At 39.9% G+C, this 1072496-nt stretch overlaps 8 protein-coding genes, 8 long non-coding RNA genes, 3 other non-coding genes and 5 pseudogenes across 36 annotated transcripts; 15 read left to right on the top strand and 9 right to left on the bottom strand.

Moving 5' to 3' along the window:
• Positions 1–27170: 27170 nt before the first annotated feature.
• Positions 27171–27251, bottom strand: LOC141407584 (U4 spliceosomal RNA; annotated as a pseudogene).
• A 21586-nt stretch (positions 27252–48837) lies between these two features.
• Positions 48838–53891, top strand: FABP4 (fatty acid binding protein 4). Its single transcript, XM_005563621.5, has 4 exons — positions 48838–48978; positions 51459–51631; positions 52543–52644; positions 53143–53891. The coding sequence occupies exons 1-4, from the start codon at positions 48906–48908 to the stop codon at positions 53191–53193; spliced, it is 399 nt and encodes a 132-aa protein (XP_005563678.1). The 5' UTR covers positions 48838–48905; the 3' UTR covers positions 53194–53891.
• A 16619-nt stretch (positions 53892–70510) lies between these two features.
• Positions 70511–73830, top strand: FABP9 (fatty acid binding protein 9). Its single transcript, XM_045398446.2, has 4 exons — positions 70511–70639; positions 72751–72923; positions 73393–73494; positions 73650–73830. Exons 1-4 carry the CDS (start codon positions 70564–70566, stop codon positions 73698–73700), a joined length of 402 nt encoding a protein of 133 aa, XP_045254381.2. The 5' UTR covers positions 70511–70563; the 3' UTR covers positions 73701–73830.
• Positions 73831–84621: 10791 nt separating this feature from the next.
• Positions 84622–91693, top strand: PMP2 (peripheral myelin protein 2). 3 transcript variants are annotated; one of them, XM_065519401.1, is made up of 4 exons: positions 84622–84747; positions 87056–87228; positions 87440–87535; positions 88589–91693. In XM_065519401.1, exons 1-4 carry the CDS (start codon positions 84675–84677, stop codon positions 88637–88639), a joined length of 393 nt encoding a protein of 130 aa, XP_065375473.1. In that variant the 5' UTR covers positions 84622–84674; the 3' UTR covers positions 88640–91693. The 3 variants fall into 3 exon arrangements, with proteins under 3 accessions (XP_065375473.1, XP_045254380.1, XP_065375474.1); XM_045398445.2 differs by having other exon boundaries at positions 87440–87541; XM_065519402.1 differs by lacking the exon at positions 87056–87228 and having other exon boundaries at positions 87440–87541.
• An 84830-nt stretch (positions 91694–176523) lies between these two features.
• LOC102115683 (uncharacterized) lies at positions 176524–192408 on the bottom strand. The gene is made up of 4 exons (XR_280002.5): positions 192161–192408; positions 191505–191584; positions 180094–180219; positions 176524–178549 (listed from the first exon to the last, which is right to left on the bottom strand). It is a non-coding gene; the product is annotated as an uncharacterized lncRNA (long non-coding RNA).
• A 35624-nt stretch (positions 192409–228032) lies between these two features.
• LOC135964760 (uncharacterized) lies at positions 228033–232181 on the top strand. Of its 2 annotated transcripts, none has more exons than XM_065519399.1 (2): positions 228033–229366; positions 229686–232181. In XM_065519399.1, exons 1-2 carry the CDS (start codon positions 228059–228061, stop codon positions 229788–229790), a joined length of 1413 nt encoding a protein of 470 aa, XP_065375471.1. In that variant the 5' UTR covers positions 228033–228058; the 3' UTR covers positions 229791–232181. The 2 variants fall into 2 exon arrangements, with proteins under 2 accessions (XP_065375471.1, XP_073856132.1); XM_074000031.1 differs by lacking the exon at positions 229686–232181 and having other exon boundaries at positions 228033–228415; positions 229221–229289.
• Positions 232182–253068: 20887 nt separating this feature from the next.
• FABP5 (fatty acid binding protein 5) lies at positions 253069–257545 on the bottom strand. Of its 2 annotated transcripts, none has more exons than XM_045398442.3 (4): positions 256417–257545; positions 254597–254769; positions 254166–254267; positions 253069–253330 (listed from the first exon to the last, which is right to left on the bottom strand). In XM_045398442.3, the coding sequence occupies exons 1-4, from the start codon at positions 256469–256471 to the stop codon at positions 253277–253279; spliced, it is 384 nt and encodes a 127-aa protein (XP_045254377.1). In that variant the 5' UTR covers positions 256472–257545; the 3' UTR covers positions 253069–253276. The 2 variants fall into 2 exon arrangements, with proteins under 2 accessions (XP_045254377.1, XP_005563674.1); XM_005563617.5 differs by having other exon boundaries at positions 257406–257545.
• LOC123575228 (peptidyl-prolyl cis-trans isomerase A pseudogene) lies at positions 256656–359133 on the top strand (annotated as a pseudogene).
• Positions 359134–393664: 34531 nt separating this feature from the next.
• On the top strand, positions 393665–425355 carry LOC102145467 (uncharacterized). The gene is made up of 4 exons (XR_010577360.2): positions 393665–393798; positions 411099–411180; positions 423927–423973; positions 425295–425355. It is a non-coding gene; the product is annotated as an uncharacterized lncRNA (long non-coding RNA).
• Positions 425356–429086: 3731 nt separating this feature from the next.
• On the top strand, positions 429087–569507 carry PAG1 (phosphoprotein membrane anchor with glycosphingolipid microdomains 1). Of its 8 annotated transcripts, none has more exons than XM_005563616.4 (9): positions 429087–429559; positions 471474–471532; positions 507032–507122; positions 543816–544020; positions 545653–545704; positions 549846–549942; positions 551960–552558; positions 556782–556841; positions 560360–569507. In XM_005563616.4, the coding sequence occupies exons 4-9, from the start codon at positions 543896–543898 to the stop codon at positions 560720–560722; spliced, it is 1296 nt and encodes a 431-aa protein (XP_005563673.2). In that variant the 5' UTR covers positions 429087–429559; positions 471474–471532; positions 507032–507122; positions 543816–543895; the 3' UTR covers positions 560723–569507. The 8 variants fall into 8 exon arrangements, with proteins under 8 accessions (XP_005563673.2, XP_045254370.2, XP_045254371.2 ...); XM_045398435.3 differs by having other exon boundaries at positions 471474–471543; positions 560360–566036; XM_045398436.3 differs by lacking the exon at positions 471474–471532 and having other exon boundaries at positions 560360–566036.
• LOC135964759 (uncharacterized) lies at positions 537401–537785 on the bottom strand. The gene is made up of 2 exons (XR_010577361.2): positions 537565–537785; positions 537401–537488 (listed from the first exon to the last, which is right to left on the bottom strand). It is a non-coding gene; the product is annotated as an uncharacterized lncRNA (long non-coding RNA).
• A 34404-nt stretch (positions 569508–603911) lies between the features above and the next one.
• On the bottom strand, positions 603912–642152 carry LOC102143327 (uncharacterized). Of its 4 annotated transcripts, none has more exons than XR_006700431.3 (5): positions 640419–642152; positions 620998–621168; positions 620299–620415; positions 605952–606078; positions 603912–604630 (listed from the first exon to the last, which is right to left on the bottom strand). It is a non-coding gene; the product is annotated as an uncharacterized lncRNA (long non-coding RNA). The 4 variants fall into 4 exon arrangements; XR_001493001.4 differs by lacking the exon at positions 640419–642152 and adding an exon at positions 627039–627188; XR_010577359.2 differs by lacking the exon at positions 640419–642152 and adding an exon at positions 622961–625944.
• Positions 609353–624645, top strand: LOC141407428 (uncharacterized). Its single transcript, XR_012416477.1, has 2 exons — positions 609353–609425; positions 624378–624645. It is a non-coding gene; the product is annotated as an uncharacterized lncRNA (long non-coding RNA).
• On the top strand, positions 627939–628877 carry LOC141407429 (uncharacterized). Its single transcript, XR_012416478.1, has 2 exons — positions 627939–628055; positions 628583–628877. It is a non-coding gene; the product is annotated as an uncharacterized lncRNA (long non-coding RNA).
• A 15876-nt stretch (positions 642153–658028) lies between the features above and the next one.
• On the top strand, positions 658029–910181 carry ZNF704 (zinc finger protein 704). Of its 3 annotated transcripts, XM_045398430.3 has the most exons (9): positions 658029–658945; positions 717293–717534; positions 851366–851469; positions 857020–857252; positions 875845–875945; positions 880252–880519; positions 886010–886114; positions 895531–895628; positions 897200–910181. In XM_045398430.3, exons 1-9 carry the CDS (start codon positions 658442–658444, stop codon positions 897309–897311), a joined length of 1767 nt encoding a protein of 588 aa, XP_045254365.1. In that variant the 5' UTR covers positions 658029–658441; the 3' UTR covers positions 897312–910181. The 3 variants fall into 3 exon arrangements, with proteins under 3 accessions (XP_045254365.1, XP_065375467.1, XP_073855149.1); XM_065519395.2 differs by lacking the exons at positions 895531–895628; positions 897200–910181 and adding an exon at positions 886856–887035 and having other exon boundaries at positions 658210–658945; XM_073999048.1 differs by lacking the exon at positions 717293–717534 and having other exon boundaries at positions 658819–658945; positions 897200–903216.
• On the bottom strand, positions 725093–727193 carry LOC141407427 (mpv17-like protein; annotated as a pseudogene).
• Positions 792862–792995, top strand: LOC123575396 (U11 spliceosomal RNA). The gene has a single exon (XR_006700687.1). It is a non-coding gene; the product is annotated as a U11 spliceosomal RNA (small nuclear RNA).
• Positions 908897–934142, bottom strand: LOC102143061 (uncharacterized). Its single transcript, XR_279993.5, has 4 exons — positions 933919–934142; positions 931310–931342; positions 930326–930420; positions 908897–911416 (listed from the first exon to the last, which is right to left on the bottom strand). It is a non-coding gene; the product is annotated as an uncharacterized lncRNA (long non-coding RNA).
• A 23213-nt stretch (positions 934143–957355) lies between these two features.
• Positions 957356–959618, top strand: LOC141407493 (mitochondrial nicotinamide adenine dinucleotide transporter SLC25A51-like; annotated as a pseudogene).
• A 7862-nt stretch (positions 959619–967480) lies between these two features.
• LOC123575433 (U2 spliceosomal RNA) lies at positions 967481–967675 on the top strand. The gene has a single exon (XR_006700717.1). It is a non-coding gene; the product is annotated as a U2 spliceosomal RNA (small nuclear RNA).
• Positions 967676–985573: 17898 nt separating this feature from the next.
• Positions 985574–986052, top strand: LOC102142675 (OCIA domain-containing protein 2 pseudogene; annotated as a pseudogene).
• A 7257-nt stretch (positions 986053–993309) lies between these two features.
• On the bottom strand, positions 993310–993368 carry LOC123575370 (U7 small nuclear RNA). Its single transcript, XR_006700664.1, has one exon. It is a non-coding gene; the product is annotated as a U7 small nuclear RNA (small nuclear RNA).
• A 31957-nt stretch (positions 993369–1025325) lies between these two features.
• LOC141407426 (uncharacterized) lies at positions 1025326–1027297 on the top strand. The gene is made up of 2 exons (XR_012416475.1): positions 1025326–1026183; positions 1026497–1027297. It is a non-coding gene; the product is annotated as an uncharacterized lncRNA (long non-coding RNA).
• A 3317-nt stretch (positions 1027298–1030614) lies between these two features.
• ZBTB10 (zinc finger and BTB domain containing 10) lies at positions 1030615–1071061 on the bottom strand. 2 transcript variants are annotated; one of them, XM_005563612.4, is made up of 6 exons: positions 1070837–1071061; positions 1055076–1055964; positions 1040965–1041063; positions 1036108–1036284; positions 1035737–1035909; positions 1030615–1035462 (listed from the first exon to the last, which is right to left on the bottom strand). In XM_005563612.4, the coding sequence occupies exons 1-6, from the start codon at positions 1070930–1070932 to the stop codon at positions 1035157–1035159; spliced, it is 1740 nt and encodes a 579-aa protein (XP_005563669.1). In that variant the 5' UTR covers positions 1070933–1071061; the 3' UTR covers positions 1030615–1035156. The 2 variants fall into 2 exon arrangements, with proteins under 2 accessions (XP_005563669.1, XP_005563666.1); XM_005563609.4 differs by lacking the exon at positions 1070837–1071061 and adding an exon at positions 1068933–1070486.
• Positions 1071062–1072496: the final 1435 nt, after the last annotated feature.

Genomic DNA, 1072496 nt, shown 5'->3' with positions numbered 1-1072496 from the left:
TTAGGTAGAAAGAGGTTCATGGTGTACAATTATGAACCAAGTGTAATACTACATTATACTAATGAATAAACAAGCTTCCATTTGTCTTAAAATGTGTAGCAGGATGCCATAGCTGAGTCTAGATGAGGATATAGAGTTTTACCATTTGAACAGCCTGTCATTGCTTATTTGTCCGAATTGACATATGGGGGATCTCAGTCATCTGGTAGATGCGGGAGAAGTGCTTGTTTATTTTTTGGTGTACTGAAGTGACAAAGAGGACAGTGGAAGGCATAGAAAGATATCTGTACCCCGAGATACTAGGACTGGACAGAGAGAGGATTTGAGACAGATGCTGAAGGAGCTGTTTTCCTGAGGCCTTGTGCATGGCTGTGGATGTGAGCAGCCCTATTGCAGGTCTAGGTAACAGCTTGCTGCGAAGACAGAGGAGAAGCAGTCCCCTATTGGAAAGGAGCCCAGCACTGCTCTGATACCTCCAGAGTCAGTAGCTATGAGAACTTTGAAAAACAGTGCTCCTGGCTTTGGCATTAGGGTTTCTTACCTGCTGTGGTCATGAAGATACTCTTGTAGGCAATAAGAACCAATGCAAGAAGGCTTGTGATGAAGGGATAGTTAGGAGATACCAGGAGAACCCAGGAAAGACATCCCTGATGACTCTCAGGAACACCTGGGGTCCAGGGGCTGGGAGAAGAATGGACTTTGCAAGGGCTGGAGTTTTTCATGAATAGGAGCATGACATTGGATGTAGATGTTAATATGATTTCATTTGTCAACAATCTGATAAAATCTAGGGACATTTGAGTACTCAACTGAAAAAACAACCCACAAAAATACAACAGCAACTGCACATTCCCAGGAGAGATGAGCAGCATGCCTTCTGTCTTCTCATTTCCTTTCTGCAGTTGAGAATCATTAAAGTAGAAAGTCATTCACTATGGTTGATCGAAGTGCATGTCTCTCAGGGATGGTTGGAAAACTGATCTAAATAAACCAAATCAAACAAGACATACCACGGCTCCAAAGTGATGTTGTAATTCAGGGTTTGCTGCACATCTACTGTGCACCAGGCACTGCATGAGAGCTGGGGATAGACGGAGAATTAAGTCATACTTGCTGCTCTTGATCAACTCCACAGAGAAGTGATATATTGGAAAGATATCACATGGGCGCACTAATCTCCAGGAATGTATAAGCAACAGATTATAAAACAAATGTTTCTTTTCTTTTCTTTTTCTTTTTTTTTTTTTTTTTTAGATGGAATCTTGCTCTGTTGTCCAGGCTGGAGCGCAGTGGTGCAATCTTGGCTTTCTGCAACCTCCGCCTCCCAGGTTCAAGCGATTCTCCTGCCTCAGCCTCCCGAGTAGCTGGGATTACAGGTACACACCACCACGCCTGGCTATTTTTGTATTTTTAGTAGAGATGGGATTTTGCCATGTTGGCCAGGCTGGTCTGGAACTCCTGACCTCAAGCAATCCACCCACCACGGCCTCCCAAAGTGCTGGGATTATAGGCATGAGCCATACACCCGGCCATAAAACAGATGTTTCTACTTGGAGAGAAAGATCTAATACCACTTTCTTGGTGAATAATTGCCTTGCCCAGGATGAAAGACAACTAGCAATAGGGCAGCAGACATATCAGCACAAATGGACTCCTATCACTCCTTTTCATGACCTCTCTCTTTCTGGGCCACAGCCTCAATGCAGTTTGCATTAATTCAGCTCAAGTCAGTAATCATCAGTCAAGATATTTAAGGAATATGGAGTTATTCCTAGTGAGGCATAACCTGTTCTTTTTAAGCTGGGAAAAGTTTGGAGTTTTAAACAAAATCATATTATTTGATTCAGATGTAGCCAAAATATTGCTAGAACAGAAATTTTAAAAACACCGAATAAAGAAAGAGAAGGCATTTAGGTTTATTTAAACAGTAGAGTTAATGTTGAGTATTTCCTGTCTATAAGTTTGGGAAAATAATGTTTTATTTGAATAAGTCAATTGACAACCTGAGATGGAAAATGAAATAATAACAATGATAACAGCTGTTTGTTGCGTCTTGCTAAGTGCCAGGCATTATGTTTAAATTTTCTAGGTATAACTTCATTTTCTCTTTGAGATTAAACTGAGACTCAGGTAGGTTAAATGGTTTCCTTAAAGTTCCTCAGCTAATTAATACCAAGGCCAGATTTCAAAATAGGTCTTAATTTCTGGAGAAGCATGCCAGAATACATCTCCAGAAATCAAGAAAATAATTATTAGAGTTTCTTTTAGAATCTTTTTATGTAATAATGAATATGATAAATAAACGCATTGTTAAAACCACTAACCTGAACTTGTAAAGTCTGAGAAATCCACCCTACATGAACTGTCACGACCTGAACTGATCAGAAAGATTACTTTTTGGAGCTGAAGATTTAAGAAGCAGAAAACGGCTGGGTGCAGTGGCTCATGCCTGTAATCCTAGCACTTTAGGAGGCCAAGGTGGGCAGATCATTGGAGGTCAGGAGTTGGACACCAGCCTGACCAACATGGTGAAACTCTGTCTCTGCTGAAAATTCAAAAATTAGCAGGGCATGGTGACACACGCCTGTAATCCCAGCTACTTGGGAGGTTGAGACAGGAGAATCGCTTGAACTTGGGAGGCGGAGGATACGGTGAGCCGAGATTGCGCCATTGTACTCCAGCCTAGGTGACAAAAGCAGAACTCTGTCTCTCTCTCTCACACACACACACACACGCAAAAGAAGAAGAAGAAAAAGAAGACAACCAAATGTTGAATAATTGTGTTGCAGTGGCACCTCCCACCATGGTATCCCATCTACATAACAGTTACCACAGAACTCCTTAAAGACTCTCATGCTCCTCTCACTTATTTCTCATACTTTAGTGAAGGAAGTATCTTGTGGGCCTAGCATATGATAGACTATTCCCAAATTCTAATTTCCTGAAGATTTTGGATTCCTTCTCTGTGTCAGACCAAGGAAATTCTAGAATCTCAGTCTCATTAAATATCAGTCTGCTGTTGAGCCCAAGTTTCAATTAACCAAATCAATTAACCAAGTAAATTGTTAGAGATAAATTGTTAGAATAAACTGCTAGCTGCACAAGCTAACAATTAAATGAAGAGTGTCTGCTAAATGAAGTCATATGAATAAAGTTGGACTGATCAAGTGTTGTAGTTCGTTCTCCTTGGTTTAATATCCTTAGAATCCACTCCTCTCAGTCCCCTCGCAATGTGATGCCCTGCACTGCCTCAGAACTCTGCAGAGGGTACCTACCAGCAAGAAGGCTCTTGCCATATGTGATCCCATAACCCTGGACTTCCCAGACTCCACAACTGTAAGACCCACAGAAGACCCTGAATAACCAAAGCAATCTTGAGCAAAAAGAAAAGGGCAAAGCTAGAGTCATCACACTATTTGACTTCAAAATATGCTACAAGGTTATAGTAACTCAAAAACAGACACATAAACCAATGGAACTGGAATGGAGAACCCAGAAATAAATCCATGTATTTATAGTCAACTGACTTTTGATAATGGCATCAAGAATATTCAGTGCAGAAAGGATAGTATTTTTCAATAAATGGTGCTGAGAAAACTGTATATCCATATGCCAGGTCTCTGTCAATATAAATGAACATCTTTAAATTCTTTTAGAGTATAATGTTTCCTCCAGGGTCAAACCTCACCCTTGTCCTCCTGGAACATGGGCAGATCTTATCTAATTTTGGTTGTAGTGGCAACCATGTGTGGTTGCAGTGAGTCCTAGGGAGAGAGGCACCTTCTTGCAAGGCAACTGCTCCAGATAACGCCATCAAGCAAAAAGAGTCAGTCTTTTCAGACACTGAAAGGTAGTTTGCTTCTACTGTCAAGAGAGACTCAGAGTGATTCTAGAGCTCCAAATTTTCAGCTTCTTCTATGATCACCCAGATGTCCCCATTTCAAGCATCATTCTTTCCCAATGAAAGCCCTAGTTTTCAAGTGAGAAACTTAGTAAAGACGTGAATTCAACTTACATTGTAACTCTACCCCACACAACTAAATTTTGCATCTCATTGTCAGCAAAGTCAGCTCTGCCATTATAAAAATACTAATTTTAGGCCCTTGCAGATGCTTTTTAGTTCTCTGAACGTGACTTAAACTGAGAGTATAATGATATGAGTTTGTCATTTTCTTTGGATAAACACTCCACAGCATTCAAAAGAAGTTATTCCACTACATTCTTGCCTTCATGGACAAGTGCTACAGCCATCAAGATACACACTTAATCAAAATCAATACAGATGATAATTAGGCTAACTGTGATGCCATTACCACTTCATTTTCTATTAGCAAGGAGCTCAACCCTACTTTGAAGACCAAGGATGCAACCAACTTAAACCATAAATCTCATCTGCTATGGTTTGAAAGTTTGTCCCCACTAACACTCATGTTAAAACTTAATCCCCAATGTGGCAGTATTCAGAGGTGAGACATTTAAGAGGAGATTAGGCCATGAAGGTTCTGCCCTAAAGAATAGATTAGTCCATTTATGGATCAATGAATTAATGAATGACTGAATTACGGTGCTTTGTAAGAAGAGTATGAGAGACCTGAGTTAGCATGCTCAGTCCCCTCACAATGTGATGCCCTGCACTGCCTCAGAACTCTGCAGAGGGTACCTACCAGCAAGAAGGCTCTTGCCATATGTGATCCCATAACCCTGGACTTCCCAGACTCCACAACTGTAAGAACCACAGAAGACCCTGAATAGCCAAAGCAATCTTGAGCAAAAAGAAAAGGACAAAGCTAGAGTCGTCACACTATTTGACTTCAAAACATGCTACAAGGTTATAGTAACTCAAAAACAGACACATAAACCAATGGAACAGAATGGAAAACCCAGAATTAAATCCATGTATTTATAGTCAACTGACTTTTGATAATGGCATCAAGGATATTCAGTGGGGAAAGGATAGTATTTTCAATAAATGATACTGAGAAAACCGTATATCCATATGTAGAAATCAAAAACAAGACCCTTTTCTTTCACCAAATACAAAAATCAAATCAAAATGGATTAAAGCCTTAAATGTAAGGCCTGACACTACAAAACTACTAGAAGAAAGTATTAGAGAAATGAATTGGCCTGGGCAAAGATTTTTTGGGTAAGACCATAAAAGCACATGCAACAAATACAAAATTAGACAAATGAAATCACATCAAGCCAAAAAGCTTCTGCGTAGCAAAGGAAGCAATCAACAGAGTGAAGAGACAACCTACAGAATAGGAGAAAATATTTGCAAACTGTTCATCCATCAAGGGATTAATAAACAACATATCTATGGAACTCAAACAGCTCTACAGAAAAAAGCAAATAATCTGATTAAAAATGGGCAAACCATCTGAATAGATATCTCTCAAAAGAAGACATACAAATGGCCAACAGGCACATGCAAAAATGCTCAGCATCACTAGTTATTATGGAATGCAAATCTAAACCACAATGAGATATAATTTTATCCCAGTTAAAATGTATGTTATCAAAAAGACAAAAAATAGCAAGTACTGGTGAGGATGTAGAGAAAGGGGAATGCTAACGCACTGCTGGTGGGAATGGAAATTAGTACAGCAACAGTGAAAAATAATATGGAGGTTCCTAAAAATTAGATCTAAAAATAGATCTACTATATATTTCAGCAGTCTCACTGCTGAGTATATATTCAATAAAAAAGAAGTCAATATATCAAAAAGATATCTGGATGCCCATGTTTATTGCAGCACTATTCAAAATAGTCAAGATATGGAATCAGCCTAAGTGTCCATCAATGGATGAGTGGATAAAGAAAATGCGGTATAGATGCACATTGGAATACTGTTCAGCTATATAAAAAAATAAAATCTGGTCATTTGCAGCAACATGGATGGAACTGGAAGTCATTATGTAGGTTGAAATAAGCCAGGCACAGAAAGACAAATATCACATGTTCTCATATGTGGGAGATAAAAACGTTTATCTCATGGAGGTGGAGAGTAGAATGATAGTTACTAGAGGCTGAGAAGCGGGTAGGGGTGATGAAGAGAGATTGGTTAATGGGTATAACAATGCAGTTATATAGAAGAAATAACTTCTAGTGTTTGATAGCACAGTACAGTGACAATAGTTAACAATCATTTATTGTGTATTTCAAAATAGCTAGAAAAGAAGAATTTGAATGTTCTCAACACAAAGACACGGTAAAGTATTTGAGGTGACAGATATCCTAAATACCTTGATTTGATCATTACACATTATATATATGCATGGATCAAAATATCACATGTACCCAATAAATATGTATAGTTATGTATCAATTAAAAAAACTGAAAACAAAAAATTCCTTTTCCTTATAAATTACCCAGTTTCAGGTGTTTTGTTATAAGCAACAGAGAACGCACTCAGACATTATCTTTAAAAACTTACTCCTAGTACTAATTTCTATATTGCTCTGGGTTCAGTCAGGACTTAGAAACCACACTAGTTATATTATGTAATAACAGGGAGAATTTAATGTGAAGATTTGTTAACAGGTATAAAAAGCTTAAATGGCATAAAAAGAACACTAAGATTTCACACAAGTAGCAACTTCAGGAAGCAGGTGACACTTAAGAGAGAGAGAGAGAGAGAGTGTGTGTGTGTGTGTGTGTGTGTGTGTGTGGAGACAGGGTCTCTCTATGTTGCCCAGGCTGTTCTTGATCACCTGGCTTTCAAATGATCTTCCCACCTCAGCCTCCCAAAGTGCTGGGATTATAGGCACAAGCCACTGCGACCAGTGAGAGCTGAAATTCAGACCTGACACTGCTCCTATGGTACTGAAGGGAACCCATGTGGTTGGGTCTGAGATGTATGAGAAGAGGGAGAAGGTTCCAGATGGTCTGTGCTGGTTTCTCTGAGGTAGTGCCATGAGGTTGGCTCAGAGACAATAAAAAGTTGTGAACTGAAATTAATTGCAGCAACTATAACCTACTGCTGCTGGTAGCCTAAAGAAAGATTGTTGAGGTCATGCTGATGGAAGCAGAAAATATGACACTTGAGTAAAACTATGAAGGCAGATAGGAAATGAGTTAGGCATATAACTCAGGGAAGGACATTCTAGGCAGAGGGAAGAGACTGTATAAATGCCCTAAGGTAGCAGCATGCTGTGATTGAAGACAAGCAAGACAGTAAGTGTGGCAGGAGTAGACAGAGCAAGGGAGAAAGTAGCATGAGATGAATGCAGAGAGATAATGGTAGAAACAGATTATGTTGTGCCTCATAGGCCACTGCAAGAACTTTGACTTTTACTCTGAGAGAAATGGGAGCTACTGGAAGGAGGAGTGACACAATTTGATGTACAGTTTAAAGGAATCATGGTTGTTGGGTTCAAAAACTCAGAAGGAAGTCAATTAGGAATTCTTAACAATATTCTAGGCATGTGCTGATGGTGCCTTGCAGTGGGGATGAGAGTGGGGAGAATGAGAAGTAGTAAGACTTTCTAAGTTAGAGCTACAGAACGTATTGATGGATTGGATTTGAAAGCAGGAGAGAGTTGAGAGTGATTTAAAAGTTTTTGGTCTTAGATCCTAGAAAGCTGCATGTCATTAAGGGGCATTATATCTAAACAATGCCAAAGCAATTGCCTGATTTTATAAGTGCACTGAAAAACTAAACAACACGAGACAGAACCTATTGAACTCATCCTTAAAAAGTGGCTAACCTGTTAGAAAACATGCGACTTCCCTTTCTAGCCCACCTGGAGTAAAAGGGGCCAGATTTATCCTTCCACCTGAAACAACAACAAAAAAAATGGACAAATTGTATGAAAATTGTTTTCAAGACAAAGGATATCACCCAAAAAGAACAGTGATTCCTGAGAGAAGAGAAATGAATGAAATCAGCTCTTGGTGTACCTTTAGGAGTACCCGCACCAGCTCAGCCACCTGCTCTTTCCTCCGAAGTCTGAGTCCCAGCTTTATGGGACCCCTCCTCCAAACTTTTACCTTCTAAAACTCCATCCCTTTCTTTTGCTCCTGCTGCCATGTGGGTAGTAGTTGAGTCCTGCTATTACTCCGTGTTACCTCTGTGTTATTTTTTTAGTTCTCCAATACCAGCTTCAACACTTCCTTGTTTTAAAATCTCTGATGTGTGATTTTTACTTTTCTGACTGGTATAAAATGCCTAAAATGTGTCAAACAATGTACTAGGTCACTTATGATGTTTTTTAAATTTTCAGTAAAACACAATTTGGTAGATAAAAACCATGGTTATTTCATAATTAAGAAATTTATGTCTCAGAGAAGTTAAATAATGGTGCTTCTAGTACTTCCAGGATTGCAGTCTGTCTCACTGTAAAGGCTTTGCTCCCTGTCACTAAGGAACACTGTAGTTGGACAAAGGGCTTTGGAAAAAAACAAAAAAAAAAGAAAGATTTTGGCATTATTTCTAGGATTATGGCTAAAGCCAGGATTATTTCTATTAGCTTTAAAAATTTCATTTGAATGAGTTTGTAACTAGAAAGCAACTCTTCTTATAAAAATGCATTCCAAAGCTAAGCTCTTGTAGCAATCTCCTCCATGATTGGACGATTTACTCTATTTGGGTAACTTCCTAATCATTTACCTCTTGTAGATATTGAAGGCTGGGGAGGGGATAAAATATAAGTTGACCTCAGGAATTCTATAAATATTATTTCAATGCCTAAAATGAAGTATTACGCCTCCTTTTTTGCTTGATTTTTGGTAGTGGTGGTTTGGTGACCTTTGAACACCAAGCACAAGTTTGTCAAATGTGGAACACAGAAGTTCTTACATGCAAGGTACTACATCTAACACTTGGCAACCTTTGTCTGTTCTCTTGAGGGGAGTCTAAAATGTGTTTCAAAATAATAAAGTCCTAGAAGGCCACTACTTGGAAACATTTGCCTAACTTAGAACAGTTCAAGCCTGCATCATTTTGAGTCTAAATTCTAGCTACTTTCTTCCCTTGTGATACTGCTCTTTGTTTTGTTTTTGTTGTTGTTTTCTCTCCTAGACAGTTACTGACCTAAGATTTCCAAATCCTATACAAATATAGAAATGTAGAGAGTTGGCATATTGTGGCATTGAGGGTTATAGCCATACCCATTTTCAATTCTCTAGAGGTTCTAGCACCTGCTTCCTTTCCCACTACTTTAGGACTGACCAGGGGAAAAAGCTCTGTTCTTTATGACCTCCCCACATTAGAACCTCAAGGACATTTTCTTAAAGAACAATGTTATAAAATGGAAGATGTGCATTACTGAAATGAGCTTGTATTAATGCTACACTGCATGCATAGATGAGATAAAGAGGAATGTTGGGACTGGATTGTAACCATGATACAGTCACAAGGATTCAACTTACCCTCATCCCCTCAGTGGCTAGAATACTGAACAAGATATATGAAGAAGCTATTTTCAGATATTGGAGAACAGGAAATGCAGGAATATCATGATGCCTTAGGAAAGTGTAACATTGGAGGTGAACCTCCACCATCCTCCCGGCTTTCTGCCTTGGGGCATATCCCCAATGACCATGCAGGGAGCAGGGTCACAAGAAGAGCATGGTGGCCTCACTGAGGTGAGGAGAGATATTGAAAGAAGAGATTCTGGAGAAAAAGAGAAAATCTGTGGAATAAAGACCTCTAGAAATAAGTGTAGAGAGTCTTCTTTATTCTTGGTGAAATCCTTAGTTGTGCATGCATAGAGTAAAACTTCAATGAAGTCACGGAAAGAATGACCAGAGGGCTGTCAACGGAGCAATTCCTGGGGCTTATACAGGGCAGAGAGTTGTTGAATCTGTGGCTAGAATGGATATGGTCAGTACTCAACAGGGGCATTCAGAAGAGACCCCAGAAATGTACTGTCTTGGTACTAGGACTGAACTATCTTTGAGTAAAAGCTACACTAGACCCATCTTAACAAAGCTTAAAACAAGCATTGGAAAGATAAGCTTATCTGCAAATAACTTAGATTCCTGTCAGCACAAAGACCAATGCTATTTAAAGGAAGACAACAAAATTCAGGCACTCAATAATATTACAGTCACAATATCCAGGCATCCAGTCAAAAATTATTATACAGGACAAGAAGTAGGAAAATGAGATCTATAATCAGAAATAAAAATCTCTTAAGAGAAATAGACCCAGAAATGACAGAGATGATGAAATTAGCAGACACAGACTAAAACATATAAATATGCTCAAATGCTGAGGGATTTAATGAATTTGAACATAATGAAAAGACAAATGAAAGATAAAAGTCCTAGAAATAAAAATATACTATAACTGAAATGAACATTTGCTGGATAGGATTAAGAACAGATTAGAAACTAGAGAAGAAAAGATTAGTGAACTTGAAAAGACAGCAATAGTATCTATCCAGGCTGAAGCACAGACAGAAATGAAGACTGAGAAATCCTTTGGCTAAAAAGAGCTCCCTTGCTCTTTTTAAATACATTCCCAGAGGGAGGGGCAACCACGACCCAATGGCTGTGTGATATGAGGGTATAATCATTCCAGGATGTGGGCACAACTGTCAGCCTTATGAAGACTGCACTCCTGGCAGCTGGGCTTATGTGTGCCTCATCTTGGACAGGGGATAAAGGAGCACATGGTGGCATCCACTACATTGTTTTTGTTTGTTTGTTTTTGTTTTTTGAGAAACCTTGGAGTTGACTATGGAGTGTTACAAATAAACTCTGATTTATGCAAACCCTTTCTATGAAAACTCATTTAAAAAGAAAAATCACAATAGTCTTTTTTGTTTGTGATACAAAAGTCTTCCTTTAAATTCTTACTGCATTTTTTTTAATAGTTTGTAAAAATGAATTTACAGACAACCATAAACTATTTAAAAACAAAGCTGCTTTTCGTGACAAGTAAGCTCTAAGAGGGCAGGGATTTTTGGTTGTTGCTTTCATTTATGCTTTCTTGTTGTCTCAAGCATCCAGAACTGTTATACTTAGAAATGCTAAGTTTTAATAAATATTGAATGAATAAATCAGTGAATCAAACAGGCTCTGTTAAACAAGAAATAGTATTTTCTATTGTTTTCCTCAAGGTGGTGCTGTGTAGCACAGTTTAAGGGCCACCTTTAAAACTGATTCTTTTTTCCTAATATAGCTTTGATATCCGATCAATTTTCTTTTATTACATAATTTTTAAATCTTCCCATCTCTCTGATTTTCCGATTTTTTAGATTTATGTTCTTTGTGGGCAGAGGCTTACTAGATTGTCAGAGGCATTGGTTTTCTTGCCTTTTCCTCCCCTTGTTTATCTCTACCTAGTTGTACAAGTAGACTTGCCTTTGAACACTTCCTGAAAGATACTACATCTACTGCTTTATTTCTACTTACTATCTCTATCATTTATTATAGAAAGATTTATCTAAAGGCTTTCATACATTTAATGTTCAAGGTTTCATTTCTCTGTCTCTTCTTTCATCTAGATATCTATTGTCCCATATTTTTCTCAGTCGAATTTTAAATTGACCAGTTTCTTTGTTAAATAACTTTATTGAGATATATTTGACATAGAACAAACTACACATATTTAAATTATACACTTTGATATTGTGATCTATGCATACACCTGTGAAACTATCACCACGATTAAGATAATGAGCATATCCATTACTCCCAAAAGTTTCCTCCTGCCCTCCTGCCCCTTGGTGTCACTCTCCATTCCATTCCCCCTGCCTTTGCCCCACCCCATCTGAAGGTAATCACTGATGATCTCCTCCCTTTCACTATAGATTAGTTTTCATTTTCTAGAGTTTCATGTAAATGGAATCATACACTGTTTTCTCTTTTTTTTTCTGGGTTTTTAAACTCATCATAATTATGTGTATCAATCTTCATTTATTTCTGTGTAGTATTTCTTTGTATAGATATACCATAATTTGTTTATCTATTCACTTATTGGAATATTTTAGGGTTATTTTATGTTTCTGGCTATTGCAGATAAAGCAGTTATAACCACTCATACATAGACCTTTCCCTGGACGCTTATTTCTCTTGGATAAATACCTAGGGATGGAATGCCTAGATCATATGGTAAGTGCATGCTTAATTGCAAAGAAATTTTCAAACAATATTCCAAATTTTCCAAATATTCCAAATTTTCAAACAATATTCCAAATGTTATACCATTTAACATTCTCACCAGCAGTGTATGAAAGTTTCAGTTTCTTCACATCCTTGCCAACATTTGGGTCAGTCTTTTTCATTTTAGCTATTCTAACATACATATAGTAGTGACTGTCCTCTTTTTATTATCGATTTGTTTGGGTTTAGATAGATGCATTTTCAGATTTTCATAAATTCTATGAAATCTTATATATACTGACTTTAATTATTAGACATAAAGGTGAAATATATGAATGAAGAAAGTCTTTGAAGAAGTAGGGGAGTAAAATTATGGTGAGTTATTCTCAAAAAGATTGACTCTAGAGACAATAAGGTCCATGTCTTAAGTATTAGCCTCACATATAGGAGAAACTAGTACAAATCCAGGAGGAATAATTTGAGAGATACCATGAAACCTTTTCTTCATTCCCCTTCTCCTCTGAGATCTCCTATCAGGAGAACTCCAATGACATATTTTCCCTTTGGCTCTTCAAAATGTTTCTATCTTCAAGAGTTTCCATTTGAAACCAAATACGAGGGCGGAGCAAGATGGCCGAATAGGAGCAGCTCCAGTCTCCAACTCCCAGCGCCAGCGACACAGAAGACCGGTGATTTCTGCATTTTCAACTGAGGTACTGGGTTCATCTCACTGGGGAGTGCCGGACGATCGGAGCTGGTCAGCTGCTGCAGCCCGACCAGCGAGAGCTGAAGCAGGGCGAGGCATTGCCTCACCTGGGAAGCGCAAGGGGGAAGGGAGTCCCTTTTCCTAGCCAGGGGAACTGAGACACACAACACCTGGAAAATCGGGTAACTCCCACCCCAATACTGCGCTTTAGGAAACAGGCACACCAGGAGATCATATCCCACACCTGGCCAGGAGGGTCCCGCACCCACGGAGCCTCCCTCGTTGCTAGCGCAGCAGTCTGTGATCTACCGGCAAGGCAGCAGCGAGGCTGGGGGAGGGGCGCCCGCCATTGCTGAGGCTTAAGTAGGTAAACAAAGCTGCTGGGAAGCTCGAACTGGGTGGAGCTCACAGCAGCTCAAGGAAACCTGCCTGTCTCTGTAGACTCCACCTCTGGGGACAGGGCACAGTAAACTAAGACACACAGACACCTCTGCACAGACGCAAACGACTCTGTCTGACAGCTTTGAAGAGAGCAGTGGATCTCCCAACACGGAGGTTGAGATCTGAGAAGGGACAGACTCCCTGCTCAAGCGGGTCCCTGACCCCTGAGTAGCCTAACTGGGAGACATCCCCCACTAGGGGCAGTCTGACACCCCACACCTCACAGGGAGGAGTACACCCCTGAGAGGAAGCTTCCAAAGCAAGAATCAGACAGGTACACTCGCTGTTCAGAAATATTCTATCTTCTGCAGCCTCTGCTGCTGATACCCAGGCAAACAGGGTCTGGAGTGGACCTCAAGCAATCTCCAACAGACCTACAGCTGAGGGTCCTGACTGTTAGAAGGAAAACTATCAAACAGGAAGGACACCTACACCAAAACCCCATCAGTACATCGCCATCATCAAAGACCAGAGACAGATAAAACCACAAAGATGGGAAAAAAGCAGGGCAGAAAAGCTGGAAATTCAAAAAATAAGAGCGCATCTCCCCCGGCAAAGGAGCGCAGCTCATCGCCAGCAACGGATCAAAGCTGGACGGAGAATGACTTTGACGAGATGAGAGAAGAAGGCTTCAGTCCATCAAATTTCTCAGAGCTAAAGGAGGAATTACGTACCCAGCGCAAAGAAACTAAAAATCTTGAAAAAAAAGTGGAAGAATTGATGGCTAGAGTAATTAATGCAGAGAAGGTCCTAAACGAAATGAAAGAGATGAAAACCATGACACGAGAAATACGTGACAAATGCACAAGCTTCAGTAACCGACTCGATCAACTGGAAGAAAGAGTATCAGCGATTGAGGATCAAATGAATGAAATGAAGCGAGAAGAGAAACCAAAAGAAAAAAGAAGAAAAAGAAACGAACAAAGCCTGCAAGAAGTATGGGATTATGTAAAAAGACCAAATCTACGTCTGATTGGGGTGCCTGAAAGTGAGGGGGAAAATGGAACCAAGTTGGAAAACACTCTTCAGGATATCATCCAGGAGAACTTCCCCAACCTAGTAGGGCAGGCCAACATTCAAATCCAGGAAATACAGAGAACGCCACAAAGATACTCCTCGAGAAGAGCAACTCCAAGACACATAATTGCCAGATTCACCAAAGTTGAAATGAAGGAAAAAATCTTAAGGGCAGCCAGAGAGAAAGGTCGGGTTACCCACAAAGGGAAGCCCATCAGACTAACAGCAGATCTCTCAGCAGAAACTCTACAAGCCAGAAGAGAGTGGGGGCCAATATTCAACATTCTTAAAGAAAAGAATTTTAAACCCAGAATTTCATATCCAGCCAAACTAAGTTTCATAAGTGAAGGAGAAATAAAATCCTTTACAGATAAGCAAATGCTTAGAGATTTTGTCACCACTAGGCCTGCCTTACAAGAGATCCTGAAGGAAGCACTAAACATGGAAAGGAACAACCGGTACCAGCCATTGCAAAAACATGCCAAAATGTAAAGACCATTGAGGCTAGGAAGAAACTGCATCAACTAATGAGCAAAATAACCAGTTAATATCATAATGGCAGGATCAAGTTCACACATAACAATCTTAACCTTAAATGTAAATGGACTAAATGCTCCAATTAAAAGACACAGACTGGCAAACTGGATAAAGAGTCAAGACCCATCAGTCTGCTGTATTCAGGAGACCCATCTCACACGCAGAGACATACATAGGCTCAAAATAAAGGGATGGAGGAAGATTTACCAAGCAAATGGAGAACAAAAAAAAGCAGGGGTTGCAATACTAGTCTCTGATAAAACAGACTTTAAACCATCAAAGATCAAAAGAGACAAAGAAGGCCATTACATAATGGTAAAGGGATCAATTCAACAGGAAGAGCTAACTATCCTAAATATATATGCACCCAATACAGGAGCACCCAGATTCATAAAGCAAGTCCTTAGAGACTTAAAAAGAGACTTAGACTCCCATACAATAATAATGGGAGACTTCAACACTCCACTGTCAACATTAGACAGATCAACGAGACAGAAAGTTAACAAGGATATCCAGGAATTGAACTCATCTCTGCAGCAAGCAGACCTAATAGACATCTATAGAACTCTCCACCCCAAATCAACAGAATATACATTCTTCTCAGCACCACATCATACTTACTCCAAAATTGACCACGTAATTGGAAGTAAAGCACTCCTCAGCAAATGTACAAGAACAGAAATTATAACAAACTGTCTCTCAGACCACAGTGCAATCAAACTACAACTCAGGACTAAGAAATTCAATCAAAACCGCTCAACTACATGGAAACTGAACAACCTGCTCCTGAATGACTACTGGGTACATAACGAAATGAAGGCAGAAATAAAGATGTTCTTTGAAACCAATGAGAACAAAGATACAACATACCAGAATCTCTGGGACACATTTAAAGCAGTGTGTAGAGGGAAATTTATAGCACTAAATGCCCACAAGAGAAAGCAGGAAAGATGTAAAATTGACACTCTAACATCGCAATTAAAAGAACTAGAGAAGCAAGAGCAAACACATTCGAAAGCTAGCAGAAGGCAAGAAATAACTAAGATCAGAGCAGAACTGAAGGAGATAGAAACACAAAAAACCCTCCAAAAAATCAATGAATCCAGGAGTTGGTTTTTTGAAAAGATCAACAAAATTGACAGACCACTAGCAAGACTAATAAAGAAGAAAAGAGAGAAGAATCAAATCGACGCAATTAAAAATGATAAAGGGGATATCACCACCGACCCCACAGAAATACAAACTACCATCAGAGAATACTATAAACACCTCTACGCAAATAAACTGGAAAACCTAGAAGAAATGGATAATTTCCTGGACACTTACACTCTTCCAAGACTAAACCAGGAAGAAGTGGAATCCCTGAATAGACCAATAGCAGGCTCTGAAATTGAGGCAACAATTAATAGCCTACCAACCAAAAAAAGTCCAGGACCAGATGGATTCACAGCTGAATTCTACCAGAGGTACAAGGAGGAGTTGGTACCATTCCTTCTGAAACTATTCCAATCAATAGAAAAAGAGGGAATCCTCCCTAACTCATTTTATGAGGCCAACATCATCCTGATACCAAAGCCTGGCAGAGACACAACAAAAAAAGAGAATTTTAGACCAATATCCCTGATGAACATCGATGCAAAAATCCTCAATAAAATACTGGCAAACCGGATTCAGCAACACATCAAAAAGCTTATCCACCATGATCAAGTGGACTTCATCCCTGGGATGCAAGGCTGGTTCAACATTCGCAAATCAATAAACATAATCCAGCATATAAACAGAACCAAAGACAAGAACCACATGATTATCTCAATTGATGCAGAAAAGGCTTTTGACAAAATTCAACAGCCCTTCATGCTAAAAACGCTCAATAAATTCGGTATTGATGGAACGTACCTCAAAATAATAAGAGCTATTTATGACAAACCCACAGCCAATATCATACTGAATGGGCAAAAACTGGAAAAATTCCCTTTGAAAACTGGCACAAGACAGGGATGCCCTCTCTCACCACTCCTATTCAACATAGTGTTGGAAGTTCTGGCTAGGGCAATCAGGCAAGAGAAAGAAATCAAGGGTATTCAGTTAGGAAAAGAAGAAGTCAAATTGTCCCTCTTTGCAGATGACATGATTGTATATTTAGAAAACCCCATTGTCTCAGCCCAAAATCTCCTTAAGCTGATAAGCAACTTCAGCAAAGTCTCAGGATACAAAATTAATGTGCAAAAATCACAAGCATTCTTATACACCAGTAACAGACAAACAGAGAGCCAAATCAGGAATGAACTTCCATTCACAATTGCTTCAAAGAGAATCAAATACCTAGGAATCCAACTTACAAGGGATGTAAAGGACCTCTTCAAGGAGAACTACAAACCACTGCTCAGTGAAATCAAAGAGGACACAAACAAATGGAAGAACATACCATGCTCATGGATAGGAAGAATCAATATTGTGAAAATGGCCATACTGCCCAAGGTAATTTATAGATTCAATGCCATCCCCATCAAGCTACCAATGAGTTTCTTCACAGAATTGGAAAAAACTGCTTTAAAGTTCATATGGAACCAAAAAAGAGCCCGCATCTCCAAGACAATCCTAAGTCAAAAGAACAAAGCTGGAGGCATCACGCTACCTGACTTCAAACTATACTACAAGGCTACAGTAACCAAAACAGCATGGTACTGGTACCAAAACAGAGATATAGACCAATGGAACAGAACAGAGTCCTCAGAAATAATACCACACATCTACAGCCATTTGATCTTTGACAAACCTGAGAGAAACAAGAAATGGGGAAAGGATTCCCTATTTAATAAATGGTGCTGGGAAAATTGGCTAGCCATAAGTAGAAAGCTGAAACTGGATCCTTTCCTTACTCCTTATACGAAAATTAATTCAAGATGGATTAGAGACTTAAATGTTAGACCTAATACCATAAAAATCCTAGAGGAAAACCTAGGTAGTACCATTCAGGACATAGGCATGGGCAAAGATTTCATGTCTAAAACACCAAAAGCAACGGCAGCAAAAGCCAAAATTGACAAATGGGATCTCATTAAACTAAAGAGCTTCTGCACAGCAAAAGACACTACCATCAGAGTGAACAGGCAACCTACAGAATGGGAGAAAATTTTTGCAATCTACTCATCTGACAAAGGGCTAATATCCAGAACCTACAAAGAACTCAAACAAATTTACAAGAAAAAAACAAACAACCCCATCAAAAAGTGGGCAAAGGACATGAACAGACATTTCTCAAAAGAAGACATTCATACAGCCAACAGACACATGAAAAAATGCTCATCATCACTGGCCATCAGAGAAATGCAAATCAAAACCACAATGAGATACCATCTCACACCAGTTAGAATGGCAATCATTAAAAAGTCAGGAAACAACAGGTGCTGGAGAGGATGTGGAGAAATAGGAACACTTTTACACTGTTGGTGGGATTGTAAACTAGTTCAACCATTATGGAAAACAGTATGGCGATTCCTCAAGGATCTAGAACTAGATGTACCATATGACCCAGCCATCCCATTACTGGGTATATACCCAAAGGATTATAAATTATGCTGCTATAAAGACACATGCACACGTATGTTTATTGCAGCACTATTCACAATAGCAAAGACTTGGAATCAACCCAAATGTCCATCAGTGACAGATTGGATTAAGAAAATGTGGCACATATACACCATGGAATACTATGCAGCCATAAAAAAGGATGAGTTTGAGTCCTTTGTAGGGACTTGGATGCAGCTGGAATCCATCATTCTTAGCAAACTATCACAAGAACAGAAAACCAAACACCGCATGTTCTCACTCATAGGTGGGAACTGAACAATGAGATCACTCGGACTCAGGAAGGGGAACATCACACACCGGGGCCTATCATGGGGAGGGGGGAGGGGGGAGGGATTGCATTGGGAGTTATACCTGATGTAAATGACGAGTTGATGGGTGCAGCACAGCAACATGGCACAAGTATACATATGTAACAAACCTGCACGTTATGCACATGTACCCTACAACTTAAAGTATAATAATAATAAATAAATTAAAATTAAAAAAAAAAAAAAAAAATGGAGATTAAAAAAAAAAAAAAAAAAAAAAAAGAAACCAAATACTACTAGGAAAAGGACTACCTAAGGCCCATTTGTCACCTAACACTGGATGAGTTTAAGTTTTGTAAGGTCTTATGGGCAAGTAGCCTTATGGTCTACAGGCTATTGACGTAACTGCACCATCAGGGCAGTATCTCTCCTCTTTACCCTCCTACAAAACTCTAAAGATTTCAGGCTATTCATAAATGCAAATACCTGACTGAGCTCTGTGGAGCTAAAAGTGTGCTATGCCCATTCCATTGCTGCAGATACTCTGTTTTACCATAGATAATGTGCATTCTTTCACACTGTTCATGAAAAAATGAAAAACAATCTAAGCACAGGTGAATGCAAATATAAAACAATTAAAGTTATCATAACAAATATGTCAATATTTGTCAACTCTGTGAGCACAGATAATCTCTTTTTTTTATTAAAATAAAGCATCTTTAATTGATTGCTCAGATAATTTCTTTTCCACTTTGTTCTTATGTTTTCTTTTCGGCTGATATTCAAATTCAGGAGATACACAAATTCAGATTCAAGAGATACACAAATAAAATACAGTACATACACAAATGAAATGCTAATAAAATCACCTCTATGAAACAAAGGCAGGATAGTCTACCAGAGGAATAAAAGCAAATGTGAATAAGAGATTTTTACTCTCCAAAACAATAGGCTTCATTTGGCCTCGAGAGAGCCACTGAGCAAGGCATCTTGTGACAGAAGTCATAGGGATGTTGGTAGGGCTATGAGATAGGAGCAGTATACAGAGTCCTCACCTAGAACGAATGGGCAGAGCTCAGAAAGAGACATGCCATTGACAATGCTTCTCCTAGCCAAGGTTTTCTATGCAGCCTCCCATGGATCAACATACGTTAATCAACCCACACATCAGTATTTTCATCCTTTAGAAGCAATGATGGTATTTGCACTGGGAACTGTGATCTATGTATTAATGGGGCAGCATGAGTCAACTGTAGTAAATTTTCTAAATAATTATTTATTTACTTTTAAAATAAACTCTATTTTTAAAGCAGCTTTAAGTTCACAGCAAAATTGAGTTGAAGATACAGTGATTTCTTATCTACCCCGTCTCTACATATGCATAGCCTCTCCCATTATCAACATCCCCCACTACAGCGACGCAGTTGTTACAGCTGATCAACCTACTCTGACACATCGCTATCACCCAAAGCCCCTGGTAATGTTAGAGCTCACTGTTGGTGTTGTACATTATATGGGTTTGGACAAATGTATAATGATAACTATCTACCATTATAGTATCATACAGAATCGTTTCACTGCCCTAAACATCCTCTGTGCTCAGCCTATTCATTCCTCTCTTCCCCCTAACTCTCAGCAACCACTGATCTTTTTAATTTGTTCCAGGATATTATGTAGTTGGAATTGTGCAGTATGTAGCCTTTCATATTGATTTCTTTTACTTAGAAATGCATTTTAAGTTTCCTATATGATTTTTCATAGCTAGATAACACATTTCTTTTTATCACTGAATAATATTCCATTGTCTGCATGTACCATGGGTTATCCATTTACCTACTAAAGGACATCTTGGTTGCTGCCAAATTAGAACAAAATTATTAATGAAGCTGCTAAAACATCTATGTGCAGGTTTTATTGTGGACATACATTTTCAATTCTTTTGAGTAAATAACAAGGGGTGCAGTTGCTTGATATGGCGATGACTGGGAGAGTAAGTTCAGTTTTGAAGTAAGCTGCCAAACTGCCTTCCAAAGTGGCTGTACAATTTTGTACCCACTGGCAATGAATGAGAGTTCCTATTGATCCCCACATCCTCACTAGCATTTGGTGTTGTAGTGTTCTGAATGTTGTTCACTCTAATAGGCATGTAGTGGTACCTTGTTTTATTTGGAATTCTCTGATAACATATGATATGGAGCATCTTTTCATATGCTTGTCACCTGTTTATCTTCTTTTGTGAGGTATCTGTTCAGGTGTTTTGCCCATGTTTAAATCAAGTTGTTCATCTTCCCATTGTTGAGTTTTAGGAGTTATTTGTACATTTTGAATAGCAGTGTTTTATCAGATACACTGTTTGCAAATATTTTCTCCCAGTCTATGGCTTGTCTTCTCATTCTCTGGAGAGTGTCTTCTGCAAAGCAGGCAGTTTTTAATTTTAATGAAATCCAGCTTATCAATTATTTCTTTCACGGATTGTGCCTTTGGATTCATATCTAAAAAGTCATCACCATACCAAAGATCAGCTAGATTTTTCTCCTATGTTTTCTTCTAGGAGTTTTATAGTTTTTGCATTTTACATTTAGGTCTGTAATCCACTTTGACTTAATTTTTGTGAAGGGTATGAGGTTCTTTTTTTGCATGTAGATGTCCAGTTTTTTCAGCACCATTTGCTGAAAAGACTCTGTTCTACTGTGTTGCCTTTGCTCCTTTGTAAACGGTCAGCTGACTGTATTTATGTGGGTCTATTTCTGAGCTTTCTATTATGTTCTATTGATCTATTTGCCCTTTCTTTCACCAGTACTGCACTGCTTTGATTATTGTACTTTATAGTATGTCTTGATGTCAATCCTCCAACTTTTTCTCCTCCAATATTGTGTTGGGTATTCTGAGTCTTTTGTATCACCATATAAACTTTAGAATCAGGTTGTCAATATTTACAAAATTACTTGCTGGCATTTTGATTGAAATTTCATTGAATCTAAAAATCAAGATTGGATGAACTGACATCTTAAAAATATTGAGTTTCCTATTATGAGCATGAAATATCTCTTTATTTATTTAGTTTTCCCTTGATTTCTTCCATCAGAGTTTTATAGTTCCCCTCATATAGTTCTTATAGATATTTTGTTAGATTTCTGTCTAAGTGTTTCATTTTTAGGGGTGGTGATGTAAATGGTACTGTAGAGACTAATTTAGACTCCACTTGTTAATTGTTGGTAAATAGAAAAGCAATTGACTTTTGTGTATTAACCTTGCATCCTGCAACCCTTCTATAATTACTTTTTAGTTCCAGAAGGTTTTTTTTTTTTGTTAATTCTGTCAGATTTTCTACATATATGATTGTATCATCAGCAAACAGAAACAGTTTTATTTCTTCCTTCTCAATCTACATACCTTTTATTCCTTTTCTTGTCTTATTGCATTAGCAGGTAACATATTTTAATGTATATTTGTTATCCCCCTTCCTTGCCTTCTCCCTTTTCTTGATGCCTGGCACATGCTGGTGATGGTAGGATTATACCAAAAAGCTATTTAAAATGAATTACATAGTATTTTGAAGTTAACAAGATGATAATTAAGACTTTGATAGAGTTTAGCAAGTATTCAGAGTAGGGGAAAGAATAATTGAGTGCTGATATTATTATGTAACCCTCACTGGAAATACTCAATGACTTGGTCTATACTTAACTTGGGCTTATGTGTAAAGACTCTGGTGCTATACCACCTTTGTCACTTTGATCAATTTACCAAACATTTCTGTGCCTTAGTCTGTCCTACTGTAAAACTGGGATAATGATTGTGCCTACTTCATGAGGTTGTTATGAGGATTAAATTATTTAGTCTACACAAAGCTCTTAGTGAATTCCCTGGTACATAGTAAGCATGATTTAAGTATTACCTATAATTATTATGATGGTGGTACAATGTCAAAAATATTGCCTCTCAACACTAAAGAAAATACAAGAGGTACAGAGGAATGGAGAGTTAGATATTCCAAACTCAAACCATTTGATGAAATTAACATCTTTCCTATCTCAAAATTAATTTTTAAAGACAATTTTGAGACAGGAAAGATTTAATATGTTTTCAGAAATCTTCTTATTTCTGACTCTGTTGATCTGTAATTGACTTTAGCATTTATATTCTATTTCTGAAAAGCAGTTTTATGCCCAGGTATTGTGACTTTATTGTTTCACTTTATTCATGCCTTTAGCCCTTTGCATTGTTGCTATAGTTAAGTACCTTGCTTTCCTCCTGGCCTTGTAATGCAACTAATTCCTTCAACATGATCTTTGTTAATTAAAACACAGTCCAGAATTATTGCAAAATAGAAACATTTATACATTTTGTAATATTTAATTTGTGTTTTCCAACTCAAGGGTGCCTGTTAAAAAACCAGAACCTCTGAAGACATGGATTACAGCCTAGGCACCAGGATTTTCAAAAAAGTTTGCAATCCAGATAGATATGTATAAGTGCAATGGTGAAATAAATACTTTTATTAATTAGGGATAATCCTTTCACATTTTTTACACAATTTTAGCATCAGAAGAGGCCTTCAGAATTCTCCCATCCATCTCAATTTCCTTAATCCAGAAAAGGCATGTCATTTACCAAATACAGTTTAAGTGGCAGAAGAAAGGCCAAAACCTATAGATTTCCAGTGCTCTTTATATCATATTCTTCTTGACATTTTAATTCAATTTTATTATTGTTAAGTCAATGTATTTTGAAATTTTAAAAAAACATATTTTATTTTTCGTTCTTTGGGAGATAGAAATAACACTATTAAACAACAAGCAGAGTCAGGTATATTGATCTAGAGGAGAAAAGAACTAAAATTCACGCACTTGTATTCTTTTCTTGAATGAATAAACATGCATTTTAAAAATCACGATGAGTATAGTCTTCATCGCGGTCATCACCATCATTACCTTCAATCAATCCTTACTTTAGTCATTCAATTTGACTAGTTAATGACAATCTTTGAAAATGTTAACAGGTCTCTAATACCAGTGAGTAATATAATTGTTGGTCAAATATCACAAGAACATCACACAAGCTAGCTGAGTCAGCGGACATTGGAAAACAGTCTTAGTCTAGTGCTATAAATACAATTTCCCAGTTCAGGTCATTACTTGAAAGCCAAAAAATAAATCTGGGATTTTCTGTCAGTTAGGAAGACTAATCCTGTAAGAGATGCAGGTTTATAGAGAAGATATTATTCCAAATTTCTCTTGATTTTAACTGTACCACTGAGCATCTAGCCTGGAGGTGGTTTTGGTACCAGGTATCATCTGACAAAATAAGAGTTCAGAATGGAAAAGACTTATTTTACCTCAAACCAATTATGGTCTCTACTTCATTGATGCAGGACCAACTTATCCACTAGGCACAGTAGCACAGGGCACATGGCCAGTGACACTTTTAAGAACCCATGAAAATCTTTCTTTCTTTCAAAACCAAAAGAAAAAAAATAAACTTTTAGGGTCAAATAATGTTTTAATTTTTTTTTATATCAAAAAACACAATGTTTTAGGGCCCACACAAGTTTAACAGAGAAACAAGATTTTAAATATTTAAAGTTACATACAAAATAATTTTTAATATTGGTATTATTATGGTGAGAAGGATCTATGAAGGCAAAAATTGCAAGTGTCCATGAAAGTCACAATGTTGCCCTGCATTGATTCATTATCTTTAAATACATTTGCTATTTTCTGATGGATTAACCATCACCACACTTTTGGTTTCAATACTTTTATGATGGTGAATTCTAGTAATCTCCCTAGGAGAACAATGCTGCTGCATATAACCTTTTGATTGTTTTCTAGTTATCTGTTAAATCATAGCCAAGAGAATATTTTTCGTATCAATTGCTTTCTTAGCTCCTTATTTGTTCCCTAGTCCCCACCCTTTCCTGCTTTCCTTTCCTACAGAGCACACTCTAGAATACCCAAATAGTATCAGGTAACTGATCAAGAAAATCTATTATAGGATCAAATAATAATTTGTAGTTTCAAATTTAATTAATATTCAGCCACTTGAGCAATCATGGAAAAGGGTCAGGTTAAGGTAATGATGGACCACTGAAAAGCAATTAACCTTGAGAAAGATTTATGGGATTTCTTTCTGTTTGCCATATTTGTTTTCCCTGAATGCACAGAGAAATTCCAGAGAAACACCAGAGCTCACTTTGAAAATGCTGGTCCTCCAATCTGGGCAACCACTTGACATTACTCAAATTCTCCAGTGGATTTCTCTATGTAATTATCTATTCAGGAGATTACTTTTCTTCTTCCAATTCCAAATCTTAATGCCTCCAGGTCCAAGAGTTTGAATTTAAAATAAGAGAACAACAGATTACTTTAAAAAAACAAAACAAAACAAACAGAGACATTAAAGCTGATATTTAAGCATCTTCTCATACCATCTTTGTTAAGACTAAGGGCTGTTTCTTGCAATCCTACATCAAGGGAACTCATGACCAGAGACTCCCGATATAATTTAATTAATAGACCTGATGTAAATACAGGTGTTGTTTTTGGGGGTAAATTGAATGCTGTCTGTTTCAATGTCAAAAATAAAATCTACTCCATTCTCATCCATTTTCAGGGCACCTTGAGAAGGTCTGTCTTGCTGGCTATCTCCTTCTTTTCATGCTTGACATTATATCTTTCAAACATATTTATTTCCCTAGTAAGCAAAGACTGGTTATTTCAACTTAGTATTTTTTTAGTTTAATTAAAATTTCTTTGTAACCAGGAAATAATTTATACTTTTTTTTTTTTTTTGACACAGTCTTACCCTGTCCCCCAGGCTGAAGGAGTTTAGTGTCTTGATCTTGGCTCACTGCGACCTCTGCCTCCTGAGTTCAAGCGATTATTGTTGCTCAGCCTCCTGAGTAGCTGGGATTGTAGGCATGTACCACCACATCTGGCTAATTTTTAAATTTTATTTATTTTATTTTTTTATTTTTAATAGAGTCAGGGTTTCATCATATTGGCCAGGCTGGTCTTGAACTCCTGACCTCAAGTGATCTGCCTGCCTTGGCATCCCAACGTGCTGGGATTATAGGCATGAGCCACTGCACCTGGCCTATACATTTTTTTTTTTTTAATTAAAGAGTATAGAGAGCTAGACACTGGAGATTAAACTGCATGTAGCTAATGAAAGCCAAACTCCTATGAGTTGAAAATCTATCAGAAACTAAGCTTGAAGTCTGTGCATATTAGGCTTTTCAGAGGATCTGATTCACATTGATTGACCATACACATTAAAATGATCACAAAATTGTTTGCAATGATAGTTTACCTAGTATGGTCAACATCACAGTCATCAACAAAGACAGTCCTTGCTCTCACAATGGCAGTCATAACACGGACTTAACAAAGATTGTCACCACAAAGCAATTGCTGCCTTGGACCAAATCAGTGTTGGGATCAAAAATGCTTCAAAGTTTGGGGAAGCGAGAGTTTACTCTCTGAGTAAACTCACTTGAAGACAATTACACAGAGGGGATGGATCTTACATGAGAGAAGAGATTTTACAGGGGAATTTGGGTGAAGGGGATGGTGTAAACACAGAAACAGAAATGAACCATCAGTAATGACTGATGAGAAAAATAAATAATTGAATGGCAGGTTTTAGAACCTTGAGATACAGGAAGAGATCATCAGATCTAGCCTCTTGATTCTAAGGAGGTAAGGTTTTATTATCTCATTTTGCAGATTAAAATATATTTTAAGGACAAAGTATCTGGAGAGGTTAAAATAGGTGACTAATTCTTTAGTTCAGTGATTTTTAAAAATAAGTTTACTGCATAGGAATCACCTACAGAGTTTTTTAAACATGTAGATTTTGAGCTAAAACCCTCCAGAGTCTGACTCAGTAGGTGGGCTGGGGCCTGCAATTTCTATTTTTTTTATAAGACCCTCATATGGTCACCAAATGTGGGAACCTCATTTGGGAGACGGTGCTTTGATATTATAGATAACCAGGGAATATCCTGTGCCATATTCCTACATTAAGAATAATCCTGATAAATTGACAAATATTTGATTTATCTCATCACTGGTCTTCGTTACCTGTTTTCCTAGTTTTCAAAATTTCTTTCACAGCTGAAAAATGGAGGTCTGCCATCATTGCCCAGGAATTTGGAAAGTTCTGCAAAAATTTGAGTCCAGGACGAATGTATTTGGCTTGAGCACCCCACTTTATATATATATTTTTATCCCATGCAGAGAGATAAGCAGCTACCTACCCAAAGCTGGATTCAAAGCAGGGAAGCAAATCCTATCTCAAACTGGTTTACAAACGTTACAACTTAGAATGTGATGAGGGCAGTGGTATTTCAGAGAAGGGAGACTACTAACAGTCATGTGGGTGTGGGAGATAGGAGGATGTATATTATTTAAAAACAGCAAATGACAGTAAATTATGGTGCAGTAATAAAGAGAGGGGAGTATGAAAAAAAATCACAGGATTGCAAGTCAAGAAGCCTCTGTGTGTGATCCTAGTCAACTTGCTTTAACTTCTGGTGCCTGCTTCATCCCCATCCTAATTCTCCCTGTCTTCATATTTCTTTTTCAATTAGCAATAATTGCACCTCAGATAAACCTCATTGGCTATGTTCTGCCACTGCACAAAGCTTTCTCTCTCTCTCTCTCTCTGTTTTTTTTGGAGATGATTTCAGTAGGCTTCTAATTTGTCACAATTGCCAGTTGCCCCTTAAACTAAGCCACTCTGCAACTAGAAATCACCTTGTTAAAACTTAAAACTTTAATCATGCCAGGCACAGTAGTTCACATCCATAATCCCAGCACCTTGGGAGGCCCAGGCGGGTGGATCATCTGAGGTCGGGAATTCGACACCAGTCTGGACAACATGGTGAAACCACCGCTCTACAAAAATACAAAAATTAGTTGGGTGTAGTGGCAGGTGCCTGGAAGTCCCAGCTACTGGGGGAGGCTAAAGCAGGAGAATTGTTTGAACCCGGGAGGTGGAGGTTGCAGTGAGCTGAGATCACACCACTGTACTCAAGCCTGGGTGACAGAGCAATATCTCAAAAAAACAAATAAACAAACAAAAAAGAACAAAAACACTTTAACCAGATTTCTAAACAAATTTTCCCACTGGCAAGATCTGAGGACTTCGCTGTTGCTGAGGGACAAACTCCTTAGCATGACCTGCAGCTACAAGATCGCCTGTCCCCAAAGACTGACACCTCATGCCCTGATCGCCACCCTTCTGCACACTTTCAGCACTAGGTTGCTTTTTCCTTATTTCTGCCCATGCACTCGCCCCGCCTCCCTGCCAGCCTCCTTACACTGCTTTTCCTTCTGGTCGGCCCCTAGAATACCCTTTCTCTCCTCCTCCAGCTGGCAAGCTTGTACATATTCGTCGTTCTACATTTAGCTCGGTGACACTTTTTCAAGGCAGTCTTTCCTACTCTCTGGATGGAGATGGCACTTCCCTAATAGTTCTGGACTAAGCACATCTAGGTTGCAGTGGCATTTATCTTTTGACAACCCTCCTGGAATTTCCCAGCCAAATGGGTGAGAAACACTGTTACTGGCAGGTCTGGGCTTCAAAGTTAATTCTCCTCTTGTTCTCATTAGAGGTAGAATGGATCAGTCAGTCATATTCTTGTGCTATTCTCTTTCCATGAATGTGTATAAACAAGACGAATTAGTGGGAAGGCTCACATTTCACTGTAGAGGACAGTCATCCTCTTTCCTACTTGCAGGTTCTGAAAGATTTCTTCCTGGAAGCCTACCTATTTGTCCCACCGTGGTGAATTAAAGCAAAAACGTTGGGCCGATACCATTACTCATTTGAAAGATACTTCAAGACTGTCCCTTCATCATCTCAGCTCACAAACCAGTAAAATCTCCCTTGAATACATTCAACAGAGTTTCTTATTGAGCAAAGAGCTTGAATAGGCACAATTATGGAGGAGTCATGAAACCAGGAAAAAATAAATAGTGGAGTCAGATCGACTTTAAGTGGCATAATGCTCTGTTTCTGCAGGATTTTCCACCTCCACTCCTTAATCTCATTTTAATCTCTATTACAGTCATTAGATTCTAATACCATACATAAGGCCCAGCAACCTGTTTTGTTGCTGTGGTTTTATGCTAAGTGACTGATGTGGCACTAGGTTTGGGAAACGTGAGCATGGAATTGATAACTCTTATCTGTGTAAGCAGTTTCATCCAAAATTCTTCCTCTGCCCGAACTCCTACCCCCACCTCCCAAGCAGGTCCATGATTGTATTAGATCCTTTTTAGGCTCAATAAACTCCACATTCCCTAGCAAGTGAGCAATGGAAAAATGATGATCCTTGCTTTCTGAACTGGAAACACAGGCATAACATGGTTAAAGGGAGTTCCCCTTGACTTCTGAGGCAAATGAGAGAGGAGCTGGAAAAGTGCCTGATGCAAGTGATTAGATCAAAGCGAATTCTTTGTCCCATGTCAGGTGGTGTTCCACATAATGCACACCTTGCAGTGCACAAAGTTAATAAGTGCTGTGGCCATCTATAGCTGTTCCTCCTCAAGGCCACCTCCTAATAGCAATAAATTGTGAGATGGACCTTCTCACAGCTTATTAAGACCTTTTATCTTAGCCTCTTTGTTTTTCAAAATCTTTCTGTGGCAACTCAATAAAATTACAACTCAGCTGTCCCTTTGTAATTACATCAGGAAAGGTTTGTGAACTAATTATTTCATGTATTCAAGCAGCAGAAGGGTAATTTATCAGGATGACAAAATTGGGCAATGGTTCCTAAATCTAAGTATCCAACTCCAGGTGTGCTCTTGCTGTGTCAGGACTCCCTGCTTGACCCTAGGCCTCCAGATCTCTAAAGGGATGGGATCTTACAGGCTATTTTTTAAAAGTTACCCTTGCGGGTTACATGATTAGTTCTGTTTCAGAAAGACTTGTCTAGTGCCCTCTTGCAGGGCTTCTTAACATCAGTCTCCCCTTGAGAGGCTGTAAAAAGTGCAGATTTTATGTCCAGCTCCAAGGGATTCTAATTGCTGGGTGGTGTCTAGAAATAGTGAAACTAGGCCTCATAAAACTTAGAAACTAGGCCTCATATAGAAAAAAATTAACACCAGGTGGCTCTGGATAGGGTCCCACCCTGCCTCGATAAGGACCCACCCTGATAGGGTCCCACCCTGCCAATTCCAGGAAACAACCTCATGGGGTCCCACTCTGCCAATTCCGGGGGTCCCACCGTGCCTCGAAGTTCCCGGAATCAACAACTCCAGGAAAAAACCTCATAAGGTCCTGCTCTAACCAATTAGCATAAGACACCTTGCTCAGGCCATAGCTAGACCCAATCATTTTGCGCCTTAAGCTTTGTTTGAATTTCGCGCCATAAGCTGTGTTTGAACTTGTGTTTGCCTATATAAACAGCCTGTAACAAGCAGTCGGGGTCCCAGGGCCAACTTAGAGCTTGGGACCCTAGCGCGCTAGTAATAAATAACTCTCTGCTGTGAATCTCGTGTCGGTGATCCTTCGCGGCGACCCCTGCCCAGGAGGGAATCGACAGTTCGGTTCCAACAATAGGCATTTTTAACAAACTGTCCAGGTGCTTTCGAAACAGGTGGCCAGTGTATTTCACTTTAGGAAACACTGCTCCACTCAGGGTTTGGCCAAAGGTGGGCACAGGAGGAAAGAATATCACACATTTGTGAGGCTCAACTGTTGTTTCTTCAAGGCCAGTTGCAAAGCAGTCCTCCAAACATTGCATCTACTTGCGTCTAGATACACCAGTGCCAGAGAGAGAATGAGGATGGGGAAGACGACTGTGGGGTCAGGGCTAGGCTCTTCCTCTAAGGGAGGAGACCACCCCTCATATTGTTTTATGCCCAATTTCTGCCTCCAAAGAAAGAAGAAGTAAAAACTAAAAGGCAGAAATGAAATCCACAGGCAGACAGCCTGGCGCCGCACCCTGGGCCTGGTAGTTAAAAGATCGATCCCTGACCTAATTGGTTCTATTATCTATGGATTACAGGCATTGTATAGAAATGCACTGTGAAAATCCCTATCTTGTTTTGTTCCGATCTAATTACCGGTGCACACAGCCCCCAGTAACGTACCCCCTGCTTGTTCAATCAATCACGACCCTCTCACGTGCACCCCCTTAGAGTTGTGAGCCCTTAAAAGGGACAGCAATTGCTCACTCCGGCAGCTCGGCTCTTGAGACTGAAGTCTTGCCGATGCCCCCGGCCGAATAAACCCTTTCCTTCTGTAACTCGGTGTCTGAGGAGTTTTGTCTCCCGCTCGTCCTGCTACACCTGGTGTATCTTGCTGTTTAAAGGCACAGAACCAGGCAGACATTCATGCCTGCCCGCCTCATCTGCTGTAACAACTCCTCACCAACCTTGCCTGCAGCGTCTTCCTGGCTTGCATCCCTCCCTTTCCCCAATTTGATTTCAGCTCCAACTTTTATATTGCCACTAGAATTATTTTCGTAAAAGGTAACTTTTGTTTCTCCAGGTCTTAACACTCTTCAAAAGCATACACAATAATTTTTCCCGACCAAATCCAGACTCGCTGGAAAGGATTTCAGGCCATTTGTCATTTGGCCTCTTGTACATTTCCAGCTTTATCTTCTGTGCCGATTCAAATAGCATGAACAAATGCCTCTGCCTGCAACGTGCTTTCCATGACTGTTTGGGAGACTCTTCAACTTTCAACCTTAAACTAAAGCATGATTCATCATGTGAAAGCGTCTATGACCTGTCCAAGGAGAATTACTCTTCTCTTTGAATCCTGCACATACATGTGCCATAGCTCCTATTACTCTATATTATATTTATTTATTTTAAAATCTATTCGGCACAAAAGACTGCAACCATGTTTCAATATTATTATGTTATCTTAATGTTTATTCACATTAATATTAATACTTATTAATATTAATAAGAGTAAAAGTAATAATAGGAGCTATTCAATGATTGCTAATTACTGTGGCAAGCTTCTATGCTTTATGAGTTATGTGAATTATGCCACTTAATCCTTTTGCCATGTTAAGAAATAGGTTCCACCCATAAAAATCCACCAGTTAATGTTAGACAAAAGGTCTGACTTCAGAGTAGGCATTTTGTATTCGGTAGGCTCTTAGTAAACATTTGTTGAATGAACAAATTATTGGTATATAAATAAATGAATGAATAAATGATGCCAAGTTTTCAGAAGGTTGTTAAGTAAAAAGTTATGGCTGTTGCTGCTAGCAAATGACCTGCAGTGGGTTCTTGGGCAGTATTTCTATTGGCAGAGAGAGCAAAAAAGAGGTACTAAAAGTGATTTATTTTTTTCTGTCTGAAAATTGCTTCTTCAACAATGAGGCTCACAAAGAAAACTAGAAGATAGATACGGAAATAAAATTCATGTGTGAAGAAATACACCAGACAAAAATGACCTTAAAAGTTAAGTCAGTGGAGGGAAGGTGGGACTGTGCATGGTATTTTGACCTGTTTATGCCCTGGTCGCTCAGTGTCTCCCTCCCCATGGCTGAAGCCACGCCATCCTTTCCGGAGTCTTAGCCTTGCCTCCACTTCTGGAACAAGTCCTGTCCGGGAAAGCCCAAGTTTGACTGAGTCCTTGCTCAGAGACAGCTTCAGCTTGCCTTCTGATCTTGCAGCCCAGGCTCTAAGGCATTAATGTCCCGGTTCTGGTAATTGAGCTTTCTTCTTGTTTTGGGGAGCTGGTGACTATTTTGTGCAATAGATCCAGGGTGAAGTTGCTGTGTTACCCCAGTGGCTGGCCTCATGTTGTTAATCAGACTCCTGGTCAAGTCCCAAGTGTGCCTTGTCCTAGAGATTCTGCTACCTGCACCCAACACCCGACAGTGTCTGCTCACCTGGATCTCCGAATGTGCTTGGTGCTCTAGTAAAGGTACCACATCTGGCACATCAGCTTAGATTAGCGAGTTCATCTGGTTAAGTTGATGGTAGTTTGTCACCACCTGCCATGATCTATTTAGTTTTTTTTCAGGGGCTAGACAGGTAAATGGAATAGGAATAGGATAAAGACCACAATCTCTGCATTCTTAAAGTCTTTGATGGTAATGCTAATATCTACAATCCTTTTAGGAACGCAGTATTATTTATGATTTACCATCTTGGCTGCTGTGGAGGCTGGGGCAGAGGAAATAGCCGAAGGCCCAAGAAACAACAACAAGAAAATCTAAGTAGATACTTAAATGTGTCCAGTACAGAGGGTGAATATTATAACTGCTAACAAAGTATACATCAGACTATAATTTAGGAAAAATAGAAAGACACTAAGAAAATAAGGTTTCAGTATGGAAGAGAACATAAAAAGTTAACTCTGTTTTGAAGCTGGTTGACTCAGAATCCGTGTGACTTTGAACAAGCCATATAACGTACTGGGACCCTATTTTCTCATCCATAAAATAAAGAAAATTCACTGGAGGTCAATAACAGCAGCATAATTCCATGATTTTTAAAATTATTTTTTCGGTGTCATTATAAAATCTGAGTAATTAAAGGAATCTAGGGGAAGAGTAAAAAGTAGTACATTTATAAAACAACAATATACTTTACACTTCATGAAAGAAAAATAACATTTTGGAAAAATTAACTTAAAATATCAAAACGTAAAGCCTAAATACTATGTGTAAAATTATCATATACCTTCTTCCATATATTTAAATGTTTTCATTTGCACTTCCAAATCACATTATTAGACAAGTATCTAACAATTAAAATAAATAGTGTACTTTTAAAAAGATATGTTCACTGAGGTTTTATGTTCCAGATATTTCTGTGGCTTTGAAATAATTGTGTTATACTCTGCATTACTATTTCTGTGGTAAGGGTTATTTTAAAATAAAGGCAATACACTTACTTAAGTAAAAAAACATGAATATGGGAACTGAGAGTGTGTCATGGACTTGATTTAAAATAGTCCATGTTCTGCAGTTCAGAGGAACTCAGAAGTATGTCAAAGGGCAAGGGGGAAAAAAAACCATCCAGAAAGAAGTGAGGGCAATGTCCCTTGGTCTGATTTGTGAGAAAGTAAGAATTACATTTGCAGAGTTTGGCAAGACAGCTAGGAAAAAGAGCAAGAGCTGGAATAACTGCTTCCATGTTCCAGGCCAATCAGAAATCAAAACTCCAGAGGGACCTGGATAAAGGAAAAATTTCACTTTGGAATTACTGGGAATGTTTAAGCTCATAGTCTTGCCTGAGAATCTTACTAAAAGGATTCTGATTCTTTCCTTTGGTTAAACTAGAAAAGGAAAAGAAACACAGTCTTTAAAACTTGGACATGTTAGGGCAAAGAAAAAAGCATTTCCAATTAGAGGTTTTCCCTAAGCCTGAACTCCTTTCTTTCGGAAATTAAGAAATAAATAATTAAGACAATTTTCAAGAATATAAGTATATTCCAGGGAATATCTTGGAGCAGCAACACAAATATTAAAAATGTAGTTAAACTTCAATGATTATATGAAAAAAGCACAGGCTTCAATGCACAAACTTACAACCTCCACACTTTTTTTGCCAAAACATTAAATTATTTCCCCAGAAAAAAAGGACATAAGAGAAATCCTTGAAAAAAATCAATTCATGTCAAAGTAATGTATGATTCTTTACACACACACGCAGTGTTAACCTACTCAGAAATAATCAAGGAGTTGTCTTTATTTGCACTAGATGAAACTGTTGTTACTTAGAATTTTCATTCATTATTATTTAACACTAGTAACTATTAACAGAGATTTTAAAAGAAATTTTTAAGCATTTGTATTCCTCGATATACCTCTGAAGAATGACTGATATTTTTGTTTGGGCAAACCAAATTATTCTTGGTCGAATTCCTTGCTCTCTGCAATACTAATCATTGGAGGCAGCTTCATGATGCACAGAGCCATTGGAGGGTTATGAAAAGGACAGATGGTCCCAAAGGTACACTCTTTGTCATGAAAATTATAATGTTAGGAAACACAATCAACAGTTTCCTCAAGGTTAAATCAGTTTTTATGCTGGGATTTTCTCTGTTGATTTCCATGTTTATGGAAGTACTGTACTATTTAAATGTGCCTTTAATTGTTGTATATTTGTTGCAAATTAGCTCTTAATTTGATTAGGCTACCTAGTTCCCTGACTGATAAACCTGTTCCTACAACACAGTCTTTAGTACATGTAGGAGACTCTCTAATAAAATACACTTCAGAGAATCAGCATTAAAAGAGAATTAAAATCACAAGATCTTTTTATCTCAGAAAAAAATTTAATATTTTAAACCTGTTTCCTATACCTGCTATGAGAAAAAAATCATCTGCCTTGAGAGTTATGCAAATTCCCAAGCACACTTTGGAAGGTCTGGGTTTTTTTTTGTTTGTTTGTTTGTTTTTGAGATGGAGTCTTGCTATGTTGGCCAGGCTGGTCTCAAACTCCTGGGCCCAAGTGAACCTCCTGATCAGACTCTCAGGTAGAGCTGAGATTACAGGTGTGAGTCACCATCCCCTGCTGTAAGGTCTTGAGTGGTCTTGAGAAAGTAGTTATGACCTAGATATAGTCCCAGCAATTTACATGCCTCATTATTTCAGAAGCTGATGAAGCCTCTGAAACAACTGAAGGTTGTAGACTTCACCTCTCCAGTTGAAATTTAAAAAGGTCCCATCATCTGCTCGAAGTCTTTTCAAGAGAAGTTGCTTCAAACTCTTCACTCACACACTTTTACTTTTTAGCAGAAGACCGTGAATACTAATGTTTACATATAATGTTACTTATTTTCTCATTCAATTATTTTCCCAAGCTGGGTCCTTGATGATAGACAGCCAGATACTCAGTCTGTCACCAAATATGTGTCGAGTGACTATTGACTACTGTGAACCAGGGTCTGTGCAAGCTTCTGGCTCTTGGTCTAGTACTCAAGTCTGTGTTTTTTGTTTTTTTTTTTTTTTTGAGACGGAGTCTCGCTCTGTCGCCCAGGCTGGAGTGCAGTGGCGCGATCTCGGCTCACTGCAAGCTCCGCCTCCCGGGTTCACGCCATTCTCCTGCCTCAGCCTCCCGAGTAGCTGGGACTACAGGCGCCCACAACCGCGCCCGGCTAATTTTTTGTATTTTTAGTAGAGACGGGGTTTCACCGTGGTCTCGATCTCCTGACCTTGTGATCCGCCCGCCTCGGCCTCCCAAAGTGCTGGGATTACAGGCGTGAGCCACCGCGCCCGGCCAAGTCTGTGTTTTTTAAATCTACTTGCTTTGTGCCCATTTTGGCTATTTCAAGTGGTAAGTCCCATTGAAAGCAAGCCCCATTTTAAGCCAGTTCCTCTGAGAGGAAATAGGTCATCCTTTGGTAGGAGTTTAAAGACCATGATCTCTTTAGAGGGCACTTCAAAACTTTAAATATATATTAACATTTAAATATATATAACCATTGGTCCATCAATTCTACCTCTAGCATGAATTATAGCAAAATATTTATATAACTAGACAAATATATATGTACAAGATGTTGACTAAAACAATTTTTAATAATGAAAAGCCGGAGTATTGGTTAAAATGTGGCACATATGTAAATGGAATGATAGGCAGCAATTTTTTTAAAAATGAGACATATCTATATCCATTGACACGAAAAGATGACCACAGTGTATTACTAAGTGGAGATGAAGGTTATAGAAGAGTGTATACATACATAGTCTTGATACTGTGAAAGAAAATAAAGCTTGAGGTCCCCAAATCACTAAGCTAAAGGGAAAAGTCAAGCTGGGAACTGCTTAGGGCAAACCTGCCTACCAATCTATTCAAAGTCGCCCCTCTGCTCACTGAGATAAATGCACATCTGACCGCCTCCTTTGGAGAGGCTAATCAGAAACTCAAAAGAATGCAACCACTTGTCTTTTATCTGCCTATGACCTGGAAGCCCCGTCCCTGCTTAGAGTTGTCCTCCATGTTTGTTTCAAGATGTCCCACCTTTCTGGACCAAACCAATGTTCATCTTACATATATTGATGGATGTCTCATGTCTCCCTAAAATGTATAAAACTAGACTGTGCTCTGGCCATCTTGAGCACATGTCGTCAAGACCTCCTAGGCCAGGCGCAGTGGCTCACACCTGTAATCCCAGCATTTTGGGAGGCCAAGGCGGGTGGATCATGAGGTCAGGAGATCGAGACCATCCTGGCTAACACGGTGAAACCCCTGTCTCTACTACAAATACAAAAAATTAGCCGGGCGAGGTGGCAGGCGCATGTAGTCTCAGCTACTCCGGAGGCTGAGGCAGGAGAATGGCGTGAACCCAGGAGGCGACGCTTGCAGTGAGCCGAGATCGCGCCACTGCACTCCAGCCTGGGTGATGGTGAAAGTCTCTGTCTCAAAACAAAACAAAACAAAACAAAACAAAACAAAAACACTCCTGAGGTTGTGTCACAGGCATGTGTCCTCAACCTTGTCAAAATAAACTTTCTAAACTAACTGAGAGCTGTCTCAGACTTTTGGGGTTCACAATATTATCGAATGTCTTTAATAAAATTCATATTCCATGTGTATGTTTGCATATGTATTGAAAAAGACCAAAAAGTGTATTCATGGAATTGTTAAAACTTACGATCACTGAAGAATGGGACAATTACTTTCTCTTCTATATAGTTTGAATTTTTGTATCAAGTATATATTAATCCTTAAAACATCAAAAATATTCTCATCTGGAGAAGAAAATGATCCACTATGAAAGAAAGAGAGTGTTAACATGGTATTATCTCTTGAGAAAAAAAAAAATTCTTATTCTGAATCATGGATATCAAGAAAACTCATTTTGAATATTATGAATTTCTATAGCTGACATTGGTCTCAAAATTAAACTTGCACTCCAGAATCATTGCTAAAGAAAGCTCAGTGTTTTGAGAGTTTTGAGACCAAAGATGATGCTCAGAAAGGCTATTTTGCATGAGAGAAAATGTTCTAATTTTTCCCAGCCCAGGTTTCCCAGCCCAGGACACACAACCCCAAGTTTGTGATTTGGCTTCTAGGACTCTATTACTATGATTACTACTATTATTAATAGGAGCTGCTGCCACCTGCTGAGTAAGGTATATGTTAAAGAATATATGAAAATATATGCTAGGCAACATGCAAAATACTTGGCATTTAAGATTGTTAATAAACGATATCCATAAAGCATAGTTTTTCAGTTTTACAGATGAGGAAGCTGAGTATGATAGAAATTAACTAGCTTGCCAAAGGTCACAAGCTAGTGAATAGTGGCAATCAAATTTCAACATGTCTTAATACCAGAGCTCACGGTCTTTTTATTCTATAGCACAGTTTATAAGGCAACCAAGAAAATGTCACAGGTATGTTCATATCCATTGAATATAAGCTTTAATACAATGACGAAGTTGTAAAGAATGATAGTCTCTTCATAGCATAGAATTGCCATCAAGAATCTTGCAGCAGAAGGAATAACATCTAGATGTGGAGAATCTTGGCAAGCCACATAATAAATGCAGGAACACACCTTTCACCCAGTGAGAGAGGATTTTCGTAAGAGGGAAGTTAACACCCAGATGGCAAATGTATTTCACAGATGCCTGATGTTTGTGGTTTCTTACTCGATCAGAGTTCACTGGGGGAAATCTCACAGCAAAAGTGCCTCCCAGAAAGAATACTCAGTGTTTCCTTGTAATCAAAATTGTTCCTGGATGAAAGGCTCCTGTTCTGTCTCTTTACCAGCATCTCATCACAGTTAGTGCCTATTGTGGCATCTGCTGCTATCTGGTGTTTTCATTCTAGCACATGGTTCTCACTTTGTCTGCAACCTTAAGGTACCTGTGTCTTCAGCCCAATGTGCCCTCTCACTTTTCCCCTTCCTCTCTCATTCCTCTTTACGTTTTTTCTCCTTATTTTTCTCTTTCTCCTCCTCTCCAACCTCTTCCCCATTTTTCTCTCTCTCAAACATTATTTCCCAAGTGTCTACTATGAACCAGAAACTCTGCCTACTGTTTGCCAGAAATGCTGTGGATGTATAGCTCCCCCTTCAAGAAGCTCACAGTCTGAGGCCGGGTGCTGTGGCTCACACCTGTAATCCCAGCACTTTGGGAGACCAAGGTGGATGGATCACTTCAGATCAGGAGCTCCAGACCAGCCTGGCCAACATGGTGAAACCCCATCTCCACTAAAACTACAAAAATGAGCCAGGTGTGGTGATGCACGCCTGTACTCCCAGCTACCCAGAGGCTGAGGCATAAGAATAGCTTGGACCTGGAAGGCAGAGGTTGCAGTGAGCTGAGATTGAGCCGTTGCACTCCAGCTGGGCGACAGAGGAAGACTCTGTTAAAAAAAAAAAAAAAAAAAAAAAAGAAGCTCACAGTCTGGAGGTCAGAAACATAACCACATATGGTTATGATGTGCAAAGTGCTATGAGATCATAGAAGAATTACGGCTTCTGAGAGAAATTGGACTAAAGTCTCATATTCCTTAAATCCATTTGCATGTTACACTCTTACAAAGTTTACGATGCGGTTAAAAATTGCTTTGCTTATTGATTAAAGAGTTCCAGGCTTTCTGGAAGGAGGAGCACAGATTAATGGAAAGAGTAATGGACTCAGAAAACCTGGATACCTTGAGTCCAAGAATTCAAGACCAGCTCGTACAACACAATGAAACCCTGTATCTACTAAAGATACAAAAAATTAATCAGGCATGGTGACATGTGCCTGTAGTGCCAGCTATTCAGGGAGGCTGAGATGGGAGAATCACCTGAGCCTGGGAAGTCAAGGCTGCAGTGAGCTGAGATCAGCCCAGGTAACTGGAGTGAGACCCTATCTACAAAAAAAAAAAATGAAGAAGAAGAAGAAGAAGAAGAAGAAGAAGAAGAAGAAGAAGAAGAAGAAGAAGAAGAAGAAGAAGAAGAAGAAGAAGAAGAAGAAGAAGAAGAGGAAGAGGAAGAGGAGGAGGAGGAGGAGGAGGAGGAGGAGGAAGAGGAGGAGGAGGAGGAGGAAGAAGATCATCTAGTTACTAGTGCAACTCTGCCACATTGTTTATCTAACGTTGGTCCATTTTCTCATGAAAAACTAACTTCACTATATATGTATAACATATCTTCTACCTACAATATTTTGAAATTTCTTGAATTCTAAAGGGTCTGAATGTTTTTTAGGACATATATGCACATGAAATAAGACCATCAATTGGTACAAACATTTTGGAGAGAAATTTGGCAGTACATTTTTTTTATTTTAGTTTAGTTTAGTTTAGTTTATTGAGATGGATTCTCACTGAGTCGCCCAGGCTGGAGTGCAGTGGCGTGATCTCTGCTCACTGCAAGCTCTGACTCCCGGGTTCACGCCATTCTCCTGCCTCAGCCTCCTGAGCAGCTGGGACTACAGGCACCTGCCACCACGCCCGGCTAATTTTTTGTATTTTTAGTAGAGACGGGGTTTCATTTTAGTAGAGACAGGGTTTCAGGCAGTACATTTTTAAAGTCTTAAAATATCTATTTATTTGACCTAGCATTTTCATTTCCAAAAATGTATCCTAAGGATATCATTGGAAATATCTGTTTTGATAATTGTACAGTGATGGTCACTGGGGTACAGTATTCTCTACTGCAGCAAAAATGTCCTGGAAACAAACAAGATGTTTTATTGTAAAATATTGATTACATGTAGTATATAATATGGTATACATTCCATCAGTGAATACTTTGGAGTCGTTAAAAATGGTATGGTACCAGTATACTTATGGACACAGAATCATATTCAGAGTACATGGTTGTATTCTCAGTGCCTACACTACTGCTGGATACATAGTAGATTTTAAATACATTTTATGAATATTCTTCAAGTGAAAAAGTCAATTCTGAAGCAGTGTGGACTATAATGCCATTTAGAAAAGAGTATATTAATATATACAAAAAGTCCAGGGAACGTATATCAAAATGTTCAGTGGTAATTTCTAGATGAGTATTTATTAGTACATTTTATTTTCAAATATCTCCACCAATTTCCTACTCCCACCCCAATCCATTTTCCACTCTTCATCCAAGATATTCTTGGAAAAACTCAAATCTGACCATGCTATTACCTCACTAAATTTCCTCGGTTATTCTATACTGCTCTTTAGCTAAATCCACAATGTTCAGCCTAGCTTGTGAGGCCTTCCTTGCTCTAAACACTAATTCTCTGCTGCCCCTCATACACACTCTTGCCACTCAGCATTTTTCCAGTTGCCATAAGGCAGAGCCTCCCTCATGTTCCCAGACTCCTATTACGTGCCCACATAAACTGTTCTCTCTGTGTAGAACAGTACCTCTTGGGCCCTGCTTTTCCCAGCACACTCTGAGCCATCCTTCAGCCTTATTTTGGATGTCAGGGCTTTGGGAAGTCATTGCTGATACCCTCCACCCTGATCAAGGCTGCATGAGGTACTATTTCACTCCCATCACAAATTGTGTTTTTTTGTTTGTCTGTTTGTTTGTTTGTTTTTGAGACAGAGTCTCACTCTGTCACCCAGGCTGGAGTGCAGTGGCGCCATCTCAGCTCACTGCAAGCTCCACCTCCCGGGTTCACGCCATTCTCCTGCCTCAGCCTCCCAAGTAGCTGGGACTACAGGCACCCGCCACCATGCTGGGCTAATTTTTTTGTATTTTTAGTAGAGATGGGGTTTCACCATGTTATCCAGGATAGTCTTGATTTCCTGACCTCGTGATACCCCCACCTTGGCCTCCCAAAGTGCTGGGATTACAGGTGTAAGCAGCCACGCCTGGCCTTTTTTTTTTTTTTTTTTTTTAACTTATAATCCTTTGACCCCATAGTGGTCCTCATGTGCCTTTCCCCACTTGTTTTATTTATCCTTGGACCAGAGCATCAAGCACAGTGACTGGCACTTACTAGGCATTTAGTGAGTACATGGCTCAATGTCTTCTTTGCATTTAGCTCTATTTGTGTAATTTAAATTACAGAACATGTATGCTATTTTTAAAAGCAGATGAAATGTAAATGGACTGAGATTGGCAAAAGTGGGGCTATGAACAGAAGTTTGGAAGAGACAGGGTATGGTCCTTCCTTGTGGATTGAAAACAATTCTAACAAAAACAAGTAGCAGTTTACATACTATCACAGCTTCGGAGGGCCACACGTGAAATTTTTCCCTGGACTCTGTCACAAACCACATTGGGGAGGGGGTCAATCAGGATTTAAATGCAAATACTTACATCTGCCATTTATACCTCAATGCGATTTAAATTAACCTGCTTGATTTTCTCCTATTTCAACAATGAACTAGACAGAACTACCACATATCAGACATAAGCCTTGGGGATACGAGGATGCGTAAGACATATCCCCTATCCCCAAAGAGCTCACACCTGGGAATTAGAAGGGGAATAACTTAATGTTACATGAATACAAAGAAGAGAACAAACGTGAAATGTTTACGTGTGTGTGTGTGTGTATGTGTTTCTGTCTGTCCCCTTGGACATTTTCTAGGGATTTGTTCTCTTTGGCCCGCAGTCAGTTCATAATGAAGCTTGCTTTATTATGTAAAGACAAAGTAGGGCATACTACTTTACACTCAGACTGCACTTTGCCAACTCTTTTGTTAGCTCCTTCTTGTACCCACTACACTATGTATGAAGACTCCCTCTAATGAGTAAGAGGGCAAGTGAAGTGTTGGGCAACACTTCAAGGCACAACCTAAGTCTATAATTAGGCATTACCCTTGAACTGATCCATAGCCTATGGCTTACTCACTCTTTCCAAAACTGTCACCATTTTGAAGTTAGAGTCGAGTCAGTGACCGCTCACTGTGCAGTAAATGACACACAAACTTGTACAGAGCTACGTTTACTTTGCCTCTTAAACCCCAGATAGGAAATGTAAAACAATTCTCATCTTAAATGTTCCCACTAGTCCATGGGGAGAGAGAACCAAATGAAATATGCTTGATTTTCCTGTCAGGGTTTCATCTTAAAACGCTAACAAACCCCAAAACATTGGTAATAATAATGCATTAAGAAAGGAACTTTATTTCAAATAAAAGGAGAGCCTTGGCATGAACCTTTCCTTAACCTATGACATACAATGCTGTGAAAACACTCCCCCTCATCAGGGCTTTGTCCCTACTCCTCATCATCCAGAGAGAGGATACGTTTCCTCTTCCACTGAAAAATCGTCAGAAAAAAATACCCTCATTTCCTCCAAAAGAAATAAACACAGGCAAAGGTCAGAGGGATGCATTCCATGGAAGCTATCCATAGGAGAGTAAAGTGCAAGGCAGATGGCCTGAGCCAGGGCTATTAAGCACTGAGGGTCTAGGGCCATGTCCTCAGTCTCCACATCCCCAGAGAAAAGCAAAACTCTGGCTACTGAAGACCCCTTCCCACAGCCCTAAGGAAACATTCTGACCTGGTGTGTGGATGTCCGTGCTGTATTGGGGTACATGTGAATGAAAGTATAGTCACCTCTGTGGGAATTCTTTTCATAGTCAAAGGCAAATTGTCTCCTATGCACCTTGTTTCTGAGTACTAAGCCCCTCCAAAAGGGAAGGAGCGTCCTGTATACTTTCTATATTGTTTCTCAATATCTTTCACTGCTACCCCATTGTCTCATACCCTTGCTCAGCCCCCATCATCTCTTAACTCTTGCCTTGTGAGCAGATTTACATCTGCTCACTCTATCCTTTATAATCCACGCTGCCTAGGGCCATTGTATTCATTGTTCTAAAACTGAGATAGGAGCCCATGGAGGGGTTTAAACACATACACAAGCATTAAGCATGAATATGTAGTCTAAATCCATATCTTCTTCCTTTTGTTAATTAATTTATTAATTCAAGTATTTCGTGAGGAATCAGGTGCCAGGGACTTTAAGTTATGCACAGGATAAAGTTCAGGATGGAGAAGGGAAGTCAGGAATGAGGGGAGATCGGGAATGGGGTGAGTGTATTTCTCATCTTGTATACATTACATGCTAATGAAAGGTGATAAAAGTGTAAAAAAAATTGGAAGAGCTACAAGTGCCTTCTGTACAAAACATGCTAACATCAAGAAGACTATCAAAACAAAACTCCTTTAAAAAGGCTTTGTACGTTACTTTGGTCCCAGGCTGGTAACTAGAATGGGAACATAGATTACAAAAGAGAGAAACAAATTATGTCTTATTTATTATTATATTCCCTTACCCCCATGTAGTACAGTGACATAACAGGCTTGCAAAAAGATTTTTTGTAAATTATTTGCCAGCGTGAACTTTATACAATGAAACTATGTTTGAAAATGCCAGTAGTATAATTTCTACTAGTTTTCAAGAAAGGATGACCACCAAAATTTTGGTGAAGTCCAGATTCTCTTCATTAATGCTTAGCGAGTATTTCCTTCAAACAGCATTGAGGCCAAGGTCATATAATATTGAATTAGTTTTTTCATGTGATTCTCCTTATTTTGCATTGCTTCATTTACATAGCAATCCTTCAACATTGTGATGAAAGATGATAGTAATTTGATGAACAAACATTCCATTTTCTCCACGTCAGCAAGAGTAACTCTTAGGTATCAAGATAAAGATAATTTCTTTAAGAACTGAACAGTTGTTTACATTCCTGTTTATACTGCAGAGCACGAGTTTTGGGCCTCTGCATTCAATTTCTGGACAGTTTATCATCCAGAAAGAGTTCTCTACCCTACACGAGACGAAACCTAGTGGATATACATTGAGCTGCTTTTAAGGGCAATATCTCTCAGGTAAGAAACTGCCAAGCCTTGTTACTCTTAACAAGTGATCATATGAAATGTCTTCCTTTGAATTCAACTACCTTCTCACATCTTACTTGTCTCATTGCTGTTTAAGTTACCAAGGTCCTTTACTATAGGTTACTACTATTCTTGTTTATATTAACTCATTAAAAGAGCCAATAGTTGTTTCTAGAAAATTTCAGCTATGCCATTTCTCCAGCGATGACCAGGCACTGAATATGCTGATATAGAAGATGATGCTACTGGCCCACAAATATATCCTTCAAATTTTGTTGTTGTTGTTGTTGTTTACAGGCGTGCTAGTGTACTCTCACTAACCCATCTAAGAACAGTTTCCTTCAGGGATTGTATTGAATACGTAATTACTTTGTATCTAACAATAAATTAATCTGAACAAAAATCCCTTCCTTAATGGACCCTGGACTTTGCTCACTAGGAACATATATCTGTATTTGTCAGGGTGGCTGTGTTTGGGTGAAATTGTTCTGAAAGGTAACAGAACCAGCAGCTCCTGCAGTTTCCTGTGCTGGAAACAATCTTTTTCCTGATCTTCCTGTGGCTGTCTTCTCGTCATTCAGCTGACAGCTCAATTGTCTACCTTCTTTGACGGACTTTCCCAGATTGCCCCATCTACTACTCCAACCCTCACAGTGGCCATTACATCAGAGTACCCCATTCTGTTGGCTCTGAAACATAGCACTACCTGTGATTGGCTTATTTCATGTTTCATACACAAGGTCTCCTTGTATATGACCTTCTCCAGTACTAGAATGTAAGCTCCATGAGAGCATGCAAATGCCTCCCCTGGCTGGCTCACTGTTGAATCCCCATTGGTTAGCACAATGCCTGATCACATGTTGAATAAATAAGCAAAGCTTGCTGTTAGTATGGTACTCTAAAACTGCACAGCCCAAGAGAAGTATAATGTAAGCCACAGATACAATCTAAAATTTTCTTGTAGCCACATTAGGAAAGTAAAAAAGAAATAAGTTAAATTAATTTTGTAATATATTCGATTTAACCTAACATATCTAAAATGTTGTCATTTCAACATGTAATCAATGTAAGAAAATTAATAATATAGTATACATTTTTACATTGTCTTCAAAATCTGGTATATATTTTATACTAACAGTTCATCTCAATTCATCTAAATTTTCTTCTGAAACACTTGTCCAATATTTAGATTTCATAAAATTTACAATGAAAAAGCAGATTGGCATAGTCACATTGGTTCAAACATATTTAAAAGTTTTTCAATAACTGAATTGAGGATCATTTCTTACATTTTAATTAAAATTAACTAAAATTAAAAGTTCAATTTCTCAGTCATACTAGCCACATTTTAAGAGCCACATGTGACCAGAGATTACACTACCAGACAGTCAATCTCTAAAACAATAATTCACAGTAAAAAAGTCATGAAATCAACCTAAGTGTCCATCAATGGATGACTGGATAAAGACAATGTGATATATATTTACCATGGAATATCACTCAGCCATAAAAAGGAATGAGATCATTTCTTTTGCAGCAATATAGGTAAAACTGGAGACCATTATCTTAAGTGAAATAAATCAGAAACAGAAAGTCAAATACCACATATTCTCACTTATAAGTGGGAGCTAAACAATGTGTACACACAGACATGCAGAGTGGAATAATAGACAACTGGAGACTCCAAAAGGTGGGAAGGTGGGAGGGGGCAAGGGATAAGAAATTACCTATTGGGGCTGGGCACGGTGGCTCACGCCTGCAATCCCAGCACTTTGGGAGACTGAGGCGAGTGGATCACCTGAGGTCAGGAGTTCGAGACCAGCCTGGCCAACATGGCAAAACCCCGTCTCAACTAAAAATACAAAAAAAGAAAAAAGAAAAATTGGCCGGGCACGGTGGCTCACGCCTGTAATCCCAGCACTTTGGGAGGCCAAGGTGGGTGGATCACGAAGTCGGGAGATTGAGACCATCCTGGTGAACACCGTGAAACCCCGTCTCTACTAAAAATACAAAAAATAAAAATAAAAAAAAATTAGCCGGGCGTGGTGGTGGGCGCCTGTAGTCCCAGCTTCTCAGGAGGCTGAGGCAGGAGAATGGCGTGAACCTGGGAGGCAACGGAGCTTGCAGTGAGCGGAGAGTGCACCACTGCACTCCAGCCTGGGAGACAGAGCGAGACTCTGTCTCAAAAAGAAAAAGAAAAAAGAAAAATTATCCAGGCATGGTGGTGGGTGCCTGTAATCCCAGCTACTAGGGAGGCTGAGGTAGGAGAATCGCTTGAATCCGGGAGGCAGAGGTTGCAGTGAGCCAAGATCGTGCCACCGCATTCCAGCCTGGGCAATAAAGTCAAAACTCCATCAAAAAAAGAAGAAAGAAAAGAAAGAAAGGAAAGAAAGGAAGGCAGGCAGGCAGGCAGGCAGGCAGGCAGGAAGGAAGGAAGGAAGGAAGGAAGGAAGGAAGGAAGGAAGGAAGGAAGGAAGGAAGGAAAGAAGGAAAGAAGGAAAGAAATTACCAATTGGGGGCCGGGCGCGGTGGCTCAAGCCTGTAATCCCAGCACTTTGGGAGGCCGAGACGGGCGGATCACGAGGTCAGGAGATCGAGACCATCCTGGCTAACACAATGAAACCCCGTCTCTACTAAAAATACAAAAAATTAGCCGGGCGAGGTGGCGGGCGCCTGTAGTCCCAGCTACTCGGGAGGCTGAGGCAGGAGAATGGCGTAAACCCGGGAGGCGGAGCTTGCAGTGAGCCGAGATAGCGCCACTGCACTCCAGCCTGGGCGACAGAGCGAGACTCCGTCTCAAAAAAAAAAAAAAAAAAAAAAGAAATTACCAATTGGGTACAATATACACTATTTGGGTGATGGTTACACTAAAAGTCCAGACTTTATTACTACTCAATATACATAGGTAACAAAAATGCACATGTAGTCCTAAATCTATAGAAACAAAAATTTTTAAAAACCAAATTGCAGTGTTACAATACACAAAGTATGTATTCAAATTCAATCATTTAAAAACCTGTCTGAAGAAAATTAATTTAAAACATTATCAAAAACATCCCTCTATTAAGATTTGTCACTTTTAGTTACTTTCCATCTGAACGGTCTTATTCAATGGGAAACAGGTGGATCACTAAAAGCAAGCCTACCTGATGGCACATCACCACAGTCTATGTATCTATGCAACAGTCCAGAGTAGATGAGCGTTATTACTGTGCCATTAACAAATGCAAAACCTAACTTTATCAGGCTTTCATAGCAACTTGCTTTCCTACAGAAAATCCTGTTGCTTACAGAATTTCCTGCCACAAACATTTTTGGGAAGCCCTCAGGATACTTACACTGGCTTGTGAATCAATCATATGCTCAGCAGGTACTGTTCAGTGGGATACACAGTGTGGCAATACATCACTCTGAAATATTTCAGTTTCTTTTTTTTCCCCCTAAATCTGGGTAAGTTCGTGGGAATTTGCAGCACACGCGAACATCTTCCATCATTCTTGCATGGGGCAAAGGGAATTGAAAACCACGATTACTTTAGAAAACTAGTTTCACAAATTGGTGACTGTATTAAAGAAGGATATTGGTTTTGGTAGCATGCGACCACACCATTTCTGATCTGAATAAATTCGGAACTTATGACACAGTTCAGAAATTGAATGCACTTTCTCAGTATGAGGAAAGTATTTTAGAATGAGGCCCATTTTTCAAAGGATCTGTGGAAATCGATGCTATGCTCTCATTTAGGAGATGGAAAGAGTGAGGTTACATTATCATTTTGATGAAATCTACAGTCCAGATTACTGATGGATGAATTGAAAGTACTTTTTTATTCATATAAAGCATTTGAAATCAGAAATCTGGAGTACTTTTAAATCCCATTACTTATTTTGTTTTCATTGCCAGGTAATTCCTGAGACAGTACTGCCCCAAAGAGCCTTTGCAATTATGTAAGAATCTCCGAGGCAGTTCTTATGTTCCGCAATTCAAAAGAACCACATAACTGCAATTTAAATACCTCCTCCCCCAAAATAAGGTCAAAGTTTATCTCAAAATAATTTCCCCTTTCTACACTGGGACAAATATGTATAGGAATAATAGAAAATATGTATGGCAATTTCTCAATTCAAAAGAACCACATAACTACAATTTAAATACCCTCCCCCAAAATAAGGTCAAAGTTTATCTCAAAATAATTTCCCCTCTCTACACTGGGATAAATACGTATAGGAATAATAGGGGGAAATTCAGTGCACTGAGCATTAAGCTGTCAAAACAGGAATGTTTAAAATATCCTGTTAGTGGTTTAAAAATAATTTGTACTCTAAGTCCAATGACTATTTGCCAGGGAGAACCAAAGTTGAGAAATGTCTATTAAAAACATGACTCAGAGAAAAAAATGCACAGGCTGGTAATGAAGGAAATGATTGGCTATCATTCCCAATTGGTCATTCCTAAGATCACATGTTCTGAGCACCTTTAAAAGGAAGTTATCTGGACTCCAGAGGGTCACAGCACTCTCTTGAAAACTGCAGCTTCCTTCTCACCTTGAAGAATAATCCTAGAACTTACAAAATGTGTGATGCTTTTGTAGGTACCTGGAAACTTGTCTCCAGTGAAAACTTTGATGATTATATGAAAGAAGTAGGTAAGGAAATGCATTGTGGAATGACTGGATTTATAATATTTTCTTTTGGGAACAAGAGTTTATAGCTGTGTTTATAGCAATGTCTGGAAGCCCTGGCCAGAAATGAAAATGCTGCTTTCTATAGAAAGGCTGCACACATAGCAAGTGATAATCATTTGTTTATAGAGAAATTCTGAACCAAAGCTACAACTAATGCTTCCTGAAGGTGTACCAATATTAAAAAGTGTCTAAATTGAATGTTTATGGCCTTTAAAAATGATAAGATTTGACTTTAATTGCAAAACTTGGGTATCCTTGGTTTACTTAGCTCTTTGCCTATTTCTCTTTCATCCCCTTTTGCATATAAAATAAGCAATAACTTGGAAAAAAGTTAGTATGCAATAATTTTCATTTGAAACTGAAAGCACTCTAGTTCCCTTAATGCAATGTTCTTTTTCAATAACTGTATGTTAGCCAATTATTTTCTTGTCTCAATGTTAATCTATTAAAATATGTGGTTGTTTTATGATAGACAAAAATTTTAATTTCAGAAATATGTTTCTTAAACAACTTAAATACTTCCTTTGACTAGAAATGACATAGGATGCCATAGAATTATCAACCAATTTAAAAGGAGAATGTTACGTACATAACATACCTCTTCTTTGATAGTAGAGGTGTTTAATTTTTTAGATGCTATTAACATTGTCAGCATGTCATTGGATGAACGCCTCTCAGATAACAATGGAGGCAAAGTAGAAGAGACAACGTCTCTCTCAGGCAGCTTCTACTTTGAAAGCCTTTCTCCCTCAACCCCATGCATGACAGTCCATGAAAGTCAGAACTGGGGTTAGCAAACTGGGGAGGAATTTTATGCAATCTTAGGGTTTAAAACGTAATTATTAAATCTCAAAACACTTAACCCTCCTGTAAATTATACAGTATATACTTTTTTGCTTGTCTGTAACTATGTTTCTTGTTTTTAGATGATAGGAAAATTGGTGACTTTAGCATGAGAGAGACTTTCTAGGATAAACTAGAGTGATTCAATAAACTAATTAATATGCACGGATGCAGAAATGCCAGGATTTGGGGTCATTTAACTATTTATTTTTAGAAAAATTTTATACTTTTAATATTTATATTTTCTAATAACACTGTGTATTTAAATTATAAAGGACTGATGATAATTAAAGTCAATAAAACACCTTCTGCATGAAATTGAGGATGAGTGAACAGGTATTGTTTTCATCAGTCACATAAAAGCAAAATCAAGCAAATGGAGACTATGGTTTTTCCCAAGGTCAGCCATTCTAGAATCACACTCAGTTTTGCCTCCATTCACGAAGCAGACTCACTCCATACATTTAATGTTATATTTTGTAACAGAGCCAGGACTTGAAGACACACCTGTGGCCATTTTTCAGACAGCCAGTGAAATCAGAGCCTCAGAATTACTTATTTTGCACCATGTGTCTCTCCCAGTTCTTCCCAATTTCTAACCTTTGGTTGCCTTTAGTCAAAGAAAGAGTTTAGATTTACATGCACATGTTTAAAAAATTCAACACATCTATGACTAATAAATTCTGCATGACATACACAGTGACAGCAAGTTACTGCTATGTTTGGCTGTAAATTATTCATTCCATACCTTGCACAAGACAATATATTCTCCTTTTTAAGAAAGAAAAGTTCACAACTTAGGTGATTGGAAATCTAAGTATTGGCTTCTAACCTATTCTAAACTAAGAAACATTGATTTCTTAAATGTTAAAGTTTTCACAATTTGATGACTAGTCCCTTTTTAAATATCCCCTATAAATTATTAGGAATGATATCACCATTCTAAAATGTTATAAATGTAGGAAACATTTTGCCTTTTGTATAAATTCATCAAAATCTTCATCTCATGGTGGAGTAATTTGAGAAAGAAGCACAGAAAAGTAGACTTGGCAACAAATGCTATGAAATGTGACTTTTGTACACTCAAAACTGACAAACATTTAACTAAATAACTCTACATTAACCCCCAAAATTCTGTTGAAAATTCTGTCTTTGTGCCTTCTTAAATGTAATATTGAGTATCTAAGATGGAATGGTCAACTATTTTATTAAGAGAGAAAAACAATAGTGGCTAACATTTTAAATATATATCTTCCCAAAGATTTTTGTTGAAAATAAACAATGGGTCTCCTGAGAAGGTGTATCCAGACCAGAGAAAGGGAAATTTAAAGAATAGGCCTATACCTATTGTTTCTCAGAGGTTGTGTGTGTGTGTGTGTGTGTGTGTGTGTGTGTGTGGTTTTGTGTGTGTGTGTGTGTGTGTGTTTAAGTATTAACCTGATTTTATCTGCAAGCGCTATTTAAATTAAGGCCTTTAAGAAACTCACTGTGTCTTTTTCCTCTTACACATGCACCTGTGGGCAGACACACATTGTCTGGCTTGGCTAAGTATGTGACAGAAAATGTCAACCTGACATCTTTTCTATTCCTAACTGTAGGAGTGGGCTTTGCCACCAGGAAAGTGGCAGGCATGGCCAAACCTAACATGATCATCAGTGTGAATGGGGATGTGATCACCATTAAATCCGAAAGTACCTTTAAAAATACTGAGATTTCCTTCAAACTGGGTCAGGAATTTGACGAAGTCACCGCAGATGACAGGAAAGTCAAGGTGAGAAATAAGGAACTGGCACAGAGTACATGCCTGGTTTCTAAATCACCACTGCTTATTAGAAATCATTTTATGATAAAAGGAGGAAAACCATTCTATCATAAGCCAAAGATCCCTGAACTCCTACATCTAAACCGTGTTTCCTTACATATAGAGTTGGTGAATTTTTCCCCATTTTCTTAAGTTGCCCTCATGTTAAAAAATTATTATTATTTTTAGAGACAGGGTCTCACTCTGTCAACCAGGCTGCAGTGACATGGCTCAATCATATCTCACTACAGCCTTGAATTCCTGGGCTCAGGTGTTTCTCCCACTTCAGCCTCCGGAGTAGCTGGTAACACAGCTGTGTGCCATCACACCCAGCTAATTTTTTAATTTTTTTGTAGAGACAGAATTTTACTATGTTGCCCAGGCTGGTCTCAAACTCCTGGCCTCAAGCAATCCTCCTGCCTTGGCCTCCCTAAGTGCTGGAATTACAGTTGTGAGCCACCACACCTGGCCTGTCTCCATATTAACAAAAAATGATTAACATAATTTATTTGAGTCATACAATACATAGAGTATTTCAAGTAAATTAAAATATTACAATAATGTAAGAGAATGTTTAGAAAAATGGAAGAAAGAAATAGAGAAACCACCCATACTACTATCATCTCAATGTAAATTTCTTTTTTATATTCCTTCACAGTATTTTTCCAATTATGTAATTTGTATAACACTCTGGGCATAACGTATCTATAAGTGGTTACGTTGTTGGTTTTGAGACTCATTTTTTTTCTTGTTGCAATATATTCTTGTCATTTAGAATTACTAATTACCTCAAAATATTCCTTTGAACAAAGACACCGTATTATAAATTTTATTTTCTGCCTCCATATGCAAATTGTAATCACATTTTCTTATGCCTACAGAGCACCATAACCTTAGATGGGGGTGTCCTGGTACATGTGCAGAAATGGGATGGAAAATCAACCACCATAAAGAGAAAACGAGAGGATGACAAACTGGTGATCGTGAGTATCTTCTGGCTACTTAAATCTGGATCTTACTGCTAGGTCATCTCATGATCACTATTCCACTTAAGGAAACAGATTTTCCTTTTGATTATCTAAAACAGAAAGATGATTGTATTGGAATTATGCTTCCACTCTGTCATTTGCCCTTCATGCTTTTGAGCTCAACAAGGGCATGCTGTCTTCTAGGAAGCATTCTCTGCCTGCTTCCAGGCATCCTAAGGCTGTCTCCAGTGATGCCCCCACCACACTATATTATCTATCTCTGCTTATGTTTCTCACTCACCATACAGATTTTAAGGCACCTGGAGGGGAAAACTTGTATTTTCCTGGTCTTTGTAACTCCCTATCTTATTACAACATATGGGTACATACATAGGAGTCCAGAAATGAATATCTTTTGAATGAATATTGTTTTATTCCCAACATTGAGAGATACAATAAATAAATCCATAGTTTAGTCCCGGTGATTGACCAAGAATTGTTTTCTGTGTCTAGGAATGCATCATGAAAGGCGTCACTTCCACCAGAGTTTATGAGAGAGCATAAGCCAAGAGGCATTGACCTGGACTGAAGTTTGCATTGAACTCTACAACATTCTGTTGGATATATTGTTCAAAAAGATGTTGTTGTTTTCCATGATTTAGCAAGCAACTAATTTGCTGCCAAGCTGATTTTATTCAATATGGTTATGCTAGTTAAATAAACTTTTTGTAGATTTAGAAAGTGATATAATGATGTATTCATTGTGCTTATGATATATTCTTAGTCATAATTGAGTGAAGGAAATGGGAAATTTGCATTATTGTTTTGTTCTGATATAAATAATAAAATCTTTCATAATAATTCAAGGTAAAGAGGGATATCTATGAATTTCCCTAGGTAGGAGATAACAAGTATGTACCATTACTAAATATTAAATCTTTCTTTATCATAGCTATAGTTAAGTAGGTGTATCTCAGAAACCTATGGTAGTTTTACATGTAGTGAAATTGTCCACAGCCAGCTGGCCCAAGTGCTCACGTTTTATACCTGCTCTGTCTTAGTGCATTGCAAGAGAGGAGTATATACAGTAGTTCCCCCTTATCCACAGGGTTACATTCCAAGACCCCCAGTGGGTGACTGAAACCACAGATAGTACCAAATCCTATATATACTATGTTTTTTTCTATACATATATACCTACAATAAAGTTTAATTTTTAAATTAGGCACCATAACTAATAAAACAGAACAGTTATAACAATATACTATAATGAAAGTTATGTGTATGTGATCTCTCTTTCTCTCTCTCTCTCAAAATATTTTGAATATCTCTCCAGAATTCAGTGCAAATAATTCCATCATATTCATTTCAGAAAAGTGACAATAGCCTTGTACATGAGTAGATTCAAATTTTATTGCCATGGTTTCCAAACTTTTCTTTTTCTCACCAGTAAAATTTTTGATTCAAATAAAATATCCAAGGGATTTCAGCTTATAAAATACACAAAAGTGATAATGAGTTTCCCAAGGTACTGTGTGTGTGAATGTGCATGTCTGTGTATGTGTCATCTGTATGTTTTTCCCACCTCTTGTAGAAGTTACAAAGCACCTTTCCAGATTATTGAGATTTCCTGTACATAGACTGAAATTTACAAATCACATGCTTACATTTAATAGTAAGACAAAATCTGCCGAAGTATATGTTGCTGTTAATATAATTCTGTTTGTGATTCTCTTTTTAAAAATAAGTCCAAAGGTTTTCATTTTCTGCATACTTATCCTATACATAACACTACGATATGGAGAGGCCAGAAGAGGTGGACTAGTTCCCTGACTATAAGCATTTATTTTTCTATAAGAACATAGAGTTAGACTCTCACTTTGGGTTTGAGGAAACTTAAATAGAGAAGATGTATAAGCATATGTTAGGACAATTCTTGGTAAACAAATATTTATTAAGCACTAATGATGGCGCCAGGCACTTGGCAAGCTTTAAATCATTTGTCATCAAAATAATCTGATGGGAGGATTTGGATTTCTGTTTACAGATAAAGAAATTGAGGCACAGAGCTTAACATCATAAAACCAAGTAAGAAATAGATATAAGAATCTGAAATTCAAGAGAGCTATCCTGTCTTGAATATAGACCTGGAAGCCGTAAGTGTCCAAGTGGTAACTTCAGTCAGAAAATGTCATAAAGTGAATCTGAAGAGGATTCTGGAAGATGGCAGAGTAGGATGAGCAGGAATATGTCTTCCTACCTAGACAAAAAATGCACAGGCAGAATCTGTCTAATGCATCTATTTTGAAACTCTGAAATCTATTGAATCCTTGCAATATTCAGGGGAAGTTTTGGATGGTAAGTTGCAGTTAATTTTGGTCAATTTCAGCTCTTAATCCAGTTGCAGATACTCACACTCACCCACAACCCTCATAGGAGACAGCTGTGCACATGTCCCTGGAGCAGCTTGCAGTCATCTTGCAGGAACTAGGATGGGAAGTAAGAACCAAGTTTTCCAAATGTTATGGATCTGTGTTTTGATTAATGATTGCTGCTTCTCATCACAGAAGTGCAGACACATTGGCCAGCAGCTATTGTTGCGCACACACACACACACACACACACAACACCCCTTATTGTTGTAAGTCATTTCTTCTTGGGCTGAAGTAGCTTCCAGTGTATTTAAAAAGTCAGCTCCTTCCCTACATCCCACATCATATATGTTTTTCTTTTTTCCTTTTAAGCTCCAGACATTAAAGACTAGGACATTAAAGCAACCACATATGCGACGAAAATTAAAAAGTCAGTATGCATACGTAAGGAAGTCACAGGCTCAGAAAAAACCTGAGAAGACCTTAAGTTTATTCCTTAGGCTAACTCTGAAGATAGATAGCCTACAACAATAAAAAATTAAACAAAACAAAAACAGCAGTTCCTCAAGTGGGGAAGAATCTGATTACCAGAGTTATCACAATATTAGATTCAGATATTTAGTTTTCAACAAAAAAAAATCACAAGACATATAAAGTAACGGGAAAGTATGGCCCATTCAAAAAGTAAATTAATACACCAACAAAAACTCTTCTTGAGAAAGACCAGATGGTAACCTATTAGACAAAGACTTTAAAATTACTTCCTTAAATATGCTCAAAGAATTAAAGGATGATGTAGAGAAAGTCAAGAAAATGAGGAATAGACAAAAGAAATTATCAGTAAATAAATAGAAAACCAAAGAGTAAACCAATGGAAAATCTAGAGCTGAAAAGTACAACAATGGAAATAAAAAATCCACTAGCAGGATTCAAAGACATATTTGAGCAGATAGCAAAAAGAATCAGTGCCATTGAAGACAGGGCAATGAAAATTACTGAGTTTGAGGAACTTTTTTTTAAAAAATCAAGAAAAATGAACAGAGCCTAAGGAACATGTGGGACACCATCAAACAGACCAACATATGCATTGAGAGAGTCTCAGAAGGATAAGAGAGAGAAAGAGGCAGAGAGAATAAGAAATAATGACCAAAAACTTCCCAAATTTGGTGAAAGGCATGACTATAAACATCAAAGAGGCTCAACAAATTTCAACTAGAATGAACTCAAAGAGACCCATATTGAGATACATTCTAATCAAACAAAAAGCCAAAGATGAGAGAATCTTGAAAGCAGCAAGAGAGAAGCAACTCACCATATTCAAGGGATTCTTAATAAGATTATCAGCAGATTTTTTTATTGGAAACTTTGGATGTCAGAAGGCATTAGGCTGATAATATATTCAAAATGCTAAAATGAAAGAAACCTGTCAACCAAGAATCCTGTATTAGGCAAAACCATCTTTCAAAGTGAAGGTACAATTAAGACTTCCCCAGAAAAAAAAAGCTGAAGGAGTTTGTTACTCTTAGACCTACCCTACAAGATGCCCTACAAATGCGAAAGGAAGTCCTGCAGGTTGAAATGAAAGAACACTCCATAGTAACTTAAAGCCATATGAAGAAATAAAGATCTTGATAAAGGTAAATATGTGAGCAATTCTAAAATCTAGTATTGTAGTAACAACAGTTTGTAACTCCACTTTTTATTTTCTACATTATTTAAAAGACTATACATTTTTAGTCTAAAACTGAAAATATTTAGATTTTTAGTCTAAAAACTAACATTATTTTAGCTTTGGTTTGTGACTCTATATTTTGTTTTTTACATAAAGAAACTGATGCATTTTTAACATTATGGTTTTTGTCTTTGGACACACAATGTATGAAACTGTAATTTTGTGACATGAATAATTGAACCAGATAGGAGAGAATTGTAAATAAGCAGAATGTTTATATGTTGCTGAAGTTAAATTGGTATAAATTCAAATTAGAGTGTTATAACTTTAGGGTGTTAAATATAATCCCCATGGTAACCAGAAAAATATAGCTATAGAATATACACAAAAAGGAATAAGAAGCAAATTAAAGTGTTCATATAAAACAACCAAGTAAACACAAAATAAGACAGTAATGCAGAAGACGAAATGCAAAAAGTTATAATGCATATAGTAAACAAACAGCAAATGACAGAAGTAAGTGAATGGATTAAACTCTCCAATCAAAAGGTAGAGATTGTCAGAATAAAGTTTTAAAAAATGATCCAACTGTACACTGTCTACAAAAGACTTATTTTAGACCCAAAGACAAAAATAGATTGATAATAAAAGAATGGAAAAATAAATTTCATGCAAATGGTAACCAAAAGAGAACAGGGATTGGTATACTAATATCAGAAGAAATAGACTTCAAATTAAAAAAAATTACACACAAGAGACAAAGAAGGGCTATATATATCAAGGAAAGTTTCGGTACATCTAGAAGGTATAACAATTATAAATATTTACTCACCTAATGACAATAAAAACCAAACAGAAAAACAAACATTTCTACAGTAATAGTTGGAGATTTCAGTAATACCCTCTTCCTCCAACCCCCATGAATACAACAACCAGACAGAAGACAAGTAAATAAATAGAGGATTTAAACAACACAGTAAACCAGCTAGATACAACAGACATATATAGAACACTCCACCAAATAACAGCAGCATACACATTCTTCTTAACTGTAAATGAAAAGTTTCCCAAGATAGACCATATGTTAGGCCACAAACTAAGTCTCAATAGATGTTACAGGATAGATAATATGCACAGTATCTTCATGAAGTCAATAACAAGTAAAACTAAAAAATTCACAAAATTGTGCAAATTAAGCAATACTCTTAAAAAAAACTTTTAAGATCAAGGGTACAAGTTCAAGTTTCTTACATCAGTAAACTTGTGTTATTGGGGTTTGTTGAACAGATTATTTCATTAGCTAGATATTACGCCTAGTACTCATTAGTTATTTTTCCTGATCTTCTTTCTTCTCTCACCCTCCACCCTCTGAAAGGCCCCAGTGTGCATTGTTCCCCTATATGTGTCCATGTGCAACACACTTTTAATATGTGAATCAAAGAATTAATCAAAAGGGAAGTGTGAAAAGACTTAGAATTGAATAAAAATGAAAACACAACATACCAAAACTTATGGGGTACAGTGAAAGTAGTGCTCTGGAGGAAATGTAGAGCTATAAATACTTAAATTAGCAAACAAGAAAGATCTCAAACAAAAAATGTAACTTTACAACTTAATGAACTGAGAAAGAACAAAATAAACTCAAAGCTAGCAGAAGTCAGAAAATAATAAAAATTGGAGCAGAGATATACAAAATAGAGATATAGAAAACAGTAGGAAAAAATCAATGAAACCAAGTTAGTTCTTTGAAAAGATTAAAAAAAATTGACAGAGCCAGGTGCAGTGGCTCACGCATGTAATCTCAGCACTTTGGGAGGCCAAGGTGGGCAGATCACTAGAGGTCAGGAGTTCAAGACCAGCCTGGCCAACATGATGAAATGCCATCTTTACTATGTGTGTGGAGGCACACACCTGTAGTCCCAGCTACTTGGGAGGCTAAGGCTGGACAATCGCTTGAACCTGGGAGGCTGAGGTTGCAGTGACCCAAGATTACACCATTGCACTCCAGGCTGTGTGACAGTGAGACTCCATCTCAAAAAAAAAAAAAAAAAAAAAAAAATTGGCAGATTTTTAGATAAATGGACTAAGAAAAAAAAGAGGGAAAACTCAAATTATTAAAATCAGAAATGGAAGTTAGCATATTACTACCAATTCTACAGAAATAAAAATAATTAGAAGAGAGAACTCTGAAAAATTGCACACAAATGAAATAACCTTATGAAATGGACAGATTTTGAGAAACACAAAACTTATCAAGATTAAATTATAAAGAAATAAATTTAAAAATCTGAACAGACCCATAGCTAGCAAGGAAATTAAATCAAAAAATCTTTCAATAAAGAAAATCCCTCGACCTCCTGGCTTCACAGGTGAATTTTGCCAACTATTTAAAGAATAACTAACATCAATTCTTCTCAAAGGTTTTTCAAACTATTGAAGAGAAGGAGACACTTTCTAACTCATTATATGAAACCAGCATTATCCTGATACCAAATCTAGATGGAGACACTACAAGAAAATAAAACTACAGAGTAATATCCCTTAGGAACATTGATGCAAAATCTTCAAGAAAGTACCAGCAACACAACTAAGCAGGATTTATTCCTGGAATTCAAGGATGGCTCAAAATATAACAATTGAAATATAACAATTGATTGACATAATACATTCTATTAATACAGTGAAGGACCAAAAAACACAGTCATTTCAATTGATGCAGAAAAAGCATTTCACAAAATTCAACACCCTTTCATGATTAAAAAAAAAAATTCTCAAAAAACTAAGAATGAAAGGAAACTACTTCAACATAATAAAGGCCAATTATGACAAGCCCATAGCAAACATCATACATAATGCTGAAATACCTGAAGGCTTTTTCTTTCAGATCAGGATCAAGGCAAGCCTGCCAGCTTTCACCACTTCTGTTCAGCATAGTACTGGAAGTCTTAGTTAGAGCAATTAGTCAAGAAAAATAAATATAAGTGATCCAAGCTGGAAAGAAAGAAGTAAAATTGTCTCTGCATATGATCTGATCTTATGTGTAAAAACCCTAAAGATTCCACACAAAATACTATTAGAAAGAATAGCAAAGTTTCAGGTATAAAATTAACATAAAAATCAGTTATAATCCTATACACTAACAATAAGCAACATAAAGGAAATTATGAAAAGAATTTCATTTACAATATCATCAAAAATAATAAAATATTTGGGAATTATTCAATGTGACGAAAAACTTGTACAATGAAAACTGCAAAATTTTGCTGAAATAAATTAAGACATAAATAAATGGAAAGACATCCCATGTTTATGAATTGGAAGACTCAATACTGGTAAGATGTTAATACTACCCAAAGCAATCTACAGATTTAATGTAATCCTTTTCAAAATTTCAATGACATTTTTCACAGAAATAGAAAAATCTATACTAAAATTCATAAAATTTCAAAGGACCCCAAATGGCCAAAATGATCTTGAAAAAAAACGTGTTTGGAGGTATCAAACTCCCTGCTGTCAAAACTTATTTCAAAGCTTTAATAATCAAAACAGTGTGGTCTTGGCAGAAAGGTAGACACAAAGACTATCTTGGTCCATTTAGGCTATAATAAATCAACACAAACTGGGTAGCTACACATAATAGAAATTTATTTACCACAGTTCTTGAAGCTGGGAAGTCTAAGATTAAAGTGTTAATCAATGTCTGGGAAGGGTCCACTTACTGCCTTCTCATTGTGTCTTCACCTGGTGGAAGTGATAAGCTACTTCTCTGGGGTTTCCTTTATAAGGGCTTGAATCTCAATCAAGAGGGTTTCACTCTCATGATATAATCAACTCCAAAAGCCTTTTCCTCCTAATACCATCACCTTGGAGGTTAAGATTTCAACATATGAATTTTGGGGGCACACAAGCATTTAGACCATAGTAAAGAAGAAAACATAGAGCAAAATATTCATGCCATTGGATTTGGCAGTGATTTCCTGAATATGACACAAAAGGGACAGGCAACAAAAGAAAAAATAGTCAAGCTGTACTTTATGAAAGTTAAACATTTTGTACATCAAAAGACACTATCAACAGTGTGGAAAGGTAACCCATCTGTAGACCTGGAGAAAATATTTGTGAATCATATCTCTGAGAAGGGATTAATACCCAGAATAGCGAGGCACACTGGCTCATGCCTATAATCCCAGTTACTCACTTAGAGGGGGCAGTGAGCTATAATTCCACCACTGCATTCCAGCCTGGGCAACAGAGTGAGATCTCATCACTAAGGAAAAAAAAAAAAAAAAAAAAAAAAAAAAAAGAACATCTAGAGAACCTGTAAAACTCAACAAGAAGAAACAAACAATTTGATTTACAAAATGGGCCAAGAACTTGAATAGACATTTCTCCAACGAAGATATATAAGGTAGGGTGTGATGACTCACACCTATAATCCCAGCACTTTGGGAGGCTGAAGAGGGCAGATCCTTTGAGGCCATGAGTTTGAGACCAGCCTGGCCAACATAGTGAAACCCCATCTCTACAAAAAATACAAAAAAATTAGCTGGGCACGGTGGTGCATGCCTGTAGTTACAGCTGCTCAGGAGGCTGAGGCATGAGAATCTTTTGAGCCTGGGAGGCGGAGGTTGCACTGAGCTGAGGTCATGCCACTGTACTCCAGCCTGAGTGACAGAGAGATTCTGTCTCAAAAACAAAAAAAGGAGAAGAAGATATATATATGTCCAATAAGCACATGAAGAGATGCTCAACATCCCTGTGACTCTATGAATAAAATGATTTATATGTATATAAAAATTTATTTTTATCCATGGTTCTTAGCTCAGGACTCCCATAGCCTTATTATTTCATAAGTAGCTAGGTATTCAGCCTTCTGTCTTTGATCCCTGAAGCAGCTTCAGAAAAGTGTCAGAGCAATAAATGTGAAGGACAGCCTTTTGTTATAATATTGGCCTCAGAAAACAGAATCTCTGTCTCTCCCTCTGACTTTCTCTTGCCCGCCTTTCATCTGCTCCTTTTGTGATAGGCTAGGTAGGTCTCACTAATGGGGGCCTCCATTACAACTGTCCCAGCACTGACTGAGTAACAAGGTTAAACATTAAAAGATGACTGAGCCAGTGCCCTTATACAAAGGCTGGAGTGCAACAACGAGCCCACCAAGAAGTTTTGCCTAGTCTTTTCCTGCGCCTTGAAGCATGACAAGATAACGAAGGAATTATTAATAGGACTCTTTTAGGATTTAATAAGTTTCACTGGGGGTCTGAAGAAACTCCCCAGGCCTCCACAAACAAGTTTATTGGTGTCTAAAGGAACTCCCCAAACCTTTATGATTTAGCAAGAGACAAGATAAAGGTAATCACCCCAGCACCTAGACCCATTTAGATTAAGTAAACTTACTGAAGCTCCAGAAGAAGGTCTTCAGGACTCAGACCTTAGGTACAGATTAAAAGAAGTTGATCACTTATGTCTTTAGATGAATGCACACTTACACATAGACATATAGCTCAGAAGGTATAGAAGCTCTGGAAAGATTTGTAATTTGGAGTTGGTCTGGTGATAATTTCCAGGCCTTCTCCCTGTAACCAGTTACAGAAATAAAAACTTTCTTCCTCCCCACTTCTGCATCTTGTTATTGGGCCATAAGAAACGGCGGCTCAACCTTCAGTTTGGTCCAGGAACATTTTTTTCTCCCCAAGGCAGGTCATAAAAGCTAAAAATTTACTCTCCTCTTACCCTACCACTCTGTGTTGGAGCTGGCCATGAAAAAATGCTCTGACTTACCTTGTCTGATTGTAGGTCATCATAATAAAAGATCTCACAACAAAGATAATCTCTGGACCACTTGGCTTCACAGGTGAATTTTACCACACATTTAAAGAACTACACCAATCCTTCTCATATTTTTCCAAAGTGTTGGAGAGAAGGAAACCCTTTTTAATTCATTCTACTAGGCCAATATTATCCTGATAGTAAGGTCAGGCAGAGACACTACGAGAAAGGGGTCCTGCTCCACACCCTGGAGGAAGGAAATCTGCACAGGGAAACCAAGAAGAACTAAACAGGTAGGCCTTACTGGGTTTCCTCACTCAGTCTTTTGTATTATAATCATACTTTTTTGGTCCAATTACATTTCCACATTGTTGTCTATGTTTCAATCATGACTACCCAATGACATCTCCATAAAGTCTGAAGAGATGGGTTACAGAGGGCTTCCAGTAGCTGAACACAGGAGGTTTCTGGAGGGTGGAGTAGCTGGGGAGGCTTCATGCTCCTGACCCCATACCTCACCCTATGCATCTCTTCATCTGTATCCTTTGTAATATCCTTTATAACAAACCAGTAAACATAGTGTTTCCTTGAATTCTGTGAGCTGCTCTGGTAAATTAATCAAACCCCAGGAGGCGGTCATGGAAACCCCAACTTGAAGCTCATTGGTCAGAAGTTCCAGCGGCCTGGATTGCTACTGGTGTCTGAAGTTGGGGGCAGTCTTGTGGGATTGATCTTACCTCCAGGGAGATTGTGTCAGAATTGAATTGAATTAGAGGACACTCAGCTGGTGTCTGCTGTAGAACCTATTACTAGCTTATTGGTGGGGAGAAATCCCTACATATTTGGTCACAGAAGTTTTCAATGTTGATTGTTGTAGTATAAGAGCAGAGGAAAAATAGTTTGTGTTTTTTCCACTCAGAATCACTAATTATTAGGGAAATGCAAATCAAAACCACAATGAGATACCTTCTCACACCTGTCAGAATAACTACTATTACTAAAAATTGGAAAATAACAAGGGTTAGCAACGATGGAGAGAAATTGGAACCCTTGTATGCTGTTGGTAGAAATGTAAAATGGTACAGCCACTGTAAAACACAGTATGGCAGTTCCTCAAAAATTGAAAAATAGAATTACCGTGTGATTCAGCAATTCTACGTCTGCATGTATACCCCCAAAACTGAAAGCAGGGTCTTAAAGAGATATTTGTACACCCATGTTTACAGCAGGTTATTTGCAATAGTTAAAACATGGAAGCAACTCAAGCATCCGTGGACAGATGTATAGAAAGCAAAATGTAGTATATAGACACAATGAATTATTACTCAGTTTTAAAAAGAAGGAAATTCTGACATATGCTACAACACAGATGAACCTTGTGGACATGATGGTAAGTAAAATAAGCCAGTGATGAAAGGGCAAATACTGTATTTTTTCGCTTACATGAGGTACCTAGAGTAGTCAAAATCACAGATAGAAAGTATTAATAGAACCATGGTTTCCAGGGTCTGTGGGAAAAGGGGAATAGAAAGTTAACTATTTAACAGGCATAGAGTTTCAGTTTTGCGAGATGAAAAGAGTTCTGGAGATGGTTGGTGGTGATGGTTGCACAACAATGTGAATGTACTTAACACCATTGAGATGCATGCTTAAAATGGTTAAGATAGTACATATTTTGTGTATTTTACCACAATAACTCTCACACCAAAAAAAGGTGATAATATAACCAAAGGAGAAGGGAGAATTAAAAAAAGAGTTGAAGATGTACAAGTGGATGTCCCGGGCCCTTAAACCCAAATGTAAATGTATCATGAGCACTTCCTTCCACCCTCTCCCTTAAACTTGCTCCTCACCCTCTTTTCCACATCTCAGCAATGTCAGAATGTTCCATCTTATTTTTCATTTCAAAAATCTGAAAATCATTCTTGAATAATCCTCTTTCCTCACTCCATAACATTTATTTTATTTTTTAAAATATTGATTATATTAACTTCAAACTTATTTACTATGTTTGCTTTTCTTCTTCCCACCGCCAATATTACCGTAATTTTTTCTTTAATTACTTCAGAGTTCTCTCTTTAGGTCTCTATCACCTCCGGTCTTTCCAAGCCCTGTAGATGTTATGAATGATTAAATAACAGAAATCTGACTGGGACACTCACTGATTAAAACCTTTTAGTGACTCTCACTGTAGGCAGAAAAGGTCCAATCCCGTTAGCATGGCATGTGGAAACTGTCTTATGCTTGCCTTTCCTTATCTAACTCTCCAGTTTTATCAAGTCTCTGTTCTCTTCACATTTCTTGCTTTCATCATACCAATTTGCATCTTCTTTTTGCCTCGAGGTTTCTGTTTGTTTTGTACTTTACATTCTGCTTCTTCCTGGGCAGAATTCATTTTTTCCCACTCCCTTCTTCTCGAGCCTTCCTCATCCCTAATGGTGCCTCTGTGCTAATCCTTTGCAAAGTCCGTTTATGTAGGTATATTTGTGAATTTAGTTATTTTTGAAAATGGAGTCTTCGAGTCTAATTATTATTTTTCAATTGGTGTGGAATCATAGAGTAAGAAGATCCAGTTCAATATAAATTTGATAGATAAGTCAAATTCACGTTCCTATATTTTCACCATAAAACTAAGTCCATAGATACATCCAAGAAAGATCTTCAAGTAACAGCTTCCCAATTTATCCCATTTATCTTGCCTGGTATCTCTGTGAAGCTCATATAATTTTCCACTTTTTGACATTGTTTCTATCAATACATACATAGAGACATAGAGGACACTGTACTATGAAAGGAAGAGAGGCAGGATTAAGTGGGTATCTCTCCAAAACACAGTGTGGTCGTAGAGTCCATCTATATTTTGAAGCAGATATGAATAATCCAAAAAACCAGCCACTTCCTCTTTAGAAACACAGGATCAAGTTAAGTAATGAGCTGGCTATCCCCTCTTCCCTAATTCCCACTGTAGCCATCATAGGGCTACAATTTCTGATTTAGAAATACTCCTTTCAAAGTCTGAAGCATTACTGACCTCAGTTTTCATATGAAAATTACTTGTCAGCTTTCAGCAGATGACCCAGCCTCTTGCTTAGAACAGTGAGTTTTTTCCCAGTGTCTCCAGTACTAAAAGACGAGGAACGACTAAAGATCTGTTCCTGATTAAAGGAGACTAAAGAGAAAAGAGACATGATGGCTGAAAGCAACGCATGACCATGGATAGGATTCTGGGTCAGAAAGGCTGGGTTTTTCCCCCCTTTTTTTCAGTAGGAAAGGAAAAACTGCCAGGACAATTGGTAAGGTTTGAGTGGGGTCTGTGCGTTAGATAGCAGTATTGTCATCAGTGTTGATTTCCTGATTTTGATGGGCAATTTAGGGGACATCCTTGTTTGGAAAGGAGTGGGGCAACATTTCTCAACTTATTCTCAATGACTGAGCAACAAACAGCTTGCTTCTTATGAAGAGAGAGAGGGAGGGAGAAAGAGAGAGAGAGATGGGGACAAAAGTGTCAGAATGTTGACAATTATGGAATCTGAGCAAACAGTATATATGGGAGTTTTCTGTGTTGTTCGGGAAGTGTTTTTGTAATTGTTTCAAAATTAAAAGGTAACCAAAAAAAAAACAACAACAACAAAATAGAATAAAGTCTGGGGAAGGAGGTGGCATGAAACAAGAGAAAGTATCAATTGCCAAAAAATGAATTTGCCTAAAAATTCTTTACATGTTAATAAATATGATATGCATAACTCCTTAGAAAGAAATTGCTATTTTTTAGCAAAGACTTGGATCCAACACAAATGCCCATCAATGATAGACTGGATAAAGAAAATGTGGCACATATACACTATGGAATACTATGCAGCCTTAAAAAAGAACGAGTTCATGCCCTTTGCAAGGACACGGATGAAACTGGAAGCCATCATTCTCAGCCAACACAGGAACAGAAAACCAAACACTGCATGTTCTCACTCATAAGTGAGAGTTGAACAATGAGAACACATAGACACAGGGAGGGGAACATCACACACTGGGGCCTATCAGGGGGTGGGGGCCAAGGGGAGGGAGAGCATCAGGACAAATACCTAATGCATGCAGGGATTAAAACCTAGATGACAGGTTGATGGGTGCAGCAAACCACCATGGCACATGCATACATATGTAACAAACCTGCACTTTCTGCGCATGCATCCCAGAACTTAAAGTAAAAATAAAAATAAAAATAAAAAAGAACAGTCCTACTACATGTGAATTTTCAAGGTGGTCAGCCGCCTCCACATGTTCTTAAATAGTGAGCACTTCACATAAATAACCTTCACCAAAAACAAAAGAAAGAAATTGCCATTTTTATATATATACTTATTAAATAATAGATAAGAAATGGATTTATTTTGTAACTAGTAAAAATAAACTGGAAGTTGTCATATTAAAAAAAATTATTTGCTCAGAGTTAATTTGGTATGGTTGTTTTAAGTAAAATTTTTATTATAAGTGAAGTGATCCAGGAGTAAAAACAATGTAAAAATTCTCTTGAAATCCCCATATATAAAAACTTATTGGAAAAAGTGATGTTTTTAAAAATATATCATTTATGTTAAGCAAATTGTCTCTTGAAATTATAACATCAGTTTCTCTAGTGTAGAAAATACTAGCAAATGGAGGACTGTTTCAATGGTAAATATCACATTCAGACTATTTATTAACCAAAGTTAATTTCAAAATACTTGTTTTCCTTATTGGATAATATAATATCATCTTAAAAAGAAAAATTTTAAATACTGAATTACTTTTCAGATTCCTAGATTAAACATACACTTTGAAAAGTGATTATATTACTGCATCTATCAAAATTGAAATTGAATGATGAACACAGTAAGGAATGTGACACTTAGAGGTGTCACTGCATGTGGAAATAAAAATCTTAAGATGCTTTATCAAATCCAGCTAAAGTACTATCTGTGCAGCAATAAATTATCAGACATATTTCTGAATACTTGTGTAGCTTCCAGTATATGTTTAACTTTACCAGTATCCATCATCAGTGGCAACCGTAGCATCTCAAAATTAAAAATTATTAAAAATTACTTGATGTCTTAAAATGTCACAAGAAAGTCAGTATAGAAAATGAGATGTTGAAGGATCATAGAAAAATGACATATTGGAGAAATAAGTCTTGAAAGTGTCATAAAAACAAGACATGTAACTATTCTATAACAAATTACAGTATTCTAGTTCCTTTACTAGGATTAACATTAGAAACAATCTAATTTTAATTTTTTTTCTACTTGAGGAAATGGTGCTCACTTTTCTTTTTATGATCAAACCAGAGTGCCAAAGGCTAGCGGTGGTAGCAACAGAAACAGCAGAGAACTTTCTTAGTTGAGAAGGGAGACTTGTGCTATGTAACTGAGAAAGATGAAGAGAGTCTGAGCATCCCTCCACCATCTGATCATGACCAGAATAAAACGCCTGTCACAGGACCAGGTCAGGAGAGGATAATGTACTAAAACCCTGTCTTCAGTCACTGTTAGAGAGATAAAGAACACTAATGAGAATTGCCAGTTTAAAAAATACTATTTATTTCTTTGGTCACTCATCCATAAAACATTTATTGAACACTTACGATATGCCAGATAGTGTCTTAAGGATACAGAAGTGAGTGGAAAATATTTTCTTTTTTTGATACACTCATAGAACAGCTCAGGAGACAGCTGGGAAATAGCAATTTACCATACTATGAAATAAGCTGTCTAATATACTTCTGTTAAACATTTATTTCTATCTTCACACCATGGGGACTATCTAGCTCTGAACCAGTCTCTCAGAGAAAGAGATGTTTGAGTTGGTTTGGGAAGATGGGTGTATGCTGTCACGAGGCCAGCTCCATGTGATTCATGCAACTGGTTGTTGTGAAGGTCCAAATTCACCATTTGGTGAAGCTATTTACAAAGGCATAGTAATTATGAAGACTTGTTCTGCAAGTAACAAGAGCTCAGAGACAAAATTCTTTATAAGAATGGAATTTATTAACCAACATAATATGAATTTTTGAAATAAAGTGGCCTTCGGTTCCTTCCACGTTTCTGCTGTGCTATCCTCAGTTCTGGCCCCATCTTTGAGGAGGTAACACATGGATGCAGCAGTTGTAAATCTCACGTGCGATAGAAAAATGTGTAGAGGCAAAAGAGAGACTGTCTCTCCCTTTGGTTCTCTCCTGGGGTGGGGAATTTTACAGAAGCCAGAATTTTTATTTTATTTTATTTTATTTTAAGTTCTGGGATGCATGTGCAGAATGTACAGGTTTGTTATATAGGTAAATGTGTGCCATGGTGGTTTGCTGCACCTATCAACCCATCACCTAGGTATTAAGCCCCACATGCATTTGCTGTTTATCCTGATGCTCTCCCTTCCCCTGTAGCCCTGGCCCCAACAGGCTCCAGTGTGTATTGTTCTCCTTGTGTCCATGTGTTCTCATTGTTCAGCTCCCGCTTATAAGTGAGAACATGAGGTGTTTGGTTTTCTCTTCCTGTGTTAATTTGCTGAGGATAATTGAAACCAGAAATCTGATGTTAGCTTTTGTCTCATGGGCCAACTGAGTTCTAAAATGGACTATGGGAATATCATTCTATGACAGGAGAATCAAAACAACAAGGAAGGTTATGCTGATGGGAGACCTTTGCTACACGACCCAGCTGGCCAACAGGCATAGCAATGTATGCTTGCTATCTTTAAAGCAGAGAGTGAATACACATCTAGAACCAGTTAAGCAAATGTTTAACAACTTGCTGTATATTTGAACATCAGCTCTGACTGCACTTTCAACTGCTGAGGCACTTATTTTGAGCTTGGGTCTTAGTTTCCTGAAATTAACTCCAGGATTTTCACTTACCCGTTTTGCACTATAGATAATTTAATAATTGTTCCATCTATAAATATCACATTATATGTTTTCATCAAAAGTAATTCTTTATTCCACTTAAGTTATTGCTTTACAGTACCAAAATATCAACCTCTTGTTTATTTTGTTCACAAAGACATGGTTTGAATAAATATTTTCTGAACTAAATAAATAGTTCATACAAAGCAGGTAAAAATATAACTATTGTTCTTCTGGTCCCTGACACTAACTTTCCAACATCTTCTAAATTTAACTGAAGTTCAAAACTGTAATGTAAATCCACAGCTACTGAATCTAATCCTTCTTACTAAACTCAGTACCTGCAAAGTCCACTTCCATTATTGGAGTTACAGAAGATGGTTTCAGAAGTAATTGCACTGAGATTTAAATAATTTGCTGCCTTTGTCTTTCTTTTAGAATGCAAATTGCAAACATCTTTTTCTACATGAAACTTCCCAAAATTTTTTCTTATAATTTAAAATATCTTTTAATGTAGAGTTTACTTTGTAAGCCTGAAAGACAAATTTTCTAGGCATTAGCTCTGCTTCCTTTTTAGAGCTTAAATCACACACCATTATTCAATGATAATTGTCACCTTTCTTTCCTGTCCTCAATTACCTTTGATTAACAACAATGATAATATGTTAATAATACCCTCCACTTCCCTCCAAGCAATTGTAGGTGTTTCAATTACATTAACTAATATCAACCCATCAACCCTGTAAGGAAGGGAAGGGAAGATATTATTTTAATGAAGAGGATGTTTGAGCACTGTGACTTACCCAAACAAAAAACAGCTGAGGTGGATCAAGAAAGGATTTCTTGTCTTAGGTGGGAAAACATCTCAGCCAGGTGTTTATCAATTTGTTAGGATATTCCTTCAGGGTTGACTCAGCATTCATTGTTCAAAAAGTTGATGTCTATTGAAAATTGTCATCGTTCCACAAGTAATATTTATCAGGTGACTCGGGTGTAAATCTTTTTGCTAGAAGCTAAAATCATTGACCAGAATTTAATTTTACATGCTAATTTTCTGTCTCTTAATTTGGAGGTAAATAAAATGAGTCAAATGCTGGTACCTAGAACCTTTAGTCTTCTGCTATTGCCCATTGGCCATTTCAGAAGAGTCATGTGATGAAGATGCTCTTTAAACTAAGCTACTGGCAGCACCTTAATGCCTGTCTTTTTTTAGTTTTCAATTATGAGTGGCTCTTCTCAGCAAGTGTTCCATGATGGTCGAGCCCTTCTTGGGAACCTGGAAGCTGGTCTCCAGTGAAAACTTTGAGGATTACATGAAAGAACTGGGTGAGAAATACCATTACAAATTTGGAAATTGGCAAAGCATTTTGTAATGTGGTTGGGTTTGTACTTTACCATGAATTTTCCTACAATTATCTTTCTTATGTGATCCTAGGGTATATTCCTATAGACTAATATAATTTCTGCATCTACTTTTGCTTTTTTAAATTACTAGTAATAATTGTCTCTTTTTGGGAGACTAGGCCCACAGACACCTCTGTCCAGTCATAATCCATATATTTAAGCCCATTTATCCTTTTTGAAAATACTTCATCCTAACTTCTAGATAGAATTTCATTTTAGCTTGGTCATTTCATTTAATAACATTTTTCCCAGTTTCAAATTTATAGATAGTAATCACTACCTACAATTAAATCGATCAATTAAATTTGTTTCAAGGTTTGCTTTAAGTTATAGCTTTAAAACAGCAGTATCAACAAACAAAATTTCTAGCTGGTTCTCATACATGTGAGAGATATTTTACAAACATGATTTTGAAGAATTACAAATCTGAAGAAACAGAACATTTTTACTTATTGAATGTCTCACCCTGATATTCCTCAGAATTATAAACCCTACCTGTCCTTTAATCTCTAACTCAAGTCATATAGTTACACATTAATTATAATGACTTGGGTGTATAATAACTAAACTGTTCTTTACTAATAGAAGAACAGCAATTATTTAATATTTTTCACATTTAATTAAGAGAAACTTCCCTTGCAATAGTAAACTGTGTGCAAAGCCAAGGACTTTCTTATCTTTACTTTTTTTTAACTTACTTAAAACGCTCAATGGATGCTTACAATTATTAATTATGTTTACTTATTCTAGACAATGAAATAACAATGCCTTATCCCCATAATAAGTCAATGTGCTTATAAATGTAATATTGTTCCTCTGACGTAGTCAATATTAACTTTCTCAGAGGGTCATAAGAAACAAGTTTTTCTATCTCTTCATAGTTTTATAGACTCACTTGTTTTGAATTAAAATTGCGGGGGGTATATAAAAAACTAGGGCCTTATGGCCAGAATAGCACTTGCATTGACTGGGAGCTGGGCTTAGGCATAATACAAGCAGGAATAACAGCTGAGCAGTTTCTATATGCCAGTACCACGCTAAGCCCTTTCATTTAACCTTTTAAAACATCTGCTGGCCGGGTACAGTGGTTCATGCCTATAATCCCAGCACTTTGGGAGGCCAAGGCAGGCGGATCACCTGAGGTCAGGAGTTCGAGATCAGCCTGGCCAACATGATGAAACCCCCTCTCTACTAAAACTACAAAAATTAGCTGGGCATGGTGGCAGGTGCCTGTAATCCCAGCTACTCGGGGGGCTGAGGCAGGAGAATCGCTTGAACCTGGGAGGCAGAGGTTGCAGTGAGTCGAGATCATGCTGCTACACTCCAGCCTGGGCAACAGAGTGAGACTTTGTCTCAAAACAAAAAACAAACAAACAAACAAACAAACAAACCCTGCAAGGTTAAGCATACAGTTATCCACACTTTACTATTGAGAAAACTAAAGGTTAGGAGAGGTAAATAATATGCCAAGCTAGCAAGTGGCTAAGTTAGAACCTGGGTTTTAACCATCTCACTCTTCTTTGTGATGCAAATGTCTAATACTGCTTCTCTGCAGCGAGATGTATCATATCAGTTCCTGAATCTAAATGTGAAATGGAGCTTGATATCAGGACAGAGAGGGAGTCAGCTCTTCTGCCCACCAACTGCAGGAGTCAAGTTTGACAATGGGAAATTCCCAACCAGAACAACAGGGCCAGGCTCCAAGTCAAACTCGTCCCGCTCCCACACGGTTGTTGTAACACTCCACAAGGTGAAGTGCAAGCATTTGATCTCTTGAAAGGCACCACACAAATTTACATTGTAGAGGAAGTGTAATAGTCTCAGAGAGTGAATTTAGCTTTTCAAAATGTCACATAAACACCTTATGACTGGGAGTATCTAGCTCAACCCAGATATCACACAGAACATAAAATAAGTTACTGTATATTATCCAAAATTTCAAAATAGGTAAAGTAAGCATTCTTTGAAAATTGACTTCCAAAGTGATTGTTAACAATGTCTTCATAAGGTCCAAGGTTATCTCTGTCTTACAGGAGTGAATTTTGCAGCCCGGAGCATGGCAGGGTTAGTGAAGCCGACAGTAACTATTAGTGTTGATGGGAAAACGATGACCATAAGAACGGAAAGTTCTTTCCAGAACACTAAGATCTCCTTCAAGCTGGGGGAAGAATTTGACGAAACCACAGCAGACAACCGGAAAGTAAAGGTCAGAACTAATTCTTCCTGGTGTTCAACAATCAGGAAAAAGCTAGAAGGTGGTTAGGCATGGTTTACTCTGTAACTTGATTTATCACCAAGTCCATCTGGGCTTGTTCCGTTGATATTCTCACATCTCTAAAGTTAATCCTTTTGCTAATTATTTTGATGGTTAACAATAGGGTTAAAAAAATTCAAATTGTTTTTGCTTCATTTTTCTTATCTCTTTGTCATTCTATGAAAGAGCACATAGAAAGAAACAAACACAAATAGCTAATGCATTGTTTGCCTAAGAACGAGCACTAATTGAATAATCTCTTGAGACTTCTTCTAGTTGGATAGTACTAAATCACAACAACCAAAGTGAGGATTTTAAGGAAAGAATTTCAGAATTGAAATTAAAAAGTAGATATCTGGTCTCACGTAGGTTAGAAGGTAGTGACTTGCTACTTCTAACTGATTTCCTTATGCATTTATAGAGCACCATAACATTAGAGAATGGCTCAATGATTCATGTCCAAAAATGGCTTGGCAAAGAGACAACAATCAAAAGAAAAATTGTGGATGAAAAAATGGTAGTGGTAAGTTTTCTTTAAATTGTTCTGATCTGATACATGCCTTTCAAGTTACGCAATTGTTTTTGCATCCTGAATTAAGGGTTTGGTCTGAGGAGAAAGGGGCAGGGCGAGTTTAGCCTGTTATCTACCAACTCTAATAGATTCCTCTTTGCTTTTAGGAATGTAAAATGAATAATATTGTCAGCACCAGAATCTACGAAAAGGTGTGAAGAAAGGTCCACAGCAATGGAAACTTGTTCACTGACAGGGAACTGGTACTTGAAGAAGATATGCCTCAGGGCTAGTGACTTTTTAAAAAATGTCTCAATATAAATTTGCTCAATAAAAACATCAAATTAATCAGAGTTTTGAAGCTATTTGATAATGAGGATTAGGAACAGACCAATGAATTGATGAGGCAAGAAGCTACTTGCCTGTGGTGTGATTGTAACAGCACCAGAGTCCCCTCTGTCCTCTGCCCACCTGACTTCCACAGTCCTTGAGCTCTCACTGAAGGACCCACTCCGTTTAGGTTAAGGCATTCTATCAAAGCCATGTGGAAATTCAGGTGACCTGCTAGGTAGCACAGATTCTAAAAACCAACATTGCTGACTTTTTATTTTTTCGGAAGTCTATCCCTCTTAAAGCAGATACATAGATTAAATGATGGTGATATAGACAGATAGATAGCATTAAATAGAGACTGGGTGTTGTACACTATGGATAAGTTGCTCTAAAAGAGTATTTAAAACAGTCATCTCATTTCTCCATAAATCCATTTAAAATAATCAGGCTGGTGCATCTGTCACAACTGTTTACAACCTGGCCTTTGCAGAATGACATTTTATTACATGCCAGTCCTGAATTTCTAAATGCCTAGTAAGAATATAATTGTTAGAGCTGCACAGAGTCCCTTAATAGTTTCACCAAAGGCTGTTGGTAGAAATTCATGTTCTCATGGCTTAGGGTAAAACAGCCTAATGGAGGTAAAATTAAAGGACAAAGCCTAAAATGCTGTGTGTACCTACGACAGTGGAAAAAGAAGAAAGAAAGAGGGAGTATTTTATAAACAATCATTTTTTGCCTTAAATTTAAACATAGATAGTATTTGGTCAAATGTAAGTCCTTAGAGTCATGCCTATTCACTAGAGTAGAATGACCATGTAATTTGTCATCCAAATTGGACGAGAAATTAAAATTGAAAAGGGGCACTATTAACAATTACACTTGGAGAGTAGGCACAACCTGGGGCTACTGGAGGCAAACTGGGGGTTACTGGCACCTTAGTAAGGGTGAAACTGAAGGGTAATGAACAAAAGGACTACAACGTGCGGTTGACACATGAACTGAATCCCTGGCCGAGGAAAGAAACTAGGGTTGTCACATTAAACCCTGAAGACCCCTGAGATTTCAACTGTGGCTGGAAGTGATGGGCTTGGTGCTGGCTATGCAGCTGCTGGATGTGGACAATGACTGTCATCCCAGCATGCCATATCCTCCTCCTTCCTCATGATTTGAGTATGTACAAAATGTAAACATGCCTATGTTCCAGAAGTCAAGATGGTGTTCAGCCCCTGAAGTGATGTCTTGCACAAAGGGGAACATGGACCAATTCCTCCTTAATCAGCCTCTGCAAGGGAGCTGGAAATGACAGCTGCTTTAGTGACGTCTCAGAGCAGGGTCAGAGAGTTTTCCACAACTGTTAGGAAGAAGAAATTATGCTAAAAAGCACTAAGCATTTACTCACTTAAATCTTTGAGTTCACACAGGCACGATTAAGAAAATAATAATGCTGTTCCTAATTTTCAAGATATTTCTCTTTTTATATATGTCACAGCTCAAAGCACAATGAGCCCAAATGAGAAACAAAACCCCTATGTTGAGTATTTTAGTAGGTGGAGTCAAAGATACTACTCCTGAGGAAATCATTCATTCATTCATCCAACAAGTTCTTCTCGGTGATCACTGTGCATCTGATGCTGTCTCAGGGACTAGAAAACATCAGACTTAGGTATGGTGTTCACAACTTCCCTTTTATATTTGATGTAGCAGAGTCATCTTGAAACATGACTCCTTTTAATTTCAGTCAAATCATGTGAAAATTTTCTTTTAAAAATACATTAAAAGATATACTTAGGATCATTGATCTTTATTAAGAACTCACATAATCAGTCTCTTGGTACATCTGACCTGCCTTCAAAAATTACCATCTATCTCTAAGTAAATGACAACATATTTGTTATCTTGTATTAGATTTATTATGGAAGAAAGATAATAGAGGGACTTTTCATTATAGTGAGTTAATCAATGTAAAGTCATTATTTGTTTACTTTCTAAGCAGGTTTAAAATAAAACAAGTGAGAGAAGTTTTTATTCTCTCACATAAAAATATTAAGAATAAAATATAAATAATAAATATTCAGAATAGTTTTATAATATAATTTATAAATATATTTTATTCTGAATACTTATATTATTGTACATCAAATCCACACTGGTTTGTAGGAAAGTATTAATTATTTAAAGACCAATCATGCTGATGCCATCATTAATATATGAGTCAAGAATTGTTCACCATATTTTCCTTGCTATTTAACACTATTAATAAATTACTGAATAATAATTATTAAAATTAAGTAATTAAAAGGAATTAATTATACTAATATACAATATAATTATATATTATGTTAATTATATTATATATTAATATAACAAACATTTATATTGTTAATTATGTATCATATTATGCTACATATTAATATAATAATATAATAAATCATTAATATAATTTATTAAAATTAAAATAATTTGTTTTAAGCACTTTTAGTAATATTTAATTTTTATATTTTTTGTGCAAAAATGCAATAAACATAATGGACATACTTTTCTTCACTGGCTATAAAAAGACAATGGATTATCCCAAAGATAGTAACCAAAAGTAGATGAAACATTAGGATGAAGTATCAGGACATAGTCTAGTCCCAAAACATACACTCTTATGATTTCTATCCTGAGTATTTAGGCCAAAAATATATCTATTCATTTTGGAGTTTGGTATCCAGGCCCTTGTGTGCCTTTTCCCACGAAGGTGAGGATCAACCATCTAATTACCAGCCCCACTGATAGAACAGAACTCACCTGTTGACCCAAAGATGCATGCAGTGAATGGAATGGGGTTGGAAGACCAGTCAGACTGGGACTGGAATACTGCTTCTGCCATTGGCAGCTACATGAGCATGCATGAGCTGCTTAATCACTAAAATTTTCTCCTTTGCAAAATGGAGACTTATCTACTTCTCAGGATTGTGAGGGTAAATGAAGCCTTATAATAAGGACTGACACAGAAAATTCCTCAGGTCTTCTCATTTTTCCCAGATCCCCTTCTGAGTTTATAAGGAAATTAGAATGCAAAGAATAGGAACAATGTAATTGTTGAACATGTGCACTAAAACAGTGAGCAGAAAAAGAGATCAAGAGGGTCTCAGCAGAGGTAAGCTTAGAGCAACTAATTGAGAAAAATGAGCAGGGAATATGGATTCTAGTTTACTTTGTAAAACAGAGTTCGAATATGAGTAGATGCTTATTAAAAATAATATCTTTCAATACATAAGTTACAAAGCAATTTCCCAAAAGTTATCTTTCTTGATCCTCAAAATAATCAATATTTTACAGACAATAAAACTTCAGCCCAAATGAAATCCATGTATTAGAGTAAGTGATAAAGCTAAATGAGAACTTACTCCAAATTCACTATCACATTCTATCTTCCTAAATTAAGGAATAATATCAGAACATGATGTACCACAATTTGAAAGCCACTGTGACAGAGATGGTTAATTACCCAGTATAAATCTGGGGTTACGCTTCCATATTATAGCATTGTTGCTAGAAAGAGTCTGCCAGCCAGGCACTGCATTGCCCAGTCCCTCCCCTGCCTCCCTGGGGCCTTAGGACAATTTTGCATTAGAAACTGAGTAGAAGTGATATGTGCCACTTCTGGGTCAAGGAAATCTGTGCCTGCCTGCTTGGAGGAGAGGTCTCTGAATACCTGAGGTCATGGTGTAGGCACAGGATGAATGGATCCAAGACCTCTGAGTCACTTCATGGAGAAAAGCTCCCCATAGACCAGGAGGACTTATACTGGACTGGACATCAAGCAAGAAATAAACTTCCAGGATAAGCCACTGAAATCCTGGAGTGTATTACAGCAGCTAATATTGCTCTGAATAAGTGTGAAATTTAAGAGATTTCATTTTTACAGTTTATCTCCAGTCATGAACATGTTATAAGCTGGAATTTAACTAAAAAAAAAAAACTAGTTTTCAGCTATTTGAGGAAATAAGGAATGGACTGGCATGAATTAAAAAAAAAAAAAAAACCACTGTTTAAACATGAATTTAATTGATTCTCTGATCTAACTTTACTTAGTCTGAAATATATAGAGAGATGTAAAAAGTTCATATGTACATTATACTTTCAAGCCATCATACCATCTTAATTGTTTAAAAAAATTGTAAGACACAATCAAAGAAATAAAGTAGAACACAAAATAGGCTACCTGGATACCACATGATTAGAAAATCACCTGAATTTTTGAGTTTGTATTTTCTCCTGATGAAATAAAGCTAGGCACATACATATTTTTCTTTTCTTTTTTTTTTTTTTTTTTTTGAGATGGAGTCTTGCTCTGTTACCCAGGCTGGAGTGCAATGGCACCATCTCGGCTCACTGCAAGCTCCACCTCCCGAGTTCATGCCATTCTCTTACCTCAGCCTCCCAAGTAGCTGGGACTACAGGCGCCCGCCACCACACCTGGCTAATTTTTTGTATTTTTAGTAGAGTTGGGGCTTCACTGTGTTAGCCAGGATGGTCTCGATCGCCTGACCTTGTGATCCATCCGCCTCGGCCTCCCAAAGTGCTGGAATTACAGGTGTGAGCCACCGTGCCTGGCACAGACACATTTTTCACTATGTTTTGCAAGTGAATTATTTTTAAGGAATTCCTTTTTTTCATAGCAATATGGAGCAAATGGCTAAATCCTAAAAAGTGTCTCCTACAGCTCTTTGTGCTAATAGTACAATCTACTTGGATGTCCTGTATCTGGAAAGTGTTAATATCACCTTTTCTCTAAGACGAAATGCAAATAAGTAGAAAAATGGGGAAAGCTCAGTATATGTTATCATGACCAGAGAAAGAGATGCACAAATCTTGTCTTTTATTTACTCCCTAGTGTGTTAGTAACTCCAATTCTCAGGTCTTCCATTAGCAGTAATGATGTGAAATCTTAGACTAGCCTTTGGAAAAGAGGCCACGGTGTGTTAGATTCTAGCAACAAACAAACAAACAAACACCGCTAATTGAATTGTTTAGAGGAATCACAAACACTTCTTTCCTCTCTTTATTGCCATTCAACAAAAAAGAAAAACTATTGACTACCTTTGGGGCTGCATAAATGCAATTGTCACCATAGTAACCAAAAGACCAAATATCCACTGGGAGACGAGAAAGTTGCTGAAATGGTTTGCATTAAGAAAGCAATTTTAATCTTGAAGTTATTAAACTTAGAGTAAAACACTTATTTGAAACACGGAAGAGGAGGTTATCAGCCCGGAAGTGCCATCGTCACCTTATGCTAAATAGCTGTCTGGGAAAGGTACTGGCTACTCTAGTAACTGACTTCTGAAGATAAATCAGATCATTAGTCTCACGATGGTGTCTACAAAATTTCATAAGGTATCTTCCTAGGCAGTAATGGTCAATGGGCTCTTAATGGCATTTTCACAGTCTCCATCTGCAAATGACAAAAAATAATAATTGGATATCATGTGTCTTGATTGTTTACTTAATGTCTGTCTTCCTAACTAGAGTATAAAGTTCATGAGGGAAGGAGTTGTTGCTATTTCACTCATCATGTTATCTCTAGTACTATCACAGTTCAAGAAATACATGTTGAATAATTGTCTGCGTTTATGCTTGTGAGATAATGTACAGTGAATCTTAGAATCATCTTACATGCACTTTCCTAGTATCATAATAAGATTATGTCGTACTGAACATGGAAACAATTGCCTGCTTTTACTGCTGACTAAAGGAAAGACCAAATGAAGGAATGAGTGTCACTTAGTTATCTCCCAAGTCTTGCTCTTTCTGTATCTCCAGAAAAAGAAAAGAAAGAGAAGGCAGGGGAGAGAGAGGGGAGAAAGAAGTTTAGAAGAATAATACTACTGATCATAAGCACTAGTTTTTGATGCTTTCATAACATTTATTATCTGATATGATGCAAACAAAAACTACAAAATGTTTTATTTTCTTCAGTCAGTCAACAAATGTTTATTCATTACCTACTGTGTGTATGCATGGTGTTTTGCACTTGGGATACTACATGAGCAAAATCACACATTGTCCCTGATCACATGGAATCAAGATATCAGTTAAGCTATTTATCAAGTTATATTCAAAATTTATAAACATCGTCATTGCAGTAACTGTTAAATGATGATATACATGGTAAAGAAACTATTAGGAAAGATGGTTGAGTTAATATCAAGAGAAAGTCACTCTAAAGGTCCGAAAGGATGATTGAGCTGAGAATTAAGGATTAAACATATGGGAGTGATTACGCATTACAGGGAAAGAGATGAAGGGAGGTATTGCAGGAAAAGAGTGACACGTACAGAGATCTTGGTGAAGGCTGGAACCTGGGACCTTTTTTATTCTCTAGAAGAGTTTGTGTAACATTGGTATTATTTTTTCCTCAAATATTTGTAAGAATTCATTGGTGAAGCCTATGGGCATAGGGTATCTTCATGAGATGGATTTTAAATATGGATTTCATGCTAATAGATTTGGGAGTATTCAGGATTTTTACTTTCTCTTGCATTGTTTTTCATAAACTGTGTTTTCTAAGAAGCCTGTAAGTCTCTTTTAAATTTTTTTATTTAACAAATTTTAATTTGTTGACATGAAATAGTTTATATTTTTATGATCTTTTTAATATCTGTGGGATATATTAATATGCTTTTTTTCATTCCTGCATTCAATAATTTTGTCTTCTCTATTTTTAATCCATATTCCTAAGAGTTTATCAATCTTACTAGTCATTAAAATGCTTTTGGGTCTGTTGATATTTTCTATCATGTTTGTTTTTATTATCTGCTCTATGAATTATCTATTTCTATTGTCCATTGTTTCTTTTATCTTTTAAGCATATTTCCTCTTTTTGTTCTATTTATTTTTGATTAGCTATATATATATAAATTATATATATAAATTTAGATCTCAGGTGACATTATCTTCTTTCTCTGAAGAGGGTTTATGCTCATTTCTGACTAGTAGCTTGGTTCACTAGCTATCCCAGATAACATTAATCTAATTTTAAGAATTGACTTTATATTAGCACAGGTATATTTCAAGCTTATCCTTACTCCTGTGTTGCAAGAGAGTCCCAAGACAAAGTGTAATGATCAACCAGATTCTTCTTCACTTTTCCCCTAACTCTGTAGCATTGTCACAAATGTTCCTTGGATTTTTTACCTCTAACCTGCCTCTTGCAGAATTCATAGATCCCTAGTGGAGCAGAAGCTCCAAATATTGGATTTGTCTCTCTGGATTTGCCTTTCTTTCCCAAGTCCTAAGCTCTTAGTTTTTCTCTGCCTTTTTGTCTCTGATGCCTTGAAGATTTTTTTTTCTAATTTTGTTCATCATTTTACAGATGAAAAGTTGGGTTAATTTCCTCATCTATCATGACCGGAAGTGAAAGTTCTAAGGTCTATTTTTTTCTTCCCAACTGTTTATTTAAAAACGACACTTTTTAGAATGAGATTCAGTCATTGGCAACAACATGGACGGAACTGGAGCACATGTTAAGTGAAATAAGCCAGACACAAAGAAAGAAATATCACATGTTCTCACTTATCTAAAAATCAAAACATTTGAACCCATGGAGATAGAGAACAGAAGGATGATTACAAGAGGCTAGGAAAGGTAGTACAGGAGTTGTGGGGGAGTAGGAGGGAGGTGGAGATGGTTAATGGTTACAAAAAAATTGAATAAATAAGACCTAGTATTTGATAGCAGAACAGTCAATAATAATTTAATTGTACATTTAGAAATAAGCAAGAGTAAAACTGGATTATTTGTAACACAAAGGATAAATGTGTGAGGGAGTGGATACCCTATCTTCCATGATGTGGTTATTACGCTCTGCATGCCTGTACCAAAACATCTCATGTACCCCATAAATACATATACCTACTATGAACCCACAATGTTTTAAGTGACCCTTTTAAGTTGATTATTTATCTTGGTATTCTATGGTATGCTTCTCCTGTCATCAATTATTATCAGAATAGTTCTACTTTACAAATAATTTCAAATTCGTTACCATTAAAACTTCTTGCTTCAAGCCTTTATCAAATCATGAATAGAATGTAAGTTCCATGAAGGCAAGGAATTCGATTCAGTAACGTTTAATCAGCACTTTCAACGGTGCTTGGCACTTAATAAGCTCTCAACAAATATGTTTGCAATTGAGTAAACAACAAAAATTGAGTTGGATCTTTGGCATCCAAGTGGAGGGTCAGGAATTCTTTGTTCATTTGCTATGTAATGATTGATTATCTTATTTCTTTTTCAAATATATGATTGGATTTAGCTTGAAGACAATCTATAAGGAGCACTTACATGGTATGTTATATAGAGTAAGATTTCCTTATTTATTTTGTTTTGACCTTTGGATCTTCCTTTCAGTATATGATTCAAATAACTTGCCGTATCTTGAGAATTTACATGGACAATAAATTGGTGAAGAGAGAAGAACTGAATACACATCATAGAGAGACTATATGTATTTTACAAACATGTAGTCCAGTCTAAATATACACATCTAGTTATAATGTGGTTCTGTGCACTCTTCCTTGTTAGGACACTGATGACTTTCTTAGCTAGGAGTGATATAATGTGTCAGGCCTGGTTCAGTCTGTGTCTTCTCTCATTGCTTTAATCTGTGCCTTTGGCCCATGTACTGGCCTCAGAATCTCATCATGGTCCAAACTCGTCTGGTCAGTTCCATTAATAGCAGTCAGGTACAATTGCTGATAAGCCTTAAGTAGAAAATTTTTTTCTTGGTCTAATATTGCTTCAAAGTTATAAGTTTTCTGTCTTGGAAACATATGGTTCAATGTTTACATTTTAAACTCCACTGCTGTTCCTATGTGCAATACAGAGTCAGCTTAAAATTCACACAGCTTTCTTGTAGCAGTCCCACTCAATACAAGGTCTCGGCTGTAGTGTGAGGGTGAGGGATTGAGGGTCCTTCATTTATTTAGGCAGAAAACCTAAATGCGGAATGCTGTACTCCTTAATAGTGTACAGCTGACAAAAAAAGAAAAGTTTTGAAGGTACAAATGATATCATTATTTTTGTAAAGTGTTTTGGAAAATCAAATAACATATCCACTAATCAAAAGCTCTTTATTTCATAGTTGTTTTTTCTATCCCAGTACAATGTACTCCCTCCAATTACACTCTCTTGGGTTTAGATTTGGGTTAGTTGGTTAGTTGAGGAATTTTGCTATTCACTATTTCTTTCCCACCTTGAGCTATTCAGGCACTGGGAATGTAAATGAAACTTCAGCTCACTGTGTATGATTTCACATGTTTTGTTCAGCTTGAACTCTAACTACATAACTGCAATAGTTATGTCACAGCTATGGGACTGGGTTTCCTGAGCCCTTGTTGCCAATGTTTCTACCTGTTATGACCAAATTCATCATATTTTTGTGTTTTTTGTTGTTGTTGTTGTAAACAGTGCCAACCTGTTTACCAAATGTATAAAACTTGGTAAAATCAGTTGTTTCACAGTCAGAATTCATGCTAAGGTTAAAAAAAAAAAAAAAAAAAAAAAAAAACCTGCTAGGAAAGATATAGCAGTAATTAGAGATTCTCAAGAGCAACACTTACGTTCTAAGTGGATTTACATTTGTTCCCCTTGGCCAAAGACTGGGGCTTTGGTGTAATATAGTAGGCTGGATCTTTTGATTTTTTTACCCCACTTGATTTTTGAGAAGAGCAAGAGTGTTTCTAGCCAATCATGGTGCTATCAGCATCAGGTGATCTCTGGCCAGGGCCTCTGTGCATGTAGCATGTATGGTATAGTATAATAGAAGCAGGTTAAGATCATTGTTCAGAACCCAGGCACTGGCAGTAATGTTGGGTTCAGACCCGTCCTCTTCTTATTCAACTTTTGGAAGTAATTTACCTAATGTCCCCAGGCTCATTTTTATCATTGGTAAAATGGATGTAATAATAGTTCCTAACTCTTGGAGTCAGTGATATAATTAAATGAGATCACCTGTATTAAGCACTTAGCACAGTGTCTGGCCCATAGCGAGTTCTGAATATACATTAGTACTCTTTCTATAGGAAATCCTCTTTATAAAATTGTAGATTCATTTTAAATGACTTAAACACAAATGGTTATAGTATCCAGGAACCTGCTTAGTTCAGATTTTAAGTATTTTTAGCTGAAAATCTTTGTTGTGCTCAAAGAACATGTTATAGTGCTACTTCTTGTTTCATCACATGAATACAATTTCTGTGCTCTGCTGCAATAGACTGACTTCTTTGTCTGCCTACTCTGCCTGCCTGGGATATGTGAACTATGCCAAGCCTTCTTACCTATGAATACTTCCTCACACTGCTCCCCTACATTTCTCTCCCACAACATATTTGTGACTGTTATCATAATACTTACAGACATTTTCCTCTTTTTCTTCCCTTTCAATAAGAATTCTTAATTGTGCAGACTCAGGATTGAGAGTGACCGACATGCCTAAACACACACACATTCATTCACGATCACATAATTCATGCAGTCTTTTCCAAAGCATGAAGGGCCTAAGCCTTCTTATAAATGTAAGATCGATCAAAAAATTTTTGAAGATTCAAATAGTAATCTTATTCATTTTATAAATTTTTTTGGAGACAAAAGGGAGTATTATGTGGGGTTTTCTTTTATCCTATTGGGCGGGCAGCTGGCCATTGAAGAGCCATTCATTGCTTAGTCCCGACACTGCCTTTCCCCATTGGCTCTCTGTAAGAGTCACATGCTTTGTGCGTCCTTGAAAAGAATCTTCTCAGGCCTCAGCATCTTATCTGAGTCTCCTGAATCCCACTTAGAACTGTGTTGAGCTCTCACCCATCACGATGAGCAACAAATTCCTGGGCACCTGGAAACTTGTCTCGAGTGAGAACTTTGACGATTACATGAAAGCTCTGGGTAAGAAATGCTTTTTGTTGTTCTGCTGAAAAGCTCCTTTTTGAGAAAGCTACATGACATTTTCATCTAACACCTTTAACAGGAGACGGGGGGGTTTGCACAGGCCGCAGTAATTCCTCTTTTAGGATTAATCTTTTTTGTGTCATTCAGACAATTTATTTGAATTTTATTTGTGGTAACTTTTAATAGACTTTAACTTAAATGAGAGAGCTGCTTAAATGCATGAAACTCCCACTGATTTCAAGGGCAATTTCATACCAAGAGAATTTTGGTTGCAGATCCAGAGGAAAGAAAGCTTAAAAGCATAGTCAACCCATTTTCTGGCTTTTCTGAGAGCTACGTTCATAGCAACTAAAGTGTTCATAAAATAAGGAATTGAATATAATGCAAATCCTAGAAAACCTTAATTTAAAATTTTAATTTTTAGCTAAACTAACAGTTTTTTCTCTCTACCTCTAGGTTGTCCTTTATTACACAATCATGTAGATACAGAGAGTTTGAAAAACAAAAATACTTCCTAAAATACTATGTTCATAGCCTAGGGAAGTTACTGAGAGAAAAAGAACTGGAGTTGTGGCAGTAAACTCAAACTCAATTTCACTATCATCAGACGTTTCTGGAGTTGGAGGAGTGAATGGAGATGGAAAACCGAGTCATTAGTTACAACAACTTTATTTTATACTATTTCTAGAGTATGTCCCATCGATATAAACACAATAGATATGAAGAGTCTTTGGGAATTTTCAGAACTATATGAATATAACAAAGAGTGATGCCAGTGACCTGAGGTTGCTGTGCTTGTCAAAGTGCCTACAGCTTTACTTAACTGTTCAGAAAGCTTGTATAAAATGTTCTATTTTAGATAAAATGAGCAAAGTCATGTCATTGTTGCCTGGAACACTAGGATGAATTCATACTGTGAGACCGGTTAGATTTAAAGACTTCACTTTACAGCTGAGGAAGAAGCCAAATAAAAGAAAGTGTCCGTGAAGGATTCTCTAATTTCATTGTTTTCCAGTTTAGTGTGCAAAATAACACCTTGGGATTTGGTAAATATAAATTCTCAGGCTCGGTCCCAGAGATTACGATTTAACTTGAAAAACATTGTCCTAAACTGTATAAAATAACAAAAGATTAATCAGAATTTGAAGAAAGAATATAGTTTATAGTTTATTGGCTATAACTCTTAACTTCTTATTCAGTATATAAAAATTTGAGATCGTTTTAACTGGAAAAAGTATATCCAAGCATTGAGGCTTCCTGGAAAACTAGTTTTTCTTTCATATTTTTCTATTTGACGTTTTCCTTTTTCCATCTATTTTATAGTCTTGGTAATAATGGTAGTAAACTTAAGAGTCTAATTGTGTTTCATTTTTGAAATGTAGAAGAGTTTTTTAAAAAAAATTTTATCTCTCTATGATCATTTATAATAGTATAGATCTCAAAGGTGGATGGATAGTTGTTTTCCTACCAGCTAGATAGAGAAGTCACAAAATTTCAGAAGTGAGATTCTATCAAAAATATGAGGGGAATACTTCTCCATATCCATAATATGGTATTGAGGGAAAATATCGTGGAACAATATGTATATGCTATAGTCTTATTTTAAAAATATATCTATAGTATTTGTACATGCAAACTAAAATCTCTAAAGTGATTTATGCAAATCTATAATTAGTAATTTTCAATGGGGAATAGGATTGGATGTGATAAAAATAGATGACTTGCACTAGCTATTTCAGCTGGAAACTTTAACTCTTGAAAATCTGCAGACATTGGCCAGGTGCAGTGGCTCACACCTGTAATCCCGGCCCTTTGGGAGGCCGAGGCAGGCAGATCACGAGGTCAGGAGATCAAGATCATCCTGGCTAACACGGTGAAACCCTGTCTCTTCTAAAAAATATAAAAAATTAGCAGGGCATGGTGGCGGGCACCTGTAGTCCCAGCTACTCGGGAGGCTGAGGCAGGAGAATGGAGTGAACCCGGGAGGCAGAGCTTGCAGTGAGCCGAGATGCACCACTGCACTCCAACCTGGGCCACAGAGTGAGACTCCATCTTAAAAAAAAAAGAAAAAGAAAAGAAAAGAAAATCTGCAGACATTACTTTTGGAACAACAAAACCTAAAACGTGTGAGTCCTGGGCATGTATTTCCATTGGGAGTGAAACATGGGAGGAGACACTTAGTAGTAAGTGATATTACCTGCCATCGACACACCTGGGGCACCACTGAGCAAAGGATGTGGCCACCACAGCCTGTTTGGCTATGCTCTCTTGGTCACCATAATTCTAACACTATCTTAATTTTCAGGTGTGGGGTTAGCCACCAGAAAACTGGGAAATTTGGCCAAACCCACTGTGATCATCAGCAAGAAAGGAGATATTATAACTATACGAACTGAAAGCACCTTTAAAAATACAGAGATCTCCTTCAAGCTAGGCCAGGAATTTGAAGAAACCACAGCTGACAATAGAAAGGCCAAGGTAATCTTTAATATTTCTCTTCAAACTTGGCCCAGTGGGCTGCTTGAGAGAGAGGAATATTCCTGCCAGTGCTTAAAAGGATAAACTCCATTCTGTTGAAAAGCAGTGTATCTCCTAAGACATCTATTATGAAAATGGTTCAGTACTGAAAGAACTGCTTCTTTGATCAACAAATTTCAGGCAAGTCAATTGCATGACCTTGTCTTTGCAGAGCATCGTAACCCTGCAGAGAGGATCACTGAATCAAGTGCAGAGATGGGATGGCAAAGAGACAACCATAAAGAGAAAGCTGGTGAATGGGAAAATGGTAGTGGTAAGAGTATTTTTACTTCTAAATAGAGAAATAATGCTATATAAATAATTTGATTATATTATTTTCAAAACATTATTTGTTCTTTGGAATATGAATGGATAAAAATGACTAAGAATAAAGTAATAGTTGATGCTTAAGTGATATTTAAACTATTACAGACTCATCTTCAAGTACTGACCCAAGATTTTAGAAATAAAATAGGCCATTTGTTATTTTACAAATAAAAATACCTAAAAATGGTAGTAAGGTTAGAGAAAGTGTAGGTAAATCTTACCAGTTTGGACTCACAAAGAAGAAGGCAAGTCTAAATTTTAAAAGCAAAATACACTCTGCAAGGTGTATTTTGTAGACTATTTGTAAAGTCATTTGTAGACTATTTGCAGATATCCCACCATTTTTCATTCAAGAGCCAATGCTAACTTAGAATCAATCATGTCAATAAAGCAAGCTGAGCTCATTGGAGACTTCTAGTTGGCAGATGAAAATAATGACAAAGGTTTTATGTGATGACCTTTGACCATTTTTTTAAGGGTTAAGGCTTTATGTTCACTAATTAACACATACATTTAATGTAAACAGATTCATGTACTCTTCCGGATGTTTCTTTCTTTAGTACAGTGGTTCTTACCCCTTGCTGCACAACAGATTTACATGGGGAGTAAATACCAATATGGAGGCCCCCAAACAGATAACTGAATGTACATCTCTTGGGGGAGGAGGAGCCATCACTATATTTAAATGTTCCCCAGGTAACACAAATATGTAGATATTTTTTTAAATCACTGTATTATTAGATTTAAATGCAAGTGAATTATACATAAAAACTTGCCACTTAAAAAAATTCCTTTACAGTGCCATAGATCAACTTCTAAATTGTTTCTTCTATTTCAATGGTCATAATTCTGAATTACTGGAGACTGACAAACTGATATTTTATTCCTTTCTAAACTAATCTTATGAATTTATTTTGAATTTCTATTTTTATTACACATTTTCTGTTCTCTGGTTTGAACTTGAGATACTCAATTAACCTCTCTCTTTTTTAAGGAATGTAAAATGAAGGGCGTGGTGTGCACCAGAATCTATGAGAAGGTCTGAAAAATCGTTTCCTCATTGAAGTGGCTTTCGATCATTTAATGATGGAAATCAATTGCTTCCATTGACAAAACCTGAATACACTGCAAATGTTTGTTTTTGCTTTTGTCTTAATATATCAGATAGGCAAAGGCCTAAACTGAGAACTAATCTAGAAGTCAGTGTTATTTAAACAGTTTTAATGTGCATGCATGTTATTACTACATTAAAGCATATATATTGGCCAGACACGATCAGTTGATGATGTCATTTAACTAACTACAAAATTCTAACCTATGTTGAACTTTGTATACTTGAAATTATAATAAAAAGGGTATAATTGGTTAGTAAAAGGAAATCAAGGTATTGATCATAGTAGCAAACTCAAATGCTGACAGGGGCTGGGGAGTTATGGTGAAGGAGCATCAGAAATGAGGCAAGCTAGGAGAATGAGCTATTTTAATGTAAAGAATTGTAGTCTCAGCTAAAAGGGGTAGCCTCTACTCCAGCCAACATTTTAAAATTAATGGATAATTTATAGACAGTTAAATGCACAGATATTAAATATAGAGTTCAGTCCACTATGACAAATGCATGCACCCATATAACTCACATCCCAATCAAGATACAAAACATTTTCTTAATCCTAGTACATTTTTTTCTGCCCCTTCCCAATCAGTGTCCTTTTCTGTTCCATCCCTACCAAAAGCAAGTAGTGGTTTGGTTTCTATCACATGGATTCATTTTGTCCGTTCATATAAAGGGAATTACACATCATTGATTCTTTTTTGTTTGCCTTTTTAAAATTCACCATAATGTATTTGAGATACATCCATATTGTTGCATGCAGCTGTAGTTTGTTTCTTTATATTACCAAGTACTATTTCATTGTATGAATATATCACAGTTTATCCATTCTACTATTAAGACAATTGGGCTATTTCTAATTTTTGGCTGCTATGAATAAAGCTGCTACAAACATTTTTGTACAAGAGTTTTTGTAAACATAGGAGTTCCTTTATTTTAAATAAATAACTAGTCATATAATCACTAGGTCCAGTAATTTGTGACAGGCAGGAATGGGGGACAATTCATTGTGCCCAAGTAATAATAAAACTATTTCAGATGTATTATATGATTGAGCAAATGAGAAAACATGTTGATGTTGATGTTGATGTTGATGGGAGTCAGGATGTCCACTGTGGAAAAATGAACATACAAATATGAAATGAGGGAAGGCAAGAAAGAACCATGTGGAAATGGAATAGAATTGATATAAATTCATAATTTCTAAACCATGTATGTGTACATTTATATGTATTATAATTGCATACACAAGCCTGCATGCATATATGTGTGTGATATTAGACATGCATCTATATGTGTGTATATATGTGTGTGTGTGTATACACATGCATATATTTACTAATTCTATCTGCCAAAAGGGCTTAGACACAAAAACACCTCAGCAGAAATGAATACACCTAGCACTCAGATCTTCGTGTCTAATATAATTTGCCACTAAAAGGAACCAGGGCTACCTGGAAAAATGGCTGATTCCAAAGCAAGGGCAAGGTAGAAACAAGATGAGCCTGAAATATCTTGTTGTGCCAGAAAGTAATGTTCAATAAAATAATAGATATACTGCCAAAACATAGAGCCTGCTTGAAGGGGCTCCCATTGGCCAAACTTGAGCCAATTTGAGAGCAAAATAGTTGAGAAAAATAATAAATTATAAACCATTGGGAAAAAATAGAAATCCATGAATCCATACTGATATAATGATACATAATTAATAGATAGGTAGATAGATAGATAACTAATAGAAGATAGATAGATAGATAGATAGATAGATAGATAGATAGACAGACAGACAAATGAGAAGGTGTCTCCTTTACAACAGAATGTCATGGGCCAGCTGGTAAATGTGGATGAAAGGAGTTCTGGAATTGGAAAACCATGATTTTTCAACCATCACAGTAAATATGGCTCAGGCAAGAATTATCAATCAATGCTAAAGCTAGGGGGAAATTTTGATTAGGAGCAGGATATTATTCTGGGCTTAAAGTATCTCCTCACAGATTGCTTGTTAGTTTCTGGGGAAAGAACAGTAACTATGCAACGGAAAAAAAAATGGACAACCTCTTGACTGGGTTATCAAAATTAACCTCACCAATAAACTGTGGATGTTCAACATGTGCCTTCAAATGTGACACACTGGGAAGGAAACAACATCACTTTAACAAAAACAACAGAAAAAGACAGGGGGTTTTGACTGAATTCTTTAAAAATGTCAATATCATAGAAGACAAAGAAAAGTTGTGGAAATGTTTCAGATTAAATTATATTAGAAACACCTGAGAACTAAACATAATAAGTGATACTAGACTGGATCCTATACTAGAGGTAACATAAATGCTCCAAAGGACAATGTTAGGTCAATTGGCAAATTGGAATATAGACAGTCAATCAGATAACAAGTATACTTTGATTAAGTAAAAGAATATTCCTATTCTTGGAAAATACACAATAAAGTATTTTGAGGTAACGGGCCATAATGTATGCAATGTACTCTCACAAAATTCAGAAACATATATTTGCGTGCATTTGTGTGTGCAACAGTATACACAAACATACATAAAGAGAACAATTGATAAACAAATGAGGTAAAATTTAACAATAATATGATACACATAAATAGAGAAAGAGAGCAATTGATAGAGCAAATGAAATAAAATTTAACAATTGAGTAATCTGAGTAAAAGGTATGTGTGTTTTCTTTGAGATAGTCTGATTTTTGCAACTTTTTTCTGTAAGTTGGAATTTACTTCCAAACACGATTGAAAAAAAAAAAAACCTTGCCCTTGGCAACTTCATCTCTTTTTCAGCCTAGAAATGTCTGTGTTAAGTGGTTTTTTGTTTATTGTTGTTGTTTGCTGTTATTATTGTTTTGTACCCAGGCTCCAACTCAAAAAATAAGAGTTTAAAAATTGCATTGTTATTTTTAGAGATTTGTGATAATACAACTTGTTATAAAATGCATTCCTCAATAAAGATAATTTCTCTATTATGCAAAAATTATGAGTGCTTTTTATTTTCATAACAGAAAATGTCAAACTGCACTGATAAGAAGGAAGGCAAAATAATCATTTCAGCTAACAGTATATTTGTTAGATTTGAAAAAGATTTTAAAACAACCATAAGAGGGGAAAAATAAAACAAAACTTGAAATTTTAGTAAATTTGGGCTGCTGCTACAGCAAAACAAAAATAAACTGAATAGCTAATAAACAACAGAAATTTGTTTCTCACAGTTCTAGAGGCTGGGAAGTCTAAGATCAAGGTGTAGTAGATTAAGTGTCTAGTGAGGCCTGGTTTCCTGGTCCATAGATAGCACGTTCTGGCTGCATCCTCACTTGGTAGAAGGGGAAAATGAGATTTCTTTGGCTTCTTTTATAAGGACCTTAGTCCCATTCATGAGGGCTCTACTCTCATTACCTAATCACCTCCCTAAAGGTCCCGCCTCTTAATACCATCGACTTGGGAGTTAGGATTTCAGCATATAAATTTAGAGGTACACAAACATTCAGACCATAGTACTTGAGTTCTGTAATATTCAAAAATAGAATCAGAATATAATTTTCATTCTCTAATTCTTTTTTAATATAACACGATGGTTAAGAACACAGTTAGAGGCAGGACTAGCTTGCAGCCCTGCTCCAATGGACAGAGCAGCATTAAGACTTTTGCTTCAAGAACTACCACAGGAACACACCAGGAAAGCTGAGAGAATCCACAGACCCTTTGAAGGAACTGGATCACCACTGCAGGCTCCCTGAGATGCCAAAAAACTGTGAGTCTACTTGCTTTCTCAATGGAGTGGCTCGTGGTCTGGGGAAACTTCTCAGCCCTGGTCACAGATTTCCTGGAAAAACACTTGGTGCTACTGGAAGGCTAAAGCGGGAATGAGGTTGGCCTTTGGGACTGTGGGCTGCATGTGAACAGGGTGAGGCCTGTGACTGACAACTTTCCCCCACTTCCTTGGTGACCTGTATGACTCAGCAGAGGCAGCCATAATCTCCCTGGAAATATAACTTCATTGGCCTGGGAATCACACACCCATGCCCCACAGCAGCCACAGCAAGTCCCACCCAAGAAGAGTCTGAGCTCAGACACACCTATCACTATCTACCTGGTGGTCTTTCTCTACCTACCCTGGTAGTCCAAAACAAAGGTCATAATCTTTGAAGAGCTCTATGTCCCCGCCCACCACCTGGGAAACCTGAACCCTTAACCAGGGGTTCCTAGAGCAAGTTTGCATCCTCCCTTTCAAAAGCACCACCTCCTGGCTGGAAGCCAACCAACACAAAACCAGCACAATAAACAAAAACAAAAGCACAGAGTCCACTTTACTTCCTTTCTACCTCCCCCCAGAACAGGTGCTGGTATTCACAACTGCAAGACCTGAAGACAGATCACATCACAGGACTCTTTGCAGACACTCCCTAGTACCAGCCCAGAACCCAGTAGCTCCACTGGGTGGCTAGACCCAGAAGAGCAAAAACAATCACTACAGGTTGCTTCTCAGGAAGCTCCACTTCTAGGGGAAGTGAGGGAACATCACATCAAGGGAGCACCCCCTGGGACAAAAGAATATGCTCATTCCTTCAATCCTAGACCTTCCCTCTGACATAGTCCACCCAAATAAGAGGGAGCCAGAAAAACAATTCTGGTAATGTGACAAAACATGTTTCTTTAACATTCTCGAAAGATCATACCAGCTCACCAGCAGTGGATTCAAGTCAAGATGAAATCTCTGAATTGCCAAAAAAGAATTCAGAAGGTCAATTCTTAAGCTAATCAAGGAAGCACAAGAGAAACGTGAAGTCCAACTTAAAGAAATCAAAAACATGATACAGGATATGAAAGGAAAATTCTTCTTTGAAATAGATAGCATAAATTTTAAAAATCACATCTTCTGGAAATAAAGGACACACTTAGAGAAATGCAAAATGCACTGGAAACTCTCAGCAATAGAAACAAACAAGCAGAAGAAAGAAGATCAGAACGTGAAGACAAGGCTTTTGAATTAACCTAATCCATCAAAGACAAAGAAAAAAGAATTTTAAAAAAATGAAAAGAGCCTCCAAGAAGTTTGGGACTAAACCTAAGAATAATTGGTGTTTCCAAGGAAGAAGAGAAACTTTGGAAAACATATTTTGGGAAATAATTGAGGAAAACTTCCCTGGCCTTGCTAGAGATCTAGACATCCACATACAAGAAGCTCAAAGAACATCTGGGAAATTCATCACAAAAAGATAATCACCAGGTTATATAAAGTCAAGGCAAAAAGAATCTTAAGAACTGTGATGCAAAAGCATTAGGTAACTTGTAAAGGAAAACCTATCAGATTAACAGCAGATTTCTCAGCAGAAACCCTATAAGCTAGAAGCAATTGGGGTCCTATTTTTAGTCTCCTTAAACAAAAACAATTATCAGACAAGAATTTTGTATCCAGCAAAACTAAGCTTCATAAATGAAGGAAAGATAACAATATTTCCAGACAAACAAATGCTGAGAGAATTCACCACTACCAAGCTAGCACTATAAGAACTGCTAAAAGGAGCTCTCAATCTTGAAACAAATCCTTGAAATACACCAAAATAGAATTTCATTAAAACACAGATCTCACAAGACCTATATAATAATAACACAATGAAAAAAACCAAAGTATTCAGGTAACAAATAGCATGATGAATAGAAAAGTGCCTCATATCTCAGTACTAACATTGAATATAAATGGCCTAAATACTCCACTTAAAAGATACAGAATGGTAGAATGGGTAAGATTTGCCAACCTGGCCGGGCACAGTGATTCTTGCCTGTAATCCAGCACTTTGGGAGGCCTAGGTGGGTGGATCCCCTGAGGTCAGGAGTTCGAGACTAGCATAGGGAACATGGCAAAACCCCATCTCTATTAAAAGTACAAAATTTGGCTGGGTGTGGTGGCATGTGCCTGTGGTACCACCTACTCAGGAGACTGAGACAGGAGGATTGCTTGAACCCAGGAGGCAGAGGTTGCAGTGAACTGAGATTATGCCACTGCATTCCAGCCTGAGTGACAGAGCAAGACTCCATCTCAGAAAAAAAAAAAAAAAAAAGAAATTCACCAACCAAGTTTCTGCTGTCTTCAGGAGACTCACCTAACATATAAGGACTCACATAAACTTCAGATAAAGAGGTGCTAAAAGATATTCCATGCAAATGGACACCAAAAGAGAGCAGGAGTAGCTATTCTTATATCAAACTAAACAAACTTCGAAGCAACAGCAGTTAAAAAAGACAAAGAGGGAGATTATAAAATGATAAAAGGACTAGTCCAACAGGGAAATAACTCAATTCTAAAAATATATACATCTAACACTGGAGCTCCCAAATTTATAAAACAATTACTACTATACCTAAGTAATGAGATAGACAGCAACACAATAATAGTGGGGGATTTTAATACTCCACTGACAGCACTAGACAGCTTATCAAGACAGAAAGTCAACAAAGAAACAATGGACCTAAACTACACCCGACAACAAATGGACGTAACAGATATTTACAGAACATTCTACCCAACAACTGCAGAATATACATTCTATTCATATGCACATGAACATTCTCCAAGACAGCCCATATGATAGACTACAAAACAAGTCTCAGTAAATTTTTAAAAATCAAAATTATAGCAAGTACTCTCTCAGATCATAGTGGAATCAAATTGGAAATCAAGCCCAAAAGGAAACCCCAAAACCATGCAAATACGTGGAAATTAAATAACGGGCTTCTTAATGATCATTGGGTCAACAATGAAATCAAGATGGAATTTAAAAATTCTTTGAACTGAATGATAATAGTGACACAACCCATCAAAACCTCTGGTATACAGTAAAAGCGGTGCTAAAAGGAAAGTTCATTGCATTAAATGCCTACATCGAAAACTCTGAAAGAGTACAAATAGACAATTTAAGGTCACATCTCACAGAATTGAAGAAGAAACAAGAACAATCCAAACTCAAACAGAGCAGAAAAGAAATAATGAAGATTAGATCAGAACTAAATGAAATTGAAACAAGAAATATAAAAGACAAATTAAACAAAAAGCTGATTCTTTGAAAAGATAAATAAAATTGATAGACCATTAGTGAAATTAACCAAGAAAAGAAGAGCGAAGATCCAAATAAGCTCAATTAGAAATGAAACAGGAGATAATAACTGATACCACGTAAATACAAAAGATTATTAAAGGCTACTATGAAAACCTTTGTGCACATAAACTAGAAAACCTAGAGGAGATGGATAAATTCCTGGAAATACACAACCCTCCTAGATTAAACCAGGCTGACTTAGAAACTCTAAACATACCAATAACAAGCAGTGAGATTGAAATGGTAATAAAATAATTGCCAACAAAAAAAAAGGCCAGGACCGGCCGGGCACGGTGGCGCACGCCTGTAATCCCAGCACTTTAGGAGGCCAAGGCAGGTGGATTACCTGAAGTCAAGAGTTCAAGATCAGCTTGGCCAACATGGTGAAACCCCATCTCTACTAAAAATACAAAAAATTAGCCGGGCGTGGTGGTGGGTGCCTGTAGTCCCAGCTACTCGGGAGTCTGAGGCAGGAGAATTGCTTGAACCTCGGAAGCAGAGGTTGTAGTGAGCTGAGATCGTGCCACTGCATTCCAGCTTGGGCAAGAGATCTCAAAAACAAAACAAACAAACAAACAAAAGACCAGGACCAGATGGATTCACAGCTAAATTCTATTAAACATTCAAAGAAGAATTGGTACCAATCCTATTGACACTGTTCCAAAAGATAGAGACAGGGGGAATCCTTCCTAAATCATTCTATGAAGCCAGTATTACCATAGTATCAAAACCAGGGAAAGACATAACAAAAAAAGAAAACTACAGACCAATATCCCTGATGAACACTGATGCAAAAATCCTTAACAAAATACTACCAAACCAAATCCAACAGCATATCAAAAACCTAATCTACCATGATCAAGTGGGTTTCAAACCAAGGAGGCAGGGATAGTTTAACATATGTAAGTCAATAAATGTAATACCTCACATAAAAAAAAGTTAAAAACAAAAATTACCTGATTATCTCAACAGACCCAGACAAAGCATTTAACAAAATCCAGCATTCCTTTATGATAAAACTCTCAGCAAAATTGGCATACATGGGGGATACCTTAAGGTAATAAAAGTCATCTATGAGAAACCCACAGTCTATATTATACTGAATGGGGAAAAGTTGAAAGCATTCCCCCTGAGAACTGGAATAAGACAAGGATGACCACTTTCGCCACTTCTGTTCAACATAGTACTGGAAGTCCTAGCTAGAGCAATGAGAAAGAAATAAAGGGCATCCAAATTGGTAAAGAGGAAGTCAAACTTTCACTGTTTGCCGACGATATGATTATATACCTAGAAAACCCTAAAGACTCATCCAAAATGCTCCTAGAACTGGTAAATTAATTCAGCAAAGTTTCAGGATATAAAACTAATGTAAAAAATCAGGAGCCCTGCTATACAGCAACAGCAACCAAGTTGAGAACCAAATCAAGAACTCAACCCCTCTAACAGTAGCTGCAAAATAAATAAAACATTTGGGAATATACCTAACTAAGGATGTGAAAGACCTCCACAGAGAAAACTATAAAACACTGCTGAAAGAAATCATAGATGACAAAAACAAATGGAAACACATCCCATGGTCATGGATGGGTATAATCAATATTGTGTATATGACAATACTGACAAAAGCAATCTACAAATTCAATGTAATTCCCATCCAAATACCACCATCAGTCTTCACAGAACTAGAAAAAAAATCCTAAAATTCATATGAAACCAAAAAAGAGCCCACACATGAAAGCAAGACTAAGCAAAAGGAACAAATCTGGAGACACCACATTACTCCACTTCAAACTATAAGGCCATAGTCACCAAAACAACATGGTGCTGGTATAAAAATAGGCACATAGACCAATGGAACAGAATAGAGAACTCAGAAATAAAACCAAATACCTACAGCCAACTGATTTTTAACAAAGCAAACAAAAACATGAAGTGGAGAAAGGACACTCGATTCAACCAACGGTGCTGAGACAATTGGAAAGCCATACGTAAAAGAATGAAACTGGATCCTCATCTCTCACCTTATACAAAAAAATCAACTTAACATGGATCAAAGACTTAAAAATCTAAGACCTGAAACCATAAAACTCTAGAAGACAACATTGGAAAACCCATTCCAGATATTTGCTTAGGCAAAGACTTCATGACCAAGAACTCAAAAGCAAATGCAACAAAAACAAAGACAAATAGATGGGACTTGATGAAATGAAAAGCTTCTGCACAGCAAAAGAAACAATCAGCAGAGTTAACAGACAACCCACAGAGTGGAAGAAAATCTTCACAGTCTGTACATCTGACAAAGGACTAATGTCCAGAATCTACAAAGAAATCAAACAAATCAGCAAGTAAAAAACAATCCCATCAAAAAGTGAGCTAACGACATGAATAGACAATTCTCAAAAGAAGATATACAAATGGCCAACAAGCATATGGAAAAATGCTCAACATCACTAATTATTGGGGAAATGCAAATTAAAACCACAGTGCAATACTACCTCACTCCTGCAAGAACAGCAGCCCTTGAATCCTAGATCTTCCATAAGAATGACCATAATCAAAAAATTTTTAAAAATATTAGATGTTGGCATGGATGCAGTAAAAAGGCAACACTTTTACATTGTTGGTGGGAATGTAAACTAGTACAACCACTATGAAAAACAGTGTGGAGATTCCTTTAAGAACTAAAAGTAGATCTACCATTTGATTTAGCAATTCCGCTACTAGGTATCTACCCAGAGGGGAAAAAAAAGTCATTATACGAAAAAGCTACTTGCACACACATGTTTATACCAGCACAATTTGCAACTGCAAAAATATGGAACCAGCCCTAATCCCCATCAATCAATGAGTGGATAGAGAAAATATGAGATATATATATGCACCATGGAATACTACTCAGCCATAAAAAGGAATGAAATAATGGCATTCACAGCAACCTGGATGGAACTGGAGACTATTGTTCTAAGTGAAGTAATTCAGGAATGGAAAACCAAACATTGTATGTTCTCATTCGTATGTGGGATCTAAGCTATGAGGATGCAAAGGCATAAGAATGATACACTGGACTTTGGGGATTTGGCAGAAAGGGTGGGGTATAGGGAGGAATAAAAGACTACACGTTGGGTACAGTGTACACAGCTAGGGTGATACGTCCACCAAAATCTCAGAAATCACCACTAAAAAACTTACTCATGTAACCAAACGACCACTGGTTCCCAAAAACCTATTGAAATAAAAAAATTAATTAAAAAAAACCCACAGACTGTCTAGTTCTAATTCCAATATGCTACTTACTAGCTGTGTGTCACTAGGAAAATTACATAACTTCTCTCACTCCCAGTTCCTTCCTCTGTAAAAATGGGGACAATAGAATATATCTCAAAGAGCTGTAAAAAAAAAAGTTAATATTTATTTTAACTTATATGTTGAATATCAGTTAGGCATATTTAACTTATATGTCTAACATATGTTTAAATTAACTTATAAGTTAAATATAAGTTAAATACAGAGTGAATAACTTATAAGTTAACTTAAACATATATTAACATATAAGTTAATATATGTAAAGTGCTTAGAACAGTTCTTGGCACAGAAAAAGCATTATAGAAATGTCTTGTTGTTATTGTTTATCTAGTAATATATATGATGTTCAAGTAGAACATGTTATTATACCTCAAAATGAAGAGAACATCACAAGATTTCATAGCTGTTGATGTTTTAAGTGATTTGCATACCAAGTGACTAAATTTATTAAGAATATTATTTTCACAGAGGTAAAAACAATTAAGAAACTTGTTAAAATGAATCCTAGACAAACCAACTAAGCAACTTCAAAAAACGGGAATTGATTATTATCTTCTGTAATCTAAATAAGGCCTAAATAAATGCATTTTATCCCCCAAAAATAAATAACTTATATAATATTAATCAGGTAATGATTGGCATGCCTGATCGAGTTCTTTCAGATGTGGTAGTAAAATGAAGCTGGCTAAAATTGGCTTAAGAGCTAAATTTTCAGAAACTTGGCAAGTCAGTTGTAAAACCATTGGTAGCTTGAAATCAGCTATGATGGGAGAAACAGACAAACAGAACCAGAGAAATAGACAAACACAGCTAAACATAGCTTTGTTTCTTACGGAGCTGGTTTTAAACATTTACTAACACATCACCACCTACAAGTAGCATAATACTTGGATTTCATTAACAAGAGTCCTATTTTCATGCTGGCCATAATATTACTAATTTTTAACTAAAGATTTAATTTACAATTTCTTAAAAAGTCACTTCTGGTAGGACATGGTGGCTCCTGCCGATAAGCCCAGCACTTTGGGAGGCTGAGGTTGGAGGATCGCTTGAGCCCAGGTATTTGAAGTCACAGTGAGCTATGGCTATGTCACGGCACTACAGCCTGGGTGACAGAGTGAGACCTTCTGTCTAAGAAAAAAGTCACTTCTGCTTAGCTTTTAGAGTGATTTCCTCTAGTCCAAGTTGTAACTCCCTAAGCGTAGCTGCACGTTAGAATCCCCTGGAAGTTTTTAAACATATGAATACCAAGATTGCATCCCAGATCCACTGAATTACAAATTATGGGTGATGGTTGAGACCCAGGCACCAATATTGTTAAAAGGTAAACTTAGGCACACAAAAATTTTAAAGAGTTTATTTGAGCCAACAGTGGTTCATAAATCAGGCAGCCCCGAACCACACAAGTCATGTGGGCTCTAACCAGGTAGGAATCGGGGAAAATTTTTACAAGGTATTTCCAGAAGTAAGACAGAAAATATTGAATTTGTTAAAGTAGAACATCCCCAGTTGGAGATTAGCTGGCAGTTTCTTATTGGTAAAATTTCTAGTTAGAGGTTGGTTTGTGGTTTCGTGTTTCGTGGTTTCTGATTGGTAGATTCTCTAGTTAGATGTTAATTGGCAGTTCTGATTGGAGAAGCTTAAGGTTCATTTTATTGTTTACGCCAAATTTGTTTTGGTTTGCTTAGGTAGGAACCCAAAGCACTCAGCCTAATAACCTCCTAATTACTTTTTTTGACACTATTTTTCTTAATCTCCCAGGTGATTACAATGTGACCAGTGTAAGCACCATTGTGCCGAAGTCTTCCGTAGTTAGAAATTTAGCACAGTCTATTGTGTTGCTATCAATAAAATGGAGTAAAATGTTATCAAAGTCAGGAGTACCAAGGGTTTCCAATGTGATATTAATAATAGTAGATCGTGAAAATACTACCTTAAAAGCAATTTAGATGTAATCAAGTCCTTTGTTAAGGAAGCAACTGTTTGCGTCTTATCTTTGTTATTTCCACAGGCAGCCACACAATTATCTTTGTTATTTCTTTGTTATTTCCACAGGCAGCCACACAATTGCTCATGACAAAGCATATGGAAAAGTGAAGGTTTAAAAATAACAAAATGTGGATCAACCAGGAAAACAGATCTATAAAATAATGATACACCTTTGTAAAATATAAATCATCTTTCAGCAGAATTTTAAAAGGTCAAATTACTCCAAAAAAAGAGGAGTATGGAACTAATTATTTAAAAGGCATTTCCCACATTTTGCTATCTACTTAAAAAACATCAATAATGGAATGCAAAGTTTTCAGGTCCCAGTTATCTGGGTTGGAATATTGGCAGTCTTTCTGGAGCATGAGATCCTCCCTGCAGCTAACTGCTGTGCAACTGTTTTAATTGGCCTAGTGGTACAGAGTGAATTTCCCAGTATCACCAAAGGATTGATGTTTCTACCGGGAAAGGGTTTTGAAAACTCCATCTGTGACAAGGTTGTTTTTCATCCATTAAGAAAACTAGATAGTATTATTCCCTTGTTGGAATTTAAGACAGACGTAAATTTTTTTGCACAGCCTGGCATTTGGCATTATAGTACTATTATTCTTGATCTTCTATAATTACATTTTTCCAGATTATTAGTGCATCATTCATGCATATAAATTGCATTAAATAAATTAAGTAGTATAGTGTAAATTGATGATGGTTCAGTTTGGTGGTTTCCAAAATAAATCACCAAGAGACTTTTATTTCTTAACGTATTTTGGCATCTGGGGAACACTTGCCCTTAAAGCCAGCACAAATTTAGATTTTTATTGAAAACTATCTTGTATTATGCCTTATTTTATTCATTTCAGTCACATCTTCCTCAGATAGATTGTGTGCTGTTGAAGGTGGAACACAGCTACCTAAACTGCTTTGTGTCCATGAAAACTCCCAGTAAAGTCTAGGTCACCGCAAGTATTACTGAAATATCAGGCTGACACAGGAAGGTGCATGGCATCTATTGCCTATTCTGTGTATTAGAGAAGCAAGAATACTGAAAGTATAGTGGGAAAACAAGGATTTGAACTCTGGCTTTGCCACTTATTACCTGTGTGGCATTAAGTCACAAACTCTAACTTGCAATTTCCTAATTTGTACAATGGGGCCATAATAGCTACCCCACACAGTTGATATGGAAGAAAAATATATGATGCTTGTGAAAGCACTTTGTAAAGTGTAAGATGTTATTCGTACATAAAATATTATTACGCCTGTGTTTCTAAGCACACATGAATACAAACCCTTTTATTCAGCGTGGAGATTTTTTGTTTTGAGTGGCTTTCTTGTATGAGTGCTCCAAATAATGATTGTATATAGAGCGTTTTCTGTCTATCAGGTTCCTGAATTGGTTGTAAAACATAGAGTGAATAAAATTAAATATATTACACAGCCTTGATTTGTTCTAACTAATAAAGGGAAACAGATTAGATAAGATGCTGTTAAATCGAGTTTTATTCAGTATCTGAAATCACAGACTTGGACCTTAGTTCTATTACCCGCTCCTGCTTCCCGCCAGCCAGGTGACCTCATGCAGCTCATTCCATCATTGCATAGCCCCAGATTCTCCATCTTTAAAGGAGGGGCTAATCTGGATAGAGCCTAATTAGTTATAAGTTACATACTGTTGCATCTAATGTAATTGGCTATTTGACATTGAAATAACATCATTTTGTGAACTTTTCTGATTAATAGCTGTCTGCTTTCCAACACTTCCAGAAGTTCTATGTGAACAGAGATACGCATTTCACATATTTCCTTTCACACCCCACCTTCTTTCCCATCCCATAGATCATCATTCTTCAACAGACAAAAATTCCATCTCTGACTTCTCTGACCTGCACGGAAGGAGGTGCATTTAATAATTCTCTTCACTTTGTTAGCACTGCAATATAACAATTTATTTAAACCTCTAATACTAGAATGAGAGCTCAACTGAAAAAAATTTAAATTGTAAATTTAAAAAATTTCCAGCCTACAGTGTTTGATTTACAGAAGAGTCTTTGTAAACATTTGCTGAGTAAAGGAATGCATGAATGAGTACCAGTTCACCAATTCTGGCCACAGTGTCCTATACACAGAGGGCCCATCCGTGCCGAGTCGGAAAACAAACAGATGGATAAATTTCCCAAAGGTTAGTCAAGGTAAATTCTTTTCCTTGGAATTTCAGACAAAGAGGAACAATGAAAGGCCATTATAGTATGCTGTCATGTCTAAATTTCCCCTTCTTTCCTTTTGAAATGGTTAGGCCTGAAATGTTAAACTATAAACAGGAAATCTGTCTGCTTCTCTGTTTCTCTGGTAAGTCACATGCATAGCCCAGAGATTGTACCTAAAATAATTCCACAGGAAAGCCAGGGATTTTCTTATTTAAAAATCGTGAAAGACAGATGAATGAATGAGTCTGTGAAATAGTAGTATGATTAAGATTTATTTCTGCTCGAACAAAATAGATTACAGCAGTTCTGAGATCATTTCCAATTGTAAGCTCTGTATTTATCTTGCATAGAATTCATGTTGGTTTTAGATTTTTGAAATGTTCATGGGAGTGCGAAAACATTTGGGTGGGGAGGACACAGGGAATTATTAGAAAAGCATGGTAGAAAACTCCTTTGGTTCTGTGTTTTTGTGAACCGTCTTTATAGCTCATTGAATCCCAGAATTCCTGTGGGGTCCATCAGAGATCCACACAGCCTTCCTGCTGATTTATATCCGCTTTGCAGATTCAGCTGGTAGAAATGTGAGATCACTTTCAGACCATTCTACAGTCAGCAAATGCCTACATTAAAGCACATTTGCCTGCTTTCGGCCAAAATGATCTGGTCATCAGCATGGCAGTGGGTGAGAAATGAGGGAAAGTATTTGAAATAATTCCCAGGTAGAAACTGAAATAACTTCTAGGTGACCAGAAAGGAATGTAAATCTATCCTCATGAAAGGTTCCCCTCCCTGGAGAAAGTAGAAAGAAGGCAATACCATCAAATATTAAATCAGGGCTATCACTACTTGTGACATTACTCCAGAAAGTAAAATTATGGTTCAAAGCCACAGGAACACTAAATAATACCACTGTCCTGCTGGACCCCTATAAACTTCAACAGAAATGGCACCAGATCCAAGAGGCTGTAAAAGAGACCCAGAGTCAGCAAACAACACATAGGGTTTACTGAGGACTTACATACAGGGACGGCCCAGTGGTTGTGAGCTGAACAGAAGAACTGCTCCCATTTGTAAAAAGCTTGTGATTTATACAGATCAGGTGCGTCTGCACTATCGGGGTATGCTTAAGCTAAGCTATTGCTGTCAAGTGCATCTGCCAGACACTCCATCCCAGCATACCCTTGAATGGCCCTCACATTCCTCTCACTCATTCTTCTGCAATTTCCCTGGGGCCAGGTATGCAGAGAAGCCTTGCAACCAGATGCAAAAGCACCCTTTGCCCATAGAGTTTCTCCATCTCTCCTAAGTCAGAGGCCGCTAGGGCTGCTCGAGACACTGATTGTCCTACCAAGGGGCTCATGTTGGGTACCCACGCACCATACCATTGGTTGGGTGCTGACTTTAAGATGGCTCTTTCACGCTGGCAGTGAAAATCTCATTGTCGGGACCTCAGCAATGGTCAGCATAGATAATATGCTTCCCCTACTAATTCCTAGGCGATATACTGCAATTCCTCCATAGTCTGCCATAGCAAAGGAGATGTGGGGACGTCCCCCTCACTTGGCCAGGTTGCCTTGTAACCCACAACTACCCAGCTGAGGAAGGGGATGGCCCGATTCTCATTTTCAGCACTATAGAGACCCTGCCTCAGGACCAAGTGATCTATGATAGATGCCATTTTACTCATCTCAAATCAAGAGAGTACACTACCCTATGGCCCCATGTCCCACAGATGGAGAAGCCACGCTGCGATCAACACCCTCCTCCACTGCCTGAACCCACTTCTTACCTCCACCAGCTCCATAGCAGTGTAGTCTTTCCAGGATGGGGCAAGTGTTACTGGTCTACTTCCTGTAGGTGTGGCCAGCCTGCCTCCATGCCAGTAGTGACCATGGGTGGGCAGAGAGAATAGGAACCTCTATAGGCACCTCCCAGTCTTCACTCTCCTCCCCACTAGAGGTCTCCATTGGGTCCCAGGACTTAGGGTCCCAGGACGATTTAAGTCATCATAGCCCCATCCTGTCGGCATGGGATTTGGTGACCCTTCAAACAGGCTAGCCAATAAGCCAGGGTCTCCATTTTGCCATCCTGTTCCCTCAGGCAGGACAGTAACATCTCCAATGTGACAGCCTGAACTAATCTGGCACCTCTATCTTGTCAAAGCTCATCTTGTAATTGACAAACTCTTGCCTGCACTGTGAGCTTAGCCTTAGCTTGCAGCACAGTCAGGAGCGACCAGTCAACTCGGAATGTGACCTTCGCTCGGTTAGATCTGTCCCCTGTAACAGCTCTTTCAGACTCCAGCATTTTCAGGTGTCCCTGTACTCACATGGTAGGCCCCATCCATCAGGGATAGTGGCTATCAGGCCCCACATTGAAGTGGACAGCTACCCCGGATTTTCCCCAGGGATTACCCCTTCCCTAATCCTGTCATCTCTGCACTCTTGCAGTTTTCTCCACCTCCTGCCTGGCTCACCAGTTGTCCTGAGAAATCCCTATAGACTTCAGTAGGGATGGCACCATGTCCAGGAGGCCAAAGAAGAGACCCAGATGCAACGAGTGAGACATAGAGACGGTCCAGTGGCAGTGGGCTTGACAGGAGAGCCACTCCCACTTGTAAAAAGCATAAAGTTAATACGGATCAGGTGCATCTGCATTCTTGGGGCATACTTAAATTATTGCTATCAGTTGGGTCTGTTGTACTCCCCTGCCACCCGCTTTCTTGATCCCAATAAATAGAGTGGGAAACAACACACTATTTCTACTAACAGTAATTGTTAAAAATAATTTTTAAAAAGCATGTTAAACATCACTTTAAACAAGTAACTTGCTTGGCAAATCACAGTCCTAATTCAATGGGCAGAGACTTTCACTGAATAAATATTACTAAGAAAGATAGATGAGTGAAAAGAGGTCCTGCCATGAAGTGAGGGGACCAGATCAGAGGTGGAGAACAGAAACATGCTGTGAACAACAACAACAACATATATATATATTGTTGTTTATATATGATGAATTTGGTGCTGTTCTTTGACGGTGGATTTAAGGAAGGCACTGGATATGATCTCAGGCATGGATATGGAGTGGTTCTATGCTATATTATCCACTGTCTGTCACTAAGAATTTAACCTGAAGGGCAAAGGAAGACTTCCTATAAGTTATATCATTGGCGTTTCCACAGCCTGAGCATCCATAATACCCCTTAAATCAACTTTCCCTTATGACTGCAAGTGTGGTGTAGCCAAGGCAGGTCTGATAAGCAGTGCAAATTTCCTGCCCTGTGCTCACAGCCACAGCCTAGCATGCACCAGGGACTTAATGCTCACAATTATCTCTTACTTACTATGTTGGCAGTTGTAGCCAATCGTAATCAAACAAGTCCAGCAAGGTAAAGGCTATACAAGGTACGTGAGAAAATCTTCATGTGTTAAAAGAGGACATCTGGCAGTTCCCATTTTGTGGTGAACTAAAAGCTCTCATGACATTCAGTACGGGTCTTAGCTGTTTCTAGCAAATTACTTTTGCCTGGAAAGCCATGTAAACACAAAGGTCAAATTCTGCTTCTTCTTTTGTAATAGTCCACATGACTAGTGGAAGACATGAATTGAGAGAGTCTGAAGAAGGCTGAACCAAATCGCAAAATATATTTTAAAAATTTCCAAAGAATTTAATTTAAACCTACACCTACATTAACTACATCCCTTGGTAACACCATACCTTATTCATAGGGTAAGTTCTGGAAATGAACTAAAGTTGTTTTACAGAACAATATAAAATAAGTTGTTTTAGTTGGTGTTTTTCAATGTTTTAAAAATACAGCCATGCCCCGCAAAACATTTTGGTCAGCATCAGCCCCCATATATGACAGTGGTTCCAAAAGATTATAAGAGAGTTGCCCTGTACAGATGTACCATCTTTTATATGACATTTTTACCATACCTTTTCTATGTTTAGATGCACAAATACTTACCATTATGTCTCAGTCGCCTACAGTATTCAGTACAGTAACATGCTGTACAGATTTGAGGCCTTGGAGTAACAGGCTATACCAAATAGCCTAGGTGTGTAGTAAGCCATACCATCTGGATTTGCATAAGTACACTCTCTGATGTTCACACAACGACAAAATCACCGAACAAGACATGTCTCAAAACATCGTGTAGATAAGTAATGCTAAGGGACATCATTAAGCGATGTATGACTATATTATTTTCTTTTATATCCTATTGTCAAGCATTGGATAAAGCAAAATAAAGATTTCTGTTAGTGCCTTAGAGTTTAAAGCAATTAAGTGCAAGTAACTTGACAGAATTCATAGCACCCTGGGAAGCAGCAGCTCGGGCAGCTGTTTAACTCAGATGATTTGGTCCTCTATTGCCCGACAAAGTGATTCTATATCAGCATATATGTCATGAAAGAGAGAGAAAAAAATTTTTTAATGGATTGAAATGTTTTTTAATAGTTCTTTGGGGGAAAGTTGTGAAAATTTATATTACTTCTAAGTTACATGAAGTTCCATTTCAGTTGACAATTACTCTCTACTATGTCACTTTCCTATATATAAAAAAGTTAAACAATATTTACTGAGCTTTTACTATAAGCTAGACACCATTCTTAGTGTTTTATTTGTATTACTTATTTAATTACTAAAATAACCTAGAAAGTCGATTTTTTATTTGTATTTTACAGATAGGGAAACTGAGGCACAGAGTGGTTAAAAACTTGTTCAAGGTCACACAACTAGTAAATAGTGAGTCTTGAATTTGAATTTGATAAGCTTCCTGAAAGCTGATGCTTACAACTACTTACAACTACAATCAAATACCAAGTTTTTTCATTTGCCTATCAAATACGATTATTAAACTGCATTTTTAATCAGCTTCTTTATTTTTTATTAATTGCATTTGCATTGTTTTTGTGGGTACATAGTAGACATATAGTATGAGTTTCATGAGATATTTTGATACAGGCATGAGATGTGTAATAATTACATCAGAGTAAATGGGGTATCCATCACCTCAAGCATTTATCCTTTGTGTTTCAAACAATCCAATTATACCCTTTTAATTATTTTTAAATGCACATTTAAATTATTTTTTACTATAGTCACCCTGTTGTGCTAGCAAATACTAGGTCTTATTTATTCTAACTAATTTTGGACTCATTAATCATCCTTCCTAACCTCCTACCCCCACTACCCTTCCCAGCCTCAGGTAACCACCTTTCTACTCTCTATCTCCATGAGTTCAATTGTTTTAACTTTGAGCACCCACAGATAAGTGAGAACATGTGATGTTTGTCTTTTTGTGTGATATGGTTTGGCTGTGTCCCCACCCAAATCTCATCTTGAACTATAGTTCCCATAATCCCCACATGTGGGAGGAACCCAGCGGGAGGTAATTGAATCATGGGGGTGGTTACCTCCATGCTGTTCTTGTGATGGTCAGTATGTTCTCATGAGATCTGATGGTTTTATAAGGGTTTTTACCCACCTTTGCTCTGCACTTCTTCTTGCTGCTGCCATGTGAAGAAGGATATGTTTGTTTCCCCATCCACCATGACTGTAATTTCCTGAGGCTTCCCCAGCCCTGCAGAACTGTGAGTCAGTTAAACCTCTTTCCTTTATAAATTACCCAGTCTCGGGTATGTCCTTATAGCAGCATGAGAACGGACTAATACACTGTGCCTGGCTTATTTCATTTAACATAAAGACCTCCAGTTCCCTCCATGTCATTTCAAATGACAGAATCTCATTCTTTTTCGTGGCTGAATGAATGGTACTCCTTTCTGTATATGTACCACATTTTCTTTATCCATTCGTCTATTGATCGGCACTTAAGTTGTCCCCCATTTTGGCTATTGTGAATAGTGCTGCCATAAACATGGCAGTGCAGGTATCTCTTTGACATAGTGATTTCCTTTCTTTTGGGTGTATACCTAGGAATGGCATTGCTGGATTATAAGGTACCTCTATTTTTAGTTTTTTGAGGAGCCTGCAAACTGTTCTCCATAGTGGTTGTACTAATTTACATTCTCATCAACAGTGTACAAGGGTTCCCTTTTCTCCACATCTTAGCCAGTATTTGTTATTGCTTAACTTTCAGATAAAAGCAATTCTAACTGAGGTGAGATGATATCTCAATGTAGTTTTGATTTGCATTTCTCTAAAAATCAATAACGTTGAGCATCTTTTCATATACCTGTTTGCCAATTGTATGTCTTCTTCTGAGAAATGTCCATTGAGAGGTTTTGCCCATATTTTAATTGAATTATTAGATTTTTTTCCTATAGAATTGTTTGAGCTCCTTGTATATAATCTAGTTGTTTTATATTTATTTAATTTTTAACCTTTTATTTTAAGTTCAGGGGTACCTGTGCAGGATGTGTAGGTTTGTCACATAAGTAAATGTATGTCATGGGGTTTTGTTGTACAGATTATTTCATCACTTAGGTAGTAAGCCTAGTATCCATTAGTTATTTTTCCTGATCCTCTCTCTCCTTCCACCTTCCACCCTCCAATAGGCCCCAGTGTGTGTTGTTCCCCTCTATGTGTTCATGTGTTCTCATCATTTAATTTCCATTTATAAGTGAGAATATGCCATATTTGGTTTTCTGTTCCTGCATTAGTTTGTTAAGGATAATGGCTTCCAGTCCACCCATGTCCTTGCAGAGGACAGGATCTCATTCTTTTTCATGGCTGCATAGTATTTTTTGGTGTATATGTACCACATTTTTTTTATCCAGTCTATCATTGATGGGCATTTAAGTTGATTCCCTTTCTTTGCTATTGTGAGTAGTGCTGCAACGAACATATGCATGCATGTGTCTTTATAATAGAACAATTTATATTCCTCTGGGTATATACCCAGTAATGGGCTTCCTGGGTCAAATGGTATTTCTGTCTTTAGGTCTCTGAGAAATTGCCACATGATCTTCCACAATGGTTGAGCTAATTTACACTCCCACCAAGAGTGTATAAGCATTCCCTTTTCTTCTCAACCTTGCTAGCATTTGCTATTTTTTGACTTTTTAGTGATAGCCATCCTGACTGGTGTGAAATGGTATCTCATTGTGGTTTTGATTTGCATTTCTCTAATAATCAGTGATGCTGAGGTTTTTTTCATATGATTCTTAGTCACGTGTATGTCTTTTCTTCAGAAGTGTCTGTTCATATCCTTTGCCCACTTTTTAATAGGGTTATTTGTTTCTTGTAAATTTAAGTTCCTCATAGATTCTGGATATGAGACCTTTGTCAAGTACATAATTTGCAAATATTTTCTCTCATTCTGTAGGTTGTCTGTTTCCTCTGTTGATAGTTTTTTGCTGTACAGAAGCTCTTAAGTTTAATTAGATCCTCTTTGTCAATTTTTCTTTTTGTTACAATTGTTTTTGGTATCTTCATCATGAAACCGTTGTCCATACCTGTCCTGAATGATATTGCCTAGGTTGTCTTCCAGGCTTTCTGTAGTTTTGGGTCTTACATTTGAGTGTTTAATCCATCTTGACTTAACTTTTGTATATGGAGTAAGGAGGGGTTCCAGTTTCAATTTTCTGCATATGGCTAGCCAGTTATCCCAGCACCATTTATTGAATAGAAAATCCTTTTCCTATTGCTTGTTTTTCTCAGCTTTGTCAACGATCAAATAGTTTTAGGTGTGTGGTCTTATTTCTGGGTTCTCTATTCTGTTCCATTAGTCTATGTGTCTGTTGCTGTATCAGTACCGTGCTGTTTGGTTACTGTAACCCTATAGTATAATTTGAAATTGGGTAGTGCGATGCCTATAGCTTTGTGTTTTTTGGCTTAGAATTGCCTTGGCTATTCAGGCTCATTTTTGGTTCCATATGAATTTTAAAATAGTTTTCTCTAATTCTGTGAGGAATGTCAATGGTAACTTAATGGGAATAGCATGGACTCTATAAGTTGCTTTGGGCAGTATGGCCATTTTAACTATATTGATTCTTCCTATCCATGAGCATGGAATGTTTTTTCCACTTGTTTGTGTCACCTCTGATTTCTTTGAACAGTGTTTTGTAATTCTCATTGTACAGATCTTTCACCTCCCTTGTTAGCTGTATTCCTAGCTATTTTTTTAATGGCAATTGTGAATGGGGTTGCCTTTCTGATTTGGCTCTCTGGTTGTTGGTGTTTAGGAATGCTAGCAATTTTTGTACATTAATTTTGTATCCTGCAAATTTGCTGAAGTTGTTTATCAGCTGAAAGAGCTTTTGGGGTGAGACTGTGGGGTTTTCTAGATATAGAATTATGTGATCTGTGAACAGAGATAGTTTGACTTCCTTCCTTCCTGTTTGGATGCCCTTTCCTTCTTTCTCTTGCCTGATTGCTCTGACTAGGACTTCCAATACTATGTTGAATAGAAGTGGTGAGAGAGGGCATTCTTGTCTTGTGCCAGCTTTCAAGGGGAATGCTTCCAGCTTTTGCCCATTCAGTATAATATTGGCTATGGGTTTGTAATAGATGGCTTTTATATTTTGAGGTATGCTCCTTTACTACTAAGTTTATTGAGAGTTTTTAACATAGGGGGATGTTGAATTTTATCAAAAGCTTTTTCTGCATTTATTGAGATAATCATGTGGTTTTTGTCTTTAGTTCTGTTTATGATGAATCACATTTATTGATTTGCATATGTTGAATCAACCTTGCATCCCAGGGATGAAACCTACTCGATCATGGTGGATTAGCTTTTTGTTGTGCTGCTAGATTCAGTTTGCAAGCATTTTGTTGAGGATTTTTGCACTGATGTTCATCAAGGATAACGGCGTGAAGTCTCTGCCAGGTTTTGGTATCAAGATGATGCTGGCCTCATAGAAGGAGTTGGCGAGAAGGCTCTCCTCCTCAGTTTTCTGGAATAATTTCTGTAGGAATGGTACCAGCTCTTCTTTGTACATCTGGTAGAATTTGCCTATGAATCCATCAGGTCCTGGGTTTTTGTTTTTGTTTTGTTTTGTTTTTGTTTGGTTGGTTGATTGGTAGGCTATTTATTACTGATTCAATTTTGGAGTTTGTTATTGGCTGAGTCTTGGGAGGGTGTGTGTGTCCAGGAATTTACCCATCTCTTCTAGCTTTTCTAGTTTGTGTGCATACAGGTGTTTGTAGTAGTTTCTAATGGTTGTTTTTATTTCTGTGGGGTCAGTTGTAACATTCCCTTCGCCATTTATAATTGTGTTTTTTATGTTTTTCTCTTTCCTTCTTAATTAGTATAGCTAGTGGTCTATCTTATTATTTTTTTCAAAAAACTAATTCCTAGATTCACTGATGTTTTGAATGTTTGTGTGTGTGTGTGTGTGTGTGTGTGTGTGTGTCTCAATTTCCCTCAGTTCAGCTCTGATTTTTGTTATTTCTTGTCTTCTGATAGCTTTGGGGTTGATTTGTTCTTGTTTCTTGAATTCTTTCAGTTGTGAAGTTAGGTTGTTAATTTGAGATATTCCTAAGTTTTTGAGGTGGGCATTTAGTGCTATGAGTTTTCCTCATAACATTTCCTTAGCTGTGTCCCAGAGATTCTGGTATATTTTATCTTTGTTCTCATTATTTTCAAAGAACTTCTTGATGTCTTCATTAATTTCATTATTTACCCAAAAGTCGTACAGAAGCATGCTATTTAATTTCCATGTAATTGTATGGTTTTGAATGATTTTTAATATGCTTACTTCTATTTTTATTGCACTGTGGTCTGAGAGTGTGTTTGGTATAATTTTGTTTTTTTACATTTGTTGAGGATTGTTTTATGTCCAATTATGTGGTTAATTTTAGAGTATGTGCCATGTGGCAATGAGAAGACTGTATGTTCTATTGTTTTTGGGTGGAGAATTCTGTAAAGTCTATCACATCCACTTGGTCCAATGCTGAGTTTAGGTCCTGAATATCTTTGTCAATTTTCTGCCTTGATAATCTCTCTAATATTGTTAGCGGAATGTTAAAGTCTCCCACCATTATTTTGTGGGAATCTCGGTCTCTTTGTAGGTCTCCAAGAACTTGTTTTATGAATCTGGGTGCTCCTGTGTTGGGTGCATGTATATTTAAGATAGTTAGCTCTTCTTGTTGAACTGAACCCTTTACCATTATGTAATGCCCTTCTTTGTCTTTTTTGCTGTTTGTTGGTTTAAAGTCTGTTTTTTCAGAAACTAGGATTGCAACCCCTGCTTTCTTTTTCTGATTAATATTTGCTCAGTAAATTTCCTGCCATTCCTTTATTTTGAGCCTATCTGTGTCGCTGCATGTGAGATGGGTCTCTTGAAGACAGCCTACCAATGGGTCTTGATTTTTTATCCAGCTTGCCATGCTGTGTCTTTCAATTGGGGCATTTAGCCAATTTACACTTAAGTTTAGTATTGTTTTGTGTGGATTTGATCCTGTCATCATGATGCTAGCTGGTTATTTTGCAGACTTGTTTATGTGGTTGCTTTACAGTGTCACTGGTGTGTGTAGTTCAGTGTGTTTTTGTAGTGGCTGGTAATTGTTTTTCCTTTCCATACTTAGTGCTTCCTTCAGGAGCTCTTGTAAGACAGGTCTGGTGGTAATGTATTCCCTCAGCATTTGCTTGTCTGGAAAGAGTCTTATTTCTCTTTTGCTTATGAAGCTTAGTTTAGCCAGATGTGAAATTCGGGGTTGGAATTTCTTTTCTTTAAGAATGTTGAATATTGGCTTTCAATTTCTTTGACTTATATGGTTTCCACTGAGAGGTTTGCTGTTAGTATGATGGGCTTCCCATTGTAGGTAACCTGCCCTTTCTCTCTGGCTGCCCTTAGCATTTTTTTCTTTCATTTCAACTTTGGGGAATCTGATGATTATGTGTCTTGGGGATGATCTTCTCATGGAATATCTTACTAGGTATTTTTAATTTCTTGTTGACCTGTCTAGCTAGGCTGGGGACTCCTCATGGATGATATCCTAAAATATGTTTTTCAAATTGGTCTTATTCTCCCTATCTCTTTCAGACACATTAATCAGTCATAAATTCAGTCTTTTTACATAATTTCATATTTCTTGGAGGTTTTGTTTATTCTTTGTCATTCTTTTTTCTCTATTCTTGTCTGCTTGTCTCATATCAGAAAGACAGTCTTCAAGTGCTCAGATTATTTCCTCCACTTGGTCTTTTCTGCTATTAATACCTGCAACTGCATTATGAAATTCCTGTAGTGTGTTCTTCAGCTCTATCAGATTGGTTACATTCTTATCTATACTGCCTTTTTTGTCTGTCAGGACCTGCAATGTTTTATCATGATTTTTAGTTTCTTGCATTGCAGTACAATGTGCTCCTTGAGCTCAGTGAAGTTCGTTTTTACCCACATTCTGAATTCTACTTCTGTTATTTCAGCCCTGTCAGCCTCAGCCCAGTTTTAACCCTTGCTGGAGAGGTGATGCTCATTTGGAGGAAGGAGGGCACTCTGGCTCTTTGAGTTTTCAGCATTCTTGCACTTACTATTTTTCATCTTTGTGAGATGATCCACCTTCAATATTTGAGGCTGTTGAACTTTGGATTTTTTTTTTTTAACAGTCTGACCTCTTTTCCATAGGACTGCTGTGGTTTGCTGAGGGTCTACTCCAGTCCCTAGTCATCTTGGATTTTCCCGTACCTGGAGGTATCACTAGTCAAGGCTGGGAAACAGCAAAGATGGCAGCACACCTCTTCCTCTGGGAGTTCTATCCCAGTGGGGTACAAAGTGGTTGCTGGCCCAAATGTAGGAGGTGGCTGGAAACCCTAGATGTGAGGTGTCACCCAGTCAGCAGAAATGGGATTGGGGACTCACTTAAAGAAGTAGTCTAGACAAGCTTTTGTAGAGCAACTGTGCTGTGCTGGGGTACCACTTCCACCCCTGGTTGGCTTGGGCTTTCCATAGTCTGGAGGCTGGGATGGCTAAGTTGCTCAAATAGCAAAGATGGTAGCCTACCCCTCCTTCTAGGAGCTCTGTCCCAGGAAGGTTTCAAATCTTTATTGGCCAGAAAACATCAGCAGGACTGGCTGTCGGCTCTAGTTGGGAGGTCTTACCCAGTGAAGAGGAATGGATCAGGGACCCTCTTAAGGAAGCAATCTGGCCATGTTTTGGTAAAGCAGCTATGCTGTACTGGGGGATCCCTTCTGCCCCCAGTCAGTTTGGACCCTCCAAAGCCCACAGGCTGGAAAGGCTGAGTCACCCAAACCCCAAAGATGCTGGCCCACTCCTCACTCCAGGAAATCTATCTAATTCCAGGTAGGTGCAACACTGTTGCTGGTGGTTGACTGAAATTACAAGCCAGTGGGTCTTATCCTGTGAAGTGCCATAGAAGTGGGGCCCAGAGGCCATCACTGCTTGGCCCCCTGGATTCAGCCCCCTTCCTAGGGGTATGTACAGAGGTCCAATTTCCCACCTTGCTGAGTTGCAGTCACCTTTGCTGGGGAGTTCAGAGCCAGAGTATGCAAAGCTCCTGGGTCCCTGTGCATACCTGAGCAACTGCTCTGCCAAGACTGCAAGCACCTTTGTGTGTCAGATGGAAGGCCTTAGTGGAGTGGGCTTATGAGGGGATCTCCTGGACTGAGGGTTGCAAAGATCCACAGGAGAAGCATGGTTTCCCAGGGTCACATATTCACTCACGACTTCCCTGGGCAGGGGGAGGATCCCTTGGCTCCATTTCACTTCCAGGTGGGCCATTGCCCTGCCCTATTTTTCTCCATTCTCCATGGGTCAAGCTGTTTCTCTGATCAGTCTGAATGTGAGTACCTGGATGTTTCAGTTGAAAGTGCTGTATTTACCCACCCCTTTCATTCCTCTCCATGAGAGCCACTCACCATAGCTGCTTCTAGTTGACCATCTTGGCCCAGAACTCTCTTCTAGTTATTAATCCCTTGTCAGATTGGTAGTTTGCAAATATTTTCTCCCATTCTGTGGGTTGTATCTTCATTTTCTTGATTGTGTCCTTTGCTGTGTAGAAGCTTTTTAACTTGATGTGATTTCATTTGTTGACTTTTGCTTTGGTTGCCTGTGCCTGTGGGTATTGCTCAAGAAGTCTTTGCCTACTCCAATGTCCTAAAGAGCTTCCCCAAAGTTTTTTTTTTTTTTTAACTAGTTTCCTAGTTTGAGGTTTTAGATTTAAGTCTTTAATATATTTTTATTGGATTTTTGTATACAGTGAGGGATAGGGGTCTAGTTTCATTCTTCTGCATATGTATATCCAGTTTTCTTAGCACAATTTATTAAAGAGACTGTCCTTTCCCCAGTGTATGTTCTTGGAATGTTTGTCAAAGATGAGTTCACTCTAGATGTATGGATTTATTTCTGGGTTCTCTATTCTGGTCCATTAATCTATATGTCTGTTTTTATACCGGTACCATACTGTTTTGTAACTATAGCTCTATAGTATAATTTAAAGTCAAGTAATGTGATTCCTCCAGTTTTGTTCTTTTTGCTTAGGATAGCTTTGGCTATTCCAGTTCTTTTTCATTCCATATAAATTTGAGGATTATTTTTTCTATTTCTGTGAAGAATATCATTGGTATTTTGTGAAGAATATCATTGGTATTTTGATAGAGATTGCATTAAACCTGTAGATTGCTTTGGGTAGTATGAGCATTTTAACAATATTGATTCTTCCAATCCATGAGCATAGAATATCTTTCCATTTTTTATGTTCTCTTCAATTTCTTGCATCAATGTTTTATAGTTTTCATTGTAGAGGTCTTTCACTTTTTTGTTAATTTCTGGATATTTTATTTGTAGCTATTGTAAATGAAATTTCTTTTTTGGATTGTTCACAGTTGGCATATAGAAATGCCACTAATTTTTGTATGTTGATTTTGTATCCTGAAACTTTACTGAGTTTGTTTATTCAGTTCTAATAGTTTTCTGGTAAGGACTTCAGGTTTTTCCAAATATAAGATTATATTGTCTGCAAACAAGGAAAATTTGGCTTCTTCCTTTCCAATTTGGATGTCCTTTATTTCTTTCCCTTGTCTGATTGTTCTAGATGGATCCTCCAGTACTATGTTTGAATAGCAGTGGTGTCAATGGACATCCTTTCCATGTTCCAGGTCTTAGAGGAAAGGTTTTCAGGTTTTCCCCATTCAGTATGATAATAGTTGTGCATCTGTGGTATATGGTTTTTATTATGTTGAGGTATGTTCCTTCTATACCCAGTTTTTTCAGGGTTTTTATTACGAAGGGATGTTGAATGTTATCAAATGTTTTTCAGCATCAATTAAAATGATCATATGGTTTTTGTCTTTCACTCTGTTGATATGATGTGTCATATTGGTTGTTATGGCTATGTTGAACCATTCTTGCATCTCAGGGATAAATCCCACTTGTCATGGTGAATGATCTTTTTAAATGTTGATGAATGATCATTTTAAGTGTTGTTGAATTTTGTTTGCTAGTATTTTGTTGAGGATTTTTGCATCAATGTTCATTAGAGATATTGGCCTATGGTTTTTTTATTTGTCTTTTTGGATGTGCATTTGTCTGGCTTTGGTATCAGGGTAATATTGGACTTGTAGAATTAATTTGGAAGTATTTCCTCCTCCTTCAATTTTCAGAATGGTTTAAGTAGGATTAGTGTTACTTTTTTTTTTTTTAATGTTTGATAGAATTCAGCAGTGAAGTCACTGAGTCCCACACTTTTTTTGCTGGCTGGAAGACTTTTTATTATGGCTCCTATCTCATTACTTATTATTGGTCTGTTCAGGTTTCGAATTTCTTTATGGTTCAGTCTTAGCAGGTTGTACGTATCTAAGAAGTTCTCCATTTCTTCTAGGTTTTCCAATTTATTGGCATATAGTTGCTTATAGTAGCCATTAATAATCCTTTGAATTTCTGCAGAATTAGTTGTAATGTCTTTTTTTCATCCCTGATTTTATTTATTTGGGTCTTCTGTCATTTTTTCTTAGTTAGCCTGACTAAAGGTTTGCCAATTTTGTTTAACTTTTCAAAAAACCAAATTTTTGTTTCATTGATATTTTGTATTGTTTTAGTCATTTTAAATTCATTTATTTCTGCTCTGATCTTTATTATTTCTTTTCTTCTACTAATTATGATTTTGATTTGCTCTTGCATTTCTAGTTCTTTAAGATGCATTGTTAGGTTTATTTGAAGTTTTTCTTCTTTTTTGATGTAGACACTTATAGCCTCTTCTCTTAGTACTGCTTTTCCTATATCCCATAGGATTTGGTATATTGTGTTTCCATTATCATTTGTTTCAATACATTTTTCAATTTTCTTCTTAATTTCTTTATTGACTCATTGGTCATTCCGGAGCATATTGTTTAATTTCCATGTATTTATGTAGTTTTCAAAATTCCTCAATATTCATTTCTAGCTTTATTCCATTGTGGTCAGAGAAGATGCTTGATATTATTTCAATTTTTTGAATGTTCTGAGACTTATTCTGTAACCTAACATACGGTCTATCCTTGAGAATAATCCATGAGCTGAGGAAGAATGTGTATTCTGCACCCATTGGATGAAATGTTCTGTAAATATTCATTAGTTCCATTTGGTTTATAGTGCAGATTAAGTCTGTTTCTTTGTTGATTTTCTGTTTGAAAGATCCGTCCAATGCTGAAAGTGAGGTGTTGAAGTCCCCAGCTCTTATCATAGTGGGCGCCCCCACCCCCGGTCTCTCTCTCTCTAGCTCTAACATTATTTTCTTTAAATATCTGGGTGTTTCAGTGTTGGGTACGTATATATTTACAATTGTTATATCCTCTTACTAAATTGACCCCCTTCTTATAGTTTTTGTCTTAAAGTCTATCCCTTCTTATAGTTTTTGTCTTAAAGTCTATTTTTTCTGAAATAACTATAGCTACTCCTACTTTTTTTGGTACTATTTGCATAAGCAAACAAGCAAGCAAGAAGAAAACTAATAACTCCAAACCTTAACTTCATCTGCCCACTTTTTAACCTTTTGTTGTTCCTATTTGTATCTCATTGTATTATGTCTTGAAAAGCTACTGTAGTTATTGTTTTTGATTGGTTCATTGTCTCTACTTAGGAGTAGTTTACACACCCCACTTAAGAGTAGTTTAAACACTGCGTAATTGCTATTACTAGTGAGTTTTGTACCTTCAGATGATTTCTTAGTGCTCATTAACGTATTCTTCTTTCTCATCAAAGTACTGCCTTTAGCATTTGTAGTATGACAGGTCTGCTGTTGAAGACCTGTTGAAATCCTTGAGCTTTTGTTTGTCTTTTATTTCTCCTTCATGTTTGAAGGATATTTTCACCAGATATACTATTCCAGGGTAAAAGTTTTGTTCTGTTTTCATTCAGCACTTTAATTATGTCATGCCATGCTCTCCTGGCCTGTAGAGTTTCAACTGAAAAGTCTGCTGCCTGATGTGTCAAAGGTCCATTGTATGTTATTTATTTTCTTTTGCTGCGTTTAGGATCCTTTCTTTATCCTTGACCTTTGGAAGTTTGATTATTAAATACCTCAAGGATGTCTTCTATGCATTAAATCTGCTTGTTCTATAACCTTGTTATACTTGGATATTGATATGTTTCTCTAGGTTTGGGAAGTTCTTTTTTATTATTACTTTAAATAAACTTTCTGCCCCATCTCTTTCTCTACCTCCTCTTTAAGGCCAATAGCTCTTCAATTTGTCCCTTTGAGGCTATTTTCTAGATCCCGTAGGAGTGCTTTATTTTTTCAATTATTTTTTCTTTTGTTTCTTCTGACTGTATTTTCAAATAGTCTGTCTTCTAGCTCACAAATTCTTTCTTCTGCTTGATTAATTCTGCTATTAAAAAACCCTAATGCATTCTTCAGTATGTCAGTTGCATTTTTCAGCTCCAGAATTTCTGCTTGATTCTTTTTAATTATTTTAATTTCTTTGTTAAATGTATCTGATAGAATTCTGAATACCTTCTCTATGTTACCTTGAATTTAGTTGAGTTTCCTCAAAACAGCTATTTGAATTATCTGTCTAAAAGGTCACATATCTCTGGTTCTTCAGAATTGATCCCCAATGCCTTATTTAGTTCATTTGGTGAGATCATGTTTTCTGGATGATCTTGATACTTGTGGCTGTTAGTCTGTGTGGGCACTGAAGAGTTAGGTGTTTATTGTAGTCATTGCAGTCTGGGCTTGTTTTACTTGTCTTTCTTGAGAAGGCTTTCCGGACATTTGAAAGGACTTGGAATTGTGATCTAAGTTGTATCTGCATTAAGGGACACCCCAAGCCCAGTAACACTGTGGTTCTTGCAGACTAGAGATAGCAGCTCGATGTCTTAAACAAGACCTGAAAGAATTCTCTGGATTACTAGATGGAGACTCTTGCTCATTTCCCTTAATTTCTCTCAAATGAAGAGTCTCTGTCTTTATTCTGACCTACATGGAACTGGAGGTGGTGTGACATAAGCTCCCCTTTGGCCACTACCACAGGACTGTGCTGGGTCAGACCTGAAGCTAGCGCAGCACTGAGTCTCACCCAAGAGCTGCTGTAACCACTCCCTTGCTACCACCTATGTTTGCTCAAAGTCCTGGGTCTCCACAATTAGCAGGTGGTGAAACCAGCCAGGTCTGTGTCTTTCCTTTTGGGACAATGAGTTCCCCTAGTCCCTGGGCAGGTCCAGAGGTATTGTGATGAAGCTAGGGATTAGAGTCAAAAACCTTAGGAGTTTGCTTAGTGCTCTATTGCACTGTGGCTGAGCTGGCACTCAAACCACAAGACACAGTGCTTCCTACTGTTTCCTTCCATTTCCAAAGGCAGGGGAGCCTTACCTCATGGCCTCCACCACCATAGGACCCCAGGGAGTACTGCCAGACTACCACCAGTGTTCCCTTAAGGCCCAAGGCCTCTTCAGTCAGCTTATGATAAATGTCTGACCTGAGACTCACCCTTTAAGGTGGTGGGCTTCTCTCTGGCCCAGGGCAGGTCCATAAATGATGTCTAAGAGCCAAAATCTAGCATCAAGGACCTCAAGAGCCCACTTAGTGCTCTACCCCTCTGTGGCTGAGCTGGTACCTAAAGTGCAAGACAAAGTCCCCTTTACTTTTCCCTCTGCTTTTCCCAAGAAGAAGGAGTCTCTTCCCATAGCCTTCATAGCTGGGAATGTGCTGAGTCTCACCTGAAGCCAGAGAGTCTCAGAGTTTCACCCAAGGCCCACAACATACTACCTAGGTATCACTTCTGACTATTCAGGGACCAAGACCTCTTCTTAGCAGGTGACAAATCATGCCAGGACTAGGTCCTTCCCTTGAAGGTGGCAGGTTGCCTTCTGGCCCGAGGTATGTCTACAAATGTCATTTGGGAGCTAGGGCCTGGAAGGGGGATTTCATGACGCTGACTGGTGCCCTGTCTTGCTGAGGCTGAGCTGGTATCCAAGATCCTGTTGACCTGCTTTATTGTTTTTATTCTTTTTTCTTTTTTTTTTTTTCTCACTGTGTATTTTCAAATAGCCTATCTTCAAGCTCATAAATTCTTTCTTCTGCTTGATCAATTCTGCTATTAAAAGGCTCTAATGTATTCTTCAGTATGTCAGTTGAATTTTTCAGCCCCAGAATTTCTGTTTAAGTCTCTTTAATTATTTTTAATGTCTTGTTACATTTATCTGATAGAATCTGAATTCCTTTTCTGTGTTACCTTGAATTTAGTTGAGTTTCCTCAAAACAGCTATATTGAATTCTGTCTAAAAGGTTACATATCTTTGTCTCCCCACTCTTTCCTCTCCTCTCCTCAAGCAGAAGGAAGGTGTCTCTTTTGGAGCTACAAGCTGTGCTGCATGGGGTTAGGTGAGGTGTGGTGCCAGCACTCCCCTAGCTACCACAACTGGTGTCTCAGTAGATCACACACACTCCCAAGTCCCTTGGCTCTAAGCCCAATTTAGCACTAGGACTTGCCTAGGAGTTGCAGTCCTTATGGCCTAGACAGCTTTTCAAGTTTATTTAGAGCCTGAAAACCTTTTAGCCTACAATAGTGATGCTTGTGGGAACTCGAGTTTCAATTGCTGGGATGGGCAATTCCCCTCTGGTTAGGGTTGGGCTAAATACTCTGTGTACAGGTGTCAGCTGAGTTCATCCATTTCGCTTTCTGCTATAACAGGGCAGCACGGAGTTCAATGCAATGTTTCACAATGGCTGTGCTTTCTCTCTCCCAAGCACTCGGATTCTCTGTCTGCACCATACTGCCACTGCTGGAGGATGGAGGAAGGGTGGTGTTAGCAATCCAAGACTGTTTTTCCTACCTCTTTAGTGCCTCTGTCAGTGATATGAAGTTAAAACCAGGTACTGTGTGTTCTCACCTGATTTTTTTGGTTCTTATGAAGGTGCTTTTTTCTGTGAAGATAGTTGTTAAATTGGTGTCCTTGTGGGGGAAACCACTGATGGAGCCATCTATTCTGCCATATTGCTCCACTTCCTCCTCTTAGTAAGCTTTGTTATCTGTTACATTAAAAACACTAACTTTCAAAGATAATTGTATTGTTTGACACGTGTTCCACTTTTAAGGACTTAGTATAAGGAAACGTCCAAATATGTACCAGTTAGGGAAATCAAATAAACACCTGAATTTTAAAAATGTTGACTGCATTTGTATAATAGAATATTATGCAGCAATTTAAAAGAATAATATAGATTCCATGTTTACTGACATGGAAACATGATCTCAATATATTACTAAGTGAAGAAATATTAAAAAGTAATATGTACAGTTTTATCTCATTTTTGGAAATAATATATCTTTTAGTTATAAATATGTGCGTATGGCGATTATAATATTAACTTATATTTTTTAGAGCAGGGTCTCACTTTGTCACCCATCCCACCTCAGCCTCCCAAATAAGTAGAACTACAGGTGTGCATCACCATGCCCAGCTAATTTTTTAAAAATGTTTTGTAGAGATAGGGTCTTCTTATGTTGCCCAGTTTGGTCTCAAACTCCTGGCCTCAAGTGATCCTCCCACTTCAGCCTCCCAATATGTTGGGATTACAGGCATGAGCCACCATGCCTTGCCAGTAAATCTTTATTAACTATTGTCAGGTACTAAGTTACCCATTTTATACATATTAACTCATTAAATCTCCAACCCTATGTGACAGGTATCATTTTTATTCCCATTTTATAGAAGAGGAAAAATATGCTTACACAGTGAAAGACTGAATAACTTGCCCAAGAATATGAAAAAAAGCATTATCTCTAGAGAATGCTCACAATAAGAAATATTAACTATGTTTATCTCTAGGTGATAGAATTTTGGAGGGACTTAAAAAATAATTTTGTATATTTTGAATTTTCCCCAAAAGAATATTAATTTTGTGTATATCAGAAAGATTGTTTTATTTTTTAAAACATAGCTTTTTGTTGTCTCATTGTTTATTTCACAGACATCTCAAAAATTTTTAAATTAATACCAGATGATTTCTAGTAAAATGAGAACTAATTGAAATCAATAATTTCCTCATGAAATGAAAGCAGCACTTCATATGTAAGTCATGGGAGAGATTTAATGGTTTTATCTAGAGTCTTCTTTTATATTACAGCCAAATTATAAAGACCTATTTCAACTTATAATCAATTTGAAATTTGTTCTTTTTAACCACATTTAAAGTGGTAGCAAAGTCACTGGCACCTGGAGTTAGATGAAGCATTGAAAAGGAACAGCCATTCACTGCTAGTGAACAATTGTTGCCAGACACTCTGCAGTGCATTTTGTAGGCATAGGGCACTCTTTAAGTTCAGTGCAGAAAACCAAACCTAGAGAAACATATTTGGTGAAGACTCAATATTAGACTTTTGAGCAATTAGAAACTGAGAAACTAAGAATTCACTGTAACTGGTAAAATTCCCAGTACATAGATGGTATCATTACAGAGGAATAATGGCTAAGGTTGAATGTGAAACAGATTTGGATGCCAGCGACAACTTCCAGCTTGGATATAGACTGCATCATTGCACAGACCTCAGCTACACTCAGCTAAGAGCCTCAAGAATTCCTTTTAAAGGATACAGGAAATTAATAATAGAACCAAACTGTTGAGTATTTTTGTTTTCTTATATTCTCCATAGTAATGCTTTTTAAAACTCTACAATAAACAAAAGATAAAACTAGGGTAGAATTCTCATTGTGTAGCTGATACACACTCAACAAAGAGAGTTGAAAATATTGAGCTACAGGATCTCATCAGTTAATGTTATAATTAGATATTTCACTATCTGCTCCCCTGTTGATCATTTAAATAAAGATGCCGGCAATCCAAGTGGGGTGACTCAGTAAGCAGCAAATCTTAGAGAATGGTGCCTCAAAAAAGTTAATGCCTGTGTAGCTTTGTCACAAACCACAGCAGCACATTTTCAGAGGTGGTTATTTTGGTAGCTAACAAAAAGCCAAGAAACTACTGTATCTATAAAAATTGAAGTGCAACGGTTGCCCATTAGAATTGAGTCACCAAGAGCTGTGTATTGTAACCCTATACTTTTACAGAGTTACACCAGAGTTTGAAGAATTTCAGCATCTCCTCTCTGCTTGGAGTAAGTTATTATAAAGTAATTTTCTTCTTCACATTTGAGAGCCAACTTTTACAAATAGCTATAAATCAGGGCAATGAACCTCAGTAACATGGAAAATTATTCTGAACAATGCATAATATCATGGCAGGCTACCAAATCACTGTAAAAATGCCAGAAGGAAGTCATTTGGTTCTAAATGTGAATGATAAGAATGCTAGTTCACAATGTCCAATCAAGACATGTTATATTAGGTGTCCCAAGAGAATACTCTTTAAATACAGCTAAGGTCATAGAGGCTAATGATTTTATCATTGTCAGATCACTCCTCAGTTGGCAGAATAGAGACTGCTTCTTTTACAAACCGAATTTCCCTAGTTTCCTACCATGTTTACAGCAAGTCATGGGCAGGGCTGGCATGTTCCAAGCCCACAATTACTGCTATCTATCTCTTGCTCTAGATTTACTCCCCAAGAATGACACTCCCTTAAGAACAAACTATATCACGATACAATATCAGCGGGAAGATTACTTAACAACAATCTGTTATTCTATATGTAGTCATTTCACCAGTATGGTATCAAGATAAAGGGATAACAGACAGGAAAGCTCAGTCTGGATAACTCTTTTCACCTGTATTACCTCTCCGCTTTGCCTCATTCTCTTTCATCCATTGCAACTCAACGTAGAGTCCGTGGACTGGCTCTACAGACTTCACTTGGGAACTTTTAAAAATGCAGAATCTCAGATTCCACCAAGTTTACTGAATCAAAATCTGCATTTTAACAAAATCCTCCAGGTGATATATATGCACATAAAAGTATATAGGACAGCCTCCTAAAGACATAGTCTGCCCTGCCAACAATTAGAGAAACTTGGGGCATTGATCGTTTTTGGTATTTTCATTTCTACATCTCCCCTATCATTTAATACATAATCCAGAATAAACCTTCTTTCCCCAAGTCAAAATAAAACAAATAAATAACCAACATACGTTTAACCCTTTACAATGCACAAAATGCTTTCATAATCATATTCACTCAGTGCTCCCAGCACAGCCATGGATTCCATGATTCTCATTTTATCCATTAAAATATCATGACCGATAAAAATGACATGCCCCAAATCATATAAAACTAGTTTATTGAGTCCAAGTTTGGCACTTTTGCTACTGTACTGCGATTGGACAGAGTATCTGAAAACAGAATGGCAGTGAAGGTGAATACATTTAGGGCATAAAATAAATTTGGAAGTCCTTGGAAAAAGTTGATGGAAAATTAATCATGCCATTTGTAGTCCCCTTATCTAAGACTCCATCCTCTGATGGCGGGGACATACAAACAAATCTCTTAGATTTTCTTAGAGCTATTCAGCCTCTTCCTGCTTGGGAGCTAAACATAGTCATGAGCAAGGGAGGGGAGGAAAACAAGCTCTGCATGCCCCAGGCTCTCCCTGCGAGTGACCCGCACGAGCACATCGGCAGGAACCAGCAGGGAGACTTAGCAGTCGAGCTGTAGCCCCACCATAAGTCCTCTAGGAAATTCTTGGTGCCCGTTCTCACCCAGTCCATGTTTTGCACCAGTCAATCACATACGATACGACCACCCTGTTTTCTGGCAAGATCTTCTCCTGGGAAAAAGTCACACTTACTTTGTATAGATTTCTGCATTTGTCCAATTTTCTCCACGGCTTACTTATTACCCTTCTACAACAGGAAAGTTTCGGCTTCTCTTTTTGGGATTTCCTCAATAGGAAAAGACAAGAAAGTTTTTCTGAGAAGAGTTTCTCTGCCAAAGCCATTGCCAGGCCTTGTCACAGATCTTCATGTTCTGATGACACATTCCACCACACAGGGAGCTGCACATGGTGTGCATGAAAATGTCAGATGCTGACCTGTGGGCTGTAGCCTCTGAGCCCAGGCATTCCATTCCAAACTGTATGCCAGGCTTAGGCAGGTCATCATGAAAGGGCAAAAAGAGAACATCTTTGAAAAAAAAAAGAAAGAAAGAAACCCAATGTTATTATCAACTCTGAAGTCTTTCCTTTTGAAAATTTTAGAGTCAAAGGTGATTTGGCAATTTGGGAAATTACTGAGTCAATTTGAGAATGCACACTTTTTTGATATAATTTTCAAAATGCTTTCCTCAATATTTGAGGATCGGGTCAGCACATTAAATGGGTGGTAAAGATTCCAAGGCGTATCTTAAGCATCTGTGCTGTAAGGGGATGTATTGAAAACACGGAAGGGCTGACGCCATGGCTATGTGCTCAACATGATGGGATTTCCAGATATAGAATTGCACGACTCCTCAGGGATTCATGTTGGAAAAGAGCCCTATACTCAAGATAGAGAAAACAAACCTTAAGTCCAGCAGAACTAGGAATGGATACTTTTTCCAATTATAAAGTAAACATATCCACAGCTAAATGTGGGAGGACAATGTGTCCTCAAAATTAAAGTGAGATCTGTTTTAGAATCACTCAATTAAAGACTGGCAACAGCCAGGATTTCCTAAATCGGGTTAAGATTATCATGTTCTAGTATTTTTTGCTCTTTACATTTCAGTAATTTGCTGTACACATGTCTGAAAGACTTGTTTCTAGGGGCTTCTGCTTATATATATTCCCACTTGGCCATCAAACTTCAGTGCTTTGTATTTCTTTTTATTTCTATTATTTAACAAGTTTTTTTTTTAATAGAAGGTACAGTGAACATGAGGAAGCATAAGTAATAGTTCTAAGCCACAAGACTTTCCCAAACCATCCGGCAAATAAATATATTGGTTCCTACTAGCATTGCCATTTATGCTGAACAGGCGAACATATTTTCTGCCCCAGAACTGTGTTCTCTAAAATTCCCTTCTCCCTTCTCTTTCTAGCTCTGCTGCTTCTCCCTCTGGTTTCTGCTTAAATGTTCTGAGATGACTTCCCTGACCACATCATCTAAAACAGAAGCCCCTGTTACTCACTATCAGAATATACTATTTATTTTCTATCATTTAGCATAATCTTTATTTTCTTATCGTTTGTTTGTTTGTTTTGAGACAGTCTTGCTCTGTCCCCCACGCTGGAGTGCAGTGGCACAATCTTGGGTCACTGCCACCTCTGCTTCACAGGTTCAGTGACTGTCATAGCACAATCTTTTATTACCTGTTGTGTTTACTTGCTTATTGCCCATCTCTCCCAGTAGCATGCAAAATGTTGAGGACTGGAATCTTGTCTGTCTTTATTATTCGTATATATCCAGCTTCTAGCCTAGAACACAGTAGGTGTTCCAGCAAATATATTTCAAATGAATGAAGGGACGTTTCAGTGTTGCTTATATGTATAGTCCTAATGTCAAGGCTTTAAAGATTTTCTGGCTCTCCTACCATCATTTTTTAAACCAAACCCAACTTTTTCATCAAAATTTTCTTTACCTACCACATACAAACTATGATACAATGTGACCATTTTAGCCTGACAGGCATCTTCTGAATCTAATAAACAAATGGTCCTCTTGAGTCTGAAATCTGACTTACAGATAAAAACAGCCACTTCTCTCTAAGGGATAAAGTTGTTCGAGAATAAAACACTCACTTCTGAACTATGGAATGCAACCAATGACAAAACTATTTTTTAGAATAACACTAACTCAGTTGGGTTTTAAAAATGTTTCATTGATTTAAAAACTATGATTTAAGATTCATCAAGCCAACACATACTCCTGAGCCTTCTCCTATGGTTAATGTGATTGCTCCCACTTTGCAATTGGGCAGATTCACAGACATATTAGGCAGTTCTTCAGATGACAAGTACACAGAACATCAGGAACAGCTTTCATCTACTCAATTCACAGTACACAGACATCCACAAGCCCAGGACCATGTATAAAATACTGCAGCTATCAAATTTATGTGTGGCTATCATGTAGCATCCTGTCTCCTACTGAGTAAGAGGCTATTTGTTCTAATATCTGTTCTCTTTTCTCTCCTGCTGATGACACTGATTTTTAGTTAGGTACATGGGCACCAACAGTAAAGATGACATTTGCAGCTCCTGTGTAGCTCTATGTGATTACTTACCCACTTTGAGATAAGATGTGAGTGAAAATAGTTCAGGTTACCTAAAAGGGCTGTTCCATTAAAGGAAGGCAGTATCTTCCCTTTTTGTTTTTTTCCCTTTCCTGCTGTCTGGAACGTAAACTTAGTGGTGAGCCGGTTTCTATCACAGAAATGAGGGTAACATCCTAGGGATAGAGGAATAGGAGGATGAAAGGACCTGGGGCCCCTGCTGGCTTCATGGAGAGAGGTGGCTATATGACTTAGGCTTGAACATGAGAGCAAAAGAAACTTCAGTCTTATTTATGCCCCTTTTATTATAGCTACCAAATCTATATCCCATATGATACGCCCACATAGAATTCTCATAAACGTTTTTTCCAAAACTCTGAGTAAAATAATGTGCTTGATTTTAGCTTCAAATTCTTCTTCTTTCCAGCCTTCTCTTCTCCCTGGAATTCTGTGGGTATTTCTAGGGTACAGAATAACTGAATACACTTTGGAATGAGAGTTATCTTCAATATAATAAGGGAATGACTTTATCAGGGCTGGAAAGTGGCCTAAGACAACATTCTCTGTCAGTATGGGCTTTATTATGAGGAGTTGTGTTCATGTTGAAGGCAACTTTTCAGTAATGGACAAGTCCTCTCTCCCAGCGAGGGTTGAAAAGAATAGATTGAGACAAGTATTTGAAACACAACTTCCATGTCTCAGAAGACACCAAGATGCAGAGAATTCTGAACTTGAGTCTTTGTGACCAAAACTTTCTGACTTTTAGAACACAGAAGTATACCAAGAATTGTTGAAATCAAACCTTTGCAGAAAGCCCTGGAGGAGCAGGGGAAAATGCTTACATATTATCTGTTTCAAGAACATCTGTATTTGATCACTCTGAGAATCTTTTCTTTAGTCACAATTCAGAAATAATATTGGATATAATCGTATTCCTTAGAAATGGATAAATTCTGAACCCTCAAGCTAACATGGATTAGGTGCTTACTGTGGACTAAGTGCTTTGCATGTAGCAATGTGTTTGAGTATGAAGAAACTGAGGCACAGAGAGGTTAAATAATTGCCCAAGGTCCTGCAGCTGAAAGATTGCAGAGATCGGCTGTCAAAGATGACTCTAGAATTTCTAGTCTAGAAGACTAAACTTCTGAAGTATTTTGTTATAAAAGTCAACATTTGGCCAGGCGCGATGGCTCAAGCCTGTAATCCCGGCACGTTGGGAGGCCGAGGTGGGGGGATCCCGAAGTCAAGAGATTGAGACCATCCTGGTTAACACGGTGAAACCCCGTCTCTACTAAAAAAAAAAAAAATACGAAAAATTAGCCGGCGCGGTGGCGGGCACCTGTAGTCCCAGCTACATGGGAGGCTGAGGCAGGAGAATGGCGTGAACCCGGGAGGCGGAGCTTGCAATGGGTAGAGATGCCCCACTGCACTCCAGCCTGGGCAACAGAGCGAGATTCCGTCAAAAAAAAAAAAAAAAAGTCAACATTTGTTAGATTTTATAAGCAGACCCCAACAAAGAATAAGGGCTAGTGGCTATAGGGACATTAATCACTCTCCTATCCAGCCTCAGTCATTCCTTTCCTCAAACTCTGAGGCTGTACTTTGTCCTGTTGAAAGTGATTATCTGTGTTATTCTGCCTGCAAACTGTGGGCCACATGTGGGAGAAAAATGTTTATTTTTTCACTTGAAGTCTGATAGCTGTATCTATAATCATTTGTACATTTGGCCACAGAGTGTGACATTTCTTTTTTCTCACTTCCTGCAAGGTAAGGACAAAGAGATAAAAGAATTGGAGAGTACTCTGGGCTACCCTTTGTACCAGGCATCTTTTGCATCAATACACAGGCTTATAAACTTTCACAAAGTAAAGCTACAGTGGTTTCCAGGTTGCACATCAATCAGTGTGTTTAAAATACCATGCAGTATCACAAAAGATGCCTCTGTTCATAACTGCTGTGTCAGCAATTCCCTTAAAATTGCTGAGAAGTAGAGGTAAGTGAAAAAATTGGCTGTCAGCAAATTCACTGCTGTCAACACTAGCCAACACACTGGCTAAGAACAAGCTGAGAGTGTCATGCCCTTTTCCAATCCTGACTTCAATCTTTACAGGAATTGACTGCGTTTGTCCTAGAGAAATCATGGAACAAAGGCAGTAGCTAAGGAAGTGTGAGCTGAATGCAAACAGAGTTAGCATACTTTCCACTGTGGTGATAGATACTCATTCACAGGCACTGAAATTTGCACAGCCTTTACAAATCCAGGGATTTTTTTAAAAAAACAAAATGTTCAACTGTTTCATGCATGCATAATGATTCTTTCTGTGGCCTAGCAGAGTCAGTCACCCAATGATTTCTTTGAAACATAGTAAGAATAATATCATGAAATTTGATCATAGAAAGGAATATAAGCCCAGGTGTGGTGACTTACATCTGTAATCCCAGCACTTTGGGAGGCAGAGGCAGGCAGATCACTTGAGGCCAACATGGCGAAACCCTGTCTCTACTAAAACACACACAATAGCCAGGTGTGGTGGCATGTGCCTGTAGTCTCAGCTACTCAGGAAGCTGAGGCAGGAGAATCACTTGAACCCAGGAGGCAGAGGTTGCAGTGAGACAAGATTGCGCCACCGCAATCCAGCCTGGGTGACAGAGCAAGACTCAAAAAACAAGAAAAAACAAAGACAGAAAGGAATGTGAGATTTATCTAGCTTGTGATAGTCATCAGTGCTTTTTATCAATTTTTTGCCTGTTGCCCCCTTTCTGGGCATGCAGCAAGTCCTGTTACAGGAGATATGTGACATAGTCTTGCTGTTGAGTAGAAGGGACATATGATGCTCTTACGCTGTATCTTTGGTTGCTGGTGCAAGACCTTCTATGATTCTCTTTGCTCCTTGGTACAGTAACCAACCCTTTTGGCATGGTGGCTATACTTTGCTGAGCTTGGATTCTTGAGGGACTGAAATGTGTGAACACCCAACCAACACTTAATTGAATGTGTCCTCAATGAGAAATACTTTTTGTTTTTTTGTCATTAATTTACATGGAGGTTATTGGCTATGACAGCACAATCCATACTAACCCGATGGATACAGAAAATAGTATCTATAAATAGGGTGCTGTACCAAACGAAAATATATGGTATTGGTTTACAAACCAAACAGTGGCTGGTGAGGAAACCGTTCGTTGGAGTCCACAGGATGGCAGTCTGTTCTTTTCACTGGCAAACCCTTCAATTAAATCCTTACTTGAGATAAATTAGAAGCATATAAGGTACTTAATGAACTCAAGGTCTTAGGAAGAGGTTTAAAACTGAATACGGGTAGGATGCATTGGTTGCTTTGCTTAGCATTTGACAAGGTAGTGAGCCTGAATCCCTAAGTGGTTACCAGGGTATGCCAATCCCATGATAGACATGTGAAAACCTTTGTTACTAAATACAACTGAAATTTTAGGTGTATGAGCAAAACTAACCCTATGCTGACTGAAATGTAGTTTAATTCGCCTCATTTTACAATGAAAAAGTTGAAAGGTATTTGGTGAATTCTCCAATGTTTCAAAGCTATTAAAGACAGAACTGACACAAACCAGTGTGTTTGTGTCACTGTAGACCAGTGTGTATCCATTTTGGCACCAAACAGGACACTCTGCAAATAAGATCTTTCTCTTTGGACTCTTGTCAAAGTTTGTGTACAAATGGCCCATAAAAACTCACCTGAGAAAATGCAGGATGTGCTAAAAAGTCAAGAACAGGAGGTCATAATCTAATATTCCAGTCAATGAGAAGGAAGATGAAACAGAAACCCCTACAAGGTACACAGGAAATATACCCTCATTCATTCTTCAGAAATAAGCACCTAAAAATGACAGCAGAGAAATATAAACTGTTTATGTGACTTCCCCATTCAACACTGAAGGGCAGAGACTTTATATACAAGAAACAAGTAAACATTCAAAAATAGAATATAAACTTTTGTACTTGGCAAGCAGTATCTCAGACTCTGCTGGGTGTTTCAAAAAAATTTGTGTCTCTCCATGTTTTCATGTCTTACCTCCTATTGAGTAAAACCACAACAAAAGTTTGCGGTCAAATGAGAAGGAGTGTTTGATATAGCTTGGCCTGCTCTGATTTGTGGACTGGAATAACGGCAGTCTTCCCTGAGATCAAAATAATGTTTCCAGGAGGTGTCTGCTAGTTTTCACACAAAATGTTTCTCATGAGAATGTTTCACAAGGTCTTCTCTGGAACATGATCCTTTCAGTCCATGTGGTGAGAAATTCTTTATTTACTTAGCAGCACAATGACAAGTTATCTAATCCAAACATATGTCCCTACTAGAACCAAGAAAATTATTGAAAACTAAGTTATAAGAAGAGATCTTTCAGATCCTCATTTCCCTCAGTTTCCAATGAGAGAAATTTGTGTTCCTTGAGAGTTTCAGTGAGTGAATGGGACCAAAACCACATTTAAAATGGTCAGAAAAATATGGTGCCATCAATGAAAAATCATTTCAATGATGAAATAATTCTGACATTACCTTTCTTACTCTTTATTCAGTTCACCTCCAATCACCACAAAAACTATGAATAAATGAATGCAGAGATTACATTCCTGTTCTAAAGTTCCACTTTTCATGCATTTTCTCACGGAACATGGCAGATTATTTTATAGTTATGCTCTGACGGCACTTCAGCATTTTAATAAGCATTTCTAACAATACTAATGCAATACACAGCCAAGGAGGTAGCCAGTTGCTCTCTTTCTGAATCAGTTAAACCTCATCTTCTTGTCTCTAACCTTAGAAATGTCTCCTTCTGCTACTTCTTCAACTTTCCCTCAGCAGCACTTCTGAATTTTTTCATTGAATTTATTCCTCATTTCTCTATGTCTGTTTTCCCCAGAGCATATGTAAGTATTTGAGATTTGTTCTTGTCTCTGATTGTAAATATGACAGGATAAACACACAAGTTTTCAAACAAAAAATATTTTGTCTTAAAATAAATGATATGTTTTGTGTGTTCTCAAGCAGGAATATTTTTCTTTTGTTTGACTTAGCATTCCCTTTCCTGAAGTCCTGGCTAGATTCAGGACTGACACAATCCTCAACTGATTTCAAGTCACCAAATTACAGAAATAGAGTGTGCTTTGACATTTCTCCCCCAACCGCATGATCTTCCTGTCACTTTTTCTGACTCACTCACTCCAAATGAAATAATGTCCTACCACCAAATAGCTTTAGAAAGAAACCTCTAAGAAAATTCAAATAGATATTATTTTCACTGACACAAAAATTTACCTATATGAAAATGACTGGGCTGAATGTTTTAATTAACTGTACAGAGGGGTCGAGTTCTTTTTATTATTATCATTATTTAAACCAAGAATTCTCAAACTAAGACTTCTGAATCAAATTTAACCAACTGCCTATTTTTATTGACCCCACAAACTAAGAATAACATTTATATTTTAGAGTAATTTTTAAAACTCAGAAGGAGAATAATATTTGGTGACCCACAAGGAAACTATATGAAATCAGCATATTAGTGTTCATAAATAAATTTTTATTGGAACACAGCCATACCTATTCATTTACATGTTATCTATTGTTGCTTTTGTACTAAAACAACGGAGTTGAGGAGTTGCAACAGAGGCCACACAGTCTAAAAAGCTGGAAATATTTACTATCTTCCCCTTATTGAAAAAGATAGCCAACATTTGATTTCAAACTACCTGACTTCATTGTTTAAAAATGATTAAAGGGGGTGTGAATCCTGAAAAATAAGTTTTTCTTTAATCAAGGAAAAATTGAAAACATATGCATCAAAGATTTGACTACTTCTCTACAGTCAAAATAATAGCTAGAGTTATACAATTCCGAATAAGGAATTCTGAATCATAAGACCAAGATTGAACCCAAGTTTCTTTACACACTGGTGGTTTTGACTAAGTTACTTTACTTTTTTTTCATTTATCCATTATTGAATTCAAACCATGAACAAGATGCAGACTCTCTCCTCAAAAGTTCTTAGGTTTGTTGTAAAGGTTAAATATGTTTGAAAGCGCTCTGGAAAATTTTTCAAGTACTATATGAAAATAAGTAATTGTTCATATGTTTTGAAGTCATAGTTTGTAGGAATATTTGTCTCTGGTCAGATCAGATATCACAAAGCTTAGGAGACCTTTGGAACACTTCTGCTGTCTTTTAATAGGTGAGGGGTATTTTATTCTACCCTTTAACATTTTTTTCTTGATGTCATGTTAGCTATGCAATACCCCTTCTTTAGTAATGTATTCCTTATTTAGCATGTGATGCAATCACGTTACTCAATTATTGACTATGCACATAAGATGCAATTTAAGAGACAAACTCAACGATAATATTGGTCAAATTGGTTTCTTCTTTATCTTTTGATAGGCTGAAATTGATTTTCTTTAAAAGAAAAATTATTGGTAAAGCGCTTTTATCTTGCCAGTTAAGGATGCTTTGTATCTTCACTATGCTGCTATGTAAACACTTTAAGAACAATTTAGATCTTATATTAAAAGTAAAAGCATTTCAGATTTATGTTAAAGTTTTTGATAAGGGTATTTGGGAAAAAACTATGTTTATATTTTCTATTAAAGAAATACTTATTAAATACTATTATTAAAAAATATTCTGCATTAATGACACTTTAATTTTTTAAGAAGAAATAACTGGAGTAACATCAACAAGAGGGAAAAATAGTCATTTTCAATACTCATTCTCATAGAAACATCAATTTGAATAACCATCCACATATGAAAATACCTTCACAAGAGTTGAGGATCCCAGGTGAGATTACTCCACCTAGATGGAGCACAGAAATAAGAAAGTACACACTGAGGAGAGTAGAAAAGTAAGTTTCATGTCACCCCTCCCCAAACTCTCTATAGTGTAGCATGAAGAAAAATACCTTCCATATGGGAAAAGAAAAATGAAGTGAGTACCTGACTTTGCTGTAGCTCCCAAGCACCAGGCCCACACCAGTGAAACTTGGCATCAACCTGCCCATTGTGGCTCCAGGCCCACCACAGTACTGCACCATTCCTGGTGGATCCATGCTCCAGGCTAGCCCTCATGGCCCAAACACTTCCCCCACAACCCCAGGCACCAGGCCCACCTACTCACTGACCCAGGAACCAGGCTAGCCAGATTAAGGTCACCTGCAGCAAGCCTACCCATGGGTCCTGGCAGCTGGCCCACCTAGAATGGCTCTCCCTGTCAAATTCAATCTACAAAGACTAAAATAGGTATCTACTTCTTCAAGTGTGCACACATCAATACAATACTATGAAGATAATGATAATCAGGGAAACTTGACACCTCTAAAGGAACAAAATAAGTAACCGGTAAATGACCCTAAGGAAATGAAGAGCTATAAACTTCCTGACAAAGATTTCAAACTAATCACCTTAAAGAAGCTCAGTAAGCTACAAGAGAAAACAAATAGATAACTAAACAAAATCAGGAAAACAACACATGAAGAAATGAGAAATTCAACAAAGATGGAAATAATAAAAAATGAACCAAACAATTCTGGAGCTGAAGAACATAATGACTGAAATGAAAAATTCCATAGAGAGCTTCAACAGTAGATTTAATTAAGCAGAAGAAAAAATCAGCAAACTTGAAGACAGGTCATTTGAAATTACCCAGTCAGAAGAATAAAAAGAAAAAGGACTGAAAAACAGTAAAAAAAAAACCTAGAGGACTTATAGGACACCATCAAGTGAACCAATATACACATTGTTGAAATTGCAGAAAGACCAGAGAAAGAAAAATTGGCAGAAAGCTTATTTAATGAAATAATGACAGAAAACTTATCAAATCTGGAGGGATAAATGAACATCCAGGTCTATGAATTCCGAAGAACCCCAAATAGATTAAACACAAAGAGATCTTCACCAAGTTACATTATAACCAAATTATCAAAGTCAAAGAATTTTGAAAGCAGTAAGAGAAAAGGGACTCATCACATGCAAGGGAATCACCATAAGATTAGAGATTTCTCAGCAGAAACTGTAGGCCAGGAGAGAGTGAAATTTCTATTATTTGAATGTTCCAACCAAAATTCATGTTGGAACCTTAATTCCTAGTGTGACAACGTTAAGAGATAGAACCTTTAAGAGATGGGGCTTCATGAGAGATCTTTGGGTCATGGGGACCCTGTCTTTGTGGACAACTTAGTGCCCTGCTTGTCATAGTGAGTGAGCTCTAACTCTTGTGAGACTAGATTAGTTCGTGTGAAAATAGATTCATTCCTGTGAAAGCAGGTTATTATAAAGTGAGGATGTTTCTTGTGTTTTGCCCCTTTTCAAACATGCCTGCTCCCTCTTTGAACTTTTGCCATTTTATCATGCAGCACCAAAGCCTTCACCAAAAGCCAGCAGCATACCCTTGAACTTCACAGCCTGCAGAACAGTGAACTAAATATGGCTGTTTTCATTATAAATAACCCAGTCTCAGGTATGCTGTTATAGCAACACAAACCAGACTAAGACAGAAAATAGCTTTCGAGGAGTAGGGTACTGCTGTAATTAAATCTGAAAATGTGGAAATGACTTTGGAACTGGGTAATGGGCAAAGGTTGGAAAAGTTTGGAGGACAGAGGTGAAATTATGATCAATGTCATAGAAATACAAAAGATTATAAGAAAATACTATCAACAATAATACATCAAAAAACAAAGAACCTAAAAGAAATAAGTCATAGACACATGTAATCTACTAATATTGAACTCAATCACTCTCTGCAGTCATTTCCCTAAGAGCAGAGTCACTCTCCCAAAGCTTTACATCTACAATGGTTCTTAACATTTCTTGGGTCATGGTTCTATTTGAGAACCTGATGAAAAACAGACACTTTCCCACAGAAAGGTCACAGACATATGTATACTTATAGTCATTAAAGTCTCAAGACCATTTCAGTGTCTTCATGGACCTCACCTGTGCAGCTGACTCCACTACATTAATTCCACCAGAGGGAGTTTTATGCCTTGGCTCCATTTTAGATACATAATTAGGGCCTATTGAGATTGCAAGTAAATCTTTCATGTTTTCATGGGTTTTTTTTTTTTTTTTTTTTTTTTTTTTTTTTTTTTTTCTAGCAACTAAACCATTTTAACAGAACATCAGGGTGGAGTCCATACCTGATAACATGCAGGAAGAAAGCTGTCATTTCTGGAACTTTTCCATGACCTGAGGGAAGTAGTGACAAACCAAGAAGTTGGCTTTGGGCCAATTTTTATCTGAATGGAACATTGAGCTTAGGAATGCTTTTTCAAGAGATAAAATAATGCTGTATAATATCTTTACTATCCCACTCTAATAATCCCCAGACTGTATTTCCCAGGAGTAAGAGTTGATAAGACATTTCTCCCTCTAATATGGGAGTAATATAGAATTCCAAAATTTACACTCACTAAAGAGTAATGAAGGAGCACTGCAAATAAATGCTCCATTGAGGACAGGAACTATGCAAAACAACTCTTGTAGCATTCAAGTATCCCTCTCGCTTTCCTCTGGAACCACTCCTTTCCCGGCAAGTATCGTGATCACCCTTTTACCACGACCTGCCTACAACAAGCTATGATGTCCTCTTGCTCTCTCCTAGAAAGTATTCTGTAATAAACTGAAAGAGAATTTAAACCTGCTATATAGAGACAATGCACTTATCTAATCCATTGTTAATACCGTGAGGGGATTTACATTTGGTAGAAGAGGTATTTAGGGAAGAAGGGATTTCTGGTACTTTAAAATCCATTTAGCAGCTCCTTGTGTGAGGTGAGCTTTTTTGCTCCTACCCACTCTATCTGAAATATCACAATTCAAAAAGGGAAGTGGTTACAGCTGTTGATTGGATATTTCCATTTCCATACCAGTGCCAAGAGTAAATCTAGAAAACATGAGGGACGTTTAGGGCACTTCTTCTTTTCCTAGCATTTCTGGAAAAAAGACACATGTTACCTTCCCAAGTGTAAAAGAAGCCTCCACTTCCTATGCACTATTAGGTATTTTTAAGATTCCCTTCAGCTACCTCATTCTATAGTTACAACAGGAAGTTATTGAATTTAAAAAATTATTTTATTTTTTAATAGCAACACCACAAGTCAGTTTCTCTATTTCCATCTGATGACTACCCTGGCCCTATTCTATGACTTTAGAGAAAACAGCCCATAGCTATTTCAATATGCAATCATTCTTTTAGCTTCAATCACTGCATCCACTACAGGCCATTTTTCAAAAGGTGAGATAACAAAACTTTGACTTGCTTCCCTTTGGTTCAGAAAAACATGCCCTGTGTCACACAAACCGGAGAGGTCTCTCTAAAGCTGCTTGCCAGAAGTGGTCATCATCCTCACAATTGAACTCTCAGTATCCATCCTTACTTCAACTGGAGGAGAACAATAACTACCTCTGCAGCTGCAGAGTCAAAACACCCCTAGAGTTTTGGTTAACGTTTAAAAATAGTAAAAATAAAAAGAATGTGCACAGTATAATTTATCAAGAGAGAAGGGAAGTTTGGGAAGGAACTAGAAATAATCGTGGAGTTCCCATGGAGTTCTTAAATTACTCAGTCTTTTTATGTGTTTAAATAAGCTTGAAAAATGATAATCAGTTCATCAAATTTGCATCTCCCGGCTCACAATTAGCATTGTCCGCTCTCTTTTCTAACCACATCCACTCCCTTATGCCCACATTCATTTCTTCCTATTCTTTGACCTCTCTGTCTATTCTAGCAACAAAACCCAAGTTTTTCAGTAATTTTATTTAACCAAGAGAAGGTAAGTACCATTCAGTAAATATTTTCTCAGTGTTTCATATCTTATACTCCCCCCCATATACAAACTTTCAAGAAAACTAAATTTAAAGAGAATTAAGGGCCGGGCACAGTGGCTCATGCCTGTAATCCCAGCACTTTGGAAGGCTGAGGCAGGCAAATTACAAGGTCAGGAGTTCAAGATCTGCCTGGTCAAGATGGTGCAACCCCGTCTCTACTAAAATTACAAAAAAATTAACCAGGCGTGGTGACAGGCACCTGTAATCCCAGCTACTAAGGAAGATGCTTAAACCCAGGAGGCAGAGGTTGCAGGGAGCTGAGATGGCACCACTGCATTCCAGGCTGGGTGACAAAGCAAGACTCTGTCTCAGAAAAAAAAAAAAAAAAAGAATAATAATTAAGAACACTTTAAAGCAGGAATCTTTAAGGTATTCTGTATGTTTGCATATGATGGTAAATGTGGCATTGTTTTTGTTAAGGTAAATTGATAATTTTATTTTATTGTTTCTAATATTCTTACCCTTTAAAAGAATTTTTTTATTACACTTAAGTTCTGGGATACATGTGTAGAATGTGTAGATTTGTTACATAGATATACATGTGCCATGGTGGTTTGTTGCACCCATCAACGCGTCATCTACATTAGGTATTTCTCCTAATGCTATCCCTCCCCTTGCCCCCCATTACCCGACAGGGCCCAGTGTGTGATGTTTCCCTCCTTGTGCCCATATGTTCTCATTGTTCAATTCCCACCTATGAGTGAGAACATGTGGTGTTTAGTTTTCTGTTACTGTGTTAGCTTGCTGAGGATGATAGTTTCCAGCTTCATTCATATCCCTGCAAAGGACATGAACTTATTCTTTTTTATGGCTGCATAGTATTCCATGGTATACATGTGCCACATTTTCTTATCCAGTCTATGATTAATGGGCATTTGAGTTGGTTCCAAGTCTTTGCTATTGTGAATAGTGCTGCAATAAACATACGTGTGCATGTGTCTTTATAGTAGAATGATTTACAATCCTTTGGGTATATACCCAGTAATGGGGTGGCTGAGTCAAATGGTATTTCTGGTTCTAGATCTTTGAGGAATCTCCACACTGTCTTCCACAATGGTTGAACTAATTTACACTCCCACCAAGAGTGTAAAAGCATTCCTATTTCTCCACATCCTCTCAAGCATCTGTTGTTTCTTGACTTTTTGATGATCGCCATTCTAACTGGCATGAGATAGTATCTGACTGTGGTTTTGATTTGCATTTCTCTAATGACCAGTGATGAGCTTTTTTTCATGTTTGTTTGCAGCATAAATATCTTCTCTTGAGAAGTGTCAGTTCATATCCTTCACTCACTTTTTGATGGGGTTGTTTGTTTTTTTCTTGTAAATTTGTGTAATTTCCTTGTAGATTCTGGATATTAGCCCTTTGTCAGATGAATAGATTGCAAAAATTTTCTCCCATTCTGTACATTGCCTGTTCACTCTGATGATAGTTTCTTTTGCTGTGCAGAAGCTCTTTAGTTTAGTTAGATCCCATTTGTCAATTTTGGCTTTTTTATTTTTTATTTAATAGAGTACAAATTAAAATCAGTTTTACTTCATTATTTCAATAGCTTCAAAAATTAGTTTTTGGAAACTAAGACATTGATTCCAAGATTTGTTCCTGGAAGTTGATAGTCTGTTTCTTGAAAAGTGGATCGATTTCATGATTTTTAAACATATCTATGGCCTGATTTTCTTTAGACTCTTACAGATTTTACTTATTGTTTGTTTGTTTGTTTGTTTGTTTGTTTTTATAAGACCGGCTGTCGCTCTGTCATCCATGCTGGAGTGCATTGGCATGATGACAGGGCTCAGTGCAACCTTGACTTCCTGGGCTCAAGAGTTCCTCCCATCTCAGCCTCCCAGAGTAGCTGGGACTACAGGCACATACCATAACACCTGGCTAATTTCTCTGCCTTTTTTATAGAGATGGGGTTTCACCATGTTGCCCAGGCTGGTCTTGAACTCCTGAGCTCGAGAGATCCACCCGCCTCAGCCACCTGAAGTGCTGGGATTACAGGTGTGAGCCACTGTACCCTGCTTCCAGATGTTTTCATATACGCACTATAAATCAAAAGAATTTATTTTTCAGATTTAGCTTATATTTTCCCATGATATCAACTCATGACATAGTCTTCCTAGCAATACACTGTGAGAGTCATTTATTTCTTTTGAGTGAATTTCTACCAGCAGCATCATGTGACTTCTACTAAAAATTTACTAATTATTTTTCAAATGCTATGCACATAGGACATTTGTGAATAGCCCTAAGGATTAAAATCACCTATTCATATTTTCAGCATCAAATGAAGGGATTCCTAATGAAAAGCTGTCATTTTTTAGAGAAGACTACATTATTTCATTCACTCAAACCTCTCTTACAGATCTTGGAGAGTGATGATGCCAATATTACTAGGATTATTGCAAGATTGCTAAGTACAGATGCTGGAGATTTGGCAAGTAAATCAGCTGTTCTTCCTTAAAACAAACTGCCTGAATTCTAAACTGAAAAGGAAGTATCTATGTGGAACCAATGTGATAAAGATTTCTTGATTTCTGCCAATATCTGAAGTAATTTCCTTCAACACTGTAGAGAGCTCCTTGAACAATTTACTTCTTTCTTTCTCCTCCCCACCCCACCCACCATACTTGAATTTTTGCCATAAAGGAGGGGCTTTCTCAGAATAAGAATGTGGGGTTTGTTCCAATTCCTTGTTGTTTACTCTACCCATTGTATCCCAAAAAAAGTTCCCAGAAAGCTCAGTGGCTATGACTAAGTGAATTCAGAAAACGAGCTCTAAAAACCTAGCAGTGAATACAGGTGGCATTTGTGCCCTGCTTCTGAATGAAATTGAGAAATCAACACTTGCCTGGGGTTGAACCACCAGGGTGGTTCCAGCATCATTGCAACTCTTACTGCCCATAAATTTAGTCCGATACAATTGGACTATTTTCACAGAAACTCAGTGGAAGACAAGTGAAGTCAGATTTACAGCCTGGTGTCAAATGACTTGGATCAGGGTCAGGAAAGTAAAGGAGGGAGTGACAGAACTGCTATATCATATCATCATCCTCCCAACACTGGATTGAAGAACCCCAAAGAAACTGATGTGTAGACTAGTAACAGCATAACTAAACACATTTCTTCATTTATAATGTTAAGGCATACAGATTATTTGCAAAAAGTTAATTCAGTACTACAATTTAAACGGTCTTTGGAGAGAGAGAGAAACAATTGAGATTTGTTTACTTTCTATTTTTTAACTTGAAAAGACATTCTTTCAATTAAATGTTTTTCTGGTATGGATCAAAGTAAGTTTACTGCAATCTCAAGGAATGGATAGCAACTGGATTACTTACTGCAAACTGAGAACCAAAAATAGATGGCTAAACTTAGGGATGTTGAGAAAGTCACTTTCTGTAAATAAAGAAATTAAACAAGATTCTTCACAGCTTGATTTAAGTAAGTATTTCTAGAAAAGATAAGAAAAAACTAATTTTTATGATATAATTTGGAAAAATTTATGGAAAAATCTAAGGTGGTTTTCTATAAAGCAGTCAACCAAAAATGTAACCAATGAAAATGATTCTGAAAACATAGGACTTACAACTTACTTTTAAACTGTGTTGGAATAAAGAAGGTGTGATATTTAATGAATTAGTATACTCAGAAGGATAAGTGTTCCTTCTCATGAAGATCATACACACAATAACTAGGTAATAAAATTTCCAGTGTATTGTTAGTACTACCAAGGGATCATTTGTCCTCTGATGGTCTAGTCTGTTGTCCTGAGTTTATCACTTGGATACTGTGTCCTGGCCCTGACCACAAAGCTATTTAACTTCTTTTTCCCTGCTTTTTGGCTTAACATGCCCAATGTATACCATGATTTTCTTTCTTAGCAACTGGTTATTTAATTATTCCAATTTTCTTCCATAATACCTTTAAAGAAATAATTCTTAGGTAATATTTATCATATTGTATTGTACAATTTGTTTTAAAATATTATTACAAAACATATAACATGTATGAAAGATGATATGGTTTTATAGGTACAGTTTAAAGAATAAATAATTTTTAATGTACCCACCATACAGTTTAGAAACCCCTTGAATACATTCCCCCCTTATCCCAACCCACCCTGGAGATAAAACTATCATCTTGAATTTTTGAATTAATCATTCCCTTGCCTTTCTTTATAGTTTTATTACTTCTGTGTATGTCTCTAAATCATCTATTATTCATACTTTATATATTGTTCAGAGACTGCTTATTTCACTCTGGTATATTTTTAAGATTTCTCCACATTGGAGCATATAACTGAAGTTAATTCAGTTTCACCGTTGAGTATCTTTCATTATATGAATACAATATAAGTTACATATTTGGGCTATCGATGACAAGTATTTGGTTTGTTTCCAGGTTTTTAGTTTACAAACAATGCTGTTGTGAACATTCTTGTACATGCCCCCTTATATACATGTTGAAGAATTCCTTTGAGGAACATGCCTAGAAATTGAATTACTGGGTCAGAGAGTTCAAATTTACTAGGTAATGCCAAACTATTCTAAATATTTTTGAGTATACGTTCTCACCAGCAATGGGTGAACATCTCTATTGTTTCATATCTGCAAACATTTGATATTATCTGCTTTCTTAATTTTGCCAACGTGGTGAATATGAAATGACTTTAATTTGCATTTTTATGACTAATAAGGTTGGGTATCTTTTTATATTTATATAGGTTAGAACAGAGAGCCCAGGAAACAGACCTACACATATGGAAACCTGACTTATGACAGAGTAGGCATTGAAAATCATTGAGGCAAAGATAGACTGTAACAGTTTATTCTCCCTGTAGAAAAATAAGTGAATAAAAATAAATCCCTACCTCCTAGGGTTTGGGGGTTCTTTTTTGTTGTTTTTTAAAGATAAGATTTCATGCTGCCATCCAGGCTGGAGTGCAGTGGCATGATGTTAGCTCACTGCAACCTGCATCTCTGGGGTTCAAGCGATTCTCATGCCTCAGCCTCACAAGTAGCTGGGATTACAGGCATGCACCACCATGTCCGGCAAATTTTTATATTTTTAGTAGAGATGGGGTTTCACCACATTGACTGGGCTGGTCTTGAACTTCCGACCTCAAATGATCCACCCACCTTGGCCTCCCAAAATTCATAGGTTTTTCATATCCTATTTATATGTTCATGACTCGATCAATCATGTCCTGGAAGAACGTACTGTGTTTCCATCTATTTCTCCTTGTAGTTCTGGTAGTTTTTACCTTACAATTTATGTGATGTTATGCTAATTGGCATATATATGTCCTTTATTGTGGGTCAAAATGTTTATCACCATCAAATTCTCTTCATTGTCTTATTTAATTCATTTGCTCTAAATTCAGATACGACTGATATTAAGACGACAATCCTTGGAGACTGGTTCAAAATGGCTGACTAGATACCTCCTCCATAGAGAGGAATAAAAATAGGAAGCAGATATCCAAACTTTGAATAGATCATCTAACAGTGAATACTGGGATTCAACAGAGTGGCAGAAAGTACCAAAAGCAAGGAGAGGGATGCAAGGCAGTTTGCTTTACTAGGACCAGCTGGGAAAGCGGTAAGAAGCTCCCAGATGTGAGGAAAGAGTAAGAGAGAAACCAAACTTCCAGGGCTCCACACTCCTGCCAATGTTTGCCCATGTGGACCTCGAGACTAACATAGGGAGCTGCCTAGAGACTACATGGAGACACTGCTCCAGAGAAGAAACTTACATGGAGTCCCACAAGCATCCAAGCCCAGAGTAGTTGCAGCTTGGTGCCGTTCTGAGGATCTAAGTTCTGAAGGTCTGAATCCTACCTGGGGGCAGGCTGACATTGCCACTATTGCTACCAAGCCAAAAAGGGAGAGGAGAGGTCAGGCATTGCCACATACCTTAAGGACAAATCCCACTGCTGCTGCTGTGGGCTGCTGTGGAATCAAGACAAGCTCCCCATAGCTACCTACCCACACTGCTTCAGCTGAGAGGGGCACTGTCCTCCTTGGGGGCAGAACTGCAGTGCAGCCACCAGTGCCCGGATCTGAGGATTCTGCCAGTAGCCTCACCTCTGCCTACCACAGTCAGTGCCTGATTGTACTCTCAGGGGGCCTGACAACCAGACTACCAGCCCAGTTCCATCTCCTCAGTACTAGAGCATGCCATTCAGGGAATTACCCATCTCAGTCCAGTCTGCCATCATTGGCACCTGATTACTCCTGCTGGAGTCTCAGGTCAGGCTGGCCCAACCTAACTATACCACCACAGCTGGAACTCATCCACATGTACCACCAGTGAGCCAGAAGACTGGTCAGCTCAATCTGTTGTAGCAACTACCAACACCAGCATGGACTACTTGGGTTCCAATAGGTTTCTCTACCATAACTACTGCCATCACCCCAGTTGCTCAGGGGCCCAAGAACACACCCACATGCCCAGTCCACTGCTGCCACTACTAGTATCTAAGCAAGCCACCTGGGGACCCAAAAATTTGACCTTCTAGACCCACCTCACTAACACTGGTGCCAGTGTCTCTCGGGTCCCCAAACAGGCATGCTCAGTCCACTATCTCCACCACTGGGGCCAAAAGACTAGTCCATCTGGCATTCTAGTCCCCAGCAAAACTTCACCACAGCCTCTACTCATAGCCATACCCTAAGCCAAAGAGGAAATCACAAATACTACTAAATCTGTTTACAGCTGAAGATCACACTACTGCAGGCACCCAAAATCAGAGCCAAAGTTCTGTATCCACCAACTTTGTTTATATATATATACACATACACATATCTTCAGGAAAAGGTCTTCTACTATAAAAGCAATTTCAAAAAATTAAAAGAAGCAACTGTTACACCAGATGTGCAGATATCAATGTAAAAACATAGAAAACTTTTATGATTATATCAAGGGAACACAATAATTCTCCTGCAAGAGATCCCAATCAAAATGAAATTCCAGTTAAGGAATTCAAAATACTGATTTTAAAGTTTAGTGCAATATGAGAGAATTCTGCAAACCAATACAAAGAAATCAGAAAAACAATTCAGGGTGTTAATGAGAAATTTATCAAAAAGATAGATATTTTGTAAAAGAACAATCAGGAATTCTGGAACTGAAGAATCCATTTAATGAAATACAAAATACATTTGAAAGCTTGAACAATAGACTAGATCAAGCAGAAAAAAGAATCTTGGAACTTGAATATTTTGAAATAATCCTGTCAGGCAAAAATAAAGGGAAAAAAAATTCTAAAGAATGAGCAAAACTTTTGTGACCCTAGGAACAACATAAAGCAGCCAAATAGTCAAATTAGTGGTATCCCTGAGAAAAAAAGAGAGAATGAAAGGGTTAGAATATTTATTTAATGAAATAATAGATGAAAACTCCCAAGTCTAGCAGGAGATTTAGATATACAGATGTAAGAGGCTCAGTACTTCCCAGAAAGATATAATGCAAAAAGGTCTTCTTCATGGTACATTATAGTCAGATTGTATGAAGTCAAAGATAAAGAGTTAGTCCTAAAAGTATTAAAAGTGTCTAGGCACATATAAAGAAACCTTAACAGATTAATGTGGATTTCTCAGCAGAAACCTAACAGGCTGGAAGAGAATGGGATAATATACATACTCAAAGTGCTGAAAAAAAGTACCCCATCAACAAAGAATACTGTGTCTAGAAAAATTATTCTTCTTAAATGAAGGAGAAATACTGAGGGAATCTGTTACCACTAGACTGGCCTACAAGAAATGCTCATGGGAGTTCTAAACCTGGAAGTGCAAGGATGACATTTACCATCATGAAGACACATGATAGTATAAAACTCATTGGTAAAGCAATCACACAAAGGAGGAAGATAACAGATTCAAATGATACCACCACAGAAATCTACCAAATCATAAAGACTAACAATAAGAGAAAAAGAAAGAAATAGAGAATATAAAACACAACCAGAAAATAATTAACAATGTGATCATTGTTAGCCTCACATATCAATTATAACTTTAAATGTGAAGAATTAAATTCTCCCTGCTTAAAAGATACAGAATGGCTAAATGAATTTTTAAAAAGTGATCCAACAATAGATTGCTTACAAAACAATTCACTTCCCAGTAAAGACATATATAGACTGAAAGTAAAGGGATGGAAAAAGACAATCTATGCCAATGGAAACCAAAAGCGAGCAGGAGTAGCTCAAGATCAAAAAAGACTAAGTCAATAACAATTAAAAAGACAAGAAGGTCATTATATAATGATAAAGGGATCAATCCAGCAAGAGGACATAACAGTTGTAAATAAATACGCACCCAACACTGGAGTACTCAGATTTATATGGATCTAAAGACAGAGATAGACCAAAACACATTAATAGTGGGGGACTTCAACATCCTACTCTCAGCATTAGACAGATCATCTAGAAGGAAAATCAACAAAGAAACATTGGATTTAAACTGGACTTCAGATCAAATGTACATAACAGACATTTACAGAAATTCTATCCAACAACTGCAGTATATACTTTCTTTTCATCAGGATATAGAACATTTCCCTCGATTGACTATATGTTAGGCTGCAAAAGAAGCCCCAACAAATTTTTAGAAATCAAAATCATATCAAGTATCTTCTCAGACCATAATTGAATAAAACTAAAAACTAATACCAAGAACTTTGGAAACTATACAAATACATAGAAATTAAACAACATGCTCCTGAATGAAGCATGGGTCAATGAAGAAATGAAGATGGAAATCAAAAAAATTTTTGAAACAAATGAAAAGAGAAATACTATACCAAAGTCTGTGGGATACAGCAAAAGTAATAATAAGAGGGATGTTTGTAGTATTAAATGCCTACATCGAAAAAAGTAGAAAGATTACAAATGAACAATCTAATAGTTCACCTCAAGGAACTAGAAAAGCAGGAACAAATGAAATCCAATTTAGCAGAAGAATGCAAATAATAAAGATCAAGGCAGAACTAAGTGAAATAAAGACTACAAACAATACAAAAGAACAATGAAACAAAAAATTGCTTCTTCAGAAAGATAAACAAAACTGATATACCACTAGATAGCTTAACCAAGAAAAGAAGAGAGAAGAGCCAAATAAAGAAAGTCAGAAGTGAAAAAGGAGACGTTACAACTGATACCATGAAAGTACAAAAGTTGCGAGAGACTACTATGGACAACTATACACTGACCAACTGGAAAACCTAGAGCCTGATGTACAAAAATCCTCAGCAAAATACTAGCAAACCGAATCCAACAGCACATCAAAAACATAATATACCACAATCAAATGGGACTTATGCCAGGGACGCAAGGATGATTCAACATATGCAAATCAATAAACATGATACATTACATCAACAGAATGAAGGATGAAAACCATATGCTCACCTCAATAGAAGCAAATAGGCATTTGATAAAATTAAATATCCCTTCCAGATAAAAGCCTTCAATAAACTAGGCATGGAAGGGACATAACTCAAATTAATAGCAGGTATATATGGAAAACCCATAGCTAACATTGTACTGAATGAGAAAAAGTTGAAAGCATTTCCTGTAATAACTGAAACAAGATGATGATACCCACTTTTACCACTCCTAGTTTACATAGTACTGGAAGTCCTAGCCAGAGCAATCAAGCAGCAGAAAGAAATAAAGAGCAATAAATTCCAATAAAAGAGCAATAAATTCCAATAAAAGAGCACTTTTCCAATAAATTGGAAAAGTGGTAGTTTAATTGTCCCACTTTGCTGATGATACAATCTTGTACTTAGAAAAACCTAAAGACTCTACCAAAAAACTCTTAGAATTGATAAACAAATTCAGTAAAGTTGCAGGATACGAAATCAACCTACCAGAAATCAGTAGTATTTTTTACACCAATAATGATTTAGCTGAGAAAGAAAACGAGAAGAAAAGTCCATTACAATAGCTATAAAAAAAAAAACACCTAGGAATAAATTTAACCAAGGAGGTGAAAGACCTCTACAAGGAAAACTTAAAAACACTGATGAGAGAAACACAAACAAATGGAAAAATATCCCATGCTATGGATCAAGAATCAATGTCATTAAAATGATCATATTGCACAAAGCAATCTACAGATTTAATTCAATGCTTGTCAAAATACCAACATAATTATTCCCAGAATTAGAAAAACAATCCTAAAATTCATATGGAACCAAAAGAACAAAGCTGGAGGCATCATATTATTTGACTTCAAAATGTATTGCAAGGCTGTAGTAACCAAAACAGCATAAAAACAGACACATAAACCAATGGAACAGAATACAGAATACAGAAATAAATAATAAAATAATAAATCCACTTATTTATAGCCAACTGCTTTTTGACAAAGCCCACAAGAACTTACATTTGGAAAAGGACCAAATTTTCAAATAAATGATGCTAGGAAAATTGGATAGCCACATTCCAAAGAATGAAACTAGACCCCTATCTCTTACCATAAACAAGAATAAACTCAAAATGAGCTATAGACTTAAATGTAAGACATGAAAATATAAAAATACTAGAGGAAAATCTGAAGAAATCTCTCCTGGACATTGGTCTAGGCAAACAATTTATGACTAAGACCTCAAAAGCACAGGCAACAACAACAAAAAAGGCAAATAGGACTTAATTAAACTAAAAAGTTTTCACCAGCAAAAGAAATAATCAACAGAGTAAAGAGACAACCTGTTGAATGGAACGGACTATTTGCAAACTATTCATCCAGCAAGGGACTAATGTTCAGAATATACAAGGAATGCAAACACCTCAACAACAACAACAACAAATCCCATTAAAAAGTGGGCAAAGGAAATGAATAGACATTTCTCACAATAAGACATATAAATAGCCAACAGGTACATTAAAAAAATACTCAACATTTCTTGTCATCAGAAAAATGCAAATCAAAACCACAGTGGGATGCCATCTTACCCCAGTCAGAATGGCTATCATTAAAAAGATTAAAAAATAACATATCTTGGCAAGGATGCACAGAAAAGGGAACTTTATACACTGTTGGTGGGAATGTAACTAGTCATCCCCTGTAGTTAACACTATGAAGATTTCTTAAAAAACTAAAGGTAGAATTACCATTTGATCCAGCAATCTCACTACTTGTATCTACAAAATCAATGTATCAAAGGGATACCTGCACTCACATGTTTATTGCCAAATTATTCACAATAGCAAAGTTGCAAAATCAACCTAAGTATCCATCAAGAGATGATTGGATAAAGAAAATGCATATAGGCCGGGCGCGGTGGCTCAAGCCTGTACTCCCAGCACTTTGGGAGGCCGAGACGGGCGGATCACGAGGTCAGGAGATCGAGACCATCCTGGCTAACCCGGTGAAACCCCGTCTCTAGTAATAAATACAAAAAAATAGCCGGGCGAGGTGGCGGGTGCCTGTAGTCCCAGCTACTCGGGAGGCTGAGGCAGGAGAATGGCGTAAACCCGGGAGGCGGAGCTTGCAGTGAGCCGAGATCCGGCCACTGCACTCCAGTCTCGGCGACAGAGCAAGACTCCGTCTCAAAAAAAAAAAAAAAAAAAAAAAAAAGAAAATGCATATATACACAACGAAATACTTTATTCAGTCATAAAAAAGAACGAAATCATGTCATTTAAAGCAACATGAATGGAAGATCATTATCTTAAGTGAAAGAAGCCAGGCATGAAAAGACATATCATATGTTCTCACTTACATGTCAGAGTTAAAAAATTTGATCATATAGGGGTGGAGAGTGGAAAGGTAGATAACAGAGACTAGGAAGGGTGAATAGTGGAGAAGAAGGATGAAGAGCAGTGGGTTAAAGGGTATACAAACATACAAACAGAAGGAATAAACTCGTTGTTTGACAGCAGAGTAGGGTGACTGTAGTTAAACAAAAATGTATTGTACTTGGTTAATGGACACCCTGAATACTCTGACTTCATCACTATGAATTATACATACGTAATGAAATTTCACATGTACCCAGAAATTTGTACAAATTTTTAAAAAGATAAAATCAAACACCAAAAAAGGATGATTCTTGCTTTCTTTTTGTTTGCATTTATATAGGTTGCCTTTGCTCTTCCTCTTATTGTCAGTCTTTCTGAATGACTCTGACTATCTATTCTTAAAACGATGAACTTACTTAATATATGTAACAGATATTTGAGAAAAAATAGACCACAACCATGTTTTAACTACGAAAAGGACAATCAGAATTCCTGAGAAAATTTCCATCTGTTTTCTTCCTTATAAGCAATAAAGTAAAATGGCCCAGTGCCACCAAAAGCATATTTCCTATGCCCAAGAGGGACAGAGAAGCAAAGGATTACTTGATTTTCCCACAAAGATATATGGGGGAAGTTCTTTTCATGGTTGTCCATGATCAAATTTTTTAACTCTGACATGTAAGTGAGAACATGTTTTGTTTCTTTTTGAACAAAAGTTAATAATTCTTTTTCCTTTTACTTACTGCAAAGTAGAAAATGAATTGTCAAACTGATTTGGACTGGTGGGATATACCAACGCCCTGAACTGAATTAGGCTTCTATGGTCTCTCCTTGCTTAAAAATATTTTTGAAGATAACAGCCAAATTTTTATGGAATCTGTTGAAACTGTGTTATTTAATTACTATTTTTTACCTGTTATTCTCCTTTGGCCAACATTTTTCTCTCTAAAAATTATCATTATCCATCATTATAATCACATTATACTAAGGGCCAGTTCATTTACTTATTATCTTATTTAATCCCCACAAGTTCATGAGAGAGGTATTATAAAATCATTTCATTCTTACAAGTGAGGAAACTGATGTTGAGAGATCTGAAGAATGTTGCAAATTCTGTTTGCAAATCACAAAGCCATGATTTGAACCCAAGTCTGTCCAACTCCAAATTCTTTCCTCTTTCAATATACCTGTGTCTTCACTGCACACACAGAGGCTATACAGGAATATTGGTAGAAAATATGAACACTCTGTACTACAATTTGATATTTTATAATCTTCTGTTCGTAGCTATTCTATGCTTCAAATAAAAATGATCACTATGAATAAAATGGTACTAAATGGTACTAGAGAAGACCATAAAAGTGCTCTTTATTCATTTCTTTTTACTATACTAATTGGTCCCTGTACTCTGTCTTATGCTACAAAATGTATATTAATAGCTATCCTATCAGAGGACTACAGCAAGCTACTGGCCACTTTGGTGGAGTTTTCCTATGCCTAACTTCAACTGACGGTAGTTACATGTTTTAGAATAACATTAGTCATGTTTCACAGATGGAGACCATTGATGAATTAAGAATTAACATTTTCTCCTTTTTCTCTTCCTGGTGCCATTCTTAATTCCTGGATAATTCTGCCTATATCACAAATGCTTTCATCACTTATTTGATACCCACACTTGCCTTGCAATGCTGTAGGTAAATATCTTGAACATAAATTTTATCTTGCTTCTTTAGAGTGTTTATCTTTCTAGCACCCTTTTTTTCTGTAAGCAGCAACCTAAATATCCCTTGGAAAAGGTCACTGTCCTTTATTTGCAGAGATGTGATGTGGATGGGCTTAGCCCAACCCTAGTTCCAGGATTAGATATTTGACCCAGGTATGTTTCAGTCAGTATATTCCATCCCTCTTTTCATATTGATTGGATTAAAGCTAGACATGAACTAAATTCAGACCAGTGAAGTCATAGCCCTTTCCATCAGAAAAACCAGAGAAGAATAGCTCTTTTGGAGGTGGTGATGCTGAGAGAATATGGTCTACAGCTGGGCCATGGCAATCATCTTGGGCTACTGGGCCAGTGGCAATCTTAATAGAAGCCAATGGGTGATAATAACTCTAAGATAAAAAACTGAAGAGACAAACAAAGGAAATGCACTCTCAATGACATCACTTAAGCCCCTGGATTTACGGGTGACTGAAATTTACTTTGCACTTCTTTCTCTTAGAAAAGCCAATTGTTTTAATGTGAGTTCACTGAGAAGTAGTTGGGTTTTTGTTTTGTTTTGTTTTGTTTTCTAAGCCTGCATGTGGCACCTGATTTTTTTATCACCAGAAGTAGTTCTTGAGACGAGGCTTACAGTGCAAGTAGTTTATTTAGGTATTGATGTCATAAAATACTATTAGGGCAGTAGAGAAGTAAGGTAAAGAAAAGAAAAAAGCCAATAAAGTGTGTATTACCAAGTAAAGTATCATGTTGGGTAACTTGAGCTTAATCTCAATAGGAAACTCTAGGACCTGGTACAGAGCACATACTTCCATTATCATCCTGCCTGAGAGACAAGGAAGCTGGGTATTTGTTCACCAACCCCTGTCGCTGGTAGATGGGCACTCCTGATTGTTAATTCTAGAGCACTTCCAACCTGTCTCCTGTACGTAAGGCCAGAAAGAGCTTACGGGCCAAAAGGGTGCTGAAAATAAGCAGTCAGGCCAGTGGGAATGGAATGTGGAAATGTTAGGAGCCGAGATGTCAGCAGGAACTGAATGATCAATTTTCTAGTTTCTTTAAGTCTGTTTTAATCAGGTTTCCATCAATGAAACTGAAGAATTCTGAAGAAAACCATACACCAGCTAGATATAAACTCCCTAAGGTAAAATATTCTATCTGTGATTCTTTTCTTAATTCAAGTCCTTAACATATAAAGGACAGTGAAAGTTCCATGGCTTATCTTTAAGAGCATATTTTAACCATTGATTCTAGCAGTTATTTTTTGTTTTTGTTTTTGTTTTAAGAAGAAAGTAAATCTCACATAAACAGAGTTACAGTTAACAAAAAATATAAATTAATTTCCCCCTGGGGCCTTGAAATTTATGGGAAATAGCAAAATGTTGACTGAAAGCTGACAGTGAGAATCTGTTTATGAAAACATCTGCTTCCTGTTGAGCCTGTGGAACTGAGTCAATTAAACCTCTTTGCTTCATAAATTACCCAGTCTCAGGTAGTTCTTTAGAGCAGTGTGAGAACAGACTAATACAAATCCCAATGTACTGGGAACTCTGAGATCCATCTTCTACAACCTGACTTTGTGCGGGAACCCGAGGATAGTGGGAATTTTCACAAAAACAAGGACTATAGTCAAATTCTCGAGTGGGCCCCAAGAGTTAAATAAAGGGCTGATACTTGGGGAAGAAAATAAGAGCTAAAGATACTTGGGGGCCCAGTCTTGCATAATAACCTCCTGTAATTTTATTTTTATTGCTCAGACTTATCCCCTAATTTCCCCCTTTTTAAAAATTCTATTGCTTAAACTTCTTGAGACTTGGCAGAAAGCCTTGTTGTTACCCAAAACTTTCAGACAAGACACTTTGAGACAAGAAGGAAGTAAGGAAGTACTTCAGGTGAGAGCAAAGTGAAAATTTTTGTGCCACTCACATTTAAATAAAAATTAGGGGCATACAAAAATTGGTACAACCACACTTTGGAAAACTGGCAGCATCTACCAAAGCTGAAGATCATATCCCTCACGAGCTAGCATCTCCACTTCTGGGCTTATACCCAACAGAAATGTGTAAGCATATGCACCAAAAGAATGCTCGTGGGAACGCTATTTAGGGTAATTAAAGATTAGAAACCACCCATATGTCCATAAAGAGTAGAAGGGATATAAAAATGGTGATATTCATACAATGGGATACTCTATAGAAATAATAACAACATGCAAAAATATGAATAGATCCTACAAAGGTAACATTGAGTGAAAGGCGCCAAGCATGAAAGATTACATACTGCATGATGCTGTTTACATAAAATACCAAAGCAGGTAAAACTAATAGATGCTATGAGGTGTTTGGTTGATAATATTGTTTCTTGGTCTGAGTACCGGTTATACAAGTGACTCTGTTTGTAAATATTCCTCACACTGTATGCTTATGACATATGCACTTTTCTGTGTATACATCATGCATCAATAAAGAGTGTGTGTGTGTGTGTGTGTGTGTGTGTGTGTGTGTGTGTGTCTTGTTTTGTCTTTATAGCAAACAAAAAGTATCGCTTTACACACCTGGTTGGTACAACTCACCTCCAAGGAAACAAATCTCTTGCCTCTGAGGGACTAGATCTTAATCTCATTATCACTTAAGTTTTCCTTATTTTCAACCTGATAATTCAGGGAAATAGTTGCCTTGACGCTTACCTCCTGAATAATCGCCACAGCAACCCTTTCCTCCCCAAGTATGGATTAATCTTCCCCACTACCTCCCCTCCACCCTGGAATTAAAATCTTGCCCCAGGGGTAATAGGGACACCTGTCATCTCAAGTACAGTTTACTCGCCAGAGCACCTGTGCCCTCCATCCTCCGCCTTCTTCTCTGAGTGTACACATTTAGCTCTGACACCTGTCATGCACAGCTTCTCAGCAACCGCTGAAATCAGCCTTGTTTGGGTCTGGAGTGCCCCTCAGGGTTTGGCCCATCTCTGCCTCTCCGATAGCTATGCTAGGCCCCTGCAGAAGAGATCAGAACCTCACTCCCCGTCCCTGGTCTTGCAGCAAACACAATAAAGCAAAATAATGAGGAATTCTGCATTCAATCACATGTTGCCTACAACTCAGCATTCAGCATTTACAAATGTGCTGAACTGTTATCAGGTACTAATCTGGTTCTTTTCTGCATTAAAAAAAAAAAAAATCACAGTAAATTCAATGAGCTCTCAAGAGAATTGTCCAAATCAATAAGCTTTTTGTTTCTATTTAGACTCCACAATACCCTGTTTGATAAACTAGCTGTGCTAAGCAGTGGCTGAACAACCAATTTTACACTCATGGACGCATAGGTTTGGCTTATGATGAATATGAAGTAGAATAGAACGAAATTCCTAGAGAGTTCTGAGTCCCCTCGACTCAAGAGGTCCTGTTTCCCAGGGGGAAAAAAAAAGGATAAAACAATATGCATTCTTTTTATCACTCCCTTGCTACTTAATGTATCTGAAGAACCAGGCATCCATCCCTGCTGGAATAGCGGCCTCTCAGCTTTTTAAAATAATTAAAAATGAACAAATCCAGTAATTTTATGCAAATAGAAGTTAGTCCATAAATGTCTCCACTGGGTCTCTGTTTCTGTAAATTCCCTTTGTCCTTTCCCTAGCAGTTACATACGGGTCAGATATTGCTGGGCAACTGGTTTAATAAACGGATAATGGAGAGGAACGGATGACCCAGAATTAGAATGTTGGAGGACACTTACATTTCTTTCTTTCTTTTCTTTTCTTTTTTCTTTTTTTTTTTTTTTTTTTTTTTTTTTTTTTTTTTTTTTGACAGAGTCTGGCTCTGTCACCCCAGATGGAGTGCAGTGGCATGATCTCGGCTCACTGCCACCTCTGCCTCCTTGGTTCAAGTGATTCTCCTGCTTCAGCCTCCTGAGTAGCTGGGATTACAGTCGTGTGCCACCACACCCAGCTGATTTTTGTTATCTTTAGTGGTGATGGGGTTTCATCACGTTGGCCAGGCTGGTCTCCTGACCTCAAGTGATCTCCCGCCTGGGCCTCCCAAAGTGCTGGGATTACAGGTGTGAGCCATCGTGCCTGGCCTCATTTATATTTCTTAAATTCAGATTTTATTTTGTTTTATTATACTTACTTAAAGGCTAAATTACACTAAGAATTTTACTTCAACACACATAGTTAACTATGTATGTAACAAACTACATACATCTACATATACAGAGGGAGTAACTATAAAAACAGGAACTGTGTTTAGACATCAGCTACTGTGCATACAAGGAGTTGCCAGTGGAAAACCAGCTAAAGATAACCAGTTCCACGCCAGAGCATGTCCACTCAATGTTTCTCATTCCATCATTATGTTATGTTAGATATTGAGGACTTTGTAGTCTGGCCAAATTATAATTTAAATAACCCTTGGTTGATATTAAGCCAGAAATGCTAATACTTTAGTTTTCACTGAAAATTAAATTCTATGGAAATAGGACATAAGTGTGTTCCTCTAAGGATTGGGCACAGTGAAATGGGAAACGTCCCCAGAAGAAGCTGAGGGTGCTGATGACACATTTTGCTTCCTGAGCATTTTTTTTTCTGAGGATTAGCTGAGACCACCCACGTGGTTCTCAACCTCTTCACAGTTCACAAGAAGTGCTTTTTATCAAACCCATCCCAGTCGGCTTTGCCTGACCTGGATCTTGAAAAACAGTTCTGATTGTAGACAGGCCAGATTTCAGCACGTCTAGTCCAATCCCACAAAGTCCTACAGGATCTGCCTGCATTCTGCTCCTCCCCTTGCCTCTCTGATTTCATCTCCTGTTACTTGCCTACTTGATCACTTTCTACAAGCTACACAAGGCCCCCTGCTTTCTGGAAAATTTCTGATCCACTCCAGCCTCAGAGCCCCAGGGCCTTTGCACCTGCCGTTCCATCTGCCTCCTTCTTCTAAGCTACTCCTCCCTGAAATATCTCTGGGGATCACTCCATTATCTTTTTTTGTTTGTTTTTATTCAAATGTCACCTTAGTGATAATGTCCAATACTTACTATTTCCTTTTCTTTAAAGTATTTTTTTTTTTTTTTTTTTTTTTTTTTTTTTTTTTTGGAGACGGAGTCTCGCTCTGTCGCCCAGGCTGGAGTGCAGTGGCGCGATCTCGGCTCACTGCAAGCTCCGCCTCCCGGGTTCACGCCATTCTCCTGCCTCAGCCTCCCGAGTAGCTGGGACTACAGGCGCCCACAACCGCGCCCGGCTAATTTTTTGTATTTTTAGTAGAGACGGGGTTTCACCGTGGTCTCGATCTCCTGACCTTGTGATCCGCCCGCCTCGGCCTCCCAAAGTGCTGGGATTACAGGCGTGAGCCACCGCGCCCGGCCTAAAGTATTTAATGTCATCTAGAAACTCTGTATTTTAATTCCTTTTTTTTTCTTGATTTTCTGTCTCTTCTTACTATTAGCCACATGAGAACAGGAATCTTTGTCTCTTTTTGTTTTATTCCTAGCATCTAGTAGTGCACCTGGCACAGGGAAGACACTCAATAATAAACTGTTGAATGAATAAATGAACAGATGAATGATTTAGTCATGCAGGCTCGATAAATGACATTTTGTCTTATCCTTTAGACTTGGATTTTGCTTTGGCAACTTTCCTACATTATCAGCACCTAAAGGACTAGCCCTAGTCCTGTTCTCTTGGGACTTAGATCCTGACTCTGAACCCCTACCTATGTTTCTCTCTCATTGTCTCCTAACAGACTTTTCCCTAGTGCCAATTGCCTGAATGTCTGAACACTTCTATCCCTGGATGCCCCCATTATTACAGTGTATTTTTCTGTAGAATCATTCTTTACCTGGTCTTCATTTTGTCAACAAATAATTTTTGAGTGAATTCCATATGCTGGGAATTATGCAATATCTTGGGGACGAAAAGAGCAAGAGGACACAGCCTTCAGATATCCAGGACTTATTGTTCTAATACCCTGTTTTGTCTTTCGGCTTAGATCTTAGGTTCGTTACAAACAGTTCTGTCCATCTCCAAAGATGTCCTAGTTTTAGGACAAAATTCTTTCCCAGTATGCCCTGTACTGCTGTAGCTAACAAGCCATGTCTAACAGAGTCAGAAATGAGAGCCCAGCCCCGCAGAAGGTATGCTGAGAAAAACAACTGAGAACCCTATATTATTGATTTTATATCTTACTGATTTTCTCCTTGGGTTACTTTCAGAAATATTGCGCACTTTTGTTTTAAATAAATTCAAAATATCTTAGCAAACCATTATTTCCTTCCTCTTCTGCTTCAGGATAGTCTTCACTTAGCAACTTAGGCAATACCAAATTTGTTCCAACAGCCAAAGACTTCACTTTGTAAATCTGAAACTCTCCCTTTGGCTTAAAAGTGAAAAAAAAATTGTACTTTTTTAGGTTTCTCTCTTTTGTTTGAACAAGCTACTGCCCTGATGGTTTTGATATTCACCAGATATTTTAATTACTCATAGTCATTACTTTTATAAAGAGCCTATTTAAAGAACAATCATGAAATATACTTCTGCTTCATGAGAAATCGATGGTTGCTCTGAAAAACAAAGCTTAATCCAATATGAAGGTCATGTAACAGCTCAGCAGATAATTCTGTCTAAACACATTCCTTATCTGCGTATTGCCAAAACCATTAGCATCTTGAGCTCACAGGTCCTCTACAACCAAACACATTCACCGAATGCAAATGTCTTCCACTTATGTTTGCTTGCTTTTTCCAGGAAGAATGATGGACGGGACAATACTCTGTGCTTCACCATTGCCTGCATGCTGAATGCATGTATTTATTGGTTCAGTGGCTAACTGTTCAACTGCAGTCTTCATTCATGCTGCAGGGTTACCATGTCAAGCACAGCACACAGAACCAGAAGAAATACATTCAGCGTTTTAATATTTCAGCCCACAGATTGCCCACTGCACATGAGTAAAGTTTTTACAACCACATTATAACCAGAAATGAGCTTTCTTCTAATGTACATCCAAGTTAAATATACTGTATTACAAATCATTGCTTTCCTTAATTTAACTAATGGAATGGTTATGCTGAAGGCTAAGGAAAGGCAGCCAAAGCAGTGGTGCCCATTCTGCAGACATGCAGGGCAGAGTCCTGGCTGACCACTTCTCAGTTCAGGCCAGACTCACTTTGTATTTCCATGTATCCTGGGGTTTCAGCCCTAAAAAAGAAAATCCTCAAAATGGTGTGAGGCTTAACAAATATTCCTTCAAAACTAGCCTGACAACATCATGAGACCTTGTCTCTACAAAAAACAAAGAAATTAGCTGGGTACGGTGGCACACGCCTGTAGTCCCAGCTACTCGGGAGGCTGATGTGGGAGGATCACTTAAGCCAAGGAGTTCAAGATTAAAATGAGCTATGATTACACCGCTGCACTCCAGCCTGGGCAACAGAGTGAGACCCATCTCAAATAAATAAATAAAAATAAATATTCTTAATAACATACCTTAATATTATTTAATAAGTACAGCTAATAAATATTCTCTGGGAAAGCTTTATTGTTTCTAGACCTCAGAGAACTCACAATTTCCATCATCTGACAACAGCGAGAGAATGAATTTAATCATTTTAAAGCCTAAGTAAAAGACCCCATTTTCTTCTTCCATTTTTCTGGATTGGTCCGTGAGTAATGTTTTCTCTCTGTGACCTTCAATCCTTTCTTTTCCCATGACTATTTTTCCTAGACCACTTTTCTCTTTGTCTTGATAAAAACCTTCCCAGACATGGCTACTTCACCAAGTTCCCAGCGGGTCTTCCTTTCCCTTCATTATTAACATTGTCATAGAGTAGGTAAAATGCTCACTGCTTTCATTCCTCTCCTCATAGTCGCTTCTTAACTCCCTGGCCCTGTCATTTGAATTCCACAGTCATTAATTAATTACAGTTTCCAAAGACACCAGTGGATTTTTAAATATCAAACAAATTCTAGTGAGTCACCAGGCTTCTTCAGCATTTGACAGTGTTCATTTTTCCTGCTTTGTGAATTTTTTCTCCCTTGGTTTGTTTTACTACATCATGGCTTCTTTCTTAACAGCGCCCTCTTTATTCCTTTCTCCACCCCTCCTCAACTACAGACATTTCCAAGATTCAGGCTTTAGTCTTCTTGTTCTTTTATCTGGCATGCTTTACCTTGATGATCTCATCCAAGGCTTCCACTATCCCTTCTAAAGCAAATCATTCTTGACTTTGTCTCTAGCACTGACATTTCTTCTGAGCTCTTAAACCATTTTCCAATTGCTTCCTGTTCATCACTATAAAACTATCATAACTGGTAACATTGATAAATATCTTTCAAATCAAATTCATCATTTTCCCAAAATATATTCCGACTCTCCCATTTACTGTCTTGACAAATGTCATCTGAGTACACACATCACTCCAGAGAGAAACCATCACTCCAGAGAGTAATGGAATTAACTCCCTCCTATCCTTTATCATTCAATTAGTTCAGCAGCTAAATCCTATTAGCTCTACCCAACTATCCCACCACTATCCCCTCCATCCTATCCTGTCTGCTGTCTCTCAATTCATATCCCCTATTCTCCCTCATGCACCTTTACAATACCTACCAAACAGGATGCCCTTGCTCCAGGTTCCCACCTCTCACGCATTTATGCACTTTGAGTTCAGTTATTGTTCTATGGCAGTATATAACAATACTGTAATCCTAAATGACTCCCTCTACTGGATGAAATTCAAACTCTCTGGCCACCTTTCAAGCACTGTTTGCCTCACACCTTCACACACAACCTAAACTCTAGCCACATTTTTCATGTATGGTTCTCAAATGGACCATCAAACCTCCATCCCTTTTTTAAATCCTATTCTCTTTGTTCAGAATATTCTCCCCTCTCTCCTATTTTATCTGCTGAACTCCTACTCACTGGTCCAAGCCCAGCTTGAAATTCAGTTCCTCTTCATGTGATTTCCTGTGTCTTCCAGTATCGCCTCATCAGGAGAGTTCACTGCTCCTCATCTGTATTCCCACAGCATTTTGTGGACTGCAAACACATTCAGTACTGAAGCTTCATCTTTTCTGAACTGAACTGAGCACATAACATATAGTAAGTGTTCAATGAGATCATTCACTTCACACACTTTCTATACACTGGACATTGTTCTAAGTGTTGACAATATAATGGTGGAAAAAACAGACACAATTCCCATCTTCATAGGGCTTATAGCTTAGACTGAATTATAACCAACAACAACAATAAAGAAACAAATGTTTATTTAGCTTCTTTGCATTCCCTGTGCCTTGTATAATCTTTGTTAACCTAAGAAATTAACTTCTTATATGTGAAATTGCTAGTTTTCTGAACTACTAATGAATGCATAATTGTCAAGTAATGGGTTTAAAATCATTAGAAAAACTTAACATTATAGTCATCTGATGCCTAAAGTTTGTTCCTCTTTTTTTATATAAAAGAGGAAGACTTAAGAAGGGATGAATATGTTAGATGTATGAATATTAAAGCACCTGTATATATACATAAGTGTGTTTCTCTGAGGCAGTTGGAGAGGTATAAGTGAAAGGAAAAGATGAATATATTAGGAGATGTTGAAGAGGCACCATGCTAAGAAAAACAGGCTGCTGTTTAGGCCGTAATTTTCTGTTACATTTTTTGACAACTTTCCTGAAGGTCCCAGACATCATGGGTTTTCTGTCCAATGTCCTGCAACGTTACTGAACTTTCAAGCAGCTATGTGAATTCTTCCAGGCACTAGTTTGGTCTGCAATTGCATTGTTAGGCAAGCTGAACAAAAGGCAGCCACTCAGTTCTATTGAAAATGAGGACAGCACTAATTAATTTAGAAAGATGGGGGAGTGAAGCAACTCTTGGTGGTACTTCAAATTAATTGTAATTGATGATTAAAATTTCCATAAAATTTTCCCTTAAGAACAAAATACATTATAAACTCCTTGATAATGCTAATCTTCATAACATATGTTTCTTAATCTAAAGGGGTAATTTACTCTTACCATTTATCACACCTAAAAACATCCCAATGTTATAACTAAAACCATACTGTTAAAAAGGCTGAGATAAATCATGCAGGCAGATGGTGGTTATACAAGCCAAACTATAATCAGGCTTTGAGTCATACCAAACAACTTTCTGACACTCCCAGGCATGACAGGAAGGCTTAAGTGGCACTTTTCTCTGAGAACCTTTCTCTGGCACCAATTGGAAGGCCCCAGAACACGACCAGCTTGTCTGCTCCTGATGACTGTTAATGAGATCCCAGAATTCAGAACCAGCCAGAACCTATTTACTCTCCTTTCATGGTCCCCATAGTCCTTTCTATTTGGTCACATCTCCTTTTAGCATGACAAATAGCATTGGTAACATTTCCTGACCAACGTCCCAGTTAAGGCTCTTCCGAGAAACTCAAACACTAGGTCCTCTGTCATCCAGCTCCATTTCATCCCAGGTGAGGTTTCTTTGCTGTAGACACAATTTCTTAGAATCCCAGAGATGAGAAAAACTGTGTGTGGTATGGAGAGGGAAGGGAGGATAAACTTAGATATAAAAATAAGAATATTTCAAATTAAATAAAATAAGAAACCAGTTAAATATTTCATATGAGAAAAACGAGTGTTAATATTGTTTGAGTCCTTAAGATGAGCCAGGTACTGTAGTAAGGATTTATATCTATTGCTTCATTTAATCTTCAACCAACTTATCTATGAAGTAGGTCCCATTATTATTCCCATTGTACAGCTGTGTAAAGAGACTCAGGGATGCCAAGTAAGTTACTCAAGAACATAAAGCTGGTAAGAGAAGGAGCAGTGACTTGAATGGGCTCCAGATGATGGCAAAGATTTGGCTTTTAGCAGCTTTGAGTACTGCTCTTATTAATCCTAGAATTGGCAATATTTCAATTAGTATATAAGCAATTGCAAAAATGTTTTTAATGCTTGTATAATATTTATTAGCCCCAAAAGGTGTCCTAATACAAGAGAATGTTCTTTTCAAAAGCCTTATAGAAGATAAACCACTGACTGCAGCAATCTGCCCTCAAATTCTGTTCTGCAGTTCCACTTGCTAACAGTGTGGGGATGCTGTGATAGAGAGGCTATGTCACTTGCTCTCTGTGCTCTGTACCTGCTTTTCAGGCTTGCCCAAATCTGGAGGAGGTCAGACTGCATGGGAGATTTCTGACAGTGCCCCCAACTAGTTAACCACTTTAAAGATGTATTGTCTGGAATGTGGTATCGTCACACACTGCTGTGTCATGATCCATTAGGAGATTGTGTTGCAAGGAATACGTTAATAGAGTTCAAACCCCTAAACAATAAATTTCTAAACAAATTAGAGCAGAACAATTTTAAAACAAGCATATTTTGGACAATTTTTATATGTCAAAAGTGCTAAGCGCTTTACAAATATCTTATTCCATTCTCATAAAATCTCTAAGATCTATATTTTATTATATTTTATTCTTGCCTTTTTACAGATAAGAAAATTGGGACTTAAAGAGGTTCAAAGGCCAAGCATGGTGGCTCCTGCTAGTAAAGCCAGCACTTTGGAAGGCCAACATGGGACAACAAGTTGAGCCCAGGAGAGTTTGAGACCAGCCTGGGTAACATAGTGAGATTCTGTCTATACAATTTTTTTTTTAATTAGCCAGGTATGTTGGTGCATCCACTAGTCCCAGCTACGCATGAGACTGAAGTACGAGGATCACTTGAGCCTGGAAGGCACAGGCTTCAGTGAACCATGATTGCACCACTGCGCTCCAGCCTGGGAAACAGAGTAAGACCTTATCTCAAAAAAGAAAAGAAAACAAAACAAAACAAAAAAGTGGTGATGAAGGGTTACGCAATTTGTCCCAGAGTCTTACAGCCATATAGGTATCAGAACGTAGACCCAAATTCCTATCTATATATATTTAAAACATGCACTCTTATCCTTTTTTTTTTTTTTGACAAATTCTAATTGTATATAATTATAGGGTACACAGTGATGTTATGATACATATATACAGTGTGGAATGATTAAAGCAAGCTAATTAGCATATCCATCACCTTAAATAACTATTATTTATTTCTCCCAACTGCAACTTTGTACCGTCTGACCAACCTCCTCCTACACCATTCTAGTCTCTGCTTCTGAGTTCTATCGCTTTGGATTCCACATATAGGTGAGAACATGTGGTATTCATCTTTTTGTGCCTGTCTTATTTCATTTAGCATAATGTCTTCTAGGTTCATTCATGTTGTCTGTTACAAAGGACAGAATTTTCTACTTTTTTAAGGAGGAATGGTATTCCATTTTGAATATATACCGCATTTCTTTACCCATTCATCTGTTGATGGACACAGGTTGATTCCACAGCTGGGCTATTGCAAGCATTCATATCCTTGATACTACATTACCCCTCAGTCACAAGCATAGTCTAATATGATGTCATGAGTGGTATAGAAAAGAGATACTTTGTAAAGAATCAGCAATAGGATAAGTTATTAGTATGCATGTGGGAATGTGTGGTACATGTCAGAGTGCCTATTATATGTGTCAAAGCTGATATAAAGATAAAAGATTCTTTTAAATTGTTATAGAGTAAACTAGGAGACTCTGAAATATAATTTGTTCTTGGCTCCATTGTCTAATTCCTGGATATCTTTGGAAAGTAATTCAGCTGTGTTTCATCAGTTTACAATTTGGGGAGAATATTTGACACCTACCTTTCTCATAGGAGTGTTTTAATAAAAACTAAGATATGGAACAATTATTGTAAATGTTTCTCATTTAATATGTTTATCAGTATCATGCCATGTTACAGAGTTTAAACTATCCTTTAAGCAATAATTGCTGCTGGATATTTTCAAAGACAAGCATAATATGACCAAATTCTCATTTTGAGGGTAAAAAACCACTGGTAGAAATATGTGAATGGATGGAAAGGAGTAAATTTTCTTTAAATGCATTGATGTAACAGCTGGGTTATAAAGTGTCTCTGAACACAGGCAGCTGGTGTGAGCTAAGCAAGGAAAAACTGGTAAAGGAAACAAAAGCAAAGCTTCTCAGATTACTGTTTTTCCTTCTGTCTCTGAGAAAGGATCAGACAGAAATTTGAAAGCAAGTTACAAGACTTAGTCACTGCAAAGGTGACAAAAACAAGCAATGGGGAAAGGACTCCCTATTCAATAAATGTTGCTGGAATAATTGGCTAGCCATATGCAGAACATCGAAACTGGACCCCTTCCTTAGGCCATATACAAAAATCAACTCAAGATGAATTAAAGATTTATGTAAAACCTGAAACTACAAAAACTCTAGAAGAAAACCTAGGAAATACCATTCTGTACATAGTCCCCTGGCAAAGATTTCATGACGAAGACCCCAAAAGCAATTGCAGCAAAAGCAAAAATTGACAAATGGGACCTCATTAAACTAAAGAGTTTCTGCACAGCAAAAGAAACTATCAACAGAGTAAACAGACAACCTAAAGAATGAGAGAAAATATTTGCAAATTATGTATGTGACAAAGGTCTCATATTCAGAATTTATGAGGAACTTAGATAAACAAGCAAAACCAACTCCGTTAAAAAATACTCAAAAGACATGAACAGACACTTCTCAAAAGAAGGGCATACACACAACCAACAAGTACATGAAAAAATGCTCAATATCACTAATCATTAGAGAAAAGCAAATAAAGACCACAGTGAGCTATCGTCTCATACCAGTCAGAATGGCTATTACTTCAAAAAATAACAGATGCTGGTGCCATTGCAGAGAAAAGTGAGTACTTATATGCTGTCGCTGGAAGAAATGTAAATTAGTTCAACCTAATTTACATTAGGTGGAAATGTAACTGTGGAAAGCAGTTTGGGGATTTCTCAAAGAACTCAAAAGAGAACTACCATTCAACCTAGCAATTCTATTACTGGGTATATACCCAAAGGAATGTAAAGCATTCTACCATAAAGACACATGCATGCATATGTTCATAGCAGCACTATTCACAAGAGCAAAGATATGGTATCAATCTAAACGTCCATCAATGGTGGACTGGATAAAGGAAATGTAGTACATATACACTATGCGGTACTATGCATCCATAAAATAGAATGAGGTCGTGTCCTATGCAGCAACATGGATGCAGCTGGAGGCCATTATCCTAAACGAATTAACGCATGAACAGAAAACCAAATACTGAATGTCCTCACTTATAAGTGGGAGCTAAACACTGGGTACACATGGACACAAAGAAGGAAACAGCAGACACTGGTGCTTGCAAGAGGGTGGAGGGTGGGAGGGGAGTGAGGATTGAAAAACTACCTATTGGATACTATGGTTATTACCTGGGTGATGAAATAATCTGTATGCCAAACTCTTGCAACACACAATTTACCCATGAAATAGCTTGCATATGTACCACCCTAAAATTAAATAAAAGTTGGAAAGATAAATAAATAAATAATGATAATAATGGAATAAAAAAAAAGACTTAGTCACTGTTTGGCCTTGGCCCAGTTGCTTGAATTCATCAAGTCACAGTATTCTCGTTGTGATATTGAAATAATCTGTATGCCAAACTCTTGCAATACACAACATACCCATGAAATAGCTCGCACATGTACCCCCCTGAACTTAAATAAAAGTTGGAAAGATAAATAAATAAATAAATAAATAGAATAATGGAATAAAAAAAGACTTAGCTGTTTGGCTTTGGCCCCGTTGCTTAAATTCACCAAGTCACAGTGTTCTCATTTGTGATATTGGAATAATCATAGTACTAACTTCAGAGGGAATTTATGAGCATTAAACAAGCATTTGCTTGTTATTTTGTTTAAATATAAACACTACATACTGTCAGTGTTTATATTTTAGTGTTTAACACATTTAGCTATATTGTTATCAATTATTCTGTGTTTAAAGGAAACAATCTGCTATGAAAGACTGTGAAGATCAAAGGCGACATGATCCCATAAAGATATGCTTGTGTTTCTTCACTTTTAAAGACATAGGAGGATTAAGTATACTAGCATTAATTATTTACTTTTCTGGTTTGAATTTTAGAAAGAACTGTGAATCTCTCAAACTAGAAAGACTTCTGAGAAAAAATAATTAACATGCCACAGCACCAAATCAGTGAATGAAACTATATGAATGAAAACAGTGTTTAGAAATGAGGTCTGAAATTCCTGTATAAACACTGATGCAACAGGATACTATTTTTAATGTTAAATTTGTCAGTCATTTCACCTTTTAACAAGAATATTTTATTATGCATGCAACATCTTTTATGTTCATTTGTTATTTGCTACAATAAAACCTCTATCTGCTTTTTTGTTCCTGTTAAATGGGGCAGGAAACCAGAAGTCAAATAGCTCACACTGTGTCGTGCAGTGAGTCACATAGGGAGAACTCGGTTTGCAGTGGGATCACATGTTCGGGCCAGTGACTTTAAGGGGCTCTCAGCAACATAAGCCCCACTGTTCTGTGTTGCTTCGTACAACAGCATCTCCTTCCCCTATCTGAGTTTTTCTTGGCTACCTCATCTGTCACTTCCCTCTCCTGACTGCATTGCTATAACAAAAGACAGACTCTCTGAGCCCCTTTATGCCCTCGTCTGAGACTGTGTTAATGGATACATATAGAAACTTTAGATAGTGCTGTGAAGTAACATTAGAAAATGTATCCCACATCACACACATGAAACATACACAACACACACACATACACCACATACACACACACACACACACACACACGCAAACACAATGTGGTACTCTCTTGCTATAGCATTCCTTTTATGTGTGAGACCAGCATCCCAGCCTGAGAAGGAGATATCATGTGAATAGAACAATAATAAATAATAATTCAAATTCTTCTTCTCTGGCAGAAGTCTATGCAACAATATTTAGAGTGTGCTGAGGATCTCAGCATTCTCCCCTTCTATAAGCCATTTCAAGCTTCTCTATACCACTATTATCAGAAAAAAATTGTACCACTTTCCTGGACCCTGCTTCTATCCTCTGCTCTGTCTTCACCTTAGTTTTCCCTCCAGACTTTTTGAAAAGGAACATGTGTCCATCCATCACCCAAGTTCCAAGTTCTGGGAGATGTCCTTGTAGATTCCTCCCCCTCTTCCTCACCCTAAATCCCATTATCTCTTGATTACTAGTTGATCAATAGTAGTTCTTTTGGTATAGTCCCCAACCAGCAGCATCAAGATCACCTGGGAATCTGTTATTTATAATATATTTTGAATCATTTTCCTTCCAGTGACTGCATTTATTGAGGCATATACCATTTCTTGCCCCAATAATTACAGCAACATCCTAGTTGGCCTGCCTGCTTCTCATCTTTCACCCCTCAACTCTGTCCTCGTCAAACTGTCAGAGAGTATTCTAGGAAGACATGCCCTCCCAAACGTAAGATCCCTGAATGTTTCTTGATACCTGTGACAGTATTTTCAAGTGTGCTTGATCATAAGATTATTTAAAAATTTAGATTATGGGGTCCTACCTTAGAATCTCCAGAGTGATTCCTCTGATCAGAGGAGCCTAGGAAATGTGGATCTGAAGATAGATGATCATCTAAATTCCCTTGCCAGGCACACAAGGTTCTCCCTAAATTTGTTCCTAGTTACGGCTCTCATTTTATCCTGCTATTATGTGCCTTTAACACCCTCTTCAAACATACTCTTCCCCCATTTCCTATCCTTCAATCGCCAATCACTTGGATTAAACCCTCTCCTCTGTGCTCATATAGTGCTGAGAGCATTCCTCTATCACTTACTCAGTTATTGTCAAAACTGAGTTATTGACACCCCTGGCTGACAACTGTTCAAGTCCCAGCTTACTCATTGATAACACTGCTCCTTTAGTCAGAGTTCCTAGATGCACGCAACAGAAACTGACAGTGGTGAAATTACCCAGACAGGTAATTTACTGAAAGAACAAAGCGTGGCTCATAGACTGACAGAAGGTGATGGAGTTAGTCTCCAGGAAACTGTCAAAAAGCAAGGAAGCCTACACAGCCAAGGTCATTCACGGCAACAATCTAAAAGCTACCTGCTTTGATACTAGTCGTTGAACACTTGGCGTTGCTGGAGTTGGATTACTGTCATACTTATTCTATCCACACATAATGTCTCAGCTAACCTTATGTTTGCATCCTTATCTCAAATCCCAGATAGCTTCATCTCTTTGATTGACTTAAATCATGTCCCCACATTCTAGCTCAGTAGTTCTTATGGTATAGTCCCCAACCGGCAGCATCAAGATCACCTGGGAATTTGTTAGAAACACAAATTCTCAAACCCCCTGGGGATAGGGCTCAGCAATCTATGTTTTAAAAAGTTTTCCGTGTGATTTTGATTTATGCTAAGGTTTCGTGACTACTGTTGTAACCACAGCGAGGCTGGAGGAAGCAGTATTTGGCCACTTCAGTTCCATAGTGGGACCAATGCCCACTTGCTAGGAGATTACTAAAAGGCAGGAAGGATGTTCAGAAGTTGTATAGCAAAGAAACAAACAAAAAGAAGCAGATATCCACTGTATGTTTTTACAATCCTCAATTTCAGGAAGACTAGGTATTTCCTAATATCATAAAAGTAATAAGTACTGGAACAATTCAAACTCAGTAACCCCTGTCTCTACTTCTCCACATTCCACATTTTATGACCTATTTTGTCAATGGTAAATACCTGACGTTCATTTCAATTTCATCTATGTGAACATGACCTCATATTTTAAAATCAGATACGAAAATAGCTTTGTTTACTGGATTGTGTTAACAGCACCTATTTATGCAAGCTTTGTCTACAACACTGATAAATATGGGGTGTAGCTTTCCCTGACAGCTCTTTCTGCAGAGTTTATAGAATTAACCATTTAAATATTTGATTTTCACTCAGCTGACATCTTAAAGCACCCATGGGTCCCATTTCACATAATCAACCTCCAAAACAAAATTGTATCATTTACACATCCACTTAAAAATAGTAACATTATTATTTTTGTTATTAGGTAATATTTATTTAGTGCTTGACATGTGCTAGGCACCATTTTGAGTTCTTTACATGTCTTATGTCATTTATTAATATAACCTTACTAATGAAGTACTTACACTAGGCCGGGCGCGGTGGCTCAAGCCTATAATCCCAGCACTTTGGGAGGCTGAGATGGGCGGATCACGAGGTCAGGAGATCGAGACCATCCTGGCTAACACGGTGAAACCCCGTCTCCACTAAAAAATACAAAAAACTAGCCGGGAGAGGTGGCGGTCGCCTGTTGTCCCAGGTACTCGGGAGGCTGAGGCAGGAGAATGGCGTAAACCCGGGAGGCGGAGCTTGCAGTGAGCTGAGATTCGGCCACTGCACTCCAGCCTGGGAGGCAGAGCGAGACTCCGTCTCAAAAAAAAAAAAAAACTACTTACACTATTCTCATTTTTATGAGAAAAAGTGAGATGAAATTATTTTGACAAATTCACATAGCTAGTAAGTGGTGGATCTGGGATCTTATTCAGAGCAGTTGGCTTCATACCAGTCATCCTAACCATATGGTGACCAAGTGTTCTGGTTTTTCTGGGACTGGGGGATTCCTCAGGACACAGGGCTTTCAATACTAGGATGGTTGGTCCTATTACAATCATCATACCGATCTGCAAAATAAACTTAGGTCTCCTTTTTTCTAAACTTAATGGCATTCAGAATGCATCAAGCTGCTATGAACTAAATGTTGGTGTCTCCCCTAAGATTCATATGTTGAAGACTAATGCCCAATATGATGGTATTTGGAGTTGGGGCCTGTGGCAGCTTATGAATATGGGGCCCTCACAAAAGGAATTAGTGCACTTATAAGAAGAAGGAGAGAGCTTCCTCTCTCCCTCTGCTCCATCATATGAAGATACAAAAGGCATTCATCTGCAAAGCAGGAAGTGTGCCCTCACCAGACACTGGATGTGCCGGCACCTTGATCTTGGACTTCCTGACCTCCAGGACTGTGAGGAATAAATTTCTGCTGGTTAAGTCTCACAGTGTATGGCATTTTTATTATGGCAGTCCAAACTGACTTAGATAGAAGGTGCTGGCTGACATCCATTGTTCCAGCAAAAATGGAGCCACATGGGCATATGGGGGCATACGGGTCTCCAGTGTCTCTATTCTACTTTCATCATTCCACAGTGTCTATCACTTAATGACAGAAAGGCCCTTTCAGAGGAGAGGATTTACCCGAAAGAGCTTTGCTGTTCTGAAGAAGCCCCTGGATTTCCCCACATATTCCTGTCCAAACGAGGACAAGAGATTCCAAAAGTATGATTTAATATAAATTACTCCAGTGTTTCCACAAGAACTTAAAACTCTTTAACAAAAACTTCAACCAGTTTGTAAATGAGAGCTATAAAGGAGACAATGGAATAAGAAACTGAAGAGAAGGATAATGAGGAAAGGAAGATAGAAGAGCTAGAATATTTAGTGATGATTTAAGTTACTTACCAGATTAGTACTGAGGAAGGTAGCACATGCAGTGTTCTTCAAACAACACACAGCACTTTACGCTTGCAGAGAGGAGTGCTCCATGATACTGGGGTTATGTCAATAATTCTCACCTCCAAACCTCAGGAAGGAACAGCTGTCAGCCTCCTAATGTAACATTTCAAACATCCTTCCTAGACGTGACTTTTCTGTTAACTGAGACATCCGGTTAGATATCAAAATAATTGCACTTTAAAGAAAGTAAAGGGTCTTGATGAATTTCTTCTGTGCCCATTCCCATCTCCACAGACAATCCCTTTAGGTATTTGTTTCTTCTGGTAGTTACTTCTTTAAATGGCTGTTACTGCTAGATAATAATCTTAGGCAGCTAGTTCTAGATTTCGCAGTTTTCTTATTATTTATAGATGTTCTGCTCTAGTAAGAAATTATTTAACACATTAACGACAACTTTCACTTCTCCCCAGTGTAGCTATGTCAATATTTGTACTTCTCTGTTGATTACCTTTTTAATTTTAGATAATGTAGCTCGCCTTCATTGTTGTTCTCTCCACTTTATAAGGATGTTAGCCCCTTTACTACTCCTTTCCACCTTCCAGCCTCTGACATGTGTACTTGTACTATAATATTTCAAAGGTAATACCATTTATATGCCATCCTATAAACATGCTATTTGATGCTTTCACATGGCATGATTCTAAAAGTTAAAAATCAATAAAGTGTTTATTTACATCTTTATAATTATGTAAATATTGTTTACTACCCAGTTGAATATCATGATTACATTTATTTCCTGTGGTTTTTTTAGTTCGAAAATGCTTTCTTATTTCTATGCATTATTTGTTTATGTCATCTCCTTAAGTCATTTTAAGAATAATATCAAATATCTCAGGTCCCTTTGATTTCCTTGTGATCTCCATCCCAGATCCTCTTAACTCTGGCTTCATTCTGACCTGTAGACAGGTTCTCTAGATCAACTGTAGAGCCATCATCATTGTACTTTCCTTTACTAACTTTCTAAATTACATTTTACTCTGCCATAGGCTATATCTTCCTCTCTCTTCATCCCCTCATTCTTTTTGCTGGAGCACATACTCAAGTAACTTCTCAGGAAAGGATAAAAGTTCCAAGTGTTGGCCAGGCGCAGTGGCTCACGCCTGTAATCCCAACACTTTGGGAGACCGAGGCGGGTAGATCACGAGGTCAGGAGATGGAGACCATCCTAACTAACATGGTGAAACCCCGTCTCTACTAAAAATACAAAAAATTAGCGGGGTGTGGTGGCAGGCGCCTGCAGTCCCTGCTACTTGGGAGGCTGAGGCAGGAGAATGGCGTGAACCCAGGAGGCAGAGCTTGCAGTGAGCCAAGATCGCACCACTGCACTCCAGCCTAGGCGACAGAGCAAGACTCTGTCAAAAAAAAAAAAAAGTTTCAAGTGTTTGCACTTCTAAAAATAACTTTATCATACCCTTGTAGTTGATTGCTAATTTGACTGTATAAACAATTCTAGATGGAAATTATTTTCCCCTTCAAATTTTAAAGGCTTTATTCTAGTGTTTTTTAGTCTGATTCTGTTTCCTTAACAGCCTACTTTCTTTCACTAGAAACTTTTTAGAATATTTCATGTATCCCTTGTGTTCAAAAATTTCATAGTTATGTCTAGTTTTCATTGTGCTGGGAGCTTACTAGGTTTTTTATTTTTTTGGTTTTGAGTTTGTGTTTGTTTGTTTCATTTGTAGGCTACTGTCCTTCAGTTTGAGGTATTCTCTAAAATATCAACCTTCAAACTTTTTTATCCTAGATCTTCTTTACACTCTTAAAAAACATTGGAGACACTAAAGATATTTTGTTTACTGCATCTATCAATATTTAATATACTAGAAATTTAAATTCAAAAATGTAAAAAAATGTATTATTTCAAACTATTTTAATAAAAAAATTGCAAGTTAACATTGATAATACACATTTTTATGAAAATATACTTTCCAAAACAAAAGGATTAAGGTTAAAAATAGCATTGTGTTTGACAATCTCTATAATATCTTACGAGAAGACAACTGATTCTTGTATTTGCTTCTGCATTCAATCTATTGAGATATGTCTTTTGGTTACGATAAAGAAAAGGGAGGCCCTCAGAGGTCCTCGGATCGTACCTTGAGAACTGCTGTTCCAGTTCTTTGATAATTCCTCCTTTCCAATTTTACTATTCTCTTTTTATGGAATCCCATTAGTTATATGTTGGGTCTCACATATTGATAATTTCCTATCTCTGAATTTTACTCCTGTATTCTACAACTCTTCATCCTTTGTAATATTTTCAAGGACATTTCTTTAATTTGAAGTCTAACTTATTTGTTTATTTTTGTGTGTGAAAAAAATTTTCAGAGAAGCCTTTCTTATTTCCTGATTATCACTTAGTATACTATCTTCTTTTACTGGATGGAAATTTTTAATGAAACTGTATAAGGATACCAGAGGTTTTTGTTTATTTGTTTGTTTGTTTTGAGACAGAGTCTCACTCTGTTGCCCAGGCTGGAGTGCAGTGGCGCAATCTCGGCTCACTGCAAGCTCCACCTCCTGGGTTCACACCATTCTCCTGCCTCAGCCTCCCGAGTAGCTGGGACTACAGGCAACCGCCACCACCCCTGGCTAATCTTTGTATTTTTAGTAGAGATGGGGTTTCACCGTGTTAGCCAGGATGGTCTCAATCTCCTGACCTCGTGATCCGCCCGTCTCGGCCTTCCAAAGTGCTGGGATTACAGGCGTGAGCCACCGCGCCCAGCCCCAGTGAGAGGTTTTTAAAATGTTTTCCTATTCCCTGTATCATTTGTTTTTAATGGTCACTTTTAAGACTGAGGCAACGGAAAGCTGATTGAGATACCTGGATATGAGGACGGAATTTGTCAATTACCAGATTTACTTCTGAGACGACGTTGCAAGTCAGTCATTTCACTGGAGATGCCTAAATGTCTGAATGGAATTGGCTTTATCTGGGGGGCACTGATATCTTTACTTTTGGGCTGGAGTGGTAGTAATGCACATGGTATGTCCAAATCCCGAGACAGTCCAGAGATCTGTGGGGCTGATCAGCAACCTCTTCGACTGTTTCTTCTTAGTGCATGTTACACAGTCCTGCTTCTCTCCCACTTCATCAGTTTTCATATTCCATCTACTTCCTATTTCTTTAAAATTTCTTTATGTCTCACATTGGTGAGTATTCTTAACTCTGTCTTTTTAACTGTAAATTCGTGTCCTCAGTCTGCTATCTTTAAGCAGAGCCATGCTCTCTTTTACATTTACAATTCATAATTTTAATGCTTTGCAATTCCTTTTTCTTATTATTTGTTTATTTATTTATTTATTTTTTGAGACAGAGTCTCTCTCTGTCACCCAGGCTGGAGTACAGTGGCGCAATCTCAGCTCACTGCCAGCTCCGCCTCCCTGGTTCACGCCATTCTCCTGCCTCAGCCTCCCGAGTAGCTGAGACTCCAGGCGCCTGCCACCACACCCAGCTAATTTTTTGTATTTTTAGTAGCTCCAGAGAGAGAGAGAGGTTCAAAAATCTACGGTGCGCCGTAACCCTATTAATAAATCATAAAGATAAAAAACAGCTGTTAGAACAGGGTCACAAAGGAGAACAAGTACAAGTTTAGAGAACATTAAATGAACCCATCTGCCGAGAATGTTGTTTCTTATATTTTTGTGTGTAAAGTCAGTGAGTCAGCAAGTTCTTCATTTTTGTTTGAAAAGCAGCTGAAGAGCATAGCTAGTTCAGAGATCAGAAACCAAGGAATCCTGGAGAAGTATCCTGCAGCTTAGGGGCCTTTACCCAAAGTAACCAGAAAAGCTCTGAATCTGAAATGCTTACAATGAAACATGCCCCCACGAAATCCAGCTAATAACAGAGATGTGGTTTCATTACTGTGATTTTAATTTGTCTGTAATGGACACAGTCAAGGAAACAATCAACACAGTAGAGAGACGACCTATGGGATGGGAGAAAACATTTGCAAACCATACATCTGATGAGGGTTCAAAATCTGTAAGGAACGCAAACAACTCAATAGTTAGAAAACAAATAACCCAATTTAAAAATAGGAAACACATCTGAACAAACATTTCTCAAAAGAAGTCACACAAATGGCCAACAGGCATATGAAAAATGCCCAATGTCACTAATCATTAGAGAAAGCAAATTAAAACCACAATGAGATATCACCTCACACCTGTTAGAATAACTATTATCAAAAAGACAAAAGATAAATTTTGGTGAGGATGTGGAAAAAAGGGAATTCTTGTACATTGTTAGTGTGAATGTCAATTAGTGCTGTAATTCTGGGAAATAGTAAAAAGGTTCCTCAAAAAAGTAAAAATAGAACCACCATATGATCCAGCAATCCTACTTCTGGGTACATGTACAAAGGAAATGAAATCAGTGTGTCAAAGAAATAGCTACACTCCCCTGTTCATTACAGCATTATTCACAATAGCCAAGATATGGACTCAAACTAAGTATCCATCAGCATAGGAATGGATAAAGAAAATATGGTATATATGCACAATGGAGTACTACTTAACCCTGAAAAAAACCAAAAATGTTGTCACTTGTGACAACATAGATAAATCTAGGAGATATTAAGTGAAATAAACCAGGTACAGAAAAATACTGCATGTTCTCACCTATACTTGGAATCTAAAAACTTTGAACTCATACAAGTAAGGAGTAAAATGGTAGTTACCAGGGAACTGTAGTCGAGGAGGGAGTTGAGATGTTGGTCAAAGGACACAAAGTTTAAGTTAGATAGGAGGAATAAGTTCAATAGATCTATCGTAAAACATGGTGGCTATAGTTAATACCAATATATTATAGTCTTGAAAATTGCTAAGAAATGTTAAGTATTCTCACTCCCTAAAAAATAAGTAAGTTAATTAGCTCAATTTAGCCATTTTACAATGTATACATATTCCAAAAGGATGTGTTGTATGTGATCAGTAAAGATCATTTTTACTTGTCAATTAAAATTGTTTTTCATTTTTAAAAAACAGACATTTGGTTTTATGTCTGAGATTTTAATCTGTATGTAATGGACAGACTGAATTTGAATTATATCTGGGTTCTTGTGATGGTTTTATGAAAACGGATATCAAGATAGAGTGAAATAGGCTGTGTACACCACTATTGCAAAAACCAATAACTCAACATTTCTTTGGACTTAACAGCATGAAGATGGCCCTTCTGCATTGAATTAGTTCAATTGATATCAGTCTTCAGTTAAGTAAGAAAAGTTACTTTAAAAAACCAGCTGGCACTCATTTTTAAAATTGTTCGTTCCATAGCATTTGTTGTTTAAATGAATTCAGCAAGCTGCCAGCCTGTTCCTTCATATTAATCCTTCCAAGTATTTGAGAGGTTGCCAGAGCATGTCCTGACATTACAAAATCATTAAATAAAGCATTTTCAGTAACCAGTGTTGGAGAGAAGAGAAAAGGAAATGGGAGGGGAAGGGAGGGGAGAGAAGGATAGGGAAGGAAGAGATGAAGAAAAAGAGCAGAAAGAAATGGTCTGAAAGAAAGAGAATGAATGAATCAACTACAAATCCTACAGAATCCCTTCTGTTCGTATCTTTTTGTTTGCTTTATTTTCCTGTCCCAATAACATTTGTTAAGAATGTGTTAATATATTTTAAAGGCTATTATTTCTTAATATAACTTCATAATAATAACGACTCTTCCTAAAGCCTTCAATTTTAATTTAGGAATGTTAAGGAAAGATGGATGTCCACAGCAGCAAAATGGACACAAGTGCCCTTTAAAAGAACCAGGAACCATCTCTTCAGTGCACCAGGCTGAGTCACAGCTGCTCTTTGCTTAGCACGCTGATCAGGGGTACAAAGTGATGACTCTCTGGATGAACTTTTCAGACAGAAGGTCATTCTGTGGGAGATGCAGAAATGACAAAAGCTCAGCAATTCTGTTAGCTTTGTGGTTAAGTTTTCCACGGTCTTTCTTGTTAAGTAGATTATAGTGCTTGTTTTCTTCATTATCCAATTAAAGCATGAAAAACAAATGCTCCTTAATCAACAGAGACAGATGAAATATTCCCAAAACCCTTTTTTGGAAGAATATATTGAAAAGAAGAAGCTAATGGAGAAACATGCAGGACTAAATACAACATGTAAATTGGTAGCTTATAAATCCCCTGCCGTTGCCCTGATTGCCAGATTAATGGCTTTCCTCTTTAGACTTCACTGAAATAATTTTAATTCTTGCCCACCAAGCTGTGAAAAGCTGAGAGTATAGGAAGTAAATAACTTTTTCAACTGGTTTGATGTTAGTTCTCATATCTAACATACGACCACTCACCTTTGCTCTTGGTAAACAAGCAGCAGCAGATGAACAATGGGTAGCAGAGTTTTCATAGCTACTTCTGTGTTTCCAAGCTTGAGTTGTTTTGGATTTTTTGTGTTTATATTTAAGCAGTTAGACACATATATTAAAGTATCAACTGGCTTTTGCTTGCAGGAGTAAGACATGGTATTCAAATGTCAATTTTACTGTCCACATCACATCATTTTTATGAGGAGATGATTCTTTCCCCTCATTTTAGGAGTTTAAGGATTTGTCCCAAGATTTAACTTAAAAATAGTGTAAATAATTGATTATGAGAAAAATTATTAACAGTTGCAGCTGTTATGTAAGAATCTTACAAAAATCTTTTGTATCTAGTTGACTATTATTCAATAATGGCAACAATAGAAATTATTTTCCCAAGAGGTTTATGACTAATTTTATAACAGTTCCTGCTCACTTTCCTGTATTTCAGTAAACTCTTCTATAAAATAAAAATATTTGGATGGATAATTTTCAAGATTAATTTTGCTACTAAAATATCTTTCTAATGTTTATATGGTTTAAATAGACCATATGTGTTTATTTACATTCTTCCTTAATCTACTGGCCTCCTTTAAGTGGCATCTGAAGCAAGATTTCTCTTCAACATTTATAAAGTTTCATAATCTCTTCTTCCTATAATTATATTCCCACATTTTCTTTTTTTTTTTTTTTTTCTTTTTTTTTTTTTTTTTTGAGACCGAGTCTCGCTCTGTAGCCCAGGCTGGAGTGCAGTGGCCGGATCTCAGCTCACTGCAAGCTCCGCCTCCCGGGTTCACGCCATTCTCCGGCCTCAGCCTCCCGAGTAGCTGGGACTACAGGCGCCCACCACCTCGCCCGGCTAGTTTTTTTGTATTTCTTGGTAGAGACGGGGTTTCACCGTGTTAGCCAGGATGGTCTCGATCTCCTGACCTCGTGATCCGCCCATCTCGGCCTCCCAAAGTGCTGGGATTACAGGCTTGAGCCACCGCGCCCGGCCAATATTCCCACATTTTCAATGACATTATCCATTTCCATCTCTTTGGCATGAAGCATATATCCTGTTGATGATCCATAGTTAGGTCAAACCATCGATTAGTTTTCATTACCTAAAATGTCTCTCTCCATTGAGGCAAGGTTTATTTACTCAATTCTACATTTGCCAAAGAAGAAACATTCACGCTTCAGAAGGTGCAGCGGAGGGCATCCACAGTGTTCACAGCCATATGGAGACACTGTCATGTAAACACAGACAAAAAAGTCTAAGAGTCAACTTGAAAAGAATGTTTGCTGAGTGGTTACATTTGATAATTTGTTAAAAGTAAAATAACTAAAGTAGCTAATCACAGGATGAGTACAAAAGGAGTGAACACAACTATTCTGTAATAAGAGTGTAACATTAAAAGGAAACCACCTCATTAAACCCCATTAAGTGTACCCCCACGTAGTTCTCATTTCCACAGTCAGAGATCTCAAGCATCTTTTAGTTACTTCTTGATCAATATCAAACCAGTTACATTAGAAATACAAGGCAGTGATGAAGTTCAAAACAGGTAAATGTAGAGTAACTAAAAGGCAGAATTGTGTTACAAAATTCAGTCTAATACTTTGCTTCCAAGTTGTGGTATTGTGAATACCATAGTCTGTCTCCCAATATTTGTTCTCCCTTTATTTCAAAGTAATTGAATCTCTTTTTTTTTTTAGTTTTGTAAATCAGATCTCCATTTCCCCGTCTTCCTTGCTGCTTGGTGTGATCATGTGATTATGTTCTGGCCAATGAGATGTGCATGGAAATTTCCTCTGGCAGCCTGTGGCCACTCTGTGTCTCTTCCTCCTTCTTTCTGCCTGGAACACAGATGTGATGGCTATACCATGTGGATAAGGGTACACATGTGTTAAGGTAGCCTGCCAATGTGAGACAAGGCTGAGTCCCTGGGCCCACCATGGATCAGTCCTGCCATCTCCACTCTGCCTTGCCCACCTCTAGACTTTACAAGAAAGCAATAAAATTCCATCTTATTTAAGTCATTGATATTCTAGAACTCTGTGATATGTAGTAAAACCCAGTCTCAACAAATATCACTGGCAAGTCAAAATATAAATGAAATTCTGTAAAAAGTATAGGTAAAGTCATGTGTGACACATCCAAAAACGAGCTCTGAAAATGGCTAGAAAGAATTCTAGTATGTTCCTAAACTGCAGGGTTGAGAGCCAGCAGCTCAACTCTGTCATCCACAAACCAATCCTGTGTTCTTAATTGGGGATATAATCCTGTTCCAGATCATTATAGGTTTGACTTTCTATTTTACTTCATATTAGCTTCTGAGGACTTTACACAGAGCAGCCTAGTAGCTAAGCCTAATAACCCAGAACTACCAAAATATCCATAAGTGATTCTAATCAAGACTTTTCCATGATTACCTCGGATAATGTCTCTTTTCCTGGTGATCCTACATATCAATAAAACACCTGTGAGAAACTGCTTCTCCTGGATATGGGGAGTAAAAATTTGACTGATATATTTCATCGATTAAATCATTCCAATTCAATGTCTTACTGCCAATGTTAGCAGATGTTCTGCTGTATTTTCAAAGGGGGTAAATATTCAAAGGTGATGGAATTTTCCACCACTTCTGTATCAATTTGGATCTGTGCAAGTCTTACTGTTGGTCATTGTTTTCCATTTCCTAAATATCTCAGAGATTTCCACTGTTTATATTGATTTCCTTTGTTCACCTAAGGGATTTTGAGAAAAATAAAAACAGTCCACAATAATTGAAAAGCTCTCTTCCTCATAACCTCCTATCATTCTCTCTCAGGTTGACAGAGAAAAGAAGCCTCCATGAATATTTTAGGATATCCTTTATTCCCCTAGTTTTTCCGTCTCGCACGTGGAAGGCACCTTCCTAACTTAGTGTTGTCTGTATAAATCACACTTTGTTCACTGGCATACAGTGAAGCAAGATGTTTTCTTATTTCCCCTTTCGGGTAACTGCATCTCATTTATTGCCTGGCAGTCCCTAATTATAGTATTTTTTTTTTCATTTTTATCTTATACAGTAATGACATTGTCCATTTCCAGTGTCAAAAACTTACTTGCCTAACTTGGCATTAATTTATGATCTCAGTTCACTGTGTGCCATACACAATCATTAGGAATCACAGTGAAATCACTAGGAATTCCAGTATGTCTTTGCTGTGTTAGTCAATGTGTCTGGGTGTGTTCATGTTTCTGTAAAGAACTTTATGGTCTTCTTTTTCACTTTTAAGACAGAAAAGTGCATTCTATGCATATGCATTCCAAGTTTTACAGAGGAAAGCAAGTTTTGTAAATTTTCCACATTACATTGACTTATCTGAATGTTATGCCCAATAAGCCCTAGAAAATGCAGTTTCTATTCTGCTTATCCTTAAATACCTACCAATGTATTTATGGATAATTGGCAAACCATTCATCAGGGGAACTGATCAATATAGGAAGCAAGAAAGAGGTTGCTGTTCTTTTTTAATTTGCCTCTTTAATTTGTTCTTCTTTGATTTGGAGTAGCTTAAGTAGTGACACTTGAAACACAGAAAGCTATCATAGATCTACAAACAAAAATACACAGCACAGACAGTAGAGCCACAGTCCTAATTACACAATCTGTTTATCATACATATTATAATGCATATTCTTATTTTAGTAGTTTTTAGCTTTATTCTATTTTTGCCATTCATTTCAGGAGCTACCCCACATGTCACCTTCTACATGAAGAGTTCCCTTCGTTAAAGTGAAAAGACAGCCTACACAATAGGAAAAGATATTTGCAAATCATATATCCAATAAGTGATGTGAATTAGGTCATTCTTGTTACACCCAACTAAAACAGAGTCAAGAAGCCACCGGGAGAAGCACTCAGGGAATGCAACAGCACTGTGAGAATGTAATTCTCTGCAAGCCTGGATGCTGAAATCGCCTGCTGTAACCTGAAACCAGTTTTATCTCATGACTGCTGAAACAACCTGCTGCAACTCTAAGACTGGTTTTACTGCCATCACTCACCAATGAGAGCTTGCCAGCTCCCCAAAACTTGACTAATGCCAAAGAACTTTCTGGAAAACAATACATAACATTTATCTTTTTTATAAACTCCCAATCTTCTCTTTGTTCTTCAGATACACTGAAGACCATCCTATCTGTATGTATGTCCCTCATTGCAATTCTTGTATCCCAAATAAAATGCCAAATTTAGAACTTCTTCTCTGTATTTTTATTTTGATTTCAACAGGCGTATGTATCTAAAATATTTAAGGACTCCTGCAAATCAACAATAAAAAGAAAAATAACACAATTTAAACATGGGCAAAGATTTTAATAGGTATTTCCCCAAGGAAGATATACAAATGGCTAGTGGGCATATGAAAAGATGCTCAACATCATTTGTTATTAGGGAAATCAAGTACAAATGACTTCATATCAACTAGGGTGGCAAAAGTAAAAAATAGGGACAATAACAAGTATTAGAAAGGATGTGAGTCATTGGAACCCTCAAACAGAGCTAGGGGAATGTAAAATAGGGCAGTCACTTCGGAAAACAATTTTGCAGTTTCTCAGGGAGTTAAACATAGAGTTACCATATGACCCAACAATTCACTTCTAAGTATTATCCAAGAGACATGAAAATATATGTCCATATAAACCCACACATGAATGTGTATAGCAGCATTATTTAGAATAACCAAAAAAGTAGAAATGTCCATCAAATGATGAATGGATAAACAAACATGGTATATTCATATAATGGAGTATTATTCAGCTATACAAAAGAACCAAGTACTGATACTGGAAACAACATGGGTGAACATTAAAAACATTATGCTAAGTAAAAAAGAGCCAGACACAAACACATTTTGTGATTTAATTTTTATGAAATGTCCAGAATAGGCAAACCTATAGAGACAGAAAGTACATTCAAGACAAAAAGTAGATATCTAAAGACACAAGTAGAGACTGAAAGTAGGTTGCCAGAAACCTGGGAAGAGGGAAAAGGAGATGACTGCTAATGGGAACAGGGTTTCTTTTCAGGATTGTGATAGTGTTCTATTATCAGATAGTGGTGATAGTTGTACAATTTTGTGAATATATTGAAAACCCTGAGCTGTAAACTTTAAACTAAAAATATATATATTTAAAAACCTGTGGCTGAGTGTAATGGCTCATGCCTGTAATCCCAGAACTTTGCATGGCTAAGGCGAGAAGATCACATGAGCCCAGGAGTTCAAGGCCAGCCTGAGCTGTAACAAAGTAAGACTCCATCTCTATAAAAAATTAAAAAATTAGCCAGGCATGGTGGCATGCACCTATAGTCCCAGCCACTCAGTAGGATTGCCACTTCGACCCAGGAATTCTAGGCTGTGTGAGCTACGATTGTACCACTGCCCCCGCAGCCTGGGCAACAGAGCAAGACCCTGTCTCTAAAGAAAAAAAAAAATTGCCATCTCACTAGTTAGAGACATTCAATCTAAGATGGGTGTGAGATATGGGATTGAAAGAGAAAAATAATCTGATAGATATGGTACCATGTCATCTGAAGCAAAAGGAAAAAGAAATCTTCCCAGTTGCCTTTCCCTTCCTTCTGAAGCCCTATTCTTTCTGAGGCTGCAGTGGGAAATGGAAAGCAGTATATGAAAGGCAAGTGTGATCAAGTATATAGCAAACTGTATCTAATAACAGTATATTACACCCAGATCTGTCACTCCAGGCTGGTCATGACAGTTATAGAAAGCAAGAGGAAAGGGAAGAGGGGAGGTATTTGCTACCTGGTATTAATAAAGATCTAAGGCTCATACAACATATCGTCCCATAGACATTTCATCCCAGTCTACCCAAACAAAATTTTGCCAGAAGTCAGACAAAACCACTCCATATGCTCTTGCTCTCATGACCCCTACAGCGGGATGCCTTGAACTAGACTTCATCATACATTCTTTGTGTTTTGAGATGGAGTCTCTCTCTCTGTCACCCAGGCTGGAGTGCAGTGGCACAATCTTGGCTCACTGCAACCTCTGCCTGCTGGGTTCAAGTGATTCTCCTGCCTCGGCCCCCCAAATCACTGGGATTACAGGTGCCCACCACCATGCCTGGTTAATTTTTTGTATTTTTTAGTAGAGACAAGGTTTTGCCATGTTGGCCAGGCTAGTCTTAAACTCCTGACCTCAGGTGATCCACCTGCCTCGGCCTCCCAAAATGCTGGGATTACAGGCTTGAGTCACAGCACCCGGCCAGCATACGCTCTTGAGTTCTATATTTTGAGGTTACAAGAGACCCTCTCACTCTCCTCTCAGCTATTAAGGCCTGATTGACATTATGCCATAGAGTAACTAGTTCTAGGCTGTTTTTCTTTGTATCTAATAGACCTATGGGTCTTGCAGGGAAAAAATGGAGAACAGTGCTGAGCAGCCAGGGACGAGCAGGCAGCTAACTGTGCTGAATGTAGAGCTGGAACCACAACCGGTAGTTACCAGTGTCTCACCCTCCTGCAGGCAGGATGCCTGAACCTGACCCACCACCTGCATAGTCTCTATAGCCACTCCTACGCTCTGAGCTGTAGACTGGAAATGGTTCCAGCCCACGTGCTTTTGTCACAGATGCTGCCATATATGGACATGCTGAGCTCTTTCCATTTAGGTAGCAAAAAATGCTGATCTTAATTTTTATTGATCTACGACAAAGAAAGTAATTTCCATCTTATATTTCACAGCTTGGAAACTTTACCAGACAGCCTGGCCTTTGAGACAAGCAGTCTTGACTCTGCTTCCCTTGGGCAACTTATATTATTAACTTCTTTGAACCTCAGATATCTCCTCTGTAAAATGATAATATCTAATTCAAAAAGTTGTTGTGTGAATTAAATGAAGACAACTACTACAGAGTATCTAACGCATGTGCTAGCTCATCATCTACTTAGAATGAGTGTCGCCATTATTATTGATGTTCTTATTTATTTATTTATTTAGAGACACAGTCTCATTGACTCTATTGCCCAGGCTGGAGTGCAGTGGCTCCATCCTGGCTCATTGCAACCTCCACCTCCTGGACTCAAGCAATTCTCCTGCCTCAGCCTCCCAAGTAGCCGGAACTACAGGTTCGCGCCACCACTCCTGGCTGATTTTTTGTATTTCTAGTAGAGATGAGGTTTCACCATGTTGGCCAGGCTGGTCTCAAACTCCTGACCTCAGGTGATCTGCCTGCCTCGGCCTCTCAAAGTGCTGGGATTATAGGCATGAGCCACCATGCCTGGCCTTGTTTATTTTTAGCTGCAGAGTTTCCTAGAGGGAGGAAGGCCAATTCACTAAAAATCAATTCTTGAAATAATCAACTTACAGAATAACCAAAATTTACAAACTGCCATTTTCAGCAGTTTCTATAAACATATTTTAGTTTTGATAACATGTAATCAAATACATTATTTTGTATATTAGCTAAACTAAACTTAATTCGCTACCTTGATAAAATATTCCTAATAGAATGTTAAAATGGTGAGAAATCCTATATTTACTGAAAATGTCACTCTGAACCACTTTTTCCATCCAAAATTTTGGCATTCATTATGTGACTACTGATTTTTTCAAGTGCTTTATTTATTCATTTATTTATTTATGAGACAAAGTCTCACTCTGTCACCCAGGCTGGAGTGCAGTGGCATGATCTCTGCTCACTGCAACCTCTGCTTCCCAGGTTCAAGCGATTCTCTTGCCTCAGTCTCCTGAATAGCTGGGACTACAGGCGCGAGCCACCATACTCGGCTAATTTTTTGTATTTTTAGTAGAGACGGTGTTTCGTGGTGTTATAATGAAATTATTTTTTCCAAAACGTAAACATTCAGCATACGCTGAAGTCTAGTTCAAGGCATCCCGCTGTAGGGGTCATGAGAGCAAGAGCACATTTAGTATTATTTCACCAATTCTTCAAATGGCATAGCAGCCTTAATTTACATTTTTAGCAAGAGATTTCTAATTTAACTAATTTAAATGTTAATATACAGATGATTCAAATTTCAATTAAAATTAAATTGAATGTTTATTAAATTAAAAATTTAAATTTAAAGAGCATACGATATAAATCACAATTAACCAGGGGTCCTAATCAAAGATAAAATCCCGGCATTTTGGTTTCTAACAAATTCATAAACAGAAAGATGGGTAGCAGTGTGCAGAAAATTTCAACTTAAAAATATAACCCTGCTCAAATCAGTGGAAAGGAAGCAAGGATGTTTAGAAGGGAATAGTTTAATGGATGAAATGTCTTGTACATCAAAATAATTTGATATATACTCAGAATCAATGTAAAATTGTAAAGGAAATATTAAAAAGCTAGTTAGAAGTCTGGAAAGTACTAAAATTTAGACCCTAAGTGTTAACAAACTGAAAATTATGTTTATTATTTTGAAACAAAAATCAGTATAAACTGAAAATTTTTCATTTGACATGCTAACTATTGTTCAGAAAACTATGTTCAGAAGAATATGTTTAATCATCATAACTATTATAGACATTTTTCTAAAACTTGTTAAGTCATCTTTTTAAAACTGTTCATTCTTATCAGATTAATCCAAGACCTTTGTAAGGGAAGGAAAATCCATGATTTAAAATGCCTCTCCTTTGTTCTTCCTGCGCCAGTTGGAGAGAGATGAACTGCAAGCACCATTCCAGGCTAAAATAACAGGAGCACCTCGTTCCAACCAAAACTGTCCAGATGCTGCTTGATTATAGGAAGTTCTACCCACATCTCACCAGCCACCAAAACAGAATGACTTTCATGCCTCATGAAAGCCATGAGACCCCTCTAGGGTCTGACTCTCAGGACTTCCACCTCTATTTCTAGGAAGTAGAACAAAGTTCCAGAAAAGAAAGCCAACTGCTGAGTTGAGCCTTGTCCAGTAATTACTCCTAGTTTCCAGTTAGGAAATGAGGAAAACAAGTAATTCACCAAGTGATCGAAATGGCCAAGAATGAAATTTACTGATTTACCAAAAAAACCCAAAAACATTAAAATGGTTTTAACAGCCTTAAAAGCAATGACTTAACAATGTTAAGAAAAATGTCCCAATATAGTTACTAATGATTAAACGTACTTCTCTGAGCTTAATGTAGTGTCCTTCCCATGAGAGGTCTCTGTGGTGAGCGGGCTTGGCCCACAGGTTCCACAGGTACAAGTAGAAGACAAAAGCTAAAACACAAGAATCAGAATCGCAGAATCCTGTCAAAGGCAGCACACAGAGGAGAAACTAGAGAGGTGTGGCCAGAAGGAGCTAGGAAGGTGAGGAGGCATTAGGCAGTGACTCCGAGTCTAGTAAGGTCAGTCTAATAAGGTCACTAAATAAGGTCAGAGAAGAGGATGAAACTGGATTTGTCAGTTGAATTCCACAGATTGGGTGAGCAAACACTCAGAACGGTCAGGAGATTGTTGCAGGGGATTTGGTTGAGTTAAAGGTAGGAGGGTGGAATTAATATACTCCTTCTCGTAGCCGGCAGTGGGATTTTTCCTTCCATTCATTTACAGTTTGGGTGGGCAGCCCTATTGGATGTCATTTCCTCTTTATTGGGTGACCTTGAAGGTCACCTAGATGAGAAGCAACAGAGAGACGCGTGGGCTTTGGAACTGGGATCAAACTTCAGAAGGGACTCTCTGAAGTCAACTTACAGTCTGCGAGACATTGTAACATTTACTTTACCTGCCCAATGAGCATCTGAAATATGAGGATAATTACACCACCTTCATAGAGTTACTGAGACCAGTACCTGAGATCAGAGATGGAAAATGCTAGAAATATCTAGTGCTTGATGAACAGCAGATGCTAAATAATCATGATATCAACCTCCCTTCCTATAGAAATTGTCCCCCTAAATGACTGCATCTTACCTTCGATATATCTGGCCTTTACACTTCCTTCAAGAAACCCGATCTCCCTAAACCAGGAAGTGAAACATTGGAGTTGAGTCATACTGTATGTGATTGAGTGCTTATGGTTTGCTGCCTGACTCCTTTGTTCTTCATATATTCCATCACTGACTTTCTTAATGACACACATATAAGATTAAACTTGTTTTATTTATTCGAAAAATAATTTTCCTTACTTATTTTGATGACTTTATAAAAACTGGCTCATAGGTCACTTTTCATAATTGCTCCCATTTGGCTGCCGGTTTATAATTTATAATTACTAGCAATGGCAAACTCTTACCTTTGGCAGCACATAAAAAAATAGCTGCCAAGTGCCCAGCCAGCTCTCTGTTAAGGCAGCTGCATTTCTGAAAGATACAGTGCCAGAGATCAAATGTTTTGATGACACCATTATAAATTTGGTAGCTAGTCTTCTAGGAGCTTCTAAGGAATTGTTCTCTGAAAAGTCTCTGAAGTCTGTTTCCTTTGTGTCTTTTCAGCCTTTTAATTAGGCACTGAATTACCCTCTCTAGTCTAGAAATAGGGACTCCCAGAGAAAGCGCATTGGTCCTTATTGCATCTGTGCAGTATTTCCCAATCTGCCATCAATATCCCTGTCCCTAACATGCCCAAGGCAAAGGGTATTAAGTAATGTGTACCAAAGGCTGTGGCTGTGAGATTTCTCTTTAAGAATTTCTATGCACTCTACAGGGAATTTCCCAATAGTTAATACGTCCATGCAGTGGGTCTCAAAACTAGTAACATTATTGGGAACTTTTGCTTAGGGAATGAAAGGATCAAAATGCTGGGAACTTAGAAATGGTTGTTTTTGAGATGACATGTAAACTGTTAAGAGAGAAGCCTTTTCATGCAGCAGAGGGAAACATTTAGAAAGCAGAGAAAGAGAGTGCCTTCTACCAGTGAGCAGGAGTTAGGGGAGGGTTAGGAGACAGGGCAGAGAGAACAAATAGCACGTTACCAACGTGTACCCCCTCATAGTTCACTATTGAGCATTTCTCTGTCCCAATATTTCTTTGTGTGTGGTGTTTTGTTTTTTCATTTCTGTATCACCCTTTGTGGAGTCATGTGGTTCCTCAACTTGAACATAAACCAAGTAGGGAGAAAAAGGAGCAGGAAAAGACCCACCCTTGTAGCTGTTCAAAGCGCTCTCATTTTCCAGAGTTTAGGAATGGCATTTTCTGAATGTATAATCTTTTTTTTTTTTTTTTGAGACAGAGTCTCACGCTGTCTCCCAGGCTGGAGTGCAATGGCGTAATCTCGGCTCACTGCAAACTCCACCTCCCAGGTTCAAGCAATTCTCTTGCCTCAGTCTCCCAAGTAGCTGGGATTACAGGGGTGCGCCACCACACCCAGGTAATTTTGTATTTTTAGTAGAGACAGAGTTTCGCCATGTTGACCAGGTTGGTCTCAAATTCATCACTCATCAGGTGATCCACCCACACTGGCCTCCCAAAGTGCTGGGATTACAGGCATGAGCCACCGCCACCTGGTCTGAACGTATAATATTTTGAAATTATTTCCATTTAACTGGTTTCCAGAATGGAAATCACTTCAATAGTTTCAGTTCAGAGGTCAGCATAAAAGTAATTCAAATATCTGGAGTCTTGTTTTTTCCCTTTTTTCTTTTTTTCTGAAATAATGTCATCGTGTAAAGATAATAAAAGAATCTATTGGAAAATTGGTGATACTCTAAGTACCTAACACCTCCTATCTAATAACTTGAAAGTGCTTCCTTTTGAATATCATAACATAAATGTTTGACACTTTTCTGTTAGCCTAATAGAATACGGAGGCATTTCCAATTTAAAATGTAAGGTTGACGATTCGCAAGAAATACTCATTAAGTCTCACACTATCTCTTGTTTTCAGTATGATGAAACTTCCCTCTTTGGACTTACATAAGATCACCAAGGAACCCTTGAGTGGAGGAAGAAAATGTGGTTTTAGTTTATGAACACTTAACCATATAATGCCCTCCCAAATCAGTGTAGCTGTGGCGTCCCCCCCCCCCACACCCTCTCCACATGTAAGTTATTTGGCAATTGAATTGATAGCTAAATAAGATTCTGCTAATTGAATTGATAGCTAATTGAATTGATAGCTAAATAAGATTCAGACCTTGAAATCTAGAAAAGCCAGACACTATTTTAGCATACACTGCACAGGACTAAAAATATCTCAAGCTGTTATATTTGCATTACCATGAAATTGAATAAAGGAAGATCAAGATCTAGATATATGAGCATGTTTAAATATTATCCCTTAAGTTATTTGCTTAGTTTCTAAGGCATGTTAATCTCCCTCTGTTTTATCTGTAGTTGTGGGAGGTCTAAAAGCAGAGCCAACAGGGAGTGCTTTGTGAAGCTCAGCTCTGTGGTGTCAGCAGTGAGGGAGTGTTCGTGGGCCTCCTGGCCCTGACTTGGTAGGCAGAGCTGGAGTGCAGTCAAGACTGGCTTCTTTTGCATCAGGCCATTTCTCAGCCTCGCTATTGGCCTACAGAACAACTTTCTGCTGCCGTGAGAGAAGCCTATGTCTTGCTGGCTGGGCAGTACCTGGTGTCGAGAATCTTCCACTCACCGTCCAACTTGGTCATCATCACACCACTTTTACTATCTGACATGGCAGGCGCAGGCGGCTGTGAACACCTCAGCAGATTCCTGGAAGAAACAAATAAGATTATAAGATTGCAATGGATTTGGTTTTATAGCTCTCAAGTCTATCCAAAACCTGCTAAAGGCCTTAGTATTTGCAAACATTCAGAGAAAAAGAGAGAAAAAGAGCAAATTACCTTCCCTTTAGAAGAGGAGGGAAAACATTTGCTCAGATGCAAAGATAATTAAGAAAGTAGCCAAAACTCTTGGAAGCTGACGCTTTTTGACATAGAGAGTTTCCAAAAACAAAGTGTTACTGATGGCAACATTAATTCTTCTGCACCCCTGTGCATTGTGGAGTATTTCCAGGGTAAGGCCTGAGGCACTCAGAAGATAAAGCTCACCAAAGGATAATATATCCCGCCTTCCCTCCCCTGACTCTCTCCAGACATTGAAAAGAAAAAAATGCAGGTTTTTTTCATCCACTACCAGCTGCAGAATATGAATGTTTGTTATTTGAGGCAGCTGTGTCTTCCCCTTTAAATCAATGGAAATCTAATGCCATGCAGTGCATGCCAGGTGGAGACAAATTCATCTCTTAGCATGAATGTCTTGCGTCACATAACCCAAGAGAGTGCTTACCTGGGTCCAAGGAAAAATTAATTCTTCTTCTAGTCAAGTGAGGCTCCCCATAAGGTCTTTCTCCAACATTATACTTCAACTCTTCCCCAAGTCCTGAGTACCCTGGCTCTCTCTAGCCAGGTTTTAGTGGTCAGCTTCCAACACTGAGGATTTCTTCTGTCCCACCTGTCTGTTTCTGGGAGGAGCTGGGAAGGAGGGCAGCCCTGCAGTTCTGTGTGTGCTGAGAACGTTCACCGGTGACCTAGTACAGCCCTTCCTCCTTCCTTCTTCCCCTGCCTCCTCCTCCACTCTTCCTCCCACAGACGGCTCCAGAACTGCAGAACAGTTGATCACAATATTGCTGTTACCACACAGCAAATATTTCAGATAGTTTTTAGTTAGGAATAAAAAAGATCCTGGTTTGTGAGGAGTCAAAAGGCAAATTTTTGGATCATCTCAAATTATGGAAACTATTTCAAAACTGTACTGTATAGTGATGACACCCAGACTCTAGAATCAGCCTGAGTCCAAATTTTCCCCTCATTGTAAGACACCTTGAGAAATTCACGGAACCTTCCATAGCCTCAGCTTTCTCATGAGTAAAATAAGAATCATTCAAGAATTAAATGGGATAATCTATATGAAGAGCTTTTTATGTTCCTGGCACACAATTGTTTAATAAATATTAAGAGTTTTATTAAATCATAATACCTATTCTATAATTCTAATAATACCTCTTTACCAGTGATATCATACTTAAAAGGTATAGAAATTATTAATAAAAGCAAAATTCTCAGTAAGTTTTGGAAAATTAAGATTGAAATGAAAGAAATTAAACCTCTAAATAAAGTAAGTGTGTGGAACAACATGTCACAGTCAACACTTTCCTAGAAAAAGACTTTATACTTTGTAGTAAACATGAAAACTAGGACCTTAGCAGAGTTAATAAAGGTCAGACTTCAGGACATTGTATCTGCAGTCTTGGCATTGTCATTTGGGCATCGTAAACTCACTGACCTTCTCACAAACTGAATTGCTCCTACATATGTTGCAGTGTTGAACGTGCCTATTGGTCCCCAGACAAAGGGAAACTAAAAGGTATGACTCTTGACCAATAAGAAGCATCCTCCCTTTTGTAGTTCGAATTGTGTCCTCCAAATGGATATGTTTAAAACCTAACAGTACCTTAGAATGTGACCTTACCTGCTAATAGGGTCTTTAAAGGTAATTAAATTAAAATGAGGTCGTTAGGATTGGGCCTTAATCCAGTATGACTGGTATACTTATACAAAAGGGAAACCTGAACCCAGAGACACGGGCAGGGAGGACATCATGTGAGCATGAAGGCAGAGATTGGGGTGATGCACCTACAGGCCAAGGAACACCAAAGATTGCCAGCAAACCACCAAAAGCCAGGAGAGAGGCATGGAGCAGACCCTCCCTCAGAGCCCTCAGCAGGGCCCAGCCCTGCTGACACCTTGATCTTCGAATTCAGCCTCCAGAATTGCAAGACAATAAAGATCTTTGTAAGCCAATCAGTGTATGGCCCTTTGTTATGGCAGCCCTAGTAACTAATGCACTCCCTTAAAATTCTACCTGTTTTTCTAACTATTCCAGCTGCTACACTGGGCCGCAGCCTTCACTTCTCTGCTTGCTATTGTGTTGGTGATTGCTATTGCATATCCTCTTAGATGCCCTTTAGCTTTTCTGTTGTTGTTCGTTTTTTCACCCTGTTGAGTCTTTAGAATAATTGGCATGTCTTATTTTGAGTCTTACTAGTTAAGGTTGAGAATCAACTCAGTCTGGAAACCAAGTGTTGGGCCTGGTTTAAAGTAACACGACTCCATTCTACCACAAGGGCTGCAAAGGCAGCAGGAGCTAACAGATTGGCTCAACCCTGAATGTCTTCAGAATCTCAGACTTTCACATTGATCATGATTCCAGCTGCTAACATGATCACCTGTTTGGCTTTTTCTCCAGTGCATGGACGAGTATCATAGAAGAGGTTTGCCATGTTTTTCAGCTCTCTGGCATCCAACAACTGACTACAATGAGCAGCCTAATTTTCCTTTGAGGGAAGTCTTTCACTATAAAATTCCATTTGAGATGTTCTCTAATCCTGACTGCCTCCTCCCAGGAATGAAGGGACCTAAATCCTACCTGGCCTTTTAGTATAGCCAGGGAGTCAGCCTGTCAGACCTCCTTCCTGAAAATTTGAATCCTGAACAAGGAAAACATAGTTTTTGGATTTCAGACTCATCCCAGCAGCTACACAAAGACCAGATGGCTTCTGCATCATCATTTCTGATGCCAAGCCTCTGCAGCTGCCTGGTAACTGCCACTATTCCAAGACATGCGCTTCAGCATCTTGTTAATACTTTAGCCCCTGGTATGTTTCCAACATACTCCCACTTCCCCCCCTGCTTCCTCCCTTCCTCTCTCCTATCCTCCCTCTTTTTTCTCTGTTTCTCTTCTTTCTTTTCCTTTCTTTCATTTCTTTTTCTTTTTTTTTTTTTTTTTTTTTTTCAGACGGAGTCTCACTCTGTCCCCAGGCTGGAGTGCAGTTGCGCGATCCCGGCTCACTGCAAGTTCCGCCTCCCGGGTTCACTCCGTTCTCCGCTTCAGCCTCCTGAGTAGCTGGGACTACAGGCACCCGCCACCGTGCCCGGCTAATTTTTTGTATTTTTAGTAGAGACGGGGTTTCACCGTGGTCTCGATCTCCTGACCTTGTGATCCGCCCGCCTCGGCCTCCCAAAGTGCTGGGATTACAGGCGTGAGTCACCGCGCTTGGCCTCTTTTCTTTTTCTTTCCTTGTTTCTTTCTTGATTTCTGTCCCTCTCTCTTTCTTTCTCTCTCTCTCTCTTTCTTTACTTGTCTTAGGATGACCCAAGTTGGTCTCTGTAGCTTGCAACCAAGTAATCTGACATATTCAAGGGCTACTGAAGAGACAATGCTGGACTAGGGCACAGCTTCACCTCCTATGAGCAATGGAGTATTAGGAAAATCTCTTGGCCACTTTGAGTTTGTTTGCTTATGCAGAATGTGAGACTGATAACTGCCTTCTTTACCTCTGAGACTTGTACAACCAGTAAATGGAATAATGATGGTACTAAAGACAGTGATGATAGTGCCATTTGAGTCTCATAAGAATAACATTCAGGGAAAAGATACAGAGGTGAAATGGAAGGTGCAATACTTAATTCGCTTTTTAAAATTACACAATAGAAGTTGCGTGTGGTGGCTCACATCTGTAATCCTAACACTTTGGGAGATGGAGGAGGGCAGATCTCTTGACCCCAGGAGTTTGAGACCAGCCTGGACAACACGGTGAAACCCTGCCTGCCTCTACTAAAAAAAAAAAAAAAAAAAAAAAAAAAAAAAAGAATTAGCCAGCCAGCATGTGCCTGTAATCCCAGCTTAGTTTGAGACCAGCCTGGACAACATAGTGAAACCTTACATCTACTGAAAAAAATTAGCCAGCCAGCATGTGCCTGTAATCCCAGCTACCCAGGATGCTGAGGTGGGAGAATCACCTGAATCCAGGAAGTCAAGGCTGCAGTCAGTCATGATTGCACTACTGCACTCCAGCCTAGGCAATGGGAGAGACACCCTGTCTCAAAAAAAAGAAAAAAATTACATAATTTATTTCCTCCGGAGTATTGGAATAAAATAATTGAAAAATATATGTTAGCGCATGAAGAAAGAGAAGAACTCCTTAAAAGACGTATTCAGTATTACATAAATAACACTCCTCTTGGTTTACTTGTTTTGTAAATGTGGATTTCTTCATTTTCGGTTTTCTTAAAGAAAATTCTATGTGTATGTGTTACAACTAAACTTGTGAGCCCACCCATACCAGATTATACAATAATACCCCCAAAATACAATGTCTGTAATATCTTTTGTTCATACCTTACTGTTTTTAGCTATTTTTTCCAATAAACATGTTTATTGAATTATACACTCAGAAAAGTATACAAATCATAAAAGTACATTTCACTGGATTATCACAAAGGGAACACATCCATATAAATACCAACTAAGTTAAGAAATTAAACATCGCTAGAAAACACCAGACTGGGTGTGGTGGCTCATGCCTGTAATCCTAGCACGTTAGAAGGCAGAAGTAGTCAGATTGCTTGAGCCCAGGAGTTCAAGACCAGCCTGAGCAACATGGCAAAACCCCATCTCTACAAAAATTAGCTGGGCGTGGTGGCACACACCTGTAGTTCCAGCTATTCAGGAGGCTGAAGTGGGACAATCCTCTGGGCCTGGACAGTCAAGGCTGCAGTGATCTGTGATTTTGCCACGGCAATGCAACCTTGGAGAAAGAGTGAGACCCTGTCTCAAAGGAAAAAACAATAAACAAAATACCCCCAAACTAGGAAACACCAGAAAACAACATCATGTCTCTCCCAAGCCGTATCCTCTCCATCCTCAAAAAATATTAACTGCCCTGAATTTTAACACCACAGAATAATTTTTTTGGTTTTTGAATTCTATATAAATGAAATTATAAACCATGTAATATTCTGTATGTGAGTTATATGGCTCAACATTATGTTCATCCTGATTGTTGAGTATAGAGGTGTCGTCCTCATTGTTGTGTGTTATTCCATTGTATAAATACACTACAATTTGTTTATTCACTCAATTCTTTACAGTTTAAAATGTTTCCAGTTAGAAGCTGCTACAAATGATATTGCCCTGAACATTCTTGAATGTCTTTCAGCATACATATAAATTTATGTTGGATATTTGCTTAGGAATGTAATTGCTGGGTCATAGAGTATGAACTTGTTCAAATTTTATAGATGCAGAACAGTTTTCCCAAAGAGACTGTGAATCACAAATAGTGGTCTGCATCCTTGTCAACACTTGGCATTATCAGTTATTTTAAATTCTTGATATTCTGATGGGATTTAGTGTTGTCTCTTTATAGGTGCAATTTGCATTCCCTTGATTCTAGTCACACACACAAAAATAAAAATCATACCATCGTTCATTATTTAGACTCAAGAATCTATAAAGAGATGAACTGCACCAAAAGAAGCTCAAAACATTTCAACATTCCACTCAAAATGAAAACATACATTTGACTCTTCATGTGCATAGAAGACTAAGTGTGTAACTGAGGAGTTTTCAAATAGCTCCTATATAGAATTTAATGTTTGTGAAAGGATAAATTATAAAAAATATAAAATATGCTAATTTGAAGCTTACATATATACTTAAAATTCAATAGTAACCACAACAACAATTGTTTAGAATCCAGACCAACAAAAGATCTTTTTCACAGGGAAGGATATTTTATCACTAACATGGTTTAAATTGCCTGCATGTGGTAATAATCAAAAGCAGACCACCTAGCCTATTTTATTATTGTTTTTAAATTCTCTACAGGAAAAAAAAAAAAAAACCACCTTTGGTTGACTGTACCCAGAATAGACCACTCTCACTGTCCTATCTTTGGTTGTCACTAACGGGATTTTATGCCTATTTAGGGATGATAATATGTTAAAAGTTTAAGATTTGCCGTTGTTTTATCTTTGTGTTAATGTAGACTGATTAGTATTAATTGTTTCTATTAATATTTACTAAACCAAGCATTAAGTTGCAAATCATATGTTCTCTGTGTTTTCTTTGTGCTAGTTCATCTTTCCATAAAATGTATTTGCTAAAGTTGAGCCATTGTTTATTCAACTCTGTATTTCTTCTGTTGTAACACTCAACACTGTTCTAATTGTTCAGCATCTGTTTTGTTCACTTCCGTAACCTCAGTGCTTAACACAACGGCTGGCACATGATAAGTGCTCAGCAAATATTTGGCGAATGCATGGTTTCCTAAGGTAAGGGAGATAGGTCCTTGTTTTGCTTGGTTTTCATATTCTCCCACTGAATGACTGTGCTCCCTTAGAAGAATGTGATTATGGTAAATGAAAAGAACTCTATTAAAAGCTTGGCTCTCATATATCTACAGCCAACTGATCTTTGACAAAGTTGGCAAAAAACGTACAATAGAGAAAGGACATATTTTTCAATAAATGGTGCTGGGAAAATTTTATATGCCATATGCCAAAGAATAAAACTGGACTCCTGTCTCTCATCATATACAAAAATCAACTCAAGATGGATGAAAGACTTGAATGTAAAACCTGGAACTATAAAAATACTAAAAGAAGGGCCGGGCGCGGTGGCTCACGCCTGTAATCCCAGCACTTTGGGAGGCCGAGGCGGGCGGATCACAAGGTCAGGAGATCGAGACCACAGTGAAACCTCGTCTCTACTAAAAATACAAAAAATTAGCCGGGCGCGGTTGTGGGCGCCTGTAGTCCCAGCTACTCGGGAGGCTGAGGCAGGAGAATGGCGTGAACCCGGGAGGCGGAGCTTGCAGTGAGCCGAGATCGCGCCACTGCACTCCAGCCTGGGCTGGGCGACAGAGCGAGACTCCGTCTCAAAAAAAAAAAAAAAAAAAAAAAAAATACTAAAAGAAAATGTAGGGAAATTTCTTCTGGATGTTGTTCTAGAAAATAATTCATGACTAAAACTTCAAAAGCACAAGCAACAAAAACAAAAATAACAAATGGGACTTAATTAAACTAAAACTCCTCTGAACAGTAAAAGAAATAATCAAAGAGTGAAGAGACAACCTACAGAATGGGAGAAAGTATTTGCAAAGTATGCAACCAACAGGGGACTAATATTCAGAATTTACAAGGAACTCAGATAACTCAGCAGCAACAATAAAAACAAATAACTCCATTAAAAAGTGGGCAAGGCAGCACTTTGGGAGGCCCAGGTAGGCGGATCACCTGAGCTCAGGAGTTCAAGACCAGCCTGGCCAACATAGTGAAACCCTGTCTCCACTAAAAATACAAAAAAAAAAAAAAGTAGCTGGGCGTGGTGTCAGGCCCCTGTAATCCCAGCTACTCGGGAGGCTGAGATAGGAGAATTGCTTGAACCCGGGAGGTGGAGGTTGCAGTGAGCCAAGATCACACCACTGCCTTCCAGCCTGGACAACAAAGAGCAAAACTCTGTCTCAAAAAAAAAAAAAAAAAGTGGGCAAGGGATGTGAACAGACATTTATCAAAAGAAGACATACAAATGTCTACCACGCATATGAAAAAATGTTGCAAATCACAAATCATCAGAGAAATGCAAATTAAAACCACAATGAGATATGATCTTATACCAGTCAGAATGGCTATTACTAAAAAGTCAAAAGACAACAGATGTTGGCATGGATATGGAGAACAGGGAGTGCTGATATACTGTTAGTGGGAATATAAATTAGTACAACCCCTAGAGAAAACAGTATGGAGATTTGTCAAAGAACTAAAAATGGAACTACCATTTGACTCAGCAATCCCACTACTGGGTATCTACCCAAAGGAAAACAAATTATTATATCAAAATGATACCTGCACTCGTATGTTTATCACAGCACTATTCACAATAGCAAAGATATGAAATCAACCTAAATGTCTATCAATGGATGATTGCATAAAGAAAATGTGTTATATGTACACAATGGAATACTATTCAGCCATTAAAAAGAATGAAATCATGTCTTTCAGCAACATAGATGGGACTGGAGGTCATTACTTTAAATGAGACAACTCAGAAACAGAAAGTCAAATACCACACGTTCTCACTTACAAGTGGGAGCTAAATAATGTGTACACATGGACATAGAGTGTAGAATGACAAACACTGAATCCTCAGAAGGGTAGGAGGGTGAAAGAAGGGTGAGTGATAAGAAATTCCTTCATAGGTACAATGTACGTTATTCTAGTGACAGACACACTAAAAGCCCAGATTTCTCCCCTGTACAATCTAGCCATGTAACAAAATTGCACTCATACCCCTTAAATTTATACAAATCTGAAAAATGCTTGACTATGGGAACTCTGTGGAACTAGATGGTCTAAGGGAATTCAGGAGCATCGTAGTTTATGGGCAGTGGAGAATGGACATGTCAAGGGACCACTGAGAGACTGGAATTGTACAGTCACCTACAAGAGGCAGAGACTGCAGCCAGAGCAAACAGATGGCAAATGCAACGGACTTGGGGGCAAAAGTGCTGTGTAAATATGGACAATGGTTTTAATCTCCCATCTCTCCACTCCAATTCCAGGTTAGGATCCCTAGATGATTTGGGCAATAATGATCACATCTCCTATCTTCTCTGAGAAATATTACCGTTAATAATGCTTGAGGTGAGGCCTGAAGGATGAGGAAAAGTTATCTAGGAAGAGAGACAGTAAACAGTTTTTCAGGGAATGGCCAGCAGTTGCAAATACCTAGCAATATCTTGCACCTCACAGGGTGGCTAGAATGGCTAGTGGATGGCTGGTCTACCTCTCTGCTGCTATCATAGTCTCACATCCCTGGAGCTCTTTCTAAGTGGCCTACCTCTTCAGCAAGATAGACTTTTTTTTTTTCTTTTTTTTTTTTTTTTAGCAGTGGCTGACTTACAAAGCAGTGATTTGTTAGGTCTCCTAAGGCTAGGACACAACTGGCACAGAGTCGCTTCTGCCACATTCTGTTGATTAATGAAAGTAAGAAGGCTAGCATAGATCCATGGGGAAGAGAATTGGCCTTCACCTCTTGATGAGAGGACCAGCATCTGCCTATAAGGATGAGAGGAACTGAATATGACTTTATGAAACAGTATTGTTTCTTAACACTTGGGGATGGGATCATCCCAGATAAACCACATCGCTTCTTTTTTAAATTTTTATTTGTTTTGAATTAACTTACTTAAAAATTACATTTCTTTTATTAAATGAAGAAGAAAAAAACAGAATAAAAAGAGAAATATCTGCCAAGGATATCTGCTTTTTAAGTTTCTCCAACTAATTAAAAATACACTTAAGTCTCATCTATTTCATTTGATCCATAAAACAATCAGAAGTTTAAAAATGGGCCAGGCATGGTGGCTCACGCCTGTAATACCACCACTTTGGGAGGTCGAGGTGGGCAGATCTTTTGAGGTCAGGAGTTCGAGACCAGCCTGGCCAACATGGTGAAACCCCATCTCTACTAAAATACAAAAATTAGGCAGTCGTGGTGGCAGGCGCCTGTAATCTCAGCTATTCGGGAGGCTGAGGCAGCAGAATCACTTGAACCCAGGAGGCAGAAGTTGAAGTGAGCCAAGATCATACCATTGCACTCCAGCCTGGGTGACAGAGCAAGACTCCCTCTCCAAAAAAAAAAAACAAACAAACAAAGAAGAAGTTAAAAAGTATCTATGCCTATCTATGCCTGTTAGAATATTCATTTCACTAGCAAAATCATTTAGAGGACCAAGTTTTGCTTATACTAACAAAGAAATTTTGTCCAAAATAAAGTCATGGTTCATTAGGCAAATCATTTTTATTTGATTTTGTATTAGACACAGTTCAGTTGCAGAGCACAGAAACCACTCCAGGTACTTAGGAAGACAGAGATTTAGTACAATGCATTAAGTGAAGACAAACACACTGGAAAAGTTGAGGAGCAAGAACAAGGGAAGTAACTTCTCCTTTTCTCTCTTCTTAGGACATTTACAAAACTTGAAATTTCTTTGCCTCTTTGAAATGCATTTGCCTCAAAGCTAAACAAGCCTCTTGTGAATTTTATAATCCAATAACAAATCCTCAAGGACCTGGAAATCAACTCTGAAATGTCATCCTCAAGGAAGACAGCGCCTCTATCTCTCAGTCTGTAGGAGGTTAGGAGCCTATCTTCAGCTGACACTTGTCTCCAAATTGCAAACTGAGATGTCGTAAGATGTAAAAAAATTATTTTTTCCTTTTGATAAAGGCAATGAGCAAACACAGGTGGCTACTCCAACTGCCAGGTGGATTTATGATCAACTCTGCGATGAATGTTGCTGGCAAGTCCTCTCACTTGAGCACAAGTTATTATTTATCTGGAGAACATGTCTAGAATGGGTTGTATCTGTTTGGTGATATGAGAGGATGAGATGTCTTTCTGTCTTTGCAATCTCTTTAGCAGTTTTCCTGTAACGCACATAGCATTCTGGTTTATGCTTGTTCAGTAAGAAAATCATTTTCTTTCTCTTCCACCTTTGAGGAGAGGTTTTCTGGGTTGGCAGGAGATTTTGTTTTTAATTGTATTTTCCCAACGCTTGCATGTCACTGCCTCTACATCTCTGTCCTCTCTTATTTTTTTCACTAATTCAAGTCTTGCATGAGCGCATCTGATAGGCAAAATCTAAATTACATCTAGAAGTGTAATTTGGGGTGAGCCTGGGAAGTGGAGGTTTTCATTTCCCATTCCCTACAATATATGTCTCATCCAAAAGAATGAAGTTCTAGATTTCCAGACAAGTACTGATATAAGGCATTATAAAAATTGTGCAGCCTGCATGAGCTTCAATCTCTCTCTTAAATGCTGGAGGAATGCCAGTATCTGAATTTTTCTAACCAAAAACTGCAACTAATACCTGCCTCAGCTCATACCTTAGTAAATTGTTAGTGATAATTAACTACCAGTTTTGGGCATCTTTCATGGAACAGACCCTGAACTAGTCACTTTACTTTTACTGTCACAATAATCTTGCAAGTTGGGTATGGTTATGTTGATTTTATTCATGAAGAAATTGAGGTTCACACAGACTACATGTCCTGTTCCAAACTATACAGTTAGGAAGCAAAAGAGTCAAGATTCGAACGTAGGTGTTCTGACCCATTTCCCCACTTGTTTCGTGCTTTTCCCTTCTTACCTCCAGGTCCTAGACAAGCCTCGTGGGTTTTTTTTTTCCTTGTTGTTTCACACAGTCTCCTTACTGTTACTACAGTTAAGGCAATGCTTTCAAAATAAAAAAATCAAGACTTTACTATATGTGACTTAATTCAGGAATCTGTTTTATAGCCTACAAGCTGACCCCCAACCCCTTGTATCCAGCCTGCGCCAAACCATGGCCATGGGTGGGCAACATGGGGAAGCAGAGCAGGATCAAAGCCTGGCTCTGGCTTTCATCAGCCAGATGGTGTTGAAAAGGCTATTCGATGCTTCCAAGCCTCAACTTCCAAATTTGTAAAACAGAGATAAAAATAGAGACTACCTCACGGTTTGAGGATTAAATGAGGTAACACATCAAAGCAGTTGCCCCATAGAATGCACCAAATACAGGTGAGCACTTGTGATGATTTGATGACGATCGAACTTATCAAAGCCACACATTTTCATTGGAGACAGCTTTAGCTATTGAAAAATTATTTCTTATATAGAGCAGAATTTTGTCTCTAGGACCTTTGGTCCTTAAGTATGCCCTCTGAAAGGCAAAAAAGCAATTACTCCATCTTCCATGTGACAATGCTTTGAATATTTTAAGGTAACTACTATGTCTCCAATGTATCATCCCCTTTCCAGGCTAATACTCTAAGGTCTCTTCTATTGACTGTGATATGCTTGTTAGACCCTGTGGTAGTCCATTCTTGCATTGCTCTAAGGGAATACCTGACACTGGGTAAGTTATAAAGAAAAGACGTTTAATTGGCTCACAGTTCTGCAGGCTGTACAGGAAGCATGACACCGGCATCTGCTCAGCTGCTGGCAGAAGGCAAAAGGAAAGCAGGCATCTCATACAGTGAGAGTGAGAATTGAGGTCAAGGGAGGTGCCATACATTTTAAGCAACCAGATCCTGCAAGAACTCACTCACTATTGTGAGGACAGCACCAAGCCATTCATGAGAGATCTGCCCTCATGACCCAGACCCCTCCAGGCAGGCCCCACCTCCAACACTGGGGATTACATTTCAAAAGTGATTTGGGGGGCAAATATCCAAACCATATGAGACCCTTAGCTATCTTGTTTGCTTTTCAGACACTCTCTATTTTGTCACTATCCCTCTGAACAATCTGGAGCTCAGAAAGGAACACACTATTCCAGATGTGCTGTGCCAATGCAGAGAACTGAAAGTCTTCGCCTCTCTCAGGAAACTCAACTCAGGCTCACATAGTATTTGTTTTAAACAGCCTCATTACACTGTTTAACTATATGACATTTGTCGGCCAACCCTTCCCTCCCTACACCCGCCGCACCACAACAGGTGTGTCTTTTATGTATAAAGCACTATTTAGCCAGTTTTCCTCAATTCTATATTTGGTAATTTGTTTTTCTTTTATTCTTTTTTCTTTTCTTTTTTTTTTTTTTTTTTTTTTTTTGAGATGGAGTCTTGCTCTGTCACCCAGGCTGAAGTGCAGTGGTGTGATCTTGACTCACTTCTACGTCCACTGCCCAGGTTCAAATGATTCTCCTCCCTCAGCTTCCAGAGTAGCTGGGATTACAGGCAACCACCACCACGCCCAGCTAAATTTTTTGTATTTTCAGTAGAGATTGGGTTTCTCCATGTTGGCCAGGCTGGTCTCGAACTCCTGACCTCAGGTGATCTGCCCACCTCGGCCTCCCAAAGTGCTGGGATTATAGGCATAAGCCACTGTGCCCAATCTATTGGGTAATATTTTTAAACAAAAATGTTGATATTCACATTTTGTTCCATTTTATTTCACAACAGTTTGGACCATTATTGCAGCCCATTAAGAATTTTAAATCTTGATTTCATTATTTAATATATAAGCAAGCATGGATTAGCTAGGATTAGGGTTGATACAACACTTAAATACCATGACTTAAACAAAATAGAAATGTATTTCTATCATATGTGGACGAAGACCACAGGAAAGTACTTTAGGACTAGAGTGACGACTGTTATCATCAGGTACACTGGTTGCTTTGAGTAGGTTCCATCATCCTAAACACCTCTTCCACCTCATAGTCCAAGATGAAGGCCAGAGCTCCACCTGTCACATTCATTTTCTAGCCAACAGGAAGCCAGAAAAAGCCAACAAGGCCATCTGCAGTCCATTTAAGGTGACCTTTCTCAAGACTGTGAGTTAGAGCTTAGCCACATGGCCACACCCAGAAACAAAGGAAGCTGGAAATTGTAATCTCACTTCTAGGCAGCTATGTGTCCTGTTAAAAAGAATAATTCCATTTTTAATTAAGAGGTCAAAAATAGGTACTAAGGGACAACTAGTTGTCTCTGCCACACCCTCTCAGATTTGTGTTCTTGGTAAATATGAGAGCCTTCTTCCTATGACTTAATTCACATATTGAAAATAATCTTGTAAAAGGACCTAAGCATGGGCACATTCAATAAGCAAACAATCCTCCTATGTCCAGCATGAAAAGTATTCTAACTATATCATTCATTCAGCAAAAATCGCACAAATACATTAAGTCTGGCAATGGTGGAGATAAAATGGGGTTGGTAATGTCAAAGCTTGCACCATATCCTCCACAAGTGAGCAAACAAGGGACAAGAGAGACTATGGTCCCTAGAATATGTATGCCCTTTTAAAAATTTTCTCTTTAATACTTTGGCCTATAGGTCTTCCTTGATTTCCTTCTGCTAGATTAAGGTGCTTAAAACCAAACTATTTCCTTTCTAGCTTGTTATTTCTACATTTTCAGTTCTATGTTTCAGATCTGAAACCCTCTATAAGGAAAGACTATTTCAAGAAACCTTTAGGTGCCAAATCAAGTAAAATGTCACAGACTTCAGGTTCAGTATAGCAACACTTCTCAAACACCAATATGCTCACAAATCACCTGGAGGAACTTGCCAAAATGCAGATCAAATTCAGTAGGTCTGGGGCGGAATCTGAGATTCTGGCTTTTTAACAAGCTTCTTGGTGATGTCAATGCTGCTGATCCTCAGACTATATATTGAGTAGTTAGGAAATAGACTTCACATTTCCCGAAACCACATACCCGGTCTGCTGTATTCCCTCATTCCCAGCACCTAGCATACTAGAAAGCAAATAGATGTGGAACCACGAATATTTGTTGAATAAATGAACACATAACATCACGGTTGGCTCCACAGGGCAACATAAGCTACCTATGGAAAGTAAAATTCAACTGAATTTACTTCTACTCATAATTACTGTGTAATAAGCATCTACTCAATGCCATGGACTGTACATGGTAGTTAAATTAATTATTTAGTACTCACAACAATTCTCTATAAATTATGTATTCCTTATAGAAGATGAGGCAACTGAGAACTAGAGAGATTAATTTGCCCAAAGTCTCAAAGGTAGAAAACTTTTGAAGTGATAGAACAGAGAGCATAACAGGTCTGTGCAAGTCTAAAGTTCACTGTGCTCAATTGCCTTCTCCTTCTACAAAGTAAAAAATCCTGTAGCACCAAGCTCTTTTCAGAAACTACTCCCCATCCTACTGTTCAAATTTGCAGATAGAGCATCTCTTTACAGCTTGCAAGAGGTGAGATGACTGTACCAAAGCTGCAGGCTCTGTGACAGCCCAGCCCCCAGCAGTTTCCATTCGTGAGTGGGCCCACCACTCAGCCACAGCTCAGAGTAGAACCAGAGAGCCAAGTACTGCCTAAAGTTTCACTATTCTTTGGAGCTAGCCTTATTTACTGCTCCATGGTAAAATAATTCAATACAAGCAACACTTGGAAGAAGTTCCATCCTTGGAAGAAGTGTTGACACCCCAAACAAAATTGTCTGACTTATCTCTAAAACTAAAAGCTCATTTAAATTTCAGCAGTAAGAATTTTTTCTTCTGTGTGGGTTACTGCGTGTATAAAATTGGTACTAGTTTTATTTCCTTACCCTATGCTTTGATTGTGCTAAGTTGAAGATATTGAATGTAAAAAAATAATAATAATAAATAGCACAGTCTTGACACTTTTAATGAAAAAAAAAAAAAAACAGGTTGGTGTGTGTTCCGATTATCAAATTATCAGTTTTTTGCAGAAAACAGAAATAACAAGTACATCCTTAAGAGAAGGCTTAGAGGTTAAAAGTGAGCTATAAGTCTTGTTTTAGTAGAGAAGACATTATGTCAAGAGTCACAAGACCTTGTTTCTAAAGGGGCCCCGCCATTAACCAACCCTACTGAGCAAGGTACATAGATTCTTCAGTGTGTCAAATCATATTTAAAAAACAACAATAGTACCTAACCTTATAAAGATTTTGAGAAATCTCCTATTAATTTTTTTTTTTTTACATTCAATGTCTTCAACTCAGCACAATAAAGATGTAGGGTAAGGAAATAAAACTTGTACTTATAAAGGTTAAGTACTATTGTGGCCTTATAAGATTAATGGTACCAGCCTTGTAAAGTTATTACGAATATCAAATAAGCCAAGGTAAATAGTAGGGCCATATTAGTTTGCCAGAGCTGCCAAAACAAAGGACCACGCACTGATGACTGAAACAACTGAAATTTATTTTCTCACAGTTGCAGATCCTAGAAATTTGAGATCAAGGTGTCTCCAGGGTTGGTTTCTTCTGAAGCCTCTCTCCTTGGCTTGTAGATGGCCATCTTCTCCCTTTGTCTTCACATGCCTCTGCATGTTGTCTGTGTCCCAACCTCCTCTTCTTACAAGGATGCTGGTCATACTGGATTAGAGCCCACCCGGATGGTTCATTTTCACTTAATCACCTCTTTGAAGGCCCTATCTCCAGAGGTAGTCACATTCTGAGATACTGAGGGTTTGGATTTCAACACATGGGTTTGGCTGGGGAAGGGGAAGCACAGTTGGGACACAATTCAGCCCCTAACAAGGGCATTGAGAAATTCGGATGTGTATAAAGTAAAATTGAATGCAATGTTATGTAGTTAAAACAGTGTGGACTTTGGAATCAGAAATATCTTCAGTTCCCAGCTCACCCCTGCTACTGCTTTGCTGACTATGAGATCTTGAACATCTTACATCATCCCTGAGTCCCAGGTTGCTCATCAGTGATAGTGTAGGTAGTAGTTTTTAAATGGCCACAAATTCTTGGCAGCTCCTCCTATGAAGAGGTGGACTCTATTTCCACACTCCCCGAATCTGGGCTGGCCTCACCATGTGTGTTGGCCAGTAGAAGGCTGTGGAAGTGATGCATGATTTCTGAGTCTAGGTCTCAGGAAGTTGTGCTATATAACCGTAATAACTTCATGTTAGATGAAAGCTTGCTTACTTGAATGTAAGTATTGTTTTACTTGAGTTTGTTGAATATTCACTAAAAACTACCTCAGGAAAATAGAACCTTCAACAGAGATCAAAGAAAATATGCCAACCAACAACTCTGGGACTGGGCTGACTGGACAGATCAGAGCAAGCTGACAGCACCTTCAGAAGGCCACAAAAATTGACCAAGAACGCAATGATTAATTGCTCACCTGAGACTGCGCACATTTCACAAGAATATTTTCATCATCATTTCTCCTAATTTTCCTTAAAAAACCCCGATTGAGAGGCACAAGTTGGAGAGCCGGTGTTTGAACGCTGCTAGCTCACTGCTCCCCTGAGTTGCTGGCTTCTCGAATAAAACTAACTTTCCTTTCACCAAAGCTTGCTCCTTGAAATTTTGGTTTTCAGGCAACAAGAGGCCAGGCATTGGTTACAATGCCACTTCTATGCTTGACCTCTTGAAATGCTGCAGCTGACAGAACCAGCCCAGGCTGATGCACTGGAGAAAGAGAGACCATGTGGAGCAGAAAAAAGGCCTCCTAGATCAAACTAGCCCCTAGGCAACCCAATCATGAACTGAGGTCACATGAGCAACCCCAACCCAGATCAGCAGAAGAACTGCCCAGCTAAGCTCAGAACAAATTGCTGACCCACAGAATTGAAAGGAAATAAAATGATTGTTGTTCAATGGGTAACTGATAGGGTGTGTAATATTAACACTGCAGGTTGCCAGAGGGATTGGAAACCATGACTGTAACACTAGCCAATGTCCTGGCATATACCATGTGCTTAATCAATGTTAGATATATTATTATTTTTCAACCAACTATTTTAGGAGTTGTGAAGGATTGAAAAATAAATGCATTTAATTTAATTATAAAACTAACATATAGATTTGGACTTAACAAGCTAGGGTTAGAAATAAAAATTGAGAAAGAAAAGAAACTTACCTGAGGAAGATGAGGCTCCTTTAAATTATCAAGCCCAAAGAGGAATTGAAATGTGATTCATGTCCCACCCCCTTTGGAGCTAAGTAATCATTTCAAAGCTGCCTCCTATATGGACTCTAAACAGAGTGTCGCCACCCATAGCTGTACATTAACCTAACAATGCCCCATGCTGGAAACCATAACTGACACCTTATCATTCAACAATGTATAGCCAATCACCAATCAATGTTATTTCTGTAAAGCGATGGGAATTCCTGGCAAACAGCTTTTGTAATTTGCTCCCCTCCTGATTCCTCCTTTTTTTCTTTAAAAACTCAAGCCTCTCCTTTGCTCTCCAGAGCACTTCCTAGTGTTTCCTGGGCTGCAGTACTCAATCTTGGACCAAATAAACTCTCTATATGAATTTTGTTTCAGTTTCCTACTTTAGGTTGACAACATTTACATTGAAGTCTTGGATTACCTATTAATAATTAGATTCTTTATAGAAAAGCAATGAATTAAATGTTAGAGAAATGATTTTCCATCACCTCATCCAGTCCTTGACTGCAAATAATTCACTGAAGTCAAGCAATGCTTGATATTGTTTTTAGAGTTTCTAAGAAGAAAATGTTCCAAGATTTCCTTTTGTGACCTTTTGCTCCATAAAGTGTGAGTTCTTTACGCTTAGACAAAGTCTCCACTAAAGAAACTTATCTGGTCATTTGCTTACCTGAAATAGCAAAGCTCATTGCCACATTCTTTTTTCTACTGTGCAAACACTTGAGGTTCTTTCTATGTTAATAATACAAAGACTCTAGTCTTGTGAAGAAAGAGCTTAGAGGCGTTTGTAGTGAGTTTGGACTTGATAAGGTCACTTATCTCAGAACCAATCACCTCACTCTCAGCACAACTCTGTGATGGAAGCAGATAAGATCTCTTTTGTTTGTTTGCTTATTACCTTAAGGTTAACCGCATTTTATATGTGAAAAAAAATGACATTCAAGTAAATTAATTTTTCTAAAATAACAGAGTACAGAATAGAGTTGGTACTCTAATCCTCCACAGGATTGTAAATTGAGTGTTCTATCAATTGAGTGACTATAAATTGAGTGTTCTCTTTACTATTTCACATTAATAATGAGGTATTGAAAGCAGAGATATTCACTTAACTCATGCAGTCTGGCTGAGGCAATATGCCTTCATGGGATAAATTATATCTAGGGGGGTGATCAAAAATGTAGATATTACAATGGTTTCTTGGGCCATTGAACTTAAACAGATGTACAGAACACCTGTGGTATTAAAACGTCTTATGGGGAAGGAGTGACATGGAAGAAAATGTCTAACATGGGTCTTGTGGAGGACAAAAAATGGAGAGATGAAAAGAAGATTGAAAAACACTGACTTCATAGTTTTCTAATTTTAAAAAATCTATGTGTCAGTGTCGTTCTCCCTTGAAGAGTCCTTATTCCAATTCTTAGAAGCATTTTCATTTTTTTCTCGGATTAAGGAAAAGTAAGTGAGAATCAGTCATGTGAAGGACAAATGAAGTGAGAGAACTTTTTTCCAGACTCTGACCTGGTGAGGAGAGAGAAGTTCTGGAAGAGCAACCCTTAGTGAGGTGCCAAGGAAGTCAAGACACTTTCTTAGGTCCCAGATATGTCAAGTCCATTTCTTGTACTGCAGCAGATGCTTTGCCACTCGACCCCTCCCCCCATCCCCTATTTCTTCTGTCTTTTCCCTGCTATTCTTCTAGATAATTCCTTCTTTTTATTATAATATAAAGTATTAAAAATCACTGACCTAAAAGTCCCAGAAAAGGCCACTGGACTCATTTAGAACCAAGCAAAATGTAACTCAACATTTACATTTGTTTTTCTTCCTTTGTAAATTAATCCTGACAACTTCCCTTTTAATCAAAAGTCCTAGATGGGTCTCAGAAGCCATGTGCTAGGGTTTGAATGTCCCTCCAAAACTCACGTTCAAATTTCATTGCTATTGTGATGGTGTTAATAGGTGGGATTTTTAAGAGGTGATTAGGTCGCGAAGGCTGTGCCCTCCAAAATAAATTAATGCCATTATTGTGGGAGTTGGTTAGTTATCAAGGGAATGGGCTTCTGATGAAAAGATAAGTTTAACCCCATTTTCTCTCTGTCTTGCATGCTCTTACCCTCTCATGCACTCTCTCATCACCATTTGATGCTTTCTGCCATGTTATAACACAGCAAGAAGGCACTCCACCATGTGACCCCTCAACCTTTGACTTTCCAACCTCCAGAACCATGAACCAAACAAATCTATTTTATTTATAAAATATCACCCAGTCTGTGGCATTCTGTTATAGGAGCAGAAAAAGTTAAGACTCCGTGGGGCTCTGGAAGGGATAGAGACATTCTCACACCTGTCAAGAGAGGAACAGGAACCAATAGTGGTTGTAACACACTGACAGCCTTTCTGTTGAGGCACGTACTGGGAAGCAGCCCAGGAAGCAGATGGCGCAAGGGTCCAAGTGGGACTTGTGCGACCCAGAAACATTGCCTCACTGCCAGGGCTCCAAATGTATAGGTGGACAGTGTGCTACCTCCAGGCTTTTCAGGAACTTAGTGGGCTAGCAGTCTAATGCAATATCTGATTTTCTATTTCTGATTTAAATGCAAACATTCAAATATTTTATACTTAAAATTAAATAGCAGTTTTCATTGAGGGATTCAAAATTTGCAATTACCTATGATATTTTGGACAGCCTGGGTCCCTGAAGGATTTCCCAGGCATTATCTTACTTACATTATGCTGGGGAGGAAGTGAGGTAGATAAAGGTATCTGGGGTGTGAACTCCCATCCCCCAGGAAATCTGTGATCCATCAGATAAAACTCCAGCCACTGTGTTAAACTATTTTCTCAGTGAAATAAAAATTAGGCTCTTTTTCAAGACATCAACAGGAAGAATAACATGTTTATGTGCAGCAAGACTTGCTTTCAGTTCCACGATATTTTTTTTTTCTCTATCCAAAACCAAGAAAAAAAAAAGTCTATTTTCAGGACATATTTTTTTCCCATCCACAATTCTACTGAGGAATAGCCATTTGTGGTGTCTGAATTTGATTCAGGGATCTACAATCCACCTGTTCACCCTGCCTGGGCCCCTGACTTTGTTCCCTAAGGTTATTGTGACAGGTACATATACGATAACACAAAACAGCACCTGCTATGCAATAGATGCTCATTCAAAAACTATAGAATATCTGAACATCCTCTCACATTACTTAAAGGAGGGGATATGGTTAGTTTATAAAAACAACTAGAATCTAGTCACGCAGTGTGTATCAGCAAAGGCTCAACTCTGGATTGGTGCCCCTGCTTCATTTTTGCACTTTGAAGATGACACATACTTTCTTCTTGGCTTACCTGTGGATTTAAAATGATTTATTTTGTTTCTTATCCAGCATATTTAGGTGATTGAAGGTGAAAACCTGGAAGGCTTTCAGGAAATCTAGCCAGCCAAATTACCAGCAACTGAGTTCAAAACCATGGTTTTTGGATTGCTTATATTACCAGGGGCAAAATGTCAAGTTGGTGGCAGGGATTCAGAACTTGGGGCTAAATAGCAAGTGAGTGGCGTGGGTACTGGACTTCAGCTGAAGCAGCAGGAGCTGACCTGCTTCTGTATTCTTTATACACTGTGTATTCTTCTCCAATCCACTGACACCTCCTGTTATTCTAGTTTACATCACAAGGTTGTATCCACATGTGTCATGATGTTCTTCCGCTTACCCTAGGGCTTTCTGAAATAAGATTATAAGGTTCCAAGTCAAGCGTGGACTGAGCCTACAACTTCTATCATACATATCACATATGATATCTACATATTATATATAGATCTATATCCCAATGATATATTATGATATATATTACAATTTTATAAATAAATATGTGTGTGCGTGTATATATTCCAATAGTATATTTTCCAGATCCTGAACTGATGAAGAGAGAGAAGTTCTGGAGGTCTTATTTCCCCAAAACAGTAAAAAAAAATGACAGTCTCTTGGGGTACTGCCATAATCTCAGATTTCAGATTTTCAATAAACAACAAGTATTGGTTTGCAGGGCTGGAAAGTATTCAACAGCAAGCCTCCAATTATCAGAATCTACCTATCTCTCTCCTGAAGGAATTGTGACCTTAAACCAGGTCATACTTTCCTAAGAGCCAAGTGGGTGACCACATATTAATTGAGTCATATGAATAAAACCAACGATGAAGAAGCTGCAGAAACCTAATGGATATACTTTGCTTCTGTCTTCCAGCTGAAAATAAGTCCAAAAAGGTAGATGGCATGGGTTATAAAGAGATGCTTAGATTAGCAATGGGAGAAAAAATGTTTTTCCAAGATGAGGGAAAAATGTGATAGGAAGGTACTTTATGAATATAGTGTTTCTTGCTATTTTGTTCACTTCTAGTTGCTATTCAGAAATTGTCCTTCAGTGATTTATAAATTTTTAAGAGCTCCTGGAATAGATCAGCTAGTAAAGTGGAAAGCCACAAAACATAATTGGCAATTGGTAAACGATAAGTATTTTAGATGAATGTGTAACTGTTAAGTCTCCTTTTCATTGCAAGTAATAAAAATCTGTTACAATTAACTTTTAAAAAGAGGTAATTCATAATAAAGACATAGGTTTATTTTTCCTTATAACTATTATCTCTACTTGATATTGCACTATGTTTACTTGTTTATTTGCTTTTTATGTCTCCAACATTAAATTTTCACTCCAGGAAGACATGAATGTTGTCTATTCTTTTTACGACTATATTCCCAGTACTGGAAAATAGCACTTTGCTATACGATAGATGCTCATTCAAATATGGTAGAATATCTGAGCATCCTCTCATATGACTCAAAGGAGGAATAGAGTTAGTTTACATGAAAGACTAGAATCTAGTCAAGAATATACACACATACATATGTGTTATTTAATGTAGAATATCGTTTTAATTTCTAGAAATTTAGGATTTCCCATTACCTTGTCTGTGGCCATTTCACTTGCGTTTGTGCGAAAGGTACCAGGAGTAGGAATTCATGAACTGTTCTGTGGATACCACTGCATAAGGTCTAAGAGTCTAAGGAAATGTTGTTTTCTCACCACAGAAACTCTCTCACCGAAGTTTGCTATTCCAAACTACTTGGATTTATATTTTAAGAAAAGCAATTGACAAAAGACAATGTTAAATAGTGATAATTTAATTAAATCATGAAAAGTATTTCTTGACACACTTTTGTAAAATTTCTCACATTCTGAGATATCAGGTATAAAACAGGACTATCCTGAGCAAACTAGAGTACACAATTATTCTAATTCTGACCCATGTGCAACTGGAAGAATGAATTTTCTGTCTCATCCATACATTATGACTCCTTAGAAGAGTTTCAGGGAAACAAAATAAAATGAAATGTGGCTCTTGGCAACTCACACACATATGGAGAAAACGAAAGTTTTTCTTCATGCGACTATCAAATTAAAGTCATGTTACTATTATAGACATTAGAAAAACATGAGGGAAATTGATATTTAGAATAAAAGATTTAAAGAACATCAGGATCTCACTTTATTATTCTTGATCTGTAAAAACAGTATTTTTGCAACACATATTTGCTGCCCCTCCGCCACCCTTTTTTCTGACCCAGGAAACCTGTGTTCATTCTTTTGATAACAGCAGCTCCTACCTTTCTTTGGAGCATTGGGTCTTAACCTCATCATGTATAGAACTGCCAATCAGTGCCTGCAGAGCTAAGATGTGGAGAATGTACAACAAAGGATTAGGCAATTAGAGGACTTCTTAGAGTAGCCACAATGATAGGTCCAGTGGCAGAACACATAAGTCAAATTGGCCAGAGTCTGTCTCTGGGATTTTTATATAGCAAAATGGAGAAACAAACAAACAAACAAAAAACCACATTCTCACTTTCCTGTGGAGTCACTAAACTTGGAAACTTTAAGACTGGAGTTGGCCACCCTCCCAAACCCACCATGTTCCAAAGCCATTTTTCTGCAACAGAAGAAGATAAAGTTAACAAGCAGGAAAAACAGAGACAAATGATAATCATGGTGGCTCTCTCTCTCCAGGTCTCGTATCTGAAGTTCCCCAGGGTTGTCCGATCCCTGAGGTTCTCCCTCAGCATCTATAACTACCCCTAAATGACCTCATTAAAGCAACTTTGTTGTTTCCGTTTTCTTGTTAGGTTTATGCTACTTGCAAACAAAGAATATTAACTGTGACTGAGATAGCCGTCATCCCCAAAATGTGTGCTTTTCCTTCCTGTGTAGAAATTTTTACCAGGAAACTGTAGCCCAGTTGGGAACCACACTTCCCAAACTCAAGTTGGGTCATATGACCTGTTCTTACTAATGGAAATGGATAGATGTCATCCGGATCAAGACACCAGATCAAGGTGGTTAAGAAGTGGTTGCGTCTTCTTTACTCTCCTTTATTCTTTCACTAGCTTCACATGATGAGCAGTGTTAGGGATGGTGACCCTACAAGATAGATGGAGCCTAAAACACCGAATAAGAAGCTGAAGGAGATTTGCCCACTAATAAAGAATCTCTCCTTAGGGGTTTACACGATTGAGAAATACACTTTGATCACATTTGAACAATTATATATTTAGGAGTCTATATGTTAGAGTATCTACTCCTATCCCAAGTAATACACTATTATAATCTCTAATCTTAATTTTTTCTTTTATTTTTCATCCTTTTGTGTTTTTTACTGTCTCAGTAAATATGATCATTATTACCTTTTTTTCATTTTTTTATTTCAACAGGTTTTGGGAGAACAGGTGGTGTTTGGTTACAGGAATAAGTTCTTTAGTGTTGATTTCTGAGATTTTGGTGCACGCATCACCCAAGCACTGCACACTGTACCCAATATGTAGTCTTTTTTCCCTTGCCACACCCCACCCTTTCTGCCATGTCCCCAAAGTTCAACGCATCATTCTTATGCCTTTGCATTCTCATAGCTTAGCTCCCACATATGAGTGAGAACATATGATGTTTGTTTTTCCATTCCTGAGTTATTTCACTTAGAATAATATTCTCCAATTCCATCAAGGTTGCTGTGAATGCCATTATTTCATTCCTTTTTATGGCTGAGTAGTATTCCATGGCATATACATATACACCATATTTTCTTTATCCACTCATTGATTGATGGGCATTTGGGCTGGTTCCATATTTTTGCAGCTGCAAATTGTGCTGCTATAAACATTGGTGTGCAAGTATCTTTTTCATATAATAACTTCTTTTCCTCTGGGTGGATACCTAGTAGTGGGATTGCTGGATCAAACGGTAGAATGTACTTTTAGTTCTCTAAGGAATCTCCACACTGTTTTCCATAGTGGTTGAACTAGTTTACATTTCCACCAACAGTGTAAAAGTGTTCCCTTTGCACCACATCCACACCAACATCTGTTTTTTGTTTTTTGTTTTTTCAATTGTGACCATTCTTGCGGGAGTGAGATGGTATCTAATTGTGGTTTTGGTTTGCATTTCCTTGACAATTAGTGATGTTGATCATTTTTCCATATGCTTGCTGGCCATTTGCACATCTTCTTTTGAGAATTTTCTATTCATGTCCTTAACCCACTTTTTGATGGGATTGTTTGTTTTTATTTCTTGCTGATTTGTTTAAGTTCTTTGTAGCTTCTCGATATTAGTCCTTTGTTGTATGTATAGATTGTGAAGATACTCTCCCAATCAGTGGGTTGTCTGTTAATTCTGCTGATTAACTCTTTTGGTGTGCAGAAGCTTTTTAGTTTCATTAAGTCTCATCTTTTTGTTGTTGTTGTTGATTTGCTTTTCAGTTCTTGGTCATGAAGTCTTTGCCTACGCCAATATCCAGAAAGGTTTTTCTGATGTTCTAGAATCTTCACAGTTTCAGGTCTTGTATTTAAGTCTTTGATCCATGTTAAGTTGATTTTTATATAAGGTGAGAGATGAGGATCCAGTTTCACTTTTCTACACATGGCTTTCCAATTGTTGAAGAGGGTGTCCTTTCTCCACTTCAAGTTTTTGTTTGCTTTGTTGAAAATCAATTGGCTGTAAGTATTTGGCTTCATTTCTGGGTTCTCTATTCTGTTCCATTGGTATATGTGCCCATTTTTACATCAGTACCATGCTGTTTTCATGGCTATAGTATAGTTTGAAGCCAGGTAATGTGAGGTCCCCAGATTTTTTCTTTTTGCTTAGTCTTGCTTTGGCTATGCAGGCTCTTTTTGGTTTCATATGAATTTTAGGATTTTTTTTTCTACTTCTGTGAAGAACGGTGGTGGCATTTTGATGGGAATTGCATTGAATTTGTAGATTGCTTTTGGAAGTATGGTCATTTTCACAATATTGTTTCCACCCTTCCATGACCATGGGATGTGTTTTCATTTGTTTGTGTCATCTATGATTTCTTTCAGCACTGTTTGTAGTTTTCCGTGTAGAGGTCTTTCACCTCCTTGGTTAGGTATATTCCTAAGTATTTTATTTTATTTTATTTTATTTTATTTTATTTTATTTTATTTTATTTTATTTTATTGTTTTGCAGCTATTGTGAAGGGGGTTGAGTTCTTGATTTGATTTTCAGCTTGGTCACTGTTGGTGGATAGCAGAGGTACTGATTTGTGTACATTGATTTTGTATCCTGAAACTTTGCTGAATTCATTTACCAGTTTTAGGAGCTTTTTGAATGAAGCTTTAGGGTTTTCTAAGTTGATGATCATATCATCAGCAACCAGTGAAAATTTGACTTCCTGTTTACCAATTTGAATGCCCTCTCTCTTGTCTGATTGCTCTGGCTAGGACTTCCAGTACTATATTGAATAGAAGTGGTGAAAGTGGGCATCCTTGTCTTGTTCCAGTTCTCAGGAGAAATGCTTTCAACTTTTCCTCATTCAGTATAATGTTGACTGTAAGTCTGTCATAGATGGCTTTTATTACATTGAGGTATGTCCCTTCTATGCTGATTTTGCTGAGGGTTTTAATCATAAAGGGATGCTAGATTTTGTCAAATGTTTTTTCTGCATCTATTGGGATGATCATGTGATTTTTGTTTTTAATTCTGTTTATGTAAGACATCACATTTATTGTCTTGCATTTGTTAAACCATCCCTGCATCCCCGGTATGAAACTCACTTGATCATGGTGAATTATCTTTTTGATATGCTGTTGGATTCAGTTCACTAGTATTTTGTTGAGGATTTTTGCATCTATGTTCATCAGGGATATTGATCTGTAGTTTTCTTTTTTTATTATGTCCTTTCCTGGTTTTGCTATTGGAGTGATACTGGCTTCAAAGAATGATTTAGGGGAGGATTCCCTCTCTTCTATCTTTTAGAATAGTTTCAGTAAGATTGGTACCAATTCTTCTTTGAATGTCTAATAGAATTCAGCTGTGAATCCATCTGGTCCTGGGCTTTTTTTGTTGTTGCCGGCAATTTTTTAAATTACTGTTTCAATCTTGCTGCTTGTTATTGGTCTGTTCAGAGTTTCTGTTTCTTCCTGGTTTAATCTAGGAAGGCTGTATAATTCTAAGAATTTATTCATCTCCTCTAGGTTTTCTGGTTTATGTGTGTAAAGGTGTTCATAGTAGCCTTGAATAATATTTTGTATTTCTGTAGTATCGGTTTTAGTATCTTTCGTTTCATTTCTAATTGAGCTTATTTGGATCTTCTCTCTTCATGTATTGGTTAATCTCACTAATGGATTATCAATTTTATTTATCTTTTCAAAAAATCAGCCTTTTGTTTCATTTATCTTTTGTTTTTTTTATGTTAATTTCATTTAGTTCTGCTATGATGTTAGTTATTTCTTTTCTTCTGCTGGCTTGGGGTTTGGTTTGTTCTTGTTTCTCCAGTTCCATGAGATGTGATCTTATGTTGTCTTTTTGTGCTATTTCAGACTTTTTGATGTAGGCATTTAATGTTATGAACTTTCCTCTTTGCGCCATTTTTCCTGTATCACAGAGGTTTTGATAGGTTGTGTCACTATTATCATTCAAAGAATTTTTAAATTTCCACCATAATTTCATTGTTGACCCAGTGATCATTCAGGAGCAGGTTATTTAATTTCCATGTATTTCATGATTTTGAGGGTTCCTTTGGGGTTGATTTCCAATTTTATTCCACTGTAGTCTCAGAGAGTACTTGACATAATTTTGATTTTCTTAAATTTACTGAGACTTCTTTTGTAGCCTATCATATGGTCTATATTGGACAATGTGCTGACGAATAGAATGTGCATTCTGCAGTTGTTGGGTAGAATGTTCTGTAAATATCTGTTAAGTCCATTTGTTGTAGGGTATAGCTTAAGTCCATCGTTTCTTTGTTGACTTCCTCTCTTGATGACCAGTCCAGTGCTGTCAATGGAATGTTAAAGTCCCCCACTATTATTGTGTTGCTTTCGATCTCATTTCTTAGGTCTAGTAGTAACTGTTTTATAAATTTGGGAGGAGCTCCAGTGTTAGGTGCATATATATTCAGAACTGTGATATTTTCCTGTTGGACTAGTCCTTTTATCATTATATAATGTCCCTTTTTGTCTTTTTTAACTGCTGTTGCTTTAAAGTTTGTTTTGTCTAATATAAGAATAGCTACTCCTGCTCACTTTTGGTGTTCATTTGCATGGACACCATGCAAATTTTTATCCCACCCTTTACCTTATGTGAGTCCTTACGTGTTAGGTGAGTCTCCTGAAGACAGCAGAAACTTGGTGGGTGAATTCTTATCCATTCTACCATTCCGTGCCTTTTAAGTGAAGCATTAGGCCATTTACACTTGATGGTAGTATTGAGATATGAGGTACTATTCTATTCATCATGCTATTTGCTGCCTGAATACTTTGGGATTTTTTCATTGTGTTATTGTTATATAGTTCACGTGAGATTTATGCTTTAAGGAGGTTCTATTTTGGTGTATTTTGAGGATTTGTTTCAAGAGTTAGAGCTTTTTTAAGCAGATCTTGTAGTGCTGGCTTGGTAGTGGCGAACTCTCTCAGCATTCCTTTATCTGGAAAAGAGACTGTATTTTTCCTTCAGTCATGAAGCTCAGTTTCGCTCAATATAAAATTCTTATCTGATAATTGTTTTGTTTAAAGAGGTTAGAAATAGGACCCCAATCCTTTCTAGCTTGTAGTGTTTCTGCTGAGAAATCTGCTGTTAATCTGATAGGTTTTCCTTTATAGGTTATCTGATGCTTTTGCCTCACAGATCTTAAGATTGTTTCCTTCATCTTGATTTCAGATAATTTGATGACTATGTGCCTAGGCAATGATCTTTTTTGCAATGAATTTCCCCAGTGTTCTTTAAGCTCTTATATTTGTCTAGATCTCTGGCAAGGCCGGGGAAATTTTCCTCCATTATTCCCTCAAATATGTTTTCCAAACTTTTAGATTTCCCTTCTTCAGGAACACCAATGATTCTTAGGTTTGGATTTTTAACATAGTCCCAAATTTCTTGGATGCTTTATTTTTTTAATCTTTTTTCTTTGTCTTTCATGGATTGGGTTAATTCAAAAGCCTTGCCTTTGAGCTCTGAAGTTCTTTCTTGTTCAGTTCTATTGTTGAGACTTTCCAGTGCATTTTGTGAGTGTGTCATGATTACCTAATATTGTGATTGTTCTTTATTTATGCTATTTCACAGAAGAATTTTCCTTTCATATCCTGTATCATGCTTTTTTATTTATTTAAGTTGGACTTCACCTTTCTGTGGTACCTTCTTGATTAGCTTAACGTTTTGGGGGCATTACAGAATGTCGTTTTGTCATATTTCCAAGATTTTTTTCTGGTTCCTTCTCTTTTGGATAGGCTATGTCAAAGGGCTGCTGTTCAGATTCTTTTGTCCAACGGAGTGCTCCCTTGGTGTGATGTTCTCCCCCTTCTCCTGGGAATGGGGCTTCCTAGGAGCTGAACTGTAGTGATTGCTTTTGCCTTTCTGTGTCTAGCCACCCAGTGGAGCTACCAGACTCCAGACTGGTAACTGGACAGCATCTGCAAAGAGTCCTGTGATGTGATCCATCTTCAAGTCTTTCAGCCATGGATACCAGTACCTATTCTGATGGAGGTAGCAGGGGAGTGAAATGGACTCTGTGAGGGTCCTTGGTTGTGTCGTTTAGTGTGCTGGTTTTGTGTTGGTTGGCCTCCAGCCAGTAGGTGGTGCTTTCAAGAATACATCAGCTGTGGTCCCATAGAGAGAATGCAACCTTGCTCTAGGGACACCTGGTTAAGTACTCAGGTTTCTCAGTTGGTGGGCAGGCCATAGAGCCCTCAAGAAATTAAGACCTTTGTCTTTGGCTACCAGGGAGGGTAAAGAAAGACTGCCAGGTGGGGACAGAGATAGGCGTGTCTGAAATCAGCCTCTCCTTGGGCAGGTTTTGCTGCAGCTGCTGTGGGGCATGGGGGTGTGGTTCCCAGGTCAATGGAGTTATAGTCCCAGAGGGATTATGGCTGCCTCTGCTGAGTCATACAGGTAACTAGGGAAGTGGGAGAAAGTCGGCAGTCACAAACCTCACCGCGTTCCCACACAGCCCACTGTCCTAAAGGCCGGTCTCACTCACACTGTGGCCCCACAACAGCACCAAGTCTATTTCCAGGCAGCCAGTGAGCAGGGCTGACAACTTGCCCCAGACCACAAGCCTCCCTGTTGAGAAAGCAAGCAGACTCACAGTTTTTCAGCATCTCAGGGAGCCTGCAGTAGTGATCCAGTTCCTTCAAAGAGTCTATGGATTCTCTCAGCTTTCCTGGTATGTTCCTACAGTAGTTCTTGGAGCAAAAGTTCACAATGTGAGTCTCCACACGCTGCTCTGTCCATCTGAGCAACAGCTGCAAGCTAGTCCTGCCTCCTATCTGCCATCTTAAACTGTCCATCCTTAATTTTTTTCACAGTATTAAAATTTTCTTTGAGCCTAGGAATGGACATGAAAGTACCTAGGAAAGGTACTTCCTGAATCAAACCCAGAAATATGAGAAGAATTTAATTTGGTGATAAAGGAAGAGGATGGCATTCTAGTAGGAAAGAAGAGCAAGCACAAATTATGTGAGGGAAAAAAAGCATGAAACATTTAGAGAATAGCAATTTGTTTTTATTACTTTATTTTAACTAATGAAGGAGAAGGGTAATCAGAAATCAGTTGAAGGAGCAGGTGGCAATCAGATCTTGACAGGCCTTGGACCAAAAAATTTATATGAAAATCTGGGTTCCCATCACCACGTTCATTATACCATCTTTTAGGACAGAAAGTGCAACTAATTTTTCTGGAATATTAGCTAGTATTTATGACATATGTATCTCCTTGACCTAATTGATGGTGTTAGGGATTGGGTTGGTTCAAAGTCACTAGCTTCCAAATTAACCTGAACTGGAAGGTGATCAACGGCCTTTGTAGTCACTTGGTATAAAACTCTGCCTAGGAAGAGTTCTTTGAATGGGATAGTGACAAAGTAGTCAAAAGGAATCATCTCTCTTGGGATGTATAAATAGAAAGTACTCACAGGGAAACAAATCACTGAAGCAGTAGCTAGATGCAAAATAGTATAAAAATATTATTACAATTCTCCATAAGATATATGGAATACCCAATTATTGAAGTATCAGACCTAACGCAAATTTGCAACAATACAGTAGCCCAGGTTACCTTGTTATATCTTGATTTTTCTGATAAACTTCCATTACCAGTGGTAATCTGGATGTACTACTTTCATGCAACATTAGAAACAAACACACTCAACCTCTTATGACATACTGAAGGGTCAGTATTGTATCTTAAATATACTAGCTAAGCCTATCACCAGGTAACAACCATACTATCAACTCCCAGGGACTATGACCATTGTATTTTTAATCCAAGCGTATTTGGTGCTTAGTAAATAGCCTGGGAATCTGTGACACTGAACAATTTTATATTAAGTAAAAGAAAACAAATGAGTTAGAGGAAATCAACCGAAAAAGACTGTTTTATAACACACTTGAAGGTAATATTTTTAAATAGTTCATCCGTTGACAGGACATTGATAATTGTGACATTCTCTGGATAAACTTGGCAGGGCTTGGGTCTTTGATGTTGCAACCATGAATCTTCCTGCAGACCAAAAAGTAGTCATAGAGGCAAAAGGAATACTGTTAAGATATTGCCAATAAGTAGGATAAAAATCAAATATAAGAGTTGCATATTGCAAGATATGCAGCAGTTGATTTATCAAGCAAGTGTCTTATGTCATTTGGGCAATCAAGATTTCTCAACCTGTTTTTCACAAGATGTTACTGGGTATTTTACAACAGAAGTTTCTGATCAACTATACTCAACATGCCACTTTAAACGCAGTTGATTAAGTTTCTTAATTTCAGGATTTTTCAGTCTTTGATATGCTAAGCAGTATTATGAATGTCTAAGAAAAGGTGTTAAGTATACAACCTTATCTCCCTAAGTTATTTAACCTTGCCTTTTTCTGGTGTAACATCTCAAACACCATTCAGAATCACCAGTTTATGTAATTTCCATACACTGTAGTTATGACCAAAGAGTTAGTTTTTCAGTGTTTCAAAATTTTATAGGAAAATTTAGCCTTTGTTTGTCAATTATGACTCAATAAAACTAGGAAAAAATACAATTAAAATGTTTTTCATTATCTTTAAAAAACAAAAGGGAAATAAAATTTTGCCAAAGGAATTATTCAGTATTATAATTAGGTAAAATTCTTACACACAAGACATTCTCTGCACCTTGATTTATCAAGGAAAGTTCAGTCAGCATGAAGAAAAGAGGCTTATTGGGATCTTACAAGATCTGCATGATCCTATCCTTCCTTTGGGGAATTGGATTGAAAGGACACAAAGATAGATGTGTACCCGCCCCCCACCCGCTACACCCTTGTTCTGCTCTCTAATCTTTGCACATACCAGAGATTTCGTAAGTTCTGTGAGTACCTGGTTTTCTGCACGTACCAGAGATTTTGTTTTGCACATACCAGAGATTTTGTAAGTTCTGAGGCAAGGTCACAAGACGTGTTTAAGTAAGATAAACTCTTGCTGCCATAAACCTGCTCTCCCGCCTCAAAGTTTGAACCAAAATATCAGAAATGGCAGGAACCAATCATAGTTAGCCAAATCGCCTTGTTCAAACACTAGCCAATCATATATCTGATTTGTATAATAACTCTATGCCCACTTTTCTTAGACTATATAACATTGTTCGGAGCTGAGTGGAGGAGCTCTCCTGCCCGTCTCGTTTCACGAGCGAGGGAGAGTTCCAGGTTCGAACCTGTAATAAAGATCCTTGCTGCTTAGCTTTGACTCTGGACTCTGGTGGTCTTCTTCGGGGAATAAACGGTCTGGGCATAACAAATGGGGGCTCGTCCGGGATTTCCCCCAAGCCCACCAGACCCCCAAGTCAACGGATCTTAATCTGTAGGTAAGCCGGCTTTGTCACTGTCTCTGTCTTTGTCTCTGTCTCCCTGAAATTTCGCGAAATCCGTAATCTGTAATCTGTATTGGTCTGTTCTGTAAGTGGCACGGTCTTGGCGGACGCGCTAGAAGACAGCCACTCGGGACTGGTGGGAGACGTTCCCCAGTGCCCATCTGGGGGCCTCCATCCTTGGTTGCCCCGTCTGACTCAGGTCGGAAGTCCGACACGCGCTCGTGAATGCTCATCGTTATTACTGTCTGTCCGTTATTGTTAAGTGTTAAGTGTAAGCCCAAAACGAAACATAAAACCTTTTCTTCCCCTTCCAGGACCGGACCTGTCGGATACTCCCCTCTGCTTCACACTCATTTTCGTCCCCCCTTCTCTTTGTAGGAGCAGTCCAAAGATGGGCAACAACCAGAGGACGCCGCTCTCACTCCTTGTTACCAATTTTAAGGATGTGAAGGCTCGGGGGCGTAACTTAAGCGTAGAACTAAAGAAGGGAAAGCTAGTTACTTTCTGCCGTTCGGAGTGGCCCTCTTTCGGCGTAGGGTGGCCCTCCGAAGGAACTTTCTGTCTCTCTATTATTACTAAGGTAAAAACTAAGATTTTCCTGCCAGGGCAGTCAGGACATCCTGATCAAATTCCTTATATTCTAGTGTGGCAGGATCTTGTGGAAAACCCACCACCCTGGATAACTCCATTCATCCCTGAGCCCTGCAAAGTCCTAGTAACGCGACCTACAAGACAAAAGACTCCCTCTGCTCCCTCGGCCCCTGTGCTGCCGGACAGCCAGGACCCCCTAACGTTAGAACCCACATTTCCCCCACCATATCCGCACCTTATCCCGCAGGACCCAGTCCCCCAGGGTGGTGCTTCCGTAGAGGGAAACCGAGAAGTGGAAGCAGCCGAGAGCGAAAGTAACCTGGGGGGGCCGGCCGAACACGAGGCCGCGTACAGCGGGACCAAGCTTCCCGACTCCCTGACTCCACTGTAGCCCTGCCTCTCAGAGAAATAGGATCGCTCGATGATCCCGGGCTCTCCCGTCTCATGTATTGGCCTTTTTCCACCAGTGATTTATACAATTGGAAGTCCCAAAATGCTCGGTTCTCAGATAATCCCAAAGATCTAACCTCGTTGTTAGACAGTGTCATGTTTACTCACCAGCCGACCTGGGATGACTGTCAACAGCTCCTCCGAATCCTGTTCACAACGGAGGAGCGGGAAAGAATCCAAGTTGAGGCCAGAAAACTGGTTCCAGGAGATGACGGCCAGCCAACTGCAAATCCTGACCTCATTCATGCGGCTTTCCCTTTGACCCGGCCCAGATGGGACTACAACACGGCAGAAGGTAGGGGACGACTGCTCATTTATCGCCAGACTCTAATGGCGGGTCTCCGGGCTGCAGCTCGCAAGCCCACCAATTTGGCTAAAGTATATTCTGTGTTACAAGGTAAGACAGAAAGCCCCGCTGTGTATTTAGAGAGATTAATGGAAGCCTTCAGACAGTTTACCCCTATGGACCCGGAAGCACCGGAAAATCAGGCAGCGGTAGTAATGTCCTTTGTAAACCAGGCAACACCAGATATTAAAAGAAAACTCCAGAAATTAGAAGGTTTAGAGGGAAAGCAGATTCAGGACCTCCTTCAGATGGCCCAGCGAGTTTATAATAATAGGGATACTCCAGAAGAAAAACAGTTCAAGGCAACCAAAGAAATGACCAAAGTCTTAGTAGCAGCTTTCCCCCAGGCAGGAAATGGCCAAAACAGAAAGCAGAAAAAGCAAGGCCCTAGGCAAGGATTAGAAAAAGATCAGTGTGCTTATTGCAAGGAACGTGGCCACTGGATTAAAGACTGCCCAAAGAAACGGAGACCAGCTAACCCTACCTCCGTACTCGTTACCCAGGACTCTGACTAGGGAGGACGGGGTTCGGACCCCCTACCCGAACCCAGGGTAACTTTGCAAGTGGAGGGGTCCCCAGTTCGCTTCTTGGTCGATACTGGGGCGGAACGCTCAGTCCTAACCAAACCAATTGGAAAAATGTCTAAGAAAACATCCTGGGTGCATGGGGCCACAGGCATCAAAAAATACCCCTGGACAACCCAGAGGACTGTAGACTTAGGAACGGGAAAAGTCTCCCATTCCTTCCTAGTCATCCCAGAGAGCCCCTGCCCTCTACTAGGGAGGGACTTGCTGACAAAGATGGGGGCCCAAATCCACTTTGAGCCAGAAGGGCCCAAGATAACTGATTCCCAAAACAGGCCAATATCTATCCTGACTGTCACCTTAGAAGATGAGTACCGACTCCATCAAGAGCAAAAGCCCCCCGATCAGGGAATTGACTCTTGGCTCCAGCGTTTCCCTGAAGCGTGGGCAGAAACTGGGGGCTTGGGGCTAGCTAAACATCGACCTGCCATATTTGTGGAAGTTAAGCCAGGGACGGACCCGGTTCGGGTTTGGCAATATCCTATGCCCCTGGAGGCAAGAGAAGGAATTACGCCCCATATCCGCCGACTCCTAGACCAGGGAGTCCTACGGGCTTGCCACTCATCCTGGAATACTCCACTATTACCTGTTCGTAAACCCAACAGTACGGACTACAGGCCAGTACAGGATTTAAGAGAAGTTAATAAAAGGGTCATGGACATACATCCCACTGTGCCCAATCCATACACCCTTCTGAGTGCCTTACATCCCAAAAAACAGTGGTATACCGTTCTTGATCTAAAAGACGCTTTCTTCAGCCTTCCTCTGGCTCCCAAAAGTCAAGAACTCTTTGCATTTCAATGGACGGATCCTGAGAGGGGCATCAACGGTCAGCTAACATGGACCAGACTGCCACAAGGGTTCAAGAACTTGCCAACCCTGTTCGATGAAGCCCTTCATGAAGATCTGGGTGAGTACCGGCGGCAACACCCTGAAATAACTCTTTTGCAATATGTTGATGATCTCTTAATAGCGGCCAGGTCCCCGGAAACTTGTGTTCAAGGGACTGAGGACCTCCTGAAGACTCTGGGGGAGCTAGGCTACCGAGCCTCAGCAACAAAGGCTCAGATCTGCAAGTCGGAGGTAACTTATCTGGGGTACCTATTAAAAGGGGGGCAACGCTGGCTAACCAAAGCCTGAAAGGAAACAGTCCTACGCATCCCTAGACCCCAGTCAACACAGCAAGTGAGAGAATTCCTGGGGTCGGCAGGGTTCTGTAGGTTATGGATACCCGGATTTGCTGAGTTAGCCAAGCCCCTATACCAGGCAACAAAGGAACGGCAGCCCTTCAATTGGACGGAAGAGGCTGAGCTGGCCTTTCAGCAAATCAAAACTGCCTTGTTATCAGCCCCCGCGCTGGGGCTCCCTGATGTCTCCAAGCCCTTCCACTTATACGTGGATGAAAGTAAGGGTGTTGCAAAAGCCGTGTTAACACAGTACCTAGGCCCCTGGCAGAGGCCAGTTGCCTATTTGTCAAAAAAATTAGATTCAGTGGCTGCTGGCTGGCCTCCCTGCCTCCGGATAATCGCGGCGACCACCCTAATGGTCCGAGACGCTGATAAACTTATCATGGGGCAAGAGTTGCGCGTTATAACCCCGCATGCCATTGAAGGCGTCCTCCGGCAGCCGCCGGACCGATGGATGAGTAACGCCCGGCTCACCCACTATCAAGGACTGCTGTTAAACCCCCTCAGAATAACTTTTCTGCCCCCAACCTCTTTAAACCCTGCTTCACTGCTGCCAAATCCAGACTTGGATGCCCCGTCCCATGAGTGCACTGAGATACTGGCTCAGGTGCATGGGGTGCGGGAGGACCTGCAAGATCGTCCGCTCCCCGACACAGAACTCACCTGGTTCACTGATGGCAGCAGCTATGTCCACCAAGGCCAGCGGTATGCAGGAGCGGCTGTAACGTCAGAGACTGAGGTAATCTGGGCAGAACCCTTGCCTCCAGGGACATCGGCCCAAAGAGCCGAACTGATAGCCCTTACACAGGCCCTCACCCTAGGGGCAGAGAAAAAACTAACAGTATACACAGATAGCCGCTATGCTTTCGCTACTGCGCACATACATGGGGCCATCTACAGAGAAAGGGGACTATTAACAGCCGAAGGCAAAGAAATAAAAAACAAGCAAGAGATCCTAGCTCTATTAACTGCTTTGTGGAAACCAAAGAAATTGGCTCTCGTACATTGCCCTGGGCATCAGAAACCAACTACGCCAATTGCTCGAGGCAACTTCTTAGCCGACCAAACCGCAAGGAGCATAGCAAAAGCTCCCAGTCAGCTCCTCGCGCTCCAGCTCCCCGATCCTGGCCCGCGAAATTTGCCATGTTTTCCCGACTATACCGAACAGGATCGCGAATGGATGAACACGCTTCCCCTAAAACAGGTTAAAAATGGGTGGTGGACTGATATAAATGACCAAACCATCCTACCAGAAAAATTAGGACGGCAGGTGTTGGAACACATCCACCGGACAACCCACCTGGGTGCCCGGCGAATGATGGACTTAATCAGGCACGCCAAGTTTAGAATCAGGCGCATAGCTGAACTGGCCAGCGATGTCACAACAAATTGCAAAGCCTGCCAACTAAACAACGCTTGCCCCCAAACCCAGACCACCGCAGGAATTAGGTGTAGAGGAACTAGGCCTGGTATCTATTGGGAAATAGACTTTACTGAGATAAAGCCTGGAAAATATGGGTATCAGTACTTACTTGTCTTTGTAGATACTTTTTCAGGATGGACAGAAGCGTTCCCAACTAAGAGAGAAACTGCTCAGGTTGTAGCAAAGAAAATTTTGGAAGAAATCCTCCCCAGGTATGGCTTTCCCGTCCAAATAGGGTCAGACAATGGACCAGCCTTCGTTGCTAAGGTAAGTCAGGATTTGGCTTCCATTCTGGGGGCAAATTGGAAATTACATTGTGCTTAGAGGCCCCAAAGCTCAGGACAGGTAGAAAGGATAAATCGGACTCTGAAGGAGACCTTAACTAAATTGACCATGGAGACTGGCGCTAATTGGGTAGTACTTCTCCCCTACGCTCTGTTCCGGGCCCGAAATACCCCTTACAGACTAGGCCTCACACCATATGAAATCATGTATGGCAGACCCCCACCCCTGGTCCCCAGTCTAAAAGATGACTTACTCAAACCTGAAACTGAAAATGTCTCTGAGCTCCTGTTCTCCTTACAAGCCTTACAGAAAATTCACCAGGAAATTTGGCCCAGACTACGAGAACTGTACGAGGCAGGACCTCCGCCGACGCCTCATCCGTTCCAGCCGGGAGACTGGGTCCTAGTCAAGCGCCACCGGCAAGAAACTCTTCAACCCAGGTGGAAAGGACCACTGCAAGTACTCCTGACTACTCCCACCGCTCTCAAAGTAGAAGGCATCGCTTCGTGGATCCACTACACACACGTCAAACCAGTGGACCCAACATCCGACCTTCTCGAGCCGTCTGGAGCACCGGTTACATGGACTGTAGACAAAGCTAAGAACAATCCCTTAAAGCTAACCCTGCGCCGTCATCCCCATAGCCGTAACCATGTCTAGCTTACCTATGCTTTTATGCCTTATGCATCTGACTCTCCTCACTGCTGCGCCGTCTAATCCCTATGTCTGGAGGTTCTGGCTCTATGAGAACAAAACTCACCCCGGGGAAACCCCCCAAGCGGGTAAACTGCTAGCTAGCGCAGACTGCCCCCCCTCAGGGTGTAATACTATAGTTTACCTCAATTTCACTAGGTTCCAGATTGCCCAACCAGCAATACCCATGATCTGTTTTGAATATGATCAAACTGAATATAATTGTAAAAATTATTGGTGGCACCAGAGTGCAGGTTGCCCATATAGCTTCTGTAAGACGCACTCTGTCCGATACTGGAGAGAACGACAAGGGTGGTATTTTTACAAAACTGAGTCTCCCGTCACTTACACTTAGATAATTAGAGACCCATGGGACTCTCGGTGGACAACCCCACAACATGGGGGAGTATATTACTCATCAACTAGTACCTGGCCCAGTAGCCATTTATATCTGTGGAGAAGTCTAGTCCAGATTCAACCCTTAATCCACACACAAATCCACAGGCAAGAAACCAAGCTATCACAAGACTTGCAGCCCTTCTCCTGGCTAACTCTATTACGGGAAGGGCTAGCATTCGCCAACCTCACTGGTTTAGGCGACCTGTCCTCTTGCTTTATGTGTGCAACCCTAGGAAGACCACCATTAACGGCTGTTCCTCTATCCTCCCCTCCCACAAACTATACAGGTTTTAACTCATCGATAGTCACGATACCCGATGTAGCCCTGTACCATGACCCATACCAAGAGAAATACCCCTATTGTTATTCGGCATTTAGCAACAGCCTCTGTAACCAATCGGCTACATACCCTAATAGTCCCATATATGCTCCCCCTGGTGTGTTCTTCTGGTGTAATATGACTCTGTTAAAAACTCTGTCCAAAAGCATCTCTGACGGACAGTTGTGTATCCCTGTTACCCTAGTTCCCCGACTGACACTGCTAACCCCGGCAGAGTTCATAGGCTGGGCAGGGACCGCCCCAACTAAAACTGCGCGACATAGACGAGCAGTTTTTCTACCACTAATTGCCGGAATATCCTTAACCACCTCTGTCGTTGCAGCGGGGTTAGCAGGAGGGGCCCTACAACACTCCATGATAGAAAACGACAAGCTGTTACAACAATTCTCTGTTGCTATGGAAGACTCCGCCTATTCCCTAGCCTCCCTTCAGCGGCAGCTCACCTCCCTAGCACAGGTCACCCTTCAAAACCGCAGAGCCTTAGACTCACTCACGGCTGAGAAAGGAGGTACCTGTATGTTCCTCAAAGAAGAATGCTGTTTCTATATAAATGAGTCAGGGTTAGTTGAGGAAAGAGTCCAACGCCTACACGAACTAAGCTTAGAAATGAAAAAGCAACAATTCACTACAGCCGCTAACAATTGGTGGAGCTCTTCAATGTTTTCCCTTCTGGCACCCCTTTTAGGCCCCCTAATGTCTTTGCTACTTCTATTCACTATAGGCCCCTGTGTGGTAAATAAAATTTTACAATTTGTCAGAGAAAGGTTTGATACCATCCAACTAATGGTCCTCCGTAGCCATCACCAGCCTCTCCTGCACCCAGAAAGTGAGGCTATATTATAAGACTCTGGAAATCCAAGATTGGACATCCAGTTACTTATGAGAAGGGAGAAATGAAAGGACACAAAGATAGATGTGTACCCGCCCCCCACCCGCTACACCCTTGTTCTGCTCGCTAATCTTTGCACATACCAGAGATTTCGTAAGTTCTGTGAGTACCTGGTTTTCTGCACGTACCAGAGATTTTGTTTTGCACATACCAGAGATTTTGTAAGTTCTGAGGCAAGGTCACAAGACGTGTTTAAGTAAGATAAACTCTTGCTGCCATAAACCTGCTCTCCCGCCTCAAAGTTTGAACCAAAATATCAGAAATGGCAGGAACCAATCATAGTTAGCCAAATCGCCTTGTTCAAACACTAGCCAATCATATATCTGATTTGTATAATAACTCTATGCCCACTTTTCTTAGACTATATAACATTGTTCGGAGCTGAGTGGGGGAGCTCTCCTGCCCGTCTCGTTTCACGAGCGAGGGAGAGTTCCAGGTTCAAACCTGTAATAAAGATCCTTGCTGCTTAGCTTTGACTCTGGACTCTGGTGGTCTTCTTCGGGGAATAAACGGTCTGGGCATAACAGGATGAGCACCAGAGGACAGGGACTCCCCAGGCCTTTTGACAGCTGCTCCTCCCAACAAATAAAGGGTATACACGAACAAAATTAATTATTTTATGATATAGCTACTTTAAAAATACAATCTTTGCACTGCTTTTACATCTGAGTAAGGTAATTTCCTTTACATCTTGGTAAGAACAATAATATTCTTTTTTACTTAGAATACCAATGGATCGACTATATCTTTTCATTAAATATGGCCATCTCCTTTTTAAAAAAAGACTTCAGTGAAAAATGTGTATGGATCTGACTGTTTTTCAATACAAAGAAAAGCAAAAAGGAAGTTATCCCATCATTCTGAATTAAAACGCAATCTGCAAAATCTGTTAAAATTGTTTCTTATTATTGTGCCAATAACTAATAGCCTAATTTATTTTTATTTTTTTAATTATTTTATTTTATTTTATTTTTTTGAGACAGAGTCTCGCTCTGTCGCCCAGCCTGGAGTGCAGTGGCCGGATCTCAGCTCACTGCAAGCTCCGCCTCCCGAGTTTACGCCATTCTCCTGCCTCAGCCTCCCGAGTAGCTGGGACTACCTACTGGCGCCGGCCACCTCGCCCAGCTAGTTTTTTGTAGTTTTTTTTAGTAGAGACGGGGTTTCACCCTGTTAGCCAGGATGGTCTCGATCTTCTGACCTCGTGATCCGCCCATCTCGGCCTCCCAAAGTGCTGGGATTACAGGCTTGAGCCACCGCGCCCGGCCTACTGAGCTAAAGTTTTTCTTATAATATTAAACATAGTCTAAGGAATATTATGGTTTATATTTTCCTTACAATTCTGGAATAGATACATGAATCTATTCCAGAGTAGATGCATGAATCTATCCCAATGGTAACACGTACAGAGAGGATGCAAGATGCTTATAAGTAGGGAGATGTGTGTCCAAGGTCTAGTTTTGCCTGGAGCAAACCACTCCAGGTATTACTTCCTTCACATAAAATGAAAAGATTAGACTTCACTTTAAGGATCCTTCTAGCTCTAGCTCTAAAAATCCATCATTTGAAAATAATGTTTTTAATGTGTCAGCCCTTTCAGCTGAAATACAAATAAGTAGAATAAGACTGGGTTCTGATGTCTCACTTGTTTCCCCATTACAAAGTAATACAACGATTCCTAAGGGATTTTTCAACGCACTCTTGTGCAGCCCATCACTAAATGCCCATTAATCTCATAGAGTGAGGCTAAAGACACTTTTGGGGCAGAGTGGGGAAGATGATCTCACAGGAACAAAATCTGCAGAGTTCAAAGCTACACAGATTTACCACAAACATTTTCATTTTGTTTTTCCTTGATTTTATGACTTTTTCTACACTCTCTATTCTGAGTTGGAATCGGATGTCAATGTGAGCTAGTAACATGAGCCCAAGCAATACAAGATTTGGATGTGGAAAGTCAAGATATTCAGGGGCATATCTTAAAAGAAAGCTTATTTTTATACCTTTCAGGCATTTGTGTGAATACTTATGACATCTAGTGGTGAAAAACTGGGAAATGGGATAATCAAGGAAGAGGAAGTGGCAATGGCCTGAAGGAGAAAAGATTGTAGATAACAAAGAACTGCTTTTTTTTTCCAGCACAAAACTTATCCATAGAGGTGTCTAATTCTGTGATCCCTTATTTAAGAAGAAACGGTTAGAAGAAAACACAATATATAAGGGTTAAAACGATCCTTTAAAAGCCAGACTCTAAAGAATCTGGAAATATGCCATTTACAGCAGCCATCCCCAAGCTTTCCACGAATGGAGAAGTGGGTTGGGGAGGGGGGTTGGTTTGGGGATGAAACTGTTCCACCTCAGATCATCAGGCATTAGAGCATTAGATTCTTAGGAGTAGGCGACCTACATCCCTTGCATGCACAGTTCACAATAGGGCTCCTGTTCCTATGAGACTCTAATGCAGTGAATGATCTGATGTGAGATGGCACTCAGGCAGTAATGCTCAGTTGCCTGCTGCTCACCTCCTGCTATGTGGCCAGGTTCCAACCAGGCCACTCCCGGGTACTGGTCCACTGCCTAGGGGTTGGGGACTCCTGATCTACACGAAAGAAGAACTTCATCCATGTATATTTTTCCCATCCAGAAGGAAGGAAAACAATCATTCAAGAACTTCTGTAATCTACTACAGCTCAATCCAAGTCTGCATGGATCCACACTGGTCCTCAAGACAGCTGAAGCAAGAGGACCTGTTGTAGCAATATCTTTTTATTTCCCATATACTAACATAATCTTTAAAAAAATCTTCAGTAAAGACTGAGAATGCTTTTTGCAGTGATGTTAGAAGAACTAGGAAGACACTGAAACTGTATTTGGCGTGTTGGGATTCATTTTAAAAGTAAATGCCTAATTTTTCATAATCAGACAAATTTGCAGAATTTCCAAAGAGAAGAGATGTAGAACTTTTTAAATAAAAATAGTAAATTACCGTATCTCTTAGAAAACAGTGAGAATTAGAAAGCTACTAAAATGAAGAAAGAAGATACATATAGATCAAATGGAGTTGAAAATAAACAAATAGTGTGTGTGTGTGTGTGTGTGTGTGTGTGTGTGTAAAAATAATGGAGAGGAGGCCGGGTGCGGTGGCTCAAGCCTGTAATCCCAGCACTTTGGGAGGCCGAGACGGGCGGATCACGAGGTCAGGAGATTGAGACCATCCTGGCTAACACGGTGAAACCCCGTCTCTACTAAAAATACAAAAAAAACTAGCCAGGCCAGGTGGCGGGTGCCTGTAGTCCCAGCTACTTGGGAGGCTGAGGCAGTAGAATGGCGTAAACCCGGGAGGCGGAGCTTGCAGTCAGCTGAGATCTGGCCACTGCACTCCAGCCTGGGCGATAGAGCGAGACTCTGTCTCAAAAATAAAATAAAATAAAATAAAATAAAATAAAATAACAAAAATAATGGAGAGGAGTGGTAATGAGGCCACGTGAACGGAAAGAGTCCTTTTAATAATACTCTTAGAACTGATTACAAGTGCTCATTCCTTTAGGTTCCTGAACTGTTTGGCATTTCTCAATGAGGTTCATTCTAGAAATATTTTCATTGCAGGTCTATCAGCTCTACCATGTACTTCCCTCCAGTACTGAATATTCCATTATTGCTTAGACTATTCCTATCTGAAGTATGCTCCAGAACTTCTGCAACTCTTATCAGCATTTCTCTTCTACTCTGTAGAGATGGTGGTAGATGGAACTATGTAAGTCACCTCTCTTTGAAATGTAAAACAAAAACAAAATTCAAAGGCCCCCACCAGCCATCTGAATGAACTCCCTTCTTGTCCAGGGCACCTGAAAGACTGGTTCTGGCCATGATGGGAAAAGGGGGGTTGGAAATGCCTTATCATGCCCTTCTTTCTTTTGAAATTCAGAAAAAGCCGATCAGCATTTGACATCAACACAGATCTTAAGTCTGTTAAGAAATATTTACAATCTATTTTCTCTGAAGCCTGCTATACGGAGGCTTATCTGCATGATAAAACTTTGGATTCCACAACCTCTTATCCTAACTGGAACATTCCTTTCTATTGATAATGACTCTTTCAACCAATTTCCAGTCAGAAAAATTTTCAATCTACCTGTGACCCTGGAAGCCCTCTACCCCACTTTGAGTTGCCCTGCCTTTCTGGACTGAACCAATATATATCTTAAATGTATTTGGGTGATGTCTTGTATCTCCCTAAAATGTATAGAATCAAGCTACACACTGACCACCTGGGGCACATGTTCTCAGGGTCTCCTGAAGGCTGTGCCACAGGTCCTGGTCACTCATATTTGGCTCAGAATAAATCCCTTCAAGTATTTTACAGAGTTTGAGTCTTTTCATCGACAGAAAGCAAGGCCCTGAACATTCCGGCATATATGCCTTGCCCAAGATGGATGTTCCCATTAATATGTTAACCTAGGTATTAGTTTCCACAATTAAATTTATTTGCAATTACTCAAAAGTTATTTATTAATTTGGATTGCCTATTATACTACTGCTCCCCCCTTCTTTTTTTTTTTTTTTTTTTTTTTTTTTTGAGACGAAGTCTCACTCTGTCACCAAGGCTGGAGTGCAGTGATCTTGGCTCACTGCAACTTCTGCCTCCCGGGTTCAAGCGATCCTCCTGCTTCAGCCTCCCGAGTAGCTGGGATTACAGGCACCTGCCACCACACCCAGCTAATTTTTTGTATTTTTAGTAGAGATGGGGTTTCACCATGTTGGCCAGGATGGTCTCGGACCCCTCACCTCGTGATCTGCCTGCCTTGCCTCCCAAAATGCTGGGATTACAGGTGTGAGCCACCGCGCCCGGCCTCCCCTTCCTTTTATAAATAGCCAAATGCTGGGAGACTCTGGAATCCATTCCAGACACTGAGAACTGTCTGAGAATTGAACTGGTTCAGTGGATACATAATACATTTCCTGTAACTGGGGCTGAAAGAGCTTAAATTAGAGTTAGCTGCTATGCAAATAGAAAAAGAAGAAGAGGAAAAGAAATCAAGTTCTCAGAATCCAAATGCCTAAAAAAAAGCTTTTAGGAACCAAGAAAGGCAAAAATATGTTTTATGCATTAAAGCTTCTCTTGAGATCTTTCATACAGCCAGTGGTGTTCTGGAAGTCAAGAGAATAGGACCTAACAGAGGCTCTATCATAAACCATTTGTGTATCGTTGAGCAAGTCACACACATTTTCTAATTCTTCCTTTCGTGATCTTATAAAATGAAAACATAGCCATAAAAAAGAACAAAATCATGTCCAACATGGATGCAGCTGGAGGCCATTATCCAAAGCCAATTAACACAGAAACAGAAAACTAAACACAGGATGTTCTCACTTATAAGTGGGAGCTAAACAATGGGTACACAGGAAACAAAGATGAAAACAACAAACACTGAGGATTCCAAAATAAGGAAGGGAGGGAGGCAGCAAGGTTGAAAAATTAGCTATCTGGTACTATGTTCACCACTTGGGCTATGGGATCATTAGAAACCCAAACCTCAGCACCAGGCAATATATCTATGTAATAAATCTGCACATATACCCTCTGAATCTAAAATAATTTTTTAAAAGCAAAGTATCATACAACTATAAAGGTAAAATAATAAAGTCAAACTGAAATTTCCAATAACTATGAAAGAAATAATTTTTTCATTAAAAATAAAATAAAATGAAAATAGTTTATTAGATGATATCTGAGGCCCCCTTGAGCTTCAGAATTTGATTTTTTAATAGTTTATTATATCTACTTTTTCTTATTTTACTTTCTATACTAATTATGCTCCTCAAGTTCTGAGTTCAATACCTTTTGAAATTTGAACAAGAGAATAACAAAATAAAGATGATACCTGTTTTCTCACTGCTATGGGAACACAGAAAGTAGAAAAATATACCAGAGAATTATCTTGGGAATGAAAGCTAAAGAAAAAAAAATCATGAACTTGATTTAGGCAATGACATATAACATTAGTTTTATGTGATATGTACAATAATTATTTTATTGACTGTTTAAACATTATCAGTTTGAAAGTTAAAACTAATGATTTTCTCTTTCAAAGGCTGAAGAGAGTAGGCATAAGGAGTCAAGAATTCACAAAGTTAAAAATTGTTTTAAAACAATTCTACATATTTCAGGAAAGAGTCAAGTACCTGAAATGAGATTGTGTAGCAGGACAAGCCACAGACAAAACTCCTCAGACACCGAGTTAAAGAAGGAAGAGGTTTATTCGGCTGGGAGCATCAGCAGGACTCCTGTCTCAAGAGCCGAGCTCCCCAAGTGAGCAATTCCTGTCCTTTTTAAGGGCTCACAACTCTATGGGCGTCTGCATGAGAGGGTTGTGATCAATTGAGCAAGCAGTGGGTACGTGACAAAGGCTGCATGCATCAGTGGTCAGAGTGAAACAGAACAGACTGGGAAGTTTTACAATGTCTTTCTATAATCTATAGATAACATCAGTTGCTAGGTCAGGGGTAGAATTTTAACTACCAGGCTTAGGTCAGGCAGGCCCAGGCCTGGTTTCGGGTCTGGTTCCTAGGCACCAGGCTACCTGCCTTTAGTTTTGCTTCTCTTTCCTTTTCTGAGTATAAAACCATATGAGAGGGTCTGTCTCTCTTCTCTCAATTGAACCCTCTGTAAAGTGCCTTTCAGCCCTGAAAATCTAAGATGCTATATTTATATCTCCTGGACTTTTGTACAAAATGACTCTTCCAAGTCCCTCCACTCTGGGCTTGGGGTTTATTTGATTCCATGGCTCCTGTTTGACAATCATGAGAACAAGGAAGATAGTGGATGAATAAAGATGGGAAAGGTGAAGAGATTTAGAACCAAAGATGAGTTTCACTGTTTTTACCATTCTTAAATTTACCTGGTGAGGACCATGAAGTATAGGGAGCCTAGAAAGAGAAAGAAACAAGAAACAGGAGTGTAAGCAAACTAGTATTACCAGGCGCATGCAGGAAAAAAAAAAAAATCGATGTTTTTTTTGTTTGCTTTTAGAAGAAATGCTGGGTTTTGCATTCTAGCCCCTCATTCATTCAAGACTCCCTTTTGGTATTCAAGTGCGATCTGCAAGTGGGTGGTGTGAGTTTGTATATTTACAGTAGCACTTTTCAGGAAGTGCTAAAGTAAATCCTGTGGTTGAGAAGTTTCTTGCACAGTACTTGAGGAGCACAGATTGTTTTGGTTTCCATGTTATTTATTTAACTTATAAACTAAAGTGTGAGAGCATATATACCACGCACACAATTCAGAGAATACTTGCTACTCTATGCCAGTGGACATTTCAATGTAACAATGTTAAAAAAAAAAAAAAAAAAAAAAAAAAAAAAAAAAAAGCTCTGGGGCCAATTCTGATAGTGTTCTTTTCCCAATTAGTAAATTACCGATCAAACAACATTGAAAGTCCACATGCTTATCTAACGTTTCAAAGTGATTTCTTCCTTTAGTAATAAAAATGTTCTTAAAGAGAGTGAAAAGATTAATTCTACAGGGAGGAAACATAGGACATACAGCAATTAAATAACTATGATCTAAATTATTTACTACATTAGTCTGCCTTTGTTGAAACTTATTTCAGGGCCTAGTTTGATATACCTGACTAGCAGAGAATTACGGAGTTTTAAAAAATCTGAGGCCAGCTGTGGTGGCTCACACCTGTAATCCCAGCACTTTGGGAGGTGGATCATGAGGTCAGGAGTTCAAGACCAGCCTGACCAATATGGTGAAACCCCGTCTCTACCAAAAACACAAAAATTAGCTGGGTGTGGTGGTGTGCGCCTGTAATCCCAGCTACTTGGGAGGCTGAAGCAGGAGAATCGCTTGAACCCAGGAGGCAGAGGTTGCAGTGAGCCGAGACCGTGCCACTGCACTCCAGCCTAGGCGACAGAGTGAGACTCCATCTCAAAAAAAAAACGAACTACATGCATCACATGTGTCCTATACTGTAATGCATAAATTCTGTTCAAAATCATTCTTGTGTTTGTTTAGGTAACATCTGTTTCCATGTCAGTCTAATGCTTTGTAAACTTACTGAGGGCAGGGAGCATGTCTAACCTAATGAGAGTTGTCTCAAATAAATATCAGTCCAGAACAATACTGTTATGCATACCAAACCCATCCCTGCATCTCCCCCACCATCTTCTCAGCCAGTAAGAAACTGCCTCTGCCTGACTCCGTGCTGGACTACTTGCTCTTGTCAACCTTCTATAACCACCAAACCGGTCATGTATCATGACCCTGAACAAACTGGGCCCTGTATTGTCTCTGTAATGAATCTCCTCTTCTGGAGACATTATTAGCAAAACAATCTTCCAGGAACTTGCCTTATATCGGTTCCATTTTCTCTGAGGCTGCTTTTCCAGCAAGAAGTGTTACTGATGGATAGGCCCTTCTGCTCATCACAGAGCCAGCCCTTTTAGAACACATTCTTATCTTTGAGGATTTTGGCAGCAGGTACTCCACTGTTGAGCGCTTACATTTAGATGAAATTAGGTAGATGAATTCCCACCCCTATAGTGAGTGACATATATGTGTGTATATATATATATTTATTTTACTTCTTTCTTTTTTTTTTGAGATGAAGTCTCAATCTGTAACCCAGGCTGGAGTGCAGTGGCATGATCTCGGCTCACCGCAACCTCTGCCTCCTGGGTTCAAGAGAGTTATCCTGCCTCAGCCTCCAGAGTAGCTGGGATTACAGGCATGCACCACAGCACCCGGCTAATTTTTTATATTTTTAGTAGAGATGGGGTTTCACCATGTTGGCCAACCTGTCTTGAATTCCCAACCTCAGGTAATCCACCGGCCTCAGCCTCCCAAAGTGCTAGGATTACAGGCGTGAGTCACCGGGGCTGGCTGTGAGTGATATTTTTATCAGTAAATGGTTATTAGTTTCCTAGGGGAAGAGACTAAAGGATTAGATATAAACATGTATTATATCTACTCAAATAATTCCTGTATATGTACTCATGAGGGGCACAATAATTTCAGACATCAGATAGCATCCATTGAACTCTTGCGGCTGCCTTATCATCAAGTAACCTATATCTCTCCTCAATGCCATTAGCAGCACTTAGCAGCTCAATTTTTGATCTCCATTTGTACGTAGACTTTAGAGTCTCTTTAAATTGAATAAAACGGCCGGGCGCGGTGGCTCAAGCCTGTAATCCCAGCACTTTGGGAGGCCGAGACGGGTGGATCACAAGGTCAGGAGATCGAGACCATCCTGGCTAACATGGTGAAACCCCGTCTCTACTAAAAATACAAAAAACTAGCCGGGCGAGGTGGCGGGCGCCTGTAGTCCCAGCTACTCCGGAGGCTGAGGCAGGAGAATGGCGTGAACCCGGGAGGCGGAGCTTGCAGTGAGCTGAGACCCGGCCACTGCACTCCAGCCTGGGCGACAGAGCGAGACTCCGTCTCAAAAAAAAAAAAAAAATAAAAAAAATAAATTGAATAAAACAACGTAGCCTGAACTTTGGTTATTTATAAGAGCAAAAGACTGAAAACAATCCACATGACTATTAATTAAGCCTTTCCCAAGTATATCTGCAATTTTTTAAAACAAAACAGCACCATATGTGCTAATAAGGACCTACCTTAGAGTTGTTAAACTAATAAAGCAAGGTACAGAGATGCATGTATAATTATGCCTGCATTACAGAGAATATTGCTAGAAAGATAAATAAGAAAAAGGTTAACATGATTGCCTCTAAAAAGGAGACAAGTGGCTGGGCACAGGGGTAGCAAGAAGGCTGACAATTTTACTATTGTATTTTTGTATTTCGTAATGTGACATCGAAGTTATTTACAGACTCAAAATGATTTATTAATTTTTTTAAAAAAACAGCATAGGTATTGGAATTAGACAGACTTGGATTAGTGTCCTGACTAGGGTTGCCAGACATAAGATGCAGGACATCTTGTATTTTTTACTTTATTTTTATTCCCAGATAATGCAGTAGTCCTTTATTTTTATTTGCTCAATACAGCAAACCTAGGTCCTGACCTCACCATTTATTTTGTTTGTAACCCTAAACCAGTGAGTTAGGTCAGATTCCTCTGAAACAGAAGGAAGGAGAGGAAGCCATGCAAGGATGAGATCTCAGGCTCAGCCCCATCCTGTGGGTGAACTCGAGTGTGAGTTCAGCCTCGGTGTTGTCCCATCTTCGTATTCCCACACTGCACCAGGCAGCCCTGGCAGAGAAAGGAGAAGAACACAAACTCTCAGTCACTTTCAGCCTTCTGCATGTGTGGGAAAAATGGCTCTAGTAGTCCAAGGACAGATTTCCCACAAAGAGCCTTAGTTGCTGGCTGCTGAAAGTACACCAAAGCCGGGGGGATAAAAGAATCCATAAACACGTATTCAAAGGGACAAGCAGGTCACTGGGAGTCATGCTGAGCAGCGTCATTCCTATTCCTGCCTCTGGTTCCTAAGCCTGTAGATTGCTCCCATTGGATTCCCATTTGTACTTAGACTCTAGAGTCTCTATAAATTGAATAAAACAGAGCCTGAACTTTGGTTAGCTATAAGAGCAAAAGACTGAAAACAATCCACGTGACGTTTTATTTTCATTTATTTATTTATTTATTTTGAGACGGAGTCTTGCTCTATTGCCCAGGCTTGCATGCAGTGGCATGATCTCAGCTCACTGCAACCTCTGCCTCCCAGGTTCAAGCAATTCTCCTGTCTCAGCCTCCCAAGTAGCTGGGACTACAGGCGCCTGCCACCATGCCTGGATAAGTTTTTGTTTTTTGTTGTTGTGTTTTTTAGTAGAGACGGGGTTTCACCATGTTGGCCAGGCTGGTCTCGAGCTCCTGACCTCAAGTGATCTGCCCACCTCGGCTTTCACCCAAAGTGCTAGGATTATAGGCATGAGCCACCGCTCCCGGCTACCATGACTATTAATTAAGCCTTTCACAAGTAAATCTGCAATTTTTAAAAACAAAGCAGCACCATATGTAACTGCTGCTTTATGCTACTTACCACATCCTGAAGGACAGCACCCCAATCTTGGGTTTGCCTTCAACAGACGGTTCCATGCTCCATCAGGCTAGAATCTTCTGAATGTGGTGGTTTGTGGTAGGAACGGCAACTTTCCTCATTATGGACCCTTTGCCACACTTCATTCACCATAGAATGGGTCTCGAGGTGATGTTATATCAGCAGATGAAACACTCTGTGGGCCCCCAGACAGCAGTGTTGGCTGGGGACCTGCAGAAGAAGGGAAAGCTCCTTTGTGGAGTATGTCAATCTGGTCAGGATGAATTGAGCCCTGGATTCCTCTGAGGAAGGACTGGAGGGATTCCTGCTGCATACACTTACGGTGGTGTTGCAGGGAATTCTGTCTACCTATTGCTGCAGAACAAATCACCCCAAAACGAGGCTTAAACAACATTTTATCATGTCCCAAGGTTTTGGAGGGTCAGGAATTTCCAGGGCTCAGCAGGGCTGTTCTGAATGAGTTCCCCAGAAGCAGAGCCAGAGGCAAGAATTTGCATGCAAGTGATTTGTTAAAGGAAGTGTTAGGGAAAGATCTGTGAAGGCATGAGAGAGGGGAAGTAGGAGTGGGAAGAGGAGGAAACTGAGGCAGGATATGATCTCAGACCAGGTTCTGCAGAGGACGGGCTTTAGCCTGATCCAGGAGGCAACTCTAGAGGGTCAGTTATATCTCAGTTGTATATCAGATGTCCTCATCTGATGCAAGGGACCTGAGCTTTCACACTCCTACACTTGACAGTCATCGGTTGTTTGCTACCCTAGGCATCAGGTTGGAACTGGAGGGTAACTCCCAGGCACGCCTGACTCTCTACATGTGAAGCTCCAGAGGCCTCTTCAAATTGCTGTTCAGCCTCTATTTTTTGATTTGTAAAATGGAAATAATATTTGTATCTGCCTCATATTTTGGCTTTTATTATTATTTTTGACACATAATTATACATATTTATGAGGTACAGTCTACTATTTTGATATGTGTATAAATGTGAATTATGAAATCAGGGTAATTAGCATATGAAAATTCAAAATCTTCCCTTCTAGCTATTTGAAAACATACAATAAATTATTAATTATAGTCACTCTACAGTGCCATAGAACACTGGAACTATCCTCCTATGTCACTCTAATTTTGTATCCATTAACTAACCTTTCCCTAATCCTGCTTCCCACGACCCTACCTGGCCTCTAATAACCACTAGTCTAACTCTATGTTTCTAAGAGTTCAACTTTTTTAGTTCCCATGTATGAGTGATAACATGTGGTATTTGTCGCTCTGTTGCCTGCCTTATTTCACTTTATATAATGTCCTCCAAACTTATCCATGTTGAGGGATGTATATCTATTAAGTAATTTATCCATTTTTAATTGGATTTATTTTGGTGTTGAGTTTGTATCTATCTCATCTTTTAGAATTTAATGGAATTATTCATGTAAAGTTTTTGCCTCAGTATCTGGCATTACTGTGAAAACAGTATTACAAATCATTATTTGGAGCGGAAATTATTCAAAATATACTATTGGTTTTATGTTCAATATTTTCTCTAAATTCAACACAACGAATGCTTTATCATAGGCAGATAAATCTCCTTAATTATGAAAAGCAAATGTGAGTATCAGAAACAATGGCTAAATATACCAAAACATTGTGTTGAACACCATAAATATGTACAATTTTGTCATTTAAAATGAAAAAATTTAAAGAAAATATGAAATATTTTCATGTTTAATACACTTCTAGACATTCAGAACACTACATGACACATGGGCCTTTAAAATATTTCTTGAATTGATGTATTAATAAATGTTGTTCATAATAATTGTAAAAAAAGAGGGATAATTATAAATCTACAATCTCTTATCCACCAACCCCAAAATACAAAAAGCTCCAAAAACTGCTTTTTCTTTTATAACTTAGTTGGTGGCAAAACCTCATGGGATTTGAACTCATTTGGCAGCAAAGCCTGAGGTGAACTGATGGACAAGCCATGTACACTCTTTCTTCACCTCACTTAGTGTGAGTAGTCACACGGTTTCACTACAGATATATTCATATGTTTGATTAAATGGTATTGTCCCAGGCATCTCTGGCAAAATTATATATGGGTTAATATGTGGATATAATACATACACACACTATATTAACTTTCTAAAATGCAAAACTAATTCTGAATTCCAAATTATATCTGGCTCAAGGGATTGGGATGTGAGTATCTGCCCTTTACTGTGGCTCTATCTGGCACTAAACCATCTGGTGACTTCCCAATAGACTTGGATGAAATCACTGTGCTTTCCCTGACTCCAGGGCCTTGCAGGACACAGCCAATGCCCACCATCTCCAGTGCAGTCCTTCCCTCTTTCAGGTGTTCTGCCTGGCTCCACACCAAGTTATGTCCACCTCCAGACATTTGCACTTGTCAATCATGCTGGAGAGGCTTTTCCTTGTTCCTCCTCCCCTGGAGGCTCCTTTTCTGCCTTCAGGTTTCAACTTAAATTTCTTCCCCCAAGAGAGGCCTTCCCTAACCTACCCACTATTGGTTCCTGCTATTAGTCTTCATCAAGCATCCTGTTTAGTTCCCTCACGGCAATTAAATCTATCTATAATTATTAGTTCAATTTTTGTTTATTGTCTATCTCTCCCTCCAGACTCTAAGCTCTATGAAGGTGAGAGCTTTTACTTTATTCAATTTTGTAGGCCCAGTTCTTAGCACTATATAACTGGCATATTGTAGGGACTCAACATATATTTGCGAAATTGAATGAATGAATGAATCAATCAATCAACAAGACATCCATCCCAGACATGCTGTCACTGGGGTAGGATTTAAAGACCTCATCAGCTAACTGATCAACACTAATACAATAAGAGACAACTGACTTCTTATATGTGATATATAAGTTGTATCAATTTGTTTTAGAATAAATAAAGTGTTTGTCTTAAGTCCTGAAAGAATCACTACAGGTATACAGGCTCTGGTATAATGAAATAAGAGACATGATAGTGAAAATGCAACTCTCCCCTTGGCAAATATGCTAATGACAGTTTTATCCAATTATCCCTTGAACTTACTGCCTTCATTCACATTATGTTGCCTCATTCTGGTGTGGTGCCTTATTTCTTATTTTAACATGTGTCTTTATGCCCTATAGACATGGAATTGAAACAGCACCATTTCCCCATCGACTGTCCAAACATACCAAATTGACATGGATTTAAATTTTCTGGGATTCTGGAATTACTGCCTATTTTCAGAATAAAACATTTAAATTCTCATAAAACCTTCTATCAGCATGGTAAATAATCTTCACATAAAATCAGAAAGTATTAAGATTATCTCATCTCTGTCATGATGATTTCTGCAAAGTTTCTGGGTGTGGCATGCGTCTGGTAAAATGATGCACTATGTAAGCCAGCCTCCAGAACTGGCCATTTTCCAAAACTCTGCCTGTTCTAGAAAGGGTGGCATTTTCCCCCGTGTTTCCGCCCTGTATAGCTAAGGGAGGAAGCTGAGTTTAGTGGTTAGTGCAATAGACTGAGTCAGCAAGTTTAGTTTCTATATTTGGTGATGTGATTTGCTGAAAACCTTTGTCAAACCAACTGTGTCTAAATGATGAAAGGAATCTTTGTTCTCTTATATCTAACTTTTCTAAACTTCTGTGTGAATACTATCTTCATTGCTACTGTCCTGAAACTCTGAAACATCTCTCTGAGATTTTTCTCCCTTATATTCTTTCAGAGAATCAATAAACCAAACCAAACAGCAGCAAAGCAAGACAGAAACTAAGCCAAATACCAGGGCCTCAGTGGCCTATGCACACAGGTACACACAGAAGTATAGCACAGGTTATACACGACCTGGCAGGGCCATGCACTCAGGTGAGAATAAGAATGAAGACCTCTGGAGCTGTGCCCAAATAAGCACCAGGCCCTTGCATAAAGTTCAGCAATGAGAAAGAGCAAAACTGTCCATTACAGTATAAACACAATGTTGGACATTTAACTTTACCATTAGGATTAACTTTAGAACAAACATCTCCCCTTCCCTAACATTCAGATATTTAATGTAAAAAGGGGGAAAAATGTGTTCCCTGTTAGCCTGTTGGGGGCAAAATATTTTGTGGGGTAGAATTTTCCTTAACCAGGTGCCTACTACATTCTGCAACTTTGTGAAGCCAGCTTTGTTTGCAGCCAGGCATTACTTGGTTTATGTCACATCATGGGTTGAGTGCTTTAGGGGATCTAACCAAAGGATAAATATTTTTTAAATATTTTAAATAATTATATTCCATCAATGGAAAAGAATGTTTATCAAACCACTGTTAATAACTCCAAAACTTTTTCAAAAGCTCAAACATTTATCAAGAGGAAATTGATAAAAGAAATTATAGAGTTGAAGTAAAGTTAAATATTATGAAGTTAAAAAAAGATGTGACTCTATACTTAAATCAGGTTTAAAAGACAAATAATGGCAAGAGAAGACTGTGTTATATGATTCCATGTATAAAATGTTTTGGATGTTTATGCATATAAATATATGAAGAATTATTTGAATGCATCATAACAAAATATTAATATCAATTTTCTATAGAAGTGAGACTTCCAAGGATATTTATTTACTTCTTTATGCTTTTCTGAAACATCTTCTAATATAAGTTTATTATTAAAGATACAAACAAGCTATTGGCATTTAAATGTTTTTGCATTTTTGTAATAGAAAGATAAGCAAATAAAAATTAAACATCACCTCAAACCCAGGAGATAGGCACTGTTAACATTCTTCTGTATTTAATTACCCATTATTACACAAATGGTATAATATGTACATAATATTTTATATCCGGTTTTTCCACTTTACAGTGAATTACAAGTCTTTTTTCCAAGCTATTGTCTTTTCGTTTTTTTTAAATTCCAGTTAGTATTTTATTGTATGGCTATATTATGATTATTTAACCTTCTATTTCTAGAAAGTTATATGTTTGCCAATCATCTGCTAGTGTAAAAGCACTTGGATGAACATCTTTATAACCCAATTATCAACATTCAGAGAACTTTCTCCAAGACAGTAGAGGATGGAGTCAGCCTATCATCAGACAAAGGCCCAGTTGTTTCCTATGCTGCCAAAAGCATAGCTCAGTCTCTCAGCCATGTCTCCTAGACCTGCAATTAATACTCCAGGGTAAAACTTGCCTGTCAGTTGGGCTTGCTTCTCTGGATTCCCAGAAATAGGCCACATAATTCCTCATGATTTTGTCAGCTCATTGTCACTTTAAGGCAATTAAAAAACAAATTTTGTCCAATATTTTCAGTGTCTTTGGTAAGTTATTCCAAATATCAGTATCTCCTCGCAAAAATAGAACATCTTTTTTAAAACAGCCATCTGTCACTTCCTCCTTGATACTCTCGGTAGTTTCCCTGGGTCCTTAGATAAACCTAAATCCCTCACTAGCAGCTACAAGGTCTTACACACTCTGCTTCTCACCTAAATCTCAGACCGCATCTCGCTCCACATTGCTCCTCTTTCAATAAGCTTCTGTCACTCTGTGGTTCTGTCAGTCCCCACCTCAGGGCTTCTGCAGCGCCTAGTCCCTCTGCCTAGAACACTGTTGCTCCAGATGTTCACTTGCCTACCTACTTCTCTCATTATTCAGGTCTCAGTCCAAACACTACCTTTTCTAAGAGGCCTTCCCTGACCATCCCATATAAAGTATTAAGTTGGTGCAAACATAATTGCAGTTTTTGCACTTCAAAGTCATGGCAAAAAACTGCAATTACTTTTGCACCAACCTAACAGATTCCACCACTTTCACTCCTTATCACTCTACTTGGTTTTATATTTTTAGCTGCACTTATCGCCCTGCCATTTATTTGAATCATGTATGTTTCATCACGCTATGGTTTGACTGTGTTCCCCAAAGTTCATGTGTTGGAAATGTAATCCCTAATGCAACACTGACAGGAGGTGGGGCCTAATAAGAGGTGATTAGGTCACAACGGCTCTGCCTTCATGAATAGATTAATGTCATTATCTCTGGAGTGGGGTGGTTATCTCAAGAGTGGGCTTGTTGTGAAAGTGATTTCAGTCCCCTCTTGCTCTCTTACTCTCTCTTGTCTTTCCACCCTCCGCCTTGGGATGACGTATCAAGAAGGCCCTCACCAGATCAGATCCCTGAAGTTTTGACTTCCCAGCCTCGAGAAATATGAGATAAATTTCTGTTCTTTATAAATTACCCAGTCTCAAGTATTCTGTCACAGCAGCACAGGACAGACTAAGACACATCATCTCACACTAGAATGTCAGTTCCATCAGAAAGAACCTTCGCCGTACTCTATCTTATTCACCATGCCATGTGTTGCCAGCACCTTTAAAAAACGTTCCTTAAGAATTATCCTCGGCCGGGCGCGGTGGCTCAAGCCTGTAATCCCAGCACTTTGGGAGGCCGAGATGGGCGGATCACAAGGTCAGGAGATCGAGACCATCCTGGCTAACACGGTGAAACCCCGTCTCTACTAAAAAAATACAAAAAACTAGCCGGGTGAGGTGGCGGGCGCCTGTAGTCCCAGCTACTCAGGAGGCTGAGGCAGGAGAATGTCGTAAACCCAGGAGGCGGAGCTTGCAGTGAGCTGAGATCCGGCCACTGCACTCCAGCCTGGGCGACAGAGCGAGACTCTGTCTCAAAAAAAAAAAAGAATTATCCTCTTTTCAGACATTTTCCAAGTATGCAGTATGGGAGAAGGAGGTATGAGGGGAGGAGGCCATGGGAGGAGGAGAGAGACTGGATCAAAAGCAAATGTTTACATAAGATCTGGTGACAGAGCCTGGCAGACCAGTTATCATAAGACTCCAATTATTTTCCAGTTGCTGTGTGACCAGCTGCAAGTCATACCACTTTGCCTTTCACAACATTTCAAAATACATGTCACTCAGCTTTCCAAACCAGTTCACCAGCTTCATCAGCCCTTTCTACCAACTCACTTCACCCATGACCCACCAAATGGCAGTGAATTCTAAGAGGGCAGTGTTAGAAAAGGAGAACAGAGAATTCATGAAACCCAAGGAAACACTATAATTATTCTCATGAACTTAAAAGTGAATTCAAAATGGAATAGGCATTAAGAATCATTGGTTTATGAGCAGCAAGAATTGAGTAATAGTCTAAGTTGACTTGGCAGCATCAAAATCTAGGTGCCAACAAGATGGTTCTCAACCTTTTCATGGTCATAGCACAATTTCAAATACCAGAATTTTGAGAAAACAGTTAAAGAGATTGAGACTCAAGAAATCTTTGACAATGTTAGCAATAGATGCATCATCATAATCACTACTAGCATAAAACAATGCTCATTTTGCCTGCAAAGATCTCACAGTGGCAATTCACTACAACCATTCATCCGCAGGCACTCGGACTTCACTTGAAGAGAACAGTTGATGCCCTCATGGTGCTCAAGGACATAATACAAAAGTTGTCATCTTTCTCCTGTATATTTTTCTTTAGTGAGAGGCTGACTTGTGTTAAACTGTCTTTCTTCTGGCAAATCATATTCTTCACCATGTTCTACAAACACCTCAGGTCCAGTTCTGCTTGACAGGCGTTGCCTGTTAGCAGAGTGCTTGGTTGCAGTAAAATAAACTGTATACATTGATCAAAACTGGGTAGCCTATTTTTTGGTGGCCAGAGTGCCATGACATGCCAGTTTGGAAGCAAGGCTGAATTCCTTACTTCCTATTTCAAACATCCTTATCCCACAGTCATCAAGCGCACTATTCTGGGGTAAGAGACCTGATTAAAGCTGAATCATTTGTAAAAAAGTAAGAAATATGGTTTTAATAAAGTCGATTGAAGCAATATCATAACGGGTCTTAAAGAATATAAAATGTGCTAAATAGACGTCAGGAATCCATTAATTTATTAACAAATTCGTTCATTTAACAAATATGTATGAAGCATCTTTTGTAAGTCAAGTTCTCCCCTAATTGCATACTAGAGAGTGTGTGCACTGTTAGAAACAAAGTCCCTTCTTCATAAGACTTACTTTCTACTGCAGAGACAGACAATACCCAAAAAAATTAAGAAATAAAACAAGTAAATGTATAGTTAGAACTGATGATAAAGGTGAGGACTATGAGGAAAAAATAAAGCAGCTCAGGGAGAGAATGCGGGGGAGGAGTGGCAGCTCTGATGCATCATGTGGTCTGGGAATGACTCACTGCTAGGGTGACCTTTAGGAAAGAGACTCTAAGGAAGGGAGAAAGTGTGGGCTGCAGCCTCCTTGGGGAAGAGTGTTTCAGGCCGAGGAAACAAGTGCAAAGGTCCTGAGGCAAGAGCACATTTGCATCAACATTGGCCAAGGTTTGAGGGAATATTTGAGAGGACAGTGGCAGATGAAATAAGGAGGGGGTGCTGGGAAGGTGAAAGACACAGGCAAATCAGATAGAAACTCTATGAAGATCTTAGCTTCTACTCCTAGTGAAATGAGAGGCCAGTGGAGGCTTCTCAACAGAGGAGTAACATGTTGTAACCTGTGTTTTAAAATGATAGCTTTGGGAGAATAAAGTTGCAAAATGGCAGAGAAGGGGAGAGTTGATGGTGTTGTCTGAATGAGGGTGGTATCTGTGAAAGAGGTGAGAAGCAATTGAATTCTAGGTATATTCTGATGGTAAAACAAATTAATTTGCTAATGGATTAGATTTAAGATGGGAAAGAAATAATCAAAGATTAGACATTTAGCCTAAACACTGGAAACATGACATTCTCATGAATCCAGAGAGAGAATACTGCAAGAGGAACAGGTCTGAAATTTTTAAACATAAGAACTTCAATTTTGCAAACATCCCATGCTGTCCAAATTAAGAGTCACTAACTACATGTGGGTACTTAAAATTTACATTTTAGTTAATAAAAACTAAATTAAAAATCCAGTTCCTCAGTTGTACTCAATACATTTCAAGTGCTCAATACTCACTTAGGGCTAGTGGCTACCTCAGTGGACAGTGCAGATATTAAAGAGCATTTCCGTGTCACATAAAGTTATATTGGGCAGTGCTGGTGGGACATTAAGCCTTTACTATATTATGGGTCCTGTGCTTTCATTTTTGTCATATTTTTTATTGGACAGTGTTGACTTAGACTTCCTATGTGATTTTCAATCATGCTTATTTCAGTCTCTATGCTAGGGTTCTTCGTTCATCCACATTTTCCACTTCTCAATCATGCTTGGTTCAGGGAGAATGTCAATAAACGCATGATTATAAGAAGCGGAAAATGTGGATGAAAGAACCCTAGCATAGAGACTGAAATAAGCGTGACTGAAATGGAAGTACATGCAATTTTTACATTTTCCCTAGCCACATTAAAAAAAATGGGTAAAATTAACTTTATTATTATAATTTATTTTAATATGCAATCAATACCAAAAAATCATTAAGGCATTTTACTTTTTGTACTAAGCCTTTGAAATCCCCTATGTACATCTCATTTCAGACTAATCACACTTTAAAAGTTCAATAGCCATATGTGACTCATAGCTACATATTGGACAGCACAGGACTAGAGTATCAGTGAGTTGAAAACCTCCACTGACTGCTAGCAGTGGGTAATTCCTAAGAGAAGATGCTTACCAGTTAACATTTCTTCACATGGAGGGTGGTTTCAGAAGTCTCAATTAGTATACTTTGGGACTTTAGACAAGATCTCTGCACAAGCTGCAAAGAGGCAGCCTTGTAGAATGACTGAACACATTGAGTAGACTTGATGAGATATAGGTTGTCAATCCAGCTCTACTACCTCCTATCCTTGAACTAGTTAGTAAAAAACCAGTTTTCTTACTTGCAGAATGGATATAGTCGTACTAGCCCTTTAACGTTTGCCCTAAAGATCATTTATGCAAAGCTTTAGCTCAGGGCCAACAGCCTGCTTCTCCAAATGTGAACTGTGGATATTTGCATTGGGGACCAAGAAACAGAGACTCACTAGAATTCTGATTATTCTATACATAGTATATTATTTATATGTGTATATACACACAAAAAATATTTTAGTCAATGCTGGTTAATTAAACCTTTGCTCTAATTTGAATCATAAAGTTTATGTTGTAGCCACCTTTTATTGAGAATGGTCTCTGCCAGAAGTTCAAGATTCTTGAGTTCATACAAACTTCAAATAGTATAGGGAAAGCTTAAATAATTGATACAGTATTTCCTGTAAGAGTAGCTATCTAAATTAAATTGCTAGAGTGTCATCTTAATATAGTACCCTCAAGACTCCCCCAGCCTTTACTCAGTTAATAATTATTAAAACTCATCGCTAATTTCCTGTAAGGTTTAAAGAACGCATACAACATGTATTAGCACAAACACATTTCTTTATTAACCAAGGGATGATCCTAATTAATCCAACACACTTTGAAACAGCTACACGTAAAATGTTTGTGATAAAGATAACTGAACACAGTAATGAAAAAAAAAAAAAAAGAAACAGTATGGAGATTTGCTCATTGAACTGAGCTTGGTCATTCTCTTAGTTAATTCCTGTCCAAAGTGATGATGGAATTTTTATTCTACTTTTTCATAGATCCGAGTACAGGTGACATTGTTCATGACACAGTCCTAGGAGAAGGAAAGACATTAAAGAGTTAGGTTAGCCTTATATTCCAGCAGTGGTGGTGTTAAAACATTAGAATCAAAGTCCCACAAAATCACGTAATCTAATTCATAGATGGAGAAAATTTCTTTCAGGATTCACGGATTTGAGAGAAGCTAGAAGCTGTTGTTTTGCTCATAATATGCATGTTTTACAGAAAACTAATGTGTTGAATATATCTTTATTCTTTTGGTCATGGCAAATATTCCTTAAAGATACAGAAAAATGTGTGTCTAAGAGAGCAGTTTGGGGGCTTGCCAAGATTTCACTGTAATGTGGCAACAAAGCAAGAACTCCCCCTGACGCCAGCCAAATCCTCTGCTATGTCATGTCACTTCTCTATCTCCACTAGGACTTTCTTAATAATCAGTGTTCCTGGCCGGGCGCGGTGGCTCCAGCCTGTAATCCCAGCACTTTGGGAGGCCGAGACAGGTGGATCACGAGGTCAGGAGATCGAGACCACCTTGGCTAACACGGTGAAACTCCGTCTCTACTAAAAAAAAAAAAAAAAAAAAAATAGCCAGGCGAGGTGGCAGGCGCCTGTAGTCCCAGCTACTCGGGAGGCTGAGGCAGGAGAATGGCGTGAACCCGGGAGGCGGAGCTCGCAGTGAGCTGAGATCCGGCCACTACACTCCAGCCTGGGCGACAAAGTGAGACTCCGTCTCAAAAAATCAGTGTTCTAGTATTTAACTTGTTATTTTTTTCTTCCAAACTGAGTTCTGTTAATGATCAATGATACAGAACAGTTATGTGAACTACGAATGCACACAAGAAGCTAAGACACAGCAGTTTGACACTTACCACCACTAATTTCCCATCTTTCAATTTTCTTGTTATTGTGCTTTCCTTCCCATCCCACTCCTGATGCTGAACCAATGCACCATCTGTAAAGCTGCAGACAGTCTGCAAAAATGAAGTAAATGTTTTATCTTCCAAGTACATTATAAGAGTTTCCATGACTCATAACCTCATTAATTAACTTTTTTTTTCACCTTCTCCTTTCTGAGTCTACTTCATTAACCCATATTGATTTTATTCACAATAGTTTGTGGTTTTCAACCTAGTAGCTTATAAAAGATGCCAATTCTACAATGAAGTTGATACTTTTGCTAATGTGACAAAACTCAATTCATAACTTTTTCATTAAGTTCTTGCCTACAAACAGTAAAATGTTATTGATACAGCCTATCATTCTAGAAGCTTCTGTGATTTCATAACATGTCATGACTGACCTGAGTTTTTCTGCCATCAGCTGTGGTTTCTTCAAATTTCTCTCCCAGGGTACAAGAAAACTGTGTTGTTTTCAAAGTGCTCTCAGTTTTTATGGTGAGGTTTTTGCCATCACAAGTGATGATACAGTCTGGCTTGGCCATTGCGCCCATTTTTCGCAAAGCTATTCCCACTCCTGTAGAATGTTAAGTCATGTTAAACAGGAAGACCAAAGTTATCATTTACATGATAAAAGCAATATAATTCCATTGTAATCACTTTGTGCAGCATATTTTCACTTATTTGCTTATTGATAACTATTGTAAACACATATCCCATGGTATGAGCCAGCACTTTACATATATGAAACTCAGGTAAGCTTACAACAGCCCTGTAAAAGGCAGATGTTACTGTCTCCATTTTACTGATGAGAAAGCGAGGCACTGAAGTAACTTGCCCAAGATCGTTCAACTGGACAGTGATGGAACTGGGAATCAAGAGCACGGGCACCCTGGCTTCAAATCTGAGCTCTTGGCCACCCTGCTATGCTGGCTTTCAGAAAGTTAGGTAAGAAATGCAGACTTCCAAATTTTATTTACTGAAAGCAGTTGATAGAAGGTGGAGATAAAGTATTCAAAATTGCAAATTCAGGAGTTCCCTCAATCTTTTTCTTTTTACTGGATTCTGCCAACCATTACATTCTATGACTCCAGCACACAGTCTGGCATAGAAATGCTCTCGATAAATATTTGATTAGTAAACTATACAAATTAGAAATCGATCCTGAGATACTCGAACAGCACAATCTTTTAAAAGTCAGCAGCACAATCTTGATGCTAACAAATGGGGAAAAAAATCCTACCTTTGAATATAAAAAATATTTCATAGCTTTATAAATCAATAGAAATTTATAAAATACCATATTAAATTGTATGTTAATTTATGATCTATCAATTTCCCCTTAACGTTCCCCTTAGAGTTAGTTAACATGTATAAGGAAACCTTAGATCCAGGCCAAATCACTGTTTCATAAATGAGACTACAACCTACGCAGGGTGATTGTCTTGATGAAGAACTCTCAGCCAGGCTTTAAAGTTCCCTTTGGAGCCTTCTCTTTGGCCAGCTCAGGGCTGGTGCCTTACCGCTGTTAATTGAGTCATTATTTACTCTCACTTCGGACAAATAAATGGGCTCTGCTCTGTTCACATCCTGACTGCTCCCTAATGAACCGAGTCTTGACAACCTTCAAGACTCCAGAATCGTGGAAACAAGCCCTCCAAACCTACACACAATTTGCTTTCTACAATTTGTTCTCTGGGCCTTAAACTTGTACACACACACACTGTATTTATTGGACATGTGCAGTAAATCGCTTTTTCCAGAGTCATCTTGATGTAGGTTTACAAGGAAAAAGAAAAATACTGCCTTCTTACTTCACTGATAGTATCATAAATACACTTATGATTCACCATAAACCAGCCTTAACACCACATTGTCTTGGATAAAGGGTACTGAAGGAGTGATTCCGAAGTGCCACGGCGACAAGGTATCAATAGAGGGCCACAGTAGTTATTTCACCAGCGAGCAACCAGTTAACATTTGTGGATGCCGGCTTCTGAAGCAACCTTGTAAGTCCCAGCCGTCCCTTAGGGCTGGAAGCTCCCTTCCAGAGAGGATCCATGCTATGCTAACTCCATCTCACTTCCTAGTGGCCTGTGACAAAGGTCCATTTTTGTTTGCAATTTATCCAGTTATCTCAATCAGCATGCAATCTGTCACTGGCACAGAAAAGGACAGTAATTTATAATGAAGCACTGTTTTGAGTGAGAGAAATGAATCTTACTACTGAGATTCTCCTCCCTCGGAACGCTTTCCGCAGGGCCACACCCATCTTGCATGCAGTTTGCCGCAGCAGGGCCAGGCAGTTTCTGTTACGGTTTTCCAGCAACGCCCACTGCCCCCTTCCCCCTCACCCTCAAGAGGCAGAGACCAGGATGGCAACACATGGCCACCCCCAGGCACAGTCGGCCTCATTGCGCTCCTCCCACAGGCCACCCTCCCACTGCGGTGCCCCGGCCCGGCAGTGCCAGCAGCAGGTCTGCACCGCCAGCGCCACGCTTCTCGGGGGCCCTGGTGTTCCATGGGGTGCCAATCCAAAGAGTTCGGCTCAACTGCTGAGGGCGAGCAAAGGAGCTGGGGGAGATGGGGCTGACAGAGGAATACAAGCTGAAGCTGCAGCGCCGCTCAGACCCGTCTACAGGATTTCTGCGGAAAACTGCGCGCCAGCACCGCGTCCCCAAGAAGGGAGGGCAACCTGCGCGCCAGAGAGGAAAAAAAGATGCGACAGGGAGGGAAAGGGGAGTGGGTGCTGCCACGATGGGGTAAATGGAAGAGCCAGGATAGTAGCAGGAAGGGGAAGGACGAGTAAAGGAGGAAAACAGGGAAATAGAGGGTCGCCTGGAGGGGGTCGAAAGAAGTGCAGCGTGAGGTGACGGGTGCGCGCACTAAAGGACAGGAAGCAATGCAGAGTGGCTGCTGTTTGGGCGAGGGGAAAGAAGCATAAGAGAGGTAGGTGGATCACGAGGTGGACTACCTCCGGAATCTTGCGGCCTGCGGGCGGGCAGGAGGCGCGCACGCTCCCTGCTCCTAGACGCCTGCCCGCGTGGTGCTGCGCGCGCTGCACCCAACGGCCGCGTGGTGGGGAAGATGGGAGGGGTTGGGGATAGGTCGCCGAGCATCTCCTGCCCCGGAATCTGGCACGCTGACTGGGACCGAAGGACAGACGGCCACAAACACGCCACGTTGCAGGCGCTGCCAGGTCGGGTGCCTCACCTAGCTCCTTCATGTATTCATCAAAGCCTTTGCTATCCACCAGGCGCCATCTTCCTTCCAGCTGCTGAACTGTGGCCATGGTGGGCGCGGGCGGGCTGACGTGCAGAATGGGGTCGGCGTCGGCGTGGCAGCTTGCTGTGAGGCGCCCGACGCCCGCGGCTGCTTTTATATCGGCGGTCTGCGCAGGGCGGCGCTATGCGGCCAATGGGAGGCGGGCCTCGCCCGGCCCTCGCCCCGCCCGCCGCGCGCCCCCCAGGCCTTCCCCGGGTCGGGAGGTTCTCACCAGCAAGCAGGGACTCGCCTCAGCACCCCACGCCTCCCGGACGCCGGCGCCTGCACGTTTCGGCGCCTCTGCAGGCCCAGGAAGCCACAGGGGGCACCTGGAGGCCCAGCCCCGCCTCTCCTTCACCCTTCCGTTTGACAGCCTATCCACCGCCGTTTTTCCTTTCAAAATACCCGGACCAATCGATTAGCCCTCGCCGGCCTCGGACTGCAGGAAGTGATTGATCGGCTGTTTGGTTTATTGATTGATTAACTACGGTGCCTCCCTGACCTTCTGCTCCTTGCCAGCGGACAAGCTCACAATCCACACCCTCCTGAGAGAACCCGCTCTCGCCATCCGCAGGTCTCCCTGGCCCAATAGTGGGGATATACCTGAGTTGAGCTAGAGGATTTTATCAGAAGGTGCCTGTTGGAACGGGGGACGTCTCGGGAAGTGTGGTTTCTAAACTAAAAGACTGCAGGAAGTGTCAACTTTAGTGATTGTCATTGCCATTCAAGAATGTTTTATTAGTTTATGTTCCCCTCGTAGTGCACCCTTCACGGTTTCTTCTCAGACACCAGCGGGTTCCCTCTTTCTCTTGAACTATAATAATACTCTATACATGTGCGTAGAACGTGATACATTTCAAAGTGTACTTTTCACAGTTTATTACTTGGTGTTCCCGGGTGCCTGTTGGAGCTGACCTCCCTGGACTGGACTGACCTCCCTGGACTGGACTGAGGTGAGGAAGTTGCCACACAGGTTGGCCGTTTCGATAGAGGTAATGTGCATTTATTGAGTAGCTACTAAGTGCTAGATGTGCTTCCTGGGCACTTTATAGACATTGGTCTCCACTATATTTTTGCTAGGGGTGTTATCCCAATTTTTCAAAAGAGAAAATAGGGCAAAGAAAGTGCACAGTGGTAGAACCAGAATCCCCATCCAGGTCCAACTCACTGAAGACCTTATGAAATCAGACCACACCTGATGACGGAGCTCTGAGTAGACCATAGTCACCGAGACACTACTAGTTCTTGTATCATCCTTGACAAAATTGAAATCTGAGGTTGATTTGCTATCTCCCAACATGCTGCTCCCTTGAACTGCATCCCTTTCAAGTCCCTGCCCTAAGTTTAGGGTCACACCAGTTTTCCTTGTGGTACCATTTAACACTCAGTTGTTTTCCCAATAAGGGTCTGCATGTCCCCACTGCTCAGAAAACATTCGTGTTGCTAGGGGAGCTGAGTGCATCATTTGCTCAGTGATGAGAAGCCCTGGCTTTCAGGGAGCTCCTAGGGCTGCCTGTGTGTTTGAGCTCTTCATGTGCCATTTCAACATGTCTTATCCGTTTTTGTATAGAATGTAGTAATAATAGGACGCAGCACTCTGATACTAATTTTTAAATTATCATAATCTAACGTGTTACAGAAATATCAAAAAGAGATTGGCACTGGAGTACTAGATACTTAGCTACTTAAGAAATAGCCTTTAATCCCAAGGCCTTACCTAAAACTTAGGTTTAAACACAATCTCTAATGTGATGAGTGGAAATCGTTCTTTTGTGTTAAAACATACAGAAAAAACAAAGATATATGGCCAAAATAATAACCGTTATTTTATATTGTGGAACAAAAAAGGGCATGGTGATTGCTCTGTTCCTCAGGGAAACACATTGAATGTCTTGTTTTCAGACACTTCATCTGATGTGTATACAGATGTATGATTGGAGTAGATTATTCCTAATGCCCCTTAAGCTCTACTACTCAGATTCTTTCCTTCTCAAGAGTTATGGTAATGGATTTTAAGCTGTGAAAAAGCAGTAAGTATTCTCTTCACCCGCTAAGTAAAGGCCTATTCTAGGCTACTTACCTTGCACCCATTATGAGGTGTAAAACCAAAAATGTTGTGAAAACAAATTTCACTGAAGTCTCATGTAACTTTATGGGGATGGTTGAGTATTTCTTTGTTGGAAAGAAGGAGAATCATCACTTGATTGTGATTAATTACGACATAGGAAACAAGAAACAATAGTTTTATCCTAGCCTGTCCTTACGAACATTAGTAACTGTACTGTTCATTATTTTTAGTAACAGCACGTACGTAATACAGGTGTTATATCATGTCTTCCTTCACACTGGAAGATAATAACACATTCTTCTTATGGATGAAAATGATTGAAGAATCAAGAATTACTAGCAACTCTTCTTCCAGTAGCTTAGAAAACTGCCTTTTTCAAGACAGATGCAATTTTACTTAATATCTCTGAACCTTAGTTTTATCATCTGTGAATTTAAGGAGATGAGAATTAAAACTAAATAATTTATTAGATCACCTTCAGTTTATGAAGTACTCCTGCAGTAGTAGTTCATGGCCTTGAAAAAGCATACTCAAAATTACTCTATTTCCACCTAGTGGTAAAACCATAATATTTCTCTGAGGCTTTACTTGATAAATGTGAGTAGTTTTTCAGCCTTCTCATTCTGTAATCACACACAGCTTTGGAGCATATTGTGTCATTTTTATTTAAAGAGAACTTCCCAGTTGAAGTTTATGTACATAGATATGCCTTCCACAAAGTTGATTATTGCATATTAATTCTTCCTAAGGACAGTAAGTGTTGGTGGCTTAGCAACAGGCAGTTGGTAGAGAAATGGAGAGTACCACATTAAATTATTGCAGAGAATATTCGAAGTAATCCATTTCAGGGAACTGAGTCTTTTCTAAGTATATGGCCAGATGATCAAAAAAGGAAAAAAAAATTAATCACTGAGATTGGAGAATACATTTATTTAAACCTAGTGCCTCCCTTAAATTTTATAACCAGCTTTTTGACCCTCACTCATCTGGCTTTCCTTGCTATAGACATGCTTTGCATACCCAGCTTCTACTCACATCTTCCCTAAGAAAATTTCACTTGGAATCAGTTCCAAAAGAAAATCTTAAGAGATAGAGTATGGATCTGCATGTTGTCAGCTATCTGAAGCAGCAAAAATTCCCGTATGAGAATAAGTCAGGGAGCCTTGCAGTTTAAGGCACACCTTAAATATTAAATTTTAAATCCTTCAATGCATCCAGCCAAAACAAGAAATTGCAATAGCTACCATCCATCAATACAAGGTTTTTTTGGTTTGTTTTTCATAATAAGATTGGTTTTAATTAAAGCACTTATAAGGCCGGGCACAGTGGCTCACACCTGTAATCCCAGCACTTTGTGGGGCTGAGGTGGGCAGATCACGAGGTCAGGAGTTCGAGACCAGCCTTACCAACATGGTGAAACCCCGTCTCTACTAAAAATACAAAAATTAGCCAGGCATGGTGACACACGCCTGTAATCCCAGCTACTCAGGAGGCTGAGGCAGGAGAATCGCTTGAACCCGGGAGGTGGAGGTTGCAGTGAGCCAAAATCGCACCACTGCACTCCAGCCTGGGTGACAGAGCGAGACTCCATGTCAAAAAAAAAAAAAAAAAAAAAAGCACTTATAAAGATGGAGTTATATTTTGAACTTTGTGCTTTTACTTAAAGCAGTTAGAGTCTTACACAACATGACTGCCATGACTAACCATTAAAATTTTCCAGCACCTTAAATAATCCATCATAAACTTGTGCTTGCTGAGTTAACTGGACTACAGGATAGCTGGAGGGAAAATGAGGCATTGCAAAAGTTACAGTATTAAAAGGTGAATGGCTTCAAAATAAGGCAGAGGACATAATGGCTCATTTTATAATAAAAGCTTTCAGTATAAAATTAATACATTTCCCTTACTTGTATAGATCTTCCTACTTTCCAGACATGTGTATTATTGTATATTACGTTTGTCATTAGCTCGTGGCAACAGATATACATAGTCTGGGCTAATCCTTTTATACCTCATATGAGCAGTGTTCAAAGGTTTAAAAGCACAACTCCGAAGGGCAGAGCTTGAAATGAAGCAGGAGGATGCAACCAAGCCACCCCAATAAACACAAAATCTTAGTAAAAGCATTATGTTTACCAGGCAATACAACCTCAAAACAAATTCCTTAGCAACTCCAACCTCTTCAATCACATTATTACTCCTAATAATAATCACATTATTACAAGCCCACTTCTAATCACATTATTACTCCTAAGCCTCCTTATATACAAAATCTTAGGCTGGCCAAGCCCAAACACACAGACACATTCATAATGACCATCTCTGTCCTTAAAAATTGCAAACATAAAAAACCTCCAAATGGTATGTTCCCACTGGAAAAGGCCAAATTCTTTTCTTGTAGATTACCCTTTTCTATTTTTCATTCCTACCTCCCATGCAATATTCCTAGATTCTCACACCATTTGATCATTTCTCTTTTTGGATATTATTATCTATCAGAATTAATGATTTTTTCAAGTCAAATCTACAAAACCATGGATTTGCTTGCCTCTAAGCTATTTATCTCAGTGAGTCAGGCCCATTGCTTCCATTTTTCTGGATTAGCTCTGAAGAAGAATCATCAGCATTTAATAACCTACCTAAATCTGACTGAAGATGCTTTCTTGATCCTATCTCTGGTCCTCTTCCTTTGGCGGTGGGAAGAGCTACCCTGTAACTCCTCAGAGTCCTGCACAGAGCTGTAAAACCAGCATGGAGCTGATTTTGTGCACTTCTCTGAAGGACCCAAGCAGCAGGATGGGTACTTTTGTTCACCCACCCATAGACACCACAGGACACTTTTTGTTCACCTGCTCACTTCTGCATTGACCAAACTTAAAGATATAAATTCAACAGTATGTAGGGGGAGGTATATTTAATTCTCCCATGCATTACCTCTGCCATCTTGCCCGTTGTATGCCTAAATTCCTTGTTTCTACGGCAATGGTTTCTCCTCTAAGTAATCCACTATTAATTATAAGAAACCAGTTTAAGTTTCCAGTAAACTATATTCTGTTTTCTGCATTGGCTAGAATGTAGATATTATATTATAATTTCATGCAGGAACTGGGAGGCTAAGTAGTTGTTACCAGTAAGAAGGTCAACTGTGATCTTAGTTCCAGCCTATTTTGGAAAGTGGGATAAAAAATATTTGTGTCACAAATCTCAAATCTTGTCTCCTGTCTTACAACCTTGAAATACATAGTTAATTCCTGCAGGGTCTCAGACATCCTACTGAGTTGCCAAATATTGAGCACCAACCTGGGTTTCCCTTGTCAACACTCAGGACTAGAAAGAGGAGATCTCAAATACCATGGCCTCAGGATTCTGAATGTGGGTCTGAAATCCCTCCTTCTTACTTTGGATTAAAAGCTCGCCTGAGCTACAAACATCTGTTGTCCTAGAATGGATATTTTTATTTAGATATCAACCAATTCAACTTCACTCCTTTATTGATTCAGTCAACAAATCAATAAAATTGACTTCAAAAATTGAAATCACTTTTTAATTTTCCTCCTGTTCTCTTTCTACCCTGCCCTTTCTTCTTCACACTTGATATCAGTTTTACCCATCTGAAGGAGGAATAAGTCTGACTTGTCTTTGAAACATTTGCTTTGTCTCATAACTGCCACATACTGGGCCTAAAGTGTATGTACCTGGATCTGAAGACAACAAAATACCTAGAGGATCTGCTCTGTGGGTGGGACGTGGCAGCTAGAGCTGTGGAGGTCAAGCTGGAATTCCAGGGGATGGTACTATCATGATTCTGATGGGTTCTTCTGATCTGGATTTGGATCCTGGCAAGAGAATGGTAGAGTTTAGCCATCAGGAAGAAGGAACAAGACCTAAGCTGATGGTCAAATCCTAAAAAAACACAAAAATAATCGTGTGCCGTGCATCCTTACCTCCTTCTCCCTGCCCAGCACATCAGATAACATTAATTCTAGCTTCACCATCAGGGCAGAGATGGAGCTCCTAATGGCCTTTCTGCCCTGGTAGGTTATCTGAACATCCTATTTTTTGCAGAGTGCAAGATTGGATGACCATATCCTGGTTTGACTGGGGCAAGTCAGGGCTGTGCTTGTTGTCCTGGCATGATTTTGAGCAACGCCCTCCTTCCTTCCAACTATTTCAAATAGGATGAAGAGCTGTATATTTAATTCTCACGTATCAGGCAGCTCCAAAGTCTAAATTTCAAGGAAGGCATTAACATGGTACTACAGTGTCATCTATTGTAGGACCTGAAGGTGCCTTGCAGGAGGGAAAAAAATGCAATAGGGCCATATTCATGACATACAAATATGTCATGCAGGGATAGCTTTGCTTGCTCACAAAAGAATGGCCAGCAGAGCTGTCCATACCAGACAGATTCCTTTGTCTCAAATCAGTCCGTATTTTTAGAACACCTAGTAATTATGTGGATAGAATCTAGTTCTTATCTTCAAGAAGTTTGGTATCTAAGTCTGTACAAGCTAAAGAACTACATCCATTGTGGGTTTTTTTTTAAGTTTCACAAACATTTATTAAAAATTGATTCTGTTTTAGTTCATTACATTGAAAATTTGAAAAAATTAAAGGTCTTTGAAATATCAGATAAACAGAAACCCTCAGGTTCCCCATAATTCATTATATCTTTTTTCTTAAGAAACCACATTATTTTATTTAAGAAATAAATGAAAGGTTTTTAGATCATCACTGGTTAAAGTCTCCATTTGTTGTTTTCCATTTACACAATAATGTTTTTATTTTGTTGTTTTATTTTTATTTTATTGACAAATAATTGTATATATCTATGGGGTAAAAGGTGAAGTTATGATATAGACATAGATATAGAAATAAAATAATAAAAATAAAATACTTAGGAGTAAATTGAACCAAGGAGATAAAAAATCTATATACTTAAAACTGTGAAACATTGATAAAAGAAATTTAAAATGACACAAATAAATGGAAAGATATCCTGTATTCTTGCATTGGAGGAACTGATATTGTTAAAATGTCCATACCACCCAAAGTGATCTATAGATTCAATGCAATTGCTATCAAAATTCCAAGGTCAGCCGGGCGCGGTGGCTCACGCCTGTAATCCCAGCACTTTGGGAGGCCGAGGCGGGCGGATCACAAGGTCAGGAGATCGAGACCACGGTGAAACCCCGTCTCTACTAAAAATACAAAAAAATTAGCCGGGCGCGGTTGTGGGCGCCTGTAGTCCCAGCTACTCGGGAGGCTGAGGCAGGAGAATGGCGTGAACCCGGGAGGCGGAGCTTGCAGTGAGCCGAGATCGCGCCACTGCACTCCAGCCTGGGCGACAGAGCGAGACTCCGTCTCAAAAAAAATAAGTAAATAAATAAATAAAATTCCAAGGTCATTCTTCACAGAAATGGAGAAAACAAGTCTAACATTCATATAGAACCACAAAGGACCCCAGTTAGCCAAGAAGAACAAATAACAAAAGCTGGAGGCATCACACTACCTAATTTGAAAATGTACTACAAAGCTATAGTAATTAAAACAGCATCGTGCTAGCATAAAAAGAGACACATCAACCAATGGGATAGAATAGCCTGCGAAAAAACCACATCTACAGTCAATTTAATTTTTTACAAAGGTGCCAAGAACACACAATGAGGAAAGAACAGTCTCTTTAATAAATGGTATTTTTTTTTTTTTTTTTTTTTTTTTTTTTTTGAGATGGAGTCTCACTCTGTCGCCCAGGCTGGAGTGCAGTGGCCGGATCTCAGCTCACTGCAAGCTCCGCCTCCCGAGTTTACGCCATTCTCCTGCCTCAGCCTCCCGAGTAGCTGGGACTACAGGCGCCCACCACCTCGCCCGGCTAGGTTTTTGTATTTTTTAGTAGAGACGGGGTTTCACCGTGTCAGCCAGGATGGTCTCGATCTCCTGACCTCGTGATCCACCCTTCTCGGCCTCCCAAAGTGCTGGGATTACAGGCTTGAGCCACCGCGCCCGGCCAATAAATGGTATTGAGAAAACTCAATATCAACATGCAGAAGAATGAAACTAGGCCCTTATCTCATATACAAAAATCATCTCAAAATGGATTAAATTTTTAAATGTAAAACATGAAACTGCTAGGAGAAAACATAGAGGGAAAGCTCCATGGCATTGGTCAAGGCAATTGTTTTATCTTTATAATATTAAGTGAGTTTTTTTTTTTTAAGCTAGTCTTTTTTAAAAAAAAACAATAACAACAACAGGCCACCTCTTTTGCAGAAACCAGGTGAGTGTACCAAATAGATATACCTTGTTTAAAATTAATGTGCCAAATGTCAAAAAGTTAACTGAGGTAAACTTTGCTCTGATGGATCTTGTCTGAGAAATACTGGGTTAGAGATCATAAAGCAACCCATGCCACTACTTAGCTCTGCCTGTGCTTTAGAGTTAGTTCATTGCTATGAACCTGGGAGTAAATGGACACCAGGCTATGCCTGAAGTGGTGATGCATACTGAGATATACAACTTGCATAACAAAAATGTCCAGCATACAAGTCAAAACTGGAATTGTCTACCACCCAGCTAGTTCAGTAAGGGTCAGAAAATCCTGCTGAGTTCCTTTTCTGAGAATTGAGAGAAGTGTCTCAGAAGCAAAGCTGAATGATTTCTTGCCACACATACTCTGATGCCCTTGTCTTTCAATAGAAACTATACGTAGTTCCTGGGGAAAAGAATATGGTTCTATATGATAAGTTTTATTTGTTTCATGTTGTAAAATATTATCACTTCTGCAGCTATATTATCAGGACATCAGATAAGTATCAAGACAGAATAGGACCAGCTTCTATAAACAGGAAAGAATGCCATTTACTGGTGTCCCTTTGAATGTATTTAGCATATGAAAGTTACTGTATGTTATGTACTGTATGGGAAAGAAAGCTTTTTTTCTCAAATACCTTTCCATTTTATTGCATTTTTGCATTTTGGTTGACATAATCATTTCTGAGATATATTCACAGAAACAAAAGTTTGACCCCAATATGAAACAGGAAATCAAAACGGCCTAATATTCCATTTGAAAGCATGTGGTGATATAAATCATAACTAGAAACAAAATAAAAATCACGTAAGAGTTAAACAAAACATTTGTCATTTTCCAATCAACGTAAATAGTGACGGTAAATCTTGCACACATAAAAAAAGCATTGGGTTTCCTTTTGCTTCGTGCTTTACTGAGTAGGTGGCAGCTGCCTCTGGTTTTCCAAGGCAAGGCTCTAGTTCTTTCACACACTGGTTTTTCACAACCCAAAGCTATAGGTACAGTATTTAGAGAAAGCTTTGTATATGTGACCCATTTATCAATTAAGCCAGACCTTAAAGTTGCAACAGTACTCTGAGGGAACCTAACTAGTCCAAGTCACTAATCCACATGAACAAGTAGAACTTGATCTTTGCTGCCCACGCCCAAGACATATAGTTTTTAATTGCATATTTGGCAGTAATTCTTGGTCAGACGTGATCTCAGAACAATGAGTTGTCACTTGAGCAGCCATATCAGTAAATTTTTTAAAGTTATATAGTTTCATTTCTGAAATTAGATTAGTGGCTTGGATTTAGAACTAAAGGACAATCAAAATTCTAGCGTTTAAAAGAATTTTAGATGTCTTCTAATTCAGCTAAAACTCAAGATTCCTCTGACAAAAGATTTTCTGAGTAAGCAAAAATAGAATTGCAAATTATAGGTTTATCAAGAATACCAAATATATTCCGTGATTATTAAAGTATTCTTTAAAATACTTTATGGGAAGAAAAATGAAAAAATAAAAGAAAGGGATTAACCAAAAATTAAATTATTTCTTTCAATTTGTATTTGGCCTATGAAAATAATAGTTAATAATTCATAGTTAAAACAATACTAGCGTATGGATTATAAATAGATATGGAAAATTTAACACTGCAAGAAATTGTGCTATTGTTTGACCTCCTCACCTGTTTCTCAAGAAAATCATATGTCGTAGTAATCATGTGTCATATACATACACAAACACACATAATTTGCTCACTATTTAAACTGTAGCAGAGCGTTTTTGGTCTCCTAGAAAATCTTCAAAAGTATATATCTTTTTTAAAGATCTGTTTTTAAAAAACTATTATCTTTGTGTCCTCAATTCCCCTTTGTCTTCACTTGAATTGAAAAAAAAAATCTTAAAAGATTTTTTAAGAATCAAATTAGACATAGCAACTTTTGTCTCTATTATAACTCTAGGCCCTAACATGTTAATATAGTCAGGCAAAGAAATATTAATATCATTCATAAGACAATAATTTTATTAAATATCTGCTCTAAATGCATAAAAAGTAAAAGCAGTGGCCTAGGATATTGTTCTAGACTTTGCTACAAAATACCTGTTTAAATTTAAATTTTTGTTTTCTCATTTATAAAATGAGAACAGAAGAAATTAAATTTTCCTGTGAGTGATTTTTTGAATACAGACTCCATTATCAAACAAATTAGGAAAATTGGGCATACCATGATTCCCACTGGATATTTCCAGCTTGTATGAGCATACTAAAGATGCCAGGAAATCTTGAACTTAAAAAATACATTTAACTTTTTAAGAGCAGCATTTCTACAAATGGATTGATTACAAAACCTGCCTTGTTTGCTGCCGTCCTTTTAACAGCACTTAGAATGCTCTGAAGAATACTCTAGGAAAATGCTGATGATAATCTTCAGCCTCCAAAGTATTTGATTCTATCACCAAGTCACTGTTCTGCGGGAATAAAGAAGTATAGTATGTAACTAGTAATGGCCTCAAAGAACATACATATTAGTTGTTCATGGAGGACATCTATGCATGAAAACTTACGCCCTAATAAAGGTCTTCTAGACATGTTCTACTGAAGTTCAGAAAGTGAATGTAACCGAAAGGTACAGTATTTAGAGAAAGCTTTGTATGTGTGACCCAGGAGGCCAAAGTAGATGCCCCTTTATCAATTAAGCCAGACCTTAAAGTTGAAACAAGTTCCCTACAGGTTGAGGGTTCAGGGTTCAGCTGGCGTGGTATTGTCCTAAATTCCTTTAAGAAAAACCACACCTTTGCTAAACTCCTTAACAACAGGAGGAATCAGGCAAATTATCAGAACCTTCTTAACTCTGATTTACATCCCAGACCACTACAACTTTAATTGAACAGAGGACACACCTTATATTCTTTCCTGATAAGCAACTGTAGGCCTCAAGCCAGTTTCAGCCAGCTTAATAGAGAGGGTGCACAAACTGTCTTTGTGTCCTATAGTTCACCTTTTGATGTAAAGAGCAAAGTCCACCCCATTTTAATGCTAAAATCCCGCCCCAAAGTGAACATGGGATGTATGTTCCATACACTTTTACCCGTTGTCATGCACTTAATTCCTCTCAGAGATATGGATAGCTTTTCCCCAAACTTGCAGAAGCATAAGAGACTTGGAGTTTTAAGGGAGGGACTATTGAAAAGAGAAAAGAGATGAGGGTGAATTAAGATGTTTTTCTTCATGTTTCATCCTGGTACATGTTACCCATTGGAATCAAGATATAACCTGACCGCAGGGCCAGAGGACACTTACCCAGGGCCTGATTTTTGTAGGGTAGAGCCTGTATTCTGAGGCACCTATGTTTGTCTGACTCTATTGCATGATACAGGCCCTATGAGGCATAAATTTCAACCTGTCTTTTCCCTCTTCAAAGACAGAGGACCTTTGGCCCACAGTGGATACTGACTCTGGTTTGCAAACTGATATTGTCAATAATACTCTCTTTTCTACCATGTAGCTATCCGGGTGGTCTTTTGAATGACAGGTAGAATATTGGACTGAGTTGGTTTACTTCTGAAATCTTCACCTTGAATTTTGAGTAATAGGGAACAAAACTGATGCAGGGAGGAAGGAAGAAACCAGGTTACTTACACACCTGAACTTTTCTGTTGATGGAAGAAGAGAAAGGTGACCAGTGGAGGGGAACAGGAATCAAATGTATCTTCTTCCAAGCAGTTATGAGTACAGAGTTTTTCTTTTCCTTCTAAAGGTGCATCAGGATATAGGCTCTGCCCAGTAGAGATCAGGCCATTGGTAATCATCCCCTGGCTTTGTGGCCAGTTTATATCTTTTTTTTTTTTTTGAGACAGAGTCTTGCTCTGTCGCCCAGGCTGGAGTGCAGTGGCATAATCTCGGCTCACTACAACCTCCACCTTCCAGATTCAAGTGATTCTTCTGCCTCAGTCTCCCAAGTAGCTGGGACTACAGGCACGCTCCACCACGCCTGGCTAATTTTTGTATTTTTAGTGGAGACAGGGTTTCACCATATTGGCCAGGCTGGTCTTGAACTCCTGACCTCGTGATCCGCCCACCTTAGCCTCCCAAAGTGCTGGGATTACAGGTATGCGCCACCACGCCCAGCCGCCAGGTTATATCTTAATTCCAGTGGACAACATGTTATACTAGAATGAAACATGAAAAATAACAACCTAATGTACCTCCTCTCTTTTCCCTTTTCAGTAGTCCTTTCCTTTAAATTTCTTATGCTGTCCTTGGGGCCATAGGAACTTGAAAGACTAATTCATTCTAATGTATGAAGTTATTTAATTCATATTCGACCATCTGGGAGGTATTTGCATTTTAAAAGGAGAAGAAGGAACAATGTTTAAACTGAAGGCTGAATCCATAACAATGGCATTTCAGACAGTAGCACTCACCTATGTATATGGCATTGGTGGGCAGGTGACGGAAGTCATTAGTGGAGGTAGACAGAAAGTAGTCAGAAGACACAGAGCAAAAACTGATTTTCGAAGAAAGTGAAAAGGGGGAAAAGTACAGCAAAGTCACTAGGTACTTCAGTAGGTGGTCTTGGTATTGTATTAAATTGCTATTCCAAAGCCAAGTGTTCTAGTTCTCAAGAAGCAAGCAATTGGGCACCGATTTTTTGCCTAGATATATTAAACCTACCTAATTTATATACTTACATATGGGAAGTGTAGTAAATGGTTTCTTTCTTTCTTTTTTTTTTTTTTTTTTTTTGAGACGGAGTCTTGCTCTGTCACCCAGCCTGGAGTCCAGTGGTGCGATCTCGGCTCACTGCAAGCTCTGCCTCCCGAGTTTACGCCAGTCTCCTGCCTCAGCCTCCCGAGTAGCTGGGACTACAGGCGCCCGCCACCTCGCCCGGCTAATTTTTCGTATTTTTTAGTAGAGACGGGGTTTCACCGTGTTAGCCAGGATGGTTTCGATCTCCTGACCTCGTGATCCGCCCATCTCGGCCTCCCAAAGTGCTGAGATTACAGGCTTGAGCCACCGCGCCCGGCCGTAAATGGTTTCTTTAAGATACGTGTATAATAATTTCACAGAGCATTTCTTTAACAACCAAAAAGAAAAGAACACTGATGAAAACAACTAAAAAACCTTATTCTGCATTTTAATTATTTATCATCTAACATAAGGATAAAATATAATAGTTAAAATTTAAGATATATGCCATTGACTGTTTTCAGACTAAGATTCCTGGGAAAATTTTGTAATATGATTTTTATTATTGTTGCTCAGCCCCCTTCTGCCAGCAGGATTTTGCTGAAGGAGGAGTTATAAGCAGAGAAATAAGAGTTCTCTGAGTCAAGGAAACCACAAGTGAGAAATCCTCAGTGATGAAGAGAGGAAGTTCTCCAAAAGTCCATGATAACATCCCATAGAAAAACATAGCTTTAAAAACTCACTAAGTACAAAAAATATTCATTTATATTGAAATGTATTATTCTGATACAAATAAATTTCAGATAAAACTATTCCAGTCAAATAAGACTTTTTCTACCCTTTATTTTTCCTCTTTTCCCACACTAGAATAGCCAAAGGTAGCCTAATGCAGACAAGAAGATAGTAGAGAAGCCTCCTGTATTCCCCAGTGGATATTTTCCCATCTGTGCAGAAGCTTATGGAGGGGAGGAAACTACTTTCTGCTTGCACAGTGAGAAGGCTCACTCTTCAAATTCACAAGTGACACATGCATTGACTTATGCCTGTGAAATGGATAAGAGCACTCCCATGCTCTCATTCTCCCTCCCTCTCCCTTAACCCCATTCTTGCTTTTCTTCTTTTTTTTTTTTCCATCCCACAGGGGATTTCAATCATTTCTTTTTAAAAAATCGCCAGGGTTGATGGCAAATGTATTGTGTAAATCAGCTAAGTCAACTGATGCCACCAAAAGCAAATGGCAAGAAGACAGCATCAGTAGACTTGAACATGCAAACCTCATTTTTAGGTTACTGAGGTGTTTTTTGTTGTTGTTGTTGTTGTTGTTTTTAACTATGACCAAATACATAATGATGGCAGTACCATCATCATCAAGCACATGACAGTACATGACTCAGTAGTCTGAAGAAAAGGTAATTAAGAGTATTGATACTCTATTACTCTATTAGTAATTAGTAACCATTCGTGTAATTTTTTTTTTTTTTTTTTTTTGAGACGGAGTCTCGCTCTGTCGCCCGGGCTGGAGTGCAGTGGCCGGATCTCAGCTCACTGCAAGCTCCGCCTCCCGGGTTCACGCCATTCTCCTGCCTCAGCCTCCCGAGTAGCTGGGACTACAGGCGCCCGCCACCTCGCCCAGCTAGTTTTTTGTACTTTTTTTAGTAGAGACGGGGTTTCACCGTGTTAGCCAGGATGGTCTCGATCTCCTGATCTCGTGATCCGCCCGTCTCGGCCTCTCAAAGTGCTGGGATTACAGGCTCGAGCCACCGTGCCCGGCCTCGTGTAATTTTTTTAAAAAAGAAAGAAAAAGACAACCAAGAGTTTGAGAATGGATTTGTAGTCAAAGAAACTTTGGATACTGGAAATGCCTTGGAGATTAAGCCTCTATTAAATCCTCTTTTTATTATTCAGAGATTACATCACATTTTCCTCTTCACCTACCTAAGTTTCCTGAAGCAAGCAGTGGAGGTTCTCTTTGAAAGCTGTAAGTTTAGCTTTCTTGTTCAGTTTCTCCTTAATATCGGTAAGAAAATTAATTATATATGTGTATGTGTGTATATATATAGAGAGAGAGAGTGAGCGCGCAAATAAATTCAAGAATCTTAGTCTCTGTTTCTCCACACCATCTCGACATACTCACTGAACTTTTCAAAGACAGATTACAAATCTATTTCATTTTATATACTTATTTCTGGATTATCCTTGGTATCCAGAATTATCTAAGGGAAATTGTCATCTCTCGCAGATCTTCTCTTAACTAAGTAAAAAGTAGGTAACATTTACAAGAACTTCTAAGAGAATTAGAATTCATAAGAAATTGTATAAAAGGTTTTGTCCTACTTAAAAGAAATGGATCAGATGTTCAGGCACCTGTTGTCAGTTCCACTAATGCTACCTTCTAGAGTGGCATTGTAAAAGTTCTGGTGTCTTCAGAACTTCAAACAAACACTATGATAGGCAGATGCCTTAGGAAGACCCTAGTGTTAACTTTTGCTGTGATCACAGCACAGTGGTGCCTCCACCCTCCTCCATGGCTTACTTTGATATTGCTGTTTTCACACTGATGAATCAACAGCAATACAAAGGTGATTTAAGAGTGGTTACTCACACATGAGATCATCCACTGGTGCCCTGCCACATGTTATTAAACTGCCTCTGTTCACAGAATGGTCCAGAAAACACTTCTAGCTAGTGTGCTAACTCTTGCAACTAGGAGGTAGCTCACAATGACCAAATCCAGAGATACCGCTGAGTCATCCTGGGTGCAATATTTAACATCTCTCTTTCACTAGGACAAAAGTGATGCCTCTTTCTAGCCCCCAACCTTGTTAATAATTTACATTAAAACTCAGGACTAACATGTAGAGTAGGAACCATTCCTACTGACCAAGCCTGGCTGGTAGATAGTAAATTGGTAAACCACTTTGGAAATCTGTGTGGTATTATCTATTAAAGTTGAACGTTTACACCAAGAGTCATGTACAAAAATGTTCATGGTAGGGTTATTTGTAATAACCCCAAAATGGAAATATAGTCAAGCAACATCGTCATTGCTTAACAACAGGGATAGAGTCTGAGAAATTCATCGTTCGGTGATTTGATCATTGTGCAAACATCATTGAGAGTACTTACACAAATCTAGATGGTATAGCCTACTACACACCGAAGCTGCGTGGCATTGTCTATTGCTTCTAGACTACAAACCTATACAACACATTGCTGTTCTAAATACTATAGGCAGTTGAAACACAATGGTAAGTATTTGTGTAGCTAACCATATCTAAACATAGAAAAGGTACAATAAAAATATGGAGTTATGAGCTTACGGGACCACTGTCAAATATGTGACCCATGACTGACCAAAACTCTTATGTGGTACACGGTTGTAACTCATGTGTTCATCAACAGTAAAATGGGGCTTTTAGTGTGACATATTCATTCAATGGAATAATGAAAGCAATGATAAAGAAAGAACTATGACTATTTGCAACCACTCAACGATAAACATATTGAGTGAAGGAATCTGCACACACAAAAATTAAAACCTGAAGATCCTATTTGTTAAAAAATCAAAAATAGATAAAACTAATCTGTGCTAGTGGGAGCCAAGATAATGGTTTCTTTTGGGAAGGAGAGAAGGAGGAATGCTTGGGAATGGGATGAGGGGGCTTCAGAGTGCTGGCAAAGTTTTCTATCTGGAAGATGACGACATGGGTAGATTCACATTGCGATATTTCACCAAGCTGGACATATCAGATTTGTGCATTCTTCTCTGCCTAGTGTTATGCTTTCATTAGAAATGTTATTTTTTACAAAAGAAAATAGGATGATGAATGAAGAACTATGAAATATCTTAAGTGTCTCAGGAAAAAGTAGCAAATGGTTCAATAAAATTATTCCTAGGTTATTAATCCTGGCTTATAAGAGTTCTCTTAAATTATTTTTTTAGGTAAAGGAAACATAACTTAGCAGTTTTTACTTTGTTGATTTTCACCTTTCAGCTGAGTGCAGCTAGAGTTAGCTGAGCTCAGCAATTAAGGAAGTGAATTTTGAGGGGGCCACATAATTCCTTCTGACCTCCCACTTGACAAGGTTACACTGACAACTGGGAGGTGATAATGTAACTGGGAAAGCAACCTGAGTGCTCCTTTGGGAAGCTGCATGGTAGGGTGGAAAAAATGTGGAATTTGGAGCCAGAAGGAACCGAGCTGGAATTTTAGCTCTGCCACACATGAGTTGTATAATCCTGAGCAAGTCACTTTCTGTTTCTTCACCTTAAAGGGGGATCATAATGCCCATTTTAATGGGACAATAATACATACATAAGTATGCATGCATATATATATATCAGCACCATATAATATTCAGTGAATGGTAACTATTATTATGAATAGAATTACCTAACTTATTTGTTAACAATGTAAATAAACTGAACAAACATTAAATGCCAATTTTTAAAAATCTGCACTATTTTTATTATATTTTCTTATTCAGTATCTTAATAAACGTTTGCAACATACACGTTTCAAACTTGCAAATATACCATGAGGTTATCCTAATTTGTACTCATGTAAAAATGTGGCATCATATTTTTATAAAATTTCCAGGGGTGACAGATTCATTTTTTTAAACTTTTATTTTAAGTTCAAGGGTACATGTGCAGGTTTGTTATATAAGTAAACTTGTGTCATGGGGGTTTGTTGTGCAGATTATTTCATCACCCAGGTATTAAGCCTGGTACCCATTAGTTATTTTTCCTGATCCTCTCCCTCCTCCCAACCTCTACCCTCTGAGAGGCCCTTGTATGTGTTGTTCCTCTCCATGATCCATGTGTTCTCACCATTTAGCTCCCACTTTTAAGTGAGAACATGCAGTATTTGGTTCTCTGTTCCTCTGTTAGTTTGCTAAGGATAATGACCTCCAGCTCCATCATGTTCCTGCAAAGGACATGATCTCACTCATATGGCTGCATAGTATTCCATGGTGTATATGTACCACATTTTCTTTATCCAGTCTATAACTGATGGGCATTTAGGTTGATTCCATGTCTTTGCTATTGTGAATAGTGCTACAATAAACATATACATGCATGTGTCTTTATAATAGAATGATTTATATTTCTTGGGGTATATACCCAGCAATGGGCTTGCTGAGTCAAATGGTATTTCTGTCTTTAGGTCTTTGAGGAATCACCACACTGTCTTCCACAATGGTTAAACTAGTTTACACTCCCACCAACAGTGTGTAAGCATTCCTTTTTCTCTACAACCTTGCCAGCATCTGTTATTTTTTTACTTTTTAATAATAGCCATTCTAAGTGGTGTGAGATGGTATCTCATTGTGGTTTTGATTTGCATTTCTCTAATAATCAGTGATGTTGGGTTTTTTTTCCATATGACTTTTGGCTGCATGAATGTCTTCTTTTGAGAAGTGTCTGTTCATGTCCTTTGCCCACTTTTTAATGGGGTTGTTTCTTCCTTGTAAATTTGTTTAAGTTCCTTATAGATGCAGGATATTGGACCTTTGTCAGACGCATAGTTTGCAAAAATTTTCTCCTATTCTATAGGTTGTCTGTTTACTCTGTTTATAGTTTCCTTTGCTATGCAGAAGCTCTTTAGTTTGTCAGTTCTTGCCTTTGTCACGATTGTTTGGCATCTTCATCATGAAATCTTCACCTATGCCAATGTCCTGAATGATATTGCTTAGGTTGTCTTCAGGGCTTTTATAGTTTTTGCTTTTACATTTAAGTCTTTAATCCATCTTGAGTTAATTTTTGTATATTTTGTAAGGAAGGGGTCCAGTTTCAATGTTCGGAAAATGCTGGTTCTCTTTAGTCCCCAAGAACTTTATTACATGTTCAAATGTTCTAAGATCACAGCCTTACAGCCCAGCAAATAACTGGTCTACCTCAAAATGTATGAAGCTAGCAATTTCTGTGGCCCCAGATACTTTTTACAGCACCTGAGCTAACTATTATGCCATTACGCCCTCTAGGTTTTCCTGGAACCACAGTATAACTAATGTCCCCACTAAGAGGACTTCAGACCCCTTCAATGACTTTCATTTTTATCATAGAATGCCTCTAAGAAAGGGTAAAGGGGAGAAAAGGAGCCAGGGCATGAGCTGTAGAAGGGACAAAAAAAAGCAAGCATGATTGTCAACATAAACAGGGACAAGGGAAGAAAATATATAATTCCTGCAGAGTCATATAATCCATTTTAAGGAACACTTAGAACAGGAATTTTGTGCTTGATGTGTTACAGATAGAGCTTGGGTATCAACTGTATGACCATCAGTGTACAGCTTAAGTGTTAATATCCTAAAGCCTTAGTTTTTTATCTATAAAATGGATATAATTGGATCTATTACATTGTCTTTGAAAAAAATAATTTAATTTTTAAAAATATTTTAGTAGTGTCTCTGATTTTTGTCTTTTTACATCTTCAAAAAAAAATACATGCATCTGAAACCATTTATAGGGGTTGGAGGATTGAGGAATTAATATAGATCACTTTCCCTCTCATGGGTCCAATGTATACTCAAAGTTATGTCTGTTATCTTATGAGCTTTGAATTCTATTCAGATATTTACAGATTGAAGAGACTTCAAGAGCATACTCTGGTCTACTAGCCAGCAGGGCAAATAATTATTGTCCCCATGTTCGTAGTCTCTGAAACTTTCTCCAAAAATTCTTTTGAGCTCAAAGTATTGGTACTGACGTAATTTAATTAAGCATGCGTGAAATTCCAGTGTTCCAAAACCTGAAATTGACGTAATTAAAGTGAAATGCAGAATATGCACCTCTGATACCATTCTTTAATGTTACACTCCATCACTCCTGCTTAATATCAAATCACAGGAGGTATTTTTCATCTGTTAATTGCATTTTACACGCCCTTCATCATTGGCCTCGAAGCAATTAAATTTGAGAAAAAAAATTACTGAGGCAAGGAGTAAGATCCAAAATAATCAAGTTCACTGAAGTTGTTTTCACTCAGTGATGTCTCTAGCAGATAAATCACCATTCACAGTTTCATTCTACTCTAGCCATTTCACTCTCAAAAATTCTCCAATTAAAACCTAAAGGTTCTAGAGAGATATTTTTATTTTTAGAATATTTGTGAAAATCCAGGAAAAAAGAAAGCTGCTTATTTCTTTTTTCTTCTTCTTCTTCTTTTTTTCTTTTCTTTCTTTTTCTTTTTTTTTTTTTGAGAGAGAGTCTTGCTCTTGTCTCCCGGGCTGGAGTACGATGGTGTGATCTCGGCTCACTGCAACCTCTGCCTCCCGGGTTCAAGCAATTCTCCTGCCTCAGCCTCCCGAGTAGCTGGGATTACAGACACGTACCACCATGCTGGGATAATATTTGTATTTTTAGTAGAGACAGGCTTTCACCATGTTGGCCGGGCTGGTCTTGAACTCCTGACCTCATGATTTGCCCACCTCAGCCTCCCAAAGTGCTGGGATTACAGGCGTGAGCCACTGTGCTCAGCCTTAGAAAGCTGATTATTTCTAATACTTTGTTACAGAAATTATTCTTTTGGTAGAACATATGTTATTAAAATACTAAAAATAAAATCAATGATTTGTCAATTTTCATTATCTTTCATCCACTATCTTTCATCCATGGTGTTTTGCTAACCACATAGTATTCTTGGCAGTTTTATGCCTTAAGTATTCACAATAGACTTAGAGTTGATAGTTGACATAGGTAACCTAAGAATCTGAGTTCTCGTCAGTAAAAAATCTCCCTACGATATTTGTGAATATTAGGTCAAATCATATGAAATTGACATTTTTGTAAGTTAAAAATGGTCAAATCTGAGAAATTTCATATAACGTAACCAAATATCTGAAGAGTTCTAAATACAGGTATTTTGGTGTGCCTGGAAATACCTTTGGGTTTTTTCTCCATTAACTTGATGTAAATACATATTTTGGAATTATCTTCTGGTCAAGGTCTCATCTGTTTGCCATTCTCTATTTTTTTCCCTATCCACTTACTCTTTTATCCTTTGAATAGATAGCTTCTATTCCATTGACCCAAAAGAAATTCTTTTCCAAAATTACTGATGTTCATTCAAAAAATTGAACACTGATCACTCTCTCCTTTAAAACCATTCCTTCTTGGTTTCCATGTTACTGTTACTTGTTTCTTGATTTATCTCTCTAAATGTTTCTCCTCTTCTATTTGCCACCTAAATGAGGGCATTCTATTTGTCTCCATCTTCTATCATTTTTCTTGGCCAATAGACTTATACTGTCACACCAATCTCCTTCACAGTTAGTAAATGAGCTCCCTTTCTGCTCTCTGGCTACCAGAACATTCATACACAACTGTGCTCTTACTTGTTACTGTCACTATCCTCTCTCCTTTCTGTTTACTTAATAAAAAGGCATCCCTCTTCCTCAACTCTTAACCCCTCCTTGTGCTACCACATGCCTTCCCCCTATTCCAGGGATCCTGCTCCACTACAGCATGGCTTCTCCTACACCCTTACGCCTTCCTATAGTTTCTGTCCCCCCAGCATATAAACTTTTCTCCCATGACATAAAGAAAAAATGTCTCATGATTCTATGTCATTTTCTAGTTACGGTTCTATCTTTTTTCATTCATAAACAGTTTAAATATTTTAATTCTTTTTTATCTTCACCTCTTAAAACTTTTATGACCTTTTTTTTTTTTTTTTTTTTTTTTTTTTTTTTTTTTTGAGACGGAGTCTCACGCTGTTGCCCAGGCTGGAGTGCAGTGGCGCGATCTCGGCTCACTGCAAGCTCCGCCTCCTGGGTTCACGCCATTCTCCTGCCTCAGCCTCCTGAGTAGCTAGGACTACAGGCGCCCGCCACCGCGCCCGGCTAATTTTTTTTTTGTATTTTTAGTAGAGACGGGGTTTCACTGTGGTCTCAATCTCCTGACCTTGTGATCCGCCCGCCTCAGCCTCCCAAAGTGCTGGGATTACAGGCTTGAGCCACCGCGCCCGGCCAACTTTTATGACCTTTTGTCATCAGTTGGGCACACCCAGAAACAGGCTCTGATTAGAATTTGATGGGAGTAGTTTACTTGGGGGATAATCTTTGCTAGGAGAAAAGGAAATGAGTCAAGGTAGGAAAAAAGTCAATAGAGAATGTGTTTATCTTAGATTACTATTGTGGTAAACTGGGATTTGAATCTCATTTGGCATCTTTGGGAAACTGTAGAACATATCTTAAGGGTGCTTTCTCCTTGCAAGAGGAATACTGGGGTACTTACCAATCAACTCACATCTTAAATCACTGTGGGCTGCTCCTGCAGGCATTAACTCTGGCACATCTGACCAACTCCAAGACAAGGCTGGGCTCTTGCTAATGAAAAAGCCCTCATATAAAGTAGCAGGTGCTTTCAGTAGGACACCATTGGCAAGGTTGGAAATAGTGAATGCCAAAGAAATATGGGAGGGGCACCAACTGTGTCTGCTACACCCGTTGTAATTAGCTTCCTGCTTTCAGCACTTCACCTTTCTGGTGGAGAGCCAGTGATCTCATAATTGCCACACTTAACGAAATCTCTTTTGTCTTCACCCCCTTGACCTTTCTCTATGCAGCATTTGGCTTCCAGTCCTTATCTCCCTTGATATTCCCTCTTCCTTGGCTTCTCTTTCTTGTTGCTTCTACCTCTGTAACAGTTTTGCTTCCTTTTCAGCCTTCTCATTTCCAAGTGCTGATGCTTTGCAGGGCTCTGCTTTGGCTTTCTCATTCTATACACAATTCCTGAGACATTCCTGCCAATTTTATGACTCCTCCAACCACCAGCATGATGATGACTTCTGAATCTATATTTCTAGCCTGGACCCCTCTCCTGTAGTCACAGCCTTATATCACATCGCATTCCATGTTTCCATTTCCTATAGTGCCAGAACATCTCAACCAGAATGTCACAGATGTACTCAAACCCACATTCACAAAACAGAGTATTATCTGTCTTTAACACATGTTCTTCCTCCTGTATTCCTTCTTTTTTTTTTTTTTTTTTTTTTGAGACGGAGTCTCGCTCTGCCGCCCAGGCTGGAGTGCAGTGGCCGGATCTCAGCTCACTGCAAGCTCCGCCTCCCGGGTTTACGCCATTCTCCTGCCTCAGCCTCCCGAGTAGCTGGGACTACAGGCGCCCGCCACCTCGCCCGGCTAGTTTTTTGTATTTTTTAGTAGAGACGGGGTTTCACCATGTTAGCCAGGATGGTCTCGATCTCCCGACCTCGTGATCCGCCCGTCTCGGCCTCCCAAAGTGCTGGGATTACAGGCTTGAGCCACCGCGCCCGGCCTCCTGTATTCCTTCTAACAAAATGGATCATCAGCTAACCAGTAACACAATAGAAAATCTGGAAATCATTTCAGCCTTTGTAATTTTCCTCATTCTTCACATTTAACTGATGACCAAGCCTTGTTAATTGTATCTGCTCAACACTCTCCAGTTTGTTCACATCTGCTCTTTCTTGTCACACAATCTCTGCTTCACTCGGCCTCTAATCTCACCTTATCACTTGGTAACCTTCACCCTACTGTTAGAATTGTTTCAAAAACACGAATCTGACTAAATGCTTACTGGAAAAGTTCAAATTATTTCCCATAACACGAAGAGTCTCTGTGAGCTGGCCCTCATCTGCATTTCCAGCCTTAGACACCATTTCCTCTCCCCACCTACTCTATACCCCAACCACTGTAATTTCCAAATTGTTCCATAAAGTTCCAAATCTCTATAGATTTAATTAAAACTTATGTATAACATGCAAAGTGTCATGTAGTCTAAGAAATTTACAAATATTTTATTATTTAATCCAGATAACAACCCTATGTATGTATTATTATCCTCATTTTATAGATGAGGAAACTGAGGCCCCGAGAGGTTAAGTGATTCAACCAACATTACACATCTAGTAAGTGGCAGAGCCGGGATTCAACTCCAGGCACTCTGGCTCCAGAGTCATTACTCTTCACTACCCTGCCACAACAAACTGGATTTGTTAATGTCATTTCTCTCTGTCTGGAAGATCCTCATCCTCCCTGCACTTCCAGTAAGTTTTTCTCTATCAAACCTTTCTTGATCCTTCATTTCTTTGGTAGTCTTGACCTCTCTATCTCCTTTGAACCCCTCTATAGTACAAATACACTTAACGCTTATTTCCATATGTGTCTCCCTTTAGTATACACTCCTTGATAGTCACTCCCTTTTTTGTTCCTATAGTTTTCTCTGACCCTAAAAACCTTTGATCTCCTTTTCTCTCTACACTGACTCTCTTGATGAGATCGCCAAGAGATAAACAGTTTCAGGCTGCAAACATCATATGTACAGGACAACTTTTGCATTTGGATTTCCCACTCAGAATTCTCCCGAACTCCAGACTCATATAAAACAGGCTTCTCTAACTTCACTGGATTGTCTAATGAGTATTGCACAATTAACATGTTTAAAACTACTCCCAATCCTTACTTCTCACAAACTCCATCTCAGCCTTCTTCATCTTCAGTCAGGTATAACACCATTCTCGTAATTACTCAGGGTAAATAATGTTGGAATCATCTTTTATTCTTTTTTTCTTATGCTCCACAATCAATCTACGAGTTGTGTTTGAAGGGGTGGCCTGCCCCTCCACACCTGTGGGCATTTCTCGTTAGGTGGAACGAGAGACTTGAGAAAAGAAATGAGACACAGAGACAAAGTATAGAGAAAGAAAAAGTGGGCCCAGGGGACCAGCGCTCAGCATACAGAGGACCCCCGCTGGCACCGGTCTCGGAGTTCCCTCAGTACTTATTGATCATTATCTTTACCATCTTGGAAAAGGGGAAGTGGCAGGATAATAAGATCATAGTAGGGAGAAGGTCAGCAGAAAGACATATGAATAAAGATCTCTGTGACATGAATAAGTTTAAGGAAAAGTGCTGTGCCTTGATATGCAAATGTAAACATCTCCATAAACCTTTTTAGTGCATTAAAGAGCAGCATTGCTGCTAGCACGTCCCACCTTCAGCCCTAAGGCGCTTTTCTCCTTTGTCAGTAAATAGAACATACAATCGGGTTTTACACCAAGATGTTCCATTGCCCAGGGACAGGCAGGAGACAGCTGCTTTTCTCTGTCTCAACTGCCAAGAGGCCTTCTTTCCTCTTGTACTAGTCCTCCTCAGCACAGACCCTTCACGGGTGTCAGGCTGGGGGGCGATCAGGTCTTTCCCTTCCCAGGAGGCTGTATTTCAGACTATCACATGGGGAGAAACCTTGAACAATACCTAGCTTTCCTAGGCAGAGGTCCCTGTGACCTTCCGCATTGTATGTGTCCCTGGGTACTTGCGATTAAGAGAATGGTGATGACTTTTAACCAGCAAGCTGCCTTCAGGCATTTGTTTAACAAAGCACACCCTGCACATCTCCAAATCTGTTAAACCTTGAGTCACCACAGCACATGTCTTTTGCAAAGACAGGGTTGGGGGTAGAGTTACAGATTAACAGCATCTCAAATACAGAACAAAATGGAGCCTCTTATGTCTACTTCTTTCTATATAGACACAGTAACAGTCTGATCTCTCTTTCTTTTCCCCACAGTGTTGGCTCTACTTTCAACATATACCCAGAATACAACCAATGCTGTCCACCTCACTACTATTAACCTGGTCCCAAGCACCATCATTTCTTGTCTGGATTAGCTGGATTAGCCTCTCAACTACCTCTGCTCTTTCCCTTTTAATTATAATTTCCAACAGAAGCCTGGCTGATATTACTAGAACTTAAGTCAGGTCATATCACTCCTCCACGAAAATCATGTCAGCAGCCTAAAATGCCTACAGGAGCTGGTGTCTGCTACCTGCCTGACATTACGTCCTTCTACTCTACCCTTGCTGCAGAAACACCTGCCTTCTAACCATTCCTCCAGTGCTCCAGGCACGTTCCTACCCTTGGGCCTTTGCACTTAGTGTTCATACTGCTGCTTTCTGCTCTGCCTGGAACATTTGTTTCCCTGATACCTTTGCTTCTTTATCTGCTCTGGTCTTTGTTCAAATGTCACTTTCTCGGTGAGGCCTTCCCTAACTACTTCATTTAAAATTGAAAGTACTTAACCCTAACATTTTCTATCCCACCTTCTGGCTTTCCTTTTCTACATATCACCATCTAATAGCATATATTTTACTTATTAATTTTATTTTCGGTCTACCCCCACTAGGATCTAAGTTTCATCTAAGTCCCCTGCTCCATTCCCAGCACCAAGCAATGCCTACTGTATAAGCACTCAACAAATGTTGGCGCTTATTATACTCAGCCTGTAACCCAGTGCCTAGAACCCTCAAGTCTTTGATAAATGCTTATTGAACATATCAGTAAATTTGTAATTGAATATATCATCTATCTAAACTATCCTAAGATCTCTATAAAGATAATTCCAATCTCTATTTCCATTCTAAACCTCTCATCTAAGACTTAAAGTTGCAATGCCAACAGCCTCTTGTTTAGCTTGTCCTAAATGATGTTCTAGCACTTCCAATTCAGTCTAAAATGAAACTCATCTTTTCCAAACTCAATTAGTTTTCCTCCCAAACTCAATTAGCTTTCTGATTCTTTTATTAATGTTCAAGATACCATCTCTCTTTCATCAGCCATTTTTGTTTCACTGATCTCTGTATCCAAACAATGATCAAACTCTAAGATTCCACCTATACGATGTTTCTCTAGTTTGTTTTTCTTTCATTCACACTGATAATGCCTTCATTAGACTTCAACTACCTCTTTTAATCTGTCAATTCAATCAGTCATTCGGTTCTCCATCCATCTCTTCCTACATCTGCAAACATCACTGAGTACTCACTGCCCTGGGTACTCTGCCTAGTATTGTGCAGAATGTGCCAGGAAATGGTATCTTTGATCAGAAGAAATGTCAGTTGGTAGGCCAAATTGATACAGTATATTCTGTTTCAATCCTTTAACTATATTATTGACATTAGTTTGTATGACTGGAAAAGCAAAGCCAAGTCCTGAATCCATGCCAGTCAAAACCCATTTAAATCTTCCCGGTGCTAATGGCAGCAGCCTAATATAGTCTACTTGCCATCTGTGTGCTGGTTCTTCACCTCTGGGAATATGTTCCATTGCATTTTGTAAACATTGTCTCTCCTGCTGACAAATTGGACAATTATGGCTAACGGTTTGTATTCCTTCTGGTGCTACCAGTAAGGGACATCATTCAGCTCAGCATTACATGGCTTGCTTCTTCCTATCATATCACGTATCCAAATAGCCACTTCTAGCAAATGCCCTGAAGCATCTACCTGTTGGTCTCAGTTTCTCTTAGATCCTGGAAAGGGATTGTTCTGTCTTATTAGATTGATTCTCATGATTATGTTAACACCCCCCTCTCCCAAAAACCTTACATTTAATGAGAAAAGAATCTGTGTTTTCATAAGCTCTGGTAGCTTCAACCTCATTTGAACATGTAAGGAAGCCTGTGAATATTGACAGTAATCAAATCTAATTGCTTGCAGGTGTCAGTCATTTTGAATATATAGCTGTTTTGGCATTGGAAAGGACTGTATCGAACATGGACAGTAGAAACTATAAATCCAAACAATAACATTTTACTCAAGGATGAGTCATGAAGCTATTCCTTCACTAATTCAGCCAGTGTGAAAATGCCCCATCCTGAAGGATTAATATTATAACACTAGCTCCCTCTGTTGCTCATTTCAGAAATGACATGGCATTTGGAGCTATTTCGTGCAGCCATGAAAATAGACGTCCCCAAAAGTAACATATTAAACTATATTAAATCAGTGGAGACACATTTTAAATTTTATGTCTTTAAAACCACCACACTGAAGATACAAGGGAAAAATAAATAATGTGACATTTAGTGGCAATTTCATACAGTGTCTCCTTCCCTTTTGATTATTATGATCAACCAACATAATATTGTGTTTAGGAGAATCAGTGATAATGGAATGTAACATGAACATATAATTTCAGGCTCTCTGAAGATAGTGGTTGTCAAGTTTCAGTTAGCATAAGGATAATGTGGACAGTTAGCATATTGGATAATGTAGCATAAGGATAAGTGGCTCTCAAGCTTTGCCATGCATCAGAATTACCTTGGGGGTCTCAATAAGGCATGGATTGCTGGATCCCATCCACAGAGTTTCTGAACCAGTAGGTCTGTGTTGGAGCTGAGAAGGTACATTCCTCGTACTCTAGAACCTCTATTCTGGAGCATTTCGACTCCAATCTGATCTGCAAGATGGCAGCATGAGCTTCACCTGGGAATCTATAAAGACACAGACTCTTAGGCCTATTCCAGATTTTACTGAATCAGAGTCATCTGTTTAAAATCATTCCCAGGTGATTTGTATCCACAATACAGCTTGAGAGGCATTTGCTTAGAGAAGGGGTGCAAACTTTTTGGTAAAAGGCCAAACAATAAATAGTTTAAGTTTTACAGGCTGTATCATCTCTGTCACAAATACTCAATTCTGCCATTGTAGCTCAAAAGCAGCCATAGACTGTGAGTGTGTTCCAATAAAACTTTATTTACAAAAACAGGGAGTGGGCCATTTTTCCTCCTCTGGCTTCTGGCTTAGACTGTGTGTGTTTATGTGTAGTTTCATTTTAACCTTGCTTCACCCCCTTAGTCTCTGCTTCAGCAGTTCTGGAGTTGAACCTATCCTTTGTATTTTTAACAAGCATCCTGGAAAAATTTGATTCAGGTGGTCAGCAAACCACGCTGTGAGAAACAATTTAAGCCATTGTTTTGCTTGGCAATATCTAATTGTTTTATTATTTATATTTTTCTGCTACATGACTAATAAAAAGAAAAAATTAAAATCTTTGATCTATTCTTCTTTTCAATAACACCTTCCATGTTCTTCCAAAGGTTTTCCACTCTCACTTTGGGCTGATACTAATGTTTGTGTTTTTCCTCAACAGAAAAATTGAGTGCCACAACGAAACTTGGCTACCGTAAGGAAAAAGGACAAATTGCATACACATTTAAGCCGAAAACTCATTACCGAAGAAAATTAGAAGCAATGAGAACTGCAAATCTTTCTTCTTTATTGCTTCTCTAATTTTTTCGAAACAAAGCTCAACTACTCTAACGAAACTATTCAGGGAATAGTTTTATGATTAAAGAAAAAAAAGTGTTGTGCATTTACTTTCTCTTAGTTCTATATTATGCAGATAGAGTAAGAGAGAGAAAACAAAGGCAGCTGTGAAATGAACTTTTTTCTCATTCTCTTTTTTTTTTTTTTTTTTTTGAGGCGGAGTCTCGCTCTGTAGCCCAGGCTGGAGTGCAGTGGCCGGATCTCAGCTCACTGCAAGCTCCGCCTCCCAGGTTTGCGCCATTCTCCTGCCTCAGCCTCCCAAGTAGCTGGGACTACAGGCGCCCGCCACCTCGCCCGGCTAGTTTTTTGTATTTTTTTAGTTGAGACGGGGTTTCACGGTGTTCGCCAGGATGGTCTCGATCTCCTGACCTCGTGATCCACCCGTCTCGGCCTCCCAAAGTGCTGGGATTACAGGCTTGAGCCACCGCGCCCGGCCTTTTTTCTCATTCTCTAAATGGCTAGTTGTTCCTTTTGTAAAAGTAAGATTTGAATTTACCTTTTCATCCCAATCTCTCAGTCCCTTTCACCAACTCTCCTTTCCTGCAAAGGCACTAGTTCTAAAATAAGTCAATGAATTTTTCTGCTGCCATTCTTTTAATTTACCTTTAAAAAGTTCTGGGAAACAATATATGGAAAGAAATTTAATTGCTAGTGAACAGAGATGAAAATTATAAATGTTACGTTTTAAATATATTGTTTAAAAATGTATTTGTTTTAAAGTGTGTAAAAACGATACCTAAATTTTTCTTGGCCATATTTCCCACTTTCTTTAAAGAGTAGTTTTAAATTGTGAGGTTCTTGGGGTATTTTTATCATTTTTTTAAAAACAATTCATTCCTAATAATTAAAACAATACTGCTTATTATTAAACTTTAGAAAAGACAGATAAACAACAAAGGAAATCATACATAACACCATTACATAGAAAACTTTACTAAGTGTAAAAATAATTTGAGGTGAAATTCATGTTGAATTTACCATTTTTTAAGTGAACAGAATTCGTTAGTGTTTAGTATATTCACAATGTTGTGTAACCACCACCTCTATTTAGTTCCAAAACATTTCCATAACTCCAAGTAAAGCTCTTACTCTTTGAGCAGTTTATCCCCATTTCTCCTTCCCACAGCCCAACAGCCACCAATCTGTGTTCCGTCTCTATAGGTTTATCTAATCTGGATATTGTATAAAAATGGAATCATGTATGTGATTTTATGTGTCTTGCTTCTTTCACTTAGCATGTTTTTTAAGGTTCATCCACATTATAGTGTACATCAGTATGTATGAATGATCCTTTACATGAGTGAATAATATTGTGTTATATGGATATACCACAATTTGTTGATCCATTCTGCTGTTGGACATTTGGCTGTTTCTACCCTTTGGCTATTGTGAATAGTGCTGCTATGACATTGTGTACATGCACTTGTTTGAGTACGTTTTCAATTATTTCTGTGTACAGTTGACTCTTGAACAACACAAGGGTTAGAAGCACTGACCTCCTGTACAGTTTGAAATCTACATATAACTTTATTGACACCCCAAAAGTTAACTACGAATGGCCTACTGTTGACTAGAAGCCTTACCAATAGCATACACAGTCAAAATAACACATATTTTGTATATGTATTATATACTATTCTTAAAGAATGCTAAAAAAAAAGAATAAAATCTTATTAAGAAAATCATAAGGAAGAGAAAATATATTTCCTATTCATTGAGAGAAAGTAGATCATCATAAAGGTTTTCATCCTTGTTTTTACACTGAGTAAGCTGAGGAGGAGGAAGAAGATGAGGTGTTGGTCTTTCTATCCCAGAGGTGGCAGAGGTGGAAGAGGTGGGAGGCGAGGCATGAAAGGAAGTCACATTCAGTATAACTTTACAAAAATACCTCAAAATTTCTGTCTGACTTTTTTGCTTTTTCATTTTAATAAAAGTGTTTCTATATGGTACCAATCCTCTCCCACTGTTTCCTTTAGTTTCAGTGACCATATCATAGAAGTGTGCTTCTATGATATGCTATAAGAGAAGTCAAAAGCAATCTTAAATAACTGGAAATCTTCTACTGGATTGTCTAATGTCCATTTGTTTTCTGGCACTGCTTCTTCTATGTCTTCTTCCTTATCAACTGGCGCTGGCTCAGAAGCAATCATCTCCGTCAAGTTATCTTCTGTTCATTCCTCCGGTGTGGTGTCTATTAGCTTTTGAATTTCTCCAAGATCCATATCCTGAAATCTTTCACCCTCTATATATTTTTGTCATATCCACAATCTCTTTCATGATTTCCTTCATTGGCTCTGTTATAAATCCTATGAAGCAATGCACAATATTGGTACCCAGTTTTCTCCAGCAGGAATTTATTGTTTTGGGCTTGATGGCTTTCATGGCTTTTTCTGTAACATAATGGCATATGAATGGCGTAATTCTTTCAGACTTTCATGATATTTTTTCTACTGGGGTTATTTTCCGTAGTGTTGACAATGCTTTCCTTAGAGTACCATGCATAATGAATCGTAAAGATCTTTATGACCTCTGGATTTAGAGGCCGAATTAGAGATGTTGTGTTTGGGGGCAAGTAGACCACTTTGACTCCCTTGACATTGAACTCATGGGGTTCTGGGTGGCCAAGGACATTGTACAATATCAAAATATCTTTAAAAGGCATCTCTTGCTCGCCAGATACTTCCTGACTTCAGAGACAAAGCATTGGTGGAACTAAAGCAGAAAAAGAGTTCTTCTCATTGTTGAGGCTTTCTTGTTGTACAATCAAAAGACTGTTAACTTGTGTTTATCCTTTTCCTTCAAGGCTCAGGGGTTAGCAGCTTTATAGGTAAAGGCAGTCCTGATCATAAACCTGACTGCATTTGCACAAAACAGTAGAGTTAGCCCATCCCTTCCTGCCTTAAATGTGGGTGCTCACTTCTCTTCCTTACTAATAAATATCCTAGGTAGAATTTTTTTTCCAGAATAGGGCACTTTCATCTGCATCCAAAACCTGTTTAGGCAGATATTCTTCTCCTCAACGATTTTCTTAATGCATCTGAGAACTTGTCTGCTGCCTCTTAGTCAGCAGAAGCTTCTTCTCCTGTTGCTTGATGTTTTTTAAGCCAAATATCTTTCTAAAATTATCAAGCCATCCTTTGCTGGCATTAAATTCTCCAGCTTTAGATACTTCACCTTTCTTTTGCTTTAAGTTTTCATATAATGATTTCACTTTTTCTGAAATCATATTACAGTCTATAGGTAGGCCTTTCTTGTAACAATCCTGCACCTACAGAAAAGCTGCATTTTCAATACACGATAACAAGATACTTTGAAACAAAATGCAAAGTTTTCTTGCCTGCTGGCATGGCTGCACTGAGAGCTTCACAAATCTCCTTTTCTTCTTTTTTTTTTTACAATGGTCCTGATGCTGGATTCATTTATTATGGTGGACAATCACAGCTGCAGACCTCAATCTAGGGTACATATCAAGTTATTCAACTGTTTCTTGTAATGTCATGACTTTGCTTCTTGGGAGCACTTCCAGCACCACTGGTGGCACTTTGAATGGATCTTACGGTTGTTTATGCTGTTGCACTAAACCTGAAAAATATGTGAGAACTACGAGAAATCACTTTTTACTATGATACACAATTTACTACAGAGACCAACTGCTCACGCAGAGATGATTAGCATCACACATCGTTGTAAAGAGATACTCATAGCACTTGAACTCACTGCAACAGCAACAGGAGTTGGCTATAAAATTATTACAATAGTGCAATATATACTGCAGTTAATTTTATGCAGTTATGATTTCATACTGCATCTTTACATTTGTTTTACATCTTTACATTTCTTTTGACTTCAGATGGCACCATGTATGGTATGTGTTTGTGTCTGTACATTTTGATAAATGTTAACTTTCTATGATAGATTAGTGTACATTTTAAGAAAGTAAATGATAGGCTAGTATCTACATATATTTTATGCATTCATGATATACCTAACCTTTTTCTTATTTTTAAAAACTTTCTAGGCTACATGGTTTATCTGCAAATTTTTTCAAATTGTTGCAAATTTCCAAAGAAATTTTCAACATATTTATTGAAAAAAATCTACATATAAGTGGACCTATGCAGTTTAATCCCATATTATTTAAGGGTCAACTGTATATACCTAGCAGTGAATTATAGGGTCATATGGTAATTCTATACTTAACTTTTTGAGAAACTGCCACTGTTTTCCACATGCCTGGGCCATTTTCCATTTCCACCAGCAATGTACAAGGCTTCCAATTTCTCTGCATCCTTGCCAGCATTTGTTATTTTTCACTTTTGTATCATAGCCATCCCTGTGGGTGTAAAGAGGTACTTAATTGTGATTTTGATTTGCATTTCCTTCATGACTACTGATGTTGAACATCATTGCATGTGCTTGTAAGCCACTTGTATATCTTCTTTGGAGAAATGTCTGTACAAGTCCTTTGTCCATTTTGTAATTGGATTATTTGTTTTTGATTGTTGAATTATAGTTTCTTTATGTATTCTGGATGTTAGATCATTATCAGATATACGATTTGCAAATACTTTCTCACATTCTGTAGGTTGTCTTTTTACTTTCTTGATTATGTTTTTTTTTTTTTTTTTGAGACGGAGTCTCACGCTGTTGCCCAGGCTGGAGTGCAGTGGCGCGATCTCGGCTCACTGCAAGCTCCGCCTCCCGGGTTCCCGCCATTCTCCTGCCTCAGCCTCCTGAGTAGCTGGGACTACAGGCGCCCGCCACCGCGCCCGGCTAATTTTTTTTTGTATTTTTAGTAGAGACGGGGTTTCACTGTGGTCTCGATCTCCTGACCTTGTGATCCGCCCGCCTCGGCCTCCCAAAGTGCTGGGATTACAGGCTTGAGCCACCGTGCCCGGCCTTGATTATGTTTTTTGATGCATAAAAGTTTTGGATGTTGATGAAATCCAATTTATTAATTTTTTTCTTTTGTTATATATGCTTTGGGGGGTCACATATAAGAATTCATTGCCCAATCACAGTCATGAAAATTTATCCCTATTGTTTTCTAGGAGTTTTATAATTTTAGTTTTCATGTTTAGGTTGTTGATTTATTTTGAGGTAGTTTTTATATATAGTATGAGATAAGGGTCCAAATTCATTCTTTTCATGTGTCTATTTAGTTATCTGAGCATCATTTTGGAAGAAACGATTGTTTCCCCCACTGAATGGTCTTGGCATCTTTGTCAAAAAAATGGCCATGGACGGATGGTTTTATTTCTGGACTCTCAATTCTATTGCATTGGTCTATACAGTAGTCCCCAGTTAGTCACAGAGGATATGTTCCAAGACCCCCAGTGGGTGCTTGAAACTGCAGAAAGTAGCATACCCTATACATACTGTGTTTTTTCATATATGTATATAATGTTTTCTCAGTGAACATGTATACCCAAAGTTTAATTTATAATTAAGCTCTGTAAGAGATTAACAACAACAATTAGGCCGGGCGCGGTGGCTCAAGCCTGTAATCCCAGCACTTTGGGAGGCCGAGACGGGTGGATCACGAGGTCAGGAGATCGAGACCATCCTGGCTAACCCGGTGAAACCCCGTCTCTACTAAAAAATACAAAAAACTAGCCGGGCGAGGTGGCGGGCGCCTGTAGTCCCAGCTACTCGGGAGGCTGAGGCAGGAGAATGGCGTGAACCCGGGAGGCGGAGCTTGCAGTGAGCTGAGATCCGGCCACTGCACTCCAGCCTGGGTGACAGAGCGAGACCCCGTCTCAAAAAAAAAAAAAAAAAAAAAAAAAAACAACAATTAATAATAAAATAGAACAATTATACCATACTCAGAATGGCACACAATTTAAAACTTATAAATTTTTCATTTCTGGAATTTTCCATTTAACATTTTCAGGCCATGATTGACATTGACTGCGGGTAACTGGAACTGCAGAGAGCAAAACTGCACATAAGGGGAGACTGCTATATGTCTATCTATATATTTAAACTTATGTAAGTACCACACTGCTTTGATTGCTACATCTTTATAGTAAGTTTTTAATTTGGGAAGTATGAATCCCTCCAACTTTTCTTTTCAAGATGTTTTGCTATTTGAGACCCCTTGCAATTACATATAAATTCAAGGATCCACTTTTTCACTTCTGCAAAAAATGCCATTGGAATTATGATAACAATTGCATTGACTCTATGGATTGCTTTAAGTATTAATAGTATTAAGCCTTCCAATTGCCAGGCGCGGTGGCTGAAGCCTGTAATCCCAGCAATTTGGGAGGCCGAGACGGGCGGATCACGAGGTCAGCGGATCGAGACCATCCTGGCTAACAAAGTGAAACCCCGTCTCTACTAAAAAATACAAAAACTAGCCGGGCGAGGTGGCGGGCGTCTGTAGTCCCTGCTGCTCGGGAGGCTGAGGCAGGAGAATGGCGTAAACCCGGGAGGCGGAGCTTGCAGTGAGCTGAGATCCGGCCACTGCACTCCAGCCTGGGCGACAGAGCGAAACTCTGTCTCAAAAAAACAAACAAACAAACAAACAAAAGAAAACAAAAAAAAGCCTTCCAATTTAGGAACATAGAATGTCTCTCCATTTAATTAGGTCTTCTTTAATTTTTTCCAACAATATTTTGACATTTTCAGGAGAGTATCTGTTTAAATTTCTACAGATAAAAGACCTCAGGTCAAAGATAGATAAAATTCCAAATATATCACCAAATTTTCCCTTGGAAAGGTTTGCCAACTTACCCTTCCATTCAATCTTTATTAATGTAAGGAGTAGAAAATGGTATTTCATTACTATGATTTTCACTTCTTTGATTCTTGGTGATGTTGATACTTTTTCATGAGCTTATCGGTGGTTTATAATCCTAAATCAGGAGCATTTACTTGTAAACAAATCTCAGTAATGATTGAATTTTGAAACTGAATTCATAGAACTTATAAACCTGGTTGTCATAAACCAATGTGAATGCAAATGAGGACAGTATTATTGTTATTGTTTCATTAGTGGTATTAAAGCTATCTCACATAATATTCTTACTTATATACCATAAAGCATATTAATTTCAAAGTCCTTCATTTTAATTTTGTAGAAAATTAGTAAATCAGAATATTTAGGAAGATGTAATAGTTTGTTTTGTCTTTTACTCTATGTTTTTCCTGGAACCATTATTCCATATATAAACAGTACTACTTCAGCAACTAAACATGAATAAATTTCTTTGGTACTGGTGTACCTTATGCTCCTACTTAAACTGGCACTGCAATTGAATTTTAGAGCTGAAAAGAACCTTAGAGACCACTTAGTGTGCTCTCTAATTTTATGGATAAGGAATCTGAGGCCCAGAGAGGTGATGTAGTTTAACAGAGGTCACGGTTACTCAGTCATTCAGGGGCAGGATGCAAGGCACCACGGTCCTTCCAGTAGACTAAAGTTATGTCTTGTATAGTCAGTAAAACAGTGTAAGAGCGACGTTGAAAAATTGTGGAGTGCTTTTACATTGCTCTTTTGCTAATGCAACCAGCAGTATGTTTTGAATGTTTGACTTAGTAAATCATTGAATCATTAACAAATAAATAAAAATTAAAAACCTACGTGCTCCTTCTGCAGGTTTCAGAGGCTAAAAATGGCTGCCACAATCCAATCAACCATTAGAACAAGCCGTGAGGGGAAGGAGGCAGAAATTGACCCTTTCAGCTTTGCTAAATGTGGTCTCTTTGTCCCACATAGCCCTAGGAGAAAGTGGTGCAAATATTTTAGTACTTCAGGGCAAACATTTCCTCCTTCCAAATCCTATTCTCATTGTACGAATTAAGAGCCTGAGCCCTAGATTTCAAGTTTCTGAGCTTGGATTCTGATTCAGTCATTTGCTAGCTACATACACTTTCAAGCCTTACTTTTTCGTCTGTCAAATGGACATAATAATAGTCATTATTTCGACAATAAATAAAAAGACAAAATATACATGAAGTACTTAATATATAGAGACTTAGCATGTGACAATGGAGACAAATGGCTGTAAATGCTCCTTAAAGCATTAGTAAATTGTAGAAGGTGTGCACAGTGTGCAGCTCATTCACTTAATCTCATTGCTGGAGGAAAAAACTGCCTCCACAGTACCTGAAATTGTTGACTACTTCAAATTTTCAACATATTTTTGTTTGTGTATACTCTTTGTAGATGGAGCATTGTAAGGCATATGTGATTTGGGGTTTTTTTAACAATGTGTTTCAAGATATGGGATAATATGCTCATTATAAAGCTATTTAAGACTGAGAGCATGGGACCAATAATTCTCTGAGGATCTAAAGTATGTTTTTGAAGACTTAGAAGAAAAAACTCAACAGAATAAATGTGTTCAAAAAGTTGATAAAGCTTATATGTACCATTTTAACTGCAACTTGGAAAGATGTTTCAATAAGATAGTAAGGAATTACATACTCCTAAATTAGGTGAATATCAAGAATACTTTCTTTTATTATCTTAATATTTATTTACTAATAAATATAGAAAATTTCCAATAAAAATTAATGAAATATAAAAATTAATAAATATATCTGACATCTAGAGGCTAATTACAATTTATAAAAAATTTCAGATCATACCAAGAGTCATAATTAATTTAAAGGAAGAGATACATTTTGAAAAGAAATAGTAAGGCTGGGCACAGTGGCTTGCATCTGTAATCCTAGCACTTTGAGAGGCTGAAACAGATGGATCACTTGAGGTCAGGAGTTCGAAACCAGACTGGCCAACATAGTGAAACTCCGTCTCTACTAATAATACCAAAAAAAAAAAAAATTAGCCAGGTGTGGTAGTGGGCACCTGTAATCCCAGCTACTTGGGAGGCCAAGGCAGAAGCATTAGTTAAACACGGAAGGCATAGGTTGCAGTGAGCCGAGACTGCGCCACTGCACTCCAGCCTGGGCAAAAGGGCGAGACTCTGTCTCAAAAAAAAAAAAAAAAAAAAAAAGAAATAGTGAATAAGGTGAATAAGCTTTGGATTATTTGATAATCAAGTTAGTGAACAGGAATAAGTCATATGAACACACTGAAAAATGATATACATTTCTTGCTGTTTTGACAGGCAATACCAACATTGACTAAGATCACATGGGATTCATAATATGCTGCTACAAAGAAGGCATTGATAGCAAGCTGGGTGATGAGTGTTTTCAATGCAGGAGTAATGAAATTGGTTATTGCCACAGTGAAATGAAAGTCCCTGAAATCTTATCATTTGTCATAGAAAGAAGTAATCAGAGCATACCATCAAATATAGTAGCGTTGCATCAAGCAATTAATTATTTTGAAAAACCATACTGTTTTTGTAGATTTTATGATACTTTGTGTACACATCAACTTCTTTAAATTTGTAATTTGTTGTTGGTTTTATTTTTTCTTTTACTTTTAATTACATTTATTTTATTCCCATGCAATAAGTTTTTTTTTCTTCAGTTTCTTCTGGGATCTCTTTTTCTTCTGTGCAATTGCCTTTTCTGGTTTAGAAACAATTTCTTCCCTTTCAGTAAGGATCATCTGGATGTGTGTGAACACACCATTTCTATAAAGTGACTTCTTTCATACTATAAAGTGACATCTTTCCGATACCTTGTGGTTTTTCATACATGTGTACTCTTGATGACCTGGGAAGTTTCATGTGTGTTCTTAAAGTGAACACAAAGATTTGAAACTCTTGATTTGCATGATTTTTGTGGAGTTTTCTGGGTCAGATGAATAGCAAACTGTTTTCACATATCACCTTAGGCCACTTAGGGGAAGAGCAATTTGTTTTTTAATCATTCTAAATAAATATTTATTTTGCAGCTAATTCTGTAATTGTAATTTTTATCATTTTTTTCATAAAGAAGAACTCCCAAATTGTATACATTTCTTTTTTTTTTTTTTTTTTTTTTTGAGACGGAGTCTCGCTGTGTCTCCCAGGCTGGAGTGCAGTGGCGTGATCTCGGCTCACTGCAAGCTCCGCCTCCCGGGTTCATGCCATTCTCCCGCCTCAGCCTCCCAAGTAGCTGAGACTACAGGCGCCCGCCACCACGCCCGGCTAGTTTTTTGTATTTTTAGTAGAGACAGGGTTTCACCATGTTAGCCAGGATAGTCTCGATCTCCTGACCTCGTGATCCACCCGCCTCGGCCTCCCAAAGTGCTGGGATTACAGGCTTGAGCCACCGCGCCCGGCCAATTGTATACATTTCAAGCTCACAAAATCTGGATCTGCCCCTGGGTAGGGGAGATACGAAGGATCAAGAGAAAGATTAAACATACTCAGGCATGGTGGCTCACGCCTGTAATCCCAGCATTTTGGGAGGCTGAGTTAGAAATATCATTTAAGACCAGGAGTTAAGACAAACCTGGTCAACATAACAAGACCCTGTCTCTACAAAAATAAAATTAAAATACAATTTTATTAAAAAGAGAAGGATTCAAGAGAAAGATCAAGATCGAGAGGGACCTCCCTACTGAGTAGAGTCTCACACCCCAGCTGCCTCTTCTTCTCACTTGCAGACCAAACTTCCCTGGCCTGCTTTTCTTCCATATTTGTCACAGTTATTCATGCTGTTACAGCCATAGCTATCTGCTAGAATACTGCATTGAGTGTGAAGTGCAGTGCACAATAGTGCTATAGAAGTCTGCAGGTAAAAGGTAAGCACAATGATCAGTGCCCGAAAAAGAGACTGGTTAGTGGTATGAGAAGGTAATTGCCTCTTGAGCAAATCAGAGCTTGGGCAGGGCACAACAACATAATGCCAAGTGTGATAGTTAATACTGAGTGTCAACTTGATTGGACTGAAGGATGCAATATTGATTCTAGGTGTGTCTGTGAGGGTGTTGCCAAAAGATATTAAGTGGGCTGGGGAAGGCGGACCCACCCTTAATTGGGTGGGCACCATCTAATCAGCTGCCAGTGAATATAAAGCAGGCAGAAAAACGTGAAGAGGCATGACTGGCCTAGCCTCCCAGCCTACGTCTTTCTCCCGTACTGGATGCTTCCCACCCTCCAACATTATACTCCAATTCTCTAGTTTTGAGACTCAAACTGGCTCTCTTTGTTCCTCAAGCTTACAGACAGCCTATTGTGGGACCTTGTGATAGTGTAAGTTAATACTTAATAAACTCCTTTTTATATATATCCTGTTAGTTCTGTCCCCTAAGTTAATACTTAATAAATTCCTTTTTATATATATCCTATCAGTTCTGTCCCCTAAAGAACCCTGACCGAAACAGATTTTGGTACCAGCAGTGGCTCTAGAGGAACAGAATATTAAGGATGGAGTTCTTTTGTTGGTTTTGGGGTTTCTGGAGTCAGCTACTTAATATGATTAGATCCAAAAATGCTAAGGACTCCACTTCTGATAGTGTGGAGAACACTGAGAGTTCTTGGCAGAAATTGTTTAAAGAGCTATGCCAAATAAATGCATTTGACACCCCTGACTTATTGCTCATAAGAGGCAAAGAGTTTATAATACCTTTGACCATATGTGAAGAACCAAGGAACATAATGAAGCTGGTTGGTTGTTCCTAAGTTCAGTGGACAAAATGATAAAAGAAAATGACGAACTTGGGAATTCTGTCTCCCGGCTTCAGAAGCAGATACTGAGCCTCAAATCTGCTATGATTGCCCTGAGTGAGAGTCTTACCTCCTGTAGAGAAGGAGCTGAAATTGTGGGAACACAGACACAAGCTTTTATCATGCGAGTGGCTGACCTGCAACAAAAGATGCAAGTACAGCCTCGCCAGGTGTCTACTGTTAAAGTGAGGGCATTGATTGGAAAAGAACTGACTAATATACTAAGGCATTATTAAATAAGTTGTAATGAATCCCAAAGTGTCCAATGGTGACTACAGAATTTCCATATAGGTTCATATAGGTTGGTTATTTGCTTGAAAGGTAAAGACGGGAGACATGTAAAGTAAGTTTGCATAGCTAGACCCAGTGTTTACTTATATACTACATGTTATTTGAGGTGGCTTGCAACAAGGGGGATGCTAATGGAGGCTATGTGGGGTAGGGGCTGGGAGTACGGCATCTCCTGCCCATACCATCCCAGGGAGCCCACCCTGACCCCTTGATGCCTTGCTGTAAAATATTAGCTACAGGTTGTATTTATTGCAGAATTATTTAGCTTTTATTTTGTCAATTCCTTAAAATGAGCCAACAAAAATTTAAGAACATTAAATTGTGTATAAACACAAAAGATTTAGAACCACAAAACTGTAAGGAACCTCTTTTAAATTCAAATGTAAAATCTAAGTTTATTTGCAGGAATAACTCCAGAGTTACCTGCAGTTCATGCAAGATTCTCCGTTCTATAGTAAATGATGTACTTCACAACATCATTCAACACAAAATTCACTATTCATATACCCAGTAGGTCTGGCTATTGTGCCTGCATCTGGGCATACAAAGGACAAGAAACAGTTAATTGAACCTTTGCTCTGAGCTCAGTAATCTGGACTAGAACAACAGTATTACATGGAATGTAAGTGTAAGTATGTTGACTCTCCTCTGGAAAGAAGTGAGGGGAAAATAGCTTTTGTTTTTCGTGGAAGAAGAATCACTCCTCCCAAAAAGGAGTAGAAAATGGAAATTATTCCATGGTGAACATGAAGATTAATTGCTTATTTCTTCCTTGGGGAATGCTTTTGAAAAGCATGTTAATTTTTTATCTTCAGAGGCCTGACATTTTTTAATTAATTTACAGTAATGTGCTAGCATCTTAATACATTTTTTCTTATGTTAGAAAAAAAGTATGCTTTCTAAGTGACTTGGGCCCGCAGTAGGAAAAAAAATTGAGAAGTATGGGAAAGGCATTAAGTCACCTGAAGACCTGCTTGTTTCCCTTCATAGTTTTGCCGAAAATTAGTTAGGCTTGCATGCTGTTACTTCTGTTCTATTTTTAAAATTTTCTAAATCATTAATACATTTATATAAGCAAACCTACACTCATATTTATTTAAACAGAATTCTCAAAAGTTATTTTTCAGAACTGATTAAGATTTAACTTAGACTTACACTTTTAAGAAAACAAGCATTTTTGCAGTGAGTTTCAAGGAAAGCTTAGAAATCTTGGTATTTGTAAATCTCACTGAGATTATCACAGTAGGAGCCAAACCATATCTTGGAACTTTGCATGTCATTTTCTACTCAGCTAATAACGTGTAACAGTTAAGAACTAATCATCTCAGCATGGCTGTACCTGCTGTTCGAGGCTTGGTGGCAGATAATTGCAGCTCAAAGTATTAGAGGAAAGAAGGAAAGAAAATGTAATAGTATTTCCTTTGTAGAGAATAGGGGCAGTTATAGGAAAGAATTATATAATTGTGATTTCTGAATTATTTATCTAGTGCCACAGATGTCACAGGGCTTGAAGTAGAGTTTCATTATTTAACATGAGTAAGATGCAGGATCTAAAGGCTGTCCTAATAAAATTTAAGTCATTGACTCTCCTTTCAAGGATGGAAGATAAGAAAATTGTGATTGCAGTCATGCTTAATTCCATAGAACTGAGAGGTACAGCCAGGCAGAGAACCCAAAGAAGAAAGAAGTTAAGCTTTTCAAAAAAGTGGGGGCTAAGTTCCATATGGCTCGCCTGGTGAGGACCAGATGGCCGGGGCCGTGTGCTGGAAGAGCTGACGCCGGTCAGCAGGCAGCTAGAGAGTCTGCCTGCTGGAGCCTTGCATGAGTAAAGGGTTTCAATCAGTTAGGACAAGGAAAAGTGATGATTTTTATGTTTTTGATTCCTTGATTTATGCATTTCTAGGAGTGAAATAAAGTGGTATGAGGACAGATGTGAAAAAAAGGTAGAATAGTCTCTTGATAGGCCTACTGGTGCCAGAAGCCTAAGAGAACAGCTCTGGTTGCTAAACTAGAATTCCAACATCTCCACAATAAAAACTAATGTTTGTGTCGTGATTTCTATGCCAGATTTTTAAAATGTCACCATCTTATTAGGTAGGTCCTAATTTTGTCCTTATTTTGTAAATGAAGAAATAAGGCCCAAAGACACAGGTTTGGTAATATTGTCCTAAGATTAGTCATGGAGCCATTTCTGATTTCAGAATTCAAGAGTTCACTCTTAGCGCTTCCTTTAGACCACCTGTCTGGAAGACGTGTACTTATTTAAAAGCAAGTCTTCCTTCTCCATCATACACAGAGAGGGAAGGAGGGAGTCATTCATTTACTCAACAAGTATTTACTGAACATCTGCAATGTGCCAGGACCCATCGCCTAGGCCATGTGGATGTTTAAGGTGTAAGGATCAAGAATGATGTACAACCTAGTGATTCTCAATTTTTAAAAATCTTTCTCCCTCTAGAGAATTCACTTTCACACTCTTTGTAAGTTACTCTTCTAGAAAGAATAGTGCTAATCATATTGCCCTCTCTGTAATTTTCCACTGTGCCCTTGCCTCCTGTTCCTCATGTACACATACCTCCTGCTCCCACCAAACTGGATCATAGCTATTCAGAGGCTGAAACGGGAGGATGGCTTAAGCCCAGGAGTTAGTTCAAGGCTGCAGTGAGCCATGATCCTGTCACTGCACTCCAGCCTGGGCTACCAAGGGAGACCTTGTCTCAAAACAAAGCAAAACAAAACAAAAAAACCTGTTCTCCCCCGTATGCCCAACACTTGCCATCTTTGACTTCCTTGATGATACTCTTCTTTCTACTGTCTCACCTCAAAATCCTTCTTGTCCAACTTAAATGCAAACTTCCGCCACAAAACCGTCCCTGGATTTTGTCCATACGCCACAGCTGAAAACACTCTCCCTGCCCTCCCTTGAGACTTCTAGGATGCTTTGTCCTTGCCTCTCATGACATCTTGTACATTTTGACAGTGTTGTGATTATTTTGTATAGTCTTATTGACCCTTCTTGATTGGGAGCATTTTAAAAGAGCGTTTTTAAACTTACCCATCTCTGTGTACTCCAAGATCTAGCAATGTATTGAATAGATGGTTGAATAATAAATTTCCTCAAACACAATTTTCCATATATTAAAGACAACTCTGTGATTCAAAGCTAAATCATGCCATATTTTTAGAATGTCTTTATCCAGGAACATCAAAGATGGGTAACTTTCCTCAAGAACATTATGAAAGACAGTCCCTACGGGCAGGTACCACAAATAAGGACACTTTTTTGTTTATTTAGTAAAATTTACCTATGTTTTCCAGAATTGCTGTGTTTTTTGTTTGTTTGTTTATCTAAGCCCTATACCTATAGCTGACACTTTTCCAACCTCTTAACCTCCATTATCCCCTTCTTGTTCTGGCCCTTATCACCTCTGTCCTGGACTCTTGCGAGAGATTCCCAAGTGACATCTCTGACTTCTAACTCTCTCTCTCTCTACTGTAAACCACCTACAGACTCCAAAGTGGTCTTTCTAAAATATGCTCCAAAGTGGCAATAGACCAGAGTGGTTAAGAAGCTGGGCTTTGCAATCACCATTTCCCAGGTTTTCGTCTCTGTTTGGCCACTTACTGGCTCTGTGGCCTTGGACAAATTACTTAACTTTTCCAATCCTCAATTTCTTCTTCCATATTACTCAATAAAATTACTCCTCTGTCTCATAGTAATACAGTTTGGCTCTGTGTCCCGAACCAAATTTCATCTCGCATTGTAATCGCCAGGTGTCGAGGGAGGAACACGGTTGTACCATGGGGATGGTTTCCCCCATGCTGTTCTCATGAAAGTGAAGGACTTCTCACGAGAGCTGATGGATTTAAGTATGGCACTTCCTGGCTCGTTCTCTCTCTCTCTCTCTTTCTCTCTCCTGCCACCATGAAAAGATGTGCCTTGCTTCCCCTTCGCCTTCCACCATAATTGTAAGTTTCCTGAGTCCTCCCCAGTCATGCAGAACTATCCATTAAACCTTTTTCCTTTATAAATTACCCAGTCACGGGCAGTTTGTTATAGCAGTGTGAAAACAGACTAATACCCATAGTGTTGTTGTGAAAACTTTTCATGTGAAATGCTTAAGTAACATGCCTAGCATAAGTCTCAGGTACTGAATAGGGCTATCATTTTAGTGTCATTCTTTTGCTAAAAACAAAAACACACTATAAATAGTTTTTAATAGGTTTCCATTTAAAATATTCATTTCTTAGCTTGAAATATAAAATATGAAGCTCTTGATAATCTAGCATCATTCTATCTTTTCATCATGATTTCCTACTCATTCCTTCGTGTAAGTCACGAAGGATTTTTCAGCCACGAAGGATTTATCAATTTTCCCACCTCATGTTCACACCTATGAATATGTTGGTCACTCTTACTGGGATTCTCCAGAAGTCCATCTGTTAAACTCCTACTATCATACACAACTTAAATATAAACTCCTTGGTGAAGCCTTCCTGGTTACCTCAGACAAAATTAATTCTCCCATTTTGTTCCCAAAGCCATGTTGTTCTTAATTCTACTAAAGTAGGTTTCTTACAGCATTGTCATTGTTTGTTTATTAGTTCCTCTCAGTAAGCTGTAAAATCCTTTTAAGAATGTGTTTTACTGGTTTCTGGGTAGCTAATACGTACTAGAATTGAGTGGCACAGACACCCATAAATATCTGTAAAATAAGTGAATAAATGTATAAATGAATAAATTCATGAACCAAGTAACTCATTCTTTGTGGATGAAAGATATAAAGTCAGGTAACATGTATTGGCCTGAGCATTTCACTTATAATATGAAATGACAAAACACACACACACACATACACACACACACACACACAAAGAAAAATCAAAGAAACAATTTAATATCAGACAATGGTTTTGGAAAACAGTATTCCCTGCACGCCTATTTTAGCCTAATCTTCTAAAGCCTTTCTTCACATCTGCAATAACTCCTGGGCAGTCAAAGTTCATAATGGTGACCTGGAGCGACCACAAGTCAAAAACCATTTTCTGGTTACTTTTCAATTGACAGGACATTCCATTTATTACGATAATTTAATTCCTGGTCCATCAGGGCTTACTATAATAAGAAAGGCAGTCAGAATTATACTTCTGGGATTCATGAAAGCAAATAATCCTAGACAAAGAAAAACCTTTATGCTCAAAGGTTTACTCTGTGGCATTATATACAATAGCCGAAAAATTACAAACAAGCCAAATGCCTAAAATATAATCATGTTAAGTGCACGATGGTACATTTACTCGGAGGAATTCTGCTTTTTAGAATTATGTTCTTAATGTGCATATAGTATAAGGGGAAAATTAAATGTGTTAAATTTAAAATCAGGGTATATAGCTGCAAATAGACAATTATTACAACAATGTAATACAAACAATTATAGAAAAATGCTGAAAAAACACATCAAATATTAATATTGTTTGGGTAGTGAAGCCATGATTTTTTTTCTTTTTGGTAATTCCTAAGTATTCCTTAATGGAATCTAGTATTATGTTTACAAAATATTAACTAATTGTTTTATTTTATTGATTGATTTAGAGACAGAGTCTTGCTCTGTCGCCCAGTCTGGAGTGAAATGCTGTTATCTTCGCTCACTGCAACATCCGCCTCCTGGGCTGAAGCAATTCTTGGGCCTCAGCCTCCCGAGCAGCTAGGATTACAGGCACGTGCCACCATTGTATTTTTAGTAGAGACAGGTTTCTCCATGTTGGCTAGGCTGGTCTCAAACTCTTAGCGGCAAGTGATCCACCCAATTCAGCCTCCCAAAGTGTTCGGATGATAGGCGAGAGCCACCAAGCTTGACCTAATTATTTAATTTAAAAGACTATTTTGATGGACCAAACCTGCTCACTCAAACCACTGGGCTAATTTAGTCCAATGTATGTTAGAAGCTTCTGTGAGTAAGCCATCCTAAAAAGTCACTGTTAGATATTTGCTAAGCTCTTATCTCAGTTCAACAAGCTTCAGTGAAGCACCTATTGTGTGAGGTTTTTGTATTAGGTGTTGAGGTGAGAGAGAGAGAAGATGCAAAGAGAATAAGCAGTATCTCATGGAAGGGACTTCAGCCTCGACTTACATGGCTGCACATACCCTACTCGGTCCACTCGTGTGCAGCCTGTCTGTGTCAGATGCTCTAACAGAGATGAGAATAAAGGGCCACACAGGATTAAACTCCACTTGATAGCATGGGAAGCTGACATTTGAGTTGGGAGTTAAAGATTTTGAAGTGTAAAAATGTGAGGGAGAAACTCCAGAAAGATGAAGAAAGTCATTAAAATGCGCACAGAGTAATGAGTTGTCTGCTGTGATGGGAACATTCGGTATGAGGTGGGGAAAGGCTTGGAAGGAGGCAAGTATAATTGCAGTAATGCATTTGTTGGCAGTGACGTAAAAAACCTAAATAAACTTGTTCCTCTTCCAAGTTTTAAATATTATATACTTAATTTATTCTGGAATACTCATATCCATAACTTGATTTCCCATAATTTAGTCTCTTTTTTCAGTTCTAGATTTGCATAATTATAGTTACAATTATAACAACATCAAATCTTTTTCCAGGATTTACCTGTGCCAGACACTCTGCTAAGTGTGTTCTGTACATTGTCTGAGATGAGCCTCATGAAAACGATAGGAGTTAGGTCCTTATCCCCGTACTACAGATGAATAAACTGAGTCACAGAAATGTTAAATATTTTTTCCAAAATCACACAGGTGGTAAATAGGAATGAAAAGATGTAAAGGCCAAAACTAATCACATGGCATTGAATTAAAATTAATTCTCAGGGCTTGAGTCCACCGAACTAGGTAGTGCCCTACCAATGTAGTTCCATAGGAAAGTCGCTAGATGGCAGAACCAGCCTAGCTTGCATAGAGTTGGGACTGGGCGCGGTCAAATCTTGGACGCCAAGAGGTTTAGCAACGGTGACAAATAGCTGCCTTCCTTCAAACATAGCAGATTGAAATAGGAATAATAATGATTAAGCTTTAAAGGGACCTTTTTTTATTTTTTCAAGTCAAGAATCAAAAACAGCTAATCAAAATAATTTCCCACATATTTAAAATGTATCATCGACAAAATAAAACTAAAGAGAATATATGCCTTTTCATTCCTTCCTTCACCGAGATGGGAGGGTGGACGGCTGTAATCCTGGCCTTTTAAATTGTAGATATCTCTGGTTTCAAATGGCCATACATCTGTCTGCTACAGTGGTAAATCTAGAGTGGTAGACCTTGTTTTATTTACTACCTACCAGGGTAAGAGTCCTACTTACACTAGTAAAGGTCTGGTAATTGCCTACTTGGATTGACTTATACATTTCCCTTCATTCTGTTAAATTTTCAACTATTGAACTTAGGTTGAATAGGCACAAATCTTAAGTACAAATATTTATCATGTAGAAACAGTCCAAAAAATACATATATGAGGCAGGACCTAATTTTATCCTCTGTCATCTGTAATTTAGTTCTTCAGATGGGTTGATGCCAAAATTCAAACAAACTTTGCTCTAAGACCTAAAATAATCATTTCTGTTAATAGCACTGACAAAATTCACCTAACTTGTAGGTATGAATCGATCACAGGGGCACTCCAACAATTCTTGGTTTAAAACACAGGCTCTACCCAAAGTCACAATACGTGGGGATCTCTGTGTAATTGAGGGCTTCATGATGGGAGCACTCTAAATATGTAACGGATGCATCAGGCTGAGTCACAGCAAGTTCAGGTCACAATTTACTCACACAAACCATGGGAATCCTTGACTAGACATTTCCTGTTTCTTAGAGGGCATATAACCCCGTGCCCCTCACTTGCCTCATGTGCTCCTTGCCCATCCCCCAGCCCTATTTAAAAGGGAAAAAAGTCCTAGCCAGAAAACTTGTCATTAAAGAACACAAAGAAGAATTTGTAGTTCCAAAATGTGAAATAAGAAGAACCATTCAGACGTATGTGGAATGAAACAGAAAGTATGTCACCCATTGTGATTTTGCTAGAACATGCCCCAGAGGCTATTCCTTTAAAGGGGAGCAAAAAGCCTCTCTTCTTCCTCCATCTTCCTCTGTTCTTCAAAAGGAAGAAGTGCTAATATCTTTGAATTGGATCCCAGAGTATTTATAGGCGATATATGTATTTATATGTGTGTACATTTACATATATAATCAGCTTTCTTGAGATATACTTAATATAACATAAAATCCACCAGTTTTATTTTGAATTTTTGATGAGCCTGGCCAAATGTATACTGTTGTGTATCCACCACTTTTATCATGAACATTTCTCATGACTTCCAAAATTGCACAGTCCTTTGTGCAAACAATCTTCTAACTCTTTCCCCTCTCCCAGCTCCTGACAATAAATACTCTGCTCTCTGTCACTCTAGTTTTTCTTTTTCTGTAATGTCTTATAAATGAAATTACACTGTGAGTAGTCTTTTTTACCTGGCTTCCTTCATTCAATATAATGCTTTTAAAGATTCAGCCACGATACTGTATATTTCGATGGAGTTTTTAATTGCTGAGTAATAGTCCATTGTGTGAATATACTACAATTTGCTTATCCCTTCACCAGCACTAAACATTTTTTTTATTTTAGTTTTTAGCTATTATGAATAAAGCTACAAGGAACATTCACATACAGGTCTGTGTGAACACATGTTTTCATTTATCTTGGGTAAACTCCTAGGAGTGTGTGTGCTAGGTCACCTTGTAAGTATATGTTTAACTTCTTGAGAGCCTGCCCCATAGTTTTTATAGAGATACACTTACTGGGAGTGGTTCTTCTTTCTAAATCCCCATGTCTAGAATAATAAAAGACCCAGGAGCCCCACCATGTGGAATGTGCCTGAGCCAATGCCCCATCACTCTGCATTTCATGCGTTTACTATAATTTGTATCATGTTGTTACCCAAAGAATAATAAGATTCCAAGATTTTGTCTGAGCCTGAGAAGAGAAAGCTGTCAGATGATGCCACGTCTCCCACACACATCTCAGGCCAGGGGCCTCTTCTTACACTGGTGCGTTTTGCCAGCAAACTTCCATTGTGATCTGAGGTGCCATCAATGCTGATAATAAAGCTGTCCTTGGCTATTCTTTGTCGGGGTTTCTCTGCCTATGCTTCTCCCTCTGGAATGCCAAAGTGCAAGAGAGGCTGGTAGCAAGACAACATTCACATGACTGAATCTCCTCACCAAATGCTCTCCAATTATACCCCATCTACCTTACTGGCCAACACCTGTGTGTAGTGTTACTGGTAGTAGTATTCCCTTGCTAAATATTACATGCTAATGTTGTGCGTTATTCTGCAGTTCCAGAAGTCAGAATTTGGAATATCTCTGACTGAATTTGGAATTTAGAAGTCAGAATTTGTACTATCTACGACTGAGAAGAGAAATTATCAATAAAATAAACATAGGGGAAGTTTTTGCCTTGATTATATTTAGTATGTATTTATTGAGCATGTACTAGGTACTAAGAAGTATTGTAAACACTGGGTATGCAGCTGGGAACATGACAGACAGAGTCTTCTTTTTATGGATCTTATTTATTTATTTATTTACTTTTTGAGATGGAGTTTTACTCCTGTCGCCCAGGCTGGAGTGCAATGGCGTGATCTCAGCTCACTGCAACCTCTGTCTCCCAGGTTCAAGCGATTCTCTTGCCTCAGCCTCCAGAGTAGCTGGGATTACAGGCTGGTCTTGAACTCCTGACCTCAGGTGATCCACCCACCTGGGCCTCCCAAAGTGCTGGGATTACAGGTGTGAGCCACCACACCTGGCCAGATCTTACTTTTTAATAGGATGGGGATATATACCCAGTTCATCTATGAATGGGCAAACACGTGCACACACACGCATACATACACACAAACATACACACCCACAAGGAAAAATATTAATGCTGGGCAAAGAATGAAACTAAGATGATGGGTGAGCAGGAATTTGTGGAAGCCTCTTTGAAGAAGCTGGCCAAATAAAGACCTGGGGCTCATGCCATGGCTCATTGTAATCCCAGCACTTTGGGAGGCCGAGGCAGGAGGATTGCTTGAGCCCAGAAGTTTGAGACCATCCTGGACAACATAGCAAGACCTTGTCTCTACTAAAAATAAAAAAATAAAAGTATGCTGGCACATGCCTGAGCCCCAACTACTAGGGAGGCTGAGGAGGGAGGATCACTTGAGCCCAGGAGTTCGAGGCTGCAGTGAGCTGTGATCACATAACTGCACTTCAGCCTGGATGACAGAACAAGACCCTGTTGCAAGAAGAAAAAAAAAAAAGATCTAGGAAAATGCATTCTGACGCCAAGGAAGCAGGGAAGCAGCGGGGTCAAAGGTTCTATGTTGAACTAACTCTGAAAAACAGAAAGGAAGCTGCTGAGACAGAGCTTGGGGCTGGAGAGTGCTCACGAGGCACAGCAGGTAAGATTTCCTTGGCCAGAGTCAGGCCTTCAGATTAACGGCCATATATTCTGTCTCCAAACCCAAGGATTACATTACCTTGCCATTGAGCAATGGAGGACCTTAGAAGAGAATTAAAGAGACTGAGAGAGTAAAACAGACTGAGTGAGGCCGGGAGTGAATTAATGAAAGCCTAATAAATATTTTTATGTTCAGTGAACAAAATAAGGAAAGTGATCAAGATCACTTACCTTGCCTTCTAAAGATACCACCTTCCTCACTCCTCGTTTAGCAACACTGCAAAATTTTATCCAGCCACCTCTTCATATTTGTAAAGATCTTCTTTCAGGTGTATTTATATATCTATTTATTTGCTGTAGTGATGTAGTAGTTTATGAATTTTTGTTTGTTATGCCAAGTCTATGCTAATATGCAAATTAGTGATTATATTTTTGAAAAGTTGTCTCTCTGAGTAGAACACAATATCAATATGTGATATTTAAGCACTAAATCACGACATAAACAGCAAGGAGATCATTTCTTTCCATGAGATAGCAATAAGCACAACAAACCCAAAGGCAGAGAAGCAAGAGACGGGGGTGTAGTAGGCTGCTCAGGTTGGGCTGATTTCATTTTACAACTTGGAATTCCCAGCAATGTGCTCATATTTAATACAACATTATCATGGCTTATATGGGTTACATAGAAGTAATTCTGCAAATCCTAAAATACTACAGTAGGGTATTTTGTGGATAGAAAGTGCTTACTTTATGGAAATTCTTAGTAAAGAAGTGTTACAATCAATGAATGTCATTTTAAAGGAATTCAAAATGAAAAATAATTGAGTCTGTAAAATTTTAGGCATTCCTTATAAATCCTAAGTAATTATCATTATCATTATTATCATAGGAATTTACTATGAATTTACATGGTCAAGCAGTAAACAATGAGTGGATTGTGTATCTACTATCTCATTTAATCCTTTCACCAATCTTATGTGAGTGGCCTATTTTAACAAATATAGAAATTGAGGCTTAGGCATATTAATTAACTTGTCCAATATCACACTTGCCAGTGATTCCATAGCTGGAGTTTTACTCCAAGTCTGTCAAAGTTCAGAGCCTTACCTCTTAATATCACACGTACTGTCTCAGAAGGAGGATAAACCAGAAAAACAAAAATGGTCCTCTAAGGCAGGCAATTTCATAATGACTATAACAGTTATTAAAAAAAAAAAAAAGATTCATCTTCTGAGTAAGCCGGAGATTCATTTCCCTGTTTCTACTCACTCATTTATTCAACAAGTATTTACATGTCAGGCAGTGTTCTCTGCACTGAAAATAGGATAATAAATGAAACAAAATCTCTACCCTCCAGAAGCTTAAATTATAGTAGGGGAGATATATTAGTTTTCCAAAGCTGATGTAACAAATTGCTACACACTGGGTGGTTTACAACAATAGAAATTTATTCTCTCACAGTTCTGGAGGCCAGAAGTTCAAAATCAAGGTGTGGCTGGTAGGGCTGCTGATCCCTCTAAAGGCTTCAGGGGAGAGTCCTCCCTTCCCTCCTCCAGCTCCTGATGGCCGCAGGAGTTCCTTGGCTGTGGCTGCATTACTCTAAGCTCTGCCTCCTGCATGTGGCCTTCCGCACTCTGTCTTCTCCCCTCCATTCTCTTATCAGGACTTGGCGCAGGATATAGGATGCATCTGGGTAATCCAAGACGATCTTATCTCAAGATTCTTAACTTAAATACCTGGCCGAAAATATTTTTTTCTGAATAAAGTTACAATCTCAGGCTCTGGGTATGACGTCATGGGGAAGGACTCCCCATGGAGCTGTCCACCTGCCCACTTTACATGAGAAAAAAGATGTCCACTGTATTTGAGGCATCCTAGAATTCTGGATCTACTCACCATAGCAGTTATCATTTATTAAGGAATACACAGCAGGGAGAGCATTAAAGCAGCAGGTACAAAGCCCTGAAAAAGGGCTCCGTGTGTTTGCAGAGAAGCAGGAAGGACAGCCAGTACAGCTGGAATGAAGTGGGCAATAAGGAAAGTGCCAGAAGATGAAGTCGCACAGGTCCAGGGGCCACATCATGTACCATTACAGACCACAATAGACTACTCTAACTTGGGAAGTCACTGTAGAATTTAACTGAGGAGTGACATAATTGAGAGGATTACTATGGCTTCTGCAAGGAAAACAGAATGTAGAAGGGCAAGTGCTTGAAGCAGGGAGACCAGTTAGGAAGGTATTGCAGTCATCAAAGCAAGACCTGATGGTGCTTAGTTTAGGCTTGCAGCAGTCAAGGTGAGAGAGTGCGTAGGTGAGAGAGATATTTTAAAGGTATAGCCAACAAGATTTCCTGACAGATTGAGTACAAATGTGAGCGATGAGAGAACATGGGGATGACTCTGAGGTTTTGGGGCTGATCCAGAAGGATAGAGCTGCCATTTACAGTGTTCCATAAAGGCAACCCTCATGTCAATATCCCATGGACACCTGTAGTGACCACTGTGCAGCCTTTGCAGAGCCTCTGGATGAAGAATTCTTAAAGAGAAATAGCAGGGCTAAAAAAGATTTGTTGCCTCTATTCTTTGGGACATGCTCTCAGCATGCTTTCATCCTCCCACACAAAAGATTTTTTTTTCTTTTTAAGTGTTGCCATCTACTCTATATTTGACACCTGTGTGGTTTTATTGTGTTTTTTTAAAAGTGTGCATTAGTGGTTTTTGTCTGCAGAACAGGTTTACAAAAAGCAGGAACTATTGCTATTTGAGTATCTATGCACTGTCTTCTTAGATATCTTATGCAATGAATTAGGAACTTAAGTATTGTTTGATAACTGATTACATCACCATTTTGATGTAGCCAAAAAAAAAAAAAAAAGTCTTCAAATAAAAAGTCCTTCTGTAGGTAGCCTGCCTTGCCCAGAGTGTGAGCCCTCAAGAAACAGAAGGATTCTACATATTATCAGGACTTCTTTAGTATGAAGAGAAGATTCTTGAAGTGATCATGGAAGATAATTCCCCCTCTATTCTCAGAAAGTGCAAATTTCTTGAAGAAAAAAAAACTAAGCCCAATGTATGTTTTATCGTACAAAGAATCCTTTTCTCCTGCTTCCTAGCCATTAAACAGATGCCGTTTCCAAATAAGTGATTGCTGTGGTTTGAATGTTTGTCCCCTCGAAAACTCATGTCGAAATGTAATTGTCATTGTAACAGTATTAAGAGGTAGGATTTTAAAGAGGTGATTAGTTTGAGGGGTTTGCCCTCATGGGTGGGATTAGTGCCCTTATAAAAGGGTGAATCCTTCCCCACTTTTGCTCTCTTTTGGCTCTTCTGCCACAGAGACCAGTGTTTCTTCCCTCCAGAGGATGCAGCGTTTAAGGCGCCATCTTGGAAGCAAAGACCGGGCACTTATCAGACAACAAACCTGCCGTCACCTTCTTGTTAGACTTCCTAGCTTCCAGAACTGACATAAATAAATCTCTGTTCTTTGTGAATTACGCAGTCTCAGGTGTTCTGCTATAGCAACGCAAAGTGGGCTGAGACAGTGATGACAGCCCTTTTCTTGATGCTAAATAAAAGTATCTTTTAGATTGCAACAGAAGAAAGTTATTCAAGAAAAATATTAATAGGCAAATTCATTCAGACCTCTAATCTACAACGTTCCTTAGCTATAGGTATAGACAAATATATGATATTTTTTTAAAAAATATGAAACAGCTCATTTCTTTTTGGATACAGGTCTGAGCAGGACATGGGTTCTTAGCTTGTTATCCTTTGGGCTGGCTCAGGACAAGGAACAGGATCTGGATAGTAGCACCAAATTCTCTTGAGCAAAGGTTTATGAACCACCTAATAAGACGAGGTATCCAATATTGAAAGATGAAAATTTGGTCCTGCTCCCCAGTGGACAGTAGGCATCAAAACTAGATTGACTTCCTATTTTCCACCTGTGCTACATAGAGTAGGCTTACTACTTTACAGACAAACACAAAATGTGCATTCAGTTTTCTAACATTGCAGTCCAATGTTGAGTTTTCTTTCCAGGCAGCTTTCTGCCGCATCTTTCATGGACTGAGGCTTCTTCCATTGTGGCTCCTCCCTTCTCTTGATCTTCTTGTCCTCTCCAGTAAATCACAAGAGGGAAAGGGGCACATGTGGACTTGTGGGCAAGTTTTTATGAGACAGTCCTAGAGAAGAAACACATTTCTTCCCACATTCCATTAGCTAACTCAGTCACGTGGCCACAGTGAACAGGAATGGAGGGTGGGAAAAGTTGACAGTTGTGTGCCTAGGAAGAAAAGGAAATGAGTCACGGAGGACACATCACAGATGGGACACTGATTTGTTATTTCAAAACATGAAAATCAGTCAGGTGCAGTGGCTCACAACTGTAATCCCAGCACTTTGGGAAGCCGAGGCAGGAGACTTTCTTGAGCCCAGGAGTTTGTGACTAGCCTGGGCAACACTGTGAGACCCTGATTCTACAAAAAATAACAATTAAAAAAATAGCTCAGTGTAGTGGTATGGGCCAGTAGTCCCAGCTACTTGGGAGGCTGAACCCAGGAAGTCAAGGCTGCGGTGAACCATGATTATGCCACTGCACTCTAGCCTGAGTGACAGAGTGAGACCCTGTCTCAAAATAAAAAAAAAAAAATCAGAAAACATGGAAATCTGTTGGTGGCAGAATCTTCGTGGACTTGCCAAGATTTTACGTATTACTATTGCCTTTGTTGTTTTAATATTTATAAGGAAGCATCACCCAGCCAAAGAAAATAAATAGAAACAAAAAACTATCTTGAGGTGTTCATAAGAAGCTTTGAAATAGAATCTTCGAAATAGAATCTTCGACTCCTTTTGTCAGTTCCTCATCATTTATTATATTAAGAAAAAGTCAAGCATCCCTTATTTCTTATTTTAAACGTATTAATTTTCAGGAGGCTTCCATTTCTGGATTCTATATAAGCCCAATATCTCCAGTTTTTGCTGGCTCTCTACTGTTCACAGGGAATCAGTCATCCTGGAAGAGAAAAACAGAAGTACCTATAAATGTGGTGTGATGAAGGAAGAAATTCATCAACAAGATTATCTTAAGTGACTCTAGGCAAGGAAGGAAGATGGTGGATAGGAGATAAGGCTAATGTGCACCTCCCACATGTATGGACAGAACAGCATGTAGAGACTCACACCATGAACTTTTGTTCAAAGAACCACCACAGGAATATACCATAAAATACAAACAAATTCACAGATCCTTTGAAAGAAGCGGCATGCTGCTGCAAATTACATGACACAGGGAAAAACTGTGAGTTCCCAAAGTGTGAGAGGGGGAAAACCTGTCTCTGAACACACATCCTCACTGGGGAACCTGAAAATCCAGATCACAGGAGAAAGGGTTAACCTCATCTAGAGCTAAAAAGAATTTAGGGAGCCACATGAAACATAAAAGTAGAAGCAGCTGCAGAAAGAGCCTTGTAGGCAGTCCCAGTCCCCAGCTTGAGCCTAGGGAAGCCATCCCTGACTATATTTCACAGGGGCCCTAGGGGCAGGAAGCCAACAGAATTTGGGAGGGGTCACAGGTGAAAGAAGCTCTCAACTGAGCTTCCTAATAATTTTTGAATAGGCACAAATTTTCTTGAACAGAATCCAGGGGGTGAATGAGAACTGTTATATATACAAGCGTAGGAGCTGCTGCTGACATCATGGGCAGACAGGGATGGGCAAGGCCCAAAAGTCATGCCTGCTTCCTCAGTGAGGAAGCATATAGCCTGGAGCAAGGTCTGAGTCCCATGTGCAGGCTGCCTGGATCTAAATTTTGCGCTGTTAGTGGGACACTGAGGGAGTGAGACCAGCTTCACCAACTGTGTGGGAGCTGGGTGAGGTCTATTGCTACCAGCTTTCCCCCACTTCCCTAGTGAACTATATGGCCCAGCAGAGACAGTCATAAACCCTTCTGGAACATAACCCCATTGACCTGAGAACCACCTTCCCATCCCCCACAGTGGCTGCAGCAAGCCCTGCACAAGGACAGTCTAGGCTCAGACCCAACTAACCCTGACCCCACCCAGTGATATTTCCCTATCCACCTGGTAACCAAACACAAAAGACATAAACTCTTAGGAGCTGTACAACCCCTCCCATTGAGAAACCCAAATACTTACCCTGCCCAACTTAGGGCAAGCTTACATTCCCCTTCTACTACCACAGCTGGTGCTTTCTTGAAAGCGTCACCTCCTGGCTGGAGGCCAACCAACTCAAGTCATTACAACAACTCATGACAGAATAACCCTGCTCCCAGAAAGGAGAAAACTACAGCTAATTCCACTGCCTGCAGCATCCTGGATCACCAGAAGTCCTGAGTCTGTCCACATGACTACTTCACTGCTGGCATAGCCAGTATTCAAGAAAGCCAGCACACTAAACATATCTACAACGAAGGACTCACATGGAGTTTACTTCAGTTTCCTGCCACCTCCACCAGAGCAAGTGCTAGTATCCAGGGCACATCTGAAGACAGATCACATCACAGGACTCTTTGCAGACATTCCCCAGCACCAGCCCAGAGCCTGGTAACCTCATTGGGTGACTACACCGAGAAGGGCAATAACAATCACTGCAGTCTGGCTCTCAGGAAACTCCATCCCTAGGGGAAGTGGGAGAGCACAATATCAAAGGGTCACCCCATGGGACATAGGAATCTGAACAGCAGCCCTTGAATTCCAGATCTTTCCACTGAAATAGTCTACCCAAATGAAAAGAAACCAGGAAAGTAATTCTGGTAGTATGACAAAACAAGGTTTTATAACATCCCCCAAAAGATCACACTAGCTCCTGAACAATGGATCCAAACCAAAAAGAAAGCTCTGAATTGCCAGATAAAGAATTCAGAAGGTTGATTATTAAGATATTCAAGGAGATACTAGAGAAAAGTGAAAAACAACTTAAATACATTTTAAAAACAATACAGTATATGGATGAAAAATTCTCCAGAGAATTAGATATCATAAAGAAAAAATAATCACAACTTCTGGAAATGAAAAACACACTTAGAGATATATAAAATGCACTGAAAAGTTTCAACAATAGGCTAGACAAAACAGAAGAAAGAACTTCAGAGCTTGAAGACAAGACTTTCAAATTAACCCAATCCAACAAAGACAAAGAAAAAAAGAATTTTAAAAAATGAATAAAGCCTCCAAGAAATTTGGGATTACATTAAATGACTAAACTTAAAGTAATTGGTGTTCCTGAGGAAGAAGAGAAACCTAAAAGTTTGGAAAACTTATTTGAGGATATAATTGAGAAAAACTTCCTGACCTTGTTAGAGACCTAGACATCCAAATAAAAGAAGCTCAAAGAACACCTGGCAAATTAATCACAAAAAGATCATCACCTAGGATAAGAGTCATCAGGTTAACTAAAGTCAAGGCAAATGAAAGAATGTTAAGAGTTGTGAGGCAAAAGCATCAGGAAATCTATAAAGGAAAACCTATCAGATAAGTAGCAGACTTCTCAGTAAAAACCCTACAAGCCAGAAGGGATTGGGGTCCTATCTTTAGCCTCCTCAAACATAATAATTGTCAGCCAAGAATTTTGTATCTAGTAACACTAAGCTTTATAAATGAAGGAGAAAGAAAATCTTTTTCAGACAAACAAATGCTGAGAGAATTCACCACTATCAAGCCAACATCACAAGAAATGCTAAAAGGAGTTCTAAATCTTGAAACAAAACCTTGAAATACACGAAAATAGAATTTTTTTTTTTTTTTTTTTTGAGACAGAGTCTCACTCTGCCACCCAGGCTGGAGTGCAGTGGCATGATCTCAGCTCACTGCAACCTCTGCCTCCTGGATTCAAGTGATTCTCGTGCCTCAGCCTCCTGAGTAGTTGGGACTACAGGCACTCACCACCATGCTCAGCTGATTTTTTTTTTTTGTATTTTTAGTAGAGCCTATAAAACAATAACACAATGAAAAAAAGGTATTCAGGCAATCAGGCAACAACTAGCATGATAAATAAAACAGTACCTCACATATCAATACTAACATTAAATGTAAATGACCTAAATGCTCCACTTAAAAGATACAGAATGTGTTAAAATCCACAAACCAAGTATCTGCTGTCTTCAAGAGACTCAAGTAACAAATAAGGGCTCACATAAACTTAAGGTAAAGAGGTGAAAAAAGATATTCCATGCAAATGGATACCAAAACCCAGCAAGAGTAGCTATTCCTATATCAGACAAAACAGGCTTTAAAGCAATAGCAGTTAAAAGTGACCAAGAGGGATATTATATAATAATAAAAGGACTAGTCTAACAGGAAAATATCACAATTCTAAATATATGTGCACCTAAAGCTGGAGCTCCCAAATTTGTAAAACAATTACTACTGGACCTAAGAAATGGCATAGATGTCAACACAATAATAGTGGGGGACTTAAATAGTCCACAGACAGCACTGGACAGATCACCAAGACAGAAAGTCAACAAAGAAACAATGGAGTTAAACTATACCCTACAACAAATGGACTTAACAGATATTTACAGAACATTCTACTCAACAACTGCAGAATACACATTTTTTTCATCAGCACATGAAACATTCTCCAAGATAGATCATATGATAGGCCACAAAACAAGTCTCAATAAATTTAAGAAAATAAAAAATATATCAAGTACCCTCTCTGACCACAGTGGATTAAAACTGGAAATTAACTCCAAAATGAACACTTAAAACTATACAAATACATTGAAATTAAATAATCTGCTCTTGAAATATCTTTAGGTCAACAATGAAATCAATATGGAAATTTAAAAATTCTTTGAACTGAATGATAGTAGTGACATGGCTTATCAAAACCTCTGGGATACAGCAAAAGTGATGCTAACAGAAAAGTTCATAACATTAAAGGAATACATCAAAAAGTCTAATAAAGCACAAATATACAATCTAAGGTCACACTTCAAGGAACTAGAGAAACAAGAACAAACCAAATCCAAACCCAGCAGAAGAAAAGAAATAACAAAGATCAGAGCAGAACTAAATGAAACTGAAACAAACAAACAAAAAACGCACACAAGATAAATAAAACAAAAAGCTGGTTCTTTGAAAGGATAAACTAAATTGATAGAGCATTACAGAGATTAAGAAAAGAAGAAAGGAGATCCAAACAAACTCAATTAGAAATGAAATGGGAGATACTACAACTGATATCACAGAAATACAAAAGATCATTCAAGTCTACTATGAACACTTTTATGTGCACAACCCAGAAAATCTAGAGATGGATAAATTGTTGGAAATATATGGCCCTCCTAGATTAAATCAGGAAGAAATAGGAACTCTGAACAGACCAATAACAAGTGGCAAGATTGAAACAGTAATTTTTATTTTTTTATTTTAATTTTAATTTAATTTTATTTTATTTTATTTTTGAGACGGAGTCTCGCTCTGTAGCCCAGGCTGGAGTGCAGTGGCCAGATCTCAGCTCACTGCAAGCTCCGCCTCCCGGGTTCACGCCATTCTCCGGCCTCAGCCTCCCGAGTAGCTGGGACTACAGGGGCCCGCCACCTCGCCCGGCTAGTTTTTTGTATTTCTTAGTAGAGACGGGGTTTCACCGTGTTATCCAGGATGGTCTCGATCTCCTGACCTCGTGATCCACCCGTCTCGGCCTCCCAAAGTGCTGGGATTACAGGCTTGAGCCACCGCGCCTGGCCTGAAACAGTAATTTTTAAAAAATTGCCAAGAAAAAAGTTCAGGACCAGATGGATTCACAGCTGAATTCTACCAGACATTCGAAGAAGAATTGGTACCAATCTTACTGAAACTATTCCAAAAGAGGGAATCCTTCCTAAATCATTCTATGAAGCCAGTATTTACCCTAATACCAAAACCAAAAGAAGACATAACAAAAAAGAAAACTACAGACCAATATTCTTGAGGCACATAGACGTAAAAATTCTCAACAAAATGGTAGCTAACTGAATCCAACAGCATATCAAAAAGATAGTCCACCATGTTCAAGTAGGTTTCATACTAGGGATGCAGGGATGCTTTAACACATGCAAGTCAATGAATGTGATACCTCACATAAACAGAATTAAAAACAAAAATCACATGATAATCTCAATAGATGCAGAAAAGGCATTTGACAAAATCCAGCATCCTTTATGATTAAAACCCTCAGCAGGGCTGGGTGCAGTGGCTCACACTTGTAATCATAGTACTTTGGGAGGCCAAGGTAGTGGATCACCTGAGGTCAGGAGTTCAAGACCAGTCTGGCCAACATGCTGAAATCCTGCCTATACTAAAATTGCAAAAATTAGCTGGGCATGGTGGTGGGCATCTGTAATCCCAGCTTCTCAGGAGGCTGAGGCAGAAGAATCACTTGAACCTAGGAGACAGAGGTTGCAGTGAGCTGAGATCACTTCCCCTGCACATCAGCCTGGATGACAGAGTGAGACTCCATCTCAAAAAATAAAAACATAAACAAAAATTAGCATAGAAGGGACATACCTCAAGGTAATAAAAGCCATATATGACAAACCCACAGCTAACATTATACTGAATGGGAAAAAGTTGAAAGCATTCCTCCTGAGAACTGGAACAAGATAAGGATGCCCACTTTCACCACTGCTGTTCAACACAGTACTGGAAGTCATAGCCAGAGCAATCAGACCAGAGAAGGAAAGAAAGGTCATCCAAATAAGTAAAAAAGAAGTCAAACTGTTGCTAATCACCAACGATATGATCATATACCTTAACCCTAAGGACTCATCCAAAATCCTCCTAGATCTGATCAATGAATTCAGTAAAGTTTCAGGATACAAAATCAATGTACACAAATCAGTAGCACTGCTATACACCAACAGTGACCAAGCTGGGAATCAAATCAAGAACTCAATCCCCTTCACAACAGCTGCAAAAAATAAAGTACTTAGGAATATACCTAACCAAGGAGGTGAAAGACCTCTACAAGAAAAACTACAAAACACGGATGAAATAAATCATAGATGACACAAATGGAAACACATCCCATGCTCATGGATAGGTAAAATCAGTATTGTAAAACTGACCATACTACCAAAAGCAATCTATGAATTTGATGTAATTCCCATCAAAATACCACCATCATTCTTCACAGAACTAGAAAAAAAATCCTGAAATTTATATGGAACCAAAAAAGAGCCCACATAGCCAAAACAAGACTAAGCAAAAAGAACAAATCTGGAAGAATCACATTACCCAACTTCAAATTATACCACAAGGCTATAGTTACCAAAACAGCATGGTAGTGATATAAAAATAGGCACACAGGCCAATGGAACAGAATAGAGAACCCAGAAATAAAGCCAAATACTTACAGCCAACTGATCTTCAGCAAAGCAAACAAAAACATGAAGTGGGGAAAGGACACCCTATTCAATAAATGATGCTGGGATAATTGGCAACCACTATTCTAAGTGAAGTAACTCAGGAATGGAAAACCAAACATCATTTGTTCTCACTTATAAGTGGGAGCTAAGCTGAACAACTTTAAAAAGACCCCAGGCTTCATTATAATCTCATTTCCATGCTAAAGGACACTCTCACCAGTGCCATGACAGTTCATAATTGCCATGACAATGACCAGAAGAAACTATAAAGGACAGACAGGAAGGTGGCACTCTGGTTCTGAGAAATTCACCACCTATTTCCAAGAAAGACATAAATATTTCTCCCCTCACTTTTAATGTCCAACCCCTTCATTAGAGAAACCCTATATTGTAACGCCCTCAGTAGTTGAGAAGTTGATTTGTGAGCCATGCTTTTTCTTCTCTGCTCTTTGGCCATCCAATAAAGCATTTTCGGCTTGATGCTCAAAAAGAAAAAAAGAAAAAGGCTTTAAAACTATGGCTACAGGGAAAAACTACTGGCTATAAGTTAAATGAAGAATAATGTGCTTTTCATAACTGTACTGGTTTTTGTTCACAAATTTCTGTAGATAACCTTAAGATTAAAGAAAAATTTGGCTGGGCGCAGTGGCTCACGCCTGTAATCCCAGCACTTTGGGAGGCCGAGGCGGGCGGATCACAAGGTCAGGAGATCGAGACCACGGTGAAAGAAACCCCGTCTCTACTAAAAATACAAAAAATAACCGGCGCGGTGGCAGGCGTCTGTAGTCCCAGCTACTCAGGAGGCTGAGGTAGGAGAATGGCATGATCCCGGGAGACGGAGCTTGCAGTGAGCCGAGATCGCGCCACTGCACTCCAGCCAGGGGGACAGAGCGAGACTCTGTCTCAAAAAAAAAAAAAAGAAAAGAAAAAAAAAAAAATCATTTCAAAGATCTTGATTATGAATTGTAGTTGGATAATAAAATTCCTTAATTTTTTAGTATTAAATAGGAGGTATTTGGCTGGTAGTGGTGGCTCACACCTGTAATCCCAGCACTTTGGGAAGTCGAGGTGGGTGGATGGTTTGAGCTCAGGAGTTCAAGACCAGCCTGGGCAACATGATGAAACCCCATCCCTACAAAAAGTTAGCCAGGTGTGATAGTGCACGCCTGTAGTCCCAGCTACTCGGGAGGCTAAGGAGGGAGGATCACTTGAGCCTGGGAGGTCGAGGCTGCAGTGAGCTGAGATCATGCCCCTGCACTCCAGTCTGGGCAACAGAGTGAAACCGTGTCTCAAAAAAACAAAACAAAACAAAAAACAAAAACAAAAAAACTCTACTAAAAAATACAAAAAACTAGCCGGGCAAGGTGGGGGGTGCCTGTAGTCCCAGCTACTCGGGAGGCTGAGGCCGGAGAATGGCGTAAACCCGGGAGGCGGAGCTTGCAGTGAGCTGAGATCTGGCCACTGCACTCCAGGCTGGGTGACAGAGCGAGACTCCGTCTCAGAAAAAAAAAAAAAAAAAAAAAAAAACCAGCAGGTCCTCATATTCAAGAATATTGAAAATGAAAGCTTCATTCCTGGTCTAGAGAAGAAGTAAAAGTAAAAAGTCCATTGTAGTGCAATTCCACCTAAGAGTGAAAGCCGCACATGAGCACACACCAGGACGCACGCAGACATGAGCAGAGTCTGGCACCACCTCCACACCCGCCTTCCTCCGAGTAAGTCGCCCTTTGTGACTATGTGCATAATATGTTTAGGTCCATGCTTTCCACTTGTCGCTATCACCCAGTGATAGATTTCAGAATAAAATCAACACCAGCCATCCTGCCTAAAGTCAATAGCTATACTTCAGGACAGTTCTATTAGGTTGGTGCAAAAGTAACAGCAAGGGACAAAGATGAGAGAAGCCAAACCGGTGTATTTGAATCCAGAAGGTACATTTTGAAACCCAGTGCATTGCTACAGTTCCCTCGGGTATTTCTTCCTTTATAACCAAAGGAGGCAGCTCATCCTTGAGTGGTCCCACAGAACTGTGCACTGAACAATAGTACTTACACAAATAGTAAACTGTGATACAACAATTGTCTATGAACTTGCTATTCAAAACATGGTTCCTCTCTCCAAACAGCTTCAGCATCACCTGAGGGCTCATTAGAAACAAAGAATCAATCTCTGGCCCACTCCAGAATGACTGAATTGAAATTCCAGTTTTAACAGGATCTCCAGGTGACTTTTAAGCTCATCAAATCTGGGAAGCACTGTTCTGTAGGGTTCTGGGTCTTCATCGCTGCCATCTCATCTCCTATTGATTTCTTAACACAATCATCATGTGAAACTCAATTGGGTTTTGTTGCTATCTCTTTATTAGTCTCCCTAGGAGGAAGAAGTCAGTAGTCATGAAATCCAATTTAATTAAATGGGCCTGTTAATTAGGACACAAATGCTTCATCTTGAATTAATCCAGTTGATTACTTGGGTGGAGAAAATTTACTGAGTTTACAAAGGATAATATGATGGGGTGGAGGGACAAAGCCACTAATCCTGATTTTCGTCAAAATCTGCTTATACTAAATACATACAAGTTTATCTGTTAATCTCAATAAATAAATTTGAAAAAAGAAAATATCTACTTGTAATAAATATTTTAAAATCTTTTCCAATAATCATAGTCACCAAAATGAAATTTTATCTTGTTGCTCAAAATTCACTCAGTTATTAAAGTCATGAGAACAAAATTATAAACAATTACAGCATGCATATTTATTTATTTGATTGCCAAATCCTACAGCATGCATAGGAAATGCCATTTTCAAAAGGAATTAATAGAAACTCAACCAAGTCCATATGCATTTATGCAAGTCAATTTAATTTATTAATGTCAAAGATTATCAAAATACATTTGAAATGGTTTCATTTTTTATTGTGACATTTTATAGAGAGCATTATTCAAAAATTATTGGCATACTTTATTTGGCAAAGGGTACAACTGAAACTCTTATCCTTGAGAGCTCTTTTATACTCTAGAAATACAAGCCTCAGGCAATACTACAATTAATATAAGTGGACTCTACTCTTTAAAAAATGTGAGACCAATTATTCTCATGACTGATGAAATCCCACATGACCTTAAGTATTCCCACAATATATCAAGGACATTTTTTCTATGGAAAGTGCCAAGAACTTATTCAAGAATGCTTTATGAAAAAGAGAATTTTCCCATAGTGGAACAGAGGAAATGCATGTTGAAAGGCAAGCACTAATATGTAATAGGAAGCATGTGACCTATTTAATTATGTGCCCTTGGGACATGCAATGTGTTTGCAAAGGAATGAAGGCCTTAAAGGTCATATTTGAGGAGCACAAATCAGATGTAAGAAGGAAGACGACGGAATCCTGGCTGCGTGGCATCTTAATGAGATGAAACATCCTGTCACATCTTCACAGTTTATGGCTATCGACTGCGATCACAAAACCCCAAGAGAAGCAGCAGAAATGCTTATTAAAATAGTGGGAAGCATACTGCGTTTACAAATGAAATACGCTGCAATTGAATGATATTAACAAAGAATTGGATTGGGCTTTTTTTCCTGTAGATTATAAAATTTGTAAGTAAAATAAAATTACATTTTTCAAATCTAATGGTTTTCCTATTACAGTCTTCAGGCCTCTTTATAGAAACAGAGGCAAGGATGATAATTCCTTGCCAAATTATATCCTCAAAAGAGCTGTCCGCAAAGTGAAATTCTCAAAAATCTCTCTCGTGTAAATAATTCATAGAGAGTTGCTGAGACCCTATTTTGAAACAGAAGACATCATGCCAAGAGCTCTGGTTGGGACTGGCCCTCTCCGTGCCCTCAGATGGCACTAAGTAATTTGGGCAAAGTAGCTGCCTTCTCACAACTTCAATGCCCATATCTCTGAAAGGGCATTTCCCAAAATGAGTGTGTGCTTTTAATGAATTACAAATGCACATACAAAAGATGCACTTTATGGAAGCCGTCCCAGCATATTATAAATGGAACAACTATAATGACTGTCAAAGTAAGCCCAAAGCTCATGAAATAATAATACCCTGTACTTAGCATTTTTCTCTGAGGAGCTTAGAGCACTTTAGAGGCTTGAAAATGTTTCTCTTTTTAGTAAAAAAAAGTCTTTTAAAAGTCTATTCCTGAATGTTGAGCAAGATAAATTATCCTCATTTCAGCACACTATTGTGTAATTCTCAATATAGTATTCACTGTGCATCAAACTGTTTATCCGAGTGCTTTTTTTTCCAAGAAGATGATGTGAGAACATTTCCTGCTTTTCTTTCAGGCTATCTTATTTCATCTCTGGGTCCTTATATTTAATTAAAATATCCTTTCTTAAATTTCACATTTATTCCACAGACCAGACAAGGAAATGTACACTACAGCTGAATTTTAATGCGTGAGCAGTAATTGTAAAGCTTCTCACGTGTATGAGTTTTCTGCCCTTATGTATTTAAGAAGCCATATTTTCTTGAGAGGGATTATATTTGGGAAGTTTGTCAGTCCTTTATTTAAACCATGTGTTCTATTTTCTTTTTAGTTTGTTTGGTTTTGTTTTGGTTGAGATGGAGTTTCACTCTTGTCACCCAGTCTGGAGTGCAATGACACAATCTCGGCTCACTGCCATCTTCATCTCCAGGGTTCAAGAGATTCTCCTGCCTCAGCCTCCTGAGTAGCCCAGCTGATTTTTGTATTTTTGTCAGAGACATGGTTTCACCTCATTGGCTAGGCTGGTCTCGAACTCCTGAACTCAGGTGATCCACCTGCCTCGGCCTCTCAAAGTACTGAGATTACAGGCGTGAGCCACCTCGCCCGGCCCATGTGCTCTATTTTCTTTTGGGGCGAGGGAAGAGTTTAAGTCAAGTTTACTGAGGTGTAATTCACATACAATAAAATTTCTTCTTTTAAGTGTACAGATGAATCTGTATAAATATATATAGTTATGGAACCACCACCACAAACAAGATACTTAATATTTTTATCATCCTCCAAAGTTCCCTCAAGCCCCTTTGCAATCACCACCCTCATCCACAGCCCCTGTGAACCACCAATCTACCTTCCATCACTACCATTTACCTTTCCTAGGATGCCTTATGGACTCATACAATAGGTGGTCATTTGTCTCTAGCTTCTTTCACTTAGCAGAATGTTTTAAAGACTCATTCATATTGTTGTGTGTGCCCATAGTTTATTCCTTTTAATTCCTGAGTGATATTCCACTCTGTGAGTACCACAGCTTGTTATCCATTTACCAGTTGATGGGTTGTTTCCAGTTTGGTTGATTATGAATAAAATTGCTGTAAACATTCACATCTGGATCTCAGTTTGGACGAGTATATTTACATCTCTTGAATAAATACTAGGAGGTGGATTGCTGGGCCTGTGGTAAGTGTGTGTTTAACTTGTAAGAAACTTCCAAACCGTGTCCAAAGTGGTTATACCTTTTTGTATTCCCACCAGCAACATATGAGAATCACAGTTGCTCCACATCCTCACCTACATGTGAAATTACTAATCTTTTTTATTTTAGTCATTCTATGTATATAATTGTATCTCATTATGGTTTTGTTTTGCATTTCCTTAATAACGAATGATATTAAACATATTTTCATGTCCTTATTGGCCATTTGTGTATTTTCTCTAGTGAAGTGTCTCTTCAAATGTTTTCCCATTTTTAAATTATAAGAACCCATGCCCTTGTCTTTTCCAGTTTCTAGAAGCTCCCACATGTCTTGGTTTGTGGCCACTTCCTCTATCTTCAAAGCCATTACTGGCCTGTCCAGCTTTTCTCACGTTACATCCTACTGATTTTCTCATCTGCCTCCCTGTTCTACTTTTAAGGACTCTTGTGATTACATTGGACCCATCTGGATAATCCAGTAAAATCTCCCTATCTTAAAGTCAGTTCATTAACAACATTAATTCCATCCACATCCTTAATTTTCTTTTCTCACGTAATATAATCTATTCACAGGTTCTGGGGGTTAGAACAAGGACACCTCTGGGGGGTCATTATCTGCCTACCACAGACAACATGGTAAGAAATCAGACTAAAAGCATCTGTGCTATTATAACCTCTAGCCTATCTTGTTTCTGTTCTTGTTTTGAGACAGGGTCTTGCTCTGTTGCCTAGGCTGGAGTAGAGTGGTGTGACCATGCTCACTGTAACCTTGAACTCCTGGGCTCAAGCGATCCTACTGCCTCAGTCTCCCAAGTAGCTGAGGTGTGCACCATCGCACATCACTAATTTTTTGTTGTTGTTGTAGAGTTGGAGATCTCATTCTGTTGCCCAGGCTGGCCTTGGGCAACAGAGTGAGACCCCCAGGTACACACACACTACCATACCCAGCTATTATTTTTTTATTTTTATTTTTTTGTAGAGACAGGTGTCTCATTCTGTTGCCCAGCCTGGTCTTGAACTCCTGGCCTTAAGTGATCCTCCCACCTCAGCTTCCCAAAGCGCTAGGATTACAGGCGTGAACCACCACACCCGGCTCAGCCTATTTCTTTATAATATTTAAGAGACACATTGCACTGCACTGATCCATTTGCTTGTCTGCCCCCAGCCCTTAAATTGTGAACTTTTTAAGGAAAGGGGCTGAATTTTTTCTCCTAGACCTTACAGCAATAGGCTTGCCATATACAAGGTAGTCAAAAATATTTGGTAGATGAATTAATGAATGTAAAATTAATGAACAAAATTTCTTCAAATCAACCTCCTTGTCTTACTCTCATCTATTTTCATCACAATACTCCATGTTGAATGGGTTATTTCTTGGATCCACTGCTTACTTGCTCCTTGACTTTGAGCTTCTGTATGAGTTTTCTATTGCTGACATAACAAAATATCCCAAATTTAGTAACTTAAAAGAACACCCATTTATTATGTCATAAGTCTGTAGTTCAGAAGTCTGGCATGGCTTAACTGGGTCCTCTGCTTAGGGTCTCCCACACCAAAATCCAGGTGTCAGCCAAGAATTCACTTTCTTATGGTTGTAAGACCAAGGCTCCCATTTACTCTCTGGCTATCCGCTAGGGTCCAGGCTGTGCTCCTAGAGGCTGCCCAAACTCACGTAGTCCCTCCCTCTTCAAAGCAGCAAAAGGAAGCTCCTCACACTTTGACTCTCTTGATTTCTGCATCTGCCTTTTGAAGGGCTCCTGTGATTAGATGAGGCCCATTTGGATAATCTCCATGTCTTAAGGTCAACTGACTTGGGATTTTAATTACAACTGCAGAATCCCTCCCTAACACTACCTAGATAAATGTCTGGTTAAATAACGAGGGGAATGGAATGGGGAAAAGGTGATGAGAATCTTGAGAATTCTGCCTACCTTCACTTCTAACTTAACCTAGCTGTACCTGCCCTTAATAAAAAGTGAAAGTGGGAATCACCCCACCTCCTTATAAATTGCTAAATGAGAATTAAATGTCATAATTCATATAATATGCCTAGCAGAGCTCCTAGGCCTTAGGTGGAATTTAAAATATATTTCTTTTCTTACAAAAGTATACTCATTTTCAAAAAGTCTATATTCTTTTCATATTATTCTTGGCTGCAACTTACTGCAAATTGTGTGAAAGAATAAGTTGTCACTTTTTAATACAGTTGAGTTTACTCTGAAAAATCTGTATTTTACATGAAAAATGAAGAATTTCCCAATGTAAATTTATATGTGTTGTTTTAGATATCATTTTTGTCGTATTTTTAATCTTTGAATAAAATATCCTAGGTATAATAAAAAAATCAAATAATCTTACATGCTTCGCCATTGGTGACAGATTTTCTAGGAGGCTTTACTGCTCCAATTAATTTTTAATACTTCCTACTTTCATTATAGGGAAACTATAGTTTTGTGGTATGAACTTTCTTTATACTAGGAACTAATTTCATCCCCTTAATACATCCCTAATTTACTAAAGAATCTCTTGAGTCTTTGATGTGGAAAGACAAATGACCAACAGCTGTTCTCACCAGAGAGTTCCTAACCTCTGACATGGGTTGAGTGAGTTAATCTATAAAACAGTTGACTTTCTGATGACTAGGTTGGGTTTTTATGGGTAAAACAAAGGAATGAGTTGGATATTTCTGTCTCCAAAAATTACCTCATTTTCTCATCAGGCCTTTGGTTCACTAATTACTCTATTTTTCATGTAAAAGGAAAAGACAGATCTCTAATAAGGTAACTGTGTTTTCCCACTATTCTCAATGTTCATCACATTCCCTTTTATGAAATAAATTTGTAAGTCATGAGCAGTTCATTTATATATATATATATATATATATATATGTTTTTTTTTTTTTTTTTTTTTTTTTTTTTTTTGTCTTGCTCTGTTCCCCAGGCTGGAGTGCAGTGGCTGGATCTCAGCTCACTGCAAGCTCCGCCTCCCAGGTTCACGCCATTCTCCTGCCTCAGCCTCCCAAGTAGCTGGGACTACAGGCACCTGTCACCCCGCCCAGCTAGTTTTTTTGTATTTTTTAGTAGAGACGGGGTTTCACGGGGTTAGCCAGGATGGTCTCGATATCCTGACCTCGTGATTCGCCCGTCTCAGCCTCCCAGAGTGCTGGGATTACAGGCTTGAGCCACCGCGCCCGGCCTATTTATTTATATATTAAATGGTGACAAATTTATTTGTTAACTCTATAATTACATAAAATATTCAAGTTAATTTAAAATAAAAATACTAATAACTCGCCTGGAATTTATTTTTGTTTTGTTCTGAAAGGACATTTAGTATGCTTACATTAGTACAGTTTTAAATAATTTTTCCATTATTTCATTTGGTCCTCACCACAACCCCTCTGAGAGGTCAGGTGATTATTATTATCCACTTTTACCAGTGAGGAAATGGGCTTAGAGAGGATAATTAATGTGGTTATCTTCATGTTAGCTGGTAAAGAGCTGGCCTAGATCCTCTAATTTCATCTTCTGCTCTTTATCCTATGCAATGCTGGTATTATATTTCAGAACATCTTCAAGCCGACAGGTTCCCCTTTAACTGTACATTATTTAGTCACATAATTTTTAAATTTGTTTAATTCATCCTATGCTTTTAAACATAAAAACCTGAAAAGAACCCACGTTACAGAAAAACTATGGCATTATGTATAAATGTAAATTTTTAAAATTCTCTTTGTGATATACAGTATAATTAAAATACATTCATTATTATCTTCTCATAGTAAATTGCAATAGCTATTCTTTGAATTCCCTACTGTATTTTAATTCTAATTTTGACAGCCTGATTTTTCTCCAAAAGTCCAGAAGAATAGGTTCATCTTAGCTACACTAAGCATTATCATGTTGTCATGGAGGTTAATAAGAACTAGAGTGAACATATAATTCATCATCTAAACAAAGACACGTTTGAGAGAGAAAGAAATATTATTAATAATTGTGCTGAAAGAGCACGCATCACCCAGGATGGACTCAAGGAAACCCAGGATATATAGTCACTCTAATAATCAACACCCCATCCCCAACATCAAAGATCTTTCATTTCTTCAGTGGAAACAACCTTTATCTTCATTACCCTCCCCTTAAGCTGCCAACATTTAAGACTGTGCCTTGGACTTCGTCATCACTCAAAACTGCTTCATCTCCAAAATTTTGAGCTCCAAAATGTTTTTTTCCTGCCTGCCTTTCCACTGCCTCACTATTATTGATTCTGACCTTTGTCCTCCAGTTCATGGAGCACCTCTGTCTTGGCAGCTCATCCAGCAGACTAATGGCACATTTTCCTTGGACATGGACCATTCCCTATGTCAGGGGTTCCCAACCCCCAGGCCACCGACAGCTACCAGCCTGTAGGGAACTAAGGTGCACAGCAGGTCCTGAGCAGCCCATGAGCAAGCAAAGCTTCATCTGTATTTGCAGCCTCTCCCCATCTCTTGCACTACTGCCTGAGCTCTGCCTCCTGTCAGATCAGTGGCAGCATCTGATTTTCAGAGGATAATGCACATGTGAGAGAGCTAGGTTGCATGCTCTTCGTGAGAATCTAATGGCTGATGATTTGCCACTGTCTCCCATCACCCTTAGATGAGACCGTCTAGTTGCAGGAAAATAAGCTCAGGGCTCCCACTGATTCTACATTATGGTGAGTTATTATTTCTTTATATATTACAATGTAATAACAATAAAAACTTGAATCATCCAGAAACCATCCTTCACCCTGTCCCATGAAAAAATTCTCTTCCACAAAACCAGTCCCTGGTGCCAAAAAGTTTGGGGACCACTGCCCTGTGGGGAGCCATTTCAGTAAATTTCTCACTGGGAGCCTTGGTGTCCTCTATGCCTTATCCTTCCAATGACCCAACTTTTCAGTTTTTCACTCTGAGTATTTCATATTATCTCTTCCCCTTTTATCTTGAGGCTGTTTGGCATTGCTGAAGAAAGTCGCAAAACCAAGCTTTTTTGTTTTGTTGTTTGTTTCTCAGATTCATCCCATCTGTTAGCGACTAGATCCTTTCCTATGTTTAGCAATCTTTTCATTCATCATTGATTAATGTTCTTTCTTTCATGCTCCTCAGAAATCAATCAGACACCATTTCTGCCTTCAAGGAGAATACAACCAGTAGAACAGATAGACCTGGGTACAAAAAATGTAATTAAGAATTATAGATATAAAGATAGTGATATGTTGGGGCAAGATGGAGCCATAAATAAAGAACAGGATTACTTGAGAAAGATAAAGGCAGCCAGGGAAGATTTCATAGACGGTTCCTGCTTTAACTAAGACTTGAATGAATAGGGATTCTTAAGTGGCAAGGGAGTGGGAAGAAAGAATATTCCAGGCAGAGGGAGCATCATGATCAAAGGCATAGAGATGTGGAGTAGTCTGATAAAGACTGCAAGCATTTATGAATGACTGGATTGTGGGTTTCAGATAAGGCATGAACTTGTGCAAATTCTTAGTCTGCTTTTCAGGGAACTCAGCCTACAACAGTTATTTAGGTTGACTGAGTTGGAAATGTTCTATAGCCTTTAAGCCTCAAATAGATGACTGAGTTAGGGTGAAGATTTTATCTGAGATCATTGGACTGAATGAGCTCACTCAGAGAAGGCATACCGAGTGAAAAACTAGGAGTCAGAGAACCTTTAGGCATTATTGACATTTAAATAACTTGTCAGGCGAAGACTAATACAGAAGCCTAAGGAACAATGCTCAGAGGGGTAATAGAATCAAGAAAGGGTGCTATTTTAGAAGTCGAGGGAGCAAAGAAGTAACCAACAGTTTGAGGCTGGGCACAGTGGCTCATGCCTGTAATCCCAGCACTTTGGGAGACTGATGTGGAAGGATTGCTTGAGGTCAGGAGTTCGAGATCAGCCTGGACAACGTAATATGAGTCCATCTTTATGGTATCCACATGGTAGGTGCTCTATTAGTTCTTGTAAGGAAAGATTCAAAATGACTCAAACAGGAAGAGAAGTGGGGTATGTTGAGTCACTGAGGTGCCTACCACTCTCACTAAGACCTTATTTTGAGGAAAACTTGAAAAAAAAGGAAAAGGGACTGTCATCTGCAGACAAAATAAGCTTATAGAACCAAAAGCTGTTCGTATTGAGAGGCAGGCAGACTTGACAAGACAGCTTCTAAACTAAACTAGACTTTTTGGTCAGGAACAAGACATCTGATTAAGGATGCCAATTAGTCTCCTAAAGAATCATTGGTTCCTGAAGTATTTTATAGTATATGCCAAATGGCATCCAGCGTATTCAGGGTTTTAAAGATGTTTCTTTGATTAGTAAATATAGTTCCTAATAAACATCTGAGGATTAACCAAGTGCATTCAATTCATTTATTATAATTTTCCTAAACCATACCAATTCTCTAGCTGAGATTTTGGTTTAAAAAAATTGTAGGATAAAACTCAGAAAATAATTGTAACTTCAGCATTCAGCACAGTCTTTTAATATTTCCTTTCAAAAGTAAGTTCCAAATAATTGAGAGAATGTAGGAGAAAACCTATTCAGTTTCTAGAATCTCTGAAACATAAAATAAGAGTAAGTTTGGATTCGCAGTTTCTTTGTTGTTTTACTAAAGTGACTTTTCAATTGCTTCACCTCCAAAAAAATTCACTCTCTAGGGAAATTAAAATTTTCCATAGGTGGGTTTTCTTATTCATTTTCCTGTTAATGAGAATAAATTTAGAATAATATTGCAAAATTTGGAGTATTTCACACTGAGGTAATTTATTAGTGGTTAAATTCCCTTCTAGACTTGATCCTTCTGAGAGAACCCAAAACTTATGAACCTTAATTAAGTGTACATTTCTCCCAGCCAAAATGGAAAAAAAAAACTTCAATTTTTCATTTTGTGATTCTCTTGTTTATCTCTCTCCCTAAAGAGAGTAGCTGGCATAAGAATCAAAACAAGCATTTCCAACTGGTGAAACCAAAGAGTGACTAAAATACTAAGTACTAAAGTAAACTAAAGTAATCAGTTGTGACAGGCCACAGATGACAAATTAGGCAGTTAGGCTGTAAAAAAAAAATCAGGTAGATAAAACAGAATAATTAGAGATACACAATTGGTGATGCAATTTGCGGATGAAATGAACTATTTTTCCAAATATTTTCAGGAAATTTTTCAAGTTTCTCAAATGTAAACTAGAGCCATTTTAGGAAATAACAACCTAAACCAAGATTTATAATCTTAATTTTGTTTATGATATTTAGAGAACACTAGTAAAATCAGAAATGATTAATAAGTTATATTTTCAGTCTTGGGGGAAACATAACACTTTGAAATTTACTTATTTGAATTAAAATATTTATGAAGAGTATAAAACTTGGAATGCATTAAATTTAGCTATAAGATATAGCTGCATATCATAAAACATGAAATATGTAAACGCGTTTAGTAAATCCCAAAGAGAAGATAAATTTGGGTGCTATTTATGAGAAACTTTACTTATGAGAAAACTTTACTCGAATTACTTAGAGGAGCAACAGTTGTGATAAAGACATGTTATCAACCTGTCTCTCAAGTTATCCATTTATATGAGTTAGGTCCAAATTTAGGCTAAAGAAAGGCACCCATTACCCCTCTCCTTCCTCTCCCCATATGCAGAAAATATCTTATGCTAGAGCCACATGGCCATCAGGGACCAGCAACCCCTGCCTTTCTGCAGAGTCCCTCAAGAGTCCCAGACCTAGCTGATTTGGGAACACGTGTATGTCCTTATTGTAGGACTGAATCATATGGGCAACACATGAAAACACATGACCTATTAACAAGGTGAAAGAATATGCCTGACGACAACATGCAAAGCACAGCCTGAGTTCCATGGTATTATGTGTGGGCACTCAGGATTCTTCCAAGAGGGCAGTCTCATGGTGGACTCCCTCTGAGCCCAAAAACTTCTATGCTACCTCATGGAATGAGAATCCAGAAGGAGATACTGCTTCAAAAGGTTTGAATGGCAACAGCTGATCACTGGGAGCGCCAGTGGGGTGTATTTCTACCTCTACTCGGAGAATTTCGTTCCTATTCTGGCTTTTACCCACACTCTAGACATGATCCCATTACCACTGAAAGGGAGACCTCAGTTGTCCTCCTCTAAAACTGAAAAAGAAGCAGAGATGTAAATGAGCAGAAAAGACCCTAGAGTTCTGGTTCTTCTCAGAGGGCCAAGGCCAGTTTTCTATCCTAAATAGCAATTAGCAATGCCTGAGATTTCCATGAGGCCTTCAGAGATCCATTTCCTTTTTCTCTTTACTCTGCCTATCTTTAATTTTGTCAGCTGAGATAACCCAAAATATGAAGAAGCCCAACCAGCACAAGCATATTTGAATCAACAGGCTGTAACAATTTTCCTTTCCTTTTTGTCATTTCAAAGTTTTCCTGGCGTTTTTCAGTGATTTTTTTCCCTTTATGCAGAAAAATCACTACATATTTTGAAATAACAGTGCCCGGCAAATCAACATTTTAATCCATTCATGTTACCTTCATGTACATATTCAGTTTTTATAATGTGAACCAATAATCTAGATTGAATTTTACACTCCCTAAATCATACTTATTTTTCCAGTGACTCTTTGGAAATTCTACTTATCCTCCTCCTTTTTATTTCCTCATACCTTGAACATTACCACTAGCAGCCTATAAATGCCCTTCCACTTCTATCTCCTTTCTCATTCAGTTATTTGCAAATAATCTATATACCCACACTCTCATACATGGGGTTTTTAAAATCAATTCTTGTCCCACAAAAGTGGGATAATTCCATATACATTTTGCTGCATCTTAACTTTCTGACTGAATAATGGAAATTTAGCTTGTTGGATACGTCTTTAACTTATGTTTTCTTATAGTTACATACAATCCCATGGATGGATATAACACAATATATTCAATTATTTTCCTATTGAGGGACAACTTGCTGACTTTTTTCTTCTACAAGAAATTCTACAGGAAGAGATTTTTGGAGCATACATTCTAAGGCATCAAAGCTTTTATTTTTATTTCATAGCCTTACAGGAATAGAATTTCTGGGTTGAAGAGTAGTATCTGGTAACAGATATTACCAGATTGCTTCACATTTATGCCAGAAGTGTATGAGAATACTGTTTCACTGAACTCTGTACATGCACTGGATGCTATCACCTTAAAGATTTTACTAATATATTGGATAAGAATTAGTATTTCATAGTTAAAATTGATTGTCTTTACACATATGTATGGTTCAAGTCACTTGGATTTAGGATTTCCTTTTGTTTTTTTTGAGACAGAGTCTCGCTCTGTTGCCCAGGCTGGAGCTCAGTGGCGCGATCTCGGCTTACTGCAAGTTCCGTCTCCCGGGTTCATGCCATTCTCCTGCTTCAGCCTCCCAAGTAGCTGGGACTACAGGCGCCCGCCACCATGCCCGGCTAATTTTTTGTATTTTTAGTAGAGATGGGGTTTCACCGTGTTAGCCAGGATGGTCTTGATCTCCTGACCTCATGATCCACCCGCCCAGTGAGACCCAGGCAAACAGGGTCTGGAGTGGATCTCCAGCAAACTCCAACAGACCTGCAGCTGAGGGTCCTGACTGTTAGAAGGAAAACTAACAGAAAGGACCCCCACACCAAAACCCCATCTGTACATCACCATCATCAAAGACCAAAGGTAGATAAAACCACAAAGATGAGGAGAAACCAGACCTGAAGAGCTGAAAATTCTAAAAATCAGAGAGCCTCTTCTCCTCCAAAGGAACGCAGCTCCTCGTCAGCAATGGAACAAAGCTAGATGGAGAATGACTTTGACAAGTTGAGAGAAGAAGGCTTCAGACGATCGGTAATAACAAACTTCTCCGAGCTAAAGGAGGATGTTCAAACCAATTGCAAAGAAGCTAAAAACCTTGAAAAAAGATTAGACTAATGGCTAACTAGAATAAACAGTGTAGAGAAGTCCTTAAATGACCTGATGGAGTTGAAAACCATGGGACGAGACTACATGACACATGTACGAGTTTCAGTAGCGAATTTGATCAAGAGGAAGAAAGGGTATCAGTGACTGAAGACCAAATGAATGAAATGAAGCAAGAAGAGAAGTTTAGAGAAAAAAGAATAAAAACAAATAGGCTCCAAGAAATATGGGACTATGTGAAAAGACCAAATCTACGTCTGATTGGTGTACCTGAAAGTGACAGGGAGAATGGAAACAAGTTGGAAAACACTCTTCAGGATATTATCCAGGACAACTTCCCCGACCTAGTGAGGCACGCCAACATTCAAATTCAAGAAATACATAGAATGCCACAAAGATACTCCTCGAGAGGAGCAACTTCAAGACACATAATTGTCAGATTCACCAAAGTTGAAATGAAGGAAAAAATGTTAAGGGCAGCCAGAGAGAAAGATTGAGTTACCCACAAAGGGAAGCCCATCAGACTAACAGCAGATCTCTCAGCAGAAATGCTACAAGCCAGAAGAGTAGGGGCCAATATTCAACATTCTTAAAGAAAAGAATTTTCAACCCAGAATTTCATATCCAGTCAAACTAAGCTTCATAAGTGAAAGAGAAATAAAATCCTTTACAGACAATCCTTCTCAGCAAATGCTGAGAGATTTTATCACCACTAGGCCTGCCTTACAAGAGCTCCTGAAGGAAGCACTAAACATGGAAAGGAACAACCGGTGCCAGCCACTGCAAAAACATGCCAAATTGTAAAGACCATCAATGCTAGGAAGAAACTGCATCAAATAACCAGCAAAATAACCAGCTAACAACATAATGACAGGATGAAATTCACACATAACAATATTAATCTTAAATGTAAATGGGCTAAATGCTCCAATTAAAAGACACAGACTGGCAAATTGGATAAAGAGTCAAGATCCATCAGTGTGCCATATTCAGGAGACCCATCTCATGTGCAGAGGCACATATAGGCTCAAAATAAAGAGATGGAGGAAGATCTACCAAGCAAATAGAAAACAAAACAAAACAAAAAGCAGGGGTTGCAATCCTAGTCTTTGATAAAACAGACTTTAACAAAGATCGAAAGAGACAAGGCCATTACATAATGGTAAAGGGATCAATTCAACAGGAAGAGCTAACTATCCTAAATATATATGCACCCAATACAGGAGCATCCAGATTCATAAAGCAAGTCCTTAGAGACCTGCAAAGAGAGACTCCCACACAATAATAATGGGAGACTTTAACACCCCACTGTCAACATTAGACAGATCATTGAGACAAAAAGTTAACAAGGATATCCAGGAATTGAACTCAGCTCTGCACCAAGTGGACCTAATAGAGAGCTACAAAAATCTCCACCCCAAATCAACAGAATATACATTCTTCTCAGCACCACATCACACTAATTCCAAAATTGACCACATAGTTGGAAGTAATGCACTCCTCAGCAAATGTAAAAGAACAGAAATTATAACAAACTGTCTCTCAGACCACAGTGCAATCAAACTAGAACTCAGGATTAAGAAACTCAAAACTGCACAACTACATGGAAACTGAACAACCTGCTCCTGAATGACTACTGGGTACATAATGAAATGAAGGCAGAAATAAAGATGTTCTTTGAAACCAATGAGAACAAAGACACAACATACCAGAATCTCTGGGACACATTTAAAGCAGTTAGTGTAGAGGGAAATTTATAGCTAACTTAAATTAGCTATAAATTAATGCTCACAAGAGAAAGCAGGAAAGATCTAAAATTGACACCCTAACATCAGAATTAAAAGAACTAGAGAAGCAAGAGCAAATACATTCAAAAGCTATCAGAAGGCAAGAAATAACTAAGATCAGAGCAGAACTGAAGGAGATAGAGACACAAAAAAATCCCTTCAAAAAATCAATGAATCCAGGAGCTGGTTTTTTTCAAAAGAGCAACAAAATTGATAGACCGCTAGCAAGACTAATAAAGAAGAAAAGAGAGAAGAATCAAATAGATGCAATAAAAAATGATAAAGAGGGTATCACCACCGATCCCACAGAAATACAAACTACCATCAGAGAATACTATAAACACCTCTACTCAAATAAACTAGAAAATCTAGAAGAAATGGATAAATTCCTGGACACATATACCCTCCCAAGACTACACCAGGAAGAAGTTGAATCCCTGAATACACCAATAACAGGTTCTGAAATTGAGGCAAGAATTAATAGCCTAACAACCAAAAAAAGTCCAGGACCAGACAGATTCACAGCTGAATTCTACCAGAGGTACAAGAGAAGGTGGTACTATTCCTTCTGAAACTATTCCAATCAACAGAAAAAGAGGGATTTCTCCCTAATTCATTTTATGAGGCCAAGATCATCCTGATACCAAAGCCTGGCAGAGACACACACACAAAAAAGAGAATTTTAGACCAGTATTCCTGATGAACATCAATGCAAAAATCTTCAATAAAACACTGGCAAACCAAATCCAGCAGCACATCAAAAAGCTTATTCACCATGATCAAGTTGGCTTCATACCTGGGATGCAAGGTTGGTTCAACATATGTAAATCAATCAAAGTAATCCATCATATAAACAGAACCAAAGACAAAAAACACATGATTATCTCAATAGATGAAGAAAAGGCCTTCAACAAAATTCAATAGCCCTTCATGCTAAAAAATCTCAATAAACTAAGTATCGATGAAACATATCTCAAAATAATAAGAGCTATTTATGACAAACCCACAGCCAATATCATACTGAATGGGCAAAAACTGGAAGCATTCCCTTTGAAAACTGGCACAAGACAGGGATGCCCTCTCTCACCACTCCTACTCAACATAGTGTTGGAAGTTCTGGCCAGGGCAATCAGGCAAGAGAAAGAAATAGAGTATTCAATTAGGAAAAGAGGAAGTCAAATTGTCCCTGTTTGCAGATGACATGATTGTATATTTAGAAAAACCCATCATCTCAGCCCAAAATCTCCTTAAGCTGATAAACAACTTCAGCAAAATCTCAGGATACAAAATCAATGTGCAAAAATCACAAGCATTCCTATACACCAATAACAGCCAAATAGCCAAATCATGAGTGAATTCCCATTCACAATTGCTTCAAAGAGAATAAAATATCTAGCAATCCAACTTACAAGGGATGTGAAGGACCTCTTCAAGGAGAACTACAAACCACTGCTCAATGAAATAAAAGAGGACACAAACAAATGGAAGAATATTCCATGCTCATGGACAGAAAGAATATCGTGAAAATGGCCATACTGCCCAAGGTAATTTATAGATTCAATGCCATCTGCATCAAACTACCAATGACTTTCTTCACAGAATTGGAAAAAACTACTTTAAAGGTCATATGGAACCAAAAAAGAGCCTGCATTGCCAAGATAATCCTAAGCCAAAAGAACAAAGCTGGAGACATCACACTACCTGACTTCTATACTACAAGGCTACAGTAACCAAAAAAGCATGGTACTGGTACCAAAACAGAGATATAGACCAATGGAACAGAATAGATCCCCCTGAAATAATATCACGTACTACAACCATCTGATCTTTGACAAACCTGACAAAAACAAGAAATGGGAAAAGGATTCCCTGTTTAATAAATTGTGCTGGGAAAACTGGCTAGCCATATCTAGAAAGCTAAAACTGGATCCCTTCCTTACATCTTATACAAAAATTAATTCAAGATGCATTAAATATTTAAATGTTAGACCTAAAACCATTAAAACCCTAGAAGAAAACCTAGGCAATACCATTCAGGCCATAGGCATGGGCAAGGTCTTCATGACTAAAATACCAACAGCAATGGCAACAAAAGCCAAATTGACAAATGGGATCTAATTAAACTAAAGAGCTTCTGCACAGCAAAAGAAACTACCATCAGAGTGAACAGGCAACCTACAAAATGGGAGAAAATTTTTGCAATCTATCCATCTGACAAAGGGCTGATATCCAGAATCTACAAAGAACTTAAACAAATTTACAAGAAAAAATCAAACAACCCCATCAAAAAGTGGGCAAAGGGTATGAACAGACACTTCTCAAAAGAAGACATTTATGTGGCCAAGAAACTTGAAAAAAGCTCATCATCACTGGTCATTAGAGAAATGCAAATCAAAACCACAATGAGATACCATCTCACACCAGTTAGAATGGCAATCATTAAAAAGTCAGGAAACAACAGATGCTGGAGAGGATGTGGAGAAATAAGAATGCTTTTACACTGTTGGTGGGACTGTAAACTAGTTCAACCATTGTGGAAGAGAGTGTGGTGATTCCTCAAGGGTCTAGAACTAGAAATACCATTTGACCCAGCCATCCCGTTACTGGGCATATACCCAAAGGCTTATAAATCATGCTGCTATAAAGACATAAAGACACATGCACATGTATGTTTATTGCGGCACTATTCACAATAGCAAAGACTGAATCAACCCAAATGTCCATCAATGATAGACTGGATTAAGAAAATGTGGCACATATTCACCATGGAATACTGTGCAGCCATAAAAAAGGATGAGTTCATGCCCTTTGTAGGGACATAGATGAAGCTGGAAACCATCATTCTCAGCAAACTATCACAAGAACAGAAAACCAAACACCGCATGCTCTCACTCATAGGTGGGAATTGAACAGTGAGAACACATGGACATAGGGTGGGGAATATCAGAAACTGGGGCTTGTCGTGGGGTGGGGGAAGGGAGGAGGGATAGCATTAGGAGATATACCTAATGTAAATGATGAGTTAACGGGTGCAGCACACCAACATGACACATGTATATGTATGTAACAAACCTGCACTTTTTGCACATGTACCCTAGAACTTAAAGTATAATGAAAAAAATAAAAATAAAAATGAAATTTTGTATAGTAAATTATTTTATTCTTCCTTTACAGCTTTGTTAGACTTCCTACCTTATTTAAATGACCTCTCCTAATTTTCCCAAAATTTTGATTGTTCTATTTTAAATATTTCACTCCTATAGAATTTATTCTTCCTAATACATCTAAGAATTCTCTATATTTAAATTGAATTAGCATGAAATATATACCAATTATTTGTTGTAATTCACAATCTATAAAATTTTGATCCTTCTCATCTAAAATTAAGCATATTTTCATTTATTCAATTTTTTACATGTTTAAGGAGAGAAATATATGTTTTTATTCACATAAGTCCTGCTTTCTGGGTCGATTTTTACCAAGATGATTTCTAATTTTGTTTGTATAATAATTGAGATTTTTTTCCATTTTGTTGTCCTACTTGCCATCACAGGTAAATAGAAAAATGGATGACTTGGCATATTTATTTTATAATTAATTACCTTAATGAACTCTTTTACTATATCTAATAATTTTTTGTTATTGCTTTCTTGGGTTATCAAGGTAAATAGCCATAGTCTTATAAAATGACAATCTTGCCTTCTTGGATTTCATAATTGTATTCCTTACTTATTTTTCTTGCCTTATTACACTGGCACACTTATTAAAATGCAAATAATGATGGCCATCATTGTTTTGTTATTTACTTTACTAGCAACGATCATTGTTTAGGCATTAAGCAACCTCCGTTAAGAATTAGTTTGGCTATTGCTTAAGCACAGCCAGATAAAGAGTTATACAGGCTTTACGTATGTAAAATTATGATGCTGTCATCCAAGATGCAATCCCAAACAGAAACAGTATTACATTGTAAAATACTGTCAAGAAATTCAACAGTTCTGTTTTCCCAAGATGACTATTTCAGTGACTATTTTGCAAATACCAAGTATCAAATTATTTTGTTTTCTATGTACATATTTAGTTGGCCTATTAGAAAATTCTGCACTGAACCTGAGATAATATTCTTTGTAATGTTAATAAAGAATCCTCCTATTTTAAAATAACTAAATGCTTTTGTTCAAAAATTGATGTCGAATCTTTTCAAATGCCTCTCCAGCATCTATCAAGTTTATGTTTTTTGTCTCTGATTATTGAGTTAATGAATTGTTAGTATATTTCACCAATGATTCTATAAGCATTATTGTTTCCTCAATAAACAATATGTAAGCATTTAAATGGAATAAATATTTAAATCAAGATATAAATTTAAAATATATCTTTATACATGTTCACTTAAAATATTCTGTAACTTATTTAGAAATTTTAAATCTATATTGCTAAAATAAATGACTTTGTTGATTTATTGGGGGCCCTATTTCTGCAATCTTGTTTTAGTTTTGGTACAAATGGTACAAGAGATATTTAAAATGATCTGAGAAGCTTTTCATTATGTTCTGTTTTCTTGAAACATTTATATAATAAGTGAATTATTGTTGATTTTCTAAAATAACTAATTATATAATTTATGACCTTTCATTAAAGGTGAATTTTTTTCTAATTCTATTGCAATAGTAATCTTCTTGACTTTTTAGATTCCTTTTAAATCAATTTAAGCAGTTTATAGTTTATGCAAAAAACATCTGTTTCATTGATATTTCTGTTGTGCTATTATCAAATACTTTTATTATTTTTCTATATTAGGGCTTAATAAGTATAGCCTTATTTTAGTTTTAGCAGGCCATATTATAAATGTATTAATTTGAACAATTTGTGGTTTAAATTTATTAACTTTTATATTTATTTATTTTTCAGTGCTTCTTAAATTGAACACTCTTCTTAAATGTGTTCTTAAGTGTGTAACTTAAGAAGCATCTTTAGAAAGTTAAGATGCTTCGTAAGTTTCTAAACCATCTGGAAGAGCATTGCTCTGAGATGTTTATATATATACTATGAAAAAAATCATATTCCCTCTTACAGCTTCACAATGCTCATTATAATGTTACAAACACTGAGGAGTTCTCAATATCTTAGCTTTTTTAACACAGCATTTTCAAATAATTTTTACCCCAGGAACACTTTCTATGGCATAACATTAACATTTCGTGGCATGAAGTCATACCGGGCGCCAGTTTAGGAAATTCTGGCCTCAAGTCATTTGTATTCTTTTTTGTTTGTTTACTAATGATTTCAATGAAAAGAGTCAAACTCTGTAAAATATTTGAAGAGATTAATTCTGAGACAAATATGAGTGACCCTGGCCAGTGACACAGCCCTCAGGAGGTTCTGAGAACAGGTGCCCAAGGTGGTTGGGGTGCAGCTTGGTTTTATACATTTTAGGGAGGCATGAGATGTCAATCAAATACATTTAAGAAATACATTGGTTTGGTCCAGAAAGGTGGGACTATTCCAAGTGGGGTGTGGTGGGGTGATTCCAGGCTATAGGTAAATTTAAACATTTTCTGGTTGACATTTGGTTGTGTTTGTCTAAAGACCTAGGATCCACAGAAAGGAAATGTCTGGGTTAAGATAAGAGATTGTGGAGAACAAAGTTTTGTCATGCAGATGAAGCCTCCAGGTAGCAGGCTTCAGAGAGAATAGGCTGTAAAATGTTTCTTATCAGACTTAAAAGTCTGTGTTGATGTTAAGTTAATACCGGAAAGATATAATGAGGCATGTTCGACCCCCACTTCCCATTATGGCCTAAAACAGTCTCTCTGATTAAATTTTAAGAGCCCTGGCTGAGGAGGAAGAGCATTCAGATGGTTGTGTTACAGGAAAGGGGTCCCCATCCAGACCTCAAGAGACGGTTCTTGGATCTCACACAAGAAAGAATTCAGGTAAGTCCACAGTGAAATCAAGTTTATTAAGAAAGTAAAGGAATAAAATGGCTACTCCATAGACAGAGCAGCCCCAAGGGCTGCTGGTTGCCCATTTTTATGGTTATTTCTTGATAATATGCCAAACATGGGGTAGATTATTCATGCCTCCCCTTTTCAGACCATATAGGGTAACTTCCTGACATTGCCATGGTATTTGTAAACTGGCAGTGTAGCAGTGAGGATGACCAGAGGTCGTTCTCGTCACTATTTTGGTTTTGGTGGGTTTTGGCTGGTTCCTTTACTTCAACCTGTTTTATTAGCAAGGTCTTTATGACCTGTATTTTGTGCTGACCTCCTCTCATCCTGTGACTTAGGATGCCGTAACCGTCCAGGAATGCAGCCCAGTAGGTTTCAGCCTCATTTTCAAGATGGAGTTGTTCTAGTTCACACGCCTCTGACAGTTGCAGGGGCCTCAGAATATTATTCTTGGTTTACAATCAAGGCATTTAATGATATGAATTTGTCTCTGTGTACTTCTATGACTGCAGCCTATATGTTTTAATATGTAATGCTTTCCATTGTCAGCTTATTGAATTCTTTCATTAAAGAATTATATAAGAGAATTTTTAATGTTCATACAGTTAAGTCTTATTTTATGCTTTTGTTATTAATAAATAATTTTACTGTGTATATATTCTATATAACTTCTGCTTTGGAGAACTTATTGTGATTTTTTGTGACCTAATAGGTGATCAGTTTTTCTAACATTCACAGATTCTGGGGGAAATGTATTTACGAAGAGAAAATACACAGCCTGATTTGGTGCAAGCTTCTGGTATAATGTACACAGATTGTATACTTTATACACGTGTGTATCAATAAGTCAACATTATTAATTGCACATTATTAAAATTCTCTATATTACTTTTTATATTCACTTGTTTGATTTGTCAAAGAATGAGTGAAATATATTTAAAAATATAATAGAACTGTATTTCTGATTATTTCTCCTTATTTTTCTATCAGTGGCTTTTAAAATATATTTAAATACCTTATAGTTTAGGCAAAGTAGTTATTTAATCTTATCAAGTTTGCTTTATGACCTGACAATAATTTGTGATTAAGCCTAAAGAGCCTAACCCAGACCTGGCATACAGAAGGCACTCTTCAAGATACTGTATTGCCTGACTTTCTAGAATCTTTGAAAAGCTGAAGAATTAAATTGTTAAAATTTTGTGTCAATTTTACATTTTGTGAAACTGAGTTTTCCCTGAAATTTGTGATCTAGCAAAACTCCAATCTTGCTTTACAGCAGGATGATTAACCATCAGGCTTTATTAGAAGCTTGTGCCAAATCAGGCTATCAAAGCCAAATGGAGCCATGATGAGGCATTTCCATACCCCATGCCACTCTTCTCTTGACATCGTGTCAATATAAACCTTCCTGTATTCTTTCCTTAACTCAGTGAGGCCCTGGGTTGACATTAGCATAATTGACCTGAAAATTATAGCTAATAGCAACAAGAAGAAGTTTTAACAGTCTGGACAGCATTATTTAGTCTTTTACCAGAATGTCCTTTTCATTACCATTTTGTCACTCTCCTTATTCTATTTACCACCCATTGTCAAAGCACTGAAGCATGTAAGATGCTATGAAGCTCCCTTTCCCCCAAAAGACAAGACTTCTTGTCTTGTCAATGTCATCACTGCTTACAATAATCTTCAAGGCCAGTTACTTAATGGCTGTATGTTCCAGGGGGAAATGGAGACTCTGCGTAAGTGCCCTTCCCAGGACAAATCAGATAAATGCTAGAGTCAGAACTCCTGAACTTTTGGCTCCCAGTTTATTCGACTGGAAAGTAGTGCATCATCCCGCTTTTAATTGCGGCCAGGACCATTCAGAAGGTAAAATGTAGTGTTGTGGTTGTGGGCCTGTTTTCAACTTTAATAAATGGGCATGCTTATCATATATAGGTGGCCCGTCACTGGGCTTTGGTCTTTCAACTTAGCTACACACTGAAGTTTACATCTGGAGAGGGTCCAGGGCACTCCATGAGATTACAATAATTAGAGGCTTTTTGTCTGGAAGCTTTAAAAATCAGCAATAATGTGAAAAATGCAAAAAGTACACTTCTTGTCATATGTGGAGCAGAATAACCTGGTTAGTGAACATGTAGCCTGTCCCACTGGCACGTAAGCACCTTTGGCCATAGTCCCAGCACATCTTAGTGACTATCCAAGGTCAAGTTTTGTCAACACTTGGGTGGAAATCATCCAGAGAAAACCCTAGGTGTGGCAAGAGATATGTTGATGATTCATTAGTTGGCATTCCCCTTTCTGAGTCAATGATTAACCCCAGCATGCTATTATTGGCATTCTGAAGGCTGTGTACTTTTTATGGCTTTAAAACTAGACTTAGTCTAAAGTACTGGTCATAAAGATAGTAAAGAGAAAACAACGAATCTGGTTGGAATACAGTCCAGAACTAATTGGCTACATAACTTCTCTGAAGTTCTTTAGGATTCTCTATAGAGAACTTGTTTTCCTTAATTTCTCTATAAAATTATAATTTCCTTGGAAAAATTAGTGTGGACATTACAGCTGTGAAGCAACATCTTGACAGTGTTGTGAGACTATTATTCTCATGCTGGAGAATTGCATGAGTTTACGCCAAGAAAGCAAGCCACAAGTGAGTTGTTTGCAATAGGGCAGTGAGGTGCACACACCTCAGACTCTTGAGTGGCTACAGAGACCCTTCTCCATAAGGAAAGGCATATTTCTGAAGAAATAGTAGCTGCAAATATGTATACCTTTTACAACAACCTTTTTAGTGCATGCTCAGTATATTGCTGCTTACGTTTCTTAATTGTACCTTCCTTTTATTGAACCATGAATTCCTGAAGCTTAGGACAATGTGTTCAGCACTCTGCCTCTACAAAGGTTGAACGGGGCAGCCATATTGAGTAACAACAGGAAGAACAGCCTGGTTTTCTTTCTGGTTCAGTGTCCAGATGATACCTGTTTGGTTAACATGGTCATGATGGTAAAATTCCAAGCAATTGAAGAAAGTCACATTCAATAAAGTTTTGTGAGGAAAAGAGATAATTAGATAATCTGAAGGAAGCATGAGGTGGGTATAACTGATCCAGACATATTGGTCTGTTAAGTAATATATTTTGATGGAAGGCCACTGTGATTTGGCAGAGCTTGGAAACTGCTAAATTAAAAGACCACTCAAAAGCCAAAATGGCAAATACATAAATATTTAAACGACTCTTATAAGCTCAAAAATTTTTTTAAAAATACTAATTTCAGAGCTGGAAGAGGCTTTAGAAATTACCAAGTTCAGACAACTGGGAGGTAAGCTATGAGGATGTAAAAACATACAGAGTGATACAATAGCACTGGGGACTCCACGGGGCGAGGTTGGGAGAGGGATGAAGAATAAAAGACAACATACTAGGTACAGTGTACACTGCTTGGGTGACAGGTGCGCTAAAATCTCAGAATTCACCACTAAAGAACTCATCCATGTAACAAAAAAACACCTGTACCCCAAAAACTATTGAAATAAAAAAGAAAAAAACATAAATAGATGAAGCAAAATAAGTAAATAAAAGGAATTGTCAAGTTCACACTTGAAGTTTAAAGTAGGAAAATTGAAAGTTTACGTGATTGCTCTTTCCTCAGAGATATTCCCTGGGAAACTATGAAAAGGAAATGAGGAGGGTGTATATTCCTGAGGACTCTAAGAACAATGGGCAGTGAAAGAGATTTGCTCATAGATCATAGCCAGCCATGTGGTAGTCAGGCCCTTCCACTGTGATGTCCTTCCCAGATCAGGCTTACCTGGATATTTCATGACCTACCTCCCTTGAAATATGCCTTCTTCACCTCCCCTCTCCCTCAGTACTGAGTAGTAGACTGACTAATAGATTCTTTTTTGGGAAATTCTTTTAATCGTTAATAATAACCTAATATGTTATTTCCTTAATGTTCTATTTTAACAATTGTAGTCTGTGTTTAGACTCAATGCTTTTTAAATTAACTTCCTTAAATGAAAAAAAAGATAAAGAAAAAAAAGAATTAAAAAAAGATGTTTACCTGACTCATATTACCTTTCCCTCAACACTATGTAATAGACAAGAAAAAGTTTGAGCACAGAGCTACAATTTACATTTTAAAAAATTCCAGGTTGCTGATTTTCTATCTTAACTGGAGCCATTTTTTATAATTCTCTAAATAACAGTAATCTTTTCTTAAATTATGTATATGACACTCTCTTGCTTTTCTAATTCTTCTAGGTTATCTGTAGTTTCATTTGATTTCATATTTATAATGCTATTTCCTTGTGTTAACTGTCCCTTTTTTCTTGATTTGAATTACCAAGGGTTTATCCTTCTATTCACTTCATTCCATAAATATTTTGGAACCTATTTTACTCTAAGTGGTTGATCCTACACTTTTGTCTGTTTTCTAATTTAATGTCTGCCTTTACCTTTATTAGTTCTACTTGCTGTTTTCCTTGAACTTGGTGTTTTATTGATGAATTTTGGTTTATATATTGTTTTGTTTGATTGTCAATCTTTTTACCTCTCTAATGAAAATGTTTAGTTCATATATTTCCTCTTTTTAAAACAATAACAGCATTTAACTTTATAAATTGATTTCTGACTCCAGCTCCATGCTGTACATTCAGGTATGTAATGGACATATTGGTCACTTGTCTCATCCTGTACATTCCCCTTTTCTGCTAGTGTGCCTGCACAGCCTCTAATAAGCAGGGATTTGTGAAACTACACTCCCATGATTGATCACATGGGATCCAATTAGTCCTAACTGCTTAGACTGGGCTGGGCATCTGATTCAACTGGACCAATCAGATTTCCCTCTACTTGAAGGCCAGACTTAGAAAACAGTGACTCCAGTTGGTGTCCACTGAACTCCAAATGAGATATAAGAAAAAGTCAGAATTTGAGCAGCCATGTTCAAACCAAGATAAACGGAAATGAAAAAAAAAAAAAAAAAAAGAAAAACAGCCTATAGATAAACTTATGTATGAAAAGAGGAAAAACCAAGAGACTGTGCAAAGAGAGACAGAAAGACAGAAAAGGTAGTCACCTTGATTTTTGCAAGATTTCCTGTTCTTTCTGCAGTTTGGCTTTCTCTAACCTCTGGTTTCCATTTTACTTAAACTAGCCAGAGTTACTTGTCTCACAACAAAATGATTTCTGACACAGTTATTTTATTTCATTTAAAAAATTTTAAATAGCATTTTTGACATTATTTTAAACTTAGTGGATTTTTAAAGTTTGTAAATAGTGAGTTTAGTACATATGCTAGCCTGTGGGAAAACTAGCCAGTTGGTTCATAAACCTGCATCACAGTTTATCTGTAACAGCAACTTGAATTTTTAGTATGGTTCCTGGATTTCTCTGCTGCTTTCAATAACTTCCGTGATTCTTTTCAAGAAAGGAAGTAAGTTGTGTAAATGGAAATAGCATGTATTAGTTTCCTATTGCTGCTATAACAAATTAACATGAACCTGGTGGCTAGAAACAGCACAAATGTATTATCTTGTATTTCTGGTAGTCAGAAATTTGAAATAAGATTTATGGACTAAAATCAAAATGTTAGCAGGGCTTTGTTCCTTCTGGAGACTTTTGGGAAGAATCTGATTCTTGGCCTTTTCTAGCTTCTCAAGGCTACTTGTATTCCTTGGCCGTGGCCCCTTTCTCATCCTCAAAGCACATCACTGAGCTCTGTTTCCATCATCACATCTTCTCTCTGCTCTGACCCTTCTGCCTTTCTCTTATCAAGATCCTTTTAATTATAAACTATCTTGAACTGAATCACACTTGCAAAGTCCCTTTTACCATTAAAGGTAACATATTCACACATACTCAATTCACATTCTGGAATGACAATGTAGACATCTTTGAGTTGGCGTTGTTCAGCCGGCCATAGAGCATTAGATTAAGGGCTGTTTATTCACATGCTAGTTCTGTAATCAATAGATCTTAAATAAGTCACTTAAATTCTCCACACCTCAGTTTCCAAAACTGTGAAGTGAGGGGCTCGTATTAAATGAACTTTAAAAAAAATCTCTTCCTAGGCCAAAATTCTATGTTTCTAGGTTACCATAAATCACACATAAAATAACACCAAATTGTCAGCATAATTTTGGAAGTGGTTATTTTTTTCTGAAGAATATTTTACTAATTTTAACTACTAGATCTCATAGTTTCACACAAGTATTTAAATATTCCCTCTCATTTGACAAGACCAGCATTCTGCTTCCCACTACATATAATTATTTTGTCCTTTCTTAATGGCATTGTTACTCCTTCTTATCCAATACTTCCTTTCCTTTCTAATGCTTCTCCACACTCCTTCCCACTCATACTAACTGACTTCCTAATCTCTTGCTAAAAAAAAAAAAAAAAAAAAAAAAGAACTTGTAAGACTTACTAATATGCTGTGACTTTTAAGGAAGCTTATTTTAAATGAATACTCCTTTTTTTCCATTCATTTTTCAAAAAATATAAAAGTAAAATATGAAGCCTATTATCTATACCCTCTTCACCCACTCCCATCCCACAAAATAAAAAAGCTCTATTTAGTCAATAATTTAAGCCTTTTAGTAAAATGCTGTTTCATAAAATAACAACTGTGGGAAATGTTAGGATTCCATCTACATTTTTCCTTTCCTTGAAGTTACTGCTCATCTGAAATCAGATGTGGTTCTCTGGTATCTCCACAACAGTGAAGATTGGACTGGAGAGAACCCCTTGATCAAACGGAAGAAAGCTGAAGGAAGGCCTGGCACAGTGGCTCATGCCTGTAATCCCAGCACTTTGGGAGGTCAAGGCAGGCAGATCACTTGAGGTCAGGAGTTGGAGACCAGCCTGGCCAACATGGTGAAACCCTGTCTCTACCAAAAATACAAAAATTAGCTGGGCATGGTGGCATGCACCTGTAATCCCAGCTACTCAGGAGGCTGAGGCAGGAGAATTGCTTGAATCCAGGAGGTGGAGGTTGCAATGAGCCGAGACTGCTGTACTGCACTACGGCCTGGGCAACAGAGCTAGACTCCATCTCAAAAAGACAAAAAAAAAAAAAAAAAAACTGAAGGAAATTCATCTGGTTACAAGACTAACCTTTGCAAAGCCAGTTAGGAAGGCAAGCGCCCAGTGCCCAAAGGAACTGAGTGAGTCCCCTGGGTGGAGCCTGCTATCCAGCTGCTGGATAGCAGGCAGAAGGTGAGGTCAGGCACAAGGCACACGCTGTCCTCGCATGTCATGCATGGTGAAAAGTATACAGGCAGGGCATAGTATCCAGGTGGTAGATTGCAGGCAAGGCACAAGGTCGCTACTGCCCTGTGCTGTCCATTCCTAGCAATAATCACACCTGTGTGTGGAGTAAAGCAAATAAGATCTAGCTCTTTTGTTCTCTCCTCACATTGACCCTCACATTGAAACTACTTATGTATTTCCCACTTTTCAGGATTGATTTTGGAAGTGAAAGGAGACAACAGGAAAGCAAAGACTGACTTTCAGGACTAGCCCTTCTTTTCGGAAACTGAGCTCCTACCTTCTCAGATATTCCTTTTAATTCCAAACCCCAAACACCACAATATCTGGAGAAACCAAGAATACTTAGAGGAATTGTCAGAGATTAAATAAAGGATTTTAGTGACAATCTCATGCAGGAAAGAGAATACGCTTAAGTGAATATTTTATACAATTCGGTTCATTGTTGTAGCCCCGCTGTTGTTAATACCACTCCCATCAACAGAAATTAATACAACTATGTATTTCAAAATTAACAAGAGCCAAGATGAGCAACTTTCTCTTTCTTCAGTACCTATTTTCGATACTTTCATTATCCTAACTCTGAATTTGCCCTGAAAGTGCATTCCAATTAATGTCTAACACCAGGCAGCTTATGATGTGGTTATTGACTCCTTAGGGAACAGAATTAAACCATTAAATCCATTTTCTAAATCTAGGGTGAAAGGTTAATGGATTGACTAAAATGCTAAACAAATTCAAAGTAATATCCCTTGGAGGAAGAGATGAGGAAAAATGTAAAATGCTTGTCTTGCCAAATTTTTCCTCTATTCTTAAATGCTCTAAATAATGTCAAAAGAACTGCAGAAAAACTATGGAGGCTAAAAAATTAAATAATGATGCATCCTTTGTAACTGCGTTCCACCAAGCAATTTGTAGCAAATTTGAGTTTTTACCTTATTTCCTGGAAGACATAGAATAGTAGGTCAACAGGAAATGTTATTTACATTTAGCAGTTGGCAGAGATTAAACTGCAAGAAAAATTGATATGTGCAGCTTCTCACATCAACGACAAGAAAGAGAATAATATTCAGAACCTGTGAATCCAGCTACATTACTTATTACCTGGATTATCCTTCCTTTCTGAAAATTAAAAATATAATATTGCAGTTGAATATATAAAAATTATTTTCCTTCTGAAAATCTAAGCTCAACTATAAATGATATGGCAGACTATATGAATGCTTAAAATTATTTTCTTCCTCCCTACCTCCATAGAAAGAGCGATGTACTCTGTCTTTAGACTTTGGACTTGCCACCGCAACTTGCTTTGACCAATGGCCTGTTGAAAGACATGACATCAGCAGGAGCTTGAAATGTGCTCACATAGTTGTCTTCTTGTGCCTCTGGCATTGCCATGAAAAAAGATTCCTCTGCATACCTATTTGCCCCAGGATGAAGACCAGAGCCAAACCTGTAGCTCAAAGTTGAGTTACTTGGCTGAGTCTAGTCCAGGTGAGCTAATTCCTGCCAACCAGCAACTCACGAAAAATTAAAAAAAAAAAAAAAAGAAAAGAAAAAGAAGCACTGATTATTGAATGGCACTGAGACATTATGGTTGTGCAGTAACAACTGACCAAACGGATGAGAGTTCTGTGGTCTACAGTCTATGGTCTGAAAGTAGTTGATTTCCCTTAGGTCTGTTTCTGAGCTGCTTTTCCTATTTTGAACTCCTGAGCCCTAATTCTCCCAGGCTGAGGTGATTTGCTCCAGCTCCCAGCCATTATTATAATTTTGCAACTAAATTCTGTTTAGTTTTCTTTGCTACTGCTGCAATATTTACAACTTAAATTACCATAAACTTTGTGTACCATGTTGCTTGGCTTTTTATGTTGAAGGAGTTCAGGAAATGCCCCCCTGAAATATGCCATTTTGGACCTCAAACTGAGGGCGCTTGGGGAACAGCAAATGTAGGGAAAGGTTTTCTCTGAACTACCCTTATCTACCTAAAGAGAAATCCTCCATATGAAATGCAATTGTCATGAATCCCCTCCCCAGAAATCTCATCAACCAGAGAAGCTGAAACTTGAGTTGCAGATGAGAAAACTGGATAATCCCACGGCCAGAGAGACAGACTGTTGTTACCTTTTCTTCTGAGGACCTATTTATCTTGTCCCCAAAGCATTTACTGTCCCCTAAGTTGTCTACATCCCCCCTCCCCTTTTTCCAATGAAGAGAGTATATAAGCTTCTCTATAAGGTTTTTTTGGAGTATTTACTTTTCCTTCGTGTGACGCCCCCATGCATGTAATAAATTTGAATACCTCTTCTCCTGCTAATCTGGCTACTGTCAGTTTATTTTATAGACTCAATTATCAAACCCTCAGAGAGTAAAGGGAAAGTCTTTCCTCTTCTATGCTGCGATTGCCCAGGGCAATCTGTGGAATCTGGAGGAATGTAAATGGGCTTAAGGTATTTACAGATTTGGTTTCTGCATATTTTTGCTCTTTTACTGTATTTGGAGGAAGACAGCTCTGAGGTTGCTATTTCTTTGGTATAGATTTTGTTACTGTAAAAATCTTATTTGCATGTAACATTCAGAGAATAACATTTCCTATCATTAGTTTGGAAATGCAGAGTGTATACCAATGTGAACATATGATTGTCACTCCTATTTCATGGAATTGTTTCCTAGGGTGGCTACAGAACCTTGGTCTATCAGTGCCAAATCAGATGAATGTCTACCAGACTCTGAAATTTGAATAGGGATAATGTACATGGAAATGTTAGAACTGCAGGGGTCAGATTTATTGATTGATTGATTGATTGATTGATTGATTTTTATTATACTTTAAGTTCTAGAGTACACGTGCACAAAGTGCAGGTTTGTTACATATGTATACATTGCCATTTTGGTGTGCTATACACATTAACTCGCCATTTACATTAGGTATATCTCCTAATGCTATCTCTCCTCCCTCCCCCCACCCCACGACAGGCCCCAGTTTCTGATGTTCCCCACCGTGTGTCCAAGTGTTCTCATTGTTCAATTCCCACCTATGAGTGAGAACATGCGGCATTTGTTTTTCTGTCCTTGTGACAGTTTGCTCAGAATGATGGCTTCCAGCTTCATCCATGTCCCTACAAAGGACATGAACTCATCCTTTTTTATGGCTGCATAGTATTCCATGGTGTATATGTGCCATATTTTCTTAATCCAGTCTATCATTGATGGACATTTGGGTTGGTTCCAAGTCTTTGCTATTGTGAATAGTGCTGCAATAAATATACGTGTGCATGCGTCTTTATAGCAGCATGATTTATACTCGTTTGGGTATATGCCCAGTAATGGGATGGCTGGGTCAAAAGGTATTTCTAGTTCTAGAACCTTGAGGAATCGCCACACTCTCTTCCACAGTGGTTGAACTAATTTACACTCCCACCAATGGTGTAAAAGTGTTCCTATTTTTCCACATCCTCTCCAGCACCTGTTGTTTCCTGACTTTTAGGGGTCAGAATTTTATCCAGTCTCATGTAGACAGTAAAGATGATCAAAGAGAATCTAAACATCATTAGCTATCTTCACTCAAGGAAGAGACAACTTCCCCAACCTGCAGTAGAATGACCCAAGTGAACTGATATAATGAACACCCTCTCCTGGAAAGGCAGTAAAAAATAACTTTAGGTACATTTTTAAGTTATTATAAAATAAGGGAAGTCTTCATTGTTCAAAAGAATAAAAGCCCAGTAATCCAAAGAGATAGGTGAAGTTGGTGAGTGTTTTGAAGATTTAATCAACCTTAAGTTTTATTTATTTATTTTTGTTAGCTGTTTCTTCTTTTAATTTTTAAAGAAATTTTTAATTTTTAATTGATACACTATATTTGTACATATTTATGTAGTACATGTGATAGTTTCTTAAATGTAGAGAATGTGCAATGATCAAGTCAGTGTATTTAGGATAATCATCACCATAAGCATTTATCATTTCTATATATTGACGACATTTAAAGTCTTCACTTCTGGCTATTTGAAATGTACAATACATTGTTGATAACTTTAGTCACCCTAATCTACCATTGAGCATTAGAATTTATTTCTTCTAATTATATGCCATTAAGCAATCTCTCTTCATCTCCCCCTCCACACACACTCACATCCTTCCCAGCCTCTGGTAACTGTCATTCTACTGTGTCTCCACGAGATCAAGTTTTTTAGCTTCCACAGTGAGTGGGAATGCATCTTTCCAATGATAGAATTTGGGTAGAATTCTGTAAGAAATAAAGCTGATGGGATCGATATAAAATTGCTGTATTATAAGTCCACTTTTATAGGTATCTATTGACAAAATGCACATAGTGGGATGTGGTTCAGGCTCTCAGGTTCCAGGGTTCTCAGTCTTGGCACTATTGACATTTTGAACCAAACAATTTTTTTTTTTTAAGAGAGTCTTGCTCTGTCACCCAGGCTGGAGTGCAATGGCGTGATCTCACTGTAACCTCTACCTCCCAGGTTCAAGCTATCCTCCTGCCTCAGCCTCTCAAGTAGCTGGGAACCCAGGCACACACCACTACGCCCAGTTAATTTTTATATTTTTAGTAGATACAAGGTTTCACCATGTTGGCCAGGCTGGTCTCCAACTCTTGACCTCAGGTGATCCACCCACCTCAGCCTCCCAAAGTGCTGAGATTACAGGTGTACACCACTGTGCCCGGCCAAAACAATTCTTTTTGTGGGGACTGTCCTGTGCATTGTAGGATGTCTGGCAGCATCTCTGGCCTCTACTCGACAGAGGCCAGTAGCATCACAGTTGTGACAATGAAAAATATCTCTAGATATTTCCAAATGAGACAAAAGTCATCCAGTTGAGAGCCACTGAGTTAGAGGATATTGTATTCTAATTTATCAACTAAAGATACCACTTTCCCTTTTCTTCTCCTCCATGATTTTGCTAATCCACCTGATCCTCATCCTCTCTCTCCTCTCCCTACAAAGGTAGTCATTCTTCATGCAAACCTCTCACACTTTATAGAAATGTCCCGTTGCGTTAAAGTTCAGCTATAATGCAATGGTAAATGTCAAAGCAACATTTATGGACACAAACTCCTAAATAGACAGGGACTGGTGAACATAGCATCAATTATGCTTTTTGGTTCCAATAGTGTATATTGAAACTAGTCTGTACCTGCACTAGTTTATTACATAGATCTAGACATCATAATGGTAATCATTAAAGAGATATTTCACCTGTATCTCATTATTCTCAATTGTATAGTCAAGAGTAGAACATTTTTCTACTGATCTGAAGAAACTTTGTATGCCAACAGCTACAACTAGTCTGATTCTTATAATTAGACAGTATAAGATTTCTTGCATGCAAACACCATAATCATATTTTGTTTTCAACAAAGAACCATCTGTTTTCTAAAGGATGTGCTCCCAGGCATGCAATATTTCATTTAGATATTATGGAGCTGCTGCTATATTATCCTTGCTATGTGAGCCATATCATTGCAAGTGTGAAGTCCACAAGCCATGTGTTGCAATAAGGTTATCTCCTTTTCTACTCTTAGTTTTGAGGCAGCGTGTCAATAGTTTATGCACACAGTGACACAGAAAAATCTGGGGAGTAACTAAGATAGTTCATAGTAAAGCTAACTACACTGGCAGATGGTGAATGCCCTTCCACAGTGTTCAAGCACAGGCTACAAAGTAAGGGCTGCTTGCTTGGAGTGGGCAATTGGCCTATCTAGTGTGCATGTTCCCTCCAAGTCTAATATTTTATTATTCTTATTTTTTAAACTTCAATTTCAATCAATCAATTAACCCTTGAACTGTTTTCAGAAAGTAAATGCTATGAGCAGTAATGCCTAAATCCTATAAAATGGAGATTGTTATCTCCATTTTACAGATGGGGAAAATAAGTCTTAAAAAGATAAAAGTACCCCCTTCTAACTCCATGTCAAAGCAGAGATTTAAGCCCAGGTCCAGCTGACTACAGCGACTATCCTGAAGTAGCGGACTAGGTAGGAGTCAGAGCATATGATGAGTTTTTAGCCGAGACATAATACACAAGCCAGAGATTTTTGCCACACACACACAAAAAAAATTCTTCATCTTTTAAAAAATTCTATGCCTTGTATCACTTATGATGAGATCCTACATTAAGCAAAAAACTAATTAGTCAGTGAAGAAAAACCCTGTTAATAAAAGTGTTCTGCTACAAGTGACACTTTGTTCTCTAGTTAAGTAATTGTATTGGTTCAAAATACAATTGAATTTTCTACACACAAATAAAAACTCAGTTGAAAACGAAGCATAAATCCATATCACTTTAATTCTGTTATCTCTTTTAAAACTGCATATACCAATTTAGTGAAACGGTTTATGTGTGTGTGTGTCTGCGTGTGTACAATTTGTAAGAAGTGGCTTTAAGTCCTGGGTTTCATATTTGCACCACTTTCCCCCAGACCTTAAAAAAGATTTGTAGAGAAACACAATTGAAAATAGATCAAGAATTTTATTTATGGTACAACTATTTTCCTGATGGAAGTCAGAAAATTATAAAACAAGATGGTTTTCAGTATATATATTTGAGAACAAGATGAGGAAACAAAATGCTAAAAACCTGTACTTGAAATGCTATTTCTGTATAAAAATAATGAAATGTCAGGATCAAGAGGAATCCCATAAATCACGTTATTAGCTTCTGTTTTAGTTTATTACATGCAGCTATGGATCTGAGACCTTTTCTCTTATTAAATCTACAATTGGCTAAATTGACACAATTTCACTCTCTTATAAAAAAAGAGAATCCTATCTAAATTACATGATTTAGTTTTACCCATTATTTGACCTTTCCTTTGCTTATATTTCCTATTTACAGTTTCAAGCTTTTGAAAGCTGGCTTGACATACAAAGTATTTTTCTGTGGCAAACAAAATAAATCAGTCCCTTCAGAACGCTTTACTGTATTTATATCCCATCTTGTTCCAAAAGATAGAGAGGATTTACAAAATCGTGTATAATAAAATGACAATATTTAATAAGATAAAAAGTTAGAAATGAAGAAAATAATGAGGGAAAGCTTTATAATGTTATTTACTTTAAAAGTAAAGTTGATTAAGCACTTAGTTGCTACTGCTCAAGATTATAAACAAAATAACCAATACCAGACAAACATGCTCTATTAGTTTTACTGTACTAGGCCATTTCTCTGTGCTTATAGCCCACTCTTACTTGTTTCATGTAAAGTCTTTCCGGAAGAACACCAGGTTAGCATAGTATTAAAGTGAGAGTGGATACCATTTGTTGAGCATCTCCTCTGAACCACCCAAATAATTATTCATTCAGTTTGGTCACATTCTAAGCTAAATTCAACTCAACCAGCAGACATTTGTGCCCTGTTATTTCATGTTTTCCCACACATGTATTTTTTAGGTGCCCTCTGAGTATAAGCTCCTCAAGGGCAAAAACAAGGTGTTTCACCCCTTTATACTGCTCACAATCCCAATTCCACCATACTCCTCCCACCATGAAAAAGTTTTATTGCAAAAGCAGTCTATGGGAAGAGTGATCTTTGCCCATCCTGCCTCTGTGTGTGTGTGTGTGTGTGTGTGTGTGTGTGTGTATCATAGTCTAAACTACTTACTACAGATTCTGAATCCCAATCCCAAATAAAATGTGGTTTTGCAGCTTTGCAGACACCGCCGCCGAGGAAAACCCTGTACTATTAGCCATGGTCAACCCAACCGTGTTCTTCAACATTGCCATCGACAGCCAGCCCTTGGGCCGTGTCTCCTTCGAGCTGTTTGCAGACAAGTTTCCAAAGACAGCAGAAAATTTTCGTGCTCTGAGCACTGGAGAGAAAGGATTTGGTTATAAGGCTTCCTGCTTTCACAGAATTATTCCAGGGTGGTGACTTCACACGCCATAATGGCATTGGTGGCAAGTCCATCTATGGGGAGAAATTTGAAGATGAGAACTTCATCCTAAAGCATACAGGTCCTGGCATCTTGTTCATGGCAAATGCCGGACCCAACACAAATGGTTCCCAGTTTTTCATCTGCACTGCCAAGACTGAGTGGTTGGATGGAAAGCATGTGGTCTTTGGCAAAGTGAAAGAAGGCATGAATATTGTGGAGGCCATGGAGCGCTTTGGGTCCAGGAATGGCAAGACCAGCAAGAAGATCACCATTGCTGACTGTGGACAACTCAAATAAGTTTGACTTGTGTTTCATCTTAACCACCAGACCATTCCTTCTGCAGCTCAGGAAGCACCCCTCCACCCCATTTGCTCGCAGTATCCTAGAATCTTTGTGCTCTCGCTGCAGTTCCCTTTGGGTTCCATGTTTTCCTTGTTCCCTCCCATGCCTAGCTGGATTGCAGAGTTGAGTTAAGTTTATGATTATGAAATAAAAACTAAATAACAAAAAAACAAAAAAAAATGTGGCTTTGCAAAGAGACTCGAAAGAGGTTCTTATGAGTTCAAGCATGTCCCTTCCAAAATTCACATGTTGAAGTCCTAATCCCCATTACATCAGACCTTATTTAGAGGTAGGATATTAACAGAGGTAATCTAGGTAAAAATGAAGTCATTCAGGACACTAATCTAATATGACCAGTGTCCTTATAAGAAGAGGATATTAGGATTCAAACTGGTATAGAAGGAAGACAATGTGAAGATACAGGTAGAAGACAGCCATATGCAAGCCAAAGGGAGATCTAGAACAGGTGTCTCCCTCATGGCCTTCAGAAAGAACATATTCTGCTGACACCTTGATCTCAAACTTCTGGCCTCCAGAATTGGGAGAAAATTAAATTCTGTTGTTTACGCTACTCCGTTTATAAGTACTTTTTGACAGCAACACCAGGAAACTAACACAGAAGGTTTTTTTGGGTTTTTTTGTTTGTGTTTTTTAACTTGCAGCATCTAGATATTATTTGAGACTGTCTGAACTCATTGAGATAAGAATCATACACATTTTACTCTTTGTTTTTATATATAGCAAACTACTAAGACTATATACACAGTAGGGTTGTATATCAATATTTAGTTCTACTCATTAATTAATGATGGTAACCTTTCACCAGTTTTGCAAGAGAATAGTGTGCGTTCTGGTCCAGTCTGAATGATAACATTTATAGTATCCTCATAATCAACAACATCTTATTGAGGTTATACCCTGTGCCTATTACTGTTATGGGCACTTCATTCACGTTAAATCTCTTAATCCTGACAAGAGGAAGGAAATGCTATTATTATCTCTGTACCTTGCTGTTTTGCATACTATCTCTTCTTTCTTCAGGCCTTTACTACTAACCACAGAAAGTTCAAGTCTTATCTATTTGCTTAAAGAATATCCTTTATGAACTAATGTTTGATAGCTCCTTTTCTCAGGAGTCGTTCATTCTATTAATTTGTTCTGCAAGATGTTAGATATTAACAGTATGTTAACGAACGTTTTGCATGATAATGCAGCTCTCTGTCATCTTGTAGCTCACCTGTTTCAGAATCATCTTGACTACTTGTTTGAAATTCTCATTCCAAGGTCCAATGTCAGACCTAATGAATTAGTTTCTAAGGGTGGGGCCCTGACAACTATATTTGTAAATAAACTTTTTGGACGATTCCTCTGCACATTCAAATTTGAGAACCATGGACTATTTTGAAAATGCCATCTGTGTTTTCACTAAATATTAGTTCAATTGATTTCTTAACTAATTAATGGAGACCTTACCTACTAATCATATGGGAAGAAACTTTACAAATTATAAAAGGTTAAATATAAAATTATAATTAAAAAATCAATGCAGTTTTAAAGCAGATTACATTCACACTGTTAGGAAGACAAGGAAAGCAAGAATTAATACTCAACAAATGAGCCTGAAAACATCACTAATCCATCTGCTTTACATTAAATGTCTCATTAAGAAGGACAATTTTAGTGTATGATTACTGACCTTGGTGGATTTCACCAATTATTTCATAATACTGTAATCCAAGTTACAAGTTCCAGCGCATGTATTGACAATGAAGTCTAATGGACTGGAAAGAAGAAAAGAATTCATTATAAAAAATATATTAGTCTCATTATTTCCAAAAGTCTTCCATCAATTTGATTTGCCAGAAGTCAATAGTTTTATAGAAAAGCCTAAATATTTCTAAGTTCCTGATTGGTAACAGGAAGAAGCATGTTGTGTAGCCAGCCTCCAAGATGGCACCCAGTGATCCTGACCTCCTGGTTTTCATACCCTTGTGTAGTCCTCTCCCATATTGAATAGAACTGACTAAACTCATTGAGATAAGAATCATATATATTTTACTCTTTGTTTTTATATATAGCAAACTACTAAGACTATATACACAGTGGGGTCAGATATCAACATCTAGTTCTACCCCTTAATTAATGATGGTAACCTTTGACCAGTTTTGCAAGAGAATAGTATGTGTTCTGGTCCAGTATGGATGATAAAATTTATAGTATCCTCAAAATGGACAACATTTCATTGAGGTTATACCCTGTGCTTATCCATCCAGTAGGATATTGCAAAAATGATGGGAGTGGGACTTCTGAGGCTAGGTCATAAAAGATACTATCGCTTTTCTCCTGGTTTCTCTCTCCTGTTACTCTGAAAGACTCCTGCTGTCATGCTGCACGGACACTTAAGTAGCCTATGGAAGGACACATATGAAGAGAAAATGCTTTCTGCCAACAGCTGACACGAACTTTCTACACATGTAGAGTGAGTCATCTTAGAAGCAAAACCTTCAGCCCTGGACAGTCCTTCAAATAACTGCAGCTTCAGCCGCCATCTTGATTGCAAACTCACCAGATACCCTAAACCAAAATCATGCAACTAAGCCACTCCTGAATTCCTAATCCACAGAAACTGCGTGATATGGCAAATGTGTATTTTTGCTTTTAAATATTTTGTTATGTATCAATAGATATAAATTAATACAGATATAAATGCAGTAATTCCAAGGATGCTTACATGCTGGAATAGCACTTGATATTATTAACCTACCTCTCCGCAGCCCTTCAAATCCAGGTTTTATTTTCACTTTTCCACCATCTTTTCAGAGAGCTCTTTCTCAATCCCTTCTGCTTTCTTTCTCCTTTTATCTCTTATGATTGGTCCCTTCCAAGAGATCTACTTTTTATTCTCTTGGTTCATTCATCCCATATCAACTCATCTTCTCTATGAGGATGGTTTTCAAATCTTTTTTTTTCCAGCCCTGAATGTCTCTCCTAAGGTACAATATACAAATGGCACTTGAGCGTTTCCACATGGGTGCTCAAAGTCAACATAGCTGCAACTGGATTTGTCTTCTTGTCTTTAAAATTGATTGTCCTCTTCTGACTTCATATCTATTAGTGGGACTCTTCTTCTCCCCAGCGATAAACCATCAAACTAATTCTCCAACTCTTCACTTATTTTCCATTGGCTTCTTATTGTTAAATTCTGTGAATTTATGCTTCACAATGTCTTTAAAATCTTCTATTTCTGTTCATTTCTATTACCTGATTCACAACCACTTGCTTGTGAAGTGATCATTACAATAACCGCCTGAGGTGATAATAATAGTAACCACTACATTTATTCTTCTTGACCTCCAACACTAATAAAATAATATTAGTTCATGACCTTCCATCTGTCATTGCACACAACTGTCAAATTTATCCTTCTAGACATTACATTCTTCTTCCTTCACTGAGAAATTTTCAATGGCAATTCTTTATCCTTAATTTTACCTTTCCCAACCCCTTCTCCAACTACAGCATTATTTTAATTCTTGTGAACTAAGCTGGAATTTTACTGCCATCCTAGCATGTCAATCATAGTTCCACCTCCATACTTCTTGTCCAGTTCACTCTCCACTTGTTAATGACCTCCTTAGTCTCTCTACATATTCACAATATTTAAATCTTTGCCATGTTTCACAACCCAACTCAAGTCTCACCTCTCTAATAGATTTTCTTTGTTCTCTCTGGTTCACAAAATATTGCCAGTATATGTATTCAAAAGTATAATAAATGGACAAGAAATATTAATATGAAATTAAGATATTATCTATACAAGTTATCTAAACCACTATTATACTTGCTTCTTGTTGCATTCATTTAGCAGTAAATAGTGTATGTCTTTGTGCTTTCAACGAATGAAGACCTAGCTCAACATGAATCAGCTGAAATAGAATGACATTTCTGCAAGTCTCTAGAAATCTCATAATTCCATCTGGAATTATGAATGCCTGTTGGTCATTAATAAGCCAGCTCTACCCAAATAGTGCCTACATGATTAGGTCAGCATAAATCTGTTGTGATTTAGAATAGAAAGTGGCACCGCCTGCATTGTTTCCTTTGCCATTGTTCCATATTGTGATCATGCTTAACTGATTAAATGATACTTTCTATACAACATTTTATTAGTAAGAGTGGAAATTACTATATTTCTCTTAAAACTGAGCTTGTTTTATATGTCCCAGAAATTTCTTAAATGCTAGTCCTAAGGGCCTAGCCCACAATGGTACTTCTCTAAGAGCAACAACATAGCATATCTGCCCAAAGAGCACTACATCTAGCCATTATGATTTATCCAACTCTAAAATACTGACAATAACATTATGGATTTTTTTTCATTTGTATGAGTGTCTCCTCCCTCCATAAATTGCACACTACTGGAAGTCAGAAACGAAGTTTAATAATTCATTCAAAAATGTTTTCTGAATATTAGTTCGGGAAGGATCCATTAACAATTTTGAAGCAAGAATGTATGAGGCAGAGTTCTGAGTTGCAAGCAGCAGAAATACTCTGGTCAAATTAAGAAGAAAAGGAAAACAATATATTGAAAAGCTATTGGGTGGAACACAGATTCATCTACAAGTCAGAGAACCGGGCTCAGAAAATAGCCAGGAACAAAAGGCAGCTGGATCATGACGTAAAACTGGTTGGGCAAGAGACTGAAGCTCTACATCTGACCTCTGGACACTGGAACTACCACCAGTGCTGCCTCCAGCACTAGACTCTGGAGGCCACTCCTGACACTATTACCTTGGAGACTGGATATTGCTGCCACTTTTTGCTTTGGATTCTAAATCTATAGCAGGCATGTCTGATTGGGCTAGCACGTGTTATGCACCTCAGCTGCAAGAGACTGAAAAAACAGTGACAATTCTTTTTACCTTCAAAAACAAGAGGCAAAATAAGTCAACCAGGGAATGAGGTTCAGATGCTAGACAACAAAAATAATTTTCTAAAAAAAAGGTATGTTTTCACTACAATGTATTATGATCATTTTGCCCTTTAGAACGATCACTGTAACACCAATATTGAGAATAATTACAGAGGCCAAATTGGAGTTTTAGTTTGAAGCTGCATGCAAGACATTATGAAGGTAAGGGGATGGAGAGGAAACAACAGATTCAAGAGAACGTATAATGACAGAATTGACAGAATCTGGAGACCAATTTCACTTGGTAAGTAAAGGAGGGTTGTCAATAATTGCTGTTGGATTTCTGGCTGGGGAGACCATGTGAATTTAAACAGAAAATTTAGCAAATCAGTTAGGGGCAAATCAGTTGAGTATAAAGTGTCTGTGGCAATTTAAACGTGGCCATAAAATCTTTGCAGTTTTTCTTTGCAAAACTGCAAAAAAAAAAAAAAAAAAAAAAAAGATTCTTGGTATAATTTGGATATTTATCCCTGCCCAAATCCAGTGTTGGAGGTGGGACCTAGTGGGAAGCATTTAGGTCTTAAGGGAAGAACCCCTATGGCTTGGTGCTGTTCTCACAGTGTTGAGTGGATTTTCATGAGATTTGGTTGTTTAAAAGTGTCACCTCCCACTCCCTCTCACTCCTGCTCTGGCCATATGACGTGCCTGCTTCCACTTTACACTCCACCATGAATTAAAGCTCCCCAAGGCCTTCCCAGAAGCTGAGCAGATGCTGGCACCACGCTTGTACAGCCTGAAAAACCATGAACCAAAAAAACTTCTTTACTTTATAAATTACTCAGCCTCAGGCATTCCTTTATAGCAATGAAAGAATGGCCTAGAACAGAAAATTGGTACTGGGAGAGGCATCACTTTAAAGATACCTGAAAATGTGGAAGCAGCTTTGGAACTGGTAACAGGGAGAGGTTGAAAGAGTTTGGAAGACTCAGAAGAAAAGAAGGTGAGGGCAAGTTTGGAATTTCTTAGAGACTGGTTAAATGGTTATGACCAAAATGCTGATAGTGCCATAGACAGTGAAGGCCAGGCTGCCAAGGCCTCAGATGGAAAAGAGGAATTTACTGGGAACAGGAGCAAAGATCACCCATGCTATGCATTAGCAAAGAGATTGGCTGTATTCTGGCCATGTACAAGAGATCTGTGGAAGTTTAAACTTAAGAGTGATGACTTAGGGTACCTGATGGAAACAATTTCTAAGCAGAAGTGTTCAAGATGTGGCCTGGGTGCTTCTAACAACCTATGCTCAAATGTGGGAGCAAAGAAATGACTTACAGTTGGAATTTATATTTAAACAGGAAACAGAGCACAAAAGTTTGGAAAATCTGTAGCCTGGCTATGTAACAGAGAAAGAAAATTCTTTTTCATGAGAGGAATTCAAGCAGGCTGTGGAGCAACCACTTGCTAGAGAGCTTTGCCTAACTAAGAAGGAGCTAAGTGCTGACAGCCAAGACAATGTGGAAAAGGCCTCGAAGGTGTTTCATAGATCTCTGAAGCAGCCCCTCCCATCACAGGCTTTGAGGCCTAGGAGGACTGAGTTGTTTTGTGGGCCAGGTCCATGCCCTGTTTCCTTGTTCAGCCTCAAGATACTACTCCCCACATCCTGGCTGCTCTGGCTCCAGTCTTGGCTCAAAGGGGCACAGATATAGCTGGGGCTGCTGCTTCAGAGGGTGCAAGCCATAAGCCTTGGTGGCTTCCACGTGATGTTAAACCTGTAAGTGCACAAAGTGCAAGAGTAAAGGAAGCATTGTAGCCTCCATCTAGATTTAAGAGGATGTATGAAGAAGCCTGGGTGCCCAGGCAGAAGCCTGCTGTGGGACAGAGACCTCACAAAGAACATTTACTAGGGCAGTGTAGAGGGGAAATGTGGAGTTGGAGGCCCTGCACAGAGTCCCCATGGGGCACTACCTAGTGGAGCTGGTGGAAGGAGGCCACCGTCCTCCAGACCCCAGAATGGTAGATCCATGGCATCTGGCACCTTGCACCTGAAAAAGCCACAGGCACTCAACTCCAACATATGACAGCAGCCAAGGGGGCTGCACCCAACAAAGTCACTGAGGCAGACCGCCCAAGGCCTTGGCAGCCGACCCTTTGCACCAGTGTGTCCTGGATTTGGTACATGGAGTCAAAGGAGATTATTTGGAGCTGTAAGATTTTGACTGCCCTGCTGCGTTTTGAACTTGCATGGAGCCTATAGCCCCTTTCTTTTAGTTGATTTCTCTATTTTGGGGTGAGGAATGCTTATCTAATACCTATACTCCCATTGTATCTTAGAAGTAAATAATTTGATTTGTATTTTACAGGCTCATGGGTGGAAGGGGCTTGCTTTGTCTCAGGTGAGACTTTGGGCTTTTTGGCGTTTTGAGTTAATATTGGAATGAATTAAGACTTTGGGGGATTATTGGGAAGGCATGACTGCATTTTGCAATGTGAGAAGGACATGAGATTTGTGGGGGCCAGGAGAGGAACTATACGGTTTGGATATCCGTCCCTCCCCAAATCTCAAGTTGAGATGTAATCTCCAATGTTGGGGTGGGACTTGGTAGGAGGTGTTTAGGTCTTGGCAGAGGAGTCTTCATGGCTTGGAGCTGTCTTTGCGATAGTGAATGAGTTCTCATGGGATCTGCTTGTTTAAAAGTGTGTCACCTCCCCACCCCCTTGCTCCTGCTCTGGCCATGTCATATGCCTACATGCCTGCTCCTGCTTCACCTTCTGCCGTGAGTAAAAGCTCCCTGAAGCCTCCCCAGAAGCTGAGCAGATGCCAGCTTCATGCTTGTACAGCCTGCAAAACCATGAGCCAATTAAACCTCTTTTCTTTATAAATTACCCAGTCTCAGGTATCCCTTTATAGCAAAGCAAGAATGGCCTAACACAAGTCTGCTTCCCCACTCTGAAATATAGCAGGTCTCATGGTAGAAGTGATATGTGACTGGCAAGTCTCAGTCCCAAGTGGTCTTGCAGTTTTCACTCTCATCCTCTTTGAACATTGTGACCACCAAATGAAGAATTCCAAGTTAGCCTGGACAAGACGCCACCTAGACAAAAAGAGGCTCAGCCATTCCAGCCTTCTGAGCTGAGGACTGAGATACGAAACACACTAATTTCCTATAGCCACCTGAGGAAATACAAGAAGAAGAACCACCCAACCAAATTGCAGAATCATGAGCAAGGAAATAATTGTTTAAGATACTGCATTTTGAAATTGCTTATTGTGCAGCAATATAGAAATCATATATTGCTGATAGAATGTCCTGGAGGAGATGTCTATTTGAGAGTTAGAAATGAGTCTGGAGCAAATGAGAGATAATATGACCATCACAATGTTATGCACTGCATATCCCATATAAGGTCATATTGTTGTAGTCATAGGCAAAGGTGATAATTTAAACCAACACCTAAGACATTAATAGAAAAAAAGAAATTAGTGAAGGACATTGTAAAGGAGCTTCCAGTGATGAATCAAGCAAATCTATTAAACAACTAGGAAGTCATGGATGACCTTGGTCAAAGCTTATTGTTCTTTGGAGAACTGGTGTAAATGCCAGATAATATGAATTGAGATGGGTTTAGAAAGTAAAGAAAATGAAACAGTAAGTCATGATATCTTTGAAAATATTTTTAGATGACTAAAAGTAAAAGATAGGGTAGAAGTTGGAGGGGTATTTTTCAAAAGATGAAAAACATATCAGCATGTTTACAAAGTGGCGTAGAACTTAAAAGAGATGATGTAAGGTCTCTGAAGAAACAGTAGGGGAAGAAATTAGCCATGAGGGTAAAGGGATCAGCATTTTTCAGGAAGAAGAGCTGCACCTTTACTGACCCTGGAATAAACAATAGAAGGACAAGTACCAGAATAGCTGATTTGGTGGGGATGGGTCAATATTTGGGAATGGGAAGGCTCCATCTACCATAAACTAGTTGCCAGATGGGAGTAGGAGAGGGAAGTAATTTTTGCCTAAGCTCATCCATTTTCTCTGTAAAGTTAGAGACCATTTATCTTCTAAATGTAGGAATATATGAAAAGCTAGGAGATCTGAGCAGAGTGGCAAATATTTGAACAGAGAATAGGATAAGAGTGTCTGTAATAGTTAGAATATGGCCACAAATTCTGTATCAGGCTAGTTTCAATTTTTCTTGTGATTCAGTACAATGAGTTCTTATTTCTCCCCAGGTTGTGGAAATAGGCAGTCATTGGTTTTTTGTGTTTTGTTGCTGTTGTTGTTGTTTTAAAAATATAAAGCCTTTCTTTTCTTCCACTGCCAAAGAAATTGACCACTTCCTGCAAAGATGACTAGTCTGTGTGATTCCCCATTTAATTCCACCTTCTCTTCTTTTGTATTGACTCTCCCTCTTCTGTTTTCCTTTTTCAAAAAGGGAATAGATCCTTCATCCTCATTTTCTAGGTCACACTTTCCAATAAAGTACTTGCACAAAAAACCTTTATTGCAGGTCTAGCAACCTCATGTTATTATTTGGTTACCCCATTTTCATTATGGCCGAGTTTAGGTTTGGTATCTCAATATTCCCCCATCTTTGAGTAATTTGTTTTGCTGTCCGAGATCTGCCACTATTGAGATCTTTCTGCACAGTATTACATACATGCCTCTTCCTCTAATCTCTGTGCTTTTGGTGGTTTTCTATAGAGTCTGGAGTTTTAGCTGTCTCCTAGTTTCACTAAAAATGGCACCAGAAATAGAGTTTGAGGTGTTTTGTGTTTTCTTTCCCTTCATACTGCTTGCTTGCTTTTTCAATAATTTCCAAAAAGAGAAGAGAAAAAAATGTTCATTTAATGTCACTGTCTTCCAAATGGAAATCTTAAGTTTTTCTGTAAGCAATGGTGAATCTCCTCATTAATGCCATCAATACATACATACATACATAACATATATACATGCATTATATATATATTCAACTTTTATCTATATCTATCATCTAACTATATAGAGAGATATATAGATGTTTTCATTTTAGGTTCAGGAGGTACGTGTACAGGTTTGTTACAGTGGTATATTGCATGATGCTGAGGTTTGGGGTAGGATTGATCCCATCACCCAGGTACTGAGCACGGTATCCAATAGGTACCAGTAGGTAGCTATCCAACAGGTAGAATTGCCCCCTTCCAATTCTCCCGTCTCTAATAGTCCCCGGTGTCTACTGTTCCCATCTTTCTGTCCATGTGTACCAAATGCTTAGCTCCCACTTATCAGTGAGTACATATATTTGGTTTTCTGTTCCTGTGTTAATTCACTTAGGATAATGACCTCAAGCTGCATCCATGTTACTGCAAAGGACGTGATTTCAATCTTTTTTGCTGCTTTTTAGTATTCCATGTGGTATAAATGTGGTACATTTTCTTTATCCAATCCACCATTGATGGACATCCAGGTTGATTCCATGTCTTTGCTATTGTGAATAATGCTGCGATGAACGTATGAATGCATGTCTTTTTGGTAGATTGATTTATTTTCCTTTGGGTGTATACCCAGTAATGGGAATGCTGGGTAGAATGGTATTTCTATTTTAAGTTATTTGAGAAACCTCCAAACTGCTTTCCACAGTGGCTGAACTAATTTACATTCCCAGCAACAGTGTCTACGCATCCCCTTTTCTCTGCAGCCTTGCCAACATTGTGTTTTTTGACTTTTTCTTTCTTTTTTTTTTTTTTTTTTTTTGACTTTTTTTTTTTTCCTCTTTGAGGCAAGGTCTCATTCCAACACCCAGGCTGGAGTACAGTAGCACAATCACAGCTCACTGCAGCTTGACTTCCTGGGCTGAGGTGATTCTCCCACCACAGCCTCCCAAGCAGCTGAAACTGCAGGCCCATGCCACCACACCCAGCTAATTTTTTGTTGTTGTTTGTTTGTTTTTGTAGAGATGGGGGTTTCATCATGTTGCCCCTGCTGGTCTCAAATTTCTGGGCTCAAGTGATCATCTTGCCTGGGCCTCCCAAAGTGCTAGGGTTACAGTTTTGAGCCTGGCTGACTTCTAAATAATAGCTGTTATGACTGGTACGAGATGGTATTGATGGCAGCGGCCCCGTCTGGAGTGGCTGCTGTGTAGACACCAGCTGCAGCAGGGGAGGTGCGGCCAGAACTGTGGGTTCCATGCAGCCAGCAGCAGCTGGGCACAAGCGGGAGCTCTGCCCCCTTCTGAGTTGGCAGGTGGGAGCCCTGTGCTCCCAGGCACAGCTGCAGCCACCCAGCTGCGGCTCCGAACCCAGGCATCCGTGTGCTCTTGGGGGCCCAGGAAAACCCCGACCCCCACAGGCTCATGCCTGCTCCTGTCCCTGGTCTCTCTCCTCCCAGCACCCACTCTGATTTAGGAGCAGAGTTGAGGCTAGGCCGGGTGCTGTCGTGACCCAGCTCAGTGTGTGCATGCTTGGGGTGGTGCAACATGCCAGCCCCCTACTGCCTTGGCCCCCTCCAGACTTTGGGCACCTAGGAGCACGGGAGGGAGGCCAAGGGGGGCGCTGAGGGAGACTTCTCGCAGGCCTGCAGGCACCCCTTGGCACAAACAGCCTAGGTGCCATGGAGGGCATGATTGATGGCGGCGGGAGGCAGACAAGCCCCTAGGTGGAAAGGAGTGGGTCCCTGGTAAAGCTCCACCTTCAAGTCAGGATGCCCTGAAACCTGGGGGTCTGGCTGTCAGTTCATGGTGGAATCCACAGCCACAGTGAAAACACATGGCGCTTTTTCTGGGCCTGCCCATGGCCGCCCATGGCCACCCATGAACCAATCAGCATGCAGTTTCTCTCTTATGAGCCCATAAAACTCCCCCACCCCCACTCAGCTAGACTCATCTACTGATTTGAGGTGACATCTTTCCTATATGCTAAATTCCCTTTTTTATGTTAGACCTATTTCTGAACTTCCTTTTTAATTCCATTGATGTCTTTTTATTCAGGTGCTACATTATTCTTGTTTATTATATTTATTTGTTTATTTATTTTTTTATTTATTATACTTTAAGTTCTGGGATACATGTGCAGAACGTGCAGGTTTGTTACATACGTATACATGTGCCATGGTGGTTTGCTGCACCCAACAACCTATCATCTACATTAGATATTTCTTCTAATGCTATCCCTCCCCTTGCCCCCCACTCCCTGACAGGCCCTAGTGTGTGATGTTCCCTTCCCTGTGTCCATGTGTTCCCATTGTTTAACTCCCACCTATGAGTGAGAACATGTGGTGTTTGGTTTTCTGTTCCTGTGTTAGTTTGCTGAGAATGATAGTTTCCAGCTCCATCCATCTCCCTACAAAGGACATGAACTCATTCTTTTTTACGGCTGCATAGTATTCCATGGTGAATATGTGCCACATTTTCTTTATCCAGTCTATCATTGATGGGCATTTGAGTTGGTTCCAAGTCTTTGCTATTGTAAATAATGCTGCAATAAACATACATGTGCGTGTGTCTTTATAGTAGAACAATTTATAATCCTTTGGGTATATACCCCGTAATGGGATTGCTGGGTAAAATGGTATTTCTGGTTCTAGATCCTTGAGGAATCTCCACACTGTCTTCCACAATCGTTGAAGTAATTTACACTCCCACCAATAGTGCAAAAGCATTCCTATTTCTCCACATCCTCTCCAGCACCTGTTGTTTCCTGACTTTTAAATGACCACCATTCTAACTGGCGTGAGATGGTATCCCATTGTGGTTTTGATTTGCATTTCTCTAATGACCAGTGATGATGAGCTTTTTTCATGTTTCTTGGCTACATATATGTTTTCTTTTGAGAAGTGTCTGTTCATATCCTTTGCCCACTTTTTGATGGGGTTGTTCGTTTTTTTCTTGTAAATTTGTTCAAGTTCCCTGTAGATTCTGGGTATTAGCCCTTTGTCAGATGGATAGATTGCAAAAATTTTCTCCCATTCTGTAGGTTGCCTGTTCACTCTGATGATAGTTTCTTTGCTATGCAGAAACTCTTCAGTTTATTTAGATCCCATTTGTCAATTTTGACTTTTGTTGCAATTGCTTTTGGTGTTTTAGTCATGAAGTCTTTGCTCATGCCTATGTCCTGAATGGTATTGCCTAGGTTTTCTTCTAGGGTTTTTATGGTTTTAGGTCTTATGTCTAAGTCTTCAATCCATCTTGAGTTAACTTTTGTATAAGGTGTGAAGAAGGGGTCCAGTTTCAGTTTTCTGCATATGGCTAGCCAGTTTTCCCAACACCATTTATTAAATAGGGAATCTTTTCTCCATTGCTTGTTTTTGTCAGGTTTGTCAAAGATCACATGGTTGTAGATGTGTGTTGTTATTTCTGAGGCCTCTGTTCTGTTCCATTGGTCTGTATGTCTGTTTTGGTATCAGTACTATGCTGTTTTGGTTACTGTAGGCTTGTAGTATAGTTTGAAGTCAGGTAGCGTGATGCCTCCAGCTCTGTTGTTTTTGCTTAGGATTTTATTGGCTATACAGGCTGTTTTTTTGGTTCCATATAAAATTTAAAGTTGTTTTTTCTAATTCTATGAAGAAACTCAATGGTAGCTTGGTGGGAATAGCATTTAATGTATAAATTACTTTAGGCAGTATGACCATCTTCACAATATTGATTCTTCCTATCCATTAGCATGGAATGTATTTCCATTTGTTTGTGTCCTCTCTTATTTTCTTGAGCAGTGGTTTATAGTTCTCCTTTCCCTTGTAAGTTGGATTCCTAGGCATTTTATTGTCTTTGTAGCAATTGTGAATGGGAATTCATTCATGATTTAGCTCTTTGTTTTTCTGTTATTGGTATACAGGAATGCTTGTGATTTTTGCACATTGATTTTGTATCCTGAGACTTCGCTGAAGTTGCTTACCAGCTTAAGAAGTTTTTGGACTGAGACAATGTGATTTTCTAAATATACAATCATGTCATCTGCAAACAGAGACAATCTGACTTCCTCTCTTCCTATCTGAACACTCTTTATTTCTTTCTCTTGGCTGATTGTCCTGGCCAGAACTTCCAGTACTATGTTGAATAGGAGAGGTGAGAGAGGGCATCCTTGTCTTGTGCCGGTTTTCAAAGGGAATGCTTCCAGCTTTTGCATATTCAGTATGATATTGGCTGTCGGTTTGTCATAAATAGCTCTTATTATTTTGAGATATATTCCATTAATAACTAGTTTATTGAGTGTTTTTAGCATAAAGAGGTGTTGAATTTTATTGAAGGATTTTCAGCATCTATTGAGATAATTATGTGGTTTTTTTCATTGGTTCTGTTTATGTGATGGATTACATTTTTTGATTTGCATATGTTGAACCAGCCTTGCATCCCAGGGATGAAGCCAGCTTGATTGTGGTTGATAAGCTTTTTGATGTGCTACTGGATTCAGTTTGCCAGTATTTTATTGAGAATTTTCACATTGATGTTCATGAGGGATATTAGCCTACATTTTTTGTTTTTTTTTTTACGGAGTCTTGCTCTGTCACCCAGACTAGAGTGCAGTGTTGCAATCTCAGCTCATTGCAACCTCTGCCTCCCGGGTTCAAGTGATTCTCCTGCCTCAGCCTCCTGAGTAGCTGGTACTACAGGTGTGTGCCACCACAGCTGGCCAATTTTTGGTATTTTTAGTAGAGACAGGGTTTCACCATGTTAGCCAGGATGGTCTTGATCTCCTGACCTCTTGATCTGCCCACCTCGGTCTAAAATTTCCTTTTTTTGTTGTGTCTCTGCCAGGCTTTGGTATCAGGATGATGCTGGCCGCATAAAATGAGTTGGGGAGGAGTCCCTCTTTTTCTATTGCTTGGAATCGTTTCAGAAGGAATGGTACCATCTCCTCTTTGTACCTCTGGTGGAATTTGACTGTGAATCTGTCTGGTCCTGAGCTTTTTTTGGTTGGTAATCTATTAATTACTACCTCAATTTCAGAACTTGTTATTGGTCTATTTAGGGATTAAACTTCTTCCTGGTTAATCTTGGGAGGGTGTATGCATCTAGGAATTTATCCATTTCTTCTAGATTTTCTAGTTTATTGGCGTGGAGGTGTTTATATAGTATTCGCTGATGGTAATTTGTATTTCTGTGGAATCAGTGGTGATATCCCCTTTATCATTTGTTATTGTGTCTATTTGATTCTTCTCTCTTTTCTTCTTTATTAGTCTGGCTAGCCACCTATCTATTTTGTTAATTTTTTCAAAAAACCAGCTCCTGGATTCATTGATTTTCTGAAGGGTTTTTTTGTGTCTCTATCTCCTTCAGTTCTGCTCTGATCTTGTCTTAGTTATTATTTGTTGTCTTCTGCTAGCTTTTGAATTTGTTTGCTCTTGCTTCTCTAGTTCTTCTAATTGCGATGTTAGTGTGTTGATTTTAGATCTTTCCCACTTTCTCATGTGGGCATTTAGTGCTATAAAACTCCCTCTAAACACTGCTTTAGCTGTTTCCCAGAGATTCTGGTACATTGTGTCTTTGTTATCATTGGTTTCAAAGAACTTATTAATATTTTTTTTGTGTAAATTTGATCCTGTCATGATGCTAGCTGGTTATGGTTATTTTGCACATTAGTTTATGCAGTTTCTTCATGGTGTCAGTGGTCTTTGCTTTTTGGTGTGTTTTTGCAGTGGCTGGTACCAGTTTTTCCTTTCCATATTTGGTACTTCCTTCAGGAGCTCTTGTAAGGCAAGCCTGGTGGTGACAAAATCTCTCAGCATTTGCTTGTCTATAAAGGATTTTATTTCTCCTCTGCTTATGAAGCTTAGTTTGGCTGGATATGAAATTCTGGGTTGAAAATTATTTACTTTAAGAATGTTAAATATTTGCCTGGCCCCCACTCTCTTCTGGCTTGTAGGGTTTCTGCATAGAGATCTGCCATTAGTCGTTGGGCTTCCATTTGTGGTTTACCATACCTTTCTCTCTGGCTGCCCTTAACATTTTTTTCCTTCATTGAAAGGTTGAAACCTTGGTGAATCTGATGATTATGTGTCTTGGGGTTTCTCTTCTCGAGGAGTATCTTTGTGGTGTTCTCTGTATTTCCTGAATTTGAATGTTGGCCTGTCTTGCTAGGTTGAGGAAGTTCCCCTGCATAATATTCTGAAGTATGTTTTCCAACCTGGCTCTATTCTCTCCATCACTTTCAGGTACACCAATCAAACGTAGGTTTGGTCTTTTCACATCGTCCCATATTTCTGGAGGCTTTGTTCATTCCATTTTATTCTTTTTTCTCTAATCTTGTCTTCATGCTTTATTTCATTAATTTGATCTTCAATCTCTAATATCCTTTCTTCTGCTTGATCAATTCAGATACTGATACTTGTGTATTCTTCATGAAGTTCTCATGCTGTGTTTTTCAGCTCCATCAGGTCATTTATGTTCTTCTCTAAACTGGCTATTCTACTTAGCTGTTCCTGTAACTCTTGATCAAGGTTCTTAGCTTCCTTGCATTGGGTTAGAACATGCTCCTTTAGCTCAGAGGAGTTTGTTATTACCCACCTTCTGAAGCCTACTTCTGTCAATTCATCAAACTCATTCTTCATCCAGTTTTGTTCCCTTGCTGGCGAGGAGTTGTGATCCTTTGAAGAGGCATTCTGGTTTATGGAACTTTTTGCGTTGGTTTTTCTTCATCTTCGTGGATTTATCTACCTTTGATCTTTGATGCTGATGAACTTTGGATGGGGTTTTTGCATGGGCATCCTTTTTGTTGATGTTGATGCTATTGCTTTCTGTTTGTTAGTTTTCCTTCTAACAGTCAGGCCCTCTTCTGCAGGTCTGCTGGAGTTTGCTGGAGGTCCACTCCAAATGCTGTTTGCCTGGGTATCACCAGCAGAAGGTTTAGAACAGCAAAGATTGCTGCTTGTTCCTTCCTCTGGAAGCTTTGTCCCAGAGGGGCAACTGCCAGATGCCAGTCAGAGCTCTCCTGTATGAGGTGTCTGTCGACCCCTGCTGGGAGGTGTCTCCCAGTCAGGAGGCATGGGGTTCAGGGACCCACTTGAGGAGGCAGTCTGTCCCTTAGCAGAGCTCAAGCGCTGTGCTAGGAGATTGGCTGCTCTCTTCAGAGCCTGCAGGTAGGAACGTTTAAGTCTGCTGAAGCTCTGCCCACAGCCGCCACTTCCCCCAGGTTCTCTCCATTCTGGTTTTGGTTGGTGTTCCAGGCTCCTGCAGCTGGCTCAATGTCTGCCCAAATAGCCGCCCAGTTTTGTGCTTGAAACCCAGGACCCTGGTGGTGTAGGCAGCCAAGGGAATCTCCTGGTCTGTGGGTTGCGAAGACCGTGGGAAAAGCATAGTATCTGAGCTGATTGCACTGTCCCTCAAGGCACATTCCCTCACTGCTTCCCTTGGCTAGGGGAGGGAGTTCCCCGACCTCTTGTGCTTCCTGGGTGAGGTGACCACCCCCGCCCCGCACCGCCCGACCCGCTTTGGCTCACCCTCCATGGGCCGCACCCACTGTCTAACAGTCCCAATGAGACGAGCCAGGTACCTCAGTTGTAAATGCAGAAATCACCCACTTTCTGTGTTCTTTCTGGGAGCTGCAGACCAGAGCTGTTCCTGTTCGGCCATCTTGCCAGATCTTCCACATTACTTTTATTATTGAAGATTTATAATGTGTTTAAATGTGTAAAAGAACTAGTTCTCTTTATGATCGCTTTTCCAGATTTTTCTTGACTATTTTTGTTTTTTTTTTTATTTGAACTTTAGTATTAGCTTGTCTCTGATTACAAAATAAAAATGCTGTTGCTATTTTTATTGAATTCAATCTTTGTGATGTTGACTTTTCCTGTCTAAGAAATTATATACTTTCCCATTTATTCATTTTCTTTTGTGTTTTTTGGTAGCATCTTAAAATGTTCTTTATATAAATCATAAATCATGCCCATCTCTCATACTTATTCCTAAGCATTTTATCTTCCTTGTTGAATTGTAAATAGAGTCGTTTCTTCTCTTTTATCTTATATATATAATTGACTTCTGTAGATCGCATACCCACAAACTTACTAAGTTCTCTGGTTTTGGTTGATTTCTTTGATTTTTTGTCATGAAATCGGACCTACATCTATGCTGAATCTTAGCTTTGCTAGATTTAATAAGCCTTGAAGTCAAGAGCTACAATAATCCTTTGCATTTGATAAATGATGCTATTTGAGCTCAGGTCACATCTTCTATGAAAGCATTATTTCATCCTGGTTTTGGCATATGAAGCAATGTTATGGTTGATATTGATTTGTTTGCTTTTCTTCAATATTTAAAACAATATCCAGCTGTTAGTTTTTTATTATTGTCAAATAATCCATGAGTATCTTGGGAGAATATTTACTGTAATTTTGCACTTTATCCAAAGAGGAAATATGTGACTTTTATTGTTCAAACAAATAAGTTTCAACTGGGCACGGCGGCTCACACCTGTAATCCCAGCACTTTGGGAGGCTGAGGCAGGTGGATCACCTGAGGTTGGGAGATCGAGATCAGCCTGACCAACATGGAGAAACCCCATCTCAACTAAAAATACAAAATTAGCTTGGCATGGTGGTGCATGCCTGTAATACTAGCTACTCAGGAGGCTGAGATAGGAGAATCACTTGAACCCAGGAGGCAAAAGTTGTGGTGAGCCAAGATCGTGCCATTGCACTCCAGCCTGGGCAACAACAACGAAACTGTGTCAAAAAGAAAAGGAGAAGGAAAGAAAGAAAGAAAGAAAGAAAGAAAGAAAGAAAGAAAGAAAGAAAGAAAGAAAGAAAGAAAGAAAGAAAGAAAGAAAGAAAGAAAGAAAGAAAGAAAGAAAGAAAGAAAGAAAGAAAGAAAAGAAAGAAAGAAAGAAAGAAAGAAAGAAAGAAAGAAAGAAAGAAAGAAAGAAAGAAAGAAAGAAAGAAAGAAAGAAAGAAAGAAAGAAAGAAAGAAAGAAAGAAAGAAAGAAAGAAAGAAAGAGAAACAAAGAAAGAAGGGAGGGAGGGAGGGAGGAAGGAGAGAAAGAGAGAGAGAAAGAGAAAGAAAGAAAGAAGGAAAGAAGGACAGACGTTTCAATTATTCCGGGATATGTCTATTCTCTTACCATGAATCATCCAACTGATTACCTACATGGGCCTCACACTAGACCAAGTACTTCTTGAGCAGCATAGTATCAGAAGTACCAGCTATTGTGAGCCAAGAATGTGAATACTGAAGAAAAGCTGGAAAGATCAAGCACTATCAATGATCAAAGCTAAGGCAGGTAGGCAAATTGATGTTAGCATGCGTCTACAAATCACAATAGTCAGAAGCCAAGCAAGTAGACAATAATTGGTGAGTGAAGTTGGGAGTGGGGAGGTGATATTTAACAGAGCATGAGAAAAATCAGTGGCAAAAAGACCAGATAGAAATATTATATGTAACTCATGAAAGACTGAACACAAATTGTCCAACAATAAAGGAAAAAGCTACAGTAAATATGCTAGACTATATGCAGCTATTAAAATTATAACTCTGATCATTAGCTAGAAACATTGAAAAGTATTTACAAAATGATTCTAAGTGAATAAAAAGTCATAATAACTACATATTCAGTATTTATTATTTCTAATTTAAAAATAAAGGCAAAACAATGGAGACAGCAAAAATATCCGTTGTTGCCAGAGGTCAGAAGGGAGTGAAGCACAGAGAATTTTAAGAGCAGAGAAACTACTCTGTATGATGTAGCCATGCATCACTTAACAACAGGGAAACATTCTGAGCAATGTGCCATTAGGCAATTTCATTGCTGTGCGAACATCACAGAATGTACTTCTACCAATCTGGATGCTGTAGCCTACACATACAGCCTATTGCTCCTAGTCTACAAACCTAGGCAGCGTGTTACTACATTGAATATTGTAGGCAATTGTAACACAATGGTAAGTATATGTGTATCTGAACGTATCTAAACACTGAAAAGATACAGTAAAGTTACAGTATTATAATCTTATGGGACCATCCTTGTATATGCAGTCCATGGTTGACTGAGATGTTGTTATGCAACAAATGACTGTACCATAATGTTGGATATATGTCATTATACATTTATCCAAACCCATAAAATGTGCAACACCAAGGGCGAACCCTAACGTAAACTGTGGACTTCGGGTGATAATGATGTGTCAATGTAGGTTCATTAGTTGTAAAGGATGTAGCATTCTAGAGGGGAATGTTGATCATGGGGGAGGCTATACATGTCTCAGGGCAGGGGGCATATGGGAAATCTCTATACCTTCCACTCAATTTTTCTGTGATCTTAAATCTGCTCTAAAAAATAAAGATTTTATTTTTAAAAACTTAACTACATGTGGACAAAACTTGTGAAATAATATGAAGAAATAACTATTAGAGAGTTGGGATTATGTCATGATTTAGAAAATAGACTTTTTGTTGATTTAGCGAAAAGAAAACATTTAATTCTACTGTCAAGATAGGAGCTTAAGAGAATGGGCAAAGTGATGACAAAAAGAAAACCTGATAACTAAGTCTGGCATTCGCTTCAATCAAGAAATTTTATATGCCTCCCATTGTTATCATTAATAAGAGCTAATACTAATATATTATTTCCCGTATGCTGAGTCCTTAAAACAAAAATTAGACCTCACCTATGATTAAAATCCACTTTGCATGTATCTTTTCTTTCCTTCCTGTCAGAAATGGATAAAATGAGAGTATGCCAGTGCGTATGGAGAAAACAAGAGACATAGCAAAATAAAGGTATTTTTCTGCTTTCACTGTGTAAAGATACAAGAGAAATATATAAGATGACTCCCGCCCTCAAGGCCCTTAGAACTTAGCTGGGGAAACTGTACCTGAAATAATTGGCAGTAAAAGATATTATTTCCTGTTGCCTCAAAGTGCAATAAAATATTTTTAAAAGAGAACAAATACATGAAAACAACTTTACCAGTGTTCCTCAACAGAAGTGTTGTTAGAATTAGTGACAGAACATTTCTTTCATTGTGCGGAACTCTCTCATGCATTGTAAGATTGCTTACATCCCTGACCCCTGTCCTTTAAATGCCAGGTGTTCCCAGTCATTGTGTCAAACAAAAATAAATTTAATTTCAAATGCCTCTCACATTTATTTACAAATTAAGACTCTTTAGACCAAATATTTGCAAACTCTAGTGTTCAAAAGAATCTTAGGTGCTTTGGTGCATCCTGTTCAACTTATCAATATTGAAAACCCTAGTAAAAATAATAATGATAACCTATGTATCCAAAACCCTTAGACGTCTTTGATTCCTCTCTTCTCTCATCTTCCACATTAGATCAAGCAACACTGCTCTGTCTGCTCTACCTTTAAAACCCCATTCACAGTCCAACCACTTCTGTCTACCATACCACGTTGTCCAAGCTCCCATCATCCCTCACCTGGATTATTGCAGTAGCTTCTTGTTGTGGACTGAATGTCTATTTCTCCCCAAAATTCATACATGAAGCCCTAACCTGCAATGTGCTGGTATTTGGAGATGGGGCCTTTGGGAGGTGATTAGAGTTAGATGAGGTCATGAGGGTAGAGCCCTGGTACAATGGATCAGTGTCCTTATTAGAAGACTCACAAGAGAGCACTCTCTCTTTCTTCCTCTCTCCCTCTCCCTCTCCTCATTACTTCCCCAACCCATGCATACCCATCAGGGGAAGGCCATATGAACACAAGGTAAGATGGTGGCTATGTTTAAGCTAACAGAAGAGGCCTCCCAATGAAACTTACCTTGCTGGTACTTTGATTTTGTACTTCACGGCCTCCAAAACCATGAGAAATAAATGTCTGTTGTTTAAGACACCCAGCCTGTGCTATTTTGTTTTGGCAGCCTGAGCCAACTAGTACCCTTCCCGACTAGTTGCTTGGTGTCCCCTTTGCCTTGTTCAGCCCATTCTCAGAATCGTGCTGAGAGTGATCCTGGTGAAAATGCAAGTCAGATTACATCATGTCCTCCTCAGAACACACCCATGACTTCTTCTTTTCTCATGAACATTACAGAAAATTTTTTACATAACCCTTATGACTTGGGCCATGTGAACTTTTTGGCATGGTCTTTTAATACCCTTCCCGGCCTCCTCACCCAGAACACAGGCTTGCTGGTCCTCTGGTGTGCCAGGTCTGCTCTCTCTGCAGGATCTTTGTACAGTCTGTTCTGTCTCTGGAGAGCTCCTCGCCTGCTCCCTCGACCATGGAATTCTTTACTCAGATTTCCACGGTCACCTTAGCTAGTGCCAATGCCCTTTCTCTCACACATCCATTTCCTATCTCCTTCCTTTAATTTACTTTTCTCCTTGTCCTGTGCTGCTTTTTTTCTTTCCATAGCACATCATACATTTTACTTGTTTATCTTGTTTATTGTTAGCTCATCCTCCCCATGAGAAAATCAGCTCCATCAGGACAGGGGTTTTCTTTTCCATGTTGTTCATTGCTGTTTTCCCATATCTGAAAAAGTGTTTCTCAATATTTTTTCCATTATTGCTCCCCTAGGACTTTTTCAGGCATCTTTTTTCCTAATCATCCCCAGATGAAATTTTAATACCACAGATAGGCTGTATACATGGTTATGTTTGGGGGGCCACAAACCATTTCAACATCTAACATTTTTCACCTACAATAACTAGTATTTTCTCCCTTGGCATATTATCACCAAATTGAGGGTAGAAGATTGAGAATAAGACCTTGGATGTAGCACATGGTAAATAACTATATGTTGAATAAATGAATGATTTAAATAATAGATATACATCAAATTTATCACTGAATACCATAAACATGTTAACTTATGCAATATAAAATAACTTTATGCAAATTTCAGAAAGTTTTTCCTGTTGCTTCTGTTTAATAGAAAATTCTGAGATTGAGGCCCAGTGCGGTGGCTCATGCCTGTAATCCCAGCACTTCGGGAGGCCTAGGCGGGTAGATCACCTGAGGTCAGGAATTCAAGACCAGCCTGGCCAACATGGTAAAACCCCGTCTCTACAAAAATACAAAAATTAGCCGGGCGTGGCGGCGGTGGCGCGTGCCTGTAATCCCAGCTACTCAGGAGGCTGAGGTGGAAGAATTGCTTGAACCCAGGAGGCGGAGGTTGCAGTGAGCTGAAATCCAACCTGGGTGACAGAGCAAGACTCTGTTTCAAAAAAAAAAAAAAAAAGAAAGAAAGAAAAAAAATTCTGAGATTGAAAGGTGAGCTGCTAAAAATTGTTAATATTTACAACTATTTGACTATATGAATCATAGTCTATTTTATTTATTTATTTTTTTGAGAAAGAATCTGGCTCTGTCGCCCAGACTGGAGTGCAGTGGCACGATCTCAGCTCACTGCAACCTCTGCCTTGTGGGTTCAAGCAATTCTCCTGCCTCAGCCTCCTCAGTAGCTGGGATTACAGGCATTGAAAAGATATAGCAAAGTTACAGTATTATACTTTTATGGGACCATCCTTGTATATGGAGTCCATGGTTGACTGAGATGTTAGGCAACAAATGATTGTACCATAATGTTGGATATATGGTGCCGCCACCATGTCTACCCAGCTAATTTTTATATTTTTAGTAGAGACGGGGTTTCACCATGTTAGTCAGGCTGGTCTCGAACTGCTGACCTCGTGATCTGCCCACCTCGGCATCCCAAAGTGCTGGCATTACAGGCGTGAGCCACTGCGCCCGATGAATCATAGTCTTTTAAAATATTAAGTAACCATAATAAAATATGACATAAATTTCATTTTGAGGCTAAATATAAAACCACTATACTTACCTATATACCTTGATTTCAAACTTTTTATTAACTGCAACATTAAGTCTCACTAGCTTGGTAATTAAACTCTATAAATTCAAATTTGTATCTATAAGATTTTGCATGACCACATTACTTAAAACTTTAAAAAGCATTGCATTCAACTGCCTGCTCCCAGAGGCAAGAGGGACTGTGATTATCTGTCTTCATAGTTCCACTGCCTTGTTGAGTACCTGGCACATAATGTGCACCTAATGAAGACTGTTTAAATGGATGTAGGCTGACTCTATTCAGGAGAAATTTATGAATAAAGGTAGAACTTGAATAGAGACTAAAAGCTATACTGAATTTACATAGAGGAAACATTTCTTACTTGAGAGAACATCAGGAGGAAGGACTGTCAATTGTACATTTGGGAACACAGAGAAATCATCTTAGGTGTATAAAAGAAATTCAATTATGAAAAGCCTTAAAAACATATCTGAGGAGTTTGGACTAAAAGCAAAAAGAAACGATTATAGGAATTTTTGAAGTAGAATGACATCATGAAAGTTGTCTTTTAGGAAAAGTCACCTGGCAACAGTATGAAAGGTGAATTAGAAGGAGGAGAGAATGAGAGGATGTAGATTAGTTAAGAAAACATCAGTTATTGGATGTGAATTAAAGAGATGAGTGTTGTAATAGGGAAGGGTGGAACGACTGAGGCAACTTTCAGAAAACAAGGTAGAGCCATTTTCTCATTAAGAGCCTTTGGCTGCAAGTAACAGAAATGAGATTAAACAACAAGAAAAAATACTGGGTCCCACTGCTGGATATCCAAAGGTAGTGCCCTTTCAGAGACAGGCTTACTCCGGTTTTCTTCTAGCTCCATTTTTCCAAGATTCATTTGACTCAGTGCTTCTCTATTTGTTAGCCTCATGCTCTAGGTAGCATGAACCTAGTGACCTCAGTTCCATCACATCCACACATGAACATATCCTGAGAAAAAGCAAGAAAAAGCATAGAGAGAGAATTACTCCTGAAATCTCTTTCAGAAGAGCAATAAAGAATTTCCCTAGACTCACTAACAAATCTTTTCTTGCATCTCAAGGACATAAACTGGTTTGCATGCCAATTGCTAAAGCAATGTGGCACAAGGAAAGAGGATTCTCCTTGGACCGTTCTAGTGCCTTCTTGGGCTTGGGAGAAAGTTTGACCTCTAAGTCACATGGGCTGCCTAGGGGAGGATTTGGATACTGTACCAAGATTGGAGTTTAAGAGAAGAGGAAAGTGGTAAGAGATGCTGGGTGTGCAGCCAACAATGCAATGAAGAAGAGAACAGAATTTAAGATGATTCCTCGTTTCTAATTATTCAGTGGTATGACACGTAAGAGAGACCAGTTTGAGGGTCAGAGATGAATTTAACTCCATTTTTAGAGAGAGAGTATTAAACTGCAAAATGCTACTCAAAGATACTGTGGCTTCCTTATTAGTAGGTGGATAGGCAGTGAAGAATGACCCTGAGCCCTAAGGGATATCTCAGAGCTGGAAACAGAAATTTAGATGTCATCCATATGGAAGTGAATGAGCTCCCCAGAGAGTGGTTATAGAAAAAGGACCCATGATGAGTCCTAGCCTCAGATGGGAGGAAGGAGGAAAATCAGATGTTAGGAGATTAAAGAAAACAAAGAGCTGTCAGAGAGAGATCGAAGGACTAGTAAATGTGATATAATCACAGAAGTTGAAAGGAAAAAAAAATTCATGATGAAGATATCAAATGTTACCTAAAGATTATGAAGAAAGAGAGCTGACAAAGCCAAGTTTGGGGCTTTAAGGGAACAAGATGTATATAAGGAAGTTATTAAAAGATTCATGAAAGATTTCCAAAGAGCAGCAAAGACTGAATTGAAATTCTCAGCATAAATCTGCAATAGGCCAGGTCAACTGAGTCCCTTTCACAATCCAGTATGGCTCCTGCATAAGAAAATAAAAAAAGAATGATTTGATCATTAAAGATGTATAATTGGGTTTGGAAAAAGATAAAGAGGTGAGAGAATTTAGAGTCCTGATAAAGCAATATGAAATCATTAAGTATGGAACTTACACTGTAGAGGGAATCCCCAGCCAAAGGATGAGAATGGACTGAAACTCATCTTTTGGTTCTGTTTCATTGGATTTGCAATATGATATAGCAGACTTACTAGCTTAAGGTCTTGGTTTGAGTTCCCTTGAAAGCACAGCTTAAAATAAAGACTTGGGTACAGGTAGTTTATTAGGGAGGCAAGGCTAGGAAAAAGAATATGAGGAGTAAGACAAGGAAGTGATAAAAACTGATAAAGTGTGTGATTGATTTCAGCCAGCTGTTACAGACAGTTCAAAGTCTGCAGTGTAGTTACCAGAATCCCACCTCAAGCTCATGTGATGATGTCTCCGTTTCTCTGCCACAAAGCTTTCTTTAAAGCTCAGTAACAACACAGCCTGAAATTGCAGAGGTGTTAACAACTCTAGGCAACCCTCAAGCAGTGGGAGAAGGCAGGGTGAATAAGGGTCTGCTGTACCAGCCAGTTACCATTGTAGGCAACTGAGACTCAGTCTCTCTTGGGACACACAGAGGAATTGTGAAGAATGCCCTCGGAATGGTCCCATCCAATAACAGGGAGGTTGAACCCTGGTTGAAGGTTCCCCCCAGGTGATAACAATGGCACAATCCCAACTTACACCTGCACAGGTGTTTCAGAGAAAGCCCCAAGGCAAAAAGCAAAGAGCAACTACCACGTGTATTGGGAGTGAGACACTAGTAATTGCATGCCACTGTCACCACAGCTGTCCATCACAGCTGCCCAAAACAGCTGCTCAGAAATCAGTAGCCCAAGAAGCTGTGACATGGGCATCACACACAGCTGCTACACCAAGGTTTCTCCACCACAACACTACTGGCATTTTGGACTAGATAATTATTTGTCATGGGGGCTAGCATGTGTCTTGTAGGATGTTAACCAGCACCCCTGGACTTTCCCGACTAAATGCCAGCTGCCCCCTGTCCAGTTGTGACAAGAAAAAATGTCTCTAGACATGGCCAAGTGTCCCTAGGGAGGCAAAAATCACACCAAGTTGAGAACCGCTGCGCAACGCTGTGTAACCATGAGCAAGTTGCTTTACTTCTCTAATCTGTTTCTTTTTTTCTTTTCTTTTCTTTTTTTTTTTTTTTGAGACGGAGTCTTGCTCTGTTGCCCAGGCTGGAGTGCAGTGATGCCATCTCGGCTCACTGCAACCTCTGCTTCCCGGGTTCAAGCTATTCTCCTGCCTCAGCCTCCCAAGTAGCTGGGATGACAGATGTGCACCACCACACCTGGCTAATTTTTGTATTTTTAGTAGAAACAGGGTTTCACCAGTTGGTCTTGAACTCCTGACCTCAGGTGATCCGCCCACCTCGGCCTCTCAAAGTGCTGGGATTACAGGTGTGAGCCGCTGTGCCTGGCCCTCTAAATCTTTTTCTTATCTATAAAATGAGGATAATAATAATACTGACCTCATAGGCTCTGGAAGATGACTAAATGAATTGGTGAACATTAAGCAGTTATCAGAGTAAATGGACACTTAGCACATAGTATGTATGTAATAATAAGGTAATAATAATAATGGCAGTACTGTAAAAAAAACTCTGATTTTATAGTGATATATTTTTATGGCTAGAATTCAAGGTTTAATTTCCTCTTCCTTGATTAAAATAATAAAATAAGGTACTCATTAGTAATAAAAATAAGGTACATATTCCTAATATCTATTTCAGCAAATGAATCAAAGGCTGAATCTCAATGTGAATAAATCAAAGTGAAAGTTTGACATCAGTCACTTTTGATCTTCTTTCATTACCAAACACCAGTTAATGCACTTAAGTTAAACAGGACCACGTGTCATTTTGTTGTAGCTAAGTGAATTCACAGTGTGAAGGAGATAAAAAGAACTCTGCTTAAAAAGTAAATAGAACATTTGAATGCTGTGTATTTCAGAATAATCTTGCAGAGTTTACACCTCAGTATTTTATAAAATGCAGATTTAAAATGTACATTTAGTAAAACAAATTTTTTAGCAGCATAGTCTGCAATCTCAGACTTAAAGACATGAATATTTTAGGTTTATTAGCATAAATTGAATACCAGCATGCAAACACTGAAATGAATTTAAGGAAATTGTTAATGATTCATTACATAGAGTAATTAGATTTTTGTATGATTGGAGTAAATGCATTAGCAAAAACAATTACGCACTGATACAGTGAAAAACCACTCTCAGGAAAGAAGTCAGTGGTGTAATAAAAAGGACATTTTTGCAGGGCTCCTCCTGCACTTTCTTGACTGAATCACAAACAGCTGTTGCCATCTGCCAGGGTGAGCCCTTGGCAGAAAGGCATGACAAACCTCTGCCAAACCCTGGTCTGTTGAAAGTGTCTACCCCAGAACTCTCAGAAACTGAGTATCCTTAAGAGATAGTGAATGAATCTCCAGTGAAACTGGCTTATGTTATTTTTAAGGGATTGTAGGGGAAAAGCTAACGAGATAAGCAGAAGAAGTACATTCGTGGAGAATTGCCGGTGTGGCTCTGCTTCTATTACTTTAAATCTTTTAGAGGGTATATGCTTTTGCCTACAATGGAATCATTGTTCAAACTTATTGTATGGTGTTGTAACTACTTCTTAATGTGTATTAAACTGCTAGTACAAGTGCCAAGACATTGTCATCTTTGTGTCTCCAAGACCTAGCACAGAAGAGGCACTCAGTGAGTAAATGAATGAATAAAAGTATTGGTCCAGGCCAGGTGCGGTGGCTAACACCTGTTAATCCCAACACTTTTGGGGGCCAAGGCAGGTGGATCACCTGGGGTCAGGAGTTCGAGACCAGCCTGGCCAACATGGTGAAACCCTGTCTCTACTAAAAATACAAAAACTAGCCTGGTGCGGTGGCTCACGCCTGTAATCCCAGCTACTTGTGAGGCTGAGGCAAGGGAATTGCTTGAACCCAGAGGCAGAGGTTGCAGTGGGCTGAGATTGTGCCACTGCACTCCAGCCTGGGCAACAGAAGGAGACTCTGTCTCAAAAAAAAAAAAAAAAAAAAAAAACTATATATATATCCAGCTTACCACGACTGCTGCACCAGACTCCACGATCAGTTGTGAATTTCAAATACCACTCTCAGCCTTCACAGGGTTATCTTAAGTACTGTACCTCAGAACCACTGAATCTTCTCATCATGTGTCAGCCTTCCTAGAATAGACACAGTCTGAAGCAGCAGGAAATGAGGCAATGAGAGCCATGTGACATAGGCCACATCTACACCCCTGAAGAAAAGAAGTTAGGCAATCTTCTAGATCATTGAGACAGAAAGAGATGTTTGCCAGGAAATGCCAGATAACTCAGGCAAAGTGCTTTTTTTTTCTGCTTGAATTAATAGTATAATTGCCTCAGTTCTCCATTTGTCTATTTTTGTTCAGACATAGCTTCAGATCAAATCATTTGCAGCAAAGAGTCCTAGGGGAATAAAAGAAAAGGAGCCCAGAGACAAAGGAGGAACCTTCCAAACTAGTTCAACTGTGTCACAGAACAGCCTGAATGCATCCAGGTGGCAGTATGGAAATTAGGAAGCGAAACTGGATCTATGCAAATGATGAGGAAATGCTTATTTGAATTTCACAAATAAGAGCATTAGCTATTTTCACAATGTGAAGCATTTGATTTTACCTTAATGTATCAATGTTTCAAAGGCAGGTCCTTGTAGATCAATTGCTTCTATTTCTTTTCTGTGGATGTTGACTGCAAAGAGGCTTTTCTGTAAGAATTCAATTTAAAAAAGCTTAAAAGCAATAGTGGTGGAGATGAAACGGTTTTAAAAACTAAACTTAAATAATAATACTGTCTCCTAGGAAGTGATTTTGAATAACAATTTAAAAAATCAAATTAAGTCCAGTAGCGTCTCACATTGATGTTATCTCTGAAGCCCCAGCTCTGAGATCATGCTAGAGATGGAATCATGTATGAACAAGCATCTTCTGGGGCTGTCTTTATCATTCTCTGTTATATTTTATTCAAGGCAATGTATCTGCTATTGCCCTAGCCGTCTTTATAGCTTCAAGTTTCAGATTATGAGTGATCACAACAGAGTTCTAAAATCTGACAGAAAAGTAAGCAGACACCATATAAATTAAAATGCAATTAGATGTAAGAAAGTTTTGTAAACTGCAACACACCATGCAAATCTGTTATTATGGTACAGAAGGCTCTTTGAAGCCTGCTTTTCTTTTTTTCCTTTTAATAAAATGATGTGACTAATTATGAAGATAAAACCTCATTAAATCTTTTAACCTGATTTTCCTTTCTGATTATTGGAAGCTTATATATTGTCTGCGAGTAAATTTCTTTTCTGAAACTAAAACTAGCCTCTCCCAGCTTTGATTGGATTTCACAGGGCCCACTGTGATACATCACCTCTGGAACTGTTTGACTCAAAGGAAGATAGGATTAGTCTACCTGTATTACAGGAATTCACCATGGAAACCACAGAACAGGCACAAAAAATTAGTAAAAGAAAAGCAAATCAAAATCACCATGACTATTGAACACAGGTAGTTAAAATTACAGTAAGAGTTCCCACTACGTAGTTGGGATTCTATTCCTGAGCCTTTAAAAGAACTCACAGACTTTCTTTGAGTAAGACTTGGGGCATACAATGAAATGACTTTTATCTTAAGCTAAATGACCTGCATGATAATTTTATTTTCCTTTAGAATTAATTTTTTTTTTTACAGGCTTAACAGTTTAAAGGCAATTTGAAAAATTGATATAAACCTAAACATAAAATGGTAAATGCTCACACATGAAAAAAATTAGCTCCAGAAGTCGTATCAATAAGACCATTGTGAATGACATTGTACACCAAATTGTCAATGATATTCTTTGTTTCAAGTTTCTTTTTCATTCTTTAGGACTTTTTTTGTTTTTCCTTCAATGTTTGCTGCATTGGGAGAGGCAAAGGTGTGCTTTTAGACATCATCAGGTTAAATAACTTTAATTTTAAACTTTTTGAACGACTGATCTCCAAACTTTTCATTGTGTCTCCCTTTATTTTAAAAAGAGAGATCCCTGATAGATCTATATCCACACATTTTAAAACAGAGATATTTTAAAGATGTTTTACAAAAAGTATTAATCCTAAGATCATCAATCCCATGTCTCGGATATTTTTCATAATTACCTTTGATGGGCTTAACAACAACACGTGCTATGCAGCCATTGCTTTGTTATTTGTTTTCTTTTACTTCGCCATGCCCTGGGGCTTTAATCACCTCTTAAATTGCTTCTAGATGCCTGTGTTGCCATCCTGAGTCCCACCTGGGAGATTCTCATACTTCGAACACACAATGATTCCGTTGGCAGCAATTTGGTCTCAGTAGAAGTCAGTTTTCCTAAGTAAGAGCTAGTCAAATTCCATTTGAACAAAACTTAGTGGATTAATCAAATCCTCTTGACTATAATTTTATAGAATTTAGTGTTTTATAAAATGAGTGGCCTATTATTACATACTTAAATTTCTTTATACAGAAATTCAATATTGCTCTAGTAATGTGTACTTGATAATATCTATATCATTCTTACCAGTTTCTTTTTTTTTTTATTAATAAACAAAAAAGATCAAAGAACCCACCATTGTATTGATACTGGTGCCACAGTTCTAGACAAAGAAAATATTCTTAAATGTTTCTAAAAGAAAACACTTTTAAGATGGGTATTAAGGAGGACCAGAATCGAAACATTATCTTCTTTGCGATGGTTGTTGCTATTAGTTGAAACACTTTAAACCACACTTAATAAAATAAATTCATTGTTCACCATTTATACAATGTTACATGTCATTACCATAGGAAATAGTATGGGGAAATTATATTTCAAAATGATTCCAAGTGATCTCCCTCTCTCTCTTTCTCTCTCTCTCTCACACATACACACACACTCACATAGACACACTGTTCATGACTTTTTCCCAGAGCCAAGCTAAGAGGCTATAGTAGGCTGGTGGTCCTACAATTAAAAGTTATCTTAGTAAGTGAAAAGGAGTGGAATGAGAACTTTCATTCACGTCTGACTCAACCTCTAATTCCTGCTGTGAAAATGTATATAATGTATTTTTTTATCCAATAAAAATTTTTAGAATCATGCAAATATTACAATATTAGCTATATCTCACCTCCCTTTCCTTTCTGTGGATAACCAAGAGTTGGAAAGTATATGCTATTTTTTACCATATTTCTGATTAAGTTTAGTTGGTCATATTAGCCAACAATTCAACTAATACTTTTCGATACTTAGTCCTTTAATTTAGTGAATTATTTTCCCTTTAAAGTTTTAGTAACAACTGAATGAGGTGGGTGTAGCAGGGGGGCTTAGATGTCACTCTTATAATGAAAGCAAGATCATTCTTTCAAATGTTCAAATGTGCCTATTCTTAGGTTTTATTCTAACTAATTTAATAACATTAAAAATTAATCTACTCTTTAGAAAAGTGAAAATTTTAGACAAGTGATTGGAGAAAAGATTTATGTGCATATTTAATTATTTAATTATTTATGTCGGTCACTGCCACTAAAGCTGCAAATCAGAGAAGATGAGGTTTGGTGCCTAGTGACAGTGATGAGGCATTTGCAAATCTGTAATGAGTGCTGTAAAACACAGGTATTACCCAACATCTTAATCATAAGCAATTTCCTAGGGCAAAGGGAAGCCATCTTGATAAGGGTACATGGTGTATTTCACAGGCCTTTTGCCACAGCCTGTTTCATAATTTATTACACCAGCTTTGTTAATAACATACCAAATATTTCCCTCCCTCCTTGCTAATCAACTTCTGCTGACTTATGAAGAAATAATCAAGGGAGATATCTCATTTCTTCAATTTCATCTGCTCCTCACCTTCCTCCTCCTCCAGCTTACCACCTCTTCCAAGATCCTGCTGATACCTAACTACTGGCCTCCTAGTCAAACTCAGAAAGCTGTCCTTGAGGTACAGTTAATTGTTCCATTGGGTGGCCTACCCAAGTCCAAAAACACCCTCGTCTACACAGCGGTCATACCTGAAATTCCAGAATGATCTTTAGTAGCATTTTCTCCCTCCAAAAACCTTTTGGAGACTTTAGCAAATTTCTTAGAGGGAAGAAATCTAGATTGGAGTAACCAACCAGGGATTAAAAGGCAGAAGTAGAAAATCTGGATTAGAAAGATTATAGTTGCTGACTGCCACATGACTGAATTCTCAGCTGTTCCTAAGTAAATGGTGATAAGAATGGTCATAAAGATGAATCATTTCTGACCATGAAGTGGGTGCTGTCTTTATTGGCAGCCAGACACTTGTATAATTCTTTCCCTCCTCCCTTCCTCCACATTCCTATTTAAGAAAGAAAACATCTGAGAGGATGGACTGGGGGAGGGGCAGAGATGGGACTAGGTATGAAAAAGCTGTAAACTTCACGTTCTCATTCCAGCTGTCAGTTTTCTGTGTTTCTGTCGTCTTGCCCCAAACACTTCTCTATTTAACTGTAAGGTCAAACGAACTGGAACATCCTCTGGAGGATCTTACCTGCATCACAGGACCTCTCTAATAATAGAAAACTACTTCATTATCATGCAAAATAAGAAGCAGTAAAAAAATAGTCAGCCTATACACCTTTAACTTAAACTTTGTCACTTTTAGGGGCTTTGCAACACCTCCTCCAGCTGCCTGCTAGATTTCGTCTGATTGTTGTAGTAGTAGTTGTTCATCAAAACAGAGGAAGATCATACTCCATATTCATTATTCATAGAAAACAATCATGGGGTGGTCTATTTAGAGCTCAAAATTGTCGCTCTGTGGAATAGGGAAGAGGGATCACCTCACACCAAGATCCTGAATCCAAGCAAGAGATGATGGTGTGCCCAGTAATTCCAAGGACGGCATGATGGGCTGCATGACTCTGTCTCTAATTATCCCAATTCATTTTGGCTGTTCATTCTGTCAGGAATTTTTGACAGAAAACCAACGCATCAGAGATAAGACTGAACGAATTAATTCTGGTCCTTTAAGCCTAAAATATTAACATAGCAACCAATCTGATGGAGAGGACGCAGTGGAGGGGGAGGGGATGATATCACAGCTGCACAATTGCATGTTGTAATCACTGCTGTTATCTTCTGTGCTTTATATTCAATAGTTCTCTGATAGTTCTCTGTGCTGAGCACTGCATATTGATTTGGAGAAAAGTAAATGAGGTTCTGAATACATAAAGCCTTTCTGATATGCTTAGAACAATTCATTCCCCTTTTTATTCTTCTCTGATTTATTTTCTAACTTCAAAGTTCACGTGAATCCCTTATTTTTAACTTTTTTTTTTTTTACATAATTTGTTAGGCAGGATAATTGTTTGATGGAGTAAACATGCCAAAAAAATTAAAATTAAATTAGAAATGAATTTCTTCCTAACAAGAATCCAGTTCAAACAGATTTAAAGGTTCTAACATGGTGTGCGAAATATTTATGAAGATCTTCCTACTTAGACATCTAGAAGGTACAAGAGGGAAGTGATTATGTTAAAAAGGGAGCGTTCTGATACCAACACAAGTCCCTTCAGTTGCAATAAACCTCAATGTTCTCTGATAAGAGATTTCAGGTGTGTATATGCCTGGAGACAGTGAGGGTTCTTACCGGCTGCTTACTCACGCTCCCTGACAATTCTGCTCCGGTGCCAGACAAGAGGCTGGGTGGTAGGGATTATTTGTCTTACTGAGGTATTGGGTGCACTAGCTCTCCATAAAGAGGGCTACAGACCAGGAGCACCTGTCTTGGGGAGTTCCTCTTGTGCTCAGCCCTTCCAATCTGGGAGGATACGATGAGTGACTGAATGTGCCCGAGCTTAAAAAGAGCAACTAAAGGGCTAAGTGCTCTCCTCTGAGATGCCAGGCATGACATAAGAAGCTCATTCAATCCTTTAGCAAGTCGTTGAGGCCCATTGTATGATTATTCTCATTTTTAGAGATCAGGATACTGAGGCTTGGGAAGGTGAGGTCACTGGCCCAAGCTCCCATGGCTGGAAAGAAGTAATGTTCTAACTCACGCTCTTCCCTAGGCGTAACCACTGCTGCTCTTGACTGCTCACCAGGCTGCGTCCAAACGTGCTGTCGTGTGCTGAGAAGGCAAACCGTATCTCGTGGGATGACCCCAGCATTTGTGGTCAAAGGCCTTCCTTGGCCACTTTCAGGTATGTGATCAGTATGTCAAACTGTTCCTTCACCCCCTGCTGGCAAAATGGGGAAAATTAGACTTATTGGGAAGGACCAATATAAGAGTTAAATCTGTTTTCCAAGCAGATTACTTGGTATAGAATCAGTGCTCAGTGTTTGTTGCATCTAATTCTTGTATAATAAATACATGTATATTTGATAACAAAAATATATGTATATTTTATATAGCTTCATATTAAATAGCAACTTGATAACATCTCATTTCATCTTTAACAGCAACTTGATAAAATTCAGGGTTGAATTTGAGAGTTTAATTCTTCATTTTATCTTATCTTATACATAGATACCCATGCATCTGCTTCCAAATTTAGAGCTCAGATTCTCAGCTTAAACATCCACGCATACGTTGAGGAAGATACGAGCACCTGGCTCGGAGCCCCCACAGCAGGAAACTGGTGGACAGGTGGTTGAACTGAATCTCGGGCTTGGCAGTGAACTATGCTACACCCATTTCCTGCTATGACATCTTGTCCACACATGGTTCCTGCTCTTAACTGTTGGGGGTTCCTCCCACTTACAGCCCACAGCACTTTACCATACTCACCTGAAGATGGAGAAAGTGCTACTGTCTGTGTAGCTGGATAGGAAGATAAATTGTATAGGGCAACAGGAAAAAAAAGAGGCAAGAGTTGAGGAGAGAGAAGAGGTGCAGCATGGGCCAGAGACAACCTTGGCTTCCCAGATGTAGTGTGTGCCTTTGGATACATAGGGTGAGGTATGCTTGTGTGATGCGAGACAGGGGACCTTGAGAATATCGCCAGCCTTGGTGACACTAGAAAAAGCTGCACACAACAGCAGATCTCAAGACCTTTGCACATGCTCTGCCTGAGATGCTCTTGCTCGAGGCTACTCAACTGGTGTCTCCTCCTTGAGAGTCTTTTCTGACTTTTCTACTTAAAATAGTCACCGTCATTCCCATGATATTGTGTCATCTTCATAGCACCTATTATGATCTGAAATTAAATTATATATTGAGTTACTTGTTTTCTGGTTTATCTTCCCCTTCTAAAATGTAAGCTCCTGACTACCATCCCCGCAATGCCCAGAATAATGACTGACCGAATACATATTTATCAAAAGAATGAATATTACCAGTGACATTTCACCCCCTTTTAGGCTGTTAATTTCCTCCTTATTCTAGATCTCCACTCAGGTATCCCATTTTTATTCAAAGTCAAGCCTCAAAGATTGGGCTGAAAGTCTTCTATTCGGTTCCCCAAAAGCCAAAATATTTTCTGTCTTGTGCTTTTGCATGCTGTTCTCTCTGCCTGGAACATCAACTACTTCCACACTCTCCTCTCCTTGTCAAATTCTCTGCTCTTAGGATGTTCGGTTGCTTCTCATCCAAATTCAATGTCATTCCCCAGAAAGGATGTCCCTGATTAGCAGTCATCTCTGCAATTTAATTTAAATTTAATTTTATTTATTTATTTATTTTTTGAGACGGATTCTCACTCTGTCTCCAGGCTGGAGTGCAGCGGCAGGATCTTGGCTTACTGCAACCTCCACCTTCCACGTTCAAGAGATTCTCCTGCCTCAGCCTTTCGAGTAGCTGGGATTACAGGCGCCTGCCCCAATGCCTGGCTAATTTTTTGTATTTTTAGTAGAGATGGGGTTTCACTATGTTGGCCAGGTTGGTCTCAAACTCCTGACCTCAGGCGATCTGCCCATCACAGCCTCCCAAAGTATTGGAATTACAGGCATGAGCCACTGCACCCAGCTTCTGCAATATTTTCTATTAGAGCAACCTAGGTTTCCTTTTTGGTTGTGATTTTGGTTTTAAATTCAAATTCAGTTACTTACCTATTTATTTGTTTCTAGTCTGTCTTCCCTACTAGACTATAAGCTTCACGAGGGCAGAGACTGTGTATATTTTATTGTACAATCCATGCTCAGGGTGTGGCACAATGCCTAAGAACAGACTGGGTACTAAATGAATTGTCAAATAAATAAATGAATCAATTGTTTAAAGTCATTCTGTCCACATTTGGGTTAGGAGGCAAATCTAACTTACAAACTTTTTAATAGTTGTAACTCTTCCCCTCCTTTAGTTTTTATATAGACTATCTTTCTGTTGAACAAAAAGTTAAAATTACACTTTGCCCATGAGGCTTCTCTAAACATTGCAGCCACAGTAACCTTTCCCTTCACTAGGCCCTTAATCATTTCATTCACACGTGTTCCTAGCACTTTCTAGTGCTAAGATGCATTGATATGGTCCCTGACCTCAAGGAGGTTTGGATATCTATCACACATTTTCAGACTTGACTATAACTCAAATGTGTCAAATGAATAAATGAATGCATTTAATTATAGCTTTGTTGACATCTCAACTCCTTCTGCTTATTTTTCATGATATTAAACACAAATGCGTAGCGTCTTCCCATAATATTCCTGGGGCGACTGAAGAAAGGTCATCCTTCCAGAAGAATCAAAAGAAAGTGATCTATTCCTGGTACAGACTGGATGATGAAAAATGAAGTCGCTTCCCAGCATCTCTAAGTCTGACTCTACTAATTCATTATAGTTAAATGGATTTCCCAAAACGCCACACCCTCTTGTATTTAAATGTAAACATGAAAACATTTTCTAAACCAAAGGTCCAAGGATTTTAATTAGCCATCTTAAGAAGTGACTTTCTTTCATTGGCTCAGATAACTCTACAGTGGGTATCTATGGGGGATTGATTGCAGGACCCTCCTCAGATACCACAATTCTGGGATGCTGAAGTCCTTTATGTAAAATGACATAGAATTTGCATATAACCTACACACATCCTCCTATATATTTTACATCACCTCTAGATTACTTATAATACCTAATGCGATGTAAATGTTATATAAATAGTTATTATCCTGCATTGTTTTTTACTTGTATTATTGTGTTGTTATTTTTGTTGCTTGGGTTTTTTTTCCAAATATTTTTTATATGAGGTTGGTTGAATCCAGGAATGTGGAACCCAAAGATATGGAGGGTCAACTGTCTTCATCTCTTTTTCTTTTTCTCTCTTTGGTTTTCCAGGATCATATCTGGCAGCACTGTAGTGCGGCCTCACTAATTTGAAAACAAATTTGAAATCAAATTCAGGTTTTTTTCCTTTGCCTCATCCTTTACAACCAATCCTTTAAAAAAAAAAAAAAAGTATTGTGTATGTAGTATAAAAACAAGTAGCTAAAACGTGGGAAATTGTGGGAAAATGTTGGCTGTGATATTTGCACGATGCTCCACTTAGGTTCAATGATTTTTCTCTGCATTTGATAAATGGAGCTGGTTTTTTGGCAGTATCTTGGCACAATCAGTATGCTACCAATTTCCTGTAACATTTCTAAGCTTTATTCTTTCCAAAGCTATTTTTTTTTTCACTCTCAACTGCAGGCTACTAGCACTGTCTTTTTCTCCTCCATTCTGCCCTGCCTGCCTCATCAATGATCAAATACCAGTGCCTTTTTTACTGGTAATCTCTAGATCAGTCCTCTTCACTATCTCATTGACTCAGACTTCTAAAGAACAGACTTTGGGAAGCTCATCACCCTTTCTCATGTCTTATAACATTCTAGTTATTTTTCTACGTAACTAATGCAAATCTGTTCATATTTTCTGCTCAACTAAAGCAAATCACCTTCTGCTACTGACTCACCAGCTGGGTTGTTCAATTTCCTCATTATTTATCATTAAGACCTATAAGTTCTACCTGCCTAATATATCTGAACTCCAAGCACTTCTTGCCATCCTCATTGCTACAACCTTAGCCTCATCTAAGACTGTATTTTTTCTATGCCTCTATAATAGACTCCTCAAAGAGGCCTCTCTGACTCTTTTCCATAGACCACCTTCTGCACATTAACTGCAAGCAAGTGTGCAAAGCACCTTCTAAAACATAAATCAGATCATGTCACTTCTCTGCTTAAAATATTCTAGTGGCTTCCCTTTGGGACCACAATAAAATCCAAGGTCCCTACCTTGTCCTGCAAGGCCCTATGTGATATGACACCTCCCACCTTTTCACTTCTTGCTCCACCCATTCATTCGAGGCACACAGCCTTCTTTGGCAAAACACCAAGCTCTGAGGGCCTGAGTCTCAGTTCGTTTGTGCCACTATCATAAAATACCTGAGACTGGATTATTCATAATAATAAAGAACAAAAATTTATCTCTTACAGTTCTGGAAACCGGTCGGTCCAAGACTAAGGTGCTGGCAGGTCTGGTGTCTGGTGAGGGCTGCTCTCTGCTTCCAAGATGGTGCGTCGTTGCTGCATCCCCCAGAGGATGAGGAACACTGGGTCTTCACATGGTGAAAGGGGGAAGGACAAGAAAGCCAAATCCTTCATAATGCCTCTTTTATAAGGGCTTTGATCTCATTTACAAGGAGAGGAGCCCTCACAACCCAATCACTTCTGAAACGCTCCACCTCTTACTATTATCACATTGGCTCTTAAGTTTTAACACTTGAATTTTGAAGGAGATACATTTAAACCATAATAGCCCATGACTGGCTCCTTCTTTCTCTGTCTCTTCACATGGCTTCCTCCTTCTCACGACCTCATTTGAATTGATTCAAATGTCACTTTCTCAGAGAGGCCTTTCCTGGCTCCCTTGTTAAGCAACATCGCTCTTCACTCTATATGACTTACGCACAGTGGTTATGTTCTTAGCACTCATCAGTGTGTGAAACCTTCACATTTACTTGTATATTGAATATTATCTATCTCTCCCCTTAGAACATAAGCTGCTTAAGGTCGGGGTTACTGTGGGTATTATTCACCATTGTATCTCCAGCATCTCATGCAGTCTAACATGTATTCCTTTCATTCATTCCACAGATACTTAATTAGCAACTACTCTATGTCAACCATTGTCTTGGGCACTAGGATATAAGCTGTGAATAGAATTGAAAAGACGTCTGTAATTCCAACACTTTGGGAGGCCAAGGCAGGAGGATTGTTTGAGCCCAGTAGTTCAAGGCCAGCCTGGGCAACATAGTGAGACCCTGTCTCTACAAAAAAATTAAAAAAAATAAAAATTAGCCGGATGTGGTGGCACATGCCTATAGTTCCAGCTACTCGGAAGGCTGAGGCAGAAGTATTGTTTGAGCCTGGGAGGTTGAGGCTGTAGTAAGCCCTGATTATGACACTGCACTTCAGCCTGGGGACGACAGAGCAAGACTTTTTCTGGAAGAAAAGAAGGAAGGAAGGAAGGAAGGAAGGAAGGAAGGAAGGAAGGAAGGAAGGAAGGAAGGAAGGAAGGAAGGAAGGAAGGAAGGAGAAAAGAAAAAAGAAAGAAGAAAAGTTCCTGTTTTTACAGGGTCTATAAGAAAGAAAGAAAGAAAGAAAGAAAGAAAGAAAGAAAGAAAGAAAGAAAGAAAGAAAGAAAGAAAGAAAGAAAGAAAGAAAGAAAGAGGCAAAGAAGAAAGAAAAGTTCCTGTTTTTACAGGTTCTGTATCATATTTGGGCAGGGCAGTGCACACTGCAAAAAAACCAAATTGTCAATAAACAACTAAATATATACCATATCAAGAGATAATGGTTGCTCTAAAAGATATAGCAGGAAAGAGGAATAGGGGATGCTAGCGGGCACATTCCCCCCACTCTCCAATAATAAACATGGTGAATTACTTGCCTTTGTTTCCATAGCACTTTAGATACACTTTTAAAATATCACATTTATCACATTTTATCATAGTGACTTGAAGAAAGTGAATTCATTTGGCTCTGAGTTCTATGCTAGTGATGATGTTATACGCATCAGTCTTTGCACCAGACATATAGGAAGACTCAATAAGTGCAAGGAAATGAAAGAACATGTGAATTAGCAAATGTTCCTATTTCTATTCTTACCCTCTTGAATTTCTTCCTTGTAAAACTTCATGAAAGAGCATTCATAAGAGACCTGCAGAAATATTTGGTCATTTAACCCTTCCTATATGCAGTCTGTGCTGCATTTGGTGTCTCTGAGCATCAGTAAACAGGACCATCCCATAACTGCTGTGTATTTTTAATTTGTGAAGTGATTCTCTGAACCTGGTTAGACTAAGATCTGCCTTCCTTTTCTTCAGCCCACAACACTAGGGCTTGTGCTCAGTGGCCTTTCGTGTGTCATACACTATATTTATCCACATAAAGCAGATACATGATACACATTGTCACTAATTTGGTTCCTCTGTAACATACATAGAAAACAGTTACAGAGAAGATATTGTGTATTTTGTACTTTTAATCTGGGTCCTTGGCACCAAGCCACTCATCAAGGAGAAGTCCAGTTTTCCTGCAGAAATACTGTGATACATTTGAAGTTATTCTCTGCAATGACATAACACTACTCCCCTAGATAAGCAAACATCTTTTTTCAGTACTTCTAGTGTATTTCAATATCAGAAGCAGTAAAGTATATAGGCTCATTTTTATTTGTAAAGAATTGGTTCCCAGTTTGCATCTATGACATGGCTAAGGAAACTCTAGATAAATAATTTAATGAAATCTGATACTATATCCATATGAGGAATATTAAAAGGAGAAATAAGTTTTTCTCAGACTTTAATTGCTGGAAAAGTAAATGAAGAGTACAAATAACTTCAGTATCAGCTAACCAGTCCATTTCCTTATAAAGGATACCTCATGTGCCCCTACATACAAAAGAAAAACAAAAAGCCTATTTCTCTACTAAAAGAATACACTAACTAATGTCAGAGGCGAAAGAAGAAGAAGAAGAGATAATTGTGTTGCATACTATTCAGGATTACAGGATTTCAAAATGCATGTGGTTTCCTGCCAGAAACTTAATTTCCAGTCTTGCTTTCCAAACTATGTAGGCCGGGCTGTCATTGACTTCCTGTGTCCTTCTCTGATAGTATAAGTATAAAAATAGAAAGCAGGAAGAAAACACTTATCAGCCAAACTATATCATTTGTGTTTCAGTATCAACTAACAGAAAAAAAAAAAAAAAACCCAAAAAACTACATCATTAATTAAATCTCTATAACGTGGAGGTTTCCGGGTTTTTTTGTTTTTTTTTGTTTGTTTGTTTGTTTGTTTTTGAGACAGAGTCTTGCTCAGTCGCCCAGGCTGGAGTGCAGTGGGGCGATGTCGGCTCAGTACAAGCTCCGCCTCCCGGGTTCCCACCATTCTCCTGCCTCAGCCTCCTGAGTAGCTGGGACTACAGGCGCCCGCCACCACGCCCAGCTAAGTTTTTGTATTTTTAGTAGAGACGGGGTTTCACCATGTTAGCCAGGATGGTCTCGATCTCCTGACCTCATGATACACCTGCTTCGGCCTCCCAAAGTGCTGGGATTGCAGGTGTGAACCACCGCTCCCGGCTAATTTCAGTTTTTACGTCCCTCAGGATGTCGCTCTAATCGCTATTGGTGCAGGGTGCTGGAGGCCATTTGGATTGAGCACCAGTTTGGTGAGTATAATCCAAATACCTGAAGAAGCTGTACGTGTTGCAAAACAATCAGAGAAAAATCAATGCAAGCATGTCATCGACATAGGAAGTGGTATGGAATCATTTTTGTTTGGGGCACTAAAAGGGCTACCATTTCATAAGGCCTGGAAATGTGGGTCTTTCATGCCAGTCTGACACTGGTGTGGGAACCACTGATGGATCCAATGAATCATGTTTTAGCTGGCTCATAAATGGGATCCTTTGGAATGCACAGCAAATAAAGCTTCCATTATTTATCCATCTTTGACTAGTCATTGTACACAGTCCACATCTTGCTTGCTGTGCCTATGAAAGGAGGTTCTTAATGATGAACACTATCGTCAATAATTTTTCATGTATTTGCAGTTTTAATTAGTACAGGTGTTTGGAGAAAAAACTTCTCAGATGTAGGCAATTATTTCTGCTATTCTATAGGTTAGATACGGATGCACACATGCAGAATGAAATTGCATCCAATCAGATTGGAATGTTTTGACAGCAAGACACAGCAAATGATTAGGCTGGTATTATAAAGCAGGAGCGATTAACAAGTGATTTACGAATGGCAGCAGAGGCACAACCTTGAATTACAATGAACAGAGAGAGCTGAAATGTAGTAGTTAACAAAACTGCATTTGATTAGATGAAGATTTGGGGGATTATTTCTAATGGGTCATAGATAATAGTTCTAATACAAGTGATTTTTAAAATTTTGATTTATAACACTCACTCATTGACGAGCCCTCCAGGCATATGTATAGTAGCCCAATGGAATTCAAACCGGTAAAATTGTCAAGAGAGCCCATGTCCATTTACATTAGGAAAATCTTGATTTAACAGATGTGCTTTATGTAATACCCTGAGGAACAACAGGTTTAGATTTTTCTGAATCAAAAGAAAAAAATTCCAGAGCTTTGCATTTCCTTATTAAACTCTCCTACTCTCAGTCCTTAACTAAAAAGACAATTCGGATAATACTCAGTCTTAACTTGAGAATAAGACATCCTTCCTTAACCCTTTAAGATGGTTGAATAGCAATCTGAGAAAATGGCAGACATGTGCTGTTTTCACTGTTTTTAAAATGAGGTGTTTTTAGAGGGATGAGAAAGAGTGCGGGTGGATTTGAAATGTGTTAGACCAGATCTGAGAGGATGTCATTGATAAAAGAAAATGAAAGTAATTATCATGATACAGAGTAATGATGTTTTCAAAGTATTTTCTCTTTTTTTTTTCTTTTTAACATTCAAGGTATCTTTCAAAAGAAAAGGAAGTTTTATTCCCACTTTACAAATTGAAAATCAGATATTTAGAAGTGAAAAGAAACTTTATAATAAGTGAGTATAATGATCAAGGATCAGAAGCAGTGCTTTCAAAAATGCTTTTGTTACCATTCAAGCATTGGCATTTCCTTCCAATAACCTCGATCATGAAATATTTCTGGGTCAGCTATAGAAACAGTCAAAGTGCTGTCCCGATGTCCCATTCACTCTGTCCCAACCCTCCCTTCAATCTCATTCATTCTTTCCCTGCCACTCTCTATCCCTACTTCTCATATTAGGAATTATGCGCATGTGTAAAATTACAGAAACACAGAAAACAGTGTAATGGTTAAGAGAAAAATATATTTGTATTAATATATTTAAGAAACATATTTATGTTAATGTCAATAAAAGATGAGAAAAAGCTTCACCTTCAGTAATAACTCAAAAAAAATGCAAAACAAATGAGATACCACTTCCCCACTATCAGAATAACCAAAAATTTTTAAATTAAACACTAATTTCCACAATGATGTGAGTAAAAAGGAGCCCTCATATCATACCCTCACATAAGTATAAATTGGTGCAGCCCTTTATTGTCAAAATTTTGTCTCTCTATATACATACATATATATGTAAATATAGATTTTTTCAGCACTATTTTCTATGGAAGAAAAATGCAGAAATATGAAAAGATCATTTTCTTGAAAGACTGTTATATTTTTAATATAAAAAGTTGTAGAAAACAAACAGCTGCATATATATGTAGTTATGTACACATACCATACACATTATATATGTATGTACATATATATACATATATATACACACACATACTAAAGTGGTAACAGCAGTTACCTTTGGAGATGGAGGTTGCTGAAGGATTGCATGATATTTATTTTTCTGTGGTAGAATTAAGGTTAATTTCAACTTCCGTGTATGTTCATATTTTTCAAATTAAAAATACAAGCACACAAACCATATTATGTCTTTAAGAAGTATATATATCATAAATTTGGGGGTCAGACAGACATAACTTGGGTACTGGCTTCACCATTTAATCATCTTAGATTCCCTAAACTTTTGTTTTCTCCAACATTAAAATACGATAAGAACCTAAAATAAGTTTTTATCTTATGAAGTTGTAAGGATTAAGGAGATAATGCAGGATAATTTGTGAAAATGATTACTATAGTAACTGGTGCATTAAAAGTTTAATAAATATTAGATATTATTATTATTGCATTCAAACTCCAAATTCATCTGACCTATCAGATAAATGTTAATCCCTACCTGTTCCTAAACTAGGTAAGGTCCTTGTCTCCTTGTTCTTTTAGAAGTTTGCATTTGCTCTTACATTCCATCTAGTTCTCCCCCGAAAAAGCTGCACTTTGCTTTGCTTTGCCTCTCTGCTGGAAGGCTCTTGCCTGGGTCCCTATTTTCCTACATTTGTTCAGGTAGAGCCATGCCCTCTATCAGCCTCTACTCGCCCACTTCAGCTTATCTCACTGGAATTCCATCTAGGCCAGAACTCTACACCATTCCACCCCTACTGCCTCTGTCCTTTGCCTCCTAACTGAATTCCAAGTCTTGCTTGTTTTTTATTTTAATTTCTGGGATACATGTGCAGGATGTGCAGGTTTGCTACAAAGGTAAATGTGTGCCATGGTGATTTGCTGCGCTTATCAACCCATCACATGCCTATTAAACCCTATTAATAGCATATATTAGCTATTTTTCCTGATGCTCTCCCTTGCCCCGGGGCCCCCGTCCCCACCAGCAGGCCACAGTGTGTGTTGTTCCCCTCCCTGTGTCCATGTGGTCTCATTATTCAGCTCCCACTAATAAGTGAGAACGTGTGGTGTTTGCTTTTCTGTTCCTATGTTAGTCTGCTCAGGATAATGGCTTCCAACTCCACCAATGTCCCTGCAAAGGACATGATCACTTTCCTTTTTGTGGCTGCTGAAGTATTGCTTTTTTAATGGAGATGGGCCCAGGCATCCCAGCATTTCCAAGAACAACTTTTTCCTATGATGGCTATAACATGGAAAAAATTATTACTTTTTGCGCAGGGAGCCTCAATGTCACCATAGAAATATTATGATCAGGCCCCATGATGGACACATCAGCTATATTTAAAGGACAAATGAAGAGATGGTTCTATTTTAGAAAATATTTTCATACTTTGGGTGTGTTTCTTAACATATTTAATGGGGCAGTTTCACTGGTAACTAGAACATAAAACTGAAGTCTCCCAATCCTTGCTGTCCATAGCAACTTAGGTGATCACAGGAACTGCCACTCTTTCCCCCACCGCATGTAGACATTCTGTTCTCACAGGGGAAGAGCCAAGGATGGATGTCAGGAAGAAGTGCTTTTTTAAAATCAGCAGAATTTTAATATTCTTGTTCTTCTGGACAAAGAATATTCTCTACGACTAATGATTTATCCAACATTTATCTCAGGAACACACGAGTTTTGTTAATTTTCTTAGAGCTAGTAACTGGGCGATGTATAGACAAACATGTTTGCCTCCCGACTGTAGCAGAGAATAATCTCTTGATAGGAAACAAAAAGCAACTTTTTACAGCAACAAAAAGCAAGACAAGCAGGGCAAAAAAAATGATGCTGTTAGTAGTTTCTGTCCCTTAGGACCTTAAAAGGTAATAATCATTCTGCCTTCCATTTCCATAGCGCCTAACGGTTTGCAAAGTACTTTCACATACGTTATCTCGCTCAAGGAAAAGAAATGCATATTCTATAAGGGCCATTCCTGAGAGAAAATAAAATGTCAAGCAAGTGAAAACTATGCCTAGGTTGAATAATTCAGGGAGATGCTCTATCAAAATAGTGAACCACTTCATGAGAAACAGAGGAGACAAAAAATAAAATCAAATCACCATCACTGGCATAAATATGAAGTATATGTGGTCGACTAACTTTTTTTCATTATGTTCATGATTCAGTCAGGGACTATAATTTGTTTCATATTTGTCAAAATTGGAAATAAGATGATAAATAGATATCCTGGCTCTTAGACACCCTGTGGAATTTCAATGCCTTGCCACCTAGGGCAAAATACACACACACACACACACACACACACACACGCACACACAATTTGGCAGTGTAGTGACTTTCTTTTGCCCTCTGATTCCATACAAATTTCACGCCCTATCATGGCAACTGCCCCACCATTATTGTTGTGTACCTTTTGCTCCAGCCAGGCCAGGGTCCTCCTTTGACAAAAATGTGCACATTGGTGCCTCTAAGCCTCTGTTCTCCACACCATTCTTCATAGCTAAAATAATATTTCTTCCTCCAAGCACTTTGCCCAACTACTCTGAGCTACCATCTCCATTCTTTGTCTCTAATAATTCCTGTTTTTAATCCATTCATCCAATAGCTATTTGATGAGAGCTGCCTATGCACAAGACATCATGCTAGGTACTAGGAATAGAGCAATGAAAAAGAGAAACGAGATCTCTCTTCTCAAGGAGCTAGGGACATTCTGGGATGCGGGGACGGACAATAAATGCATTTTACACATTTTCGATGCTGCTAAGTACTATGAAGCTCTATAACAAGGTGATACAAGAAAGTGGCTGGAGAGGGGACTGATAGCTTAGGTTGCGGGGGTAGTCAGGGAAAGCTTCACTGAGGAGGTAACATCTGAGCTGAGACCTGAATGACAAGAAGGAGCCAGCCCTGCAAAGAGAGGGGGAACAGGAAGAAGGGTGGTGTGGCAGGAGGAGAGTAAGCATAGGGAAGCATGCTGAGAGGCATGAAGAGAGGAGCTGAGAGGCAGGCAAGAGTTACATCCCACATGGGCTTTGCCTTTTACTCCAAGTGCACCCAGACGCATGGGAGGGTTTTCTGCAGGAGACTGGCAAGACAGGATTTGTGTTTTTTGAAAGATCTCTCTGACTACTGGTCAGAGAATGGACCATGAAGGTACAAAGTTAGATTGAGGCAGACCAGTTAAGAGGTTGCTGCAGGTCTAGGGGAGACAAAAGAGGTGGAGAGGGGGAACATGGAGAAAAGTTAACAGATTTGGGGTCTGTTTTGTACATTAAGCCATTCAGACTCATGGGTAAGTTAAATGTAGCAGGGGAAAGAAACTCGATGTCATATTCTACTGTGTCATAATTAAACAATCTCATGTGTGTTTGTACACGTATTTCAACTAAACTATAATTACTTTGCAATCAGACATTAGTCATATTCTTCTACTTTTTTTTTTTTTAACTCAGCTACAGAAATGAGGATGGCTCATTGTACAAATGAGCACACAATAAAGACTGGCTAACTTGAATCCAATTAATATTTCTGCTTCTATTGTGGGTCAAAAGTAGTCTAGTCCAACTGATCATGGCACAGCCAAGGGTCTCCCTTCCATTTTCTTTGCCACATCCTGCCATCTGTGCTTTCACCTCCTGCTACTTTTCAGTCACTGTAATTCTCCCTGCGATTCCTTGGCAGTCACCCTCTGAGTATCAGATGTCTGCTTCCTCGCTCACTGCACACCGCAGTTAGTTCTGTGCAGCTTGCTCCACCATTTACTCTGCATCCCTGTCAGGCCCTCAGCTGGGTGATGGGGACCCAAAGGTAAACACCAGCAGACATGAGAAACTTCACAGTTTAATCTTCACACAAGAACTAGGAGGGAGAATCCTGGACCACCCAGATACACATAAGACAGAAAGGGAAGAATCACACAGGAAAACACAGATTTGATTCTCTCCTTTAGACCTGGGCTCTCGAAGAGTTCCATAAAAGGGAAGACATCTTTTCTTCCCTGCCCCTTATCTCTCAAGCCTTCTGGACAATCTGTTTCAAGTTCCAGGAAAGGGAATCTTCAGTCTCTCCTTGAGAAGCAAAGAGAATTCAGTGACCATGTGCACAGAAATGTCTCTGAGTTTCCTTAGGTGATTCCATCTGTCTTCTTGTAACTTGCCTCCTCACAAAAAAATGTCCTCTCCTGCATTTGGGTTAATTTATTTTCAGTAAACACTCATCAGATGACCACCACTAAGCACAAGACCTGGCCGGGTCCTAGAAATATAGTTCCTGTCTTCTAGATCTTTGAAGGAAAGACATAAAATAAAGTAAAATGAAATTCACACCAAACAGACATCTGAACCACACAGTGTTTGAACACAAAGATGATGCATTCTGAATAGATGGCTCAAGAAAGACACCTGCCTGGATATGGAAAGCAAGGTAGTATTTTGAGAGGCTCAGAAGGAGGGTACGGAGGCATAGGAACAGAGTGAGCAAAAGCTCAGAGGCTTCACACTGCACTGAAACTCCAGATTATGGTGTGAAGTTGTCTGTGGCTGGAAAAATAGAGATTAGGGAGAAATATACTAAAAATCGAGGTGTAAATGAAGCCGAGGTCAAGCTTTCAGAAACCTTCAAGGCATGTTGGAGCATTTTTCTCTGGCCAAAAAGGAGTTACTGAAAGCTTTTGGATGGAGAAATAACATGATCTGATCCAGAAAAAGGAAGATAATGCTGGTGTGGTAGCCTCCTTCAGGGGAATCTGCTTGGGGAGGAGAGCCGATGAACAGTCTCTTCAGTAGTTACTCCTTTGTGACCACAATGGTATTTACTCCAAGTCATCCTTCCTGACCAGCATGGAGCTTCTTCAATGGTAAAGCAGAGTCTTAGGGACTTCCCGTTGGCTTGGCTGAGACTTTCAAAACTGCTGTGATCTGAGACTCTCTGTACGTAATCCTTTCTACTCTTTCTCCTCTCGTAGATACCAGATCTGTAAATCAGTCTGGAGCCTCTCTCAGTTGACTCCTACTCCCTCCTTGCATTTTCTACAGACAATTCCCCAGGTAATCCTCTTGCACGCTCAGCGTTGGCTTCCCAGAGGGCCCAGACTGATACAGCTGGTAAAGCAGGAAGGATGACAGGCCTGATCTTATTTTGGAGTAATATGCAGGGCAGCCCTGAGTGGTCAGTACCAGCAAGACAGAAGGGGGAAGGACAAGAGAAGGGAAAGGGAAAGGAACAGTTTTAATTTAAAAAAAAAAAAGCAGGTTTTGTTTGATCATCTCCAATATTCTTGTGATAGAAGGGATTGTGCCAATTATTTTGAAAACACTCAATCATCAGTGGATTTTTCATATATGGTGGGGCAGGGTTATAGACAAATATTGGTGTTTTCCTCATTGCTGAGTCTTCATCTATGGTATTTTTTTCCTTTTGTGTCCCTCTAGGTGCAGTCACATTAATTTATGTGGGAGAGACCTAGTCACTCATGTCAAGTAATTTTTATAATGGCAAGTTTGAAACATTTATGCCCTTTTTCTTTGCTATCAATAACAACATTAAATAACATTTAATGTGGTCAAAATTTTCTTAATAAAAATATTAAAACCACTTTTTTCATATGCTATGGGGCGTAACCCTGAAGAGTAACTAAAGAATAAAGAATACAGTTGGATTCACAATCTTCCTACTAATATTTCCACACAATAAACTATACCTTTACAGCAGTGTTTAGTTTTTTAAAAGAGCAACAGTTTATTTACGAAAGTAATCCTCCTCTATTATATTGAAAGACTTTTAATGTTTAATAAGAGAATAGTAATGATAAAGCCAGTTCATAATATCCAAGCATTCCCTTGAGGTTTATGGTAGGTCACTTTTAGTGTTTCACTTATGTAAGATTTATGGTGAACTTCCTGTTCTGATTTTCTGTGTTCCAATGTATCTCCCTACTAAACATAAACATATCAACATATCGGAGTGAATAAATATGAATTTATAGATAAACTAACTATGGAGTATTTAGCAGTAGTTCTCAGCTACTCTGATTTGGTGTGGACAAAAATTATTTTATATTTAAGAAAAACTGAGCCAGGTATGGTGGCTTATGCCTGTAATCCCAGCACTTTAAGAGGCCGAGGCAGGCGAATCATTTGAGGTCAGGAGTTCAAGACTAGCCTGGCCAACATGGTGAAACCCCATCTCTACTAAAAATACAAAAATTAGCCAGGCATGGTGGCACACACCTGTAGTCCTAGCTACTCAGGAGGCTGAGGCACGAGAATTACTTGAGCCTGGGAGGTGGAAGTTGGAGTGAGCCGAGATTGCGCCACTGCACTCCAGCCTGGGTGACAAAGTGGACTCTGTCTCAAAAAAAAAAAAAAAAAAAACTGTGTGTAACCACCATAAACTTTATGGCCCATGGGAGCTGTATGACCACCTAATTAAAGCTGTTTCAAAATGCATAATATCTTGAGAGTAATTATACACATGTGTGTAAACATGGACCTTTTTTTTAACTAAAAAGGGTTTGTTTGTTCATCCCTTCTGATTTGTTATGTAAACTACTTTTATAACTTGTTTTCATCTCTACATCCTGTGAAACGCTTTTGTTTATAAGATTCTTTTTGAAGTCAAGGAAAGCTTTACAGATGAAAGAGCACAATCTTGTCCTTTCACATTATAAGGCAAGTAAAGAGAGTTGTTCATTTGATCAGTAGCTGTCACTCTGAAATAATCTTCCACCAAGTCCAGAATTTTGAAACAATCTGGAAAGAATGGCTACTACTAACAACCCTTATAAACCATGTAAGAACTTGAGTGGTTGCCTTTGGTATACTAGAAAGTTCCTCTTCCTCAGCATAGTTTACAAGGCCCTTCAAAATCTAACCCACAAAGAGATAGCTGCAGTAATCTCCTAATATCTATACTCCTCTTCTTCTTGGCTAGAAGCGCCTGGATTTTGTTTGGGAATCCGTGTGCCCACGTCCCAGAAATGGTCATAGTCAGACTAAGCCAATTATGCCATTCTGTTCTTTACACTTTCACCTTCTCCTCCAGCTAGTGGTAGCCGGTAAACAGCAACCGAAATCTGTTGTTGGGGCTTCTGGGAAAGCTTTGCCTTCCTGATGCAGAGGCAGATGTCCTGCCACCGCCGTTTCTTCCTTCCTCTTGGCTCGAATGCAGATGTGACACCAGATATAGAGGCAGCTTTTTTGCCACCATGAGAGAAGGGCCAAGATAACTGCAGAGACACTGGCCCTGACACATTGAGCCACTGAACCAATCCTCAGCCTCCAATATTTAGACCTTTGTTTCAGAAAAAAATAATCCCCTGCTTGTTTAAGCCATCATTATCCACTTCCATCACTTGCAGTAGAAAACATTCTCAACTGGTTGAGAAACAGGCCGAGATCGCTTGCTTTCATTCCCTGTACCCCATTCCTTAAACTACAAAAATCTATTTATCATTCTGCTAATCCACTGGGCTACTTAATGACTGACACAAAAACATTTTCCTTCCAAAATCCTTTTCCTCAAAATAATTCGGCTTAAATGAGAAACATCCTCCAACTAATCCTCTCCCCCTCACCCATGCTCCTTTAACCGCTGCACTAGCCTGCTGTTTACCAACAAGGCTGAGGGAGCCTTGAGGTACTATCCCCAGTACCCAGCACAGTACCAGGAGCATCAGGACAAATATGTTACCTTTGTTAAATCTTACATTTTCTAAACTACTTGAAGAGATAGCGTTGGTCTCATCTGAGACTTTTCACTGACAGTGTTTCCTTTGGTTCTAGGTGAAGCTGAATCTCTCTGCACCTGGCACTCCCAAATAAGGCGAAACAAACATACTCCAGAGGTCTTCTGAAGGACGATTTGGTAATAACAATTAAAATGTTAAATGTGTATAGTGTTTGATCTAGCAGTTCCAATACTAGAAAGTGATACCAGAGACCTATCGCAGAAGTGGCCAAAGATATCTATACCTAGCTACTGCTTAGAACATTGTTTATAATAGCAAAAATTAAAAACAGGCCTTATGTCCACTAATAGGAGACAGGTTAAATAAATCATGGTACATACATTTAAAAATCAAATGCTATGCCACTGTTTAAAAGAACCAAAAAATCCATAAATGGTGACGTAAAAGGTCAGGGTACATCACTAAGGAAAATAATCCTGTTATAAAAGAGTATATTTTATCCCTTTTCTGTAACAAAGAAAAAAAAAAATAAACCTACTGAACATACTCAGATAAAGTCTACCTTAAAAGCAGTAGTTAATTCTGAGGTTGGGATTTCTATTCTCTTAGATATCAGTTTTATAGTATATGGATTTATGTAATCAATACATGTGCAATATTTATAATCAGAAACAAATTACTGAAGAAACGGATTTTCTCTGATATTTATTTTCAGTAATGGGAGGAGGCCAGGAGCTCCTGCAGAGCTGCAGCCCCTATGCAGAAATAAAGAAATGCAGAGACAATTTGACATGCAGGATAAAAAGAGGCTAGAAGTGGGGCAGTAAGACTGGAGGTACAGGGGAGAAGAATACATGAGTGGGTGAGCACCTAACTCATCCAACTGTGCAAGCAAGAGATCTAGAAGCCTTCCTTTATAGCTTTCTCTCCGTCATTCGTCTAAGATTCCTCTAACACATACACTTTTCTCCATCTCTACCAACACCATCCATATCCAGCTAACCAACCTCTCTGGCTTGAACTACTAGAATAACTTGCTAATTGTATCTGCTTGTATCTGCTATTTTGGACCCCAGACCTTTGCCCTCTGATGTCACATCTGTAGATAGCTTAAGTTCCATGGAAAAGCGGACCTTGTAGATTAGGAAGAATACTAATCAATTTAACACACTCTCAGTTTAACGTTGGAACAGGGAAAGTAGCCTGGATTATCCAGGTGAGCCCATTGTAATCACATGAGCCCTTAGAAGCGAACTGTCTCCCAGCTGAAGGCAGAGGAGGAAGTAAGAGAGAGACGACAGAAGGGGAAGTTGGAAAGATTGAAAGTGTGAGAAAGTCTTGACTTGGGTTTGCTGCCTTGAAGATGGGAGGGGCTTCATGGAAAGCAGGAGAGGGAAATGAAGTAGGCCAACAACCAGTGAGCTTAAGATGAGAATCACAGCCCTGCCTGACACCTTGATTTCCATCTTACGTAGCTCTACACAGAGAAGAACTCTGTTAGCCATTCTGTTCCCAGATCCCTGACTTACAGAAACTGTGATGTTTTAAGCCGCTGAGTCTGTGGTAAATGCCACTGAGTCAGCAACAATAGAAAGCTAATACTGCAACCCTGGCCCGTCTCTAGTCTAATGTTGCAACCATAACACGAGCGATTTTTTTTTTTTTCAAAATACAGATCTGGCCATGATACCTCTGTTTACTTACAGCTTCCTAATGCTCTTTGGAAACACTGCAAACTCCTTAACATAGACTTCAAGTCTTGCATGGTCTTCAGCTGCCATGAACCTTCCAGCCTTATGTTCCCCTCCAAGTCCCTAACTCTGCAGTTCAGGCACTCTGGCCTTCTTACATTTGCTATACTGCCGTGCTTCCTCTTGCCTCAGGGCCTTTGCACAAGCTGTTCCCTCTGTCGAGGATGTCCTCCTTTTCCTTCTTCAGCTTCTGGACATTACCTTTAATCTTTCTATTTAAGTCCATGCACCTCCCTCTTGAAGAAGTCTTTCCTGACCTCCCTGACTAAATCAAGCATGGAAATTACAGGCCTCTGTGGAATCATGTATCTCGCCTTCCCATCAGTTGTCGAGGTTACAGTTGTTTGTGTGATTACTTGACAGTTATCTGTCTTAAGCACCATAAAGACAAGATGGTGTGTATGTCTTTCCTCACCATTATATCAACCGTTCCTGGTAGAGCGTCTACAACATACTTAGTTCTCAAAAAATCTAGGCCAGGCGTGGTGGCTCACGCCTGTAATCCCAGCACTTTGGAAGGCCGAGGTGGGCGGATCACGAGATCAGGAGATCGAGACCATCCAGACTAACATGGTGAAACCCGACTCTACTAAAAATACAAAAAAAAGTTAGCCGGGCTTGGTGGTGGGCACCTGTAGTCTCAGCTACTCGGGAGGCTAAGGCAAGAGAATGGCGTGAACCCGGGAGGAGGAGTTTGCAGTGAGCCGAGATCACACCACTGTACTCGAGTCTGGGCGACAGAGCAAGACTCAGTCTCAAAAAAAAAAAAAAAAAAAAAAATCTTTGCTGCCTGAATAACTGAATGAATGAGTCACACTGAATCACTGAAACAATGAATTGGCACTCTAGGAAAGAGTAGATGAGAAAATACCAGCCACCAGTAGAAGGCTGAGTCGAGTGATCACAAGTTATCACACCAGTTCTCAGATTGCACGATGCTAGGTACTATGTGCCCAGGCAAAGTTTGATAACTGTTCTTTAATTTCATATTACCCAGAGAACCCTGGTTTTTCTAGTTAAAATAGCTGCCAAAACACCACTTTATCACCAATATATGTCTTGTCCCATGAAATAAATGTAACAAATATTTAATGAGTAATGACCAAGTGGAAGACACTGTGTTGCATATTCCAAGGGATAGAAACACGTCCTTAAGTATTAATATATTTGATTTATATATTGAACTTCATGCTTTATAAAATATACTTCTGCATATGTTCTCTAACCCTCACAATAACTTTGTAAAGTACTTGTATATTATTATAACTGTTCTCAGTTCAGCACAGATTAATTCAGAGATTCGCTGCTCAGAGGTTAACTGACTTGCTCAAATTCAAAACACTTGAAAGTGACAGAACTTCATCTCAGGTTTTACTCACTCCATGTGCAGAGTGTTTTCTTAGAACCCTGGACTTTCTCTGTACAACCAAGCCTCACAATTCCCTGTGTACATCCCATCTCTTCATCCCTACTCCCTGGGATGTAGGGATGACCAATCCCAGCACCTCAGAAGTGGTCTGGGCAAATGTCCACAGCACCCTTAGGGTAATTTCTATCTAACCTGCCACTACGCTTCCCAAAGATGAGAAGATGAAACAATTGGACAACCAATAAATGTTTCTCGAGTAGATAGTGGACTTTATCCTCACTCTCCACACACATACAAATCAGCAATTATTCAACTGTTAAGCTCCTCAAGTTTCAGAATGTAAATCTCTGTGTGAGAAGTATTCTATTAATTGTTTATTATTTTTTATTGGCTTGAGAGTAGGCCTCTTTTTAAATAGTTAATAGCTAGAAGGGAAAGTCTTGAGGAATTTCTGAGAGATGTGCTTTTTTCTGTGAATTTACGTCATGATGCCACAGATTAGTGTGAAGCGAGCCTTACCCAGAAGGACTGGAAATTGGTGATCACACCCACATCAGCTCAAAGATAAATGTCCGCTTAATTGGAGTGGGTATAATATTCCAATGATTTTGCTGAATACAGTTGAAAATCCAGAGGACTTTCCAAAAACTGTTAAATAATCTTTACTGAAATAAGGGTATAGTCTCACCTTATAATTACATTAAAATAAAGTAGTCTCATTTGTATCCTTTTGATATGTTTTATTTTAAAAAAGAAACTGAACAGTGAAATTTTTAAGTCAAAGAGCACAAACAACTTCCTTACAAATTTAATTTTTTCCTGATTGTTAAATTAATGCATGCTTATTTAGAAAGTACATAAAAGTGTTCAGAGAGAGATACAAAATTTAACCATAATGGTCATTGTGCTACCTTGAGGCAAATATTAACATCTTGACACGTTTATCTCCACCATTTATCTATTTATTTTTCTTAGTTGAGATGTAGTCTATTTTTTTCTACTTAGCCTTTTGCATTTTTTCCCACCAGTAAAGCATTTGTTTCAGTGCTTTTAGTTAAAAGTACTAATTCTCTGTGTTACAATTCAAAAGTTGGCCTGGTTGATGTAGCCACTATACAAATTTGGTATGAACCTTCGTTACTTGTTCCCTTCCTAAACAACCATATACAGTAGATACGTAAATACCATTGCTGCTATTGTTGTTTTTACAAAAATGGAGTCATACACACACTCATTTTTTAAAAATATATCATTGCATTTTCCCAAAACCCTTCTTTTACCTCTATCTCATTTTATTAAGTAACTGCATTAGCCTTCCATAGAGTGAACATACGATTATTTACTATACTATCTCCTAATTATGGACATTCAAATTTTTTCCCCTTATTTTTTCCTATTATAAGAAACATAGCAATAAAAACCATAATACATATGTTTTCTAAATGGCACTTTTCATTTTAGAAAATTTGTTTTTGCTAGCTATTACTTATTTAACTGACAAATACAACTGGGTTCTTTCCGATATTCTCCATGAGGGTATGGGCCGTATCTGTCTAGTATATTGCCCTTTCACCCAAATGGCGCAGACTGTGGCATATGGAAAGTTCAAGTCAAATTAATATTCGCTAAAATGAACTGGACAGACAGCATTTTTGTGGGAGCTCTGAATTTACAAGTAGTCAGTGTGTGAGCTATGCCACGTGATGAATGTTTAGGGAAGGTACCAGCATCAGGGCTTAACGACAACATTCACAAATCCACCATTTGCGTCCAGCTTGGCTACTAATGGGCAATGTAACTTTCATCTCCTCATTTTTTTCTTTATTTATAAATTGTTTAAGTGGCATGTTCCTCATGTTGCATATACATGTCCCATTTTAATATGTATTTTATTTTTGTCATGTGTCTGATAATAATGTAATATAGTAAGTTCCATTTAACATTAAAATGATATATTAAAATTTTATGTTTGTAATTATGAGAGTATTTCTTGACATCTTTTTATGGAATATTTCACAGGCAGAGGATGAAATGATTATTAAATTGAATTCTTCCCACTCATTGACTCAGCTTTAAAATATTCAGAGTCAATGTAGGAATTTGTTCCACTAGCCTACAGTCACCCTGAAAAATGCATGACACCATCAGGAGTGAGGAAAGAAGACAATACAGACGAATCGGTATAGACCCATCTATTTGGGTAGGGAAACCAGAGGCCCCCCAGGGTAGTCAACAGCTTCTTGAATGTTGGAAATCAAGGAAACTCAATAATTAACACCTTTTTTTTTCTCTCTCACTTGCGTTACAAATACATTAAGACACGAGATGGAGTGAGGTAGATGGAGGCCACAATATAGCATTTATCACCAATAAAGATGCTATGGTAGGACGTGACAACACATCTGTGAGCAAGCCAGCATGTCCGCTCAGCACTATAGAGTTAGGCAGGCTCCTCTTCGCTGCTGCAGGGAGCACCTGTTCAGAAGCAGACTCAGCTCTGTAATGCAAACAGCAGAGAAGGAGCAGTGTAAAAAAGAGAAGAGAAGGATGCAGGCTATACATGCCCTGTTTCTTCTTTCAACCCAGCCTATTGGCTTGAGTCACCCTCCCTGGGTAGGAACGAGTAAGCAGGAGAAGAGGCTCCATGCATTTTATGCTAGTCAATACCCTTTTACATGGAAGAAAATATCAAGTATGGTAAAGAAAGGCTTCTTCTCTTTTTGCTTGCCATTGAAAAATACATTTTATTTATTTATTTTACTCCTATACATGTTGCTGCCTCTTACAGAAATTTGGATTTTGAGATAGCAGTCAATTTGTACAATCCTTGGCCATCTTCACAAAAGACCTCACACAAACCATGCATGAGTACATCTTCCACCAATAGCATATGGTGATTTCTACAGATTGTGAGTTAAAAGAGGTCTTAATTAAAAATTTTGTTTGGTGTCTGGATTTTAAATCTTTTTTTTTTTTTTTTTTTTTTTTTTTTTTTTTTTGAGACGGAGTCTCGCTCTGTCACCCAGGCTGGAGTGAAGTGGCGCTATCTCGGCTCACTGCAAGCTCCGCCTCCCGGGTTTACGCCATTCTCTCGCCTCAGCCCCCCGAGTAGCTGGGACTACAGGCGCCCGCCACCGCGCCCGGCTAATTTTTTGTATTTTTAGTAGAGACGGGGTTTCACCGTGTTAGCCAGGATGGTCTCGATTTCCTGACCTCGTGATTCGCCCGTCTCGGCCTCCCAAAGTGCTGGGATTACAGGCTTGAGCCACCGCGCCCGGCCTGGATTTTAAATCTTTAACCAGTTTACAATGCATATTGCAGTCTGAAATCTTGCTTAGTTATGTTGAAAATGGAGGAAGGAAATTAATTTAGTCCATGATTCCATATACAGTTTTAAATTCTCAAAGTATTATATATTTTTCTTGCCGATATCCCTATATTCTTTCTTTTCAATAATGTATTTATTGAAAGCATTTGTTGAATACTTTTAAGAACATTTACAAGTACAATCAATGATCCAAATCTCATGAGGAAAGTATTATCAAGTCTATTTTACAAATGAGAAAATTAAGGTTAAAATAATAATTTGTCAAAGGTGTTACATAGTTAGAAAACCGAAAATGGTATTTGAACCCAGGTCTTCCCAATTCACATGGGTGTTCCATCATGGTTGCTTATACAGTTGCCTCCCATCCTAGATAAAAATTCCTTGTGGTTGTGATCGTGGCTTCTATTTATTCATTTCTTTTTCTATCCACAGCAAAGAACATAATGGTCTGCACTGAGCAGGTATTCAGTAAATGTTTGTTAAGTTTAAGTAAATACACTATCCATTGTGCAATTCTAGATATGGGAAAATGCATAGACATGTTCCAGTTGGAGTCTGGCATTTTGTAAGTTAGGAAATTAAGGCCCAAAGAAAATCTCAAGTTTACGTAGCTAGGAGAGTACCAGAATCTAAGCAAAAATATAACTCCATCTACGCTGACTTTTGGCCCTTCCTGCTACCATTTCCCTTTCATCTTGGGAATCACGAGAGTGGCAAGTAGCTTGACATGGATCACAGTGGCTCACTAAGAGGAAGAGTCAGCTGCTGCTTTTCCTGGGACAAATGGCCTGAGGGAGCAGAGGTCATTGCTGTGTCACAGAGTTGAAAAAACTGACAGGAAGGAGAACAACAATAATAAAATATTATATTTATTTACTGGACAAGCAGAAGAAAATAGTGACTCAGTACATGACCTGGAGCCACATGGCCTGGTTAAAATGTATCGAAGTAATCTATTTATTAGCTGTGTGATCTCGGACAGGTTACTTGGCCTGTATGTGCCTCAGTTTCTTTATCTGTAAAATGAGAGTGGGTGCATCTCATCTTGTCTTTGTGAAAATTAAATGAGTTACAGATATAAAGTGCACAGACAGCACCTGGCATAGACAAAGTACTATATAGTGGTACCGATTTGAGCATTTCATAGGTTCCAGAGACTATGCCAGTGTTTAAAAACCATTAGGTTTATGATTAGCATATATATTTCACATATTATGAAATACTAAATAAGATAAGCCATTGCTACATTTTACAACAAGGACACTTGAGATACAGAAAGGGTAAGCAACTTAATGAAGATACTAGTGCCAATCAGAGGAGGCATGTAAACTTAGGGCAGCTTCCCCCAGAGGCCACATGTTGACAGCTTTGCAAAGGGCTGAATCTCATTATTAGCTCACCTTCTTATGAAAAAGAAAAATATGCTTTGAAGTTCTTATTGAAGCAGATACAGAACTCCCTAACCAAAGTCACTTTTTCCTAACCAAGCCTCCTTCAATTCTCTTGTGGCCCCAGGAGGGTGGTCCTAGAGTGGACCATATCATCCCTAATCTAGAAGAGTCCAGATTGGCTAACAAACTGTTCTGGAAATCAGGAAGTTTATAATTACCATAGGTGGATCTCAAAAAAGAACTGTTCTGGACTTCCCTGAAATTAAATGCCCTTCTAATAATCAAAGTCAGGCCAATCTCTGAGACCTTCTCTTGAAAAGTCAAGTCTGTCTCTCAATCAAGATCATACACGTACCAGAGCTTGTATGGAGCAGACGCACGTCAACATCTACCTGGTGTCTTTTGGAAAAAGGCCCCATCCAGAGATAGAACAGAAGGACCATGACTATTTCACTTAACAGCGAAATGGCCACAAAAATCACCTGCTTTGTCTAAGAGAATGCATCTCAAATATGTGTAAACTTAAGACTCCAGGAAATAATTATTTCTGTCAGTGTTTGCCATTTAGATAAAGCTTCTTGGGAAATGTGTTGAGAATCAGTCTATGAACACATGCTTATTATTGAACTTGTTATGTACTCAGTACTGAGTTAAACAAACTTTGAAGTTTCCTATCACATGTTTGAGGGGAATTTAAAGCTCTTAATGGATATGATTACATGTTGTCAAATAGAATGTTACAGTAATGACTGTTCCCTAATTGCAGTTGCTGCCATTTTCGAAGATTTGTTAGTAATAAAGTAAAAGTTTTGTATGTTAGAAAAGCAACTAATTTCTTCTGAACAGTAACATTAAATCAGATAAAATAAAACGAGATTTCACTCTCTGTTTCATCGTCTGAAATAAATTGTTGGCTGTTATCCCCCATAGTCATTAAAAATGCCTCTGGTTGCAAAGTTACTGTTTCAATTCTGATTTATAGAAGATTCAAAGAGTGAAATCCAGCTACAACTCAATACAGCTAATTGCATTTTAATCTGCTAGAGAAGCAACACAATTATTTTTATACTCAAGATTTCTTCTTTAAAAATGTTTCTTCTTTCTCTTTTTGTCAATGCTTGAAGTCTATTTCTTTGTCTTTTTAAGAGAGCATATCCTACATTAAGTAAGATTTCTAACCTTTCCTATCAGCACAAGTGATTCACTGGCTTAATTTGGCAAGAAGATATTGGGTTTAGCTGCTAGCACAAACATAAGCTAAAACAACTCTAAGATGAATGAGAAAGTACTTCCATGCACTTTAGAACCTGATTCTGAACCTCAATGGCCACTTCACTCTCTATCATCTTCCACATGATGGTCAGAACCCAGACATGACCAGTAGTTCCTGATACTTAAGGAGGGTGTGATAAGTTAAGTAATAGGCTTGGAAACTCAGGGGAAATGCATTTTTAAATGTAGGTCCAGTCCTGACTTTCTTTGAAATCCTAGGCAAGACACTTAACCTATGGCTTAGTTTTTCCTATTTGTGAAATAGGGAGAGAAAGAGAGAGAGAGAGATTACTAAAGTAATGTCCAGAGGGATAAGACTATTCAATAGGCATGCAATGAAAGTTGAGTATTACAATTAATAAGTATTTATTTGCATATCGACATATCAATCATAAAGCATTTCAGTAGTACTTAGGATTTTGAAGACAATTCATAACGCATAGATTGAAATAAAAAGATGTAGGATATATAAGCTTGACTCCCAGAAGCTTTCAGTCCAGCTGGAGAGAGGGGGTACATATATTAAAATTTGTTGATTACTACATTGACCGTCAGCCCACATGTGCAGATTGACTGGTATGGACATAATCACCTGATGTAATTGCTTTCTTCTTCATCTTGAGATGGTGATGTCATTTCTGCTCTGTGTTAATCAACATTGTAAATAGATGTCACAAAAACATGGTGTATTTTTAAATGCACAAAGAATGTAATCTTGTGTTCCAACATCAAGTCTCTCACACCAACTAGATGTCCTACAATTCAATTCAATTCTGACACTAACTACCCGGAGTGAGAGTCAGCTCCCGAAAGTTAAAGAGCAAGGTTCCTAATGAGATTATTCTTAGTTCAGACACCAGTTACAAGCAGGGTCGCCAAACCACATGCACTTCTGTCTGACTTGGCTACAATTTGGGGGATTTTCCCATGACCCGTCTTCAGTTTCAATAATTCACTAGAAGAACTCACGGAATTTGGGAAAGCACTATCCTTATGATTACTGTTGTATTATAAAGGATACAAATGAGCCACCAGATGAAGTGATACAGATAGCAAGGTCTAGAAAGGCACTGAGTGCAGGAGCTTCTGTCTCTGTGGAGCCAGGAGGACACATCACCCTCCCAGTACAGCAATATCTTCACCAAACAGGAAGCTTCCTAAATCTCCATGTCCTGAGTTTTTTTTAATCAGAATGTTATTATGCAGGTATAATTGATTAAATAATTGGCCCTGTGATTGAACTTAATCTCCAGTCTCACTCTCTCTCCAAAGGTTGGGGGCAGCATCTGAAAGTTCCAACCTTCTAATCATATAGTTGGTTTTCCCCCATTCATTATCATAAACTCAGGAATAGTCCAAGAGGGTTAATTATTAATAACAAAAGACATTCTTATCACTCTGGAAATACTAGGAGTTTTGAAACTCTGCTAGGAACCAGAGACAAAAGCCAAATATGTTCTTTCTTATATCACAAAGGAATATGAATATTTCTTTATCAATCCTGAATAATATTAACATCTCATTTCTAGTCATTTGTTCTATAACAAATTCTTTGAGCAGTATGTTAGATTTTTTTGTCTTACAATGATGAGGCAATGAAAAGGAAAATTTACTTAAGGATATGAAGAGTCTGGAAAAGCATTTCGTTGGCTGGAATGCTCTGTCTCTCTTCCATTGGATCTCTGCTTCTCTCTGTGTATCTGTCCCATTTTCCTCCCTAGACTGCTCAATCCATTCCATATTCTCTAGTCTGTATTTCAGAGGAAGCTAGTGGCACAGAGATGGGTAAACACAATGACTGACATGACACTTCTAATGTCGAGCAACCTGCTATGAAAGGCGCTGTAGGAAGAAAAATGTCCTGCCTGGCTTTCTGCTCTCCTATCATCTCTGCTTTCGTAGATGATCACCTTTCCTCCAACAACAGACTCAGTCTTTCTCCAGGCTCTAGGTTCAATCCCATCCCTTGGCAGTGGGAGGTAGATACTGAAGAATCCTTAGCCTACAATTCAATATAAATTAAATCTTAATACTTATCTGGTTCACACTTTATGCTTCTATTGTAGTAATTAGAATTCAATTTTTGTTCTTGGGATCAAGCCCTCACCCTATAACTCAGATGCAATAAGTATTTAATATATAACTAGGTAAATTTTGATAATCTGCCCAATGCTGCAATACAAATGGGATTAGGTGCTGAATCACTCTTTGGATGTTAGTTATCTGTCTTCCTCTATGAACCTACACCTCTCTCTCCAGTCAACATGCTCACAATCAACGTCATAAGCATGGACATGAATGGAAGCCTTGTGACCACGTACAAAATAACTAGAGAGTTAAGGAGGGGGAGAAGGAGAGAAGATACAAAGAAGTGTAAAACCTAGTGCCTGCCTTCGGGAGCTTGCTGTTTCATTGAACAGCAGTACATACACTGATGTCCATAATGCAAAGCAGTTTAGGAGAAGTGCCATGTGGATGATCCAGACAGTAGGTGTTACAGATGTTCCCAGGAGGAGACACTCTTCCAGCTAGGATGATCAAGATCAACTTTATGGATGTGGTGAGGTATGAATTAGGCACCCAAATGGGCAGTATTTTGAAGGACAGAGATGGGAGAGGAGGACTTGAATTAAAAAACAGCAGTAAAACAAAAGCAAGAAAGGACAAAGGAAAATGAATCTTGGAATAGTAAAACAGTTTGACCAGAGAAGAAGATTCAGGATGGGGTGTAGTGAAAGATAAAGCTGAGGGTAATCATTCCTGTATACCTAAAGGCTCCTTTAATCAAGAGTCCAGTCATGTATTTTCAGAAAAAAATTCTACTTATTAATATGAACAAAGCAAGCTACTATGAGATTGCCTATAATTGGGCTCAAAACGGAATAGTCTAGCATTTTCTGGAAAAAAAAAAAAAACTTTAGAATGTCACTGTATCTGATTGGATACTGAACATTCCTTAAATAAATTATGTGGACTAAGTGTGTCAAAGGGAAAGATAAAATATTTTAAACTGCTGTTTCTGGCTCTACAGCTCAAAATAATGTCTGTCAGACTCAGCTGTCCCCTTGTATATACAAACAAAACAACGCTTACACTTCGTTTCTTTTCTAGCCAAGAGAAATCAGGTTCCCATGGCTTCAGACAGCTGTCATGCATTTCCCTGACTGCCGCCACATGTGCGTTAGGCTCTGCAGATCATTACCAACGCCAACATCTGGCTCTGCTTGCTTTTTTTCAAAGAAGAGTTTAATTTTCCTCCAAGTTTCCAGAAACAGGAAATACCACGTGCACTTCAGTGGAATTTGGGATTAAATATTTCTAAAAGCAACTGCTGTTTTTATAAGACCTTTTGGAGTGATTGCTTATTTTATGGCTTTTACCTCTGCAAATTCTTTTTTCTCTCTGAATTGCTGTGAAATCTCCAGGGTCCCTTGACTTTTTATCAGGCTGCAATTGTGCTTTTATTCATCCCCCAAAGAATTTGTTTCAGACTCTGCTGAGGGTCTGACCACCAGCCACACAAGTAACATCTGAGGCACCAGTTTTTGTTACCTGTTCAGAACCACAGGTTTGACCACTGCCAAGTGTATGGAAACTTTGGGGAGTCTGCATTCTCACTAGCCCTCACCAGTATTGACCATCAACCCTCTCTAGAAGGTGTTCTTTTCTTTGGGAGTAGAGAACAAAAGAAGAGAATTCAGCCGAAACTGAATGCTCTTCAGAGGGAAGTAGGAATAGGTAAATGGCTGATTCTTTCAGAAAATAATTACATTGTTTTCTGGATACTGATACTATTTTCGCCATTTTTCAGATAAGGAAACTTATGCCAGTTGAAGAAGAAAGCCATGTAAACAGTGAGTGAGTAATCTTCCACTTCTCAATGGGCTTGTGGCTCACAGAGAAAGCCACTTTCTACTGAATTTCCTCTTCCTGTCTGTTGTAGCTATATAACAAGAGGCGGCTTCCATTTTAGGGAGAGTACAAGACTGAGAGCAGAAAAGTCTATTTGCTGAAAAGGTGTTGAGAGGCCGGGACTGGAGGAAGATATGTAATGGCAAGAAATGACAGAAATGCTTTAGCCACTATGAGTCTTTCACATATTTCTGGTGTTGGAGACAGCACAACTCACTTCTTTTGGAATTGAATTTCAAAATCTTCCTTTCTCAATGCTGAAGTTTTGCTTGCTGGCAGGCAACTGGTTGACTACTAAAGAAACATGCAGTTTTCTCTGATGCCTGCTTAAAATATGTTTATAAAAATTGTATTATATTGAAGTAATAAAGGCAGAAGAATGAAAAGTGAGCTTAAGGAATCTCTACCAACATTCTGAGTATCTACAGCAGTTTTACAGGCACAAATCTTGAGTGTTGATGTCAGGATAGAACTTTAAGGAATGTGTAAGGTCAGGATGACAAAGGAAAATGGGAGTGTCCCTTCTCTAATCTGTAATATAAAGACATTTCTTTAAAGCACTCTGTTTTCACTTTTGTAGCTACTGTCTCTTGCCACCATAATTTCTGTCTCCCGGTAGAAAGATATGAAAGTGTCAAATCCTTAAGCCTTGCCTTTTCCTCCACAGTATAGTGTAAGGCCACAGAGCTACATTAGTAGGTTTTGCCCTGATCTTCCTTGAAAGCCTTTTCTACATGATTCTCCTGTCCTCAGAGGAGCCCTAAAGTCACTCTTAAGTCTTCTGATAGAGAAGGAGAGTACTCTCTTAAAAACTACAGTCCATCATGGGTTTACATTAAAATGATAAAATAGACATTAAGAGATGTCTAGTTTCAGATTTTAACTCTAGGAGATACATATATATATATATATATATATTTGTAAAACCCACCACTAATAGCTAGCATATTCGGAACCTAACATGTGCTTGAAGCTGTTGTCACTGTGTGTTAGGTAATCAAAGATGGCAGTCACGTGATCACAGCTGATGGATGGAGATACTGGGAGCAGAGGCCAGACAGCCTGTGAGGTTCGCACTGTGCAGCACGGCCTCTCCCCCAGCTGCTCTCTCCTTTCATTAGTGGGCAATTTGGTTGGGAGGGAGGAAAAAGTAACTCTTAGAGATTGAAATTGAATGTATATTTCGTAGCAGTTCTTTAAAGCATCTATCACGGGTTTTAAGGAATTTATAATCTATTTCTTAACCTCTGATCTCTCTTTCCTATAGACAAAGTCGCACGTGGAATCCTCAGCACTTTAAGTTCAGGTAAGCTGTGAGTTGCCTGCAGAGTCTTGATTGCTTGCTCTCTAATCTTGCTCACAGGCCACTGCCCAGTCTTATCTCAGAAGCTGCTGATACTCAGTCTCCACCAGCCTTTGCTCCTCAGCAACCAAAGGCCACTTTCTGCCTTCCTTCTTCCATCCCTAAATTCCATCCTGTCCCAGCCCCCGACCCGACTACTACCTTAGCCCAGCATCCTTACCCATCACGTGTTTCTTCTCAGGTTCAGGGTTATAATTAACACTCTATTAGCTTTTTGTTGTTGTTGTTAATGGCAGCTTAAAAAACATTATGGAGCTAGCATGAAAATCTAGATTACTTATTACATTGACTGCTCTAAATTGTAAATGAGCTAACTTAGACATGAACATTTAAAATGCAGGCACTTCGTAAGTCTCCTGCATTAGGGCAAGAATTGGGCTTTCTAATACTTTTATAAAGTTTCTTGGGAAAGAAGACAGGACACTAATCTCCCCCAATCCCATCTACACCAGGGATTCAGTGGTGGTTTCCAGTGAAGTTATCAGCTGCTGCATGTGTTCAAACAAGGCAAACTTTGTAATAAGCCATGTCCACAAATCAAGCACTACTTATATTAATTTTTATGGCAAGCTTATTTTTCACCAAGTGGCATCTCATTCCTTCCTCCCAACTGTCTCAGTCTTGCTAGTCACCTTGAACTCCCCACAGTTCTCTTATCTGGACTGTGTCTATCAAGTAAGTGAAGATTTGCATGTCAAAGAATCCCTCTGAGTGAAATGGATGAAGAAATGTAATTAATAAAGGTGGAGAATTTTTGAGCCTAAGCTTTCCAGTTCAGTTTGTAAGCCTGTAACTTTTAGCAGAAAGACTTTAATAAAAATCTATCCTAGGTACAGTTTCTGCATGAGGGAAGAATAGGTTCAGTGGAGTCATTATTGTCGATATAACTGAACATCTCACTACTAGGACTTTTAGAGGCATTGAAGGAAGGAATTCTCAGCCAAAGAGTAGGCCTAGCTGACCCATAAGGAATACAGACCTCAGAGAAAAAGATATAGCTGTGATTTCTACCAGACAATCAATAGCAGCTGATGTGAAACAAATTCTAAATACAGACACAGTCAATATCAAGACACAGTCAATATTAAAGCACACTCAATATAGTATCAAGAGAATATTACATATTTCATGTATTTAATGCTAATAACAATGGTTCAAAATTCAATAGCAGTAGGACACACTAATTATTAATAACTTTTTATGTAATTAAATCTTGGATCTCTTGAAATCAATATACAAATGAATGATGTAAATATTTTGATTGAAATGTCAGGCACCTAAGAAAACAATGACAACTTTGGGTTCTTCTAAAAGTCCCAACATGACTATTCTGCTACCTTCATGTATGAAAAATATATGTATTTGTTATTAAAAACTGAAGTAAGTTTTACAACCTGTGATGTACCAGCTCCTTCAAATAATTATCTTTTCTTAGGAATTAATTTCTTAATCACACCGAAGAATGGCTGTAATGGAAGAGTTAGATAAGAAGTAAAGATAAAGGCAGGTAGAACACAGTTGGCAATATAGCAATCCCAGTCAAACCTTTGGATTAGAAGACTGTATATAACTATCACATACTTGCTTCCAAAACGTTACTCAGACCGGGAGTGTAGTCCATAACATCTACCACAAGCACAAGAATTGATCCTGACACTTTTGGTTCTCTATCTAGGAGTTGCTTTGAAATACATTTGAGTTCCAATTTACTGATGACAAATCCTGATATGAAAAATCTGGAAATGAAAAACAATCCTCAGCATGTTACTTGGTGAAAAGAGAGCAGAGGAAAAGGACAGAGGCTTGAGATCGGCTCCTGCCTGCATTAGTGAATTTGTCTAAATCACTTAGCTTCTGAGCCTGGGTAAAATGAGGATGGTAATTACACTTGTCACCAGATAATGTGAATGTTGCCCTTCAAACTCCTCAGTGAAGCCTGCACTGTGTAACTGCAATGTCCTAGGATGGGGTTGCTCTTAGAACATTTTGTTCTAAGTGTATCCCAGCAAGTGTAGCTGCAAAACTGGGATGAAGACACAAAATGTATTTCCTTCCCACAAGAATGAAAGCCTTCCTAACTCCAAATTTAGGCACAGCCTGTAAAATATGTGACTAATACACATGGAAACCATTTGCATTATAAGATCTAAATTGTCCTCTTCTCCAGAGTTGTAGAAGCCAAGTCCAACACTGAGATCCCTACTTTTATTCAAGTTCCACCATTAGTCAACTAATGTCCAGGGTGTCTTCTTTAATATGTGAAATAGGGATACTTCTTTTTTAATTCAACGTAAGAGACCACTGTGAAATTTCAGTGAGGTAATGTATGTGAAATGTTATACTCCGTAAGCTCTTAAACACCTGAGTCTCATACCATGCTCTGAAGCAGGAAGCCAAGTCTGGTTCCTGGGTCCTGTTCCCTACCGCGCTTTTCCAAACTCTAGGCTGAGTCTAAACTTTGTTTCCTCCTGCATACACTTCCCTCTGCGACACACTAATATCCCTTACTCCATCACTGTCTTCCTTACCCTCCCCTGATGAGAGCCTTCTTCCCAGTCAACTTTAAGCTCCCTTTAATGATATGTGTAACGAGTGTTCAATAGAGTGTATATGTGTATATTTAATACCATTTATGTTTTTTTCTTGCTAAGTAATGCATCATAATTTTAGAAAATTGGGAGTAGTCAGATTTAAAGCACCCGTTGGTTTAGAATCCCTGACTCAAAGTCAGATGTCCTGAGTTCTAGACTTGGCTTGTCTCCTTGTAAGTGCAAAAGTTTATTCCCAGTTCCAGGTTGCTAGTGTAAACTTGAAGTTTGGCCCAAACAAAACTCCCATCAGATTTATTTAGAGTGTTTATGCCAAATGGAATTCTAGAAACCCACCCTTGCCCAGTGGCTGAGCCAGAACCACTATCACTGGGGGTAGACCTGGGCATTTGTTCTGCATTTTTTATAGCCCTCGGGTGACTGTCAGACAAACCAACTGTTTCAGAAGCTCTGCTCCAGGCTCTAGACCACACGTTAAGTAGCAAGGGTGGGGGTCTGGACGCGCAGTATTGGCATCCTCTGAGAGCTTGTTAGAAAGGATCTCCCCCTCATTATCCCAGGCCTACTGAATCTGAATCTTGCATCTCAACACAATCCGTAGGACATTCTGTCACATTGAGGGTTTGAGAAGCACTGTTGTACCTTGGTATCATTAGATACCTACTGATACCTGGGCCCCACCCAGACATTTTCCTGTACTTGCTCTGGGATGCGTACGGGGCAAAGGGTTCTTACAAGCTCCCCAAGTTATTTTAATGCACAGCCACAATAGAAGATCATTGTCCCCCAAATCGCAACCCTTTACGGTTAAGCTGTAACCTGAGTTAAACTGGCTTTTGTGGGCTCCCCCGGGACCTTAAGGACCGCTTAAATGGTGCTGTTTAAGGGACAATGGGCTCCGGGGACAAGTTCAACCACAGAGCTTTGGGTTCATAAAACCCGGGGAGGGAGACTTCCTGCATCTTCCCGCTAGCAAGCCGGGCGCCGCACCAGTCCTCACCGGCTTGCACCCCCAGCCCTGCCCCGCCCGGCTCGCCCCCTCCCGCCCCGCGGCCCGCCCCTCCTCCCCCGTGACGTGCCGCAGCAGCCGGGATCATGCGCACTCGCGCCCCGCTCCCGGCGCTGCTGCTCCGCCTCGGCGCCTGTCATTCTCCGCGGCGCGGCGGCGAGTGCGGGCTGCGGTACACTACTGCTCGCTGGTCGGTCTGCGCGCCAGTGACCAGCCGACTGGGGGCGGGCTGGCGGCTCTGCCTGCGGCACCGCATCGGTTTTTCTCCTGCCGGGTCTCTAGTTGAGCCGGGATTCCCTTGGAGCCAGAGAGACGCACCAGGGGCTCCGAGCGCCGCGCTCCGGGGCTGGAGGCAGCTGCGGCGCTCGGGTCCGCGCGGCCGGGTGCAGTAGCCTCAGTCCCCGCCGCCGCCTTGCTTAGTCGTGTGCCCTGGCGAATGCCCGGCGCCCGGCACAGCTGAGCCAACGCGACTGGTGCAGAGCGGCGGCGCCTCGTCCTGCACTTGCCGCTGCCGCCGGGCTGTGCCGGGGCGGCGGCGCTGCGCGCCCGAGTTTGCAGAGGCTGCCTCCGAGCGCTGTCCCCCAAGAAGACTCCCTGCCTCCTGAGTCCCAGTAAGTTGACTGTAGTTTCTGAAGTTGGAGGGAGCCGTGGGAAGGAGAGGTTCGTTTTTATCTTCTTGTGGGAAGCCGAGGGTGGCCCCTCTTGTTAGCAGAGTTCCAGCTTGAGGAGGGAGTTCAGGGTGCCAAGAAGGGGACCAGGCAGCTGGAAGGTCTGGAGTCCAGGGCTGGCTGACCCCAGCATCTCATGAATGTGCCAGTTGGAAATATGCTGGGAGAGGACAGGTGCTCCTAGGGCATTTCGACTGCTGCGTGCTAATTATTCATTCCAAGCTCCTTGACTCTGTGTGTACGTTGGGGTGAAGGGGCTGGGCAGGGTCTTGTCACCTCCATCCTAAGTCCTCTGGGGAGTGTGGCCAGCACTACGATGGATCTTTGGGCGAGCCATTCCTTTCAGGCCTGCAGGCTTCCCGCGCATCCCGCTTTACTCTTCCCCTGGGCAGAAGTTGCCAACCTTTTCATAATTGGAGCCTAGTCCTTTAGGGAGAAAACAACTTATATGTCGACCCGGTGTTTTATGCCCTAAGGCAAATTAAACAAGCATGTGATTTGATACACTTTAAGAATGTAGGCAAATCTCAAGAAATAGCATTCAAATAATGACACTTGGGTTTCACCCTGATTGTCCTGCACCTCTTATGTAAGCCTCCCGGCTGGATAACTTTGTCTCTGCAGTGGCTGCAGCTGTGGCTCTCCATTCCATTTGTTTAAAGTCCAGCTTGAACAGTATTTAATGAAAATGCTGACATGATATAGCGGCCTGAAGTCTGAAACAGAGTGCACTCTTCAAATTGGAGTGTCTTCTCCTAATAGGGAGCATGGGAGGAACAACCCAGTATATTTTTCAAGGCAGCTCCAGGAATTAGACCCATAAATCATGTTTTAAAATAGCATGCATTGTGCAGAGAGCATGCAGAGGACCGCTTTTTGAACACATCCCCTTTGTTTTAGAAAAAGTGGAAATTGTTCATGCCAGACAATTGTTGAGTCTAAAAGTTAAGTGTATTGATGGGCCTAATTATCTTAATAAACAAAGAGCATGATTTATAGGTAGCTGCAGTGCCCTACTTTGAAGGATAGAAATCTTTAACCGTTCTTTCTCAGCTGTCCCTGAGAGATTCCTTTTAAGCAGAGCTATGGATTATCATCATTGATGCTTAATACCTGATTTGATTAAACTTGTAAAAGGAATAGTACTTTGAAATACCATGCAGTATTGCTGTGTGACTGTTACACAGCGAATATTATAAATAAGAGGAATATTTGAAGTATTGGGTATAGATGTCATTAGTTTAACAAAATAGATCATATTAAGACTTCCCTGCTAAATATATACACACATACATATATGTTTAATTTGGACTTGAAATTATGGTTTAAACCAAAGCTCAGGGGTATGTTTTAATGTAAGATTTATTTACATAATCTTTGAAGAGAGAAGTGCATTTATTTATGGTATTTCAGCATACAGAACAAGACAAACTAGTTATAGGCACCTTATTTAAAATGTAGAGGGGTTTTTTTTAGGAATACTAAGAAAATACACAAAATGTTATTTCAGAAGTTGAAAAGTTAGTCACATCAACACATTGCAGTTTGTGGGAGCATCCAGTGCTTATCTCTAGAAGAGATTACATCCAAGTATGGCATCTCAAACAGATTGACCCAGTAAGCACTATTGCATCCTGGTTAGCAGGACAGGCTATGGAGCCGGGGGCTGCCAGCTGTGGTACCATCTGTTTGAATCTAGGCAAGTTACCCAAAGTCTGTGCCTCAGTGTCTTCATCTGTACAATGGGGATGACAGCAGCAGTACCTACCCCACTGAACAGTAGTGAGGATTAAATGAGTTCATAGACATAAAGCTGTTGGGCCAGTATCTGGCATATTAAGCTTGTTCTCGGAAAAATTTTCATTGTAATGAAAGGAAATGCATCTTGGGATACTATGGACATTGAATTGCTGCTATGGACATTGCATTGCTGCTGATGAATGTTAACAGAAGCAGTTCATGTGTGTAATAGGAGAGAGAAGGTATAAACATTTATTGTGCACTGTCTAGCGATACAGACACCTACTGGTATTTAACAATGTCTTGCTCAGTTCTTCACCACAGTCCTTTGAGGTAAGTGTCTTCATCTCTACTTTAGAGATGAGAAAATGGAAGCTCAGTGAGATCAAATAGTAGAAATTGGAGCTGGCATTTTAACCCATGTCTGTCTGTGTTGAAACTATGTTCTTTTTGACCCTGCTGCTTCAACTTGCAAATGAAGTAGGTGCATTATTATCCTCAATTTATACATGAAGAAATCTAAGCTTAAGGATGTATGCAAAGTGCAGCACCCACAACAGAAATGATCATAATTATTGTTAAATAACTTGCCCATGCTTCCAAACCTCCTAGTGTGTGGTAGAAGTGCCAGGTCTTTCAATTTGAAGTAGATTCTGTTGCTTTATTATTTTTCTATTCATGCATTCAGAGAGTCAAAAAAGAAAAATTGGTGTGATGTTAGAGTTTACACTGGAGGGTGTTGTTCTCTGTTTGGTTTCCTGCCTGCACGTGTAGCTGCAGCAATCTACACAGTCAAGGAAACCAGCACGGCAGCAGTAATCAATCCACAAACGACATCATCCTTGGATATGAGTTCAGTCCCAGCTGGACAACTCCCTTGGGCAGAGAGAGGCCTTGCGCTTTGCCTCATATTAAACTGCATGTTCAGAAATAGAAATAATTTATACTTACCATTAAATAAGCATGCTTCCTTCAAGTCTTAGTACCCCATGTCATGGGAAGCAGATTCCAGGGTGCTGTGTGAGCAGTACTTCCTTTAAGGTTTCCATAGCTTGTTAGACTTCTCACCTGGGTTCCAGAGGTTGGGAATGATTGAGAGGCGATGGTATTTTTGTGGCTGTCTTAGGTTATCACCCAAATACTAGATAGTGTTCTCGCCTTTTGTAAGTCTTGTTTCTAGAGATCAAAATCTAATTGCTGTACAGGGCACATAGACCACAGACTACTCACAGTCTGATTTAATTTAAATCGCAGACTGATTTAATGTTTAATGAAACCTCTTAGTTAATGTATGCTGACACTGAATGGTGCTTCAATACAAATGCTCAAAGTTGGCTTAAAAAAAAAAAAATCAAAACTCTCCGAGGGTTCTACTCTTCCTATAGGCTGCCTTCATGTGCCTGGGGACACAATACCATAGTTGCAAAGTGCCCAAAAGAGCCCCTGCGATCGACTGAGTCGTCTCACATCTCTCTAAATTATCTTCTGTTTCAACTTTAACCCTCCTTTTCAGAGAACAGATATTCCCTTTTGCTCAATTAATAGTAAATTTCAAGTGTTCCTCTGCTCTGGGTTATTCTATAGTAAAAGTCTCCCCTGATCACTTTTGGGACTTGAATGAGGTTCATGATTTATTATTAACTAACTCCTCAGAATATACATATAGTTGTTTCATTTCCCATCTGTGTTATCCGTTATCTATTTAGTGGCTTATCTGTGTCACTTTTAAATCTCTGAATAATTTTCTTCTGACATCCATCAGAAGATACGTGTAAAAGAAATGCAAACTAATTTTAATATGGATATAAATGAATGAAGATCATTGACAGTCATATGTACTGTTTTGAATTTTCTTCACTTTGGGCTTGAGGAGTTGGGAACTGATAGTTCCAGAGCTCCTGCCTCATGCATTGTGAGAGGCGTGTTGGGAGGTTATACAAGTTATACACGCAAGCAGTTCACATGCAGCCCTGCAGACAGCCCGTGAGGGCTCGCTCATTGCTGAATTCAAGGGCAAAGGGTAAGTATGAGGGGAAGATAGCTCTGTGCATGATTTACGTGACCACATTTCTAGTCCTTACTGGTTATCTTTCTGGATAAGAATTGGAATAAATAGCTTACAGGGAGCATTTACTGTGTGTTGGCTGCCATGTTAAGAACTTCCCTTCATCCTCACTATGATCTTGTGTGGTGGTACTTTATTATCCTCTTTTGCGGAAGTGACAACTGAGGACTAGAAAAGTCAGGGCACTTGTCCAAGGTCACTCTAGTGAGCTTCAGAGTAAAGAGTGGAGCCCAGAACTGTGCAAGGAGCCCAGTGGTACTTACAGAACATTCTGCTACCTCTGATTTTTGAGTCTTTGTGATAGCTAAACTCCGTTGCATGGATTTATATATTACATAATATAGATGGACTATATTATGCTTTTCGAAAGAATCCTATACTATCTTGCCTGGTCCCCAGGTGAAGGAATGGTGGGAAGACACATGCCTACCTTCTTGTCCACTGCCAGCGGCAGGAATTGATGGCACAGGAAGTATCATCTCCATTATCTTTGTAGAAGAAGAGCTTAAGCTTAGTTCATGCAATGAGCTCCAAAAAGAAAACCACATGTCCGCTTTGTGAAATAGGAAGCATAAAACCTTCAACTGATAGTAGAGCACAGTGGGGAGGCATGTTAACTTTATCTGTGTTTAGTGTCACATACTTGCATCATTCTCATTAAAAAAAGGAGAAGTGTGGAGACCTGAGATTTTCTTGGGTGATTAAAAAAAAAATAAGTTTATTTAAATCTAAAGAAGTGTCAGCAGTGAACTATCATGGGAGAACCACATTACTACAGCAGTGTCATCTGTCATCCCATGAGACTATGGTTTTTAAAGGAAATGAACACTTACGTCTAACCAGTAACGCTTAAACATGTTATCTTATAGTAAGAACATTGCATCAAATCTTCCATGTCTGTATCATAGCCTTTCTCACTGCAGTCAAAATGGAGAGTAAAAGGACAATTTTAAAACCGTCTTGTAATATTTTCAAAACCCTTCTCCTGAGCCCTACCCCCTCTATGTTTTCTCGATTTCATACTGGCGCCAATATTTGTTCCGTAAGTTAATTCATATCCTCCCCTGGAGTGTGAATTATAAAGGAACTATTATGATTATAATATTTTGGCTTATCCTGTTGATCTCTCATTCGTCCCCATCCTTGACGTTATAGGACTGTGTGATTTTTTTAACCTGAGAAGTGGTTAAAAACGTTTTAAAAATTTAGTCTCCTAAATGTAGACTGTTTATTGCAGAGAACAGGGAAATTGGCCTGACTGGGGGCATTTGCTAAAAATACAGAGCTCTTGAAACCCTGTGAACTTCATGGAGTAAGCAAGTAGAAAAAAAAAAAATACGGAAGAAGAAGAAGTAGTTTTAAAATTGGTCTCTAGGCTGGGCGCGGCGACTCATGCCTGTAATCTCAGCACTTTGGGAGGCTGAGGAGAGTGGATCACTTGAGGTCAGGAGTTTGAGACCAGCCTGGCCAACATGATGAAACCCAGTCTCTACTAAAAATACAAAAATTAGCTGGGCATGGTGGCGTGCACCTGCAATCCAAGCTACTCGGAAGGCTGAGGCAGGAGAATCACCTGAACCCGGAAGGCAGAGGTTGAAGTGAGCCGAGAAGATCATGCCACTGTACTCCAGCCTGGACAACAGAGCAAGACTTTGTCTCAGAATAAATAAATAAAAATAAAATCGGTCACTAGCAGCTTTGTACTTCCCTCTCCCATTTCATAGATGTCCAGCTGACCCAAGTACTTCCCTCTCCCATTTCATAGATGTCCAGCTGACCCAATCCGTAGGTACCATATCATGTATTCATTTGCAAGTAATCAGGTTCTCTTGATTTTCTAAAAGTCCCAAAAAGTGTGACTAAATCAGCATTAGTGTCATCTGCCATCTTCGTGTTGAGAGAGCCCCAGGGTTGCGTATGTAAGTTTTTATGTGAATTTATGCTCTGAGGAATGAAGGGTGATCAGGTAAGTCCTCAGGCATCTCGTCTCACTGTATTTGTGACTCCATCATTACTATTAAAGTTGCTTCCTCCCACACCATCCTTTCACCCCAAACCATACCCATTCCTTCATCATGCACATTGTGGTGGAACATGACGAAATTCTTGGGAAACTGAAGTGTTGAGGCAGCTCATGTGCTAAGTCAGAGGAAAAAATACATAACACAATAATTTTTTCTTTTCATTAGAAAAAAAAAAAAAAGCCAGTCCCTAACATAGCTAGACACAAGAACACCATACCTTCTGCATTCAGCGGTTGGGAATTGCAATCAGAGTGGCCTTATTAATTTTTCCCCGGCAGCTTCTAAGGAGGGCTGTGATGAGCCTCTAATTGACATGTAATCAATCACTAGCAGCTTGTCTGTGTTTTCAGTCAAATTTAGTGGGGGTGATATTTATTCATTTATACAATCACCAGATATATATTAATATGACACCAGGCATGTTGTTAGGTGATAAGACCTCAAATACTAGAAAATTCCTCTCTCTGCCCTCAAGCATCTCAGATTCCTGAGGGAAGGAGACACTGAGCAGCAGTTGGAACCAGCGCTTAAAGGACACTGGGCTCTGTCAGGGGTGCCTGACTCCAAGGGGATGACTTTCCTGACAGCTGGGCTTGATCGAGTCTGGAAGAGCCAGTAGGAGGGTACCAGGAGGCTGAGGGTGGGAGTGGGCAGAGAGAAATTATTCTGAGAGAGGGAACAGGGAATATGGTGCAACAAAGGTACCGGAGAGGCGGGTTGTGGAACAGCTGGTCATTCCATGTGGCTGGTGCACATTGAGGGTGGAGAATGAGACTGGAGATGGAGAGCGGAGGCTGGAGCCACTTTTGGAGGGTCTTGTGGGCCATATTTAGTCTTGTAGATGAATTTGAGTACTTTTATAGAATGATCACTCTGGGTGTATTACACAGAATGGATGGGGTAAGGGACAGATAAGGTAAGCTGTGCAAAAAAAAGCTTTTGAATACTGGTGTGGATTTAAGGTCTAAACTCCCACTGATAAGCGTGGGGACATTAAGGGGAGAAGCAAGGAGGGGATGGTGAATTTAAGGATGACTCCCAGGTGTCTGGCTTGGGTAATTGAATCAACAAGGGTGCCATTGGAGATGTTAGTGAATACAGAGGATGGAGCAGTTTGCAGGAGAAGATGACAAGTTGTGGATTCATGCACCACGAAGCACCAGAGGGACATCCAGGACCTGAGATGCAATTGGCAGTTGTACAGCCTGTGGTTCTGGAATTCGAAATGGAGGCTGAACTGGAAATGTACGTTTGCAAGTCTTCTGTGTATGTGAAATTGTTGTTAAGATTGTGATCTGCCTGTGAGAATGTGTGGACTGAAAAAAAAAAAGACGAAGGCCAAGGTGGCTGTCAGAAGAAAAAGAGATGGCATAGTAAGATTAAGCGAGAGAAGTTTTTGACAAGTGCTTCGACACAAAGTGGTAGAAGCCAGAGGCAAAGCAGAATGAGGTGCTTGATTGAATGGGAGCCGAGTGACAAAAGAAATGAAATTGAAATAAAAAGAGAGCAAAGGGACAGGTCTGACTGTTAACTTGCTTCCGTTTACACAGATAATGGTGGCTTTTTCTCCTAAGAGTTTCCAGTTCTGGTCAATAAATATTAAGACCTACTATGTGGAAGGTGGGTGGGAAAGGGGATGGGGGAGGAAATAAAATAACAAAGCATGAATTTGGATCTCAAGAAGCGTATGGAATTTTCATTTCTTATTTTTTTCTGGATCTCAAGAAGCTTATAGAATTGTCATTTCTTATTTTTCTTTTCCGTTTGTTTTTCTCCTTCATTGACAGCAGAACACAGGCTTCTTGGGAGAATGGGAAGAATGAAAGAATTACTTTGTTGGTGCATGAAGTGCCTCAGTTCCCCATAGCAGGCATATCTCATTTTATCCACAAAATAAACACACTGAAAGAGAAGGTGATAAATGACCCATTATTTGACAGATTCGAAAAACTAAGCTTTTATCATGGCCATAATGTTATTAGAGGGTTTGGACCTTTGAACCAATGCTTATATAATTATTAATGAGACTTTCGGCTCACTGGATTATTTGATGTATGCTGAGTAAAATATCCTGTAATTTTCACTTGTCTTCTAAAAACAGGACACATTATATTATAGACTAACTGGAGTATTTGGGGATGATGGAAATAATTACCATATATTTTAGTTAAATATTATGCCTTTCAGTCCTCAAACATTTGTCCTTTAATTTTGACCTAAAGGCAGAATCACTCCCATTGTACAGATGAGGAAACTGAGATACAGGATTCAGTTGGGTCGTGGAGATAACACAGCTAGTAAGTGGTACAGCTTCTAGGATCCAAAATGAGGTGTCTTGGGTTCATAGCACTCCATCATGTTGCTGTATCTTTGTGAGTAGCTACTAAAGAAGAATTAGGGGGTGTTATATTTAAGAGATTTTCTTTATTAGTCTGCTCAAAGCACCAACAGTAGAAACTGTTTCAGCTACAATTTCTATATTTGATGGGCCACAGGTTATTTATGCAAATATATGTGATTAAGTTAGATTGGGGAAAAAAATCTTTTTTTTTTCACAAAATGAAAATCTTTTACATTCATTATCTCAAGAGCACTAAAAAAGAATCTGAGTATAAATATAAGGATTCAGTATTTTAACTTATACAATTATTGTGGTTAAACTTATTTGTGATACAATGGAATTTATTTTTCAGCAATTGCAATGTCTGTTGTCTGTAAGAAGCGTTCTGTGTGTACACGTACCTGTGTGTGCATGTATAGAAAATAAAATTTAGCCTAATTAATTTTAAACTATTGGTTTTCCTTTTGTAATATTTTTGAATTCTCCAGATACACTAAATGATATTGCTTGCTTTGTCTTGCCAAAGCAGCTATTATGTTATTCATTTAATGCCAAAGTGTTAAATCATTTGTCTTCTGTAATGATGCAGAAGACATGATGCAGGATGAGTCAAAGGGATTTAGTTGAATGTTACAACTTGTGTTTTGGCTCCTGATAGTCTAAATTTTTTATTTACCTAATTTTGCTACTATTGAAGCAGATATTAGCTCTTAATATACAGTAATATTAGAATCATGAAAAGTATATAGAATGTTATGGCTGTTGGAAAAAGTTTATGGTGCTGCATTTTTTTCTTTCACAAAAAATATCTAGGAGGCTTACTAAATTGCAATTTCCAGATGAAAGCAATTTCTAGCAAGTAGCAAAATGCTGGTGCTAATGCTTATCCCTAAATCTCAATTTCAAGCTTCATGGTGCCTCTTTTACATTTTAGCTTCGGTAGGAAAAGTTGAATCCAAAGGGGGCTTATGCCTTTGTGACATTTGGTGGATTGCTCTTTTGTTATTGGTGCTGATTTTTTAAATAACAATACATTTATAAATTTTAAAAAGTTTTAAGAAACGTTAGGCAGCTATCTTAGTTCTGAATTATGACTACACATGGTGTATTGTAGTAGCCTTAGTCCAATGTAGTTGAAAAATTACAATATAGGCATGTGAAAATTTAAATAACAATACAAAGTAATATGGTATTTTATATTTGATTTTTATTGTTCTTTATAGTAATATGTGAGGAAACTCAAATGAGGTAAAATGAAGATTAATTTGGTCATTTCATGCCTCATGTGTCCCAGTTTCATCCAAATGCAAATATCATAATCCAGGGCATAGAGTTAGTGTTCTGTTCAGGTGATTTGACACTACTGTATTTATTACTCACTACCAAGATGAACAATTAAACTGCATTTCCTACTCATCTTTCTATGAGTATATATTTTAATATTATGTACTAAGAGTTTTCATTTTCTAAAAAGAGTAATTAAATTTTCTTTACCTCATTTTTCTTATTCTTATCAAATTGTATTCAGACATTTTTATGTTAGTATATACCTGACATGATAGAACATGTCTAAATTAGTAATCTAATTTGAATACCATAATTATGTGTACAGTTAGAGCTTGATTGAATGGAGTGCTTTTGCACATCGTGTATGTTCTTTCTCTTAGTGGATTTAGGAATTACGTGCTTAATATTAAAGAGTCCTAAACCTGTTTATGTTTACTAGTAGGCGCACAGAGCAAAATATAAATACTTTTACCAATAGAATTGGAAAAGATATGCTTCCTTTTTAAGTGTTAGGAATTAACACGTAACTGTCTGTGGTAGTTTTCTCTTATATGAACAGATTGATAGGAAATATAGAAATGGCTGAAAACTAGAATGGTGTCATTGTATTGCCTAAATTGTTGGTGTTGAGGTTAGAAGTCCATTCTTTTGTTTTGCTAAATAAGAAATAAAGGTGCTTTAAAATATTGATCATAAATCCTGATAAATATATGTACATATTTAGTGTTAGGAATATTTTTCTTTTGTTTTAATATGTAGTGGTCACTTTGCCCAAAATGTCCATCTTGAACTTTAGTATGAAATGCTCAGTATGTCCAAGGTAGAATTGAAACCAAAACATTTGGAGTCTTATTAAAAGGATACAATATGGATAACAGCTTTTTAGTCCTTGGGCTGAGATATTTGGAAGAGGATTGCTAAATACTGTGGTCATTGAGAAAAATAAAATAAAACACTGATGTACTAAACTTACACTTAATTTAATGGTTTCTGCTACCACCATTCTTACTTAACCTTTCCAACTGACTGAGTTATTTGCTAATAGTGGCATGTCACAATCTGAATTATAGATCTTTCCTTTTAATAAATATTCAATAGCATTTTCAAAATTGTTCTCCTAGATACAATTCATAATAAACAGCGCAGTGCTGGCAACCAGCATGCTTCTTTCAGACTGTTTTATAGCCACAGGCTGTTTGGCATTTGGACACTTCTCTTAGTGTTTCCACGGCTCCACATTTCCTGAAAACTGTCAGCCTTATATTAGAATTAGCCTTGTGCATCTCCACAGTTACATGGAGAATGAAAAGAATTTCTCTCCTTTTCTCTCCCTGTAATACGCCAAGACCTGTGGTCAGAGAATCATTATTTACTAGTCATATGCTTTTTCTTTCTTGATGTTCTCATTAGCTTCAGAAGCCATAGCACGAAAGGCATTGTTGAAATGTCCGCATCGGTTTGGTTTGATGCATCTTAAACTTTTTCTCTCTGGAGCTGTGGTTCTTAACCCCCGAAGAGGACATTTGGCAATGTCTGAAGACATTTTTGGTTGGCACAGTTGGGGACGGGGATGCTACTGGCATCTGGTGGGTAGAGGCCAGGGATGCTGCTATACATTCCACACTGCACAGAATAGGCCTCCCCAGGGAAGAATTTTCTACCCCGAAATGTGTATAGTGCTAAGCTTGAGAAACCTTGATTTAGAAGGTAGGGAATGTCTGTTTAATTTGTGTTATATTTTTTACGCAAACGAAAAGTGATAGATGGTTCTGGTTAAGAAATCATTGCATTTAATGTAATCATTTGTTGAACACCTAGTAAGCTCTGAGAAAGCAGTGAAGACTATGACATGGTTCTTGCCCTGGGGTATACCCTGTCTTTGTCAAAATGATTAGTAAATAAAATCAAACTGGTCGATGTGATGTATGCTGTGATTAGAGGTATGCATGGCATGTTAAGATAAAAATAATTTAGATTTCGTTTGCTAAATATAAGAGAATATCTGGAAGGGATTGTCCTCTGACTAAATGTAATATCAGTCATTTGTGGGTAAAGAATTTCTAGTTTTTCCTTGATAATTAGGAATAAGTTTCATTTATTGTCTTTTTAAATGTCAACTTGTATTACTGTGAAATGTCAGGAAAGAAGGGAAGGCATTGACATAAAAAGTGTTACTTCAGGAATTTGGGAAATTAGTTTTTCATCATCTTCATCGAGTTCTAGTTTACTTGCCATAAAAGTCTCCAATTTCAACGGAACAATTCACTGATTTTTAGTAAACGTACAGAGCTAGGGAACTGTCACCACAATTCAGCTTTAGGACTTTTCTATCACCCCAAAAAGCTCCCTTGTACCTGCGTGCAGTTAATTCTCATTCCCCCTGCCAGCCCCAGGAAGCCACCAATCTTTCTATCGCTTGGTTTCTTTTCTGTCTCACTTTCTGTCTTTATATATTTGCCTTTTAGCAAATCTCTGGACATTTCATTTGAGATATCAATATTTACCAATAAAAATGTAGTTTCTATCTTCTTTTCCAAGATCAGCATCACCTTGTATTTTTTATATTGCCTATACCATACACAGTGCAGGTTCGGAGACTCTTAGTTATCGGAACTCTCAGACTGATAAAGTGAAACATGCAGCAAAGAAGAAAAGCACGTGTGTAAGTGTGGAAGGTGTGCCTGTTTTTCAGCTTTGTCCCTGTGTCAATGGTGGTCACCCCCTCTACTACTTTTGTAACTCTATCTACAAAAATAATGTTATAGAAATCATTGAAAAGCTGAAGTCAGATAAATATCCGCAAGATGTGGGGAAACTACAAAAGGATTAAATCTGGAGAACACGCCTGTTTGGGAGCTGTGTTCTGGTCAACCATTTCTTAGCCAAACCCTTTGGGGCCAAATATCTTTCAGAATTCAGCTTTTAGAAAGGTAATACAGTACATACATTGTCTATTAATGTAATACCCCCATAGGATCCAGGCAACACACAGTAATTTTTGTAGCAAAGTGGATGAATATTCACATTTAGTTAGAGAAAAACTAACCACATGTCAGCTCAGGTCAGTTTGGGGAGCAAATTCATTTCATAGCAAAATACAAAGAAACTCTGTTTTTAGAAATTTTTGCATTTCAAAATTGTGGGTAAAGGTTTGTGAGACTGCCTCAGTGTATCCCAGGATATTGCATTTCAAACTATTGCATTTCATCTTCTTTCTAGCTTCCCACCCTCCAATCCCCTCTGCCATATACACACTTCATTTAACTTAGCCATGGATGTATTTGTCTTTCTTTTTCATGTTAACTTCCTATCAGACTTGACAAAATGCCAAATTAGCTGTTCACTTTTGGTGGATGAAGGCCAGGTACAGATGTGTTATGGTCAGCTAGGTTTGTGGTTTGTGGTTCACCTCTCTGCTGAAGGCCTGGATTGTAGCCATGTTCATCTGCACCAGCCCTGGGGCCCAAGAATAACAACATAGTTTTGTTGGGTCAAAAAGATACCCATGGAGAAAAATCCAGAGGTAGCAATGGCAGCTGCCATCCCAGGTAGCCCCAACTCAAGCTTGGTAGCCCTCATACCCATCATGAAATCCTGGGCAGTGAGACTAGACCGCTATAGAAAGAGAGTCAAACCAGAGAAGAGAATCCACTAGAGTAAATTTTCTTGTGGGAAAGATATTTAGAGTTCAAGAAAGATAAAGACATGAAGAAAACTATGTGGGGTTCTGTAGTGGACCCACAGCTCAGAAGTAGGATGCCAGTCCAAACCAAGACATTGAAGACTTGTTGCAAATCATTGAATTTTGCATAATCATCTTACGTAATTTGCCTCATGGTCCTTAGCAAGCCCATTAGTCTTTTAACCATAAATTTCACATCTGTGTTAATTTCCAGATTTCCAGTGGTGGTACTTAGGAAACTATAACTGCAGGCCAGTGAATCTTAACCGGTTTCCTGTGGCACTCCCGAGTTGCTATAGACCCATCGTGAATGTAAATGAATATTTTGATGGATGCGTACAATTTGCTTTCTTACAAATAAAATGCACACTCTTATAGCAATATTACTTAAGCAGAATATACTGTAGGTTATGGGACCCATTTACAAGCAAGAGGATCCAATTTCTGCAAATTATAGGAAAGAGCAGAGTGTAGTATTGCACCAGCATCAGATAAAACATTTATAGGAATATTCAAGAATGTTGCCTTCTAAGGACTCAAGAGCATCATCAAGGCAGTACTGAGTTTTCAAAGAGCAACATGATGCATAAGGTCTACCCGTGGGAGTGAGGTGGTAATTCTGGATCTTTTGTAGACACTCAGAAGCATGTACCGGACTACATTACTACTGTTTATTACATCTTTTTTTTTTTTTTAAAGTTCTTAATTGATTCAACTGTGCCACCAAAATCTCTGTCTGAAGGTGAACCATCAGTATGAAATTGAATCATTGCCATTTGGTTGTGGAATTACAAACCTTGCCTTTCCTACCCGCAGACTTCTTTCATAGGTGTCTTGGTGTACTGCCACCTCCTACTCCAGCCTCTGCCAATAACTTTCTCACAAGTCTTACAGCCTCTTTGCAGATATCATTTTCTGTTTTACCTCTCAGCTTTCAAGAGCTAAACTTGTCCTGCCTTGCTACTGCACCTGCCTCCTCTTACCAAGCGTCTTCCTGAGTTTGCACACATTCCTTCTTGTTACCACATTTCCTGTTGTTAAGAGGCTGACAACCTCACCTTGTTGCTGCCTCACCCCCTTCCACATTTAACGACATGTGGTAAATGTAACCCCTGCCCCTCCCCAGTTCTGGTGATACTTTTTAGAGGGTGGTTCTCCATGTTGGCTGTGATTAACATCAACTGGGGAAGTTTCACATCTACCATAACTGATTTCCAGGGCCCACCCCCAGTAATTCTGGTTAAAGTGCCCTGGGGGTGGGCCCTCAACCTTGGTGGTTTTTAAATGCTTTCCCTGGGGATGCAGCCAGCACTGAGAACCACCGGTGCATAGGGTGTAATACCTGTCTGTTTTAGGTAATGAGAGCAATTGTGGGAGGGATAGCAGGGAGTTTTGAAAAAGGATGAGAGGAGATTAAAAAACAAACAACTTCCTCATCCCTCTGTTTGCTTTCAGCTTCAGCTCAAGAGAATGAGTTCTGCTAAGTGGCACCTATCCCCACCTGGCTGGTGTGACTTCTTCCCCTTGGGCCTGTGTTCTCATCAGTAAATTCCTGACAGCCATGTGCCCCCAGCAGGCCAGAAACCATTCCAGGCAAGGCCTATACTTATCCCATCATGAGGCAGCCCACCAGCGGCCTGATTTTCCTTTCTTAACTGGGCATCCTGCCTTGCAACCTAGTATTTCCATTTTTCCTTTTTGTAAGGCTCTGTAAACCAAAGCCATACGCCCTCCCCACTCATCTGCAGTCAGTTCGCTTGAAACTCAAGCGAGTTTGTAGCCCAAAGGACACACACAGCAGAACCAATTAAAGTTCTCAAGTTGAGATTGTTCACTTCACTTTTCACTTGCAAGAAAGATGGATGGCAGGGTCTTTGCTGGAACACTATTGTGTAGAACATAATTTTGCTGAATTAGAGAGGGGAGGCCATTACCAAAATTGAGCTGTCATCTTTTCGTAGTTTTCTTTTATTCTTAGTACATCTATGGGCCTCTAAAACCTCTTTTTATATATTATCAAGTCCAGGAGTTGGGCAGAGATTCATGTGGATAGCCTTCTTTATAAAGTCATCTTTGTGAGGTCTCTTCTCTAGACTTCCTGGGGTCAGAATGCATGTTCATTTTCCAGAGGGCCGTATGCAAGGACCATCGGCTGTGCCCCGTGGCTCCCCAGTTTCTAAAGGAGCTGAGAACACTTACAACACGAGTGCCTTACAATACTCTCTGGATCTCATTGCTTTATTATTAAGGAATTATTTCTTCCAAATATAGTAGTTTTATTTTTATTATTAAGTAGGAAAATTTAAGTGAGGTGATTTTGGTGTTAATAACAAGGATGCAGAGCTGTTTTAAGGATGTGAAATTTACGTGAATATCCAGTTGTACAAAAAATTAAGACAAAATGCTTCACTTAACAAACTTCTTCATAAGAATTCTTTAAATGCCAGCCTTCTTTAATGGAGTCCGTTTACAGAAATTCTGTTTATTCATTCATTTTCCCTGAGCACAGATATTGCACAAAGCAAATACCACCCGGCTGTTGTCCTGTTGCATGGCAAGAAATGCAGCTTTTATATTTGTCAGTCTTACACATATAGTGTGAGAACCTTGCCAAGGCTGGCAGTCGTGCAGGCCAATAATTAATTAAGAGGGCATGCAGCATACATTTATTGAGTACCTACTGTGTAGGAGGCACAGGGATAGGTAGTACATATAGAAGCAAACAGGCTATCTACCCTTACTTCCTAGTGGAAAGATTCAATCACATAACCAAGGGATTATCAGTAGTAGACGTTTGGTTTTATCTGAGAGTAAAATATATATACATCGTTAGGAGTGACTGGGAGGCTAGGGAGGGTCCCCCTGAGGAAGTGACATTTAAGCTGAAATGTGACCAAAACAACCAGGGCTGGCGTGAATTGAGACCACCCTGGACAGAGTATATGCAGGCAGTTGAAGAAGGCCAGAAGGGCAGAGAGTTGAGGTTGGGTGCCTGTACTCAGGATCGGGAAGCAGCATGGCCAGGTTTGTATTTAGGAAGATAACTCTGGTAGCAGCACAAAGGGTGAATTGGAATCCAAGACAGCGATGCTGGGAACTCAAAACCAGAATACTTAGTGAGAATAGAACAGGCAGCGTGCTGACTTGATGCTGAAATGCTGGGCTCTTCTTTTGTTCTGTGTCCCCTGTCCAAACCTGGATTGGACCTCACAGCCCTGTCAGTACACTAGACCTAATGAACTTGTTAAAATGCTTTTTTAAAATGCCAATTTCTGGACCTGGTCCTCATCTAATGACATGGACTGGCATCGAAGACTTCATTAAACCTTCAAGTGACCTGATGCAGGGAGTTCATGGACCAATCTTTGAGAAATATTGTGTCTAAAGACTGTACTTTAACTTTAATATTCCATTTAATTCTCAAAACAACCCTGTAAGAAAAGCATATTTTTCCTAGCTTTCAGATTAAGAAACATGCTCAGTGTGATTAAGCATCTGGCTCAAGGTCACACAGCTGGTGCATGTTATGGCTGGCAAAGCAATCTGCTGCTTTTCGTGGAGAGTCCTGCCTGTGTGAAAACGGTAAGAACAGCCCTGCAAAATTCAGAAAACCTTTGAGGGTTGTTTCATGAGTGAACACAGTCCATCTCTCAGATACAGAATTCAGTGTATCCCATCTTGGGATAGAACCAGAGTGTTCATTTTTGCTAGCTTTTCTCTTTTCTAAAGACCTTTAATTTTTTTTTTTTTCTCAAAGCTAGAAGTTTAAGTTCTAGGGAAAAATATATACATATTACAAAGAAGAGCTTAGATCTTAATATCGGTGTTTCTGGGCCTCTTTTTCCCATAAAAGAAGTTGAGAGGGTTAAGGGGTAGCATATTTTTATCACCCGTAGACCTAGAAACCCAACCATTAGGCCTCCCAGAAAATTGTCATGCTTTCAGTTGCCATGAATCATTTATTTCTTAAGTGGCTCTTGAACCAAGAGTTGCAAAAATGATGTTGAAGAGGTGGAGGAGGGTTGCCGAGTGAAAAGCACACTGATAATTAGAAATCTTGTTTAAAAGCTGGCTTGAAAACACATTTGCTTCAATAAATTACCTGCCTGCCCCCATCTGAATGTGTAAGGAAAGTTCTAGCTTAATTTGCTCATGTGGATAAAGTATTGAACATATTTATCTGGAAGACTGAATTTCATAATAAGTTTAGCCTGGCCTGACTTTTAGGAAGACGTACCTCCTGGTATAGGTAGAGAGGAAGAAGATGAAAAAAAAAAAAAAAAACAAGAAAACATTTTCCTATCGTGGCCCCCTGCTCCGCCACACGCTCTCATCTGGGGAGAACCACAGTGAGCCCTACCGCAGCATCCTCTAGAATGTCAGCCCCCACCCCACAGCAGACTGCAGGGTGTGAACTGCCTGTCTCTGGCATGAACCCAGTTTGAATGCGATGTCAGGAAGTGATGGAGGGGCTGTATCTCCCCCTGAAGCCTGGCCATTATGTCCTGCAGAATTGGCTGGGGCGAGGGAGACCGTTTTGTTTACAGACCACACCATGATTGTCACAGTGTAGATTGCTGCTTTGATTATTTCAGAACGTTGGATGTACACTCCTTCCTGAGGTTATTTTCATCAGCAGCGATCAAATTCTGTTGCTACTGTGTGTGGCTGATCGTCCAGAGAGGGTGATTTCTTGTGCACAGGTTTCCCTAGGGGGATATTGTGCTGCTTGGTCTTGGTGGTCAGTCTCACATCATTTATGGTGTAAGGTGGGCTCAGGGCCACGTCTGGGGGTATGGCATACAAGACATGATCATGTTGTAAAAGCAGCGTGTCCCCCCCTTGTCTGTGGCTACATTTGTGTCTAAGTGAAAGAGGAACCTCAGAGACAATCTTGAAAGGAAGACAGTTAACTGCAATTTTAAGAATGATGGATTTGCATGGGGGAGAGATTTTAGCTTTGTGACTGTAGCGAAAGCATTTATGTGTTGATTACATAGATTGTTCATAAAGTCTGGAGATATCTATGTTCTAGAACACATTATGTAAAGTAAAATGAACATACCATTAATTGTACATGGGTCTTCATTGGTATCTAGATTTTAAGACCACCCTCAGACTTTTTAAAATTAATCAAATGTTAGATTATCTCCCCAATTGTAGCTGCATCCTGGATTCATGGCTCACCCACTGAAGGTAATTGCCTTACCTGGGGCAGATTCAGGTAAGGCATACAGTCAGTTCTGTTTTCTGAGCAGCTGGTTGTGATGGTGCCAAGAAGGCTATATACTGTCAGCATATCATTTTTCTCTGTTTTGTTGTTGTTGCTTTTAGTATATGTCTTCACTTATTAAACATTTATTAAGGAACAAGTATTTTTTAAGCACAGTAATGTGTATCGTACATTAAGGCCTCACAATTTCTACTTTGTAAGAGGGAAAATCTAGTTGAGGTGGTAGTGTGACTTGCTTATCTCATGCAGCTAAGAAGGTTTTGAGTTGAGATTTAAAGAGAGATCTGATACAAGGCGTGTTTTATACTTTCTCTCTCAATTCTCATATAATTTCTGCTGTTAAAGCTCACCACCACAAGAAATCAGCATTAGTTTTGAGATCAGTTGGGATTAAAAGTGAATTATTAAATCAGATCACATGTCCTTCTGACGACGTAAAATGGTATATACCATGAACTTGAGAAACAGTTTTCATTATTCTTTCTATATGATGTTGAGAAAAGCATACTGCCCAATGAAGAACTTAATTTTAAAAGTTGTAATGCTGTTTCATAGTTGAATCGGTTCCATGATAAAGGATACAATTTTGGATCAAGCTAATATTGCTGAATCTGTAGAGGGACATCAACATTTGATGGTTGGTTGGTTGACATTTAGAAACCCCTTCATTCTGATGTGTAAAGATTCTATGGATTTGTCATATCTAACAGAGATCAAATTATATTCAGAATAAATGTATTTCTTCACTGCCTCATTATAGGAAATGGATTTTATTTTTTGCGACAGAGTCTTGCTTTGTCACCCACACTGGACTGCAGTGGAGTGAACACAGCTCACTGCAGCCTTGACCTCCCACGCTCAAGCAATCCTCCCGCCTCAGCCCCTCAAGTAGCCTGGAACTACAGGTGCACACCACCATGCCCAGCTGATTTTCCTCTCTCTCTTTTTTTTTTTTTTTTTTTTTTGCAGAGATGAGGTTTTGCCATCTTGCACAGGCTGGTCTTGAACTCCTGAGATCAAGCCATCCACCCTCCTCAGCCTCCCAAAGTGTTGGGGTTACCGGTGTGAGCCATTGCACCCAGCCTGGATTTACTTTTATTCAGACAGATGCCTAAACTAGTATTGTCCAGATTTTGTTCTTTCTTTTTCTCTTTTAAATTTATTTATTTATTTATGTATTTATTTTTGAGACAAGGTCTTGCTGTGTTGCTGAGGCTGAAGTGCAGTGATGCAGTCATAGCTTACTACAGAGTTGAGCTCCTAGGCTCAAGCAATTCTCCCACCTCACCCTTCCAAAAGATTTTAGGCGTGAGCCACTGCACCTGGACAGGGTTTTTTTTCTTCTTCTTCTTCTTTCTTCATCCTGTGACTTAGGATGCATTTTTAAAATCCCATTGATAAAACTGGTTTCCCTCCTTGACTGCTTGTTGAAGCTTTCATGGACTTTAGCATTTACCAAGTCCTACTGTGAATTCTTTATTTATATATGTATATAATCATGTACCACATACCAACATTTTTTTCAGTGATGGATCATATATAAAACAGTGGTCCCATAAGATTATAAAATCATATCTTTACTGTATCTTTTCTGTGTTGTGTTATAATGGCCTCACAGTATTCAATACGGTAATGTGGCTGAAACTGTAGCCTAGGAGCAATAGGCTACCCGTATAGCCTAGGTATGTAGTACACTATACCATCTAAGTTTGTGTAAGTACACTGTATGATGTTCGTATGATGAAATTGCCCAATGATGCATTTCTCAGGATGTATCCCTGTCATTAAGTGAAACATGACTATATTCTCTACTAGATCGTAGGGGAAAAGAATTGTGTTTAGTGCATCTTTTGGAGAATCCCTTAGGTGCCTGATACAAAATGAATTTTTGCTATATGATACTCTAACTCGGCATGTGCAAATAGCCAGCTTGTCAGTATGCCCCAGTATGCTTCCCTCTGCCACATCTTACATCTTCCTGTAGTCTTTGGCTTACTGTCTCCCATTCAATAGATGAGGCAAATAAAACAGGAAATCACTCTTGATGCCTCTTCATCCTTCAAGGTCTCTATGCTCTATCTATTAAATATTGAATCTGCTTTTGATTTCAAGTCCTTTAGCCATTCTCTTAGTTTAGACCCTTATCATTTGGATGACATATGTTCCTGTATTAACTAGTCTCCATTCTGACACACTTGGACTATATTATCAATATTTTCCACCCTCCTGCCAGGGAGAATTTTCTAACATGCCGATTTGCTCAGGTCATTCTTTAAAATCCTTCATTGATTTTTCTGAACATTGTCTCCAGGTAAGAGATCTAACTCCTTAATGTGGCATACAGAGTCTTTAGTGACCACCCTAGTGGTCAGTCAGCCTCATTTCTGGCATTCTGCTGTGTAATCTGTGTTCTAGTTATATAACTCAGGGTTCCTCACGTGTGGCCCGAGGCTTTCATAAACCATTCCCTAGAGTTCGTCAGCTGACTTCCCTCTTCAGGTGTCCTATTCTCTGAGAAGCTGATCCTGACTGGCCAAACACCTCAACCTGTTCTGGTTTCAATGTCCCTCATTTGCATTCCCACGTGCTCTATTACAAATCCCTTTCAAAATGCCTTTCACACTCTGCTATAATTTCTGGTTAGTGGTCTCTCTTTCTCCCACTGGACTATGAGCTTCTTGAAGGCAGATGTCACATCTTAATATTTATTTCCTCAGTGTCTAGCATTGGATCTAGTCTGTAGGAACCAATCACTTACTTGTGACATTGGGCAAGTTACATATCCTATCTTTTTAATTGTCCTCATCTAAATAACAGAATGTCTCGTAGGGTTTTGTGAGAAATAAAAGAGCTAATATATAGAAAGCATCAGAACAGAGTCTGGCACAGAATAAGAGCTCCATAGATGTGTTCCTGTTTTATAGTCCACCCCAGGGACATAGAATACTCATTGAATATTTATAGAATGCTATGGATTGATAAAGCCAAGAGGGAATTCCACAAATTACCTGGGAGAGAGTGTAGAAAAATTGTGGGACATGTCGTGATTGTATTCCTGTACACCAGGAAAATTAGGTACTTGTTTGAGATTGTTTTAATTATATAAAAATACCATTTACATTAGCAACAGAAACTACTCATGGCCCTTTGTGAAGAGAATTGTAGAACTATTGAAATGCATAAAAGAGCTAAGAGTAAGTGGAAAGATATATGCAGAGTTTCTGGATTGAGAGACTCAATATAGGATCATGTGTGATTTTTAAAATTAATCTGTAAGTTTAATGCAATTTCAATCAACATCTTCCCTCACAGATTTGTTTTTGTTTTTTAAATGAGCATGCTGGGAGACCATTCTTCATGGTCTCTCATGTTTCTGCATGTCGTGCAAGCAGAGGCACTGACAACCCTTTTGTTCTAAACTGTCTTTTCAAGGATGTTTGTAATGTAGCTGTAGAAGATAAAGCTGTGGAAGCTAAAGATAGTGTTTCCCTCCAGAGCAAAGGGTAGGTTTGTGTACCATGCAATCCAATAAAGATAATGTCTCCGAGCAGGGCAAGGCTCCATTATGAACAGTTCATGTTCCCTAAACTCAGGGTTCTTTAAGTATGATACAAACCCCACTGCATGCACAGCATCTGCCTGAGTCCCTCCACAGTGCCCCCTGTATTTGGGCACGAAGTAGAAGTGATTGAACATGAAACTTAATGCTGTTAACTATCCTGTAAATAATTAAGTCCTTTGTCTCAGACCCAGGAGTTTTGTACCTTCTCCCAGCATCTGTAAAAATGTGCAGGCCAACTTGTTAACTTGTAAGTTGGGTGAAATCTCAGATCTTTCACAGTTCTTGACAGAATTGTGATAAATCTCCACTTGTAAAAATCATTTAACATATTGAATTACAGTGGTGAACAGTAAGAATGTGGTACAATGCTTTCTCAAAAAGCTGAAAACAAATAGATCGGTTATTATTGACAAGAAAGAAACTGTCCTTTGCTGATGTACCTTTTTTCCTTAAGGATGATAAATGAACCTCTTCAGTTTATCTAAATCCTTTCACTTTGATATTTTCCATAACAACTTTCCTTTGCTCTTGTTAGAGTTTAGCATTTCTAGATCTTTCCACTGGCATGTTAAGGTAACTTTTCTGAAGGTGGGTGGTGGGGTTAGTTTGCTTGTCTGTTCAGATATGTGTTTGTTTGCATTAAATAGGCAAGGCAGATTTATTTGGGCTCTTTTTTTGTGACTTAGTACTTTCCCACTATTTTCTAGATCTCCTTACCCAGCTCTTTCTGATTACACCAAAAGATATTATAGTCATTTTGCTATTTGTCTAATTTTGTATTATAGTCATTTTGCTATTTGTATTATAGTCATTTTGCTATTTGTATTATAGTCATTTTGCAATTTGTCCTAACCCTAGCCCTAACCCTAACCCCCTAACTATAGCAAGGATAAACACATTATGGTGTTAAATGCAGTAGAGAAAAAAATAAGAGAGGTGAAAAAAATCCGCGGTTAATAATGATTATGGAATGCTTATGTTAGTGCCAGGAACTATTCTTTTGAAGGGTAATGGACTTTGGGGGATTAAAGATCATAAAAATAGCATTGATAACCAGCTGTAATTCTAATGAACTGCTGTTGAAACACAATGTTCCACTTGTGTCTAGTACATTTTTTTCATAAACATGTAAATTACTCAGGCTGCTTCAAATCCTTTTAGGAAGGAATTGGGAGGTAAATAATACATAATCAAAGAAGCACACCGAGACGTAAAGCTCTCTTGAGATAATAGATATTGAGGAGTCATTTTAGGAAAAAAAAGAATGAGGTAATTAGAGAGTACCAAAGTATTTTAAAATTAGAGTAAATGTTGGTTCTGAGAAATCTTAAGCTTTAAATCAGTATTTTTCTCCACTGATCTTTGATATGTATTTAGGAGGAGCCCAATGACACCTCAAATGTCTTCCCTTTCCTAAAACTGTCAAAATTCTTTAAGTCATAGTGGACAACATACAAAATGACTTACTTAGGTCTCCAGCCCCAGTGCGGGGTGTCTGGCCAGCCCAGGTGACTGACTGCAGTGTAGCCTTGCAGCCGAGGGTTTGTTCTCATATAGCCATAGAGCCACATGCATGCGCTTATCCCTGAAACATTAGCTGGGCTTGTTCTGTAACTTTGTGCAAGTCGAGTCCTACTCAGTGTGCCCTGTGACTTGCTTCTTTTACTCAGTTATTGTTGAGATTACAGTATGTTGCATCTAGCTGTGGTTCATTTTCATTGCTGAATAGAGTTCTGTTGTATGAATATTCCACAATTGACTTATCCACTCTCCTGTTGGTAGACATTTGGATTTTATCATCCTGTTCTATTATTAACACAATGCAAAGAATATGCAAGAGTAAAATGGGTCAGCAAACTTTTTCTGTAAATGGTGAGGTATTAAATATTTTAAGCATTACAAGGGCACATATAGTCACTGTTGCTGCTGCTGCTTCTACAATTTTTTTTTTTTTTTTTTTTGAGACAGAGTCTTGTTCTGTTGCCCAGGCTAGAGTGCAATGGTGTGATCTCGGCTCACTGCAACCTCCATCTCCTGGGCTCAAGCAGTTCTCCTGCCTCAGCCTCCGGAATAGCTGGGATTACAGGCACGTGCCACCATGGCCAGCTAATTTTTGTATTTTTAGTAGAGACGGGGTTTCACCATGTTGGTCAGGCTGGTCTCGATCTCCTGACCTCGTGGTCCGCCTGCCTTGGCCTCCCAAAGTGCTGGGATTACAGGCATGAGCCACTGTGCCGGGCCGCTTCTACAACTCTTTAAAAATATAAAAGTAATTCTTAGCTTGTGGGCCATGTACCTTAGAGTAGAAGTGCTTATCATCAGTCATAGACATGTACGTTTTAAAAGGCAATGAGAAACTTTTTTCAATGTGGTTATATCAGTTTACTTTCTCACAAGCAGTAAATGAGAGTATCCCAATGCACCTCCTCCACACCATAACCTAACATTATATTTTTAAATTTGCTTGTCTAGTAGATATGAAATAATATCTTAATATGGGCCTCAATTTGCATTTCCCTGACTGCCAATGAGGTGGAACATCTTCTCCTACAATTATGAACAATTTGTGCTTTCTCTCATGAGAGACATTTGTTTGTGTCTTTTGCCTATTTTTTGTTTGGGCTGTTTGTGTTTTTCTTATCAATATGTAGGTATTTTTATATATTCCAGAGACTATTCCACTTCTATATGCTTCAAATATTTTTTATTTTATGTCCTGTTATTGCATCCTTTTATACACACACACACACATTTCTTGCCTTCTTCCCTAACAGTGAGAGTAAGAACTACTCATGTTTGCCCTGAACTACTTTAACGTATTCCTGTCTGAAGATGAAAAAATGAACTAGATGACTTCTTTTTACAGTACTCTCAGTAATAAATTCTGATTTAGAGTAAATATTCATTATTAAATAAGGCAAAATTTTATTATGAAATAAACTGAAAAAACAAGCCAGATTAAAAGTGTAACTACTTGCTAGAAGAATTAGAATTGTATATGAAAAAGACCCTAAACAAAAAAAAAAATAATTGACCAAAATGCGTGCTATAATGTTAAGCATTCAAAGACTTCAAATATTGACTGTGTACTTAAGTTTACCTGACTCTATTAGCAATTCAGTTTTGCATATGAAAGACTTACTCTGACCAAACAAAACTCAAATTTATTCATTATTTCTAGGTCTCAGACACCTGGAGATGGCATAGCCTTTGCTATACCTCAGCCCTGTAAGGACGTGTCATGTGTCCTTTTTACATAAAGGGAAAATAAATCCTCACAAAGTCCTATATATTCTTCTATTCCTCTCTGTTGGTAAATTTACTTCTGTGGAGATAGGTAGGGTAATGTACTGTTTTCTTTCCAAAGCAGATTTCACGGTAGGCCAGCGGGCTGTTTTGGACTTGCATATTTAGTACAGCACGGACTCTTGTTATTCTAGTAATGGGCTTGGTTGATCACAGAACACAATGCACCTTTTCATGATTTTAATGCCTGAGTTATTTAATTTTTTGTGCTACTTGTCACTTCACTGTTTAGTTTTCTTTCTAGGGTGCTTTTTGCTGGATTGGCTGTGAGTCAAGCTGGTTGATGAAGCTTCATTTTGCTAAATCTCCAGAATGGCTTGTTAATCCTTATTTTACATTTCACTGAGTACTGTACCATGCAGTTTCCTTCTGTTCAACGAAGGAAGAGAAAATGGCTATATGAAGCAATAACGTGATGAATTTAGAGTCTAGCCCGAGGAATCACCATTTGCTTCTAATTGGCACATGGAGCTTAAAATCAGAGCCCTGATTTTTCTAAGAACTATTCCAAGTAAAGGCCCAACAACCATTTTAATTCAGAGCTACTCCTAGATTGTTTTAAAGTGCCTTCATCAATTTGAAGGGTATTTTTATTTATACGTTTCTTGCCACTTACTGTATCTTATTTGATTCTGATACTTTCTGTCAAATTTCTTAACAGTAACCTTTCATGTTGAACTGTGAAAAAAGAAAATGGACTTCATCTTAATGTATTTCACATAGATTTCCATTTACTTTTCACTGTGTTTTTGCCACTCTGTACATTTTACTTATAATAAAGGGTTGGTTAAAGGAAAATAGATGTAATTTTTAGACCTTATCTGCTATAATATAGTGACTGACACTCGTAATGTACATCCAGTTCTCTTAAATCCCATAAAAAGCCATCGGGGAGAACATTTTTGAGATAATATAAATATAATCTTACATAAGACCTGTGCAGCCACTTCTTATAGACAGCTTAGGAAAGAAAGAAGCCTTCAAATGATTACCAAAGTAGGAAGAAAACTAAAAACCTCTCGTATTAAGGGTAATAATTGCAAAATGGCACCCACATAGAAAAAGTCGCTTCCTTTCATTTTCTTGAAATATCTTAAAACAAAAAGTTAACATCATTTGAGTACTTTTTGAGAACTTTTAAATATATTATTTTAAAATTGATTTTCTGAAGGGTTAAATACATGGTTTTGAAGTTTTTCCTAACCTATTTTGAAAGTATTTTAAATTGATTTTATGTAAACTTTTGCTACTATTGGATGTAGCCTTTTCAGTATAGCAAATCCAATGTCCTTACTTAACGAGCTTTCTAATTTTAACCTCAAAATTAAAGGAAGAATTTGTTCTGTTTCCAGGAAGATGGAGTAGACATACTTTTCCCTGTTCTTCCCACTAAGTACAACTAAAATTCCTAGACATTGTACATAAAACAAACGTAAGAAGATTCTGGAAAGTAGAGGAAAGATGGCAGAATATCTATAGAACTCAAAACCCAGGCAGTACACAACAGTGAGTTACCCTGGCTTTTCTTCTTTTTGCATCATATTTCCCAGTGCTCATATATTCCTTTTTTTTTTTTTTTTTTTTTTGAGATGGAGCCTTGCTTTGTTGCCCAGGCTGGAGTGCAGTTGTGCTATCTTGGCTCACTACAACCTCCTCCTCCTGGGTTCAAGTGATTCTCCTGCCTCAGCCTCCCAAGTAGCTGGGATTATAGGCATGCACCACCATGCCCAGCTAATTTTTGTATTTTGAGTAGAGATGAGGTTTCACCATGTTGGCCAGGCTGGTCTTGAACTCCTGACCTCAAGTGATCCACCCACCTCGGCCTCCCAAAGTGCTGGGATTATAAGTGTGAGCCACCACACCCGACTGAGATTCCATATTCCTGATAAAGAAGGCAGCGAGCAGAAGACACCAACAGGCACATACAAAAGCAAATAAGTAAAAGATGAAAAATCTGTTTTCTGAAACCAGAGGACCAGGAAAGGTAAAGCCTAGCAAAATGGAAAACTTTTAGATAATAACTGTTGTACTCTAGCTAAACCCCACAGAAAAAAAAAAAAAACGTGTCTCACCCTACCAGCAAAAGCTGATAGGGAAGCCTAGACTTTCACCCTTGCCAGCTCTAAATTGAGGGCTGAGGTGTCCTGAGGCACCCCAGCCCTCACCACTGGGTAGTGTCGCAGAAAACTGAGTCGGGAGCCAAGGCTTTCATTTCTGCTGCGTAGTAACAAAAGCCTCCACCCCAACCCCATGTAAGTAGAAACCACATGCAGAACCTGGGTTTCTACTCTCCCCAATTCTTGACGGTAATAAGGAGCCCTTTTCCTCTCCGACTGTGGAGGTGTCAGTGGACATCATGTGGGAACCAGAAACACTGCTTCTCCCAGCCAGGAAGTATTGTTGGAGACCCGATGGAGAGCCGGAACTCCCACCCCTACCTAGCAGTAAGAATGCATCAGCCTCAGGTATCAGGGGAGGTGTAGTAGGGAACCTGATTCAACCCTAGTCATCAGGATAACCAGCAATAATAACACAGTCTCCCCATTCCCTTGTTGGAGTGGTAACAGAGGAAAGCAACTAAAATAGAAAGTTTAAGTAAGATCCAGAGTCTCATAACATAATACCCAAAATGTTTCAATGAAAAAAATCACTTGTTATACCAAAAACCAGAAAGATCTCACAATGAATGAAGAAAAAAAAAAAGGCAGTCAACAGAGGCCAGCACCAAAATGACAGGGATGTTAGACTTGTCTGCTAAGGATTTTAAAACAGCCATCATAAAAATGCATCATTGAGGAATTCTGAACATGCTGGATGCAAATGACAAAATAGAAACTTCAGGAAATAAATAGGAAATATAATGAAGAACCTAGTGAGCATCTTAGAACAGAAAAATACAGTAACCAAAATAAAAATCTCAGTGCATGGGCTGGACAACAGAATGCAGGGGTCAGGGGAAAGAATCAGTAAAGAGAGAACCATCAAAATTATTCTGTCTCAACACTAGAAAGAAAATAGAATATAGAGCCTCAAGGACCTGTGGAACTACACTTGACATCTATCTCTTGTGTCATTAGAGTCCCTTAAGCATAGGAAGAGGGAGGGGCTGGAAAAGTACTTGAGAAATCATAGCTGAAGACTTGCCACATTTAACAAAAGACTGAACCCTACAGATAAAAGGAGATGAGCACAGTAGGCCGAATAATGGCTCCCCCACCAATGATGTTCACGTCTTGATTCCCAGAACCAGTGAACCAGGTTCTTTTTTTATTTTTATTTTTTAATGTGGTAAAAGGGATTTTGCAGAGGTAAGTAATTTCAGGATTTTTTTTTTTTTTCTTTTTGAGACAGAGTCTCGCTCTGTTGCCCAGGCTGGAGCACAATGGCACAGTCTCGGCTCACTGCAACTTCTGCCTGCTGGGTTCAAGTAATTCTTGTGCTTCAGCCTCCCGAGTAGCTGGGACTACAGGCATGTGCCATCATGCCCGGTTGATTTTTGTATTTTTAGTAGAGATGGGGTTCCGCTGTGTTGGCCAGGCTGGTCGTGAACTCCTGACCTCAGGTGATCTGCCTACCTCGGCCTCCCAAAGTGCTGGGATTACAGGCGTGAGCCACTGCACCCAGCCAAGGATTTTGAGATACAGCAGTTGCACTCCTCAGCATTTAATCCCAGAGAAATAAAGATACATTCTCACAAAAACCTGTGTATTAATGCTTATAGCAACCTTATTTGTAATAGTCAAAACTGAAAATAACTCAAATGTCCTTTAATGGGTGAGTGGCTAAACAAACCAGTAGTCCGTATCATGGAATACTACTCCACAATAAAACAGAGGAGCTATTGATATATGCAACAGCTAGTGTGAATCTCTGGAGAGCCATGCTGTGTGAGTAAGGCCAGTCCCAAATGGCTACATGTAACATGACTCCATTTATATAACATTCTTTAAGTGATAAAATCGTACAGATAGAGATGAGATTCATGATTGCTAGGAGTTAAGGATGTGCTGGGGCAGGAGGGAAGTGGGTGGGCCTACAGAAGGGCAACATGAGTAATACTTGGTGATGGAAGTGTTCTATATCTTTCCTCTATTAATGTGTATACCTTAGTTGTAATATTGTACTATAGTGTTTCATGAAGTTACCAGCGAGGGAAACTGAGCAGTGGGTACGTGAGATCCCTCTTTATTATAAGTAACGGCTTGTGAATCTATAACTAAAATTTTAAAATTTAATTTAAAAACTAAAATAACTTTTTAAAATTTCTTGTAACTACATCAATTTGAAAACACAATGCTATACCATATATAAAGAACTTTGCATATCCAAGTTCAGAAAGATGTTAGTACAAAGTTGCCTCTTCTGAAGTCTGTTTTTTGTTTTTTTGTTTTTTTGGTTTTTTTTGTTTTTTTTTTTTTGCTTGGGGATTGGGAAGGAAGGTGAGGGATTCTGTTTTATCAATCATATATGTTAAAAATAGATAATATTTGTTAACTCCTAAATACCCTGTGAGGTCAGCATTATTGTAAAGAAAAACACACTGAGACACAGGGAGGTGGAATGATTTGCCCTGATGAGTAGTGAGGCCACATTTGGACTCGACAGTCTGGTCCCAAAGTCTGCATCCTTTCCTAGTGACTATACTCTTTGGCCTGTCTACATAGACTATTAGTATCCAAGTATCTTTCTAAAGCAGGACACTCATCTCAGAAAGTTTAAGCACTTTTCCTAGGTCACAGAGTCATAGCTGTGGGACTGAAAGTCAAGACCTTTCCTATCAAAATCCCATCCTACTCACACGTGGGAGAAGCCATATTCCAAATGGCCCTCAGACCTGATCCTCAAGCATATTTTGTCTGCCCACTTAGTGCTGGGCAGTAGATTATTCACATTAGCAGTATATATTTAGACATTGTGAGATAATAAAAATCCAGGCTTCTAGCTTCTCAGGAAAAATAAGAAAATCTGCCAACACTGGGTTTACATTCTAAATTCTCCCAAAGGAGTTAGATATAGGATGTTTAGGGACTGCCTCTTTAATTGAGGTTGTTTGCCTCTGTCCTTACAACTCCTTACCCAGAAACCACAGCCAACCATCAGCTGGTTTTTATTGTGCAACACTGTTGTTTTTCTTAGAGGAAATGCCTCTGCCCACCTCACACCAAATCATGGCTTTTACGTTTTACCTTTTATCTTGGCAATTTGGGGGGTTGTATTCTTCCTGATTATAAACTACTTAAAGTTATATTTCTGAAAATCTCCATTATTAGTGGATTTGCAGTTATTAAACTCAAGACTCCCATAGAATTGAAGGTGCTGAAATCACTAGTCCGTTGATGAAGACTAGTCACTAAAACAAAATAGGCATACAGGAAATAGAATATGTCTCCTTCAATATTTCTTAAATTAGAAATTATGAGTATTGCACAGTCACTCTGTTTATTGCTACAATTGCTTTAACATTCCTTTCTAGAGACTTTCTAGTAGTTTATCTGGAGATTCAATGAGGTGCTTATAAATTGATTTTGTGCCAGGTGCAGTGGCTCATGCCTATAATCCCAGCACTTTGGGAGGCCTTGATGGGAGGATCACTTGAGCCCAGGAGTTTGAGACCAGCCTGGGCAAGATGGCAAAACTCAACCTCTACAGAAAATTTTAAAAATTATCCGGGCATGGTGGTATGTGCCTATAGTCCCAGCTACTTGGGAGGCTGAAGTGGGAGAATCACTTGAACCTGGGAGGTTGAGGCTACAGTGAGCCATGGTCGTGCCACTGTACTCTAGCCTGAGCAACAGAGCGAGACCCTGTCTCAAAGTAAACAAATAAATAAATAAATAAGTGAAATAAATTGATTTTGCTTCTTGGCATGTGATATGCATAATAATAATAAATATTTCTTCTCTGTCTGGCTTTCTACTGAAGTATTTTCAGTTCTACAGTTCAAGGCCCCTCCACCCTTGTTGGCCTTTCTCTTAAGGGGCCCAACTCTGAGTGTCTCTCCTGAGTCTCATATGCTCAGTGTGAAATAGTTGACCAAGTAGGAAATGGAAGTAAAGAATTTCGCAGAAGGGGAATTTGCCATGAGGGAAGGGTTAATAAGTTATTCCTGTTGATAGTCTTTGTAGTGCCTAGCACATTCTCATTACAGAGTAGACGCCCAGAAGTGAAATGATTATGTTTGACGTTGAACTCCTAAGTAATTCATATTGTCTGAGGATAATAATCCTGCAAATTATATTACAGTCAGAAGTGTTTTTGTTTTTTTCTTTCCAATCGAGGAGTAGATACTGGAGGCTGCCTTGTTTGCGTGAGTGGTGTTGGGATGACCTTCCAGGCTGGGCATGTGATTCCTGAAGAAGTGGCTACTTGTTGGCTCCCGTATGAATGCAGAAACTAGTGTTTGAGCTGATAGAAAGTAAGAGGGGGGAATCAGGGAATGGAGAGGCTGCTTGGGATGGAATCTGTAGACTCTTCCTGTCCGACCTCTGGTTGCTAATCTGTGTTATCGTTACTTGAAGGGGAGGCCTGCGAAGGTTGAGTCCTGGCTAGGATTTCACCAGACCAGGAGATCAGTGACTTCTTAGCTTATAATTCCACTGTAGGTGGAACTCTAGCATTTGCAGGCAAGATGGAAGATAAGGAAGTGGGTGAAGGGGTGAAAAATGAAATAAATATTGAATAAAGCATCTGTACTCTAGAACCAGACCGTGTGTTTTTAGTTTCTGCCTCACTCTGCCATACTACTGTGTAACCTTGAGCAAATAAGTGATTTTTGAATGCTTCAGTTTCCTCGTGTGTGAAATGGGAATAATAATAGTGTTTCCCTCCTAGTGTAAACAGCCAGTAAGTAGCAGCATCTCTGCACTGGACAATTTTTTTTTTTTTTTTTTTTTTTTTGTCAATTGCTCTTTTTATTCTGTACCTACAATGTCATCTAAATAGCCTGTCCCTTAGTGTATGGAGTCAGGAGCCTAAGAAGAAATTTCGAGAAAATAAGGAAGGATAAAGGAATAATAAGCAAGGATAAAGGATTGCCTGCATTTGAGATCCTTGTCAATGTGTGTTTTCTCCAAAGAAAATGTGTCTGTTTTCCAAAGAAACTTAGATGTTCCTCTTTGGAGAACCTGTCCTGTTTCCAACCTTAGATGATTTTTCAGGTTCAGTCTGTGTGCTAAACCCAAATCTTCTCATTTCCAAAGTATATCTGTTTATGACTTATAATATGTTAGGAAGGTATTTTGCCCTGGTGAAGAAGGCCTTAGTTCTTATCCCTACTTAACTAAGGGATAGAGAAGAAAAACCTTCAAATTTCAATGAAATTGATTGACCTCAATTCTTTCTAGATATTTGTCTACCAAATGTCTTTAGTAGTAGGTTTTAATACTTTTGCAGCTGATTTTATTAAACACATTAAAAGTTTAAGCCCACTTAACTCAATAAATAAGTATATGAAAAATCACATACAACTAAGTACTTCAAACCCAGAAACTCTGGCACTGAAGAAGATAAATTAGCGGACACATTCTATGTACTTTCCTACTTCTGTACCTCAAGACATTTGCTGAGTACATTTATAACAATGATCATGTCAGAAATAATACATGGATTTTTATTGATCCATTTCATTTACGTGGGTTTGATCCCAAATGATAGGATGATGTTCTCTTATGAAGGTCATGCCTTGAGGGAGAGGAGAGTGGCTTTTAAGTAAGCCTGTCCCGTTCTCACTCTCTTTGATAGGGTGGTCTCTCCCAGGGTTTATTTAGGAAGTGATGGAACACAGGTCAGTCTGTCCTTGTCTCTAACCAATCTGAACATTTCACTTTTAGCAAAATTTTCATATTATTTTCAATCCATTACTCCACATCTTGTGTTATTTATTTGGTTAATCTTTGCTGGTTTTAAGGCATATCTTCTTCAAGACAGCGTTTTTCTTTTATATCCAACAAATTCCTTTCAGATTTCTAAATGTTAAAAAAAAAAACTTAGTTGTGGACAAAAGTACAGCCAATCTCTTTACACCTGAAGAAATTAATGTTTTTTCCATAAAAGTTATATGTTAGGAGGGTGACAATTAGTATTCAAATGTGAGTGAGGAAAAGAATAAAGACTGAGGCAAACAAATATTACCATTATTGCAGTGTTCCCTGCAATCTGTGGGTTGTTATTTATTTACAGCTTTGTTCCCATAGGCCCACAGAAGAGAAATGCAAGGAGGAGTACTCCTGAAGGAGAAGAGGCTGTAGAAGGTTGCAATAGAGAGCAACAAACCCAGGTCAAGGTATGGAAGGGCTTACAAATCACTTAGCCTGTCTGGGTCCCAAACTTTCTCAACTCTAAAATGAAGCAGTTGACCTTGATGGTTCTCTAGTTGGTGCCTCTTAGACTTTAATGTACATCCTGTTAAATGTGCAGATTCTGACTCAGTAGGTCTGGAGCGAGGTCCAGGGTTTGCCTTTCTAATGAGTTCCTGGGTGGTGCCAATGCTGCTGGTCTGCAGATCACACACTGTTTAGCAAGCTCTGCACAATTTCTAAGCTCAAGCTTCCATTAACTGTACGATTCTATGAACGTGCAGTCGGCTGACATTTTAGAAAAGACAGGAAGGTTTCATGAAACATGCCTACCATGGTATTAAGCATTCTTATTCTTCATAATCATCTTCATCAAAAACTCTTTAAGTGCCTAATTATGCATAACAGCTTCCCATGCTTTACAGAAGAACTAAGTAGATTTGGTCTTTGCCTTATCAGACTTGACAACCTAAGACAGAGAAATATGCCTAGAGACAATAATAAATATTGAGGCGGTAATAAATATTGAATAATAAATGTTCACCCAGATATAGAACACAATAAAATTTTTAAAAAGTATGTACTTAGCATGGGCCCTAGGATATTTATTTTCTTACAGCTTGTCTTCCTTTCAAAATCTGAGGAACCAAAGAAGTTGCCCTATAATTTTTACATAAAAGCAAGAGATTTCCCTTTCTCTTTTGCAGATGGGGGTTGGAAATGGGAAGATCAGTTTCTCAGGCTACTTTTAATGTTGTTGTTTGCTCTGTTTTGGCCTCACTGACTTAAAAAGAAATATTTTATTAGCCCTGAACGCCTAACCCTGATTACCATATGCAGATGCCTTGGCTAGACTTTGTGCCGCTCAGCACTGTGTGTGTACACGGGTTTATTAAATTAACCTCAGCTCCTCCTACCCAAGAACCGCAGGCCCATCTAGTCACCCCCACACCATCCTTGGGAAGCAAAGGAGGCAGAGCTGGACATTGTTGTCTCTGAATCATGGGCTGTTAGGTGATGCTGAGAAGGAAACTGGTGTGTCCAAAGCCTTGTGATAATTCACATGGGAAGCTGTGGATTTGGTTCTGTTTCTTCTGTACACATTTGCATTTGCCGAACTGACCTGAGGACTTGATCTACCTTGGTGTGGGAAAGGATCAGATGAGAGGTCATTGCTGGCATTTTCTCCTGACAGCAAAACAGGTTCTGTTCCTGGAGGCCAGGTCACCAACCAACAGGGATTGTGTTCAGGTACCATGGTGATGAGCCAGTTTGTTATAACTGTACCGCAGGTTAGCAGAGTGATGCCAAGATGGCTCATTTCATTGATTGTTGTAGCTTAGCAAGAGCTACACGAATTTTCACAGATCTAGAAAATGGTCACATCTAAGCAAGGGTCTCTGTATCAGATATTTACCAATAGTGAGATTAGAGACCCTTGTTTACACCTTCTCAACTTAAGTAGGCACATGTAATATTTAGTAATGACTATGTGTATGCTCAGAGATGTGGGAATGTGGAGGGAGCTGTGTGTGCCACACTCTTGGGCTTTAGCTGTGTGTTATCCTGTGTATGTGCATGAGGAGTCGCTGTGGAATCAGGTGCACTTGGGTTTGAAACTTGGCTCCACCACTCACTGGCTGTGTCATTTCACATTTCTAGGCCTCAGTTTCCCCATCTGTAGGACCAGCATAACAATAGTATGAATCCCATAGAATTCTTGTGAGCATTAAATAAGATGAGGATGTATGGAATATATAGCATGGTGTCTGCAAATAGTACTTGATGATTATTAGTAATTGTAGTTAAACTCATACGTGACAGCATCTGAAATCATTTGTCTTGAAAGAAGCTAAAGATTCTAAATTATTTCACATGCAAGTGTTTGTACAGGAGGTTGTGTCTGGGTTCATGAAAATATCACACTCTTTTTATTAGGAGTAAAGATTGTAAGGAGGCAAAGCCTCCATTAGCTAGACTCAACCTCTTCTTTCACTCTAATGTCATATACAACTGTTTTCTCTTTTTTATAAAATTATAAAGAGGCAAGTCAGTCTACTCATACTAGAAGATACAAAACCCTGAATAATTATTATAGCAGGAAGCTAAACTTCTAAAAAGCCACAAATGGCAATACTATACATTTTGCATTAGTGTCTTGGAATAGATCTGTATGGGCACATGGAATTACACAGGCTGAATTGGGGACACTAAGTATCTGGTTGCCTTCTCGCAGGCAAACTGGAGTGGAGATGGGTACCTGGTTGCAGGAAGTAAGGAGGTCTCTTTTGCCTACAGACAGGGAGGGAAAGCTAACCAACATTTGGAGGAGCAGCGTTCTTTGGGAAATTGAATTTCAAGCCCGCTAACCATATCATAAGACTGCAAGGCCTGGCAGAACAAGAGCATCAGGCAGCTGGATGGAAACCCAAGAAACCAAAATGAACAATTTAAAGTGGAGCTGTTTGAAGGGGAAACAGAGCCCCAGGGAATTTCCTAACCTCAGAATGCTATTCACTAGCCCTTTTTTATAGGGTGTCTGTGGCTTCTGGTTGCCTGCAAATTGAGCCAGCATGGTGCAGATGTGACAGTGGTTTAAGGCTGTTTTTCCCCGAATTTAGTGTGAATCACCTGGGGATCTTATTAGAATGCAGAGTCTGACTCAGTAGATCTGAGGTAGGATCTGAGATTCTGCCATTTTTAACAAGTCCCCAGATATTGCAGAAGCTGCTGGTCCTGGGGCCATACTTTAAGTAGCAAGCGCCTAATCCACTCTCTCCCCAACCATTCCATCCTCTGATCACCACCTTCTGTCTCCTATCCTCTGTACCTTAACTCCAACCATTCATGGCCCACCAGTACTCACCATCCAGTGATCCCACTAATTTTCATTGTCTGTCACCTCTCCAGTTCTCCTTTCCTAGTTATCTAGCTTAGATTCCATGATCTCGTGTTATAATTATTCTTTTGCATCCACCCTCAGGTTCTTTGCTGCTCCCTCTTTCGTCATGATCCTCACTGGCAAAACCCCGACCCTGCGTAACACAGCTCTCTCCCCATGCCACATCTTCACCTACACTGGTGAGTGCGGCTGAAGGAGCACACGTCACTGTGCACACAGGTTCCACTTTCATCTCAGCGGGTCCCTGTGCTGCTATTCTGTTTACTCTTCCCCTTTTCTGGATCATCTTCTTGTGCCCTCTCCTCAAACCTCAAATACCTCCCTCTCCATCCTCATTCTCAGCTGGTAATCTTGCTACCTTCCCTGGATCACATGTCTGCACGTGTGCCCACACCTGGCCGGTGCTCTCCTGCAGTGGGCATGGAAGCACCAGGCGTGCTGTAGCTCTCTGAGGGGTGCCCAAGGTGGGCACATGGAGGGGCCAGTGGAACCAGCCCCTTCTGACCTGCCTCACCCCAACCTTCAGGTCTGTGCTCAACCAACATTTTCTCAGTGATGCCTTTCCTGACTCCCCAACTCAAAGCAGTGCCCACTCCCCAGGCAGTTGCTACCCCCATAGCGCCTCTGTGGTTTTCTTCAGTGATGATCACAGCTGTTCTGCTAGATGGTGGGTTTGTTTCCCACCTCCACTAGAAAGGGACGTGAAGGACCTCTTCAAGGAGAACTACAAACCACTGCTCAGTGAAATAAAAGAGGACACAAACAAATGGAAGAACATTCCATGCTCATGGATAGGAAGAATCAATATTGTGAAAATGGCCATACCGCCCAAGGTAATTTATAGATTCAGTGCCATCCCTATCAAGCTACAAATGACTTTCTTCACAGAATTGGAAAAAACTACTTTAAAGTTCATATGAAACCAAAAAAGAGCCCACATTGCCAAGACAATCCTAAGCCAAAAGAACAAAGCTGGAGGCATCATGCAGCCTGACTTCAAACTATGCTACAAGGCTACGGTAACCAAAACAGCATGGTACTGGTATCAAAACAGAGATATAGACTGATGGAACAGAACAGAGCCCTCAGAATTAATACCACACATCTGTAACCATCTGATCTTTGACAAACCTGACAAAAACAAGAAACGGGGAAAGGATTCCCTATTTAATAAATGGTGCTGGGAAAACTGGCTAGCCATATGAAGAAAGCTGAAACTGGATCCCTTCCTTACACCTTATACAAAAATTAATTCAAGACGGATTAGAGACTTAAATGTTAGACCTAAAATCATAAAAACCCTAGAAGAAAACCTAGGCAATACCATTCAGAACATAGGCATGCACAAGGACTTCATGTCTAAAACACCAAAAGCAATGGCAACAAAAGCCAAAATTGACAAATGGGATCTAATTAAACTAAAGATCTTCTGCACTGCAAAAAAAACACTACCATCAGAGTGAACAGGCAACCTACAGAATGGGAGAAAATTTTTGCAATCTACCCATCTGACAAAGGGCTAATATCCAGAAACTACATAGAGCTTTAATAAATTTACAAGAAAAAAATCAAACAACCCCATCAAAATGTGGGCAAAGGATATGAACAGACACTTCTCAAAAGAAGACATTTATGCAGCCAACAGATGCATGAAAAAATGCTCATCATCACTGGCCATCAGAAAAATGCAAATGAAAACCACAATGAGATACCATCTCACACCAGTTAGAATGGCAATCATTAAAAAGTCAGGAAACAACAGGTCCTGGAGAGGATATGAAGAAATAGGAACTGTTTTTTACACTGTTGGTGGGACTGTAAACTAGTTCAGCCATTGTGGAAGAGAGCGTGGCGATTCCTCAAGGGTCTAGAACTAGAAATACTATTTGACCCAGCCATCCCATTACTGTGTATATACCCAAAGGATTATAAATCATGCTGCTATAAAGACACATGCACACATATGTTTATTGTGGTACTATTCACAATAGCAAGGACTTGGAACCAACCCAGATGTCCATCAATGATAGACTGAATTAAGAAAATGTGGCACATATACACCATGGAATACTATGCAGTCATAAAAAAGGATGAGTTCAAGTCCTTTGTAGGGACATGGATGAAGCTGGAAACCATCATTCTGAGCAAACTCACAAGGACAGAAAACCAAACACCACATGTTTTCACTGATAGGTGGGAATTGAACAATGAGTACACTTGGACACAGGATGGGGAACATCACACACCAGGGCCTGTCGTGGGGTGGGAGAATGGGGGAGGGATAACATTAGGAGATAAACCTAATGTAAATGATGAGTTAATGGGTGCAGCACACCAACATGGCACATATGTTGTACACATGTGTTGTACACATATGTTGTATACATATGTTGTATACATATGTTGTATACATATGTTGTACACATATGCTGTATACATATGTTGTATACATATGTTGTATACATATGTTGTATACATATGTAACAAACCTGCACTTTGTGCACATGTACCCTAGAACTTAAAGTGTAATAATAATAAGAAAAGAAAGAAAATGTGCTGATCATTCTCAAGGAGTCAGGTGTTCAGTCTACTGAAAGTGAAGGAAAGGCATATCTAGCAATACTTTTTATTTTGTTGTGAAGAGTTCTGCTTTTAATAACATTGTCAGCATGCACTAAATCATTGCTTCTCAAGGTTTAGAGCTGCTGTGACGCAGAGAAAAGCACAGGGTGTTTTGTGCTTATTGAATAAGATAGCTGACCTCATGCAGGGCCAAGAATACAACAGATGCTTTTTACATACACCCACTCCCTCATCTATGCCTTTTCCAGTGGTCCCCATCCACATTACTGTTTTTCTGCATGATATGAAAGTTAAGATATAAATATGAGAGTATGTGAGTGTGTGTTTCTGTTTAAGAGATGCCGTAGCTCTGTCGCCCAGACTGGAGTGTAGTGGTACAACATAGCTCACTGCAGCCTCCAAATCCTGGGGTCAAGCAATCCTGCCACTTCAGCCTCCTCAGGAGCTGGCATTATAGGTGTGAGCCACTATGCTCAGATTATTGTGTTTTAATAAGTCATCATTCATTTTAGACCAGTGATTTTCAACTTGGGAATGATTTTGCTCCTAAGGGGACATTTGTTGAAGTCTGGAGACATTTTTGTTTATTACAACTCAGGGCAGGAAATGCTAGCCCCTCAAAACAAAGAATTCTCTAGCCCCAAATGTCAGCAAGGGCAAGGTTGAAAGTCCTGTTTTAGAGCATGTACTTTACATTGGTGTTTATAGTTATTTCCTCATTGGATTCTAAATAAAGGAAGGAGAGGACTGAGAAGGATGTGACCGGCTGAAGACACAGTGGAACAGGAGGTTGGAACAAGTTGGAGGACCCACCTTTCAGGTGCCAGGATTCACCCACTCTTTACAAGCACACTGCAGTTTCCAGCTTAAAAACAAGTGCTCTATTAGATATACTCACTAGCAAAACCCCAACCCTGTATAACCCAGCTCTCTCCCCATGCCACGTCTTCACCTACACTGGTGAGCGCGGCTGAAGGAGCACACATCTCAGTGGGTCCCTGTGCCCCTAGTCTATTCACTCTTCTATATTGGTTGGTTAGCCTCTAAAACAGACAGGGTGGCAGAGGCATGGAGGACTCAGGAGGGCAGTGAGGATGATGAGATGACACTGGAAAGGCTGGGCACTATGAAAGGGAGATTGCCACAATGCCAGGGGTTTGGGTTTTATCACAAGGGATGGTTGGAGAATAAGCACGAATGGTGCCCTCCAGAGCCAAACTATCCTACTCTTTTCTGTACTGTAATCACAACCTGTTCATACTCCTCTTATCCCTTGTGTCTCTCTGTATTGTGCTACTTACTTGTAACTTGGGCTCCTGAACTGGGCCTTATTATCTTTGCCTTTGTGTGCCCCTTGTGTATAGCACAGAGATTTATCAGTGAGTGTTTATTAAACAGATTTGGCAGTGTTTTAGACACCACTAGCAGCCTCTCAAAATAATTTTCTCCACTTTTGAACATTTGGGTACTATTTGGGTACTATTCCCAAATACTTGTTTCCAATGCAGTTGTTTAGAGCTTGAAATGCATCCTCCTGGTTTTATAAATGATAGGTTTTCAGACTGGTGAGGAAATGTCCCGGCACCCACAGTGTTGCTGAGCCATAGTGCTTAGTAGCTCAGGATGGGGGATTTCCCAGCAAAAGTCCAAGAGAAGAGAGTGTCCATTGCCTTTCTTTGTTGCATGTGGACTCGGCAAATGTGTTCTTTACTATTCTACTGCCTCTCTGGCATGGAACCTCCTCTCGCCTTCTGCTGCGCTTTTCTCTTTTCTCATATTCAAGTGGCTTTTAGACTACATGGGTTAAGAGTCTGGGGGTTCCTGTGTTGCTGGACACTGTGGAGTCTGACACTGGAGCTCAGGGAGGAATTACCACCTTGCTTGTTGTCGGCTTGACTCTTTGGTCTTTCAAATGTTGTTTTGCTTTTCATTTCTTCTAAGAAATAGCTTTCTTTTCTCTTTTAAACTTTACCAAAAAAGAGAAGAGGGGAGAGGAGGCACCGATTTCCCTCAGTGGATATTTCTCTAGAGAAAATTCAGTCTTGTTATTAGGTTCATTCTTTAACTACCCATGCTTTTTACTTCCACTTAGCATATTTTCAGATGTCTACTTAGATACACAGTTCTACAAAAACAGAATTTTCGATTTGAGATTACATTCCTCAAACTCAAATCACACTTATTCTTGGAGAAGTGATCTTTATAAGTGATAGTTTTATTTTTAAGCATAAGAAGCCATGTTAACAAAAATACAGCATATTTCAAGATGAAGACATTAAATAATATAGCTAAATATAACAATTATCACATGTCTGCACACAATTTGGTTTCACCTTTTTTTTTTTTTTTTTTTTGCTGAAAAGACTGTCATCTTCTTGAGGCATGCAACCAGTTTTGTTTTTGCTTAATCCATGTACATTGCACATGGGCTCTAGAGGTCTGTGTTTGAGGTGTGCAGGTGCAGTGCTGTTGATAAACCCTAGTTACTGTTATCATTGGTGCAAATGAGTTAGAAGGCAGCAATGATTAAAACGAAGTATGGACATAATTTATTACTACATGCTATTAATGCCATCATTTTTACTTTTCTGCATGTAGAAAATTAGGAATAACATATAGGTCTGGGATTTTAAGAGCAAGTTTTAGCTTTTGCTTTTTAACATTCTTTTATTATAGTATTAAAGCAGTAAAGGCTAATTAAATCATCATTTTTCAGTTGCTTACTATTGGCCAAATCTTAAATAAGTAAATGACAAGATGATCATTTTACCCTTAACTGTTGCAGTTTTAATCCAGTTCCGAATTTTGAAATTGTTTTCTCTTGTGTTTCTTTTCCAGAAAACACGAGGTTGTTCTCCTATTTCAGCAGTTGGCCGCAACTTCATTGCTGGGAAACGGTGATTTCAAAGTATTTATTTATCTGGTTTATTCTACATTATTACTCATTCAAACTGGCTTTTAGTTTAACTTTGCATGCATCAGTTGTTGATTTGGAGACTCTGTTTGGGTTAACTCTACAGACACACAGCTTCTAAGCTGAAAAACGTCCAGGGTATGAGCTAGTCTGATTTGAATTTAGCACCTTAGGTCTTCTGCAATAGAAACGAAGACGCCAGTGGGTATACTTCCTACAACATGGTGTTTCCGTTTGATTGGTGGTAAGCCCATCCGTGGCTGAGCTTTGTAAAGCCTCTGTGAAGTTGGGCTAAATGCCTACTCTGTCTCAATCTCTTTCCTCATCTTTGAGACAGGGATAATAATTGGATAGTCTCATAGGCTTGATAGAGAGATTAATAGGATACACAGTGCTCACTGCCACCACTACCAAAAAGATATGAGACTCTGTTTTTGGTTATCATTATTCATGGTATTAATAATCTCATTTTGTGCTGATGATAAAGTTATGTTAATAATTCCTTAATGACCTTGGGTCATCTTCTGTGAACAGACCAAATGCAGAAAAAACCATTCAGACTAAATGAACAGGTTAACACAAAGACATTCTGTATTTTATTTTAGGAATTAGTTTACTACAATGATTATTAGTTTTTATAATGAATCCTGGACTTCGAAGCACTATGTCCACCCATTTGAAAGATTTATTTTACAAACCTCTAGAGTTGTGGCCTGCCCGACTCATATTCATTTTAAATCATTATCCAGTTCCTATATGGCCTGGAAAGGAATTCATCTGGTCTAAGTTTTCCCCATCTTTTCACCAAAGGAATCTTGTAAAGTAGGCCACTGTCTTTTAATTAAATCTTTGCTTCAACTTACTGAGAAATTCCTTCTCTTGCCAGAGTAACCCTTTCCTCTTAGGAGAGCAGGGAGCTATTTCAGGGTTATTTTGGTTCCCCTCTGAGGCCACAGTCTTTCTAAACATAACTGCAGATCCTGGAAATCAGCCTGCCTTTTGTTAGTTAACTTAGGCTAAAGAATCAGTACATTAAGACCTTTGATTATCCACACTCTAAAAACGCCTTCCTCTGATCTCCTAATATTTGACAAGAATCTCGATTCAGGGATTAGACATTTTCTCTAATGCATTTCTATTTCCACTAGAGCTGCTCGCCTTACACACATTATTATGGCCTGAAATGTAGAGCATTTTCCAGTTGGGGGTAATTAAGATTTAACTCAAGAATCGATATATTTTAGAATAGGCATCACATGCTTCTGTAGTAGAATCGCATTCCTCCCAATTTCTGGAAAGCATTGTGTGGTACTTTTTTGTACGTGGCTGACTTCTTGAGTTTTACTCCATCTGACCCTCCTATAGAAGCTAAGCTTGAGGGCAACGTTTATATTTTATTTTAGTACCTACAACATCTAATAAATGCCTGGAGCATAGTAACACACCGTGGATGCTCTAATTTATTTAAATGAATATATCTCTGACACTGTAATAAAGAAGATAGAATTCATGAAAAGTAATTTATCTCCAGCTGTGCTTTTTTTTCTGACTAAATATAAGCATTCTTCTCAACAATGATGCTTTGCTTGTTATTTTTGCTACATTAAAGAAGAGCCACCAAAACCAATTTATGTCCCCTTTCCCTCTTCTGCTGAGATCAGAACTAACATGATGGCTACATTCTTTTGAAACTTGTAATTGTGTATCATTGCCAGAGTGGAAGTAGATTCAGACAGTATCCGCACCAAATTTAGTGGTAATAGTAGCGACTTTATGATGTTTTAATTTGAAATTCAAAATTTAAAATTGCCCCAACCCATTTTCGGGCTTCCAGTGTGCCTGTGCCTTGGAAATATATTTGAAACTTCCAGAGTTGTTCTTTCCAGTTATTAGAAGCATAAGCAAAGCAGGCTGGGTGTGGTGGCTCACACCTGTAATCCCAGCACTCTAGGAGGCCGAGGCGAGCAGATCACTTGAGGCCAGGAGTTCGAGACCAGCCTGGCCAACATGGTGAAACCCTGTATTTACTAAAAATATAAAAATTAGCTGTGCATGGTGTTGCACACCCATAATCCCAGCTACTTGGGGGGCTGAGGCACGAGAATTGCTTGAGCCCAGGAAGCAGAGGTTTCAATGAGCTAGGATTGCCCCCCAAAAAAGAGAAACACAAACAAAGAGAACACAGAATCAGCAACCATCCAGGGAGATGTGCACTCCTAAGCTGAATTAACAAATAAGTGTGTTTCTTGAGAGGCCAGAGTTAACACAATTAGTGATGAACTGCATCTTTGAGGAGCTAGGGGAAAATAATGGGATTCATTTTTAATTCAAACCAATTCTAAGCAAGAGCCTTGGCTTTCTGGAGTGGCTTTGTAATCAAAGGTTACCGCAGGGCTTGTCAGAACTTTTAACAACTGTCTCCACTGTGAAAATGGTCCTAAGTTGTAAGGTGATTGCAGAGCTGAGGAAATGATGACTCTAGACTCTAGCCAGCTTTTGTCTCGCATTTGATCTTTGGCTCACAAAGACGAGGTTAATTTCAGCATAAGCTGTTAGCTTTATTTTTTAAATCAGTCAATTTTAATAGCAGCCTGCTTATGCCCTGAAAAACATCCAAGAGCAGAAAGAAAGAGTTGGCCTGGAATATAAATAAGTGTTACAGTATAAATCTTAGCTGTCTCTAGGCCAGTAGTCAATAAAAATACTTTGCAGTCAGTCTAATTAATCTTTCATTTTCTTTTTGCTATCCTTCCTTGTGTTTATTGTGTGTGTGTGTTTTCTGAACTATAAAAGCATATACATAGTCACAATAGTTGGAAAATTTAATACTCTCAAGGAAGAAAAAAGTTTCCTTGTGAATCCATTACCCAAAGAGAACCATTGTTAGCATCTTGGCTGATATTTTTCCCTGAGAATTTTTCCCAACCAAACATCATAATTTTTACATTCCTCTTGGTTTTGTTTGCTTTTAGAGACAGGCTCTCACTCTGTTGCCCAGACTGGACATAGCTCACTGTTGCCTCAAACCCCTGAGCTCAAGAGATCCTCCTACCTCAATCTTCCAGGTAGCTAGGAGTACAGGCATATGCCACCATGCCTGGCTAGTTTTTTAATTTTTTGTAGAGATGGGGTGTCACCATGTTGCCCAGGCTGATCTCAAACTCCTGGGTTCAAGCGATCCTCCCACCTTGGCTTCCCAAAATGCTAGGATTGCAGGCATGAACCACCATGACCAGCCTCATATGTTTAAACTGCTTATGATGAAAAATTTTATACACACAGGAGAGAATCACTGAGTCCTTACATACTCACAGTCTAGATTCACAGAGTATCAGGATTTTGCCACCATGGCTTTACCTATCCCTTTTTTCTTTTTCTCTTTCTCTTTCCTCTTTTGAAATATCAACTAAGCTACTTTTAAGAGGAAAAGAGGACTCCTGATATTCTGAGGACTGTGGAAAGCAAGGATTTGCCTGCCAATTTCACATATTCTCACTCATCCTTTATTAGGAAGCAAAAAGTATGGTTTTACACTTCATATTGTATTGTACTTTGGGAATAAGCCGCCTTAAAGCTCAAGTCTATTGCATGCTAGATGGGTATTGATTTTTCCTCTTAAATCAATGTTTCCCTAGAGCATAGTTTTATTTATTCATAAAGCTAAGATGATGTCTGACAGGAGTTACAGCAGTGTAAATCTGTGGTGCAGGCACAATAAGAAGAGCTTTTGTAAGACTCAAAAATCCATGTTCTGATGCTAGAGGGTATCCTGATAAGCCTGAAAAAGTGCATTTGTGATGCTTCCAAGTGTAAAAGGCACATTTCAGCATATAGTTAAGTTTTACTCCTCTGTTTTCTATGCTATTTTGCAAATGGACCTAAATACATTGTGACTGAAGCCAGGCCATGATTGTGTCTGATGCACAACGGGTTGTTGGAACAGCAGGCTGGATAGAATCAAAGCTTCAGCTGCAATCTCTTGTTGACACCAAATGTCAGCTTGCTCCGGAAGGATGTAGTGGCCCTGTTGATCTGTCCCCTGTAATTCTGCTCCCTGGCCCAAAGGATGGGCACTTCTGCCCAAGGGGCGGTTAACGTGAGAGTGTTCACTTTGGGATACTTCATTCACTTTGGAATAACTCTGTGTACTTGTTGGTGTGTTATAGTACATGTAATAGCTCTCTGTATAGCTAGGCCATGTAAGTCAAGTGTAATCCTAAAAGGGTACTCCTTTTGTAGATAGATAGATAGATAGATAGATAGATAGATAGATAGATAGATAGATAGATAGATATACACACATACGTACACACACACATACATATATATACACACATATATATAATACATAGTTTATGCTGTTTTACAAGTGTTTATGGTATAAAAATTATTGTTAGATTTTTTTAACTTAAAGAAAATATGCCCTGACTTTTCCCTCAACATTAACTGCTTTTTTTTCCTATGGTTGAAAAATGCTTCTAATGGCTAGAATGGCACCATTTAGAATTTTAAATGTCCAGTTTTTTTATTAGCTGGATTATTAGGTCTGATCTTAGCACAGTAGAACTGGCTGGAGAGTCAGGTGATGTAAAAGCTAGTTTCATTGTCCACTCTTGGCTGCTTTGTGACCTATGGCGACTTTCTGAACTTCTTTGGGACATTTTGTTTATATTATTGTGTTTTTTTCCTAATTTAAATAACAGTGAGTTTGTGTGAAATTGGCAGATATTCAGTTCTTGATTTCCATAGACTTCCATACATCAGGACTCTTCCATTTGAAAGTAACTAGTTGATATTAAAAAAAAAGAAAAAGGAGAAAAGGAAGTGAAAAGAGAAAAGAAGAATGCAGACGTGAGGATTATTTCTTCATGAAGAATAAGATTTGTTCCAGTTTTAAAAGCCCATGACTTTCTGTGAAAAGATTTCAGATGATTAGCTCAGCTACCAGGAGCCACACAGATTTTTTAGAAATTGTGCCATTGAGGACACCAAGGGGGCCAGGGAGGACACAGCTCCAGTTAGAGGCTGGGGCCTTGAACCCCTCCCCCTAGAGCAGCTGGTGCTCTACGAGGTCTGTGGCTGCCAGGGTGCCCAGATCCCCTTGCCAGAGGCTTGGGAGAAGCCTTGAAGGTGCTATCTCTTTGGATCTCTGCTGTTTCCTCTCCACTGGTAGCTACACTGGGAGCCTCTTCAGAGGAGGGTTCTAGGAATTAGAAGGTAAAGCGTATAAATGCCATTCACTACAGTACCTATTCTCTGCTGGTCACGGTTGTTCTCCTTTGCCTCGTCAGCCTCAGGCATGGAGATAACCTGGTGGCATGTCAGTGTCTTCGAGTTTTCCCCATTAAGCTCCAAGTGCATTGATTGCTATTCACTTCGCGAATGGATGTCTTGAGAAGATCGTAAGAACTGCTTTTGGAGGACCGAGGCTGCGGCCTCTGCTTCAGTAGAAACCCGAGGCGCCTGACATGCAGAGCACACTAGAGGACCTATCTGATGAAGAGAGAGTTGGCTGTTTGGAATCTAACCATTGATGTTAAGGTCTGTGTATTAGGTTTTCTAACTAGCTTTAGTTAAGTCCTTCAAGGTCTTTTTTTTTTTTTTACATTCTTCCAATATAATCTGCTTTATATTCTTTAATACTATGTTTTTGCTCTTTTAGCATTAATTAATTTTGCACTCCTCTAGGGAGCTGATTAGGAAGTCATCGTCCTTGACCCTGTGTTTGGTTGCTTTAGAGCAGGGGTTTTCAGCCTTTCAGGGGCCAGGCCACACAGCAGGAGGCGAGTGGTGGGCCAGCCTCCTGTCAGATCAGTGGTGGCATTAGATTCTCACAGAAGTGCGGACTCTGTTGTGAACCGCACATGTGAGGGATCTAGGTTGTGCACTCCTTATGATGATCTGAGTGGAACAGTTTCATCCCGAAACCATCCCCACTCCCACTGTCTGTGGAAAATTGTCTTCCATGAAACCGGTCCCTGGTGCCAAAAAGGTTGGGGACCACTGCTTTAGAGTTCCTCTTGGCTCCCCAAGTCGACCCCAGTGTGGAAGCTAAAGTACTTCCATCTTGTAAGCTAATCTACCATGTTGACTTCTTATGAACAGTTCCAGGAATGCTCTGAGATTTCCAGTTTATCTTTTGTTCCTTGTGTAAGAGCACATACCTACCGTAAATCCTGCCCTTAGAGCAGATCAACCTTGATATACTGGTACTTACTGTAAATCCTGCCTTTAGATCAAATTCCTACTCATTTCCTCTGGAGCATGTGTAACCCTTCCCTGGGCATATAATCCTTGGGTCTGGGGGTCTCATGATGAGATCTACTTGTCTTGTGGCTACCCAAGACCATGCTCCTGTCCGTAAGTTCCCCAATAAAATCACCCTGTAACCACAAGATGGACTTGTCTGCCTCCTTCTTTGGTTTCTTGACTCCTTCTGTGTTTGGGGGTCACTTTGCATATGTGACCTTCTCATGAAACATCTGGTCATTAATGGAGTGATAGTTTCACAGCCAGACACCTGTCACACCCAAATTACTAACATAAGGTGATTCTGAATGCTGGACTTCTAGGATCAATCACAGGTTCTAGTACTTAAAAAAAAAAACTTTAAAAACATTTTTTTAGAGACTCCCACTCCGTCTTATGAAAGCTCCATCCTTACCAGTGGAGAAAGAATTTCCCTGTTGGGTCTTTGTGTCTTGCAGGTGGCCAGGGATGCTCACTGAGGCCTGTCCTGTTCAGTCACAGAGAGCTCCAGACTCTTGAGCAAGGTTTAATGAAGCTGTGGCTGTGTTCTGTATTCCTTTTTCATGTCATGAAAAAAGATATTTCTTTTGTGGGCCTGCCACTTTAGGAATAAAAACCCTCCCCCGACTCCTTAGTACCAATATTGCTCTAAGAAGGAAGCACCTGGCTCTCATGGCCTTATCTGAGCCTCGAATAGAAGAGACCACACACGCTGGAACAGCCCTGCCCAGGCCCACCGGGAGAGATGACTCAGTTCCAAATAGGGCTTTCATTTTAGATATTTAAATTCTGAGTTTCTCATAGTTATTCATGACTAAGAAAAGGGGCAGCTCTGCACTATTCGTCCACTTACATATTTCCTTCCTTTCACTTTTTTCATCGTTTTCCCTTTCTCCTTTTATTTAGTAGATTTTTAAAAATAAATAAAATGCTATGTGGCATAGCACCTTGCCAAGCAGGAAATTCTTATAATTTCATAATATTTTCTAAAATAGATTTTAGACCAGCCATAGTGAAGTTTAATTATGGTGCTAATGTGCTTCTGAAGATTCCTGATAAAAGACTTGTGCCCTTAATCCCATCCACTCAAGAGGCCGAGGTGGGAGGATCACCTGAGTCCTGGAGTTTGAGGCTGCAGTGAACTATGATCGCACTGCTGTACTCTAGCCTGGGCAAAGAAACCCCATCTCTTAAAAAAAAAAAAAAAAAAAAAACAGATTTCTGTTGAAAGGATAAAGTTAACCCTGTCTATGATGGCTTTAACTATGATAAATCAGCCAGCAGTAAATTAAATAAATAAAATTTTTTTCTAATGTTTCATATAAGGGAAGAACCAAAAGATTGAGATTTATGTGAAAAATGAAAAATATCTGATAATGGGATCGCTGGAAAACTTAGAAAATTAGAAATGAGTTTGCGATTTCATTCATGTAATCCTTTGCCATTGCCCATCTGATGCCCATAGCCCAAAGGCATGCTGCCAATATGATTGTTTACATGTATTTTTTTATAGCTGAATGTATATAGTTTATAAAATGTATATATACCATTAAGATGTTGTTAGACAAGTATTAGGCCAAACAGGTTATGTTTGCAGAAAACAAGTGTGAATGCAAGGAGTTTAGTGTGTTCTTAAACTTCTGCTAACAAAAGAACTCCCATTTACTTTAACAGAGATAAGTTTGCCTCCTGAGTATATGAGAATGTGGCATAGACCACAGATAGCACCTCAGAATTGATGCGAAGTCGTGACTATCGCGATGAGTGTGGGTGCTTTTATAGATAACTGAGATGTTATTAGCTGAAGTGTCGAGAGGGGCTGGATTGTAATTATTGTTGACTCATTTTAAATTGCTTTGTTTTATAATCCCTTAATATAATAAATATGGTAATATTTGAAAATATGCCTCAAAGACACCAAAAGTGATGAAAACCACCGAATTACAAGACTAAACTGCTCCCTCCCATTTGCCGTCTGTCATCCTTTTCCCATGAAAGATGGCTTTTATAGGTTGAAAGCATAGAGGATGGCTCCTTCTTGTCATTCAGATCTCTGCTTAAGGGTTACCTTCTCAGAGAGGACTTCCCCCCAAGCATCCATGGCCTAGGAAACCCCCCAAGACACTCTCACCTTTCCTTTTTTACCTTTTAAATGTTCCGCATCTGATACTTTGGTGTTAGTCTTTTGTCAGTCATCACCTACAAGGTGCTAAGACCCCATCTGTTTTGTTCACCCTGTGTCCTGAGTGCCTAGAGCTGTGCCTGGCACTGAGTAGACATTCTTCAGATGTTCCATCTGCAGGTTTTCTCCTTTGGACCTACCCCTCTGCCTGACCCTGAGAGCATTTCGTCATCATTGCCTAGAATCAGGCCCTTGTTTTGGAATCTGTGGTACTGTATTCTCTGAATTTCCATCATTAACCAGCCTTTACTCCCTGGTGGCAGCATCTGATTAGTATGATGATAACACAACTACTGTATGTCAACATGATAAGCATTTGTGGCAAGTAAGTCCTATCAAATTTTCCAGCTGCAAGAGAACTTAAGAAAGGTTTTGAGAGGGAAACGTGTAGACATTTAAGTCTTTCCTATGCTAGTGTTAACCCTCCAGATCAGTTGGCCAGAATGTTCTGCTCTGATGGTAGACCTGAGTAATAGCATATTGTAGCTTCCTTTTTTGGTACTGTTATTTAATTTACCCCCGTGAGTAATGCTGTAAGAAGGAAGGCTTTAAGAACACTTTACTTCTCATCCCCCCATTTCCAGCCCAGTAGCCTGAGTCTAATCTTGTTATGTCTGGGAATAGAGTTACTAGATTTTCTGCTAATGGCTGTATTTTACATGATAATGAATCCAGTCTTTTCTACAAAGTCTACTTCATTTATGCAAAACAGATATAATTTGGAATGTGTATGAATGAAGCTATTCTTTCAAGGGAGCAGAGAGGCTGCTGTAGAGCCTGTTAAATACAATTTTATGGGCCCTTATGTCAGGTTAACACAAGCAAATGTTGGTTCTGTGGTTATCAAAGCTAATGCTTATTGGATAGTCTCAGGTAAAACAAAAAACAGCTTTTGAATCTCAGGGCCTTTGCTACTTACTCCCTAATTTAAGCTCAACTTGTTTTCAACCATCTTTCACACTTTGAGTAGTGACCTCTTATACATTAGTGGCCTCAAAGTATTAGTGAGACTTCTGCTCATTGATTTTCAATAATATAGAGAAGGTATTCCAAACTGGTCATGGCTATTAACAGAGCAAAGGCAGAAAATTAAATTAGCAGGGGGATATATCAAAAGCCTTTTGTAAGTGCCATAAAGTCTCCAAAATCTAATCCCTGAGAGAAATGTATTTTGTTCTGGAAAGAATAGCTTTCTTCTATTCTGAAATACCTTTCATTTAATAGGAGAATGGATGATTGCCTGTGAATGGAATAGCAAGAATTCTCAATCCTTTAATTTTGCCACCAACTTGCTGTGGTTTATCTCAAAAAAATGATCAACCTATAAGAAAAACATCCGTGGGCTGCTCTGCTCTTTGACTTTTAGGTAGAGTTAATTGTATAGATTAATTTAAAAGTTAGGTATACTAATTAATAGTTGCACATTGCAGAAGTCCTTAGCTCAGGGTATTTATTGATTTTTGTCTTTTTTGAGTTTTATAAAAAAGCTAGATGCCTGAAAACACTGAATTGTTTTACAATGCTAAGTTAAGAATGAGTAACCCTGCCTTCTTACTAATGGACAAAATTTTGATTTTTGGATCTAACGCCAGTGGTCTAGTGCAGAAGCACAAATATTTACTTGCTTAATTTGGATGGATAATCAGTTTTTAAAATTTTTTTCAGAGGCAGGGGGTTAAAAAAATACTTAGGCCTTTTGTTTTGTTTTAAGATGGAGTCTCACTCTTTTTGCCCAGGCTGGAGTGCAATAGTGCAGTCTCGGCTCACTGCAACCTCTGCCTCATGGGTTCAAGTGATCTTCCTACCTCAGCCCCCTCAAGTAGATGGGATTACAGGTGTGCACTCCCACACCCAGCTAATTTTTGTATTTTTAGTAGAGATGGAGTTTCACCATGTTGGCCAGGCTTGTCTTGAACTACTGACCTTAAGTGATTGACCTCCCAAAGTGCTGGGATTACAGGCATGAGCCACAACACCCAGCCCCAAAATACTTAGGCTTTTAAAGCAAGATAAATGTGCTTCAGGGAGACCTTTTTGCAGAGGCTGATTTAGTTTTGGGAAGATAATAGACTCCTTTGAGAAGCTAATGAATATTCTAGACTGTCTGAAGAAAGACACATGCACAGAAAATTTGACATAATTGCAGGTAGTTTACAGACCCTCTGAAACTTGGCCAAGATCCTGTTGGCACTTATCTATAGGACTCCAGGTAAACAGACCCAGACTTATTTCTTCCAAGCAGGAGGTATGTTTAATTTTGTGCTGTAAATACTAGTCTTTCAATTTCTGGTAGTAACATAGCACCTCAGGCATATTTGAATTGTATAAAATGCTGTAATATTTTTATCTAGACAGAAACAACATTTACAGTTGGCCCTCTGCGTCTCTGGGTTCCACATCCATGGATTCAACCAACCTCTAATTCCAAGTATTCAAAGAAAAAAAAAAGAATACTTGCCTCTGTACCAAACGTGTACAAACTTCGTTTCTTGTTATTCTCTAAACAATGCAGTATATCAACTACTTATATAGCATTTACATTGTATTAAGTATTATAAGTAATCTGGACATGTTTTAAAGTACATGGGAGGATGTGTATAGTTTATATGCAAATACTATGCCATTTCATATATATATATATATACTTCAGTATATATACTTAAGTGTCTGGGGATTTTGATATCTGAGGAGGGTTCTGGAACCAGTCCCCCAGATACCAAGGGACAACTGTATTTAATCATTTTGCAATGAAGTATATATTTAAGATGCCAACAATTATTAAAGAAATAGTTATATAGAACACTTATTGAATTAAGAAGATCCATTTTTTGTTTTTGTTTTTTTTTTGAGACATGACCTTGTCTATTGCCCAGGTTGGAGTGCAATGGTATAATCATATCTCAGTGCAGCTTCCAACTCCTGGGCTCAAACAACCCTCCTGCCTTAGCCTCCCCAAGTAGCTGGGACTACAGGTGCACACCATGATGCCTGGCTGCTTTTTTATCTTTCGTAAAGACGGGGTCTTTCTATGTTGCTCAGGCTGGTCACAAACTCCTGGTCTCAAGTGATCCTTTCACTTTGGCCTCCCAAAGCATTGTGATTACAGGCATGAGCCACCAGGCCTGGTCTGAATTTCTAATACCAGCTTTAAACAGTCTTGCTGTGGTGCCCAGGTTGGAGTGTAATGGTGTAATCATACCTCAGTACAGCCTCCAACTCCTGGGCTCAAGTGATCCTCCTGCCTTAGCCTCCTACAGGCGCACACCACCAGCTTTAAAAGGACCCCCGACTCAATTCTATTGTTAATTTTCAGTCTGTCTTTCCCCTAAGTGGCGATGTTAGGAAAGAAAATAGTATCAGCTTTTATTACCACTTGCCTGGCATTTTAAAATTTGTTTTTCCCAAGTATTCCTAGTAAATTTTGCTTTATTCTCCTTTATGTACACACATTGAAACCTGCAGAAGGATGGTTTCTTTTCTTTGTGCTGCTGTTGTTCAGAACTGCTATAAGAATCTACAGGTCCCTTTTTGGGTCCATGGTAGATTACAGTTTAACAAGCATTTCATCTTAGCAGAACTAGTATTAGGATTGGGGAAAAATGAACAAAGAAATCTCTCACCGAACAATTCCTATATATCCACTAAGGTCTGGCTCAAATCTCCTCTTCTCTGCAAAAAGTTCCCTAATCTGTTCCATTTCACTTCCTTTGGCAAGTTTTTGATACCTCCCTTAAGGCAGTATTTACCGTTATCAGTTTATGTAGTCCCTTCTGCTAGACAAGGAGTTTAACTAATGGGACTGGAGTTATTTTTGCTTTTGTTATTGATATGTAAAACAATGGCTATCAAAGGATTTATATATATGGTAGGAAGAAGTACAAGAAAAGTCATTAATTAAAAAGAAAAAGGGATTTAAGTTATAAGTAAAAGACTGGACTTTGATATTCTAGTATATTTTACCAGTGATACCATTTTTCCAAACATTTCTGAAAAATTTAATAATCACATGAAACACACTCAGTTATTAAATGTATTTAACTATCAGTTATTGCTAAGATGGGATTAAAGTCAGTTCTTAATTTTTCAAAAAAATATGATCCCTGGGATGAATTCATTCATTTCATTAATTTATCAAACTGAATTCTTCGAATGTTTATTTTATACCTTGAAATCAGTTCCTCTTCCTGAATTTCCTATCCCAGTTAATGGCACCACCGTATGGGCAACATAGTGAGACCATGTCTCTACAAAAAAAAGTAAAAATTAGCCGGGCATGGTGGTACATTCCTGTAGTCCCACCTGTTTGGGAGGCTGAGGCAGAAGGATCGCTTGAGCCCAAGAGTTGTAGGCTGCAGTGAGCCATCATTGCACCGCCGCACTCCCGAGCAAGACCCTCTGTCAACAACAACAAAAAAGATATTAATTCAGAGATGAGATAGTGTCTTGGACAGGACTGACCTTGGCTTAGTCATTATATCCTTAAACTATTGATGTGCCTCAAGGTTATAATAATAATAATGACCACATTGGGTTCTTTCTACACACCAAGGACAGTGATAACACATTCTCCCTTCTCCCATCCAGTCTTCATCATGAGCTTTTGAAATGTAGGTATGATTGAGAGTGAGGGGTATAGGGACGACTCTTTGGGCTGGAATCAGACCTCTATCACCACTTACCAGCTGTCTCACTTAGACGTGTTTTCCTGCCCCCCCATGCCTTAGTATACTCATCTGTAAAACAGATAATACTATCTCATTCTGAGGATTGATAGAAATACTAATATACTCTTGAACCCTGTGCCTTATGTTAGCTGTTAGAGTCATTATCCTCATTTTGCAGTCAAGGCATCTGAGCCTCAGAGGTTAAATAACTTGCCCCATTTCTCACACAGTCAGTATGAATCAGAGCCAGGGTTTTGGAACCATCTGTCTGACTGCAAGGCCTTGTGTATGGGATATATCCTTATTGAACTGAATGGAAATTCACAATTACATGTTTTCAAATTTCATAGCATAGAAATTTGTCTTACATATGTTCTTCCTGGGTGATCTTATCCATTCCAAGGACTTCATTTGCCATCTAATTTAGAGTTGGCAAACTATGACCTGCAAACTGAATACATTCTGGCACCTAGTTTTGTAAATAAAGTTTTATTGGAACACAGGCACACTCATCCTTTAGCTACTGTTGATGGTGGCTTTTGTGCAACACTGTCAGAGTTGGGTAGTTGTGAGAGAGCCTATGGCCTGCAAAGCCTAAAATGTTTACTTTCTGGCCCTTTACAGAAAGCATTCGCATACCCTGATCTTGCTCACTACTTTCAGCCTTTCTCATAAGATCTTGATTCCTAAATTTAGCCACCCACCAAATTTCTTCATGCCCCATATCTACCTTAAAATCAACATTTTCCGCCGGGCGCGGTGGCTCAAGCCTGTAATCCCAGCACTTTGGGAGGCCGAGACGGGCGGATCACGAGGTCAGGAGATCGAGACCATCCTGGCTAACACGGTGAAACCCCGTCTCTACTACAAAATACAAAAAAAAAAACTAGCCGGGCGAGGTGGCGGGTGCCTGTAGTCCCAGCTACTCGGGAGGCTGAGGCAGGAGAATGGCGTGAACCCGGGAGGCGGAGCTTGCAGTGAGCTGAGATCCGGCCACTGCACTCCAGCCTGGGCGACAGAGCGAGACTCCGTCTCAAAAAAAAAAAAAAAAAATCAACATTTTCCAGCCTGATTTCTTCAAATGTCCATTTCCCACCCTGAAATCAGTTCCTCTTCCTGAATTTCCTATCCCAGTTAATGACACCACGATATGCCCAAGGTATATCACCCCTTTTTATTGCTCATGCCTGATCTCTTCAAAAGGCCTGTTCATTGATTATCCTGAATACATACACTTTTTGAAGACAGCAACCTAGGCTTTTAAGTAACCAATGATGATCATTCTAGTATTCTCAGTCCCCATGTGTGATTAGACCAGAAATTCCTTTGACAGTCCGTCAGAAGTCGCTTTAAGGTGTATTCAATGAGAAATAACTATGGTCTGTCTCCATCCAGTAAGCCATGGAAATATGAATCCATTTCTCAACTTTAGATAGTATTTCACAAGTAAGAATTAAAGAATGCTAGAAAGTCAGAATATTGTAAAATTTGTAGTCATTACTGGAATATATGGAAAAGAACATGGGTATACGATTTATTGAGTTGTCACTTCAAAGTTATTCATCATTTATGTTTTAAAATTAAATCTCATTTATTTATTCAGGGCCTCCTTGGCTGGTAGAGTAAGAAGTTAAAGTTCTAACATCAGATTATCATTTTTTCTTGTTCATCCAAAGAATATATTCAGATAATACATTCATGTTCATTTTCATCAATATTACTTGAATATTATTCCAAAGCTCATGATCTTATTAACTCTGCATTCTCTTTTATGAATTTACAATTACAATTATGCTATAATAACTGATGAAGAGCACAGAAGAGCATAGTAAAAATAAATAAACTTTGAAATACAAAAGGTTTAGTGGGGATAATAAATATCCACTCAGTGTCTTAGCGTCTTTGATCTTGGCATTTGTTCTATCCAGCAAATATTTTCATAGTACTTTAATTTCAGTTTCTTTATCTGAAAAATTATGCAGGAGCAGCCTTTGTTTTCCAAGAACAACAGAGATGTTTATAGCATTTAAGTCAAAAGCAGAGGTAATAAATTCATTCTAATCCTCTGAGCAAAGACATTAGCCTTTGTGTAGCACAGGGATTTGAGTTCGTTCTCACAAAAGAATCCCAAGAATAATAGTTCCCTGTGCTTACAATTGATCTTAAAGATTAATATATTTCTGTGGTTAATGATTATGTAATACATTAATAAGCTTCTCCAAATACTTCCTGAAATTTTAATTATCTGTAGACTTTTAAAGCTATATTTTGATCAGCCATGTAAAGAAGCAGTGTAACTCAATCACTGTCAAATTAAGGATGATTTTACGTTCTGCTTTAGAGAAAAATGCCACCCACTGTCAGTCTGCAAAATAGCTGAAATACTTAGAAGGAAAAAAGTAAGTAATTAAGGATGGTAAGCTAAAATACTGTCTCAATGCCCTTTTTGTCAACTAGCCTCATGCAGCGGTGGGGGCTACTGAACTTAGGATTTCACTGTGCCTTCTGCTGGGAGTGCAGGTGCCCTTGGCTGGCCTCCCACCTAAGCTAGAGGGTGGCACTTAAAGTCTCGACACAGAGTCTCATATATAAATCACTTTCAAGTATTTAAATAGGTTTTAGCTATGAAAATGAAAATTTGGAAACTGCTTGCTTCAACAATGAGGACATGACTAAGGATATAAAAATATTTAATAGTTTATAGTCTTCAAAATGATTTATGCAGGCTATTTTGAAACATAGAAATGCATTTTGTATGTAACTGAAAATGGTACATAACACTATATTTGCTGACGGCAACTTGCTAAATATTTACATAAAATTAAAAATCAAAGGAAATATCAGAGTACAATAGAGTTTAATGTTCATTGGTTTCTCTGTTTTCTATAAAGTTGTTTAACTTTACAAAAATTGTTATGACCTGTTTGTCTTAAGAACGTAAAAACCCTCCTTTTCTCATCATTCTAATGAGAAAGGATGTTCAGTGTTCCTAATGACTTAAAGATGAATTTTTGGAATAAGATCCATTTATAAATTAGGTCTCTTCTGATGTTTTTCTTTTCCTGGGTTGCCAAAATCTTATATATGTGCAATAAGCCAAAAAAAGGTGGGAAGATGAACAGAAGATTTAGATTTCTAATTAATCAAACACAAACAGAGAAATACCTAAGTAGATGTGCCAATCTATAGAAATTTATGTGACAGTTTGGGGCTGATGGTTTCAAAAATCTTAAGTCGTTTTTAAAGAGCACCTGGCTGTGATTCATGTAAATTAGGACTTTTCTGTTCTCATTTTTCTATTTCCTCTTATCACATCTAATAGGGACACTAATCCAGTAGTGCTCATTTTACATAAGAGCAGAGCCTTCAGGCTTAACTTGGGCATGTGATAGAGCTGGCATCACGTCATCCAGCCCAGCACTCAGTATCAGAGACAGCTTACAGATGGATGGAGAAAAACCCATCCATCTGTAAGAAAGACAACATAAGAAATAATGCTGCATTCATTAAGAGGCATATATATGTATAAGCTTTATCTCAAGAAAAGTAAAATGTAAGACAAATGTAAAGTCACAATCCTATAGAGAAAGAGAGTGGTAGAAGAATATGGGCAACTCAAATTCACTTTGGCCACCTTCTCTACTTGTTCAATTATATAAGGCTGATGTTTCTGGGAGGTGGAAGGCAGTGAGTTTGTGTTTCTTTTGGAATGAGCACATCTTCTACTGGCTTCTGCCAGCTCATGCAGCAGGAATGTGGGGATGTGACTGTGGAGTTGACTCACCAGCTGATGGACTCAAGCACCTACTTTTCTCCTTTCATTGCCTCAGTGGGTTTCTCTACATTGCCTTACTGTGTTTGCTTGTCTGTCTGTTTTCCTATCTGGAAGGAATCCAAATGCCTTAAATCCAAATGTATTTACCACACATGAATTAACTTATAGGCAAATATAGATGGAAAGGACTGTGAGTACCATTTATTTTTTCATTTCAGGACTAAGCTTTGGTCTCTCTCCCACATCTTGTCATGGCATTTTATGACAGCTACACTTATGAAGGGGTAACTTCATACTAAAATTGTGACTTGAGAACTGCAGCATCGTGCTGGAGCCTCAGATCCCTGTGATTTTAGAAGCATAAAACTCAAAACTGAATTTCAAAGAGGGTCTTCTCCAGCCACATTCTTACCACTCTTCTTGTGAATGTTTAAATCGAAGTTTGCTTTATTAGATAAATTCTGGCATTTGGGTATATGAATGAGGTAGACTAATTTATGTGATTAAATTCTCATTCATTTGATAAGAGGATTAAATGCCTCATTGCAAAATGCCAAAGGATATTTTTAATTTCCAGTCTCAATTTTAATTGAAACACTATCATTCTGTTTTGAGCATTGAGGAATAGCAATGAAACATGTTTAAGTTATAAAGTAATGATTATGTTGTATTAACTTTAAGGCAGTTTTCCCTAGTTTTGTTTTCATAGGAAAAATATTTACAAGTTAATTTTTGTTTTTATCCATATATAAAATGAAAATAGTACATTAAACTTGCCATCCTGTGTCAAATGGGGCAGACTGAGGGAGAGACTAGGAGAGCAGGGCGGGACCTTCTCCATCCCCAGTCCCACCGTGGGGTTTGTTGTATGGTAGGTACTCAGTAAATATTTATTGAATCTCCAAATGAATGATTAACTACTGGGAGTCAGCAGTCTAGACTAGAGTACCAGCCCTGTTAGTCCTCAGTAATATCACTGAACCTCTCAGTCTCAGTTTACCCATTTGTAAAATAGGCATGGCGATGTTTCCTGTCGTTTTAATGGAAGACTATGAGAATTAAAGGGAATATGTGTGGCACATTTTAGAAAACTGGAAAATGGTGATATAAGGAATCCTTTCTGGCATTATTATTTTGCTATGTGCTGCTTGTTAGTGCCCAGTGTTTGTTAATATTAGCATCCAGTTAGCATTCAACAAATGCATATTTAAAATAAGCTAATGCACTCACAGTAAAATTGAGGACATATTAGCAATTTATCATAAATTATTTGACTTAGCATTTTTTAAACCCTATATTTATTTAGGCATAATTGTAATTCCTTTATGTACCTAGTTTACTTTTGCATTTTCATAGGTGGACATTGAAAAACATACATAGACAAATAAATCATTACTTCTCTGCAGCATTGTACATTAATAGCTTTTTGTGTACATGTGATTAGGAGTCGGCAAAAGATAATGTAGCACGTAGTATAAAGGTTTCAGATGTAAGTAAATGAGAAGCTGGCTTATTGCTGTCACTTCTTTGGAAATTAGATTAGGACATATATCACATAAAATTCACTTTTAGATATGTTGTGAAGCTAATGACAGGCTTTGTTGAAGCGAGGTTTTGTGGGTTTTGATGAAGAAAATCAATCGGTATATGCCTTATCTTTTATTCTTTCTTCTTGCTCAATGTGCAATTAGGTTTGCTTTGCAGGATCACAGTATAGAGCATATATTCATTTTATATTCACCCTGCCTGTAATGATTGTATGCTAGCACTTCTAAATTACACCAAAAATGCATTAATAAAGTCATAATCATTAGCTAGAATCACAAGCATTATAGTCCTAAATTTTGTTTTATTTTCTCTTTATGTCCTTAATTGATGATATATTAATGATTGAACCCATTTGAATTTGTTTGTACTGTATATTATATATTGCAATGAAACACTGGGCTGCAAAGACTTATGAAACATGACCCAAAACTGTCCAGGCAGGGAGATGAGACACAATTTCACGTCAGCTTTTAAGATCATCTAATAAATGTATGTACGTTTATATATATGAATGATGCTGGCGTCATTGATGTAAATCATCATAATGACAACCACCCTGAATTTCCCAAGTTCTGAGAAAAACTAAGAGATAAGATAAAATCATTGTCAGATAAGGCTCAAACATCACCCTTATTATCTGTAAAGGCCAGGCTGCAGGTCATGGTTTATTTGTTCTCCTAATATGGAACCCAGGAATTAAGCACAGGTCACAGTGGCTGGGGCAGGCCTCTCTGGGCCCAAAGAATCAACTCAAATTATTTGCTGGAGGATCAGAGGAGAATTCATATTCCTGGATGGTAGCCCTGTTCCCTACAGAGAGAAGGCAAGAGCTGAGTCCAGGAGATGCTTCCTCAAAATTGCCCATTAGGCATGTATGTCACTCAACCTCCCTTTGGGTGGAGTAAATGAAGAGATGGAAAGAGAGGTGTTATGTGCTTGAAATGTGTAGGGAAAAAAGAATTCTCCCCCAGTATAAGACAGGTAATATAATATTTGATGTCAAGTGAACTGGGCAGAATCTAAGGGCAGAAAGAAAAGAACAAGCCTTGCTAAAAAGGACAGTCAGGACTTAGAACTAAGTGGTCAGGGGAGAAGGGGGAAGAGCATTCCAGGCATGAATGGTATCAGCAAAGGCGCAAGCAGGGACGGTGAGTTTGTATTGGAAAGAAGTCAAGGCTGGTGAATCAGGTTACAGTGGGCTGGAAAGTTCTAACCATAGGAACTAGGGAGTTCCTTACCCAGGGAGCTTTCGGAAGTGGTGCATTTGAGTACTTATTTGTGAACATGTGTAGGAATGGTTTACTTTTTTCTTTATTGTATCCTAGAACACTGAACTCTAACAATGGCTTTCATATATTTGCATGATTCTCTCTATAGTTTATCTTGGCTAATTACATTTAAGTATGGGTCTCCAATTATATGTTGAACTCCATGACTAATCATCAGATTTCGATAGCAAAGAGCCTATAATTTCCTGAGTATATGACCTATGTAAGGACATGTTGCAGAGAGAAGCTATTTCCTTTACCACAGGAAAAATTTGTTTGTGGTTACATTAGAAGCTACCTCTAAAAGACATTTAGCTCTGAGATAGTTTTTAAAGTTGAAGTTTGTAGTGTGTGTCCATCTGAGTGGACCCTGTGGAATCCTGCTTGCCGTGTCATGCCCAGACGCATGAGACAAGAGCCTTTTGATTTTAAAGGCTTCTGTTTCTGTTTAAGTGATTATTATACACATTCCACCAAAATAAAGACTTTTCTCAAAAGAAGGCATTCATGCAGTCAACAAACATATGAAAAAAAACTCAAAATCACTGATCATTAGAGAAATGCAAATCAAAACCACAATGAGATACCATCTCACATCACAGAATGGCTGTTATTAAAAAGTCAAGAAACAGATGCTGGAAAAGTTATAGAGAAAAAGGAATGCTTTTCCACTGTTGGTGGGATGGTAAATTAGTTCAACCATTGTAGAACACAGTGTGGTGATTCCTCAAAGACCTAGAGGCAGAAATACCATTTGACCCAGCAACCCCATTACTGCGTATATACCCAAAGAAATGTAAGTTGTTCTATTATAAAAATACATGCACACGTATCTTCATTGTGGCACTATTCACAATAGCAAAGATATGGAATCAACCTAAATGCCCATCAGTGAGAGACTGGGTAAAGAAAATGTGGCACATATGCAACATAGAATACTGTGCAGCCACAGAAAGGAACGAGAACATGTCTTTTGCAGGGACAGGGATGGAGCAGGAAACCGTTACCCTCAGGAAACTAATACAGGAAGAAAAAACCAAATACCAAGTGTTCTCATTAATAAGTGGGAGCTGAATAATGAGAACACATGGACACATGGTGGGAACAGCATATACTGGGACCTGCCAGAGGGTTGGGGGGTGGGAGAAGGGAAAGCATCAGGAAGAATAACTAATGGATGCTGGGCTTAATACCTAGGTGATGGTATGATCTGTGCAGCAAACCACCATGGCACACGTTTACCTGTGTAATAAACCTGCATATCCCGCACATGTACCCCTGAACTTAAAATAAAAATTGGAAATTAAAAAAAAAAAAAGACCTTAGAAACGGGGCTTCCAGGAGTGGTTGCAATCAATTATGGGATTACTACATAGATTTTGTTATTCCATGCATTAAATTATGTTTGCCCAAAAACAATGTTACTAAAAAGAAAAAACATTTTGATATGGAACTCTGCTATAGGTCTATCTTGTACCCATAAAGCGAATGTTAACTCTTTGCTGAATGCTTTGGGTATCGAACGGTGATAAGAGAAGGGGGAAAGGACACATCAGCTGCCTTTCCTATCATGGAGGAGTTTGAAATTTCACTGGGGAGATGGGACAAGCAGTCACAAGATAGGTGGTAAAAACTGAAACTGATCCGTAAAACAGTTTATGCATAAGCACCAGGATGTGTGCTTTTAGTCATCCAATACTTCATTTATTTGGAAGGCTTACGAAACAGTTTGCAAAGCATTAGAGATGCGTTCTTTTGCCCGACACACTGACAAATATTACTGCCTTGCACAGAGGTCATTGGATTCACTCTGTAACCGATACCCTCTCCAAGACGAAAAGTTTGGTAGGTTTTTAGGATTCTCTTCTTGGCTGTCATTGTATCATCTGTAAAATGAGGGCTTTGGAACCAAATGAATGTCTTAATTCCTTCCCAGCTCTAATATTTACTGACATAAGAGTATCCCTAATGACACAGAGAAAAAGAGGAGAGAATCAGGATAATGTAAGACAGAAGGAAAGTTGTGAGGTCAAGTTATGCTGTTACATGGCCAGTGCTAAAGCAATGGGATGGTTCAGAGTAAATGGGTCTGATGTGAGATATCCTTATCTGTCAAGTTTTCTTTTGGATGCTATAAACATTACAGGCTGCAGTATTTTTCTTTTTTATTAATGCAGAAGGTCTATTTTATTTTGTCTGTGAAAGAATTGGCTTGTTTTAACAGAAATCCTTGTAGTTTGGGATGGATTGAATGAACCACTCTTTTTTAAAGAAACAACTTATTGAGATATAGTATCTTTCACATACTGTACAATTCACCTATTTAAAAGGTACAGTTTAGTGACTTTCAGTATATTCAGCTGTGGAACCATCACCACAATCAATTTTAGAACATTCTCATAACCCCAGAAGGAAACCCCTCACCCCTAGGCTGTCACCCCACCTCCAGTTTCCCCATCTCACACTCCTTCTAGCTCTAGGCAACTACTGATGTACTTTCTGTCTCTAGTGAGCTGCTCTTAAATGAAGGAGATAGTCAGTGGACATCAGAGACTAAGCACCATAGTGCGGTTTTATCCAGACACATATATTTAATGATTGGAGCTGTTAGAGTTCACAGTATCTGATGTCAAAATCTAGTTTCTAAATGATATTGATCAGAAGAATGAATGTCATCAAAAATAATAATCTGAAAATAGCCACAAATTCAGTGCCCGGGAAACTACTCTTCAGCCATTATCAGCATCAGTCATTTGCAGTCAGCCTGACATACTCTACCTTGTTGCATGAGGCATGTTTAACAAAATAAAAAATTATGATACATTTCTTACAGTTGTTATATTTTTATGGCACTGGTGTATGGCTCACCTAGCGAAATCCCACTTTGGACATTCTGTGTGCGGTGACTTTGCTAGGAGATATTGAAGGGCTCTACTTTCAAGAAGCAGCGTAGAAGTGGGTGATAGGTATGTATAAACAAGCGAGTGCAAAATAACATCAAAATACTCCAGGTGCCGCATAGGGGGCACTCACAAGGACAGCCAGTTATGCCCAGGGAAACTGGTGGGGAGGGGTGCCAGAAACAGCTCATGGAGAAGGTGGAGCTGCAGATAAGCAATGGAACAGTAGTCATGCTTAGGGAATGGGAGAAGCACATTTAGGTAGAGACCAGTGTGTTCAAATGCACCGACATAGGAAGCATCCTAGAGCCTTTGGATGTGAGCAGATAAGGCAGTAGGGTGGTTGCAGGAGAGGTTGTTGTGAGGAGGATTCTGAGGCTGTGCATCAGTGTGTGAAAGGGGCTATGTGAGATCCCTAAGGAGTTGGACTTGACCCACTGTTTTAGTTTCTTGTGACTGCTGTAACAAAGTACAGCAAATTGGGTAGCTTAGAACAGTAGAATGTATTTTCTCCCAGTTCTGGATGCCAAAAGTCCAAAATCAAGATGTCAGCAGGACCATGTTCCCTCCAAAGCCTGCAGGGGATGGATCTTTCCTTGCCTCTTCCTGCTTCTGGTAGGTCAGGCATTCCTTGGCTTGTGGCAGCAAAATTCCAGCCTTTGCCTCTGGCTTCAGATGGCATTTCCCCTGTGTCTCTTCACATCTGCTTCCCTCTAGGCACATCTGTTTCTGTATCCAAATTTCCACCTTTTATGTAAGGACATCAATCCTAATGGGTTAGGGCTTACCCTAATGACCTCATTTTAACTTGATTACCTTTGTAAGGACCCTGTTTCCAAATGAAGTCACATTCTGAGGTACTGGGGGTTAGGACTCTAACATTTTTTAGGGGACAAAATTCAACCCATTACTGCCCCCAGGCATTCAGATCTTATTGCAGGGAAGTCAAGTGTTAATATTTGCATTTCAGAAAGTCACTTGGAGAGTTGTGTGGAGGATGAATGCAAAAAGGGCACGAGTAGTTGGGAACCTCTTGGCCTTGACCGCGTAAGAAGCCTTGTGGGCTGTTTACTTTATCCTTCACACTCCAGATTCTTCAAGTTTAAAAAGAAGAAGAAAAAGAAATCTGCACATGCACAGCAGGACTAGAAAGTCAGGGGAAAAACCACCAGTGGAGAAGGATATTTAAGAATTCCCAGAAGGTACTAAAAGAAATGAATTGATTCACGGCGAAACCCAGAAGAACAAAAGATTATATTCCCTTTTACCGTTACATACCATATATTAATAAAACTGTGGTTTTAGGTCAGTAAGGAGCAGGAGAATAAAATGAAAGTGTGCATGCCCTTTGACTCAGCAACTCCATGTCTAGGAATCCTATCTCTACTCACTCATGTGCTGAAATATATATGCAGGACTAATCATTGTAATGTCATTTGTAATTGAGGAAAACCAAAAATAATCTAAGTATCCATTGGCACAAAATGCCCAATTATTGTATAACCACACCATTCATTGAATGTTCTATAGTTACTAAAAGGAATGAGATAACCCTATATGTACTGACATGGAACATTCTCTAACACACAGTAAATGAACACAATGAAACTGTTGAACAGTGACTAGTATAGGGTACTATATATGTAACAAAGAAAGAAAGAACCTTTTGATTTTTCTATCTTTCCAGACCTTTTTAAAGTATTGTACTGAACTCTAACAGTGCTTACCTGTGGGATTAGGGAATATAGTGAAAAGGAATATTCTTTTTTAAAACATAATACTCTATATCCTGTGTGTTCTGTGAAGTTTTTCAGTAAGCATGCAGTATACCAAAACTGGACATTTACTGTAACATTTATGGAGACAGAATCCATGAGACTCGAGACTTCACCAGTGGGTGAATGTGGTGAACAGCAGGTGGTAAAGATGGGAAAGTAGAGGAGGGGTGGAAGGGATGGGGTAGGGGGAGCATGAATTCAAAACACTCAGAAGCAAAAGCGCAATATTTTAAAGGGAGCTATTCATAAAAAAAAGACAAAGTATGTATTTTATTGTAAAAGGGGTCTAGGAGTGTTAGTTTGAGAAATAGGAGGATTTATGCATCTTCAACTATGATTGGTGGAGCCCATCAGCATAAGAATGGAGAAACAGTGCCATGAGATGAGAGCCAGTTGCAGAAATTAATGTCATTTCCAGAATCTCTTCTGCTAAAGAGTGTATACAGCCACCAAAACAGCCACCTATGACCTATCCCTAGTGATCCATAAATTGCAAACAAAGTAACACCTCAGGGATAGGTACTTATCTCTGAAATGGGAGGGAAAAGTCTTTACCCCTTCTCTTCTTTAACACCTTTACTTGTTCCTCTCTGTGTTTTCCCATCTCTGCCTGACTCTCCTGTTCCTCCTTCTCTTCCTCACCGCTCTTTCTCTTTTACACACACATACACCTACCCACCCTGTGATACAAATCTACTAGCCTGAACAAAAAGTTAAAGAAAGAGAACTCATAGAAGAAAATGATGTCCAAATCTGATGAGCACCTCCAAATGATTAAGAGGAAAAATATTTTCTGCCAAAATTATCTTGTGAAAATTGTCATGGCCTACTTATTTTATCATAAAAAAGTGTGTTAAAGGTGATGTTAACATAGCAGAAAGCTTGAAAAACAAGTGACAACCGTATTTCCAAATCAGCTTGTATATGCCTAGTGGTTTGCAGTTAGTGACCAAATGCTTTCACAGCATTATCTCGTTTGAGCCTCACACCGACCCTTTGAATGAGGTAATGCTTCCCTGTCTTTATGGAAGGGGACGTTGAGTCCCAGAAATGGGCGGGAGCCTTGGCTGTTGAGGCATAGGCTGTCTGTTTTCTATAACACCGATGCCTGCCCGGCCTCAGCAGCGTATAGTTGGTACCCCATGGATTTGTCTCTCGAGCTAAACCTTTCAGACTTTATCTTCCCAAATCTTGTTCTGTCAGCTGCCTTAATCCTGAAGAATCACAGACGTTAGCAAAGTATACTAATCTGTGTTATTTATTTATAAAGCAGATTGGTCATTTGAACAACAAGAAGTTTGGTAGACAAAGGGGTTAAGATTGTGACCTTTGGGAGACCAGCAACAATAGCTTACAAAGTGAAAATGCAGAATTTAATTTCAGAAATAGTGTTATTTCCTCATTCATGATACTAACTATGGGTATTATCATGAGCCGTGAGCAATGGAGAAAGAGCCAAAGAAATGAGGTTTTGATTCCCGCCAGGCTCTGAGGTATTTCTTGGTACCTGGCTGACAAATATTGGCGATATTTGTTCATAAGAAGAATTAGCTATGAATTATTTCACTAATTCGTAGCACGCAATCCTGAGCTTCTCCATCTGAAGGGGAGAAAACAGAGAAATTATTACTAAATGTACTACCTAAAAGAGGTAGAAGTGTAATCAAGGAAGTCATTCAGTGATATGTTTACTTTTTAGAAGTTCCCAGACATAACACAGCACAATTGCAGCTTTCCTCCGCAAAGTCATCAAACACCTAAAATGTACAAATGGGAATAGGGATATAAAGTGGAACTGAAGACAAATGGAGAGCCACAGCAGCCCCCACAATACTTCCCTGGTGTTGGTTCCTCCCGAGACCATAGTCTGGGCTGACATCTTCTCTCCTTCCAGCATCTCTTTCAAATAATGTGAAGATCTGGTAAATGGCCAGTCAAACCTCTGGCTGCTCATTCTGATAGGTCTGAGGTTAGTTTTGCTATAACACATCTCTCTTATTTTGTCCCTCTATTGTGGTTTTGTATAGATTTTTTTGCCTCTACTACTTCTTAACTACAGGATAGTTACCATGGCAACACCTGTTGATGGCAGACAAAAAAAAAAAAAGTGATTTTACAGGGAGGAGGCTGCTCCTGTCTTTCTTGCTCCTCACTCTCATGGTTAAAATTCAAGGGGTGTTTTTGTTTCTTTGTTTCTTCTTTCTAGTCTTGTGGGTGACACTAATTTTCCCCATTTTGGCAGATTAATGTGGAAACTGCTGTCTGCTGCTTCAGTTTTCCATGCAAAGATGCAGCCATGTTACCCTCAGGAGTGTTTGTTGTCATGATTTTTACCAGCTGTAATAGACATTGTGCCTTTGTACAAGGGAGTTTACAGTCTTTCACATCTGATTTTTCTTTCTCCTTTCCTCTCTCATTTCCTTCTTCTCTTTCCTCTTCCTCTCTTATTTGATCAATCAGAAGAGCCCATATTCCTTCTTTGACTAGATAGCCGAAGGTCTGCAGTAGTAAAGTCCAAATTTCACATGTCACTTAAAATGCCATTAGTCTGGATATCAAAACAATAAAGTAAAACATAGGGTATACATAATAACAATTAGTTCTATAAACAATCAATTTGAAGGAAATATATTCTAGATAGTAAATAAATGGAAGAGCCTTAAAAAATAATAATGTACTGAAGGACAGTCATACATGATAACTGGTTAATGTCTTCTTATACATATGTAGCTATATCATAAATATTCCACATTTAAGCAAGCATTGTGATATGCCTCATCTAGACATGGCATTGCAGAAGAATCTTTGGATGAGTTTTGTTTGTTTGTTTGTTTGTTTGTTTTTGCACCAGCTCTAACACCAAATCAGCTGATTAGGGGAAGAAGCATAGGTAGCATAGGTGAAATGGCTAAGCCACCACAATGGAGGTGGAGGTGAAGGTAAGGAAAAGTGGCCTGGGTTATGTTTGTGGCTCAGACCTGGGGAAAGGGAAGTTTTTCTAGCCTGCCTCTCGCCACCAACATGCATACCCATTCACACAACTTCTGCTGGGGGAAGCAACGCTCCAACCCTATAACCCCTTGAGTGATCCCAAGATTAGATAACTCAGAAGTCAGAGAACTGTTTCTCATCAGGAAAGGCCTGAGGCAGACCTGAGGCTCTGTGAGAGGCAACGCAGTGTTCCAGGTGGCTACCCAGTTAGCTGCCCGTGATGCACAGTGGCAGGATAGGGCATGTGCATTAGGCCAAGACAAGCCAAAGCTCTAGACAGCTAAAGTCCCAGTCCAAAAGAAAGTTCCTAAATGTGCAGAGTGGAAAGGACTGGAATAATATTTACTTTTTGGTCACTGTATTCATAAGCAAGGAAGTAACATGACAGGTGAATAAAGAAAATGAACAAAAGACCGAATGAATATCCTCTGTAGGTATGCTGGCTAGTATCTTGTGCTTATTTACATTGCCTAAAAGAAGATGTTTTAAAATCTGTATTTTGCTATCAATTTATAAACTAATAATTAGAGGAGTCAATTTATTATGTTTTCTGTTCACTCAAGCAACATTTAAGTACTGAATCTAATCTTGCTTTGTATTCAGATGCCCGAGAAGCATGCTATAGAACTTCTCTTAAATACATCATGCTGCACATTATAAACTATTCTATTCTGTGCCAACAAGAAATATTTATTTTCCTGTTGAACACTTTGGTCATTTTCATTATTTCTCTGCTGATATTGAAAGTGCAAGGAATTCATATCCAAGCCACACTTGGGATGGATGCATACAGATAAGGCTTATACTAAATCATGGCATTTTAAGCCTCTTTCCAGGTAGCATACTTAGAAATAGAAGGTTTTTTGCTAATAAAATGTCATTTTTAAAAACCCAATGTAGGTATTATAACTGTATCTGTCTTACCTGAGTCCTGTATGTTGTAGATAGTGTAAGGATACATCGTTAAGGATTTTTATCATCAGCTTCCTAGAATTCAAGAAAATTATGTTCCTCTTGGAAAGGGGATTACAGAGTTTTCATTAAACCATACCACTGAAGAGGATTTGCAAAAGGAACTATTTTTCCAGTGTCATACTTATAATCTTTTTGATGCCTAAAGAAATCTGATTATTATTATATTTTGCCTTCATCTTATCTTCACAGTGGCCTCTTTTGGCAGCTCTGTGAACTACCCCTTCTCGCTGCTTCCATTTTTTTCTGTACTCAATGAAAAAAAATAAAAATAAAACCCAGAAAACCCTCTTTTAATGGACTTCTGCTTTGCATACATCAGGGATTTCAGCTGTTCAAGTGTGTGAAAAATGAAATAGGAGACATCAGATGGCATGAAGACTAGAACTGTTAACACAGTAAATACCAGGAAGGCTGAAAGTGTGAGCCAAAGCAGCTGGGGAGTGGAAAAAACGAGAGGCACAGCTGGGAGAAGCAGCAAGAAAAAGCAACCAGGAAAGATGAGGGAGCTTAGCAAGGGGAGAAGAGCAGCTGATGAAAACAAGAATCCTAGGATAAGGGAGGCAGAAGCATTGTTAGTTATGTTTTTCCAATATTGCACAGGGCATCATCATAGCCCATATGCATTGTCTTTGGCTGCCTCTTTAATTGCTGTGTCATTGAACATATTTAATACAGTTTTCTTGCATGATTACTATGGACTGAATATTGAAATGTCAATGAAATATCTGTACTTTGAGGCTGATCTCTGTTATGTTAATAATGTATTAAACCTGTCAGGGAATTCAGACAGGTTAATGAGAAATATCATGCATTAGTTTATAGATACATTTTTTTTTTGTTGTTTTTACCAAAAGTATGTCAAATTGCTAACATTTAGTATTTGGACAAATAAGGCATGTGTGTAATTAGCTGGATTAATAACTCATTTGGTAGCTATATCTAGAGGGCACTGATTAATAAATAAATTGCTCTCTTCCTGCAGAGAAGTTTTTGGTATTTTAACCATATCCAGTGTTAGTCCACATCAGGCCTCACGTGAGTAAAACTGTATAAATGCATGCCCCAAAGTTGGGAGAGGTAACAGATATAAAAACTGATGGAAACAGAATTAGGAACATCTTGACATTTAATACGGTGACCCAAATCTAAGAAGCAGAAATGTCACAGGGATCAATATAAGCACCCTGCTCCCCCAGTTAAATTGGACAGTAAGGAGAGATAAAGCTTAGCAGCATCGTATTTCACAGAAATTTAGATTTTAATCAAATATAAAAATATATATATGTGTGTTAATATGTGTTTATAACATTGTGTATATATGCATGCATATATATGTTAATACATATACACACATGTGTATATGTATGTGTGTGTGTGTATACGTGTGTGTGTGTGTATGTATGTCAGGGTAGTTGGTAAAAAGGCTTCTGTGATCTTTGGCCTTCTAAAGAATGTGGGTGGACAGAAATAAGAGTCCTGTTCCACTCTTCACTGATGAAGTGCTTCTTCATCTGGAGAACTGCCTTTGAGCTTGATGTTTTAGAAGAGAACATCCAGAAAACGACAGTGCCATCCCCCAGTACCTCTCCTCCTGCCTTCTTTGTTCCCTCACTATTTGTTCCTCTTACATGCACCATCGTTGCCCTCTCCAAATCTGAATTTGTTCTGACTAAAGCAGAAAACACTTTAGCTGTTTAAACCTACCCCGCAGTCCACTGGACCACATCACTAATTACACTCTCTCTCTGCCTCGCCCGCAGTAGTATCTTGCCCAGTGCCGGCTGTGTTTGCTGAATCTCCCATGTTGAGATGGCATTGCCCCAGTGAACACTGGGATGACTACATCACATTCCAGCGATTTTATTGCCATGCAGATGTAGGCTGTGGTATCCCAAGATGATTCTCAGGCTCCCATGATCCTTACTCCTTGGCCTTCCAAGTTTCAGCTCTTTCTGTGTCTGTGTAACCGTGTTTGGAACTGAAGATCTTCTTTTGGCTTCATAGTCTGTGTTGGTCTTGCCAGGTGATCTTCTTGAGAACTGTGTCTCTTACTCTGAGTCACTGCTCAGTGGCTAGATTCTGTTGCTGTGGCTAGACCTCCAGGATGGTAATGGACGACCCTCCTGACTTCACCAACCTATTTACTCTTTACTGATAGCTTTGCCTCGCTGCAATAGCTGGGCCCCAAAAATTCCTACCCACCCCCACCACCAAAACCCAGATAAGGGTTATTTCCTAAATCAGGTCCATGTTGCCTTGTTCCTTGGATGTTGTGCTTGGTTGCTGGCCTGCCCTCCCAGGTTGGGCTTTGTTGCTGCAGCAGGCTGTTCGCCTCCTCTGCTCTTGTGAGCAGACCTGGCCAGGGATCCACTCCCTTCTCCTGGCAGCCTTTGTGTTCTTTTGAGTTATGGCAGGTGGTACGTGAAACCATATTCTTTGGAGTAGAGAAGGAGAGGCTCAAGAGCAGGAGAAGAGGGACTTCTTTAAATAGGTGTCTTCCAGTATTTGAAGGGTTGCCATGTCGGGGAACTATTGGACTTGTTCTGCATGGCCCTAGATGTTAAAACCAAGACTCAAACGAGGTTGAAGCCACTAAACCTCTGGAGCACAGAAGAATCTTTCTTACTCCTAACTCAAATTTAGCAACACTTCCCAGAGACAGAAAGAGATTCCTTGGGATGGAGGAAGCCCTTTGTTGTGGAAGGGAATTCAGCATAGGTAGATTAGCAGGTCTAAGTTTTGTTTATCGGTTTATTTCCATTGCAACATAGATAAAGTATTGTATTTACTGGAATGATATTTGCATGTGGGAAATATTGCTGCAGTAGTATGCCAATCTTGAGCAACCTGTAATCCTACTCTCTTCTCTGTCTTCAGGGACTGTGAGTGAGAGAGGTTTTATTATAGCAACATCATTGAGCCTACTCTGATTTTTTTTAAATGAATTCATTCAATCAATGAATAAATATTGAGCAATTACTATATTCCAAGCACTGTGATTCATTCCGTGCTCAGTACATTGAACTGTTCTGTTTAACCAAGTCCTTTTGACATTGCAGTTATAGATGAGATGTCACGGACATTGTAGAAAGGCTTCAAGTATCAAGTGGGGTTGATTTATGGATGACCTTTAAGTTTCTTTTAAATTTGAGAATCTATAATTGAGCTTCATGATTCTAGTCTCATACTGAGTAGTTATCTTGCGTCCGGGTACAGTTTTTAAAAGTCAGACATGAATTTGGAGTAGATTGCTGAAGTCTGTTCTCCTCAATCCCTGTATTTGTCTACCCAGATAGCAGGGAGATACACTCTCAGCATCATTGCTCCTTCCCCAGAAGAGACTGTTAGGATATAACCTTGAGAAAACACTCCTTTCCTTAGACCCTCTTCAGCACTGCCAGCAGGGGCTCAGCTCAGGCCATCTGTCAGGTGCCCATCTCATCCCTCAGGGTTTCAGTGTCCCAGAATGGAGCTCTGTTTCAGTTCTGCTGAGTGGCTTTAGCCAGAACAACAGTTCAGGTTAGTTTGGTAAAAACACATCCTGAACTCCTGGAGTTCACTTGCTTGGGCCTTCTTGTGAATGTCATCATCAGTATTAAGAAGTCGCCAACCGTCTTCATGAAAACTGTCAGAGAGCCAGGTGTAACAGAAACTGCTGAGCGTGGCATTCCATGGACAGGTTATGTGGGTTTCAGGGAGAGGTCACATTTGACTAGATCATCAGTATCAGAAGTCCTAAAATTCCATTCAGTGGAAAAAGAAATCTATATTGAAAGTATGGGATTTCTGTTTGATTGGGTCAATAATCATTTGCAGTGATCAACCTTATTATCTCTGTACCCCGATAACCTAATTATCTCTATCACCCTTGGAAATAATCAGCAACATGAAAGGAGACCTAAAGGAGTGGTTGGTCTATCAGAATTATACTCAAGTTGCCCCAGTCAGGGCATGACAGTTTGCAGTGCAGCTAGGTTATCTGCTTAGTGTCACAACTCCCATGATTCCAGCTAAAATTATTTTGGGGTTTGCCCTTTTTTTTTAAGATTGATCCGAAAAATGACTGATGCTCATAACATCCAAATCCGTGGAATATTATTTTTCATAAGAACTTACTTTAGATGCAATTCACATACCATACAAATCATCCATTTAAAGTACAACCATCAATTTTAGGACATTTTCATCACCCCTTCTCCCCCAGCCCTAAGGAACACAAATCTGCTTTCTATCTCTATATATTTGCCTATTTTGGACATTTCTTATAAACAGGATCATATAATATGTTTTTTGTGACTGGTTTATTTCACTTAGCATGTTTTCAAGGTTCATCCATGTTGTAACATGTACCAGTATTTTATTCTATTTTATGGCTGAATAATTTTTTTTTTGTATAGATATACCACATTTTGTGTATACCCATCCACCAGTTGAGGGACATTGTTTCTACTTCTTTTGGTATTACAAATAATGCTTCTGTGAATATCTATGTGCAAGTTTTTGTGTGGATGTGTAGTTTCATTTCTTTTGCTATATACTTGGGTGTGGAATTGCTGGGTCCCATGGTAACTCTCTGTTTAACATTCTGAGGAACTACCAGACTGTTTCAAAGCAGCTGTGTCATTTTACATTCCCGTCAGCAGGGCATGGGGGTTCTGATATCTCTACATCCTCTGAACACTTGTTATTAGCTTAGACATGTTTATTATGGCCAAGTGCAAATCACTAGGAAGGTATGAAGTGGTATCTCATTGTGGTTGATTTGCACTTTTTTGATGGCTACTGATGTTGAGCATCTTTTCATGTGTTTATTATTTGTGTATCTTTTTTGGAGAAAAGTCTCTTCAGGTCCTTTGCCTATATTTGGTTGGGTTGTCTTTTTGTTATTGACTTATAAGAGTTATTTATATATTCTCTATATATAAAATCCCTTATCACATACGATTTGCATATATTTTCTCCTATTCTTTGGGTTGTCTTTTCATTATCTTAATATTGTCCTTTAAATTACAAATATTTTTATTTTAAGGAAGTCCAGTTTATCTGTTTTTTCTCTAGTTGGCTTGTGCTTTTGGGGTCACGTGCCTCTGCCAAATCTGAGCGCATGAAGATTTAGCCCTTTGGTTCTTTTCTAACAGTAGTTTACACTCTTACATTTAGGTATTTGATCCATTTTGCATTAACTTTTTCTGTAGTCTGAGTTAAGGGTCCAACTTTATTCTTTTATATATGACTGTCTAGTTGTTCCAGAACCATTCGTTGAAAAAGCCTGCCCTTTCCCCATTGAATAGACTTGGCACCCTTGCCAAAAACTCAATTGGCCATATAATTGAAGCAATATAAATCTATGGGTTTATTCCTGGATGCTAAAGTATTGATTTATGTGTCTTTCCTTATGACAGCACCACAGCGTCTTGATGACCTTGTTTTCTTGGAATATTTTTAAGTCACAAAATGTATATTCTGAAAATTCAAAACTGTGCACCATTTTTATATTATTAAATTAACTGTCAAATCTTGTCTCCAGTTTTCAAATCAGGATTGTGCTCATATCTGGTAATAGAGAAAGCACATCCAAACATTATTTTTAATACACATTAATAGAATTTGACCTTTTCTAAAAAAAATTGTTAATTCTTTAAAGTTTACCTTTTAACTGCAGCAATTTGATTTAGATAATTAAATCTTGCTCATATTTCTGACCAATTCAGGAGAATTCCCTGGATTGACCATGATGACAAAGAAAAGTGGAGAGGCTTATGATTGGAATCCACATCTAAATATATCTGCATGGCAGGGGTTCAGAAGGAGACTTGACTTGAAGTCTAATAAAAGAGTGGAACGATGGCTTGGGAACTCAGTTGTCTATCAAGCCCTGCACGCAGCGAAGCCCTGTCTCCTAGTTGATGTGATTGACGGCAGAAAGACCTGGAGTCGGCTTAGAAGAAGACAGCCCATGATTGTGTGTCTTGTTCTGGTCTTTTTACACTTATTAAAAGAAAATAATAATGTAGCTAAATGCAGTGGCAAACAAAAGGCAGCAATTTCTCACTTTCAAACTGTCAGGGAAACAATAGATATACCTCAAGATAATATAAATATTCTGCTGACTCTACTATCAGGGAAAGCAACACACAGTCTAAGATGATAATATGTGGTTCTAACAAAAGAACATCAGTAGATGCAAATCTAGAAGGCTCATGTTCCACTCCGTTCATTAGGTTGGAAATCGGGAATTATGCCTCAGTTGGTTAAAATGATTGAGAGGTTCTGAATCTTAGTCAACAGCCAGGATATTCTCCTTAGAGTATAAACACAGCCGTTCTTTCATCCGTTCATTCGTTCATTCATTCGTTCATTCCGTCCCTCTCCCCCTCTCCCTTTCACACTGCACTTGTCATGGTGTCTTATGTAAAGTAAGTGTTCAATATGGGAGAGACTTATTTGAGGATGGGAAGAGAACTAGAGAGGAAGGGGGGCTGGAGGAAGGGCTAGGCACCAAAAACAGCAGAACAACAGGTAGGACTGGGGAGCTGGTGAATCAGGAGGGAGAGCAAGGGAAGTCGCCCATGTATCCTCTCCTTCTCTGAACGTCTTCCCCATTTCCACAGCAGAATGTGTGAAGGGACGACTCGGGGCTAGATCTGCATGTTGTCCAGGTCACACTGTTCACGCTGCACCAAAGTCTCCTTCTAATAAGAAATTTTCAGAACTGAATCACAGCTTACCTTACCAAAAAGTATAAATGCTCTTTCCAAACAAATCACTTGTTTTATTTCAAATTCAGAAAACAGTTACTTGAATTAGTATCACTGTAGTAACACAGAGATTTACTTGGCATAACTAGGGAAAATCTGGAAAGAGCCAGTAAATTGATTTGTATTTGATTAGACACTTGGCTGTTTTTTTATTAAAATTTTTTGGGGTATGGGGAGATACGAACTTTTCTTTATTGAAATTTTTAATTTAATTGTTAATGTTTATAGTTGTGCCTCTACATTTCAGTTTGCTTTGTTCAGGAAGGAATATAAGAATATAAATCTCAGTGTTTGGCGTAAGTACACTAGCATTTTTGCAGTGAACTGAACACGTATCTTTCACAGTGTCTATCCATCTGCCTTTTTTTCTAACTTTCCTTCTCTTTGGCTATAGGCCAAGAAAGAAGAGAGAACTCTCACCACATTTCAAAGGGAATACATTGCCAGAATTTGGAATACTCTTCGGGACAAACATTTCCTCCAAGGTAAATATTACCATTGTACCAATGAAGGGACACACCATTGGGCTTTTCGAATGGCAGTGGCACAACACAAAGGTTTAATTGTTTAGTCTCATACAGACCTAGAGTGATATCTGAGAGAGAAAGAGAAAGAGAGACAGAGAAGAAAGCAGTGCTGTTGGGGTATCCTGCAGCCTCTTCTAAATGTGTTACCAGGAGAATGCCATCAGAATCTGGGAGCTCACTGAGCTGTATGGAAAATGTGTGGGAAATGAGGAGGAAAGAAGAGGCTGGCCTTTTTTCTTCGTGTTGCAGATACTCATGAACACAAAAGCCAGTGGGGTTTGATTATGAAAATAACATTTCATCCTTTATGAGCAAAAAAATGAGTAGTTTCCTTTAGAGGTTAAAATACAATATATGCTGCATTCATGTCACAAGAGGGGAAAGCCTAAATCAAAATATTTTACACCAGCTGAGACAAGTATGAAAGATTTTAAGGAACTCCATGTTCTTCTATGAAAATACCTGCTAAGTAAGCCTTTAGTAAGTCTTTCATTGGTTTGTGAGAAATGCTTCATGAAGTTCTTGTTTTGGAAATCATATCTTTACTGCCTCTTGTGGGGAGGGGTGTGGGGGTGTGTGTGTGTGTGTGTGTGTGTGTGTGTGTGAGAGAGAGAGAGAGAGAGAGAGAGAGAGAGAGAGAGAGAGAAACCAAAGAAGAATCTGTCAGCATGATACTGTATGTTTCAGAGGAGTAACTCTAGGCGGTTTCTTTGTGAATCATGAGCTTAGTGGGAATAAAGGCTTAACAGAAGCAGCCGAATTCATAGTCAGCTTTGGCATTCATGAATTAGCTGCCAATATTTTAGCACAAATTGCTGTGTCATTTCTATGAAGTTCCCCTGTCGCTGCTCAGTCTGTAGCTAAAAGCTGTCTGATTTTATCTGATGAAACGCCACCTAAAATTTTATCTGATGAAACACCTCCTTCCTTATAAAGATATTTGTGTACGTACACACACAGAAATGCAAAAACATATGATCCCCCTTAAAAGAAAATAAACTTGTCAACTTTCTCTGTTGAAAAGTTAATATGATATGGTTGACACTACCTAGCCCTTAGTGTTCTGGAAGGCAGTTTCCGACTGGCCAGGGGAGAGTCCTGTTTTCCTCCTCGGTCCTCACCCTGGTTATTCTCTTCTGAAGGGGCTGGGGTGAGGGAAATGTAGGCTGTACATTAGAGGAGAATTTTGTGATACTATTCATTCTCTGTTCTGACAGAGAGGACATTGTTTGTTCACTGTAATAAGCTTGGCAGGAATCTGTGCTGTGCGTACAGAATGGGAAAATAGCAGAGCAGTGGGAAATCTCAAAACTCCAAGCAGCAGATCAGCTTAGAAATTTTGCAAAAATCTATTTTAATAGCTTCTCATTACGGTCGATGTAAGTCGTAATTTGGGGAAACAGTTTTCCTCTCAGTGATAATTTTCTTCACATTGCATTATGCCTGCGTTACATGAAAAAAGTCTTTAAGATGCAGTGTGCCTATCCAAGTACTGTAGTAACAGGAATTAAAATCAGGGAAGTTTAGAAATACTTGATGAACACACTAGACCTGCTTTGATATTGCCCTTTGTACGTCAGCATTCACATTGGTCCAAATGAAAATTAGCCTATGTACGTCGTCTGGTGGTTCACAGAAGCAAGTGTATGCTGCCACAGACAAGACAAAAAAGACACATTTAAAGATGTGCATTGAGGTGAGAGGTGCACTGCTCGTTAGAGGGAGCCATGCCCCAAATGTTCAGAACTTTAAAGGCAACAACTGTAAAAGCAAAGGCTCAAAGCAGCGTGCAAACCCTGAACCGGAAGCTGAGCTGGCCATGACTGAGGCCTGGCGTTTCTGCTTCTTGAGGCTATGTGTTCCCACCTCTCCCTGAGCACATAGACTGCACAATGTGATGGGCCCTGATAGCCCCAGTTGTCTGGGACCCTCATGTGTGTGCATGTGTGCCAGGCTGCTGTGTTCACAGACAGTGTGTGAGCTAGAGAGTGGGAGAGCCTGCCCCACACCCAGCATCCCCAAGAGCAGCAGCGGGGGCCCCTCGTCCTTAGGCTTAAAGAGAAATTTATCATGACTGCCCAATCTTGGCCTACATTCTTTTTTTTTTTTTTTTTTTCATGTTGAGATGGAGTCTCGTTCTGTTCCCCAGGCTGGAGTGCAGTGGCACAATCTCGGTTCACTGGAAGCTCCGCCTCCTGGTTTCATGCCATTCTCCTGCTTCAGCCTCCCGAGTAGCTGGGACTACAGGCGCCCACCACCATGCCTGGCTAATTTTTTGTATTTTTAGTAGAGATGGGGTTTCACCATGTTAGCCAGGATGGTCTTGATCTCCTGACCTCGTGATCCTCCCGCCTTGGCCTCCCAAGGTGCTGGGATTACAGGCGTGAGCCACCATGCCCAGCCTCTTGGCCTATATTCTTAAGAACAGCTCCCTGTATATTTTTATAAAAACTACATAATATAAATTATGAGACTTCTAAAATTCTATCTGTGGTAGTGTTAATATACAGTAGAGCATTGGATTATTGCAAATCCCTTTTTATGTAGCCTGCATAAGGGTTAATCTTCTGTAACAAAAGCAGGTCCTTTACTCCTCCACTTGTGACGTGATTCACACATATTATCTTCTTTGTTGTTTTTAAGTTTCTCGGTCTTTTAAAATGTATTTGTTAGACAATCTTTTTGATGATGTATTTGTCTTTTTAAAAATGGATAGAAATTGGCCAGCTATGGTGGCTCATGCCTGAATTTCCAGCACTTTGGGAGGCCGAGGTGGGCAGATTGCTTGAGTCCAGGAGTTTGAGACCAGCCTGGGCAACATGGCAAAACCCTGTCTCTACAAAAATTAGCCAAGCATGATGGCACATGCCTGTAGTCCCAGCTACCTGGGAGGCTGAAGTGGGAGGATCTCTTGATCCTGGAAGGCAGAGTCTGCAGTGAGCTGAGGTCACACCACTGTGCTCCAGTCAGAGTGACAGAGCAAGACCCTGTCTCGAAAAAAAAAAAAAAAGTACAGAAATATATTTATATGATGATATTTTCAAGTACATCACAAAGATAGCAAGAACCAAGGCTTCAATAAACTCGCTTTATTGTTTCTATTTGGTACTTTTTTTGGGTCTATTTTTCAAGTAGTTTTTATTTTATTGTTTTTCACAGCTGAGTTAAGGATTACTGAGGGACGTGAGGTCGAGGCAGGGCCAGGTTCTCCTGCTCCCTCCAGGGGCTCCTCGGAGGCGCTGCCTGCAGCAGCAGGACTGGCAGGTCCCTGGAAGACACCTTCGTGTGCAGGGTAATTGCTGGCCCATCTGTGACTCTGCAGCCATGCCTCCTGTCCTGCCTGCTTCTTCCTTTCCTGCAGAATTTCCGATAACCACTGAGGCCAGATCTTTAGCACACACCGGTGACAGCTGGTTCTCCATAACCTGTGACCACAGTTCTCCAGAAAGCTGGGAGAGCCTGCAGGCAGCTAAGTCAGTGTGGGCACAGGCCTTTTGTGTGTTATCATCATGACGCAGGGGAGGATGCCCTAAAGCAAGGCATGCAAGGGCCTTGTTTCACCAATGCTATATGTCACCATCTAGTATGAAAGAAAACGTTTATCAGTTGACGGAAATTGGGGTAAACACTTAATGACACTATTTTATTTTTGGGTTTTTTTGTGTTGTTTTTCTGAGACAGAGCCTTGCTCTGTTGCCCAGGCTAGAGTACAACAGTGCTATCTGGGCTCACTGCAACCTCTGCTTCCCAGGTTCAAGTGATTCTCGTGCCTCAGCCTCCTGAATAGCTGGGATTAGAGGTGAATGATACTATTTTATTTAACAGACACTTATATTGTACCTAGAGTGAGGCAAGCACTGGTCTAAGCACTTTGCAAGTATTAAACTTTAATCTTCCCAATCACCCTATTACTATTACTAACATTCCTGTTTTACCAAAGAGGAAACTAAAGCTCAGAGAGGGTAAGTGACTTGCCAAAGAAGGGTAGAGACAGTACTAGCATCTACTCCAGGGTCTAGCATTAGGGCTGCATGCGTCAGAACACAGGTGTCTCCTGGACCATAGCAGAGCTTGCTTAACTGTCAGCCCCTTTGGGGTCTGTAAACACACACACTGCCCTCACAGAGGTACACACACCCTGTTGTGTTGTCGTTTTTGGAACTCTATCCCCATTGAGTGATGGCATTTGCTGCAGTGGAGGAAGAATCTGTCCTTCCTGTCATTCTAGAATTCAAAGTGGGTGCGGGCTAATGTTGCATGGTAAACAGGATTCCAGGTACCTCCTCCCGTGGCTGTCAGGGTGAACTGCATTCTGTGGCATGCCTGCAGAGGAACGCCCGAGCAGCAGGTGGAGAAAGGACCAGAGTACAGCCATGCCCCTGCTTTACAGCTTCTTCACTGGTGGGTCCCGGGCCCTTTGACATACCGTGGCCCTGGGCCCGGTGGTGTAGCACGACCTGCCAGTGTGGACAGCAGCCGCTCTCCAGGGTGGACATTTGACCATTCCTCGCTCCCTGCTGCCATGGGGATTTAGACAGTTGCTCCTGGAGGCCTTGTCTTAACCCGGAACTTCCCAAAGTGGAATGTGAGGAGTTGGATGGGTGCAGCTCTCTCTCATTTGGGTGCCCCCAAAAGAGAAAAGAAAAAAAGGTTTAGTCACGGTTGGATATGTTTGGGAGACATGGGTTCAGCGAAATTAAATTGATTTACTTATTGCAGGATTTCTCAGAATTTTCTTGTGACTCTCCAAAGCAACATGTAGAATGCAGAATTTCCTAAATTTTATATTGTCTCAGGTGGGTGAAAATGTCTGTCAACATCACTTGGGCAGTGTTGTTGTTAGGAGAGGTAAAAAAAAAAAAAAAAAAAAAAAATCCACTGTCACAGGAGGCAAACAGATATTGAGAGAAAAGCAATGAGCTACATTTGGGATCTCTAAATTCCAGTCCCTTTTTAAACTGATAGCTATGGGGACCTTAGAGCCTGAAATTTCTCATTTGTAAAATATGGAGGATATAACTGAATTATCCCTAAGCTTTTTTCATCCTTATAAGTTGGTGACTGTTTTGTTCCAGAAAAGTTTTAAGAATGAGATACAATACACAACATGTCAAATGAAAACTTGGTGAGGGTAAAATGAGGCACAGAGTATATAAGCTAGAAAAGATGGAAGAAGGAGGGAAGTTATTATGCAAAATACATTCTCTGAAATCCTGCATGGTTAATATGATAGAACCAAATTTTGTTCTATGCTTTCTAAGGAACAGTTTGAAAAGGGAACTCTGACCATGACTTTGTAATTAACAGAGTCCTAAGCTAAAAACATTTTCCTAAAAGAAACAACTGTTCCCAGTTGGAACAAATTTTTCCCATGGCTTTTAACTCTGTGGTATGGCTCTTTGGTCTTTTCGGTAGAAATTTCAGCCCTGTGGCAGGATGGCACCAAGATTTGGAACCTCAGTAGGTACGCTTCATAGGTACCTGTGGATACATACATTTAATATACATCATCCTCATTTGCAGAACCATTACATGTTGTAGCCCAGCCCAACTTGCATATATGTGGAGGTGTTTGGGTCTTGACTCTGGACTCCGGAGTATTCTCTAGATCCTGGAGGGGCCATGTGCCAGAAGCCCAGGGGTGTCAGCTGCTCTCCAGATGGCCTCCTTTGTGCATCCTCACATCAGTCCTGTGTGTACCCTTCTCCTTCCCGCATCTCCAACTTAGCATTGGCTGAGCCTGAATCGGGGTTTCCCAACAGCCTTTTCACAAAATCACTGCGATGCAAAGCTGTCCCAGGGATGTTAGGCTGTTCAGGGTGGTAAAGGTTCAAACCTAGGTTCTATTTTGAAAGTAATTATTAATAAATAAAATGATTACTTAAATATGTTGAAGAAAATAATACTGCTTCAGGACCTCTTAACGAATGTGAAGCTATTAGTGCCAGTCAGATGAGTGAACATGATTATGACTCACATAAACACTGCAAGCCCCCATGGAGGCTTTCGTTCGTTTTTATAATTAGTCATTTACTGTTACTTTATACATAGAATGGATAACTGATTACAGACAGTAAGCAGAAGAAGCAACTGATGTTGTGACGATTATCATCTGCAGTCATCTGGTCAAAATTCTGACAGACTTTTCATAGTGTAGATGATGTTTTATTTCCTAAACTGGATGTTTATTTCCTAAATATGTGTGTTTATTGCATTATTCTTTTAATCTTAAATATCTTAATGTATTTGCAGAATTTTATATTAGTCTATTAGGACATTTATGTGGTATAAAATTGAATGTTGAAAAACGAAAAAGTAATGATAATCACATATAATTTGGCTTTTATTTATTAGAAATAGATATCACTCATACCCTCTCTCTTTCCCTCTCTCTCCCTTTTTCTCTCTCTCTCTTCTCTCTCTCTCCTTACATTGTTCCTGATAAGCTGACAACAGAGTCAATTGAAAAACTATATATATATACACACACACACACACACACACACTCACTGCAAAGAAATGCATACAAACAGCAGCCTAAAGCTTTTTTATCTTGTCTCATTTTATAATTAAACACAAAAATTACTGTAGGTTGATTATTTTTGTCCAAAATGCAAGATTACCAAATATTCATGAATGAAAACTTTTATCTGTTTATCTATCATGACATATTAATTGTAGCTTGAAATTTATATAATTGGTCACAAAACCAAGTATATGCCCGTCTGTCATTGCAAAAATTTGTCTACAAGTCATGCATTTCATTACATGATGAATTTAAAGTAGACTAAATAGCATATCACTATTAAATAAGGAAAACGTCAAACTAGAATTAGTAAAATTTGTATTTAAATGAACTAGTTAATGTAACCTTTAATTAATAATTAACTTAAAATCAAGTAATTTTACTTAAGTCACTTCTTACGTGCCATAAATGTTTAAAATAATTAAAATATCTTCTATGGAGGTTTGCAAAAATTTATGCAAGTCAAAAAACATGAAGCCTTTAAAGAAGCCAGGAAAAGATATTAAAATAATTATTTGTATTCAATTTAAAGAGAACCTTGCTGTTCTTAAGTAGATTACTGGTAATTGGATAATATGAGGTCTGGTCAGTTGCAGAAGGGAGATTAAAGCCCAATGGGATAGTCAGCTGATTTGAAGAAAATGTTATAAAGCAGCTCTTACTGTGCCTTGCCTTGTCCACATCATAGAAAAGTCTCCTACAATTTCCTGTCCCAGCTCTCAGTGAAAATCAGGGATCACCTCTTCAAATGAATACTAATCTTAAATATGCCATACAAATCCCTATACTGTTGTTTATGTTCTTTTTTATTGAAGATATACATAGATATTGAAACTATTTTGAAATACCAGTTATAAATTAGTAAAATTTTCCCAGTAATATGTGGGCATTACTGTGAAATGAAATACCTTTAACCTTTAATTTATTGATTTATGGGCACTACTGTGCCCATAGATTATTTAGAAAAAATATAGTAAGTAAATTTTACATCTACTATTACATCCAAATGTGGCTAGCAATTCAGAATAATTTAGATAAGCATCATTGTTTTCCAGCAATATTGGCGTTGTTTGGCTGTTCCAATTGTTCATTTTAAAACCCAACTGTTATCAGACTAACTATGATTTAACAAAACTTTGGTAAATGTCTAAAGAAGTCTTGCAATAAATATGATCTAAGGAAAAAGAAATATACAGAAATGAAATGACTTTTACATTTAATTAATTGAAGTAATTTGCAACATTTTTCTGAATTGCAGTTAGCTTTCATTTTCAGACTTTGGAAGAACAAGTCATTTGTACCAGGAAGTACATGGTAAAGAACTATGTTTGGCAACTTAGAGAACATTTTTAGCATTTGAATCTCCCTATTTATAGTACAGCATCAGGCATAGTAAAATGTTTGGCATTTCTATAAGGGATGCAAATGCCTTAACATTCACTGTTGTGATCTAACAATTCATTTCAGAGTAAGATGAATCAGTCTTGTTTGGAAAATGTTTTACACAAATACTGGCAAGGAAACTATCACTGCATTTCTGTGGATTTTAAAAATGCAGACTCTTCTAAAGTAAATGGTGACAAATTGCACAATGTTTTTTTATTACCATGCTTCTATGTGAACTGACTTTTATTACTTTAAATTCTCACACTACTCTACTGCATTCCTTGCTTTTTAGATTTTGTTAATCCATGCTGGAATCAGAAACTGTTTCCAGGTCCTTCTAAATGTCAAATTCTTTTTAACCTAACCTTCCTTTAATCCACAATGTTTTCATCATAATTGAAACCACAGATTACTCCATTAACATATGCCCTTTTCTTTTACATTAGAGAATGTGAGAATTGTAATTTGTAGGATTTTGCCCTTAATTTGCTACATAGAAGATAAATACTCATATTCTCTCTCTCTGCCTCTCACACACACACAAACACATAGACACACACACACAAACACATAGGCACACACACACACACATACACATACACATATACTTGAAGTAATGAAAAATGAGCAGACTAAATGTAATGCAGCATCCTAGATGGGATCCTGGAACCAAAAATAAAAGGACATTAGGTACAAACTAGAGAAATCCAAATAATAATAATATACCAATATTGGTCCATTAATTGAAACACATGTACCATGCTAATGTAAGATGTTAATAATAGACTAGAAAAAATACAGCAAATGCATTTATAACTAATGTATTAAATAACCATGGTTGACTTCAGCCTGTTTTGTGATAAGAATTGAAGTATAAAAAGCGATAATGATATCCCCTATTGTCAATGTCTTCTACTGAATATAGCCATCTATAGCAGAGGCTGGCAAAATCCAAGTATTTGGCAAAAGCTGGGGACCAAATCCAGCCCTGCCACCTGTTTCTGCAGGGTTTGAACACACTTCCGCTGTTATCTTCCAGATGCCCCTAGCGGGGCGAGAGGATGCAGGCTCAGATGTCCTGGGCTCCATTCCCAGCCATTTGGTGGTGTGGGTATTGTTTGACTTGTTTAACCTTTCTGGATGTTGTTTTTCGTATCTGTGAAGTCAGAGGGTCGAACCAGATTTTTCAGAACCAGTGGCTTAGAGAATTCTGACTCTGAATGTGTGTTGGAAGTCCATTTGTGATTACAGCATAGAGTTTATTGAGGATGAAATTTTGGCATTAAAGCAATTTGCATGCATTATATGTGCACTATATAGTTTATAACATAACATTGCCCATCATTTTTCAGCACTTTTGAGCTCTACCAAAAAGGAATTAAATAATCACAAAAAGGAACACTATTGCCATGTGTATTAGTCTGTTCTCATGCTGCTAATAAAGACATACACAAGATTGGGTAACTTACAAAGGAAAGGGGTTTAATGTAATCACAGTTCCACATGGCTGGGGAGGCCTCACAATCATGGTAGAAGGCAAAGAAGAAGCAAAGGCACATCTTACATGGCAGCAGGCAAGAGAGAGCTTGTGCAGGAGAACTCCCGTTTATAAAACCATCAGATCTCATGAGACCCATTCACCATTATAAGAACAACATAGGAAAGACTGCCCCCATGATTCAATCTCCTCCTAGCAGCTCCCTTCCACAACATGTAGGAATCATGGGAGCTACAGTTTAAGACAAGATTTGGGTGGAGACACAGCCAAACCATATCATTCCACCCCTTGCCCCTCCCAAATCTCATGTCCTCACATTTCAAAACCAGTCATGCCTTCCTAACAATTCCAAGTCTTAACTCATTTCAGCATCACTTCAGAAGTCCACAGTCCAAAGTCTCATCTGAGACAAGACAAATCCCTTCCATCTATGAGCCTATAGAATCAAAAGCAAGTTAGTTATTTCCCAGATATAATGGGTGTACAGGCATTGGGTAAATACATCCATTCCAGATGGGAGAAATTAGCCAAAGCAAAGGGGTTACAGAGCCCATGCAGGTCCAAACTTCAATAGGGCAGTCATTAAACCTTAAAATGACCTTTGACTCCATGTCTCACATCCAGAGCATGCTGATGTAAGAGGTGGTCTCCCATGGCCTTGGGCAGCTCCACCCCTGTGGCTCTTCAGGGTACAGCCCCACTCCTGGCTGCTTTCACAGGCTGGTGTTGAGTGTCTGTGACTTTTCCAGGTGCACAGGGCAAGCTGTCAGTGGATCTACCATTCTAGGGTCTGGAGGATAGTGGCCCTCTTCTCATAGCTGTACTAGGCAGTGCCACAGTGGGGACTCTGTGTGGGGGCTCCAACTCCATATTTCCTTTCCACACTGCTCTAGCAGAGGTTCTCCATCAGCACCCCACCCCTGCAGCAAACTTCTGCCTAGACATCCAGGCATTTCCATACCTCCTCTGAAATCTAGGTGTAGATTTCCAAACCTCAATTTTTGACTTTTGTGCCCTCATAGGCCCAACACCATGTGTAAGCCATCAATGCTTGGGGCTTGCACTCTCTGAAGCAAGGGCCTGAGCTGTATGTTAGCCCCTTTTAGCCATGGCTGGAGCTGAAGCAGATGGGATGCAGGGCACCATGTCCCAAGGCTGCACAGAACAGGGGAGCCCTGGGCCTGGCCCAGTAAACCATTTTATCCTTCTAGGCCTCCAGGCCTGTGATGGGAGGGGCTGCTGTGGAGGTCTCTGACATGCCCTGGAGACATTTTCCCCATTGTCTTGGTGATTAACATTTGGTTCCTCATTACTTAGGCAAATTTCTGCAGCTGGCTTGAATTTCACCCCAGAAAATGGGTTTTTCTTTTTAATTGCATCATCAGGCTGCAAATTTTCCAAACTTTTATTCTCTGCTTCCTCTTGAATGCTTTGCTGCTTAGAAATTTCTTCAACCAGATATCCTAAATCATCTGCCTCAAATTCAAAGTTCCACAGACCTCTAGGGCAAGGGCACAATGCTGCCAGTCTCTTTGCATAGCAAGAGTGATCTTTACTCCAATTCCCAACAAGTTTGCCATTTCCATCTGAGACCACCTCAGCAGAGACTTTATTGTCCATATCACTATCAGCATTTGGATCAAAGTTGTTCAACAAGTGTCTAGGAAGTTACAAACTTTCCCACATTTTCTTATCTTCTTCTGAGCCCTCCAAACTATTCCAGCCTCTCTGCCTGTTACCCAATTCCAAAGTCACTTCCATATTTCCAGGTATCTTTATACCAGCACCCCACTCCTGGTCCCAATTTACTGTATTAGTCTGTTCTCACACTGCTAATAAAGACATACACAAGACTGAGTAATTTCTCAAGGAAAGAGGTTTAATGGAATCACAGTTACACGTGGCTTGGGAGGCCTCACAATCATGGTGGAAGGCAAAGAAGAAGCAAAGGCACATCTTACATGGCAGCAGGCAAGAGAGCATGTGCAGGGCAACTCCCATTTATAAAAACATCAGATCTCATGAGACCCATTCGCCATCATAAGAACAGCACAGGAAAGACCTGCCCCCATGATTCAATCACCTCCCACTGGGTCCCTCCCACAACGCATGGGAATCATGGGAGCTACAATTCAAGATGAGATTTAGGTGGGGACACAGCCAAACCATATTGCCATGTGAGTCACTTACGTACTAGGAAGGCAAAACCAGATTTTTTGAAATACCCATGTTGAATCTGAGCTCAAAATCATATTAAAATATTAAATTGTACCTTAATTTGTGATAAAGTATTATTATCCAAATGATAATGTACACTTTGAGAAAGAAAGATTTTAGGCGAACATACTTTTGGATTGTACACTTAAATGCAATTTAGCTTGAATTTGTTATTCAGTATAGTCAATAATGTTATATGGTATTTAATTTAGGCCAATAAAGTGTTGAATACCTAATTATGTTAAGGCCTTTAAGACAGTTAAGACCTTGCCAAATGTTCATATGATGCTTGTTGAGTTAATTATCAGGCAGTTATTTATCTGATCATTGTTTCTTAATTTCTATTGAGCCAGTCATTGTCCATTATAAGAAATTATTTTCCAGCTGTAGTATTTCAGTGCTGGGTTTCGATTATAGACATTAAAAAAGGTTTATTTAGGACTACCTTTAAAGTTAAATCTGATAATAATTATTTGACTGGTAGAGGCACTCTAGGAAAAGGTTGAGTAGTGGTGGCTCTCCACTTTGGCTACTCAGTAAAATTACCCAAGGAGCTGTTTAAATTCCCATGTGCAAGTGCACCCTCAAACTAATTAAGTCAGTCTCTGGAGGCATTTTTTTTTAAGCTCCCAAGGTTCTTCAAATATGCAGCCAAAGTTGAGAAGTAGTAAGGAAAGCTTCCTGGGGAGGTCTTTCTGTAGCAGAGTGCTCCTGCTGTTTGTAATTGGGTAGCTTGAGTAGCTGTGAAGTTATTTAAAGAAGCTTATTTTCAAAGAGAAAGAAACTTGCCAATATCTGGAGAGGGGCAGAAAGTATGTATTGCTTGCCCTAAGTCTCCATCCTACAAATACCAGGAGAGTTTGTCCTGATTTTGAAAGGATTTAGGAAGTAACATCCTGCTTGTGTCAATGCATGGTGTTTGCTTTGACTTTTGTTTGGCATCTTATTTCAACTACAAGATCAATGGGAGCTAACATTTATTGAGCACACCTGCTAAGTATCAGGCACTGTACTATAAACATCACTGTCTCACAGCCAGGAAAGATAGAATTATTCACTTTGAAATAAAAAGAGTTCTGTTTTGTTAGAGGAATCTTATCTCTGTGTAATTGAATGAATATTTAGTCATTTATTTATTCATCTGGTGACATTTGTTGAATACATATGCTATTCCAAAAATAAGTTTAAACATGCCCAAAGAATACAAAGGATCTGTATTCATTATCTGTTGTTTCATAACAACCTTAGTGGCTTTAGATGAAAATGTATTTAGCTCTTGATTCTGTGATTGATAGTTTAGATTGGGCTCAGCTGGGCAATCCTCTCGTCTTGGCTAGGTTCGCTCATGCAACAGCGGTCAGCTGTAGTTTGGCTTTGCTGATCTTGGCAGGGCTCTCTCACGTGTCTGGGAGCTTTAGCTGAGACAAGCTGGCTGACCAAGCTCTGGTCCTTTGGCCTCTCAGCCATCACCAGGGTCAACCCAGATTTGTTGGAATATGGAGTTAGGGTTTCCTAGAGAATGCCTAAAGTATCCAAGGCACCTTAGGCCTGGTGTGAGAACGGCACACCATCACTTCTGCCACATTTCCTGGCCAAAGCAAGTCACAAGCCCAGTCTAGACACAAGGCGTGGGGAAAGAGATTTCATTTCTTGATGGAAGGTACTAAAACGTCACATTTTAAAGGGCAAGGAGAAAGGAAAGAGTGAGCAATTATGGTCCATTTTTTGCAGTCAACCACAGGTAGAAAACTTTAATTCTATCTTGGGACATTAGAGGATGTTCCTAAGAAATGGTTACATTTGAGCGAGTTTCAAGGGTAGAAAATACATTTCAGGTGGAGGCAATAGTGTAAGGAGAACCGTCAGATTGTACTTTCATTAGTGAAAAACAAAATGGAGACAGTAAGTTCCCTAAACGTAGAAAATATGTCTAGCCAACAACTGAGCATGTGGAGGGCACTCAGTATGTACTTTCTCATTTACATCAAACGGCAGTGAAGTGACTAAGAGTGTAGGCCCTTAAAGCTGGTATAATAACCTGATAGCCTTACCATTTACCAGCTAGTAGACCTTGAACAAATTACTGTGCCTCTTTAATACAATGAGGAAAATAATACCTCCTATAGCATTTGCTGCATAACAAACCACCCCATGACTTAACAGCTTAAAAACAACAGCCATTTACTCAGCTCCTTATTCTACAGTTTTATGGTTTGGGCCATCTTAGGTTGGAGGTTCTTCTGGTCTCAGCTGGGCTCATGCCTGTGTCTTTGGTCAGCTTGCAGTCAGCTAGGCGTCTCTGCTTCTGGGGATTGGCTGGCTACTGGGGGAACAATAAGGACAACTGGACAACCACATTCTCTCGTCATCCAGCAGGCTAGTGTGAGCTTATTCACATAGACGATCAGCAGGGTTCTAGAGTGAGAGGAGTAGAATCATTCAAAGCATGTGGGCTGGGTTCAGCATTGACACACCATTGCTTCCACTGAGCTCCATGAGCTAAAGGGAGTGACAAATCAGCCCACCATTAAGAGTAGAGAAATAGACAGCATTTCTTGCTGGAAGGAGCTACAAAGTTACGTTGCAAGAAGTGAGGATACAGGGAGGGGAAGACTTGTGACCATCTAGGGAATCTTCTATACCTACCTATAGCTCACAACAACCCTAAGAAGAAAAAGTTAAATATAACTTGATTTTTCTAGGTGAGGCTCCAACCTAAAAAGTACTAGGCTAATCATAGATGTTCAATACATGGAAAGTATTAACTTTTTCCTGTAAAAATTAGAAATAAGATTTTAAGTCAAATTCTTCAATTGCTTACTTTTATAGAATATCAGATGAACCTCCAAGTGCTTCTTACAAAGGTGAAGTGTTATACATTCTTTCCCTGTTGCAGAAACATAATGTAAGTGAGGAAAGCTTACTGCCTCTAAGTGCATGTGTATCTTGGCCTGACAGAGGCTGGCAGCTGCACTGTGTAAAATATGCTTACTCAACATAAAGGGTCAACTCAGGAAAAGAACCAGAGACAGTCAAGTATAATATTTCAGCTCCCAAAATATTTAAGGCCTTTTATCATGGGTAAGAACTCATTTCAAAAGCTATACAAAGAACAAAAACCTTAATAGATTGTTATTGATTTCTTTTTACTGTTATGAGTATTTTCATAAAACCAGCTAAGCCTCATATAGCTCTAGATTGATCCATACATTGCTTTTGGATCCCATAAATTGCATTCAATGGAGATTTATTTATCTGGCAGCTAAAATACCTCTAATCAGTGATGTGAACTGGATCAAAAAATACCTACCCTCTTTGAAATAAATAGAACATCAAAGGGTATTCAAGAATGTGTAGTGTAGAAATATGACAAATGTGCATTGAGGGTAGTGCCAGCTTTTTTATAATTATGGAACTTCTAAGCTCCTTATCAGATGGTTCTTGGGCTCCGCCTCCTGACTTCAGCCTGCTTTACCCAACCCATCACCTCCAGAAGCTCCAAAGCCCACAAAAGGGCCGTCTATCCACCCGATTGTACATCATTCCCAAACACTGAATGTCCATTGTACTGCTGTTCCTCTTATGATTTTAGAAAGTCTTAGTGGTAAGGTGATTAAGAACTGTGGCTCTGATCCTCATGTCTCTCACTTTCTTCCTCTCTGAGTGACAGGGGAAGCTTCTGAAGCTACAAGCCTCATTCCTTATTTCCTTAATAATGATTGTACAAGACATGTTTACGTGGCCATTCCATCACATTTAGAGTCATTTGCTGTTAACAACAACAGAAATATTGAATCCCCAACAATTTATGTCATCAGAAAAGAAAAATGAATATAAATTAATTAACATTTTCAAGACAGCCCAGCACAGGTTTGCTGATGGTCTTGCTTTGGCTTTCAAAGCCTGCTAGTCCCCGTCTTGCTCTACGGCACTGGAGTATGGGTCACTTTCTGGAAAGACTTCAGTGCCTATGCTACAAAGAGTAAATAGTTCGTTCTGAACTCTCATTTGTTTTTAAAGTAATGTTTTATGGGCCATGTAATGAAGTACCTAACATAGTGCCAAGCACATAGTCATAAGTATTCGTAGACCTGATATGTCTGTCTTTGCATGCCTGAGAATGATTTCCGGTTTATAAAATTTGTGTTGGCAAGGAAAGCAGTTTTTGTTGCTACTGATAAACCATCTGGGGCTTGATATTCTAAATTTGATGACTCTACTTACACATAATATCTTTTAGGGGGATTCCACATTTTTTATGTTTGTTTGCCAAACTAGAAGTTACGTACAAAGTTGTAAGCCTAAAATCTGAGAATTTTACCCTGGCAAACCCTACAAATATTTTGAATTACTGCAATGATTTTTTAGTAAATAAAATGTCAATGCAAATATGTAGGACTAGATTTCAGAGATCCCTGAACATTCTATGGTTTTTAATACTGGCACTGTAGAGAATTTATATTATATTGAACATTTTATATTGAGCATATGTCTTGAGGCCGGGTGCAGTGACTCATGCCTGTAATCCCAGAACTTTGAGAGGCCGAGGCGGGTGAATCACTTGAGGTCAGGAGTTCGAGACCAGCCTGGCTAACATGATGAAACCCTATCTCTACAAAAAATACAAAAATTAGCCAGGCGTGGTGGCGGGCACCTGTAATCCCAGCTACTCCAGAGGCTGAGGCAGGAGAATCTCTTGAGCCCGGGCGGCAGAGGCTGCAGTGAGCCGAGATCCTGCAACTGCACTCCAGCCTAGGTGACAAAGCAAGACTCTGTCTCAAAAACAAAGGACAGGGGGAGCTTGATGTTGAATTGGATGTGGGAGGAAACTGAGAGGGTGGCAAACAGGGAGGACCTAGGATTTGACCTTGGCCAACTAGCTGAAGGTGGCACCATTTCCAGAGAGAGGGGCCCTGGAGGATGACTCCATAGGCAGAGGACAATGGAGAGTCCAGCCTTGCGCACACTGAGGCAGAGGGCCTGGGGACACCCAGGTAGAGAAGCCCAGGTGCAGCTGGATGTGGGATGGCAGCTCAGAAAAGAGGCTTGGGCCAAAGATACAGATCTGGGATCATGGCAACCTGATGGGAAATGAAGGCATGGTTGTGGATGACGTGTCTAGGAAGATAATATGCTGCAAAATCAGGAAAAGAACCCAAGGCCACACCTTAAACCACTGTGGTATTTCACAGCTAGGGAGAGGAGCCAATCTCCTTGGGTGTTTTCTCAAATGTGTGGTTACCATAATTTGTCATCATCCTTTGACCCATACCTCTGCCTTTTAAATTGGCATATGGATGATAATGATTCTGGATAGTTATACGGTGTCTGAAATTTGGTCTGATATTTTCTCACAGAAACCTACACACAAACTACTGTCTTGTGGATGTGAGTTGACTGACATGGGTAGGCAACATTCTTGCTCGCTATTTGATGATTTAAGTGATAGAAGTGAAAAAAAATTTTTTTAAGTTCTGGTAGGTAGACTTAGAGGCTTGATCAATGCAAGTTTGCATTATCGTTAGACTTTCTAGCTAGTGCCCAGGGTTTCCTGTTGCGTCACACAACACAATGTCTAGTAGTGCCTCTTTTCCTGACATTAAAATTCATCACTGGATTCAGAAGAACCTGCTTATTTTAAAAACTAAATGTATATATAATATATTCAAATGGACAGCTGGTATCTGATTATTTCTCTGTTTTAGTTACAGCTGTGTTAAATTCAATTATAAATTATAAATCATAATAGCAGAATCGGCTTGCTTTGAATGCAGGAAGATGCAGATTCTTCTTTAAGTACGTTTTTGAATAAAATAAGATTTTGTTAAACCAGCCAGGGAAGCAGCAAAAGGAATTAATATTTATTGGGTGCCTAGTCTGGGCAAGGGCACTGAACGATGATGCATGTTGCACAAGATACAAATGTAGCTGATTTTGGTAGGGGTGTCAAATATACTTTTCTATGCTGAATGGCAATCTGAAATACTGAAGATACTGAATGGAGCTGACATGCAAACATAGGCACATGTTTGGAAGGCTGGCAGAGTGTGTTATCAATATGGCTTAAAGCGCTAGTCTAGACCAAACAGAAGTGCCTCAAAATAGTGGTAGTGCCCAACTGTCATTCCATATGTCAGCAGGATTTGTCCTGAAGATATTGCAGCTGACTTCTTGGCCAGTACTGTCAGTATCATGTGGTAATAATGGAAGGATAAGATTACTAACAAAAGATCCCAGGCTGTAATGAGTCCACTAACTTAAATGGATTCTTTCTGCAATATACCTCCCATCTCAAGCTGACATGTATGGAAATGAACAATTGCAAGAGACCCAAAAACTTTGCCATGGCAGACTGAGGACCCTATGCCAAATAAACATGGTGTTACTCCCAATAAAGTGATCTAAAGAAACCTCAACAGATGATTGGAAGTACAGTTTCAGACATTAATGTCTAGCTGCCTTCTGCTGGAAATTGAAAGGAACAACTAAGATCGCAAAATGTGCAAATGGAGAAGCCCTCTCTACCAGAAGCTTAGAGCCAGCCAGAGGTCAGCAAGGCACAGGCTGCAAAACGCCTTCTCTGCAAAAGTAGCTGGCACTGTGAATCTAATTAAAATCCCAACATGTGCATATTGCATGAGGGACTATAGCTTAAAATAAAATTGCAACTGTACACATTCATTATCTATTAACCATCAGTAGTTACAACCTGAAAGAATACAGGATTATTTTTGGTACTATTCTTAGTAAGACTGCAAAGATATGCATTTATTCACTCCATCAATATTTACCAAGCACCTGCTCTGCTGTTAGTGCATGTGTTAGTCTGTTTTAATGCTGCTGATAAAGACATATCTGAGACTGGTCATTTATAAAGAAAAAGAAGTTTAATGGACCCACAGTTCCATGTGACTGGAGAGTCCTCAAACGATCATGGAGGAAGGTGAAAGGTATGTCTTACATGGTGGCAGGCAAGAGAAAATGAGAACCAACAAAAGGAGTTTCCCCTTATAAAACCATCAGATCTTGTGAGACTTACTCACTACCATGAGAACAGTATGGGGGAAACCACTCCCATTATTCAGTTATCTCCCCATCAGGTCTCTCCATAACATGTGGCAATAATGGGAGCTACAATTCAAGATGACATTTGGGTGGGGACACAGCCAAACCGTATCAGTGCCTTAGTTATAGCTGCAAAGACAAACATGGAGTTTGTGCTCATGAAGGTTCTATTCTAGAGGTTGTGCATACAACAATAAACACAAAGGCCAATAAATAATATGCTTTCAGATAAGGATAACAGGAAAAGACAGCAGGGTAATGAGATGAAGTCTGAGTATAGTGGAGTGGACGGGAGAGTTTTAGAATGGTTGGTCATCGAATGTTTTTCTAAGAACATGATCTTTAAGCAAGACTGAAAAAATAAGGAGGAACCAGCTGTATGGTGACCTGAAGGATGTTCATTCCAGAAAACAAACAGCTAGTATAAAAGCTCCAGGTGAGGGGAAGCTTGACATGGTCAAGGGCTAGAAAGAAAAAGCACATGAGAAGTCATGGTCAAGAAGACCAAGGAACCAGCTGAGGCTGGAGTGGTTGGGTCCACCTGCCCCATGAGGACCCTTCAATGAATGTTGGTCAAACTGAGCTGAACAAAGTGTACTGTGTCCATTTAAACAATGAAGGTCAATAGAAAAGCTAAAATGGCCTAAATCATAAAGAAAAGTTATTGTCATAATAATGTATTGATTTATTGTACATTCTTTCCCTCTAAGAATTATGGATCATTTTGTAAGTGGATAGAGAAATGTATTTTAGATCAGCTTTGACATACAGCTTAAAAATAGTGGCATATTACCCTCAAACAAGTAACAGGCCAAGAGATTTTATATATTTCTTGTTGAAACTTTTATATTTGAAAATACTTTAAAATAATGCTATTTTAATTTCTATAATAAATTACAATAGCTGTATAACTTTTGAGGGATGCAGAGAAAACTACATAGAAATAATATAGCAAACAAGCAAAAAAATGTGGCTCAAAATTCATATCTTCTAAATCTGAGTCTTTATGTTGTGTGAGCTCGGATACCACCTTCTGGAATAGATTCAAAACATGATCTGTTTTGGCCTGGGCTTTAAGGATATACATGTGAGAAACTTTGGTTTATGTGAATCGCAGTGTAGACTCATGTGGGAAGAGGAACAATGAGCTGTATCTGTTTTATCTTGCCACATCCTGATTATGACATGTTCCAATACTACAAGAGAAATAAGATGAAATAGCATCTGCTAGTTAAGAGTTTAGAAATATGAATGAATAGTCTAGCTCAGTGATTCTCAGTCCCAACCATATATTCAGATGCCCTGGGGACACATTCACAAATATCAATATCCAGGCCCCATCCCTGATCTATTAAGCCAACTTGGAGAGTTCGGCCTGGGCATTAGTGTATTGTGAAAAGTTTGGGCTGGGCACAGTGGCTCACGCCTGTGATCCCAGCACTTTCAGAGGCCAAGGTAGGAGGATCACTTGAGGCCAGGAGTTCAAGTCCAGCCTGGACAGCATAGCTAAATTCCATCTCAACAATACATAAATAAAAATTAGCCAGATGTGGTGGTACATGCCTGTAGTCCTAGCTACTTAAGAGGCCTAGGTGGGAGGATCTCTTGAGCCCAGGAGTTAAGGTTACAGTGAGCTATGATCACACGACTGTACTCCAGCAAGGGCGACAGAGGCCTCGTCTTAAAAAAGAAATTTTTAATGGATAGCCAGGGTTAAACACCACTGGTCTAATTTAATAGGTTGCTATAGTCTTTAGGATACTGTTGGTTTGATTTTCACCATCTTAGTCTTTGTATCTTATATCTTATCATCTGGGTAGTACTTAATTATTTTTTAGAGATCAGAACTTATGGTCCCTAAGGTTAGTTTGATGGGAAAGTCTTTTCCTTTCTTCCTTCCTTTTTTCTTTTATTCTTTGCTCTTTTGAAAATGTGTTTTCCTTCTAAAGTATAATCTGGAGATTGGGAACTCTTAAAATCTATAAAGGCATAGTCCATGGTAATTAAACTTCAAGTTTCACGTATCCATTATTCAGAAATTAATATCTGCTTCTAAAAATATTGAAGTTGTTACAATAAAGACACACAAGATTTTTTAAAACATATGAAATAAAAAACTTGTAATTGGCATTGGTGTAGGCAGAGTAAAGAAAGAGCTAGACGAAGGTAATTGCTATAATTAAAGATAATTACAGCTTTGAGCATCCAGCCAGCCATGTGAAGGGAAAAGAAGAAAGGAAATATGATTTTTGTATGTGTAGTTTATCTTTTATACAAAAAGGCAAACTAGTTCACCGGGACAGAACACCTTCTGCTAAGAACTAAAATCTCTAAGAGTTTATCACACAGACACATAAAGCTTTATGTACCACACAGTAGAACAATGTCATTAATCGTTTTATGAGAAATTCAGATAGATTTCTTATATTAATATTTTATAAAAGCTACTTTTATGGCATTACTTCATCAGTAGGTTCAGCTGCTACCTCATGGAGTCCCAAGCTCACGCAGTAGGGCCATGCCAGCTGCAGTCCTGGAGGCTGTTGGTATTCCAGTGAGCTGTGGCAGGGCATGTCCTTCAGTTCATCTGAAAACCACACCAAGTCATAGATGAGAGGAAGTGGGGCAGAACACCACTCTGTTAGGAAACGTGAGATTGGAATTTGATCTGTCAGGTTCACCCTACCCTTTTAAATTCTTGCAGTAGTAGTATTATGATACAGCCTTTGGGAGAGTATTAATAGTTTGAGAACTGTACTGCAGTCATACATCTTGGTGTCTTAGTTGGATCCTGGCTGCAGAATCAAAGACGTATGATAGATAAGTGGCTACTGCAGAATACCTTATATTGTTCTTAATTATGTTCTTCGTAAAGGGAAGCAAAGTGTTACCAGTGACTACTAGTGGGCCAGTTGCCCCCAAAGTTTGTTTATTCCTGAAACATTATAATACGGCAATTCATTAAGAAGTACAATGAAGTAGAATTTTGAAGAGTTTGGAGAAAGGCCTAAAATATGTGATATGAAAAAGACTGAATTATTCTTGTTTATGGGATAATAGCATATTGTTTTACAATTTGTGTCTAGAAATCACGTAACTGTTAAAATAATTGCTTACAAAAAGAACTAGAATGAAGCCACATAGCTTATATTATTTAATCCAAAAGACAAAAATGATACATACTGCTTTTCCCAATAGCAATTACTAGATGTCAGTGGCTACCTTGATTTTCCTAGATGAGCTTTCTTTTTGTCCTAAAAACACATCTTCTTGTCCCATTTTGTAAGTCTATTTTTCTTGAAGTTTTCCTGTAATAGAGGCATGAGAAATAAGCACACACTGATTCTCCCTGGACCAGATTCCACTGTTATATTTCTCATAGTAAGCATTGGCAGGACCACTGCCACGGCTATTTAGTGCAAACCTCATGCTTCTAGGAGGTGCCACTCAAAGAAGTATGGTCTATGCTCCTAGCATAGCCAGACCTCCTCAAAGCCTCAGTGACAGAGAAGCGTGAACCCGAGTTCCTGACTCCATGTGCAGTTCTTCAAGCTCCCATGTTTTATTTTTTAAGTTCTGTTTTCCTTTTCTTTTTTTTTTTTTTTTTTTTTTTTTTTTTTTTTGTTGTTGTTGTTGTTGTTGTTGTTGAGACAGAGTCTTGCTCTGTCACCCAGGCTGGAGTGCAGTGGCACGATCTCAGCCAGCTCACTGCAACCTCCACCTCCCAGCTTCAGGCAATTCTCCTGCCTCAGCCTCCCAAGTAGCTGGGATTACAGGTGCCTGCCACCACACCCGGCTAATTTTTTTTTTTCTTTCTATTTTTAGTAGAGATGGAGTTTCACCATGTTGGCCAGGCTGGTCTCGAATCCCTGACCTCAGGTGATCCACGCACGTCAGCCTCCCAAAGTGCTGGGATTATAGGTGTGAACCACCATGCCTGTCCTATTTTTTAAGTTCTTAATAGAACCTTGTACTCCATAAAGATCCGTGTTTCTTTTATGATAAATTAACTTCAAGTAACTTCCACATTTCTAGAAGATGTCGTTGGCACCTTTTTCCTGCACTTCCCACAACACATCTCTAATATATGCCTGTCCCCACCTGCAGACTTGCCGCTTTATCATAGGCTACTCTCTCTCTCTGCCTCTCTATTGAATGCCTTTAAAATACCCCTTCCAGAAAAGGAGTGAAAACATAGCATAGAGAAGTGAAAGGGGCAGGGCCATCAGAGCCACAGTGTGATATTCGCTCTCATTGTACAACCTGAAGACTTTCCTTGGCTCTACTTTCCAAAGAAAATGGAAAATATAAAACTCTTCACATTATACTCCAAGACTTTTCATAAACACAGCCTTAACCCATAACTTCCATTTTATTCATGATTTCCAAATAGAAAAAAAAAAGAAAATCTTGAGGAAGACAATGTGATTTTCATTAGCTATAAAGATGTTCAGAATTGCATTCTTTTTGGTGCATGAGGTCTTGTAATCACATTAGCTCCGTGGCTTTCTAAAGAGGAGCGGTTTTCTGAGTTCTCCCTGTGGACTTCTGGAGTTTCACTGCCTCTGCCCATGGGGACCCACTGGGAGATTAGATTTTTACTTTCACACGATGAACCAGGAACACAGTGAGGCTTGTCTGCAGAACCAGTGAGATGCAAAGGGACCAGGAAGAGGTGGCACTTCAGTGCCCACACAGGGAGAGAAGGGGTAGAGAATAGACTCAGGATTGGGCAGTGCAGGACTCACGAGCTCCAGACCTGTGTCCTTCAAAGGGTTTCCAGTGGATGACCTACTTTGAAATCACTTAGGACGCAAGATAAAAATATAGATTCTTAGCCAGGCGCGGTGGCTCACACCTGTAATCCCAGCACTTTGGAGGCTGAGGCAGGCAGATCACTTGAGGTCAGGAGTTCGAGACCAGCCTGGCCAACATGATGAAACCCCATCTGTACTAAAGATACAAAAATTAGCCAGGCATGGTTTCACATGCCTGTAGTCCCGGGAGGCTGAGATGGGAGAGTAGCTTGAAAATGGGTGGCGGAGGTTGCCGTGAGCTGAGATCGCGCCACTGTGCTCTAGCCTGGGCGACAGAGCAAGATCCCATCTCAAAAAATAATTACAATTTTAAATTTAAAAATTAAAATATAGATTCTTGGGCCCCTCTCTAACTCGATTATATCTGGGCCTCAGCCCTTTAACAAATTGCCTCCTGTGTTACAAGGCGGGACTGGGAGAACGTCAGGGAGTGAGGGAGTCTGGAGGGCATCTTTGCCTGGGAAGGACGGCAAGTGAAGCCTATGAGGCTGACAGATGGAGGGGCAGGTGTGCTGAAGGGACCTGCAGGCCACGTGCTCTGATACAGATGGAGGCTGGATATTCCATAGGGCCACAATCACACTCATCACTTAAGTTGACAGAACATGCACTTGCTCAGAAATGTTCTGTCCCATTGTTGTGTCTCTACTAGAGACCCTCCAGTTTTCTCCATATTGCCTTTTGTATCAGGTCCAAAGTCTTTTTGGCTCCCCCAAGGTATTAGCAGCCTTTGAAATGAACAAGAACCTCTTCCAAAGAGCATGACTGATTCTGATCACTGAGTTCCACATTCAGCCGTGTCTGACTGAAGAACAGGATCTGCACCAGTGTTACTGTTCTGTCGTACTGATTTCCCCCACCTCTGTTGACTTAGCTTTATCTTCCCTAAATTGGACAACGGAGGAGAGGGAGATCAATGTATTGGAGTATATAAATATATACATACATACATACATACATACATACATATGTCATTCTCACAGAGTTGCCCCTGGATTAAGGCCAGCCACAGGCAAAGAGGTGAAGCAGAAAACATTTACCTGGAAAGCCCCCTAAGTCTATTCTCCCATGTCCTGTCTCTCTCAAATGCACAACGCCCCTGCGTCCTGGCCTCAGCCCTCTCATCCTTTTCCTTCCCCTCTTTTCTTCACCAGGTGACATGGTTGCCAGTCATTTATGTCTTGGTGTGATTTCAAATGCATGTGTCACCTCTTGCATGAATATTTGCTGTTTTAAGCTTTCGCTTTAACTGTAAAGTGAAAGCAGTTTTCTTCCATTCAGAAAGTGGGGGAGGTAGGCTCTATACAGCAGCTTCCTGGTCCCTGGGATCTAGCCCATCCTCAGAGGCCGGCTGGCCCTCGCTGTGGTCAAGTGCACACGTGGGAGGGAGTCCTTTTCACCCTGTGAACATGCAAAGGGTGTCTTTGGAATCCACCAGACACATTGGGGACAGTTCTCAGCTTGAAACAACATCAGTCCAAGGGCATTGCAGCTGCATCAGTGCCATGGAGCCTCTGCCGCCAGGCTAAACAGAATCCAGCAGCAATTATTGTGATTAAATGTTGTTTCTAGTGCAACATGGTAGAAGTGAAAGAGCTTGTGGCTTTTTTATTCTGATTGCACAAGCTTGGAGTTCAACAATAAATGGCTTTTCATTTGTGGTCAAAATATAGCTCTGTATTAGGAACCTAATCCTAAACAGTGAACTCTTGCAAAGTTCATAGTGGTCCAATATCATTTCATATTCGTGGTGTGATTAGAAGATGTAATTGTGCCTGGCACATAGTAGGTATTTATCAATTATGTGCTTAATGAATGACAGAGTGTCAGCAAGTAGGAAATATCATCCAAGGTATTAGTCAAGAAACCAGTGAAACCAACCCGAGGTGCAGACTGTCTGTAGTAATAGAAACAGAGGTCTCCAGAATCTCTTATCACATTTGGAACCTCCTCAAGCTTATCAAGTCCTGAGATTAGAAATTAAATGGATCCATTTCCAACTTGCTTTCTCTGTAAGATTTTTCAAAATTTTGGGCATATGCCTTTAAACAGCCTCAGAAGCTTTCAGGAGAAGTGTTTTCTTTCTACGTTACCTGTCCGTGCACCATCTGCGTGTTTTGGTTCTGTCTTCGCATTTTGTTGAAAGGCTACTCTAAATTTGAATTGTAAATATGTAAATATGCCAAGTACATGTTAATGAAAAAACAAAGAGACTCATAAGTCAGCCCTGCAGCCGGTGTACCGTGGTGATGTTGCCAGAGCGCAAATGGTGTTTTGGAAGGGCTGTTGGGAGTGATTCCCGGCGCTGCACGCTGACTAAAAAGGCCGTCCACAGCTTCTCTTCCTGACATCCACCCCACTGGTGTGGCCTCATCAGCTTCGCCTCTGAATTACTAAGGCCCTGCTTTCTGGGAGCTGAAACTATTGATCACCTTGAGAATTTAAGGTTCTTGCTGGAGCAACATTCGCCTTTGTGTGGAAAGTCCTGAATTTTTATCTTAGACTTTAGGAATCACTGGCAACTTCTATAAAATGATAGAAGCTAAGAGTTCGAAAGAACCCTCAGAAATGACCGCATTTTTCAGAAGGGGACTCTGAGGCATGGGGAGGCTTGGACTCGCTTCAGGCCACACAGCAATTCAGCGGAAAAGAACAGAGCAAAACCTGGTCTTTACTTCTGCATAGCAGCCATGTACCCATTCACTGCCATTTTACCAGACTCGAGTGGGAAGGACATCAAGAAGGCTCCTAGGAAACAGAAGCTCTGACTTTATCGTCCCATAATCTTTGAGTAAGCTGAAAGCCAGGTTTCAGCTCCAGGGATCCGGCTGCATAACCTTCAGCATCTGTACTAGAGCTACTTCAAATGTAGTTCACAGACCGGCAGCCTGGACGTCACCTGGGAGCCAGTCAGAAATGCAGACTCTTGAGCTCCGCTCCAGATTTGCCAAATCAGAATCTATAACAAGATCCCAGATCACCATATATACATCTAGTAGCTCTTCTAGAACAGTGCTTCTCAAACTTTAGGGTGCATCACGATCACCTGCAGGGCTTGTTAACACAGAGGTTGCCGGGCCCCACTCCCAGAGTGTCTGAGTCATAAGTCTGGGAGAAGGTTCAGAATTCTGCATTTCAATAAGTTCCCAGGTGCTGCTAACTGGGACCACCCTTGGGGAAGTTCAATTCTACAAGAACCATGACCCTGTCCCTTCCTCTACAGGGGCTTAGGAGTCACACCCCGTGAGTCATCTGCCTTCCCTGCCCTCTCCTGGCAGAAAGCTGTGAGGATAAACTCTGGACATATATTTTCAAATACAAGCTCTGACTTTCTCTCATCAAGCTAGTCTCTCTTGAGACATTTCCCCAGCCCTAAGTAATTCACAATAACACCAGTAAGTAACTTGGAGGGATGTGTTTTGAGGATTTTTGTTCTATTTTTATGAATCAAGAAATATTTTGCCTGGCTTTATGATGTTTTAAAACATCATAAAGATAGCCATGATTTAAGCACTGGGTAATGATTTACCAGTGCTATATTTTTGCCAGTGCTGGGCAAGATATTAACACTGTTAAGCCAGCAGTCCTTACGATGGCAGTACATCTAATGGTGTGGGAGAGACCACAGGACACGTTCTATGACTTGGCACTAGCTCACAGTGAACCGGTGTTACAAACTCCTCTGTTGACATTGCTTTGACAAAGTGATCATCTGCTCTTAAATTCTACTTCTCCAATCTTGAGGGTTTACTTTTCCCAGATCAAGCATCTTTTGCTGTGCAGTCCCAGTGAGGTAGTAGCTGTCTGCAGAAACAGGGCATTTGTAGTTAGCCCAGGCTAAACAAATGCTAAAAGGAAGTGGATCTTTTCAATATCATGAGCCATGAGTAGGAAATTTGATTGAGAGGCATTTGTGTCAAGCAGTACATTTTTGAACCTTGTGGCAAAGAAACTGAAGTTTATTTTTTGTTAAGTCTTTTATTATGAAAAAAAAAAGGTGGCTGAATTACTGTCCCTCAGAAGCCAAATAGAAACAGTGCAAAGCAATGCTTAACAGAGTGTGACTGCAAATAGTGCTGGTCTCAGTCACCAGCCTGCCTGTAAATACCACATCCATCACAGCAAAGCTTGTGGGATGTTTGTAAAGCCCTCCAGATCCCTTGGAAGGAGGTTTATGATTAATGCATGGCTGGGAGTGAGCAGTGGGTGTACCAGACGGGAGTGAACATTCTTCTCCCTGGTACTAAGACAAGTCCTGATAGAGTGAAGTGAAGATTGCCGGGGAGATGGGTGTGGCTCCCACGTCCTCACCTGTCTGCTGCTGTCCCAGACAGGCCAGCGCCTGGAGGGTGTGAATACATGGGGCTAAGAGCGTGCTGGGCGGTGTGTTAGAAGAGGAAGTGCTGGGGACAGAGTCTGGGAACCTGTAGCTACATGACCCTAAATAAGGCACTTAACTTTGAGCCTCAGTTTCCTCATCCATAAAATGGATTCAGTAACATCTACCATAAAGGGTCATGAGGACGAAATAAAATAACCCGCAGCAAAGTGGCTGGCAGACACATGGTCTGTGCTCACTTCCATTTTTCAGTGCTTTTTATGTCAAGCCTATGAGTCAAAACTGGTATGTAGCGAGCCTCTTGGGGACCCTGGAGGGAACTTGGGTAAAACCACAGTGATGGATTAGGTGCAGGCAGGAACACCGTGGAGACCCTCCTACCCTGGCCAGGTGGTCGGGCAAGCAGGCTTTTGTGGTTTCTTGTGCCCCCATCAAGTTTCAGCATCACTTGAGAGGACGGAGCAAAAGGGTTTCTTCCGACCTTACCACCTTTGAAGACCTGATCAATATGCACTCCTCTTGCCTCCTTTTCTTCCTCTTAACTATTAATTCATCCAATAAATATTAAGTGCCTACTGTGTGCCACACACTAGGGCTACAGTTATGAACCAGATAAGTCCGTTCAAAGTTCCTCCCTCCTGGGGCTTAGCCCAGCAGAGGAGACACTTGAATTGCTTCATAATTTCAATTTTGAGCCAGGAAGGAAAAAACTTGTAAAAGACGGGCCTCAGCTACACCTGAGAGGTGGGAGGGTTTCAGCGTCAGGAAAGCTGCCCCAAAGAAGTGAGACTCATAGGATGCTTAGATTTGTCAGATGAAAAACATTGGAAAGAGAGCCAACACTGTTTAAGCTCCTTTTTCCTTTGAGAAAGGGAAGGTCCAGCCCCCTTGAGGCTTGTGTCAGGAATCTAGGAGCTGGAGAAGGTGTGAAATTGTCATTGCAGAGAGGGGTCAGTAGAACACTAAGCTTGGGGACATGGTGAGATCATTGGCGTTGAGAGGCCTGCTGCGGGGGATGAAGACACCGATATTATGGTGCTGTGACTTTTCTCAGGAGATGTTCAGCTGCTTCAGTGACAATACAGAGAACCCACATGGCTGTGTTCATTCCAGAGTGAAGGATTTGCCTTAAGGCCAGGTGCAGTGGCTCACGCCTGTAATCCCAGCATTTCGGGAGGCCTAGGCTGGCAGATCACTTGAGGTGGGAGTTCAAGACCAGCCTGGCCAACGTGGTGAAACTCCATCTCTACTAAAATTACCAAAAAATTACCCAGGTGTGGTGGCACGCACCTGTAGTCCCAGTTACTCGGGAGTCTGAGGCAGGGAATCGCTTAAACCCAGGAGTCCTTAAAATTGATTTCAGTAACATCTACCTTAAAGGGTCATGAGCCGAGATCATGCCACTGCACTCCAGCCTGGGCAACAGAGGAAGACTCTGTCTCAGGAAAAAGGATTTGCCTTAAGACACACTTAGCTTATTTTTTAATTGTTTGCTTAGTGTGCTCATCCCTATTACTCTCCTTCTCTTCCTTGTGGTATAAATTATGAATTAAACTTGCATTTTGAGAATCCACTTGAGAATCTATTCATCATTCTTCCTACAGAAACATGTATTCAGTAAAAATTCCTTACTGGCTCCTATTTCCCAGGTCATAGAGGTGCTGGGAATATGGTGGGAAATGAGGTGGAGACATCCCTGCCCTCAAGGAAATTAGACTGGATGAGCTAACATGCAAGGCAGGAAGAAATAGAACCTAAAGCCCAAAATACACACTGTCTGAAACGTTCCATGAAGCCTTCTTGTGCAAAATGAATCCCCATTACCCGTGCTCCTTATGCGGTCAGTGTAGAATGTATCGCATTAGCCCAAATAGAAGCACATCTCAGGGTTCTGTCGGAGTGCATGTGATATGGGCTTCTAGAAAGACCATGCCCTTGCACTCTGCCTCCCTCCCTCTCTCCTCTCTCTCTCTCTCTCTGTCTCTCTCTCTCTCTCACTCCCCCCATCTCCCTCTCTCTCTCCCTGTCTCTCTCTCTCTCTCTCCACCATTAAAAATGAACCTTGAGAATTGGCTTCCAAGTCAGAATTGGGGGGAAACCAACCTTAGAAGTCATTCCTTGCCCATCAAATTCACTTGGCCTCTTGGCTTGTCGGAAGGCAAAAGTGTTTATAAATAATAAACTATATTATTTCTGTGATGTAAGTTTAATGTATTCTTGAAGACAAGTGACAGCCCCACACACCCCTCCACCAAAAGGGTCAGCTTTCCTGTTCTCTATGTGGATCGATAGGTCTGGTGTGTATGAAAAGTGATTGGGTTATGCTGACAGACGGCCGTGAGGATTTGTAACTTGCTCTCAGGATGAGTGCCGGGCTCTTTCTCCCGTGAGCAGCGAGTTCTGATAGCAGGGTCAGTGTGGTCTGGTGATGTTGAGGCATTCCAGGTTTCTTTCAGCTACACTCATTCTTAAACTGCTGCAGAGATATCAAGATATCGCTGTGTGGGGACATTCAAAAAGGATTCAGGAATCTATAAACAAGAATAACTTACCTTCCACCACCCTCTGCGCTCTGGGTGTGTTCGGCCCGTGACTCAGTGAAGGGTCAGAATAGGGAGATCTTGATAACAGTCGTGTGTAGGCAAAAGCCTTTGTACCTCAGCAGGATGGAACAGTAAACATCTGGGTAGGTGATTCCCCGTGTGTCTCCAACAGATACTCATCCATGCAAAGTTCAGTGTGGCAGGCTTGTCTGTAGCACAGTCCCTGTAACCTGAATGGAAGACTACCTGAATTTACACACTTTAGCTTAAAACTCTTTCTGGGGCTTGAGGATTCTGTTCAGAGTTGATTTCGCCTCAGCCTGTGCGGCTGTCAGCGTGCTCACAGGACCAGGGGACCCACCAAAGAATCTGCTTCCTCTGCCATCATTAAATCTGGTTACTTTAGAGCCCATAACGTGTCATTTTACCACATGGTTCCCACGCCTGGTAATGACCAGGAAGGAAGAATTGCCACTGGGATTGGGCCCTTGCTCTTATTTCATCCAACAGTGAGGGGTCATGAGTGGAGGTGGCTTCTATCATGTTTAATTATATGTCAACTGCAACAGCTGTAAAAAGGTAATGACTGTCATTACTGACCTAGATCTGCTTCAAAGAAACTCTAAAGTGTCTGTTTCCATATCTAATCTCACTGGCCATCCCAACTCGACCTAATTATTATTTATAGAATTTGCTATGATCAGAGAACCTACCTGTTAAGGATGTTTGGCCAAAGAAATAAGTAGCTGCCATTTGGTCTGCACCTTTCATTAATTTATGTGTGTGTTTTTCCCTGTTGGAATTGATCTTGGTGGCTGATAGTGCAGGCTGATGAAGACAATTCAAATGCCAAGCATAAGGCACCAACAGTAATTGAGCAGCTTTCCTTCAAGAAAGTTCTGCATAGGGCCGAGAACAGAATTATGCTGCCACCTTGTGGTTAAAAGTGACACCTGCTGGCCGGGCATGGTGGCTCACGCCTGTAATCCCAGCACTTCGGGAGGCCGAGGCAGGTAGATCACGAGGTCAAGAGGTGGAGACCATCCTGGCCAACATGGTGAAACCCCGTCTCTACTGAAAATACAAAAATTAGCTGGGTGTGGTGGCGCGCCTGTGTGGTCCCAGCTACTCAGGAGGCTGAGGCAGGAGAATCACTTGAACCCAGGAGGTGGAGTTGCAGTGAGCTGAGATAGCGCCACTGCACTCCAGCGTGGTGACAGAGCGAGACTTTGTCTCAAAAAAAAAAAAAAAAAAAGACGTGCTGTTAAATTAAAAGGCCAGTGGTTTTTCTAGTGATTAAATCACTTATTCATTAAAACAAATGAGTGGATATGAAAGGGTAAAAGAGTATGGAGATTTTAGTCCAAAATAATTAATCAGACAAATCTGTGAAAGAAGCCCCAATGAAAGTCCTTTAACCATAAGCACTGACCTTTCTCAAGGCTAATGACAAGTTCTCACGGTAGTTCGAAATGATACAAAATTGGAGTGGAGACTGAGGTCATACCACTGCCTCTTTTACAGCAATACTATATACTTGTATTATATTACAGTCTCCAGCCATGACTTTACATCAGTACAGCCAATAATGAAGCCTATTCTATAGCAAACAGAATTAATGGACAACTATTAATCTAAATCTGTGATCACATTAATATTACCATCTTCTGTGGCTCATCTTAATACAACATTCAGGTGCCAAAATTAAGTGTTAGTAGAGGTACAATTAAAATAAATGGTCCTTCTTTGCCCTGTGTGGAATAACTCAGAATATTTATGCATGTGATCTGATAAGAGAATTTTTTAAACTTTGAAGAAATAGGCCCAGTGTGGTGGCTCATGCCTGTAACTCCAGCACTTTGGGAGGCCAAGGTGGGAGGAGTTCAAGAACAGCCAGGCAACATAACAAGAACTCATCTCTACTAAAAATAAAAAAAGTTAGCCTGGTATGGTGGCACATGCCTGTGTTCCCAGCTACTCAAGAGGCAGCGGTGGGAGGATTGCTTGACCCAGGAGGTCGAGGCTGCAGTAATCACAGCACTGCACTCCAGCCTAGGTGACAGAGCAAGACCTTGTCTTATATAATATTCTGTAGTTGAATGCAAGTTTATTGAGTCAAGTAAGAACAGGATTCAGAGAAACAGATTTAAATATCTTCATGAAAAAAATCATAAGGGATGCTCTTCCAAATTGTTCAGATATTTCCACTGGAAGAGATCATTCCTGATAGTCAAGACATAACTTACTTGATACTGAATCAGCCCAAAATAAGATGGTCCTTGTGGACCATAACCATGTCACAGGACAGCACTGCCTTGGGTGGCTTTTTCACAGAGAGCCTGGTTGGCACAGTGTAGAGTTTGGAAATGCCTTGATTGCCACAGGGATCTTCCTGTTCAGGGTAACTTTTACTGTCCATACACTATGGCTCCTATCCGCTTACTCTCTCCCCCATCACTCATCCTTTAAAAAGCCTCCCTGGCCACCTGAAAGAACACTGATTTCCCTCCACCTTCCCCTCATTCAAAAGAACAGAATAAGGACCCCCAAGCACTGCATTTAAGGGCGGTAAAACCAATACATGAGGGTCCAGCCTAGGGGCAGAGCACTGGGCTTTCTGCATGAGGCCTCTACCCTCAGCTGCTCGAAGAAAGTGAAACACAAAGTGATCCATGTGCATCTGCACGCAGGGGGAGGGGCGGGTTATCTCCATGCACAGGGGAGGAGCCGGTCCACCGACACACATTTACCAGGATGTCCATCTAGACATGTGAGCAGGAGGGTGAGCAGGCGACAGTCTTGGCTTAGTGTAGATGAGCTGCCAAAATTTAAGGAGATAGCCAGATAAGGCATGGGCAGCAGAATTTTGGAAACAAACATCCAGAAAAAAGAGAGAGAGACCAGGAGAGAAGGGTAGCAGTGCACAGATCTTCTCCAAAATGGGAACCATCCACCCAGGAGGTCTGCTGTAAGGATCAAAGATTATGTTAGTCTAGATCCCCTCAGCCACCACCCCCACCCTGCCGCCACACACACACACACACACACACACACACACATACTCTGCCAGGCCTCTAAAGAAGAGTAGGTGGCAGTTGCTGGTGCAGCCACTCTTGACCCGCCAGGGCTGCCCACGACCACGGGGACTGGTGTCCCACAGTCCTCCTGCAGAACAGCACTTAGAGGGTCCAAGAGGAGAAAACCACCCCAGCAACTGGGGCGTTTGTCCCTGAGGACTACAGTGCATCTGACTCAGAAACGCACACCCCATGGTGATCACTCTGTTCACTGTGAGGATTTTGTCCACAGTAAGAACTTGGGGAAAAGTCTTTCAGTGGCTTTACAGACAATTCTAATTGAAGGGGAGTAAGCCAGGAGTTTCGACACATTTTCTCTTGGTTCCATCCTTTATTCTGCACCTTGTAATCATCCCCTGTCATCTTCTTTCTCCCTGTACTGTTCTAATAGGCTGGGCACCCCACATCTCTCATCATATTATACCGACCTCCTTCTGTTAAGAGAGAGGAGAGAGAAAAGAGAAACATGTACAGAAAAGAGACAGGTATTGGCGATTCCACACTAGGTTCCATGGATGGATCTCTGGCTTTTGAATAACTCACACAGCAAACTCTTTTCTAAGAACATGCCATTTTATAAATAGGCATTAATTAATCTGTTGTATGAATGAATGAAGAACAAACAGATGCCTGCACAGGAGATAGATACCTTTTGTCTGTGATTCCTAAAATGTTTTATGCTTTGGATCTGTATATAAAAATGTATTTTATATATTTTCGTTGGTCACTATGATTTAGGTGCTTGCTTGAATGCATTTTAAAACCTATTGTGGTGCCAATTTGTAGTCTCAGTTTAAAATGAATTATTCTTTGCATCAACAAATCACAGAAGTGGTGGTTATTTTCATTTGGCTATAGCTGTCTGGGGGCAAACATGCAAAAGTAATTTGACTCGTTATTACTGTATGCCTGTCGTGTTAGGCATAATATACATACAATCAAACATAGGAAGAAAGAAGTTCTGTGTTACGCAGGAAGTCCTGCATTTATGTAATTATAGAGCCTTAGAAGATGTTCATGTTGATTCAAAGATTGAGGCAAACAACTTCATCTCTCAGAGCACTCTCTGTATACATTGTAGGTAAAAGTCTCTTTTTCTTCAGCTTTTTAATATTCCTTAACTTTGAATATTCACATAAATGTGACAGTGTTTCACCTGGAGATAATTTGGTCCAGTTGAACCACCTTTGCCAAAATGGCTTTTTTTTTTTTTTTTTTTTTTGAGACGGAGTCTCACTCTGTCGCCCAGGCTGGAGTGCAGTGGCCGGATCTCAGCTCACTGCAAGCTCTGCCTCCCGGGTTTACGCCATTCTCCTGCCTCAGCCTCCCGAGTAGCTGGGAGTACAGGCGCCCGCCACCTCGCCCGGCTAGTTTTTTGTATTTTTTAGTAGAGATGGGGTTTCACTGGGTTAGCCAGGATGGTCTCGATCTGCTGACCTCGTGATCCGCCCATCTCGGCCTCCCAAAGTGCTGGGATTACAGGCTTGAGCCACCGCGCCCGGCCCAAAATGGCTTTTATTCTCCCCATCTTAGGAGGCACGCTGGTTTGCTGCGAAGCCACCCCTGCCGTCTTGATACCTGTGCTCAGGGATGGCTGAAAACAGTCACAGCTTTATCACTGAAGCAAATGAAAATGTAAATACTGACAGTCTTTTTCAAGGAAGATATTGCACTTTTGGTTATCAAAAACCAAAAGTATTTGCTTTATTCATGACACGAGACCAACTTAGAGGCTATTTCTTTTCATTTAGAATGTTCTAGAATTGAGCAAATATTCTTTAAACAAGGCCTCTGTGATGACAGATCATTTGATGTACAACTCCATTTTAAAAATATCTATAGCTCTTAAAATATTTCGCACAAGGAATCTGATCACTTCTGTTTGGAAGTATTGGGACAGGGCGCAGTGACCCCTGTGAGTCCCAGCATCCCCACAGTGACAAGGAGCTTCCTTGATGGACGCAGAGCACAGGCTTTGGAGTCTGAGACAGATGGACTCATCCCTCCCTGCCGCTTAGCTCTTGTGACACTCGGGGGAAGTCACCGCTCTGCTGGGATTTAGCTTCCATCTCTGTAAAAGGGGGATTAACCGTGCCTCCTACACAGGGTGGTGACAGCAATTAAATGAGGAAAGCATTTAGCAGAATCCCTGGTACATACCAGGTACGGAAATGTACTAGGTACAGCTCTTATGCTTCTCTTGCATAAATAGGTCTTATTTATTGTCGGGGATGTATTCTTAGCACATACTTCATCCATTCACTTGAAAATGCATTTATTGGGTGTTGACGGCAGGGTAGTGAAAACATAGAATACATAACATACTCAGAGTAAATAAATGCAGGCGAATATAAAGACATTCTATTTCATTAGTTACACTGACCTTAAACCTTCTCAGAGAACAGTGGGTGAGGGAGATGAGAGAAGACAGTGAGGGGCGGGGGCAAATGATGAGTTGCATTTTTGCAAAAGCTATATAAGAATTGTTATATACTATTCTGATTTTTTTAAAAATGAACCCAAATGAGCGTGTATTTATTTGCTATGGAGTATTTGAAATCTTTATTTGAAGACATTAAGAATCCATCCAGGCCAGGCGCAGTGGCACACTGTAATCGCAGCACTTTGGGAGGCTGAGGCAGGAGGATTGCTTGAGCCCAGGAGTCCGAGACCAGTTTAGGCAACATGGTGAGACTTTGTCTCTATAAAAAATAAAAATATTAGCCAGGAATGGTGGTGCATGCCTGTAGACCCTGCAGTAGGGGACAGCGGGGTGGTTCAGGAGATGATTGCTTGAGCCCAGGGAGGTCAAGGCTGCGGTGATCCATGATTGTGCCACTGCACTCTGGGCAACAGAGCAAGACCCTATTTGAAGGGGGTGGGGGGAAACAAGAAGAATAGAAGAATCCACCCCAAACATACCAAGACAAGACATCCGTTGCTTCAAACACTGGGCCAGGCAGCTGTATATTCCCACTTTCATTTTCAGGTAAGAAAAATAAAGGCCTAGACCATGGAGGGGACTTGCCCAGAGTCCAATTTCAAGTCCAGTCCGGGGCTCTCCTCAGCATCCAGCACACGCTTCCGACTTAGCGCAAAGGTCTCGCTCCTGACAGGGACCAAGTTACAGATTCTCCCAGTTTACCCAAGAATTACTCTCCAAATGCCCTGGTCTCTTTGCAGCATGCAGCTCTCTGCCCCCATGTCGCCACCTCTGAAGGACTGACTGATTCCCTCGGCTGGTACCAGTGCCTGCTCCTGCCATGGGGCCCATGGGGAGCCTGCTGGGCAGTGGACAGATGCAGATCACCCTGTGGGGAAGTCTGGCCACTGTCGCCATTTTCTTCGTCATCACCTTCCTCATTTTCCTGTGCTCCAGTTGTGACAGGTGAGAACCAGAGTGTATATACCGGTACCTTAAACTAATACATCCCCTGTACCCAGAAGAGTTTCTGTGAAAAACCTGTTAGGAGTGGAATCCCGCCACAGAGCTGTCCCAGAAACTTGTGCATTAGCTTTAACTCGCTTCTGTCCACTGCAGAGCATCTCGGGACATTCTTTATTCACTGAAGGAAAACCCATATTTGGTTTTGCTGGGGAGCAACTAGAAGAGCCCTTATGTTTTAAACTTCCCAGAACGGAAGTCCTGCTGTTCTTTGTATTTTAAACTTCCCAGAATGAAAGTCTTGCAGTGCTTTCGAGCACACCCTTGATCAAAATGGATTTTGTCTTTTTTCATCTGTGGGCGTTTTGAAATTTTGTGTGATGCGCATCTTTTTGCCACCACCCCGCGGAAGTCACAGAATATTTGCTGCTACGTGGTTTCAGAGGGATTGTTTACGATTAAAAATGTGTAGTGTAGACCTTCAGTTTCTCAAGAAACAGATTATTTTCCCAGGAGAGGAACATGCTGTATGTGAAATAATCATCAGTGTCCTTCTTTTAGAGTTACACTTTTCTCTCTCTCCTGTCTCATGTAAAATGTCAGTGCACTCCCCCCCCACCAAGAGAAATCTTTGCTCAGAGAGAAGTTCTTTCTCACCAGAAGTAATTTTCAGGACATTCTGGAACTGTTACAAAGCACATAACCTTCTGATGGGCTGGATGCCACCAGAGGCCCATGTAGACCAGCTGACCGTCAGCCAGCCCTGTCCAAACTCTCCCTCCATCACGGAAGCAACTCCAGGAGCGTCACTTAAAATTCTGAAATGGCTTCCTACCCTATAATCTGTCAGGAGGAGAAAAGCCAAGACTCTCTGAACCCAGCTAGCCTCCTAATCCCTGCCCAGCCTGGACCCAGACCTCTGTGGCTGGGACAGAGTCTGAATGATTGGGAAGACAAAGAAAGGCCACGGGGCCCGGACTTCCCTGGGCCTGGATGGGCCTGCTTCTGTAGTTACTCATGCTCCCACTAGGTGTCACCCTTGTCTTATAGAGAACGTGGATGGCCGGCCGCGTATTCTCTACAACCGATGGCTTTCTTTAGACTGTCCCGAGTAAAAACAAATTCTATTTTTACTTGACAGACTTTCCCATAGACTGGAAGTACATATGACTCATCCTGAGAGCATGTACCCTTCCTGGCACGCCAAAATTTGTATTTTCTTTATTTTCTCCATCCCACTGCAGTGTGTGACTTTGCAGAGACTCTAAGTGAGATAATTGTCTGCATTTTCTCAAAAAAAATAAAGGTATAACTTACTCTGCTACTTTAGGTATAAACAATTTCTACGCAGGCCTGGGCCTCGGTCCTCTCCTCGTGAACTTGTCTGCTTTTTTCCCAGAAGAAGGGGTGCCAAGGGAGGGGACAGTTCCTAGTTGAGGCTTGACCTCCACTTACCCAGCACCTGCTAACGGGCCATGAAGTCAGTGTCTGGTTTTGTCTTTGTTGACAAAATAAACATGGTTCTTAAAACAAGAGAGATTTAAAAGCTGATAAGAATTGGGATAGGAAAGGATAGTGTGCGCTTGATTTTAGGGGGATACATTTGACATTACAACATTTCACTTTTCATTTCAGGGAAAAGAAGCCGCGACAGCACAGTGGGGACCATGAGAACCTGATGAACGTGGTGAGCCCGCGTGCGTCGTCCGCCTGTCTGCCTGTCCGCCTGTCTGCGCATGCTCCAGAACATCAGCTACTTATCTCAGTGTGCTCCCACGTGCCCCCAGCCTGAGTAGAACCCACGGGGAGAGCTAAGCCTAAGTTAAACAGGGGCCCCCTCCACCACACACCCTCTTTCTGTAGGTTTGTGGCCGCCATGGCTGGAGGCCTGTGAGTTCCCCCGCGTTCACTGGGAGAGCTTCTGAAATTGATACAGTAGTGCTGCTGCCAGAACGATCCTTAGATGGCTCCCACCTACTGCAGGGATGGGAGATTTTTGCCTCTGTTAATTTGCTAGAGCTGTCATAGCAAAGGACCACAAACTGGGTGGCTTAAATAACAAGTTTGTTTCTCAGTTCTGGAGGCCAGAAGTCCAAAAATTAAGGTGTTGGCAGGATTGGTTGCTTCTGAGGGAAAGTCTGTTCTAGGCCTCTCCTGGCTGCTGGTGGTTTGCAGCCAAACCCTGGGTGTGACTTGGTTTGTAGAGGCATCCCCCCAATCTCTGCCTTCATCTTCCTATGGCGACCTCCCTCTGTGTTTCACATCACCTCCCATCTGTGCATGGCTGGCTGTGTCCAAGTTTCCCCATTTTACAAAGACACCAGGCATATTGAACTAGGGCCCACCCGACTCTAGCACGACCTCATGTTAACTGGCTTCATCTGCAATGACCCTGTTTCCAAATGTTTGTTCCAAATGCACCTGTTTCCAAATTCTCAGGTGCTGAGGGTTAGGACTTGGACATGAATTTTGGAGAGACACAGTTCAACCCATAACAACAGGTCATGAAGCTGGAGGGAGCCTGGGACCCACAGCACCCTAGGTATAGCCTGGCCTTGCTGGTGTTTTCCCAGCCCTCAGTATCTTACAGGTCCTGATGATCCTGAGGCCCCCAGGGATCCACCCTGGCGAGGAACAGCCTGAGAGTGTCCAGGTCCTTCCTTGTCCTCTCTGACCCAGGCCCGTGCTTTTGAACAGCCACTGTGGAGGGGCCCATCCTCACATTAGCAAGGCAGAGTTCAGAGTCTGCCCTGAGTCCCGTGGCAGTGCCACAACAAAAGGTGCTTCTTGTTCAGGACATCATTTCTCAAGGTCAAGCAAAAACTCGTTGCGGGGAGAGGGGTGCAAACAAGGAAGCATGGATGAGCCAAGGTCTGGTGTAAAACCCGCAGCCAGCAGACGTTTGCAGAGATGACCAGAGGCCATCTCCAGTCTAGGCTTCCTGACCTGCCAATTCTTGGGACTCCTCTGGCCCAAGCAGGCAGGAAGTTGTCAGGACTCCCGGTTCCTCCTGGGACCCCCAGGATTTTCCTTCCCTCCCTTCTGCATCCACACACCCACCTCACCCTTTGCCGCTTTCCTGGGCCCTCATCACCACTCCTCCCTTTACTCTTTTTCTCGCCCTGTTCCCATCTCTGGTTGTCCACATTGTCCCCACTTCTCATCTGTTCCCAGCGCCTCTGCTCTGCCTGGTGATCGCTGCTGCGGTGGCCTCAGCAGGGAGGGTGGGAGGGATGGAGGGAACGCCCCACTGTCACTTCTTCCCATGCAGACTCCAGGACCCTGCCTTTCCTCACTCCACCATTGTCCTGGTGCCAGTTGGGAGGTGAGGAGGGGCTGGGGAAGGGCTCGCACCGCTATTCCTCACTTCCTTCTAGAGCAGGGCTTCTTCTGCAGTGTGGCCTGGACCGCTGCCAGCAGCAGCAGCACCTGGGAGCTCCTTAGAAATGCGAATTCTCCTGGGGGTGGGGCCCAGTGAAAGGCTAACAAGCACCCAGGCAATCCTGTTGGATGCTCAAGTGTGAGAGCCCCTGGCCTAGAGCTTGGGTTCCTGCTGTCCTACTCAAGGTCGGCAGCAGCCCGGGTGAGATACGAAGAGAGTGGCAGGTGAATAAAACGAATAAGCTGACTTCCATCCCCATGCCTTCTTCCTCATCCACCGTATAATTCATTATTGCCCCAACCCATAGCCTCATTTCTATGGATGTGAATGTCTGTGAGAAAGCGCGAGCACACACAGGAACACATGCTTACCCGGGCACTGGCACCCATGTACACACGCTCGCCCACCCAGCTCTCTTTAAGAGCTTTGCAGCTCCTAGATCTTACACAACTTGCAGATGCTTCATCTCATAAAAGCAAAGATTAGGAATAGTAGTTAGAGTCTAGATTATGGTAACTTCAGCTGTGATCAATTATGCTGTTATGGGCCCACCTGGGAACCTTCCTCCCCCACACCAATGCCTGCCCATTTATAACAACATTTCTGGGATATTAGCACCTGCATTGCAAACTCCTGGCAACGTAACACAGTGACCCATCTCACTGGGGGTCACTGCAGACGTGAATGAACTGCATTGGATTGAAACAGCTGACTCCCAATACACTTTTGGATCATGGCACGGCATGAACTATCTGCTGTCTATTATTAGCTTCCAATCAAGAGTCAGAGAATTTGTGAGGCCAACTAGCAAAGGTTCGTGTGCTGTTTACATCACAACTTTCCTTGTAGAATCTTGGAGCACGAGGTAGCCTCTTGGAACATGCAGGCTATGAAAAGGACAGGGAGCAAATCACATTTGCAGTGATTCAGGCTGCAACCTGAGACAAGTTGGGTATTTAAAGAAATACATGAACACCAACTTGCTTTCTGACTACTCTTAGCTATAGCCGAGCCTGGCATATTGTTCTGGGTAACATCTACACATTCTATCCCTGCAGAAAACCAACTGTTGATGCCATTCTTCCCTCCAAATGTCCTAAGTTTATTTGTGAGAATAAGAAAGATTTGCAGAGCTGGGCACAGTGGCTCACGCCTGTAATCCCAGCACTTTGGGAGGCTGGGGTGGGCACATCACTTGAGTCCAGGAGTTCGAGACCAGCCTGAGCAACATAGCAAGATCCCATCTCTTAAAATTTGTTTCAAATTAACCAGATGTAGTGGCGCATACCTGTAGTCCCACCTGTTCCAGAGGCTGAGGCAGGAGGATCTCTTGGGCCCAGGAGTTTGAGGCTTCAGTGAACTATAATCATGCTACTGCACTCCAGCCTGGGCAACAAGCTGAGACCTCATCAGAAAAAAAAAAAAAAAAAAGTTTGCAGAGCTAATTTTCAGCGTATTATTGTTTCTGTGAACCTAGCAGCCAGAGGCTTGGCTGGTTCTAAAATGGTTTCAGAAATCAATAGCATTATCTATCTCTAACCAGATTTATGTCTGTTCCCTTCACATGACAAAGGGTGATGCCTTTCCCCGTTTCTCATGGCATGGCACACCTTTACCAATAATAATGATTTACAGCACCTGTGTTGGAAGCATGTCTTTTTTGACCAGTCCCCTTCCTGCCTTGAGCTAAGGGAACTGATATCTCACAACCTGCCTGTAGCCCTGTATAGGTCACCCGGCAGGAAGCTCTGCACATGGCTTTGGAAGATTCCCAGTGCCCCTGAGATGCTGGGACAACACTGTCTAATAGAACTTTCCGCAGTGCTGGAAGTGTTCCGTATCTCCTATTTGATATGGTATCTACTGGCCACATGTGGCTATTGAGCGCTTGAAATGTGACTAGTCAACAAGGAACTCAGTTTACTTTATTTTATTTTACTTAATTTAAATCTAAAAACAGTAGCTCCCCTCAATCTGTAGTTTTGATTTCTGCAGTTTCGGTTACCCACAGTCAACTACAATCCAAAAATAGGTGAGAACTATACAAGATATTCTGAGACAGAGAAAGAGCACATTCACATAACTTTCATTGTAATACATTCTAGTTATTCTGTTTTATCGGTGGTTATTGTTTAATCTCATAGTTATTGTTTTATTATCAGTGGTTATTGTTAAATTACTGTACTTATAAATTAAACATCATCATAGGTATAACGTATATGGATAGGAAAAGACGTAGTCTGTGTAGGGTTCAGTACTACCCATGGTTTTAGGGTTTTGAAATGTATTCTCTGTGGATAAGGGGGGACTAATGTAGGAGATTCTGTTTTCTGTTTCTGCTGTTTTAATTTTTTGAAAAAGCCATGGATCTTCTCCTCTGCTCTACCGTCCAGATTTTTAGCAATGTGATGCATTTGTGTTTTTGTTTTTGTTTTTGTTTTTTCAGCCTTCAGACAAGGAGATGTTCAGCCGTTCAGTTACTAGCTTGGCAACAGATGCTCCTGCCAGCAGTGAGCAGAATGGGGCACTCACCAATGGGGACAGTAAGTTCTTCAAAAATACCAGCTTTCCACAGAGGCCTCACCACCTTTAGAAGTCCTAGGTCTCAAAATATGTAGCTCAAAAAGTAGGAAATGTGTTATTGCTCACTTTTAGTATTACTAGCAGTTTTAGCAAAACACCTCATTTGGATGAATACTACTACTTATTAATCCACTTCTGTGTGCCAGGCATTGTTCTAAGACTGGTGCACGTACTAAGTCATTTATTCTTTTAGAATATTTTAGTAAATTTACATGTACTAATTCATTTACCCCACGAGATTACTGTTAATAATATCACGACTCTGTAAGATCGTTATTATTACTATTCACGATTTAAAGGTGACAAATCTGGGCACATTGCTGCTGTAACAATATAACCACAAACCTCATAAATAACAATTTAAACCTTAAAATAACGAATAACAAACCTTAAAATAATGAAATTTATTGACTTGCAATTCTGAGGTCAGAAGTCTGAAATGGGTCTCACTGGACTAAAATCAGGGCATCCATAGGCCTGTGGTCTTTCCTGAAGCCTCAAGGAGAATCCACTGGCCTCTCCCTCATTCTTCACATTGCTCTCTGACCCCTCTACCTCCCTATTCACTTACAGGGATACTTGTGATTACATTGGGCCCACCTGGATAATCCAGGCTTCCCTCTCATCCCAGTCATCTAATTAACAGCCTTAATTCCACCTGTAACCCTAATCCCTCCATACCCTCCACAAAACATAACACATTCACAGGTTTCAGGAATTAGGAGGCAGACATTTTTCAGGGTCGTTCTGCCTCCCACAGAGATGTTGCTAATTTGCCTGATATCGCAGAGCCAGCGGGCTAAGGATCTGTAATTGGAAGCAGGCAGTCTGAGCCCTGGGCACACACAGCCACGCTGCATGACCTGCACATCATGCATTGTATGCTCTTGCCGATGGAAGGAGCGGCGAGGTTTCCTTCCTGCTTTCGAGTTTACACCACGCTTTCACCTGAGGTAGGAGGGCGTCCTGTTACCCCTGTTTACCGATAAGGAAACGGGGGTAATCGGGACACCGGTGCCTGTTCTCTGTCCACATGATACAGACAACTAGAACCAGAGAGCAAAAGTTCACCCCTCCGTGATGATCAGGGATTTAGAACACACAGGGGTGTTGGGTGTTGGTAAGTTCAGAAGGACTGGGGGATCCATTGTCATTTTTTCACACACCCCTTGGAGACACTATTTCTAATTCCCCCAGAGTGAGACACTAATGGAATAAGTTGCTTTGTGTCCGCATCCTAAGGACAAGGCTTTCTGTTTCGTTGAACGATGTGTCTGTAGCACCCTGCACCATCCCTGGCGCATGGCAGGCACTCACAACACGGTTGACAAAGGGACAGCTGAACAGCTTCACACAATAGCATCCCTGTGGCTGGCCAAGAATTTCATATTTGTTTTTTTCTAATTTGAGGTAGGAATGTTGGTGGCAGTGAGCTGGAAGCAAGGTATGAGGTGCCAGTCCCTTTGTGCTAATGCCTGAAGGGTGCATGTTTGCCCTGTGGTTTCCATTATATCTGCCAAACAAAAGTGACCTGTGTGAAAGGAGGTGGCTACCAATAATTCCCTCCACACAGGCAGGCGCCAGTGGGGCTGGGGAGTGTGGTCACTGCACATGCTGCCTTTCTGGTGTCCAGCCTCCCAGAGTTCGGCTGCATCAAACTGGTCATCTTCTGGTCACATTGGACAATCTGCCTATAAGAGTCTCATTGGAGTGACATTAAGGGAAGTAATTGTGAACTATACTTATAGCCAAGATAACTTATTAAATCTTGTATTGGGAAAGATATAATGAACAGCTTTATTTTAAACTGTGTTTGAAGTAGGGTACCAACTGACAGTCAGAGCAACTATAATTTGCGCCTGAGACTTAAATAAAAAGCACGCATCTTGATTTAACCTAACTTTGTATTACCTGATTCTTGGTAACGATTATTGAAAGAGTTGCCTTTCTCCACTTTTAATGTGTGTGCTGCTTTAGTTCTTTCAGAGGACAGTACTCTGACCTGCATGCAGCATTACGAGGAAGTCCAGACATCGGCTTCGGATCTGCTAGATTCCCAGGACAGCACGGGGAAGCCAAAATGTCATCAGAGTCGGGAGCTGCCCAGAATCCCTCCCGAGAGTGCAGTGGACACCATGCTCACAGTGAGAAGTGCGGACGGGGACCAGGGCCCGGGGATGGAAGGGCCCTATGAAGTGCTCAAGGACAGCTCCTCCCAAGAAAACATGGTGGAGGACTGCTTGTACGAAACTGTGAAAGAGATCAAGGAGGTGGCTGCAGCTGCACACCTGGAGAAAGGCCACACTGGCAAGGCAAAGCCTACTTCCGCCTCGAAAGAGCTCCCAGGGCCCCAGACTGAAGGCAAAGCTGAGTTTGCCGAATATGCCTCGGTGGACAGAAACAAAAAGTGTCGCCAAAGTGTTAATGTAGAGAGTATCCTTGGAAATTCATGTGATCTAGAAGAGGAGGCCCCACCACCTGTCCCTGTTAAGCTTCTGGACGAGAATGAAAACCTTCAGAAGGAAGCGGGAGAGGCGGAAGAGAGTGCCACAGACAGGACCAGTGAAACTAACAAGGTGGGCGCTGGCGTTTTGTTTTGCCTTTGTTGGCTCCTGTCCTGGTTAGGAATCTAGCTGGCCCTGGAGCTGTTCTGGGAAATATCTGCAAACACTTCCCAGTTTGTGGAATGATGAGAGCTGTGTTCATGTAAGCTGTGTTTGGCTTTTTCCCCCTCCAAGTAATAAAATACCAAAAACTTACATTTATCAAATATTTCTCTCAGCACCTTACTTGGATATTTTCACATTGTTTCCATCATGTCTAATTAGGGCCAAATCTTGTTTGCTTCATTTTGAAGTCCAGGAATTAAATAGAGAAACTGGACTCTTTGCCCACACATTTTACCTATTCTGCTTGTTGGCTGCCTCAGCAGCATGGTGACCTTTACCCTTCCAGGATCCCCAAAAATCAGCATGCATAGCAACAGGCACCATGGGAACCAACTCACAGGTGCCCCTGGTTATATTTGATTGTACAAACCTTCATATAAACCAACAGATCTTATTTTGTGACCATTTCTAAACTATAACCTATACTTCCTCAATTTAGATATTCAACAAAGCTCTAAAATGCATTAGCAATCCACAGCCTTCTGTATATGTCTGATAACTTGATATCTGAGCCACGGTGAAGTTCACATCCCTAGTTGTCAAAATCTCTTTGGGATTTAACTAGGCCCATCTGCTTCAGGCAACTAATAACTAATTTCTGTTTTCTACATAGAAAAAGAGCAAGGTTCTCTCTTCTATTCAGATTTTAGTAGGAAGGACAAGTAGCAGGTTAGCCAGTCACTAGTAGCCTTGAAAACCTTCTGTAGTTCATGGCCAGAGGCGACCCCTCACTCTGTCCAAATTAGACCAAGAAAGTCATTCTTTGTGCTGTTCTCTGAATGCATTTCAACCTTTCGTATTATCCATGAAATCAGCTGTTGACAGCACCAATAGAAGGGTTTATGAACATGTTCATAAAATGCAAAAATGCAGTCCAATTTTTTGCCCTTCATAGAACCAAAGACCGTAAACCTGATGTAAAGTTCATAACGCCTAAACCAGATAAAGCTTTTTGCTTACGAGCATTAGAAAGATAAGAGTATGAGTTGTCTAACCATCGCTAGTAAACGGTTCTCCAGATTTCACATTAAAAACTGGAAATACTCATCTGAAAATGAAATTATCCTTCCACAATATAGTAAAAATGAGTAATCCATCATCTTTATATAAACAACCCTGATTTTAAGTGAACTGAGAATTTGAAGTATTTAATATTCATTTATTTAACAAAAGATCTTAATGAGCACTGCTGTGTGCCACAGTCTTCTATGTGCTGGAAACAAAACGTGTACGTGAACAAAATCCCTGCCCTGTGGAACTCACATCTTAGTGGGAAGAGACAGACATAAAGTTTACAGTTTGTAAGAGAAAAAAAAGAGAACTGAACAAGGGGGACTGAGAAAACAGGTGGGGAGTACAGTTTTGGATAGAGTGGTCAGGGTCTGCCCAGCTATGAAGGTGACATTTGAGGTAAAGGAGCTAAGGGAGTGAGGTTTGTGCTTTTGTGGAAAGAGCACATGAAGCAGAGGGGATGCCCAGTGTGAGGCCCCTGAGGTTAGAGCTTGCAGCTGGCTTTTTAAGGGAGAGGAGGGGACTGCTGTGGCTGGAGAGGGAAGAACAAGGACAGCAGTGAGGAGAAAGAGAACCAGAGCTCGATCCTGGATGGCCTTGGCTTATAGTCTGAACACTAATAATGTCACTAGAGTCATGAGCAGCAGAATGGCACAACCCATCCTTTCAAAAAAGGATCCCTCTGACTCCAGTTTTGAAATAGACTATAAAGGGTAGAAGTGAGGAGACCAATTGGGTGGCGACTCTAATAAACCAGATTAGAAATGGCAGTGGCCTGAATCAGGGCAGAGGCAGCAGAGGTGATGAGAAAAGCTAAGCCAGAACCAAGAGATTTGCTGATGGATCCTAAGCGTAGTAAGATAAAGAAGAGAGAGTGATGAGTACGAGGCTGGGCCCAACACGCAGGGAAGAGGATACAGGCAGAGCAGGTTGAGTCGGAGATCCAGCATTCAGGACTGGATATGTTTAGCTTGAGAGACTGATTGGACTTCCAAGTAGAGCTTATCAGATGGTAGCTGTATTGATGAGCCGGGTAAAGAGGAAAGGCCGGGGCTGGATTTGCTGATGTGGGAGTCATCCACAGAATGTGGTTTTAAAAGTCATGAGATTGGATGAGGTCACAGGATAGGTGAGTGTAAATAGAGGCTGGCAGAGCTCCAAGAATAGAGATCTGGAAAAGGAACCAGTAGAAGAGACCAAAGTAGGAAACAAAAACAGGAAAGTTGTGGAGTCCTGGAAGCCAGTGAAGAACATGTCCAGGGAGGAAGGAGTGGCAGGCCTCTCTGCCGAGTGCAGCGAGTAGGTCAGGGAAGATGAGTCTCATTGGTGCCCTTGACAAGAGCAGTCTCTGTGGAATGGTAGAGGCAGAAACGTGACTGAAATGGATTAGAAAGAGAATAGGAAGAGAAGAATGGTTTGGTTGACTTTTTAGACAACTCTTTAAAAGATTTTGCTATAAAAAAGTGAGACAGGCTGGGCGCCGTGACTCATGCCTGTAATCTTAACACTTTGGGAGGCCGAGGTGGGTGGATCACTTGAAACCAGGTGTTTGAGACCAGCCTGGGCAATGTAGCAGAACCCCATCTCTACAAAAAATACAAAAATTAACTGGGCATGGTGGTGTGCACCTGTAGTCCCAGCTACTTGGGAGGCTGCAGTAGGAGAATGGCTTGAGCCTGGGAGGTCAAGGCTGCAGTGAGCCAAGATCACGCCACTGCATCCCAACCTGGATGACAGAGTGAGACACTGTCAAAAAAAAAAAAAAGGAAGTGAGATAATGAGTAGGTAGAATTTCAGAGGACTGGGTTTGTTTTGTTTTTAGAATGAGAGAAACAACAGCATGTTTGCATGTGGCTGGGAATGATCCTACACTGGGAGAATTCCTGGCTCTGTACTCACACATAGGTATGTGGGGACAGGGTCTAGTGTGTAGGAAAGAGGGGATCGCCTGAAGGCAGAACATGGAAAATCCATTTGACAGGGAGGAAAGAAAATAGATTAATGCAGAGGCTGAGGGTGGAGGTAAGAGTTCATACAAATTTCTTCTGATTCCTTCAGTTTTCTTAGCCAACTAGGAAGCAAGATCATCTGCTCAGAGTGAAGACAGGTGAGGAGGTGTTGGAAGTCTAGGGAGAAGAGGAGAAGCTGCAAAGTAGACTGTGAGTTGAGCAGAGACTGGGTGTATTGGGGAAGCATCAGATGATACGGAGCTGCTTTAAGGACTCACTAGAGGGTTGAGTTCACATATGATTGGCAGTTGACTACGGAGCTTAAGCTTAGTAAAGCAGTACAGGACACCAAGGAGAAGGGCAGACGTTGAAAGCATGAATGGGTCCCAATGGTGTTGAAGGAGCATTGGAACTGGGTTACAGAAGGAGTGAGCTTTGACCACGAGCACTGGTCTGAAAGGGGTTGCAAGGAGCTGGGCTGGTGGAGAGGCTGTGGTTTAGAAAGGCCCGGGTGCAACCATGAGGGTGCTGAGGTCAGGGGTGGACATGGAGAGGGGACACAGAGCACAAGATCAGTGGGAGCAGGGGAAGTCAAGGAACTGAAAGGCAGGATTTAGGATACATGTTTGTTGAGGTCACCAAAAATTAAGACAAGGGATGTGTTAGAGAATCAGTAAACCAAGAGCCAAAATCATTGAGAAATCAGGCAGGAGGCAAAACACAAAATGTGAGTCATTTTCTCCATTAGCTTTGAAGTTTCCAAATGACTTAAGGATCTTTCTGATAACACCAGCAAACTGTAGAATATAAAATTCAGGCATTTGATAAAGAAACAGCATGTTTTTAAGTATTAATCCTCCATGGATGACCAATGCTTCAGTGACAATTAGGAATTCGAACAGTAGTCTAAATAATTCTTTTGGCTTCTTTGTACCTACAGATTCAAATACAAAATTAGAGGAAATTTCTCTAAGAATAATACTACTAGATATCCCTGAACATCGTACATGTAATAGATTGCATAAGTGTTTGTTTCTCTTCCTATAATTTCTTCCTGGTTCCATAAAAATCATTTGAAAACATTTCTAGACAGATATGAGGAAACGTGCAAAAGAAAGGTTAGATTGTTAACATCAAACTACTTTCCTTGGCTTGTGTTTGTTCTGACAGAGATTTAGCTCATTGTCATACAAGTCTCGGGAAGAAGACCCCACTCTCACGGAAGAAGAGGTAAGTTTTGTTTCTTTTTAAAAAGAGAAAACTCCTGTATTAAAGAATAGAGCTTCTCCCCTTGAATACATGCACTGTAATGTTACCTTTGAAAGAGCGGAAATATTCTCCTATGCCTATGTTGGAGATCAAGACTTGGGATGTTGGTTTTATAATGGCTCAGAGAGACTGACGGGCAGACCAGACAAGAAGGATGACAGGACAAGCAGTCAGCTTAGGAAAAGAAACTGAGCAGGAAAGCAGGGTCAGGAAAAATAGAGAGGGCAGGGGAGAAGAGTGGGAGAAAAACATTCCAGCATGGGAGCAGTCAGCAGTCAGGAAGACCACATCAGAAGGAAATGAATCATGGGTTGGAAAATTCAGGAAATTAGAACAGGTGGATGTAGGGAATTTGCTCCCTCCCGGGAGACAGAAGGAGAAGGTCTCCGTGTGGAAATGTGGAGGCTGAGAGCAGATTAACTTCAGTAAGTACAGTTCCAGGCTGGAGCGAGGGTCAGACATAGCAGCCAACAAGAGCAGATCGCATATTCCCAAGCACCAGGGTGCAAAATTCACAGGTTAGATTTTCAATGAAAGATTAAAATTGTTAAAGCCAGTATTATATATACATATATACATATGAAATATATATATGTGTATACACACACACACACACACATATATATAAAATGTCGAGCTATGCTCAGAGAGCTAAACACCTTTTGATCTAACTGCATATAGCTTCTATCTGGAATTCCTAGCAGAGCAAATTGTGTACACGTACAAGAGCAAAGTACATATGCAGGTACATCACTTCCTATAGGACTCTGAGTAAAACATTAGAATATGGAGATAGACTCCCACATTGAATGTTTAAGGAGCAGAAGTGCTTTCCCTAGGTGATATTGCCCACCCTCTTCCATGTTTCTACCTCCAGAATGGACCAGCCATCTGTCTATCTGGTTGCACAGACCAAAACCTAGGGGTCATCTTGATACTTCCTTTTCCTCACTGTCCTCCAACACAGTCAATTGCCAAGACCCATCAGTTGCACCTCCAAACTGTTTTCCTTGTGTACCCACCTTCCTCAAGCCCACTGCGGCTGCCCCTCCCTAGGCCAGAGCAGTCCCCTCCTGCTGGTCCCTGGCAGCTCCTTGGCCTCCCTCCACTCTGTTTTCTACTCTGCAGCCAAAGTGATCCCATTTGGGACAAGAAGATAAAATATATAGGAATTCTGGAAATTACAGGCTATGTAAAATGGTAAATTGCTTCTTATCTTACAATTGAAACAGGACCTAGTTAAACTGATGAATTTTTAACATGACATAACTATGACTCACAGACATTCATTTTAAGACAAAGAGGAAAAATAAATATAAAAGGGTTTTTTTGTATTTATGTAATTTAATGTTAAGCAGTCCAGACTGAAGCTGAGATCTGAGCTTTAAGTTCTGTTATCCCAATTTAACAGAGTGTTGTGGAAAGGATTGATTAGAAAAAGAAGAGAAATGGGGAAAAGGAAGAGAGTAACTTATGAGAATATAGCAACAATTTACAGACTGAGGAATAATGATGAAAGTTTTAAAGAGAAAAATTGAGAAGCTAAATAGCAAGGGGGCTAGAAGAGAAACCTGTATACAAAATAAAAATAATAGTCATAATAGTCATAGAAAACAGTCAAAAGGAATATTAGAAGACTCAAGAAGCTTTTATAAAAGTTGAAATGCACAGTGAGACCCTCCTCACACTAGGTTCATTCCCAGAGTCAATATTAAATTGCAAGTTAACGAATGAGGACAAAGGCCAAGAAGACCAAGTACTCTTACAAAGAGTGAGGGGCATTAATGGCAGGGACCATGGGGAAGAAAGCTGAGGAGAGAAGCAAATGGTGGTGAGGGGCTGACTCTCACTGTTCCAGTCTAAGTCAGGGTACGTTTGTCCTCCTCGATGTTACCAGGTGATGAATAAACTGGTATGCCTCTCCCCTCACCACTGTCATCCATTATTTACCCTTTTATCATCTGCCCATATGTAATTTTTGGCTTAGACCACCATTTAGATAATAAATTCTGTGTTTGCACTTCAGTATAAACAGCAGTGAATTTTTTTTGTTCTCCCTAAATTCAAAGAAATTATAATTATTCTATCTTGAGAGCAGTTTTTTCATGAAAACCTCTAAGGTGAGAATGTTAATAATTTCATATTCATTAGGATAGTCAGATCAACATGGCAAGAGTTTTCCAAAGACTGTTTTTCTGAACTGTAAACCCTTGGGATTGTCAAGGCCTCACCAAACTGAACCAGCCACCAGCCTGTAATGAAAAGTTCTCATGCAAATGACCAGTTAGCATGTGGCAGGCCTGTCTTAAGAAGCTTTTGAGGCCAGCTGGAAACTTCACCCACAGTATGTGAGAAAAAGGAAAGCAGGAAAATGTCCCTCAGCCCTTGGGAAGCCAGGCATCTGTGAGGAAGCGTGTTCATGTACTTCCTGGGTATTTGAATGAATCAAATCACTGTGATAAAAATAAACACAGGTAATGAAGGGTATTTTTACTTATTTCCAACCATGATTTTTCACAATAAAGTAATACTCCCCAAAAGTCTCCTAATCAGTACATTTAATCTTCACAATGAATGAAATCCCTGTTGATATCGGAGGTGATAAAGGATTTATTAGTGAGACTGTGAGGACTGTGAGGGTGTGCTTGGAGAGCCACTGGCTCTTACCATAGGAAATAGTATCCCGTAAGTTGTTATTTCTGACTTGGCTGGATGCAAGCCAGAATGAGTTTTCCCACTGAATAAAACTAGACCTGGTCTGTCAATGTCTGTTTAACCAGTAATACACAACTAAGTCAAAAAATAATGGACAGGAATACCTTTTCAGATATATGTGTACCACCAATGAGAATCCAGCAACGGGTATTGGAGACCACTGTGATGCAGGAAGCATGGAGTAGTCTAATTCAGTGGTTCTCACACTTTACTGGCCATCAGAATCAGCACCGATTGCTGGGCCCCAGCCCTGAGGTTCTGATGTGGTGGTTCTGGGGTGAGGCCTGAGAACTTGCCTTTCTGACAAATTCCCAGATCCTGCTGCTGCTGGTTACAGCCCACACTTTGAGAATCACTAGTCTACTATGTGTTTTCTGTCCTTTTTTGTAAAGCAGTGGAGCCCTTTTTCAGGCAAAATATCATTCTGATATAGAAATGAAATAAAACACAATGCTGTGGTCAGGTTTCCGGGAGCTTCGGGAGCTTTCCACCCCACCTCTCCTCAAATTCCTCCGCAGACCCAAGAGAACTGGGTTTTCATGGAATTGAGGGAATATGACTGATCTCGTTAACACCGTTGAAGATAATGTGTGTAATTATTCTCTAGTAATGTGCTCCATAATTAGTACAGATAAGAAAGAACAAATCTTTAAGGAGCACACACACACAGAAGCCCAGGAGTGCTCAGTATGTGGCTTGTCACTAAAAAGAGGGAGGGGGAAGTCACAGCTGGAAGTTTATTCAGCTCTTCCTTTGTTTCCTAGATCTCTGCTATGTACTCATCGGTGAATAAACCTGGACAGTTAGGGAATAAATCAGGACAGTCACTTACAGTGCCAGAGTCCACCTACACCTCCATTCAAGAGGACCCACAGAGGTCACCCTCCTCCTGTAATGATCTCTATGCTACTGTTAAAGACTTCGAAAAAACTCCGAACAGCACACTTCCACCAGCAGGGAGGCCCGGCGAGGAGCCAGAGCCTGATTATGAAGCGATACAGACTCTCCACAGAGAGGAAGAAAAGGCCACCCTGGGGACCAATGGCCACCGCGGTCTCGTCCCGAAGGAGAACGACTACGAGAGCATTAGTGACTTGCAGCAAGGCAGAGATATTACCAGGCTCTAGCAACCCAGAGGACAACCCTGGGTAGCCTGTGATCAGTCTCTGGGGGCGTTTCTTCCATGGAAGAGAAGAAGTGACACAAACCTATACTTCATATGCTGCTTTAGTCCCCTGAAGATGGTTGGAGAGGCCCTGACTGTTCTCCCAGTTGTTCAGTTTCTGAGACAGAGAGGTACGGACTAGGCTGCACCTGAGTGTGCCCCTGCCTGCCAGATGGACAGGCACACCCAAGCACATCTCCCTCCCGCACCCTCACCGCCCGCAAAAGACCCCATCTGTCAGTGGTCTCATCTCATTAGTGAGGAAGGCCAAGCTGTATGGAAAAACTGCACTCACCAAGGACCGCAAGGCCCCCAGCCTGAACTACTGCCATTCGGAAGGACCAGGTTTTTCTTCCCCTCTTTCCTTTTCTCTGTCTGCTATTGACTTTAAGGCTTTTTCCCCCTTGAAATGTCCAGATTCCTGTGGTTCATTCCAAGGAAATTTTCACACGAAGCTTGGCCTTTGCCTTCAATGTAGGTGTTTTAGGATGGCGACAAACCATGGCTGCTGCTTTCTGCCCAGGTCGCCAGTCCTCCCCAAAGAGCTGCGCGTCGGCACCTGGGGATCTGGACCCTGCAGCTGAAGGGACTGGGGAGGGACGTCCCTGGAGTCTCTTCCATCTTTGTTCCCTCTTATTTTGGCACTCTCTGTCAGCAGCCTCTCCCCAAAGTACTTGAAGTCAGTTTTAGATGCTTTATTTTATTTTTCTAGTCAAAAACGTGTTTCCCCCAGTGTTTGAAAACTCGTCCGAGCCTTTTCAGTATTTTCCATGAGTATTGTGGTACTTCTATACTTGTTTAAGCCCAGAACTCATTCCTTCAAAACAGAGAGCCTTAATCTTTATGTTGGGACACAGACCACATATTTGGATGGCAGCCATGCGTCCATCTCCGAAGGGCTGTGCACGTGAATGTGTATTTCCCATGGTCTCCACTGCCCACACCAACAGTGTGGCATCTCATAAGTTAACTGCTACCCTAAGGTAATCTAAGATTAAAATGTAAACATTTATTTTTGTTATGTAAGTTTATAAGATGTTTTATGTTCAATGCCTAATTTCTCAAAAGTGCCAGAAAAAAATGTATATTAACTGTTTTGATTTTATGTACAATGATTTATACTCTCCTTTGGAAAAGATATCATAAAGCACATAAGCTAGATCATTACAAGGAGCTGTTATCTTTTTCCTAATCAAGTGTTTAAAACACTGATGGGTTTTAAAGACTCACCTTTTTAAATGGTACTTGGAGCTCCTGATCCAAATTACCTAGACCCCTAGAGAAATAAATGGAAAGTACATAAATAATTATTCATTTTCATTGGTTTACGGTGGGCAATATTGAAATATTTGAAAGGGTAAAAATGGAAAGAAGAACAAAATATGATGAGAGGTGGCTGTGAATTATAAACCTCATAAAAGTATCATAATTCAATTAAAGTTTAATTACATTTTTTCAGAAAACAGTGATGAATTCTGTAGTCCAGTGCTTGCCAATGCAAATTGCCTATTGGAATCTTCTTCCTATATTTTACAAACATCAGTGGCTGAAATAGCTCAGATTAAGAGCTCAGCCTGGTTTGAATTTAATCATCTCTTTAGATCTTATAAGGCCGGCATTAGGAAACTTGTTCACTTTTCATTTTCAAAGGAGCCTAGTTGAAGTGCTATTATGAGTATGAGCTATGGAAAGACAGCTTTTCCTATATTGATAAAGAAAAAAAAATGAGGAAATTATTTCATCCCATTGTGACATCTGTGACTTTTTGGATTTAATAATCTTGCTGTTTTTCTTCTTTATGGGCAAAGAATATAATTGGGAGGATGAAATGTGTTAAAAATTGTAGAGACCAGCTCACTGGAATGTTTTTCCATCCCTGTATTCATGGTTTGACTTTGTGACTGCTCTACATTGCATTCCTGACATTGCGAAGTGAGCTATGTTGGTTGTTGTGATTATTTTGCAATCAGCCTGGTCTCTCCCATGAAGATGTCATGAGCATAAACACAATCATCATTGATTAGAAGATCATAGCAGAATACCCTTGGATTAGAGAGAAGTTTGCACCTTGCATTTCTCTGAATTCCAGTCTCTCATAAGCACTGCTTTGCCTGGTGATTTTCACTGCTTTGTGTTAATGACTTTGACTCAGCAGCCTCTCACATGATGGGGTTCTTTAGTACATGGTAACAGCCATGTCATCTTACACACCTAACATTGTGCATGCTGTAGTGATATCCTTTATAGGCACCTTACAGCTCAAAACTTGTGTTTCATTTCATGCCTTACTTATCAAAAAGGCAGGGAAGTAGGTATGATCTCTAAAGTAAAAAAATAAATAAATAAATAAAAAACCTTTCTATAGAAAGCTCATAAATAATCATGTAATTTTGCAATTTTGTTACCAAAATATCCCCCAGAAGTTTTCAAATACTAGTTCTGCAATGTGGCCATGAAATATGCACTGAAATATACCTTTTAATTTGAGAACCAGTGGTTAAAATAAGCTGTGATATGAAGTATTTTCAGTGTACTTTTAAAGGAACTGTAAGGCCCTCCAGCATAAACGCTAAAAGAATAGACGGTAGCACAGGCCATGAGGGCTGGAGGAGAGAAGCAGAGTGAACCTTAGAAAGACAGCTCAGCTCTTTGGAGCACTGGATATTTTACTGAAGTATATTTACTGAGGCACTATCACTGTTTTGAATGTATAGTATAGTTTTTCATAAATTTCAAAAATTACTTTGTTCAGAATCTGGGCTTGAATCTTTGAGTTCAACAAAAGCCTATGGCTTCTTTTAAAAAGTTTCATCTTGAGCTAATGCTACAGTTTAAATAAAATATACGAAAGGTAGTTATCAAAAACAATTTGTATATTTAAAATTCTATTTTGACATCCATTTTCTACAGCCAATTATAGCAGGTTATGTGAAATTTAAAAATAAATTTTAGGACTTTTTTTATCTTGTAAGTAAGAATTATAAATCTATCTCAGTTAAAAGTAGGATCTTTGTTTTTATTCAGATATTTTGAAAGTTTAGAAGCATTTTGTATGCTACTTTTGGTATTTCTTAAGTATAGTCAGCAGGACTATAAACACATATTTTGTTTTATGCAAAATTTTTTTAATTTATCAAATGTTTTTAGTGTGTCTACTTTCTGAAATAGTCTCAATATCCTGTCTGTATCCTAGGCAGATAACTACACAAGAGCAAAATGCTATATAGAAAAGAAAATATTTGAAGAAATCTTAAATTCTATAAGAAAGTAATTCTTGCCAGAATGTTAGCTACATATTTTTTTTCTGTCCTGAATAAATTACATCATTAGGTCTGTTGAAGCTTTTGAAGCTACCACTATTCTTTGTGGGAAAAAGGCTAATTACTGATTTATCTGCCCTCAAAATCCCAGAGTTAATTCTAATTGAGTACTAAATTAACAGTAAGTAGTTAACACAGAGAACTAAAATTTAACCACATTATGTCACTATATATATTTCTCATGATTTTTGCTAATTAGAGCATTTACTTAACCAGTAATAAACTACAGACACACACACACACACACATATACACATACATATACGTGTGTGTGTATATACTTGGCTCTGACACAACTCTGGTGCTTAATTAGGGTATGTTCTATTATGTATTTTGAATGTTTATCCTGCTAGTGTGATGAACTTTTGTTGGAAAAGCAGAATTAGAAGGAACAAGTTTTTCAATCAGTTTCATTTGATAATTACAGGAAAACTTTGAGTTGTCTAATTTAATTTTTCCAATTAATATATTTAGACTTTAAATTGCATCCATAATTCTCTTGGCTGAAAAACAGTGATATTTTAAGACAGTTCTGTTATACATGTGACTTACTTCTGACTCAGCCTCAGAGGAGGAAATGTAAAGAGATAAAAGATTTGGCCTAAAGCAGCAAGCGACTAGTAACCTTGAGCCAGGATGAAGCCAAGGCAACGTGACTCCCAAGTAGCAGGAGCAGAGGTCGGTCACCCGTGGCATTCTGTTTCATTCCCTTTTAAAATTATGAGGCTTTATAGGCAGTGTAAAACATCAGCAGGCAGCGATGTGATAGGATGTGCAAAAAAGCTGGTCTGATACCGTGGCTATAATTACAGAGCTTTAGTTCAATTAGGATTTTGTAAATGAGCAAATGACGTTTTCTTCCAGTGCTCCTTGTAATAGTTAATATAAGTCCATGCAATCTTGTGATGCCATTCTCCTGAAGGTATTGATTTCTGGTACCCAGCCAGCTTAGCTTTGGCCTGGAAGCACAGTAGGTACTGATGGTTACTTCCTGAAAATCTTGACAGGCTTATTGTACTGTGTAATGGGGAAAAGTTGAAGTATAATGTTTGGTGTTAATAAGTGACTGAGGTGAAAATAGAAACATGTGTCTATAATATCAAATATGGCTTTATTTGCAGTAAAATCTAAATTCCTTATTGTACAGTAGTATTTTCTTGCCCTGTGTTGTATCTTTTCTTAAATACATTTTTCCTGACAGTAGCTTTCGGCAAGTTGAACACACTTAGACTGAAAGTGTTTAACTTAAAGAGATCAGTCCAGAAACCATGATAAATTAGAATCTTGATCTGAATTACCAAATTAAAATTTAAAATCATGGTCCAGAAGAGAACAAACATTCATGGCTTTTTTATCCTACTGCTCATTTTTAGGTCTGTGTTTACATCCAGTCTCTTCTATTTGTGAAGTATGTCATTACTTTTTTCAAGTTCTTCTTTGACTTCACTGAAAAATAATATTCCAAATTCTTAATGTAACATGAAAAGTGAAATAGAATTTTTGTTTAAAAGACATTTTTTAAAAAGCATTCAATTCAGTAATCATTTCTCTTAATACAGGAAGTTTTTTTGGCTTGCCAGTTAGATACTGTGGGTATTTTTTAAAATGTGCTGTCCTTGGGTTGCCTCATATCACCTTGCATAATCTTGTATTACAAAGGTTGATAATTGTCATTTCTCAGATGTCTGTATGTTACACTGGCAGCAGTAAAATGTTTTAATGTTGTTCCCTTTTAAATAATTGTGTTGTATTAACATGCCTCATATTTTCTGGGGAAACTTGAAATATAGCTAAACAAAAAAGGTCTGTCATAAATAGGAATTGGCATTTCATTGTTAATATGTTTTTTCCTCATAAAAGTAGTTACACCAAAAGTGACATATTGTCTATTACATGGGCCCAATCAGTATTAAAGTACTCCCGTTACTCAAAAATATTAAAAGATAATTCATGACACTTAGTAGAATTTTCATTCATTGCTTCAAAAGGTCTTTGTAATGGTCAAATTGTCCACTTCACAAAAGAGTGAGAAAGTTGTTTTCCGTGCTGGGAATTTTTAAACTTTAGTTTTAAGTCCAAAAGTATCTCTTATTAGCTTGAACATTTTGTGATTACTTTTCCCTCCCCGGATCTAGTCCTTTTAAGGAGTAAGTCTAAAGAATGAGGCCATGAAGTCACTATTTCCTCCCACCTCAGTTTGTCTCCTGGTACTTAGCTGGCCTACCGCTTTGCGTAGCAATATCCCTGGGTCTCTTCTCCACTCAGCCTTCTGTGTCTACTATTGACAGGATGTGTCATTATGTCTTTCCGGTACCAATCACAGTGCTGCCGTATCACAGACCCTGCCAGCCAGCATGGAACCGTGCCTCACCACAGCTCTGCCCAACTCACAGGCTGCCAAAGTGAGGCCACAGGTCCACCTAGGGCGGCAGATGCTGGTGCTATTTGTCATGACTTTTGCCAAAACATGTACACTGTTGCTCACTTCTTTCAGAAGAATGGTTGACACTAAGGGGCCATGGAAAAGAACTTTTAAAAAATTGTGGTGGAATCAAAGTCACAGAGGCAGAAATGTTAGCGTCATGCTCTAACCAAGGAAGCTTATGTTCCCCGCAGTGCTCTGTATCTGGCCTGGGTCTCCTCAAGCGGCAGCCCCCACTGTCCAGCATGTGGAAGGTAGATTCTTATGACAACACCAGACCCATAGTTGCCAGGAAACAAAAAGGAAGCTGAGTGTTGTGAAGGGGAAGAAATCCTTTTTATAAGAAGGAATCATTTTTAGGCCGGGTGCAGTGGCTCATGCCTGTAATCCCAGCACTTTGGGAGGCTGAGACAGGCAGATCATTTGAGGTCAGGAGTTTGAGACCTGCCTGGCCAACATGATGAAACCCTGTCTCTACTAAAAATGCAAAAAAATTAGCCAGGCATGGTGGCATGTGCCTGTAGTCCCAGCTACTCGGGAGGCTGAGGCAGGAGAATCACTTGAACCTGGGAAGCGGAGGTTGCAGTGAGCTGAGATCGCAACACTGCACTCCAGCCTGGGTGACAGAGCGAGACTCCATCTCAAAAAAAAAAAAAGAAAAAAAAGAAAAAGAAAACATTTTTAAAGCAAATTGAGTGTAAAATGTTTTCGCCATGAAGCCATTGCACCCTCTCCCCCAGGAAACAGTGCCTAAGGATGATGTCAAGTTACAGCCAGTTTGCGCTGATCCCCCAGGTCCTAAGAAAACTGTGAGTGCTTCACATGCAAAGGTAGAGCTACCAGATATGGAGAATAACTTGGCCATTTATAGCAAACTGCCTGACTTTGGGGTGAGAAACCAAGCACCCTCTAGGTCCTAGGATAGGTGAATTGGAGGTGCAGCTGCTAAAAGTTCTCATTTTCTACATACTTCAGGAGCCAGCGTGTTTCATTTTGGTTTTGTAAAACTTTGCTGTAAGTATTCACAGTTAACTCTTTGAATGGATATTCTAGAATGTATCTTTTTTTTCAAAATTAGCAGAACAGTTCTCTCTGCTCATTCTCTTTATACATTTAGTTTTTTTAAAGTTCCCCTAGTATACCTGTTAGGCACTCTAAATAGGACACAGTTAAGGCTAAAAGAAGGACCAGTCGCTCTCTAGAGCCTACAGTTCAGAACTCTCTTATTGTCATGTCCTGGTTTGGTTTGGTTTGGTTTGGTTTTTAACTCAACAAGTTGCAAACCGTGAGTTTAAAGCAAACGGTTTCCTTTTCCTTTCTTAAGCTTAAAGAGAATTTTCTTTTTAATCTTCAGCTCCTCATGTAGGTAGTGAAGGCTTCCCTGAAAGACAGCAGTGCCCTTCTCTAGGAGAAGAGGCTGGGACTAAAAGCCTGAGTCTATGGGTTGAGGATTTTCAGCATTCCTTTCACAAGCCTCTGTGTATTTTTAATGGAAGACTCATAAATGAACCTGATATGGTGTTCATGACCCACCCCTTAAGCATGCTTGCTTTTTTTAACGTTACTTTTGGAATATAGGACTTGGTCTTGTTTTTCCTGGAGCCATGCTAGGATTTAATTCCTATGTGCTGCCCCACCACTGCCCCGCCCACATCCTGGAAGATGGCCGTGCCTGCAGCAATGCTCCCGTCTTGAGGACAAGCAATGTGGAAAGCATCAGGAAAGCTGAACTTTGCGTTCAAGTCAGCAAACATTTGTGAGCGTTCTAGTAAGCTTGTGACCTTGATACTTTTTAAACATTATCTTTTTATTTGCTTGGAGTATCAACCATACAGCTGACTCTAGAGCGGTGAAGGGAGTAGGGATTAGAGCAAAATTCGGACTTCCTGCCCCTATGGTTCTCAGTTCTCATGTCTCTCTGGGAAATGTGTTGGCCCAATTCCCTATCTGCCACTCTGAGTCTCTTGAGTAAATGTGTATAAATGAGAAAAATTATCTCAAAGATTTAACTTATAATTTAGATATTTTCTTCTTTTTAAACTCAGGAATAAACCTGGTTTATAGATAACATAATATGGCTACTAGAGCTATAATTGGGTAGGTGACTAGAAGCATTCTTTCAAATATATTTCTTGTAAAGACATCTACTTTGTTTTAACTAGGAAAAGAAACTCCTCATTAAAATAAGATAAACATTTCCATAAGCACTTTCTAGAAGAGTGTAGCATCTGTCTACCATGCATCCCAGAGTGTTTGTATCTTGCTCACAGTATTTCAAAAATTTTTATGGGTGAAAAAAAGTACATTTTTTAATTTATTGGAAAAGTGTATTGAGTTGTTGAATTAAATTCTCAAATGGGACAATTTAGTGTAAAGAGAAGCACTGGTTTTGGAGACAAGAGCACAGGGCTGTGGTCCCTGTTCCAGCATTGACTTTACTGTGTGACCTCGAGCAAATGATTTAACTTCTCTGTGCCTCAGTTTCTCCATATACAAAATGGGGATAATGATACCAACCATTGCCTACCTCATAGAGATGTTATGGGGACAAACGAAATAATAGAGATAAGCACGAATGCTTTCAGCTCTTCAGAAGAAAGGTGCTATATAAATTGAAGTTGTGTTTTTAATGATCCAATTATTAATTATGTTTAGGGTTTAAATAACAATACTGTTAGTCACGTTAAGAATAAGTTTTGTTTTGATGCATATTTCCAATTCTCTTCTGTGACCAGATCTTGATCATTCAACCAGTAATGGTACCTGAGGAACTGAAATGGGTATTTGTTTTCTGTGTGTTTCTGCCGGTAGTATTTCAATTCTGAATATCCAGAAAAGACTGGAGTTTAATTTGTAATATCTTATAGTTTACATGTAATAAAACTTATTCAAGCTGTATATAAAAGTATGGTTACATGTAAATAGCAGGTATGTTGTAATTAAAGGCACTTATCAAATTGTCTTTGCTCTTTTTTCAATTGTAATAAAAGTCAGTTTTATATAAAGGCTTGTTAAAATTTATTTGGTATTTGAAAAGGTCAAGAATGGCTAATTTATTTATCTTTCATGCATTACCTGGGTTTTGGGATTCCAGCAGTCAACCCACCACCATAACAGGAAAGATAATATAATGTTCCTGGTAATCAGACCAAAGTGTGTAGAGGTTAGCATCAAAAACTTTGCAGAAAAGGACCCAAGTTTGAATCCCAGCTCCATCATGACTTTGAGGAAGCTGCTGGACTTCTTTGTGCCCTCCTTTCCACATTTGGAAATGGGGGATTATAGTATAGAACCTGCTAATGGGGTTGTCTTGGGGATTAAATGAGATATTAAGCATGGTACCTGGCAAGGTGCTAAGTGCTCTGTCAATGGTAAGAGACCATCTTCACAAGGCTGGGAGATTTTTGATGGCATTTGCCCACACTTGCCAAGCACTCCTATGAAGATATGCCACCTGAGAGCAAACAATTCCCCAGGCCAAGAGGAAAACCCATCTGCTTGTGTGTGAGGGGGATGCAGCCCCAGCAGGATGTCTCAGAGCAAATGACTTTAATCACCATCTGACCTGGCTGCCCCCTTCCTAGTCACTTAAGACTGGCCTTGGGGCCAAAAGGCGAAGCAGTGAGAGTTCTCTTTGGCATGCTTCTAACTTCTTTTTGTCTGTGCCCTGTAACTACAGGACACCCCAAACCTCCCAGATTGCCTCTTTAAGACCCACCACAACCCAGGCTCCCTTTCTGAGATTTTTCTGTGCTTTCTCCTTCTGTTCCACCCCATCTGCACCATTATAAATACTCACCCTGTTCCATATTTCTCCAGGGACTGGCCTGCTTATTTCTACCCAACTAACTGTTCCTGTACAGTGAGTGAATATCCCTCCTACTCCTAAGACTGTTTACAGTTTAAGGAGCTTGCTGCCTATCACAGGCTTGAGCAAAACCACCCTTCACTCTCATGGGCATGGCAAACTCCTGAGAGACTGCTGGGAGCATTTGGGCATAGAGGAGAGGGCAGAGGCTCCCGCAGATCACACGCCACATCAGCAAATGCCTGCCACTCCCTATGTCAAAGGGTCTCATCTTGCCTAGTTACTTCCTTGCACGTGATGTAATGATAGCAACCTAGAGGCAGATGTGGGGAAGGTCCTGGCCATCTTGGTTTCAAACCTTGGCTTCCTTTCTCACCACATGGGCAGAACTTTCTTTCCTTTCCCAGAGTATGAATCACAACTCCATTCTGCGTGTGGAGGCTCAGCACTAAGAAATGTTTATTCTCGGCTGGGCGCAGTGGCTCACGCCTCTAATCCCAGCACTTTGGGAGGCTGAGGCGGGCGGATCACAAGGTCAGGAGATCGAGACCATCCTGGCTAACACAGTGAAACCCTGTCTCTACTAAAAATACAAAAAAACTAGCCGGGCGTGGTGGCGGGTGCCTGTAGTCCCAGTTACTCTGGAGGCTGAGGCAGGAGAATGGCGTGAACCCGGGAGACGGAGCTTGCAGTGAGCCGACATCGCGCCACTGCACTCCAGCCTGGGCGACAGAGCGAAACTCCATCTCACAAAAAAAAAAAAAAGAAAGAAAAAGAAATGTTTATTCTGAGTCTTTGGATCACAGATCCTGGTTTCCTACATGGGCTACCTGGGGAAATGGAAGCTCCAGAAGCTCAGCAGTTTGGAAAGTTCTCTGTTATCTGTAGAATGGAGCACTCTCCACTTCTGTCAGAAGTGAGTGTACTGCTGATTCTAGGACGTAGACGTTTACCAAGTGCTCATTAAGAGGAGTGGAGAATTCTGATGCCCTAGTTAAGGTAAGCCAAACAGTCCAGCCTTTATCGTTACTGTTTTTTTAAAAATGTTCTCCTTGGGTCCATCTTTCTGCCTCTGTGAATGCAATCTGCACTACGATTCTTTTCACTTTTGAAGAATTATTCAGGACCTTTCTGTACTTTTGAGGTCGCCATTTTGAATGTTTGCTCTCATCCTAGATGATTCTTAAAAATCTCAAGGCTAGACCTCGGCACTCCAAAGCCAACTGTCTCCCAGGCATCACATCTGTTTCCAAAATGTCTCCCTCGGTGTGTCCCAATGTAAATGTGGTGGTTCTGGAGTGGAATCATCTTTCCCAGCTGCCTTGTTTGCTCTTCAGGGCACATTTAACTTTGAAATATTCCCCGTAGCATATACTACAATTTCCTGCACACAGCAAGCACTGCATAAATGTTTGATTTGATTTGAATTCTCCTACCTTTCTATCATCCATAGTTCTACAAGCCTGTCTTGAACTAGTGCCTATCAAATCTTAGTATTTCATACTTGAACTCTTCCCCCACCAAAAGCTTCTCTGTAACTGTGAACTTCTGAAGAGATGCCAGGGTAACAAGATAGGGATGTCCTCCAAGTCAAACCAGCCCAAAAAGTGGTGGCACAGGGAAGAAGGCAGACATCTGACATGCAGATAAACAGCACCACAATCTGGCAGAGTGTTTTCTAAAACAGACACGTCATTCAAAGCAACAGCTTTAAATGTTTAGGCCCAAAGGAAAAAAAATTAATCATCTCAACATCAAAGTAGAAAAGCAAAGTTAACAGGAAAACAAAACAAGCCACAGAAAAACCAAATATTGATTCATTCCATAAATATTTGCTGAGTATTTACTATGTGCCAGGAGCTGAAACATGGTGAGAGAGAAGAGACAGAACTCCTGCCTCACTGGAGCTCACATTCTAATGGCCTTAGTGCCTATGCCTACCTTTAAACGTTTGGCATGCACGTTTAAATTCTTGGGGTATTCAGTATCTCGATGTCTCCACTGATTGTACCAAGTCTCTGAAGATCCACTTTACAGAAAGGGCTCCAGAAAGGCCTCTATGAGCAGGTTACATTTAATGTGAGACTGAAATAATAAGCCAGTGAAAGAAATTCCAGGCATGGTGCACAGCCAATGCCAGGGCTCCAAGTCAGGAAAACCTGGATCTTCTCACACAAGCACACATAAATCAATACCCAGCCAGCCTGCCAGGCCTCCGGCATATCTCCTTCTCCACCATTCCTGCCCTTGTCTGGCCAGTCCCCATCCTAAGTCACTCTGTAGCACCTCAAATCAACCTTCCGTACTGTCACCAGTATTAGCCATCCAGAAAGCAAGCCTGTTTGGATCAGGAGAAAAGTACAAACTACTCACTAAAGTAATTATTATCTATTTCCCAGGCACTGTTCTAGATTTTGAGGATACAGCAATAAATAAAACAGCTAATGGTTTCTGTTCCAGTGAAGCTTACATTCTAGCAGGGGAAGAAAAATGATTAATCAAAACAAATTTCAGATCCTAAATGTGATGAGTAAAACAAGATGGAATAAAGTAAATGATGACAAAATAGAGAGTGCCCTGGTTTGTTAGTGCAGGAAGAATGATACCTTTTCTACTGGGTGGTCAGGGAAGGCCTGAATGACTTGGGGCACCAGTATAAAACCTGGGGAGAAAAACTTCCAAGAAGAGAAAATAGCAAGTGCAGAGGCCCCAGGGAGGAAAAGACACTGGTATATTCCTGGACCACAAAAGAAAGCAGGGTGTCTGAACCACAGAAACAGAGTCACAAAAAAGGGAAATACGAGAGACAGGCAGGGTCCAGATTCTACAGAGCAGAGTAGATCAAATCAAGAATTATACTGTGATAGCCCAGGCACAGTGGCTCACACCTGTAATCCCAGCACTTTGGGAGGCTGAGACGGCTGGATCACTTGATGTCAGGAGTTCGAGACCAGCCTGGCCAACATGGCAAAACCCCATCTCTACCAAAAATACAAAAATTAGCCGGCGTGGTGGTGCATGTGTGTAGTTCTAGCTACTGTGGAGTGGAGACTGAGACCGGAGAATGGCTTGAACCCAGGAGGCACAGGTTGCAGCGAGCCAAGATCATGCCACTGTACTCCAGTCTAGGTGACACAGCAAGACTCCATCTCAAAAAAAAAAGAAAAAATAATAATTTTACTGTGATATTAGGAGCACACAGAAGCCACTGAAAGATTTTAAAAAGAAGTTTGGGCTGGGCGCAGTGGCTCACGCCTGTAATCCCAGCACTTTGGGAGGCCGAGGCGGGCGGATCACAAGGTCAGGAGATCGAGACCATCCTGGTGAACATGGTGAAACCCCGTCTCTACTAAAAATACAAAAAAAATTAGCCGGGTGTGGTGGCGGGCGCCTGTAGCCCCAGCTACCCGGGAGGCTGAGGCAGGATAATGGCGTGAACCCGGGAGGCGGAGCTTGCAGTGAGCCGAGATCGTGCCACTGCACTCCAGCCTGGGCGACAGAGCCAGACTCTCTCTCAAAAAAAAAAAGTTTGGCAAAAGCTGGTTTTCCATATGAAGCATAACATAATACTTGAGGCCAGGAGTTTCAGACCAGCCTGGGCAACACAGTGAGACACTGTCTGTACAAAACTAATTTTTAAAAACTTAGCTGGACATGATGGCACACACCTGTAATCCCAGCTACTCGGGAGGCTGAGGTGGAAGAATCACTTGAGCCCAGGAAGTTGAGGCTGCAGTGAGCCATGATTGTGTCACTGCACTCCAGCCTGGAGGACAGAGCAAGACCCTGTCTCAAAACAAAACACACACACACACAAAAATAATAATAAAGAACATAAAATTCAATTCCCAGCTTATGCCATAAATGAAAATACATTTCAGATGGATTAAAGAGAGAATAATAAGAAACAAACATAATAGCTACAATAATATAACCTTACTATTTATGAGTTACCATTCTACAGGCATCTCATTGTATTAGTTCATTTAATCTTCAAAACAACCTTAATGAGTTAAATAATTATTCTCATGGTAATCAATGATATCACACTGAAGCATAGAATAGTTAACAAATTTGTCCAGCTTTTAGTAGCAAAGATGAGATTTGAACTCAGATAATTTTATTTCCAAGCCTGAGTTCTTAATCAAAATTATGCTATGAGAGATGTAAATTTACTATGGCTTTATTATGGTTTAAAACTGAAATATTTCTTAAGCAATGCACAAAGGCACAAATCATAGAGGAAAACACTGATCTGTTTGACTCCATAAATTTATAAAATGTCTTTATAAAGGTTTAAGTGTATGTATCAGTGTAAGAAGCAACATATCTAAGGACAGCGATATCTATTTTGTTTACTTCCATATTCTCATTCGCCTACAAGTGTGCCTGCCCATAATAAGACATCACTAAATATATGTTGAAGGGATGGACGGTGGATAAACAGATAGATGAATAGCATGTAGGTTTACTCACAGCCAACCTACCAGGCTTTGTACTAGAACTGATGACACAAAGGTGGATCAGACAGACCCACCCCCAACCCCGCTGGAACTCACAGCCTTGCAGGCGATGCAGGCAAGATTTGTACATATGATGGCAAGGAGTTAAGGGGCTTCCATCCGAGGCACTTGAAGTTTGCACGGGGGATGCTGAGATCAGAAGCTAGGAGACCAGTTCAGGTGGGCCAATGAAGGCTTGACCAGGGCAGAGGATATGGGGAGAAAAAATACTAATTTTAGACGTAAGTAGTTGGTGTAACAAAGGGATCTGGCTACTGATAAGATGTAGGAAATTATGGGCATAGAGATGAAAAGACACCTCTTGGGTCTCTGGATAGATGATGATATTAATGAACTACAGATATAGAAGGAGAAGGTTGAAGAGAGGTAGGCAATGATTTCAGATTGGACTCAGAATGTACATCTTTCCATTTCTACAACTAGTTATAGAATATTTACCTATTTTCAATTGATTTCATAACTATTCAATAATATTGCTTTGAGCTTCTTGGTAAAAATATTTTGCAATATCATGATGGTGGTGTTCTAGCAAACTAAATATGGCCTGAGACAGACTCTGTACTCTACATTTGAGTCCTTGTGGATGAACTGTAACCTAGCCTAATAGTCACACAAAATAAAAAACCCAGCTTAGTAGTATGCACCTGTTACAATGGCTAAGTGCTGGCCAATCCCAGCCGCCATACTTCAACCACTCATAGACTGCTGAATGTTCAAACTGCGTTCAAAGAAGGCAAACACCGAGCTGTAACTAATTTCACTGTTTCTGCACCTCACTTCCGATTCCTGTACACCATTTTACCTTTTTTGTCTATAAATGTGTTCTGACCATGAGGCACCCCTGGAGTCTCTGTGAATCTGCTGTGATTCTGGGGGCTGCCCAATTCACGAATCGTTCATTGCTCAATTAAACTCTCTTAAATTTAATTCAGCTGAAGTTTTTCTTTTATCAGGGGAATGTAAACTCCCCAATTACAATAAGTTGAAAAACTATGGAGTTCCCACTGAAACATAATTAATGAGATATGGGTTTGCCCAAAACTCATAGTTATCTTCCATTAACCCCACCCCCCATGAATAAATGTTATATGATAATCATATGCACTACTGAATGAAAGAACCTCTGATCATTTAAATGAAGACTAACTTAGTAATTGAATAGAGGCTCAACAAAGTAGATAACTGGCAAGCAGTTAAGAGGAAGAAAGAATGGACAGAAATAAACTATATCAACCCAGTAACACCTAAGTACTATTTTTTTTTTTTTTTTGAGACAGGGCACTCTGTTGCCCAGGCTGGAGTACAGTGACACGATCTCAGCTCACTGCAACCTCTGCCCCCAGGCTCAAATGATCCTCCCACCTCAGCCTCCCAAGTAGCTGGGACTACAGGACAAGCCACCACACCCAGCTATTCTTTTGTACGTTTAGTTGAGACAGGATCTCACCTTGTTGCCCAGGCTGGTCTCGAACTCCTGAGCTCAAGCAATCTGCCCGCCTCAGCCTCCCAAAGTGCTGGGATCACAGGCGTGAGCCACTGTGCCTGGCCTCCAATTAACATTTTTTTAAATTGAGGTAAAAATAATTTTCCCACAAAAAACACAAAACACCTTTCCTACTCTCACTCCTCTTATTCATTAATTACTGGGAAGCTTTTTAAAAATGAAAACTTTTTAATTCTGAGATTGCTGTTGTCAACCACATTTACTGTTAGTGTTATTTTTCTACATGGTTTTCAATCCACTGGTGCTTCTCTCTCACTTCATTCTGTTTCATAACTAGTTGGATCAAGTGACCCTGAATTGTCCTCTGTCTTTCTCTTGCATACATCTTGTAATATGCAGAAGGGTAAAACTAACAGATTCAGTGTTTCCTTGGGAAAATGTTAAATATTCATATCCCTTGACACCAATGGTCTCCCACTGGGTCCTAAAATAAAGCAACCGTGTGTACTCCAGCCCTGCTTTTACTGTGCCCCCTAAACCAAATGCCCCTCTCTCCTTGCCTTTGCAATGCCCCATGTGCTCAAGTCTCTCATTTTCATCTAAGGTCATGCTCTGTTTTGAAATGTAAACAAAACTACCTCCTGTACAAGGTTAGGTTTGAGGTTGTCAGAGATTGTCCCTTGATTTCAGTGGAATGCCAGGAGCATTGGACAGGCGCTGACTGCTCTTGGCCCTTGCTAAACCACCCATCTCACTTTCTTCTTAGCTCCTGCAGCTGTTCTCTTTCCTCTTCTACAATAACCCATACTCCACCTTTTAAATTTCCCTTGAAATCACAAAGCATGCGTGTTGGTAACAGATGTTGCTGAAGATAAAAGTGAGAACAGAGTAAGTCAGCATCTCAGTTGAACCGCTGGCCCCCACCCACAAAGCTCTTCCTCAGCAGCACTCTTGCCTCCCAGCCTTCCTGTTTGCACATGCTGTGCGGTTCCATTCTCCACGCCCTGCTGGGCTCAAGAACTTCCATCACATATTCAAAGACTGATTAACGGGCTCAGATACAAAAAATCATCAACTCTGCTACTCCTCTTTGCAGCAAATATAAACAGGCAGCAGCTTTCAAGTTTCGCTTCTGTTCTTTTCCACATAACAGCCAGTGTTGAGTTGTATATCTAGGTCTACAAAGTAGCCACATCAAAGTGAGTCATTTAACCAACTCACTGGAACTGGATCTTTGTTTGTTTGCTAAGAAAGAAGAAAGAGAGAAAGAAAAGAAGAAAAAGAGAAAGGAATAAAGAAAGAGAAAGAAAGAAAGAAAGAGAGAGAGAGAAGGGAAGGAAGGAAGGAAAGAAGGAAGGAAGGAGGGAAGGAAGGGAGGGAGGCAGGGAGGGAGGGGAGGGAGGGAGAAAAGGGGGAGAGAGAAAGAAGAAAGAAAAAGAAAGAAAGAGAGAAAAAGAAAGAAGAAAAAAAGAAAGAAAGCAGAAAAAAAGAAAGAAAGAGAAAAAGAAAGAAAAAGAAGGAAGGTAGAGAAAGAAAAGAAAGAAAGAAAAAGAAAGAAAGAAAGAAGAGGGAAAGGGAAAGGGAGGGAAGGGAAGGGAAGGGAAGGGAAGGGAAGGGAAGGGAAGGGAAGGGAAGGGAAGGGAGAGAGAAAGACTACAGGTTTCACCACGTGGCCCTAGTAGTGTCTTTCTAAATTCTGTTATGTACAGAGACGTCTCTATGTTCCTCTGCCTGCCTAGTTCTCTCACTTTACTCCACCTGCAATACACAGCCGACTGAGCCCTGGGTTCCATTCAATCTTTCATTCATTCATCAAATAATTGATAAGTGTTTTATGTACCAGGCACTTTGGGTTCATCTGCTTCATCTGCCTCATTTTACAAATGAGGACACAGAGGCCTAGAAAGACAAAGTGATTGACCTCCAGAGTTCCATGCACTAAGTCACTAGGGTACACAGTGCTTTGAAGCAACTACAAGAAGGAGCCATCGGAGTGGCAGTGTGGGGAATGGGATGTCCACAGGCTTTGGGGTCAAAGACCAGAATTCAGATCCCAACGGCACCATGTATTCACATTTAACCTGCATCGGGTACACTAGCCACTCTGTCTGCCTCAGTCTACTCATTCATGAAAATGGGACAATACTCATCTAAAGGGTTACACGGAATAGCATATATGAAAGGCCCCTGACTTATTCTCCCCAACATGTTTTTCTTCCTTCCTTCAGAGACCCCGCCCCTTTGCACCAGAGAAAACGAAAGGTACCCATTTATCATCATCATGATTCTTTTAATGTTTTCTCTCCATACCCCGGCCCAGGTCCTACACAAGCCTTTGCACAAGCACACGCACACACACACACGCACACACGCACATGGACATGCGCACACATCACACAGGCACACGCACGCACACGCGTACACGCACACGCACATGTGCGCACACACAGGCGCACAGGCACACACATGCACATGCGTGCACACGCACACACACACACACACACTTTCGCACTTGACATTGATTCCTCCCTATGGAAACACAACCTGCTCACCTGCACCAACAGTGGTGGCAGCTGCGGGTCCCTGAGGGGTTCTCTGTTAACTTCTATGTTTGGCTCAGGTTCCCAGCAACTACCTGCCTCACTGCACCTCCCTTGTTGGCACCCACAGGGCCTGAGAGCGCATACAAAGCCAGACGCCACACTGGACACTTCCTGCCTGGCATTAAGTGCTTTGTTTCACTTGAAAAGACGTCTTTAGTTGTCTAATCCACACTGTGTTTTGGCTGAAGTACAGGCTCTAATTCAGTTGCAGAAAGTGGCGAAATTCTAATTTAGCAATAGAGAGGTGAGAAAATGAGCCCCCTACTCCCAGGGATTTTAGGCAGGAACATAGTGGTGAGTGCTTTCACACTTTTGAACCTATCCACCAGAAACTGGAGTCATTAAAGTTTCACCATTTCTGGGCACTTGGTTCATTTAGAAATATTTGAAAAATAAACTGTTGGGAGTACAAAAATAAAGTGTTCCCTCCTCAATATGGTACCACTCCTCTGGTTTACGGTGTGTGCATTTGAGATTAAACAATACTGGTATTGATGGCAAAGGATGCATCTGTGTCTTCAGTAAGATGCAGCTTTCTGAGAGTCATAGGAGAATCTTATTTACAGCTGTAGAAAACCAAGAAGGGGCTTGAACCTTTCTTAGTGCTAAGTAGAGAAAGACCAGCTTTAGATATACTGGTCACCTGGAAAGCATCCGATAAATATTTGTTGAGTGAATGGAAATGGTATGGCCACATTTCACCGTTTTCATTCCAATGACATAAAGAGTCATGATCCTGCCACAAGACAACTGTTCAAACACCTGAGTAAATGATTCTTATCTCTATTGCTTAGACCACTACTTCCTAACCTGTGCATTAACTACTACCTGATTCTCTCCCCAGCCTGCTAGCGCCCCCTCCCCTGACAGTAGCTCTCTGCATGGCCCAGAGGTGACAGAGGCAGAGTCTATGCTCTCCTTCTGCTTACCCCACATCTGCTTTTCTTGCTGCCACCCCTGCTTGCTACTTCAAGTTCCTCCTTGCAGCGAGTGAAAGCACAGGAAAAGAGGATGAAAAGAAAAGAAGTTAAAAACACCTTTAACCTAGCTGTCTGGTTCTTCTGTCGTGAACGGCATCCAAATGCTGGCTCTTTGAAGTGAAGAAGCAGTGGGACCTTCAGAGACGGCCAAAGGGGGACATCCATGCTGCACCAGCAGTGACCTCTCATCCAGGCTCAGTTCCTGCCCCTGGTGCTACTGCCCCTGGTGACCCCAGCAGTTTTGCCCTGCCTGGGCGAAGGGTTGAGCTCGTTCGAGACAAAGATGTTGGGTGCCAGGGCTGGATGTCCAGGGCTGAGTTCTTTCCAGACAGAGACCTTGGGTGCCTGTGGGCACTCCAGTGTCCCTGCCCCACCAAGCATGGGAAGTGTAGCCATTGCCACTCCCCTCACCGGCTATCCCAGGTATCTCCCCTAGCCTCCCATCTTTTACTTCTCAAGGCCAGACTCAGGCACTGATCTGTATAAGAAACATCAGTTCCTTCTAAGAACTCTCGCTGCCCTCACCCTACACCTCAGCCCTATTCCCCAGGACTATGCTGAGATGGGGGTCAGAATCTGCAGCTCAGCTTCCAGCCAAGTAGGGAAAGAACACAGGCCCTGACCCTGACAATATGTTGAGTGAACAAGAAAAGTGAAACACCAAGAAACACCATTATTTAAGAGACGGAACAAGGAAGAGAAGACCATAGAGAGACAGAAAGGGCACATCGGAAGAAGAGATAATTACTCAGAAGATGATGCCACAAATATATCACAGGAATAGAAAATTTGAAAAGGAGTTTACCAACAGCAGCAGACAATGTGGAGAGGAGGAATAGAATCAGGATGAAATGGAGAATTAGAAGGATAGTGTGGGCATTAGAAAGATCAATTTCAGTAAAGCTGTAGTGTGGAGGCCAGAAGGCATTAGACAGAAGAATATTCAGAGAAGGGAAAGTGCAGCTATTCCTTTAAGAAGTCTGGCAGCAAGGGGAGAAATATGGGAAGAGAAGGATAAAAGGGCAAGATCAAGGGACAGATTATTGGTGAAATGTTGCATCTCAATTCATTTATTCACTAATGATCCTTTCTAGCATTAGGAAATGCTTAGCATGCTTGTAGGTCTAGGGAAATGTACAAGAGGAGAAGATCAGGAAATAAGAGTAGCAAACTGGCAGAGCAAGTGCTCTGAATAGACAGGGCTGGATGGATCTAGGGAAGAAGTGGAGGGATTTCTTGGGATGGGAGGGTGTGATGGTTTAACTTCATGAGTCAACTTGAGTGGACCAAGGGATGCCCCACTAGTTGGAAAAACATTATTTCTGCCTGCATTTACAAAGGTGTTTTTAGATGAGACTGGCATTTGAATTGGTGGGTTGAGTAAAGCAGGTGGCCCTCCCCAGTGTGTCTGGGCATCATGCAAGTTGTTAAGGGCCTGAATAGAACAAAAAGCAGAGGAAGGTTGAGTTTGCTCTCTGCCTGACTTCTGAGCTATGACATCCATCTCCCTCCACCCTCAGTGTTCCCAGTTCTCAGACTAAAATCTTCATCTTCCACTCTCCAGCTCTCAGGCCTTTGAACTATACCACTGGCTTTCCTGCATCCTGGGTCCTCAGCTTGTAGACTGTGCAAAATCTGCTGATTGTGGAACTTCTCAGCCTCCATAATCACCTTCTAATAAATCTCTTTTTATTTATATCCAATTGGTTCTGTTTCTCTAGAGAACTCCTGGCTACTGAATAAGGGAACTAGCTTCCCCTGAGCAAGAATGAAAAGAACAACAATGAATGCAGATAAGGACAATGTGGGTACAGTGGGGACTTTCATCATCAATGTCCATTTCACCAACTCACTGACTAAATGGTGCTCTGCTCTGCCTCCTTCTTCTAGAACATCCTGAAGGATGCCCTTGGCATTCTGTGTGGTCAACTGGCCATTCCCTAGAAGCCCATGTACTTCCACTTCCCCAGTTGAGTTCTGCACTAGCAAAAACTCTGTTTTTTTTTTTCCACAAGCTTATTTATGCCTATGCATTTCTTATTAGAATTATGAAATTTAATTAAATATTATATAAATCAATAGAATGTATGTATGAAAAGAGTTGCCTTTTCTTAAAAACAAAATTGCTTTATAAAGTCTATCAAGTGAGGCTCACTAAGAATGTCATTAGTGTAGGTATGGATGGGACAACTACAACACATTGTGGAGGGTGTTCTGCAATCCTATTTCTTCAAAAAGTACTTTTCAGTTTTTCCTCCACTTTCAAGAATCCCAAGCTAGGCTCATGGACAATGAGTTATGTGTGATTTGTGGGAGTACTACAACGGGAACCCCATCAGCTAACCCACACTCAAAGGAAGGTGGCCCAGCCAGGCATAGTGGCTCACACCTATAATCCCAGAGCTTTGGGAGGTCGAGGCGGGCGGATCACTTAGGCTCAGGAGTTCGAGACCAGCCTGGACAACACAGCGAGACCCTGTCTCTACTAAAATTCAAAAAAGTTAGCCAAGTGTGGTGGCACACACCTGTAGTCCCAGCTATTTGGGGGACTGAGGTAGAAGGATCACTTGTGCCCAGGAAGTTGAGGCTGCAGTGAGTTCAGATTATGGCACTGCATTCCAGCCTGGGTGACAAAGTGAGACCTTGTCTCAAAAAAGAAAAGTGGTTCTATATAGCAAAAGAATGTCAACTGACTGTACATTCTTTATTTTTTTTTATTATTATTATACTTTAAGTTCTGGGATACAAGCGCAGAACATGCAGGTTACATAGGTATACAAGTGCCATGGTGGTTTGCTGCACCCATCAATCTGTCACCTACATCAGGTATTTCTCCCAATGCTATCCCTCCCCTTTCCCCCATCCCCTGACAGTCCCCGGTGTGTGATGATCCCCTCCCTGTGCCCGTATAAACTCATTGTTCAACTCCCACTTATGAGTAAAAACATGCGGTGTTTGGTTTTCTGTTCCTGTGTTAGTTTGCTGAGAATGATGGTTTCAAGTTTCATCCATGTCCCTGCAAAGGACATGAACTCATTTTTTTTTTGGTGGCTGCATAGTATTTCATGGTATATAAGTGCCACATTTTCTTTATCCAGTTTATCATTGATGGGCATTTGGGTTGGTTCCAAGTCTTGGCTATTGTGAATAGTGCCACAATAAACATATGTGTGCATGTGTCTTTATAGTAGAATGATTTATAATCCTTTGGGTATATAGCCAGTAATGAGACTGCTGGATCAAATGGATTTCTGGTTCTAGATTCTTGAGGAATTGCCACACTGTCTTCCACAATGGTTGAACTAATTTACACTCCCACCAATGGTGTAAAAGTGTTCCTATTTCTCCACATCCTCTTCAGCATCTGTTGTTTCCTGACTTTTTAATGATTGCCATTCTAACTGGTGTGAAATGGTATCTCATTGTGGTTTTGATTTGCGTTTATCTAATGACCAGTGACGATGAGCTTTTTTCATGTTTGCTGGCTGCATCTTGTTTTGAGAAGTGTCTGTTCATATCCTTTGCCCACTTTTTGATGGAGTTGTTTGGTTTTTTTTTTCTTGTAGATTTGTTTAAGCTCCTTGGAGATTCTGGATATTAGCCCTTTGTCAGATGGATAGATTGCAAAAATTTTCTCCCATTCTGTAGGTTGCCTGTTCACTCTGATGATAGTTTCTTTTGCTGTGCAGAAGCTCTTTAGTTTAATTAGATCCCATTTGTCAATTTTGGCTTTTGTTGCCATTGCTTTTGGTGTTTTAATCATGAAGTATTTGCCCATGCCTATGTCCTGAATTGTATTGCCTAGGTTTTCTTCTAGGGTTTTTATGACTTTATGTCTGATGTTTAAGTCTTTAAACCACCTTCAGTTAATTTTTGTATAAGGTGTAAGGAAGGGGTCCAATTTCAGTTTTCTGCATATGCCTAGCCAGTTTTCCCAACACCATTTATTAAATAGAGAATCATTTCCCCATTGCTTGTTTTTGTCAGGTTTGTCAAAGATCAGATGGTTGTAGATATGTGGTATTAATTCTGAGGCCTCTGTTCTGTTCCATTGGTCCACTGAGCTAGACCACTTTGCTACATGGCTTTAGCCCCCTTTCCAGGGGACTGAACGGTTCTATCTCACGGGTGTTCCAGGCGCCACTGGGATATGAAAAGGAACTCCTACAGCTAGCTCGGTGTCTGCCCAAACAGCTGCCCAGCTTTGTGCTTGAAACCCAGGGCCTTGGTGGTGTAGGCACCTGAGGGAATCTCTTGGTCTGTGGGTTGTGAAAACCATGGGAAAAGTGTAGTATCTGGGCCGGATAGCACAGTTTCTCCTGGCACAGTCCCTCACAGCTTCCCTTGACTAAAGGAGGGAGTTCCGTGACCCCTTGCACTTCCCGGATGAGGTGACACCCCACCTTGCCTCTGCTCACCCTCTGTGGGCTGCACCCACTGTCTAACCAGTCCCAGTGAGATGAACCAGGTACCTCAGCTGGAAATGCAGAAGTTACCCACCTTCTGCATTGGTCTCGCTGGGAGCTGCAGACCAGAGCTGTTCCTATTCAGCCATCTTGCCCAGGAATCACATTCTTTATGTTTTAAGATAATACATTTAATGTACTATGAATTACTTTTAACAATTGTTTATTTTAAGCAACTTTTTCAACTTATGAAAATTATTCTATCTGTTAATAAAGCTTCCATCACAGATGTATGACTAGTCAGTGAAGTGAAATACTCGGCTGACCACTGTTCTCTTTGAGGGAGAAAATAAGATTATCTGTTGAAAATGGAAGATCATGGGTAAAATCCATGAAGAGAGAGAAGAGCAACGAAAATTTCAAAATGCTAGTAAGGGAAATAGAAAGGAAGCTGAGCACCCATAGCTAATAATAATCACAGTTCACCTGTATTAAGCTCCTACTATATGCCAAGCATATAGTAGGAGCATTGTACATATTATCTCTAACCTTTAACAAAAAGAAAAAATGGCTACAGCAATTTTATTATCTCTTCTTATAGATCTGCACTGTTCAGTAAGGTAGCCATTAGCCACATATGAACATTGAGTACTTAAAATGTGGCAAATGTGAATTAAAATGTTCTATAAGTGGGCCAGGCATAGTGGCTCACGCCTGTAATCCCAGCACTTTGGGAGGCCAAGGCAAGCGGATCACCTGAGGTTAGGAGTTCGAGAGCAGCCTGGCCAATATGGTGAAACCCCGTATCTACTAAAAATGCAAAAAAACTAGCCACGCGTGGTGGCGTGCACCTGTAGTCCCAGCTACTAGGGAGGCTGAGGCAGGAGAATTGCTTGAACCCAGGAGCCAGAGGTTGCAGTGAGCCGAGGTCACGCCACTGCACCCCAGCATAGGTGATAGAGCAAGACTCCATCTCAAAAAAAGAAAAAAAAAGTTTTATAAGTATAAAATACATACTACATTTCAAAGATTTAGTATTAGAAAAAAACAATGTAAAATATCTCAATATTTCTGTATTGATTGCATGATTTTTGAAATTATTGTGTTAAATATATTATTAACATTAATGTCACCTGTTTCTTTTTATGTGTTTAAATATGGTACTAGAAACTGTAAAACCACACATGATGCTGTCATTGTGCTTTATTGGACAGCGCCATTGGAGCTTGGAGACATTAACTGAGATTTGAAACAAGTTAGCCCAATGCCAAAGCCAGTGCTCTTACTCAATGCAGTGCTGCTTCTGAGGACAGGCACGAGGATGGCAGAGAGATGCTGAGAGTTCAGATGGAATGAGAAAACTGAAATTGAAGATGTATCAGACTACAGAAAGACACAAGTGTCTGTAGCAGAGCAGCCCGGGAGCGATAAAGGAGGAAGCTGATTGTTGTTTCAAACCACGGTCGGGGGTGGACAGGTTGGGTCCTGTATAGTTTCTGGTGTTTCTTGTTAGAAAGACACCCCTCTGCCTGCATTAGTCATGGTCTAATTTGGAAAATCATTTCAGTATTTTTAAAAGTAGAGTTTAATACAGGGAGTTGGTTACCCAGGTGATGGAATTTGCTGAGAAGCTAGACGAGATAGTGAGGTGCTCCAGAGATCATCCACACTGGAGAAGGCACTACTGTCTTTGGGTTAGAAGGAAAAAGGGGCAAGACAGAATTACCAGAGCCCAGAGACTGGGCACCTGGTGGAAGCTAGAACCCTGGCAAGACTGTTGGGGGCAGAGGGACACTTGAGCCACCACAGAAGAGTCACAGCAGTAGCAAAGTATGAGGCCCAAAGCTTGGAGAGACAGGGAGAAACACTAGCTCCTGCTGTCCTCCTGGCCTCCAGTCTGTCAGCGTCTCCTATAGGCCCAGGCCATCAGAAGACAGCAGACAATGGAGCCTGGAAATGCAGGCTCCCTCCTCACCCCCAACTTGCCACCCACAGCAGAGCAGGGAAAGGTTTAGGAACAGACCTGAAGGCAATGTGGCCAAGAGCGAACACAGCCTCCAACCCTTCTCTCCTGAATAGTTGCTACCCACAAATGGCTAAAAAGGCATAGACATGTCTCAAATTTGGCTTGCTGGCCAACACCACGCTTCATGAGTGACCATTTTGTGAATGCTCATCCTTTGCCTTTCTTGACACAATAAGATGTCCAATGGGAAACAGAGGAAGTTGCTTTTCGTTTCAGATATTCTGCCTCCCCACTTCAGGCTTCAAGGAATCTTCATCTATTATAAGACGATGAGAGAGTTATTTGTATAAATTCCACTTACTAAATGCTGCTGCTTTTTACCCCCAAATCTTTGGCTTTTTCTGCACCATTACAATAATTCATGCAAAGCCAATGCTTGTTTTAAAAAAAAAATTACAATAATTTGGAAAAAGTGGTTGTTCTATCTCCTTCTGTGCAGCCAGCATCTTGAGGACAACCACTGAACTGGAGGTCTCCAGTCTGGCCCCCTGGCTCCTCTCCTCCTGGCAAGCCTGTGCTTGTCCCAGCCTCTCTGCCAAACAGAGAGACACACACAGGGTGACCCTTTAAAAGCCAGACATTTTCTTCCCAAGTGGCTGGATTTCATCTGTTTTCTCACTCTGGATCAATATGATGGGGGAATTTAGCACTAATTAATATCCCTTTCTATCTCTGGTCCTATTAACAGTAAACAGACCCTTCCAGAGAACAAAACAGTCAATTTAGCTAATCTCTGCCACTGAGCACTGACTAGGAGAATTACTACACGCAGGGACAGTACTGAAGCAGCTAAGCGTCATGGGTTGTGTGGTCAAACATCACTGTCACAAATGCATCCATCTCCCAAAGCAATGATCTCTGTGGGCTATTAGCCAACCCCTGTCCATCTGTCCACACAACCTTGGCTAAGAAGCAGTCAGAAGCTATGTCTGCAGCACAAAGACCAATTAGAAATTGGCTGGAAAAATTCCACCTAACCTGCCTGGGGTTGGGGGTTACCATTTACAGTGTGATGCGATATCAGAATGGCAATCTCAAAAGAATCAAAGTGACTCTTTAACTGATGCGATATCAGAATGGCAATCTCAGAAGAATCAAAGTGACTCTTTAAATCTCATTTCCTGACTCACCCTGGTAATTAAGATCCCACTTTAATCACCAGTCTAGATTGATGTGACATATCTCCCTTATAGTAAGTTAACAAACTAAAAGACAGCCAAGAGGAGGCCAAAGGATCAGGGAGAAAAACAAAAATAGGAAGACGTTTGTCATTTTCTGGCCATCTGGCAACCAACCATCCCACCCCCACATCCACACACTTTTTCAAATCTGTTCTCCCTTGTAGGAGATTTCGTATTGTGAATAGTGAGCCAGATAGGAGGCAAAGCTGAGGTGGACGGATGCTTCCTCTCTAGCTAAGGAGGTGGGCATGTACCAACCAGATGTTTGCTCGGGGGGCTTTGACTCTCCAGCTGGCTACACAAAAATGGAGGAAACAATGTGACCCCAGATTCTCTGCAGATGCAGGGGCTACACAACATCCTGATGTTTCGGCAGCATCCCCTTGTCCATGCACTTAGCTCTGAGGCTCTGTGCTTCTTTGCTTCCTGACAGTCCTCCCTGCCCACACAGCCTCCCAGACCATCAGCAGCCTCAAGACCCTCCCAAGGCAGAGTCAATGTATTAGTCTGTTTTCATACTGCTGATAAAGACATACCCCAAACTGGTCAATTTACAAAAGAAAGAGGTGTAATTGGACTTACAGTTCCACGTGGCTGGGGAAGCCTCACAATCATGGTGGAAGGCATGGAGGATCAAGTCACATCTTATGTGGATGGCAGCAGGCAGAGAGGGCTTGTGCAGGGAAATTCAACCTTTCTAAAACTATCAGATCTCATGAGACTCCTTCGCTATCACAAGAAGAGCACGAGAAAGATCTGGCCCCATGATTCAGTCATCTCCCACCGGGTCCTTCCCACAACACATGGGAATTATGGGAGCTACAAGACGAGATTTGGGTGGGGACACAGAGCCAAACCATATCAGTCAGCCTCTGTTGCATGCCACCAAGAGTCCTGATAGACACGGTAAGAATCCACCGCTCAGTCCATTTTTCCCATCCACATGGTAAAAAGAAGTGAAGCTAAAGCCTGCTATATTTCTTATGAAAACATCCTGAGAATTTCATGGAGCCTCCAGCTCTTGGGATTCACAGAATTTTTTGTATTTCACATATCCGTACATTTTTCTTTAGTCTTTTGTAGTTCAATAAATGAAAGCACTTGGCTTTAGCAGTAGCTCTGTTTCTATGTTTCCAAAGGTATTTTTCATCATTTGTGACTTTATCTCCAAGCCACAATCTAGGTAAGATGGAAACAATTCTCCTCTTCTGTTCATAGAATCAGAGATGTTAGTAAGGAGAAAACTCTACAGGCAAGGTAGTCCAACATCCTTATTTTACAAACTAAGAAAACATGTCTTCTTGGGAAAAGTAAGGAAACTGTATATGAAGAGTTAACCTTTGTTCCAAAGTTAATCATGCCTTTAGGATTTAAAAACAATTTCCTTTTCTCCACACTATGAGGTATGTCTCAAACTTAATTAGATTGAACTTTTCTAAGAACCGTAGGGTTAAGTTACCTAACGTATATGCATACAGACACATGTCATTTTTCACTTAATTGCTGAAATAGTCTCTTAACTAGGCTTTTTACTTAAAATCTCTGTAAGATACTCCCAGTTCCATTCTGCCTAGCCTACCCAAACCACCCCCAGCCCCAATCTCCACACAACCATAACAGCAAATACTCTAAACGCAAATCTGATCATATTGCTCCTCTGCTTACATTCAGTATTAGCTGCCCTTCTGTAATAGGCAGAATAATTGCCCCCTAAGGTGTCCACATCCTAATCCCCAGAACCTGTGACTATATATAATCTTGCATGTCAAGAGAGAATGAAGATTGCAGATGAAATTAAAATTGCTAATCAGCTGACCTTGAGATGGGGATGTGATTTGGGATTATCCAGGTGGACTCAATTTAATCACATTTCTACTTTTCCTAAAAGTAGAAAAGGGAAGCACAAGTCAGAGGGAAATTTAAAGGCATTATGCTGCTGCTTTGCAGATGGAGGAAGGGCTGATGAGCCCACAATGCAGGTGGCCTCTAGAAGATGGAAAAAGCAAGGAAATGGAGTCTGTCCTAGATGTTGCAGGAAGGAATGCAGTCTTGTTGACACTTTGATTTTAGCCTAGTGATACCTGTTTTGGATTTTTGACCTTCAGAACTATAAGATGATAAATTTGTGTTCAGCCAAGTTGTTACAGCAGCAATAGGAAGCTGTTACATCATCACAAGGAAGGCCTTTGTATTAGTCTGTTTTCACACTACTGATAAAGACATATCTGAGACTGAGAAGAAAAAATGTTTAATTGGACTTACAGTTCCACATGGCTAGGGAGGCCTCAGAAGCATGGCAGGAGGCGAAAAGCACTTACACATGGTGGCAGCAAGAGAAAATGAGGAAGAAGCAAAAGCAGAAACCCCTGATAAACCCATTAGATCTTGTGAGACTTATTCACTATCTTGAGAATAGCACAGGAAAGACCAACCCCCATGATTCAATTACCCTCCCCCTGGGTCCCTCCCATAACACATGAGAATTTTGAGAGACACAATTCAAGTTGAGATTTGACTGGAGACACAGCCAAACTATATCATTCCACTCCTGACCCCTCCAAATCTCATGTCCTCACATTTCAAAACCAACCATGCCTTCACAACAGTACGCCAAAGTCTTAGCTCATTTCAGCATTAACTCAAAAGTCCACAGTCCAAAGTCTCATCTGAGATAAGGCAAGTCCCTTCTGCTTATGAACATGTAAAATCAAAAGCGAGTTAGTTACTTCCTAGATACAATGGAGGTACAGGCACTGTGTAAATATAGGCATTCTAAATGGGAAAAATTGGGCAAAATAAAGGGGTTACAGGGCCCATGCAAGTCTGAAATTCAGCAAGGCAATCAAATCTTAAAGCTCCAAAATGACCTCCTTTGACTCCAGGTTCTCACATCCAGGTCACACTGATGCAAGAGGTGGGTTCCCATGGTCTTGGGCAGCTCCATCCCTGTGGCTATGCAGGTATAGCCTCTCTCCCGGCTGCTTTCACAGGCTGGCATTGAGTATCTGTGGCTTTTCCAGGCACACAGTGAAAGCTGTCAGTGGATCTATCATTCTAGGGTCTGGAGGATGGTGGCCCTCTTCTCACAGCTCCACTAGCAGTACCCCAGTAGGGACACCGTGTGAGGGCTCTAACCCCACATTTCCCTTTCACACTGCCCTAGCAGAGGTTCTCCATGAGGGCCCCGCCCCCGCAGCAAACTTTTTCGGGGGCATCCAGGCATTTCCATACATCTTCTGGAATCTAGGCAGAGGTTCCCAAACTTCAATTCTTGACTTCTGTGTACCTGCAGGCTCAACACCATGTGGAAGCTACCAAGGCTTGGGGCTTTCACCCTCTGAAGCCACAGCCCGAGCTATATGTTGGCCCCTTTTAGCCATGGCTGGAGCGGCTGAGACACAGGGCACCAAATCCCTAGGCTGCACACAGCACAGGGACCCTGGGCCTAGCCCACAAAACCAGTTTTTCCTCCTGGCCTCCAGGCCTGTGATGGGGGACTGCCATGAAGGTCTCTGACATGGCTTGGAGACATTTTCCCCACGGTCTTGGGGATTAACATTAGGCTCCTTGCTACTTACGCAAATTTCTGCAGCCAGCTTGAATTCCTCCTCAAAAAATAGGTTTTTCTTCTCTACTCCATTATCAGTCTGCAAATTTTCTGAACTTTTATGCTCTGTTTCCCTTTTAAAACAGAATGCTTTTAACAGTTCCCAAGTCACCTTTTGAATGCTTTTCTGCTTAGAAATTTCTTCCACCATATGCCCTTAATCATCTCTCTCAAGTTCAAAGTTCCACAAATCTCTAGGACAGAGACAAAATGCCACCAATCTCTTTCCTAAAACATAGCAAGAGTCGCCTTTGCCCCAGTTTCCAACAAGTTCTTCATCTCCATCTGAGACCGCCTCAGCCTGGATTTTATTGTCCAGATCGCTATCAGCATTTTGGGCAAAGCTATTCAACAAGTCTCTAGGAAGTTCCAAACTTTCCCACATCTTCCTCTCTTCTTCTGAGTCATCCAAACTGTTCCAGCCTCTACCTGTTACCACTTCCAAAGTTGCTTCCACATTTTCAGTTATCTTTTCAGCAACACCCCACTCCTCATACCAATTTACTGTGTTAGTCTGTTTTCGTGTTGCTGATAAAGACATATCTGAGACTGGGAAGAAAAAGAGGTTTAAGTGGACTTACAGTTCCACACAACTGGGGAGGTCTCAGAATCATGGTGGGAAGCAAAAGGCACTTCTTACATTGCAGCAGCAAGAGAAAATGAGGAAGAAGCAAAAGCAGAAACCCCTGATAAACTCATCAGATCTCGTGAAACTTATTCACTATCATGAGAATAGCACAGGAAAGACCAGCTCCCATGATTCCATTACCTCCCCCTGGGTCTCTCCCACAACATGTGGGAATTCTTGGAGATACAATTCAAGCTGAGATTTGAATGGGGACATGACAAAACCATATCAGTCTTCAATAATGAAACTTTGCTTACAGTTCCAGCCTCATCTGCCTCTACTCCTCCCCTTCCATCCCACACTGGAGGGTAGCTCCCCCAGGCCACCACATATATCTGACTTCCCAGATAGCTTCTGTTCCTCTGCCGGGAATGCCTGTCCCAGTTTCTCACCTAGTGCTATGGTTTGGATATGGTTTGTCCCCAAAAAAAACTCATGCTGAAATTTGATCCCCAGTGTGGTGGTTTTAGGAGGTAGGGCCTGATGGGAGATGTTTGCATTTTTGTAGCAGATTCCTCATGATACCTCAGCAGTAAGTGAGTTTTCACTCTCACAGGAATAAATTAGTTCCTATGAGAGCCAGTTGTTAAAAAGAGTCAGGCCTGTAATCCCAGCACTTTGGGAGGCTGAGGTGGGAGGATTGCCTGAGACCAGGAGTCTGAGACCAGCATAGGCAACAAAGCAAGACCCCAATCTCCACACACACACACACTATATATATATATATATATATATATATATATATATGTATTTTCCAGGAACAGTGACAGTGCACCTGTAGTCCTAGCTACTCTGGAGGCTGAGGGAGGAGGCTCACTTGAGCTCAAGAGTTGGAGGCTGCAGTGAGATGTATTATCATACCACCATGCCTGGGTTCAGAGCAAGACCTTGTCTGTGAGAAAAAAAAAAGTGTTCTGGCTTCCTTGGTTTTGCTCTCTCTTTCTTCCTCTCTCACCATGTGATTTAGTGCACACACCCACTCCGCCTTCACTTTCTGCTATAAGTGGAAACAGCATGGCAGCATGGAAGACCAGACACAGCTGCCCAGTCTTGAACTTCCCAGCCTGCAGAAACATGAGCTAAATAAACCTATCTTCTTTATAAATTACCCAGCCTCAGGTATTCCGTTATATCAATGCTAAATGGACTATGACATCTAAGTAATTCCTACTCAAGTCTGACATCCCCACTGGGAGCGCTCCCTGGTTCCCCAGGATAGGTTCACTCACTGCACTGTACCATGTGCTTACCTTTGTATGAGCACTTATCACCCTCTATGCTAATGTGATTTTCTCCTCCCTCAATGAAACCGTCAAATCAGACCCAAGTCCTAGTACAACAAATGGCTGAACAAATGACTTAGCATATAAATTCCATGAAGATAGATATTTTTGTCTATTTTATTTGCTGCAGATCCCCAGTACCCAGAACAATGCTTGGCACATAGTAGGCTCTCAATAAGTAATTGTTGAATTAATGAGTGAATAAATTAATGAACAAACAAAAAAATCCAGGCATAGTCTTGGTCATGAAGTTAAAGTTACCAGAGGGAGCAAGGAGGTTCCCTACACAATCCCCTCTGAGTAGCTCTTTCCCAAGCAGGTGGAAAATGAACCAGCAAATCTAAAGTTATATGTTTGGGGAAGTGCCTTAAATCTTACACCGATGAACCCTCTCCAAAAGTGGAAATATGCACATTCCCAACACTGCTATAAAGATAGGAAGTGAGATAAGAAGAGGCAGCCTGTGTTGCCACATGTGGATTCCAGATGTTAGTTGGACTAGCCTGGCCCACAAGTGATAGATGAGGTCAGTTTGACCCTTTTCCCTGGTCTGCAGAGATTCAAAGTCTAACAAAAAAATGTTTTATTCTCATGGTCACTGCTGGCTCTACCTTATGCTTCTTCAACCATGACACTTAGTTATTCAAAAAACAAACCAAAAAAAAACAACTCTTTGTATTGTTTTAGTAAAATAGACTTTAACTACTTGTGGGATGTGAGGGAGGGAGGCTTGCAGAGTGTGGTGGGGAAAGAGAGAGTGGGGGATGGGATTTTTAACAGCTACTTAATCTCAATGAGTTCTTAGTCCTGCTATCTCTTACATTTTCATCAAATTTCATTTAATTTTTGTTAAGTTCTGTGTGTGTGTGTGTCTGTCACACACACACACACACACAAACACGTATAGAAACAAAATGAAATTCCCATTTGTCTTTTTAGTTCACTGTCACCTTTTATCCCAAGTGGCTTACCAAGGATAATCTACCTTAAAAGATTTTAGTAAAATAGCTCTTTTAGAACCTTTTACTATGACCTGGCATTCTTATGCAAATACAAAATTTTTTAAAATAAAAATTAAAAACAACCTTTACTGCAGATAAGGATCTTGCCTCTTATTGGTATCTGCATTTCAAAAATGCACATTCTTGAACTAAACTTGGCCCATCCGCTGGCTGGCTCTTTAGAATGAGGACTTTCCCAGACAGTTTGTTGACTTCATGTGCTCCCAGTCCCTGCTTAGTCTGCCTGGTGCCTCCAGAAGTGCTCAGATGCCCTCATCTTAAACATCACAGCCTCCTTTTTGCATTAGACCTCAATTACAAACATATAAACCTGTATGTTTCAACCAATACACTTTGTAATTCATTTCAAACAAACCAAACCTCATAAGTAATAAGTAAATTTAGCAAGACTGCAAAATGCTAGGTCAATATACAAAATCAAGTGTATTGCTATATATGACTAACAAAAATCTGAAAAATAAACTTGTAGGAAAAGTCATTTACAAAAGTATAAAAACACAAAATATTTAGGAATACATTTAACAAAATATATATGAGACATATAAGCCAAACACTATAAAATACTGATGAGAGAAGATCCAAGTAAAATGAAGGGATATATGATGTTCATGAATCAAAATCACTAAGATATAAGCTCTGCACAAATTGATGTATAGCCCTAATGCAATCCTCATCAAAATCCCAGAAGGATGGTTTTGTGTAGGAATTAACAAGCTGATTCTAAAATTTATACCTTAAATCAAAGAATCTCAAATAGCCAAATCATTTTATATATTTTAAAAAACTATAAAACTGATTTTAGACTCCTGGATTTCAAAACTTACTGTAAAGCTATGTAATCAAGATGACAAGGCATTAGTGAAAGGATAGACTTACAGATCAATGGTACACAACAGAAACAGAGACACATGTACAGAGTCAATTGACTTTTGACAAAGACACCAAGGTAATTGAATAGAGAAAGGATTTTCAACAACTAGTGCTGAGACAACTAGATCCTTATGGGGAAAAAGATGAGTATTAACCTTTATCTTAAACTAAACACAATTAACTCAGAATAGACCATAGACTCAAATGTAAAATCTAAAACTATAAAATTTTTAAAGCCAGAGAAAATGTATAAGGTCTTAGAGTAAGCTAAAGTGAATACATGTGTCAGAATTCATTGAACTTTATGTTTAAACTAGGTACATTTTATTTTACATGAATTGCACTTCAATAAAGTCGACCAAAAGAGAAAACATATGCATCCCAATTTGGTGCTTAAATGAATAATTTTCCATTATCTTTTTTGCTCTTTCCTTCTGCTTTAGCCACATTTGCCTTCATTCTAGTCTCCACCTCAGAGCCTTTGGTCTTGCTGTTCCTGTGCCTGGAATGTTCTACTGACACCCACCACAGGCCTGGTTACTTCTCATCATTCAGGCTTTGGTTCAGATGGGATCTCCAAAGAGAGGACTTTCCTGCTGTCTTAGATAGTCCATGCCATGTTCACATCCCTCTCCTGCCTCCACCAGTTAAGCTCTATCCTGTTTCTCTGTTTTCTTAATAAAATAAGAATTGTTGGCAATAAGAATACATTGGTTTATTGAGTTTATATATCCACCACTGGAATGTGAACTATGCAAGGGCAGGAACTGTCTCTTCGCCACTCAGTCTCTAGCACTTAGAATGATGCCTGGCACATAATAGGAACTTATAATTTTTTTAAGATAAATGAATAAATGGATATTATCGAGACATTTTGCCAGTATTAAATTTTCCTTGCTCCTTATTAATTTCCGATCAATGAGATTGTTACTGTACCTGCTATTCATATTTATAGATTTCCTTTGAGTCACCAATGACTTGCTTTCTCATACAGCCTACATCATTTTAATCTTAGTTTGGGAAGTTTCTATGTAAGTATTAGACATCCTTATTTCCCTGCATAATAGCCAAGTTGGAATCAAATTCTTCTTTGTGCCCTAATACAAATGCATGAAGAGGAAAATAATCTGAGACCTTTAAAAAATCCAAGATGACGACTGTGTCTAGTTTCTGTTTACTCTGGCATTAAAACCTTCCAAGATTTCCAGGCATCTGTAAACAGGGTCAGCCTTCCTTTCCCAAAACCCAGAGTTTTATTGACTCTAGTTGTGCTTCTCTAACGTCCTCCCACTACAATTTCTACCACTCCTGAAGGTGAAAATCAAACTGTTCTATTGTATTGAGATTTATTTACATTTCCTTTGCATTTCATTTTGGGAGAAAGAGGCCATTCCTAATGGAATAGTAGAGTTCTCATTCTATCGCTCTATTAATCCCAGTAGTATCAGAAGTTATGCAAAACAATATGAAATTTGTCTCAATGTACATATGATTTTGAATAAACTTGTCTCACCAGAAGAGAAAACTTATATGTAAAGTAAAATGTGGACCATGCTGCAATTGTAAAAGAAAGATGAATATTTTGGGACCAAACTTCCTTAGGTGGAACTTACCATCTTATATGAGCTCTAAGCCATATTCCAAGCTGGTAACTGAGAAGAGGCAGACAAATAGAAAATAAAGATTTACATTGGCTGGGTGCAGTGGCTCACACCTATAATCCCAGCACTTTGGGAGGTCAAGGGGGGCGTGGATTCCTCGAGGTCAGGATGTTCAAGACCAACCTAGCCTGGCCAAAATGGCGAAACCCCTACCAAAAAAAAAAAAAAAAAAAATTAGCCAGGCGTGGCAGCACGTGCCTGTAATCCCAGCTACTTGAGAGACTGAGGCAGGAGAATAGCTTGGACCCGGGAGGCAGAGGTTGCAATGAGTTGAGATTACACCACTGCACTCCAGCCTCAGGGACACACAGCGAGACTCCTTCCAAAAAAAAAAAAAAAAAAAGGTGTATTTCATTTTGTTTTGGTTTGGTTTTAAAGAAATCCAGTGACAGAAAGAAATCCTGGAAAAGCTGCAGGAGCATCAAAAGGCAGGTCAAATTTTAAAATATTTGAAAGCACACTAAGGGTTGCCAACTGAGAACTTTAACCCCAGAAAAAGCAAAAACAAGTTTTTTCTGAGTGAAATATAAAGGTAGTATTTTTTTTTCTTGGAAGAATAGTGAGGCTGTCAAGGTGTCTTCTGATCTGAACTTACAGGTGAGTTCTGAATTGTCTGAAGAAGTCAGAAAGAAAAAACTTAGGTAGTCAGTATTCAAATAAAATAAGAGAGGGGTGGGTTCTGGTGTACACCTTTATAATTGCTTCCATTGGAGTGAAGTCATTTCATTATTCTGATTGAAGAGATGCTTTAGGCTAGACACAGTCATCTTTCATTCATTTTTTGGTCCCACAACGTGATGTATACTGTCTAGGATCTGCAGAAAACAACAAGTGAAAGGACTTTGCTCTCTAGGAAAAAATCTTCGGAGGCGAAACCCATGAATCATTGGGTAGTAGCAGAATTTATAAACACATGAGCAATATAGAAGCTAGAGGAAAAAGGGATATCCTATTTCACCACATGGGAATGAAATGACTCTTACACACTCAAGTAGCCATCAGAATTTTCAGGAAATTATTCCTAAAAGGAAAAGTATGGTGTTTTACCAGAAGGTTAAATGGATGCTGAACATACAAAACCAACAGTTTTCACTAGAGTCACCCCAGCAACTGAGCTGTGCTCATCTTACTGGAACCTCACTTCCATCCAGTGTCTGCCCACTCTGATAATTGACATCGATATTCCGGTGCCTCTCAGGCAAAGCAGCAATGGGTCTCAACTCTTTCTATCTATGACACCCTCTACAATATTAGGATTTATGGCAGTACTCTCAAAAGGATGAAAAACTCAAAATAACATTCAACAAGTTAGCAATAATGACAACACAGTCATTATTAAAGTTTAACCATCTCTCACAGCGTTATAAAGCAATCCTCTATTTACAGGGTCAGAAGTGTTTAGAAGCCTAACCACACCACCTTTTCTATTCTTGAGGGACATGTTTGTGTGTTTAAGGAAACGTTCGATCTGTAGCTCTCTTCTTCTGTCTGCTGCTTGCAGATAACTAAATCCTTCTGTATATTGTTTCTTGCTCAATGAGCATATATGCTGTGAAAATTTATTGTCACACCATATATGCCCATTAGTAGCAAAATTCATAGCAAATTGGTAGTGAACAATTAGTACTAGCAGAAGCCCACACCACACCTTGACCATAGTTGACAGCAAAACCACGTAAACCATCTCTGATCTAAAGCCCAATGTAACATTTTCCAAACCGTTCTCTCCTGCAGGATGTCAATATGTGTGCTATGTTATATGAGAGAAACGGGGTTATTATTAGTCCAATGTGTCTGAGAAATAATATGTTGGACAAAGTTAAACCAATTTCTATTCTGTAAGCCTCTAATATGCCATTGTGTATACACATTTCCAAGAAGGAGATGTAATTATCAGTGTTTACCAAAGTTATTTGACCATGAAATCTTTTGACTTACAAAAATTAGGGCCAAAGTACCATGAAATATACTTTGGCCTCCTCACTCTTCCCAGTTCCTACGCTGCCATGATGCTCAGGCCTCCAGCCAAATCTCTGTCTTCCTTCCTCTTCCCTGTCTGTCTCCCCACCTTAGTGATATTGCCTGCCTGCATCCCATGCTGTAACCACAATAAGCTCACCATTCCCTAAATCATCCAAGTACATTTTTTTTAACTCTGCTTGAAATATGTTGCACTTATATTTCTGTCTTGGGAACTTTCCTAGCTCCCCTGGAAAAAAAAATTAATCACTGCCTCCTCTGTATTTCCTCTGCAATTAAAGTGTGTACTTATTTTTACAATTACATTTTGTTATAATTTTTATTCACATGTCTTTTTCTCTACTGTTTTTGTAGCTAGTCATAGGCAGAAAATATATTATTTATGTATGTATTCTCAGTGCCTAGCACAGGTCTGGCTATAACAGAAGCAGAAAACATTTTGAATTTAATTCAGTTGAACCAACTGTGCAAATGTCCATCTGTAAAAAAATAATAATCTACAGCATTGCATTAATATTCAGTATGCTTCATATGGGTGTGTTCAATATAATGTAATATTTGGTTTATTGACTCATTCATTCCTTCAAAAATTATTATTCAGTGAACATAAGCTTTGTGCAAGATATTCTGGAAGCATGCAAAGTTTACTCAAACACAGTTACAATCTGAAAGCTTTAGGCAAGTCAGAAAAGGTGACATCATCCTTGACAGTGACCTTCCCTAGCTGCTCATATTCAAACTATCAACAAGGATCACCCACCTTAAGTACTTCTCAACTCTGACACCTGTCCATCACCACTGCAACCTCCCTACACTGAGGAACCACCTCTATCACCCTGACCATTGCAAAAGCCTGGTTTCCCCACAACCATTCCACGCCCATCCAATCCCTACCCCACACAGCAGCAGGGTGATCTTTTCTAAATGCCAGCCTGAGTTTGTCATGTCACTGCTTAAATCCCTTCAATCAATGGTTCCTCCATTGCTTTTAGCATAAAGAACCAAAATCCTTAAAATAGCTGCAAGATCTTACATGATGTGTCCCCTAAAAATGGCCAATTTCATCTTGCAGCACTTGCCATATCTCAGCAAAACTGACCCTTTTTTTTTTTCATCCATCGAATCTATGTTTATTCTCCCTGGAATGATCTTCCTTCTCACTTCATGCTTAGGCAACTCCTTTTTAACCTTTAGAAAAAACCTCAAGCATTACTTTTTTAAGAAAGACCCCCGACCCCCCTGCCCCCCAACCTCCAGTCTAGGTCAGGGTTTTTTCTTAATTTGCCTTTAATAGAAACATGTTTCAATTCAATTTGTAATTATACACTTATATGATTACATAATGAATATCTGTCTCCTCCACTAAATTGCAAGTTTCATGAGAGCACAGCTTTTTTTGGTTGTGCTTATCATCCTACACTTAACATCTAACACAAATAATATGTATAACAATATAAATAATACAGCAGAAATAAATAGATGCCGACCAAGGCAGGCGGATCATGAGGTCAAGAGATCGAGACCATCCTGGACAACATGGTGAAAGCCCCTCTCTACTAAAAATACAAAAATTAGCTGGCCGTGGTGGCACACACCTGTAGAGCCAGCTACTCGGGAGGCTGAGGCAGGAGAATCACTTGAACCTGGGAGGCGGAGGCAACAGTGAGCTGAGATCATGCCACTGCACTCCAGCCTGGTGACAGAGCAAGACTCCATCTCAAAAAAATAAAAAAATAAATAGGTTCCATAGAAAAGTTCATTAAACTGTTAGCTGAGATCGTAAGAGGGAGAGATTACATTTAGCTGGAGAAACTGGGAGAGGCTTTACAGCAGTAGAAGTCAACTTGGCTGCATCTTAGAGCCACCTGGGAACCTCAGAAGATACTGATGCAGGTTCCTCAGAAAATTAAACATAGAATTACCATATGATCCACCAATACCACTTTTGGCATATATACACAAAAAAATTGAAAACAGGGACTCAAACAGGTATTTGTAAATCCATCTTTATAGCAACATTATTCACAACAGCTAACAGGTGGAGGAAAAAACAAGTGTTCATGAACAAATTAATAGATAAGCAAAATGTGGTCTACACATACAATGGGATATTATTCAGCCTCAAGAAGGAAGGGAATTCTGATACATGTTGTAACACGGGTGAATCTTGAAAACATCGCAATAAGTGAAATAAGTCACGAAAGGACAAATACGATACAATTACACTGATATGAGGTACCTAGGATAGTCAAATTCTCAGATAGAGACAGAACGTAAAACCGGTGGTTACCAGAGGTTGGGGAATGGGGGAGGTGTTGTTTAATGGGTAGAAAGTTTCTGTTTGGGATGATTAAAGGTTCTGGATATAGATGGTAATGATGGTTGCACAACATGCGAAGGTATTTAATGCCACTGTACTCTAAAATGGTTAAATTGGCAGACTTTATGTTATCTATATATTTTAATGTCATTTAAAAGATCCTAATGCCCAGGTCCAACCTCTGATTGAAGGTTCTGATTGAATTGCGCTGGGGTAAGGCTTGGACATTGGGATTTTTTTTTAATTGCCCAGGTGATTTATCGTGTAACCAAGGGTGAGAAACACTGGTTTAGTGAAAAAAATATATGTAAGTTAAACACTTAAAGGCGGTAGGCTGCTTCAAGGAAGGGAATAACATAAGGTGAGGAGACAAGAACATATGTATTGTTTATGAGGAAGAGTAAGTAGCTCAGTTTCACTTAAAAAGAGAGTCTGTGAAGGAGAATTTGGTTCCAGCTCTGAAGAGTTTAGAATGCTGGACAAAGCTGTCTGAACTCTTGATTCTACACTCCCCAAGGAGCCAATGAAGTCTTTTGAGAGAGGGAATAAAATAATCAAAATTATAGTTTAAAACATAAATGAAATTAGTATATCAAAGAGGCATCTGCACTCTCCTGTTTATTGCAGCATGATTCACAATAGCCGAGATACGAAATCAACCTAAGTGTCCACCAATGGAGGAATGCAGAAAGAAAATGTGGTACAGATGCCTAATAGAATGCTCTTCAGTGATTCAAATGAATGAAATCCTATCATCTGTGACAATGTGGATGAAACTAGAGGACACTAAGTCAAATAAACTGGGCACAGAAAGACAAATACTGCCTCATTTCCCTCACATGTGAAATCTAAAAAAGTTGCTCTTGTGGAAGTACAGAGTAGAATAGTGGCTACCGGAGGCTGGGGAAGTTAGGGAGGGAAGGATGGGAACAAGTTGATCAATGAGTGCAAGTTACAGTTAGGAGGAATATGTTAAGGTATGCTATTACATAATAGGGTGATATAGTTAACAACAATGTACATTTCAAAATGTCTAGAAGAGCGAATTTTGAATGTTCTCACCACAAAGAAATGTTGAGTGTTTGAGATGATAGACATGCCAATTACCCTGATTTGGTCATTACACATGTATACACGTATCACAACATCACACCATACCCCATAAATATGTACAATTATTATGTGTCAAATAAAAATAAACTAAAGCTTTTTAAAAATTATGGTTTAAGAATAATAGCCTGAGGGAAGTTTATTAAATGACCTAAAAGGAGAAGAGAGGTGGAGATCCCCCGGAGGATTTATAAGGAACCAAGTAAGAGGTCATGAAAACCTGATGTGGTTCCAACAGAGAGAATAGAGAGGAAGGAAGTGAAGTGAGAGGTTATAGGCATTGAATCAACGACACTCAGCAAATCAGTCATATGTTTGACTGGTGAAGGCAGATCCATGCCTCTTTCATGTAAGAAACAGTGAAAGAAAAAAGGAGGAAGTCTTCTCTGGTTCACTCAGTTAATTAACTGGAATTAACATAAACCTTCATGCCATATCCTTCCTTTTCAAAGCATTGTTAAAATATCAGCAGTAACTAGTTGTAAAGCTCCTTGGAATCTGCTTAGCCCAGTTAGACAGACACTATTCTTAGCCTAAGTCATGGTATCATGTGTGCCAATATATTGCAAAACCAGAGCTTAAACTGCAATAGGGTGGGAAAAGCACAAGTCACAGCAGCTTCATTCTGTTTCAGAACAGTCACAGGAGAAGGTGACAGGAGGGGCCCCTTTGGTGGGAAGAGCTGAGATCTCATACTCTGTCGCGACAAAACTCAACATTCCTGGGGAAGCCCCCGGACGGCAAGTCCTCCAGCTGCACTCCCATGTGATTTCTCCTCACTTTCCATTATGAGAAATGTGTGACCATCAGCTAAAGACTTACAGGACTGGTTTCTTCACTCTGAAAATTGCACCTCTGGATTCATAGACCCACCTTTACTCTGTCCCCTGTGATCCAATTGATGTACACAAGCACACTGTTGAAAATGTGTGAAGAAATTCTGTAGTCCAGTTTATGAATAACTAAGTGAAATCACAAGTAAAGTGACACATTTTTCAGTAAGCACCTAAAATCTCTTCTGCACTCCTACAGGCATCCCTCCTTTAAGGTACCTGGGCACATCTCTCTAAGCTCTGACCTCCAGGTGGACAGTGGTCCCTCCTCACCCTCCATTTCTCCCACTTCTTGAGTCAGACTTAACTTCTCCGCTAACCCCCTTCACCCCTAGAGAAACAGAATCTTTTCTTGGCTAGGGACCCAGGAAAAATTGCTTTGACTTATGGTTATGGTTGCTATCCCAGCATCTCTAGCCACGAAAAATTGATATTCCCAAATATCAATTCTTCCAGGTACAGGTTCTTAATCCATACTTGTTTCCCCAGCAGGGACGTTTCCATCATTATCTCCTGGGGACTTTTCACCCCTGACAGCCCAGCTTGGCTTTCCCATTTTCTTTTTACCTCCTCTCCTTCCTCTTCTTTCACAGGCTGTTCTAATCAGCCATTCCCTTACCCTCTTCACTCTGATTAACTAAACTCATCTTCATTATATTTCAGAAGTGAAAAATAAGGTGTCCTTTACATGTCAAATTTCATTGCATGCTGTTGCTGTGGTCCTAAGACGAGAAAGATGCTGAGGCTAAATTTGTGCTCCACCAGAAAAAATATTATGACAGATGAGTGATGTCTGCTACAGGTGGAGATGGGTAGGTGGCAACATACATATTCAATAGTGGCATGATTTTCCCACCATCTTAGGGTCAGACACCTTGGACAGGTATTACAGGACTACTTTGTCTTGCCCTGCCTCACTCTAGGCTGGGGTTGCCCCTAAATCTACAAAAGTTTATCTGGAATAGGTGTGCTTGTGTTAGTTACCATGAGCAATATGTGGTAAATAAACTGTTTCCAGAAAGGGAATATTGATAACAGAATGGAATTCACACCTGTGGTACACAATGAGGGTCTCTGTATTAGTCAGGGTTCTCTAAAGGGACAGAACTAATAGGATAGATGTATATACGAAGGGGAGTTTATTAAGCAGTATTGACTTACATGATCACAAAATGAAGCCCCACAATAGACCATAGGCAAGGGGAGGCGCAAGGAAGCCAGTCTGAGTTCCAAAACCTCAAAAGTAAGGAAACCAACAGTGCAGCCTTTAGTCTATGGCTGAAGGCCCAAGAGCCCCTGGCAAACCACTGGTGTAAATCCAAGAGCCCAAAAGCGGAAGAACTTGGAGTCCGATGTTTGAGGGCAGGAAGCATCCAGCATGGGAGAAAGATGAAGGTCGTAGGACTCACACAGTCTAGTCCTTCCATGTTCTTCTGCCTGATTTATTCTAGCTGCATTGGCAGCTGATTAGATGGTGCCCACCCAGACTGCGGTGGGTCTGCCTCTCCCAGTCCACTGACCCAAAGATTAATCTCCTTTGCTAACACCCCCAACGACACACCCAGGAACAATAATTTGCATCCTTCAATCCAATCAAGTTGACAGTCAGTATTAACCATCATAGTCTCCATGCTAAAAATGTCCCCTTTCCTTTCTGATTCTGCAGCAGTAGAAGCTCACCCTGGCTGGGATCGGTGCCAAACAGTCTGTGATGAAGGAGGGAAGTCTCATCACATGGCTCTGAAAACTGGAGCCGAAGCTGGTGAACCCACGGTAGTTTGCCAGAAAATGAGGTCCAAGTGGCACGTATAGGTGAGGAGGATCTGAGATGAATGGGAGGACTCTGGAATTAGGAAATGAAGCCAAGGTTTTCAAGAACACAAGAGAAAACAGGGTTTTAGAAACAATAACTAGGTGGCTCTTCCATTTCAAGAGGCAAGGGCTGCAAACATCTCTTTTGCCTTTATTCGAGTGGACACCTAGCAAGTAGAGTCTACGATAAACTTCTCTTCCCAGTAAGCCAGGATACAACCCATTATCAGATGGGAATCTGGCTGCCTAGCTTCTGTTCTCAGGAGTGCCAACGGCTCTCTCTCTAGCTTCCTTTCAATCACTACAATGTAACAGGGTTCCAGAGCTGGGCCTCACTGCTCAGGCCCAGGAAGTTGAGATCTGCCTGAGCATAGTCAAGGGGCCAGCAGGGACCTGCTGCCCTGATCATTGCTCATTAAAGCCCAGGGGGTTTCACGGGAGCATCTCATAGGGTCAGCTGGTGCGCAGATCTATTTGGAAAGACTAACCTCCTTGAGCTGCTGGGCAAATAAAGGCCATTCTTCACAGGGAAGGAAGATTGGGAAGGAAATCCTGAAGGGAAAGGGTGGAGGGGTAGAGGTACAAGAAGTACAGGCCTGGTGTGAGGCCAACAGTTGAGAGCGGAAAGAAAAGGCTCTCAAGGGTATCCCGGGGAAGGAGGAGTCAGGTATGTTTCCTGCTCAGTCCCTTTGGGTTTTGTGCCAAAGTCTAAGGAAGCAGAGCCTTGATGAGAAGCAAGGCCCTTAAAAACCAATGAACAAGCAAAAGCTCTGTTTTTAAAGAGGAAAGAGTGCAAACAAGCCCGACCCTGTGGCCTTCACATAGAGAAAAATGGACATGGAAAATGTTTGTTCCCACTTCGTACAAGGTCTGAGGTACAAAGTGGGAGAGAAAGGGGATACAACAGCAGAGGTGGCTCCACTGGCTCAGAAGTAGCAAAAAAAGCCACTACAGAGCCCTGGTGGGGCCCACTCACAAGTGGGAGAGGACTCAGGACAGCGGGGAGCCCCGTGGGAACTCCTGGGAAAGGCTGGGGCACAGAGCAAGTGGAAGAAGAAGGCGTTCACAAATAGCAAGTCATTCTCAGCTATCACGGCCTCAGGAAGTGGAGCCATGGTTTCAGAAGGGACTAAACTACAGGTGGCTTTAGTGTGACCTTACTGCATCCCCACCTTTGTGTGAGAAATCTGAATGACATCTAAATCTAGAAGTCTTAACTCAGGCAGTGGCTTTCACACTACATTCTGAGAGGCTTTGGGGTTTCATGGGTGGCGCACAGTGAGACATGCCAGTTGCATACATATAAGGGCTGGCCTAGGACCTCCCAACTCTATCTTTAAAAAAAAAATTACCTTTTTTTGTATGACAGCTCCTCATTTTTTCCTCTTAGAAAGCTCACTCCTGGAATGCTGACTCCCAGAATCCAGCCACCATGCTGTGACAGGCTCAAGCCACATGGAGAGGTCACCTATAAGCGCTCTGGTCAACAAGAAAATGAGATTTTAAAAACAATTTCTGAATGAATAAAACAAATTAAAAGAATATAGAGCTAATATAAAATTAAAACAATAAAAACTGGTGAATATTAAATTACTGACAGTATTACTAATAAAAAAAACTATATAGGAGATATATCTTCTATTTTGTGGTTTTTCAATTCAGATACATCAATTCTTCTTATATTGGATTATGTTTATCTACTACATATATTGTCTCCTATATAGTTTTTTATTTGTAATACTGTCAGTAATTTAATATTCACCAGTTTTTATTGTTTTAATTTTATATTAGCTCTATATTCTTTTAATTTGTTTTATTCATTCAGAAATTGTTTTTAAAATCTCATTTTCTTGTTGCCTTACTGATTTGATATTTTTATTCAAATTTAGTGAGAAATGAGTGTGATTAATATGCTTCTATTGGCTTGAGTTAAATTTTTAGGGGCGAGTGTGGTGGCTCACACCTGTAATCCTAGCACTTTGGGAGGCCGAGGCAGGTGGATCACCTAAGGTCAGGAGTTCAAGACCAGCCTGGCCAACATGACAAAACCCTGTCTCTACTAAATATACAAAAATTAGCCAGGTGTGGTAGTGCACACCTGTAATCCCACTTACTTGGGAGGCTGAGGAAGGAGAATTGCTTGAACCTGGGAGGTGGAGGTTGCAGTGAGCCAAGATCATGCCACTGCACTCCAGCCTGCGTGATGGGAGTGAGACTCCATCTCAAAAAAAAAAAAAAAAAGTGTTAGCTAGGTTAGGCTTTGTGTCTTCTGCATACTATAATCCCTTTTTTTCTTTTATTTTCTTCTGCTCAGTGGTTTTTCTTTTTTTTTTTTTGGTCAAAAGGTTATTTTATTGTATTATTTTATTTATTATTAATTACACTTTTTATTTTGAGATAATTTTAGATTCACATGTGGTTGTAAAAAGTAATACAGGGAAATTCTATGTATCCTTTGCCAATTTCCCTCAATGATAACATCTTGTAAAACTGTCATACAACATCAAGACTAGCATATTGACATTGATACAAATCTTACTCAGATTTTCTCCAATTTACTTGTGCTTATGTTTATGTGTGTGTCTGTGTCTGTGTGTGTGTGTGTGCTTGTATTTAGCACTATGCGATTTTTATTGCTGTGTAGGCTGGCATTTTACTACCGAAGTCAAAATACAGAATGGCTTCACCACCATAAGGATATAGTAGGTTGTCCTTTGTAACCATAATTGATTAATTGTACATTTTATATAAATGGAATAATGTAATACACGGTCCTTTGTAACTGGCCTCTTCCATTTAGCGTAATGTTCCAGGGTTCATCTATATTGTAGCACTTTCCACTACTTCATTCCTTTCTATTGCTGAATAACATTTCACTTTATTGATATACCATATTTTATTATATATTCATTACTTAATGGACATTTGAGTTGTTTCCACTTTTTGGCTATTACGAATAATACTGATATGAACATTCATGTACAAGTTTTGGTGTGGTCCTATGTTTTCATTTCTTTTGGGTTGATACCTAAGAGTAGTGCTGCTGGGTGATATGGTAACTCTATGTTTAACTCTTTGAGGAACTCAGTGTGTTCTAAAGTGGTTGCACCACCTCACATCCTCAATCGCAGTGTACCAATTTCTCCACATTATCAGTTTGTTGTTGTTTTTTGAGACAGGGTCTCATTCTGTCACTCGGCCTGGAGTGCAGTGGTGCGATCTCAGCTCACTGTAACCTCTGTGCCTCTCGGGTTCAAATGATTCTCTTAGCCTCCCGAGCAGCTGGGACTACAGGTACACCACCACACCCAGCTAATTTTTGTATTTTTAGAAGAGACGGGTTTTTGCCATGTTGGTCAGACTGGTCTTTAACGCCTGGTCTCAAGTGATCCGCCCCCCTCAGCCTCACAAAGTGTTGGGATTACAGGTTTATCTACCACATATATTGTCATGGCAATATAACAAAGAACGGAATGTGAGAAAAATTTAATGAGCCCATTTTCTGAAACTGCAGGTAGTATGAAATTAACAATGAAATATCAGTTTAGGGGATACAATACAGATATTATCAATCAGCAATTACTTTTGTGTCCAGAATTTTACCACAACCCTCCATAGCCCTATAAATATGTCTCACTTTATGGACAGAAGTTCAATGCTCAGTGAGGTTAACTTGCTCTGAATCATACAGGTAGGCCCATAATTTGAACTCTGTTCTCCCTAACTCAAGACCAATTTTTACTTAACAAACCATGTAATCTTATGTCTAGATGGTGAAATTATACATGGCTTCAATTTTCTTCTTTTGGCTTATTTTTTTCTAAAGTTTCAACAATAACATATGCTGCTTTTGTGATTTTTTTTTAAAAAGTAGGAATCTTGAAAGATTCACACAAAGGTTATTTTTCATAGGAGCAATATATAATCTCTAATCTTTGGAATTTTAACTTTCATAATGCCAGGATAGTGGTTGAAACTGATTGGTTATTTTTCTCACCTTTTTACTCTTTTTTTTGTGGGGATGGGGCAAGGGAGAAGTAGGTTAAATACAAAATACATTCAGAAATAATAACAACAAATTCAGAAATTAAACTGGCTGGGTTTTACTAGTCTAGACTGACACAGTCTGTTTTCTGGAAATCTGTCTAAGCCTTCTGTCTTTTTTTTTTTTTAAACTGTTTGAATAACAGTTAAACACACACACACACACTGCCACTGCTTCCACTTGGCACGGTGAGGCTGTATGCATTGAGGCAATGGAGAGATCCAGGGCTCACCCTGATCCAAGGTAAATGCCGCAGGGGCAGGCAAAAGTCTTCCCACATAGAATACACCCATCATGAGCCTGGTCAGAAATAAGCATCCTCTGGAAGGAGACAAGATGCAGACGTGCGATGACAGACTCAAATGGGCACGTTCAAATCTTTCACCAGAAAAACAGCCTCTGTCTGTCAAATTCCTTGAACTTTGAGTTACTGGCTAAGGTGCAAGCAAAGGGCTCGGCCAAGTCCTGAGCAGAACTCCTTTCCTCTCCAAAGAGCCAGTAAGGAATCAACGATGAAGAACCTGCCAATTTTCTGTCACTTGGAGAGTTTCCAAGCTTAGGATCCTGTTCAAGGAACCAAAGTCCAAGAGGCCTGTGTAAGAAGAGCAAACAGAATTCTCTTAACTCTTACAAAATATCACTAAAATATGTCGGAAATGCTGTGAGGAAATTACGTACTTTTAATTTGTCAGGTCAGCAAAAGTGGGTGGTTAGTAGAGAAAAGTGATCTTGTGAGCTGGCAAGTTGTTCTTCCATTCCTCCTTCCGTGTATTTGTGTGGGGTAAGTCATTTTAAACAATTTCCTCTGACTTGGAAGTTTGGAAACATAATGGAATTCAAAACACAGTGTTTTATTTTTTTTCTTGGTGGTTGTTGTTCCTCAGAAGTCAGTGAGGGAGGAGAGAGTGGGAGGTGGAGAGATTTAATGTCCCAAACAGATTTAAAAACTGAAGTTTAAGAAAATTTCCCTCCCACATAAATAGGATTTTTCATGGTATAGGGCTGTTTGTGGTTCTCTCTCAATGCTCCAGGTTTTAAAGGGCTACTCTTTAAGTAACCTCTCTGACCATGTAAATAATGAGACAATTGCAAGAAATCATCTTTGAAGAAGTGATGATTTTACCAGAACAGGAGCTCAAATAATCTCATTGCAATATTTTGAAAGATTGAAAGAAATAGGCTTTATTTACTTTCTTAGACCAAAAAAAAAAATCAATTTTTGAAAACAAGAAAAAATAACTGAATGCTTAATAACCAGAGAGCCCTTTGTAACTTTGGTCACGGTGAATGGATTAAATGAACTCTCACCTCATTTGTAAGCAGAACTTAAATTTCTTCCCTCACCTGTTGTGGAGGGAAGGAGAAAGTGGCTGGTGAAACGAACGTCCCTGGAGTTAGTTTTCCTAAATCAATGGTCCTTGAGATCTTTCCTTAACTTTCAAGCTATCCTGGACATTCTCTTTTCTACGGCTGTGGTAAGTTACAACTCGTGTGTGTGTGCGTGTGTGTGTGTGTGCGCACGCGCGCGCGCATGCGTGTAGAAAGAGGAACTTCTCTGAAAGAAACAACATGGTTTGCAGAGATAAGCTCCATCTAATACAAATACAGAGAAAGATGGTGCTGCTGCTAAAACAAACCCTTTAAGCATCTCAGAGTGAATCACAGAGAGCGTATTTCCAATGTCCCACCGGAGAGTTTTGCTTCTTAGAGCTATGGCTTCTCATCCATGTTTCTTTGAATCAATGGTCTTTGCATCATTTGGATCGCTTTCTCAGAAGAAAGGGACAAGTTATACCACGGGGCAGTCAAGTCTCCACTTTTATTTGTGAGACCCAAATACATGCTGATCTCCTGTGCTCTCAACTCTATGTTTAAGGAGTACCAGTCCAGCTGCCAAATAGGAATTAAAGAGGATTTGAATCTATACTTCCCTCTCCCTCAGGGGTTCTAATCAAGAGCCATCAAAGCCTCTACCTCCTTTTCTGCCAATTCTCCCCTTACCCCTAGGTCTCCAGCAATCCCCAAGAGCCTCTAACTTGTAAAATCCAAAATTCCCTCTTCCAAAACAGTCCACACGGCTTCTCTCTGCTCAGCCCCCTGGCCTACCTTCTCTCCCCTTTTTGTGATATAGATCATCATTGCCACCCTAAGCCATTAGCCCCATTCACTCACTTCCTTTCCATCAACCTTTCCATTTCTCTGGTCTACCCTCTTCCATTCTCCCAATTCTGCCTAATAAACTGCCCAGGAACCCAACTGGCAAGGACTCTCATTTAGTAGTTGGAGACCGAGTTGCAGAAGAAAATGTATGCATGAGGCAAGGGCTTGGGATAAAGGAATCTGGACACCTTCACCTATAAACAACTCCACCCACCACACTTGCAAGACAGAAAAACAGCTTGTAAACCTAGCTGATAACTGTATTTTCCCCCAGCTTCTAGTGCACATATCAGGGTTTCTTTAGCCCTAGCCTGCTGCAAATCTGCATTTTATTTCCCTTTTCTAAGGGAGCATTTGCTAGAAAGGAGTTTCTAAGCACCAAGCCTAGACAAGGAGCAAGGAAGTAGATAACTATGAGCTGCAAGGGTCTGTGGCAGCTCATATCTTATTCCCTGTCTCTTCGCCCTTCTATGTTTTGACTCCAAGAATTACAGCTTTTTCCTGTGTGCAGTCCATAGACCTCACATCTAGCCTATCATGGTCAGAATATTGGCAGGTGAAGGAGGGTTGAGGGTGACATGAAAATGAGAAGTGTCCCACAGAGCCATTGTGGGGTGCACTACTAGCTATCAGCTCATTATTCTCTCTCTCTGGGGTCATGCCTTGGAAAGTGCGTATCAAGACTACTCTAGAATCAGAGCTACCACCAGACAAGGTGGGACTGAATATTATAGCCTCCTTTCCTGAAATCTGTTGTACTGCCCAACAAAAATGTCCATCCCCACCAAAGCACCCTGACTACTCTTTTTAATTGCACCCAGGAATGTTTAAAAAAAAAAAAAGAGGAAGGCTCTTGGTGTGAACTCTCTCTCTCTCAAACTGAAGCTTGGATTACTTCACAAATTAGAGCTTGCAAAGTCATGCATGCTGTATTAAATTCATTGAATTTCTTCTTACCACAGAATATCAACCTACCATTGACTTCAGGCTGGTTTTGTGTACACTAGTCCGTTGCTTAGAATTTTATGAAAAGGTTGCTGTATCTCCTTCTAACTTACTATACACATGTATACACGTTTTCCTTCTACACCACCTCTTCCATGTTGCCTACATAATTCCTGCACTCATCCCTCATGTTCTTACCAGCCAGGCCTCAGCTAACTTCTTCCTGAGTCCACCTTTTCTTTGTTTTGGCATTTTACATTTTATGTTTTCAGTTATTTAATAGTTTTAACAATTACTTTACACAGAACCCCGAATTATCCACAAACACCATAGGTACCTCATTTTGAAAAGGATATTTTTGATAAAGATGACTGGCTAAGAAATAAAGCAAGAAAAGCAACACACAAAATGTGTACCCCAAGCTCATTTTGGAGGTATTTAGTGGACAGTCTCTCTTGAATCCTAAGCAGGCTGGTCATGCTTGGCCCAGAATTCCCAAATAATGATTTGCATCTGAAATTTCCCATAAGGTTTTGCAATGTTCTATTCATACCTATGACAGTCCAGAACAATACTAATCCAGAAGCGTTTTTAGGTAATTGAGAGTCCACCTTTTCAATCTTGACTTTTCTATCTTCTCCTAGCCTTTATCCCTGCCATTCACCATCATTGACAACAATGATTTGGTGCTTACTATGTAATTTAAGACTTTACCCCATGAGGTATGTGTTACCGTGATCCCTTTTTTAAAATTGTGGTAAAATACACATAGCATAAAACTTACTATGTTAACCATTTTTAAAGTGCACAATTCAGTGGCACTTAGTGTGTTCACAATATTGCACAGCTGGGTGTGGTGACTCACACCTATAATCCCAGCACTTTGGGGAGCTGAGAAGGGAGGATCACTTGAGCCCAGGAGTTTGAGACTAGCCTGGGCAACATAGGGAGATCTCCATCTCTACAAAAAATAAAAAATTAGCGGAGTGTGATGGTGTGTGCCTGTGGTCCCAACTACTACGGTGGTTGAGGTGAGAGGATTGCTCGTGCCTGGAGGTCAAGGCTGCAGTAAGCTGTAATCATGCCACTATTCCAGACTGGGCAACAGAGCAAGATCCTGTCTTGAAAACCAAAAACCAAAACCAAACACACACACACATATACAATGTTGTGCAAGCATCACCACTATCTAGCTCCGGAACATTCTTATCACCCCCCCGAAAAAACCGTATACCCACTGACTATACCTACTGCCCTCCCACCAGCCACTGGCAATCACTAACTGGCTTTCTATCTCTACCAATTTTCCTATTTCTTATAAATTCAATTATATAATGTGATTAAATATCGTATGATTTTTGTATCTTTCACGCAGCACAATGCTTTCGAGGTTCATCCATGTTGTAACAATGTATCAGTATTGCATTCCATTTATGGCTGAATAATACTCCAGTGTACGGATATACTGCATTTTCTTTATCCATTCACAAGTTGATAGACATTTGGGTTGCTTCCACCTTTTAACTATTATAAATAGTGCTGCTTTAAACATTCACATACAAGTTTTCATTTGAACACCTGTTTGCAATTCTTTTGGATATACCCACAAAAGTGATATCACTGGATCATATTTTAATTCTATATTCAGCTTTTTTTTTTTTTTTTTTTTTTTTGAGACAGAGTCTCACTCTGTCACCCAGGCTGGAGTGCAGTGGTGCAATCTCGGCTCACTACAACCTCTGCCTACTGGGTTCAAGTGATTCTCCTGCCTCAGCTTCCTGAGTAGCTGGGATTACAGGCACATGCCACCCACCTGGCTAATTTTTGTATTTTTAGTAGTGATAGAGTTTCACCATGTTGGCCAGACTGCTCTCGAACTCCTGACCTCAGGTGATCCACCTACCCAGCCTCCCAAAGTGCTGGGATTACAGGCGTGAGCCATCGCGCCTAGCCTATATATTTAACTTTTGAGGAACTGCCAAACCTTTCCACAGAGGCTGCATCATCTTACATTCTCACCAGCAATGTATGAGGGTGCCAATTTCTTCACGTTCTTGCCAACGCTAGTTATTTTCTCCCCTTTTTTTATAGCTGTCCTAGTGGGTGTGAAGTGGTAGCTCATTGTTCTGTGGTTTGTATTTCCCTGGTGGCTAATGATAAATATTTGTGCATCTTTCCATGTGCTTTTTGGCCATTTGTATATCTTCTTTGGAGGAATATCTATACAAGTTCTTTGCCATTTTTTAAGAGGTAGGGTATTACTCTGTTGCCCAGGCTGGAGTGCAGTGGTGTGATCATAGCTCACTGCAGCCTCGACCTCTTGGACTTAAGCCATCCTCCCACCTCAGCCACCCCAGAGTAGCAGGCACATGGCAGTTCCTCAAAAGTTAAGTACAGAGGCTGGGCGTGATGCCTTACGCCTGTAATCCTAACACTGTGGGAGGCCAAGGTGGGCAGATCACCTGAGGTCAGGAGTTCGAGACCAGCCTGGCTAACATGGTGAAACTCCATCTCTACTAACAGTACAAAAATTAGCTGGGCATGGTGGCATGTACCTGTAATCCCAACTACTCAGGAGGCTGAGGCAGGAAAATCACTAGAACCCAGTAGGCGGAGGTTGCAGTGAGCCGAGAGTGCACCACTGCACTCCAGCCTGGGTGACAGAGTGAGACTCTGTCTAAAAAAAAAAAAAAAAAAAAAAAAGCTAAATATAGAATTAAAATATGATCCAGTAAACCTGGGATTACAGGTGCATACCACTGCACCCAGCTAATTTTTTAATTTTGGGGAGAGATGGGGTCTTACCATATTGCCCAGGCTGGTCTTGAACTCTTGGCCTCCAGCAATCTGCTCACCTTGACCTTCCAAAGTGCTGGGATTACAGGCATAAGCCATCGTACCCAGTCCCTTTGCCAATTTTAAAAATTGAATTGCTTGGTTTTCTATAAACAAAATCTAATTTTTCAAGAAAAAATAAAAATGCAGAGAGTTCAGGTCACACAGCAAGCAGACAGCAAGCTGAGATTTGAACCCAGGTAGTCTGGTTCTGTTGCTGTTAGCTTCTGTACTAGAACTCCTCGTTGTACAAATCCCTGCTGCCTGAAAATGACTAAAAAGAGGTCTACACTGGTGTCCATTCATCTCAAAATGTCTGTCTGTGAGCACTGCTTCTCAGTTTTTTAAAAATCACCATTATGCTGGTAATCCCAGCACTTTGGGAGGCCCAGGTGGGTGGATCACAAGGTGAAGAGATCGAGACCATCCTGGCCAACATGGTGAAACCCCATCTCCACTAAAAATACAAAATTTAGTGGTGGCGCCTGCCTGTAGTCCCAGCTACTCAGGAGGCTGAGACAGGAGAATCACTTGAACCTGGGAGGCAGATGTTGCAGTGAGCCGAGATCACGTCACTGCACTCCAGCCTGGTGACAGAGTAAGATTCCATCCCAAAAAAAAAAAAAAAAAAAAATCACCATTACAAATTACAAATTATTCTTTTGGGTTAGGCCAGGCATCTCCTTGATGCAAGGGAGGAAAGTGAGATTTACCAAGTCCTTATCACTGCTCTAGGGATTTTCATAGATGCTACAATTTTTCATTTCACTCCTACAGCAACCTGTTATTATTACTGTTAGACTGGAGATGAAATGAAGACAGAAAAGTTAACTTTCATGTCCAACCTTCAAAGGCGGCAATCTGAACCAACACCCCTAGCTATATGATGTGTAGAGGCTCTGTTCAAAATGCAGATGCTGCTGAAAATCCTGTACTATTTTCCTTCTGAGTGAATTGGCCAAGGCCACACATAATCAACCACTTGATCTGGAGTCAGACTCCTGGTTTCAGGCTTAAGTTTCTCATTAGTGATGTGGCCTAGGCAACGTTTTTTAACTTCTAAGATTTAGTGTTCCCATTTATAAAACATTCATATGAATACTACGTGAGGCATCCATGTAAAGACCCTAACAGAGCCTAAATTTAAGAGATGAAGATGGCAATGATGACCACAAGGAGTAATGACGGTTCCTAGCGGTACCCTTTGCTTGCCCTATGTTACTGCTAAAACCTGTACCTCCTCTGTGCAGGGCACAAAAACATGCAGCTCAGTTCACTTGGAGAAATAACACCAGTAGTTTCCAAAGAGTGGTAGCATTCTTTGAAAATAAAGATCAAAACAGGCAATCTAGTGTCTATGGTTGAAGAAAACCAGTCTCTGACCTCATTGCTAAATATGAGTAAAATGAGAAATCAGGCCCTAATCCAAGTCAGCACATTTTATAAGAAAAGGAAGTGAAAGGCTGCAGGTTGGGAGATTAAGCTGAACTATCTTCTACAGAAGAGTTCCCAGCTCTTCATCCCAAGTACCCCTCCTGGAGAATGGCCGAGCTGACACAGTCTGTGGACTTGCTGGCTTGTTTGTTTGCTTTTTTGTTTGTTTGATCATCACACATTTTACACTTCCAAACCAGGATTTCCTATACGGCACTGATTTTCAGGTATACTGGTGTGCACAGGAGAAAAGAAAAAAAAAAAAAAAAAAAGGAGGCCAGGAGTGGTGGCTCATGGTTGTATACCCAGCACTTTGGGAGGCTGAGGCAGAGGATTGCTTGAGCCCAGGAATTTGAGACCAGCCTGGATAACATAGGGAGACCCCCTATCTACAAAAAATAAAAATAAAAAAATTAGCCTGGCATGGTAGCACATGCCTGTAGTCCTGGTTACTCAGGGGGCTGAGGTGGGAGAATTTCTTGAGTTTGGGAGGTTGAGGCTGCAGTGAGCCATGACTGCACCACTACACTCCAACCTGGGCAACAAGAGTGAGACCCTATCTCAAAAAAAAAAAAAAAAAAAGAAAAAAGAAAGCAAAACGAAGAAAAGAAAAAAGGGGGGCTGCAACTGTCAATCTGGCATCCAGAGAGCCAAGTTCATGAGACTGCTTCAGCCTTGCTGGGTTTCCATTTCCCTTATCTATAAAATGAGTGATCCAATAGATTCCTCAGAGAGCTAATGATTTATGATTCCTATTGTTTAAGGACTACTTTGTGGCTTTCTAGAAATATTAATCATCAACATACTACATTGTATTTTGATGGCTCTTGAAAGTAGGCAGTGAGGGGTGGACATGAGTCAAGCCAGGGCAGAAGAAGTTTGGCATTTGTAGGTGAAGATGAATGTACTCAAAATCCTGCCCTAATTTTGGAAGGAAATGCTGCAAAATGGTAATTTATTTACTTATAATAGACAGCCAGATTGTCTAGCTATAATAGACAGCCAGATTAGCCTAGTTTGGGAATGTGTTAGCTGTTTAGGTTGTGGCTATGGTTGCTGAGGAAAAAAAAGGTCTAAAATGCTTTGGGGGAATCTAATTTGAAAGAAACAAATGGATTACATTTTCCTAATTTAGCAGGCAGTTAACTGTGACTCATCCTCCTCTCTCTGCTCATGTGATCGGTATAGTAAATACGATATTGACAAGAAAATCTAGCCCTCACGTCAGCAGATGCCAGCCCTCCTCAGACTGAAACTGCAGTGAAAATGTGCTTGTTTCCTGTTTTCTTTACATAACTAAATTGCAGGGACTGTGCCAGTGTCTATTATTGTGTCCTACGTGAAAAGGGGCTGATTGCTAATTTCTAACTTATGAACTGCAAATATTATGGAGAACACTCATGCCTTCTATTTCCTGCTTTTACACAGGCCGGAGTCAAAATGAATAGAGATAAGTAATAGGTGCTTATCCTCCTCCAATTCCTGAGACAATCTGCTCATGCTCTTGAAAATCTCATCTTTCAAGGTTCCTTGTAGCAGCAAGAATACTGAGGAAAATAAGCACAAGTGCATAGCCCAGCTCTGCCTCTTACTATCTGTATGACTTTCGGGAATTTACTGACCCTCTTGTTGTCTAGTTTCCTCATACAAAATGAAGAGAAAAATATATTTATTTCATCCAGTTGTTGAAACCTAATGGTAATATTTTTAAGGCATTTGTAAGCATTGTTATCTGTTGGGTAAACAGTCAAGAGATGGTAACTACCGGCATCACAGCTAACATTCACTGGGGTGAGTTGTAACAGGGACAGCAATACAGACATGTGCCCATCAACATAAGGGACAGAAATGAAAAGACGGATACTCACATAGTGAAAAACCACCCCGCTCCAGGCAAGGTGACAAGCAGAGTCTTTTATTGACTCAAAGGGAAAATGTGGAGTCATTTACTGTGTTTTGAACAAAGGGACTCCTTGAGATGTTGATGTTGCTGCGTTTGATCAATGAGTTGTAATGTTACACAGGCAGCAGGAATACATCTGTCTTGTGTTTGGTCCAATATTGAAGCACACCAGGGAGCTCCTCATAGCATGCTGGTGTGGTAGTTAAGCTCTTTGCATTATTTGTCTAATGAGAAAAGGAATGGGTTGTGAAGTTGCAATTTCCAAAAAGCACAAATAGTAAAATTGGAGAAGCCTCTCCTCTCTTCCCTTTTCCTTCCTCTCATCTTCATCTCAGTAAACCAAAAATATTTTTCCTGATAGCCTGTTATAAAGCTTGACTTCTGGATACTAATGATTTATGTTTGATCTCAAGAGTTTGAAAACTTCAAGAATCTTCTGATATAACTGTGATCTGAGAGACCAAAATAGATGCCCCTTTCTCAACTAAGATGGACCCTAGTTAAGGGAATGAAAGTTATCTATGAGCCAAGGGTTCAGGCTTGGCTGGCATGGTAACTTCCTAAATTCCTACAGTTACAAGAAAAAATTTATACCCTTGCTAAACTTCCTAACAATAGGAGCTATCAGGCAAAGTGTCAGAGCCTTCCTAACTCTGATTTACAACCCAGGTCACTGTAACTCTGATTGGATAGAGGACCAGTCTTACAAACATTCTTTCTTGATAAGCAACTGCAAACCTCAAGCCAGTTTCAGCCAGCTTAATAGAGACTGCACACAAACTGTCTGTGTCCTATAGTTCACCTTTTGCTGTAAAGTTCCAAATTCCACCTCATTTTAATGCTGAAACCCCACCTCAAAGTGAACGTGGGATGTATATTACATGTATGTTTACCCATTGCACATGCGCTCGACTTCCTTCATAAATATGTACAGCTTTATCCCCAAACCTGCTCAATGTGTAGGATTCTATTGCATGATGCTGGACCTGGGAGGCATAAAACCCAACCTGCCCTTTCCCTCTTTGAAGAGAGAGCACCTTTGGTCCATGCTGAAGACCATCTCTTCCTGGTTTGCAGACTGATACCGCCAATAAAGCTCTCCTTTCTACTATTTAGCAATTCTAGGGATCTTTTGGAAGACAAAATGCAAATACCACTGGAAGAGGTAACACCCAAATCATAGTGTGAAAGGAACTTAAAGAAAATCTAATGCAATGCTTTTATTTTTTCCAACTTCAATAATAAACCCAAAAGGGCTGAGTAATTTGATTAAAGCTATACAATGAGATGGTGCCAGAGATGGAAGAAGATTCTAATTTTTCTGGCTCCCAGTCACATATTATTTCTTCTGCCCATTCAGAACCATCAACAGCTATGAATATCCTTGGGGAAGAAGAGCAAGATTAGCCATAACACTAGTTTTCAGACTTGGCATGGACCAGAGATGCTGTTCTCTTACTAGACACACATATTGTTCCTACGAGACTTTATTTCAAGAGTATTCTGTGATTTAAGATACATGGTTTCATGGCATTCTTGTACAGCCATGAAGATGCCCTGGTCATCAGTCTTTGCAGAAGAAAATAGAATGTGTTGCAACAAAAGGTGGAGAAAAAATCCAGGCTTCTCAGCTCTGGAGAGGGCAAGCTTAAAAGTTACCATGATGAGAGAGGCCTGCACAGTGAAAGCAGCATAAGACCCTTGGAAGTTTGGGAGCAGAGGAGAAGCTAAGAGGGAGGGGAATAACAGACCAAAAGGCCACAAAGATGTTTTTGGCCACATTTAGATTGTAAATTTGAGTGTATTACAGTCTGGATTCTTAATAGTTTGCAAGAGAAATGCACCTTGACTATTTTACATAAAAGGTAAGTGATTGTAAGTATGTCAGGAGCTCAGAGAATCAGCTGTAGGCTTGGAACTCGCAGGCATTAGGGGCAATGTGAGAGCCAGCCCTCAGGACCCACAGCAGGAGTGGGCAGCATTTCTACCCATCTCTAACATCTTTGTGTCACCTACTCATGATTCACAGTCCCAGAGGGGAGCACTGACTGGCCAAACAAGGTTGCACATTCACTTCCTGGCGGGGCAGCTTCCCTAGTCAGAGGCAAGCATTACCCTCTGCCAAGATAACATTTGGGGGCAAGAGCAATTTTCCAAAAGGAAATAGGTGCCATGGGCTATGGAGTTTGGATATGGGACAGATGAAAAGCAAAAAGCAGCTGGTAGGGACTCTGTCCCTGAGTCTAAGTGAGATTTAAAGCATAGAATATATGTAGAAAATTGATAAGGTGACCCCACCAGAGGAGTGTCCTCGGAGAGCTCATTAGGAGGAGAGAAAGATCCAGGCTCAATGAGATCTACCAGGGAACAAACGCACCTCTTAGTCAGTGGACAGGAGGAAGATTCTGGATACAGAATGGCATTTGTCATGTGGCGTTGAGCCCTGGCCTGGTCCCCATGCACTGGTAGTTGAATCTCATGGACAGTAGAGGGACTGTAAATAAAAAGTGAAAGAGCTTTTTTACATTTTAAAGAACATTGAGACAGCTGTAGACATCAGGGCACCAGGGCACACAAAGCACTGCTGAGGTTAAGACAGGTGTGAGTTTCTCCTCTTGTGCCACAGACCACTGTATGATACACCTCCCTCTGGCAGAGGGGCCGACAGAGCACAGACAGCTCCCAGAAAGAGGAGATGTGTGGGAGCCCACGTGATCCACCCTCAGGCACGAAGACCCTGCTTATGAAGGGAGAAACACAAGCCACTGATTTCTAATTACTATCATCAGTGTGACCTCATTAGAATCCTCAGTCTGATGAGGAAAAATTCAATCCACTCTCTAAAGCAAACCCTGAAGAGAGGTGAAAAGGGCAGACTAGCTGGAATATTCAGGACTCCCGCTTCTTACTCGATGAGTAATGCTGGGCAAGTTACAGAATGCCTTTGAGGTTCAGTTTCCTTGATTGTTAAACGGAAATCCTAATTCCATGGGTGATTGTGAAAAGTAAATGAGATGAGAGGTTAAACCCAGCCTAAGCATGTGGTAGTAGTACTCAATACATGGAAGATACACACCTGAATAATAATCACCATAAAATACTCATGATTCATTGGCTGCTTCCTCTGCACAGACACAGCGTGGTTCTAGCTCTGCAATCAGACATCCTGTGTTCAAATCCTGTACCTTCTCCTTAGTCGCTAGCTCTCTGAGTTCTCAGGGTCCACTTCTCTGGTATTACTCTCCTCCTGCAATTGTTGAGAAGATTAACTGAGATAAAGGATGTAAAACACAGAACAATGCCTGTCACGTGCTAGGCTCTTAAGAAATGTGAGCTGTTATTGTTGCTATTGTTATCCTCAGTACACTCCTTCCAGTATTTGCCCAATTGGGTTAAAGTAACAAGCAGTGACTGAAGATGCTGACACCAGGGAGGAGTGGGAGGGAAGGGGGAGACAAAAGGAGCTGGGGGAGAGAGATAAGAGAAGAACTTTCCATGTTGATATTTGATCATGGAGGATGGGCTCCCAAGTCACAGTCATGCACCTGTTTTGGTTCTAACACTTTCTACCTAGAAGAGCTCTATTTAATGTGATTTTTTTTCTAAATATGACTGATCTTAGGAGGAAAATACCCACTTAGTACTCTCTAGGTGTGAGGATTGCTCAATGAATATTATACTAGATATTCAGGCAGGACTTAAGGAAGGAGAGCCTGATTTTGGGTGATTCCAGTGCAATTATTAGTTAATGGATTAGAAGTGTATAGTGCTCAAGGAAAGTTATTCATACACTCAAGATACCCCCAAAGTGCCTGGCACTGAGCAAAAATCTTGAGAGAGAGATGTGAGGAAGAAAAACCCCAAAATATCAAAGGGCAAAGAAGCTTACAAATTGTTAAGATTACCAAACCCGACCACTTGCATATTTTCAGGCTCTTAGGTAATGAGTTAAGGAGGCATTTCGAATTAGACAAGTTAAAGAAGAGGAGAAAAAAGTTCCAGACAAAGGTAAAATTACTAAACATATAACAAATTCAAAATGGAGAACACACAAAAAAACATGTCATTTAGGAATACTTGGGTGTCTGTTGTCTTGAACATCTTTGAGATCAGTGAAACAGAGAGATTCAAGGAGACAGCAGGGCTCAAAATCAACACATCTCTATGAGCAGACTGATATTCAAAGAGGAATGGAGCAGAAGTCTTTGTTAATCATAATAAAGAATTTGCTGTATTCAAATGAAATAACAGCAAAGTGGAAGTATGCCAGGGCAATACCAGTTTTCCAAGCAGGAATAAAGAGAACACTAGGAAATTACAGAGCCTTCATCTCAATGTCTGTAATTTGCAAAATAATGGAAACAATAGCAGGGTAAGTTTGCCAAATGCATTTACAAACGAGTATCATTCCCTTTAATCAAGCTAGTGATAATCAACAAGGCTGGAGAGAGGCTTGAGGGTCTATGAATCTTTTTTACTTGATGGGACTACGACACAATTAATAATCACATGTGACTTATTTTAATGTAATGTCCAGATAATTTTACATAGAAGTTACCTCTAATGTGCCTATTATGGAAGAAAGTAAAATAAAAAGTAAAGAAAGAAACAAAGTACTATGTGCTTTCTCCATTATATGGGATGTGCTACTATATATTCCTTTTTGCTTAAAATCCAACAGTGGCATAGCACTAAAAGGGAATTTAAGAGATCAAATAAACCATGCTCCTAGGATTGGATCAAAACCACTTAAGACATATGTATTCCACAGGGCAGGCTGTTCCCTGTAGTCTCTCAGAGCCCATTAACATGTTTAGCTACTCTTCCATAGAATATTCTTCCTTATTGAAACTTGGCTGCATTTTAAGCCCATTTCCCATTGTCTAGTCTTTGGTGAAGACATTAAACAGCCAGCGAGCATTCTCCTAATACTGGAAAACCTGCATTCAGTTCCTGCTGGCAGAGTCCATAGATTAAAGGATTTTACTATACTCCTTTTGCACGGATTTTGTACTAATTTATCTAATTTGAATACTTACCCCATGAGCACAAGGTGCCCTGAGCTTTGAGGAATTAGACGATCTGGTTCAAAGTGTGTTAGAACTGGGTTTAATGGTGTGAGAATGGGCAGGACTTCTAGACCTCTGGGCTGCTGATAGACATCTCTGCTGATTTATGATTTCTCAAATCGTTTTCCATGCCCAGTTAGTTCCACTTTGCAAGTTTCATTCCTTCCATGTTCATAGCAGATGTAAAACACCAGTGCCTGCCCTTCATTGTTTCTCTCCGTTCTTGATCCTTCACCTTGGAAAATGGCTTTCTTCATACTTGAGCAATTGAGGTCATTGGATTTAAAATTCCTGAGTTTTCCTTTCATACACACACACAAACCTTTTTCATCTATTTCCTTTCTTACAATTTCAGATGGAGATGTGCTCTTCTTGTTGTTGTCAATTAATGTCTCCAACCCTGGTCCAGAATGCATCCCTCTCCATCTCTTTACCCCTTCAGTTTTCCTTTCCACAGGCTGCTTCTTCTCGATGGACAAACATGTTCAAGACTCTAACTTCTAAAACCATCCCCCCAAACCCAGTGTCTCCTTCTAACTACTGATCTTTCTCTCCACATGACTTCAAAGACAATTTTCTTAATGGAACAACCTCTACTCATAACTCAGCTTCTTCACTTCCAACCCTGTAACTGGCCTCTCTTTCCTGACAATGCAGGTAAAGTTACCCTGGTAAAGATTTGCTGCAATTTCCTAACTGCTAAATCCTTATATAACCTCTTTTTAGTCACTCCGTAGCAACTGATACTTCAGACGACTTTCTCTTTGAAACTCTCAGAAAAGGGAATGCTTACACACTGTTGGCGGGAGTATAAGTTAGTCCAACCATTGTGGAAAGCGGTGTGGCAATTCCTCAAACAGCTAAAAACAGAACTGCCATTCGACCCAGCAATCCCATTATTGTGTATCTACCCATTGGGTATATACCCATTCTACCATAAAGACACATGCACACAAGTGTTCACTGCAGCTCTATTCACTATAGCAAAAACATGGACTCAACCTAAATGCCCATCAATGACAGATTGGATAAAGAAAATGTAATACATATATGCCATGGAATACTATGCAACCATAAAAAAGAATAAGATCATGTCTTTTGTGGGAACATGGATGGAGCTGGAGGCCATCATTTTTAGCAAGTTAACACAGGAACAGAAAACCAGATACTGCATGTTCTCACTTATAAGGGGGAGTTAAATGATGAGAACTCATGGACACAAAGAGGAAACACTGGGGCCTACTTGAGGGATGGAGGGCAGAAGGAGGAAGAGGATCAGAAAAAAATAACTATTGGGTACTAAATCTAGTACTTGAGTGACAAAATTGAAAGACTTTCTCCGGGGCCTGGAAGCTGGGCAGGGGGTGAATAACTCCTCCCTTCTCAGGTTCAGTCTCAAGGCTCAAGACCACTTGCGCCAGCAGCGTGTGTCAGCAAGATAGCAGAAGCAGGAAGAGAGCTGGCTGGAAGACACATACCCCGTGAAGACCAAGAGAGAAGCCATCCGGGTACTGCGTAGCAGTTACATCAGACGGAGACACTTCCTGTTTACAGGAGACTATAAAGCCCCTGCCCTGTCCTCATTTGGTGCTGATGCCATTTTAGGCCTCAGGCCCTCTACACCCAGGCACTCATTAAAACAGTGTGTTGCTCCACGCCATCTTGTGTTGTCTCTTGGCGCACTCTCAGGGTTCGAACCCATACAAAAGCCTTGCATCATACTATCTCCCTTTCGCCCTCATGAGACGCTGCGCAACACCAAAGGCACCCTCTTTTCATAGTCCCTTTGAAATCACGTATGGCCGAACTTTTGTCTTGGGGCCTCCACCCTTACCAGACTCTGAGCCACTCGGGAATTATCTCCCCTCCTTAATCCAGACAATGTCTTTCATTCTTGAAGCAGGAAATGAGGCCATGCCCCTTCCTGTCAACATCTCCTTGTCCTCTCAACATAACTGTCTTGCAGGCACAGATGTGTTTATCTGCCAACTCGACCCTCACAAAAACCTACAACCGAAGTGGACAGGCCCCGTACACTGTGATACTCAGCACGCCAACTGCAGTGAGAGTCCAAGGACTCCCCCACTGGACCCATCGCAACAGGATCAAGCTCACCCCCAAGACTACTCCTTCCTCCAAAACATTAACAGCGGGCAACACCCTCAGAGTCCCTGTATATAATAACCGAAACAACAACAACAACAACAAAATGATCCTTAAAGTTAGGAGGAAGCCAAAGATGACAACAGGACAAATGGCCTCCACAACAGATCATGGAGTATTACAGTCCTGCCACTTGGGCTGAGGATGGTTCACGGGGTTATCGGACTCCCATATATATGCTAAATAGAATAATAAGACTACAGGCGGTTCTAGAGATAATCACTAAACAAACCGCCTCAGCCCTGGAAATGCTCGCGCAACAACAAAACTAAATGAGCACAGCAATTTATCAAAACAGGCTAGCACTAGACTACTTATTAGCAGAAGGTGGGGTCTGTGGTAAGTTTAATATCTCCAACTGTTGTCTTAACATAGACGATAACAGAAAAGCAGTACTAGAAATCCCTTCAAACATCAGAAAAGTAGCCCACATACCAGCCTAAAGCTGGAAGGGATGGGACCCAATAAACGTTCTAGGAGGGTGGTTCTCTAATTTAGGAGGATTTAAAACACTGGAAGGAACAGTAATCTTCATCATTGGGTTCCTCCTATTTCTCCCCCGTGTTATCTCACTAATAATAAAAGCTATTAAAAGTCTTGTTGAAACTACGGTTAACCGCCAGACAATCCAGACGATGCTCCTGCTGCAATGACACTATGAATACCAACCCATCTCTCAAGAATACCCCCCAAATTAAGTTTTTCTGTTTCCAAGGTGCCCCCCACCCCCCATATCACGATTGAAGCAGTCATTGAGAACGTCCCTTTTCCCTTTTTCCATAACCAAATAGACTTTCCCCAGGGCCTGGAAGCTCGGCAGGGGGTGAATAACTCCTCCCTCCTCAGGCTCAGTCCCAAGGCACAAGGTCACTGACGCCAGCAGCGTGCGTCAGCAAGATAGCAGAAGCAGGAAGAGAGCTGGCTGGAAGACACATACCCCCTGAAGACCGAGAGAGAGGCCATCCGGGTACTGCGTAGCAGTTACATCAGACTGAGACACTTCCTGTTTACAGGAGACTATAAAGCCCCTGCCCTGTCCTCATTTGATGCTGATGCCATTTTAGGCCTCAGCCCGTCTGCACCCAGGCGCTCATTAAAACAGTGTGTTGCTCCACCGCCTCGTGTTGTCTGTTGGCGCGCTCTCGGGGTTCGAATGGATACAAGAGCCTTGCAAAAATAATCTGTACAACAAACCCCTGTGACACAAGTTTACCAATATAACAAACCTGCACACGCACCCCTGAACCTAAAATAAAAGTTAAAAAAAAAAAACTCTCAATTTTGAAATCCTCCCATTCTCCTGGCTTATAGGGCTTTTACATCTGTAATCACTTTAATGATCCTAAGGGACTGTATTCTGTCTTGGCTTCTCCTGTCTTCTTTGCTTAGGAGATTTCCATCTCTCCCTTCATTCTGACACCTAAATTCCAGAAGATTTCATATTTACATTTCTGCTCTGCTTTGCCTGCTCAAGACATGTATACCCAACTTTTTTCTAAAACATCTCCACTTAAATGCTCAACTACCTCCAACTTAAATGATCTGATCTACCTCTCTCTTCTCCGTCTCACTGTCCCTCTGCTGTCTGTATTTTCTCTCAATTGATGGTATCTCATGTATCGCCTCTCCACTTCATCCGCATGCCATGGTCCTCCTTGTCTCATGTCTGAATTACTGTGATAGATTTCTGACTGCTCTCTCTGCCTGTATTCTGGTCTTCCCTTCATCAGTCATCAATGTCCTGCTGGAATGCTTGCTAAAACCAAAATCGAATCATGAATCTCTCCTCCCAGCCCTTTGGCATCTGCCTTAAGTCCTAATCAGGGTACAAAAAGCCCCTCACAATCTTACCATTGCTGCCTTCTCCACTTTCTCAGGCACTCACCTCCATTATCCTCCTCTCACCCTCCAGCAACATCGTTCTAAACATGCCATTCAGTTTCATCACTATGTGACTTTGTGCCCCAACTCCACTGCCTGAAATGCCTTTCAAAGCCCAGAGTAGGTGTCACCTCTTCCACAAAGACTTCCCAGTGAGGGGTTGGGGACGATGGATAATCACTCCCTTCTCTTTCCTGCCTGTGAATTATTCGTATACTTAGACTCTTGGCTTATCCCTCTGCACTGTTAATATTTGTTGATATATCTGTCTCTCTCTTGGACTCTGAACTCCTTGGGGGTAGAGTGCAGGCATTTATCTTTGTATTCCCTTACACTGTGCCTGTAATATGGCAAATGAATTGAGTTAAATTTAACTAAAGACAAGAAATATTCTGCATAGTGCCCAAGGCTGTGGAGGCTTGTTGGTTAACTTACCTGCCTTCTGCACAGGATACCTGCCTTCTGCAATTTAAGGTATGGAACTGTTTTTTTTTTTTTTTTCTCCAGCACCTATCACAGTGCCTTGTACATAAGAAGCACACAAGTAAATACTTTGGCCAAATAAATGTGTCTTGTCTTAGGGTAATAGACTGCCCCCACCCTGTGGCTGTTTTAAAAGTCTGTGGTTTGGTCACTGTATAAGAACATGTAAATGAATAATTTCATATCAGCAAAAAAAACACGGCCAGGCGCAGTGGCTCACGCCTGTAATCTCAGCACTTCCGGAGGCTGAGGCGGGCAGATCACCTGAGGTTGGGAGTTTGAGGCCAACTTGGAGAAACTCCGTCTCTACTAAAAATACAAAATTAGTTGGCCGTGGTGGCGCATGCCTGTAATCCCAGCTACTCAGGATGCTGAGGCAGGAGAATAACTTGAACCCGGGAGGCGGAGTTTGCGGTGAGCTGAGATCACGCCACTGCACTCCAGCCTGGGCAACAAGAGCGAAACTCCGTCTCAAAAAACAGACAAACAAACAAATATATGGGGAGTCTAGCCAGCCCCCTTCTCTGGAACTCTAGCGGTGAGTGACCAAATCTACACGGATGCTGTTGCATCTTCTTCCCCACAAGTTGTGAGTCCCAGCTGATTCAGCAAGGAATAAACAAGGGTAGGATATGTGTGGGTGGGGCACCGAGGTCCCGAGGAGTTCTCCTCTGGGTCGCTGAACTGGAAGATCAGGAAGCTCTAATCAGCGGTGGCAGAGAGAGCAAAGAGTAATGCAGGCGTTCGAAAGAGAGAGAAAGAACATGGCGGGCAGGGAGAGAGAAAAAGAAGGAGAGGGTGAAGGAGAAGGAGGAAGAGAGAGAAACAGACAGAGAAGAGATGGGGGACAGAGAGAGAAAAAATTAGAGAGAAAGAAAGAGAGGCTCTCTGGGGTCAGATTCCAGGCTTTACTGAGATGTAGCTGTGCTTTCAGACTTCAGGTTTCACGAGCTACCCTGTGTCCCGCTGAAGAATTCCCTCCTACTTTGGCTTCTATCTATAGAGTAGTCAGAGTGTTTTTTTAAAAAGTAAAATCTGGTAATGACCATACTGGTCACCTTTCAGTCTCTCCAACCTGCCATGTCTCCTGGCTACAGAACCTTGGCTTGTGATGTCTCCTTCACCTAGAAGAGCGGCACCCACTAGCACTCCAGCGCCAACAGCTCTCTTATAACACACAGTGGTAACTTCATAATTACTGATATGATCCACTCATTGTCTGTCTGCTCAAAAATGTCTTCTTTGTAGTTACCCAGCAATGTCGCTCAAATGCTTAGCACAGTGCCAAACACACAGCACACACATAATGGTTTGTTGAAGGAAGAAAGAAATACAATATTAAAGTTGCTGATTATGTTGTGGTTTGAGACTGCTTTGGCTCATCTTATTATTTTAGTTCTCCCATCAGTTATTTGTTCTTCTGGGTTAATGAGCATCTCCTGCTCCAGGCATGTCATTATTCTCATCCAAGGCCGGGTCAAGCCCTCCTGGTGGTCTCTGTGGTGCTCAGAACACTGGGCACAAACAGGCTTCAGGACGTGAGGAGAAAGATGGGAAGGGGAGAGGCACCAAACCAAGCCCTTTGGAAAGAAAGAGAAGAGGAGGGGAGGGGAAGGGAGGGAAGGGAGGGAAGGGAGGGGAGAGGAGGGGAGGGGAGGGGAGGGAGGAGAGAGGGAGGGAGGGATTGGGGAGGGAGAAAACTATTAAACACTATAATAAATTTACAATTAGATAATTAAATAAGCACATGCTTCCCCAAGGAAATTTAAATCCCCTTTCCATTGGCATGCCAAAAAAGAGGTGATTTCCTTCTCTTCCTGCCTCACACAGAAATATAGTGTGACTTGTTTTATTCATGGTCTCCTTGGAATTCTAGCCCAACAAAGCTTCTAGTCACTTCTCCTAGTCCACCAGCGGGTCCCTGGAAGGCAGAGCCTGCTGCTTCTGTGAAGCCCTCATATTGCTCCATCTGAAAGTGAGAAAGAATCAGGAAGAGGGGAAAACAAGGTGTACTTTCCATGCCTTCCTTTAATTTGGCTCTGTGAATTGGCTCAGCATAACTAGCTGAGTTCCCATCTCCCTGTCCCTCACAAAACGAGATTTGTGACTTTTGGGGAATTTTTGCCAAAGTAGTAAAAATTCTTACATTACTAAATCTCTTTTCATCTCAGTACTAAAAGATAATACGTCCAAAGAAAACACTAAAATACCCAAGTGCCTCCCACTGGGATCAAAGAATTTTCCGTTTCCCCAGGAAGATCTTTAAATTTTCTCCCCTGTCAGTCTTCCAGCTCTTTACTCCCAGGAAGAACCACTTTCTCTCCTTACCCTGTACCGAAACCCTTTAGCTTTATTTGTTTACTACCTCTCTGCTTCAGAAAGTTTTCCTTTGATTAGCTTTACACAATTGTGACGATGATGATGATGAGGAGGATGATGATGATGTAATCCACTCCACTGTCTAGGTTATCAGTGCTCATTTAATTGGTTTGCAGTTTACTACTTGATATTTATTTATAATATTAATAGTCCTAATTGTGTTCATGTGCTAGTTTCTTTATTCAGTGCCTAAAGTCCTTAAGGAAAAGAATATTTAATTCAATTTTATTCAAAAAGTATTTCCTCCACTGTATGAGTCCCTGGCACATGGGTAAGTGCCTACTGAGTACAGAAAATATAGTAACTGCTGAGGAAAACATTTTTAAAATAGATGTGACACCATCTCTGCCTTGGATATGTTTATAGCTCTTTAGGAAACAAATCAAAAACATATATGTTTTATATAGATTCACATATATTCATAAATTCATATATATACATATGTTCATATATATGATTTTATATATTCATACATATTCATATATATACATATATTCATATAAATGTGTTTAAGTCCATTTTCTGTTGCTATAACAGAATATCACAGATTTGGTAATTTATAAAGAAAAGAGATTTATTTGGTTCATGATTCTGGAGGCTGGGAAGTCCAAGGGCATGGTGCTGGCATCTGCTTGGCCATCTGGTGAGGGCCCTGTTGCTGTGTCATAACATGGCAGAAGGGCATCACATGGCAAGGAAGAAAGAGGGCAAAAGTGTGCAAGACAGAGAGAAAACAGGGACCAAACTTATTCTTTTATCTTCACCCCTTTATCACTCCCCAAGGTAACCAACCCACTTCTGCAATAATGGCATTAATCCCATTCATGAGAACAGAACCCTGATGGCCTAATCATCTTTAAAGACCCCATCTCTCAGTACTGTTACAATGGCAACTAAGTTTCCAACACGTGAACATGTGTCCTTTTGTAGGACACCTAGCAATATGCTTTTTATTATACTCATATACAACCACAGAAATAGTTCAGATTATTATAGTTGATTTGCAAACATATACATTAATGTATAAGATACAAAAATATCTGTATAAATAACTATAATGTAAAGTGTAAGGACTGTAGAGGGAGTTGGGAAGCCTTCCCAGAGGCCATACTTGAGGTAGACATAGGCAGATAAAGAATTTTCCATGAAGAGGAGGAGACATTTCTTACTAAATGAGAGAAGAACTATACAAAAGATACCAGGTGACATAAAATACTTGAGATTCTGGGAAAGGGGAGGAGTTAGGCATTATTGATGTGAGAATGCACATCAGGGAAGGAAAGCTATGAGATGGGTCTAGACAGATAGGACAGGATGTATTTGTTTGTGTTTTGTCCTACAGGCAATGAGAGCCTTGGAAGGCTTCCCAGCAGAGGTAAGAAGAGACAGAGAATATGCATTTCAGAAAGATCTTCCCAGGTAACAGTTGGAGGGTGATTGGAAGTAGTGTTTTGTGAAACTGTAGAGCAGTCAGGTGATTGCCAGAGTCTAGGTGGCCAACAATAACCTGAATGAAGGTGGTGGCAATGGGAGAAGTGGGAAGAGAAGGAAGGTACATCTCAGAGGAGGCTTGAGGACTGGTGGGATGTGGCAGGGAATTGCAAGGAGGAGTTGAGAGTGGGCCTTCTTGAAGCAGTGCACAGCCTGCTTGGTGACAGAATTCCTTAATCTAGTAGCACCTTGGGTAGCTGAGTTTCTGTACCTAGTAATGCAAGGGTGGCATCCCAGTTTTGTGAAACCTGAAGCAATCAATCTGAAAGCCCTCTTAGAAAAAAAATACAAAATGGGTACAAAAGTGAATACACATGTAGAGTAAGAGAAGAAATCACAACAAATTACAAACAATGAAAAGCTGAAAAATAATATAAATATTGGAAATGTCATAATTTTATTATAACTTTATTAACTAACGGCTTGACATATCTCTAAAATACATTTTCCCTGCATCTTTTCTCTGTATACTTTTTGTAAATTGAGATAAAAGTCATATAATACAAAGGCCACCATTTCAAAATGTACAGTTCCATGGTTCCATGGTTTTTATGTCACACAACCACTACTTAATTGCAAAACATTTCCATCATCCTAAAAGAAATTCTGTCCCTATCAGCTGTCAGTCCTACTTCTCCCCTCCCCCATTCCCTGTAACTACTAATCTATTTTCTATTTCTATGGATTTGCCTGTTCTGGACATTTCATATAAATGGTATTATGTAATATGTGTCCCTTTGTGTCTGGTTTTTTTTTTTACTCAGCATAATGTTTTCAAGGTTCATTTATGTTGTCATTTGTAACAGTACTTGATCCTTTATGTAAAACATTTGAGGTAAAATTCACATAATATGAAAGTATTCATTTAAAGTGAACAGTTCATTTGTATGTTCTCAATGTTGTGCAACCACCACCTCTATCAAGTTCCAGAACATCCTTATCTCCCCAAAAGGAAACCCAATACCTATTAAGCAGCTATTCTCAATGTCTTCCTTCCCAGCACCTGGTAACCACCAATCTACTCTCTATTTCTATGGATTTACCTAGTCTAGATCTTTCACACCAATTGAATCATACAAGATGTTACCTTCTGTGTTACGCTTCACTTTGTGTAATGTTTTTGAGGTTCATACACATCGTAGCATGTATTGGTACCTCACTGCTTTTTATGGCTAAATAATACTCCATTGTATGAATATACCACACTTTGTTTATCCATTCATCTGTTGATGGACATTTGGGGTTTTTCTGCCCTTTGACTATTATGAACGGTGCTACTATGAACATTTGTCTACACATAGATTTTTGGAGTACCTGATTTCAATCATTTGGTGTATATATCTAGGAGAGGAATTGCTGGATCATATGATAATTTAATGTTTAACTTTTTGAGGAATTGCCAAACTGTTTTCAAAAGCAGCTACACCATTTTATATTTTTATGTGAATGCACAAGATTTCCAATGTCCACAAATCCTACCAACACTTGTTTTCCTTTTTTTTTTTTTTCCATTATTAGGTGTGAAGTGGCATCTCATGTCATTTTGATTTATATTTTCCTATAAGGAAGGGCATCTTTATATGTACTGGTTGGCCACTTGTGTGTGTGTGTGTGTATATATATACACGTGTGTGTGTGTGTATATATATAGTAGCACTATGTATGTGTGTGTGTGTGTATATATATACACACATATACAAGTATATACATGTGTATATGTTTATTTGAAGAAATACCCTTTCGATCCTTTGCCCATCTTTAAATTGAAGTACTTGCCTTTTTTGTTATTGAGTTGTAAGAGATCTTTATATATATTGGATATTAGACCCTTATCAGATACATAATTTGCAAATATTTTCTCCCATTATGTAGGTTATCTCTTTAATTTCTTGATAGTGTCCTTTGACACTATCAAGTCTTCTGTTTCCTTACTGATCTGTTTGCTCTATCCATTATTGAAAATTGGATATTGAAATCTCCTACAGTTATCATTAATTGGCTATTACTTCCTTCAGTTATGTTAGTTTTTGTTTGGTGTTTTGGGGCTCTATTTTTAGATGTATGTGGGTTTATAATTGTTATATCTTCTCAAGGGACTGAGCCTTTTATTATTATATGGTGCCTTCTTTGTCTCTAGTAGCATTTTTGCACTAAAATCTATTTTGTCTGATACTAATATAGCTACTCCAGCTGTCTTTTGGTTATGTTTTGTATGAAATATCTTTTTCAGTCTTTTGCTTTCAACCAATTTGTATCTCTAAATCTAAAATGAGTCTCTTATAGACAACATAGAGCTGGATCATGTTTTTTCATATATCTTACCAATCTCTGCCGTTTAATTAGAGGGTTTAATCCATTTAAATTTAACGTAACTACTGATAAGGAAGGACTTCTGCTTTTTGCTATTTGTTTCTTATATGTCTTATATCCTTTTTATTCCTTAATTCTTCCATTACTGCTCTCTTTTATGTTAAGTAGATATTTTCTACTGTGCCATTTAAATTCCTTTGTCATTTCTTCGACTATATTTTTGAGTTATTTTCCTAGTGGCTGCCTGGCAATTATAATTAATCTCTTAATTTATAACAATTTAGTTTAGATTAATACCAACTTAATTTCAGTATATCAAATTTTTGCTTCTCCATAGCTCCATTCTCCCCACCCACCCCCATGCTATGCTGTTATTGTTACAAATTGTATTCGTATACATTGTGTGTCCGTCAACATAGATTTATAAATACTGCTTTATGCAGTCAAATCAGAATGGGGAGAAAAAAGTGTTACAAAAAATTAAACGTATTTTATATTTCCTTGTATAGTTATCTTTACCAGAGATCTTTAGTTCTTCATATGGCTTTCAGTTACCATCTAGTGTTCTTTTATTTCAGCCAGAAATACTTTCTTTAGCACTTGTTGGAGGGTAGGTCTATTAGCAACAAACTCTCAGTTTTTTTTTTATCTGGGAATGTCTTCATTTATTTTTATTTTTGAAGGATACTTTTGCCAGATATAGAATTCTTCGCTGACTCTTTTTTACTTTGAGTCCTTTGAATACATCATTCCAGTGTCTTCTAGCCTCTGGGATTTTTAATGAGATATCAGCAATTAATCTTATTGAGGATTCCTTCTTGAATCATATAGAGTCGAGTTGTTTTCCACTTGCTATTTTCAAGATTCTTTGTCTTTGTCTTTGGTTATGGTGTATCTCTCTATGGATTTTCTAAGTTTATCCCACTTATAGTTCATCGAGCTTCTTGGATGTATAGACAACATTTTTCATCAAATTTTAGTTTCCTGCCATTATTTTTAAAAACACACACACACACTCTCTCTCTCTCTCCTCTCTTCTCCTTCCAGGACTAGCATTATGTGTATGATGACATCTCACAGGTCTCTAAGGTTTCTATTAGTTTTTTGCTTTATTCATTTTTCTTTTGTTCCTCAGACTGGATAATCTCAATTGATCTATCTTCAAGTTGCTGATTCTTCTACCTGTTTAAATCTACGATTGGAATCGTGTTTAAATCTAGATGGAATAGTCCCCTAGTGATTTTTTTATTTCAGTTACTATACTTTTGAGTGCCAGAATTTCTGTTTGGTTATCTTAAAAATAAAATTTCTATCTTTTTATTCATTCATTCATTCATATATTAATTAGACAGAGTCTCACTCTGTCACCCAGGCTGGGGTGTAGTGGCATGACTTCAGCTTACTGCAGCCTCAATCTCCCAGGCTCAAGCAATCCTCCCACCTCTGTCTCCCAAGTAGCTGGGACTACAGGCTCACACCACCATACCCAGCTATTTTTTCTATGTTTAGTTTCATGATGTTGCCCAGGCTGATATCAAACTCCTCAGATCAAGCAATCTGCCCACCTCAGCCTCCTGAAGTGCTGGGATTATAGGCATGTGCCACCACACCTGGCTTTTTAATTGGTATTTTTACTTGGTAAGACATTATTCTGATATTTTTAGTTCTTCAGATATTGTTTCCTTTCACTTTTTAAACATATTTCAGGTAACTAATTTAAAGTGTATTCTAGTAAATTCAATGCCTAGGCCTCCTCAGAGATAGTTTCTATTAACTTTTTTTCCTGTGTTTGAGCCATACATTTTTTGTTTCTTTGTATAGCTCATAATTTTTTGCTGCAACCTGGATGTTTTGAGTGTTATGTGGCAACTCTGGAAAATAAATTCTCTCCTCTCCCCAGGGTTTATTGTTGCTGCTGTTCATTTTATTTTCATTTGTTCATTGAATGATTTTTATAAACTAATTCTGTAAAGTCTGTATTCTTTGTCATGTTTGACCATAGAAGTCTCTGTTCTGTTAGAACAATAATTGGACAGAGATTTCCTCAAATGCCTGAGACCAAAAATATTACAGTGTTTGCCAAGAGACTCTGTGTGTTGGGGCCTGCCTTTAACACTTAGCCAGGCAGTTTACAATTCTGCCTTAGCCTTCACTTCCTTCTTGTGTAAAGCTTCAAGGTCATCCAGAAGTCAGAGCTTAGGGTCTTGATAGGTCTTTCCTGGGCAGGCATGGCTTCTAGATTCCCAGGAATATGCATGTACTTTGCAAAGCCTTCATGAATATAACATTTCCCAGCCTTTTCTTCCTAATTTTTTGGTTTGTAGCAACTATTTATCACCTCAGGCAGCAGACACTAAAACATGTGCCTGTAGATGCTTTTGACAAATGCTTCCCCTACCCCCACATAGCTTTTGGACTGGGTGAGTTCCAGGTCAAGTGAAATAAAGACAAGCCTTTGGAGCAGACTTCCACAGAGCCACCACATATGTTTTTAAAGGGAAAATAATTACAATTCTTTTTAAATGAGTTTTATTCTAATTGTCGCTCCAATACCAGGAATGCCAGCTATTCCTTTCACAAGTACCTCTGAGTTGGGTGTGAGGTATGGTCCGAGGTTAAGTTAAAATGCCACAAAGCTTACTGAGATTCAGTGCTTTCCTTGAATAAACACTCCCTGGTGGCTGCAAGCCTCTAGTTAATTTCTAGAGTTGAAAAAAGTTGCTTCTGATCATTTTTTCCAGTTTTTTTTTATTTGCTTTTATGGAAGGGTAAAATATTAGAGTGCCTTACTCCACCATTTTCACTGAAATCACTCCTCTCTGTATTCTTTCTTATTGCCTCTTGCTATGACAATTTAGTAACATGATTTTTCATTGAAAAAGTAGAAAGATAATCCAATTTTTCCTTTATCATGGTTGACCACATTTCTTTGTTTGTTGTTGTTTTTTTGTTTGACAAGGAGTCTTGCTCTGTCACCCAGGCTGGAGTGCAGTGGCACGATCTCAGCTCACTGTCAGCTCCGCCTCTTGGGTTCATGCCATTCTCCTGCCTCAGCCTCCTGAGTAGCTGGGACTACAGGCGCCCGCCACCATGCCCGGCTAATTTTTGTTTTTTTAGTAGAGACGGGGTTTCATCGTGTTAGCCAGGATGGTCTCGATCTCCAGACCTCATGATACACCCGCCTTGGCCTCCCAAAGTGCTGGGATTACAGGCGTGAGCCACCGTGCCGGGCCAACCACATGTTTTTGAAAAAATTATGAAGAGCTTAGAAAAATTCCTTATAGAAGGTGAGCAGTGTGACTTTTACAATCTCCTCAAGTTTCCTGCTCAGACAAGGCTTGTTGGTCGAGCAAGACTTCAGAGAACTCCAGCTCTTTGATCATAGTTGGCATGGCACTGGCAACGAATACCCTGGCAGCTAGTAAGCCTTGGCCAGTCTTTTGCACCTCTTCCTCTTCCCCATATTCTGCCCTTGCTGGGCTGGTCCTGGGGTTAGGGAGCAAGACGCCTAGAAACATGGTCCTAATGGACCCTGCACAGGGTGCAGAGCAGCCTCAGTTTCAGATACTCTTCCAGGGATCAAAGATAGGGTCCAAGTGCTCCCCGGCAGCTGCCAAAGGCAAATTATCACAGCAGGGCAGGCGAATGTGAAGGTATTGCTGGCAGTCTGCCAACCCCACTTACAACCCTGGGACCACTGGCAGGGCACAGACAAAATATGAATAGAATAGAATATAGACAAATAATATAATATAGACAAAATGAATATAAAACCAACCTAAATGCCCTTCAGTTGATGACTGGATAAACAAAATGAGCTCTGTCCATACCAGGTATTTTTATTCGGCAATAGAAAGAAATCAAGCTCTGATACATGCTGCAACGTGGGTGAACCTTGAAAACATCATGTCATGTGAAAGAAACTAGTCACAGAAAACCATGTATGATATGACTCCACTTATATGAAATGTCCATGAAGGGGCGAGGTGGCTAACGCTTGTAATCCCAGCACTTTGGGAGGCCAAGGTGGGCAGACTGCTTGAGCCCAGGAGTTTCAGACTAGTGTAGGCAACGTGGGGAAGCCCTGTCTCTACTAAAATTACAAAAAATTAGCCGGGCATGGTCGCGCACGCCTGTAGTCCCAGTTACTTGGGAGGCTGAGGTTGGGGGATCACTTGAGCCCAGGAAGTCAAGGCTGCCATGAGCCATGACCATGCCACTCTACTCCAGAGCTGTTATCCAGGCTGTTTCATAAAAAGAAAGAAAGAAAAAGAAAAACATGTCCAGAATGGGCAAATCTGTAGAGATAGAAAGTAAATTAGAGGTTGTCTGGTTTTCAGGGGTTAAGGGCAGGAATGAGAAGAGATTGCTAATGGGTCCACAGTTTTCTTGTGGGGGTTACAGTAATGAAAATCTACTAACAAGTCTGTGAATATACTGTAAAAAGAACACAGAATTACAGAGCTTAAAAGGGGACATCCTATGTTATTCGTATTACATCTCAATAAAGCTGTTAAAAAGTAGGAATATAGAGAGGCCCCCTCCTTGGGCAGTACTCCTGGCTTCATCACATGTGAGAGCTGCTGCTGCTGCTTCTCTCTGCAGGGCAGCACTCAGCCTAAGACGGGACCCCTACAAGGAAGGAGCCCTGAAGCTTAAGTGACATTAGCTCCTTAGACACCTGCCTTTGGATTTGTGTCAAGCATTCTTCTTTCCTTTTTTTTTTGTTTTGGTTGTTTACTTCAGGGTGCCAAAACTTTTTTTTAAGTCATGTTGATGTGGTTTGGCTGTGTCCCCACCCAAATCTCATCTTGAATTGTAGCTCCCAGAATTCCCATGTGTCGTGGGAGGGACCCAGTGGGAGGTAATTGAATCACAGGGGCGGGTCTTTCCCATGCTGTTCTTATGACAGTGAGTAAGTCTCATGAGATCTTATAGCTTTATACAGGGGAGGTCCCCTGCACATTCTCTCCTATCTGCCGCAATGGAAGACACGCCTTTTGCCTTCCATCATGATTGTGAGGCTTCCCCAGCCATGTGGAACTGTGAATCCATTAACCCTCTTTTTCTTTATAAATTCCCCAGTCTCGGGAATGTCTTTATCAGCAGCGTGAAGACGGGCTAATACACATGTTGACAGATACATACTCAGTTAACATTCCCATGTTTACTAGCTCACAAGTTAACATTAAGGGAGGTGGGTGGAAGGTGACCAGGGTGATAAAAGGGAGGAGTGACATTTCAGAAATGTACTGATACAGGAGCAAAAATATATTGACACATGAGTTCCTCAATTTAAAACAATTGAAATCAACAAAACCAATCTTTTCTTTTTTTCCCCTTTCACTATAAACCCTAAGACGGACAGTGACATTGGGGGAAGCCTCCAGAAAATCAATCAGCCTCCAAAGCAACAGATGTGACAGATACCTTTGCAATCACATCTAAGGGATGCCTCAGCTCGTAGAACTCCACCCCAATCACACTCTGTAGTTTAGAACATGCTCATTCGAACATGCACAGAGATAGAAAGTAAATTAGAGGTTGTTTTGGGTTTCAGAGGGTAGAGGCAGGAATGAGAAGAGACTGCTAATGCGTCCACAGACTTTTTTGTGGGGGGTGACAGAAAATAAAAATATTTTCCTGATTTTTCCATTGTCATTTCCAGAACTGTGCCATAACTTTCTTCACACAACTTTGCTTTGGTTGACTTTTGGCTGAGTCATGGGAACTTACGGGACTAGAATACTCTGACAATTTTGGCGAATTCACATCTTGAAATGGGGATAATAGCCTCTTTCAAGTTCTGTCATCACTATTACTATTATTATTATTATTTGAGACAGAGTCTCACTGTGTCGCCCAGGCTGGAGTGCAGTGGCTCAATCTTGGTTCACTACAACCTCTACCTCCTGGGTTCAAGTAATTCTCCTGCCTCAGCCTCCCAAGTAGCTGGGATTACAGGCGCCTGCCACTGTGCCCGGCTATTTTTGTATTTTTAGTAGAGACAGGGTTTCACCATCTTGGCCAGGCTGGTCTTGAACTCCTGACCTCGGGATCCACCCGCCTCGGCCTCCGAAAGTGCTGGGATTACAGGCGTGAACCACTGCGCCCGGCGTACCATTATTTATTAAGAGATTATTGTCTGCACGATCCCAGGGTTTGGCAAGCCATGAAGGCCTGTTCTTGTCAAGGGGCTTACCCACCTCAAAAAATACTGTGCTTTGGCAAAACCTACAGGCTGATTGATCCTCAAATCTGCTTTGGCTTCACTCTGGGCATACAGTTGGACTGTATTTCCCAGTCTGCCTTACAGTCTGGGGTGGTCATTTAAGCGAGGCCAGTAGAACATAGGCAGAAATGGTGTGCATCTTCCCCAGGTCTGCTCCCCATGGGAGCCACTCTCCCTCCCCTTCCCGCTGACTGGAATGGAAATGACTTCTAGGTCAACCTGAAGGAAAAAGGGCTGGGTCTCATACCACCACCAGAATTCCCACATGGCACTGTTAAAAGAACAGAACTTTTATTGCATTAGACACTAATGTTTGGAGGTTTCTCTGGACCGGGGGATACCCTAACTCATATAAATGTCTTTTAAATGAACCTAACCATACCAAAATTTTTTGTTGTGTAAAAAACTGCCCCAAAACTCAGTGACTTCAAACAACACACCTTTCTTAGCTCACATTTTCTGTGGGTCTACAATTCAGGCATGGCTTACCTGGGTGTCTCTGGTTCACAAAGCTGCAATCAAGGTGTCAGCCAGGGCTGCAGTCATGTCTAGGCCGGGACTGGTGGAGAATTCAGTTCTCAGCTCCTTCCCGTGGTTTTTGGCAGCATTTAGTTCTTTGATGGTTGTTGGTCTGAGGGCTTCAGATCCTTGCTGGCTGTTGGCTGAAGACATCAGTTCCCTGCCAGCGGGGCCGCTCCATAGGGCAGCTGATGACATGGCAGCTGGCTTCCCTCAGAGCAAACAAGGGAGAGAGCCAAAGAAGATGCTCCAGATGGAGCTGGAGTCCCTTTGTAACCTAATCTTGGAGGTGACATCCCACCACTTTGGCCATGTTCCATTGCTGGAAACAAATTGCTAGTTGTAGCCCATGCTCAAAAGGAGGGAATCCCACTCAGGGGCATGAATACCAGGAGGTGGGGACTATTGTGGGCCGTCTTTGAGGCTGCCCACCACACTGTGCAATTTTTTTTCCTGAAGATTTGTGGAGACCTTTTAAAATGCTCTAAAGCTGTGCTGCCCAATATGGGAACCATTAGTCACATGTGACTATTTAAATCCGATCGAATTAAAAATTCAGTTTCTCAGTCACACCAGGCACATTTCAAGTCCTCAATAACCACATGTGCCTAGTGGTTCGCATATGAGACAGTGCAGATATAGAACATGTCCATAACTGTAGAAAGTTCTATTATTGCAAAAATAAGACAAAACAAAACAACCCTCTCTTTAAAAAGCTGGGTTTCTCCAGAATTGTGAAGCCACAAACAGGGCTTCTGGGACACCTAGACTGTGTTTCTGCATTCATTTCCACCCATATTGTTCATCTGTCTCCTTCCAGGAACTCAGTTGTAACTAGTCTCTTTCCTTCCTAAAAGCCTACTCTCAAAAGAAAAATAATTAAACAAATTCACACTAAGGTGTAAACGACTATCTTTTAACATCGTTTTCTCAAAGGTACTTCCATTCTAACCAGACTAAATCTGAATAAATAAATTCTCAATTGTGGCACTTTAGATGTCAGATTTACTGATTTGGAGAGGAGTTTCAAGTCTTTGGAATGCTTTGAAACTCAAAGACTGAAATGAGAACACTCGCCCCTAATCTATCTGACTTTTGAATTCTGGTTTTCACATGAATTTTTCCATAGTAGAGAGTAACCTGGGTCTGGACGTGTTCTAATTTAGCATCATATGTGCAAACATCAAACAAATAATATAGTAGACTCCATCTCTATGTACTCATAATGGGGGACCACCATATCGGGAGAACTACATTATGACATCTTAATACCTAGTTTTTCCTCTTGGATTCATCATTTAACTTGTTTCAACCAGAAGGTTGCCTTTCAGCTGCAGAGGGAAAACAGAAGTTCTTTGACAGAGACAAAAAGCGCTGGAAATGACTCGTTGGTGTTTTTCCGCCTGAGCAAGCAGGCCCCCCTTACTAGATCCCGGTGCACAGTATTCACCTTCGTGGCTCGAGCAGGGTCTTTGCTGGTGCAAACATAATTTGCCACATTGTCTCCATGTGATCGTTTGGAAGCTGAGGGAGCTGTCTCTAATGACAGGTCACAAACATCCGCGACGCGGGCTCCTTTATGCCTGCTCGGCTGGGCTGGGCGCTGGCAGCCTTGCCACTCAGGCGCTTGTTTTTGTTATGGAACAAAAGCCTCACTCCCAGCTGTGGCGCCAAAATCTCGCTCGCACTGTTCGAGTAACTGACAGCTCCGGAGCTAGGCGTAGGGGAGGCCTGGATGGGCTCCTCCAATAGCAGCCGCCTCTTTCTGCGACCCCCGCGTGTTTACCCGCAGCCGGCTGCCGGCGGGAAGGAGGCAAGGACGAAAACCAGGACGTGGAGTTGGCTCGGAGTGGGCGAGCGCCCCAGCAGAAAAGTGAAAGCCTACTGGGGCCCGCCGCCCAGGAGGAATCCGCTTTGTAACCCGGAGCCTGCGGCTGAGATGCTGTTAATTTATTTGGTTCACCCCATCAGTCTGCAAGAAATTCCCCTGACAAGTTCCTCGCGGTTTCGTGTGTCCAGTCTTTGTGATTACAGGGCGATGATGTAGCACAGAATGTGTCCACTTCACTCAGAGGAACTAATAGATAAATAACCATTTAAATCCCCAGTCCCCTGCTAGGTGCTCTGGAGTGACACGAAGAGGAGAGAAACGGAAGAAGAGATCGCTTATATGTCAGAAATGTTCATCGCTTCCTGCAAACCTTCAAAGCAAAAAGTCATGACCAACATCATTAAAGGCGGCTTATTAAACATCGAGTTGTATGTGCTGCTGTTGTGTATTGAACCGTGAAACTACAAAGAGCTTGTCCCTGGGCTAACAGATTCACATAGCAAAGAAAGTTCCCAAGTTGTACTAGGCAAAATGAGTATGCTAAATCTCTATCCTTTGCACACCAGGATAAATAAAATAGATTCATGCCTGGTCAGTGAATACTAGGAGCCTCTAACTTGGCGGAAAATTAAATGACTTTGAGGTTGTGGTTTCTGAGTTGCAGGCCACGGCGCTCAAAGCTCTGGAATTCAGGGCTGAGCGCCTTTGCTGTTCTGCATATGTTGGTCATGTGATTTTGAAGACAGCCAACTTCTCTGGGCCTGGCTTTCTCATCAATAAGGTGGAGAAAATACATCCAGACTTGCTGTGAGGATGCAATGGGATGACTTATGTAAAGTGCCCGACACTTAAGCACACAACAAACAAATGTAATTTGATGCCAGTATCTGACAGAGAATTTTCCAGATGTGATAGGCTACTTTCTTCAGCATGAAGAGAAAGCATTTAGGGCAGTATACCTAGCACATGGTGAGCACCCAATAGTGTTGATGCTGCACTGCTGAGCATATCAGACAAATCCTGGCTTTGCCAGTTGCCAGTTACGTTTCTTCATTTCTCTGCGCCTTGATTTTCTCATCTGTAAAATGGATATAATAATAGTACCTATCCCATAGGACATTAGAGGATCAAACAAGATAACTCATGAAACAGGCAGCTGGCAGCACTCAGTAAGTGTCATCTAGTACTATTATTGCTTTCACATCTGACAGATGATTGTTCTAGGAATTATGACTTAGTGATAGACTATATTCTCCTCAGTATAATTTAAGGACAGGAGGAAAATGGAGTTTTCCCTAGGAGCATGCCTCATCTTCCCTTCCATGCCTCTCTTCCCCTTAGATTGGGGTTCTGTCCTCTTCTCTGGGCTCCGACGATGCTTTCACTGCAAACGGGGACTCTGCATTCTGACATCCACCAGTCCTGTCCTCTCCGCAGCAATTCTTTTTTAAACTTTGGATTTTGAGATTATTTTAACATGCAGTTGTAAGAAATAACAGAGATTACGTGTACCTACTTTTCTCCAATGTACCCAGTTTTCCCCAACGGTAACATCTTGAATAACTACAGTACGATATCCTAACCAGGATATTGACAATACAATCCACCTTGTTCAGATTTCACCAGTTTTACAGTCGTGTGTGTGTGTGTGTGTGTATGTATTTAATTCTGTGTGTATTTACAGTGCAGTAGTGTGTATTTTAATTCTGTTTAATTCTATCACACATGTAGATTCGTGTAATTACATGAATCTACATGTGTGATAGAATTAAACAGAATTAAATTACAGAACAGTTCCAACACAAGGGTCCCTTGTCTGACATGCTTTGTAACCCAGATGTTCACTGATTACACTACTACCATTTTCCCATAAAATTCCTTTCTCCTGATTTCAAAGACTTGTTAAAAGCTTGATTAACCCATCACAAATGGCTAAGGTATTGAATGTTGTAAATGTAAATAAGGTAAATGTTGAATGGGTCATACCCCCCAAGATAATTGTTTTCTTAGAGAGAGCTTTCATGATTTTACTCTGAGGAATGAGCAGTAGGAGACTATCAGGAAACAAGATAAAAGAAAATGGGGCTCAGAATTATCACTCAATTTTAAATGTGCATGAAAAAACGGGGGTGGAAAAGAAACATGGAAGCCTGAAAGGGCTCCAGGCTGATTCATCTAAGTGGAAGTCTAACACACACACACCCCTTCAAAGTGAGAAAGGTTTCAGAAACTTCTTCCTTCACCCAGCCATTACCCACTGGAATACATAGGAAATCTCACTGCTGCAGTTGAAGAACTAGATCTCAGCCCTGCTTCCTTCCAACAACACAGGGCAGAAGTTAAACAATCAGTCATTGCCCAGGCTTGCAATTGCTGGGAAAAGAGTCCTGTTTGATTGGGGTGAACCACAACCTTTTAGTATTGATGATGCTGACATATTCTTAAGGTGCAGAAAGCACTGGCTTAAAGCCTGGCAGGGGAGGAGGATAAAAGGCATTCCCTTTACAAATTTTGACATCATTAGAATGCACAATGCTCCACAAACACTTTTCCTTCTACAACTTTGTGCAAAACCTGAGAATTGCAGCACAAAATCCTGGAAGTGGAGGAATGGAAGCCTTGGTCCTCAAGTGCTTCATATCACAAGGTTGTCCTAGTGAGGAGTAGATCTGGGGCACAAGTCCTATGGCTTTCTGTGGTGCTACTGGCAAGTGAAAAAAAGGGTCAAGGGATTGGGAAGAGAAAATGTGAAGAAGTGGCATTGCCAGAGGTGATGTTTGACTCAGTTGTTTCTTATGTTCTAAAAGCGTGGTACCTGAACCAGAAGCTGCAGCAGCACCTTGCAACTTGTTAGGATGTAAATTTTCCAACCCCACCCCACATGTTTAAAATCAGAAACTTTGAGGCTGCATCCCATTAATCTGTGCTTTAACAAACTCTCCAAGTGATTCTGATGCATGGTGAAATTTGAGAACCACTAGAGCTTCCAACAAAAAGGTCCACAAAAAGTTTGTTGACCCACTAGAATGGTTAACCATTCTTACGGGGATATAGATGGAATAGTCAAGTACTACTTTAAATTCAGGAAAGAAATGTTTAAGCAACTATAAATGCTAAGCACTATTTTAGGGACAGAGGGATGAACAAGACAGACGATATCTCAATGTCATAGAGCTGCTGGTAATAAGTGCTCAAAAGAAAAAAGAATCAGGTTTGAAGTGCAATTTTAGCAGGGTGGTGAGGAAAGGCCTTTTTAAGGACATATTTGAGCAGATGCCTGAATGAAACTCAGGAGCCAGCAGGTCATGGTAAGATCTGGAAGCAGGGTGTTCTGCCAGAGAGGACTGGAAGTGTGACAGCCTGATATGAACATGAGTTTAGTGTGATGAAGGAAGACAGAAGGCAATGTAGATAGGAAGGAGGGAAAGGAGAGCAGGTTACTGAGAGGTGGGATGGAGATAGTAATATAATTACAGGGTCTTCTGGGCCTCAGAAGGAAAATTTGGATATCTTCTCAGTGTGATGGGATACTATCAGAGGCTCTTGGACAGGAGAGGGGCATGCTTTATTTTTTGTGTGTTTTACACAATTTGGCTGCTATGTGGTGGTCTGCCCGTAGGAGGACAAAAGTGAAACAGTAAGACTAGTTAGGAGGTAGTCCAGGTTAGAGATGATGAGTGCTGGATGAATACCGTAGTGGTGGAGGTGGTGGAATTGGTTGGATTTAGGATGTATTTTGAAGATAAGTCTGGGATGTGGGAGAAAAAGAGGAGTTGAGAATGACTTCTAAGTTTTTATCTTAAACTAACGGGTAAATTGCAGTGCCACTTATTAAAATGAGCAAAACTGGGGAAGAAACATATTTGAAAAGAAAACCAAGAATTTTATTTCAGTCCTGTTAAGCTTGAGATGCCTATTAGACATCCAACTATTGTGTTGGATATCAAATATATGAGTTTGCCACTCAACAGTACTACATTGAACTTATTACCTTATAGTGTGTAAAAAAAAAACTATTCATTAAATGTTACAGGTAAATATTTTCAAAAAGCATTTTATAAAATAATACTTTGCTTTTTGCCATTCTCACACTCCTTGAATCTATTTTATTAAAACTTTTCACATGAGTCCTTTACATCAGGTCTCTCCCATCACTAGCACCACTTTCCCAATCTTTTAACAGTTCTGCAAACCACATCATATTCACTTCCAGATGAGCTGTTTGACATGCAGCACTTTTTGGATCTGTATATGATGTTGCCTCTGGATACTTTATCCTAACCACAGAAAATCAATCTGCTGCTTGTGATACCCTCTCCCCTCTCCAGAGTTGTTTTTTTTGTTTGTTTTTTGTTGTTTTTTTTTTTTGGAGACAGAGTCTCACTCTTTCACCCAGGCTGGAATGTAGTGGTGCAATCTCAGCTCACTACAACCTCCACCTCCAAGGTTCAAGAGATTTTCCTGCCTCAGCCTCCTGAGTAGCTAGGACTACAGGCGTGCACCCCTACGCCTGGCTAATTTTTTGTATTTTGAGTAGAGATGGGGTTTCACCATGTTGGCCATGCTGGTCTGGAACTCCTGACCTTAAGCAATCCGCCTGCCTCGGCTTCCCAAAGTGCTGGGATTACAGGCATGAGCCACCGCCCGCGGCCTCCAGATCTATCTCTTAAACATCAAACAACTATCACACTTCACCTGGATGTCTGTGGGCATCCGAAACTTGGTATTTCCTAAATGGTGCTATGTCCCCCACCAAGCCTGCTCCCCCAACTCAGTGACCAGCACTAAGGTCACCTAGTCCCTGAAGTTCAAAACAGACAATTGTCCCTGGTTCCTTTCTTTTCTTGTTCTGCCCACATCCTGTTGGTCACCAGGTTTGGTTGATTTCTGCTTTGGAATTGTTTCTCAAATCCACCCTCACCTCACTTTATCCTCTGTGGTAGCTTTACTTCAGACCCTCTTCATTTCCCTGCTTCCTGGACATGCAGCCTGTACTGTCACCCAGGGCCTCTTGCTTGGAAGAGCCCATGCTTGGTTTAATGCCCTGCTGTCTCATTCATGATAATTTTGAACAAGGAGTCCTGCATATTTATTTTATCCTGGGCTCTGCAAATTATGTAGCCAGTCCTGGCCAGGAATATCTACAGGCCTAAAAAAATACAAGCTGAATGCTATTCTGAAAGGTGGCAGCTCATGCACTTAGGGTGACATTGGATTTTAGATTCTAGAAGACATAAATACCCTGGGTAGGGGATCACTGATTATTTGCAAGGTATGTAAAAGGGATACAGAGATCACTGGGAGAAACAAGCCGAACATGAATTGAGAATAAGACAAAGGTATTTAACACTGACGAGAACATGGTATCACTTACAGTAGAATAATGTAGAAAAAAACCTTGTGAAACAACATAGGTAAAATGATCATGGTGTGGTGGCTGGAACTCTGTATTGAAAACCTATTGGAAAAGATTCGGAAACAAATATTAAGGATCATTATTTTTATATCCAAGATCATCACTAGCTATTTCCTCTCTGCACTGAAAACTGAGTAAGGGAAGTGGCGACAGAATACATAGAGAAAAATCTTTTTGTGGATGTGTAGATTGTTATATGTAACATAATAAATTAGCAAAGAGGCAAGACTATTCTTGTGTTTTTCTTACTGGTCACTCTTCTTGTCCTTTCCTTTTTCTTCTTCTTCTTTTCCTGTTTCTCTTTATTTTTCTTTTCCTCACTCCTCTTAAGTTCTGGAAAGCAGCAAGGAGAAACAGTATTTATTCTGAAATAAAGGTTTTGATTGGAATTCTAGCTTCGGCCAAGCCAGCTTTGCCTGCTGTGTGGCCATAGGAAGCAAGACATCAGGTGGCAGGATGGCTGTGACTAGATAAATAGATGGAGCCACTGGGGGCATGAGGATAATGGGGTTTATATGGAGGAGATGATGGAACAAACAGCTCCACCATAGCTTTTGTAGAAATGTGACAAAAATGTTGCAAGTAACCTCTGCATCCACAGTGAAAGAAATGTAAGGTAATCAAGGCTGCCCTCCCCAGCCCTCCTTCATCCTTGCACTTTGTCGACTGGAAGGACAGTATATCTACAATGGTTTAAGGAAAATTCTTTATCCTGGCAAGTATGGTAAGTACTGAGGAATTTTTACACTTCTTACAAAATTCTGTCTCACTCTCATTTTTTTTCATATTAACAGGCATAACAACAAGAAGAAATTTATGACTAGCTTTTAAGAAATCCCAGTGGTATTTATATCAGCATATGCTGATGTCTCATTCTATTTTATGGCTTTCAAAACTCCCATGATAGGTTGCTGGGGTTAATTTAGGTACTTCTTCCCCTGGAAGAGCTTGATAATAAAATAACAAACATAGAAACTAAAATGGTGTAGATAAAAATAGCACTGGAGGCAAAGGGGATAGATTAGGAGCTTTTGATGTCTGTCATCAAACCTGAAAATACCCTAATTGGAAACCTGATGAAGGTAATAAATGAGAGTTGTTAAAAATAAGCTCAAATTCAAAACATTTAATTTTTAAAATTAGGTAGACAGATGAGAAAAAACATAGTTATGGTAGTTTGGATTTGCAGCAAAGTATCCTGGGTGTGATTTCTTTTTTTAATTTTCTCAGTCAGATCTACCTAAAAATGGATCTGGAAAGTAGAAAATGACCCTTGGAAGGTTTGAGCCTTCACCATCCAACATGATAGCCACTAGTCACATGTGGCTATTCATACTTTAATTAAAAGTAAATAAAATCTAAAATTCCATTCCTTATTTGCAGTAGGCACACTGCAAGTACTCCATAGCTGCATGTGGCTGGTGGCTGCTGTTAGTGAACAGCACAGATATAGACTATTTCCATCACTGCAGAATGTTCTAGCAGGTGAGCCATTTGTATGCTCACATTTATATTAATGTTAAATACATTAAAAGGGCTAGGTTTAGTATTTTGGAAAGCATTGCGTATTAGAGGTATTATGCTAATTATTATTTAATCCTTAAAATATTTTTCTTTTCTTTTTTTTTTTTAGAGGGTGTCTCACTCTGTCACCCAGGTTGGAGTGCAGTGGCATGGTCTCAGCTGACTGAAACCTCTGCCTCCCAGGCTCATGCAATTCTCCCATCTCAGCCTCCTTAGCTGGGACCATAGGTGTGCACTGTCATCCCCGGTTAATTTTTTGTATTTTTTTTTTTTCTGTAGAGACAGGGTTTCATTATGTTGCCCAGTCTGGTCTTGAACTCCTGCGCTCAGGTGATCCACCTGCCTCAACCTCCCAGAGTGCTGGAGTTACAGGGATGAGCCGCCACACCCAGCCATTAAGCCTAGAAATATTTCTATTAGGATAGAAGGATTAACTAAGGGTTATTAACTAAAACACAGAAAGAAAGGCATGTAAGTAATAACTAAGTAAATGAGAATCAAATCTGCAAACTAAATTTTAAGAATTCTTCCCAGCAATAGCACATGACTGTAGTATAAAGAAATTATGATGTGACATAAGCAAGTAAAAAAATAGTTGTTGAAATGAAGCCTTGCTGCAGGTAAATGTATAAAAGGAAATAGGAATTGATGGTAAATGATAATGGATGAAGTCTAGCAGAAGTCATTGGTACAAACATTGGTGGGAAACAGGAATAATTTGTAAATAAGTTCAATGAAGAAAGGAAAAGAAAGGCCCATAGGTAAACCTAAAGATTTAGAGAAGAAAATGTGAAGAAATTTAACAACAAAGCTAGAGAAGTACTTGCAGAACATATAGCAATAGGGTTTTTGACGTCAAGGGCTCACACAAGTGTATATGAAAAACTCTAATTCTATCAGAGTTATGGGCAAAGGATAAGAAAATAATGTGCAGAAGGGGAAGTAAAACTTGAACACATGGGAAACTATGTTTCTCATTAATGATCAAAGACAAAAATTAAAACAAAATAAAATTTGATGGAACATTTGTCAAAGTGGCAAGGGAGAGAATGATGGAAAAAGTGAGACATGATTAAAGTAAGCGAGCATGCAGGACGCCAGCCACTTTCTTGTGGTTTTCAGAGTGCACACTGCAGCAAACTCTTTCATTAAGCCATCTAGTCAAAGGTATCGAGAAAATGTGCATACTATTTGACCAACTGATTCTACTTCTGGCACTGATCCTAAGGAAAGAATCCAAAAGGTGTATAATACTTTCTGTACAAAGGCTGGCAGCACTATATTACATAGCAAGATGTGGTGAAATCATCGCACAGCTTGACACAATGTTCTGCAGTAAGAATTTTGCTATGAAGAGTTTTTACTCTTTATGTTTAAATTAACTGTAATATTTGAATACATTCTTTTTTATTGTTATTATTTTTGAGACAGAGACTCGGTCTGTTGCCCAGGCTGGACTGCACTGGCGCTGTCTCAGCTCACTGCAGCCTCTACCACCTGGTTTTAAGTGATTCTCCTGCCTTAGCCTTCTGAATAACTGGGATTACAAGTGCCCACCACCACGCCCAGCTAATTTTTGTATTTTATGTAGAGATGGGATTTTGCCTTGTTGGCCAGGCTGGTCCTGAACTCCTAATCTCAGGTGATCTGCCCACCTCGGCCTCCCAAAGTGCTGGGATTGCAGGCATGAGCCACTGTGCCCTGCCCATTCTTTTTAACAAGGCAAAAAATAGGGAAAATGGGAGACTTCCTTTGCCTCCTCCCTGAAGCCTGTTCACCTCCCTAGAGGTTAGCAGGTATCCTATAGAGGCTTCCCCGTATCCATCTGAAATGACACTATGTATTAATAGATGTATATAGTATATTTTGTAGGATGTTTTAAATACAAATGAGATCATGTTATAAAAAAGTATTTTATAGCTTGTTCTCTTCACTTAAAAATATATGAGTCCTTTCCTCCTTTCTCTTTTAGCACACAGTGACTTCCCTCTTTGTAGTGGCTGCATAGTGGCTCGTACATCATCAAAGACTTCTTTTTAAACCATTCTCATTTTGATGAATATTTATGCTGTTTTCAATATTTTGCTATTAAAACCAGTGCTGCAATAAGTATCCTCTCTGTATTCCTTTGTGCCACTAGGCACAGTGTTCCTCTAGGATGAATAACTAGAAATGGAATTGCCGGTTTCAACTGGCAACTGCATTGCACACACTGAAATAGTTAATATGTGTTACATAAAAAAGAAAGCAAAGCTACCATTTAACACTCACTAAAACAAAACCTGAGTCTTTGAGAAGCATGACAGATCCTGCAGCAGAATACAGCCATGTGATGGATACATACAACAGCGTACTCATACTCTCAGTAACCCTGAATAGTATGAAAGCTTTAGAATTTCTACAAGCCTGGTAAGCAAATATTATATCTAAGTGTTTTAATAACACTGAATTATTTGCATTTTGCTGCATATTAATTCTTGATTTTATGTTGATAATATTTTCTATCTTTCACTTACTTTAAAACTTTTTAATGGTGTCTTTTGTGAAAAAGTCTACAAGTTTTTTGTGATCCTATATCACCTTTGTGCTAGGGCCCTGACTTGGTATCAAGTCTAAAATGGCTATCATTCCCTAGAGGTTATAAAAATATTCACGCATATATTCTGCTAATATTTTTATGATTTATTTTTACCCTACTAGCTCCATAAACATCTACAAGTTATATACCACCATGTGTGAAAGAAAATCTCTCATTATAAAACTAGGTGGAAAAATAATGTGAGACAAAAAGGATGATGCATAGAAAAGAAATGAAAATAAATATACCAAAAACAATTACAGGGGTTATCTTTGGGTAGGGAGGTTAGATGTGATTTTTATCCTTTCTACAAGTTTGTATGTTTCAGATTTGTGATAGTATTGGTTATATTTATAACATACGGTGGCCTTTTTCTGCTCGATACAGTCATCACTCTTCTTCTCTTTAACTACATGGTTTGGTGCAGGCCATCCATCATGGCCATCCACCTTTGGCCACAAGTGTCCGCTCATGATTTGGACTTGGCCGTCCAAAAATCATTCGCTGGGATTTTTCCAGCTGATGCACATAGCAAAGAGTTCCCCTGCACCTGCTCACAAGGTGGACAAGTGTGTGGCCAGAGCTGCCTGTGGATCTGGTTCTAGTCAGCCAGATAATGAAATAAGTGTCACACACACTCAGAGAAAGAGAGAGAGAGAGAGAGAGAGAGAGAGAGAGAAAGACAGAGGACCACGCATCACTTAAGGCCCCACACCTAATTTTCCCAAGCTCAGGTTCATGTGTGCTTGAATTACCCAAGCTGATAAATTCCTCTTCTGCCCTGTTTTTTTTTCTTTAGTGTGAGTAGGATTGCAATTACTGACACCAGAAGGGTCCTGCATAAAAAAAGCTGTAAGAAAAGGAAGATGGTGAGAAAAGCCTCAGAGATATGAAAATACCATAAGTAGGAAATAATTATATATCTTAGATTGAGCAATTATCAGTTTGTGGAAAGGGAGGTAAATACAAATAATAAAACATAGAAACTACTTGGTTCATGGCTGTTAGGCATCTTATTACTGAAGAAATAACTAGCAAAATAAGAAGGCAGCAAGAAAATGCATAATTTTATAATTGCTGTATTCCCAACAAAGCAGGGAAGGCTCATGAAATTAAGGGTGATGTTGTTAGGAACAGAGATGGCAGTCCTAAGATACAGACAGCACCTAGAATTGGCTTAAAAGAGACACCCAGTTCCAGCACTTTGAGAGGCCGAGGTGGGTGGATCACTTGAGCCCAGAAGTTTGAGACCAGCCTGAACAACATGGTGAAACCCTGCCTCTACTAAAAATACAAACAAACCCCCCAAAAACTAGCTGAGCATGGTGTTGCATGCCTGTGGTCACTGCTACTCTGGAGGCTGAGGTGGGAGGATAGCTTCAGCCCAGGAGGTAGAGGTTGCAGTGATCTGTGATTGAGCTACTGCACTCCAGCCTGGGCAACAGAGTGAGACTCTATCTCAAAAAAAAAAAAAAAAAAAAAAAATTGACATGCATTTCTTAACATACACACTAGACTCCATTTGTGGATTTTAATAATGGGTATTTGGCTTAATCTTAAAACAGACTTCAAGTTGACATTTTATATCATGGAACTCAGGAGTTAAAATGAAAGAGATCCTTGGGGAGCACAACTCATTCATATTTGAGTTGTCAACTCTGCAGAGATCAGGGGACTTAACTAGTGTTCCATGGCTAGTGATCCCCATAGTATGATTCAACTCAAATCTCTGGAATCTCAGTCCAGCGTTCTATTTATTGCCTCTCAAGTGCCAATATGAGATGACTAAACTGATCAGGAAACAACAAAGACAAAATTGCACCTACCGAAACAGTAAATTGTGTTACATAAAAAAGAAGGCAATGCTATCATTTTAACACTCACTAAAAAAACACCTAAGTCTTTGAAAGGTATTGTAAGGAACTAGTATTTTGAAAGTACTGTATGTTTTGAAAGAGAGTTTAAGTTAATTGCTCATGGAAGAAACATTTATCTGGGTGGAGGTTATGCTTGACTTAGACAGGCTTTCAGCCTGAAGGTTGTAATAGACGAGTGATTCTCTTAACCTTAATCTATTTTTCATACGGTGGGATGACAGTCATCAAATGAAATCATTTTTAAGTTTCCCAGAACTGTGGAAAAACTAAGCTAATCTTACTTTCATAACCTTTTTAAAGGGCAAAATTTTACTTTTACTTTTAAAATAATTTTTAAAAGGAGCTACTAATCTCAACAAATTCAACTATTAAAGTTTCACAAGGACAAAAAAGAACCACCACTAGTGGGTACAAATTTGTTGTATGTTCTGTTCTGGCTATGGTTATACCTCATGATTCTGGAAACATGATTATTTTGCTGAATCTTAAATTTTAAAATAACTGAACATAATCTCAAATTGAGCCTGATTCCCTCCCTCCCTCCTTTCTCTCTCTCTCTCTCTCTCTCTTTCTTTTCATTACATGTAAAAAAAATGCTTTAGGTATCTTTAGGGCTCAGAACTCAAAGGTTTAAGAATCACTGAGGATCTGAAGAAACCAGACAGGAGCCAGGCAGCTACTATGTGGTTACAGAGTGACGTTCACTCCAAAGCTTACTCTTGTTCTTCCTCACCAGTGCTTCTCAAACTGTTCGACCAAAGCATGCGGACAGTAGGGGAGAATGGATTCTATCTGCGAGAAGAAGACAGAGTCCACAGCTGCGAGTTTTCATTCAAAGTTCACAATAAACTTCACGCTATTCTTATGTCTGTTTTAATATAAAGAAATGCACTTTGAAATGCACATTTCTTTATACTAAACCTCCAGCACTTTCTACCCCTCCTTCGCTTTACTTTTCTCTTACTTTTTCACATAGACACTTACTGCCTCCACAAAATCATATTGTTCACTTATTTTGATTGTTGTCTGCTCCCTCCCCTAGGGAGGGTTATTTTGTTCACTGCTGCACACCAGCACCAAGAACAAGACCTGGAACTTGTCAGGACTCAGTAAATCCACGCAGAATGAACGATGAAATGTTTTAGATGAGGATGTGTTCAATTCAACTGTCCTGGAGGGGCTCCTTCTTTACCCCATGGCTCAGAGGCACACTTTCTCATCCTGAGTGACAAGCGCTCCCAGTTTTGGAAGAAAACAATGTGTTACACTTAGTGAATGTGGGGGAAAGAAGCAGCAATGACTCTTCCCCACTTGCTTGGCATCATGAGGTATTTTTTTACTTCTGAGCGCACGTCATGCATGTAGTGTGTCATGTGCCCATATCATGAGATCTTTTCTTGATTCCTAATGAATTAGGTAATTTTATTTTATTCCCACTAAATGTCCTCTGATTTAATGAGGGTGGTCTTCAGTGGATTGCACTTGCCTAGACAATGCTGCTCTCCTTGCCTGAACAGATCTTTCTCATCCCTCAAAGTCCAGCTTGGGTGAAACCTCTTTTGTGACATTAGCCTTCATTTAATGGTTTGAAAACGAATGTCAGCTCTTTTTTCCCCCCATTCAGAGGCAGCCTTTCCAGCAATGTGGGGCCAGGGAATGGATGTGTATGTGGTCTATTGAAGTGGCCTAAGAGAAACAATAAGCTGATTTCAAAGCATATACAGCAATTTTAAAAGAATGTATAATAGTGTATCATCTTCCACTAAGTCACAAATGCCAATCACCAATTCATTTAACTCTGTATTTCCTCTAGGTTCTCAGGAAAACATTTACTTTCTTTCATCTGTAGCAATTTTAGACACAAAAGCTATATCCTTGGCCTGACCATGGTCCTCTGACAAGAAGTTGTTGGTCTTTAAAAGCACATTTTGCTAGTTACTGACATTACTGAGCTTACTTAAAAGAGAGCCACCTTGTTATTCTCTGAGAGTATCCCAAGCCACCTTGTTTACCTACCATGACAATGTTTAATATGATAAGCCCTCATATAAACCCTTGCTTGTCTCAGGCACTCTTGAAAGCTGATTGCATTTATTAACTCATTAATCTGCAAAACAACTTTACTACTATGATCCCCATTTCACAGATAAAGAAATGGGCACAGAAAGAGGATGAGTAAAAGTAAAGCTGGCAAGTTCCACAGCCTGGATTCGGACACAGGTGCTACTGAGACCATGTGCCTAACTACTAGCCAGCTTGCCTCACACCTTTGTCCTCCTCCACCTGCTTCTCCATACCTGTCTGCCCACCCCTTGCCCCTGATCTTTCCTTTTCACGGCCGGAGAAAGACCCTGCTGCCTCACTCTAAAATCATCTCCCCGAATCAACGAAGCTAAATTTCTTCCAATTGGGACGAAACCACTTTAATGACCTTTCTTCATTCTTTGCACACTCTAGCTGATACTGATTATTAACTTTTTGGCTGGTCCCTGCTATTCCGTGCTTTGATCAGACACTCCCATCTCTTAATGTTCTGTTTTCTTCTCTCTGAATTCCTGAACAGAATATTTACAAATATGAAGTCCAACAAGAAAATCGTGTGATCTAAATGGGGTTTGCGAAACATAAATCTGGTGGTGGTGTCTGAGGAGGGAAAGGGAGGGTGTGTGGGAGAGAAAATGGGCGTGTGGAACTGTTAGAAACTTTCACTTTTGAAGTCACAAAATGCTAGAAGAGCTTTGGGAATGGAAAGGAAGGGGTGGATTCAAAACGCATTTCAGAAAGAACAATGGGTTGGACTTGTTGTGGGCAATTGCCTCTAGGGATAAGGTAGAGAAGGGAGTTAAAATGATACCGCTATTTTGGGCTCAAATGATTATAACGAGAGTGTCATCACCTGAAATAGGTACATCAGGAAGCTAATCTGATTCAGGGAGAACAAAAAGTTCATTTTAGAATCTTTGTCATCATTCCTGTTCAACAGTTGGAAGACACCATAAGTGAGCATTTAACGAGCCCCCTCCACGTATCTAACAGAGCATATGATGTTAAATGTCCAACAATAATTAGCTGAAGGCGAATACACCTTTTATTCTGGCCCCATGGAGGCGCCTACCAGGGTATTTGATGCCTAAGATCCTCCCCAGTCCTCCTCCACAGGAATGGAATTGGGGGTATGACTTGAATGTAAGAAACACGACTTACCGCCGGGCGCGGTGGCTCACGCCTGTAATCCAAGCACTTTGGGAGGCCGAGGCAGGCGGATCACCTGAGGTCAGGAGTTCGAGACGAGCCTGGCCAACATGGTAAAACCCCGTCTCTACGAAAAACACAAAATTAGCTGGGCATGGTGGCGCGCGCCTGTAATCTCAGCTACTTAGGAGGCTGAGGCAGGAGAATTGCTTGAACCCGGGAGGCGGAGGTTACAGTGAGCCAAGTCCATGTCATTACACTCTAGCCTGGGCAACAAGAGCGAAACTCCATCTCGATAAAAACAAATAAATAAAATTTAAATAATAAAAAAAGAAATACGACTTACTACATAGCCTAACCCCAAACAAATAGCAAATATATTTTCTTTATCACACCTAAAAATTGTCAGAAAATGGCTAAATTAGTCATGTTATGTGCTTGATTTCCAGATTTGATCTTACTTCCTATTAATTTCTTAAGTAACCAACTCAAACGATCTTGAATCCCCACCCATTTGTTTCTTCAAAATCCTGAACAATGCCAGAAGAGAGTCTACAGATCAGACAGTGCAAGCAGAAAGCTTCTTGGAATTCAGCCATTATAATCAGGCACTCAAGGTAGAATAGCAGGAGTAAAAGCTGAAAGACCTGCACACTCAGCACAAAGCCAGGGCAGCTCAATTGCAAGGCCTAGAGTGGTGCGTTCAGAGTGTGAGATTGGTAGACAATCGCTCATGAAACAGTATTTCGAAAATCTAAGCGACTCTGATGATTATTAGGAATTCATCCCAAACCTCGGATTGATACACCTTCCTGATTTCGCACAAGCTCAGGAGCAGCTGCCATGCACATCAGTGACCATTAAAATGACGTGTAGCAAATCTCTACGTTCAAAGTCTAACTTTGACCGACAACCTTACTTCTAGCGAAGTCTACTCCCCTCCCTCCGGAGGGAAGAATGGGCTGCGGTTAAGCGTTTGTCCTGGTGTCAGGGCCAACTGCTTCGAAGCGCCAGACTTTCGGAGACTGTGGGTAAGGGGAAAAAAAAATCCAGTCCGGGTTTTGTCTGAGCGTGGGGACCGGAGGGTTGTGAGGAATGGCTCGCGAAGAGGGGGGCGGTGGTGGAAAACACACAACACAAACAGCTCGCGCCGAGGCACGGCAGCTGTAGGCCCGGAGCGCGCGGGCGCAGCGGGCCGGGAGAGGCGCGCGCGGGCTCGGCCGCCGGCCGCATGGAGCGCAGCGCGGCCCGCGGCTCCCGGGCGGCGGCGGCGGCGGCGGCGGCGGCGGAGGCGGCAGCGCGCCGCTCGCTCACACCCACCCCCGCCCGCGGCCGCCGCGCCGCCCCGCCGTAGCCGCCGGCCGCCGGCGTCCCCGCCGGCCGGTCCAGCAAAGGCGGCGCCCGCGCCTCTGCAGCCAGTGGCAGCCGTGGGTCCTGGCCGGCGGCTCCTGCAGCTCCCTGCGGCCCCGAGTCCCCGGCCCTGCGGCCACAGCGGCCACCGGCGGAGTCAGAGGAGGAAGAGGAGGTGACAAACTCTCCGGCCCCGCGCCGCGGCCCGCAGCCCCCCGCTCAGGCATGCAGGCGCGGCGTCTAGCCAAGCGCTCGAGCCTGGGCAGCCGCCGGGGGGGCGCCGCGCTGCAGCCGGCCGGGCCCGCGCCCGCGCCCGCCAAGGAAGCCGCCCTACCCGGGCTCCCGCCCCCTGTCCCGGGCCCGGCCCCGGCGCCCGCCCCGGAGAGCTGGAGGCCGCCGCTGCCACCGCCGCCGCCGCGCAGTGCCGGGACCGGCCCCCCTCGGGCCACCGGGGCCGCCGCAGCCGCCTCGTCGCCGGTGCTGCTGCTTCTGGGGGAGGAAGACGAGGACGAGGAGGGCGGGAGCAGGCGGCGGAGGGGGCTCGGGCGGGTGGAGGAGAAGCCCCGAGGGGTCGCGGAGGAGGAGGATGACGACGAGGAAGAGGAAGACGAGGAGGTGGTCGTCGAGGTGGTGGACGGCGACGAAGACGACGAGGACGGCGAGGAGCGTTTCGTGCCCCTCGGACCCGGCCGCGCAGCCCCCAAGGGCCCGGCCCGGGGCGCGTTAAAGGTGCGTGTTGGGCGCGGTGGCGCGTGTGGGACCCGCCGGCTCGGGGAGGGAGGCGGGCCCGGGCCCCGGGGCGAGGCGCCTGGCCGAGGCCGGTCAGCGGCGCCTGGGAGAGACCCGGCTGGGAGGGGTGTGTCAGGCGGCGCGGGCGGCCGCGCGGAGCAGCGCGAGGAACTGTTGATTTGCCTGCGCCTCGGGCCCCTGCGTCTCTCCCAGGCGGCCGCTCCCCCTTTCCTCAAAGGCCGGGTCGGGTTTGTTGTTTGGTGTGGGTGCTGGGAAAGGGCGCTTCTCCCTGGTGGGGTGGGGAACTTGGGTGATGGGACCACGGAGGCGCCGGTTCGTGCCCGGTGGGGACGGGAGAGGTAGGGGAGAGTGAGATTTTTTTCTCCCCCAAGGAAGGAGTATCCCCTTCTCCTTATTTTGAGGGCTGTTCAAGCTTATTGAAACTAGAAAGACGTGTTTCTTGTCAATCTCTCAAGCCCCTTCTTCCATCCAAGAACAATTGTTGATGAGTTTCCATCACAGGCGCTTGTGAGAGAACCGGTAAACCCAGCACAGCAAAAACCAAGCCCTCGGTTTCCACATGCATTTTGCTAGCAGTTTTTGGCATTGACCCTCGCCCTCCCATGTCGCTAAACTCGACATCGTTTAGCGTTTGGGTTTTCTTTTCCTCCTCAAAATTGCAAATGAGGAAAAAAGAGGAAATCAGGAAAAGGGGGTGGGGTGGCGTTTAAAATGGATGTGAGTTTCTGCTGAGAATTCTAGCGGAGTCCCCTGTGCACTGAAGCGCCGAGAGATTTTTCCGTTTGTGTATCTTCAGGAGATAAGGGGTTTATTATTACACAACTGACTGGTTGGGCTTTCAGGCATGCGATTGGACAAAGCAAACCACGTTGAGGTTCATGCACGGTGTATGTTGCTAAGAAGTTTTGAGGGCAGCAAGTGGTAAGCAATGGAATGAGTGATTTTTCTTAAGAATGGTTCTTAAAATCAGCTGAATAACTGTTTAGTGGAGTTTTCAGAAGGTATTGCTATTTCAGGAAGAAAAAAAATTCATGAACAAGTGAGCTTAATAGAGACCATTTAAAAAAGCTTTGGATGCTCACCAAAAAAGCTTCTCAAAGCTTGACATTGCATTTCCAAAGAAATGTTGAACATCGGCAATTAGAATAGCCCCAGAGTAGATGTGGGCAGAAATTTATTTCCTAGACCACCCTGGAAGTACCAGCTCTGCGAGTGAGAAATTTTCAGCAAGTAGTCATTTAGGATGATAGTTTTTGACAGCTGCTTGTTGAAATCCAAACCGTGACCGCATTCATTACCATGGTCTGTTGAAAAGCCTGCATTGTATGGCTACAGGATATATCTGGGTTTGAAGTGAAGTCACATGGTGTCAGTGACATTGAATAACAAGAGTAGTGACTCCATAGCATTTTTGTCCAGAAGTACTGAAAGTGTGTCTTGTGGTTTGAATAGTGATTGCAGAATTTGTGATAGAAACAATAATAATTTATGCTCTGTGATGGAAACAAGTTTAATATAGGAAAAAAATTCAAATCCATAAAAACAGAATAACGAGTGTGATAATTCACTTGATCAATAAAGATTTTTCACATTTCCAAATTCCTTTAAATTCTTTTAAAACGGGCTTCATTTTATAACACTTTCATTTGCCCACAACTTTTCAGAAATTTACGCAGAATGTTGAGTCGTTTGAGGTTTAATTTTATCTTTTTAAAATACTCTTTTAAAGACACCATATCTGAAGAGATTTTCTAATGGAATATCACTAGATAATTTTATTATAATGCATATACGAATGTTAATATCATATATTCATGCATTCATTTATTCAACAAATATTTATTGAACACCTACTATGTGCTAGCAGCTATCGTAGAACATAGCAGTGCACACCTTCCTGATGCTCACATCTAGTGAGAGGCATCATAGCAACAATCAGACACATAGATGCAGATGTACATGCATAAGCAACAATAACACTTCATATTGTGATGTGTCCTGTGAAGAAAATCATGGTATCTTAGAGTTTCAAAAGAAGAAAAAAAAGCTACTGTGGGTGAGGTCTCTCTGAGGAGGGAACATTTGACCTGAGATATGAGACATTTCACATGGGAAGATCTTTCCAGGCAGAGGGAGTAGCAGTTACTAGTCTTGAGGTGGGAAGGAGAAAAGGGTGAGTGTGGCTGGAACTTGGTAGGTATGAGATATGTCGAGGAGGCTGGGAGGTCCCTACAAAGAGAGCCCGGTGGGCCCTTTAAAAGGGTAGTGAAGTCTTTGAAAAGTTTTAAGCAATAAAGTCTTACAAGGTGATTTGTAGTTTTCAAAAGATCCATGCTGTGTGGAGGACAGCAGTGGAGGCAGGGAGGCCAGTTGGGTGGCTGTCACTACGCAGACCAAGGGAGGGGGAGGGCAGCTTGGAGTTAGAGATTGTCAGGAGTGGGCAAATTCAGAATCTATTGTGAGGATCAGCCTACAAGAACTTGTGGATGCGTTGGTTGATGGGTGATGAAGGAAAGGGAGGAATCCAGGATGAGACCATGATGTAAATGTTGGTTGAAGGTACTATTTACTGAGATTAGGAAAACCTAGAGAACAAAAATCAAGTTTTCTGTTTTGTGCATGTGAAGTCTGAGGACAACCAGGTGGAGGGTGTGGTTAGGCAGATGGTGGTGAGATGGGGAATGGATAGGAGAGGTCAGAGATAGTGGGAGGAATTTGAGGACATCAGTGTGTTAATGTCCTGTAAAGCCTGGGGGCTTTAAAAGGAGTGCAGGGGGCTGAGAGAGGAGAGCCTGGGGCCTGATTCAGGGGCAAAGCACTATTTAAGTTTGGGCAGAAAAGGAGAAGCCAGCAAACGCTAAGGAGAAGCGGCAGCCAAATAAGTAGAAGGAAAACTAGAAAATGTAAAGTCCAATAAGCCAAGAGAAGAAGTAGTTCCAAAAAGTGGGTGGGGAGTAAGGAACTGTGTTGAATGCTGCTGAGATACAGAATAAGAAAGAGAGAGAGAGATGTTCATTTGGATCAGATAAGGTGGAACTTACTAGTATCCTTGACAAGAGAAGTTTCAGTGATGTGCTTAGAGTAGGCTAAGCAGCTGATTAGAGGTGAGGACAGAGGGACACATGAAAAACTCTTTTGACAAGTTTGTTGGAAAGGAGAACAAAGAGGAGGAGGAATAGCTGGAAAGCCTATGGCCTAGGTTTTTTTTAATAGATGGGATACAGTAGACCCTAGTGTTGTGACTAGAGCATCATGGGAATTATGTGGAAGAGGGGATATTAGTTTTCTATTGTAGTGTAACAATTTACTACAGATATTTTTTTGCTTTAAAACAGTTCTTAGAGTTAGGAGTCTAGGCTCAGCTTAACTAGGTTTGCTGTGAAGAGTCTCACAAGGCTGCAATCAAGGTATTACATGGGTTGAGTTCCCATCTGAAGGCTTGACCAGGGAATAATTCACTTCTAAGCTTACACAAATTGTTGGCATAATTCATTCCCTTGCGTCTGTAGGACTGAGGGTCCTAGGCTTCTTGCTGGCTGTTGGTTGGAAGCTGTTCTCAGCTTGTAGAGCTGCTCTCCCTCACCCCTTCCCTACTTCCCACTGTTCTTTGTCACATGGGCCTCCTTAGCTTGGCCTCTTACTTCATCAAGCCAGCAAGGAGAATCTTAGAGCCTGCCTGCCAGCAAGATGGAGCCTTGCATGATGCAATGTAGTCAGGAGGAATAGGCCAGCAACTTGGCCATATTCTGTTGGTTAGAAGTAAGTCACAGGTTCCACCCACAACCTAAGGAGAGGGAATTTTACTAGGGTATAAACACCAGGTGGTGAGGATCATTGAGGGGTCATCTAGGAAGGAACCAAAGATGTAAAGAAAAGAAAAAAAAACTACAGGAGGAAAGTCCTTGGAAAGCCTTAGGGAGGGAACCTGAAACCCAATAAAGGGCCGGCCCTTGGGAACTTTCCTCCATTAGATTGGAGAGAAGATGGAGAACGTGAGTCCAGATGTGGGTACATTTTCTATACTGGGTGATGATCAGATGATAGTGGTTTTCTGATGGCTTCTGTTGTCTCCATGTAGCAGAAAGGAAGGTCATCAGCTGAGGGTGAGGGAGATTTAAAGTAAAAGCTGAAGGCATTGAGAGCAAATGTACTAGGGAGATGAATATAGTTGCCAGACAGTATCAAGGACCCAACTGAGGTTTGTGATTCCACATTTATAGTTCAAGTCGTCTGTCTGGGTATGTGATTTTCCCAACTTTATTCCATTGTCTCATGCATATAGTAATATAATAAAAATAATCCCAGCTAAATGTATTGAGCGCTTACCAGGGTCAGCACAAATCCAAGTGTATAGTCTCATTTAAATTTCATTGCATATCCGTGAGTCAGGCATTATTGTTATCGACTTCATTCTACAGAAGGGATGAGCAACTTATTTAAAGATAAAAAGCTGTTAGGTGTCAGAGCAGGGGTTTGAACCCTGCACAGTCTAACCCCAGAGGTAGCACCCATATGCATTATACTACATTGCCTTTTGTAGAGAAAGTGGAGGGCTGGGTTCAGCAGAGGTGGGGTTTAGCCTGATGGGTGAGCAATAGAAAGAAAGAGATGGAATTACTGTCGAAAGAGTTGGCAAGTGTATAATGATAGACTGAGTGATATAAGAAAAGTGAGGGCAGGAGGGAGTGAGGGAAGGTAGAAAAGTCATGTGTCAGTGGGTTGGAGAAAACAAAGGGTAAGCCAAAAAAATCAATAAAAGAATGGGAATGAAATCCATGACAATTTGGGTTCCACAATAATATTAATACAAACAAGTATTTGTTGGGTATTTTTGAGGCAGGAACTTTACTAAATGCTTTATGTGAAGGAGGAACTTATGAAAATTTTTGACTTGGGAATCAGTATGACTCCCATTCTCCATCTGATGATGTTGAGTTGAGGTGAAATACCACATTCCAGTATGTGGTCACAAGTGGGAAGCATGGGCTCATGTCCATAGCCTGTGCTTCTAATCACTGAACTGGCATCTTTCTGTATTTATTGGGATTTGTGTGCCCATTTATTTCCAGGAAGATTTGGGATGACTGAGGAAACAGAAATAGATGCTACTAAGTCTTTGAGATTTGTTGTTTGATTACTCTAACTGATACTAATATATACTAATATGGGCTTTAAATGAGATAAGAGAAACTTTGTATTACATGGTTTTCCATTTCTGATCAAAAGAAGCTTAAACATTTATCTGCAGTGGTAACAGTCCTGAACACACAAACCCCTCCCCACTCCCCTGCCTACCACCAACTAGTCCCTGGGCCCCTGTATAAGGAACACTACCAAAAAAACAGAATATAAACAAACAAGCAAGCAAACAAACAGATAAAAAACAAAGGCACTGTCAAACATAAAAAGGATGCAATATTGGTACTCAGTGAAGGGAAAACAGTAGCTAGGTTGAGATAACAAGCACAGGAGTGTGCTCTGCAATCCTGTGTGGCAGTTTAGAGATAAGAACACAAGAATCTAGAGGGTTTGATAATTTGCTGGTGTAATAAACTTATGAAACGCTTGGACACGAAAGACTGCTAGAAGCCTACCAAGATTTTAACTATTGAAAAACTGGAGAAGAAAGGCTTTTAAATGAGATAATATATGATAGAGTTACCACTTTCAGTGCTCAATAAATATTAATTGAATGGAATCTGCTTCATCTGTGCCAGTTCTTCAGGGATGGTTAACACGTCTATTAGACTATCTCTTGAATATCAGATGACTTTAAGAAGCCTTTGGCAGGAACTGTGCAGCAAACACTGAATTCCAATTTGCTAACAAGTATGTGTCTTGCAAATGGTCTTTGTTGGCTCAAGCAAAAGGCATATGCTTAAGATAGACAGAGTTGTCATTCATTGAATTGTAGACTGCTGGAGTTGGAAGGCAAACAGACACTATCTAGTAATCCAGTACTTTCATTTGACCACCGAGGGCACTGACTCTATGCAGGGTGGTATGCCTGGTCCAGCTGGGGCTGCTAGCAAGTTTGCTGCTGCCATGATTTGTGCCCTGGTTTGCCAACCCCAATTTATTGTCCTCACTTCTGGGTTGGTTTTTTATGCTCAGGAATGATCTACAGCTCACACTCTTAGAGTTGTGGGTTGAAAATCCACAATTTTCTGAAGTGATCTACTACTTACTGCTTATTAACTTCTATTTTTGGAATACTTATCCTTTGTAAAGTACCTCAGCTAGCAGTGGACTTATATCTGGCTGTGGTGTGGTGGGTGGAACCCTCTGTGAATCCTGCCTGGGCCAGTCCCCACTCCCTGTGAGCTTTCCAAGGGACACGTATACACAGAGGATAACAGATGAGAAAAGAGCCCCATTTCATTGGGAAGTGAGTGCCCATAGTCCCTGGTGGGGTGCTGATAGTAAATTTGCCTAGAAGATGTCATTACCAGTCAACTGTTAGAGCCTCTTCTCCTTCACCAGCATTTTTACTACTGGTTGACCGTTGAAGGCCCCATAACACAAGCATTAGAGAAAAGAAGAGAACGAGCAAGAAATCAAGCCCTATCCTGAATCTGCTTACCCTCTGCCCTCCTAGTAGGGGGGAGCCAAACCAGGCCTGGTGCACCTGTAGTCTCAGCTGTTTGGGAGCTTTAAGCCCAGGAATTCGAGGCCAGCCTGGGCATCGTAGTGATACCCCATCTAACAGAGCCTGAGAGAGCCACAGCCCTATGTGGGTTTGATCTTCTAAAATTGGTAAATCTGTCCCAGTTAGATTAACGTATCCTTCCCTGCAAGAGGGACTTAGAGGAGTAAGGGAGCCTTTCCCTCCCCATGTCATTATATAACATCCAAACTTCTGATGTGCATGAAACAATCAGCCTTGTTACAATGACTTGATACAATGTTTGCAGAAGTCAAGCAAACTTGACTTTTAGTTGCCCTGTGCCATCTCATCTTAAGGTAAATGCATGATTTCCATTAGACTTTCTGAAATATTTGTTAATACTTAGAGACCCTCATAACTAGCCAACTCTACGTTGTTGAAATATGGATGATTTTCTTTGGGTGTGTTGTCCGTGTTTCTGCTCATTCCCTCTATTAGGAGATATTTATTGAGTCCTACTGTTTACCAGGCTCCTGCTATACACACAGGATACAACAGTAAATAGGCCTTCTTCTGCTTTCAGGGAGCCCACATTCTAACACATTCCTGCCAAGTTGTCTGTAAAGAGGTATGAAGTCGCTTTTCCTCTTTATCCCTAATGAGATCAAGATTAGATCTGCCCAAAGCCTTTTCTTAGCTACCACAATTTGAGATGTAACTTTGAAATATACCTTTAAAACAACTGTAACCAAGTGATCCATATGAAGAAGATTCTGTGGTTTGGCTAGGAGGTGATTCTGGAATAGCTGGTCAAAAGATGAGTTTAGATCACTGAATTTGGCAAATAACTCTAGTTGCTCTTATTTACTAAATGAAATGGAACAGAATATAACTCTGAAATATGTGTTCATAGAATTAGAACGATTGAAGTTTTACACATCATTGAAGATACAGTTTTGGAAAAATCTAGAGTTATAATTTATATGTAGGAAGCAAGCTTGACTCTAGAGTTTTCAAGGAGAGTCTGTAATGTTCAGACTCTCTTTGAAAGTCAGGACTTTGCAGTAACACACAAGGGGGTTTGTTCATGTTGCAGAACACCATGGAGGCTTGAGGAGCAAAGAAGTAGTAGAGTGCTGCCTGGGCACTGCTCCATGGGAGGTCTCCGTGCCATACCTGACCGTCACCGGTGACAACGTTTGCTTTACATATGTTCTTGTCATAATGGAAGGTTAAATGAAAGTCATATCTCCTTGATTCAGACTAATTGTAGATGGCTAGTTGAAATAAGTGAATATTAAAAGTGCTCCAACAGTTTAAATTAAACACAGTGTTTTAAAAGGTTGTATACCCTGAAATACCATCTGATAAAACCTGCAGAAAGGATAATTTTAGTTCATAAATGTGACCTTCATTGTTGGCGCATCAGTGAGATGGGAGAGAATAGGCTGAGTTAAAGGAGATGATCCTCTCAGCTGCCCCCACCCAACTGTTACCTCTCTGTAGATCAAGAAGTGATATGGCATAGGCTTTGGGTTCAAATTCTAGCTTCTCCACTCACTTGTTGCATGGCTACATCAAGTTACTTACTGTCTGTATGCTTTCATGTTATCTATAAAATTGGAATAATATGATTCCATCATTGGCTATTGTTTTTTAATATGGTCCAGAGACCTCCTGAAATTAGATATGGATGGCAATTTATTTTGTTTTGGGTTTCAGAAAGGAAACATTTGTAAAACTGTGCTCAAGGATCCAAAATCCTGCAGTTATTTTGACTGTTACAACCTCCTTGTTAATGCTACCAAAGCATTTCAGAGAGCTACTTCCTGAAGTGACCCCGTTTATCTGAACTCTGTGGTATTCCATCATAATATGTGGTGAGCTTTAATCTGCCCTTTCAGCTCAGGAACTGTGAGTCGTTTATCTACTTGTGCAAAGAGGACAGAGACATCCTATCTCTTATGTGCATCAGTTTGTTCGGATCTATAGCTCTTACATTGGAGAAACCTGGCTATTATCCAAAAGGGTAGGTGGGAAGAGGCTTACCACACACATTGAATATAGTTCTTAAAGCTGCTGTGGAAGTAAGGTGATGTCACCTTCTACCTCTCATTTGCACGTGGCTGGAATCTCCAAGGCGTGGGTTTGCCCTTGCCACCCTCCTGTGCGTTGGTGTCTTGGACTTGTAATTTTGTTTGGTGAATAAATCATTCTTTGTTTTTTGGGTAGATGGAAATGGGTGGCCCAGAGTGTACCTCTAAACTCACATCTGCTTGCTCCCACTATTAGGGAGATGTCTAGACACAGAGAAAAGGGCTCGGTAATTAATGGACTTCGGGAAATTCCACTTGAAAGTAGAGATACAGTTTTTTTATGTTATAAAATATTTCAAACATAGAGGAAATTGGACAAGTAATATAACACACATATATCTATAAAAAAGTTGCTGGCTATATATGCCAAGGGCCATTTTGAGTTTCTAAGAGAGTGAATATATAGATTGTGATATTTACATATTTATCAGACTTTTTTTCTAGAGCATCTTTGGGATACATTTTGGGAAATACTGGTTTACAATTTCTTTTCTTGGTAGGAAAGGCATGGATAAGTGTCTTATCCTTGAGATAAATAACTAAAACTGCTTAATTAAAGAAATAAGTTTTCAAGTGAATTTCACAAGCACAAAGGAGAGTTAAAGTGTTGTAGTGGGTCATAGAAGCTTTGACATATTTTTCCTCATAAAACTGATAACTCTTCAATATTGAATTTCTAAAAAAGGGAGTATTTCCTGTGGTAAATTTTCACTTGTATATCTGTGAATACCATTCTTGTGTGTGAAGCTTAAAAACTGGTAGAGAACACTACCTTTCTCAATAAATCAGTACCCACGATGGGTCTAATGTGGAAGACAGGAGAGTGTGGGAAGTGTTATTATAACAGAATCTAAAAGCGCCACGGGAGCAGAAATTCACAAGGTGTTTATATTCCAGGAAAGTGTGTTTAATAATGTTTTTCACGTTCTTTTTTTTGAGATGGAGTCTTGCTCTGTCGCCTAGGCTGGAGTGCAGTGGCGCGATCTTGGCTCACTGCAAGCTCCGCTTCCCAGATTCATGCCATTCTCCTGCCTCAGCCTCCTGAGTAGCTGGGACTACAGGCGCCCGCCACCACGCCTGGCTAATTTTTTGTATTTTTAGTAGAGACGGGGTTTCACGGTGTTAGCCAGGATGGTCTCGATCTTCTGACCTCATGATCTGTCCACCTCGGCCTTCCAAAGTGCTAGGATTACAGGGGTGAGCCACCACGCCTGGCCTGTTTTTCACGTTCTAGAGGAAAAAAGATTGAAACTATCAGGAGAGTCCCAATGAAAAGAACATAAAATTTACCAGGATTCTAGGACTGATACATTTTCTGTCAACACTATTGCTATTACAAGTAAAGGGATTTAAGCACTTGTGAATGCTGAGACCATGTATAATAACTCTTAATTGGATATTGTTCGACGTTTATTTCCATATTACCCAATATTTAGTGCATTGTAACTAATAGAAGGCCCTCATGGCCAACCTTACTTGATCTTCTGGATCACCTTGAGAGGTGGATATTATTATCCCCATTTTATAGATGTGTAAAATAATCCTCAGAGAAGAATCGAACAGTTTCTGTTGAAAATATATATATGAAGAATTTTATACCGAATGACAGATATTTGTCAAACATTTTGGAAAACATTTGGGATGAACAGATTTTTTTAAATAATTGGAATTGGTACCTAAGCCACAATAGAAATTTAAGGATAAAGAATATTTTGGAGTAAATTATAAATTAAAACAATGTGAAATAGTTTTCATAGGTTGTCATAAATGCTTTCATGTAGTTTTTGCACACTTTGCAACTCAGCTGCAAGTGCTTACAGGAACTAATTTCTAATTTTTAACAATTTTTTGCAAGTTTTTGAAAATGTTTTGATTGTCAGGTTCATAGACTTCTAACTCAAAACTAATGTAACAGAATATTAGAAAAAGAGTGGAAATATTAGAAAGGGGATCTTAGAATTTATAAAAATAAATATCTGAAGAGTACCTATTTGAAAAAAATGTAGTCTTGTTTTATCATATATTAGTTACAGTAAAAATTCTCAGAAAAGGGGGGGAATGGACAACTGAGCCTACGTAAACACAGAACAAACACTGTGGCATCTTAGTGTGGGAAAGAGGAGGTGACAGTAGGGGAGGAGCCACTTGAAGGGTTGATAAGACCCAAGGTAGAGTTTACAGAAAGACAGCAAGGTCTCTGTTTGCATATCTTATTACCTGAGTGGCTGGTGGATGTTCAAGAGGCTCTGAAAATGTGCTTCTAGCCATCTGCTGAGTGACAACAATTTGTTTAGCTCCTTCTTCTTCTTTTTTTTTTTTTTTTTTTTTTTTTGTTTTTTTGAGGCAGAGTCTCACTGTTGCCCAGGCTGGAGTACAGTGATGCGATCTCGGCTCACTGCAGCCTCCCTGGGTTCAAGCAATTCTTGTGCTTCAGCCTCCCAAGTAGCTGGGATTACAGGCATGTGCCGCCACACTCGACTAATTTTGTTTTTGTTTTTGTTTTTGGTAGAGACGAGGTTTCATCATGTTGACCAGGCTGGTCTCAAACTCCCGACCTCAGGTGATCTGCCTGCCTCGGCCTCCCAAAGTGCTGGAGTGCTGGGATTACAGATGTGAGCCACTGCACCCAGCCCTTTTTGCTCTTTATTCTGATTCAAAAAAGAGACCTAAAAGAGATCTCTATTCAAATAGGTCTTCTCAACTCCCTGTATTGATTTTTGTCATTTGAATTTTTCTTGCACTCTAGCACAAGGTTATTTGGAAAAATTATCTTTATTTTAAAAACTACGATAGAATGATATAGTTTTCATTGTTTGTAAACTATGTCTAGCTTTATGTGTTAAAGTGAGATACCTCAAAGATCTTAGTTAAGTTCATTTACAAGTTAATGGTTTGATTGTTTGAAAAAGTCATTTTTTCTACAAAAAATTAGCCAGATGTAGTGGCAGATACCTGTAATCCCAGCTACTCAGGAGGCTGAGGCAAGAGAGTCGCTTGAACCTGGGAGGCAGAGGTTGCAGTGAGCCGAGATCGCACCACTGCACTACAGCCTGGGCGACGAGTAAAACTGTCTTCAAAAAAAAAAAAAAAAGTTATTTTTTCTTTCTTGTTCAACCACATGGCTATTTTACTGAACTTTAGTAAACTTTGTGGATGGTGGTGTATTACTGAGATGGGACTGTATGGAGGAAGAAAAGATTCAGATTGAAAGAAGAATCAAAATCTCTGTCTTAACCATGTTAAGTTTGACATACCTGTTAGACCTCCAAATGGAGATGTCGAGAAGGCTGGAATTCAGTGGAGAAGATGGAGCTGGAAATGGAAATTCAGAAGACAGGGGCCACTAGATGATATTTAAGTGACGGGATTGAGGGAGCATACCAAGGGGTACAGCAGGTAGAGAAGGGAAGGTGACTGGGACTGAGCTCTGGAACACTACAGATGCAGTGCTACATTTCTCTCTGTCTCTGTCTCTCAACAGTTTTATTATATTTAATTCACATACCATATAACTCATTTGAAGTGTACAATTGAGTGTTCTTTAGTATATTCACAGAGTTGTGCAGCCATCATCACAATCTAATTTTGGAACACTTGTGTCACCCCTGAAAGAAACGCCGTACCCATTAGCATGCAACCACAGTTGCTTTGGCTTTTCGGTGCCAATAAGACTTTATTCATTCATTGTGTTTTTCAGGAAAAAAAGAAGTGGAGGAAAGGAGAGGGTAAATGTGTTAGAAAACACTGGGGGAAGTAAGGGAAAGGAAGAATCCAATACAGCAAAATCAAACATCCAATAAATATACTCCAGGGATAGTGTCATCAGATCTCAAGGGGGTTGTCTTCTGCAGTTCAGAAATAAGGGGAAATAAAAGACAAAGACAAGTTCTCCTTTTATTTCCTCACTCTTTCTTGTAAACTCAAGATAAAGCTTCGGATTCTAGCGGTGAACAGAGCTGAATTACATTCAATCTGCATGCTACTAGACAGTCTTGTGGCTGCTTTGACATTGGTCTCTTGCATCAGTGGAAGAGTCCCTGAGTGAATTGGATGGACATTCTTCTTTCATTTCTTAGGCACCCACTTCAAGTTTCTAAGTGGAAGACTTCCTCCTGCCCCCACCACCCATCTCTCATTTCTGTCTACTCTAGGATTTGAGAGCAGTAAACAGACCTGGTCCATACAAATCCAGCAGTAAAAGTGTTTGACGTAAACACAATAAGGAATGGACTTCAACCATTGGGGTATGGATTGGAAATGAAGGCTACAGAGTTCCTAATTTATTCATATTTTTAATGCAAGTCTTTTGTAATTTGGAGTCACCCCAAGAATTCAGTATGTACGTGCATCTTGTCGTTTTAGTTAAAAGTAGGAGAGGAGTCAAGTTTTTGGGACAGAAGATCTTGTCTAATATAGGAAATAAGGGAAGGAGCATAATGAGAGAGTGGGTAAAGATGCCCACTTTGTGTAAAAGGGTCACAAGGCTTACAAATCAGATCCTTTGTGTGGTGCTTAATCTTTTGACAAAAATCTTTGGTATTTTTTTCATACAAAATGTTGGTAAACAATACCCTAAAACAACAGGAGAAAGATCAACACGTTATATTTATACAAACTAGACTATGTGGCAGTCACTAAACCAGCAACTTTTGAAGTTCTATAAGGCTCAGACAAATCTAAAAGCTAGAAGGGGGATGATTTTGGAAAGACTGAACCCACAGTCAGGCACACATCACCCAGTGTGTTCTATTCCACTTGTCCCATTTCAACACAGAGACAGCGGTCAACGAGGTAAGTACACACTGATTTCATGTGTTGTCCATCAAATCTTCCCTTCTCTGTTAGCTCCCCAGACTTTGTTATCACCACTGCAGCAGAAGATGCTGGCTGGCCCTGCACCACAAAGAAGCTCTTGTTTACAGTTTTATCTGAAAGCCACGCAGAAGTACAGAGGTTTGAAAGGTTAAGTTCCAGTGTGTGTGCTTCAAATATACATCCCCAGCAGCATGGGATGAAAACAAAGGTTTCATTCTTACAATCTTGTTTGCCCCACAGTGTCTTGGGATTTTTGCATGAGTGTGTGCACGTGTAGTGTAGCCTTAGCCTTATCCAGTGAAGGATGACTCTTGTGTAAAAATCAGCCAATGACCCAGGATTAAAGGTTTGGTTCAGAAATTCTTAAATATATGTATATATATGCAAGCCTCATTCTCACTGTTTTCAGTCTGGTCCTTTCACCAACCCTGACCTCTTTTAACCTCTCTGTCGCTTTTCTGTTCAGGCTTATTTCCACTCATCCAGTAGAAGAAGGCATAGTCAAAGTCATTCTGTGGAGTGAAAGTCTGCCTGTCGGACAGACCTGGAGTCGCTGCTGACTTATCCCCGAGGTTGCTCATGTCCTTGAGAACACAGTGTAAAACTAAGGGCCTCTCAGGTTAATGTATTGAGAAATACAAAAGCAAAATATTTGTATTAAGAAACATAAAGAATTCACACAGCCGCATCATTCATACGTGGCTAGTGCTGTTGGCATCCTGGTGGGAGCCATCATTCAGGTTAAGGCCAAGCAAATAAAATCATCATAGACCAGCATGGCATGGGAGTGAACCCTAGGGGAGCAGGCCTGCAGCTGTTACTCCAACACCTACTTTCCCACTATCACAACCCATTGCTTATGATAGTTCCTATCACCCTGTACCGATAGTGGTCATATTGGAGACAAGACAGGGGCAACCCTTTCCTACCCCTGGTAGATTAACTTCAACACAAAGTAATGGTTTTTTGAGTCTAGCAATCTGGTCTCATGTTTTATCTTTTTACTTTAGCATAGAAAATATATCTTGCCTTAGAACCTAAAACCTATGATCAGAGATGAAGAAGAATATCCCACAATGTTAAGAGTCAGTTTATCAAGAAGACATAAAAATCCTAAATATTTATGTGCCTCATAAGAAAGCTTCAAAATATATGAAGCAAAAGCCCAAAGAATCAAGAAGAGAAATAGACAAATTCACAATTATCATTGAATATCTTTGTTACATTCAATTATTGATGGAATTGGTAACAAAAAGTAAGGTTATAGAATATTTGAATAACACCACCAAACAGCTTAATCTAATTAATGCTTACAGACTGCTACACTGGGCAGTTTCAAAATAGGCATTCCTTTCAGTTTTACCATGAGTATGAATGTATGCTGTATACTGGGGGGCACACCAAATCTCAGTAAATTCCAAAGAATTGAAATCATATCACATAGAGTATATCCTTTGACCACATGGAATAAAATTAGAAATAAATAATAAAAATTAAAAAAAAATTCAAAAAAAATAAATAAATAATGAAAATTTAGCTAGAAAATTCACAAATACTTAAAAATCAATCACTATATTTCTTTTGTTTTTGTTTGTTTTTTGTCTGTTTGTTTTGAGACAGAATCTTGCTGTGTCACCCAGGCTAGAGTGCAGTGACATGACCTCAGCCTCCCGAATAGCTGGGATTACCGGTGTGCACCACCATGCTTGGCTAATTTTTGTATTTTTGGTAGAGACAGGGGTTTCACCATGTTGCAAGCTGGTCTCAAACTCCTGACCTCAAGTGATTTGCACGCCTCAGCCTCCCAAAGTGCTGGGATTACAGGCATGAGCCACTGTGCCCGGCCCAATCAATATTCTTTTAATAAACCATTGAATAAAGAAGAAATCACGAGTGGTTAGAAAAATAGTTTAACTGATTGAAAAGGAAAATGCATCATCAAAGTTTGTGGAAGTTATATCAGTGCTTAGAGGGAAATGTATACCCTTTAATCAGTGATCTTCCATCCAAAGGTGTTAGAAAAAGAAGAGGAAGGAAATAAAAAGACAAACATTAGAGAAAATCTGTGAAATCAAAAGCTGATTGAATGAAAGAAAGGACATTACTCTAGATCTTACAGATTTTAAAATGAAAATTCAGACATATTACTTTTATGTTAGTAAAGGACTTTTGCCTGTAAATTTGAAAACTTGGATGAAATGGGAAAATTCCTTGAAAAACTCAAGTTAACAGAACTGACCACATGAAGTAACAGGATATCTGAATAACCTACCATCTGTTAAAGAAATATCCCATGATTTGAGGTAAAAAAAATAAATAAATGGAATTTATAATTAAGAACCTTTGTACATAGAAAACTCCCAATGAGAATGGCTTTACCAGTGAAATCTATAAAATACTTAAGGAAGATATAATACCAGTCTTACAAAAATCTTTACAAAAAAGAAATAAGATGGTATCCTTCCAATAAATTTTATGAGATCAGCATAGCCTTGACTTTAAAACCATGCAATGACATTACAAATAACATTGCAAACTTTCATGTACATAGGCAAAAACACTTAACAAAATATTAGCAAATAAAATCTAGTGATATAAAATGTCTGATACATTACAATCAAAGTCATTTCTTCTAGGAATGTAAAGTTGTTTAAATACTAAAAATCAACTGGTGTAATTCACTGTATTAGTAGATTGAAAGGGAAATGCCATATGATTATCTCAATAGATGCATAAACAAGCATTTGACAAAGTTCAGTACTCATTCATGGTTTAAAAACTCAATAAATCGGATGGAAATTCCCCAAATTGATAAAGTATATATATAGGAATCCTATAATTAACCTCATGTTTAATAGCAAAAGATAATTTTCTCTACCAATATTAGGAATAAGGCAAGGATGTCTGCCCTGTTTTATTCAGTGTCATCTTGGAGGTTTTAGCCAGTGTGATAAGGCAAGAAAAATAAGTGAAAGGCATAAATATTAGGAAAAAAGCAAATATCACTGTTTCTATTTGCAGATGACATATTATATGCAGAGAAATCCTAAGGAATCAACAAAACTACTAAAAGGGGACTTCAAATATTTATAGTAGCATCAAAAACTAAGCACTTAGGGATAAAATGAATGAAAAATGTATAAAAAAGGTGTGTGAAATCTGTAAAACATTGATGAGAGAGAGCAAAGACCTAAATAAATGAATTGATAAACTGTGTTCATTTAGAAACTTAATATGGTTAAGATGTCAGTTCTCCACAAATTGATTAAAAGATTCAGCACAATCCCAATTAAAATCTCAGCAAGATTTTTAGTAAGAAATTGACAAGCTAATCTCAAATGCATATGGAAATGCAAAATAACTACAATAAGCTAAACAATTTTGAAAAGCAAGACCAAAATTGGAAGACTTAATCTACTTGATTTCAGAACTTACTATAAAGTGAGAGTAATCCTGACAGTGTGCTACTGGTGCTACAAGATAGATAGATTCATGTAATAACCCCAAAATAGACTCACACAGAAATGGTTTGACAAAGGCACCAAAGAAATTAAAAAGCTTTTTTGACTAACAGTCCTGGAAAGACTATTCATCTGGAAAGAAGAAAAACAAAAAACAAACCAACCCTCAGTTACCTCAACCTTGCACTATACACGAAATAACTATTTAAAAATGAATCATAGATATAAATATAAAAGCTAAAACTTACAGAGCTTCTTGAAGAAACAGAGGAGAATATCTTTGTAACTTTGGGATAGGCAAGGATTAATTTAATAAATTTAAATTAATTTTTCAATTTCAAATAGTTTTAAGTTTTAATTTGTAGGTCTTCATTTTAGCATTTTCCTTTAAACAAACAAACAAAAAATCAAGTCAGTCAAAAGGCAGATACATTTTATTCTTCTGAAGTAATTTCAGTGTTTATCAAGAATTGAACAGAGGCCAGGCACAGTGGCTCATACCTATAATCCTGGCACTTTGGGAGGCTGAGGCAGGAGGATTGCTTGAAGCCAGCAGTCCAAGACAAGTCCGGGCAACCAAGCAAGACCCTTTCTCTATATAAAATATAAAGAATCGGCTGAGCACAGCAGCATGTGCCTGTAGTCCCAGCTACTCAGGAGGCTGAGGTGTGAGGATCACTTGACGCTACAAGTTCCAGGCTTCAGTAAGCTATGATCACGCAACTGCACTCCAGCCCAGGTGATAAAGTGAGACCCTGTCTCAAAAGAACTGAACAGGCATTAGATGTAACTCTCAACTCTGACCAAATGAGAGAGCATTTCTTTGAAGCAAATAGACAATAAAAACACAAAACTGGTATTTTCAGAGACCAAGTGAATGCAGTTTGTTTCACTATAGTCTTAGTTACCTTAGGAGGTTGAAATTCTATGCTATGATCATTATGATATTTTTTATTTTTTTATTTGTGTAAACGTATGGGGGTACAATTGTAATTTTGTTACATCCATAGATTGTGTAGTGGTGAAGTCAGAGCTTTTAGGTTATCCATCACCTAAATAATGTACATTGTATCCATTAAGTAATCTCTCCTCATCCATCCACCCCCTACCCCGTTATCATTCCCTTTCAGTGTTGTGTATCATTCCATACTCTGGGTCCCTGTGTATACATTATTTAGCTCTCACTTATAAGTGAGAACATGTGATATTTGTCTTTCTGTATCTGACCATCTGACCTGTTTCACTTATTTTTTTTTTTAAATTTTTTTATTTTTAGTGAATGCTTTTTTTTAAACTCATGCTTTAAGTTCTAGGCTACATGTGCACAACATGCAGGTTTGTTACATATGTATACATGTGCCATGTTGGTGTGCTGCACCCATTAACTCCTCATTTACATTAGGTATATCTCCTAATGCTATCCCTCCCCCCTGGCCCCTCCCCATGACAGGTCCCGGTGTGTGATATTCCCTTTTCTGTGTCCAGGTGTTCTCGTTATTCAATTCCCACCTATGCCTGAGAACATGCGGTGTTTGGTTTTGTGTCCTTGCGATAGTTTGCTGAGAATGATGGTTTCCAGCTTCATCCATGTCCCTACAAAGGACACGAACTCATCCCTTTTTATGGCTGCATAGTATTCCATGGTGTATATGTGCCACATTTTCTTAATCCAGTCTATCTTGATGGACATTTGGGTTGGTTCCAAGTCTTTGCTATTGTGAATAGTGCTGCAGTAAACGTATGTGCGCATGTGTCTTTATAGCAGCATGATTTGTAATCCTTTGGCTATATACCTAGTAATGGGGTGGCTGGGTCAAATGGTATTTCTAGGTCTAGATCCTTGAGGAATCGCCACACTGTCTTCCACAATGGTTGAACTAGTTTACAGTCCCACCAACAGTGTAAAAGTGTTCGTATTTCTCCACAGCCTCTCCAGCACCTGTTGTTACCTGACTTTTTAATGATCGCCATTCTAACTGGTGTGAGATGGTATCTCATTGTGGTTTTGTTTTGCATTTCTCTGATGGCCAGTGATGATGAGTATTTTTTTATGTGTCTGTTTGCTACATAAATGTCATCTTTTGAGAAGTGTCTGTTCATATCCTTCACCCACTTTTTGACGGGCTTGTTTTTTTTCTTGTAAATTTGTTTGAGTTCTTTGTAGATTCTGGATATTAGCCCTTTGTCAGATGAGTAGATTGCAAAAATTTTCTCCCATTCTGTAGGTTGCCTGTTCACTCTGATGGTAGTTTCTTTTGCTGTGCAGAAGCTCTTTAGTTTAATTAGATTCCATTTGTCAATTTCGACTTTTGTTGCCATTGCTTTTGGTGTTTTAGACATGAAGTCCTTGCCCATGCCTATGTCCTGAATGGTATTGCCTCAGTTTTCTTCTAGGGTTTCCGTGGTTTTAGGTCTAACATTTATGTCTTTAATCCATCTTGAATTAATTTTTGTATAAGGTGTAAGGGAGGGATCCAGTTTCAGCTTTCTACATACGGCTAGCCAATTTTCCCAGCCCCATTTATTAAATAGGGAATCCTTTCCCCATTCATGTTTTTTCAGGTTTGTCAAAGATCAGATGGTTGTAGATGTGTGGTATTAATTCTGAGGGCTCTGTTCTGTTCCATTGGTTTATATCTCTGTTTTGGTACCAGTATCATGCTGTTTTGGTTACTGTAGCCTTGTAGTATAGTTTGAAGTCAGGTAGCATGATGCTTCCAGCTTTGTTCTTTTGGCTTAGCATTGTCTTGGCAATGCGGGCTCTTTTTTGGTTCCATATTAACTTTAAAGCAGTTTTTTCCAATTCTGTGAAGAAAGTCATTGGTAGCTTGATGGGGATGGCATTGAATCTATAAATTACCTTGGGCAGTATGGCCATTTTCACGATATTGATTCTTCCTATCCATGAGCATGTAATGTTCTTCCATTTGTTCGTGTCCTCTTTTATTTCACTGAGCAGTGGTTTGTAGTTTTCCATGAAGAGGTCCTTCACATCCCTTGTAAGTTGGATTCCTAGGTATTTTGTTCCCTTTGAAGCAATTGTGAATGGAAGTTCATTCATGATTTGGCTCTCTGTCTGTTATTGGTGTATAGGAATGCTTGTGATTTTTGCACATTGATTTTGTATCCTGAGACTTTGCTGAAGTTGTTTATCAGCTTAAGGAGATTTTGGGCTGAGACGATGGAGTTTTCTAAATATACAATCATGTCATCTGCAAACAGGGACAATTTGACTTCCTTCTTTCCTAAATGAATACCCTTTATTTCTTTCTCCTGCCCGATTGCCCTAGCCAGAACTTCCAACACTATGTTGAATAGGAGTGGTGAGAGAGGGCATCCCTGTCTTGTGCCAGTTTTCAAAGGGAATGCTTCCAGTTTTTGCCCATTTAGTATGATATTGGCTGTGGGTTTGTCATAAATAGCTCTTATTATTTTGAGATATGTCCCATCAATACCTAATTTATTGAGAGTTTTTAGCATGAAGGGCTTTTGAATTTTGTCATAGGCCTTTTCTGCATCTGTTGAGATAATCATGCGTTTTTTGTCTTTGGTTCTGTTTATATGCTGGATTAAATTTATTGACTTCCATATATTGAACCAGCCTTGCATCCCCGGAATGAAGTCAACTTGATCATGGTGGATAAGCTTTTTGATGCGCTGCTGCATTTGGTTTGCCAGTATTTTATTGAGGATTTTTGCATTGATGTTCATCACAGATATTGGTCTCAAATTCTCTTTTTTTTGTTGTGTCTCTGCCAGGCTTTAGTATCAGGATGATGCTGGCCTCATAAAATGAGTTAGGGAGGATTCCCTCTTTTATTATTGATTGGAATAGTTTCAGAAGGAATGGTACCAGCTCCTCCTTGTACCTCTAGTAGAATTTGGCTATGAATCCATCTGCTCCTGGACTTTTTTTGGCTGGTAGGCTCTTAATTATTGCCTCAATTTCAGAGCCTGTTATTGGTCTGTTCAGGGATTCAACAACTTCCTGATCTAATCTTGGGAGGGTGTATGTGTCCAGAAATTTATCCATTTCTTCTAGATTTTCTAGTTTATTTGCATAGAGGTGTTTATAGTATTCTCTAATGGTAGTTTGTATTTCTGTGGGATCCGTGGTGATATTCCCCTTATGATTTTTTATTTTGTCTATTTGATTCTTCTCTCTTTTCTTCTTTATTAGTCTTGCTAGCGGTCTATCAATTTTGTTGATCTTTTCCAAAAACCAGCTCCTGGATTCATTGATGTTTTTGAAGGGTTTTTTGTGTCTCTATCTCCTTCAGTTCTGCTCTGATCTTAGTTATTTCTTGCTTTCTGCTAGCTTTTGAAGGTGTTTGCTCTTGCTTCTCTAGTTCTTTTAATTGTGATGTTAGAGTGTCAATTTTAGATCTTTCCTGCTTTCTCTTGTGGGCATTTAGTGCTGTAAATTTCCCTCTACACACTGCTTTAAATGTGTCCCAGAGATTCTGGTATGTTGTATCTTTGTTCTCATTGGTTTCAAAGAACATCTTTATTTCTGCCTTCATTTCCTTATGTACCCAGTTGTCATTCAGGAGCAGGTTATTCAGTTTTCCTGTAGTTGAGCGGTTTTGAGTGAGTTTCTTAATCCTGAGTTGTAATTTTATTGCACTGTGATCTGAGAGACAGTTAGTTATAATTTCTGTTCTTTTACATTTGCTGAGGAGTGCTTTACTTCCAACTATGTGGTCAATTTTGGAATAAGTGTGATGTAGTGCTGAGAAGAATGTATATTCTGTTGATTTGGGGTGGAGAGTTCTGTAGATGTCTGTTAGGTCTGCTTCGTGCAGACCTGAGTTCAATTCCTGGATATCCTTGTTAACTTTTTGTCTCGTTGATCTGTCTGATGTTGACAGTGCGATGTTAAAGTCTCCCGTTATTGTTGTGTGGGAGTCTAAGTCTCTTTGTAGGTCTCTAAGGACTTCCTTTATGAATCTGGATTCTCCTGTATTGGGTGCATATATATTTAGGATAGTTAGCTCTTCTTGTTGAATTGATCCCTTTACCATTATGTAATGGCCTTCTTTGTCTCTTTTGATCTTTGTTGGTTTAAAGTCTTGTTTATCAGAGACTAGGATAGCAACCCCTGCCTTTTTTTTTGTTTTCCATTTGCGTGGTAGATCTTCCTCCATCCCTTTATTTTGAGCCTATGTGTGTGTCTGCACGTGAGATGGGTCTCCTGAATGCAGCACACTGATGAGTCTTGAGTCTATCGAATTTGCCAGTCTGTGTCTTTTAATTGGAGCATTTAGCCCATTTACATTTAAGGTTAATATTGTTATGTGTGAATTTGATCCTGTCATTATGATGTTATCTGGTTATTTTGCTCATTAGTTGATGCAGTTTCTTCTTAGCATCGATGGTCTTTACCATTTGGCATGTTTTTGCACTGGCCATACCATTTGTTCCTTTCCACGTTTAGTGCTTCCTTCAGGAGCTCTTGTAGGGCAGGCCTGGTGTGACAAAATCTCTCAGCATTTGCTTGTCTGTAAAGGATTTTATTTCTCCTTTGCTTACTTAGTTTGGCTGGATATGAAATTCTGGGTTGAAAATTCTTTTCTGTAAGAATGTTGAATATTGGCCCCAACTCTCTTATGGCTTGTAGAGTTTCTGCCAACAGATATGCTGTTAGTCTGATGGGCTTCCCTTTATGGGTAACCCGGCCTTTCTCTCTGGCTGCCCTTAACATTTTTTTCCTTCATTTCAACTTTGGTGAATCTGACAATTATGTGTCTTGGAGTTGCTGTTCTCAAGGAGTATCTTTGTGGTGTTCTCTATATTTCTTAAATATGAATGTTGGCCTGCCTTGCTAGTTTGGGGTAGTTCTCCAGGATAACATCCTGCAGAGTATTTTCCAACTTGGTTCCATTCTCCTCGTCACTTTCAGGTACACCAATCAGACGTAGATTTGGTCTTTTCACATAGTCCCATATTTCCTGGAGGCTTTGTTCATTTCGTTTTACTCTTTTTTCTCTAAACTTCTCACTTCATTTCATTCATTTGCTCTTCAATCACTGATACCCTTTTTTCCACTTGATCAAATAGGCTACTGAAGCTTGTGTATTCGCCATGTAGTTCTCGTGCCATGTTTTTCAGCTCCATCAGGTCATTTAAGGATTTCTCTACACTGGTTATTCTAGTTAGCTGTTTGTCTAATCTTTTTTCAAGGTTTTTAGTTTCTTTGCAATGGGTTCAGACTTCCTCCTTTAGCTCGGAGAAGTCTGATCGTCTGAAGCCTTCTTCTCTCAACTTGTCAAAGTCATTCTCCATCCAGCATTGTTCCATCACTGATGAGGGGCTGTGTTCCTTTGGAGGGGGAGAGGCGCTCTGATTTTTAGAATTTTCAGCTTTTCTGCTCTGTTTTTCCCCCATCTTTGTGGTTTTATCTACCTTTGGTCTTTGATGCGGTTTTGATGTGGATGTCCTTTCCATTTGTTAGTTTTCCTTCTAACAGTCAGGACCCTCAGCTGCAGGTCTGTTGGAGTTTGCTGGAGGTCCACTCCAGACCCTGTTTGCCTGGGTATCAGCAGCGGAGGCTGCAGAACAGTGAATATTGCTGAACAGCAAATGTTGTTGCCTCATCATTCCTCAGGAAGCTTTGTCTCAGAGGGGGTACCCGGCCATGCGGGGTGTCAGTCTGCCCCTACTGGACGGTGCCTCCCATTAGGCTACTCAGGGGTCAGGGACCCACTTGAGGAGGCAGTCTGTCCGTTCGCAGATCTCAAACTCCATGCCGGGAGAACCACTACTCTCTTCAAAGCTGTCAGACAGGGACATTTAAGTCTGCAGAAGTTTCTGCTGCCTTTTGTTTGGCTATGCTCTGCCCTCAGAGGTGGAGTCTACAGAGGCAGGCAGGCCTCCTTGAGCTGCAGTGGGCTCCATGCGTAGGCTCCACACAGTTCGAGCTTCCTGGCTGCTTTGTTTACCTACTCAAGCTTCAGCAATGGCGGGCGCCCCTCCCCCAGCCTGGCTGCTGCCTTGCAGTTCGATCTCAGACTGCTGTTCTAGCATTTCGCGAGGCTCTGTGGGCATGGGACCCTCTGAGCCAGGCGTGGGATATAATCTCCTGGTGTGCTGTTTGCTAACACCGTTGGAAAAGTGTAGTATTAGAGTGGGAGTGACCCGATTTTCCAGGTGCCATCTGTCACAGCTTCTCTTGGCTAGGAAAGGGAATTCCCTGACCCCTTGTGCTTCCCGGGTGAGGCGATGTCTCGCCCTGCTTCGACTCACACTCGGTGGGCTGCACCCACTGTCCTGCACCCACTGTCTGACAAGCCCCAGTGAGATGAACCCAGTACCTCAGTTGGAAATGCAGAAATCACCCATCTTCTGTGTCGCTCAAGCTGGGAGCTGTAGACTGGAGCTGTTCCTATTCGGCCATCTTGGAACCGCCCCCTCCTGTTTCACTTATGATAATGACCCCTATGTCACTGCAAGAAACAGGATCTCATTCTTTTTTATGGCTGAATGGTATTCCACTGTGTATATGTATCACACTTTCTTTATCCAGTCATTCATGGATGGGCATTTAGGTTGAATCCATATCTTAAGCAAAATTTTTTTTCCTTTTTTCTTCTTTTTTTAAATTATACTTTAAGTTCTAGGGTACATGTGCACAATGTGCAGGTTTGTTACATATGTTTACATGTGCCATGTTGGTGTGCTGCACCCATTAACTCATCATTTACATTAGGTATATCTCCTAATGCTATCCCTCCCCCCTTCCCCCCGCTACCCACAGTAGGCCCCAGTGTGTGATGTTCCCCTTCCTGTGTCCAAGCGTTCTCATTGTTCAATTCCCACCTATGAGTGACAACATGCGGTGTTTGGTTTTCTGTCCTTGCAATAGTTTGCTGAGAATGATGGTTTCCAGCTGCATCCATGTCCCTACAAAGGACACGAACTCATCCTTTTTTATGGCTGCATAGTATTCCATGGTGTATATGTGCCACATTTTCGTAATCCAGTCTGTCACTGATGGACATTTGGGTTGATTCCAAGTCTTTGCTATTGTGAATAGTTTAAGCAAAGATTTTTTTAGACAAGAACCAGATAACAATATTTCTAAATGAAAAGAAATTGATAATTAGACTTTTATCAAAATTAACACTTTTACTCATCAAAAGTGTACTCATACAATTAAGAACATGTATCAATAATTAAATAAATTTCCTCTGCTATCACCTTTATCTTGGGATATCAAAACATCGTATCCATGTAGCGCTTACTTTGTACCAGACACTTCGCTGGGTGCAGAGAATATACTATTGAACTAGAAAGACGTGGTTCTTTTTGGAACATACAGTTTGGTGGGGAAATAGTCAAACATGATAACTTAATTGTACATTTTTAAATAACTTAAAGACTGTATGGATTGTTTGTAACTGAAAGGAGTAAATGCTTGAGGGGAGGGATACCCTACTCTACATGATTGTGCTTATTTCACATTGCATGCCTGTATCAAAACATCTCATGTATCCCATAAATATGTACACCTACTGTGTACCCACAGAAATTTAAAAACTTTTCAAAAGTTAAAAATAATAGTCAAACAAATAAGTAATTACAATATGAATTGACAACTGCAAGGATAGTGAAAGTACAGAATGCATATTATAGTTTTCATTTGACAAGTGTAGAAAGCTGGTTGTGGTTAATAATTTGCTAACTTGCAAAACCAGTCTAAGCTCCAATTTGCTGACTACTGCTCCCACCCCTCTTTTTTGTTTCTGTTGTTCTAAGCAAAGGGAGTAGAATTTAAACTTAAGCTTAATGGCTAGGTTCAGGTAGAAACTTATATTCTGATTTTCGTTTTTTTAAAGAGAAATGTATTTGTAGCTACTTAAAGAAATCCCATCTTAATGTTGCTATCTGACAAGGCTTTTTGAAAATTAGTTTTTCAAACCATGTCACAGGCAAGTTCCTCTAATTATATTATTTTGCAGTACAGTGCCCAGTGAGTTGGACAGGAGATCCCAGCTCAAGCAGTCCCTCTAATCTTTGCTTTGCTGAGTATTTTTGGTGTGTCTTTTTTTTTTAAAAGTTGATAAAATTGACAGGAAGGCACTGAGGAGAAATGGAGAAAAACATAGAACTGGAACATATCACTAGAGAGAGAAGCTTACTTTTAAGGGTTAACATACAATGGAAATGAATGCATTTGTCCTTTTTTATCCTTGGATGTCATAACAGCAAAGCATTGATTATGTCTTGTGTTTTTATAGTGCCTTAACACTGTTTAGCATCATTTCATACACAATATCTTGTGTATTTCTTATAATCATCACAGTCATTATTATTTCAATTCAATCACGAGGCAGCCGTGGTCAGAGAGGGTAAATGAGTAGTTCAAGATGACTTTAATAAATAACTTTGTATCCTTTCTTTCTAAATTTGTACCTGTCTTTATCTTACCTGCAGTGTATTGGTAGATTTTTGTGTTGATGTCTTCCTTTATGACTCATTTTTGCTTTGGTCTTTTGTTTACTCCTGTTAACCTCGTGACACACCTCTTGTTTCCCAGTGTCTTGCAGGCCATCAGCATTGTCTTTCCTTCCCCAGAAAACACCAATTGCTTCTCATTTTCTCCATCATCGTCGTACTCAATAAAAATACCTGTTTAGGAGTAAGCCCTCAATAAATGTTTCAATGAATAGAAAATGAAAGAACAAGCATGTTATTATACAGACACTCTCTGATGATTTTCCTCTGTCACCTTTCTTCCTGTATTTCATCTATTACCAAGTCCTGTTTATTCTTTCTACTGTTTTTTTTTCTTTTCCAATAATAATTTTCTTGATTTCTATAGTTTCTTCTTCCTTTTTTTATTTTTTATTTTTTTGCTTCCATTGCCTCCTCATTTAAGTCTGTTTTGCACAGAACTGCTAAAATAATCTTGGGTTTTATGTAACTTTTTCTTATTATAGAAGCAATACTTGTAGAACATTTTAAAGTCCTGGTAAGAAAAAAGAAGGAACTAATAATCATCTAGAATTTAATTCATTTTTCATAGATTGTTGTTTTTAAAGATGCTATCTTGCTCTGTAGCCCAGACTGGAGTGCAATGGTGTAAACATGGCTCACTGCACCCTTGACCTCCTGGGCCCAAGTGGCCCTCCCACTACCTCAGCCTCCCAAGTAGGTGGGATTACAGGAACACACCACCATGCCTGGGTAATTTTTGTGTTTGTTTTACATAGGGAGTGTTTCTGTGTTGCCTAGGCTGGTATTGAACTCCTGGGCTCAAGTGATCCTCCCACCTCAGCCTCCCAGCGTGTTGGGATTATAGATGTGACTCAATGCGTCTTTCACAGATTCTTTCTGTGTATATCCTAGCAGACCACAAGAATGATGTCATTTATAGAGTGGTCCCTCATCTAGCAAACTCTTATTGGTGACCTACCTTAAAACAGAGCGAGGAACCTAGCAATGCTTGAGTGGCCAAAATAGATGTAAAAATACAGCTTATATACTTGCTTAATTTAAATCAGAAAACATTATTTAATGGTATGGTATGCAAAACACCATGCTAGGCACTTTTGGGGGCTAAAAGATAAATATTATTTCTTTCTAGGAGTTCTGAATTCAGTGAGAAACATAAACCTATCGCCCCACTCACTCCTACTTAAGACGCAGTCCTAGCAAATGTGTTTATGTGTTTTCTTGATGCACAACAAATGAAAACTTGGGAATCAGCAGGAAGAGGATAATCCTCTACTACCAGACAATGTCCTACGAGCAGCAAGCATGAAACTGAAAACACTGTACAAGTGGGCATATAAAATAAGAAATTATAACATTCGGAGTCTATGTAAAGTGGTAGCAAGTAGCTTCTGAGGGCACATTACTCTGTGTTATAATTTAATAACAACATTTCCACAATGATGACTTTGTACCATCAAGAATTCATTCTGTTCAATAGGCAAGAAAGCAACTAATACATTTTAGAGAAATCTGCAGCAGAAATTATTAAAGTTTATCAGTCAAAAGGGGTAGAAACTTCTTTTATTAAAAATTGATTAATGTGGCATGTATATACTAATATTGATGGGATTACTGTACTATTATTTTTACCATAAGTATGAAAATGTGGAAACACATCCCCAAATTATTTCATTCATTCCCAGTAGTTATCTTAGGGTTCTTGTCAGGAAAGCCCAATATTGCATTCCTGCCCTTTCCTTTCAGTGCAGGTTTTAAAGGTCCAAGAGATGATATTCTAGCCTTAGTGTGCAAAGTATGTTGAACATTTAACAGAGTGTGTTTTTCAGGGGGTCTCTACTGGCTGAGGGCACTAGATTCCTTTCTTAGCTGTTGCTCTATGAGTGGGATTACCCTCTAGATTCACTTACCAGAAAAGTAAGTTCCACCCTTTGTATGGCTAAATGAGCACAGACTTTTTTTTTCTCAGGCCTTACTCTCTAAATGGGAGTCCCGAGAGATCTATGCCTGGCTGAGCTGGAAAAAAGAAAAATGACGTCTAGTCTTTTTTGTTGGCTCATGCCTTTTCCTTAAACCATGAGAATAGATGTGCCCCTATTTTTCAAAAACTGCAGTGACGAACTGCATAACAATGTTTTGGCCAATAATGGACTGTGTGTACAGAGCTGTTCTCATAAGATTATAACACTGTGTTTCTTACCACTGTGTTACCATTGTATTTAGTATTCAAAGCAGTGACACGCTGTACAAGTTTGTAGCTTAGGAGCAATGGGCTATACCATATAGCCTAAGTGTGTAGTAACTCTACCTTCTAGTCTTATGTGAGTATACTCTATCATCACAAAACAAAATTATCTAATTATTTATTTCTCAGAAGGTATCCCCATTGTTAAGCAATGCACAACTGTGCTAGCCCAGCCCAGAAGGCTGATGGCTAGGATGATCAGAAATCAGGTCTGCTCAGTTTGTCACCTGCTTCATGTTAGGCAATTTCCTGTGGTTCCCATATGAGGTGTTTCAGTCAAGCAAGGGAAACAAACACATGTGCACATATATGCAATATAGCCTTATGAGTTCTGTAGTAATGAACTCAAAAGTGTTCTGGGAACATAAAAAGGGAAAGGTCACTACTTAGGGGAGTCTGCAAAGGGTTTGGAGTAAATGGTGTTAGAGCCAAGTTTAAAGACTGAAAGAGATTATAAAGTGGAGAATGAGGTGAATGGCATTCTGGGCAAAAAGCAAAATAAAACAACAAAAAGCATATAGCGAGTGCACAGACCAAGGAATGGGAAGGAGGGTGGAAGGATGGGATGATGGCTGGGGTGGAGCCTGGCGTTAGTGCTGGAACCCCATCAGCCTTGTCTCTGCCAGCAACACTCCATGCCAGTGTCATGCTATCATATAAGATGCATTTCACTTTTATATGGAAGGTTTTTTTTGAGGGAAATTAAGTACTTTTTATCTTATGCATGTATTATGAATGAGATTTTAAAATGGAGTTCACATAAGAAAAAGCCGCAGAAAGATTATAATAGTCAACTCATTCTGAAAAAAATGAAGTTACATTTCTATATTAGAAAAAAATTAACAGTTACATTTCTATATTAGGGAAAAATAATGGAGAAAAAAAGACAAGTTTCTGGTGATTTTAATTCCATACCAAGCATGTAATATAAAACAAATAATGGGTAATTTAAAAAGTGAGCCATAATATAAAATGACTTTTAGGAGTGAATTTCTATCCAGTACATGTAGGAAAAGTAAATGTAAATAAAGTACAAACCCAGCAACTTTGTAATAAATTTGTGTGAAATCCTAAAAAGTTACTGTTACATATGAATACAATAAAATATTTTAGAAAAACTGATAGAAAGCATAACAAAACAAATTTAATGGAATCTCAATGTTATGCACATAGTGCAGTAAAAGCAAGTATTTTATTGACAGCAACAGAAAAATTGAATTCCAGTAAAAACACATTTCAGCAAATAGTTAAGCTATAGAAGTGTAAAAAGCTAGCCCCTAATGTGTAACAAGCTATTCCCAAATGTAAAAAACTATCATAAAACCTTTCATCTTCATCCTTAGACCTTAAAGCCTCATCATCTTCAGAGCCAGGTAAACAGAGCCTGAAAATCCACCATCCTTGCCAGAATCCAAATGATACTCTTTCTTACTGGAACACACTCTCTTGCAAATTGAGTCAGCCCCATGTGTAGAACACACTTTCCAGTCCTTTTACAGTGTTTGGTTGCCAAGTTTATACTATTAAACTAGAACTCAGTGTTATAGCAACGTCTTTGTCCCCTTTGAGCCAGGATTGCAGTGGTAATAAATTTAAATCTAGAGTCTGTGGGAGATAAATTCTACCTCTAATGGGATAGATTTGTTTTATGTGGTTTATTTCTGTGAAGAAAAGGACCTGTGGTTTCTGGGATGTTTTTTGTTGCTGTGCTTGCCACGAGGAGGGTGGGGAAAGGTAACATAGTAGGGTCTGGTAATCATTAGCCATCCATTTCCCTTTGTGGTCAACCTACCACCCATAATATGGTATCTTAAGCATAGATGATATCTGGGGATAAGTCTGTGAAGCTGGATAAAAGGTCCCTTTCTTATAGGTATTCTGTAATAAATGAGGTTTTTTTGCCTTGGATTAGTTGAGATGTTGCAGTAGAATTTGGTGACAAACATAAGTCTATGCATTTTTCACTGAGTTCTTATTATATTTAAGATAGAATCATGTAATACTTAACCTTATTACTCACCTATTCCCTTAATATCTATTCCATGTATCCTCAACTAGATTTTTAGTCGCTTAAAGGTATCTACCTTTTTAATCCCTCAGTATGAGATGGAACAGTAGTGATGGCTTATTTTATTATTTTATTTTAAGGAGCGTGGCATAGTGGAAAAATCAGAGGCCTGAGTCTTATTTTTTAACTAGCTCTTAACTAATAGTATAATCTCAAGCAAGTTCGTTTACTGCTTGTGCCTTTATTGAGTCACCTGTAAAAAGGGAGTAATTTGAATACATTATCTATCTTTTTTTTTACCTTTTATTTTAGTTTTTAAAACTTTTTTTTGAGACAGAGTCTCACTCCATCACCCAGGCTGGAGTGCAGTGGTGAGTAGCTGGGACTAGGAACACACACTACCACGCCTGGCTGATTTTTTGTAATTTTTGTAAAGATGGGGTTTCACCATGTTGGTCAGGTTGGTCTCAAACTCCTGGGCTGAAGGGATCCACCCACCTTGACCTCCCAAAGTACTGGGATTACAGGCATGAACCACTTCACCTAGTCTAGGTTTTAAAACTTTAAAAGATAATTGTAAATTCACCTGCAGTTGTAAGAAATAATACAGAAGGATCCTGTTCATCCTTCACCTGTTTCTTTCAATGGTAGCATCTTGTGTAACCATAATATATCACCACTGGAAAAGCGACACTGATACGGCCCACTGACTTTATTTAGATTTTACCAGTTTCACATTAACGTGTGTATGCATGTGCGCGATATTATCATGTGTGGAGTCATGTGACCCCCATCATTGTAGACACAGAACTGTCTGCCACGTGGATCCCTCATGTTGCCCTTATATAGCCACAGCCCCTCCTTGCCACCTCGACATTCCTAACCCCTGGGATACTAATCTGTTTTCATTTCTATGATTTTGTCATTTTGAGAATGTTATATATACATGGAATTGCACAGTGTGTAAACCCTTTGAGATTGGCTGTTTTCACACCCCATAATTCCTTTGAGATTCATCCAACTATCAACACCTCATTCCTTTTGATTACTGTGAATATCCACAGTTTACCTCTTCACCCATTGATGGACATTTGGATTGGGGATATTATGAATAAAGCTGGGATGAACATTCATGTATATGTTTTTGTATAAACTTGTTTTCATTTCTCTTGGATAAACACCTAAAAGTACAATTGCTTTTTGTATCTTATGGTAAGTGTATGTTTAGTTTACAAGAAAATGTCACAGTCCTTTCCATAGTGACTGTACCATTTTACATTTGTACCAACAATATATTTTGAGTTAATTTTTGTAGAACATGTGAGGTTTAGGCTAAAGTTCATGTTTTTTGCCTGTGGAGGTTCAGTGCTTCAGAACTGTTCGTTAAAACACGCTTTCCTCCATTGAATTGCCTTTCTACCTTTGACAGAAATCAGTTGGAGATCTTTGTGTGGGTCTATTTCTAGGTCCCCTCTGTTCTGTTTCATTGATGTGCTCTGCTGGTACCATACCATCTTGAGTTATGGTAGCTGTATAATAAGCCATAACATAGGGATGGGTGACTTTTCTTATTTTATTCTTTTTTATCAAAATTGTTTTAGTTTTTCTAGGTCCTGTACCTTTCCATATGCATTTTAGAACAAGCATGTCTGTGTCTACAAAAATCTTGCAGGGATTTTGATAGAAATTACATCAACCTATAAATCAATTTAGGAGAATTGACATTTTTACTATGGTGACTCTTTTGAGCCATTACTACAATATGTCCCTCAATTTATATAATTAATCAATGTCTTCCTTGATTTATTTCACCAGCAATTTGTAATTTTCAGGATATAGATCCTGAATATGTCTTTGTTAGATTTGTATCTAAATACTTCCCTTTTTTGAGGGATGACTGTAAGTGGTACTATGTTTTATTTTATATTTTATTTTATTTTATTTTATTTTATTTTATTTTATTTTTAAGATGGAGTCTCACTCTGTCACCCAGACCGGAGTGCAGTGGCTCAGTCTCAGCTCACTGCAGCCTCTGTTTCCCAGGCTCAAGCAATTCTCCTGCCTCAGCCACCCGAGTAGCTGGGATTACAGACATGCATCACCACACGTGGCTAATTTTTGTATTTTTAGTAGAGATGGGGTTTTGCCACGTTGGCCAGGCTGGTCTCAAACTCCTGACCTCGGGTGATCTGCCTGCCTCAACCTCCCAAAATGCTGAGATTACAGGCTTGAGCCACTGCGCCTGACCTGGTACTGTGTGTTAAACTTCAGTCTCCACACATTTATTCTAAGTATATAGAAATGTGACTGTTTTTCACTTGTTGATCTTATATCCTGCAATCTTGCTGAGCTGGGTATCTTTAGGAGTTCCTTAGGAGTTTGAAATTCTACAACAATATTAACTAATTATTCTTTGTCTCTAATGATATTGAAATGAGTAAAAATGGAGTTAAATTTTTCCAGAGAAGTTTTAAGTCCAACCTAAGGAAGAACTTATTAACCAAAAACATGACCACTTCAACAGTCTGCCTAGAAAATACCTCTTTCTTTGATAACTTTGACAATGTTAAAATTAACTGATTGACTTATTTATTTTGCTTTCCATGGAAGACTGTTGCTGACTTTAAAGAATATATTTAGTCCTCCCCATTAAACCTCAAAGATCTCCTGGTCATTTTGAAATGAACTGGTAATAGTATCCTCAAAGTAGAAGAATTAACACGTGTGTGTGTGTGTGTGTGTGTGTGTGTGTGTGTGTGTGTGTGTGAAATCTCTGTATTTAAAAAGCTGGGTTACTCAGTAAGTCTGGAATGTCTTTTAGTTCTTACCCTCTAAGATAAAATATCAATTATGTCTTAAGGTATCTGCTTAGGGAATGAATGCTTGCTGCTGGAAACCACATGTAAGATTTACTCAAGAGCAACTACTAAAAAACATCAGCGAAGGTGTGCAAGTCATTAGTCAATGAATTGAATACATCAGTGATATGGCCTGCATTACCTAGGTGGAGAGGCAAATCTCTGCAAAATCAAAAAACTGGTTTAATCAGGCATGATTCATGAGCAGCATTCCCTGATAAGAATCCAAGATAGTTGAGTGATTCCTTCTTCAAAATCTTGAACATTATACACAATACTCAGTAACTTAGAAAATAAAGCGATTCTTTAAAGAGTATAAAAATATACTCTTTATTTATTTAATATTACTAGGAATTAATAGTGTCAGATAGTTTTTAGTATGGCAGAGGATATGGGCCCATCCATTTTACTTTAACGATTTTTATTAAAATCTTCTGAAGTATATGCTTCCCTGTCCCTTGAGGATAATAAACAGTGTTGACTTAGGAACATCAGACACCAACCTGTGTTTTAATACAGGGACTCTTGCATCACTCAGGCCATTAACATCTGGATCAAATGGCCCTAGATTGCTGTAATTTTGCAGATATTTTGTGTTCTTCCTCTGTTTGGGAGTATTTGGGTGTGTGTGCATCTTTTGCTTCCAAATCATACTTTATTAGCAAGACTAAATTCATGGTTGTGCGGATAGCTCCTTACCGTTTTACTACCAGTAAAGTCCACAATCTTTAAGACTGATAATTTATTCGTCTTTGCTGAAAGACCTTCCAAATCCTCAACGATTACAGAAGTTTACATCTTGACATGTAGAGTATTTCTGTCCTTAACAGAGGGATGCAGAATACTGGAGCATGCTAACTCTTTTTGATCTGATTTAAGCCAGGAAAATAGTGGAAGAGAGGTGAGTAGCACAAGTTGAATCAGCACTACTTTTATCAAATGTTGAAACTTCCTAAATGTAGCCCAGACTCTTCTTATCACCAGGGTCAGCTTCCAGTGTTAGGAAATCAAAGTGCAAGTGCAGGAAATTATCTGTATTGGATTTGGCATTGGCATTGAACCCAGCCCAGCTGACCACTCAGTGTTTGCATGGACCTCTAGGGGAGTCAGAATCAGTATAAGAGTGAGGAAGGGCGTGGCCTACATGCTATAATATTTTTATTCTATGTATATTACTTTTTGATGTTCTTGAAAGGCTAAAAATTTGTGGAGGGGAGCAGAAATGTATAATAAAGAAATAGAATAGAATAGTTCTTCTGTAACTTCCATTCAGATCACTTCATGGTAAGCACCTCAAGTACTCAGACTTTCTTGAAATCAAAATCAGGAAATATTCCAGGCTGGGTGCAGTGACTCATGCCTGTAATACCAGCACTTTGGGAGGCCGAGGTGGGAGGATTGCTTAAGCCCATGAGTTCAAGACTGGCCTGGGCAACACAGCGAAACCCTGTCTCAATAAATAAATAAATAAAAAGAAAGAGAAGAAAAAACATTCAAGTTTCTCATTCAAAAATATTTTTTAAACTATAACTTTTGATTGTCTCTACATAAAATTTTAATAGCATGTTTAATTTGAAGGTAGATTTCTAAAATTTAAAAACTATTTTCATTCCAAGATTAAATGAAATAAGAAAAATAGCTTTTGATTCCTGCCTTCAAATCTTTAAACACCTAGTCGGGTTCCTGACTTCCAGAGTGTAATGGTAAAGCCACCTGCTCTGCCCTGTCTGGTTGTTGTGGTAGGGAAGCACTATAGATAGAATGTTTGTGTCCTTCAAGAATTCATATGTTGAAACCTAATCTCCAGTATGATAGTATTAGGAATAGGACCTTTGGGAGGGGATTAGGTCATGAGGGTGAAACCCTCATAAATGGGGTTCGTGTGCTTACAAGAAGAGGCCAGAGAGCTAGGTAGCCATCTTTCCACCATCTGAGGGCACACTGAGAAGATGGCTGTCTGTGAACCACAGGAATCAGGTTTTTACCAGACACCCAATCTGTTGGTGCCTTGATCTTGGACTTTCCAGCCTTTAGAACTGTAAGAAACAAATTTCTGTTCATAAGCCACCCAGTCTGATACTCTGTTGTAATGGTCTGAGCTGACAAAGACATTTCCTCAGAATCGCCTTCCCAGACCTCTGATTTTTCTTCTCCCTTGTGTGCCCATAGTCTTTCCATGTGCCTATCAGAGCACTTGTTGAGGTTTTCATATTATACTTATGTGATTCTTTTATTTGTGCCCCTTCTTTCCACTGCATTGTAAGCTCCATGAACATAGATTTTAGTGACACACACACGTGTGTGTATATGTATGTATGTGTATGTATATATATACACACATATATACACACACATATACATACATATACACACATATATACATATATATATATATATTTCACTGTTCTCCCTTGTGCTTAAAATACCTAGCAAAAATATTTGTTGTATTCATGATGACTTTTCAAGCAAACACTGTTTTCAGAGGTCTACTAAAATATCTTTTTTCCTTATTATCTCTGGGAAAAAAGGAGACTGGTGTATGTGTGGGCTGGAATAAATATTCAAGCTTTATAATTTGTATCTTCTTTGAAGTCTTTCATACAATCTCTTTTATGAAGAGTTCTATGAAAATGATCTTTAAATAAGAAAATTAAGAGGTGTTTTAGTTGGGAATTAATGTATTAACATATACTTTAAAATTGTGTGTTACAAGGAGATACAGAAGGTGTTTATATAGTGTCTATCACTTGTCTGCTGTTTCCCTGGAAGAATGTACATGTTTCTGGCTGTAAACAACTTATTTGCCTTTTCAAGCTAGAGAGTAAATTGTGGCTTTGGCATATTTTACCTTCTTGTTGTGGAATATCCTTCAGATGCTAACACATGAACAAGAGACTTCAACTTTTAAAAAACAGAATGTGTGACCTTTGACATTCGTAAACACATAGTAATAATTTGCTCTGTATATGGTCTTACGATAAGTACTATTTGGCTGCCAGCCAAGTCTCATTTGTTGTGCTAGGGTTGTCAGGGCCACATGGCTGTGTTTGTAAGGAGAATGTAAGTGTAAGAAGTCTATAAAACTACTTATAAAATCCCACTGTCTACAGATTCTGTCTTTCAAAGTACTAAATTAAATGACATCATCTTAGAAAGTACAAATGAATAATAAATTTCTTGCATTTACAAAACTGCTCATTGAGTCGGTCCATAGACCAAATATATGAGAAATGTTGGTGGAAAATAATATCTTCTACATTGTTCACGGTGGTACAGAGCTGTAGGTACATTTTAACTAACGTAAAGTTGTCTTTTGACTCACCTCTTGACTTGAAGATGAAAGCAGGATGTTAGCAGGGCAATGTTATCTGGCTCGCAGGCTTGTCCTCTGAAGAAGATCCAAGCGTGGATCCCTTTGGTTTAAGAAAGATTACTGCTGCTGCTGAACAAGCTCTGGGACATAGAATAAGGCAAAGAATGGTGTGCCATTGCTGAACACTTCCTCTTCCAGCTTCTCGTCCATCTTCCACTGTGGTTCTGATTTCCTGTGCTTTCTTGAGTGCGGTTTGAGCTAAGGAAGTATAATAGGATGATATGGACAATGGTCAGAGACACTGATGGCTCCCTGTTGGGCTCACTCCAGACAGAAGCTTTTAAAAGAGTGAGAATGGGTTTCATTCTCTCTTCCTGGGTTGATCACTATTTCTATTTTCTTATGACCCACTGCCAGCTGAAGGCTCCCAGAGGCCTTACCTGTCTCTCACTGCTGCTGGTGGCCCATACTGTTCTGTTTAAGTAGAGCCCTGTTCTCTCCCAATAGTACTACTTTTTTCTCTGCGTGTGTGATCCCTTTTACACAGGGGGCCCATGTAAAATTGCTGGAATGCTTTATTCTTCATTAACCATCACATTGGATATTAATCAGTCTTGCAAACTAATTCTCAGTAAAGGTATTACCAGAACTACAGTTCATTGCCTATTTATCGGTTACTTTACTAGGTGTTTCCATTTGATCCTTTTAACTAACCTGTCCTCCCTATCTTATAGATGACTAGTGGTGGACCTTGAAGTGCAGAGAGGTTAAAAACTTTCTCCAGATTAACCTAGTAAGGGGCAGGGCTGGGATTTGATTCCAGCTTTATACAATTTCACAGCAAACAAAGACTCCTTTCCTGGATATTTATAGGTTAGCCAGGAATACTGGGTTAGTGATATGAATATGATTTAGGCCAGGCATGGTAGCTCATGCCTGTGATCCCAACACTTTGGGAGGCAGAAGCAGGAGGATCATTTGAGCGCAGGAGCTCAAGACCAACCTAGGCAACATAGGGAGATCCAATCTCTAGAAAAAAAATGAAAAAATTAAAAAACTAAATGAAGAGTGATGGCATATGCCTGTCATCCCAGGTATTTGGGAGGCTGAGGCAGGAAGATCTTGAGCCCAGGAGTTTGAGGCTGCTGTGAGCTATGATCATGCCACTGCATTCCAGCCTGGGCAACAGAGCGAGACCTTTTCTCTAGAAAGAGAAGAAGAAAAAGAGAAGAGATTTAAACCCATTGATAGAATTTCTGGCATTGTTCCTAGTCATTTGATATGCATCTCTGCTAGGGGTCTCTCTGGCACCTTGAGTTCATGCCAGAGGGGTAGCTATCTACTTAAATGATATGTCTAAAAATGTACTATTTATAACTAAGAACGAGTCTATTAGCAGTGATATTTTTATGTGACATATTAAAGTTACAACATCTTTCTTATATGATTCTCTCAATAACACGTGGATTCTTAGAAGTAAAGAGTGGAAGTGAGAAGTTATTGCAGTAGTCCAAGTGAAAAATGATGATAGCAATAGAAATAGAGAGAAGTACACAGATTGAAAAATATGTGTTGGGGGTAGCAGACAGAGGAGGCTGCAAAGGAAAAAAAAGAAATGCAGAAACATACGGTGGTGTGGCAGATACTGTAGATTGGCTCATTTAATACTTCTGCCATGTATTATTTTCCTATGCTGCTGTGGCCTAAATTTCCTAGAATGCCCTGTAACTAGGATTCTGTGTGTGACTTGGTTTCTTCCAAGACTGTGCATCCATATGATGCATGTGACAAGAAGCACAAGGAAGACAGTGAGATCATTGCTATGTGCAGAAGAGATCTGGCAAACACAGTGGCAAAGGTTCCTGGTGCTACATAGGCATCTGTGGTGGAAGTTCTAGCTTTCAGACCCTTTGTGGTGGGAGGCAGTGCGGGGTATTCTTGCTAGCTCAGACTTGTGATGTGGTTGGACTTCTCTCCTGGCTATGTGCAGTTGTCTTATCGATCATCCCAGTCTGATTCTCCAGGCTTCTAGGAGATTGAGGAACTATCAATAATCCTCTTTATGTTTAAGCCAGCTAGGGAAGTCTCCTCTCTGCAAATACAAATTGGGAATGGTACAGCTATAATAAAGCTGAGAAAATATGATGCTTCAAGGAAGCTAATTGTGTTTAGTACTGTTTAAAATGGAAATTGAAAAGTGTTTATTAAACTTAGTGATAGGCTCATTTGTGACCCTGGAGAAAGCATGACTTTTTGGTTTGGTTTTATTGTTGTTTTGATGGAAGTAGAAATCAATTACAATAAATAGAAGGGTAAATAGGAGGTAGGGAAGTAAAGACAGCCTGGGGAGACAACTCCATTGATAACTTGACTGACGGGGAATAGAGCAAAAGAGCAGTAGTTGAGCAGGATCAGGGGATTTTCTGGTATTGGAGTGAAATAATATGTATGAAGCAATTTTTAATGAAGTGTCTTATACTTAGTAAGGGCTTAGTAACTGGAGCTGTTATTATTATGATTGCTACTACTATTATTGTTGTCATTTTGTCCTCTGTATACTTTAGAGCAGGGTTGTCCAATCTTTTGACTTCTCTGGGCCACATTGGAAAAAGAATTGTCTTGGGCCACATATAAAATACACTAACATTAACGATAGCTGATGAGCTAAAATACACACACGCGCACACACACACACACACAGAATCTCATAATGTTTTAAGAAAGTTTATGAATTTGTGTTGGGCCACAGTCAAAGCCATCCTAGACCGCATGTGGCCTGCGGGCCATGGGTTGGACAAGCTTGCTCTAGAGTATTGTGAGTATGGGGTAGCAATCACTTCTGTCTCCTAAAAAAAGATTTTACAGATCTTTTTTTCAGCTTTTGCAGGCTGGCCTTATTGCCATATTATCTCCACTTAATTACATTAATTCAATAAACATTTATGAAGCACCCAGTATGTGCCAGGTAAAAATACAGCAGGTGCCTGGGATTCAAAACTGAGCAAAACTTGCTCTCTTCCTCTAAATGGTTTCTGGAGCACTAGGGGAGAGAGATGGTTAAAGCATAAATAAATGCTTTATCTCAAGCCATGCTTCTAACAGAAGAGCAGAACCACCAGGAGATGTGTATATGTGCCTGTTGTATTTACGTATTCATTTTCTCTCTCTCTGTTTCTCTCTCTGTCTCTCTGTCTCTCTTTCTCTCTCATTATGACCGGCTTAGCAGCCCAGAGCCCACAAGCAGGAAAGCAGGCAGAAAGGATCAGGAGCAGGCTGGAACCCCTCAAGCATGTCTTTTTATCCTAAGGTCTTCGGATTCCTACAGTCATCTATCATGGGCTATTGCAGTTCTTCTTTTGAGCCATCTCCCTTATGAAAGCCTCAGTGTTGAAGTAGGAAGTGTTTCTCCCTCATAGTCGTTTCTATCTACTCTCTTATATACCAGTAAAACCTCTATTATAAAGAATTACATTTATGATAAGCAGATATGCAAATTTATTCTAATATGTATTGCCTAATTTCTTGAATACACTCTAGCTGCATTTATTAACAGATTTTATTTAGTCATCTGTGCAGCTAGTAAAAATAATTGCCTATCTGTGAATTAGCACAATCCAAGTTAAAATGTGAATTCATTAGTTTTCAACTTGAGTTTTTAATTTCACCTGCTGTTTACTGCCCAAAGGAATGATAAATTGTATTTTAAATGAAATGTATTTGAAGGAATAACCTTCAGCAACCAATATTCTTTTTTACTTAAAATCTGCTTCTAATCTGCTCTGAAACTTTAAAGATGTTGTGTTAGACTGTGGCAACCACTGATGAATTTGAAAAGTTATATTTCTAGTTCTTATTGCCAAAGGAATTAGAGGCGTTAGTTAGTTCAGTTATTTTTGTTGAAAGAATTTGAAACCAGCTCACATATTTTAAAAAAGAAAGGTGAAATGCAGTGGGTGGGGTGGGAATTTCAATTATGAAAAAGGATATCAAGACGTTAAAGCCCAGAGACAGCCGAAGCCAGGCCTCTGGGCCGAAACTCTGCAAACTCAGCCTGGAGCTCTGTGGCTCCCACTACTGCTGGTCTGTCCCAGGACTCTCCTGCCTTCTGTTTCTGTTTCTCTCCAGGGTCCGCTCTCCTCCTCCTCCTTCTCCTCCTCCTTCTCCTTCTCCTTCTCCTTCTCCTCCTCCTCCACCAGCAGGGTCTGCTCCCCTCTTCCTCCTCGACTCTGCCTCCTGTTACCTTCCCCTTTCTCCTCCAGGGTCTGCTCCCTGCCACTGCCTCTGCTGCCACCTCAGGCGGCCACCGCCTCCTCCTCCTCCTCCTCCTCCTCCTCCAGCGTCTGCTCCCCTCCTCCTCCTCCTCCTCCTCCTCCTCCTCCGGGGTCTACTTCTTTCCTCCCCCTCCCCCTCCCCCAACTCTTCCTCCTCCTCCAAGGTCTGCCCTCTTCCTCCTCTTCCCCCTATTCCCCCCTTCTCCTCCTCCTGCTCCTCCTTGCCCTTGCTCTTCCTGGTTTCCTCTACTTTCTTGTGTGCATGTGGCCTGGCCTGCTCACCTTTACTGCTTCAGTCTGTGCTGCTTCATCACCACCAGCCACCACCACTAACTGACATCAGTTTCTGGGTCTCTCAGATCAGATTCCTGAAAGAAAAGATTCAATTGGCCCTGTTTCTGCCCAGAGAAATTGTGTAATGTATATTTTTTTGAGAAGTGATTTGGCCTTTTATTTATACATATCAGAAGTACATTCTCCAACTTGCCCAAAGGTTCTGTTCTAACTGCATTTTTGAAATGTGTGGTTTAATCAGAGAAACTATGTCTTAAAGTTTCTGTTGATTCCCAGGACAGCTGCAATGAACTATTTAACCCATGAAGATGAGCTCTGGCATACTGCTTCTGTTCCCACGAATCTCTCTCTTGCTGTGTGTTTGTGCCTGGGATTTGGGCCAGGGAGGATGGGGAGCTCAGAGTAGAGTCTGAGATGAGAGTGGGCTCTGGGGAGATGAGGGTCAGCTCCAGTAGGGGTGTGGAAAAGTTGATCTCTCGAGCAACACTTCTGCTGATGTACAGTAGGTTTGGGTAGGGTTCAGGTGAGGAGAGTGTGGGACCCCTTGGCAGAAACTCCAGTGGGGAAAAGTCAGAGATAGATGTTCTGTCCTGTGTCCAGGGTCCCTGGCTCTGGCTGTGGCAGTGGCAGTCAGCGGGCCCTGTGTGGCCATCATAGCTATTGGAATGGACAGACTGTCAGTAGTCCAGCTATTCTTCAGTAGAACAGCTGCTTGGCCTCCTTCGAAAAGAAATAACTGGGTGGGGCTCAAATTCCATCTGCATAAAATAGTCACCATAAACTAAATGTGGAAGAAGTAAAGTTGGTGTTTATTATCATTATGATTGTTCTTGACTATAAATGTTAGAACTCGTTGGGGGAGTAGGGCACTAGATTTCCTGTGATCCATAGAAAGGGAGGAAGAAGTGTTTCGGGCATACCTGGGGACCAGGCCGCTTGATGGTCTGCCCCTAACAATTCACCCTGGAAGATAGAATAGTCATTTCCCAGGATTTTGAAATTTATGTAACTTTAACCACGTCTTGCTTCTGAGATTTTGCCTTTTGATCTCTCCACAAGTTTATCCTGTATTAACCTGGTGATATTTGTAGAAAGAAGGTTAAAAGTCCCATAATTTAAAAATAAAATAAACCAAATTTTCTCCATAAATCTTATTACAAAATAAGGCTTGTATTCCTGGAGGCAAAGTCCTCCATGCACTAAAGTTGAATACTATGATAAGGAAAGAATTGAGATAGTGACCATTCTGTACTTATACACATTTCTTCCCCCAAGTTATTGTACAATTTACTATTTCCTTCTTAGTAGCTTAGGAAATTGCTTTTAGCTGAGGGATTCTGTGATCCCACGCTTTTGCAGCCCTAGGAACTTGGCATCTATCCTCCTTAGACTTTTATGAGTAGGTGCTGCTATATAACATGTATCTGCACCTGAAACTCCATTTATGTAATAATGCTACAAGAGTGCCCATGCTGTTTCAGATGCTCTTCTAGCTCCGGGAGGTACATCAGTATCCAAAGCAAAAATCCCTATTATCTTCATCGAGTGAACATTCTGATGGAGCAGCTTAGACAATAAGCATGATAAATAATTATGCAGTTTGTAAGAAAATAATAAGTCCTGCAGAATGATAAAACTATAGTGCTGTAGAAAAATAATTATGTTTAGTTTTGTTTTGTTTTTTTGAGACAGGTTCTCACTCTGTCACCCAAGCTGGAGTGCAGTGGTGTGATCTTAATTCATTGCAGCCTCAATTTCCTAGGCTAAAGTAAGTCATCCTCCTACCTCAGCCTCCCGAGTAGCTGAGACTAAAGGCACGTGCCACCATGCCTGTAGACCCAGATAATTTTTTAATTTTTTGTAGAGACGGGTGTTTGCCAGGTTTCCCGGGCTGGTCTTGACTCTTGGGCTCAAGTGATCCACCTACCTCAGCCTCCCGAAGTGTTGGGATTACAGGCATGAGCCACCACAGCTGGCTAGAATGATAATTCTGTAGCTGATATAGAATAGAATATGGGGAATGAGGAGGGAGAGGGGAACATTGCAATTTTAAATTGGGTGGTCAGGGTTGGCTTCACTAAGAGACATTTGAGCAAAGACTGAAAAGGGTGAGGAAGCAAACAATGTGGGTATCTGAAGGAAGAACCTTGCAGGAAGATGGGGAAGCCAGTAAAAAGGCCTGGATGCAGGGGTGTGCCTGGCATGTTCAAGTCCAGCAAGGCTGGGGGTAGCCATGAGAGTGAAGAGAAGGAAGTAGGAGTGGGAGAAAATCGGATAGAGGCATGGGGCTTTGGAGGCAAGGACTTGGGCTTTTGTTCTGAATAAATGGGGAGCCATTGGAGGGTTCTCAGCCAAGGAGGGACATGATCTGACCCTGATTTTTAAGAGATAAGGCTGGCTACCCTTAGAAAGAACTGGGGGTCAGGGGAGGTGGTATAGGAGTGGAAACAGGGCCCCGGGGAGGAGACTATTGCACAAATGCAGGTAAGAGACAGTGGTGGCTTAACCAGGATGGTAACTGGAGGTTGTAAGAAGTGATTGGATTTTAGATATATTCTGAAGACAAAATTCGTAGGATTTCTACATGGATTAGGTGTGAATGGGTGAGCTGAACTTGGAATTATATAAAACAAATAAAATATCTAAGTAACTAATGTGATATTTGAAATTCTGTATCCTGAAGTTAAGTTCTATAAGATCAACCCACACTGATAATTGATTTTCCCTCTGTCCTGTGAAAGGAAGATTCACTGTGCCAAAAGGAAAAAATTAAGCTGAAAGCTGAGTCATGCAGGAAACTGCTTTTCCTTTTGTTCCTTAGCAGATAGCTACAGATAAGGTTAAATATCTCCACATGTGGCTACTCTTTGTTCACCCTATCTTGTGTGAAGTGCTGATTTACTGAGCTCAAGGTGAATATGTAACTGACTCGTCCCCTCCCTGCTTCTTCTCTCTTGCAGCTGTGGATTACCTACCCTCCCTCTCTCCCCTCCAGCCTACTTTCCCCCTTTAAATATTGAAGCTTTCAAGATCATCTTTGGAGAAAGAGGCACAGATCACAGACTGTTCCTGTGGTGTCATGTTGTTTTCTTCAGTACAGGTTCTTAACCTTGGCAAAATAAACTTCTAAATTGATTGAGACGTGTCTCATGCCATTTTGGTTTACAGTCCTTACCATATGGTTGGGAAAAATATACAAATGAATTTAGCTGAGGTTAAATTTAGTATTGGACTTTACAGAAATGGATGTTTCTATCCAAGCCTTTTCAGAAAGGATTTTAGAAAAAATACCGAAGTTGTGTGTCTCCCTTGCATAATGTTAATAAAAGGCTTGAAACTTTAGCCAGGCAGTCTTCCACTACCAACTTTTCCAATAACTTTCCATCCTAAATGTGCTGCTGACTAATCTTCCATGCAGCATGCCAAGTCATGCTTTGTTGAATATTAAATTGTCAACAGATTAAAGTTAAAACTTGCTGTAGTACACTATTTACAATAGCAAAGACTTGGAACCAACCCAAATGCCCATCAATGATAGCCTGGATAAAGAAAATGTGTCACATATGCACCATGGAATACTATGCAGCCATAAAAAAGAATGGGTTCATGTCCTTTGCAGGGACATGGATGGAAACCATCATCCTCAGCAAACTAACACAGGAACAAAAAACCAAACACTGCATGTTCTCATTCATGAGTGGGAGTTGAACAGTGAGAACACATGGACACAAGGAGGGGAACATCACACACCAGGGCCTGTCAGGGTGGGTGGTGGCAAGGGGAGGGAGAGCATTAGGACAAATACCTAATAAATGCAGGGCTTAAAACCTAGATGGCGGGTTGATGGGTGCAGCAAACCACCATGGCACATGTATATCTATGTAACGAATCTGCATGTTCTGCACATGTATCCCAGAACTTAAAGTCAAAACAAAACAAAACAAAACTTGCTGTAGTAAACCCAGCATTAACAACACTGATACCTGAGATAGTGTAGTTGCGTAGTTTGAATATAAGATGCCAAAACATAACACAGGGCTTCAGCTCTGTCATGCTGAATTTTACTCCCTGCTCCATCATTGAAGCTGCCCTCAGGGGTTAACAAGAATTGTTGACAGAAATATTGTTGTAATTAAGCATTAATTTGGGTTTCCTTTGACTCATTTTTTTTGTAACTGCAAGTCATGGAACACTAGATACTATTTGTACCCCCACTGTACCTGTAGATAGGATTTCTCTTTTGTGGTAATTATTATTTTTTTGAGTCAGGGTCTCGGCCACCCCATCTGGAGTGCAGTGGCACAATCCGGCTTGTTGCAGCCTTGACTTCCTGGGCTCCAGTGATCCTCCCACCCTAGCCTCCCAAGTAGCTGGGACCACAGGTGCGTACCACCGTGCCCAGCTAGTAGGATTTCTGACATTAGAATCATGAGGCTTTTGCTCAAGATAGATAGGACCTCTGACATTAGAATCATAGGTTTCCATTTAAGAATTGCTTAAACAGATCTTGAATTCCATTAGAACAACAGATGTCAACAATCTCCACACTTTGGCCAATTCCAAAACCCTTAAAAACCCTATCCCCAAACTCCTCTGGCAGACAGACTTGAGGTGTCTTCCTATCTCCTTGTTTGGCAGCCCTGTGATTCAACCAGTGCAACCTGGTGTCTCGGGGTATTGATTTACCATGCACATAGGGCAACAGACCTATTATGGTTACATCACCACTACCACCAAACCATTCTGATTTTCATCAGCCAGTTCCTGTGTCTTGGTATAGAGAAATAATGTATGTACTTAAGAAAAAAGCAGTCACCAAACACTTCATTGGTTTCAGAGGGCTAAGGGAATAATATAATCAATGGGCTAGTAATTGGAATCTATTGTTTTTAAAGTGGTTCTATTATGGCCATTCATTAGGACTATAGATTTGCCACCAACATATTTTTCTGTTTACCTAGCATGAAATTTGAAGAATGTAATCTAAAATAAGTAGAGTTCTGTTGACTGTTTTTGGGTGTCATTTTTTTATCAGTTTATTCTAAGGTTCTGGTGTTTCTTTGAACATGATCCTTAGCAGTAATTTTTTTTCTTTTTTCTTTTTTTTTTATTTGAGACAGAGTCTTGCTCTGTCACCAGGCTGGAGTGCAGTGGCGCGATCTTGGCTTACTGCAACCTCTGCCTCCCAGGTTCAAGCAATTCTCCTGTCTCAGCCTCCTGAGTAGCTGGGACTACACATGCATACCACCATGCCCAGCTAATTTTTTTTTGTATTTTTAGTAGAGACAGGTTTCACCATGTTAGCCAGGATGGCCTTGATCTCTTGACCTCATGATCCGCCCGACTCAACCTCCCAAAGTGCTGGGACTACAGGCATGAGCCACAGGGCCCGGCCAGCAGTAATATTTTAAGTTAATTGAGAGAATCAAATATTTTTATTATTAATATCAGTTTTGCTTATCTTTTTGTAACGTATTTTAAATCTATTGGGTCTGATTTGCACTCCACGCAGTGGTTGATGTATCATTGTCATCAGTCACCAAATTGTAATGTGTCTTATTATGTGTTGTGAAAGCAAGTTCTTTAAATCCTAATGTGGGGGAAAATAATCTGAAATATAAGAAAATTCTTTTATAAACTTTTTCAGGTGTGATTTTATGGTTTCCTGGTGAGTGGAAGGGCCTTAAAGAGTTGCTCAGCCAAGTGGTCCTCTTACTAGCATCCTATTGTTTGCTAAGAGTTGTTTTTGCTATGGCCTAAATTTCATGCCTTTTTTTTTTTTTTTTTTTTTTTTTTGAATGTCTAAACTATTTTTTTACTACCCAGAAAGCCCCAGAAAGCAAACGGGTTGTTTTCAGATTATTCCTGGAAATCCTGTTAATCTCCAGAGCCAACTCCTCAAAACTGATTGGGTTGAGATGAGTAACTGAGGACAGTTTCCAAAAGTCGAGTGTTGACACATGCTTTTTAGCATTTCATTACTGTAAATCTGTAAGAAGGGCGTGAGGATTAAGGTGGCGTGGAGTGTACTTGAGTGTAGGCAGAAGGAAGGTTTGGTCAAGTAGGTGGGCTGAAGTCAGAGACGTCCTCTTTTCTGATGCGCCCTTATGATCTTCGTATGGAAACTAGATGTTTTTGTATCGAGAAGAAATGATGAGCTTCAGTCCGTCTTAGGAAGTTGCATCGAATTTACAAAGGATACCATTTAGAGAAATTCAGGACTTAAATAGATACTGTTAACTTCTTGTTAAAAAAAAATGGCAATTTCCCCAAGTATATCATATTTATATATACACTGTTTATCTTCTTCTAGGAAAACAAAAGCTGTTCATTGGAATGAAAATTCTGAGTTTTATTTGTCCGTTAACTCAGTAATTGGTGGTATTCTCATATAATTGAACATTGAAGCTTTGTTCCCTTGCAAGAAATTATACGGAATAATGTGTATGTCTGTGATACACTATATGAAGAGCTTCTGTTTGGGTAGGGAGAAGGAATTTGATGGTAGCTAGTGTAGTACAATATGACTACGAAGTGCTGATGAGCAATAGAAGTTACAGTGTTAGGAAAGCAAGTTCTTTAAATCAATCCTAATGTGGGGGAAATTAATCTGAACATCAGCATCAGCTCTTCCCTGCCACTTAGGTCTCTCTCCTACAGGAAGCCGTCAGTTTCTTACCTATGTTGTGTTCTCTTCCTGGTCCTTACAAGGAATCCCATAGCTGTGAGAAGCCCTCCCTTCTTTGGTAGATCCCCATTTATCCCCAAAGGTGAGCATCTTCATCTATTAGTGCCGTGCATACTGTTTCTTCTTTCTCTTGCCCTTACCAGCTTTAATGCTGCTATTGAGTTCTCTCCTTCCAATCAGATGTTTTTTTGTTCTTTCTGGCTGTCTTCTATCATTGAACACTTTGCCTGCTTAGGACCTATAGCATAGAGTGATTTTTCAGATTGTCTCAAGTTTTCCATTAACAAGAATATCAGCTCATATTTATGAATCACATAATTGATACCACCTTCAAAGAAGCAGCAAGCTAACTTAGCCTAGACCTTGCAGATCACCAAGAACAGTTTTGTCACCAGGGCATTGTACAAATTGGGAAAATAAATAAATAAAAACACCCTATTTGGACAGATGAAGTACAAAAAGTTCCTCTCCAGGTACATGAATCAGAAAAATGTGCTTCATCCAAAGTAAGGAAGCCTGGGGATATGGCTTGAATGGGGACTGAATTTTAGCCTCATTTGACCAGCGTTCAGGGTATAATACACAACTGCTTGCAGCAGCTTGGGTTGCCATGCCACCTCTGTTTTATTTTGTTTTCTTTGGTTTTGTTTTTAAGATCCATACATTTGGTGGCTACCTCTTTGCATCACAATTTCCAAATTTTTGTTTCTAGGGGTTCTTAGAAATACACCCTCTATGCCAGGGTGTGGTGGCTCACACTTGTATTCCCAGCACTTTGGGAGGCTGAGGTGGGCAGATCATGAGGTCAGGAGTTCAAGACCAACCTGGCCAACACAGTGAAACCCCATCTCTACTAAAAATACAGAAAAGCTGGGTGTGGTGGCGGGTGCCTGTAATCCCAGCTACTTGGGAGACTGAGGCAGGAGAATTGCTTGAACCTGGGAGGTGGAGGTTGCAGTGAACTGAGATTGTGCCACTACACTCCAGCCTGGGTGACAGAGCAAGACTCCGTCTCAAAAAAAAAAAAAAAAAAGAAAAGAAAGAAAGAAACATACCCTCTATATCAATAGTTACTCTGCCTGCCTTCCTTCCTTCCTTCCGTCTGTCCGTCCGTCCGTCCTTCTATCCTTCCTTTCTCAGCTTTATTGAGGTATAATTTAAATGCCATAACATTCCTCCCATTGTAAGATACAATTCAATAATTTTAAATAAACTTACTACTCATACAAATATCTCTACAGTCTAGTCCTAGGACATTTCCATCACCCCAAAAAGTTCTCTCATGCCCATTTGCAGTCAGTTCCTGCTCTCACCCCCAGCCCCAGGAAATCACTGATCTGCTTTCTATCTCTGTAGATTTGCCTTTTCTGGAAATCTCATATGAATGGGAATTATATTTTCCTTTTGCTTCTTTCTTCAGTTAAGCTAATGTAGGTTCCAGTCAGTTCTCATTTGCAATAGCTGGATGAGCCTTGTCACCTTCTACTGCTGCTGCCAGCCCTTGCTCATCCCTTCCTTTCCATTCTGCCTCAGTATACAAACATACTCTTTTACCTCCTGTCTTAAAATGCTTTCTCGTCCATCATCCCCTCCAGTCACCACCCTATTTCTCTGGGCCATTTCTGAGCCCAGCTTCTTAAGACTTGATGTTATATATGCTTTCTACTCTCTCCTTTCCTGTGAGCTGTCATTTTTTGTGTCTTAAATATAATAATTGATATGAATAAAATAACATTAAAAAGAACATGTGATACATATATACATGCTTTAAAGCATAGTGACATAATGAGTATCTACATCTGCCATTTACCCCTTCTACTAGCATTACAAATGGTGGAACCCATGATTCATAGTGTCCAAAATATTTTACTCATCTCTAGATTTATTTTGGTCCTTTTTGGTCATTTTAATTCTACTTTTAAATAAAAAGTCTGGGCTAAATTTTCTTTAAAATCTGTTATATTGCTAAATTTCTCTGATTACTATTGAGAGATTAATTTTTTTCTTAGAAAGTATTACAGAAGATTTATAGATTGCTTTGTTTTATATTACTATATTTTATTATGAATCCTTGGCTAAGAGCATGACATACAGTTATTATTTCTATAGGGAATATATTCTATTTGCATTAATTTGCTTCAGGTTTTTTTTTTTCCCTAAATTTTTGAAGCTAAAAGCTAGACTTCCTGTAATGTTGTTTCCTTCCTTTAAATTTTGGATAGAATTCATTTAACTAATGCATTTGGCCCCAAGGGAGACATGGATGTAAATTTTTGTTTCAACTTAATACTGTGAATACTTAAATATTTAATTCACATGATACTTGACACTTAAAAGCAATTTATAATCATCAAAACTAGGCCTTTGTTTTCTTTTTTTATGCCTGTTGTTTAGAGTTTTCTTGTTGTAACATAGGTTAGGAATGGACTGGTGGAGAAGTGAAAAACTCTCCCCTTCCCCCCCACCTCCAGGTAAAGAGAGTTACACAGAGCATTGACTAGTGATGGATGTTTAACATACTTGTCCTTATATTTGTTGATTTTCTAAACACATTTTTATCATTTATTTCATTTGTGGAAGTCTGAAATATTTTGTCTTTCTATTGTATATTGATGTCATTGAAACAGTGAACACTTAAAAACAGACAATAGATTTTCTTTTATCTTTATTTGATTTCATTAATACAGCCTAAGAAATATTGTGAATTTTTAATGAGTTACAAGTAGACCAGAGTAGGTGACCATCTTCCTGTGGAGCTGGGTGTATGTCTGACAGGAAAGCTATGGGAAGAGAATCTTCTTTTCTTCCTGGTAGGAGAGGCCAAGATGAGAATGGAGCTCTGTGTAGTGCTCTATGTGTCATAGGAAAGATCCATGCCAGCCAAATGGATTCCAAGGCCCAAGTCATCCCCGGACTCTGGAAAGTCTCATGTTGTGGCAGATGCCGTGACTCCAGCATGCATGTATTTCAGTTTTCCTTTAGTCTGAGAATTTCTAGTCATTAATACCTTCCTTTACCAGTCTCTGCTATTATCAAACACACTTATTCTCCTTGTATTCTGAAAATGATTTATACTCATGACCTTAGCTTCTATAAATCTGAATCTATTTGATTAAAACTTTTGTGCTTTTTCTCATACCTAAAATTAAAAAGAAACAAGCACATATTGTATTTAAATGGGAGAGTGAAGATTTACTGACTCCACAGATGACCCAACCGGAGGAAATGGATTGTATCACAGGCCCGTGAAATGTCTCATGATTGTGCATATTTTGAAATACACCCCACTGATTAGTGAGACTCCAGATTACCAGATAGACTCATCTTTGTATAGTGGGACTTTAACTGGCTTTCTCCAGTCCTCATTTACAGTACTAATTACCTTACAAAAACCTTTCTTTAGCTTCAGTCTCCTTTTTCAGTTATCACAAAGTCTAAAGTACTAAGATTCAGTTCACTGAGGTTTAATTTTATATTGGTCTCCCACCTTAATCATCATTACATTTAGTTGCAAATGATAAGAAAAATTATTCTGACTTTATGATATGGCCTTGGAACGGATTTTGTTAAAATCTTAACTGCTGGTTAGATTGTAAAATTTTTCTCCCATTCTGTGGGTTGCCTGTTCACTCTGATGGTAGTTTCTTTTGCTGTGCAGAAGCTCTTTAGTTTAATTAGATCCCATTTGTCAATTTTGGCTTTTGTTGCCATTGCTTTTGGTGTTTTAGACATGAAGTTCTTGCCTATGCCTATATCCTGAATGGTATTGTCTAGGTTTTCTTCTAGGGTTTTTTTGGTCTTAGGTGTAACATTTAAGTCTTTAATCCACCTTGAAATAATTTTGGTATAAGGTGTAAGGAAGGGATCCAGTTTCAGCTTTCTACATATGGTTAGCCAGTTTTCCCAGCACCATTTATTAAATAGGGAATCCTTTCCCCATTTCCTGTTTTTGTCATGTTTGTCAAAGATCAGATGGCTGTAGATGTGTGGTATTAATTCTGAGGGCTCTGTTCTGTTCCATTGGTCTATATCTCTGTTTTGGTACCAGTATCATGCTGTTTTGGTTACTGTAGCCTTGTAGTATAGTTTGAAGTCAGGTAGCATGATGCCTCTAGCTTTGTTCTTTTGGCTTAGGATTGTCTTGGCAATGCAGGCTCTTTTTTGGTTCCATATGAACTTTAAAGCAGTTTTTTCCAATTCTGTGAAGAAAGTCATTGGTAGCTTGATGAGAATGGCATAGAATCTGTAAATTACCTTGGGCAGTATGGCCATTTTCACGATATTGATTCTTCCTGTCCACGAGCATGGAATGTTCTTCCATTTGTTTGTGTCCTCTTTTATTTTGTTGAGCAGTGGTTTGTAGTTCTCCTTGAAGATGTTCTTCATATCCCTTTTAAGTTGGATTCCTAGGTATTTGATTCTCTTTGAAGCAATTGTGGAATGGGTGTTCATTCATGATTTGGCTCTCTGTTTGTCTTTTATTGGTGTATAGGAATGCTTGTGATTTTTGCACATTGATTTTGTATCCTGAAATTTTTATTTTGCACATTGATTTTGTATCCTGAAATTGCTTATCAGCTTAAGGAGATTTTGGGCTGAGACAATGGGGTTTTCTAAATATACAATCATGTCATCTGCAAACAGGGACACTTTGACTTCCTCTTTTCCTAATTGAATATCCTTTATGTCTTTCTCCTACCTGATTGCCCTGGCCAGAACTGCCAACACTCTGTTGAATAGGAGTGGTAAGAGAGGACATCCCTGTCTTGTGCCAGTTTTCAAAGGGAATGCTTCCAGTTTTTGCCCATTCAGTATGATACTGGCTATGGGTTTGTCATAACTAACTCTTATTATTTTGAGATATGTCCCATCAATACCTAATTTATTGAGAGTTTTTAGCATGAAGGGCTGTTGAATTTTGTCAAAGGCCTTTTCTGCGTGTATTGAGATAATCATGTGGTTTTTGCCTTTGGTTCTGTTTATATGATGGATTACATTTATTGATTTGCAAATGTTGAACCAGCCTTGCATCCCAGGGATGAAGCCCACTTGATCATGGTGGATAAGCTTTTTGATGCGCTGCTGGATTCAGTTTGCCAGTATCATATTGAGGATTTTTGCGTTGATGTTCATCAAGGATATTGGTCTAAAATTTTCTTTTTTTTGTTGTGTCTCTGCCAGGCTTTGGTATCAGGATGATGTTGGCCTCGTAAAATGAGTTAGGGAGGATTCCCTCTTTTTCTATTGATTGGAATAGTTTCAGAAGGAATGGTACCAGCTCCTCTTTGTACCTCTGGTAGAATTTGGCTATGAATCCGTCTGGTCCTGGACTTACTTTGGTTGTTAGGCTATTAATTATTGCCTCAATTATTAATAACAGAGCCTGTTATTGGTCTATTCAGGGATTCAACTTCTTTCCTGTTTTAGTCTTGAGAGGGTGTATGTATTCTCTGACGGTAGTTTGTATTTCTGTGGGATCCATGGTGATATCCCCTTTATGATTTTTTATTTTGTCTATTTGATTCTTCTCTCTTTTTTTCTTTATTAGTCTTGCTAGTGGTCTATCAATTTTGTTGATCTTTTCAAAAAACCAGCTCCTGGATTCATTGATGTTTTTGAAGGGTTTTTTGTGTCTCTATCTCCTTCAGTTCTGCTCTGATCTTAGTTATTTCTTGCTTTCTGCTAGCTTTTGAATGTGTTTGCTCTTGCTTCTCTAGTTCTTTTAATTGTGATGTTAGGGTGTCAATTTTAGATCTTTCCTGCTTTCTCTTGTGGGCATTTAGTGCTATAAATTTCCCTCTACACACTGCTTTAAATGTGTCCCAGAGAATTTGGTATGTTTTGCCTTTGTTCTCATTGGTTTCAAAGAACATCTTTATTTCTGCCTTCATTTCATTATATACCCAGTAGTCATTCAGGAGCAGGTTGTTCAGTTTCCATGTAGTTGAGCAGTTTTGAGTGAGTTTCTTAATCCTGAGTTGTAATTTTATTCACTGTGGTCTGTGAGACAGTTAGTTATAATTTCTGTTCTTTTACATTTGCTGAGGAGTGCTTTACTTCCAACTATGTGGTCAATTTTGGAATAAGTGTGATGTAGTGCTGAGAAGAATGTATATTCTGTTGATTTGGGGTGGAGAGTTCTGTAGATGTCTATTAGATCTACTTGGTGCAGAGCTGAGTTCAATTCCTGGATATCCTTGCTAACTTTCTGTCTAGTTGATCTGTCTAATGATGACAGTGGGGTGTTAAAGTCTCCCATTATTATTGTGTGGGAGTCTAAGTCTCTTTGTAGTTGTCTAAGGATTTGCTTTATGAATCTGGATTCTCCTGTATTGGTTGCATATATATTTAGGATAGTTAGCTCTTCCTGTTGAATTGATCCCTTTACCATTATGTAATGGCCTCCTTTGTCTCTTTTGATCATTGTTGGTTTAAAGTCTGTTTTATCAGAGACTAGGGTTGCAACCCCTGCTTTTTTTTGTTTTCCATTTGCATGGTAGATCTTCCTCCATCCCTTTGTTTTGAGCCTATGTGTGTCTCTGTATGTGACATGAGTCTCCTGAATGAGCCTTGACTCTTTATCCAATTTGCCAGTCTGTGTCTTTTAACTGGAGCATTTAGCCTATTTACATTTAAGGCTAATATTGCTATGTGTGAATTTGATCCTGTCATTATGATGTTAGCTGGTTATTTTGCTCGTTAGTCGATGCAGTTTCTTCTTAGCATCGATGGTCTTTACAATTTGGTGTGTTTTTACAGTGGCTGGTACCGTTTATTCCTTTCCATGTTTAGTGCTTCCTTCAGGAGCTCTTGTAAGGCAGGCCTGGTAGTGACAAAATCTCTCAGCATTTGTTTGTTTGTAAAGGATTTTACTTCTCCTTCACTTATGAAGCTTAGTTTGGCTGGATATGAAATTCTGGGTTGAAAATTCTTTTCTTTAAGAATGTTGAATATTGGCCCCAGCTCTCTTCAGGCTGGTAGAGTTTCTTCCGAGAGATCCGCTGTTAGTCTGATGGGCTTCCCTTTATGGGTAACCTGACCTTTCTCTCTGGCTGCCCTTAACACATTTTCCTTCATTTCGACTTTGGTGAGTATGACAATTATGTGTCTTGGAGTTGGTCTTCTCGAGGAGTATCTTTGTGTTCTCTGTATTTCCTGAATTTGAATGTCGGCCTGCCTTGCTAGTTTGGGGTAGTTCTCCAGGATAATATCCTGCAGAGTGTTTTCTAACTTGGTTCCATTCTCCCCATCACTTTCAGGTACACCAAGCAGCCATAGATTTGGTCTTTTCACATAGTCCAAATTTCATATTTCTTGGAGGCTTCGTTCATTTCTTTTTACTCTTTTTTTTCTGAACTTCTCTTCTCGTTTCATTTCATTCATTTGATCTTCAGTCACTGATACCCTTTCTTCCACTTGATCGATTCAGCTACTGAAGCTTGTGCATGTGTGACATAGTTCTCGTGCCATGGTTTTCAGCTCCATCAGGTCATTTAAGGTCTTCTCTACACTGTTTATTCTAGTTAGCCATTCATCTAATCTTTTTCAAGGTTTTTAGCTTCTTTGCGTTGGGTTCAAACTTCCTCCTTTAGCTTGGAGAAGTTTGTTATTACCAATCGTCTGAAGCCTTCTTCTCTCAACTCGTCAAAGTCATTCTCCGTCCAGCTTTGTTCCATTGCTGGCGAGGAACTGCATTCTGTTGGAGGAGAAGAGGCACTCTGATTTTTAGAGTTTTCAGCTTTTCTGCTCCATTTCTCCCCTTCTATGTGGTTTTATCTGCCTTTGGTGTTTGATGATGGTGATGTACAGATGTGGTTTTGGTGTGGATGTCCTTTCTGTTTGTTAGTTTTCCTTCTAACAGTCAGGACCTTCAGCTGCAGGTCTGCTGGAGTTTGCTGGAGGTCCACTCTGGACCCTGTTTGCCTGGGTATCACCAGCGGAGGCTGCAGAGCAGCAAATATTGCAGAATGGCAAATGTTGCTGCCTGATCCTTCCTCTGGAAGCTTCGTCTCAGAGGGGCACCCAGCTGTAAGAGGTGTCAGTCGGCCCCTACTGGAGGTGTCTCCCAATTAAGCTTCTCGGAGGTCAGGGACCCACTTGAGGAGGAAGTCTGTCTGTTCTGAGATCTCAAACTCCATGCTGGGAGAACCACTACTCTCTTCGAAGCTGTCAGCCAGGGATGTTTAAGTCTTCAGAAGTTTCTGCTGCGTTTTGTTAAGCTATGCCCTGCCCCAAGAGGTGGAGTCTACAGAGGCAGGCAGGCCTCGTTGAGCTGCGGTGGGCTCCACCCTGTTCGAGCTTTCCGGCCACTTTGTTTACCTACTCAAGCCTCAGCAATGGTGGACCCTCCTCCCCCAGCCTCACTACCACCTTGCAGTTCAATCTCAGACTGCTGTGCTAGGAGTGAGCAAGGTTCCATGGGTTTGGGACCCTCTGAGCCAGGCGCGGGATATAGCCTCCTTGTTTGCCGTTTGCTAAGACCGTTGGAAAAGTGCAGTATTGGGTGGGATGTCCCGATTTTCCAGGTACTGTCTGTCATGGCTTCCCTTGGCTAGGAAAGGGAATTCCCTGACCCTTTGCACTTCCTGGGTGAGGCGATGCCCTGCCTTGCTCCATGGGCTGCACCCACTGTCCGACAAACTCCAGTGAGATGAACTCGGTACCTCAGTTGGAAATGCAGAAATCACCTATCTTCTGTGTCGCTCACGCTGGGAGCTGTAGACTGGAGCTGTTCCTCTTCGGCCAGTTCCTGTTCGGCCATTTTGGAACCTCCATCCTGACAAAGGGCTAATATCCAGAATCTACAAAGAACTCAAACAAATTTACAAGAAAAAAATCAAACAACCCCATCAAAAAGTGAGTGAAGGATATGAACAGACACTTCTCAAAAGAAGACATTTATGCAGCCAACAGACACATGAAAAAATGCTCATTATCACTGGCCATCAGAGAAATGCAAATCAAAACTGCAATGAAATACCATCTCATGCCAGTTAGAATGGCGATCATTAAAATGTCAGGAAACAACAGGTGCTGGAGAGGATGTGGAGAAACAGGAACACTTTTACACTGTTGGTGAGACTGTAAACTGGTTCAACCATTGTGGAAGACAGTGTGGCAATTCCTCAAGCATCTAGAACTAGAAATAGCGTTTGACCCAGCCATCCCATTACTGGGTATATAGCCAAAGGATTATAAATCATGCTGCTGTAGAGACATATTAAAGGATTATAAATCATGCTGCTATGCACATGTATGTTTATTGTGGCACTATTCACAATGGCAAAGACTTGGAACCAACCCATATGTCCTTTGGTGATAGACTGGATTAAGAAAATATGGCACATATATACTATGGAATACTATGCAACCATAAAAAAGGATGAGTTCATGTCCTTTGCAGGGACATGGATGAAGCTGGAAACCATCATTCTGAGCAAGCTATCGCAAGGACAGAAAACCAAACACTGCATGTTGTCACTCATAGGTAGGAATTGAACAAGGGAGAACACTTGGACACAGGATAGGGAACATCACACACTGGGGCCTGTCATGGGGTGGGGGGAGGGGGGAGGGATAGCATTAGGAGATATACCTAATGTAAATGATGAGTTAATGGGTGCAGCACACCAACATGGCACATGTATACCTATGTAACAATTCTGCACGTTGTGCACATGTACCCTAGAACTTAAAGTATAATTTAAAAATTTTTTTAATTAAAAAATCTTAACTGCTGGGGATGAAGGGTAAAAAAGATTTCTTCATGAACTACAGAGTGTCGTTAAGACCAGTATTATTAGCCAAAAAGAAAGTTTGATTTTATACTTTAGCTCTCTTCTATTAATCATGATAATCAGACTGAAATATTTAAGAGTTTACTTGAATTTTCTTAGTTGTGGGAGATAAAACAGTGATGTTTTATATTTTAAAAAATTAGAGGTATTATGCTTTTCAATCCTTGTTTTTATATACCTGGAAGGCATTTTTGTGTGTGTGTTTGTGATATTTCTTATTTGCATTATAGATGCATTAATTGTATATTATTTTGTGAAGTTATTTTATTTGTATGCTGCATTTTTCTCATTAAAATTATACAATATTTCAGATGAACAGGGAGGACAGTGTCTGTAATCTCTCCTCACCATCATCTGCAGGAGTCATACAAAGGTGATGTTTTATGTGAGTAAGAATTTCTGTGTTTCATTTCATAGGTGGGGAGCATTAAGCGGGAAATGACCTTCACATTTCAATCAGAGGACTTAAAACGTGACTGTAGTAAAAAAATGTCTCATCAACACGTGTTCTCCTTGGCCATGGAGGAAGATGTGAAAACAGCAGACACCAAAAAAGCCAGCCGGGTCCTTGACCATGAAAAAGAAAACACTCGCTCCATCTGTCTCCTTGAGCAGAAAAGAAAAGTTGTTTCCTCCAATATTGATGTTCCTCCAGCAAGGTAAGGGAACATTAAATCTCACATGTGTCTGCCCCAGGAAGTTGGTGGAGAGCATGCATAATCTTTGCCAGTGTACAGACTCTCTTCAGCATATAGACATACGAGAGGTTTGCTGCCAAGAATTTTTTTCTATTGCTTGTGTGAAATAGAGCAGGTGGCCCTACTCTTCAGAACTGACTTTGAGGCTTCTGTAGTTGGAACTATTGTAGCTCTAGAAAAGAATGTTTTATTCAATTTTAATAAATGAATAATAAAGAGCAAAGGAATAAATGCAAAAAAAAATAGGATGAAACGTCATAAATAGGACTGAGCATACATTAAGTAGGACTGTAGCCACTTCAAAGCAAGTATACACAGATCTTTGGTTAGAGGTTAGTAAACTGTGGCTGCAGGCCAAATTCAGCCCCTGGTCTGTTTTTCTGTGTCCTGTAACGTAAGAATGGTTTTACTTTTTTTTTTTTTTTTTTCAAATAGAGATAGGGTCTGGTTCTGTCACCCAAGCTGGAGTGCAGTGACGCAAAGGTAGCTCACTGCAGCCTTGAACTTCTGGGCTCAAGCAGTCCTCCTGCCTCAGGCTCTATCTAGAGTAGCTGGGCTGGGACTACAGGCATATGCAGCCATGCCCAGCTAATTATTTTTATTTTTTTCTAGAGATGGTATCTCACTATATTACCCAGGCAGGTCTGAAACTCCTGAGCTCAAGCGATTCTCCCACCTTAGCCTCCCAAAGTGCTGGGATTACAGGTGTGAGTTACTGTGCCTGACCTGCTTTTACATTTTTAAAGGCCTAAAAGAAATGAAGAATAGGTGACACAGACCACAGGTGGTCTGCAAAGTCTAAAATATGAAAAAGAAAAAAAAAAAAGAAAAAAAGATGGTGATACCTGGTTTATATCATGATAATCTTTGTATGACAGATCTACCTTAAAACTCAACCAAGAAGGTTTACCTGAAATATCAAAAGGACTTTTTCTTTCTAAAAACAACAAAAAAAAGAGGCCTTTGTCACATTATAATTTTATTTAAACCACACCCAATAGCACTGAACCAAAAGACAATATTTTGGCAGAATGACAGTGGCAGTGGTGGCGCATACATATTAGGCCTTTTACTTTCTTGCGTATCATTTGTCTCACCTAGAAAACAAGCTCCACGTCGGCAGGGATTTTAGATTACTCTGTTCATGCTTTATCCCTAGCCCTGGAACAGTGTTAATTATGTTCTGGGGACTCATGAATATTTGTCAGATGAAAAAAAGAAAGGAGATGCTGTAGCACAAGAGATTGCTTATTTATAATATATGTGCCACATTTCCAAAAATGTGTTGCCAAAAATCATTTATAATGAAACTTACAGCTTATAGCAATTGTTTGAAAAGTGCTGCATTTGTCCAAGTGGTTTCTAACAGCTAACCTGGGAAACAGTACCTTTGGAAGAGGAATGAATGTGCCTTTCCTGCCTGTTCACTTTTTGTAATTAGAGTTTCATTTCTTTCTATATTAAATCAAAAGTATCTTCTCTAGAAAATTATTATTTTCTCCTGTTGCCAGATTTGTGAGACTTTCTAAAATTATAGGCCTCTTAGTTTTCCTTAACCTTTAATTGAAAATGTTCACATATTCATTACTTCTGTTTAACTACTTGGAATTACTTGCTTTTCTAATTTTTTTTCATATAAATACATGTTAAATTATTTAGGATTATTTCCTGCTACTATGGCATGGTTGTGAAACATTTTATCATACCCTGACCCTCATAGGCATCTCAATTTGTATTTGTTTGGTTATCTCACAGGAAAATGACATGTTAACAATTTGAAATGTGAAGAGCTGTGCTTTTATTTTCTTCCTACCCCTGTAGGGCAAAAGTTAGACTTCCAGTGTCAGTTTAGTACCAACTTGCAATTCTATAGGACTTATTCTACATAAAATTTCCATTAGAACGTTGTGTATGTTAAAATATCTGGAATTAATCATTTTAAATTGCCATAGGTTGTTTTAAGTATACCTGTATTCTTTAATTCCACCTCACTTGGAGCACTTGCTGGGGAAAATAATGCAAAGAGGAAAAAGAAAGATGTTTTCTGCCTTCTCTGACTCTGGTATGTGGGATATTTTTCACCTTTTCAAGTTCACTGAATGTACTTAAAAGTACATGAGCCCATGCCAGCGTTATTATGAGGTTCTTAAACAGTGTGGGAAAGTTAATTAGGTTTTAAATCCATTAATGCACAGCAAAAATCCCCCAATGACAAGATATAATTTAGATGTATTGATCTATTATGGGAAATACTACTTAAGGCTTCATTGTTTGGGGTGTCTACTGATATACTTGTTTTCATTGCTGTAGTAAGAATTTAATCATCATAAATACAGTGTGCTGGCAGTTGGTGAGATAAGTTGCTTTAAAAAAATGATGATGAAGGAATCAAGCATTGTGGATTATAATAATCAAACTCTCAAACTCTATTTCCATTTACTGTTATCAAGTTTAATAAATGTCAGACTTCCCACTGTCATCTATCAATATTTTGTTTTAAAGAAACTTCTTTACCTGATACAGTAGGAAGATATAGGATTTTCCTTTTGTTTACTAAGAAGAAATGTATCTGTTGACAGGCATAAATAGTGAACTTTGAGTAAATCTACAGTATAGTGAAATTTATCAATACAAGGAAATCTATATACAATTAGCCCTGTGTATCCATGGGTTCTGCACCTGTGGATTCAACAAACCACTGATCGAAAATATCTGGAAAAAAAATTGTCTATACCAAACATGTACAGACATTATTTTCTTGTCTTTATTTCCTAAACAATACAGTATAACAACTATTTACATAGTATTTACATTGTATTAGGTATTATAAGTAATCCAGAGCTGCTTTAAAGTATACCAGAGGATGTGCTAGGTTATATTTAAATACTACAGCATTTTATATAAGAGACTCGAGCATCTGCTGATTTTGTATCCATAGGGAGTCCTGGAACCAGCCCCCCATAGGTACTGAGGAATATCTGTATCCATATGTTATAAAATACATAATTAATGTTTAAATATATATATATGATATTTTGGCCAAAAAGCAAGATAATCATTTTAGGCCCATAGAGTGCAGAGTTCTTCAATCATTTAAAATCAGTTCGTTGTAACGTTTCTCACTTTATCTTTTGCTTATTCTCATTAAAGCTAAGATTTTTGTTGAACTTTACTTTCTCTGGTTTGTAAAATGAAACTCAAAGTTTATTTTCTGTGGTTTACATAATAAAAGCAACACACGTATTTCAATTGCTTATTTCATGTAACTAGAGAGATCTGGGAACCCCTTCCCACCTTACTCTCTATACCTCACCGTAGTTTCACATCACTAATATCATCTCCTGCCTCATTCAACAGATATTTCTTGAGTACCTGCTACGAACCCAGTACTCAGTAAAAATAATGATTGAGACAGGTGCCAACCCTCCTGGAGGTTACGGTGGGATAAGAGGGACAGACACATATGTAGCTAATTTCAAATAACAGTTCCTAATTTGCTCCCTTCCCATTAGGACTGGGGATAAATCTGTAATTAAAGGACAATCTTTTAGTTTTAAGAATGTTATTAATTTGACACATCTATTTAAAAGCCCAATTTTTTATTGATATATATTTCAAGATGGGGATGATTGAAATAGAGAAGGAAGAAGTCAGTATCAATAGAAACTCCCTGTTTACCCAATATTTGAGAACCAATTTTAAAGTTGCTAGTTTAAAAAATGTTTAAATTTAAGTAAGTTATTAATCCAGATGTGTTAGGCTGGGTGTTTAGAGAAGCAAATGCCAAGACAGGATTAATCATGCAAATGTTTTAGTAAGAGAGACACCTGAGGGAGAAATGGGGCAGGAGAGACATGCATTGTCAGTTAAGGTGCTTGTCTGAGCGCAGTGATGGGGAGAGGGCAAGAAAGTTGGAGGGAAGTGTCCTAGGTAGCCGGGCAAGGCCCTCAGGAGTCCTGCATTGGTAACCCTGATGTACTGTGTCATTTGCTGGGAGCAGTATGTGGGAGCTGTGGCTTTGGCACAAATGCAGCAGATGGTTTCAGCGGCCAGCAACTGGGCCCTTCCTTGGTCGGTTAGCTCCCTGTTATTGGAGATCTGTGAGGTGCGTTCTCATGGCTGCCTTCCTCCCACCCCTCAATATTGTACTTCATATATTAAAAGTGCCCTAGGCTGTGCAGGCTTGAGACAGGGGCAATCTCCCTGCCGTCGGCAGCCCTGAGTTATCAGTGCAGACTACCTGGAATCTTCATTGTTTAAGAGGGCCCTAAGCTTCCTGTGAAAAATGGCAACTGATTGTTTGGCCCTAGGATCCTAGAATTAATTCTTTAATTAATTAATTGAGTCATGAGAGGAAATAATACAAACTACCCCTCTTTCTGAGTTTCCTGGGGTTGGTAGAAACAAATCTTTACTATAGGAGAGTCTGCTTACCCCTGGGATATTGCGTGATTGATTTCAAGGAAGAAACACTACTTTCTTTTTTAAGGGTGATTTGGAGTAAGTGCATTATAGAGTTGGGTACTCAAAGTATTCTTCAAATTATTCAACTTTCCTCAGGAGAGATAACTACACAGAAAGAGAGGGCAAGAGTGTGTGAGAGTACATGAGCAAGCACTGTTTCTCTTTAGAGTTAAAGATTTATCATTAACAGAAAGCAAATTTATTCCTAGCTTTTAGGATCATTGGGGAGCACAGTAATTGGGTTGGGGGTAACAAATACTAAAAGTGTCGATGCTAATTGTTGGGACAACAATCACTCAAGGGCTGATCTCTCTCTGAGAGAGATGAAAATACTAGTTTCATTGACCCCTATGGAAAGTTGAGGAAAATAGGCTTCAAGAGTTTAAGGACAAGAAAAGAGAGCATGTTTGAAAGGTTCATCCATGTGTCAGTACTTCATTTGTTTGCCAAAATATTTTATTCCATAGATGAGTGAATAAACAAAATGTGGTGTATCTATGGAATAAAATTGACAAATGTCCATTATCATTAGATTTCATAACTTCCATTTTACAAATCAGTAAACAGATCCAGAAAGTTAAGTGACTCACCCAGAAACACATATTTAACCAATGACAGAACTAAGACTGGGATAGGTTTCTGATCTCAAGTGAATTTTTGTTCCTTGTCATCACCATTTGTGTTTATTGGAGACCATTAACTTATTGTCATTTACAAATGTAATGCTCAAAATATGTTGATAATTCAAGTATTACTTGTTGTCCAGCCTCTAAAATAATTCAACAGTTAAGCAAGCATTATTAGATAACCTAGATCATTAGAGTCTGACATTTATTATTCTGTTTTTGCCAGACATCATGATTTTGAAGGTACTGATGCTTAAATTGGTTGGATTTCACCCAAACAGCAATTACAATTTGATTATGCAAAGCAGTACCTGTCTTCTAATTATAACTAAAGCTAGAGAAATCTATTAGCAAACCAGTTACAACAAAGAAAAAAGGAAAATTTGGCCAAAAATATTCTTAGACCTAACAGCAGTTTATTAGAATACTACAGATTGTTACTTTGCGGTTGGAAGAAAACAAACCATATGGTACTATTTGTTTTTCAGGGTTTTAAAATATAGTGATGTCATATTTATCACTTGCTAGATAAAATGAAATCATCTTCTCCTTATAGCATGCCATTCTGGGAATCATATAGTTTAAAAGAACTTCAGAAACACATTGACCTTTGAGTTCAAAGTTAGGAAATGATCTGAGCTACAAGCAAAATCCTATAAATACGGTGGGAAACTGTGAACTAATTTGGCTCCCATTTTCAATGGTAGTGTCTCCTTTCTTTTATGTACTTTAGACAGTTTATTGAAAAGTCTCCTATGTCAAATTTGTAATTAAGTGAGATAAGACAAAAATGGTATCTTTTATTTTTGAATCTCTAGAAGCCTAGCAGTTCCTGGAACAAATGTTTAATGTTTAAATGTGTTAAAAACTTTTCAGGTCACAAACTCTGTAACCAGTATGAGACTACTTTTGAAAAAAAGAAAAAAGATCACTTTAACATTTTAAAATATTTCTTTTTAAAAAATAGAGCATTGAAATTTTAGAACATTTCTTTTTAAAAAAGTATATTTTGAGGGAAGTATAAATGTACTCACTCATGTTAGAGAAATACTGGTACTGTATAATTGGTGGGCTCCCCTTAAGAACTGAAACAGTCCATGGCCGGGCATGGTGGCTCACTCCTGTAATCCCAGCACTTTGGGAGGCCAAGGCTGGTGGATCACTAGGTCAGGTGATCAAGACCATCCTGGCTAACATGGTGAAACCCGGTCTCTACTAAAAATACAAAAAATTAGCCGGGCGTGGTTGCAGGCTTCTATAGTCCCAGCTACTCAGGATGCTGAGGCAGGAGAATGCCATGAACCCAGGAGGCGGAGCTTGCAGTGAGCTGAGATTGTGCCCCTGCACTTCAGCCTGAGCAACAGAGCTAGACTCTGTCTCAAAAAAAAAAAAAAAAACCAACAACAACAACTGAGGCAATCCCCATAAAGTAGCTGTAAAGAGCGTCTTTTCCAAGAAACCTTTATCCATTCCCATCCCTTCGCATCATTTCAGTAATTCAAGGCAGCAAATAACTGTTGTCTCTGGTTTCTTTCTACAGTCTATTTGCTACACATTTGCCAAAATGATCTTTCTAAAACTCAAGTATAATCATGGGGATAGGGGGATGCAGACAGGGAAATGGTAGGAACCAATATAATTGACATTATGACTTAATGCAACACATTGTGCCATCAGTACACAATCAAGCCCTATCTTGCTGAGAATTTAGATTCTCACATCAACACACAAATCAAGTACAGACAAAATTGTTCTTTACAATGTCTTCTGTCACCTGTAAGAACAGAACTCAGTTTGAAAGACTTGGGATCTGAAACCACTTGAAAAAGAAGCAATTCTGTCTCTCTTCTTACTCTGGGGCAAAATTTCATTGAATGGAATAGTAGGTTTTTGTTTGTTGTTTTTAAAAATAGCCCTCTCTTCCTGCCAAGTGCCTGTAGATGAATTTCTTTAATCTAAATGCACATATGCTGCCACTTCACTCTCTTAATGTTCTATAAAAATGTGAAAGAAGGTAGTAAGGTAAGACAAGAACTTTTCTAAACCAGCAATTCTCTTTCTTGTACTAACACTAATAACGTTGATGTTATCTCAGTGTTCTTAATTATAGCTTAGTCAAGCTTGTTTTATAACACAAATTTGGCCCATGTAGTATATATGTGTGTGTGTGTGTTGTTGTTGTTGTTGTTTTTGCCACTATTATTTATATCAACCAAAAAATTAGAGAAGTAATATTTCAGACTAGAACAGGAAAAAATATCTGAATACAATTCAAAAATAATCATAATTTTTTTAAGTGGGTTTATAAATAGCAGTAATTCCTCAAAATGAAATGCATAATTAGCACATCAAGTATTTTGTCTACAGGCAATTCTGTGCATTTTAGGTCAAATATGTGGTCCCTTTAAGAGAATCCTTGAGTTCTCATTTCTCCGGGGACCCTTCTATGGCACTGGTCCACTTTGTACGTAAAATGGTGAAAGCTGACTTCAATGTGCCGTCACCACTCTGCTGGGAAAAACAGACAAAGATGGCCCAGAGAAAACCACAGACTCCAGTGTAAGCTGTTCTCCATTGAACAGGAACAAGGCTGAAGTTGGTCAGCGGTACAAAGGGCCAGTACACCAGTCCGCTCAGATAGGTATTCCAGAATTTCTGTTTCAGGTCCAAAAATATGTCATCCTTTTCCTGGAGAATGCTCATACCGGTGTAGAAGGCCTAGATCGCGATGGGCGCACCGACCACCTGGTCGCAGATCAACTTGGCCAGCACCGCGCGTGGCGCGCTGCCCGGGAGTGCGCGCTCCAGCAGGCCCAGCCACACGTAGTTGAAGTTGGTGTGGAAAGTCACCACCAACGTGGCCACACGCCGCATCTGGCGCCAGTCGGCCTCGCCGCCCTGCAGTCGCTGCTGCAGCCGCTGCTGCAGCGTGTCCCCGGCCGAGAGGAGCGAGCCGTAGAGCAGCACGTTGGTGGGCCATGGGTGGCGCCGGGCCGCGCGCGACAACGCAGGCCACCAGCCCGCCATGTCCGCGCTGTGGGCGCCCGCGAGCAGGAGCCGGCGTGGTAGGCAGCTTCCTGCCCCGCGTCCGAGCCTCCTGGGCCTCCAGCAGCCCCTGAGCCGGCGCCGCCCGTACCTGCACCTGCCTCCTCCAGACGCTCCGGAGCGGTGTGTGTGTGTGTGTGTTTTAAAGAGAATGTTACACTCTTCTTCTTTTGGTTGGTGTTAAAAATGACATTCAAAATTCATAATTTTCTGTGTACTATAAGCTCTTTATTATAAGCACACATTAGTGTTAGATTATAATGTGCCACCTGTTTAGAATGGCATTGCGAATTTAGAATTCCGATTATCAATATGAATTTTTAAAATAATAATTTATGTCACTTTGCCATTAATGAAGGATATGCTCTCTGGATCAACAAAGCTTGGGTATTTGCAAGTATCACTTCCAAAGAGTCCTTAGATAATTCGTAAATGTCCTTCTGTGTAAATCATCGTTGGCAGCAAAATGGAGAAAAGTTAAAACTGAAACTTCAGGTGGACGAGTAGCACTGTCGTACAAGGTGGACCATTGGCTTTGTTGCACAGATTGGATATATGAGAATGTTCCAAAGTGTTTAGGAGTACCATTATACCACTTTTGTGATGCTCATGCCATAGGTTGCCTCTGCAGAATAGGTTTACATTTAGATGTGATGCAACATATTTTTTTCCTCCTTATATCTGCTCAAAATGTAAATAATCAAGAAATAGAAATAATGAGATTCTTCCTCCTACTCTTATCTCCCCTTGTCAGTATGGATTCTGTACTCTGCTTTTATTATATAGAAAGGCAAGTAATAAACAAGATATTGGTCGTTTGTTTATCTAAAAAGAACGTTCAAGCAGCACTGTCTAATAGAAATTTAATGTGAACTATATCTATAATATAAAAAAATTTGTAATAGCTACATTGAAAATAGGAAAAAAAGATAGTGATTGTGGTATTTTGAGCTCCATAGAGACAGTACCAGGGCAAATGAGAGCCAGGTGGGCACTGGGTGACTCTTGCCTTGCTGAGGAAAAATAACTTAACATGAGCAAAGGAGATCCTAAGAAGCCTAGAGGCAAAATCCTAAGAAGCCAAGAGGCAAAAAGTCATCATATGCATTCTTTGTGCAAACTTGTTGGGAGGAGAACAGGAAGCAGCACCCAGATGCTTCCATCAACTTCTCAGAGTTTTCTAAGAATTTCTCAGAGACACGCACCCAAGAAACCTCTTTTGACCTTTCTTCTGTTCTGTTCTGAGTTTCACCCTAAAATCAAAGGAGAACATCCTGGCCTATCCATTGATGATGTTGAGAAGAAACTGGGAGAGATGTGGTAAGACACTGCTGCATACGACAAACAGCCTTAAGAAAAGACGACTGCGAAGCTGCCGGAAAAATACCGAAAGAATATTGCTGCATTTTGAACTGAAAGGAAAGCCTGATACTTTCAAAAAAGGGAGTCATCAAGGCCAAAAAAAAAAAAAAAAAAAAAAGGAAAGAAAAGAAAGAGGAGGAAGATAAAGAGGAGGAGGAAGATGAATAAGACAATGATGATGCAATTGGTTCTATTGCAGTTTTTTTTTTTTCCTTGTCTATAAAGCAGCAGTCCCCGGCCTTTTTGGCACCAGGGACCAGTTTCATGGCAGACAGTTTTTCCATGGTGGTGGGGTATGGTTTCGGGATGATTCAAGTGCATTACATTTATCATTAGACTATTATAAGGAGTGTGCAAACTAGATCCCTCACATGCGCAGTTCACGATAGGGTTCACGTGCCTGTGAGAATCTAATGCTACCACTGATCTGACAGGAGGCGGAGCTCAGGTGGTAATGCTTACTTGCCCGCTGCAGCTCACCTTCTGCTTTGCAGCCCAGTTCCTAACAGGCCAGAGACTCTTGGGTTGGGGGTGACTGAGGACCCCTGCTATAGAGCATTAACCCCCTTGCACACAACTCACTCCTTTTAAAGAAGAAAATTGAAATATAAGGCTGTGTAAGATTTGTTTTTAAACTGTACAGTGCCTTTTTTTGTACAGTTAACACACTACCACATATGTCTTTAGATAGCCCTGTCCTGGTGATATTTTCGATAGGCGCTGTACCGTGCCTGGTACAGTATGGGGGTTGTAAATTGGCGTGGAAATTTAAAACAGGTTCTTTTTGGTGCACAGCACAAATGAGTTATATATGGGGATGGTAGTTATTTCATCTTCAGTTATCTCTGATGCAGTTTATATGAAATAGTTGTTCTGTTAACTGAATACCACTCTAGTCGCAAAAAAAAAAAAAAAGGTATAGCTGTTTTGTTGACATTCTGAATGCTTCTAAGTAAATACAATTTTTATTAAAAAATAGGAAAAAGGAACAGGCAAAATAATTTTAATAACTCATTATTTAACCCAGTATATCTTAAATATCATTATTTGAACACGTATCAATATAAGAAGTCATTAATAAGACACCTTCCATTCTTTTTTTTTTTTTTTGCATGTGAAATCTTAGAAATCTGCTATATATTTTATAGCACATCTCAGTTTGGACTAGGCACATTTCAAGTGATCTATAGCCACATGTGGCTAGTGATGACTGTATTGAACAGTGCAGCTTTAGAATAAAGCATAAGTTAATTTTGCATTTCAGTCCAACATCTCATTTATTCCAAAGGCAGTGGTTGGTCTCTTGCTCTCTCTCTTTTCCTACTCTAACACACAGGAAGAAAATGCCTCACTCACACTGCTAGGGGTGGAACATAGCTTTCTATGGCAGTGTTTCTTGAGGTTTGGGGTGGCGGGGAAGAGCATCCACGGTAAGGAGGGAAGCGTTTCATCAACTGTGGGCCAGGCAGTGTTTAGCTGGATTAGTTGGAACTAAACAGATTTAGTTAGAAAGCTGCAGCATGATTCCTGTATGTCCCGTAAAGGGAAATGACTCCTAGTTGTGCATAACTGATGTTTAGTACAATTATAGTTATTGTGAATATGTTTAAATTCCATCTAAATCAAAGGAAGGTTAAATGGGTATTATCACAGTTCTGGTTCTTTAAAAACATAAAAGCAGGCTTCATTTCCAGAGTTTGAGAGAGCCTTGTTAGTTATTACCAGATACTCTTGACATGCCCCACGGTAGCTACCATTACAGCAGTTTCAAACATACCAAGTAAACATACTGTAGGTTTGGACCACAGTTATCACACTGAATGCATTTGCTCATGCTTTTTTTGTATTGTAAAAATGTGGCTCATTAATACATACTGCTTGTAAACTAGGAAATGCAACAAATGTGTCAAATATATATTTTAAATACTTCTAAGTACAAAGGATTTATTTTGTTACTGGCTTAAACTGTTACTGATTCTTCTTTTAAATATTAGCCTTTTTCCTCTCTCCTATAAATAGAGCTCTGGGTGGATACATGATAAAGGATAAAGCTGGAGAGTTAGGCTTAACTTGGAATACTTTTAGAATTTGATTTGTATCTGTTAGGTGATGGAGAGCTGTTCAGGTGATACCATAAGATTGGCATTTCAAAAATGTCATCTGGTACCCTATGGGGATGAGGAGCCAGGGAGTGTATACAAGTGTTGACACTGAAAGCAGAAAGAATAATTAAGAGGCAGATGTAGAAATCTGAGAGAAGTAATTGTGAAACCTTTGGCCAGTACAAAAGCAACAAAGAAGAAGGCTATGTTCAAGAGGCCATGGTGAGGATAAAGCCGGTAGGGAGCTTAGTAAGGATGAAGAGGGTACTCAGGATGGTGTCAGAAATGCTGGCTTGGGCAGCTGGATGGAGAAAATGGTTGGTGGTGCCAATATAAAAATAATAATTCAGGAGTAATACAAAAGAAAGTAGATATGAGTGGAGGGAAATCAGAAGTTTGTTCTAAGACATCTTGAATTTAAGATCCCTTTAACAAAGACCTGCATACTTTGAGCAAAAATCAAATAAACAATAAGTATATATATAAAGAATGGTATGTGGACCAACTTAGTCAAACCATAGTCATGTTGTAAATAAATGTACTAGAAGTGCTTGCTATTTTATTGCATTTTGTTTTAATATGTATAACTACCTCTCTACATCTTGATTTTCATACATTGGCATTTCTCAAGGCAAGCTTTGCTTGTACAGCTTAATTTCTAAATTATGAAAAGATTTTTTTGCTCTCTCCTGCTAAGGGTTTGTTTTAGCTGGATTTGGCAAACACTTCTTCAACGAAGCTCATGAACTCTGCTTTCTTAACCACAAAAATAGTATTCATCTCATAATAGATTGCCTAATGTTGCTGCCCTTTTCTAAGAATAACATCTTATAAGGTCATCTGCTATTTTTGCATCCAATTTGCTATCACATTTTTTTTTAAGTGAAATGTGGCTTTTGTCTACAGGATGTGAGGGTTTTGTTTTGTTTTGTTTTGTTTTGTTTTTGAAATGAAGTCTCACTCATTTTTGTCGCCAGGCTAGAATGCAGTGGCACGATCTCAGCTTACTTCAACCTCCACTTCCCAGGTTCAAGCGATTCTCCTACCTCACCCTCCCAAGTAGCTGGGACTGCAGGTGTATGCCACCACGCCTGGCTAACTTCTGTGTTTTTAATAGAGACAGGGTTTCACCATGTTGGCCAAGCTGGTCTAGAACTTCTGACCTCAAGTGATCTGCCCACCTTGGCCTCCCAAAGTGCTGGGATTACAGATGTGAGCCAGTACACCCAGCTGGATGCGAGATTTTATCAAATCTTTGTAGAAACATGTATTTTTGTTCTTTGGGATTGATTATTCCAGGATAACCCTAATCTTTAATGACACTTGGATGTGATCAGACTTTACCAGATTCATCAAAGGCTACTGAATAAAACAACCTATCTTGAACACTGGTAATTGTGAACTGTTTTTGGAGGAACTGTTCTTTCTAACCACAGTTGGTAAATACATTAACTATGTGGTTTTCAAAATATCACCTCAATTCTTTGCACATGCAATGTAATTTTGCAAATACTAAGCAGGTAGCTAGCGTTAATGATTGTATCAAATGATCGCATTGAAAGTACCAGACAGCTGCACCACATTTGTAAGGAGGGACCATGGGGAGCATAGCATTTAGCCTCTGTTGTGCTTCTTAACCATAATAGAATGCATCACCTCCCATTAAAGCTATATTTAAGAATTGTGTTCTCCGCATGTTTATTTTTCAGGACTAACAAGTTTCTCTTTTGACTCATTCCTAACAAACGGTGTAGTCATATTTTCCACATATCCACAAATAATGTTAAAACTTGAAAATTAACATGTGGAGTTGATGTTGCTACAAACCTAAAAAGAGATGCACTTTGTGATTCACCACCAATGTGTTAAGCCTCAAATTCATCTTCACATTCAATTAATTAACTGTCCCTTTCTTTGTAGGCAATTTAAACAAAGTATAATAAGATCTACAACTGAAAAAACAATCTACCTTCAGTTGCAGGTAATTTTGGGAGGAATATAATTGCAGAGAACAAGAGAGTTCTTGGAAAGTGTGTTTCCACATTGGAGATAAAATAGTTTAGTAAATTAAACTGGTAGTTAGGAGGGAGGAATTGTGGAGTTCTGCTGCTCCTTGATCTTAAGGAGGTCTTTTGACTTATCCCACATGTGGACAGGCCAGACACCTCATGTACCTCTGCCACACAGGAACTAGCCTTGCAGCCAAAGAGTTTCCTTTCTCCCCACACTGTTTGTCCAAAGCTGGTGGAATAACCTGTTTCTCCTTTAGATTAGATAAGATCAGGCTGAATAGAGAAAACCAAGAATGTTTGGGATTTCACTGCCTCCTTCAAAACTAGAAAGATGCTTAACAATCTGCTAAGATTAAAACAAGGTAAAAGCCCATTTTGTGGTTTTGAAAATATTTAACCTATGTTTAACAAGTGTTAGTTTATGATATTACTTATTAAATTGTTAATACTTTTGTAACTGCAGTAACAGATGTAAAAAGACAGGTCATTTTCTCTCAATGGATCAGATAATAGTGTACTACATATACATATAAAAATATGAATATAAATATACATACACATTTACGTTTTTATACTTTTTTAATGCAAACAAAAGAAATAGATTAAGCAGAGCTGACACTTTCTTAAGCTAAACGAGTGCGTATATTGAACACTTTTTTTCCTGTAAATATTGGTTCACTGTTAACTTTTTTTTTTTGGTCAATTAGAAATGTTTATTGGATACCCACTTAGAAGTAACAGTTGTGGTATGCTGTCCCAAGGCCTATGCTCTAAAGAATTCAGTAAGCTTTTTTTCTCATTATTTTAAAAAAACACCTTTTCACTGGGTAAGAATCTGATGAAATGGCTTCTTAGCCATTAGCATTGGCTGAGGACTTTCTGCCTAATTCATCACACAATGGCAGACTCGACTCAGCAGTGACATGCAGCAGCCGCTGGACCCTCCTGGATGTGTCACCTAGAAGAAGGGTTATCTCCTACCCTCTGGGCAAGCAAGAGACCAGTAAGGAACAGGCTTCCATAGCTTGTCATTGATGTGCATGATGTTTCAGGGCTCGGAATTGTCTATATTGAGTCATTCCTTCTATTGCCATCCTTGTAAATAAAGGAAGACGTTATTACAATGGAATTATAGTGCTCGTATTCCCTATGGAATCATACCCAGCTGAGCTGACAGTCTAATGTCGGCTTCCTTTGATCTCAAAAATGAAACCACACTAGTTTGCAAGGTTGCTCCTGCATATGTAGCAAAACTGTAGAGTATCTGCTTTGGTCATTTTAGCAGTGTGTGGGAAAACCATGCAAAAATGAAAAGTAATTTCTTTGTGTGTACATGGTATCAGCTGGAGGACGTATGGCCCTGTATTGCAGTTGTCACAGTTAGAAGTGACCCAGTCGCTGAGGCCTTTGTCATGAGGATGCTGCTCTCTTTTTCTTTGCCAGTCCTAGTCAGAATCAGGCAGAATTCCCTGCATTTGCAAGGCTGTGTCTGTGGCATGGGACAGCTCCCACTCTTGGTTGTAGGATTTGGTCTCCATGTTATTGAAGCTCCATTTGGTCCTATTTAGCTTCAGAGGAGTGAGCCTTCATGGAAAAAAAGAACCTTCTTCCAAGAATAGAAATTAAATAAAAACTGAGTTCTTCTGAGCCTGTAGCAGAAACTCTGATGTTCAAGTACGTTTGTTGCTTCTTCATTTCCCAGACTCTGAGTAATTTAATTACATTAATTCCAATTGTCCACACAAAGAAAAAAACACAAACCTTTTCATCTTCTGCCTACCTAGGCTAGAAATGAAATGGGATATTTAGTCCAGATAATAGCTGTAAAACATACCAGGCATCCCATTGTATATGTTGTGAGCAGTGTTGACTGTGATGGTCATTATGTGATGCCAAGATCAGGTTTTAGATCTCACGGAGCAAAAAGAAGTTTGAGCATCTTGAACATCATCTACTCCATCCTCCTTATTTGAAAGATGGGAAAATGGGTTTTTTAAAAAAGTCAAGACTTTGAGTTTGAATAATGGACTTAATACATTTTCAAAGCTGATTTTTCAAACTTTACCACATTTTCATTTGTGAAGCAGCACTTAAAATTCATCATGCACGACTTTCTGTGCTGATGTGCTAATAGTCTTCCTTCTTGTTTGAGAAGAGATGCTACTTTCTGCTCCATCCTATGAAACACACCACCTGCTTCACCAAGCTGGAATGTGGTATTTTTCCACTGAGGAGTATGCTTGTTTTTGCAGGCAGAACACAGCAGTGCTGTTTGAAGACACTGATGATGGCAAGGGATCAAAGGTGGGAGGCGATGGCAGGTGGCAGCTTAGGGAGAGATCAATGCAACCAGTGTGGTGCATTGCTGTCTGCAGACGTACGGGAGCCGAGTGAGAATCCTAGGGTGAGAGAGGACAACTAAAAATCAAAGTCAGGCATATTTTCATGTAAATATGACCATGCTAGGAAATAACAGGGCATTTTTGCTATAATCAGAATTATGATCAATCTTGGAAAATGTGATGCTTAATTTGGTGGGTAGAACACCAAACTGTTTTTCTTTGTTTCTTATTCCTGTACCTTTTGGACACCAAAAACAAATGAATAAATTTTGTTAAAATTCATGAGAAAGAAAAAAAGTAAAAATCCTACAGTGAAAAAAAGATATCTAGTTTTGTATGTTTGTTCCTTGACTTTCAGGGACTTTCTACATTTCTCTTAGGTAAGTGAAATTACTCCTAAGTAATGTTTCCTGTTATCTAAGAAAAGATGTTAACTCAAGGCTGGGTCCCCCATAATTGCAGAATTGATAAGGTAGTTGATGGCTGTGGTGACTTGTCACCAAAGTCCCTGGAATTGAGTAGGTATGGATTCCAGGTTGTGTGCTTGGGAATATGATGCAGTATCTTACCAAAAAAACAGCAATTTTCTTGCTCCAGTTTGTTCTCTGTGTTCCCCAGAGCTACAGCATCACAAGCTAGAAGTGCTAGGGAAAAGCAGGGGATGACTACTTAAAAGACAATAATAATTCTGTTAAGTGATAAGATGGGTCCCCAAGCTTGAAACTTGCACAGCAGTCAACTAATTGGCCTGTTGATGAAAGGTAAGGATTTATGTACCTAGTCCTTGCCTACTTCAGGGGTAAGATATTTAATTTTTACAGTTTGATAAGGATATTTATAGTTACATTTGAGTAGCATTCTAAAAGGAAGGGTAATAAACCCTAGTAGTCACTACCATGTTGACTGCAATGGTGATTAGAAATAAGGAATTAATAGAAAAATCAAGTAATATACTGCAGGTCCCTCACTCCGCCAATCCATGATGAAATTTTCAGCCAGATGAACAGCTTTGCATTTTTGGTGTTAAAATGGCTTTTTTTTTTCCTTCAACTTTTATTTTAAGTTCAGGGGTACATGTGCAGGATGTACAGGTTTGTTACAGAGGTAAACATGTGTCATGGTGGTTTGCTATGCAGATCATCCATCACCTAGATATTAAACCTGGTATCCATTAACTGTTCTTCCTGATGCTCTTCCTCCTCCCACCTCCCACTCCGACAGGCCCCAATGTGTGTTTTTCCCCACCATGTGTCCATGTGTTCTCATCCTTCAGCTCCCACTTATAAGTAAGAACATGATGTGGTGTTCGGTTTTCTGTTCCTGCGTTAGTTTGCTGAGGATAATGGCTTCCATCTCCATCCATGTCCCTGCAAAGGACATAATCTCATTCATTTTCATGGCTGCATAGTATTCCATGGTGTATATTTATCACATTTTCTTTATTCAGTCTATAATTGACAGGCATTTAGGTTGATTTCATGTCTTTGCTATTGTGAATAGTGCTGCAATGAACATATGCATGCATGTGTCTTTATAATAGAATAATTTATATTCCCTTGAGTATATAGCCAGTAAAGGGATTGCTGGGTTAAATGGTATTTCTGCTTCTAAATGGTATTTCTGCTTCTTGATGGAAAAATAGTATTTCTATCAAGGAATTGCCATACTGTCTTCCACAACGGTTAACTAATTTACACTCCCAACAGTGTAAAAGCATTCTTTTTTCTCTGCAACCTCACCAACATCTATTGTTCTTTAACTTTTTAATGGCCATTCTGAATGGTGTGAGATGGTACCTCATTATGGATTTGATTTGCATTTCTCTAATGATCAGTGACGTTGAGTTTTTTTTCATATGTTGGTTGGCCACATGGATGTCTTCTTTTGAGAGATGTCTTTTCACGTTCTTTGCCCGCTTTTTAATGGACTTTTTTGTTTCTTCTAAATTTGCTTGAGTTCCTTGTAACCTGGATATTAGGCCTTTGTCAGATAGATAGATTGCAAAAATTTTTCTCCTATTCTGTAGGTTGTGTGTTCACTCTGATGATAGTTTCTTTTGCTGTACAGAAGCTCTTTAGTTTAATTAGATCCCATTTGTCAATTTTTGCTTGTGTTCCAATTGCTTTTGGTGTTTTCACCATGAAATCTCTGCCCGTACCTGTGTCCTGAATTGTATTTCCTACATTTTCTTCTAGGGATTTTATAATTTTGGCTTTACATTTAAGTCTTTAATCCATCTTGAGTTAATTTTTGTATATGGTATAAGGAAGGGGTCCAGTTTTAATATTCTGCGTATGGCTAGCCAGTTCTCCTAGCACCATTTATTAAATAGGGAATTCCTTCCCCATTGCTTGTTTTTGTCAGGTATGTTAAAGATCAGATGGTTGTAGGTTTGCAGTCTTATTTCTGAGTTCTCTATTCTGTTCCACTGGTCTGTGTGTCTGTTCTTGTACCAGTACCATGCTGTTTTGGTTACTTGAGGTATAGTTTGAAGATGGGTAGTGTGATGCCTCCAGCTTTGTTCATTTTACTTAGGACTGTCTTGGCTATTTGGGCTTTTCTCAGTCCATATGAAATTTAAAATAGTTTTTTCTAATTCTATGAAGAATGTCAATGGTAGTTTAAAGGGAATAGGATTGAATCTAGAGATTACTTTGTGCAATATGGCCATTTTAATGATACAGATTCTTCCTATCCATGAGCATGGAATGTTTTTCCATTTGTTTGTGTCCTCTGATTTCTTTGAGCAGTAGTTTGTATTTCTTCTTGAAGAGTTCTCACTTCCCTTGTTATCTGTATTCCTAGGTATTTTATTCTTTTTGTAGCAACTGTGAATGAGAGTTCATTCATAATTTGGCTCTCTGCTTACCTGCTGTTGCTCTATAGGAATGCTAGTGATTTTTGCACATTGATTTTTTTTTATCTTGAGACTTTGCTGAAGTTGCTTATTGGCTTGAGAAGCTTTTGGGCTGAGACGATGGGATTTTCTAGATATAGGATCTTGTCATCTGCAAACAAAGATAATTTGACTTCCTCTCTTCCTATTTGAATACCTTTATTTCATTCTTTTGTCTGATTGTCCTGGCCATAACTTCCAATACCGTGTTGAACAGGAGTAGTGAGAGATGCCTTACTTGTCTTGTGTTGGTTTTCAAGGGGAATGCTTCCAGCTTTTGCCCATTCAGTATGATATTGGCTGTGGATTTGTCATTTATGGCTCTTATTATTTTGAGGTATGTTCCTTCAATATCTAGTTTATTGAGAGTTTTTAACATGAAGGGATCTTGAATTTTATCCAAGGCCTTTTCTGCGTCTATTGAGATAATTGTGTGGTTTTTGTCTTTAGTTTTGTTTATGTGATGAATCACATTTATCGGTTTGTGTATGCTGAACCGACCTTGCATCCTGCAGATGAAGCCAACTTGATTGTGGTGGATAAGCTTTTTGATGTGCTGCTGGGTTGCATTTGTCAGTATTTAATTGAGGATCTTTGCATCGATGTTCATCTAGAATATTGGCTTGAAGTTTTTTTTGTTTTTGTTGTGTCTCTTGCCAGGTTTTGATATCAGGATGATGCTGGCCTCATAGAATGAGTTAGGGAGGAGTCCCTCCTTTTCAGTTTTTGGGAATAGTTTCAGTAGAAATAGTACCAGCTCTTCTTTGTACCTCTGGTAGAGTTTAGCTGTGAATCCTGGTCCTGGGCCTTTTTTTTTCTTTCTTTCTTTTTTTTTTTTTTTACTGCCTCAAGTTCAGAATTGTTATTGGTCTATTCAGGGATTCTGTTTCTTCCTGGTTCCATCTTGGGAGGGTGTATACATCCAGGAATTTATCCATTTCCTCTAGATTTTCTAGTTGATGTGCATAGAAGTGTTTATGGTCTTCTCTGATGGTTGTTTATGTTTCTGTGGGGTCAGTGGTGATATCCCTGTTATCATTTCTGATTGTGTTTATTTGATTTGTCTCTCTTTTCTTCTTTATTAATCTGGTCTAACCATCTATCCATTTTATTATTTTTTTTCAAAAAATCGGCTCCTGGATTCATTATGTTTTTGAAGAGTTTTTAATGTCTCTATCTCCTTCAGTTCAGCTCTGATCTTGGTTATTTCTTGTCTTCTGCTAGCTTTGGGTTTTATTTGCTCTTGGTTCTCTAGTTCTTTTAGTTGTGATTTAGTTCTTTTAGGTTGTTAACTTGAGAACTTTCTAGCTTTTTGATGTGGGCATTTAGTGCTATAAATTTCCTCTTAACATTGCTTTAGCTGCGTCGTAGAGATTCTGGTGTGTTGTCTCTTTGTTCTCATTAGTTCCAAATAACTTCTTGATTTCTGCCTTAATTTCATTATTTAACTGTCATTCACAAGCAGGTTGTTCAATTTCCATGTAGTTATGTGATTTTGAGTGAATTTCTTAATCTTGAGTTCTAATTTGATTGTGCTGTGGTCTGAGAGACTGGCATGATATCAGTTATTTTGTATTTGCTGTGGAGTGTTTTTATTTCTGATTATGTGATCAATTTTAGAGTAAGTGCCATGTGGTCATGAGAAGAGTGTATATTCCATTGTTTTGGAGTGGAGAGTTTTGTAGATATCTATTAGGAACGCTTGATCCAGAGCTGAGTTCAAGTCCTGAATGTCTTTGTTAATTTCTGTCTTGATGATCTGTCTAATATTGTCAGTGGGGTGTCAGAGTCTCTCACTATTATTATGTGAGAGTCTAAGTCTCTTTGTAGGTCTCTTAAGAACTTGCTTTATGAATCTGGGTTCTCCTGTATTGGGTGCATATATATTTAGGATAGTTATCTCTTTGTGTTGAATCAAATGCTTTAACATTACCATTATGTAATGCCGTTCTTTGTCTTTTATGATCTTTGTTGGTTTAAAGTCTGTTTTGTCAGGAACTAGGATTGTAACACCTGCTTTCTTCTGTGTTCCATTTGCTTGGAACATTTTCCTCCATCCCTTTATTTTGAGCCTATGTGTGTCTTTGGCCTTGAGATGGGGCTCTTGAATACAGCATACTGATGGGTCTTGGCTCTTTATCTAGCTTGCCATTCTGTGTCTTTTAATTGGGATATTTAGCCCATTTAAGTTTAAGGTTAGTATTGTTATGTATGAATTTGATCCTGTCATCATGATGCTAGCTGGTTGTTTTGCAGACCTGTTTATGTGGTTGCTTCATAGTGCCACTGATCTGTGTACTTCAATGTGTTTTTGTAGTGGCTAGTAACAGTTTTTCCTCTTCATATTTAGTGCTTCCCTCAGAAGCTATTGCAAGGCAGGCCTGGTGGTGATGAATTCCCTCAGCATTTGCTTGTCTGAAAAGGATCTTATTTCTCCTTTGCTTATGCAGTTTAATTTGGCCAGATATGACATTCTGGGTTGAAAATTTTTTCTTTAAGAATTTTGGATATTGGCCCTCAAGCTTTTCTGGCTTGTAGGGTTTCTGCTGACAGGTCCACTTAAGTTAGTCTGATGGGCTTCCCTTTGTAGGTGACCTTGCCTTTCTGACTGCCCTTAACACTTTTTCTTTCGTTTCAGCCTTTGAAAATCTAATGATTATGTGTCTTGGGGTTGATCCTCTCATGCATTATCCTACTGGGGTTCTCTACATTTCCTGAATTTGAATGTTGACCTGTCTTTCTAGGTTGGGCAAGTTCTCCTGGATGATATCCTGAAATATATTTTCCAACTTGGTTCCATTCTCCCCATCTCTTTTAGATACCCAAATCAGTCATAGATTCAGTCTCCTTACATAATCCCATATTTCTTGGAGATTTTGTTTATTCTTTTTCATTCTTTTTTCTCTATTCTTGTCTGCCTGTCTTATTTCAGAAAGATCATCTTCAAGCTCGACATTCTTTCCTCTGCTTGGTCTATTCTGCTCTTGATACTTATGATTGCATTGTGAAGTTCTTGTGTTGTTTTTTTCAGCTCCATCAGACTGGTTATGTTCCTCTCTAAACTAGATATTCTGGCTATCAGCTCCTGTATTTTTTTTTTTATGACTCTTAGCTTCTTTGCATTGGGTTACAACATGCTTCTTTAGCTCAGTGAAGTTTGTTGTTATTACCCACTTTCTGAAGTCTACTTCTGTCAATTCAACCATCTCAGCCTCAGCCCAGTTCTTTGCCTTTGCTGGAGAGGTGTTGCGGTCATTTGGAGGAGAAAAGGCAGTCTGGCTTTTTGAGTTTTCAGCATTTTTGCATTGATTCTTTCTCATCATTGTGGGCATCTTTACCTTTGATCTTTGAGGTTGCTGACCTTTGAATGGGGTTTTTGTGGGGTCTTTTCTGTTGATGTTGTTGTCATTGTTGTTCTTTGTTTGTTTTTCTTTTAACAGTCAAGCCACTGTCCTGTAGGACTATTGTGGTTTGCTAGGGGTCTGCTCCAAACCCTAGCTGCCTCAGTTTTTCCTGTACCTGGAGGTAGAGTACCAGTGGCTATTTTGGGTACTTATATCAGTCAAACTCTTAAAATCCCTTCTACCTGGACAATCAAGAAACCTCAGGATGTATCATTAAGTATTGGCTAGACTCAAGGGAAATAAGCCTTTACTTCAGAGTTCAGGTCTAAAAATTAAAAGAGCAATTCAATTGTAAAACAATTTATGATTTAATAGTTCAGCATATTGCAAAATAAATATTGCATAACTATTCCTTGCAAGTTTTTATATGTATTATTGTCTAGAATCCAACAATTTGAAATGTTAACCGTAATTTCCAGTTCCTGTAGTTTGAATGTTTGTCCATTTCAAAAATTCATATTGAAACTTAATCCCCAAGGTGGCAGTTTTGAGAAGTGAGGCCTTTAAGAGGTGAATGGCTAATTCTATTCATGGATCAATGGATTAATGGGCCAGTGGATTAACAGTTTATCACAGGAGTGGAACTCATGGCTTTATAAGGAGAGGAAGAGAGACCTGATCTAGTACACTCAGACTCTTTTGCCATGTCATGCCATGAGCCACTTTGGGACTCTGTAAAGAGTTCCCACCAGCAAGAAGGCCCTCACCAGATACGGGCCCTAAACCTTGGACTTCTCAGCCTCCATAACTGTAAGAAATAAATTTCTTTTCTTTATAAATTATTCAGTTTCAGGTATTCTGTTATAAGCAACAGAAAATGGACTAAGACAGAAAAAGGTACTGAGAAAGGGGTGTTGCTGATATCAAATTCCTGAAAATATGAAAGCAGCTTTGGAACTGAGTAATGAGCAGAGGCTTGGAAGAATTTTGAGGAGCAGGCTAGACAAAGCCTAGATTCTGGTGAAGGCTTGGAAGACAAGAAGACTAGGGTAAGTTTGGATTTTCTTAGAGATTGGGTAAGTGGTCATGACCAGAATTCTGATAGAAATATGGACACTAGGGCCAGGCGCGGGGGCTCATGCCTGTAATCCCAGCACTTTGGGAGGCCGAGGCAGGCGGATCACCTGAGGTCAAGAGTTCGAGACCAGCCTGACCAACATGAGGAAAACCTGTCTCTAGTAAGAATACAAAATTAGCCAGATGTGGTGACTAATGCCTGTAATCCCAGCTACTTGGGAGGCTGAGGGAGGAGAATTGCTTGAACCTGGGAGGTGGAGGTTGTGGTGAGCTAAGATCGTGCCATTGTACTCCAGCCTGGGTAACAAGAGCAGAACTCCATCTCAAGAGAAGAAAAAAGAAAAGAAAAGAAAAGAAAGAAAAATGGACACTAAAGGCCATTACAATGAAGTTTCAGATGGAACTGAGAAACAAGGTATTGGAAACGTGTAATGGCCCTTCTTGTTATAAACTGACAAAGAACTTGGCTGCATTGTGTCCATGCCTAAGGACATTATAGAATGTAGAACCTGATACACCTACTATATACTCACAAAATTTAAAAATTTTAAAAATTAAAATGAAAAACTAAAGAGCAAAAAAGATCCATGGATTAAGATATCTGGCAGAAGAAATGCTGAAGCAGTAAAACATCAGGCTGCTGCACGGCTACCTTTAACCACTTACATTAAGCTGTGAGAGGGAAAAAATGACTTAAAATGGAATTTATAATCAAAAAAGAAGCAAAGCAGAAGGATTTGGAAAACTCTTATCCTGGCCTTGTAAAGAGTGAAAAAACATGTTCAGGAGAACATGCTTTTTTTTTCAGTGACCTTTATTGAGGAGATCAGTACAGAGAGAAGGGATGACTAAGAGACTAGAAGAAAGACCCTGAAGACATTTTAGACATCTTTGAAGCTGCGTCTCCCATCATGGGCCCAGAGGCCTAGGAAGGCAAAATAGTTTTGCCAGACAAACCCGGGACACCCTCCATGGGCTTCCTGCCCAGGGTCCCGGCAGGTCTCTGCTCCCTGCATTCTAGCCTCAGCACTCCTTGACCACCCCAGCTGTGATTCAAGTGGTACCAGGTGTGACTCAGCCTGCCACTCTGAAAGGTACAAGCTGTAAAAACCTTGGAGGCATACATATGATGTTAATTGTGCAGGCCCACAGAATGCAAGAGATATGGAGGCGTGGCAGCTTTCACCTAGATTTCAAAGAATGTGTCATATAGCTTGTGGACTCAGGCAGAATACTTGTTGCAGGGGTGGAGCCACTGCAGAGAGCCCCTTCTAGGGCAATGCCAAGCAGAAATATGGGCTCCAACTTGCCATACAGTTCCCATCAGGGCATTGCCTAGTGGAGATGTGGGAGCAGGGCCAATACCAAGACCCCAGAACTATAGAGCTACCTGTGTGCAGTGCCAGCATGGGAAAGCTAAAGCATGGGCTGAACCCAGGAAAGCGGTGGGGACAGAGCTGCCCAAGGCTCTGGGGCCCCAACTTCCATACTAATATACACAGGATGCTGGATGTGGAGTCAAGGGAGATTATTCTCCAGCTTTATGATTTGATGTTTACCCTCTTGGGCTTCAGACTAACCTGGGGCCTGTTACCACTGTCTTTTGGGCTATTCCCTCCTTTGCTTGCTTGCTTGCTTGCTTGCTTGCTTGCTTGCTTGCTTGCTTGCTTGCTTGCTTTCTTGCTTGCTTGCCTGCCTCCCTGCTTTTCTTTTCTATTCTTTTCTTTTCTTTCTCTCTTTCCTTCCTTCCTTCTTTTCCTTCTTTTCTTTTCCTTCCCTTTCCCTTTCTCCTTCTCTCTTTCTCTCTCTCTTTTCTTTTTTCTTCTCTCTCTCTTTTCTCTTCTTTCTTTGTTTCTTTCTTCTTTTCTTTTCTTTTCTTTCACAGTGTTTATCCAGGCTGATCTCAAACTCTTGGGCTCAGGCTATCCTTTTGCCTTGGCCTTCCAGTATGCCGGGATTACAAGCATGAGCCACCACACCCAGTCTTCTTCCTTTTCAAATGGGAATGTCCACTCTATACCTGTCATGCCATTGTATCTTGGAAGTAGATAACTTATTTTGATTTCACAGATGAGACTTTGGACTTTTGAGTTGATCCTGGAACCAGTGAAGACTTTGGAGCTATGGGGGGGCGGGGTGGGAATGAATACATTTGTTTGTGAGAAGAACAGGAGTTTATCTGGGGGGAGGGCATGGGCAGAATGCTATGGTTTGAATGTTTGTTCCCTCACGTTGAAGCTTAATTTCCAATGTGGCAGTATTGAGAGGTGGTAAGATGATAGAGATCTCTTTAAGAAATGATAGAGTCGTGAGGGCTCTGCCCTCAGGAATGGGTTAACCTATTAGTGGATCAGTGGGTTAATGAGTTATCACAAGAGTGAGACTGCTGGCTTTATAAGGTGAGGAAGAGAGACCTGAGCTTACACACTCAGGCACCTCACCACGTGATTCCCTGTGCTGCCTTACAACTCTGCAGAGAGTTCCCACCAGCAATAAGGCCCTCACCAGATGTGGCCCTTCAACCTTAGACTTCTCAGCCTCTACAACTGTAAGAAATAAACTCCTTTTGAAAAAATGAATTACCCAATTTCAGGTATTCTGTTATAAGCAACAAAAGAGGACTAAGATACCAGGTTTCATTTGGTTTCTAGATAAGGGTCAATTTTTCCAAGATGCAAGTAACTATGTTTCTCCAATTAAAGGACACAAATTTTGGACCAGTCAAAATCAATTGTTTTCAATAAGTGATTAATATCATCACCACCACCAAGCCCCATTCTACCCACAAGAGGCATTTGGAAATGTCTAAGGGCTAATTTTAGTTCCACAGAATAGTCCTGCACAATGTGTAATTTCCTACTACAAATGCCAGTGCTCCCTCATTGAGAAACGTTGGTTGATTTCATATTTATCATAAAATGGTGGAAAAACAGTTAAACATAATTTCATTATTAGCTACAGGAATACTTTTTTTTTTTTTTTTTTTTTTTTGAGCTGAAGTTTCCCTCTTGTTGCCCAGGCTGGAGTGCAATGGCGCAATCTCGGCTCACTGCAACCTCCACCTCCTGGGTTCAAGCGATTCTCCTGCCTCAGTCTCCCGAGTAGCTGGGAATCAGAACACTGTTCAGATGTAGTCTTCTGAGGCATTTTGTTTCTTTTTTTTAGCTTAACATAATGTAAAAGTATATTTTCGATGTTCTAGTCAGTCCTGGATATATTTGGCTGATAGTTTAAAGAAATAAAATCTTCCTACAGGGTTCAGTTATTAAAATAGAACCAACCACCCACTCATTTTATTACATTCTGTGGAATGTTTTTGAATGACAGTCTAAGTATCTTAATTAGTCTTCAGCTGATTTATAACCCCTTGTTTTATATTTCATATTTAATATCTCAAAATTACAAGTTACCGTGCCATTTTTATTCCATGCCATTAAAACAGGGTGAACAGCATTTTTTAAACAGAAAAAGGCAGGTTCCATTCAGAAACCCAAGGGTCATTCATTTGCATTTTTAGATGCTGGTGCTTCTTGTCTGTCCCACTGAGTCTCTGTGTTGTTATTCATCTAAGCTCTGTGTGCGCGTTTGTGTGACGGCATTGGGATGGGAGATTCCCCTACAGCTGGATTCTCTCTGCATCTAGGAAATAAAATCTGTCACTCATCTCATGGTTTGAACACAGGCTTGCTCAGTTTAGGGTTTATCCTATGCACTTCTGTCTCTATGCGATGCTTCATGTACCGTACATTTATACTGTGGTCATTCGTTTTTGTTTTTATAAACGTACATGAAAAAGTTCCTCTGAATTCTACTCATGGTATCATAGAAACCAGACAGGGAAAATAATCCTAGAGTTTCTCTCCAAACCTAAGCCTCAAGTTTACTTGCAGTTTTATCATTTTACACATTTACCATCAATGGTTCACTTATTCCGAATGGCTAATTTCACATCCACTTGTTGGTTTGTTCCAGACACAGCTTTGTGTGTGTCCAAACAGAAACAAAATCTGTAATTAACTGTGCATTTGTTTGCAAAGACCTTGGCAGTTTTACTGTTTGATCTCCTTCATCTAGAAGCTTTAGTTTCATGTTGCATAGCTTTTTTCCAGAGAATAAGTTAGACATGTTGGCAAATTAAAGTAACTTTTTGGTTTCTTTCAATGTGATATCTTGCTGCTCAAAAGAGGTGATTTGTCTAATGAAGAGTATTTTTATATTGGGTGGTTGTCTTTAATATGAGCTGTTTCCTGGAAAGATTTTTGAAATGTTGAGCTACAAGATTAACAGCAGTTTCTTTGATGATCAACCTGAACTATTAATAATTGCTCTTTTTACATCATTGATATTAAAATCAAACTGTGAATGATTACTATATGAGTGTCTCTGTAAAGCCAACAAAATTGAAGAAGCTCAAGTTTTTTTCCTAAAGTTACTTGTATTCTTAAGAAACACATCTGTCAGGCAAAAAGTCAAAAGTCACCAAAATAATATTAAGATTTCCTGAAATAATAAATTTTTCTTCTTCTATGGTTATGTATACGTCTAGTTTATTCATAATTTCATTGCCTAGGCTCTCTCTTTTTTGTAGCTTTGTTACCTCTTAATTTTGTCCAACTAATGTCAGTTTTCTTGTTATTTATATCAAGTATAAATTTCAGATGTCTGTACAACAATGCCTTTTCATATGCAACACTTCTTATGATGTCTTTGCCACGTTATTTGAAATTCTTTCATCCCCCTATTTGTATTGGATACCATTCAATACATTTAGCAAGTAGGAAAACATCATTTAACCTCTTCCACTAATGAGAAGGTGGCATTGCATTGTCTTAGATAAGCAGTTGCTTTCTTCTTGCCAAATAAAAAATAACTTCTCAGTTTTCATTGTGGTACTTAGAGAGTAGTCAATAAAAATAATGAAACCTCCTTAATTTATTGTAGCATTCTATATTATTGATGATTTTTTGTTTATTCCTTCGTTATGCAATTGTTTTTATTATAATGAAATATACAATTATTTTAAATAATTTGTAAATATAGATAAAGGAAACAGAAAGCATCCACAAACCAGCCATTTGGTTTATGGATACTACTATTAATACTTCGTTATTATTCTACCCATTTCTTTATATTATCCCTTACATTAACAGCTTACTTTTCTAAATAATGGGCTTACATGGTACATGATGTTTTGAACTTTTTAATATATATTATAATTAATACATTGTGAATGTATTTCATGAATATTTATTTACCTCTAGAGTGTAATTTTAACGAATTGTATTATAGTATATGTGTGTGCCACTTTTTTGGTGTTTATCTCTCCTATCTGAGTGTTGAGCCCATCACATACTAAACATCTTCACTTGGATAACCTACAGACCCGTCAATACTCGGTGTTCTCCAGATGACATGTATCATCTTCTTCACATGCACTTTTTCTCCAATGTTTCTATGTCAATTGCTCTTTATTGCTCAGTCTAGGAAACTGGACATCATCTTTGATCCACGCCCCCATGCCCCACCTTAAATCAGTCACCATGTCTTAGGTTATTCAATTCCAAATTTCTCTAAAATCCATTGCTCCTCCCTTGCCCCTACATATGTGCCATTTTTAGTCAGCAAATGTCCTAGTAGACATTTTAGTTGTTTTATGTATTTATTGTTACAAATAGCACTGTGGTTAACTGAATTAGTTATCTATTGCTGTGTAGCAAATAAATTACTCCCAAACTTGTTGGATTGAAACAACACACATCACTTTCTGTGGGTCAGGAATCTGGGCATGGCTTCACTGGGTCCTCTGTTTCAGGATCTCTTGCAAGTCTGAAATTAAAGTTTTGGCCAGGCTATCTGAAGACTCAAGTAGGGATAAATCCACTTGTGAGCACATGTGATTGTTGCAGAATTCATTTCCGGAAGAGTAGTTGGACTGAGGTCCTCAGTTCTTAGGTGGCTGTCAGCTGGAAGTGGCTCTCAGTCCCTTGCCATGTGTGCCTCCCCATATACCAGCTTGCTTCAGCAAAGGCAGCAAGAGGAAACCTTCTTTACTCCTGATATGTTAAAAGGATCTCATACATTTAATGCTTCTTTACTCCTGATGTGTTAAAAGGATCTCATATATTTACAATGCTTCTTTACTCCTGATGTGTTAAAAGGATCTCATATATTTACAATGCTTCTTTACTCCTGATGTGTTAAAAGGATCTCATGCATTTACAATGCTAGAGAGAGAATCTGCTAGCAAGACAGGAGTCACAATCTTTTGTAGCCTAATTAAAGAAATGACATCCCATGCCATCAACTTGGCTGCATTCTCTTTGCTAGAAGCAGGTCACTGGGCCAGCCCACACTCAAGGGGAAGGGATTATATCATGGTCTGCAAACCAGCAGCAGGGATCTTTGGGGATCATGTTAGAGTATGCCCCCACCTTAACCATCCTGTAGCCAAGCCTTGTGTATATTCTTACATATTTCCAAGTGATAAACCTGAAAAGAAATATTCCTAATTAAAGGATTTGCATACTTTTTGGGTGTTTTAATGTCTTTTGCCAGAAGTTGTTCAAATTTGCATTCCCAACAGCAGTTACACTCCCACCAGCTCAGACAGCCTAATCGGTTTTTCTCTTTCTCTGTTTAAAATCTTGTTCAATCTAATAGGTGAAAATGGGACCACCTCGAATCTCTTTCCTGTGCTTTCATGGTGCGAGCCTTCCCGCTGCCTTTTCCTTTCTGTCTCTATTCTTTTTTTTTTTTTTTTTTTTTTTTGAGACAGAGTCTCACTCTGTGCCCCGGGCTGGGTATTCTTTACTTTTCTTTCCTACCGGCACATCAGATGTGCCCCCAGGGCTGTGCCTTTGGTCTTCTATTTTTCTTTCTCCAGTCATTCAGCAAATGTTTGTGGGCCGACAGTGAGCTCATCTGCTCTCAAGAGTCAGGCACCCATTGTGAGCTGATTCCCAAGATTCAGGTCCAGCCTAATCTTTCCCTGGACTTTACACCATTCTTCCAGCCACCTACAAACCTCTCTACATGGATGTCCTGAGAATATCTCCAACTTAATGTACCTGGCTGAGCTCATCACTTCCTTACCCCTTCCTCCTCCCAGAAAACGAGCTTCCCCTCCTTGCTGTTCCCTGCTCCCTTGCTGAAAGTACTGCGATCATTTTTTTTTTCAGCCCAGATAACTGTAGACAGAGTGGAAACTAGTCAGCAGAAGCCTTGGCTGCTTCTGCCTGCACAGAGTAAGGAAGTGTTTTGCTGTGTATAGGTAGGAGTCACTTTTGGAAGAGGGGAGCTCAGTGAGTCATGTTCTCCAACAAATCAGAGTCTGCTACTAAGACTGTGGTTCCCACAGGCTGAGATTCAGCAGTTATCTCCCCACTAAACATGCCCCTGTGGGAGCCACCAAACTTCTAAGCATTTCCTGCACCTGGGACTGCCCGCTCATCTGATAATTTTGACTCTGGGCCCTGTATTTTTCACCTACTTTGATTAGAGATGGAAATCTCCTTCCCCCTGTCTGGGCAGGTTCTGCTGTTTATTTCTGCGTAAGGATCTGCAGGGACAGGGATGGCTAGTGATACGCTATCACTCCACTTCACTTTGCGTGCACTCTTCTCTCAGAAGTGCAGATTATGAGCAGGAGGTTCTTGTTGATTTTCCTCTTCTGCCCAAAAAGTGAAAGTAGGCTTGCACCTGGAAAATATCCTTTTACATTCTACACTGTCATCCTAATTCCATTTTACCTGAAGATATTAGTCAGAACACTCATTTTTTTACTCTTGATGAGCTCTAAGGATTTCATGCATTTACTAAACCAGCTCCACATCAATTCAGCAGGATTTGCTCTAGTGCTCCCTTTTCCCTCTCCCTCAGCCCCAAATTAATATTGCATCTTAAAATACTGGGGTCACATTGTTCCTTCATTCACCCTCCCTGCCCCCTGAGACATGTCCCTAGCAATGTGCATTTTCGTCCACCCTTTTCATAAGGGTCTCTCACCTGGATTTTTAGTGAACTCCTTCTTAGTTGTCTGCAGTGCCTTCAACATTTCCTCTTCTCACTTTGCCCCTCCTCCCTTTTTATTTTTTATTGATGTCCCAGAGCATCCTTCAATAATATTAGCTTCATGCCCTCAGAACTTCTTAACCCCCAGATTGCCCACTCTGCCCAGTGTGGCTCCACTCAATCTGTGTGTCACCGTCTCACCCTGGGACCTCTGCCACCCATCTTTCAGCTGGTCTTCCTGTTCCCATCTCCCGCACTGGCACTCCTCCCTGGGGCTCCTGCTACACTGGACTTCCCCCAGTTAACGTCACCTGGTCACTTTCTTACCTATAGTTTCCCATTTCCTGTCATTGTTTTTTTTAAAAAAAGTCTGTAAACTGGCCCTACCTTATGTACGTGTGTGTGTGTATTTACATAGGTGATTTTTATTTCCGGTACCTTTCTAACACACCATCTGCACTCATCACCAGTCCTTGGCCCTCAGGCATTCCTAACTCATCCTTTTCCTATTTTCCTTTCCTGAACACTCATCGTCCTTCTCTCTACTGATCCATGTCCTCCACATAACCAAGGTCCAGTTCAGGGCCAACTGCTGTAACTCTAGGCCAGGGAGTCGCAACCCTAACTGCACATTAAAGTCGCCTGAGGTGTTCTTAAAATAATATTTTAGCTGGGCCCAGTCCTTGCACAGTTGAAACTTAAACTCTTGGGCAAGACTGAAGCATCTTTGTTTTTTTCAAAATACCCCTAACCCCGAGGATACTGATGCACATTGAAGAGTGAGAACAGCTTCTAGCTGACACAGCACACTGGAAATGCTGTGGTATTGATAACCAGCACCACACACGTCCACACCAATCTTTTCCCACCTTGCCTACCTTTGTTTTCTTACCAGATTCTGAAATGCATACTTGTAAATATCTGTTCATGGACCAGTCATTGGATTTTAACATACAAATATCCTTCCTCTGACTATTTCTTCTTGACATCTTTCGTTGAGTATAATAATCCTCATCTTCATCAAACAAAAATGGAAGTCTAAACCCGAGATACTGGCAGAAGCTTTGAAGGTACCTACTTCATTTTATTGCTTATTGTTGAAGCTGAATCACATGTTATTTTTAGGGTGTTTTTTTGTTATTATTATTAGTTTTTCAGAGGACAGAGTCTCACTCTGTCACCCAGGCTGGAGTACAGTGGTTCCATCATAGCTTACTGCAGCCTCAAACTCCTGGGCCCAAAAGATCCTCCCCCTTAAGCCTTCTGAGTAATTGGGATGACAGGCATACCTGGCCAATTTTTTAAAAAACAATTTTGTAGAGACAGAGTCTCACTAGGTTGCTCAGGCTAGTCTCAAAACTCTTATCCTCAACCTATCCTCCCTCTGTGGCCTCCCAAAGTGCTGGGATTACAGGCATGAGCCACTGCACCTAGCCTATTTTTGGTTATGCTCTTTGTAATGTTCTTGGGTTTACCATCTTTAACAATTAATTTAACTTAGCACATTACAGTACCTCATATAAGTTAAGTTATATTTCATTTTTGTTGATATATCAATGTAAAGATGGTAACTAAATTAGACCTCATAATCAATAGCTAGTTCTTCCACCACCAGACCATACTAATTATGCTGTGACACTGTCAGAAGTGCATGATGATGTCCACGCTGTACCTGTTTTTAATCATTTCCTCACTTTAAAACTGTCATCAAAAATGCTGTTTTTCTCTTTTGTAGAATCATTCTAGTTTCTTCCTAATGTTTTTGGAGTTGTTTACTTATGGTTTCTCTTAGTTTTAGCATTGGTCATTGTAGGAAATCTAATTGAAATTAATGGTTCATATCATCTTTTTTACTCTTAACACTTTGCAATGCTTTAATAAATTTTAATGAAAATAGTACATTACTTTCAGGAGCACATATTCACCCAAACACAGTTCATAGTTTTTCAAAGTAGAGGTCCTTAGGAGATCTGGTTTAAGAAGTAGAGAAGAATGGGTAGTGGTTAGTACATAGTTGTTTTTAAGTGGAGATTTTGAAATTCTTAAGGGTACACAACACAATTTTTATCAGTTAGAGTTGGTTTGGAGCATGCAGTAGAAACCCGACTAAAGAGTGGCTTAAGCAAATTTGTTTTCCCCCCTTCATGTAATAAAAAAATCTTAAAGAAACCACTGCAGTATATGCAGTGGCTCAGGTGTCGTAAAGGCCCAGACTCCTTGTGACTTCATGCTCCGCCTTCCTTCATAGGTGGCTGTCATCCTTGTAGACCTAAGATCCTTTCTACAATTTCCAACAGCACACGTTTTTCCAGGCAGACACAAGATGAAATTCAGAGAACAAAAGGTAAAGAATTGAGTTTGCTCTTTTAAGCAGCTTTCCCTGAATTCTACCCCATGCCTTCCAGTTACATCTCATTGGACAGAATTGTCATTTGGCCACCTTTATCACCTAGGAGATATAATTTTTTAGCTACACCTATTGCCATCCCAAATAAATGAAACATTCTGTTAGTGAGAAAGAAAGGGAGACTGGTTATAGAGCAGGTAGCTGGTAGGGTCTGCCGTTCTAGTTCATTAAACATTTTAATTTTTCTTTATGATTTGTTGTTAAAAGTTCTGCATTTTCTAGTAGTAAAAGATTGATTAACCCAAGACCAACATTAGCTAATTTTTATAAATTATAAATGATTTTGGTTCAAATGAGTGAAATTTTATTCTGTTGGTTTTGCTTTTTTGTGTTTATAAAAGTATTCAACTACTATAATTATTCCAGCACTTTTTAAAAATCATGTCACTGCGTAATGCATGAAATTCTGACTATCCTGTTTGGAGTTTTATTAATAAAAATAAAATGTGTCATAAATTTATACTGCCTGGTGTTTTGATTTTGAAATTTGCAAATATACTTGAAATCCTGCTAATACGGGAAAGTAGGAACCCGCTAAATCATAATGGCTACAATATGGCAAAGAAACTGTTTCCTCCTCTCATCAGAGTAGGGAAATTTTAGATGGAAAATTATTGCAGTTAAGATTTTATACAAGATAATTTTTTAAAAGAAAGAAATTCCTTTACAATTTGTTTTTCTCCTTACAGCATATTGGCGGTGCTTGTGCGGCATTTGAAATTATAAGGTGCAATGTGAACTGGTAACCTAACTTAGTTTTGTACTACAGATCTCAGAAGTAGGAAGGAGGGAGACTAGAACAGAGCTGTGATTATTGTCACCAGAAAATATATTGGGAAGGGGTTAGCATGAGGCCATAAAAACTCGCCTCACTGTTAAAAAAGAAAACTAGAAAATTAAAGAAATCAGCCATATTGACTCAGTTGAAATGTATTTTTTTCATTTAAATTCCTGATGATTTTATTCTGCATAGTTTGTAAGACTATAGGTGCATGTTTAAAATGCAGTTACCCTCCACAGGATGTTGGGGCTGTGTTTATTAAAAGCTTAGCATAGGAAGCACTTTGATCTCCTAACTCTTGTAGGGTTTTGTGTTATTGCTTTTCTGAGTAAGAACTCCTGTGTTGCTGGTGACATGTTGGCGACATGATTAGACCTTTAAGGTGAGTGTGTGTGCACACACATGTCCACGTGCAAATGTGCATATACACGTGTGTGCTCTCATGCATAATTTTTGAAGAAAGAGGGAGGTAAAGAGAAAACATCTGGCAGCATTTCTAAAAAAGGTGTTCTGAATTGCCTGATTTCCTTGGATGCTATCCCAGAAGCTTCCTATCAGATGAAGTAGCACATATAGTACAGCAGATGTAAAATAGTGCACAAAATCTTTTCTCTGCATGAGGTTATTGCAGTGGTTCAAATATTTGCCATAATCTTAGCAATTAAAGTGTATACTATCCACCTCTGCTTCAATCACACTTATTCAATAAAAACAAGCCTCTTCTGTGCTTTAGTGTATTTTACTACCATATTTAACAACTAACGTGGACTTACTAAAAATGTATTCTTTTTGTATAATAATCAGGAGTTTTATTTGTTCATTTCTTGATAATAAATCCTGATCTTATGGGCTATCAGCACAAGGGCTTAGCATATAAGACTGTTTCTTTTAAAATAGCTCTTATTACAGGTTCAGACTTTTTGCTTTAAGTCTGGGCTATCAGTGAGTCCAGTCTCTGACCCAGAACAGGAGTCTCCATCACAACATCCAGGACAAGCCATTGGTGATTGTCTCTGACTGAGCGCACCTATTGATGATACAGAGTTCAGGACTTTTCAAGACCGGCACATTTCTCTTTATGACAAAGTTTTGATTTGTACACAGTTTTCCTCATATTAACTTCAGATTGTCTTCCATGTAATTTACATGGGTGGTTCTGATTGTGCCCTAGGGAGCAACTGCAGACTGTCTTCTACGTGGCAGTCACTCAAATATTTGAATACAATTATTAGGTCCTTTCTAAATGTCTCCTTTTTCAGACCAAACATCCTTGTGGAAATTTGAAGAAAGAGGAATGGTAGGTAGTAGTGTAGCAGAAAATTGTTCAAGTAAAAGTCAGTCGGTCTCAGACAGACACAGAAGCTGGATCTCTGTAGGGCTGACCAGATAGCTGACTGTAGCTCGGCACTTAAGCAACTCATATGAAAAGGGACTGTAAGTGTAGATGCCTTATTCACTTATTTAAGATAGGGTCTCGCTTTATCACCCAGGCTGGAGTGCGGCAGCATGATCTCAGATCACTGCAACCCTGGCCTCCCAGGTAAAAGGATCCTCCCACTTCAGCCTCCCAAGTAGCTGGGACTACATCACCATGCCTGGCTAATTTTTGTGGGGTTTTTTTGTTTTGTTTTGTTTTGTTTTTTGTTTTGTTTTTTTTTTTGTGGAGACAGGGTTTCCCCATGTTGCCCAGGCTGGTCTCAAACTCCTGGGCTTGAGCAGTCTACCTGCCTCAGCCTCCCAAAGTGCTGGGATTACAGGTGTGTGCCACCGCACCTGGCCTAGATGCCATATTTATAGATATGTGTATATACGTGGGTTAGTATGCACACATATATTTTCTTGCTCTATCGGCCAAGATGGGCTAGAAACAACAACCCAGTAGCAAGAAGAACACCCACCAACCAGACTTTGGTTTTTAATACTATTTTCTAGTAAAAGGAATCAGGGCCTGGAAAAATGATTGATTCTAGGAATGAGTCAGGAAATACACAGGATGAGCCTGGAGAATCTTATAATACCAGAAAGCAGAAAGTGAAGAAGTAAAAAACCTCACTGATGGCAACATGTCAAAGGAGCACAAGATCTAACAGAAGGAGCTGCCAGTGGCTAAAGCTGGGGACAACTTAAACAACAAAGTAAAGTAGTATTGGATGGTTAACCCAAACTATAAAATAAATGCCCATGAGTCCATATGTATATAAATAAATGATTTGATAAATAAAGAGGAAAAAATGAATAAATCGCCTTGCAGAAGAATCCCAAATAAGTTTTGTCGATACTCCCGCCTCAAGGAAGTAGTACATAACGCTTCACTCTTTCAGTATAGGCTGCTCATAATGACCTTCCAAAGAGTGAAGTATGCAAAGGAGGAAAAAAAAAGAGTAACTACAGTGGAGAAACCTAACAAATACTACTTTACCCAGTTTATCAAGGTCAACATCAACAGTGATAAGTCCTGTTACTAGTATATACCCTTGATATGATGTGATGGAAATGATGCTTTACTTCTGTGGTTTTCTTCCCAAAAACCCATAGCTCCAGTGTGATCAAGTGAAAAACATCAGACCAATCCCAATTGAGGTGTATTCTATAAAATACTTGACCAGTACTCCTTGAAACAGCAAGGTCATCGAAAACAAGGAAAGTCTGGGAAACATCACAGCCAGGAAGAGCCTGAGGAGACATAAAGACTAAATGTAATATGGTATCCAGGATGAGACCCTGGAACAGAGAAGGGACATTAAGCAAATCAAGGAAATCTGAATACAGTGTGGACTTTAGTTAATAATAATGTATCAACATTGTTTCATTAGTTGTGACAAATGTATCATACTAATGTAAGATAGTAGGGGAAACTGCATGGGGGCTATATGGGAACTCCACACTATCATCTCAGTTTTTCTGTCAATCAAAAACTGTTCTAAAAAAATAAAATTTTAAAAATGTTTAAAGATACCTTGGAGAAAGCCTAGATGACCTTGGGTGTGGTGATGATTTTTTAGAAACAAGAGCGAAGACAAGCTCCATGAAAGAGACAGTTAATAAGCTGTACTTCCTTAAAATTAAAAACTTCTGCTCTGCAAAAGACAATGTCAAGCAAAGGAGAAGACACGCCACAGACTGGGAGAAAATATTTGCAAGAACTGTTATCCAAAATATACAAAGAACTTTTAAATCTCAAAAATAAGAAAACAACCCAATTAAAAAACAGGCAAAAGACCTGAACAGACACCTCCTCAAAGAAGATACACAGATGGCAAATAAGCATATGAAAAGAGGTTCAACATCATATGTTATTAGGAAATTGCAAATTGAAACAAGAAATCACTATGTACCTATTCAAATGGCCAAGATCCAGAACACTGACAACACCAAATGCTGGTGAGGAAGTGGAACAACAGTAATTGCTGGTAGGAATGCAAAATGGTACAGTCACTTAGGAAGACGGTTTGGCAGTTTCTTACAAAACTAAACATATTCTTATCACACAACTCAGTAATCACACTCCTTGGTGTTTATCCAGATGAATTAAAAACTTTTATCCACACCAAAACCTGCATATAGATCTTTATAGCAGCTTTATTAATACTTGCCAAAACTTGGAAGCAATGATGACTTTCAGTAGGTGAATGGATAAACTGTGGCACATCTAGAAATGGAATATCGTTCAGTGCTAAAAAGACATGAGCTATCAAGCCACGAAAAGACATATGGAGTATGAGGACAGAGGGTGCTCAGCAAAAAAGAAAAGACATGGAAGAAGCTTAAATGCACACCACTAAGTGAAAGAAGCCAATCTGAAAAGACTACATACTCTGTGATTCCACCTATATGACATTTTGGAAAAGACAAAATTGTGGAGACAGTAAAAAGATCAGTGGTTGCCAGGGGTTGGAGGAAGGGAAGGATGAGTAGAGAGAACACAGGATTTTTAAGGCAGTGAAACTACCTTGTATGGTGCTATAATGGTGACTCTGCATGTCATTCTACATATGTCAAAACCCTTAGAAGGCGTAATACCAAGAGTGACCCCTAGTGTAAAATGTGGTCTTTGGCTGATGACGATGTCTCAGTGTAGGTTCATCAGTTGTAACTGTGTTGGGCGATGTCGGCAGTGGGAAAGGTTGTACAGGTTGAGGGAAGGGGGAAAATGGGAACTTTCTGTACTTTCCTCTCAATTTTGCTGTGAACTTAAAACTGCTCTAAAAAAGTTTATTAATTCAAAAATGTCAATAAGAAATCTATGACGTCCTCTTCTCCCATTAGGGAAACTGAATGGAAGTCATGTTATCCAAAGGCTACCCCTGTTGCTAGGAGAACATGGAGTCAGAACAAGAATGGACTTAAGTGGACTTAATACCTAGGTGATGGGATTATCTGTGCAGCAAACCACCGCAGCACATATTTACCCATGTAACAAACTGCCACATCATGCACAGGTACCCCTGAACTTAAAAGTTGGAAAAGAAAAAAAAAAAGGACTAAAGTCACATAATTTAAATGTGTGATGGCTTCAGCTATAGTTGAATGTTCTGGTCTTTCTTAGATGGACAGGCCTTCTCTTCTGGACAAGGCAGGATAGGCAAGGCATATGTTTGCTTCTGTCATCCCACTTTTGCTCCTGCTCCTTGTGGACATACACACCTCTGCTGAACACACATGTTCAATCTGGATATCTGGTTTCCAGGAGTGCAAATGTATATAGACCTTATGCATTTATGGCCCTGACCCATTATGCTTTGATTTTGTAGTTTAACTTTCAAACCATGCCATTTCTCTGATTTTCAAGTTTTTCCAAGTACAGTGCCCTTGAACAACACAGTTTTCAACAGTTCAGGTCCACTTATGCGTGGATTTTTTTCAGTAAGTGCAGTAGGCACTCCATATGGGCAGGTTCCATGTCCACAACCAAACACCAATCAAAAATACAGTATTCACAGGATGCAAAACCCGCATGCATAGAGGGCCGACAGGAGGATTTTGTGAGGATGTTGGTAACTTTGAGGGTGGGAAGTGTCCTGGTGCCATTCACCTGCAAATACCAAGCAGCGACTGACTGTACTTCCTCAAAAGCACTGCTGACAACCCCAGCTCCCTCAGATGTCCTTAATGAAACCCTTTTTTCAGGCTCTTTCTTACCCTGGTCCTCCTCCTCTTCTGGTTACAGTCCCATTGGTAAATACCATTCCTACTATCTTATTTTAATGTTCTTTTAAAAACCTAATGCCTAGAATAGCCAAAGGACTCTACATATCATATGATTATTTCAGAGTACAGTGGACTCTTGTATTCATCTGGACATCGTAATTGCATTAATGCAGCCAAAATTATATTAAGTACTTCAGCAGCCCCATCTCCCTAGCTCTTGTTGAGACTCTAGTTAAAAACATCCCTGAGGCCTTTTATCCTCTGAACTGCTGCATCACGCAGCTGCTTGTAAAGCCGTCTCTCCCCCAACTTGTGCTTTTATAATTGAATCTCTTTAAATGTAAATGCAGACAATTACATTTGTCCTAGTTAAATTTCATCTTGTTATATCGAGCCCAGAGTTCCAGCTTGTTGAGATCTTATTGAATCTTGGTTTTGTCATGTATTTCTGTAATGCATACTTGCTTGTGTCTGCAACCCAGGTAGAGAGGCTTGAAAATAAATATATCCCAGCTGCGCTAACTCAAAGCAAGAGGTACTGAGAGAAGACAGCAGTGATGATTGCTCGGGGATGGGGAAGGCAACTGCCCATTCTCTAAGCAGTAATTTCCTAATATTTTTGGTGGCAGTTCACAGTTCAACATTAAGAGATATAGCAAAAGCCATTTATTGCTAATTACATTTAACTGATGTCTATGAAGAACTTATTCCTATAAATCAGAGTGAATTTGAGACTATCTCCATCATTCTCCAGCCATTCTTCAATGGGAGAAAAATGGTGGAATTAAACTAGTGGAAACCAGGCTTTCTCATCTAGGCCCAACCCAGTCGATAAGCTGGGTTTGCCAATCACTACTCCAGCACAATGGCTCTCAGTTTATTTTTAAGTCTATGGCATGCCTGAAGGACCATGTACCCATGAGCAACACCCTTCTATAAAAGTGGTGGCACATTATGGGCTGCTGTTTTAGAAGACACTGCCAACTTGCTGAGGATTATCCTGGTGTATTCCTTTCTATCTTGCTGGTTCATGACATGCCACTGGCTTGAAAATTCTCAGCCCTAACATTTAAAGCAGCGATTCGCAAAGTGCAGCATCCTTAAGCTGAGGTTGGCAAACTGTGGCCCGTGGACCAAATCTGGCTCACCACCTGTTTTTAATACATCACTAAATGGTTGGGGGGGAATCAAAAGAAGCATAATATTTCATGACATGTGAAAATTATATGAAATTCAAATTTCAGTGTGCATAAATAAAATTTTATTGAACACAGTCATGCTCATTTGTTTATGTATTGTCATTGGATGCTTTTGCAAACAGTAGCAGAATTGAGTAGCTGTGATAGAGACTGTATGACCCACAAAGCCTAAAATATTTACAGATATGGCCCTTTACAGAAAAAGTTTGCCCACTCTTGTGTTAATGGGATGGTTTAGAAACTGTGGATTTTTGAGCCCCACCTCAGAACAAATAAATCAGAATGTCTACAGATGGGGGTCCAAGAATGTACATTTTAAGCAAGCTCTCGAAATTCATCCCTAGGCAAACAGACAAGACTAGTGATCCCGAGCTAAGGATGTGAGAAAGGAAAAGACTTTGCCCTACTTTTTCTGCCGAACTTACTGTGTCTTAATCCAACGCCATAATTTTTCCTCAGACTATATAAATTATGTGGATCCGTTTCTAAGCACTTCTCTCCAAATCAGCTCTCTTCCAAACTTTTGATTTTGTGGAAAGAAGGCTGTATTTGTTTCTTAGGGCTGCTGTAACAGATTATGAACTGTGGGTTGACCTGACCAACAGAAGTTTGTTCTTTCACAGTTCTGGAGGCCAGAAGTCCAAAATCCAGCAGGGGTGTGTTCCCTCTCGGCAGTCTAGGGAAATAACCCATTCTTTGCCTTTTTCAGCTTGTGGTGGCTGTCAGCGCTCTTGACTTGTAAGTACCTCACTGCAGTCTCTGCCCCAGTGATCTCATTGCCCCCTCCTCTTCTCTGTGTCTTCTCTTTTATCTGTCTCAAATCATCCTCAGATTTTCTCTTATGAGTACATTTGTTATGGGACCTTGGGCTCACACGGCTGATCTAAATGATCTCATCTCAAGATCCTTAATGTAATTATATTAGCAAAGCCACAAAGACCTCTTTTCCAAATAAGACCACCTTCAGGTTTTGGGGCTTAGGACAGGGACATCTCCTTTTTGAGGCCACCATCCAACTCAATACACATGCCGCTGTTCTCCTCTTCCCCCAACAGCCAGTCGTGTCCATTGAAGATTCTATCCCCTTCTCGAGTCCTACTTGCACCATTCTGATCTCTTTCTGCCATAGGAATCTCTTAAAAATTTCTGACAGTTTCCTACTCTTTCAAAAGTTCAGAACATACTTCCAAGCTTGACATTTAGGGCTCTCTGCAGTAATGTTACCAGTGTATTTTCCATTTCTTTCTCTTTCTTCTTCCCTCCATGTACCTTGCCCTCCAGCCACACTGTGCTACTTGCCATTGCCCTCGCTGGTCCTCCCTTCTCTCTGACTCCTCTCACGCTGTTCCTTCTTCCTGGAACATTGGTTGTTCCTCCATCCTTATCACCATGATCCCTGCCCCTGTATCACCTAACACCCAGATACCTTTCAAAGCCCGTCTGAGGTCCCACCTCCCCGTGAGCTTTGCTGCTCCTTCCGCTGGGGATGAATCTCTGAGCCTTCGGCACCTCACATGGTATATTATTATCATCATATTTAGCTATTTTGACTGCAAATGTAGGAAAATTAACAAAATAAAGGAAATTAAGAAAAGTAATTCTAAAGTTTAGTAAAGTGACAGCAAACAAGATGGATTTTTAAAAAAACAGTTATCCTGTAGTTAGAGGGTGACTCTAGTTTATAACCAATAAGAAAATATAATTTAAAAATTCTCAATAGTGAAATAATGTAACTAAAGTATTCTTAATGAGAAGTGTATTATTAGTATCTATATGAAGATGTTTTAAATTTTGAGACACAAGTGAAGATGACTAAAAGAAATATATACTGTTTTCCTTTAGATAATGTAAAGATGTCATTCTTTATACATTGATTTTAAGGTTTAGTGTCATTTTTGTGAAATATTTTTAAATTTTATTTATATAATAGGTTACTGACAAAATTCCAATTTGATGAGTCTCATATTCCAAGAGATAAGACTAGGGCATAAAAGGATTTCAAAACTTGTCAAGAATAACACACAAAAATTAGCTGGATGTAGTGGCATAATTACACAAATGAAGGTAAGACAAATCCAAATTTAAAAGCATTCTGTAAAACAACTGGCCTGGAATTTTTTTTTAATGTCATGTCATAAAAGATAAAAAGAGAGGAATGGGAGAGGAAGGAGGAGGAGGAAAGAAAGATAAAGGAAAGAAGAAAGGAGAAGAAGGAAGAGAGGAAGGAAAGAAGACATATTGAAAGATATTAGAGACACATAACTAATGTAATGGTTCATCCTTTTTTTTTAACTTTTTTTTTGGGTTCAGGGTTACATGTGCAGGTTTGTTATATAGGTAAACTTGTGTCACCAGGGTTTGTTGTACATATTATTTTGTCACCTAGGTACTAAGCCTAGTACTGAATAGTTATCTTTTCTGCTCCTCTCCGTCCTCCCATGCTCCATCCTCAAGTAGGCCCCAGTGTCTGTCATTCCCTTCTTTGTGTTCATGAATTCTTATTGTTTAGCTCCCAGTTATAAGTGAGAAGATGTGGCGTTTGGTTGTCTGTTCCTACACTAGTTTGCTAAGGATAATGACCCCCAGCTCCATCCATGATCCTGCAAAAACATTATCTCATTCTTTTTTATGGCTGCATAGTTTTCCATGGTGGGTATGTACCACATTTTCTTTATACATTCTACCATTGGTGGGCATTTAGGTTGATTCCATGTCTTTGCTGTTGTGAGTAGTATAGTAATGAACATTTGTGTGCATGTGTCTTTAGGGTAGAATGATTTCTATTCCTCTGGGTATATACCCAGTAATGGGACTACTGGATTGAATGGTAATTCTGTTTTTAGCTCTTTGAGGAATTGTCTTCTGCTTTCCACAGTGGCTGAACTAATTTACACTCTCACCAACAGTGTATTCAGTGTTCCCTTTTCTCTGCAACCCAACTAGCATCTGTTATTTTTTGACTTTTTAGTAATAGCCATTTTGACTGGTATGAGATGGTATCTCATTGTAGTTTTATTTGCATTTCTCTAATGATCAGTGACACTGAGCTTTTTTTTAATATGCTTGTTGGCCATATGTATGTCTTCTTTAGAAAAGTGTCTGTTCATGTCCTTTGCCCACTTTTTAATTTTTTTTTTAATTCGTTTAAGTTCCTTATAGATGCTGGATATTAGACTTTTATCAGATGTGTGGTTTGCACATATTTTCTCAATGGGTGATGCTTGATCAGTTTTTAAGCTTTGAAGTTAATTATGGGAATATTGAATTTCAATATTGAGTGTGTATTGGATAATAGTATTGAATATAGTAATGCTGTTATGGTTACAAAAAAGAATGTCCTTGTTCTTAAGAGCTATATATTGAAATATTTAGGGGCTAGGTGTTACGATATTTGTGGGGGGTTACTTTCTTTTCTTTCTTTTTTTTTTTTTTTTTGAGTTGGAGCCTCACTCTGTCCCCTAGGCTGGAGTGCAGTGGTGCAATCTTGGCTCACTGCAACCTCTGCCTCCTGGGTTCAAGCAATTCTCCTGCCTCAGCCTCCTAACTAGCTGGGATTACAGGTGCCCATCATCATGCCCAGCTAATTTTTGCATTTCTAGTAGAGACGGGATTTTGCCATGTTGGTCAGGCTGGTCTTGAACTCCTGATCTCAGGTAATCTGCCCACCTTGGCCTCCCAAAGTACTGGGATTACACGTGTGAGCCACTACGCCTGGCCCATGGGTTATTTTCACATGATTCAGGAAAAGAAGTGTGTGTGCGTGTGTTGTATGTATATAAAGATACACAGAGAAAATAAAATGTGACAAACTATTAATAATTGGTGACTCAAGGTGAAGGATATATACAGATGTTCATTGTATTATGATTTTAGCTTTTCTGTAGATTTGACATTGTTCAAAAATAACAAGCAGGGGGAAGAATATTAAGGAAAACTCTTTAAAAATAGTACTGAAGGCTATCAGCCCTGCCAGATTCAGTATTCATTTAACAAGCAGCTATTGACTTTATACTACTTCTGTATTGCTACAGTTATTGAAACAGTAATGATACAAGGCTAAGTAAGGATTAGTGGACTGAAATAAACAGCCAAAGGACCTGGCATACTAGCAGTTTCTTACGTGATAAAACAATAGGGAAGGGCAGGAATATTCATGGAAATCATATTAAGATAAATTCTTAGCAATTAAAAAAAATAACTTTGCCCTTCCTCTCTAAACAAATGCTGAACTAATTTATATTGGATGGAAAATTTTATAAATAAATACATATAAAAAGAAAAATGCGGAATTACAGTGAATGAGATCCTAAGCCTAGAATAAACTAAACAAATCACACAGAAAAGAATCAGCAGGGTGTGGTGGTGCACACCTATCATCCCAGCTACTCGGGAGGCTGAGGCAAAAGGATCACTTGAGTCCAGGAGTTCTGGGCTGTAATGCGCTACATCAATTGGGTGTCCGCACTAAGTTTGTCATCATTGTGATGACCTCCCAAGAGCCAGGGACCACCAGGTTGCATAAGGAGGGGTGAAATGTCACAAGTTGAAAACAGCAGATCAGAACTCTCATGCTTATTAGTAATGGGATCACACCTGTGAGTAGCCACTGCACTTCAGCCTGGACAACATAGCAAGACCCCTTCTCCAAAAAAAAGAAAAAGAAAAGGATCAGAAATTTTAACTGTATAAAAATCATAACCTTATTATATTAACAAATTTTAAAAGACTAGAAAACAATTTGCAGGTTTTTTATTATTATAAAGAATTGATTCAAATTGATTAAACTTCCAAATCTCAAGGAATTAATGACTAAAGTCGATAACAGATAATTCACCAAAGAAATAAATCTAGTAAATAACTGCTAATTAAATCATTGCAAATTAAGTTATGAATATTTCAACTTAAAAATCGCCTTTAAAAAACAACAGTAACTTGCTGGAGAGGGTGCAGACATGCTCCTATTTGCATACATCGATGGTAGTATTGCAAAGCTGTGCAACTCTATTGGGAAAGAATTTAGCAATTCTTATGAGAAGTCATAAAAATTATCATACCATTGATTCAGTAATTCTACTTCAGGGTCTCTTGCTTAAGTAAATAATCCAAAGTAGTGATAGGGTGAAAACAATAAGCAAAACACTTGTCACTCATTATTTATAGAAGTGAAACACTGTAACTGAGCTAAATATTTAGCAATAATGGATTACTTAGAGAATTGAATTATGGTATAATGCCCAAAGGACTATCATGCAGCTATTAAAAATGATGGTTATGGAGATTGCATGGAAAAATTATTTTGAAGTGCGAAGTTTTTGAAAAATTGTGTGCATAATACAAATGGTATAAATGCTAAAGCCAACTTTATGAGCTACTCTTTATCACTAGGATAAATATTCATTCTTCTTACTAACGTTTTTACTTTCTTTGTAGTATATATTTTTCCCTCTAAAGAAGATAAATAATTTAATGCAGTCTCCCATGTAAGGCAGTGTTTTGTGTTGGAGCACATTTTTATCACTTGCCATTTCACTCTAGAATTGTCCATAAAGATAAGTATTCAAACAACTGTACTGTATTGTACTCGCAGTATAATTTTTGCATTTCTTCCACCCTATCACTTCTCCAACACCCTGAGTAAATTAAGAAGTAAACTAAAATAAACAGCAAATAGTTTATTTGGGATATTCAACTTAAATGATGATTACTGTTCTCAAATTTTTACCTACCTTAGGTTTGGCCTTATCTGAGTATAGTCAGTACAGGTCTACAAGTCTGCTGCATACACACTGAAAAATAACTTGCTGAAAATTTCTTTATTATTTATTTTACCTTCAAACACTTTGCAGGGCTTCTCAGATGCCACCATTTTAAATATAGTAAGAACAAACCAATGGAATGACCAAACATTAGCATCCATGCTTTATCTAACTATAAGTGAAAATGTTGATATTCTAATTTTAAAACTATAATATGTCAGGTAATTAGAGAAACAAAATTCACAAAACCCATAATATTTCTTGCAGGCCTTATTAGCAAATTCCTTGTGGTTAATTTAGACTAAATTGTGTTTTTATAACCAAGGTGTTTGATGTTCCATGATTTTAGCAAGAATACCAACTGCTTTGTTGGGATCCAGTGATTTTTGTTTTTTAATTCCTAAGATGATAGGATGCTTAATAAAAATAGCTGAGTAGGAGATTTCCACTTTTGGAAGGTTGAGTAGACACACTTTTTTGTATTTCTTCCCCTAAGTCAAACTAAAAACCTTGAATATTATATATTTAAAAATATAAAGATGAAAGGTAGAGAGAAGAAAACAGACTGGCTAGAAACCCCCAGGCCACAGCAACAGCATAGCGGTAAGTTTCATGGGTTTTCATTTTGCTTCGTGTATCCCAGACGTGGAGCTGAAAAAGGTGGCAAATAGGAAATGTCAACAGCATAGACCAAAGCTCCAATGGAGCCTGCTCTCTCTTAGTCAAAAGACCAAAACAGGAACATCCTAGCAAGACAGAAAACTTTTAGACAATCCTCTAGCCAAACACCACAGAAGGAAATGTGGACCCACCCTCACCCTTGCCATCAGAGGCCTGGTGGGGAACCCAGACTTCTACCCCATGAAGCCCTAAGGAGGCATCCTAGCACTCCTGTTGGGGTGGTTTCAGAGAAGGCCAAGTAAGGAGCTTAGATTTTTATCCCCCCTGGGCAGTAATTACCCCTTTCCCTTCATGATGTGAGCAGAGACTATGTGGAAGTCAACAGTAAGGCAGCACTGCACACCTCAGCTGTCAGGAGACCCGAGTAGGAAACGTAGACTTCTGTCCCCACCTTGCAGTAACAGGGCAGCACCTCAATCTTTCCTTTGCCAGAGGCATGGCAAAGAAAGCCATTTAGAAAAAGAAGATTTAGGCTGGTTGTAGTGGCTCACACCTGTAATCCCAGCACTTTGGGAGGGCAAGACAGGAAGATTGCATGAGCCCAGGAATTCAGGATCAGCCTGACCAACATAAGGAGACCCCATCTTTACTAAAACAAACAAACAAAAAATAGCCAGGCATGGTGGCATGTGCCTGTAGTCCCAGCTACTGGAGAGACTGAGATGGGAGGATCACTTGAGCCTTGGAGATCAGGAGATCCAGGCTACAGTCAGCTGTGATTGCACCACCACACTCCAGCCTGGCAGTCTGGGCAACAGAGTAAGACCCTGTATCAAAAAAAGAAAAAAAAAAAAGTAGATTTAAATAACATTCAGAATCTCATTACATAATACAAAATATTTATTCAGAATAACTCAAAATGTTTATTCAGAATAACTCATAATACACAAAGCCAAGAAGATCTTAGACTGAATGAAAAAAGGAGGCAGTCAATACAGGCCAACACCAAAATGACAGAGGTGTTAGAATTATCTGACAAAGATTTTAAAGCAGTCATGATAAAATGCGTCAGTGAACAATTAGGAACATGCTTGAAACAAATGAAAAAATAGAAAGGCTCATCAAAGAAATAGTCTCTGCTGAGAAACCATGGAGGTGAAGAAAAATAGCAAAATATTTTTCATGTGCTGAAAGAAAAGAACTGTCAATCCAGCATTCATACCCAGAGAAAATATCCTTCAGTAATGAATCACAAATCAAGACATTCTCAGATTAAGGAAAACTAAGAGAATTTGTCACAAGCAGACCTACCCTAAAATAATGGCTAAAAGGAGTTCTCTGGAATGTCAGAAAAGAGGAAAGAGCACGGTAAGCAAAAACATGTAAATACAACATTCTTCTCTTGAGTTTACTAAATTATGTTTGATGGTTGAAACAAAAAATATAGTAATGTCTGATGTAATTCTAAATGTGCATAGAGGAAATATTTAAAACAATTAAAAATGGGAGAGTAAAAGGAGATAAGATTTCTGTATTCCACTTGAACTAGTAAAGTGACGACACCAGTAGACTGTGACAAGTTATGTCCATATAATGTAATATCTAAAGAGACCACTAAAGAAAGCTATACAAAGGGATACACTCAAAAACACTGTACATCTGTTGTTTCCTGACTTTTTAATGATTGCCATTCTAACTGGTGTGAGATGGTATCTCATTGTGGTTTTGATTTGCATTTCTCTGATGGCCAGTGATGATGAGCATTTTTTCATGTGTCTGTTGGCTGTATGAATGTCTTCTTTTGAGAAATGTCTGTTCATATCCTTTGCCCACTTTTTGATGGGGTTGTTTGTTTTTTTCTTGTAAATTTGTTTGAGTTCTTTGTAGGTTCTGGATATTAGCCCTTTGTCAGATGAGTAGATTGCAAAAATTTTCTCCCATTCTGTAGGTTGCCTGTTCACTCTGATGGTAGTGTAGGATGTGGAGAAATAGGAACACTTTTACACTGTTGGTGGGATTGTAAACTAGTTCAACCATTATGGAAAACAGTATGGCGATTCCTCAAGGATCTAGAACTAGATGTACCATATGACCCAGCCATCCCATTACTGGGTATATACCCAAAGGATTATAAATTATGCTGCTATAAAGACACATGCACACGTATGTTTATTGCAGCACTATTCACAATAGCAAAAACTTGGAATCAACCCAAATGTCCATCAGTGACAGATTGGATTAAGAAAATGTGGCACATATACACCATGGAATACTATGCAGCCATAAAAAAGGATGAGTTTGAGTCCTTTGTAGGGACTTGGATGCAGCTGGAATCCATCATTGTTAGCAAACTATCACAAGAACAGAAAACCAAACACCGCATGTTCTCACTCATAGGTGGGAACTGAACAATGAGATCACTCGGACTCAGGAAGGGGAACATCACACACTGGGGCCTATCATGGGGAGGGGGGAGGGGGGAAGGGATTGCATTGGGAGTTATACCTGATGTAAATGACGAGTTGATGGGTGCAGCACAGCAACATGGCACAAGTATACATATGTAACAAACCTGCACGTTATGCACATGTACCCTACAACTTAAAGTATAATAAAAATAAATAAATTAAAAAAAAAAAAAAAAAAAAAACACTGTACATCAATAAAAGTAGGAGTCTCAAAATTGTTAAATAACACACCTCTATATAATCCATGAATCAAAGAGGAACTCTTAGGAGAAATTTTAAAATGCATTATACTAAATGAAAATGAAAATATAGCATATCAAAATTTGTAGGACACAGCTAATGGAGTACTGACACATGTATTAGAAAGGACCAAAAGTCTCAAATCAATAATCAAAGCTTTCACCTCGAGAACCCAAAGTAAAATAAATACAATAAAAGAAAAGCAAAATAAACACAAAGCAAACAAAGGAAAGAAATAATAAAGAGCATAAATGAAATTGAAAACAGAAAAACAGTGGAGAAAATTAATGAAACAAAGATCCCTGACAGGGTTTGGCTCTGTGTCCCCACCCACATCACATGCTGATTTGTATTCCCCAACGTTGAAGGTGGGGCATTGTCGGAAGTGATTGGATCATGGGGGTGGTTTCTGATGGTTTAGCACCGTCCCCCAAGTGTTGTCTCGGGATGGAGTTCTCACAAGATCTGATTGTTTAAAAGTGTGTAGCACCTCCCCTCTCTCACTCTCTTCTTCCTGCTTTGGCCATGTAAGATGTGCCTGCTTCCCCTTCCCCTTTCACCATGATTGTAAGTTTCCTGAGACCTCCCCAGCAATGCTTCCTGTAAGCCTGCAGAACCGTGAGCCAATTAAACCCCTTTTCTTTATAAATTACCCAGTCTCAGGTATTTCTTTATAGCAGTGCAAGAACAATCTAATACAATTTCATTCTTTGAAAAGATTAATAAATCAACAAAGCAATTCTACACATCTCTTCCAAAAAAATAAAAAACAAGAGAACAGTTCCCAATTCATTTTATGAAGCTAGTATTACCCTAATACCAAAACCAATGACAGTACAAAAAAAAAATAAGAATACAGAGAAATATCCCTTATGGCTACAGATTCAAAAATTCTTAATGTATCGGCAAATAGAATTCAGCAATATATAAAATTAATAGTACTACATGACAAGTAGAGTTTATTCCAGGCTGACTCAGTATTTGAAGATCAATCATTGTAGCAAAAAATCACTGGATTGACTGGAAATCAGTCAATCTTTAACCTATTCGTCACCACATTAATAGGCTAAAGAAGAAACATCACATAATCGTATCAATCACTGCAGAAAAGCACTTGACAAAATTCAACACGCATTCATGATAAAATGCTGAGAAAAATAGGAATAGAAAGAACTTCCTAAACCTGATAAAGGGCAAATAATAATATACTTCATGGGGGAAAGCTGAATGCTTTTCCTTATATGATTGGAAATGACGCAAAGATGTCTGGCGTCAATACTGTCATTCAACATATTGCTGGAAGTTTTAGCCAGTGCAATAAGTTAAGAAAATGAGCTAAAGACATACAGGCTGGAAAGGAAAAAAACCAAAACTGTCCCTATTTATAGATAAAATAATTGTTTATGTAGAATATTCCAAGGAATTAATTTTTTAAAAAGACTCCTAGAACTAATAAGAGAGTTAAGCAAGGTCAAAGGATACAAAATAAACACAAAAATCAGTTGTATTTCTTCAAGGGTATTCAGTTAGGAAAAGAAGAAGTCAAATTGTCCCTCTTTGCAGATGACATGATTGTATATTTAGAAAACCCCATTGTCTCAGCCCAAAATCTCCTTAAGCTGATAAGCAACTTCAGCAAAGTCTCAGGATACAAAATTAATGTGCAAAAATCACAAGCATTCTTATACACCAGTAACAGACAAACAGAGAGCCAAATCAGGAATGAACTTCCATTCACAATCGCTTCAAAGAGAATAAAATACCTAGGAATCCAACTTACAAGGGATGTAAAGGACCTCTTCAAGGAGAACTACAAACCACTGCTCAGTGAAATAAAAGAGGACACAAACAAATGGAAGAACATACCATGCTCATGGATAGGAAGAATCAATATCGTGAAAATGGCCATACTGCCCAAGGTAATTTATAGATTCAATGCCATCCCCATCAAGCTACCAATGAGTTTCTTCACAGAATTGGAAAAAACTGCTTTAAAGTTCATATGGAACCAAAAAAGAGCCCGCATCTCCAAGACAATCCTAAGTCAAAAGAACAAAGCTGGAGGCATCACGCTACCTGACTTCAAACTATACTACAAGGCTACAGTAACCAAAACAGCATGGTACTGGTACCAAAACAGAGCTATAGACCAATGGAACAGAACCAAGTCCTCAGAAATAATACCACACATCTACAGCCATCTGATCTTTGACAAACCTGAGAGAAACAAGAAATGGGGAAAGGATTCCCTATTTAATAAATGGTGCTGGGAAAATTGGCTAGCCATAAGTAGAAAGCTGAAACTGGATCCTTTCCTTACTCCTTATATGAAAATTAATTCAAGATGGATTAGAGACTTAAATGTTAGACCTAATACCATAAACACCCTAGAGGAAAACCTAGGTAGTACCATTCAGGACATAGGCATGGGCAAAGACTTCATGTCTAAAACACCAAAAGCAACGGCAGCAAAAGCCAAAATTGACAAATGGGATCTGATTAAACTAAAGAGCTTCTGCACAGCAAAAGAAACTACCATCAGAGTGAACAGGCAACCTACAGAATGGGAGAAAATTTTTGCAATCTACTCATCTGACAAAGGGCTAATATCCAGAACCTACAAAGAACTCAAACAAATTTACAAGAAAAAAACAAACAACCCCATCAAAAAGTGGGCAAAGGATATGAACAGACATTTCTCAAAAGAAGACATTCATACAGCCAACAGACACATGAAAAAATGCTCATCATCACTGGCCATCAGAGAAATGCAAATCAAAACCACAATGAGATACCATCTCACACCAGTTAGAATGGCGATCATTAAAAAGTCAGGAAATAACAGGTGCTGGAGAGGATGTGGAGAAATAGGAACACTTTTACACTGTTGGTGGGATTGTAAACTAGTTCAACCATTATGGAAAACAGTATGGCGATTCCTCAAGGATCTAGAACTAGATGTACCATATGACCCAGCCATCCCATTACTGGGTATATACCCAAAGGATTATAAATCATGCTGCTATAAAGACACATGCACACGTATGTTTATTGCGGCACTATTCACAATAGCAAAGACTTGGAATCAACCCAAATGTCCATCAGTGACAGATTGGATTAAGAAAATGTGGCACATATACACCATGGAATACTATGCAGCCATCAAAAAGGATGAGTTTGTGTCCTTTGTAGGGACATGGATGCAGCTGGAAACCATCATTCTTAGCAAACTATCACAAGAACAGAAAACCAAACACCGCATGTTCTCACTCATAGGTGGGAACTGAACAATGAGATCACTTGGACTCGAGAAGGGGAACATCACACACCGGGGCCTATCATGGGGAGGGGGGAGGGGGGAGGGATTGCATTGGGAGTTATACCTGATGTAAATGACGAGTTGATGGGTGCTGACGAGTTGATGGGTGCAGCACAGCAACATGGCACAAGTATACTTATGTAACAAACCTGCACGTTATGCATATGTACCCTAGAACTTAAAGTATAATAATAAAAAAAAAAAGAAAATCTACTTAGCCCTTAAAAAAAAAAAACAGTTGTATTTCTATATATTAGCAATGAACATATGACCACTGGAATTTAATATACAGTATCATTTAAAATTTCTCAAAGGAAAAAAATACTTAATTGTAAATCTAATAAAACATGTACGGGACTTATATGCTAAAAACTGCAAAACTGATGAAAGAAATCAAAGATCTAAATAAATGGAGAGACATACCATGTTTATGGATTGCAAGACTCAACATAATAATATAGTCAATTCTCACAAAAATATATATAGGTTTAATGCAATTCCTATCAAATTTCTAGCAAGATATTTTATAGATATAGAGAAGATTATTCAAAAATTTACATGGAAAGTCAAAGAAAGTAAAATAGTTAAAACAATTTTGAAAAAGAATAAAGTAGGAGGAATAAATTTCAAGACTTATATAGCTACAGTAATCCAGACTGTGTGCTATTTGTGGAGAGATAGACACATAGATGAATGCAACAGAATAAAGAATTCAGAAACAGACACACAAATGAGCCTAACTGATTTTTGACAAAAGTGTAAAAGAAACTCAGTGCAAGAAAGGTTATCTTTCACAACAAATGGTAGAGAAGCAATTGGATATCCATAGGAAAACAAACAAACAACAACAACAAAAATGAAACAAAACCCTGATCTAAGTCTCATACTTTATACAAAAATTAACTTGAAATGGATCATGAACTTAAATATAAAATGTGCGACCGTAAAATTAAAAGAAACAATATGGGAAAATCTTTAGACTTCAGGGCTCGGCGAAAAAGTCTTAGAATTGACACTAAAACCACAGTCCCTAAAAGGAAAAACTGTAAATTGCACTCTATCAAAATTAAAAACTTTTACTCCACAAAAACTCTCTTAAGAGGATATAAAGACAAACTGCAGCGTGGGAAAAAATATTTTCAAACCACATACCTAACAAAAGACTAGTATCTAGAATATATAAAGTTTCTCAGAACTCAACAGTGAAAAGCAATCCTCTAGAAAATGGGCAAACAACATGAACAGACAGTTCACTAAGGAGGACATATAGCAAATAAGCACAGAAAAAAGCAGTTAGCACACAAAAAGATGTTCAACATCATTAGCCGTTAGGGAAATACAAATAAAAACCACAATGGGCTATCACTACACATCTATTAAAACTATCAAGATGGAGAACAGATTAGTGGTTACCAAGAGTGAAGGAGGGATGGAGACAGAAGGTAAGTCGATTTGGATATAATAGGACATCATGAGGAATCCTCGTAATAGAAGTGTTCTCTCTTAACTATATTAATATCACTATCCTGGTTTTAATAGTGGACAGTGGTTTTACAAGAGGTTACTGATATGGTTTGGCTGTGTCCCCACTGAAATCTCATCTTGAATTCCCATGTGTTGTGGGAGGGACCCGGTGGGAGGTAATTGAATCATGGGGGCAGGTCTTTCCTGTGTTGTTCTCATGATGGTGAATATGTCTCATGAGATCTGATGGTTTTATAAGGGGGAGTTTCCCTACACAAGTTCTCTTCTCCTGTCTGCCACCATGTGAGGTGTGCCTTTCACCTTCTGCCATGATTATGAGGCCTCCCCAGCCACGTGGAACTGTAAATCCAATAAACCTCTTTCCTTTGTAAATTGCCCAGTCTTAGGTATGTCTTAGCAGCATGAAAATGGGCTAATACAGTAAATTGGTACCAGTAGAGTGGGGCACTGCTGAAAAGATACCTGAAAATATAGAAGCAGCTTTGGAACTGGGTAACAGGCAGAGGTTGGAACAGTTTGGAAGGCTTGGAAGAAGACAGAAAAATGTGGGAAAGTTTGGAACTTTCTAGGCACTTGTTGAATGACTTTGACAAAAATGCTGATAGCGATATGAACAACAAGGTCCAGGCTGAGGTGGTCTCAGATGGAGATGAGGATCTTGTTGGGAACTGGAGCAAAGGTGACTCTTGTTATGTTTTAACAAAGAGACTGGTGGCATTTTGCCCCTGCCCTAGAGATTCCCGGAACTTTGAATTTGAGAGAGATGATTTAGGGTATCTGGAGGAAGAAATTTCTAAGCAGCAAAGCATTCAAGAACATGTGGAACTGTAAGTCCAATAAACCTCTTTCTTTTGTAAATTGCCCAGTCTCAGGTATGTCTTTAGTCTTTTATCAGCAGTGTAAAAACAGACTAATACAGTTACTATTGGGAGAAACTGGGTGAATTATACATGGGAATTCTCTGTATTATTTTCTTACAACTTACTGTGAATCTACAATTATCTCAAAATAAAAAGTTTAATAATTGCTGAGTAAGTGGGCCTCTGCAGAATCACCAAATCAGGAGTTTCAGCAGTAAGTCTTAATTCTTTCCAGCAAGAACTAATGCAGTTTTCCTAGGCTCCACTGCATTAGCTAATAGAGTTCTTTAGAATCTCTAGATTTGAACATCATCATGAACCATCTAACTCAGCTTGGAAAGAAAATCATATACCAGTATGTTTGTTGGTCCACACATTTTAGGAAACTAAAATGTATGCTGTTTTATGGCACAAACTGTGTAGGTTGTATACTCTTAGGGCTTACCACAAGGTCTTAGCTGGCATACGTTAGATTTCAGTAAATACATGTTAGATGGCTGGATGAATGGATGAAACCAGTGGTGTTCTGGTAAATATTTGACAACTAGCTCTCCAGAAGAAAAAAAGAAGTGCTCATTTATATCATTTGCTGATTTCTCTGGTGTAAATACTCCTTTAGGGCCAATTTCAGGCTACTAAAATGACATGTCTAAACATGGGGTTGGAAAGAGATGTATCCATTGCCCTTCACGAGCTAGTATAAGCTGACTCCAGCACACCACTGGATGGAGCTGAGTTAGATAGCATGCGATGTTAACCGCGTTTATTTCCTGATGCCAACCTTGTGTTAAAATCACAAAGAAAATCTGGGCTTCGAGTTACTGCCTAATCCCTTCTCATTAAAAGTGTGAGAGATCCATTGAGAATCAGTAGTTGTCTCAAAGCAAACCCATGGCCTTCACCTCTAAAAGAAAATTATAAAGAATATGCCTTACTATTATTGAATACAAACCTTTTTGTGTTCATTTGGAGTGCTAAGAAGGGCATGAATTACATTAACTTGCCGGTGTCCAACTCATGGTGGAAGCAGGCTGATTTTTTCCAGTTTAGCCTCTTAATTTCTTCTTCAGGTTGATTGGCTTATGGGAGATGTACTTACAAGGACATATCATATAAAGCTTTATTTGTTAAGGAGTCTGAAAGGAAAAAAAAAAAGAGTCAATTTTGTACTGTAGGCTTGTTTCTTAGTATTAAATAATCATTTCTGACATCTGATTAATCACACTTATTCCTGCTTGTTTTCAATCTTGTTGGATGTTTCCAAAAACTATCTCATAGATAGTATTTTCTCCTCACACTATCTTGCAGCTGCAGTATAATCTACACTCAAAAGTTTGTGTTGCAACATGCATGCCCTTGGGCCACAATCTCTGCTTGCTTTGGCATGGTTTATTTATTCCAGACATCTATGCCTTTAGGTTGCTATAGAGATTTCAATTGAGCTAAACTGTCCAAGAAAACCTCAGGGAAGCCTGTTTAGTTTCTTCTAAAACTCAAGGTGACTAATAGACCCAGATACTCTTAAAATGTATACTGCAAGCAAAGGAACCTCTGGGAAAAGTGGGTTGATGACCTTAGTTATAGAGGGTTTCAAGGAGAAGGTAATTTTAATAGCAGCAAAAAGGCTGAGTAGAGGGAAGTGAATTTCTTTGTAAAGGTGCTTATATGAGAACACCTGGGGTATTGATTAACATATTAACAGCTGCCTCTTTGGAGTATTGGATTGTAGCTGCTCAATATCGATAAGTTTACAAAAACTAGCCAAAGCATTATATAGTTCAGGGTTATTGCTTATACCTATTTCAGACATTAAGCATGAGTGAATGTTTTCTTTCTGCTTTTCTGTTTCTATATTTTCTTCAATATGCATTATTTTATGATTAAAATTTAAGTAGAAAAGTGAGGCAGTGTTATTGATTATATAGTAAATTTTGAATTATTCTTATTTGTTTAGCAACTATTATGCAGTCTAGAAGTGAAGCAGTTAAACTAAACCAGAGCATAGAGGAGTGAACATAGAGGTCCTTTTATTTTACATAATTTTAACACTGGTGGCCATGTGTTTCTTGGTGTCCTTAGAATTGAGAATGAACAATGAACACTTTAATGGGTGAAATCAAATAAACTGTTATTATAAGATATTTATTAATTAACTAAGTTAATTACAAGTCTTTGAAAGATGACAGATTTGTGAGGCATCTTTAAAACAAAGGTCAAATTCTTTAAGCCTCCATAAATTCCCGGGACCTCAGCGTAATGTTAGATGATAGCACTCACTGGAATGGGTATAAAAGGTCAAAGTTTAGGAAATTCTGGCATGGACTTTCATTACGGAAGGTAGCTTAACCTCTGTATGGTGTGGTTTCCTTATTTAAAAGTAGGAGTCAGGCCGGGTGCGGTGGCTCACACCTATAATCCCAGCACTTTGGGAGGCTGAGGCGGGTGGATCACCTGAGGACTGGGGTTCAAGATGAGCCTGGCCAATGTGTTGAAACCGCCTCTCTACTAAAAATACAAAAATTAGCCGGGCATGGTGGCTCATGTCTGTAATCCCAGCTACTCCAGAGGCTGAGGCAGGAGAATCGCTTGAACCCAGGAGGCAGAGATTGCAATGAGCCGAGATTGTGCCACTGCACTCCAGCCTGTGTCACAGAGTGAGACGCAGTCTCAAAAAAAAAAAAAAAAAAAAAAAAAAAGTAAGAGTCAGACTAGATAATTGTAATGTCCCTCTAACTTTAATATTCTGTGATACAGAAGTCAGCTAAGTGTGGTAGTAATGAATTAGTAATAGAAAAATTGTTTCTAAACAATATAAAGGATCCACGTTTCAAAATATCAGTAACATAGTTTAGGAAATTGTATTAACTAAAGTATCTTTTAATTGGAGATAACTGAAGCTAAATTATGCTTGCTTGGATCCCAAAGGGAGTTTATAGTAAGGCTTCTGTGACCCCAAGAAAGGGCAGGGGTGCAGCTTGACACCAGGAAATAGCAGAAATGACTGGAAGGAACCAGACTGCCCCTTTCTGGGTGTTCATATCATTTTTCCCATCTGAAGAATGACTTCCTGCATATAGCAGGGAACCTGGCCATTGAGAGTTCATGTTTGACCCTTCCTGCTTTGGAACTCAAGGAATTTTCATTACTCTCTCCTGCCCCACATTAAAAAAAAATATATTGGAGAAGGGTGCCCATTGGCCGAGTTTGGATGAGGTGGCTACCCTTGGATCAGTTACTGTGAACAGTGAAGCAGGTTAAATAAGATAACAACCCCCTAGAATAATATAACTGGTATTATTAATAGAAGAAGTAGCATATTCTAGAAGGAAAGAGTATATTTACCACAATAAGAGAAGGAGTAGTAATTGGACAAGGAAATAGTAAAGTTCACTAAACTTTTTTTTTAATTGCTAAATGAAATCATCACTTACTGTTTCTTATATAGGTAGTAACTACACTAATGAATTATTGCTGGTAGATGTGGCCATAGTTGCATTAATACATGCTGGAATTTACCTGGCTTTTAATGGATGCTCGATAAATGGTAGCTATTATTTTTATAATCTAGCCAAGAGATCAGTGTTGATCATAATTCTGATCTATTATTTTTATGATCTAACAAAGAGATAGGTGCCGCTCATAATCTCAAAAGACACAATCCCAAATGCCATAATTTTGAATGTCAAAATCCCGAAAGGTCAAAATCCCTAAACTGTAAAATCCCTAACATCTAAACATCCCAAAAATCACAATTGCAAGAGATTAAAATCCCAAATGTTAAAATCCTGACATCCAAATTCTGGGGAAGAAAATAGTGAGTTTTTGGTTATATGCAGGATAGTTACATCATGTTGGTTACCTCATGTTAGGCTGAACTATTACCTTGTTACTATCTTTATTTGGAAATTATGGCTTAAGGATGTGGGTTTAGGTGCCAAGTTGATAAGGAGTGGACTTGTGAACTTAATTTTAGGTATCAATTTGCTAGATTAAGGAATACATGGAAACCTGTTAAAACATAATTTGGGGTATGTATGTGAGGATGTTTGCAGAGGAGATTAGTGCGAGTGAGTCGGAGTGGACCAGGTGGGGAGGATCTGCCCTCAATACTGGCAGGCACCATCCAATTGGTTGGGGGCCTGGAGAGAACAAATACAGAAGGCCTCTCTCTTTGAGAGCTGGGGCCGACTTTTCTCGTGTTGCCATGGACACCAGAACTTTAGGCTCACCAAACTTTGGACTCCAGGGCTTTCACCAGTGGCCCCCTGGGGCCTGAGGATTTTGACTTAAAACTGAGAGTTACACCATTAGCTTCCCTGGTTCTGAGACCTTTGGACTTGGACTGAACCAGGCTACCCGCATCCCAAGAGTTTCCAGTTTGCAGACAGCCTGTCATGGGACTTCTCAACCACCATAATCCTATGGACCAATTCCCCTAATACATATCTTCTCATATGCATATGCAGTGGGTTCCGTCTCCCTGGAGAACCCTGACTGCTACAGATTTGGTATTGGAGAAGCTGAATATCATTCCTTCTTACTGTGTTTCTTATAACACAATGTAAGAGATATATGAAATTATTCTCTTGGAAAAAAGTCAGTGATAAGTATACGAGGCTCCCTTAATGGTGAAAGATAAAAGTTTAAAAGCTAATTATTATTGGTACTGCAAAAGCAGAAAATCACTTAATTACAATGGCCAAGCAATAACCAGACTTTCAGTTGGACAGCATATACATAGAAAATTTGCAGACCACAACCACTCTCCAGATGTAAATGCAGTGAGTTTTGAAATCATGGAAGAAGTAAAAACACAACTGAAAAACACAAAAAAATCTCCCCTGCTATAATAAGGTTTAGTTCTCTGTCCCCATCCAAATCTCATCTCAAATTGTAATCCCCATGTGTTGAGGGAGGGACGTGATTGGATGATGGGGCCGTTTCCCCCATGTTTTCTTGTGATAGTGAGTTCTCATGAGATCTGATGGTTGTATAAGCATCTGGGATTTCCCCTGCTGGCACTTCTCTCTCTTGCCATCATGCAAAGAAAGTCCTTGCTTCCCCTTCATCTTCCGCCATGATTGTAAGTTTCCTGAGACCTCCTCAGCCATGTGTAACTGTGAGTCGTTCCTTTATAAATTACCCAGTCTGTTATTTCTTTATAATGGTGCGAAAACCGCTATTTCTTTATAGCAGTGTATTTACCAATACAGTAAATTGGTGCCACAGAGAGTGAGGTACTGCTATAAAGATACCCAAAAATGTAGAAGCAACTTTGGAACTGGGTAATGGGCAGAGGTTGGAACAGTTTGGAGGGCTCAGAAGAAGACAGGAAGATGTGGGAAAGTTCGGCCCTTCCTAGAGATTTGTTGAATGGTTTTGACCAAAATGCTGATACTGATGTGGACAATGAAGTCCAGGCTGAGGTGATCTCAGATGGAGATGAGGAACTTACTAGGAAATGGAGCAAAGGTCACTCTTGCTAAGCTTTAGCAAATATGCTGGCAGCATTTTGCCCCTGCCCTAGAGATCTGTGTAACTTTGAACTTGAGAGAGATGATTTAGGGTATCTGGTGGAAGAAATTTCTGAGCAGCAAAGCATTCAAGAGGTGACAGATCATAAAAGTTTGGAAAATTTGCAGCCTGACAATGTGATAGAAAATAAAAACCTGTTTTCTGGGGAGAAATTCAAGCCTGCTGTAGAAATTTACATAGGTAATGAGGAGCCCAATGTTAATAGCTATGAAATGGGGAAAATGTCTCCAGGACATGTCAGAGACCTTCACGGGAGCCCCTCCCATCACAGGCCCAGAGGCCTAGGAGGGAAAATGGTTTTCTGAGCCAGGTCCAGGGCCCCCCGCTGCTGTGTGCAGCCTAGGCACCTCGTGACCTGTGTCCCAGTTGCTCTAGTTATGGCTAAAAAGGTCCAAGATACAGCACAGTCCATGGTTTCAGAGGGTGCAAGGCCCAAGCCTTGGCAGCTTCCATGTAGTGTTGAGCCTGCAGGTGCACAGAAGTCAAGAATTGAGGTTTGAGAACCTCTGCCTAGATTTCGGAGAATGTATGAAAACACCTGGATGTACGGAATGTATGGAAATGCTTGCTGCAGGGGCGGGACCTCTCATGGAGAACCTCTGCTGGGGCAATGTGGAAGGGAAATGTGGGGTTGGAGCCCCCACCAGAGTCCCCACTGGGACACTGCCAAGTGGAGCTGTGAGAAGAGAGCCACTGTCCTCCAGACCCCAGAATGGTAGATCCACCAACAGCTGGCACCGTACACCTAGAGAAGCTGCAGACACTCCACGCCAGCCCATGAAAGCAACCAGGAGGAAGGTTGTACCCTGCAAAGCCACAGGGGCAGAGCTGTCTAAAACCATGGCAACCCACCTCTTGTATTAGCATGTGCTAGATGTAAGACATGGAGTCAAAAGAGGTTTTTTAGGAGCTTTAAGATTTAATAACTGCCCCACTGGATTTTGAACTTACATGGGGCCTGTAGCCCCTTTGTTTTGGCCAGCTTCTCCCATTTGGAATGGGAGCATTTCATTTATCCAATCTGTACCCTCATTGTACCTTGCAAGGAACTAACTTGCTTTTGATTTTATAGGCTGATAGGTGGAAAGGACTTGCCTTGTCTTAGATGAGAATTTGGACTTGGACATTGAGTTAATGCTTGAATGAGTTAAGACTTTGGAGGACTGTTGGGAAGGCATGATTGGTTTGGAAATGTATAAAGGACAGGAGATTTGGGAGGGACCAGGGCAGAATAATATGGTTTGGCTGTGTCCCCACTCAAATCTCATCTTGAATTATAATCCCCATATTTAGGTAGGGACCCCACATGTCAAGGGAGGGAGGTGATTAGATAATGGGGCCAGTTTCCCCCATGCTCTTCTCGTGACAGTGAGTGGGTTCTCATGAGATCTGATGATTTTATAAGCGTCTGGCATTTCCCCTGCTTGCACTTCAGTCTTCTGCCACCATGTGAAGAAGGTCCTTACTTCCCCTTCACCTTCCACCATGATTGTAAGTTTGCAGAGGCCTCCCCAGTCATGTGGAACTGTGAGTTAATTAAACCTCTTTCCTGTATAAATTACCTAGTCTCAGATATTTCTTTATAACAGTATGAAAATAAAGTAATACACCTGCCAAATTATTCAATCACGTATGACTTCTGCCCCTTCACACATAGCATCAATTTGCTATGCGATGTATTTCATTTTCACATCATGTCCAATACTGGAGGTATAAATTGTGTCAAGATTTTTAGAGACATCTAATTCATTTTATGCATTTTTTTTTTTTGCCAATTTGACTTCACAAAAGTGCATTATCACAACGTTGGGTGTAAGCATTGTGCACATATGAAGAAATATTGAAACTTCCTCAGTAAAGGAAGATGTCCTTTTGTACATCTGCATTTGTTAAAGATAAAATTTCTTTAGATCTTGGTTCTTTGGGCAACTGCATATATGTTGCTGACCCACTGAAGTTTTTAACAGATCTCATCAAAAGGCTTAGGTTATCTATCAAGGTATTTCAGATGCCACAGTTACAAAGCTGGGTGCACACAATTACCAACCATAGTGACTTTGTTTACACATTTTGCTTTTTGACCTATTTATAAATATGGTTTGTCTTCTCATAACTTTTACACCTATGTGACCATTGTTAGTATACCTGAGTGTTTATGCTTACCAATATCTGTATATTAATTTCTACCTATGTTGTTGTGTAAAGTGGCCTACAACGTATTCTGTCACGTTTTTAGATGTTTCTCAAATCTCCTTTTTAAAAATGTAAATAAACGTCTCAAGGAATTTTTATTAAGTTATTTTTTCAGAATTATATTTTCAAGATTTTGATCTCTCAGGATTGTGATTTCCAGGATTTTAGACGTTAGGGATTATGATTTTTTGGGATTTCAGTGTTCAGGATTATAGTGTTTAGGACTGTATCTTTCAGGATTATGGCCCAAACCCCCAAAAGGTTAAATTTGTAGTTAGACTTTGCGTACCAGTTATTTGAGAGCACCACAAATGTCTGTGACACAAAGAAATTTACCTTTTAACCAATTGTACTAGTTCTTTCTTGCTGCTATAACAAAATAGCTGAGACTGGGGTAAGTTGTAAGAACAGAAACTTATTTCTCACAGTTCTGGAGGCTGAGAAGTCCAAGATCAAGGTGTCGGCATTTGGTATCTGGAGAAGCTGCTCTCTGCTTCCATAATAGCACCTTCTTGCTGTGTCCTCATGTAGTGGAAGAGTGGAAGGGCAAGAGGGTAATTCCTTGCAGCCCTCTTATAAGGGTACTGGTACAGTTTGGATCTGTGTCTCCACCCAAATCTCATGTTGAATTGTAATCCCCAGTGTTGGAAGGTGAGGCCTGGTGGGAGGTGATTGGATCATGGGGGTGGATTTCTTGTGAATAGTTTAGCACCATCCCCGTTGGTGCTGTCCTCATGATAGTGAGTGAGTTCTTGTGAGATCTGGTGATTTGAAAGCGTGCAGCAGTTCCGTGCTCGCTGTCTTGCTTCTGCTCTGGCCATGTGACATGCCTCCTCCCGCTTCACCTTCTGCCATGATTATAAGTTCTCTCTGCAGAAACCAAGCAGATGCCAGCATCATGTTTCCTGTACAGCCTGCAAGACCTATGACTCTTTTCTTTATAAATGAAACCTCTTTTCTTTATAAATTACTCAGACTCAGGTTTTGTTTTTTGTTTTTGGGGTTTTTTTTTTTTTGGAGACAGAGTCTCGCTCTGTCACCAGGCTGCAGTGCAGTGGCACGATCTTGGCTCACTGCAATCTCTGCCTCCTGGGTTCAAGCGATTCTCCTGCCTCAGCCTCCTGAGTAGCTAGGACTACGGGCATGTGCCACCACGCCCAGCTAATTTTTGTGTTTTTAGTAGAGATGAGGTTTCACCATGTTGGCCAGGATGGTCTCGATCTCTTGACCTCATGATCCGCCCACCTCAGCCTCCCAAAGTGTTGGGATTACAGGCGTGAGCCACCGTGCCCGGCCAGGTCTTTCTTTATAGCAATGCAAAAACAGACTAATTCAGGTGCTTATCCCATCCATGAGAATTCAGCCTCATTAATCAAAATATCACACTGGATCTTAGGTTCCAATCTGTGAATCTTGGGGACCGCTGTACATTCAAACCATAGTAACAAGTATATTATTTATTACTGGATAACAAATTTCCACAAATTTAGCAGCTTTAAACCATGCAGACTTATTCTCTCGTAGTTTTTGTGGGTCAGGAATCGGGGCACAGCTTAGCTGGATCAACTGCTCATCAGGGTCTTTCTCATGAGGCTAAATTTAAAGTGTCAGCCAGGGCTGGGCACAATGGTTCATGCCTGTAATCTCAGCACTTTGGGAGGCTGAGGCAAGAGGATCACTTGAAGCCAGGCGTTCAAGACAGCCTGAATAACATAGTAAGACCCCCATCTCTACAAAATGTATTTTTTTAATTAGCTGGGTGTGGTGGTGTACATCTGTGGTCAGCTACTTGGGAGGCTAAGATGGGAGGATTGATGGAAACCAGGAGGTTGAGGCTGCAGTAAGCCATGATCAGACCACCACACTCCTGTCTGGGAAACAGAGCAAGATCCTGTCTCAGAAATAAAATACAGTGTCAGCCAGGGCTGGAGTATCATCTGGAAGCTCAACTGGGGAGGGATCCTCTCCCAAGCTCCCTTACGTGGTTGTTGGCAGGATCCATTTCCTTTTGGGTTGTTGGTCTGAGGGCCTTAATTCCTAGCTGCTATTGACTAGAGTTAGGCCTCTCCTCAGTCTCTTGTTATGTGGGCCTCCCCACCATAACAACTTACTTCATCAAAGCCAGCAAGATGGAAACCCAGTCTATGTAGCCCAATTATGAAGGTGATACATCGTCACCTTTGCCATATTCTCTTGGTTACAAACAAGTCATAGGTCCTGCCACACTAGTAAAGAGGGTATTAAAAAGGGTGTGAACAGTAGGAGGTGAGATCATTGGGGGGGTATCTTAAAGTCTGCCACACCAAAATGTTGATTTAAATATTACTCACCCAGTCCAAAGCTTGTATGTAGGCGTGAGATATTTTGCTAGTGGGAGAAAAAAAGGCCCTGGGGAAAAAAAAAAAAAGCCCATGCTTAAATATAATGTGACTCTAGGGTCCATCGAAAGTCTACAAAGCTGAACAGTCTAGTTAACTGCTCAGGTGCCCACAGTCCCTAATCAGTCACATTAAAAGCTGTTATGCTTGTGTTTCTACTCCTTGCATTCATTCTATGTGACTCATTCATAATAGATACTAAGTGCTGAATAGATGAATGTTTTTTAAATCTAGTGTTTCTCCGTGGTGGGAAGCAGTATAGTGTACCAATTCAGAGCATGAACTTTGGAGTCAGAAAAACCTGGGATCACTTGCTTCCTTTGCCACTTACTTGCTATATAACCTTTGGCAAGTTACTCAAATTCTCTAAGGCTCAGTTTCTCTATAAAATGGGGATAGTACTACCATATTTTATTACATCTAAGGCACTATGTATTTTAAGATACAGCATTATTTTCTGTGTGATTCATAAAGAAAAATAATGCTGCCAATTAAACTGTGATATAACTTGATTATAAAATGTACCCTGATTTCAAACATATTAAAATATGAAAAAAAATGTATGCTTTAGAATTGATGAAATGCAAGGATGCCTACCTTTTGTGGTTTTGATAAATTTAAATGAGATAGTACACGTAAGACACTTAGTATACGTATCTTTCATATAGTAAGAGCCTAATAAGTATTAGCTATTTTATTATTAGCAATTATGGTCCTCTTCTTGCAAACTCTTAAAATGAGTCATTATATTTTGCTTTCTTTTCTAATATTTGAAACTGAGTTATAGAACAGATCTACAAAACCATTGTTGGTTTTTTTCAAAGAAGGAGGGAGATACTAACAAAATGTCACAGACCAGATGATGTATAATGACCTGTAGTTCTGTGCAAAATGCTTAATAAGTGTGACACTTGACAAAGGCCTTTGTGTGGCAGGTGTGCTTCCCACACTTCATCAATCTCTTAAGCGAAGGTAGAATAAAGGCCCAAATTATGCTCAGCAATTCAACAGGTCGAGAGCCAGCTTTTAATGCCCCTCTGCTCCGCTTGCCTGTTCCTGTGATAACTGATAATTTGGTGACTAGCTGAGCCATTGCTCCACTGTGAACTGAAGGAAACCCTTTATATCTGAGACTGGAAATACTTCCGATGACAATGAAGATGTATTTGAAGCAATGTGATATTGATACAAATTGCTCCAAAGGCACAGCTATAATATACCACCATAGGAGGCCAAAGTCTGGACCATGAGTGTATCTGTTAAATTGGCCATAGGTATAAGAAACAAAGCCCAGTGCACTTCAATTACAGTCATGTGTCACTTAACTATGGGGATAGGCATTCTGAGAAATGCGTCATTAGGCAATTTTGTCATTGTGCAAACATCATAGAATACTTAACACAAACCTTGATGATATAGCCTACTATACAGCTAGGCTATATGGTCTAGCCTGTTGCTCCCAGGCTACAAACTTGTACAGCATGTTATTGTACTGAATACTGTAGGTAATTGTAACACAATAGTATTTGTGTATCTAAATCTAAACATTAAAAAGGTACAGTAAAAAATATAATATAAAGGATTAAAAATGGTATACCTGTATAGGGCATTTACCATGAGTGGAGCTTGCAGGACTGGGGGCTGTGTTGGGTGAGTCAGTGAGTGAGTGGTGAGTGAAGTGAAGGGCTAGAACCTTATTGTACACTACTGGAGACTCTAAAAACACTGTACACTTAGGCTACACCAAATTTATTTTTTAAAATTTTCTTTCTTCAGTAATATAGTAACCTTAGCTTACTGTAACTTTCTTAGTTTATAAACATTTAAGGTTTTTTTTTAACTTTTTGACTCTTTTAATAACACTTAGCTTAAACCACAAATACATTATATAGCTATACAAATATATTTTCTTTACGTCCTTAGTCTATAAGCTTCTATTTTAAAATTTTTTAATTTTCACATTTTATACCGTTTTGCTGAAAACAGACATAAATACACACATTAGTCTGGGCCTGTACAGGCAGGATTATCAATATCATTGTCTTCCACCTCCACATCTTGTTCTACTGGAAGGTGTTCAGGGGCAATACCATACATGGAGCTGTCATCTCCTATGATAGCAGTGCCTTCTTCTGAAAACCTCTAAAGGACCTGCCTGAGGCTGTAGAAGGACTGTATTCTGAAATGACAGTAAAAAGTACAGTATGGTAAGTACTAGCCAATAGGAATTTTTCAGCTCTATTATAATCTTACAAGATCACCATGGTACATGACTGTCTATGGAAGGACAACTGGCCACTCATGAGTGTCCTTGGCCACCTTGAGAGACTTCATAATACTTGCCCCTTTGCACACTATTCTTGCTGCCTAATTGCCTGTGTGCCTAGCTGAACTGTAAGCTTGCAAAGGGCAGTGACTGTGTGTCCTGCTTGCCATTTTTTCTGCAGTAACTAGCACTCAGAAGGTTCTTAAATCATCACTTGGTGAATGCATGAACACTGTTTAACCTCAGGCAAAGAAGTGAATTACATATAATGATGCCAGACTTTATCAAAATTCAAATAATAATCATTTTTTATTCAGTACATATTCGTCAAAATTATGGTTTGTGGTCTGCCATTAATAAGACATGTTCTTTAGGTTGTTAAACCAAGTGAGTTTCTGAAAAATAGGTATTGTGACAACTGGAAGTGCATATAGAGAAATTGTTCCAAACGACCTGTTCCTCAGTTTTATGCCGTATTATGGGGCAGTATATGAACCTCTTCATTTTCAAACACATAAACACAGTGGGTCGCTTAAGCTTATAGTCTCAATTGGCTAGTCTGTAAAATGGAAATGATAATAATACCTCCTCGTGGGGTTGATGTAAAGATAAGATTAAATTGTATCTTTTAAATAATAATATCCCTGGTACATAATCAGCAATGAATGAGTAGTAAATAACAATATCATCATTGTTTCCATTGTAATGGAAACTTATGTGTTCACAGATCTGGTGCCAGGAAACTTTGGTTGTTCTTGGAGTGAGATACAGTGCTCTTGGATATTTCTCTCTTGAGATCCAAAAGACTTGGGTTTCTGGTGCAGCAACATGTGTTCTTTGAGGGGCTCTGATGATACTATGGAGAGCTATATATATATATATATATTTTTTTTTTTTTTTTGAGACGAAGTCTCCCTCTGTTACGCAGGCTGGAGTGCAGTGGTGTGATCACTTCTCACTGCAGCCTTGCTGTTCCAGGCTAAAGCCATCCTCCCTTCTCAGCCTCTCAAGTAGATGGGACTACACATGTGCACCAGCATACTCAGCTGATTTACTGATTTTTTTTTTTTTAGAGATGGGGTCTTGATGTGTTGTGCAGGGCTGGTATTGAACTTCTGAGTTCAAGTGATCCTCCCTCCTTGGCCTCCCAAAGTGCTGTAATTACAGATGTGAGCCACCATGGCTGGCCTTCAGCTACATTTTGCTATAACATGAACTGCTGTTTGGGGGTACTGTTGTTTGTGCATTTCTTTCCTAAAATATTCAGTGTCCTGGGACTGAGTTTTGGAAAATGGTAAAGCCCAGTCATGTGAAGCCATGGTTCTCAAGCCTGGCTGCACGCTGAAATCACCAGGGGAGGCAGGGAAGCACTACAGATGCCTGGATTCTACCTAGAACTCAGTACTTGGAATAGTTCAGATTGAACCTGGATGAACAGTATTGAGAACCTGAGATTTAGAGACACTGGGAATCACTGTTTCTCAGTAGTCATGTCTGTTTTCCTCAGCTGGACCCATTCTGTTCTGTTTTTTGGGTTGTTTGTTTGTTTGTTTGTTTTTGAGGTAGAGTCTCGGTCACCCAGGCTGGAGTGCAGTGGCATGATTTCGGCTCACTGCTGCCTCCACCTCCCAGGCTCAAGCAATTTTCCTGCCTCAGCCTCCCGAGTAGCTGGGATTACAAGCACCTACCACCACGGCTGGCTAATTTAGTAGAGACAGGGTTTCACCATGTTGGCCAGGCTGGTCTTGAACTCCTGACCTTGTGATCTGCCCGCCTTGGCCTCCCAAAGTGCTCAGATTACAGGTGTGAGCTACTGTGCCCAGCCCTGTTATTTCTTTTCTTTCTTTCTTTCTTTTTTTTTTAAGTGTTTTATTTGCTTTGGATTTCAATAGATCCTGGATATATCCTGGAAGTCGAGTGGATGCAAATGTTAAGCCATGGTAGGAAGGGACACTATGGAAGGAGTGACACAACTGAGTGCCTCCTTGGTGCTAGACCTGTGATGAACTTTTACCCTGTTATCTTCTGTTAATTGTTGTTAATTTTTTGCTAATTTACTATATTGGTCAGATTAGGCTAGGTCTGCCATGGTGACAAGCAGCCCCAAATCTCAGTAGACTTAAACAGCAAAGTCTTTAATATATTTCTGGCTTATGCTTCATGTCCATCCAGGATTCAGGTAAATGTAGCGAGAAAGAGAACACAGAGAACTGAGCACCAACGTTAGAGAAGCAACACTTGTCACTTCTGCTCACGTTCCATTGACCCAAGCAGATCATGGGGTCATGCCTAACTGCAGGGGAACAGGGCTTACAATCTACCCTAGGCCTCGAAGGAGGAGGCCTTGTGAACAGTCTTTAAGACCTGAACAATGAGAATGGTTTTTTGTTTGGCAGCAAGTCAGTTTCTTTTTGCATTTATCCATTTATGAAATCCCAAACCAGAATAGGTATTATATGGAACTATTCTGGGGCTTTCAGAAGTGTTCATATTTCATATCAAGTGGAGTTAATTTGCATACATACATATCATTTCGTAATTTTAAGAAATTTTGTGGAGGATTTTCAAAAGAAATTTAATACTTGTTTTAATTTTCTGTTATAATTTTAGCATGGGAAAATGGCTGCAAAGCTGCAGATATTTTTGTTCTTTCCTTTTCTATATTTGTTGAACTAGTTAGAGGTGACTGCACATACCAGTGCAGAGGAAATACTTACCCAAACCACTAAATGGCTGTCCTGCTTGGTGTTGCATTTGTGGGAGATACTGGCTGTCCTGTTAGTATTCTACATTACTGAGCACTCAGCACCATGACAAGATATTAAACTGAAAGAAATGTTAAAATTAGTTCAGAAAATACAATCGTAAGGAAAAGAAAAAACAGGAAGAAGAAAGTCAGGAAAGACCCTTTAGGTTTGGGAGTAGACAGGAGAGATGTTTGTTTTGCTCATTTCTGATAGACAGTGGCACTCCACAGTTCGAAGCCAAGTAAGACTGGCAGCTGCTTGCTCAGGGTGTACACACTAAGGTCTCTGCCTGCATCACTTCTCCTGGAAGTGAAGAGCCCTGAAATTCCCAGACGCTAGATGTTCATGTAGCAAAACAGCAAATGCTAGAGAGCATCTCTCATGGGGTCTGCCTTTGAGGATCGGAGAGGCCTGGCTATTTAGCACTGCGTATTTTTTCCATCAACTCTGTAGCTGACTTTGGGCTTTAACTTTTCTCAGAGGTTACTACATGTTTGGGGAAGCTGACAGCCCCAGCATGGATGATATTACTTTAAACATTTTTAAAACATTCTGTCCTTTTCAGATAACTTTGCTTCATTACTTCCTTCTTTATAAAATGTCCCCTTAGAGAGTAGGACACGTTTTATTCATTAGAATTGGAAGGGGAAAAAAGCATTCCATTCTTTAGAGCCACATCCAGTGTTCACTGCTTTTGAAGAAGGAGGGATGTTTGACACAGAAATGCATCAATGGGGAAGGCCACATTTAACTTTTGTTGTTTGGGCTCAGCACTGGAACCAAACCAGTTTTTCTTGTCCCCCCCCCCCCTTTTTTTTCCTTTGGTCCAAGTGGCAGAAGGCCCAGAAATATAAGTTTGCATTGCCAAGAGATGGCTCTAAATATAGTGCTGGTGGGCAGGAAGATTGTTTCCTCATGAATGCAACTGGTGTGTGCTGTATACTCCTTGCCCTCCTCCAGCGGGAAGGAAGAGTTTGGCTTTGCTGCACCACAAGCCTCAGGCCCTCCTGGCTGGAGGAGTTTAGAAACAGGAGCCTGGGCAGATTTGCTTTGCACTGTCATCTCCAGCCAAGACGTGCAGATCAAACAGTCACTACCTAGCTGGCTGTTTTATTCTTTAGGATTTAGGAGTATAATTAAACACGTAACAGTGGCCAGCTTTTAGAGACTGGGAAGAAAGCATTGTGTATGCCTTGTTTAAACACAGATTGTTTGTAAAAGGTATAAAAAAAAACACGTTGCTTTGCCTTGTGTTTGCTTGGAAATACAGGAGGAGTTGGCTGGCTACTGTCTACCAGCCAGCTTTGAAACGTGAATACTTTTTACTTTTTCACCAGGGCAGCATTTTGCTCTTTCCTACTGCAACTGAAAGGAAATGGAACTGGTGGGATTATTAGACTGGCTTGAAAATGCTAACTTTAAAAGATTTTTTTTTTTTTTTTTTGCCCAGACATGGTGGCTCAGGTCTGTATTCCCAGCACTTTGGGAGGCCAAGGTGGGCAGATCACCTGAGGTCGGGAGTTTGAGACCAGCCTGACCAACATGGAGACACCCCGCCTCTACTAAAAATACAGAATTAGCCAGGCGTCAGGACGCAGGCCTGTAATCCCATCCACTAGGGAGGCTGATGCCAGAGAATCACTTGAACCCGGGAGGTGGAGGTTGCGGTGAGCCGAGATTGCACCATTGTACTCCAGCCTGGGCAACAAGAGCAAAACTCCATCTCAAAAAAAAAAAAAAAAAAGATTTTTTTTTTAAGTTTACCCCCAAAGCAGAGCAGTCTAGCATTATAAAGAGCTTGACTCAAAACCTCCTACTGTTCTCTTGCCCTCAGCAATTAAATAAAATATACTTTGAAACCTCAGCTTGTAGATCAGATTGCCCCAAAGGGATGGAGAGAGCTGGTTTGATCATTGTATTGGTCCAGTTCCTTGATAAAGGTTTACTTTATCTTTTCTTTTTTTTTTTTTTTTTTATCTTTTTTCCTTGGCAGTGGATATAAAATGACAGCTTTGCAGATTAATGTTGGTTTGGCTTTTATGGTAAAAGCTTATTATGCCTAAGGAAATACTGCAAAGTAGCCAGTGCATTTATATAATGAAATCATCTGTGTTGAATGTATTAGCATTGAATAATTAAACTCAGCCTATAGTTGGTTCTAAAACGCAGTGCTTCTTAACAAGAGACTGTTAACTTAATAACAAGCAACGGGTAGATCTCATCTCAGAATCCTGGCTGGGGCTGGGCACGGTGGCTCACGCCTGTAATCCCAGTACTTTTGGAGACAGAGGTGGGTGGATCACCTGAGGTCAGGAGTTCGAGACCAGCCTGGCCAACTGGTGAAACCCTGTCTCTACTTAAAAAATTACAAAAATTAGCTGGGTGTGGTGGTGAGCACCTGTAATCCCAACTACTTGGGAGGCTGAGAATCACTTGAACCCAGGAGGCGGAGGTTGCAGTGAGCCAAGACTGCACCACTGCACTCCAGCCTGGGTGACAAGAACAAAACAAAAAAAAGAATCCTGGCTGACTTCAAGTCATGCCACTCACACCACTTGAAGGAGAGCAAAATAGTGATTTTTGATGCTGAAAGATCACACTTTAGCATCAAGCAATTTCGGGAATCTTTACATGTATGTACTTTTAGATTCCACTGATTGGGAAAATGCAAAGGAGAAACAGCTGCTGGAAATTAATGCTTATGTATGAATTTTTATTTTACTCATTATAATACCTTCAATGTATATTTGGAAAATAATTCAAATATGTGGTGGGTAAATTGCAGCACCTGAAACAGTGCTTGCCTCATATTAGCATTTGGTAAATAGTTTTGACTGAAAATTAAACATTGTTCAGTCAGGAGACTGTTGTTAGTGTCCAAGCAGACTGACAGAAACTTCAGACCCACAGGTTAGAAACCAAGATCCAATCTATTTCTCTTCCTCTCTTCCTTATAGGGCTCTTGCGTTGTCACTGTAAACAAAGACCAGGAAAGAACCAGCACACTGGCCCAGGGAGTCATTCTTTGGTCAGGGAAGGGCACCCTAGCAGTGAGAAGTAGTTTGCTGCCCACCTAGCTTTACAGTGTGATTATTTATGTGATTTCAAGCTGACAGTTTAAAGACTTCCTCCGCCTTGCCTCTTCTGTAATAAATATGTCCAGATATTAAGATTTGAGTGGTTAAAAAAAAGCAAAACTTTTCCCATTAACATTGTTTTGTTAAAACAGGTTATCTACATTGCGGGAATAAACATTTTCCCACACAAGAATTATTAGAGTGATTCATTCATAAATATTTTTATTTTTCCTAAACTGATTTTTAGTCGAAAAGATTTGTTTAGGAACAGTCACCCCAAGATGTCTTCAGAGATTCCTGAACTCCTCAGCGCTGTGCCGTCCAGGATAGTGGCCACACATGGCTTTTGACCATCTGAGATGATGCTAGTCGGAACTGGGATGTGCTAAAAATTTAAAATAAGGCCGGGTGCAGTGGCTCACACCTGTAATCCCAGCACTTTGGGAGGCCGAGGCGGGTGGATCACCTGAGGTCAGGCGTTCAAGACCAGCCTGGCCAACATGGTGAAACCCCGTCTCTACTAAAAACACAAAATTAGCCAGGTGTGGTGGTGTGCACCTGTAATCCCAGCTACTTGGGAGGCTGAGGCAGGAGAATTGCTTGAACTCAGGAGGCAGAGAGTGCAGTAAGCCGAGATCATGCCATTGTACTCCAGCCTGGGCAACAAGAGCGAAACAACTTCTCAAAAAAAGAAAAAAAAAAGAAAAGTTTAAAATACATGCTGGATTTTGAAGAGTTGTATGAGGAAAAGGATATAAATTATCTTGTCAATTTTTAATATTGATTTGACATTGAAATATTTTGCGTATGTTATACTAAATAAGATATGTTATTAAAATTAATTTCTCTCTCTTTTTTTTTTTTAGTGTAGCTACCAGGAAATTCAGAATTACGTATGTGGCTTACGTTGTGTTTTTATTGGGTAGCATAGAATTAGAGTTTGAGGAGATCCCACCCCTCTGAGTCAGAGTGAGAAATCATCCCTGGCCTCCAGTTGCACACAAGTTGACAGTCATTGCTTGTGGTGCCAACCCTGTTCCATGTTGCAGCTGCCTGGGGGGATGTATGAGGACTGTGAGACCATACCTTGGCTGTGCAGGCAGGAATATCCTGAACTCCTGGCCTGATACCATTTGCCCATCCAGGAGGAGTTCTCGATTAGCCTAAAGGATAGTTAACTAGAAGCTTCCAGGGCGCAGGACTAAGTTCAAGTTAATGTTAAGGTGATTCTGTGAGAAGGCAAACACCTTATACAGTGCAGGTGAGAGAAGATTCACGCACCTGGAACCATCCAGGCTGGTTGAGTTCGGCCTGATAAATCACCTCTGGTAAAGAGGGAAGGAGGGTCCACCCCTGGTTCAGTTACTGACACCTTAGGTAAAGTCACAGGCCAATGTCCTGCTGCTCTCCACAGGGACCCTTTTCCTTGGAAGTGATTTACCAAATGCTAATTGAGTGTTTGTTAAATGTTTACTATGGGCCAAGCACTGGGTTTTTCTCTATGCATTAAACGTGTGAATAAAGGGGAAAAAAGGGCTTCTGTCTTGAGTGGCACACATAGGACAACTCGATTTCTCTTCATGCAGAATAAACATCAAGAGATTTTGGAAGCATAATTTTTTGGTAGTTGGGCAGCGGGTGATCATTGGTCCCAGCACCCTTACTCCTTGTCTAAATCAGAGGTTGCAGCTCTGGTCATGTTATATTGGACGATTCCACACACTAAACCTATGTAGTAGATCCTGCCCCACCTCAGGGCTATGTGGTATGATATATACTGTCTCCACACTGTGCAACTGCATGCTATCTTATTGGTTTAAATGGTGTAGGTGACCATAACACAACGGCAAGCATCCTGTGTATATAAGTACAGAAAAGATACAGTAAAAATCACTGTAAAAGACAAAAAGTGGGGCCAGGTGCAGGGGCTCACACCTGTAATCCCAACACTTTGGGAGGCTGAGGCAGGAGTATCTCTTGAGGCCAGGAATTCAAGACCAGCCTGGTGAACATAGTGAGACCCCATCTCTACGAATAAAAGAGTAAATAAAGGGCTCCTAATCTACTAGGGAGGTGAAGGCTGTTGGTCATTTGCAGGTAGTTAAAATTATATAGTTGTTAGGAAGTAGATGGGGCCATTCAGTTGTGGGCACAGGGGCTGAACTCACATCACACCTCACTCATTAGTAGATGACCATAGATATCAAATTGCTTTAAACGAGTTTCTGCGTCTTCACTGCTGAATCCCCAGCACCAGGAAATGTGATTGGAACCATTAGTTGCTAAATAAATAATTTGTTAAATGAACCAATGTTTGAATGGAATTTCTGCATTTCTCCTACTCCCCAGAAAAAAGGGCCTGACCATGTCTTTCAGAGGCAGCCTAGAAGCTGGAGAAGATGTCTCAGAACTAGTCAACTTCCTTCTTCTCTCCCTTCCTCCTTTAACTTCCTTCCAAATTTTGGTGTCTTTCCTGACTCTAAGCCAGGTTCCCCTCACCAGTCTGTCTTTCTGTTTCCAGAACTTTTTCCTACTATCTTCCTTGGGTTCTTTCCACCCAAGAATAAGTTGCTTTCACTCTTGCTGTTTGCTACAGCAATGCCCATTCCCCTACCATTTCCACTAGTCTAAAATACGGATTTTACACAGTGTTTTAAAAAGTGATGTTGCTAATACATTGGTTTGGGCCTGGCATCAGATAGCTGCCTCCTACTGTTGGTCAGTTTCTCCCTTCAAGGAACAAAAACTCCCCATTCTCACTTCACCAGACACATTTCTTCTGTTTACATGAGGCTCTCAAGCATACTTAGGCTGGAGAAGAGGGTTCCATTAGACTTTGCATGGTGCCCACTTTTATTATACCAATTATTTTGTTCTGGTTATATACTTGCCATTATTTTGGGAATGGGCATTTCTACATCACAATCTCTTTTCTTCTGACAATCCAGGAAACATCTCTGACATCTGACTATGAAACAGATATTTTTGAAGATGGAGTATAGCCTTCACATAAAGCCTTGCTGTTTGTAGGAGAATTGCTATATCTAACAACTATTGCAACTTCCCAAGAGGAAAATGAAGTGCTTTAAACATTTTTTTCACTGTGGCTCACGCCTGTAATCCCAGCACTTTGGGAGGCCGAGGTGGGCGGATCCCGAGATCAGGAGATCAAGACCAGCCTGGCCAAGGTGAAACCCTGTCTCTACTGAAATACAAAAAATTAGCCAGGCATGGTGGCATGCACCTGTAGTCCCAGCTACTCAGGATGCTGAGGCAGGGGGCTCGCTTGAATCGGGGAGGTGGGGGTCGCAGTGAGCCGAGATCGCGCCATGCACTCCAGCCTGGCGACAAGAACAAGACTCCATCTCAAAAAAAAAACAAACATTTTTTTTCAAAAATCTACTTAAATGGTTCAAAGTTCTTGTGGTTGGAGTGGCTTTCATCATAATTGCTGATGCAATCATAAAGTCTTCAGTCAGCCTGAGTGTACACCATGGAATGAGGATGTGCTGAATGTAGCCTGTATTTCTCTAATGACATCTGTCATCCAAGTTTATTTTAATGCCACAGTATTTGGAAAGAGGAATTTACTAAGCCCTTGTCCCCAGTCTCACTCCCTACTTCCATTTTTCAGAGGTTTGTGTAGCATATAAAATAAAAGAGCAAATGCAAATCAAAAGTCTTCCAGCAGAGCTAGTGTTTTGTACTGTTTTGTAGTTCTGGCTATTTATGGTATAAACTATATTCAAGTCCCATGAACAGGGCTTTTCAATTAGCTTGAAAAAAATTATTAAATGTTTGGTGGGTACCAGAATAGCAAGATTCATGGTTATTTGGAAGGCCTGTTTTATGCTTTGAGGCCACTGTGGCCTACCACAGAGCCTACACTGCAGACTGTGAATTTAGCAAATCCCAGGGACTTGCCTGGAAGTCAGAATTGGTCCCATATGATTAAAAACAATTTATTCAAGTACCCAGTTTCTTCAAGCAGAAAGTTAGAAGTGTTGGGATCAAGGAAGCAGATAAGGAAAGTCCAGATGAAGCACATATTAGGAAGACAGCATATTGTCAAAGAGAGTATAAAGTGGATTCAGGACTATACAGTGATTTTCCAGTTTAATACTATTGCCTTTAAAATAGAAATAGTGCTGCTTTATATTATGAAGGACTTTATGGACTGATTGATGTGTACTTTCCCAACTATATTTTCATTTCACCTTACTAATAATGTGAATCGTGAGGACCTTTTCCTGGTTTACTCTGCAGACTGCATTTAAATGCCTTTCTCCAGGAAGCCTTCTCTGACTCACCCCTGAGACCAATCTCCTTGCCACCCAGGACTGAGTTCCCTATTGCCCATAACAATGGGTCCTGATCCCTCTCACAGTACCAAATTCACATGATTATTTGTCTGCTGCCCCCATCAGACTTGTAAAAGTACTTGAAAACATAGGTTCTATCTAGTTGGTTCTTGTACTGCCAAACTTAGTATAATACCCAGCGTGTCATAGGTGCTGAATTTACTTGAACTGTGGAGGCAAAAATGAGGTTCAGAAAACTTAAACATCTTGCCCAAGGTGCTAGAATGTGAACCCCATAAGAGTAAAGCCTCAAACTGTCACATTCAGCACAATATCCCCAACATCTAGAAGAGTGCTTTGCACAGAGTAGGTCCAAAAAAGGTTGAATGGTAATAGACCAGGACTTAAACCCAGGTCTGCCCTATCGAAACCCTGTATTTTTAATATTACATCCAAAAATAGATACTGTGCTTTCTCTTCAGATGGTATAAATCTTTCGCCTTTTATTATACATCCAAAAACATGAAAGGCGATCGAACCTATTTAATAAGCTCCTCCCACATGCTCAACCCTGTGTAAGGGACTTTCTTGTTTATGATTTTATTTAATCTTTCCAACAGTGCTGGAAACATTGTATGAGGTTACATTTCACTTGGGTTAATACCTGAAAGCATAGAGTAGGCATTTAATTTTATAAGAAGTTGTCAGTTTCCCAAAGTGTTGGTTCCATTTTACAATCTTCACAACAATCCTGAGAAAGTCTGAGTTGTGAGAAAGTCCGAGCTGTCCTAGGAAATTAAATCTACTTTCCCTTGACAGAAATATATTTAATCAGTTAAGAGTAGTTGAGACGATTTTGATGTTTTCCTTATCTTGCCAAAGGGCCTGCTTGTTCCTGTTTTGTACACTCTGTCTTTAGAATCTGCGTGGTTCTGAGCTCGTGTTTGACTTCATTTTGAAGTACAATGTTTTTGCAGCTGTAATCCGATATGTGGAATTTGGTCATGCTCATGTGCATTTACTGGTATTTTCAGATATGAAAGCACTTCCAAAATTATAAAAAGAGGAATTGCAGAAGAATATTTTTAATGGACACATTCATATATAGTAATCCCCTTGTTGTGATATGCATGTTTTCTAGTAAAGTTGATTGTACATTTTATAGAGTATTCTATTATTTACAAGCTTAAGGTATATCACTTACTTAAAACTTTGGTTGAGGTGGGTGGCTAGTCTATTAAGATACTGGGTATTATCCATACGTAATGGTATTTCTCCTGAAGATGTCATTTCCCCCTCATAGTTAAATTTACCCTCAGAGCATTTTTCTAGTCCTGGAACTTAGCTGCAGAGTTGCCACAGCCCTACCAACCAAAACTAAGCAATTTCTCCCTGTGCTTGAGAATTCCTTGAATTGAAATTTCTCTATCTTGACTATCTATAAAGCTTAATATAGTCTCTATCTATAAAGACTATAATATAGTCTCTATAAAGCTTAATATAGTCTCTATCTTGACTATCTATAAAGCTTAATATAGTCAATGGTAACATTGCAGAAGTAGGGGCTGCCATCAAAACTACAATGTGATGTGGCTTTAAAATTCCATAGGAGTCCAGAAAGAAGTAAAACTATGTAGTTCCTGGATTATGACTTTGGAAATTTGAAATGTTTGTATCAAATAGATTGAGACACTGATACCTATATTTACAGCAAAACTAAGGAAAAAACAGAATGCTGCAGGAGATTGTAGGAATAGAAGAAATAGGTGTCCTCTTAAAGCACACAGTTTTTACTCTAAACTTACTTAAACATTTTAAAAATTGATCATTCAGATTGTAAATGTTTTTCTTAATTATTGACCATAGATTTTTTAAAGTACAGTTTTTAACGCATACAAGTTTCATTTCTGTTTTGTATTACTTTCATTTTCTCATAGCCATTTACTACTACAAGGGAATAAGTAAAAATTTAGGTACTTATGAGCTTTGAGGATCCGTAAAAAATAAAGACATAATCTGTTTGTCTTCTAGTTTAAACCACAGAATTAGCTACTTGAACGTTTAATATTGGTTAGTTCATGTGTGTCTCCTCATTACTTCTGGCCTCCCCAATGGTAAAAGGGATGGTCCATTAGTTAAGCACATTATTTTGAGCAAAGATCACCCTTTCCCTGGCTCTGTGCATTAAAAAAAGCTATTTGTGCCAGTTGAGTGCACTTGTGAATTGTGATGAAGATGTCATGCACTAATTTGCAGCCAGATTAGATTATGACAAATTTAGCAGGGATGACACGATTATTTGAATGGAGATTTGAAATTTTTCATGATTTGAAAGTCCCTGAGCCCTTTATTCTCATGAATGATTATACTCTGCAACAAGGGAGACTATATTTAATGATGTGATTAGCAGTTTGTGACATATTTCATTTTGTGTTCTCATGTGATTGAGTTACTTTCAAATAGTACCTTGGGGAGATGAATTAACTGTTTTAGTGCCCTAGGATTTAGTTTAATGAAGTACTTCTCTCCATGTTACTTCAATGTTCTAGAACAGTGCCATCCAAATATATATATATGTAATGTTGTGAGACACGTTAAATTTTTCATTTTTAAAAAGTGAAAAGAAATAGGTGATGTTAATTTGAATAATATAAATTTAACCACTGTGTCTAAAATGTTATTTCAATATGTAATCAGTATTTTAAAAATATTAGTGATGCAGTTTAGATTATTTTTTTTAGTATGTCTTAGAAATCTGGTGTTTATTTTAAACTCACAGTACATCTCAATTCAGACTAGCCACATTTCAAGTCTAGAAAAGATCTCCCTGTCTTGCAGTCTGGAAGCCTCACACTGGGTTTTGCTATGAAAATTACTAAGTTTTGTTTTTTCTTAGAGTCACATTTCACTATCTTTAAGTCTTGAGATCATTGAAAAGGGAAGTTTTGATCATTACAAAAGCCAGCACTTACTGAACCATCCACTGTGTGAAGCATGTTACATCTTTTCATTATCTAATTTAATTTTCACAGGGACCCTATAAAGTTAGACATCTCTATCTCTATGTTACACATGAGGAAATTGAGACACAGAGATTGATCTACCTGTTTGAGGTAACATTGGGTAGTAGGAGGCACAGTCAGGATTCCAATCCAGGTTTGCTGGGCCCACCCCCAGCTCTCTGCTGAGAAAGGAATGGAGACTCCAGGCATGCTGGCTGCTGAGCTACCAGGAGCCTTTCTGGATGAGTGAGAATGGAGGGTGTGCGGAGCAGCAGCAGCCAGGAGAGCCACTAGGTCAGCGCTGAAGCCCACCTGCTTCTCTGAACATCCCAGACATGTGTTTCTCTTTCTCCAGACAACATTTAGTTTATATTTATTTATCATTACATGTATAGATGTTTACCCACTAAGTTCATACAAACACATCCTTAAGCATGTTTATAAATTTGCCTGAGTACCTATGCCTCATACTGTTGAGATGAGTAACTCCTTAACCTTTACACTAATAAGAACCTGTTAATGTCATTCAAATATATTTTTGATATGGAATTGTTTTCTTTTTAATTTTAATAGGAGTCTTTTTTTTTCATGCAGTTGCAAGATGTAATAGAGTGAAAACAGAGCTCCCATACAAAGGCAGGGGACCGAAAGAGGGTAGCTGTTGCCAGCTCAAATGCCTGGGTTTATATCCTGATCATTGTCCCTCCCCCTGTGCTCTCAGGCGATAGATGATTGGCTATTTCTTTACCTCCTGTTTTTGCCTAATTAGCATTTTAGTGAGCTCTCTTTACTACGTGATTGGTCAGGTGTGAGCTAAGTTGCAAGCCCCATGTTTAAAGGTGGATGCGGTCACCTTCCCAGCTAGGCTTAGGGATTCTTAGCCTAGGAAATCCAGCTAGTCTTGTCTCTCAGTACCCCCTCTGAACAGGAAAACCCAAGTGCTATTGGGGAGGTTGGCCGACGATGGCTCTAACTGCTTCCTGTTGAATTGGGGCATAGTAGGGGTCATGCAGTTGAGATTTCCTCGGGAGGGGTGCCTTTGATGTCATCAACATCAAAGCGTGGGCTAGCAGGCCGGTCCAGGGGTCTGTGGTAGATCTTAGTCATGGACTGCATCTGGGGCTCCATTTGAAGAACTATTTGTAGTTTTACAGCTTCGATTCTGGAAGAGACAAACTTAACAAGGAGGTTAAAGATACAGGGATTGAAATGTATGGCCTCTAGTGCAGGGGATTATTTCCTGGGCACACTTCACAGGCCTTGACTATCTGCTTGATAGTTTTGAAAAGGCCTGGTCCAGTAAATCATGATTTGGCCATCTGATGGGTGCTATCAATGCCTAAGTGAATGGTTTGGTGAAGGGTTTTAAGTAATTTTCATTGGTTAGCTGCAGGCAAAAGTATTTTCCCTTCTTCAGTGGCTGGACATCCTGAGGGGAGGAAACTATGTCCTCGTGAGGTTCCCATTCTATTTCTCCTGCTGAGTACTGGGGCTTGGTTTCTTGGAGGCGACTAGGTGTCCTTCTATAAGTATTTCTAATGGAGGGTCCCGCCTCGTGGCTCTTTTGGCTTCAATATCTGCTTGGCAGTTCCCCTCTATTTCCCTTTTCTTTCCTTTCTGATGACCCCGGCAGTGTAAGACTGCCACCCTTTAAGTTTCTGTACAGCCAATAATAATCTCCCAATGGCTTCCTGATGTTTGACAGGTGTTCCCTCAGAAGTTAGGAATTCCCTTTCTCTCCATGTTGCTGTGTGGGCATGGAGGACTAGGTAAGCATACTTAGAGTCTGTATATATCTTTACCCTTTTTCCTTCTCCTAATTCTAGTGCCTGAGTGAGAGCTATTAGTTCTGCCAGCTGAGCGCTAGTTCCTGGAGTGAGGGGACTACTTTCAAGTATTCCATTAACGCTGACCACTGCATACCCCACTTTTCAAAGTCCTTTTTCTACAAAGGAACTTCCATCAGTATACAAGTTGAGGTTGGGATCAGTCAAGGGAACCTCCAGAAGGTCCCCTCAAGTGGCATAGGTTTGAGCAATCACCTGTTGACAGTTATGTTCTATCTTTTCTTCATTGTCTGGGAGAAATGTGGCTGGGTTAAGAGTTGCACAAGTACGCAGTCACACCACTGGCGCTTCAAATGATAGAGCCTGATATTTAAGCAAATGGTTGTCTGACAGCCACAAGTCTCCTTTAGCAGTGAATATGCCGTTTACATCATGAGATGTCCACACAGTAAGATCTCTTCCCTGTATTATTTTAACTGCCTCAGATATACTAAGACTGCTACTGCCGCCACTACCTGTAAACAGTGAGGCCAACCCTTTGCCATTACATCAGTTTCCTTACTTAGGTATGCCACAGGTTGCAAGATGGTCCCTTGGACCTGTGTAAGGACTCCTAGAGCTATTCTCGTTTTTTTCTGTGACATAAAGAAAAGTCTTGCCCCGTTGGCAGGCTTAACACTGGGGCTTGGGTTAGGGCCCTCTTAGGGCCTGGAAAGCCACTTCTGCTTCAGGTGTCCATCTTACTAAATGGGTATTGGCTTTCTGAGTTTCCTTAATTAGTGTATATAATGGCCTGACTGTTTCGCCGTACCTGGGAATCCATATTCAGCAGAGAAACCTGTTATGCCAAGGAACGCTCTTAGTTGCTTTAGGGTTTTGGGATAAGGATAAGCCAGTATAGGCTGGATACGTTCCTCACTGAGGGCCCTGGTGCCTTTGGATAGTTTTAGCCCTAAGTATTTATGTAAGCAGAGCTGAGCCTTTGGTTTGGAAAACTTGTAGCCACAGGTGGTGAGGAAGTTTAAAAGCGCTTGGGTGGCTTGATGGCACAAGGTTTCTGAACAGATGGCTAGAAGTAAATCATCCATGTACCGAAGGACATAAGTGTCCAAGTATGAGAACTAGCTCAAGTCTTGGGCTAATGCCTGGCCAAATAGATGGGGACTATCCCTGAACCCTTGGGGTAAAACAGTCCAGGTGAGTTGAGATGTTGGGTTCAAAGGATCTTCAAAGGCTAACAAGAATTGAGAGTCAGGATGTACAGGGATGCAGGAAAAGGCATCCTTAAGGTCCAGGACTGTAAACCACTCTGGTTCCTCTGGTATTTAGGAAAGAAGAATACAAGGGTTAGGTACAGCTGGGTATAGAGGGACAACAGCTTCATTGATAATCCTGAGATCTTGCACTAACCTCCACTGTCCATTGGGTTTCTATACTCCTAAAATTGGAGTATTGCAGGGGCTATTGAATGGTTTTACTAGGCCTTGGGCTTTGAGGTCCTTAACAATTTTTTGGAGTCCTTGTTGGGCCTCGGGTCTAAGGGGGTACTGCCTTTGGTAGGGAAAGGAGGTGGAATCCTTTAGTTTAACTTGAACAGGATGGGCATTCTTCACTCATCCATATTGTCCTTCTGTTGCCCAGACTTCAGGATTAATTCCTTCCTCAAGCAGGGGACAACAAATGGATGTTCCTTCTCCTATATTCAGGTATATAATGGCCCCTGCTTTTGCTAGAATGTTTCTCCCTAACAAGGGAATGGGGTTTTCAGGCATAATTAGAAAAGCACATGAAAAGAGTAAAGTTCCCCAGTCACAGCTTAGTGGCTGGGAGAAGTATCTACTGACTGCCTGTCCTAGGACCCCTTGGATAGTGACAGATCTGGAGGACAGTTGTCTGGGACAGGAGAGTAAGACTGAGAAGGCCAGGCCAGTGTCCAGGAGACAGTTAACCTCCTGGCCCTCAATGGTCAAGCATACCCGGGGCTCTGTGAGGGTGATGGCGTGGGCTGGCACTTGCCCCGGGCACCCTCAGTCCTGCTGCTGGATCATCTGGTTAGTGGCTTCTGCTCAGAGGACCTTCATCCCCTGGGGCAGTGGGCCTTCCAGTGATTCCCTTGATATAAGGGGCATGGATGAAGGGGCAGCTTATTTCTATGTGAACAATCTTTTTTAAAGTGTGCTTGTAGACTGCACTGGAAGCAAGCCTGATTAGGCATTCAGTTTGCCCAGCTTTTCCCTTTTCCAGAGTGTAATAGGAGTCATTTTAATAGAAGTCATTTTCTTTTTCCCTGGAGTTTGTAAGTAGGGATCTAGAGCTGGGAATCTCCTAACTACAGACATAGGTAAGGAGAAAGAAACTAGCAGTGTCTTCCAAGCATACTTTCTTGCTAGAAGACTGAAGAGAAGAAAAATGTTTTTCAGCATAATTGGTCAGGTGAACTAGAGTCTTCTCTTAGAAGCCTTTGCCAAGCCTCCCTGAGTTTGTTAGCATAGTGAGCATAGTAGGAACCAGCCCTTTCCTTTGGGCTGCTTCCATTTCTCCATCTACACAGCAAATAAGAGAAGGGGAGGAGAAATAGGAGAGGAGCTTGGAGGCTTTCTGCCCACCTCTCCATAAGTTAGCTGTCTTATCCTAGGGAGACAGAGTTCCAGTTTAACCAAGTGTGGGACATCTCCCTGAACCATCTGAGCACCTGATGTATAGAAGAGATTGCTTGAAAGACTATCGTGGTTTCTCCTGGAATCTGGGCTTCCAAATGCCCAAAATTTGGAGAAAATGCCTTATGTATGACCCAGAAATATGATGTATAATCTTTGATATGATGAAAACAACCCATTACTTTAGCAATCCAAAAATTATACTCATTTCCTGAGTGGATTTTGGGACTGAGTATTTGCTAAATAACCTGAATCTTCAGTTATAATTGCTCATTAAAGTATGAACAGGGAAAGAGTAAACTAACAGTTCCTGCTTGTCCTACCCTTGTAGCCTGCAGGTTCTATCCAGTCATGCTGGTGTGAGCCCTGTCATATCTCATACTTCATCCCTGGGTCTGAGCATTAAGGGACTGACCATCTTAAGTTTTGGCATCCATGATAGACCTTCAGGACAGTGTTGATAACTTGTAAGGAGGAAGAGTCATTTTCTTTTCAGCCACTAAGTATGTGCTGAGTACCTGTATACCAGGTGCTCAGGGGAGACAGAAGTACATGTGACAGATACACATCTGGGAAACAACAATATTCAACAAGATATTGTTGTTTCAATACAATTCAATACAAGCAAGCTCTGTATTGCCCTTTCTACCAAGTTCTTGAAAATCTTGTAGAATATTAAAATATGTTTGAATTATATTAGCAGGTTCTTATCAATGTAAAGGTTAAAAGGTTCAGTAAAGAAAAAAAAGGACTCTAGAGTCAAACCAACCTCATGTAAAATGCCAAGTCTCACTAGCTGTGTCACCTTGGGTACAGTACTTAACTTTTTTAAGCCATGTATGTATTTACAAAAATCCTATAGTCCTTATAGGATTGTTGTAAACATTAAATAATAGAATAAATGTGCGTGGTTTTAAAATGTGTCTGTAAAAACCTTTTTTAGAAAAGAATCCCAAGTGTAATATATGCAGATACTCCTTCTCCAGGAGGTAGAGGAGTATCTATATCCCTGCACCTTAAGTTTGGGCTAGACTTAGCAACTGGCTTCCAAGGAAGACATGTGGAAAGGGAAAAATACTTTACCTGGAGGAACCTGGTAGATATCTCTTTGACCAGATGATCAAGTTAAAATGATCAGAGAGAATGTACCTCCTGAAATGGTATGATGAAAAGGGCACTTCATCTCTATGGTAATCTTTCCAAAAACTCATAACCCCAGTGTGACCATGAGAAAATACAGCAGACAAACCCAAATTGAGGGACATTTTTAAATACCTGACCAGCACTCCTCAAAACTATCAAGGTCATGAAACACATGGAAAAATTGAGAAACTGTTCCAGACTAGAAGAAACATGCCAACTAAATGCAATTTAGTATCCTGGATTTAGATCTTGGAAGAGAAAAGGGGACATTAATGAAAACATTGGTGAATCTGAATACAGTCGAGAGTTTAATCAGTAATAGTCTACTAATGCTGCTTTTTTAGGTTTCACAAATGTAGCACAGTAACATAAGATAATATTAAGAAAAAATGAAACCATGTGAAGGGTATATAGAAACTCCCTATATTATTTTTGCAACCTTTCCTTAAATCTATCATAAGTCCAGAAAAATTATTCAAAATAAAAAATTTATTTTAAAAATATATGTTCACAAATTCTTTCATACCCCATTCCTTCAAAAAATAGAGAGATTGCCTCTCCTTGAGTAGACTGTATTTAGTGTTTCACGTCTAATGAATAAAATGTGGCATAATTGATGATACGTAAATTCTAAGACAAGGTCATAAAACCTGCTCTGTCTGGGATCACTTGCTCTGGAGGAAGCCAGCTGCCATATCATGAAGTCACTCAAGCAGCCTTCTTCGCAAAGAGGCCCACGGGGTAAGAGACTAGGTCCCCCTGCCAACAGTTAGCAAGGGACTGTGTCCTCCTAGCAACAGTCATGTCAGTGAGCCTCTTTATAAAAGGACCATCCAGCCTCAGTCAGGCCTTCTGACAATTGCAGTCCTGGCTGATATCTTGCCTGAAACCTCATGAGAAACTTTGGAGCACTCAGCCAAATGGCTCCCAAATTCCTGACCACAGAAGCTGTGAGATACTAATGTTTGTTGTTTTAAGCCACTAAACTTTAAGATGATCTGTTATATGTAGGTCGATAACGAACATGAGATGAAACATGGTTAGCATATCACCTAATGTATATAGGTATGCAATAAATTTTTGTTTCTACTATAGCATTATTGTTGAAAAACTGTTATTTTTCTTCCCCTGATGTTCTGGTCCTCCCATTTCCTCTCTACTTGGAACAGTAATTCTTAACCCTGGCTGGATATGAGTATCACTTGGCCAGCTTTTTTAAAAAAACACCAGGGCCCAAAGCCCTAGACCATATTAGTTGAATCACAAATTATGGGATGGGACCTAAGCACCAATTTTTATTTATTTATTTTTTATTTCAATAGGTTTTGGGGGAACAGGTGGTGTTTGATTACATGAATAAGTTCTTTAGTGATGATTCCTCAGATTTTGGTGCACTCATTACCCAAGCAGTATACACTGTACCCAATATGTAGTCTTTTATACCTTACCTCCTCCCACTATTTCCCCGAGTCCCCAAAGTCCATTGGATCATTCTTATGCCTGTGCATCCCCATAGCCCGGCACAATTTTTTTTAAGTTCCCTTCATAATTTTCATGGGCAGCCATGATAAAGGACTACTGATGTAGAAACAGTAACGTTCCTGTAATCCCAGCACTTTGGGAGGCTTAGGTAGGTGGGTCATGAGGTCAGGAGATCAAGACCAGACTGGCCAATATGATGAAACCCTGTCTCTACTAAAAATACAAAAATTAGCTGGGCATGGTGGCGTGTTTCTGTAATCCCAGCTACTCAGGAGGCTTAGGCAGGAGAATCGTTTGAACCAGGGAGTCAGAGGTTGCAGTGAGCCAAGATCGCGCCACTGCACTCCAGCCTGGTGACAGAGCGAGACTCCGTCTCAAAAAAAATAACAAAAAAGTAATGTTTAAATATGGGCTACCAACATTCCGACTTCTGAACTTAGGAGTAGAAAGTTATATTTTTTGATATTTTATCAAAGCAGGCTTTATGCATAAGAGAAAATGTATTGTACGAAAGAGATTCAAAAACTGTCCATTGAAATAGCATGTGATTATATGTAGCCTTCTTTGAAGAAAGTTAAACAAGCTTTACTAAAGGAGTTTGCCACTTGACAGGCAGAAACCACAGGACAATTCTATAGACCTTATGGCAGGAAGCATACTATTTGTAGACAGTATTTCAAACGGTAGTTAATGCTTACTTGGTTAGTATACTAAACTGGAATTCCTTCCTTCCTGTTTATATTTTCTTTCTCTTTGTAAAGCATACATACCAAAGCAACATTTGCTGCATATGAGTTTAAGAAAATCACCTGCTGATGATAATTTTCTAAGAAAAAATAAATTACTAGTTTGTTTAAATAGAAGGTCTGCATATTTTATATTGAAAACATGGAGCCATGAAATAGACAACCTACAATTAGTGTGGAAGAGTTTATCATTTCATCCCATTGTATAACCCATGGAAAAAAAAAATAATCTATGTGTTGTGGCCAGGAACCAGGTCTCTACCAAAATGAGTTTTGACCTTTCTATTTTGTCATCTGGGCAGCTAATTTACCAAAACGGAGAAGCAAATGGTAATTCGTGGGCTAAGCAGGCTCATCGCTGTCCAATGAAACGCCTTTACTTAGATTTGGACACTAAGTTGAATATATTTAAAAGGCATTTGTTGAACATGGGTTTTGTGTGGGAACTTTAGAAGATTTTGAAGATTCTGCCCCTGGCTCAGCAGGTTTGTAACACCACTGATAAAATGGAAGACAGTATAGGATGCACTTTGAGTTTTTGCTTTCTAAATCATGAGTAAAACATAATTTCAAAGAATGACAAGCATGGATCAGGTTGGACAGAAAAGATGTGTAGGAGAAGGTAGCATTTGATTTTCATAAATAAGAGTAGTAGGTCTTTGATATTTGGTGACCGAGTCATGGGTATAGTTTGGATAGGTAAGGAGGAAAGAGAGCACCTAAGCCGGAAGAGAATCACAACAGCAAAACTAAGCATCATGTTGACAGTGGTGACATGACTAACATATAAAGTAGAGGCTTATTTCAAAAGTAATGGAAGTGATTTTGAATAAGTAGATCAGGACCAGATGATGCTGAAGCCTTAAAGGCCGAGGTGAGGACCCAGTAACCATTGAAAGTTTCTGAGCAAATTGAAATTGAGAGGATGTGTACAGAAGTAAGAGGAGAAGGAAGTAACCTGCAGGATGGTTTCAAAAAAGTAAAACAATAGAGGGATGAACAAATCTGAGACACAGTAGAGAAAATTAAGAAACTTGATTAATTGGAAGCATGCTCTCCTTTTAAGGGATATGTCCTAGACTGAGGGCCAGCTCCAAATGGCAGACAGCCATCAATAGATAGTGACGACAGTGAAAATACAATCAACAAATAACCTACTTTGAACATTCAAATCTAAAATTTGTAAATTAGGAAATATAATTTTATAATCTTATAGTTCAAGTGGAATGCATGTTAAAACATATAAAGGTATTGTGATAAAATGCTCATCTTTCTATTGTAGATAAACTGTATTTCAACAGGAAATAAGGTTTTATCTGCAACATACATATACTTAAAATATTCCTTTTAAAGTGGCAGCATCACATCTAGAAATTTGTTTCCTCCCTTTCTAATGAAAATTATCTGAATTTTTAAGTTCCAGTTAATCTTGTTCAGCATTATACCGAACAGTTAGACATCTAATTCTTGTTACGGATAGTCATAGTACTTCAAATATAAGACTTCCTTATATGTTTGAAACATTCCTTCCTTTCATCTTTTAGTTAACTAACCATTAGGTAGGCATCCTGATATGGTAATATTAAACAATCCAGAAAATGTGGAAATATTCCCAGGGGCCTGTGGACCTTTCCATATGACTGAGTATCCTTACAACATGGCTACTGGTTTTCCACAGGACAGGAGTCTGTGTCCTTCTCTGAAGACTAAAGAGAAGCAATGGCCAGCTTGTCTAGTGATCTGATGCTACAGGAAACTGCTTGACAGTCTCTGTAGAAACGATTTGTTTCTATCAGTAGTGGTTTCTCACATTTTGCTATGACCAGTTGACTTGTCATAAATGAGTAGATTGGCAGTTTTTCAAAACATCATCTGGATAATACTGGTTTGTATCATATGGGAGTGGTTTTGAATAAGTTATGCTATCAGATCCATACCAAAAAAATATGCATATGGTCTTTTGTTTTCTGAGGTGACTATAATTCTAGATTAGCTAATAAAACAATACAAGGATTTCTACTTTTTTTGTAAGGTTCAAAATTTAAACTAGCCTTCCCTCCGAGAACAATAAAAGCTGGACAAAATATACTAAAAGGAATTGCTCAGAGACATGGGAAGTCTAAAATTATGGGAAAATATGGAAAATGAGTAAGAAATAGAGAGGTGAATCTGCCATGTGGGACCACTTTTCCACTCAGATATCTTATGATCCTGGAAGAGGTAACTGAGAAGCTGAGAAATGTAGCAGGGCTTTTGACAGCCCTGTAGAATAAGGGAATAAAACTTGCAGTCCAGAAACCAACCAAAGCTGGGAGTGAAGCTAGTAAATACCCTACACTTTGGATTGAGACATGACTGGCTACCGCCAGGAATAAGAGTGAAATAGATTGGCCCACTCAGAGTCTGAAGCTCAACTTCAAATCAGTTTTTAATCCTTGAAATTGAATCAAGATTATCTTGGATTGCTGGTTTCTATACCTCCAATAGCAAAGTAAAGTACATCTCAAAAAAATTTTTTTATCAAAGCCTCAAATTATTTCTACAGATTTTATATAAAATATCCACTACTCAGGTAATAACCAGGATCATGAGGAAATAGGACAGTGTGCACGGGGAAAAAACAAGGAAAATAACAGATAATGGAAGCACAGGGCTCCACATAACACATTTACTATACACACTTTTTAAAATGTTTAATATGTTCTATGAGATTAAAAAAAAAGACTGGAAATTTTAGAAGAGAGCTGGAAACTACCAAAATAAACCAACTGAAAAATTCAAAAACTGAAATTAAAAACTTAATGGGTGGTTGGATTCGCTTTTATTGCTGTGTTTACAAATCACCCCAAGCCTTAGTGACTTAAAGCAGCAAAAATCATTTAATCTTTCTCATAGGAAAGATTAAATGAGTCGAGATTTAAGGATTAAAATTTGGCTGGTTTTTTTTTTTTTTTTTTTTTTTTAGACAGGGTCTCACTCTGTCACCCAGGCCAGCAGTGGTGCAATCTCGGCTCACTGCAGCCTTGACCTCCTGGGTTCAAGTGACTCCCACCTCAACCTCCCTAGTAGCTGGGCATGCAGGTGCATGCCACCACACCCAGCTAATTTTTGTATTTTTAGTAGAGATGGAGTTTCACCATGTAGCCCAAGATAGTCTCAAACTCCTGGGCTCAAGCAATCCACCCACCTCAGCCTCCCAAAGTGCTGGGATTACAGGTGTGAGCCACCACACCCAGTTTGGCTGGTTCTTGCTCAAGATCTCTCATAAGGTTGCCATCAGATCTTGTCTGGGGGCAGTCATCTAAAGACTTAAGTGAGACTAAAGCCATCTGAAGGGAGCTCCCTCATATGGGTGGCAGGGAGGTTCCTTTTGATGAGGGCTTCTCTAGGGGGCTGCTCGAGTGTCCTCATGACACGGTGGCTGGTTTTCCTCAGAACTAGAGATCCAAGCAAGCAAAATAGAAGCTGTAAGGTCTTTGGTTGCCAAGCCTCAGAAGTGGCACACTGTCGCTTCTGCCATATTCTGTTAGTCACACAGATAAGCCCTGAGCTATTATGACAGAAGACTACCAGAAGTCCCTTGGTAGCTGGCTACCATGATGGATTTAACCAAAGATTAAACGTAGCAGAAGAGAAAATTAGTAACCAGGAAAGGGGAATAATAAACAGAATAGAACACCAAGAGACAAAATCCCAAAAACGGGATGTGGTATGTAATTGGATTATCATAGGAGAGAACAGAGAGATTAAGATGGAAACAGTCATATATTTGAAGAGATTATGACCCCAAACCTTCCAAAACAAATGAAAAATCTCAAGGCGCAAATTCAAGAAGCCATGTGAATTCCAAGCAGAATGAAAGATAGTGCAAAACCAGAGTTTCTCTTATACTGTATGCACATATAATTGGTCTTTAGTATTTTTAGCCTCTGTTTGAAGACATTATCATTAGTTTGAATATGGCTGTTCATTTTTATTTTGGAAAAGTCTCGCCTTCATGTGATATACGATTTTAGCACTGTTTGTGTTTCATTCTTGTTTCTAGCCCTTGGTAACTAACCTTTGGATTAGCCTGAAGCACTATAAAAAGGAAAAATGTGCATTATAACAGAGAATAAAATTCCAGTTAACTTGATGTGTTTGGGGGCGTTTTTTGGTTTGTTTGGTTTTTTCTAGAGATGGAGTCTCACTCTGTCACTCAGGCTGGAGTGCAGTGGCATGATTATAGCTCACCACAGCCTTGGAGTCCTGGGATCAAGAGATCCTGCCTCAGCCTTCCAAGTAGCTGGTACTATAGGCACATGTCACCACACCCGGCTAACTTGATGTTATCTAGCTATAAAACATTCAGCTATTACTAATGATACTTTCATACATATAGAAAGTAGTGATAGTTGAAATTCATAAAGATGATTTTCAAGTATTGAAATCCCATTAGTATGTATATTTTAATGTTATGGTATGTTTATGATCTTTTTTCTTTAAATACATCATGATGTAGTCCAGGTCTTTAAAAATTGATCATGTGTGTATACCATTGATAACTGATTATTTGAATCACCACATATACCATTCCTTTGTCTTATATCAGCAGAAGTTAATTTGATATATACCCAGCTCGTTTGTTTAGAAGAACTGCCAATTTTGCTTTTACCAGCTGTTTTTAAGTGGCAAATATTTTAAATAATAGATTTACCAGTAGAAAGTCTGGTTAGCGTCAAGATCCCTAAATTTTGTTATGGATTGTTAAACAGTAGATGCTATCTATTTAGCAATGGAACCTGGTTCTTGTTCATGGAGGTAGGGACAGATGGCCATTCTGGCTTCAAATGTCAATTTAGTGGCAGTCATAAGGATATAACTACCTTAAATCAGATTGGGTTTAATCTGTTATCTCTTAGACAGGAGGCACCTTGTTCATTTAAAAGTATTCTCCAGTGAACTTGTTTTTCTTCAAATATAAATTTGAAATAAGTGTCTTTAAAAGTTGGTTTCAGTTATCAAATTATATGATTCTATTTGTTTCTTCAAAGTTTAATCAGAATTCGAGTGTATGAAACATGCAAGTCACGTCTTTCATTTCCCAATTTATAACTAATTCAACTCGTGTTGTTTGAGTGGCTACCTTTTCATTACAGAGATTAACTTCTCCTGGTATAAACCATCAGCTTTACTAAACCAGGGCAAAGTTTAGAAGTAATGTTATTTGCAAAGATATAGCTTTAAAAAATGAGAAGGAGATGCTCCCACCATTGGAAAAAAAAAATCTAATCTATTTTTTAGAAAGTAAAATGCATTATTATTGTTGGTAATTATTATACTTTATCACCTGTGACCACAATTAACTAAATACACAACCTTTTTTTTTTTTTTTTTTTTTAAAAAAAAAGACAGAGTCTCACTCTATCACCCAGGCTGGAGTGCAATGGCACAACCTCGGCTCACTGCAACCTCTGCCTCCCGGGTTCAAGTGATTCTCCTGCCTCAGCCTCCCTAGTAGCTGGGACTACAGGCACGCACCACCATGCCTGGCTAATTTTTTGTATTTTTAGTAGAGATGGCATTTCACCATGTTGGCCAGGGTCTCAAACTCCTGACTTCAGGTGATCCACCCGCCTCGGCCTCCCAAAGTGCTGGGATTTAAATGCACAAGTTTTTAAATAAACTAAACAGCATGATTTCATATATAGTCATGGAGTACACAAACAATATTTTCTGGACACTTGTTTCTTAACTGTAAAAGAAAAAATGATTTCACAGGAATTCCATTATTTAAATCTATTTCTTTGTCATGTGACTGAAGTTTAAAGTTCTTAGTGCTGCAATCGCATCTCCCCAGGTGTGTTCTGTTTCTGGCAACCTATGCATAGATGTTGGTGGTGTTCATATCAAGCTGCCTAATTTGTGTAGTAGGCATTAGAATGGGGCATGCAATTCTATAGACATGTAGCAAGCACACAGGAGAAGCCACCATCCAGGTGATTCTCAGCAGTAAGGCCGATCAGAAACTTGATCCTGGCTCGGGGGGTTCCAGCAGTAATCAAACTCTATTCTCCTTGGGTAAGATTTCCTTATACCTCTTCAGTCCTGCTTCAGTGAAATCTCACTCAGGAAAATAGATTCTGTCTCCAACTGGAATCTCCCAAAGCCATGGCTATGTTTCTCATCAACACTGCAGCTCAGATGAAGCACTCAGTTACCTGCCAGCCAGACAGCATTTCCCCAGACTGCAACCAGTGTTGGAACCAAACTGCAGGAGTGGGTGGATTGGTAGTGAAACTGGTTCTGGTGAAAAAACTTCAAAAAATTTTCACAGAAAAATGATTGACTCCCACTTAATTCAATGAAGCAGGATTACTCTCTGGGAGCCAAGAAGAGGATGCCAGGTTTCAACTGTGGTGGAAGGGATTCTAGTTCCTTATTCTTAGTCCTCATACCCTTCCCATTATTGAGTTCCTTCTGCACGCCAGGCAATAGGTTCAGAACTATATGTTACCTTACTTGGCACCTCACAATGACACTGTGAAGAGTACATTATCACCTCATTTATAGCTAAGACAACTGAGGCTCAAAGTGATTGAGTGTATTATCTGAGGCCACCAAGCCTTTGTGGTACAGACTGTACCCAAATCCAAATCCTTCTGACTCCACAGCCCCCACCCAGCCACTCATTTTGCCACCCTTCCCCCTTTTAGTAGTTTACATCTCACCTCTTCCGTTCACTCTTTCTTATCTACCTGTCTTTCATCCTCTCTGTTCCTACTTTTTCTTCCCATTCTTTCTTTCCCTTACCTTCATTTACTTTTCTTTTCCCTAAAACCCTAGCTCAAATAGTTCAACAGAGGTTACTTGAGGAGTGAGGGGAGGGAATGATGAAAACTGCAGGTGTATTCCATTTGTTCCTTCATCTTCCTTAAATATTTTCATAACGATCGTTTTGGTTCATGCAAAGAAAAAAAGAAGAATCAACTTTTAATGATTGCCTCCTACTGCTGAGCTCTCTGGACTAGTCACTTTATTTATATTTTCTCATTTTCTTTGTTCCTTACTATATTTCTCTGAAGTGTCATTCGCATTTCATAGCTGAGGAAGCTGGGACTTAGGAGGATTAATAACTTGCCCAGCATTGCAAAGTGAGTTTAGGAGCCACAATTCAGATTGAGATTTATTGACTCCAAAATTTTTGCAGGTTTTACCATAGCATGTTGCTTCAGAAATAAACAGACCTGGCCGGGCGCGGTGGCTCACGGCTGTAATCCCTGCACTTTGGGAGGCCGAGGCGGGCAGATCACGAGGTCAGGAGATCGAGACCATCCTGGCTAACACGGTGAAACCCCGTCTCTACTAAAATACAAAAAATTAGCCAGGCGCGGTGGCGGGCGCCTGTAGTCCCAGCTACTCGGGAGGCTGAGGCAGGAGAATGGCGCGAACCTGGGAGGCGGAGCTTGCAGTGAGCCGAGATGGTGCCACTGCACTCCAGCCTGGGTGACAGAGTGAAGACTCCGCCTCAAAAAAAAAAAAAAAAGAAATAAACAGACCTGGCTGCAAACCCCAGACCCAATTACTCTGTGCCTTTAAACAAGTTACTTCGCTTCTTTGGTTTTTGTCACATATAAATTAGGGATAATAAAAATAAATACAACATGCGACAGTTACTATGTTAAATGATTGAGCCATGTAATTTGCCTTACGAAATGCCTAACTCATGGGATGCCCTTAAGAAATACTACTCTCCCCCACATCTTTTACAAAATTGGCTGTCTAATGCAGTGAGAAATGCCAGGCGTGGAAGATATTGTGGCTTTGATCATCTGTGGTTTCTTGGCCAAAACAAGAAATTTGAGTTCTACATTTTATTTTGAGTTATTAAACACTGCCATGCATCCATCAGAGCTGTGTTGTGGCCTGTAGAGAAACAGCATAGTAATCAAGAGTGCAGGCTTTGGGCCCACAGCTCTGTGACCTGGGGCAAATTCCCTGCGTCTCTGGCCCTCAGTTTCCTAATTTGTAAAGTGTGTATATGTGTAGAGGTGGCGATGACTACTTTGTAGGGTTATAATTTGGATTAAATTAGATAAAATATATAAAACATTTAAAGTACTTTCTAGCATAAAGCAAGAGCTAAATAAATGATAATGATTGTTACTATTATTTAATAGTATTGTTGTGGTGTTTTTTATATTCTTGGGCTAAAAAATTTTGAAGAATCACACAGACTATATCTCATGCCCTTGTAATTGGACCCTGTTTTTGAAGAATGCTGGTTACCTTTGTAGTTTGGCAAGTGCAACAATCAGTGACTTATTTACTGATAAGCTCTGCTTTCCTTTTGCTCAGTAGCTGATACTAAGGCAGGCAATGTGTTATGTTTCCCACGACACCCTTGAATAAAATGCCATTTCCTCAGGAACAGCTAGAAATACCGATGCTAATTTTTCCTATGCTCAGGAAAAGCAAGAGCTCTCCTGCTGCATTGGGCTAGAAGGAGCTCTCCAGAAATATTATGTCATCCTAATTTGCACTGCCAAGGGATGAGCTCATCGGGGCGGGGTCTCATGAGGCTGCAGCTGTGCCAGTTCCTCACTTGTATGATGTGCGTCCTCCAAGCTCGCCTCTCCCTCGTTACCCGCTCCATCCACCCCCTGCCTGCCTGCGCCAAACAAGAGGCACTGCATGATGAATTATTTAAAACCCGAAGCGAACTCTTGCAAAATATAACCAGGCATCAGAAGGCACAAAAAAAGCAAACTGTGCGTTTTGGTTATTTTGTATTATTTTTAAAAACGAAAAAAAAAAAACAAAAACAAAAACCAGTTGCAGAACTGCTGTTGTCACTGAGAAGAGACTTCTGTTGTTTCTTTTGCATCTCCTTCTTTGTCTGAGAGCAGAATCTTTCCCCTCTTCCACTTAAAACAACAGCTTGATCTATGACTGAACCGATGCTGGGTCTGAGCCGATCGTAAGTCTGGCCCTGAGCCACATGGCTATAGCAAGGGAGAAATATGTGTGCGATTTCCCACATTCTTTTCATTATAATATGTATTGTGAGTATCTTTATTTAAACTCTTGCTATTCTACCTGGCAGTATAGGTTGTGGTTAAAGTCAGGCAACCTCAGTTTGTATTCCAACACAGTATATGTACTATCATTATGATGGAATTGTGTTGCCGCTCCAGGCCTCAGTTTCTCCATCTGTAAAATGGGGATAATAATCAATCCTAGACCAAAAGATTATTGCAAACATTAAATGACTAGTGCATGGTAATCTTTAAGCACAGTGCCTGGTCCATAGAATGTACTCAATAAATGAGTGATCATTAATAATATACAGATGCATAACTGCTTTATTAACCATTAGAGGAAACTGTGTGTGTGTGTGTATATTTTTAACATGAATTGGAAGATGTAAAGGCATTATATGATGTACTTTCAAGGAAATTATTCTCTCATGAAAAAGGCCTGTTTTGTTTTTACCTGTTATTATGGAAATTTTTAAACATGCACCGAAATAGAATCAATATTGAACTCCCTGTATATCCATCATCCCAGTTCAGTAATTATCAACATTTTGGCAGCTTTGTTTCATCTACTATCTCCACCTTTTTTTTCAAAGTGGAGTATTTTAAGAGCAAATCCCAGACATTATATCATTGCACCCATAATCTTTGAGTGTGTACCTCCAACAGAAAAGGATGTTATTTTTAACTTAACCACAGTTATTCTGACACCTCACAACATTAAAATAGTTCTTCATTATTAGTATCTAATGTCCAGTTCATCTTCAGATCTCCCCAGTAGCTCAAAAGTATCTTTTTACACCTTAAAAAAATCACAGAAAATATTCCTCAATGCTTAAATATTTTAAAAAAGATATATCTAAATATGTCGTGAATTCTTGCTTTTTCAGAGCTGAATTTCAAACTGATTAAAAAACACATATATTGATATTAATGCAGTAAGAAAAAACAAAATTGCTAATTTATTTTTATCATTGTTAACCTGAATAATTTGTTTTAAAGTAAGGTTCTGTGCTGGTTAAAGTAACTAATAAATATGTATTAATTTTATAATTATTAATTTTATATCTGTGAGTCAGATGGCCAATATTTTGATGTGCTCTGTATCTAAACATACGACTTAAAATCTTATTTAAATCAACACGGTATATAAACAAGACCATAATTTATTGACTCTTTCCCTGTTGTAGACATTCATTAGTTTGTTTCATCTTAGATTTAATGTGTTACTCACTACCTACATTAGACATTTGTTTAGAAAAATATTTAATGTTCACTATTTCCTTTTTAAAAGAAATTTACTTTTAAGCTGTTCCTGTTTAAATGTAAATATTTAATTTTTAGAAAATACATCTCTCTCCATTTAAGGGCAAGCTCTGTATGGCTCCAGATGTGTTTAGAATTCATATAAGCATTGTTAACAGTAAGCCCTCAGGGAGACATGAGCTAGGTCCACAAAAACTTATATGTACAGTCTAGTTTTCATGAAGGATATTGTCTCTGTTTCATTGCTGACTCTAAGTTTGTAGGATGACATCATCTTCTTGGACAAATCAAGGTCGTTCAGAAGCCTCTCTGCTGGGGCCCTCATTACTTTTCCAGCAGCATCTCCCATAACTTCCTCTGTTCCCCATCCCCTATGTATCTGAGACTCCAAATGCATTAGACAATTTGGCATAATCTTTGTGTTTTCGTGTCCATGTTCTTTTTGTTGTCAATTCCATATACCTGATGTAGGGCTGCTGTGTTAAGTAAATAAAAATACAGGAGGCCCACTGAAAATTGAATTTAGCATAAACTAAAAATCTGTGGTCATTGTTTATGTCCCAATATTGTATGGGATATACTTATACAAAAATTGTGTTTGTTGTTTAACTGAAATGAAAATTTAATTGGAAGTCCTGGGTTTTATCTGACAATTTAACCTAAGAAAACCCTTCAAGGACTGGTTTTTCGTCCAGAAAGTCTTCCCCACTATACTCCTTCTGCCCTCCTACCACACCTCTAATAAAATATTTAAGTGCCCTAACATTTCATAGTGATATGTATGTGTCTCCCTACCACTTTGTAACACAAACACTATGCCTTATTCTTCAAGTCCTAGGATTTAGCATTTGCACTTTGGTGAAGGGGTAGGAGGTGTTGCTCTAAAAGTAGATAGAGAGTAGGTCATGAGCACTTTATAAACCACACTTAGAAATCTTTTAAATGATAAACAGTGGAGAGCCACTGGAAATTGTTCAGACCTGGAATGGCATGATTTTATTTAACTTCTGAAGAGACTGCTTGAATGGCATTGTGGGATGTAGAGTGAATGGAGCAGAGCCTAGGGCAGGGAGATCAGTTAAGGGGTTACTGTTTTGAGAGGAGGGACTCAGCAGAGAGAAAATGAGTGCCCGAATTAGGCAGTGGTGGTGAAAAATAAGAATGGAGAGGGATTTTAGGGTTTCATTGAAGTAAAATCAGTAGAACTTGGGTTCAGTCGGGTATAAGGAAGAAAGAAGGGAAACGAAGCCTGACAACTCCTAGGTTTCTGGCTTCTACAACCATTTAGTGAAGGTTTCATTAATGGCAGGCAGGAATACAGTTTTAGAAGGTCTGGACTGGAGAGACATTTGGGGGAATCATCTGTGAGTATCGAGAGTTAAAGACATGCCAACGGATGAAGCTAGCCAGGAAGAGTGTATACAATTAAAATAGAGAGGGGCTTGGGAAATGCCAGTTCGCAGATATATATTTGTCATAGGTGAACTAAAGAAAAGGTATATGGTTGATGAGCTTAAACCCAGCATGGGCTGTAAAGAAGAAACTTTGAGTTATTAACATGACCTTGCTGTTTTGCGTCCAGAATGTTTTTATAAATAGGAAGAGTCATGGATTTTATTTGATTTATTATTGATACCATCTTTGACTCCCTAAAGGAGTATCACTTAACCTCTGTCAAACTACCTCCTACATATTTCATCAGAATTTGTTAAAGACTAATTGAATATAATGGATAAAGTACTTTGAATTTCATAGAAGAAAAAAAAAATCACAAAAATCCCAGCATCACCAGGTAATTATTGATGATGAGATACTGTGAAAAAGTAATCCCATCTAAGAATCTTCAAAGCACCACCAGTTTTGTGTACATTACTTGTGTAAATATAATACAGTTCCATCTAAAAGACTTGTAATGGTTTTAGAAAGTGTAAAATCTGATGAGAATCAGAGTGAGCCACCACCAAATAGCATTTCCCTCATTAACAACTAACTAATGATGCTAAAGGTCATTTGAAATGTTGAAACAGTTGAACATCTATCAGTTGGCTCCCTGGATTAACCAGTGTTTTCCATTCTGATGCCCAAAATGAACAGCTGGCAGGCTGTTCTAGATTGCTGGTGTTCAAACTTTTTGCTCATAAATCCTCTGCAAGAATTTTGAAAACCATGTACCCTCTCACACTTTAAAGTTGACATCTTAGATTTTTACATTTTAGGTCTAAATAGTTGCAAAGGATGTAATATTGATATCTTAACTAAAAAATATATAGTATTACTTTTAAGGTTATCCAGTGGAATCTAAATACCATAGAGATTTGATTCTCACCATCATCCATTTTTTAAAATACACAAATAAGCTCTTTTTTAACTGGCAGAAATTTTACTTGTTTCTTTTCATTTTAACTCATTTTCCATTTCACTTTCTCCATGAACTTTATCCTAATCTATTTATGATTTCAATGTTTTTTACCAGTCACCATACTTCTCTAAAACACATTTGTAAATTTAAATTAAAATGTTTTGCATTTCCTTTGACCATATAATCCTGACTGCTTAACTTTTTTTTTCTGGTATGAGTTATACTTCCAGCTACTAGTAGTGGATATTTGATCAACACAACATATATTAATTAAAAGTCTGATGAAGAAGTGAATACAAAAAATAAAATTGTCTTAAAACCATGACTTAATGAGATTGAGGAGTCTTTAAAAATTCATTTGTCTTTTGATGAGTTTTATATATTACTAGAATGACACTATTCAGCTTCAATTTTATTCCTTTTTTTAATGGGAAGAAATTTGTAGTTTTGTTATTGGTGTCATTCAGTTATTTGAACTGGTTTCACAAGAGCATGTCAAATGTGACATAGTACTGTATCTTCAAATATTATTTCTAAGTTATCTTTCAATTTTCTTGAAACCAAAGAATTGGAAACCACATGTAAAATAATTGTTTTTATTCAATACTTAGGGTCATTCACTGTTTACTACACCAACACTGATCTTCCTAATTTGACACCTTGATTGCCACCCTGGAGGGCTTTTCTTCCTGAGGCAGTTCACAGGGAGATAGATAAAGGGTGCCTTTTTTCTTAAAGTGGGAGAGAGTGGTTTGGGATGCTGATAAAGAGAACCCACTCTTCCCAACAGTAAATATATTCTCTGATCACTTGTAGGAGAGAGAACACAGTAGAAAGTGCACATAGAAGTTGAGGAATGTAAAAATGCATTATTTCTATAAAAACTAAGTTGATTGCTTTGAAAAAGCTAGGTTGCTTTTAAAATTGATGACAAACTAGGTGCTGCAAATGCTACAAAAGATGGAAAATACTCTTTAAATATTAAGGATTATGTACTTCTTTTGCTTTTAAATAACTTTAAGTTCTTGTTTCACTTTAAATCACAACTAAATATTTTCTATATTTCATGATTTATGCAATGATAATTTACACTTATTGAGAGGTGACCATGTGCCAGGACCTGGCCTAACTAATTTGTTTGTATTCGTTAATCTTCATGACAGCCCCGTGAGGTAAATATCTTTTCATCCCATTTTACAGATGAGGAAATTGAGATACAGAAAATGTACTCTGCCCAAGATTACGTAGCTAATAAGAGAAACAGGCAGTTGTTTTTTGTTTGTTTGTTTTGTTTTGTTTTTTGGAGGGGGGACAAGGTCTCACTCTATCAACCAGGATGAAGTGTGGTAGCCTAATCTTGGCTCACTGAAACCTCTGTCTCCCAGATTCAGGCAATCCTCCTTCCTCAGCCTCCAGAGTAGCTGGGACTACAGGCATGCGCCACCACTCCCAGCTACGTTTTTTTGTATTTTTTTTGTAGAGACAGAGTCTTGCCATGTTGCGTAGACTGGTCTTGAACTCCTGGATTCAAGCCATCCTTCTACCTCTGCCTCCCAAAGTGCTGGGATTACAGGTGTGAGCCACAGCGACTGACCAAGGCAGTCTTTCTTTGGAGTCTGTGTGCTTAGTAAGTAAGCCTGTCCTCTAAAACCTTAGCCTAGATTACATTTAAATTTTGAGTTAAAAATAAAATGTATAAAGTCCATATATATAACATTTTTATAGTTTTCCTCTTTAATAGCTTTTTTGGTTAACTGACCAACTGATTAACTGACCAAGCATGTGTACTAAGAGTTCTTCCACTGGACTATAAGTGTTAAATAATAATAGTAACAGTTTTTTAAACTATGAGCCAGGAATGATGCAGGACATCCAAAAACTGCCTAGTCAATTTGGTTAAAAAACCATAATAAATCGTTTTGTATATGGTGGAAGTGGATATTAAAAAGTTTTAAGGAACTCTGAGCAGATTTTCAACCAATTGAAAATTTTAACCAAATGTTACATATTTCTCTGATTTCATTACGCCTTTGAAAAACAATTCTCAGAATACCTTTAGGCATACTGCAGAGTAAGATTAACAATATAAATATCAATATATTTTAATTAAACTCTTGTGAAACTTCTAATGCAAAACATCTAGGACTACTTATGTCCTCTCCTACTCAGCTGCCACTCCTTCTGCAACTCCCAGTTTGCATTTCGCGTATCTAAGATGTTCAGACCATGAATATCTGCATTTTTCTTCCTTTTTATTATAAAGGAATCTCAAGTTCTCTCCTCTATTTCCTTCAAGTTACCACATCATTCCAACATAAATTCAGCTTTATCAAGATTTAACATTTAAATTGCAAATCTCTGTTCAAACATCTACTACAGTTCAGACTATCAGACTCTGAAGGCAGAGCAGTGAGCATAGGAGACAGTGCTGAGCGAAGGAGAATGTGCTTCCTCCCTCACAGATCCTATAGTCCAGAAGAGGGTGTAAGCAATTGACCCACAATCAAAGTACAGTGAAATAAGTGATACAAGAAGGGTGGTGGTCACCCATTGCGAATGGGACCCTGGCATTTGTGCTACTCTGCGGGCCCCATTGATGAGCCATTGAAAACTCGCCTTTGTGCTATAAGTCCCTGGCCCCTGCCTGGCCAGCTGCCTGTTGGCTGAGTAACTTCATGAGCTCCCTCGGTGACTGGCTGCATGACTGAGATTGGTGAGATTAACCAATGGGCAGTTGCGTTTAACCTTCCAAGTGGCTGTAACTGACTATAGGACTTTGGTCCGCTTCTGAGTTTTCCCTCTGAGATGAGGTGAGGACTGTGAAAATACAGTTCTTTGTGGTATTTCCTTCTTTACCCTTGTGGGGAATGAGAAGAGATTTCTGATGGTTTCCTGTAGCCCACCCATCCATGGTTTTGACTGTTCTTGGTGCTGCTGCTGCTGCTGCTGCCGCCGTGGCGGCGGCGGCGGCTTAGAAGAGAAAAGGGCCATAGGCAGCCTGAGAACAATTCCTTTCCTTACCCAGATACTTAGCCATCTCTATTGCTGAGTTATTGAAATAGAACCTTCTAGACCAATACAGAAAGTGCTATTAGTATATATAGGAAGTTCCTGTGGCTACAAAACAGAGACTGCTGCATAAACTAGTCTTGAAAATTAACCTTATACCTAAGCATTGCCTGTGTATAAACTTATGAGAAGAAAGTTCAGAAGTCCTCTTATAACCTGCATGACCTTGGCTGTGAAACTTTGAGAACAGGTAGGAAAAGAAAAAGAAAGCAGAAGTGGCTTGGTGGCTCTGGCTAAAAGCCTTAGGGCTGACTTCCAAAGGAGATGAGCAGAGAGAGAAATCTCTGTACAGGGAGCTTGTCAACCTCAGATGCCACATGGACTGAGACTGATGTCCAAGGAGTCACATCTGGGTGATGGGGGCACACACCAGGGGGAATGCAGTGGGAAGCAGTGTCCTGGGAAGTGCGTGGATCGTAGAGGCAGGCACACAGACTCGAATTCAAATCCTGGCTTTGCCATTTAATAGCTGTGTGACCTTGGACAAATTAACATCTTTAAAGCTCTTCACTTTTCTCATGGTGTTATTGTGAGGAGGAATGAGACAACGTGTATAGAATATTAGACCAATGACTACATTCCATCAATCTCAGTTCTTTCCATTTCAAGTAAGCTGAATGATTTCCTGAGATCACATCCATGATGTGGAAACCAATTCAGAGCTGGAAGGCAGATTCATTTCTCAGCCTGGAGTGTGCTCATTTCTCATGTGCTCAGTAACCTGCTTCTGCCAGCTGCAGCAGTGACCTGCTTTCTCTCATCCCTCAGCTCCTAACACATTTCCTAAAAACAGAGTGACAAACATCCATGTGAAACATCCATGAATTTACTAAAATTCATGGTGAAAAGGCAGAAAATGTCCCCACAGAAGATTTACGGGAGCAAGAAGCCCTTCTGAGTACATGTGCAAGTCACCAAATCTGCTGCTTACAATAGAGTAGCAGCTCCTTTGTCCTGGCTCCTTAAAGCTTTGTGATAATTGACCTGTGCACATTTCAAAAAGGGCCACCCTGCCATTATTGCCCTAGTAACTAACAGTTATTTGTGTACTAATAGTAGTTATTGTTACTTTGATCTTTTCCGGAAGCATTTCATGGAAGTTTGTCAAACTATTTTGGTACCACCACATGGAGCCCACTAGGTAGTCTTTGATGATAATCAAGATGTCATTAATGACTTCCTCTGTTTATGAGGAACCTCATAATATAATATAATGAACCTCAGTAAATTGTTCATTATCCAATTGAAACCAACAAAAATCTATAGATGACCAGGAGTGGTGGCTTATGCCTGTAATCCCAGCATTTTGGGAGGATCATTTAAGTCTAGGAGTTTGAGAGCAGCCTGGGCAACATGTCAAAACCCCATCTCTGCAAAAAAAAAAAAAATTAGCTAGTCATGGTGGCACACACCTATAGTCCCAACTACTAGAGAGGCTGAGGTGGACAATTAATTGAGCCTGGGAGGTAGAGGCTGCAGTGCAAGCCATGATCATGCCGCTGCACTCCAGCCTGGACAACAGAGTGAGACCCTGTCTCAAAAAAGAAAAAAATGTAGTGCTCACTCTGTGCAAGAAATAGACTAAGTCACTGAAGAACACAAAGATGAGGACAACGTGGTTATTGCCAACTAGAACTTTATAGGTGGAGAAAAGGAATAGATGTGTACCGTACATGGAAAACTAAAATACAAAACTGTACAAAAATCATATCAGCTGTTGGCATAATAATGCTGAGTAGCAAGCCACCCCAGACTCAATGGATTAAAACCTCAGTTACGTACTTATTTATTAATTAGCAGGTTGTTTGGGGGTGGGTTGATCTAGACTGGACTTGGGAAGGCTGGGCTTCAAGCTGCAGTTTGGGTTTAGGTTCACTCCTCATGACTGTCATCTGCCTTGGATCAGCAAGCCAGCCCAGGCGTGTTCTTGTCCTAACAACGACAGAAGTGCAAGAAGGGCAAACAGAAATCTGTCATGCTCCTTGAAGCCTAGATTCAGAACAGGCACACCATCATGTCTGTCCAATTTTACTGGCTGAAGCAAGTCCCTTGGCCAACCCCAACAACAACTGGTGAGGAAGAATACTCTACCTCTAGAGGGAGAAACTACAATGTTCGCTGATAAAGGGGGATGGAGACAGGGAGGAGGGAGAAATGGAGAAGAATGATCTAGCCCTCCACAGTAAGATAATAACAGTTGAAAGCATTAGGGGGCATGATATAGAGATTAATTAATTTTGATGGAGGAGATCAGTGTTACTTTCTGGAGAACATGGCATTTGAGATAACCTTGAAGAGAAAGTAGAATTTCAATAAGCCAAGCTAGGGGTTTGGACATTCCAGATAGAGTGAGTACCATAAAGAAAATCATAAACCATACTGACTTTAATAAAATAATGAAAAATCTTATGGGGTGGCTAAAACCCTAGAGCATGGGATCATTGGAAGATGGAAACAAAAACAAGGAAGGCACAGTTTGGCAGGTTTTAAGCATTTTGGGTTCATTTGAGAATTCGTTGAATGTTCTGATACCTTAACCTACAAAAATGCACCTTTGCACACTAACACATTTGTATGCAAGTTCAGCCCTGTAAATATGTGAGAGAGAAGGAGACAATTCTAGATGGGAATTAGCTGATGAATGACCTCAAATGGCATGCTAAGAGGTTTAGCTTTCATTCAGTAAGTAATATAGAGTCATCAAAGATTAGTTTATAGAGGGAGCAGTGTCATGATGAGAGCTAAATTTCAGCGAGATCACATAGGAGGCAGTTTGAAGAATTGATTAAAGAAAAAAAGGAGAAAAAAAACTAGTGATAGACCAGCTAGCCAACCGGTAATAATCCCAACAAAAGGACAGAACCTAGGAAAGGGAATGTAAAAAGCAGGGAATGCATTGGCGAGAACTTGCAGAAACAAAATCAAAAGAACCTAGAGTTCAGATTGGCAAAGAGGAAGAGGGAGGCAGCAAAGGTTTTTGTGCACATTCTCTCTCAAATCTCACAGTGCCCTAGGAAGCAGGTATTACTATTTCTGTTTGTAGTTGAGAAAATTGAGTTACAGAATAAGTAGAAAAACAGAACTTCAACCCAGTTTTGCAGCCTGCAGGGTCTCTGTTTGCCCCATTTTATCCTTCTACTAAAGTATAAGCTTCAGGAATGCAGCTCTCTGCATCCTCAGTGCCTGGCATGAACTTGCACATAGTAGGAACCAGTGAATATTTACAGAAGAAATAATAAAATGAGTAAGTGGTACTGTATGTGTGAATGGTGGTGTGGCACAGCAACCAGAGAGTTGAACATCTTCTCACAGTGGTACATAACAGCCCTGCTGTTGATGCAATGACCACGAAGTGATGAGTGGACTACAGTTGGATTTAAGACATTTCACACATGTATTTTCTACTTAAATCTTTCCCTGCCAAGGTTTTACATCAGCTAAAAGTGTCAGAGAGGCTTTAAATACTGGAGCTATTTAAAGAGTATAGAGTGCCTTTGCAACTTAAAAATGGAAGTGTGATAAAGTTTAAGCAGTGTTTTAATTGGCCTTTCTTAGCTTTCCCTGAGGCAGATAAACCAAACCAGCAGAGGAAGCTGACAGTGAATAGCAGCAAGTAACAAATCTTGCTGAGCAGCACTTAGGTATTGTTTCTGACAGCATATGCCCTCCATGTAGAATTTAATATAAAGCTCCTTCAATAGGTTAAAACTGATGAATATTATAATCCCGGTCTGGATAGGTTCTTGAGTTCTTGTTTTCAGATTTTGGGAACAGACGTGCAATCCCAAAGATAGAGAACAGAGACCAGTGCCAAAAATGGAACTATTTTGCTTGAACTTGCTAACTTATGAACAAAAACAGTTTAAAGGACTTAATATATATTAGAAGTTTTCTGAACATGCAATTAGACATCTATCCAAAAACTTTCTGTGGATCAGGTCCTGACATCATAAGCTTCCTATTCACAGTCAATATCAGTTATAATCTTTAGGAATGGTAAATGTCTTTTAAATGACTTGGGCTCCAGGTGCTAGAAGGCTAAGAGATGTCTTGGGATGATCCAAGGATAGAGGGTCACAGATGAACTGTGATTCCTTTTGTGAGTTGCTGATTTCTTTTTAAGTGACCTGATTTCCTTTGACCCTATCAAGAGAAAGAAGTGCTTTAGAAAGCAGGCTGGGCAGAAGATTGATCCTGCTGTGTTGAAGAAAATTCAAATGTTTCTTGACCTGTGAGCACCAAGGCCTTTGAAGTTAACTCCCATAATTCCAATATGTCATATGACTTGATTTAATGCTCCTCTACATGATATCTATGATGAAGGATGAAAGCAGTTAGATAATGTTAAGGGAGCCCCTCCAAAGGTGTTGATAGAACAGGAGTCAGGAGGGGTCCATCTGTTCATCTCTAAATCAGATTCAATAATTCTTTTTTTTTTTTCCCCCGAGACAGAGTCTCACTTTGTCACCCAGGCTGGAGTGCAGTGACACAATCTCAGCTCACTGCAACCTCCGCCTCCCAGGTTCAAGCGATTCTTGTGCCTCAGCCTCTCAAGTAGCTGGGATTACAGGCATGCGCCACCACGCCCAACTAATTTTTGTATTTTTAGTAGAGATGGGGTTTCACCATGTTGCACAGGCTGGTCTCCAACTCCTTACTGCAGGTGATCCACCTGCCTTGGCCTTCTAAAGTGCTAGGATTGCAGGCGTGAGCCACTGTGCCCAGCCCAGACTCAATAATTCTTAATCTGACTTTGTATCAGAGTCTCCTGGAGAGTTTTCAAAATACCAGTGCCCCAGCCCTACTCCCAGAGATTCTGACTTAATTAGTCTGGGTTGGAACTGAGCATCTGTATTATATTTTAAAGTTCTCCAAAGGAGTCTAATATGCAAGAAGTTTTGAGATATGCAGGATCAGACCAATCTTACAAGCAAGACTCTGGGCAGTAGAATAGGGAACCTCTAGCCCCACCCCCTTCCTTGGGCCTCATGCTTCCACATAGCTTCACATCCCCAAAACAGAAATTGGAAGACCCAATACAGAGGGCTTAGGAATATGCCGCTCCAATCCAAATAGTAAAACCATTGCCATAAATAAGTTGCTGCCAGGGAATATTGTCCCAAAGCACTGAAGGAACCTGCTCTGAGGCTTGCGGGGCCCCCCGTTGGATCTCAGTATCTTTCTCAGAAGAAAAAGAATAAAACGCTCACTTTGGGGAGCAGCAAATACATCCATTTCAGACAGTGTTCAATTAAAAACAAAGGACAAGGGCGATTTAGTTCACATTTTGTGTGGGCTTATACATTAGTAGTGTCCTAGAAATGCATCCTGTATTTCTGCTCATGAGAACAGGGAAGCAAATTATTTTTTTTGCAGTATTATTTCATTCCCTGTCCCTTCTGATAGATATCAGTACCTGAATGCAGAGTGTACTTATTTGGCCTGTATTTTAATGAGTAATTTAATTTGATGAGTCAGAGTTTTGGTTTTTGCAGCCAAGAAATATGATCAGTGTGCATCCATAATTCTTTTTAATCTTAGAAATCACTGTTGTTTCCATGGAATCAGTTAAATTGATAAATATTAAATCTGACTTCTGCTTGTACGCATGGAGGCAAAATGGCAGAAAAGAAAGATTAGTGGTGATAGAGTGATTCTGTGCCAAACAAAATATTTATACTGAAAGATCACAATCCTGGCCCTACCTGCCTCTTGCCACCCTCTCCCCAACCACCGCCGCCATATGACTTAAAGTGGGACCAGTGTGTTACCTAAAATTGCACTTAGAAGATGATTTATCGGTCAAATAGAAACTAGTGGTTGCTAAGAGAAATTCAATTTTGGAGCCCTCTTTTCTTGAAGAAAACTGCCAGTGTAAATATGTGAAGCTAGGAAGGAAAAGATCAAAGGCACACAAAGGAGGCTGGAGGAGGAGATCATTAGAGTGTTCAGTAATGCCATGGAATGATTCATGCTTGCCTAGAGGTACCAAGAGCTTCCTGGAGGCTGCTAATACCACCTCAGAACCTTGGTAGTAGTCAATGCTGTATTGATCAAGAAGGAATTAAAAACAAAATCAAACAAACAAAGGAAAGTTTGATACTCAAGTGAACTTTCAAAAAAAGTCTCATGAACAGAAGAATCTTCAGAAGAGGCAAAACTGTTGAATAGTGCAAAATTTTTCATTGATTCTTTCATTTCGTTCAACAAATATTTGTTGGATGCTACATGTCAGGCATTGTTTTCAACTGTAGGGACACAGCTGCTTTTCATCAGTATTGACAGACTTTCATCTCAAGAGATGATCCAGAGTCAGGAAAAGGTTTTTCCTCTGGTACATTTCATTTCCCTTGGCCTCAGTAGGACTTCCTGCTAAGTCAACTATTACTCTGATTTGGCTCTACAAATTTTCTGCAAGATGGCGCTTGTTACAGAGAAGGAAAGCATGTGTATAATGCTGCAGCTGATGGTAAAAGAAAGTGGACCAGCACCCAAGACAGCTGGTATTAAGTATACAGGAAAAAGTAGCAGCAGTGTTAGCATGCACTCTGTAATGTATCAAGTTAAAGTAATCATTTTAGGATTGCAATGTATTCTTCTAGAACCCAAAGCAAGCCATCCCTGTAGTGCATGCCTCTGAGGGGTACTGAAGAGGATATTCTACTTGATGTCAGCATCAAATACAAGGAGGGTCAATCTCAGAGTGAAGCACTTGCTGAAATCAATCTTAAACAATGGCATTTAGACAGAGCCAGCTTCTAAGATGACAGCAAAGAAATAAGTGCTACAAAAAGAAATGTATAGATTAAGGGGATTCCCCTAAATGACCTATGGCTGAAGAAGCCCACTATTTGAAGTTATCTTGCTCATTAGTTTACTTCTGCATTGTCTCTCTGCTCCCTGCTTCCTCCGTACAGACAGGTGCCTTGTCTTATTCATGAATACTTAGTTCAAGTTGCCTGATACGAATTTTATCAAATATGTTATGACTGATAAGAAAAACTGAAGATGTAGGTGATACAAACCTGGAAAAGACATTAGACCCCACATCCTAAAGTTCCCAACTTAGTGGAATGACCAGCTGAACTGAAAAGGTGACATTTAAGAGGTATAAAGATGAAATCTATCATTCGAGCCGCAATTACCACCTGCACAAGGGCAGAATGGGGGAGACTTGGTTTAACAGCAACACCTGTAAAACACTTAGAGGATTTAGGTGGCAATAAACTCAGTAATACGTCAACAGTATGAAAAGCAAATGTCCAACATCATTACTAGAAGTGATTTCCCCATTACAGTCAACTGATTCTGAACAAGGGTGACAAGACAATTCAAGAATTGTCTTTTTAACGTCATTTAATTTTTTCAGTGATGCTGAGATAAGTGGATAACTCCATGCAGAAGAATGAAGTTAAACCCCTACTTCAGGCTGGGTGCAGTGGCTCATGCCTGTAATCTCAGCACTTTGGGAGGCCAGGCAGGTGAATCACCTGAGGTCAGGAATTGGAGACCAGCCTGACCAAAATGGTGAAACCCCATCTCTACTGAAAATACAAAAAAATTAGCCGGGTGTGGTGGTGGGTGTCTGTAATCCCAGCTACTCGGGAGGCTGAGGCAGGAGAATCCCTTGAACCCAGGAGGTGGACGTTGCAGTGAGCTGAGGTCACGCCATTGCACTCCAGCCTGGGCAACAAGAGCAAAATTCCGTCTCAAAAAACCAAACCAAACCAAAACAAACAAACACACAAAAAAACCCTACTTCAACCTCTACAAAAATTAACTCAAAGTGGATTAAAGACCTAATTTCTTTTTTTTTCTTTTCTTTTTCTTTTTTTTTTTTTTTTTTTTGAGACAGAGTTTTGCTCTTGTTGCCCAGGCTAGAGTGCAGTGGCGTGATCTCAGCTCACTGCAACCTCCGCCTGCTGGATTCAAGCAATTCATCTGCCTCAGCCTCTCAAGTAGCTGGGATTACAGGCATGCGCCACCACGCCTGGCTAATTTTGTATTTTCAGTGGAGATGGGGTTTCTCCATGTTGGTCAGGCTGGTCTCGAACTCCCAATCTCAGGTGACCCACCCACCTCCAACTCCCAAAGTGCTGGGATTATAGGCGTGAGCCACTGTACCCAGCCTAAAGACCTAAATTTAAGATGTAAACTATGAAACTCTTAGAAGAAAATACAGGAGTAAATTTCATGACCTTAGATTTGGCAATGGTTTCTTAGATGTGACACCAAAAGCACAAGTGACAAAAGAGTAAATAGATAAATTGGACTTCATAAAAACTAAAGACTTTAGTGCTACAAAGAACGCTATCAAGAAAGTAAAAAGATAGCCCAAAGAATGAGAGAAAGTATTTGCAAATCATATATAAGGATATAGTATCTAGAATATGTAAAAGCTCTTACCACTCAATAATAAAAAGACAACCAAATTTTAAAATGGGCAAAGAAGAGGGGATGCGGGGGGACTTGTTAAAGGATACAAATTACAGCTAGATGGAATAAGTTCTAGTTCTATAGCACTGTGGGATGACTCTAGTTAACATTAATATATAGTTCAAATAGCTAGAAGGAGGATATTGAATGTTTCTACACAAAGAAATGATACATGTTTGAGATGATGGACATACTAATTACCCTGATCTGATCACTATATATTGTGTATCAAATCATCACTGTGTATCCCATATATACAATTATTATATGTCAATTTTTTAAAGTAAAATGTTGAAAAAATGGGCAAGGGACTTGTGTAGGCGTTTTTCCATGGAAGATATACAAATGGAAAATAGGCACACATAAAAAGATGCTCGGCATCTTTAGTTATCAGGGCAATGCAAATCCAAATGACTTCATACCCACTATGATGGCTGTTAAAAAAAAAAAAAAAAAAAGATGTACAATAGCAAGTGTCAGAGAGGATGTGGAGGAACTGAAACTCTTGTGCATTGCCAGTGGAATTATAACAGTGTGCAGTCACTGTTTAATCTCAAAAGGTTAAACAGGGAGTTACCATATGTCCCATTAATTCCACTCTTAAGTATATACCCAAGAGAACTGAAAATACATGTCCACACAAAACCTCATATATGAATATTCATAAAAGCATTATTCATTATTCCAAAAATTTGGAAACAACCCAAATGTCCATCAGCTGATGAATGGATAAACAGAATGTGACACACCCATACAACAGATATTATTTAGCAATATGAGAAATGAAGTACTGATACATGCTACAACAGAGATCAACCTTGAAAACATGGTTAAGTGAAAGAAAGCAGTCCCAAAATGTTACATGTTGTGTGAGTTCATTTATATAAACTAGAATAGGCAAATCTATTGAGACTGGAGCATCCTAGTCCTTCCAATGTGAGTGACATTTCTGTCAAAGAGGGATCAGAATTGCTCTCTGTCATCCTGAAACACTGTACTACATAAGGAAAAGACCTAAGTTGCTTCAACCTTCTAAACATTGAATTGTCTGAAAGAAGAGGCTCCCTCCAGGGATGATGAGTTCCTCACTGTGAAAGCAAAATGCAGTGTTCATCTAGGGAGGATGCAGTGGAAGGTGTCAGTGGCTTCAGGTGACAGATTGGTCTAGCTGACCCTGAGATCGTTTTTCTAACAGTGGATTCTATCATTTAATCCCAGGAAACTCTTCTGGGTTGTAACTGATCACTCAGATCTCATATGCCTTAAACTTGGTGATACTTTTTTTTAATTCATTACCTCGCATTTTCCCACATTAAAACACAACAACATTCTGTCTATTTAGTATAATCTTAAAATATCATCTGAAATCTATCCTCATCAGTTGAGAGGTCAGGATCATCAGCAGATCCAAACATTTTCCTGTGCCCTGCTCCAACACGTTTATAAAATGATCCTAAGCAGCAGTTCTACAGGAACTCAGTTGTTGACATGTCTCTGGGGAGACGTGCCCATTCATTTCCACTTTCCCCCCCCATCTCTAAACTGGTTATTTATGGAAGTTTCCTTCAATTTCATGCTAATTCCCTTTTTTAAAAAATAGTCTATAAGATTGAGCCTGTCTTTGTCTGGTTTATATTGCTATAACAGAATACCTGGGTATTTACAAACAATAGAATTTTATTTGGCTTACAGTTTTGGAGGCTAGGAAGTCCAAGATGGAGGGGCTGTATCTGGTGAGGGCCTTGTTGCTGTGTCATAAAGTGCCAGAAAGCATCACATGGTTAGAGAGTACACAAGAGAGGAAGGGAATGGGGCTGAACTCATCCTTTTTATCAGGAACCCACTTCTGGGATAACTAACCCACTCTCACAATAACAGCATTAATCCATTCCTGAGGGCTGAGCCCTCATGACCCAATCACCTCTTAGAGGTCCCACCTCCCAACATTGTTGCGTTGGGAATTAAGTTTCCAACACATGGACTTTGTGGGGAGCAAACTCGAACCATAGTGGAGCATTTATTAAAGGCATTTTTAAAGACTAAAGAGATCACCTTCAAGGTACTACTTTTCACAATTTGAATTGCTTTGGGTGTTGTTTGTGGTCTGTCCTGCTGGATACTATAGTTATGCATCCATAGGGGTGGGGTGCTGTGAGCCATTACCTTCACTGCTTCTCCTTTACCCACATGCATATTTATATCCTCAAAATTGTAAGAGATGAATCAGGCATAATTCGCTTTTACGGAAGTCATGTAGTTCACTTAGTGTTTTGCGGCTCCACCCTTTTAATTTCTCCAGCATATAAAGTAAAAAAATCTGAGCCTCAGTAGTTGGTAGTTTCTCCTGTCCCCTGGAAACCCTTATAAAACAATCACACTGGTGTTCTGCCCTTTATCACAGGACCTTCAAAGACAGGTTATGTATTTTGAGCTCCACAGGTACTCCCTCGAGTTTCTTTAAAGCAGTGAGTCTTTAACCTGCTGGAGGTTATGGATCAATTTCAAAGAATCTGTCAACCCACTGAAATAATATACAAAATTTTTTTTACATGTATCTATACATTTTCCTTTCCTGATACAGAGTTTACCCCTGACCTCCCATTTATAGTGGGTTTGTCTATTCTTAGTGGATGTGACAAAAACATCACTAACCCCAGTATTCCTGAGACTGCTGCCATTTGCCACTATTGACTCCTCTTGCCACTGCTGCTACTATCAGAATCATCGCTGCCATTGGGACTGTTGTCAGTGTCCATTTTCCCTGTGACTGCTTAGCTACAGCCTCTGATATCTGTCACTGGAAGGCTAGAACATACAGAACTGTTGAACCAATTATGGCTGGAAGTACAGTAGGAATCACCATAGGATGGTGTCAGGAAGCACTCTGTTAGCCTAGGCCTGAGATTCATGTGCCTGTTTGCAGTGCCACAGTATACCCGAAGCTCACCCAGCTGGGCCTCATGCTGCCAAGCTGGCCTCCAGCTTTTGGTATTCCTGTATGCCAGAAGAATTAGCCCTGTGCTAAACTGCACCTCACATGTCTGGTACCCTCTCTGCTTGCCTAATTCTTGCCAACCTCCCTCCCCAGTATGCTGGGTAAAAACATTGTCTTATTCAACCTAAGAAAGCTGATTGCAAACAAATATAAAATAAAAACAAAAAACCACTGTCTTAGTCTGCTCAGGCTACTATAACAAAATATCAGACTTGTGACTTAAACAACAGATCTTTATTTCTCATGGTTCTGGAGGCGGGGAAGTCCACGATCAAGGTCCTGGCAGATTCAGTTTTTGGTTGAAGGTCCTCTTCCTGGCTTGCACATAGCCACCTTTTGCTGTGGCCTCACACGGTAGAGAGAGGAGGCTCTGGTGTCTCTTCCTCTTATAAGACACAAATGTTATCCTGGGGGCTCTACCCTCATGACCTCATCGAAACCTAACTACCTCCCAAAGACTTCATCTCCAAATACTATCATGTCGAGGGTACGGCCTCAACATGTGAATCTTGGGGAGATGTAATCACTGTCATAATGGATACATACTGTAGTGCCCAGCTGCCTGGGTGGAAATCCAAACCCCACCACTTACTTCACTTTACCTCTCTGTGGCTGTTTCCTCATCCCTAAAAAAATGAAGAGAGTAATATTGACCTCATAGACTTATGAGGAGTAACTGAGTTAATGAATATACAGGCTGAACAGTGGTTGACAAATGGGAAATGCTGCATGAATGTTTACTATTATGATTTATTTAAAGAGGTTGATTATACCCTGGGTTTGACCTGGTAGGACCATAACCTAAACAAGTTAATAAGGGTAAGTCTTGGGCAAATATTGGAGTGGCTCTCAAACAGTTCTGGAAGACAGGAGATAGGAAGTCACCCCAGAGGCTTTATTTAACCTGACCATCTTTTTCCCCTTTACCATAACGGCAAGTGCCACCCGGCTGGGTAGGAAAAGCACATAAGCAGACAACTGGTCCTCAGGGAAGCTGGCAAAGATGTCTAGCCCAGGGATTTTGGAGCTTTGTTTGTAAGATACGAGATCCTAGGGACAAAACTACATAATCACCAAAAGGAAACAGCACTCATGGAGGGGATGGAAGTGCACCCCTGAGATCTTACAAGCAAAGCTGCTGCTGTGGGGAGCATGGTGGTGGACAGCCTCCTGCTGCTGCTGCTGCAGATCCACGGCAGCCACCGAGGCCATCCTCCCTGGGGCTCATCCTCTCCAAGGTCCTAGCACAGTAGAGCAGGCTATCCTGCCTGACACAGGACTCCTGTAATGGGCAACCTTTCCTCAGGATGCCCCATCGCCTTGGGCTGACACTTTCTTAGAACTGCTCCAAAGTTCTTCCCACCCAATCCTTCCTTTCTCCCAGGGGTCAAACCTGCCTGGTGGTCTGGCTGGCTCTCCCTGCCCTCTCCGGCTGTCACCCCACCATCCTTCATAGGCACCTTCCCCAATAAGTCCTTTATAGAACTGATCCTTTCTTGGTGTCTGCTTCTTGGAAGAGTCAAACTGACACACCATTACTGCTTTTTTTTTTTTTTTTTTTTGAGATGGCGTTGCCCAGGCTGGAGTGCAGTGGTGCCATCTCAGCTCATTGCAAGCTCTACCTCCCAGGTTCATGCCATTCTCCTGCCTGCGCCTTCCGAGTAGCGGGGACTACAGGTGCCCGCCACCACGCCTGGCTAATTTTTTGTATTTTTAGTAAAAACGGGGTTTCACCGTGTTAGCCAGGATAGTCTTGATCTCCTGACCTGGTGATCTGCCTGGCTTGGCCTCTCAAAGTGCTGGGATTACAGGCGTGAGCCACCACACCTGGCCTGAACTTTCAGAAGTTTTTCCTACTTACACAGGAAATCAGGTGCTTATTTCTATCTGTGGTAGATGAACCTTCATAGAAATAACATACCAAGTAGGAAAAGAAACGTTAATGTTAGTGATGTGTCATATTGGAAATGCTTTTTTCTCTATATTTTTATAATAATTTTTAGTTGGCTCACTTTCCCATCAAATTTCAAGTAAATCCCAGTTCTGTAGTCTATGTGCTTGCTAACTCCTTATCATAAGCTCATGGGTTCGCTTGAAGTATGTGGAAAGTTGATTTTAATCAGCCTTCCTAATAATTCAAAACTAAAAAAAAAAAAAGGAAAGAAGACAGATAGCCACTGAGCTCTTGACTAATAGAGGCCTATTAGTATTTGAAATATTTAGAACTTCATAATAGTGTAGAACTGGAAGATAGATTGAATAATTCCAACATAGTTGAATCAACATGCTATTACAGTAAGGTTGCCTATAAACTGCTGCTATACAACTATGACAACCTAAATGAGCTAAAAGTTATTAGCAGAGGTGGAAATTATGATTTATACCTGATAGCTATATAATCATTTTTAGCAATGCTTTCCACATTAAATATTAATTCCAGCATCCTAGGCTTATAAGCCATGTATATTGTTTTCAGGAGAAATGTTAAATAGGAGCTGCAATGCTTTGCCTTCTCTGGACTGTGGACTTCACTTGGCTTTTGCCTAAGCCCTGTTTGGCATTATTAACCTGTATTCATCCACCTCCTATTACAGGAAACTGGATATGCCCTGGCCGGTAGCCACCCAGCCATGTTACTGATCTGCTGTTATGCCCAGTGGTAACCTTTGCATTGTGTTTCTAGCTGTATCAGATTCTTCTGCTCATTCCTTTGGGGAAGTCATATTCCTTGGGCACGGAGTATACACATCTAGATGTGCAATTGTCCAGCCTGCGGATATTCAGTAAATAGATTTGATTTCATAGAGCTTAGATAGTTCCATTATGAACAAATGTTTTAAATGATAGAATTACGATTTTCTAGGGACAGGATACCTGTATTGAAAGTTCAAATTGATCAGTCATCAAATAAAAGCTGTATGAACTGACAGAAACATATATTGGTAACACAATTAAAATATAAATAAAAGGACACAGGAAATAGAGCCAGTAATGTTATGTGTGTATGAGAATCCTCCAGAGGGCAACATAGGTGCTTCCATCCATTTCCCCAAATTTGGACATTCCAAGTGTCTTATGAAGAGCATTGACAAGCTTTGGAGCAAGGAATTCTGCCTAAAGCAATACTTTGTACATGGTAGGTATTACTGAATTGAGGCCTGCTTGAATTATATTATTGAAGATTATCTTCAATAATATACACACCCTAGAAAAGAGAACCATTATCTGGCTCATTGATTGAAACAATTGAATTTAAATGAGGACAAACCGGTTCACTTCTGGCCTGTGAAACAAAAGATAAATAGTATTTGAATTAGCACAAATACAGGCTGAACCATATGAAATTGCCATTTTTATATACAAAAAGATTAATGAAGATTCACAATTTCATATGGTTCAACCTAATAACATAGAACAGGTGTCAGTATAGAGATTAGAGTTTGAGTATATGAATTGAATTGAAATTGAATTATTCAAAACATTTTAGGTATATTATAAGAATACTATTTAAAGAAAACCCATAGAGATCCTTTTGAAAGCAAAACACTCTTTTTTAAATGAGTAGTTGGCCTATAATCCATATATTACGTTCTCATTAATGTGGACCCACCCCTATATATAAAGGAAATACTTTCCATTATAACACAATTTTAAATGTGTGACCTAAAAGGAATTGATCTTAGCTCACATATATATTTCAATTATAGGAAATTACATGTTTGTCTTAAATTAAAAACAAAGTGATAGGGATGATCATGCAAACAGCATTAGTCTGTAGTATAAAGACCCCATTGCGCCTCTGAAGAGGACAGGCCCGGCTGCACTTTGGGAGGCCGAGACGGGCGGATCACGAGGTCAGGAGATCGAGAGACGATCCCGGCTAACACAGTGAAACCCCGTCTCTACTAAAAAATACAAAAAAAATAGCCGGGCGAGGTGGCGGGCCCCTGTAGTCCCAGCTACTCGGGAGGCTGAGGCAGGAGAATGGCGTAAACCCGGGAGGCGGAGCTTGCAGTGAGCTGAGATCCGGCCACTGCACTCCAGCCTGGGTGACAGAGCAAGACTCCGTCTCAAAAAAAAAAAAAAAAAAAAAAAAAAAAAAAAAAAGAAAGTTACCAAAGTCTCCATGTTTATAAAATGGCAAAGTGACATCAACCCACAGTGGCAGTTTAAAATAGTGTATACATGTCATGAATGCTCAATAAATATTAGCTATTAGGAGAAAGAAGATGCAATTTTTTTAAAAAGATGGCAATTTTTTTTCTCTTTGAAACTAAATCTGGAACTTAAGCAGCTTAAAAGGGGATTGATTCAGTGGTCTATGTCACACATCAGTTTGTCCCCCTCTTCACCGTGTAAGACAGTGGAGGTATCAGCCCTGTCCCAGGCGTATCCAGAAGTGGCTGAAATCTGCAGGCAGGTCCCAGACAGGCTGAAGGTGAAATAAACCAAAATTTAAAGTTATAATGAAAAACTCTGAATAACTCTCAGCCTAAAGCATCTCAGCAAATTAGCCCACTTGACTTGAGCCTTTCATTTCTCTGCCCAAGTAGAGCAGCTGCTCCTGAAGGGCAAGGCCATTACCCAGAGCCCAGGCCCCGCTGCCTTTGCAGCACACAAGCAGGGATGGCTCCACAGCTGCTCTCTGAGGGGAGACACATCCCCCCTTGCTCCTGGGGAACCCAATAGGGGTGGCTCTGTTAGGAATGATGTGAGTCTTCTCTCTTGGAAAAAACAAAAGTAAAATAGCTACAACTGTCACTTCTAGCCCATGTTTCAGTCTGTTGCCAACATAATAATGATACTATTTCAGGTAAGAGAAGCAGCGGAAATAAGAAGTGTGGTCTTTTTAAATCTGTTTTTTCTTTTAAAAAAAAGAAAAAAAGAAAAAAATCACCTTATTTTTCTTGCATTGTCAAATAAGAAAATGCTGGATTTGTTTTCTCCCAACTGCTCTCATGATATAAGTGTTATCACCATGAAAATGTAGCTAGAAGTTCTTTACATTATTGGGGCTTAAGTGGATTTGAGGCTCCAAGCAATAACATACTTAACCCCATCAGTAAGCCTGGAGTGACTCAAAGTGGACACAGACGTAAGAGTGAGAGGTACAACTTTGATTAGTTTTCTTCTGGAGAATAACCATGACATTTATCAGGCAGACCGTTAACCTGAGAATGACCCAAATGACACAGGGCACTTCAACCCCATTAGCCTGGGCCCTGCCACCCCTGCACATACGACAGGCTCTGCTGGATGAGGTGCTCCCCGGGACCCCAGGAGTGACTGGTTGACAGCCTGCACAGACAGCAGCCCAGCTGAATGCACCCCAGCCAGCAGCTTCCTGAAACAATCAAGAGCCCTTTCCAGAGTTTGATAACCTTTCTTTGGCCATGACTGAGGAGCAAGCTCATACTTAGTGGGGTACAGAGAAGCAAGCAAGGACTTTGCCATCCCAGGGAGCTAGAAGAAAGAGGCTGGCTGCCCTGGGCAGGAGACAGGGTCTGGGGCACAGCCACCTCCCACTCCCTCATCTCCTCCTCCATGCACAGAGTACACACAAGTCCACACAGAGGCACTGACCCACACAGACACGGAGACCGACACACACACACACACACACACACAGAGATGCAAATACAGATACAGGACCGAGATACACACACAGACACACACACAGGACACCAACCCACATAGATACAAACGCAGGGATACAAATATACACACACAGAGGACCCAGACACACATAGCTGTGCACACAGAGACACACACCCAGAACATCAACCCACATGAACACAAACACAGACACACACACATACACAAAGGACCAAGACACACACATACACACAAGGCCCACACAGCTATGCAGAGACACACACCCAGGACACCAACCCACACAGACATAGACAGATATATACACACCCATACGCAGAGACACACAAAACACACACTATCCAAATAAATTCAGGAATTTGCTGTGTTCCCTCTGGTCTTTTTTCATCACATGCAGCCTCAGTGGCAGTCCCAGACGGGAGCTCTGAGAATTCAGGGGTAAACACTCAGGCTCTCCCACTGCACTCCCACAACACACTTCTGACACCAAATGTGTGGGAATTTCCCCCATACATCAAGCAAGCAACCAGTTCTACAGGGGAGTGTCCTCCAGTTCAAATGTGACACTGTCTACCTGAAGAAGTGTCAGTCCCACAAGAATTCCCCACTTGTGATGCCAATCCCAAGCCCCAGGTTGTTTCAGGTTGTTTTACTGTGCTTCTGACCAACTGGCTATAAATCAGGGTTCCCAGGACACCCTCCTCGGGTTTGATTAATTTGCTAGAGCTGCTCACAGAACTCAGAGAAACTGACTTATATTTACCGGTTTATTATGAAGGTTATTATAAAGGATACAGATGAGGAGATGTGTAGGGCACAGCATGTGGGAAGGCGTGTGGCATTTCTCTGCCCTTCCTGGGCTCACCACCCTCTGGGAACCTCCATATGTCCCACTGTCTGGAAGCTCTCCAAACCCTGTCCTTTTGGGTTTTATGGAGGCTTTGTATGTAGGCATGATTTATTAAATCATTGGCCACTGGTGATCAGCCCTTTCCCCCACCACCCCCAGAGGTTGGACTGGGGGACGGTGCCCGAAAGTCCAACCCTCTAATCCTGCCTTGGTCTTTCCTGTGACCGGCACCAGCCAGAAGCGACCTAGAAGCTGCCAGCCACCAGTCATCTCATTAGCACACACAAAGACACCTGTCACTGGAGATTCCAAGGATTTTAGGAGTTGTACAGCAGGAAACAGGGATGGAGGAAAACAAAATATCTGTTTCACAATATCACATGCACACAGAGGGCTTTCTGTTAGTTTAAGACTGGCCTTGTGACTCCTGGGAGAAAACGTTGGCTGCAATCAAAAGCACTAAACCTACAAAGCAAAAATGCCATCAAGGAATGTTGGAGATGCCTCCCTGAGCTGTGCTTTGCAGGCTGCTCACATCAAGAAGTCCAGCTAATCACACAGAATTGTTTTCAGGGGATTTGAAACTTATTATTTAATAATGTTATTGCTGACATTCTAGAGTTCACTGATGTGTCTATGAGCCTTTGTGAATATAGAAGAATTATCACAGACACTGGAACAAAATCCATTTTGCCTAGATAAGCCAACAATTTTTAGGGCCAGTAAAAAGAAAAAAAAAATCCTATGAATGATTTATTTAATACTTGAATTTGTGAGGAATTGTCTTCCACAAGAGGAAACAAATAAATCACCAGGTCTAACAAGATGAAAGAGAGTGAGCAGAGGACAGCTGCAGAAGTTTTTCAGATACATGTTCTGTGCTTCCCCCTGCCACTCCTCCGGGACTGTCACCATCCTTACTTAATGCTAATTTGTCCACAAAACCTTGATTATGAACTTACCCCAAGGCTGGGCACAGTGGCTCACGCCTGTAATCCCAGCACTTTGGGAGGCTGAGGCAGGAGGATCACTTGAGTCCAGGAGTTCGAGACCAGCCTGGGCAACATAGTGAGACCCCCGTCTCTACAAAAACTTGAAAAATTAGCCGGGCGTGGTGCCGTTTGCCTGTAGTCCCAGCCACTCAGGAGGCTGAGGCAGAAGGATCATTTGAGCCCTGGAAGTGGAAGCTACAGTGAGCCATGAGCACACCACAGCACGCCAGGCTGGGTGACAGAGCAAGACCCTGCCTCAACAAACAAAAACAAAACTTACCCTAAGCAAGGGTTTGTGCTAGAAGTTGGGAATAAAAAGATGCAAAACTAAGCCCTGATCTTCGCAGTGGGGAGGAGGAGGGAGCACATGCAGTCCAACAGCACAGCAGTCAGTACCTCTGGCCCTCGGCAGGTGGAAGGCGGCTTCCAGGAGCTTCCAGGAGCGGGATGGAGATGAGTACTAAGGGTGAGTAGAAGCAGGCCAGCGCAGGAAGAGAAGAAAGCTTGTTCCAAACAGAGGGCACAGCTTATTCACAGGTATGGAGAGGAGAAAGTGAGTCTTCTTACGGAGAATTTTCATGAGTTGGAAGAGCTGCCCCGCAGAGGACTTGTCATGATGGGACCAAGCTTTCCAACCTCAGCTGAGCCTCAGTTGCTGCTTGATAGACTTTTGGTGTCCTGCTCCATTTTCTTTCCCAGTACTCATAACAGCAATTCCAAACCTTCAGCACGGCAATGTCCTCTCCACTCTCCACAGAGAAACTTACCTGCTTCTGAGGAGAGGCCTCCAGAGAGAAGCATCGACTTCCCCAGCCCCACACCTACAAGTGTGCTTACACCCAGCCCATCTTTGTTCTCACTCCGGGTAGAAGGGGTGGTTGTTCCTCCTTTTGTCTAAAGCTACTTCCATTGGAGCCCAGGACCCTTGTCATGCTGCCCCAGTAAAGACCTTGTCCATTCCTCATCCCTTCTTTCCTGTATCTTCAACCTCTTCATCCCTAGTAGCTCCTTCCTATCAGCATTTAAATATGCTACAGTTCCTTTCATCTGAAGGACAGGAAAACTCTCTAACTTCTCAAAGAACCACGTTTCCCTTCCCTTCCCTTCATGGCCAAGTGTCTTTAAGAGTCCTCTACAATGACTGCCTCTAATTTCTCAACCTCCCAGTTTCCATCCACCCTGCAACCCACAGCAGTCCACTTCCACTCCTGCTAGAGTCTCCACCTCAGCTAGAGTGGAGGAAGTAGAGACCTACTTCCTTGCTGCTAAGTTCAAGGGAATTAAGTTAAATTCCCTGTCTGTCCTCATCTGGCTTGATGTCTCTACATCAATGCTGTTAATCTGTTCTTCCTGAAATTCTCTTCCCTCTTGTATCTGTAATCACTTGACTCCTCTCCTCATTTCTTTCCTACCTCTCTGGTCCTGTTTGGCCCCTTTCATGTAAGTGGGGAGAAAACAGAAGCCTATTAATAGAGAAGGGCCAGTGGGAACAGGAGAGAGGAGGTCTTGTTGAAGGAGGATAAAGACAGCACAGGTAGAGGCAGTGGCTTCAGAAAGCAAAACACCATGCTAACCTCCCTGTGAGACTGAAGCAAGAAGGTAAGAAAGGCAGAATGGGACAAAGGCCATGCCTAGAGGCCTCAATTCTCTGTATAATCTAGGAGGAAAGGGCATCTGCTGCTTGGGTTGGCAGGAGCTGAGCCTTGCAGAGAGACATGAAGATAAGGCAGAATCCTGGCTAGAAGCAGGCAGGTGTGGTGAGCGAAGGCGGGTGAAGGGCCTGCTGAGGTCATGTGCAGGTAGGGTGCGTGCCGAGGATGGATCCGGCCGGCAGAGTCATTCGCTGTTTCCCATCAGCACTGAACGCCCTGGGGTGGGACAGTAAAGAGCAGGCCAGGAGGATTCAGCCAGGGTTTGGTTCTTCTGGGCCAGTGGAGCAGAAGGCTCACAAGGCCAGGGATTCAGGGATACTAGTGAAGGGAGCACCCCACTGAGCCACCAGTGGACCCGGCGGGAGGGAAACAGTAGCCAGAAGTAAGCTATTCTAGGTCAGTAGTACTAGCCTCTACTGCCTGTGAGGAAAGGAGAAATCCAGAGACTGGCTGTCCCTGGGAGATGGAGGAGCAGATGCAGTGACAGAGAGTGGAGCTAGACAGAAAAGGGGAGGGGGGAGTTGAAGTGGGGCGATGGCAGGTGACCGCCAAAATCCGGGTGTGTGTTCATGCTGTGTTCTTGTTTAAATTCGTATTATGGAAGTTTCAAATCTACACAGATATAGAGAGAATGGTCTGATGATTCCCTCAGTACCCATTCCCTGGCTTCAACAGTTGTCAACATTTTGTCCATCTTACTTCATCTAATCATCCCCAACTCACACTTTTGAGGAAGGGGTTGTGGGAGGCTGCAGTATATTCATGCAAATCCAAGATTTCATGTTATTTCACCTATAAATACTTAAATAGGTAAAATTCAGGTTTTTAACCTGAGAGTGGTTCACTGAAATAACAGTTTTAGGTAAAAGAGGAGGAGGATAATAACAACTATTGAGTGTTTAGTATATGTCGGATATTTTACTCATCTTATTTAACTCTTCCAAACCCTCTAAGGTCTGTATTATTGTCATTCCCATTTTACAGATGAGGAATCAGAAGTTTTGTGAAGCTGCAAGATTTGCCTAAAAGCACTTAGCTAATAAATGGAGGTTTTGGGGATTAAACTGCAGTCTGTCAGACTGCAGCGTCTTTTCTCTCCAACTCAGCACTCTGCTGAATGTTGGCTGGGGGCGGTGGGTTAAGGAGACAAAAGTTATGAAGTTAGGATATTGGCTACCTTCAGTACATCTCCTAGGATCATAATTCCAAGCAAGGTAAAAAATAAAGGCTGTAATTTATGTGCCAGAGTGTTTTATGAATATTAGGGGAGAGAGGTCCTGACAGGAAGGTCAATGCCTGAAATAGAAAAGAGAGAACAAGATAAGTGCATTGCCTGTGCCTCAAAGAACCAGGAGCTTTTGCATGTGGGTGAAGGGGGATGGTCTCCTAAGGGAGGCAGATGAAAGGCCCACACCCCACCTGACCTCACTGGGGGTAGAGGGATGAGTAACTCCAGTGGAAAGGAGGAGTGACCTACCAGGGAGAGTCTGGGTATGGTAAAAGGGGAGAGGGCGAGGTCATGCGAGGGTCAATTTGCAATGGAACACAGGGGTCCAGTGGGCAGAGTGAGTGGGGAGAGAAGTTGTAGAGGGTTCATGAGGCAAGAACAGAAAGCAGGAGAAAGAGGGACAGGAGGGAGTCTTTTCAAAATTTAATGGAAATTAAAGCAACTGCCTAGCTTCATGCTACTCAAAGTGTGGACAATGGGCCAGTGCCAGTCTGCAAGCTCTTTGTTAGTCATTGGGCCAGGTACAGAAATGAAGAGGAAGGGGTGTAGAAATTTTCCACAGGCCATGGTTTTTTTGTATAGTATCGATCCATGACATATTAAAAATGTCTTAAAAATGACCTTCGCCACAGATGGCTTCAGATGTACTGATATATATTGCCTTATGTATTATGACGTATTCACTCTAACTTTTCCATCTTGTTCGATCCAGGCCACTGAACACTTTATTGCAATAGGCAGCTTTCTAATCTTCCCTTTGATTTTTTTTCTTTTTCCATCAATTTTGATAAATACTGACTTCCCTATAGTCTTAAAAGAAATAGAAGCTAAAATTAATTGGGAAGAGTTAACATTTACCACTTTTTCTACAAGATTTCTTTAAAATGGAAATGAAGTTCTGTGCTTTATCATATTTAATAGTTACTGAATCCAGTTTTCCAAACTCTTAGTAAAAGCTTTCTCAGAATTCCAAGATTGGGGATGATTATGCCTTTCCAGTAAAAGATTTTATTTTCAGATATTATTCCTCATTTTAAGAATATTACAAGTTTTTAAAAGTGACTGAACTTGGTCTAGACAGCAGATTTCAATAGTTGCTAAGGAACTAGATTAGTGCTAATCTAAGGAATATATTATTCATTTTTACTTCCATTTGTTACTACAGCACTTTAATTGCTGATAAATGTCTTTTATGGCTCTCCAAGGTGTAAAACATCTCTCCCTTAGCTAGTCACGGGAGACAGTGTTTATATGCATCCTCCAAGCAGGCAGTATTCAGGCACGAAGTGGCTAGAAAGAAGGAAAAGGCTTCTTGCAGCACAAACAATAGCTGGGTTTGTAAGCACAGGCCATAGCTGAGCGCTCAAGGACAGATCAGCCACACCCACCCATGCATGAGACCTGGCCGGGCTGCCTCTGCTGATGCTGTGCACTGCGCTGATTGCCTCTTCGTGTAGTAGATGATGTCATTCTGCAACCTGCTGCCACAGTCATCAGACAATCAATTCCTCAGATAAAAGATTGGTTGTCAAACCCAAGAAACTCATTTTCCACACGGCAGCCAAAATGAGCTTTTTGAAAAGCTAATCTGATAGCATCACCCCAACCTTACCCAACCTCTCCCAACCCCACTGCGCTTTAAACACTTCAGTGCTTCCCAGGGCCTTTAAGATAAGGATAAAGCCCTTATAGAGCATGGAAGGCTCTCCCTGAACTGCCCCTCCCAAGCACACTGCACTTCGTGTTCAGTCTTCCCTTTCCTTTTTAAAGGAAGCCTTGCCCTGGCTCTTCCACTGCCCAAAAGTTCTTCCATCCTCTGAGGCAACACCCATACTCACTTCCAGTCTCAGACCTGTTCTCCCGTTAGCTAGAAGTACCTAGGTTGGTCCTCATCCAATCAATAGTACTCTTCCTGGCATTTATCACATTGTAAGTTTACATTTATTTGTGTGTGTGTTTGATTAAGGTCTAGTTCTCCAATAGACCAGAGCTGAAGAGGGTAGAAACTGTTCATTTTTATAAAGACTGTTAATTCTCCTATCTAGCACAGCCCCTAGCACATAGTGCTCCAAGAGTGAGTACTGAAAGCATAAACTCTTAAACATGGAATCCAAACAAGCACTCTAGGCTTTTCTATTTGTGGACAGTCTGGCCAAGACTCATTATGTAATGAGCAGTGTCTTTGCCAAAGCACTGACTGGAAACTCTAGTGAGGGACCAGCAGCTGCTTCTCCATGAGCCAGTTGCCAGCTCTTACAGAGTTATAGCAGTCTTTTCATTATCAAAAATAATATACCTGCCTTACAAAAAGAAAATCCACAACTGCTAGTGCTGGTGCTGAACAAGAAAAGCAAGTGAAGTCATCTGATGCTCTCCTCCCTCATGGGGGACACACACTATGGGTGTAGTTAGGAATTAGAAGGTTAGTAAGAGCTGACATAACATGAATTCTGACTGTGGCTGAGGCTCATGCTGGTGCTCATGTACTTTCTCATTTAACCCTCTCAACAAGTCTATGTTTATCCTTCTTTTACAGATAAGGAAACAGAGAGTTTAAGTAATTTGCCCAAGGTCACACAGGTAGCAATGCAGAGAGTGGATCTGAAGCCACATTATCTAACTCATTCTGGAGCCTACACTCTTAGTCATTACTGTTGCTGCCTCTCCTGGAGAGGTCCAGAACACAGCCTCAGCAGAAATCCAGGAAGGTCCATACTCATAGACTGAATAGTATCTCTGCATGGAGGGGCAGTGTCCCTTTTAATGTAACACGGTTGAAATGAGACTTTACTCCACTAAAAACAGCTGAACAGCCTGCCTTCCATTTCCTCACTTTCCTTACATTTCCCATTTTCACTCATTTCTTAAATACAGATTGATTACCTCACTCCCGGGTTCATGAATGTTCCGTCAATTCACTTTGCTTATAGGAATACAACAAACCACTCAGCCTGGCACACACACCCCCGTGGTCTGGCTCAGGCTCTGCCTCCATTTCCACCACATCTGTCACGTAGGACCCTTGAGTGGTCTCCCAGCAAGCCCAGGGCTCACCGGCTTCCTTGATGTGTTTCTCCCGTCTTGAAATCCTGTTCATCCACCGAAGCCAGGTTGGCTTCAGGAACAAATCATGTATAGAGTGACAACGAATACTTCTATCACAGGTTGAGCATCTCTCATTCCAAAATCTGAAATCTGAAGCAGTCCAAAGCCCAAAACTTTTTGAGCACCAACATGACACCACAAGTGGAAAAGTTCACACCTGACCTCATGCAGCAAGTCACAGTCATACAACACACAGTTTGTTCAGCGTCCCCTAGGGTAAAATAAACTTACCTTGGGCTATGTGGGTGAGGTGCATACGAAACGTAAATCAATTTTGTGTTTAGACTTGCGTCCCATCCCCAATACCTTACATTATATATATGCAGATATTTCAAAATCAAAGCAATCTGGCCAGGCACCTTGGCTCACGCCTGTAATCCCAGCACTTTGGGAAGCTGAGGGAGGTGGATCCCCTGAGGTCAGGAGTTTGAGACCAGCGTGGTCAACATGGTGAAACCCCATCTCTACTGAAAATACAAAAATCAGCCGGGGGTGGTGGCACATGCCTGTAATCCAGCGACTCTGGAGGCTGAAGCAGAAGAATCACTTGAACCTGGGAGATGGAAGTTGCAGTGAGGCAAGATAACAGCACTGCACTCCAGCCTGGGTGACAGAGCAAGACTCTATCTCAAAAAAAAAAAAAAAAAAAAAAAAAAAAAATTCTGAAATCCAAAACTTCTGGTCTCAAACATTCTGGATAAGGAGTACTCAACCTGTATTTTTAAATAATTCCTAATTTAAGTCCCATAGTATTCAAATCTGGCTGGAGGAAAGACTAATTAAAAAGGTAAAAGCATTTAGTAAACATGATTCTTAAGGTTTTCAATTGTAGATTGAGATTCAAAGTAGGGGAGAATATTTAATATCACCTCTAGTGGTTTGTTTTTTCTCAACAACTCTAAATCTACCAGAAGGGCCTTGCAGCGGTTTTCTCAAAGTGTAACAAATTCTACTTTGTATATCATCTCTTCGTGTTTAATTACAAGGATTTGAATTTACCAGTTAATCAGTAATTAGATAGTAGTGTACCAAAAGAAGTTAAACAAAGATAAAAACAAAAACACAACTTAGCACAAGGCCATATCATCTGGTAATGTTTCATGTAGCATGATTAAAATATTCCCTGAGAAATACAGGTAACTGAGTCATTAGTGATGTATTCCTTTTACTTTGTTGTGGTTGTTAGTGATTTCCAGTGCCAGCAGGAAACTTAAAGGAAATCCAAATCCAAAAACACTCTGATTATACTAATTATTCCTTTTTTCATTCTTCATTGTAAATCTCTTTATGATGCTCAATAATTATTTTGAAATGTGGTAGATTTTTGCAATGCAAAATGTATATTTTACAATGATGCATTCTGTATTGTCATATTTTTAAAAACACATAAATCAGTATTTGAGTTAATTATCAATTAGACCTCTAAAGCAAAATGTTCACCTTAGGTGTGGAAAATCAAAAGAGATACAAAGCAGATTGAGAGAGGGGTGAAAAGATCCCTGAAACCAAGATGTAGAAGAGGGAAAAGGTTGTTTAGCAAGTCATTGTAGGAACCTGGAGAGGGACGAGGGGACCCTCTCCTTACCAAATCATGTCATCCCGCTGTACCAGGTGCACGGGCCTCCTATCCTGGTTCTTAAACCTTTGTTAGTAAGGGAATAAAAGCAGACTGGCTGTTGGAAAGAGAAGTCAGCAGCCCTCTTAATTCAGTCTTGGAAGAGGTGTGGGCAGCAGCCAGCTCAGATGTCCCCCACTCTGGGTGATCCTGGAGCTGGGCTCTGGGAAGGGCAGATAGTTGGAGGAGCCCCAAGGTGGATTAGTGGATATGCAGCAAGCCCCAATTTATCCCTTCTGTGACCAGCATTACATGGGGAGATTGAGCCAACAAAACACTCAGAATTACCTGAAGGTGCTTTGCATTCTTTCCCTGGTGCGATTTCAAGAGGCTTTGTCTGTTTAAGAAAATGACTTTACCTTTACTCCCAAGTACAGGGATCTTGTAAACTGTGAATACTGTAAAATCTTTAAATGGTATGCCAAATGAATGAACAGTTTTTCCCCCTAAGTGTATGAGGTTGTCTTGAAAACTCCATTTCTGTATGGAGTGAATTGTGCACTTTTTTTTTTTTTTTTTTTTTTTTTTTGAGACGGAGTCTTGCTCCGTCGCCCAGGCTGGAGTGCAGTGGCCGGATCTCAGCTCACTGCAAGCTCCGCCTCCCGGGTTTACGCCATTCTCTTGCCTCAGCCTCCTGAGTAGCTGGGACTACAGGTGCCCACCACCTTGTCCCCGGCTAGTTTTTTTGTATTTTTTAGCAGAGACGGGGTTTCACCATGTTAGCCAGGATGGTCTCGATCTCCTGACCTCGTGATCCGCCCGTCTCGGTCTGCCAAAGTGCTGGGATTACAGGCTTGAGCCACCGTGCCCGGCTACTGTGCACTCTTAAGCTTGCTTTACAAAAGTATTTTAATAGTCATCTCTGAAACAAGTAATTTGTCTTTTGATAGAACAATTTGCTAAGGTGCGTAAGGTGCATAAGGAGCATAAGGTGCTTTGAGAAGAATTATTGAAGAAAATTTGAAAGATTTCAGTCTCTTGGTACCTTCGATTGAAAGAATAGGCTTTGTTTAATAATTTAGTATCATGGGTGGACTTCAGAGAGCCAAACTGTAACAATTTACAAAAATTGTAACTTCATGATGAAATTAATTGAGCAGACCCCCCCACCCATAATTGGGAACTATTTGTTTTTTTCTCCAGTTTAAGAATTTATCTTCCCACTCTTTTGTGAAGCAGTGCTATGAAGTTTCTATCTCTAAGAGTTCATTGCTTTTACAAATCAGGTAGCACACCTGTGAATGAAAGCCACGTGTGTCAAAGTGACAATTCATTTGCGGATATGGCTTGTTAATCCTCTGTTGGGCTTCTTCAGCTGTTCTCTAATTTGAAAATGTTCATCTCTCAGGAGGTGAATTTATTTGATTTCACCTCTCTCAGGAGGTACAATTTATTTGATTTCATCATACGACACAAACTTTTGCCTCTCAATTTTACCTCCTTTATTGAAATAAGCTTAAAAGAAGTTGACTCCAGTCACCATGATCATAATCTTATGAACCTTTATTCAGGGTTAACTGGCCAAAATTAATGAACCAGAGCAACCTCTTCATCTCAGTGAATCATTGCCAGTGGCTCTTCACTTTAACAACATGGTGACTATTCCCATGACCTACTCTTTTTATAGTAAGTAGTTTTTAAAAACTTTTTTAAAAGCTCGGGAGCTCAAACACCCCTAGTTGCATTTCTTCTCCAGCCTCTTCCCTTCTCAGTAAATGGCTCTAATTAGTGCTCCAGCCAACACCTGACAGCCTTCCTCGCTCCATTTTGCTCATCTCCCACGTCCAACTGCATCAGCCAGTCTTGCTGGGTCTCCAGCCACTGTCCCCACCCTAGTCCAAGCTCTCCTGGACTCCTAGCAGTCATCTCCTAAGTGGCCTCCCTGCTTCTATTCTACCTTCCCTAAAATCCATTCTCCATATAGCAGCTCAGGTAATTAATTATATTACAGATATTCACCATATTACTTCCCTGGGAGGCCTGCTTAAAGCCTCCCAGGGACTTTCTGTTTCACTTAGAATAAAATCAGAACACCTTCCATGGCCACCAGACCCCACCTGACCAGCTCTGCACTGCTCTCCCCTTCTCACACGGTAAGATCAACCTTTAAACATTCCTGCACATTCCCACTGCCATGCCTTTCCAGAGGCTGCTGCCTCAGCTTGGGGTGCACTTCCCTGCCCCTCAGGACAGACTCTCCCCCACATTCACAGTTCACCTCAGACGTCACCGCCTCAGAGAAACATCTAGCCACCTTAGATGCAGCCCCCACAGGCAGGCACTATCACGTTAGCCTGTGTATTCACTTCATAGCGCTTGTCACTATCCGAAATGATTTTGTTCTTTCTAGCTTGTTTGTTTACTGATAAGCGTGTTGCTTCCTCCCATCCTCTAGGCTCCATGAAAGCAAGAACCTTGTCTGCTGTTCACCTCATATCACTCATGGCTAGAACAGGGTCTAGCCCACAGCACACTCTCAATGAACAGTTGTTAGATGAAGTATGGGTGATGGAATCCTTGTCTTCCTAATACTGTATGACTTTGAAACACTTCACTTCATGGACTTCAGCTTCCTCATCTGTAAAATAAAGCTAACAGAGCATCGGTTGTTCATGGGGATAAGTTAATAGAGTAAACGCGTGACAGCATATGGTACCTTGTGTAGCCCACAGCAGATGCAGAGTGAACAGTCACCAATGTCCCTTCGTGTTTTACAGGAAATCTTCAGAGGAACTAGACATGGACAAGGTGACAGCAGCAATGGTACTAACCAGCTTGTCAACTAGCCCTTTGGTTCGAAGTCCTCCCGTGCGACCAAACGGTAAGCCCAGGATGTGGGGCTTAGGGAAGGGCCCCTTGACACCAAGAGCAGGGCCTCTCTTTGAGGCATCTCATTCCTGTCAAACGCTATGAACCACTGACCCTCAGCCATTAGCAGGAAGCAAAGGGAAACATGGAAGAAATCGAGGCCCCCAGAGCTGTCAGCCTCCTCTTCATTTTCCCAGGGAGCCCACTGCTTAGTTCACCCATCCCTCCATTCAACTCACTTTTATTGAGCTCCTTTATTTTCTGCCTTGCTAGGACATGTCTTTGCAGTACTTGTGTCCCTTTTTTTCCCAGGTAAATGAAGATTGAGCTAATGAATTACTTTCCCTAGCATTATTTCTGTTTGACTGGGGAGGCAGTTGGATCAAAGAACTCTGAGATTATTTTTTGAAAACATTATCTCAGACTCCTTAATCAAATAGAATTATCTAGTCCATTCATTTATTTCATACACATTTATCAGGTACCATGCTAGAAGAATTGAATACCTCATTGAAAAAGTATCCACACTCCTAGGTAGTATACTGTCTCTTTGGGGAAGAAGGACCATCAATCATAGCCATATGAATGGCTAGCATTTATTGAGCATTACTATGTGTCAGTAAACAAGTACTATGCTTGCCTTATCTCCTATAATTCCCACAGCAATTCTATGAGATATTATTATCACTAGTTTACAGATGAGTAAACTAAGGCTCATAGGGATTAACTGGCAGAACTGAAATTCTCCATGTCTTTTTGATTCCAGATTTATTATCTTAATCGTGATACGATTTTGTCTCATATAATCCAACACAGTAAATAAGGAGGTCAGGCAGTAGGAGGTGAAGTTGGAGAGACTGGCAGACCTTTCAGGAGGGGTCATTTATGCCTGGCTAGGAGTTTGGACTTTATGCTGAGGCTATGGGAGCACCATTAAAGTGATTCTAGCCCTGCAGAGTTATGATTAGGTTTATCAACCAAAAGGAAAAGAAAAGACCTTGGTGGTCACAGTGGAGGTGAATAGGACATAACCAAGAAATGTGAAGAATGCAGAATCAAGAGTATTTGGTGCTGGACAGAGAGAGTGAGCAGGAGGGTGGGTCAAGGATGACTTCCAGGCAGTTGGTGTGCTTCAGCAAGGGGAGGACATTCACTGGAGTAGGTGAAAAACACACAGGAAGAGATGTATTGGCAAATGTTTGGTTCAAGAGCTGAAGTTGCTGAAGAAGACAATAGGAAACATGTTTAATAAGCAGTGCCTGAGGATCATTCGAGGGGCAACATCTGGCAGAGATTTGGGCGTATCTTGGGACAGAGATCTGGGCTGAAGGTACAGGATTAGAAGGCAACATTTTGAAGCCATGAGAGTAGATGAGGTCACCATGAGAGAGTTATGTAAAAGCAAAGTGAGAAGAGAAGATGGCTAAGGAGGGAAGCAGTGAAGCTCACCATCATGCAAGGAATTGGCAGTGGGAAAAGCACCCAGGAAGACCCTGACGGGTGACCAGATAGGTAGAGGAAGACCAGGAGAGTGTGGTTTCATGGAAACCAAGGGAAAAGCATGTTTTAAGGAGAAGTGTCTGATGCTTCAGAAGGTCATGCATTAAAAAGACTGAATATTGCATCAGGAAGGTGGTCACTGGTGGCTTTGTCAAGAGCACTCCCCAGGGCAGAAAGCCAGATTGCAGATTGCAGTTCACTGAAATGTAATGCACTGAGACCACTGAAAGAGACTTCTGATCAGTGAAAACCTTCTCTCAAAAACCAGCGTGGTCAATTATGAGATTGAGAGATGGTTCACACCCAATTTGGTTTTAGATGTGAGGTGTTAAAATAAATTCGTTGAACATATATTCAATCCTCACCAAAACTTACTCCAACCCCATTATAAGGGGGAAAGAATGATCAAGATGCTAGGAATTCAAATTAATGTCATGAATCAGTATTGCCCAGCAACATTATGATTCACCAAGCTGGGATAACACCTCTTCTTTTTTTTTTCTTTTTTTTTTCTTTTTTTTTTTTTGAGATGGAGTCTTGCTCCATCACCCAGGCTGGAGTGCAGTGGCACTATCTTGGCTCACTGCAACCTCTACCTCCTGGGTTCAAGCGATTGTCATGCCTCAGTCTCCCAAGTAGCTGAGATTACTGGCATGTGCCACCACACCCAGCTAATTTTTGTATTTTTAGTAGGGTTTCACCATGTTGGTCAGCTAGTCCCGAACTCCTGACATCAGGTGATCCGCCTGCCTCGGCCTCCCAAAGTGCTGGGATTACAGGCGGGAGCCACCTCACCCAGCCGACACCTCCTCTTTACGTAGCACCAGACGAGTTGTTCTTGAAATGGGCCTGACTACTCCCATTCAGTGACCTGACTGCTCTTCTGGGGGTCTCTAGCAAATAGGTATTCAGATTTACCTTTCTCACTTTGGCAATGCTAAAAAAAGATTATAGTAAAGGCAAAACTATAGCCAGGTGTGGTAGCACATGCCTGTAGTCCTGGCCCAGGACTTTGGGGTTGCATAGAGCTATGATGGTGCCACTGCACTTCAGCCTGGGTGACAGAGCAAGACTCCAACTCTAAAAAATAAAAAATACGAAAACCCTGGAAAACCCCCAAAACATATTCTAAGAAAAAGGAATTGCAGAATGTCATGGAATCCTTAAAGGAAAAAAAAAAGTGTATTTTAAAGTAATCATTATTTTTACCATTGGCTTCTTTTTTTAATTGAGAACATTTTTAGTGTTCCTTTGTACTTAAAGGTCAGAATTAAAATAAACCTTTTGGTTCTTCAATGCAAACTTTTGTTAGCATAGTAATAAAGTAATTCAGTGCTCATTTATGGTTTAAAAAATAACTACTCAACTAATAACCCCAAATTGTCTGCTGTCTCTCATTTAGTCTGTAAGAAAAAGCAAATTCTTAAATAGAGAAAGCAATTTATGATAATGAAGGCACTTTTTTAGGAAAAAAAGATTTTCTCTAGAATTATTGCACATCAGTGAGTTTTTTGAAACTGTTGTGATCATTTTCTATGCCTAAAAAGGATCATTCTGTCAGGAAGTGGGTCTGCAAAGAGGGTAAGAGTCCAGCAGTGCCTGTCTCCATTCCTGACAAACAGTGGTTTAATATAAGGAGGCTCTGTCCCCTAAGAATATTATAAATCAGACCTGACTTTTTTCTGAAAAAAAACTTTACTATATCACTTATAATCCTTCTGACTAAATAGTGTTTCTAAAGGAAATGCCATTCACAAATCAGTAAGCAAATTCACTTTTAGCATTGACATGAAACCATGTAACCACACTGTAATAATAGTTGATTCTCAAAATAAATTCAGTGCCTCATACTTAACATGATTATACATCTAGCACCATTAGCTTTATTTTATTTTACAAATGCATACTACAGTATATTTATAAGCCACCCAGGGCCTGCCAAGGGAGTTTTTCACACCAAGTAAAATCATCAAGCCTTATATTATGCTCTTCTTGAACTCCTGTTGTACTAAATGGAGCTTTCTTATTTACAACAGGCAACTCTAGTCTGGTGAGTGCATCAGTCTCTGTGTAGACTGCAGGGAGTGAGATGCTAATTTGGTTTTGTTGATGCTGGCAAAGCATGAGACTGCATAAATGACCATTTCATTCTGAAAGAACCTAGCTGTAATGAGATGGGTAGTTTCTCCTATTTCAATTTACAGTTTCACTCCTCTAACTTAACTTTTTGCTTGACATAGTTGAGGAATATGCTAGAAATCTATAATTAGGTAAAGGTAGTTATGAAATTTCCCCATGAATGCTAATGTACCATTTGTCTTCACTTCATTACTAATTACACAGACATTAACAGTATTTTTTTAATGAGGCATTTGGGGATGTTTTTTCCTTGTAATTAGAACATAGTTTTAATATATTCAAAATGCACATAAATATGGAGGAGAAATTATCCAAAAAGAAAGTAGAATTTATACAAATGCTAATTAAGGTTGTACATCTTGAAAAGTAAAGCAAATCTTCAGTGATTAAAAGAGCACCCAGAAGACATTCTTTTTTTTTTTTTTTTTTTTGAGACAGAGTCTCACTCTGTTGCCCAGGCTGGAGTGCAGTGGCACGATCTTGGCTCACTGCAGCCTCCGCCTCCCAGGTTCCAGTAATCCTCCTGCCTTAGCACCCCCCTAATAGCTGGAATTACAGGCACACACCACCATGCCCAGCTAATTTTTGTATTTTTAGTAAAGACGGGGTTTCGCCATATTAGCCAGGGTGGCAGAAGACATTCTAACTGGGCAGAAATCTCTCCACATTAGCGAACATTTCATAATGCTTTCCACCACAAATGAAAAGGTAATATCCAATAGCAGTCTTAATTATTGCCAATAAATTCTTATCCTATCCCAGCTTTGCCAGAAAGAATGGAGGTTGTTTACAGCCCAGGGACTGCATGCACTGAGGAAAGAGGTCCAACCAGCAGGCCACCTTGGGCCTGGGCTCACCAGGGATACTTACCAGTCACATAGCAAGTCACTTTGCTTCCTGCTGCCTCAGAGTCCTCATCTATAAAACTGGGATAATAATCCTTATTCTGAAGGACAGATGTTGTGAGAATGCTTGAGACTGTGCAAATAAGCTTTGTAAAATGTAAAACACTCACAAAATGTAAAGCATTACTATTTGTTGTAATAAGCAGAATGGAAATGGGCTTTAGATAACTATACAGAAATTATTTCTCTTAGATTCTTAAGTGTTAGACTAACTTCCTATAAATGTATTCTAAGAATCACAGTCCTATAAGAACCTCCCACCCCCCATTTTTTTTTGGAAACAGGATCTCACTCTTTCACCTAGGCTAGAGTGCAGTGACTCAGTCACAGCTCATTGCAGCCTCAAACCCCTGGGCTCAGGTAATCCTCCCTCCTCAGCCTCCAGAGTAGCTGAGACTACAGGTGCATGCCACCATACCAGGCTAATTCTTTCATTTTTTCTGTACAGACAGGGTCTCACTATGTAACCCAGGCTGGCCTCGAATTCCTGGCCTCAAGCGATCCTCCTACCTCAGCATCTCAGAATGCTAGGGTAAGAGAAGTGAGCCACTGCCCTCAGCTAAGAAATCCCTTTTTTAAAAAATGTTGAAATTAGAGGGGTTGGGATGAGAGGGAACTCTGTGACCAAACCATTCAGAAGAATACTGCAAATGCTATTCCTGTCTTAGAAATACTGCAGTCAATAAACCCAGAGCTCCCCAAACTCAGTGAACAAGAAAATCTTTTTTTTCCATATAATCCCCACTATGATCCCAAGGAATTTGTGTTGCACAATACAAAAACACATCAGAAAACTCTTAGAAAAACCTATTATCATGAGGTTAAAAAAATTAAATGTTTATAAACTACAGTGTGGCTTTTGGGAGGCGGTGTATAAATAGAGCTAAAACTTACATACCCAGCTGTTGCAGATGATTGAGAGGGCTGGAGTGGTTTCACTGGTGTAGAACCAAGGCTCCCACTGAACCATGCCCGGGCACGCAGGGGTCCTGGCACTGACTGTGTTTGTGTGCACGCAGAGAGCCTCAGCGGATCCTGGAAGGAGGGCGGCTGCGTGCCTTCCAGCACCAGCAGCAGCGGCTACTGGAGCTGGAGCGCCCCCAGCGACCAGTCCAACCCGTCCACGCCGTCGCCGCCGCTCTCGGCTGACAGCTTCAAGCCCTTCCGTAGCCCCGCGCAGCCAGACGACGGCATCGACGAGGCGGAGGCCAGCAACCTGCTCTTCGACGAGCCCATTCCCAGGAAAAGAAAGGTTGGTGGTCAACCATGCGTTCAGTTTCCTGAAGGTGCTTTCTGTCCCCTCTGAAGGGCCAGTGTGAGCTTAACCTTGGACCTACACCCGCTTTCTGTGGAAAGCAGCAGCTTACGTTCCTCTTTAATGTTGTTGAAGTTTGAATAGAAATTGTTATGGTGACAATTAAAAAATGACATATACTGGTAAGTTTCCTGAAAGTATATACGCGCGTGTCCCATCCTCTGGTTATAAATTGCTGACCTGGGAGTTACCAGTATTTGTAAGTTAGAAAATTGGACCTCAGGCTTGCTTCGGTATGAACTCACTCTCTTCATGGGACTTATTTTTTTCAAATGTAAAATATAATTAATATCTTTTCCTCTTTTCTCCCTCAGTCAGCCCTGAAGGGTTATTGGGAAGAATATTTTGTATCTCATTTTTATGCAGTTATCTGTGAAATATACATAAAAGCTGAGATATAAACAAACTTCCATTCTTACATCCTAGAAATTATATATTAACTAAATAAAAAGTGAAGAGCCAGGCACAGTGGCTCACACCTGTAGTCCCACTGCTTTGGGAGACAGAGGCAGAAAGATTGCTTGAGACCAGGAGTTGGAGACCAGCCTGTGCAACATAGCAAGACCCTGTCTCTACTAAAAAAATTTAAATTAAAAAAAAAATTAGCTTAGTGTAGTGGCATGCACCTGTAGTCTCATCTACTCAGGAGGCTGAGATGGGAGGATCGCTTTAGTCCAAGAGTTCAAGACTGCAGTGAGCTGTGATCTGGCCACTGCACTCCAGTCTGGGCAACAGAGTGAGACCCTGTTGCTTTAAACGAAACAAAAAGGAGTAGAAGAAAAAAAAGACATCTAATTAATTGATTTAGCAAATTAATTGATTACACATTTGTTTAATCCTCCCGGCAGTCCTGTATAGTAAGTTTTGCATTTCCATCTTGATATGAGGAAACTGAGGATCAGGGAGATTGATTGTACATTTAACTGGCCCCCGTCAGGCAGGTTAGAAAGGGACAGAGCCACCATTCCAGCCCAGATCTGCCTGAGCCTCAAGTTCATATTCTTTTCATTCTCTTCAGGTACATTTAAGTTATGTTCGGTCATCATTTTTCAAAAACATTTCCATTTCACAGAATGAAGCAAAACTACCACTATACTACCACTAAATCTAGAAGACATTTGGCATTATTTTTAAAATCACCACATAAATGTAAAACTGTTGTTATATATATTGGTTTTTAAATTTAGTATTGGTAGCTTCATTATTAAATGGCTGTTCACAAACAAAAATCCGATATAAAGCCCTGAGGATTGCAGTGCAAACTTTTTTCCTCCCCCAGTTCATTTCAAAGAGGAAAACAAAGAGATGGCATTGATCCAACAATGCCTTCCCTCCCTGCATCTCTCAGCATCATTCCACATGTGTAACAGTGGAGGTGATATGGGCACTGTCTCTGGGTGTGTACATGTGAAAAAGGCTGACATTTTTATCCAGAAAAAAGGATATTAATGTAGACCCCTGACCTTCCCAGAGGCAGTGGCCTGAAGAGTTGCTGTTTCATACCAGTGTGTCATGCAAAGGGGCTGGAGTTGTTCTGGCACCCTGTGGGTCCCCAGGGACACTGGGTCTTCACTTGACCAGTGGGGGAGAGAGGCTGGCACTTGTATCAGTGGGTACCTGCAGGCAGGACAGGGTAGGAACCTGAAGTCTTTTCCTGTTACTTTAAGCTTCACAGACTTTCTCCCTGGAGTTTTCTGAGTGTGTAGTTCAAACACTCAACAGGCATGGCCCAGGATTGTGACAGAGGACTCAGAGCACAGGGAACCCCAATGTTATTTAAGGCACATTAATGAAAGCCTGTCACACTCTTCCATTTCTAATGTAGCCACTGAGCCAAAATTCACACTCTTGCATCACAATTAGACTGTACTTGTTAGCCCCATATGGAAGGTCTACAGGCTTTAACTAAATTAAGTTATAGTCAAGTCACCAAAGGAAAAGGAAAAAAGCTTCCTTTTTTGTATTTTTTATTTTTTAAATTTTTATTATATATATTTATTTTTATTGAATGAGCATAGGCCCACTCCAGAAGAAGCTAGACAGTAGGAAGGAATGAACGAGTAAGAATAGTGTTTATCCTTCTTTCTTTATGACTTCTCCCTCTATTCAGACTTTAGATGTCCCCAAAGTGAGACCAATAGGATGCTGATTGTAGCCACTAATGTTTAATGCATGGATTTTACATAGACCAAGTTGTTACTTTGGCCTTTTGAACTTAAAGTTACTTGGAATGGTGAAAATAACAAGAAGGTGAGGCTGATGCTATTCTTTTTTAAATTCATTAGGTGAACCAATATTTATTGAGCACATATCAGGCAAAATACTTATTCCCCTGAGAATAAGGCATAGTTTTTTCCTTCAAGGTGTCGAAAGTTGGGTGGCTGGAAATTGATGTGTAAAGAGGCAATAATTACAAGTGATAAATGCAGTGTTCATGATGTGACAGAACACAGTAACTGTAATACAGTTATTTTAGAGATTTTAAAAATCATGTTTCAAAAGATTTCTATGAGTTAATTTGCTTAAACCAGACAATATGTTCTGTCTAATTGGTAGAACTTTCTGGGTTCATCTTATTCTCCTCTCCTTTCCCTCAGTTTCATAATACCCATTTAAAACCTATTGTGATAGTCACCTGTTCTGTGGGTATTGTTTGAGAACCTTCTAGATCAGTTTTTTCCAAACTGCACGTCTCAATCCACTAGTGAGTTGTGAATCAATTTAATGAGTCACTCTTTTTTTTTTTAATTTATTTATTATTATTATACTTTAAGTTGTAGAGTACATGTGCATAACGTGCAGGTTTGTTACATATGTATACTTGTGCCATGTTGGTGTGCTGCACCCATCAACTCGTCAGCACCCATCAACTCGTCATTTACATCAGGTATAACTCCCAGTGCAATCCCTCCCCCCTCCCCCCTCCCCATGATAGGCCCCGGTGTGTGATGTTCCCCTTCCTGAGTCCAAGTGATCTCATTGTTCAGTTCCCACCTATGAGTGAGAACATGCGGTGTTTGGTTTTCTGTTCTTGTGATAGTTTGCTAAGAATGATGGTTTCCAGCTGCATCCATGTCCCTACAAAGGACACAAACTCATCCTTTTTTATGGCTGCATAGTATTCCATGGTGTATATGTGCCACATTTTCTTAATCCAATCTGTCACTGATGGACATTTAGGTTGATTCCAAGTCTTTGCTATTGTGAATAGTGCTGCAATAAACATACGTGTGCATGTGTCTTTATAGCAGCATGATTTATAATCCTTTGGGTATATACCCAGTAATGGGATGGCTGGGTCATATGGTACATCTAGTTCTAGATCCTTGAGGAATCGCCATACTGTTTTCCATAATGGTTGAACTAGTTTACAATCCCACCAACAGTGTAAAAGTGTTCCTATTTCTCCACATCCTCTCCAGCACCTGTTGTTTCCTGACTTTTTAATGATCGCCATTCTAACTGGTGTGAAATGGTATCTCATTGTGGTTTTGATTTGCATTTCTCTGATGGCCAGTGATGATGAGCATTTTTTCATGTGTCTGTTGGCTGTATGAATGTCTTCTTTTGAGAAATGTCTGTTCATATCCTTTGCCCACTTTTTGATGGGGTTGTTTGTTTTTTTCTTGTAAATTTGTTTGAGTTCTTTGTAGGTTCTGGATATTAGCCCTTTGTCAGATGAGTAGATTGCAAAAATTTTCTCCCATTCTGTAGGTTGCCTGTTCACTCTGATAGTAGTTTCTTTTGCTGTGCAGAAGCTCTTTAGTTTAATCAGATCCCATTTGTCAATTTTGGCTTTTGCTGCCGTTGCTTTTGGTGTTTTAGACATGAAGTCTTTGCCCATGCCTATGTCCTGAATGGTACTACCTAGGTTTTCCTCTAGGGTTTTTATGGTATTAGGTCTAACATTTAAGTCTCTAATCCATCTTGAATTAATTTTCGTATAAGGAGTAAGGAAAGGATCCAGTTTCAGCTTTCTACTTACGGCTAGCCAGTTTTCCCAGCACCATTTATTAAATAGGGAATCCTTTCCCCATTTCTTGTTTCTCTCAGGTTTGTCAAAGATCAGATGGCTGTAGATGTGTGGTATTATTTCTGAGGCCTCTGTTCTGTTCCATTGGTCTATATCTCTGTTTTGGTACCAATACCATGCTGTTTTGGTTACTGTAGCCTTGTAGTATAGTTTGAAGTCAGGTAGCGTGATGCCTCCAGCTTTGTTCTTTTGACTTAGGATTGTCTTGGAGATACGGGCTCTTTTTTGGTTCCATATGAACTTTAAAGCAGTTTTTTCCAATTCTGTGAAGAAACTCATTGGTAGCTTGATGGGGATGGCATTGAATCTATAAATTACCTTGGGCAGTATGGCCATTTTCACGATATTGATTCTTCCTATCCATGAGCATGGTATGTTCTTCCATTTGTTTGTGTCCTCTTTTATTTCACTGAGCAGTGGTGAGTCACTCTTTAATCAATAAAACAGAATAGAGTACACTGTACATAATAAGTATTCTTTCTTGATAATTTTGTTTCAGTGTATACATATGTGTATGTGTGGTGCAAAATGTATTTCTTATTGTGGCTCATCATCCATAAAGTTTGGAAGCTTCTGTTCTTTGTTATAAAGAGATAATATGATTTGTGGTAAATTAAGATGTCCTGATTGGAAATCAAAAGATTCACATTGTTTGCTACCTTGAGAACCTAAGAATATCGTTTCACCTCTCTGATCATCAACTTCTTCATCTGTAAAACAGGCAAACAGGTATTAACATGCCTCTCAGGATAGTCATGAAGATTAAATGTGCTAGAATGTGGCAACATTTGAATAGACATTGAGGACTCTAAACAAAAGGGGAGGGAGCATTGCCTATATCTGACTACGAAACAATGATCCTGACCTTTCTCATTATTATGGAAGCTTCCTCATCTCTTCTCCCACCTCCCCCCAGCACAGAGACGACTGACTCCCACCTCTTGTGGAGATCCATGTTCCGCTTATGTAAAGAAGATGACAGTGTGTGGTACACTGCATAGACAAGGCAGTCTCTCTTACTATCAATAGTGAGGAGGAAATATTTGCTCATAATCACTATATTTGCATATTTAGTTACATTTTACCAAATGCTTTTAAATGTAGCATTTCATTTAATCATCCCCCAAATCTTTGGTGTATTCTTAACCCCATTGTGCCAAGAGGCTCATTGAGGTTATGTTAACTGTCCAAGGCTGTGTAGCTTATAATGTGGCAGAGATCAGTTTAACTGAAATAGCAGAGGAAACGTTTGAGGCAAGTTAATTCAGTGAATCTATATTTCCTTCGGCCCACAAGGAGAAAAACGTGGAGAGAAAATAATCAGACATAACTACAGCTATGTGGCAGGGCGGGAGCAAGGGTGCACAAAGTTCCGAAAGAAATGGAGAGCAGAAATAGGAACTCCAGGCTGTCTGCCACATGAAGTATCCGTCACCCTTAAGGAACCTGCAGCCAAGGTAGGTGAGAATATGAGAAGGGAAATGAAAGGCTTCTCTGTCCTGGCTCTGGAGGTCAGCCAGCCAACTTTGTCAAGCCCAGGTCTGGCAGAATTTTTCCTCTGGGATTTCAAGATAGACTGACAGAACTTCCAAGCTCAGAGAAAAACCAGGTTGTGTGAGTCCAGACTCACACAACTTTGTGAGTCGTGTAACTTTGGGGAGGTGCAATTTCCGTCATGACCACAAGGTGATGCAGTGACCCTGAATACAGCCATTCTGGGAGTTCGTGGGAGAAAATGAATTCTATGGAAGGTCAAAGAGTTAACCATCAATTCCACAAGACCCCAAGAAAATCAAGAAGCGCTGATCAGAAATGATTTATGTGCCCTTTTCCATGCCAGATCCCTGATTCTGTCAGATTCTGGAATCTGTACATTCCGAAATTGTCATGCCAGCTTTAGGACTTACGTGACTTAAGCAAGTCATCTGGCCTCTTCAGCCTCAGTTTCCTCATCTATAAAATATGGAAAATGGTGGCACCATATCGATGTGGCTGTTGTCAGGAATATACGAGAGGCCCTGTAAAGAGCAATAAATGTTAGCTGCTAATACTTTGCCTCTTTTCCCCCCATTTGGCAACTGCCTGAATGGGGAATTTGAGAAGCATAGGTGTGGAGAGAAGGGGGTGCTTGCCTCCACCCTCCACCCTGACCACACTCACCACGCCAATGCCACAGTGGCTCAGGATGACTCCAGATCCCTCAGCCACCCTGTGCTCATTTGGGTGTGCATTGAGAAGCCCTCTGCAATGCACTAGGTGAGTGCAGCAAAGACGGTAGCAGAAATTGGGGGCATAAAAGGAAATCTGACTCAGGACTCTGCATTTCAGAACATTAGCAGCATCTCAGAGGCAATTTCCAAATTTCAGCATTCATCATTTCCATTTATTTCACAGGTGTGTGTCTTAACCATGAACAGTTGTACCTGTGTATTAGGAAGAACCTCAAGTTAGAGAAGAAAGCACTGAGTTAACATAAGGTGCTTCAGTAATAGTAGCAAACAATAGTAGCAAACAATTAATCATTTGCTCCACTCTGTATTTTTAATCGTTCAGAGCCAAAAAGCTATGAATCACTTTAAATTGTGAATGGCTGCTCCAAGAAGAAAACAAACCCGTAAAGCCCTCACGAATAAGCATGTTGCCAGTCTCTCTGCTGACTTAATTCCTAACCCACTAATTTTGAGCAGAGAGTGCCTCTCGCAAAAAGAACGGCTGTTCCAGAAATAGATCCATCTGTTAAAACTGCTGGGGAGGGCGGTGCTAAGAACAGCAGCTTGGATCAACTGCACGGATTTCATGGTGATGGTACATACAGCATTGTCAGCCAGGGCAGGGAACTGATTGGCCTCATAGAGAAAATTCAGGATAAAGAGGAGTGATATCTAGGCAACTTAGTGACAAGATCTTAGAATAACGTGCCATGTAGTATATAGGCTCTGGAACATTGGAGTTCGAAGGACTTTAGAAATCTTCTAGCCCAGTCTTGATCTTTCCAAGTTAGAGGACTACTCAGTATGTCTAGAAATGTCCAGATGTCCCCAAAGATGAGATGCACTTTTAGAATTCATTGATTGAGAAAACACAGAATGACTAGGGATTTCTGTTAATTCAGAAATCTTTTTGTCGTTTGTTGTTGCTGTTATAGAAATCATTTAAAATCAACTTTACTTAGGTATAATTTTCACATAATAAAATGAACCCATGAACCCATTTTAAGTATACCGTTCAGTGAGTTTTGACTGTCTCTACCTGAGTAATCACCACTCTAACCAAGGCCAGCACTCCTCATACCCCGCTTCAGTCAAAGGCACCACCAAGTCCCAAACAGGCAACCAACCACTGGTATAACTTTCATCACTATAGATTAATGCTGCCTGTTGTAGAATTTCAAGTAAATGGAATTATACAGTGTGTATTTTTGGTATACAAAATACCAAATGTTGGCAACAGGAACTCTCATTTATTGCTGGTAGAAATGTAAAATGGTACAACCACTTTGTAAAACAGTTTGGCAGTTTCTTAGAAAGTTAAATATACACTTACCATATGACCCAGCAATTCCACTCTTAGGTATGTATTTCCCTAAGAGATAAGAAAACACACATCCACAAAAAAACTTGCAGACAAATGTTTATAGCAGCTTTATTCATTATCACCCCAAACTGGAAACAACCCAAATGCCCATCAACAGGTACCTAGATAAACAAATTGTGGTATAATCATACAATGGGATACTTCACCACATAAAAGGGAGCGAACTACAGATACACGAAACAGTGAGTGAATCACAAAAACATTATGCAGAGGGGAAAAAAAGCCAGGCACAATACAGGGTTATTCCATTTATAAAACTTTTGTTAATTTTGTATTCACTTATCACCACAGCATCTATAAACAGCACATGGAGGTGGGAGGTGTTTCATCTGTGCTTGGTATACATTGAATTCACCTGTTACTTTGTATTAACCCCACACACCTTGAAGATCCAAAACCTCTACTCTCATTAGTCCCCTCATCTTACAAATAAATAAATAAATCCCCCAAAAGGTAAGTCAACTTGTATACCGTGTAACCGTGAGGTAACATGGCTGCTTTCCCAATTCAGGAGACCACTGGAACCCCTGCCAGCTTCTAGGAAGTTACTAATTTTAAAATACACTAGTGCATTTACCGATCTTTTGGCATCTGCTGAGGATCTATGTGGACCTCTTGACCCTGAAAGAGCCATTGGAGCCGCTGCCAAGCTGTGTGGGTTTTCACAAGACAAGCTGAGGAAGTTTGTATAATGCAGCCAACTCACCTGCACAGAATAACTCGGCCCTCTCTGGAGAGTCTTGGATGTGTAAGCCCCTGTCCCTGCCCTGCCATTCCAACACCACACATACACACACACACACACACACACACACACACACACACACACACGTCACCATACAAAAAAAAAATACCTGAAGATCCTCTCAGTTACCTCAGAACATGACGTTAACTCCAGGCTGCTGAGTGATAAAGTGATGTTCATGTACTTTCTAGAATATAGCGTTAGTTGGACTTACACATCATATGCATGTTATACAATACTTCGAAATACTTCAAAAATGTTATATAATTCTTCAATGAACTGAAGGTGAGCTTCAACAGTCACCGTATCAATCCTAAGTATCAGTCTGGGTTCTGTCAAGAAAATAGAAGCTACTTCATATATTCTAAGTATGAAATCATCTTTTAAAAACAGGATTGAGGCTTACTATTGGTAGGGCAAGCAGAGAGAAAATCAGGGAAACCTTGGCCAAAGGTCTCAGCCAATAGACCCAAGGCAGTTGTTCCTAGAAACAGTTCAGAAGCTGCTGCAAAGGTGAAAATCTCTGGGAAGTTCTCTCCAACCATGGTGGCCCAGAGCATCAATGTTGAGAAATTCTAAAGAGTTTGTCTGGGAGCTGCTATACATCTCACATCAGGCATATGTGAGATTCCAGGAGTCTGCTCACGACTGCATGGAGCTTCAACTCCTCCTGGGCCTGTTGCAGGTGTTAAATAAGATACACATGTGGAAGTTCCTAGCACAGGACCAGACACAGAGTGGTTCCCAATCTACAGTGGCCTCCCTCTGTTCCCTCTCCTTTATATGAAGAAGACCATTCTGTTAGACTTGAGGTCTTTGCTGACGTTGGTATTCTGCAGAAGTGCTTTCCACTGGGGTAGATTTTCAGCTGTTCTCCATGAGCTGGTGGACATTCCAGCTTTGCAAACATCTGTTAGCTCTGTGAGGAGAAGCCAGGGTAGAAGCACAGATGGGACTGTTTGGATTTGGCTGCTGCAACTCTGCCAGCAGCTTTGCTTGGTTTGGCTTCCTTGGGCAGGCTTGGACCCATGCGGCAATCTGGGCGTTGTTTATTTAGCTATTTTTTCATGTTCTCCTCCTCCCATGGCTTGCTTTTCTTTAGTGTAACAGCAAGTAGTCTGTTTGTAGACAAAGGATTTGTTTCAACTGGATGTAGTTAGGGGACTTTGAAAAGCACTAAACTCCCATTTAAAGAGCCTCATGCTTTGATGCAAGAATGTCTTTGGCCTTTGTAGAGACAAGTCACTTTACAAAGGTGTAGACAGGGTTAGGGGAAATCAGTAGGGGGGTGGTGTAGGACTCCAGGGGCTAACAACATGGAAGGCCATTATTAACCCTAACCCCTAGAGCCTAAAGAGACTCTGCAAGAGAGGAATTTCTACAATCCAGAAGATTTACCAGAACTCTGGAAATATAGCTTTTGGAGAGGTTACCCAACAGAAAGGGTAACTGTTGGAGGAGAAATGTAACCACTGCCCACCTGTGGCCAGGCAGAAGGAGAGAGCCAGGAGGAATCAATACCTTCCTGCTCTCCAGTCTCTCGTGCCTCCCCACCTCCTGCCGGTGCCTCTCATTGGCCAAATCCAACCAGAGGTCTACGAGCCAGAAGCCCTGTTAATGCAGCCTCCTGGGCCCCTGAGCATGGTGCAGAAAAGGCATGGTGTAGACCTGTCAGGTCAAATAGGACAGCTCATCAAGTCCTTTAATAGACATGTAACTTTTCTTTTCACACCAAAGAAGCTTTTCTTACAACTTCATGTTTAAGATTGTTTAATATACAGTCATATGGCATAATTTAACCAATCCCCTATTGTCAACCTTGAGGTTATTTCTTATTTTTATCTAGTGTAAAAATCTGTGTGATGAATATACATGTGTCTTTGCAAGTATTTTGAATTACTGTCTTTGGATAGATTCCTACAAATTGAATTGGCTCAAAGTTATAGGTGTTTCTTAAGCTCTTATTGCCTTAAGCTGTGTTTGCCTTAAGCTGTGTTGCCCTCAAATTTAAAGATGGCCCCTATCTGTGCATGTGTAAACTATGAAGGCAGAGCTCTGACAGTCTGGACTAAAATGAGATCATAAATGTGAGATGAGATATTCAAAAGGAATGTCAAAAGGAAGAGGTGGAGGAGAAAGCAGAACTTTGTTTTGGGAGTGCCGCCTCCCCCAAAACAGTTGATAGTCTTCCCACTATATGTAATTATGTTTCTGAGTCCCTATTTACAACTGCCTTGCAAATCCACAGGAACTTTCTGTATCTCTAGGATGCAACATTGTTTTCTAATCACTTTTGCCAATGACCTGAGTCATTATAAATTAGCAATTTTTCCTGTAGCAGATTTTCCATTGTCTTCTGGTGAACTCAGACTTTCCTCAAGCAGCTACCAGTGTAGGGTATGCAAGACTGGAAGAGAAATGTGTGATATAAAGTGAAGGGAAAACCATCTTATAATTCAATCCTCTCCATGCAGGGCATCACCATGGATGTCCCCTGAGAAGTTAATTTACAGCCAGGTAAGATAAGCAAGAGTTAATCATGCTGAGAAACATTAAATTCTACAGAACAAATCTTTTTGACAAACATGCTTTGAACACAGACAATTCACTAAGTAAATTTTACAAAGTGCTATTTAAATAAATTAAGATGTCTCAAATGTGGCTCATCTCTGAGGGTCCCAAAACACAACCTTTCCGAGATTGAACGTAACAAATATTTATTTAGCCAGACACTGTGAGGCACTGGGATAGAATATAGTCTATCCCCAAAGTGCCTCTTGAAAACCCAGCAAAAGGAAAAAAGGCAAAAGGAGACAAAGTTCATTACATTTCTTATTATCATTACCTAATTTTCTTTGGGCAACGGATTTCTTTGGAGCCTTTTTGCAGGGGTTCAAGGAAGGTGTGTGTATGTGTGAGGAGGAGATAAACAATTGCTGTTGGTAGTTATCCTAATTCCAGGGGACTTAACAGAGGATAATGGTCAGCTTCCTTGGATTCTGGGGGTTTGATGCCTCCAAAATGTGTCATCTACTTGAAGTAACAAATGAAAACTATGGAAAGGAGTTAAACCAATGATATTTATTTTTCTGTAAGGACCAACCTTAACTACTTGTCAGTTTAAAAAACAAATACTTGACATTATTGCAAGGACGAAGAACAGTAATCTTATAAATAGTACTTGTTATGGCACAAAAATACCACTGTGATTATCATATCCTAAAACAATCAGCAATTTGAGGCCTTAAAAAAGTCCCATGATGTAGGAGGAATTTGGCTTTATTTGTCGTACAATACTATTCATTATGAAAGCCTACATCTGACTGACTCATTGGTAAGAGCCATCAGATGACACTGGATAAGTCTTGTAACTTTCTGGAATCTTCTTTCCCACCATGAATATCAGAAATACGGAACTAGTGTCTTATGCTTTGCCCATTCCTTTCCCCGCTCTCTAAGGCAGGGGTCTCCAACTCCCGGGCCTCGGGCCGGTATCAGTCCGCACACAGCCTGTTAGGAACATGACCAAACAGCAGGAGGCGAGTGAGCACTACCGCCTGTGCTCCGCCTCCTGCAGGTCAGCAGCCGCGTTAGATCCTCATGGGAACATGAACCCTATTGTGAACCAGGTTGCGCGCTGCTTATGAGAATCTTAACTAATGCCTGATGGAACAGTTTCATCCCGAAACCATCCTCGCCCAACCTGCGCCACAGTCCGTGGAAAAAATGCCTTCCATGAAACTGGTCCCTGGTGCCAAAAAGATTGGGGACTGCTGTTGTAAGGCAACTATTTTATCCTTCTCAAGTATCCTCAAACTTCGTACACAACCTTCCCTCTTTGTCCTCAGTTCTGACCCCAGTTCCTACCTCACTGAAAAATTAGAAACATTCATACAGGAATGCTTTTTTTTCCCCCTTCTCCACCAAATCAGCAAATTAACTGCATCTGCAGCCACCATCTGGTTTCCCTCCTTTTTCCAGCGGAGAACTGCCCTATCTTGTCCAACGCAGCCCCTCTCCCTGTTCTGTGTATATTGGTGCTGCTCTCCTGACCTTCAGAAGAACCTCATCCTGTCGCTAACCCCTGCTTCTCTACTGCACCATCAGTTTCCCTGTGTTTGCAGTCATTCCCATCAGCATAGAAGCTCACCTTGGTATAACTCATCTTTACAAACCCTCCCTTGACTGCTCATCGGTCAGCAAAATTTCTTGAAAACATTGGCACTTACTCTCTCTGTTTTCCTAAATCCCACTTACTCTCCAGTCCATGCCAATCTGACTTCCATCCACAACACTCTACGAGATTTACCGCTATCTGGGCCACCAGCATCCTCCATATTCCAAATCTGAGGAACACTTCTCAGTCCTTGTTCAACACAGTTGGTCACATCTTCCTTCCTGAGACACTTTCTTCTATTTGTGCTTTTAATATCATGATCTCCTGACCACTTCCCTCTCTGGCTGCTCCTTCTCAATCTCCAACATAAAATATTGGATGCTACAGTGCACCCTAATCATCTCTAACTGCATTTTTGCCTAGATGGTCTCATCCACACCCAAGTTTTAAGTGCTCCTTCAGCTCCTGACCCCAAATTTATATCTCTATCCCTGGCTCTCCCTGATTCCAGGTTCACATATCCGGTGTCCTGCATGCAGTCTCCTTTTGATACATAATAGTCATCTCAAAATTAACATATCCAAAACAGAACCACAACACACCCAGTCATTCAAACCTAAAACATGGAAGTCATCTTTAACACCATCCCTTTTATCATTCCTCATAGTCAACCCAACAGCAAGTATTGTTGGATCTGCCTCCAAAATATGTCTTGGATGTGTCTATTTTTCTCCATCCTCTCTGCCCAAACCCTCTAAGCTACCATCTCTTCTCACCTGTGGTGACTTCATGCAGTGACTCCATGCTGGTGACTTCATTTGTTTTCTATCCCAAAACAGAGTCATATTTAAAAAAAAACAAACAAACAAGTCATGTAGTGTCACTCTCTTCCTTCAGTAACTTCTCTTTTCTTTTAGAAGAAAATCCAAATTCCTTACCTTTATCTGCAAAGCCCCACATGATCTGACCCTGCTTCGCCACTTTATCTCAAACAAATCACTGCCTCCCTCATTTCACTCTCAAAACACCCTCATTCTTTCTGGCCTCCAAGAGCCAAGCTCTTTCTCATTTTCAGGCCTCTGTACTTAACTCTTTGCTATGTCTGGAAAACTCTAGCTCATAGCTTGGCTGGCTCCTTCTCCAACCTTCAGGTCCCAGCTCAAAAGTCACCTTCTACAGGCCTCATGCTATATCTGAAATGGTCATCATATATTATAATTTATGTCTCTCCCCTACTAGAATTTCACTTCCTTGAAAGAAGCCTCGTTTCTTTTTTTGTTCTCTATCCCCAAAACCTAGAATATTCCTTGCTAAATAAATACTTGGTTTAATGAATGAAAGAATGCCATCAGCAAAAAGGTTAGGAATTAATCAAAAAGTGTTTTCATCCATCATGACTTCATTTCCAGACAGATGCTTGGACTGCTGGGTACATGTATTTTTGCTTGAGTCATTGGTTCTCTTACGTGGAAGATATTTTCTACAATATAGCTTCATCATTTGAAAAATGGGCAGAAAGCATTCATAGTGTAAGGAGTTGTTCATTAATATTTGCCATGGTTTGATATGGTTCATTTACCTCCACCAAAATCTCATGTTGGAATTTGATCCTGGTGTAGGGGTGTTGGGAGGTGGGGCCTAGTGGGCGGTGTTTGGGTCATCAGGGTGGATCCCTCTTCAGTGGCGTGGTACCATTCTCATAATGGCGAGTTCTCGCTCTCATGAGACTGGATTGGTTTTTGAGAGAATGGATTAGTTCCCAGGAGAGTGGGTTGTTGTAAAGCCAGAATGCCCCTTAGGTTAGATCCCTCTTGGCATATTCCTGCATCACCTTTGACCTCCACTATGATTTAACTCAACACAAAAACCCTCACCAGAACCTGAGCAGGTGCTGGCGCCATGCTTCATATGCAGCCTGCGGAACCACGAGCTAAATAAACCTCTTTTCTTTATACCCAGCATCAGGTATTCTTTTATGACAACACAAAATGGACTAAGACAGTACTGTTAAATTCTATGCTTTGAGTAAAATAATATTTTGAATTCTGCAGAATTTCTTTTTGTGAACCTAGCAGGTTTGAAGTTGGGATTTAAATCGCCACCTCTGGCGCATCTTATGTTTCATGTGTTTAGATCACTGGCTTAAGAAGGTCACGGAGGCTGAAATTTGTGAACTGCCTCCTTGGAATAAACACAGACTCATAAGGATCATGTACTTAAAGTTTCCTAATTATGTCTTTGCTTCTCCGCATCTCAAAGAGCTTTAGCTCTAGCTCGGTGTAGCTCTAGGTCCTACGCCCGGCACTGCACACTGCAGGGAGAACATCATGGAGCTGGGTGTGTGTGCCCAGGAGCTGCACAAGAAACAGAAAGATTGCTGTGCTGTGAATGCTGGCCACCCAGGCAGAGCCTCTGGGGCACAGTGGGCCACTGGACTCACGAAGCCCATGTGAACAGTGGGTTCCTTCCGTGGTCAGTAATCTGCTCTAGCAGACTGCTGCAATGTGCTACCACACTTGTCCTCTGCTTGCCATGCTTAAGGCAGCCATTCACCAACACATGAGCACTCTTCAATTCTGGAAGCTCCCAAGTACCATTTTTCAATTCAGAAACCTATGGAAAATCTTCAACATGGGGTGGCTGTCCAGATAAATCATCTGGATACTGATTCCATCAGTAATAGCTGATGAGCCGTCTTCTAAATAAGTGAATGATTGCTTCATAGAATCAAGAGTATGATGGTGTGAACCAGAAGTACTTGATTACAGATATTCTAGCAGGCACATAAATCAAGCTACATCAGTTCCATCAGTTTGGGAAAGATGTCACCACTGCTATATGTGTTGGTCAGGTGGGCTGACTGTTGAAACAACCCATTTTTCTCGTGTCAGTAGCTTAACACAATAAAGGTTTGTTTATTCTCATGTCACAATCCAGTCAGGTCAGTGGAGGTTCCAAAGAGGGTGGATGTCTTTGCTCCAAACAGCCCTCTGGGGATCCAGGCTTCTTCCTTCTAATGCAGATGTTCTTAACCTGGAATCCACAGATCCCCAAATGGATACACAGAATCCAGGAGGTCGGTGAACCTGTATGAGGGAAAAAGTGTATCTTTATTTTCACCAACCTCTTAACCATAATTTAACACTTCCTGTAATTATGATTTAAGGCATCAAGGCATAATAATGTTAGCACCACCTGCGACTTTAATACCTACCAAAATCATAGATGTTTCATATCACATTACAATTTAGTAGATATCATGAAATATCATTTATTCATAACACTACTTTAAAATTATGCTAGTTATTTTTTTTTTTTTTTTTTTTTTTTTGAGACGGAGTCTGGCTCTGTCGCCCAGGCTGGAGTGCGGTGGCCGGATCTCAGCTCACTGCAAGCTCCGCCTCCCGGGTTTACGCCATTCTCCTGCCTCAGCCTCCCGAGTAGCTGGGACTACAGGCGCCGCCACCTCGCCCGGCTAGTTTTTTGTATTTTTTAGTAGAGACGGGGTTTCACCGTGTTAGCCAGGATGGCCTCGATCTCCTGACCTCGTGATCCGCCCGTCTCGGCCTCCCAAAGTGCTGGGATTACAGGCTTGAGCCACCGCGCCCGGCCTAAAATTATGCTAGTTATTAGGCCCACTTCAAGGTCTTGTTATTTACTTCGTTAATTAGAGAGTATGTGTATTACAATATTACAAAATTTTTTTAAGTTCAATTTTTACTTTAGATTCGGGGGTACATATGCAGGTTTGTTACGTGATGCTGGGGTTTGGGATACAATTAAGCCTATCACCCAGGTAGTGAACATAGTACCCAATAGATAGTTTTTCAACACTTACCCCCCTCCTTACTTCCCTCCTCTAGTAGTCCCCAATGTCTGTTATTTCCATCTTTATGTCCATGTGTACCCATGGTTTAGCTCCCACTTATAAGTGAGAGCATGCAGTATTTGCTTTTCTCTTTCCACATTAATTCACTTAAGATAATGGCCTCCAGCTGCATCCATTTTGCTGCAAGGGACATAATTTAATTCTTTTTCATGGCTTTATAGTACTCCATGATGTATGTGTAACACGTTTTATTTATTCATTCCACTGACACCTCGGTTGATTCCATGTCTTTGCTGCTGTGAATAGTGCTGCAGTGAACGTACAAGTGCATGGGTCTTTTTGGTAGAATGATTCATTTTCCTTTGGGTATACACCCAGTAATGGGATTGCTGGGTCGAACAGTGGTTCTATTTTTAGTTCTTTGAGAAATCTCCAAACTGCCTTCCACAGTGATTGAACTAATTCACACTCCTGTCAGCAGTATATGTGCATTCTCGTTTCTTTGCAGCCTCGCCAGCATCTGTTATTTTTTGACATTGTGATAATAGCCATTCCGACTGGTGTGAGATGGTATCTCATTGTGGTTTTGATTTGCATTTCTCTGATGATTAGTGATATTGAGCATCTTTTTCCTATTTTTTTTCTTTTTTGGTCACTTGTATGTCTTCTTTGAGAAATGTCGGTTCATGTCCTTTGATCACTTTTTAATGGGGTTACAAAATATTTAATGTTTTTTCTAGCTGTATTTCAGTACACTTGCATTTCTTTATAAATTTGTGTATTTTATTTTAAACATTAAAAACCACTATTCTGAGAAGGATTCATAGGTTTCACCAGACTGCCAAAAGGGTTCATGGCAAACAAAAAATTAAGAACTCTGATCTGGTGGTTTTGCTGTCCCCTAAGACTTTTGTGTCCTTTGCATCTAGCCAGCAGCGCAGGCTGGGAGTGATACTGGGAAGTAGTTTAGGGGCAAGACTTAAAAGGAATGTGTGTCACTTCTCATCCATCAGCCCTAATTCAGTGATGTGATGCCACTTGACTGCAAGGGAGTCGACTGCAAGGGAGTCTGGGAAACGAGGTCTAGCTGTGTACCCAGCAGGAAAAGGAAATGGGGCTTGGTGAACACATGGAAGTGACTGTCACCATACCCAAGGGAACAGTCAGCAAAGAGATGGCATCCCAATGACAAGGGACCTCCCTGGAGAAAACTCACTTTTTATAAAATTTAGGACACACAATCATAATAATCCTGTAATAGCTGCTGTTGGTTGAATGGTTATTCCTGTCAGCATTCTGCTAAGTGATTCACTTCCATGACGTCATTTAATCCTCATAATAATGCTGTGAAACAGGTACTATTATTATTCCTATTTTATAAATAAGAGCACGAAGAACTTGAGAAATAAGCCTAAAATCAGTGCTATCAATCATGGCACTGGACTGTTTTGGAAAATATTGCCCCAGCCTGGGCAACATGGCAAAACCCTGTCTTTACCAAAAATGCAAAAAATTAGCTAGGCATGGTGGCATGTACCTGTGGTCCCAGCTACTTGGTTGGGAGGCTAAGGTGGGAGGATTGCTTGAGCCCAGAAGGCAGAGGCTGCAGTGATCCAAGAGTGTGCCACTGCACTCCAGCCTGGGTGACAGAGTGGGACCCTATGTCCGAAAAAAAAGGAAAAGAAAATACTGCAACCCTTGTTGAAGAGGTGGAATTTTGTACTGGTGGAGGGGATGGTTTCTGGAGCCAGAGTCCCTGGATTCATATTTCAACTTTGCCAGTAGCTGGTTCATTGACTGGACACTTTTTACTGGAGCTTTCTATGCATCTGTAAAATGGAGATTAATATTAGTATCTGTCTTTTAGGATTAAAGGAAATAAACACTTAAGACAGCACCTAGCACACAGTAAGTGCTCAGTGAATGTTATCCACTGTTTAGACAGCCGAAATGGCCCTGTGACTACCTTGATGAACATGATCTGAAATATTCCAGCAGAGCTCATTTCTCATGAAGGATACGAGGAATTAACTGAGGTCACCAAGATACTCACAAACCTAAGGGTGCCTAAAACAGTGTCCTGAGTTATAGTCACGAGACTGGGTATGCTGTTAACTTTTCTAATGAAGGAAAAAAATATGTTGGGATGACAGAAAGAAAATGTTGTTAGAAAATAGTTTCCATTTTAATACCACTCTCTCCCCTTTACAGAATTCCATGAAGGTGATGTTCAAATGCCTCTGGAAAAACTGTGGGAAGGTGCTGAGTACTGCGGCAGGTATCCAGAAACACATCCGGACCATCCATCTGGGGTAAGGCAGCCCACTCTTCAGGGATGTAGCCTCCATCTGCTCAGTCTAAGGCCACCCGCACTCAGAAATTGTGCACCACAGTGTGCCTTAAAGGTTCTGGACACTGGGCTGACTTGGTCTTCCTAATTTCTAGAGAGATGGCCACTGTAGATCATCTAAGCCAATATGGCACAGTGGAAAGAACAAGGATGTAACATCTTAGAGCCTCTTTAGTTCACTTTACTGAGTCACTTTAGGCAAGTTGCTGCCCAGAGCCACAGTTTCTTATGGACATTTATAATAATGTCAGCTCTTCAGGGTCAAGTGTGAGTGCCAAAGATAAAATATATGTGAGACAGACTTGTAAAGTACAAAACACTAGAGTAACCTGGAATCTGTTATTGGACTTCAAGGGGTCCTTGAACCCACTGAAATTACCTGTGGAATGAAATGTACATTTACTTTTCAGTGGAGAGTATTCATGACTTTAAGCCTCACAGGCATATATAGCCTAAAAAGGGTTCAAGAACCACCACACCAATCGATGCTGCTGTTGCTTATTCTTATGATGCCTGATCATCTGGCTCAGTCACTTTCTGTTGCTCAAATAAGCTGTTTATTTGTAAAATGCATAATTTTCCTCATATTATATAACAACCTTCTAAAGGAAAGATAAAATGAAGGGTTAGGAGCCACAGCAGTTACAGGTCACCCCAGGGGGGCAGTGGTATTCCATTAGTCCTGTGCTTTTTGCCCTGAGTCTATCTCATCCAGGGATCTGAGATTTAGAAGGGACCTTGAGAGGCTGTAAGTCACAACCAGTGTTCATCAGGCAAGCACAAATGCACAGCCAGGCTCCTGTGTGCTTGGACACAGAGGAGTCCTTTCCACAAGATAAGTGCAGAGAAATAAATACAGTAGTCACTTTACCCAGCAAGGGATACATTTAGAAAATGCATCATGCCCAACAAGTGGTATAGGCAGAAGGTGAAAATAGCTTCTAAGGTGATATTGCTAATCTTTGAGGGTGGCTCCATAGTGACCATGGAGAGAAACAGGGATCTAGCTCTGTAATCATCCAGGCTGATGTTTGGGGACACACCAGAGCCTTCCAGAGCATATTACCCATAGGTCAACAGGCACTGGAGATATGGCCCTGTAAGGCTTCCCTGACCAGAGTCTACCTTATGTGTAAGAAATACCAGTTGAAATACCTCAGGGCAGAACACCCCCCTTCTGTTCCTCAAGCCTTCAGGGAAGGAAATCCTGCAGTGTCTCCCCTGAAATCTCATTGTCAAGACAATTCACAATGGAAGCAGCTTTTTAAAGGTTTAGAAAGAACTTCCCAAAGCTAGAGCCAGGAGGTAGGATATTTGTTTTAAAGTCTGTCTGCCCAGAAAATTGAGCCCTATTCAGTCCCATCAGAAGCATATGCTGTTTATATGTATTTATAGACCCCAGAATTGGTATCACATGTTAGTCCTGTGAGCTCCTGGGGTGCTCGCACAGTGGGTGGAATCCAAAATGCAGCCACTTTGCTTTCCTAGGATCCCCTTTTTCCTGATGTGCTTTTAGAACTTCCCTGGTGAATTATGGTTCATAGCCCTGCCAGGCACCATACAGGAATGGGCCTGGGTTAGCAGGACTCTGAGGCCAATCTATACTTATGAAGCCCAGTGCCTGTGCTCTCTCATGCACTGGGAGAGAGAACACACCTTTGCCTTGATCCATGAACTCAATTACATGGCTGTAGGATGATGGGGAATTTTTAATGAGTATTGGCTGGTGAGGGGATGAAGAGGGAAACATGTCAAAGCCGGAAGAAAATATGCCCTCACCTCTGATGTATCTGCAGTACACGCCGTACCTGTATAAAAAGCACACCACTTTTCTCTTAAATCTCACTCCATTCTTGTACACCAGGGGCTGGTCCTGATTTATCCCCACGTGGGACACACAATGTCCCCCAGGCCTGTGTGTCTATTAGCAGCACGTGGCAGCCAGCAGCAACTCAACCTGCCTTTAACTGGAAAGGAAGTGGGGACAGGAATAGAACAGATGCACGTTCTTCTTCCCACTCTGTGGGGTCTTTAGTGGTATGCTGGTCACAAGGCCAAGCCCAGCCAGACCTGATATGGTGCAAAGACACCTCCCCAGGCGCCTCAGCCTGGGAGCTCAGGGGAAATGGAGCTAGGCTAGGACAAGCCACTGACTTGAACAAACAGGCTTGTGAAGAGGTGAGGCCTGGATTTTTATGTTAGGTTCTATGCAGGGCTCATTATTGGAGAAAAGGTATGTTCTGAGTCAGTGATCTGCTGTTGCTGCAGTGAGGGGATACCCACGGCCTCTGCCCAGCCATCCTGGAAAGCCAGGTTTCTAGAGAAGGGAAGCACCACTTCTCTACAAACTCACAAATCATCTAATAAACATTTTCTGACATTATGGAGAGTTATTTTATTTTACTCAAAACTTTCTGTGGAAAAGTACAATGTGCTATGTTTCAGGGAAGGGAACTTTGAAAACACCTAAGAAGCTACTTTTCCTGGTGACGGTGAAAATTGAGACCTTCTAACATCGTCTTTGTTTTTATTTAATAAGCACTTTACATAGTGTTTATATTGTGTCAGGTCTGATTCTAAGCACCCTATATTTATTAGCTTAATCATCACAATAATCTGGTGCTATAATTAATGGTCCCCATTTTATAAGTGGGGAAACTGAGGAACGGAGCTGTCTGTAGGCCACCAAAATCATGCACACAACTAGAATGTGTAGGAGTCAGGGTTTGAACCTAGGAAGTCTAACCCCAGAACCCATTCTCTTAATCACTGTGCTACAACAACCTCAGCTCCATTCATTCACTCATTCATTCAGGCAACATTTACTAGGTACCTACCCTCCGCCAAATACACCAATATGTGTGGAGTGACATATGATAAAACACATCCCTAGAGAATCAGTCATAGCGAGGCGACAAAGAGGTTTAAAAAAATACAGACAGGTAGCCAGTGATTAACAAAACAGATGAGTAAACACACTTCAGAGGGAGCACAGAGCACTAACAGTTAGGAGTGAAGTTCTAACTCCCAACCTTCAGAATACACCCAGGACTTAACGTCTCCGCCCTTGCACTGCTCGCCTGCCCTGCTCATCTGGAATATTGCTGACAACAGCTCCTCGGTGGCCTCTGCTTTTGCTCTTGTCTTCCTGTCCTCTATTTCCCAGACAGTATCTACAGTGATCCTTTTAAAATTAAGTTAGAGTTCTGAAAACACCCAGTGGCTTCCACCACATTCGGAATGCAAGCCAAAGCCGTCGCCGTGGGCTACAGGCCCTGAATGACCTTGCCTCTGCCGTGTTCTCACTCCTCCCGTGTTCTCACTCCTCCCCCGTCACTCCCTGGTGTCCTGAGCTCCAGCCTCTGGCCTCTTTGCAAGGCCGCCCACCTGAGAGCTCTGTGTCACTCCTCCCTGGTGTGTTCTCACTGTGGGTGCCAGCATGGTGTCTCCCTCACTTCCTCTAGGCAGGTCTCTACTCAAACGTCGCCTCCTCAGAGAGCTTTCCTCTGGCCACTCTATTTAAAATAGTGCCCCCGTCACTAATCCTCCTTAACAACAGTGTTAGGCTGCTGAATTTTTCTTTCTGAGACTTAGTAACACCTGATGTATTAAATATCTATTTCTTTTTTAATTATTTTTTAATTTTTTAAATCTCTGTTGTCATAGATTGAATGGGAGTACAAGGTGCAGTTTCGTTGCATGGCTGTGTTGCACAGTGATAAAGCCTGGGCTTTTAGTGCAGCCAGCATCCGAATAGTGAAAGTGGTACCCCTTAGGTCATTTCTCATCCCTCACCTCCCTCCCACCCTCCCCCTTTCGAAGTCTCTAATGTCTATTATTTCACTTTCTGTGTCCATGTATACACATTATTTAGCTCCCACTTAATAAATATCTATTTCTTTAGGGGTTTCTTGTCTGCCTGTAAGTTCCCACTGTAAGTTCCATCAGGGCGGAGTCTATATTTTATTTACTGTGTTATCAGGAGACCCTGGAACAGTGCCTGAACATACTAGATTCTGAATAAATCACTGTTGAATAATTGACTGAATGAGTGAATGAATGAATGAATGGATGAATTGCTTTACAACATCAAGGAAGGGTTCCCTGGAAGTGAACCGTTGAACTGAGTGCTGCAGGATAAGGAAGAGTTTGCAAGGCAAACAAGAGGGAGGAAAAGCATTCCAGACGGAGGGGAAACGCATGTGCAAGATTTCGAGGCAAGAAAACAGATTGGCTTAGTATGATTGTTTTGCTCTCTTTTGCATTAGGCGCGTTGGAGACTCCGACTACAGTGATGGAGAAGAGGACTTTTACTACACTGAGATCAAGCTCAACACAGACTCAGTGGCAGATGGGCTGAGCAGCCTGGCCCCGGTCTCACCTTCCCAGTCCCTGGCTTCACCTCCTACTTTCCCCATCCCAGATTCAAGCCGAACAGAAACTCCTTGTGCCAAAACAGAGACTAAGTTGATGACGCCCTTGAGCCGCTCAGCTCCCACCACCCTCTACCTCGTGCACACTGATCATGCTTACCAGGTGACTTGCAGGGGGCTGTGAGAGCAATCACTTTGACCTTGACCAAAACCAGGGGCCATCTGGCCTATGAGTAAAAGATAACTTGGTGGAAAAACAGCATCACACACAGCAGCCCAGTAGCTTTGTTTCTTTTTCTCCCTTTAAAGCCAGGATCTCACACAGATAGGGTCCTATGGTCTAGTCTCAGTTTGCCCAATGCTGCCTGTGGATTCGATCCCATAAAGGTTGTTATGATGATAAAAATCCCTTGGGCACAGTGGCTCACACCTGTAATCCCAAACACTTTGGGAGGCTGAGGCGGGCAGATCACCTGAGTTTGGGAGTTCCAGACCAGTCTGACCAACATGGTGAAACCCTGTCTCTACTGAAAATACAAAATTAGCTCGGTGTGGTGGCTCATGTCTGTAATCCTAGCTACTCAGGAGGCTGAGGCAGAGAATCACTTGAACCCAGGAGGCAGAGGTTGCAGTGAGCCAAGATCGCGCCCTTGCACTGCAGCATGGGCAACAAGAGCAAAACTCCGTCTCAAAAAATAAATAAATAAATAATCCATAATGTTATCTCAGCATGGTGGGGTATGCCTGTGGTCCCAGCTGCTCAGGAGGCTGAGGCGAGAGAATCACTTGAACCCGGGAGGCGGAGGTTACAGTGAGCCAAGATCGCACCACTGCACTCCAGCCTGGCGACAGAGCGAGATTCCATCTCAAAAAAAAAAAAAAATCCCTACTGTTGCAAAGCCCTCAAAATGGTGCCTGGCACATTACATAAGTATCTATTTAAAAAAAAATAAGGCTGGGCACAGTGTCTCACACCTGTAATCCCAGAAATTTGGGAGGCTGAAGCAAGTGGATCGCTTGAACTCAGGAGTTCAAGACCAGCCTGGGCAACGTGGTGAGACCCCATATCTACAAAAAATACAAAAATTAGCCAGGCATGGTGGTGCGTGCTGTAGTCCCAGCTATTTGGGAGGCTGAGGTATGGGAGGATTACCTGAGCCCAGGGAGGTTGAGGCTGCAGTGAGCTGTGATTGTGGCACTGCACTCCAGCCTGGGTGACAGAGTAAGACCCTGTCTCAGAAAAATAAATAAATAAAAGGTAAGCATTGGAAAGGTTTGGCACAACAGCAGAATCACACTCCAAATCTGGGACTTCATGCCCTGCCTTCTAAATGGATAATTAAGCATCTCGGATTAGAGTAGTGGTTCTCAATATTCCCCAAATCAACAGTGCCAGCATCACCTGGGAACTTGTTAGAAATGTAAATTCTTGGGACCACCCCTCTTCCACACCCTCCTCTGTGCCCCCCACCAACCCTGCATTCTGTTTTAACAGGCCCTCCAGGTAATCCTGAGTCGTGCTAAAGTCTAACAAGACCTTAGGGACAAATACTGCAAATTTAGGACAGGGGTAAAACTCCCTTTTCCCCACCAGAAGTTACTTTTTTTTTTTTTTTTTGAGACAGGGTCTCCATCTTTCTCTCAGGCTGGAGTACAGTTCACTGCAGCCTCGAACTCCTGGGCTCAAGCAATGCTCCTGCCTCAGCTTCCCAAGTAGCTGGGACTACAAGTGTGCACTACCACATCCAGCTAATTTTTTAAATGTTTTGTAGAGACAAGCTCTCACGCTCTCACTACATTGCCCAGACTGGTCTCAAACTCCTGTCCTCGAGCAGTCCTCCCATGTTGGCCTCCCAATGTGCTAGGATTATAGACTTGAGCCACCATGCCTGGCCATTAACTCTTTTAAATGTTGATTTGTTTTTATACAATGTTGATACATTCAAATTTTAAGAAAATATTTGTCCTATAATTCTCAACTACCTTATTCAACTTTTTAAAATCTTCTTTACACACTTGTAATTACGTTCCCCCACCCTTGTTTTATAAAAACTTTCCATATAGCTAAATAATATCCAATTAAATTGAAACACCAAATTGTTTTAATCATTCTTATTGTTAGATATTTACTTTTTAATCTATCCTGTTTTTTCATCATCATTAATAACTCCACTGTAAACATCTCTGTGCCTGTAGTGTTTATTTTTTCTTTAAATTCTCAGAAGAATAATTATTGAGTCAGAGGATGTAATATGAGTGAACAGCTTATGACTCTTACTGTGTATTGTCAAAATGCTTTCCAGTAGTACCAAGTACAAAGCCACTGCCACTAGCAAATATATTTGTAAGTAGAAAATTACAAATTTAGTCAAAAAATTTAGCCACTTATTTAGCAGACTTAAACTCAAGAGTAATGGAATAGAGCTAATGTTTGAATTAGTTAGTGTAATAAATACATTCCTGACTCTTATTATGTTGGTCAAAACAAGTAATTCGTTCATCTTTATTTATCACTGTTACACTTAGGCCAGAAATCATGGGTGCCAACTTACTTAAATCATTTTGCTCATCTATATAATGAGAGAGTTGGAACACACACTAGTTGATCTAGAATGTCCTTCCCAAAGCATAGACTTAGAAATGTTGAGACTTTTCTGTTTATAGAAATTATAAATGCTCAGCATAGAAAATATTAAACACAGTAAAGAAAGAAAATTCATCCCTAATTCCAACCTTGGTTAATATTTTTTGTATGTACTTCAAGACTTTGTTCTGTGTTTATATATGTGCAGTTTTTAAAAGGGATCTGTTGCAGAACTGTTTTTACTGTATTTTATTTTTTCTATTTAATATATCATGAACATTTTCCCATGCCAATGAATCTTCTTCAACAACACCATTCTAAAAATTGATGCCTAATATTTATACACATTTGTGGGGTACACATAGAATTTTGTTATATGCATAAGATGTATAATAATCAAGTCAGGGTATTTTGAATATTAATCCATTGTGTATTTATCATTTCTGTGTGTTGGGAAGATTTCCAGTCCTCTCTTCTAGCTGTTATGAAATTTAAAATACATTGTTGTTAACTATAGCTATCCTACTCTATCAAACATTAGTACTCATTCTTTCTATCTAACTGTATGTTTGTACCTACTAACCAACATATCTCCCCACCATGGCCCATCACACCCTTCCCCACCTCCCATAACTATCATTTTATTCTCTACCTCCATGACATCAATTATTCTAGTTCCCACATATGAGAACATGTGATGTTTGTCTTCATGTGCCTAGTTTATTTCACTTACCATAGTGACCTGTAGTTCCATTCATATGACTGCAAATGACAGCATGTCATTCTTTTTAATAGCTGAATAGTATTCCATTGTGTTCTTACCACATTTTGACACTTCATCTGTTGATGGACACTTAGGCTGATTCCATATTATCTTTGCTATTGTGAATAGTGCTGCAGTAAACATGAGAGTGCAGGTATCCTTTTGATAGGCTGATTTCCTTTTCTTTAAATAAATACCCAGTAGTGGGATTGCTGGATTATATGGTAGTTCTGTTTTTAGATTTTGAGAAATCTCCATATTGTTTTCCATAATAGGTGTATTAATTTACATTCTCGCCAACAGTATGTACAAGATCCCTTTTCTCTGCTTCCTCACCAGCATCTGTTATTTTTCATCTTTTTAATAATAACCAATCTGACTAGGGTGATATGATACTTCATTGTGGTTTTGATATGCATTTTTCTGATATTAGCGACGTTGAGCATTTTTTCATGTACCTGTTGGTCATTTGTATGTCTGCTTTTGAAAAATTTTAATTCAGGTCCTTTGCCGCTTTTTAATGGAATTATTTGGTTTTTGCTATTGAGTTGTTTTGAATTCATTGTATATTCTGGATAGTAGTCTCTTGCCAGATGAATAGTTTGTGGATATTTTCTCCCATTCAACAGGTTGCTCTTCACTCTGTTGATTGTTTCTTGTGCCGTGAAGAAGCTTTTTATAATATAGTCACTTGTCTATAATATAGTCATTTGTCTATTTTTGTTTGTTTGTTTCCTGTGCTTTTGAAGTCTTAGCCATAAAAATCTTTGCCTGGGCCCATGTCCTGGAGTGTTTTTCTTGTGTTTTCTTTCAATAGTTTTATAGTTTAGGGTCTTACGTTTAAGTTTTTAATCCATTTTGAGTTGATGTTTGTAAATGACAAGAGCTAGGGGTTTAGTTTCATGTTTCTGCACGTGGATATCCAGTTTTCCCAGCAGCATTTATTGAAGAGGATGTCCTTTCCCCAGTGTATGTTCTCATCGCCTTGGTCAAAAATGAGTTGGCTACAAATATGTGGACTTATTTCTTGGTACCCTATTTTGTTCCATTGGTATATGTATCTGTTTAACTTATGCCATTTTAACAACGTTTTGAATTACTCTGTAGGTATATCGTGATTTATTTACCTACTTCCCTATTACTGGGCATTTGTGTTGCTTCCAGTATTTTTTTTTCTTTTTTTTTTTTTTTTTTTTTGAGACGGAGTCTCGCTCTGTCACCCAGGCTGGAGTGCAGTGGCACGATCTCGGCTCACTGCAAGCTCCGCCTCCCTGATTCACGCCATTCTCCTGCCTCAGCTTCCCAAGTAGCTGGGACTACAGGCGCCCGCCACTACGCCCAGCTAATTTCTTTTTTTTTTGTATTTTTAGTAGAGACGGGGTTTCACCATGTTAACCAGGATGGTCTCGATCTCCTGACCTCGTGATCCGCCTGCCTAGGCCTCCCAAAGTGCTGGGATTACAGGCGTGAGCCACCGCGCCTGGCCTTGTTTTGTTTTTTTTGTTGTTGTTGTTGTTGTTTTGAAACAAGATTTCACTCTGTTGTCAGGCTGGAGTGCAGTGGCATGATCGTAGTTCACTGCAACCTCGAACTCCTGGGCTCACATTATCTTCCTGCCTCCATCTCCCAAGTAGCTGGAACTGCAGACACACACCACCACCCCTGACTAATTTTTTTTATTTTTAGTAGAGACGAAGTCTCACTGTGTTGCCCTCTCTGGTCTCAAACTCTGGGCTCAAGTGATCCTCCTGCTTCTGACTCTCAAAGTGCTGGGATTACAGACATGAGCCACCACGCCCAGCCCCAATTGTTTTTTTATAATATATAGTTGTGCAAGGCACATTCTTGCGTACATTTCTTTAGAATGAATTCCTAGAGTGGAATAGCTAACACAGAGAACGCTAAGAATTTTTATATGTACTGTCAAATTACCTTCCAAGAACATTGTACTAATTTACACCCACCCTCACAGTATAGCAGGGTATATTCCCCAATTTTAGAGTGAAGAATTCTATCTCACAGGTATCCTAAAATAAGTATATGTATATATAATAAAATTTCTTTTCAGAAATCAACAGTCAAAAACCATCTCTTTTTATACCTTAGATAGCTTGCTTGGGTGTATATACAAAGTTTATTTCTGGCTGCTCCCTTTAACCTTGTTTAATCTCTTCCTATTAGATAATTAGTCTAAGTTATTAATATAGCTGAGACCATTTCTGAGGTCCTCCTTTGGTAATAAGAGCTTAAAGCTCCGAAGGAAAATACTCCTTCATAACAGCCTTCTCTGTTTTTTTATTTGACAGGCCACACCCCCTGTGACCATTCCAGGATCGGCCAAGTTCACCCCCAATGGCAGCAGCTTCAGCATTTCCTGGCAATCTCCTCCGGTCACTTTCACAGGCATTCCAGTAAGTAGAAAAACGAAAAAGCCAAAAATCTGGTCAAAGCCAATGTAGACTAAATTTAGAGAGCAAATAGTAGAGGCATGCAAGAAAAATACAAACATCAGGATGCCAGAAGTACTATATTTCTTAAATGATATTTGTAAACTCATCAGCAGGTATCACTTCTCTTCAAAAAGGTGTTTCACATTTCAGAAAACTACAAGAGAGTTTCAACTGTTCATAAACATCTTGTTGGAAATATATGAAGATTTTTTTGTGTTGGTAGTATATTTGTATGTTTCCAAATGATGGTAAAATTAATAGCTGAACTCAGATCTTGTATAGAAAAAATGGTGTTTATCATTATAAGTAACTATAAATTTTATTACTTAGGAAATATGGTTCTGTCATTTTGAAGTCTCAAAAATACATTAAAATCATTTTTTCTTTCAAACTCTGAATAATCCATGCTGATGGATAATCTGAAAATAAATGAGTGCTGAAATATGCAATCAGCCTTAAGTAGTACATAAGAATTGATTTGACATATTAAATGATTCCTGTCTGATAAATCACTGTGAATTAACTTGATTTCTAACCATTCATTTAAAAATATATTGGGTCTTTTATAGTTTATCACAGAACAGCCACAGACATGCACACTGTTGAGGCTCACAGTGGTGTATAACTCCTGATAAGGTTCAGGAAGTGGCTTATGATAACAGATATTAACCTTATTTTCTCTTCTCCACCCCTTTCCCCAAGGACCTCACAAAAGCTTCTTATTGTCAACCACTGGCAACTCCCCGAGGTTTCCAGCAAAGTCTAAACCCTTCTGTGGAACTGATAAAAGTGAAAGTGGCTGAATGAATTATGCTGTGCTCTGTTGATGAATATTTATTAAATTCCATAGAGGAATAGCCAACAATAAAAAGCATACTGCTGGAAGCAATTTGGGAAATAGTGGCTTCCAGAAAAGACTCTGGGAATGTGATTTGTAAACAATACCATGGGTCTGGAGTCATTTTTAAAGTTGTATTTTCATTGAATAGTGGTAACTTCTGGTAGCTCTGCAAGAGTGACCTTGTTAGTAGACATTAGAAGAGGGCAGCTTAGCCGTGTTGATATTAGTTTTGCTTCTGGCAAGAACACTGATCCACTGATGTAGGTGTCAGAGGTTAACAATCTGTCTGTTTGGGGACTTTTTTTTGGTAGACATAAAAAGACCCAGAGTGACTCTTGATATCACTTTTGAGACAGCCTCTCTGTATTAACCTAAAATGGCAGCCACAGTTACAGAATTATTGAGACCATCTATTCTGCATCCTATTAATTCCTGCCTTTGACTTGGGAAGAATTTTCAGTGGTGTATGGGAAGCATACACCATGTTGCTCATCTGGTGCTATAGCATGTAGATGGAACAGCCCAGTTCAGACCTCTTTCAGGCTACCTCTGTGGCCAAACAAACTGGAATGTTTTCCCCTTTGCTTTTCTAATTAAATTATCTTCTGAAGTATAGGGAAATCACTCTGAGGGGCTCTTTACTAGCTCCATGTCCTCCATGGTTCTTATGTATCTTACACACTAGGATACAAGCCAGCATACCTTGTACCATTTGTTTTTCAACAATGGGATGTTAAAACTCTGCTACGGACACTGTGTATTTCTACCCTCATCTCAGTGCCCTTGAATTTTTACAGAACCCCTCATTTCACTCTGTGTTGGTTACCTGGGACATTCTAGACAAAAACTTTGACAGAAAATATATATATACGATATATAAGACATACTATAGCTGGATTAAGTCGGTATTCCACTAAAATCCTATGTGAGCCTTTTTGTTTGTTTGTTTCCTTGAAACAGGGTCTCAGTCCATGACCCAGGCTAGAGTACAGTGGTGCCATCATGGCTCACTGCAGCCTCAACCCCCCTGGGCTCAGCTCCTCTTCCCCACTTCAGCCTCCTGAGTAGCTGGGACTACACATGGACACCATCACACCTGGCTAATTTTTGTATTTTTAGTAGATATGGGGGTTTCCCATGTTGCCCAGGCTGGTCTTGAACTCCTGAGCTCAAGCAATCTGCCCACCTCAACCTCCCAAAGTGCTGGGATTACAGGATTGAGCCACCGCGCCCAGCTGAGAGCTTCTAATTTATTCTTTCACCAGAGAATTCCCAATTTTGCTGATTGTGTAACCTGTTTCAGCAAAGACTTTAGACTGATTTTAGCAGTCAAGCTTACCATTCCTGTTTAAAGATAAAATAAGGGTGGGGTGGAATTTTCAAAGGTTTTTATTTTACCCTAGAAGGACAAGAAGGCTACAACTAAGAATGTTCTTTATGTTGCTAAACTCTCTGGCCATGCTTTAAAAAAAACAAGCAGGTGCTGCTGTCCTCCTCCTTCTCCTGGTGGGCTAGCTCTCATGACGGCCCACCCACACAGATGCAGGACTGTTGCACACCCATGGGCAGCGTGCCAGCAACTGTCCCTGAATGCTCCAGGAGTGCCAGGCAAGCCAGGTAGAATTTAAAAACATGTGAATTCTTACCCTCTAAATTGGTGTAATAAGGTTTTCAGACCAAAGCTCTAAAAGTTGTAAGTTATAATGAATTTGTATTAATGATGGCTTCAATTGTGTCCAAACTGAAGAACAGAGAAATATTCATGTTATAAAATGCTTTTCAAAAAATTACCTTTATCCTTGTATTCTAAAATAAATACCCTGAGTTTGTCAACCCTGTTTAGAGTTTACTTTTCTCCCATATCTTTGAGACTTGGTATTGAGGAGGGATACTTTCGTACACTTCCTAGAAAGTGGGAAAAAATCCCTTTCTGAAAAATCCCAAGGGTTGTAGGATTTTATTTATTCATTTGCCTATGCTAGATTTCCTGAACATTGGACTTTAATAAGTTCCCTGGGTAAGACCTCTTCCCGGAGGTGTGTAGCCGAGAAGGCTGAACTGCATATTTAACAAATGTAACTGGAAGTTCAGTCTTTTGTAGCCTAAGGCTGTAGGGAGAGGGATAGGAAAGAGAACATCCTTAATTACAACTTTCTTTGACATGTTTTTCCCTAATGACCTGCCTTCTCTCCTAATTATCTCCATTTCTTTCTCTTTTCATGACAGAAAACTTAAGAGCCCTTGGCCCCTTTATTAATCAGCTCAAGGTTGCCATAAAATACCATAGACTTGGCAGCTTAAACAACAGAAATTTATTTTCTCACAGTTCTAGAGGCTAGAAGTCCAAATCAAGGTGTCAGCCAATTCAGTTCTGGTGAAGACCCCTTCCTGCTTGTAGATGGCTGCCTTCTCACTGTGCATGCAGAGCCGAGAGAGAGAGCGCACACAAGCACATGCCAGGGCACTGGCAAGCCAGGGAGAGCAAGCATGGAGAAGGAGTGCACCAGCCTTAGCTATCCCTTCTTAAAGGACACTAATCCTGTTGGATCAGGGCCCCACCCTTATGACCTCCTTAAAGGCCCTATGTCCAAGTACAGCCACACTGGGGACTAGAGCTTCATCATATGAATTTGAGGGACACAAACATTCGATCTATAACGGCCCCTAAGAAAGCAAGTATGAGCTAGTCAACTTGCTATCCAAGAGCAGTTCTAGGAGGCTTCAGGCTGTTGGGGAGGGTCTCCAAAGCTGAAATAGCAGTGCTTAATTGTCAAATGCTTAGCTTGTTTGAGGTTTCTTTTTTAATGCCTTGAGGGAAGGTTCAGAATTATATGAGGTTAAAACCAAGCCAGAGCCCTTTTTTTCCCCTCTTAAGAGAGAAAAAATTCCAAGAAAAGAAATTTCTCCTGCATATTTACAGAAGGCCACAGCATCTCTAGTGTGAGGCTTACTTGCAAATCCTTGCTCTGGCATTTGTGAACACCATCTGACCCTTCTAAAGTAATATCCTCTACTCTAGTACTACCTTGTAGAGTTGTGTTGTTCACACAGTGCCTGGCATGTAGCTGACACTACAGATCTCTTACCATCATTGCTGCCTTTACTATGTCTCAGGCCTGTTTAATGGGTCAGAGAAAGCGGCTCCTCCCTATTTAGGATTGATTCCTGTAACACAGATATACTCAACACATGGGAGAGATTAACCCCAATTTTTACAGACAATAATTTAGAATTCTTTAGATTCTTCTGAGGTCACACCTAACCAACAGACAAACTATGGACATATAGCCCAACAATTTTATTTAATTAGAAATATTATCATATTATACTGTCCAAGTACATTATACGCTTTATAAAACATGCCACAAAATAGAACTTAGAAATGGTTAAGAAATAAACAAATTGCAATGCAGAGACCACTAAGAGAGAGAGTATTTGCTTTATGGGGCTTTATTTCAGGACACACATTATTTCCACCAGGGATGTGGTAGGATGAAGAGTGCAAAAAGCAGGGCTTTGACATCATTCAGAAGTGAGTTCCAAAGCCAGCTGTGTTCAAGTCAGACAACGGTGTTCAAATCCTGAGTCCATTTACTAACTGTGTGGTCTGGGCAGTGCAGTTAACTTCTCCATTTCCTCATCTATAAAATGGAAATGATGGCTATGATAGGGTTGTTGTGAAGATTAAAATAGATAACATATGGAAGACACTTAGCTTATATAGCAGGCTCTCAGCAAATTACTTCTGCTGCTACTTTTACCTCTGGGATGCTCTGCAGGCCACTTCCCTGCTCAAAGCCTGAATTTCTCTGTCTGTAAGATGTAGATATAGATTGCTTATTTTGCAAGTTTGCTGTGAGAATTAGAAGAGATAATAGGTAACCTGCTTGCCTGTCTTTCACATTCGCAAGCACTGAATAAATGGTAGTTGACTGCCCCAGTTACTCGCTTGGTTTCTCCACCCTCATCCTCAACTAAAATAGGAAGCTGAAACATAACTGTCTTGCCATTAAAAGTCTCAAGAAAAACTCACATGTCATATTGAGCCTCCCACTGAACTAAGCCACATACAGAAGTTTGAAGTGGGTCCTCTGTCTTTTGCTGTGTTGTGCCCTGTAGAAACACATGTGCTGAACTCCAGAGTCAAGAGAGCCATTAGCAGGAAGAAAGACTTTGGTGAGGGGTCATTCCTGCAGGAGGTCCATGTTGTGCTTTGAAAGTGTCCCCCAAAGTTCATGTGTTGAAAATTTAATCCCCAGTGCAACAGTGTTGAGAGGTGGAGCCCTTAAGAGGTGATGGGGTCTAGCAGACTCTACTCTCATGAATGGATTAGTGTCATTATCAGGAGAGTGGGTTTGTTATAAAAACAAGTTCAGCTCTTTCTTAAGTGCACTGTTACCCTTCCACCCTTTGCCCTGGGATGATACAGCAAGAAGGCTGTTGTCACATGCAGGCCCTTCAACCTTGGACTTTCCAGCCTCCAGAACTGTAAGAAATAAATTTCTGCTCATTATAAATCATCCAGTCTCAGGTATTCTGTTATAGCAGCACAAAACAGCCGAAGACAATCCATATCCCTCAAACTCTGTTCCTGGAATTTTCAAAAGCCTGTTCCTCATGCCTCCCCCACCCTGCTGCTTCTGCAATTTTCTCATCTCAGAAAGTGGCACCACTGTCCCTCCAGCCACTTGGGCCAGAACCTGGGATTCATTCTTGACTCCTCAGTTCATCCTTGATAGATCTAAAGATGCAGTTTTCCTTGTGCCCATCCCAACCCACAAGTCCTAGGCTGTGCCTCTAAACAACAGGAATCCAGCCCCTCCCCACCACTGCCACCATACCTAGTCTAAACCACCAGTATGTGTTTGCCTGGAATACTGCAAAAGCCTCTTAACTCCAGGGCTCCTTTCCAGGGCTCCTTTCCGGGCTATCTACTGTCCATTCCCCAAAGAGCCAGTGATCTTTTTAAAGCATTAATCAGATGTCTTGCTTTTAAAAACTCTCCAATGGCTTACTTATTGCGCTTAGAATAACATTCACATCCCTTATTGCAGGTCAGAGGCATAGCTTGATACTTCCCTCTCCTCTCCTCCCACCCTCCACCTCCCACAAAGTGCCCACCCCCTTTTCTGCAATGCCTTGTAGGTGAAAGGTAACCTCCTCGGGAGGCCTTCTCTTACCACTCAAAATAAATAAATGTCCTCTCCCTCTATTACACTTTAGCCTATTACCCTATTTTATTTCTGTCAGCTACTTATCACTAAAATGGTCTTGTGTGATTTTGTATTTATTGTCTGTCTTCTCACTAGAATGTAAGCTCCATGAGGGCAGAGAATTTGTTTTGTTCACAGCTATATCCGCAGAATCTGTAACAATGCTTGGTACATAGCAAGTACTTAATAAATATCTGTTGAATGAAGAGTATCCAAAAATCTCATATCACTTCATGCAAAAGGGCTATGGCAACTTTGCACGATCTAGAAACTTCCACATTATCCCTGGCTGATGGAAGTAGTGTTACTGTCATGTCAACCAAACTTTTCCAGTTCTCTGACTAAAATGAAGCACAGTGTTCTTGGGATTCTATTAGTTCTACAAGAGTTGTTAGATTTTTATGTTTATTTTCCTGATAATTTAAAACAGTTCATATAAGCATATCATAGATCATCTACAGTGACTATAGATGTCTCAGGTGTTCACTCCCTCTAGTTTGCTGTTATTCATCCTGTACAAAACCAAAGCCATTATGAGATGGGGCGAGGAGGATTCTGCTCTTGGAGGAAGCTGCGTATCTATACACATGAAATGAATGCACTGAACTCCAAAGCTTTTATTTTTAAAAACTCTGAATGTTACCTCTGCTGGCCCTTGCTCCACCCAACTTTAGCAGGAAGACCAGTGGTATAGAATAATACAAACTCATGGCAACAATGGCTCCAAATGTTAGATTTTTTTACTTACCTGTATAATTTTTTTTTTTTTTTTGAGACGCGTCTCACTCTGTTGCCCAGGCTAGAGTGCAGTGGCACAATCTCGACTCACTGCTGCCTTGAACTCTCCACACTCGGGTGATCCTCCCACCTCAGCCTCCTGAGTAGCTGGGACTATAGGTGCACATCACCAATCTGGCTAATTTGTGTATTTTTAGTAGAGATGGGGTTTCACCATGTTGCCCAGACTGGGTTCAAACACCTGGACTCAAGTGATCTGCCCACCTTGGCCTCCTAAAGTGCTAGGATTGCAGGTGTAAGCCACCACTCCTGGCCCTCCCTGTGTAATTTTTTAAATGTCTAAGTTTTGTGCTGCTATAACAGAATATTTTAGACTGGGTAATTTGTAATGAACAGAAATTTACTGACTAACAACCTGGAGGCGGGGGAGTCCAACATCAACATGCCAGCCTCTGTGAGGGCCTTTATGCTGCATCATCACATGGCAGAAGGTGAGAGGGTAAGGGGGCCAGACTGGCCCTTGTAGAACACTAATCCCACCCATGGGAGTGGAGCCCTCAGAGCCTAATCACCTCTTAAGGGCCCCACCTCTTAATACTATTATAATGACAAGTGAGTTTCAACAAGAGTTTTGGAGGGGACAAACATTCAAACCATAGCATTAAAATTAATGTCTGGGAAAATAACACTGATGATCTTTATTAGGCCATTCTTGCATTACTGTAAAGAAATACCGGAGACAGGGTAAGTTATAAAGAAAAGAGGTTTAATTGGCTCTGCAGGCTGTACAGGAAGCACAGTGGCATCTGCTTCTGGGGAGGCCTCAGGGAGCATTTACTCACGGTGGAAGGTGAAGCAGGAGCAGGCACGTCATGTATGAAGCAGGAATGGGCATAAAACCACCACGGTCTTATGTAAACTCAAGAGTGAGAGGTCACATATCACCAAGAGAATGGTCCAAGCCATTCATGAGGGATCCATCCCCACGATCCACACACCTCCCACCAGGCCCCACCTCCAGCATTGGGGATTCCATTTCACCATGAAATTCGGGCAGGGGCACACATCCAAACTGTATCCCGTGCATTCCTTTATGTCGAAAGAGAAGAGAAAGTACTAATACCTGTACTGGAGAACAGCAATTCTCTAAGAATGTCTAGGGAACGCTCCCATGACTTTTAACTGACAATGCTATTCCTATGACCACGTTGGCTCCTAGGTTTTTAAATTTATTAAATGTCTGCCCTCCCATATATGGCAATACTGATTAATTAGTTGAAACATTCTTTTTCCTTTGTCAAAAAAAATTAATTTGTTGCACCTTTTAAGAATTCCAGAAGCTGGGGACATTATTTAGTGTTACGAGAGCAGGTGATGCAAAGGGCTGAATTGAGTAATCCGGAAGGGACTGAGGACAGCAGGGGTCCTTCTCTATGATATGAGGGACAGAAGAGCAACAGAGTTAAACACACGTCCTGGTGCCAGGGAGAGCTGCAGCACAGCCCTGGCTCTACCATGACACATGCCGTGACCTTTGGCAAGTTACTTAACCTCCATCTGCCTTGGTTTCCTAATCTATAAAATGGGAACAATAGTAATACTATGTGGGGTCGTTGTGAAGATTAAAGCTGCTGTTGGTGTACCTGGCACATAGTGAGCGCTCAGTAAGTGTTCGGTGGATGGCATATGTTCTTGATTTGCTCAGGCTCTCTGCCTCTTGCCTTTATTCCTTCCTGTTTGGACCTGAGAGTCTGCTGAGGGGGTGTTTTATACAAGAATCCATGTATTTAGTGGCTGTGATTGATCCACTAAAGCCAACAGAAGGCCTAGACCTGCATTGTGTCATTGTCGCTTACTAGCTACATAATCATAAATCTCTTAACCTCTCTAGGTATGTTTCATCTTCTAAAAAGGGAATCGTGAGCCTTGCCCTACTTGACAGGGTTCATGAGGATTAAAAGAAATAGACAGGAATGTACTTTAAGGTTTAAAATATTATTCAAGTGAAAATATGGTATTATGAGCCACTTGAAATGCATAGATACGAAGTAAAAAATGTTTGAGATATTGGCTATTGGTGGGTCTTCTCTGTTTGGGAATGCATTTTAATTCTGCCATAAGGAGCCCTCCTCCATTTTAATGTGTCGTCTCTGTGAGGAAAGCATCTGTGCTTCTTTTTTTCTTTTCTTTTTTTTTTTGCGAGACAGGATCTCACTCTGTCACCCAGGCTAGAGTGCAGTGGCGCGATCTCAGCTCACTGCAGTCTCCGCCCTGGGATTCAAACAATTCTGCCTCAGCCCCCCAAGTAGCTGGGACTACAGGCACACACTCCCAAGCTTGGGTAATTTTTGTACTTTTTGGTAGAGACAGTGTTTCACCATGTTGGCCAGGCTGATTGAACTCCTGACCACAAGTGCTCCACCCACCTCGACCTCCCAAAGTTCTGGGATTACAGGTGTGAGCCACCGTGCCCGGCCTCATCTCTGCTTCTAATGGTCAAGGACCAGTGTCCACATAGCAAAAGCTAACTAACTGCATGGGTGGAGAACCTGCCCCATCAACTTTGTTTTCCATGTATTCACCAGGTGTCACCCACACATCATCATCCGGTGGGCACAGGAGAGCAGAGACAGCATGCGCACACGGTCCTGTCCTCCCCTCCCAGAGGCACAGTCAGCCTAAGGTACGACAGCTTAAAACTCCACATACTTCACCACAAGGGAATTAACTGTAAAACAGAACAGCAGAGAGAACCCTGAGAGATGATCTTCTATAAAATTTCTCCACAATTGACAAAACTCCCTTTCTTTTTTTCCTGTGGTTTTTCCCATCCATTACCTATTAATGAAGATTTGTTGTTTTAGGGGGTAATAATTTACAGTAAGGTTTTGGGTTTTTGTTGTTTTGTTTTGTTTTTACAGAATAGGTAATGGTGATTATTGGGTCTATTTAGAGCCATGTTGTATTAATCTCTATATTAAATGAACTATAAGATAAAATTTTTAATGCAGATCAAGAACAATCTCCCCAGAAGTTCCTTAACCAAAATACAGTAGTCCCCTTTTATCCACAGTTTTACTTTCTGTGGTTTCAGTTACCCGAAGTCAATTGTGGTCCAGAAATGCTTAATGGAGAATTCCAGAAATAAATGATTCCTAAGTTTGAAATTGCAAACCATTCTGAGTCGTGTAATGAAATTTCGTGCCATCCAGCTCCATCCTGCCTGGGATGAATGTTATCCCTTGTTTAGTGTATCCACTAACACTGTCTACACTACTCGCCCATTAGATTGACTGTTACAAACTGTGCTTATGTTCAAGTAACCCTTCTTTTATTTAATGATGGACCCAAAGTGCAAGAGTGGTGAGGCTTTAATTCAGATATGCCAAAGACAAGCCGTAAAGTGCTTCCTTTAAGTGAAAAGGTGAAAGTTTTCAACTTAACAAAGAAAGAAAAAAATTGTTTTTTCTTGAGGTTTTGAGGTTGCAAAAATCGACAGTAAGAATTAATCTTCAATCCATGAAACTGTAAAGAAAGAAAAAGAAATTCATGCATAGTATATATATAGGGTTTGTACTATCTGCAGTTTCAGGCATCCACTGGGGGTCTTGGAACATATTCCCCACCCTTAGCAGGGACTGCTGTACTAGAAATTGAGAATGGAGGGAGCATTTGAAAGTACCTATTTTAAAACTTGAAAGAGCAATGTTGCTCTCTACTGGCATTTCTTGTGTTTACTTATTTAATTCAGTTTTATGAAGATGCCCAAATGGACATGTCCACAAGTAGACAAATAGAAGCCTAAGGGATATGGTAGCAAATTTTAACAGTTGAGTGGCTGTGAAAACAACCAGCACATATTAGAGTCTGAACTTAGAGAGAAGTTGCCCTGTCTCCCAGGCTGGAGTGCAGTGGCGCCATCTCGACTCACTGCAACCTCCGCCTCCCGGGTTCAAGTGATTCTCCTGCCTCAGCCTCCTGAGTAGCTGGGATTGCAGGTGCCTGCCATCATGCCTGGCTAATTTTTGTGTGTTTTTAGTAGAGACAGTTTCACCATGTTGAGCAGGCTGGTCTCAAACTGCTGACCTCTGGTGATCTGCCCACCTCCGCCTCACAAAGTGCTGGGATTACAGGCATGAGCCACCATGGCCAGCCTTTTTTTTTCCCCCTCACTCTTTCAAGGGATTTTGAGCTGTCCATAGAATGCCCATGGAATTCCTCCCACTAAACTAACCTTCCTCGTCTGTCTTACAGGAAGCCCAGGGGAGAGGGCAAAAAATGTCGGAAGGTGTACGGGATGGAGAACCGAGACATGTGGTGTACCGCCTGCCGCTGGAAGAAGGCCTGCCAGAGGTTCCTCGACTGAGAGACCCCCAGGCAGAGGGGCCTGAGCCGCCCCTGCCCTGGCTTCCCACTCCTGGTGTTGGAAAGAGCTTTTCCTACTGAATAAAACACAGTTGAAGCTGGGAAAAGCCCTTTCAGGAACCTTGGAGGAATAACAGCAAAAACACAGAAAAATTGTTTAAGTTACCACCTATGACAAAAGAAAGTTGCTCTTACTGAGAACCCAGCCTGGAACAGCTATAACTAGCTTTTTTCCTTCAAAAGAAAAGTCAACTTTTTTGCTGTATGTCTAGATTTAAAACTGTGGACTTCTGTAGCAATTGAACCAACAAAGCCCATTTTACTTAGAAAGGAGGCATATTTTGATAAGCTTTCTGAATTATGCCATTTCCAAGATTTTTTTGACACTTAAAAAACAAGCTACAGGTTATTCAGTAGCATTTGTACAAAGAACAATACCTACTTTTGTTGTGAATAATCTTTTCCCTATTTTCCATTTGACTTCTTGGAGCAGTATATGTCAGGATGTGTTGCAAGAAAGCGCAGCACTCTGGACATCTTTTCTATGTCTTTTTGTTTGTTTTGTTTTTAAGAATGACCCCAAACTGAACCATGGTAGAGCTGTTAGCTTGTAGGGCCCCCAGATGGCATAAACTCGAGAAGCGATTGTCCACGGAAATCACCAGCAGACTTCAGCCCCACGCTGAGTTCAGGAAGTCCAGCTGTCACTGTTGGGAAACATCTAGGAGTCTTCCTTGGATCCATAAGAAGCTCTTCCCCTGAGGCAGCACAGCTAATTTTACTCTCTACCTGCCACAACTCAGTCAAGAACTGGCACCTGTAGCCATCTGGGTAAGCCTCGATGCTTCTTTCAGGGATGTGACACAAATGGCAACTCAGAGCTATTTGTTACTGCTTGTCTGTCAAGATTGTAGCCAGGTTAATGGGTCATTTTCCTTCTCTCCAAGCTCCACCACTGACTGATTTCAGAAGAGGTAGAGAACTTCAAACTGTCCCAGCAGGTTTGCTTTAGATAGCAGAGCACAGCCCACACGGCCCCACCTTTTCAGAAAGTCATGTTAGGTCGACAAACCACTTCCATTCTGAGTGCACTTTTATAGGTTTTATGCTTTAGCATGTCTGGGAGCTGAGTTAATGAACAATATAAACATGTGAGTAAATGGAAGGTTGTCAAACCTTAATTTTTTCTTATAAAAATATTGGAGCTATTCATTTAAGAATTCGCTCAAAAGGGAACATACAGAACATCAAAAGGAAAATGCATGTAGGTATAGGAATTTCTTAATTTAGTAGGGCCAGGGCTTGCACTGTGTTCCATTTATTGGACTTTGTAACTTGCTTGTTTGCTTGTTTGGAGGATAGTGGTGGGGAGAGGGGAGTCGTCAAGCCCTATAAATAAGCTCATTCTCTATCTACCCTACTCTCAATTGCCCTGCTAAAGAGTTATTTCTCCTATACCTATGCAAAGTAGGAAGAGCACCTTATAGGAGGCACTGTATAGGGACAGGGGACATGGGATCAGCCATAGGAATGTTAAATGAAATTGCACAGAGGAAAGTTTAATATATGTCTAGAGATTGTACATACACTTTTTTAAGCATAGAGAGAAGTCATCTAGTAATGACATATTCTTTTTATATACAAGCAAAAGAAAGTATAAGGAGGTTCTACAGCGCAACATCCACGATCTGTGCATTCACATATTATGGGACTTTTATTTCTTAAACTTTCATATAAATTTTTAAAAATTATTCCTTGGAAGAGATCCTGGTTTTTTCTTCATTTATTTGTTTCTTTAAAAACATTTATTTTAGGAGAAGAGTAAAAGAGCTTCATCTAATTTTGCATCTTGATTACCAATCAGTACTAGTCACAGCACCAGCAATACTGTATGTTTTAGACTTACAAGGTCAGCCAGGAAATGACATTTTTTAAAATGCAGAAATGTGTTTGTTTCTTCTACTCTAGCATGTCCTTTCTCCTCCTGGTGTCCTGTCACCCCCCATGCAGCACCACTGATGTGAGATGATGCTCTGGCTGGTCCAGGAAGCCCTGAGCGATGGCCATATTGCCCAATGGCCTTGGGAGGCCAGAGCTGGTCACCTGTTTAAGCAAGTTCACCATGTATTTAAATGATAGGGTATACTCCTGGACCAGAGGTTTTTCTCTTCAGCAAAGCTCTCTGGCCCTTGATCGTGGGACTGTTACTAATAGAAAAAGGTTCAAGTAATGAAGTATAAAATCCATCCCCCATCCCAGAACTTTGAAACACAAGGAGGGAGAGATCTTTGCTATGGAGCAGTCCTGGAGCAAAGCCCCGTGGCTTTCACCCCCAGATATATATCCCATGAGTAGTGCTGAGCTCCAGCTTAGCTGAGCCAAGCTCAGTCCTTACCTAGTGTGCAGCCAGTGCACAGGTGTAAGCAGAACTATAAAGCTGAATGTAGCTTCCCTGGGATCTTTTCTCCTTTCTAAAGTGTTTTTCACATAGTTCTGTGCCTCCTGCCCAAGTTGGGGCTCCTTTCTGCCTGATAGCCCAGGGCTCTGTGTAGTTTTTTTTCTGGCTCCAGGTGCAGACAGACCCTCACAGTACCTTCCTAGACACAGACACATATTCCCTGGACCAATGCATGGAATAACTAGTAGACCACAGGTGGCTGGTCTTGAAGAAAAGGGATTATACTCCTTACAGGCCACCCTGAAAGCTATGAATTCCAGTATACACCGCTGATCATGCAAGTTAGGTTGTTTTTTTTTTTAATGTAGCTTTATTTTGTTATATTTTGGAACTAAATGAAGTGCCAAATTAGCCAGACATTCGTTGGATGCCATCGCTGTGGAACCAAGTTCTCTGTATGTGTTCGTTTGGCTGGGAGGAGGGGGAGGGCTGGGCAGACTGCTCCCACAGCAGGCTGGCGGCGGAACTGGAGCCCTGGCCACCGCAGGGAGCTCAGAGGAGGCCTGTCTGTGCAAAAGACATGCAAAACAATGGATTCTGGTCCCGAAATATTTCTAAGTTAGGCATGATGGAGCCTTTTGATTTTTTTTCTCCTTTGACACCCCAACCTTCAGAAAAGTTTTCTCATCTCTCTCCAAAGAAGTCATTTCATAGTGACTGACAGGACATTCTCCAGACAGTGACGAAACAGAGTGGCCAGCAGGCAGTGGTGTTAAGCCTTGGGCCTTCCCGGAAGATGTGTGCTGCACTGGTGGGAGGCAGTGTGACAACCTGGAGAAAACACACAGGTAGCAAGGGGGTCAGGGGGGAGGTAAAATACGTCTGTGGACACCTGGCTCTTGCTCATCTTCTTGGTGCTGATCAGCTAGTGGTCACCATCCCTGAGCACCTCCCAGGGAGCTGCCATTGTCTCCTCTGGGAGCAGCTGCCTGAGGCAAGGAGAGAATGACCTGAAGGGAAGTACCTCTGGCCAAGGGTGCAGAGCTGCTGTGCCCAGCCCGAGCGGGCCATCTCTAGCAGATACGGACTTCTCTCCACCACACTAGCTGAAAAGTTTTCTCCCTTGGTTGGCAAAAGCCAGTGTCAGGAAAAAAGCCGTGGGTTTCTGACCAAGAATGTGTGCGCTTAGCTGCAAAGTGCCCAGCGGCAGCTCCAGGCACCAACAAGGTGCCCTTTCGTTAGACAATTCCCGCCTGAACATAACCATATTGCAGATGAAAATTTTCAATAGAGAATGACACAATTCTTGACCTTTCTAAAAACTTTTCAAAGAGATAGCCACATGTCTATATGTTGCAAAAGATTTTTAAAACTGAAATGTCCTCCATTAAATCTCAAGATCACTGGAGTTTTAAGTCTGCTGTTTCTGGTGTCACACTAAGCCACACTTTTGAAAGCAGCCCTGGGTTCTGAATTAGCTGGCACTGCTGAATCCGTGTTCCCCCTTCATCAGACTCCAAAGTGCAGCATTCACTTGCAAAGGTTCAGAGAAAAGTGGCCAGAGTTGTACATATAAGAGAGAATACCTTGAGAATAGTAGCAAAATACTGTAAATAATATTCATTTCCTCAGGGAAAAATAAAGGGCATGCAAACATAGGTCTGGAGACTCCTAAAACTAGGAAGAATTTTGTTGTCACTAAAGTCTTTTCTACTCAGAACAATTTTTTTTTCAAATGAACATGGTATCATTTCAAGACAAATTTACGTGAACTGGACAGTACTGACATTTGTGAGGCGTGGGGGAGTGCCCTGGGAAAACGGTTCGTAGCTGACCCGTAGCCTAAGGCTAATATTTGGACCACAGGCGCAATGCCTGGGGGTGGGGGCCGGGTGGGGGATATTCCTAGACTCATGTAAGGCTTTTTCTGAATGTAATTGTGAATACAAAGCCTTTCTGGTTCTTTTTATCATTACCCAATGGATGACTGTTTATTCGCTATCAGCAGAATTCTGTAGGTGAAAGCAAGCCGTAAACGATGTACATTTTGCTTTAATAGCATGTTAGCAAACAAACTTCCATGGACTCTTGTGGACAAGGTGCTGATTTTTCTCATGACCCTGTAGAATTGCTATCGACCACATCTTCTGTAGCACTGACCTGTGTGAACTCGGGGAAGAATTTGTGCATACAAATGAGTGGAAACAGAGCAGGATTCATGAATATGAATGAGAATGTGAATCATTTTGGAGAATGCCCCGGGCACACGGGTCAATTGGAAATTTCGTTTCTCTAAGAAAGTAGCCCTACCAGCGGCATGGACTGTCCCTGTTCTTTGTACCTGTGAGGATTCCTCCATATCAGAACTGTTTCTTGTGTCTTTTTTGCATTGTAACTAGCCAAACCTGAAGTCAGTAAATAAAATGAGATTAGCACTTTTTTTAGGTACCAGTTGTATCACTGAGTAATGCACACCAATAGAGCAAGAAACTATAAAATGTATTTAAGACCAACTGGTTTGCTTATTATGATTGACTTTGAAAAAGCCCATATCCAATGATATACATGCTTTAAAAGGTATATCTGTCATAGGACCAGGAACCAAAATGGGAATTTTACTTCTGGTCCTGTTTTGTAAATAGTTCCTTTTTTTGAAGACAATCTCATGTTTTATAACTTTTGTTGTGGGTCTGAGAATCACCATGGTAATATGTTGTGGCAAAATGTAATCTTTAAATACAAAAACAATTATAACTTAATTTTCCAAATAAAACAAGAAATATACTGGTTAGGCTTCTACAGTTCTAAGAGACATGACACTTTGGTAATAAGCATCAATACTCTACTTCTCAAGTTAACTGGAAATATTTTACAAGATGCAGTGTTTTGTAATCACAAAGAACACAGACATTTTGCGAGAAATGACCTTGGTTTTATACATTGTAGCTTATTTTTTAAAATATAGTATTTTACCAGACAGGAAGTGTTAATATTATAAGTAATTCTGGCTCACCAAACAAAGGGCTATGTCTCTTTTAAGCAAATGTTTTGATGCATATCTTTTTAATTAACCCTCTGCAGCAAGGGTAGAAATACAGATCAGATGGAATGGGTATTATAAGAGAATCAAAATAGCAACAGCTACTCCTTTTATCATTAACGGTGTGTTTTCAAAGTATGGAAAAAGATGCCTGAAGAGTCATTTTATATATTTTAAATCTAAAAAATGTTAATAGATATGCTTATAGGCCATGGGAGAAATATTCTTATAAATTTTTTAGTGTAAAATGATAAATTCTTTGTCACAAAGACAAGTTTACCACTTGACCTACCAGAACCACAGATACTTGCATTTAACCAGCAAGTATCATTTGGTGGAAATTCCTAAAATCATAGTAGATAGGCCCAAAGATAGAATTCTTAGGTGATCAGTAGTGTTTAAAATAATTTTGTCCTCAGCACTAACTATATAACTGTAATTTCCACATAAGAACAAGTGCTTCCAAAATATAGTGGAGGGAAAAAAGAAAAAAGAAAATTTAAAAAAAAAAAAAAAAGAAAAAGAACAAGTGCTTGATTTTTCACTGTGAAGAACTAGCAGGCACACGAGGTTGTGATCAGAAAGTGACTGCGTTCCCAAGAACCAGGAAACAGAAGGGAGTCGTGAAGAGTTTATTAAAACTGCACAAATAACTTAGAGCTTTGCCAAAACCATTTCATAATGCTGTACAGTTTTTTCAAGCCCACTCACTGTTAAAACAAGAAAGCATCTTTTCTTTCTAAGATTGTAGTAATCCAGAAGCTAGCCTAATTAGCCAAGTATGCAGATAACATCAAAAGCAAAGCTGAGATAGAACAGCCATACACCCGTTGGGCAGCTCTTATGAGGTGGTCAGAAGGTCACTCGGACCTTGGTTTCAAATAGGCTTTAGAATCTGCACACTTGAGGACTAGAAATGAACAGAGTTAGGGAAAGCCATGTACAGCCTTGGCTCCTGGTCTTTAAGATGAGGAGTCCTGCAAATCTCTGTTTTCACTCCTTGGAATGCCTCCATTATTAGCGTTAAAGTCCCCAAGAAGTTTTTATTGCTGTGCGGTTTTGAACCAAATGAGTCTCATTTCCAAAAGATTCCTAATTCTATATAGGAGAGGTTGCAAATGTCAGTGCCTCAGAAGGACCAGGCAAGTTCTGTAAATGATTGATGTGGATCAGGCAAAGAGGAACACAAGAATGGTGAAGACCAGGTTGAACTGGAGAACACATGCCCTCTTTGAAGGGGCACCCACACTCAGCTCTAGACAATCAGAACCATGCAGAAATCAGGCCCAGGGCTGCTAGATCTTCTGACTTGGAAATAGGATATTACCTGGCACGTAAGTGTTGACAACTAACTCAAACTCTTGGCCAACACTATGCAGACCAAAGAGAAGCTGTAGACAGGCAGGTGCAGCCTGCGGCCCCCAGTTTCAACTGTTAGGAAAAGTGGATTTCACATTCCACAGTTGTCAGGTTCATCCATCAGCCCCACAAACTCGCATGTCGGCACTATCTGGGCAACTAAAATAAAAGAGGGGAAAGAGATCGTTTCTCCCCGGATATCATTCTCATGGCAGACTTGAATAGAGATACGCTGAGTTATCCAGCTCTCTCACTCTGCCTCCTTTTGGCCTGCCCAGGCCGGGCCCCACAAAGCATTGAATCACTGTTATCCTAATTTTCTTACTGTTTTCTACCGTGGCCACTGTGATGAGGGACTGGCAAAGAGCAGCCTCGTGCCTTCCGAGAAGGTGGCCAGGAGCCTCTGAAGCTTGAAGCGAGCACACATTGCCTCCTTGTGCCAAAGCCCTTTGCCAGCCTCCCCACACTCCTTCCCTCTCCATCCTGCCTCATGAGTCTTCGTTCCCGTGTCAAATTACCCCTGCTTCACCTATGATACAGCAGAAGCCTTGCTTCAGAACTGGTAGGCATTTAGGTTATTTCGGAGTGTCCACTAACCTCAAAAGGAGATTTTTCCACATACAAAACTCTAGCATCTTTGAGGACAAAAGCAAAATGGGAATAAATGTGTCATGGAAAAAATGAGAAGTTGCTTCCTTCATTTAGATGGACTAAGTTATTTTAAACTGTATCTTACATCGGAGTCCTGATGGTACTGGGATAATCACTGACCTTTTCACGTATGTAATAAAATCCGTCTCGTTCACATACACTATTCCATTTGATCTCTGTAAGAACCCAGTGTAGAATAGGAATATTTAAAATCAACATACCCACCTCCAAGGCCAACCCAGAGTAGTCTTGAACCTAAGTCAGCCTCAGTACTGCTTGCAAGGAAGAGGGAAAGGGCTCATTAAAGGCCTGGCTCAGACCTTAGTCTTCCAGACTGATTAGGGACGTAAGAAGACCCAGGGACCCACCATGTTCTCAAACCATCTTTTCAGTCCAGGCCTTTCAGCATAGACATAAAGAGCCCACCCGTTAGTCATGTTGCCAAGTGCAAACTGATTTATCCCCAGATGAATCCCTTTACTATAGCGGATCTCTAATCCCTAAATTTCAGCCAATTTGGTAGTTAATTATAGGAGCTTATTAGCTAAATGTATGTTCTGAGTAAAAGTTTTGACTCCTTGGGGAAAATTTATTTTGCTGCTAGCATACAACATTTGCTATGTATATAAACTTAAGTCAATGCCAGAAATTTTAAAACCAGCTCAAATTTATAATCTGTAATGATCAAATCAAAACATACTGTAAACTCAGAGTTGGAAACGCCTGGTAATATGGTTAAGTCATGTTTAAATATGAATGCAATTTAAATGACATTGGCAATGCCTGAGATTTCTTTCATTGTGAATGATTAAAAAGCAGTCCAAAATATGAATGGATTTCATCTTACCTTTCTCCCATTAATTTACCAGGTGTAACATCTTGAGTTTGGAGTAAAGTCATTCACAGGCAGTTGAGTCATGGAGCTAGAAGGAGTCTCAAAAAAAACATTTTGGCCAGACTCCTACATCATGAACAGGGTTCTTGATGAATAATACTTATTATTATGTTTCTAAAGTAATACAGTGTTGGAGAAGGAAGCAGTTTAGTGCTTTCCTCTTCTGATGGAAAAGAATCATTGGTAGCACCATTGCCATGACAATAACAGGATGTAGAAAGACCCATGAAGAAAGAAAGAAAGAGAAAGCTATGGTTTCAAAAGCAGGTAACTGTAGATTTTGGAAGAAGGTGGAGATGGTGATTAAACTGTAGTCCTTGTTTTTTAAAAATGTTCTTTCATGTTAGGCACCATCCACATAGTTATTAACTACCAACTTCCAAAGAGAAGATCCCCTTGATTTATTTATATCATGAAAATACTAAAAATTAATTCTCAAGTCTAACTATTACATTATCTTGCTAGGGCCATTTCCCTAAATTTTTAATTCAGAAAATTAACCAGAGTTGGCCAGATGCAGTGGTTCACGCCTGTAATCCCAGCACTTTGGGAGGCCAAGGCGGATGGATCACTTGAGGTCAGAGTTCGAGACCAGCCTGGCCAACAGAGGAAGAAAGAAAGAGTGAAAACAGAAGAAGAGTGAAACCCTGTCTTTACTAAAAATACAAAAATTAGTTGGGCATGGTGGTGCACACCTGTAATTCCAGCTACTTGGGAGGCTGAGGCAGGGGAATCCCTTGAACCCGGGAGGCAGAGGTTGCAGTGAGCCGAGATTGCACCGCTGCACCTGGGGGATGGAGTGAGACTACCATTAAAGAAGGAAATTTGCTTTAAACAAACAGAAAAAAACAAAGGTGCTCATCTATTTCTTCTGAATTCTCTCTACAATCCTTAAAAGGAAAACCAGCACTCTAGAGAAGAAACTGAGCCTTAAAAGAGAACAGTCCCCATTCCAGCTACCAGTCTTGCTTTCCCCCATCTTGGCAAGCCCCAGTGAATTTGCTATTGAAAGATTACCCATCCCTTTGCCCTCATTTCCCTGAGCTGGAGGCCAGGCTGTTGTTAATGTTTTTTCAATTCTAAAGCCCCTGATGGGACATTCTTGTTTCTGTGGTACTGCTTTCTCTCTCTTAAATTAAGGTGCAAGGGGATAAATATTACTGTGACTGAGATGTAAGGCTCAGTCAATGTGGCTAGCCCCTTCCTTCGGGGGAAATATTCCATCTGTCTGAACGGTTTTAGGTGATCATGAGGAGAGCGGCTTAGCAGACAGCCAGCCACGCTCATCACAAAAGATTTGTTCAGACTCACTGTAAAGAATGACAAGGCAGATAGCTAATCCTTTCACTGTGCCTCAAAGCCTGCTGTGCAAGTCAGCAACCCTACTGGTCCTTTCCACATGCGAGGCTAATAGAGTGATCAGAACCAGGAATGTGAGCTGGGTTCCACTTTAGGAGGGGACAGTGAGGGCAGAGCAAGAGGGCTCCATGTTTAATTACTCCAGGCTCTGACTTCTGCCCACAATTACAGAGCATGAAAGCAGAATTGGCCTTTAGTATGTGAAAAGGAAGTGGCTCCTGCAGGGTATAATTGTTATAATTTCGTATTTATGGAAAGAGAAGAGGACTCCAGTCCACTCATGTTGTTAAGCACTTGCCCCTCACTCCACTGGAGCCCCCTTCCTATGTTTTGGGCACAGATGGCTGTGACTGAGAGGAAAGAGGAAGAGCGGCTGCCAGAGTGTGAATATACCCCTCAGGGATCTACAGTGGAGTTTAATGATAAGCTACCCATACTCTCCCAAAAAAGGTTGAGGGGCAATGCATAACTTTGCAGATTACAACCCTTGTTTTACTTTTTAAACCTTTTTTCCATATTCTTCTTATTGGAAATCAGTGGCTGTGATGTGACCAACACCTGTGATGATAGCAAAGCCCCTCCTTTCACTGTCGGCCGACTGTTGGGGGAACCTCCTTGGTCATTGGTAGAAAGCTTTAGAAAAGACTTAGCTTTTTAGGGAAGAACTAAAAAATCTCCAAAACATACTAGTCCCATGACTTCGATAACTGAAAATGTCCTGGGTGTAAATTAACCCAGGAATATGGATCATACATGTTTAAAAAAAAAAATTCCCTGAATCAATATTTTCCTACAACACACCCTAAAATTCCTATTTTTGTAATTAATGGTTGGACAGTGATCAGCCATTTAAACATAGGCTCTCTGGAATAACCAGACACTAGAATAGTTTCCAAAGTGTTTTGTGTATCAAAATCCTATATACTTAGAAGAAGAACTCAGGATAAGAAAAAATCGCTAGGTCCCAAAGGGTTCATGACTATCATCAGATGCAACTGCGAGTGACCTACGGTCATTTTATCAAATGAGAAGACTGGAGAGAGAACAACAGTAATCACAAAACCTCTGTTGCCCTTAGTCCATGACAATGTTTAAGGAAACTTTTAAAAATTAAGCCATCTTCTGAATTTTCTACACTAAATCTAAAATATTAAAATGAAATTATTAAATATTTAAAATGGGGTATTTAGTGGAAATGCAATCAGTAGAAAGCATTGCTTTTTAGTGCCTGCTAAACAAGTAAAGGAGAAGGAATGAAGAGAAAACAGCAGTCCTTCCTGCGTGACACTCGTGTGAAAATGACTGGCATTCACATGTCATTGAGTGCTAACTCAAAAGCTAGGTGGCTGTCCAATGTTTAGAGATCTTTTGAAATACAATCTTACCACCATTCAGAGGTAAGTACTTGCTTAACAAAAGTCTTTAATATTAGTGAATGAATGTATAAAATTATAAACTATGCATTTTCAAAGAGTAGCATGTATTTTGTATCGAATCCAAGTAAATTTTTGCATAGCTACCTACCACAATTGCAAATTATTCAAAATAAACTTGGATACATATCCTTATGGGGATATGGGAAGCCCATCTATATTCTCCTACTTGATGTTTTTAAAGATTGAAACTTTACTCTGAAACATCAGGCTCTAAAAAATTCCATCATTAAGATGAATAAATGGGAGATGGTTTATTTTTTACTCCTTAAGCATCAATGGGAAATGTTGGCTGTTAGAAAATGTGCCCAGTTGTTTAAAAGTTCTAGTAACACTGGATTAACAAGCAAATGAAACTGCATGAAGTGAACGAATATTTCATTGGATAAAAATGGCATAGGTTTTATCTGTTGGGTTTAATTCTCAATCCCAGAAAAAAAATATTCTTCAAGGGGTTTCGGTTATAGTTTCAAAGAACAAAATATGAAAATATTGTCCAGCAAGGCAAATCATATCTTTTTTCAAAATTACTTATATTTTGGAAAGTCTACATAGAATATACACAAATTTCTTCAGCCCTTTTGTTGATTTCATATTTTCATGAAACCTTTTCCCCTAATAATTATCTCTTTAATCAGTGCTTTACTACATTCCTCAGCATGAAAAAATATATTTTCCTTCATCTGACAATGTGGAAATAACTCCATCTCTCTGCCATTCTGGTTCTCTTCAGTGTCCATTGAGAAAGTTTCTCAACTGTTTGTAAAATACGGGGACGGGGGGAAAACACACACACACATTTCTAAACCTGTACTTAAGGTTATACTGGATTGTTTGCTACCTAATTAGAAGTTATTGGGGGAGGGGCAATGTGTCTTTTTATATTATTTTTAGCCAAATCCAGATGTTCTGATACACATTTCTGAATACCTATCTGACTGTAAATACAGCCTGTGGAGGTTCAGGTTGATAAACCTTTTACCTGACTGTTCCTCAGCCATGCTCCTTGCCAGCTTCTGGCACATTGTACATAGATTTGTTGAATGTTTAAATCATTTGTTTTTCTAAATGCTATTCTCTAAAACAATTTTTTGAATTTCTGTTGCTTTCCATTGTTTTGGACTTTGTGTGTTTGTTTAAAAAAAATGTTTCCTAAATATTTAACACCAGGAAAAATATTTTTAAATAAACTGGTGCTAATTGAAACAGAAGGAAATTTTCAGATCGAAGATGTACAATGTTCAATGTTCACACCAGTTAAACTGCACTTTCCCAAGGGGACAGCTGGCATCTACTTGAAATGGGCATCAAGAGACCACCAAATGTTTACAGTTTCTGTGGCCCATTTAAGTGTAAAATGCAGAAGTGGCTCTGTCCCCCCAGAGTTGAGGATTTGCTACACTGGTCCTCTGGAAGCATTTAAGTAGAAGAAAAGGCTTATAGTAAGAATCACTTTAGTAATCGTCTTCTGGTCCTTGGACTTTTCTGTTCTGTAATGCTTGTAACAATGAATATGGTGTTGCCAATCTAGTCTGATATCATCGTTGACCTGTACTTACTTTGTGGATGGTTCTACCTGGGGTTGCACTGGCACAGAGCCAGAACACTGGACTTTCAAAAGACCATTTTGACTTCTACAGTGTCTACACACATGAATTTAAATGCACTTGTAACTGGTTAATTACCATGAAGTAAGTCTAACTTCCACTTAATAAAAGTTTTTGTGTATCTGCTTCTATCTGGAAACCATTTATTTAATTAAGGATAACTAATGTATACCAAGAAAGGCTCGCTGGGGCTTGGGGTTTTACCTAGAGTTGTAAAAATAGTTCAAAACCAAGGAGATGTCTTCATGATCAAGGCCATTTTTTTTTTTTTTTTTTTTTTTTTTTTTTTTTGAGGCGGAGTCTCGCTCTGTCGCCCAGGCTGGAGTGCAGTGGCGCGATCTCGGCTCACTGCAAGCTCCGCCTCCCGGGTTCCCGCCATTCTCCTGCCTCAGCCTCCCGAGTAGCTGGGACTACAGGCGCCGCCACCTCGCCCGGCTAATTTTTTTGTATTTTTAGTGGAGACGGGGTTTCATTGTGTTAGCCAGCATGGTCTCGATCTCCTGACCTCGTGATCCGCCCGCCTCGGCCTCCCAAAGTGCTGGGATTACAGGCTTGAGCCACCGCGCCCGGCCAATCAAGGCCATTTTTAGAAACGTGGAAGGCATGTGTCCTCATGTTCAGCCCTGCTAATGACAATTTCAACCCATTCCCTTAGCAAGCCTTAGCAATGATTGTCCAGATATGTTAGCTGCTGACCTTGTGCTGCTGACTTTTGTCCCAAACAAGTAGACAACGTGGCAAACAGAGGGAAAATAATACCTATTTTGAAGCTAAGCCAGCCTGGAATTGTCATCTTCAGGCCTCGGGCTCCTGAAAGTGGGTTTCTGCAAAGCTGACTTTCAGTGCCCACATTTGCCATGGAGGAGGGATGGGCATAGCAGCCTCCACATACTGTGCTCAGACTGCAAGTGCGCCCCTCCCCAGCCCTCTGCTCCCAGGGTCCCAGAGGCTCTCCGGGTCTCAGTGACCGGGACACGGCAGAACCCTCAGGGGCAGGGCAGCAGAAAAAGATACTGAGAATCTGGGCCTTCGATGTTGTCCTGCAAAGTTGTGTGGATAGCATACATTTGCAAAACAAGTTTTTACTAAATCCTATACAAAGGGATGCTGCAGCAAACAGCTGAGGAGGTAATGATTTTTTTTAGTGTAAAAATGCAAGCTACCTTCCCCTCAAAAAATACCCTGCAAGAACTTACATTTCCTAAGGGTGAAGACCATGTCCTGTGTGTTCTACCCACTTTGTGTCATACTCTACCAGGCATATAATAGATGATCGATACATTTTTTAATGAATGGATGAACAAATTGTTCAGACAGCATTTCTTCCGGCTTCAGATGTGCTTTCTGCCTTCAACCTGCCAGTGCTGGAACAAAGCAGAGGAAATAAGGAAACATTTTAAAGACTGGCATAGACATTTATTTGGAAAGCCACATTTTTAAAGTTTCTTTAGAATATGTACATTCTCAAAATGGCCAACTCCAAATGACTATATTAATTACATAATAATTAGCCAATACAGGACAAAGTGTGCAATCACATGGTTACTGTTTCATGTAGAAATGCCTTGCACATAGCAATTCAATAAATAAGTGAACAAAAATGAATGCTTCTAAAGGAAATAAATTACAACATAGGCCTGTGCTCTTACAAGCAAGCAGAGTAAATGGAATGAGACTATTAGGATCTGTGTCAGTAACACAGGAGAGAGAATCCAGGCTGGCATTAAGGCATAATAGACACTATTTTAGGAGAAGGATCTGGGTATGATAGTCATCGTTTATTTGTTTGTATCTGTGTAATATATGCACACAGTTACAAAAAAATCAGGGTAGTAAAAAGCTTACAGTGAAAGCAGGTCCCTGCTGCTGTCCCTTTTCACCCCTTCATTATGCTCCCAGAAGCAGCCACGTTTGACTTCTTTAACTGTTTCTTCTGGGACTTGATTCCATTTATATCTTTTTATTTAATTATATGCAAGTATGCCTGACAAGCTCCAGCCAGCTCCAGCCAAGGCATCTATGGTATCAAGAGCAAGAGGGACAGAGCACAGCACAAGGCTGGAGAGTGTTGCACAGGGACTGGCCAAGTGCCTGGCACAGGGAAGTTCCCTGTGTTACCAGGGGCGCCCCCTGCGCACGGTTGAGACCTAATGCTCTGAACAACACAGGCATCTCCCTGCGCATTAGGACGCTGGCCTGTGGGCTGATCCATGAGTTTCTCACAAGTTTGTTGGTTGTGAATCAATTCTCCAAAGCACAGTAAGCCTGGGTAACCTGAAAACAATCAAGTGTGCTCACCTCCAAATTAAACCTGCAAACTAGCCTCAGACCCCAGGCCAAAGCCTTCAGTCAGCCAGCTGGCTAGCAGGTCGCTCACAATCTCTTTTAATATCATCTGCACAGCAATTCCTAGTTTTTGATACATTCCTTCCTTTAGCTGATTTCACTGTAATGCCCAGATCATCCCAGAAAAACAATTCATGTCAGATGTTGCAGAATGGCTCAGCTAGCTCAGCTAAAGGAAAATTGCTCACTGTTCTCCTTGTGGCTACAGCCAGAGGTGCTGGAAACCAGCTGCACCCATGCATTTTATGTGCTTGGCTGCAAGTAATAATCCCACTCAAACTCGACCAAGCAAACACAAGTGGGGATTTACTGAAAGGACACATGGTGTCTTCTGTGGGACCCTTGGTCAGATGATGTTGTCAGGCCACATAGAGGCCTGGAATCAGGAGTGAGAAAGGATTTGGGAAATAGGCAGCCACACTGCCCTTCCAGTCCCATCCTGTCATCCAGTCTCCAGGGGCAGCAGGATCAAGACTCCTCTCTTCTCTAGGGTCTCTTCCCTCCTCACCCTACATAGCTGCCTTTTCTGCTCTTCCAGCACGTGGTGGAAAATGGCCAGCAGAGGCCTACATGACCTCCCAATGCATGCAGTCAAGAGGGGACTAGAATTTTGGAGCACCAATTCCAAACTCGAGAGAATTTGATTGGCCTAATAAGGGAGAGCCATCTTCCCCTGCTCCAACCAACTGGGAGGGGTGAGAGTGTACTGTTCGGGCCCACATGGAAGTTTCTCTAATAATTATGTTTGCACCAACCTAATAATAAAGTGTGGGTGGAGGTGGGCAGATCACTTGAGCCCAAGAGTTTGAGACCAGCCTGGGCAACATGGGGAGACCCCATCTCTACAAAAGATAAAAATATTAGCCGGGCATGAGAGCACGTGTCTGTAGTCCCAGCTACTCAGGAGGCTGAGATGGGAGGATCACTTGAGCCAGGAAGATTGAGGCTGCAGTGAGCTGTTTGTGCCACTGCACTTCAGAATGGACAACAGAGCAAGACATTGCCTCAAAAAAAAAACAAAAAAAAACGGTGTGAGGTTAGGAAGGAAATGATTGGTGGAAGAAATAATTTTACCATTTCTAGTACAGGATACAAAACCCATTTTTCTTGCTAATAAATACAGTCATGGGTTATTACACCCAGGAGGGATTTGAAAGATCATCTAATTTAACTCCCTTGGTTCACAGAGGAGATTCATGACCATGAATATCATTTGACATTTTAGTATTGTTTGATGTCAGTTTGTTTTCATAAAGTTCCATTGTTTACTTGTTTTCTGAAAGATAAGGTTATCTATTATCTAGGCCATTGAAAATCACCTATGAAAAAATTATTTTTAAAGTTATAAAAGGGGCCAAGTGTGATGGCCCACGCCTGTAATCCCAGCACTTTGAGAAGCCAAGATGGGCAGATCACCTGAGGTCAGGAGTTGGAGACCAGCCTGGGAAACATGGCAAAACCCCATCTCTACCAAAAACACAAAAAATTAGCCAGGTGTGGTGGTGAGCGCCTGTGGTCACAGCTACTGGGTGGCAGAGGCGGCAGTGAGCCGAGATTCTACCACCACACTCCAGCCTGGGTTACAGCGTGAGACCCTACCTCAAAAATAAAGTTAAAAAAGGGTTGCTTATTATCTTAAACATAGCCTCACCGAGCACAGAGGGTAGGAAAACTGGAGCAATACTGCCTGAAATCAAATCCCAGCTTCACCATTTACTAACTGTGTGACCGTGGAGAAATTACGTAACCTCTGTGTGCCTCAATTTCCTGCAGCATAAAATATGGATAATAATGTGACCTGTCTCATATGAGTATCGGGAGTTATAAATGAGTTAATATGTGTAACGTGTTTAGTATGTTGCCTGGCACATATTGAGAGCCATGAAAGTATTTTTTTGGCTCCCCCAAAGTATTTCTCTGAGTAATCAACAGTCTCTAGGCCGGGCACGGTGGCTCAAGCCTGTAATCCCAGCACTTTGGGAGGCCGAGACGGGCGGATCACGAGGTCAGGAGATCGAGACCATCCTGGGTAACACAGTGAAACCCCGTCTCTACTAAAAATACAAAAACTTAGCCGGGCGAGGTGGCGGGCGCCTGTAGTCCCAGCTACTCGGGAGGCTGAGGCAGGAGAATGGCGTGAACCCGGGAGGCGGAGCTTGCAGTGAGCTGAGATCCGGCCACTGCACTCCAGCCTGGGCGACAGAGCGAGACTCCGTCTCAAAAAAAAAAAAAAAAAAAAAACAGTCTCAAAAAAGCATCTTGAACCATTATAGCAGAAGCCGTTAGTTAGCTGTAGTAAGCTAAAAGTACATTTTTATTTCTAACAAATATTATTTTCTAATGTTTCAAGTTAACTCTGTACTATAGAAGTACAGAAAAGTAGAAAGAGTATCAGATAACTACCACCCTCACAAATAAGCACTGGTAGATTGATACATTTTTCTCAAGCTATTTCCATGCATATTTATTTGCATAGTTGTGATCACACTGTATATATAATTCAGCATGTTGCCTTTAGTCACTTAACATTATAGCATATGCAACTCCCCCATCATTAAATATTTTCAAATGCCTTCATTTCAATAGCTGTGTAATAGTACCGCATGTAGATATACACTGATTTCCTTAAATATTCTCCTATTTGGAAAATGTATGTTGTTTCCAATTTTATACTCTTTTAAACTTTTACTACAGTTGCCAGATTACTATCCAAATGATTTGGCTCAATTTACTCTCCCAGCGGCAAAGTGAATGAGTGTCTTTCTGTAGGCTCATCTGCAAGGAGTATTATCATTTTTTAAAATCTGTCCTAAGTTGATAGATATTAAAAAGCATGTCATCCTTGTTTTAATTTTTCCTTCCTTCCTTTTTCCCTTCCTTCCTTCCTTCTTTCTTCCTTCCTCCTTCCCTGCCTCCCTCCCGCTTTCTCTTTCTCTTTTTCTCTTTTTTTTTCTCTCTCTCTCTCCTTTCTCTTTCTTTTCTTTCGACAGAATCTAGCTCTGTTGCTTAGACTGGAGTGCAGTGGCACAGTCATAGCTCCCTGCAAACTTAAACTCCTAGGCTCAAATGATCTTCTTGCCTCCGCCTTCCGCAGCCAGACTACAGGTGCGTGCCACTGCAACCAGCTATGGTTTTTATGTTTCTGTAGGGATGGGGGTCTTACTGTGTTACCCAGGCTGGTCTCAAAATCTTGGTCTCAAGCAATCCTCCTGCTTCGGCCTCCCAAAGTGCTGGGATTACAGGTGTGAGCCATCATGACCAGTCAATTTGTAGTTCTTAAATAAAAGCTAATTATGTTAAACAGTTTTCTCTGTCAGACATTTACAATTTATATTTACAATTTGTCAGTTCACATCCTTTGCCTATTTATCTTTTGGGATCTTAACCCTTCCTTATGTATTAGTAGGAGTTCTTTCTATTGTTAGAATTTAAACTTCTGTCTTATTTGCTATAATTGTTTTTGCAATGTACGTGCATTTTAAATTCAGGTATGACACATTTTTGCTTGCATATTTTAAAATCTTTGTATCATTAAATCTGTCAGTGGTTTGCTTTAAAATTTCACAGCCCACCCACAGCTTAGACAGGCCTCTCACATTTCAGGTGTCAAATAATATTTCCCTTATATTTTCTTTGCCTTTTATTTATACTAATTTTTTCTTAACTATCTAGAATATTTTGCTATAAGGTAAAGCTCAAAATGTTTTTGTTTTTTTGTTGTTGTTGTTTTTGTTTTTGTTTTTTTGACACAGTCTCACTCTATAGCCCAGGCTGGAGTGCAATAATGCCATCTCGGCTCACTGCAACCTCCACCTCGCAGGTTCAAGCGATTGTACTGCCTCAGCCTCCTGAGTAGCTGGGACTACCAGCTACTACAGGTGCGCGCCACCACGCCCGGTTTTGTATTTTTAGTAGAGACAGAGTTTTACCATGTTGACCAGGTTGATCTCAAACTCCTGACCTCAGGTGACCCACCCGCCTCGGCCTCCCAAAGTGCTGGGATTACAGTCGTGAGCCACCTTGCCTGGCCTTCAGAATGTATTCTTTTTTCCAAATGCTGACTAATGTCAACTTCATTTATGATTAACCCAGCCGTTCTCCAAGTTACTGAACTGTTACCAAGTTAGGATCTCCTCAAGGCTCTTTTGTTCCTGATTTAACTCAGTCAACCCAATTTCCCCTTCCCCTTTTCCTATGGCCGTTTATGCATCATTCGGCAGGAAGTAGTGAGACTGATGGTCTCTGATCCCCAAAAGTCATATATACTGTGGTCCACTGGAGAGAAAACCATTCCATGAGGTCCTTGGACTTCTGTTCCTACCATCCATCACCCACTCTTAGTGCCATGGTCATGCTGTGGTCTCTAGGGGCACAGCCCATGCCACATCTACTGACATATCCCACATTACTCTCTAAGGACCCTTCCAGTGTCCGGCCCTGCCTCAACCCTCCCGCCTCTCTCTGGTGCCCTAGGAAACTCAAGGGCTTTCTTGACCTATCTAGACTTTGCCATGCCACACTACCTCCCTTGCCCAGCCCCTCTGGCACCATGATGGCCTCTCCCTGGAGCATGCTCTGAAAAGCAGGGCGCAGCTCACTCTATTTGGAAATCCCACTCAACATATTAGGCGTTGCTCCCACTTTCCAGTCATATATCCCTTTGGTGAGACCATACCAGAGGTTTGTTCTGGTGCTCTTCTCACTGCCTCTCTGGAATTCTTTTCCTCCAACTAGACTACCTTGCAGTATCATGGGCTCCTCTCACCCCACTGTTATCTTTGACACCACTCTCTCCTTCACTTCTTGCAGCAAATCCATTACGAAGTCCAGTGGATTTTATCTCCTATATATCTTTTAAATTGCCTCAATTCTCTGTTTCCACTGCTCCCACCTGAGTGGAAGCCACCATCCTCTATTGCCTGTACTTTCTTAATGGCACCTAACAAGTCTCCCCCAGTTACTAGTGCATTCTTTCAATGCACTCTTCATGCACCCTAAATCCTGCCAATGCTGCTTGCGTGGGTCCCTGCGCAATTCAGCCCTAATGGCACCCACCCCCACTTGTCACTTGCCTAGAAGGACATACACATCAAAATGTATCTGAAAGTTTGTTAAATGAGGCTGGGTGTGGTGGCTTACACCTGTAATTCCAGCACTTTGGGAGGCCGAGGCAGGCAGATTGCTTGAACTCAGGAATTCGAGACCAGTTGGGCAACATAGTGAAACTCCTGTCTCTACAAAAAATACAAAAATTGACTGGGCATGGTGGCACACACATGTAGTCCCAGCTACTCAGGAGGTTGAGGTGGGAGGATCCCTTGAACTAGGGAGGTGGAGGTTGCAGTGAGCTGAGATCACACCACTGCACTCCAGCCTGGGCAATAGTGAGACCCTGTCTCAGAAAGAAAGGTGCCAGGCATGGTGGCTCACACCTATAATCCCAACACTTTGGGAGGCCGATGTGGACACATCACTTGAGGCCAGGAGTTTTGATACCAGCCTGGCCAACATGATGAAATCCCATCTCTACTAAAAATACAAAAAGTAGCCAGGCATGGTGCCACATGCCTGTAATCCCAGCTATTCGGGAGGTCGAGGCAGGAGAATCACTTGAACCCAGGAGGCAGAGGTTGCAATGAGTCGAGATCACGCCACTGCACTCCAGCCTGGGCAACAAAGCAAGACTCCATCTCAAAGAAAAAAAAAGAAAAAAAGAAAAAAAGGAAGTTTGTTAAATGAATAAACAGAATAAAAACTAAAAACTACAAGGCCACTTCAGTTACATGGAGTCTGATCTTCCTGCAAAAAAATAAAAAATTATAAAATGGGTTACTCAAAGAATGCATCTCCCTTTTTACGTTTTTGTTTGTTTTGAGGTGATAGCAATGGAAGGAAGAGGATTTTCTGAGAAAAATCCAGCAATAAATGTCTCAGTAGAAGCTTAGGTACTAGAATTTTTACAATCTGATGATCAATTGGAAAAACTGATTATAAATATACACCCTTGGCGCATTGCTTAGACAAAATGAATAATCTCTTCTTGAGGCAAATGTTTACTGACTTCTGCAGTATAACTCTATTTTCTAGCGTACCTCTCAATACAAATTGTTCTTATGTAAGCCACAGCACCTCAATATGAAATTATTTACTTTTAATAATAGAAAAGTTATTTTTGACTGCAAAGAAACCATAAATCTGGCCTGTTTTGCTTCAGTTCATTTGTTTGGACGGCCATCTGGCAAATTATTCAACACAGTGCAGACAGACTATTCCTCAGTACAAGTCAAATATGTTCCATTTAAAAGCTGATGTCGTGCCTAAGGCTGAGCTGTAATTCTTTTTTCATTTTCTTCTCTTTGCTTTTTATAGCCAAATAAACAAAGGATTTGACTTAGAACTTCTTGTACTTCTTTATCCACCGTATGATGATAAAGTAATAAAATGGCTTCAATGTGCCACATTTGAAAACCAATGTCATAATTTTAGAGAAACAAGAACGGACTGTAGACACTTCTGCCTTCTGGGAGACAGTGATAATTCTTCCCAAAGCAGACAGGTCTTTGGTTTTTAGGAAAACACCTCAGAGAACATTGACAATTCTTCTTTAGTGGAAAGAAAAGCCCTTTAGATGCAGCCTGAATAGCCCATTTTTCTGTGCAATACACAAATGGAATTTGGACAGTCAGGCAGTGCATGTGCGTGTGTGTGTGTGTGTCAGGGAGGATAAGGAACCCAGAACTAAGGAAGGAAGCAGGGAGAGGTGAGAAGACAGTGCTGTCCCATGGAACTTTCTGTGATGATGGAAATGTTCTGCATTCTGTACTGTCTAATACGGCAGCCACCAAGTGCTTCAACTGCGGCTGATGTAACAGAGAAAATGAATTTTTAAATTAGTTTAATTTAAATGAAAATGGCCACACGTGGTTATTTTGTCCTGGACAGTGCAGACAAAGGACTTTTCACATCACCCTCTCCCCACCTCCCTTAACATGAGCCACAAGCAGCAGGGAGAGGCCTGGGAAACCAGATGTCTCCTGAGGACCTCCTAAGGCAGTGACACTAAGGGGCTTTCAAGAAGGCCAGGCCAGGCGTAGTGGCTCACACCTGGAATCCCAGCCCTTTTGGAGGCCAAGGCAGGTGGATCTCCTGAGGTCAGGAGTTCGAGACCAGACTGGTCAACATGGTGAAACCCTGTCTCTACTAAAAATACAAAAATGAGCCAGGCATACTGGTGTGTGCCTGTAATCCCAGCTACTCGGGAGGCTGAGGCAGGAGAATCGTTTGAGCCTGGGGGGGCGGAGCTTGCAGTGAGCCGAGATCACGCCACTGCACTTCAGCCTGGGTTACACAGCGAGACTCTGTCTCAAGAAAAAAACAAAAAAGGAGGTCAATTTTAAATTGTTGCCCGCTCTGTGTTTCTTCTGCCATCCACAGTCCTTCAGTAAATGCCTCTTTTACTAAGGTGACAGTTCATCTGAGCTTGCTGGGACTGCCACTTGTGCCTGGTGTCCTGGTGTAATTCAATCAGTTCAGCCTGTAGTCCCAGCTACTCAGGAGGATTACTTGAGCCCAGGAGTTCAAGACCAACCTGAGCAATATAGTGGAACTCTGTCTGTTCAAAAAACAAAGAAAAAAAAAGTGTCCCCCTTGGACAATATATTATATTGACACCCTTCTTAAGCACATGGTCTTGTATTTGTGGTGCTGTGGGGATTTAGAGACAGGAGTGTAAAGAGATTCCTTGGGTCGGCCTTCCCTGCCACTGCACTGCTCCACAGCAGCCTCGTACAGGAAGTGGGATGGAGGGGAGGGGAGTAGAAGTGAAAGCGAGCTGTCTTTCCTCAAGTAAATCAAAGGAAGGGGGTGGAGGGATATGTGGAGAGCCAGTTACAAAAATGAGAAAAGGGGCTGGGCGCGGTGGCTCACACCTGTAATCCCAGCACTTTGGGAGGCTGAGGCAGAATTGCTTGAGGTCAGGAGTTCGAGACCAGCCTGGCCAACACAGGGAAACCCTGTCTCTACTAAAAATACAAAAATTAGCCAGGCGTGGTGGCACACACCTATAATCCCAGCATCCCAGCTACTCAGAAAGCTGAGGCACAAGAATTGCTAGAACCCAGAAGGCAGAGATCGCTGTGAGCCGAGATAGTGCCACTGCACTCCAGCCTGGGTGACGAAGCAAGACTCCATATCAAAAAAAAAAAAAAAAAAAAAAAAAAAAAAAGGAAGAGAAATAAAGTGTTTCTGGAACTTTCAAGCATTGTCAAGGAAATTGTGCAGATTAAGTGTCTTTCCACTATCCTGTGCTTGAAAGAATTCAGTATTAATAGGCAGCACACTCTAATGCACTTAAACCTACAAGAACACCTGTAAACTTCTTTCAGGCATAGAATTGAAAGTAAAATTATCCTAGGGGGCGGTTCCAAGATGGCCAAATAGGAACAACTCCAGTCTGCAGCTCCCAGCGTGAGCGACGAGGAAGACGGGTAATTTCTGCATTTCCAACTGAGGTACTGGGTTCATCTCACTGGGGCTTGTCAGACAGTGGGGGCAGGACAGTGGGTGCAGCCCACCCAGCGTGAGCTGAAGCAGGTGAGGCATTGCCTCACCAGGGAAGGGCAAGGGGCCAGGGAATTCCCTTTCTTAGCCAAGGGAAGCAGGGACAGATGGCACCTGGAAAATCGGGTCACTCCCACCCTAACACTGTGCTTTTCCAATGGTCTTAGCAGACAGCACACCAGGAGATTAGACCCCGCACCTGGCTCAGAGGGTCCCACACCCACGGAGCCTTGTTCCTTGCAAGCACAGCAGTCTGAGATCAAACTGCAAGGCAGCAGCAAGGCTGGGGGAGGGGCGCCCACCACTGCTGAGGCTTGAGTAGGTAAACAAAGTGACCCAGAAGCTCGAACTGGGTGGAACCCACCACAGCTCAAGGAGGCCTGCCTGCCTCTGTAGACTCCACTTCTGGGAGCAGCACATAGCCAAACAAAAGGCAGCAGAAACCTCTGCAGACTTAAATGATCCTGTCTGACAGCTTTGAAGAGAGTAGTGGTTCTCCCAGCATGGAGTTTGAGATCTGAGAACAGACAGACGGCCTCCTCAAGTGGGTCCCTGACCCCTGAGTAGCCTAACTGGGAGGCACCTGTTCAGCAATATTCACTGTTCTGCAGCCTCCGCTGCTGATACCCAGGCAAACAGGGTTGGAGTGGACCTCCAGCAAACTCTAACAGACCTGTAGCTGAGGATCCTGACTATTAGAAGGAAAACTAACAAACAGAAAGGACATCCACACGAAAACCCCATCTGTATGTCACCATCATCAAAGACCAAAGGTAGATAAAACCACAAACATGGGGGAAAAAACAGTAGAAAAGCTGAAAGTTCTAAAAATCAGAGAGCCTCTCCCCCTCCAAAGGAACGCAGCTCCTCACCAGCAATGGAACAAAGCTGGACGGAGAATGACTTTGACAAGTTGAGAGAAGAAGGCTTCAGACGATCAAACTTCTCCGAGCTAAAGGAAGAAGTTTGATTCCATCACAAAAAAAGCTAAAAACCTTAAAAAAAGATTAGACAAATGGCTAACTAGAATAACCAGTGTAGACAAGTCCTTAAATGACCTGATAGAGCTGAAAACCATGGCACAAGAACTACGTCACACATGCACAAGCTTCAGTAGCCGATTTGATCAACTGGAAGAAAGGGTATCAGTGATTGAAGATCAAATGAGTGAACTGAAGTGAGAAGAGAAGTTTAGAGAAAAAAGAGTAAAAAGAAACAAACAAAGCCTCCAAGAAATATGGGACTATGTGAAAAGATCAAATCTACATGATTGGTGTACCTGAAAGTGACAGGGAGAATGGAACCAAGTTGGAAAACACTCTGCAGGATATTATCCAGGAGAACTTCCCCAACCTAGCAAGGCAGGTCAACATTCAAATACAGGAAATACAGAGAACGCCACAAAGATACTCCTCAAGAAGAGCAACTCCAAGACACATAATTGTCATATTCACCAAAGTTGAAATAAAGGAAAACATGTTAAGGGCAGCCAGAGAGAAAGGTCAGGTTACCCACAAAGGGAAGCCCATCAGACTAACAGCGGATCTCTCGGAAGAAACTCTCCAAGCCAGAAGAGAGTGGGGGCCAATATTCAACATTCTTAAAGAAAAGAATTTTCAACCCAGAATTTCATATCCAGCCAAACTAAGCTTCATAAGTGAAGGAGAAATAAAATCCTTTACAGACAAGCAAATGCTGAGAGATTTTACCACCAGATCTGCCCCACAAGAGCTCCTGAAGGAAGCACTAAACATGGAAAGCAACAACCGGGACCAGCCACTGCAAAAACATGCCAAATTCTAAAGACCATCAATGCTAGAAAGAAACTGCAGCAACTAACGAGCAAAATAACAATCTAACATCATAATGACAGGATCAAATTCACACATAACAATATTAACCTTAAATGTAAATGGGCTAAATGCTCCGATTAAAAGACATAGACAGACAAATTGGATAAAGAGTCGAGACCCATCAGTTTGCTGTATTCAGGAGACCCATCTCATGTGCAGAGACACACATAGGCTCAAAATAAAGAGATGGAGGAAGATCTACCATGCAAATGGAAAACAAAAAAAGGCAGGGGTTGCAATCCTAGTCTCTGATAAAACAGACTTTAAACCAACAAAGATCAAAAGAGACAAAGAAGGCCATTACATAATGGTTAAGGGATCAATTCAACAAGAAGAGCTAACTATTCTAAATATACATGCACTCAATGCAGGAGCACGCAGATTCATAAAGCAAGTCCTTAGAGACCTACAAAGAGACTTAGAGACTTAGACTCCCGCACAGTAATAATGGGAGACTTTAACACCCCACTGTCAACATTAGACAGATCAATGAGACAGAAAGTTAAAAAAGACATCCAGGAATGGAACTCAGCTCTGCACCAAGCAGACCTAATACACATCTACAGAACTCTCCACTCCAAATCAACAGAACACACATTCTTCTCAGCACCACATCGCACTTATTGCAAAATTGACCACATAGTTGGAAGTAAAGCACTCCTCAGCAAATGTAAAAGAACAGAAATTATAACAAACTGTCTCTCAGACCACAGTGAAATCAAACTAGAACTCAGGATTAAGAAACTCACTCTAAACTGCTCAACTACATGGAAACTGAATAACTGCTCCTGAATGACTACTGGGTACATAAGGAAATGAAGGCAGAAATAAAGATGTTTTTTGAAACTAATGAGGACAAAGACACAACATACTAGAATCTCTGGGACACATTTAAAGCAGTGTGTAGAGGGAAATTTATAGCACTAAATGCCCACAAGAGAAAGCAGGAAAGATCTAAAATTGACACTCTAACATCACAATTAAAAGAACTAGAGAAGCAAGAGTAAACACATTCAGAAGCTGGCAGAAGGCAAGAAATAACTAAGATCAGAGCAGAACTGAAGGAGACAGAGATACAAAAAAACCCTTCAAAAAATCAATGAGTCCAGGAGCTGGTTTTTTGAAAAGATAGACCAATAAAAGATAAAACAAACTGATAGACTGCTAGCAAGATTAATAAAGAAGAAAAGACAGAAGAATCAAATAGATGAAATAAAAAATCACAAAGGGATATCACCACCTATCCCACAGAAATACAAACTACCATCAGAGAATACTATAAACACCTCTATGCAAATAAACTAGAAAATTTAGAAGAAATGGATAAATTCCTGGACACATACACCCTCCCAAGACTAAACCGGGAAGAAGTTGAATCCCTGAATAGACCAATAACAGGCTCTGATATTGAGGCAATAATTAATAGCCTAACAAACAAAAAAAGTCCAGGACCAGACGGATTCACAGCCGAATTCTACCAGAGGTACAAAGAGGAGCTGGTACCATTCCTTCTGAAACTATTCCAGTCAATAGAAAAAGAGGGAATCCTCCCTAACTCATTTTATGAGGTCAACATCATCCCAATACCAAAGCCTGACAGAGACACAACAAAAAAAGAGAATTTTAGACCAATAACCCTGATGAACATTGATGCAAAAATCCTCAATAAAATACTGGCAAACCTAATCCAGGAGCACATCAAAAAGCTTATCCACCATGATCAAGTGGGCTTCATTCCTGGGATGCAAGGCTGGTTCAACATACACAAATAAATAAATGTAATCCAGCATATAAACAGAACCAAAGACAAAAACCACGCGATTATCTCAATACATGCAGAAAAGGCTTTGACAAAATTCAAAAGCCCTTCATGCTAAAAATGCTCAATAAATTAGGTATTGATGGGACATATCTCAAAATAATAAGAGCTATTTATGACAAACCCACAGCCAATATCATACTGAATGGGCAAAAACTGTAAGCATTCCTTTTGAAAATGGGCACAAGATAGGGATGCCCTCTCTCACCACTCCTATTCAACATAGTGTTGGAAGTTATGGCCAGGGCAATCAGGCAGGAGAAAGACATAAGGGGTATTCAATTAGGAAAAGAGGAAGTCAAATTTTCCCTGTTTGCAAATGACATGATGGCATATTTAGAAAACCCCATAGTCTCAGCCCAAAATCTCCTTAAGCTGATAAGCAACTTCAGCAAAGTCTCAGGATACAAAATCAATGTGCAAAAATGACAAACATTCCTATACGCCAGTAACAGACAAACAGAGAGCCAAATCATGAGTGAACTCCCATTCACAATTGCTTCAAAGAGAATAAAATACCTAGGAATCCAACTTACAAAGGATGTGAAGGACTTCTTCAAGGAGAACTAAAAACCACTGCTCAACAAAATAAAAGAGGACACAAACAAATGGAAGAATGTTCCATGCTCATGGATAGGAAGAATCAATATTGTGAAAATGGCCATACTGCCCAAGGTAATTTATAGATTCAGTGCCATCCCCATCAAGCTACCAATGACTTTCTTCACAGAAATGAAAAAAACTAAAGTTCATATGGAACCAAAAAAAGAGCCCACATTGCCAAGACAATCCTAAGCTAAAAGAACAAAGCTGGAGGCATCACGCTACCTGACTTCAAACTATACTGCAAGGCTACAGTAACCAAAACAGCATGGTACTGGTACCAAAACAGACATACAGACCAATGGAACAGAACAGAGCCCTCAGAAATAATACCACACATCTACAACCATCTGATCTTTGACAAACCTGACAAAAACAAGAAATGGGGAAAGGATTCCCTATTTAATAAATGGTGCTAGGAAAACTGGCTAGCCATATATAGAAAGCTGAAACTGGATCCCTTCCTTACACCTTATACAAAAATTAATTCAAGATAGATTAAAGACTTAAATGTTAGGCCTAAAATCATAAAAATCATGGAAGAAAACCTAGACAATACCATTCAGGACACAGGCATGGGCAAGGACTTCATGTCTGAAACACCAAAAACAATGGCAACAAAAGCCAAAATTGACAAATGGGATCTCATTAAACTAAAGAGCTTCTGCACAGCAAAAGAAACTACCATCAGAGTGAACAGGCAACCTACAGAATGGGAGAAAATTTTTGCAATCTACTCATCTGAAAAAGGGCTAATATCCACAGTCTACAAATAACTCAACCAAATTTACAAGAAAAAAACAAACAAGTCCATCAAAAAGTGGGCAAAGGATATGAACAGACACTTCTCAAAAGAAGACATTTATGCAGCCAACAGACATGTGAAAAAATGCTCATCACTGGCCATCAGAGAAATGCAAATCAAAACCACAATGAGATACCATCTCACACCAGTTAGAATGGCAATCATTCAAAAGTCAGGAAACAACAGGTGCTGGAGAGGATGTGGAGAAATAGGAACACTTTTACAGTGTTGGTGGGACTGTAAACTAGTTCAACCATTGTGGAAGACAGTCTGGTGATTTCTCAAGGATCTAGAACTAGAAATACCATTTAACCCAGCCATCCCATTACTGGGTATATACCCAAAGGATTATAAGTCATGCTGCTATAAAGACATATGCACATGTATATTTATTGCAGCACTATTCACAATAGCAAAGACTTGGAACCAACCCAAATGTCCATCAATGATAGACTGGATTAAGAAAATGTGGCATATATACACCATGGAATACTATGCAGCCATAAAAAACAATGAGTTCATGTCCTTTGCAGGGACATGGATGAAGCTGGAAACCATCATTCTCAGCAAACTATCACAAGGACAGAAAACCAAACACCGGATGTTCTCACTCATAGGTGGGAATTGAACAATGAGATCACTTGGACACAGGAAGGCGAACATCACACACTGGGGCCTGTCGTGGGGTAGGGGGGCGGGGAGGGACAGCATTAGGAGATATACCTAATGTAAATGATGAGTTAATGGGTGCAGCACACCAACATGGCACATGTATACATGTGTAACAAACCTGCACGTTGTGCACATGTACCCTAGAACTTAAAGTATAATAAAAAATTTTTTTAAAAAGTCAAAAAAAATTATCCTAGATTTCCACCAGGATACAATAAAACTAAACTTGCCATGTATAGTAAAGTACAATCAAAAAGTCTTATAGCCTGAGCTTTACCTAAAATATATTATATATTAATTTCTAACTTTAGGGCCAACATTTTATTCCTTTATGCGTGAACAAACAAAATTGATACCCCACAAGAACAGGCAACCAAAGCAAAAATGGACAAATGGGATCACATCAAGTTAAAAACCTTCTGCCCAGCAAAGGAAACGATCAACAAAGTAAAGAGACAAACCACAAACTGGGAGAAAATATTTGCAAACTACTCATCTGATGAGGAATCACTAATGAGAATATATAAGGAAAAAATCTAATAATCTGACATAAAAATGGGCAAAAGATCTGAATAGACATTTCTCAAAAGAAGACCTACAAATGGTAAACGGGTATCTAAAAAGGTGCTCAACATCATTGATTATCAGAGAAATGCAAATCAAAAACTACGATGAAATGTCATCTCACCCCAGTTAAAATGGCTTTTATCCAAAAGACAGGCAGTAACAAATGCTGGCGAGGCTGTGGAGAAAAGGGAATCCTGGTACGCTGTTGGTGGGAACGCAAATTCGTACAACCACTATGGAGAACAGTTTGGAGGTTCCTCAGAAAACTAAAAATAGAGCCAACACATGATCCAGCAATCCCACTGCTGGGTATATACCCAAAAGAAAGGAATCACTATATTGAAGAGATATCTGCACTCCCATGTTTATTGCCAAGATTTGAAAGCAATCTAAGTGTCCATCAACAGATGAATGAATAAAGAAAATGTGGTATATATAAACAATGGAGTGCTATTCAGTCATTAAAAAAAAAAAAAGAGAGAGACCTTGTCAGTTGCAAGAACATGGATGGAACTGGAGGTCATTATGTTAAGTGAAATAAACCAGGCACAGAAAGACAAACTTTGCATGTTCTCTCTTATTTGTGAGAGCTAAAAATTAAAAGAATTGAACTCATGGAGATAGAGAATAGAAGGATGGTTACCAGAGGCTGTGGGGGAAGGGCAGATGGCTAACAGGTACAAAAAAAATAATAGATAGTAAGATCTAGTATTTGCTGGCACAATTGGGTGACTATAGTCAAAAATAATTTAATTACACATCTTAAAATAACTAAAAGAATATAATTGGATTGTTTGTTACACAAAGGATAAATACTTGGGAGAAAGGATACCCCATTTACCCTGATTACCCATTGCATGTCTGTATCTAATTATCTCTTGTAACCCATAAACATATATACCTACTATATACCCACAAAAATTTTAAAAAGTTTTAAAGTCCTACATGGAGGGGAACATTTTTGATTTCTCACTTAGGATATTTGTAAATGAGAACTAGACATTGTTACTACAACTGTCCTAAATCTACTGTACCTATGAAACATTTGAAGAACCATTTACTTTATTTCCATGTATACACAAGATGTAGCTTTCAGGGCTCCAGCACATAAATGCCTAGGCTTCATTTCACAGCCCACCTCAATACCTGAGGTGAGGGCAGCAAGAAGCAGGATGGTAGAGAGTGGGCTCTGGAGTCAGCCTTCCAGTTTTGAATCCTGCTTCTACCCAACTTAGTTTTCTTATCTGTAAAATGGGGATAATTTTAGTAATTACCTCATAGGGCTGTTAGAAGATTCAACTAGATAATCCCACTAGGTCACTTAGCACAGTCGCTGGCAAGCAATATGTGCTCTCCAAGTGATGACGGCAATGCGTATGACGGCAATGCCTATGACAACAATGATGGTGAAAATGATGACCATGACTACAATTAGTGACTCATTGGTAGGGAGAGAGATAGGACAATCTGACAATGTAAATATAAATTTGAAAAGAAGTAACAAAAACATACTATACAGAATGGGTCCTGATTGAGGGTTTATTTTTGCTACTGTAAGACAATAATATCAACCATGCGAGTCATTCATTCATCATTCCCCTTTGCACACACTGTGACAAAATTCTGTTTTCTGTCTAATAGAATGTGAATTCTTTGAGAGAAAGAGTATATTGTATATTGACATGAATTTGTATCCTGGAAACCAGCATGGTACTTGAAATGTGGAAAGTAATCAACAAATATTTATTGATCTCTTTTAAGCAACAATTACTGCCTGAGCATTGCCTGCCATGTGACCGGCACTGATGTGCTGGGTGCTAAGGACGCATGCCTGGCTCACTGGAGGAGATCAATGGAGGAACAAGTCGATCACACAAAGCCAGAATATTCTCTTTAATATGTCAGAACAGTAGAAATCTTGCCTGTCACATATAAATAAATCTGACTTATTTCCTGCGATGTCCACTCTTGATAGTCTGAGGCTAAGCTAAGAGAACTTAACAGACTCCAAGAAGCCTCACCCAATGCTGGCTTCACTTGAGGAATGGAGCAGGAAACAGCACAGCAGGAGGAGCACTCCCAGAAGTCCATGGGTTAGTTTTAAGGGCCTGAGTCACAGGTCAGATATGAGGGCCTGAGACCATACAGGTGGGTGCAGAAGCCTCCCTGGCCCCTACACGTCAGGAACTATTTCTACTGAGCCACGGCTCTCGGGTCCCAGCAAGCAGAGTGCCCCATTGCAAGTCAGGGCACCCATGAAGCCCGAAGCTATGCCTCCTCCCTGCACAGTCAGATTCACTCCTGGTCCTCCCTGTCCATATGCACTTACCAATCATAAGCCCTTCTTAGCATCAGCGGTGTTACCTGGTCACACAGCTAGCACTTCTAGCAGGTTTCCAGGATAACAGGGCTAGAAAGTTAACCCAAGATCATTTTGTTCATAGAGGAGAAAATGCTTTTGTTAACTTGTACTCCCAGGGCCCCATTCCTGACCCCTCTGAGCTTCCCAAATCTTACTAGAAATCACCAAGGAGAGGTTCCTGATGCACCATAAACTCATTGTGTATGAGACCCATGTAATTCTCTCCTCTCTCCCTGCCTAACCTCTCACGTTCCCTATTTTGATGAAGACAGTCATTATCCATCCAATCCTCCCTTGCACAGACTCCATGCATGACCTCTTCCATTCCAAACTCCTGAGCTCTGAGAAAATCAGGGCTCTTCAGAACCTAAACCTGGTTAGCTCTAGCCGCTTCCACACACACCGAACTCTTTAGACACAGGCTATTTGCCAGCATCATTAGAAAATACAGCCTTTGTTCAGCTCTGGAATATCCTTCCACTCCTGGCATCTGTCGAAATAAGTCTTCAGACTCTTAAAAAACCAACTCGAGTGTCACCTCTGGGAAACCACAAATTAATCTCCAGTACTAACCAATCCCTCCCTCTTCTCCTGCAGCCCATGTGAGGCCTCCGCTGCAGCACTGCCCACCTGACTGTGGCCGCCATTACCCACAGAGCTGCTGGTAGAAAGGAAAACGTGCCTTACCCATATTGTTTCCCCAGAGCTATGGGCGCATCTCTGCACACAGCGTATCGCACAGTCTGCGAGCTTGAATCCAAATGGGAGCATTGAAGCTGGACCTTAAGACATAGGTGGAACTTCAGACAGGCAAACAAGGGGGAAAAAAGGCCCAGACAGTAAAGACACATTTGGGGAACAGAGAGTCTACTTTGCTGACACGTGGATTCTTGGACGCAAATAAACATTCAAGATTTGCTGTGATCATGTCCCGACCTAAGAAACTTAATCTTTATTCAGTAGGAAATGGTAGTAACTCACTATTGAAACTATGCGAGGGACTTTTCAAATGTTTGAAAGGTTGCACCACAATGCAGTCCCCTAGGTATGATTATTTCTAAATGATAAAATGCATAGATATTTGAGTAACAAAAAAATTTTTCTCAAATCAAGGCTATAAAAGCTCAACAAAGGGTGTAGTGTAAAAAGTAGTAGGACTGTTGTATGTGATTTCAACTATCCTAATACACGGCCTTTTAAATGAAGGACAATTTTCAAGGCTGTATAGTGTGTGCCAACAGATCGATACGAATGTCATCGTTGACTTCCGAAGCTCCCTTCATGCCCTGTTATCACAGAGCATCAGTCATTAATATGAGGTTATGAAGACCTGGTGATCCAAAGGCACAGCTCGCCACTGAATGACAAATGAGGGGAGCTGGGGCAACCAACATGCCAAATAATACAAGGATTTGCTGTCAATTTCAAGCAGTTGGAGGCTAAGAAAAATACTACACAAGACCCAATGTACTCTTTCCAATTCTCATGTTTTTGGAAATGAACAATAAAAGTTATTCTATGTGATTATAACCTTTCCTTCTTCCTTCCCCCATTTTGCCAGGAACAGACTGACATTCCAACTAATCAACCCCAGAATCGTTTTTACACACCTCGTATGTCAAGAGTATTCTCTCAGACACTGTAAGGCAAAGAGGAAAAGAAAATACTTACAACAAAGTTCCTGCCATGGAGAAATATGTCTCACTGGAAATAAAATGGGAAAAGTTAAGAAATAAAATTGGGAATATTTCCAAGATGCGTCATTGAACAAAAAAAGCAAGGTGCAAGCTAAGGTCTATATAGTTTGCTCCTATTTGCATAAAAATGTCTATGGGATATACAGGTGTCTGGATGAAAATTTTCTGAATGATACACAAAAATTGTTGCTGCCAGCCGACATGATGGCACTTGCCTGTGGTCCCAGCTACTCAAGAGGCTGAGGTTGCTTGAGTCCAGGAGTTCTGGGCTCTAGTACGCTATGCCAGTAGAGGGTCCACACTAAGTTCAGCAACAATATGGTGACCTCACAGGAGCAGGGGACCACCAGGTTGCCTAAGGAGGGGTGAACCCGCCCAGGTCAGAAATGAACCAGGCTTAAATTCCCGTGCTGATTAATAGCAAGATGACACCTGTGAACAGCCACTGCACTCCAACCTGGGCAACATAGCAAGACCTGGTCTCAAAAAAAAAAAAAAAAAAAATTGTTGCAGATGTTCACCTCTGGAGAGAGGGTCTGGTCGGTGGGTTCAGAAAGACATTTTTAATTCTACACCACCTTATACTGTTTGCTTACCATGTGTATGTGTGTATGTGTTTCTTTAATTTTTTAAAATTGTAAATACTACAAACAAAAGCAACACCACAAAGTAATACATAATTACACAGCGAGTGAATAGGAGAGAAACCAACATTTATTGACGACCTTGTAGGAGCCAGGCATAACTCCCTACCACCTCCCACTCACGACAGGCTCACGGGTGTGGTGATGATGTTTCTGGCCCCTGGAAACCAGCCTGCAACCTCTCCACATGCTGTTCTGCCACCTCAGGCAAACCCACAGTTGGCTCTGGCTCTGAGCTTTTTCTAGCATATGGGATGTGGCCAAATTTGGACGGTTTCCCAGGGAGGGTAAATAGCGTGTTGGAGATTGAGTTGAAACAACCAAACTCCTTTTTAGCAAGCCAATAGGATCAATCCCGGGCCTGTAAAGTACCACCCAAATCGTCTGTAGTTCCTTTGACTGCTTCTTTCATCTTGAAAGCTATGAAACAAACATATCCTTTACAACTTAATATATGCTGCTTTCAGAACGATTTACCCCATGTGGAAACCAAATATGCAGAGCTTGCTCACTTTATTTCTGTGGATGGAAGGAAGTGCTTTCTATTAATATCATTGTTAATAAAAACAAATGAAACATACGATTTCTATGAATTACAGTGAATGTATATTTTTATGAAACTTTTATCTAATACTGCCCTCTGGTGGACAATTCAGTAAAACTTGTGCTAAAAATAGATTTTTTTAAAATTTAAGTTGCCATGTCAAGGCTAGAAAATTAAGTCTTAAGATGTGTTTTAAAAGAGAATAAAATAAATATAGGCATATCTTTTGAAATTAGATATTCACCACTTAGCAATCATTTCAGTTACCTCTGTCTTCCATAAAATGGTGACTTTGTCATTGTTTTCTTAAATATTTACTTTGCTGGGAAAGCTTTACTTTAACACACAAATATAGACTATTTTCCAAGGGAAACCTGAGTTAACCTCAAAAGACCCAACAATTTTTTTAAATGTATACTCTTTAATAAAAGTTACATCTAGAGCTGTCTGGATATGCATAATCATTTTTAAATCATCTATCCGCAGTTCTGAGTTTTCTTTTTTTTTCTTTTTTTTTCTTTTTTTTTTTGAGAAGGAGTCTCGCTCTGTCGCCCAGGCTGGAGTGCAGTGGCCGGATCTCAGCTCACTGCAAGCTCCACCTCCCGGGTTCACGCCATTCTCCTGCCTCAGCCTCCCGAGTAGCTGGGACTACAGGCGCCTGCCACCTCGCCCCAGTTAGTTTTTTGTATTTTTTAGTAGAGATGGGGTTTCACCGTGTTAGCCAGGATGGTCTCGATCTCCTGCCTTCGTGATCCGCCGGTCTCAGCCTCCCAAAGTGCTGGGATTACAGGCTTGAGCCACCGCGCCCCGCCAGTTCTGAGTTTTCATATTGTTGAACCACAGCTTGAAAGTACAGCTTTTACAACGCAAGGGCATTTCAGCAAGAAAGCAGGAGGAGGCCTGGGTTTGGTATTCCTCCTCCGGACTTATCAGCAGCCACTCAGAAATGCTTTTGCTTTTCTGCCTCATTGCCTGAAAGCCATTCATCATTTAGTTTAATATAAATGGGGAGCCAAACATATATACACAGCCAAGTTTTCTATGCTTTACAAATTATCATTTTCCAGCCGGGTCATACTGTGTATTTACAGTATACTTCTACCATCCTCACCCCCTGCCTCCACCCTAGAAGGCCAGATTACTTTACCCAAACCTTCACAGAGCTATTCTTAACCCTACTGCCTACATGCACAGGAGGAGGAAGGAGAACCCATGGGAGCTGAGCAACCTTCCAGCGCCTGGGGCAGAATCCCTGCAGCCGATCCCAACTCCCGTTCCCATGCCTCATCCCCTAGATGGCTTTGACACCCTACCCATGCAAAGACAGGGAGAAAAAAAATACGTTTAAAATCTCAAAGCCCGTGCGTTTGGCACAGCAGGCTCTGCTCCACTTACCTTTCTAAGCTGCGGTGCTCGGCGTCCTGTTGCCTGTGACCTCCTCCTCCCGCGCTGACCTACGGTAGCTCAGATGTGTTCCGATGGCTCAGGTGAGCCCCGCACACCGGAGGAGGTGCCAGGCGGGCGGCGCTGATGGGACCACGCTCGCCTCCCCTTCCAGGCCTGCCCTGCTGCTCCCCAGGGACGTTCCTCCCGGTAGGAGGTGAGGTCAAGGTGAAAACACAGCTGAGCTCAGCCAGTGCCCCAAAGTGGCCTTTACAGCCTTACACCCAGCTCAGCCACCCGGCCTCACACTCCAAATTCAGTGTTATTTACCCTGTCTCAGCCCACCATCCCCATCCCCGTCCTCCTTACATTCCACATTTAAAATTGCAAAAGCTAAGCAAACACCACAATGACACCCTTTGTTTGAAAAGTGTGATGCCTCCAGCTTTGTTCTTTTGACTTAGGATTGTCTTGGAGATGCGGGCTCTTTTTTGGTTCCATATGAACTTTAAAGCAGTTTTTTCCAATTCTGTGAAGAAACTCATTGGTAGCTTGATGGGGATGGCATTGAATCTATAAATTACCTTGGGCAGTATGGCCATTTTCACGATATTGATTCTTCCTATCCATGAGCATGGTATGTTCTTCCATTTGTTTGTGTCCTCGTTTATTTCACTGAGCAGTGGTTTGTAGTTCTCCTTGAAGAGGTCCTTTACATCCCTTGTAAGTTGGATTCCTAGGTATTTGATTCTCTTTGAAGCAGTTGTGAATGGAAGTTCATTCCTGATTTGGCTCTCTGTTTGTCTGTTACTGGTGTATAAGAATGCTTGTGATTTTTGCACATTAATTTTGTATCCTGAGACTTTGCTGAAGTTGCTTGTCAGCTTAAGGAGATTTTGGGCTGAGACAATGGGGTTTTCTAAATATACAATCATGTCATCTGCAAACAGGGACAGTTTGACTTCTTCTTTTCCTAACTGAATACCCTTGATTTCTTTCTCTTGCCTAATTGCCCTAGCCAGAACTTCCAACACTATGTTGAATAGGAGTGGTGAGAGAGGGCATCCCTGTCTTGTGCCAGTTTTCAAAGGGAATTTTTCCAGTTTTTGCCCATTCAGTATGATATTGGCTGTGGGTTTGTCATAAATATCTCTTATTATTTTGAGGTACGTTCCATCAATACCGAATTTATTGAGCGTTTTTAGCATGAAGGGCTGTTGAATTTTGTCAAAAGCCTTTTCTGCATCTATTGAGATAATCATGTGGTTCTTGTCTTTGGTTCAGAACAAAGCTGGAGGCATCACGCTACCTGACTTCAAACTATACTACAAGGCTACAGTAACCAAAACAGCATGGTACTGGTACCAAAACAGAGATATAGACCAATGGAACAGAACAGAGTCCTCAGAAATAATACCACACATCTACAGCCATCTGATCTTTGACAAACCTGAGAGAAACAAGAAATGGGGAAAGGATTCCCTATTTAATAAATGGTGCTGGGAAAATTGGCTAGCCATAAGTAGAAAGCTGAAACTGGATCCTTTCCTTACTCCTTATATGAAAATTAATTCAAGATGGATTAGAGACTTAAATGTTAGACCTAATACCATAAAAATCCTAGAGGAAAACCTAGGTAGTACCATTCAGGACATAGGCATGGGCAAAGACTTCATGTCTAAAACACCAAAAGCAACGACAGCAAAAGCCAAAATTGACAAATGGGATCTCATTAAACTAAAGAGCTTCTGCACAGCAAAAGAAACTACCATCAGAGTGAACAGGCAACCTACAGAATGGGAGAAAATTTTTGCAATCTACTCATCTGACAAAGGGCTAATATCTAGAACCTACAAAGAACTCAAACAAATTTACAAGAAAAAAAACAAACAACCCCATCAAAAAGTGGGCAAAGGATATGAACAGACATTTCTCAAAAGAAGACATTCATACAGCCAACAGACACATGAAAAAATGCTCATCATCACTGGCCATCAGAGAAATGCAAATCAAAACCACAATGAGATACCATCTCACACCAGTTAGAATGGCGATCATTAAAAAAGTCAGGAAACAACAGGTGCTGGAGAGGATGTGGAGAAATAGGAACACTTTTACACTGTTGGTGGGATTGTAAACTAGTTCAACCATTATGGAAAACAGTATGGCGATTCCTCAAGGATCTAGAACTAGATGTACCATATGACCCAGCCATCCCATTACTGGGTATATACCCAAAGGATTATAAATCATGCTGCTATAAAGACACATGCACACATATGTTTATTGCAGCACTATTCACAATAGCAAAGACTTGGAATCAACCCAAATGTCCATCAGTGACAGATTGGATTAAGAAAATGTGGCACATATACACCATGGAATACTATGCAGCCATCAAAAAGGATGAGTTTGTGTCCTTTGTAGGGACATGGATGCAGCTGGAAACCATCATTCTTAGCAAACTATCACAAGAACAGAAAACCAAACACCACATGTTCTCACTCATAGGTGGGAACTGAACAATGAGATCACTTGGACTCAGGAAGGGGAACATCACACACCGGGGCCTATCATGGGGAGGGGGGAGGGGGGAGGGATTGCATTGGGAGTTATACCTGATGTAAATGACGAGTTGATGGGTGCAGCACACCAACATGGCACAAGTATACATATGTAACAAACCTGCATGTTATGCACATGTACCCTACAACTTAAAGTATAATAATAATAAATAAATTAAAAAAAAAAAAAGTGTGATTTTTGACATCCAAGAAGGAAAGCAGAAATAACTTGGAGAGAATTCAGATTCTCATAGCACAGTTTTAGGAGAGATTCCTCAGTCGACCTGCCTGGGCCCCACCCACACAGCCCCAATGTAATGCTCCCTGAGTTTCCTGCTATGCAGCTGTTATTATCGCTTCTATTATAAAACTCTTTCTCTTAACTTACAATTATCACCCCTTTCATCTTTGCTGAGGGGGTTCCCTTTGTTCCAGAGGGTGGCTTCTCCCTGCTATGAGCCTGGAGACCGCAGTCAACTGGCATTGCTGCCACACTTTCTTAAACTTTTCCAAATATTTTTATCTGTCCTTCTCCGGCTCACTTTTTCTTGCTGGGAGAAGCACATGCAGGGGGGAAGTGCTGCATGTGAACCAAGTTTATTTTTTTTAAACACAAACACCTGTGATAAGATGGCATGGACTTTAAAAATATATAATGGATAAAATAATGCCTTGCACAGGTTTTGCTTAAAGCAGAAAGAGGAGAGGGAGTGGGGTGGAAGAGAAAGAAGGGGAGGGGTGGGAACAATGAGAAAGGAAGAGGGAGAAGGAGAGAGAGGGAGAGAGAACCTTCTCGCATCAGGCCACCTAGGAATAAAGGAGGGAAGAACCCTCAGGCCTCTTCTCCATAATCTGTGGACCAGCTGCACACCATGCAGGACCCAGTACAAAATGAAAATGAGTGGCCTTTTGTTCAAAAATGAGGAAGAATTTCAAATGACAGCAGAGCATCAAACTAAGAATGAGTTCTTCTAAGTCCTCTTCGATTCTGCTACACCAGTCCCACGCCCACGAAGCCAGCTCTGCTTCCTACCAGAAATCAAACAGCAGCCTTGCTGTAGGAGCTACTATTTTGGATTTTTTTTCTCCATTGTGGACAGCCCGGCGACAGTGACTGGCTTGTCCCGGTTTGCCTGGGACTATCCTAGGTGTAGCAGTGAAAAATCCCACATACTGGTATTCCCCTTGGTCCCAGGCAAATCAAGACAGTTGGTCACCTTCCCCTGCTGTATGGACCTGTTTTAATGACAAAGCTATCCTCTGACTTTCCACTGACTTTCCACTGCTCCTAACTCCTTCATGTCAGAACCAGCAGTGGGTTTAGGCCAGTCCCCATCTCTGCAGCTGGTAGGAAGTTATTCCAAGTGCCCACAGATTTCTTCCTTTATTTATCATGTCCCCAGACAGGAGGCTGCTGAACCATGATTCTGAGCTCATGTGTGTCAGAAGGATGACAATGGTGATCATATGAAGCAGAACCTGTTAGACGTTCCTGTAACTCAACTTTAGGAAGAAAACTGCATTTCAGGGTTTGGTGGTGGTACATTTCACAATCTTTTTGTTTTAAGGTGTGATAATACTCTAATGATTGTGTAAAATGTTATCTGTCTTAAAACAATCACGTATTATGTAATGTCTGTCTGTGAAACAAATTATTTTTTAATTCATTAAAATTAACACAAAACATACCCATGTAAACCTAATGAACTGCCATTTTGTTCTGGAGGGACAATATAAGCTAAAAATTGAACTTCACAGGCTCATTTATTGTTAAACATGAATGGAGCCTGGGCATAGTGGCTCATGCCTATAATCCTAGTGCTTTGGGAGCCCAAGGCAGAAGGTTCACTTGAGCCTAGGAGTTCAAGACCAGGCTATGCAACACAGGGAGACCCCTTCTCTACAGAAGAAAATTAGCCAGGCATAGTAGCACACACCTGTAGTCCTAGCTACTCAGGAGGCTGAGACAAGAAGGTTGTTTCAACCCAGGAGTGTGAGTCTGCAGTGAACCAGGATCCTAGATGCAGAGTGAGATCCTGTCTTTAAAATAACACACAAAAAATTTAAAAATTACTTGAGCACTCACCAAGCACTTTGCTGGGCCTGCTGATATCTTGATGAATACAGTGCCATCTCCTCCTTGGAACTGCTTATAGGTTAATACTTAGATGTTCTTAGTAATGTACTAATGCGAAGATTAGTCCATTTCCTCCTTACACAGTTACTCAGCCATGCTTGAGTTTGCCTGCTGCCCCCTACTTCATAATTTCTCCCCACATAGTTAACAGTCAATGCTTCAGTTAATGTTCTGGCATATTTTTCACTGAGAAAATAGATGCCATTGGCCAGGCACAGTGGCTCACACCTGTAATCCCAGCACTTCGGGAGACCATGGCAGATGGATCACCTGAGGTCAAGAGTTCGAGACCAGCCTGGCCAACATGGAGAAACCCCATCTCTACTAAAAATACAAAACTTAGCCGGGGGTCGTGGCACGCGCCTGTAATCCTAGCTACTCGGGAGGCTGAGGCAGGAGAATCACTTGAACCCAGGAGGTGGAGGTTGCAGTGAGCCAAGATTATACCATTGCACTCCAGCCTGGGCAACAAGAGCAAAGCTCTGTCTCAAAAAAAAAAAAAAATAGATGCCATTGTCCAGAACCTCCTGAAGCCTCCCAAAATCAAATGGACCAACCTACCTACCTTCATCCATTCCCAACTCTGCTGGCCTGCTTCCTATAAGCCCCAATGCAGAGCTGGGTCCCATCATAGTCCAATCCTCCACCAGATGTTCTGCAGTCCATCCCTCTTGCCTCCTGAAGGACTTACCTTCTAGAGCCAAACTACTTTGAAGTATTTTTTTCCATCTTGCAGTTCACCTTCCAAAAAAGGTGGTTGTCAAAGTGTGGCCTCTAACCTGTCAATATCAGCATCACCTGAGACTTGTTAGAAATACTAATACTTGGGCTTTGGTGACTCACACCTGTAATCCCAGCACTTTGGGAAGCTGAGGCAGGAGAATTGCTTGATGCCAGCCTGGGAAACATGGCAAGACCCCCACTCTCCACAAAAGAAAGGAAATTAGCCAGGCATGGTGGTGCATGACTGTAGTCCTGTCCTAGCTACTCAGGAGGCTGAGGCAGGAGCACTGCTTGAGCCCAGGAGTTCGAGGTTACAGTGAGCTATGATCACACCACTGCACTCCAGCCTGGGCAACAGAGTAAAAGCTTCTCTCTAAAACAAATTAAAAATTAAATTTAGGGGGGCGGAGCAAGATGGCCGAATAGGAGCAGCTCCAGTCTCCAACTCCCAGCGTGAGCGACACAGAAGACCGGTGATTTCTGCATTTTCAACTGAGGTACTGGGTTCATCTCACTGGGGAGTGCCGGATGATCGGTGCTGGTCAGCTGCTGCAGCCCGACCAGCGAGAGCTGAAGCAGGGCGAGGCATTGCCTCACCTGGGAAGCGCAAGGGGGAAGGGAGTCCCTTTTCCTAGCCAGGGGAACTGAGACACACAACACCTGGAAAATCGGGTAACTCCCACCCCAATACTGCGCTTTAAGCAAACAGGCACACCAGGAGATCATATCCCACACCTGGCCGGGAGGGTCCCACGCCCACGGAGCCTCCCTCATTGCTAGCACAGCAGTCTGTGATCTACCGGCAAGGCAGCAGCGAGGCTGGGGGAGGGGCGCCCGCCATTGCTGAGGCTTAAGTAGGTAAACAAAGCTGCTGGGAAGCTCGAACTGGGTGGAGCTCACAGCAGCTCAAGGAAACCTGCCTGTCTCTGTAGACTCCACCTCTGGGGACAGGGCACAGTAAACTAAACAAACGCAGCAGACACCTCTGCAGACGCAAACGACTCTGTCTGACAGCTTTGAAGAGAGCAGTGGATCTCCCAACACAGAGGTTGAGATCTGAGAAGGGACAGACTCCCTGCTCAAGTGGGTCCCTGACCCCTGAGTAGCCTAACTGGGAGACATCCCCCACTAGGGGCAGTCTGACACCCCACACCTCACAGGGAGGAGTACACCCCTGAGAGGAAGCTTCCAAAGCAAGAATCAGACAGGTACACTCGCTGTTCAGAAATATTCTATCTTCTGCAGCCTCTGCTGCTGATACCCAGGCAAACAGGGTCTGGAGTGGACCTCAAGCAATCTCCAACAGACCTACAGCTGAGGGTCCTGACTGTTAGAAGGAAAACTATCAAACAGGAAGGACACCTACACCAAAACCCCATCAGTACATCACCATCATCAAAGACCAGAGGCAGATAAAACCACAAAGATGGGGAAAAAGCAGGGCAGAAAACCTGGAAATTCAAAAAATAAGAGCACATCTACCCCGGCAAAGGAGCGCAGCTCATCGCCAGCAACAGATCAAAGCTGGACGGAGAATGACTTTGACGAGATGAGAGAAGAAGGCTTCAGTCCATCAAATTTCTCAGAGCTAAAGGAGGAATTACGTACCCAGCGCAAAGAAACTAAAAATCTTGAAAAAAAAAGTGGAAGAATTGATGGCTAGAGTAACTAATGCAGAGAAGGTCTTAAACGAAATGAAAGAGATGAAAACCATGACACGAGAAATACGTGACAAATGCACAAGCTTCAGTAACCGACTCGATCAACTGGAAGAAAGAGTATCAGCGATTGAGGATCAAATGAATGAAATGAAGTGAGAAGAGAAACCAAAAGAAAAAAGAAGAAAAAGAAATGAACAAAGCCTGCAAGAAGTATGGGATTATGTAAAAAGACCAAATCTACGTCTGATTGGGGTGCCTGAAAGTGAGGGGGAAAATGGAACCAAGTTGGAAAACACTCTTCAGGATATCATCCAGGAGAACTTCCCCAACCTAGTAGGGCAGGCCAACATTCAAATCCAGGAAATACAGAGAACGCCACAAAGATACTCCTCGAGAAGAGCAACTCCAAGACACATAATTGCCAGATTCACCAAAGTTGAAATGAAGGAAAAAATCTTAAGGGCAGCCAGAGAGAAAGGTCGGGTTACCCACAAAGGGAAGCCCATCAGACTAACAGCAGATCTCTCAGCAGAAACTCTACAAGCCAGAAGAGAGTGGGGGCCAATATTCAACATTCTTAAAGAAAAGAATTTTAAACCCAGAATTTCATATCCAGCCAGACTAAGTTTCATAAGTGAAGGAGAAATAAAATCCTTTACAGATAAGCAAATGCTTAGAGATTTTGTCACCACTAGGCCTGCCTTACAAGAGACCCTGAAGGAAGCACTAAACATGGAAAGGAACAACCGGTACCAGCCATTGCAAAAACATGCCAAAATGTAAAGACCATCGAGGCTAGGAAGAAACTGCATCAACTAACGAGCAAAATAACCAGTTAATATCATAATGGCAGGCTCAAGTTCACACATAACAATATTAACCTTAAATGTAAATGGACTAAATGCTCCAATTAAAAGACACAGACTGGCAAACTGGATAAAGAGTCAAGACCCATCAGTCTGCTGTATTCAGGAGACCCATCTCACACGCAGAGACATACATAGGCTCAAAATAAAGGGATGGAGGAAGATTTACCAAGCAAATGGAGAACAAAAAAAAGCAGGGGTTGCAATACTAGTCTCTGATAAAACAGACTTTAAACCATCAAAGATCAAAAGAGACAAAGAAGGCCATTACATAATGGTAAAGGGATCAATTCAACAGGAAGAGCTAACTATCCTAAATATATATGCACCCAATACAGGAGCACCCAGATTCATAAAGCAAGTCCTTAGAGACTTACAAAGAGACTTAGACTCCCATACAATAATAATGGGAGACTTCAACACTCCACTGTCAACATTAGACAGATCAACGAGACAGAAAGTTAACAAGGATATCCAGGAATTTAACTCATCTCTGCAGCAAGCAGACCTAATAGACATCTATAGAACTCTCCACCCCAAATCAACAGAATATACATTCTTCTCAGCACCACATCATACTTACTCCAAAATTGACCACGTAATTGGAAGTAAAGCACTCCTCAGCAAATGTACAAGAACAGAAATTATAACAAACTGTCTCTCAGACCACAGTGCAATCAAACTAGAACTCAGGATTAAGAAACTCAATCAAAACCGCTCAACTACATGGAAACTGAACAACCTGCTCCTGAATGACTACTGGGTACATAACGAAATGAAGGCAGAAATAAAGATGTTCTTTGAAACCAATGAGAACAAAGATACAACATACCAGAATCTCTGGGACACATTTAAAGCAGTGTGTAGAGGGAAATTTATAGCACTAAATGCCCACAAGAGAAAGCAGGAAAGATCTAAAATTGACACTCTAACATCGCAATTAAAAGAACTAGAGAAGCAAGAGCAAACACATTCGAAAGCTAGCAGAAGGCAAGAAACAACTAAGATCAGAGCAGAACTGAAGGAGATAGAGACACAAAAAACCCTCCAAAAAATCAATGAATCCAGGAGTTGGATTTTTGAAAAGATCAACAAAATTGACAGACTACTAGCCAGACTAATAAAGAAGAAAAGAGAGAAGAATCAAATCGATGCAATTAAAAATGATAAAGGGGATATCACCACCGACCCCACAGAAATACAAACTACCATCAGAGAATACTATAAACACCTCTACGCAAATAAACTGGAAAATCTAGAAGAAATGGATAATTTCCTGGACACTTACACTCTTCCAAGAATAAACCAGGAAGAAGTTGAATCCCTGAATAGACCAATAGCAGGCTCTGAAATTGAGGCAATAATTAATAGCCTACCAACCAAAAAAAGTCCAGGACCAGATGGATTCACAGCTGAATTCTACCAGAGGTACAAGGAGGAGTTGGTACCATTCCTTCTGAAACTATTCCAATCAATAGAAAAAGAGGGAATCCTCCCTAACTCATTTTATGAGGCCAACATCATCCTGATACCAAAGCCTGGCAGAGACACAACAAAAAAAGAGAATTTTAGACCAATATCCCTGATGAACATCGATGCAAAAATCCTCAATAAAATACTGGCAAACCGGATTCAGCAACACATCAAAAAGCTTATCCACCATGATCAAGTGGGCTTCATCCCTGGGATGCAAGGCTGGTTCAACATTCGCAAATCAATAAACATAATCCAGCATATAAACAGAACCAAAGACAAGAACCACATGATTATCTCAATTGATGCAGAAAAGGCTTTTGACAAAATTCAACAGCCCTTCATGGTAAAAACGCTCAATAAATTTGGTATTGATGGAACGTACCTCAAAATAATAAGAGCTATTTATGACAAACCCACAGCCAATATCATACTGAATGGGCAAAAACTGGAAACATTCCCTTTGAAAACTGGCACAAGACAGGGATGCCTTCTCTCACCACTCCTATTCAACATAGTGTTGGAAGTTCTGGCTAGGGCAATCAGGCAAGAGAAAGAAATCAAGGGTATTCAGTTAGGAAAAGAAGAAGTCAAACTGTCCCTGTTTGCAGATGACATGATTGTATATTTAGAAAACCCCATTGTCTCAGCCCAAAATCTCCTTAAGCTGATAAGCAACTTCAGCAAAGTCTCAGGATACAAAATTAATGTGCAAAAATCACAAGCATTCTTAAACACCAGTAACAGACAAACAGAGAGCCAAATCAGGAATGAACTTCCATTCACAACTGCTTCAAAGAGAATCAAATACCTAGGAATCCAACTTACAAGGGATGTAAAGGACCTCTTCAAGGAGAACTACAAACCACTGCTCAGTGAAATAAAAGAGGACACAAACAAATGGAAGAACATACCATGCTCATGGATAGGAAGAATCAATATCGTGAAAATGGCCATACTGCCCAAGGTAATTTATAGATTCAATGCCATCCCCATCAAGCTACCAATGAGTTTCTTCACAGAATTGGAAAAAACTGCTTTAAAGTTCATATGGAACCAAAAAAGAGCCCGCATCTCCAAGACAATCCTAAGTCAAAAGAACAAAGCTGGAGGCATCACACTACCTGACTTCAAACTATACTACAAGGCTACAGTAACCAAAACAGCATGGTACTGGTACCAAAACAGAGATATAGACCAATGGAACAGAACAGAGTCCTCAGAAATAATACCACACATCTACAGCCATCTGATCTTTGACAAACCTGAGAGAAACAAGAAATGGGGAAAGGATTCCCTATTTAATAAATGGTGCTGGGAAAATTGGCTAGCCATAAGTAGAAAGCTGAAACTGGATCCTTTCCTTACTCCTTATACGAAAATTAATTCAAGATGGATTAGAGACTTAAATGTTAGACCTAATACCATAAAAATCCTAGAGGAAAACCTAGGTAGTACCATTCAGGACATAGGCATGGGCAAAGACTTCATGTCTAAAACACCAAAAGCAATGGCAGCAAAAGCCAAAATTGACAAATGGGATCTCATTAAACTAAAGAGCTTCTGCACAGCAAAAGAAACTACCATCAGAGTGAACAGGCAACCTACAGAATGGGAGAAAATTTTTGCAATCTACTCATCTGACAAAGGGCTAATATCCAGAACCTACAAAGAACTCAAACAAATTTACAAGAAAAAAACAAACAATCCCATCAAAAAGTGGGCAAAGGATATGAACAGACATTTCTCAAAAGAAGACATTCATACAGCCAACAGACACATGAAAAAATGCTCATCATCACTGGCCATCAGAGAAATGCAAATCAAAACCACAATGAGATACCATCTCACACCAGTTAGAATGGCGATCATTAAAAAGTCAGGAAACAACAGGTGCTGGAGAGGATGTGGAGAAATAGGAACACTTTTACACTGTTGGTGGGATTGTAAACTAGTTCAACCATTATGGAAAACAGTATGGCGATTCCTCAAGGATCTAGAACTAGATGTACCATATGACCCAGCCATCCCATTACTGGGTATATACCCAAAGGATTATAAATCATGCTGCTATAAAGACACATGCACACGTATGTTTATTGCAGCACTATTCACAATAGCAAAGACTTGGAATCAACCCAAATGTCCATCAGTGACAGATTGGATTAAGAAAATGTGGCACATATACACCATGGAATACTATGCAGCCATAAAAAAGGATGAGTTTGAGTCCTTTGTAGGGACTTGGATGCAGCTGGAATCCATCATTCTTAGCAAACTATTACAAGAACAGAAAACCAAACACCGCATGTTCTCACTCATAGGTGGGAACTGAACAATGAGATCACTTGGACTCAGGAAGCGGAACATCACACACTGGGGCCTATCATGGGGAGGGGGGAGGGGGGAGGGATTGCATTGGGAGTTATACCTGATGTAAATGACGAGTTGATGGGTGCAGCACAGCAACATGGCACAAGTATACATATGTAACAAACCTGCACGTTATGCACATGTACCCTACAACTTAAAGTATAATAATAATAAATAAATTTAAAAAAAAAAAAAAGAGAAAAAAAAATTAAATTTAAGAAAAAAGGTCCTCTGGTGTTCCTGATGTATGCTAAAGCTTGACACCTGTGGATCTACGGCTGAAACTCCTCAATTTTCCTCTCCACGCCACCTCTGAGATGACCAAGGCAAGGTGGCTAGATCCCCAGGACCCTTATGAGAGAGCTCGCTGGAGCAGGCTGGAGGCCGCTGTCCTCAGCCCTCTCCCGATCCTATTTTTATTAATGACTTGGATGGAAGTACTGAGGGCACGCTGATCTCATTAACAGATGACAGAGAGCTGGATGGGATAAAGGAGATGTTGAATGATGACATCAGGGCCCAAAGACACAAAGTGACAGTCCAAATCTATCAAGATGAAACTTAATAGGGGATATTAGTTAGAATTAGATTCCACTTTGAGTGACAGAAAACCCAAAATAGCACTGGCTTATTAAGATAGAAATTTATTTCTCATTCACATAAATGAACTCTGGAAGTCTCAGGCCACAGTCAATGTGGTGGCTCTGTTCCCTGGAGTTCCGGGGATTCAAGCTCCCCATCCAGCTCACTGCTCCACCATTCCTACCATCTCTTCCTCAAGCTGAACATGGAGACATCCACGTTCCAGACAGCACAAAGGAGGAAGGATGGAGAACAGGGTCCATTCTTGCTGATTTTTGAGGGTTCCACATGCTACCGCTATGCTTCTGCGTGTATCCTATTGGCCAAAGCTATGCCTATTGGCACAGTGGTGATGGACACTGAGAATTGTAGTCTTTATTTTTCTAAGCAGCTCAGCTAAAAAAGCTATTACATGGACAAAAGGGAGAACAAATATTGGGACACAATAAGCAGTCTCTGCCAACCAAAGCAAAAATAAAGCCCGTCAGGCTGAGTGTGGTGGTTCATGCATATAATCCCAGCACTGCGGGAGGTCATGGTGAGAGGAGCACTAGAAGCCAGGAATTCAAGAGCAGCCTGAGCAACCTAGCAAGACCCTGTCTACAAAAACAATAAAAATTAGCCAGGTGGCCAGGTGCGATGGCTCACACCTGTTATCCCAGCACTTTGGGAGGCTGAGGCAGGCGGATCACGAGGTCAAGAGATCGAGACCATCCTGGCCAACATACTGAAACCATGTCTCTACTAGAAATACAAAAATTAGCTGGACGTGGTGGTGCACTCCTGTAGTACCAGCTACTTGGGAGGCTGAGGCAGGAGAATCGCTTGAACCCGGGAGGTGAAGGTTGCCGTGAGCCGAGATCACGCCACTGCCCTCCAGCCTGGCGACAGAGTGAGACTTGGAGACTCTGTCTCAAAACCAAAACAAAAAAATTAGCCAGGCATGTTGGCATGCACCTATAGTACCAGCTACTCAGGAAGCTGAAGCAGGAGGATCTCCTGAGCCCAGGAGTTTAAGGCTGCAGTGAGCTACGATCATGCCACTGCACTCCAGCCTGGGCAACAGAGCAAGCAAGATCCTGTCTCAAAGCAATTAAAAACAAATAAACTAAAGCCCTTCATATACTCCCTAAAATGCAAACGCCCCTCCAAGGTTTTGGTGTTAAAGAAGGAGCTAGGGAGTAATAACCACACAAGTAGTCCTCAGCTGTTTCCGTGCGAAGACAGAAAACACAAGCCATACTGGGTTTTAAGGAAAAAGAGAAGACGTGGGATACATAACTGACATTTCCAGAAACAGTAGTAGCTTCAGGAATGTCTCAAATGATGTCAGCAAAATTCGACTCTCTTCCTAGCTCAGCTCCACAGCCTCCCATGCTAGGTTTCTTCCTGGGCTATACATGGTGGCAAGATGGCCATCAGCACGTCCAGGCTCCCATCTCCTGGACCTGTGGTGAGAGCAGGGAGAGAGTCAAGTTCATGCTCCCTTACCCTCACCTCCACTCATTCTTCAGGTCAGCTTCCTCCAGCAAGGTGGTTCTCAACCCTGGCTACGCATTTTTAGATTCCTGATGCCCAGCATCCCCTCCCCAAAACTGTTTTTATTGTTTCATGGTGGGGGACTGTCACTTTAAAAATCTCCCCAGTGATTCTCCGGTGAGTCTCCTGAGCATCCAGGGCAGAGAACACCTGCTCCCACACTGTGGGAAAATGGACACTTTCCCTCTCTGGAGTCACCTCCCAAGATGCTCTCTGTGGAGGTCATGCATCTCCATCAGGTCCTGCCTCACCGTGGCCCCTTCGCTGTACTGCTGGTCACCATGTCACCCCCTGCGCCTCTGTTCCCTTATGGGATTCAGCTTCTCTTTATGGGGCCTGAGGGAGAGAAAGCCAAGGAGGCACCTCTTGATGGTCTTACCTTTCCATCTCTCCAATCACCTGGCTGTCAAGGTTGACTTTCTTTTATTGAAGGACTGGGGAAATTTTAAAAGGGAAATACCAGTAAAAAGAAAAATATTCTACGTTTTGGGACCATCTGCTCATAGTCTATAATGGAAATTGAGGACTAAGACTTGAGGAATGTCGACAATAAAAGCTCCATAGCAAGGATTAACCAATCAGAGAAACCGTGAAGGATTAGCTAGAGAGGCCACAGGAAAGCCACAAGAGCACAGACTTCTGGAAGAAAACAGAGGCTGGAAATGGCCAGAGACTAAGTGGCTTACTGCTTCGTTCTTCTGTCTAGCGACCCTTACCTGTCATCCACACTGATGACTACTTCTTTCAATGAATTATGCAATTCCAAATTTCACATGAAGCTCAAGTTACTACCTTTTGGCAGGGCATAGTGGCTCATGCCACTTTGGGAGGCCAAGGAGGGAGGATTGCTTGAGCCCAGGAGTTTGAGACCAGCCTGGGCAATATAGCAAGACCTCCATCTCAATTTTTTAAAAAGTTACTACCTTTTGACATGCTATGAGTAGATATTCAGATTTCTTTACAATAAAACAGAGGCTCACGAAAGGCTAGATATTAAAAGATAGGGTTCCTCAAATCCCACAAATATTAAATCATATTGTCTGTGGTTCCCAAACTATGTGCTGAGGCACCCTGGGTCACTGTAGTGAAGATGACGGGCCCTGCAGGAGGTTTCAAGCTTTTGAGGGAAACAAGGTGACATCTGCCAGGCACTGTACAAACCATTAAGTTATTTGGACTTTAATAAACCAAAATGTTTATATATATATATATATATATATATATATATATATATATGTGTGTGTGTGTGTGTGTGTGTGTGTGTGTGTGTATGTGTATATATATTACATACACATTTTATATATATATATCTTTTGGCTTAAGGCCCATGCATAAATTACTGAATAACTATAGCTATGAACTGAGAAAGTCTGGGAACTTCTAAAATAGGTAACTGATTGACCACAGCAAGCCAATAGCTCTCTCTCTCTCTTCATCCTACTTGCCATCATTGCAGCTGTCGCCTAAAACTATGATACCCCAAGAGCACAAGTATTGTTTTCCTTTTTACAGCTCTAAGGGAATTGTTCCTGTTCAGAAATCATAAACAACCTATGGGTGAGAGAAATTAGAATTTACAATAGAAATAATCTAAATAACATACTAAATTAAAATATCTTATTTCAAACCATGACACATCTGAAGAAACTGAATTTACGTTCAGAATATTTACATTCAGAATATTTATATCCTTTCACCCAAGCACTTCAGGGTAGGTGTTTTAAAATCAAACAAGGAAATACAACCATGAAGTTATAATCATAGACTATATCCTGTTTATGTCAATTAAATTTGATCAGTCTCACAGCCAAAGAACAAATGTCTAATATGTCTAATTCTGGTTTTATATCGTGTGTGTCAGGATAGTCTTGACTGTGTTTCAGTAAAGTTCCCAAAAGAGAAACACTAAAATATCAGTGGATGAACTGAAAAAAAAAAAAAAAAAAGCCTTATTTCTCACTTACATAAGTCTGCTGTGGTTTAAATGTCTTTCTTCCATTCTGTAGCCATGTCAACTGACACACCTGGCCTTCAGAGTCATGAGTCAAGGAAAGAAAGAGATGCAGGAAGTATTACTAGCTCTTAATTGCCACAGCCTAGGAGTGACACAGGTTACTTCCATTCACAATCCATTGGCCTCAACTCAAATATATTTATTATTACAGCAACTCAAATATATTTTCTAATTCAACTTGTCATGTGGCTATACCGTCTCTGCAAGGGATGCTGGGAAATGTAGGGGAGACCATGGAGACTTGGAGAGCACTATCTCTCCGTGCCACAATCTGCTTAGTTATAGAACAGCAAGAGAGAATATGAATTCAATAATTCATTCATTCATTTACTAGACGATATTTATTGAGGACCTGCTCTGTGTTGGATGCTGTGCTTATGTTCTAGTAAGGAATGATAGACAAGAAACAAGATAGCAAAAAATAAACAAGAAGATAATCACAGATTGTGATGTGCACTCTTAATTAAATTGTTCAACACAGCCTCTCTGCTATAGCGACGTTTTGTCAATGTTTAGATTCTGTGTGGATGCTGATGAATCAACAGTAAGACTATTTGCTATTAACCATACCACCTCCCCTGCCATGACTGGATCTCCATGTTGGAATTCCATCAAATTTTATTTATTGACAAGCAAAGTTTCAAAATATGTTAAACTTAATTTTCAATTGAGGTTAAAAATAGTATGCACATAATAATTTCATCCCAAGAACTGGACTCTATGAGACAAGATGGCAATCCATACGTTACTATGATAACAGAGCAATTCCTGGCTATTGAGATTATATGTAATTTTCTTTTCCTTTTTTCATTTACAGCAACTCAAATATTTTCTAATTCATCTGCAAGAAACGTTGGCTATTTATTAATATAATAATGAAAAATAAAATATATAAAGACTGTCTGTGTGGGTTAAAAGGCTAAATAACTTCTAGGTTATACAAATTATCCCAGGAGAACAAAGGTGTAATTTTTTGAGTTTGCTATTGGGAAAGTCAAGAAAGCAGCCAAATTTGGAACACGTGGGGGTGTTCTCAGGGTTAGGATTGTTTTTCTCTTGTGGGATGGGAAAAGTGGGCTTTCTTGGAGGAGAGAAAAAAGAGATAATAGTATGATGCTCTATGAAGAGGGAATATAGCTGTTCTGGAATAAATCTGAAAAAGTTTTTTACTTCTAAGTGCATGCTGTATAACATCATGAGCCCACAGGGAGGGAGTGTGCCAGTTACCTGCATAACAATGCAATTCAGGGTAAGACCTAAAGATGCTGGAAATCAGCACACTCTGTGAGGTTTGGGGAGAATGCGGGGGAGCCCCATTTGCTGAGGCCCAAGCAACAAGCATGAGAAAGCACAGGATGAGTCCAGAGTCACAGTTCATTTACCCAGTGAGGTCAACGAACACAGGAAGATGACAAGGCTGCCTGGAGATGCTTCTGGGCATTAGAACAAATGACTACAGTAATGGTGATGAGGAGGATGCGCAGTTCTGGAGTCTTAATAGAATGCCAGGAAATGCACTACAGGTGTTATTTGCAATATCTCATTCAAGATATTATTTACAGGTTCATTCATATCTATGTTACAGATTCCACTATTTTAATGTCTTGGCCTGCTCTGTGGGAGCGTTGTCACAGGAGGGTGAGGTGTGGAAGAAGAATACTTCAAGGTTCAGGCAGGTAGCAATTGCCAGGTGCAAAGAGGGAGGAGCCTAGAAAGCGTAGGCAGCAAGCCCATGCAGCAAGCGATATGGAGGTTACATTAATAATAAATATATAAAGTGATCTACTATTTCTGGATGGGAAAAGGTTCTTGATGGGAAATAATTCTTTTTCTTACTCGGGAATTCTCCACTGAATGCTAAGTAAAGACGAAAGAATTAGAATCATAAAAGAAGGCATATGGGGAATGATCCACAACGTGGCAAATCATCCTTGCTCTTTTTTGCTGCATTCCATTAAGTACTTGTTCCATCATCTTCCCATCTTGGGGCACAATTCTGGGACAGTGCAAACATCTTTAAGCCAAAAGTGAGGGCCAGGAAGGAAAATGTTAAGAAGTATCTTGAATGGCTGTTTCTCTAGGCACAGGCAATAGAACATATCTGAAAAGAGAGCCAAAAAACTGTCCATAATCAAACACATTATTTCCACAGCATGGCTGGGTGCAGTGGCTCATGCCTGTAATCCCAGCACTTTGGGAGGCTAAGGCAGGCAGATCACCTGAGGTCAGGAGTTTGAGATCAGCCCGACCAACATGGTGAAACCCCCTCTCTCCTAAAAATACAAAAATTAGCTGGGCATGGCGGCGCATGCCTGTAGTCCAAGCTACTCGGGAGGCTGAGACAAGAGAATCACTTGAACCCAGGAGATGGATGTTGCAGTGAGCTGAGATCACACCACTGCACTCCAGCCTGGGTGACGGAGTGAGACTCCACCTCAAAAAAAAAAAAAAAGATAAGGCATCACAGAAAGTAACAGAACACTTTTCTGGAAGTTTATGCTCTTATGGGTAAAACCAAAGAGGTAATGCATGAGCAACCTGCTTAGGCCCTGGTTTCCTCAAGGACAAAATGGTCTCCAAGAGGCCAACATAAAAATTATGTAATGCTAAAGAATTCTAGCTCTTGGCCTGGCACAGTGGCTCATGCCCATAATCAAGCACTTTGGGAGGCCGAGGCAGGCAGATCACTTGCGCCCAGGAGTTCGAGGTCGGCCTGAGCGACAAAGCAAAACCTTGTCTCTACAAAAAATAAGAGAAAAGTTACCAGGGTGTGTGTGGTGATGCACACCTGTAGTCCCAGCTACAGGGGACTGAGGTGGGAGGACCGCTTGAGCCCAGGCTGAGATAACGCCACTGACTTCAGTCTGGGTGACACAGTGAGACCCTGCCTCAAAAAAAAAAAAAAAAGAAAAGGAAAGGAAAGAAAAATAAAGAAAGAGAGGTCTAGGTCTTTTGAAGTCTTTTTGGCTGCACAGCAGTCCAGCGTGCCCTTCAGTTGTTTCGAATGGCCGCTGGACTTCACCCACACTTTATAATGATCTCCTCTTAAGACAAAGGCTCTGAGGACGGGTACAGTGGCTCATGTCTGTAATCCCAGCATTTTGGGAGGCCAAGGCGGGTGGATCACTTGAGGTCAGGAGTTCCAGACCAGCCTGGCCGACATGACGAAACCCTGTCTCTACTAAAAATATGAAAAGTCAGCCGGGCATGGTGGTGGGCAACTGTAATCCCAACTACTCGGGAGGCTGAGGCAGGAGAATCACTTGAACCCAGGAGGAGGAGCTTGCAGTGAGCTGAGATGGTGCCACCACACTCCAGCTTGGGAGACAGAGGGAGACTCCTTCTCGAAAAAAGACAAAGGCTCTGGAAGCCAACCTTTCTAAAACCAGCTCTAGTGTTTTCTCCCGTAAAAGAAACTGCCTTTTGTCCGTGCAAAAGGGACTTTCCAGCAAGTGGTATCAGAGCCTGAGACAGATGCACAGAGCACCCACATGTGGGGGTGTCATGGCAGCTGTCAGAGGGGTTTTGGAGCCCAAGCAGGGTGGGGAGACTGTCTACCAGAGGGGTGGGGGTGGAGGCAGCATGGAGGGTCAGAGGACTGATGGGATGAGGAGATCTCCATGCTGGGGAGGAGGCAGCAGTGGTCACGCGAGATTGGTTGCATGAAGAAATATTGATAAAATAGGTAAGTACGTTAATGGTAGTAGAACCAGCTTGAACCCTGTGATATCAGTGTGACCTTATGGTTTGGGGGTTTTGTTTTGGTATTTTATTTTTTTTGAGATGGGGCATCAATATGTTGTCAGGGCTGGTCTTAAAGTCCTAGGCTCAAGGAATTCTCCTGCCTCAACCTATTGAGTAGCTGGGATTACAGGCACTCACCACTGTGCCCAGCTTTTTTATGGTTTTTGATAGGTAGGTAGTTAGGTAGGTAGGTATGTAGGTACTTAGGTACATAAATAGAGATGATAGAGATGCTTAGATACAGAAACAAATGTGTGTGTGTGTGTGTGTGTGTGCGCGCACATGTGTGTTCCCTGGCTCTGTCTAGTCAAAGGGCCTGGGAGCAGTGAGCACAGCCCAATGAGCACAGCCCAATTGCAATGAGCCCATCTAGCACCCAGATATTGTTCTTAAATACCATCCATTCTCTCCAAAAGTCAACCCAGGCTTCTTGGAGAAATGGCTATTTCGAAGGCTGAGGCAGGAAAATTATAGGATGACCTGGAAGATCTTGTTGATCCAGAAATCACGGAAATGCTCAAAGACTGATGAGGCATGTCAAAGGGACACAGGAGCCAGTTTGAAGGGGCCCTCAGTGGCCAAGTCTGAGACAATTTGAGTATCAAAATAAATTGTGACAACAACTTATTATAACCCATTGAGTGAAACAGGAAACCGTGGGTCCATGTTTATATAAATAAATTCAAAATTTGGCAAGGAACAGGATATTTACAGTTTCAAAGTGCCTCCCCACAAAACATGTATTAACTAAATAGTGATTGATTACACATGGTTGAAGAGTAACTTTATAATGGAAAGCCTAGCACCACCTTAAATCAAGTAATCAAGTAAACAGCATAATAAATGGGATAAATCAACATTGTGTGCTCCCTGATAGGAGGCAATGAGGAAAACACAGCATTGCTTTCATAATAATCAAATAACTGTCTGTATTCTTCAAAAGTATCAAGGTTATGAAAGTCAAGGAGAGTGGAAGTGTTCCAGAAGGAAAGAGATGACACCTAAATTCAATGCTGGATTCCAAACTTGTCTTGTTTTATTTTTACTATTTAAAACAGTTGGGAAAACTTGACTGGGTCTGAGGATTAGATGGTAGAAATGTATCAGTGTTAGTTTCCTGCCTTGGATGGTTGGGCTATGGTGATATGGGAGAATGTCCTCATTTGAGAAAATGAATATTGAAGTTTTCAGCGGGGTGAGCATTAGTTTGGCAACTTACCCTCAAATGGTTACCAGAAAGAAAGAGTTTTGTTTTGTTTTGTTTTGTTTTGTTTCTGTAGTTGCAACTTTTCAGTCAACTGCTTCAAAATAAAATTTGTATTAAAAAGAAACTACCAGCCGGGGGCCGTGGCTCATACCTGTAATCCCAGCATTTTGGGAGGTTGAAGTGGGAAGATCACTTGAGTCCAGGAGTTCGAGACCAGCCTGAGCAACATGGGGAGACCTCATCTCTACAAAAAATACAAAAATTAGCTGGACATCGTGGCACATGCCTGTAGTCCCAGTTACTCTGAAGGCTGAGGTGGGAGGACCAACTGAGCCCCCAAGTTCAAAGCTACAGTCAGCTGTGATTGCATCACTGTGCTCCACCCCGGGCAACAGAGCAAGACCTTGTCTCAAAAGAAAGAAAGAGAGAAAAGGGAGAGAAAGAGGAAGGAAGGAAGGTCATCAACTAAGGTAAACTGAGGATATCTCTGTTGCTCAAAATCTAAAGTACCTAACAATCGAGGCTGAGATCTTTCCCTTGATTGGCACTCCCAAAATATTATTTAATAATATTACTCCTTTACCTCATAACCTTAACTATTATTCCATACCTCTTATTGTATCCTTTACAAAACATGGTTGACAAAATTAGGGCCCAACACTTGTTTTTGCTTGCCCTGTTTTGAATATCTTTGCTGTCATTTATTTTCCATGTAGAACTGAAGTAGTGTAGCCATAAACATAATCATCCCCTTTGACCTGGGAATTCCATCCCTGAGAATTTTGTCCCAGAAAATAACTCAGAAGAAGACAAAACAAATGCAAATGATCCTCATTACCACATTACTCATGTAATTCCATAGTTTTTCCTGTACTCAAGCACAGCACTACAAGAAATAAAGCAATCCTATTACTGGCCCATCACAAAAGCAAATGGCCCCCAGAAGATGGTGAACATATTTCCTCAGTTTCCATCTAGACATTGTAGAGGGCAACTGTTGCTTTTACCTGGCCAGCATTCATTCCTCTTTCTTCTGGTGACACCACCTTGAGTTTGCTTTGAACAATTACCCCTCTGCCATTGTACACAGGCTACAAGTGACTGTCCAAGAACCCTGAGCTCCCCTGGCCAAGCCCAGCTAAACCAGTGACTGAGGCTAATTTATCCTGAGGGTCTAATGCTGGAGAATGGCCATTAGTTCCTTCCCCCTGGCGCTCTGAAACTTCTCTATTTCTGCTCTAAGTCTAGTTCATGCATTTATTTTTAAATCTTGTGACCTACACATATTTTTTCTTTCCTTTTTTTTTTTTTTTTTTTTTTTTTTTTTGTGGTGGAGGAGACAGGGTCTCACTTTGTCACCCAGGCTGGAGTGCAGTGGTGTGATCATAGTTCACAGCAGCCTCAACCTCCTTGGGCTCAAGCAATCCTCCCACCTCAGCCTCCAGAGTAGCTGGGACCACAGGCACAAGCCACTGTGCCTGGCTAATTTTTTTATTTTTTGTAGAGACGGGGTCTCACTATGTTGCCTAAGCTGGTCTCAAACTCCTGGACTCAAGTGATTCTCCCACCTTGGCCTCCCAAAGTTCTGGGATTATAGGCCTGAGCCACCATGGCCAGCCCCATATTTTTTCAACACTTAAGTTATCTGTATTTGGTTTATTTTTTTGTTTGTTTGTTTTTAAGACAGGGTCTCACTCTCTGTTGCCCAGGCAGGAGTATGATCTTGGCTCACTGCAGCCTCAACCTGCCAAGCTCAAGTGATCCTCCCACCTCAGCCTCTTGAATAGCTGGGACTACAGGCATGCACCATCGTGCCCAGCTAATTTTTGTATTTTTTGTAGAGATGGGAGTCTCCCTACATTGCCCAGGCTGGTCTTAAACCCCTGGGCTCAAGTGATCCCTCCACCTAGGCCTCCAAAATGCTGGGATTATAGGTGTGAGCCACCACACCCAGCCTAGTTTCTATTTTATGAAACCATAAAACCCTCACTGTCCATCCAGATTCTTCCATGAATACGTTTCCAAAATTTTTTTTTCTACATTTTCCCTCCTTCTTTGTCTTTTAAAAAAATGTTTCCTCTTCCTTTCCTCCAGAGTACATGTTTCTTTTTGCATTACCCATAAAGTGAAAGCATCTCCAACCTGACAGAAGTAGCAGGTCCTTACCATGCTTCATGGGGGAAGCATTTGCCTTTGAGATTCTTCAGAGGAGAACAATTACCAGAAAAACAAGCCTTTCTCTTTCTGACATCGACTACCTCTCACAACAAATTTTTAAAGTATTCTACTAACAGTTCTCTTTATTCTGTCTATAAAATATCTTCTCTCACTGAAGGTGAAAAGGGAAAGAAAAAATGGGCGTGAAGGTAAAAGAAAATCCCATCTTGGAAACGGATGCCTGGAGAACAGAAATCTAGTTATCAAAATTGACTCAAGAAGAGAGAACCTAACAGAAGAATAACAATGGAAGAAATTGGGAACATTATTAAAAAGCTATCATCCTGCCAAACTCCAGGCTCAGATGATATTACAGGTTAAAAAAAAAAGTCCTTCATGAAAAAGAAAGCTCTTAAGCGACATGATGGATTCAGAGGCTCATGAAAAGAGGCCACGAATACTAACATCTTCAAAACAAGATGTATCACCTCATATTACAAATGTTGGTGAAATGAAGCATTATTTGTGTGGCTGTTGTGCAGCCTTCAACAATTTCACAATCACATTTCCCATTCAGAATGTGCTCTTTTGACAACAGCTGTATAGCATCAAAACCCGTGATGTAAAACTTCATTTGAGAAGGGATGGATTTCGAAGCTTGTATCGTGGAATCCTTCCCCCTTGATGCAGAAGACAACTATACTTGCACTTATGTTTGGTCTGTATGAGGATTTATCCTGCCTTCTCCACAAGAATATCAGTGCTGCAGAGTTTTGCACCCGTGGTGTGGCAGCAGTGCTTTCAGGGACAACAGAAGCAACTTTCACTCCACTGGAAAGAGTTCAGACATTGCTTCAAGACCACAAGCATCATGACACACTTACCAACACTTATCAGGCTTTCAAGGCACTGAAACGTCACAGAATTGGAGAGTATTATTGAGGCGGCATCATGACAAATTTACCAACATTTACCAAGCTTTCAAGGCACTGAAATGTCATGGAATTGGAGAGTATTTCTGAGGCTTGGTGCCCATTCTTTTCCGGAATGGACTCAGCAATGTCTTGTTTTTCAGCCTTCAAGGTCCCATTAAGGAGCATCTGCCTACTGCAATGACTCGCACTGCTCATTTGGTCAATGATTTTATCTGTGGAGGTCTATTTGGTGCCATGTTGGGATTCTTGTTTTTTCTAATTAATGTTGTAAAGACTTGCATACAGTCTCAGATTGGTGGGGAATTTCAGTCTTTCCCCAAGGTTTTCCAAAAAATCTGGCTGGAATGGGACAGAAAACTGATGATCTTTTCAGAGGTGCCCATCTGAATTACCATCGGTCCCTTATTTCTTGGGACATAATCAGTGCAACTTAAGAGTTCTTGTTAAAGGTTATATGCAAAAAAAAAAAAAAAATCAGCTAAGTGCCATTTATCAACTGAATAGACCTTCTAAGAAGAATGCAGTTTGGACTCTTTCTAATTGGCCAAATACAAGTTGGTGTCATAACTCCAAGCTACAGTGAGTTATGGGCAGAGCTGTTTTCCTTAAGCATCAACAAAACAGAATAAAAAGTTACAATAGGAAAAAAAAATCCCATCTTGCCGCATTTGGAAGAGAGTAAATTAGAAATAATGTAAGTGTCTAAGAGATTGGTACAAGAACATCTACTTACTCAACAAAGCTATTAAAAATAATTATTACAAGCCCAGGCGCGGTGGCTCAAGCCTGTAATCCCAGCACTTTGGGAGGCCGAGGCGGGTGGATCACCAAAGGTCAGGAGTTTAAGACCAACCTGGCCAATATGGTGAAACCCCGTCTCTACTAAAAATACAAAAAATTAGCCAGGCATGGTGGTGGGCGCCTGTAATCCCAGCTACTCAGGAAGCTGAGGCAGGAGAATCACTTCAACCCGGGATGGGGAGGTTGCAGTAAGCCAAGATCGAGCTCCTGCACTCTAACCTGGGCAACAAGAGTGAAACTCCGTCTCAAAAAAATAAAAATAAAAAATAATTATTAAACCATATGCCAGATAGTTATTACACCATAACCAAACAGAACCCCAATACTTACCAAATAGAACACTCGCTATAACAGCAAGAGTTCCCCAAGGAAAAGAAATAAATACAAGATGGAGCATGAAAAATCAGCCATAAGCAAAAATGGCTGCCTTGGTGGCACACTACAAAAACTAAAAACCTCTTATAGAAGGGCAAGAAACTTCCTCATAGAAGAAGGAGACTGCCAAGAGAGCGATTAAAATCCATGAACAAGCGAATTCTTAAACTCTACTAGCTTTCGTTTTATATCTTCCCAGCCCAACTTTGTCCCCACTTTTTCTAGGAACAAATTTGTGCAAGGTAACTGACCTGGACTGGAATCCTCACAGAACCTTCTTCCTGCCTGCTGTGATGGTCTAGGGATGAGCTTGTGACTCAACTAGGGAGATGTTTCTTCTGGAGCCAATAGGAAATCCTGTTACTTCTTTGATTTTAAGCTATACTCATGTAACCTCAGCTTGGTCAGCAGCCATCCCACCTTATGGAGGAGTCTGAGAGAATGATCAGGGATAAGCCAATCCTAGGATGCAGGAGCCGTCCCCAAGTGTCTGCAGCTGCCCTCAGTCTCGCAGCACAGCAGTTCTGTGATACCTTCCATCAAAGCCTCATTTATCCTTAAATTGGATGAGATTCTGTCACAGGTGAGACTCCCACCTGATACCATCATCCACCTAAACAAACAGTGGCCAAATGCATCTCTGGAATCATTGTCATTTCCAGAGTATTTGCATGACTTTTAGTACCCGGTAATTTCAAGCTGGGTGGAGGTCTAAAGTGACTCACGTGCATAGCTAAATGCCTTAGCTAAGCACAGCTAAGACACAATTAAGACACATGCAAGCAAAAATCCAAGGAGCTATTTGGGTCCACACCTAGAAATTCTCTTATAAATTAACCCCCTTTTCTCTTCTTGGGCCGTGCAAAACCACAATATCTTCAGAATCTTGCCTACACAAATGGCGTTTATACTACCATACAGAAATCATTTATTATGTTTAAAAGATGATGTATTGGCCAAGCGCAGTGGCTCACACCTGTAATCCCAGCACTTTGGGAGGCTGAGGCGGGTGGTTCATTTGAGCCTAGGAGTTCAAGACCAGCCTGGCCAACATGGTGAAATTCCATCTCTAATAAAAATACTAAAAATTAGCTGGGCATGGTGGTGCGTGTCTGTCGTCCCAGCTACTTGGGAGACTGAGGCGGGAGGATTGCTTAAGGCAGGAGGGCTGCAGTGAGCCCCGATCATGTGACTGTACTCCAGCCTGGGTGACAGTGAGACCCTGTCTCAAAAATAATAATAATAATGCACTAAAGAAAAAAGCCTCAAAATTAATTGGCGTCTATCTCCAGGACAGCTGTCCCTTTTTTTTTTTTTTTTTTTTTTTTGCCTGGTCTGGAGTTGTCATTCTGTATAGCAAGGGCCACACCTAAATGGCCCTTATGGACACAAACGCCAAGGTCAATAAAGAGTGAGAAAGGTAGGCTGATAATTTGAAAAGAGTAAAAATAACTTCTGACTGCTTCAAGCCTTTAACTGTGGGATCAGGCCAAGTTTACTTAAACCTCAGGGGCAATGTTTAAAATAAGATTCACTGTGTGTGTTTTAAGTTGCAACTGTCAAAAATTATTTACTTAATTCAAATTTGCTATTTAAAGATATGAGAGGACAAGCAATTGTGACAGCTATCTGGAGTGCCATAGGTTATCCTAAGATTTTATATTGTCTGAACATAAGTTGTTTTTTTTTTCTTTTTATCTTTTTCCTTTTTTTTTTTTTTTTAATAAGACGGGGTCTTGCTCTGTCACCCAGGCTGGAGCGCAGTGGTGTGATCTCGGCTCACTGCAACCTCCACTTCCCGGTTTTGAGCAATTCTCCTGCCTCAGCCTCCCAAGTAGTTGGGACTATAGGCACACACCACCACGCCCGGCTAATTTTTGTTATTTTTAGTAGACACAGGGTTTCACCATATTGGTCAGGCTGGTCTCGAACGCCTGACCTCAGGTGATCTGCCCACCTTGGCCTCCCAAAGTGCTGGAATTACAGGCATGGGCCACCCGCCCGGCCATATTGTCTGAACATAAGTTTAATGCAAGGTGGGAAATGAAAGGGAAAATAAAACAGAGGAAAAACCCATTTAGAATGAGTAATAATAGATGAACTTTATGAAATTATCAGTAGCTCTGATAATAGGCATATTTTATGACTTTCTACAACATTCAAAAAATGTTTTATAAACATATACATGTATATGTGTGTATGTGTAAAGACAGAGAGAGAGTTAATTTTATGTGTCAGCTTCACTGTACCACATCCTCAGTTGTTTGGTCAAACATTAGTCTGGATGTTTCTATGAAGGTGTTTTTTTAGAAGTTATTAACTTCTAAATCAGTAGATGTGAACAAAGCAGATTACCCTCCATAATATGGGTGGGCCTCATCTAATCAGTTTAAAGCCTTAAAAGTAAAACACTGAGGTCCCCTAACGAGAAGGAATTCTGCCTTCAGACTCGAGCTGCAACATCAACTCTCGCTGGAATTTCCAGCCTGCTGCCCTGCCCTGCATATTTTAGACTTGCCAGCCCCCATAACTGCGTGAGCCAATTCCTTAAAATACCTCCCCACTGCCCTCTGCCTCTCTCTATATATATCCTATTGGTTCTGTTTCTGTGGAGAACCCTGACTAATCTAATAGATGTGTGTGTGTGTGTGTGTGTGTGTGTGTGTGTGTGTGTGTGTGTGTGTGTGTGTGTGTGTGCGCGCGCCACAAATTTATATTCCAAAGGTGTAAAGTCAGGCTCTGGAGTAGAATACTTTGACAGACTCTATATGAAACTAGGAAAGTATGGAAAGACAAAATAATACAGGACAGAGGTTAGAACTTTACATGTAATTTTGCCCAGGAGCGGTGGCTCACGCCTGTCATCTCAGAACTTTGGGAGGCCGAGGCGGGTGGGTCACTTGAGCTCAAGAGTTCCAGACCAACCTGGTCAACATGCAGAAACCCTCTCTCTACAAAAATATACAAAAATTAGCCAGGTGTGGTAGTGCACGTCTGTAATCCCAGCTACTAGGGAAGCTGAGGTGGGAGGATCCCTTGAACGCAGGAGGCAAAGGTTGCAGTGAGCTGAGATCACGCCACTGAATTCCAGCGTGGGTGACAGAGCAAGACTCCGTCTAAAAAATAAAGAACTTTACATCTAATTGTATTTGAATCCTTCACTTCAGTTGAATTAATAACACAATGCAGGGATTTGTTTTAATAGTAGAGTTCCAAGTGATTTGCTTCACAGTTTCTGAAAGGGAAACTTCTGTTCTGAAAGGGAAACATCGATTTTAGATTTTGCTTCCTGTTAAAGCAGATTACACCTGTTGATTTCCACAGCAAAGTGGTATTTATTTGGGGTATAGACAGGGCTTCTCAAACTTTAGTGTGCATATAGATCACCTGGGGAGCCTCTTAAAGTGTAGATTCTAACCCCTTGGGTCTGGGGTGGGGCCAGGAGTCTGCATTTTTAACAAGCTCCCAGGTGGTACCAGTGCTGTTGATCTGGGGCCCATACCTTGAAAAACAGAGAACTAGAGCAGTGGTCCTCCCGCTGGAGTGCGCATCAGAATCACCTGCAGGGCTTGTTCAATAGCTGACTGCTGGGTCCCACCCCAAAGTTTCTGGTTCCCAGGTGCTGCCAATGCTGCTGATCGGGGGCCATACTTTAAGAAACACAAGCTAGTAATGTTTCCCTTATCATGAGAATGGCACTTTTAAAACTACCAGTTCCCATGTTCCTCTCTTCAGGAGTCTGAGTCAGTAAATTTAGGGCAAACCCAGGAATCCATGATCTTAACAAGCACCCTAGATTGCTCGTTGAAACGTGAAATCCTAAGCCAAAGAGTTGTCTCAATCCTGATGGTCTTCAAAATGTGTCATTACAGAAGTACGAACCCCACCTGGACGCCCTAACGCCTACCTCTGGATGTGGGGGATAGTATCTATTAATACATATTTTTAACATGTTATTCTGACATTTCAACGAGCTGACAGCCACTGAACTGGAGCCACAGCCCCCAATTCTGACTGCATATTAGAGATTTTTTAAAGTCCTCATTCCCTTCATTATCACCAGCCCCAGGTTCTCATTGAATTAGCCTAGGGTGGGATCCTGGTTGGTTGGTTTGTTTTTTTAATACTCCCAAAGTTCAGTGACGGCTGAGAACACTGTATTGGAGCTTCAGCCTCTGGTAAGCTTCAGGACAAATTAGCCCCTTCTTCCGTGAGGGTTCCTTCTCTCCTAAAACCCAGAGCAGACTGAGCAAAGCAGCCCATCCACTCCTCCTCCCCTCTTGTGCACACCCTGGACACACTTGGTCTTCTAGGGGAGGACACTTCTCTGGCAAGAAGCACCCCTGAACCCTGTCTGACCATAGCATTTCAAAGTAAGTGAAAAAGGTGACCTCCTCCATTTCAAAATCAGGCCAAAACTCATTCATTTATTGATTCGTTTACAATATCTATTATGCTCCTATTATGATCCAAGCACCCAATGACAGGTTGCAAATATAACTTAACAAGTCCCTGTTTTTAAGGAGCTGACAATCTGGTAAAAGATTCAAGCACAGGCCAAGCATGGTGGCTCACGCCTGTAATCCCAGCACTTTGGGAGGCCGAGGCGGGCAGATCACGAGGTCAGGAGTTCAAGACCAGCCTGACCAATGTGGTGAAACCCCATCTCTACTAAAAATACAAAAATTAGCAAGGCGTGGTGACACGCACCTGTAATCCCAACCACTCAGGAGACTGAGGCAGGAGAATTGCTTGAACCCGGGAGGTGGAAGTTGCAGTGAGCCGAGATTGCGCCATTGCACTCAAGTCTGGGCGACAGAGCAAGACTCCATTTCAAAAAAAAAAAAAAACATTCAAGCAAATGAATACTCCTTTGACTCACATCAACATTCCTATTTTCTGAAATTTAGGTGACAGAAGGGGGCACTCTAAACTTCCCTTCAGCATTAAAGAGATGACAACAGGTGTGTAACCTACTCTGCCTTCTTCCAGGTGCAAGCCCCCACCCACCACACCGGGAAGTAACTGTGTCATTTAATAACCCTGCTGACCAGATGTGTCCTTTGATTGCTGTTCCAATGGAGATATGTCTCCATTATAGAGATAGTTAGATGTGTAAACAGACAGAGATAGATAGATAGATAGATAGATAGATAGATAGATAGATAGATAGATAGCTGGATCGATACACACACACGCAGCAGGACAGGAAGTTGATTCTAATTTGACATAGGCAGTTCTGTTTTCTGCCGTTTTCCCATAAACTGAAATACCCACAGGAAGAACTGTTGCTGTATCCCAGAACATACGCTACCCTGGTGATGAGTCCAGAAATGGCCACAATTCACCAAGGGGCCTGACACTGTCTGAGCCAAAGGTTCCTCCCTGCTGCTGCTCTCGAAGCCACCTTTTCATCGTAGACGTAAGTCAGGGAATAACAGCATCTTGTTGGTGCGGGAATGGCCAGACTGAACTCATGAGCAATTGCTCACACAGTGAGAGCATCTCGGGTTCCTGATACCAGAAGTCATCAATCAGTCAGCTGTTCGGTCATTTTTGGTTAAAAGTACATAAAATATTTCCCAGTGCTTCTCATCATCCCTCTTAATAGAAATGTTTCTACTGATTACCCACAGCCATGTCATCAAACGAACCACAGTTGGCTGTTAACATCTGGAGGGGAGGGTATTGGCGAGCAGAGTTTTAATTTACTTAAGAGTTTTCTTTAATGAATCTCATTTTGGCAGGAGGAAGTCAGGAGCAGGCATCATAACACCATCTAATCTGCCACAAGCTTTTTAAAGTTGCTGTTTTTCCCTTTCCTCAATCCATTTATTCCTTTCAACATCCCCAAAGGGTCAAGACCCTGAAGCTAGAAAAAAATAATATATTATGTGGCTTGCTTTTCTTTCAGTGAAAAATGTTTCCCATTGCTTTCTCTTAATTTACTGTTTTCCCCCTCTAAATTGAAGAGTTTGTGACTAGCTGAAGGGTCTAGCTTAGCTGTAACATTTAATACACACAGTCTTAAGACTTTGCTGCAAAGCAAATTAATTTTCTAGGAAAATTGACAAGATTAACAAGTCTCCACTGAAGTCAGTTTCCAATGAGCAAAGCAGAACTCTGTTAGATGACCTCTCAACTTCTTCAGCTTCTTTCTGGGTTGGATGAATTTTGATTTTATTTGTGGGAAACTTTTCTTTTATGAAATGAGATTTCCTGTTGTACAAGAATAAAGTCAATGGTGTGAATGGAGATGTCGCTCAGCTGCTTGCCTGCTGTAAAACCTGGACAAGTTACCTAAGCTCTGTAAGCCTCAGCGCCTCGTCAGTAAAATAAAGCCAGGATAGCACTGACATTGCGGGCTTATACTGAGGATTAAATGACAGTGGCTGGACATGGGGCTGAGTGTCCTGCTTGGCTTGGCTCTAGAGTAAACATTCAGGAAATGGTTGCTGCTAATATTTTACTGCTGTTATTTTTGGGACTAGTAAGGTAGGGTTTGGATGAAGTAACATACAGGCAACTATTTATTTACTTTTCTTTTGATTAATATTTGTATCCTAAGTTGTCAGATCACAGCTATCTGCTTGTACATATGATCTTTTCAGCAGCTAGATCTTTGGGTGAATTTGGAAGGTGGTTCAGAGAGGCACAGGCCTCCTTTGCCAATGTGGGAAAGAGAGCTGGTTGTCAGGGAGATGTAGCAGTTCACACATGAGGAGCACTCCATCGTACTTTACCTCGAAGTGGAAAAATTTTTCTTTACTCCTTTGTATAGAAGCAAAATAACAGTGTTGAAGCTTTAAAATATTGTAGAAAATGTTACCCTTTAATTTTTTAATGATGACCCTTAAATGAAGAAAGGGGAAGATGGCCAAAAAGTGTGACGTTCCGAGTGTGAGTTCCGTTTCTGTTACCAATTGGTAACCTTGAGCAAGACTATTTCCTAGTCAATAAAGTGAGGAATAATAATATTCAATTGGACTTTACCATTTTGGGGTAAAAAAAATGAGTTACATCATTTGAAAGAGCTTTATACATTTTTAAGTTATAATATTTGAAAGAAATGTAATAGTAACAAAAGTAATTTGCCATTGACTATCCAAAGAAGAAATTCTATTTTGCATGGTGACATTGTTCCCAATTTTTACATGATTTTTCAAGAGGAAAATGGATGGCTCTACTGTGCACAAAACTGTGATGCCCAGGGTTGCCTTAGCTATCGATCCAAGCAGATGGAGAAGAATTAATGGATTCTCAAAGCTGGGGTCACAAGCAGGTGTCACCAGGAAATTCTGCGTTGCTGCCTAAAGACAAGAGGCAAAGATGATAAACTAGAGGAGAGAGAAAGGGGCAGCCAATCCTCTAAGGTGTCTTCAAGGGTCAGAGAGTCTAAGGTGAGGGTAAACTGTAAATAACATTTCCTGGATAGCATAGCTGAATTTGTGGTTTTGTGGCAGGGTGTTAAAATGAAAACCTCACGCAATTCAACTTAAGTTTGATGATAACAAAAAAGTTTCTATTTTTTGTACCATTTGCAATCACACAGATACCTTTGCTTTCATAACAGTTTCTCTATTATTTATTCCTTTCCAACATCCTTCACCCCTTATAAAATCTACCTTGGGAGAGTTTGTTGGCTTTCTTAAAGTCATTACTATAGACAAGGTAAATACAGTTTAGCAAAACACTTCACACCTCTCTCTCAAAAAGAAAACTATTTTATTTTATTTTTTAAAAAAAAGGAAAATCGGTCCCATGATGAAGTCTAGAAATTATACTGGCTTTTTAATTAAACATTTTGGTTTTCTTCCTCACAAAATTAATACTTTATACATTCAGTTTAACTGCTAAAGAAAATATACACTGATCCATACTGCCAGATAAAAGTAGTCTACATGGACAAATGACAGAGCATAAGGCCAACAGTCAATCAGAAAGATCAATAGGTGTATATTGTCACGCGTTCACAGACATGCTCCAGGCCTCGATGAACCAAAGCAGCTGAATTATTATCTGACTCGCTGTCCCCATACCTCCTGAGCCTATATAAACACATAAGGTCACAGTAATATTAATTCCAAATGGCAGTAGCTCCTAGCACCTCCAGTGTAACACCAGGACCTTAGCCACTCTTCCCAAATCTCCCTTGGTCATTTCTGGGAGTCTCCAGAGTGATGTCTCAGGCATGTTCTGTAACAAATCCACCCGTGTTTGCCTGCTCCTGCTGTCGCTGCTGGCTATCCACTGGGACTTCATACTAGACTGCGGGCCCAAATGGAGAACAGGCACATGTATCTCCTTCCACTGTTCTTGGCCCTTCTATCCTCCTATTTCCTCAACAAAAGAAGCAAGAGAAACTAACAAAAACTTTCTCCTCCTTAAATTGAAAAAAAAAAAAAAAAAAAGGCTCATTGTTTTTGGCCTTTTGGCCTTTGGCTAAGATCAAGTGTAGTATCTTAGTGAATATCTACAGTTAATATCTGATATGTCCTCTATCTGAGTACAATATACTAAGTGGATTTTCTGCAGCAAGGAGATGGAATAGGAGCTTGCTCCGTTCACCTGACTCATCAACCTGGTGTTGCAGTACTTCCAAAAACGGTGCACTCCTCCCACAAAAAAAAAAAACAAAAAAAAAAACAGGCTCTAGAATATCAAATGTATCAGTCAAAATAGGCCAAGTTATGCAGCAGAAACAACTGGAAATAATAACAGTGAAGCATGGCAAAAGATTTACTTCTTGTGTCTTCTATGTGTGTGATGCAGGTGTGAGGGGCTGTCTGCCCATCTGAGTCATCCAGGAAGCCAAGCTGACAGAGGCTCCATCTCTAAATGCTCCATGGGGGGCTGGGCGTGGTGGCTCACCCCTGTAATCCCAGCACTTTGGGAGGCCGAGGCAGGCACATCACTTAAGGTCAGGAGTTCGAGACCAGTCTGGCCAACATAATGAAACCTTGTCTCTACTAAAAATACAAAAATTATGGCCAGGCGCCGGTGGCTCACGCCTGTAATCCCAGCACTTTGGGAGGCCGAGGCAGGTGGATAACAAGGTCAGGAGATCGAGACCATCCTGGCTAACACGGTGAAACCCCATCTCTACTAAAAAATACAAAAAATTAGCCGGGGGTGGTGGCAGGCGCCTGTAGTCCCAGCTACTCAGGAGGCTGAGGCAGGAGAATGGTGTGAACCCGGGAGGCAGAAATTGCAGTGAGCCGAGATTGCGCCACTGCAGTCCAGCCTGGGCGACAGAGCGAGACTCCACCTCAAAAAAAAAAAAAAAAAAAATTAGCCGGGTATGGGGGTGCACGCATGTAGTCCCAGTTACTCAGGAGGATGAGGCAGGAGAATCGCTTGAACCCAGGAGGGAGAGATTGCAGTGAGCCTCTGCAACTCTGCACTCCATGCCACTGCACTCCAGCCTGGGTGACACAGCAAGACTCCATCTTAAAAAAATAAATGCTTCATGTCTTCTGTGGCCAGGCTTCTAACTAAAGGCTGCTTACACGTGACACAAATTACTTATGAACACATTTTATCAGCCAAAGGATATCCCATGCTTAGCCTTAAGGGAACAAAAAGTACAATCCTACCACATGCTTGGGAGGAGAGAATCAGAACGTTTGTGAATAGTGCTGACGATCACCAAAGGCACCCATTCCAATTGATGTTCAACCCCTGCGAGGTGTGCACAAGAGCAAACTCTGAACCAGAGTCTCAGTTCAGCTGCAGCTCTTGCTATGCTTAGGAGATAGTAAAATCACTTACTTTGGAAATTGAATCTGTCATCCTAATTTTGTAGGTACCTGCTTTGTAGGCCTTACATAACCTTGTGGGACCAGGGGACCCACACTTAACTGAGAAGAGATATGCTTCCATATTCAAAATTTCACTTCCAAGACCCAAAGAGTACACATACCTTGGAATTTGATCCAGAAAAAAAAAAAAAAAGGTATTTTTTACTTTCTATTGTGTGTTGTGAAACAGCCACACCTACATTTAGGAGTTGTCACAGTTTCCGAGCATCTGAGATAACATTACCACACAGTCTTTAATTCTGTTGCCTCTTATCCTCACACCTGCTCTGTTAGAAAGGTATCTCCATTTGCAGATGAGAATTGGGGTGATGAATAATTTGCTCCTGTTTGCCGTTCCCTGTATTTTTCAGTTTGGCCTTACTGGCACATTGACCTTACTGACACATTGACCTTACTGACATATTTTGTTCTTCAGTGGGCCCTATTGTCTTTCTTCTTCTCTTTCTCCTTTGCTCTCCCTTTATTGTTGTTTGTTTGTTGTTCAGAGAACACATTTTGCAGCCAATCCTAGACCTCTGTCCTGATTGGCTTTTTCTTTCCAGGCCTCAAGCATCTCCTGTCTGGCCCCACCTACCTTCATCCTGATACTGCAGGTAGGCATCTCCTTGACACCAGCTCCAGAGCCCAGGAGCTGCTCTGCCCAAGATCCACCAGGCTCCTTTCTACCAGCAGACCCAGGTGTGAATGCAGGTTAAATCCCTTACAAAGTGTACAATGTTGAGATTGTATACACTTCAGCCTGACACAGGAATATTAGGGTCATAGGAAGGATACCCTTGCCCTGGCCTGCAGGGAGGGCTAGTGTCAGGATGAGAGGAGAGAAGGAATATAAAAGGACTTCTGCAAATCCGAAGGCATCAAACGACGACCAATGTTAGTTTACTTTCCTTGCGTCCCGTGATGTCCCTAGGCACCTCTCCCTCTGAACCTTCACAGCACCCTTTTTCCAATCTAGTTCTTATCCCCCTGTGCTGAAATTGCCCCTTGACTTGTAAATCTTAAGGCACTTGTGAGTGTCTTAGGGCCAAGGACTCTGTCTAATTGCACTCGGTGCATGCGGTAGGTCCTCAATGAATGATTGCTGAATGAATGAACCAAAGACCCTCTCCAAACTCCCAGTCCAAAGGGCTAAAGTTAAAAGAAACTAACTAAACCCTTTTGGGGGTCTTAATAACAATAGGGCAAGTACGTTCACGTAAATTGGTAAATGAAACCTTTCTGAGAAATGTTTATAACCTTTTAAATGTATAACTTGCAATACTCATGGTTTGTGGGGATTCTATTCAGTAGTCTGGAGAGAGAGAAAGAACTAGAATTCAGGATGTGTCCAGGCCCCTAACTTTCCAGGTTCCCCTTTTATCCAAAATAATACATCCACCTGGAATCCTGGTTTCGGGTGTAAAAGATGCCCATCTGAGGAGTTAGTCACTTGGCATGTTGAAACTTCAGATACTCCAGCGTTCAAGACTTGGGTGTCTCGTAGGAGTCCCAAATTAGCCTGTTGCTAAGTATGGACATACACAAAACTCCCCTTTACGTAACGGAGCATTAACGCCTACTTTATCTCCTACCTCATCATCTGTCACAGTCAAAAAATGGCAGCACAAATTCAAATTCCAAGGAAATTTTAAAAAAACATACATTGCATAGGAATCCCCTTTGAAAGCATCACCTAAAGAAAACTCCTTTGAGCTGTCTTCTGGATTAGGTAAAGTGGGACAGAAAAAGGACAGAAATAAGTGAATTCTGTGGATCCAAAAACCCTAAAAAAAGTTATTTGGGTGAGTAATATCCTGTATCCCACACCTGTTTGGAATAGCTCAAATCCAAAAGTCTTGAGAATATTTCAGATTCAAATTCTGAAAGCTTGAAATTATATTGGTATTATTTCCATATAGGAAGAAGCAATATATTTTCTGCCAAAATATGCGTAAAATTCCCCCTCTCCCTACTTCTAATTTTCTGCCCATGAAACCAATCTACTTTTATACGGTACCTGTTTATATGTTCTAGGGAAATGTTAAACCATTTTGAAATATAGACTTGTTTTAAGTTTAAGAAATGTTTATTCTAAATAGCCAGCACTTTCTACAAATATGGGTAATAATCTTTAAATCAGAAAACTTATACCATCAGCCAGGCATGGTGGCTCATGCCTGTAATCCCAGCACTTTGGGAGGCCAAGGGAGGCAGATCACTTGTGGTCAGGAGTTTGAGACCAGCCTGGCCAACATGGTAAAACCCCATCTCTACTAAAAACGTTTAATATAAAAACTAGCCAGGCATGGTGGTGCATGCCTATAGACCCAGCTACTTGGGAGGCTGAGACATGAGAATTGCTTGAACCTGGCAGGCAGAGGTTGCAGTGAGCCAAGACTGTGCCACTGCACTCCAACCTGGGCAACAGGGTGAGACTCTGTTTAAAAAAATAAAATAAAATAAAATTTAAAAGATTTATACAATCAATTTAGGATAAACTAACACAAACTTACATGCCATCTTAAGGAGTGTTGGTTTCCTGCATAAGCCAAAATAATTAATGTAATCCTCCTAATTGATTCATTCCATATATTTATTAAACATCTATAATGTGCTACTGTTCTGGGTGTCGGGGATATAGCAATATATCCTCTAAAGTCCATAACAATAGGGAGTTTACATTCCAGCAGCAAGAGAACAAACACAAGCAAAATATGTAAATTAGATGGTGGCAAGTGCTGTGGTTGATTGCATTAATGGCCCTAACTCTTCATTCTCCCTCTCTCCATTCCCTTTGTCATGTTTTCTGCAGTGAGTGGGGCTTTTTCCCCTTTCCCTTGACTTTGAGGTTGGCCATGTGACCTGCTTTGACCAACAGAATGAGGTAGAAATGACAGCATGCCTGCTCCTGGCTATTTATTCTAGAGAAACAAGAGGCTTTCATGACTCCAAGGCCTTTCTTGCTGTTTTGCCATTGCGTGAGAACATGCCCAGGCTGGTCTGCGGGTTCAACAAGATAAGAGATACGGAGCAGAGCTGCTTCAGCGAAGCTTCCTCAGTCCCACTCAGTGCCCCAGGAGACTCTCAGATGCACATATGAGCCCAGCCAGCATAAGCAGAGCCACCCAATGTGCCCAGCCTAGATCTGCTGACCTCCAGTGGACCCCGGATGCACGAGCTAAAATTATAAATGGTCATTGTGTGAGATTGAGTTTGGGGGCTGTTTGTTATACCTTGGTAGTTAACCAGTACAAGTGCTTCATAAGAAAAAAACAAAACAGTGAAGGGGATAGAGGGTACTGCGTGGTAGTGGTGATGCTGGGGTCAATTTCGAATACCTTCCTTGTATACAGTTATTTTTAAAATATAACACTTTTTTAGTGACTCTAAAGATACCTCTCTTTCCAATGATTGAGAGGTTCTTATGTTCATTACCTAGTGTCTCCATTATGTATTTGGTACTCTCATCCAGGTAGTACATGGACCCAAACAAATATGAGGCAAAAAAAAAAAAAAAAGCTAATGTGTTCTGGTGTGAGAAGCAGAGCAGAAATGAACACCCTTCTCCAGTTCCAATCCAGCTACACATCCCTGTTCTTTCTCATGTTTGAAGTGCAGTGTGGAAACTCAAATATTCTCTTCTTAATGTAGCATCCTGTGGTTCACTACAGCTCAATTAAAACCTTCCCCAGAGGCATTCTTTCCTAAATTATTACAAACTCACTTAAGGTTAAAGGCAGGGGGTTTAGCCAATAGAAGTCTATTGGGAAATTTGGACAACAGAGTTCTTCCAATACACTTCTTGATGTAAAGAGACCATCTTTCGGCTGGGCTCATGCCTGTAATCCCAGCACTTTGGGAGGCTGAGATGGGCGGATCACGAGGTCAGGAGATCGAGACCATCCTGGCTAACACGGTGAAACCCCGTCTCTACTAAAAATACAAAAAATTAGCTGGGTGCGGTGGCAGGCCCCTGTAGTACCAGCTACTCAGGAGGCTAAGGCAGGAGAATGACGTGAACCCGGCAGGCGGAGCTGGCAGTGAGCCAAGATTGTGCCGCTGCACTCCAACCTGGGGAACAGAGAGAGACTCTGTCTCAAAAAAAAAAAAAAAAAAGAGAGAGAGAGAGAGCATCTTTCAAAGATTCTTTTAAATTATTATAAATGTAGGTAGTGCTGTTGTTCTGGGGAGCTCCAATCCCTTCCCAAGTAAGCCAGTGTGGTGGTGAGCACCTGTAGTCCTAGGTACTTGGGAGGCTGAGGCATAAGGATCACTTGAGCCCAGGAATTCAAGGCTGTAATGAGTTATGACTGAACCATTGCACTCCAGCCTGGACAGAGTGAGACCCTGTCCAAAAAAGAAACAAAAAAAGCCTTTCGAAATTAACTTCCCTACCCTCTGGTAAGGTGAATGCGGGTTCCATAAGAGTCCTTATGTCCTCCTACCTAAAAATGGGGACTAAGAAAGTCCCAGCCCAGCTTCAATTTCCCATTGCCTACAAATCCTAAACATATATTATACTTTCCATCTTTGTTACAAAATGATATTTTCTGTGGAAACAAAGTCACTAGTCCCAGTGCACAGTTCTAGAAAATTTTAGTGGCTAGAATTGGTTCCAATACAGTCTCAGCCAAAGATGATGAATGTATAAAGGTGCAGGAAAAAAATTCCTCTGGATCCCTTGTCTTCTAGGGAGTTACCTGTTGGTGGCTCCAGCGTACTGGGGGAAAGGTGCAAGAGTGGTTGCTGCTTTTTTTTTAATTCAAAAGCCCCCACCTCTTGCAGATCCAGAGCTTCTTGATGGAGGTATTTTCAAGGGCTTCTAAAACTACTGTCTTTTCAAATGTCCTCTTCCTTTGTCTTTTATGGATTTGAACAATTTAGATCATATTTCACAGTTGTGTGATCTTGGGAAAATCACTTAACTTCTCTGAGCCTCAAATTCTTCACTAATAAAATAAGAAAGTTTCTCCCTGTTCCAACATGCTGCAATTTAAGTACACGTTTAAGCTACTGAATCCAAACTAAACACATGATAACTTTCAGCCTACTACAGGCTATCGTTCTGGATACAAACCAGCTGAGTCAAAGTAGTTCAATAAAATGAATTAGATCTTTCATCTTTTTTTTTTAAGTCTTAGCAGTCCTCCTTAAACCGTTTTTATGTTCAGCCTCACAATTTTTACAAGCAATGACCAAGCTGTAAATAAAAGGATTTCAAAGCCCTCCTCAGACCCAAACAATTTGGCTTTTTAGACTTCTGAATAAAATGATAAGCTAAAAGGTCTGTAGGAGAGCATCAGAAGTCTTCAGCAGGCCTTTTCCCGTCCAGGCTCTTATTCGGTGACCAGGCTGATAAAATTTCCTCTGTGAATGCTTAGTATCTCCAAGCCAGACCTAGTAGCTACTGGTTCCCAGTCAATTGCTATTCACACTCACACATCTGCACAGATAAAGCCACTTTAAACATCATGCTGTGGGGTCCTGACATGATGACAGAGCCACCAGCTGTCGGGGCACTGCACTGAATTGGGGACACAAACCCCATTTTCCTATGTAAATTGGCCTGGACGCTGCTTCGGCCCCCAACAAAAGGGATAGTCCTGTTAAATGGGGCCATCTGGCCGTCCTCCGGCCCCAGCGACACCTCCGGGATGGGGCTAGCGGGAGTGATCTTCGGGGGGCCAGGAAGGTAGCGCGGTAGAGCGCAGCTGTCACCCCGGCCCCAGGGGTCCTGCCCACAGAGGTTGGGGGCGAGCAGATTCGCGGTGGTCTTAAGCCTGGGGGCCCGGGACGCCTGAGGGTCTCACAGCGCACTCCCGGGGTGGGGGAGGGCGCGCTTTGTTCCTGGGCCCCAGTGGGGCGAGGCGCCCGAGCCTTGGGCAGAGTCTCTGCTCCGTCCCCAGGGCCCCAGGGCAGCTCCCGCCTGGCCGCGAACAGCCGCGGGCGCCTCCATAGCAACAGCGTGGGAGCTCCGCAAACCGGGAAGAGGAGCGGGGGAGGAGGGGAGGAGGGGAACAGGGGAGGAGGGGCGAGGAGGAGGGGAGCAGGGAGAAGGGGAGCAGGGAGAAGGGGCGCAGGGGAGGAGCTGGGGCAGGAAGAAAGACCGGGGGCGGCGGCGTGGATGGGGGCAGGGAGAAGGAGCGCGGGAGGGGGAGCGGGAGGAACAGAGGCGGGGAGCGCTGGCGGGAGAGGGGAAGGAGTGGGGGAGCCAGAGCTGGGAGGAGCGCGGGACGGAGAGCCGGGTAGGAGCCGGGATGAGTGCGCGGCCCCGGGCGAACCCGTCCAGCCCTCCAGGGCTGGGTGCCCGGGCCAGATTCTCCAGCCGAATTCCTGCCCCAGCTGCCTGGGGGAGGGAGGCGCGGGAGCCGGAGCGGGCGGGGACCGCGCAGGCTCGTGGGACACCGGGCGCTGGGAGGAGGCGCGGGGCTGCGGGCGGCCGGGAGGGAGCGAGGTCCTGCTGCCGCTGCCGCCCACCCCAGCCTGGGAAGAGCAGCGCCCCGGGAGCGGGCCTAGGGCTCTCTCCCTTGGCGAGAGGACCCCTCCTAAGCGGCACCCGCCTTCCCATCCTCACCCAGAGCAGCCCTCAGTCCCCCGGGGACGTGCAGACCCTCGTCCCGACGGGCTGCGAGCCAGGCCCCCGGAGGGGAGGCGCCGGCCGCCGAGGGAATTCCGAGCTAAGTCTCGCTTTCGCCTGGAGTGTTTTCACCAGAGAATATTTTCCGTTACACAACTATTAGAAAGGTGATGTGGGTTTTCGTTTTCAGTCCACCCCTCACCCCAAATCAGGGACCTCGTGGAGAAAACATATTACTAATGCTAAGCTTGGAATTTTAAACAATGTTTTCTGATAACCAGCTGAAAATGTTTGGGAGAAGCCGAGTCACAAACAGATCATCATTCTTAAGTACTGTTTGCTAAGCGCCAGCTTGCACAAGATATTTCACAAAGCTGGCGAACTGGACGCGATCCTTGCTCTCGAAGAGTTTGCCACAGAAATGGACAATTACATTCAGAAAGGCATTTTTGAATAGCTCTTATGACGTGGTGTTAAAGGTGTGGAAAAAAAGCTTATTTCAGACATGAGTATTTCCAGAGAAAATCTATAGATAAGTGCTGTATATTTTATTTTAAAAACCATTATAAAAAGCAAAGAGAAGAAAAATAAACTTTTGGAAGTTCTCAGCTAACATGGCTTATGGGAAAATGAAAATAAACCTAATTGAAAAAACAGCGCTCACCATAAATAGGTTTAGCTTTCAGGCAGGGAACATGGTTTTAAAAAAAACAAAACACCAGCAGAAAATTCACCAATCAAATGTAAGATTGTCCATGTTTCCTAAAGCAAAGGTCAAAGAATCCTTGGAAGCCCTAAAAAACACTTTCTGTGGATAGAGTCCGAGCTTTTGTTTTGCTGTTTGTTCTGAAAATCCAAATCGGTAACCCCTGTTTTCAGGTATTATCCAAAGGAACATTTTTTGGTTTCTTCTACCCACATACTCCCAAATTAGGCATCTACCTTAAAGTAACAGGAAAACTCGTGGGTTTGTAATTGTGTGATATCCCATCTGGTTTCAACTCTGTCGCTGACCAAAAAGAAAAGATGAAAAATGTAAGCAAATTCTGTAAACTGTAAGTTTATCTATAAAACTCTAAATGTTCACTAATTTTGACATAACATGCATGACTTCTAGAATTAGATTCCCAACTAGTTGACATGTAGCATTTTGTGACGGTTCCCTGAATTCCAGGCACTATTCTAAGCAATTTATAGACATTTGCATTTTACTCAATTATCTTAAACTTAGAAGACAGGTACTGTTATTATGCCATTTGATAGATGAGGAAACTGAAGTTTTGAAAGGGCATAAAACCTGCCCAGATTTGCCCAATAGTAGTCAACAGGGTTGGGTCAAAGACCCCAAACCTACCATCTCTGAGCAGTTAGTTTGTTCCCTGACTACACATTCCACAAGAGCAGAACCTCCCTCAAATCTCATCTAGAATAATATGGATTCTAAGTGTGGGCAAAAAAAAAAAAAAAACTTACGAATTAATTGAATTTCTCACTTTTGTCCAATTTTTCTGGCAGTAGACAGACATGTAAATTCAAGAATCAGTATTTTTAAGTGTTCCTCAGTAGTTATTATCCAAGCCTTTTTCATTCAAGGAGTCGAAAACTGTGCAATAGCAATATTATAAAAAGGCTTTGAAAGATAATCATTATACTGACTTTGATATAGCAAAATGGCAGAGATAAGAGTACATCTGTTTTAAGAAACTAAGCAAGTAGACCAGCCTGGCCAACATGATGAAACTCCCGTCTCTACTAAAAATACAAAAATTAACCAGGCAAGGTGGTGGGCGCCTGTAGTCCCAGCTACTCGGGAGGCTGAGGCACAAGAGTCGCTTGAACCCAGGAGGCGGAGGTTGCAGTGAGCCAAGATGACGCCACTGCATTCCAGCCTGGGCGACAGAGTGAGATTTTGTCTGAAAAAAAAAAAAAAAAAAAAAAACAGCAGCAAGTAAAAAAGTCTTTAAAGACATGGGATACTGCCTTCCACCTACATTAATACTATTACTGATTCTTTGCACAAATTCTTAATGTAGCTTCACATGATTATTTAGAACTGTAACAATATTTAAAAGACATATTCTGAATTCACTCATAAACCATCTTTTTAGAATTTGGTTATATCCTGTTGGATAACATTGACTTGTTTCTTTATTTTCTATCAAAATCTGACCACAACCTTAAATTCTTAGGCAACTACAAATTAGGAGGAATAGACTAAGCATCATTTGATGTTTGCCTGCACATCAGTCAAGTGGGGGTTCAGAGTCATCTGCTGAATTTGGCCTCTGTAAGTGAATAATGAGAATATATCCACCTTTAAAATCTTTTGCCTTTGCATCTTTTCTTCTGTCTCAGTCAGTCCTGTGGCCCTTTCCTGGACTGGGCGAAGGGAACAACACAGCAGTGAGTGATTGAGGAAAGGGAGCATGAAAGAAACAAAATGGGAACATTTGGGACGGAGGTGGCCAAAAGATTGGCTTTTCCCTGAGCAGAGTCACCAAGACCAGGGGCTAATCGTAGGCTGGGCTCAGGATGAGGGCGAGATAGGGAGACGAGATGAGAATCAGTATTGGTACTGCCAGTGTTTTTAGGCGGAGCACTAAAAGGAAGAGGTTTTTTTCAGGCATGGCTCAGGAGCAAGCTTGAATTTCAGTTGACTTGACTGGGGGCGGGGTAAGACTCCTCCAAGGTAAGCAGGTTCAAGAGGCCAGGCCCCCGGGAAGTTTTAGAGAGCAGGGACTTACTCTGCTCTCTTCCTGCTGCTGACAATCTGAAGGGGAAAGGGGGTGTTTGCCTGCAGCCAGAGCCATTCTCCCTGATGGCCCTGTGAGCCTGTCCAGAGGGAGGGAGCCAGGGAAGAAGGGGACAGGCAGATGCCTTCTGGCCCACCCCTCCTTCTGCTAGAACTGATTGCAGTTTTAAATCTTTTTGTTTCTTCCAATTTTCTAAAAAGGTTTTCCCCTTAGGAAAATACTCCCTCATGAACGTTAGTCCAAAAAGTGCTTTTTTCCCCTTTTTCAGAATTTAGAGGGAAAAATACCCTGTGACTATTTTTAACACATGTGAGAGAGAAGAGATTCTTTTTTTCTTTGCTTAAATATTCTGATATTCCCATCACTGGTAACTGACATTTCTCAAAACTAAAAGTGAAATTTCCCAGTAGGGTCTCCAGTCTGAATAAGATTTATTAGAAAATAGGAATGAAGAGATCAGGAGGGGGAGAGAGAGACTAAAAATTTTTCAGGGGATTTCAGTTTTTATTTCAGCAAAAGTTCCTTTTAATTGAATTCATAAGCAACATTTCACACTAACATTATTGTATGCCTTATTTTTTCTTTTTATACCTACAGACTGATTTTTGGATCTGAAATTTGAAGGAATACAACTGAATGATTTTCCTCCCTTACTGAGGAGGTCAAACAAAAAGAAGACATTTAATCAATATAGAGTTTAGGTCAATCAACTCAAAGTGACTAGATGAAAGCCTAGAATTTAAACATTAAACATCTACTGAGCGGAATACCTAATTAGTATTGATCACCAAATAATTCTAAGCACATGTGCTGTTTACATAGAAAGGAAGCAGTACATTTTCTTAGAAAAAGCAACAACATTATATCTGGACCTGATTAGCATGAGGTAAAGAAAAAAGGCCTTATAAAATGAGACTCGTGACACCACCACATTAGAAAATAACTTCGCTGGACAGGACACATTATTTAGCGGAAACTGTAATCGTGTCCAGGGATGGAAGACAGGACTTGGGGTGAGGGCTATGCCAGGAGAGAAGTCTGAACGGGGACAGAAGCGACAGGCTGAAGCACATGACTGGACTTTTCTGACCTGATAGAACAGCTGGCAACTTTTTGAGCAAGACGCGGCGCATGGTTACTTTGTGTGAGATGTGAGTGATGAAGTTACAAACATGACCTGCAGTCCTCATATTGAGCCTCCAACACCCATCTATACACTGTTTTATACTGCGCTGATTTTACAGGGAGGAGACTGAGGATTAGGGAGGCCCAGTAACTAACCTAAGGACACCCAGATTGTCAATGGCAAAGGTGGAATTCCATCTGGGTTCTCCCTCTTCATCTCCCCATAGTAATGATTAGTTAGTGGGGGGTGAAGAGGAGCCTTCCCAAACACCCAAGGAAAAGTACACTTGGACAAGCACATTTCAGCCACTCAGCTAGAGCTTCCTTCATCTACTTTGTGTTACTGGTGTCATTAGAAGAAGGCTCACAGCTGGGGTTTCCGAGCTCAAAGAAAGTTGCTGACTTTCTTTGTAGACTGAAGTTTGAGATAATACCATCTCCTTTTCCCTTAGTCTGGTGGAAGGCAGAGGCTATTTCTGAGGCATCCATACATGCTTAGACCTATCCAGAGGACTGACCGCACGCAGCTCTTGGTTTTGAACCAAAAATTTTGGCTAATTCACCTTGAGAGAGTGACCGTTGGTTAGAAGATGAGTAGAAGGAGAAGAAAAATCCTTAGCCAATTGATAAGTTGAAACTTGAATAAAGATAGAGGACAATATTAATACTGTTACTATTAACATGTAATTGAAGAATTGTCTTTTTGTAGAATTTACTAATTTGGAAATCACTGGCCTATTTGTTTATGGCCTGAGGGGGTGAGAGAGACAGGAACTGGGGAGGGAAGGCTTCCCTGAGGAACTGCATGTTCATTTGTTAGGGCCAAGCTTGAGGAGCACTTCGGAGAGAGGTTTCTCGGAGGGGCGGGCCAGCTGGCGCAAGGACCCTGTGAAGCCCACACATTTGATTTTGCTGGAATTTACCCATTTTTCTCTTTTCTAAGAACCGTACTTCCTAAAAAACTGATCTTGCCCATTAGACTACACTAGACAAGCGTATTTCTGCCCCTTTTTATGTGATGACTTTACAATGTTTACCGGGGGAGTTTATTGTTGGGGTTCAGGGACATAGGCATACTTCATCGTGCCCAAGGGCAAGTGCATCCTGGCCTCAGAAGGAACTGGGTGAAATCCCCAAAGCTAGCAGGAAAGAGGCAGAACACCTTCCCCATTTCTGCTTTTTGTCTGTTTTTTTCTCTTCATGAAGCTTCTTTTCACCTCTGCAGACCAGCTTTGTGTTCCTCTGAACACGTGATCAATTGTGATCACAGAAAAGCTTAGTTTCTATCACCTCAGTTCTGGGTACACCACTAACTGGCCATCTTGACTCTTATTGCCAAATATGCGGTCAAAAAAAAAATTGACTGATTCCACCTCAGTCAAGTATTCACCTCTGAGCCAATCATCTGTAGCCAAGAATGTTGATTTTAAATAGCTGATTTTGGGCCAGGCGCGGTGGCTCAAGCCTGTAATCCCAGCACTTTGGGAGGCCGAGACGGGCGGATCACGAGCTCAGGAAATCGAGACCATCCTGGCTAACACGGTGAAACCCCGTCTCTACTAAAAATAAATACAAAAAACTAGCCGGGCGAGGTGGCGGGCGCCTGTAGTCCCAGCTACACGGGAGGCTGAGGCAGGAGAATGGCGTGAACCCGGGAGGCGGAGCTTGCAGTGAGCCGAGATCGCGCCACTGCACTCCAGCCTGGGCAACAGAGCGAGACCCCGTCTCAAAAAAAAAAAAAAAAAGATAGCTGATTTTGAGTTAGGGAGAAGCGGTTTCTCCTTGCACCAGGTTAAGTAGACAGTGTCCAAACTCCCTGTGACTTTCCACATCATGTTTTGCTCTCCATACCTTGACTTCCAGATTCTCTAAAATATACTTATATCCATGTTCCATGTTAACTGCTACTTACTACCATGACTTTAAAAATAATAATACACCAGGTGTGGTGGCTCACGTCTGTAATCCCAGCACTTTGGGAAGCTGAGGTGGGCAGATCACTTGAGGTCAGGAGTTCGAGATCAGCCTGGCCAACATGGTGAAACTCCGCCTCTACTGAAAATACAAAAATTAGCCAGGTGTGGTGGCATGCACCTGTAATCCCAGCTACTCGGGAGGCTGAGGTGGGAAAATCGCTTGAACCCAGGAGGCAGAGGTTGCAGTGAGCCAAGATCACAACACTGCACTCCAGCTTGGGTGACAGAGCAAGACTCCGTCTCAAAAATAAATATATAATAAAAATAAAAATAAAATAAATACAAATAGAAGGGAAAAATTAGTCTATTAGTGTCCTTTTAGGATTCAATTAAACATCTGTTTCCCCCACCTTTGTTTATCTTAGAGATCATCTAATTCACTCTATTACAAACCAGAGCTGTTAAGTGACTTACCTGGGGTCATACATTTGTGGCAGAACCCTCTGTACAGGGTTTTTTTGTTTTTGTTTTTTTTTTCAGTTATAAAGTGCTGCCTCCTACCGAGGTTTGTGTCTGGACCCCCGGGACAAAATAAGAAAGGACATTGCAGGAATCTCACCTAACCTATTATGTCTCAGCTCAGGGGAAAACTTCACAGATGGGATCAGTCTGGCATAAGCATACCATGGAACAGATGTTTCAAGGGGGCAGGACTTGGATGACCAGGTCTCAGAAGAAAGGCTTAGTCTAAGTCTCTGTGCATTCTGGAGAGGCCTTGCTCACCAGAAAGCCCAATGTTGGTGTTGAGCTGCTGCCCACCTTAGGGCACAATGAACCCTATTCTGTTGGAAGAGTTGTTCCATCAAAGAAATGGGATTTTTCTCAGAAGTCTCATGCAAATATTAATTCATTCAGACAAAAGCAGATGAATGACACTGGGTGACTTTGAACCACTATTCAACTGACTTTGGGCCTCCATTATCAAATAAAATGGTTGGATAAGAACTAGGCAACTTCCATGACGGCTCATAGCTCTAAAATCCCATGATTCCAGAATAAGTAAATAGAAATAACAGAAGAAATTCATCAGACCAAAAAACACAAAACAGACATTAAGTCCTCAGGCTACATGCAATTTTTAAAATTCAGGCATTTTTTTAAAAAAAATCCCAAATAATTAAAAGCTTTAAATTTTTAAGAAAATTATCTTATAACCACTGCATGAAACACTATCAACGATAAATTTTTTTTTTTTTTTTTTTTTTTTTTTTGAGACGGAGTCTCGCTCTGTCGCCCAGGCTGGAGTGCAGTGGCCGGATCTTGGCTCACTGCAAGCTCCGCCTCCCGGGTTCACGCCATTCTTCTGCCTCAGCCTCCCAAGTAGCTGGGACTACAGGCGCCCGCCACCTCGCCCGGCTAGTTTTTTGTATTTTTTAGTAGAGATGGGATTTCACCGTGTTAGCCAGGATGGTCTCAATCTCCTGACCTCGTGATCCACCCGTCTTGGCCTCCCAAAGTGCTGGGATTACAGGCTTGAGCCACCACGCCCGGCCAGATAAATTGTTTTTTAAATTATGAAAATAAAACTCGCCGGGCGTGGTGGCTCACGCCTGTGATCCCAGCACCTTGGGAGGCCGAGGTGGGCGGATCATGAGGTCAAGAGTTCAAGACCAGCCTGGCCAACATGGTGAAACCCCATCTCTACTGAAAAATACAAAAATTAGCCGAGAGTGGTGGTGCGCAGCTGTAGTCCCAGCTACTCGGGAGGCTGAGGCAGGAGAATTGCTTGAACCCAGGATGTGGAGGTTGCAGTGAGACGAGATCGTGCCACTGCATTCCAGCCTGGGTGACACAGCGAGACTCTGTGTCAAAAAAAAAAAAAAAACTCTACATATTAAATTTTAGGACACAGCAAGTGATTCCCTTCTGCCTCCTATGACACTCTTAAAAATAGATTACCTCATGGTAATAATACCTGTTCTAGAGTAGAAAAATACCCATCCTACATGGGAAGACATTGAAATACCATGCTCATGAGACCATAACCTAAAGTTTCAAGCAGTAGACAAAACTGGAATTTTTTGAAATCAATTTTTTGAAATCAATTTTGTTATCCAATAATACTTTCATTTGATTTTTTAAAGATTAATGATAAAAATTAAAAATAAAAAAATAAAAACACAAAAGTACAAAAAAGGCTAATGATGAAACTGCACATTTAGTAGCACTTTGGGAGGCCTAGGCAGGCAGATCATTTGAGGTCAGGGGTTCGAGACCAGCCTGGCCAACATGATGAAACCCCGTCTGTACTAAAAATACAAAAATTAGCCAGGCATAGTGGCACTATGCCTGTAGTCCCAGCTACTCGGGAGGCTGAGGCAGGAGAATAGCTTGAACTGGGGAGGTGGAGGTTGCAGTGAGCCAAGATGCCGCCCGCCACTGCACTCCAGTCTGGGTGACAAGAGTGAAATTCTGTCTCAAAAACAAACAAACAAACAAACAAACAAAACAAATTAAAGATGATACGGAATTCTCTAATTATGCAGTTTAAGCTTAAATATTTGAAAATATGAGTAAACTTATTTCCCTCAAAAATGCCATAATTGCCATCAAATAGACTCATCTATTTTTAGGAACTTTGAAAGTATAAAAGTTGACAATTTTTCTTCATGATTGCCAATTTGAAAAACATCCTATTTAAGAGTGTGTCCGCGTGTGTGTGTGTTTGTGTGTCTACCTGTTCCTTGGTGTGTGGCTGTGCCTGTATAACTGTGCTGATGGGGCTAAGTGTGACCACCGCATGGAGTAATGAAGAAAGACCTGTGTTTCACTATGTAAGAAAAAATATCTAGTTTCTTCAAAAAAGAGAAAAATCCCTATTTACTTACTTCCTCATGAAGGACTCCTTCAGAAGGAGCCATGAGGTATGAAAAGGGTGTTATTTCTAGGCAGTGTTTCCAAAATTGTAGTAGGGTAGATAATTTTATGTGGCATATGAATAAACATTTTTATTTGAATAATTATGCTTTTATTTTTATCATTCCTCCCCACTCTCTCCTTCAGCACTCATAGCCTTGGTACCACCGTCTGCCTGGGATCACTGGTTTTATTCACAGCATCTATTTGGGTCCTCATGTCTGCCGCCACCCGCCAGGCCCTAAAGGTCACACCTCGCTGCCTACTCCCCACATAATTCTCTGCATCTTTTCTGACCCTATATCCCTGTGTTCTCTAACTAGAGGAACCCTTACCTGTGTCCTCTGCAACTCACAATGAATCATCGGCCAAAACTCAGTTTAGAGAACTAAGTCTAACTGTCTTTCCAAAAAAGCAAAGCCATTCCCTGTTAACCAAGAATTATAGGTGAGAGTGAATGGCTTGCTTTCTATTTCAATTATTTATTGCTATGTAACAAATTGCCCAAACTTAGTGGCTTAAAACAACAGCCACTTTGTTTGCTTTCTAGCTTCTGTAGACTGATAGCTCAGCTGGCAGTTCTCGGTGTCTTTCAAAAGATGCCTGGAACTAGAGGCTCCAGGAAGCCCCACCAGGAGGCCAGCCTCCTCCCTCTCCAATGCAAGATATGTGGTCTCTCTGTGTGGTAGTTTGGGGGTCCCAGAAGAGACGGAAAATGGAAACTTCCAGGCCTTCTCAGGACGTAAGCCAAGAGTTGCCACAGCGTCACTGCTGCCACCTTCTATTCATTAAGCAGTCTCAAAACCAGGCCATATTCAAGGAGAGAAGAGATTAATTCCACCTCTGAGGGGTTGGGGGTGGTGATAAAAAATTTGCAATCTTTTTAAACCCATCCCAGTTTCTCAAACAGGAGAGTTCCTTTTAGTTTTCTATGCAGAACACTTTGAGAGTTTCTAAATCTATTTACTATTCTTTGGGATAGACTTAAGTTCCCTGGGTAGAAAAAGTGTGATGTTTCCCCAGAGCAGTACAACATTGAGGTCAGGAGCTGGTTCAGACACACTGTAAGTGATTATAAAATTATGTACACATGAGTACACATAAATACTACTTGCCTTTCAAACAACACGCTGAAATCCAAGTTTTACAACCGTAAACCTCACTTTGAAGGCGCTCTCACATTCTCTACTTTCTTAGAAATTAAAATTTATTTTCCAGTCCAGGCTGTGGCAGTCACCGAGGAAGGAGGCCAGCTCAGCTTGGCAGTGCCAGGGACACGGCCTTGGGGAACAGCCCCCACAGACTGTGAGTTCCTTCAGCAGTGATTGTGTCTTATTCTTCTTCACGTCTACGTATGCCCTTGCCTGACATGTAACAGACACTCAGCACTGGGTCAAGGAGTAGGCCGAGCACACTCAACTGGAAGAAAAGCAAACACGAAGTCATCATGGCCCCAATGTCTACTCATGGAAACCAAGAGAAAGGTCCCCATTTGCCACCACCAGGCAAGCAGGGCCTGTTGTTTTATTCAAAAAACTGCACATTCACAGAGGAGAGATTTCAAACATTATAAGAGGATGTCAAGAAGAAAGTTTCTGGAAGAGAGCTCTGCCTTTTTCTCCTGTAAGCATGTTCGTCACCCAGGGACTGTTCTGCCAAGGTTATTTAGCAGCTAATGCAAGATTTGGATCATTGCCTAAAGTTACACTTGTTGGTATCTTGGGATTTGGCCTTGGAAAGGTATCATACATAAGAGTATGCCAGAGTAAATTCCATTTCTTTGAAGATCAGCTCCATGGGGCTGGTTTTGGTCCACAGCAGAACAGGCATTGATTGCTTACCTGTGAAGAATGCAACATAAAGCATAGATTCAGTGAGAAGGGAAGTTCACAGCCTTTGGCTTCCTAAACTCTGTGTCTGTGATTTTTGAAGATATTTTATCCTCTGAGTTGTATGCATTTGAAATTTCAAGTGTAGTTTTAAATATTTTATTTTAAATATTTTGTTCCACTGGATGTACTTCACTTCTAGTATTTATTTACAAGAAGTATTGTTCCATTTCTAGTGGAATAAAAATTATTTTCTAATCAGTAAAAGCATTTCTGTCCACACCTTTAAAAGTTAAAATTATAAATTATAAATGTATTCACCCCAGATAAATGTAAGCAAATAAAAGACATTGTGTAAATTAACCTAACATGGGAACTCTTCCTGTTTTCATTTAATCTCACCTTCCTCTGTAAAATTTCCCAGCGTATTACACTTTCAGGATATGTTTCCATTTCTGTTCATTTCACTATCTACTGCTTGCAACTTCTTTTTATTTAAACTTACAAACTTACTTCAGGTAATTAAAGTCAATCTGTAGGAGGGAAGCCATGGTGTGGATAATCCAAAAATCACCCGTGGCCGGGTGCGGTGGCTCACGCCTATAATCCCAGCACTTTGGAAGGCTGAGGCAGGTGGATCATGAGGTCAAGAGTTCAAGACCAGCCTGGTCAATATGGTGAAACCCCATCTCTACTAAAAAATACAAAACATTAGCCGGGCGTAGTGGCACTCATCTGTAGTCCCAGCTACTCAGGAGGCTGAGGCAGGAGAATCACTTGAACCTGGGAGGCAGAGGTTGCAGTGAGCCGAGATTGTGCCACTGCACTCCAGCCTGGGCAACAGAGTGAGACTCTGTCTAAAAAAAAAAAAAAAAATCACTTGTTCAATTTGGTAAATATATTGGCAATTACATTTGAGTGGCTGTATGATGTTTTTCATATCAAATCTTTTTGCTCTGTGGGGAAAATTGCCAATTTTGCTCAGTTGCTCCTGAGCAGTCACTCCCAGTAATTTCACCTATACTAGAAGTAGATGCTAAAAGATTTGCCTTCCCTCTGGCAAATTCTGTGACTTCTCTGGGACTGGGGTCGACAAATGTTTGGGTTCAAAGGGTTTTTCTCTTTGCAAAGTAAATAGAAGGAACAGAGATGTGAAGAGCATAAGTAATTAAGTAGGTATACATTGTCAATTACCTGGAAGGTACTTTACAGATTGTCAAGTAAATGATGATACCTCCATCATCATTCATTGGTGATATTTGTTAATGCATGTGCAATGTGTAGCATTGAGGTGAGCAAACTGAAAAACAGCCTCATGGTTATTTAGGTGATGTGAGAGTTCCATCAGCCCAGACACTCATCTACAACAAAACAGCAGTTCTTTAAATCAGGACTTTACAAAGATACCACAAGGAGTAACCGATGTGATAATGATTGGCCCTACGCTGCAGAATAAGAACTGCCTGCATTTTACAATGTCAGATTTATATATGACTCCAAATATATTAATTTCCAGTCCCTCTTTACTCTCCTAAGAATCTTAGCCAAGTGTGTAAGGGGATAATTCCCATCCTTGATTGGAGTCTTCTTCCCAAATTATTCAAGTTCTGCCGGCCCTTACAGGGGAACCTGTTCCTGGGGAGCCCCTGGGAGGTAGCTTTTTTAGTTCAGTTTGGAACAGATGACTTTGGAAAGGAAACTCTCCCAGACTTTGATAGTCCTGGGAAAGACATGCAAATTCTTGCCCCTCATTTCTTTTTCCAGGGCAATTGCTTCCCGTTTGTACCAGGCTCTGCGCGATCAGCCTTCTGCCCGACCAGTTCTCAAACTGCCCAGCTGCGTCCATGGGAGGGAAATTTTGTTTTCTCCTTTAGCAGAATAGGGGGACCAGCTGACATGAGAGTTCCCCAGGGCAGAAACATGGGTGACCTGGCATTTGTGTGACGTCCCGGACCCCGCCATACCGCGAGGCCTGGAGATGGCGGTGGAATCGGTGTGCCGCGCCCGCCCCCCGCGCGCCTGGGGTCTAGGAGGGCAGAGGCTGTCACTGTTTAACTTGGGGCCATCCTCGCATAGCACCTCTCCTTCGACGCTAGCCTCTGCAGGTAACCGTAACATACGATAGGAGGAAAGAACACCCACGCAGGTCAAGGTCAACTAAAGGCCTTTGAAAACAAAATCTGTAAACTGCCCGTAAGGAAGTAGCCTGGAAGCTTCCAAGTAGCCTGGGGGGCGGGGGAGATCTTAAAATGCTGAGCAAATACCAAGCGAGGTTTGAGGTGATAAAGGAAAGAAAAAATACCAGACAATTTTCCTAAATTAGCTAATTAGTAAAATCCATTTGAGAAAAGGACTTGAGATTTAAACTAAAATGAACATTTAAGTTACCTAAAAAGTATAGTGAGAATGGAAATGGACTAGAGCTATTAAGCCTCAAAAGTAGCCGGAATGCCCTGACAAAGAGAGGGGGTGCCTTATGCGTTGAAAGCTGTTCTAAATATGGCTAAAGTTTTGCAAGAAAACATACTTTCTACTATAAATTGTGTTTGGCATAATAGAATGCCCCAAATAATAATAATAATAATAATAATAATAATAAACAGTATTATTACCTATTAGGAAACTTCTGTCTGCCATGGTGGCTATGCCTGTAATCTCAGCCCAGCACTTTGGGAGGCGGAGGTGGGAGGATAGTTTGAGCCCAGGAGTTCGATGCCAGCCTAGGCAACATAGGGAGACCCATCTCTATTTTATTTTTTTAAAAAAGGAAACTTCTGTATGTAATCATTTCTTACATGTAAGGTGAGATAATGCCATCTGGATTTAAAAATATATATATTATTCTTGTAAAAATAACACTAAATCACTAGCAGGTGGGGACATAGAAAATCAGCGTGTCAGTTAGGGTAATTAAATGCACTTTGGAGGGCCGCAGTAGAACACCTCTATGCTTGTCTTACACCGTCATTTTCTGTAGGTTTCTTGAAGCTTAGCGGTTCACTGGGGTAGGCCGCCTGGGTTGGCCAGTGCTGCAGAGGACTGCAGTGCAGATGATTTCGCTTGCAATCTCCCTGTCTAGATTTATGACGCTGCAATCTCCTCATCGAAGTAACTGTATATTTTTTCTCTTATCGTTGGCTTTTGCCTGTGTGTTTTTTGTTGTTGTTGTTGTTCTGCAGATAAATACAAACTAATAAAGAGACACTTAATTCTACTTTTCCATTTTTTTTTTTTTTTAGATGGAGTCAAGCTCTGTCGCCAAGGCTGGAGTACAGTGGCGCAATCTCAGCTCACTGCAACTTCTACTTCCCGGGTTCAAGTGATTCTCCTGCCTCAGCCTCCCAAGTAGGTGGGACTACAGGTACATGCCACCATGCCCGGCTAATTTTTGTATGTTTAGTGGAGATGGGGTTTCACTGTGTTGGCCAGGCTGGTCTTGAACTCTTGACCTCAGGTGATTCGCCGCCTCAGACTCACAAAGTGCTAGAATTACAGGCGTGAGCCACCATGCCCGGCCTTACTTTTTTGCTTTTAATTTTGTACTAAGTTCTTCTGTTCATTGTAGTAATATAATGCAAAAGTGATAATATTGTCATTTTAACAAAGTCAAATTTAAGCAATTAATCCAACATTTTGCATTATACTTGGTTAAATAAAAACGTGACTGACTTTAAAATTCAGAAGCTAAAAAAATTAAGAAAAGATCTACTTGTTTTAAATAGGAAAAGGAAAAACTATATCTTCAGTATGTGTGTATATTTAAAAAGAAAAAACTGTATCTCCAATATGTGTGTATATGTATGTGATTGTGTGTGTATACAGTGTGTGTGTGATAAAGTGTATGCAAACAAGTCTTATTTGACTGTAACACCTCATACTGATATTCTCTCCAGTCATATATCATGATCAAGCAAGATGCATTGCCCTAAAAACATAAAAGACACAATTGCAAAATTGTTCATACTTCCAAATTTGCATCCATAAACCTTCCAAAGTTGCATCATTTTTGCATAATGAGATGTCTTTGTAATAAGCACACTAAAAGAAATTGTCTTTGGTTTTGCAGTTCAAATACAACAGTTAGCCTCCTAGAGTCTAAACAAACAAAGTTTCAGTAAAAGTTAGAGCCCTGAATAATTTAGAGAAGCATGAAAACAGTTTAGCTTCCCTACAGCTTGCTCTGTGAACCTCAATGAGAACCTGTATGAAAGTCAGTGTTTTTTTTTTTTTTTTTTTTAAAGGTCAGGGGAGGGAGTAGAATTCCTTGTTAAAAACATTTTGGGGGCCCAGCGCGATGGCTCACGCCTGTAATCTCAGCACTTTGGGAGGCCGAGGCGGGCGGATCACGAGGTCAGGAGATCGTGATCGTGGCTAACAGGGTGAAACCCCGTTTCTACTAAAAATTGGCCGGGCGTGGTGGCGGGCGTCTGTGGTCCCAGCTACTCGGGAGGCTGAGGCAGGAGAATGGCGTGAACCTACAGTGAGGCGAGATCGCGCCACTGCACTCCACGATGGGCTACAGAGCGAGACTGTCTCAAAAAAAAAAAAAAAAATTGTGAACATTTCTATCCTCCCTGTTGGAGACTCACAACATACATTAACATATTAAAGACTCTTAAATTTATGCTTAATTGATTTTCAACAAAGGTGCCATGGTAATTCAATAGAGAAAGGATAGTCTTTTCAACAAATGGTGCCAGGACAATTCAATAGCCACATGCAAAAAGATGTATTTAAACCTTTGCCTCCCACGTCATACTCAAAATTTAACTCCAAATGAATCATAGATCTAAATGTAAGAGCCAAAATTGTAAAACTCTTAAAAGAAAACATAAGCATAATAAATCTTTGTGACCTTTGTAGATACAACTAAAGCACAAGCACTAAAAAATTGATAAACTGAACTTTGTCAAAACTAAAAACTTTCATGCTTCAGAAGACATCATTAAGAAAGTGAAGAGAAAAACCACAGACGGAGAAAATACGTGCAAATCATATCTGATTAAGGCCTTGTATCTAGAACATAGAAGGAACTCTCGCAACTTAATAATAAGAAAATTACCCAATTTAAAATGGGCAAAAATTTGAATAAACATTTGGGCAAAGAAGCGATATGAATGGTCAATAAACACATGAAAAGATGCTCATTATTGATCAGCAAGGAATGCAAATAGAAACCACAATGAGATACTACTACATACCCACTAGGATGGTTAGAATCAACAGACAATGACAAATGGTGGTAAGGATGTGGAGAAACTGAGACTCTCATCCACTGTTAGTAGAAATGCAAATGGTGCAACCACTTTGGAAAACAGTGTGGAAATTTCTTCAGAAGTTTAACGTAAGTTCACCAATTCCATTCCAAAGTATATACCTAAGAGAAATATAAAAACACTAAAACTTGTACTCAAATGTTATTCACAGTACCACAAAGTGAAAACAACCCAAATGTCCATAAACTGATAAATGGATAAGCTAAATGTGGTATACTTATATGGAATACTATTTGGCAATAAAAAGCAATGAAGTATTGATACATGCTACAAAATGGATGACCCTCAAAAACATTATGCTAAGCAGGGTGCGGTTCACGCCTGTAATCCCAGCACTTTGGGAGGCCAAGGCAGGCGGATCACCTGAGGTCGGGAGGTCGAGACCAGCCTGACCAACATGGAGAAACCCGTCTCTACTAAAAATACAAAATTAGCCGGGTGTGGTGGCACATGTCTGTAATCCCAGCTGAGGCAGGAGAATCACTTGAACTTGGGAGGTGGAAGTTGTGGTGAGCAGAGATTGCGCCATTGCACTCCAGCCTGGACAACAAGAGCGAAACTCCATCTCAAAAAACAAAACTAAACAAAACAAAATCATTATGCTAAGTGGCAGGGCAAAGTGGCTCACGCCTGTAATCCCAGCACTTTGGGAGGCCAAGGCGGGAGGATCACTTGAACCCAGAAGTTCCAGCTTGAAGTGGGCTATGATTGCACCACTGCACTCACTCCAGCATGGGTGACAGAGCAAGACCTATTATATGAGTCCATTTATGTAAAATTTCTAGAAAAGAGAAACCTGTAAAGACAGAAAGTAGATTAGTGGTTGCCTGGTGCTGGAGTGAGGAATAGCGAGTGATGGCAAATAGAAACACATTTTTTTGAGATGGTGAAAATGTTTTAAACTTGGATTTTGGTGATGGTTGCGTAAGTGTAAATACACTAAAAATCATTTAATTGTTCCTTTAAGGTAAGTGAATTTCATGGCACATAAATTATACCTCAATAAAGTTGTTATTTGTTTAGAAAGAAAGGGTGCTCTCTTTTCAAAACAGTTTGGGAAACATTTTATATTCCACTTCTTGGAAAGTCACAACATATAGTAATATATTAAAGAACAAGCAATTCTATAATAAAGAAACCTATTCAATTTTAAATCCAGCATAAACCAAATTTATGTGACCACAATAATTTGTTTAAGTTATGCCAATTACACCCCTTCAAAATGAGTGTTAAGGGAAAAATAATCAGGAGCTACTGAAGGTAGTTTCTTTCACTCTCTGTCCCTTAACTTCTCTAAGCCCTTAAGTCCAAGAAAATGGCATACACTTCACTTTTTTTTTTGCGAATTTTTTTTTTTGCAAAAATAAATGCAATTTATATAATTAATGAGTCCATACACATCAGTAAGCTGGAGAGGTCTTCCCATCCACCCGTCACTGCCATTGTATATACAGGATTTCTGCTGGGATGTCAGGCTGAGAGGTTGAGATTAAAAAGTAATTGTCATTGAAGCTGAATGTAATTAATTACATAATTTGCAGTTGTTCAAGATTAATTCAAGTAAAATTACATCATAAAATTAGGGCATTAACAAGGATTACTGTCAAAAGAAGAGTAGGTATGAATCAAGCACCTGACTTATATATGACTCATACCCAAAGCACCCTGGGTTCATATTTGGATCATATATAACAGTTGAGTGACAAACATGTACTCACTAGATGTTATTAGGGAAATAATTGATGCAAACCCTACACTACAGAATTCTCATCATGGGAACCACAGTTGGAAAAATCTGGAAGTCCCTGAGGTGTGTGTCTGTTGTTTTGTATGGGGTTGGGGTCATTGTTGCAGCAGAAGGTGTGAAAAGATTTTGATTAGAATTGTTTACATAAGAAAGAAGCAGAATTTTAAAAGACGCATTAAGAAGTAAGATGTGTTCTGCAAACAACTCTCCTATACTTTTTTTTGTCAGACAGGAATGATTGTGGGGATGAGAAATGGATAACTGATTTATTATACCCAATTGATTTTTTTTTTTTTTTTTTTTTTTTTTAGCAGAGGATTTTCTGGTCACTGGAAAATCTACTAGACAAATTCTAAAAGAGCTGTAACACTTCTGATTGTTTTAATGTAAATAATTTCTTATGGCTATATTAACAAAGAACTATTACAGTCACATAAAAGGACTATAAGATGGATTTGTTAATAAAATGATACTTTTTAATGATACTCTTGGGAAAAATATTGGCTTCAATCAAGGCACAGATTATGTTATTTGCTCCTTGTCTTTATTTCAAATATATGCAAATAATGATACTGATAAGCCCAAAAGATACCAGACAGAATTTCAGGATATTGGTTTTCATATTTGGGAAATGAATATAAACTTTTGATGGAATTATTTGGATATATGCTGGGTAGAAGGCAAAATGAACATTATAAGACACCGTTTTAGGCCGGGCGCGGTGGCTCAAGCCTGTAATCCCAGCACTTTGGGAGGCCGAGACGGGCGGATCACGAGGTCAAGAGATCGAGACCATCCTGGCTAACATGGTGAAACCCCGTCTCTACTAAAAAAATACAAAAAACTAGGCAGGCGCCTGTAGTCCCAGCTACTCCGGAGGCTGAGGCAGCGTAAACCCGGGAGGCAGAGCTTGCAGTGAGCTGAGATCCGGCCACTGCACTCCAGCCCAGGCGACAGAGCGAGTCTCCGTCTCAAAAAAAAAAAAAAAAAAAAAAGACACCGTTTTAAATAAATTTGGCATCAACCTATCAGTAGTTATTTGTAACTAGAATAATCTTTTAAATGAAAGATGTGTATAGAAGAAAGTCAGTGTCATCCAGGATTAAACTTGTTAAAGCAAGGTGAGAAAAGCAAGAACTTTTGGATACTCTCTAAAATCTGAATTTGTGTTTCAAGTACAGATGTAAATTGCAGCTTAATAACATGCTTATGGCAGAAGAGCAAGCCAAAAGGGCTGCAGGTATGCAACTTGAGACCACTCTGAAAACCCAAAATCTTTTAGAAAGTCAAGATAACTTATTCAACGCCTTCCTGCTAGCCGCACCCCCTCCAGGTTAATCTATTTTTTATTCATAATCTAACTTTTGTTCTATATCACGCTTTTTTTAAAGTTTGTGGCTCAATTACTTCTATGTTGCAAATTCTACTTCCCCTTCTTACTGGCTTTTCTTCGCTAGTTTTAAGGTTTTCCCCTCAAAACCGGGGTTACCTCACCTCTGATAGCACCCCATCTTCATATATTCTTCACAACTCTTCATGTAAACTGGATCCTCGTTTTCTCAGAAACAGCTTTGCAATTCCTGATGTGCATTTGCTATCTTATAAATAAAAAAGTAAAATATTATTTGCTCCTACTTATACATAAATGTTTTTTATTAACTCCAGATTGGGTGATTAGTTGAGGATTTGAAGAAGTTAGATGGAGAATTCAGGCAAAGGCTCTTTTTAGGAAAAATAGGAATGGAATAGAGCCTATTTGTGAGGGGGCTGTGTCCACCTGGAAGCCACTTCTTCTTCTTTTTTTCTTCTTCTTCTTCTTTTTTTTTTTTTTTTTTGAGACGGAGTCTCGCTCTGTCGCCCAGGCTGGAGTGCAGTGGCCCGATCTCAGCTCACTGCAAGCTCCGCCTCCCGGGTTTACGCCATTCTCCTGGCTCAGCCTCCCGAGTAGCTGGGACTACAGGCGCCCGCTACCTCGCCCAGCTAGTTTTTTTGTATTTTTTTAGTAGAGACGGGGTTTCGCCCGTGTTAGCCAGGATGGTCTCGATCTCCTGACCTCGTGATCCGCCCGTCTCGGCCTCCCAAAGTGCTGGGATTACAGGCTTGAGCCACCGCGCCCGGCCGGAAGCCACTTCTTCTATCTGCATAGATATGATGAAGGAAAGACCCCCCCCCCCATCAAGGTTTTCTCCATATTTACGTGTCATTTCCTTTCAACCTATAGCTCAAAATGATCTCTGTTCTCTCCTGCTGGATTCAAGCATCATTAAATACTTAGCAATGGTTTTAAGTAATTTTGAATAATAATAATATAATCACCTTTATGGAACATAGAGAAAAAATGAGAAAAGAAAATAAAATCACATTTTATTCTGCTACCCTAAAGCAATCTTTGTTAGGGTTTTAATACATTTCTTTCCTTTTTCTATCCACTTAAAGATCTCCCCTGTTGCCAAATGTTCTTCGTAATCATAATTTATAAGCTATGCATCATCCAATGTTTTTGAAATATTTAATTTTTTGACATTTTAAAATCACAATACTGTGATATCTTTCTGTATATACTTTCTCAATATTTGGGGTTTAATAATTGTCTTTAATTAACCTTAGCCCTCCAAGACTCAAGCAATAGGACAAAGCAGGTCTTGACGTCTATTTATTCCAACTTCATAAAGGAGAGTATCTCGCTGTCAGAGAGCAGGTGGAAATGCTAGCATTTGTTCATTTGGCAGTCTAAAGGAATGCAGTCTTGTTAGTCTAAGCCAAAGACCATTGCGAACTTGACGGATGTCATTTTAATTTTATTATTATTATTATTATTTTTGAGACAGAGTTTGCTCTTGTCACCCAGGTTGGAATGCAATGGCACAGTCTCTGCTCACTGCAACCTCCACCTCCCAGGTTCAAGCAATTCTTCTGCCTCAGACTCCCAAGTAGCTGAGATTACAGGCATGTGCCACCACGCCCAGCTAATTTTTTTGTGTTGTTAGTAGAGACAGGGTTTCACCATGTTGGCCAGGCTAGTCTCGAACCCCTGACCCCAAGTAATCCACCTGCCTCGGCCTCCCAAAGTGCTGGGATTAAAGGTATGAGCCACTGCACCTGGCTGATGGATGTCATTTTTAAAGAAAAAATAGGTAGTTTGGCTTAAAAGGGAATAAGGGGGAAATTCACATCTAATAGCCGTTTTTTCTTAATAAAAAATGCTTTACATTTAATCTTCATTAAAGAACCAAGACAATTTATTCAAGGTTATATGCTGCAGTATTTTAATAGATTGAAAGGGTTGATAACTCATAGTTGGTTTCTTCAATCTCATTTTTCATTGTTTCCTCCCAAATAATGTATTTCATTGTTAACATAAAAGTGCACTGTTGTACTCGCAAAAGAACCTGGCAGTTCATAAAGAATGGGAAAAAAAATATGCAAATCTTTGCCAATCTCCAAGGTTAATTTAACTGTCACAAGTAATTTTCCGAGAAAGAAAGCAGCCTGTGTCCATGAACCAGCCAGTTAACTCATCTACACTTGAGGCATGCATTTTGCTCCTGTGTAATTTTTTCATCACAGTATAACTTACTGTGTCAAAAGCATTGATAAGGGTGGCAACCACATTCTGTTCACACTGATTATTTGGGCAAATCTTTGGGCAAATCTTGAAGTCATTCTGCAGCAGGTAATGGGTCCTTCATCACAAATTCACAAATCACCAGCATTAGATAATTACACTATCCATCCGTAATTCTTTTGTTAAGCGGCACGTCCATGCAATCACCATACATGATTCTGAACACATCAATAAGATACTAGGGCTGGGTGCGGTGGCTCATGCCTGTAATCCCAGCACTTTGGGAGGCCAAGGGTGGCAGATGGCTTTAGGTCAGGAGCTCGAGACCAGCTGGGCCAACATGGTGAAACCCCGTCTCTACTAAAAATACAAAAATTAGCCAGGCGTGGTGTCACATGCCTGTGATCCCAACTACTCGGGAGGCTGAGGCATGAGAATCGCATGAACCCAAGAGGCAGTGGTTGCAGTGAGCTGAGATCATGCCACTTCACTCCAACCTGGGTGACAGAGTGAGACTCGGTCTCTCTTTCTCTCTCTCTCTCTCTGTATCTATCTATCTATTCAGCAAATAGTTACAATTATACATATATATTCAGTATATATATTCAGTAAATGGTTACAATTATACATATATATACATTATACATGTGTATATACATATATATATAGAGAGAGAAGAGTGTTTGCCACGATCATTCTGTAATCACTTAAAATAGTTTTTCTGCCTCCTCAAAAAATAAACTCTGTGCCTCACAAATACATTTTTAATGTTTCTGTTTGAAATTAGCAGCTTCTAATTAACTTTTCAGGGTCCATTTGGGGTCATCCTTCTTGTTCTAATCCTGCTTCCATCTGACCATGCTGCTTCTCACTGCACCAAGATTAAGAAACAGGAAATAGAATGGATGGCTCTGGGCCCCTAACCCTTCCCTCCATTTCCACTGGCATGTGAACTCCCGGTGACCTGTTCTGGTTATCTCTTGCTGCATAACAAGCTACCTAAACCTGGTGGCTTAAACAACCATCATTTATTTTGCACATGCATCTGCAGTTTGTGCAGGGCTCTTTAGGGACAGCCTGTTTCTTTCCATGCAGTGTCAGCTGGTGACTCAACTGCTAGGGACTGCAACCATCTGAGTCCCTCACATATCTAGTAGTTGATGCTGGCGAATGGCTGGGACCTCAGCTGGGGCTGCTGGCTGGAACACCTGCATGTAGCCTTTCCATATGGGAGCTTGCCTTCCTTACATAGTTTTTTGGATCCCAAGAATGTGTCCCAAGAGGATAAGGCAGAATCTAAGGCATTTGTATGACCTATCTTTGGAAGTCATATGGCATCACTTCCAACTATATACACTGTTGGTTGAGGCAGTCACAGAGACCTGCCCAAGTTCAAGCAGAGGGGATATAAGCCACAGTACTTGATGGGAGGAGTGTCACCTTCTCAGTGTACAAGTAGCGTGCGGCATGAAATACATTATGGTGGCCATTTTTGAAAAATAAAACCTACGGTCACTAAATAAATCAGTCAGATGTAAAATATTCATTTAAAAAAACTTGCTTTTAAAAGTATTTCTTTACCTAGGCATTTAGATACTACCATTGGTTTCTACAAACCATTATATAAACCTTGCAGTATCTCAGGGATAGTACTCGTATGTGTTGAATACTATGCTAGGCACTAGGGTTCAAAGAGAAAAGGCATTAGCCTTGCCCATAAGAAGAGTATAATCTATTGGAAGAGACCCTTCAGTAAATAGTTACAATTATATATGATAGGCTGGGTGCGGTGCCTCACGCCTATAATCCCAGTACTTTGGGATGCCGAGGCAGGTGGATCACTTGAGGTCTGGAGTTGGAGACCAGCCTGGCCAATGTGGTGAAACCCCATCTCTACTAAAAATATAAAAAATTAGCCAGGCGTGGTGGCACACCCCTGTAATTCCAGCTACTTGGGAGCTGAGACAGGAGAATCGCTTGAATACAGGAAGCAGACATTGCAGTGAGCCGAGATCATGCCACTTAACTCCAGCCTGGGCGACAGAACAAGACTCAGCCTCAAAAAATTAAAAAAAAAAAAACTATACATGATAAATGCAATAATGTAGATAAATATTGACATATATATGAAAAGAATACTGCATCTCATTCTGTCTGAGTGAAACATCGATGCCTTCATAGAGGAGGACTCCTTTATGCTGGCTCTTTCAAATTCTGGTAATAAAAAAGGGGGGAAATCATTTATATTGTAGGAATGGGGTACTTCCACAGCCATATTTCTAACGTAGTCGCCAACTTCAAGGCAATTGGAAATAAACGACCTTGCACTTGGAGTATTCTGGTTGCATCTTGAGTTCAAATTCTGCTGTATCTCAGTAAGTCGTGCCTGACTTAGTGACGCTTTAATGTCTCACAAAAGAGAATCACTCACTAAAAATGATAAATTAGTATGTAATAGGAAATATTGTAAACATGGTAACTCTAAATACCTGACAGATTTCCATGAGACAATTGGGTATTGGTTTCTAAACAATTATTTACCAATAAGTATGTATTGAATGAATAGTTATTTGCCATTGTTCTCAAAATGCATTGGCTCTTGAATACAAAGTGTTTCTTTCTTTCTTTTTTTTTTTTTTTTTTGAGACGGAGTCTCGCTCTGTCGCCTAGGCTGGAGTGCAGTGGTGCCATCTCCACTCACTGCAAGCTCTGCTTCCCGGGTTCACGCCATTCTCCTGCCTCAGCCTCCTGAGTGGCTGGCACTACAGGGGCCCGCCACCAAGCCCGGCTAATTTTTTGTATTTTTAGTAGAGACAGGATTTCACCGTGTTGGCCAGGATGGTCTCAATCTCCTGACCTCGTGATCTGCCCGCCTCGGCCTCCCAAAGTGCTGGGATTACAGGCATGAACCACCACCCCCGGCTGCAAAGTGTTTCTTAATTACTCCTAAACCAAATTTAAGGCCAGGCGCCGTAGCTCATGCCTGTAATCCCAGCACTTTGGGAGGCCGAGGCCGGCGGATCACGAGGTCAGGAGATCGAGACCATCCTGGCTAACACGTGAAACCCATCTCTACTAAAAATGCAAAAATTAGCCAGGCGTGGTGGTGGGCGCCTGTAGTCCCAGTTACCCGGGAGGCTGAGGCAGGAGAATGGTGTGAACCCGGGAGGCGGAGCTTGCAGTGAGCCGAGATTGTGCCACTGCACTCTAGCCTGGGCGACAGAGCGAGACTCTGTCTCAAAAAAAACAAACAAAAACAAAAAACTTAAGCCATATCTATGTGAGACCAAAAGAATTGTTTTTGGATAAAAAGTCAACATCCAAATCCTTTTTCATCTTTTTTTTTTTGAGACGGAGTTTTGCACTTGTTGCCCAGGCTGCAGTGCAATGGCATGATCTCGGCTCACCTCAACCTCTGCCTCCCGGGTTGAAGTGATTGTCCTGCCTCAGCCTCCCGAGTAGCTGGGATTACAGGCATGCACCACCACTCCCAGCGAATTTTGTATTTTTAGTAGAGACAGGGTTTCTCCATGTTGGTCAGGCTGGTTGCAAACTCCCAACCTCAGGTGATCTGCCCACCTCGGCCTCCCAAAGTGCTGGGATTATGGGTGTGAGCCACCATGCCTGGCATCATCTATGTATTTTAAATATAGATGAGATCATTTTATAAATATTGTTCTGAATCTTTTTTACTTACAAATTGATGATGGGTATCTTCCCATGTCAGTTCACATAGTTCCACTTAATCCTTTTCAACATGTCATGATGCTATGTTTGTACCATAATCTAACCATTCCCTACTTATGGATGTTAAAACATGCCCATTTTTTCACTCTTACAAATAATGCCACAGGGACCATGCATATGCATTCAATAAATAATCTAATCAATAAGAAATACAAAAAGGAAAATATACCGTAATATTAACAATGATGTTGCTGGGTGATGAACTGTGGGTTGTTTTGACTTTTCTGTATTTTCCAAAATTTTATTTTGTAAGTAATAATGAAAAATAGATTCTGGTTTTTAAAAAGATACCAATGCATCAGGCTGGGTGTGGTGGCTCACGCCTGTAATCCCAGCACTTTGGGAGGCCAAGACAGGTGGATCACCTGAGGTCAGGAGTTCAAGACCAGCCTGGCCAAAATGGTGAAACCCCGTCTCTACTAAAAATACAAAAACTAGCCAGGTGTGGTGACGGGCGCCTGTAATCCCAGCTACTCATGAGGCTGAGGCAGGGAGAATCGCTTGAACCTGGAAGGCGGAGGTTGCAGTGAGCCGAGATCGCACCACTGTACTCCAGCCTGGGCGACAGGGCAAGACTCCATCTCAAAATAAACAAACAAACAAGCAAAATGAAAAGGTATCAATGCATCAGATGCATAAGATAGCCAGAAACAGGTTATTTATTATATAAGTTGGTTCACATTTGGTTTTAATTCTACCTCCCATTTCAAAATGTTTGTTTCCAAGGGGAGTCTTCCAGACAGAAGCCTCCTGATTGGCCTGTTCTTCACTCTGCTTCTGCTCCAACTGGGCAAACAATATAGGAGTGACAGAAATATTTTGGGTAAACAGCTAAGAACAGGTTGAAAATGCCTTCCTTATTTGGATAGCTTTTAAAGAAATACCTTCTTGCTTGTGAGTTTATCTACTGGAAAGTTCATTTTCTCTTTTAAAAGTGCACCCTTTGTTAGAAGTCAGCACAGCAGTTACCCTTGGATGGGGAAAGGGTTTCTGAGAATGATGGGCTTCCACGATGCTGGTAATGTTCTGTTTCTGTGTGTAAATGTAGAATTTACATACAGATATGTTCGCTTTATGAAAATTCATCAAACTGTATAAGTTTGATGCTTGCATTTTTAAATGTATATGCTATTCTTCCCTTACAAGTTAGAAAACAAACAAACAAACAAACAAACAAACAAGGGGCTGTAGGACAAAAGATGCTGTAGTTTTTATGGGCCCAAAGAAATCCATGAAATAAAGGGAGGAAGCAAGGGCACTTGTAATTTAGGGAGTAGTTTCAGGACAAAATGCTATCACCCGACCATTCAAGAAAATGAGAAAAAGTAGCTAATGGCAAAGTTTCCACCATATCAAATATCTTTTGCTTTTAATAACTATAATAATAGTACAGGCTTTGTCTATTATCCCTTTATTTTATCCATAAAGTGGTCACCATTCTAGGGATTTTATTTTCCAGGTTAATCCTGGAAACCTTTGTCTACCAACACCTTATCGCATTAATTAATGATGCCCTGTCTCTGCCTCTCCACTGGTTCTTTTCTCTCAATCTGTAAAAATATTCAAATCTCTTCCTCTCGCGGAAAACTCCTCCCCACAACCAGGCTCCTTTTTTTTTACCCTCATTTCCTGTCATTTCCTCTCCTTTCAACTATCCCTTAACTGCATGCAACTCAAAAATATTATGTTGGTCTATTATATTATTTAATTGTGTTGTAATCATGTACGTGTTACCCACACCCACACCATCAGATTGGAAGCAGGAAAGACGCTATACATCATCATATTATCAAACCAAGTAAAATGCCTTTCTTTCTGAAGACTGCATTTATTGTTACCACTAGGAAACTCTTAAGTAAAGAGTTTCTTATATCACGGCACTCCCAGTGCCATGATATAAGAGCACACTTGTGACCAGGCGTGGTGGCTCATGTCTGTAATCCCAGCACTGTGGGAGGCCGAGGCGGGTGGATCACCTGAGGTCACGAGTTCGAGACCAGCCTGGCCAACATGGTGAAACCTGTCTCTACTAAAAATACCAAAATTAGCCAGGCGTGGTGGCAGGCACCTGTCATCCCAGCTACTCAGGAGGCTGAGGCAGGAGAATCGCTTAAACCCGGGAGGCGGAGGTTGCAATGAGCTGAGATTGTGCCATTGCACTCCAGTCTGGGCAACGAGAGTGAAATTCTATTTCAAAAAAAAAAAAAGCACACTTGCCTCCTTTCTCACTCCACCACTGTCTCCCTTGGTGTTTAGGTCACTTCTGATTCAGGTTCCCTAAGACAGCCCACTGCCGTACACCCAACAGGGGAGGAAGTTTGGTAACTTTAAACAAGTGGGTTAGTCCTGTAAACTCGGGACAAGTAGAAACCACATTTCTCCTGCTCACCACTGTTTTCCCAGTAACTGGCCAAGTGCTTGACTCATGGCAGATGCTTCATAGGTATTCCTCTAATAAGTGAAATGAGGAATAAATGAATTCGTGAAAAAGAAGTGTAGAAAGTGAATATGAAGTAGATTAGCAAAGGTTCTTGGGCTGGTGCAGAGAGGACATTTCTAGCTTTCACCTTTTGCCACACTTTACAGCAGTGTTTTTCAAACTACTCATTAAGACTAATTAGTAAGTGGGAAAAACAATTTTGTGAGTCACAATTGAGATTTAAAAATGGAATAGGGTAGCTCATGCCTGTCATCCTAGCACTTAGGGAGGCCGAAGCAGTGAGGATTGCGTGAGCACAGCCTGGGCAACATATGGAGCCCAGAACCCCGCCCTTGCCAAAAAACAAACAAACAAAAAACCCAGGTGTGGTGGCAAACACCTGTGGTCCCAGTTGCTCAAGGAAGCTGAGGTGGGAAGATCACTTGAGCCCAGGAGTTAGGGGCTGCAGTGAGCCAAAATCGTGCCACCGGACTCTGGCATGGGCAACAGAGCAAGACCCTGTCTCAATAAATAAATAAAGAAATAAAAGTTAAATATAAAAAAATGAAATAAGATAAAACAAAATAAACAGAATAATAGAACAGAATTTCAGACAGAAAAGGAATGGAATGAAAAAGGAAATAAAATGTCAGTAAATTGCAAGTGGTAAGGGAAATAAATACTTAATACAACTTTTTCTTATTTATATAGATACATACATACAGAATGTCTGTTCTAGATTTCCATTTGCAGTATTTCTTATGTGTATCAGGGTCAAAAAACTGGAAAGCTACTGCCCTAGTAGCCTGTGAAGGATAGAGTTAACGGAGCTTCAAAAGGCAGATAACCAGGAGAGAATTAGCTTATCATAAAGATCAGCAAAGTTTGAGCTGCTTATTTCTTTATTATTTTTTGTTATCTTTTGGTATTTTTGGCAGCACAAAGTCTTCTAAACAAGTTAATCTTCAACTCAAAGGCATAGTTCATTTTGAAATGTCCAGAAATCTTTCTTGAAATAGTGGAAGATAAATTATCTGTCTAGAATTTATTATAGTACCAATTGTTGCAAAAGCACACTCTACAGGGCTCAGTGCAGAAACAGCATGCACTATTTCTTTCTCTTTGTCAAAAAATTGAGTTTTAATATATTTCAGAAACATATACATGGAATTTGATAAAGTTGCACAATATTTTTACTTGTTTCTCAATTCTTTCAACATGTTTCTCAGGGTTGGGTCTGCCTTTACATTTTCTTAATTCATTAGCAGTTTCTTCAGTTCCTTAATGAAATAGCACTGGTTTGTATTTTTATTTTATTTTATTCTTAAAGTTTCTTTTCTTTCCTTTTTCTTGAGGCAGAATCTTGCTCTGTCACCCAGGCTGGAGTGCAGTGGCGCAATCTCTGATCACTGCAACCTCCACCTCCTAGGTTCAAGCGATTCCCCCGCCTCAGCCCCCTGAGTAGCTGGGATTACAGGTGTGTGCCACCACAGCTGGCTAATTTTTTTTTTTTTGTATTTTTTTTTTTTTTTTCAAGACGGAGTGTCGCTCTGTCCCCCAGGCTGGAGTGCAGTGGCGTGATCTCGGCTCACTGCAAGCTCCGCCTCCCGGGTTTACGCCATTCTCCTGCCTCAGTCTCCCGAGTAGCTGTGACTACAGGCGCCCGTCACCACGCCCGGCTAATTTTTGTATTTTTAGTAGAGACAGGGTTTCACTTTGTTGGTCAGGCTGGTCTCAAACTCCCGGCCTCAACTGATACGCCCATCTTGGCCTCCCAAAGTGCTGGGATTACAGGCGTGAGCCACCAGGCTCAATCGCTTTTGTTTGTTGTTTGTTTTTTGAGATGGAGTCTTGCTCTGTCACCCAGGCTAGAGTACAGTGGCGAGATGTTGGCCCACTGCAACCTCCGCCACCTGGGTTCAGGAGATTCTCCTGCCTCAGCCTCCTGAGTAGCTGGGATTACAGGCGCCCATCACCACGCCCGGCTAATTTTTGTATTTTTAGTAGAGATGGGGTTTCACCATTTTGACCAGGCTGGTCTCAAACTCCTGACCTCAGGTGATCTACCTGCCTTGGCCTCCCAAAGTGCTGGGATTACTGGCGTGAGCCACCATGACCAGTCGACCCAGTCTGTTTTTATGTTATATATCTAATTTCGTAGGCTTCTTTCCAATCAGATTGAGTGGATGATCTTTATTATGATCTGTTCACTTTGATTTTCTTTGACTATGCTACCCTTTAGCTGAAAGTTATAGAACCTGCTATTGGATCTTGCTCTGGACACCGTATCTGGCAAGAGGCAATTCCCAGAGCCCCAGCTAGAGATGAGGGATTACATCATCACCAAGGTAGAGACACAGTGTACTCTGAACATTCCTAGATGACATGCTCGCCCGTAAAGGCAGGGGTGGGTTAGAGTGGGAGGAAGGATGACATCAAAGAGATCTTGAAAACATAAAAAATAAAAAAACAAAAACAAAGGTATCCACCCAGTAGGTCTCCTGGCTTTCAGGCTCTGTCTTACAGCAAGCTGTTCGAGTCCAGGAGTTTGAGACTAGCCTGAGCAACATAGCAAGACCCCATCTGTAAAGAATAAATAAAAAGATTAGCTGGGCTTGGTGGTGCACACCTATAGTCGCAGTTACTCTGGAGGCTGAGGTAGGAGGATCGCTTGAGCTCAGGAGTTCAAGGCTGCAGTGAGCCATAATCCTATCAATGCGCTCCAGCCAGGGCGACAGAGATCCTGTCTCTTTTTTTTTTTTTTTTTTTTTTTTGAGACGGAGTCTCGCTCTGTCGCCCAGGCTGGAGTGCAGTGGCGCAATCTCGGCTCACTGCAAGCTCCGCCTCCCGGGTTCACGCCATTCTCCTGCCTCAGCCTCCCGAGTAGCTGGGACTACAGGCGCCCGCCCCTGCGCCCGGCTAATTTTTTCTATTTTTTAGTAGAGACGGGGTTTCACCATGGTCTCGATCTCCTGACCTTGTGATCCGCCCACCTCGGCCTCCCAAAGTGCTGGGATTACAGGCGTGAGCCACCACGCCCGGCCGATCCTGTCTCTTAAAAGAAGAAGAAAGAAAGCAGCTTGAAGCAGAAAAGACAAGGAACCAGACCAGGTAGGTAACTCTAAATACTTTCAAGTACCTAAGAGGCCAGTTTTGTGAAGTTTTCTCACAACCTGTAGTAATCATAAAGGGAAGATGATGAGGGAACATTGGCCTCAGGTGCAGTGAGAGGCCCATCACTGGAGGTATTTAAGTGCAGGCCACGTGATCATTATCTGAGCTCTGAGTGGGAGAATGCCAGCACTGGGGGTGGGGGAGGAGCCCACAGCTGTATGGCCTTTTTATCTCCTAGAATCCATTTCTAGAAGTCCTCCCAGAACAAACAAGCAAAAGGCATTCTGCTATGGCTTGACTGTGTCCCTCAAAGTTGATGTGTTGGAAACTTAATCCCCAATGCAACAGTGTTGAGATGGGGGCCACTTAAGAGGTGATTAGAGGCTGAGTGCAGTGGCTCATGCCTGTAATCCAAGCACTTTGGGAGGCCGAGGTGGGCAGATCACTTGAGGTCAGGAGTTTGAGACCAGCCTGGCCAACATGGCGAAACCGCGTCTCTACTAAAAATACAAAAATTAGCCAGGTGCGGTGGCACACGCCTGTAATCCCAGCTACTCGGGAGGCTGAGGCAGGAGGATTGCTGGAACCTGGGAGGCGGAGGTTGCAGTGAGCCAAGATTGCTGCCACTGCACTCCAGCCTGGGCAACAGAGCGAGACTTTGGCTCAAAGAAGAAAAAAAAAAAAAGAAAGAAAGAAATGATTAGGCCATGAGAACTCTGCCCTCATAGATGGATGAATGAATGTTGCCATCACAGGAGTGGCTTGTTATCGAAAGAGGGGCTTATAATAAAAGCCAGTTCGACCCCCCTGCTCTCTCTCAACTTGTAATGCCCTCTGATGTGCTATGATGCAGAAGGCCCTCCCTAGATGCTGGCCACTCGACCTTGAACTTCTCAACCTCAAGAACTGTGAGAAACACATTTCTTTTCTTTATAAATTATCCAGTCTCTGGTATACAGTACAAAACAGACTAAGATACATTCTGACTCCCTGGCACCACTCAGGGCCAGAGTCATCTGTTAAAGACCCAATGCTACTCAGGGAGCTTTCTGACAGCCAGCAATTTTGACAGCGGGATAGGGTAAAATGCCTCATAGGAAAACACAGACACCAATTCTTTTTGGCCTTACTATTTTCTTCTTGTGCTTTAAGAGACCTCTTCGAGAAAAAGCATTGAACTCTGCAAACATTGTCCATGGAAGCCCTATAAAGATATTTCAAGGAGGTGGAAAAAGAAAGTCATTGTTCAATAGGGACAGAGTTTCAGATTCACAGGAAGAAAAAGTTCTGGAAATCTGTTTCTTGGCAATGTGAATATACTTAACGTTACTAAACTGCACACTTAAAAATGGTTAAGATGATAAATTTTAGGTTATGTGTTTTTTAACCATAGTAAAACAATTTTGTGTATTTTGAAAAATCTTATTTCAGCAAGAAAGCTGGATAAACTATCTCTTTTTTTTTTTTTTTTTGAGACGGAGTCTCGCTCTGTCGCCCAGGCTGGAGTGCAGTGGCCAGATCTCAGCTCACTGCAAGCTCCACCTCCCGGGTTCACGCCATTCTCCTGCCTCAGCCTCCCAAGTAGCTGGGACTACAGGCGCCCGCCACCTTGCCCGGCTAGTTTTTTGTACTTTTTAGTAGAGACGGAGTTTCACCGTATTAACCAGGATGGTCTCGATCTCCTGACCTCGTGATCCGCCCGTCTCGGCCTCCCAAAGTGCTGGGATTACAGGCTTGAGCCACCGCGCCCGGCCGATAAACTATCTCTTAATTACTCTTCAACACTCCCTAGTTGCAACAGGGATTACAAATCAAACGGAGTGTTTCAAATTTCTGGGCCATGTGGTTCATCCTAATAATAGTAATAATTATAAGAACCCAGGCACACAGGAGTTTAATAGTCTCATCCAAGTTGCCTGGGTACAAAGCACAATTATCAACCTCACCTAATAAACATCCAGAGATGCACGTAGCCCATGGGTTAGGATGTAATTTTAATGCTCAATATTAAACAATAATGGGCTTTGAGCTGGAAAGTAAACTTGGTAAATTTTATAAAATATAGAATATGGTATAGTTAGTGATACTTTGATGGTCTCTTTTATCACTTAAGATAAAATAAGAGATTAATGAACGTAAATTAGAAATATTTCCCAGTTCTCTAGATTGAGGTTTGCCATGAGAATTGAAAAATTTCATTTTCACAACATGTGATTTAATGAGATGACACATATAGAAAACACATGGCCTATCACCAGACATGGAGCACAGCTTTTTGTCTCTTTTATTTCATAGCGTACCTAGAATAGTACTTGGCATAGTAGATACTCAATACATATTTGTTTAATAAATAGCAAGGGCTCAATAAAAGATAGCTAACAATGATTTAGATTCCAATATGAAAGAAAAATGCTCTTAATGGATAATGTGGCAAAGCTGACAACATTGGAATAAATTGCAACTCAAGATATTTCACGAAAGGAAATAGTTGCTAAAAATTCAGAAGCAATAAGAAAGACAGTGAAATCTATGAAAGATAATACAAAAGAGGCAGCTTGTGGAAACCCAAGGACAGGGCAATAGGTGGTCATATACTATGTCAATAGATAGTAGTCTTAAAATAAAGCATGTGGTTTTCAGATATCTCCTTTTCTCTTTGTGACTCAATTTATCCAATATTCATTTAACACACATTTAATAAGTATCAGGTGCTGTGCTTGCCCTGAAGATTCGAACATGTGTAAAACGAAACCTAGGCCCTGTCGTTTAGGGAGTTCACAGTTGAGAAGGAAATGCAGACACAACAAAATATAATGTAACATAACATAATGTAATATAAGTGGCCTCACAGAAGAAGAGTATGATTAATATTGTCCTACTGGTGTGAGGGATGGAAAGGCCTTCAGAGTGGGAGTTTGCCATGCAGGTAACTAAATAGTAGAAAAAAAAGACGAAAAGGAAAAGAAAATATATTACTATTACTGTAAAATAATAATGTTAAGAATAATAGGCACCTGTCACATGCCAGGCACTGTAGCAGGCACCTGAAATGCATTATATATTACATGACGCAGTATTTTTATTGACATGTGAAAGCTATAGTAAGCAGGAGGAGGATCTGACCTGGTAGAAAGGGCAGGGGAGGAAAGGTGGAAAGCAAGTCGCCAGGCCCAATTTCCACTCCTTTGCTTGGATCCTTGTCACCTCCCTTCCCCCAGCTTCCCTCTGCTTGCCTTCACCTTCTCCAGAGTCTTAGGTATTATGCAGAGCCTGAAGGCCCCTCCTTATTCGTTCCATCTGGAGAGTTTCAGGCCAGAAAAACGGAGGCATCTCAGTCCAGGGAAAGCTGCATAAGGGTCAAAGTATAGAAGATAATAACAGTGATTCTCACTTTTTATTTTATTATTATTATTATTCATTTATTTTGAGGCAGAGTCTTGCTCTGTCACCCACGCTGGAGTGCAGTGGCACGATCTTGGCTCACGGCAACTTCCACCTCCCAGGTTCAAGCGATTCTTATGCCTCGGCCTCCTAAGTAGCTGGATTTACAGGCATGCGCCACCACGCCCTGAGATTTTTGTATTTTTAGTAGAAATGGGATTTCACCATGTTGGCCAGGCTGGTCTCGAACTCCAGGCTGGTCTCAGGTGATCTGCCTGCCTAGGCCTCTCAAAGTGCTGGGATTACAAGCATGAGCCACCATGCCGGCCTTTTTTTTTTTTTTTTTATTCTCACTTTTTAAAGTCTCAGATGAAAAAAAAAAAAGGCATCAGCCATCGTTTAGGTCCAACATTGCAAGCACTCCCTTTGTGAACATACATACTCTGTAGAAATACTAGTAAAAAGGCACTGGCAAGTTATTAAAGAATCCACATATATCAATTACTTGCCCACACTATGACAAACTGGGGAAGAGGTGCATAAACCCTGAGGAAGCTTCTCCAGCTTTCTAGAATAGCTTCCAGCAAGCCTGAGGCAAGGGACAAAGGATTCTACAGTCCTGTTAAACTACAAAGGTTATCTCCCTCTTCCTTTATCAATTATGTGGTAATGAATCAGGAATTAATCACAGTCTTACAATTAAAAGCATTATGAATTCTTGTCTTGCAATGCTTTACTAACTAAATTTCCTATTGTTACTTTTACTGGCACCTGAAGGTAAGGAGAACCCCCCTTGGTTTCTTGAATGTCTTTTCTCCACCTAGGATTCTGCATACATGGTTGGAGCTCGGAAAAAAAAAGCGAGAGAGAGAGAGACGTTCTCAACAGGTCAATTTATGGTAGAGATATTTTGTGTGGTATAGCGATATGAGAGGATGTGTGTTGTAAGCTTAGGGCAGCGGCTCTTAGACTTGAGCACATTGGAATCCCTTGAAGCGCCTGCTGCAACACAAACTGCTGGGGCCCCGCCCCTGACCCATCACTAGTGGGTCCAGTAGGTCTGGGTGTGGTCCAAGGATGTGCATTTCTAGTAAGTTTCAGGTGATGCTGATGCACTCTTTGAAAATCACTGGTTTAGAGTAATTCAATTTAGCTGTCATTTAATCCAGAGGAAAAAAAGACATTCACCTTGTTTAGCTGCCGCAACTGACTCATGTGTCAAGGAACTCAGAAATCCAACTTAGAGATCACAGGTCAACCTGTGCAAAGCTTGCAGCTTCTCTTTACCAGCTGGGAGAAACACCTCAACCACTGCCCTTCCTTCTCACAATACTGTGCAGGGATTAACACACCAACACCAACTCCACCCACCTTGATTCTCGCCTCCTTTCACACAAAGGGATCCAGGGAAGCACGCTGATTGGCTCTGCTTCAGAAACATACCCACCAATCTGGAGCGCAGGAGATGAGCTGCTGCGATTGGCCAGATCCAGAGGTGGGCGTAGGGAGGAAATGTTCTGGGGAACCAAACACTGTGGCTACCACCGTGCATTGCAAAAAGACAGAAGCAGAGCTATGGTGGGATTTTTTCTTTCAAGTAAATTTTTTAATTGAAGTATAACACACATATAGAAAAGCATACAAGTGGTAAGTATAGTTTGATGAATGTTTACAAAGTGAACACACCCATATAAGTATCACCAAGATCAAGATATAAATCAACACGTTTGGATTTTTAAAAAGTACACTTCGGTCTTAATGGCTTCATTTCAGCCCTTTTGGGAGCAGTTTTCTACATGTGCTAACTCATTTCCACAAAGTAGATAAAATATAACCACCAGTGCTTGTAATCAAAGAGTAAATCAAAGAGTAAATTCAGCCCTCTAAGTAATGAATTAAATGCAGAAACCTTTTGGTTTTCATGACTCTTCTCTCATTCTAAGAGAGCTTTTCTTTAAAAACAGGAAAGGCTGTCCAGCAGTCCTCAGAACCTGTGTCTTCTCACCACTCCTCAATCACTTGTCAGCTTTCTGTTTCCACATTCTGGGATCTTCATCTTCTTAATTCTATGCTGTGCTTACACAGTGCTATGGAATAAGTCAGTGGCTTAATAATTATTGTAATTTTGCGATCTTAATTATGTTTTCTTAACTCAGAAATATTTACTATATCAAATGATGTTAATTCCAGTAACTTTTAGTAAAAGGGAAATAGGTGAATGTTTGACCCCAAATATTTTGTAATTATGTAAAAGTAATTGAGCTCATTGTTGAAAATTTGAAAATAACCAAAATACAAAGAAACTGAAAATCATCCATGCTCCCGCCACTCAGGAATAATCACTGCAAACATTATGATCTGTCCAGGTTTCTTTCTGTGAATATATACTTTTCTTCTTGTTCACAACACTTATAACCTCTGTCAATTTTGTACACTGCTTCTTCTAACCACTTACCTTTAAAATCTTGTGGCTTTACATTTCTAATCAGAAAAACACATAGCGAGAAATGTAAGTGAAAGTAAATTCACAAGCTACTCAGCAGAAAAGCAGGAAAGAAAGGAGCAGAAAATAAAGGCTGCAGACCAAAATATCTCTGTGGAATCAGATAGAAAATATTTTTTAAAAAGATATTATGAAGTTCTAATGGCCAATTCCCAGCTGTAAACCAATAGAGCTCATTTGGTGGACTATAAATCTCAATTATATGACCAGATAAAAAATTTATTTAGTGAGTCTTTTAGGAGATTGAAATTTTATCCAGTTGTTCCTCAAAGCAACATATGGATCATCCATTTGTGGGTCACAAGTGTGCAGATAGGCTATGCAACAGGCAATTTCTGAATTAAATTATCTCTCTCATGGGGAATTAATAAGAGACCATTTAAGAAATCATTTATGACGGTGAACTAGTTATTTAGATAGTAATACTGAACTAATCCCTAGGAATAGGAGCTTTCTTCTACAGCTCATGGGCTTCTCTGCAATTAATAAACATGATACACAGTTTCAAAGGTAACTGAATCTGTTGAAAAGTGGGGTTACGTTTGAACATTATAAATTCAGATATCAAGACTTGTAAGGGAGAAGATAATGTCATAGCAAAATTATCTAACTTTTTGGTACTGAAATCAAAGCAAAAGCATATTAAATTTGGATCCTCTGACATGGATTTCTTCTAAATAAATTGCCAAACAATCTTACGAACAGCTTGGAGACTGGTTTACTTCAAGGGAAATATTGAAAGGAAAATAGATGATCACTTTAATAATTTTGGATTGGGGAAGTCCTTTCTATAAAAGACACCACGAGCAGAAATTATAAAGAAAACAAAAGTGATTTGACTATGTAAAAAAATAACCTAAACAGCAGAAAGTAAGTAGATTTAAAAAACATACCTCTGTCTACTGCAGGGTTTTTTGAACATAATTAGGTTTTGGGGCTTAATTCATTCTGAGCCTTTAATCATGCTGGCCACCCAATTTGTAATTTGTTTTTGGATGGGAAATAGATATTGTCGAGACAAGCCTTTGCAATTACATCAAAATAACATTTCACAAGGTTCTTATTGAATACCAAAAATTGCACTTCCTCAGAATGGCAAATCACAGAGATGCAGGCTAGCGTTGCTCAAGAGCATTGGTGATCTTTGAAGATTCACAAATCTAGGTTTGAATTTCCATCCTAGGCCAAGTACAGGGGGCGGGTGGCTCATGCCTGTTAATCCTAGCACTTTGGGAGGCCGAGGTGGGTGGATCACTTGAGGTCAGGAATTCGAGACCAGCCTGGCCAACATGGCAAAAACCCATTTCTACTAAATATACAAAAATTAGCCAGGTGTGGTGGTGGGTGCCTGTAATCCCAGCTACTGGGGAGTCTGAGGCAGGAGAATTACTTGAACCCTGGAGGTGAAGGTTGCAGTGAGCCGAGATCATGCCACTTCACTCCAGCATGAATGACATAGCAAAACTCCATCTCAAAAAAAAAAAAAAAAAAAAAAAAAATTTCCATCCTGCACTTGCTAGCTGAGTGATCTTAGGCAGGTTACTTACCTTTCTGACTCATTTTTTTTTTATATATATAAACTAAAATAAATATAAGTACCTACCACACAAGGCCGACATGGATAACTACAGGAGATAATGCACATTGGGCCTTTAGAAGAATACTTGATACTCAATATTCCTTGGTGGCAGTCAATTAAGAAAAACATCTGCAGTACTTAAGCAGTACAAATTATTTTTTAAAAAGGGAGTATACAGGCCAGGCACGGTGGCTCACGCCTGTAATCCCAGCACTTTGGGAGGCTGAGGCAGGCAGATCACCTGAGGTCAGGAGTTCAAGACCAGTGGGGCCAAAATAATGAAACCCTGTCTCTACAAAAATACAAATTAGCCAGGTATAATAGTGGGTGCCCGTAATGCCAGCTACTCAGGAGGCTGAGGCGGGAGAATCACTTGAACCTGGGAGGTGAAGGTTGCAGGGAGCCGAGATCGTGCCATTGCACTCCAGTCTGAGTGACTGAGTCAGTCGACTCCATCTCCAAAAAAAACAAAAAACAAAAAACAAAAAACAAAGGGAGTATATAATGCAGCTTGGGAAATATGGCTTTTACAGGATAACAGTAAGGGAAGTCTCCCTCTTCAATATCAAGGCAATTTTTTCTTAGTAAAGGTATAAGAGCAATGAGAAACTTTTATAAGAAAAGGAAGGAAAAACTGAATTTATAAAATATATCAGTGCTTTCAGTAAACATGTTCAAATGGTTGTGTTTTCTAAAATAGAAATGAAGTTGTTCTCCCAACCTCTGAATTTTATCATTTTATGTTTTGGATCAGAAACGTGTGACAAAAACACAAGCTAAGTCAGAGGTGTGATTTTTTGCTTTACAACCCAGGGCATCTCTGTACCATCAAAAGAATATATTCCAAGACGGTTAGCATCTAACTGAAGGAAACTTAGGTGTGACACTGAGAGACTTCATAGCAGGAGATGAAAGCTCTGAAGGAAGGCATTCTACTAGAGGGGTCAGCAAACTCCGGCCTGGGAGACAAGTGCAATCTGCCACCTGTTTTGGTATGACTGGTGAGTTAAGAAAGGGGAAAATGATTTTATACTTTTAAACGGAAAAAAAATTAAAAGATACTTCATAACATGTAAAATTGTATGAAATTCAAATTTCAGCGTGCAGAAGTTAAGTTTAAGGATTGTTTAGGTATTGGCTGTCTATGGCTGCTTCCCACTACAATGGCAGAATTGATTAGTTGTAATGGAGATTGTATGGCCCACAAAGCCAAAAATATGTACTGTCTGGCCCTTTACAGAATAAGTTTGCTGACGACCACTGAGTTAGAGATAACCTTAACTGGAAAGTAATCAACTATTTTAGTAATTTTAAAATGAAGACGGCTTTCCTAAGCACACAAATTCAATGCAGTTATTAAAAATGAGGTAGACTTGTATTTATTAACATCAAAATATGTTACTACATTGTTAAATTAAAAAAGGGCAGATTATAGGACAGATAACATAGTATGTGGTCACTCTTTTTTTTTTTGTTTTGAGATGGGAGTCTTGCTGTGTGCCCAGGCTGGAGTGCAATGGCACGGTCTTGGCTCACTGCAACCTCTGCCTCCCGGGTTCAAGCGATTCTCCTGCCTCAGCCACCCGAGTAGCTGGAATTACAGGCACCCACCACCATGCCCTGCTAATTTTTTGTATTTTTAGTACAGACGGGGTTTCACCATGTTGGCCAGGCTGGTCTCGAACTCCTCATCTCATGATCCACTTGCCTTGGCCTCACAAAGCGCTGGGATTACAGGTGTTAGCCACTATGCCTGGCTAATGGTCACATTTTTAAAAGTATAAAAATAGATCCATCAATAGGTTGATAGGAAAAGGGTAATAGTTAACATATTTTACCACCAGTAGGCAAGGACACTAAACAACCAGAACAGTTGCTGATTATAAATACCTGACACGGCCGGGCATGGGGGCTCACACCTGTAATCCCAGCACTTTGGGAGGCTGAAGTGGGTAGATCACCTGAGGTCAGGAGTTCGAGACTAGTCTAGCCAACATGGTGAAACCCTGTCTCTACTAAAAACACAAAAATTAGCCAGGAATGGTGGTGGGTGCCTGTAATCCCAGCTACTTGGGAGGCTGAGGCAGGAGAATCGCTTGAACCCAGGAGGCGGAGGTTGTAGTGAGCCGAAATCACGCCAGTGTACTCCAGCCTAGGCAACAGAGACTCTGTCTCAAAAAAACCTACAAAAACAAATAAAAATAAAAAATAAAAATAAATACCTGACATGGCTATTTATCAGTGTGCTTGAAAACCAGTCCTGCATAGAGCTACATATGCATAAAATTATTTGGGAGAATACACAACAAAATGTTAACAATTACTATCTCTAAGTGGTGCTATTATAGGTGATTTTTTTCACTTTTCTTCTTTATTTAGTCATACCTTTCTATATTTTCTTTTTTGTTGTTGTTGTTTTTTTTTTTTTTTGAGATGGAGTCTTGCTCTGTCGCCCAGGCTGGAGTGCTGTGGCCGGATCTCAGCTCACTGCAAACTCCGCCTCCCGGGTCTACGCCATTCTCCTGCCTCAGCCTCCCGAGTAGCTGGGACTACAGGAGCCCGCCACCTCGCCCGGCTAGTTTTTTGTATTTTTAGTGGAGATGGGGTTTCACCGTGTTAGCCAGGCTGGTCTCGATCTCCTGACCTCGTGGTCCGCCGGTCTCGGCCTCCCAAAGTGCTGGGATTACAGGCTTGAGCCACCGCGCCCGGCCGCCTTTCTGTATTTTCATATGCTTCTTTTCTTTTCTTTTTGAGACAGAGTCTCATGCTGTCTTCCAGACTAGAGTACAGTGGCATGATCTCAGCTCACTGTAACCTCTGCTTCCCGGGTTCAGGCGATTCTACTGCCTCAGCCTCCCGAGTAGCTGGGATTACAGTCATGCGCCACCACGCCTGGCTAATTTTTGTATTTTTAGAAGAGACACGGTTTCACCATGTTAGCCAGGCTGGTCTCGAACTCCTAACCTCAAGTGATCTGCCCGCCTCAGCCTCCCAAAGTGCTGGGATTACAGGCATGAGCCACCGTGCCCGGCCCTGATGGGTTTCTTTTATCTTTTATACAAAATTGAAAGCATACAATGGTGTTTGACTAGTTTTTCCTTAATATTCAAACAAGAGAATACATTATCTTTCTTTGAAAATATTATCAATGGGTACCTAATTATAATATGAGAATCTATCATGACTTACTTCTTCCCATATTTCTTCCAATATATATATTAGAAACAAGGTTTTGTTTTTTTTTTTTCTTTTGGCTTACAAATTACTGTTTGAAAAACATCCTTTTATGAAAGTCATCTCTGTTTTGGGATAGTTTTCTAGGAGTACATTTTTAAGGCATCAAGTTTTTAAACTTTTAGTTTTTTTTTTGAGACAGGTTCTCACTATATTGCCCAGGCTGGATTCGAACGCCAAGGCTCAAGTGATTCTCTTGCCTAAATCTACCCAGTAGCTTGGACTACAGGTGTGCATTACCATACCTGGTTATGACCATTTTTTAATGACTCTTGAAATGTATTACCAAATTGCTTTCCAGGGAGGCTCTCCCAATAATGTCAAATCTTATCTAGCCTTACAGTTGCAAATTGATAGTAGTATAGTTTTTAAAAATTATCCATTTTCTAGTTTTAATTTATATTTGAGAAATAGTTTCACTGGATTATTTTTATGTGTGTTGGCCATATGAATGGCATTGTGATGGCAAATGCTATAATAGCACTATACTAATGACTATTATCCAACAAATCAATTATGGGCCAGAAATTTTAATAACAGTAAGTTTTTAAGGAAAAATTTTATGACTTTTAACTCTATTAACATTTTTCAAAAAAACCCACACTTTTCCAAACTGACTCAAGACATTAAAAAAAGAAAATTTTTTCCCCAAAATTTTAATAAATAGCCTTCTATCAGTCTACAAGACGGGAGTATTCTGATCTTACAATATTTTAGCTTCAGTTGCTAAAAGTGGCCGTTTTTAGTATTCATATTAAGCTTGTATCAGAGCCCTTCTACAAAGTCATTAAGAAAAAAATATATTCAATTTATAGCTCATAATACTTTCCATTGACATGTTTGTAAGTTCACAGTCAAAAGGACTTTCTACTTCTATGGAATATTTTTCATGCAGTTAATATGTGGTAGCATCAGGTAACTGCAGTGCATGTTTACTTTAAAAAAATAGTAATAACTTTGTCCAGGCACAGTGGCTCACATCTGTAATTCCAGCACTTCAGGTGGCCGAGGCCAGTGGATAGGTTGAACCCAGAAGTCCGAGACCAGCCTGGGCCACATGGTGAAAACCTGTCTCTACTAAAAATACAAAAAGTAGTCAGGTGTGGTAGTGCACACCTGTAGTCCCAGCTACTTGGAAGGCTGTGGTGGTAGGACTGATTGAGCCTGGGAGGTTGAGGCTGCAGTGAGCTGCGATCATGCCACTGCACTCCAGCCTGAGGGACAGAGGGAGACCCTGTCTCAAAACAAAACGAAACAAAAAAAGCACACACACAAAAACCCCTAAAAAACTAAAATAACTTAACTGGGCATGATGGTGTGTGCCTACAGTTCCAGCTACTCACAGGTTAAGGCTAGAGGATCGCTTGAGCTCAGGAGTTTGAGGATACAGTGAGCTGTGATGGCGCCACTGCACTATAGTCTAGGCGACCCAGCAAGACCCTGTCTCTTAAAAAAAAAAAAATTAATTTTTATGCTTAGGATTACGTGTTTTAATAAACAGTGACTTAGAAATATCAGGGGATGTAGTCCCAGCTACTCGGGAGGCTGAGGCAGGAGAGTGGCGTAAACCCGGGAGGCGGAGCTTGCAGTGAGCTGAGATCCGGCCACTGCACTCCAGCCTGGGTGACAGAGCAAGACTCCGTCTCAAAAAAAAAAAAAAAAAAAAAAAAAAAAAAGAAATATCAGGGGAACAGGCCGGGCACAGTGGCTCACGCCTGTAATCCCAGCACTTTGGGAGGCCGAGGTGGGTGGATCATGAAGTCAGCAGCTCAAGACCAGCCTGGCCAACATAGTGAAACCCCGTCTCTACTACAAATACAAAAATTAGCTGGGTGTGGTGGTGGACGCCTGCAGTCCCAGCTACTTGGGAGGCTGAGGCAGGAGAATCGCTTGAACCCAGGAGGTGGAGGTTGCAGTAGGCCAAGAATGCGCCACTGCACTCCAGCCTGGGTGACACAGCGAGACTGTCTCAGAAAAAAAGAAAAGAAGTATCAGGGGAACAAACTTTTGAAAGAAAACAGACATACGTGAACCTTTCTCATCAAACCTTAACAGCTATCAATCACCGTTTATATAAAACTGGCATCATCTCCAATCTTAAGTGTTCTTTTCTACATTTCTGGAAATTTTACCTTAGAATCACTAGTTCCTTGGTTGGCCTTTCTATTTCTACTTCATGTGGGCTACTGATCCTAGTTAAAACTCTTATACCTACGGTAATTGAATCAATGGCTTTGATTGTCTTTTTTTTTAGCAAGTCCTCATCAGCTAGGAATACGACCACTTACAATTGGCTACTCTCTTTTCTCTTATTCAACAAAAGCAAAAACCAGGAGGCACGTGGAGCTGACTTCCAACCATAGAATTTTCCAACACTCTCATCAGCAAGAGGTGGTTCTTTAAACTCTCAAAAGAATTTCATACTTCAAGTGTCACTGGACCCAGTCACCATGATTCATTCTCCTTAGCACTGTCCAACAATCTCTGATTTTACAAAAATACTCAAGAGTGCATCAGAGGCCAGGCGCAGTGGCTCATGCTTGTAATCCCAGCACTTTGCGGGGCTGAGGCGGGCGGATCACCTGAGGTCAGGAGTTCGAGACCAGCCTGGCCAACATGGAGAAACCCCGTCTCTACTAAAAATACAAAATTAGGTAGGCGTGGTGGTGCATGCCTGTAATCCCAGCTACTCAGGAGGCTGAGGCAGGAGAATTGCTTGCACCCAGGAGGCGGAGGTTGCAGGGAGCCGAGATTGTGCCACTACGCTCCAGCCTGGGTAACAACAGCAAAACTCCATCTCAAAAAAAAGTGCATCAGAAATAGCTTTTAGAAAGATCCTTTTTTATTCATATAGAAAACATTTTAAGACATATTCAAACTTTTTTTAAACAAGAATTTAATGGGTTCCATGATGATGGTCATGAGGGTCATTCCAATATAGTCATGTGCATGCTGAATGGGTGTTGAATCATTTCACAATGAAAGGAATGTCCATCCATTTAAGAAAATCTTCAATACCAGTTTACAGCAACAACAGAAAACGACAACAAAAACCTTTTCATGTATTTAAAGTTACTTGCTACTAACTCTCCATATACACTATATTGGAAAAATTGGTTGGGACTGACAGGCAATTTCATAGTAAGTTCCTAAATATAGCCTTGGGCCTCTTTGACACGTCTTGAGCAGGAACTATGATGAGTCATTCAAAAAGTCTTGCACCTAACAGGAAAAACTTTAATTGCACCCAGCTCTCCCTGGTAAGAATGGGTACAGCCCAGGAACTACTGGTTCCCTCCTGGCAAGAGCAGTTGAAAAAATCAGCAAGGGGTTGGTTGTGTATACTCCTTTTTAAAAATGTTTGGGCATTCACCCAGCCCTGTGGCTATGACATTCTTGGGCAGGGCATGCTGGTAGTGGAAACAGTGAAGGTTATTCAAACCACTAAATTCTCAGCTATATGGAAACTGGCTGACTTACCCCAATCATGAGTTCTCCACCCTCTCCCTCACCACCTCCACCCCACAGCTAAAATATTAGGTCTCAGAATATAAATTATTTTAGGTCTTTATTCCACTAGGCTACTCAAAGTGAATTTTTTTTTTAAACCCGTAATGATCCTGATTATGAGGACTGTGTGGTGTTTATAATTATCAATGTATAAATTATACAGATTACAAATATATAAATACAGAAACAAAACTTCTATATTAGAAGTTAGAATGAAGATGACAGAGTTAGGGATTTTAGTTCACAGAATAACTTCATTATGATAAAGTACATCTAGGATCAAAGATAATTTGGTGTTTATTAATATCAAAACAATCAACTGGCAAACACTTTTAGAGCTAAAGAGACTTCCTATTCGGAAGTGTGGGGCCACAAATATCTCACCTTAAAGTAGGGGAAGTAAATAGGCCTCATTTAATGCCAACACCAATAGATTTGGACAGACGGCCCATAGCACCTTGCTAAGAAAGATTCTAAGGCTGTGTTGGTGATTAGCGAAAAAGACTGTTTTCATCCATTAGTCCTGTCTGCCTCAGATGTGGGAATACGGGGTGAGGGCACACTTAATCCTGTATTTGTCATTCCTGGCTTAAACTAATACATTAATTGATGCACCCAAATTTGAATTCAGAATCTGTCACTTAGTAGCTATGATGCTGTGGGTAAATTGCTTATTTCCTTAAGTCTCAGTTTCTTAATTTGTAAAACAGGGATGATGAAAGCACATTTTAGAGGGCTTTTTAAAAAAAAAAAGTGTTCAAAAATATTTAAAGCGGGGTCTGGGACAAGATATGTGCTCTATAAACAAAAGCTATTATTATTATTATTATTATCATCATCATCATCATTCATGAGTGTTTTAAAATTAGGTTAATGGTTAAAAATTTTTTTTGTAAGCACGAAACCCTGAAAGCCTAACAAATAAGATAAAAGTGAAGTTGCTGTAGTTGAGGTTTAGCTTAAGGCCCAGAGTCCCACCTACTACTCTGCTATGTCCTTCCCGGACAAGCCAGAGAGGCATCTTCAAAGAGCCCCTAGGACCCGAGAGCACAGTTTGAAAATCCCTGAAGAAGGTTATTTAAAAGTGAAAACAATGCTCTTTTGAGGTTCACTCTGCATTTGTTAGCCAGTTAGGCTTAAACAAGAAAGGTCACAGTCAGGGCAAAAAGGCCAAATTTAAGGCAGAGGAAAATACACTGTGAAAAAACCATTCCTGGAAGTAAAGTATTCAAAATCCAGCAGTAAATTTACATGGTTAACATTAGAATAAAAATTTAAACATTGAGATTATTTTTAGCAAATAAAATAGGATTCCAATTTATTTTAGGTTATCTTGAAGATACAGTGAGTCTTTAGCTTTGTCTTTTTATCTAAAACATAGCTAGATTTAGTTAAAAGAATTTAGCCAGAAAAGTAACTCCCAAGAGTTAGCCAAAGATAGAAGAAAGTAAGCAAAGGACTACGTAGGAACTCAGAGATGAAGGCAAAGAATGTATGGAACACTCGTCAAGCACAAACAAAAAGAGGGAAAATACAAAGCTCAATCACTTTAAAAATTCATGTTATAAATAATTAAACTAGATTATTTAGATCACTCTCTACTATAAAGAAAAAAAAGGTTTCTAATAGAGCTAAATAAATATACATGATCTAAATGATACCAATAGTGATGGAATATACCAAATGTTCTGGACATATTAAAGAAAAAAAAATTATCCAATTATTCCCCAACTTTACCTGCTCAGAGAAGTAAAGCCAGTTCATATGAAGCTGTAGTTTATTCTGAAACCTTTCTAAATCACATCTACAAATCATGACAATTTTTGCTTGAGGAATATTTTCCAACTATTGTGCCTCATAAGAATCCCCTACATTCCCTTTCCAATGTCCATGATAGAGTCCCATTCATGAGCTATAACTACTCTTCTCAAAAGTCTTTAAAAGCTTTCATCTCTGAAATCGAAATATAAAGGCCTTAAATATATGCCATGTTCTAATTGTTAATTCCACAATAAAAATGCTTTAAACACACTTAAATTATTATGATGGGACTCAATTACATAGTACATCAATCTTTAGCTTCAATTGCTGCGATTTTTCTTTAATGGTACGATTAGGTTTTCTTTCTGTGAGTGCATGTGGTTAAAAAATAAAACTGAGTCTCTTTCTTTATAAACACTACATTCTGCCTTTGCAATTACCTCATTAGTCATCTCCAACAATGAAATTATGGTGATAAAGGAGGTACTATTTTTTAAAATATGCCACTAAAAAGGACATTAATTAAGTATAATATACTGGAAACATTCTCAAATCTGATTTTTCAAGTGATTTACATCATAAATGCAGAAAACAAACTTCTACAGTGGTAAATGCATATTTACCACTATAGCTAATGCATATTTATCAACTTTCTGCTTGCAAAAAATACTGCATGTCTGCATCATTTGCACTTAGTTTCCCAACATTTAGAAGTTGAGTCACACTGATACTATAAGGAAATGGCTTACATTAAACATAAAACTTACAGCAAATTGGCATGATGCTACTGAGTGATAAATGTTTAAAGAGTAAAAACTTTCCTTTGTCACGCATATCAATCAATCCCTGCAAATGGCAATAAAATGAATCACCTAGACAGGCAGGATGGTCTTAGGATTCTCAGCTCTCTCATTTGTAGACCTTATGCCAAGAGAATAATGACATCTACGGTGGTAGCTTTCAAATAGCACATAAGCCTTAGAAAATGCGTTTGGGTGTTTATTATTAGGTAATTTTCTGACTCATATTTTTAAGTTCAAAAATATGCTAATGAGCATTAATAACTTTTAGGATGTAAATTAGCTAATGAGAATATTCAAATTATTCCATCTTAGTGACATAAATGCACTAGACATATACTCTTAATGTTTTTCAAAATAAGGACAGCATAAAAATAACAAAGTAGCTATAATGATGAATCTATCCTGCTGCTAACGAGGCGAATGACTGGGGCTTGAGGGACTTGAAGTTTTACAAGAATTTAATAATAAATAAATATTGAAATATTCCTTATTTCTTTTAGACTATAATCTAAAATGCAATTAAAGAAAAAACCTCTCATCTTCCCTGTAATACATTTGCTAAAGGAATTGCATAAATTTATGAATGCTAAAATTACACTGCGTTAAGTCAATTAATTATGAAACTCTTGAAAGCCTGGGATTAAGCAACATTTAAATTTTGATATCAAACTGCAGACTTAATCTTAAGATTAAACTTGCTTCTCCAAGATAAGTGTTATTACCAGTGCCAGCAAATTAACATCCTAGTTTACAAAAAATAATTCTTGATGCCTCTCTTTAAAGTATCTTTTTGGGCATCCATTTTTCATATCAAATATTCAATTCTTAGTCTTGAAAAGTAAAACATTCAATTGAAAAAAGGTAAACAGCATGGGTTTCTCATATTCTTACAGAAATGAAAACATAGGCTGGCTGCGGTGGCTCACACCTGTAATCCCAGCACTTGGGGAGGCTGAGGCAGGAGGATTGCATGAGGTCAGGAGTTGGAGACCAGCCTGGACAACATAGTGTGACCTTGTTACTACAAAAAATAAAAAAAAATTAGCTGGGAGTGGTGGGGCATGCCTGTAGTCCCAGCTACTCAGGAGGCTGAGGCAGAAGGATCATTTGAGCTTAAGAATTCAAGGCTACAGTGAAATACAATTGTGCCACTGCACTTTAGTCTGGGCAACAAAGCGAGATCCTCTCTAAAAAGAAAGAAAGAAAACCTAGAGTATTGTTTTTTAGGCATGGAAAAATTTTAAGATCCCAAGCACTCCTCTCTCCCTTCCAATCTCCACTGTTACATAAATCATTATGTGGTAGTCTCAAACTAATCTGAGTGGCTTCAGGGGATGAAATGATTATCCGGTGGAAGTTGCAGAGAGGCAGATTTCCACCTGCCTCGATGTAGGGAAGAACTGATAGGACCTCAAGATAATATGACCTGTTATATGAGGTAGTAAGTGGGAGGTAAACATTTATGGCATGAGTTCAAGCAGAGGCCGGATAAAGTACAGGGTATTTGTTTCTAACATTCCTTCAGCTCTAAGATTCTATTGATTTTAGTTAACAGAGACACATACATGATGAGACATGATAAAGTCAGCTAGACACCACCTCATCAAACAGTGTTAACACGGCTGGCATGCATTAAATATCTTCAGAAAAGGTGAGGTTATAATTTTTCTAAAAGTGACTTTACTATGCAACATCAGCCCATGGTGAGACTCCGTACAGTAAAATGTAAATCCAAAGACCTTGAGGACATCCAACAGAAACTAAAGAATTGTGACCCAAATTAGGATTGTGACTGAATATCCTTCATGCACCAAGCAACAGTGCATGGTATCATTTACATGTTTGCAAACTCTGAAGAGATCAGGGATAAAAGTTACCAGAGTTTAAGCCACTGTGATCAATGGAACGGAATAACACCAATGGAAAGAACAATGGGAAAAGAGCACCCAGCCAGGAGGATCACTTGAGCCTAAGAGGTGAAGGCTGCAGTGAGCTGAGATCACTGCATCCCAGCCTGGGTGACAGAGTGTGACCCTACCTCAAGGGAAAAAAAAAAAAAAGTATCCAGCAAAGAAATAGGGGAATATCAATGCTTTTAGGATCAAATAAGAGGAGTGTTATCTGAGGGAAACTAGTTATTAATAATGCTAAATGCTGCAGAGTGGGGTGTGTATTTGACAACTAGTCACTAGTGGCCTTTTGAAGGGTAGTTTCACTAAAATATCGAAGACAGAGTCTAGATTGCTATGGGTTGGACAGTGCATTAAATGCCCACATGATCTTAAATGGTTATGTTTTCCTCAGAGTTCCATTATATATTTTCCCTGATTATATCTGACCCTCCTGATGGGATAGGATCTCATTAAACAGGAAGAACAATAGAAATTTTTCTATATCCCTTAGAATCAAACTAACTTCTGATTAATATTAGCCTTAATATTATGGGAAAACTCTTGGAACAAGTTAGATCAACTTGTTTTAAATAGAAATTTTCTGACTCTAAAGAGTGGTGCTCAGCACTGAATTTGTACATTTGGCATGTACTTACTGAGAGCCTACTATTCCACCAGACTGGGTAGCACAAAGACTATGAGAAAGTCCTCCATTAGGACTTCCAATGGGGAATCAGTGTGTCTGAAACAATGACATAAAGGTTTATTATTCAGTTTGATAGTCTTTAGTCTTGGGAACTTCTTGAGGGCTTGATGAAAAGTATTTTTCTTTTTTTTTTTTTTGGAAAAGTATTTTTCACATAAGCTATTTTGATTCACAAACTTAGCATTTTCAAGCTATGCCCAGGATGACTGACAAGTCTAATTTAGTGATACCTTGTTATGAATGTAGATATTAATCAGATACTCAACATTCGAAAGGCTACAGAAAGTCTGTTATAGTGCTCAAGGTTGAAGCATGATTGAAAATAAAAGGCTCTTTTAACATAACGTGGCAACAAAAGGGTCTAAATTAGCAAATTATTTTTATTAGTAAGTTAAAGTCTCCTCTCATGAAGTTTTGAATGTTATTTCTCAATCAGATAAGAGCCAGGGTGTGTGTGGGAGGGGGCGGGGGGACACCTTGGGTACTGAGATATGGTGTAACTAAATTCCTATTACGGTCTTGCTGTTTGATTAAAGCTGAAATGGTAAGGTTTTTAATCCTCTGTGGCTAAAATGATGCCATTAAAGTTAAGTCTCTTTGCTACTCAAGATTTGTAATTCTGGAAGGGAAGAATTCGTTGATGTTAGGAAGGTACATCATTCTTCAATGTATGTATTACAGGGACAAGGTGTGGGGGAAGGGGAACCTATAGATCAGGGATCAGCAAACTGTGGCTTGTTGCCTAATTTTGTAAATAAACACAACACAGCCTTACAATTCACTTACATATTGTCTATGGATGCTTTTGTGCCACAACAGCAGTTGAATAGTTGTCATGGAGACCTTATGGCTCACCAAACCGAAGTGTCTGGTCCCTTACAGAAAGTTTGGTGATTCCTACATACATCGAATAATCCTGACTAAAAAGCAAAATACACTCGCATATACAATAGGCAATAAGAAACATATCCAGGCCGGGCGCGGTGGCTCACGCCTGTAATCCCAGCACTTTGGGAGGCCGAGATGGGCGGATCACGAGGTCAGGAGATCGAGACCATCCTGACTAACATGGTGAAACCCCGTCTCTACTAAAAATACAAAAATTAGCCGGGCGCGGTGGCGGGCGCCTGTAGTCCCAGCCACACAGGAGGCTGAGGCAGGAGAATGGCGTGAACCCGGGAGGCGGAGCTTGCAGTGAGTGGAGATCGCGCCACTGCACTCCAGCCTGGGAGACAGAGCGAGACTCCGTCTCAAAAAAAAAAAAAAAAAAAAAGAAACATATCCAGAATGATATATTCCAACCAATGAGAAAACTGGAATTTTAGACACTTACTAAACATTTGATACAATAATTTTGGAGGATGTAAATATGCTATGCTTTTTTAAATTAAAAAAACCACATTAAAATTAAATACAGATACTTAGGCTATCACTTTCCTTGCGAATACTTACAGAAGCTTATGATTTCATCCTGTAAGGTGATTTTTTTTTTTCTACTACCCTGCAAAAAGTGAAATGAACATTAACCTAAGTATCTGCAATTTTAGTGAACTGCTTTATTGGATAGGAAAACTCCTCTAGGTCTTTAAACCCTCTCCATCATCTACGCCCCTAAAATGGTAGGCAGACTCTATCGTGTGTTTCCGAGTATATACCAAGTCTTCTGAGAAAATAGCGTTTCTAATTCTACAGACTTATCCAATACAGCTGATAGAAACAAGCAGCACTTAAAAAATATATATCCTAGAAAAAGATGTAACTGACCAACATTATCATCTTTCTATACCAGTTAATACAAAAATGTCAAGCACATGTCAAAATTGAGTTAACATCTTTTTCCCAAAACGCTGTAGTGCATTTTTAAGGTGAAAGTATTATTTCCCCTCTTATTATGTTGAAGGGGGACAATGTAAAGTGCTGTCTGTATGCATTCTTAATCTGCACTGTTTTATATTTGTCTTCATCCTGTAACCTGTTACCCCTCCTACCCGCTCCTGCTTTTAAAAACTGCTGATACAAGGCTGGGCGTGGTGGCTCACACCTGTAATCCCAACGCTTTAGGAGGCTGAGGCAGGCGGATCACCTGAGGTCAGGAGTTCGAGACCAGCCTGACCAACATGGAGAAACCCTGTCGCTACTAAAAATTCAAAATTAGCCGGGCATGGTGGCACATGCCTGTAATCCTAGCTACTTGGGAGGCTGAGACAGGAGAATCACTTGAACCCAGGAGGTGGAGGTTGTGGTGAGCCAAGATTGTCCCATTGCACTCCAGCCTGGGCAACAAGAGCGAAACTCTGTCTCCAAAAAAAAAAAAAAAAAAAAAGAAAGAAAGAAAAAAAAAAAAAAACATTGATACAAAGGGTCTTTTTGGTAAAATTTCCCAGATGTCTAATTTTTCATCTTTCCCCATCCCAACTGACTTGACTTGCAGTATAGTAATAATTGAGAACACTATATACCCTGTGGTCTCATTATTCATCCAAGGGCCTAACAAGTGGGTATTCAATGTGTATCTGTGGAATGCATGTATGAACAAAGAGGAAGAGTCCACAGAATGAAATGGGAGCTCACATCTGAGTGTGGTACAAGTCCCCAGGAGCAATGAAAGACCACCACAGATGTCAGCTACCTTTAAAAGGCAAATACAGGATAAAAGTTTAGAATGATTCCTGGCTCCAAAACACTGTCTTCAGTCTAATGTAAGATTTTAATAAAAACATCTTTATGCCTATGAAATTAAAAAAACAATTTTTAGACAAATGCAAGACTAACAAAAATATACCTACATATGTAAAATTCTAGACTTCACCTTAAGTAAAGTCATTTTAGGACTTCTTCAAATTTCCTTTGCTATAAATGAGGATATGGCCCAGGACTAGTACTCTGGGATGCTGATTCAATTCCTACATTTGCTATTATTTGGAATGGGCACATTTTATTAATGATTTAGGTGACAAGTACTTGAAAAATTAGTGTGGGAAGATCTGCTTTGGAGAATTACCCATGTCAGTACATAAATGCCACCATCTCACTTTAGGAATCCAGATGCTACAAATATCCAAGGAGACTACTTGAAAACGGGACAGGCTGACAGAGATGCTAAGCTTCACATTACCTTTTACATGAATATGTCTTTCATATGGTAAAATATAAATGCCAAAACCCAACATACCTCTTCACAAATACCAAAATCATATTGGCAACTAAAACATCAGGTCATTTTAAAATATTTTTATTGATGTATTATTGCACGCTACATCAAAACTCCAACAGGGCTTTTCTTCTAGTTTTTTCACATATAGACCGAATGCTGGGCATTTAAATATTAGTGGTGTATATGTCAGACATTTTTAAACAAATATTTTGCAGCAAATGGCTAATAATTCTCACTAAATGTTGTTACGGAGATGGTTTAAAAAAATTACAACGGCTACTTTTGCATTGAGATCTCCATAGTAACATCTGCAGTAGGTTGGATTTGGTCATTACATCTTGCAGTAACATTATCTACTAGGGTTATGTATCCAGGCAAAGGATCCCAAAGGCTCAGTGTGACACCATGTATCATATGCTTGGCAACACAAAATAACTAAATGAAACTGGCTTGATAGCTACATGCCATATGATACTAACAGGCGAAATCCTTAAAGTTGCTAGTGCCTTTAGTCATTCACTTAGTAAATACTTTTGAGCAACAAGCTATGTGCCAAATACTATTTGAGTGTACTTTGGAATCTTCTAACTTCAAACTTATCCCTAATCTCAAACATTTATTGAATGAGTTTGGTACAGGAAAAATAATACAGAAATGGAAGTTCAGGAGTCCTGGGTCCTAAAACTGACTGGAGTCACTGTGGCAACCTCTCTGGGTATGCTTCATTGGGTAGTCTCTTTTCAATCTAAGTAATTCTACAATAATCTTGAAACCATCTTATGTATTATCTCAGCAACTGTTAGGACCTGTGCCAAGAAGACTGTCTTGTGTTTAGCTTTTACTAAGTTTCTAACGCATACCTAATTACACTTGGAAGATTAGTTTTTTCTTATTGCCAAATTTAAGACTGGCCATGGTGGGAAAAAAATAATATGGCTGACAGTAAAGTGGCAGTATTAATAGCAGGTAGGGCGCCATGCAGTTTTTCATTCACTTTAATTAGCAGAATAGATTTCCTATAGTTCAATTTCTTTATTTAAACTTCAGAAAGACAGTCATGTCATAGCCTAAATTCTGAAGAACCTTTAGTTTTCTTACCTAAACATAGATCCAATAATTCAATTTCCTATACCTGCTCCCAAACACTGGTCTGTGGTGATTTGTGGTGAAAAAGAAAGAAGTTCAAGTAGTGATTTTTTCTATTAAGCTGAAGTTGGTGTCTAAATTCTTAATTTCCTAAATTATGTCATTTTTATTGTCAAAACATCCTTCATCCACCAGTACTCACACATACAAAATTTTATCATTTTAGTTATTTGTTGACTAAGCAAAACAAAAAGTAACTACAACGGTCCCAACACCTAAAAAAAACTAAGCACAAATCCAACTCTGAAATAGAAATGTTTGGTCAATACTGCCTTAGCCAAAATGATTAAGTAATCTCTTTGACTTTACGCAGTTATCTCTAGTGGCAGACCTTTTTCTGAAGCAGCCCCATTTCATCTTTGGATAATTAAAAACCGATTTTCAATCTTGAGCCAATGGTCCCAATCATGACCCCTTAGAAACACATAAAGTATCTTAATTATTCTGCCTCATGATAGCTCTTTACATGTTTAAAGATACTAGGCATTATAATGCTATGTAGGCTTCCCTGTATTGTGCCCTTCTCCAAACAAAATCAACGAACTCCTATTTTTCTAAGAAAAGTCTGAATAATCTAATCAGTTCTGATTTCCTTTGCTCTATTACTTTGAAATAACCTAAAAAGCTAGTTATGTTTTCTCTACATTAATAAAATTTCAAAGACTTGAAATTTATAACATCACATCACTTGTAGTCAATCAGTCCACAAATATACAACACGGGATGAAGCAGTTTACCTTTGCTTTTCAACCCATTTCCAAGATTATGCACAAATGTAAATTAAAAGGGAATTTTTAATGTTTTCTAAAACCTGTAGAGAATCTTAAAAGATACACTGATTACAAATCACTGCTACTAATTAAAGCAGCATTACTTGGAGGTAGTTTGTCATTTATGTACTTTCATATAAAAACATACAAATAAACAAAAAACCCTTATAGTATTCTATAATTCAAACTTGTAAGCCTGAAGTACAAAGATATCTGAATTATACATGTCAAGTTCATTAAGGTGTTTCCCTTACCCCAATTAGTCTAAATTAGTACACTTGCAAAGAAATCTGAATTAAATGTCAGTCAATAAAATTCACAAAGCCAGAAGCAGTTTAGTGCTCACAAGTTTATATTTTTAGGTTTGAATAAAGACTCTTGTGTATTTTCTAAATACACAGACAAAACAGTTTCGGAAGTTTACATACATGTCTTAGGACACTTATATTAGGTAGGTAATTTACATTTTAAAAAGTTGGTCTTCGTAAAAGATCTTCCCAAAGAGCTTTTACAAACAGCAGGCAGAAGTGTTCTTTTATGTTTACAGTGTTCAAAATGCCAATGCTCCCACTAAATAATGGCCTCAACCATCACTCTCCTCAACCCAAAATATTGTTCTCAATAGCTAGTGTACTCCAAATTTAAGTACCCAATATCATCAAATTTAGGGCTAGAAAACATCTTTTGAAGTGTGCTTATCCCTAACACATTTTAAACTATCTAGAATTCTTTAACTTCAGTTGAAAGCAGGGATACAGCAGGAAAAAAAAAACTTTCCATTTTAAGTCCTAAAGTGACTAAACACCTGTTAGTTCTAAGTGTGGATATTATGTACCATCGTTAAGTTTAAGGATCTGGGTGACTGAACGGCACAAAAACTGGGGTTTCTATCTAGTTCTTCAGATAAAAACCATTCTTTTATAAAATTAAAATGCCACAGCCGGTTAAGAGCATGTGCTACACTGATGTGTCTTAATATAGTCAAAGTGACAAAACAACTGCTTTATGAGGAAATAGTAGTAAGGAAATTTGTTGGGGGGAGGAAAGACACTCAAAATTCTAAACACAGCTGTCTTATAGGAAAAATATAAATCCATAGACTCCATTAAGAGCTGAAATTCTACAAGAGTTGTTCAGTGAGGCAGCAATAGAGCCTCCTTGAAAGAGTATGGGCTTCAGAATCAGATGTGCTCAAAGCCCCCAGCTCTATCACAGCTGTGTTAAATTAGCCAAGTTTCTGAATTTCTCTGAGCTTTTCCTCATCTATAAAATGGAGACAATTAGCACCTACCTTATAGAGGATTAAGGTAAAATCAGGTATACAGCACAATGGCAAGTGTGGGCACTCAAAAAAAAATTGGTAGTTTTTTGAATCGTTTTTCAGAAAAATGAATCTAAACCCTTCATGCTATGTTCAGAAAATCCTAAAAAATATAAATAAAGCTTACTAAAGTTTTAAAATTTAAGATTTTTAAAAACCTATTTTCCATCACACTTTCCCCCATATGATACTACTCCAGTCATATTCAGGCCCTTTACACCATTTTGTATTAATATAAATGACGAAGTCCTAATCCTTTCATTTCCTATTTTCTCCTTCCTTTCCCCTGTCTTTTCTCATTTCTTTTTCCCTCTTGGTTATCTATTATTAAACAACTTTAAGATGTGTTATGCACCTATTATGTACCAGTGTTCTAAGCACTTTACATGAATTAACTCATTTAGCTCACTCTTCTCCATTAGGATGGCTGTACCTAACCCAGCTAGTGTGTTTTCCTCAATTTCAAAGCTACTCATTACTGTTCAGTTTCCCTTTCCTATAATGTTTCTTCTTTTTTAAACTCTTAATTGCTAGTGTGCTAAATTTAGCAAAATATCTAGTAAATAAGAAAGATGAACAGGGGTCCATATGGAAGTATCTGTCTCTGAGAACTCTAAGAAATAATGCACAATCTTGATTTATGAGACTGTCTGTAACTACAGAGTGAATATGAAAGAAAGTTTATACTCTTCCCCTTCATTAAAATTAAAAGCTCTAAAATACTTTTTCATTTAAAATATAAATTACAAGAGACAACTTCGCCAAATGTGTAACATAATTCTGCCAGAGTTCCACAGACAAAATTATGAGTATTTCATTGTTACCTCTGAGACCAATCATAAGTTCTTAGTATCTATCAACTTCCTGAAATTTTACTGTAAGTCAGAAAAAGAATACACTTAAAAAAATAGAAATGTCCAGTAGTATACCTTAGTACTAAAACTATTTTTTAAAAAGATCTAGATGGGAAAAGGCAGTCCCTCGAGATCATGAAACAAAATAAGTTAGGCAGTCAGCAAGTAGAAAAATCTGTCAATTCTGTTTCTGGTAAAATGTTTACTTCAAAGAAATTTTTATATAGGCTGAGGCTAATATATTCAAGAGTATAAACACTTTTCCTTTGGATTACCTAAAAACAAACTTTTAAAGTATCATATTTCAATTGACTAAAAATATAGCCAAATCTGTCACAACACAACATAAAATGGACAATTATAGAATATTTTAAATTAACAGTAACAAGCCATCTACATCAAACCTTATTTCCAACTAAAACCAAACAAAAGCACAACAATCCCGTAGTGTACCAAGTGTGTATTTCAATTTACTGTATGCAATCTAACAAAAATTTGGTCATAATTTACCAGATATACATAAATGATTTAAGTAGTAAAAGAAAATTCAGCTTCAAGAGAGTAAGTTCATATCTTGAGGAAAAGTAAAAGTACATTAAGAATGTAAAGCCAAAGTCCAGTTTCTATGCAATAAGTGAACTGTAGTCTAATAAAGCAGATTTAGGTGATTTTTAGATATATATCTTTGTTCTTTAATATATATTTATATATAGACAGATCTACCAATTGTAAACTAGTTTATTTAAAGGAAGGGAATAAATGGGATGAAAGAAATCTTAATACTATACTTACATATTCACAAAGAACATTTTACGTTTAAAATACTTTTTCATTCATAGTATCTTTGCCCAACTAATTTCTACCAGAAATACATGTTACTCATTTGTCTAGAACATTAAGATGTACTCATCTGTTTTAAACAAAAATCAAACTGAAACTATTCTTATCTGTCAGGTTTACAGTTATGTAGAAACTACAATATAGATGACAAAAGATGCATCTAACCATGTAACTGTAATTTATCTTTGATTTATCCAAGCAGAAACATCATTGTCTAACAATAAACCATTATTCTACTGAAATCAGAGACAATGATAAAGCTTGTCTCTTAAAAAACATCAACTTTCCAACTTTGATCAGATGGAGCACCAAAGGGATTATATCTGTCAAAGCATCTTTGCAATTTTTTCCACATAACTAGCATAATTTAGTTACCTGATATAAAATAGGAAAATATACTCAATTTTTATTTAAAAGAAAGCTGAAAATATGACATCCCTCAATCTTATATAATATACAATATGCTAATAAATGCCATACATGTTAACAATACGTGAAATGCTGCTGAGAGTTCCACAATCAGCTAATTCATGTCACCAGGCTAAGTAAATCTGACAATTTCACCTCAATGTCACCCTTTGTACCCTGAAGAATTTAGTTTATAGAATAATAAAGCTTCTCAGAATTTTATTTGTAAGATTTTTGAGACTGTTGAATCATGGTGACTACTAGAAGGGCTGTATCAAGGTGTAGTGACTTCAAGGAACAGAAAAAAATAAATTAAGTATTGATCATAATTTCAAAACAATCAATATCCCGCTAAGTATGAAACAAAAGAGAATGCACATTTTGTGTTAATTTTAATGATAAAAGGGACATGGGTAAAAACCTGATATTTCACTTATATTGCATAACAAGCTAACCAAACTGGACATGGTGGATAAATTATAAAACAAATCATTTTACTTATTTCTATGATTTTTCTTTCAATTAGGTCTTTCAAATAGGACTGAGGTATAGTACACTGGCAAAAATAAAGAGGCAAACAAGAATAGTGCCAAAGTAACAGATACCCAAAACCGAATACCATGTCAGAAAACATCATATAGTAACCATTTATCAGATTAGAGCAGCAGAAGAAAGTTACTTCTAAATCATAATCATTTTAGTGGTATTTGTCAACTTCGCCACGGTAACTTCATAACATCATTCTTCATTTGTGAAGTAGTAAAATTCATGTCAAAAAGGAAGGGGGGAATGGAGGAAGTCAGTTAGTTCATTCCAATAAATTACCTCTCCAGTTCTTATAAACATGCCCATCAGCACAAAATTGAGAAATAATACCTAAGACTAGAAGAGACTTGGTTTAAGTTATGAAGCAAATTAAATGGAAAAATACAAGAAAATAGAACCAATGGGGTTGAAAAAGCCCCTCACTGAAAATCTGTATTAAAAAAAATAAAATTAATAAAAATAAAAATAGAAACAAAACTCTACTAGTACAAACTAGCCTGAGTGGTTTGATGGACAGAGTGATTGGGTCAATTGTCACTGTACTTCCATAAATGGATTTTCTCCATTCATGTTAAAGTAGCACATGAATGTAAGCTCTTTAAGGACTATTTTCATAGGACCCAAATAGTTACTGTATATCCTATAAATAGAAAATATTTTACTTTGATAACTGACTGAATATGTGGGGACTCCATGTAATCCAACCACATGGTTGTTTGCTGTATAGTCCTGTGCAAATATAAAAAAAAATTTTTTTTTGCTATAAGGCTTTGACCCTACAGTTTTCACAGCAACATAACTACTATCCAGCATGTACCATATTTTGCAAGCCTTCAAGTTCAACAATCCAAATTGTCGATTCATATTAGGTCCAAATGCAGCATCCTTGAGGAGTATAGTAGGTCAGTTAATCATCTAGAGACATACAAACTTCTCCTGATTCATCCCATCGAGAGGGATCATTCTGATCTTCTCCATCATCAACTAGCTCTTCATCAGCTTCTCCTACTTCATTCTCCTCGTATTCTTCATCCCGAGGGAATTCTGTATCCTGTCCCTGATCTACACCTTCTTGCCCTCCTGGTTGTGATTTATCTGCACAGTCTACACAAACACCATAACGTCGAGATCCATGTCTTATTCCAACACTGGCTGCTAACATGAAGATCTTCTTACACACCATACATTTGTATTTTTTATCCTTTTTATGCACCTAATTGAAGGGGGGAAAAATCCAATATAAGGATATTATATATAATAGAATGCATTTGAACCACTCAAATTAAACCACACATTTAGTAATGAGTGAATATACCACTGTTTCTCTGTAAAAAGCTCACTATCAGTTCATAAAGTCAAACTCTTTGTTTAAAGCAATTTAGGAGACAATCTTCCTTAAATTCACAATTAACTGTTTAAATCCCTTTAAACTTCACTGACATAAATACAGTTTATCTCAAAGATCAGCTGTATTTAAAGTTACTTACCAGGGAATGTCTTTTTACATGTTCTCTTCGAGTAAACAGTTTTCCACAAATATCACAGCTAAATGATCTCACTCCTGTGTGAATGAGCAAGTGCCTTTTTAGTGTTCGTCTGTATTTGGCTACATAGCTACAATGAGGGCATTTTAACTTGTTCATGATTAGAGATGATTCACCTATGAGAATTAACAAAAAAAGAGAAAGTGCTTATTATACATTAAACAGAAAACTTGCTATCAAAACTTCTTATCTCTGAGAACAGCAATTATGTAGAACTACTGACACTTGTTTTTAAAAAAATGCAGAATATGAAAGCTTTGAATTCTTAACAATTATTTAATAATTTTGTATTTGTTTAGTTGACTAATACTTGCCATTTTCCCAAGTTTCTTGTTTTGGCCAAGATTCTGGCAATAATCCATACTTGAAATCATTTGAAGCACCTGGTATCAATCCATACTTGAAATCATTTGAAGTACCTGGTATCAATCCATACTTGAAATCATTTGAAGGACCAGGCATCAAACCATACTTGAAATCATGTGAAGTACCTAGTACAAGTAAAAAGTCTGAATTAGTAATGGTAATAAAGATCTATCTCTTATCAGAGTCAGAAAACAGAAAATATATTTATATCCTATGAGCATTATGATAGAACTTCTTAATGAGTTAAATAAAACTGTATTTTAGTCTAAAATTGAGATGTCTTCCTACTTTATTATCACAATTAAATGAAATACTATTCAACTATAATAGAAGAAATTCAGTTTACAAAAAAAAAAAATCATGGGCCAGGCACAGTGGCTCATGCATATAATCCCAGCACTTTGGGAGGCTGAGGCAGAAGGATCACTTGAGCCCAGGAGTTTGCAACCAGCCTGGGCAACATGGAGAAACTCCATCTCCGTCTCTACAAAAAAATTTTAAACATTAGCTGGGCATGGTGGTGGGTGCCTGCAGTCCCAGCTACTTGGGAAGACTATCTGAGACCAGGAGTTGCAGTGATTCAAGATTGCGCCACTGTACTCCAGCCTGGGTGACAGTGAGACCATGTCTCAACGAAAACAAACAAACAAACAAAAAAAAAGGTGCTGGTAGGGGAGAAAAAAACATGAGTATCATTTAATTGTGCAGACGCCACAAGAAATTACCCTTTTAAAGGATGGGTATATTCAAACCAGAACTCCTAATAGTTGCTTTTTTCTAACTACTCTATCACTTGAGATTATATCACCCTAAAGCCCAGCTATCAAATGGGATATTCTCCTTATTACAAACCCAAGACAGGCACATAATTTTAAGATTAGTATAGAAAAATGGACTAAGAATAAAGAATATACACAGGATAATTAAAAATTTAAAGTTCTATTACTATATCATTGTTGTTTCAGACATATTAGGGCAAGGTAACTGAATGCTCTCAGGGTTCACTGAAATTTCTTTCTAACTCCATCCTTAAATAAAATAACGTGCAGAAGACAGAATCAAAATAGAATAATGCATGTGCCTAAGGATCTTCAGATTAGCAAGGGTGGGAATTATATCCACTGGATTTAATTCCATCTTTAATGTAATTCCTTGGACCAGGAACCTTTTGGCAATAGGAATATATCCAGAATCTTCCACAACTATTGCCACCCTGATCCAATCAATCGTGAGCTCTAGCCCCTGGACTGTCTTCAGTAGCCACCAAAAACTTGTCTCCCTACTTCCACTGTTGCCTTCCTGGAGTGTGTTCTGAGGAGAGAAATCACAGATTCTTTAAAACACTACCTTAAGGCAGATCACCATCAGCTTACAAGGCTGCAAAGACTACCCACCCTCACAGTAAAAGCTAGAGACTTTCAGTATCTTCCAAAGCTTTACCTGGTGGAGCCCTGGCTTCCAACCACCCTTTCAGTCACTCTATTCCAACCATACTGACCTCTGTGCTGTTCCTCATCCATGGATAAGCATGCTCCCAATTCAAAGCACTTAAGCTGCCTAAAACACTCCTTGCCAAGATACAGTTCACTCAAGCAGCAATAATACATTTTCCTCCCATGGGCATCACGGTTTCAAAAGTAAAGAATGTTTACCCAAATGGATTTGCTAAGAATCATTTCCCATATATGTTCCCAGACATGTTGTTCCTCTTAAAAATTAAGATAACTTAAGATTCCTTTTGGTGAAAGTCTTAATACCCAACAAAGTAAAAATGTCTCTAAAGTATTTTAAAACTGCACATCATTACTATTACTGTAAACTGTGCTGTACTTGGAATATCTTGACCGGTTTTTGATGTAAAGAAAGCTCCCTGCACCCATAGCTACATATAATTCAACTATAATTCATCATAGTTGCACCTAATTCGTGTTTGGAAGTAAGCTGTAAGAATCCTAAAGTGAAGCATTTCTGTGTGAGGGATAAAGAATGGGATGGAGGTGGTAGCCTGGAGGTCAACCTACTGTTAGTTTCACATTTCTAAATAAAGTTTGAGCTTTATGATCCATATTTCTTGTCTAAATCAGTACAAAGTCAAACTCCAAGACAGCAAGAACTGTGCCTATCTTACTTGCCTTGGTTTTTCTACTGTCTAAGACATATGCCCTACAATTACTTGTAGAATAAATGTTATCTAGCACATGCCAATAAGTTCTTCTGACTTGCTTAAAATAACTTGGGAAACTAGTATCAAAAGACATGTTAGATGTTCTAATATCTATAATTATTCACAACATATAAGAATAAGGAAATAGGCCAGGCACAGTAGCTGGTGCCTGTCATCCCAGTAATTTGAGAGGCTGTGGGACGATCGCTTGAGCCCATGAGATTCAGGCCAGCCTGGGTGACAAAGCGAGAGCCCATCTCAAAAGAAAGACAGAAGAATATCCCTAAAACAATTTGTAAACTGAAAATCCGAGATTCAACATCCATGATAACAAGGAATGTAACACTCTATCTGCAACACAAAATGGTAATTCAAATTGAGTAAACCTTGCCCCAAATTTCTTCCATCTCTCCTAATTCTTACAACAGAGAATACTTGTAGGAATTACAAGAGTGGCCTGAATAAAGGTACTGTCATTGTAATTCACTACACTTAAGGATCATTGAGGTCATAGAGCTCTTCAAAATGGTGCTTACTGAATAATATCCTTCTGGGTACATTATTCCATAATAGAAAACTAAGGAAAAAGCAATGTAAGTTTTTGACATCAAAATCATCAAGCAAAGGCTGATCTCAGATGCAAAAATACTAATGAATCTAAATGTCCCCTTTAAGAGGAATAACCCCATATCAAAGATTTACAAATTTAAAACTTTACATATGAATTCACACACCCCCAACTAAACCCATTCTTGGACTAGATTTCAAAACTGAGAAAGCAAGTGCAATAACATCTTCTTGCGCTGTTAGCAATTTTCTGTACAAACAAAATCTTTAAAATTCAACACATCTGAAAACTTGTTTTATAAATTCTTTTAGACAGTAAGGCAGTTTCTTCAGAAATGTGGCTTTATTTTCGTCAGTACATACTGAATTCAGAGCCCATGACTACTTTTTGTAAGAAGTACCTCATTGTCTCTGTTCTCATCAACTTTGAAAACAATTCCAAAGCTAGTAAAACTGAAACAATCAATAAACATCCATATCTACCTTCAACAAATACTAGTTTTGTCACGTTTTAATGTACACACACACATACATGCTTTCTATGCACTATCTGAAAACATGCATGCTCATAACTTCAAGCCTAAATGCATCTTCTAGAACATGCTCCTAGATAACCACCGTATAAGAAATTTAAAATTGCTTATCACTTAACACATACTACATACTCTAATTTCTGGTTGGCCCCAAAATGTCCTCTTTAGTCATTTTGTGTTCCCATGATCTAAGCAAGATCCATGCTGCACTTTAGTTTACTTCCTTGGTCTCCTTCAATCTAGTGGTTTCCCCACTTGTCTATCATAACATTAATATTTTAGAGTTTGGACTACCTGTCGTATACATCGATGTCTGGGTTTTCCTTTGTCATCAGATACAAGCTAAACAGTTTCTCAAGAATACTGCATAAGAAATGTTGTATGCCGCCGGGCGCGGTGGCTCAAGCCTGTAATCCCAGCACTTTGGGAGGCCGAGACGGGCAGATCACGAGGTCAGGAGATCGAGACCATCCTGGCTAAGACGGTGAAACCCCGTCTCTACTAAAAAAAAAAAAATACAAAAAAAACTAGCCGGGCGAGGTGGCGGGCGCCTGTAGTCCCAGCTACTCGGGAGGCTGAGGCAGGAGAATGGCGTGAACCCGGGAGGCGGAGCTTGCAGTGAGCTGAGATCCGGCCACAGCACTCCAGCCTGGGCGACAGAGCGAGACTCCGTCTCAAAAAAAAAAAAAAAAAAAAAAAAAAAAAGAAATGTTGTATGCCAGGTAGTACATCAAATCAGCCAGCCTTTAATTTCAGTTTGTTCTCTTACTAATGACACTGAAGTTTAATCACTTAGTTAAGACAATCTTCCTCAGATCTCTTTATTCTAAATTTACCTTTTCCCCTTTGCAAGTGGAAATCATCTATGGGAATCTATGGGAATAATTTGAGACCATGTGAATATGATATTCCCCAACAACCTTTCACCCAATCATAGTGGGACAAGCCCATTAACAGTGGCTTAACATCCACTGATGATTTTGAATTATTTCCTGTGGGGGTTGCAAAATAGCTATTTTTCCAATTCTATCATTCTTCTATCAGCTTGGTATTCTTCTGTAAAGATTGACTTTCTTTTATTCTATTTCATTCATAACATACTCATGAATTCTGTTTTTATTTTCATCAAGCTTCCTCCAATGCACTGCTGATATCACACAGAACTAATCAACATTTTCTATAGCCATTAACTACACCATTTTGCATAAAAACTAATTAAAATAAATTCAATCATTATCGTAATTACCATTTCCATTCCGTATCTATATACCATCAGGAAGCCATAAGGCATATTAACTCAATTACTTTTTATATGTAAGAGTTTTTAAACTAAACAAATGACTCTCTCAAACATACAAAACCAGAAACATCAATTTGCATTTATCAATTTTCCAACGTCATCATAAACATAGCTAACATAGATTGAGAGTAGTTATATATAACAGAACCCCCTTATGGGAGAGAAATTACAGTAGGCTGCAGGTAAGATGTAACACTTCCCAATCTTAAATGTACTGTTGCTAAAATCTTACTGTACCTACCAGCATCACCTCCATCTTGACTAGTGCCAGCTTCAGCCAATAAATTTGCATTCACATTCCTATCACCATCTGGCCCCGAGAGTAGAGCACCATCTAAATCTGAAAAGGAAACATAGAAAAATTTATCTACAAACCACACCATAGCCACCACCCAAAACACCACTCTTTCTTGGAACTGTTTCTTAAATAAAAAGTACCATCTGTAAGTACTGAATTATCTACTGTGTTCAATACTACAAGGCTCACAGAAGCCTAATACATGTACAGTGAGTACAGTGTACTGGTTACGAATGGGCTGTAGAACCAGGGTGAATTACATGCCACTCCTATTTCTGTTACAGGCTACGTGACCAAGTGCCTTAGTTTCTCCCTAATTTATATCATAGATGCGATCTAGGAATCTAATTGGATAATGTAACAAGCCAAGTGTTACAATTATGGTAATTGACACTCAAACAATACTGCTAGTACTAACTAGTAAGTACCAGATGTATAAAACACATTGTTGGTGCATCCGTATTGGTTCATAAGTGGATAAGACTAATTAAAGCTAGAATGCTTGACTGAAGTGGTGGCTCGGGCCTATAATCCCAGCACTTTGGGAAGCTGAGGTGGGCAGATCATTTGAGGCCAGGAGTTTGAGATCAGCCTAGTCAACATGGAAAAACTACACCTCTACAAAAAATACAAAAATCAACCAGGTGTGGTGGCACACACCTGTAGTCCCAGCTACTTGGGAGGCTGAGGTGGGAGGATCTGCCTGAGCCCAGGAGGCAGAGGCTACGGTGAGCTGAAATCACAACACTGCACTCCAGTCTGGGGCAACAGAGTGAGACCTCATCTCAAAAAAAAAAAAAAGTTTGACTGTCAGAATACAGAATATAGATGGCAAATAAAACCATGGGAGTGAAACAGATGAGACAGTGAGAAAAGATTAAGTACACTGAAGAATCCTAACATTTATTTATTTATTTATTTATTTATTTATTTATTTTATTTTTTTTTTGAGATGGAGTCTCGCTCTGTCGCCCAGGCTGGAGTGCAGTGGCGCGATCTCGGCTCACTGCAAGCTCCGCCTCCCGGGTTCACGCCATTCTCCTGCCTCAGCCTCCCGAGTAGCTGGGACTACAGGCGCCCACAACCGCGCCCGGCTAATTTTTTGTATTTTTAGTAGAGACGGGGTTTCACCGTGGTCTCGATCTCCTGACCTTGTGATCCGCCCGCCTCGGCCTCCCAAAGTGCTGGGATTACAGGCGTGAGCCACCGCACCCGGCAGAATCCTAACATTTAATGAGTTACAAAAAAATATATATATAAAACCTTTAAGGGAAAAGTAGTCCACTTTGTCAACGCTCCCTAGAATTCAAGATGAATGCTAAAAATGGACATCACTTTCATTCAATAAGCACCTAGGATGTCACTGGTAATCTTACTGAGCAATACTGGTGAGTAGGTGGGCAAGCAGATAAAACGAGAGTGGTCTGTTGTGAAAAGATGATGATCAATTAAGAAAAAATGCTGACAATCTTTCTGAGAAATTTAACTATAAAAGGGAAGTATAGGAAATAGGGTAATGATTTTTTCTTTTTTAAGAAAGTGAAAGTTACATTTTTTTTTGAGACAGGTTCTCCCTCTGTCACCCAGGCTGGAGTGCAGTGAGATGGTGCAGTGGCACGATCTCAGCTCACTGCAACCTCTGCCTCCCAGGTTCAACCGATCCTCCTACTTCAGCCTCTCAAATAGCTGGGACTACAGGTGTACACCACCACACCTGGCTAATTTTTGTAATTTTTTGTAGAGACAAGGTCTCACTACGTCGCCCAGGCTGGTCTTGAATGCCTGGGCTCAAGCAATCCTCCTGCCTTGGCCTTCTAAAGTGCTGGGAGTACAGGCATGAACCACAGCACCTGGCCAAAAGTTACATATTTAAATGCTGACAGGAAGGAGTCACTAAAGGGAGAAGTTAAAGATACTAGATATTGCTGCGAAGAGAAGGAATTAACCATTGTGTAACATTCCTAAGGAGTCTTGCGATATAGGGGCACAGGTCTGGGTACTTAAGAGAGACAGCAGAGAATCAGTGTTAAAGCCAAAACTTAAGGACAGAGTTAAAGCCAAAACTTAAGGATATTCCACCAGGCTGTTGATTTCTCTTTTCTCTGTAAGGTGAAATTAAGTAGAATGTAGCATTATTGCTTAGAATAAATGGGTTAGAAGCCAGAACAATGAACAAGCATTTAATATGGAAAGAACAGTAAATAGATACAGAACTCCTCTGCCCAATCCTTAAGAACAGTATGGATACTGTTTAGGTATTTTCCCAGTATTTATCATAATGCATGATAAATAAAAGGCTTTTTAAAATATTGTTTGCCAGGCATGGTGGCTCAAGCCTGTAATCCCAGCACTTTGGGATATATATATACTATAGTTAAATGCTGGCTTGAATAGTCTGCCCTTTGCAACTTGTATCACTAAACAAAGTTTAGTTTTAATTCATGGTATCTGAAGAATAATTTGGTTTTTTGGTCTACAATTAAACTAAAACCTATCATGAACTGAAAATATTTAACTGAAATTTAGTGGTTTTGTTTTCTTAAAGTTAAATGTATTTCAATAATCAAAAAATAACATGGTCAGGCATGTACTAGTCCTAGCTACTGAGGAGACTGAGGTGGGAGGATGGCTTGAGCCCAGGAGTCCAAGGCTGCAGTGAGCTACAATCACACCACTATACTCCAGTCCGGGAAAGAGTGAGACCCTGTCTCAACAAAATTGAAATAAAAATAAAAAATACAATTATTCAATGTCATTAGACTTCTCTATCTTTTTTAAAAAAGTCATCATTCTGAAATGCAGTCTGTTCAAAGGACATTTCTCACAATTCTGCCGAGTGGGTTTTCAAATACAGGTTTCTATTTATGCAAAATTCTATAGTGAACTGCTGAAGGCTTTCCTCAATTCTTTAGAGGCATTTCCTATCTCCTACCCTACCCCTAAAGTATATTAGAACTTGTGATTTCTAATTCTACATGGACAACAAGTATAGACCTTCTTGGCCAAAACCTTATGAAATAAATTGCAAGTGTATTTGTCTCATGTCTCTTTTGAAAGGCACCAACTACTTGGTTCTTGATATCAAAAACAAATCTCAATAACCGGTGAGTTCTTTCAAGTTGACAATCTTTTGACAAATAGTGTGCTTAACTTTCAGGACGCAATATATTATGTCACTGCTTACCTTATTCAAAACCAGCTAAACCACCTAGTAACTCATTATTAGAGATGTTGATGTGAATGGAATAGAAGCCAGACAACCAACCATTTACTTGACATGAATAAATTTTGCTTCATTAGGAAGCATGATAGCAACTCTTGGTCATCATCTTTTTCTCTAAAATTACAAGATTACAAAATAAACTCTAATACACCTGCTTTTGTGATATCAAATATCTTCCTATGGGAATCTTAAGCTTCATTTAAAGGTAGCAAAAAAAGGGCTAAGATTTCTTTGCAAACAGCACAAATCCTTTCTGAAGACTGATTCAAACATTAGTTTCCTTAACCCTCTTCTCACTACTGCACTTGTCTAAAACACACACACACACACACACACACACACACACCACAGTGGTTTCACAAGATGACAGCTATTTTTCTGACTGGTGGCAGGTACACCTGTGGCATGTAATATTCAAATGACCAGAACTAAATGACAAGCCATGTAGGATGTCTTCTATTTTAAAAAATGTCTTTTCTCAGTGAAAAGATAGCAATCTCTATAACAAAAACAGATTGTATGCATCCAGCAGTAAAATCTTTCAACATTTTATCAATGAGTAAACTAAGGCTGAGAGAGGTTAAATCACAAGCTAATGGCAGAGGTCTGCACTATTTAGTAACTGTATTACATTGCTTCCCGACAGTTTATTACAAGCACCAAGCCTCAGGGCCTGGCACATAAGCAGGCAATCAAAAAACTGCAATTTGCAATGCTGGGAACATGAGAGCAGAAGTATATTCACACGTACTTTGCTGCTGACACTTGATATGCTCTTTTTGTGAAATGAACAAAAATAAACATTAATTCCACTCTGTCTTAAACCAGCATCCATTTTATTACTTTCCCTTTATTTAACAATACATTCTCCAAAATCTTAAGGATACCAAGGTACTAGCTATCATTGCTCTTTACAGTAAGACTTTTTGTCTACTTTAAAGCAACCTCCTCAGAATTAACATTTATATATTTCCCTAATTAACCATGTATTGCATTTTAAAAAATATATTCATGAGAGGTATTATTCATGGAAGGACAGATACAGTGGCTCATGTCTGTCTCAGTACTTTGGGAGGAGGCCAAAGTAGGAGGATCGCTTGAGCCCAAGAGTTCAAGGCTGCAGCAAGCTCCCACTGCACTCCCTCCATGGGCGAAAGACCAAGACCCTGACTCCTAAAAAAAAATGAAAATATTACCATAGATTTTTAAAAATCTTATAACAAACAGTGGAAAAAGAATGAGATGGGATTAAAAGACTGGTCTAAATCTCAGTCTCTACCTCCCAAAAATGTGCCCTTGACCAATGATATTAGTAAATGAAAATACTGAGCAAAGTACAAGACAAAACAAAGTATCATTAAAGACAAGACTAATCTTGGTGCCTTGGTCATGTCAGGAATCTCTCAGATCATGGTTGGCTACCAACCCTTCTGAATTATGTGTGAAGTGAGTAGTATAGCACCTGCCTGTGAATGCTAAATTAAACAAGACTGAGTTGGAAAGAAGGTTTCCCTACCATTTGCTTGTGATTCTCAATATTCCAACCATTAGGCAAGTGCAGACTAATCCAGATTTTCTTAGAATACAAATACTCTTGAAAAGATATGAGACAAGACACTGGGAAAGAAGTTTTAAGAAACAGCTAAACAAGTTGTATAAAAACTCAAGACTCAGATCCACTCAACTTTCATTTTCATATAAATACATATCAGCGCAAGTTTCTCTTATGGTAACAGTTTCAGAACTAAAAGCAAATGCATTCGGTGCTGCCCCTCCCCACCCCCCAAACAGGTACAGACTTTTTCTCTTCGGTTTTCTCCTTTCAATGGACAGTAAATTCAGTTGCAAATGTATTATATAAACCACCCTTTACAGTTCCTGAAGTGGCCTTTTAAACTCAAAATAGCTTCCCTTTCACTCGCAAACTCATTGACAAGTGACTGCCCCATCTTAGACTAGGCTCAAGTGCTTCTTCCTTGCATTATTCCGAAGTGCTGTTATTTCTCCCTAACAGGTTCCCCCAGTACATGCCCCACCTCCAATCCATGAAAAATGCTCTTAAACTTTGTAGTCTTAAATGCAATATAAACAGATCAAATCTCTAGTTAAAAACCACTCATTACTTTAGAGTCTGTAAAACAAGTCACAATTTATTACAATACAAAAATAACTAGTTATACCTATAGACAAGGTGGTAGGAAATTGGAGATGTCCCCACACTACTCCCTTTCTATTCTTCTACCCACTCATTCCAATTTCTTTCCACCTTGCAAGTCAACAAATGCTCTTCTTCTCCTCCTAGCAAACCTGTAAATAACAAAAGATTCACTCACACTGCCTTCTCTATGAAGCTTTCCCCAACTCTCCTGGACAGTTAGGACTGCTCCACTGCACCGCCTCATGCATCTTAAATAATCTACTTTTAACATTTATCACATGGCACTGCGTATGCTTCTACCCCACAGTCAGCCTATTGTGAATAAGTTCCACATAAGGGACTCCTCAATCTTGACATTATGTGGCCTATTGCTCGGTGTCTTTAGATTTTAAATAAATACATTTCCAAATTTCCTATTATATGTGGAAAGCTATTTTGGAGTTCCCAGAAAGTTGTAACATTTCTGAAGAGTAAAGCTTTGAATGAAAATTTACACTATCTGGTCACCCTACTACATATTAAGGCTGTATCAGAAACCAAAAATTCAGTTCTATAAAAAACTTTCAGGGACTGACCTTTATATGGTTTAGACAATTTAACACCTTCAGCAGGAAGAAGTCACAAAAATGTCTTAACTGACCCAGTTCTTCAGCTTTACTCTGACCACTTAAAAGAGTTTCTAACTTACAGGTAATAATCACCAGTGTAGCCACTTCTTGGGTCAAGTACAATACAGGGAAGGAAAGCAACAGTAAGCAGAGCAAAAGTGGAAAAAGTGGCAGACTACTATTTCCACTACCATATGGTTGCGTACTACCATCTTTTAAAATTAAATACTGAAGATTCTTATGCATTAGTATATCGTATAACTCATTAACTATTATTTATTTTTGAAAATAAGCATCAAGGCTGGGTATGGTGGCTGCAACCCCAGCACTCTAGGAGGCTGAGGCAGGAGGAGAGTTGAGCCCAAGAGCTGGAGACCAGTGTGGGCAACATAATGAGACCCTGTCTCTATTTTTAAAATCTTAAAAAAAATTAGTCAAGAGTGGTGGCCCGTGCCTGTAGGTGTGCCCAGGTACTCAGAGGCTGAGGCAGGAGGATCACTTGGGCCCAGGAGTTTGAGGCTGCAGTGAACTATGACCACTGCACTCCAGCCTGGGTGACGGAGATCTTTTTTTTTTTTTGAGACACAGTCTCGCTCTGTCCCCCAGGCTGGAGTGCAGTGGCGCTGTCTTGGCTCACTGCAACCCCCACTCCCGGGTTCATGCCATTCACCTGCCTCATCCTCCCAAGTAGCTGGGACTACAGGTGCCCGCCACCACGCCCGGCTAATTTTTTTGTATTTTTAGTAGAGACAGGGTTTCATCATGTTAGCCACGATGGTCTCAATCTCCTAACCTTGTCATCCACCGGCCTCGGCCTCCCAAAGTGCGGGGATTACAGGCATGAGCCACCGCACCCGGCCTTTTTTTTTTTTTTGAGATGGAGTCTCGCTCTGTCACTCGGCTGGAGTGCAGTGGCACGATCTCTGCCTCCCGGGTTAAAGTGATTCTCCTGCCTCAGCTTCCCGAGTAGCTGGGATAATAGGCACGCGCCACCACACCCAGCTAATTTTTGTATTTTTAGTAGAGACAGGGTTTCACCATGTTGGCCAGGATGGTCTCGATCTCTCGACCTCCTGATCCGCCCGCCTCAGACTCCCAAAGTGCTGGGATTACAGGCGTGAGCCTCAGAGGGAGATCTTGTCTCTTAGTAAAATATAAAATAAAATAAAATAAAATAAATAAGCATCAGGCTTTCAGCATCCTCCCCCCAATTATTATAACCCCAGTTACTAATGAAAAATGAAATTAAATTCTGACTTGTAGCTCATCCTTCATAGCATACTCCATGGGATGCCTAAAAGGTTTAGCAAAACACCCGGAATCTCCTAAGAGAATAAAAACTAATCCAGGTCCATAAATCTGTTATGTGAGACCCTTGGAGTAAGACTTAGAATGTAGAATGTTTCAGATTTTACAGCTATGACTGTAACACCTCATGTGGGGTCTGGAGTAGCACCCTATAATCAAAACATTAATATTTATACAAAACATTAATATTTATACAGTAAAACATGAATATTTGTAGGGCGTGCTGGCTCACGCCTGCAATCCCAGCACTTTGGGAGGTCGAGGCAGGCGGATCACCTGAGGTCAGGAGTTCAAGACCGGCCTGACCAACTTGGAGAAACCCTGTCTTGTCTCTACTAAAAATACAAAATTAGCCAGGCATGGTGGCACATGCCTGTAATCCCAGCTACTCGGGAGGCTGAGGCAGGAGAATCGCTTGAACCCGGGAGGCGGAGGTTGCTGTGAGCCGAGATCACACCATTCATTGCACTCCAGCCTGGGCAACAAGAGTGAAACTCCATTTCAAAAAAAAAAAAAGAAAAAAAGCCCATGAATATTCACATTTAAGGAAGTAAAAAAATATAAGTAGCTGCTTTGTTGCCAAAATGATTAAGAAAAAGCTTTGGGTCTCTAGAGCTTTTAAGATTTCAGAATTTTAAGGTAGAAATTTTACTTCTTTCCCATTAGGGAGGCTGTCTGGGATATACTCAAGGCTAGTATTGTGGCAAAACTGAATCTAAAGCCCAAGTCTCCTTCACCAAGGCCATGTCCCATGGTTTTGAAACGTATTTTAGACTGGACACGGTGGCTAAAGCCTGTAATCCCAGCACTTTGGGAGGTCAGGCTAGAGGATCCCTTGAGCCTGAGACCAGCCTCCTAGACAACAAAGCGAGACTTCATCTTTACTTAAAAAAAAAAAAAAAAAAATTAGCCAGGCATGGTGGTACATGCCCACCTGTAATCCCAAGTACTGTGGGGCTGACTGACTGTAGAAGAGTGAGGTGAGAGAATCACTTGAGCCCAGGAGGTAGAGGTTTCTGTAAGCCATGATCGTGACACTGCACTCCAGCCTGGGTGACAGAGCAAGACTCTGTCTCAAATATATGCCTTATTAGGATTTGTTAAATCTATCTAGTTTGAATATTCTTTTCTCAAAATAGTTTTCAGTACCAAATTATATGCTTTTTTACCAAAAAAGCAATTACACAAATAAACGCAAAGCTTAAACCTGATTTCAACTCTACTTGTAAGGATTAATACAAACCTAAAAATGCTGCAAAACTCCTTTTCCATCAGAAGTCTAGGTGAAAGAAACTTCCAGATTATTTAAAAGAATTCTAAATTTTATCTTTTGATCAACTAAAATTACCTTACATTTGAGTCCTCGTATGGCATAAGAAAAAAAATCATTTACACAGACTACATCAGCTTGTGGCAAAGATCAAAAAATATAATAATCGACTGCATTTACTAGAAAATATCTGAGGAAACTGTCCAATTATATTACTTGGTGTCAACTACATAAAAAATGGAGAAATTCCTTTCGGAAGACGGTACCAGGAAGTTTGTCATCCTGGTAGAACTGGTATGTTTTTCTCTTTTGAGTAAGGCTGTTTAGCATCTTAGAGCCAATTAAAAGCTTAATTAGGGCAACCACATTTATATCCATGATGAGCACTCTTCTTTGCCAATTTTAATTTATTTTGCTAATTTGTTTCTTTCGTCATTTCAAAATAAGGTATGTATGCATGCAACGTATATACAGAATAAAATTATTCATAATAGGCAGAAGTTGCTAGTATGACAGGTATAAATTTAAAAATCTAGGCTCAGAAAACCATGTTCCTTGAGCCCACAGAATAAAGTGATTTTAAAAAATGAGATTAACACCTGACTTGTTCTAGTTAAATGGGACACGACATGTGTGAACACACATTGTAAAACAAATTTAGGCACTAGTTATCTGTACTTCTGTAATTCAATTTCTAATCTCAGGTAATCTACTTTATTTGGCTAAAATTTAATGTTTCCTGGTTGCAAATCAGCAAGACAAGGATTTTGAAATTTTTACATTATCAGAGCAATTCATTCATGACATCATTTTTACCCTTATTTGATTACCCAGATTTTAGTTTTTGCTGACAGTTTTAATTATTCCATAATCCCAGTATGTGCATACTCTCTTAGGACAGAAGTTTCTAACTTTCCTGAGTTCTACCTTCAAGTATTCTTGTGTATCAGAAATGATCTGAAGTGAAGTCTAACAACAAATATGACGCTGTAGTAATACGTTACTTTCAAGATAAAAAAATACCATCTGAATAAAAACTCTGCAGCTATGAGTATATCTTCTTATCTCAATTTTTAAAAGGCACCCAAACAAAAGCTTCAACATTATATAAGACAGCATTATTAGAGCTCTATCTTACAAACTCTGGGCTGAAGACCTGGGAGAAGTCACAGTAACTAGAAGAGACCCACAAATCCAAACACGCCAAGCATTGTTTGCAGACTGAACAATTCACTAAGACTTTTCAGATGTTTGCTACAGAACTTTACATTCATTTAAAAGCATTTATTTCATGGAAAACTTTTTGTTTTCTCAATAAATGGAAATTAAAGCATAACTAATGATGAAGGGGATCATAAAAATATTTTAAAGTTAAAAGGAACTAATTTTTTAAAAAGATAGGAATCTACTACTTTAGTAGTTAATTGCAAGGTTGTAATGCTGGATAGTCCTAAATATGAAACCTGCCTCTTTCTACTTTTACTAGCTGAATGACCTTGGGAAGGCCTTAACCTTGGTAAACACAGGCTGACTGTGTTCTATATTGGTCAGAACTTGCCTGGAAAGTTAGAATAAATTCTGTGCATTAATTACAAGGTGGGCAGAAGAGCACATAGCCTACAAAAACAGGACTTTTTAAATGTCTAACATTTGAAGGGTTATCAGGTAGCTTAGAGGAATTAGGTTAGGTTTAAATTATACTATTTCAAGCAGGGCGCAGTGGCTCATGCCTGTATTCCCAGCACTCTGGGAGGCCAAAGCGGGCAGATCACTTGAGGTCAGGAGTTCCAGACCAGCCTGGCCAACATATAGTGAAACTCTCTACTAAAAATACAAAATACAAAAATTAGCTGGGTGTAGTGGTGCACGCCGGTAGTCTCAGCTACCTGGGAAGCTGAGGCAGGAGAAAGCTTGAATCTGGGAGGCGGAGGTTTCAGTGAGCCAAAATTATGCCACTGCACTCCAGCCTTGGTGACACAGGGAGACTCTGTCTCTCAAAAAAATAAATAAATAAATAAATACAATTAATTAATTAATTATAAATTATACTATTCCCAATGACAGAATTAGGAAGTTATAGAGAAGCAAATTTTGGCTACATTTAAAATGACTACCTAATAATCAGTCACCCTACACTGGAAGCTGCTTAAGGAAGTCTTTACAAGCAGTCAAAAAAATCAAGCTGAGGCTAAGACCATCTATTTGGCATTTGGTAGAAAGCACACAGCACCGGAAAACTGATGTGAATAACCTCAATAGTCTTTTCCAAGTTTAAGGAGGACTGCCATGACCAAGAGAGTTATTTCATATTTGTCACTTCATTTTCATAATCTCTAAAATCAACACAGTATTTTAATGAGGAAACTGAGGACAAGAGCTTAATTTGATCATGGACTACAGTGGGTAGGTGGCATAGCTTATTTTCAAATTCATTATGTTTGATTCAATTTAGGCTCTTTCCGATATAGTAATATTTGCTGATCTCAACCTTAACTCACAGAATTACCTATAGAACCTTAAAAAAAATTCCACATCCAAACCACATTCCATACCAATTAAACTGGAATCCACAGGAAGAGAGACCCCTTACGGTATGTAATGCTCCCAAGTGATCCCAATGTGCATAGCCATGATTAAGAACCACTGCTATATACAAAGGGTTGGCAAGTTTTACTGGAACACACCTACCTTCATTTGTTTACATATTACAAATGACTGCTTTCATGTCACAAGTGGCAGAGTTGATGAGCTGATTTTTATGGCCAACAAAGGTGAAAGTCTTTTTTTTTTTTTACTGTTTTAGCCCTTTACAGTAAAAATTCGCCAGTCCTTGGCTCTAAATCATATTTTACCCTAACCATAATGCTCGAGACCCATTTTTTTTTCCCACCAAACAACATTGGTGGCACTGATAGAACCAAATTTGTGAGTTAAGCAAGGTTCGGATACCAAACTGGTAACAACGAAATGAAAATGATCCTTTTTTTTTTTTTTGAGACGGAGTCTTGCTCGGTCGCCCAGGCTGGAGTGCAGTGGCCGGATCTCAGCTCACTGCAAGCTCCGCCTCCCGGGTTTAGGCCATTCTCCTGCCTCAGCCTCCCGAGTAGCTGGGACTACAGGCGCCCGCCACCTCGCCCGGCTAGTTTTTTGTATTTTTAGTAGAGACGGGGTTTCACGGTGTTAGCCAGGATGGTCTCGATCTCCTGACCTCGTGATCTGCCCGTCTCGGCCTCCCAAAGTGCTGGGATTACAGGCTTGAGCCACCGCGCCCGGCGAAAATGATCCTTTTTAAGAGATGGCTGGGCACGGAGGCTCACACATGCAATCCCAATACGTTGGGAGGCCGAGGTGGGTGGATTTGAGGTCAGGAGTTTGAGACCAGCTTGGTCAACATGGTGAGACCCCATTTCTAGTAATAATACAAAAATTAGCCAGGCATGGTGGCATGTGCCTGTAATCCCAGTTACTTGGGGAGGCTCAGGTAGGAGAATCGCTTGAACATGGGAGGCAGTGGTTGCAGTGCACCAAGATTGTGCCACTGCACTCCAGCCTGGGAAACAGAGTGAGACTCCATTTAAAAAACAAAACAAAACAAAAAAAAACCACACAGACGTTAAGAGATAAAGTATGTTAGACCACCAATTAATTTACGATAGAACTAATCCATTGATACAACCATGGCTAGGAAATACTTGATAAAAATTGCTAGTAATATTATTTTTGAAAGTATGCATTGTAGTTCATTATTAATGCTTTTCTTTAAATCACTCCAATTATATGTGGCATTAATTTTTTAAATGGGGTTACTGCTGTTGCCATCAAACAACCACTACACCCAAAAGATCTTATTTATTCTTTAAGGAAAAGTGTGTGTATTTAAAAACACTACAGGGTTCCCACCATACTGTTAAATAGGAATAATCCATACAGCAGGAAGACAATGTAGCTCTAATAAGAAATTTGTCAAGGTCTTCTATATAATTAAGACAAAACAAAGTGCTGGCTAAGGAGTCTATCTACCCTTAATATTTTATTTAACTAAATTGTCTCAGGGATTTTATTGTTAAAACTTGATATAAAGTACAAGGAAAAAGATCAACAAATAGTATTCATTATATATACACACTAGCTGATTTTCACACAGTAAAAATTTCACACATACACACACACACACACACACACACACTCCTACCTCTGAAAGCTAACCCAAATTTAAAAAGCCAGAGGAACATTTCACAGGATTACTATGGCATTTTGCCCTCTGGCAACTAAAAACGGTGATTCCTTTAACAGAAAATACTCCATCCTCAAATGACCACCATCGTGTAAATCAGACACTGAACAGTTATGGTGCTTTGAAGTGAAAAAAACTAGCATTAAATAATGTATGACAGTGGTGGACAAGCCTCGGGTATGCATAGGAAACCTCAAACCCACTGAGCTTCTTCAAATAAAGATACACACAGTCAGATTAAACTAAAGACTTAACAATGGTCTTCTTCTTTTAAAAAAATTCCCACTATCAATGTGATTCTCTAAGATTCCTATATAACTTTTGGAGGGAAATATATTGAAGAGAAAGGCCTCAGAGGCTTTGCAACTAACGCAAAGGTGAATGAAAATCAGGTGACAGTGGACAAACAAAATAGCTTCTCGTGTGAGAACAGAACAGCAGCTGCTCTAGGCCAGATGTGGTGACTCATGCCTGTAATACCAGCACTTTGAGAGGCTGAGGCAAGCGGATCACCTGAGGTTAGGGGTTCGATACCAGCCTGGACAACATGGTGAAATGCCATCTCTACTAAAAATACAAAAATTAGCTGGGTGTGGGGCATGCACCTGCAGTCCCAGCTACTCAGGAGGCTGAGGTAGGAGTATTGCTTGAACCCGGGAGGTGGAGTTTGCAGTGAGACTCCAGCATGGGCTACAGAGTGAGACTCCCACTCAAAAATAAATAAATAAATAAATAAATAAATAAATAAATAAATAAAAACAGAAGAACAGTAGTCCTAAATAAACTAGAATACCATAATCTCATAATTGGCAAAATTCTTTGAAACACTTAAATATGTTTTAACAGCCAAAAATAAAATAAAAAAGGTTAAGGTGGTCTCTGAAATAACAAAGTGATTATATATTACAACTAAAGATTCTATCTTTCCCAGCACTGGGTATAAAATAGTGAGCACAGAGGCTAAAAATGAGGAAGGTCAAAGACCTGTACATGCAGCAGAGTCCACGTTCCTTAACAATATATGCAATACCTGGCTATTAATACATCTTTTGATAAACTCACATATATATGTGTTGAAAAAAGACAAAGAAAATATACCAAATATGTAATGCATTTAAATGATGTCCCCCCTTCTTTTGTAAACAACTTTAGTATTACTTTATAATTAAAATAATTCAATTAAAAATATACTTCAAGGTTATATCCAACTAGAATTAAGATGAACAAGGAAGTATCTTTGTATATATATTTACCTGGTTCTTCCTTGATGAGTAGTGTATTTTCTTCTGGATAGGCAACAGGTGGCTGCATCACTGAGCAATCTTCTAAATTCGTTTCATTATTAGGTGGAATATTATAAATAAATCTTTTTGTAGTTTGGTTTTTCCTCCTTGTTTTGCCAGTCTCTTGAATTCCCTGGGAGCCCATATTATTCCAAATAAACACTTTTGTTTGACCTTCAGATTCATTTTCAGCCATTTCAGGAGATCCATCCTGGACCCAACTACTGTCATTCATTTGGTAGTTTTCTATTTGGCCCTCGTCGACATTACAACCATCATTTTCAACCTTTACATTGCTTGCCAAATTGGTAAGATTCCGTGTTGCCCAAAAACTGGCAATTTTTTGATCCCGTGATGAAGACAGACCATCTCTATTAACTGGTTTTCTATTATTATAGTCCACAACTACAGACTCTGGAGCTTCTGATTTAATGCTTATATTTAAGGCATCTTTAATGAAATTTCGGCAAGTCTGAACAACTTCACTCATCTGAAGATAGCTGGCCACTGTCATAACTTCAATGGCATTTTGGCTTGTGAGCACCAGGTTACCAGAATACAAGAAGTCCAAGATGACTGAAAAACCTTGAACTGCAGCAATATCTAAGTGGGTAGTATTGTTTTGGTTAGGGCTTTCTTTGTTTGAAAAGCAATATAAAGTCTTAAAGAAACGGCTGCCTGCAACCAGGATGTTCTTATGAGCTTTGAAGATTTTTCCGCTTACCACAATGCTGACATCACAAAGAATACCTTTCTTTCTCTGTTCATTTAGTTGTCGCAGAAGTTGATAGCAATAAGAGTTCTCATTTGGCCTACTATTAAAGTCACAGTACCCCTCTTCTGATGGTATTTCTGACTCCTGTAATTGGATAAAAAACATTAGTATTAAACTCTATTGACTTTTTTAAAAACTCCCAAACCAAGGAAAAAAATTATCAAGCTTTTAAAAAGCGATAATCATATATATTAATCTGTAAGTAATCAAGAAAGAGAGTGAACAATGGTGGTGCAACCCACTGCTATTATTTAAAAAAAAAAAAATCAACACATCTGACTGAAGATCAGCAGGATTTCATTTTAAAAATAACATTCATCATGTTATATCTTTCAAATATAAGCTAAGAATATGAATTGAGAATTTCTTAAAATTAAAAAGAGCAATTATTTTCTTCAGAAAAGAAACTTTCATTTATAGGAATTAAATGAGTTTGCTTTATCTCTGATAGGAAAGCAGCAGTCTCCCCTGATTGAACTTAAACTATCCAAGTTATATTTTGTGCTAGGCATATCACCCTGTCTACCATTAATAAAAAGGTAAATTTTAAGTCTTGGCAAACATTAAAATCAAACAGTTTAGGTCAATGAAGTTAATTAAATCTAACTAGAGATAAAGGTAAGACCCTAAGGGGAAAATCTGCTTCAACTGCAGGAATATCTAGTTATACAATTTCCTATCAACTTTCAAAACGATTTATCTCTTTAGGGTCATACATACTATAAACTGTAAGGTAAATTAAAATTCCTGAATTCAAAATTCTAAATGTTTATAAATTTTGCTTATCATACAGGTATTCATTATAGACCTACTTGGAGTCACAATTAAAATTGTGTGATATAATCGTAAGAGTATGAGCTAGAATTCAGAATGCTGTCTGTACCAGCTATTAACTGCGTATCCTTGGAAAGTCACTATCCCCGAGCCTTTTCCCTAAACTATAAATCAGTATTACAAATGTTAGTTAAAACTTTATGACTTTCCTCATACAGTGACTAGGTGGGTAAGCTCCCTCAAGGCAGAGCTGAATATCCCCTCCAGCACTTTGATTAAATATCCCCTCCACACTTTGCTAAACAACTGAAGTAATAATCTCTTTCCCAAGAGATAAACTGCTTAGACCATTTCTAGTAGAAAAGATAACTGAAAATACTGACCTTATTCAAGTGTCAATTCTTTGGCACAAAATATTAAGTTAAACATAGACCATTTCTATAAAATAATAAAATATATACACATATACATGGATCTATGATTTTACAAGCATGGAGAAAAACGTGGAGAAATAAATACTAGAGTGTAAACAGGTTCAAAGGACTGACATGCTTAGAAGAGAGAAGTGGTGTAGAGATGACAGGACTGCAAAAGAAGTCTCACAAACAATATCCTAAATGGTGGATCCCTAAACAATCACAAAATGTGACTTAATGCAATCACATGCATGGCTAAATCATAAAAATTTTAGCTTTACTTGAGTCCATGTCACAGGAGGCCACACACACTGTCACAGTCATCTCAATTCTCTGAAACTAACTCAGTCCATCTAAAAATTATAGTGCTGCTCCCACATATGAGAAGTCAACTGAAAGAACCAAAGTATTAATATTCCAGGACACAGCCAGGTGCGGTGGCTCACGCCTGTAATCCCAGCAGCTTGAGAGGCTAAGGCAGGTGGATCATTTGAGGTCAGGAGTTCAAGACTACTCTGGCCAACATGGTGAAACCCCAAACTCCATCTCTACTAAAAATACAAACATTAGCTGGGCAGTAGTGGGGTGCGCCTGTAATCCCAGCTACTTGGGAGGCTGAGGCAGAGGTTGTGGTGAGCCAAGATCGCATCACTGCACTCCAGTTTGGGCAACAGACTAAGATCCTGGCTCAAAAAGAAAAAAAAAAAGATTCCAGGACACACTTCAACTGTTTCACTGTGAAAATAGAATAGTATGAAAAACCCTGCGAATCTGGAGTATATGATCACTTCAGAATGAAGCACACAAAGTAGAGAAATTTCCTCATTTTCGACGATTCCTTGGCAACCTTCCCGTTCCCTTCTGGTACCAAGTGCGTAATGCCCTTTTACCAAAAAACTCCCACCCATGCCCCCCCACCATATAATAATGTTCCATGCTCTAAATTAGCTATTTTCTCCTCCTACCAAAACATCCAATTCTGCAAAAACTGTTAAGTCACGGATAGAGGAATCAGAACAAGTCCATTCATGAGTAATACTCTTATTTTTGTTTTTGGGGAACAGCAGAAAGGAAGTAACGTAATAATGAGACTTATTTAACCTAAGCTTTTGTATTAAACCAGTATGTTGTATTGGATTGTTGCAAATACTTGCTTTAAAAAAAAAACAGTATGTTGTGAAAGTTCATATGTAGCAAAGAGGAAAGAAACGATTTACTACTTGTGTGAAAATGTAAAGAATGATACTAAAAACACCTATAACAATTACTTGGACAATGTAACTTTCTACAAAAGCATCATTCTGTTTACTTGGTTTCCCTTTTAAGACTGAGTCAATTTTTTTGCCTATGCTCTCTACAGAAATTCCAAATAAGGGGGAAGAATCTTGCTTTGATGCAGGCCCAACACTAAGCTTTGTTACACAAGCTGTACCTGAACCCAAGCTCATGTGGTTCAATGTTCTATCTACTATATATTACAGTAAAAGTATGAATATTGTATGAATATTTGGAAGAAGCAAAGTTTTCAACACTGAATATCTGGCAGCATATACCCATGAAGTGTTTGTGAAAGCAGTGAATCAGCATGCACAAGTCAAGAACTGCCTAAAGTTCATATATCAAACAGTTGAAAACACTTCAGGAGGTGGCTATGCCTATTGTAGCAGTCATAATAGGCTATGGTCACCGCACTCTGAATTTTCTGGGCCAGTGCCAATTGCTAAGATTCTCTGCCTTTACCATACCAGATGTTCTAATTTTTAGAAGTAACTAAGACAAAAGCCTATCCATCAAAATATCTGCCCATTCTACTCTGACACAAACTGTACAAATTAAACACTATTCAACCACTATTTTTTTTTTCTCATTACTATGGTACAAGAACATTAATGTCGCTTGCTTTTATAACCAGTAACAGCAATTTCTTGTTTACCACTGATTAAAGCACTATTCCATATGTCTGCAGCAGCTATTAAATATGCCCTTCAAAAAAAAACCAAAAAACAAAAACCACACAAATAAATATGCCCTTCGAAAAAATGAATCATTTCCAAGAGTACGTGTACTCTCTAAGGAGATTATTATTAAAGGATTTGGGTAAAAGAGCTAAATAAGTACAAAGCACTAAAAAACTGCCAATATTATTTGCTGAACTCAACAAATTAATAAATTCTTAGTGCCAGAGACAAAATCTTAAATAGGTCCCTAATAACTCCAGGTATTCTTTGCGTCTTTAGATCCTTCTTTAATGTTCTATGTCCACTTTTAGTATACCGATAACATCAGATATCACTGGTAAGTTTAAAAAAAATTACTATATCCACAACTGGTCTTTTCAAATGTAGTGACCTTTTCTAACCTCTCTCCCAAAAAGGACAACACAATTAGCTCTGACATTATAGTCTAAACTGGCTAAACAAGGAGATTTTAAAGAAACAGACATTCAGAGCTAAATACGAAATCTTGAATTTTTTCATTTGTGAAGATGCCCGTTAGTAAAACTGTAGTCTGGATGAGACCTCAATATCAAGTCTTTTAAAATTTAGAAAACATAGGTAAGTGTCCATTTATTAAAATCCTTATAACCTATTATCTAGATGTTCAATATTTAAAGAACATAGGCTACAAAATAGTAAATATTTTACTCAAACGAAAATGCTTGAAAAGTCCTAACTTTACGCATTTATTTAATAGCATTAAATGAATGCCTACTTTGGCCTGGGTCTACACTGGGAACCAAAATGATTCAGTTGCTAATTTGAAGTTACTGTTAGTGGGTAAGACTCTTAAGGTGGTGTAAGAGCAGAAAGCAGGTGTATCTAATCCAGTGTTTTGTTTTTTGTTTTTAAAGTGTGGGGATGCTTTTTGGAAGAAACAAGACCTGAGCAGAGTTTTAAAGGATCCAAGAGTGGGATGGGTGGATGAGCACTTCAAGTAAATGAAACAGCATTAAAAACAAAACAAAACAACAAAAAAAATCCAGCATTTAAAAAAAAACATAAGATGGTCTATAGCATCCTCAAAAGTTCAGATTTGGCCGGGCGCGGTGGCTCAAGCCTGTAATCCCAGCACTTTGGGAGGCCGAGACGGGCGGATCATGAGGTCAGCAGATCGAGACCATCCTGGCTAACCCAGTGAAACCCCGTCTCTACTAAAAAAATACAAAAAACTAGCCGGGCGAGGTGGCAGGCGCCTGTAGTCCCAGCTACTCAGGAGGCTGAGGCAGGAGAATGTCGTAAACCCGGGAGGCGGAGCTTGCAGTGAGCTGAGATCCGGCCACTGCACTCCAGCCTGGGCGACAGAGTGAGACTCTGTCTCAAAAAAAAAAAAAAAAAAAAAAGTTCAGATTTGTAAAAGAATTTCAATGTGATTTTCTAAACAGCCCTACGGAATGCAAATATGCACTTGGGCACATTTCAGAGGTAAATGTCCATCCATTTTGACCAGATTATAAAGAGGGACATGTAATCCCAGCACTTTGGAAGGCGACAGGATGGCTGGTAGCCAGGAGTTCAAGCCCAGTCCAGTCAACATAGCAAAACCCTACCTCTAAAAAAAAAAAAAAAAAAAAAAGATGTGAACCCCCTTCCCCCTCCCAAATATTAGAACAATTGCTACTGGCACCTTACAGAGTTTTCAGAAGCAGTGATATAATTGAAATAACAAAGAGAAGAGATGACTATGGCAGCAAGGTGGAGATTTATTATCAGGGAAAGAAGACTACAGATACCGTGACCAGTTGGAAAGCTAGTTTTCCTTTTTTTTTGAAACAGTGTCACTCTGTCACCCAGGCAGGAGTGCAGTGGTTAGATCATGGCTCATTGTACCCTCAACCTCCTGAGTTCAAGGGATCCTCCTGTCTCAGCCTCCCAAGTAGCTGGGACTACAAGGTGTGTGCCACCATGCCTGGTTATTTTATTTTTTAAATTTTTTGTAGAGGTAACAGTCTCCAGGCCGGGCGCGGTGGCTCAAGCCTGTAATCCCAGCACTTTGGGAGGCCGAGGCGGGCGGATCACAAGGTCAGGAGATCGAGACCACAGTGAAACCCCGTCTCTACTAAAAATACAAAAAATTAGCCGGGCACGGTGGCGGGCGCCTGTAGTCCCAGCTACTCAGGAGGCTGAGGCAGGAGAATGGCGGGAACCCGGGAGGCGGAGCTTGCAGTGAGCCGAGATTGCGCCACTGCACTCCAGCCTGGGCAACAGCGTGAGACTCCGTCTCAAAAAAAAAAAAAAAAAAAAAAGGGTCTCCCTGTGTTGCCCAGGCTGGTGGCAAACTCCTGGACTCAAGCAATTCTCCCACTTCGGCCTCCCAAACAGATAAGATTACAGGTGTGAGCCATGTACCCTCTGGAAAGCTACTGTGAACAGCGCAACATACTTGCAAGAAAAAAAGACCTTGATTAGAGAAGATAGATGTCAATGAGGTGTCAAGCAGAGCCTACAAAAATAGTCTAAAAATCATCAGAACTTGCATGATAAAACAGATATAAGGGGTGGAGGGAGAGAATCATAGGGTCATCAGCATTCTAGCTTGCGGCCTAAACAATGCCGCCAACTTGTAGAGAATACAAGACCATCACCAGTCTCCTACACTTTCGTGGGAATAGAGGAAGAGAGGCTAACTTCAGTTGCAAGTAATAGAAAGTCAAACAACACACCTGTAGTCAATCCATAAATGATAGGAAAATGTTATTCAACTAAAGAAACAAGCAATTAGTATTTACTACCGTACTCAATTACAGCCCTTTTCCAATAACTGAATTAGCAAAAAAGACATTTGAAACACAATCATTCAAGGGTAAACTAAAAGCAATGAAAACATCAAAATCTTCATTACTCTGCAGCAATTCACTGGAATATACTGAAAGAACAAAAACAGTAATTTCTACTTTCAAATTTTAGAATAAATTCATTTTATAGAAGGAAGACAAGGCCATAGCAAGTGTGATGCCAAACAAATACATGCTAGTGGCAATGACAAATTATAATAGTTGGTAGAGAAAAAGACAAGGTGGTCTCTTTTGTAGTTTTCTGATCATCTCTGAATCTTTGAGTGATGGCATCCTCTCTGGTAGCTTAAGTACTATCCCCAGAAATTCTAATCCTGTAAGTGTTAGGGAGCAGACAGACTATGGTTATTCAGGTATTTTTTTATTTTTGAGATGGAGTTTTACTCTTGTTGCCCAAGGTGCAGTGCAAGGGTACGATCTCGGCTCACCGCAACCTCTGCCTCCTGCGTTCAAGCGATTCTCCTGCCTCAGCCTCCTGAACAGCTGGGATTATAGGTACATGCCACCATGCCTGGCTAATTTTGTATTATTTATTTATTTATTTTAATTAGAGATGGGGTTTCTCCATGTTGGTCAGGTTGGTCTCGAACTCCCGACCTCAGGTGATCCACCCCCTCCCCCACCCCCGGCCTCCCAAAGTGTTGGGATTACAGGTGTGAGCCACTGCGCCTGGCCTATTCAGGTTATTATAACAGCCTGCCAACCAGTTCTCTCCTCAAACTCTAAGCCCACATACATACTTCGTAGGTGTCTCTGGATGGCAATGCATACACATTTGATAATGATTCTCCCCCAGCTTAAAACTGCTATTGTTGCCCTTTTGTCAAGAGAATAAAATTTAATGTTTTCAGCACGACAGGAGATCCTTCATGACCTTACTGTTCAAACTTGATTTTTCATCCTGCACAGCAACCAAACTCTCCTTTCTCTAAAATACCATTCTTCACTTTCCTCAGGCTCTGTGTGTTGTGTGTGTTTTCTGAGGCACAGTCTCACTTGTCGCCCCGGTTGGAGTACAGTGGGGTGCTTCCTAGGTTCAAGCGATTCTCCTGCCTCAGCCTCCTGAGTAGCTGGGATTACAGGCAACCGCTACCGCACCTGGCTAATGTTTGTATTTTTAGTAGAGACAGGGTTTCACCATATTGGTCAGGCTGGTCTCAAAGTCCTGACCTCAAGTGATCCACCCACCTCGGCCTCCCAAAGTGCTGGCATTACAGGCGTGAACCACTGCGCCTGGCTCCTCCTCAGGCTGTTTCTAACTGCAATGCCTAAATGCCCTCCCCACCCTGGTCAACACCTATTAATTAAATCCAATTAAAATTCAAGAGTCAGTTGTACAAGTTTCTTCCAACCTTTGCAGGTAGAACTGATCACTCCCTTCCTTAAGAATCTTCAGGCTGGGCGTGTGGCTCACGCTTGTAATCCCAGCACTGGGAGGCCTAGGTGGGCAGATCACGAGGTCAGGAGATAGCAACCATCCTGGCCAACATACTGAAACCCCGTCTCTACTAGAAATACAAAAATTAGCCTAGTATGGTGGCATGTGCCTGTAGTCCCAGCTAATCAGGAGGTTGAGGGAGAAGAATCGCTTGAACCCAGGAGGCGGAGGTTGCAGTGAGCCAAGATCACACCACTGCACTCCAGCCTGGGTGACAGAGTGAGACCCCGTCTCAAAAAAAAAAAAAAAAAAAAAAAAAAAAATCTTCAATGTACCCTGATTATACACTGCTACCATGGTATCTGTGTCTTTTTTCAGTCCTATCTCTCCTTACTAAACTACAAGTTCCTTGAGGGCAGAGAGAATGAATGTTTTATTTACAGATTTTTATCTCCAGTGCTTTGCATCAACCTAACACAGCTAAATTTAAGATGGAGAAGGAAGCTAATCCTAGGTACACAATAAGGTATAGTCAAACACTGCTAACAAAAGTTTGAAAAGCATAAGTGCTATGAACTAGCTGTTACTGAATAAAACACAAAGAATTAATAAATTATAAATAATGTAAAATATATAAATAATAAACAATGGAATTGAATGGGTTACAAGCTCAACTCTAATTGATTTTTCCTCAGTGAAAGATCTTTCAGACTTTCTTCCAAAAGTGTTAAAAACCAACCAACTAACCAACCAACCAATCAACGTTGGCCCTTATTTCTGCCAAAACAAATTAGGCTGATAGATCTGCCTTATAATCTTTGTTTGCTCAGCTACTGACATCAATATATTCCAACTAGATAGTTCAATCAGATCACTGGTCTGAATTCATTACTTAGTTTCTGTAAACGTTAACTAAATTGACAACAATAATACATTCGGGTGCCTGTTTCTCCTGGGAAGAGTTAACAGGATGTGTGCTTTAGCCTATGAAAATTTCACAATTGGGTAGAAAGTGGTCTAGACCAAGAATAAGTGGTAATCACTTAATTTTAAAGTCTTCTGGGCCAATGGTCAGATACTGAATGAGCTAATCATTAAACCTAACTCTGATCATATAGTCAATTGTTACTTAAAATTAAACTATTAATTGTCCCTCATATCCTTATAAATACAGGGACACCTCTGAAATGGAAGGCTCAAAACACAGACTCAGAAAGCATGTTTTAAAAGACTCTCCCACAAATAGTCCACAATAACCAAGGTCCAATTAACAGAAGAATTAACTTTTTGGTCACTACCAAGAGATTAACAAAAAGATACTTTTCTTACTTAGAGAAAAGTAACCTTTCATGACATACAGTTATGCATCACTTAACGACAGGGATATGATCTGAGAGATGCATCGATTTTGTCACTGTGCAAATGTCACAGTATACACAAACCTAGATGGTATAACCTATTACACACCTAGGCTATATGGTCAGGCCTATTGCTCCCAGACTACAAACCTGTACATTATGTTACTGTAATGAATACTTTAGACAATTGTAACACAATAGTATTTGTGTATCTAATCTACCTAAACATGAAAAAGGTACAGTAAAAATATGGCACACCTGGGCCGGGCGCGGTGGCTCAAGCCTGTAATCCCAGCACTTTGGGAGGCCGAGATGGGCGGATCACAAGGTCAGGAGATCTAGACCATCCTGGCTAACATGGTGAAACCCCGTCTCTACTAAAAATACAAAAAACTAGCCAGGCGAGGTGGCGGGCGCCTGAAGTCCCAGCTACTCGGGAGGCTGAGGCAGGAGAATGGCGTAAACCCGGGAAGCGGAGCTTGCAGTGAGCTGAGATCCAGCCACTGCACTCCAGCCTAGGCGACAGAGCGAGACTCCGTCTCAAAAAAAAAAAAAAAAAAAAAAAAAAATATGGCACACCTTATAGGGCACTCACCATGAACAGAGCTGACATCACTGGAAGCTGCTCTGGGGTAAGTCAGTGAGTGGTGACTGAATGAAAGGCCTAGGATATTACTATACACTGCTGTAGATTTTATGAGCACTGTACACTTAGGCTACCCTAAGTAGAGACAGGCTTTCACCACGTTGGTCAAGCTGGTCTTGAACTCCTGACCTCAAGTGATCCACCCACCTCCGCCTCCCGATCTGCTGGGATTACAAAACAAAGTGCACTACAACTTTACGGTATTACTAGATGATAGTAATTTTTCAGCTCCACTGTAGTCTTTTTGGGACCATTATCATATATGCAGTCCATCCTTGAAAATGTTATGCAGTACATGACTGTTAAGATGTGGCCAAATTCCTCTCAGAGGCCGGGCGCGGTGGCTCACGCCTGTAATCCCAGCACTTTGGGAGGCCGAGATGGGCGGATCACGAGGTCAGGAGATCGAGACCACCCTGGCTAACATGGTGAAACCCCGTCTCTACTAAAAAAAATACAAAAATTAGCCCGGCACGGTGGCGGGCGCCTGTAATCCCAGCTACACAGGAGGCTGAGGCAGGAGAATGGCCTGAACCTGGGAGGCGGAGCTTGCAGTGAGTGGAGATCGCACCATTGCACTCCAGCCTGGGCAACAAAGCGAGCCTCTGTCTCAAAAAAAAAAACACAAAACAAACAAACAAAAAAAACAAATTCCTCTCAGAAACAGGACTCTGAGAAATGATGGGGAAAATAGGAGTTTAGTACTCTTAGACTCAAACTGATTTCTTGCCTGAAGAATTCTAGAACTCTCATTTCCAGGTTTTTAAGACAAGATATTCAAGAGTGCCTTTGTGAAGCTGAGAAAAATTTCATGTATGAGAAATAGGCTCAGAATGTTCAAAGAACCTGATGGCCACAAAGTCTCTGAAGGTATAAAAAAGGAGAACTGACTGGTGATCAAAATAAGTAATAATGGCCAGGTTCAGTGGCTCACACCTGTAATCCCAGCATTTTGGAGAGGTCAAGGTGGGAAAACTGCTTGAGCCGAGAAGTCTGAGACCAGCCTGGGCAACATAGTGAGACCCCCGTTTCTACAAAAAAAAAAAAAAAAAAAAAACAACAACTTAAAAACTAGCCAGGAATGGTGGCGTGCACCTGTAGTTCTAGCTACTCGGGAGGATGCCTGAGCCCAGGAGGCTGCAGTGAGCCTTGATCTCACCACTGCACTCCAGCCTGGGCAATGGAGTCACTGTCTCAAAAAAAAACAAAACAAAAAGGTAATAATGATAATAAATAACAGCACTAAGTGGTTTTATGCTGGCACACATACTTTGCATACATATGGAAACTAAAAATTAACTAATTTGCCTGCCCAAAAAAGTAGAGATTTAGGAGCAAAGTCCTCTGACCTTAAGCCATGTAGGCGCTTACATTACGTGTTGTGTTATAGTGCCTCCTACAGGTAATTGGAGACGGCAGAAGAACCGGGGAAAAAAATGATTGCAGTCTCCAAAAAGAGTAAAACAGATGAGGAACCTGTCACTCAAGTTAAGACAAAGAGATATTTATACAGCTGGTACCTGGGGTTGATAACAAGATATCCCCTCAAGATTAGTTATAACGAAACTAAGAAATGATTAGGATCAATTCAAAGTGAAAACACTCAAAATCCAATCAAGGAGACTAACATATAACCTTAGGACACACAGGACTTACTAAAACTGTAGTCCTTAATATATGCATATTGTATAGAACGTCCCAAAGAAAGGAGATGGCCTGCAGATTGCACTGATGGGGGAATTTAAAGGAGTGAACAGGAAGAGACTCATAGTTCAGTTCAAGTTTAGAAAGGTTTTTCCTAGGAATTCCAAGACAAAGATATATACCCAGAGGAGAATACACCCAGGCTGAGGCTAACTTAAGGTTATCCAACTGATGCCCCTTCTTCTGATTTCAGGTTCACTAAAGGAGCTAATTATAATTTGCATTCCCATTCAGATTTACCTTCAGGGAGAGACTATGCTGATAGAGTAATTGGTCCACAGCAGATTAAGAAAATTCATCCCATTTAACATTTTCTAAGTAACCAACCTAGCCCTATTTGGAAAATTAAACTTCCATTTTCACAAGTCCCCTGCAACTCCATCATCTTACTACCTAACTTCAGGAATGTTACTTAACCCTTTAAGGCTTTAGATTCCTCTTCTGTAAAATGGGAACAAAAAATAAATACTTTGCAGAATAAATGTGTTTGGCACACGAAAGACAAGGAACTGTCAGTTCCATTTCACTCTATTGCCCAAGCTCACAAAGCTAGTTAATTGCAGAAAGTTGAGATCTGAACCCAGATTTACTCCAAATCCATTCTTTTTCCATTACGACATTCCTTACAGGCTCTAGCCTCAGTTGGGTCACCCTAGACTCTTAGGACAACTTACTTAACCTTTCTCGGCCTTGTATCGTTAAATGACCTTCCTTCTAGGGCTTAGGCAACTAAAATGTGTGCAAAACAACAACAACAAAAACCCTACTACATTGTCCACTGGGGCGGGGGCGGGGAAATTACCCTGTGCTTTAAAGTTAAAGCCCTAACTTCTGAGAAACATGGGTGCTGTGTCTGTGGGTTACTGGTGCGCCTAATTAACCCACGGTAAGTGCGCTGAACAGGAGAATCATTCCAATAAACAGACTACTATCTGAGAGCTAACTTTATAAAATCAACGACTGGCTACCAACACGAAAGAATGAATTCCATCTACCACCACAGGTTGCCTTCAAGTCAAAAAGTGAGGACTGATCAACATCTGTTTGGCTTGAATACAGATTATCAAAATAGTAAGGCTTACTATCTTTAGACTGGAAATGTTAAAACAAGGACTAAGAACTAAAGTACAGCTTACTTTTTGTAAGCACTTTCACGGTGTTTGGTAAATAAATTCCCTACCAATCCAAATCCACTACTTGATACAAATAACTACACATTAAACATTTCTAATGCTAAGTTTAAAGTACTTAATTGTAAACTGCATTTAAAAATCTTTCTGAAAAGGAACAGCACGAAAAAAATCTCAGCACAGAAATCTGAGTAAACAAGTAAAAACTACAATAATTTACCAAAACCAGGCCTTGGTAAGAAAGTTCAACAGAGATTAATTTAGTAAAATTATACACAAGAGCAAGGAGTTCCAAATAGCATTCTCTACATTTACATACTCTCTCATACTTCACATTATCTTGATCTCATATAAAGAATGTTTTCGGCTGGACGTTTTCCTGAAAGGGGCAGCCTTAAAGGTAAAGGAAAACTGTTTAATCCACTCTTCAAAGAGTTGCCCGATTTGACTTCGACCAGCACACTAAACGTCTGTGAGCACAGAGCAGCTTCTCTAAAATCACAGCTAATAAATTTTTTTTACCGCAAAGTCAGCCTTTTAGGTTAAAACCTTCAACCTCACTTTCTTTTTGATTCAATCTGATAAGAAATCTGAGTCATAAAAAAAAAAAAATCCAGCGCTACGACAAGACAATTGTCATTCCATCCCCTTCCCCCCACAACACACAGAACTTTTCAAAACTTGTTCCCAGGCTTTCTAAACCCCCACGCGTAAGCTTCCCGCACCTCTCAACTGGAACGATGTCTTCACCCAGGAAAATGGTTTTGAGATTTTTTTGGGGGGTGGGGGGAAGGGAATGCTGATAAATCTTTCCCTAAAAGATCTCAAAAACGTAGGAGCAGGATATACTGTACCTGGGCGTTGGCTTCGTGGAGTTTGTGCTCGGTAGAGACGTGGTGCCTCAGGAGGAGGGTTTTCTTGTAGTTGCGGGTCCCTCGCGAAAGCTCATCATGCCCCACTTGGGGAAGGTCCACGCTTCCCCCATCTGCAGGGGTCTTTTGGCACCAACCGCAAGACATAAGACCAGTATCCTTGGAATAGCGCAGCCAGGGAAAGTCCTTGAGCCAGGAGGTCTGGAAGGAACATTGGAGCTTCTGCATTAGAGACTTGGGCCGCGCGAGCGGGAAGTGCTGGACAGTCTCTCCTTCGCCAGCTCCCAGACCACTGCCCTCCACTTCGTCCCCGCCATCGCCGCCCGACCGCCTGCTGCTGCTGCAGCTGCCGCCTTCCGCCCCGCTGCCGTCGCCCAGGCTCGCCCCCTCCTCCTCGTCCTCGGTGCTGTCGCTCAGGGACGCGCCGTCCTGCATCAACTCCTTCCCCTCCAGCGCGTCCAGCTCCAGATCCACAGTCGCCGGCCCTCGCCCATTGAAATGCCTCAGGGGCCAAGCCGAGGTCTCGGGGCGGCCGCGGCTACTGCCATTGTTGCCGAGACCCCCGCCGCCGCCGCCGCCTCGGAAGGCCAGAGTCCGACGGTTCCTTTCCGCTAGCAGGGGGCCCCCCGCGCCACCGCCGCCAAGCGAGGTGGGGCCGCCCGCGTCTTGGGGGAGCAGCAACTCCTTGGCTTCCTCGGCGGCGCCGGCGACCGCCCCGGCGGAGGCCTCCAGGTCTTGGGGCTCCAGGCCCTCCAATTCCACTTCCTCGTCGGCCCCCCGCCCATTAGGCTGCTGAAGCGCGGGCGGCGCTGGCGGCGGGGGCTGTCTCGGCTGGGGCTGCGGAGGCCAAGCTGAGGCCTCCCCGCCAGCGTTATTGTTCGTGGAGCCGCCGCCGCTAGCGGTGACCAACCCGCCTCCTCGGAACGCCAGCGTCCTGCGGTTCATTTCACTGAACGACATGGCGCGCGCCGCCGCCGCCGCCCGGTGCCCCGGCTCGCGCACGGCCTCGGGCCGCGTCCCGCGCGCTCCCCGCGGCTCCCCCTCTGTCTCGCCCCCGCCCCCGCCCCCGGCGTTCCGGTCTCGCGGGGCTCGGCCTCGCCCTCTCGCCCGGCAGCCCGGCTCGCGCTCGCTCCCGGGGCTGCCGCACGCGTCCGCTGCCGCTGCCGGGCCGACGCCTCCGGCCGCTCTCTCGTCCTCCACCCCCGCCCCGCCGCGCTCCGGGCAGCGTCCCGCGCGGAGAAGGGGGCGGGCGGCGGAGAGGTGAGGAGCGAGCCGGGGGCAAGCGAGGCCTTCGAAGTTGAGCGGCGGAGTGCGGGGAGACCCTTCGCTGCCCCCTCTTTAAAGCCGCGCGCACACACCGACCCTCCACACAGATATCCTTCCTCCGCGCGCCGAGGAGTCCCGACGCCGCCGCCGGCTTCGCAGGCGCTGAGGGTGAGAGGCACGCTAAGCTGCTCGGCTCCGCCACATAACGAAGCGACAATAAAGCCGGCGGAGCGTTTCCGTCCGACCAGGCCCTGGCGGAGGTCGAATGGCAAATGAACAACGGACCGTGCGCCCACAATGCACCGGGGTAGCAGTAACCGCTGGAGGGGGAAAGGGTGGGGGCCGGGCTGGGGGAGGGGGGCTGGGCTTGGGGCTGGGCTGGGGTGGGGTGGGGGCGCCAGGGGACCAGGAAAGGGGCTGGGCCGCGCCTCCGGCCTGGGGGCGGGGGTGCGGCCACGGGGAAGGAAGTCGGCCGAGGGGCGGGGGACAAAAGGCCGGGCGGCGGGTTGGGGGTCTCAGGGAGGGGGCGGGCGTGTGCGGCCGGGGCCGGGCTACGCGGAGGACAAACAGCTGGCGAGTGTCAGGGTCTGGCCGCCTCCCCGCTGCCCACACGCACCTACCCGCGCCCGGGACGCGCATTTTCCTTCTCTCGCCACGAGTTCACCTGGGACTTTGCAAATAACTGTGCGGTGGGAGCTGCGCTCCAGCCTTGTCATTTGCTGAGGGTGGGTGGCGGTGCCCGAGGAAGTGAACTTATTTTGTTCCTTCACAAAGACTGGACCAGGCGGTGCCTTTCACGCGAGGAGGTTACGACCACGGACACAACCTCCTCTGATGCATTGTGCGAGGCAGCACCTCGGGCCCAGGGCAATAATCATTTCACAGAAAATGCACCGCCCCGAGTGTCTTATTGCTGTGATGAAATGGAAATTTAAATAAAAGGTCGAACACGTGCGTTCACTGGGAAGTATTGACATGGGTGTTACATCACCAGCAGCCAATCAGATAACTCCAGTCGTGTTTATACTTCTACAACCACCTTGTGAGTATTACAGTATGTCATAACGTTATAAATATTAGGCAGGGTTTTCCCCAGGAGCGGGGAGGAGTCTGCTTCTACGGACATTGTGAGCGGCTCCGAAGATTGTTTAAAGTCAACAATTCATTTTTAAGACTTTTTGAACTGTTTACATTACATGGAATTCAGATTGATTCCAACAGAATGAACTGGAAATGAAATCCCACAATTATGATCGTAGGAGAGTTTTTTTTTTTTTTTTTCCAATTTAGGGCCCTTATGCTCCTTTAAAAAAATCTTAATAGGCTAAATTTAGCAAATACTAAAGTGTTAAGACTCATCTGACAACGTGAGAATTTAAGCCTATTTCAGGTTAAAAAAAAGATGTTTTAAAGTTATGGAGGGGCTTTTTACTCTTAAGCAACATATGTATTAGAAGGTGAATCACAAACTAATAAAATGCTCAAGATAATTGTTGACTAAAAAAGAATATGGCAGGGCAGATTTTTTACATTAATACATATGTGCAGAAAATGAGAAATACACATGAACTCTTTACAGTTATAGATTATCTAATGGGGTTATGTTAAAGGCGTGAACCTCCTAAATAATATATTAATGTAAATAAAGATATATGCTTTATGAAGAGGAAGTGTTACAATTTTTAGACCTTCTAGTTTTATGATTCTTACTCTCTTCAAAAAGTTTTTTTCTATTTCAAAACTAAGAGCAATATGTAAAGCTTTGTATAATATGGAATATGGTATGTATTTCAAGGTTACTTTAAAAAGCAAGCTTTGGCTGGTCCCAAGGTAGTGAATTGTCTCAATTGGTTATTCACAGTTGGTTTCCCTTTGTGCCACTCTTTCCCCACTTCCACTTGACTAGTCTTTTTAAAAATAAATATTTAAATAAAGAAGTCTTCTCAAACATATTATAAAAGGCCGTTTTCCTTAATATTTTTTAAATGGACTAAACACATGAATCCACATCCAGACTCATACTGATTGTATAGATTTATTCAAAGCAACATTCACTTGATTCACTGTAATTTTTAGTACCCGTGTTGATTGGCAGTGTTGTGTATCAAACAAAAAACATTGGTTCTATCTTATAGACTATAGGTAATTTTAATGTAAAGAATGACAGTACTACCCTGCCACAAAAGGATTTTGGCTTTGAGTATTTTTCCAGTAATAAACATATTGTCACTTGGCCACCAGTGCTCAAGAGCTTGAAATTCTGATGCATTTCCTCAGGTG

This window comes from Macaca fascicularis, chromosome 8 (assembly GCF_037993035.2).
Source record: "Macaca fascicularis isolate 582-1 chromosome 8, T2T-MFA8v1.1".
Classification (NCBI taxonomy): Eukaryota; Metazoa; Chordata; class Mammalia; order Primates; family Cercopithecidae; genus Macaca; species Macaca fascicularis.
This window is presented reverse-complemented; position numbering and strand designations above follow the sequence as displayed.

Excerpts from the sequence above, each read along its gene's own strand:
- ZBTB10 (XM_005563609.4), bottom strand. The coding sequence starts at position 1,069,910 with ATGTCGTTCAGTGAAATGAACCGCAGGACGCTGGCGTTCCGAGGAGGC. Across the intron at positions 1,055,965-1,068,932 it reads TCCACGAAGCCAACGCCCAG|GAGTCAGAAATACCATCAGA; the intron begins GTACAGTATATC and ends ATCCAATTACAG. Across the intron at positions 1,035,463-1,035,736 it reads ATGTAAAAAGACATTCCCTG|GTGCATAAAAAGGATAAAAA; the intron begins GTAAGTAACTTT and ends CCCTTCAATTAG.
- FABP5 (XM_005563617.5), bottom strand. The coding sequence starts at position 257,484 with ATGGCCACAGTTCAGCAGCTGGAAGGAAGATGGCGCCTGGTGGATAGC. Across the intron at positions 254,770-257,405 it reads TGAATACATGAAGGAGCTAG|GAGTGGGAATAGCTTTGCGA; the intron begins GTGAGGCACCCG and ends AACATTCTACAG. Across the intron at positions 254,268-254,596 it reads CTGATGGCAGAAAAACTCAG|ACTGTCTGCAGCTTTACAGA; the intron begins GTCAGTCATGAC and ends TCATTTTTGCAG.
- LOC135964760 (XM_065519399.1), top strand. The coding sequence starts at position 228,059 with ATGGGGCAAGAGTTGCGCGTTATAACCCCGCATGCCATTGAAGGCGTC. Across the intron at positions 229,367-229,685 it reads GACCAGCCTTCGTTGCTAAG|CCTTACAGAAAATTCACCAG; the intron begins GTAAGTCAGGAT and ends TCTCCTTACAAG.
- FABP4 (XM_005563621.5), top strand. The coding sequence starts at position 48,906 with ATGTGTGATGCTTTTGTAGGTACCTGGAAACTTGTCTCCAGTGAAAAC. Across the intron at positions 48,979-51,458 it reads TGATTATATGAAAGAAGTAG|GAGTGGGCTTTGCCACCAGG; the intron begins GTAAGGAAATGC and ends TCCTAACTGTAG. Across the intron at positions 51,632-52,542 it reads CAGATGACAGGAAAGTCAAG|AGCACCATAACCTTAGATGG; the intron begins GTGAGAAATAAG and ends TTATGCCTACAG.
- PAG1 (XM_005563616.4), top strand. The coding sequence starts at position 543,896 with ATGGGGCCCATGGGGAGCCTGCTGGGCAGTGGACAGATGCAGATCACC. Across the intron at positions 545,705-549,845 it reads ATGAGAACCTGATGAACGTG|CCTTCAGACAAGGAGATGTT; the intron begins GTGAGCCCGCGT and ends TTGTTTTTTCAG. Across the intron at positions 556,842-560,359 it reads CCACTCTCACGGAAGAAGAG|ATCTCTGCTATGTACTCATC; the intron begins GTAAGTTTTGTT and ends TTTGTTTCCTAG.
- ZNF704 (XM_045398430.3), top strand. The coding sequence starts at position 658,442 with ATGCAGGCGCGGCGTCTAGCCAAGCGCTCGAGCCTGGGCAGCCGCCGG. Across the intron at positions 658,946-717,292 it reads CGGCCCGGGGCGCGTTAAAG|GTGGGGAGCATTAAGCGGGA; the intron begins GTGCGTGTTGGG and ends TTCATTTCATAG. Across the intron at positions 875,946-880,251 it reads ATCCGGACCATCCATCTGGG|GCGCGTTGGAGACTCCGACT; the intron begins GTAAGGCAGCCC and ends CTTTTGCATTAG.
- PMP2 (XM_045398445.2), top strand. The coding sequence starts at position 84,675 with ATGAGCAACAAATTCCTGGGCACCTGGAAACTTGTCTCGAGTGAGAAC. Across the intron at positions 84,748-87,055 it reads CGATTACATGAAAGCTCTGG|GTGTGGGGTTAGCCACCAGA; the intron begins GTAAGAAATGCT and ends CTTAATTTTCAG. Across the intron at positions 87,229-87,439 it reads CTGACAATAGAAAGGCCAAG|AGCATCGTAACCCTGCAGAG; the intron begins GTAATCTTTAAT and ends TTGTCTTTGCAG.
- FABP9 (XM_045398446.2), top strand. The coding sequence starts at position 70,564 with ATGATGGTCGAGCCCTTCTTGGGAACCTGGAAGCTGGTCTCCAGTGAA. Across the intron at positions 72,924-73,392 it reads CAGACAACCGGAAAGTAAAG|AGCACCATAACATTAGAGAA; the intron begins GTCAGAACTAAT and ends ATGCATTTATAG. Across the intron at positions 73,495-73,649 it reads TGGATGAAAAAATGGTAGTG|GAATGTAAAATGAATAATAT; the intron begins GTAAGTTTTCTT and ends CTTTGCTTTTAG.